Source organism: Lissotriton helveticus, chromosome 9, assembly GCF_964261635.1.
Source record: "Lissotriton helveticus chromosome 9, aLisHel1.1, whole genome shotgun sequence".
Classification (NCBI taxonomy): domain Eukaryota; kingdom Metazoa; phylum Chordata; class Amphibia; order Caudata; family Salamandridae; genus Lissotriton; species Lissotriton helveticus.
In genome coordinates this window covers 273,753,304-274,832,161 of record NC_136070.1, presented here as the reverse complement: position 1 = coordinate 274,832,161, position 1,078,858 = coordinate 273,753,304, and the positions used below count along the sequence as shown (strand labels likewise).

At 46.1% G+C, this 1,078,858-nt stretch overlaps 2 long non-coding RNA genes across 2 annotated transcripts; both read right to left on the bottom strand.

Annotated features, from left to right (window-relative positions):
• Nucleotides 1-129,973: 129,973 nt before the first annotated feature.
• Nucleotides 129,974-827,321, bottom strand: LOC144781241 (uncharacterized). The gene is made up of 4 exons (XR_013600920.1): nt 827,053-827,321; nt 130,737-130,833; nt 130,583-130,642; nt 129,974-130,179 (listed from the first exon to the last, which is right to left on the bottom strand). It is a non-coding gene; the product is annotated as an uncharacterized LOC144781241 (long non-coding RNA).
• On the bottom strand, nt 493,382-657,332 carry LOC144781240 (uncharacterized). Its single transcript, XR_013600919.1, has 2 exons — nt 657,209-657,332; nt 493,382-494,358 (listed from the first exon to the last, which is right to left on the bottom strand). It is a non-coding gene; the product is annotated as an uncharacterized LOC144781240 (long non-coding RNA).
• Nucleotides 827,322-1,078,858: the final 251,537 nt, after the last annotated feature.

Genomic DNA, 1,078,858 nt, shown 5'->3' with positions numbered 1-1,078,858 from the left:
CCCCGCCCCCGCCCACCCCATGTACATTGCGTACCACCATTTGTCTGAGCCTCGGCATCAGACTTCAAAGACTGCCGCCCCCCCGCCCGACACTGCAATGCAGAGAGCTTGTTTCACCCGCCCCGACTCGCCTGCCCTCCTCATCATCTATCACTTGCGCTGTGTTGTTATATATGATGTATGCCATGTTTTCTCTCTCTCTGTTGTTACATGTAACTCCTGCTGTGTTTGCATATATAATGCTTGCTCACGCTCTATCATATGTAATTTTTGCGCATGCTCTGTCTTCCTATGTTTGCTCAATGCTCTGTTGTCATGTTTGCTTACAGTGTTGTCGATATATGCTCGCACAGTTTCGTCATGTAATAAATGCTTACGGTCTGTCGTCATTTGTAATGTTATCTCGTGTTTTGTTTTCATATAGAAAGTTTGCTGGCGCTCTCTCGTCATATGTAATTTTTTGTCCTGCTCTGTCGTCATAAGTAATGTTTGCTTGCGCTCTGTCATATGTTTGCCATACATATACTGTTTATTTTTTTGCTAGTTTTTTTGGCACTTACGCGTTGTCATGTTTTTTCTCTCTATTGTCACAGGTAATGTTTACTCGTGCTGTGTTTTCATCTATAATCTTTGCTCGCGCTGTATCGCATGTTATTTTTGCGCATGCGCTGTCATTTTCAGCTTACATTGTTGATGATGTATGCTCCCACAGTGTGGTCATATGTGATAATTGCTTACGGCCTCTCTCATTTGGAATGTTAACTCGTGTTGTGCTATCTCCCTCCTTCTCGTTTGGTTTCTCTCTCTAAGTCTCTGCTCTGTTCTCTCTCTCATCTACTTCTGCCCTGTTCACCTCTCTCCTTGCTGTTTCCTTTGTCTCACACTATAATATCCTTCACGATAAAGTCTCCTATGCCAGACGCACTTCCCTTTCTCCTTCACACTGCAAGGGCTCTTTCCCAACACCCCACCCCCACACCTTTACCCCCCACCCTCACCTGACTTTACTCACTCCCTATTTGATCTTCTTCCTCATACTCATACACTCGCATTCAGGAGTCTCACCTTCTCTACCTTCTATGCCTCGCACTGCTGCACGCCTCGCACTGCTGCACACCTCGCACTGCTGCATGCCTCACACTGCTGCATGCTGCACACTGCTGCACGCCACACACTGCTGCACGCCTCACACTGCTGCACGCCACACACTGCTGCACGCCACACACTGCTGCACGCCTCACACTGCTGCATTACTCATACTGCTGCCTGCTGCACACTGCCGCATGCCTCACACTGCCGCATGCCTCACACTGCCGCACGCCTCACACTGCTCGCATGCCTCACACTGCCGCACGCCTCACACTGCTGCACGCCTCACAGTGCTGCATGCCTCACACTGCTCCACGCCTCACACTGCTGCATGCCGCACACTGCGGCACGCCGCACACTGCTGCACGCCTCCCGCTGCTGCACGCCTCCAACTGCTGCATGCCTCCCACTGCTGCACGCCTCACACTGCTGCACGCCTCACACTGCTGCATGCCTCACATTGCTGCACGCTGCACACTGTTACATTACTCACACTGCTGCATGACACACTGCTGCACACCACACACTGCTGCATGCCATACACTGCTGCATGTCTCACACTGCTGCATGTCTCACACTGCTGCACGCCTCACTGCTGCACGCCACACACTGCTGCACACCACACACTGCTGTATGCCTCACACTGCTGCATTACTCACACTGCTGCACGCTGCACACTGCTGCATTACTCACACTGCTGCACACTGCTGCACGCCTCACACTGCTGCACGCCTCACACTGCTGCATTATTCACACTGCTGTATTCTGCACACTGCTGCATGCTGCACACTGCTGCACGACACACTGCTGCACGCCTCACACTGCTGCACGCCTCACACTGCTGAACTCTGCACACTGCTGCATTACTCACACTGCTGCATGACACACTGCTGCACGCCACACACTGCTGCACACCACACACTGCTGCATGCCACACACTCCTGCACGCCACACACTGCTAAACGCCTCACACTGCTGCACGTCTCACACTGCTGCAGGCCTCACACTGCTGCACGCCACACACTGCTGCACACCACACACTGCTGCACGCCTCACACTGCTGCATTCTTCACACTGCTGCACGCTTCACACTGCTGCACGCTTCACACTGCTGCACGCTTCACACTGCTGCACGCTTCACACTGCTGCACGCTGCACACTGCTGCACGCCGCACACTGCTGCACGCCGCACACTGCTACATTGCTCACACTGCTGTATTACTCACTGCTGCATGCTGCACACTGCAGCACGTCTCACACTGCAGCACGCCTCACACTGCTGCATTACTCACACTGCTGCATTCTGCACACTGCTGCATGCTACACACTGCTGCACGCCACACACTGCTGCACGCCACACACTGCTGCACGCCACACACTGCTGCACGCTGCACACTGCTGCATGCTGCACACTGCTGCATTACTCACACTGCTGCATGCTGCACACTGCTGCACGACTCACACTGTTGCACGCCTCACGCTGCTGCACGCCTCACACTGCTGCATTACTCACACTGCTGCATTCTGCTCACTGCTGCATTCTGCACACTGCTGCATGCCACACTCTGCTGCACGCCTCACACTGATGCACGCCTCACACTGCTGCACGCCTCACACTGCTGCATGCTGCACACTGCCGCATGACTCACACTGCTGCACGCCTCACACTGCTGCACGCCTCACACTGCTGCACACCTCACACTGCTGCATTCCTCACACTAATGCACGCCTCACACTGCTGCACACTGCTGCTTTACTCACACTGCTGAACGCCACACATTGCTGCACACCACACACTGCTGCACGCCACACACTGCTGCACACCTCACACTGCTGCACCCCTCACACTGCTGCACGCCTCACACTGCTGCACGCCTCACACTGCTGAACGCCACACAACACCGCCACATCACTCAGGGACACCACCATATCACTCCAGGACACCCCCACATCACTCTAGGACACCACCACATCACTCAGGGACACCACCACATCACTCAGGGACACCATCACATCACTCAAGGGCACCACCACATCACTCAGGGGCACCACCACATCACTCAGGCACACCACCACATCACTCACAAACACCACCACATCACTCAGGGACACCACCACATCACTCACAAACACCACCACATCACTCACAGACACCACCACATCACTCACAGACACCACCACATCACTCAGGAACACCGTCACATCACTCAGGAACACCACCACATCACTCTGGGACACCACCACATCACTCTGGGACACCACCACATCCCTCTAATACACCACCACATCACTCAGCCCAACCACATTATCACTCAGCACCACAACAGCATCACTCAGCTCCACAACAGCACTGTCCTTGCTTGCAAGCAACAAGCATTTCCATAGCCAATAGGACTTGCATTAGGAAAGTGTAAGCTATTGGCTTTGTGAATAACAATGCTATTAATTTATATATTTTCAAAGCCAACACATATTTAAAAAAAATGGCAATTTACAATACCAATAGCTCACACTTTCCTAATGCGAGACCTATTGCATTGCAAATGCTTGTTAAATAAAGCAAATGGGATCCTTTTAAAAGAAAGGGCAGGCAGTGGTAAGTGGGCCTTCACTTAAAAAAATATTTTCACTTACATTCACAAAGGGGAAGGGGTCTCTTGGGGATCCCTTCCCATTTGCGAATGGGTTACCACCTACTCGAAGTAGGTGTGAAACTCCAATTGTTTTGCGTCTGCATTTGCGGTCGCAAAAATTTAGTACTTCCCCCTGCTACTCGCTATTATGAAGGTTCACCCTTGGCATGCCTCTTCCTAATAGTGATTCACAAACCCTATTTTACGAGTCGGTAATTGGTTACTGACTCACAAAATAGGGGTTGTACATGCTACAACCCTTTATAGCCTGATTTTCCGTTTTCAACCGCTAAAAACAGTCGTACATCTGGCCCCGAATGCTTAATATTATTCACCAAAAAGTATAGAAGATGGACGATGTTCAACCTCTGTGTACTGTATGAAGGTATCAGTCCAGATTCTCACTCTTCATATCCGAACAGAGTACTCCGTGCTAAGCCCAGAACTCCACAGATGAAAACAATCTAATGTTTGTAAAAAACTCTGAAATTGACCTAATCCAACAAATTTCCTTGGAGTGTTGATTAACAGTTTCAAGATCTGTTTCGTGTTTTGTAATCTGAGGGTCTCGTTGAAAAAGGAATGGTACTTACGTGCAATTTTGTCCATCAGAAAATATTATCGTTTTAATTCTCACTCCTGATGCAAACTATAGATTTTACGTGCAGTATTTGCTGTCTAATACAACTTGTATATCTCAAATACAAAGTCATTTCACATCTTTTCTTTGAATAAGGTGGTGTCAAAGGGCGTAATATAAGGGTATTTGAAGGTGGAAAGTACAAACGCATTATAGTCCCTGTTTTTGTAAGCCCTTTACATCAATTTAGAGCACTAGACAATTCCTTTAAATCAATGACCATGTGTGCTTAGCCTCCTTTGATGGTCACCATGTTTCTCCGCTTACCATGGGTCACTGGCGTTCCAATGAATTCTTCAGGCCCAGCACATTTAATTTAGTGCATAGTCACAAAATTGTTGAGTGTTGGTGATCTGACCACAAATGGCATGGTAGTATGAAACAGGGTCCTTTGGAAAGATGCTTAGTTCCAAGAGGCACTAAAAAATGACAACACAGGCATTGTTGGTTGCAGGAGGAACATCACTTCCTGCTCTGACTGAGTTATAATTTTAATGCACCCTGTTGCTGTAGGGAAAGTCTTACCCATGACATCATAAATGTCAATCTCTCTGCTCCATCTAGCTTAGAGGGTAAACAACGTTTACTACAAAACTTTTTCCCCGCAGGGAATTATAACGCGGTTGTTACAACGACCGCATTATAATTCCGCATTCCATTACTCCGCAAGTTGGAACAACGACTTGCGGAGGGGGGAGAAGGTGTATGGATTTAAAATCCAACACCTTCCCTAATGTCCGCACAGACTGGAGTTGGAATAGTAAATTAGATTATTCCAACATCTAGTGCCCCCCTCATCAAGTCGTTGTTACGACTTGCGGGGTAATGGTATGCGTAATTACAACGCGGTCGTTGTAACAACCGAGTTGTAATTCCCTGCGGGGAAAAAGACTGCAGGATTACGAGGCATATTCAGCTTAGAGATATGTTAGCGTTGTGTTTTTCACCCAGATTTCTGTGAGCTCCATTGTTTTGAGAAATCAAAAGTGAGCTCTTTTCAGAAGACCCTTGATTGCACCTGAATACACCAGCACTTTTCCAGCCCCACAGGGCCAGTAGTTTGGGCCCTACAGGTCCACGGAGATAGCGTACCATAAAAACACAGTCTTTTTTAAGTCTATAGTAACCCATTAAGGTACTAGTACAACATTCCCCAATTGTTTCTTTCCCAAAAAAAACCAAAAAAACTCCTCCAACTATCCACATTGTACCCCAGTCAGACATTATACATATGTCTACACACTCATACACATTGAATGCCAAACCTATAATGAACAATATAGTATTTTACCCCCTCAAATTGGAAGATATTAGTCTGTAAAGTAATCCCTGAAAATCACTGGCAAATGCACTTTCCGTGTCAAGCTCATGTCAAACTTTCCTCTACCCCTTCCAGGCTCCATGGTTACCATGGTAATGGTGTGAGTTAAGTGTTGAATAATTCCGTGGCCATTTATATCCCCAACCTAAAAGCCCTGAACTCTGCCCAGGGTTTTGACTTTTGCACATTGTTTTCTGTTGTGTCTTGTTATTTGGCTTCCCTAATGGTCTTTGATGTGCAACTGGCATGTGGCTCCCAAGCCTCACACAGTAGTGATTGTGACATCAATGACCACTAGGTCAGATTGTTTAACTGTTATACACCCAAAATCCTGCCTGCTAAGTGGTGCTAGGCATTTCCCTGGCTTCAGTGAATTGGAATGCCCTGCCAGCATGTGTCCACTTAGCAGGATCTTAACAGGAGTGTGATGTGTCTGGATGGCCACTTCTGTGTCTGCCGTCTTTGGCCAGTGCCTGTGTTAGAACAGGGATGGAACTGGCTAGGATCCGATTGTTGCAGCTATTCTTGGATCAGATCCGGGTTCCAGGACTACTTCAGCAAACATGCTCCATATGTCGCAGTGCCATGTGCAGATGTCGGGATACACAAGCGGTGCCTGATAGCATTCGGTGTGGTGTGTGGTGGGGAGCTGCAGAGGGCTCTTATTTTCCTTTAGAACATGACTAGATGCATGGTGTCTCACTTCATGGGCAGTGTAATTCTTTTTCTGTTCAGTGGTGTCCTTGTTGCAAGAAGTTTTACAGAGACAAAGGAGCACAGATGCAACCTCACAACTAACTACCACACCCTGCAATCCATCAGATGGACGAAATATAAATGTTCTGGTGTATTACTTCATATGTTGTTAAAGAGACAAAGATTTGAAAGTGTTTTTTTACTTTCTCTCTCGATGTAAGATATCAGTCTATTTATTGTCTGTAAAAATGCTAGCTATGTCTACACCATGCTACAATCTTTTATATAGCACATAATCCAAAATAAATGTGTCTGCACTTATTAGGTTTTAATCTTACTCAATAGAAGCAACACTGAACGCGGTTAAGAAACGCATACTGGAACATCAAAGGGCCATCGCGACCAAAGATGATAACTATCCGGTGGCCCGACATTTTGCCATTCATCACAACAGCGACAGAAATCTTCTAACTTTCTTTTGTCTAGACTGTATCCCATTTGACATCAGGGGAGGTGACAAGGAGAAAAGATTACGACGTCTGGAGCCCAGATATATTATCGAACTACAGACAAAGTCACCAAAGGGTCTTAATGCAGGGGAAGAGCTCATAACCCACTTATAGTCCAAATATGAATTGTTAGGGACAGCACACGTGTCAGGGGAGAAATGATGATTAACAAAATAATAACCCATCTTAACTGTAAAACATAGCAAGAGACCATTGATTCATGAACATATGAAGACAAATAGGTAGATAGGGAGGCCTCAATTGGACACAGGAAGTATTGACTATGAACAGGTTTCTCACTGTGAAATCCAATGCCAGCCCATCCATGGCTTGATGAACTAACCTATGTAAATATGTATATATTAAATCAGTGTCAAAATTGAAACAGTATCATTGTGGCAATTGGCTATCTATTTAGACTTCCACATGTTTGATTTGGCGACAGCAATGTATATATAATGAAACACATATGATCTTAAACGGAAAATTATATAACTTTGACTCTACCCATACAGGGTTTTATAGTATGGAACATCAAATGAATGAATTGCTAAATGTTGCCTGTGATTTCACTATCTGGTAAAATCGTGTACATATTGAATCATGTCAACTGCATGTAAAAATAAGCCGAATGCACTTTAACTTTATGATTGAGCCACTCTAAGATGGCGACTAAAACTGAATTACAAGTCCTTTGTTTATTTTTGTAAATAGTTTGCCAATATCAACTTCCGCCTCGGAGACGCAAAGCTGACACTGCCGAAAGCGAAAGCTGAAACGCGTCTGTTGCTATTTTTTTTATATATATATATATATATATATATATATATATATATATATATATATATATATACCGTAATTGTCTTCGGAGAAATCATGTATTTTGCTAGATATGGGTACTATACGGTAATTTTGGACTTTGCATAACTTCACTGCTGAACGGAGTTTCTCCTCTAAAAAAGAGCTGATTGTGTTATTTTGTATCTTTTTCTGAAAAGGGCTTTTTTCTCTTTTTTTCACTTTATTCACATTTATAAAATTTGTATAAATTTCTGTTAGTGACTTTAACTGATACAGAAGCTAAGACGTTGTTCTGAGCGTTAAGGAGAAATGTCTTCTATGTTTATGATTTATTGTGTGATTACACATTTAAATAGTGGGTTGAGAAGAACGCAGGTCATGTGTCCAAGAACAACTTGTTGTTCGAAACGCGTTATCCCTTGACTTTTGTGCCAGCCGAATAAAGAACTTTCGGATGAACTACGGGCTTGTCTGGATTCTTCACTTGGATTCTGTCTTTGTATATATATATATACACAAAGACAGAATCCAAGTCTATATATTACCTACTGGCGGTCGCCAGTAGGTATATATAGTTAGGATTCTTTCTCTATGGGATTTTTGAAAATTCTATGTCTAATAACTTTGGCGTTTGTGGACGGAATTGGCTGAAATTTTCAGGAAAATGGCACATTTTGTTTCTGAGCAGCCCCTGAAAATTTTGGGGGGGTTCGTCAAGGGGGGGCCGAGAAAAAAGGGGGGTCCCAAAACGCGTTTTTCCCATGTTAATTTCCATAGGGCGGTTGGCCTCACTTTTAGCCCGAACGGCTGAATGGATTTGCACGAAACTTGGCAAAATTGTAGGGACTGGCAGCCCGATGTGCCTTTTGTAGGTCTCAATATATGTGCTCCAGTGGATTTTGAGAAATTAACGTTTAAAAAAAGATATATATCTGTAACAGCGGACCGGGCAGCGTCCTAGGACGCGTACTTTTCGCGCAACGGAGCTTTGTGAAGCGAAGCTGATTGGTTCTCCGGCGTCTGTCAACATTCCAAACAGTCCGTAGCGGCCGCCATCTTGTCTCTCGGTAGGATCGAGAGACAAGAGGAGGCCAAAGCGAAGGGGCAAATGACCATAAGGGGGAATAGTAGATCCTCGCTGACCCCCTACATTTGATGTGGAGGTTTTAAAAGGGCCCCGCGGGGCAAAAAAAAATAAAATAATAATAATCGAACGGCTGAATGGATTTGCACGAAACTTGGCAAAATTGTAGGGACTGGTAGCCCGATGTGCCTTTGCTAGGTCTCAATATATGTGCTCCAGTGGATTTTGAGAAATTAACGTTCAAAAAAAGATATATATCTGTAACAGCGCTCCGCTTCGCGTACTTTTCGCGTTACGGAGGTTTGCGAAGCTGATTGGTTTTTCGGCGTCTGTAAACATTCCAAACAGTCCGTAGCGGCCGCCATCTTGTCTCTCGGTAGGATCGAGAGACAAGAGGAGGCCAAAGCGAAGGGGCAAATGACCATAAGGGGGCATAGTAGATCGTCCCTGACCCCCTAGGTTTGATGTGGAGGCTTTGAAAGGGTCTCGCAGGGCAAAAAAAAAATATACCGTTTTTTTAGTTTTTTTGCGTGGAGTGCGCTTGGTTCGCGAACCGGGAAGCGTTCTGGGGAGCGTACTTTCTTGAAAATTAGTGAAAAAAGTTAGAGTAAAATAATAATTGTGAGTGATCAGATGTAGGGTAGCTCTGAGAAGAGCTTTTGGGTTTATGGTACATTTAGGTACTTATAAGTAAATAAGTAGGTACCAATGCACAGTCTTAAATTCAGAGTGAAAACTCTGTTGCCCTCATCTGAGAAGTGAACTCCATCTCCTCTGTAGATATCTTGCATGTAGTAACGCAAGTTATTGTTGTACAGGGAGCCCATTCCATGGTCTCTCATGTAAGCTGAAACAGATTTGTTTACATGCTTCCTCGATTTCTCAATTTGTGGACAAAATTGGTTCGACCACCTCCATTTCTGTCTTTGGCATATATTTGAATATACCAAGGCAGTCTGAGGAAAAAGTGCCATCAATTGCTCAAAGGTGTCCTTTAAAAGCATTTCCAGACCTACCCCAGTCAAAGTGCCCAAATCATTACCTCCACAGTGCACAATTAACAGGTCAGGTTTTGGCAAATGCATAAAGGTTTTCACCAATGGTATCAATTGGTGACATTTTAATCCTCTGTGGCCAAACCACTTAATTTCCACATCTTGTAAATTGAGGTTAGGTAAATTCCTGTTTTCAGCGTACCTTTGAGCCCAATAGATGTAACTATGTCCAACAATCCAGACAGAAAACATGGTGAGAGAAGGTTCTGCTGCAGTCAGATGAAGTGTGGCAATGAAATGGCAGTTGAAAAAATGAGAGTGTAAAATGAAAAAAACTGAGGAGTTTCTGTGTTAATGAAGCAGTAAGAGTGATTGGTGGATTTTGATTGCTGAAAACAGAAAGTTAGTGTGCATGGATGAGTTCGTTGAAAGATGTATTTTGAGTGGCGAAGAAAAAATCATTAAATGAAAGAATGCTCTGGATATGCAGGTGCACTGAGAGTTCAGAGTTCAATTGCAACATTGTTGTGTGAGAGGTCTTGCCAGTCAGTCAGTCATAAGCTTTTATTCGATACACAGAGATATCTTATAAGCACATACATAATACAATCAATACAGTATACAAAAAAGTTTATGCCATAAGAAGTCAGTAAGAAGTATTAGAATGTTTAAGAGTGATAAAAGGATATAAAGTCCGTTAATAAATTAGCTAAAACAAGAATTAAACAGCTACTGACAATCTCTTACATCGAATATGCCAAAACTGCTTTAAAAATTTAGCTATTCCACAGACTATTGGGGGGGAAGTGTCCGTGCTTAGGATACGCAAGGCTACTACATGACTGCGTGTGCCCAAGTTACGGCAGAGTGGTTTCAGCCAAGAGCTCCTAGGCCTTGCATAATCCGGGCATTCAAATAAAACGTGCACAATAGACTCAATCTTAGTCGGGCAACATGCACAGTTGGGAGAAGTGCGATCCGCTGTTGACCATTTCGATACCAGGGCACCTAACGGGAGGGAACCAACTCTAAATTTAAAGTAAAGAGCACGGTCAAAGGGGAGAGTAATCAAGTCCAAATAAGGTTCGAAGGCCACAGTGTCTTTAATTTGTAAAAAGGTGGCAGTGGACCTGCAGTGATTTGGGCTAGAGATTAGACGCTCAGCAGTCCATTTCCAAAAAAGCGCCTTGACAACTTCTTTTGGAGGGGCTGAGCGGGATGACCAACAATCCCCTAGTCCTATATTCTCCAACAGCTTTTTGGTGTCCTTTAACCATTTTATCTTGGCCCAACCCCCCTGGCTCATTATGTCTCTCAGTGCATCAGCATAGGATTTTAATTCTTCGCACCTCCAAATCCGTGTCCACAACAGGAGCGGGCGAAGCTGGGCCTGATCTTTAATGTTTTTACATCCCGTGTCCATCCTCACAGGTACTGACGGTGTGCTCAGAGGGAGAGCGATGAAGGATTTTAATAGCTTGCTCTCAGCAGTAACTAGGGCATCCAGACGGCAGTGACCCCACAGTTCTGCCCCATACAAGGCTGATGTCGCTACTTTGGCCTTGTAGATGTCAAGTACTGGGGTAAGTGATCTCCTAGTTGAGGCCCTGTATTCCCTCATGAGAGCTCCTCCTACTCTCCTGTGGTTATGGACCATTTTTTCAATGTGGTTTGCCCAAGTCATCCTATCCGTAATCCGAATGCCAAGGTAGTCGAATTCGGCTACTTTCTCCAGGGGAATAGAGTTGAGTGTAGGTGGGCGGCCCAATTTTTTAGGTGGGTTAACAACTAGGTATTTGGTTTTGTCCACATTTATTGTTAGCCCTTTTGCAACACAGAACTCCTGGAATCGTGTTAGAAGTTTCTGTAGTCCTTGTGGGGTCTTCGAAATCAGGAGCGTGTCGTCCGCAAAAAGCAGGGTTGGGATGCGGACACCTCCAAGACAGAGGTCTTGCAAGAGGTGGTTGCTATGCAGAAAAAGCAGAGAGGGGGCAGAGGGGGGAAGGGTTTTGCTTTGAAAAAAAGTGAGGGAAGAGTTTTGATTGGGTGACATGAGAGATATGTGTGAGGAATTACAGCATTTCTGTGCTTTTGATAGCTGCAGACTCTGGAGTGCATACCTTTTGCTCTGCTGAAGACAAATTGGTGTGTTTCTGAGACTGTTTTGAAACTCAAAGTATTTGCTAAGGTGAGAAAAGATTTCTTTAATTTAGATAGAAAATAGTGTGCTTTAAGGAGAAAATTATGAAGAAAGTTGTGTTTTTCAAATGTTGCTTTGTCTCAAGTGTTTCACAAATAGATTTTGTTTCTTTGAGAAATTGTAATTGGAGAAAATGTGAAGTATTAGTACTGACAGGGCTTTTATGTGCATAGGAGCTGTGGAGTGTTTTCAAATTATGACTTGTAAATCGTTTTTGAGAAAAAGCAATGGTTTTAATATTGATGAGAAGGACATAATGGTGTCTGCTTCTTTATAAGGTAATTGAGAGTCTCTGATGTTATTTTTCCCATTTCAATGTAAGAAGTTTGTCTGTGGAGCAAATTGCTTGTAAATATGCTCCCACCTGTGCATGGCAAATTTAGATTTTGAATGTTTCCGTTACATAGGCATGTTAAAGGTGACTGAAACATGCTGCAAAGGCAATCAAAAAATGCTTTTATGTGTCTTAAGGACATTTTAAGTCATTTCCCCATGTGCAGTGTTTTCAAATTATGAGTTGAAAATCGTTTTTGAGGTAAAGGAATGTTTTCAAAATTTATGTGCGCCATATGACCCCAAATTTCTTTTTCAGGGGTGCAGCAGGGTGTTCTTGAGACACCCCTGCACCGTCGGAAAAATTCGTAATTTGCGATGAGGTAATTGCTAATCGCAAATTGCACCTTCATTCCTATGGGCCTCCTGCTGCATGGAAATGAATGGGTAATTTGTAATTAGCAAATAGGTCATCGCAAACTAGGAATGGTAAAGAATCGCTATTTATTCCTTAAAGTTCGCTATTTAGGAAATGCAAAAAACTTTGATGATACATATGGCGGTTCATCTCTAACAAGATAAGAAGCATAGGGATAGATTTATGATGACTGGCGCATCACCAGGGATGTGTTAGTCATTCTGTGCCGCTGTTCCGTCACCTATGGTGTGCTGCATTTACAATGCGGCGCATCATGGGGCAAAAACAGCACAGATGCGTGACGTATTTGTGCCGTAAAGTTGGCGCATTGCTGGAGTTGTATCGCAAGTGTGATGAATCTCCAGCAAGGCTCAGGGGTGCCCCTGTCGCAGGGTTTCTGTTCTCACACAGAACTGTGCACAGAGGATTGGAACCTCGGCGAATTAGGGTGTCCCAAAACTCACCTTAGTAATCAAAACCCCTTAGCAAGCTAGGTACAGTGTCACATTGGATATAACAAACTCTCAATGTTTAGACAATCCAGAATATGAACTTATAGTACCTCAGGATACGTGGAACTCATGAACAGTCGGTCGTTATATATTTCTTAGAAACGAGAACATGGAGTTAAGAAGAACACATGTGTATTTGAAATGTTTATTTACTAATGCCGTCTTCTCAGGCGTAGTATCTTAGATTATACAAGTACACATATTATCAGTAGCAAAATTACCAGCATAGTCAATAGTACATAAAAAGCGAATGGTGACAGTATGTTAACATGCTGTAAATGAATAAGAGTTAGCAACACTTATAAGCAGCCGCGGGCCGTGGAGGGAGTTACGGTGGGGCAGGGAGGCGGGGAGGGGGAGGGGCAGGGTGGAGAGGGCTCCACCCTGCCCCTCCCCCTCCCCGCATCCCTGCCCCACCGTAACTCCCTCCACGGCCCGCGGCTGCTTATATCTCACCCTCCCTAATACACATAATATATTATTTGCTAAGAAGGTCTCTTTGTGTTGGTTTAGGGCGTGCCGATACTTTAGTGTCTTAGATTTGAAGGAATCACATCAGCATAGAAAAGATAATCCATATGCCGTGCTTAATATCGCCAACGGCATTGTGCCATAATATTCTAGCATGCGATTGCGGAACAGTGTCAGCAGCTGCAGGGCGGGAGCTTACACAGGAGGGACATCCATATTTAAAAATGTAAAAAAGCACAAGAGCGTCCGCTGGTAATGCAAGTAAAAATGGGAATCCACGAAGCAGAGTGGAAAAAATAGAATGTAAGAAAGCAGGGATGACTCCAAAGATTTTCTCAAATGAAGTCACGAGACCACTGGTAACAACTTTAAAAAAGTGCGCCAGGCCCTTTGTGGAGGACGCGTTAGAGATAGTCCGAACCATCTTGCTGAAATGGAAAGGCGAATCTGTATTTAAAAGGGTCTGCACCTCTGTACGGGTGTTCGCTGTGTGAAGCACGAAAGTTTCACGGGCCGAACTCAAGGCCACCTCTCTCTGAGACAAAATAGCTCTTATTCTTGCCATGCCGTTGAAATGTGCTCCCAAGGTTGGTATTTGTGGCCAGATTGAAAACTCCCTATGTTCATGTGTGGGAGGAAATAGAACATTTCTGCAGCAAATAACCCGTTCATTTACTGTTACGATAAAATGAATACTTTTAATTAACCCAGAACAATCTTCATTATTGAGCATCAAATAACTACCATTTTCCAAGAACTTGAACGTGGGGATGATAGCAGGAACTGGTGTGCCTTGCAACACGCAAGCCATATTTGGTCGGTGTTTGTTGCATGAACCGTGTAACTGTATGTGCCTACACATTAGTGAATGATCTGGCGTCTCAGTGCATTCCTCTCCATTCAGATAAAGTTCTTGATCATCTTTGAAAATCTGTATGTGTATGGAAGCGACCAGACTTCATGAAGAAAACCACTACCTAAAGGTTAATAACGACCTATTGGTATATATTTCATACAATTTGAAAACTTATATAAAGCAAAAGGCAGCGTTATTAAACCGTGGATAAGGCACGTTGCCAAAGCAGTCAACCTTTTGGATTTATACTGGAAATGTTAAAGGAAGAATTACGGAGTAGGGCCTGTAAATCTTTAATGGACAACGAGTAAAATTACTCCAACCATCATATTCCTCTAACTCCGGGATAGTAGGGGTGTTTAATTTTTTAGAAGTAGCCAATCCAAAGCATTTGGTCTGGGAAATTGTTTCATTCACAAACAACATATGATTTGGGATGAGACATGCACGGTGGAAAGCCTCAGTGCCTTGTACCTGCCAGGTTCGTGAACCCCAAACTGATGTAGATCCTGGATATTTTTACTCTGTGTTACGTTAGCATGGTCTCATTACTGGTTTAAACGCCATTTTTCCTTTTTTGTAACTTCTGCACACGACACTTAGTTGTTGCTTTAGCTTTCAGCCTACCTGCGTCAAGATCTATGCCTGCTTCAAGCAGGCGCAGGGTTTTGATGTAGCTTTGTCCTATCTGATTGTAAATGCGGCACACCGTGGGTGGCAGAGCAGCGGTGCACGTTAACTGGTGCATCCCTGGGGATGTGCTAGTTAATATAAATCTGCCCCTTTACATTTAATTATGTGCAGGGGACACAGAGTAGGTGAGGTTTATCCAAGGTTAAGAAGAGATGAGTCCTGTTCAGTGAAAAATTGGAGATAGGCTTCAGTATATTATATACTTAAGTAGTGTGTTAAGTTTTTGATGACTGTTATTAATTTACTGTTGGGTAATAGTGGTTAATAACATTTTTTATTATATTTTACCACAGATTCAACTGCAGATTATTTCAAGATTTTAGGATGCCTAGCAAAGAAAGAGTAAGAAAGGCTGCAAAACGTCAAAGACAGCAGGACCATGGAATAATGCAGCAGTCCTCTAACAAAAAGATTTGTCAAGTCACCAAGAAAGCACCGGGTAAGAGTCGAAAAACAGTCATAAGAAATATGTGTAGTAAAAAAAATATTACTACAGAAAATGTTTCAGTCCAGAAAAGGAGAAAGAATTCAAATGGTAAGGAAAGGCCAATGAGAAATGTTACTGCTAGAGTAAGAGATAACTCTATGCATGAAAGTAGAAGGAAACAACAGTTTAGGGATATTCGTAAACGAATGTTCCGCAACAGGATAATTGGGAATTTGTTAAAAAATATTAAGAAAGGTCAGCAGAAAGTGGTTTTTTATAAGAGAAAAAAAATAGTTGAGAAAGTTATTGATCAGGCATTTGAAATTAAACGTAAGTTATTTATTTTGACAATCAATAGAATTAGGAAGCTAAACAAGGTAATTTATGATTTCAAAAGAAATAGTAGATGGAAGAGAATAGTTAATCGTAGTAATTTTTGTGAAGTTTTTTCTGGAGAATGGATGCATAGTTCAAGCTCTGAGGCATTTTTTAATGAGGAGAGTTATTTCCAGGATAATGATTTGGTGCATGCAGTTGACACCAGTGGTCGAGCTTATGAAGTGAAAGATGGTTGTCCAGTTGAAAAAGAAAAACTTGTGAGAACAGAGATAGAAGAGGTGTTAGGTAATGAGGTTTTAGGGAGACGTCCTAAGGGTCCTGTGTACACCTGGAAGTGTAGTAGTATTTGCAGTGTACGACAGGATTCCATCAATTTGCTTTGTGATTTTATACGGTCATTTAGTAAGAAAAGTTTGAAGCAGAAAATGAAGTTGTTGCAAGAATTAGATCCTTGCAGAGTGAGAGAAGTGATAGGTTTGCATGGTCATTCACTGGCTTGTCTTTCCAGGAGAGTATGCCAGAGTGTTTTTCATCATTTCAGGATGCTAGCAGTGCATCATAATAAAGTGAGGAAATTAGTTAGAATGTTGTATTATGCTAAGAGTCCAGCAATTATGCTTAAACAATTATGCGCTGCTCTTTTGCATGGTTCTGAAATAGATGTGAAGAATATATGTGAAGAAATTGAGTTTTGTTACTTTGGAAGTAAAGAGGAGAATGTTGAAATTGACCAAGAAGAAGAGAGTAATGTGGAAGATAGTGTACAGGTTTCCAGTACAGATAATTTCCAGAGGGAAATTGCGACGTTTGAGGTGAAATCAAGTGAGAGGCCAAATTTCACTTGTGTGTGTTGTCGACGCACTTATTATAAGAATCAGACTAAGTTAGTGGATTTATATGGAAAAAGTGAAAGGGAAAATAATAGTGAATGGAAGGATTTTACAACATACTTGATGGTAGAAAATTGTTTTGATTTGGGATTGGATCAACGTGTGTGTACTTATTGTTGTAACAAATTAAATCAAAACCAGATGCCTGCTAGAGCAGTTCATAATAATCTGGAATTGGTTGAGATTCCTTCTGAATTGAAGGATTTAAATACTTATGAATCTATTTTGATTCAAAGTATCCATCCCTTTCAGGCTATTGTAAGAATGGAGCCAAAGACAGGGAAATTGCCTCCATCAGATTTACAGAGAGGATTAAAGGGAAGAGTTGTTTATTTGCCTCTAGATTTGAAGAAAAACATTAACACAATTGGAGTAGAAAAAGTGGAAGAGGAACCTCTTGTTATCTTAGTTAATGGGGTTCCGACAAAGAATAAGAAAATATGGCAAGATTTAGTAGATGTTAGGAAAGTCAAAAGGGCAACATTGTATTTGAAAAAATATAATAAATACTATAAAAATGTATATGTTGCAGAAGAGGAAGTAAGTGAGGAAGAGGATAGCGATTTGTGTGCTGGTCAAATTGAGAAAGTAGAACCCTGTACTAGTGAAGAAATATATGAACATTATAGTGTTCATCCTTTGCATTCCAAGGAAGTCATGGGGAATGCTATTGAGTTGTTTCAAATGAAACAAGCGAAAGGGAGTCCCATTAGTGTTTGGGAGGAAAGTTTGGAAGCTCGGTGTTTCCCACAGCTTTTTCCAACAGGTCAGGGAGGAAGATATGATGAGCGACCTCATCAAATTCCTGCTTCTGAATACCGGACTTTGCGATTGTATGCAGGAGATCCTAGGTTTCGACAATGCATTCCTTATTTGTTTCATCTCCTGTTTGAAAGCGATCTGTCTGGACTGTCATATGCAGTGAACCACATCTTGAAAAGTGGTATACACATGCAAAACATCTCGGCAAGTGACTTTATGGATAAAGTCAATGTCCAAGACAGTATTTTGGATTCTCACCTGATTAATCTCATGGCGTGTCAGCGTGGTACTAATGAGTACTGGTACCGTCGTCATGGTGATTTAAAATGTATGCTGAGGAACTTAGGAACTCCCACATGGTTCCTCACTTTGAGCTGTGCTGAGTATGGCTGGGAAGACTTACTTGAATTTCTACGAGAGGCAAATGCTAACGTAGAAAACATCGAATTCAAGACACCCGGAGAACTGTGCTCTTTGGATCCAGTCAATGTATGTAGGTACTTCAATCATAGATTTGAAGGTATGATGTCTTTCATCATGAATAAGAAGAATCCACCTCTTGGAGAGGTGTTGGATTTCTTCTGGAGGAAGGAGTACCAAGCAAGAGGTGCTCCTCATATACATATGTTGCTGTGGATCAAGGATGCACCTACATTTGGAACGGATGCAGAAGACTCAGTGATGAGTTTCATAGAACAGTATTCTACGTGTGCTGTTCCAAACGCAAAGGAGAAAAAAAGCCTAAGAGAAAAAGTTCTACGTTTCCAAAGCCATCGATGTGGAAAGTACTGTTGTCGTAAATTCCGGAACAAAGACAAGTTCTACACCAAATGTCGTTTCGGCTTTCCACGACTGGTGATTTCTAAAGGAAGAGTGAACAGTTTGATGTCTTCGCTGCGACATAATGTGATGAAGAAATCACCTAAAAACACATACAATTTGAAGAGGAACGAAGAGTCTAAGTACATCAACGACTACAACCCGGTGATTTTGTCAATGTGGAATGCTAACATGGATATACAGTTTGTGGCTGATAACTGTATGGCTGTGGCTCGGTATGTGACATCTTACATCACCAAAAAAGAGAAGACAGAATTGAAGGATATGTGGGAGGACATTTCCCATGAAAAGAGCCTCAGCAAGAAGTTGTATAGTTTCAGTCTGAAGATGTTGTCACATCGAGAAATCGGAGCTTACGAATGTTCTGACCGGTTGTCTTCAGCAAGTCTCTATGCGAAGTCCAGGAGTATCGTTTGGGCGAGTGTTGGTCTTGCTGCAACGCGTAATCGAGTTCTCAAACCTGTGCGGGAAATTGAGTATTTGGCGGAAAAGGAGCCAAACAGTACCGACATTTTGAAGAGCAACATGTTGGATACATATTATCCAAATCGAAGCAGTCATCTCGAGAATGTTTGTCTGTATGAGGTTCTGCAAAATTACATATTCAAGAGGAACATCAAAGAAGATACTGAGAAAGGAGTGTATGCTGTAATAGGAAGTGAGGGATGTCTGGTCAAGCAAAGAAAATGCCACTTGATAAACCATCGAAAATTGAGTGGCGAATCTCCTGAAAAAAAGGAGTTTTTCTATTTAGCACTTTTGCAACTTTTTAAGCCTTGGCGTGCAGAAGAGGAACTGCTTGGAGATTTCCTTTGTTATGAAGACTCATTCAATGCTGCCAAGGAGACCATAGAATGTCCTGCTTTTCCTAAATATGTAGAAATGTTGAATGTGGAAATTGAGCAGGAAGCAACGATTGCAGCCGAGATTGCCAGAGACAGTTCTCAGGACAGTCAGAGTTCTGCTTCATTGAGTCAGGATCCACTAGGAGGACCTCTTATCGAAAATGAAGCTGCCACTGCTATGAATGAAGTGGAAAGAGCCATGGCACATGCTCAGGAGGATGCGGTTAACTTAGAAGAGTTGAAAAGACAACTCAACGTTGAGCAGAGGAAAATATATGACGAACTTACCATGCAAATTGATCATGGATTACGTCATGACAAGAAAGAGTGCTCATGTACGTCGTTGAAGCCTGTCCGACTGTACGTGAGTGGAGAAGCGGGAACTGGAAAAAGTTTCCTTATTAAAGCAATTTCGTGTTATTTGCAGGAAAGGACAGAGTCATCGCTGTCTTGTGTTGTCACCGCTCCAACTGGACTGGCAGCACATAACATTAAAGGGATTACTTTACATCGTTTACTGATGCTGCCAGTGGAGCATGACAACAAATTAGAATATCACAAGCTATCTGGAGATGCTTGTTTTGAAGTTTCAAGAGTCTTGAGGAAAATGAAACTTCTTATCATTGATGAAGTAAGCATGGTTTCCAATGTCATGCTTGCCTTTGTGCATTTGAGAATGCAAGAAGTTCTCAAAACAGAGTATGATGTGTTATTTGGTGGCAAACACATCATTGTTTTCGGAGATCTTCTGCAGCTGACACCAGTGAAAGGGCAACCTGTGTTCAAAATGCTCACGCATGAAGATACCAGGAAGTGCTTAGGGAGCATTGGCAACGTCAATATATGGTTAAACTTCAATTATGCTGAACTGCATGAAAATATGCGTCAGGCAAAGGATGAAGTTTACAAGACTATTCTACAAGATGTTAGAATTGGAAAAGTGACCGAGCATGGGAAAGAAGCTTTACATGCACGATTACTGACAAATTTATATCCAGACGAAGATGTTGTGCCTGAGAATATTTTTCAGAAACTTACTGAGAAAAAATCTGGAATATGTTTGATGCCAACTCTTGCAGAATGTGCCAAATTCAACAACAAAATGTTGCATTTAGAAAAGCAAGAGATTGTGAAACTGGAAGCTATTGACAGAGTAGAGCATATGGGATCAACAATTATTTTGTCTGAGAATCTGAAAACAAAATTGGATTCATTAGAGAAGAGTATATCTAAAACTGCGGGTTTTGAAAAGACTCTGAATGTGTGCTTGAACTGCCGTATAATTTTAAGAAGGAATTTACATGTTGAAAGAGGTCTGGTAAATGGATCAATGGGTAATGTTGTTGATTTTGTGAAATACAGAAATAGAGATGGAATTGAATTTTTAAAAATTAAATTTGATGGCATTGAGGAAGTACAGCTAATTGCTCGTTGTTCTGCTAGATTTTTGCTTGTAAAAGACTTATATGTTCGTCGTAAGCAGTTTCCTGTTTGCTTGGCATATGCGGTGACAATCCATAAATCGCAAGGTTTAAGTGTAGACTGTGCATTGGTGAATATTGGCAGTTCTGTGTTCAAGGAGGGTATGGCATATGTGGCATTGTCACGAGTTAGGACTTTATCGGGATTGTACTTGATTGAGTGTGATGTCACAAACATTTGTGCGGATCTAGATTGTGTTAAGGAATACAATAGGTTGAGAAGAGAGTATGCGCCACATTTGCCTCAGTATCCTTTGTTTGAGAAACGTGTGGTAGGCCGGAAACGAAGAAATGTGACCAATACTGGGGAGGTTGTAGCAAAAAGACGAAAAGTCGATGAACCTGAAATTATAAGCAGAAACAAAAAGGATTCTGTTGAAGATGTTGTTGGTTTTCAATTTGAAAACAGTTCTGGTGTCAACTGCTATGCTAATGTAGTGGTTAATGTTTTGTTTTCTCTAGAAAATGTAAAAGAAGAGATTGTGGTCAATTCTGATCAAAGATTTTGCAGTTTGTTAAATTCTGTGTTAGAGAAATGTAGCACTGATAGAACAAACATAGAAAGTGTGTCTGAAATTCGAAATCTGTTAGACAGATGTTCAGGCCAAACACAATTCTCTCAAAATAGTCAGCAAGATTGTCAGGAGTTTTTAATGTATATGCTTGATGTATTGCATGATGAAGGTGTAGATGTAGATCACCTGTTTGGGCTTTCTTATCAATGGCAGCATGACTGCGAGAACTGTAGGGTATCAAGTACTACTAGTGTAGACTCAGAAAGATTTATATATTTAACTTTGCCAGACAGTAAATCAGTCTCTTTTAATAAGCTAGTAAAAGCAGCTGATCACAACATGGAGTGTAGCCAATGTAAATCTGAAATGATGTCCACATTATTTATACGAACATATGGCCAGTATGTCATTTTAATGTTCCAACGATGTAGGCCTGATGGAACAAAATTGACAACTTTAATTAAAAATTTTGTGGCTTCACAGTTGTCAATATCAGGAAGGACTTTTGTAACTGTAGCAATTATATATCATGATGGTCCTTCAATAACATCAGGACATTATACAGCTTATTTAAAGTGTAGAAATGGCTGGTCATTCTGCAATGATTCTGTTTTAATTTTCAAAAAAAAATTGCTGTATGACCTTAAAAACTCTTACCTGGTGTTTTTAAAACCAAAATTTTAGGGAAAGAATCTCGGGATGTGCTCTGAGGAATTTCAAGAAGTTCTCATGGCTCCTACACTATTTGGCCTTGAGGATAAGTGTAGTACAGAGACATAACTTTTTACCATAACACTGGACGTCATTGAGAAATACGTGCACTTTGAATGAGTTCAGAAAAACTATTTCTTTTTATAAGCTAATTGAAGCAGCCAATCAAAACATGGAGTAGAGGGAATGTAAGTCTGCAATGCTGTCTACTGTTTTACATTGCTTTGTGATTAAAAGTGATGTAGAGAATTAAATAATTGTACTAGTCATAAAGGTAGTGTAAGTCTGCTTCATAGTAAGCAGTATCAGTGTGATAGGAAATGTAGAACATGATTGAGCAAGAAGGGGAAGATATTACTAGTCCAGGATTGTGTAAATGATCTTCAACATTTTAATTCTGAAAGTTGCGGAAATGCGAAAAGACGGGATTGGCTAACAAGAAATCCAAGAGTTATACATGGCTCTGACAAGATTTGGCCTTGTGGAAACTTGTGGTAGAGAGCAAGAAGTCATTTATTGTATGTAACATGTTTTTGAAAACGATGGAGGTTTTCTTTCAGAAAGTGGCGGGTTGAAAGTAATAACAGCACAACAGAGTGTAAGCTGTTCATAGGACATCCTTGGCCGTCATGGAAAGTAAGTTAACTTTAAGGAGTTCTGAATTCTGATTTGTAATGTTGTATGGGTTTTTTAAATACAATCATTTTGATTGTGTTTTTTTTCCCCCGCTGTTATATGATGAATACCTTCAAGTCACTGTTTTAGTGAAATTTGATACATTCTGAGAACAGCAAAAATAAACCATTTAACATGTATAATTAATTCTGTTCTGTTTGCATTTATGATGTACATGTAGAACTGTGTAGGAGGCATGGAGAAGGTGAGGCTTCTGTAAGTGTCAAAGTTGTTGCATACAGTGCTCATATTCTACGTAGTCTTTTATATTTCATTACTTTCACTGTTTCTGACTGATCTAAAAAATTTTTTTTAAAAAGAACAGTAAGTATAAGGGAAGGAAACAGACAGTTATGTTAAAAGAAACACAGCTATAGGGAATAAACTAGGGATACTGTTACCCGCAATCCTCTGCTGATTATGTCACTGAGCATGTCATGAATGATGTAATATGTGACATCATCAGCAGTGGATTACGGGTAATAGTATCTCTAGTTTACTCCCCTATAGCTGTCTTTCTTTTAACATAACTGTCTGTTTCCTTCCCTTATACTTACTGTTCTTTTTAAAAAAAAAAAATTTTTGGTTCGCTTCCGGTTCGCGTACCGGGGAGCGAACTGGGAAGCGAACTAAGAGAAATAGAGGTTGGCACAGTTGCAAATATTGTACCAATTTTTTAATAACGGGGAGGTAGTTCTGAAAAGAACTTTTTTTAAATTGTTTTTGTTGTTTTATATTTTTTTATTATTTTTCTGAACATTTTTTTACTTTTTTTGAATTTTTCTGAACAGTTTTATATTTTTTTTGTTTTTTTTTCGGAGGGGGCAACGAAAACGATTCATTGTAAAGGGCTCAACAGGAGCAAGAAAACAAAAAAAAGAATTTATTGTTTGGGGAGTTTCGGACAAAAATGAGCATGATTGTCAATAGCTCTGTTGATCAGAGTGATGCTACTTTCTCCGTAGCAAATGAATCCACTGCAATGTACGCAGACTTGTTTTACTTCACGAAATCTCGTTTGTATATTTGGCACCATCTCCCTGCCCTCTGGTCCCGTTACTTCCGGTACAACAGATCTTCTGGCCATAATAGGGAGATTATCTAGGTCGTCCTGTTCCTCTTCTTCCTCTTCTTGCTGAATTATAACTTTAGCAGGTGGTCCACTCTTCCTTGGATGTGGTGGAGGTGGTGGGGAAGCACCAGCTGAAGCTAGTAAAGAAGCCATTGCTCACTGGTAACAAAGGGTCTTTCTCTCACAATGATGAAAGTCAGAGTGAGGAAAGAAGGAGGGATTTTCACCATTTGGGAAAAAAAATAGTTCTCAACCAATGAAAAGTGTTCATTTTAGATCATATGACCTAGTCTTACATCATTAGGAAACCGAAAGTGAAATGAACCAATGAAAAGTGTTATTACCAAGTCACATGACCTGCTGTGTTTACGTTACGCGCTTTGCAGGGCCTCCCGGTTTGCTTCCAGAAACCTGTGCTTTGCGACTCGGTAAGCGTACGAGTTCGCTAACGTAGCACGTCATATGACGTATCACGCGACAACGCGAAACGTCATGCGGACGGGAGGCGTCACGATGTTGTTTTCTAACGCGGCAGTTGCGGTAAAGAAACGTTTACCGGCTCGCGGTCTATTTCGCGGCATCAAGGTCAGCTAACGGGAAGCTTCCCGATTCGCGAAGCGGGAACGAAGAAAAAAAAATATTTAAAAAAAAAGTTATTAATAAACATATAAAATATATTTTTGGATTTAAAGAAGAATACATTTTACAGCTACAGATATTAGCTGTTAAAAAACCAATGAAATTCACTGAAAAAACCATAGGTTATAGACCATATATAGTTAGGAATTAGCATTTACAAAACCTTGAAAATTCACTGAAAAAACCATAGGTTATAGACCATATATAGTTAGGAATTAGCATTTACAAAACCTTATTTTACTCACACAAAACCATTGAAATTCCATATATAGTTAGTTGCACTAACTATATATCGCGCACCCGCAATCCACTGCTGATGATGTCACATATTACATCATTCATGACATGGTCAGTGACATCACTGATGACATCACTGATGACATCTCAAATGACATCACTGATGACATCACTGATGACAACATCCAGTGACTGTATGTTTCTGTAAAGTTAAAATATGTCTTACATATTGAAGAATGAGTGGATGTATAAGTGTCTGGATGAAGGATTTAGTAGGTGCGTGACTGACTGTATGAGTGAGTGATTAAATGTGTCTCACTGAATGCATGGGTTAGTGACTAAACTGTCTTAATTTGTGCATCATTATGTCTGTTGTTCTGTAAACTGCTGCATGTGTTGATCATTAGCTATACGAGAGGCTATATGTGTTATTAATTGGTTGCCCAAGTATTTCTATGGGAGATTGAGTTTGTGTGGGGGTGGCTGGAAGGTGTGTGACTCTATGCATAGATGTGTGAGCAGTTTATTCACTAGGTGTATGAGTTCAAGAGTGCATGTGGAAACAGCTACATGGGCAGTTGACTGTGTGCATGAGTGTATTGATGAGTGAATGGATATCTCAATGCTACATGTCATAGTAAGTACATATGTAAAACACAGTACATGTGAGAGTTGGCATATATAAATAACTGTGCATGAGAGCCACTGAATGAGTGAGTGGTTGTATCGATCATTGTGAACTTGTATCAGGGATTGTATAAGAGAGTAAATATGTGTTAGTATATGTTTCAATAAGTAAGGTGTGTTTAACTGTATAGTTGAAGAAATGGAGGTGAGATTGTTTCTTTGCATGACTGACTGGGTGTGTGAGTAACTCCATGGATGAGTGGCAGTGTGTGAGTGTCTGTATACACTGAGTGTATCTAAGGTTATATTAGAGTCTGAAGAGGTTTATCGTATTAGCACAAGAATGATGTCAAATGAGATGTCATCAGTGATGTCATCAGTGATGTCATTTGAGATGTCATCAGTGATGTCATCAGTGATGTCACTGACCATGTCATGAATGATGTAATATGTGACATCATCAGCAGTGGATTGCGGGTGCGCGATATATAGTTAGTGCAACTAACTATATATGGAATTTCAATGGTTTTGTGTGAGTAAAATAAGGTTTTGTAAATGCTAATTCCTAACTATATATGGTCTATAACCTATGGTTTTTTCAGTGAATATATATATATATACAAAGACAGAATCCAAGTGAAGAATCCAGACAAGCCCGTAGTTCATCCGAAAGTTCTTTATTCGGCTGGCACAAAAGTCAAGGGATAACGCGTTTCGAACAACAAGTTGTTCTTGGACACATGACCTGCGTTCTTCTCAACCCACTATTTAAATGTGTAATCACACAATAAATCATAAACATAGAAGACATTTCTCCTTAACGCTCAGAACAACGTCTTAGCTTCTGTATCAGTTAAAGTCACTAACAGAAATTTATACAAATTTTATAAATGTGAATAAAGTGAAAAAAAGAGAAAAAAGCCCTTTTCAGAAAAAGATACAAAATAACACAATCAGCTCTTTTTTAGAGGAGAAACTCCGTTCAGCAGTGAAGTTATGCAAAGTCCAAAATTACCGTATAGTACCCATATCTAGCAAAATACATGATTTCTCCGAAGACAATTACGGTATAGTACCTTATGCCTATTCAATGCAACTAACTATACATAATCATGTACATTTCATTGATAATAATATACATTTTAGATAGGAAGAACGTAAATTTCCCATGTGTGGACGTCACTCAAAAATGGTGTCCTCTTCTTATCAACCTAAAGGAAGAAAAGGAAAGAGTTCATGGATTTATCAAGTGCAAGAAAAGGTAGTCTAAAGAGTTCAAAAATGATACTCAAAGGGCCTACTTAATATTATACTATGCAAACTTCATCATTGCTAATAATTATAGAGACTGGTTTCAAGTTTAAAAGAAAAGGGTTTGGGGGTGAGAATGTGCAGGAAGGGTAAATAAAACTAAAAGTATATTGTTTCGGGTGAGAATTCAGCTGTCCTACTCTTCAATCGGGTAAATCATTCTTTCAAAGATGGGAATGTAACTCCTCGTCCACATTCAAACCGTCAGGGAAACGGGTGCCTGCCAAAAGAATCAATCTTGATTCTAATTTGCGTAATGCTCCCAATCTGTCTCCACCTCTGATGCTACTTTTGATAGTGGCAATGCCTATGTAGCTTGCTTTAGAAGCATCACTTTGGTGGAATCGGCTGAAATGTCTCCCTGTGCTGTAAGAGAAGTCCTGATTAGTGATTGCTCCCAAATGCTCAAGAATACGTTTCTTAACAGGTGCTGTAGTTGACCCAATATACCATAAGTTGCATGGGCAACGAATCAGGTATACAACGTATTCCGTAGTACATGTAATCAAGGTGTTAATCTTCCATTTCATTTTTGTTTTAGGTAGGAGGATCTCATTACAGTTTTGACTATACTTGCACGCCTTGCAATTTCCACATTTCCTGAAACCCTTGGTCGTTTTCAACCAGTCAGTCTCTTTTGGAGCTAGGTGGCTTTGTACTAGGCAATCCTTAAGGGATTGGCCACGCTGATATGAAATACCAGGAGAACTGTCCACGGCGTTTCTCAATATGGGATCTTGTCTTAGTATATCCCACCTATTTTTCAATATTCGTCTTATTTGATTTGACTGGCTGCAGTATTTAGTGATGAATCTCACTTTTGGGGTTTCGGGATTAGTAGTCAAAAGAGTAGTAGTTTTAGGTGTTAAAGCTTTCTCTCTTGTTATCTTATCAATCCTAGATTCAGCTTCCCTGAGTGATTTGGTGGAATACCCCCTGGCTTTGAATCTTTCTTTCATCTCCTCCTTAGTGTTTTGGAAGTGTAATTCAGTTGAGCAATTACGTTTAGCTCTCAGGAGTTCACTAAAAGGGATTCCCCACCGAAAGCTGGGGGGGGGGGGGGGTGAGCGCTGGAGGAATGGAGTAGAGAGTTCCCTGCTGTCTCTTTGCGAAAAAGTGAGGTGGCTAATTGGTTGTTGGTATTCGTAACTTTGACGTCTAGCAAATCTACGGAGTGTTTACTGTAATGCCTTGTAAATTTTAAATTTACCTGGTTATCATTAAGACAATCAATGAAACAGTTCAAATCATTTTCAGTGCCCCGCCACACAAAAAAGACGTCGTCTATATATCTTAGCCATCGTACCACATTCAATGCCCATCTTTCCGTGCGGTCATTCCAGAGCACCTGCTTCTCCCACCAGCCCACCATGAGGTTGGCATAACTGGGGCGAAGCAGGTGCCCATGGAAGTCCCTTGTTGTTGTCTGTAATGTACTTTGTTAAACAAGAAGACATTTTCGTTCAGACACAGCCTAATCATTTCTAAGACCATACAAGTATGTTCAAGGTATTCCAATTTTCGTTGTTTCAAAAAGAATTGACATGCTTTAATGCCATCCTTGTGTCTTATACTTGTATATGGGGACTCAACATCCAAACATACCAGCCAACATTGTTCGTCCAATTTGATACTTGAAATTTTGTGGATAAAATCGGTGGTATCTCTCACATAGGAAGATAATTCCTTAACGAATGGGAAAAGAAAATGATCTATATAGATGCTGGTGTGCTCAAAGAGGCTATCGATGGATGCAACTATGGGTCTCCCTGGTGGTTTGGATATACTTTTGTGCACTTTAGGTAATAGATAAAAGGTCGGGGTTTTCGGATTTTCCTTGTGGAGATACCTTTCTTCATCCCAAGTTAGTAAACCTTTATCTCGCCAGTGCCCCGATTGTTTATAGTATTCCTCCCGTAGATTCACTATGTATCGTTTATCTACTTTGCAGTAACATCTTTCGTCCGATAGTTGTCTCATAGCCTCCTCCGTGTACATATTTCTGGGCATCAACACAATGTTCCCACCCTTATCTGAGGGTTTGATTATTATATCAGTATTTAACTGTAAGTCCTTAATGGCAATCTTCTGTTCCTTACTGATATTTCTGCAAATTCTTCGATTTTCTAGTAATTTATCAAAATCCCCTTTCACTAAATCACTAAAGACATCAATATTGTCTCTTGGTGTGATAGGCACAAATTTGGATTTTCTCCTGAAATGGGTCCCAGCCGGGGCCCCTGTGTCTGTGTCTGTCAGATGTGCAACTAGTGTCCCTTGCGCACTATCAAAGATGTCCAACGAACTGGGACTATCCTCTTGGGTCTGTCCTGTTTCTAGTGATGCTAGATTCTTGAGAGTGGGAATGTCTCCTATAATCAATTCTTCCATATTCGGCTCCATTCCCTCCCTAGTATGTCTTATCGTGTCCTTACCAGCATGTATTTTACAGAGTTTTAATTTTCTCTCAAATTTGTATAAGTCCGCTCTTAGGTCAGCGTAATCAAAGTTAGACTCTGGACAGAATGACAGTCCTAGTTGCAAAACATTTATCTCATTCTCAGTTAAAGTTTTGTTAGTGAGATTAATTACCGTTAACTTTGAGTTGTTGTCCATCATAGTTGTTTCTTGTTGAGCTGGCCCCTTGTTCCCATGCCGGGCTTTTCTGTTGGTTTTTCTCCTGCTGTTCCTTTTGCGGTTTAGTCTTCGTTTCCTTGAGTTTTCGTTTTTGGACGTCCTCTGTTTGGATGCTCCCTCGTTTTCTATATATATATATATACACACGCTCCAAGAAGAAAAGAAAACCAGCACTCCCGGGGGGGGTAAATCCTCCTTTGGATTTATTTGGCACAAAATAAATGAACACAAACGCGTTTCAGCAGTACGCCTTCATCAGTGTGAAGCGGCCTCCATAACCAACCTCATTTAAATAAACAAACAATCATCATCAGGTCACATGGGTGGTGTCTCGGCAGGGCGCCATCTTAGTGTCAGGCATAGTGTTGTTCTTTGCCAAGAGTCAATAAATCATTATTTACATAGCTAAATCAACACGAAATCGATTCTCCACAGTAAAATGAAATACAGATGTAAACTGTACGAACTGTTTATGCACCAATAGATGATTAGACAGTTAAGTTCATCACTGCCTAGGTTCTTGTCAAATCAGTCTTAAATAATGCTAATACATAGGTTAAACAGATCGTCATAATACATGATAAAGTCCACTGGGCCAAAGCGTTATGCATAACAATTGAAAAGGAAGTAAATATTATCCCAACCTTAGTATTGCAAAAACTCATATGTGGTTACGTGTCTCTAGAAACATAAAGACCAACAATGCAAAAATATAGCCCTGAATGGGCATGAGTTCATTGCACAAAAAAGTAAATACAGACAAGTCCACGTGTCAGAACCTACCAAACGTTGACTTGAAAGTAGTGTGGAGAGAAACAGAGTTGGCTCGCCCATGGTCCTCCGCTCCAAACCTTAAAATGACGCTATATACATATTTACAAGTGTACCCTAAGTTCTTGCCCCATATTCAGTCCCGAAGGGGCTTTGGTGGCTAGATCTACAATGTAACGAGACTCTATTCTCCTGAGACGTCTATCCCTGTCACCGCCTCATGAGTCTAGAGCCACATGGTCTAAGCAAAAATACCTTAACAGTTTTCGGTTACTATTGTGGTGCAACTGGAAGTGTCGTGCTACTGGGTAATTACTGTCATTGTTCTGGATGGCCCTCTGATGTGCTAATATTCGTATTTTGGCACCATGTATCGTGCTGCCCACGTACCTAAGGCCACAAGGGCAGTTCAGGCAGTAGACTACAAAGGGTGTATTGCAATTCATGAATTTCGAGATTTTCACAGGATCTTTACGTCCAGGGATGAAGTATGATGTAATTTTCTTAATATCGGCACACGCCTTGCATTTACTGCACGGGTAAAAGCCCGATAGTCCCTGTATACCTTTATGTATCATTGGCAGATGACTTTTGACCAGATGATCCTTAAGGGATCTGGTCTTGCGGAAAGTCAGGGAGGGGTGAGGCGGAATGTCTCTGCCAATAACTGCATCTGATTTCAAGATGCTCCAATTAGACTGAATTATTTTCTTCAGACTCTTTGCTGCATTAGACTAGTTAGTGATTAGTCTAAAGTTATTGGCATTGGTGGATCTTTGTTTAGGGGCGTCTGTAAGCAGTTCTGTTCTATTCTTGGATTCTGTCTTCTTCCACGCCTCCCTCAATACCTTTTCTTGGTAGCCTCGCTCATGAAACCTGGTTATACTTTCCGCAGCTGCCTGCTGGAAGTCCTCTGGTCTAGTACTATTGCGTTTTATACGCAAAAGTTCCCCGTACGGGATGCTATTCTTCAGATTAACGGGGTGACTACTCCGTGCATGAAGCACTGAGTTGCCCGCCGTGGTTTCCTAAATAGTGCTGTTTGTGTCTTGTCATCTGCCACAAAGACCTTCACGTCTAAATAGGTGACCTCGGTTGCGCTTATATTGCTGGTAAACCTTAAATTCAGATTGTTGCTGTTCAAGTGCTCTATATATTCCATGGCTGACTCTTTGCTGCCTCGCCAGACAAGAAAGAGATCGACTATGTACCGTCTCCAAATAATGGTTTTATCAACCCAATGATCACATGAGTCCGCCCATGCTGCCTGCTTCTCCCACCGGCCAACGAAAAGATTCGCGTAGCTGGGGGCAAAGCAGGCTCCCAAGGCCGTCCCCCGTTTCTGTCTGTAGATCTGGTCCTAAAAAATAAAGATGTTATTAAACAGGCAAAACTGCAAGAATTCAATAAGCATTTCGCTGTGTTCAGCAAATCTCAATGGACGTTGTTTTAGAAACTGTTGAATAGCATCAATCCCTTCCTCATGGGCGATGCTAGTGTATAGACTAGCTATATCTAGTGCTAGTATATAGACTAGCTATATCTAGCGTGATCATCAGGAAGTCTGATTCCCTTGGGCTTCCTTCTATATACCTAAGGAAGTCCTTTGTGTCTCGCGTATAGGAGGGTAACTTTAGTACAAAAGGCAATATGTAGAAGTCAATGAATCTGGACATATTTTCCAGGAGGCCACCAATAGAAGAAATGATAGGTCGCCCGGGCGGTTTATTCGCATCCTTATGCACCTTAGGCAGGTGATAAAAGGTGGGTAGTCTTGGGTGGGATACCTGTAGGAATCTGTACTATTCAATAGAAAGCATTCCTTTTGTATACCATTTCAGAATCAATGTCTCATATTGTCTGATGCTCTCTATATATACCCCCATAGTTATCGGTGAATAATTGTCACGATTGCTTAAGTTGAAGAAGAGCCTCCTTACAATAGTTAGTGCGTGTCTGCAGCACTACATTCCCACCCTTATCTGAGGGTTTAATTACTATGTTCTCATCAGATTCGAGATATCTCACGGCTTTCCTTTGTGCATATGTGAGGTTCCACATCGATTTGTTGTTATTCCTGCCATTCTCTCTAAATTCACGAAGGTCCAGCATTACTTTCTCATGGGAGACGTCGATCGTGTCAATAGGTGTCTGAGGTAAAAATTTGGACAATGGTCTAAAAGAGCTAGCCTTTCTAACTTGATGGATAGCAGAGCTGGTCACAGTATCTGCAGCCCCTGAGTGGCTAGTACTCATGATGGCTCCGTCCATATTCAGATCCTCTAGTGTCGCAAGTAGCTCCAATTCTTGATCATTCATTAGGCCTGTTGTGAGCGACTGTGGTGGGTGAACCGTAGCAGTTCCTGATTCCATCCCCTTCATTTTGAAGTACTTAAAACGTTTGATTTTCCTCACAAGTTTGAAAACGTCTATTCGAGTCTGGACAAATTCAAAGTTACTCGTGGGACAGAAGGTCAATCCCAGTTGTAAAACGGATTTTTCAGCTTGAGTCAGCGTTTTGGATGTCAAATTGATGATTGTCAAATTCTCAGTATTTGTGTCCATTCGGGTGGGCATTATTTGTACTTCGGGGTTCTCTTTGGTCGATTGTAGGCACCTGCTCCTCTTTTTGGGCGGGTGCCCCCCACTTCTCCTGGTGCCTCGGTGGCTGATGGATCTGGGTGTCTCCCTTTGCCCCCCGTAGCCACATCTGTTGAATGAGGTCGAATTCCTCTTGAAAATGGGGAGGCGCTGGCCCGCTTGCCCTTGCTCCCCCAGCTTCCTCCTCTGATTGCTCCGCTGCTGAGACCTCAGATTCAGAGGTGTCTCTCGATGCCACTGGTAATTGTGATCTATTTTTTCTCAGATTCCTCCTAGGAGCATCATGCTTGCGAGCAAAAGTTAGAATTCGACCTTGTTCATAATCCCTGGTGTCCCTTTCGAAATTCTGTTGTTTACGCTGTCTGATCTTATTTTCATATCCTTCCAGTCTTTTCTTCATTTGTGCACGTAATTCATCGTGTGTTGATTTGTCCCCTTCTTCACTGAGTTTCTTTTCAAGTTCACTAATGTATATAAATAAAAATGCCTTGAACTCTGCACTTCCGTCCATCCGGCGAACAGAGACACGGACCCAATGATGTGAGGCAAGATGTTAATTTATGAAAGACCTCGAAACTGGCGCATTTCGGGCACCTTGTGCCCTTGCTCACAAGCCAAACAAGAAACGCCGTTCGCCATATTTAAATACATTGCTGTGTTTTAGCAATAACACCACGTGATGAACAACATAGGAAACATACTGGCACCATTATGTGTCTGCACAAACGAGCCTGTTTTCTAAACATTTCGAGTCAGATCCCACTCCGGTTCCTCATTCAAGGCACAATTTTTCATATTATAGCATAAATGCATACAAAAAAAATAGCAAAATTGCACTGCAATTTAAAAGGTCATATATTATCATTATAATTAAATAATTGGACTTCATAAAAACCTAAGCCTAGGAACAAATCCAAATTAATATCATTATACCCACAAATACTCTTATATATGTACATGTTGGTAATGCATGATAGACTATCAATTGATTCATGTTGCATATATAAATATATGAATACAAACATGAAACTGTTGTAATTATAAAACCATTAACTGTGCAAAATTCGCAAACTTTTTTGTGTAAACCACTAATTGTGCCTAATCATACCTATATATTTTGGAATTCGATTTTAATATAAAACTTCCTGCATAAATGCTAGGCAAAATCCATATGACTCTGAATTTTAAATGTGCAAAATTGCAAACAAAAGTGCCTACATTTTCAATAAAGTGCTATAAGATCCAAATAGACCCTTATAAAGTGCTGGTGCTAATGAAAAATAATATCTCATTGAGAATACCTCAAACTAAAACGACTGGGTAACATGGTTATAACCCTGCTAGCAAAGCTAATAGAAAAAGGGTTAAAAAACCATAAAAACCTGGGGCATAAAAATCAATCACAGTTCAAAAAAATCATATACAACAGTACTAATTCTTAAATAGGTCCCAAACTAAATATGAAACTTCTACAGACAGTGGTACAGGTCCTCCGTATTGGCCATTGGGTATTTTACTGTACACCTCAAAATCATTTTGGATTCTAATTTTCTCAATATCTTTTCCCTGTCACCTCCTCTACGGGGTTTGGGAATAGCTGCCACGACAAAATATTGCAAACAACTGAGATCATTGTTGTGCACCTGTTTAAAATGCCGGGCCACCGGGTATATTGAATCATTGTTAACGATGGCCTGTAAGTGTTGCAGTATTCTGACGTGCACCTGTAGCTTGGTGCTCCCCACATATTTAAGGCCACAGGTGCACATCAGAACATAAACTGCAAACTACGTTTTGCAATTAAAACTACCTCTAACCACAACTAGATTTGGACTAAAAGGAGTCGAGTAGGAGGTAGTGTTTACCCCGAACCTACATGCTCTGCAAGAAGAGCACTTAGTGAACCCTTGCTTTGGCTGTAACCACTTTTTGGCTGTTGTTAGTCCGGGATAGGTCTTCACAATTTGAGTTGTCATGGAAGGGCCCTTCCTATATGTGATCGTGGGTTGAGAAGGAAGAATGGGAGCCAAAACTCTATCAGTCATAACGATGGGAAAATTGCGCCTAATAATGGACCTGATTTTCCTCTCCTGTTTATTAAAGGCAGTTATTAATCTTGGCCCACTTATAGTGGTTGCAGGGTTTTCAGTGTTATTTATTTTGGACAAAAGTGCATCTCTGAATTTCATACTAATTTTATTCACTGCCTCAGTTAGAATGGACACACTATATCCCCTTGCTCTAAATCTCTCTAGGGCCTCATGCTTACATATAGTGAAATCCTCATCTGTACTGCATATCTGCTTTAGGTGTATTAGCTCCCCAAACGGAATGCTTTTTATAGTGTGTTTGGGGTCCGGACTGCTGGCGTGGAGTGTTGTATTGCCAGCTGTGTCCTTCCTATGGAGAGTTGTTGCTATATTTCCATTGTTGATGTATATTTTAACATCTAAAAATTCTACCTGTTGCTTCCTAATCTGCGAAGTAAATCTCAAATTGAAAGTGTTGTTGTTAATTCTGTCGATTAAATCAGTGGCACTCTTTTCATCACCCCTCCATATAATAAAAACGTCATCAATGTAATACAACCATTGTTGTACTTGGTTGCTGTAATCAGAGTGGAATGTGCGCCTCAGAACCTGCTCTTCCCACCAGCCAACATGCGAGCACGTGTAGCTGGGGGAGAAACATGCCCCCATCGCCACACCCCTCTTTTACAAATACACATCATTACCAAACGTAAAGTAGTTGTTAAAAAGACATCATGATGTTAAACCTAAAAGCATCTTGTTATGGATATATTTCAATCTGGAGGTCTGGTATCCAGAAAATGTTTTAAGGCATTAAGCCCCATTTCATGATCTATTCTAGTGTACAGGGATTCGATGTCTAAAGTAATAAACAACAAATAATCTGCCCACTGTATATTAGTCAATTTATCCAACAGATCGCCTGTATCCTTAAAAAATGTAGGTAGTTGTTTTACCAAGTCCTGAAAAAAGTAGTCCACATACTGTGTTACATGTTCCCCTACACTTCCAATGGCTGCGATGATCGGTCTGCCAGGGGTAGGGGTAGTTTTTTTGTGGACTTTCGGAATTAGATAAAGCCTCGGCAATGTTGGATGTTCTACATGTAGGAAATTCTATTCCTCTGAAGATATGCCTTCATCTCTCTTCCATTGTAACAACTTTGCTTTTAAGTTGTTTTTGGCTGTGTTACATTTTTTCATATCTGATCCTTCATAGCAGGACTGATCATCAAGATGCCTTTGTGCTTCTGCTTTATATTCTTTTTGAGGCCAGATGACAATGTTTCCTCCTTTGTCCGAATTGGTAATAACTATTTCATTATCGCTTAGTTTTTTCATAAGCTTAGAATACTGCAATTCCTGATTGCCTTTTTGACTTCTTCTATGTTTGAATTGGTGGTGCAGTTTTTTGATTTCATCAGTGACAACCTCATGAAAAATATCGATGGCATCCTTTGGCATCATCGGAATAAGATGTGACTTAGGCTTAAAAAGACTCATACCAGCTCCACGTTGTTTGATTTGAGCCATGGACAGTCTTTCCTGAGTGGGCAACACTTGTGTGATTGGAGTCATGATTGGAAGCCTCTTCACTCAGCTTGTGTAAAGTCAATAGAGCAGAAACATCTGTAGCCTGAAGTTCTGCGCTGACATTGCTGATATTGTCCTTGTCGACTTGTGGCCCTTACAACCCTTACTTGTTGGAAAAAAATCTGTTTCAATTTTAACTTGCGGATAAAGCAAAAATTATCAACTCTGGTACGAGTGTAGTTAAAATCACTAATGGGGCAGAACGATAACCCTAGAGCTAATAGCTGCTTTTCCGCCTCCATGAGAGTGGTTGTAGACAGATTAACAATGGTATTTTCATCCACAGTCATTTTCTGCGCCAGTACATTTTTTTCGGTGCTTTCGCGTTTCCGCCTTTCCCTTCTTCTTACATTTTTTCTGCTTCTTCTTTTTTTTTCGGTTGTCTTGGTCTTAGTGTCTGGTGTCGGTCTGAAGCTAAAAAATCTACCCCCTCTCCCAAGTCTAACACTCCACTGTAGAACCGGCTTTTTGGAGACCCCTCCCCACTAGGAGAGTCAAAGCCAGCGGTGCAGGGGACACCTAGAATCTACTGGTTCTTCTTGCTTGAATCATACATTACCAAAGAGACCAGGACAACCAGCCGTGGAGGGAGGACAAGTTATTTATTAGCTCGAGCTAAGGACAGGGTCCCAGAATGGTACAAAGACAATTCTACGGAGAATGCTGCTTTACTCCGCAGCCTACACATATTTATAGTGCTAGCCATGCCCATTTACACAGTACAAGTTCCTTATTCAGATAAGTTCCTCATCTGACAAGTTCTTCGTCAGTCTTGTGTGATGCAATCGTGGCCAGGGGACATCTGTCTCTGATTGCACAATGTACGCAGTCCCGTGCTTACTTGCCTAACTGGTGTGGTCATGGGGCACAGCCTCGTGCTTCCTCTATCAGTTGGTGTGGTCGCAGTGCACAGCCTCGTGCTTCCTCTATCAGTTGGTGTGGTCACAGGGCAGTTGGTCGTGACAGGCTGAGTTGCCAACAATGTACAGGATGTGGCTGAGTCTCCGGCACAACTGGGGGGGTGAGGCACACAGGCAGCTTCTTGGAATCGGCTCGACCACAAGGAGTGGGGAGGGTTGTGCAAGTTTCAACAGGGACGTGGAAATCAATTCTTCACCAGGTTGCCGAGAGCATGGCAACACAAAATGGAGTCACGTGGGTCATTTTAAAATACAGTTCAACAGTCCCTCCTTCTGCCATGCAGAGACAACAATCAATTGTCGTCTAGGTCACTATCCATCATTTCCTGGACCTCTCTCTCGATCATCATAATGGCATTGTGATGGTGTAATTTCATTTGTTTGGGTGTCAAAGAGGTGGCACAGAGCCCACATAGCGCTGGCATGCATTGAACACAGAGGCAGCAAGGGAACAATGCGGCTGCAATGATGGCAATGAAAATCATTATCTTACATCCCCACTGAGATACCATGCTCCAAAACCAGCCAGTTAGGGACCATGAACCCTCATCCTGATGGATGTCGGAAGCAATTTTATGCAGTCTCTGTATTGCTTGATAGACTGTTAGCGCATTGTCAGGTATGTAGATGCAGCAGCTTGTCCTGATCAATGTGCAGACTCCCCCACTGTCTGCCAGTATGATGTCAAGCGCCATTCTGTTCTGTAAAGTCATGAGGCGGTCTGCTTGAAGTTCCGCATTGATATTACTGAGGGCACCGGCAGTTGCGTTGATGGTGGCCTCTACCACCCTTGTGAGATGTCACAGACTGCGACTGTTGACCATAGGGCCCCCAAGGGGAGGAACCCTTTAGCAAAGTCTCCAAACTCTTGGCCAGCTGTGTCTTCAGCGTCAATCACACCTCTCTTCTGGATGTGGTGTGTTGCATCGGCTGTGTAGGTGGGGGGAAGTAACCACGCAATGTAACAGGTGCCGGCCCAAGACTTGAGCAGCCAGGTGTAGGCCTTGTTCCCACACACAAAGTACGTATTCAGTGAGGACACCAGAGCTGGGAGAGTTGAACCATTGAGCTGGAGCGTGTAGGCGCAGTCACTTTGCCCCACCCATACCGTTCCATTGCTTTTCATGCTCAATGTCTCAAGGCAGTGCACCAATGTCTCTCCTCTGCAGCAGGCACTACAGATACCATGCTCTTCGGTGGTCATGGGCGCAGATCATATCGTGCAGACCCAAGTACTGTTAATCAGGAAAGAGCAACAGACTTTCACGTCCAGCAACACTCTCAGGCTCCAACACTTGTTATTCAGTGTCAGAGGACGCTCGGGCTGCTCTTTCATTCTAATTTTCCTTTCAACATAGGTATCACGAATGTAGTGCCTTTTGCCAATCTTGGATCCTCCGGTGCACTGCCCTTCTGTTGAGGCAAAGGAAAGGAGGGGGTGTGGCCAAAACTTAGGCCAAGGGGCTCAAAGAACCGCGCGCTGTCAGAGGTTACCAGCACATGACAGGTATAAACTGAAGCGTCAAACCAGACCTGCCGTCAACAACAGGGATCCTTCTTTTTCGCTCCTTTGCACTAAAATTCTTGTTCTTGGCAAACAGGGAACCAGCTCCTCCTTTTTCTCTGATGTCCAACGCCGTCTGATGGAGCAAACACAATGCTTTGGAAATGCCATTGATGACGTGCTGGCGATCGCTGTCCAGGCTTGCTATTTTCTGGGTGCTGGGACTGTCGGTCCAAGACGGACGTCCGCCCCTCATCTGTAGCTGTCACTGATGGGAATTAGGACTCATCTGTATCACCGTTCTGCAGGTTATTATGACTCTTCCTTTTACTCTGGAAGATCCCGCAGAACCTAGTGATGTAGGAAATGTGACACAGTTGTTAGTTTCCTTCAAATTAGCGCAAAAACAATTTATTGTATTTAACAATGGGACTGCAAGCAGGTGGCCTGCAATCTTCATGGGAGTGGCCAGGCGCCATATGACTACTCTGGTCTAGAATGCACTGTCACTCTCAAAGGATACAAAGGCAAAGGCAGCACTTCTAGTCTCTTCAATTGGGTACTCTTCATTATCCTCACTAACTTCAATGTGAGAGCATATCCTCTGCCTTCTAAGGGTAGATAGCTACATGGGAATTCTATCTGAATGTAGGTCCTCACACATAGTGGCATTGTCTAATGGGGTCAACATCTTTTGAATTACTACATCTGTGTGTCCCTACATTCCTCGTCTAGAACATCTCAAAAGGAAAAACGCATGATACAGATTATCAGGGACATGTAGATACCTTCCTTTAATAATTGTGCATCAGGTGCACTATACAATACACAGGCTAATGATCAAAATGTGGAAACAAAAGACAAGGACTAGAGAGTCCTGGTATTTCCATAATTAGAAAACATCTGATCCCACGGAAACTCAAAACAGCAGGGACAAAAGGGTAAAACAAACTAAAATAGGCATTAAAATAGGTCATGTTAAAAAAAATAAACGTAAGGTATCCCCTATTGAGGTGGAAAACTTGTCTACTATAGCAAAAAGATCTTATTGAGTCAGTCCATCGCTACCCTGATAGTCAGACTGGAAAACAACAAAGTGGGCATGGAGAAAATTCTCGAAAGCCAACCTGATCATACAAAAATGGAATTATACATAATATGGGGGTCCCTAGTACATCACTGCAGTCTGGGAGTGTGAACTTGAACAATACACCAACAATAATAAAAGGGCTGACAGGTGAAAGGAATACGGGAAAAGGAAATGGGACTAGGACACAGCTAAAATACCCAATAACTAGGCAAAATGTAACATCGATCGGGGGGGCGGCAAAAGAAAAATCTATAGGAAGAACAAGAAATTACTTGGGTGATAGTCAGGCATGGGACACAACACCAGGAGTACGAGCAATACACAAAAGCCAAAGTAGTACACAGATTTTAACTCTACCACCGGCTGCTACACCATATACTGTAATCTCAGCTAATGTTCCAGTTCCTTCCCCTGGGAAAATTAAACTTAGTTGCCTTTAAGGAACAAAGCCATACACTGCTCAGGAAGCAGAACAGGATTAACTAGTGTAATATCATGAGAAAAATTAGGTCACTTTTAGCAAGAGCCACAGATTTATAGTTCATCCTTAGGGTCCAATCAAGGAAAATCAATCTAGACTGCTTATTCCTTAAAGGAAGGGGCAGTAATGTGACTAACTGCAGGTGACACGCATTTAATCCTGTATAACTCTTTTATTTTTTTTTCAATACCATTATAGCCAAATAGACATGCACTGGTGAAGTGTTGTCTCTCATGTTCACAGCATGAAATATCATATCTGTGGAATTTAGTAACCAGAACAAGTCCAACCAACTGTTGCGTAGCGATGGGCATCGTCATGACCATCCCCTCACAACACAGGGGAGCTTGTAATAGTATCAAAAGTAGAATTGTCAAAACAAATGCAAAAACAAAAACACACATAAGATAAAAACACACATGCCAAGCCATCAGGTATACTTGCTGTATACCAAGCACAGAAAGCATAAACAAATTACAGTAGCACATGCAAATGAGCGGTGACACACAATACTATGTCATGCACTTTATGCACAGTGAACCTGCAGCCCAAAACCCAATATTCTGGCCTGCTTAATTTGTCAGGTTTAAAATCAATATTCAATTTCCTCACCTTCCTCATCCCCCTTTTTGACAGCAAGTCACCTTAGTGGTGATCGGCAGTCAATACAACTTACTGTGTCGCTGCTGACACGCAAAAATCCATGAATGATCTGTGAGCAGAAACAAAAATACACAACACAAAAGAGAGACACTTCACATAACACATAAATATATTAACTGTAACTTTTAATCCGGAGACAAAACATAATACACAATAACAAAACACAAAATAGTAAATAGGGGGGCGTGGTCAGGCGCCGATGAAGATGGCCGCCTAGGACGCGAGCTCGGCCGGGACTGACACTGTCCCCATAAATATCCGTTCATCATCCGCTCCAGGGCGCCTCTACACCAGCGCCCTGGATCCCTGAAGTGGAGCGCTTTCGGTGTATGCAATTCTCGGGCCTGACTCCACCTGGAGCCTGAATCGCGGCCCTCCGAACTTCTGCGGCCGTGAGGGGAGAATCGCCTGGAGCCCTGTGGCCGGGCGTGTACAGACCTGAAGCCCCGGCTCGGGCCTAGTCCATCTCGAGGGCGATCACTGAGGCCTGCCATCCCGGTACTGCTTGTAGTGTGGCCCAGAGAGTGATTCAGCAAGCCCTGGTGTCCCGACCGGGTGAGGAGGCCGACCTGTTCCCCCGGAGGCGTCGGACGCCCGGGGAGATGAGGAGCACGGCGGCCAGGGTGCCATTTTACAGCCGTTCACGAGAGGCTGGCGCGCAAGGTGCGGAGCCGGGCCGGGTGGCCAGAGGTGCCCTGTGTATCTGGTATACGCCCCGGGGGCCTGCACAGTGCCTGTCGCCTGGGGGGAGAGACTTTTGTGATCCCCGTAACAGCAGCGCGGACTGGATGAGCGCTTGAGGTCGGAGCGGGAGGAATCTGCAGCGGTGCCCCGGGGGGGCCTTGCTCCTGCCTCTTCGGACCCCGGGAGAAGAGGCCCCGAGCCTGACAGACAGCAATGGCGGTGCGGTGCTGAGGCCCAGGCGCGGTGCTGGAGCGTGTTAGGGCAGGAATCCGGACCCAGGGAGGAGTAGGAGTCCCATAGGGGAGCGCTGTGAGTAAACCTGCGCCGGCAGAGTGGATACAGGCCCACAGCGAGTGTCTTACACGCCCCCCAGGAGCAGGGGCGAACAAAGCGTATGCGCAGCCACCTTGGAATCCACGTGTGGTGGGCCCGGCGGGGCTCTATGGAACTGTGGCAGTGACGATTTGGACCGTGGGGCCTGACGGTGGTGGTTTAGTCTCCACAGAAAGCGAGGGAGCGCGGTGCGTGGCGGGCCTTCCTGTTGGCGGGGGGGCCTACCTCTGTGGAACCGTCGGCGCCCCTCAAGGTGACGACCTGCCCATCCGGGGGGCAATGGTGCCCGAGTGTCACGAGTAAGAAGTCGGACACGTGGGGGGGGTCTACTCACAGCGTTTAATCGGCCAAAAGATCCAAGCAAGTCGGGTGGTTTGCCACGGGGGTGGTGACCCTATCACCATGAGGCCTAAAGGGGGTGCCAACACCCAGACCAACAAGTTGGACAAGTACGCGGTTCCAATGGGACAGGGACAGGCAGGAGGCGCAGCTGACGACCAGGCGGGCCAGAAGGAGCCATCCCTGACTTCCATAATGGCTGCGATCCAGGCGCTGGGCACCAACCTGGAAACATAAATGAACAAGATCTCCATTGAAGTGAACCTTCTCCGAATGGACCTGGGCAAGACAATTGAGAGATCAAAAGCCAAGGAATCAGAAATTACAGCGTTGCACGCCTCCTCGAAAAAGTTGGAAAGCCGGATCAACGATCTGGTGCACCAAAACCGCCAGATGGCCCTCAGGCTCGAGGATCAGGGAGGGAGGGCCCGGAGAAGTAACATTCGAGTAGTGGGAGTGCCAGAGGGAACGGAGGGGCCCAGCGTGGAACTGTTCCTCGAGGACCTTATCCTCGCCCACCTTAAGCCAAAGCGTCTGTCTAACATGTTCATGGTTGAGCGTGCTCACCGCGAGCCGGTCCCTAAACCTAAGCCGGGGGCGCCGCCCAGGACCATCATCGCTAAAATCCTGAACTATAGGAACCGTGACGTCATCCTCCAAGCGGCAAGGCAGAAGGGTGTATTACAACATGAAGGGGCCGAAATCCGTTTTTTTCCCGACTTCACACTGCAAGTCCAGTAGGAACGGCGATCATTCGTGGGCGTGAAGGCGGCGCTCCGAGAACGAGGCATCAAGTACATGATATTCTTTCCAGCCAAACTGAAGGTCATCGCGGGAGGCAAATCCCTGTTCTTCACCACGCCAGCGGAGGTCCAGAACTGGTTCGACAGAGCAGCTCCAGCCGAGCAATCACAGCAAGAACGTGGCTCGTGGAGAGAGAATCGGGTCACCTCACCTGGGTCCGCAGCGGACGGATCGGAAGTGGATGTACAGAGCCAGGGTTCGTGGCGCTCTAGATCGGTCAGTCCCAGGTGGGGGTCTCTCCGGGACAATGCAGCAGGTTGACGACGATGACCAAAAGACTCGATCCTGCTGAACTGTAATGTATAATGTACTATTGGGGACTGCAAACTTGTGACTGTTTGTTAGCAGAGCTTATCTCTGCCTAGTAACTCCTTTACTGTTTGAATATGCCCCAAGTACTCCACAACTGAGGGAACCATGGTTGCGAGGGGGCAGGGCCAGCGCGGCAGCTGGAGTTGGAGCCGACGCACGTTTCCCCATCAGGAGTTCTTTGCGGGAGGGGGCTGTTTTCCTCACTCCCGGGTTGGGGTTGGGCGAAAGGCGCTCTGCTAATTGGGGTAGTGGGTAGTGTGACACCTACGGAGCAGGGAGCAGGGTGGGGGGAGGATTGTTCAGGGGGTGGTGAGTCCCATTGGACTACGAAGGAACATTGGGGTCCAGTTGATTGGGGTACAGGGGAGGTGGGGGGTGGGATCTTGGGGGGGAGGGCAACAGGGGGATAGGGGGGAAGTTTGGACTGGTTACACCTGAAATGTATGACTACTCATTTGCACACTGTTGTGGTGAAGGGGGGTTGGGGGAGGGGTGGGGTTGGGGGGGATAGGTTGTTTTTGTCGCACACCCGGAGGGTTCCTGCAGGGTCGTGGGGCGCACCAGAGTTCACAGGGCCGTTTCCTCAGTGAGACGTGGATATGGCTAAGAGATGGGATAAGAGCCTCAAGATACTGAGCTGGAACGTTAATGGGCTGGGGGACAAGCTTAAACGGACCATTGTATTGCAGTTTGTCAAGCGTCACCTCCCTGACGCCGTGCTGTTGCAGGAAACTCACTTGCTGGGTAACACTTGCCACACCCTAAATAGATGGGGTTACTCTTTGGCGGTCCACTCTGGTTTCACCTCGGGGTCCCGGGGAGTGGGAATCCTTCTCTGACGTACCTTCCCCTTCCTCCTCGACCATACTGAAGCAGATCCGCAGGGTCGCTTTGCGGCGGTTTCAGGGAAGTGGGAGGGACGCAGGCTAACTCTGGTGTCTGCCTATATCCCGCCAGGTCTCCAAACCCAGTCCTACACGGACCTGGGCAAACTTCTCCTTTCCCTCCCAGATGGTCAGCTGATGGTGGCGGGTGATTTCAAGGCGGTAGTGTCCGGGACCATGGACAGGCACCCACCCAGAGATATACCACAAGGGCGTAAATGGCTGGGGGACTTACTTGAGACATTTGTTCTGACTGATATCTGGTGTCTTCCACAACCGACGGACAAACAATACACCTTCTTTTCGGGCCCACATCGCTCCTTTTCCAGATTAGATTACATTCTTACTCCCCTACATTGTGACACTGAAATTCAGGGCGTCACACACTTGGCGAGGGGCATTTCGGATCACTCACCGGTCTTAGCCCACCTCACCAGCAGGAACAGGCGGGAAGGGTGTATTGCGCCTCTCAATGCCTGGTATCTTCGTAACGAAGACCTCCGAAAGGCGCTCACTCTCTCGATGGATCGCTATTTCGAGAGTAACGACGGATCGGTTGACTATTCTGTGGTACTTTGGGAAGCCTTTAAGACCGTCCTCAGAGGGGAGGCCCTCTCGGCGATTGCCGGCCGGCGTAAGGAAAGAGAGGCGCAGATGGCAACTATTGAGGCTGACCTTAGGGCGCTAGAAAAGGCGGCGCATACTGATGGAGTACTCGGGACACATCATCGGCTGCTCCTTGAGACCGCATAATACAAGGCCCTGGCTACAGAGGCGGCTAAAGCTGTAGCCAGGAACAGGGAGGGCAGGATTTACGACCAGGGAGATAAAGCAGGTAAACTCCTTGCTTGGCTCGACAAAAAACAACAAGCAAACAAAGTGGTGGTTGAGCTTCAGACTGCATCGGGTACCACGGTCACTGAATCCCGTGAGATTGCCACTGAATTTGCTCGGCATTTCCAGAAAGTGTATAGCAGGGGATCTGACCGCCCGGAGGAAGACTCAGTGGTCTTACTTGCTGACATTTGTATGCCGGCTCTCTCCGCGGTCGAGCGAGAAACCCTGGAGGCGCCGCTCACCACGGCAGAGCTGGAGCGGGCTATTAGGGATCTCCACCCCGGTAAAGCTCTTGGGCCCAATGGCCTCCCGATCGAGCTTCACAAGCTTAAACCCGATGGCCTCAGTCCCTACCTCAAGCGAATGTTTGACGAAAGCAAGTCTAAGGGGGTACTACCGCGTGATCCACGCTTGGCCACTATTGTGGCCATCCCGAAAGAAGGGAAAGCAAGAGAGTCCTGTGCCTCATACAGGCCCATTTCCTTGCTAAATGCAGAGCCCAAAATATTGCCCAAAGTCCTGGCTAATAGGCTCCAGCCGGTTCTCTCCACACTGGTCCATCCGGACCAAGCGGGCTTCATGCCCCACCGGAATACAGCACTCAACCTCCGTCGACTGAATGGAGTGATGGGGAGATGCCACATGATCTGTGAAGACGCTGTAGTGGTGTCACTTGATGCCACTATGGCTTTCGACACGCTGGAATGGCCATATATGATAGAGGTGCTTCGCAAACTGGGCTTTGGCCCAAGTTTCATCTCATGGGTGCGTCTCCTTTATTCGGAGCCCTTAGCCCAGGGGGTCGTCAACAATAAAATCTCGGAGGCCTTCATCCTTGAGAGGGGAACTCGACAGGGATGCCCGCTCTCACCTCTTCTGTTTGCCCTGTCCCTGGAGCCACTTGCCACCTGGATCAGACAGGACGTGTCCCTGAAAGGGCTTCGGTGGGCGGACTGCTGGGAGGACAGGATCTCGCTGTACGCGGATGACATCCTCCTTTACCTCTCACGCCCCGGAGGTCCCTCATTGCAGCACTCGACATCTTCACCAACTTCGGGAGGAACTCCAGACACAGCATCAACTGGAGTAAATCGCTCCTATATGTCCTCCACGGTAGCCCCCCGGTGCTTCCTAGAGATTTCCCAATTACGGTAGTCACAGAAGGTTTTAAATACTTGGGCATCTTTATTTCCAAAGACAAGAACGCCATGTACGAGAGGAACCTTCTCCCGCCCCTTCGGCGGCTTAAACGTGACTCCGCTACTTGGCAAAAACTCCCAGTATATGATGGCGTTGCCGAGATTCCTCTATGCCCTACAGAACTATCCTGACCTGGTACCGCAGTCGTACTCTGCAGCCGTGGAGGCTGCACAGAGAGATCTCCTATGGTCCGGCACGCCCAGGAAAGCCTTGCAAAATGCACTATGCACTATGGTGGTTCAACAGGGGGATAGCACTCCCCGACATTCGGAAGTATTATTGGGCTGCACACCTCTCGGCCATTAATCAGGGCACGTACTGTGACGGCAATGACAGGTGGCTGCTCCCCGGTGGAAATTTTGAAGCGTCACTTTACTCGAAGCCCGACAGGTACAAACTCACTGGGCCGACTCGGCACTCAGTACAACTATGGCATATTGTCCAGCGAAAAATTGGCTGGCTCAATACCCTCACAATGGCCACTCCACTCTGGGTCTCCGAGCAGTTGGGCAACCTGGGTCGCACCAAAGGGTTCCGAAACTGGGACCTTATCGGTATTTCCTAAGTTAAAGCTCTCTGGGGCTCCGACCGGGTCAAATCCTTCGCCTCATTACAAGACACCTATGAACTCGCACAAACGGAGTATTTCCGATACCTACAGGTCAGGCACTCCCTCCAGAAGACCATGCCGCATGGTACCACACCCCCACAAGCCTCTCCCTGGAGGATAAGCTGCTAGATGGCCATATGCAGGAACACGCAATCTCCCTCACATATAGATGGGTAGAAGCAAGGAGGATCTTTGTAGGAGGGGATGCGGAATAGTTGGTTCCTTTTTTCACATGGTGTGGGAATGCCCAGTGTTGCAGGATTAATGGAGAAGAGTGATACGCTGCATGCAGGAAGTGTGGGGGGTAGAGTTGCGTCCTGAGGCGAAAATAAGCCTATTGAACATTTGGGAGCCAACAGACCTACCAACGAAGGGGAGGCTATGGGTTACGCTTGGACAGATGAGGTTACGTAGTTTTCGGCTCTGCTTCGTATCTAGCCGCCATTTTGTGTCTAACCGCCATTTTGTGTTGCCTTACTCAGGCAGCACAGCGGACACGGTGTTTTTGCCTTTTCAGCTGCTACGTGTCTTGTCTGTTAAAGAGTAAACCCCCTGCCCTTGTTTACGAAACTGATGTCAGGGTCTGGCCGACCAGACCTAGGCTGATTGATCCCTGTCTCGACTGACTATTTGGCTCTCACTATTCTTCCTGACTTTATCTTATTTGACTGGCCTTCGCTATTCTCTTCGTGTATTCTCTTGTTACATAAACTATCCTTTGAAGCATTCAAACATGTTCTACCACCTGCAAATTGAATTACGGGCACTAGTGTTGATTAACTTGAGGGGAGGAGAGCACACGGGGTCTGAAGAATGGGTTTGTTTTGGACATTCGATAACTTGTTTTCGAACTATTCCTATTCGTCAGTTTTGCATGTTTGGGAGTGGGCATTGTAAATCTGTACACTATAATAGATTATGCGCCATGGAATTAAGTGGCAGTCTCCTGAGAATTTATCACTGGTGTACTTCTAGGACCACTGTGCTTAGCTGCAGCTAATAAACCTGATTTTCTACGCCTAACAGAGTGTCCCGTGTCTCTGTCTGACAAGGCATGTGAACCCGGAGATATTATGCGTGCCCTGCGCCGCTGGACCCATAAGGCCCGGTTCTCCAATTGGCACCCAACGTGTGGGCGACTTCAGTGGTAGTGGTTCAGCCCGAAGATCGTGAGGAGCTTCGCAAGAAAATTCTGGAGGATTTGCGAACCACGTGAGCGACCCCTGTATGTCGAAGTGGACCGAAAGTCTTTTGAAGTGTGGCTACTCCTTTCCGACGGCTGCTGACGACTGCTGCCCTGACTGTCGCCCTGCCTTGGCCCTCTGGTGATGATTGATATCGCAAGACGTAAGACGGACATCTGTTGGCAATAAGAAAATATTTAGTTAAGTATTCGTGGGTAGCGCCCACTCTTTGTTTTGTTTTTGTTATTCGATCTGTGCACTAATCAAAGCCAAGGGGTAAGTACGCTTGTGCTGTGACTATATTGTCTTCAAACCTCTTGACGTTTGGAATAAATCCAGTTAGTTACGAAATGCCTGGATTTAGTAAGTTTAGGAAATGTTGTTGTTTTGGTTGTCTTAGGGATTCCCGGCTAGAGGATTCTTGTCCGATTCTTGTCCGATTCCTCCGGTTGGAACTCCCACTTATGAGCTCTATTCGAAGTATGGTCTTGGTCCTATTATTTTTAATGAAACATGGATCCGGTACACAAAGAAAGATGGTGTTTTACAGTGGCCACAAAATGGTAGCTTTGAGCCTGACATATTAAATAATTTGGAAGCGATTTTGTTTTAAAGAAAAGCCCGCCTGCAATGTTTGACTCTTTCCGCCTCTGGCGTAAGGAAGCCAAGCAGAAAGAAATTAAACAAGCAAAAAAAGATTAAAAAACGCAAGACATGATGATATTACAGGCTGCCCAACAGTTTAAAAATGATGAGACTGATCAGCTGATTGAAGTTTCAGAACGACAGCATCGTATGGCAACAGATAGGTGTTATCCTGTGTTGCCTACTACCTCAAAGAGTAAAGGTCCTGATGAGGATCCTTTCATGTCCCATCTATTGACATTACCTCCACCTTATGCATCTCCATTACAACCTGCTGCTAATCCAGTTCTTCCGGTTCCTGCACATTTGCCTCTTCCAGTGATTCCACCTCCGCCTCCTTTGCCACCAGCTTTTGTTCCTCAGTTTTCTATGCCTCAGTCTTCCTTGCCGTCAGTTTATCTTGTTACTAGTTCTTCTCCTGCCGTACAGAATACATTGTGTCCTGTTGTAGTGTCGGATTCCCCTACAGCTCGACAACGATTAGTTAATACTGTCTCTGGTCTCTTGTCACCTTTTCTTGGGCCTCTTTCTTTTTCTCCTGCTTCATCTCGCAGGCAATCTCGTAGTCAGATTCCAGATCTAGAAGAACAGACTAAATTAGATTCTCTCGCTCGTAATTGGATCATGAGTAGTCTACAGTATAGTGTGCGTGATATCTTTGACACCTTTCTTCAATGGAATGCGCCTACGCAGAGATATGTCTTTAATGTTATGTGTAATACTCTTATCAAAGCATGGGGAGATATGGATTTGGATTTACCTCCACAGGGTTTGTTTGAGATACAGGATAAATTTGATAAGGGACTTATTGTGGGTCCTGATGTAGAGCATGCTGTTCATAAGCTTGTTGCTTTCAAGTCTTCCTTTTTCTCTCAAGCTCCTCTTGAACCTGATCCTGCGGTTCACCGTAGAATAAAACAATATCCTATGCGAGAAGTTCCTCCAATATGGAGAGGTGAAGTTCCTCAAGCAGGTGCTAATCCAGCTATTCCAGCTCATTTTCAGCGTATGTGGGTACATGATCCTTGGAAAAGATCGGAAGTGTTGGCACTTAAACAGTCCTTACCGGACCCTCGTAAGAATCCTGCTAGGTATTGTAAAGAGTTGTCTCAAACTGTTGATGCATGTATCGTGAATTTGGCAGATATTGATTTACTGATGGGCAATGTAGTCCCACAGGCTTTATGGGCTAAAATTCGTAGAGAAAATCATGATCAAGCTTTAGGTGGTGCTTGGGCTGCTATAGTAGCCGCAGATGCAGGACAAATAGGTGGTGCCAAACCCGATGATTTGATCACGGAATTACCCGGTAGAATAATAGCTCTTATGAAAACAATGATGCCTGCTGTACGCGTTAACTGGGATAAGTTAGCGGCATGGAAGCAAAAGACAGATGAAAGTGTCTCCGATTTCTTTACTCGTTTCGAAGAAACTTTCATCGACCATAGTGGTCAAGATTTGAGTACTGAAGGTGGACAGCGATTATTTGTAGATAAATTTGTCTTTAATTTGCTTCCAGAACTATCACATAAATTGAAACAATCAGAGATTTCATGGGCTGTTTCGTCGACTGCCCAAATATTAGCTACTGCTCAGTATTATGAGAATAGGGATAAGGAAGAAAAAAAAAAAGCAGAGAAAAAGACTAAAGAATTGAAAACGAAGATTCTTTTGCAACAGGCTTATCCCCCTCGTTCTGATCAGCCCCAGTCGCAACAGCCTCCACAGATTCAAAGGTTATTGCAGAAACCTACACCTTTCGTTCCGCGATCTCAGTTGGGTCCTAATCAATGCGCCTATTGTAAAGAGGAAGGTCATTTTAAGATTAATTGTCCGGTTTTACTACAACGTACTGGTGGACAATCTGTGCCACAAGGTCGTGGTGGTTTTCAGCAAGCACCTAGAGGTAGAGGGCGAGGTGCCGTGTCTCAAGAACAACGTTCCTTACCTTCGCAGAATACTATGAATTATTTTGATCAGCAGAAATCTCAGTCTGCGCAATATTATAATGACGATTATTATGTGGAGAGTGAAAGTCCTGATTTTCACACTAGCTAGGACAGCCATAGACAAAGTAAGGGAGTCGTATCAGTTCCAGTGGATCAGAATGGACCTTATGTTGATGTTGTAGCATTGGGTGTTACAGAACCATTTATTTTGGATACTGGTGCAATGAGAAGTTCTATTATACATTCCAAACTCCCTGAGGCACCTTTGTCTGGCTTAACGAAGGTTTCTGTAGGATTTTCTGGCGCCCCTCGTGTCCTTTGCCCATTTCTATTGGTCCGTATGATTTAGAAGCTCCACTTCTTTTGACGACGGGTTGCGGAGAAAAATTATTGGGTTTGGATTTGTTAAAACGTTTGCATGCTACATTGTATTGTTCCCCCTCTGGTGTACATCTTACTTTGGGTGACAAATTGACTTCTCCGATGTACGTATCTAAAGACCAACTGCCACTCGAATTGCGTTCACTTCCTGCTACGCTTTGGGCTACGGGTCCAAATGATGTTGGTTTGCTTCAAATTCCACCTTATGTGATTACTGTTAAGCCTGATGTTAAGTTGCCACGCATTCCTCAATATAAGATCTCTAATGATGGTGAGAGAGCTTTGTTGGCTATTGTTTATGACTTGGTTCAGAAGGGCGTGGTTGAAGAGACCAGAGAAAATGTTTGCAATAGTCCTGTTTTGCCTGTTCTTAAACGTACTGATCCTTCTCAGCCACCTGTGTATCGTTTTGTAATTGATCTCCGAGAGGTCAACAAAATGGTTGTCCCTCAGGTTCCTGTTGTCCCGGATATTACTGCTTTGCTCACTATGATTCCTGCTTTGGCAGCTTGGTTTTCGGTTATTGATCTAAAAAATGCTTTCTTTAGCATTCCTATTGCTGAGGAGAGTAGGGATCTCTTTGGTTTCTCCCTCGGAGGCCGAAGCTTCAGATTTAAGCGTGCACCTCAAGGCTATTGTGAGAGTCCCTCCATCTATAGTCAGGCTTTGAAATCTCAGCTTGACACTTTTTCTTTGCCTCCAGGTGCCACTCTTATACAATTTGTGGATGATTTGTTAGTGGCTGCCGATTCGGAAGATGTTTGTAAAAACGTGACTGTGTTACTTCTGCAACATTTGTCTCACTTACATCATAAGGTGTCACCTTCTAAGTTACAATATTGTTGCCAAGAGGTTACCTATTTAGGTCATCTCTTGTCAAAGGAGGGAAGGCGATTGACCCCAGAACGTATCCATGCAATTGCACGAAATGTCTGTGCCATCCACACAAAGAGAGGTACGTGCTTTCTTAGGCATTACCTCTTATATTGTAGACAATGGATCCCGAATTTTTCCTTATTGGCCAAATCTTTGTTGGCACTTACCTTGAAAGACACACCCCAACCTCTTCCTTGGACTGATGAATGTCAGAAGAGTTTTTCTGATTTACGTATTGCTTTGTGTTCTGCTCCGGTGTTGGGTACTCCAGACTATAGTAAGCCTTTCACACTCTATGTTCATGAGAGAGAAGGTTGCGCGTTGTCAGTCTTGACACAACAATTTGGAGACAAACAAAGGCCATGTGCCTATTTTTTGGCTACTTTGGATCCAGTAGCCAAGGCATTGCCTGGTTGTCTCAGAGCAACAGCAGCAGCGGCGATTTCCATTCGTCAATCTGCTGGATTAGTGTTAGATCATACTCTTAATGTTATGGTGCCACATGCAGTAGATACCCTTTTGAATAGAACAAAGACACAGCATTTAACGAGTGCTCGTTTGTCTCGATATGAGTTGACGCTTTTAGCTAGTCACATACATATTAGGAGATGTAATGTTTTGAACCCAGCAACATTGTTACCTGTTTTAGATGAGAAAAATGTACAAGACCAGCATGATTGTTTCCTTCGTACAGAAGAAGAAACTAAAGGTCGAGTTGATTTAAAAGATACACCACTTGCGGATCTGGATGAAATTTTGCGGGTAGATGGATCTTGTTTTAAGCTTCCTAATGGCGAGACGACAGCAGCCTATGCTGTTACGACTTTGCATACAGTAGTAGAAACTGCACGCATTACACAGAATTCAGCGAAGCTGCAGAGTTAATTGCAGTAACAAGAGCATGTGTGTTGGCAAAGGGCAAGAGAGTGACCATTTATACAGACAGCCAATATGCTTTTGGCGTTGCTCACAGTTTTGGCCGTTTGTGGAGGGAAAGAGGATTCTTTACCTCCCACGGCACTAAAATTCAGCATGGTCAGTTGGTAACTGACCTTCTTGAATCACTTGTTTTACCGGCTCAAGTAGCGATTGTGAAGTGCAGTGCACATAAGAGGATTACTGATGATGTGGGTCAAGGGAATGCATTTGCGGATGAAGTAGCGAGGGAAACAGCAAAAGATGTTGAAAGTCACATGTATATTGCGGGCCCCGCAAGATGGGTCGCAGAAGGAGGTATGTGTGAAGACACAGTAGAAAGCTTGAAAATGATTCAGAAGGAAGCGACTGAGAAAGAATTGAGTAAGTGGAGAGAGAGTACGGGAATGTTGGACACGATGGAATGTTGGACGGAATTATCAGAGCATCAGCGATGGTTGTTACCAGATGCGTATGTACTACCTGTAGCTACTATGGCACATGGACCAGCCCATATTAATGCAAGGGGTATATGTAAACGTCTGGCTCCAGTATGGTAGAATGAAGGTATTCCCAAATGTGCAGAAAATGTGGTGAAGCATTGTATTGTCTGTTTGATGCACAATCCAGGAAAGGGAACACCAACTCCGGCAGGTCATTTTGCTCCCCCTACGTATCCTTTTGAGGTATTACAGATAGACTATATTCACATGGAACGTTTTAACAACCTCAAGTATGTTTTGGTGGTGGTTTGTGCCTTTTCCAGATGGATAGAGGCCGACCCCCTAAAAGACAATACTGCTTTGTCCACTGCCATAGTTCTTTTGAAGGAATTTTTCCCGAGGTGTGGAAAAGTAAATTTTGTCATGTTCTGTGTCCCTACGTGTCATCCATCATATGTTATGTGTGCATGACCAATATGCATATGTTATTCCCCATGTCCGATTAATGACGCAATTATAGTTGTGTCCTCCTCTAGTATGCCAGTTTCCAGTCCTCGTGAATACTACGAATACCAGGCCTATGTAAAGCTACGTTGCCACGTTTCTCAGTGTGCACGTTATTTCATTATAAAGTCTCCGTTTCCAGGCCTCAACAGGGCCCGGACATCAGATTCAGCTCCTGTCTCCTGAAGCCTCGCTAAGGAGCGATACAGCCCCCACCTGTATCCTCGACCTTTCACTTACTTCCTGCCTCGCAGTGCCCGGTGCAGCTTGGCTCTGCCTCTGAGTCTGCCAAGACTATGTTATGATTCCAGCTATCAGTTTAATCCTCCTTCTCTGCATTCCTAAGCTACTGAACTACATCAATAGTTTCCGTCATTGTCTAGCCTTCACGTCTCCACGTTAGAGAAATACTGCATTTACTGGTCATTTAATATTCTTCATCACGCACTACATGTAGAATAATGCATGGTCCAGTCTTAGAATCAAGTTAGCCTTTCCTCTCCTGATTTCTAGTTTATATCAACATGTTCCCTAAACATCAGATACTAGATAGGGTTTAGGTACATGTCGCTCCGACCCTCCAGACTTTAGTCTCTGCTCCTAGCACAGAGTTCATAGCCCCCAGCTTCTCCTCGTAACACGTCATTGCCAGTTTGCGCGCACCATCAGGTTAGAGGTCCCGGCTCCTTAGGTAGCCCCCTCCATGGTTTCCGCCCCATTCATGACATATTCTGTTACGTTCGCATCACATGTCTGAGTTACGCCTTCTTTATCCCTTATCTTTCGCGACTGCTACGCGTCACGCCTTCTGCTCCACCCACTGCTACGCCTACTGCAATGTAATGCTATGTGTTTGCGTTATGTATATATGCTCATGTAATGTTATTAAAGGTCAGCGCGCTCATCCCAGACCCAGCCCCAGCAGCTGCTGGGCCCTGTCATCATCCTATTCCTATGCAGGGTGTCCTGTTCCTGTCCTCATGCTGTATTAAACCTGCAAAACTCCTACTACCTCGAATCTTGACTCTTATTTATTGAGCTATCTGTTATGATATATGTCTAGTCAAAAATAGGGTATTATTTATTTATTTACCACATAATGGCGCCCGAATAGGGACTTGCCCTTTCCCCACGCGTCGGTGAAGCCACGCCGACCCCTGACCCTCTGCAGTCGTGACGGAACTCTTCTGCGCAGTGGCAGATATTTCTGCTCAAGTATCCCTCAGGCCCACGGAGGAGACGGAGGAGGCGGTCCAGCATCCAGACGAGACGGTGGAGGAACGCGGCGAGTCCCGACCAGAGCCCAAGCCAAGAGTCCAAGGTCCGAGGTATCCGGAGGTCCACCCGTAACTGAAGTCCGAAGTCCGAAGTTCGTCGTCGTAGCAGTCCAGTCTAGTCCGAGGCTTTCCGTTCTTGCTGCCCGGTGAGTACCGTTACTGGGGTGGTATCTAGACAGGGTCAATTTAATTGACTCTGGTCTGTGGGTTGGTGGTACACAGTCCCACAAACGAAGTGTCCACTTCGGTGGATGCGGGTCCTGACGTGTCTCTTTAAGAGACCGGTAAGTTTCGTACTGTTTCAGCAGTGCATCTAGTTTCTGTTCTAGTCAGTTCTGTTCTCGAGAAATTTCAAGTATTTTCAGGTGGTATTCTGTTCGAACTGTTATTCATAATGTTCTTCATGTATTCTAATGTTGTGGTATGAGTGCGACGTGATTTCGTGTTTTCATTGTGTATTGTATTATGTCCAGATTATAGTCCAGTCATGCCGCTCTTTTCAAAATTACGTCAGTTAAAAACTAGAAAGGGTCTGCTGGAAGCAGCAGTTCCCGTCCCGCCCAGGGACAGTCCAGGTCACTTTATGTATCAGAAGCATGGCATAAGCGCCATATTGTATCTAGATTTATGGGTAGAGTATACCAAACAGTTAGAAGAAAAGTATAGATGGCCCGTATCGGGTACATGGGATGCCGAATGCATCATGCGAGTAGAAGAGGCATTATGGAAAAAGAAAGCCAGACAATCACAGAAAGATGCCATCGAGTTATGGCGCAAAGAAGCTCATAAAAGAACCGAAAAAGAAATCAGAAAATCGGAATTAAGTAGAGAATCCCAAGAACGAGCCCAAGAAAGAGAATTAATCGAGATAGGTGAACGAGTTAGAACTGAGCAATTAGACAGACAGAGGAATGCCCTCATTAAGGGTATGTATCCTCTTCTTGCTGAGGGCTTGCCAAAAGCGACCCCGGAGGCATCCAGTAATTTCCCGCCACCGTTAGTTCCGACCAAGCTACGTCACAAACCGACCGCAGCTGATATTTTTATTTCGTCCTATTTGGACGACACAGTTCCCGAATATGCAAATCCTGTTCGCGCTCCGCCCGTCCCTGTAAATCAGGTAATTCCTGCTCCTCCAGACACCGGGGTGCCCTTAACAGCTCCCCCGGGTCAGCCCGCCATACAAGTCCAGCCCACGTTACAATTACCGACCCTGCCAGGACGGAAAGCATCAGTTGATGATTCTAGTTTAGGGGCCGCAGGAGGAGGTCTTCCTCAAACTCCGCCGCCATACAAACGCTTATCAGCACTCGAATTACATGCTCAAGCATCACAGCGTACTCCTAAGAGTAATAAGTCTGTTGCAGAAATCAGGCAAACCCTTGGCGAATGTGTCTATGACCCAGTTCCAGGCGAGTTTAATATGGTTTTATATTCCGTACGCGTAAGGAGAGTGACCGAGTATCTAGTCACCCTGCCGAATATGAAAGAAGATCTAGACAGGATATATCGTTTCATCCGTACAGGGGATGACCCACAAAGTATTAGTGATGCCATGTCTCAAAGGAAAGCCGAGATTCAGCGCATGATATTAAAGTTCTTAATTAACTGTCTAATAAGAGAACAAGATTATCCGTCTAAAGACCCGGAAGAAATGAAAACTCTAACAAAGTGGAGTGATAATATAGCCGAAGGAAAGCACAATACTATTGGTGCCATGGAAAGTATGTACAAGAAAATCCGTAGAGAGATAATAAAGATACACGAACAGCGTAAAGCAGCACAAGTAAGCGAGAAAGAAAGTACCTCTGATCCTGAAGAGGAAGATGAGGAGAATACCGCCAGAATAGCGTATGTAGGAAAACCTAGATTTCCAGATCACCATTTACGTCTAGAACACAAGCCAACTTTCCATCATTCAGCACCAGAACAAGGTTCCCTAGAACAAGTATTTCAAGCTACCGATCACATTCTGAAATCACGAATCGGTTACAGTGAGTTAAGTACTATGCATGAACAGGAACTAGTCCGATCAGCAGTCAGATGGATTACTGATTCTACCACTTTTCCAGACGAAATAGTGGCACAAATGTTTCTGAAAATGCCCCCAGCCGAGCAGCGACTGGTGGGTATGTATATGATTCAGCACCTCATTACTCTGTATGAGGGTCAACATTCTGATCCAGGCCCGTTACATGATATCCTGAACGAGTTACTCCAGTATAGATGGAGAGGTCTAGGTACCGATTTAATTAGTGTCATTCTAGAACAGCGTCACAAATATAGAACATTCTTGAACCCGCATTTTGTCCATGTCTCACCCCCAGAAAGTAAATCATTCTACATAGACAGACAGAACCCGTTACGAGAAGTCCACCCAGTCAGAGGGACGGGTGGCGAAATGCAACGAGTGTTTGTATACACTCCGATCACAAAGATGGAACTCCTCGAAATGAAGAAATTAATTCCCTGTCATGATAAAGATCCAGCAGGGTTCCATAGAGAATTAAAAGACATGCTCCGTATGGGAGAATACACATACCCGGATATAATTAAAATGTTAAAGGTTCTGTTGCCCGCAGGGGTATATGAAAAGCTTAAAGAAAAAGAATGGGAGGTGGGAGAGAAAAAGATAGATTGGGCAGTCCTAGAAGCTGAAGATAAGATACGAGTACCAGGTACTGGTCTTGGAGAGAAATGTAAAGAATTACCAGAATTATTAATTCAAGTTTTACCCAGATTATTAACAACGAGAAAAGAAGACTGGGATGCAATCTCAGCCTGTAAACAGAAACAAGATGAAGATATTAGTGATTTTTATTCTAGGTTTGAAAAATGTTTTAGTATCAACAGTGGCCTCAAGACAAGTAGTGAGTCATACCCTCACCTTTTCGTTACCAAATTAGTCGAGAATTCAAGTCCACAAGTTAAAAACCGAGTTTTGAAAGTCGAAAGCACCTGGCAAGCAAATACTCCGTCCCAGATGCTCCAGATGCTCCAGTATCACCAGAATAGAATCAGGGAAGAGCAAGAACACGAGAGAAAACGTATGAAAGACACGAAAATGAAAGTACTAGTTGCACAATCTGTTCCTCAAGACAGTCAGAAGAGGGGTCCGAATCAAGCCAGTCATCCTGCAGCACCCGTTAAAGGGAACTGCAATTATTGTAAACAACCAGGTCATTTCATAAATGAGTGTGCAGTTCTGAAACACAACATAGCTACTGGTAAGACTAAAGAAAGACCACGTCCGCCTAGACAGGAACAAGTTTCACAGACTCCTCAGTCACAGAATGCACCACAGACAGTTACAGCACCGCAGCCTATTGCTGCAACACAGCATGTTACATCGCAGATGTACCAGTATGCACAGTCTGAGTATCCAGAGTACCAGCCATATTCATGAAACAGCCTAGAGAGGGAGGTAGGCTTGCCTCTCATCGAGATACCTGTAGATCAAGAAGGTCCCTATGTTCACAGTCAAGTATTAGGGAAAGACAGAAAGTTTTTGATTGATACAGGGGCAAGTAGGACCACAATTAGTCATGCCGAAGTTCCAGGGGCTCCGCTCTCAGGCTCAAGAAATGTTTCCCTTGGATTTTCAGGAAAGCCTATCGTTAATGAGATTTCAAAGCCAGTCACTCTAGAAGTAGGTCCATTGTCCCGCACTACTGATCTGTTACTTACTAAGTCATGTCCAGAAAATCTATTAGGCATTAAAACACTGAAAGAGTTAGGTGCAGTTATATGTTGTTCCCCGGAGGGAATACGTCTGTTCCTACGTGACTTTAAGGGTCACTATGTATTACGAGATTTTGATTCCAGACTGTCTAAAGTTCCGCAGCATTTATGGGCGCAAGGTCCAACTGATGTAGGTTACATGCAAATCACACCCCATCGTGTGACCCTGAAACCAGGTGTAGTGTTACCACGAATCAGACAGTATAGATTGCCACCTGAGGCTGTAGCAGCCTTATCCAAAATTATAGACGAGCTCATGGCTCAAGGAGTAGTTGTAGAAACTGACTCCAACGTATGTAACTCTCCGATCATTCCAGTCATGAAACGTACTGATCCAAATGCACCCCCAGTATATCGATTAGTGATTGATTTACGGGAACTTAACAAATGTATTATCCCTCAGTACCCAGTTGTCCCAGATATCTCTTCCCTATTGACAGCCATTGATTCCGAAGCCACGTTCTTCACTGTCATAGACCTCAAGAACGCATTTTTTAGTGTTCCCATCCATCCAGACAGCCAGTTTCTTTTCGGATTTTGTTTAAATGGAAGGAGCTATATGTTTACACGCGCTCCTCAAGGTTTCACAGAAAGTCCTAGTATTTACAGTCAAGCACTTAAGAGACAACTAGATAATATTCACATGCCAACTGACACTGCGCTGCTCCAGTATGTCGATGATCTACTGATCACAGCCCGTTCTGAACGTGCTTGCGAGCGAGCGTCACTGACGGTTCTGTATTTCCTAGCCGAGATGGGGCACAAGGTGTCCCCTTCGAAGCTTCAATTCTGTGTCCAGCAAGTGGTCTACTTAGGACACTTACTGTCCAAGAGGGGTAGGCAGTTGACACCAGACCGTATCCAGTTGATAGCGAGTCTTCCTCAGCCCAGAACCCAGAAGGAGGTACGTGCCTTTATCGGCCTTACTTCTTATTGCCGACAATGGATTCCTCAGTATGCATTTCTAGCCAAGCCACTGATACAGTTAACGACACAGGAGGCAGCCGTCTCGACTGTCCTCCCTTGGACATCTGAACATACACTTAGTTTCAACGAGTTAAAGAAAGCTTTATGCCAAGCTCCAGTTCTAGCTACACCGAACTACAGTAAGCCTTTTACACTTTTCGTTACTGAACGTGAAGGTACAGCATTATCTGTTCTTACACAAGATCAAGCAGGACAATACAAGCCCTGTGCTTATTTTTCTAGCACACTAGATCCTGTAGCCCAGGCTCTGCCTGTGTGCCTCAAGTCAGTTGCAGCCACAGCACTAGCTATCAGACAAAGTGATTCCATAGTTTTAGGACACTCCTTGACAGTACAAGTCCCACACTCCGTGGAAGTTCTTTTAAACCGAACACAAACACAGCACTTGACAATTGCACGTTTAACAGGTTATGAATTGACACTGTTCCAACCACACATAGATATTAGACGCTGCAACATCCTGAATCCTGCTACACTGTTACCATCAGTTAGTTCAAATCCTGCCGCACACGACTGTGTGGAAGTAGTCAACATTACGACAAAGCCAAGACAAGACCTGACAGACATTCCGTTACCAGATCCTGACCTGACACTTTATGTGGATGGTTCATGTATGAGAACTAGTACAGGAGAACTAGTCGCCGCGTATGCAGTGACTACTGATACTGAAGTTATTAAGACACACCGCATTGATACCCTGTCCGCTCAAGCAGCAGAGCTAGTTGCTCTGACACAAGCCTGTATACACGCCAAGAACCTGAAAGTTAATGTTTACACAGATTCACGTTACGCATTTGGAGTTGTACACGACTTTGGAGTGCTCTGGCAGAAGAGAGGTTTCATGACCTCTCATGGAACCAAGATTCAGCATGGTTTCCTTATTCAAGCTCTGTTAGATGCCATACATTTACCGTCATCCATTGCTATCATGAAATGCAAAGCACATACGAAAATTACTGACATTATTTCTCAAGGTAATGATCTAGCAGATCGCACAGCCAAGCTTACAGCACAGACTCCAGACATTCCAGTTAACATGACACACACTCCAGATCCGACTACATGTATGACCGTTAAGGACCCTACACAAGATGTCATAGATATCCAGTTACATGCTACTCCCGATGAAATGAAGAAATGGTCCGAACAAGGAGGGGTCCAGACAGATCAAGGATGGGTGACGAAGGGAAGAACCACATGGTTTCTCCCCGACTCTATGGTTCAAGTCATTATTAATACCGCACATAGTCCAGCACACTTAGGAGAAAAAGCAATGTTAGACAGTATCCAGAACATTTGGTTCAACAAGCATTTACGAGCTGCAGCCAAGCAGAAAGTCCGTACCTGTATGATATGTTGTCAGTTTAATCCAGGTAAAAGTGTCCCGGTGGAACAAGGTGGATTCCAGCCCCCTGACCACCCTTTTGAAGTCCTCCAGATGGATTATATTCAGATGGAGCGATGCCGAGGTTTCAAGTATGTCCTTGTAGTTGTATGCGCTTTGTCCAGGTGGACAGAAGCATATCCAGTCCCAGATTACACAGCCGCGACCACTGCCAAGCAGTTGGTTCGTGAGTTTTTCCCTCGATATGGACTCCCTAGAGTCGTATATTCTGATAACGGTCAGCCATTCTCATCTGAGTTGATGAAGCACGTTTCCCTGTTGTTGGGGTACCAGTGGAAGTTTCATTGTGTACGCCATCCTGAAGCAGCCGGTCTAGTCGAGAGACATAATCAGACTCTGAAAATCCGAATTGCTAAAATATGTAAAGACAAGGGTGTGGACTGGCTAGTAGCTCTGCCAGTTGCTTTGTTTTATATGCGCATGGTCGCACATTCCAGATCAGGTCTGTCCCCGTATGAGGTCGTTTTCGGCCGCCCCCCTAATATGTGGGGTACTCCTAGACCCCGAAGTATTACTGATGTTTCATGTAATATGCTGACAGATTACCTAGCTTCCTTGATGTCTGCCCTCAACTCATGTCGTTCACAGGTTGCCGCCGCATTTCCAGACAATACCGAGGTGGCACCGCATGAAATCGTTCCAGGTTCGATGGTACTCGTCCGGAACTTTGACAGATCAAGTCCGCTGGAGCCACGTTGGAAGGAGCCCCGTCAGGTCCTCCTCACCACCCGTACAGCCGTGAAGTTGGAAGGACGCCGCGGCTGGGTGCACCTTTCGCACGTCAAGAAATTCTACGGATTAAAACCAGTCTCTAAGAACATTTCCCAGGATATCAAGACTTGTCAAAACATTGTTCCTAAGGACTGTCCCGCAAATGACATTGATACAACCCCTCCCTTGGTAGAGAAAACTCCGCAGCAGGAGTATAAGCAAAAACTCCGGTCTAGTAAAATAAGTCAGTCAGTTTGATTGTCTAAGTCCTCCCCTAGGTGAAACGGTTAGACTGTTTCTGACATGTATAAAATAGACCCCCATAGTGAGAGAGTTAGTCAAAACTCAAACCGATGTATCGTTTTTCTAAGTTTCATATTATTCATCAGCATAATGATTTCCAGCACTAGTTACGCATTTTTCCTGTGTTTTCCAGTTCCTCATGTAAATAAGCCTTCTAATGTTACAGTAGAGCACACGTTTAGTGATCTGCCCCCTCATGAACTGTCCTACCGCCTCGCTATGCGAAATAACTCATTTATCCGCATGTTACATTATTCACACCAGACCAGCAATGCCACTAATTGTTGGGTGTGTGGTCGACTCCCCCCTTTCCAGACACCGAAGGGAGTTCTGCCACTCTTTCCTTATCCTTTTTCACATAATGGTTCGTGTGGAGCATGGTCCACGTTAACGTCATCCTTAACAGACATGTCTTTTCTTAACAGTACATGTTTCCCAGACAAGCAAGGTTTCCCCCACCGAACAGGTTTAGATCTAGAAAATGAAGTGTATAATTTAGGTAACTATTCTTCGAATTTCATGGTCCTGAATGTTCAGTCTGATACTACTCCAGACTCACCTGCTATTTCAGTACTACCAGTCAAAGGCGAATTATGTGTTCGTAATTATGGTTCTGTACACGTAGGACATAGTGATTGTACTACTATTATCCAGTATAGTGACAGTGGGAAATCTATTTTTAAAGCTTCACGTCATTCTTATTTTGTTTGTGGTCAAACTGCATATGTTCGTCTGCCCCTCGATTGGGAGGGAACCTGTTACATTGCCTTCCTACTGCCACCTGTTTTCCTAGCCCCACCTGACTACCATAGGAATTCCTTCCTAGTACATACTAGACACAAGAGAAACCTCCCGATTGTCGATTATACTGAAACTGCTGCAGAGCAATTCATTGATATTGATAAAGGTGTTTTCCCTTATTTAGGCACAGTTGTAAACAGTAAGCTAATTCGTAGGTTAACAAGAACCCTTGAAGCTGTAGTAGATGAGACTGCCTCCGCTCTAGGTAACTTAACCGAAGAGCAATCCTTTATGAGAATTGTTGTGCTCCAGAATCGTCTCGTCCTTGACGTCATACTGGCCGATAGGGGCGGGGCCTGTAGAGTCATCGGATCCAGTTGTTGCATTTTCATTCCAAATAACGCGCCGTCTGTTTATTCAGCTATAACCAGACTTCATAAAATTGCCCATCTGTTACACCAAGATCCAGGCACCTGGACATGGTCCGGTTGGTTCTGGAATATAATTTCTGCATGGGGATGGAAAGTCCTGTCTTTTCTAGGTATTGCAGTAGCGATCATATTCAGCTGCTGCCTCTGTATACAATGTGGCCCTGCGATTTGCGGCATTTGTGCTACCTCTTGTATTCCTAGTCCCAAGCCCCGTTCTAAATCCCGTTCCAAGACAATTCGAGACGAACAAATGGTACTGTATGAAATGATAGATGGTATCATGAATATTGATGTTTCCTGATGGAAACGTAGTGACAAGGAGGGAATGTGGAAAAGTAAATTTTGTCATGTTCTGTGTCCCTACGTGTCATCCATCATATGTTATGTGTGCATGACCAATATGCATATGTTATTCCCCATGTCCGATTAATGACGCAATTATAGTTGTGTCCTCCTCTAGTATGCCAGTTTCCAGTCCTCGTGAATACTACGAATACCAGGCCTATGTAAAGCTACGTTGCCACGTTTCTCAGTGTGCACGTTATTTCATTATAAAGTCTCCGTTTCCAGGCCTCAACAGGGCCCGGACATCAGATTCAGCTCCTGTCTCCTGAAGCCTCGCTAAGGAGCGATACAGCCCCCACCTGTATCCTCGACCTTTCACTTACTTCCTGCCTCGCAGTGCCCGGTGCAGCTTGGCTCTGCCTCTGAGTCTGCCAAGACTATGTTATGATTCCAGCTATCAGTTTAATCCTCCTTCTCTGCATTCCTAAGCTACTGAACTACATCAATAGTTTCCGTCATTGTCTAGCCTTCACGTCTCCACGTTAGAGAAATACTGCATTTACTGGTCATTTAATATTCTTCATCACGCACTACATGTAGAATAACGCATGGTCCAGTCTTAGAATCAAGTTAGCCTTTCCTCTCCTGATTTCTAGTTTATATCAACATGTTCCCTAAACATCAGATACTAGATAGGGTTTAGGTACATGTCGCTCCGACCCTCCAGACTTTAGTCTCTGCTCCTAGCACAGAGTTCATAGCCCCCAGCTTCTCCTCGTAACACGTCATTGCCAGTTTGCGCGCACCATCAGGTTAGAGGTCCCGGCTCCTTAGGTAGCCCCCTCCATGGTTTCCGCCCCATTCATGACATATTCTGTTACGTTCGCATCACATGTCTGAGTTACGCCTTCTTTATCCCTTATCTTTCGCGACTGCTACGCGTCACGCCTTCTGCTCCACCCACTGCTACGCCTACTGCAATGTAATGCTATGTGTTTGCGTTATGTATATATGCTCATGTAATGTTATTAAAGGTCAGCGCGCTCATCCCAGACCCAGCCCCAGCAGCTGCTGGGCCCTGTCATCATCCTATTCCTATGCAGGGTGTCCTGTTCCTGTCCTCATGCTGTATTAAACCTGCAAAACTCCTACTACCTCGAATCTTGACTCTTATTTATTGAGCTATCTGTTATGATATATGTCTAGTCAAAAATAGGGTATTATTTATTTATTTACCACAGAGGTTTGGTTTGCCGCGCATTGTCTGGGGTGACAATGGGAGTGAATTTGTAGGCCAAATTATGCAGAAGGTGTGTGTAGGTCTTGGTATTAGACAGAAATTCCATGCGGCAAACCACCCTCAGTCAGCGGGTTTGGTAGAGTGTTATAATGGCACTCTCAAACTTAAATTGGCAAAGATACAGGCCAGCACAGGCCTCTCCTGGCCTGATGCCTTGCCTTTGGCACTCCTTTCAACAAGAACGACAGTTCATTCTCGTTTGGGGCTTAGCCCATACGAAATAGTTTTTGGACGCCCAGCCAATGTTTGGGGAGTCCCTCGACCCAAGAAATACTCGGACTTTCCATACCCATTGTTGGTTGACTATCTGCATGACCTTACCACTAAATTATGTGTTATTCGTCAACAGGTCCAAAACGCTTTGCCGGAGGCCTCCTCAGATCCAGGACACTCCATCCAACCTGGGGACTGGGTTTGCTTGAAAAACTTCCAGAGGAAAAAAGAACCTGGAACCTCGTTGGGGGCTGCCGAGACAAGTCTTGCTAACTACTCGTACAGCAGTGAAGGTCGTGGGGAAGAAGAACTGGATCCACGGCGTGCACTGCAAAAGGGTACCATTGCCGTTACCTTATGACCAGTGGGTCCGAGAAGGTGTTGGTGACAGCGAATGTGAAAAAGTACCCAGATTTGTACCATTCAGTAGTGCACGCCTGGACTGGACAAGTTCTGAAAAAGAAGACGACGACGTTTTGCAGGAAGCTGTACCATCGCACTTGCGTCTGAACACGTCAGATCCAAAAACTTTGTTTAAAGACCAAACGATACCTGGCAAGACGCGGTACAACCTATGACAAAGATTGACCAAGAACAATTGAACTTTATTTTTTATAATTTTGTTTTTATTAAAAAACATTCCTTTTCCATGTATCCATCAAGTTGCAGGGTCACGGTAGGAGTCTTAGGCTGTGACCTGAATAGTGACTAGGTCAACAGGACTTGCAGTGTCATAGGATGGCTAACAATCACAGCCAAGTGATTAAGGAAGATTATCGTGAGCAAGGCTTTTAGAGTAATGGATAACGAAATGGGAGGGGGCGATATTAAAATGATGAAAAGAAACCATTATAGGAAATTATTGTTTAGTCTTTGTGGCGTAGCATTATGCATTTTAGTATGTTTATGCAGTTTATTAGCATGTGTAGGATGGATTGTACACATTATGCAGCCAGCACCTGCTCCTACTTCTGTCTCTTTGATTTCTTCTACCACTATTTCTCCGCACAAATTTTATGCACTCCCAGACCATGAGCAGATGAGGAGAACGGAATATCTCAACAATTCATTTATCCAATTGTTACATCAGCATCAACTGGTAGTAAATACAACTGACTGTTGGGTCTGTGGGCTCATGCCCCACAATACAGAGAGAGGGTGTCATATAGTTACTGCTTATCGATATATTGTGTTAAGTTAGCGTGGGCTTATTAAATGTTTAAACACCATTTTTCCTTTTGCTGCTTCTGCACACGACACTTAATTGTTGATTTAGCTTTCAACCTACAAGAGCGTTGTGATTTACATGAGAATAATATGTTATTGCTCTGATATCAGCTTTGCTTAGTAAACTATGTCTGTACAGAGAGTGCTGAAGCTTCAAGGATAACTCGACACAGAATTGTTGTGAAGTCTGATCTCCGCACCTTCATAGACATAACATAAGTGCAGCTCCTGCCAAATTCAGGCTTTAGGCGCGTTTTATATTGCTTTGCTTGGAGCACATACACACACTTGATGCGAATCGCATGCAGAGAGAGCTGGTGGATGCTGATGTGATCTCTTCCTTCTATGATCTTGAGGTATGGGCCCGCCCTGCTAAAACCCAAAGAGACCTTCTTAGATATTAATATAATATGCTAGTTAGGGAGGGTGAGAAATAGGTGGTGTTAACCCTTATTCATTACAGCATCTTATTATGCTGTCCCCTTTTGCTTTCTATGGACTAGTAACTATGCTGATAACTTTGCTTCTGATAATATGTATCCTTGTATTATCTAAGATACTGCGTTTGAGAAAACGGCATTAGTAAATAAATATTTCAAATGTGTACGTGTCCTCATTTACTCCACGTTCTGGTTTGAAATGATTGTATAACGAAAGAGTGTTCATGTGTGCCACGTAACCTGAGGTATCGTAAGTTCATGTTCTGGTTTGTCTAAACATTGGGAGTTTGTTATGACCAATGAGACACTGTAGCTAGCCTGGTAAGGGGCTTTGGGTACTGAGGTGAGTTTTGTGTCACCCTAATTCACCGAGGTTCTAAATCTCTATGCACAGTTCTGTGGGAGAAGGGAAACCCTGCTACATGGCGCCCAACCGTTGGTGGTCTTATATCATGACACTCGAGTAGTATATCATTCAAACCTTAACCCCTTCACTGTCGTTTCCGGAAAACGGTGGTGTTGGAAAAACCTACCTATTTTTGAAATAGGTCTTTTCAAGCTTGAATCTTTCTAAAACGGTTTCCTTGAATTACTACCCAGTTGTGCTACAAAGTTTCCTTTGTTTTTCTAACTTCCTGTACAGTCATGGCCCAGCCTGTGGACATTCCGCAGCATAGTCGCATTGCGGTGCGCAATCATCTGCAGACTTTCCAGGTCCCATTAGAAGGCTTGGCTGTGATTTTAGTGGTGAGTGCGGATGCAGCTTACCCTTACGAACTCTTTTATTCGTGGGTGACGTTTCCGGCTGTGGACGCAAACTCTAGTGTGTTCCACACTTACACTCCCTCACCTGTGCCGAATGAATATACTCCGTACAGGGCACTGGAAGTACCTATTGATCATTGGCAGCATCGCGTTTGGTTTGGTGGCGCCCTACCCCATTAGCTGACAACAAGGGGTGGTGAGGGACAGAGTCTCTGAATTAAGCAGAATACTCTCACCCAGTCAAAAAATCAGGGCTAGATCCAACACCGTTTTTTAGCTCATTGCACCATCCCAGTTTCAGAACCTGGCTGTATGCAAATTAGTCTGTTCCTGTCCCAGTCTGGTCTGCCCTGTTCCCATGATGCACTGGGCCAGGGACAGACTAATTTGCATACAGCCAGGTTCTGAAACTGGGATGGTGCAATGAGCTAAAAAACGGTGTTGGATCTAGCCCTGATCTCTTGACTGGGTGAGAGTACTCTGCTTAATTCAGAGACTCTGTCCATCACCACCCCTTGTTGTAAATAATTGTGTCCACCCTAAGCGTGGAAGGGTACACTCAGATGTGAGTCCCTTGCTCATTGCACCATCAGGATTCAAGCAAGCCGGGCCGAAGACGGCTGAAATGCCAGAAACCGGTCCCCGGAAGCTTGTTTCCTTCCCAGTGTAAGAATTGGCTTTTGTAGTCTGGTCTGCCCTGTTCCCATGATGCACTGGGCCAGGGACAGACTAATTTGCATACAGCCAGGTTCTGAAACTGGGATGGTGCAATGAGCTAAAAAACGGTGTTGGATCTAGCCCTGATCTCTTGACTGGGTGAGAGTACTCTGCTTAATTCAGAGACTCTGTCCATCACCACCCCTTGTTGTAAATAATTTTGTCCACCCTAAGCGTGGAAGGGTATACTCAGATGTGAGTCCCTTGCTCATTGCACCATCAGGATTCAAGCAAGCCGGGCCGAAGACGGCTGAAATGCCAGAAACCGGTCCCCGGAAGCTTGTTTCCTTCCCAGTGTAAGAATTGGCTTTTGTAGTCTGGTCTGCCCTGTTCCCATGATGCACTGGGCCAGGGACAAACTAATTTGCATACAGCCAGGTTCTGAAACTGGGATGGTGCAATGAGCTAAAAAACGGTGTTGGATCTAGCCCTGATCTCTTGACTGGGTGAGAGTACTCTGCTTAATTCAGAGACTCTGTCCATCACCACCCATTGTTGTAAATAATTTTGTCCACCCTAAGCGTGGAAGGGTATACTCAGATGTGAGTCCCTTGCTCATTGCACCATCAGGATTCAAGCAAGCCGGGCCGAAGACGGCTGAAATGCCAGAAACCGGTCCCCGGAAGCTTGTTTCCTTCCCAGTGTAAGAATTGGCTTTTGTAGTCTGGTCTGCCCTGTTCCCATGATGCACTGGGCCAGGGACAGACTAATTTGCATACAGCCAGGTTCTGAAACTGGGATGGTGCAATGAGCTAAAAAACGGTGTTGGATCTAGCCCTGATCTCTTGACTGGGTGAGAGTACTCTGCTTAATTCAGAGACTCTGTCCATCACCACCCCTTGTTGTAAATAATTCTACCCCATTAGCTGACAGCTCCGAGGTTGGGTCCTTTGTCCATTCCAGGCGCTAATTGGCCTGTTTTGGCTGGATTTACCCCTCATCCTCAACACGGCAATTGTACCCTAGCGGAGGTGCGTAGGCTACATGTTGTATCCATTGCCGTGATTCGTGCATTAGTGCAATACATAGGTTGTCATCTCCCGGGTGGACCCCAGAGGGGTCCGGCTCTTCCAGCGGAACATGGCGGATTGAAGCTCAATCCGGTTATGGTCAATGCAGTATTTGGTAAGCGACCAGACGATAAGGATGACTTTCCTTTTTGGCTTGCCGAGAAATTTGACCAACTGGAAGCAGTATTTCCTAACAGGACTCCTGGTGAAAAACATAGAATCTTGACTATTAGTTTACCTAAAGATTTAGCTCCCGAACTCGTTGACTGTGAGAGCTGGGGGAGAACTTTTGCGGCTGTTTATGCGAGGTGTTTCGGCACCCCATCTATGGCTGTACTGCCTACGATCATTAAACGTGTTCAAGGCGATCACGGACCGGAAGCAGCGGTTGCATTGGGTATGCGCCTGTGTGGCTCATTTAGAATAGTTTGCGATCTCGTGCTTGCTAATGTCAAGGGAGACGCTGTGAACTTTCAGGTGTTTAACGCATTGGCAGCTATTCCCGATGCCGAGAAACCCCGCCAGTTAGCGAAGATTGTAGTGGCTGCTTAAAAAACAGTAGGTCGCACAAGTAAGGGTCTAAAGTATTTTTCTGACAAAGAGAAAAAACAACAGCAGGGGCAGTCTGCTGAGGCGGTTGTCCAGTCCAAGTCCAAAAAACAAAATTGGCCTAAGAAACAGAATCAGGGGAAGCAGAAACAGCAGACTCAAGAATCTTATCCTGCGGCTCAGGTGCCTGCGCCGACAGAGCGTGTTTATGACTTGCGCGATCGCGCGACGATTAAATCACCTGATCGATTTCAGGTTTCTGATCAACACTCTCCTCGTTCCTTTCAGGACTCATCGGCTCCGAAGACCGGTGGTGGAGGAGGCGGAAGGGGACGGGGTGGTCAGCAAGCACGTGACCAGCCCCGCAAGACAGAAGGCACGGGTCAGCAGGACGGCTCAACGCCGAAGAGACCGCAGTTTGCCAAAAAGAAAGTCGCAGCTTTAACAGCGCATCGATATGCCAGAGATAGTGAGAACGCAACTTCGGAATCTGACGTGGGCTCTGACCTTGCTGGACAGCGCGGCGGAGATTACCATTGTGAGAGAGGCCCTGCGTCCACTACTGAAGGTGACAGCGACTGATATTTACGTTGTAATAGAAACAGCCGATACAAGAGTTGCTCCCCCTGATAGACTTTATGAAATTGTCCTGTTAATAGAAGGTGACATACAACGTACCATCAAAGGGGTGTTTTGGGAAAATCTTTCATCTACGTATGACATTTTGCTTTCGGAGGCTGACTGGCCCCCACCTTTTGTGCTCGCGGCGCCGCGAGGGGAGGAGGTAATCCTCCCAAGTTTCGCGAACACTGTCTCGAAAGAGCATGCGCAGCATTTTGCAGAAGAGTGGGCTAGGGCTCTAGCGCCGGCTCTGTACCGCAACCAATGTGGTTGGGATAAATTGTCCCCATGCCAGGAGATTCCTTTACGGTCTCAGCCTCAACCTCAATATCCCATTCGGCGTGAAGCAAAGGCTTCCGTCGCGGCAATCCTTGAGCAATTGGGATATCAGGGAGTTATTGAAACATGTGTGTCACTGATGAATAACCCACTTTTTACTGTGACCAAGCCTGACGGATCGTATTGTTTGGTATTGGATTACCGGTATTTAAACTCGCCTTGCCGTAACTGTGCAGTACAGAATACTCACGGCTCTGCCCTAGTGGATAGTCTAGTGCGTAAGCGTTTTAAAACAACGCTTGACATTTCCAACGGTTTCTATGCCCACAGATTGGATAGCTTTAGCTCCCAATGGACCAGTTTTACAAGCGCTGGAGTCCAAAAACAATTTCAGCGTCTCCCACTGGGCTATAAGAATAGTCATGGTATTTTTACCGCCCGCATAGTCTCTCTTTTAGAGAGGCTCGGCCCTGATGCTTGCTCGTATGTGGATGACATTTATCTCACAGACGACGATATTTGGGAGCATCTGTGTCTAGTGAATTTGATAATTTGTGCCTTTGCAGACATGGGTTACAAATTCAACTTAGCAAAATCGCACATTGCAGAGCACAGTGTTGTTCCTGGGCTATGAGCTCAACAATGAAGGTAGGGGTTTGGCTCCTCACTTCTTGGAGAAATGCGCACAGTTGCGCACTCCTACAACACTAAAAAAATTACAGTCTTTACTTGGCTTTTTAAATTTCGGGAGGACATACATTCCGGAATATGCCCAGCGTATCAAGCCTTTGTATGCTTTGATACAACCAACTTTTTCCAAATCATGCTGGCTGCCTGAACACTCAGCCGTCTTGCAATCCTTGCAGGTTGATCTGCTCGCTTCAAAATTTTTACTGACTCGTGATAACCACACCAACCTGGTGATAAGAATTATTCCTGGGACAGTGGGTTTCACGTACCTCACTTTTAATGAAGGAGACACAGTACCTATTGCTTACAAGTCACACTTGTACACTTCGGCTGAAATGCGGTTTTCCACTGTGGAGAAAGTTTTAACGGCTGTGCAGATGGCGATCCTTAAGGAACGTGCTCTGTCACAGGGAAAACGCATGTTGGTGGTTACACCCTGTCTTCATTTGGAGGCAGTTACAAAAGCCAGTGTACCGAATTCTAAAGCTTTGCACCCTCGGTGGATTCAATGGGCTGCTTCCTTGACGTCCACGGATGTCACGTTTATTTTTGACGCCTCATTACGGTCGCAAGAGTACTTGCAGTATGAGTTCGTTCATCCTGCTCCTCTAGCTATGCGACCTTTGGAGGACTTTCATTGCATCATTTACACTGATGGTTCGGCGCAGGTTGCGCATGGCTCTAAACACGCCTACGTTTCCGCATGCGCCATTGTGGTCGGTGCCATGGTGAACGATGAGTTCAAGTCCAGGGTGGTACATACGCAGACTCTAGGGGACTGCACCGCACAATTAGCAGAGCTTCGTGCTCTCTTACTAGCGTTGGAGTACGCTGATCCTAGTGTGACTACTCTTATTGTATGTGATTCTTACTACTGTGTCCAGTCTTACAATGAAAATGTGTTCTTTTGGATTCAGAATGATTTTCGTGATTCCAAGGGTAGCACAATAAAACACAAGATGATCTGGGTTCGAGTGGCTGAGCTTAAGGCTGCGTTGCCACTCGTTTTTGTGATTCATACTCTCGGCCATCAGCGTGTGGGAGTTCACGCTGTCGGTAACTCGCTTGCTGATGAAGCAGCGAAATCAGCAGTGTCTACATACTTAGTTGCAGCAGTTACACGGTCCAAAAGTAAGATTGATGATGACATCTTGGCGGCTGTTGCTGCCACTGAGAAGGGAGGTAAACATCCTATGGGGTTCCCTTCGAAGTACACATACCACTTAAGTCCCGAAAAGGTTCCTTTTGTGAAACTTCCTGAAGTTGGAGAGCGTTTAATTCCCAACTCGGATCGCAGAGCTAGCTTGATTACAGCGGCGCATGAAGGTGTGGCGTCTGCGCATGCGGGCGTCTCGGCCACTGTAACTCAATTACAACAGCGATTCTGGTGGCGGGAACTGTACAAACAGGCGCGAGATTATGTCCTTCAATGTGACATTTGTCAGCAGATTAAACCTTCGACTGCTGCGCATCCGCCACAGACACAGTTGTACATTTCTAATAAACCACTGGGTTGTGTTTATTTAGATCACTGCGGTCCTTTTTCCTCTGATACTGCGTATAAGTACATCTTAGTAGCAGTTGATTCATGCACACGCTTTGTGTGGGTTTGGCCCCATCGCAGCGCTGATTCGCGGACTGTCATAAGAGATTTGCGTATCTTTGTAGGGATTTTTGCCTGTGGTACCTTCCATTCGGATCAGGGTCCGGCTTTCGCCTCTAAGGCGTATAATGATGCCATGACTTCGATGGGGGTCCAAGTCCAGTTTTCGTCTCCCTACAGACCTGAGGGTAACAGTGTAGTGGAGCGAATGAACCGTGATTTAAAGCAATCTTTGACAGCTCGTGTTATAGGCACTGGCAGAAACTGGCTGGCCCACCTCTATGGCGTGCAGCGTGCTCTAAATATTCTCCCTAGAAGGTCTCTGGGTGGGCGGACCCCATACGAAATGCTCTTTGGCATCAAGATGTACGTCCCTGACCTTGACGGTCTAGACTGCGTGGCTCGCGCCACAACCTTTGACGTAGATGAACATTGCAATGTTTTACAGGATCTACAAAAGACCAGAGACAGTCTTGCAGAGGAACATTTGCCCTCCACATCGGATGTTGCGTTGCAGATCCCGGTAGTCGGCTGGCTACCGCAAGTTGGAGAACTGGTTCGAGAGAAGATCGATAACAAGAAAGAATTTGGTCCTTCCTATCGAGCTCCGGTTCCAGTCCTTGGAGTGAAGGGCACAAGAACAGTCATTTTACCACCACTTCCTGGTCGTAAGGAAAACAGGTTTATCTCAATTGACAATGTCAAGATACACAGAGTGGCCAATTCTTCTTAGCATGACACCGGCAGTCTCCTGTCCTTCCATTGTGAGAAATTCTGTTTTGGCCACTGCTTCTAATACTGAACCCGAAGTGGCCATCGAATTGCCTGCAATTTCCAGTCCTCTATTAAGTACTTTGCCTGGTACAGACCATGATGAAATAGACTACACTTACCCCACTGACTTGTCCATGCCTGACCTGCAAGCACGTTTGGCCACAGAATCCAGATTTTCATTTGACACTGTTTCCAATGCCTCGAAGAAACCCTCACATTTTGCAGTTTATGCCAGCTTATTTAAAAAATATTTTTTGATTCCCTCTTGGACATATATTTGGCTGGTGCTTTTTTCAATTTACCTTTTTATGTCAATTGGTTTTGTGTTTTATTTTTTTCAATTGTCAATGAACATTATGTCGAGGAGAGAACATGCATTCGTCATCTCAATGGAACTTTGGCACCCCTTTCCTCGTCGCATTCTGCACACAGATTGAAAAGAGACCTGACATTTGTTAACATCACTGCTTGGCCTGTCCTTGATGGAATTGTGTGGGATGCCGTTAGATTTCAAATTCATGGCCCTACAGAGGTTGTTAATGTCCCTAATGTGCTTAGAGTGAACATGGGGGATGTAGTGAAACAAAACATACGTTCTGATTATTGGGATGTTCAGGCCGTAGAAGCTTTGTTTTCTGATTTAAAATACTATGCTGCCTTTGATGCTGAAGATTTGTACTTAGAATCTGCTAATTATGGTGACTTGTTTTGCTTTCAACATTTTGGCAATCACTTCTTACATAAAACGACTTCCAGGAGGAGTACTGTAAATTATACACAATGGGAGCATTGCCCAGCTCCTAAACAAGGCAGTTCGAGTACTTTTTTGAAAAAGTACACATATTTTACTTACTTCAATCAGTCCAATCCAGAGTCCTTTTATTTTAAAATGACACAGAAGCCTATGTCCAAGGTTAGACTTACTGATACCAAATTATTGTACTCGAAGTCCTTTCTTGATCAGCTGGCTGTTGGCGGCTATGAATTATGGAAGGAAATAGTAGACCTTAAATCTGTTTGGGGTTCTAAAAGCTGGCAAGTACAAGGCACGGAGGATTTGCACTGAGCATGCCTCATCCCAAACCAGCTGTTGTTTTTGAATTCCTCTATTTCGCAGACAACATGCTTTGGATTGGCTACTTCTAAAAAATTAAATGCTCCTACTATCCCTGAGTTAGAAGAAAATTCTGGCTGGAGTAATTACACTCAGTTTTCAATAAGGGACTTGCAGACCCTTTTGCTTAATTCATCCTTTAACATATCCAGTTTGGATTAAAAAAGTTGGCTGGTGTGGCACAGAAGTGCTGATTCATGCCAGCGCCGTTTTCTGGGTTTATCTGATGGCTTTAAGCAGGTCAGACCTGATCCACGTTTTGACGCTGAACATTCTGTCACGACTTACTCTGTGGGCAAATTATGTCAAAATTGGCTGAAACATTCTACATTGGCTGCTGTTAAATTACATCTTGCGAAGCTAAATGAAGATGTAGATGTGAATGATTTCATAAAAGGCCCGGCTAGTGGTAGATCAAAAAGATGGATATATGCTATTTACAATGAAATCTGGAAGACATCACAGATTGAGGCGGCAACACGCCTTAGAGCTATTGATCAAGCAAATCTGGAAAAAGTGCTTGCTGTAGTCGATAATAGTATTAACATGCTTTTTTCCCGCATTTACACGTTAGATAATATTGTGTCCTCTATAGTGGATATTGTGCAGGATGAAGTATCTGTGTTGTACCATGGTCAAAATCAATTGCGTTCTATCATGCAATTTATATGGACCCTGCAGACGTTGAAATCTGGCAAGGTGCCATGGCCCTACATGAATGTCTCCTCTCTCTTTGCCCCCTTTAATTTAACTGACAAGCAGCGCTTGCTTTCCATGCGAGATGCATCCTTTTCAATGTTACATATTGAGAGGTTAGAGTCCTTGCCTTTTTCCGTGGCAGAGGCCGCCGCTGCAACGTGGCTTATCCACGGTTTGATAACATTACCTTTTGCTTTGTATACATTTACAAATTGTATGCGATATGTTGCCATTGGTCGATATGAACCTTTAGGTAGTGCGTTTCTCCATGAAGTTTGGTCCCTTCCTTTTACTTACAGATGTTTGAAAGACGGACAAGAGGTTTATCTGAATGGGGAGGAGTGTACAGAAACACCAGATCACTCATTGATGTGTAGACACATACAATTGCACGGTTCTTGTAACCAGGTCCGGCCAAATTTAGCCTGTGTTTTGAAGGGAACGCCAGTTCCAGCTATCGTCCCCACTTTTACCTTACTGGCGAAGGTAGTTATTTACTTTTGAATAATGAGGATTGTTGCGGGTTAATTAAAGGTGTAGGTTATGTGGTGACTGTATCTGAACGTGTAGTTTGCTGCAAAAATGTACTGTACCCACCCACGCATGGGAACGGGGATGTTTCCATCTGGCCGCGCATCCCAACCTTGAAAGTGGAGTTCAATGGCATGAGCAGAATAAGAGCTCTTTTGTCCCAAAAAGAAGTGGCCTTGAGTTCGGCTCGAGAAACATTCGTGCTTCACATAGCTAACACCCGTACAGAGGTTCAGGCCCTTTTAAATACTGATTTACCGTTGCATTTCAGCAAACTTGTTCATTCAATCTTTATCGCGTACTCGACGACGGGGCTGGCGCACTTTTTAAAAATAGTTATCAGTGGCCTCGTGACTTCATTTGAGAAAATATTTGGAGTCATTCCTGCTTTCTTCCATTCTATTTTTTCAAGTCTATTTGATGGATTCCCGGTTTTACTGGCACTAGCGGCAGGCGTTCTGGTGGTTTTTTGTTTCTTTAAATATGGATGCCCTTCCTGTTCAAGGAGCCGCGCAACCCCTCCTCGCACTGTTTCGCAACAGGATGCTTGAATATTATGGCACACTGCCGCTTGCGACTTTAAGCACGGCGTTTGGATTATCGTTTCGATTTTCCTATTTCACCTGTGTCCAGCCTGTATTTCATTGCCTGAGCTGTGATTTTGACTGGGCCATTGATTTGTGACGGTTTCTCCTGACGTCGATTTTAATCAGCTGATGTGTCCCGTCATGGCTCACAAGTTGGTTTGTTCTGGTGATAGGATTATGGCCTTGGCATTGATGCATGGACTAATGGGTCCTTGGAACATACTCGCAGCAGCGCAAGATTTCTTGGCACAGAGCTTTCTTGAAAACCCACCGAGTTGTCCTCTGATGGTGATAGAGGCTCCGGTACTAGAAGAGCACGTATGTTCTTTCCCACTTTTGAATTGGATGGCTGAACTGTTTTCGGATGAAGACGGTGATTTCATGTTGGAGGCTGTTGCTGCATATTTTGCATATTCGGTCTTGCCCTAAAAACTTTCTTGGTTTCTGATCATGACACCTTTTTCTTTGCATTTTTTCAACTCCCAGACCTATTGACTTGAGTACAGGAGAACACGTAATTGACATTTTGAATTTTTTGAATTGGGTCATGGAATTTTTTACATTGATTTTTAAATTATACCATTGCTCATCGTTCTTGAACTCTGTTTTCATGAAGAGGCCCTTATCTTATCTTATCTTATCCGTGCTCAGGTCATGGGGGGGTGTCATATAGTTACTGCTTATCGATATATTGTGTTAAGTTAGCGTGGGCTTATTAAATGTTTAAACACCATTTTTCCTTTTGCTGCTTCTGCACACGACACTTAATTGTTGATTTAGCTTTCAACCTACAAGAGCGTTGTGATTTACATGAGAATAATATGTTATTGCTCTGATATCAGCTTTGCTTAGTAAACTATGTCTGTACAGAGAGTGCTGAAGCTTCAAGGATAACTCGACACAGAATTGTTGTGAAGTCTGATCTCCGCACCTTCATAGACATAACATAAGTGCAGCTCCTGCCAAATTCAGGCTTTAGGCGCGTTTTATATTGCTTTGCTTGGAGCACATACACACACTTGATGCGAATCGCATGCAGAGAGAGCTGGTGGATGCTGATGTGATCTCTTCATTCTAGGATCTTGAGGTATGGGGCCCGCCCTGCTAAAACCCAAAGAGACCTTCTTAGATATTAATATAATATGCTAGTTAGGGAGGGTGAGAAATAGGTGGTGTTAACCCTTATTCATTACAGCATCTTATTATGCTGTCACCTTTTGCTTTCTATGGACTAGTAACTATGCTGATAACTTTGCTTCTGATAATATGTATCCTTGTATTATCTAAGATACTACGTTTGAGAAAACGGCATTAGTAAATAAATATTTCAAATGTGCACGTGTCCTCATTTACTCCACGTTTTGGTTTGAAATGATTGTATAACGAAAGAGTGTTCATGTGTTCCACGTAACCTAAGGTATCGTAAGTTCATGTTCTGGTTTGTCTAAACATTGGGAGTTTGTTATGACCAATGAGACACTGCAGCTAGCCTGGTAAGGGGTTTTGGGTACTGAGGTGAGTTTTGGGTCACCCTAATTCACCGAGGTTCCAAATCTCTATGCACAGTTCTGTGGGAGAACGGAAACCCTGCTACAAGGGATGCCATATCTAGTTCTCCCATTTTCATATGAAGGTTCTGCTTGGGCTTATATGGCTATGTTTTCTAATGCATACCAGAATCAACTTCGATATCCTCCTGGTGGGTCCTATAATGGTGGAGTGGATTTTAGCCACAGTTCTTTGATAAAGGGAATAGTAACAATGGCAAAAATAACTGACATTAGTAAAATTCCCAAGGATGAGAAGCAAGCATACGATGGGTGGAATGTGACTCGCTATATCACTAGCCTCACTGACAAGATTAAACAGAAAAGATCTTCACCGATTTGGACTATACCTCCTAAAGGTAATTTGTGTTTGCAAATAAATGGCCAGAACACTAAAATGAGGCAGGAAAAGAGTAATTGCTCCCATACATATGTTTACACACCCTCGGTTTCTTCACCGTTAGTACCATCTCAAGGTACATATTTTATCTGCTATGACAAAGCCTATACATGGCTTCCTACATATTTCTCGGGAACATGTTATATAGCTTACCTTCTTCCTCCGACATATACTGCTCCTGCAGATCACTACAGAAAGAGATATAGTAGAGGGGTTATCGATGCTGAAGACACAGCTGGACAAGAGGGAGGAGATTTTCTGAAAGGGTTTCTTCCCTTTTGGGGTCCAATAGTAAATAGCAGAAACATCAGACGTCTAGTCCGTGTGGTTGATGCTACCATAAACGTAACGTCTGGAGCATTGAATAATCTGACAGTGGAACTTCAGGCGGATCGTCTTATGATTTTACAAAACAGGATGGTTTTAGATATCGTCCTTGCAGATAGAGGAGGAGTCTGTAAATTAATTGGGTCTAGGTGCTGCGTTTACGTTCCTGATAATGCCCCTACAGTATACCAAGCCATTTCTAAACTACATGTCATCTCCGAGTCCATTCCTCAGGATACTGGAGATTGGTCTTAGATGGGATGGTTTTGGGGACTACTGCCCACATGAGGATGGAAAGTATTAACTTTCCTTGGAGCGATTCTAGCGATCTCTTTCTTGTTGCCTCTGTTTACAGTGTGGCCCAGCCATCTGTGGACTTTGTGCCACTGTATGCGTTCCAAAACCAGTGTCACAGAAAACAGAGAATATTAGAATGATGTTACAGCAACAACTCAATGACCTCATGACCATTGACTCAAACTAGCATGAGTCTTTTGTGCTTTGCCTGAGTATGGCAAAAGGAGGGTCTGAGGTTACCTAGTTTTCGCCTCCGCTTCGTATCTAGCCGCCATTTTGTGTCTAGCCGCCATTTTGTGTTGCCTTACTCAGGCAGCACGGCGGACACAGTGTTTTTGCCTTTTCAGCTGCTACGTGTCTGGTCTGTTAAAGAGTAAACCCCCTGCCCTTGTTTACGAAACTGATGTCAGGGTCTGGCCGAGTCCACTAATCCATGTCTAGGCTGATTGATCCCTGTCTCGACTGACTATTTGGCTCTCACTATTCTTCCTGACTTTATCTTATTTGACTGGCCTTCGCTATTCTCTTCGTGTATTCTCTTGTTACATAAACTATCCTTTGAAGCATTCAAACATGTTCTACCACCTGCAAATTGAATTACGGGCACTAGTGTTGATTAACTTGAGGGGAGGAAAGCGCACGGGGTCTGAAGAATGGGTGTGTTTTGGACATTCGATAACTTGTTTTCAAACTATTCCTATTCGTCAGTTTTGTATGTTTGGGAGTGGGCATTGTAAATCTGTACACTATAATAGATTGTGCGCCACGGAATTAAGTGGCAGTCTCCTGAGAATTTACCACTGGTGTACTTCTAGGACCACTGTGCTTAGCTGCAGCTAATAAACCTGATTTTCTACGCCTAACAGAGTGTCTCGTGTCTCTGTCTGACAAGGCAGGTGAACCCGGAGATATTAGGCGTGCCCTGCGCCGCTGGACCCATAAGGCCCGGTTCTCCAATGACAGTAGCAAAGCGCAACATTGCAAGACTTTGGGGGGCAGTCTCGCCTCCAAAAATCACCGTGTGGAAAAAGGACATGGATTGGTGCATGCTCCAAGAAAAAACTGTGTACAAGGCACGGGGGTGCCCTCAAAAATGGGGAGCGGTGTGGTCTAATTGGAATGAATACAGAGGCAACATCTGTGAGCCCCCTCAGCCCAGACATACAGTAATTGAGGTAGAAGTGTAAGTTGTTAACTGCTGTACTGATTTATTAGCTCTGACAATGATGGCAGGCTGTGAACTATGTGTTGTTTCTGGTGCGTCTAAGCGACTCTCATGTGTGACTGTGTTGACCGTTAATGGTCTGTAAGCCTTTAATAAAAAGAATTTACACAATAGTAAATATATATACCTAACTGTAACCATCTTGTCAACTTTGCAATGACTAAAACATGTAATCATGTTAAGCCACCTTAATTTTGACTGTCTAAAATGAAAAGTCAATTGTGCGGGATCAAGGGCCAGATACATGGCGGGGGTATAGGGTGGAGGGGTGTTCAACATGGAGGACATGAGAGGGTCCTCCTCTTTGTCCCGGACCTTTTCGGGAACCTTCTTTGTAATGTAACATCCATCTTCCTGCATTCGATGTAATCTATCATGTATCATTATACCTTCTTCTATTCTCTGATTATCATGATTCTGGGCCTTCTGAATCACACTCATGCACATTACTTTAGCTTCACTTGTTTTGAGTTTAATTTCTTTCTGTTTGGACTCCTTGCGCCAAACCCGAAAGGAATCAAACATCGCAGGTCTAGCTTTTCTTTGAAACAACTTCTCCTCCAAATTATCTAACACAGGAGGTTCAAAACTACCGTACATTGGCAATTGTAACTCAGCATTACCCTTTGTATACTTATGCCAAAGTGAGCAAAACATAATTGGGCCAACACCATGTTTAGAATAAACTTCATGATTAGGGGTCCCCAAAGGAGGAATCGGACAAGATTCCTCCAACGCGGAGTACTGTGTACAATAACAACAACACCATTTCCGAAACTTAGTAAATCCAGGCATCTCTAGACGTGTATCCTGGTTCCAAACATCAAAGGGTGAAATCTAACGTTTACAGCATATAACTGTACTTACCCTTTGGTTTTCGGCTTTTGCAAAAGTCGAACAATACCCAAAACCAAAATACAATTCACCAAAGAAGTGGGCCACTCCCACTCTTACCTGACGTTAATCTTCCATCACACGGCAGGTGTCACAAAGGTCCCGATCTCCCAAAACTAGGAACCAGAACTGGGGCGTCAGTCAGGGCCGCAGTTGGGTAGCCCACTGGAGGGAGGAATCACGCAATTAGAGTCCTTGGGCCCACACAGACAATTTTCAGCCAATGTAGTGGTGCGCCTCCCTTAGAGTTCGATCACGGACTCCTCATGACCACCTGGCTCAATGACAGCCACCGAAGACGCCCCACGTTGGGTGCCAAACTGTAGAACCAGCTTTTTGGAGACCCCTCTCCACTAGGAGAGTCAAAGTCAGCGGTGCAGGGGACACCTAGAATCTACGGGTTCTTCTTGCTTGAACCATACATTACCAATGAGACCAGGACAACCAGCCGTGGAGGGAGGACAAGTTATTTATTAGCTCGAGCTAAGGACAGGGTCCCAGAATGGTACAAAGACAATTCTACGGAGACTGTTGCTTTACTCTGTAGCCTACACATATTTATAGCGCTAGCCACGCCCATTTGCACAGTACAAGTTCCTTATTCAGATATGTTCCTCATCTGACAAGTTCTTTGTCAGTCTTGTGTGGTGCAATCGTGGCCAGGGTACATCTGTCTCTGATTGCACAATGTACGCAGCCCCGTGCTTCCTTGTCCAACTGGTGTGGTCATGGGGCACAGCCTTGTGCTGCCTCTATCAGTTGGTGTGGTCACAGTGCACAGCCTCGTGCTTCCTCTATCAGTTGGTGTGGTCACAGGGCACAGCCTCTTGCTTCCTCTATCAGTTGGTGTGGTCACAGGGCAGTTGGTCGTGACAGGCTGAGTTGCCAACAATGGACATGATGTGGCTGAGTCTCTGGCACAACTGGGGGGGTGAAGCACACAGGCAGCTTCTTGGAATCGGCTCGACCACAAGGAGTGGGGAGGGTTGTGCAAGTTTCAACAGGGACGTCGAAAGCAATTCTTCACCAGGTTGCCGAGAGCATGGCAACACAAAATGGAGTCATGTGGGTCATTTTAAAATACAGTTCAACACTACCATGTGCCTGATCTCCTAGGCTGTTGACACTTCCTCCGTCTGATGAGACCTCACTAGCCAGTGAGTCCACTTCTGATGTACTTGGCAGTTCGCTCCTTTCTGTGTTGGAATTGTATCTTGCACTTTGTTTTTGTACTTTGTTGCCTTTGCTGTTAAATGTGACTTTTTTTGCTGTTTCATTTTTACGGGCAAACGTAAAAATACGCCCTTGCTCATAATTAGCTTTGTCTCTTCTATATTTATATGCTTTGCGCACCTTGATCTAATCTTCCTGTTTGCGCAAACAATCTTTTATTTCTGCTCTTGTTTTGGAAATAAAGTCATCAGGTTCCAGCTTACTTAGGCTTTCATTGATTTGCTCAGTTTCCAATATCAATGCTTCCCGATCAATTTCTGAGTACTTATATATATATTATATAATATATATATATATATATATATATATATATATGTATATATATATATATGCACCAAACCTCCTTCCACGAAAAGAGACAGCGACCCAGGGGAAACGGTAGGCAACACCTTTATTTAGCACAATTGCCAATGCATTTCGGCAGCCTTCTGCCTTCTTCAGCACCCAAAACGATCCGTGAGCAATGTCTCATGCTGGAAATCAGTCCCTCATTTGAATGCTTGCTGCTGCAAGCCAGCTCCACCCCCAGTAGTTGACTCCACGCACCTGTGAGCAGTCCCGAGTGTAGTTCAAAACTGCAAGCCCCAGAATGCAACAGTGTGAAATCTGGGACCAGCGGTGCAGGAGTAAGTCACCAATTAGTGAAATGTCATTCCGGGGGGGCAGGGAACAGCGTGAGCCCCATGGAAACAAGTGTGACAGTCCCGCTTTGGTGTGCCAGTTGTCCAGTGTCACCTCCGGTCCCCCAATACCACCGCAGCCATCACATCCAGAGAGTCAGTTAAACAGGGGATGAGCCACAGTGTGCTCTACCCAGCATGGGATTAATAATCCCAAGACTGCTTTCTTTTCTCCCCGGTTACAATGGCGGGATACCAGCCCTTCCAGCCAACGCTGGTGAAAAAAAACGAACTGCAGGAGTCCAGGTCCCAGTGAGGCTGGTTACCCAAGGCGCAGCGGGGGTCTCTGTAAAGCGCCGCTGGGTGACGCTGTAATAGATGCACCAAACCTCCTTCCACGAAAAGAGACAGCGACCCAGGGGAAACGGTAGGCAACACCTTTATTTAGCACAATTGCGAATGCATTTCGGCAGCCTTCTGCCTTCTTCAGCGCCCAAAACGATCCGTGAGCAATGTCTCATGCTGGAAATCAGTCCCTCATTTGAATGCTTGCTGCTGCAAGCCAGCTCCACCCCCAGTAATTGACTCCACGCACCTGTGAGCAGTCCCGAGAGTAGTTCAAAACTGCAAGCCCCAGAATGCAACAGTGTGAAACTGGGACCAGCGGTGCAGGAGTAAGTCACCAATTAGTGAAATGTCATTCCGGGGGGGCAGGGAACAGCGTGAGCCCCATGGAAACAAGTGTGACAGTCCCGCTTTGGTGTGCCAGTTGTCCAGTGTCACCTCCGGTCCCCCAATACCACCGCCGCCACCACATCCAGAGAGTCAGTTAAACAGGGGATGAGCCACAGTGTGCTCTACCCAGCATGGGATTAATAATCCCAAGACTGCTTTCGTTTCTCCCCGGTTACAATGGCGGGATACCAGCCCTTCCAGCCAACGCTGGTGAAAACAAACGAACTGCAGCAGTCCAGGTCCCAGTGAGGCTGGTTACCCAAGGCGCGGCGGGGGTCTCTGTGAAGCGCCGCTGGGTGACGCTGTAATAGATGCACCAAACCTCCTTCCACGAAAAGAGACAGCGACCCAGGGGAAACGGTAGGCAACACCTTTATTTAGCACAATTGCGAATGCATTTCGGCAGCCTTCTGCCTTCTTCAGCGCCCAAAACGATCCGTGAGCAATGTCTCATGCTGGAAATCAGTCCCTCATTTGAATGCTTGCTGCTGCAAGCCAGCTCCACCCCCAGTAATTGACTCCACGCACCTGTGAGCAGTCCCGAGTGTAGTTCAAAACTGCAAGCCCCAGAATGCAACAGTGTGAAATCTGGGACCAGCGGTGAAGGAGTAAGTCACCAATTAGTGAAATGTCATTCCGGGGGGGCAGGGACAGCGTGAGCCCCATGGAAACAAGTGTGACAGTCCCGCTTTGGTGTGCCAGTTGTCCAGTGTCACCTCCGGTCCCCCAATACCACCGCAGCCATCACATCCAGAGAGTCAGTTAAACAGGGGATGAGCCACAGTGTGCTCTACCCAGCATGGGATTAATAATCCCAAGACTGCTTTCTTTTCTCCCCGGTTACAATGGCGGGATACCAGCCCTTCCAGCCAACACTGGTGAAAACAAACGAACTGCAGGAGTCCAGGTCCCAGTGAGGCTGGTTACCCAAGGCACGGCGGGGGTCTCTGTGAAGCGCCGCTGGGTGACGCTGTAATAGATGCACCAAACCTCCTTCCACGAAAAGAGACAGCGACCCAGGGGAAACGGTAGGCAACACCTTTATTTAGCACAATTGCGAATGCATTTCGGCAGCCTTCTGCCTTCTTCAGCGCCCAAAACGATCCGTGAGCAATGTCTCATGCTGGAAATCAGTCCCTCATTTGAATGCTTGCTGCTGCAAGCCAGCTCCACCCTCAGTAATTGACTCCACGCACCTGTGAGCAGTCCCGAGTGTAGTTCAAAACTGCAAGCCCCAGAATGCAACAGTGTGAAATCTGGGACCAGCGGTGCAGGAGTAAGTCACCAATTAGTGAAATGTCATTCCGGGGGGGCAGGGAACAGCGTGAGCCCCATGGAAACAAGTGTGACAGTCCCGCTTTGGTGTGCCAGTTGTCCAGTGTCACCTCCGGTCCCCCAATACCACCGCAGCCATCACATCCAGAGAGTCAGTTAAACAGGGGATGAGCCACAGTGTGCTCTACCCAGCATGGGATTAATAATCCCAAGACTGCTTTCTTTTCTCCCCGGTTACAATGGCGGGATACCAGCCCTTCCAGCCAACGCTGGTGAAAACAAACGAACTGCAGGAGTCCAGGTCCCAGTGAGGCTGGTTACCCAAGGCGCGGCGGGGGTCTCTGTGAAGCGCCGCTGGGTGACGCTGTAATAGTTGCACCAAACCTCCTTCCACGAAAAGAGACTGCGACCCAGGGGAAACGGTAGGCAACACCTTTATTTAGCACAATTGCAAATGCATTTCGGCAGCCTTCTGCCTTCTTCAGCGCCCAAAACGATCCGTGAGCAATGTCTCATGCTGGAAATCAGTCCCTCATTTGAATGCTTGCTGCTGCAAGCCAGCTCCACCCCCAGTAATTGACTCCACGCACCTGTGAGCAGTCCCGAGTGTAGTTCAAAACTGCAAGCCCCAGAATGCAACAGTGTGAAATCTGGGACCAGCGGTGCAGGAGTAAGTCACCAATTAGTGAAATGTCATTCCGGGGGGGCAGGGAACAGCGTGAGCCCCATGGAAACAAGTGTGACAGTCCCGCTTTGGTGTGCCATATATATATAAAGTCCAATCCCCCTTTCCTTTCAAAGAGGCACACCGGCTCTGGCTGGGTTGCAATTACTCATTTATTTAGTGAAACAACACGAAGGCAAGAGGCTTCCTTATCCCAACGTTTCTGCTTGTGAAAGCCTTGGTCACGGGAGGCAGTCTCTGTATTTTGAATTCCACCCACGTGGTCTGCTTTTAAACAGGGTGGGCCGTATTCTCTTTCAGAGTGCGCAAAGGAAAACTTGAAGGCTTTGAATGAAAAAGAGCATTCTGTGCTCCGACTTCCTTGTATTAATGCCCTTTCCAATGCGCAAAAATAATGTCAGCTTCATTGCACAGTTCGAAATGTTAGTAATTCACTCACTTGATTAAAAGCAGCCCCAGCCTGCATTTTAGGATATGCATCCTTCTGCTCCCAAACTCGCCAGCACCGAAAACAGGGGGCAAGCAGGTCAGGTTCAAACAGTAAATCAATCCACATTTGCCACGCAAATAGACCTGTACCTTTGCAGGGTGGCCAGTGATACTGGTGCGAGGCTTCCAGGAAAACATAAAGTCCAATCCCCCTTTCCTTTCAAAGAGGCACACCGGCTCTGGCTGGGTTGCAATTACTCATTTATTTAGTGAAACAACACGAAGGCAAGAGGCTTCCTTATCCCAACGTTTCTGCTTGTGAAAGCCTTGGTCACGGGAGGCAGTCTCTGTATTTTGAATTCCACCCACGTGGTCTGCTTTTAAACAGGGTGGGCCGTATTCTCTTTCAGAGTGCGCAAAGGAAAACTTGAAGGCTTTGAATGAAAAAGAGCATTCTGTGCTCCGACTTCCTTGTATTAATGCCCTTTCCAATGCGCAAAAATAATGTCAGCGGGGAGGAGCCTAGCTCGCGGCCGTGATGGTCGCCTTTTAGCTCGGCTCCCGCAGCCCTCCATCCTGACTGCCTATCCTGTCTTTTATCCTGTCCCGGGACGGCACACTTTTGGGGAATTGGAAACATTACGGCTTGTTTGTACTTACCATCTGACCCCGGGGTCTTGACGTGCAGTGGCTCCGGAGTTCCGGCCTCCGAGAGATCGGGGCCTCTGCGAGACTTGGACCGGGACCTGGCCGGTGGGATCCGACGGCTCTCGGCCCCGGCCGAGAGCGAGAACCAGTGTTGGGAGCCGATGTGCGAAGATCCCGGCGATCCTGACCCGGACCTGTCCTGCTGGTCGCGTGGCAGACGTGGGTGAGAAGCCCCGGGACCTGATTCTGAGAGGGGGGTCTCCCCCCGCCGCTGCTTTGTCCGGCGGCCCTGGTCCTCGAGGCCCGGACTCCGCTTGTTTGGGGCACCGGTGCTGGTGCGGGCGGAGACCCGTTTTGGGCGGACATCCTTTTGGCATCGAGGCCGCCCTTGCTGGGACCCCCGGCGCTTGTAAAGTCCTACATTTAAGAACTGTTATTTCCGGGGGTCCTCGTGGGCGGCGATTGGGCTGATTCACGAAATGGCGGCCGGCCCTCTGGATCGAGAGTCACCTTGTGGCGGCGGGCCCGAGTTGCCTGATTGTGTGGGGATCGGATCTGGTGGGCGTGAGCCGACAGTCAGAGATATCCTGGAAGCCCTCAGATCCCTGTACGCTTCCCTGGCCCTGGGCGTCTCGGTGGGTCCGCCACGATCCGCCGCCATTTTGGGCGGCCGTTTCTTCTTGTCGCCCTCTTGTTTCGATGCCTCCATTGCCTCACCCCCCTCGATTGACCTGAGTGTCTCCACCGCTGATCGAAGATCGTGTAATGTGCTGGTGACTTTGGGGCGCCCTGCTTTTCAAGGTTCGGACCCCGGCGACTCGGATGCTGTACTGCGACCCTGTTCGACATTGTTGCCTGGAATTATGGGTGGACTTCCTCCTGTGCCTGCTTCGATGACTTTGCCTGTGTTTAAAAATGGGACCACCTCGCCCGCTCCAGTGGCGCAACTGAACTCCTGTTTCTCATGGCTCGTGCTTCGATTGTTGATGCATCGATACTCTCAGTTTGAACTATTGCTCACTTGTCGATCTATCTACTCCCCACGTAGCTATGCTAGTCTCCATTCCACTCGATTATATGCTGATTTCGTATTTAGTATGTGGTTGTACATTGCCATGTGGTGGGTGGGGTTTGTCGCTCGGAAGGGTTGGGGGTGAAATGTACGACTTCTGCTTGATTCCCGGTATGCGATTTCGTTGCACACTTGTCTCTGATTGTAGAGGGGTGGGAGGTCCCCTTCTCCTAATATTTGGTGGCGCGTGATGGGGTGACATCCTGGTCTGTTTTTTTTTTTTGATTGTACTTGTCCGGTTGGGCGGAGGGCTGTGGCCTATCGTTTGTATTATAGCTCTTCTGCTCCTCCCTCCTGTTTTCTTTCTCCGCTTTTGTGGTCTTTTTGTCTCGTTTTTCATTCTTTCTTCTTGCTATATTTCGGGTTCTGGTTTAGGGCGACAGGCACGCTGTTTGAAGGGTAGGCCGTAGCCTTCTACAGGGGTGCAGGGTGGGTTGGGTTCTATTTTTTGTTTGTCTTCTGGTTCTATGGCCCTTTTGTATATCTTTTTCGTGAGGCCGCGTCTGTCCCGACCTCCTATGGTGTGTTTCGGGTGGGGGTATGGCGTCGTTACTCCTCCTGCTACATTTTGGCTGTCTTTTCATCCGATTGCCATGCCCCACTTGGGCCGTTAATCCTTTTGTCTCCTGTCCTCTCACCATGGGGTGCCGTGTCGGCGTGTCTTTTACCTTTCTTTTTTCATATTTCCCTATTCCCTTTTATTGTTTGGTTTTTCTTCCCTCCATTTTCCTTTCCCTTCCTCTTCCCCCCCCCCCTACCTAGTCCCCCTTCCCTTTTTCCCTTCCTGCGTCCCAGAGGGTACTGTGACGGGCGGGTTTTCATGCATTGTCTTCCGATCCCACTGTTCTAGCTTGGTAGTGTCCCGGGTGGCGGGCGTGTTACGAGGATAACGCTCAGGGGTTGACTGTATCTCACATATCCTGATTTCTTGAATGCATTGTGTTGTCCCCCTGATATTTTGCCCCACGCCCCCTTCTTAATGTTGAGGTTGATTACGGGATATCGGATGCCTCCGTATTGCAATTGTGCCTGTCATATGTCCTCTCCCCTTATTGTAAAATTAAGCCTTCTTTACTCCTGTGTTTTAGCCCTTTAGTTTCTGTATTTCTTTTTCCCTATTGCGATTATACGGCCTCTGCTTTGTGTTGATTGATTATGTACTATTTGCCTGATGACTCCTGACTGTTTTGTACACTGCGGCCGGCCGGCTTGGTTGTGGGCCTCTATTTGTCTTCTTTTGATATCAATAAAGGTTTTAAAAAAAAATAAAAATAAAAATAATGTCAGCTTCATTGCACAGTTCGAAATGTTAGTAATTCACTCACTTGATTAAAAGCAGCCCCAGCCTGCATTTTAGGATATGCATCCTTCTGCTCCCAAACTCGCCAGCACCGAAAACAGGGGGCAAGCAGGTCAGGTTCAAACAGTAAATCAATCCACATTTGCCACGCGTGGCAAATGTGGATTGATATATATATATATATTATTCACCAATTTACCCTTCAGCATTTCGGGAAGTCACACTCTTCGAAGTCGACCATCCGGTCTTCACGTTCATCTCTCCGCATTGGCCCGCAGTTAGTTATCGTGCCTGACGCGTTTCGATGCAATGTAGCGTCTCATCAGAGGCTTGCTCGTACTAGTGCAGTGGGATCAGCCCTCCTTTATTTCTTTTATTTGCACGCCTGTATAGAATTATTGCCCTAAGTGGGTGTGCGCTTTATGAAGCAATTTGTAGTGCATGCTGGGAGCCCGAGTCCTAAGTTTGGAGATCAGGATTCCCCAGGAGAGCCATTACGTATTCCCTCAGTGGGTTCCTGCTGTAAGTACCATTGAGAGCAATTGTAATGTCCTTAGTAGGATTTGGGATGCTGTGGAGAGTTATTTTTCAACTGGACTTCGAAGCGCTGAATCGCCACAGAGTAGTTCGATGGCACAGCTTCTCCATAGTTGAAGAGACGGTGCTCCTCCCACGACGAGGCCGCCGCTAACATAGTATTCACCAATTTGCCCTTCAGCATTTCGGGAAGTCACACTCTTCGAAGTCGACCATCCGGTCTTCACGTTCATCTCTCCGCATTGACCCGCAGTTAGTTATCATGCCTGACGCGTTTCGATGCCATGTAGCATCTCATCAGAGGCTTGCTCGTACTAGTGCAGTGGGATCAGCCCTACTTTATTTCTTTTATTTGCACGCCTGTATAGAATTATTGGCCTAGTTGGGTGTGCGCTTTATGAAGCAATTTGTAGTGCATGCTGGGAGCCTGAGTCCTAAGTTTGGAATTCAGGATTCCCCAGGAGAGCCATTACATATTCTCTCAGTGGGTTCCCACTGTAAGTACCATTGAGAGCAATTGTAATGTCCTTAGTAGGATTCGGGACGCTGTGGAGAGTTATTTTTCAACTGGACTTCGAAGCGCTGAATCGCCACAGAGTAGTTCGATGGCACAGCTTCTCCATAGTTGAAGAGACGGTGCTCCTCCCACGACGAGGCCGCCGCTAACATAGTATTCACCAATTTGCCCTTCAGCATTTCGGGAAGTCACACTCTTTGAAGTCGACCATCCGGTCTTCACGTTCATCTCTCCACATTGACCCGCAGTTAGTTATCGTGCCTGGCGCGTTTCGATGCCATGTAGCATCTCATCAGAGGCTTGCTCGTACTAGTGCAGTGGGATCAGCCCTCCTTTATTTCTTTTATTTGCACGCCTGTATAGAATTATTGCCCTAAGTGGGTGTGCGCTTTATGAAGCAATTTGCAGTGCATGCTGGGAGCCCGAGTCCTAGGTTTGGAGATCAGGATTCCCCAGGAGGGCCATTACGTATTCCCTCAGTGGGTTCCCGCTGTAAGTACCATTGAGAGCAATTGTAATGTCCTTAGTAGGATTCGGGACGCTGTGGAGAGTTATTTTTCAACTGGAATCGCCACAGAGTAGTTCGATGGCACAGCTTCTCCATAGTTGAAGAGACGGTGCTCCTCCCACGACGAGGCCGCCGCTAACATAGTATTCACCAATTTGCCCTTCGGCATTTCGGGAAGTCACACTCTTCGAAGTCGACCATTCGGTCTTCACGTTCATCTCTCCGCATTGACCCGCAGTTAGTTATCGTGCCTGACGCGTTTCGATGCCATGTAGCATCTCATCAGAGGCTTGCTCGTACTAGTGCAGTGGGATCAGCCCTCCTTTATTTCTTTTATTTGCACGCCTGTATGGAATTATTGCCCTAAGTGGGTGTGCGCTTTATGAAGCAATTTGTAGTGCATGCTGGGAGCCCGAGTCCTAAGTTTGGAGATCAGGATTCCCCAGGAGAGCCATTACGTATTCCCTCAGTGGGTTCCCGCTGTAAGTACCATTGAGAGCAATTGTAATGTCCTTAGTAGGATTCGGGACGCTGTGGAGAGTTATTTTTCAACTGGAATCGCCACAGAGTAGTTCGATGGCACAGCTTCTCCATAGTTGAAGAGACGGTGCTCCTCCCACGACGAGGCCGCCGCTAACATAGTATTCACCAATTTGCCCTTCGGCATTTCGGGAAGTCACACTCTTCGAAGTCGACCATTCGGTCTTCACGTTCATCTCTCCGCATTGACCCGCAGTTAGTTATCGTGCCTGGCGCGTTTCGATGCCATGTAGCATCTCATCAGAGGCTTGCTCGTACTAGTAATGTGGGACCAGCCCTCCTTTATTTTTTTTATTTGCACGCCTGTATAGAATTATTGCCCTAAGTGGGTGTGCGCTTTATGAAGCAATATGTAGTGCATGCTGGGAGCCCGAGTCCTAAGTTTGGAGATCAGGAATTCCCAGAAGAGCCATTACGTATTCCCTCAGTGGGTTCCCGCTGTAAGTACCATTGAGAGCAATTGTAATGTCCTTAGTAGGATTCGGGACGCTGTGAAGAGTTATTTTTCAACTGGACTTCGAAGCGCTGAGTTGCCAACAATGGACAGGATGCAGCTGAGTCTCTGGCACAACTGGGGGGGGGGGGGGGGGGTGAGGCACACAGGCAGCTTCTTGGAATCGGCTCGACCACAAGGAGTGGGGAGGGTTGTGCAAGTTTCAACAGGGACGTGGAAAGCAATTCTTCACCAGGTTGCCGAGAGCATGGCAACACAAAATGGAGTCATGTGGGTCATTTTAAAATAAAGTTCAACACTACCATGTGCCTGATCTCCTAGGCTGTTGACACTTCCTCTGTCTGATGAGACCTCACTAGCCAGTGAGTCCACTTCTGATGTACTTGGCAGTTCGCTCCTTTCTGTGTTGGAATTGTATCATGCACTTTGTTTTTGTACTTTGTTGCCTTTGCTGTTAAATGTGACTTTTTTTGCTGTTTCATTTTTACGGGCAAACGTAAAAATACGCCCTTGCTCATAATCAGCTTTGTCTCTTCCATATTTATATGCTTTGCGCACCTTGATCTTATCTTCCTGTTTGCCCAAACAATCTTTTATTTCTGCTCTTGTTTTGGAAATAAAGTCATCAGGTTCCAGCTTACTTAGGCTTTCATTGATTTGCTCAGTTTCCAATATTAATGCTTCCCGATCGATTTCTGAGTACTTATATATATATTATATAGGCCGATTTTATGTTCAGAGACGCTGTCACTGTACCTGCGCCTCTAAGATCACCCATGGAGGCTGGTGGCTGAAAGTTAGGGACATCAAGTTGCAAAATGTTAATTATTGTGTGCTTTCCCACCACACTGCACGAAAGTACCAGCTTGCGGCATTCTGGGACTGGTAGTTCCGTTCACTCATGCAAGCAGAGGTAACTAGGTGCAGGTGAGCCAACCACCACTGGGGAAGGAGGAGCCTGCTTAAAAGATCGACAAGTGGGTGAGACACAGTTTGGGACTGCAGCATTTGAGAAAGGCAGGTGTGCCGAAACCGGTCATGCAAAACTTCCCAATAAAAACAACTTATGAAGCCCTATTCGTGTCCTGTGATTCGAATCCGGAATGGAGGAGATGTTTGGTGCATATATATATATATATATATATATATATATATATATATATATATATATATATATATATATATTACCTACTGGCAGTCGCCAGTAGGTATATATAGTTAGGACCTAGTTACCATAGGAAATTCCGTACATTCTATTGGGAATAACTTTGGCGCCGATTGAGGGATCTGCCTGTAATTTTCCTTAAAGTTGCTCCAACGGCTGAACGGAATTACACCAGATTTGGCAAAATGGTAGGGACTGGTATGCAGCAGTGCCTATTGTATGTTTGGTGTAAATCCCTCCAGTAGTTTTTGAGAAAATTGAATGTGAAATGTAGCCCAATGCAATTTTCCATAGGACCTTTAGACACGGCTACAACCCGAACGGCTGAATGGAATTACACCAAACTTGGCAAAATGGTAGGGACTGGTATGCAGTAGTGCCTTTTTCATATTTGGTGAAAATTGCTCCAGTAGTTGTTGAGAAAATTGAATGTTCCCAAATTATATATCTATGGGTGGCACACCGTGAGTGCGCTGTAAGCTTACTGTACTCTGTACCTTCCTGAGTATGAGCTGCATGCTGATTGGCTGCCACTGTCTGTCAACACTCCAAAACAGAAATTGTTGGCAGCCATCTTGTGCCTTGGTAGACTGAGGCACAGGAAAGCAGAAAAACAAACGCGTAGAACTCAAAAAGGGGACAGGGTAGAAGCACCTTGACCCCCTAGGCTGCTCAGGGGGTCCCACAAGGCCCGCCCAGGCCCCCCCCAAATTTTTTTTCCCCGGAAAATCGCGGGGGTACACAAAGTACAGGAAGCTTACTGTAAGCTTACTGTACTCTGTACGGTGCGCGTACCCCTGCGATTTTCCGGAAAAAAAAATATTTTTTGTGGGGGCTTGTGGGACCCCCTGAGCAGGCCTAGGGGGTCAGGGTGCTTCTACCCTGACCCCTTTGTGTGTTTTGCACCTTTGTTTCACTGCTTTCTTGTGCCTTGGTTCTACAGAGGCACAAGATGGCTGCCAACACTTCCTGGTTTGGAGTGTTGACAGACAGTGGCAGCCAATCAGCATGCCTTTCACAGGATAGCAGCCTGCTCATTGGCTGTCAACACTTATAACCAGGAAGTGTTGGCATTCATCTTGTGCTAGGTAGACCGAGGCACAAAAGAAGCAGAAAAGCAAACATGTAGAATGCAAAAAGGGGGCAGGGTAGAAACACCCTGACCCCCTAGGGCTGCTCAGGTGGTCCCACAAGGATATTAACATATTTAAACGTTATCCGCTAATAGAATTAGCATTTAAAACACCTTGCAAATTCACTGAAAAAACCATAGGATTCACGCCTTAAATAGTTAGGAATTAGCATTTAAAAAACCTTGCAAATTCACTGAAAAATCCATAGGTTTCAGGCCTTATATAGTTAGGAATTAGCATATAAAAAACCTTTGCAATTCACTGAAAAAACCATAGGTTTCAGGCTTTATATAGTTAGGAATTAGCATTTAAAAAACCATTGAAATTGCTCATATAGCTATATGAGTGGCTATATGGGTTATTGATTGGTTGTCCAAGTATTTGTATGGGAGACTGAGTGTGTGTCTGGGTGGCTGCGAGGTGTGTGACTCTGTGCATAGATGTGTGAGCAGTTGATTCACTAGGTGTATGAGTTCAAAAGTGCATGTGGAAACAGCTGTATGGGCTGTTGACTGTGTGCATGGGTGTATTGGTGAGTGAATGGATATCTCAGTGCTACTTGTCCAAGTAAGTACATATGTAAAACACAGTGCATGTGAGAGTTGGCATATGTAAATGACTATACATCAGTATAGTATACTAGGAATCAGAGAGTGCGTATGTAGTAACTGGTATTGGTGTGTCAATGGTTTCAAGAATGGTAGTCTGTATTTAACACTGGGTGTATCAAAGGTTATATTAGAATGTGAGGAGGTGCATCGTATTATCACATGAATGATGTCATCAGTGATGTGTTCAGTGATGTCAAATGAGATGTCATCAGTGATGTCACTGACCATGTCATGAATGATGTAATATGTGACATCATCAGCAGTGGATTGCGGGAGCGCGAAATATAGTTAGTACAACTAACTATATAGGAGCAATTTCAATGGTTTTTTAAATGCTAATTCCTAACTATATAAGGCCTGAAACCTATGGTTTTTTCAGTGAATATATATATGTATATTACCGACTGGCAGTCGCCAGTAGGTAGTAATAGTTAGAAACTTGTTTCTATTCAAAAGGCGATTTTTCTTTTGCCAATAACTTTAGCACCGTTTGACAAATCTTCACAAAATTTTCAAAACTAATGGCCCACTCACCTCAGTTGTTGTGTTGAAAGGTCTTGGTTGATTCGTGAAGCGAGGGCCGAGAAAAAAGGGGGTTTCAAAAAGCTTTTTCTCCATTTTAATTTCAATAGGAAACGTTAGACACTGCTACAGCCCGAACTGCTGAACGGAATGGCACCAAATTTTGCAAAAAGGTAGCTCTGGGTTCAGAAAGCACTCTTTTTGGTAATTGGTGTAAATCCGTTCAGTAGCTCTTGAGAAATGTAAACGTTTCTCAGATATACAAATATGGCCCCGGAGGATCCGTCAAACCCTCCCGATCTCAAGCCTGCAATCTGATTGGCTGCCAACAGTTCCAACCAGGAAGTGTTGGCAGCCATCTTGTGGCTCGGTTGAACCGAGTCACAAGAAAAAGATTTAAACATTTTAAAAAATTAAGAAAAGTGGGCAGGGTAGAAACACCCAGACCCCCTAGGCCTGCTCGAGGGTCTCACAGGGAGCCCGAAGGCCAAAAAAAAACATAATTTGTTTTGGTGGGATTCGCGCTGCGAATCTCGCTCAAAAACGTTTTAAAAACGAAGCGCTGACTCCTGCGCTTTGTTTTCTTTAAGCCCCGAGGTTGACCAGGTCCCGGGGGCAATGACAAATGAGATGACAAATGAAACAGCGGCCCTCATCCTCCTAGACCTCTCCGCGGCATTCGACACGGTCTGCCACCGCACCCTAGTACGGCGCCTCAGCAACATCGGCATCCAGGACAAGGCGCTGGAATGGATCATCTCCTTCCTCGACGGAAGAACACAGAGAGTCCGCCTACCACCGTACAAGTCAGAGGCCTCCGAAGTCATCTGCGGCGTCCCCCAAGGATCATCCCTGAGCCCCACCCTCTTCAACGTCTACATGAGCCCCCTCGCGGCCATCGTACGCAAACACAACCTCAGCATAATCTCCTACGCCGACGACACCCAGCTGATCCTCTCCCTGACCAACGACCCCGCCGCCGCCAGAGCCAACCTGCACGAAGGGATGAAAGAGGTAGCCGAGTGGATGACGACCAGCCGCCTGAAACTGAACTCGGACAAGACGGAGGTCCTCATCCTGGGCTCCTCACCCTCCGCCTGGGACGACTCCTGGTGGCCCCCCGCCCTGGGCACCGCACCCAAACCGACTGACCATGCACGAAACCTGGGCGTCATCCTGGACTCCTCCCTCTCCATGACCAGGCAAGTCAACAACGTCTCCTCGGCGTGCTTCAACATCCTACGCATGCTACGGAAGATCTTCTGGTGGATCCCCACCGAGACCAGGAAGACCGTCACCCAGGCCCTCGTCACCAGCCGACTGGACTACGGCAACGCCCTCTACGCCGGTACCACCGCCAAGCTCCAGAAGAGACTCCAGCGGATCCAGAACGCCTCAGCCAGACTCATCCTCGACATCCCACGAACCAGTCACATCTCCGGACATCTGAAAGACCTTCACTGGCTCCCCGTCAACAAAAGAATCACCTTCCGCCTCCTCACCCACGCACACAAAGCCCTACACGACCAAGGCCCGAGCTACCTCAACAGCCGAGTCAACTTCTACGCTCCCAAACGCCACCTCCGATCAGCCAACCACGCCCTCGCCGCCGTCCCCCGCATCCGAAGAGCGACTACAGGAGGAAGGTCCTTCTCCTACCTGGCCGCCAAGACCTGGAACTCCCTCCCGACCGACCTGCGCCTGACCCAAGACCACCTCTCCTTCAGGAAGAAGCTGAAGACCTGGCTGTTCGAGCAGTAGCGGCACCGCCCCCCCCCCCCCAGCGCCTTGAGACCCTACGGGTATGTAGCGCGCTTTATAAGTGTCAATGATTGATTGATTGATTGCGTGGGACCGCCACCTACCTGGAGCATATAGATTGTATGTGGGGGGCTCCACAGACCCCCCACAGCCCTGGGGACTGGCACCTCCCCGGGGCTTAATTTAGAATGAGAGTGCGTGGGGGGGTCCTGTCCCCGCCCTCCTCCCGCAGCCCCGGGGACCACCACCTTCCCGGGGCATTTTTTTCAATGAATGCATGGGGACCCTTGCTACAGAGAAGGTGGGAAGGGGCCGCACGGCCACCCTCCAGGAGCCCTCCATGGCCCTTTGGACCACCGCCCACCAGGGCCAGCTCCAGCAATGTCCCGGGGTGCCCACCCCTGGAAATTGCAGTTTGCTATAGCTTGGCGGGAGCACTCAGTGGCAATCCTAAGAGAGTGCGGGCAGCTGCATTCTGGACCACCTGTAGTTTGTTGATGAGATCGTCCTGAAGGCCTAGATACAAGGGATTACCATAATCATGCCTAGATGATATGAGAGCTTGTACCACCTGTTTCCTGGTAATTAATAGGTAGTACAAAAAAGTTCTTAGTACTTGAGAGAGTCCAAGACAAGTGCCTACAACACCATTGATCTGAGGTATAAAGGAGAGATGGTCATCAAATTTGATGCCTAAATTCTTCACTGACTTTGCATGGCGCTCTGGGGGAGGAGCATCTAATTGGCCAAAAAGACTGAAAAAGTTTCTGGGATCTTCACTTCGAAAAACAGAAGCTCAGTTTTTCCTGCATTGCATTTAAGCTGATAGTACAAGAGTCACTTGGAACACCACTGTCAGGCAGGTTCTATTTTTTTTGCCAGGGAAATCTTCCTCCCGCTTCCTCCCAGGAAAACAAAAGCTGGGTGTCATCAGCATAAGATATTATTTTTGCTCCTAGGGCCTCAGTGAGTAGGGCAAAAGGGGTGAGGTAGATATTAAATAAAGTGGAGCCCTGAGAAACTCCCACTAACAGTTTGCGTGACCCAGATGAAAAAGGAGGGATCCAGATCTCTTGTCCATGATCCTACAAAAATGAGGCGAGCCAATCATAAGCTTTGCTGCCAATTCCAATAGCTTGCAGATGAGCCAGGAGAGTGGCATGGGGTACTGTATCGAAGGCAGCCGAAAGCTATAACATTTTCAGCAGTGCCTCTCCCCCGGCATCTAGTGTTGTTAAGATCGTAATAATGATGCATCATAGGAGTTTGAAAAGATGCAAAAGATCTATATATATATATATATATATATATATATATATATATATATATATATATATATACATACAAGTAAGTGACAGTATGACAATTGTGAATCTAACAAATACTCGTCTAAGTCCTAAAGAACAGCAACTGTTATCACTAGGGTTAACATTTTGCCCACCATGTATGTTTGATTACGCCAGAACCCGAATGGATTTCTTTAAGTTTGTGAGAAAGTTGAAACTTAGAAAACTATTTTTGGTTAACAAACAAAAGGCGCGCAAACCTCAAGAGATAGACATGGGGAAGGAAAATATGTTATCGGTGAGGGAATATGAGCTACAATGCGACCTGCAAGATCTCCTAAATGAGGGAAACCTAGAAAACATTCAGGAGGTAACAGATACAGCAGTAACCAATATTCCTGGGAATACAACATTTAAACCGAAGTCAACATATAACCCAGTGATGGCACATGATAATATCGACGTGTTCAGTGAAATGGTAACATCAGAGTTAAAGAAATTAAACAAAAAAACTCTGTTGAGAGACAAAGACATGACAAGGCAAAATAATTCTTTTGGTAGCCTGATGAAAAAACTGCAGGAAGATGATAAAACTGTGATCAGGCAATCGGACAAGGGGGGCAATATTGTCCTGTGGCCCTTGTCCTCGTATCTGGAGGAGGCTCTAAAACAATTGGGTGACAGACTATGCTATGGCAGGTGTGATCGGTCAGTATTCAAACAGGCATGGGAGAGGTTGAACTCAAAATTATACACGTGGAGAGGACAAGGTCTTCTAAGTGGGGATGAGCTTAAATTTTTGAAAACTAACCATCCGATAACTCCAGTGTTTTATCTGATCCCCAAGATCCATAAGGACAGTGCTAAGCCACCTGGGAGGCCCATAATCTCAGCATGTGGGGGGACATTTGAAAAAGTGTCGAGGTATATTGACCATTTCCTCCAAGACTTTGTGAAATCCCTACAATCATATATCAGAGACACCATGGATTTTTTACAAAAGATTAAATCTGTGAAGTGGACTACAGAATACTTATTGGTGACATTGGATGTCACTGCCCTCTACACAAGTATCAACCATGTAGACGGAGTGAGGGCAGTGAAACATTTTTTGAGTAAAAGACCAATGTGTATGCTTGAACATAATAATATGTTGGTGGAGATGTTGGAAATGTGTCTTAATAACAACTACTTTTTATTCCAAAACCAAATGTTCCAGCAATTGCGAGGAGTGGCAATGGGGGCCTGCTTCTCTCCCAGTTACTCATGTCTGCACATGGGGCTGTGGGAGGAGCAGGTCCTAGGCAATGCATTTAGTGAAATCATGTCCAGTAAGATAATATCTTGGTACAGATTTATAGACGATTTGTTTATAATCTGGAAGGGGACAGTAAGTGAGGTGGAACAATTCATCAGCAATATCAATCAAAATGAATTGAATTTACACTTCACAGGTACCATCAGTGAAAGTAAAGTAAATTTTCTTGATGTAGAGGTCTATGTAGAGGAAGGCGAACTGCAGACTAAATTACATCGCAAAAAAACTGCAGGGAATACAATCCTCCATGCCTCGAGTCAACACCCCAACCATCTAATCCGCAGTATCCCCTACGGGGAGATGCTGAGGATTAGACGTATTTGCAGTACAGATGTAGCCTGCCATGAAGCACAGAAAGAAAGCAAGGAAAGGTTCCTACAGAGGGGCTACACAACTAGTGTGGTGTCTAGAGCAATTGAAAGGGCTAATGCGGCCACAATATCCCAGATAACATCAATGGGGGTAGAATCTATAGTGTCAAGAAAAGCAGAGGGACAACCAAGACTAATTCTGGGCTTTAGTAGCCAGCATAGACTGATAAAGAACATTGTTAAAAAGAACTGGCATATAGTCACAGGGGACCCTGTGATTGGTAGAACAATAGCAGCCTTTCCGGCTATTACGTATAGCCGTGCAAGGTCTATGAACGACATGTTAGTCAGCAGTAGCCCGGAAATACCAACTAAAAGCAACTGGTTGGGTAAAAGTAGGGGGTTCCTCAAATGTGCCGTATGTAAGGCGTGCACCATAGGAAAGAACAAAACATCATACAGTTCTCCGTTCAGTGAAACGGAAATTCCTATTTCTAAGAAGATAACCTGCAAGTCAGATTATGTCATCTATGTCTTAGAATGCATTTGTGGACTTTGCTACGTTGGTAGCACGAAATTACAAGTCCACAGGCGCATATTGCAGCATATGAGGGCAGTCACTAACAAGGACGAAGCTTATCCTGTGGCTAGGCATGTTAATTTATGCCACAAGGGAGATATGAACTGCCTGAGATATTATGCAATAGATATGGTGCTGCCAGCACGCCGGGGTGGAAACAGAGAGGCAAAATTGAGAGTTCTGGAAACCCGGTATATTCTTGAACTTGACACTAAGACACCGTCGGGTCTCAACGCGACTGAAGATTTGTATACTTGCTTACATTTGGAATAACAACAGGAGCGAGTATGGTAAATCAGTTGGTAATAATGCACAAATACATCAAGATATGGGGAAAATCGTAACAAGCTGTAATATCAAGTCTGCCAGATTTTAAAATAACAATAGTAAGGACACTTAACTAGGTAACAATCACATTATTTTTTTCTTCTAGTGGTGCTTGGATAGAACGAGATATAATTGCAGGCAATGTAGTAGCAGTGGTCCGGAATTTCATTGACAATGCCCACTTGGGCGGAATTATTTTTAAACCTCATAAAAACAATAGACTTCCCCTTTGGAAATTTGCACAATGCACTTTATTGTCTTGCTATTTTGCACAGAGAGTATTTTTGTACAGTGATTATTTATGATCTCTTGTATATAGGTGTATTGCAATTTTGCACATGTATGAATATTTATTTTAAATATTTATTGTATTTATTGCGGAATTTTGCACAAATCCAAGGGTTGTACTATCATAATGTTGAAACGAGGTTTGAAAATAACATGTAAACAATGTAAATATTGGTTTGTCACAAAAATCCGGTCTAGGCTGAAGTATTTTTTTCATTTCTATAGGCTTGGAATCATGTGACCGATCCAGCACTACAAATCACTGGGTGTGTTTTGACCATGTCATGTGATCAAGGGCTTCAGGGCCCGAAACGCGTCATGGCGACCAAGAGGGTGCACAGAAAATAAAGCGTTAAAATCATTCGAATGGGTCCGTTCCGTTATTTGGCATGCATGCTGTGTTAGCTGAATTTTCGGAGTTCCTGACATATATATATATATATATATATATATATATATATATATATATATATATATGTCATCCAAACCTTCGTTTCACAAATTCAAAAAAAGGCGCTGACTCCGTGGGATTTACATCAGAGAGGAGTTTTTATTCACCCAACGATGATGGCTTTACGCGTTTCGGCGGGACAACCGCCTTGCTCACAACATATATACATATATACATATACATATATATATTAGCAGCCCATCCCGACGTTGTCCGGGTATGAATTGCTGCCGGCCAATAGTATATTGTTTCGTAGGATTTCGTTTTGATAGCATTTCTTATCTGTGACAGGCCTGTGAAACGCTCCGATTCACAGTGCACTGCTGATGCACTTAAGAGTGAGCGTTCAGTAGTGTGTGTACTCGAGTTTCCCTACTTTATTTTTCCTTGCAATATTATATAGCGTGAACCCGACAACATGGCATGAGCAAAATTTACATTACAGAAGAACACATTCATTTGTGGTAGGCACGGGGAGACAAAGCGATTTACCTGGAATCACAGGATGTTGAGCTGATGCCGAGATTCCAACGTACCTCCCCAGCTCTGAAGTTCGCAATTCTACAACTTGTGGTGGGAGGTGTGTCTAAAAGTGTATTTCGGTGCTGGCCATTAATGAGAGAGAACTGTGCATTTTTCAAATCGGTGGTGAAAAAATGAGTATGTTGCTGGAGATGTGGGCCGCTGTGCTGCCAATGTACTTACCGGGGGAGGGTAAACACCCATTATTCCGCAACTTTCTTTCCGCATACCATCACTCCGCCTACTTTCATTACGAAAGTACCATGACTCCGCAATGCCATTATAACGCATGGCATTACATTTTATATGCTTTTACCACGCATACATTTACAACGAAATTCGTTTTAAATGCATGAATGGTAAAAGCATGTTTTTTTTAAATGTTTGGATAAGGTAAGTATGGGTATAGGGGTATATGTTTTGGGGTACTGAGGTATATGTTTTGGGATATTTGGGTATTTTAAGGGTTCAGATATAGTTTGGGTTATGGGGTACAGGGGTAGTTTTAGGGTTTATGGATAGGTATGGTTTTTGAGGTACAGGGGTATTTTTAGGGTTCAGGGCTAGGTTTGGGTTTTGGGGTATAGGGGTATTTTTAGGGTTCAGGGCTAGGTTTGGGTTTAGGGATACAGGGGTATTTTAGGGGTTCAGGGCTGGTTTTGGGGTACAGGGGTATTTTTAGGGTTCAGGGCTAGGTTTGGGTTTTGGGGTACAGGGGTATTTTAGGGTTCAGGGGTAGGTTTGGGTTTTGGGGTACAGGGTTATTTTTATGGTTCAGGGCGAGGTTTTTGTTTTGGGGTACAGGGGTATTTTTAGGGTTCAAGGGTAGGTTTGGGTTTTGGGGTACAGGGTTTAAGGGTTCAGGGCTAGGTTTGGGTTTTGGGGTACAGGGGTATTTTAGGGTTCAGGGGTAGGTTTGGGGTTTGGAGTACAGGGGTATTTTTAGGGTTCAGGGCTAGGTTTGTGTTTTGGGGTACAGGTGTATTTTTAGGGTTATGGGGTAGGTTTGGGTTTTGAGGTACACGGGTATTTATAGGGTTCGGGGCTAGGTTTGGGTTTTGGGGTACAGGGGTATTTTTAGGGTTTAGGGATAGGTTTGGGTTTTGGGGAACAGGGTATATTTATAGGGTTAAGATGGGTTAGTGTTTAAGGGTGTTGGGGTATTTTAAGGAGTAAGGGTGGGTTATGATTATGGGGTGCAGGGGTATTTAAAGGGAGCAGGGTGGACACTCGGAGCTGGAATGTACAGAACCTGGGAAGAAAAAACAATGAAATATGTAATCCCGCGCCCCGCACACGCCCACGCCCACAGCACACGATATGAGACATGGCATGAAGGGCGGAACGTACCACATGCCCCCAGCGTTTGTCACGCCCCCAGCACACGCCCACAGCACAACGCAGACACGCCCACAAGGGACTACTTTGCTGGCACGGTTCTTTTACCTTTTAAATGTATATGGTGGGCGTCTGCATAGCCTATGTCCTTCTGCTGCAACTGCCCTTTCCAACGCTGTATTGAGTGTTGTGATTGGTGCTGTGGTTCCTGAGATTACCCGCCTCAAAGGTTTGGGCTTTCTCTTTATTATATTAGTAAAGATATCCACAGGATCGGTTTCTCTGTCACATGAACAAAACCAATGTCCAGGCCACTTAATTCCATCAAGCGTGTTTATTCAATGACGCTTCAACTCGACGCGTTTCGAAGGACTTGCCTTCTTGTTCACGAGTGCGAGTTTGAATGTTTAGAACATTTAAATAAGCATCACATGGTTTCACCTTACGTGTAGACATAGTGAACAGACTTTAAGGTATCTTAAAACATGCCGGAGCTAGAAGACAGATACACTTCGTCATTGAGTAAAGGATATGAAAAAACTTTCTACAATTAATGCATATAGAAAGGGCACTCTTCTAAATTTCAGAGCGCCTTGTCATAATTCATCTTAGACAATTTAAACAGCGTGATGTGCTTATAAAGTAGCATATGTGAGGGCAACACATGAAAACAATTTCTCATACTTAAATAAATGCATGTATTGGAATCATGATTGATATCATTTAACTTACTAGATGTTTGTAATTCATAACTGCTTTTGAGTAAAGCCCCAGTGGGCACACAATATATCTAGCCAGCTAATACGGAACGTCCATAATTACTGGTCCCTATTCTTGTGGTATACCATCATTTTAGCGACCAATTATTCTTGCCATCAGAAATTCATTGGTACATTCGCCCCCGTATATATATATATAAATATATATAGTACAATACTTTCCTGTTTACTAACTGCATTGATATAGGACTAATCCCTGGAATACCTACCAAAGGATATCATGCGTCCCACCTCACAGGGTATGAACCAATTATTCAGGACTCATGATCCCTGTTAGAAAACATGATTACACATGATGAATATGCAAGTCGAATAGTTTGTTTTTGCTATGAAAAAAAGAAAGACCTTCCCCCGTCTAATTCAAGGTTAATAGTCACTGAAAGGCTTTTGAATCATAGACCTCCTTAATCTTCATTAAATTATATAAGTTCCACTGTGGCTTAGTAAATGTGCCACAAATTCAACGGATGATCCCAAATTAATTGGCAGCTTTCAAAATGTCTCGTAAGTGCTGAATGTTTTTCCAACTTGACAAATCCTGTGATAATCAACTTTGATCAGCTAACGTACATTGGGAGATCCCGAGCACAACCAGGCTAGAATTTGTATCCCAATAGAACCAAGTACTTCAAACCGCTCATTCCTCAGCAATGGCCGTGCGGGGGGCCCTGGGCCCTCATTGCTCACTGAATACAGCAAGAAACAAGGCAGTAACTCCAAACAACCCCTTTGCACGAGAACCCAAATAGACATACAGGGCTGACGATCAGTGTGTCTGCACCCTTACCGAACTACCGGCTCCGGCTTCCTCCGACGTGCCAAACGACAGCTTCAAGCAGGATGAATAATAAACCCCGCATTCAACACTACTGATAGTTTTGATCCTTTCCGCTTCCTCCGATGCACGTAACGTCTATATGCAAAAGACTCATGGGAATATTTGTTCTCTGTCTTTTGCTAATTCCACCAACAACGTAAGGCTTGGAACAGCGCCACCAACGCGTTCTGGTTACCCTTAGGTAACGCGCCGGTTACCCGTGGGGTCTTCTGGATGTTGTTTGAGAGTATGTGTGTAACAAGTGTACTCCTGATGTAGTCAGCCACTTCCTCCAGGGCCGTCTCTGTGCTGAAACAGGGGCGGAAACCTGATTGGCTCGGATGAATGAGATTATTGCTTTCCAGGTACAGAGAGAGTTGCAAGTTGACATGTTTCTCCAGTACTTTGGAAAAGGCTGGAAGCAAAGAAATAGGTTTGTAGTTTGCAGGTTCTCCAGGGTCCGCCAGGGTTTTTTTCCCTACTAAAGTACATGTGCTCTCTGTTTGGAATATGGTTGCCTTATACCCAATTGACGTATTTGATTTACTTATAAGTCCAAGGTAAAGTGGTACTACATGCACCCAGGGCCTGTAAATTAAATGCTACTAGTGGGCCACTGTTCCTATGGGGAGCAGGGTGAAGACTGATTTGCATTTGACTGGGTCAAAACTGAGGTGGCTTGGTGAGTAAAAAAACGATGGATTTAACACAGATCTGTGACTGGGGTGAATGTTTTGATTTGTTCAGCATTCCGTCCATCATTTGTTCTTTTTGTTTTTGTCACCCTAAGTGGGAAGGGTATGCCCAGATGTGGGTCCCGTGCTCACTGTGCAACTGGTTTCAAGCTAGCCTGGCTGATGAGGAGTGATACCCCAAAACCAGTGCCAGGATGCCTGTTTCTGGTCCAGGGAGGGCCTGGCCTGGCAGTTCGGGCTGGACTGTTCCCATGGGGAGCAGAGGCAAGACTGATTTGCATGTGGCTGAGCCCAAACTGGTGTGGCGACCAAAAGAATGGTGGATTTAAACAAGATCTGTTACTGGGGGTGAATGTTTTTCTTTGTTCAGCATTCCGTCCATCATTTGTTCTTTTTGCTTTTATCGCCCAAAGTGGGAAGGGTATGCTCAGATGTGAGTCCTGTGCTCACTATGCCACTGGATTCAAGCTAGGCTGGCTGATGAGGGGTGTTTTTAGGTCTCGGGACCTATAAGCTGCGAAGCAGCTTCCGGTCCGGAGATTTAATGTTTGTTAGTAGGGCAGTTTAGACCCGCCTCTCAGCTCCGTTTGCTTCCATTGGCTGGCTTCCTAAACAGAGGCCAGCCATTGGAAGAGAAGTGAGTCACTCCAAACAAGCCCCGTCTTTTTCGGATTTGGGGGCGTAAGTTTTGCTCTTCTTTAGCTCGTCGTCGTCCGTCACTCAGGACAGCAAAACACGCCCCCAAATCCGAAAAATTTCTGAAGCTTTGAGGCAGCCATTGTTGCCCAGCCGGCGCCGAGTAAGGTGATGCTGCCGCTTTCCACCCACACTAGAGCCGCTTCCTCTGCTCTGACGCGGACACGGGCAGTCAGGTAAGTTTTCTTTTTTTTAAAATGTATTTTTTAACCCCCCGTGCCAGTCCCGTCCCCCCGCGTGTCCCGCCCCCCTGCGCGAGTCTTGTTTAAATACTTTTTTAAAATATGTTGTATCATATCCTATAAGTCCTTCCTTGTTTGAGGCTAGGCCGGGAGTGAAACAGAAAATCGTACTCGTTTTGATGAAGGAGGAAGCCGTTACTCTCAAGCGGACAGACGCCAGATGTAATTATTCTGAAACTGAGTTCGCTGCTGCCTGTTTTCTTTTTCGTCACCCGAAGCCCCTCTGAATATAAGGGGGGCGGGGGCCCTGGGGTAGTTGGGGCGGGAGGGCCGGCGTTGATGGCTAATGCAGAGCAGTGAAGGTTGCTTTCCGCTCTTTGTGTGGGGAACTGAGTTCGCAGCTGCCTGTTTTCTTTTTCGCCAATCGAAGCCCCTCTGAATATAAGGGGGTGAGGGCCGTGGGGTAGTTGGGGTGGGAGGGCCGGCGTTGACGGCTAATGCAGAGCAGTGAAGGTTGCTTTCTGCTCTCGGTGTGGAGGCACTGGACTAGCGCCAACACACACGCATTCATCAGCGGCTGGGTGTGATTTAAAAAAAATAATAATTATCCCTTATTTTCTGTACAGTGTTTTCATACATGCAATTGAGAGCAGAGGTGAGGGCGCAGGCTTAATTTAGGTCCATAAAATAACGGGGTGGGGAAACAAAATGTTCCTTTCATGACCTTTTGAGTCAATATGGCAAGTTTATGAAAGACGTCGGAGAATTCAGCGGAACCCGAGTCAGGCGCATGAATGTCTGAGGGTGAGAGACGTGAAGAGAGTTTATATCTGGGAATCCGGGAGCGAGACACGCCGTCAGAATCACTTTTCGCCCTGGATGTGGTGCTTTTTAGCCCCCTTGGGGATTCTGTAAAAGAAAACTGAGCGTTTTACTTCTCTGGTGAATGAATCAGAAGCTGTGTGCTCCTGCCACTTAATGAAGGTTTACATCTGAATCTGCAGATGCGTACCAGACAAGCGGACAACTGGTAAGACATCTCCGGGGTGTCTGTGGGACCCTGAGCGGATCTGTCTCCTCTGGCACCTCTAGCGCTATATGAGGCGAGGCGGCACCCAGCTTTCGCTAATACTGCTCTCTTCTCTGCCCAGCAGTCCTTCTATCTGCCCCTACTTCTCGTTTTCCTCATTCTCTCCTTAGCTACCTCTTTTCTTCATTCCCCCATGTTTCATCTTCTGCCCGCTTCTTGCATTTCCTCACTCTATCTCTTTTCGTTCCGTTCCTACTTGTTCCCCTCTTCCTTCCCTCTCCCCTTCTTTCTCTCCCTTCCTTCTACTTTACTGTATTTCTCTTCCTTCCCCTCTCTCTCTGAATACTCCTGTTCTTTGTTATCTTCACCAGACACAGCTGAGACACAAGCGGTCCTGTGTCTTGCTGGATTCAGCCATTCATCCTTCTGAGGCCAATAGAATCAGCATACTGGGCTGGCTGATAGAGTGGCACATTGCCAGCCCATCCACCATTCCTTGTTACGTAATTATTTTGTAGACTACTTTCTTGAATCGTAATCTACTTGTATCGGGGATGGAGTTACCATTCCGTTTGTTAGCCCCGGTGTGGATTAGGACCAATGAAATTTTTCTGATGCCACAGCACGTGGTACGCCTTGTTTAAGTAGTAATTGGTGGATTAAAAAAAATGTTTTATCCATGAATTTGACTCCCCTTTTTGTCAGACTCGTTTACTGGAACATTCTAGACCGCTAACTGATAAACTTTGAGCTCCGTGACAGATTGGAGTCTCGGAAGTGAGGGAGACGGGCATGTCCTCTCAGTTGTGGTCCCTCCCTCGCTAGGTCCTCTCCACGCCTCTAGTCCTTACACCCGGTCTACGTCACTTCCGACGTAAACAGACTTGGCTCTGCATGGAACAAGGAAGATAAAGAAGGTTGTTGTACAACAGTCTGGCTGTGTAACGGTGGCTTACCTGAGTAGCAGGTACTGTGCGAATGTGAGCGATGCGCCTAGTCTATGACCCCGCTTGGTGTGATTTTTTATTTCTCTCCAAATTCAAGATCATTGGGCATGTCTGAGACGGGAGTATAATGCCCCTCTGGGCTAGCGGGGGAATACTGCTTTGCCTTTTCAAAAGGACGGATCACGGGTTGCCCCTTATGCTTGCCTTTGCTACTCTTCAGGACATGCTACTGTTAAGAGAATATATCACTAAGCTTGGTGCAATGGAGGGAGGCAGGCTTCCAGCAGCTAGAACCCAGACGTGATAAGCTCCGATGGAATTTCAAAGGAGAATGTGAACGGAGAAAACCTTGCAGCATGATTTAATGTGATTATGAGTTGGAGTAAAACAGTATTTTTCTGAAGGAGCTGATTAGTACAACGTATTTAATGCTCCTCAGCCCTGTCAACCTCTGCCTAAAATGAACTTCTTGGCGGTCACGCTAAGCCAACGCCGGCGACTCCGCAACCAAAGTAAATATTCATATGATAACGGAAAATATGGCACTAATCAGGTACCCCTAGCGATATTCTATTTGTGCTCGCTGGACTTCTTCCAGGAGTCGCAGCCCTCTCTTGTCAGTTGTCGCTCCGTTGAGAACTTAATTTTTATCACTTGCGTGCCTTTAGCAAACCGTTTTATTTTTTGCACATTCCTTATTATATCATATCGTACTCTCTTTCTTTTCGAGGGGTACCTTCTGAGAAAACACCTCTGGTTTTCTAGGGATTTCCTAGCTGTGTGGGCTGTGAGAGCTGTGTGGGCTGTGAGAGCTGTGTGGGCTGTGAGAGCTGTGTGGGCTGTTGGCTGTGAGAGCTGTGGGCTGTGAGAGCTGTGTGGGCTGTGTGTGTGTGTAGTCTGTGTGTGTGTGTGTAGTCTGTGTGTGTGTGTTGTGTGTGTGTGTGTGTAGTCTCTGTGTGTGTAGTCTGTGTGGGTGTAGTCTGTGTGTGTGTGTGTAGTCTGTGTGGGTGTAGTCTGTGTGCGTGTAGTCTGTGTGTGCGTGTAGTCTGTGTGTGTGTGTAGTCTGTGTGTGTGTGTAGTCTGTGTGTGGGTGTGTGGTTGGCTTTGTGTGTGTGGCTCTGTGTGGGCGTAAATGCAATAGGTCATGCATTTGCGAGCTATTAAGCTATTGGCATTGTAAATGAAAATGCCATTTATTTAACGATTAAACTATTGGCAATGTAAATGACAATGCCATTTATTTATGATTAAAAGAAAAGTCATGGGCAATGCCAATAGCTCTACATTTAATAATGCTGAGACCATTGCATTGTAAATGCTTGTTTCTTTTTTCTAGTGGCCCTGCAACACTGATTGTGCCACCCACTTTAGCAGCCCTTTAAACATGCCTCAGGTCTGCTATTGTTGCCTGTGTGTGCCGTTTTTAAACTGCCTTCTAAACCCGTCAAAATAAACCCATACCTTCCTTTTTTATACCTAAGAGTCACTCCTATGGTAGCCCTGCACAGCCCAGAGAGCAGGGTGCAATATGTTTAAAATGTAGGACTTGTACTTCTAAGTTTTATATGCCCGGGTATTTTAAACTCTTAAATTTGTTTTTTTACTACTCCAAGGCCTGTCTCTTGTCTAGGATAACTTTGAAGTTGCCTTATTACATTTTAAAAGTGTAATTTCCAAATGGGAATAGATAACTAGTTCATGTTTGTTGTCTCTGGAATTGGAATTTAAAATACTAACTTATGGGGAAGTCGGATTTTAAATTTCAATTCAGAAAATGGCACTCTTAGAAAGTGACATTTTATTGCATTAGCCATTTGGTGCATGCAGCCTGTCTCTGTGTCACATGACTGGGTGTGGGTGACCGTTGGGCTTTGTGTATTCCTCTTATACAGCCACACACAATTAGAGCTTAGGTGTGACTGGATGAGTCATCACTGGCAATATGGGAAGGAGGAGCTGGGTATAGCCTCACTTAAACTTGAATAGGCTGTGTCCTACCTCCACACAAAGGGTTGCATACTCCCTGTAGTTAGTCTGAGGGCATGGAAGGCAGGATTCTAGAAGCTTCTCCCCACTTAAAAGGCACAGCTGTGTAGAAATAATCGAGCTTAGACACCACCACTTCACTACACTTTTGGACCTGTGGATACTCTGCCAAGAAGAAGGACTGCTGTGCCGCTCTGTTGGACTGCTGCTTTAAAGGAACTGCTGCCCTGCTGCCTTCAGCCTTCTTGGCTGGGGAAGAATAATTGGACCTGCAACTTCATCTTGAACCCAGGGCCCCAGAGTGACTCAAAGGGCTAGTCTGCTGCCCTCCTAATTTGAGCCTCAGGGACATAAAAGGCTCCACAACCAGCTACTACACCCAGCTGCAGCGAGTTCCTGACACCCAAGTGGTACCTCTCAGTTCTACGAACCTTGGTGTTGCTCACAGGCTCTTGAGAGCAAGCTTGTGGGCTCTTCACAAACTGGCCCGTTCGCACTGGAACTGCGCTGCTCACACCGAAATTCAGTGTATACCGCTGCCAGTCTGTCTCTTCACTTATCAAGCATTGCTCACCCGTTGAGGACCATCACCACTCTGCAGCCACAGGAATGCAGCCAAATCGTTTCCACTGTATGGAGAAGCTGTTCTCATCCTCCATGTTGTGCCACTATAAAATTAGGGGGGTACAAAAGGGGGTGGTGATGGACGGAGCATCCGAACCAATCAAACACTCACACCCAGTCAAACGATCTGGGTTTGATCCATCACCGTTCTTTAGCCCACTCTGCCACCCCAGTTCAGACATGGGTATATGCAAATCAGTCTGACCCTGTGCCTCATGGGAACAGTCCACCCCGAGCTGCCAAGCCATGCCTTCCCTGGACCGGAAACAAGCTTCCGAGGACCGGTTTCTGGCATTCCAGCTGTCTACAGCCCGGCTTGCTTGAATCCAGTGGCAAAGTGAAAAAGGGACTCACGTCTGAGCATACCCTGCCACACTTATGGCGGCTAAAAGCGGTACAAAAGGGGGTGGTGATGGACAGAGCATCTGAACCAATCAAACACTCACACCCAGTCAAAAGATCTGGGTTTGATCCATCACCGTTCTTTAGCCCACTCTGACACCCCAGTTCAGACATGGCTATATGCAAATCAGTCTGACCCTGTGCCTCTTGGGAACAGTCCAGCCCAAACTGCCAAACCATGGCTTCCCTGGACCAGAAACAAGCTTCCGAGGACCGGTTTCTGGCATTCCAGCCGTCTTCTGCCCGGATTGCTTGAATCCAGTGGCAAAGTGAGCAAGGGACTCACGTCTGAGCATACCCTGCCACACTTATGGCGGCTAAAAGCGGTACAAAAGGGGGTGGTGATGGACGGAGCATCCGAACCAATCAGTGGGCTAAAGAACGGTGATGGATTAAACCCAGATCTTTTGACTGGGTGTGAGTGTTTGATTGGTTCAGATGCTCCGTCCATCACCACCCCCTTTTGTACCACTATAAAATTAGGAGCATCCAAAATACAGCCCACTGGTTTTAGTACTCACACAAACCCACACAGTCTTACCACTTCACAAGTATCACAGGCTCACTGTACATGCATATGCACCGGACATTCACACATATTGTCAGTACAAAGTTCTGGAATACACAGATCAGTGAGCCTTCCTAGCACAGATAAAAAAGATATGGTCTCACTATAAAATCAGAAAACATGGTATACTGCCATCGCCACTTTGTTTGCTACACACATGCTAGGTTACAAGAAAGGAATTGAACTTCACATTGTCAGGGACAGGCCCTATGCCTCTGTGCACACAATAGATTCATGAGAAGCTGGGCCAAAATAAAAGCAGGAATATCAGATTCACATGCAGTCTGCATTTAGTGAAGGGGTCCCTCCCTCCCCAACAGTGCCACAGAAAATAACTTTGTGAAAGATGCTAGACAAGGAGCGGTAGAAGTGGGCGGGAACGGAAGGGCACGGCGTGCCCCTACTTCTAAACATTATTTCAATCCGTTCCCCTACTCCTTACTTTCAAAAAAGCATCCTGGGACGGCAAGAATAGTCCTACTTAAAAAGGTTAACTTTTTTCATTCAGCTTCCTGGGGTGGCTCGCACTTCTCTTGAACTCCAGAGACTGCAGCAGCCCATCCCCGAGCTCGCACAGACCGAGGGCAGGCCCATTGTCATTCCGATTGAGGCTGATTATCCCCTTTGGAATGACAATACGCTGCCACCTGCCTTTAGCATATCATGTGCCAGTGAGATCTAAGTTGGTGATTACAGAGGAGCTTTCCCCAGACAGAATACTGTGGGGAACGTGCCCCCATGTCTAATTTGTCAATGTTATACACAGAGTGAACTGGGCAGGATCAGTGACCTGACAGAAGAGGCAACAGGAAAGGAGAGAAACTAGGGCAGGAGAGGTGACCGGGCAGGAGAAGTAACGGGCAGGAGAAGTGACAGGGCAGGAGAAGTGACAGGCAGGAGAAGTGATGGGCAGGAGAAGTAACGGACAGTAGAAGTGACGGGGCAGGAGAGTTGACGTGTCAGGAGCAGTGACGGGACAGGAGAGGTGACAGGAAAGGAGAGGTGAAGGGGCAGGAGAAGTGATGGGGCAGGAGAAGTGAAGGGGCAGGAGAGGTGATTAGGCATGGGCAGGAGCAGTAACCGGCAGGAGCAGTGAACGGATAGGGGCAGTGAACGGATAAGAGCAGTGAACGGGGCAGGAGAAGTGATGGGGCTGGAGAGGTGACGGGGCAGGAGAAGTGACGAAATAGGAGAAGTAATGCGGCAGGAGCGGTGATTAGGCATGAGCAGGAGTGGTAACAGGGCAGGAGCAGTGAACGGGGCAGGCGCAGTGAACGGGACAGGAGCAGTGAATGGGGCAGGAGTAGTGAATAGGGCAGGAGCAGTGAATGGGGCAGAAGTGATGTTGCAGGAAAAGTGACAAGACAGGAGAAGTGACTGGGAAGGAGAAGTGACGGGGAAGGAGAAGTGACGGGGAAGGAGAGGTGACCGGTCAGGAGAAGTGACCGGGCAGGAGAAGTGACTGGGCAGGAGAAGTGACCGGGCAGGAGAAGTGACCGGGCAGGAGAAGTGACGGGCAGGTGACATGACGGGCAGGTGATGTGACAGGGCAGGAGAGGAGAGGTGACCGGGCAGGAGAAGTGACCGGGCAGGAGAAGTGACTGGCAGGTGACGTGATGGGGCAGGAGAGGTGACGGGGCAGGAGAGGTGACGGGGCAGAAGAAATGACGAAGCAGGAGAAGTGATGGGGCAGGAGCGGTGATTAGGCATGAGCAAGAGCGGTAACCGGGCAGGAGCAGTCAATTGGGTAGGAGAAGTGAACGGGGCAGGAGCAGTGAACGAGGCAGGAGTAGTGAACGGGGCAGGAGTAGTGAACGGGGCAGAAGCAGTGAGCGGGGCAGAAGTGGCAGGGCAGGAGCAGTGAACGGGGCAGAAGTGACGGGGCAGGAGAAGTGACAGGACATGGGAAGTGACGAGACAGGAAAAGGAACAGGGCAGGAGAGGCACCAGGGAAGGAGAGGCGACAGGGAAGGAGAGGTGACCGGGCAGCAGAAGTGATGGGCAGGAGAAGTGACGGGCAGGAGTGGTGATGGGGCAGGAGTGGTGATGGGGCAGGAGAGGTGATGGGGCAGGAGAGGTGACGGGGCATTAGAGGTGACGGGGCAGTAGCAGTGATTAGGCATGAGCAGGAGCAGTGACCGGGCAGGAGCGGGGTACGGACAGGAGCGGTGAACAGACAATAGCGGTGAACAGGGCAGGAGCAGTGAACAGGGCACGAGCAGTGAACAGGGCAGGAGCAGTGAACGGGCCAGAAGAAATGACGGGCCAGGATAAGTGGCGGGCCAGGAGAAGTGACGGGCCAGGAGAAGGGAGGGAGCAGGGGAATTGACGAAGCAGGAGTGTTGATCGAGCATGAGCAGGAGTACTGACTGGACTGGACAGGTGCTGTGAAAGGGCAGGAGCAGGCATTTCCCAGGCCGACTGGAAGGGTAGGGGGCCAGTTTAGTTTGGGGGGACCGGTTTTGTACAAGTGCAGGAGTTTTAAAAACACTGCAAAGATCTTTGTATATTCAGCAGGTTTCGGTCAACAATACAAGTGCCAAGATAACTTTGGTGATCAATGTACCTGCTGGAGAGAGATGGGAGCATGTTTGTCTAGTGGCTGTTTTACTCATCTAAGGTAGTGCAGAGGGGTAATATTCCTGCTGCAAAGAACATCTACCATGCATATCAAAGAGCAATATGTTATGTGCATAGTTCAGTGGGTACTGCTTTGTGTTCACTTCCTGAATGAAAGGACATTTGAATACATATGGCCTTGCAGTTCGGGACTGTTCACATTGGGCACAGGATCAAGACTGATTTGCATATAGCTGGGTCCAAACTGGAATGGCATGGTGAGCAGAAAAATGATGGATTTAGGCCCAGATCTCTGTACTGGGGTGAATGTATGACATTGTTCTGCATTCTGTCCATCAACTGTTGTTTTTAGGTCTCGCCTGTCAATGCGCATGCGCATTGAGCAGAGCGAGACTATAGGGCTTTAAACAAAGTTTACCTAACTGCGGCGATTTGGTGCTGTGCCCGTGGCTTTTAGGTCAATGCGCTTGCGCATTGACCTAAAATGCGCATGCACATCACCAAATCGCCGTCTGTTCCCTCAGCCGCATTCCTCCGACACCTTTTGAAGTGAAGCTTAGCTTCACTTCAAAGGCCCCGGCTTCTTCACACCCACATGCCGCTCTCCCCGCTCCGCCCCCTCCCCTGCCCGCCGTGTGCATTTCTCCTCCACCCCCTCCCCACAGCAATGCCCTCCGTCTTGTTTCCTTTCATTTCCAGTCTAGTTGGTCCCGGTCTCTTGCCTGACCTGCAGTCGCCGTCCCTTGGCTGTGCTTCATTGCTGAATCTGGGATCCTGATTGAGTGTGCTGGATAATTGGTTGGACTGCCCTGTGTCTGGTTGGTCCCGATCTCTTGCCTGCCCTGGTGACAGAAAGTTCCTTATTGCTGAGTGCCACTGCGTCTCTTGTTTACAGAGCTTTGCTCTCCTACTATCACTGTCCTCTGTGTTTTGCGGATCGGTGACACACTCTGTCTTCCTTTTCCAGAGCTATACGCTCCTACCTATCATTATTCTCAGCATGTTATGGATCGGTGACACGCACACGTCTGTTTTAATTTTTCCATACGGCAGTATTAACTACAAAAACCTTCATTGCTGCAGGCTCACAGTGCTTTGTGTCTTTACTTATCGGTGACACACACACCATTTCCTGCATTTTTTTCCCTTAATTTTGTAAAGTGACACTCACACGGGCAAGCACTCTGTGTGATACTCGCTCGTGACACACACACCAGAATATATTATTATTATGCAGCAAGGTTAACAACTGTTGTATAAGGTACTCTGTGTTTTGCGGATCGGTGACACACTCTGTCTTCCTTTTCCAGAGCTATACGCTCCTACCTATCATTATTCTCAGCATGTTATGGATCGGTGACACGCACACGTCTGTTTTAATTTTTCCATACGGCAGTATTAACTACAAAAACCTTCATTGCTGCAGGCTCACAGTGCTTTGTGTCTTTACTTATCGGTGACACACACACCATTTCCTGCATTTTTTTCCCTTAATTTTGTAAAGTGACACTCACACGGGCAAGCACTCTGTGTGATACTCGCTCGTGACACACACACCAGAATATATTATTATTATGCAGCAAGGTTAACAACTGTTGTATAAGGTACTCTGTGTTTTGCGGATCGGTGACACACTCTGTCTTCCTTTTCCAGAGCTATACGCTCCTACCTATCATTATTCTCAGCATGTTATGGATCGGTGACGCGCACACGTCTGTTTTAATTTTTCCATACGGCAGTATTAACTACAAAAACCTTCATTGCTGCAGGCTCACAGTGCTTTGTGTCTTTACTTATCGGTGACACACACACCATTTCCTGCATTTTTTTCCCTTAATTTTGTAAAGTGACACTCACACGGGCAAGCACTCTGTGTGATACTCGCTCGTGACACACACACCAGAATATATTATTATTATGCAGCAAGGTTAACAACTGTTGTATAAGGTATATTAATTCCATGCCACGTTAAAAAAAAAATCTTTAGTATTAGTGTTTTTGGAATAAACTCTTTATTTTTGTGCTCTTCAGCAATAAAAAAAAAAAATCTACACAATGCCCACCACAGGCTGCGTCCAGTCGCAGAGGTCGTTACCAGTTAGCAAAGGACTTCCTGATCAGTGATTGTCAGCAAAGCCCAAAGCTATAATGCAGGGCCCTGGATGCTTTTTGAAATGGGATTTCTCCGTCGTCAAGATGCGCATTGTCTGCTTCAGCCACCTTACACCTGCTGCCAGGGTGGTGTACTGGAGCTCGAAGCCATCTCCTCTGCGTTCGGCCCCGTTCTGATTACCTCTGAGTCCTCCACATCACCTGTTCTTTCACTTTCGCTTTCTCGTTATATGCCCATATACATCTCCCATCACACTCACCCTCACTCACCCTCACCCTCACTCACCCTCACTCACCCTCACCCTCGCTCACCCTCACCCTCGCTCACCCTCACCCTCACTCACCCTCACCCTCACTCACCCTCACCCACCCTCACTCACCCTCAACCCCTCACCCTCACTCACCCTCACTCACCCTCACCCTCACTCACCCTCACCCTCACTCACTCTCAACCCCTCACCCTCACTCACCCTCATTCACCCTCACCCTCACTCACCCTCACCCTCACTCACCCTCATTCACCCTCACCCTCACCCTCACTCACCCTCACCCTCACTCACCCTCACTCACCCTCAACCCCTCACACTCACTCACCCTCAACCCCTCACTCACCCTCACTCTCACTCACCCTCACTCACCCTCAACCCCTCACCCTCACTCACCCTCAACCCCTCACCCTGACCCTCACTCACCCTCAACCCCTCACCCTCACTCACCCTCACCCTCACCCTCCCTCAACCCCTCAGCCTCACTCACCCTCAACCCCTCACCCTCACTCACCCTCACTCACCCTCACTCACCCTCAACCCCTCACCCTCAACCCCTCACCCTCAACCCCTCACCCTCAACCCCTCACCCTCAACCCCTCACCCTCACTCACCCTCACCCTCACTCACCCTCACTCACCCTCACCCTCACTCACCCTCAACCCCTCACCCTCACTCACCCTCACCCTCACTCACCCTCAACCCCTCACCCTCACTCACCCTCACCCTCACTCACCCTCACCCTCACTCACCCTCACCCTCACTCACCCTCAACCCCTCACCCTCACTCACCCTCACTCACCCTCACTCACCCTCAACCCCTCACCCTCAACCCCTCACCATCACCCTCACTCACCCTCACCCTCACTCACCCTCAACCCCTCACCCTCAACCCCTCACCCTCACTCACCCTCACCCTCACTCACCCTCAACCCCTCACCCTCACTCACCCTCACTCACCCACCCTCACTCACCCTCACTCACCCTCACCCTCACTCACCCTCACTCACACTCACCCTCACTCACCCTCACTCACCCTCACTCGCCCTCACTCACCCTTACCCACCCTCACCCACCCTCACTCACCCTCACCCTCACTCACCCTCAACCCCTCACCCTCACTCACCCTCAACCCCTCACCCTCACTCACCCTCACTCACCCTCACTCACCCTCACCCTCACTCACCCTCACTCACCCTCACCCTCACTCACCCTCACCCACCCTCACCCACCCTCACTCACCCTCACCCTCACCCTCACTCACCCTCACCCTCACTCACCCTCACCCTCACTCACCCTCACCCTCACTCACCCTCACTCACCCTCACCCTCACTCACCCTCACTCACCCTCACCCACCCTCACTCACCCTCACCCACCCTCACTCACCCTCACCCTCACTCACCCTCACCCTCACTCACCCTCACTCACCCTCACCCTCACTCACCCTCACCCTCACTCACCCTCACCCTCACTCACCCTCACCCTCACTCACCCTCACTCACCCTCACCCACCCTCACTCACCCTCACCCTCACTCACCCTCACCCTCACTCACCCTCACCCTCACTCACCCTCAACCCCTCACCCTCACCCTCACTCACCCTCACTCACCCTCAACCCCTCACCCTCACCCTCACTCACCCTCAACCCCTCACCCTCACTCACCCTCAACCCCCACTCACCCTCAACCCCTCACTCACCCTCAACCCCTCACTCACCCTCACTCTCACTCACCCTCAACCCCTCACCCTCACTCACCCTCACCCTCACTCACCCTCAACCCCTCACCCTCACTCACCCTCAACCCCTCACCCTCACTCACCCTCACCCTCAACCCCTCACCCTCACTCACCCTCAACCCCTCACCCTCACCCTCACTCACCCCCTCACCCTCAACCCCTCACCCTCACCCTCACTCACCCTCAACCCCTCACCCTCACCCTCACTCACCCTCAACCCTCACCCTCACTCACCCTCACAACACATATTGTGTTACAATAGGTGTCACATTTGCGAAAGATAAAACTATTGCCATTGTAAATAACAAAGCTATTAATTTCGCTATTTTCAAAACAAGCACATAAATAAAAAATGTGTCCTTTACAATACCAATAGCTCAAACTTTCCTAATGCGAGACCTATTGCATTGCTGTGCTTCTCTCCCCTGCTGCACTCTCCTGCTCTCTAGAGATGTGGCCTAACGACCAGAGCTGCCATCTAAGTGACGTAAATACAAAACATGTTGCATTCCAAATGCTATAGGTGTCACATTCGCGAAAGTTATAACTATTGGCATTGAAAATGACAAAGCCATCAATTTAGCAATTTTAAAAACCAACAAATAAATAAAATATGTCATTTACAAGACCAATAACTACAACTTTTCTAATGCGAGACCTATTGCATTTCCAATGCTTGTTGCATTTGTCACCCTGAGTGGGACGGGTATGCTCAGACGTGGGTCCCGTGCTCTCCATGCCACTGGAATCAAGCTATCCTGGCTGATGAGGCCTGAAAGCCAGAAACTGGTCCTAGGATGCTTGTTTCCAGTCCAGGGAGGACCTGGCCTGACAGTTCGGGCTGGACTGTTCTCATTGGGTGCAGGATCAAGACTGATTTGCATATGGCTGGGACCAAACTGGAATGGCATGGTGAGCAAAGAAACAATGGATTTAGGCCCAGATCTCTGTACTGGGTTGAATGTATGATATTGTTCTGCATGCTGTCCACCTATTGTTCTTTTTGCTATATTATGATTGAGCAGCTAGCTGGCTGACATGAATATGAATACGCCTTTGTGGGTTTCCGTGAGTCTAGATTCTCCTGAAGAGTCCCTTTCTCTTCTGAGCCCTGCTTAACACATGTGTACATGAGGAGCCCTGTATTCATGACCTCAATGTTTGAGATAAAAAATAATCATGGATTTCCGAACAATGAGAGTAAAAGCATTAGGTAACATGTTGTTCCTGCTTATATTTCACACGCTTTACATAAACCTGTATTCCCTATGAGTGTTTGCTTTTTCCTGAATTAAACCTCAACTAAACATGTTTATCCATTGTTTTAGTTAAATAACGTTATAAGCTATAACTGGTCAGTGAAATGCTAAACGTACAAAAAATTGGTATGCTTTGCTATTTCTAGCTACACCCCTGACTCCGCCCACTTATTCAATCTTCGGTTATTCCCACCCCTGATTCTCCACCCACAGATCCCCTACTTTTTTTTCCCCACTTCGATCACTGTAGACAAGTACATCCTATGAAAACAAATAGGGTGAGCTATGTCAAGACAAAAGAGGTGACATTGTCACATTGTTCGATGTAATGTAGGGATCAGAGGTTGTCTAATGACCCATCCCAGAAATGATGACAGATGAGCTGTTGTTCTTGAATACATCGGGATCCTTGCTGGAATGTGAAAACAGCTGCCCAAACAAACAATCATGATGTCTATAGAAAACACCAAGAATACAGATTATTTAGCAATTTGGTTTGTCCCACACAGGGCTTCTCGTTCTCGACAATGGGACTACATGTAACTTCATGTGTGCGTCTGAATACTTCATGAAGAAAATAAAACTATGGGTCTCACCATCACCATTGATGTATTTCAGTTGGGTGCCAAATCCAATGTGACCACCGTGGTAAAATCTAATGACACAATTAGATATGAGTCTGCATCTCTAAAAGTGAAGAACATACGACTTGTCCCCTCGACAATGCCACTGCTCAAATCATGGGGCTGATTGGGATGACTTTTAAATGGGTCTTCAATGACCTCATCCTTCAAAGGGCTAGGCAAGCTGAAGAGGCTGATAGGGCTCATCTGACCAGGCCAATAAGATGCCTTAGGGAATGCAGAATACACATGATGGTTTGAGTAATGTTATCAAGTAAGAAGAGTTTATTTTCTATTTGACTAATTTTATAATATAAACTCAAGTCCCGAATATTAATATAAGAGTTTAATAACTATTAATTTATACACAATCCTACTGCTCACAGTCAAAAAATGTCAGCATTTCTGTGCTACGAGCATGTCCTGGTAACTCCTGGTGGAGTCCAGAGTCTTTGTTGCTAATGTGACCAACATTATCAGGTCTACCAATTGCGATCAAAAGATACGTGTCCTATGCGAACTGTTGTACTGGATAGCCTCCCATTATAGATAGGTGGCCATTAATGTTGATTGGCCAAAATGCAAAGGATTGTAAAATAATTTAATTAACAGTTGAGATGCACTCCTAGTTTTCTCATTACATCCAATTTATCCAAAATTATCACGAATGCGTGCAGACTAAGCAGGTGCCCTGCTCAAACGGCACCTATGTAATAACAAGTTCAAAGAGAGGCGATTTTGTACGAACCCCCATGTGTTTACTGCATTATGGGATATGCAGTTTTTGGTTGAAGCACAGTATTAGCAGTACTGATAGCGGGAGTAGACAAAGTAGAGGGCCAATCAGGGAGGTGCGGGGCGGTAACACACCAGTGAAATAGGAGAGGGCTAAGGTAGTGAATAATCACTTAGTGAAAGGCAGCGGAGACCTGACGTTTTTTAAACGTGCACGGCAGGTATGTTAACTTGGTCGAGGGGTAACAGCGGAGTTAATATAGCAGTTAGTGGAGAGTGAGAGTTAGGTAGGTGTTGATTGATGGTAAACCGGGGTTAGAGATAGAGGGATGGTATATGTTTGAGTGAAGGAGCGCGGGATAAACCAAGCAGCGTAGGGAGCGGTTTGAACACAGGTGTGCAAAGCGAAGGGATTGACATTGAAGCAAAAGGTTATCAGTTTGAAATGAGGGGCACAATGGGTTTGAACAGTGGCATGAATAGTTGAATGAAGGTGGGAATATACAGTAGGAGTTGGATTAGATTTAGAGGTAAGGGTTCTTTACGTTTATTGATGCAGCGTTTGGGCCGTAGGTTGTGAGTAGGAAGGGAAAGAGCTTGCTTAGTAACACAAGAGTGATTAAGGGAGAGTAGTTTATAGATAGATTGGTTCGTTTTGGTTACTGGCTATGAAGGGACTGATTGTGGGGGGATAAGAGAGGGTTGTATAGCATTATGGCGTTTAAAATAATGTAATAATGTAAAATGAAATAATGAATACTTATTTTGAAATGTAAATCTGTATAATTTGATGTTGATCATGCCGCAAATGCTTATTGTTTTGTATTGTTGTTTTTTATAGTGACCCCTGATGAAGGGCGTTTTACGCCCGAAATGCATTGGGCTTTTTTAATAAATACACTGCCTTGGACGAATTCGGCATTTGTCATGTTCTTGCAAGAGGTCTGGAGGGGCACAGCGCGAACATAAAAAACTTGAAAAAGGCTTATTATTCGGAATGTGGATCCAGATATAAAGCATGGATTAAATTAAAGGCGCAAAAATATGGAGTAAATGTGATAAAAAATAATGAATTTATGGTTTACATAAGAGTAATACATGGCCGCCTAGATGGCCCCTATCAGCAGTGCGACTATTTGGGGCTCAAGGATTGTAAAATAGACATCCCGTACCCACCCCATTACTCCTTAAACTAGCCTTTAATCCAAAAACAACTATGTGTTTGTTTATATATTCTGACATTAGGGATAAGAGGGAAACATCCTTTACAATGCAACCATTACATGGCACTACACTTACAAAGCAGGCATTACATTGCAACATCCTTTACAACGCATGTCACTACAACGCAGGCATTACAAAGCACAACACTACATCGCATGACACTACATTGCATGTCACTACAACGCAGGCATTACAACGCATACCATTACAATGCATACCATTACAACGCATAGTACCCCTACACTATCCAAAACCTACCCTACTGTTGCACCCCCTGGAGTTAGAATAGTAAATTTTACCCCTACACTATCCAACACTTACCCTACTGTTGCACCCCCTGGAGTTAGAATAGTAATTTTTACCCCTACACTGTCCAACACTTACCCTACTGTTGCACCCCCTGGAGTTAGAATAGTAATGTTTACCCCTATACTATCCAATACTTACCAGAAATGCAATTTAATGGTATGCGTTGTAATGGTATGCGTTGTAAAGGTATAATGCAATGTAATAGAATGCGTTGTAAAGGTAGTTTCTAAAAATGCGATGTAGTGTCATGCGATGTAATGGAGTGCATTGCAAAGGATGTTACAATGTAAAAAACGCGTTGTAAAGGCATGCATTGTAAATGTATGCGTTGTAACGCCATACATTCGGGACAAGGAGTGAAAATGGCAGAATGTTAACAAACTGTAATACCCTGCTGTGGCCTTCATAACCTGAGACCAAGGGTAGCAAACACACCTACTTGGGTACCAAAAGGCAAGTCAGCGGTATCAGCTACTGCCTTGGATTAGCCCAAATTGCAGCCCATGTAGGTGACCTCTAATCTAAAGATGGCTAAATCCTATGAAGCACTTCTCGGATTTGAACATTGCCACAGTACTGGGTTGCTGGCTGATCCTTTGTTTTGTGGCTTGGAGAGTGGCACTCTTCTTAAATAAAGCACCTGGATAAAGATGGCAAAGAATATGCTGTTCCCCCCTTTGAGAAAGCTCGTGTTGGCGCAAGGTGCCTGTGCTCATCAGGTACCATCATACTTGTGGCTTAGCTACCTGATCGTCTTCTTCATCACAGGACAGCAATCTCCCTGATTTGTGAGACGCTCACTGGGAGGCTGTAGGTGGGTCTGTGTGACTTCCATGTGGCCTCCTCTCATTGAATGGGGACTTCTAGAAGACAGTCCTTCCGACAGACAAGCAGAGCAGCTGGATGTTCATTAAGCACAGCTGTTCTGGTCTGTGTGGGTCTTTTTGGCAGTGCCCAAAAGGGGCCAATGTAAGTTTAGTTTTCAGGTGTGGTACTCAAGGGTTCGACCCCAGTCGTGTTTGGAGGTATGTTTGCGAGCTTTCTCAGCAGGCCGAGTTTGGGCACTGATTTGGAAAGTGTTTGGGTGGGTGAGATTCATAGCACTCAAGTTAAACAGGCCTGGGTGATTGAACATGTTTTTGGATACCCAAAGACAGCAGAGAATGAAAGTGACGACGTCAGTACATGGAAGGCCCTTATCCACCGTTATCACCTTTTTGAACATACAGACCCATTTCAAATTGAATATTCACACAATTCACAGGTTGGTCCATGCACTCAGAGCATGGGAGGTCCACTTTATTAAGGCTATCTGGATTTTTAGCGGGTGTTGGTAAATCACAATGTTGGGGCATCACAATATTGTTTTATAGAAAAATTAAGCCATCACGGCCAACAACCAGTAGCTGTTTCATAAAGGTGTAGATGTAGAAAGTGACATCCATCTCCAGGACCATCAACGGAGATGCTTTTTGTTTATGATATGTTTATTGTTTTGTACTGTGTGCACTGCAAAATGTATTTGCTACTAGCTGCAGAAGCGCAGAAACCAGCATAATTGGTGGATTGGTCTGACAGTGGGGTTTGTCCTAGTACTGCCAAGACTGGCCAATTCGTGTTTACATTGACCATGTCCAGCTGGTGTTGGCGGGGCCTTGATACAGGCATACAAAGCATACCTGATTCCTGTTCGATTGGTGAAATAACTGGCTGAAAATCGACCACTTTGTTTTATGATGGTCTCTCACAGATCGAATTCTTCCAGACAGGGTGGTGCTGAAGGGGCGTAGCATGAGAGCAACGGGTCTCAGTGCAAGCAAGGAAATTGGGCCAATCCCATGATTTGGTAGCAAACAATAGCCATTAATCGGGGTGAAGTATTCCCTCACAGCCCTGGTTCCGCTGCACCTTCTTCACTATTGAATCACAGGTTTTTGAGCCGCCGCCAGACTCTGGTTCCCGTGCTACAAAGTCGGCAGATCTGCCGGTAACGACATAACGTCTATGCGATTAACTTTGTTGTGCCTTCCAAGGGTCGACCCAAAATGTTTTCCTTAAAACGTGAGCATTACTATTAACGTACAATAGTCAACAAAATACAAATATTTTTATATAAAAAAAATGTTGTCTCCCGGAGTACATTCACTTGCTATATATAACAGTGCATGTTGGGGAAGGTCGCGGGTCCCGAGCCCATGATGTTCTGCTAAAGTTTAATGTATGTTTTTGTTTCAGAGAGCATTTAGCTATGGCCTGAAAGCACGAACGTCCTCTGGCTACCAGCTCGCCCCCTCCCCCTCCCACTTACACACTGACACGCGCACGCACGCCCCATCCGTCCCCCCATGATCAAAGCCCGGGATTTATGACCCAGTACCATCCCTTTTCCCTCCGGGATGGGTCTTAATAGCTCTGGGAACGACCGCGCCGCAACCCTTCCCCTCCGGGGCATTCTGTTGCTTTATAGCTCTCCGCCCGAAAGTGATTCCTTATGGCCCCGCAGCCTGGCCTCTTCCCTTGAACTTAAATTGATGTCTCCGTTGAGATTCATTCCTACACCCCTCGACCCCCGCCCGCGTCCTCCAAATCTTCCGTACGGCCAGGCCATCTCTTCCCTATCCTGCCACCCTTTGAGCTACTTTGCTTTTCAACAATTTTTCTTGAAACTTTCTCCAGCATCCCTTAAAACCCATTGCCTCCAAAAGTCAATTTCTTTACAAGTTGCTCACACGTTTTGTTTTAATTCCTCGTTTTCGTTTCTATCCTTTCTTTCTCCATCTCTCCTGCACACAGCCTCCCTTTTGCTTCTTTCTGCCTTCCTTTTCCTCCCTCATTGAACGCCTCCCCCTCTTTTCCTTTATCCCTCTTTCCCTCTGCTTGCTTTCTTCCTTTTCTGCCCCACTCTCCCGTCCTAGCTTCTTTCTTTCTTTCCTTCCTTCTTCCTCTTTGCTAGTTTTCTATCTATCCCCTTCATAATAATTTCCTTTTTATTAGGTCTCGACTATTCTATCCCGCAGGGATAGATAGGCAAGAATTATAGTAAGCACTTCAAAAATTTCTACCAAACTTGCGGATCACACACAGTTCCTGTGAGCTATGCGCGTGCACAAACCAGCCACATCACACCACCATTTGTCTATGCCTCGCATCAGACTTCAAAGGATCCGCTCCCCCTGCCCCCCCATCATACTACAAAGGAATGCGCTCCGCTCCGCTCCCCCGCCCCCCCCCCCGCCACAACAATGCCAAGAGCTTGTTGTTGTTTGTTAACCCCATGGATCACCATGATTACTTGTGGCATACAAACTTCTACCATTATAAGCTCTGCATGCAAGTGTTCCTGTTTCCTTTCCCTTAATCAGCGCAGCGCCTCTTCACAGCCGTCCGCTTCATCTTTCACATCAGACCACTTACATTTTTTATCGTATTTCCTGATTAGTACCCACATAGGTACATGCGACAATGCGCTAGTCCTTCCATCTTAAACTTGGTTTTCCATGTATTACAACCAAAATAAACACAGAGACAACAGAGGAATTTCTATTTGCGAGAGCTGACTCTGCTTTGATGCTCCACAACGTGCTGCCACTCTGCACCACACATTAACTGTGGCCGCTGCACGGTGTCGGCAACAAGAAGGCAGAACCACTCCTCCTATAAACGTAGCACGTCTGTGCTGCTTCTTCAACCATGGCCTGGGCTTTAATCAACATGCAAGCATACCCATAATGTACAAAGTCACCTTTATTTAGTTTCAGCTACAGCCTCATCCCCCCACGCCCCAGTAACAGATTTGCTTTTGGCGTGAGGCGATGTTTTGGGTTTAGTTTTAGTCTAGCTTACCCGCATTTGTTAGCCTGCATTATTCTTCACGCCACACACTGCTGCACGCCTCAAACTGCTGCACGCCACACACTGTTGCACGCCACACACTGCTGCACGCCACACACTGCTGCACGCCACACACTGCTGCACGCCACACACTGCTGCACGCCACACACTGCTGCACGCCAAACACTGCTGCACGACTCACAAAGCTGCACACCTCACACTGCTGCACGCCTCACACTGCTGCACGCCACACACTGCTGCACGCCAAACACTGCTGCACGCCAAACACTGTTGCACGCCAAACACTGCTGTACACCTCACACTGCTGCACACCTCACGCTGCTGCACGCCTCACGCTGCTGCACGCCTCACACTGCTGCACACCACACACTGCTGCACGCCACACACTGCTGCATGCCTCACACTGCTGCATGCCTCACACTGCTGCACACCACACACTGCTGCACGCCTCACACTGATGCACGCTGCACGCCACACACTGCTGCACACCTCACACTGCTGCACACCTCACACTGCTGCACACCTCACACTGCTGCAAGCCACACACTGCTGCACGCCACACACTGCTGCACGCCACACACTGCTGCACGCCTCACACTGCTGCATGCCTCACACTGCTGCATGCCTCACACTGCTGCATGCCTCACACTGCTGCCCGCCTCACACTGCTGCCCACCTCACACTGCTGCCCACCATACACTGCTGCCCACCATACACTGCTGCCCACCTCACACTTCTGCACGCCACACACTTCTGCACGCCACACACTTCTGCACGCCTCACCCTGCTGCATGCCTCACAATGCTGCACGCCACACACTGCTGCACGCCACACACTGCTGCACGCCACACACTGCTGCACGCCTCACACTGATGCACGCTGCACGCCTCACACTGCTCCACGCCACACACTGTTGCACGCCTCACACTGCTGCCTGCCACACACTGCTGCCCACCATACACTGCTGCACGCCTCACACTGCTGCACGCCTCACCCTGCTGCACGCCTCACCCTGCTGCACGCCTCACCCTGCTGCACGCCTCACCCTGCTGCACGCCTCACCCTGCTGCACGCCACACACTGCTGCACGCCACACACTGCTGCACGCCTCACACTGATGCACGCTGCACACCTCACACTGCTGCCTGCCACACACTGCTGCCTGCCACACACTGCTGCCCACCATACACTGCTGCACGCCTCACCCTGCTGCACGCCTCACCCTGCTGCACGCCTCACCCTGCTGCACGCCTCACCCTGCTGCACGCCTCACCCTGCTGCACGCCACACACTGCTGCACGCCACACACTGCTGCACGCCTCACACTGATGCACGCTGCACACCTCACACTGCTCCACGCCACACACTGCTGCACGCCTCACACTGCAGCACGCCTCACACTGCAGCACGCCTCACACTGTAGCACGCCTCACACTGCTGCACGCCACACAGAGCTGCATGCCTCACACTGCTGCACACCACACACTGCTGCACATCACACACTGCTGCACGCCACACACTGCTGCACGCTGCATGCCACACACTGCTGCACGCCTCAAACTGCTGCACGCCACACACTGCTGCACACCTCACACTGCTGCACCCCTCACACTGTTGCACTCCTCACACTGCTGCACGCCACACACTGCTGCACGCCACACACTGCTGCACGCCACACACTGCTACACCCCACACACTGCTGCACCCCACACACTGCTGCACGCCTCACACTGCTGCACGCCTCACACTGCTGCACGCCACACATGCTGCACGCCACAAACTACTGCACGCCTCACACTGCTGCACGCCACACACTGCTGCACGCCACACACTGCTGCACGCTGCACGCCTCACACTGCTGCATGCCTCACACTGCTGCACGCCACACACTGCTGCACGCCTCACGCCTCACACTGCTGCACGCCTCACACTGCTGCACCCCTCACACTGCTGCATGCCACACACTGCTGCACGCCCCACACTGCTGCACGCCCCACACTGCTGCACGCCCCACACTGCTGCACGCCCCACACTGCTGCACGCCCCACACTGCTGCACGCCCCACACTGCTGCACGCCCCACACTGCTGCACGCCCCACACTGCTGCATGCCTCACACTGCTGCATGACACACACTGCTGCACGCTGCACGCTACACACTGCTGCACGCTGCACACTGCTGCACCCCTCACACTGCTGCACGCCTCGCACTGCTGCACGCCTCGCACTGCTGCACGCCTCGCACTGCTGCACGCCTCGCACTGCTGCACGCCTCACACTGCTGCACGCCTCGCACTGCTGCACGCCTCACACTGCTGCATGCCACACACTGCTGCATGCCTCACACTGCTGCACGCTGCACGCCACACACTGCTGCACGCCACACACTGCTGCATGCCACACACTGCTGCACACTGCACGCCTCACACTGCTACACTCCTCACACTGCTACACTCCTCACACTGCTGCACACCTCACACTGCTGCAGTACTCATACTGCTGCATGCTGCACACTGCCGCCCGCCTCACACTGCCGCCCGCCTCACACTGCCGCCCGCCTCACACTGCCGCCCGCCTCACACTGCTGCCCGCCTCACACTGCTGCCCGCCTCACACTGCTGCCCGCCGTACACTGCTGCACGCCGTACACTGCTGCACGCAGCACACTGCTGCACGCAGCACACTGCTGCACGCCTCACACTGCTGCACGCCTCACACTGCTGCTCGCATCACACTGCTGCATACTGCTGCATTACTCACACTGCTGCACACCTCACACTGCTGACCGCCACCCACTTCTGCAAGCCTCACCCTTCTGCATGCCTCACACTGCTGCACTATAAACTAGTGACAGTCGTCATTAGACCCTTCTTGCACTACCAGTGGCAGAACTCCATCTGCTTTTGTAGACCACAAATTTACTGATACTTAGTTCCATTTGCAAAGTTCTTTTAATTTGAAATAAATCATTTCATTTTCTCATGATTATCTGAACATCCGTTGTGTACATTTTCTGCAAGCAATAAATCTTGCTTGGTGTTTTTTAGAAAGCCAATACAAATGCTTGTGACACAAAATGAATGAATTAAGATAAATGCAAAATCAAATCCCAATGCATTTCGGGAGTATTTCCCTTCGTCAGGGGAGCTGAAAAACATAAAGCAATAATGACCTTGTTTAAGAAAGACCGTCATTCAGCCCTTATAATTTACATTGCAATTTCCTTAACACTTTTTAGAGCATTTCTCAATTTGAGAACTGTGAATGTTTTTGAGTCAGAAAACATAACCAAGAGAGATGCAGGACATACATACGTTTAGAACATGGTAAGGTAAACACTTGAAATGCGAGAAAACAGTGCTCATCATGATAATACGCTATTTAAGACCACTAGAGAAAAACAGTGTACCAGGTCCGGAAGGTATGTTAAATGTATGCAAACTGTAATTGAACCAGATAAAAGGATGTTTTATAACATAAAAAACATTCATTAAACTTTGGACAAATGCTGACCGTAGTAGAAAAGACAAAGAACTACGGAGATCCTTACCGAGAGTGTACTGTAGATATTTCGATGTAAAGTATTACCAATGCGAGCGATGCACGATTTCTAAGAATGAAAAATATTAAAGATGCTGTGTAAAAAAAGATAATTAGACATAACCCCCTACGGGTACCAAAACACTGCATACTGAAAACCATACCTGTGTTTCAAAATGTATGTGGAGTTGGGGAAATGACCAAACGGCGCTGGTGGCGGTCGACCTGTTTCACCACTGTGATATTCTTAATTGGTGCGATCTGTCCAAATGATAAAAAAATAAATCCAAATAACATAACGTGTAATGAACAAGACCATCAGAACACAGAAGAACAAAGAATTATCTGACCTACCCTAAATCTAATCCGTGGGCACACAGGTATAAGTAAAAGTCTTGCCGGGAGTTCGATTCCGGAAACCGTGCATTACTCACACTGCTGAATGCTGCACACTGCTGCACGCCACACACTGCTGCATGCCTCACACTGCTGCACACCTCACACTGATGCACGCCTCACACTGATGCACGCCTCACACTGCTGCACGCCTCACACTGCTGCATGCCACACACTGCTGCATGCCACACACTGCTGCACGCCTCACACTGCTGCACGCCTCACACTGCTGCACGCCTCACACTGCTGCACGCCTCACACTGCTGCACGCCTCACACTGCTGCACGCCTCACACTGCTGCACGCCTCACACTGCTGCACGCCTCACAGTGCTGCACGCCACACACTGCTGCACGCCTCACACTGCTGAATGCTGTAAGCCACACACTGCTGCACGCCTCACACTGCTGCACGCCTCACACTGCTGCACGCCTCACACTGCTGCACGCCTCACACTGCTGCATGCCACACACTGCTGCATGCCACACACTGCTGCACGCCACACACTGCTGCACGCCACACACTGCTGCACGCCTCACACTGCTGCACGCCTCACACTGCTGCACGCCACACACCACACACTGCTGCACACTGCACGCCACACACTGCTGTATGCCTCACACTGCTGCATGCCACACACTGCTGCACGCCTCACACTGCTGCACGTCACACACTGCTGCACGCCACACACTGCTGCATGCCACGCACACCTCACACTGCTGCATGCCTCACACTGCTGCACGCCTCACACTGAAGCACGCCTCACACTGTAGCACGCCTCACACTGCTGCACGCCACATACTGCTGCACGCCACATACTGCTGCACGCCTCACACTGCTGCACGCCTCACACTGCTGCACGCCTCACACTGCTGCACCCCACACACTGCTGCACGCCTCACACTGCTGCACGCCACACACTGCTGCACGCCACACACTGCTGCACGCTGCATGCCACATACTGCTGCATGCCACACACTGCTGCACACCTCACACGGCTGCACGCCACACACGGCTGCACGCCACACACGGCTGCACGCCACACACTGCTACATGCCACACACTGCTGCATGCCACACACTGCTGCACGCCTCACACTGCTGCACGCCTCACACTGCTGCACACCTCACACTGCTGCACGCCTCACGCCACACACTGCTGCACACCACACACTGCTGCATGCTGCACGCTACATACTGCTGCACGCTGCACACTGCTGCACCCCTCACACTGCTGCACGCCACACGCTGCTGCACGCCTTGCACTGCTGCACACCTCACACTGCTGCACGCCACACACTGCTGCACGCCTCACACTGCTGCACGCCTCACACTGCTGCATGCCTCACACTACTGCACGCCACACACTGCTGCACGCCTAACACTGCTGCACACCACACACTGCTGCACGCCACACGCTGCTGCACGCCACACACTGCTGCACGCCACACACTGCTGCACGCCTCACACTGCTGCACGCCTCACACTGCTGCATGCCTCACACTGCTGCATGCCTCACACTGCTGCAGTACTCATGCTGCTGCATGCTGCACACTGCCGCCCGCCTCACACTGCTGCCCGCCTCACACTGCTGTCTGCCTCACATTGCTGCACGCCTCACACTACTGCACACTGCTGCATTACTCTCACTGCTGCATGCTGCACGCCTCACACTGCTGCACGCCTCACACTGCTGCACGCCTCACACTGCTGCACGCCTCACACTGCTGCACGCCTCACACTGCTGCACGCCTCACACTGCTGCACGCCTCACACTGCTGCACGCCTCACACTGCTGCACGCTGCACACTGCTGCATGCCTCACACTGCTGCACGCCTCACACTGCTGCACGCCTCACACTGCTTATGCTGCACACTGCTGCACTGCTGCACGGCACACTGCTGCACGCCATACACTGCTGCAAGCCGCACACTGCTGCATTACTCACACTGCTGCATTACTCACACTGCTGCATTACTCACACTGCTGCACGCCTCACACTGCTGCACGCCTCACACTGCTGCTCGCATCACACTGCTGCTCGCATCACACTGCTGCAGGCCCTGCTGCATTACTCACACTGCTGCACACCTCACACTGCTGCCCGCCTCACACTGCTGCCCGCCTCACACTGCTGCCCGCCTCACACTGCTGCCCGCCTCACACTGCTGCACGCCTCACACTGCTGCACGCCTCACACTGCTGCACGCCTCACACTGCTGCACGCCTCACACTGCTGCATGCTGCACACTGCTGCACTACTCACACTGCTCCATGCTGCCCACTACCACACGACTCACACTGCTGCAGGCCTCACCTGCTGCACGCCTCACCTGCTGCACGATGCACACTGCTGCATTACTCACACTGCTGCATTACTCACCCTGCTGCATTACTCACACTGCTGCATGCCTCACACTGCTGCATGCCTCACACTGCTGCACACCGCAGCACGCCACACACTACTGCACGCCACACACTACTGCACGCCACACACTGCTGCACGCCACACACTGCTGCACGCCACACACTGCTGCACGCCACACACTGCTGCACGCCTCACACTGTTGCATGCCTCACACCACCACCACATCACTTAGGGACACCACCATATCACTCTAGGACACCACCATATCACTCTAGGACACCACCATATCACTCTAGGACACCACCATATCACTCTAGGACACCACCATATCACTCTAGGACACCACCATATCACTCTAGGACACCACCACATCACTCTGGGACACCACCACATCACTCTGGGACACCACCACATCCCTCTGGGACACCACCACATCACTCTGGGACACCACCACATCACTCTGGGACACCACCACATCACCCTGGGACACCACCACATCACCCTGGGACACCACCACATCACCCTGGGACACCACCACATCACCCTGGGACACCACCACATCACCCTGGGACACCACCACATCACCCTGGGACACCACCACATCACCCTGGGACACCACCACATCACTCAGGGACACCACCACATCACTCAGGGACACCACCACATCACTCAGGGACACCACCACATCACTCAGGGACACCACCACATCACTCAGGGACACCACCACATCACTCAGGGACACCACCACATCACTCAGGGACACCACCACATCACTCAGAGGCACCACCACATCACTCAGGGACACCACCACATCACTCAGAGGCACCACCACATCACTCAGGGGCACCACCACATCACTCAGGGGCACCACCACATCACTCAGGGGCATCACTCAGGGGCACCACCACATCACTCAGGGGCACCACTACATTACTCAGCGACACCACCACATCACTCACAGACACCACCACATCACTCACAGACACCACCACATCACTCGCAGACACCACCACATCACTCGCAGACACCACCACATCACCCTGGGACACCACCACATCACTCAGGGACACCACCACATCACTCAGGGACACCACCACATCACTCAGGGACACCACCACATCACTCAGGGACACCACCACATCACTCAGGGACACCACCACATCACTCAGGGACACCACCACATCACTCAGGGACACCACCACATCACTCAGGGACACCACCACACCACTCAGAGGCACCACCACATCACTCAGGGACACCACCACATCACTCAGAGGCACCACCACATCACTCAGGGGCACCACCACATCACTCAGGGGCATCAGTCAGGGGCACCACCACATCACTCAGGGGCACCACTACATTACTCAGGGACACCACCACATCACTCGCAGACTCCACCACATCACTCGCAGACTCCACCGCATCACTCGCAGACTCCACCGCATCACTCGCAGACTCCACCGCATCACTCGCAGACTCCACCGCATCACTCGCAGACTCCACCGCATCACTCGCAGACTCCACCGCATCACTCGCAGACTCCACCACATCACTCGCAGACTCCACCACATCACTCGCAGACTCCACCACATCACTCGCAGACTCCACCACATCACTCGCAGACTCCACCACATCACTCGCAGACTCCACCACATCACTCGCAGACTCCACCACATCACTCGCAGACTCCACCACATCACTCGCAGACTCCACCACATCACTCGCAGACTCCACCACATCACTCGCAGACTCCCCCACATCACTCGCAGACTCCCCCACATCACTCGCAGACACCACCACATCACTCACAGACACCACCACATCACTCGCAGACTCCACCACATCACTCGCAGACTCCACCACATCACTCGCAGACTCCACCACATCACTCGCAGACTCCACCACATCACTCGCAGACTCCACCACTTCACTCGCAGACACCACCACTTCACTCTGGGACACCACCACTTCACTCTGGGACACGACCACATCACTCTGGGACACGACCACATCACTCTGGGACACGACCACATCACTCTGGGACACGACCACATCACTCTGGGACACGACCACATCACTCTGGGACACGACCACATCACTCTGGGACACACCACATCACTCTGGGACACACCACATCACTCTGGGACACCACCACATCACTCTGGGACACCACCACATCACTCTGGGACACCACCACATCACTCTGGGACACCACCACATCACTCTGGGACACCACCACATCACTCTAATACACCACCACACCACTCAGCCCAACCACAACAGCATCACTCAGCACCACAACAGCACTGTCCTTGCATGCTACCAACAAGCATTGCCGTAGCCAATAGGACTTGCATTAGGAAAGTGTAAGCTATTGGCTTTGTGAATAACAATGCTATTAATGTATATATTTTCAAAGCCAACACATATTAAAAATATTGTCATTTACAATACCAATAGCTCACACTTTCCTAATGCGAGACCTATTGCATTGCAAATGCTTGTTACTCTTGTGTCACCTTTCCATTCTTTTTTTGCCCACCTGTCAATTTCGCCACTCATTTCCTCTTTCTTTCTTCTTGTCCACATCAACAGTCAGTTCAAAACTGTCTGTAGGCGAGACCTAAACAGACTGTTGTCACAGGTCTATACTGGTCAAGGGGGCGTGGCTTAACGTAAATGGAGTAGGTAGCACTAACCTGTGCTTCTGTCGGTGAAGCCCTATCCAGTGCTACCCTGATGACATGCAACTCGGGGGCCCTGACATAGCCCTAAGGGACCCCCAGCTCCCAGGGATGCAACTGATAGGCATCCAGATGAAAGATCAGAGTGGTGAGGCAGCAGAGACAAAATGGTGGCCACAACTCCCTGCTAGTCCGCAGACCCCATCACCCTTGAGGGACCCTGCTGTTGCAACCAAGGGGCAGCAGAAGAGTGATCTGAGGCAGAGCCATGTGGACTCCAAAACGGTGGTGAGCAGTCGAAGAGCATGGTTGCCCAGGGGACATCAGCAAGGTGGCTCATAGAACCGGCAGAGATGTGAGTGCCCGAGTGGTGGGGCAGCCGGCCACTGGGAGTACTTGCGGGTAAGTGTCAGCCCACAGCGAGACATGACACTGGAGAGGCCGTGCAGAGAGCGCCTCGGGCTGCGATTGGTAGTATGGCGCCGGCGGCTACATGAGGTTCCCCTTCCTCACCCCAAGATACTAGATTATGTGACCTCAACTAGGCAGTGGCGGCTGGTATTTAATGGCAGTGGGGGGACGGGGTATATGGGGTGGAGGAGGAGGGAATCACTTTTTTTTTAAAGATTTACCTGTGTACTGCCACCGCTGCCTCTCAGTCCTCTGCGCCCGCTTCCAGGACTCCAGGGCAGGAAGCTTGAAGCACCTAACTCCCAGCCTCAAAATAGCGAATCACAACGCTGCAATGCAGCATTGTGATTGGTCTGAGCGCGGTGGTTCGGCGCTCAACCAGGGAATGGGGGCCTGGGTATGTTCTCCACCCAGCCTGTAATGCAGCCTGGGTGGAGTACATGCAAAGTGCGCATGACATTTTGGCTGGCCTGAGAGGGCCGGCCAAAGCATCATGCTCACTTGGAGTGGGCAAACCATTCCTCCCTTGCCCTGCTCTATGAGCAGAGCAGCCACGCTCGCCTACCCCTACCCAGCTGAGCAAGGACAGAAAAATCAAATTATAATAACAGTGAGTTATTATCATTTTATTTTTTCCTTTTTGACCTGCTCAGTGGGGCTACACTCCTCTGCCTTAGTGGAGGACCCGCCCGTGCAACTGAGTAGCCTGAGAGTTGGAGTATGAGGGTTGCCTCCGGCAGCAGTCGGTGGAGTGGGGGCCCCCGCCCCTTTTCCGGACTGTGGGGATGCTCAATGCGACCTGCCTCCTAGAGGAGAGAGCCCTTTCACCACCATGAGAGGCACCTGAAATAGTCCTTCACTGAGACTGGGAGAGTGGGCAATGCAGCGTAGGGCCTCAACTGACGTGGGCATGGGTCTGGTGCGACCTCGCAACAGTCTGGTGAGCGTCGCTGCTGAGTTGGTCAAGGGTGGAGGTCAGCTGGGCCAACTGGGGAAAGTGCGATAAGCGAGGGAATAGTACAGCCCTGAATGGTGTGAAGCCCGATACTCCGGACCAATGAACTGTGCTTTTAGGAGTTCCCGTCACATACAGCTAGGAAGTGCGACCCTGCCCACACTAAGAGTGCTGACCTCTGCACCCTGCTGTAACAGGGTGCTGACCAGGATAAGATTCTGCCCTAGCCCTGGGGTAGGGAAGAGTAATCTCCTCCATGCCACACCCATGACTCCTAGTGTCTCCCATCTCTGGTGACAGTCACAGGGGAATTGCTGTAGTGGGCCTACAGCGAGAGGAGTCAAGTGGAGTAGATAGCTCGGAGGTACACTGGATGACTATTCCTGAGGGGCTGCCGGCCTTAGGGGGCTACACAAGCCTACTCTACTGCAGAAGAGAGGGGGCTTCACTACATTGTTCTCCGCTGCTGACAGTGGTTTCACGTTGTCTTCATCACCATGGGTAAAACAACTTTCAGGAAAATTCAGGACATTACTGAGCCACTCCAGGAAGAAGCAGGAGAGAACATGCAGAGGGAGGGTAGTCAAACTCCACTGACTGGATTCCCTAGAGGGCCTACTCTCCAAGACATCTTGCAGGCCATCACAACATCTTGAGCAGCAGTGGAGACTAAAATAGATACCTTGAGAGAGGACCTGGGTCTTCTGAGAGACATTCATCGCCACATGGCTGAACACGTCTCCTCGGCGGATAAAGAACTAGCGGAAATACTTCTGGCCTTGATATCAGCAAACAACAGATTTACCATCAAAGAAGCGAAGGTCCGTACACTTGAACTGAGAGCATAAGACACAGAGAACAGGTCGCACCGCAATAATATATGGATGGTCAAACTACCCGAAAAAATCGAAGGCAACAACATGCTGACTTATCTGGAGAGATAGATATAGGAGGAGGTGGCAGAAGAGGACCTCTCCTCCTTTTACACCCTTAAACTCGCCCATAGAGTTCCCGCAAAGCCTCCACTCATGGGGGCGCCACCGCACTCTCTGGTGGCAAGACTTCTGTTCTGCAAGGACCTTGAGCATATCCTCAGTCTGGCTCGGCAGAAGGGATTGATCTCTGTGGAGAACAGCACCACCAGAATTTTTTCAGACTTCTCCAGAGAGGTCCAGTGGCAGCGCTCCACTTACCTGGAGACAAAGAAGAAACTCGAACAGATGGAGATCCCGTATGCCATGATCTCAGAGTCGTGACCCCGACTGGCATGCACTTTTTTAAAGCCCTACAAGAGGTCTGGGAATGGATCGACAAACAGACTCAGCTGGGGCCTAATCAAGTCCCATGCACTCAACAGGCAAGCAGAGCCAATTCACACCGTAGGCATGGATTTCTCAGTTCTGTGGCCCTATCCAGGGCTGAGACCCAGCAAGAGAGAAGGAAAGTGGTGGCTGCAGTTTCATTGCTAAGTACTAATGGAGCAGTTAGGGACTCGCCAACGACCGAGGACGACACACAAGACTCAGACTCTGATCATAGTTATAGAATATTAGGGGATTCCATTCTAGAACTTCCCAGAATAACTCCAGGGACATCAGATGAACTTATTTAACCCAAGAGAACGTAAGAGGCTTCCGTGGTGCGAGAAAACCTAATTGCCTGGCCTGGGGGCGTTGGGAGGGGGGAGTCTTCACTTAATTTCCATGAGTCTGTGGTAGGCCGTAGGTGCTCCTACGTGCAATTGTATGTTGAGAGTTTGGATGGGGGTAATCACCCACTCATCCTGGGATATGGGAGTTGGGGGTATTAACTATATTTTAGTTGAGGATGACATTATGAATCGCATTCAGGGAACCAATATGTTCAGGGCCTGCGAAGGACCATCTTCCCGCAGGGTGGAGAATACCATACAGCAGGATAGATACTGGATCATACATGTAGTAAACCAATGGCTACTCCCATGACTTACATAGTCCTCTGCTGAAATCTCAGGGGGATGCACTCTATGTCCAAGTGTTATCAAATATTCTCTTACTTGAACAGGCAGGGTAGCCATATTGCTATCTTACAAGAGGCTCACCTACTGGCCAAGGAAGGGGCAGTACTACAACGTTGATGGAAAGTACAGGCTTATTACACCACCAACTCAGCATATGCCAGAGAAGCACTGGTTTGGAGTAGAGCGGGTGTCTCCTTCCGGCACACGGGGGGCTTGATAGACCCATAGGAAGGTACGTGGTGGTAACGGGCAGGCTGGATGGTCTAGAAGTGGCTATAATTAATGTATATGGTCCCAATGTAGAGCAGGGTGCTTTCCTGACAGGACTGTCACTACCCCTGGCTCCATACGTGATCCACTCAACGATTAGTGGAGAAGCGTGGCTCAGTGGTTAGAGGCGGCAGACCCGGAAGCTGAGATCAGCTGTGGACCAGGGTTCGATTCCCCGCCTCGGCGGGTCTCGGGCTCAAAATTCCACGGACTCAACAATTCTCGCTCCGGTGCCTACTCGACTCACGGGGTCACACTCTGCGACTCTGGGCAATAGCTTGCTTAATCTCCACTACGGCCCCTCGCGGCGGGATGCCTGGCTTTCACCTTGTGGATACCCTGCCGGGGTATCACACAGGGGAATACCAGGACGGGTTCCCTAAGCAAGCGCCTTGATACCTTCGGGTGATACGTGCGCTATATAAGTCGCAATACATTTACATTTACATTATGTGGGGAGATTTAAATTGGGTGGCAGACCCGCAGATGGACCGTTCACACCCCCTCTGAGAAAATCACCAGTACACCGCACGGCATATGCCTTTGCGGATTGGCAGAAGAGATGGGGGTCAATAGATGCATGGAGGCAAACACATCTGCAGGTCCATATTTGCTCCTTCTCAATACTAAACGATCTGCACATTTGGCTAGACAGATTCTTATGCACTCCAGACATCCACAGCCTAGTCTACAATGTAGAATATTTGACCACTACGCTGTTGGACCACAACCCGGTCCTTTTGCAGCTGAGGTGGGAAACACCCCACCCACGCATACCTACCTGGCGGCTCAAGCCGGAATCCCTAGAAAATCAGGGGTAATTAGAAGCCATTTTGCAGACTAGACTGCCATAGCATATTCCCCGCAACTGGAGTGGAATTCGTTCAAGGCCGTGATTAGGGGCCAGTGCATAGCGGCATCAATGGGGGTCAGACACATCCTGTTAACAGAGGTAGAGGGGGCAAAACTGGAATTGAGGGATATTGAACAACACAAACCGGGGGAACCCGGAAATGCAGCATCCCTTACTAGAGGCTAAAGAGAAGGTGGCGGTCCAGGTTGAAAGGATACGATGTATTGATTATAAGCAATACATGGAGCAAGCCCATGCAGAGGGAGATTGCACTTGATCCTTATTAGCGTGGATAGCAAATCCCTCGAGGAGATGCTCAGCCACAGATGAAATTGAAGGTGGGGAAGGACTATGGAAGTATAGACAGGAAGAGATCAATCAGCATTTCTTTAGTTATTATGCCAAACTATTTAAGAGTACAGCAGGGCACAATGAGGGAGTGATTCAGGACTTCCTTACGCCACTACCCCTCCCATAACTCACAGCTGAAGAGTCAGAGGCGCTAGGTGAGGTGGTCACCATGCAGGAAGTAAGGGCAGCAATTAAGGGTCTAGCAATGGGTAAAACCATGTGCACAGATGGGCTTTTGGTGGTGTTCTGCACCGCATACATAGAGGAGCTGGCCCCTAAACTAGTGGAGCTGTATGAGGTGGCTAGAACAGCAGCTCATTGGCTGTTGTCGATGTTCAACCTAGATTTCAAAATACTGAGAAGAATATTGGCCACAAGACTCTTCCCGTACATGACTAAACTGATACATCCTGACTAAGCAGGATTTATCCTGGGACGCAACAAAGCGCTCAATCTATGGAGTCTGTTATCGATATTGGAAGCTCATGACTATGGCGGAGGGGACTCAACTGTGTTCACAATAGAAAAGGCTTTTGACACCCTAGAATGGAGCTTCTTATATGAGCTGATGGAATGAATGGAATTGTGGGGAGGCTTTCTGTCATGGGTTAGATTGCTATGCGCAGCCTCTCTGGTTTGAGCCCGGACAGGCCATACAATGTTGGAATGTTACAATGTGGAGAGAGGGACAAGACAGGGATGCCCCTGTCCCCATTGCTTTTCGCGTTAGCTATGGAGCCCCTGGCCAGCTTGGCCCAAACCAGGAGTCAATATCGGGTATACGGATAGAAGCGCATCACCATCATACATCTATATATGCGGATGACCTGTTGCTCTTCCTTCAAGATGTGGGAGGCGATTTGGAGGGAGCTCAGAGACTGATAGAGTAGTTTGAACCCTCTCGGGACTAAAAGTAAATTTGTAGAAATCTAAATTGTTCCCAAAAGAGGGGGGACATGACCCACCGGAGGGCCTGGGAGGACCTGCAGTGAGAGCCCAGCTGCTTATCGTACGGGGGGGGGGGGGGGGTTAAGAGTTTCCATCAACCGACGAACTTGCTTGAAGGGAATATAGGGCAGGCCATAAGGTAATTATGCTCCAATATAGATTTCCGGAAGAAGCTGCCCCTGTTGGTAGCGGACAGAGTAGCGCTTCTGAAAATGATGGCCCTCCCTAGGTTGTTTGTGACACTCTGCATATAGCTTCAGAGAGTGGGCTTTGCTGTGCTGGATTCCCTGATCACAGCAGTTATCTGGGGTTTGGGCCAAAAGGGAGTGGCCTTATCCACGTTAAAAGTAAATGGAATGTGTTCCAGGAAGGAAAAGTATTTTGTCGAAATAAATTACCTGCACAGCTATTGATAATAGAAAGGAATGAAAAAAATTGGGAGGCGGTCACAGGAGCTCCCGTCATGCTCTGCGACTGAAGGCGAGGAAGGCTTGGCGGCTGGTGGCGGTGTTCGTGCTCAGCTAACGATGTGACAGGTGTGTGGTTTGCACGTGGTTGTTTCTGCTGGGGAAGATGGTAGCAGAGCTCACACTGCTCTAAGGGGGCCTTTGGCTGGGCCGGTGCGGCCACGACAGGAGCAGCGGTGGTGGATGATGATGCTGTACAGAAGGGGAAGCAGCGGTGTAGCTCATTTCATCTCAGCAGACACGGACAGGTCTGCTGCAGCGGTGTCTGCCAGTCCTTTTTTTGATTTCATGGTTTGCAAGGTGCTTTCTTGGAGCTGGGGTCGACACAGCGTTGCCGTGCAACAGATACAAGCTCTCAAGGCTCTGAGACCTGGCAAACTTAAAAGCAGTCAAATCTTCAGGTCAGAGTTATCCTGTTCTTTTTTTGAGTATCTTACTAAACAATCTTACTATAACGTTAGCTACTTCAATCCTTTACCATCTGTGCTACTACCTCTTCTGGTCTGTCATCTGTGATCAAGGGTGGGCATTGGGCCAGACATTGGCACAGAAGAGGCCTAGCTAGGTTAGGTGCGGCTTGCGTCCCCTCTTCTAGGTCACCCCCGCATATTGAGGGGAAATTATGATTTTTTATTTTTAACAATACTAAGAATCGTTGTCGAAATCCTTCCAAAAAAGAAATGGAATTCAGGTTGTTTCGCGGTGAGCCAAGGAACGACGCCCTATGACAATTGGACCTTAAAAAGTTGGGTGGGCAAAAGGGTGCTCAAGAGGCAGCCACTGCTTGGGGCCCAGCGCTAGTCAAGGGCGCATGCAATACCACGGAGTCTCCCCTGCATGCAGGAAACCCGCCAGTACCAAACAAAGTACCAACAACACAGTTGCTCTCAGACAGCATGCATCAGGTCACCTACCCACTATTTTCAGGTTTCAATCCAAGAATCCACCATAAAGCAACCAGCCAGAATTCATCTAAGTCAAATTTAAGCCTAGACAACCATGATGAGTGCTCTCCGGGAGAGACCCAGCAAGCTTGACTATTGATACTTCCCTATTTACCACCGCCATAGAAGCTGCCCCCGTTTCAAGCAAACCTGCTTTACAAACTGCCCCTACGCTTGGAATTTCAAAAAGTATGGCTGGGCCAGAGGACACCTCACACATCCTTCTACAGCAAATACTGGGAGAGCTTAAAAACATGAAACTGTCGCAGGAAGAAGCTCAAAAGAAAATGGAATCTCAGCTGGGCTCAATTCAATCCTATATCCAGCAACTCTCATCATGCATTACTGATGCATAACAGCGCATTTCAGACCTTGAAGATAAGGTACCTCGGCAAATTGATCAAGTCACCAAACTACAATCCGATCTTATTAATTTGCAAATCAAGGTGTATTGATGCAGAAAATCAGTCACGAAGATCCAATCTTTGCATAACCGGGGTTCCTGAGGGCAGTGAAAATGGCCAATCAGTGATAGAACTCATCTCAGACCTTATTTCAAAACACGTATGTCCCAAAGTCGTAGCACAGAAGACAGACCTTACTATCACACGGGCCCATCATGTACCTGATGTCCAGTATTAAATATCCAAGAACTATTATTGCAAATTTCGGTGACTTTAGAATCAAGGAAATTATTTTGCCATGTGCCATTCAGTAAACGTGACGCATTAGGGTTTTCAATATTGTTCTATTCCCTTATCTATATAAATTCAACTATTCATATAGGTCACAGCGTCAGGTTTAAAAAGAGTAGAAACAGCATGTCCACTACCATCTATAATCCCCACCTTTCATACACTAAAAAATGTGAGGGAAGAGAGAGAGTACCTCTTGGTAGAACCGCCAACGGGGTTACTGGCTAACAATTACCAGTGTACCCACTTATCATCATTGGTAACTCTCTCTCAATAGTGAAAAGGAGAAAAAGGAGAAAGGAAAAAGAGAAGGTGAAACCAATACTTGTTCCCCTTCTAAAGAGATACCAGTAGTAATGCTCACTCGTGCACAAGTCAACCAAAACCCCCCTAGTGAGAAATAATAAGTGTAATTCTCACCATTTAAAATTGAAAAACTTGCTGGCCACTCCAGTTTTATTCTGGGCTGCAAGCCTTCCAAACTAAAATTGGTTCCTGTTATACCAAACCAACTATGAATAGTTGAATGTATATAGATAAGGGAATAGAATTATATTGAAAACCCTAATGCGTCACGTCTAATGGAAATTAGTGTCTATAAGGTTGGGCCCTGTGTTGTTTATAATGGTTTATAATGGTTTCTTCCCTCTTGGCTCCTAGTAGATTGAGATGTGCCATTCAGGACAAAGTATATCAAACTCCCGATATTTTTCAATGTAAAGTATTTTTGGACATGTCTGCTTTGTCTGCACGGCGTAGAAAAGAGTTAGAGGCATGATAAACTCCTTCATCAGCTCGGGGCCCAATCGGGCATTATTCAGCAATCCAAACTCAAAGTTCTGCACAAGGGGAGGACTCATATTTTCCTATCTGTTGAAAAGGCTCAAGAGTTCCTTCAGTCCCAAAAGCACTCTCGGGGCGAAAAAAAGGGATAGCTCTGTCCTGAAGCCCCTAGGCAGGACGATGAGGGTTATATGTGTCTGTAGTGATCTTTTGTTTTTTTGTCTTGTTTGTTTGTTTGTTTGTTTTTGCTTGCCACCAGCTGCCCACCCACCATCTTGGGTGCCATGTCACAGCACCCCTTTCTAGGGAAGGGGGGAGGGCAGGGGGTAAGCGCTGGGGGAAGGATGGCACTTTAAGGGTAGAGGAGGGCCACCCAGGGAACCCCAGACCGGGGGTGGGTTTCTGGAGCTAAGCGGACCCATGGGATGGGGGTGATGAGGGGTCACAGGAGGGAGGGGATATAAGGGGGAGATGGATCACTGGGGGGGTGAGTAAAATGTCGCAAATGAATGGAAGTTCTAGGGTTAAAATAACAATGTTTTCATGCAGCATTTATTTTTTATTGTTTTTTTTGTTGTTATTGAAATATGTTTTCTAGGATATTAAAGGTAGTATTGTACAATGTAAATGATTTTAACAACAGAGTGAAGCAACAATCTATGTTGGCTTGGTTTAAATCTCTACAAGCTAACATCATTTTCCTTCAAGAGATACACTATAAAGAAGGTTCCCCTATGGATAAAGCTCCAGGCTTCATTCAACACAAGTTTTATACCTCCTCGAATGCAGCAGTTAAGGGGGTGGCCATATTAGTAGCAAAAAACCTTCCATGCAAAATCATAATGGTGCATAGAGATCATAGTGCCAGGTGGCTATGGGTACAGATGAGGATCTCAAATCAACTTTTCAATTTTATGAGTTCTTATGGTCCTATTGAAGAATCCCCTGGGTCGTTGCAGTCCTTGTATGATTTTGCGACAGCTCAGTCTGGGTTTTATGTGATAGGTGGTGATTTCAATCTACTAATCGATCCAACTATTGACTCTTCACGGGCTCACAAAACTCAGACTAAACCCAAGTCGCGTAAACTATGCCAGGACATAATATGAGATTTTGCTTTGGTTGACTGCTGGAGAGATGAATTTCCCAGGACGAGACAGTTTACATGCCATTCAGGAAGATTTCATTCTTCATCGCGGATTGACTTCTTTCTAAGTTCCCATGCTCTCTTGAAAACTCAGTCTGAGGTACATAAAAATCCCTTTTCAGATCACGCATTCATCTCAGTTAAGTTTAAAATTAAAACTCAAGCCAAGACTGGGTTTGGATGGGTATTTGACAAATATCTGTTAGTTGATGAACAGTGGGTTTCACACATGCGCCTGGCATTGGAGGAGTTTCTAAAGCTGAATATTAATACAGCCTCAAGTTTTTTGGTATGGAATGCTCTAAAGGCTTTTTTTTAGAGGGGAAGTAATTGCCTACGTGGCCTTCAGGAGGAAGAAACAGAATGATGAAGAATTACAGCTAGAGAAATAACTGTGCCAGGCAAGGGCTAGTTACCTGGCCTTACCAAATCAAGAAGGCAAAGTTAAACTTTCCAGAGCCAAGCTTAATTTACAAGATTTTATGGGGTGAGACAATGCTCAGAGAAGAGGCAACCCGCTTAGAGAAGCTCATAATACGGACCTACAAATGAATCTTTCAACTGCCGAGGTGTGCCTCACCATCACAAGTTAGACTTGAATTCTCTCTTGTAAAGCAATCTTTAGCCAGACAAGGGGCCTAAAATGAGGAATGCTCCTAATGACTCAATGGCATACTATGTCAGGACCAAAAAACCTACAAAGGGGGAAAGGATTTTTTAACAAGTATTTGCAGGACAGCAGCGAGAACCTTAGCCTTAGTTATCTATGGCAACTGAATACAAGTGAGCAAGTTTTCAAGAAAACCATGAAGAAATGTATCCGGCTGAAAAGTCGATTTAAGTATAAAATGACACTAACCAAGTGAGCACTCGAGTGGCTCGTGTAAAACTCCTACGATGCCCAGCATTAACACCCCATTTCGAAGCAGCATATTCAGTGACCATCAAGAGGAAATTCAAGGCAATGAGATTTGGACTCATCCCTTTCCCTGGACTTTATTCCTAAGTGGCAGGAGGAGAGTCCCACGGAGGACAAGGGGTGTTGTTTATGTCACCTGAGAAAGAAGACCTTGCATATCCTCCTCTTCTGCCCTAGCTTACTGGGGCATCGGAGGGCCCTGCTACGTAAATAATCTTTAGCCCTAGCAATAACAACCTGCAAGTCAGCGGCTAGGGAGTGCCCAAACCCTCAAAATCTCAAGTTGAACATTCGCCTTGTGCAGTTTCTTGTAATTTTTAATGACCTGACCAGGGCAAAGGTTCCCTCCAAACAAATCCCCCCCTATGTCTTAATTCAGAAAGGGCATTAACAACCTGGCGTAGCTGGCATAGCGAGCTCCCGATCGATGGACTGGTAGGGGGCATGCAAGGCTGGCGAGCGTGAGGAACACTGCCTTCTATCCCCATCTGTGGGGTCCCCAAGATCTACAGGGGTGCCCTAATGCCCTTTATGATGGACTTCACCTGTCACTTTGAGGAAAAGTGTTCTTCTGATCGGCATCATTTGTACAGAGACTTCATTGCTTTTTCATTGCCATCTCGTGTCAACCACTTCCACACGACCCACCTGGTCGTTTATGCTGACGCCTGAGGAAAATCTAACTAACACGACAACAGCCATCTTGCAGCCTGCATTTCTGCCCAGGAACTGTTGCACACCCAACCCCCCCTGTTCTTGCAGTTCAACAGAAAGCCATGAGACGCTCACACCCTGTGTAAATGATTTGTTTGCCATCTCCTGCTCCCAGCTGGTAAATATCCTTGACACCGTGATCAAGTTATCTGGACAATGGTCTGACTGCTGGGCCTTGATCAGGGTGATTAAACAATGACCTGAAAGACCGGGCTTTGATTAACGTGATTAAACAATGACCTGAAAGACTTAGCCTTGATCAAGCCGAGTGAACAATGATTTGTGTACCAAGCCTTGACCAGGTCATCTACAAACGTCGTCTGGATCTGGTTATCAACTGCAAACACTGCCCTGATTGAACAATGAACTAGCAGCCAAAAGACTGAGATGAAAAAGTATAAAAGGCTTGTAAGCTGCGGAGTAAAGCAGCAGCCTCCTCTGTCTTGTTTCAGACGAGCTTGGGACTCTGTTCCATAGCCCGGGGTATTTGAATAAATCTGGGTTCCTTGTGCAAATGAAGGCTCCTGTGTCTCCTTTCACTACGTATGAAGGGTATGGAAGGCTTGGGCGGTTCCCCCACCGCCGAGATCCAGTAAGTGGGTTAATCCGGTTCTTCAACTTTATAGCTTAGTTATCATGTGGCCAGGTCATGAGGGGGAATGGGATCCTTCTGATGTTTTAACATGACAAGGCTTAAGCCCTTTGTACATCAACTGCTGCTATGATTGGCCGGGCGTGCCCAGCCCATGGCCCTGTATCATATTTTTGCCTTGGTTGCACTTAGCACTTTGCCGTTCACCACGCACTTTATAGTATATCTATTTGACTTTGTTCCAGGTTTTTAAAGCTGCTGCTATTCTGGAGGGCATCTGTCCATATGAGATTTGTTAAATCCTAAGCAGCAGATTTACAAGCCCCTTCCGCCGCCATTGCGTCACTTTTGTGACGCAGCGGCGGCTCAAAGCCATTGCTATGCTGCAGGATATTTACACCATGACGCATCTGGAAGATGCGTCACGTTGTAAAGCTCTGCGCCACATGTGGGCGTTCGGGTGCAGTGGGGGAGGGGGCGTTCCGGCGTAGGAACACCTCCTAAAGTGGCTGAGTGAAATCTACAAAATTTCACTCAGTCACTTTTAAGGCCATGCTGCGTCAAAACCCTGCACCTGATTGAAGCAGGCTTAAGGATTGACGCAGCATGTTAGGGATAGGGCACCCCCGAACCTTGCTGGAGCTGCGTCGCGCTTGCGACGCAACTCCAGCAATGCACCACCTTTAGACGGGGGATGCGACACGCATCTGCCTATCCGTGCGCCACGGTGCGCCGCATTGTAAATGTTACAAAAGGTGGCGCATCAGTGGTGACGCACGGGTGGGCAGATGCATCGCAACTGTTCTGGCGCATCCCTGTTGATTAGGAGAGATGCGCCAGAAGTAGTAAATCTGCCCCTAAGTGCTGTGTTCATGCCACCACAGGAAGCCCTGGACCTGCTGAGGCTAGAGCGCGGTGTTTCCCATTTGCTGACTCTATATCCGTTTATGGCTGCACTTGTATTATGATTTCTTATTTCTTTGCACTATGCACACTTTATAGTGCGATATCTATGTTATATAAACCCAATTGGCACACACTAATCAGTATATATGCGTAACTTTGCAGTCACAATATTCAACTCTTCATTGGCTGTGTTCCTTCTGAATTTGGACTCCACACATCAGTATAGTATTCCTAGTCTTGGTCTCCACAAGCCATTTTTTTCCTTGTTCACAGTTCTATACAGTAGCCAACATGTCTTTCGTCGAGGATTTTGACTATGTCAGGGCTTATATTTTGAGTGGATTCACATTAGAATCATAGTCCTGCTATTGTTGGAAGCCACTGGTTCACCCTATCTAGTTCAAAGAGACACTGAGTTGAACCACGGAGTCATCCAGTGTGTCCACAATCCAGTGTTAAAATCAGTGAATTTTCAATACCGGTGTTCGCTGAGAGTGCTCAGCGCGAAAGCCACTTTGCGCAGAGCACTCTCAGTGCACACCGGTATTGAAAAATTAGGGCCTACCTGATTTAACTAATTACTGTCACATAACTGCAACGGGATAGCAGTTGGATTCCCTCCAGCTACTCCAGTCTACCCAAACTACCCACTCTGTTCTACCCCACTCTACCTCATCCACTCATCTCCAACCTACCCCACTCCAATCTACCCCATCCAATATACCCCACCCAGTGTAACCCACACCAGTCTACCCCATTTACCCCATTCCAATCTACCCCACTCTAATTTACCCCACTCTAGTCTATCCCACTCAAATCTACCCAACCCAAGTCTACCCCACACCAATGTACCTCATCCACTCATCTCCAACTTACCCCACTTCAATCTACCCCATCCAATATACCCCACCCAGTGTAACCCACACCAGTCTACCCCACGTACCCCATTCCAATCTACCCCAATCTAATTTACCCCACTCTAGTCTACCCCACTCAAATCTACCCCACCCAAGTCTACCCCACTCCAATCTACCCCAATCAGTCCCGCTCCAATCTATCTCAACCCACTCTATACCTCAATCTACCCCGACTCCAAGCTACCGCACCCTACCTGACTCCAATCTACCCCAATCTGTCCCACACCAATCTATCCAAATCAATCTACCTCAATCTACCCTACCCATCCTACCCCAATGTACCCAACCCCAATTTACCCCACCCAATCTTCCCCACCCCGTCTAACAAAATCTGCCCCAATTTTATCTACATAACCCAATCTACCCCACCCCAATCTACCTCACTTTGCTTATCCAAATCTACCCCAACCCAACTGCCCACACCAACCTACCCCACTCCAATCTACCCCATCCCAATCTAATCTTATCTTCCTCACCCCAATCTATCCTGCCCAACCTACCTCAATCTACTCCACTCCAATCTTTCCCGTCTATCCCACTTCAATGTACCCCACTCCAATTTACTCCAAACAACCACACTTCAGTCTACCCCACTCCAAACTACCCAAATGTTCCCCACCCCAATCGACCCCACCCATTCTACCCCAATCTACCCACCACCAATCTTCCTGACACCAACCTACCAAAATAAAATAAAATCTGTCCCAATTTGCCCCAATCTATCCCACCCCAATGCACCTCACTCCAATCTGCCTCAATTGACCCCACTCCAATCTGCCCCACCTTCATCTACCTCACCCCAATCCACCCCACCCAACCTACCTCAATCTACCCCACTCCAGTCTAACCCATCCACCACACTCCAATGTACCCCACTCCAATTTACCCCAAACTACCCCATTCCAATTTACCCAAACGACCCCACTTCAATCGACACAACTACAGTCTACCCCAAAAGACCTCACTCCACCCTACTCCAATCTATCCCAATACAACCTACACCAATCTACTCCTCTTCAAGCTACCCCACTACAATTTACCCCAATCTACCTCTACAATCTTCCCTAGTCTACCCCACTTCAATCCATTCCAACCTAACACACTCAAACTACTTCAGTCTACCCTATCTACTCCACTACAATCTACACCACACCAATCTACCTCAACCTACCCCATTCCAATCTGTCCCATTCTACCCTAGAGTACCCCACTCCAATGTACCCCATTCTAATCTACCACACCCCGATCTACCCCAGTCTACCCCACTTCAATCTACCTCATCCAACCTACTCCACTCTAAACTAACCCACTACAATTTAAACCAACCTACCCCGCTTCAATCTTCACCACTCCAATTCAAAACAATCTACTCCACTCCAATTTGCCCCACTGCAATCTAAAACAATCTGCTCCAATCAAATGTGCCCCACTCCAAAACAATATGTTCCACTCGATTCCGCCCTATCCCAATATGTATTGTATTGTATTGTATCAAGCACTTATATAGCGCAAAACTGTCACCCTACGGGTATCCTGGTGCTTAGAACTTCAGAAGGTATTACCGTGAAACTGACCCGTCATTACAGTGGGGGAGCTAGAGATCACCCCTCGGGAATAGCCAGGTTTTCACCAGCTTTCTAAAGCCGATTAGCGTGTGGGACTGTCTGATGGACTGGGGAAGATCATTCCAGAGTTGAGCCGCCACCACGCCAAAGGCTCTACCGCCCATCCTGGCTCTCTTAAAGCTGATGGTCTTTACCAAGTTTACATTGGAGGAGCGGAGCTGTCTTTCTGGGTTATATCAAGAAAATCATTCCCGTAAAGGAATAGGGCCCATGCCGTGTACCGCTTTGTACATGATACATAGGGACTTGAAACGAATCCTCTCTTTGACAGGCAACCAATGTACATCTCTCAAAGCAGCTGGCGTAGAGGTCCTCCGCTGCCTACTCAAAGCCATAGACTGGACTCTCTGTAATCTCTGCATGATGTATAGTGGCGCTCCCAAATACAGAGCATTATAGTAGTCCAGTCTACTAAGAATTACGCTTTGTACCACAAGGGAGCGCATATCATTGGGCAGGAGCGGGAGGATCTGTCGTAACATTCGTAACAACGCGAAGCAAACGTTAATCGTTTTGTTAACCTGTGATTCCATCTGGAGATTACCCTCCAATTGTATTCTCAAGTTGCGCACAGTTTTGGCCGGAGTCAGGGGGTCATCCTCTGGCGTGAGCTTAAAGTCTGGCATTAATGATTGGTGCACCTTAGAGGAAGGACAGAACAGCACCTCTGTTTTCCCTCCATTAAATTGTAGAGAGTTCTGCCTGAGCCAGCCTGCTGTCTGGTGCATGCACTCTTGAAACTTGTCCATCGATACCGCCCCTTTCCCTTTCAGGGAAAACACCAATTGGGTGTCGTCCGCGTAATTGACTAGGTCGATATCAAAGGACTTAATCAAAGAGAGCAGGGGACGCAGATAGATATTAAAGAGGATAAGGCTAATCGCTGATCCCTGCGGAACATCGTGCGCAACTTAAGATTGGCTCGCCTCATAGGGAGGCAGTGATACTATCTGTTACCTTCCAGTTAGGTAGGAGCGTAGCCACTGCAAAGCACAACCTTTTACCCCCGTCGTTTGTAATCTCTCCAACAGTACTGTATGGTTCACCGTGTCGAATGCGGCCGACATATCAAGTAATACTAAGACGGAAGATTCTCCCTTGTCTGTTCGCATCCGAAGGTTGTCCATAATGGTGACCAAGGCAGTCTCCGTACTGTGGGCTGGGCGAAAGCCGATTTGATCCTTGTCTAGTAGGAGGTTGTCCTCCAAATATCCAGACAAGGTTTTGCTGATGATTTTCTTCAGGATTTTAATCGGGTATGGTAGGAGAGATATTGCTCTAAAATTAGCTGGGACCAGGGGATCAAGGGAGGGTTTTTTGAGCAGTGGAGTAATTATCGCCCTCTTCCAAGTTTCCGGGACCAATCCCTCTTCTAGAGATTGAATGCAAATTTGGCGCAACCAAGGGAGGGTCTCCTTGCCAGATGTTTTCCAAATTCTAGGGGGCAAGGGGTCCCGGGGAGAGCCAGATGTAATGCTCAAGGCCAGCTCAATAAACTGGTCCTCCGATGGAACCTGGAAGTTTTCCAAGCAGGAGACTGCTATAGATTCTTCTCCTGGTCTTCTAATCCGGTCGTCCCCATTGTTATTATTGATGGGGCCAAATTCCCCCACAATCTTATTGACTTTTTCCTCAAAGTGTATCGCGATCGAGTCACAGAGTTTCTGTGAGGCGACCACCTTGTTGCTTGTGCAAGTTGGATATGAGAGATTCTGCACGATGCCAAACAGTGCTTTAGTACGATTTGGAGCCTGCAGAATGGAGTCGGCGAAGAACTCTGCTTTGGCCTTCGCAATGCCTTCCTTGTAACAGGCTTGAGCTACTTTTAGTTCCTTCCTGTCTACATCCCCATAGTTTCTCCTCCATTTTCTCTCCGCCCTCTTACAGCTAAAGCGTAAAGCTTTCAATTCCACACTAAACCAAGGGGCAGAGACTTTCTTCCTATTTTTTATTCTCTTAATGGGTATTAACTTATCCAGGGATCTGTCAATAAAGTTGCAGTATTCCTGATAGTTTTCCTCAATGGAGCTAGATGAAGCAAACAAATTTTGGTTAGGAGGTGTCAAGTAAAGCTTGTTATTGATTAGTTTGGCCCATTCTCTTCCCTGTCGGAAAGTAGTCTGGCAACTATTGCTTGTCTCTGATTGGGGAATTAAGATGTGAAAATGAACTAAAAAGTGATCCGACCAGCTTTGCGGCAATATGTTGATTATCTTGGTGTCCGTCTGATTAGCAAATACCAAATCCAGCAAGTGCCCTCCCTGATGTGTCGGCTCTTGAACAAGCTGGCCGAGATTACAGTTCTCGCATATGTGGCTCAACTCTCTCAGGTGAGTACCTAGAGTCCCGTTATCCCACAAATGAAAATCCCCTAATATAATCATTCTAGAATGTGCTAGGGAAAGGTCGGTGATAGTGTCGAACAATACTTGATACTGAGTATCTGATCCTGGCAGTCTGTAACATACCATACCCGTGACTAGCCTCCCCTTTGTTTCCTGCAAAGAGAAGCCAAATATTTCTATCCCTGTCACCGCCTCTATCTCCAAGGGTGAAAAGTCCAATTTTTTCCTTGAAGATCACCCCAACTCCTCCCCCTCTCCCCACTGTTCTGGGTTTGTGAAAGATTTTAAAGCCTTCCGGACAAGCAAAGCCCAATTCTGCCAGCGAGTCAGTGCGAGTCCATGTCTCTGTCAGAAACAGGGCATCTAAATCCAGGTCCTCCACCATGCTGGACCTCTCTGTGTGGTGTTTTACCAGGGATCTGCAGTTCAGTAACCCGCAGTTTGAGGTATTCTGGTTGTCCCTAGTAATTATAGGAGCTTTAGGCTCCCCGCCTCCCTCCCTCTTACCAATATTAAGCAGGCACTCCCTAGAGTAGACTATCCTACCTTGAGCTGGACCGGGACGGGCAGCATAACTAGCATTTAGCACGGCCGTAGCGCGGACGGGCGCGGACGGGCTTGATCGGCGCGCCCGCTGCGTGCGCTGCGTGCGCTGCGTGCTTGCATTAGGCCATTTAAATAGGCCTACGCGCGCCAAAACCTGGCACTGCACTAGTGAGCCACCCCAAACAGCACCACTGAGCGACCTCCTCACTCAAGATGGCTGGCGGGAAGAGAACAACAACCCAGGCTTCTCGCTAAAGCAGCGAGTGAGTATTATCAATTTAAAATGCAAGTGTGTGGACCAGTATCATTAAAAAGTAAGAAAAAAGCACTAAAGTTAAAAAAAGACGAGATTTATTTTTCGAAAATTTTCTTTAGGCTAAAAGGAGCCTCGATGTAGCCAGACCCTCGTAATGCTTGATGGGATCCAATTCCGGTCCTACAGTCTTCAGTTCCGTTTTTTTACAGGCTGCGTGCTTGCATTAGGCCGATTAAATAGGCCTACGCGTGCCAAAACCTGGCTCTGCACTAGTGCGCTACCCTAAACGGCACCACTGAGCGACCTCCTCACTCAAGATGGCGGCTGGGAAGAGAACAACTACCCAGGCTTCTCGCTAAAGCAGCGAGTGAGTATTATCAATTTAAAATGCAAGTGTGTGGACCAGTATCATTAAAAAGTAAGAAAAAAGCTAATTTATTTTTTGAAAATTGTCTTTAGGATAATAGGAGCCTCGATTTATCCAGACCCTCGTAATGCTTGATGGGATCAAATTACCGTCCTACAGTCTTCAGTTCCATTGCTCTACTCCAATCCAAAACAATCTGTGTCACTCCAATCTGCCCTACTTCAGTTTGCCCCACCCCAATCCAATTCACCTCACTCCATCCCAAATCACCCAATCAAATCCACCCAACACCAATCCAATCCAGCCCAATCCAATCTACCCCACTCCGATCGAATCCACCCTATCCCACCCCAATCTGCCTCACTCAAAACCAAAGCAATCTGCCCCATTCCAATCTGCCCCATTCCAATCCAAAACAGTCTGTCCCACTCCAATTCAAAACAATCTGCCCTATTCAAATCCAGCAACCAAAACATTCTGCCTCACTCCAGTCCAAAACAATCTGCCCACTCCAAAACAATCTGCCCCACTCCAATCCAAAATAATGTGCATCACTCAAATCCAAAACAATCTGCCCACTCCAAAATAATCCATCCCACTCCAATCTACCCCACACCAATCCAAAACAACCTGCCGACTCCAATCTTCCCCACTCTAATCCAAAACAATCTGCTCACTCCAATCTGCCCCACTCCAATCCAAAATAATGTGCATCACTCAAATCCAAAACAATCTGCCCACTCCAAAATAATCCATCCCACTCCAATCTACCCCACACCAATCCAAAACAACCTGCCGACTCCAATCTTCCCCACTCCAATCCAAAACAATCTGCCCCACTCCAATTTGCCCTACATCAATCTACCCCATACCAATCCCATCCACCTCACTCCAAACCAATCCACTTTACTCAATCCCAATTCACCCCTCAATCCAATCCACCCGACACCAATTTAATTCAGCCCAGCCCAATCTACCCCACTCTAATCCAATCCATCTCACCCAATCCAATCCACCCCACGGCATCCCAAACCACCCCACTCCATTCCAATTACCCCAACTCAAATCCGTCCCATGCCAATCCACCCCACACCAATCAAATCCACCTCAAACCAGCCCAATCCAATGTACCCCACTACAATCCACCTCACCCAAATCCAATCCATGCCACGCCACCCCAATCAACTCCACTCCAATCCACAACAAACCACCCCACTCCAATCCAGTCCACACCTCTCCAGTCCAATCCACCCCACTCTAGTCCAACCTAACGTACTCCATTTAAACCCACCCAACTCCAATCCACCCCACTTCAATCTAGCCCATTCCAATCCAACCCACCCCACGCCAATGCAATCCATTACACCCCACTCAAATCCAACCCACTGCAGTCCAACCCGACACACCCCAGTGCAATCCAACCCATTCCTATCCAATCCACTTTATTCCAGACGAGTCCACTCAATTCCAGTCCCCTCCACTCTACCCCATTCCAATCCACCCCTCTCCAATCAACCCCACCTCAATCCAATCCACCATACCTCAATCAAATCCACCCCAAACCAATCCACCCCAATCCAATCCAACCCAAAACAATCCACCCATATCCAAATCACCCCACTCAGTTCAATCTATCCCACGCAATCCAATCTACTCCACTCAATCCAATCCACCTCACTGTAATCCAATATACCTCACCCCAGTCCACCCCACTCCAATCCACTCCATCTAATCTACCCTACTGCAATCTAATCCACCCCACCTCAATGCAAAATGCAATCCACCCCACCTCAATTCAATCCACCCCACTCCAATCCAAAACAAACTGCTCCACTCCAATCCAAAACAATCTGCCCCACTCCAATTTGCCCTACATCAATCTACCCCACACCAATCCCATCCACCTCACTCCAAACCAATCCACTTTACTCAATCCCAATTCACCCCTCAATCCAATCCACCGCACACCAATTTAATTCAGCCCAGCCCAATCTACCCCACTCTAATCCAATCCACCTCATTCCACTCCAATCTGCCCCACTCCAATCCAACCCAATGCACTCTGCCCCACTCAAATCCAAAACAATCTGCCCCATTCCAATCCAAAACAATCTGTCCACTCCAATCTGCCCCACTCCAATCCAAAACAATCGGCCCTACTTTAATCCAGCAATCCAAAACAATCTGCCCACTCCAAAACAATCTGCTCCACTCCAATCCAAACAATCGGCCGCATTCCAATTCAAAACAATCTGCTCCAAAACACCTCACCCAATCCACTCCATCTCACCCAATCCAATCCACCCCACTGCATCCCAAACCACCCCACTCCATTCCAATTACCCCAACTCAAATCCATCCCATGCCAATCCACCCCACACCAATCAAATCCACCTCAAACCAGCCCAATCCAATGTACCCCACTACAATCCACCTCACCCAAATCCAATCCACGCCACGCCACCCCAATCAACTCTACTCCAATACACAACAAACCACCCCACTCCAATCCAGTCCACACCGCTCCAGTCCAATCCACCCCACCCCAGTTCAACCCACCCAACTCCAATCCACCCCACTTCAATCTAGCCCATTCCAATCCAACCCACCCCACGCCAATGCAATCCACTACACCCCACTCAAATCCAACCCACTGCAATCCAACCCGACACACCCCAGTGCAATCCAACCCATTCCCATCCAATCCACTTTATTCCAGACCAGTCCACTCAATTCCAGTCCCCTCCACTCTACCCCATTCCAATCCACCCTTCTCCAATCAACCCCACCTCAATCCAATCCACCATACCTCAATCAAATCCACCCCAAACCAATCCACCCCAATCCAATCCAACCCAAAACAATCCACCCATATCCAAATCACCCCACTCAGTTCAATCTATCCCACTCAATCCAATCTACCCCATTCAATCCAATCCACCTCACTGTAATCCAATATACCTCACTCCAGTCCACCCCACTCCAATCCACTCCATCTAATCTACCCTACTGCAATCTAATCCACCCCACCTCAATGCAAAATGCAATCCACCCCACTCTAATCCACCCCACCCCACTCCAATCCACATCAATCCAAACCACCCCACCCTAATTCAATCCAGCCCAGTCCATTTCAATCCAGACCACCTCACCCCACTCTAACCCAATCCACCCCACTCCAGTCCATCCGACCCCACTCCAATCCAAACCACCCCACTCATGTCCACCACACCCCACCCTAGTTCAATCCACCCCACTCAAATCCAGCCCATTCCATCCACCCCACCCCACTCCAACCTGACCCACCCCACTGTAATCCAATCCACCCAACTCTACTCCAACCCAAACCACTATTCCAATCCACCCACCTCACTCTATTCAATTCATCCCACTCTACTCAAATCCACTTTACTCCAATTCAGTCCACCACCTCAGTTCAGTCAACCCCACTTCACCCAATTCAATCCATCCAGCCCACTACAAATCACCAAATCCACCACACTCCAAACCACCTTAATCCACTCCGCCCCACTCCAATCAAATCCACCCCACTCCACATCAATCCAATTTACCCCTTCCAAACACCCCACTGCAATCAATCCACCCTACTCAAGTCCACCACACCCTGCCCTATTTCAATCCATCCCATCCCATCCACCCCACTACAAGCCAACCAACTCCACCCCACTGTACTCCAATCCACCTCACCCTACTCCAATCTGTCACACTCTATTCCAATCCACCCCACTCTATTCCAATCCACCCCACTCCACTCAACCCCACTCCACTCTACTCCAATCCACTCCAATCTACCCCATTCCAATCCACCCGGCCTTCAGTCCACCCCACTCTACCTCAATACAATCCATCTAGCCCACTCCAAACCTCCTTTACCCACCACACCACAAACAACCTTAATCCACCCCATCCCACTCCAATCAAATCAACACCAACCCAATTCATCACACTCCAATCCTCCCCACTCCACTCAAATCGAATCCAACCCAACCCACTCCAGTCCAATCCACCCCACTCAAATCCAATCCAATCCAATCCACCTCAAGCCAACCCACTCCAGTCCACTCAAATCCAGTCCAGGCCACTCCAATCTAATCCACCCCACTGCAACCCTCTCTAAAAAATCCACCCCACCCTACTCCAATCCTCCTCAATCAAATCCACCCTACCCCAATTCACCCTACCCCAATCCTATCCACCCCATACCACTTCATTCCACCCCACTCCAAAACATTCCCACTCCAGTCCAATCCACCCCACCTAAACTACTTCGCTCGGTCAAATTCATCACACTCCAGTCCACCCCACTCCAATGCAATCCACCCCACCCCACATCACTCCAATCCAACCCAACCCACCCAATTCAACCTACCAGACACCACCTCACTCCAGTCCATATCTCCGCACTCCAATCCACCCCATTCCAGTCCACCTCACTCCAATTCAATCAAGTCAAACGCACTCAAATCCACCTGACTCCACCGCACCCCAGCCAAATCCACCCAACACTGATCAAATCCACCTCACTCAACCCACACCAATCCATCCCACTCCAACCCACCCTACCCCATTCCAATCTACCCACTCTACTCCAATCCAATCCACCCCACCTCAGTTCAGCCCACCACACTCCAATCTATCCACCCCACTCTAATCCACAGCACTCCAATCCACCCTCACTGCAGTCCAATCCACCCCATTCCACTCCACCTCACTCCAATTCACCCTCCAAACCACTCCACCCCATTTGAATCCAATCCACCCCTTCATAGTTGTATCACTTCAATCCACCTTAATCCAATCCACCCACCCACTCCAATCCACCACACTCTACTCAAGCCACCCCTCCACCATAATCCAATCCATCCCACTCCACCCCACTCCAATCCAATCTAATCCATCTCACTAACTCAATCCACTCCAACTCATTCCACCCCACTCTATGCCACTACACTCTGTGCCACTGCACTCTACGACACTCTCACTGTCACTGAACCATTGAACTCTATTCTCCTCTACTCAACTCTATGAACACTCTACTCCCCCATCCCCACTCTGCAACACTGTACGCCAACAAATCCACTCTATGGCACTCTACACCCCCACTCTCTTCTATGCCACTCTACGCCACTAACATTTAGCCATGTAGAACAGAAGGCACAATGGTGTATATCACAAAAACATTGCCAAAGCCAATAGCTCTTGTATAGGCGAGACCTATTGACTTTGCCAATACTTGTTACACTTGTTAACACTGCTTGGACATTGTTTCACCGTATTAGCTTATCAAATCTGCAAATATTCTCTTTGGCTTTCGGCCTTTTCACAACCACATAGACTCGTATATCACAACTGCCCCAAACTTCACAAATCAATGCCTACTCACATTTCTATACATATGGACCCATCAGCAGGAATACGTAGTGCCGCAGGATCATAAATCTTATTTAAAATATATACTTAATCGAAACAGGTGTTCTTTTTTACACAGTTCCAATATCAATCTCTAAAAATACAGTAAGACACTAAACAAAGGTTAATATAAAAATTGATACGTCATGATTAAAAATCCACACCATAAAAAAGAGGGAGAGAGAAAACACATAAAAGACAGTGTATTATGTCATAAAATCATCATCTAATTTGTACAAACAATCAATTCAGCCATATGATTGGTATCTTTTATCTACTGTGGTGGTACGTTCTTCAAATTTAGCTTTATGTGAGCGGCAACGCATTTCAACGATATTAAATCAATTCCAAACTCCTTCAAAACAATAATTTGTACTCTCTTTACTCATTATAAATTAATCATTGGAACCACAAGAGTGTCCGTCCGCAGCTTATCATTGCTGCGATTTAATTTCCTATAAACTTCTCCTGCCAATGCCCGCTCTCGCACATCCCCAGGCAACAATGCTCTGCTGGTTGATATTATGTGGAACCTGGTAATAGGAGGTCCTGCATTTGTTCTCTTACAATCTTTTTTTTTTTTTTTTTTAGCTTTTTACTAACTTTACTCAAGGTCTCCTACAATACACAGCAGTGGTCAAGAGACATGCAGAAAAGCAACATTACATTGTTCTTCTGAGGACAAGCTGATAGTGGAATGGGCTAATCACAACAATCCCACCTATCCCACCCCGCCCCACCCAGCCCGGTACCTGCGCCAGGGGCCCCACACCTTCCACCATTTCTTCACACATTCTCTCGACTTATAAATCGTTTCCTCCGCCCTCTGGCACCAGTCCAGGTCCCGTATCCATTGGTCCCACTGAGGGGGCGCCTGCGCGCCCCAGTTACTGGCTATATTTCTTTCCGCCACCCCTGCAGCGAACCAAATCTCGTTGTATCTGGACCAGTCCGTGGCTCCTTTGATCATTAGTAGTAGACACCTCGGATTCCACTGGGACCGGGGACCCCACTACTGTCGCCATCGTTTGTGCTACCCTGGTCCAGAAGGGCACTATGTACGGGCAATCCCACAGTATGTGGAAAAAGGTACCCTCCCCTTGACATCCCCTCACACACAAAGGAGAAAGGCTCCTCCCCCAAGAGAACAAGTGGGTGCGAGGGTAGTAAACCCGATGCAAGATTTTTAGTTGCACGAGGCAGAACCTAATCCGAATCGCAATTTCGCAGGGGCTCTGCAGGGCATCTTGCCAATCTTCATCCTCCAGCCTTCCAATGTCACTCTCCCATCTTTCACACAGGGTCACCAGGGGGTCAGGCATGTTGTTTATGAGCTTGCCATAGATGGTAGATGTAGGTTTCTCTGGGATTGGGTCAAGGAGCCTGTCCTCTAAGGGAGAGTATTCTGGGAGCGAGGAGTCCGTGCGCTTGTGTGATCGCAGGGCATGTGCAAGGCGCAGGTAGTGATAGTGTTGGGAGTCGTGCAGTTGGTATTCTTTTTTAAGGTAGTCAAAGGATCTGGGAGCGCTCCCCTTCCACACATCGCCCAGGTAATCAATCCCGATTAGCCTCCAACCCTTAAAGCCTGTTAATCTTGACACGTCGGCTAGATGGTCACCAAACCAGAGCGGCGTCCTGCCCGTCACGGGGCCTGCCCATCCCACGAATTTATTAGCCTCCCTCCAGCACTGCAGCACCACTCCCGTATGCGAAGGGAGATCTCTGCGTTGCTTCTGCAAGTACAAGAGAGGCTCACAGTCGTGTAAACCCAGCCATTAACCACCTGCAATTGTGAGGCCCAATAATACAATAGGACGTCCGGGAGGGCCAGCCCCCCCATCGTACACCCCCCTTTGTGAGCTTTCGTCTGCAGCGATAGTGATATGCGTTTAAAAATCCCTCTGGAGATCGGATAAGGTGAAGTTTGCAGGATATATAGGAGGCGTGGTAGAGCCAGCATCTTAAAGAGCGCGGCACGCCCAATCAGGGATAGAGGCAAGGATCTCCAATGGGTAACATCCGATGCTAATCGCGCCAGGTGGGGCTCAAGATTTCTATTGAAGAACTCCGCTCTGTCCCTGGTGACATACACCCCCAGGTATTTAAACCCCTTGTGACTATTGATGCCGGGCACCGCAACAGTATCCGCGGGAGGGGGCCGGAGAGGGGGTAAATCAAAGATTTGGCCCAGTTAATCGTGTAACCGGAGTAGCTGCCAAACAATACGAAGAGATGGAGTGCCTGTGCCATCAAGTGGTATGGTCTTGCCATGTAGAGGACAATATCATCTGCGTACAGTGATATACGTTCCTCCCACTCATCGATGTGGTTTGTTTGGCTCTGGGTTTGCGGTCTATTGCGGCCCATGATCTTGAGGTCCGCCTCGACACTCGCCGCTGTCTGCTGGGCCCCACTCCCCGGCCCGTCCGAGGCCCCCGCTTCAAGGCCTCTTGTAACTTGCTCCACAACGATGGCAGGCATCGCTCCCTAGGGCCACACTATTTGTGGGAGCTCTCCAGCTGTCTGGAGCTGGCTGTACCCCGGGGGGACTCCAACTGTTCTGTGCAAGGGCCTCCGTGGAACCCGGGGTTCAGCTCACTGTTTCACTCCGGTCACCGAGCCACAATTCACGGCTCTGGGTCCCAGCGCTCTAAAGCACCCCAGCAGGCCCCTCCCAGCACCGCTCCTGTGCTCCCCGCCGCGGTGGGCCCTCTAGAGTAATTAAACCACGATGCATGGTTGTGCCTCGTGTCCGCTGCTGTCAAGATTGCCCAGTACAGCCTGTCCTCTGCATGCTCAATACAACTTGCCGCTCAGGGCCGCCATCTTGCCCGCTGCCGGCTCTGTGAGCACTCTCTCCCTCTGTATGCCTCCGTTGTGTGGGCCCCGTGCCCATTTTGAGCTCTCACCTGGCTACAACCAACACTGCCTGGCCAGTACCTCAGCGCTTCAGGCCCCGTCTGGCTCTGTCTGCCCGTCTGGGGCTCACAGGATGCCTCCAGCGTTGTGACGCGCTGTTTCGCCGTATTCTTTTCTGCGGCCCTCTCCTGTGCCGCCTACTCAAAGTATCCACATTGACTCGCGGTACCAGCCGCGGCGCACCTATCCTCGGCGCGTCCAGAACTCTGCAGGCCCGCGTCGTCACCAGCCAGGAGGGTCTGTTCCGGCCGAGGAGCAGCTGCAGAGCACAACGCGACCGCCGCCTCCGAGCCCGGAAACTGTTGCTGACTGAGCCGCGGCCCGCTCTGCGCTGGCACTTCTGGGCCGATGTAGCCCGGCACCCCTCCTGCCCGACGGCTGCCTTCTGGAGCCCCCCTTGCAGCACGAGTCTTCAGGACCGGAGCTCAGCTGCGGCGGGTGCCATTTTGTCACTGCTGGACTCACAGGCCGCGCTCCTGCTTGGTGTCCAAAGGAAGCTAGTAACGGATCGGTACAGGGGTCGGAGGCTGTCCGCCGCTTCCCTCCAGCTACGCAAGGTGGTAGTTGCCGCTAATTCTCCTGGATTTTGACGGATTTTGGGTGTTATATCAGGAAATCTTTTCTCACAAATAGGGAGCAAATACTGGCAGAGGGAGAGTATACTTCAAAACCCTGCCCTCTGCCATGTGGAGTCTCACAAGGCTCATTATTGAGCCCCACGATGTTCAATCTGTATGTTTCCCCACTGGCCAGGCTCATAAAATCCTTCACTTTATCCCTGGCATCCTACGCAAATTGTTGTGTCACTATCTAAAGATGAGGCCAACTCTGGTGACACTTTTAGAAAGTGTATGAGTGAGGTGAGCAAATGGATGGATGGCAACTGTCTGAAATTAAATTAATCCAAGACGGATGTCCTATTATTTGGAAACAGCTCATCTTTTTGGACACCGACTTGGTGGCCACCTGATTTAGGCTCACTTCCTACCCCAATGCCAAAAGTTAAAAACCTGGGAATAATGCTACACTACGAGCTGAAGCTGAAGGAACAAGTCAATAAGGTAACATCCACATCCTTTTTAGGTCTCGCCTGAGCCAGCGCATGCGCTACTCCGAGAGACATTTTGTAAGTGGGTTTTCACAGTGCTACCACAGGGTTTTGGTGGCCTCAAGCTTGCGTAAAGAAATAGAAAAAAACATCTATTTCTTTACTTTTGCTATTATCGCGGTACCCACGCTTCACGTTTAATGTTAAAAGTAAAGCGCTGGTGCCGCGATTATAGCAAAAGTAAACAAATAGATGTTTTTTTCTATTTCTTTACTTTTGCTATAATCGTGGCACTCACGCTTTACTTTTAACATTGAAAGTAAAGCGCGGGTGCCGCGATTATGAGGGGTAACGGGGCATGTTTCCTTTCACATGCTCTGCCCTAGTCACCAACCTTTTCTCCTCCTATCTCTTCCCCTCTCCAGTGTGCAGGACCAGGCTTTCCTTCATGCAAACAAACATAAAGCACTGTTGGGGTTGTTCAACGAATTATATATTGACAGGAGTCATTCCCCACTGCTATTTAGACTCCATGAAGAAACACCACCATTACAATGATGGAACCAGTGAGTAGTATATGCGAAGATGAATCTGGAAAAAGCCTCTCTAGATATCTGCGAGTGCTGTTTGAAAGTACAGCACTTTCAGGCAGTGCACACTTTTGGTCCAAAAGATATGTTCATAAATTTATATTATAATTCAAGTTTAAGGAACCTATATTCTGTGTAAGCTGACAGAGGGCCTTTTCAACCAGACCCCGGCGCAGCCTGGCAGTCTCAACCCAAAAAGGGAGTGTGAAGATAATCCTGATGTAGCTGGGATAGGTAGCCTACCGTAACTAGTGTTTCGGGTGGGATTCAAGTGAAAAGTAGTTTTTTAACCTTGAGTAAGGTTAATATTTCCATTTTTCAATTTGGGTAAAGGAACCTTTAAACTCTTCCGGAGCACTAAACATATTTGGTTTCTTTAAACATTTAAAAACATTTGAGAACGTCATGCGTTATTTAGTCCATCGGTTTAGACTGTTTTGGTTTGGGTTCGGACAATGTCTGAACAGCAGATGGAGGTTTTCAAATCCCCCACCAGACAAAACTGAAGCAACCTGCTCATAGTGCCAAATCAGACGACAGCCAGAATAATAATGGGGATGACTCATGCCTGGCTGTCCAGCAGTTGTCAGATTAGTGTTTGTCTTTTCTTCTGAAAGATTGAGATATCTTTCTGTGCAGCAATGATCTCACCATCTGCCAATTATATCTGTGGTCTCCTCATTATCCTTTCCTTGTGTCGCTAGGGACTGTTCGGTCTGTTGTGGAGGAGCTATGGTCAGCTATTGCTTTGGTCTCTTGTTGAAGATCCTGTGTGACATGCGGGCATCCAGTGCCAACCAAAGCTTTCTATGTTCCCTATCCCCCAATTTAGGAGAAGAAAGGGAGATTCCATTGACCGGGTTTTCAGGTTCTAATTGATAAATGAAACGCATGCTTTTGTGATACTAGGTACCATCCAAGCCGGCTATACAAGGAATCCGTGGTGGTTAAATGCACCATAGCCGGAGCACCCATTACTCTTCACTTTTCCGTAATGAAATGTTCCTGTAATTAAGATGGCTCCTTGATGGAGTGACTGGTTTTCACTACTCTACACTGCTGGTAAATAGCGGAGAAAGTTAATGGGTGTGATTGTCTTTGATAAGATTGCAGCAGTGCCAGTTGGTAAGCTTATGATCGTGCACTATGATCCATAAAATTCTCTCTGCTGCACATAGAACATTATAGTTAACACCTATGTCTACTCCCCATAATCTAGTCCTGCAATGTAGGTTACATTTGAATTAAATTAAAGTTCCACGGGACCAGTAATAACACGTCACTGTTAGGGGGGATGTATGTTTTCTCCTGCAACCCTGGATGAGGTTAATCCATTTAGTGATTCCATGTACATGTGTGGCAGCTATCTGTGTGAAAGATGAAGAGCCCGAATTTAAAAATCCTGATGATTTTCCTCTCTCTCTTCCATAGTTGTTGAAATGAGTACCACTGAATTGCTTGATAGTAAGTGATTTATTCATATAATGTTTGTGTTTTGTATAGGACCTACAGCGTTTACATCTGTGGTAATGGGTAATTGTTTAAGAATGCTGGCCTAAATATTTTGCGTGTACCTAATTTCCCTGTTAGGTTAGCTGACGCAAACTTATCTATAACAAACAACATTTTTTAGGTTGGTTATATTTTCTACACTGCTCTTTCTTTACCTCGTTTTTGTGTGGAGTGTCCCAGGTCCGTAGTATCTGGGGCTATAATTTACTGAAGTTGTTTACTTTCCACGTATGCAGCTGCCTTCGTCAAACTGAAGTCACATTTAGCTGTTTACTTTGGAAGATACGGAGCCGCCTCACCGGGTAGTAATTTCCTTAACCCTTGTGTTGAGTCAGTGTATTTAACGTGACAATCAAAAAAGGTGACGAATGGAATGCTGAAATTAATGTCAGTCACTGATAACTCGGGAACACATTCCAGTACATAACGTTTTTGCCTGCTGTTCCACTCTAGAAATTAGATTAGCCATATGAAAATCAGACATGTTGCAGTACGAACACACTGCAACACAAGCAACTCCAGACTGGTTTTAACCTATTTTGGCCTGATCAGTGAGGTGCAGCTTCAGTCCAATGGTATAGTGAGCATGAGATAATGTTTAGGCATACCTGTCCCACTATGGGTGTCACATCTAAAAACAAGCATTGGCATAGCCAATAGGTTTCGCCTTTGGGACCTTATAAGTGTTTAGCTATGCAACAGTTGATGTTGTTGCACCAAGGATATTGTGCTGCATAACTAAATACTTATAAGGTCCCAAAAGCGAGACCTATTGGCTATGCCAATGCTTGATTTCCTTGAGACTGGTCAAGAAAATTAAGAAATACTCACCATTTGAAATCTTGAAGACAGTGGTCATCCCTCCTGTAATAACAAGACTTGACTACTGAAAAAGTCTCTATCATAATCTCCTGATAGGATATTGAAGAAGCGTCAGACTCTGCCAAACTCAGCGGCACATTTTCTCTTAAAAATTCCCAAACTACAATGGCTGCCGGTTAGGCAGTGCATTGTCTTTAAGGCCCTATGCGTGGCCTACAAAACCCTTCATGGGCATGGTGCCCAAGATCACACAATTTGAGCAGGGATGTTGCGATATCATCCAGGAAATGGGTATCTATTTGTTTTTCCTTATGTTAAGGCTTCATTTTCAGCTCTTTGTGCATTTTTCAATTGTTTTTATATAACAGAACCTCAACTTTAAGGAACTGGAGTGCTTTACATGAGCGTTAGTTACATTACACAAGATCACATTCATTGTTTATAGGCAGGGGGAGATTAAGTGATTTGCCAGGAACACAGGATGTTGAGACGATGCCTAGACACAACCAAGGTTGGTGGCTCTGGCCATAACACACATCCTCAGTAGAGGGAGGCAGGCAGGCAGAAGCCACATAAAACTTTGGCTTGTTATGGCTCGAGGTTCCCTTCCAACAGGACCTTGAGCTGAGCCAGAGCAAGCCTTCAGACTTGAGCATGGTTTGAGCTTTCAGTGGCTCTCCCACCTCTAATCCTCACCAAATATTTGGGCAGAAATCATGGAAATGTCAGAGAGCAACATTATTATCACAATACTAATAATAACAATAATTATGATATTGATAATACTAAAGTACAACTCAAATGACATTGTTATAAACACTACCAGAGCTTGATTTCTGAGCTTAGTGGCAGTGGTTTGACTGGTGCCCCCACCTAGCAAGGCCAGACTGGTCCTACCAGGCATCAGGCATTTCCCCGGGAAGCTGGAAGGGTGGGATCCACTTTTGTTACCAGCAGGGTTGGATTGGGATTCAAAATCGACCTGGGCATGCTAAAAAAAAGTTTCCCACATTTGTATATTGCAAAACACAGCTTCTGCAAAGTTGTATAAAAAGAAGGGGGAGTGGGAGTCTCTGACAAAGGCATGTTTTCTTAACTTTACTTAGATTTTAAAAAATGCACTGATTAGTTCACACTGGTGAAACACACCTGAAAACAAGTGAGGCCACTTCTGTCCAGTCCCCCTGCCCCCTTCTCAATTTGCATACATTAATGGGCCGGCCGAGCGAGAGAAAAGGAGTGACACCTCTGCCCGTTGATAAAAGGGAGGTAGTGGACGCCCATCTGCCTCCAGAAAGGTCACTCAGGCACCCACTGGGCCGATGGCGGCATCCCAACAACACAGACACCACCCAAATCAGCCCCAGGCTGCCCAAAAAAGCAGCCCACAGCAGGAACTTGGATAGCGGTGCATCCATTTTTTAAAGCACGGTAGATTTCCTCAAAAACGGTCCACCAAAAGATTGCCTCAGGCAGTTGACAAAATTTCACCTCAGACTGTTTCTTTATCGTCGACGACGCCATCTTCTGTCTCATCGTCGACGAAGTCCTCCGTCGACTCTACATCTACGTCGACGGTGACATTCTCATCTCCCAAGCCCCAGATGATAATGTCGATGGCAGCTTCTTCACCAACTATGGTCTATGTATCTGTTAGACCTCATCGTCGATGCCTCGTCGTCGACTCCTCTGAAAGCTCTACCGTCGACGAAGAAGATACCGTCGACGGGCTCGTCGGTGAGCTCCGCACCGTCAACGAAGTTGCCACCGTCGACGAAGGTGATACCGTCGACGACGATTCTACCGTCGACGAAGCCCAATCCGTCGACGACTGCCATACCGTCGACGAAGCCTGTCCCGTCGACGAAGCCTGTCCCGTCGACGAAGCCTGTACCGTCGACGAAGTCTGTACCGTCGACGAAGCTCGTTCCGTCGACGAAGTCCTTTTCGTTGACGAAGTCCATACCGTCGACGAAGGCTGTGCCGTCGACGAAGCCTGTGCCGTCGACGAAGCCTGTTTCGTTGACGAAAGTTCATAAGTTACAAACGTAATCTAGGTTAGAAAGTTATGTTGTTTTTCCAGTCTTTCATTATTTTAATTTTGCTAAAAGGGTTTGTTTGGGTAGAAATAAATTTGTATTAGTAGAGTCAACCCTAACTACTGTGTTACGTTCTGAATCCTGAGTTTGTGCTTCCCCAAACCAAGGACTCTTAAAAATGCCTACCAGTTTTGATGACATGAATACTACACTTTGTAGTCCCCTTCGTCTTTTGTAACATTTTCTATACACTGATTTACACATGTATGATTTATTATGTATGTGTGTGTCTTGTAAAGTACTCCGACACCCTACACTTGTATGAGAGATGCTATAAAACAAATCAAATGTATGTAAGAGAGGGGTTATGAATATATATATATATCTATACTAATATAATAAAGAGAGAACCCAAACCTTTGAGGCGGATAATCTCAGGAACCACAGCACCAATCACAACACCCAATACAGCGTTGGAAAGGGCAGTTGCAGCAGAAGGACATAGACTATGCAGACGCCCACCATATACATTTAGAAGGTAAAAGAACCGTGCCAGCAAAGTAGTCCCTTGTGGGCGTGTGCTGGGGGCGTGACAAACGCTGGGGGCGTGTGGTACGTTCCGCCCTTCATGCCATGTCTCATATCGTGTGCTAATCCCACCCTCCTTCCTTTAAATACCCCTGAACCCCATAATCATAACCCACCCTTACTCCTTAAAATACCCCAACACCCTTAAACACTAACCCATCAAATATACCCTGTACCACAAAACCCAAACCTATCTCTAAACCCTAAAAATACCCCTGTACCCCAAAACCCAAACCTAGCCCTGAACCCTATAAATACCCTTGTACCTCAAAACCCAAACCTACCCCTGAACCCTAAAAATACCCCTGTACCCCACAACCCAAACCTAGCCCTGAACCCTAAAAATACCACTGTACCCCAAAACCACCCCTGAACCCTAAAATACCCCTGTACCCCAAAACCCAAACCTAGCCCTGAACCCTTAAAATACCCCTGTCCCTCAAAACTCAAACCTACTCCTGAACCCTAAAAATACCCCTGTACCCCAAAACCCAAACCTAGCCCTGAACCCTAAAAATACCCCTTTACCCCAAAACCCATACCTATCCCTAAACCCTAAAACTACCCCTGTACCCCATAACACAAAACAATATCTGAACCCTTAAAATACCCAAACACCCCAAAACATATAACCCTGTACCCCAAAACATATACCCCTATACCCATACTTAACTTATCCAAACATTAAAAAAAACATGCTTTTACCATTCATGCATTTACAACGAATTTCGTTGTAAATGTATGCGTAGTAAAAGCATATAAAATGTAATGCCATGCGTTATAATGGCATTGCGGAGTCATGGTACTTTTGTAATGAAAGTATGCGGAGTGATGGTATGTGGAAAGAAAGTTGCGGAATAATGGGTGTTTACCCTCCCCCGGTAAGTACATTGGTGAGACGGCGGCCCACATCTCCAGCAACATACTCATATTTTTTCACCACCCATTTGAAAAATGCCCAGGTCTCTCTCATTGATGGCCAGCACCGACATACACTTTTAGACACACCTCCCGCCACAAGTTCTAGAATTGCGAACTTTAGAGCTGGGGAGCTACGTTCGAATCTCGGCATCAGCTCAACATCCTGTGATTCCAGGCAAATCGCTTTGTCTCCCCGTGCCTACCACAAATGAATGTGTTCTTCTGTAATGTAAATTGTGCTCATGCCATGTTGTCGAGTTCGCGCTATATAATATTGCAAGGAAAAATAAAGTAGGGAACCTCGAGTTCACACACTACTGAACGCGTACTCTTAAGTGCATCAGCAGTGCACTGTGAATCGGAGCGTTTCACAGGCCTGTCACAGATAAGAAATGCTATCAAAACGAAATCCTACAAAACAATATACTACTGGCCGGCAGCAATTCATACCCGGACAACGTCGGGACGGGCTGCTAGTATATATATATATATATATATATATATATATATATATATATATATATATATCACCATCCACCCTCCAAACTTGTGAAAGGAAGGAGCCATACGCAGGGATTTAGCAGGTGAGGTTCTTTTTAATGGAAACTGAGGCAGCTGGGCATTATGCATTTCGGTAGTAAAACCTTCTTCAGACACCCTTCACTGCCGCTCCTCATGTCCGTAGTGCCCTGTTGCAATGTTTGTGGCTTGAAATATATATATATATACACACACACACACACACACACATATATATTTATATAAAGTGTTGCACATGTCACTAATTTTTTCCCCAATTTTTCCTATGGAGAGATCCCTCCAATCTCTCTTGCAGTGGTCAGGCTCCCTCGCTCTGCACCATATGGGGGCTGGTGAGACATTTGCCATGGCTGCTTTGGGCTCCCAGTCCGGCCCTGCCTCCTAGGAATGTCCCCTCCTCTCCATCACGCCACTGACTCCTCAGATCCTCAGCGCTGTCCGCCGGCTCCTCAGATCGGAACCGGTCCTTGGACGGGATTGTGCCCGCGCCTTTGAAGTGGCGGGTCATTCCGGGAGGAAGGACCCGTCCTCGGGCTCCCGGGTAATTTGTTAATGATCGTCTCATCGGAACTCATTAACCCCTCCACCCCGCGGCCGAGAGGGCCTTTGAAATGTGGAGCCAGGGGACCCGGGCGGGAAGATGAAGAAAGACAAACAATAACACGGCCGGATGCCGGGGAATGTCCTGGGAATGAGGCGGCCTTCCCAGGCCGCAGGGCCCCGCCTGCGCCCGTCCGCGCGGGGCCCTCCCAAGCCGGCGGCCAATCTGAGAGGCCGGAGACAAAGATTAGTAATTAACTGACCCACTTGCAGAATGTTCTCTTCTGCAGCAACTAGAGATGCTTGGCATTCTTCTGAGTACAGAGGAGTTCAACATTGGCACTGTGTGGAACATTTACACAGCTTTCGGTTTTGCACAGGCCAGGTTTACTAGGGCTTTGGACAGCGCTAGCGCAACGGAGATTATCGCATGCTTTTTACTATCCAGTGCAAAAGGTGCTCAAAGATGAACTTTTACAACATGGAAACCACTTTGCACCACTTTTGTCGCTTAAATTCCAAAGAGAGTTATTGGGGTAAATCTATGCAAATTGATGCAAATGTTTTGAGGCAAAGCCTAGTAGTCTGTTAAATACAGACGGACCTTTGCGTTAAAACCCACTGCGTACATGAAGCAAGCGCAAACAAAGGGAAATGTGTTCATTTAAAAAAAAAAAAAAAAAAAAAAAAACGATGCATTGTATGTGTGCGGCACTGCATAGCACACATCCAATGCAAGGAACCCTTCTGAACTTACCTATGCATAGAAGTTTGTTCTGGAAGGTATGCCACTAGAACGAATACGATGCTGGACAGCGCACACTCACCTCTGCATCATGGTGCAAAGAATGCATTGCACAAAAGGGTCTGTTTGTGCACCAGTGCAGGGGATAACACCAACAGCAGGCCAATCTTTGTAGATAGGGGCTCTCCCATGTTTTTTCTCACTTGAGCAAGACAGCACAGCAAATTTGAATGCTGAATTGCATGAAAAATTAGTAAACGTTGATCTCTGCTTATACGTTATTCATACAATGCTTTCAAGTAAACGATCTAGTTAACTCAGATATATATGCTAATGGTGCACTAGAGTTAATGTTTAATTGTACTTTCAACAGAAACGTCCAATTTTTTTGTGCTTTTGTAACTTTTGAGAATGTAGCCTCCTGTTGCCCACAAAATCCTAAATAGATCTATTAGCTCACCTCTTCTAAACAGTATCGACTTATGCTAGCCATACCTGAATAAATCCATCAAACTGAAATGCTACAGTTACTAGGATGACAAGCAAATCCTCCTATAAATAGAGAATCCAGATCTCCACAAGGGACTTAAGGAGTGTCTCTGCACCACAGATACATGGGTGATGTACAACTAGGGTCGGCCTTTCAGCATGTGCGAGCTGATCCCACACACAGGGCACAGACCTTTAGAGGGGAACAAAAGATGCCTGCCACAGTCTTCTTCTGACATGGCTCTAAAGAAACAAAACATGCATTTAACTACTTTTGCTGGAGGCTGCTGGTGGCCGATTCTACATTATTTCTGCTTTTCTTCTCATGGCCTCTCCTTTCCCTTACCCTCTTCGCTTCCCACCCCCCATTTATTTCACCCCACATTTACAGTGCACAAATAGGAGGGGTGACTAATTTGGTTTTGCCCAGGGCGCTATTTGTAAACAACCACCACAAAATCTGTGAAAAAACTGAGATCTCGACCTGAAAGCAGTGGAACAAGCACCAATCATGACGCCCAAAGAGCTTGATGGCCTTACAGACACGTCAAGATAAGTGAGGAGCCTGAGAATAACCACGGGCCTAGACCGGTCCCTGTCCCCACATGTCAACAGACTCATTAACAATGCCCTTTGGAGGAGGAGGAGCTTCGCGCGCAACCGAGATGGTCGCGTGAGCACAGGGCTCCCGGACCTTCGCCACCTCCGGCATTTATCCTGACTATAATCCTGGTTATGACTACGGACCATCCAAGATGAAACCCAGCTGATATGATAGTTGCTTTCAAAATTTGATTTGGTCCGAGAGAACCGATTTTACGGTGATCTGAACTTTCCTGGCCTGCTCCACGGATCTGCCCCGGGCTCGAGTTGATGAACTGCCTGGACGGTAATTGAACATCAGCGGCTTCCCTGATCCTACCTTTGACCCTGGACTTGGCTTTCAGTTTCGCTTTTGGCCCGGACCCTTCTACGCAGCGGTTTTGGCCCCGACGCCCACGGACTGCTTCGCTTCGCGGTCCCACTTTAGGGCCGGGACTTATATATCACCGCTCGGTGTGTGACGTGGAACACGCTGTCCTTTGGTTGAGCATCTGTGGGTGATTTTGACGTAGCCGTTTTCACCAGATCTCGGGGTCCCCTCGGGGGCGCAGCTTCCAAAATGGCCGGCAAGCCCGAGGTTGAAAAGCGGAAGACCAAGGCTGTTCACCATGGGGGCTCCATACAATCTAATGTCATGGACCGATACACTCATCCCAGGGGATCCCCCGGTGGAACGGGCAAGCCCCCGGCGGACAAGGGAGATGTCTCTACGGCGGACGAAGACCCGACTCTGCACGATATCATGGGCGCCATTGCGAGTATGCAGGCCTCAATCGGTGTACAGTATGAAACCCTGGCGCAAAAACTGGATACAGTGGCGATCGATGTCACCCTGATCAGGGCGGATTTGGCTAAAACGAACGAAAAGGTTAAATCCCTGGACTTGAAGACTTCTAGCCTCACCACGGATGTTTCCGATCTACAAACAGAGGTCCGCGATCTACTGTCCTCTATTGACTTCTTCTCCCGTCGTTTGGAAGATTTTGAAAGTCGTTCTAGGCGGAACAACGTCCGTATTGTGGGTGTCCCTGAGAATTCAGACAACTTAAATGTCGACCTCATCGCGGAGGACCTCATCGTCAATCATCTTGCACCCAAAGGCCTAAGTAAATTCTTCGCAGTGGAGCGGGCTCACAGAGTGCCGGGTGGTAAACCTAAGCAGGGTGCTACCCCGCGGCCCATAATCGCCAGGATATTTCATTTCCGTGATCGAGACGCTATCCTGCAGGCATCGCGTTTGGGTGGCCCCACGAAATTTGAGAATACGACGGTGAGTTTCTATCCCGACTTCACTCAGTTGGTGCAGAAGCAAAGAATGGGGTTTCAGGGAGTGAAGAGACGATTGAGAGACAGGGACATGAAATACGCAATGCTATTTCCAGCCCGACTAAGTGTGGAACATGGTGATAGGATGTTCTTCTTCGATCGCCCTGAGGCTGCAAGTGACTGGCTCGACACACTGCCCAGGCAGCGGGAACACTCTGAACATTCTGGTGGAGCTGAGGGTGGACTGATGGACCAGGAATTGTAATGTGACTTGGTTCGCTGGACTGCACATAGACTTTTCGGCATGGTTTGCGGATCCTTTAACTTGCTTTAATTGAGGTGGTCCTCCAGGGGTGGCGGGGGAGTGAGTCTCTTCCTCCTCTGGGGTTTCTTTTCGTAGATTAGTTATTTGCTAGGGCGACAGGCACACTGCAAGTTGGGGGGGCCTTTGAGTCTAAGGCAGGGGTGCAGGGTGGGGGGTTTTGTTTCATGGGTAGGTTTGGGGGAGGGGGAAGTTGTTATTGTTTGGTTCCCTTCAAGGCACTATATTGATGGACATTTGGACTTGGCTGTTGTGACTAATGTGGGGTGGATGCTGCGACTATGTTTGGTATGGGGGTAGGGGGCTGAAATTGCTGTGTTGGAATGTTAACGGGTTGGGGGACAGGATAAAATGTAGGGTGGTGTTACAACTCTTGAGACGTCTTTCCCCTGATGTTGTGCTGTTGCAAGAAACACATCTGATGGGCAACACATGCCAGGCTATGAATCGCAGGGGCTACCGTCTCCTCGCACACTCCGGCTTCACCACTGGCTCTAGGGGGGTGGGTATTTTGGTCGGAGTTTACCTTTCCCTTGAGATCGATGCTGTCATCCTTGACGACAGGGGGCGCTATGCCGCCATTACTGGACGGTGGGAGGGGAAGGTCGTCACTTTGCGCTCCGTTTATGTCCCGCCTGGCCTTCAGACTACGACCTTTGCTGACCTGGGGAGGGTGATACTGGGGCTCCCGGAGGGCATCCTTGTGGTGGGTGGCGATTTTAACTCTGTGGTCTCCGGCCATGACGATCTCTACCCACCCAGGGATCTTGGAAGGTCCCAGTCCTGGCTGGGTGGCTTCCTTGACACTCTGGGACTAATAGATTGCTGGAGGCTGCTCCACCCTGGACAATTACAATACACCTTCCGCTCTGGTGCACACGGTAGTCTTTCGAGACTTGACTATATCCTGATGCCCGCAACACAGTCCACACTTGTTAAGGAGATCAGACATTTGGCTAGGGGTATTTCAGATCACTCCCCTTTATGGCTCGTCATGGAAACAGGACCGGGAACTGAGGGCCGGGTAGCCCCGATCAACCCTTGGTATCTCCGTGACCCTAAGATCCGTACGGAACTGATCAAATCACTCGACCATTATTTTGTAGAGAATGTGGGGTCTGTGTCATCGTCTGTCTCGCTATGGGAAGCTTATAAGGCGGTCATCCGCGGCCACGCCTTATCGTTAATTAATAACGCTAAGAAACGTAAGTGCGAGGCAGTGGTCCGACTTGAAACTGAGATATCAGACATTGAAAGAGAGCTGGAATCTGATGTTACCCAGGACAGGTTGCACCTTCTCAGCCTCAAACAAACCGACTATAGAGCGTTGGTCACTGATGCTGCCAAGGTGACCAAGCAGCAGGGCCGTTTGTATGATGTGGGTGATAAGGCTGGAAAGTTGATAGCTTGGTTGGACAAGAAGGAGAGGGCTAGTCGTGTGGTTCCTTTGATTGAGAGGGCGGATGGAGTGAGAGTGACTGACCCGGTCGAAATTGTGGAGTGTTTTTCTGAGTATTTTCAAACCGTATACTCCCCAGTATCGGACAGACCGGAAAAGGACTCGCATCCGCTTCTTAGAGACATTGCTTTGCCCTGCTTGTCAGAACTGGATAGGGACCTGATGGACGCGACACTCTCGGTTGAGGAGGTCGCGACCGCAATTCGCTCTGTGAGATCGGGAAAGGCCACGGGTCCGAATGGACTTCCCATCGAACTCTATAAGCTGCGCCCAGACAAAATAGCACCACATCTTCGCTCGATGTTTTTAGAATCTCTAGACCCGGGTACCCTTCCGTCCGATCAAGTGCTTGCGTCTATCGTCGTGATTCACAAGGAAGGGAAACCGCGGGATTGCTGCGCGTCTTATAGGCCCATCTCGCTCTTAAACGCTGAGCCTAAGATCCTCGCAAAAGTGCTTGCGAACCGTTTAATCTCTGTTGTCTGCGACCTGATCCATCCGGATCAGTCCGGCTTTATTCCGCACCGGAACACGGCGCTGAACCTCCGGCGTCTACATGGCGCCCTTGCGAGAGCGTCCTCGCTGAGTGAATCGGCCATTTTGGCTTCTTTGGACGCCACAATGGCGTTTGATACGCTGGAATGGCCATATCTCTGGGCCGTCCTCGCCAAGTTTGGTTTTGGCCCTGTTTTCATCAGTTGGGTGAAACTACTATATCAGGACCCCTTGGCCCAGGTGGTTGTAAATGGTCGTGTTTCTGGCACATTTTCTCTCGGAAGGGGTACTCGCCAGGGGTGCCCGTTGTCTCTGCTCCTTTTTGCTCTTGCTTTGGAACCTTTGGCGGCTTGGCTGCACTGGGAGCCGTCAATGAAGGGTATACGCTGGACCCCTGATTTCGAGGACCGGATATCGCTTTACGCTGACGATATCCTGTTATACCTCACGTCGCCTCGGAAGTCGCTAGTGGTAATGTTCGATGTCTTGACTTCCTTCGGTAAAAATTCTGGCCTCGTGATCAATTGGTCCAAGTCCTGCGTGTACGTTCTCTCGGGAGACTCTCCTCTCTTGCCGCGCGGGTGCCCAATACAGGTGGTACATGCAGGTTTCAAATACTTGGGGGTGTTTATCACCATAGATCCTTTGGTTCGCTATGAACGTAACCTGCTGCCCCCGCTCCAGCGCTTACGATCCGATGTTGTGGCATGGCGTAGACTTCCGTTGTCCCCGCTCGGACGCGCAGCTCTATTTAAGATGATGTCACTGCCCCGTTTTTTATATGCTCTACAGAATACTTGCGACACCATCCCGGCCAGCTATTTTCGGGAGATTGAAAGCTTGCAGCGCCAACTGATATGGGGTGGACGGTCCCGCATAGCCCTTGCCAAGTTAACACTTCCTTGGTATGACGGTGGAATTGCTCTCCCTGATATTAAGCGCTACTATTGGGCCTCCCAACTGGGGGCGATCAATCACGGCACGTATGATCCCGCGTCGAACCCCGCGTTCGAAATGGATAGATGGTTGCTGCCTGGTGGTGACTACAACAGGGCGCTTTATACGAAATCCGCAGGGAGGCTGCTCACGGGCCCCACCAAGATAGCGGTGCAAGTATGGTATCGTGCGAATGATGCCATGGGATGGAAGAATAGACTTACACGCGCTACTCCGCTTTATGCTTCCGAGAGGCTGGGCTCCCTATGGAAGACGAAAGGCTTTGATAGATGGGACGTGATTGGTATATGTAGGGTGAATGATGTGTGGACTAAGGGTAGAGTTAAAACCTTCGACAAGTTGAGATTGGAGTATGACCTGAGTGACAGGGAGTTTTTTAGATATGCTCAGATCCGACACGCGCTGATGGCGGTTTTCCCTCCGGGTACTGTGGTTCCGGAGGCGTCACCGCTTGAAGATCGGGTGCTTGATGGGCACGTTCCCGACAGTACGATTTCGCTTATCTATAAAAAGTTGATAAACGATAGGACCGACCTTTTGCAGCGACTCAGGGAAGCTTGGACTGGCGATGGTTTGGAATTAGATGACGAAGATTGGCAGCTGGCCATATCCTCGCCGAAAGAGGTTGCAATTCCGGCCTGCCTTAGATTTGTGCACCTTAAGATACTCCACAGGATCTATGTTACCGGTCCGCGCTTGGTCAGTATGGGTTATGCCTCGGATGGTTTGCGCAGGCGTGGTTGTGGCCTTCCGGGCACCTTTCCTCACATACTCTGGGAGTGCCCGGTGGTTGTTCGTTTCTGGAATCGAGTGCATGCGGTAATGGAGGAGGTCACGGGTGTTGCGTTGTTGCCTGAAGCCAGACGATGCTTGTTGAATGTTTGGGAACCGAATGACTATGATTTGTCACAGACTCAGTGGGTGACCCGTGGCAATATGATCGCTAAGAGGGATATCGCCCAGTTGTGGGGCTCCCAGAGACCACCCACAGTTCTGACATGGAAGGAGAATATGGACTGGTGTATGTTCAGGGAGAAGACGGTGTATGTGGCCCGTGGCAGGCCCGCAAGTGGGGTAAGATTTGGGGTCAGTGGAACTCCTACCGGGGAGATATATGTACACCTCCCTTCACACCATTGGGGGGCGGATCCTCCCTTCCCTTGACCCGACATTCCTGCTATCATGTTGCTCTGATTGTCTTCGAACTCGCTGTATCCCTCAATCCTCCCATCCTGCAATGTCAATGATTGTATTATGATCTTATGCTTTCCTCCCCGCAGGCCGCTTTGCCATTCGATTGATTGCACTGCCTTGATTATTTTATGTTGTTTATGTTGTTAAAAGTTTCAATAAAAAGAAATACAAAAAAAACAACAATGCCCTTTAGAGCATGAAAACTCTAAGATGCAGCGTCCTTCACTTTGGGTACCAACAAAAGCATCAAGCTATCTTCACTCTTGTCATCTCTAAGGTTAACAATGCCAGCAGCCTATATTGAGGGGCCCCTTGCTTCCGGAGACACAAACTACAATGAATTCAGAATCTAGTAGCAAGACTTCTCCTTTGCATATACCCTAGAGAACACAATGCCATTCTTACAGTCCCTTCATTGGCTACCTAGATTAAGGTGATCAATGTCCAACAGTCTCACATGGCAAAGAGCCAAAAGACCTACAGTGATATTGAAACAATACTCACAAAACAGGTCACACATAAGACACAGCGGGGCAGATTTACAAGCCCCTTGCACCACTTTTGCATCACTTTTTCAATGTCAAATGTGACGCAAAAGTGGGGCAAGGGGCTTGTAAATCTACCCCAGCATTTTTAGTCCGAGCACCAAATCACTGGAAGCCCAAGGGACATCTTCCTACATAAAAACAATCATCGGTGGCTTTTTCCTCTTTATATGTGTGCTACAAAATGCTGTATAAGTTGAACGAGGAAAAAACTAGAAGAAATAGAGATATTTCTCCTTGTTACTCCTCCCCTGGGTTCCATTTTGGTGCATTCCCAGATCTACCACTAATGGTAAATCTGGGAATGGGCCAAATCCAAGCTCCACCCATGGAACACCTCCCTGGGGCAGATTACACAAGGCAGTGACTTGCGCTGCCTCGTGCTACTCCAGATCTACCAAGTAATGCAGGGCCATGCAAGGTGGGTTTGCGTTACTTGGTAAATAGGACTTAGGGAGTGAGTTGCCCTTGCGACATCCTGCGTCATGTAAGGGCAATGCAATCCCTTGATACAACTTGCCTATAATATCTAAAGAGATCTGCTACACACTCCTGTGCAGAGGAGGACTCTAACATAGTTCACACCTTTCTACCTATGCTGACGATTAGGTATTATCATAGAGCTGAGAACCTACATAACAACCATACCAAGGACATGGGAGGCCTTTTGCCACAGTCAGCATACAAATTTGGACTAGGAACGAAAACTAATCCTAAACGTAACAATGAGATATGAAGAGCCAATCTGCATGCCAGCACACTGCAAACAGTAAACTGCGATTTCACTCTCGTGTCCCTCGTCTATCACACCTATGATTACACCTTGTGCAGTCTGATGAACACTGATACAGAATTTGAGTTTAATTTTTTTTTTAATGCAGGTACCACTTTTACATAGCAAACTTATCAATAATGATCAAACACCTCTTTACTGAGTTTTACGTACATACACCCCTTACATTACAAAAAGGTGACTTATAGATAACCTTGTGTAGGAAGTTTGCACTGATTGATCCCTAGTTGAGAATACTTGTGTTAATGTATTTCCTGCATTCTGATGGTATTATGGGGATGTGGGGGAGTGGGCGTAGCGGGCCGGAAAATCAGGCGAGGAGGCCGTAGGTAGTGGGCAATACTGGAAGTTTTATTATCGTGAAACAACAGGGAATGTCACAAGCGAGAGGAAGGGAGGCTCCAGGCGATGTATTCTGATCCGGCTCTTCTCTTCAGCTCGAGGTCTTTAGGCTCTCCTGGGATGGCTCCGATGACGGGGAGGATCCACGGAGGGCAGTAAGAGAGGAAACAAAATTACAAGGGACCGTTAGTCCTATCCGGAACTCTACGCAGTGGATACCGCTCACCGTCACCCGGATAGTGCGAGGGGGGGGGCGGAAACAGGCTGTGAGGAAAGGAGGGTACCGGGAAAGGGAATACAGGGTAGGAAATAGAGAGGGTGCCAAGGGGGGACGTGAGAGGGACGGGGGGCTGCTGTGAGGTGCTATACAGTTCTTTATACAGTGCAGGGAAGGTGAGACTATGGAAAGGGGGTATTTACAGGGACAACACAGGGACTCCTAATGAGTAGGGAATAAGAAGGTAAAAGGCACTCACGCGGTCCGCCGTGACTCTCCGGTGAGTTACGGCCGCTCTCCAGCCACCTCCGTTGGATTCCACCACTCCTCAGTCCACACGTCTTCTTCGCACGTCTGCTCTCCTTCTCCGTCTCCAGCCAGAGGGTCCTGCCACGAAACTCCGACGATGGGTTCTCTTTGATCCTCGTTTTTATCCTGTGCTGGCGCTGCCTCGGGGGCGGGACTTCCGGGGTCAGCGCGATATGGTTCCTCCGGACCTGATGCTCTGGTTGGTCCCTGCGGGAGAGAGAAGGGCGGGGTTTCGTTGGTCAGGGCTGGTGTTCCGAGTCCGGTCTCGGCTATGGCGTTCTGGCTCTGGAGTCGCAGTCCCGGAGGTAAGGGACGAGGTATGTGCGGGGGAGGGTGGCCCCCGACGTGGGCTCTTCGTGACGCCGTCTCACATCCCCTTCCCCTAGCTGTCCTTCCTGTACCGGGTGGAGACAGGGGGTACAGCGAAAGGAAATCAGCATTACCCTGATCTGAGCCTTTCCGGTGTCTTGTTTGAAAGTGAAAGGGCTGTAGGGACAAAAACCAGCGTAGGACCCTGTCGTTCTGTCCTTTGTTTTGGGCCATCCACTCCAGGGGGGCGTGGTCTGTGTAGAGGACGAAGTCTCTGCCCTCTAGGTAGTACCTCAGATTGTCCATGGCCCACTTAATGGCTAAGGCCTCCTTCTCAACTACAGCGTATTGTTTTTCTCTAGGAAACAGTTTGCGGCTCACGTAGAGTATGGGTCGTTCGTTGCCGAGGGTGTCTTTCTGAGATAGCACGGCCCCCAACCCATGATCGGAAGCATCTGTTTGCAGGATAAAAGAGAGGGAATAGTCAGGGGGTACCAAGACAGGACTGGAAGTCAAGGCGTCTTTCAAGTCCGTGAAGGCATGCCATGCTTCGGGAGAGGGATTTCGTAGCTTCTCGTCTGAGCGGTTCGTTTTCTTCAGGAGGTCCGTAAGGGCTGCAGCTCTCTGGGAGAAATTGGGCACAAACCGCCGGTAATACCCGAGAAGCCCCAAAAAGGCTCGAAGGTCTTTTTTTGTTTGGGGAAAGGGAAGGGACCGGATGGCCACGGTTTTGCTTTCTTGGGGTCTTATCAGGCCATCACCCAGAAGGTACCCCAGGTATTTGACTGTTTTCGCCGCTAAGGTGGTTTTGGCTGGATTGATGGCAAATCCAAAAGAGCCCAAGGAGGAGACGATGCTGAACAGATGCCTCAAGTGTTGGTGCCAGCTGTCGCTGAAGATAATGATGTCGTCTAAATAGGCGCCTGCGTAGTGGGAATGAGGTCGCAGGACCTGGTTCATGGCGCGTTGAAAGGTGGCTGGGGCACCATGAAGACCAAAGGGCATGACTACGAACTGGTATAAGCCCTCAGGGGTGGAAAAGGCAGTCTTCTTCTTGTCTTTTTCCCTTAGGGGTATCTGCCAGTACCCTTTGCAGAGGTCAAGGGTAGAAATAAACTTCGCCTTACCTATCCGCTCAATCATTTCGTCCACCCGGGGCAAGGGATAGGTGTCGAAGCTGGACACCTTGTTGACCTCCCGGAAATCTATGCAAAAACGGACCGACCCGTCAGGTTTTGGCACCAGAACGATGGGGGAGTTCCATTCGCTAACTGAGGGCTCTATGATCCCCATCTTTTGCATAGCTTCTACCTCCTGACGGATAACCGTCCGGCGGGCCTCTGGTACTCGGTAGGGTCTCAGTCGGACAACTTTCCCTGGTTCTGTTTCTATCGTATGCTCAGTAACCTTGGTTCGACCCGGGGAAGAGGAGAAGACATCTTTCAGGGACACTAGGGTTTGTTGCAGTTCTTGGATTTGCACAGGGTTTAGATCAGGGTCAAGACAGGGGTCGAAAGAGAAGGGGGGCCTTTTACTGGTTCCGGACAGCACTGGTCGGGGACCTTCCCATTTTTTCAATAAGTTTACGTGGAAAATCTGGGAAGTGCCTCGTGTGGGGTCTAATTCCACCTCGTAGGTGACTGGGGTCACTTGTCGGAGGATGGTGTAGGGACCTTGCCACTATCCCAGAAGTTTCTGGTCGGACGAGGGCATCATGAGGAGGACTAAGTCCTGAACAGCAAAGACGCGGCTGCGGGTGCCCTTGTCGTATTGCCTCTTTTGATTGTCCTGGGCGTTCCCTAGGTTTTGTCGGACAATGTCCCGGATCATGGACAGGTGAGTTTTCAGATTCTCCAGATATTCGGGAAGCGGACGAGTGCGGTCTGGTTTGTCTTCCCAGGCCTCCCGTGCCATGTCTAACAGGGTACGAGGGGGACGCCCATACAGCAATTCGTAAGGGGAGTATCCGGTGCTACTCTGCGTTTTACAGCGGATAGCGAATAAGGCCAAAGGAAGCATGTCTTCCCATTTTTTTGCTTCTAGGCCCAGAAGTTTCTTCAGCGTCTGCTTCAAAGTGGCGTTATAACGCTCCACCAACCCGTCCGTTTGCGGATGATAAGCAGACGTTCTAATCTGTTTAATCCCAAGCTCCGAACAGACACGTTTCATGAGAGCCGAAACAAAAGGAGTACCCTGGTCGGTCAGGATTTCCCGGGGAAACCCTACCCGAGAAAACAAGGAGATCAGGGCCTTTGCTATAGTCTGGGTAGTGGGCTGGCGTAGGGGAATGGCCTCCGGAAAGCGGGTGGCATAGTCCACTATGACCAACGCATAGCGACATCCGCTACGGGAGGGCAGGAGGGGCCCGATAATGTCCATCCCTATACGGCTAAAGGGGACGTCTATGAGAGGGAGGGGTTGTAAGGGTACACGGGGAGGTCTATGACGGCTGTTTTTTTGGCATACTACACATTCACGGCAGTAGGTTTTGACTCTTTGATACACCCCTGGCCAATAGAATTTCTCCAAGACTGCTTGGCTGGTCTTCTCGTCCCCGATGTGTCCCCCTAGAAGATGACTGTGTGCCAGGAAGAGGACTTTATCTTGAAAGGGACCAGGGATAAGTAGATGGGCGTTTTGTTGGACACCCCCTTTTCTGTACAGGAGCCCGTTTTTCTTATAGAAGTAAGGACCTACTTGCAAGGGGTCCTCGTGATCAAGGGCTCTTCCCCAGGCTTCCTGTAGGAGTGGGTCTTCCTGCTGGGCCACCCTGAACTCCCGGTCGGTCTGCCAAGGGTGTTCATCCACAATAGCGGGATAAGCGCCTTCTTCTCTCTTCTTTTCTGGCTTTTGGGTTTGTGGGGTTTGGATGTCGTCGCCAGAGTGGGTTGTCCCGGATACGGTGCCTCTTTCCACCACTGGGCCAGGGAATCGGAGGTGTCTTGCAGGAGCGTAGGCAGTCCCGGATAATCACTCCCTAGAATGGCCTGTTCTGGAAGGGCGGGTACGAGTCCAACAGTGAGACAGGAACCGGGGTCTTTGGAATGTCGTACTCGCACCTGAGTCGTGGGGTACTGTTTGGTGTCGCCATGGACACATTGAATGGCTATGAGACCAGTCGGACTACTGACCGGGTGTGCAAGGTCTTGTGGTCTAACAACGCTCTGACGGCAACCGGAGTCGGCAAGGGCCATGAGGTTTTGACCGTCAATTGACACAGGACAGTGGAACGGTGGGGGAGAACACCCAGGAGGGGTGCAGAGATAGTACCTCACAAAGCCGACCTCCATCGGCTCCTCCTTCTGCGGGCACATTCGGGCAATGTGTCCGAACCCTCCACACGAATAACACTGGGGTCCAGGAGTAGGGGCTCGAAACACAACCGGGGGAGGAAAAAGGGGGGTTGGTTCAGGCCGTCGGGCAGGTGGTGGCCGGTTAGGGCGAGTGGTCAGAGCAGACGAGGGCCTGTGTGGGTGTTCCTCCTTCCCCCGTTGGAGCTCCTGAGCACGGCTATAGGCTGAAGCGATCTCTATGGCCGTCTCCAGGGTGAGTCGGGAGTGCTGTCTCACCCAGCGTTGTGTGGCCGGGTGTAAGGAGGTAAGGAATTGCTCCAGGTATATTTTCTCCATGATGTTTTCTTTGGTGGACGTCTCAGGCCGAAGCCACCGGTTCGCGAGGTCCCGAATCCGAAACGAGAGGGCCCTCGGGTTCTCTTGAGGTTTCTCCCGGGCTTGGCGTAGTTTCACCCTGTAGGTGTCATCGTCGATGCCAAGGCGTTCTAATATACACCGCTTAATGTCAGTATATGGGGTGTTGCCCTGTATGTTGGCCTGTTGGTAGGCGGCTTGTAGATCGCCTGTGAGGAGCGGCCCCAGATACTGGCCCCAGCGGTCCACCGGCCAGTTGGCGGCTTGGGCTATTCTCTCGAAATTGGTGAAAAAGTAGTCCGGATCCTCCCCTGGGACGTACTTTTGAAGGAACACAGAGGGGAGAGAGGTCACCGGCCGTTGCTGCCCCAGGGCATCCGTTAGCTTTCCCATGGTTTGCTCGTGGGCCACCCCCTGGCCCTTCAGGACGTCATGTAGCTGTCCTCTATCGTCTTCTGCGGTTTTGAGGAAATGTTCCATCAATTTACTGAACTGTTCCTGGGATTCCGCCATCTTCTTAACCACGGCCTCCATGCTTCCAGCGGATCCCACTTCTGACACCAGATGTGGGGGAGTGGGCGTAGCGGGCCGGAAAATCAGGCGAGGAGGCCGTAGGTAGTGGGCAATACTGGAAGTTTTATTATCGTGAAACAACAGGGAATGTCACAAGCGAGAGGAAGGGAGGCTCCAGGCGATGTATTCTGATCCGGCTCTTCTCTTCAGCTCGAGGTCTTTAGGCTCTCCTGGGATGGCTCCGATGACGGGGAGGATCCACGGAGGGCAGTAAGAGAGGAAACAAAATTACAAGGGACCGTTAGTCCTATCCGGAACTCTACGCAGTGGATACCGCTCACCATCACCCGGATAGTGCGAGGGGGGGGGCGGAAACTGGCTGTGAGGAAAGGAGGGTACCGGGAAAGGGAATACAGGGTAGGAAATAGAGAGGGTGCCAAGGGGGGACGTGAGAGGGACGGGGGGCTGCTGTGAGGTGCTATACAGTTCTTTATACAGTGCAGGGAAGGTGAGACTATGGAGAAGGGGGTATTTACAGGGACAACACAGGGACTCCTAATGAGTAGGGAATAAGAAGGTAAAAGGCACTCACGCGGTCCGCCGTAACTCTCCGGTGAGTTACGGCCGCTCTCCAGCCACCTCCGTTGGATTCCACCACTCCTCAGTCCACACGTCTTCTTCGCACGTCTGCTCTCCTTCTCCGTCTCCAGCCAGAGGGTCCTGCCACGAAACTCCGACGATCGGTTCTCTTTGATCCTCGTTTTTATCCTGTGCTGGCGCTGCCTCGGGGGCGGGACTTCCGGGGTCAGCGCGATATGGTTCCTCCGGACCTGATGCTCTGGTTGGTCCCTGCGGGAGAGAGAAGGGCGGGATTTCATTGGTCAGGGCTGGTGTTCCGAGTCCGGTCTCGGCTATGGCGTTCTGGCTCTGGAGTCGCAGTCCCGGAGGTAAGGGACGAGGTATGTGCGGGGGAGGGTGGCCCCCGACGTGGGCTGTTCGTGACGCCGTCTCACAGGGGACCACCCTTCTAACAAGCATTTGCAATGCAATAGGTCTCGCATTTGCAAGAGTTTAAGTTATTGGCATTGTAAATGACAATCCCTTTTATTTATCTGTTTTGATCATTAAAACATACATAAAAGGCATTGCCATTTACAATGCCAATAGCTCAAACTCTTGTAAATGCGAGACCTCGGCCGCCATTGTCCCGGGATGCTTGGAAAGTAAAAGATGACGTGCTGAAAGTTGCAGGAAAGTATGTCATGCCTGCAGTATGAGAAACGCATTAAAGAAAATAGTGCTTACAGACTAAATAAGACATACCAATTAACAACTGGAGTAAAAGCGCCTGTCCTCATGGGAGGTTACAAATGAAGACAAGGCGGTACTAAGGAGGGACTAACAAGCCTATTAACGAATCAGAAGCCAGCATTTACAAGGGACAGTGACTCAAGTCAATGAAAAATATGAGTAGAGAGTGGGCAGAGCTTCAAGTCCATACTCCACTACAGCATGCCTCTCGGAGCAGCACATGTGCTGCGTAGGCTTGACCTAAAAACAAAGAAATAGTGTTGAACATTGGATCAGCCACGGAAGAAAAAAGGCTTTACATTTGAGACACATTTATGTATAAGTTTAGCCTGGGTATTAGGAGAATAGCCTATTCATCTAGTGTGACATGCAGAATTCTCCCTTAACACATTATTGTGATTATTTGTCAAAGAAGACATTCCCAACACAAAAGAATAGAAACAAGGCCATGTTTGTCCATTGCCTCAAAGGAACCTATTCTGTACGTATGACTCCTACAGGAATGGACAGGAGAGAGTAAAATGAATATAACATATACCAGTAGGAATAGAACATGAATGTAAACAACTATGAAGCACATAAGAATGAATATAATATACATTCAATAACGTGAGCAACACATACACTCACTCAATTAAAGTAGGCAAACACTGAAATGAAAATCAACTATGGCAAAATGAATGTAGCCATCATTGAAAAGAAAATAACTCCCGTTGAAATAAACAGGCTCTGATCATTATTAGATCCTCCCTGATATGAATGACCCACGTTGAAATTCATATGAATAGGTTGTGTATTAAAAATATTACTATAAGCGAAAATGGTGTTCCATTGAGTGAAAAAGCAATTTTCATCCCTCAGTGGATACCTTTCTTCTGACTGTGACACCACATCAACAGCTTCGCGGCCCAATCACCCTTCTTAAAATCATCCCACAACTAATATTTATGTTTCCATAGTAATAAACTATCGCCACACTTCCAGTAGTGTATCATTGATGTATACTTTGCATTAGAAATGTGTCAGGAAAAATACCATTCTCTTGATTATTGATAAGATTAAATGTAGGATTTACTGTTTATCTAACTTAACATATTTCTTCATAAATACATTTGTTATGTTGTCATTGATTCCCAGAACAATAGGAATAACGTGGACACAATTATGTTAGCCTAATTGTGGTAAACTTCTCAACATTTTTAGAAAACAATTTACAGGTGAGAGAAAGGGCTTGACCTTCAGACATGCCCAGTAAACTCTAATTTGAGGGTCGTTAGATACATTTACGGATGATTTCATGCATGAAGTTATCAGCAACACATTTAAAGTCTGTTATGGTTTTGGAATAAACCACAGCGACCCCAAAACGGAAATATTTTCAGTGGATTTAAAACTAAATTGTGATGTTGATTCGAAAACTTGGTTTGCACTTCATAGTACGATGATTGCGTCAATTGACTACACCCAGTGCCCATATCCGCAGTACCTGCAAGGAGTGACTTCTGGTCCTGACCTGTTTTTAGACCTGTCATCCTTAGGGTAATCTTCTGCCAACATATTGCCTTTTGCATCCCACTTTTTGCTGTATCTTTTTGTTGGCTTTAGGACTTTGAGCAGTTTACCACTTCTAACCAGTGCTAAAGTGTATGCGCTTCTCCCCTAAACATGTGGACATTGGCGAATGCCTGATTAGCATATTTAGTTTACTTATAAGTCCTTTGTAAAGTGGGTTAAGATATACCCAGGAACTGTAATCTGAATGCAACTAGTGGGCCTGAAGCACTGATTGTGCAACTCCCACAAGTAGGCTTTAAAAACGATCTCAGGCTTGCCATTGCAGGGCCTGTGTGTACAGTTTATTGCCACTTCAACTTGGCATTTAAAACCTCTCCACAAGCCTTAAACTATCCTTTTAATTACACATAACTCACACCTAAGGTAGGCCCTAAGTAACCCTAAGGGCAGGGTGCTGTGTAACTAAAAGGAAGGACATGCAATGTAATGTTTTACATGTCATGGCAGTGACAAATAGCTAACTTTGTTTTTGATTGCTGTGAGGCCTACTCCTTCCATAGGCCTGCATTGGGAATTCATTAAAACACCCTTTAAACTGTAATTCCTGATTGGAAAGGAGTAGCTACTACATGTTTAATATATTTGGAATGGTAGTGATAAATCCTCTTTAATGGTAAAGTTGGATCTCACTCTACCATTTTTAGAAATGTCACTTATAAAAAGTGGACATTTATCTGCTCTTAACTTTTGCTCTGTGTGTCTTACAGTTTGTCTCCAATACACATCTGTGCATACTCAAGACAGCCACAACACAGGAAGGGCTGGGTGTGACAGGTGATACATCTGCATGAATCTGCATACTGATAGTCTTCCTGGGCAGGGAGAGGTGGTTCACACTTACATCTGAATAGGTTGTGTCTTACCCTCACACAAAGGGCTGATTTACCCCAACTAGTAGTCAGGAGCCAGGGCTGGGCTGAAAGGGATCCTTGTGCATTCCAGAAAAAATCCTTTGAAATATCCCCCTCCATTAAAGGCACTTTTGAGTAGAAGTACTAGGGCTCTGACCCTCTCAAATAGGTACTCAACTGGGCCTGGAAGGAACTCTACTGGAGTAAATACTGTTGTGCTGAAGGATTACCACTTTTTCTGTAACTGACTGTTCCAAGGAACTGCTTCCCTGCTTTGATGAGCTGCCCTACTGCCTGCTTGTCTCTGATCTGCTAAGGACCAAAACCTAAACTCAAAGTGACTCCGAGGGCTTGTTGGGTTGTCCCTTGTTCTGTGGGGAAATCTCAGGTGTGTGCCCCAATCCTACCTCAGACGTTGGAGCACCCCGGGCCGACGCTCCCTCTTGGTTCATTGCCCCTCCTTATTGTGGTGGCAACATAGATGCGCTGAACGTGCCACTCTTCTGCAGCAGGGCTTGCCGGATGACCATGTGCCTTGCCTCCGTACACGAGAGGAGCGGGAGAGCGGCTCGCCAAACTGCAGCTTATGTTCATCAACAGAGGTACCATGAACAAAGAGGCAGTGATGTCTCTACCGCTGATTTACGCAACATTGCAGACAGCTGAGGAGGATTAATTAGCTACATCCCGGTCACTTCGAGACCTCGTAAAGACGATCTGAGTCCCGACACTGGCACAGCTAATGTGCCGTTCTTGCGAAGGAAATTACTGTAAAGTCTCTAAAAAGCGCAGAGGTAATTATAGCACTGCTTTTGCAATTATTTCATAGAAATTGGTACCTCATGGACTACTTATTGTATTTTTGTCTTATTTTATTCAATTTAATATTTCCTATTTTTCTAAACCTGTGTTGAGTGTTTTTGTGGTGTTCTCATTGTATTGCTGTGTGTGTATGTATGTTGCACAAATACTTTACACATTGGTTTTCTTGATAAGCCTGCCTGCTCTAAGCTACCAGAGGGTGAGCACATGTTAGCTTTGTTGTGTATTTGACTCACCCTGACTAGAGTGATGGGTTCTGCCAGGCTTGAGTGCATACCTCAGTTAACCAGAAACCCCCTTTCTTACACCTGTGTATACTGCTCACAACAAATAGACTTCTATCTTTTATTTGCCTAAGGCAAGCCCGTCTGCGCCCATGCACCTCCGACCGTGGCCAGGGGCCAGGACCCCTGGCCGCATAGCACGCTACTCCAAGGAAGACCTGGTCAACCTGAAACATCGGTCCCTTGGAACTGACCTTCCGGTTTCAGTTGGTAAGGTGTTGCTCGCTGAGAATCTCCTCCTGGCAGATCCTCCTCAGGCGTGCTTAGAGAGGTGCCTAGCGACCCCTTTGGCCCTGAAGGTTGCTTTACTAAATACCAGGTCTCTTACCAAACACTACCTTGACATTTTCACTCTTTTACAGGAGATATAGCTGGACATTCTAGCTCTGTCAGAGACCTGGCTCGACGAGGTATCTGGGCCTGACTTAGTGGCCGCTCTCCCTCCTGAATTCCCCGCCTGGATTTACAATCGCCAAGGCAACAAAAGAGGGAGAGTGGTCGCGCTCTTTAGCCGTAGGACTCTGGCTTCAGATAGAATAGTGGAGGAAAGCTTAGATGGGGCAGAAGTCCTGGGGATTAAAGTCGGGATTAGTGCCTCATGTTTGATAGTAGTAGTGGTGTACCGTCCCCCCCGACCCTCCCCCTCCCTCTCCTTGGTGACTTCAATTACCATTGGGAGCTGACCCCGGGAGATGGCGCGGCCTGCAAGTTTGACAATGCTATGACCACGTTAGGGCTACGCCAAATTGTGGATTCCCCACCCATGAGAAGGGTCACACCTTGGACCTCATCTGGACCACGCCCACTGTTAATCTCCAGGCCGACTGTATGCCTTGCAGCTGGTCTGACCACTCATTGATCAGCCTCTCCCTTCCGATTGACAGTCGTCTTAAGCAGGTGGCCGCGAAGTGGAAGGTTCTACGGAACTGGCGTAAATTAGAGGCTACTAATTTGTGGGATGCTCTGAGTAGGTCATCTGTACCTAGATCGGCGTCCATGGACCCAGATTTAGAACTTGAAGCACTCTCATGTCGATTAAGGTTAGCCATTGACGAAGTCACCCCCGTGCAGAGGGTGAGGCTCCCTCGAGACCACAAGGACGCGTTTTTCGATACGGGACGTACACGAAGACGATAGAAACCTATATCGAAGGAGATCGTGTATGCCCGTAATGTGGCTTTATTTATGAACCTCTTCATCAAGTTTACAGACTTCGTGACCTATATTGTCCACTACTTTCCATGTCTATCAGACATTGAATACTATTTTTTAAAGTGGCCACGTCCATGTACCGCCATATTCGGAAGCCTGACTTTGTGCCATCTATCATTTTCATTCTTTCCTGCCTTTAACCACATATACTGATCTTCGATGGTGGCACTTATGGACTATCCTCAGATGATCATGGACATCAATTTTTGAACATATCGTTGCTCCTATAGTCCATCTATACATGGAGGTTTATTCCATCCTGCGCTGTTAATATCAACTACGCTTTCCTTTAAGAATCCCGTTCAAATACCAAATTCTAGTGCAATAGACGGTCACCTTATGAAGGCAGCAATGCCGAAACACGTGTAGTCCACATCTACCTCATTGCCTCCATCAACTTCACGTCTATCGTATTCATCTATGAAATCAATTTATTTGTGTGATTTTTGTTACATGTATTATGTGAGATGAACAAACTCTTTTTTTTTTTTTTTTTAAACAATGAAGATATGAGAATTCAAAACAACAATAAGTTGCATTGAATAATAAAATGAAATATATTTTTCAGATCGATTAGTGTAATAATATATTTTTTGTATTAGTGGTTACTTTCTACAGAGAGACTTAGAATAGGTTTTGTCAATTGCTTGATTTAAACTAGCTAAAGACCTTTATTTAATGCTCATGCATGGCGCTACAGGGGTCCCGTGGAATACGCATGAGCTGAGAGAGGAAAAGCAAGCCCTGCGTCAAGCCGAGCGTGCATGGCGGAATTCTCTTGACCCAGAGGCCAAGGATAGTTTTAAAGCTAAATTGGCCCATTATAAGGCCTCCCTTATTAGAACCAAATCTGCCCACTATGAAGCCAGGATTAGTGAGGCAAGTGATATGCAGAAAGAGACATTTACTGTAATCAGAGAGTTGAGTCGGCCGATGGAGCAAAAACCAGCCACCAACCAAGCTTACTGTGATAACATACAGAGTTCCTTTCTAACCAAAGTGAAAGACATCGTTACAGCCATTAAAAATATGCATATCACTCCCTGCCGATCCTTGGCGGAGGAGGACCCCTCTAATTCTTTGGACTTCTCTTTGTCTCAGTTTCCTGTGATCGAACCAGACGATCTAGCCCGTTTATTGGCCAAAGTGAAAACGGGATCACCTGAGGACCTGTGCCCTCCAAAGCTGTTCAAAACAATCTTTCCGTTTGTTGAGGCTGAGGTGCTGTCTGTCCTGAACCTATCTCTGACTTCAGGAACAGTGCAGCAGAAATTCAAGGAAGCTATAGTACTTCCTCTACTGAAGACAGCTGGGGCAAACATTAGGAATTTGAAAAACTATCGCCCCATCTCCCAACTTCCATTTCTGGCCAAGATACTCGAACAGCCTGTTCTGAGAGCCCTCGCGTCCTACACGGAACAACATCACCTGCTGCATCATCGGCAAGCTGGGTTCCAGGCGCATCATAGCACAGAGTTGTCCATGCTTTCAGTATTGGACAATCTACGACTAGCAGCAGACAAGAAGATCCATTCGGCCTTAATCCTACTTGATCTCTCAGCCGCCTTTGATACGGTGAATCATGGGCAGCTATTAGCACGTTTGCTGCGGATGGGAGTCAGGGGGACGGCCCTTCAGTGGTTCACCTCATTCTTGGTGGATCGCCGGCAGAAGGCCCAATTAGGAGACCTCACGTCTAAGCAGGGCAACCTTTGCTGGGGGGTTCCGCAGGGCTCGGTATTGTCGCCCCTGCTTTTTAACATCTCTCTCCAACCTCTGAGAGAGGCTCTGGCAAAGGCAGACTGCCAGGTGTTTAACTATGCGGATGATACCCAGCTAATAGTCCTCGTCGAAAACTCCTGTGACGCACAGCAGAATGTCCAGAACATTCTTCGGTTTACCATGAACTGAATGACCTTAAATTCATTAAAGGTGAACCCTGATAAGACTGAGGTTTTGGTACTCTCCCCAGTCTCTTCCCCATTGTCCAGCCTTTTTTGGCCCAAAGAGCTTGTTACAACTCCAATGCCAGTAGCAACAGTAAAAAGCTTGGGTATCAGACTGGACACCGGATCTATTAGTGTATATATATCTTTTTTTGTATTAGTGGTTACTTTCTACAGAGAGACTTAGAATAGGTTTTGTCAATTGCTTGATTTAAACTAGTTAAAGACCTTTATTTAATGCTCATGCATGGCGCTACAGGGGTCCCGTGGTATACGCATGAGCTGAGAGAGGAAAAGCAAGCCCTGCGTCAAGCCGAGCGTGCATGGCGGAATTCTCTTGACCCAGAGGCCAAGGATAGTTTTAAAGCTAAATTGGCCCATTATAAGACCTCCCTTATTAGAACCAAATCTGCCCACTATGAAGCCAGAATTAGTGAGGCAAGTGATATGCAGAAAGAGACATTTACCGTAATCAGAGAGTTGAGTCGGCTGATGGAGCAAAAACCAGCCACCAACCAAGCTGACTGTGATACTATACAGAGTTCCTTTCTAACCAAAGTGGAAGACATCGTTACAGCCATTAAAAATATGCATATCACTCCCTACCGATCCTTGGCGGAGGTGGACCCCTCTAATTCTTTGGACTTCTCTTTGTCTCAGTTTCCTGTGCTCGAACCAGACGATCTAGCCCGTTTATTGGCCAAAGTGAAATCGGGATCACCGGAGGACCTGTGCCCTCCAAAGGTGTTCAAAACAATCTTTCCCTTGGTTGAGGCTGAGGTGCTGTCTGTCCTGAACCTATCTCTGACTTCAGGAACAGTGCCGCAGAAATTCAAGGAAGCTATAGTACTTCCTCTACTGAAGACAGCTGGGGCAAACATTAGGAATTTGAAAAACTATCGCCCCATCTCCCAACTTCCATTTTTGGCCAAGATACTCGAACAGCATGTTCTGAGAGCCCTCGCGTCCTACAGGGAACAACATCACCTGCTGCATCATCGGCAAGCTGGGTTCCGCGCGCATAATAGCACAGTGTTGTTCACGCTTTCAGTCTTGGACAGTCTACGACTAGCAGCAGACACGAAGATCCATTCGGCCTTAATCCTACTTGAGCTCTCAGCCGCCTTTAAAACGGTGAATCATGGGCAGCTATTAGCACGTTTGCTGCGGCTGGGAGTCAGGGGGACGGCCCTTCAGTGGTTCACCTCATTCTTGGTGGATCGCCAGCAGAAGGCCCAATTAGGAGACCTCACGTCTAAGCAGGGCAACCTTTGCTGGGGGTTCCGCAGGGCTTGGTATTGTCGCCCCTGCTTTTTAACATCTATCTCCAACCTCTGATAGAGGCTCTGGCAAAGGCAGACTGCCAGGTGTTTAACTATGCGGATGATACCCAGCTAATAGTCCGCGTCGACAATTCCTGTGACGCACAGCAGAATGTCCAGAACATTCTTCGGTTTACCATGAACTGGATGACCTTAAATTCATTAAAGGTGAACCCTGATAAGACTGAGGTTTTGGTACTCTCCCCAGTCTCTTCCCCATTGTCCAGCCTTTTTTGGCCCAAAGAGCTTGTCACAACTCCAATGCCAGTACCAACAGTAAAAAGCTTGGGTATCAGACTGGACACCGGACAGACCATGATGACCCAGGTATCTGCTGTCGTGGGGATCTGTATTGGGCTGCTACGCCAACTCCGGAAACTTTCAACCCTGCTGTCCTCAACCACTATGCAGGCGGTAGTGACTGCTTTGATACTATCCTGCCTAGACTACGGCAATGCAGTATACATCGGCCTTCCTGGTATCCTTCTGAGGAAACTACAGGTGGTCATGAATGACGCAGCTAGGCTAATATTTAAACTGCCTCGTAGAACACATGCTACCCCCCTGCTGCGGCAAATGCACTGGTTGCCTATCAAGCAAAGGGTATGCTTCAAGGGCTTGTGCATTGCACATAAATCCTTGTTTGGTGAAGCCCCCATATATATCATGGACCGTTTGAAGCCATATGCACCGGCCCGCCAGCTTAGTTCCTCCTAGGCCAGTCTCCTTGCTTGCCCTCGCGTCAGCTTGGCGACATTTGGAGGCAAAGCCTTTTCAGTCTGTGTCCCCCGGATGTGGAATAAGCTACCAGACGACATGCGCAAGGAAGAGAGACTGCTCCCATTTCGAAAAAGGCTTAAGACACTATTGTTCATGGAGGCGTTCGATCAGGTTTACTAGGATTGATGTCAGGCTTAGTGACACAACTGAATTTGGAGTGTCGTTCTATGATGCAGCGCTTCGAGACCTTTGGTGATTAGCGCTTTATAAATGCAATAAAAATACAAAATATATAAACTAATTTAGCAGCATATTGCAATAGGTACTGCTAGGTGTTTATTTAAACAGTTTTCAGTAGTGTAAAAATGGTCTACGGGCACCTGGAGCTCTTTAGGAAATACACCTTGTATGCACAGTCAGCCTGTATTTTTCACCTTTTTCTGGACCCCACTTTGTTGCTGGCTTTAGAACTCTGTGCACTTTACTCCTACTAAGCAGTATTAACGTATCTATGCTCCCCCTTTAACCATGGTTAAATAGGCTTATTCCCCAATGGCACATTTAACTTGAATGTAAGTTCCTAGTATGTGGCATGATAAAGTGCATCAATGAGTGAGAAGGTAAATGCAACTTTTGGAATGCAGTATGCAACAAAAGTATACAAAAAAGTGATGGATGATATTCTTGAATTAATTTCAGCCATTGGTAGTCGCTCGGGCCGCATCCTAGTCTATTATTATTCTGCACACCATGCCACCTCACTTAGAAACCAGCCATATGTAAATCAGTCGTGACACTGCTCTAACAGGAACAGTCCAGCCCGACCACCAGGTTCTACCTGCACCAGCAAACAAGAAACCCCAAGACCGGTTTCACCCTTATTAAGGCTCATCATTCCTTTCTTTCTTGGTTCCACTAGAACAGTGTGCTCAAGACCCAGGTCTGGGCATACCAGTCCCTCTTCGGGTATCAAACTGAAGTATACAAAACAAGCATTTACAATGCAATAGGTTTCGCATTAGGAAAGTTTGAGCTATTGGTATTGTAAATGACACATTTTTTATTTATGTGTTGGTTTTGAAAATAGCGAAATTAATAGCTTTGTCATTTACAATGCCAATAGTTTTAACTTTAGCAAAGGTGACACCTATAGCATTTGTAATGCAATATGTGTTGTATTTACGTGACTTACATGTGTTAATAGTACAAATAACAATGGCTTTACATTTTTTTAAATAATTAATATTTCAATAAAAGATATTGTAAATTATAATGGCAAAAGTTTAAACTTTTGTAAATAACTTTTGTGAAGATTATGTTCAGTGTATTTTATTGCGACGAAAATCCAAGAACAGAAGTGAAATATTAACATATTTTTGTGACATTTGTAATAAAGCTTGAAACATTGATGCTGTGGTGGTGCTGAGTGATGCTGTGGCATTCAGTAATGCTGTGGTAGCGCATAGTGATGTTGTGGTGCCCCTGAGTGATGCTGTGGTGGTGCTGAGTGATGCTGAGTGATGCTGTGGTGATGCGATAGAGTAAGTGCGATAGATAGAGTTAGTGCGATTAGATAGAGTGAGTGCGATAGATAGAGTGAGGGCGATAGAGAGAGGGAAGGAGGGCGATAGATATAGGGAGGGCGATAGATAGATGGAAGGAGGGCGATAGATAGATGGAAGGAGGGCGATAGATAGATAGAGGGAGGGCGATAGATAGATAGAGGAAGGGCGATAGATAAATACAGATAGATAGAGGGAGGGCGATAGATAGATACAGATAGATAGAGGGAGGGGGATAGTTAGATACAGATAGATAGAGTGAGGGCGCTAGATAGAGTAAGGGCGATAGATAGATGGAGTGAGGGCGACAGATAGAGTGAGGGCGACAGATAGATAGACTGAGGGCGATAGATAGATAGAGTGAGGTGGCCTCGTGGTGGTGGCCGTGGTGGTGGTCATGGTGGTGGACATGGTGGTGGACATGGTGGTATCAGCATTTGATACATTTTTCCAGCCCTGAAATTTCTACAAAAACTTGTAAAGGAAACAAATCCAATTGGCCCAGAGTGGATTCATTGTATAAAGTAATGATCTGTTTTCATTTGGCACTAGGTTCACCACCTTTCGGAGGGGGCGTTTACACAGTTACCAGAGGTGTACTTTACTTTGTGCTTCTTTGTTGCGTGTTTAAAACGTTAGGGGTTGAGAATGCTTTCCACTGGTGTGACTAAAATTCTTCATTGGCAGGTTAAATTAGGACTTGGCTGGTAAAGCCTGGTGTGCTGTATAGACCTAGGGGAAACTAGGCCTGCAGGGTGCTCCACCAATGTCCCTAAGGCTTCACATATATAATCAATTGTTATTGGTTCAGTAAAAAACTTCAAACATATTGTAATCAAAAATCAATGCAAGAAAGTTTCTGTTTTTCACATATTTTTCTATTTCATTAAGTCAGTGATTTTCAAACATTTTTTGAAAGAATAATATCCTGATCATACATTTCCAAAATACTTTTGTTCCATAAGCAGAAATTAAATCTATATACAAATTGTGATTCCTAATACGCTCAATGCATTTCGGGTTGCGTCAAACCCTTCTTCAGGGGTTACAAATTATGCAAATTATTCTCTTGTGCTTCTTCTTTGATTCTCTTTCATTCCAAGGGTGGGCACTACAACATAAATGATCCACATTTCAAATGCATGTTTGGTTATGTTCTTCATAATTCCAATGGGATAGCACTTAAAATAAAATAAAGGGTGCATGGTGTTGGTAAAATGAGCCAAAAACGAGCAGACGATGAAACGAAACGAAAAAGGTGATGCAAAAGTGTAAGAGCTTGTAATCCACAGGAGTAGTTTCCCGTGTTTTCTATGTTTATTATATGAGATTGTTAGTGTTCTCCTACAAGTGCTACCAGTGTCCTAATCCCTATCAGGTGTCACACTCCACCTTATTAATTCAGGCATTTCTACTCACGTTTAACCCTAGCGTTCGTTGGTCAAAGTTTCGATTTCTCCATACTCAGTGCTGACTTAAATTTATCGAGTGGCCAATTCTAACTGAAAGAGTAAGATACCCCTTATTTTTTAAAATTGGATTGGTTCTCGCTTTGTTTACTATATTATTTACAGTCCGCATCTTTGATCAGCGCTTACCCCTATGTCTGCTCCGTTATTCTCTTCCATCTCGACCGTTCCGTCAGTGACCTCGACCTGAATGCTTGTTTTTCACTCCGCACTGCCACTTTCCTGGTCGTAAACAAAAATCCCGCCCTTAATCGAAAACTCCTCGCTCCGAGTGAGGTTCTAGTTATGTAAAGTCACTGAGTTTCCATACCTTCGAACGCTCGATAATAGTACCGCCTCCCGTTCCTGCCGAATCTCCTTCCGGTTCTATCACGTGATAGTCGCACCTCCGTCCTCTTAAAGCGAAAACTGTTACTCGGTAACTTTATTGGGATTGTCCCGTGTACCCGCGAACAATCCTGCCCTATACCTTCTGCTCTCCACCTTCATTTGTTATTATATCGTATTCTCTTTTCAGGCTTTGTAAATTCGGGAATTCTGGACTTAGTGCTAACTGTGGGTTCATACTCATTGTTAGTCCCTGAATACTGGGAGAGACTCCTAGTATGAGCTTCCTGTTAAGTGTAGGCATGGGCGGATTTTGCGGATTCGCAATCCGCGAATTTGCGGATTTGCGAATTTGCGGATTGCGAAAATCCGCAAAATCCGCGAATTCTCGCGGATTTTGCGGATTCTTTTTTTTTTGTGTTCGCACGGGTTTCTGCAAGTTCGCGAGGGTTTCGTACAATTTCGTAAATTGCGAACTTACTTGTCGGGTCGCCAGTTTTGCGAACTTGTTGTTTCTACGTGCCCAGCCTGTTTGCAAGCCTTTCTTCATCACTGCCACCCTCTGTCACCACTGGCACTCTCTTTGTTCACCCATGCCACCCTCTGGCTCACCCATGTCACCCTCTGTGTCATCACAGCACCCTCTGGTTCACCAGGGTACATTATTGGGGTAAAGCAAAGCACTGCCTTCCTCTGTCAACACTGGCACTCTTGTTTTTTTTTTTTTTTTTTGTTTGTTTTTTTTTTTTTTTTCACCCATGCCACCCTCTGGCTGGCACACCCATGCCACCCTCGGTGTCATCACAGCACCCTCTGGTTGACCAGTCAGTGTACATTATTGTGGCAAAGCAAAGCACACCTGCTAAGTGCTTTAAGTTTTGCAAAAATAAATTACAACAACACCTGCCCTGCCCCAACTGACATTAATGAAGGCTGGCACCTGCTTGTCTGCTCCCTTTACTTTGTGTTGCAATGTAAAAATTTTTAACAGGATCTTTGTTGGCGATGGCATACTTGTAACTATTCTGTGACTGTCAGAGCAGGGTCACACAATAGTTGCAAGTAGGCAACCGAATTCTGGAGGGCCCCTTCAGGAAGCACTACAGGGAATGGTTACAAATGATGAGCTTGAACTTTTGCACCTGCTCATTGGTTTTGCTTTTGCAAAAATCGTTTTTCGGTAATTTCGTGCTATTCGCGAGGTGCGTCGTCGTGCGAAATCGACCGTGGAAGCCGCGAACTCGTGCGAATTACCCCAAGGTCGAGTATGGGCGCCGCCATTTTGTTTGCGTGACGTATTTCCGTTTCCGGCCGCTATGTGTAATCTCGCGGAATGAGCGCCTTGCGAATACAAGTTCGCACGAGTTCGCGAGAGAAATCGCGTGCGAACTTACTTACGCGCACGTGATCGGGCCGTCATCTTGTTTTTCATTCATTCCTATGTGTCTGGGCATGGTGTTTCTATCCTCTCTATATCTCTGCCATCCTTTGCTTGTTTTAATATTTTTTTGATCTATTTAACTTATTATCTATCCCTCTAGTTTTCTAGCTCTATGTTTTTGTGTTTTAGGCTACTTTTGTTTACTTTTCAACTACTTTTTTAAACTTTTATTTTCTTCTTCCCTAGTCTTCTTCTTTTTCATTTTTTCTCCTTGTTGCTACCACCTGCCCAGACCATGGTGAAGCCATCAGTCAAGCTGCCCAAGACGGGCCCCGCAGCCCGTGCCCGGCTCCCGTGTGGCCGTTTGAGGGTGGAAATGGTGGTGCCCAGGGACATCTTCAGCCCTGAGGAGGTGGGCGCACTGGTTTACTTTGTACAGCGCCGCCTCCCCAGGACCATCGCGGCAGGCGGCAGGATCGCTGGTGGCTACAACCTCCAGGAGCGTCGGAAGCGGTGGGAGGAGGTGTGCCGGGCCCTGTTTGACATCTCGGGGGTCCAGCGCACCTACAACCAGGTGACCCACCGCTGGACGGATCTCCTGGACCGGGAGCGCGACCTGCTCGACCTGCTGGGAGTGGAGGTCCCCGGGCTTGGTGAGTAGTAGTAGCAATTTTTTCATCACTCACTACTCTGTTTTTTCTCCTGCTCTGTGTGTTATATTGCAAATGTTTGTTTTAACTTTTTTACAAAGAGCAATAATGCTGCCGATTACATTGATAGTAGAGGTAAATTCATATTTCAAAATCTTCTGTGCATTTCAGGTGCACTGCTCTCCTTCTCTGTGGCGGTGCCACTGCTTATTTGTTTTCTATTTTGTGTTCATTTAATTGTGCTGAGTAATGTATGAGTGTACTTTACAGAACTGCGTAATGCTAGACCCAAAGGGGCAGATTTACAAGCCCCTTGCGCCACGTTTACGCTGCCTTACCTGACGCAACAGCGACGTAAACGTGGCGCATCCCTGCGAGTCATGTACAACGTGATGCATCTAGGGAGATGCGCCACGTTAAGGCCTGGGCCTGCGCCACAATGGGTGCATTCCCACGCAGGGGGGGGGGCGGTCAGGCAGCTGTGCGCCTCGCAAAAGTGTCTGCGTGAAATCTACAAGATATAACGCAGGCACATCCGCGACGCTGCTACGTCAATTCTTTATGCCTGCTTGCTTGAAGCAGGCGTAAGGACTGATGCGGTATGTTGAGTATTGGGCAGCCCTGAGCATTGCTAGAGTTGCATTGCGCCTGCGACGCGACTCTAGAGATGAGCCCCTCTTTCGTCACGAGATGCGTCACGCATCTGCCTACTCATGCGCCAGGGTGTGCCGCATTGTAATTGCGGCGCATCTACCATGACGCAAGGTTAGTTTTGCGTTACGCATTTGTTCTGGCGCACCTCTGGAGGTGTGCAGCCCAGAACTCGTAAGTATGCCCCTAAGTGTCAGATTTGCAATTACCTGCGCATCCCTGCAAAGTGTGCGGCACGCCAGCACCACCCATGGTGCGCCGTATTTACAATGCGGCACACCATGGTCCCAAAACGTCACCGAAGCGTTACGCATCGGTGCCGTAAGGCGGCACATTGATGGAGTTGCGTTCTTGTTCTTTCTAAATGTTTGATTTGGTTGACAAGGACATCGACAAGTAGCAATCATCAATGTTTTCTGTTCTTTCTTTCATGTTGTACGTCAGGTCCCCCCAGGGGCAAGCGGACGGAACAGGAGGATGCTGTGGCTCCAGAGGAGGAGGAGGATGCAGGCCAGGGCGGCGAGTGCTCCTTTGCTGGCCCCAGTAAGTTTTCATTTAAATATAGAGGACCTATTGTTGTCCAAGCGTTCCTAATTTAATTTTTTCGAAATAGTGTTTAGATAGGAGCACAATCCATAATACTACTGTTGCATGGACAATTCTCCACAAACCGAACTATGGACACTAAACACCAGAGTAATAATATTTCAGAGTGGCGTGTTTGGCGCACTGTATAAACCTGGTAGTGTCAGAGGCACGGACTCCTCCTTGCAAAAATTGCAAAACCTCTCGCTCAGTCACTCTAGTCTGGAGGACCAAAAACCACAGAGTCTATTCAAGTTTAAAAGCTTTATTAAAAGTAAACACATATATTAAAATTAAGTTAGCTGGAAATGGAAAAGTGCTTGGTGCTGAGTTGATGAGTAATGGAACACATTTCGTGTGGTCGAGCCGAGCTTTCACCAGGTTTGAAGTTGATTTTTCTCTTGTCCTTAGAAGTCCAGCTTCTGTCTGTTCAGAGAAAAATGGTGTGTGTTAAAATTAAGCAAGCATTCATCAATTGTGACAAAAAAGTGCAGCAAGACAACAGCCTTTCCGTGGAAGGAGGGACATTTTTACTTTAGATTAGACAGTCAATTACTTTTTCTGTTGTTTTCACATTTCTTCATTCCTAGACCAAATACTAGTGAGTGGTGTAATCTAACATTCTTAAATCTACTTTGTAGGTGGAACATCTGGTGGCGGGGCCAGCTCGGATGTGGTGGTGGTGGTCGACTCCGAGGACAACTCTGGGGAGGAGGCGGCGGAAGTGGCCCAAGAAGATACTGTAAGGAAGCAGACAGTGGCGGTGGCGGGTAGAGGTAAGCTGGATCATGGTACTATCTGACTCTTAGATAGCATATGATGTGTATCTACAGAGAGTAGACGGTCACTGGATGAACTACGTGTTACTTTGAAGAGCATGTAACACCGCACCCGCACGTCCGTTCCAGTGTAGGAAAGGCAAGAAAAAGAAGTTGTAATTTTGTCAAAAAACTACCATGAATAGTAGCAGTAGTTTTTATTGCAAGCACATCATATATCCGGTTAATAGTACGGTGGCCACTCCCCACCTCTTAATAATTTTAGTAGTAGTACGTCATTCATGTGTGGATGTATCACTGGTCACTCAATAAAAAGCAAAGCACCTGAAGTCATCCCATATGTAAGCAAATACATCCCATGTGAAGTGATAGATAATCCCATTATTTATCTCCTTGATTTTCCTTTCCTAGTACTCATTTGCACTGTAGGGTGAAAGTTAAATTAATTAAGCAGTAGCCCTTGTAACAGAGTATTCTCAGTGCCACCCGTAATAGAAAAGTAAGAGCTTCACCACCTGCATGTACTGGACCGGTACAGTAACACAAGTGTATGTCACTCATCATGGCGTGCGTCTGTTATTTTTCTCGGGTGCAAGTTCACTGCGCTGGCATTATGCCGGCTTGCAGATAACGTACCAAACAATTTTGCCCCCTTGCCCCTCAATGCGGACGCCCATGATACTGGCCTCAATAGTTTTGTACTGCGCTGGCTAGTTGCTAGTTGTACTGTGACACAACTTTCTGCTGAATCATTTTGTGTTAATCATATTCTTAAAGAGCATTGGTTACAGATTATGTCTTTCTTTTTTCATATAGTTGGTTGTACTAAAACATACAAACCATCCAGGAGTATGCAGGCTCAACTGGCCCGGCAACGGAGGCTGGATGCCACTGTTGCAGAATATCGGCGGCTGGTGGAACTGGAGGGGGAGGACACGCAGTCCAGTACATCTAATGGGACACCTGCATCCTCCTCCGCGCCCCCACGTTCTGCCGGTCAGCGCAGTGCTCCGGCGGTACGGAGCCGGGCTGGCAGACGCCACCGCCGAGCAGCAAAGGCTGCCCCTCACAGTACTCTCAAGGCTCGCTTGCGCCGTGCAACCCACAGAGTGTCCGACCTGGAGGCGGAGGTCCGCAAGTTGAAGGAACATCAAAATTTGTTGGAGGGCCTCCGCTTAGACCACGCCATCCTCCGGGAGCAGTACGATGCCCTGGCCCTAAGGCATGATGCCCTGGAGGCCAAAGTCCACAGCATGCATCCCTAGAGTGTCCCTTGCCCCTTTTTTAGAGACTTTTGGGGGGTGGGAATTGGGAGTTGGGGTTTTTGGGGACTTTTGAAGGACTATTTATTTGTTGGGGTTAGGGAGGGTCTTGCGGGAGAATATTTTGTTAGGGATATAAAAATATACTTTTTCAAACTTTATCTGAGCATACCTGTTTTTTACTACTTTTGAGCCTGGTGGGTGGTGGTTTTGCAGTAAGTTCGTTTTACTGAACACTGTCATCGTGTTGGTTCACGTGTAATTGGCCAAATGAGGAATGCTGCGGCATCAAAATCAAGACAGTTCTGCTGATGGGCTTGTTGTTGTGATGGGGTGATTACAGTTTTGTTGTGAATGTGATCAAGCACTTGCTAAACAAAGAAAGACAGACACACAGGAATAAAAGTGAATAAGGACGAAAAATAAAGTTAATGAATCATTGACTCATTTTCAGAACTCGCTGTCAGGGAAGCAGAGCTCGTCCTCAAACTCTTCAAATTGAGTCGGTAGTACTTCTGGTAACTGAGGAAAACTTCCCTCAGGTAGGTCGGTGTCCTCTTCTTCCTGCGTGCATTCTCGTACTTTGTAATCTGGTGGTATGAAGTGCTGGTTCATCTTTATCATGGTGAGCCGCTCCACATTTGCGGGCAAGAGGCAGGACCTTTTTGAAGTCACAATGCCACCAGCAGAACTAAAAACACGTTCTGAAGACACGCTTGCGAGTGGGCAAGACAAGTAATTGATAGCCAGGTTGGTGAGCTCTCGCCATATGTTTCTTTTCCCATGCCAATACGCCAATGGGTCCTCAGTAATATTGACCGCTGTTGAGTCATCCAGATAGGCCTGCAACATTGAAACAATGTTCTCCCGGATTCCTGTACTTTGCACTTCTGTGTCCTTTCTGGGACAAGGAAACCCTAGCTGACTTAGCCAATCCTCTTCAGACATATCGCCTGGGCCTGGTGCAGATGATACGGTTGCTGGTGTGGTTAACGGCTCAGAGGAAAAGACACTCACTTCTGCCACAGGCACAGATGCAGAAGTGCTTTTTTGGGACGCCTGATGGCCTGCTGATTCACTAGTAGTACTGTCTTCTCCTACAGTTTCCTTCCGCTCTCTTTCAAAACGAATGGCTGACTGAGCTAGCCAACCTTTGTACTCTGTAACATCTGATGTTTCAAAAGGAATTAATACTTTGCCAAACAATGGCTTTTTGTAACGTGGATCCAGAATAGTAGCACAAATGTAGTGCTGTTGTTTCTTGATATTTACAAGCCGTTCATTGCTAACTAGGTGTTGTAATAATCTCTGCGCCAACTCATATGCTTCATTCTTTCCAGCATCCTTTAATTTTGAAGACACCACCTTGACTTGGTGCTCGAGCTTCAGCAACAATGGGATAGCTTTGCTCAAAGAACAGTCCTCCCTGCTGACTTCACGCGTGAAGACCTCAAAAGGACGAAGCATGTCTGTCAGGCTTTTAACCAGCTGCCATTGCTCCACCGCTAGCATCATTTCTGTCGTACCACCACCCAGGTTGTAGACATACACATTGACTACTGGAAACAGCTCATGCAGACGCTCAAGCATGTAGAAGGTTGAGTTCCAACGTGTTGCCACCTCCTGGATAAGTGCTTTCACTGGCATACTACGTTCATTTTGCTTGCGCCTCAACTCCTTCCGGGCCTTAAAAGAATGGTTGAAATGTGTGCATATTCTTCTGCAGATGGTCAGTATTTTGTCGACTGCAATTTCTTTTTTCAAGAACTTTTGCACGACCAGGTTTATACAGTGCGCCAAACACGCCACTCTGAAATAGTCACCGTCCTCCATGGCCTTAACTACATTGCTGCCATTATCAGTAGAAACATAACCAACCTTGCATTTTCTTGGGGGCAGCCATTGCGAGACCTTTTGTTAAAGTCATCCAAAATGGTGTCTGCAGTATGAGTTTTCTCCATGCCAAACATGGCTAATGTTGCATGTTTACGAGCACCCTTAAAAATCTCGACCAAGTCACCACCTGCATTTATCTGTTTTGCAACCCCTGAAAAAGAGACCCAGTGTGCAGTGATGCACATGTAATCAAGGGCTTGGCAACTGGTCCACATGTCTGTTGTCAGGTGTATAGTGTGAACAGCACTCTTCTGCAAAGCTGCCCCAATCAACTCAAGCACCTCTTTATGTAGTGCTGGAACAGCAACCCTGGCAAAATAGAACCGGCTAGGAACCTTCCATTTAGGGGCCAGTGTTGCCACGAGTTCAAGGAAACCCACACCTTCGACAAACGAAAAAGGGAGAAGGTCCACCGCTAGCATTTTAGCCAGCTTAGTGTTATACAGGCGCACAATTGGGTGGTTGCGTTGAAATGGCGCATCTGAGGAGAACATGGCTGTAATGGTGCGCTGGACAAATTTACTGGATGATGCTGATGCCTTCTTCGACCCAGTTCTGCTCAGTGTTGACATTTTCCGCATTGGTGTGTCTCCCAGACTCTCAGTGTGCCTCCTATGTGTTGCGGAGGGTGTGGTGCTGCCAGGGGTACTGGGTGCAACCGGACAAATGTCTGACGCTTCTTCTACCTCCCCGTCATCTTCAGATGAAACATCTAGTACGGGTATATTTTGGCCACTTGCCCTTTGGGATTGCTTTCCCTCGATGTTTGCTAGGTGCGCAAACCATTCCATACTGTGCCTTCTTTGAAGATGACCTATCTGGCCTCCGGTACCATAGTTGGTACCAGGCTTACCACGGCTAAGTCTAGTCTTACAAATGGAACAAATGGCTATGTTATCATACTTTGCATGGACACTAAAAAAGTTCCAAACTGGGGACTGGAAACTTCTGGTTTTGCCGCACGAGGTGATACTGCCAATGCCAGATGAAGCAGTGGTGGATGAGCCTTGCAGACATCTACTGGGTTGTGCAATTATTGCAGCAACCCTACTTGAGGGAGTCGAGCTGGATGGAGTTTCCCTCTGGGGAGAAAATATGGGAGCTGTAGGTTTTGTTGAACTTGTTGTACTACTTGACTGCGTTGGTGGTGCTACCAGTGCCACGTCGCCAGGGTCACGCTCAGCATGACGTCGGGATAGGGTATAAATGTCTGTCTGCTGCATGGCCGGTGTGGCTGGAATGACGTGTGTGATGACTAGGTCATTGCTGTCATCCTGTTCAACAACATCAGAATGCACCACTTCATCAAGTCCGACGTTCGGATCCATAAGTATGAGCTTTCCGGGGCCCTTCCTTTTAACATTTGATACCTTTCTCAGCTCATGATGTGCCTCCCTCTCAGACGTCGGAGATGGTTGCCAATCTAGATCCAGATCATCTGATGGAGCGGGGCTTGAAGAGGAACTTCTACACACCCTCCTTGATATTTTCCTTGCTGGGGAGCTGGGAGAAAATGAATCATCAGGAGGAGTGGCTTCGTCTTCCTGACATGATACCCCGGCTCCAAAGTCAATTTCCTCCTGTGCCCCTACTTCTGGAAGAACAACCATTGTGGGCACTTGCACCGCTCCATGCGCCGCTACATGGGCCTCTTCACTGACCTCTACTTGCAACTCTCCATGGACCTCTCCTTCTCGGCCTTCTCCTTCTCGACCTTCTCTTTCTCGGCCTTCTCCTTCTCGGCCTTCTCCTTCTCGGCCTTCTCCTTCTCGGCCTTCTCCTTCTCGGCCAGCTCCTTCTCGGCCTTCTCCTTCTCGGCCAGCTCCTTCTCGGCCAGCTCCTTCTCGGCCAGCTCCTTCTCGGCCAGCTCCTTCTCGGACAGCTCCTTCTCGGACAGCTCCTTCTCGGACAGCTCCTTCTCGGACAGCTCCTTGCGCATGTACTTGTGCTTGTACTAGTAGCCCATGCAGTTGTTGTTGCGGCTTTGGTTGTTGAATAGTACTTGTGAGATGAGTTCCAACCTGTGTTGATTGTGTGCTGCTACTTTCTTGCGATGAGCCAACATCACTGGTCGTTGGTGATTGAACCAGTAAACAGGCTACCTGTGCAGCACTCATGGTGGACTTTTGTTTTTTCCACAAAAATTTAGTGGTCGAGCCACCAGTCTCCTTGGTAAGTGGTGCCACTTGCTTCTTCTTCTCCTTAGTAGAGACATCTTTCTTGCAAGAGGAGCTACGGGCACCTCTTTTTGGAGCCATCTTCTTCAGATGTCGGAACAGCAGGCCGCAGCAGGACTTCTTCCTGGCACTGATGCTCAACGATGATGCGGAGTTATTGACTTTGTGCACCTAAAAGCAAACGAAGACAGAAGAACATCAGTTAAATATATGTTGCATATGTAGCGCTTCAATTAATAGTTTGCAAGTAGGCATTTATGAATACACACGTGCACACCACAATATGGAAATATCAAAAATAAGAATTGCAAAATTTTTGGGAAACAGGAATTTAACATTGATCCAAGAGAGCACACAGAGAGGGTTGTAGTTTCATGTACCACTGACTCCCCCTGGGCACAATGGGTGAAAGCAAGGCAAAATGGGTGCAGGCCTATGGCACAAAGCTCACTGCCTGCCTTCAAAATGGCCGCTTGACCCCCATCCACATGGCCACGACCATGCCTCAAAATGGCCCCCACCAACATAGCCAGCCCCCAACCCCTACTCCAAAAAGTCAAAAAACACAACACAAATCACCACAATCCAATGCCATCCATCAAGTTTCAGAAGGTTTATGCTGCCTGCTGGTGGTTTTCTGGTGCAGAATTGCAATTTTTGCAATTTCGCGAGTGCGAGATTGTTGCTTCACGACGCGAACGTGGCGAAAAACCAGCAAAATCCGCGAACAGACGGATTCTGGGCCCCCTGGGCATAATGGATGAAATCAGAGCACACTGGGTGCAGGCCTATGGCACAAAGCACACAAACTGGCTTAAAAATGGCCCCTAGACCCCCACCCACACGGGACCAGGCAATAAAATGGCCCCCACCCACATAGCAAGCCCCCAACACCACCCCAAAAAGTCGTAAAACACACAAAAATCACCACAATCCAATGCCATCCATGCCCTGGCCAGAATCATGTTAAAATTCAACAAAACAGTTGTATCATGCATGCACCCATAACTAAGCCTGTTGGTTTTCAATTCATGTGCAGAATTGTAATTTTTACAATTTCGCGAGTGCGAGATTGTTGCTGCGCGGGACTGGAGCAGTGCGAACACAAGCAAAAAAAATCCGATTTTCGGTAAATCCGCGGGAGTTCTAGGCCCCCTGGGCATAATGAAAGAAATCAGAGCAGACTGGGTGGGCCTAGGGCACAAAGCACACTGCCTGACTTCAAAATGGCCGCTTGACCCCATCCACATGGCCAGGACCTGCAGGACCATGCCTCAAAATGGCCCCCCACCAACATAGCCAGCCCCCAACCCCACCCCAAAAAGTCGAAAAACACACACAAAAATCACCACAAACAAACAACATCAACTTATCAACTTACTTGTGAAATCAAATTTCGAATCCAAAAGTAATCCAAAAGGCCTCAAATCCAAATATCCAGCAGCATCCACAAAAAGTAATCCTTCCCAGTCAAGATCGAATTCAAAGTGGCCAGGAAATGGACTAAGCAATGGGAGGAGCTTGCTGGACAGGAACAGGAAGTTGGAGACTGGGGCACTTCCTTCACCCCACCCCAATGGGAGGAGCTTGCTGGACAGGAACAGGAAGTTGGAGACTGGGCCACTTCCTTCACCCCTCCCCAATTGTAATTTTTGTAATTTCGCGAGTGCGAGATTGTTGCTGCCCGCGCCGCGGACCGCGAGCAGTGCGAACACAAGCAAAAAATCCGCAGCGCGCGGATTTGCGGATTTACCGAAAATCCGCAAAATCCGCGAGCGGAACGGATTTTACGCCCACCCCTAGTTAAGTGTGAACTGTAATTATGCTTTACACTCTCCCGATGTATGTCCTCAGGACAATAGAAAAAGAAAAGACGAAAGGAAAAACGAAAAGTTGAGAAGGGTCAATAGATTGAATGCAGATGATAAATTCAAAAAGTAAATTACAGAGTGTGTGTGTAGATCCCTTGTGATCACAGTTGTTCAATATCTGACATGACTTTTGTAACAATCTTTATACATTTACAGGTAGCATAGTAATTCATATTGATCATTAAGACCCCCAGGGTACATTGTATCCATGTATTTAATCCAAAATGTTTCCCTTCGTGATAAAAATGTGTGATGGTCTCTCCCTGTATGGCTCTCTACTACTTCCAACACTGCATATCTGAGTTGAGGAATGGTGTGTGCTTCCTTTACCCAATGTGCTGCCAGATTGGATGACAGTTGTTTGTTCCGTATTGTGCTTTTGTGTTCTATGATTCTGGTTTTTACTTTTCTTGCTGTCCTCCCTACATATACCAAGCCGCAGGGGCAACGTATTGCGTAAATGACTCCTGTTGTGTTGCAGTCAGCGTTGTGTTTAAATTTAATGCTCTGACCCGTTTTAGGGTGTCCGAATTTGTCCCCCACTATGACGTTACCACATTGTCCACAGTTCATGCATCTTCTCACACCTTTGAAATTCTGCGCTTTAACTCTTTCCTTCTTCTTTAGAATTTCCCTGAGATTCTTAGCTCGTGTGTGTACAAAGATAGGGGTGTGTTTAAATAAGTTCACAAAGTCTGGTTCATTTGCAATGATTTCCCATCGTTGACGTATTATTTTCTTAATGGTTGCTGCCTGTGTTGAATACTTCATGATGAATACTATGCGTTAATTTGTGGATTTCTCAGATTTTTTCAGTAGACTGTTTCTGTTCATTTTTGCCACCTTTTTTTTGGATTCCTCAAGTACCTTCTCTGGGTAACCCCGTTCCTTGTAACGGTCCACCTGTGCTTTGATCAATGTTTCACATTGATTTGATTCTGATGAGATCATTTTGATCCTGATCAATTGTGAAGTGGGCAGATGATCCTTCAGAGTTTTTGGGTGAGCGCTTTCATAGTGTTAAGCGTTATTAACATCCGTTGGCTTCCTGAACACTGTTGTTGATATTCCTTCCAAAGTTTTGTGAAGTTCAATGTCCAAGAATTGAATTAGCTCTTTTTGAATATTGTATGTGAATTTAATACGTGGATGTTTTGTATTCATTTCACTGATCCGCTCTTCCAATTCCACTGTATCCCCCTTCCATATAACAAGAATGTCATCAATATACAGTGCGGTATTGACAGACGGGTTGTGGGCACGACCCATAGCAGGGCTTCACCCTAACACACAAAAAAAATGGGTTAACATTTTTTGGAGATTACACATAGACATACAACAGGAGTGCAGGTCTTCTAGATACAGAGCTGACAAAGCCAGGTGTGCCCCATAAACCCAGAGGCGGAAGCCTCCAGCCCCCCAGTAATCAATAAACGCTGAAAGAGTGTGTACTTTAATGAGGCTGATGAGAGCTAACCTTACAATCCATGCATTCCGCTCAGGTGGGGGTGCGTGAGCTGAGACTGCACCTGTGCAGCGTGCAGCCCCCGAAGCGGGGGCACGTGACACTAACAGCACCGGCTGCCAGGGAGGGGGAGGGAAGACCACCCCGGGTCTGCAGGCAGCAGCTCGTGCCATTGCCCTGAGCCTGGCGCGCGCCCCTCAGCCTCTGCCCAGCACCGCCGCCTCCCAGGCTGCCAGTCTCGTCAGGGGCCGCACGTCGGGGACCTCCCCGCGCGCGCTAGTTAAAAAGAAGAAGCAAAAAAGAAGGACTGAAAGAACACGAGAGAGGAGGAGGTAGACCTGCGGAGAGGAGCAGTGGCACCAGCAGCGCACACACCTCCCTCTGCTAACAGTGGCACAATCCAAGACCAGCCTTCTGCCAAGCAGCATCACACAGACCTGCCATCTGGTACTAGCATCACCCAGATCACCAGCATCACCCTAGACGTTGTGTCTGCCAGCAGCATCCGCGTAGATCTGCCCTGTGCTGGCAGACTCGGCCTCAAATATCCCATTGGCACTAGCACAAGACCTGGTATCTACCTAGGCACCGGCACTGTTCCTGTACCTGCCCTGTGCCAGCAGCATCTTCACAAACAGACTTACCCTCTTTCAGCAGGCACACTTCACACCGGACCTACCCTGTTGCAGACAAACCACCCCGAGCAGCACCCACACCTGCCTTCTGCTGGCAGCACCAGGAGAGCGACCCGTTGCACTTCTGAGATCTGCCCCGGCCAGCACCCTGTGCCTGCATCAGTACCCGGACCTGCCTAGTGCCCTCCACAGCCTTCCATTCTGCCCTCCCCCGTGCCCTGCGTCCTGGGAGCTGCGTGACTGCAGAGCCAGGACCTGCCGGTGGCACCGCTGACCTCGTGCTACTCCTCGGAGTCCCCGCAAAGCTCAGCCCGGGATGCGGCCCCACCAGTCGGGACCGCTGCTGCTGGCAGCGATGTTCCTGCAGTGCCAGGCCAATTTCTGAGAGAGGAGCAAGTCCCGAGGGAGGAGACGGTGTCTGAACGGACGACCGCCCCGGAGGAGCCGGCGCAGGGAGCATGCGGGCACAGAGGGCTGCCGCTGGCTCTACCCCCGGCTCTCCTGCTGCTACCGCACCGACAGCCGCCAGGGGCTCCTGCTGCACGGGGAGCCCAAGGTAGGCCCCGCCATGGGGGGGACAGGGCACAGTGCCACCTGTGCCAGAGGAACCATGAGGGGGCCAGTGCGTACTGCATGCCAGGGAGGGTGCATGGGAGAGTGGGTGACCTGTAGAGGCTTATTAAATGTCTGCGAAGGTGTTCTACAGACTAGTTTGATGGTGATTGTAAAGAACCAGAAAGAACCATTATTTAACTATGAATAAATATAAATAAAGGAATATAATTGTGTATAGAACTGCACAGGAGTGCGGACAGGGGACACACGTAAATCAAGGGATAGTGGAAAGGAAACAACTACATCAAGCAATAGTGACTATGGAGAAACTGTGATGACAGATCACGTGGGATACTGACAACGAAGAAAGAATAGACAGGACACGAAGAAATAATGTTGAAGTATAATGACTAATGTAAGAAGGGATGGGTACCATGGAGGAGGAATGGCCATGATATGAAGGAATGGCGAACACAAGTACAGGATACCCACTGAATGAAGGGGCGGTGAAAATGAAGAACTAGTGACTGCAACATAAAGGAATTGGTTAAACGAAGAAGGGATGCTCACAGAATAAGCAGATGGTGAACATGAAGAAATAGTGGACACCTGATGAATACAAATGTGCAATTACTACAGGAAAATAACTAAATAAATAACAAAAAAAGAGACAGCAGCCACCGCAGCGAACACGGAAGACAGCGAAGCAGAAAGCAGCTCAGTAACCGGGCTGTGACTGAGAGGGTGGGGGCTGCCCGCGCATGCGCGCTATTTGTTATGGAGAGGGAGCCCGGCGCCAGAGCGAAGTGCGGCAGCTGAAGTCCCGGGTCCCAGGAGGGGGCCCGGGTGAAGCCCAGCACATAGCACTTCGGGGCTCCCATGCCAAGACTGACCCGCTGGCTGCCGAGGGAGAGAGGGACACGCGGAAAGAGCCTGGTGAGTGGTGGGGGGGAATGTGTGCGCATATGTTTGCACGCGTGTGTCTGTGTGTGTGCGAGTGTGTCTGTGTGTGTCTGTCTGTGTGTGTGTCGCTGTGCGCGTGTGTCTGTTTGTGTGTGTGTGTCTGTTTGTGTGTGTCTGTGTGTATGTGTTATCCACTTCCTGGCAATGTAGGACAGGAGATGTGCACGGCGTGTGGGTGAACGTGCTCGCTCACATGGGAGAATCGCCTGCGCGTGCCCATCCCCTGTCTCACATTCCCAGGAAGTGGATGACAAAAGATGCTTCGCTGGACAGCAGCTCGACCTAAAAAGTGATGGATGGAATGCTTGACTTAACCTCAGCCACTGGTAATCACTCAGGCTTCATCCCAGTCCATTATCGTTTTGCACACAATCCCAGCTCAGTTGGAACCCAGCCATATGCAAATCAATTTTGACCCTGCTCCACTACGAACAGTCCAGCCAGAACTGCCGGTTTCACCCTTATTAGAAATCAACAGTCAGGTATAGCTTGGTTCAAATGCCACAGTGTGCACAGGTCTCATGTCTGGGAATACCCTTCCTACCTGGGCCATTACATTGAAGTGTATATATACAAAAAAGTAATGGATTAAATGCTTGATTTAATCTCAACTAGTGGTAATCACTTGGGGCCGTATCCTAGTCAATTGTTATTTTGCTTACCATGCCAGCTCTGTTGGGACCCAGCTGATTCAAATCAGTCTTTACGCTGATCCAATAGGAACAGTCCAGCCTGAACTTCCAGGCCAGACCCTGCTGAATGGGAACACAACCCAAGACTTTGTTCTCTCTTATTAGGGCTCACCAGTCAGTTATAGTTTGTTCCAGTGGCACAGTATCTTTTTTTTATTTTATACCCTTGGACTACAGCACCTATTGTGGCAGTGCAAATATGGATTTAGGACTAGTCTGTGTAGCCTGACTGTTTTGTTGTATATATGCTGTGCAACCTGTTAAAACACCCCCTTTTTGGCAGGTACTTCCTTTTAAATATTGGTAAGTCACCCCTATTAGGCCTTGTACCACACATGGTATTTAAAAGTGGGACATGTAGAAAAGTTAAGTTTACTATGCCCTACAATAACAAGACCGCAAACAAATTCTCGCTGTGGCAGACCTTGCTGTTTTATGTAGAAAACCAAAGTACATATTAAAATCCTAATGTTGTAACTTGGGGATGGAACAGCTTAAAATTATGGAAAACACTATTTTTAAAAGTTAATAAAAATCAAATTCAATGGTGAAGTCAGATTCTAATAAATATCAAGAAAAGTAACTTTGGGAAACTTATCCTTTTCCTGCATGAACTGTCTGAAAGCTAAACAGCATAATTATCTGCCTGCCCCCACCCTGTGCTAAGCCTTGATTAGGTATGAATAATGTGTAAAATGCCTCCCAGGAGGAAACAATAGGCTGACCTGAATGGACAGAGATGATGACTCCTGAACTCAACACAACATGCAGGGGTGTGTCTGTGGGCATTCTTTTTGACACTACAGTGTCAAATCCTGCTTAATAGGTCTGATGTGCCACATGTAACATATGGGCCACACTTGAAATGGAAAGAACATGATGTCAAGACGATTCTTGTGTATCAACTGTCTGGTTGTTTGAATAATCTGCTTTTGTCGTACCAGATGTCTGGCTTTGGGTTTTTCGTTTGTACAGTGCCTGTCTCAAACTAGGGTTTAGTATGAAATGTGTGAGGATACTACTGTTACAATAGTGTATTCTCCACACACACCCCTAGGCCTAGGAGCCCAAGTTGAATATGACTTTAGCCATCTTGAAATTGTCCTAAACACACTGTATTTTGGGCATGTTTGCAGTAAGGCAAAAAGAACTACTGCAGAAGTTGGGTATGTCAAGGCCTGTAAACATTTACCGAGTTGGTTACGGAGGAGCCAGAAGTCAACCCCATCCACTCGCTTGTGTCAGGCAAAACTGTTGCATCACCAGGTACCCCCTTCAGAACACTTTCTGGACCTGCAGAAGATCAGAAGAGGACTGGACCTGCTGTCTGTGATGTGAGAGGAGCCCTGAAGGACTAGACCAGCTCCCTCTTGTACACAGGAAAAAGAAATGGACCCTAAGGGTCAGTTGGCTGACCTCCTGTGTGGCTATATGGAGACCACAAGTGGCAGGGAACCTTTTCGAGGAAGTACCCAGCTGACCAGCGGGAGCTGGACCTGGACTGGACCCTACTGTTGGCCTCTGCCTGACATCATGTGTGTCTCTAAGTGCCTCGCAAACACAAGGAGATGATGGACGGAGCACTGAAACTTTTCAGACACTCACCCCCAGTTATTATATTTGGGTTGAATCCTTCATTGTTCTTTAGCTCAGTTTGCCACCCCAGTTCAGACTGAGCCATATGCAAACCAGTCTTGACCCTGTTCCCTATGGGAACAGTCCAGCCGAACTGCCAAGCCAGGTCTTTCCTGGACTGGAAACAAGCATCCTGGGACTTATTTCAGGGTAACATCCCATATCAGCCAGGCTAGCTTGAATCCAGTGGCAAAGTGAGGAAGGGACCCTACGTCTGGGCATACCCTGCCAACTTAGGATGAACAAAGCAAACACAAGAAGATGATGGATGGAGACAATCAACCCAGATCTAATAGAGACTCGGGTGAGTGTCTGAAAAGTTTCAGGAAAATGCAATTCCACACCAAATGGTTATTATACAGGATCCCAGCCTTCCCGCATAGCATTTGCTCCCAGATACAAGATAGATTTTTTATGTGCAAAGGTGGGTGGTGGATCTGGTCTCATAATGTGAGGAATTGCCCAAAGATTAAAACATTCTGGGCCAAAATCGAGAAATACTGCAAGTATAATTTAGGGATGGGAGTAGCTATAGACATGCATATTACAATTTTAGGATTCTCCCCACATATTTTACATAGCTCTTTAAAGGAGGAGTGCTTATTCATTGTTGCCTTAGTAGCCAGATCACTAATGCTTCAGAATTGGCAAAGCGAAAATATCCCTACATTCCAGAAATGGAACTCACTGCAAGAACTCCCACACTCTCAAACACAGATGAAACCACAGCCTTGATGGCATCTACTCACTCAGGGGCCCCATTGATCCATACCCCCTCTGCCTCTTCAACCTCGGAGGACCCAAGATATGCACGGCACTCAAAACAATCTTTAATACTTCCACAGCCACCTTCCCTGACCACATAAAGCACTCAGAAGTCGCCCAGCTCCTCTAGAAACCATCCACTGACCTGGAAATCCTCAGCAACTACTATTCAATCTCTCTGCTGCCTTTCCCCATGAAAATCATGGAGAAGCAATCAACAGCCAGCTCTTCCAATACATCTAACACAACATCCTGGACCATGCACAGGCTTCTGCAGCAACCACAGCACTGAAACGGCACTCATTGCGGCAAAAGATAACATCCGCCTTATCATGGACCGAGGCCACACCGCAGCCCTGATCCTCCTCGACCTCTTCACTGCTTTGGATACAGTCTCCCACCACACCCTCATCAACAGGCTGCACTACACAGGAATCCAGGACCAAGTCCTCAAATGGCTGTGCTTCTTTCTGACTGGAAGAACGCAACAGATCCAAATGGCCCGCCCCCTTCACCTCCAACTCCAAAGATGTCAATTGCTGAGTCCCTCGGGAATCATTACTCAACCTCCACCCTCTTCAATGTGTACATGGCACCACTAGCAGAGATCACTCGATCCCACCACGTCAGCATCATCTCGTACACTGATGATATGCAACTTTTCCTCTCCCTCTCCCTCTCCAACAACCCCACCAGCACCAAAAACAACCTCAAACATTGCATTACAGAAGTGGCCCATTGGATTTGGATCAACTGCATGAGACTCAATGCAGATAAAACAGAAGTATTGATCTTTGGACCCACTGAATCACCCTGGGATGCCACTTGGTGACCTGCAGAGCTGGAGCCCACCCCTATCGATTGAGTTAGGAGCCTTGGTATAATCATCAACACCAACCTCTCCATGAGACTTCAAATATTCGCTGTCTCTTCCACCTGCTTCTACATCCACCACATGCTCTGAAAGATCTTTAAATGGCTTCCACTAGACAACCAGAAGACCATCACCCAGGCCCTCATCACGAGTAGACTAGATTACACCAACGCACTCTACATCGTCATCCCCATCCACCTCACCCACAGGCTCCAAACCATCCTAGATCCCATAGCTCAACTTATCCTGGAACTTCCTAGCTGCAACCACATCACTCCACACCTTCAAAAGCTCCACTGGCTCCCTATCCTGAAACATTGCTAATTCAAGATCCTCACCCACACCTACAAAGCACTGCACCAGATGGGCCCGCCTACCTCAACCTCCATTTGAACTTTAACCAACCAGCCCGAAAACTCAGCTCTACCTCCCTCACTCTCGCCCAGAACTCAGGGATCCATAGGAGTAGATCTGGAGGACACCTCTTTCTCCTACCTCGCAGCAAAGACTTGGCACACCATCCAGTTGGCCATCAGAACAGCCTGATTGCTCACTATCTTCTGCAAGAAACTAGGGAAACCTGGCTATTCAAATGATTTCCAGGATTGCCAGTCCTACTCAGTGCCTGAATTCCCTCATGGGTGAGAGGTTCGCACTCTATAAATCTGCTTACATTACATTACAAGCAGGAGGACTCTCTACCATGTGAATGGAATCATTTACTCGGTCCCCATGGCGAAACTCATGCCGTCCGCCCAAACTTAAATTGGGCCCTGAGTCAGAAGGTAAAATCTTTGACCAGGACAAACCTGGTTGGTATATCCGACCCTCGCTCAATTGCTATCAGTCTCACATTATACATAGGATGTTGTCTACCACGACCGTCGACTAACATTGACGCTTTGTGCTTTGTGGTTGTGGTGCTCTTTCTACTTAAAAATGTTTTCATTCCTATCTCTAGTAGCCATTGCTGGATTTCTGTCATTTTGGTGTCATTTTATTTATTACATTTACTCAACTTTTCTAATTTTGGTAAGGATTTTTATTGTTTTGTATTTTGACTTAATGGCTATTTTGGTACTGCATAGATCATTTAAACATTGTTTATAGTTAAGCCTGTCTGCTCTGTGCGATGGCTACAGGGGGTTGACCTCAAAGTTAATTTACTGACATTGAGGGTTCACCCTGACAAGGTTTGTCATTATTCCTTGAGGTGGTTAGTCACCCTTCCCAAATAATAATCCGATTTCTTACAGTCATGATAAGTAACAAATGCTACTAAACAAAAACAAGTAGCATGTCAAACAGTCAGGGACACTCACAGATTATTGCCAGCAAGGAGGGGAGAGGCAGTCCTCCCCGGCGTCACAAGTTTTGGGGGTGGCGGCCTCTCCCGCTCTTACCTGCTGTCTCAGGTGGCAATCGACAGATCTCCCCCAGCTCTTCTGTGCGGCAATCGTGGGCGGCAATTGGAGGAATCGCCGGCACCCCTCCATGCTCTTCCATGCAGCCGCCGTGGGGTGGCCTTTGCAGGGATCGCCACCAGCAGCCTTAAGTCTAGCTATGCCACTGATTATTGCTAGTATTTTATGAGAGTCCTGGGTTTCAATCAAAGCAGCAGATTCAACATCTTTTAGCACCAGTCACAGCGACAAAAAGTGGTGCAAACCAGTGTAAAGTGTTATAAACTATTTAGTTTTCAGCTCAAAAAGCTAATTGTGCTGGACAGTAACCTGTAAAGTAACAAAACTATTGCTTTGCACACTACTGACCCCGCTAAAATAAAAACGCTAGGAATAGCCCTTCACAAGAAACATGGAATTACCATTTATTGATTGATTGGTAGTTTTTGAATAATGGTTACTATTTGCAAATATTAAAGGACAGGTAATGCAGACTCCTTGTCTGAATTTGGGATTAATTGAGAGATTCTTTTGACCGATATCCATCATGCATGTCTTTTCTGGAGTTATTGGAAAATGGTTGTTTTAGCTTGAATTGTTTGTCGAATAAAAAGTATGGTATTTGTCCCATAATGTATGTCTCATTGAGGAACAAATACGCAAAGAAGGAACTCGAATTTAAATGGCCAGTAAAATGAAGTAACTCGATTATAAAAAGTTAAAAAGACACAGTACGCAGAAACATTGTCAAAAGAATAGTCAAGATCTGTTGTATTTTACACTCCTACAACGTAAGCAATCGGTAAAGATCCTGATATTTAGATATATCAATGACGAGGACAGTAGATCGAACCTCATTTTCTTAGCAGCTCCCTCGGAGGAGCAAAAGCACGCCTTTTTCAAATTAGGAATTTTTGTTGTAAGGTTCCCAAAGAAGTACATTAGCCCGAAATGTGTTAGCTATGAACCCCAAGTGCATTCTGGTCCTTGGAGTCCTAAACATCGTAATCTTTGTTTTACACACCACGTGTTTCGGAGGAGTTTTCCAAATGCTCCTAAGCCTCACCAAAGGAATGCCATCCAGTCTAACATTAGGCAGGAGTAAGTTATAAACGTATTAAGTAAAAAGGAAAGAAAAATCTTCTCTAAAAACATATTTGCCTGCATGGCCAAAGCCAGGGCTCGAAAAACATCGCAAGACAGCTTGTTTTAAATGTTAGCGTTGGATGTCCTTGCACAAGTCATATGATTAGAATGAACACTTTTAGGAAAGTCCTGCTCTGTTTTAACCTCTCGTAACCTCCTAACGCAGCGATCATCTATTTAGATTATATATGAAAGACATTTCTGGGCACTGTATTTTAGCAGTCGGGCACAAATGCATATTATCAGTTTTTAGAAAGGCACAGTTTCTTTTGTGTGTTATAGATTGGTATGCCTTGCACAAACATTTCAGGCATGGCCTTTTGGACCCCATGAATAGGTCTGCCAGCCTTGGCAAATACGAATCTGTGATTTTCTGGCACAACTGTGCTCCCGCGCTATCAAACTAGAACTGCGCCGTGTCCTCCACCCGCCCGCAAAACTGATCTCCATGCAGACATTAGACAAGTCTGTTAGTGGTCTTACCGTGTAGCAAAAATGCATACCATTGAAAGCACGAATGCACCCAGCAAAACTCGCTACCTCCTATAGTTTCCATGCTCCACGAATAGGAACGGCCCCAGGCCACTGTAGATCGTTTTCTTCAATGAGAGCATTGATCCATCACGCTCCCCTCACCTTATACTGAGTACCTCTGGCCTCTGACCCTTTCCTACACGCGGTCTGTAATACCGCACTCAAACGATCTATGCAGTGAGCATCCTATCATTGGTTATCTTTGCCGCCCTAACAGTTCTTCTGGGCTTTAATGTCGAGATGTCAAGGACTGCATCCCAAGAGATAACTCAGGTACATGGTAAGTAAAAATATTTTCGTTATAACGCGCGCTGATGTGCTTTGAATGTTGCCCCCCTCTTTTCTTTCTGTAGGTTACATCGGAGTTTCAGCTGAAGAATGGAGAAGGCCTAAACGCACCGTGTTCCACGCGAAAAATAGGCTAGTACTGTGAGATGGTACGTTGTATGCAGAGGCTATCTCTGAGAGCGTGAAAAGTTGTATTGTATGTATGCATGTGTGTCCTGATTTGTATGGTATGAATGCGTATGTGTTGTGTACCCCTGGGTCGATAAGAGAATGCTTTTTGTATGACTGAAGTGTTGATCGAACGTTTAGTGTGATGAGAAAAATAGGCCTGAGCATGGTACCTACATGCGAAAGACGATTAGCGTTTTTGAAATATAGCACCTTCCTTACGTAGAAACGAGTCTCTCTTTAAAGCTAGCGAATGGGAGGGTAACCTACATCAGGAGCTTGAAGGATTATCGCAGTACATCGAGCCCGACTCCAACTGATATCCCAAGTGCGCGACCAAAGTAATGCGCACTTGTGAGTTGACCAAATAGAGAAATGAAGAGTCCCCCGGGTTGGGGCTCATCAAAATCCTCCTCCACCCAGAAGTTAGAGATATGGTCATGTTTTAGATTTACCCCTTCTTCTTCCATCCACATAGAAAAATAAGAATTGTACCATCACACGTCGACTGACATCCCTCCTTTACCTCAGCTTGGACCATCGTTGCTAAATGTTGGGGGACCCCACCATGAGTATAAGTACGACTTGGCTAGTTTCCGACCAATTAAAAAGGCAGTAAGTATTTTCAAAAATAGGCCACCAGCAAAAGTTGTTGACTATTAGGAAAGAAGGACAGAAGGAGCCTGACCGCCGAATATATTAAGTAGAGTACTGAGAATATGCAACATGCATGAAAAAGTCCTCTTTGTCCAAAATAACTCTGTTTTTGTCTTTGATTTTTTTGTACTTGATGCATGTACTGTCGCGCCCTATTCGATATTTGTGTGTACGTAAACTATGCATTTATGTTTTCCCTCGGCTTGTGTGTTTTATATGAAAACCGACCTGTACTGTTCTATGTTGTATATGTACTGACTAGCCTATTATTGTACATGCTCTCTCTCTCTCTCTCTCTCTCTCTATGTTGTGCGTGTACTGAATAGCCTATTGTTGTGCACGACGCTCTCTCTCTCTGAGAGCTCACTTTTAAAAAAAAGAAAACACTGTACCTCACTGGTACACGCCCAATTAGCTTTAAACACGACAGTGTTTGAATAACTTGACAGAAACAAAATATCATATTTTGCGATATTACTACCTCTCCTTTCTGTAAATTGATGGAACTTAATTGGCTGAGAAAGAAAGGACAGGTGAGATGACTGATGTCCCCTAATCTGGCCCTTAAAAGGGAACTATATGTCAGTGGCTTTTGTTTTAGTGCCTTAGTGACACAACCTTCATCGTTCATATTATCCCGCCTATTGCACATAAGTAGAGTGACCAAAATGTCCCCGTTTTTCCAGAATGGTCCCAGTTTTGTACCAGCTGTCCCAGAAAATTTTAAGAACTGTAGCTCATGTCCCGGTTTTGAAAGATAAATCGTCTAAAATTGTTAGAAGTTAGCCGTTGTTTCCAGAAAAGATTTAATTGACAAACAAGCCCCCAGGTTTAAAATTCGCAATTTATATAGGTTCTTACTGACCGTACTGTGGCTCTCTGCTAATGAACGCACTCGTAGCTTGAAGTAAGATCGTAGTCCTTCTCCCAATTTTGTGAAATGTCCCTAGTTGTTTTTACTTTAAGATTCCGGTCACCCTAGATATTAGTTGTATGGACATCGCAAGTCCCTCATTGACTAATGAAGTAGCTAGGTTGTAAAGGATGATGCAGAAATTAGAATAATGTTTATAAAAAATGACTTGAACCAAAGTGAAAGGAATGTTGTAGTAAGCCCTGCTGAATGAGTACTGAAACCAAAATGTTTAGCTGAAAGTAAGGAACATTGACAGGATGGAACAATGCTTAGCCTGTGTACTTTATGGTAAACAATAGCTAGGAAGGGTACCTGTATGCCCATGATAATAGCACATCACACTTTTCGTAATTTGCAGACCTTGAAGAAAAATATAGCTCAACAGGATTTAGTTTATAACGACAAGTCTCTGCCGGAGGAGCCGGTTTGAATTTGACAGACCATGTAACTGATAGATATTAGATTTCTTGCCACAATCGTGAATGAAAAAGGAATGAACACCAAGGAAAAAAATATGGTGGAAATTCGTAAGAAATGCTTGCAGACCTGCACCACAGTAATGATTTATGAGCTAAAAATAGGCACCGATGTAAGGATTAAAAAGTATCCACCCTATCGTCATTTTGAGTAACCGATAAACGTTTCCCCAGCTACTTGGGGATGGGAGAGAAATTGAATTGTGTAAACGTCTTCCCCTGCCAGTTCTCTAAAAATTGTTTTGTACTTATTTAAAGATATCATGCAGTCGTCGGAGAGGGGCCGGACGTGACGCACAGCCTGGCTGCAGATCTTGGAACACCTATGACCTCGACCAAGGTGGAGCCGCAGAGCAAAGAGATACTGGACGAGGCACCATTCCCAACATGGAAAATGAAAGAAAGAAGGGCTGTCCAGAAGCCCTCAGCTTGTTGGTCCGCCGTGCCGAAAAGTCCCAACCCATTGAGCCTAATTGATGGGCCCACTTGCGTAAAATTTCTGCCTCGCTTGGTCAATTTCAGATCTGACCCCACTCCGCCCTCTCTTCCCTCGACCTTCCAAAACACGCCCCCCTTTTTTTTTCATATGGAGTTTTGAAATTGACTTGATGAAGAAACACAGCACACAGATAGAATAGGGTAGCAGGGATGGACTGCACGGATAAAGGATAAGAGTGCGGGTACCCTGTCTAAGGTACCTATGATAGATTAGTTAGGGAACAGGGCAAAAAGGACTGTGGTCCGAGAGCAAAGAATGGCCACGCCCTGCAACGTGGAATCTGGATCAGAGCTGGACGCATTGCTCCACCGCCGGTGCTCAACAGCGCAAACGAAAGAAGATGAACAATGAGAGCCTACCAGTGATGGCTCGCTGTAATAAGACACTGGAAATAAGAGCCTTTTTTTAACATTATCACTCCCAGACAATCACTTGTATTAAGTTGAATTTCTCTCCCAATCACTTTGTATTGAGTATGCCCCAATTGGACAAGAAAAAGATTTTCCTTTGAAACCTAAAATCGGTCACTTTTACTGTATATGAATAACCAAGAAAGCGTTTACAATGTATAATGATAATTGTAGAACACCAGTTGTCCGCATGAATATGCTCTCTAGTTTGGACCCCCATGGAGTATAGGCGTCAAATAATGCACTTAATGTTCCTTATCCTAACAGAACAATTTGTATGGTAACATGTTTGTATTTGAATGAACGTTCTGCTTAGTCTAAGAAATATGCCCATCTCCAGGTCTAAACGTATGATACGACAAATGTCATTTTGTATGCACTGCCTCCTCTTATCGCTTTGACTACATATGGTTATTTTACGAATCTGTCAGCATTTGTAGCAGGATTGTTTTCATCTGCCCGTAATACAAATAGGCCACCAAAGACCGCAATAGACAGCCCAATTGCACACCGCCTCTGTGTTCCCTATGTCTAAACCCTTTGTGCACCTAAGACTATTGGCACTGACCAAAATAGACTAGCAAGATGTCTTGGGAATGTTCAAAGGGGCGACTGTTAAAAAGTAATCGACAAGCATGAACATCACCGGCGCCATCTTGCCTAACAAGAAGCCACTGTCTGCACGTAAACGGCATCCATTTTAGGTGCCGCGGCCATCTCGCGCTTTGCAAGTCACCTATGATTCACCCTGACCCTGCAACCATCCCCGGTGCCCTGATTCAGCACGACCAAATGCACTAAGGTCATAAAACCTTGTCAGCCTGCAAAGCCCCGGAGCCACTTCCCACCCTAAAATATGTTTGTCCTTCCATCCTCCCCGCTCGAGCAGGCCCTTCTGATAACCCCCAACTGCACCTGGTCACTTGATCCGGTCCCAGGCTGCAAACCAAGCCTTGCGGACGTACTTTATTGCCCCCACACAGCAAGATATTGTTGCACAAACAGAAATGCTTGATATCACTTGCACAACCTTTAGATCTGACCGATCCCACGCACTTTTATGTCCTGTTGGAATGTCCAGCTGCAAGATGGCAATCATCTGTTAGATTTGGGACGGGGAACGACAGCTGGTGGGTCTGTGTGGGAACTGGCTGGAGGCAGGAATTCCTAGGATCTTTGACCACCAGTAAAGTCACTGTAACCTGTATAAAAGGGAGGGCAGCAGAGAAATTGTTAGAGCATCTCCCAAAGACATTCTGCGTGTCTGCATCGACATGTTCTCCTCCAGAGAAATAAACTTGTTCTTGCTTTCCAGTTTCCAGCGCCTGTCTCTTTATTTTGGTAACTATCGATATTGGGAATTAGAGGCGTCTTGCGCCGAGCAGCTTTGTTATTCGTTAAAGATTGGCTGTTTTTCCACACTATCACCTCAGTTATCAGGATCTGTTTTCCTGTGGACTGAACCGCGTCTTCCTCTTCTTCTTGTCCTTGCCCTTCCTTGACCCCAAGGTTCCAGCCTTGGCCTCCGGGGGCTTGTGGGGTTCTGATTGTCCTCTGTACTTGCTCCAGCTACCTCCATTGTGCTTTGCAGTTGTTTTGCTTTTGTTTGTATTTTTTTTCTACTTTTATAGTGATTTCTCCTGCCTGACGTGTGTGAATTGCAGGCCTGGCGCAGCTTATCGCTGATTTTTTTTATCGCAGTTGGGCCCATCGCAACTTTTTTCATGTTGGGGTTTAGATTTTTATCGCCGTCCCGGTGACTTTATCGCAGACATTTGACGCGTTATCGGGAGACTATCGCATGTTACCGCCGTGTTGTGAATAGGACGATAACACAGAGTTATTTTCCCGCGATAGACGGTGATATGAAACATTGCATTAACCGATTTTGGTGATGATTATCGCACGTTCTTGAGACTATTCCCCAGAATGTAGTATAGAGAATGAGTGGCCTCAATTGCATTCAGAGAAGCCCCGACCTTCCCATTAAAATAACATTTTCATTAAAAAAAAGTGAATTAAATAAAATATTACATTATTTGTATATTGTGTTTTTCATGAATCCTTGCTTCTATATTATTGAGGTTCAAATCATCCAAATTGCTTAAGCTGGGGTCCCCGGTTTCCAGAATGACTCAGGAGGTCCACAGAATCCAATAATAATTCAGTGAGGGTCCACGGATTTCAGCAATGGTTAAGTGGGAGCTCACAGAAGTAAAAAACTTAAGAACAACTGATCTATGTTGTCTGAGGTTGTAAAAGAAGGCCCTGGGGCCTTGAGCTGACATTATATTCAGCAGTGGCAAACTAACATGGTAAGAAAAAAATGCTGGCACAGTACTCTTCCGGTAAATGAACTGCTTTTCCGCAGGCAGCTCCTTGCTCTGAGGAGGGGAGCTATTGCGATGAGAGAAAGGAGCCACCACAGGGACCAAATGTAGATTATCATGTTGAGTAAATTGTGGAGCTTAATTTGGTGGTAACCCTGGCTATCTGATTGACAGGCTCAGTCATCGAGGTCAGTCCTGTTAAAGTTCCTTCAAAGTGAGCGACCCTAGAATTTGACGGTTTCGTGAATCTCCACAGTGTGAGCATGATGGCCATGGTCAAACGTGGTTCTCTGAAAATTAAGCGCTGACATTTAACTGAGGCACATTCTTAAATTACTTGTGCCATGATCTCCTCTATCTCATCGTCTAGTGTGCTGGCCAGTTTATTTAGGTGATAATAGAATTTTTCCAAGTAGTCATCTGAATCATGTTTGGCTTGGTGAATGAGAGGATGTGAGGTAACGGCCAGAGCTGCCGACTTTGGAATTGGGGAAACAGGTTTGAGTCTTGGCATAGGCTCGACAGCCTTTGATTCTGGCAAATCACTTAGGGGCATATTAATGAAGCAGTTGTGCCGCATGTGCACCACGCAATGGGACACAAGGGGGACAACACTACTAAGTAAGATTTATCAAGCTATGCAAGGCCACCCTGTGTGGTTTGATAAATCTAGAGTAACGCAACGCAAATCACTGCAGTGTGTTACATTTTCCCCATTGGGAGGCATTCCATGCAAGGAGTATGGTTGTTCTCATGCATCCACCAAGGATTTTGGGGCATTTGTTGGTAAATCTGGGAAGATGTCAAAATGCTACGCCTCAACAGGTGAGGCGTAACAAGGAGAAATATCTTTGTTTCTCCTTGTTTTTCCTCCTTCTATGTGTGCTGCATTGTGCAGCATACATTGATAGACTAAAATGCCTCAGAGGATTGTTTTCTGACAGGAAGTTGTCCCTTCTTGCATGAAATAATCCTGCTTACAATGCAGCCACCTTTGCACCATGGTGGAAAGGTGCCTGTGTTGGCGCTAGGGAGCAAGTTGTGTGCCAGCTCAGGGAAAATACAGGAATGTGCCGTAAAATGTTAAATGCGGAACTTTACCTATCATGCGTGCAGCAAGGTGGCTTGCAGCGCTGCATGATTTTTTGATAAATGTGTCTCTTAATCTACACGTGCTTTTAAAAAAAAAATGTGTCCTTGTGTAATGTAACTGGTGCTCCAATATCTTTGGGTATAGTTGCCTCTTAGGGGCTGATTATGATATCGGTTTTCCCGCATACTCCGGGCCGGCGGAAGCCACCTCCGGCCCGGAGGATGCGGAAAACCGCTGCGGACTGAAAAAAGACCCCCCGCCAGATTAGGATGGCTGGGGGATCATTTTTCCGTCCGCAGCTTTTCCACCGCGGTCGCCTCCCATCCGCGGCGTAAAAGCACTAACATGGCTGGGGGTGTCTATCAGACACCGCCAGCCCTATAAGGATGTCTGGAGTACTATGCCTCTACACTGCGGCATTTCCGTCGTGCAAAGGCATAAGGATTCTTGTTTGGGGGCCCGTTGCGGGCCCCCAGGGGTGAAGGGGGGTGGGGGGTGCATATGGGGGGTACCTATGGTACCCTACTGCATTTGCGTGCACAAATCGGCAGGCAGCGCGTGGTGCCTGCCGCTTTGTGCATGCAAATGCACAGCTTACATTTTTAACATTGCGGCGGGTGCTGCTTCAAGCAGCACCCGCCGCAATGTTAAAAATACAGGATGTGACCGCCAGGGTGGCGGTCACATCCTAATTTGCACGGAGGGACCGCCGCTGCCCCTGCGGACGGTCCCTCCTACTCCGGGGTGGCGGACGGACTCAGGTCCGTCCGCCATTTTAATCAGCCCCTTAGTACGGGTTCTGTTTCAGGACTCGGTTTCAAAGCACAAAATCACGTAGGGCATCAAGAAAGCAAGATAGAATATGGAACGAAAGCAGGCAAAATAGTTCAACAATGGAAACTTTGTGAAATTTGGCTTAGAAAGTAAGAAAGAAGAAAAGACAGCAGGCATTAGTTGAAACTCAAGTGCACTGGCTCTGTAGTGCACACAGGCCTTGGATCAATTATGTGCATCGGAACATTGGAAGACCCGCAGCACTGCGTGAAGAAGTGTCATTTCAGCTTTTTTCCATGGAGGTAGGAATGCACAAAAATCACAGAATGTTTCAGGGGAAATTAGATGATGAGACAGACGTCTGTAGTGGTTTCTGAGGCCCTCCTGCAAAGAAAACGTTGTCCTTTCATCCCTAGGTCATGTGCATCCCAGATGTGCTGTGGAAATCAGAAGTATATTAGGAAAGTAGCCGAAAAATCTGGAGCTCTTGGCGGGTCCGGAAATACAAGTCTGGGTTGCTGTGCATTACAGGCCATCAAAGCAGAAAAGAGAGAGGTTCACCTGGCATACTGGAAAAGATGTTTGTGTCCAAAAGTGTCAAGAATCCAGAAGTAGTGGAAAAATAAAACATATCTTAAGGGATATACCCAGAGGTACCAATTTGCAATGGTTATTTAAGCCCCCCAAAAAAGGCGTTTCAATTAAAGATTCCCTAGTAGGTCTTTTAACCAATGGGAAGTTGACAGAGGAGTGTAGGAGAATGTTTAGGAACAGCTAGGATGTATGCAATCAATATAATCAGGGGGCTTGGCTTGAGAGAAAAGACAAGAAGACCACGACAGACAGACAAATACACTCAGACCACACCCCACATCAAATACAACCCAGAGACGAGTAGCTCTCACATCGATCAAGCAGTTGCAGAACCAATCCGAGAGATTTCATCATTTAGCACTCAGAGACATTGTTGTACTGACTTAGGCTCACTACACAGCTGGTTTCCAAGACTGAATTATTGAGAGGACCGTTATTTTGTAGATACACTTTATGTATGTACCTAAATCATTCTACAACACTTTACCCAACAACTCTTTCAGAAGACAGGATACTTAGGGTCTGAGATAGAAAGCCTTTTGCTGGTCGCAAACCTGTGATTCGCTAAATCAGAAGGTTTGTGACCAGTAAAACGCCTTTTCTAATATACCAAACCCATTTAGCGATTCTGGAAGGGAGGGGACACTCCTGACCCACGGGTCCTCTCACTGTGGATGGTATCCACTTCCTACCCCTAACTCTTCATCTGGGTTACTCTATCCTCCGTTTATGGACTGTACCCCTTGAAATTTGCATTTTTGGGGCACCCTGGGTGACTGTCCCTCATGACTCTTTTCCAGTCAGTGGGAGCTCATGGCCAAGGATGCAGTCAATGGGCATCTGGGGACTGACGATGCCCCTCCTCTTGGCAAGTACCCCTCCCATTGCAAGGATACCATGGCCATAAGGTGTAAAACATCCTGCCCAGGGGCATGGGTCACTCTACAGACAATTCATGTCAGATATTGTTCTGGAGAATCGAACTTGGCTGCCACCATGGTCTGGCTGGCAAATGAATGCAGCAGAACAGTGACAGGGACTCCATTTATGGCAATATCCTGGATGTGACGGCCACCACCCTCCCGGATCACCAGCTTACCTTCTGGGTCCACTTTCCAACTAAGCTATACTAGGGCATGCTCTGCCCTCTCCTTGGGATAACCTTCCCCTAGTACTAGAGCAGCCACCTCTTTGGTGGTCCCGCCTGAGGGTGGCTTCTTGGGCATACAGAGTCTCCCTTTATATGCTATGACTACAGACAGTCATAACACTGGAACGGGTGAAAGGACGACCTGGGCTTCTGTCCATCAAAACCTTCCCCTTGAACTCTGAACAAGAATCATAATCCTTTCTATCCAAACTCTTTTGGGGCCCTTTGGGGAACGTTTCTGCTTTGTCCTGGCCTCCCCCTTCCCTCTGCTGAGAGGCACCTGATTTACCCTTCCTGTGATCACTCCTGAGTACCTTCATGGACATTCTTGTGCTGAACCAGAGGTCAACTTCTTTCTGAAGTTCTCTGGGCACATTGAGCGTAGTATTTATCAGGTCCTGGCGCAACCCAGTGAACAATTGCTTAAAATGCGCTCTTTCATGATCAAATTGTACAGCCCATCATAATCATTTATTTTGCTGCCCTTCACCCTACCACCCAGTGGTTTGCTAGAAGAAATCACATATTCACCCATGACTGGTATGACTGCTTCTGGCTATCCATACACTTAGTGATAAGGGCGTCCTTTATGGGGGCATACTTCACCTCGCCAGCTATTTCAAGGGCCAATAAGGTATCCCTCTCCGTAAGGGGGATGAGATTCCAGAGACTGAACAACCGGTCCCCTTCTGCATACATAGGGCCATCTCATATGCTGTAAACCACATATCTATGCCATTCCCCACCCCATAGCTAGGCAGCAGGTCTTTGGGGATGTGACGTTTTTAACCCCTCCTAGGCACTTCACTGTCACTGCCACCATCTTCAGTGGACTTAGATGCACTTTGGGTCCTCAACTCCATCTTGTGCTGGCTCCTCTTGCAGACTAGAAGATCCCCCTTCTCCTCCAAGGCCAGTGTTACATATTTTCCTCCAGTGCCAAAGTTGCTGGTGCTGCTATTTATTTCTCTTCAGTAACCGAGGTTACCTTCTTCTCTTCAGCAGCCAGTGCTAACGTTTTCTCCTCAATAGCAAGGGTAGCCAGCTGCAATTTCAAGCCCCTCTCTGCCCACCTGTCCTTCAGATCTGATTGGACCAAGCTGTGAGAAGACACACTGCTCCCTGCTCTGGACACTGCAGATTGTCTAGCCCCTGTGGCCCCATTCTCATCTGGAGCCTCTTCAGCATGAGTATTGTTTCCTTCCTTCACCTCCTCCTTTTCTTCCTCACCCACTTGCTCCTGTGGGGTGTACTGCCACGTGTGGACTTCCTCTGAGGCACTGAGGAAAATCTGGTAATTCTTCTTCTTTGATGCCTTCACCATCTATAGGCCCCATTCTTAGCACATGCTCTTCAGATCTGCCATGCTGAGGTTGTCTATGCATCTCAGAACCACTTCCACCCGTTCAACATTCATAGGTGCATACATTTGTGGGAAGGAGTGAATTTAGGGAAAATTGAAAATGACCAATTAAAAACAAAAATGAGAAATTAAAAATCACAAAGTCGATTTAAATTTAAAGAGGGATTTTGATTTTAACTTACATCACTGAGTGGTACTACAAAACACAAGTCCTGGATACCACCGCGGAACACCAGTACATGATATTGGGTTATTATTTGGGTAGGTTGACTACCCATTTCAAGGAATAATCACAATCCTTGCCAGAGTGGTCCTTCAAAGTCACTAAAATAATCAGAGTTCAACCCCCTGGTAGCTAATGCACAGAGCAGACAGGTTTAACTTAGGGCAATGTGTAAAGTATCTATGCAATACTTAAACAGTAATAAATTCAAAATGCAAAATAATAAAAATCTCAAACTGAATTAGAACAATAATTTAAAATTTAACAAATAACACCAAAATGACACAATCCAAAAAGGGTTAACCAGAGATATGATTTTAAAAAAGTTGTAAATTAGAATAGGGCCAAGAAGCACAAAGTGCCAATGATAGTATAATAATTAGAATAATAATTAATTATAATAATAATCATTAATAATGATCATGATAGTATAATAATAATTATAATAATAATGAATGTGAATGATAATGATAGTCGCAGCTGACTAGGACCTAGGCACAATTTGACGCTGACCACGATGGAGAGTGGTTTGGATATATCAACCAGGTTTGTCCTGGTCAAAGATTTTACCATCTGACGTAGTCCCCTAACTCCCAATTTACCACATGAGCACACTTCTAAGGCCCCGGTGACTTCAGGGGAGGTACTTAGAGACTCATTGAGTGTAAGGCAGAGGCCAACTGCAGTATCTAGTCCAGGTCCAGTTGCCAATGATCAGCTGGGCAGTTGCAGGAAAGGCATTATGTAGTTTTTGTTACCCTATAGCTTGAACTGGGGCCTTGTTAACACTTATATACAAATTCAGAACTAAACAAAAAACAACATAAAGGACATACTTATATGTGCTCATATAATTTAAAAAACAGGTATCTATGGTTTATTATTCAATTGATTTGCCGTGGGCTATTCAAAGTCAGAGGGACTCACACTAGGTAGGGAGCTTTGTGATTCAGGTTTCCCCAGTGTAATGTAAAGAAATGTACAAACAAAATCATAGGACCCGATAAACAAAACATGAAAATCTATAGATGCCCTTTCTGGGGTTTAACGCCCTTTAACTTTTTTGGTATTCAAAAGGAATTCCAAGGGTACTTACAGAGGGTTAAAACTTCATTCTCCATTAAGTTCGATTACATTTATTCAAATCACTCATTTCAGAACAGTTAAGGTGCTTATGCATGTATTTCCCTTACCTTCATTTTGACTTGTTTGTTATTTTCTTATTCTTTTCCTGTTTGTTATTATTTAGTATTAAATATAATTATTTTTTGAGCAAATAACCCTACACCTCCTTTCTACATTTTACAGTTTTCTTTTTTCTTTGTGTTTCACACATACATACACACACGCGCATGTATAAACACATATATATAAATCTATCTATCTATCTATCTATCTATCTATCTATCTATCTATCTGTCTGTCTGTCTGTCTGTCTGTCTGTCTGTCTGTCTATCTATCTATCTATCTATCTATCTATCTATCTATCTATCTATCTATCTATCTATCTATCTATCTATCTATCTATCTATCTATCTATCTATCTATCTATCTATCTACTATCTATCTATCTATCTATTAACTACTGGCGGTCGCCAGTATGTAGTTATAGTTAGGACCTAGTTTCCATAGGAAAACCTTTTTAGATTTGCCAATAACTTTGGCGCTGTTTGATGATGCGTCGCAAAAGTTTCAGCACTAATGGGGAAGTCATGTCAGCTTCTGTCCTGAAAATTTCAGAGGGATCCGTCAAGAGGGGACAGAGAAAAAGGTGGGGGTCCGAAAGCACCTTTTCTCCATGTTAATTTCCACAGGAAACTGGTGAAGCAGCTATAGCCCAAACTGCTGAACGAAATTGCACTATTCTTGGCAGAAAGGTAGCTCGTGGTCTAGAGTGCACTCTTGTTGTTAAATGGTGTAAATCCGTTCAGTAGTTCCTGAGATGAGAAATTTGAAGATTTCTCAGACATACAACTGTGGCCGCAGTGGATCCGTGAACCCTCCCAATCTTGTGCCTGAGATCTGATTTTCCCAGAGTTTTATATAGCGTGAACTTGACTCGAAGGTGTCGGGTATCAGAGCGCTTTACATGAACACCAGTTACGTTACACAAGGACACATTCATTTTTGTAAGGTACTGGGAGATTAAGTGATTTGCCCATATTCACAGGATGTTGAGCGTCATTGCCGAGACTCAAACCCAATTCCCCAGATCTGAGTTCGACCACCCTCGAACGTTCGGCCACATCGTCTCCCCATCTTCCCACCAGGAAGCGTATGAAGCCATCTTGTGACTCGGTTGAACCGAGTCACATGAAAGAAAATGAAAAAACAATAAAAGGGGGGCAGGGCAGAAAAACCCTGACCCCTGGGCCTCTTGAGGGGGTTCCACAGGGACCCCCCAGCGCCCCCCCAAACATTTTTCCTGAAGTTTTCAGGGGTCACCTTGTATCCACGAATCCTGCTGAAAAAAACCTGAACGAAGCATGGGCTCCTGCTCTTTGTTTAATTAGGCACCCGGGTAGGACAGATCCTAGGGGCAATGTGAACTAATATTGTGGGGCCCCCGCAACCCCAGTACCGCCACCTCCTCAGGACTAATTGCAAAATAAATTTGTGGCGTGGCTCCAGTCCCCCCACGCAGCCCGGGGACCACCACTTCCCCGGGGTTAATGCATTGAAATGCAGGGGGGGCATGCTGACCCCCTGCATCCCCGGGGTCTGCCACCTCCCTCAGGCACAAATTAAGTAAAGACGGGGGTCCGTTGCGGACCCCTATCCACGGGATTATTTACAACAAGGGGTGGTGATGGACAGAGTCTCTGAATTAAGCAGAATACTCTCACCCAGTCAAGAGATCAGGGCTAGATCCAACACCGTTTTTTAGCTCATTGCACCATCCCAGTTTCAGAACCTGGCTGTATGCAAATTAGTCTGTCCCTGGCCCAGTGCATCATGGGAACAGGGCAGACCAGACTACAAAAGCCAATTCTTACACTGGGAAGGAAACAAGCTTCCGGGGACCGGTTTCTGGCATTTCAGCCGTCTTCGGCCCGGCTTGCTTGAATCCTGATGGTGCAATGAGCAAGGGACTCACATCTGAGTATACCCTTCCACGCTTAGGGTGGACAAAATTATTTACAACAAGGGGTGGTGATGGACAGAGTCTCTGAATTAAGCAGAATACTCTCACCCAGTCAAGAGATCAGGGCTAGATCCAACACCGTTTTTTAGCTCATTGCACCATCCCAGTTTCAGAACCTGGCTGTATGCAAATTAGTCTGTCCCTGGCCCAGTGCATCATGGGAACAGGGCAGACCAGACTACAAAAGCCAATTCTTACACTGGGAAGGAAACAAGCTTCCGGGGACCGGTTTCTGGCATTTCAGCCGTCTTCGGCCCGGCTTGCTTGAATCCTGATGGTGCAATGAGCAAGGGACTCACATCTGAGTATACCCTTCCACGCTTAGGGTGGACAAAATTATTTACAACAAGGGGTGGTGATGGACAGAGTCTCTGAATTAAGCAGAATACTCTCACCCAGTCAAGAGATCAGGGCTAGATCCAACACCGTTTTTTAGCTCATTGCACCATCCCAGTTTCAGAACCTGGCTGTATGCAAATTAGTCTGTCCCTGGCCCAGTGCATCATGGGAACAGGGCAGACCAGACTACAAAAGCCAATTCTTACACTGGGAAGGAAACAAGCTTCCGGGGACCGGTTTCTGGCATTTCAGCCGTCTTCGGCCCGGCTTGCTTGAATCCTGATGGTGCAATGAGCAAGGGACTCACATCTGAGTATACCCTTCCACGCTTAGGGTGGACAAAATTATTTACAACAAGGGGTGGTGATGGACAGAGTCTCTGAATTAAGCAGAATACTCTCACCCAGTCAAGAGATCAGGGCTAGATCCAACACCGTTTTTTAGCTCATTGCACCATCCCAGTTTCAGAACCTGGCTGTATGCAAATTAGTCTGTCCCTGGCCCAGTGCATCATGGGAACAGGGCAGACCAGACTACAAAAGCCAATTCTTACACTGGGAAGGAAACAAGCTTCCGGGGACCGGTTTCTGGCATTTCAGCCGTCTTCGGCCCGGCTTGCTTGAATCCTGATGGTGCAATGAGCAAGGGACTCACATCTGAGTATACCCTTCCACGCTTAGGGTGGACAAAATTATTTACAACAAGGGGTGGTGATGGACAGAGTCTCTGAATTAAGCAGAATACTCTCACCCAGTCAAGAGATCAGGGCTAGATCCAACACCGTTTTTTAGCTCATTGCACCATCCCAGTTTCAGAACCTGGCTGTATGCAAATTAGTCTGTCCCTGGCCCAGTGCATCATGGGAACAGGGCAGACCAGACTACAAAAGCCAATTCTTACACTGGGAAGGAAACAAGCTTCCGGGGACCGGTTTCTGGCATTTCAGCCGTCTTCGGCCCGGCTTGCTTGAATCCTGATGGTGCAATGAGCAAGGGACTCACATCTGAGTATACCCTTCCACGCTTAGGGTGGACAAAATTATTTACAACAAGGGGTGGTGATGGACAGAGTCTCTGAATTAAGCAGAATACTCTCACCCAGTCAAGAGATCAGGGCTAGATCCAACACCGTTTTTTAGCTCATTGCACCATCCCAGTTTCAGAACCTGGCTGTATGCAAATTAGTCTGTCCCTGGCCCAGTGCATCATGGGAACAGGGCAGACCAGACTACAAAAGCCAATTCTTACACTGGGAAGGAAACAAGCTTCCGGGGACCGGTTTCTGGCATTTCAGCCGTCTTCGGCCCGGCTTGCTTGAATCCTGATGGTGCAATGAGCAAGGGACTCACATCTGAGTATACCCTTCCACGCTTAGGGTGGACAAAATTATTTACAACAAGGGGTGGTGATGGACAGAGTCTCTGAATTAAGCAGAATACTCTCACCCAGTCAAGAGATCAGGGCTAGATCCAACACCGTTTTTTAGCTCATTGCACCATCCCAGTTTCAGAACCTGGCTGTATGCAAATTAGTCTGTCCCTGGCCCAGTGCATCATGGGAACAGGGCAGACCAGACTACAAAAGCCAATTCTTACACTGGGAAGGAAACAAGCTTCCGGGGACCGGTTTCTGGTATTTCAGCCGTCTTCGGCCCGGCTTGCTTGAATCCTGATGGTGCAATGAGCAAGGGACTCACATCTGAGTATACCCTTCCACGCTTAGGGTGGACAAAATTATTTACAACAAGGGGTGGTGATGGACAGAGTCTCTGAATTAAGCAAAATACTCTCACCCAGTCAAGAGATCAGGGCTAGATCCAACACCGTTTTTTCACCACCCCCTTTTCTGTATCGTTTTTGGCCACTATAGGTGTGGCAGGGTATACTCAGACATGAGTCCCTTTCTCACTGCTCCATCAGGATTCAAGCAAGCCGGGCCGAAGAGGCTGAAATGCCAGAAACCGGTCCCCGGTAGCTTGTCTCCTTTCTGGTGAAGAATTGGCTTTGTAGTTTGGTCTGCCCTGTTCCCATGATGCACTGGGCCGGGGACAGACTAATTTGCATATAGCCAGGTTCTGAGCTGGGATGGGGCAGTGAGATAAATAACGGTGATGGATCAAGCCCTGATCTTTGGACTGGGTAAGAGTGGTCTGCTTAATTCAGACACTCTGTTCATCACCACCCCCTTTTCTGTATCGTTTTTGGCCACTATAGGTGTGGCAGGGTATACTCAGACATGAGTCCCTTTCTCACTGCTCCATCAGGATTCAAGCAAGCCGGGCCGAAGAGGCTGAAATGCCAGAAACCGGTCCCCGGTAGCTTGTCTCCTTTCTGGTGAAGAATTGGCTTTGTAGTTTGGTCTGCCCTGTTCCCATGATGCACTGGGCCGGGGACAGACTAATTTGCATATAGCCAGGTTCTGAGCTGGGATGGGGCAGTGAGATAAATAACGGTGATGGATCAAGCCCTGATCTTTGGACTGGGTAAGAGTGGTCTGCTTAATTCAGACACTCTGTTCATCACCACCCCCTTTTCTGTATCGTTTTTGGCCACTATAGGTGTGGCAGGGTATACTCAGACATGAGTCCCTTTCTCACTGCTCCATCTGGATTCAAGTAAGCCGGGCCGAAGAGACTGAAATGCCAGAAACCGGTCCCCGGTAGCTTGTCTCCTTTCTGGTGAAGAATTGGCTTTGTAGTTTGGTCTGCCCTGTTCCCATGATGCACTGGGCCGGGGACAGACTAATTTGCATATAGCCAGGTTCTGAGCTGGGATGGGGCAGTGAGATAAATAACGGTGATGGATCAAGCCCTGATCTTTGGACTGGGTAAGAGTGGTCTGCTTAATTCAGACACTCTGTTCATCACCACCCCCTTTTCTGTATCGTTTTTGGCCACTATAGGTGTGGCAGGGTATACTCAGACATGAGTCCCTTTCTCACTGCTTCATCAGGATTCAAGCAAGCCGGGCCGAAGAGGCTGAAATGCCAGAAACCGGTCCCCGGTAGCTTGTCTCCTTTCTGGTGAAGAATTGGCTTTGTAGTTTGGTCTGCCCTGTTCCCATGATGCACTGGGCCGGGGACAGACTAATTTGCATATAGCCAGGTTCTGAGCTGGGATGGGGCAGTGAGATAAATAACGGTGATGGATCAAGCCCTGATCTTTGGACTGGATAAGAGTGGTCTGCTTAATTCAGACACTCTGTTCATCACCACCCCCTTTTCTGTATCGTTTTTGGCCACTATAGGTGTGGCAGGGTATACTCAGACATGAGTCCCTTTCTCACTGCTCCATCAGGATTCAAGCAAGCCGGGCCGAAGAGGCTGAAATGCCAGAAACCGGTCCCCGGTAGCTTGTCTCCTTTCTGGTGAAGAATTGGCTTTGTAGTTTGGTCTGCCCTGTTCCCATGATGCACTGGGCCGGGGACAGACTAATTTGCATATAGCCAGGTTCTGAGCTGGGATGGGGCAGTGAGATAAATAACGGTGATGGATCAAGCCCTGATCTTTGGACTGGGTAAGAGTGGTCTGCTTAATTCAGACACTCTGTTCATCACCACCCCCTTTTCTGTATCGTTTTTGGCCACTATAGGTGTGGCAGGGTATACTCAGACATGAGTCCCTTTCTCACTGCTCCATCAGGATTCAAGCAAGCCGGGCCGAAGAGGCTGAAATGCCAGAAACCGGTCCCCGGTAGCTTGTCTCCTTTCTGGTGAAGAATTGGCTTTGTAGTTTGGTCTGCCCTGTTCCCATGATGCACTGGGTCGGGACAGACTAATTTGCATATAGCCAGGTTCTGAGCTGGGATGGGGCAGTGAGATAAATAACGGTGATGGATCAAGCCCTGATCTTTGGACTGGGTAAGAGTGGTCTGCTTAATTCAGACACTCTGTTCATCACCACCCCCTTTTCTGTATCGTTTTTGGCCACTATAGGTGTGGCAGGGTATACTCAGACATGAGTCCCTTTCTCACTGCTCCATCAGGATTCAAGCAAGCCGGGCCGAAGAGGCTGAAATGCCAGAAACCGGTCCCCGGTAGCTTGTCTCCTTTCTGGTGAAGAATTGGCTTTGTAGTTTGGTCTGCCCTGTTCCCAAAATGCACTGGGCCGGGGACAGACTAATTTGCATATAGCCAGGTTCTGAGCTGGGATGGGGCAGTGAGATAAATAACGGTGATGGATCAAGCCCTGATCTTTGGACTGGGTAAGAGTGGTCTGCTTAATTCAGACACTCTGTTCATCACCACCCCCTTTTCTGTATCGTTTTTGGCCACTATAGGTGTGGCAGGGTATACTCAGACATGAGTCCCTTTCTCACTGCTCCATCAGGATTCAAGCAAGCCGGGCCGAAGAGGCTGAAATGCCAGAAACCGGTCCCCGGTAGCTTGTCTCCTTTCTGGTGAAGAATTGGCTTTGTAGTTTGGTCTGCCCTGTTCCCATGATGCACTGGGCCGGGGACAGACTAATTTGCATATAGCCAGGTTCTGAGCTGGGATGGGGCAGTGAGATAAATAACGGTGATGGATCAAGCCCTGATCTTTGGACTGGGTAAGAGTGGTCTGCTTAATTCAGACACTCTGTTCATCACCACCCCCTTTTCTGTATCGTTTTTGGCCACTATAGGTGTGGCAGGGTATACTCAGACATGAGTCCCTTTCTCACTGCTCCATCAGGATTCAAGCAAGCCGGGCCGAAGAGGCTGAAATGCCAGAAACCGGTCCCCGGTAGCTTGTCTCCTTTCTGGTGAAGAATTGGCTTTGTAGTTTGGTCTGCCCTGTTCCCATGATGCACTGGGCCGGGGACAGACTAATTTGCATATAGCCAGGTTCTGAGCTGGGATGGGGCAGTGAGATAAATAACGGTGATGGATCAAGCCCTGATCTTTGGACTGGGTAAGAGTGGTCTGCTTAATTCAGACACTCTGTTCATCACCACCCCCTTTTCTGTATCGTTTTTGGCCACTATAGGTGTGGCAGGGTATACTCAGACATGAGTCCCTTTCTCACTGCTCCATCAGGATTCAAGCAAGCCGGGCCGAAGAGGCTGAAATGCCAGAAACCGGTCCCCGGTAGCTTGTCTCCTTTCTGGTGAAGAATTGGCTTTGTAGTTTAGTCTGCCCTGTTCCCATGATGCACTGGGCCGGGGACAGACTAATTTGCATATAGCCAGGTTCTGAGCTGGGATGGGGCAGTGAGATAAATAACGGTGATGGATCAAGCCCTGATCTTTGGACTGGGTAAGAGTGGTCTGCTTAATTCAGACACTCTGTTCATCACCACCCCCTTTTCTGTATCGTTTTTGGCCACTATAGGTGTGGCAGGGTATACTCAGACATGAGTCCCTTTCTCACTGCTCCATCAGGATTCAAGCAAGCCGGGCCGAAGAGGCTGAAATGCCAGAAACCGGTCCCCGGTAGCTTGTCTCCTTTCTGGTGAAGAATTGGCTTTGTAGTTTGGTCTGCCCTGTTCCCATGATGCACTGGGCCGGGGACAGACTAATTTGCATATAGCCAGGTTCTGAGCTGGGATGGGGCAGTGAGATAAATAACGGTGATGGATCAAGCCCTGATCTTTGGACTGGGTAAGAGTGGTCTGCTTAATTCAGACACTCTGTTCATCACCACCCCCTTTTCTGTATCGTTTTTGGCCACTATAGGTGTGGCAGGGTATACTCAGACATGAGTCCCTTTCTCACTGCTCCATCAGGATTCAAGCAAGCCGGGCCGAAGAGGCTGAAATGCCAGAAACCGGTCCCCGGTAGCTTGTCTCCTTTCTGGTGAAGAATTGGCTTTGTAGTTTGGTCTGCCCTGTTCCCATGATGCACTGGGCCGGGGACAGACTAATTTGCATATAGCCAGGTTCTGAGCTGGGATGGGGCAGTGAGATAAATAACGGTGATGGATCAAGCCCTGATCTTTGGACTGGGTAAGAGTGGTCTGCTTAATTCAGACACTCTGTTCATCACCACCCCCTTTTCTGTATCGTTTTTGGCCACTATAGGTGTGGCAGGGTATACTCAGACATGAGTCCCTTTCTCACTGCTCCATCAGGATTCAAGCAAGCCGGGCCGAAGAGGCTGAAATGCCAGAAACCGGTCCCCGGTAGCTTGTCTCCTTTCTGGTGAAGAATTGGCTTTGTAGTTTGGTCTGCCCTGTTCCCATGATGCACTGGGCCGGGGACAGACTAATTTGCATATAGCCAGGTTCTGAGCTGGGATGGGGCAGTGAGATAAATAACGGTGATGGATCAAGCCCTGATCTTTGGACTGGGTAAGAGTGGTCTGCTTAATTCAGACACTCTGTTCATCACCACCCCATTTTCTGTATCCCTATCCACGGGGGCCACCACTTCCCCTGGGCTACAGAATAGATGCGAGGGGGGCAGCGCGGCCCTCCTCCAGGAGCCATCCATGGCCCTGGGGACCGCCAGCCCCCATGGCTGGCTCCAGCAATGTCCTGGGGTGCCCACCTCCAGGATATTTGCAGTTTGCTATGTCTTGGCCGGAGCACTGCTCCCGCCAAGCCATAGCCAACACTGCTTCGCTTCATGGGAGCGAGAGCATTGAAAAATGCTCTAGCTTCCATGAAGCAGAGCAGAATTGCTTTTGGGCAGAGGGAGCTGCATATTAGCAGCTTTCTCTGCCCAAAAGCAATGGTGGCTCCCACAGAAGGCGGTGAGCAATCAGGGGGCGCAGGGGTCTTGAGGTCCCCCCGGGGTCCCCAATGACCTGGCCATGCCCCAGGGGGTGGGGTCCCAGGGGCAATATCACAGCGCAGGCCCCCTACCCATTTTTTTTAAAGGAAAAGGTTAATGCATGGCCCTGGGGATGAGATCCCTTGGCCCAAAATTGCCATCAAGATGCCCCATCCTTTAATAGAAAAAAAAAGAAATGGCTGGGCCTTGGGGAATGGGGTCCTCCGGGCCAAAATCACCCTTGGGAGGCTGGTTGTGCAATCCCCCCTCCATTATAAGAATAAAAAAAAGAGAAATAGCCAGGGTCCCTGGGGCTGAAAAAGGCACAGGAAGGGGGCTGCGTGGCACCCCACCTGTTTTAAAATAAAAATATTAAAAAAGACCCAGCCCTGGGGGATGGGGTCCCGGGGCAGAAATCAGCCTCGGGGGGGGGCGCCACCCCCCCTCCCATTTTAATGTAGTAACAAAATAAAAAATTGGTCAGGCCCCAGGGATGGGGACCCCGGGGCCCAAAATGGTCAAAGGAAGGGGGGCACACAGCTCCCCTTCCTAAAATAAAAAATAAAAACAAAGCTGGCAAAATGGCAGAGGCCCCGCCCTATTTCTCCACTACTCTGCAAATCAAATGCGCCTCCTAGTGCGCTCTGGTTTGGAGGATGAAGTCCCCTTCGCTCCTGAGGTTCCTTAGAGGGCCAACTAGCCCGCCGGAAACCTCCAGTAAGCCCCACACAGTGGAATTGCTGACAGGCGTCGGAGGCAATGTCCCTTTTTACACCACTCTGCAAACTCGTCTCTCGGCGCACTACTTATGGGGTGATGAGATTCCCTTGTGTCCTGAGGGCCTCAGGACTAAAGTGGGCTTCATCCCCCAAGCAGCAGTGCCCCAGGAGTTGCATTTGCAGAGTGGTGGAGAAAGGGGCGTGGCCTCTGACCACCTCTCAGCAATACAGCTGTGTAGGGCTTACTGGAGGTTACAGGAGGGCTAGTTTGCCCCCAGGGACCTCAAGAGGCAAGGGGACTTCATCCCCCAACCAGTAGTGCGCCAGGACGCACGTTTGCAAAGTGATGGCGAAAGGGGCATGGCCTGCAACCACCTCTCAGCAATCTCTCTGTGTGGGGCTTACTAGAGGTAACAGGTGGGCTAGTTGGCCCCTAAGGACCTGCACCAGCGAAGGGGACTTCATTCCCCAACCAAGAGCTCGCCAGGAGGCACGTTTGGAGTGTGGAGGTGAAAGTGGGTGTAGCCTGCTATTAGAACTCAGTAATGCTGCTGTACGGGACTAACTGGCGGTAATAGGTGGGGTAGTTGGCCCCCAAGGATGTCCTTGGGGGCCAATTACCCATCCTGTTACCTCCAGTAGGACCCATACAGCAGAATTGCTGAGAAATTGCAGAGGCCACGCCCCCTTTCTCCACCACTCTGCAAATGTGCATCTCGGCACACTACCTGTTGGGGGATAAAGTCCCCTTGTCTTCCGAGCGACCTTGGTGGCCAAAGGGCCCTCTTGGTTCCTCCTGTAAATTCTATGCAGTTTAATTTCTGAAAGCTGGTCAGAGGCCCAGCCCCCTTTCCCCACCACACTGCAAACTTCACTGCTAATTAAAAACGCTTAAAAATTCACTAAAAGAACCATAGGTAACAGGGAGGTTATAGATAGCAAAAAAAACGTAGAAATTCCCTAAAAAAACAAAGGTTACAGGGACGTTATAGTTAGCAAATAGAATGTACAAAACGTTAGAAATTCACTAAAAAGAACAAAGGTAACAGAGAGGTTATAGTTAGAAATAGAATTTAAAAAACCTTAGAAATTATCTAAAAAAAAAAGACTATAGGGACGATGTAGTTAGCAAATAGAATTTAAAACAACGTAGAAATTCACTAAAAAAACAAAGGTTACATGGATGTTATAGTTAGGCTGACATTTCACTCGTACAAAACGAGAGAAATACAGCCGTTATAGTTACCTGAGTTAACTATAACCTGTGCCCCTGCAATGCACCTCTTATGACCTCACATATTACTCCACTCATGACATGGTCAGTGACATCACTGATGACATCACTGATGACATCTCAAATGACATCACTGTTGATATCACTGAAGACATCATATAGTGACTGTGAGTTAAAAAAAGTGTATGTGTTAAATATATTTACCAAGGTGTATTGGTGAATCAGTGGATGTATGAATGACTGTTTGAATGACTTGGTGGGTGCTTGACTGACTGTATAAGTGAGTGATAATGCGTCACAGTGAATGTATGAATAAGTGTCTGGTTGTCTGAATGTATGTCTATCAATTGATGCTAAGTGGGTGTATGAGTGTGTTAGTGGGTACGGGAATGGCTCTAAGGGTGATTGATTGACTCTCTCTATGGTTGTCTGTGTGTGGGTGATGAGGTGGGTGACTGCATGTATTGATAAGTGAGTGGGCGAGTCAGTGCCTGTGTGGGGTAGTGAGTGCATGTGTTAGAAGCTGTATGGGTGAGGTAGTGTCTGTATGGCTTTGTCGGTGATTGCGTTCTTGTGTCGGTATGGGCGAGTAACTGGTTATGTGAAAGACAGTATGGGTGAGTGACTGGGTATATGATTGACTGTATGCCTGATTGAATGAGTGAATGTGAGATTGGCTATATGGATGAATACATGCTTCTGTCAGTGACTGTATAGGTGAATGAGTATGTATTACTATTTGTATGAGCAAGTAAGTGGATGTGTATATAACTGTTTGGGTTAATTCATACCTGTGTGATTGACTGTATGGGTGAATGTATAGGTGTATGAGTAGTTGTATGGGTGATTCACTCAGTGTGTGAGTGCCTCTATGGGTATATGAGTGGATATGTTAATGTCTGTATTGGTGACTGAGTGGGTGTATGAGTGGCAGTTTGGGCGAGCAAATGGATCTGTGTGTAGGTCTATGAATTAGTGAGTGGCTATGGAAGTACTGGTATGGCTCTGTCCATGGGTTTGTGAATGGTTGTGTGGGAGTGGCAGAGGGTGTATAAAAGATTCTATAGGGGTGTGAGTGGGTGCATCAGAGATGATGTGGATGATGTCATCACTGATGTCATTTGGGATGTCATCAGTGATGTCACTGACCATGTCATGAGGGATGTAATATGTGAGGTCATAAGCAATGCATTGCGAGGGTGCAAGGTATAGTTACCTCAGGTAACTATAATATATTTCTCTGATTTTGTATGAGTGAAATATCAGCCTAACTATAACGTCCCTGTAACATTTGTTTTTTTGTGTATATTATACATATTATATATAGTGATGTAATATGTGCAGTTCCGTATAGTTGGTAAATTTCTGTATTTTTATTATTAGAACACCTACGCATAACTCAGCTTTAACCTTTGTTTTTTTCGTGAATGTCTATTTTTTTAACTGGAAGTAATATCTTAATACAATATATCCACAGCATGGCATTGCTAGGACCAGTGGGCACAAATGGATTGTGGAGTCCAGTTCTCCAGATAGTGGAAGTGTTTTGCCCCCATTCTTGAGTTGAAAGGAGGAGATCCAGACACTGAAGTGTGGAATAATGCATACAGGCCTACCATTAGAAATTCTATTAGGCCCATTAACTAGGGGAATGCTGTTTTGTCATTACTAAGAGCTGTCATTAGGTGGATGGTAAGGGGAAAGGAGTGGGTCAGCAGCTTTTGTTGTTAAGGGTGAGGAAACGTCTATGAATGGACTGTCCATTTGACTTTCCCTGATTGCTACTTCAGGAAGACTGTGCAGTCTTCATTGTGCCCATGTTTTGAGATACTCCTGCCTTGGGCCAGCAACATCACTACCTCCTCTGAGTGCCATCACCCTTTACAAAGGCTGTGCTTGCACTGACTGCAGCCGGAAAACTATATTTGAAAGGAAACCACCCCACACTGGTTCGAGGACTTTAGAGAGTGGATAAACATCCCATCTGGAAAAATTTGTATAAAGGGGGCACCCAACCAATGTCACATTGTTCCAGTGCACAGTTCTTCTAGAGCAAGGAAGGGAGTGCTCCAGAGAGTACTCAAAATCTGCTGTGATCTAGGGCTGGTGTATACATGAACGCCAGTCTCCCTAAGGGAAGAGGATATCACTTGAAGTCCGCACAATGTGTTGCAGAAGCTGTAGGTCTGACTTGCGCCTACCTGTTCAACAAGACAAGCTAAAGCGCCTGGCCCTACTGGTGGAGAAACTGTCCAGGAGGAGAAGCCCAGCCATGTTCCAGGTTTGTGGAGCCCACAGAAGACGGCAACTTGTGTTTTAGAACGTGGATGCCGACACAAGTTGAGTTAAGTTATCCAGCCTCCCTGCTTGTCTCAAGTGGCAAGGTGTGTAAAGTGACAAGAAACTCCTAAGTACTGTGTGCCATTAAGTGTCTCCCCTTTAAATGAAAATGTAGAAGTGTAGGTACTCACTCTTTACAGTATCTGTTTGCTCCTGAGAAGTACCAGTACTCTCTCATTAAATGTACTGTAGCTTGCAGTAGCAGTCCTTTCAAGTTAAATAAGTGCAGGTACTGAGTAGTAGACAGTACCTGTCCATATAAATCCACAACCCGAGGGACCTGTTTTGATGCTGTATGACAAGCAGTGGATGCTGATATCATTACATTACCTCCATGAGGCCGTATCTGCAGACGGCCACTGAGAAAGGCTTGGTATAATGTTGGCTTCAGCATCGAGAGCTGTGAAAACATTATCTTCCTATTTTATCATTTAAAAAATATTAATATTAAAGGGATACCAAAAGCTACAAAAAAACACAAAGATGTGTTAATAAAGAAAGGTATTTACTCGAGCCTATTAAAATATTGTTCCCCAGCTAATAATTCTCCTTCTATATAGCATATTATTGTATGTGACTTCAAATAAAACTATGACCAAAGAACGTTCGAATCATTTAACACCTTAACCGCAGGTGTTATTTCGCCGCAGAGCCGCGGTTCCGCGGAGTTGGTGGGGCCGCGTCTGCCGATGGCCGTTCGCAGCACCAGCGAGTTAGTGTTCGCGACGGCCAACGGCCGACGGGAGCACGGAAGGCGTTAATGAAGTAGAGATGATTTGGGGGGAATGCACCCTGGCACACATAATAGGCAGATTTCGCAGTACTAAGAAAGGAGGGGAGAGTGGCGGTACTGGAAATTATACAGGGCACTAGAAAACCAAGGAAGAAGGAGGTGCCATAGTTTAGGATGATGAGGCTTTAGGATTTGGCAATGAGAGTTAATGTTACTGATGTTAATGTTACTGAAACTTGTAAAGCGCTCTGTTACCCTGAGATGTCCTGGCGCTGTGCACTACCAACCTAGAGAGAAACTGTAATGGTTAAATAAGATGACCAGTTAAATAAATAGCCAAGTTTTTAATTCTTTCCTGAAGGGGAGTAGCTCAGTTAGATTTTTGAGATGGAATGGCAGGCCATTCCAAGCCTTAGTAGCACAGTGACGAAAGCTCCTACCATCCCAACTAGTTTTGTTATAGCGGGTTAGGATCACTTGCTTGGCTTGCGAAGATCGCAAAGCTTTTCCTGGAACGTACCACTGTATCGAATGTCTCAAGTAGTCAGGAACAATGCCATTAAGGGCCTTACAGACTATACACAGGGCCTTAAACTGTACCCGTTGTTCAACGGGGAGCCAATGGAGAGTTCTGAGTCCCAACCTCACCGAGACAAACCTGGGTATACCTGTAAGCAGCCAGGCTGCCACATTCTGCATGATCTGGAGTCTGGCCAAGTGTTCCTTCTGGATGTTTATATAGAGACTATTGCAGTAATCCAGCCGTGACAGAATGAGCGCTGTGACTGCTATCTTCAGGCTGTCCTCCGGGAGGAGGAATTTGATTTTCCTCAGAGTTCTTAGAATGAAGAAACAGGATGAAATGACCTTACTCCGGGGCATATTAGCAAGAACCTTGTTAAAATTATCGCCGTTTTAGCGGCAGGAAACTGCCACTAAAACGGCGATAATGGGCTTGCAAATATGCGTTATACAATTCCAATAGAAGCCCAGGTTAGATGTCCTGCACATCTAACCTGGGCTTCTATAGGAATTCTATAACACATATTAGCAAGCCCATTATCGCCGTTTTAGCGACAGTTTCCTGCTGCTAAAACGGCGATAATTTTAACAAGGCTCTTACTACTATGCCCCTAATTTGGTTACCGAAGGAAAGTTTCGAATCGAGGATCACTTCCAGATTTTTCGCCCTGTCCACAGGGACTGGAGGCGTGCCCATTTCATTTGGCCCCCAGTCAGGTGTCCAAAGGTTAGAGATGTTCCCAAATACTATGACCTCGGTTTTCCCTGCATTAAGTTTAAGGCAGTTTGATGCCATCCAGGCTGCAATCGCCTGCATACAGTCATGGCATTTAGAGCCAGTCTCAGCCTCTGACCCTTTCTGAATGGACAACACAATTTGCGTGTCGTCCGCATAAGATGTTAACTGGAACCCGAAGGATCTGATCAAATCTGCCAGTGGTGCGACATATACATTAAATAATGTAGGACTAAGCGAGGACCCTTGCGGCACTTCACAGGGGAGAGAGAAGGGCTTGGATCTATCTCTGCCAAGGTCCACAGTTTGTAATCTACTGGTCAGGAAAGATTTCAGAAGATCCCAGGCCTTGCCTTGGACCCCAACCGCAGATAAACGGTCCATCAAAACTGGACCGTATCAAATGCGGCCAAAAGGTCCAGCATGATGAGTACGATTTGTGTTGCATGCACTGCATCGCATTTGGGGATGCAGTGCACGCAACGAAATTCGTTTTATTTATTTATATGTTTACTTACCTGTAAACCTCCGCAATCCATAGTTTACTACCTCCCACCCTGCTCCTTTCCCTCCCCCTCCCCACGTCACCACCTGGCAGGTACTCCCACTACTGACCGTGGCTGCCTACACTATCACCACTCACGCTACATTCACAATATTTACTATGACCTGGCACTTATATGAGCACACCTGTTACTCTGCATACATAAAAATTGCACAACTATTGTGAATATACACATATTTCTACAAAAGTACCCACAGAATACCTGCTCTTTCTATAGTACTACATGCCTAGTTAATTCCATCTGCAACAATGGGGCTGGTTGAGGAGGGGAGAGTGAACTGAGAATGTGGGATACAGTAAAGGGGTGGTGATGGACAGAGTATTCCGAATTAATGCAGAACACTCCTACCCAGTCAAGAGATCAGGGCTTGATCCATCACCGTTTTTTAGCTCACTGCACCATCCCAGTTCAGAACCTGGCTATATGCAAATTAGTCTGTCCCTGGCCCAGTGCATCATGGGAACAGGGCAGACCAAACTACCAAGCCAATTCTTTCACTGGAAAGGAAACAAGCTTCCGGGGACCGGTTTCTGGCATTACAGCCGTCTTCGGCCCGGCTTGCTTGAATCCTGATGGTGCAGTGAGCAAGGGACTCGCATCCGAGTATACCCTTCCACGCTTATGGTGGCCAAAACGATACAGTAAAGGGGTGGTGATGGACAGAGTATTCCGAATTAATGCAGAACACTCCTACCCAGACATGAGTCCCTTGCTCATTGCACCATCAGGATTCAAGCAAGCCGGGCCGAAGACGGCTGTAATGCCAGAAACCGGTCCCCGGAAGCTTGTTTCCTTCCCAGTGTAAGAATTGGCTTTTGTAGTTTGGTTTGCCCTGTTCCCATCACGCACTGGGACAGGAACAGACTAATTTGCATACAGCCAGGTTCTGAAACTGGGATGGTGCAGTGAGCTAAAAAATGGTGTTGGATCTAGCCCAGATCTCTTGACTGGGTGAGAGTATTCTGCTTAATTCAGAGACTCTGTCCCTCACCACCCCTTGTTGTAAATATTTTTGTCCACCCTAAGCGTGGAAGGGTATACTCAGACATGAGTCCCTTGCTCATTGCACCATCAGGATTCAAGCAAGCCGGGCCGAAGACGGCTGTAATGCCAGAAACCGGTCCCCGGAAGCTTGTTTCCTTCCCAGTGTAAGAATTGGCTTTTGTAGTTTGGTTTGCCCTGTTCCCATCACGCACTGGGACAGGAACAGACTAATTTGCATACAGCCAGGTTCTGAAACTGGGATGGTGCAGTGAGCTAAAAAATGGTGTTGGATCTAGCCCAGATCTCTTGACTGGGTGAGAGTATTCTGCTTAATTCAGAGACTCTGTCCCTCACCACCCCTTGTTGTAAATATTTTTGTCCACCCTAAGCGTGGAAGGGTATACTCAGACATGAGTCCCTTGCTCATTGCACCATCAGGATTCAAGCAAGCCGGGCCGAAGACGGCTGTAATGCCAGAAACCGGTCCCCGGAAGCTTGTTTCCTTCCCAGTGTAAGAATTGGCTTTTGTAGTTTGGTTTGCCCTGTTCCCATCACGCACTGGGACAGGAACAGACTAATTTGCATACAGCCAGGTTCTGAAACTGGGATGGTGCAGTGAGCTAAAAAATGGTGTTGGATCTAGCCCAGATCTCTTGACTGAGTGAGAGTATTCTGCTTAATTCAGAGACTCTGTCCCTCACCACCCCTTGTTGTAAATATTTTTGTCCACCCTAAGCGTGGAAGGGTATACTCAGACATGAGTCCCTTGCTCATTGCACCATCAGGATTCAAGCAAGCCGGGCCGAAGACGGCTGTAATGCCAGAAACCGGTCCCCGGAAGCTTGTTTCCTTCCCAGTGTAAGAATTGGCTTTTGTAGTTTGGTTTGCCCTGTTCCCATCACACACTGGGACAGGAACAGACTAATTTGCATACAGCCAGGTTCTGAAACTGGGATGGTGCAGTGAGCTAAAAAATGGTGTTGGATCTAGCCCAGATCTCTTGACTGGGTGAGAGTATTCTGCTTAATTCAGAGACTCTGTCCCTCACCACCCCTTGTTGTAAATATTTTTGTCCACCCTAAGCGTGGAAGGGTATACTCAGACATGAGTCCCTTGCTCATTGCACCATCAGGATTCAAGCAAGCCGGGCCGAAGACGGCTGTAATGCCAGAAACCGGTCCCCGGAAGCTTGTTTCCTTCCCAGTGTAAGAATTGGCTTTTGTAGTTTGGTTTGCCCTGTTCCCATCACGCACTGGGACAGGAACAGACTAATTTGCATACAGCCAGGTTCTGAAACTGGGATGGTGCAGTGAGCTAAAAAATGGTGTTGGATCTAGCCCAGATCTCTTGACTGGGTGAGAGTATTCTGCTTAATTCAGAGACTCTGTCCCTCACCACCCCTTGTTGTAAATATTTTTGTCCACCCTAAGCGTGGAAGGGTATACTCAGACATGAGTCCCTTGCTCATTGCACCATCAGGATTCAAGCAAGCCGGGCCGAAGACGGCTGTAATGCCAGAAACCGGTCCCCGGAAGCTTGTTTCCTTCCCAGTGTAAGAATTGGCTTTTGTAGTTTGGTTTGCCCTGTTCCCATCACGCACTGGGACAGGAACAGACTAATTTGCATACAGCCAGGTTCTGAAACTGGGATGGTGCAGTGAGCTAAAAAATGGTGTTGGATCTAGCCCAGATCTCTTGACTGGGTGAGAGTATTCTGCTTAATTCAGAGACTCTGTCCCTCACCACCCCTTGTTGTAAATATTTTTGTCCACCCTAAGCGTGGAAGGGTATACTCAGACATGAGTCCCTTGCTCATTGCACCATCAGGATTCAAGCAAGCCGGGCCGAAGACGGCTGTAATGCCAGAAACCGGTCCCCGGAAGCTTGTTTCCTTCCCAGTGTAAGAATTGGCTTTTGTAATTTGGTTTGCCCTGTTCCCATCACGCACTGGGACAGGAACAGACTAATTTCCATACAGCCAGGTTCTGAAACTGGGATGGTGCAGTGAGCTAAAAAATGGTGTTGGATCTAGCCCAGATCTCTTGACTGGGTGAGAGTATTCTGCTTAATTCAGAGACTCTGTCCCTCACCACCCCTTGTTGTAAATATTTTTGTCCACCCTAAGCGTGGAAGGGTATACTCAGACATGAGTCCCTTGCTCATTGCACCATCAGGATTCAAGCAAGCCGTGCCGAAGACGGCTGTAATGCCAGAAACCGGTCCCCGGAAGCTTGTTTCCTTCCCAGTGTAAGAATTGGCTTTTGTAGTTTGGTTTGCCCTGTTCCCATCACGCACTGGGACAGGAACAGACTAATTTGCATACAGCCAGGTTCTGAAACTGGGATGGTGCAGTGAGCTAAAAAATGGTGTTGGATCTAGCCCAGATCTCTTGACTGGGTGAGAGTATTCTGCTTAATTCAGAGACTCTGTCCCTCACCACCCCTTGTTGTAAATATTTGTGTCCACCCTAAGCGTGGAAGGGTATACTCAGACATGAGTCCCTTGCTCATTGCACCATCAGGATTCAAGCAAGCCGGGCCGAAGACGGCTGTAATGCCAGAAACCGGTCCCCGGAAGCTTGTTTCCTTCCCAGTGTAAGAATTGGCTTTTGTAGTTTGGTTTGCCCTGTTCCCATCACGCACTGGGACAGGAACAGACTAATTTGCATACAGCCAGGTTCTGAAACTGGGATGGTGCAGTGAGCTAAAAAATGGTGTTGGATCTAGCCCAGATCTCTTGACTGGGTGAGAGTATTCTGCTTAATTCAGAGACTCTGTCCCTCACCACCCCTTGTTGTAAATATGAGAATGTGGGATGGCACAAGGAGAGAGAATAGGGCTTTGGGGTATGGTGCTGGATTGAGGATTGTGTGACACCTTCAGTCAGTCCTGGCTTTCCATTCACCGCAATACTTCATTCCGGGACATGACTGTAAGTTGGGTCTGGAAAGCCTAAAATGCAAAGTGTTACTGGATAAAATCCATGGTTACCGAAGAAGTCAAACATTTCATAAAATCAGTTAGATGCTGTGATATTACATGTTAGAAAGTGCATTCATTCATTTCCAATACTGTTAACTGCTTGATCCACATGACAAACCAAATATATGCCCTTTACTCCTATTTTAAGGAAGTTCACTTTTCAGTCAGATCATACTTGTAACAAACATTGACAAGGCAATATATTCTTATTTTTTAACAGTATATAGAGAACGTGTTTTTATTAAGCTTCACTAAAAGGCAAGACTGGTATGGCAGAAGCATTATAGCAAGTTTCTAACACAATAAAAGCAGATTGACTAATGGAAGTGTGAGTGGCAGTGGGTTTGTGTGTGAGTGTGACAGTACAAAAGAGCGCAAGAGATATAGGGCCAGATGTAGGTAATTCCCATTTACCGATTCATAAATACCGTATTTTACTGATTCGGTATTTAAGAATCGGTAAATGGGATGTAGCTAATTATTCGGCAAATTTTACCGAATCTGTAGGATTCGGTAATTAAGAATCGGTATTTACCGATTCGGTAATTCCCATTCATTCTGGACGCCCATAGGAATGAATGGGAATTACCGAATTGGTAAATACCGATTCGGTAAAATGGGGAACAGATTCAAGGGTGGCAGGGTGTCACATTGACACCCTGTTGCACCCCTGAATAGTGCATGGGTGCACATGTGGCACACATACATGCCCTAAGGGCATGTATGTCTGCCACATCGCACTGTTGGAAAAGCAAAAAATTGCTTTTTCAAAGGTTTTCGTTATTTACCACCAACTTGTAGTTGGTGGTAAATAACGAATCCTTAACTGAGGAATGCACTCACTTGAGTGCTCTCTACATTACGGATTCGGTAATTTACCGAATCGGTATGTTAAGAATTCGGTAATTTACCGATTCCTTAAGTTACAGATTTGGTAAAATACCGAATCCTACAATCATGCCACCTACAGTCCAAATGCCAAATACTGGTCGGCAACGGCCTAAATTCGGTAATTTCGGCCGTTATCGACCGGTATTGGGCGACCTACATCTGGCCCATAGTGAGAATGAGTTTGTGAGAGAATGTGTGTATGTGTTTATGTGTGAGTGTATGTGTGTGCTGCTGGTCTGACAGACTGGAGGTTATTTTCGCCTTATGGACAAGGACACTAATAGCATATGGGTGGGAGGTGTTACCTATGGCAAACAGCAAGCCCTGACATGCTCCTATTAAGAGATCATCATTGGCTGTGGGGACTCGAACTGTCTAACTGAGAAAGCAGCTAGCCCCTTCATACCCACAAGCATGGGCACAGAGCATGCACCACCAGACTTGGCGGAAGACCATGACATGATGGGCATAATTCTTAGCATATGGGTTGCTTCGGGAGCAAAATATTGGAACTGATATTTGAGGTAATTCCTGCTATAAGAAATCCTGTACTCATTTTATAGGGGTGTCAATGGCAAAATGGTGACCCTTGTCTACCGGAGGGAATATTTACAGGTACCCATGCCTATGGCAGAAGTATCCATGGTAACGTTAATGGCACTGTCATATTGTATGCACTCATAGACATGAGGGACTCACCCATGAAAAAATGCTGACCTTGGTATAGTGAAAGTAATTTCTGACTTATGAGATTTGAAAAAAACTGGATCTACATGAATGCCCTATAAGGGTCTGAGGAATAAGTTAAGAACAATTCTCAGGGGAGAAGCCCACTCTCCCTTAAACCACCTACAAGTAATCTGTTAACCTGTTTGTTTGCTGGACAATGTGCTCAAGGTAACCAACATGTGGACGGAGACAAAGCCCCTCTCTCAAGTGTGCTTCTTAAAGCTCCTTTTCTGTGGATCACATATGGTCAGGTGACTACTGCGATGTGCATCCAGATCTAAAATATTTTACAACACCTCATTGGGTAAACTAAAACTGTACCTCCAGCCAACAATGTGTGAGGAACATTTTTTTGCACTTGCAATGAGTTGAAGCCTAGAAACAGTGTCACATCTACAAAAAATATGAATGTTATACCATCAGATTTGTCCAAAATGTTTAAGCTGCAAAATTAGTCACTTCTTTTTCCTCATATAAGGACTAGGAGGTTAGCTCCGACCCCATTTCTGGAAATGCTTGTCTTGCCCCACTGATGGGAGCAGCTCTGGCAGTAGGGCAGGTGCGACCTGTGTAGCGTCACCTGCTGCTGACTTTGGTGTGGGGCTCAGTGTTTAAAAAAACTCTTGGTTTAAAAACACATACACTTCCTTGTGCATCCAGAGGTTTTCAGGCAACAATAAAAATGTCACAAAAACGCTGGTGATTGAGGTAGTACAGAGGGTTAATGTGCTTGCTGCAAAGAATGTGTAACATGCAGATTACAGAACTGAGTTTGAGTGAACTAGGAGTAGCACTATAAAAAATTATCCCTTATGATTATGGGGTTGTTTCATGGTTATTTACCTGAGTGGGAGATTTGACTGTATGAATGTTGGATTTTATCATGCAAAATAATTCTTGCAGTCACTGATATTGTTACGTGACGTGCATGAACACTGAGTCTCACCTGACGATTACAAGTGGACTACATTGTAGCAGTCAGGTAGACATCTTAGCTTTCATACACAATGCTGTGTCTGTGATGGCTAAGGTTACATGCAACTTTTAAACTCTGCACGACTGCATGGTCGCAATTAAGACCCCTATCCAGTGGCATGCGGTTGTTGGTGCACTACAATATGCTCGCTGCACCATACTCTGCATCTACCTAAAATGATTGATTGTTTCCATTTCTCTTACTTATTTATCATTTCAGGTGCAAATTGTAAGATACGAATTCACCCTAACTCATGCACACCTTATGGCGTTTGCGTACACTACACCTGCTTAGGGTCGCTTTTGGCCCTAGCAGCACTGGTCCTGAAGAAAGCCTCCATACACAGAATTGATTGGCTGAAATGTATAGACCACTTTTTACCTCCTTTAGATGTGTGAGATAATTGTTTCTCTTTTGAGTCCACCCGTGCTTTAAATCCTACCCAGGAACTCTTTATTAAAATTATCCTTACGTGACAGAGTATCCTGGAGGTAGTTTTAAGGTTCACACTAACTAAATGTACCTATTCACCTACGAATTCCGACTCCGCTGTAATCAGGCATCGCAGCACACCTAGGAGGCATTTGCCCCCCTAGGTGGGAACCCATTGATGAAGCCTGCCCCCAATTAAGTTGCTGGGTGAGGGTTCTTTAAAAAACCTAATGAGTTTTCCTTCCGGGAGATTACTCAATGCTAACAGGATGCTAGTCGACTGATATTTTATTCAGTTCGTTCTTTTTGTTTGTTATAAGTATTCAAGGGAGAAGGACGAGCGTTGGTGTTCCTTACTCTCTCTTCTTTGTTTTAAACACTCTCTGAATTGTGCATGATGATTTGTCCGGCTATCTTGGGCTGGCCAAACAGTCATGCGCACTTAGCATGTTCTCCACCTGGCTGTATTGCACAGCCTTGGTGGAGAACATGCACAGGCTCCCAGTCCCTGTCTGAGCGCCGAACCACGGAGCTCGATCCAATCACAACACTGCTCTCGCAGCGTCATGATTGGCTAGAGGAGTCTCGGAACCTGTGTGCTTCCTGCTTCCTGGAGTTGACCGAAGAGCCAAAGAGGACCGAGAGGCAGCGGGAGGTCTGCCCAGGCCCCCTCCCCCCCGCAGCCGCCACTGATGTTTACCAATAGAGGCTCTTGTTGTTGTTCTGTTTTTAATATCATGAAGGTTAGGTCGTTTTCTTGTTTTTCTTCCTTTCTACCAACTTTAGTGACATGTGCATGTTTTTGCTGTTGTGAGTGGCATATATTAGAACAGTCATTGCTCGTGCATTATTATCACCACGTTCCAAATGCACAGAGCATGACAAGCCATCACGAGCACAAATGCTCTGCAAACAAAACAATATGTTAAGAATAAAATAAGGCATCCAGGAGCCCCAGGCTGTTACATGCATTCGGGCGCAGCCATGAGCCTGGATTACGGAGCTCTTGTTTGCTTACCGGATCCAGTTTCCAATAACGAGTCTATCTTATACTCCACTTTTGCACAATGTCTCTCTTGGTGAGGAGTAAACTCCGGGTTATAAATGCTGTGCAGTGGCGACTACTACCCTAAATATTTGCTTGCCTTCCAAATATTTAGGGTACCAGCCACTACTTTTTATGTCTCCTGTTACATAAAACCCAAACGTACTGAAGCTCCTGATGGGCAAAAGGCAGTCACTAGGGAATACTACTGGCCAGCTTCAGGAACTGAATGTTAACACAATCTTAACGTCTGTAGCTCAGCTGTAATCTAAGCAATGTGCACAGCTCACCAAGTGAGCCACAAACTTGACCACTCTTACCTCATCAAATCCTCCATGTCTACCATCAGGCGCACCGGCTGCACTCTTGACTTGGCCCATTATTGACAGCACCTACATTCAAAAGTAATGAACTTGTGCTACTCCTTCTCGGTCTAGTCAGCTAAACAATGGCACTCAGGGGCATATTTGCAAGAGAATGGAGGAGCGTGGCATTAAGAATAAAATACTAATGCCATGCTACGCCATTCTGAAAATGCAGAGGATGAGCCTTATTTACAAAGATACGACACATCCCTGCGTTTTCCCTAGCGCTGGTGCTCAATAAAGCTGCCTAGCGCCAACGCAGGCACCTGCATTGAGGGAATGATTGTTTATGTGCAGATAGGTGTCCCTTCCAGCTCATAAACAATCACAAATGGTGATTTGAAACTTCTGTGCGTGTAGCATTGTGCAGCACACATAATAGTTGCAAATCGTTATTTTTTAAATGATTCTTTATTTGCAGGAAGGGACAACTTCCTGCACATAAACAATCATTCACGGTGATTTGCTGTATCTACATGTGTGCCACAATGCAGCACACATAGAAACAGCAAACAAGCATTTGCAATGCAATAGGTCTCGCATTAGGAAAGTTTGAGCTATTGGTATTGTAAATTAATTTTTTTTTATTTATGTGTTGGTTTTGAAAATTAGCTAAATTAATAGCTTTGTCATTTACAATGCCAATAGTTATAACTTTTGCAAATGTGACACCTATAGCATTTGTAATGCAGTATGTGTTGTATTTACGTGGCTTTGATGTATTGATATTACAAATAACAATGGCTTTTAATTTTTTTAAATAATTAATACTTATATCAAAGTTATTGTAATTTATAATGGCAATGGCTTAAACTTTTGTATATAATTTTTGTGAAGATTATGTTCAGTGTATTTTATTGTGACGAAAATCCAAGAACAGAAGTGAAATATTAACATATTTTTGTGACTTTTGTAATAAAGCTTTAAACATTGATAGAACATATTTGAACCAGTTGTTTTTGAATGGTTGCACAGATTGATGCTGTGGTGGCGCTGAGTGATGTTGTGGTGGCGACGAGTGATGCTGTGGCGTACAATGATGCTGTGGTAGCGCATAGTGATGTTGTGGTGCCCCTGAGTTCTGCTGTGGTGGTGCTGAGTGATGCTGTGGTGATGCGATAGATAGAGTGAGTGCGATAGATAGATAGAGTGAGGGCGATATGCAGATAGAGTGAGGGCGATGATAGATAGAGTGAGGGCGATCGATAGATAGATAGAGTGAGGGCGATAGACAGATAGAGTGAGGGCGATAAATAGATAGAGTGATGGCGATAGATAGATAGAGTGAGGGCGATAGACAGATAGAGTGAGGGCAACCGATAGATAGAGTGAGGGCGATCGATAGATAGATAGAGTGATGGGGATAGATAGATAGATAGAGTGAGGGCGATAGATAGATAGAGTGAGGGCGATAGATAGACAGATAGAGTGAGGGCGATAGATAGATAGAGTGAGGGCAATAGATAGAGTGAGGGTGATAGAGTGAGGTCGAAAAAAGGAAATAAAGTAGATAGAGGCTATGCCTACAGAGTACCCACAATAATAGGTCATTGGATGTTTGCTTCGATAATTTGCACCCACATTTATTAGCAAAGATCCTGAAAACAATTTGCTCTTCTAAAATAAACAGACAAAGTTAGGCATGGTAAGGTGTGATTTGGAAGTTTGGTCTGGCTGTAGTATATATAGACTAAGGCAAGGGTGGGAGTAGACAGGATTTGCAATGCAATAGGTCTCACATTTGGGACATTTTTAGCTATTGGTATTGTAAATGGCAATGCCTTTTATTTATGTGTTTTGAAAACCTGCAAGGAATGACTATGAGTACAAAGTGCACATAAATAAAAAGTATTGTGTTTTACAATGCCAATAGGATGTTTCTAAAATGCAAGACCTTTTGCATTGCAAATGCTTGTTTGGTTAGGCTATAACTTAAAATAAACAAGTATAAACAAGAACTAGTGACAACTTAAGCTGTGTAATTAAATTTCCCACAATATAATGCAGCAAGTGACAAGTGTAAATTATGAATAGGCTCGGATGAGTTTGCCTGTAGAGCGTTTGCATATATTTGCTTATGTGTATGGCAATATTTCAGTTTTGTTCAGAGACTGGATCAGACTTTGGTGCCAAGGGGAAGGGGACAGAGGCTGAAACGTGTGCAGCAGACTTCGGGGAGCTGTGGACAGAAGTAGGAGTGAAGAGCTGGAGTAGCTGAAGCTAGCAGGGACAGGGCAGGAGGTTCGAATGAGACCCCCAGGGGTGATACACCTCACCTTTTATAAATTCTGAAAGTCTGATTAGCTGAATACATTTTGCCCTGCAGCTGGAGGAGCATTCCCTATCATCACTGGGGCAGCGCCTAGAAGTCAGGCCAAGCACTGAGCCCCGCAGTTGGCCTGCCCACTAGGGGCAGTAGAGGCTAACATGGATTTTATATCCCACCCAAAGATCCTTTCCTGCTGTTTCTAATACAGCTTGGACCCAAAATCTATAGCGCCTGTGACTTTGACAAGCAGACTCCAGGTGTTAACATTCGCACTTTAGGAGCATTTTCTATATAAAAGAATCAGCACACGAACAAACCCCTAGAGGGTGTGTTAAAGGAAAGTGTGTAGCACCGACTCTGAACAACCTAATTCGACCCCAATGTACCTATTAAAAAATCTTTTAACAAGCACCGCCAGTGGGCGTCGGGGCGCCGCAAAAATCACATGAAACATGCTGACGAGTAAGATATACTAAACGCGGGTATCCTTTAAATCCAAAGTGGTCAAATGAGGGACCATAGACCTTTCATTCGATGGGTTGCTACTACACTAGAAGCCGGAAAGGTGCGCGGGGTTGTAGTGCCATTCTTTTAGGCGCAATTTACAGTCCCGATCTGCCAAATTTAGGGCGGTCTGTAAAGTGTCAAAACCCGTTCAACAGCTGTCCAAAGTCCCACTCAAAGGGAAGCCTGGCTAACAAAATACGTGACACTGCCTGGTGTTCACTGCTGGCACAAAAGTCCTCCTCCCAGCCCACATGTTCCGGCCCCACTACTGGACTCTCCCAGCCTGGTGCTTTGCCTCTGTGGAATTCTTTTGTGGGGGGGGAGGGCTATGAATTAAGAACGCTCAGCTTGTTGGGTTTAATGGCCCTGGGCAAGGGGGGATGGGCATGCAGCCTTCAAATAACAAGCAGTGGGGAGGGAAGAGGCAGCTGAGAAAATGAGCAAATGGCAGCTGAGCGTGAGTGCGGCTCGAGTGTTAAAAGGTGTGTTCCTCACGAGTACCTTGGTGCACTTACTACTCACCCTAAAGACATGCACCCAGGCAGACTTCAGCACTACGGTGGATCGCACGCATACATATGTGTGCATTTGTAGTGGATTCATTAAATAACAGAACGAAAGTGAAGCACCTGAACTGTAAGCAGGAATAACATAGTTACTTTAATGAACTCCAACCGGGCGAGCAGAGCAAGAATAAGACACTGATATATGTAAAGACAAAACGCGGCATGCCCCGTTAATATGCACAACCAAACGAAAGTTGGCAGCCACCATATTCTTGCAAGGACGTGGTGGAGGTGGGGCAATAATAAGGACAACATTGTAGTGAGTCCAGAGCCCTCAGGGGCCGCATGGACTGCTTAAGTAAAGCGTGTGAAATGTAAGCAGGAACAACATGGTTACTTTAATACTCTCCGACCGGTACAGCAGAGCAAGAATCCGATGCTGATATATGTAAACATAAAATATGGCATGCCGCTTTAATATGCCGAACCAAACAAAAGTGGGCAGCTGCCATATTCAAGCAAGGACCGGGTCGGGGGTTGGGCGATAATGAGCTAAGAATTGTGTTAAAAAGATTGAGTAAAACATGTGAAATGTAAGCAGGAACAACATGGTTACCTTAACGTACTCAAGCCTGGCCATTTCGCAATAAATGATGACATGCAACGGACTGGTGGTAAAGGGAGGGCACCACACGGGTAGATATGGCATTCCCTGTTTTTTAAAAAAAAATAAGCTGTGGACTGCCTGTTGTTAAAATGCGTGCAGGCTCCAAATAACAAGAAGTGGGGAAGGAAGTGGCAGCCGAGAAAAGGAGCAAATGGCAGCTGAGCGCGAGTGCTGCTCGAGTGTTGTTAAAAGGTGCGTTCCTCACCGAGTGCCTTGGTGCACTTACTCCTCACCCTAAAGACATGCACCCAGGTACACTTCGGCACTACAGTGGGTCGCACTCATACATATGTGTGCATTTGTAGTTGATTAAATAACAGAACGAAAGTAAAGCACCCGAAAAGTAAGCATCAATAACATGGTTGAAAGTAAAAGTACGGCCGGACGCCGCCCGTGGGAGGAGAAATGCCTGAGGCCGCGTGCACGATGTGGTCGGAGCCTTTGAAGTGAAGCCCTTTGAAGTGAAGCTCTCGGAGGCAGGCGGCTCGGGGAGAAGCGCGTTCACACATGCACCCAGGTACACTTCGGCACTACAGTGGGTCGCACGCATACATATGTGTGCATTTGTAGTAGATTAAATAACAGAACGAAAGTAAAGCACCCGAAAAGTAAGCATCAATAACATGGCTGAAAGTGAAAGTACGGCCGGACGCCGCCCGTGGGAGGAGAAATGCCTGAGGCCGCCTGCACGATGTGGGCGGAGCCTTTGAAGTGAAGCCCTTTGAAGTGAAGCTCTCGGAGGCAGGCGGCTCGGGGAGAAGCGCGTTCACGAGCACATGCACTGTTTGAAATCCGCCGTTGGTTTGAGGACGATTTTGCCCACTAAAATTCTCCCCTATCCATTCCTTGCAGAATGGGATAGGCGAGACCTAAAAAGGAGAGAAATACAGCATTTCTCCTTGTTTAGCCATGTTAAGACCAGGTTTTCCCTGGTCTTAATTTTGGCAATGCCTTCTATTTATGCCATCCATGTAAAGAAGGGGTAGCTTCAAAATCAATGGGTGTTGTGGCGGAATGCCCAACACAAGAACCATTGGCCACCCCATTCACGCTATTTGCAAGGTCTTTAAGCCATGTTAAGTGGCTTACCACTGCCTTGTAAATAAGGTGAAGCACCTATTGCCACAGGAACATAATTTTTAACGAAGGGCTTGTAAATATGCCTTTCAATGTCTGAGTGGATGAGGAGAATTGACACCCAGATCCCACACCAATGTGCTTTAAAAGCATGGTTCTTTCCAACTTCATAATGAAATGATCCAGCAATGGCCTACTCAAATAAAATTGGAAAGTATGGACCAATATGGCTATGACTTTCTTCACATTCTCTGCAACATTACATGCTTAGGCACTGCGATGCATGTCTCTGTAACGCATGCATCCCAACCAACATTTCCCACACAGAAAATACTAGATCCAAAACCTCTACAAACAAACCCTCTTTAAGGGCGCTCAGATAGAGATTCAAATTTGGATGCTTTGCATCAGCGTCAAGGGTATGAAGTGCTATAGTAATGTGACAATACAATGCAATACAATGTATGCTTTCCGTTTAAGAGAGTTGAGAACAGATGTAGCCTCAGTCGGAGCAGGAAGCCGGCCCCAGCATTGTTGGCCAGCTTCTAACACTGCCTAGTAAGAAATTGTGAACATCTGTAGCACAGATGTGTATTTAGTGGCGCACAATATGTACTTTTTCCATAACCATCACACCTCTCATACCCTTCAATTAAGATGCCAATTTTCAAACCTGATCTGAAAGTTTGATGTCAGAGGTCTACAATGCCAGATCAGTTCTCCCACTGACTTCAATCCCAGATTTACCTCTAACTATGTCTGCCGCGCTAAGCTAGTTATATAATTGGTGTTACAGGTTAATGGAGCATCAAGTAGAGAGGACCACTCAGTCGTGAACCCATCCCTCAAATGGACAATAGTATACCATAGTTACTTGTTATTGGTTATAAGGTCATGTCACAGATGGGCAGTAGTTTGTAAACTGCACACTTAAGGATGATGACCAGCAACTTTATCCACACTATGGGTTACTTCGCCTTCTGTGACACATTAGATAAAGTGTTCAGAGAGATAAAAAACAGAACAAGGGAGTAATCCTGGGCGTAGTTCGCGTAGTAGCGCTACGAGTAGCTACGCAAAGTGCACTTTGCACCATGCGAGCTACACGTAGCACTACAAAAACTTCGTAGTCCGTTAGGGAAATGCTGTTCGCAATGATTGCACAGTGCCGGATGCTTGGCCGCACTGTGCAATCATTGCAAACGGCATCTTGCACAGTGCAAGTGGTCGTTTTCTGCCGCTCGAGTAGATTTGTACTCGAACGGCATTTTTCTCAACGCGGACTGGTAGTTTCTCATCGCAAGCGGTCGCGAGCATACACTACTACTCGCAATGAGAAACCTTACCTCCCTGCGTTGAGAATCTTGCCCGGAGGTTTATTTTCCACGATCGCGATCGGCAACTTGATGTTGCTGATCATGAACGAGGAAAGAGTGTCACCGGGATGTCATTTTGTTTGCTTGCGGTCGCCAACTTGACGTTGAGAACCTTGAGCAAACAAAAAATGCCCGCTACACTACGCTAAGCGTTTTTGCACTGTGCTACGTGCAATTTGCGTAGCCGGCAGTTGTGCAAACTACATAAGTGTAGCGTAGTTTTCCGCCCAGGCCTACAAGGGAGACATACACCGTAGCTGGGACATTACCATGGACAGCAGGAGCGAGACATGGACAGTACAACCGTGAGATATTGACACAAGCCTATGACACTGGTAGCCACAGTGACTTTAGCTGGGAGGTTAGGCAAATTTCAGGACCTGTACAATGGGCACAGAAAATATGAATATGGCATTGGAACAAGTGGAAAAACACTGATACTGGAACTCTGGGATGTGGACCCTGGTGTGGAGAGACTCTGACATTGAGGTAGGCAAGGAAGCAGGGACTCCAAAGCAGAGACACAGACAATGGGACTGGAAGAGATGGAAACAAGTAGGTCAACACAAATTGCATTTTGGAGCAGGGATACATGGACACTGGAGCAGGAAAAAATGGACTCTGGAAGAGTGAGACATGACCAATGGATGAATGAGACACAAGCATGTGTGATGAGACAGGTAGACGTGTCACAGGGCAAGGAGACAGGGACTCGTACACTGAAACAGGAACACATGGGAAATAGTCGTAGGAGATACGGACAGTAGAATTGGGACACAAAGACACAGATACTGGGACAGGATGACATGGACATTGGGGCACGGTGGATCACTGAAATAATATCGACTACCAAAATATCGACTACCCAAAATATCGAGGAAAAAATATCTACAACCAAAATATCGAGTTTGTATGTACAAACAGGTAAGTACAAAAATATCGAGTACAAAATATCGTTTACAAAAATATCGTTGTAAAAAATATCGACTTTACTAAAAACAATGTTTAATTACATTAATATAAAAAATTAATTACTAAAATATAATTAACAATACTTAAAATAACTTTTAATAATTAAATAATTAATGAAAGTAAAAAAATAATATTTTTTTAATCATATTTCTTAAAATATATATATATATAGTAACAAAATTTAATTAAACAATAGGCAATATTGTATATGTACCCCAAAAACCCAAAAATGACCCTGAACCCTAAAAATACCCCTTTACCCAAAAACTAAAAACTGACCCTGAACCCTAAAAATACCCCTTTACCCAAAAACTAAAAACTGACCCTGAACCCTAAAAATACCCCTTTACCCAAAAACTAAAAACTGGCCCTGAACCCAAAAATACCCCTTTACCCAAAAACTAAAAACTGACCCTGAACCCTAAAAATACCCCTTTACCCAAAAACTAAAAACTGACCCTGAACCCTAAAAATACCCCTTTACCCAAAAACCCAAAACTGACACTGAACCCTAAAAATACCCCTTTACCCAAAAACTAAAAACTGACCCTGAACCCTAAAAATACCCCTTTACCCAAAAACTAAAAACTGACCCTGAACCCTAAAAATACCCCTTTACCCAAAAACTAAAAACTGACCCTGAACCCTAAAAATACCCCTTTAATTTAACATAATTAGCAATTAATCAATTAAATTAAATTAATTACCAATTACATTTTAATTAATTAACAAATATTTTTTAATTAACAATTAATTAAATATTACTACCAATTATTAAATTTACATATTTAATTGATTATAATTAAATTACTTCCCACCCTATTCCCCTATAAACCCACAACCCGCTACAGAAAATACATTATTTTAATTTACATAATTAGCAATTAATCAATTAAATTAAATTAATTACCAATTAAATTTTAAATAATTAACACATATTATTTAATTACCAATTAATTAATTATTACTACCAATTAATAAATTTACATATTTAATTAATTATAATTAAATTACTTCCCACCCTATTCCCCTATAAACCCACAACCTGCTACAGAATAAAATTACACAATAATTAAAAAAATCATGAATTAAAAATAATTATAAAATAAAATGACACTTTTCACACATATTATAACATAAAAACACTATAAATAATTAAATATTATTTAAAAAACTATATTTTTTACTATCTAGATTATATACTTGGATATTTTCACTGTCTATATTATTTACAGTCGATATTACTTCACTTACCTTAAAAACGATATTTTGGCTGTCGATATTCTGTCTAGTCGATATTTTCTCCAAACGATATTTAAAACTCGATATTCTGTCCAAACGATATTTTGGAGTCGATATTATGTCTGTGCACCGGGCACGGTGATATGAGAACTGGAGCATGGACACAGGCACCAGGCCCTGGGAATGCAAACAAGAGTGCAGAGAGATACAGGCAAGATCAAGGACATGCACACTAGGGAAAGAGGACGGACATTGGGGGCAGATAAACTAAGTCACTGTGGCTGGGCGACAAGGGCACTGGGACAATGAGACAGGAAGACTCATGAGGTGGAGACCTGGACACTAAGGCCGGTAGACTAATAGATGTGGTCATCAGAACAGGTAAAGCAGACACTGGAACAAGGGGACATGGATGATGGGCCATGGAGATATGGACATTAGGTCAGAGTGACCAGAAATTGGAACAGGGGGATACACACAACTTGCCAAGAAGACACTGACACAGCAGGACAGGGAGACATTTGCTTCAGGCAAGGGAGACAGACACTGGGGCAAAGAGGCTGAGTTGCTTGGATAGAGAGACACACACTCTCTTACAGGAGACAGCATGGGCAAAAAGATTCATATTGGGGCAGAGACAAAAAAGGCAGGGGCATGAATATAGAGCAAGAGAGACAGGGACATTGGAGGAGTAAGACATGATCAAGAGGGTCAGGAGATAAAAAAACGTTGACAAGGGTACACGGAATTAAGGATGGACTTGGACAGTAGGAAAGGGGCTCACACACATACCCGCAGTTAGACAGGCATACATGACGGAATGTGGGACGGTGAGAGAGACAAGGAAATAGGCACCCTGGCAGTACGAGATGATAATAGTGGGAGGAGATATATACTCTGGGATGGGGAAGAGACACTGTCCCAGGAGCAGGGAGGCCGAAATGCTAGGGCAAGGAGACTCCGATACTGGAGGAAGGGGATGGTGAAACTGGGGCAGAGGTCACTGAGACATGGACACCAGGTATAAAGAGAAAATGAGGATGGGAAACACAAACAAACTGATGCTGATCCTTGCGGCATTCTTGGTGTGCGAGGCACACAACTCACTGACTATGGGGCGAGTGTATGGAGCGCCGGCTGGCCACCGCACTCCACGCATACACTTACCTTATGACAGTCGGCCAGCCCGTATGGTCTCCTGCGCCTCTTCTTGGTGAATAACCATCAGGAGGCACCACCAGTATTTATTTATTTCAATGTATATAGCGCGTTATCACCCAGGGGTCTCTAAGCGCTTGTTCAGGGTAAACACCGGACATTACAGGACAGGCAGCCAACTTACATCACGCCCCATGCTTCTTGAAAGAGCACCATTTTTAGCATCCGACGAAACGGCAATAGATTAGACTCCTTGCGGAGGTGAAATGGCAATTTATTCCATGCTGCATTAAGCATGGTCGAAAAAGCCTGCCCGCCCGCCCAGTATCTCAATTTTCTAAAACTTCTTTCTTCCCAGAATCCTCTAGTGAGGATTCTTGGGATTTAATTAGTTCCAATCGTAGATGGCAGCCTTTCCATCGAATATCATCAGGCCTTCCCAAACCATCTTTGCAGAAACTTTATTCCTGATGTAATTTCCTGGTTTTTGGGCATAGCAGGGATATAATTCAACTTCCTTTGCGTCGCAACGCATTATCATCTCTGTTGACAGTTTCTTCTCTCCTGACCTGGTTCCAGTTTGGCAGTTATTCTCTCTTTAGTTGCTCCCTCGATTTTCCTGCATTTCAGCCTCCTCGGCTTTCTTCCTACTACTTGGTTCCCATTTTCTCTCCTGCAATTCTGCTGCCATCCTGGAGAGTTGTTCCTCCACCTGGGGCTTCTTTTGGAAGGCACTATCTGCTTAGGTGCTACCATGTAATGGCAGCATCGTGGCTAGTGGAAGGGGTTTCTCTTACTTCTGGCAGACTAAGACTGTTAAAATGTGGGCCTCTCGGTCAACCAAGGGTCCTTAACTAGCCATCAGTCCCCAGACACAGGGACATTGGGGCTGGAAATATGCTCACTGGCTCTGTGGTAGACGGACACTGACACTAGTGCATAATAAAAGGGACAAGGGCACTAGAACAGTGATACATAGACACTGGGAAATAGAGTTATGGGCTCTGTGGCAATGCTACACAGACACCTACCCTGGGGCAATGATACTCCCCACTGTACATTCATTCACACTGCCAGCAGATGCCAGGTAGGTTTTTTATTCTTAAGAGCCAATTGATAAATGCAATCAAGGGTGTGTAGAAAGATCACATCACCTGACATTCTACCAAGGTTTATGACACTTGAACCCGCACAAGCATCTTTAGTATATAAACCTCCTAACTCACCTTGCACTAGATGCGAGTGATGACTTTCAGCTATGTCCACATGCGGTAGCGGTGGAAGGTTATATGAGAGGGGGTGTACCTCAGTCATAGAAGTCAGGGTAAAGGGTCTCAGTTCTTGTGGCACAGTGTACCTGATCACCTAAAGAATAACCCTCAACACTAGCCTCTAGTTGTATTTGATTGTATTGTGGTATTTGTATAGCACTTACTCCTTTTATGGCGCATGCTAAAGCATGTAACATCCTACACTTCATGGCTGTATTGTTAGAAGAGTATTGCCTTCGCTTTGGGATTAAATGTGACATGTTTCCATGTGGTGTTTGAAAACCAATGTGATCATGTTATGGGACGCAGTACTTTGCGGTGTGATGGATGAGGAAGTGAGTGATAGCATACATGTTAATAATATGTGTTATGTAAATGTAAATGTATTTGAGCTTGTAAAGCGCACTGCTACCCGTCCATAGGTTTCCTGGCGCTGTATAACTCTGGGGAACCCGTCCTGGCTTTCCCTGTGGGATGGTCCCTGCTGGGAGTCCCCAAGGTGGAGCCAGGCATCCCTGGAATTGATGGGGCCGTTGTGGAGATTAGGCAAGCTAATGCCCAGAGTTGCCGAGTGGAATCCCTGATTAGAGTAAGCACCGAAGCGAGAATTATCGAGTCCGCTGACCCAAGTCCACGACCCTGCCGCGTCGGGAATTGAACCCTGGTCCCGGGCTGACTTCTGCTCCTGGGTCTGCCGCCTCTAACCAGTGAGCCACACTACTCCACTCCATGCTAGCAGGTCTGGTTAGTTACAGATCCTTTTATGGTGTATATATATTTTTTTTTTTGCAGAGTTTTATATAGCGCGAACTAGACCCGAACCGAATCAGGTATCAGAGCGCTTTACCTTCTCATAGCACCAGTTACGTTACATGAGGACGGACACACATTCATTTTAGGCACGGGGAGATTAAGTGATTTGCCCAGAATCACAGGAGGTTTTGGCGTCGTTACCGAGACTCGAACCCAGATCCCCAGGTCCGAGGTCGAGCGCCCTAGCCATTAGGCCAACTCCTCTCCCCTCCTGTTGGCAGTTTGTCTTCTCTGTGTGATATAACGTTGTCCACTCTGTGTTTGTATAAATCCTGATAATGGTAATAGGTGTTGATAAATATTTTTGGGGGGCCCAGATAGATTGTCTTACAGTCCTTTTTTAGGTTTCGACCTGGCGAGAGCACGCAGTGCTCCGCCCAGGGCGAAATCTTTTGAGTTACAGTATGGATGTTCGTCCCGCCTCTGTTTCCCATTGGCTAGCTCCATAAATGGACGCTAGCCATTGGCAAACAGAGGCGTCCGTCATCCTGCGAGGCGACTCGTGGGCGTTCCTGGGATGTTTTTCTCATCCTGCCCCTTCTGACAACGTCATACGGCTGTGGGCGTGTGTTTTTGTTTTTTTTGGCCGCCTTTCATTTTGTCATTTGCCCCGACCTCTGGTGAGTGCTTGCTGCTGTCCTGCCTTCCTCCGTGTCCCCCCTCCCGCCGTCCCCCCTCCCACTCTCCGTGTGCCCGTCCCCCCTCCCGCTCTCCGTGTGCCCGTCCCCCCTCCCGCTCTCCGTGTGCCCGTCCCCCCTCCCGCTGTCCGTGTGCCGTCCCTTTGCAAGGCTGTTTCTTCATAGCCTATTTGGAGGAGGGTACTACATACACATGTAGGTATAGATAGTTAATAGGGGTCTGAGTAGGAAGGATGCGACCAAGCGTTTTCAAATCGGTATTATAACATACGCACATCATATTTTATTAACGCTGGTTAAGGAGCTGGCCCTCCGAACTCCGCAACCTGTTTAGCTGCGTTTGACCTGGCATCAGCTACACTCGACTCAGCACACAGACTTACTAGCCCCTCTTTCACCCAAACCTTCGAAGTTTGAAGCCAAATTCCCCAAATAACCTGATTTTAAGCCTTGAGCAATTCGTTTAGTTCACTAATCACTGTACAGCACCTCAAGTTCGAGGTGCTTAAGCGGCTTACATTTCACACTGTCAAAGAAGCAAACTTACAGTAAAAGTAACCGTGACGTTTCGCGCAAATAAACGTTTGTGCAAAAGGCGCATGAACCGAAGTACACGTCCACATTAGTGGAGAACGAACATTAACCTACCAGTCTCTCTCTTACTGACAACGAATCGGTGTGTGAGCTTGTTGGATGCTATAAATATGATCTGGGATTCCATACAGTCACTGGTTCTAAATTCAAAACCAGCTACAAGCATGAAGATTACGTCAAACGTACATTACTTATGTATGGGTTGTCAGCGTAATTGAGTTTCGTACATGGCCATCAGTTAAATTTACACACTCCGCATTCACATTGTAGATTGCCGTTTACATTTAGCAAATTCTCGGAGCTAGAGCCTCTCACAAGCTATCCAAAAGAAGGCACGTATATACAGAGTTAAACGATCTTCGGTTTACATTCAATCAAGGTGAACCGGGACTACATAAGTGAGTGCATTGTTGTTTTAAGTGAAAACTGCCAGTCGAACAGTCCGGTTTAAGGTCCCCTGCTTTTTGTAGTAAATTCACAGAAACAGTCTGAACAGTCATTAAAAAAACTCCCTTCACGGGGTGTGGCACTATGAAATGCCCCTTTGCCCTTTCGTCTCCTGGGAAGTTATTACCTCACGTTGCTACCTAGAAACATTCGAAAGCTCTAATTTTCAAATCTGTTTTCTAAACTGTGCTTTTCTAAAGCTCCTTTTGTCTAGTGTTGTTTCCCCTTCCTAAAAATTCTTGCAGTCATATGTTTCAAGCATCGTCATGCCCTCATTATAAACCCCTATTATACGTTCAAGAGCACACCAAGGAGAAAGCAGTGTTGTATTGGATCGATAAGAAGCCGGATACACTTCAATAAGTATAATTCCTTTTAAGGTTGTAGTGGCTTTCAGGATGTGCACCCACCAAGCAAGGAGTAGTCCAGGGAGTAGGAAGCTCGGGCAACCAAGACTGATTACTGAAGCATCTTCAGTCATCGCGCATCTGAAAAGGACTGCTTAACAACATTTCATTGTGGGAACTCTTAAGCATACTTGAGTGATAAAATAAAATGGAACAATAACCATATTTTCAACGTGCTATTTTACATTTTTGTTAAAGCAGTTCCTGTGACTGCATGCATTCCTCTGCTTTGCATTTCCCTGGACTAGTACTGTAGTGTAGCCTTGGAAAGCAGTTCGTTCATGCTAGGGAATGTTTTTGTGTGCTGTGCCTCTTCTCTGTGCGAACACTGTAGCCATGAACTTATTTAATATTTGAAGGTATTGCTTTTTTTTTTCAATGTGCAAATACACTTTGTTCAGTATACAAATGCAATCTTTACTAAACATTGCTCATCCTTCAGGATGACACATTAGCCAAGGACTGCATCTGTTCTCACGTTGGTTTCTGCCCTTTACCAGCAAGCTGCTGTCTGAAGACATTATGTGGTTATCCCCGGGGCCACTGTGATGCTTGACTGCGACCTGGACGTTTTCTCATCAGTGCCGGGTAGAATGTTAGCCCCCCCCCCCCGCTTCCCCCTCTTACATTATCCTAATGTTGATTAAAATGGTTAGTTTTGGTTATAATGTATTCTCATTAGCCAACCACTGTGGTACGTCTTAAATCCTGAAATATACTGCCAATAAGCATGAATGACGTGATTACTACACCTTATAATCCCCATTGTGTTATGTAGCATTTTCTATAGACTGATTTACACACTTTTGGTTCATTGTCTGTATAACATCTGATGTAAAGTGCTCCGACTCCCTGCACTGGTATGACTAGCGCTATAAAAAAATATATATATATAAGTATATGCTACTTACTCTTAGGCCAGGAGTTGGTAACTGCACTGTTGTCCTAGGTGTGCATAGCTTCACATTTTTCTCTGTCCCTGCTCAGTGTGCAGTGTGGCGCCAGGGGCGATTAGCTCACCTTCCACACCCTGCAGTGTTCCCCTTGGGCTGTGTATACGTATTTTGCTGTTTAGTGCATGTGTTGGGTGGTTGCACAATAGTGTAGAGATTAAATTATTGGCATTGTAAATGACAATGCCATTTATTTATCTGTTTTCAAAACCAATACACATTTTGTCATTTACAATGCCAATAGCTCAAACTTTTCAAAAGGCGAAACCATTGCATTGTAAATGCTTGTTGTATGATTGCCATCATGATGTGTCAATTGAAGAGATTTGCCAAGACTGACTGTGTCATCATCATTTTGCCACTTTAGGATGTCAGTTCTTAAAGTATTTGACTTTATTGGACCTTCAGGGGCGACCATGTTAAAGTCCAGTAGTGACCAGCAATTTGTGGCAGAACTCTTGGTCTTAGCAGGCCTGACTGTTTACAATTGAGTGGGTATTTAATGGGATTTTATAGCCTGTGTTTGTGCATTGCAGTTGCCAGCAATTTTCCACGTCTTTTCATACGTCATATGACATAGGACTACAAGTAAAATCCCAAGGAAAAGTACTCAAGTGATATCCATCCTTTGATGTTGGTCAATGAATTCAAATGTCAATCATACATTTTTTGGTGGTCCCACGAGATCTCTAAAATAGTATTACACTAGAGGTCATTTTAGTACATGCCCCCCTGTACAAATTGAGTGCATATCTGGCATATCTAGTCCAGGAACTGCACAGCACCAACAGGGACAATCCTAAACACCTGCTGCATGTAGTCTATAATGAAACATGGTGTTGAGAATGAACCCACATTATACTGAGGGGAGTATGTGTGCTGTCTGAAATCAGGACCGGTAAACAAACTACTTTCAATAACAGTTACATTTATTGGCTGTACATTCCTTGTTATAATAGATGACAGTGGGACTAAAAATGCAAGGAATTATCACACATTATCAACAGGTCTTTCTGGAAAACATAACGCATTCTGAATAACCTTAAACATGCCTGGTTAATTTTTTTAAAGTAATTAGTCGTTCTTTTACGGAGCAGCAAGAGGACTTTGGATGGGCCAGGGGTGACTTTTTACCATTTCTTCAGTTGCAAGACTTTCTTTTTAAAAACATAAAGGATGCAAAGGCAGTGGTAAGGATACTCTTAGTTGAGGCAAAGAGGCGAAAGGATAGAATTAGCTCAATTTACGATTTATTGATACAAAGCTTACCAGATGATGTAGAGCTCAGGGGCGGCTCCTCCAAGTGGGCGGAGGAGCGTCGCCGCAGTGCTTTCTCGCATTCCGCGAAGCAGAAACATAAAATGGTATTATAAATACAATTTTATCTATCTGTTTCTCGCAGTGTGAGAAAGCAGATGGGTTTGGTTGGGGGCAGGCCTGGTCTAGGGTAGGGGAGGAGTGGCTTGCCGACTGCTGAGGGCGCTGACTGTTTGGTCAGCACTCTGGGGCCTACCAAACCAGTCATGCGCACTCTGCCTTTTCTCCATGTAGGCTGCATGCAGCCTACATGGAGAAAATGGCCTCCACATAGAAGCCTGGCTGGTCGGCGTCCTAACCAATCACAACACTGCCATTGCAGCGTTGTGATTGGCTTAGTGGAGGGGAGGGAGGCTGCCTGCTTCCTGTTCAGGAGAGGAGCAGAGAAGCAGAGATTACGCTCGACGGGACCGGCGAAGGTAAGTTAACTTATTTTTTTTTTAATTAAACCTCCCCTCGCGACCCCCCGCCCTCAACCCGCGAGTCATGCCAGTGCAACTGGTAGAACTACAACATTTGGAGTGGGAGGCTAGGTTTGGTGTGGAGGGGCTTTATATCCAGGCTTCATTAGATCTAGGCAGTAGAGTGCTGTTAACAACCAGTTTGAAAAGTCAGCTCTTTAACATGATTTTAAATTTATATCACACCCTAGCAAGGTGAGGTGGTAGGTTTGGTGGCAAATGTGATATGTGTGGCTCTGAACAAGCTGAAATTATTTGTATGGTTTTTTTATGCCCCAAACTAGATTTATTTTTTCAGGAGACTAGGAGTTTTATGGGGCTAATCATTGGTGGGTAGTTTTGAAACACAAAAGGATCCCGCACTCCATGGTAATCTGAAGGTTGAGGAACACTTTGTGTAAAAAGCCTATGAGCGTGCAGTGAGGTGTCGCCCTCTGAACCTGGACGTGAAAATATAACACACACTGTTGCACTTCCCCGCTGGGAAATGTCCCTCAAATGCACTGCCAGTGTCCAATTGGAAAATGTTTAATCAAATTAAATCAAAGTTCAAGTGTAGATGTTTCAATGAACATTTATTATTTTGGTTCAATGTGGTTTCCTTAATTTCATGAATTAATCATATCATTCATGCAAAGACGCTAAATCATTAATTGATGAAGCATCTATACTAATAATATAATAAAGAGAGATCCCAAACCTTTGAGGCGGGTAATCTCAGGAACCACAGCACCAATCTCAACACCCAATACAGCGGTGGAAAGGGCAGTTGCAGCAGAAGGACATAGGCTATGCAGACGCCCACCATATACATTTAAAAGGTAAAAGAACCGTGCCAGCAAAGTAGTCCCTTGTGGGCGTGTCTGCGTTGTGCTGTGGGCGTGTGCTGGGGGCGTGACAAACACTGGGGGCGTGTGGTACATTCCGCCCTTCATGCCATGTCTCATATCGTGTGCTAATCCCACCCTGCTCCCTTTAAATACCCCTGCACCCCATAATCATAACCCACCTTTACTCCTTAAAATACCCCAAACCTACCCCTGAACCCTAAAAATACCCCTGTACCCCAAAACGCAAACCTAGCCCTGAACCCTAAAAATACCACTGTATTCACGGTTCTGGGGTAGGTTTGGGTTTTGGGGTACAGGGGTATTTTGAGGATTCAGGGCTAGATTTGGGTTTTGGGGTACAGGGGTATTTTTTGGGTTCAGGGCTAGGTTTGGGTTTTGGGGTACAGGGTTATTTTAGGGTTCAGGGGGTAGTTTTTGGTTTTGAGGTACAGGGTTATTTTTAAGGTTCAGGGCTAAGTTTGGGTTTTGGGGTACAGGGGTATTTTTAGGGTTCAGGGGTAGGTTTGGGTTTTGGGTACATGGGTATTTTAAGGGTTCAGTGCTAGGTTTGGGTTTTGGGGTACAGGGGTATTTAAGGGTCAGGGGTAGGTTTGGGGTACAGTGGTATTTTTAGGGTTCAGGGCTAGGTTTGGGTTTTGGGGTACAAGGGTATTTTTAGGGTTCATGGGTCAGTTTGGGTTTTGAGGTACAGGGGTATTTATAGGGTTCAGGGCTAGGTTTGGGTTTTGGGGTACAGGGGTATTTTTAGGGTTTAGGGATAGGTTTGGGTTTTGGGGTACAGAGTATATGTATAGGGTTAAGATGGGTTAGTGTTTAAGGGTGTTGGGGTATATTAAGGAGTAAGGGTGGGTTATGATTATGGGGTGCAGGGGTATTTAAAGGGAGCAGGGTGGGATTAGCACACAATATGAAACATGGCATGAAGGGCGGAACGTACCACACGCCCCCAGCGTTTGTCACGCCCCCCAGCACAAGCCCACAGCACAACGCAGACACGCCCACAAGGGACTACTTTGCTGGCACGGTTCTTTTACCTTTTAAATGTATATGGTGGGAGTCTGCATAGCCTATGTCCTTCTGCTGCAACTGCCCTTTCCAACGCTGTATTGGGTGTTGTGATTGGTGCTGTGGTTCCTGAGATTACCCGCCTCAAAGGTTTGGGCTCTCTCTTTATTATATTAGTATAGATTGGTATTCATGGGGTAATGGGAATACTGCGTTTATGTTGCTATGACCCTGCACTTTATGTTTTCGAACAATCACATGCATGTTTAGAGCTAGATTAAGAACCTGCTTATTAACACCTGGGCCACTATAATTATCAATCTTAACTATTTGTTGGAGCTATTCTTGATGATTATGATGGTGGGGAAGGTCCCTGTTTTTGCTGCTGCTTATGAATTATGTGCTGAGATTATGGACTGGTAGTTTATACTAATGTTTTTATGTCTGCTGCTATAACTTTGTCAGACTGATCATGTATTTGCATTTTATGTACTTATTGGTAGCGATGATGTAGTTGTTTTGCTATTAATAAAGTCAGGATCCCTCTGCAGCATAAGTTCTAGGGCCTCTTGATCATGAACCTCCTTTGGTTTCAGAATAATCAAATGCACTTTAGATTTAGAATGAGAACTTTTGTTTGGCACTGGGGGCAGTAAGCTTCTCCAATGACTAATTATAAGTCTGAGCTGGATCGGGGTGGCCAAGGTTAGAGGGGTTTACTTAAGTACTGTCTGTTTTGATAATGTAGTTGATTTACTTTGTATTATCTATTGAAATGTCTGCTGTGTATAATGATTAAATATTTGGGTAAAATTAATACAAAAATATATCTTTTTAAAATACCTAGCTGATATCCCAGTTGAAGAAGCCATTGTTAGATCCTTCAAACCCAGCCAAGTATCATCTGATAGTGGGAAACCCTTTTATAAACACATTTTGGAGAAAGTTGTAACACCTCAGCTTTCATCCCATCTTGAATTCCATTACACACTGGAAGAATGTCAGTCTGGTTCTAAACTGGGATGAGGGATGGAGTTAAGCCTTGTACAATGTCAGAGAAAAGGTGCCCTCCACATAGGTTCAGCAGCCCCAATGCTACTGGTGGACCTGCTGGCTGTCTTCGATACCATAGATCATGGAATCTAGGTGGAATGTTTTCCCACCGTGGCCAGTGTGCCAGATCTGTCACCTGATTTGGAGACTTTCTCAACTACTGAGCCAGTAGGTTTAGATGTCAGGACTCCTTAGTACCCTGAAGTACAACCACATATGCCACACGTCAAGCCTTCCACTTTTCCCCAATATTGTTTACTGTCCCACATGCAGCCACACAGCCCCATACACCAGCTGCTGAAGAATATCGCGAAAGTGGGGTGAGGGGCTGCCACTTTTATGCTGATAATACACAACTGTACTTCCTTTTTACAGGTGCTTATGATCTGAAAAATGTGGCGTGATAAATAAATGGTCTGTAATTCCACTTTGGATTAGCACCAACTGGCTAGGCCTGTATTGCAGGAAACTTATGCGGAGCTTATTGTGGTAATTGCTGTAAATAGTTGGATGCAAATTATAATTCATTTAATATTTAGACTCTTAAGATAGAAACAGAAAAAGTGAAAATGCTAGAGTTCACTTTTAATCCAAAGGACTCCCTAAATAAATCTCAGCAAGGGCTGCAATACATGTATATGGGTTTTGAGTAAAATGAAGCCATTTTGGGGTGACCAGGCAAGAGCAATAGTCAGTCGGGCAACGATCAGAAAACAAACAGAGTATGCTGGAACACTGTTTCTGGGTGCAACAGACAAATTAATAAAACAATTGCAGAAGATACAAATATATGTTGTCAGGACAATTTATGGAGCTCTTAAATTTGCTAATGTGTCCTGCTATGAACAGAAACGTGTAATTGCTTGCCATGACATCTGTAATAAAAGTTCATGTTCTGCTGCTTGTAAATAAATTCCTCCATTGAAGTGGTCCAGCTCACTGGCTAAGCATAGTTCTCGAATTCATTCCTACTGTGTGTGTGCTGATAGAAGGGATCTAACTTCCTTCTCATAAGTGAATGTGCATTCTCCAAAGTTTTGTTAACAGACAGACATGCCTAACTCTTTGAGCCATGCTCATATGGAAAAATACAGAAATTAATCAACCCGCTCTTTATTGATGCACCAATACTCCATTGTTTTATTAGTACATATAGAAAAGCTAACCTTTACAGTTCATCGTCTGTTTTGAATACATATGAAGAATTGTGTTAACTATTGGCTGAAATGTCACCAAAGAGGACACTATCCCATAGCAATCCAATAATCCGTTTGGCTTCTACGAAACAAACAATAAAATCTGTCAGCAAGCTAGTTTAGCTTTCAAGCAAAGAAGATAGTTAAATTACATTTCTGCCTCAGTGAACATAACCAAGCTACGCCCTCTAGACTCATGATGTTGCAATTCAGTATGCTGAGTCAGACTTAAATGACAATGTGGTGAAGCACAATATCCTACTATATTATTTTCTATGAATGTTTATGCTCAGGACACTATGTACTCTTTGTATATTTAAGCATTCCGAGAATTGACCAAAGCCCTTAAGTGTGGTGTATTGTTGCCAGAATTTTTTATGACACAAATGTTATATCTTAAACATCGTCTAAAAAGTTCCATTACAATAAAAAATGGAAAATCTTCCTCCAGTCGGACAATGCCTTTTTTACGCTATATGTAAAAAACAATATTTGTCAGACTAATGTTTCTGTCTATGCCAGGCAGTGAAAATGAATGTGGCTCAATAAAACATGTTATTTAAATCAACTGTACTCGTAAACACACGTTCCCACATTTGCCACTACAGTGCAAAGGTGACATTCGAGTTTATTACTACAGTAGAGCAAAATTAACATGAGAAAAACATTAGTTATTGCCTCATAGATTGCATGCTAAAATTTCTTTACACAACTAAACTTTCCTAATAGTCAGGAGGCCTCTTCAATGTGATTTTACCTTACTGCACACTTCACTCTATGCATCCTGATTTTGGTTAAATATATTTTGTTAAATCAAATGCACACGAACAATGCCACGGCATAAATCATATATGCAAATACACAGTGTATAATATGTTATTCATTACTATCGTTGAGGAAGGGGAATCATGGCTCACTTTAGACTTTACCTTTTGTGAGTCATGGCCCCTCCTCAGGGTCAGACTGGCCAGAAAATAGGCCTGGGCACCGAAATAAAAGTGTCCCCATTATCAATTACAATAGCTAAAAATTGGCCCACATTTGCAAATAGGGGCAGCTGTAACCCTGTAAAGACGTGCTGTGTAGGTATTTCACGAGTGCATGGATTTGAGCTTGCTCCAGGCAATGCTTTTGATAATATCATGGAAATGAACTGTAAAAACCATAAAACAGGCTCACAAACAGCCAAAACAAGCATTTGCAATGCAACAGGTCTCGCATTTACATGAGTTTCAGCTATTGACATTGTAAATGACAATGCCTTTTATTTATGTTTTGGTTTTTTAAACATAAATAAAGTGCATTGTCATTTACAATGCCAATAGCTCCAACCCGGAAAAATGAGAGACCTATTGCATTGCAAATGCTTGTTTTTTTTGTTTCAAAGTAATGTTTATTTAGACCATTGGTCCTTACACATAACAATAATGGAACATTTCCTTCTTTCCATAATACAATATAATAATCATATGTACACGGTAAAAAATGCAATACCCAAAATCTTTTTTAGCCTCAAACATGAATCTACCCCGTGCACATGCAATGTTCAAATAGATCATTTCCGTTAGCAATTCTGCTGCCTGTGCGAGATTTATACCATATTTTATAAATGCTGGTCGTAAAAACTATTTCTGTGTATGAAGGACCTTAAGACAATCTAACAATATGTGCAAAATATCGCATTTCTTACCTAAACTACAGGTGCAATTTCCTTCAGGATCAATCATAAACTCTTTTATCCCGTTATTCATATAAGCAGGCTTAATTCCTACTGTTCTGGTATCACTAATGAAAAGTAAGCGCACCAATCTATTTTTTCTTAATCCGTTCACTTTTTCGGGTTTAACATTCTAGACACATAGTTGTGGCTTGTGATGTTGGGCAATATTTTAGTCTAGTTCATACTAGCTTAATCCAGGATATTTAGCCCTGCCGTTTGTCAAATATGCACCCTAGCATTGCAATAAAAGTTTTACTTTTAGGTTTGCTAGCACCATTCAACAGTTGCATTACCACTTACACGGTTCAAGTTTGATTGTGTGAGCTTCTGGAAAAGTATATTCGCGGAAAGACATCATCACAGCCACCTGGATACTGATGTCAGGCTCCTCCTCTATCTCTTCGGAACTGTGCTGAAAGACCCAAGCCTTCCCCTGCAGAACCACCCTAATGGCTGCGTTAAAATACAGACCATCAAGACAATTCCACCGGGGAGGGAAAGGAAGGGGAACAGCGGGGAGGGAGATCTGGAATGACAAAGGAACAGGCTGTTAGAATAAGTCCCCCCCGTACCCGCTGCTTAACACTCCTTCATACGTATATGTAATACAAATGCAAAAACCCTTCCTTCGTACCTGTGGAAGAAAATAATAGGGACTAAATGCGAGGAGAGGAGACTCGAGGTGATACCAGGGATTCTGTTTCACTGTATAAGAAACAGAAGAAATATGCATAAAACTCTGAGGTTGTTAAAGACCAAATTACTCATTCATACAGGTCCAAGCAAACCATTACCGTACAGCTCACCTAACGGCACAGGATCCCTTACTTTAGAGACCCCTCTCTCGGTTCTCCTGCATATGTAAACAAAAGCAAAACAAAGTTGTGGAAAGAAACAAAAGACAGCAAACAAGGTTAATTCCTTCTTAACGTTGATTGCCAGTATGAAATGTTAATGTCCCTTTATACACGTGTTGCTCCTCCGGACCTTCACAATACCACGGAAAGCATAAATATAACGTGCAACACAGTTCCTGCAATTCCGGCACGGTAAATGTCAAATACACCCTCTCAGCCGAGAGAGAAACGGGAACGCTGTGACACACGCAACAAGCGTGTTCACAACTGAGGTTCTTAGTAATCCACCAGAGGTCCTTAAACACACGCGACTTGCGTGTTATCTGAACAGAAGTCTCAATAGGCACAACACAATTCGTGGAACACCAGACAAGCTTACCGCACCATCTCCTCCGGGCAAGGCTGAATTATCGGCGCCGCCGCTGATGCCGGAAGCTTCTTTATTTCCGGGTGCGCGCCTGGTCAGCATCATCCGTGCGCCGCGATTCCTGGCATGCCGGGAATTGTAGTCCCGTCTCCGGCCGCCTCGAGTCATCATAATGATCGGTGCCACTCCACATACGAGCGGAGCGGGGGGGGGAACGGGGGGGTTTTCGAGCTCTGACAGTACATCCCCCCTCACAAGGTCCCCCAACCTACAAGGGCTTGTCCGGACAGGCTGCGTGGAACCTGGCCTCCAGCCGGGGGGCATGCACAGCCCCAGCAGGCTCCCACGAGTTCTCCTCCGGACCATATCCCTTCCAGGAAATCAAATAGTGCAAACGCCCCCTCACCCTCTTGGAGTCCAGCACCCTCTGTACCTCATACTCCCGGTCATGCTGCACCCAAAGGGGTATGGGCAACCGGCGACGCGGACAATGAGACGGCTTCAAAAGGGAGACGTGAAACACCGGATGGATCCGGAAATGAGCAGGCAGGCGCAATCGCACCGCCACCGGATTGACGTGTTTCACAACCCTGTAGGGGCCTATGAACCTCGGATTGAATACGCTGTCCCTTTTGAACCTGATGTGCTTCATGGACAACCATACCAAATCACCACACTTATACACAGGGCTCGGCCTACGATGTTTATCTGCCTGTGTCTTGTACCTAGCTTTGGCCTGAACCAAGTTACTGCGAGCGGCAAGGAGTATCTTGCGTAAGTGCAACAACCTCTCCTTGATGTCCGGAAGTTTATTGCACGTACTAGGCAGCAACAGGGGTGTGATTCTGGGATGGTGCCCATAGGTGCAAAAGAAAGGAGTATGCTGTGTGGAAGAATGTGGGGTGTTGTTATAGGCGATCTCTGCCACCCACAACCAATCCACTCAAGCATCCGAGTTTTCCTGTACGTAACAACGCAAATATTGTTTGAGAGTCTGGTTTAGCCTCTCGGTCTGCCCATCAGTTTGTGGATGGAAACTGGTGGACAAAGAGGACGCTATTTGAAATTCCGCACACCAGGTTTTCCAGAAACGGGCCGTAAACTGCGCCCCCCTGTCGGACACTATATCTTGAGGGAGACCGTGGAGCCTTACAACGTGAACCAAAAGAAGGTGAGCCAACTGACCAGCTGTAGGGACCTGCTTACACGCCACGAAGTGACCCATCTTGGTGAGGAAATCCACAACAACAATGATGGCGGTGTTCCCCTGATCCTTAGGGAGGCCGACTATGAAGTCCACCGAAAACCTCTCCCAAGGCTGTTCTGGAGTGGGCAGAGGCTGGAGTAATCCCTGAGGTTGTTGTCGGTTGGATTTCATCTGGGCGCAAGTCGTACACTCCCTCACCCATCTCTGTACATCAAGCCGCACAGAAGGCCACCAAAACTGTCTCATCACTTTCTCCAACATCTTCATGTATCCCATGTGTCCCGCACAAGGGGTGTCATGGCACCAGGAGTACACAAGTTTTCTCAACAAGATTGATGGTACAAGTACTTGATTGCCTCTCATTGGTACCCCGTGTTTTATCCTCCATTCAGGGTGATGCCGAATCCATGTCCTCCACACACACGTCTGTACACCGTTTCTCACTCCCGTGAGGAAGTCTCGGGTCTGAGTGGCACCAACCACTCGAGAAGGATCGATGATCGCTCGATCAGGGGTCAAGGAATGCATAGTCGGATGTTCCTGGCGGGTCAGTGCGTCCGCTTTCTTGTTGCTTGAGCCTGGTCTGAAGGTGACAATAAACCTAAATTCCTCAAAAAACAACATCCAACGCAATTGACATGGTGTAAGATGTCTCGCGTCCCGCATGAACTGTAAATTCCGAGGATCGGTATACACAGTGACCATTTGTTTTGCACCCAACAACCAATGTCTCCATTCCAGGAAGGCCTCCTTAATGGCCAACAATTCTTTCTCGGCGATTGTATAATTACATTCGGCCACACTCAGTTTCCGGGACCTGAAAGCAATAGGATGCAACACCCCGGTGGTCTCTTTCCTTTGAGACAATACCGCTCCAATCGCGACTTCCGAGGCATCCGCCTCTACCACAAACGGTAAGTCAGGGTTGGCATGGATCAATATCGGTGCCGTGGAGAAGGAGTTCTTTAACTGTTCGAACGACCGTTGTGCCTCTTGGTCCCAAACAAAGGGGACGTTCTTCCTTGTAAGGCGAGTCAACGGGGTCACCAGTCCAGAAAAATCACGAATAAATCTCCTATAGAAGTTAGCAAACCCCAATAGGCATTGTATGTCCTTGATGTTGCATGGTCGTGGCCAGTCTGTAATAGCCTTGACCTTACGTTCAGCCATCACCTGTCCCGAAGGGTTTAGCATCACTCCTAGGAATTCCACGGTGGTAACGTGGAACTCACATTTAGTGATTTTACAGTATAGATGGTGCGACAACAGAGCTGCTAACACCTGCTTTACATGTTTTTTGTGGTCTTCCATGGAATCCGAGTAAATCAGGATGTCATCAATGTATACGACAACATGATGGTCCAAGTATTCGCGCAACACCTCGTTTATGAAATATTGGAACGCGGCCGGGGCGTTACATAAACCGAAGGGCATTACGAGATACTCATAAAGCCCATACCGCGTCTTGAATGCTGTCTTCCACTCGTCGCCGTGCCGTATTCGGACAAGGTGGTATGCTCCTCTAAGATCCAGCTTGGTGTACACGGTGGCCGATCGCACTTGTTCCAACAGAACCGGTATCAAAGGCAACGGGTATTGATTTTTTACCGTGATGGTATTCAAGGCTCTATAGTCGATACAGCATCTTTTCTCGCCATTGGCTTTCGGAACAAAAAACAGCGGCGAAGCCGCTGGGGACCTAGAAGGCCGGATATATCCAAGGGCCAAGTATTTATCTAGATAGGCCCGTAAGATCTAATTTTCAGGCAGAGTGAGTGCATATATCCTGCCATTGGGCACCGCAGATCCTGGAATTAAGTCAATCCGACAGTCAAATGAGCGATGAGGAGGGAGTGCTTCGCCCTTCACATCGCTGAACACCTCTTCATATGCTTTATAACAGGGCAGAAGAGAGACCTCTTTTTCTGCGGCAGTGGCCACCTGTAGTACCGAAGCCAAAGCCCTTGAAGGATTCATCCTTTCTTGACTGCATTGTTCTGCACAAAATACAGATCGAAAAAGCACTTCACCGGAGGACCAATGGATTTGGGGTTCATGTTTCTTCAACCACGGAAGTCCCAATATGACCCCATATTGAGGCGCCTCTATGATGTTGAAGGAGATTTCCTCATGGTTTATGCCTTTGTAGGACAAAACATATGCCGGAGTATGATACAGGATGGGTCCCGCATTCAGTTCTTTACCATCCACTGCATAAACTGTTTCCGGATGTTCTTTAGTGATTAACAGCGCCCCTAGGCGCTCGGCTTCTGAAAAATCCATGAAACACCCGGTAGCACCCGAGTCGATCACAGCTCTGATGTTTCTTTATTTTGATGCTATTACTATAGACATATGTAAAAACAGGTGTGTCTTCTCGGAGTCTTTGTCTGGGGTAATGGAAGGGATGGTTATTCTGCTTGATGGGTCCCCTCCGCTCACCTTCAAGCATTGTAGTTTTCCTGCTCCGTTGCAGTAGCACCTGCTGCTACAGGTCCGCCTCTGCTCTTGCCTGGCTTGGGTTTCACTGGACATTCCCTCAGGAAATGTCCTTTTTTCCCACAATATAAGCAAAGACCCTGCTTCAGACGATAGTACTTCTCGCTCAGCGTCAGAGAGGCACGAACAGCTCCGATATCCATCGCCTCTGGCGCTGAGGCAGGCTTCTCCCCGTGACCTGAGTGTTCATACGGTAAAACCGGCTTTTCTTTTGTCCTATGATCCCCTTTTTGTTCTTTCATCCGGTGATCCAGGCGTAACGCAAGATCGATGAGTGCAGAGCAGGTACGAGGCTGTGGATCGATTTGAGCCAACACATCTTTAAGGTCGTCGTTCAGGCCTTGATAGAAAAGGGCGGATTGTTTCTCTTCAGCCACCGTTTCTGCCACCAAACGGCGGAAGTTATTCAGATATGTCACCAAATCTGAACCGCCCTGTCTTAACTTAAGCAGGTCCTTATCAGCCGAAAAAGTCTCAGCTCTCCTATCAAAGGTTTTCTCAAAAGCAGCACGAAAGTCATCCCATGCATATAGTAATGGGTCATCTCTTTGGACAACCGGAACCGCCCATTGGGCAGCCTCACCCCCTAAATGGGAAATCAGAAACGCTACCCTCGCTTGATTCGTGGCAAACATCTCAGGTTTGCACATGAAGTGCAACAATACTTGTGTTAAAAACACCTGTACTTTACTGTTCTCACCGTAAAACCTTTCTGGTGGGGCTAAAGGTATCTGAGCGGGCATCTCCACGGTTACTGTGGTAGAAGGAGCAGGGTTCCCCCCTCCCGTAGCCTGAGGTGATAGGGTTCTGTCATTCTGGCTTTCAATTGGGCGTTCTCCGCTCTAGCAGCCGCCACCTCTCTATCGGAGGCCGCAAGTTCAGCTTGAACCTGCACCAGGGCAGCCATCACATCGTCTAGCGTGGTCATAACGTCTTCCAGCACAGTTGAGAAGAGAGATTTTGCGTGGGCCGATAATTCTTTCAGGCTCCTCCTCTATCTCTTCGGAACTGTGCTGAAAGACCCAAGCCTTCCCCTGCAGAACCACCCCAATGGCTGCGTTAAAATACAGACCATCAATACAATTCCACTGGGGAGGGAAAGGAAGGGGAACAGCGGGGAGGGAGATCTGGAATGACAAAGGAACAGGCTGTTAGAATAAGTCCCCCCCGTACCCGCTGCTTAACACTCCTTCATACGCATATGTAATACAAATGCAAAAACCCTTCCTTCGTACCTGTGGAAGAAAATAATAGGGACTAAATGCGAGGAGAGGAGACTCGAGGTGATACCAGGGATTCTGTTTCACTGTATAAGAAACAGAAGAAATATGCATAAAACTCTGAGGTTGTTAAAGACCAAATTACTCATTCATACAGGTCCAAGCAAACCATTACCGTACAGCTCACCTAACGGCACAGGATCCCTTACTTTAGATACCCCTCTCTCGGTTCTCCTGCATATGTAAACAAAAGCAAAACAAAGTTGTGGAAAGAAACAAAAGACAGCAAACAAGGTTAATTCCTTCTTAACGTTGATTGCCAGTATGAAATGTTAATGTCCCTTTATACACGTGTTGCTCCTCTGGACCTTCACAATACCACGGAAAGCATAAATATAACGTGCAACACAGTTCCTGCAATTCCGGCACGGTAAATGTCAAATACACCCTCTCAGCCGAGAGAGAAATGGGAACGCTGTGACACACGCAACAAGCGTGTTCACAACTGAGGTTCTTAGTAATCCACCAGAGGTCCTTAAACACACGCGACTTGCGTGTTATCTGAACAGAAGTCTCAATAGGCACAACACAATTCGTGGAACACCAGACAAGCTTACCGCACCATCTCCTCCGGGCAAGGCTGAATTATCGGCGCCGCCGCTGATGCCGGAAGCTTCTTTATTTCCGGGTGCGCGCCTGGTCAGCATCATCCGTGCGCCGCGATTCCTGGCATGCCGGGAATTGTAGTCCCGTCTCCGGCGCCTCGAGTCTTCATAATGATCGGCGCCACTCCACAAACAAGCGGAGCGGGGGGGGGGGAACAGGGGGTTTTTGAGCTCTGACAACTGAAGAGACAATGTTTTAACTTTGTGTAAACCTAAAATCCATGGTTCAACCAGTACTAATTTAATGCTATCCTCTGTAACAACACGAGCAAACAATGCTACTTTTCCTTTCTTATTCACGGGAATGCCGAGCGGAATTTATTTATTTTGAGTTTTATATAGCGCTGGCTAGACCTGCAGGTATCAGAGCGCTTTACATAAGGAAACAGTGTGTTACAAATTACAGAGATTTCACATTAGTAACAGAATGAATACATATTCAATACAGGAGTTATTCGCGAAAACGAGAGTCATGATCCAAACAGATCAGGGAGAGTTGGGAGTCCATGTACAGGTGGGGGTCGAGCACACATGAAAGCAACACTTTTACTAATGCCAAGTAGTAACATTTCTTTCGTCCATTTTTTAAATGCTAGTTCTGTAGTGTAGTTCCTATATTCCCAATAGGCTCTGCGCATTGGAATAATATATCCTATAGATGTGACATAGGACTTAGGTCGACTAGGTCTCTATCGAACATATTACACTTAATTGTGAGTGCCAGCTAGCTCAGAGGTCACTAGAAACTTTCTCAAATTCACAAGAAGGGATTAGTTTCTGACAAACGCAAAAACATGACAACTTTGTAAGTCGAGACCATTCCATAGCAGAATATACAAACTGTTATTATTTTGGAGGACAAGGCCAAATATTTTCTCTAGGAAGCGTTTAAAAGGAATTTCTCGTTCTCTAAGAATAGTTCTACTTTAAGCAGATTACTAAGTGCCCCAAAAAAAAAGTTCAATTTGGGAAAAAGTCAAATCAAAATAGTAGAAAAATAGAGTTCCAAAGTTAGAAGTTTTGTTTCGAAAAGCGAAGGACGAATTCAGAGTTCATGGAACGCTGTGTGCTAATATTCAAAAGTTATTCCTGGTGTCATGAGAAAACATCAAATTGTCTAAGCTGGCAAAGAAATTGTCTACCACAGTAGGTGGCTGTGCTGATGGAAGTGTCAAACAAACATCTAACATGTATTCTTCTCCACAAAGTAGGCATCGTAGAACAGGTAAGATGCAATCTTGCCAGATTGGTCTGAACGAAAGGAACCATGTAGTATTCAGATTTCTTAAACGAGCCAAGCCAAGAATCTGTGTTATTGGGTCACGATACTGCATCGCCAGAAGAGCACTTTTTGGGTATCGCTGGTGATTGGACTTGCCATATCAGAGCAGAAGAAATAAAAAATACTATCCCTGCTCCGAGTCCCAAAATGAGAGGCAACCGCCGAACACAGAGTGCACGAAATTTGGAAAAATGCCTAGGACTGCTTCAAAGGGTGTTAATAGTCCAGAAAAAATTGTCTTAAATACATGTGCCATACCACTGGTATCAGACATGTTTAAGATACGACCTAAAATTTCTGCGAAATTTATTGGGCAGTTTGTTGATAATAGGGCATGTATCTCCGCAGAGGACCTTGCAACTTGCAGGTCATACGTCTCTTTGGACGAGGTCAGTTGCACAGTTTTTTGTAAAAGAATGGCTTTCATTCTGCTTAAAGTATCAATTCGATTAGAAGAGATGTTCAGTGAAGGCCAGAGCGGCGACTCCCCGTCTGTCTTCGTTTTAGGAAACAATACTTGCATACAACAAGTGACCCTGGCTGACACACTAACGAGATAGGTTATACCTGGCATCATTCCACAACAGCTGTGATTATTCAACATTATGTAGCTACCATTGGATAGCTGCCTAAAAACTGGATTTAACACTGCTGCCGGGGAACCGTGCATGTGGCAAGAAAGGTTGTTTGAAGAACCCTCACAGGCTCCATGTGAATAATACCTTGACACAAAAGTGTACCGCTTAGTGAATGTTTGCAATTGTTCGCACTAAGAAAAATTTCCTTTCCCCCACTCCAACATGTGTGAGTGTATGGTAAATCCCAGGTCGACTTAATGTATTCTTTAAACAACCTTTCATACAGGCCTGCTGGTATGTGTTTCAAGCAATATTGAAACTGGAAAATCGTCACTGGTATCATGATGGTGCCATGTATTATCCATTCTATGGCTGGTTTCTCAGAAACTGTTAATGCTAATCTTTCCAGTTTTTCAATGCTCAGCACCGTATAGTCTGCTCCCCTCTGTGCCAAAGAGATTTGTTTATCTGGAAGGTTAAATGCAGAAAACAATAACGTGGTGTTGATTAGACGCCATGGCACGCACCCTGAACGGAGATTTTGTAACGTCCAGCCTAGCAGCATTATAGAACGTATTTGGGACTGACCATTTTGTAACATTAGCAAGTCTTCTTCCATGATGTCTATGGCAGAGGATACTATGCTGTCCAAAGAATAAATTCTGGAGGACAGAGTCGTTAACCCATTGTCAACTACAGAGAGAGCTTTCTCCAAATTAATACGATCAAGTTCTCATATTCTTTCTGCAGTTTCTATTTGCGAGATTTTCCAAGCTTCATTATGAGCAGCGTATATACCGGCGTATATGAAACGTTTATGACGTGGTTTACGAGGTCCCAATAGGAATTCTCTTAAATCACAAGATTTGTGACGTTGAAGCCTAAAAAGTATGGACATTTTGCATAAAAATTTTTTGAACTGCCTTTTGGAGGCGTTGGACAATGTTCCCATTGATCATAGGTAAAAACATTTCTAGGATTTGCAGATCTATGCAATAATGATGACCATAATGATTAAAACAATACATTTGCTCATAATTTGATGAGACTTCTAAGTATTCATGGTTTGTGAATTTTGCTGACATTTCTAAGTCTGCCATCATGTTATTAACAGTCTCAAAGTCCCAATCATCAGAAAAAGTGCTGGGTGAAACAAAGTCACTTAAAGAAACCTTAAATTGATGTGGAATCTTCAACAGTTCTATAGGGCCAAAGATGTCATAATCAGTTCTGCCCCATGCTATACCGCCTGGTATAGGAACAGCTGTGATGTTCACCGATGACAAGTCTCTTTTTTCACGATGAGATGATTTGTGAGGCTTCAGGAGCAAGTTGATATTCTTACTTGCTGTGTCCATTGTACTGCATTTTCCATCAATCAACTGTCCCAAACTTAAAACGAGAATGAGCAACAGTATGAGAAACAGTACACCTAACTCACTCCAAAATTCAACCCATGGTGAAACCAGGTATGTTTTGTCAAGTTGAAGAAAGAGTTCTGTTATTTTTTTCTTTGTAAGTATTACTTGCTGGAGTTGTTTCTGATTCACTGGGATCCTCAGAAAATGTATCAAAGTTGATGAAATAGCCAGAGGCAGTTCTGTCAATTGTTGGGATTGCATCCGGATTATTTGAAATCGCTGGGGCTGCTTCATTCCTTGTCATATTTGTATAGTCAGAGGCTATATCATTGTAGACAGGTGTTTCTTGACGAACTGATATTTGGGTATCAAGAGGCACAAGTTCCATGGCTTTGTTGCATAGTCCTTCGTTTCTCACTGCAGGTTTATCAAAGGTGATAAATCTTTCAGTTTGAACCTCTTGGATTGTAGCAAGATTTGGTCGTCTGCTACATCTTGGGAGTCCACTCGGCCTACTACTTATTGTCGGCCACATGATGTGGGTTGACCAGGTCGATGGATACGACTCTGTTCTCCTTTCTTCCAGCAAGGGGCGGCAGTAACACTGATCTTGTTCCTTGGATTGCTAAGACAGGTACTGGCTTTCTGTAAGAAGGCCCAAATTCCTTCTTCACCGCAATCTTTTCTCTGACCAGAGCCCCAATCTTTGGAATCCAGACAGGTCTTGCTGGGACAGGTGGTTTTTCTTCAGTGGTCGTTGGCTGTTTGTTGGTGTTGCTTAGACTTCTTCTTGTTTCATTTAAGTCCTGTAAAACAGCCAAACGGTCTTTGATATCAAAGGGTTTTGGTTCCACCACTGAAGTAAGACGATCAAGATCCTGGATGAGCATTCTAGTACCAAACAGTAGTTCATATGGAGTAATTCCACCCAGAGAATTTCTTGGCAGATTATTAAGACTATGTTGGACACTTATTAGATGTTTGACCCACCCGTCACCTGAGCCTAATACCCTAGCTGTTATACATTGCTTTATTTCATGTTTTTTTCTTTCCACTACAGCATTTCCCTCAAGATGGAATGGACTTGAGTACTGCAATGCAACGCCCAAACTAGCCATGGCCTCCTTGTAAGCTCGAGAGCTAAACGCAGGACCCTGGTCAGAATGTAGCGTGCTAATTGCGTATGTGCCGATAAAGACTCGCAAATCTTTTTTAACAGTTCGGGTGTCAGCCGAACGCTGAGGCCACATCCAAATGAATCTTGAGCATGAATCCACTGTGACCATGATATATTTATAGCTGCCATCCCTCTGTAAGGGACCACAGTGGTCCAGGTAGACGCACGCTAGTGGTTTATCTGATATTAGAAGGGGCGTCTGTGCAGGACGTTTTACTGTAGAGACTTTCATCTTCTGGCAGATTTCACATTCCAAAACATAGTTTCGGGTCTGTTTCCTCATGCGTGGCCACCAGTATCTTTGCTTTAACAATGACACTGTGGCGGAAACACCTGCATGTGCAGATGCAAGCCCTTCATGTGCTGCTAAAATTAGTCCTAATCTGTGTTCCATGTTTGGAATTGCTCTATCCCCCACTCCAGGGATTCGTGCAAAAGGAACATTATTTACATCAGTTATATATGAGTACTTGAGTGGAAAGCCTTTTGGAAGTGTTTTACCACAATATTTCATTGAGGCAGTGACAGCTTGCATTATTTCGCTGTCTATTTTTGTTTTCGAACGAGTGATTGCAGCTATGGGAGCCGTTTGCGCAGCTGCCTTCGCGGCCTCATCAGCCAAGTAATTCCCATCAACATGAACGCCATCACGCTGATGACTCAGTGTATGTATCACGTGAGTCTTTTGTAGTTCTTTCTGTAATAGAACTACTTGTTCCCAAAGCATTTTATGCTTGATTGTGCCACCTTTTGTGTTTTTGAAACCGTTTTGAACCCAGCTCTGCAAGTGTTCGTTGTAAGATTGAATGCAGAAATACGAATCGCACACTATGAGTGTGGGGAATTCGCGATCGGCATTTTCAAGCGCCATATTGAAAGCCTGTAGTTCAGCTCGCTGAGCTGTACAGTCTCCTAGTGATTGAGTTTTTGTAACCATTGGTCGGAATTTACCATCGTGCCAGCGACCTTTAACAATCGCGCACGCAGCACTATAAGCTTGCTTACCCCCAATAGCGGGTTGTGCTGATCCGTCTGTATAAATGATACAACTGTAATGTTCTAGAGGCAAACTTTCAGCGGGCAGAGGACATTCTTGTTTGTATTGGAGAAAATCTTGTGTCTTCAAGTAGGGATCAAAAACGTATTCAACGTCTGTTGCGGAAAGAGAATTAACCCATTGTATCCATCTCGGATCTAAAGCTTTAGCATTTGGATGTTCGCTTTTGTCACTGCCTCCAAGGCAGGTACAGGTGTAACAACCATTATACGTTTTCCCTGTGCGAGGGCTCTCTCTTTTGCTACTGCAGTTTGAACCGCTGTCAGAATTTTTTCTGTCGAAGTGAATTTCATTTCAGCTTGTGTGTACAAGTGTGATTTGTAAGCTATTGGTACCTTTTCACCTATGTTAAAGGTTAGGTATGTGAATCTGCATCTCCCTGGGAGGATTCGGATTACAAAGATTGCTTATGTTGTCGCGTGTTTGTACTGTGTTTTTGCTAACATGTCTGTTTGCACTGAACGCAACATGTCTGTGTGATTTTGAGTCTAATCAGTTTGCTTGAAATCAGGTTTGATTAATTCGTAGAGAGCTTTAACCCTTTCTGCGTAATTTAGAATGTAAGTTCTTCCAAAATTCAGGAAACCTAGAATTGACTGTAAGTTTTTCAGTGTTTTTGGAGGTTGGAGCAGCGCACACTTTTCTAAAAAGTTTGCTGCCAGGCTTTTGCCTTCACTTGAAAGTTCGTATCCCAAGAATAGGATGTTGAGGTGGGCAATTTGTGATTTCTTAAAATTGAATTTGTACCCTTCAGAAGCAAACCCAAGTATTATGGTGTTCACTCTTTTCAAGTGTACGTCCAAATTATCGTCTGTAAGATAGATGTCATCGACATAAGATAATGCCTTATCATCATACGTTTGTAGTAACTCTGTTACCCTGGCTTAAAATAACCCTGGAGTATTCTTGAATCCCTGGGGGGGACGGCAAAATTGTCGCTGTGTCCCCATTATTGAGAAAGCGGTCAAGTACCTGCTTTCTGGTGCAATATTTTGACAGAAGTAACCGTTTGAAATGTCTAATGTCGTTTTGTATTTTTTGCGGACAATGTTATTCATCTGCGCTGCACTGTGTGCATTTTGTACTGCAAACGTTTTGCAACAAGAGTTTAGATGTCTGTAGTCCAAAACTAGACGATATGTATTGTCTGGTTTGGAGACAGGAAACAAAGGATTATTCATTGACGAGGTGCATGTTTCAATCACCCCTTGGTATTCAAGTTGATCTAAGATCTCCTTGACCTGCTTTTTAGCTTCTTACTTTACTGGATACTGCCTCTGAGCAGTAGGTTGATTTTTTAACTGGATTTTGTGGTGAGGAGAATCCTCATCCCATCCCATATGATTGTTATATAATGCTAGAGCCTGGGCTACAGCCCATTTTCTGGTATAGGTGTATTTTTTATGAATAGGAATATGATTAGAGAAGGCTGGCATAATGATCTCTTCGCCATGTGGGCACTTCCTGACAAATTCAGGTGGCCAGTCTTTTTCAGCTAGAAGAATATCATAACCCTTAGATAGCTTCTCCCAAAAGAGTGCTTTTATTTTCCTGGGTATATCCCCCTCCATCCGGAGTGTTACTTCATATAACTTATGCAGGACACTAACCCTGGTGTTGGCCGTTTCAACTTGAATACATTCATTCAAGTCCACGGTCTCCAGAAGATCCTTCAGGATCTTGCGAGCTATGGTAACTTCTGCTGCGCTGTCCAGCATTGTCTGGGCCCACTCCCCGTTCTTGAGTTGTGTCCTCAACATCCTTGGCATGTCTGATTTTTAGACTTGCTACCTTCTTCTTGGTGAATTGTGTCTTCTTATGTTTTGGAATGTGCTGATCTTCTTTGGACTTCACGCGTTCTTCCTTTTGTTCTGACCGTCCTCTTCTTTCTGATTTCTGCGAGGAAGTCTGAAAGGTACGAGAGGAACGTGTATCAGTATCTTGATATTTATCAGGTTTTTTCAAATTATCCCTATTTTTGAGGTTATACCTCTTTTCAGAGGGCTCCTGTGGAGGAGACCTTCCTCTGGACTGAGAAGGCTTCTCTTTAGGAAGTGTCTGTTTAGTGTTCTCCCACTTCTTTTTAGGAGTGGTGAGATTATTTTTAATAAAAACTTTTTCAGGATTTTCAGTTAGTTGGGGCTTTACTGGGTTCCCACCCAAACTATCTCTACCTAGTTCTTCATATGATTTTCCAATAATTCTGGCAAGCTCATATGGTTGCTCAGTTGCATCTATTTATTTTAGTTTTTGGCGGATCGCCACAGATGCTGCTTCTCCTTAAATGTTAGCTAACAAGATAGCTGAGACCTGTTTGAAATCTTTCAGTAATTTCATACCCAGATTCAAGGCCGGTTCTGGACCGTATTCATTTTGAATCTGTCTCAGAACGTTTGGTATTACCGCCATAGACGGCACACCATGTGTTTTTGTGTAGATTGAAGCAAAGACTGTACCTCAAGTGTCACAGTCCTCAATGTGTGGTGCAATCCCCATTGGTAAACAGATTGTTAGAATCCTGTGTTTTTCATGAGGTGTACTATCGGGAAATACTGCCTCTATTTGAGTAATTTTTTGAGCTAACCAGACCCGAATTTGTTCCCGTTTTACGGGCAATTTACCAATGAATGACTGTATAGTCTGTGGTGTAATTTTGTTTGAGTTTCCCTGGTGAGGGATGTGCTGCGGAATTCTTACAGAAGGTTGGACTGTTAAAATCCGCATGACATATTGAACCAACTGTCTATGTATTTTAATTAACTGTTTCAGTTGGGCTAATAGTTCTGGACCTGTCATTTTTTCAATAACAGGATGTCGTGTATAGCTGGCTAGTACCGGCCATGTTGCTCCTGGTCTACCTAGTGGACCGAGCCTGGTAATGTGATTTTGATGTTGTAGGGCGCCTTTAAACCAGAGCTGATGCTCTTGGTATGTTATTGGCATTTCAATATCCTCGAAAGGAATGTATTCTGCTGGAGGTTCCTCTATTTTATAGTAGTGGAACTCATGTGTTACTGGATTTGCTGTAGGAAACAGAATCCATGAATAGAATACCTCTGTCTGCCGATATTCATGTGCCTCTATAACAAAGATTACTTTACCACCTCTCGATGATACTCTATTATTTATAAGTTATAATTTTTCTTACATTTGCCGGGATATGTATAGCACCCGGGTCATTGTCATTAAAACCTGTAGTGTCTAGGTTTTCTTCAATTGCTGCTGCTGCAGCAGCTCATTCTTTGTCACTATCCATCATTTTTATGAAGGTCTGCAGAGCAAGTTTCAAGGAAACAAAAGATAAGGCGCACAATGTTTTGGAACACTGTATCCTTCAACGTTGAATAAATCAAGAACTAATACACAGGATTTTCTTCCTGCTCAGTTTATTGGCAGATTTATATCCTTTTACCCACTCCAGATGTCTATTGGAGTTTTTACGGGAAAAGGGGTCTGTGTGAAAAGGACGACTGAGTTACTCTAGTATCTAGCGTTAAATTAGTGCCTTACCAAACGTTGGGCGCCATGTAGTGTAATTCCTATATTCCCATTAGGCTCTGCGCATTGGACTAATAAATACTTTAGATGTGACGTAGGACTTAAGTCGACTAGTTCTCTATCGAACATATTAGACTTAATTGTGAGTGCCAGCCAGCACAGAGGTCACTAGAAACTTTCTCGAATTTCTGTCAACCGCAAAAACATGACAACTTTGTTTCCCAAGAATAAGAAATATATCTCTAGAGTCGCGGAAACAATAGATAGATATTTCACTCAGTCACTCGTGCATGCTTCGTTTCACCAGAGGTTGTAGAGAAATAGAAAGACAGGCGTTTTCAATAAAAGGTATTTATTGAACAGTCTTCTTTCTCATACAGAAGAAATGAACTGCTACAATTGTAATACTAGTTGCAAAGTACAATGCGTACAGTATGAAGAGTATTATAAAATAATACTGTAAAAGCATGATATGGGTTCTAAGCCATAAAATACATAGAATACGTACATTAATAAATAAAGACTAAAAGTACTCAACTGGTGCTTCTAAAATACACCTACCCCGATGTACCTAACCTAAGTTTAGTACGAGGGAAGAATTAAGTGAGATGTAGCTTAAGTTTAGTATTCTTTGCTAATAATCTATCCAAGGCCTAATCAGCTCCGTACCTTAGTTTAGAATGAAGGAGGTCTGGTATCTCTCTGCAAGGGTAGCTTGGAAACACTGTAGCTGGATTTCTCAGCAGGAGAAAAGACAGCGTCTCTCTCAGTGCGTCTGTTGGAGGGTTGGCTTCCTTCGGGACTTGCTGCAGTGAGTAGCGTCGGGCAAGTAGATAGTCGAACTGCTCCAAACCACCGTGTGTTCGCTTTGGCAAGTGTAGGCATATTTTGAAGGTGCCGAGTTTGACGTAAGGTTGGACATAAGAACATCATCAAAGGGTCTCAGTTCTTTGAAAACTCCATGAGTTCCTGGATAAATCAATATTCAAGCAGGGGGAAGTCCCTGACTGCTGAAGGTGGGTTTTCCCAAGAAATCGTTGTAGATTTTCAGAACTAGTGGAAGTAGCCATGCCGTATTAGGACTGCATGAGCTATGTCTTAATATGGTTATGATGAATCTATGACAAAATATCGACCACAAAAATATCTACCTACAAAAATATCGCAACAAAAATATCGAGGACAATAATATCGAGATCCTATCTCTAACAAGGTAAGTACAAAAATATCGAAAAAAATATATTGATGTCAAAAATATCGTTTTTTAGAAAATATCGTTTTATTTTAATAAAAAAACAATGTAATATAAACAAAATAATACTTGTAAATGTAATAAACATAGTAAAAAATATATTATAATATTTAAAATTAATAAATAATGTAATAAAAACTAATAATTATAAAGATATAATACATAGTATATACTTCATTAATACTAACTCTAAAATAATTATTTTAATAACTTATAAATAGATGAACATTTAATAAATTACAAATAAATGTATATACATAAAATAATAATATAAATAACAATTAATAACAATGTAAAACTAATTTAAAAAAAATACATTTAAGGGGGCGTGGCCAGCAGCCAACGATGGCGGCAGCTTAGAAGGCAAGCTCCGTGGTTGAAGCGGCCTCCTTGAAAATCCGACTATCTATCCGTCACACAACCAACACCTGCGGAAAGGTACTGAAGCCCAGGACCGGGCGGCACAAACGGAGACCGGCGGATTGTGAATCTGACAGCGAGAAGTGACATTCGGAGCGCAGCCCGCTCAGGCCACTAATACAGACTGGAGCCGGGGCGTTACTTAGAGCGGTGAGCGGACAGGAAGTGCGACGAGCAGGGAGAGACACCACCGGAAGCGCCCGCTCGGGGACGAGACTCGGACGACAGAAGAGCCAGCAAGGCGGATCCACCACCGGACTAGAGGTACCCAGGTGCAGAGGACCGGGGATCACAGGCAAAGACTCGGCACGATTCCGGGACTCGCCCGACCAGGAAACGGAGGCAGATAACCCGGCGGACTCCAGGGCCGGGGCCGCCATCTTGAGCGCCGGGCACGGTGAGACCCGGGGACCTAGAAAGAATAGTGGCCGTGCAAGCCTCTGCGAGACTCAGCCGCCGACCGAGACCAAGGGGAGTCGACCCGAAGACCGCGAACTCCCCGGTGGGGAAAGGTGCTGACAAAAGAACGCCTATCGGACGGCGGTGGCGCGAATACAGGCAGTGACGCGCCGGCGCCTGGCCCAATCCAGTCGCTAAACTGAACGCACCATCTCCCAGACACGGACCCGACATCCCGGAGCCCCACGTTCCATCGGGTGCAGGGGTTTACAACTGTACCACGGACTCCGGCACCGGGGTAAGAGTGTACGTACCAATACGCTCCGGCTCCTCATAAAGCAAGGTGTTTTATCGAGGTGCAGCGCACGACTTTACGCAGATGGACTCGTGGTTGCCTCACTGCTGTGACTGAGGTGGCACCAGCATTAAAACGGATCGTACCACAAGCAGCACCCGCCGTTGGGAGTCAGGAGGGGAAGCACCGTCTCGGACTGCGCGCACCGGGGGACCGTGATTGGAGGGACACAGCAGACCACTAAGCGACGCAACTTCGCATTACAAACCATAAATGCTATATTAACTGAATGCGACGAGAAGCGAGGGTCGCGTCCACCACTGGCTCAACGGAGTGACAATTATAAAAGGTTGGCCCACACAACTCCGAAGGGGTCTGCACAAGGATGGCTTCCCATTAGCCTCCACACCATTAGAGACTCTGCGCAGAACGGACATACCCCTGACGACCACGACGGGGGTGACCACCGGGATGGCCGGTAAAGGGACAAAAGGCGGAGCCACACAAGCCCGGCTTGAAAAATATGCCTTTGACAAAGCTCCCTCCTCTTCACCAGACGCGAAAACACTACCGGGCAAAACAGTGGAGGCGACGGGAGGCAAGAAAGCGACCTTAGATGATGTTATGAGGGCCCTCGCTCAGGTACAGGCGACGGTGGGCTCGATCTAGACCGAGATCACTCTCATACGAGCGGACTTCCATAAAATGTCAGAGAAAGTGAACTCAATGGAAGTAGTAACCAAATCCTTGGTGGAGGATGTCTCAGATCTACAGATAAGCATGGAGCGGATCTCGAGGGAGAATAAGAACCTACGTGACAAGCTGGATGATCAGGAGGGGCGCTCCAGACGCAACAACATCCGCATAATAGGGGTTCCGGAATCGGAGGGCACAAGAGCTACAGACCTCTATGTAGAGGAGCTGATCAAACAACACCTGCGACCAAAGGGTCTCTCCGACTTTTTCACAGTAGAAAGGGCGCACCGGGTTCCCGGAGGTCGCCCCAAACAGGGCGCTAACCCAAGGCCGATCATCGCTCGCCTCTTCAATTTTAGAGACAGGGATGCGATCCTACAAGCTGCAAGGAACTCTCCCCCCGTTAGAATCCAAAACTCCACGCTGGCATTCTTTCCGGATTACACGGCGGAAGTCGCACGGAGGAGGAGAACCTTTTTCGAAGTGAAGAAAGAACTTAGGGCCAGAGAAATTCCTTATTCAATGCTCTTTCCAGCCAAGCTCAGGATAGTGGCGGATAATAAAACGTGGTTTTTTGACACTCCGGAGGCAGCACAGGATTGGCTGGAGGGTTGGAGATCGGCGGCCCGACCGCGCCGTTCTAACAGGCCGACCATGCACCGCGGTGGCGACTCCCGTCCGAGCTCCCAAGCATCCGGAGGGGAAGCAGACCAGCGCTCGCCTCTGAACGACATTCCAGAAACGGAAGATACTGAAGAACAATGACTTCTCGCGGCTGCCGTTCTAGACCGACTGCAGCGCCGACCGGGCGTGCCGTCATGGACACTGGGCGGAGGACCTCCGTGACTAAGGAGGGGGGCCGCCGACTCCGGAGAGTCCTTCACCCCAGCGTGCAAGTACTATGTTTTGGGATGGGATCAGGCACTCTGCTGAGTTGGGGGGGCGGGCAGTTCTAAGTCCGTTTAGCAGGGGGGCAGGGTGGGGGGGAGTTGGGGGTTGGGAGGTTTTGCATTTCATGGACTGTTACACTGGTCGAGATTGGAACTATATGGCATACACGCATCACATAGCAAGAATCTGGCACAACAGTCGAACTCAGTCGGGGCGACACACTGATACATTCCCACACAGAACCTATGGCACACACAACGCAAGTTGAGGCAGGGAGGGGGGACTCAGGGCTGAGGCAAGTGTCACCGTTGTGCCTTATGTCATGGAACGTACGGGGATTGGGGGACAAGGTCAAACGGGGATTGGTACTGCAAAGTGTACGACGATTTAGTCCAGCCTTGGTCCTATTGCAAGAAACACACTTAACGGGCACAGCTACACGAGCCCTAGACAGGAAAGGATACCGTATGATCGTCCACTCAGAATTCACTAAGGGGTCCCGTGGTACAGGAATCCTAATGCACCATTCATCGAGGTTCATCGTCCAATCCGCGAAAATAGACACACAGGGTTGTTTTGCAGCCACACATGGTCAGTGGGAAGGGAGGCCGCTGAATGTAGTCTCGGTCTATATTCCGCCGGCACTGCATTCAGTCGCTCTCCCAGAATTGGGGAAGTTTCTGTTGGAACTACCGGAGGGAGATCTTGTCTTGGGTGGGGACTTTAATGCAGTGGCACACAACACACATGATAGATTCCCGGTGCGAACTCAATCCCCCGGGTCCTCCCGACTGCATGACTTCCTGGAGGCACAGGGCTTGGCGGACCTTTGGAGGCAACTCCATCCAGATGTTCAGCAATATACATATCACTCAGCGGTCCATGACAGCCTGTCACGGATTGACTATTTCCTAACACTAGGGCACGGCCTCCTCACTATCAATGACGTACAAATTGGGCCAAGGGGTGTTTCGGACCACTCCCCGTTGACACTGACTCTCTCTAACCCTGAGCTGACCAGAAAACGCATCTTCCCGATTTACCCAGGGTACCTTAAAGTGCCACTGGTAACCAAAACACTGAAAGAGGGAACGAGGTCGTACTTTGCCGAAAACGAGGGGACGGTAGAGTCTCCCACTACCTTATGGGAGGCCTACAAAATGGTGCTTCGGGGGCAGGCCATCTCCGCGATCGCGAGACATAAGCATACACAAAAACAAGAACTTTTAGACCTAGAAAACAAATTGACCAAGGCCAATAGAGACCATGAGGTTGACCCGACGACGGACACGTGGCACGCACTCCAGTTGTGCCAGCAGCGTCACACCGACCATATACGCAACAGGGTGGTAGACAGTATAGCGACCGCAACACACAGGATATACGATGTGGGCGACAAGGCTGGCAGACTCCTTGCCTGGTTAGACAGGAGAAGGGGTGGACAAAGGGCCATATTACATCTGAGAGATCGTGCGGGTGTGTTGCAGACCCACCCATCACTGATAGTCGAACTCCTGGCGGACCATTTTCAGGCAGTATACACCCCTGAAACCGATGTTACTCGGGAGATGGCGGAAGCGTCTCTCGTGGGAGTACCCACTCGCACCTTGTCGCAGGCCAATATAGACGACCTAGAAGTGGACTTGACCGCTGAAGAGATTCAGATAGCTATAGCAGCACTACACTCAGGGAAAGCATTAGGTCCCAATGGGATACCGACGGAGTGGTACAAAATAATGTCGGAAAAGCTCTCCACACCCCTACTTAACATGTTTACGGACAGTCTAGAACGGGGACAATTACCGCCCGACCAACGAGCGGCGATTATAGTAACGATACCGAAAGCCGGCAAACCACCTGAGGATTGCGGCTCATACCGCCCAATATCCCTCCTCAACGCCGAGAACAAAATCTTGGCAAAATTATTGGCCAATAGACTGCTGCCACATCTGGCGCACCTGATACATCCTGACCAGTCAGGATTTATGCCGCACAGAAGCACGGCGATGAATCTCAGAAGGTTGCATGGGGTGATGGCACGGGCTCCGCTGCTGACGGAGCCGGCGGCAATCCTCTCGCTGGACGCCAAAATGGCGTTTGATCTGGTAGAATGGCGCTATCTTTTCGCGGTTTTAGAACATATGGGTTTCGGCCCGAAATTCATAGCGTGGATTAAACTATTATACCAAAACCCGGTGGCGCGAGTGACGGCAAATGGCCATATCTCGAGAGAAATATCGTTGACGAGGGGTACGAGACAGGGATGCCCACTCTCACCGCTACTATTCGCCCTGGTCCTGGAACCTTTAGCTACTATCATTAGGACTACCCGGTTGCTACGGGGCGTGCAATGGGGAGACGAATGGGAAGACAGGGTGTCATTATATGCCGATGACATGTTAATCTACTTGACGGATTTACCGGTGGGTATACCGGCACTGCTGGTATTATGTGAGAGGCATGGGTTGGCCTTGGGTTATAAAATCAACTGGACGAAATCGGTGCTCTACATGTTATACGGCACGCCACCGGCTCTGACCGCAGACTGTCCATTAATGGTGGAAGACGTCTCCTTCAGGTATTTAGGGATCCATATTACGCGAGATCATGCTACCTTTCAGGACCTGAATCTACGGCCACTGCTCGAGAGACTGAAGTCAGACGTGCGACACTGGAAAACCCTCCCATTAACTTTATTAGGCAGGGCAGCACTTTTCAAGATGATGGCACTACCCCGTTTCCTCTATGTCTTGGAAAATACACCAGCGACGGTCCCATCATCGTTCTTCAGACAGGTATCGACTCAACTGTCGGGCCTGTTATGGGGAAACAAACCAGCAAGAGTAGCACATTTGAAGCTGATCAGGGACTGGTATAGTGGAGGGATAGCCCTCCCAAACCTGGAACTGTACTATTGGGCAGTTCACCTTAAGGTGATCAACCAGTGGTTACATGGATCGCATGATGATCCGGCGTTCCTGGCGGATAGACAGCAACTAGGCACCGCCACCCTTTTGGCCCCGCTCTACAACAGAGGAATGATTAGAAAACTGAGAGGCCCCACTAGACACACCGTGACACTATGGCATAAGGCCCAGACGCAACTGAAATGGGAGGGTGTGATTACACGCCTGACACCTTTATGGGATTCCAAGGTCCTGGGTAATCTTAGACACAGCAAGGGCTTTGACCAATGGGACACCATTGGGATCTCCACGGTGGGGGATATGTGGACAAGGGACGGAGTGGTGTCATTTGAGACCCTCAGGGAACAATACGAGTTGGGTGTGACTGAAACATACCGATACATACAGATCCGGCACGCGTTAATGACGGCAATAGAGCCTGGTGCTACGGTCCCGGAGTCAGCTCCTCTGGAGGACCGACTGCTGACAGACTGCATGGAGGCCAAGGCTACTTCTCTCACTTACCGTAAATTGATAAATAACCTGCCCGACCCGTTGCAAAAATTAAAAGAAGCCTGGGAGGAGGAGATAGGGGAATTAGATGAGACGAGTTGGAATGCTGCACTAGCGTCTCCCAGGGAAGCCGGTATATCGGCGAGATTCAGACTGGTGCAATTTAAAATATTGCACAGAGTCTACTATACACGTACTATGCTGCACAAAATCCATAGGGCTGATCACCCGCACTGCCTGAGACAATGCGGAGCACAGGGTACACTGTTCCATACTCTTTGGTCTTGCCCTGACATCATGGATTACTGGCGTAGAATAACACGCACTGTAGCCCAAACTTTACAAATCCCCATCACACCTGACCCCAGGATTTGTCTACTAAATGTGTGGGGTCCGAACAACTTGACGACATGTGGGAGGCAATGGGTGGTCATCGGCATGATGTTGGCGAAGCGCGACATATTGCAAAAATGGGGTGCATCAGAAACACCTACCTTGGCTCAATGGTGTAGGAACATGGACATGCTGATGGTGACGGAGAGGGCGGTATATCAACAAAGATCTAACCCACGTAAATGGAACAAAATATGGCTACCGTGGAACACATATAGAGGGGATCTGTGCGAGCCACTGCCAGAGGAGGAAGACATAGATAGCTCAGGGGAAGAAGGAGACGAGGAGTAGGGGTTGGATGGGAGGAGGGAAGGTGTACGGAGAGGGAAGGCCCCATGATTATACATTGCCTCCTTGCGGAGATACAGAGCACACAGGCCACAGACTCTAAAGCCTATATTAATATATTGCTTCTAAATAATATGATAATGATTGAAATGATCAATGCCAAGTATCCAATCAGGGACCTTTTAAGTTACTAGTTATGACAATGAAAATAAAAGTTGCAATGTCGGTTGGTTGTGGCTGAATGTTGAAGCTACACTGACGAATATATATATATGCAAATGTGATTGTAAACATGCAACAATAAAAAAAAAAAAAAAAATACATTTAGGATAGCATACGGGTAAAAATTACTATTCCCACTCCAGAGAGTGCAACAGTAGGAAAAGTGTTGGATAGCGTAGGGGTAAAAATTACTATTCCCACTCCAGAGAGTGCAACAGTAGGGAAAGTGTTGGATAGTGTAGGGATAAAAATTACTATTCCCACTCCAGAGAGTGCAACAGTAGGGAAAGTGTTGGATAGCGTAGGGGTAAAAATTACTATTCCCACTCCAGAGAGTGCAACAGTAGGGAAAGTGTTGGATAGCGTAGGGGTAAAAATTACTATTCCCACTCCAGAGAGTGGAACAGTAGGAAAAGTGTTGGATAGCGTAGGGGTAAAAATTACTATTCCAACTCCAAAGAGTGCAACAATAGGGAAAGTGTTGGATAGCGTAGGGGTAACAATTACTATTCCAACTCCAGAAAGTGCAACAGTAGGGAAAGTGTTGGATAGCGTAGGGGTAAAAATTACAATTCCCACTCCAGAGAGTGCAACAGTAGGGAAAGTGTTGGATAGCGTAGGGGTAAAAATTGCTATTCCCACTCCAGAGAGTGCAACAGTAGGGAAAGTGTTGGATAGCGTGGGGTAAAAATTACTATTCCCACTCCAGAGAGTGCAACAGTAGGGAAAGTGTTGGATAGCGTAGAGGTAAACATTACTATTCCCACTCCGGAGAGTGCAACAGTAGGGAAAGTGTTGGATAGCGTAGCGGTAACAATTACTATTCCCACTCCAGAGAGTGCAACAGTAGGGAAAGTGTTGGATAGTGTAGGGGTAAAAATTACTATTCCCACTCCAGAGAGTGCAACAGTAGGGAAAGTGTTGGATAGCGTAGAGGTAAAAATTACTATTCCCACTCTGGAGAGTGCAACAGTAGGGAAAGTGTTGGATAACATAGGGGTAAAAATTACTATCCCCACTCCAGAGAGTGCAACATTAGGGAAAGTGTTGGATAGCGTAGGGGTAAAAATTACTATTCCCACTCCAGACAGTGCAACAGTAGGGAAAGTGTTGGATAGCGTAGGGGTAACAATTACTATTCCAACTCCAGAGAGTGCAACAGTAGGGAAAGTGTTGGATAGCGTAGGGGTAAAAATAACAAACTTATGAATAAATGTTTTTTTTTTTAAATAATAAAAATATGAACTATTAAATAAATATAAACCATTTACAAATACCAATACATCATTATTAAAAACATGATTAGCAAAATATTTTTAACCACAATAATTATTAAAAAATACCATATAATAATATTTAATTACCAATTAATAATTAATTAACAATTATATAATTAACAAAACAATTAATTAAAGAACATTATTACTTAATTACATTTAAAGTACTTCCCACCCTATTCCCCTATAAACCCACAACCCACTACAGAACATCATTATCAATTAATCAATTAATTAAAATTAATTACCAATTAATTTAAAATAATTTCCAAATAATTAAAATTAATTGATAATTCCTACTAATTAAGAATTAATTTACCATAATTAAATTACTTCCCACCCTGTTCCCCTATACACCCCCAACCCGCTACAGAACATATTTATCAATTAATCAACTAATTAAAATGAATGACCAATTAATTAAAATGAATTACCAATTAATTAAAATTAATTTATAAATCCTACTAATTAATAATTAATTTAACATATTAAATTACTTCCCACCCTATTCCCCTATAAACCCACAACCCGCTACAGAACAGATTTATCAATTAATCAATTAATTAAAATGAATTACCAATTAATTAAAATTAATTACCAATTAATTAAAATTAATTTATAATTCCTACTAATTAATAATTAATTTAACATAATTAAATTACTTCCCACCCTATTCCCCTATAAACCCACAATCCGCTACAGTACTAAAATACAAAATTTTATTAAATTACATAAAAATAAATAAATAACATAATAAATACATAATATTATACACAAAAATAATTTAAAATTTGATATTAGTAACATCGAAATTATTAACATCGATATTACTGACATCGATATTTCAAACTTCGATATTACTAATATCGATATTAAATCTATCGATATTACTTACCTTCTATATTATTCCCCTTCGATATTTAAACTTTGATATAATTGTATATCGATATTTAAATATCGATATTTTGTCTGCATACCGGTTATGATTTCTATGCCTATATAAGGATCTGGTACTTTATACCTGTTGGACTTGGCCTTTTCCCCCCAAAATTTTTCGCTTTTGACCCCCTAACTTGAATGTCTCCCCCATGGGATTAAACCTGTATAGGCCATGAGTGGTGTGAGACACCTTGTGAAAATGTAATTACCTGACATAATGTGAGCACTTGTAAAATCCCCCATTTTAAAACTGCACTCCCATTTTGGAAATGTACCTGACTGAAATGTATTGTTTTTAAAATGGATGCCATGGCCATGGGTTTTGCCACTGGACTGACATAGGTCAGCAGTCTAGATAATATTACCCAGCTACCCCTAGTTTTGGAGGGAAAGCCTGGCACCCAGGGTGCTCACCCCCTCCCCTAGAACCAGTTTAGGCTAGATGTGCCAACATTCTAGAAGGTCCTGGCACTGCCTGGGAGGAGGGTATAAATAGGGTGAAGTGTCACCAGAGAGTCAGTCAGCGCTGGGACAAGGAAGAGAGGGGACCTGCTGTGAGGTGCTACCGCCACATGGGCCTGTGAGCTGGGCCCTGCACCCCTATGACCCCCTTCTGCTGTCCCCATGGGCCCCTGACAAGGGAGGGCCCCTACCCAGGTCCCTGACACTGTGGGAACCGGGAGTTACGCCAGCGCTACCATGAAGAAGCGCCCAGGAGGTGAGAAATAGGATTGTCCACTCCCCCTGCTGAAGCTGTGACCCTGTGGGAGTACTGGGTCGTGAGGAGCTGCCTGAAGGAACTGTTGCCCTTGTGAGGTACTGCCCGTCAAGCGCTATTCTGAGTAACTGTGTCTATTAGACTGCCTCTGGACTGCCTATCAAGCGCCATCTGGGGAAGAGTAGGCTCCTAGGAACTGTCACCCCCTTGTAGGCACTGCCTGTCAAGCGCTATAATTGAGAAGCGCTAGGTACTCGAACTGTGCCCTGCATAGCACTGTGTGGTGAAGCGCTGAAGAGCAGTGCGCTGTAAATAGCGCCATCTTCTGAGGAGAATCGCGCTGTGGGGGCTGAGGAAACTGTGAGGAGGCGCGCTTCTGTCGCTATATAAATAATTAATTAGAAGGGAGCCTACCCCTTATTGCCACCGGAAATCACCGCCGCGGCCCGGCGCCATCGTGGGGACCCCCCTACCGCTGTGGAAATCGTTGCGGCGGCCCCCGGTACCAGGAGAGGGCCGCCGAAGTGCAGGAAGGGCCGCGCTAGGCCCTGAGGCCGTCAGGTTCTCCCGTCACATGACGGGGGCCCGGCCGCGTCATCGGCCCGCCCCCGTCGCGCACTGATTGGCCTGCGCGGCCGTGACCCTTGAAGGCCGCGCAGGGATTGGTTATCGGCCGGGAAGGCCGGGAGAAGGGAAATCGAAGCCCCGGGTCCCCGTGAGGTAGGAGGGGGACCCGGGTGAAGCTCCGTTGCGGGGCCCCCGTGATGAGGAGGGAGCCCCGAGAGAAGCGACCGTCGCGGGAGGCCACCCCGCCGGTCTGTGCCCCACGCGAGGGGCCGGTGGAGAAGGCGGGGCCGGGGCACGCTGTCGGTGCCGGCCCGCCGGAGCAAGGAGAGCGTCGCCGAGCCCTAGGTCCCCGTGAGGGAAGGAGACCCAGGTGAAGTGTTGGTGCGGGGCCCCCGTGCCAAGGAGGGAGCCCCGAGTTGGAGCGACCGGAGCGGGAGGCCACCCCGCCGGTCTGTGCCCCAAAGAGAGCCTGCCCGGACCTAAGGCAGCCCCGGGTCCCCATGAGGAAGGAGGGGCCCGGGTGAAGCTTCGTGACAGGGCCCCCGTGATCAGGAGGGAGCCCTGAGAAGAGCGACCGGAACAGGAGGCCACCCCGCCGGTCTGTGCCCCACGCGAGGGGCCGGTAATGGTAGAGGAGGGGCCGGGGTGCATTGCCGGTACCAGCCCCGCCTCCCGACCTGTGGGAGCCAGTGAAGAGAACCCCACACAGGGAAATCCCGGGTCCCCGAGCTGTGGAGGATTCCGGGGGAAAGCAGGGAGAGGGCCCAGACGGAGCCTGCAAGCCCTGAGTGCTGCCGTGAGTCCTGCGACTGGTGGCAAGGTCCCAGAGGGGGGGCCTCGAGGCACATTGTCGGTGCTTGCCCCCCCCTTATCTCAGAAGTCCCGGGAGAAGGCCGCGTGGAGCCTCCTGCTCGCCCCCCCCTTGACAAAAGGGGCCAGCAGTGTGGATGGAGCCCGGATCTAGAACCCAGGAGTAGCTGGTGAGTGGGGCTTGGATTAAACTGTGTGGAGGTCGGGGCACAGGGTCGGTGCTCGCCCCAGGACTTGTGCTAGCCCCTGGAAACTGTACTGATCTTCATTGGCCCTATTGATCTCCTTTTTAAGCCTCTAGACTGGGCTGGGACATTACTGAAACCTCCCCGGGATTGGTAGAGGGACAAGTTAACCCCTAGCTAGGTGTCAGGCCCTGCAGAGTGAAGGGCTGGGTAACTCAGCCTGGTTGTTAATGGCTTGTTGACCCCTGTGCCCTGCAATGGTTATTTGCCATGTTCATTTCTGATCAGGATGCTGGTTGCCTAGGGTAACGCAGCGTTTCATGTTACCTGTCCAGGTGTGATGCGCCACTGCGCCTAGTGTAATGGTCTGCTGATTACCCTGCTAATGTGGTTATGCAAACGTTATGCCTACACTAAGGTTATTGAGGCCTAGGTATACTGTGGTTTTACACCTGATGGGTGATCGTATGCTTTTGCGCCCTGTTAGTGCCGTGGTGCCCCTATGCTGGCCTGAAGAGTTATTCCAGGCCCCTGTTATGCCCCTGATTAATGAGCCTGCCGTACTGATTTCTTACAGGTGCTCCTGACTAGTATGTGCTGTAATGCTCTGTTGTTGTTTTTCCCTAACAGGGGCGGGTTGGTGCTAATGTGCATGATGTATTTCTATGCTAACGTAGAATTTTGCAATTACAACCCCCTAAGGATGAGAGCCTGAGTTGGCCCCGCCAGATTGGCCCCAGGACTACTGTTATTTAATCACAATTGTTCTTTATTTCAGCATGGACTACTTCCTATGTAAATAATTCCCCCCTTTATTCACTTGGCTCTGGCGCCATTTGGCGCCCTGTGTGACACTACTGTTTTGCATTCTTTTGCCTTGCAGGTTGGAAACCCTACTAAATGACGTATCTTTTTCCAACTCAAATTGGTGTCCTGCCTCTTTTGTAGTGTGCCTGGTGTGTTGACTGAGGGTACTGCGTGAGTGCTTCACATGTCCTCCAAGTTTGGCCTGCCCGCTTGATGCCATGCTACCCCCTTTGAGACTTGGGTAACCCCCATTTCCAACATTTGGTGGCAGAGCGGTGGGATAGGACTTGTGTTTGCGCAGTACCACAGCGGCCACGGGTTACACCACAAGTAGAGCCTTGTGGTGGGGATTATTGTTTGAATATTGTTTTTGATTGCTTCCTCCTGAAGAGTGTTTTGAATTGTCCCCTTGTTCCACTGGGAGGGTGTGTCCCGGGTGTACCTCGCCACGATGGGGTTGATTTACCAGGAAGTGGAACTGATGGAGTACACCGAACAGGAGGTGATAGACTTCCTCCTGGAGAGAGGGATACCCCCAGTAGGGAATATTAGGAGAAATTTGTTTCTCTATGAGGCCCTCAAGAGGGGAGAGCCCTTAGAGATTGGTGGGGATTTGTCTGACTACCCCCCCGAAGTTTTGAAGGGTCAGTGGGTTAGAGACCAGAGAGAGGGCTCCCCATCCAGAACCCTGGGAGGTAGTTGCTCCGATGAGGGGGAGGAAGAGTCTAGCAGGGCAGAGACGCCAGTAGCTGTGGAGGACACCGAAGATAGGGAGTCTCGCACTGGGTCCAGTCCCGGGGGCACTGCCCCATCCCTTTCCCTGTCCCCAGAAGAGTGGGTAGATAGGAGAGAAGAGAGGGAGTATCAGCTGGCGCTGGCAAAGCTCAGGCATGCCGAGGGCTTAGCGCAGCTGAGGGTAGAAGAGCAGCGACTAGAGACTGAAAAAGTCCTAGCGCTGGAGAGGATGGCGGAGGCGGAGAGGGCCTTCGCCAGGGAGAGATCAGCTCAGGTGGGTAGGTTGTCCCCTGAGAGTGGTTTTAGGAGTCTGGATTCACCGAAGAGGGTGGGATCCAGTGGTGGCAGCGAGTGTAGGTCCAGTGCAAGGAGTCCCACTCCCGAAGCCCAAGAGACTGTGCCTGATTCCCCGGAAGAGGAGGACGGGTTAGTGTTTAGGGGCAGGGGAAAGCTGTTCCATCAGTCCTGGGGAGAGTTCGAGGAGGAGTGTTGGACTGTACTGGAGGATTGGGTGGTGAGGAGAGCAGTGGAGGATTGGGAAGGGCTGTGCCATGCCGTTATCCGGGAGCACATGCTAAGGAGTTGTGTCCCAAGACTGCGTCACCATCTGTTGCAGTGCGGGTTCTCAGACCCCAGGGAACTTGCACGGGAGGCAGACCTCTGGGTAAGTGCCAGAGCGTCTGGGAAGGCTGAGGGAAGTGATCCTGAAGGGAGCGAGACGGGGAGGTGTCCCGAGATGCCCCAGCTGTGGTCACCGGGCCTGGAGTGTTCTTTAAGAGAACCTCCGGTTGGGAGACTAGGCTGTCCCGATGCGTCATCCAGAGGAAAGGATCCCCTCATGTCAGGAGGACCCGGAGCATCATTAATTGGAGCTCCAGTGGTTCGGGGGTCTGACCAGTCACAGGGTTTAGATCCTGGACTGGGGTTCCAGGTTAAGGGGTTGCCTGACCTGGAGGGTGGGGTACCTGTAATTCAGGTCCCTACCAATTTGACTCCTAGGGGTACTACTCCCAGTGGGAGGGTGCGGAACTCTGGGAGGGGGTGCAGAGGGAGGAAGGTCTCTTCTCTGTCACCAGCTCAGCCACAGGGCGCAGATCCTGGGTTGGGTGGCCAGGGACAGGGTTTGCCTGCCCTGGTGGGAGGGACCTCTGTAACCAGAGTCCCCCCGGAAGTGACTCCCAGGGGTACTTCTCCAGTTAGGAGGGTGCGGAACTCTGGGAGGGGGTGCAGGGAGAGGGAGGACTCGCCCCTGTCACCGGTTCAGCCTGTGGGTTTCGGCTCCAGGTTGGGGAGAGAGTTGTGTGAGGGTGTCCCCCAGCGTAGGAGATGGAGGAACCCTAGGAGGAGAAGTAGGGGGAGGAGAGCCTCGTCCCCAAGGGCTGGTCAGTCTGAGGGTGTAGACCCCAGATGGGTGGACCAGTGGCAATTTGGAGAGAGAAGAGTGGTCCAAGGGAATTACAAGCCTGAGGCTAGTGCCTCCCACTCTAGGAAGGAGAAACATCCCACTAGGGAACACCAGTGGGGTGGTTTTGTTGGTGAAAGGAGGGATGCGAAAAAGAACCATTGGGTTCCAGAGTGGAGGAGAGACTGCAGGTGCTCCTGTAGTTGCAGGCCTGCGTCCACCTTTTTCCGCCCCAAGCAGGGAAGCCCATCAAGGCATTGATATGTCTACCCTGGCTTTTGGCTGGGGGGGAGTCGTGTTGGACTTGGCCTTTTCCCCCCAAATTTTTTCGCTTTTGACCCCCTAACTTGAATGTCTCCCCCATGGGATTAAACCTGTATAGGCCATGAGTGGTGTGAGACACCTTGTGAAAATGTAATTACCTGACATAATGTGAGCACTTGTAAAATCCCCCATTTTAAAACTGCACTCCCATTTTGGAAATGTACCTGACTGAAATGTATTGTTTTTAAAATGGATGCCATGGCCATGGGTTTTGCCACTGGACTGACATAGGTCAGCAGTCTAGATAATATTACCCAGCTACCCCTAGTTTTGGAGGGAAAGCCTGGCACCCAGGGTGCTCACCCCCTCCCCTAGAACCAGTTTAGGCTAGATGTGCCAACATTCTAGAAGGTCCTGGCACTGCCTGGGAGGAGGGTATAAATAGGGTGAAGTGTCACCAGAGAGTCAGTCAGCGCTGGGACAAGGAAGAGAGGGGACCTGCTGTGAGGTGCTACCGCCACATGGGCCTGTGAGCTGGGCCCTGCACCCCTATGACCCCCCCTCTGCTGTCCCCATGGGCCCCTGACAAGGGAGGGCCCCTACCCAGGTCCCTGACACTGTGGGAACCGGGAGTTACGCCAGCGCTACCATGAAGAAGCGCCCAGGAGGTGAGAAATAGGATTGTCCACTCCCCCTGCTGAAGCTGTGACCCTGTGGGAGTACTGGGTCGTGAGGAGCTGCCTGAAGGAACTGTTGCCCTTGTGAGGTACTGCCCGTCAAGCGCTATTCTGAGGAACTGTGTCTATTAGACTGCCTCTGGACTGCCTATCAAGCGCCATCTGGGGAAGAGTAGGCTCCTAGGAACTGTCACCCCCTTGTAGGCACTGCCTGTCAAGAGCTATAATTGAGAAGCGCTAGGTACTCGAACTGTGCCCTGCATAGCACTGTGTGGTGAAGCGCTGAAGAGCAGTGCGCTGTAAATAGCGCCATCTTCTGAGGAGAATCGCGCTGTGGGGGCTGAGGAAACTGTGAGGAGGCGCGCTTCTGTCACTATATAAATAATTAATTAGAAGGGAGCCTACCCCTTATTGCCACCGGAAATCACCGCCGCGGCCCGGCGCCATCGTGGGGACCCCCCTACCGCTGTGGAAATCGTTGCGGCGGCCCCCGGTACCAGGAGAGGGCGCCGAAGTGCAGGAAGGGCCGCGCTAGGCCCTGAGGCCGTCAGGTTCTCCCGTCACATGACGGGGGCCCGGCCGCGTCATCGGCCCGCCCCCGTCGCGCACTGATTGGCCTGCGCGGCCGTGACCCTTGAAGGCCGCGCAGGGATTGGTTATCGGCCGGGAAGGCCGGGAGAAGGGAAATCGAAGCCCCGGGTCCCCGTGAGGTAGGAGGGGGACCCGGGTGAAGCTCCGTTGCGGGGCCCCCGTGATGAGGAGGGAGCCCCGAGAGAAGCGACCGTCGCGGGAGGCCACCCCGCCGGTCTGTGCCCCACGCGAGGGGCCGGTGGAGAAGGCGGGGCCGGGGCACGCTGTCGGTGCCGGCCCGCCGGAGCAAGGAGAGCGTCGCCGAGCCCTAGGTCCCCGTGAGGGAAGGAGACCCAGGTGAAGTGTTGGTGCGGGGCCCCCGTGCCAAGGAGGGAGCCCCGAGTTGGAGCGACCGGAGCGGGAGGCCACCCCGCCGGTCTGTGCCCCAAAGAGAGCCTGCCCGGACCTAAGGCAGCCCCGGGTCCCCATGAGGAAGGAGGGGCCCGGGTGAAGCTTCGTGACAGGGCCCCCGTGATCAGGAGGGAGCCCTGAGAAGAGCGACCGGAACAGGAGGCCACCCCGCCGGTCTGTGCCCCACGCGAGGGGCCGGTAATGGTAGAGGAGGGGCCGGGGTGCATTGCCGGTACCAGCCCCGCCTCCCGACCTGTGGGAGCCAGTGAAGAGAACCCCACACAGGGAAATCCCGGGTCCCCGAGCTGTGGAGGATTCCGGGGGAAAGCAGGGAGAGGGCCCAGACGGAGCCTGCAAGCCCTGAGTGCTGCCGTGAGTCCTGCGACTGGTGGCAAGGTCCCAGAGGGGGGGCCTCGAGGCACATTGTCGGTGCTTGCCCCCCCCTTATCTCAGAAGTCCCGGGAGAAGGCCGCGTGGAGCCTCCTGCTCGCCCCCCCCTTGACAAAAGGGGCCAGCAGTGTGGATGGAGCCCGGATCTAGAACCCAGGAGTAGCTGGTGAGTGGGGCTTGGATTAAACTGTGTGGAGGTCGGGGCACAGGGTCGGTGCTCGCCCCAGGACTTGTGCTAGCCCCTGGAAACTGTACTGATCTTCATTGGCCCTATTGATCTCCTTTTTAAGCCTCTAGACTGGGCTGGGACATTACTGAAACCTCCCCGGGATTGGTAGAGGGACAAGTTAACCCCTAGCTAGGTGTCAGGCCCTGCAGAGTGAAGGGCTGGGTAACTCAGCCTGGTTGTTAATGGCTTGTTGACCCCTGTGCCCTGCAATGGTTATTTGCCATGTTCATTTCTGATCAGGATGCTGGTTGCCTAGGGTAACGCAGCGTTTCATGTTACCTGTCCAGGTGTGATGCGCCACTGCGCCTAGTGTAATGGTCTGCTGATTACCCTGCTAATGTGGTTATGCAAACGTTATGCCTACACTAAGGTTATTGAGGCCTAGGTATACTGTGGTTTTACACCTGATGGGTGATCGTATGCTTTTGCGCCCTGTTAGTGCCGTGGTGCCCCTATGCTGGCCTGAAGAGTTATTCCAGGCCCCTGTTATGCCCCTGATTAATGAGCCTGCCGTACTGATTTCTTACAGGTGCTCCTGACTAGTATGTGCTGTAATGCTCTGTTGTTGTTTTTCCCTAACAGGGGCGGGTTGGTGCTAATGTGCATGATGTATTTCTATGCTAACGTAGAATTTTGCAATTACAACCCCCTAAGGATGAGAGCCTGAGTTGGCCCCGCCAGATTGGCCCCAGGACTACTGTTATTTAATCACAATTGTTCTTTATTTCAGCATGGACTACTTCCTATGTAAATAATTCCCCCCTTTATTCACTTGGCTCTGGCGCCATTTGGCGCCCTGTGTGACACTACTGTTTTGCATTCTTTTGCCTTGCAGGTTGGAAACCCTACTAAATTACGTATCTTTTTCCAACTCAAATTGGTGTCCTGCCTCTTTTGTAGTGTGCCTGGTGTGTTGACTGAGGGTACTGCGTGAGTGCTTCACATGTCCTCCAAGTTTGGCCTGCCCGCTTGATGCCATGCTACCCCCTTTGAGACTTGGGTAACCCCCATTTCCAACAATACCTATATAAGGGCATGAATCGGGAAAATTACACTATGGTCCTAAAATGCATTACAACAGTTCTTGAGGGTCCTGTACAGTTCAGGCTTCATTGTCGCCATTTTTGCGAAGGTGGCAAACTGCATGAGCACTACAACGCAGACCAACACACTGCCGTTTATCGATCATTGGGAAGGTAGCAGACAATTGAAAGTGGTCAGACAGACCACAAAAAGGGGCGGATGTTATCAATGACACTGGCATAACGAAAACTGAGGGGTCCTCCCTGCACGGTACGTAGAGGGGCCCCCTCCAGGCTCAATCAGGAGCTCTCTGGTCAGAGTGCAGTGCCGAGGGGGCCCCCTGGAGCGTGGGCCCCCCCCCGCACCGCGGGGGCTGTGGGGCCTGTGTTACGCCCCTGATCAATGATTCAACCTAGGTATAAATGATCACCCAACCCAACCTAGAGTTCCATGAATCAATAGATGGCCTTGGAGGCAGGGTACCACACAAGTCCATCCTCCTCACGGGTGCGATGTGGCTCATCTGTGTGCCATTGGGTTTGGTAATTGGTTGAAACAAGTTTCTTGCATGACCAAATCTCACTACAGAATACCAGCACTTGCCATGTACATTAACATCTGTGTGCTTTCCGCCAACCAAGTAGTGCACAGGCAACTAACCACGCCCTCATCACTTGTTAGATAAGTGTCTCTCAAATCTGCATCTGAATTCACTATCAGGTAAGGGTTTCAGATTCTCTGCACCCCTCAGAGCTGCCCATTTATCAACATCGAGCGTCCAAAATATGTGCAACAACTCAACACAGATGTCACTTTGACCCTAGTGACGCTACCTTCGTGAATGTTTTAGACCGTTTGAATGCGAGATCTCTGTAGAGGCGTTCAAACTGGACAACACTTGTGACAACGCGCAAACAGAGCCCGAGTTTTTTGCCTTTTTTGACGACATAAATCTTTTTCTTCAAAAGCCCCTTGCGATTTACTGACTGCCAATCTCAGTACAGTGCAACATTTCCAAACCCCTTTGTAGCGAATGCAACTGTCACCCCCTACTGACAATAGCGACATCTAGTCCAGAGAACTTTTCCTTAAGTCAGTCCACTGAGGCACTCAGCCATCAGCATATCCGTGCCAGCCAAGGCCCTCCATCTCCGCTAAATCTCAAATACTGAGTACCCTTATCAGGCTCCCTTTCTCCATCAACATCCCGCTGCTTTACGAATTATCTTCTGCGTGTCTACTATAACTGAGTCCAAACAATATTCCACAAGAAGTCACGACCTCCTTCCTTAGTGCCGTACCCACTTTTTAAAACTGTGCCCTCACTAGGCCCACCTCCAAGTGGTCCCAGTGCCCAGCGCCAACAGTTGTCCTCAGGTGCCCTCCCTCCGCTCACTCTTCCAGTTTATTTGCTACACCGCTTACCTTGTTGGAGTCTAGGTCGGGGTCGGCCTGGCAGGCGGTACCGGAAGGACTTGGGATCCCTGCACAGTGTCTGTTGGGTGGTGAGGATGAAGGTGCCGCCAACGTTGAGGTGCACCCACTTGGAGACGCTGCCGGGGAGCAGCCTCCTGTCCCCCGGTGGAGGCCCAGCGCAGTGCCGGCACACTGACGCCACCGGCCAGTTCATCTTGCAGCTCTTCCCCGCCATTGCCCTGGCCACCCCGGTCACCCTCCTTCTCCAGCCTGCCTGGGCTCAGAACGCACAGGAAGCTCTCGCGCTTTAATAACCTCCCACCCAGCAGGGGCTCCACAAGGTGCTTCCACTTCCGCCCACCGACTGTGACCAGCAATGTTAGGAGTCTGAGCGTCTTAGCCATACAATTTCAACATGCAAGATAGATGGAAATAAAAAAGAACACAAACTGCTGCTCCCAATAGAAACAGAACAAGCCTTGATCTCTTGTCTTTATATGGAGCCATGTGTTTCAAATTAGAAACACATGGCGTCATAAAGATAAGAAAGTGCTTTGCGACAGATGCAAAGCAGGCCACTGAGTCCGGCTCGGAGGCAAAAGGGCGTATACAGAAAACCCTCATTTCCAACGGCAGGCTACTGTTTAGCATAAACGGTGACGCCAGCCAATGGAAATAAGGGGCGGGGCTTAAAGCCCTCTTCTGAAAGCCCTTATCAACAATAAATCTCGCGAGGCGAGCAGAGCATGCACTGCCACGCCACGCGAGACCTAAAAACAGCCCATGCAATTACTTGACAGACCAGCCCTTTAGGCAGTGTCAGATTTTCCTATAGGCTAGTTCGCCCATGCCCCTCCCCACACCCAAGAATGGTTATAATAAATAGCATTTTACACTTTGTGTATCAGCATATATCCTATAAATGATATTCTGACAAACAACTAAACCTTAACCACCCAAAGTCCTCATGTATACTCGCATTTATTCTGTGCTTTTCTACCGTCATACGGTCTGCCAGAACAACAACCTCACTCCTTCTGAGACTGGGCTACATCTCTGTGATGCTACCCTGAAATGTTCTCAAGGTCTCTGATCTCTGAGGATGTCTGACAGTGCTGCGAAGCCCAGCAGCAGCTACAGACTTAATATTCACTTTTCACCTGTGACTCTTAGGTTCAACAGCCAGCCTGCACTATTGATTCCTCAGTAACATAAAAGGTGCCTCATGCCTGTGGGCTCCTGTAAGATGATCTGTGCTATAAATGGACAGGTACTCTCAGGTACTGATTGCCTGCACTTCTCTAATTGGAAAGGGAGAGTACTTTTACTTGTCAGCAGGGGTGCTATAAATAATGATAGATTACTAACTCACCTCTGCAGCAAACAGGTACATAATGATAGTGAGTACCTGCTCTTTTACATTCTGTTTCAAGCACTGCACATGATGAGAGCAGATTTATACATGCACATGACACAAGTACACTTGCTCAAACCCCAAAACAGCCGGAATAAATTCTGTGTCCTGAAAGATTCAGCAGTAAAACTGCATAAGAGTCTCATTCCAGAACATGCACATTGAAGACTTCTACCTGCACGGAGTCGTACCCTACACCTCTGACTATGCCTTCACATTCACATCATTGTATGACAATAGTCATGGTGCTTCGTTCTCTGGGTGTTTGAGTGTTTTTTTGTTGTTAAAAAAATTGTATTTTCAAAATCATTTTTCAGATTTACATATTTTTATACAGTCCCATATTATATACCTCAATTTTTGCAATGACCATTATGTGAAAATGTGTTTCATATCCTCACATAGTCACGCAAAATTCAATAATTCTTGGATAATCCGAAATATATGTCTGAGTAGGTTTAAAAATGTGAAAGAATGTTCACAATCTTTTCAATTCTCAAACCTCCAGCCTGCGAGACTGTTCATAAAAGACATACAAACTTACACATAAAAGTAATTTGTTTAAATAATCTTACATCAAGTACCATATAAAACATATGCCTACAGGACTAGTCTAAATCACACCATAAACGCATACAGTTATTCATTACACCAATAGCTTAAACCACTTATAACACCACCTTGTACATACCAGTTCATTATTGTGACTATAAACATCATTAAATGCTGTACAGAGATGGAGATAACAAATGAACAGTAGATTTTGGCTACGGAAGGTAGGTACAGTGGAAGGTTAAGTCCTGCCACATTATCCCATTGCAAACAAGCATTTGCAATGCAATAGGTCTCGTATTTGTGAGAGTTTAAGTTATTGGCATTGTAAATGACAATGCCTTTTATTTATCTGTTTTGATAATTAACACATAAATAAAAGGCATTGTCATTTACAATGCCAATAACTCAAAATCCTTATAAATGCGAGACCTATTTCACTTCAAAGAAGCAAGCGCCATTGTTCCGAGCTGATTGGAAAGTGAAAGCGAGCATGGCGCGCTGCATGTTGCAGGAAAGCATGTCGTGCCCGCTGTAGGGGAAACACATTAAAGAAAATAGTGCTGACAGAATAAATAAGACATACAGTGTAACAACAGAAGTAAAAGGACCAGCCCTTATGGGAGGTTACAAATGAAGACAAGGCAGTACTAAGGAAGGACGAACAAGCCTATTAACAAATCAGAAGCCAGCATTTACAAGGGACAATGACGCACGCCAATGAAAAATATGGGCAGAGAGTGGGTGGAGCTTCAAATCCATATTTGAATACAGCATGCCTCGCAGAGCAGTGCATGCGCTGCCCAGGCTCGACCTAAAAATAGGCATTGTGCAGCTGGTTCTGTGGAAATGGAGGCTGGACACTATTTCCAGAGCACTGGCACAAGATTGGAGGCGCAGAAGAAGAGGATCTGTGCATGACATGCCTAAAAGCCCTTGTCCTGCTCCCCAGAGCCCACTGCGCATGTCTGAAGGCCTTGTAGAGTGGATTATGTTGGGCTGGGTGCATTGCAGCGCTGGCATGATGAGGAGCAAAAGCCCTATGATGAAGCATGAGACTCTTTTGAGTGTGTGAGAGCACCTAGTCCAAAAAGGGAATCACCCCTTTGTTCCACTTTTACTGATCTACTAGAACTCCGAGCACCTCCTACTGCCTTCCCCTATAGGAACTGCATACCCACCCATATTTCAGGACTGCTTGGAGCACCTATGCTGGACCTTTATGCACCCTTGGTCCCCCTTTTGTTGTGGTAGGTTCTCTTCAGTACACTCAGGGTCTGCAGCAGAAACTGTAGAATGTATTTCCATGTCAGGTGAATCTCAAGAGTACTCATACTTCTCAAGCGATGTACAGCGCTATAACTACGATGGTGAACATACTTCTTAGTTCCTGACATATCGGCGATCATCAATGGAAGTAACGCGGCATGCACAGTAAGTGGGGAGCCAACAGGGTCCAATTTGCTCACAGTGCGTACATACAGGAACTCACCGGGCTTTATTGTTGTTGACATCCTATCGTACACTTCTGAGTATTGGGTGGTTTGATGGTTCAAACGGTATACAGCCTTCACAACAAAACTTTTACAACGAACTACCATTACAACGCAACTTTTACAACGCAAACTATTACAACGCATAGCGCTTGGGGCGCTCTAGGATAGGGAATAGGTTAATTTACTACCCAATAACCTTCCCTACTATCCACGGGGACTGGAGTTGGAATAGTAAATTAAACTATTCACTATCCAGCGCCCAAAAGCATTATGCGTTGTAATGGTATGCGTTGTAAAAACTGCGATGTAAAGGTAGGCGTTGTAAAAGTATGCGTTGTAACGTCATACATTCGGTTCAAACCAGGTGATGTTCCAGCAAATCTGAGATCTCGCCTCACTCCCTCCACATTCGCATGGGACATTCTAAATACTTTTTCCCAGGGAACATGCAGATACAAAGCAATAAGTATAAATGTGAAACCTGGTTTAATATTACCAAAAGTCATACTAAAGGGACATCTCTAAACTACAAATGAATCTATGAGTCTATTCTATCAATCACAGGGGCGTAGCTTGGTCAGTAACGGGGCAAGGGTACGCTGGCATATATTGTTAACATGCATAATATGACAAGCAGGGCTTATGAGGGGGGCTCAAGAGTCAGTGGAAAGGGAGGGGAATGAGGATTGGTAGAAGTACTAAGGGAGAGAAACAATACTTTGTGTGAATTAACCAAGATTTGACAGCTTTCAAAACAGATGAGAGAAAGAGTGTGGGTGTGTTTCTGTCAGTGTGAGCTTGCAAAAATTCCAGGTGAAATCAGACAGCCACCTCACCCTATCCAACTGAAAGCACCTGTACCCAACTATTCATCAGAAAATACAATTATTCAGGCAGTGTAACACCCTGACCCCCCAACCCCCCAAACGAAACTACGCCCCTGATCAGTCAAACGTATAAGCCAATGCTTTCCGGTGCGAACTCTGAACGGCACCTTGCCTCAAAAATTACTTTTCAGCACCTCTGTTCTGAAAGTTATATTACAGTCAAAAAGAAGAAGGGGCAGATTATTTATTAGGCTGCGAGCACATTTTAGACCTAGAAGGAATTAATCATTTTGTTCTAGTGAGTAAGCTACCGCAATGAGATAGTGAGTAAAAAGTTATATTGCTTTATAATTGTGATAATACTAAAACTGTACATTTTTATAGTACAACTTATATTTATATGTGGTGAGTGTGCTTCCCCTCATAAAGGTATGTTCGGCCAGGGGCCATTGTATAACATTTTACGATTTGAGACCTAAAAAGTTAAATAATACAATCACATGGTGGAATGTTTGGAAATGTACTCTGACATGTGTGCCAAGTTTATTGGAGAGGAATGCTATGGTAGGAGGGAAGGCAGCAGTGCTGTGATTGAGATGGCGCTCTAGGGGTGCTGTGGTGAAAGGAAGGCGTGTCAGTGTTGAGAAGGATTGGCTGTAAGGTCTTGCTAGGGGAAGGTTGTGTCTTAATTATGGGGGCCATAGAAAGGGCTTGGTCTTAGGAGGTGGACATTTTGGGATTGACAGAGGGCTATAGGAGTGGTGGGGTGGAAGGGAGAGGACTGCAGAAGAGAGGGGCTGTAGGAGTGCTGTGGCAGGAGGGGTGTGTAGCAATAATCATACAGATCTGAGTCACGTCAATGGTGGGGAGGGTTGGCGCTATGGGAGTGATCTAGCAGATGGAAGGCAGTGTCATTGTTGGGTATGGCGCTGATTGTGGGAGTGCTGCAGTGGGATGCAGGCTTGAATTACAGGGTGTTGCATGAGTGTTTTGGACCGGGGTAGTTATGAGTGCTGAAGATGCTTAGGTTATTCTTTGCTCAGGAGTGAGTGCCCTGAGGTCAGAAATGCCTCTCTTGCCTCTGCGATTATCCTTTAGGACTGCTGTTATGCAGAACCCAACCCTGATGCCTCCTCTGGCGGAGCAGGAGGCCGGCACCGGCGCCGGCACTGCTGGCCAGCGCCAGTCACTGAATATTAACAAACTCTTAACATCTGCAGCACAGCTGTACATTCAAGGGCCCACAGCTCATGAAATGTGGCCCTGTCGCCCCCACCTCCAGCACAAACACGCCTCCACAGATTACTGCTGCAACAGGACACACTGCACAGCGGGGAATGTCTCCAAAAGAGAAGGCAAGCTGAGAACCTGGGCACGGGGTTTGATGTCAGAGGTACACAATGTCTAATTCATGGCTCTCCCCCTGACTTGAATCCTAGCTCGAGCCCTCACTCCCTGAGTGATTAATGCAAGGACCTTTCTTCCCAGTTTATTCATTTAATTTTGAATTAGACCTAATATATATGTTTAATAAATAATAGGCGATATGGATGAATGCAGTCTCAATAAGACAGCGGTCTCATTGTATGTTTATAATGTAGATGGACAATGCTATATAATAGTTACTTGTCATTAGATATACATCCCAGACCCTCCCTCCCACGGTATGTTCTGCCTCGTGACATATTTCGACTCCACACTGCAAGAGCTACCTTGTTCCTTTGTCACTTCCCACCCATTGTGAAGGTGGGTGATGCACCCGTTTCCGCTACTCACTGGTTAAAAGCTTTCCTTGGCTTACCTTTTTTTTTTTATTTCAGTAGAATTTTATTGAAAATTATATTTACATGGTACAGAGGATATACAGGATATACATGGGAGATAACTGAGACAAGGGAGAGGGGGCCCCCGGGGCGGGGGGGCTGTTAGGTAGTGATTTGCCGCCGTTTGTCCACTTTATTCTCACTTCTTCTTCAGTTCCTCTTGGCATACCCCCTTCCTCCTTGCTGAATTGTCCAATTGTCTTCCGTTCCCCCGGTGGCGTAGAGAGAGAGGTATAGAGAAAGAGAGTAGTGAGAGTAGAGAGTAGAGAGTAGAGAGGCCCGGCTAGTTAGCAGAGTAGGCGATCATAGTAGTCTATTCAGTGGTGTCTCATCTTGCTTGGGGCTTGTTTCCCTGTTGTCTGTCTGGCGTTCAGGGTGGCTTGTGTGAGGACAGGTAGTTGTCCAGCGAGAGCCACATTTCACTTTTCTTCCCTGTGCTTGGTAGATTGTTGGATGTCATGTTGTCAGCCCCCCGCAGGAAGATGACCCAGTTAAACCAGGCTTTGAAGGTGGTTTTCGCTGTGTCTTTCCAGTTTGTTAAAACCGTCTTGACCGCGGCTGTGAGCAGGAGGTCAATCAGGTCTCTGTCCGTTTCGGATCTTATGGAAGGGTCGGTGTATCCCAGTGCTAGATGGTGGAAGTCAAGTGCTAGGGTGGCCCCTGTGACATCGTTTACCAGTGTGTTAACCGAGTCTCAAAATTTCCTGACCTTGATGCAGTGGAAAAGGAGGTGTGCCAGGTCCCCTTTCTGATTGTTGCAGTTCCAGCAGGAGTCGTTTTCTCTAATACCCATGGTCACTAGTCTGGCTGGGGTCCAGTAGGCCTTGTGTAACAGCCAGAATTTTGTCTGATCTAGTGTTGTTGTCACCTTCCTTCTTGATGTGGATGACCAGAGGTCGGCGTTCTCCTTGTCAGTTAGTTCCCTTCCTGCCACTGTTCCCCAATGGGCTGTGATTCTGTTGTTAAGTTTAGAGGTAGTGGGGCACAGGGCTTTGTACATGTGTGCTACTTGGTGTCCTGTAATGTTTAGGCTCGTGGCATATTGCAGTATTGAGGGTGTGTGATCAGTTATGTTTGCTTTGGTGATTGCTACTCTTATCTTTAGGAAGTTATACAGCTCTGCGCTTTCAAGCTTGTGTTGTTCCTTGAGTGTGTCGAAGGTGGCTTGGGTTCCCTTATGCTGTAGCTGGCTTACCGTGGTTATGCCATGTCTGTACCAAGTGGGCATGTCTAGTGTGTTGTTCCTGTATTTTATTTTAGGGTTGTGCCAGAGGGATTCTAGTTGCGTCTGCCTGATGCTGGTGTCTAGTAGTTTATCTATTCTTAGTAGGGCTCGCTTTGTGTTCCTTAGTATTGCGTTTTGTTCTATTGCGGGGTGTTTCGTTGCTGTGAGTAAGGCCACGGGTTCCATCCCTCCTAGAATTCTCTTTTCCAGAGAGAGCCAGGCAGGGGTGTAGTCCTTCTTTGGCGTTATCCAGTCCAGGCCCTGTTTTGCTATGCATGCTGTTTGGAAAAGCTGAAAATTTGTCAGGTTGAGGCCTCCTAGTGTCTTGGGCAGTCTGAGCTTTTGAAGGCTGATTCTGGGCTTCTTCCCTCTCCAGAGGAATGTGTTGATCAGCTTGTCTAGTTTTTTGAGGAAGTCTGTTGTACTGGTCAGTGGTAGCATGCTGAGCAAGTAGTTGACCATTGGGGTTACCATCAGTTTGATGGTTTCTATCCTCCCCCACCATGTAGTAAATTTTGGAGACCACCCCTCTAGTTTCTCCTTGATTTTGTTTAGGATGGCTTGTTCGTTCTCGTTTAATGTGGTGTGCAGGTCTCTCTCGAAGAGCAGGCCCAGGTATTTGATGGCTTTCCGTTGCCAGGTCAGTCCAGAGGACCCCAGCATCGTCTTGTTGGTGTGGATATTTAGTGGTTTGCACTCCGATTTTTCCCTGTTCAATTTATATCCTGATACCTGGGCGTATTGATCTATAGTGTCCATTAGGGCCGCGATGGATCTTTCTGGGTCCTCTGTTACAATGAGGACGTCGTCAGCATATGCTGCTAATTTGAAGGACTCTCCTTCTATGGGTATCCCTTTTATGTCTGGGTTAGCTCGTATCATGCTCAGAAGGGGCTCTATGGCCAGTAGGAAGAGGGCTGGTGAGAGCGGGCATCCCTGCCTCGTTCCTCGTTCAAGATTTAAGAGTTCTGACGTGCCTCCGTTCACTACTACGCGCGCTTTGGGTTTGTTATATAGGGCCATTACCATCCTCCTAAAGTTGTGGCCTAAGCCGAATTTTTTCATGCATTCGTCTAGGTACAGCCATGATACCCTGTCGAAAGCCTTTTCAGCGTCCAGGGCGATCATGACCGCCGCGTTGTTGCTTTTTGCTGCGTGGTTGATTATGTGGCAGAGTAGTCTTGTGTTATCGTGTGACATCCTATTCTTCAGATACCCCACTTGAGCGCAATGTATGAGGGATGGTAGGTATGAGTTGAGTCTGGTTGCTAGTATCTTGGCGTCTATCTTACAATCCACATTTATGAGTGAGATTGGCCTGTAATTTTTGGGGTGTTGTGTGTCCTTGCCTTCTTTAGGGATTACAATGATGTTGGCCTCTGCCATCGACTGAGTCATCCTCCCCTTGAGTACGCAGCTTGTGAATACCGAAGTCATTGTTGGCCTGAGTGTGGCGATAAAGTGTTTGTAGAACTTGGCTGTGAAGCCGTCAGGGCCTGGGGCCTTGTTATCCTTTAAGCTTTTGGCTGCTTTTTCTATCTCCTCGCTTGTTATTTCAGTGTCTAGCCTCTCTCTTTGCGTTTCCGTCAGCTCTGGTGTCGTGATGCGATCTAGCAGGTCCTTGCCCCCATCTGCACTTAGTGTTTCGTCCTCCCTGTATAGCTGCGCATAGAAGTCTTTGAAAGTGTCAAGTATCCCTTTATTCGTCGTATGTGATTTGTTTGCCCTGTCTCTGACCGCTGCTATAGTGTGTTGTCTTTGCTTACCTTTGAGGTATGACGCTAGAGCCTTCCCTGCCCTATTGGCTGAGCATAGGTTTATTGCTTTGTATTTGTTGACCCAAGTCCCTGCCCTCTCACTCAGGATCTTGTTCAGTTCGTATTTTTTCTTTGTTAGGGTCGTGAGGGTGTTCCTGTCCTCTAGGTTAGCTATGTGTCCTGATTCTAGTGTCTTGATTTCTCTCTCCAGGTCTGTTATCTTCCTGCCTCTTTCCCTGTTCTGTCTACCTTTGATGCTCATTATCGTGCCTCGCACCGTGGCTTTTAGCGCGTCCCATAGGGTCTCCCTATCTATGTCTGGCTTGTCATTGTTTGAGAGGTATTCCTTTATGGCTAGTTCTATTTCAGTGCTGCTGTTTGTGTTTTTCAGTAGGCCATCATCAAATCTCCATCTCCTCGTTGGCCGTTCGTTGTGTTTGCCTGTCAGTGTTAGGCAGATGTGTGAATGATCTGAGATGGCCCTTGGGCCTATCTCCGTATGGTCTATGAGGTGCGTATGCGTGTCTGATATGAGGATGTAGTCAATTCTACTGTAGGAGTTGTGTGGGGTTGAGTAGAAGGTGTATTCTCTCTGGTCTGGGTTTTGCAGTCTCCATGGGTCCCCGAGCCTTAGTTTTGTGCATAGGTTCCGCAGTGTGTAGCCCTTCTGTGCGCCCTGGCTGTGTCTCTGTGGGTGTCTGTCTATGGCTGGGTCTAGGACCTGGTTCATGTCCCCGGCTACTATTAGCAGCTCTCCTAGTGGCAGTGTCTCCAGTTCCTTGCTCGTCCGTTCCCAGAATGCCTTATCCTCCGTGTTGGGGCCATAGATGTTTGCCACATGTATGGGTTCCTCTCCTCTGAGCAGGCTGGTGACTAGTAGTCTCCCTTCTGTGTCCCCTTTTGACTTAGCTAGTGTGAGTTTCGATTTTTTGCTTAGTATTGTTATCACCCCGTTTTTCTTGTTCTTTGCAGGTGACCCTATTACCTGACCTATCCAGCTGGCCTTCAGGCGGTCTATGTCTCCCTCCTCTAGTCTTGTCTCCTGCAGGACATAGATGTCGCTCTTGAGCTTGGCCAGGTGGTCTAGGACCTTCCTTCTCTTTACTGGGTGGTTAAGCCCCTTCACGTTCATCGACACTATCTTGATGTCGGTCGTGAGGTTATGGTCTGAGTTGTGTGTCATCTTTCGTTTTGCCTGGGTTGGCTGTTAGTCTGGTTAGCTTCTGATCGTGTGCCTACCATGGTTCCGTGTCTAGTCTTCCGTTGTGCGCTCTCTAGGGATAGGTGATAGATGTGATAAGATAGAAAAAGAGAAAAGAGTAGTATCAGCCCATGTGTGCTCTCCTCGCACCCCCCTGCCCCCTCCATGCCCTCCTCCCTGCCCTCCCCCACCCCCCCTTACTTGCATAGTGGGTGTGCGACAACAAAGTTCCTTTGCTCCGCATCTTCCCTGAGGTAGATTGCTGGTTTCTTATTCCTTCCGTGCTCCTTGATCAGCGTTCGTCTGCTCGACTGTTCTTTAGTCTTTAGCCTTTGGTCTTTAAGTCTCTTTGTCTCTTAAAGTCTGTGTAAGTTCTTGAGGTAAGCATTGGTTGTTAGGGTGTGACCCGGTGTTTTTGAGGTAGTTGGTGATGTGTTTCTTCATTGGCCAAGGATGGTTAAAACCACGTTCTTTAGTTGTGTGCCTCTCTTCGGGCTTGCCTCTCTTCGGGCTTGCTCTGCAGGAGCTGTGAGGTTTCCTCAGTCTGTTTTACCCTCATTGCTTGGTGAGGCACTTCTTTTTGGGGCGCTCTGGCCCTGGCCTTGGTCTCTCGCCTCCATCTCCTCGGTCGGCGGTCCTCTTATGTATCGTCTCAGTTCCTCTGGGTCCTCGAACACAATTGATCTAAAATTGTCCGTGACTTTAAAGCGAGTCGGACCAGTGAAAGAGTAGTTTAGGTTCCTTTTTCGCAGAGCGTCTCTCATGGCTAGGAAGTCTTTCCTTGCCTCTACTGTAGTTTTCGAGTAGTCCTGTGTGAGTACAATCTTGCTACTTGCCCATGTGAGGTTCTGATTTTTCCTGGCGAAGGCGAAGATCGCGTCGGTGTGGTCCGCTCTTAGTGGGGTGCAGATTATCGCTCTTGGAGGTTTCCCCGTGGCTGGTTTCCCTGCCGGCACTCTGTATGCCTTGTTGACTTCAAACTGCCTCTCAAAGTTTAGGCTCGTGAGTTTGGGGATCATGTCTTCTAGCATTGCTGCGCAGGACTTGTCTTTGTCCTCCAGACCTTCTGGTACTCCCAGAATTCTGATGTTACCTCTTCTGGCTCTGTCGTCTTGCTCTGCTAGCTGCTTTTGTAGTGTTTTGGTTATCTTTGTGTGCTCCTCAGTGATCTTGATGTTTTTGCTCGTTGCCTCTTCTTTTTTTCAGTTTAAGAATTTTTTATTTTGTTTAAAGAAAATGCAATACAAAGGTAATACAATAGTACATTAGAACCATAATACATAAATGAGGCAAAGGAAAAACGATAAAATAAACGGTTCATTGGGGGATAGTAAATGAGAAAGAAAAGTAAAGCAATGAGAGAGAAGGAAGAAGGGAAAAAAGAGGAGAGATACAAAAGAAAAAAGAAGAAAGAAGAAGAAAGGAGAAGAGAAGGTAAATACAATACGGAGATATAGGCTCAGCTATCAAGGAGAGGGGGATGATGAAAGATAAGTGGAGAAGGGGAGCCAAAGGAGATCGGATTTAACTTTAGAGGAGACAGAAGAGGAGGAAGCGATAGCAATCCTGTGTTCATCACATATGAAGTTCCACCATGTAAGAACAGAGATTTTAGAATTATCCTTCCAACAAGAGAGAATTACTTTAAATGCAACCGCAATAAAAAGATCCAGTAATCTAACACTAGAAGGATCAATATCAATGTCAACAGAAACAGAACCTAAAAACACGGTCAAGAATGATAAAGGAACAGAGCATTGAAAGATACGCATGCAAGTATCCCAAACTGAGTTCCAAAAAGCTAAAACAGGGGGACAATCATAAAGTTGATGTTTGAGGGTACCAGGGAGTGAAGAACATGACTAGCATAGAGTAGAGGAAGAATGTGAGAACTTGGCAATACTGAGAGGAGTGAGAATGGATCTATGATAAATGAAATATAATGATTGGGTAATACGAGCTGCAACAGAGGTCTTAAACAACTTACTCCAAATATCATCCCAGTCATCAACAGATAAAGAGACAGACAAATCAGATTCCCAAGCGAGCTCAGCAGCAGATTTAGGCCGCACAACAACATTTGAAGACAATATTCTATAAACAAGGGCAGCCTTGGGTTGCTGAAGGGAAAATATAGGATAAAGAGGGGAAGAAGGAGAGAAGGAAGGGAGAGTGATAAAGGAAGGAAATGTTGATAAGTAAGAAGAGATAGCAGTAGTAATAATCAAATATTCCTTAAGAAAAGACAGTGGTAAGTCATATAGAACTTGCAACTCAGGAAAAGAAATAATGGCATTATTGGCAAAGAACTGATGCACAAAAACAATATCCTTTTCTTTCCAGTATTTGTAATAGAAAGACCTGCCCTTATATTTGAGAAATTTGTTGTACCAGACACAAGAGGACAAAAAACATTGGATTGGAGATAAATCCTTAGCAAATATATCATGCAATAACGTTTGTGAATATTTTAACACTGTGTGCTTTGATAAAAACGAACAGTTAGACATAAAGACAGTATGTTGAAATGAAAAACCTTGTAACAATGATCGTTCAAAGGTAACCCATTTAGGAATCGGGGTATCATGAAAATCAAAAGCTAAAGAAAAGGATTGCTTAATGAGGAAGGCTGAGTGGTAGACTTTAAAATTAGGGAAGCGAACCCCACCTTCCGATTTAGGGCGTATAAGCTTACGTAAGGCAATGCGGGGATGCTTGTTGTTCCATAAAAATTTGGAACAAAAGGAATTTAAGCGAGTAAAATAAAAGTTTGGAATTTTCATGGGAAGCATTGATACAGTATATAATATATGGGGCGTAATCATCATTTTGATGGTATCGAGTCTACCCCACCACGATAAGAATAAAGGGGACCAACTTTGAAGAAGAGATTGGACTTTCTGAGTAAGGGACATGAATGTGGCTTTAAGAGTCTCAGTAAGGGAAGGGGAGAACCAAATGCCCAGGTATTTAATTTTGGAGGGACACCACGTAAAGTCAGTAGAGGTAAACATGTATTGGTAACAGATAGGGTTTAATGGTAGAACTTCAGTTTTAGATAAATTGAGTTTATACCCAGAGATTGAGGAGTAAAGGAGGACTTCATCAAGAAAAGGAGGAAGGGACGTGACAGGGTTAGACATGTACACTAAAATATCATCAGCATAGGCAGATAATTTAGTTTCAACAGAGGAAATTTTAAAACCAGTGATCTGGGGATTAGGACGAATTCGCTCGAGAAAGGGTTCAAGGCAGAGTATGAAAAGTAACGGGGATAAGGGACAGCCTTGTCTCGTTCCTCTGCCCAATGGAAAGAATCTAGAGAATTGGTTATTGACAAAAATGCTGGCACGGGGAGCAGAATAGAGGAGTTTGACCAAGGAAATAAAAGAGGGACCAAAACCAAACCAATGCAAGGTACGAAACATAAATTGCCAGTTAATGCGATCGAAAGCCTTTTCCGCATCTAGGGATCAGGCAGCTAGAGGGGCTTTAAAGTGTTTACTATGGGAAATGACATTAGCAAACATACGAGCATTATCCGCTGCAAGTCGGCCTTTAACAAAACCAACTTGATCCGTTTTAACTAAAAGGGGGATGACAGAATCAAGGCGGGATGCGAGGATTTTGGCGAAAATCTTACAATCATAGTTAATCAAGGAAATAGGGCGATAATTTTTACATTGGGAATGATCCTTATCTGGTTTAGGAATTATGACAATGAGGGCATCTAAGAAAGAGCCAGAGGCCTTAGCATCAGCAATAAAAGAGTTAAACAATTGTAACAATTTAGGCACAAAAATAGTATGGAGGGCAGAATAAAATTCAATTGGCAAACCATCAGGGCCTGGGGCCTTTGATTTTTTAAGGGAGTTAATGGCCAGGAGAATTTCTTGGGATGTAATATCCTTTTCCAATAGTGCAAATTCATCAGGGAGCGCAGGGGGTGGAGGGAGACTGTCAAAAAAAGAGGATAAATTCTGATCAGTAGGGTGAGTATCGTCAGTATAGCGATTATGATAATAGGTATGAAAGACCTCTGCAATATCTTCGTCAGAGGTAACCAATGAGTTTGTAGAATCATTCAGGATAGGGCCTACAGCTTTACGCTCAGATTTAATTTTTAGGTAGTTTGCCAACATTTTGCCAGCCTTATTCTGACCTCCATGAAACTTAGACTTAATCTTCAATAAAGTATTACATGCTTCAGTCGTGGCTATTTTATTCAGTTCAGATTTCGCTTTGATAAGGTTATGAAGGGAGTCAGAGTCTTTAGTTGAGAAATACAAATGCTCCAGCTGCTTAATGGAGGTAAGTTGTTCCAAGTATTTAGGTGTATTAAGTTTTTTCTTTTTGGAAACATAAGAGATTGTAAAAGCTCTCAAAGCCGCCTTGAAGGCATCCCAATTGTTAGGAACTGATGTGTCCGAAGGAACATTAAAAGTAAAAAATTCAGCTATAATTTTTGAACTTCCTGTATAAAGACAGCATCTGACAAAAGAAAGTTGTTGAATTTCCAACGGCTAAATTTGGAAGAGGTGAGAGTAAGATCAAGGGTTGCAAAAACGGGGCCATGGTCAGAGATAAAAATAGAACCAATTTCAGATTTATGCAATGTGGGGAGGAGGGATTTGCTTACCAAAATATAATCAATCCTAGATCTAGTGTGATGCACATTGGAGTAAAACGTGTATTCCAGAGTATCAGGATTACAAGTTTTCCACACATCATATAAGGGACGTGAGGCTATGGCAGATTGGAAAGATTTATGGGTTTTGTCAGGACGAAATTTAGTAGAGGAGAGTCTGTCAGAGAAGGGGTCCAACCATTGGGTAAAATCACCAGAAATAATAATATTGGGACAGTCAATAGAGGAAATGAGAACTTTGACTTTGTTCCAAAATTCAGGAGAGGGGCGAGTAGGGCCATAGATGTTAAGTAAAACCAGTGTTTTGTTTTGGACAACAACCTTAGCCATAACCCAGCGACCTTCAGTATCTGCTTTGGATGATAGAATTTGGGCACATAAACTTTTGTGAAATAAAATTGCAACACCTCCCTTATTGTTCACAGCCGGAGAATATACTACTTGGCCCACCCATTGTCTCTTGAGTTTGGAGGATTCAGAATCCGTACAATGGGTCTCTTGAAGGAAGGCAACCTGTGAATGAAGCTTAGATAAATGAGACAATACCTTTTGACGCTTGACAGGGTGACCCAGACCACGAACGTTCCATGAAACAAAATTACACATGGAGGGAGGTGAGGAGGGGGGTAAACATCCGGGGCGAACACACTGCAGGAGGCTGACTAAAATAAAAGAAATAAGAAATACAAATATTAGAGAGAACAACAACATTCAAGAAAAGTACATTAGGTCGAAAAAACATGCCAAAGAATGCCAAAAACGAACTAGCAAGGAACAAAAAGCAAAAGTCAAGAAATGGAACGAGCAAGAAAGAAAGGGAAGACAGAAAGATTACGAACAAAAATACATACTGGTAGAACAAAAAAAGAGAGACTGGAAAGAGGAGAGAAAAGAGAGAGAAGAAAGATAAGGAAAAAGAAGACAGATCAAGGCAAGAATACCAGATCTGAGAAGTATGCAAACACCAATACATCAGGAGCAAGGAGACGCCGAAGGAGAGGCGAAATCCCAAGAGCGTCAAGAGAGAAAGAAAGAAAATCTAGGGACAGCTCAACAAAGTAAGAGAAACCACGTTAAGGCTAGAAACAGTACAACATTACAACCAAGAGATGCCAGCAAAGGTGAAAAACAAAAGATGCCTATAGGGGCATCAGGTGGTAACATCCATTGTGGGAGTAGACGCAAATTGCAGATATTCGTGCAGCTTCTGAGGATCATCAAAGGTACGAGTACGACCATTATGAGTTATTTTACATAAGCACGGGTGTAGGATTCCATATTGAATGTTTAACTGTCTCATCTGAGGGCGGAGGTTCAAGAATTCTTTTCGACGAGCATTGGTGGCATTTGACAGGTCTTGAGAAATATAGATGTTGTGGCCCGACCACACAAGGCGACGTTTAAGCCTGGCGGCTTTTAGTACAGTCATTAATTCAGTGAACTCGAGGAAAAGAAGGATGATACCCCGAGGCTTCGAGGAATTAGATGTAGGACGACCAAGACGATGAGCACGCTGGATGTTTAGTGGATGAGCATTAGGTTGAAGGTCCAGCAGGTCATGCAGGAGTCGACGAATGAAGGACACCATGTCTGCCCCCTCAAGATTCTCCGGAACTCCGTAAATACGTAGGTTGTTTCTACGATTACGATTTTCAAGGTCCTCTGTGTGGAGTTTGAGCTGCTGTATTTCCTTTTCTAGAAGGGGTATCTTATTAGAGACATCCTGAATATCGCTAACACGCTGCTCCAGATTCAAGACCTTGCCTTCCATAACGACCCACCTCTCTTCAATCTGCTTGAGTGTCTCATTGGTAGCAGACATAAAGGGTTGTAGCCCCCGAACTTCCTCTAAGATGGAGTCCAGAATAGGATTCGGAGAGGTGTGAATCGGAGAAGGGGGATCATTCTTGAGGCGCTTGGGTGTGGTGCCTGTGTTTGACGACTTCAAGTTGGCCAGGGCGTGCGTCATTTTGTCAAGATAGGGGCACACCAATACCACAGAAGAAATTGAAGAAAACAGGAGAGTAATATCAAAGAGGTATTCCAAAAAAGCCACCAAGCGAGAAGAAAAACTGTAGAAATGAAGGGTAAACTCAGATACCCTACTTCAGAACCTCCGGGTAAAACCTCATATGAAGCATAAATGTAAAAGTTAAGGCAGTCAGACTCCACAAAATGATAAGATGAAGGAATCCACTAGAAAAGGAGAGAGCATAATGACCGCAATGCGTTCATGAAAAAACTGTGAGGCAGGAATGAACATTGAGGAGCCCCATTGCGGCGGTGAAAAAAGTACGTATTCAAAATGCCTTCACAACACAATGCAGGAAATGGCGGCCGTTACTCAAGCAGGTGAGAAGCCACATGTAGGAAGAAAAAAGAAGACTGTCAGCGAAGGAGAAGCCAGTAGCTGAAAAACGCCATACCTTGTGATTAATAACCAATAATGTGAGGCATAAAGCAGGACCAGTGCTGGGCGCAGCCTGAGGAAACGGTAGTTAGCTGAGGAGAGACGCGTTCGCGGCAGCTCAAAATGGCGGCCGCCCGCGTCCCGACCCCGGCACAGGAGACAGGGTTCACAGGGCTGCAGAAACACCGTGTAGAGCCTCCACCTCAAAAGGAAACGTCGCCGTGAAGGTTCCGCCGCATCAGCAGGCAAAATTCCAGCCTCTTACATGCCGAAAGCCGTCCAGAATCCCCTCGGGAATTAGCAGCTCTCCGGAGCTCACGGGAAAGCCGCCATGTCGCTTTGGCGCGTAAGCCACGCCCCGCTCGTTGCCTCTTCAACTTCACTTATTCTGCTCTCTGCCGTTTCTAGTCTGGTGTTTGTGTTGTGCTGGTCGGCACGGATTGCTGTCAGTTCCAGTTGCATGTTATCTATTGTCTTTTTAGTCTCTCTTGCAACATCCTTGACTTCATTGATTCTTTTCAGCACAATTTCTAGTGTTGCTGTCTCTGTCTTTAGCTTAGCCGGGGACTCCAGATTGTCTTTTCTTAGTTTCTTCAGGTTGTTTGCATTTTTCATGTCGGCCATCTTCTGCGCCTGTGATTTTCTCGGGCTGCGCGATTCGCCTGCCTTCCTGGTAGTAGCTAGCAGCCTGGCTTGTGCACTTGTGGCTTGCACCACACAATTGTAGCGGAAGCGACTTGGTACTTTGATACACCGGGTCTTTGTTTTTGCCCTAGCTCCCTCCAGCGTTTGCTTTGTCTCGTTCGCCTGGTGTGCCGGGTTAGTTGCCAAATAGCCTACCCTCTCCTCTTTGGCGCGTTGTTGTGGATTGTTGCGCTGCACCCGATGCACACGATGCCTTTACTTTGTGTGCAGGTTTGGTTCTTTTGATGAGCCTGGTCTTGTTTTTGTGCTTTCCCCCTCCAGCTCTTGCCTTGCCTTGTGTCTTGCCCTCTATTGGAGGTGGTTTTAGGCTGTTGCCTTTGTTCTGACTCTTTACTGGCTCTTGCTGTTCTTGATTGGGGCTTTTTAGCGTTGCTACCCGTCACCCTGGGTGCTGTCTGGGGGTGTCTGACCGTGCTGACTTATGTAGGCCTTACCGACTATTTGCCTGCTTGCCAAGTTGCCCTTTCAGCCCCTTGTTGCGTAGTCTGTTGATGTGAGCAGCAGCATTGGGGGCATTGGGAGAGCCTCCTCGGGTTTGTCGGCGTTGCCTCGTGTGTTTATGCCTTTCCCTAGGGCTTCGGCGCTGTTCCGTGTGGGCTCCGGCTGCGGCGCTGGCTGCGGGGGAGGGTTGCGTGGTCTCCTTTGTCCACTTCGTGAGATCGGGCTATAACCTCCCCCAGCTTGGTGCTCCTCGCTAGAGCGTGTGGGGGGGCTGCTTCCGCTTCGTGCCTACCTCCGGGGGCGGGCGGGGCTCTCTCGTCTACTTCTAAGCCTCTCACTCGCTCGCTCGCTAGCGTGGCCCAGGCAACTGCTCTGGTCGCATGTGCCGAGTGTCCCGGCAGGGGAGCAGACCGACCTGGCTGATCGTGTCTCGTCTGCTGCGTTTCCTTCCTCTTCGCGCCTGACTTTGCTCCTACGCTTTGCTTCCTGGTCACCGGGTCGCGCAGGTCCTTTCCGCTTCCTCTCTCCTTGGCTTCCGGTTCAGCTTGCTCCTTCTTCTTCCGCCTCCTCCCTTCCAATGATGGCCGCCTAGTCCGGTACTTCCGTTTCGGATCTGATCGAGTCTCACTGTTCTTGATTGGTGGCGTATTCCTCCGGTAGGTAGTTGCGGTGTGTTGTTTAAAATTGTTCCCCCCGCTCCAGCTCCCGACTTTCAGTTTCTTTTTTCCGCTGTTTTCCGCCGTCTTCTCCTTTTCTTCGTTCCTGCCCTCCGACTGAGCCCCGGTTTCCTAGTCTGCCAAGAGTGCTCGCTGTGCCTCCCGCTCGGTTGGTGTTTTGCCTGAGCTTCGTTGGGCGCTTGACTCCAGGCTTAGCTTGACCTCGGCTCGGCTTCTTCTTTCTGTCAGCGTTGCCCTTCCGCCATCTTGCTTCTCAACTCTCCGAAAGTTCGTTTTGGCTATTTGGGCTTCTGGGCTTGCTCCGGGGCTGTTTTGCTCTTATTTCCTTGCAGTCCTGCTATTCATGCTTCACTGGCTCCTTTTTACAAGGCAAAACCTTGTGTTTGGCTTTCTGTAGTCGCTTTTGTTTCCTCAGGGGTCGCGGAGCTTCGGACCTAGACGACCATCTTCTTTGTCGTCCAAGCCACGCCCCCTTCCTTGGCTTACCTTTTACTGTGAATTTAGTCCTTGCTTTCTTGTTTTTGCTGTTGGCCCTGTGGTTCCAAAAAGATCTTTCGGATGTCCTCTTTCCCCTTCCCTACTTATGCTTTTCGCCTTGCGTGTGTTCCGTTTCCATTCTGCCTCCTTACTGTCTGGGTCCATCCTAAAGGCAAATATCTATGTTCTGTGTATGTCACAAAGGGTTGTAACTTTATTCAGTAAGGAAGTATTATTGTACTTTCCTCTTAAACTACATCTGGTTTTACTTCTCAAGAAAGTTCTATCTCTCTACTACCCGCTGATTGTAGAGCATACACTGACCTATATGTAACTTCACAGATACATTTCGCTAGGCTTCACAAAATGAGTCGTTCTAGTCAGCGACTTCAATTCCAAGCTATAATTTCAGGAGGATCAGTCACACAAGAGATATTCTTTCCACCATATTCTAATCAATCATACAAATATTGACATATTCAACATCAGGTTGTTAAAAAATGCATTTCTTCATGCAGGGCAGCTCTGAGAGCACCACAGCTCAGTGAATATCCCAACATTAATTCCACACAGAGGGTGGTCTTACTGTGGTCCAAATAGAATCAGAAATGTTTAACTAGGTATTAGAGATGCCGAGCCTGAGCCTGCCTTGAAGGTCTAGTCTAACCTCTTCCTATACCTCAATAATGTGTATGTGTAAGTGTCCTCAAGGCCAACATGGCCATGATTGACCACTCATTTGCAGACTTCAAGACATTAACAAAAGGGTCCATAGACCTGTAAAACCAGCAGTGGGGCCAGCCTCCCAACACCCGCTTGCAGTTACAATTGCAGATTTGGGATTTGGTGGAGATCACAGTGAGAGCTAGAACAAACCTCAACATAGAATGCCTGGTGGAGGTTGATTTCATTACACGTTAATGGCGAGTACAGTTCTGCCTCATTTTCAGAGCACACATTTAGAAAGGGCTCAGGAGGAGTAATCCTCTGAGTCAGAATTCATGGCAAGTGGTAACAAGAACTCAGTCCGAAGAGGAAGCAGCTGATAAACTGGTATAGAGTCCAGAGCTGCCTGTTCCTACAAGAGAGATGTATATATATGTATTTACAAGGTGAACCTAGCCAAAAGGCAGCAGGGAGTTGTACAGGCTCAAAGAAAAGCACAAAGTCAATGAGTGCCAAGATAGGTAGCTGATTTGTGGACAACTAATGCATTGTGATGTCTGAGCATTCTGAACGCAAGTAGGCACTCAACGCTGGAAGCCTTCCAGAGATGCAGAAGTGTTAGTTCCGTTGAGATCCTGAGAGGAATGAACTCTATCTGTCCTAAGCAGAATGTTCTACTCTGGAGGGGCTGCATCGAATGGCTCAATCCAAATCCTCTTCCCTCCCCTCTGGTGCTTCAGGGGAAAATGAAGTGCTTTAGAGTGATACTGAATCTGGTGCTAGCTGGGGCCCGGCTGTCTCCAAGGTGCACAGGACCTTCCTGTGGAAGTTGGATCGCGAGATACCCTTGTCAAGGCATATTGGGTGAAGAAGGTAATCAAAGCCAGTATTATCAGTTCTACTAGTCAAACAAGGGACAGAATTACCAACTAACACAGTGTCACTATGTATCACTTAATATCGATTCTCTTCACATGGTCTCCCAGTGAAGAGCCAATATCACACGCTGGAACACAAAGTGAGTTGGAAACCACTGCTCACTGTTGGTTTCCTGCCTCTGTGAGGAGGATCTGGTCAGCTGATGTTCATTACGTGTTTTGAAACCTTCCCTAGATAAAGGCAGCAGAATCAGAAGCTTTTGTGTTTTATGTGGGGGAGCTAGAAAGACCTCAGACTGTGCTTGGCACAAATCTCTACTTTTTAGTTCGAGCCTGGGCAGCGCATGCACTGCTCTGCGAGCCATGCTGTGTTGGAGTATGTACCTGAAGCCCCACCAACTCTCCGCCCATATTTGTCATTTGCTTGTGTCATTGTCCTCCGTAAATGCTGGATTCTGCTTTGTTATTAGGCTTGCTAGTCCCTCCTTAGTACCGCCTTGTCTTCATTTGTAACCTTCCATGAGGACTGGCCCTTTTACTTTGGTTGTTACACGGTCCGTCTTCTTTAGTCTGTAAGCACTATTTTCTTGAATGAGTTTCTCTTACTGCAGCGGGTCAAGAGGGTCTAAAAAAACGTCAGTGGTGACCACCGGCTTGTTTAACTTATGGCAAACAGGGAGTTCTTCAGGGGCCATGGGAGACAGAAGGGGGCAACTCAGCGATGTGTGATGCAAATTCTGCTAGATCTGGTGTGTTTATTTTCTGAACTAACATCTATGTTAAACAGGAATGTGCTTTAGGTTTGCTCTTCCACACTCTTAGTAAAGACCATGACTTCAACAAAGGGCTCTAACCCTCTTTTCTCGATTTGTTCCTCTGTGAAATGGATCCAAAAAATAAAGAAACTCTTTGGCTGCAAGTGTCTCTTTGGACACATTCTTCAACAAGTGCGAACCTGACCGGATGGTATTGGAGAACTTTACTGAGCAGTTCTCCAGTTCCAAAGTGGCAGCTCACTGCGCTTTGCTCCTCAGCTCAGATTACCCGTAAAGGGTGTCCTTTCATCCGCAGTTTAACGGTGCTCTCGCTCATTTGCTTTTCTCCCTCTGCCCACCACATTACTCTGTTAATCGTTTGCTTCCCTATGTCCTCCATGCCCCTTCCCCCACCGCACGAAATTTTTTGCTTCCCCACACGCGCACCCTGAGTTTTGTCCCCCGTCTGTGTTCCTTCTGCTACCTTCTGTTTGCAATGCCCAACCCCACACACTTTTAAACACCCATTTGGAATGCAATAGACCTGGAACGAGCTCCCGATCGACACCAGACACGACCCCACCCTGCACATCTTCAGGAAGATACTCAAGACCTGGCTCTTCGACTGATCGGAGCCCCCCCAACACCCCCCCTTTCCCCTGGCACTTTAGACCCTCATGGGTGAGCAGCATGCTTATAAGAATCCCTGATTGATTGATTGACCACGGCCCTGGTCTCACTGACATGCTATACAATCATCACCAAACCGCTGTCTGCATCGCTACCTGAGGGCACCGCATGTCGCACCGCATGTCGCACCGCTCCGCTTCACACTGCAGCCCCCTTGCCTGCCGACACTGGTGCTCCTGACTTCAAACTCAAGGAGTTCAACCTGCAACACATGTTACTTCAAGAGCCCGACGACTCCTGCATCGACTTCTGGTACCGACGCCTGCCAACGCCGCTGCACCAGAGCTCACTGCAAGGTCAGTTGCCCTGCATCTCCAAAAGTACTGTTTTACAGGTCTACCCGACACCTTAGCTGGCCCGCGACACCACAACCACCAAAACTGTTGGACTTGTTTGTTCACGACACTGTGATAGACCCGGATGGAGCTATCGACTTCAAGGCACTGTATATAAAGTCTGTTTTTGCTTTAGTGGTATTGTGGATTACTGTATGTTGGAGTTTTATCACTTTGGTCTTTATTTACTCAGAAAAATATTGCATATTTTTCTAAAACTGGTGTGGTGTCCTTTTGCAGTGTTTTCACTGTATTACTGTTTGTTATATGCAAATGCTTTACATACTGGCTCTGAGATAAGCCTGACTGCTCGTGCCAAGCTAACAAGGGGGTGATCAGGGGTTATTTTAGAGGTGTAATCCCCTTATCCTGACTAGAGTGGTGGATTCTGCCTGGTTTAGGTGCATACCCTAGCCAACTAGAAAGCCCATTTCTAACACTTTAAGTCCACATGGATTTAAGGTATGTTATGTTATGGTACAAGCACATGTAAAGCGGAATTCTACAGTTTTAATGATTTCCATAGTAATTTCAGATTTTGGGAACCCTTTATGGATACTATATTCTTATTGCCTGGAGTGAAAGTGGTTTGTGGACATTGCAATTGATTCTTTTTTGTACTGTATTGTATAATCAGTGGTAAATCATAGTGTGTGTGATGACTGGCAATGGCACAGTAAATCAATTAATTGATTGACCTCCTAGAATGGGCCAATTCATGATACCCTCCTAGAAGCACTCCTTTATTGTAGGGGCCTTCAACTTATGGGATGAAGACCCTGAACATCCTTGTACAAGAAAGGGATGATTGGGCAATATGGAAAACGGAGCTATGCCCAGCTAATCAATTTGCCAACTTATGAAGCTGGCTACAGCCTGAGCCTCCTTTTCCCTAATCTGGTCATCACTATCTGCCAACCAGTTTCCTGGTCAGATCGTTTTTCTCCTCCACTTTTCTGTGCAAGACACATTCTTCTCTAAATGGGCAGAGAAAGTCCCTTCTTCCTACTCACCCTGAACTAGAGAACTAAAAAATGAGCAAACCAAGGAATTTGACCATTCTTTTACAGTGGAGGATTTCTTCCCTTAATGTTATCTGGCTGACATCCTTAACTACCTCCTCAACAACACCACTGCTGGACTTGAGATCACCACTAACGCTGGAAAGAGAACCCTCGGCAACAGAGCCTACCTGTATTTTCCTCTGGCCATGTTATGTTAGTAAAATTTTTAAAGCGCTCTGCTACCCAGAGGTGTCATGGCACCATGAATGACTGTCAGTAGGAACAATCAGTCTTGGGGAAAGGCAGCATGCCAGACATTTTTGCGGGGGCTGGGGCAGCAAGCTAACATCATCTGGTGCCCTCTACTGGTATTAGCCATCTTAGATGCCTCGTCATTAATAGATGCAGCATAATTGTTTTAAAATCTTTAAGTAAATGGTGTGGTACGACGGTGAGAAAACGTGGGTCCTGCAGATTAATGACACCGCCCCATCGCCCCTTCTGACGCCCATGATATATGCAAACTTTACAATACAGTGGGGGTTTGAGCACCACACCTGAGTATCTCCTCGGATCCAGATTACACTGAGTTCATGAGACAACCTAACTCCAGGGTGTAGTGATACACTTTTGTACTGGAAAAATTCTGTTGGGTAACGGTCTGTGGAGCATTTCTGGCAGGCCTTTGTCACTGAGCATTAGAAACTTAGGCGTCCGCAGGGGGGGGCAAGGAGGGGCGCTTGCCCCCCCCTGGAGCGACCCTCCTTGCCCCCCCCTGCGGACGCCCATGAAAACAGTGACTTCAAGACGGGGTTCTCACTCTCTTTCCTCTCCTTTCTTTTTTTTGCTTTCCTGTGAAATGGATCCAAAAAAGAAAGACACTTTTGCTGGAAATGTCATATTTTTCTGACAGTTACAAAGTGCAGCATTGGGAATAAAAGGTTAAAAATATGAAAAATAGATTAATAACTAAATAAAGTAAGACAGAGTGGTAGCAAACTGGCCAAACTGATTTTAACCACACTGAAACACATTAGCGCCACTTTTACAGAGTTTGCCAGTGAAGCGCTATTTTTGTTTTCTTGTCTTTGTTTTCCCTGGACTTGGAACTAGTGCACCAATCCCGGAGGTACTGCAATGTGTGGGTTGGAAAACAAAATGTGTGCTGCGGCTTTGCGTCCAGGGAGGTGGTCTTTTTACCCTACTGCTTACGTTTTGTAAGGATAAAAGCAATGGCCATTGAAATGGGTCCATTCAGGGCCCTGTAGTCGTGTCCTTAACTTTTCAGGCAAAAGCACTCACTGATTTCTGAATAGTGAGTGCAAAAGCATTAAGGTAACCGTGCTGTTCCTGCTTACATTTCCCATGGTTTGCTAAATTTTGCATTCCCTATAAGTGTTTGCTTTTTCCAGGATGTTGTTACTTTTTTTTATTGTAGGCCGCATATTGCTCGTCTTGTGCGTAATTTAAATTGAGCCGCATCCAGGTGTTTATAGCGGGCAACAATTGGGTTGTAGTTGAAGACAGTGGGAGTTTTTCTCAGTGGGGCAGTACGGTGTTCAGTGGGGGAGAGGATGTGGCACTATGGTCAGAGCTGCTGAATTTGGAACTGGGAACCAGGTTCAGCCTTAATAACCAGTCCACCAGACCACTCTCCTGCGAGAGCACAATCACATGCGAGACCTTAGAAGGCTTCGCAACACCTTAGAAGTCCTGGTATCTTCGCACCAGCAGGTGGACCCTAGCATGACAAGTGTAGGTTAACCTTCAAGTCTTGTCCACCACTATCTATACTGAAGTTCACCTCCAGTCTTGCGTGCAGGCCTATGAAGCAGCACACACTAGAACAACAGTCAATGAGGTCACAGGACCCTTGAGAAGGGCTAGCTCTAGGGCAGTGCAACCAGTGTGACCGCACTGGGTGCTGACTTTAGGTGGAGGGGTCATGTTTGCAAGTATATTATGGTTTTAAAAACGCTTGCTGCCTCCTTCCTGGCCTCCAGCAATTTTCAGCAAAAATAAAAATGTCATGATGACTCTGGTGATTAATGTTCTTCCTAGACAGAGATCAGAATTTTGTCTAGTGACGTTTTAACTCATGGAAAGGTAGCTCAGAGAGTTAATGTACCGGCTGCAAAGAACATGTGCCATGCAGATCACAAAGTGCACATAATGTAAATAGGTCAGTGGGCTACTGCTTTTGTCAGAGAGATCCTTTTGTTACTTGCAGTTTATAAGTTAAAATCCTAACTTAGAACAGTGAGCTATTAACTGTCATCTAAGAGCTGCATACAAACTGCAAGGTATAAATTAGAGCGTTATGTCCCCTCCCCCCCCCCCCCCAGTCTTTGATTATCCTAATGTCCCAAAAAGTGTTCTTTTGGACAGAAATCAATTCTGATTATTAAGGAGAACCCCCAACCTTGGTATTACGTTTTAAATTCCGGGTATTGTGTTTCTCCAGACCAATCACTATAAAACTATACGGTTTACTAGTATGGTTGTCATGTGACTCCTACACCTTGTAGTCCTTAGTCTTGTGTAACATTTTCTATACAGTGATTTACATACATATTGATTGTCTCTGTGTAATGTGTGTGATGTAAAGTGCTCTGACAATGGTATGAGTGGCGCTGTAAATCAAATTAAATGCATCTGAGAGAGAGTGGGTATGGAAACTTGGGGGGCACAGTTAAAGGGTGGTAGTGAGGGAATCCATGGCAGAGGTGGTCATTGGGGGGCACTAACAAACATTAATGCACAGGACACCACCAGTGCTATGGCTGGCCCTGCCCTTGAGGCCAGTCTGCCTCACTTATAGGTACCTCCATTGGCCTTGTTTCAGCAGTAATAGCTGCAACTCACCAGGGATTGGGAATGCAGGATTTGCACGCACACCAAACTAAGTTCGCAAACTTACAGTCACCGGGCTTTATTCACAAGAACTTTTAACATGTGCTGCCTGCTGTAGATATATTAACCCCTGACGAAGGACCGAATGGAGGGTCCGAAATGCATTGGGTAAACCAAAGTTATGCTTAAGGATTTACGATCACCTTCGGGGTGCAGGATGAAGTTTGGATAAACACTTCTGTATCGTTTAGAATATGGTGAAAACGTAAAAAGTCTTTCCTGTGACTTGCGCAAAAGGAATGAAACTATGTTACAAGTTGGATGGCAAATGATGAAAAACTGAAATAATGGACAAGAAATAAAAAATTGGAAGAAAAATAAATAATGGTGTTGGCATTTGTGGAATGCTATGGACATAGTTGTGCACCCGGTGCGGGGCGGAATGTCGCTCTGATCCAGTTTAACATTGATTAACTGCGTGGTTTTGGGCCGTCCACGCTTTTCCGGGGAGCACGCAATCAATAAAAAATGTGAAAAATGATATGCATAAAGAAAAGTTTGAAAAAAGGTGTGCACCGTGCCACTCCCACAGTACAGTTTACTTTTACGGCCTACCGGTCACGGAGCACCCACTAGAGGAGATCAAATAACATGAGAGAAAAACTCAAAAATGGCATAAGAGTCAATCCGTCACAGGACAGACTTCACCAAACAACAACTGAGCATAATATTTCATCACGAATACCGAACATTGGAGATGACGAACTTTTTAAACGAGTGTTGAATTGCGCATAAGTTAATAGAGCAGATACATCTAGTATGTTTTTTTTAAATCGATAAATAGAACAATCCACGTCGGGTTTGACATCAAAGGGTGGGCGGGGCAATAATACATATGGAAAACTGGAATCCCTGAACTGAATAAAGAGTTTTAGTGCATTGTGGGTCTGTAAGGTAATTGAAGAGTCTAGGAGCATGATGTATGGGGGAGGGGTAGAAGGAACACAGGTGGGAAAGAGGGGAGGAGATAGTTTTTTGAATTAGAAAGAGGAGGTCAGAAGGCAGGGCTGAGTAACCGGAAGCTGTTGTCAATCTCCGTGTGAGATGATGGGATCGAGGCAAGCATGAGCGAGTCTAGAGGTATGGAGTCGAAAGTTTGGGTTAGGATACTTAGAAAGGGTTCATGGGGGAGAGGAAATATGTCATGGAGGAGGGTAACGCAGAAGAATATCTATGAAAGCACTAAAAGACAAAGAGTGGGGTAAAAATGCATGTTTTTATTTCGGGAAGACGTTGATTGTGATATTTGGCATAAGGGCGAGGGTGCGCTTTTAAACTGAAAGAGGGGGATTGAAAAAGAGTCTGAACCATGTTTTTGTATATTGTAGATATATTAACCCCTGACGAAGGACCGAATGGAGGGTCCGAAATGCATTGGGTAACCAAAGTTATGCTTAAGGATTTACGATCACCTTCGGGGTGCAGGATGAAGTTTGGATAAACACTTCTGTATCGTTTAGAATATGGTGAAAACGTAAAAAGTCTTTCCTGTGACTTGCGCAAAAGGAATGAAACTATGTTACAAGTTGGATGGCAAATGATGAAAAACTGAAATAATGGACAAGAAATAAAAAATTGGAAGAAAAATAAATAATGGTGTTGGCATTTGTGGAATGCTATGGACATAGTTGTGCACCCGGTGCGGGGCGGAATGTCGCTCCGATCCAGTTTAACACTGCCTGCTGTGGGGCCACTGGAATTAATCATGCAGCAAAGGATGACAACATTATGCCTTAGTGTTGACTAAATTATGCATAAAAAAAAAGGCTGCAGCGTAATGCAGTATATTTTCAGATATTTTATTATTTTGACGTGTGTACAGATGCTAACAGTCTCTGGAAAGATTTTGCCTTATTAGTACCAGTGTAACATACAAACTCAGCAGTGAGAAAGGTGACCAGTCAACCTTTACAATAGGCCATCCACTCCGCATCAACACAAGTCACATTTTATATTAACTTTTGATATGTTTTGAGCTACAAACAATGTATTAGTTTAAATGATCAGATCATGCAGAAGATCTTGCATTATGAGGCAAATATGGCAGAGCCATAATTTTAGAGAAAACATTTGCAAACTAGGATATTTTGCCATTCATGTTTGAACTGCTGTTGTGAAAAAAGGGAGTAGTGCTGATGACAGAAACTCCATGGCTCGGAGATAAATGGCTTGTGTTTCCACATTTTATCGTATTTGGTACATTCTGTGATTATAAGCAGATCCCACTTTGTGAATATATTTTAATGTCAACTCATTATAACCTTAAATAATCATGTGTATCCATTGGTTGATTAAACTGGGCAGTGAAATGCCAAACAAATACTAAAAATGGGGATGTCTGCACATTCTGGCCACACCTCTGGCTCCACCCACAGATCCAATCCTTGGGTTATTCCCGCCCTTTGATTCTCCGCCCACTGTTCCCCTTTTTTTCCCCCACTTCGACCACTGTGTAAGACTCAGCATCCCTGGACATGTGATGTGCCGCCGCTGCGGGCGCCACATGTGCCACACATTTACGGTGCCGGGCTTCCGCATAAGGGAGCTGGCCATTATTGTATCCCTAAACGTGGGCACGTTGTCAGTTTGACATTGACTACACGTAGAGGGACTCTAAGTATCTTCTCAAAAATATAGCTAACATTTGGACCTATACATTTTATTTTGTATAAATTAATTGATTATGTGTAAAATTTAGCACTGCCCGGGGAATTCTAGTAAAGGGAGCACCCATTGGCGAATAACTAGCGTGTGTGATTGCTGAATTATTTATTACTAACTTTGACGTTGTGCTTTAAGTTTGGATAAAAGTTATCATGAATTCTAGCACCAAGAAGCCAATATTGGTAAATATGTGTGCTACAAATAATCCCTAACATACACTGTGCATACAGTATATTTATTCTGGTGCTTTAATCATAGGCTGTTTTAAAGTATTCTGATGAAAATCGAATCGTGCTGAAGACAGCCTTGATTGGTGTTGGATCGAGGACCCGGAAGTCTGCACACCTAGCAGACAGAGATAAAGCACCTTCTCAGAAAGTTTAGCATTTTCCCTACAGGCGGTGTTTGTTGGCCTGTGGCAGGGTCAGTCACATGTCCTGGATTCCTGTCATTTAATTGAGTCTATCCCAGTTCTGCGCCCCAGTGTTTCTTGTGCCCCACCTGGCACACATCATGTCGGAGGATGGTGATGACGTTAAAATTTTGCCCCCCCCTGGAAAAATTTCTGCGGACGCCCATGATTAGAAATGTTGTTCTTGGGGGCAGTAAAACCAGGGAAGACAGGATGCCTGGTCTGACGGCGTTATTGTGCAGGCCAGGTGCAGCACTTTGTTCAGCCACTCATTGGTATTAACATTGGCGAGGTGAAAGTGGACATTTGCAAATTAGCCGAGAGGGGTTTCTGTGACCTCAAAGAGAATTGTTTTCACTTTATAGCCAAAGCCCATGTTTTTTAGTGTAGTTTAGTTAAAGTAAAACAACCTGCGCTACTTTTAACAAGTAAATTATTGTCAATTGTTGAGTCTTATCTACAACAGGCCATTTAGTTCACTTTTAACAGCCACGTGAAGAGGTAATCAAACAGTTTATTAACACAAAACGGTTTACTGTTTTTTTGATTTCTGATATATACATATATATATATATATGTTACCAAGGGTTTGCTCAGAAATTGAGGGCGCACACCTTTCACAGGTAGGTAAACAGCCTTTCTTTAATGATGAAAGAGGCATTTCATGCTGGTGTTTTCAGTCCCCCGCCTAACATGTTTCGAAACTTCTCTTGCTTCTTCTTCAGAGGCTGGCACGAGCAGACAGGAAGTTGCTTGTTTAAACACAGTCTCTTGCGTGTTCACTTATTTTATAGCACGCCAGTGTGCCTTCCTCGGTGGATTCCATTCAAGTGCACGCTGGTATATGTTGTTTAAACAATATATGCAGATTTTTTTACCTCCGGTGGTTCTGCCTGCATATATTGTTTAAACAACATATACCATAGTTGGCCTAACGGCTAGGGTGCTCGACCTCGGACCAGGGGACCTGGGTTTGAGTCTCGGTAACGACGCCAACACCTCCTGTGATTCTGGGCAAATCACTTAATCTCCCCGTGCCTAAAATGAATGTGTGTCCGTCCTCATGCAACGTAACTGGTGCTATGCAAGGCGCTCTGATACCTGATTCGGTTCGGGTCTAGTTCGCGCTATATAAAACTCTGCAAAAAAAAAAAAAAAAGAGAGTGCAACAGTAGGGAAAGCGTTGGCTAGCGTAGGGGTAAAAATTACTATTCAACTCCAGTGAGTGCAACAGTAGGGAAAGCGCTGGATAGCGTAGGGGTTAAAATTACTATTCCCACTCCAGTTAGTGCAACAGAAGGGAAGACGGTGGATAGTGTAGGGGTAAAAATCACTATTCCAACTCCAGTGAGTGCAACAGTAAGGAAAGTGTTGGATAGCGTAGGTGTTAAATTTACTATTTCCACTCCAGTGAGTGCAACAGTAGGGAAAGTGTAGGATAGCGTAGGTGTAAAAATTACTATTCCCACTCCAGTGAGTGCAACAGTAGGGAAAGTGTTGGATAGCAGAGGGGTTAAAATTAATATTCCCACTCCAGTGAGTGCAACAGTAGAGAAAGCGTTGGGTAGCGGAGGGGTAAAAATGACTATTCCCTCTCCAGTGAGTGCAATAGTAGGGAAAGTGTTGGATTGTGTAGGAGTTAAATTAACATACTTATCAATTAGATATTTTTTATAAAATAAATAACATATTAATCATTATTTAACAAAAAAGGTATTAATAAATACCTATTAAATTAATATTTACTTAAATAACATTAAATTACTTCCCACTCTATTCCCCTATAAACACACAACGTGCTACACATAAAAAATAACACAATTGTTTTAATTGTCAATTAATCAATTAATAAAAATAATTACCAATTAATAATTATGTAACAATAGTTTAATTAACAATAACAAAAAATAATAAGTAATTATGAATCAATTATAATTAATATAATTGAAAATTAACAACTAATGAAAAGTAATTACCAAGTAATAATATTACAAATGTTTTATTGCGATATAAATAGCATGGGCATTACTTAGCATTATGTGGTGCTAATTTATTATTTATGGCACCTTCCTGCACATTTCTGCGTTTTATATGTATATAATGTGTTCGCCTCTTCCTGTTTCTTTCTTAAGCCGTCCCTTGGCTTTGTGGTTTTTCAAAACATTCATTAAAATTACTATATATATGACCCTATTCTAGGCTGCTATAAAAATTATTTTGTCCTCCACACACCCAGTGTGCCACCCAGGCACTCTTGGGTGGATACAGGATTAAAATAAATCGGCTTTTGGACCCAACCTGCAGCTGTATTGATATAATTGTTTTGTACCTCCCAACCGTCTTTGTTTGTAACATGTGATTGATCATGTTATTGTAAAAGTACATTTGGGCATTCAAGATATTTTCTTGTGTAGTTTGTTTGTATGCTGTGGGCAAAATTAAAAGCTAAAGTTTTCATCATGAACTGTTTGCCTCTTTGTAATTTTACAGGAATGGTGAGATGTGCTGAAACTTGTGTGTTGAGGTTTGTCTGGGGGAAGGTTTGCCTCCTGGCCTTTGCCTCTAGGGTGTGCCACCAGTTACTCACTGGTCGAGCTTTGGTTGGAAACCCAGCATTGACTGGTTTGGATCTGGGATGCTCACACTGTGTGTTTATGTTTGGACCCCTATATTGTTTATGGCAATTACTGTTAATTATCATGGAACAAATGTCCCAGGAAAATCACTACATTTATTAATACTTTGTTACATTTTATCAATTCTTGGCATTTTTTAAATTTATTTTAAAAATAAATGCTGCTTTGCCCTTTACACCCACCCTTTGTGCCATCCATGAGTCACTATGACCTAAAACCGCAAATACTGTTGTCGAAAGACGTATTGTGTACAATACCAATACTTAGAGTGAATTTTGAGTCAGCTCAGGGCTTATCAATGGTTGTCTTTCGAATCAATCTTATTTACTTATATTTTCCTTGTTGGCTTTCCTTCCTCTTCTTGCGTTTCTACCTCTCCTGGAGACTAACTTTTTCATCATGCTTTTGATTGGATGACTTGAATCCTTCAATGGCTAACATCAGCAATTTATGTTTAGGTCGAGCATGGGCAGCGCATGTGATCCATGCTGTATTCAGGTAGGGACTTCAAGCCCCACCCACTCTCCACCCATATTTTCCGTTGACTTGTGTAATTTTCCACTGTAAACTGTGGCTGTTCATTCGTCAATATGCTTACTAGTCCCTGCTTAGTACCGCCTTATCTAATTTTGTAACCTCCCATGGCGACACCCCTTGTTACATGTGTTATTACTCGGTAGGCTTTAATTACAACCTCTGAGCACTATTTTCTCAAATAGCTTTGCTCTCCTAACACTGTTTTTAAAAATTTTATAGCACGGGCGCCAAACGCATTTGCAATGTAATAGGTCTCACATTTGCGAAAGTTTAAGCCATTGGCATTGTAAATGACAATGTCTTTTATTTGTCAGTTTTAAGAACAACACATAGGCTCAAGCCTCAAGCGTCAATTGCAGTATTGACGCTTGAGGCTTGAGCCGAGCGGTCACTCGTTTAATTTCTTTTAGCTGTTTTTAAAAATAACTTTGTATACACTTGCCTTTGTGTCCTATCCCCCCCTGCACCAGCGCGCGGAATTAGCGCGACGCTTGCTTGTCTCCACCGATTTGAGGGTGAAGGCATCCTTCTCAGTCCCTAATTTTGAATCACATTATTTTGCACTTACTAAATTTAGTGTTGCCTTCCCACAGAGAATTCGGTCGATTTTAGGGCCGGTCTAGCTGGGGCTCGGGCTGAGGCGCTGCGGCGGCCATTTTGGGTAGGGCTTCCCTCACATTGGGGCGAGAGTCGCCACTATAAAAGCAGTAAAGCGCCCGTACTCGCGAGAATACTGCAATTGACGCTTGAGGCTTGAGCCGAGCGGTCACTCGTTTAATTTCTTTTAGCTGTTTTTAAAAATAACTTTGTATACACTTGCCTTTGTGTCCTATCCCCCCCTGCACCAGCGCGCGGAATTAGCGCGACGCTTGCTTGTCTCCACCGATTTGAGGGTGAAGGCATCCTTCTCAGTCCCTAATTTTAAATCACATTATTTTGCACTTACTAAATTTAGTGTTGCCTTCCCACAGAGAGTTCGGTCGATTTTAGGGCCGGTCTAGCTGGGGCTCGGGCTGAGGCGCTGCGGCGGGCATTTTGGGTAGGGCTTCCCTCACATTGGGGCGAGAGTCGCCACTATAAAAGCAGTAAAGCGCCCGTACTCGCGAGAATACTGCAATTGACGCTTGAGGCTTGAGCCGAGCGGTCACTCGTTTAATTTCTTTTAGCTGTTTTTAAAAATAACTTTGTATACACTTGCCTTTGTGTCCTATCCCCCCCTGCACCAGCGCGCGGAATTAGCGCGACGCTTGCTTGTCTCCACCGATTTGAGGGTGAAGGCATCCTTCTCAGTCCCTAATTTTAAATCACATTATTTTGCACTTACTAAATTTAGTGTTGCCTTCCCACAGAGAGTTCGGTCGATTTTAGGGCCGGTCTAGCTGGGGCTCGGGCTGAGGCGCTGCGGCGGCCATTTTGGGTAGGGCTTCCCTCACATTGGGGCGAGAGTCGCCACTATAAAAACAGACGGTTATGGCTCCGCGCAGCGGACGCGTTCAGTGGGCACGCCGCATTCGCGCCGGAGTCAAGCCAGAGTCCAGCCCGTCTGCGCCCGTCCGCGACAGACCGGGCGCGGGGCTGGCCCCCCTTGTCCTTCTACGCCAGTTGTCATGCCTGGACCGGACAGGTATCATCCACTATACAGTAAAAAAGAGTTACTATCTCTACGCCCTAGTGTGATAAACAGCTGCCACCACTCATTTCATGCTGACTTATTACCCCCGTCATGCGGTATCTGTGATCAGATCTTTCAACTCCCTAAGAGGATTATGCATAAAACATCTAAATCTAACTTGTTATTACTAAATTGTAGGTCATTGAAAAAACATAAGCTGGAAATATATGATTTATTAACTACAAACTGTCCCGACGTACTTTTTCTTACCGAGACATGGATGGACGAAGATTCGACCCCCGAAGCCCTCGAGGCCATCCCTCCCAGCTACTGTCTACTTCACTTAGATAGACATAAACAAAGAGGGGGGGGGCTAGCCCTCATTCATAAGTCTGAGCTAGAAGGCTCCTTAGTGAAAGCCACGATTCCTAATAGTGAAAGTGGCTTATTCACTATTAAAATGGGACCAAGAAATATTATTAATGGTCTGCTGGTGTACCGCCCGCCTGGTAGTGCAGGACAGTTTGGTAACCAGCTTTTAGATTGCATTACTCAGCCTGCTCTCCGTTACAAAAAATTCATTATTTTAGGCGATTTAAATCTCCTTTTTGATGATAGTTAATGTAAGGAAGCCCAGGATGTGGCCCCAACGCTTACATCTTTAGGGCTTAATTTACAATCCATCGCCCCCTCGCACCAACTTGGTCACCTCCTGGACCCCATTTTTGCTAACTGGGAGGGCATTAAAGTCTTCTCCCCAGTCAGAATAATCTGGTCAGATCACTATATCATCCCGTTTTCTATTGATATAACATCTTCAGATAATAGAGTTACCAACCCCCTCCCTGTGAAGCGGAGAAAATGGAAAAATGTTAATCAAGAAGCATTTCAACGAGCCCTACTTGAAAACCCTCCTCCTCAAATTAGCTCTCTTCAGGAGGCTTGGAATAGCTACGAAAAATGGGTGACTACTGCTCTGGATGTGATAGCTCCCTGGACATCCAAACCCCCTGCTAGGCAATCTAAAACCGCCATAGAAAATCAACAAGACAAGGTCCAAGGGCGTCAATATGAGTCAGTAGAGGAGAAGAACAGTCATAAAGTACTGATAACCACTCCAGCATCACACAATTAGTGTGGAAATGCTATAACTGCTATGCGCCAGAATGCAATAAAAGACCACTTTTCCTTGACAGACCAACAACGAACACCCAGTCGTGTGACCCTACTAGGTCTAACACACACCTCCACCTTCAAAGTATGGAGTCACATTCTCCTCAAGAAAAAATGTGTGAAGGCCAAGTGACACCTCACGGAAACACCACCAATGGGGTAACTGGTATGAAATTTCCAGACAAGCCCCTGTCTCATCATCGGTCGTCACTTGGTCCTCAAAGAAAAAGAGGGAAAGAGTGTCCAAACACAAACAACACAAATATGTGAAAAATTGTGAGAAGCAGAGACAGTCTGCTAGTGACAAACATATAACGTAAAAAAGTGCATAAAACACACAGCAACCAATTCCCTTAATCAACTTTATTCATAGGGACGGTTTTTAGGTGCTGTGTCAGTAAAAAGGCTGGTAGCTAATCATGCACACCATTACCTAGCGCCAGTGCCGCCATGTTTCACTGCCTTATTCTGTTGGGCAGTTTCATCAGGGCTGCACACTATGCTGCCACTTAGCTTTGGACACTTGCTCTTTGTTTGCTGTCAAGGGAAAACAAGGTCGAGGGAATGATTAAAATCATGTAAACCCATGGAACGAAAATAGAAGTACTGTCCTTCATAGGTGTGTAAACATATTTACCCTCAGACCACCTAGTTAGCCATACCGGTAGCCTAAGGGATGGATAAGATGCGTGGAACTCCGGACGTGAGATCCTACAATCACTCCAGCCTGTAGCTGTATGCTGGGGCAAACAAAAACAACATGAGATGAGCTCAAGATCATGCATGCAGCTATACTGATGACAGGTATCAAATAGCCAGACCCGGTCTGCACCGCACCGCGTGTCAGACCATGCGAGTGCATTGACTCTAGTTGTAATAGGCGACACCAATTCATGCACCCATCCGAGCCACAAACCACTCTGCAGCGACCTGCACGGTGCAGGATATCATTCTGCAGAGTCGATACCACCAGAGCCATCACGGAGTGCTAGTATGTGCGCATATTTCTAGACATCCGGACAACTCATACCGCCAATCTAGCGCATAGCGTAACAGGCAATCAATCCGTCCTGTGTGGGGAGCGGGACTGCACTCAAACTACCCGTGCCCAGATACTCCTCACCGTGAACGCTCAGACGGAGCGTATTATCTCATCCATGCCGTCTCGAGTTCCCAGCTCGATAGATAAACACCGGCAGTATGACCCGCCCCAGTGCTGCAAGTCACATGACTTACTCGGCATTCCGGGATGGCCATCTTAGAGTGTTAAATTGTTGAAAAAATCAAAGTGTAAGTTATGGGAACTCCACCTCAGGGATGTATCTGTCAATATCAGACACAGAATTTCCGATTTAAGTCAGAAACCCAACAACAGAGATCCGCTCTTCGAGACCAGACCAATGATAATGAATTAGTCTGCAGGCTGGAGTGATTGTAGGATCTCACGTCCGGAGTTCCACGCATCTTATCCATCCCTTAGGCTACCGGTATGGCTAACTAGGTGGTCTGAGGGTAAATATGTTTACACACCTATGAAGGACAGTACTTCTATTTGGGTTTACATGATTTTAATCATTCCCTCGACCTTGTTTTTCCTTGACAGCAAACAAAGAGCAAGTGTCCAAAGCTAAGTGGCAGCATAGTGTGCAGCCCTGATGAAACTGCCCAACAGAATAAGGCAGTGAAACATGGCGGCACTGGCACTAGGTAATGGTGTGCATGATTAGCTACCAGCCTTTTTACTGACACAGCACCTAAAAACCGTCCCTATGAATAAAGTTGATTAAGGGAATTGGTTGCTGTGTGTTTTATGCACTTTTTTACGTTATATGTTTGTCACTAGCAGACTGTCTCTGCTTCTCACAATTTTTCACATATTTGTGTTGTTTGTGTTTGGACACTCTTTCCCTCTTTTTCTTTGAGGACCAAGTGACGACCGATGATGAGACAGGGGCTTGTCTGGAAATTTCATACCAGTTACCCCGTTGGTGGTGTTTCCGTGAGGTGTCACTTGGCCTTCACACATTTTTTCTTGAGGAGAATGTGACTCCATACTTTGAAGGTGGAGGTGTGTGTTAGACCTAGTAGGGTCACACGACTGGGTGTTCGTTGTTGGTCTGTCAAGGAAAAGTGGTCTTTTATTGCATTCTGGCGCATAGCAGTTATAGCATTTCCACACTAATTGTGTGATGCTGGAGTGGTTATCAGTACTTTATGACTGTTCTTCTCCTCTACTGACTCATATTGACGCCCTTGGACAGGGTCTTGTTGATTTTTCTATGACTTTTGAGTGGAGGGCGACCCTGCCTATTTTCCCTCTGGGCTCCATTTGTGATTTATAATCTAAAACCGCCCCCTGGTTTTCGGAAAAACTGAAACTTGCTAAAGCCAGCTGCAAAAAATTGGAACGAAGCTGGAGGAAAAACTATAACCCGGAGGATAAATTACATTATAAAAGGGAATTGATTAAATACCAATAATTAGTGAGATCTGAAAAAAGCTGCCACCTTAAGAGCAGAATTAATCAAGCGGATAACCCCACCAGAGAACTCTTCACCATCTATAGAGAACTTACGGTTCCGAATAGACTTGATGCCCAAGACACACACTCCAAAGAACTGTGTGACTCTATTGCCGACTTTTTTGTTGGCAAGATCGATAAAATCCATTCTACATTCACAAAGGACGAGAACCTCTAGAGCATACCCACAGAAACTGAAAACACCCACACGGGGAATTCTCGTCTCACATGCTTTATTACGCCTGAGAGACAAGAATTATTAAGCATCGTTAATAGCATCCAATCTGGATCACCTTGCGATGTCTGCCCCCTGACTCGCTATAAGGGGGTTATGGAGAAAATGATAATTGATCAGATCAGTCTCATTGTATCCCTTTCCTTCCAACAATGTCTAGTATTGGATGTTTGGAAAACGGCCCAGGTCATTCCCCTCAAAAAGAAATCCAACATCCACATTTCCCAATTCCAAAATCTTCGCCCCATTTCCCTCCTTCCCTTCTGTGCTAAGATTGTGGAAAAGGTGGCGAATAGACAGCTCATGAGATATCTGGAGGAACATTCTCTCCTGCACCCTACTCAATCAGGCTTCAGAGCTGGCTACTCCACGGAGTCAGCCTTACTCTTTTCCACTGAGTGCCTCAGGCAAATAGCGGATGTAGGAGAGACAGCAGCATTGGTTCTATTAGATCTTAGTGCAGCCTTCGACACCGTGCTGCACTCAACGCTGCTGTCTCGGCTGTCCGATATGGGTGTGGAGGGACAGGCATTAGCCTGGATTAAGTCCTTCCTGGCTGACAGGAGCTTCCAGTTGCATTGCCCCCTTTCAAATCCTCTCTTAGGAAAGCAAGCCATGGGGTTCCACAGGGCTCGAGTTTGAGCCCTACTTGATTTAATATCTATATGGAACCCCTGGCTCGCACAGTGGAAGCATTTGGGGTGGGCATTGTCAGCTACGCTGATGACACCCAACTGACGTTCAAGCTCACGCCTGACCACAGAGAAGATGCCACCAACTTCTCCAACTGTCTATCATCTGTGTCAGCATGGATGAACAGCAATTGCCTGTGCCTTAATGGCGACAAAACCGAATTGCTGGTGGTAGGGAAATCTGCCTCAGCATGGTCACATTTATGGTGGCCTGCGGAACTAGGTATCCCACCTCGTCCTGTGCACTCAGTACGCAATCTTGGCATCACACTCGACTCAAATCTCTCCTATAAGTCTCAGGTCAGCAAAGTGACAACCAGGTGCTTTAGCACACTGAAAGTTCTCCGTAAGGTCCTAGACATCCTCCCCATTGAATCAAGAAAGACCATAGTCCACGCCTTGGTGACCCCCCACCTTGATTATGGGAATGCTCTGCTTTTGGGATTGAGCAAAAAAGGCCTTCACCAACTTCAGTGTGCTCAAAATGCCGCCGCTCGCCTTGTGCTCAAACTCCCTCGCAGAGCATCTGGGAAAACCGCTTTGGCTAAACTCCACTGGCTCCCTATTAAGGAGCGAATTAAATTCAAGTCCCTGTGCTTTGTGCATCGCATTGCCCATGATAAAGGTCCAAACTACCTGAAAAATCTTTTTGCCATACATCGCCCCACCAGGAACCTGAGATCATCTGGAACGATGATGTTCAACCTCCCCAAAGTCACCAGAGCCAGGATGGGTGGGTGTTCGTTCAGATACCTGGCCTCCAAATGTTGGAACGAGCTCCCGCTCGATCTTAGGATGGAACTCTCGGAAACTAGGTTCCGGGGAAAACTCAAAACTTTCCTTTCCCCCCCCCCCGGTATAATTCCTTAGTCATCCCTCTGCACTTTTTTGGCCCTCTCTCGTTCGCTCCTCTGGCAATTTAGCAGTATTCAGCGCGGGGACACACTGTTTTGTGTAGCCAGGCGCTTTAAAAATGGTTTTATTATTATTATTATTAAAAGGCATTGTCATTTACAATGCCAATAGCTCAAACTCTCGTAAAAGCGAGACCTATTGCATCGCAAATGCTTGTTTTCATTTTCTTTTAGTGCTCCATGCGAGATGCTGCATAGTTAGAGCTGTGTCAGTTAAAGGGGTACAGCATTTTTGACTGCATTGCTGGGGTGAGATCTACTGATCCGTTGCGTAAATTCCATGTAGTTTCACATAACAAAATTGTTTCCTTAACCCTTGAGTATGTACTATGAATGCAATAATGAATGCCTCACATTCCTGTTTGAGGGATTCCTGAGTATTACATTGTTATTCCCCACTAGAGTGCCAACCCTGTGTATTTAAGGATCCCTCTTGCACTTGGACAGCTGCTAACATCCTGTGTAAACATATTTGTTCTAAAAATGTCTATCCTGGGTCTGGAACACAATCTTGACATCTATAGCATCAAGGCAGGTAAGGTTACAGACTCCAAACACTAATTCAACAATGACCTGGGGTGGAATCGATTTCTACTGATAAAGCATGTACGTAGCAGCACACACTTTTATTCAGGTCATTATACACCACAGGTGTATAATGACCTACATAGTGAGGCCCCTTGTCATTGGGGCAATTCAACATTAGGTTTAATATTGAGCTGCCCCAATGACAAAAGCAGCGGTTGCAGGGGTAAGAGTAAGGCATAACCCTATTTTTCTATCAATAACAATAAATAAAAACGTTTTATTGATTGATTATATTTAAATTACTTCCCACCCTATTCCCCTATACGCCCACAATCCGCTACATATTAAAAAAAATATATAATTAATGTAATTATCAATTAATCAATTAATACAAAATAATTACCAATTAATTAATTCACAACATATTAATTAACAATAACAATAACTAAAACCTAATATACATTCATTATAATTGACATAATTATAAATTAACCAATTAATAAAAACTAATTACCAATTAATAATTAATTAACAATACATTAGCAATCAATAACAATTAATATAAACACATTAATTAATTAATTCATTAATTAATTATGATTAAATGACGTCCTACCCTATTGCCCTATAAACCCCCAACCTGCTCTAATACTAAAATGCAAAAAATAATGTTTAAAAAAATTACTATTTTCTAAACATTTACTACATATATTTAAAAATAATGAAAAAACATGAAAAAATGTTAAACATACATATAAAATACATACTAAATACATGACACTAAAAAAAATTGATAATATTTACAACAATATTGTTGCTAACGATATTATTTACTTCGATAATAAATAAATTGATATTACTTATCTTGCAGTCGATATTCTGGTCAACGATATTCTTGACTTTGATATTCTGTCCCTACGATATTAAAAACTCGATATTAGTGTAGGTCGATATTAAAGTTTCGATATTTTGATTGCTCACCGTATAAGATACGTTCTGGCAGGGAGAGCATTGAGAAGAACGAGGGACAAGGATTGGATGCAGCAGTGGCTCCTCTGCACTGCAGAAGGAGCATCACGCCACAGGCTCAGAGCCACCCTCACCACCCCTTGTTGTAATTATTTTTGTCCACCCTAAGCGTGGAAGGGTATACTCAGACATGAGTCCCTTGCTCATTGCACCATCAGGATTCAAGCAAGCCGGGCCGAAGACGGCTGTAATGCCAGAAACCGGTCCCCGGAAGCTTGTTTCCTTCCCAGTGTAAGAATTGGCTTTTGTAGTTTGGTTTGCCCTGTTCCCATCATGTACTGGGACAGGAACAGACTAATTTGCATACAGCCAGGTTCTGAAACTGGGATGGTGCAGTGAGCTAAAAAACGGTGTTGGATCTAGCCCTGATCTCTTGACTGGGTGAGAGTATTCTGCTTAATTCAGAGACTCTGTCCCTCACCACCCCTTGTTGTAATTACAGGCTCAGAGCCAGCAGCTGAAAAATAAAACATTAATTTATTATTGTTTTATTTTTCAGGTGCTGGCTGAGCCAGCGTGTGCAGGGAGGAACGGGGCTGGGCCATGGGAGGGGAAAGAGGAGTGGTAGATGCACTTTTTAAAATGTGCATGTTAGTTTGGCTGTCAGTCTTAGGCAGTGTAAGCCAGCACAAATCAGAGGTAGGAGTGTGGGGGCAGGGGCAGAAGGGGGGAGGATGCGAGGAAAGCGGGTATTCTAAAATAAAATAAAAAACGTACCTTCTCACTGCTTCCTTGCCGTGTCTCTCCTCCGTAGTCCTCCCTCGATGGCCTGAACAGGAAGCACACACAGGCTCCCAGTCAGCCAAACACAATGCTGCCTTAGCAGCTTTGTGTTTGGTCTGAGCACCGTATTTTGGCACTCCGATGCTGACTGGCAGCCTGGGCATGTTCTCTACACAGGCTGTATGTAATACAGTCGGCATGGAGAACATGCAAAGTGTGCAAGACTGTTTGGCCGGTCCGAAATGGCTGGCCAAGCAGTCATTGCGCACTTATGAGGGTGGTACCACTCCTCCCCTGCTCCTGCTCCCGCCCCCTCATGCAAAGCAGCAAAACAAGGAGAAAATCAAATGATAATAACACATTTATTATAATTTAATTTTGCTGTTATTTCACTGCTAAAAAGCAGTGGGGCAATGCTCCTTAGCGGAGGAACCGCTGCTGGTATTAGGCTGGCCAAACTAACATGAGCACTTAGGTTTCTCCAACCAAGCTGTATTGCACAACCTTGTTGTTGAAACAGCACAGACTCCCTGTGCCTGAGTGAGGGTTAATTCAGCCTGCTCAGGCCAATTTCCGCTTCTCTCATGCTTGACAGCAGCGCGGGGATTGGAAGGGGAATCCTATATGCTTTCCCAGGGACTGCTGGGAGCAGGAACTGCAAGCAGAGGAGCGCCGTCAGCCAGCAGCATCAGGTGAGTCTTCCATTTTTTTTTTGTAAACCCCCGCCGCATGCTCCCCCAGCGTGCTCCACCTACCACCTCCTGCACTGCCTCCACATGCCCCACTACTCTTTATCTTTGTCGGCCGCCACTGCTTGGATGCTGTTTTAGCCAAAGCCTCATGTGATTTCACTGGCCAGAATTAACAGGCAGTAAGTTTTGGTCTGGTGTTCCTGCGCCCTTTAATACCAGATGCAGTAACAGCAGGACAGTTGTGATCAAGCAGAGCAGCTCCCACCCTTGATGCTTGTCTGCCAGACCTGAATCTGGCCCTTTCTGTTCAAGATGTGATGCTGAATTGAGAACTCTGGCTTCCTGCGGAATCCTTAGCACAGAACATTTCAGCTTGGAGTCAGATCTCCACACAAGGCGAGGCAGGCTGAAACCAAAGCAACAATACTAGGGATCTTGCCTTGCCGCAGACAAGGAGCCAATAGTGACCACATCAAAGTGACATCACTGCATCTCTCACGTCCAAGCCGCTTGTTGCTATGAGCCACAGAGCTTTTCAGTTCCAGATGTGGCACAGATGTGCTGTCCTGCACTTTACACATCGCCCACGGTGTTGCTGTTCCAAGACTCCACATGCAGTTGGCCTTGCCTTTGCCATTCAGCGACAATATGAATGAATGTTGTTTTGTAACATACAGTGTGAACTGAGCTCCCTCGAGATACTCCCAAAAACTTTACTAGATACAAGGAATAGGGAGATAAACTGGATTGCTTAGGGCCAACCAATTTGGTCAAGCTGGGAAGGCAGAATTCAAACTCAAATCAGGAAGTGAGCTTAAAGTGATTATCTCCCAAATGTCCCATTTTAAAGCTTAGCCTTCAGGAACGTTGATTACTTGCCTGAATGGTTAGCTCCTTTGAATAGTCAGTAGGCAGGCAATTCTTTTTGTAAGTAAAAATACTGGGCTGGACATGTCTTATTAAGAGTTATTGTTTTGAATTCTGGGTCTCTAATGACACACCACCTCCCTGAGTAGGCCTTGGACTGCTTGTCGTGCTACCCTGAGACTCAAGTGCTAAAGCGGTATAGTTGTTTGTCAGCTATCAGTGGCCATAGAAAGTCAAGCCCCAGGACTGGAAAGTGGAGACAAGTGGTGAGACTCCACTGTTCACAAATAACAATAGGTCCAGCATCTTCATACCACTACCTGCACAAACTGATGGTGGACACAAGGTGTAACAAATAAATCTGAGACAACCTATTTTTAGATCATTTAAGGGAGCTGTGTTGGCATAAGTGGTGGGGGCTCCTAGATACAAAGTTAGGCATGTCTTTTTCAATAAAGAGCCAATAACGGACACTAGGACATGGAAAGAAGGCTGTGGTAGACTACGGAAAGGTACCCTGGAAGTGACCCAGGTAGAGAGTGCTGTGGTTTCAAGCTCTCTTACCACATTGTACAGAGTTTCCTTTAGGCACAGCCCTAGTACATCCCTTAGGCTGCTTCCCAGATTGTCTCTGAGGCAATATTCTCTCAATCTAGAGGATACTCTTGTCACCAGTACCAGTGAATGCCCCTTTAGGAGGGTTGAGTCTAGCTGAGACTCTGACTCCACTGTTGGCCCTTCTGAAAGGTAAGAGAAGGCCAGCGAGTTTGAAAGGATGAATTAGGGACTAGCTCTCCAGGATCAGGAGGAGTGGTGAATTTAGAAACAGGAGGTGTAGGTTGAAGAAGGGATACAAAAGGGAAAGGGAAGTGGGGAAGAGGGAAAGGAAAGACAAGATAAATACAAAGCAATATATGGAGATAGCAATGAAAAACTACAGGGCAGCAGGTGAAGAAGTGGTATGACCAGAAAGAGACACTGGCACTAACTGGGTACCAATAGGGTGAGAAGGCACCGGTGGTGAAGTCCCTTTACCTTGAGCTCTGGATGACAACAGGTGTGGGCCATACAGGGTAGTCCAGGAAATCTCTGATGTTAATTACTTAGCCAACAGAGATGCCACATGTGAACCCAGGAGGCTGTTCCATGTGAACAGGCTGATAGTTGCAGGAAAGACTAGATAGTGAACATCTTGGAAAAGACAGAGGAGTTTGAGGAGGAAAGTGAGCCACTTCCTTACCTATTGCACAGTGATGAGAAAGGTGGCTGTCAGGACTACGTAAAACTTTCCCATGACTGGACTTCTAGACAGCGAGAAGAGTGTATTGAGGCACTGTGATGATGTGCCCACAGCTTCTCTCTATTTCCGGGGTTGGCCACGACATAGACTTGGGGGATTGCTTGCCATTGTAGAGCGAGACCTTTAGGATGTCCGACCAGGTTCAGAAAAGTATCAAGACAGATGGTTTTAATATGTTGCACCTGAGATTGATTGAGTGATCCTGTAGTTCATGGGACAGCAGGTGGTGTTCTTCCCAAAGCAAGTGTTCATTGACCTATGCTTTTGAATGGATTATCAGGGTCCCACTGTGCCATTGTGGTGACCAAGACTGATGCATCACTGCTCCCCTGAGCTGAGGAGCTGTTGTCTACTGGCGACTAGTGCCGACAAGAAGACTCCATAACAGTAGGCCTATATATTTGAGATGAAGAAGACTCCCACCAATTATCAGTGTCTCGCCAACTTTTGTCAGGGCTGGAAGAGTTCTGCATGGTCTATCCTGACAACATTGCTTTATGTAATTCATGGACACTTGACCTGCCTGGAGGACTTGTTAGTGATTATGGAGGGGGTTAAATTGGCCATGAAAGCTACCAAGTGGCGATTTGGCCAGTTCTCTATAGTCTACCACAGCTATCAGTTTACCATTGGAAAATGTTGCCCCTGAAAGGCAAGCTTCAAGCAGTGTTGGATTAGTGAGTTACCCACAGTACACACCCATGTGCAAACTGTACTCGGTCTCACCTGGTACAACAGGAACTTTGTCACCAACTTTGGGACAGTTGTTATAACACTGACAGCCCTTACTTTTAAGAAATAGACCAGCAGAGTGATTTATTCTGCGGAATGCCAGAAGGATACTGAGGACCTGAAACCAGCACTATGTCATGCCCCAATTCTGAAGGGACCTCAGAAGGGTCATCCCTTGATAGTGTAGGCTGATGCTTCTGGTAAAAGACGTGGGGCATATTCTCAAGAATGTATCGGCAAGTTATCGGCACTTTCTCGCAGCCAAAGTGGTGATAAATTTATCACCCCATTCACAAGCTGGTGCTAACAGCCGATATCACCAGTTTACCTGCGAAAGCAGCCACAAAAAACATCACCACAGATGACACCGGCAACTATCGCTAATGAGATGCAGAGTAGGCATTCCTGTGCCAAAAGCCGCGATAACACCACTCCGCAACATTCACAACGACCAGCCAGATCGGCGATAAGAACCCAAAACAGGCGATAAGGCGCGTTAGAAGCAGGAAATTAACACCTGCTCTGACCTGCTGCAAAGTCGGATGACAACCTGTATCAGAAAAGGGAGCCACACCTGAAGATCAACAGATGCCATGGAGCCACAGATCATGCAGCTCGGAGCCCCAACAGGGCCGCAACATCCACCTCCACCACCCCCAGGTCTGCGAAACCCCCCCCGGACCACCACAGAGGCAGCACAGACAAAGACAGCAGACCTTCAGAAAATGCACCAACATCAGAGAATGTCATTGCCCACAACAGGCTCAAAAGGTCAACCATCCGTCGCATCCTGACTATCATTGCCCACAGGCTAACGGTGCCAACACAGCGGACAACCAACAACCCACCACAGACAAAGCTGCTGGAGGTGCTGCAACCTGTTGGCCTGTGGTACCTTCAAACCAACAACCGCCAGAGTCGGAGGAGTCACACAGCTAGCCCTATCAAAGTACATCACAACTGTCTTGGATGCCATCATCAGCTTGGTACCCCAGTACCTATACTTCCCCCACACTGTGCAGGAACAACTGGAGACCAAGCAAGGCGTCTATGCCATAGCTGGCATCCCGCACGTGTTAGGGGGCAATTGACTGCACACATGTCCTACTTGTGCCCCCTGACGTCACTGCACACAATTATCGCAACAGAAAGTACACGCATTCCATCAATGTGCAGACAATAGTGGACCATGGGGGGAACCTCCCCCAATGTCGTCGCCAACTACCCAGGCAGTGTGCATGATTCCTACATCTACTGACAGTCCATCATCAACCAGCGCTACCAGGATGGCACCCATGGAAATGTACTGCTCGTTGGCTTTTCACATCATGCCAGCACCTCTTGGCCTCCTCCATTGACCTCCTTGACACTCCGACTGCAATCACGTTTGTCAATTTGAAGTTCAGTTGATGGTAGTGTTCTGTCACCTTTGTGATGCTGATCTGGTTTTCCTGCGGACTGCACCCCGTCTTCCTCTTCCTCTTCTCCTTGGCCTTCCCCGACCCGGTGGTTCCTTGCTGGTGGTCTGTGGGGATTGTGAGGTTCGCGTTGGCCTCTGCACTCGGTCCAGGTGCATCCATGGTGCTACACAGTTTATTTTTGTTGCCCTTTGTTTTTGTTCTGCTTTCATGATTTTTTTAATCGCGATGGGCCTCATCGCAGCTTTTTGGGCGTTGTTATTTGGCATTTTTGCAGCATTGCGTTGACTTTATCTCGGACATTTGACGTGTTATCGTGAGCCTATCGCATGGTACCGCCGTGTCGAGAATATGACGTTAATACAGCGTTATTTTCCTGCAATAGACTGCAATGTGAAGAGTTGCGTTAAGCTAATTTTGCGGTAATTATCACACGTTTGTGAGAATATCCCCCTTGGAATGTTCTCACTCAACTCAATGTCAAGGGAATGTGTGGCTTTTCACATCATGCCAGCACCTCTTGGCCTCCTCCATTGACCTCCTCGACACTCCGACTGCAATCACGTTTGTCAATTTGAAGTTCAGTTGATGGTAGTATTCTGTCACCTTTGTGATGCTGATCTGGTTTTCCTGCGGACTGCACCCCGTCTTCCTCTTCCTCTTCTCCTTGGCCTTCCCCGACCCGGTGGTTCCTTGCTGGTGGTCTGTGGGGGGTGAGGTTTGTGTTGGCCTCTGCACTCGGTCCAGGTGCATCCATGGTGCTACATAGTTTATTTTTGTTGCCCTTTGCTTTTGTTCTGCTTTCATGATTTTTGTAATAGCGATTGGCCTCATGGCAACTTATTTGGCGTTTTTGTTTGGCATTTTTTCAGCGTCGCGTTGACTTTATCACGGACATTTGATGTGTTATCGTGAGCCTATCTCATGGTACCGCCGTGTTGAGAATATGACGTTAATACAGCATTATTTTCCCGTAATAGACTGCAATGTGAAGAGTTGCGTTATGCTAATTTTGCGGTAATTATCACACGTTTGTGAGAATATCCCGCTTGGAATGTTCTCACTCAAATCAATGGCAAGGGAAGGGAGCATCCAGTTGCATTCATCAGGCACAGACTGCTGCCTAAGGAACACAACTTGGCAGCAATTGGAAGGAGCGCTCTGTGACAGTCTGGACCCTTAAACGTCTGGAAAACTATTTTAAGAATAAATCTAAATATTCATTTTTTTAAAGTGCTATGACGCAGCCAGTGTTGGCTGTGTCACAGTGCCATGTCATTGTGCCTTTTTTTGTTTCAGCCATGCTTTACACCTGCCATGCTACACAGCAGCCATCCAACATCATGCCTAAAAATATATTTATGAATCCAATAGATCTTGCATAGGTGAGACCTACTGACTTTGCCAATGCTTGTGCTTACTTACAAGAGACTTAGAGCCCACCTATTGCTTACTATTGGATGTCGTCATCATCCGTCTAATTTCCTTGCTTGTCTTTGGTCACCTTGGCTGCTGTGCAGCACGGCTGAAAGTTTTTAAAAAATAGCACCACGACTTGGCCAGAGCTGTCTGTCATAGTACTATATTAAAAATTGCTGGTGAGAGAGTGCACGAGGTGGCCTTTCAGAAGGAGTAAGGCCATGCAGCTTGGAGGGTGCCCAACAAGAAGAGTCCACTAGCAAGCAGGCAAGCTATGCCATACACTCAATACACAAATACACAAAATAAACAAATTAGGAAATTAGGGTACAGCTATGTTATGGTTAAGGGGATTTGTTTAGTAGTTGTCATATTATAAAGCTCACCATGCCATAACAGCGAACCACGAGGAGTTGGAAAATCATGGTTAACAGTTTCCATTACAAAAGCAGATAAAATACGTTTGCAAACACGCCAGCCTTGTGGTCTTGAGAAGATCAGATCTTACATTCCAGGCTTTGAAGTGAAGGAAACTATTAGGGGGAGGATGGATAACCCTGCACTGTCTGCAAGCCCTGATCCCAGACTGGGAAAGGATTCAGACAAAGCATCAATCGGCTCAAAAGTATGTGATCTGCTAAGTACTGTAATGTTCTCTCAGATGCTTTTGGGTTTTCGACCATGTGTTGAACCTAATCAGCATCAAATGCTGCCATTTTCGTTACTATTTACAATCACATTTTGCGGGCCTGTATCGATGCTATAGAAATATAAAATAATGCGGAGCGAGTGGGTCCACAGAAGCACATAGGGGCATATTTACAAGGGTCATATCTCTGCTTTTTTGGCTTTTTAAGCCAAAAAAGCGGAGATAAAAATATTGACCTATTTACAAGAGGGTGCTAACGTGCATTAGCGAATGTTAGCACCCTTTTTTCCGACGCCTCCCTTTGCATCTCTAATGAGATGCAAAGTGGGCGTCACTGGGCAGTACAACCTTGTAAATATCGCTGATGTGCACATCGCGATATTTACAAGGTGGCCCATGCATTTTAGCAGACGTTAGTTTTAGGCGAAAACCGCTGTTTTCGCCAATAACTAACGTCTGCTAAAATCATGACTAACCCATACCTAACATGGGGGGTGGATTCCTATGTTACGACCACATGGTCGTATAAACAAGCATATTGCAGTTTTGCAGGGAACATCGCTGGAAAACCAGCGATGTTCTATGCAAAACAGCGAATACCCCACTTTCGCTAGAATTTATATCGCCATTGCGCTATGCTTGTAAATACAGCGCAAGCATGGTGATAAATTCCAGCGATAGATGGCGATAAATATTAAAGCGCGAAGCGCGCTTTGCGATATTTATCGCCATCTGTTGTTAATATGCCCATGCTTGAGAGCAACATAGCGCATTTAGGTGAGCCAAGTGGGGGGTGTGGTGTGGTGGTGGGGTAGCAAGTGTTAGGGAAGCATACAAGAGAGACGTCTGGAAAATGCATGCACTCTCATGGAGTGCTTCACGAAAAAACACAAGGAGTTTCCTGAAGAGCCAACACTCATGGAAGAATAGAAGAAGCCAGTCAGAGAGGTGGTAAACAGGCCATGGACAAAGACCTACTGGACGCTCAAAAACAAATATAGCCAGCGAATAGAAAGCAAGCAAATGTGAGTGATAAAGCCCAAAGCCAATGGTAGGCAGAATGCATTGCTAGGCAAGCTTTCAACATGTCCCCAATACCTCTTTGCAACCAGACAGCACTGTCTGGTAGGCTTTGACCTAAAAAGGACAGAATGAGGGGGAGGAAGGGGGAGGAAGTCAGAGCCTTTCCTAAATAAAGATATGGAGTAGTTGTGGTCCGTATGCTAGGAACACAGCCAATATAGTGGGGTACAAGAGAGTCCCATGGGAGAAACAGAGGATTAAAATAGTGCTTCAGATCTGCAGAGGTAATACCTTTCCTAAAATAAACTCTCAGCTGACTCTTCATTTCCCTCTGATGACTGTTCAGTATTTCAGCTTGCTCTCATTTCTAAACTATGGGAAAGTCTTGGTTTTAACCACCTTACTCTTTATATCATCTCTAATACCCTACTCACTCCCCTTTCATTTGGCGTCCACACACCACTCTGCTGAGACCTCTATACTGAGACAGCACACATTTTTTCCTACTTCATCACAGCAGCACATCACAACCATTTATCAATGTAACAGATGATCACCTCCCCTTACTTTCCTCCCTCAAAGTCCTAAGCACTGCTGGCTTTGCATCAACTAGCTCTCCTTCTACTCCATTATCTGGGTCTCCAAGTCTTTGTTTGCATCCTCTCTACACATCAGGGTCCCTTAAGACTAAGGGGCCTATTTATGAGCTGGTTTGCGTCACTCTTGCACCATACACCGTTGTGCAAGAATGACACAAACCTTATATGTGATTTATGAAGCCACGCAAGGCCATTTTACGTGGCCCTGAGTGGTTCCCTAAATCTGAAGTTAGGCAACACAAGACAAATCACCTCTCAGGATTGTGTTTGTGCGTTAAGGTGTTCCTTCCTGCACAAAAACAATCCTGCATGCAACGCAGGCACCCATGCACCAGTGCAAAGGAGCCTGCATTGGTGCTAGGCTGCCAAAAGGGCACCAGTGCAGGGGAAAAGGCATGAATGCACCATATTGTCTTAGATACGGCACATTCCTGCCCTTTCCCTATCATGCAGTGCAGCTCAGCAAGGTGATACTATGCTGCACTGCGTGACATTCTCGAAACTAGGCCCCTAAGTTCTGGGTCTGCTCTTTTTTCTTCACACCATTCCCCTTGGTGACTTCAGCTCCTTCTTTCATTTTTCTTACCACGTGTACACTAAAGACGCCCAACTATTTCTTCGGTTCCTTACCTTCTCACCCGTCCTCCAGTTATGAATTTCGAGTCGTTCTGCAGATATTCATCTCTAGATAATACTACACTTGCTGAATTCAGACAAAGATCTTACATGTTTCTTCATCTACTGCACCTGTTTCTACCGGATGTATGTCAGTACAACGCGATCTAAAAGATCGCGGTACTTGACAACACAGGCATTACAACGCAAGTCGTTACACCGACTTGCGTTGGAGGGCGCGGATTTTGGAATATTATAATTTTATATTCCAACACCAGTCCACGTAACAGTAGGGAAGGTGTTGGAATATAAAATTACAATATTCCTTGCCCAACAGCACCATCCAGCGCAAGTCGTAGTAACGACTTGCGTTGTAATGGCATCGTTGTAAAGGCACTGCGGTGTAAACACCGCGTTGTAAACGATGTTTACCGTTTCTACCATTACCCACCATCTTCCTTCCTGACAGTCGCCGCCACTGTGAGAAACGTTGGTGTTCTCTTCAATCCTGATGCGATGTGAATTGAATTCATCATTATGGGAAACAGCCTTCATAGCATGGTCTGAGCCACGCATGCAATTTACCCTCAAGCGAAACCACACTTGCATTAACCACCATATGCCTTAACTACGCATATGTGTGTTTAAGGCAGTGCGCGGTCTAGATGCGCGGATGGGCGGGCGCAGGAAGAGGAAGGATCAGGAGAGGAAGCTCCAGGACGTGGTCTGGTAAGTGGGGCTGAGGCTGGGTTTGGGGGGTAGTTTTTAATGGCTCAGGGGAGTCGGGTTGTTTTCAGGACTCAGGGTGGGGTTGTTTTTTTAGAGCTTGGGGAGGGTCGGGTTGTTTATAGGGCTTGGGGTTAGGTTGTTTTTAGGGCTCAGGACAAGGGTTGGGGTGTTTTTAGGGCTCGGGGGCGTCAGTTGTTTTTAGGGCTCAGGGCAGGGAGACTCGTATGTGATCTTAACCACACAAACCCCCCTTTAACAGTCATGCCTTTACCATGAAACTGCGTGGTAAAGGCATTTGTTGTTAAGATGCATTCAATGTTCAGGCAGTGTTGGAGAGGCACGCGTGGTTTAGTCATGCGTTCCTCTGTCATACAACCTATTATAACTACCACTGCTGCCACTCTGTACCAATTTGAGAAAAATTAAATTCTGATGCTGTATCCCTTTCCATGCAGCCAAAGCTCAGATTCTCTACTCCCCAGAAACTGTGGGCCATATTATCAAGAAAGGGCGATACATTATCGCTGCTTTTATCGGCAGGAAACCGCCGCTAAAGCGGCGATAATGGGCTTGATAATATGCCCTTGTGAATTCCCATAGCAGCCCAGGTTAACACCAGAACCTGGGCTGCTATGGGAATTCACAAGGACATATTATCAAGCCCATTAGCGCCGCTTTAGCGGCAGTTTCCTGCAGATAAAAGCGGCGATAATGTATCACCCTTTCTTGATAATATGGCTATGTATTTTTGTAAAAATACCTTACCTTGCTGGTTACTCCTTTGCCCCACATTAGGGACACTTCTCCTCTTCATACTGACACACATTTAATGGCTTTCTCTCTGCTAAAATAGTGGCTTTTGCAAGTAATTAATACTGGTGTTTAATGCTATTCATGACTTAACACCTACCTTTCAAGCACCTTTATCTGCTGCCCACAACTTAAGAACTACTTACCCGACTCTTCTGGTATCACCCAAATAAATCAATAATTGAATAAAGTGATTAACAGAATCACAAGCAGCAGAGAAATTGAGAAGACGAAATCTCAGTAAATTACTGAAATGCTTTGCTGGTAGGATCAAGGAGAACATGGGGCGGGGAAACCCCTGCAAGGCCTCTAAAATGTTTTGCTAAAAGGATTTAGAAGGATCTGGATAGATAAAATCCCAAATAGGATTCTGCAATGCTTTGGTGATAAGATAAAGAAGGATATGGAGCAGGAACATTCCAATGAGCTCCCAAAATGCTTTGCAGCAGGGTAGCCTGGACCAGGATTTATGAGGATTCAAACTATGCAAGGCTTCTGCTCTATCAAAGCTAATACACTAATAGCTCTTCTAAAAATGTAAAACACATTGATGAAAGAGTGCAGATTACGTGCATAAGTATGCAAGGAAGGGTCATTAGCACAGTTTATAAACTATCCACATTTTGCAAAAACATTAAGTCAAAAAAGCAGTTACAAAGCCATTAGTCCCTGCCTTTAAAAGGGCGAGCATGAAAGCGCGTGTCAAAATGCCCAGGCATTCATGTCCTGCAATGATAGAATGGGTTTTCAACTAAAGGAAACCTATTCCAAAATGGTCACCAACATTCATGTGTGCATGCTCCTGTATTTTGTGTGTATGTTGTGTCGTGAGGTATATACCTCTTGATACACTGAGGACTTTCTAATTTACCATTCTAACATGACAGACGAACATGTTAAAATGGTAAATTATAATGTTAAAATAAAATAAGGAAAAATTAATTGACATGAAGCATGAAAAAGTTGTCAGACCTCAAAAAATAAAATACAAAATGAAAAAAATATATAACAGAGGGAGTGGGGTGAGGAGCACCAGTGAAGGGATGGAAGAGGAAGCCAATGGTGGACTGGTGGAAAAGAAGTGCATGTAAACATGAAACAGGAGTGGAAGGGAGAGCGAAAAGAGACTGCATGAGGGAGTGGTGTCAAAGTAGAGCAAGGAAATATGTGCAGTCCAATGAAGTGCTCTTTAACACAGAAATAAATCTCCCCTACAAGTATGTCTTGGAAGGATTCATCTCATCCAGTCAGAACACTGTGACACCGGAATTCTCCTGGTCGGGACAAACACAGGAACAGGGAGGAAAACATTTGAATAAGGAGCAGGTAACTTAAATAGACAACAAAGGCATTTAATTATATAGAGGAGGCTGACTCAAAGCCCGCTCTAAGTATATGTTACTATTTGCAAGCCATGAGCCCGCCTACGAATTTACGCTCTAAATTGTTCTTTGAAGGAAATTTTAATCAGAGTTTAGTTTCTTGCGCCATAGACTGGCCTCTGAGGAGGAAACGGCCACCATGCCACACTAATATGTTTCCATCATCTTCTGGTTCACAGGTTTCGGTTGATTCCCAAAAGGATTCATTGTGTCTTTGATTACTGTTACTCTTCAAGAGCTTGGTCTTTAAAGCACTTAAGAGACGTCTTAAGTTGCAAAAGGATGAGCAGTGCAAGTGCTGCAGGGCATCTGGCCAGGAATTAAGTTCACAGGCCTGGGAGTGTAAAAACTGGACTGAATAACAAAATGACAGTACAAGGTTGTGATTACTGTTCTTGTGTGAGCACAGAGTCATTTTGGAGCTCGCAAGGTAGCCTGACTCACACAAACATAAACCCTGCGCTTGAAGTGTGGCACCGAGGGTCCAGGATCTGGAAAGACAAATTAGGTCAGCCTTGGCCGTACTACATCTGTGTGTCGCGGCGCTGGCGCCCATCGCAAGGATACACCGACACGGATATACAGATTACACGTCTTGCTTTATTCCCTGCCAGCCTCACACTGGTTTACAGACTAAGCGTTTCCTGTGTCCTCACTTCCTCTTCCTGCTCGCCTGTCCTGTCCCAGACAGGAAGTCAGGCGGGACGATGCTACATCTCCCCTGTTTTGCAAAGTCTCACTTCCTCTACATCTCTTCGACCAGACGTCGAGGTTTTCTTATCTGACGTGGTGGCCGGTCTCTGTGTCTGAGCACTGGACTGTGGTGACTTGTGATATCCACCATTCGCGTGGGGCTATGGTGGCTTGGGTCACTGTTGTCACTCTGATTGGAAGAGTCACTTGAGGGTAAGTTTGACACGGTCTCGTGGCAGCTGCGCTGGTTGCATTTTCTAAAGTGTGAGATGTTTCTTGTTATTTGTTTGTGGTCAGCTTTGGCTGTGACCATGGTTCCTTTCCTCTTGGTGACTTGCATGGGAATGTCGAGGTACCGACTGTCTGCTTTGGATCGCCGATCACTTCGCACTATCACCCAGTCTCCTTCGTGTATGTTGGAGTCTTTGGCATGTCTGCGTTGATCAGCATATGTCTTCATTCTATGCTTTTTAGTGTGATCGATTTCCACGAGGGTGTTGTGATCAACCGTGACTTTCCGTTGTTGGGGATTTTCATTTAGCATGGGCAGTCTTGTCCTGGGTGTCCTTCCAAGCATTACAGTTGCTGGGCACTGATCGGTGGTGTTGTGCGGCGTATTCCGATACGCCCTGAGTACTTCATTCATTGTCTGCTGGACATCTCGGTGAGTCAGTTCAGCTTGCTGGATTGCCCTCTTTAGTGTCCCCATAAATCGCTCTACCATGCCATTTGCCTGTGGCCACAGCGGAGTAATTTTCTGGTGTTTGAAGTTTAGATGGGTTGCAAAGTTTGTGAACTCATGACCGTTGAAGGGGGGTCCATTGTCTGTCTTTACTCGCAGCGGGATGCCCCAGGCTGCAAATATCTCATCAAGCACTGGGATCACGGTCGTTGCTCGAGTCGATGATATCAATTGTGCGAATGGAAAGCGGGAGTATTCGTCCATAGCAACAATGATATACTGTCCTGATTGTAGTGGGCCGAAGAAGTCGACCGCAATCTGTTGCCATACTCCGTCCGGCAGTTCTGACATTTGTAACGGTGCTGGTGGTTCTTCCCGGCTGACTACTTGGCATGTGATGCAGTCTTTCAGAGTTGTCTCGACCATATAGTCAAGGGTGGGGAACCAGACTCGTTCTCTCAGGGCTTTCTTGGTTGCATTGATGCCTCTGTGACCCTCATGTGCCAGGTTGATGACCCCTTGACGTAGTTTGAGAGGAATCACAATTCTTCCCCCTCTTAAAAGGAGACCATTGTCACTGATGGAAAGTTCTTCACGCACTCGTTGGAATGCGGCTAGGTCTTGTCGAAGTTGAGCTGACTCGGAGGAGGACTGCTTCACATCCCTCCAGGAGTTGGAGCGAATGCGGGTCATCACTGCTTGGACGAGGGGGTCAAGTGCGGACGCCTCCTGGATGGCCTCGACAGGAACAGTGGGAGGACACGCAGCGTCGACAACGAAGTGGAGATATTCGTCAACCACAGACAGCGCAGAACGGGCACCTGCCAGCGGATGTCGTGACATGAAATCAGCTGGGTTTTCAGCTTTCCCAGGTTTGTGGATGATGGAGAAGACGTAGTCTTGGAGGCGCAAACCCCACCGCTCAATGCGTGGTGGCATTTTCGCATTGGGGTTACCAAAAATTGTGATGAGCGCCTGATGATCTGTAATGATCGTAAAATGTTTGCCATATACAAAAAGGTGAAAATGTTCGCACGCCCATACCACAGCTAGGCTTTCCTTCTCCGGCTGGGAGTATGCTTTTTCTGTATCCGTCAGACTGCGGCTTGCGTAAGCAATGATGTGTCGCTGGTCTGAGTCTTCGCGGTATTGGGCCAGAATGGCACCCAGGCCCACTGGACTGGCATCCACTGTGATTTCAGTTTTCTTCTTCGTGTCGAAGTACGCCAAATTGATAGCTGACCCCACGGCATGTTTGATGACGGAGAACTCATGTTGGCACGCTTCCGTCCATTCGAATGGCTGACCTTGGCGAGTAAGTTCCCGCAGTGGGTTGCTGATTGTGGCATAGTCGCGGATGTACCTCGCGCAATAGCTTGCCATGCCAAGGAAGGAACGTAGGTCAGTGACATCTCGGGGTTTCTGAGTGTCGGCCAGGGCTGCTACCTTCTCAGGGTCCGGTCTCATGCCCTCCTTCGAGAAGATGTGTCCATAAAATTTTAAGGTGTCTTTGTGGAATTCACACTTGCTGGCATTAAGTGTTAGGTTTGCCGTCATCAGTGCATGACAGACCCTGTCCAGGGCTGTGTCGTGTTCTGTTCGGTCCTTCCCAAATACCAGCAGATCGTCACTATAATTGAAGGCATTTGGGATGCCTTGGATGACTCGCCTGATGGCCTCCTGGAAGATCTCGGCAGCCGAGGATATGCCAAAGTTCAGGCTTTGTAGCGGAATAGGCCTTGGTGCGTGGTAAAAGTCGTGATGTATCTCGATTTGTCGTGGAGCTCCAGTTGGTGGTAACCTTTGTTAAGGTCAAGCTTGGAGAATACTGTGGCACCATTTAGTTTGGTAATCATGTCACTGATATGCGGCCCAGGATGGCGTTCCCGCTCGATGGCGGTGTTGGGCGCGCGCATGTCAACACATAGCCTGACCTTGTTGTCCTCCCCTCTTTTCGGAACTACCACGACTGGAGATACCCATGGGGTGGGACCCGTCGTGCGTTCTATGATGTCTGTCCGAAGGAGATCTTGGAGCTCATCATCAACGGCTTTTTGTAGATGGAATGGCACCTTCCTGTGATGTTGGGCAACTGGTGTCACATTTTCATTGATATGAAGTTTCACTTTGAAGTGGTTGAGCTTCCCGAGTCCTTTGAATAAGTTGGGAAATTTCGCAACAATGTCAGGAGTGTCCTCCGTCATGTAGAGGAGTTCTACGAGTTTGAGTCTTTCTGCTGTGGGGAGACTAAGGAGACAGTCTGCCAGATCTGGTCCCTCCACTACATGAATGTAGGCATCAATTGTCCGGTCCTTGAACGTGAGAGTGGTGCGGAAGCGGCCTAAACAAGGCAGTGGCTTGCGTGACATCCACGTGAACACACGGACAGCAGCTGGTTCCAGTTTGGGCCTGTGTTTCATGTTTTGATGTTCTAGAGCACAGATATAGTTCAAGGAAGCTCCAGAGTCCAGAACAAATTTAGCTGGGTGGTCGCCTATCAGGATGTCGAGTTTTGGATATCGCTTCAGTCGATCCGGGTCAGCAACCATGCATATGTACTCATCACGATCCGGGGTTGTTACCATGCATATGTATTCATCACTGTCTTGTGATGTGGGGGTGCGCGATGGTGACTCACTGGATGTGTCTCTACGTGACCGATAGGAGTCCGTCACATGATGCCTTGAGCGATGGCCACTTCCGGAGCGACCTCTTGACTGATGCGAGTAGGCTGACTGAACGCTGGAGTTGGACGAGCTGGAGGACCTGCTTCCCTTGTCTTTTATGGCTCGGGCGTGGTGGCGTGACTCATGCCCTTTGGTCGATGATCTGTGACTTGGTTGCTTGGCTTGGCATGCAATCTCAAAGTGATTGTCTCTTCCACAGCGGTGGCATCGTTGCCCGATGGCTGGGCACTGTCCTGAGTGTGGGTAGTCCTGCCCGCATCTGTAACAGGTGGGCGTGGCTTTTGCGGACCTCGTGTGTCGCGAGCTTCGACTTGATGGTTGAGACCTGTGGGATTTGGAGGTGGATTTGGTAGTCTTGGAGGACCTGTGTGCCTGAATGCGCAAAGCATGGTCTTTGTGATCCGATGATTTCTGTGTCCCCATCCGCTTCGCGTAGTCCTCCGCCTGGTCATTAATTCTTGTCAGTTCCTCAATTTCGTCTAGTGTGTATGGTTTATTTAGAAGTCTCCGGCGCAAGGTTTCCGATGAGCAGCCGTCGATGATGCGGAGTCTCAGGGCGTCTTCCGTTTTGAAGTTGTCGAAGTCGCAGTATCGTGCGAGTCTACGTATGCGCATGATGAAGTCACTCATACATTCATCTTTCTCCTGCGTGGCAAGGTTGAACGTATGGCGCTCATAATCCACGTTGCGTTTGTGGAGAAAGCGTCTGTCAAGTGCAGTCTTGGTTTCATCATAGGTGGCTGTTGCAGCGTTAGGTAGTTCTTTGATGATTTGTGCAATGTCTGGACCAATCAGATTTCTCAAAGCCACAAGTTTTTGCTTGTTATCTTGTACTAGGGATCCGACCATGTAGTCCTCGAAATCTTCACTCCATGTTTTCCACGATGGGCCCATGCTGTTGCCCGGCGTCAGTGGTAAAGGCTGAGGTTGGCGCATGAACGAGGCTCCAACTGGGTTGTTTGCCATTGCAGGTACGGTGGCTGGAGGAGCAGGGTCTCTTGTGCTGGGAGCTGGGCTTCCTGTACTAGGAGCTGGGCTTCCTGACCTCGCTGTGCTTGATGTACTTGACGCTGTGGTGGCAGTGCCTGAGGAGCTATCAGGGCCCGGATTGGACATCTGCACTTAGCTGGCTCTGAAAAGCTGTGTAGAGCGTTATCTAGTGCTTATGTGCGTATTATTTGCAGCATACAATGTTCATTTGTCACCATTCAGCTCCTTGAGCCTTCATGTGTCTTGGTTGACTTTTTTATATTGGCAAAGTCCTTATTTAACGAGTGGCGCCTGACTTTAAGATGGCCGCCATGGAGAGAGTGCAGGTTTGTTTGAGGGCGGGCGCCTGACTTCAAAATGGCCGCCGCGCGGGACAGTATGCCTCGTGTCTCTGTCTCTGGGACCAGTTAGACAGCACGCGTGAGGGAAGCAGCAGGGTTTGGACTCACCCTCGCTCCTCGCGCTGTATTATGCTCTGGCACTTCTCTCCTTGCTCGCGCCTGGGGTCGGGTGCTGGTTCCGGCGCTGCACACTCGGCTGCTTCTTCTGGACACGTGGGGGCCGCGCTTCTGGCATATGCGCCTACCTCCCGGTGCAGCAGTCGGGTGCTTGGGGTGTCGTTCGCGCACCCGCGCTCTGGCTCTTTCGCGCCTCTCTTCCCCGGGCAGTAGCGCCTCTCGCCGGCAGCAGTCAGGTGTTCTTGGATTCGGCGGTTTTCTCCGCGGCAGGGTTCGGTGGTCGGCCACGTTGGGTGGCTGGGCAATGCTGCTTGTGGGTTTTACAAACATCCCACCCTCGTCGCCATTGTCGCGGCGCTGGCGCCCATCGCAAGGATACACCGACACGGATATACAGATTACACGTCTTGCTTTATTCCCTGCCAGCCTCACACTGGCTTACAGACTAAGCGTTTCCTGTGTCCTCACTTCCTCTTCCTGCTCGCCTGTCCTGTCCCAGACAGGAAGTCAGGCGGGACGATGCTACACTGTGGTTGCTGCTTTTCGAAGAGAACAAAGGGCCCGATTCACAAAGTAATCTGAGACAAAATCCTAACTTTACGACTTTCGGTATTCACAAAAGGCATTTAGGAGTAGTAAAGTTAGGATTCCTAACTTTACTACTCCTAAATGTCTTTTGTAAATACCGAAAGTCGTAAGTTAGGATTTTGTCTCAGTTTAGGAGTAGTAAAGTTAGGAATCCTAACTTTACTACTCCTAAATGCCTTTTGTGAATACCAAAAGTCGTAAAGTTAGGATTTTGTCTCAGTTTAGGAGTAGTAAAGTTAGTAATCCTAACTTTACTACTCCTAAATGCCTTTTGTGAATACCGAAAGTCGTAAAGTTAGGATTTTGTCTCAGTTTAGGAGTAGTAAAGTTAGTAATCCTAACTTTACTACTCCTAAATGCCTTTTGTAAATACCGAAAGTCGTAAAGTTAGGATTTTGTCTCAGTTTAGAAGTAGTAACGTTAGGAATCCTAACTTTACTACTCCTAAATGCCTTTTGTGAATACTGAAAGTCGTAAAGTTAGGAATTTGTCTCCGATTACTTTTGGTAATCGGGCAAAAAACGCCTGGATTCATTAAGGCTTTGCTCCAGCGCCAGCACACCGGTGCCATAGTATTGCAAAGCGGTTCATGCTGTCTACCGTCCCGCTCAAATTGTGTTTTGGACTGTACAGGTGAGCTTTTCACAGCACAAGAACAGCTTTGTGCTACTTTGTGTCATTTTGTGTCAAGGGGGAATTACTGGGTGGATCAATGCAAACATTGATCGGTTTTGATGCAGAGCCCAATCTACTAAAAGAACATTGGAATATTGAGTGCTCCATTATAGACAATGGAGTGCTCTGGGCTTCTAATGCCTGGCAGAAGCCCAGAGCATCAACATTCCAATGTTTCTTCACAGCTGTTGCTGTGAACAGAGGCCTCAAGGAGCCCAAGGGGATTTCAAACTTTTCCGGTTCCGTGAGGCCTTTGTTTTAAAAATTAGAACACTCAGCCCTCTAGGGGCAGTATGTTCTAATAACCTTAGAGCCCTCCGTAGCGGGCTCTACCGGCCATTAACCCCTTCGCTGCGGCCGCGATTCCCCCCGTGTGCTGTAAACAAAGGAACAGGGCGGGGCCGTGACGAACCCCAGCCGTCATCAGCACGCGCCCACCGCGGGGCGAGACGGCTTGGGTTCGTCACCAGCATGGGAGGGGTTAAAGGCCCGCTCCCTTGTTAAAGGCACTCGCCTTCGACTCTGACCTTTAACTCTGGAGCAGTCCTTTAATGGGCGGTAAAGCCCACTATGGCGGACTCTAAGGCTATATTATATCAAAACAGTGCTTTAAAAAAAAAAGTAATACCTACCAATGTGTGCAAAACTTCTAAGTTTGTCTTCGCATAGGAATTTGTACTGGAAGGGTATGCTTTCAGTATAAATACTATGTGAGGCGGTGCATATTGTATTGTATTGTATTGTAATTGCATTTATATAGCGCTTACTACCCCTGACGAGGCGTCGAAGCGCTTTTTCGGCGAGTAGCACGCTACTCCGGGACCCATAGAGGACTAGTGTTGAATTAGTACAGTGAAGCATGCAAGTACAATTTAAGTGCTGGATAGGTTTATTTATTTATTTATAAAGTTTAGTCAGTTATTTGGATTTGGAATGATAGCAGAAGGATAGAGGAGGACAAAGGTTTGTATTTATAAAGCGCTTGTTGACGCACGCTATTCAGAAAGCCTAAAAAGGATTAGTGGTGAATTAATATGGTGAAATATGAAGTAATTTCAGTGTTGGGTATTTGTCAGTTACTTGGAGTGAGAAGGATAGCGGAGGGATAAAAGGGGAAGAAATATTTGCATTCATATAGCGCTTGTTACCCCTGATGGGTATTGAATCGCTTTTCTGGCGAGTAGCACGCCGCTCTGGAACCCATAACGGATTACTGTTGAAAATTAGTATAGTAAAAAAATATGAAGTAATTTGAGTAGTGGATATGTTATGCAGTAATTTGGGTAGTATATTAGTATAGTTTAATATGGAATTTGAGAAGGGAACATGTTAGTTTCACTGGTTTCACTGGCTTGTGAACACAAAATGGTGGCTGGATGGAGAAATCATGGGCAGGGAAAACCACACATTTAAAACACAACACAGGTGATAAAATATACAATTACAGGCAGGCTAAAACTACAATTTTTAACTGTAACAACCACAGGCATAGACAGTAAACACAGAAAGTGAAAATCGTTTTTTAAACAACTTTTTGTCTTGGGAAGAGACTGCACTAGTCAGTCTCCTTACCACTTCCTGGACTCTGCTCACTGCAATCTGGGGCACAGGTAGGCTGCAACTCACAAGATGGATCGGAGTGTGAGACTGTACATAGTGCAAGGCATCCTGCTTTGTGCGAGCACCAGTGGTGACACAAGCAGCAGAACAATCTTTGTAGATATAGGGCTGCACTGAGCTTTCTTCTTTGTGCAGTGCAGCACATCACTTTTGGATGCTGTGGTGTGTTGTGTGAAAAATTAGCAGAGCTGGGCCCAAATGTTTTTCACAAGTGGAAAGCCAGATTGAATTGCTGATGGGCAGGAGACAATACATATAATATTGATTATTTGTTATATATAGTGCTTCATAAGCCACATTCAGTTTCTAAGCGCTGTAAAAGACAGATTATGCTATTAGCCGATTTTTGGTACTCAAGTCATTAGACTTGGAAGGATGGAAGGGTGCCGTAATAGGATTCGACCTCGTGACTTGCAGACTGGTACTGTCATTGGAGACAGGGTTATCACAATGTTTACAGTGAGCTCTTCCCAATTCTTAGTCCTAAGCCATTCAATCGACTGAACTGCTGACACTCACAAAGGGTATGTAAAATGTAAAACATTACGTGACCTAAAACTTTGTTGGGGTTGTAAAAAATGAGAAAAATCATGGCTGTGAAATTGCAGGGGATGTTTTCCTGTTCATAATACATTACTATATATGGGTTCGGAAATCCATTAGCATGAATAACTGGATCAAACTCCTGTTATTTACTGCTGTGATATAAGAAGAGTGAGAAACTAATTGTTTCCCGCTGTTGTTACGTGTAATATTAATTTTCTATGTATTCCCTGGGCTCAACCTGGTGTGTGGAGAACAGATCAAGGTGACAGAACGACGGCGGGTGGAATCCGAGGAGGTAGTATAATGGTGGTTGGCGGTCTCAGCTGCCGCTTTCTGCCTCTTGTGAGTCTCCACCGGCCTGAGGGAGGCAGGAGAACATGGGCAGCACTGCGCCTCCAGCAATCGCCACATTTCCCCATTACCAGTACTCAATGTAGACCCAGGCTTACAGGAGAATTGTAGCCGGCTGCCCAGCAGCTCCCACATAGCTGGGGTCATCATGGCAGTGGATCTTCTCTAGCAATTAGAGAGCAGAGAGTGCGCCCTTAGATAGGGATGAGGATGAAAGGTCACAAAAAGTGGTGAGGGTCATGGCAAGTGGATAGGTATATTTTTAGGTCTCGCGACCTATCGATGCGCGCATGCGCATCGAGCGGAGCGAGAATTCAAGCGGCGAAAACATCATGAAACCACCAGCTTTTTGCTGGCGTTTTCATGGCGTTTTCCTGCAGTTCATGTGAACCACGTGTTCAAACATGAACGCGCATCAGCCTCCCTCCATTTGCCGCAGAGCACATCAAAGGGCTTCGCCCAGCGTGTGCTCTGCGGCTTCTCGGCTTCTCCTCCCCTAATTACGCCGCACACAGCCTTCCTTGCATTTCTCCTCCCCCTCCCCAGCCAGCTTCCCCCAGGCCGTGTTCCCTCATCCCTCGCACCCCCTCGGCTCCCTTTCTCCGATTCCTCTCCATTTGTTCTTCCTTCCTCTACCTTTTCACATCCTCTCTCTTTGCCTGTCCTACTTCCTCTTCATACCGCTACACCTAAATCCTTTTTTTTCTAAAGTTCATTCATCTTATATCTCTCACGTGCACAGAACAACTTCTCTCACAAACACGCTAACTTTTCCTTTATCTCGCACATATACACATGTGCACTTCATTAGTTAATTCCCGTCCCATAACCTATGTACTCTCTCGGAGGCAAGCTCGCCCACCCCCTCATGAAAACCCACTCACTCTCGTGCACACATGCACACTGATTTGTCGTGCCATGATGTTTGTACGAATCCACTCACTGCCTCTCTCGCTCCCACGTCTCCGACACACTCTCCCTCCCGGCATTGATGACCCTGACATTCCAATTAGCAGACTGTGAAATGCAGGGTTTCCTAATTAACACAGCCCTCCAACTACGCACTAGTCATTAATAAAGGGCCATTAACAAGCTCGGATTCTGGCCGTCCTGGAACTACACTCGGGCTCCTGGTTTTAAATACTACCTGCCCGCAGTGGAGCTTGTTTGTTGAAGATGCATGCTGCTGTAACCGCCATCTGCACTGGCGCGCGACGCAGATCGATGCAATAGGCTCATCCCAGGGACCAGAGGCGCGAGCTCCCCTCGCACTCAATGGCGGGACAGAACAGCAGCAAGAGAGAGTAAGCACCGGTGGGAAGCAGAACTGGAAACTACCCACACACACCGAGCAGGGGCTCTCACGGGGGCAGCAATGAACCACCACACACAAAGGATAGGGAGGGACATGTTGGGCGCCAGCAGGGAAAACGCGCCTCACACAAACAGGGAAAGAGGAGTCGGCAGCAGTGAAAACATACTTCACACAAACACGAATAAGGAAAGAAGAGTTAGCCACAGAGAAAACACCCCTCACACAAACAAGAACGGGATAGGAAGAGTTAGCATCTCTGAAAACGCCCCTAACTCAAACAGAATAGAGAAAGAAGAGTTACAAGCAGCGAAAAACCTCCTTACACAAACAGAATAGGGAAGGAAGAGTTAGAAGCAGTGAAAACGCCTTCACACAAAGGGAATATCGAAGGAAGAGTTAACAGCAGTGAAAAACGCCCCTCACACAAACACGAACAGGGAAGGAAATATGTTGGCAGCAATGAAAACACCCCTTACACAAACAATAAGGAAAGAAGAGATAGCAACAGTAAGTATTTAGTTTTGCAGCACAATATCCGATTATGCAACAAGGATATTGTGCTGCAAAACTAAATACTTATAAGGTCCCCAAGCGAGACCTATTGGCAATGCCAATGCTTGTTTTAATTTGGCATGTGGGTAAATGTGGAAGGTTCTGGGGGTAGGTGGAGGGAGGCCAAGTGTTTTTGTTCTGTTTAGGACAGGGGGAGGGCTAATGTAGAGTCCAGGGGGGTATGTGGCAGGATGCCCGGTGTTTTACAAAAAATAATTTTGGCAGAAGGGTAGCTATAGAATTTAGTGGGGTGGGTGGTCAGAGGCCATGTATATTTCTAATCTTTGGGTGGCCAGGGAGGACCATGTTACCAACCTCTTCTCCATTGCTCCTCTCACCGCAAGTAGATGGTGAAAGGAAGGGCAAACTATTTGGTGCCCCTACTTAACATAACATTAGAGATGTGCTTAAAACGCACATAATGGGATATTTTTCACTCGTCATTCTGAGTGACACCATAGTTAGTTCAAGCTTCTCTCGTTGTCTATTTGATGTCAGTCACACTCCTGCAGTGAAAAATATCCCCGTGATTTGGTGTCACCTATCTATAATTCTATATCTATTTAATCTGAAACATCGCAAACGCAGATGTAAAAAGCTTCAGAAATACATATCTTCCAAGATATATTATCCAACAAAGATGTTCAGTGGTACTTGCTATTTTCTCATCTTAAGTGTGAAAGTCCAGAGCTGTTTGTTGCAGCTGCAGCACATTACTACTTTTGTAATGTCCCCTTAAATGCACACACCCCTCCAAGTAATGGTGGAAATGATGGTGGACGGTCTTGGCAACTGTGTGCTGGTTTTAGCCCTGGCCTTTCACAGCACCTCTGGGTTTGTTTGGTGGATGGGGACAGGTACTTGGAGGGCCTTGTGCCCTCCACACTGGGTGGCACTCTTTGGCGGATCAGGATTATATCAGTCTTTTGGATCAGACCTGCAGCTGTTCTGTCCAGCCGTTTCTTTTTTTGAAACATGTGATGGACCAAATTATTGTAAAAGTACATTTGGGAATTAAAACTATTTTCTTGTGTGGTTTGTTTGTGTGCTGTGGGCAAAATTAAAGGCTAAAGCTTTCATCATGAACTGTTTGCCTTTTCGTAATTTTACTGGAACTGTGAGAATTGCTGAAACTGGTGAGTTGAGGTCGGTCATGGGGAAGGTTGGCCTTCTGGCCTTTGTCTCTAGGGTCTGCTACCAGTTGCTCACTGTTCGAGCTTTGGTTGGAAACCTGTCATTGATTGGTTTGGATCTGGGATGCTCACACAGTGTGTTTATGTTTGGACCACTATATTTTGTATGGCAATTACTATTAATTATCATTGAATGAATGTCCCAAGAGAATTACTATATTTATTAATACTTTGTAACATTTTATAAATTCTTGGCATCTGTTGTTTTTTAAATAAATGCTGCCTTGACCTTTACATCCACCCTTTATTTCCTCTATGAGTCACTATACCCCAACTAGCCCCATCCTTCTTGTTTTCAAGTCTCACAGAGTCTGTTGTCGAAAGACCTATTGCGTACAATACCAATACTTAGAGTGGACTTTGAGTCAGCCCAGTGCTTATCAATGGTTGTCTTTCATATCTATCTCATTTACATGCTTTTTAATAGTTGGCTTTCCTTCCTCTTTTTGTGTTTCTACCTCTCCTGGAGACTGACTTCTTCATCATCCTTTTGATTGGATGATTTGCATCCTTCCATGGCTAACATCAGCTAGCCATGTTTTTCATTTTCTTTCAGTACGCCATGGGAGCACCTGTGTTTTTTTGCTCTCTCGCTGTGGTCTGCTTCCTCCCTCAAATAACCCTTCTGCCCATCCTCTGATGCTGCATAGTTAGTAGAACTTTATCATTCAAAGGGAAACAGCATTTTTTTCCTGCATTTCTGGAGTGAGATCAACTGACCTTTTGCATAAAATCAATGTTTCCCATAATAAAATAGTTCCCTTAACCCTCGAGTATGTGCTATGAATGCAATAATGAATGGCTCACATCCCTTTTTGAGGGATTACTGAGTATTACATTGTGATTCCCACTAGAGGGTCAAGCCTGCGGAGACCTCTTGCAAATGGACCACTGCAAACATCCTCTGTGACCGTATTTGTTCTCAAAATGTCTAGCCGAGGGCTGGAACAGATATCTTGACATCTATATCATCAAGGCGGGTAGGGTTACAGACTCCAAACACTAATTCAACAATAACCTAGGGTGGAATCAATTTCTACAGCTAAAGCGCTGATGGAGCGAGATAGAAAACAAAATTTTGTTTAAACTCGCAAAGTCACATTTCCATAACATGAATAAAATTATTAATGATTTGTGATATGTCGTGCTAATACAACCTAGATTAAACTTTACACGTGGGGGGACTAACATGTGTGCTCATAAACGTGCATAAATGTTGCATCTTTTTGTTCGTGCTAAATAATAAAATAATTTATTGTTTTCGTTTTTGTCATTACTAACTGCTGCATATTTAAAATAAGCATGTGCTTGTTTTGCTTTTTCTTGTCTGTGTGATGTCATTTCTACTATTCTAGGTGCATATGGGTCTCATAGAAAAACGGAGACTGGTAAATATAAACGCTGCTTTATTTGTTTGCAATGGCTAGGTAACATTTTCATTAATCGGGTGGGTTAATTATTTAGTAAACCATGGGGTGGATACAGAATATACTTTATTTCTTACATTAATACTTTTTCTTGTGTTTGTTTTATACTAGAAATCATAAGTTGCCTGCTTTTGAGGCCTAGCTATTTGAGCCGCAAAATAAAAGCTGATCTGTAATTCTGCAGAAAGTCACGAGACGCCCATTCTGAATTAAAACGTTTATTGAAGCTGCATTCACAAAGCGAAAACTGATGAGCTGACATCATTCTGTCGGACATGGCCAAGGTCGAAAGTGAACTTTTTGTCAGTCCTTAACTTGGCATCCGCGGAAGTTGCACTGTAAGACTATGGAAGCTGCGAGGATGACTTAAAACAAAGTTGCAATCGCAGGAAGCCTCTGGCTTCACGTGGAAGAGACAATGGTCTTTGTAAGACATGATTTTGTGGAACTTTTTAAGAATCGGGTGACATGTCACTTGTCACTCTCAGCCAATGGGACGTCGAGTATTTCTGAAAATTTTCCTTTGCTAGTTTAGTTAGCGTAGAAAGGTATAAAAAGTCATGCCCTTAGGGTTGGGCTGGCTGCTGCTTTCTGACTTTCCGATGAGGGTGATGTGCTGCTGGACTTTGCGTGGAGCACGTAAGAATCCTCAAAGATCTTTACTTTAATTTCTGTCTATTTAGCTCAGTTAGGGAAATAGGTTTTAGAAATGCTAAACTTTATATAATTTCCTTAAAATTGATTCCATTGCTTAAATTGTATTTTTCTCATATTTCTTACCATCATGCTTGCTTTATTGCTAATAAAATTCATTTATAAAACTTACAACTTATATACCATAATTTAGAAAATAAATTCTTACTTTTGACAAACAAGCTGGTCTTGGTTATTTAGAAGTATAGGTTACCATTAGCTAGATCACGTCGCCTATAGTGGTCAATTAAATGGTTGGGTTTTATTCTAATGACAATATTCTTTCTGCAAATGTATAAATATGTTTATAGTTTGTAAATAATGTGGATATAGATTTATTTGACCACCTGATTCAGTAGGCCCAAAAATATATCAGGTTCATAAATGGGTCCATGTATAGTTTAGAATTCTGTTTATAGGTTATGAAATTGGGTAGCGTAGTTTATGATATATTTTCTATAGCCCGCTGGATCAATTATCTGGTAGCAGAAATTGATGGTTGCTAAGCGGTAACCAAGGTAACATGTTGGTTGCTATGGATTGCGTCATGGTATGAAAATAGGATCAATGTTTTAACACTCGTTAAGTTCGTTTTTCGTGCCTATCTGTAAGCTATACCGGTATAGATTGTGTGGCGAGAAATTAGTCACGCAAGCCATCTGTTCGTTTGTAGTGATATCGCCGAGTATCACAAGAGGTATCGCCGTGTACCATAGTGTTGTCGCCGAGCAGCACAGTTTTAGGGCTAGGTCTGAATCTTGTATAGTGAGGATTTTCTAAGAAATCAAAGCAGCATGAGAATAGGGACAAAGTGCCTTCCATAAAACTCACTGTGATGAGAGTATTAGTTATATCCGAGCTTGAATGAAGGGTAAAATTTAACGTCGGTGCATGATTATCTATAAACAGGTTAGAGTCCTGTACGGGTACATGTTTCATATCTATAAACAGGTGAGAGCCCTGTACGGATAACGTCGTTATTTTGCTAACGGTGCATGATTTCTATAAACAGGTGAGAGTCCTGTACGGATTTCGTGTGTGTTTGAATTTAGGGAATTTTCCGTGTAAAAGTGCGAGTTTGAATTGTATTTTATGTTCAAGTGGAACTCTTAGAACTTTCACTTCGCGGTGGGTTCAGAGCAAAGCGAGTTCATAATTATACTTGCTTGAAGGGTGGGGTAAGGTTACTCTACTGACAATTGAATATTATCCTTAGTGTGAATAGCGCCGTCTATTCCGAAGTGTGGATACTTGAATGTATGTAAACTATCCTAATTAGTGAAACGAACAGATGTTGTCTTTATAAGTCATTGTTAAGAATTAATTTACACTGAAAAGTGTTCTTAAAATGGCGCTGTGAAAAGATTTTGTGAAGGAGGGGTAAGCGCCAGGAGTGAGAAGCGAGAAACCGCAGCTGCTGTGTACGTCACAGAGCCGCGCTGGGATTGGGTGACCTACGTCACAAGCTGTATTCTGATTGGCTCCTGAGTCTCTGACGGCCTGTGAGCTGATTGGTCCTTAGGAAAATCTCCAAAATTATTGGTTGAGCAGGAAACTGACGTAGCTCAACTGCCATTGGCTTGTTGGTGTGTTTCGCGCACGGATTGGTTGTTTTGCGGAACATCCCGGAAATATTTTACGAACGATTTTGTGAATTAAATTTTACCTTTGAAAATGAGTTATCATTTTAAACATGTTGAGAAAAAGACAACATTATTTCAGAAATTTAAGAATTTATTTTCACCTGACAAGAAAATCGAAACGCGAGGTGGTAAACTACTTCATAAGTATAAAACACCTGCAGCGTACATGGAAGGTGAATACGGATATCATACTGTCTTATGGTTCGACAGTTGGAAACGTTATACTAAAAACGATGGTGTTTTGGCTTGGCCTGATGATGGTTCATTTAATGTAAGAGTTTTAAGAAATTTACGAGAGAAAATGAATGCTCTTGTTCCAAAACCGAGACCAACTCAATTTGAAGCTTTAGTTGAGTGGGAAGACGAGATGTATCAGTTACAAAGAGAAGCTAGTGGAATTAAAAGACCTTCTAAAAATCCATCATGGAAAAGAGAAACTCATGAAGATAGATTACGAATGTGGAGACAGGGAAACATGAGTGAAGGATTGTATTTAATTCATGAAATGGTAATGGGTTCTCCTACAGGAAAATCTATGGAAAGTGAATCTGAAGATGCAATTATGGAAGAAATATATACAACTGCTAAAAATAAACAGCCTAATCAGCCTTTGAGACCTCCTAGATCATGGTCTACTCCGGTGGTTTCTACTGAAACTTCACCGAGTGCACCTCCAATTAATGAAGCTCCTAAACTTTATCCAAATAATTGTGAAATCACTGAAACTCCTAGAAGATCAGAATTTGAGAATGCTCGAAATGAGGGTAGACATTTTTCAATGACTCCAAGAGCAAGGGAACCTCCAAAAGATTATACAAGAGAGACAAGAAATGTTGAGGATGATGATTATAATGAATACTTAAGGTCTAAAGAAGAATTAATTAAAAGAATGACAAAAGGCATGGAAGCTGTCACAGTTCCAGTAACAATAGGTCCTGTTCAGCCTGTATTTGATCAAAGAAACACAAACAAAACTGGATTAACTATTCCTTTAAATACAGAAATTCAAAAGCCTGCTGAAAAATTTTATTCAGACTTGACTGAATTAAACACTTCTAGATCGAGAATGCCTGATTTAACCTTTAATGAGGATTTATCTCCAAAAACACCAATGGGTGCTATGTCAGATGTAGGAAGTCCTGAAGTTAGAGTAACCACACCAAAGCTTGATGTGGCCAAATTAAAAGCAAATATTGAAGAATTAATAATTGGAACAATTGGCCCAGATAGTTTAAATTACTATCGAGATGATGAACTATTATTCATTTGCAAAAGTATTCAATGGAAAACGAAAAATAAATATGATCAATTAGAGGATCTAGCTGCAGAACTTGAAATCGATGTGAGTAAACAAAAGAATTTTGCAAAACATTATAGATTAGATTTCTCAGAAAGCGACATTGAGAGTTTGAACTCAATGGGAAGAATAGTTCACATTAAAGATTTAATAGTCTATATCAAAAAGCTAGGAGAATTGAACAAATGGAGAGTGAAATGGACTAAAAGGAAGGAAGATGAAAGATTAGAAAGAATGTCAAAACAATTTCCAATGAGAGAAGTTGCAGGTGGAGGATATGTTCATGTTCCATGGTCGAGACAGGACATTCTATTATTCACAAATGACTTTCCAAAATTAAGAGAGAAACCTGTTGAGTGGTACAGGCAAGTCGATAGATTCATCAAAGTGTCAAAAGTTCTGTGGATTGATTTGGATGGATTTTTTGACATTGTTGTTCCATCTGATCTTTGGACAGAATGTAAAATTTCTATTAGTTGGCCAAAAACAGAACCTGAGCGAATCAAAGAAACAGGTGCCCCAAATCCACTCGTAATGGATTTTTACGAGAAAGTAATTGTTTGGATGAAAAACAAAATTCCACCCAAAGAAGTTGATTGGGTTAAAATAGAAAGAACAGAGCAGGAAACAAAAGAATCAGTTCATTCTTTTTATGAAAGACTACTGTTAATCTTTAAACAATACAGTGGTTATGAAAAATTAGATGAGAAAGACATGAGTCATTTTATCTATAGATTTGTTTATGGACTAAAACCTGAAATTGGAGAAATGATCAGAACTAGTATTGTCGGATGGCAAGCACTATCTATTGATGATATTCTGAGAAAGGCAAAATATTGTAGCGATGAATTAGAAGTAAAACAGAAGAAGCTGAAGGAGAAAGCCATGTGGGCACAGGTAAAGGTAGCTGAGCAACAGATTGCCAGCATGGGAAATAAGAACACTAATTTTGTTCAAACTGGAAATACGAACCAGATACAAGGAAAGTTTAAAGGTAATAATTTCCAAAAGAAATTTAGCCCAAAGATAGAAGAGCTGAAACAAAGATTACCTTGTTTTAATTGTGGCGAAATTGGACATTGGAGGGACGAGTGTCCTCATCCTCCTAGAAACTTAAAGAATCCCTTATTGAATCCACAGATGCAGAATGGTGTTAACGTGCAGCAACAGCTACAGATGCAACAGGGGTTAAATGAATTTAATATTCAGCGACAATTACAACAACAGCAACAACAACAGGTGAATAATCGTCAGGACCAGTTGCCACAACCACCTTTTCCGAATTGTGGGGGAGTTCAAAAATATAATCCAAACGTGGGATTTCAGGGATGTGAACAGGTAATAAAACCACAAAAACAGCAAAAGCAGCAAAGGGTTCAAATGCAAAATGCTTCACAACAGTTTTTATTGACAGAAAGCCAAGACAGTGATTCTGATGATTATTGCTGACGGTGCCCGAGAGAGGAGGAAAAGTGTGTTGTTGGAGCCACTCTTGAGGTTGACCAGTCTGGTCCTTATGTAAACGGGAAAGTTAATGATGTAGACATCACTTTTCTAGTGGACACTGGTGCTACCCGTTCTACTGTTAGATCAGTGGAAATTAAAAACCTACCTCTCTCTGGGGATACCATCCAAGTTGTCGGAGTAAGTAATCAGCAAATTAAAACAGATTTAACTGATCCAGTACCAGTTGAAATTGGAAATTACAGAGACAAACACAGATTTGTGGTTTGTAATAGTAGTCCAGTAAATCTATTAGGTAGAGACATCCTATGTAAAATGAATTGCAGAATATATTGTTCTCCTGAAGGAGTTGAATTACAAACAATGGAGGAAGATGGTTTGTACAGAATGACAATGATGATGATGGAAGCAGAAGAAACAAAATTGTTTCCTGCATTTGAAGAAAAAGATTTACCTGAAGAGCTAAAAGAAACAGTGAAATCTGAGATATGGGATTTTACTGGGAATGAGATGGGTCTGATGAAAAACGTAGATCCTGTTAAAATTGCATTGAAACAGGGAATAGAATTTCCAAACACTCCACAGTATAAAATGAAAACAGAGACAATTGAAGGTATTACACCTGTAATTAAAAAATTAATCAAGCAAGGTGTATTGGAAGAAATGAAGAGTAGCTCTTGTAATTCACCAATTATGGGAGTTAAAAAGGCTAACGGAACATTTAGGATCGTACAAGATCTGAGAAAGGTTAATCAAATTGTTATTCCATGTTGTCCTGTGGTTCCAAATCCAGCAGTAATTCTATTTCAGATTCCATATGATGCTGAATGGTACACAGTCATTGACCTTTGCAATGCATTCTTTACTGTTCCTCTACACCCAGACAGTTATGAAATCTTTGCTTTCAGATTCCAAGGTAAGACCCTTGGATGGACAAGAATCCCTCAGGGCTATACAGAAAGTCCTTCAATCTTTAACGAACTGTTAAAAAGATCATTAGAAGATTTAGACTTACCAGGTAGGTCTACGTTGGTGCAGTATATTGATGATTTGTTAATAGCTGCAAAGACAAGAGAAAATTGTGTAACAGACACAATAATTCTGTTAAATCGCCTTGCAGAAGAAGGACATAAAGTGTCCCCAGCAAAACTACAGTTTTGCAAACAAGAAGTAAAATATCTTGGTCACAGAATTGCAAAGGGAAAAAGACAAGTAACAATAGAGAGAATAAAAATGATTCAAGCAATGTTACCGCCAAGAACACAAAGACAGGTCAGAATGTTCCTGGGAATGGTAGGTTACTGTCGACAATGGATAAGTGGATTTTCAGTAATTGCGAAACCACTACAAAGACTGACCAAATCAGATGTAAAAGATCCAATTATTCTCAATGATGTTGAGATGGAATCTTTTGAGAACTTGAAAAAGAGCTTATGCCAAGCTCCTGCTTTGGGTATGCCAAATTATGAGAAAGATTTTGAACTGTATTGCAGTGAGAGAGAAGGATGTGCATTATCTGTGTTAATTCAGAGACATGGAAACCTAAAGAAACCTATTGCATATTTCTCTGCAGTTCTTGATCCAATTGCAAAAGCATTACCAGGTTGTTTGAAAGCAGTTGCAGCTACAAGTATCAGTCTTGAACAAAGTGAAGGAATCATTATGGGATTTCCTGTGAAAGTTTTTGTGCCTCATTCAGTTGAAATATTACTGACAAGAGGTAAGACTCAACATTTAACAAGTAGCAGATTGACAAAGTATGAGAAAATCATACTGGGAGCAGATAATGTTTCGATTTCAAGATGTTTGAATCTGAATCCTTCTACATTACTGCCTGATTCAGAAATCGTTAATGACATTGAAACAGAACATGAATGTTTAGATGTCATGGAATTCTGCACAAAACCAAGAAAAGACATCAAAGACAGACCTTTGCCTGAATCGGATTTTGTCTACTTTGTAGATGGCTCATGCTTAAGATCCGAAGGTGGTGTCTTGAAAGCTTCATACTCAGTTTGTACAGTCGAAAACATTAAAGAAGCATCATGTCTTGAAGGAGTTCGTTCAGCACAAGTGGCTGAATTGATTGCTTTAATTCGTGCCTGTGAAGTATCAAAAGATATAAGAGTTACCATCATTACTGATAGTCAGTATGGGTATGGAGTTGTGCATGATTATGGACAACTCTGGTCACAGAGAGGATACATGACATCAACAGGATCACCAATTAAAAATGCAGTTTTCATTAGAAGATTAATTGAAGCAATACAATTGCCAAAAGAAATTGCCATAGTCAAGTGTGCAGCACACACTAGAGGAACTGATTATATTTCCAAAGGAAATGCCTTCGCAGATGAAATAGCAAAGTACTGCGCAAGGAAAAATTATTCTTACAATCGGAATAGAAGTACAGAAACTGATTCAAATTCATTAATGCTAACAACTATTGTAGAAACATGGAATGAGATTAGAGATTTACAAAACGAAGCAGATGATGAAGAAAAAGACCAGTGGTTAAGATCAGATTGTAGACAACGTGATGAAGATGGAGTGTGGGTTTACAAAGATGGCAGAGTAGTTTTACCAAATTGCATGATTTCTGACATGGCCAGATTATATCATGGTCCTGCACATTTAGGAAGAGATTCTATGGTCAGACTGTTTAAAGAAACATGGTTCAATACCAAATTTAGAACCATTGCAGAATCTTTTTGTCAAAGGTGTTTGTCATGCCAACAAATGAATCCAAATAGAAAATCAGTGGTGGGGACAGGAATAATTGGTCGAGAGGGTGGTCCCTTCACCAGGTTACAAATAGATTTCATTGAAATGCCCTTACACAACTGTTTGAAATATGTACTTGTAATTGTATGCTTGTTCTCAAGGTGGGTAGAGGCTTTTCCTACACGACATTGTGATTCAATTACAGTAGCAAAACTAATGCTCAGAGAAATCATCCCAAGGTACGGTTTTCCAGTCACTATTGAGAGTGATGGAGGAAGTCATTTTGATAACAAACTGTTGAAATTAATTTGCGAAGCTATGAGTATTGAGCAGAAAATACACTGTGCATACAGACCAGAGGCATCAGGTGTAGTTGAACAAATAAATGGAACTATCAAAAACAGAATTGGGAAAATGTGTCTAGAGACAGGAGTGAAGTGGACTGATGCTCTTCCACTTGTTTTAATGTCAATAAGAAGTACACCAGATAAAAAGACAGGTTTGAGTCCTCATGAAATTTTGATGGGAAGAGTTATGAGGCAAGCTTTTGTACCTGTAGGTAAACTGTTGAGCATAAATGACAGTGCAATTTTGGATTACTGTAAAAGGTTATCTGATATGGTAACTTCTGTGTCTAATCAGGTGGGAACTGAAGCTCAATCAAATGACAAAGTTTTGACACATGATCTGAGACCTGGAGACTGGGTCAGAACGAAAGTACATCGGAGGAGGAATTGTCTATCTCCTAGATGGCAGAAACCTAGGCAGGTAATCTTGATCACTACTAATGCTGTAAAGTGCAGAGGATTGAAGCGTTGGATTCATCCAAGTCATACTATTCCAATACCAACTCCTGAGAATTCTGATGTTGAAAGTGATACCACAGATGACTCTGATTCTGAAGCAGAAGACAGAACAGAAGGTGAAGTAATTCCAGATTCTGAAGATCGACAAGAAAGTCGACATCTGGAAACTGTGCCAGTGAATGGAAATCTGACAAGAAAAGACTTAGAAATAATTGAAATAGATTCTGAAGGTGAAGAGAATCTGCTAAAAGGAAAGATAACTGAGGATTCGGTTGTCTATGTTGAAGACAGAGAAGCTGAACCAAAAGAAGTTTCAGACCAGGAGAGTATCGAAAGGCAGAGAACAAGCTCTGAAGTAAGGAACAAAAATCCGAAATCTGGGAAGCTAGAGGTAATTGAGGAAGAGGAAGAGAACGAATTACCGAGTACCAGTGATGGAAGACAAAGTGAAGTTCCTGAAGGAGTGAAATTGCCGAATAGAGAAGTTCCTGAGTCAATTGAAATTTCAGACTACGAAACTGAGGAAAGTGACGTGGAAGGTGGAAGTGAAAGCAGAAAGAAAAGGACTTGGAAATCAGAATCGAATAATTCTGAACCAAAGAAGAAGTACGTGAGAAAAGCAGACTACTGGCCTGGTGGAAGATTGAGAGTCAGATTGATTAAAAAGCCAATAGAACAAGTTGAAGAAATAAGTAGTCAAAAGAGTCCTGGAAAAGAGGTTGGAGTTGGAAGGAAAATAGAAGTGATATCGAGAAAAGGGAAGAGAATAATTAGACCAAACCAGAAATACAAGTCTCCTGAGTGGACTTACTTAGTAATTCCACCTGTTATAGACATATATGATAGTAGTGAAGAAGAAAACGAAATCCAAGAAATTAGTGACAATGATTGAAGTACAAATTTATTGAATTGGCATAAGGCTGAAGAAATCCTGTTAGTTGACACAAGGTCGAAGAAAAACTGTCTAGTAGAAGAAAAACTTATGTATGACATAAGGTCGAAGAAATCTTGTTTAGGGTTATAAAAGAAAAATATATTTTAAAAGGGGGGTGTATATAAATTTTAAAATTTATTTTTATTTTTTATTTTATTTTTGAGGCTAAAACTAACCTAAAAATGCCTTACATTAAGGAGAGCACTTCAAAATGCTCTGTTTTTAAAAGATGCTGTAAGATGACTCTGGTGTGTCTGCTTATTTTAGTTCTGCTCTGGTTGGTACTAGCTGTGATTATACCTTTAGAAATGAATAGAGAATTACACAAAGTTAATTTAACAAGCAAAGCTCTGGTTAGCCAAACTAAACATAGTGCATCTGCAAAAGTAATTGATCATCAGCCTAACATTCATCAAGATAAATCAATAGGTGATTTTTCAAGCAATACATTCACAAAGCTTTTGAGTGAATATGTAAAGGTAATGGATGCAAAGGATTGTTATGTATGCGTTAAGTTGCCCGCTTCTGTTTCCGAGGGAGTAACATATAATATGCTTCCTCTCACTTATGCTGTTACATGTAGTGTATTAACTAGTTTATTTTATCAAACTGGTCGTTTAGAATATTACTATTCAAATTATGATGAGATTTTTGCTAATGTCAAGATTGATAATGCTTTAAATAAGCATAAGAAAGCTAAACAAATGAGAGAATATTTCCTTGTTACTAACGAACTCACTTATGAGTATGCTTATAAGAATAATCTAACATGTAAATTAAGTGCTGAAGGGAAGAAATTTCTGAATATGGTTGAGGAGAGAAGAGCAATTTATAAGAGAAATGAATTATGTCAAGCAGACTAAGTCATCATTCTGGCAAAAAGAGGATGAGAAACTAAATGGCAAAATGCTTGAAAATATTGCAATTCACGTAGACAAACCTGTTAGTGGAAAGCTTTGCATTAGAAGAGATAACACACTTTTTGGTAATTATTTTGTAGGTGCAAGCAACTGTGAAGATACTTATCAGATTATGGGAGGTTGGGGATTTAAAGGTGGAAAAGATCCTATCTTTCCTGGAATTTATTTTGTCTGTGGTGATAAAGCCTACTACAACCTTCCAGACCATTGGTATGGAACTTGTTATGTGGGAATTGTTTTTCCTAAAGTGTTTCATGTTGACAGAGATTCAGAAGGATTATTTAAAATCCATAATTATGTAAATAGAGCTAAAAGAGAAACTTTTACTGAAGTTCTGGGAGATATTTTCCAAGCTGTAATACCTTTTGTTGGTATAACCCTAAATGCAGGGAGAATCAGAAAATTGTCCACTATAGTTGATAGATTATCAACTGACACTGCTGATGGATTTCAATTAGTGAATGTTGAAGTTATTGCAATTAGATCCATGGTAATTCAAGACCGTCTTGCTTTAGACATACTCCTAGCAAAAGAGGGAGGAGTCTGTGGCATTTTGCATGTCCAACATTGCTGTACATATATACCGGATGAAAGTAAAAATATTGAAATGTATATTAAGAATATTACACAAATGCATTCTGAAATAATTCCTTTAGAAGAAGAAGATTTTACTGGGAAACTTTCAAATAGGTTTCAAGCAATTAAAAACTGGTTTCATAATATCGGAAGTTCAATTCTTGGCAAGATTCTGGCACCTTTGATTATAATTATATTCATTTTTATTTTGACTAAAGTAGGTTGTCTGTTGCATAAAAGAAAGAAGCATTTAAGAGAAAAGAAGAGAATTTATAAACTCAGAAAAGAAGAGGAAAGGGAGATTGAGTTGCAGGAGTTACATAGAGAGCGTCATGTTAATTGCAAGGATTATGCTGAAACAGACTTTTAGGTTTACTAATACAATGAATTTGAATCGATTTCTTATAAATTAAATTTTCCAAAATTTTGAGTGCTGGTGTGGTGATTTGTTAATCACCAGATGAGGGAGTTGATGGAGCGAGATAGAAAACAAAATTTTGTTTAAACTCGCAAAGTCACATTTCCATAACATGAATAAAATTATTAATGATTTGTGATATGTCGTGCTAATACAACCTAGATTAAACTTTACACGTGGGGGGACTAACATGTGTGCTCATAAACGTGCATAAATGTTGCATCTTTTTGTTCGTGCTAAATAATAAAATAATTTATTGTTTTCGTTTTTGTCATTACTAACTGCTGCATATTTAAAATAAGCATGTGCTTGTTTTGCTTTTTCTTGTCTGTGTGATGTCATTTCTACTATTCTAGGTGCATATGGGTCTCATAGAAAAACGGAGACTGGTAAATATAAACGCTGCTTTATTTGTTTGCAATGGCTAGGTAACATTTTCATTAATCGGGTGGGTTAATTATTTAGTAAACCATGGGGTGGATACAGAATATACTTTATTTCTTACATTAATACTTTTTCTTGTGTTTGTTTTATACTAGAAATCATAAGTTGCCTGCTTTTGAGGCCTAGCTATTTGAGCCGCAAAATAAAAGCTGATCTGTAATTCTGCAGAAAGTCACGAGACGCCCATTCTGAATTAAAACGTTTATTGAAGCTGCATTCACAAAGCGAAAACTGATGAGCTGACATCATTCTGTCGGACATGGCCAAGGTCGAAAGTGAACTTTTTGTCAGTCCTTAACTTGGCATCCGCGGAAGTTGCACTGTAAGACTATGGAAGCTGCGAGGATGACTTAAAACAAAGTTGCAATCGCAGGAAGCCTCTGGCTTCACGTGGAAGAGACAATGGTCTTTGTAAGACATGATTTTGTGGAACTTTTTAAGAATCGGGTGACATGTCACTTGTCACTCTCAGCCAATGGGACGTCGAGTATTTCTGAAAATTTTCCTTTGCTAGTTTAGTTAGCGTAGAAAGGTATAAAAAGTCATGCCCTTAGGGTTGGGCTGGCTGCTGCTTTCTGACTTTCCGATGAGGGTGATGTGCTGCTGGACTTTGCGTGGAGCACGTAAGAATCCTCAAAGATCTTTACTTTAATTTCTGTCTATTTAGCTCAGTTAGGGAAATAGGTTTTAGAAATGCTAAACTTTATATAATTTCCTTAAAATTGATTCCATTGCTTAAATTGTATTTTTCTCATATTTCTTACCATCATGCTTGCTTTATTGCTAATAAAATTCATTTATAAAACTTACAACTTATATACCATAATTTAGAAAATAAATTCTTACTTTTGACAAACAAGCTGGTCTTGGTTATTTAGAAGTATAGGTTACCATTAGCTAGATCACGTCGCCTATAGTGGTCAATTAAATGGTTGGGTTTTATTCTAATGACAATATTCTTTCTGCAAATGTATAAATATGTTTATAGTTTGTAAATAATGTGGATATAGATTTATTTGACCACCTGATTCAGTAGGCCCAAAAATATATCAGGTTCATAAATGGGTCCATGTATAGTTTAGAATTCTGTTTATAGGTTATGAAATTGGGTAGCGTAGTTTATGATATATTTTCTATAGCCCGCTGGATCAGCGCACAGCTTTATTCAGGTTACACACCACAGGTTGAAAACCACACAGTTAGACCCCTTGTCATTGGGTCAATTCAACGTTAAGCTTACTATTGAGCTGCCCCCATGACAAAAGCAGCAGCTGCAGGAGTAAGCACAAGGGATAGCCCCTCCGCCACCCCCATAAACGGTGTAAAGGAAGACAAAAATAGGAAAACTCTGACAACGTGAGAAAGCAAGGATGAAAAAGAACATGCAAGCGTGAAATAAAGAGGAAGAGAAGGGTGGCGGAAGAAAGAGGCAAGAGGTGAGGTCAGGACTGTAGCCATAGTATTGGACAGCACTGGCATTTGGCAGCACCAATGGAGAGACTACTAACAAACTAAAAACACAATTTGGGTCCACGTAACTATGTATTTATTCAAATATATTATGTATACATTTATTTAAAAAAATAAGCACTATTTTAACTGTTCCAGTTGTAAAGCGCATTCGTGTCAACATAATGAGGTTCCTGCTACAGAAAACCTCAAACCATTAAATAAATATACAACATGCCTATTATTTAAGGGGGTCTTCTTTTGAACGGTGTCACAGTAGGTCTATAGAACCAGCCAACAGGAAAAAGAAAGGGCTATTATGGAGTCCTTATTGTTGGTGTCTCAGGACCAAGTAAAGAGTCTGCCTTTCTTCTCTACCCTAGACAGCACAAAGGGACTATCCAGTTAATTGTGTGCGTCCTGTATGAATGATCAGTGTTATAACAATAGATTTAATCGGGTCACTGAGAGCCGGCGGTGCCTCGTAATTAGATTTGTGTCTCCTGAGAGGTTTGCTTCCACAGGCCATCGGATACCCTCTCAGACCTCTGGGCCTCTCTCCGCGACCCCACACACATACAGTCCAACCGCCTCCCCAGGATGCAGCGCGTGGCGCACTTGGATGACTCGCCATCCACAGAGTTATGAATAGGAGCTCGCGGGTGGGAGCTGACCTCAGGCCTTGTCGCAGCTTCCGGCCTCTTGTCTAGCACAGGAAGGGGCGGAGCTGGGGCAGAGAGAGCGTGACCCCTACAGGTGCCATGCGGCGCTAGGCTGTCTGTCCGCGCTTCTGTAGCAGAAAAGGGGAAGCAAGGTGTTCCCAGTATTTCTAAAGCGCTTGCGCTGCTCTCTGCCTGCTTACTAGGCGCCTCGTCGCACTCGACCGACTTTTTATCCTGAGCACATCTGGTGAGCAGGACTCGCCTTTGTGTTCGAGGGCCGAAGTGTGGGTTATTTACATTTCTATTCATAGTGTGCCTGCCAGGCCCGTGTGCTTGCTTCAACATGTTGCATTGTAATTGCACTTATCTAGCACTTACGAGGCGATTAAATTAATTTATGGCGAATAGCATCATATTTCTTTTTATTTCAGTAATTTTTATTGAGAATAAAGAGCATATTTACATGGTACAGGGTGAATCACATGGGGGAAAGGAAATGAAAAAGATAGGGAAACAAGACAGAGCGCCCCGGGGGGTGGGGGTGGGGGGAGGGGCAAGCATTTTCTCGATTGGCATATATTAGTTTGGCTCTTGACAGTCCATTCCCCAGTTTGCTACATCTTCTTCTCGTCCGGCTTGCACGTTTACAGTTTCCCCCCGTGCCCCCTTACAGCCTGTCTGGTTATCTTTTCGCACCCCTGGTGGTGTGAGTAGAGAGAGAAGTAAAAGAATAGAGGTGTAGGGGTGTAGATAGGCGAGAGAGAGAGATAGGCGCATTGTGTAGTAGAGTAGGATGCGTGTGTAGTTTATGTAGCATTGTCTGTTCTGGGCGTTTTAGGGTGGCTTATGAGAGGACAGGTAATTGTCTAGTGACCGCCATATCTCGCTCTTTTTCTCTGAGTTCGTTTGGCTGTTGGTTGTTATGGTATCGGCTCCTCTTAGGAAGATGACCCAGTTGAACCAAGCTTTAAAGGTGGCTTTGGCTGTGTCCTTCCAGTTGTTCAGCACCGTTTGACCGCCGCTGTGAGCAGGAGGTCAATCAGGTCTCTGTCATTTTCGGATGTTATGGATGGGTCGGTGTATCCCAGAATTAGGTGGTGGAACTCCATTGGTAGTGTGGCTCCTGTTACGTCATTGATTAGAGTGGTTATGGAGTTCCAGAAAAGCATCATATTTCTGATACCCAATGTTAGTAGGTAATTACTGCATTGGAATCAGGCCTTAGCTGTAAGTTAAGAGAAGGATCTACCCCTGTCTGATTTGGAGGGGACAAATAGAGTGACTAAAGAGGATTTTAGAATGCCAACAGACTCATAGCAGCGAAAAGGTGTCTGAAGAAGGAACGTGTCTGTCTGATGAAGAGATTTGTGAAAATAGTTATTTTCAAATAAAATTAATTTTGTAGGAGTCAGTTGAGCTGGGCAGTGCTTTAAATGGAAGCATATTTATTTATTTTATTTAATTATAAAGTTTTATATAGAGCAAACTTGATCCCGAAGGATATCAGAGCGTTTTACAATTTGAGGCAAAGGTAACAAATCAGAACATTAGTCTAACATTGGGAATCTAATGGGCAATGAATCAACTAGAGCAAACATAACAGTTCGATATAACCTGAGTGCAAATCAGCTCAAAACACACAATGCATCACATACACCCAAACCACACCACAGAAAAGTGAAGTTGAGACTCTTATGCTCAAACTTACTTTCATACAAATTTAGAAGTCTAAAAAAATGCCCTATTTCTTGTAGTCCTGGCACTCCCTCTCCACAGCACCTGTTTGACCCTGAGAAGCGCTAGTACTCTACCGATAACTGCACTGCAGCAGTGCTAAAAAGTGCAGGCATTCTCCAGAGGCATTTTAAGGCATAGGCAAAGTGGGCTCTGGCCCAGGGCCCCAGTATTTCAAGGGCCCCCTGATAAACCCAGCTCTGTTCTGCAGAGGCTTGCCCTGATGACCTTGAATAATTCTTAAACAGGTTGTTTCAAATATGTTTAACTTTAATTTATTTTTTAACAGGATGAGATGTGAGAGTCTATTACAAACATTTTGCAGAGAAATGTTGTGTTTATGTTTAAAGCAAAACCTAAGGGGATGATTGACGGAGTGTTGAACATTGCAAGCATGTGATAAACAAAGGGAGAGTGAGGGTTTTTAGGAGTTCAACTCCTTAGTCCCCTGAAATCAATTCAACAACAACAAATGGAAGGAGTGTCCCCAGGACCCAGGGTCCTAGCACGGAGAACGAGGATTGTTAAAAGAAAAGATTCTTTCTTTTTTGTAAACCCCTCACTCACCGACCTGGTCGGTGACATGCTTCATCATCGGGGACCACCCGAGTGACCGAGTGCCAGCAATCAGTCTGACCTTGTGCCTCATGGGAACAGTCCAGCCCGAACTGCCAAGCCATGTCTTCCCTGGACCAGAAACAAGCATCCTGGGACCGGTTTCTGGCTAATCAGCCATCATCAGCCAGGCTAGCTTGAATCCAGTTGGAAAGTGAGCAAGAGACCCACGTGTGGTCTGGGCATACCCTGCGGCAAACAAAGCAAAACCAAAGGGGATGATAGACGGAGTGTTGAACATTGCAAGCAATCACCCCATGTCAACTGATCTGGGTTTAATCCATCATCATTTTTTAGCTCACTCCGCCACCCCAGTTCAGACATGGCCATATGCAAATCAGTCTGATCCTGTGCCTCATGGGAACAGTCCAGCCCAAACTGCCAAGCCATGTCTTCCTTGGACTGGAAACAAGCATCCTGGGACCGGTTTCTAGCTAATAAGCCGTCATCAGCCAGGCTAGCTTAAATCCAGTGGCAAAGTGAGCAAGGGACCCACGTCTGGGAGGACCTGGCTTGGCAGTTCAGTCTGGACTGTTCCCAAGAGGCACAGGGTCAAGACTGGTTTGCATATGGCTGGGTCTAAACTGGGGTGGCATAGTGAGCAAAAGAACAATGGATTTAACCCAGATCTCTTGACTGGGGGTGAATGTATGATTCATTCAGTATTCCGTCCATCATTTGTTTGCGTAGCACTTTCTGCCCTATGTGGGATGGGTATGCCCAGACGTGGGTCCCATGCTCACTGTCCCACTGGATTCAAGCTAGCCTGGCTGAAGAAGGGTTACATACCCTGAAACCGGTCCCAGGGTGCTTGTTTCCGGTCCAGGGAGGACCTGGCTTGGCAGTTCGGTCTGGACTGTTCCCATGAGGCACAGGGTCAAGACTGATTTGCATATGGCTGGGTCTAAACTGGGGTGACATGGTGAGCAAAAGAACAATGGATTTAACCCAGATCTCTTGACTGGTGGTGAATGTATGATACATTCAGCATTCCGTCCATCATTTGTTTGCATAGTGTTTATGTTTAAAGCAACATCCATCAAAATAGGACCTCACATATGAGAAATGGGATGGTGTCAGAAATGATTTGCAGTAATGTTAGTGAGGTGCTGCTGTTGCATTATTGAAAACGCACATCACGATTTCTGAATATTAGATGAAAACACATTTACTATTTGGACGAGCGTGTCTGTGCACTGTCAGTGACCTGGCCAAAGAGTGAATGAAAGAACTGAAATTAGATCATATATACAAAGCTGGTGTGAACAAGGGCCACCAAAATACGTTTAGCCCCTGGCCCCCAAAATCCTTAAGATGTCATTGGCATTCTCCCTTTCAAATGAAAGAAGTCCAGGCACTCAGTAGTGGGCAGTACCTGCCTATTTAGAGCACTGAGCTGGGGTCAAGTAGCCCGCCATAGTGTTCGAAGACAACGTTTTGGTGCAGAGGCAGCTTCTAGAGCACGGGTACTCAAAGTACGGCCCGCCGAGCTTGAGACATCGCATCTGTGTACTTTTTTTAAACTTCAGCAAACACCTCTCGTAGCAGCAGTGCAGAATCAGAGAGAATGCTCTGAGGGGGCCGGGCGATTACAGCCACAGTCAAGACTGGAGCTGCAGGGGCGCTAAGAGGTGAACAAAGCCTCATTAACAATCAAATGGTCTTTTAAAGACCTGTGAAGTACTGGGGTGCCCAGGAGGCTGTGTCAGCCAGGCTGACACACAGGGGAGCGTGGGGGGGGGGGAGAGGACAGCAAGAACTGAGAGCCGGGTGAGGTGGGAGGGCAGAGCAGGGAGTGAGAGCCCGGGTGAGGGAGGTGGGAGGGCAGAGCAGGGAGTGAGAGCCCTGTGAGGTGGGAGGGCAGAGCAGGGAGTGAGAGCCCTGTGAGGTGGGAGGGCAGAGCAGGGAGTGAGAGCAGGTGAGGTGGGAGGGCAGAGCAGGGTCCGAGGGCAGAGCAGGGAGTGAGAGCCCGGGTGAGGGAGGTGGGAGGGCAGAGCATGGAGTGAGACCCCGGGTGAGGGAGGTGGGAGGGCAAAGCAGGGAGTGAGAGCCCGGGTGAGGGAGGTGGGAGGGCAGAGCATGGAGTGAGACCCCGGGTGAGGGAGGTGGGAGGGCAAAGCAGGGAGTGAGAGCCCGGGTGAGGGAGGTGGGAAGGCAGAGCATGGAGTGAGAGCCCGGGTGTGGGAGGTGCGAGGGCAGCAGTGAGTGAGAGCTCGGTGAGGTGGGAGGGCAGCAGTGAGTGAGAGCTGGGTGAGGTGACGGAGGGCAGCAGTGAGTGAGAGCCCGGTGAGGTGGGAGGGCAGCAGGGAGTGAGAGCTCGGTGAGGTGGGAGGGCAGCAGTGAGTGAGAGCTGGGTGAGGTGACGGAGGGCAACAGGGAGTGAGAGCCGGGTGAGGTGACAGAGCGCAGCAGGGAGTGAGAGCCGGGTGAGGTGACAGAGGGCAGCAGGGAGTGAGAGCCGGGTGAGGTGGAAGGTTAGCAGGGAGTGAGAGCCGGGTGAGGTGACAGAGGGCAGCAGGGAGTGAGAGCCGGGTGAGGTGGAAGGTTAGCAGGGAGTGAGAGCCGGGTGAGGTGACAGAGGGCAGCAGGGAGTGAGAGCCGGGTGAGGTGAGACAGATAGAGATAGAGATAGATAAAGACATATAGAGACATAGACAGATAGAGGCAGAGACAGATAGAGACAGCGGCAGACGGAGCTAGATAGGGTCAGAGACAGGGACAGACAGAGACAGATAGAGGCAGAGACAGATAGAGGTAGAGATAGACAGCGATAGAGACAGACAGCGATGGAGACAGACAGCGAGAGAGACAGCCAGAGAGAGAGACAGACAGAGAGAGAGACAGACACAGAGAGAGAGACCGAGAGAGAGAGACAGACAGAGAGACAGAGAGAGAGAGACAGAGGGAGAGAGGGAGACAGACAGAGGGAGGGATGGAGACAGACAGAGGGAGACTGACAGAGGGAGAGAGGGAGACAGACAGAGGGAGACAGGGAGAGAGGGAGACAGACAGAGGGAGGTGGACAAAGGGAGGGAGACAGACAGAGGGAGAGAGGGAGACAGACAGATGGAGGGAGACAGACAGACAGAGCGAGGAGGACAGACAGAGGGAGATAGACAGAGGGAGGGAGACAGACAGAGGGAGGGAGGGAGACAGGCAGAGGGAAAGAGGGAGACAGAGGGAGAGAGGGAGACAGACAAAGGGAGGGAGACAGACAGAGACAGACAGAGGGAAGGAGACAGAAAGACAGAGGGAGACAGATAGGCAGAGGGACGGAGGGAGACAGACAGAGGTACGGAGGGAGACAGACAGAGGGAGGGAGGGAGGAAGAGGGAGGGAGGGAGACAGAGGGAGGGAGACAGAGGGAGGGAGGGAGACAGAGGGAGGGATGGAGACAGACAGAGGGAGGGAGGGAGACAGACAGAGGGCAAATGGAGGGAGGGAGACAGAGGGAGATGGACAGTGGGACACAGATAGAGGGAGACAGATGGAGGGAGACGGAGAGAGGGAACGAAAGAGAGGGAGGGAGACAGAGAGAGAAAGAGAGGTGAGACAGAGAGAGGCAGAGGGAGAGAGACAGAGGGAGATCTAGAGAGAGGGAAAGAGGGAGCGAGAGAGAGAGATAGAAGGAGGGAGACAGAGAGAGGGAGGTAGAGATAGGGAGAGAGAGAGAGAAAGAGAGATGTGTGTGTATGCTGGTCTGTTGGCTCAGTGGATGAACGCGTCCGACACAGGGGCCTGTGTTCAACTTCATGGTCACAGTTTTTTTCTTTCTAGCCCCTTCCCCCTCCCCCACTGACCCCGCCTCCACCGGTGCGGCCCTCGGCCACAAACCACACTGTAAATTCTTCCCCCGAAAGAAAGTTTGTGAGTACCCATGTTCTAGAGTAAGTATGTAGAAAGGCCCAAGTAGGTGACATCCCCAGAAGGGAGCCGGGCAGCGACAGCTTCACTGTACAAAAGGGCAGAAGAGGAAGATTTTGTGAATAAATCCTAAAGCTAAGAAGGAGTTACTTTTGCAAACTGATGTTTGTCGGAGAGGGGTGGATTAAAGATAGCCCCACATTTCTACCTTTAGAACCCATTTTTTTTTTTTTAATATGTTTATTGCAGTTTGTCATTGTACAACATTACACATATGTAAACAGAGATGATAAATTATGCTGTAGTGCAGAATATTTGCCACAGGTCGTTGCAGTCAGTCATACACACGAGAGGGCATGGTGGCAAGGATCAAGAGAAAAGTAACATAATTAAACAGCATGACAGATTCGTATAATACAGACATATGTGTGAAAGAATAATGATCAATGGTGGCAGTGCTCAACCACGGAGAAAGCAAAATCTGTTTCGTGACCGCGTATCATAGACTTGTTCAATTCGGAGCACAGGCTATGCCATGGCAGCAGAACGAAAGGAATTGATCACATTGACAGTGTAACACATATCCAAAGCTTCATTTTAAATCAATCAAATGTAGAGAACAATCTAAAAGATACAAGGAACAAAAGATTGGGTGGTGACTAACAACAATTGTGTGTGTATGTGTGATGTCCTCGAGGTGGGCGGGGAGTAGGTTCACAGTGTCTCACGTCAGTGGGAAGGATCGAGTTGCAGGCTCCATCTCGTGTGTGGAAAAGTGTGAGAGGGGCTCCTTGAGAGGGGGGAGAGAGGAAGAGGGGTGGAGAATTTTATTTGCAGCGTTGATGGAAAGAGAGGTATAAATGTTCTTACAATGCCATTCTGCAGACACACCCGGTGATAAGTCACCAAGGTACTATCCCAGTCCAGCGCTATGGGTTACACACGGAGCCCCGCCGTCTCTTTTCTATGCAGCGCCACACTCTCCGCTCTCGCCCAATTGTCCAATGAGTTACGCCACTGTATCACTTGGGGAGGTATACTATGCTTCCAGCGCCTAGTAATGAGGCGCTTCGCTGTTATCAGCCCCAGATCCCAGAATCTCGCTTGGACTTTCGTCTGCTTTGTCCTTTTAAACAAGCCCAATAGGCAAGCTTCCCAGGTATTTGATAAGGTGCCCCCTGTCGCTTTTGCCAAGACATCTGTTACTACAGTCCAGTAGGTCCGCAGTGAAGGGCACGTCCAGAGGACATGTAGGAACTGTGCATCCACAAGCCCGCATCTGGGACACGCTGATGTAGTAAGCCCAAAGTATCGGTTAATTTTGTCTGGAGACAGATACGCTCGGTGCACAATATAATACTGTATGATCTTGAAGCGTGCATTGCGCGGTATATGCAATGCCCCAGCTAGTATCTGTGCCCATTCTCTGTCAGTCCAGTCCCGGCCCTTGTCAGCTATCCATTTGTCTCGCAGGTGCGGAGGGGAGAACTGTGTTTGCGTGTGCAGTGCCTGAGCAAGCCAGTGTATTATGTGGGAGCCATTTCCCATCACATGCAGGTATTGAATGAGCAGGTGTGTTGACGGTTCCTCTGCTAGCGGTCCCCAGGCCCGCGTCAGTGTATGCAGAAGCTTCGCATGAGTCAGGAATTGTCCGGCCGGTAGTCCCGTATTGTCCGCCAGTGTCGCAAAGGGGAGCAATGCGCCCTCTACAAACAAGTCGCCCAGACTTTCCAAATCGGCTGCCCCCCAGCTGTCTAGTACAGGTGTCGTGAGCACTCCAGCGCCCCAAGGCGTACCCAGCAGTGGCAGATTGGGCGCATACGGTTTAGTCGCTGCAGTAAGTTTCAAGCTCCTCATGTAGCACTTTCGCGCTACCGCAAGGTGTAGCTGGCCCGGAGGGTGGGTCTTAGTCAAGGGATGAAACAGTGCATGTATCTGTGGGACCGTCATGATTGTCTCAGCCGAGGCCGTATCCCCCAAATTTCTCCCACTCAACCAGTAAGTAACCCATTGCAACTGCGCAGCCAGGTAATAAAGCTCGTGGTTAGGGGCCGACAGCCCCCACTCTCTGTCGCAGCATAAAGGGTTTTCAACGCCACTCTGGGATGTCCCTTGTTCCAGATCAATCGTCTGGTTAGGGCAGTGTTCTTCAATCTGTGGGGCGCGCCCCCCTGGGGGGGCGCAACACCTTCCCAGGGGGGGCGCGCACTCCACTTCAATCCGACCTTTGTTCCCTGTGCCCTGCGTCCGTCCCTCCGTGCAAGTCTTCTTGTATGTGGAAAGGGGAGGGAGGGGAGATCGATGGGGCAGGAGGTGCTGTTCTTTTGTCCTATTAACGCTCCCAGGAGGGGGTTAATTCGCAGAGCTGACAGCTTCAGCTGCATTGAGAGGCAAGGAGTCTCCTCTGCTAAAACCAAAAGCAAACAAACAGACACACTTTTTTTAGCAGAGGAGACCCCTGCCTCCCACTGCACCTGAAGGAAGAGGTGTGGCGCCGCGGCCAGGGCGACTGACTCCGGAATCTGGGGATCACGGTTCGATCCCCGGCACCGGCGGCAGATTAGCCCAGCACCATGTGACTCTGGGCAATAGCTTGCTTAATCTTCCCGACGGCCCCCAGCGCCTAGAGACCCTAACGGGTGAATGTGCGCTTTACAAAATGTGGATATCATTATATTATATTATAAGCTCTTAGCTCTGTGAATTAACCCCCTCCTGGGAGAATTAGCTCCCGATCATCTCGAGTTTCGTCATTAATTATCCCAGGACCACAGAAACTGAAGACGAAGCAATGCAATGAAACTGACCTGGCAGTATTTTCGGTTTCCTCCTCTGATTGTTTCTGTAAAATGAAAAGAGGCCAATCCGTGTATCCAGAGGAAGAAGAGGGAAGACACGATTGCGTTTGGGCTCCTTTCATTTTACAGAACAATAAGAGCAGGAAACCAAAAATACAGCCAGGTTAGGTACGGACCCCGATCCAGCCCTACTGGCTGTGTTGATACATACTGAGACCCGCAAAGGTAGAACTCGCCTGAAGCACAGGGTAGGTCTGCTGTTAACACTCCTCTTTTAACTGGTGGGTATCGAGTGTCATAAGCAGGAGGGGAATCGAAGCTGAGAGTTAGCTATTAGGCCCCAGGCCTCGAGTCAAGGGTAGACGCGGTAACCGACAGCTGTCTGCACAGTTTAATTCTATAGACAAGCATCCCCATGCACACTCTGCAGCCCTTTGCAAACATTTAGCACTATTAATATTACGTTTCTGACTGCTGCCATGTGATGTTGGTGCCCTAAACGGATGTCTCATTGGTATCTGTATCTTAAGTTTCCATTTCAGGGATCTAGAGCAGTTCGAAGATGTTTTAGTGCTTTTATTTTGCTCACAAGAAAGAGTCACTCATAGTCGTTGAATGTCACTCATAATTACACTGAAATTATGAAAATATCACACATAGCAATCAAAAACCTTGGCAGCTATGGCTCTTCCCAGAACGGAGACAAAGTTTCCAGGGAAGTTTAAGGCACGGGCAAAGTGGGCTCTGGCACAGGGACCCAGCCTTTCAAAGGGGGTGGGAGTTGGGGGTGGGGGGAGGGGACTTTGAAAGAGCCAGCTCTATTCTACAGTCTTGCCCTCATGACCTTGAATGATTTTAAAACACAATGTTGTAAATAGCGTTTTTCAATCATTCATTTTTAATGTGTAAACGTCTATTGCAGACATTTTGCAGACAAAATGTGTTCATGCGTCAAGTGACATCCATATAAAAAGTTTATTTTAGATCAATACAGGACCTCACATATGAGAAATGGAGGGTGTGACAGATTATTTGCAGTAATATTAGTGAACTGCTATTGTGTTACATACTGAAAACACACATTTCTATCCCTGAATATCCGATGTACACACATTTAGTATTTGACCAAAGAAGGCATGAAAGAGCTGAGACTAGATCATGAAATCAAAGCTGGTCCGAACTGGGGCCCCAAAAATACATTTGGCCCACAGGACCCAAAATCCTTAAAACGTCCCTGAAAGTTTCTTTTAAAATTACACAGGCAGGCTAGCAAAATGCCAACCAGGCATGTGTTGTTTAAACAGCTTGCAAGTTGCTAAATATGGTTATAAATAAGAAGTATGTATTCATTTGTAATGTTAACGAGCTCTCGTTCCCCCCTTCTTTTTGTTGATTCATTTGTAATGTGACTTTTCTATCTTTGTTCCCTTTTATTTTCAGTCATGGATCATTCATGAAGCTCTAGAAAACAATTAAAAGCTCTTTCTATTTATATTTGCTGTTCAAAGTATGCACAGACAAGTGCTGAAAATACAGCTTTAGGCAACTGCTTATTTTTATACCATCTTTGACATCAAAATAATGAGCTGGCAACCGTAATCATAAGACTGGAAGTTTGTTGAGGGATCAGCACATTATTTATTTCCTCCACCCTGTTCCTGGTTACGGCCATAATATAAATAGTTTAACACATTTGAAACCCTACGCTGCCGTCAATAATATGCTGAGTTACTTCAAGTATCTGGGAATGCACCCTGCATTCAGACCACTCACTCTGCATTCTCGCCCTTCACTTTCACACTCACCCAGCACTCACACTGACCCCGATGCACTCACACCATTCACCCACTTACCCTCCATTCACAGCGATCACCCTGCACTCACACTGATCACCATGTTCTCACACCATTCACTCACTCACCCTGCACTCACAGTGATCACTCTGCACTCACAATGCACTTGCGCTTTTCACCCTGTACCTCACCCTGCAGTCAAATGAGCACGCTACTCACCCTGCACTCGTGACACTTCACTCACCTGTCCCCCTCACTGTTCAATCTGCAATCACACTCCAATAAGCCCACCACTATTGGGTTCTCAGCACATACGGTATTAAAGACGAAGTACCGTTCAAGACTGGATGTGGAGCACAACCTGAGGATGGCAGTAGCAAAAATCCATCCACAGATTGACCGTCTCTGAAAAACAGGCACACCTCTCACGTTTATGTTGGTGGTGTTATTATCAATCCATGTCATATGTAAAACAAAGCATCCTAGTAAAAACAATTTGCCCATATTTTATCTTGGAAAGTGGTGTTTTGAGCTGTGTATTAAGCCTCTGTCATTTCACCACACCCACCCACTCACAAACCTACAGTTTACTAAACATTCTTATTGTATTGAATGTTATTCGCTGAATATGCCCGGAATGTGCGCGTGGCGGTCGAGTCCAGAAATTTCTGTCAGGTTGGGGGGGGGGACCCAAAATCAAAAAAAATCAGCTGGGGGGGGCTCAACCTACAAAAGTTTGAAGACCTCTGGGTTAGGGTTTCCAGTTCGCGAAAGATGTGGGTCGGGACATATACCGGCAGGTTCGCATAGTAATACAGCAACCTGGGCAGAGCAATCGCCTTTGCCAGCGCGATGCGGCTGGGTACATTCAGCGGAAGAGTATTCCAAAAGGATACTTGAGCCGTAAGTGACGATATTGCTCTCGTGAGATTGCCTTCCAGCAGGTCGGCGGGGTCACGGTAAATTTGGATTCCCAGGTAACGAAAAACCGTTGGATACCAAAGGAGCCGTTCGTCCATCACCGTAATCTCGCACTCTGGGGTATTCGCAGCGAAGGAGTATACACCTGATTTCGCCCAGTTAACACGCAGCCCCGACACTTCACCAAAGGTGCTGAATATGTCCGTGAGGGCGTGCGGAAAGCAGGTTATGTCTTTAATATAGATCAAGAGATCATCAGCATACAGTGATACCGAGTGTATCCCGTCAATCAATGGAATTCCCCAATCCTCGCCAGAAGCACGTAGCTGTGGCGCCAGTGGCTCCATTATGAGTGCAAAAATTAAGGGGGAGAGGGGACACCCTTGTCTAGTACCCCTGCGAACACAGATCGGGTCCAAGGAAAGCCTGCTCGTTCGCACACGCACCACGGGAACAGAGTAAAGGAGTTCCACCATACGAAGGTAGGCTGCACCCAGACCAAACTTTTCCAACACTAGCGCTAGGTAGGGCCATTCCACCGAGTCAAACGCTTTCTCGAGATCGAGAACTACACACCCCGAACGGGGCCATTGGGACACAGCCAAACTCTGCACCCGAAACAGCCGCCTGATATTATAAGACGTGCTGCGGGTGGGGACAAATCCGTTTTGGTCTGCGTGTACTAGTGTAGGGACCAGAGGCGCCAATCTCTGGGCCAGTGCGGATGCTAGAATTTTATAGTCTGTATTGAGAAGGGCAAGAGGCCTATAGGACCCCATGTTTAGTGCGTCCTTGCCTGGCTTCAAGAGTGATATCACATTTGCCTCATTCAGGGACAGAGGGAGGGCAGCATCTTGTATTGCTGCCGCATACACCCGTAAAAGTTCAGGAATGAGGATGGTAGAGTATGCCTTATAAAACTCCGCCGGCAGTCCGTCTGGGCCTGGGGTTTTACCGTTTGAGAGAGAGAATATAACAGCACAGAGTTCTTCCGCCGTGAATGGTGCGCCCAGTTCCTCGCACTGTGCGTTGGTGATCATCGGTAACGGTAGGTCTAATAAGTACTCAGAGATTTCAACTCCAGTGGCCCTTAAACGGGAACAGTACAGGTTCTCATAATGACCCGTAAATGCCTCATGTATAGCCCTCTGCGTGTAGACCACAGTACACTGCGAGGTGCGGATCGACAACACCGGTAGTGTTTGGGTGTCCTTCCTTATCAGCCAAGTCAACAGTCTGCCAGGTTTATCCCCAGCGTGATGTGTGCGCGCCGAGTGTGCTGCGTAATTTAAGTTCTTTAATCTATCAAGAAGTTGTGTATGTTTCCCGCGGGCATCCAGTAACCTCGTATCATCTCCCTCCACTGCTTTGCGCTCGTCTGCCAGTAGCTCTGACTCTACCCGTGTCAATTCCCTGTCCACCTGGCGCCTTAGTCCCGCCTGCGTTCCCAGACAATGACCTCTCATGACCACTTTAAAGGCATCCCACTCAACTTGTGGGGTGGATGCAGTATCAGTGTTATCCTCAAAATATATTAAAATATGAGCCGAAAGCAATTCCCGGAATGGGGCATCTAATAAAACATCCGGCTGAAGGTGCCACGTGGGGATCGGTGGGTGTGGGCGTTCCCATGCAAAATCAAGTGTGTGTGGGTTGTGATCTGAGTGGGTGCGACCCAAATAGCAGGAGTCAGTGACTAAGGGTAGTAGGTCACTAGTTAACATGAATCTGTCAAGTCTGTCATGTAATGCATGAGCGCCCGAGTAGTATGAATAAGTCCTCGTGTTGGGATTGCGGCTGCGCCAGGCGTCAAAGAGATCCCATTGCGTCACCCAGTCAGCAAATGCTCTCGATGTACCATGCATTGTCGCATTTGCCAGAGGGGGGAAGGACCTGTCCAGTGTGACATCAAGGACACAATTATAGTCGCCCCCAAGCAAAAGTGGCACGCCCGGCCACGACGCTATCGCTGTTGACAATTGTGTAAGGAAACGCCCTTGGTCAATGTTGGGAGCATAAGTAGAGGCTATGACTATGTGTTGTCCATCTAGTCTGCCCTGAAGTAGCACATATCTGCCTTCTTCGTCAATGTTGCTGTGTGTGAGAGCAAAGGGGACCCCCGGACGAATCCATATCAGAGCCCGCGCGCGTATGCCGAGAAGCCTGTGGCATATAATTGCCCCCTCCACCGGCGGCACAGAGTATGCACCTCTATGTCTGTCAGGTGTGTCTCTTGTAACAGCGCTATTTGTACCTGGTGACGCTTGAGATATGAGTATACCTGATAACAACGTGAGGGGGTGTGCATACCACGCACGTTCCAGGTGCAAAATTTAATCGCAGACATTTCGACATCGCTTCCCCACCTCCCGGGCCCACCGCCCGCCCACAGCACCACGATCAGTAACCTAACAGATCAAATAGTTACAAAATGCACAGCGTTTGGACCACATAATCACACCACCTCGCCAGCACACGTCAGAGGGAAGGGAAATATGCACCAGACCCATAACTATGTAATACAGAACTACAATGCCAAAAGGTCGACTGCGAAACATGCCCTCGTCCAAACGCTCTAATGAGCACTAACTGTTCGTAAGTTCAAGGGGGGAGGGGGGGGGTCACTGAGCTTTTGTATTAAATGTACAAACGGTTCATGCAGGTATGGCGAGGGTGTACTCCCCCCACCACAGGCATCCATTGTCGTATTGCCCATCATCAGCAAGAGTTCCCGGCATAAGGTGCAGATTGAGAGGCAGGTGACCGGCAACCACATCGGACGGGTCGCGGGCAAGCACTTACCGCTGGGGGATGGCACATCTGCGCCCTCCGCAGAAACTTAGGGCTCACCAGTAACAGGACCGTCCACAGCAGGGCACCAACGTCAGACTCAGTGCCCAGAGCCATAGCTCTCGAGTCCAGACCTCGCTACGGTACCTGCAAAGCACCATCAGCAGCTCCTTCATCCATCAGTAGCGCAGGTGCACAGAGGTCCCAGGCGGGTAGTTTGCGTTTCTCATTGTTGGCCAGTAAATCTGTAGCAAAATCAGTGAAGCAAATCAGCCGTCTGCGGTGTAACATCTGGGAGATCGGCTGACAGTTGGGAATCCGGCAATCCATATATGTACTCATTGTCACTCACTAGATCTTCAGGGCTGGCTCCCGGGGCTGGGATTTCCGTCAGCGAGCCGCTGATCTCTGCCACTCTGCGGATAGCCTCCTGTTGCTCTTCATGTCGGTGTTCAGGGGTAGGGCCCACATTCACTTCTGGGTGCACTGAACTCGCCGCCGAGTGTCTCCTGCGTCGGCGCCGTCGAGCCCCTCCGCCGCGGCGCGTCCTCGGGGGCATTCCGCCAGGCTCCGTATCAACGCCTGAGTCAAGCCGGAGTATTAAAGAAGTGCGTTTTGTCCTGGGCCACAACTCGTAGACCAGCAGGGAACAGTAATGAGTATTTGAGAGCTAGGCGGCGGAGTCGCTGCTTGACTCCCAAAAAGGAGTGTCGTTGACGCTGCACCTGTATTGTGTAGTCTGGGACGAACATGATTGTTGCATTGTCAATCCTGACTTCTGACAGCTTTCTGACCTCACGCAGAATAGTGTCTCGATCGCGATAGTTCAGTACGCGGATGAGCCTAGGCCTAGGGTTGGAGCCTTCGGGAGGAGGTTTGGTTGGAACGCGATGGGCGCGCTCCATAACAAAGTGCTGCGAGAGGGTACCTTCCGGGAGGATATCCCTGAGCCACCGCTCCATATGTTCCGCTGCTTCTCTGGGTTCCCATCGTTCCGGCAGGCCCACGATGCGAATGTTGTTCCATCTCGCCCGCCCTTCCGCATCCTCTGCACGATCTTCCAGGAACTCCACCCTGTTAAGGAGGTCTTGTACGTGTTTATCCATCTGGGTGATTTTGGGAGACAGCTCCGTTACTGCGGTCTCCAGAGTCGTCGTCCTCTCAGAGAGTTTTTTATGGTCAGCTCGGAGGTGCGTCATATCTATGGCCAAGCTATCAATTTTAGCCTCTAAGGAGGCGCGGGTCAGCTGCATTGATTCCTCCAGTCTATCCATAGCTGCCAACATCGTGTCTAGCTTGGAGGCGGTTTGGTGCATTTCAGCCTGCTTCGCCATTTTCCCCTTCACCTGCGTGTTGCTTGTTACAGCTCTCGTTTTGGGTCCCACCGACATGGGAGACGGTGTGGTGATCAGTCAGAGGTGTGTTCCAAAGGATCTCGCTATGCCACCTTCAAAGGGAGGCTCACTGGCGGGATAGGGCAGAGCAACTCCAAGGAAATCAGACAGACTATCTCGCAGATCCCTGTGTTCCTCTCCCACGTTGAGGGATATTCGTCGGCCTCCTCAGGCGGCTCACAGTCACGCCCGTGTGCAGGTGCCCCAACATTAGTACCGCAGAGGAGGTCCCGGCGTGGATGAGCAAGTGATCTCTTTGAGTCGAGGTAGCCTCAAGGGCCGTCGCTGTTGCCACAAGGTGGTATGGGGCGGAAGAAATGCATAGATCACAGGGCGGGTCTGTAGTAGTTGTCCGGGCTCAGGGCGGAGGTTCGTGCACAGGAGTGCCCCAACAGCAGGTTGTAGGGCAAGCCGGCGACTGGGCCCCAGCGTCGGCCCTCTAATGATGGTGCCCACCACAGCGCCAGCACACGCAGGGATCTGCCTCTGTGCCCCGTCTCCGGGTAATCAGTGGGGGGGGGGGGGATTTTCCAGGCGCAGCTCACTTTTCGCCTCGCCGCCTCCAGTCCAGACCCCGGATGATTTTGGGGCGCTGCTGCCACGCGGAAGTCAGCGACTCTCCATCGCCGAGTGTGGCACCAGATAGGGTCTCAGGCAGGGCGTCGCAGCTGTCGGCAATTTTCAGCGCTCCGCGCCACTGCAGGGCCAAGTAAGTAGGCCGCGTCCCCGGCCTCGAGTGATCTCGAGCGTCAGCCGGAAGGGGTCCTAGGCAGGGGCGCTGCAGTCGGGGCCCAGGGGTGCAGAGTAAGGCACGCAGCGAGGTTCGGCCCCTGGACAAGGAGGGCACACCACAAGGCACCCCGGGGTAGTCCTCAGGTCAATTACGGTAGTTCCAGCGTCGGGGATGCACGCCGGTAGCGGTCTGCACCTTCAAGCCCCTCCGCTCAGCAGTCAGGTGGGGGCCGGTCGCACCTCATCTCCTTAGGCCCCTTGCTAGTCCTCATGAGTGAGCTCCGGTGGCGATCAGGAGTCGCCGGAAGGTTCGGGGTGGTGATCTGCGACACAAGGCCCAGTCGGTCGGTTGGATCCCCGACCTCAAGTGATTCTCCACGCCGGACCGAGATGGTCGGAGGCCGGGCAGACAGCGTTCTTCTCCGTCCGGGCGGTTCGGAAGGAGCTGGCAACCCCAAACTTCGGCAGACGAGAGAAGGGTGCTCTATGCTCACTCGCTGGCGAACACAGGAGAAAACGGGCAAAAGTGACGGATAAATGGCCTGTGGTAGGGGAGCCTCTCACGGAGCTCTACCCAGGCACGTCCGCCACCATTGCGTGCTCCTTTCTACCTTTAGAAACCATGCACCTTTGTACCTTTAGAACCCATGCACTTTTGTATTTAACTGCATCTCAGTATCCATTTTCAGCTCTGTATCTTTATATCTATGTTTTCAGATGTTTTTAAAGCACTTCACGGAAGATACGTCTCCAAGCACGAATATCTTCAACGCATTGTCTGTCTATGCATATGTGATTGTTCAAAGAGGAACAATCGGAGCTAGACTTTCCACGCACAATACTGCTTCTCTGGCAGCCCATGGGCCTGTAAAATGTCTCTCGCAAATAATGTACTACTGGCACTTTATAACATGCATTTTAAATTTGTAAATTGAAAGATTAGTTTTATGGCACCACCTAGTGGTTTTCTGAGAAACCTGCTAGAAGACCGTAAAGGTGGTCACTGTGTGGGTGAACCACTCTGATAAAAAAAAGCGACGGAAGGATTCATGAAACCAACGTTCCTTCCTACGGTTACTATAAGTTGTAATTTACCCACCTAAAATAAAAAGAAGGAAAAAAGTGTCTATAAATGCTTCTGAAATAAATGGGGATCTCTCAACGCAAAAATATTTTCATCAAAACTATCGTGTCCTTACATATTATGTAACCACACAGACTACAAGGGCTCTAACCTGCTCGACTAATGCACCTCAGTCCCGACATGTGATTCTTGCATCTGCAGTACTTGGGCCCACACACAACTGTGCCAATGAATCTCAATCCTGGCTTTTGACCTTCGCCCTTTCTCCTCTTCCCCCATCTCCTCTCCCAATGTTCAGGCCAATTGTGTCTGTTTCCTCCTGCCCTCCCTGATGGGGGCCAGAAGATGTTTATTATGGTGGGGACCGTGGCGTGTAATGCACCGCCCTAATTGTGCCATGCGAGAGTGTGAAGCCAGCTAGCCTGACTTCCAGCAGCGGGGGTTTAAAGAGACCGATCACCCCCCAAAAAATGCTTCGAAGACATAGGGACACATTGCGGTTTTTTTCACTGGGTCAGGCGCAGGACAGTGCTGTTGCAGCGATCTTACAGTTTCACAAAGCAGACTTGTGCTTTCATTTACACCAGTTGTACAGACACCAGCCTGCAGGCAGCAATAGTAATATTGTCATAAATGCTATATCAACACAGGTGATGCCTCCTCATTAGGAATGAAATAACAATTAAAGCATAACGGCAGTAGAGGCCCCAACTCAGCAGTGCTTAGCATTCAGATATCAGCTTTAAATATATTATGGGAGCACAAAATGCCTGTCTTCGGACATCCAATTAATATTTTCTGAAGAAAAAAACACACACTGTGCTCCATAGAACCAACTTTTTGTTTCCTCAATTCTCCCATTAAAGGTTGTTTTAGTTTATAAAGCAAACTCTTTTATTTATCTCCCACATACCACAATTTTATTAGGAGTAAATACATACATTTGACCCATAAACATCAGATGGTCATTTTCATGAAGTGCTCCCATGTATTACTGATTATTATGGAAATAATCTGATTTGCCTAACCATGTATCAGAAATGTGAGAAAAGTAAACTAGACCTTGTGGTGCCTCGATACCAATGATTCCCTGCACATGCATATCTCAACATGTACTGATATTTGGCATATCTGAATTTGAATGTCGTTTTCCTGTTAATCTGAAGTGGTTGGTAGCATTAACGTGCACGCTAAGTTTCATGATTTTCTCAGGGTAAGAGGTCATTTTATTTGAGGAAATACATTTGCAAATTTTCTGCATCTCGCTGTGAAGCGCTGGCTCGATTTCAATGTTGGTAATTAGAAGCATGATTTTCATAAATTAGTGAGTTCAGCAGTATGTTTATATATGTGTCTTAAGGACTTCTCACATTCCCTCTGTAAAAGAAGAACATGCTCCTTTCTCATTCTATAGTTTTGTTGAAGTAACAGTTTCTTCCTCATATTCATGTTCCATAGACTTGTATTGAGAGAAAAAACTATAAGACCACTCCGATTATGCATTCATTTTTATCAAATTTCAAATTAAAAAAAAAGTTTCTTTCGGTTGGATATAACCATAAAAGCACATACATGTTAAAAAAAATACAGATATTCCTCCGTCATTTTTAAAATTGCATTTGATCACGGTCCAATTAATTTAAAATACGTCAACGCAGCAAAATATCACAATGGGAAGGCACAGTTTAAAATTTGTAACATTTTAAATTAAGTCTAGATATTATTAAAAGAAGGATAAAATTACATGTGTGCACAAATTCATTCCCGAGATCTACATCATTTAATTAGTACAGAAGCATTACAGGGTTTAACTGATTAATTTCCTACGTATCTGCCACATTGAGAGTAGGAACTTTGCTACTGCAGCAACTATCACAGGACTAGTATCAGTTCTCAAAATCCTATAAAAGACGAGATAGTTCCTGATGCCCAGGTTTTTACATAACTGGATGACCCACTTCTTGCGAATTACAGCGTATATAGGACAGAAAAGTATAACATGAAGAGGGGATTCCTCCTCCTTCCTACATCCTGGGCATGGGCGGGGTGGGCCTCCCGTCCACCTATCAGTAAGTGCATGTAGGGGCAGAGTTCCATATCTAAATTGTAAAAATAGCTTCTTTGCTAAAGTAGGTTGTATAGCATCTAATTCAGTCTCAAAGCCATAATGTGTCTTGAAGTCAAGAAACTCGTAGGTTAGGCTTGGAGATTTGGCGGCGCCAAGTACTTTCGTTAGGGTATGATCTTTGATTGTTAGGGCAAGTGTTTTCTTAGAAATAGCTGAGCTAGAATCCTCGGGATTAGTCCAGAGGTTCTCTAGCCCGATCGAAATAAAAGACTGCCTAACAAATGAGAGCCAGGGAATCTTATCGGCACCTAAAGAACCCCAAACCACTTTTAGTTCTTCCTTATAGCTCGCCAGCTCCGGAGTGCTCCATAGCCTCCTCCAATACAGCAAAGGCCGCAAAGCTATAATGTCGGTAATCTGACGAATATTAAAATCAAGCCTTAGCGGCACAAGCGGCGTATTTTTTGGCAGGGACACAATCTGCCTAATAAAATAGTTTTCTGTACTAATTAGTTCATTTGATGGTGTGTGACCCCAAAGTTCCGCCCGTAGAGGGACGAGGACCTTGCCTGAACGCTAAAGATTTCAAGGGGGGCACTTATTGTTTTTACAACACATTTTTTTAGTACTTTTAAAATGCCCCCGACAGCCTACGTTAGTTTTAAATTCGCCTGGACTCTTTGGGGGATCCACCCCATTTTGTCATTCAGCGTTAGACCCAGATACTCAAAAATATGGACCCTATCCAAAGGCATACCCTCCATAATGGGGTGAGGACAGTTGGTAGTGTTGGCGTTAAAAGCCATATACTTAGTTTTATCAATATTGACCACCAGGTTCCTTTTTTTGCAGAAAATAGTAAACTGATTTAACACCCGCTGCATGCCCATTGGCGATTCAGAAAGCAGCAGGGTGTCGTCTGCAAACAAAAGAGCAGGAAATCTTTGAGAGGCCAGTTTGGGGGAGTCAATATCTTTAGTGGCCAGAAGTTCATCTATGAGCCCATTAAGAAAAAGGGAAAAAAGGGTGGGGGCGAGAACGCAGCCCTGTCGAACACCCTTTTCAACCGGAAACGGGCCCCTTAGTTGTCCGTTCTTACCATGTCGAACTCTGGCATATGTCCCTTCGTGAAGGAGTTTAAATTGGTAGCATAGGTATGGTGGAGCCCCCATTGTTAGCAGTATGTTCCAGAGCTGATTACGGTCCACCATATCAAATGCGGACTTCAAGTCCACAAAGGTCAGATAGAGGCTACCCACATCCAATACAACGTGTTTCCAATGCAGGACCTGGAGCCTGAAGAGTTGATCAACAGTTGAAATGTTAGCCCTGAAGCCCGCTTGAAGCGGGGTCAGGATACTGTATTCATCAATCCAGTCCTGCAAACGCTGTAAGAGGAGCCGAGCAAAGATTTTCTTACTCACGTCAATAAGGCTGATGGGCCTATAATTGGACGGTTCGAGCGGGGAACCCTTTTTGTATATGGGAATTATCTCTGCGCCCGTCCAAGTGGATGGTAACGATAAACCCTGGAGGATAGCGTTAAACAGTAATGACAGGTAAGGTGCCTATACTATCTGTTCGTCTCTAAAAAGATCGCCTGGGATCCGGTCTAACCCTGGCGCTTTATTCTGTTGGAGGCTTTTTAGAGCGGTTTGAACCTCCACAAGCGTACAGGGTGGCGTACCCCACGTCGGGTCAATGGCCAATAGGCTAGACGGGGGTTCACTATTCTTATTCACGGTAGTGGAATAGAGCCCCTTAAAATAAAGAGCCCATGATTCTTCGGGAATGTTAGGGTCGATCGAGGATTTACCCTCCGGTTTCCCGATGTGAACGAGATTCCAGAAGGTCCTCGAATCTTTTATGATGAGCGCAGCCCTAATGGCTTGCCATCGTTCTGTTTCCCATTCAGATTTTGCGTTGAGGATAATTTTCTTATATGCCTGCCTAGCTTCTGTGACACATGCCTTGTTGCCTTGCTTAAGGGCTTTAAGAAATGCACTCTTGGCATCCCTGCAGCCCCTAGTAAACCAGGGGTTTGTATACATCTGCTTTTTAAGCTTGGTTGGCGCTGCTTTGTAAAAGGAGTCCGCTTAGGTTTCAACTAATTCCTTGTGGATTCCACCTATATCACCTGCCATGCCATTAGGTGTGGAATGACCAATTATGAGGTTTACCCTTTCAAGTTGGGGAAGTATACTCTGATACAGAGAGGCCATATTTTCTTCTGACTGCTTGATTGTTGCCCAGCGGACTCGCCTCCCACCTTGCACCACTCTTAGATCACCATTTCTGTGTGTAGCATCATCGTGGTCCTCATTCACCAACTGGAAATCCGGATCGATCGTCAGGGGATCATGATCGCTCTCCGTGTGCCTAGTTATGTGCAGGGCCGGACTGGCTACCGGGCAGTTGTGTGTGCTGCCGAGCAGGGGGATGCTTTCGTTGATGGGGACCTGTGTGTGCAAAACGAAATTCGTTCTGCTTTTTTTTTTCAAAGCGCACGCAGGTCCCCATCAACGAAATACGTCCATACCACGGAGAAATCATCCCCCTTCCGGCAGCACACACAACTGCCCGGTAGCCAGTCCGGCCCTGGTTATGTGGAAGTCTAGAATCTTGTGCCAAAGTTCCAGACTAGCCAAAAAGTAGTCAATCACGGAGGCATGACCCATTCCCCTGTAAGTCGGTTGCCCGGGGGAATCCCCACGAAATCGCCCATTGCAAGCTCTTAAAGAGAATGAGTAGGTGAGGGAGGTGAGCTGAAGAACCAGGGGGGTCCAGCCTTTGGCACAATACATACTCGGTGGTGGAATTGACCAAATTTCATCTTCCTCTGATGAAATAGGAGGGACGCCACTATTGGGTTCGAAGTGGCAATTAAAGTCACCTCCAATCAACAGAGTGGTATCGCCCGGGAGAAATTTCAATAGAGTGATTAGGGACTCTAAGGTCTGAGAGATTCCGCCGTGCCGTACAGGCCGCGAATAGATGTTAATTAGTGCGAATTTGGGTTGTTTCTTGTGGGTCATAAGAATACACGTAAGGTCTGGGCTGTTTGTATTAATTCTTTTTGCCGTGAATCCAAGGTGTAAACCCACCCAAATGCACAACCCACCTGATGGTCTCCCTTTCAAGCCCTTAATGGCTTGTTCTGCATAGGTAATATATCCCATTCTATGAAGGGGGGTTAAAGCCCATGTTTCCTGGAATAGGCAGATCCCATGAAGGTCTACAAATGCACACCAATCAGGATTGTCTATGTTGGTTGCTAAGCCCGCAATATTCCAGGAAACAATTTTCAAGAATTTTTCCAGAGTCATCAGCATATTACCCAAATTTACCTGCGGCTTTAGATACTCATGATCACCCCTATTATTAGAAAGGGTAAGATGTGGGGGTTCAGCGCACACTGTTTGGCCACCAACGGAGGGAATGGTTAATTGGCTCGTAGGTACTACATGGTGAATTGACCCAGCCACATACTCGCTCGAAATTCGGGGCGAATTCTCCCCGTGGTTCGTAGCTTCCAAGGTTATAGATGGGAGGTCTAATGTCCCTACGGACCACCCGAGACTTTTGGGCCACTGCTGAACTGTAGTGGGCTGTAGGCAACACATAGTGGGCACCCTTAGTCAGTCAACCTGGTCTAGGGGGCTAAACCTATTGGTTACTGGGAAACCTATAATTTCATTACTGCCACTCCACCCCCACAAGCCCTCCTCATTATACCTAGTATCCAGTTGTGGCTGCCGTTGAGCAGGGAACCTAGTGTGGTGGGGGAAAGAGGTTTTTGGTGGGGGATAAAAATAGCTTAGCTTCATAGTTTTAATTTTGGAAGCTACACAGTTAGAATTGCTCCTAAAGACATAGTCCACCACCATAGAGTTTTGAAAATTAATAACAACACAGTCCCCATCCACATCTTTAGTTTTAGGGCCCACCCAACCAACCCTTCTGGCAAACAAGATTTGTGATCGCACATTCCTTGGCAATGGTCTGCAGGTGTTCAACCAATACATCGCTTTATTTTTAAGTTCCGTGTATGATTCCGTTTGGTCGATTGCCAACTTAGGGACCCCAGTTAGGACTACCACATAAGGAGCGCTTTCCGGGGGAAGATCAATACAAGGTGGTTCCAAGAGAGAGGAGTCCTTCTTTGGTCGTTCCAAAAACGTGTAATATGCCAATGGAAGAGGTTGTGAAATTTCTGCTACTTTAGGTAAGGATTGACTTTGCCTTACACTAAGCAATTGGTCACAGGTTTCCAATTGTGGAATTGGTGGAATAAGGGGTAAAGGCTGGAAAGTAGTTCGCGGAGGCCCGACTGGATTAGCCTGTGCTCGACCATGGGCTACGGTGGCTATTATTTCCTTGGTGAGATCGGTGTTTTTAACAGTTAGATCCTCCAGTTTTGCCAGCCTGTTTTCAATTGAGATAAGCCTTTGCTCCAACGGCTGTATTATTCGAGACAAAGTCAAGGATAGTTTATCAAGCAGCAGATCTACATTTAAAGGGTTTGGAGACATACCTTGATGGGGTTGATCATAATTGTTGATCACAGGCGCCGCAAGATCTACTAGCTCGCCTGACTCCACAATAGATACTTCAGTGTGGCTGCATATTTTCTGCTGCTTGGGTTTTCTACCCCGAAGTGTAGCGCCCGCTCGTTTCCTTTTGGCGATGGCGCCTTCATTGCATGCAGGAGAATCAGAAGAGGTAGTAATATCTATAGTGCTCTCAGCCCCTATAGTGTCCAGATCAGCCGTTCCAATAGGTGGATCTATCGTATTAGTTGCTGGGTGATGTTGCCCTATAGCCGGTCCTGCCACAACGGGATCTAGGTGGGAGTGGGCCGGTGAGCGAGCTTGTGCTATCTGGCCCAGTGTGGATCTTCTTAGAAATGCCGGGTCCTGGGACAGACTCCGTTCTGAAACAGCTATCTCTCGTTCTAAAATCGATGATGCCCTCACAATGAATTGATCCGGAGTCCCAATAACATGCCCTGTAGTAGTGGTAGGTTTCATGCCTCGGTGGGCCGCCATGGGCCACGATTATGGACAACGAAAGGGCTAGTAGTACTCACGATTTTAGGTGGGCGAAAGGGAGTGGGCCCGGTCCGGTCTCTTCTGGTCTGTAACGAGCTAGAACGCCCGCGCGCGTCCCGCGGTACGAGTATGCAAAGCTCGTTATGTAGGCCTGCCAATCAAGCAGATTCAGGTGTGGCGAAAGATGCAGGCCCCCTGGGACACGTAGTTCTTGCTTCCACCCCTGGCCAAAACAATGAAGCGGCTCCCGCGACAGCGGGAGCGGCGAGGCGCTAAGACTGCGCCAGTCAAGCAAGTTCAGGTGCGGCGAAATATGCAGGCCCACTGGGACACGTAGTTCTTGCTTCCACCACTGGCCAAAACAACGAAGCGGCTCCCGCGATAGCGGGAGCGGCGAGGCGCTAAGACTGCCCCGATCAAGCAGGTTCAGGTGCGGCGAAAGATACAGGCCCCCTGTGACACTTAGTTCTTGCTTCCACCACTGGCCAAAACAACGAAGCGGCTCGGCGCTAAGACTGCGCTGGTCAAGCAGGTTCAGGTGCGGCGAAAGATGCAGGCCCCCTGGGACACGAAGTTCTTGCTTCCACCACTGGCCAAAACAACAAAGCGGCTCCCGCGACAGCGGGAGCGGCGAGTAGCTAAGACTGCGCCGGTCAAGCAGGTTCAGGTGCGGCGAAAGATGCAGGCCCCCTGGGACACGTAGTTCTTGCTTCCACCACTGGCCAAAACAACGAAGCGGCTCCCGCGACAGCGGGAGCGGCGAGGCGCTAAGACTGCCCCGATCAAACAGGTTCAGGTGCGGCAAAAGATGCAGGCCCCCTGGGACACGTAGTTCTTGCTTCCACCACTGGCCAAAACAACGAAGCGGCTCGGCGCTAAGACTGCGCTGGTCAAGCAGGTTTAGGTGCGGCGAAAGATGCAGGCCCCCTGGGACATGTAGTTCTTGCTTCCACCACTGGCCAAAACAACAAAGCGGCTCCCGCGACAGCGGGAGCGGCGAGTAGCTAAGACTGCGCCGGTCAAGCAGGTTCAGGTGCGGCGAAACATGCAGGCCCCCTGGGACACGTAGTTCTTGCTTCCACCACTGGCCAAAACAACAAAGCGGCTCCCGTGACAGCGGGAGCGGCAAGGCGCTAAAACTGCGCCGGTCAAGCAGGTTCAGGTGCGGCGAAAGATGCAGGCCCCCTGGGACACGTAGTTCTTGCTTCCACCACTGGCCAAAACAACGAAACGGCTCCCGCGACAGCGGGAGCGGTGAGGCGCTAAGACTGCACTAGTCAAGCAGGTTCAGGTGCAGCGAAAGATGCAGGCCCCCTGGGACACGTAGTTCTTGCTTCCACCACTGGCCAAAACAACGAAGCGGCTCCCGTGACAGCGGGAGCGGCTCCCGTGACAGCGGGAGCGGCAAGGCGCTAAAACTGTGCTGGTCAAGCAGGTTCAGGTGCGGCGAAAGATGCAGGCCCCCTGGGACACGTAGTTCTTGCTTCCACCACTGGCCAAAACAACGCAGCGGCTCCCATTCATTTTATCATTACATGTCCCAACTGGCTTTTTTGGAAAACCTCTGGTCAGTGCAAATGACACTTGTCACTTGCTATTTTCCAATACCATTTGCTATTTTTGCATTAAAAGCATGTTAGACTTTTAGGCCTCCCAATGTGCTGTGTTTTATTTTAACAGGTGCCCCTCAGAATCCCTGGACTGCTGGCACATGCCTGGGTCACTTGTGTGCCCCACAATGCCACCACTATGACAGGGATGGCTGTAATGATGCAAACGATGTCCATAATATGACTTGCATGCCTACAATTTCTGAGGACACCCATAAAGCAGAGAACGGGCACCATGATGCAAAAGATGTTCACAATATGCCAAGGCTTCTTGCCATCATACCAGGCTTTAATTATGCAAAGGATGGCCACTGTTGGGTCAGTGATCATCACCATCAGTGTTCCTGGCATGACCACCATTTTGCCATGGATGGTACCAGGAAATCAAATGATTTGCATAATATGAAAAGGATAGCACCTTATGGCAGGGCCACCATTACACCAAGGATTGCAACCAACCAAAATGGTAAAGTTACCCACAATATGCCAAGGATGGCTACCCTTTTCCAGAGAGAACATAAAGCAAACACTTGCTTAATTGCATAATTATGCCTGGGCTGGCTACCACTATACCATAGTTACTCAATAATGCTGGGATGCTAAAAATGAAACAATAATGTTACACCTCCCACAATTTGCCAAGCTTGACCACCCCATTACAGGATCAGAGTGATGTCCATCATAGAGTCAGTGGCCATTGCCATGTCTGCTGCAGCTACCATTATGCCAGCCTATGGCCCAGTAACACCACGAATAAACACTGCTTACAAGGCTTACTAGGTAGCGTTTGGCATTGGATGGCCACTGCTATGTCACCATTAAGTTAGGCTGTCCCCCAGATTCATAGGATGACTTCACTCTGTCTCCCTTCACAATCCCAATCATCCTCAGACAAACAAACACATCCCCCGCCCCCCCCACACACATAGACAATCACATTTAGTCATAAATGGGTAGACAGTCATGCAAACTCACACACATTCGCGGACACACACTCAGTTGAAGGTGCTCCCCATTCGTATGCACAGTGTGCATATTGCTCTGCTGTACTAATAGTGTCGGACTGAACCAGTGAAATCTCTCACTCATGGCGCTCCCTTAATGGAAGGACAACCTAGAAGCACACTGGCTGCCCTCAGTAGAAACAGCCACCCACCTGGTATATGATCTTCTGGTCAAACACTCCCTGAGGGAGCCACAGATGTGCAATGTGGATGGCTGATCCTTTTGTTTGAAAACACACCCTGGGCCTGGACTGGACATAGCCTCTACGAGAGGTACTCCTCAGATTCCTTGCTACTGCTACCATGGTGTGGCAGCAAGACAAAGACATTCCATGACCTTGGGTGGATTGAGGGAGATGTGAGTAAGGCTGTTTTAGGGAATTGCCTGCCTTTTCTTGCATCATGTTACTGAGGTTCAGCAATTAGGATATCACCCTGAAACCTGGCATCCCAAAGAATCAGATAAATCAGTCAGAGATGCACACTTGATCGGCCCGTGCTCTTCTGGTTCCGATGCAAAATAGTACCATCAGTGGCAGCTCCTCGCAATGGCGGAGGAGCATTGCCCCACTGGCTCACAGCGAGCAGCTAAAAAATAAAATATTTTATTAATGTTTTATTTTTCAGCTGCTGGCTGACCCAAGTGTGTGCAGGGAGGGTGAGGCTGGGCCAAGGGAGAAGGGAGGAGTGGAGTGCACTTATAAGTGCGCATGACACTTTGGCCGGCGGTCTTAGCCCAGCCAAATAGTCATGCTCAGTTAGGTTTCTCCTACCCAGCCGTATTCCACAGCCGGGTGAAAGAAACGGTACAGACTTCCTGTGCCTGAGTGAATGTTAAACCAGCCTGCTCAGGCCAATCCCTGCTCTGCGCTCATGCAGCATGAGAGCAGCGCAGGGATAGGATGGGGGAGTCTCTTATGGTTTTCTAGGGACTGCTGGGAGCAGGAGGCAAAGGATTACCGAGGCTCGAGGCGGCCGGCAGCATCAGGTACGCTGCTGCCATCCACCGCCACCTTTTATTGCCAGCAGCCATGACTGAGTACCATCCTCCTCCATCCATCCTTCATCATTCAGGGTGGGCTCTTGGGTGGAGTAGGAGTCATCCAATATATGAGGCCCATGGCTGTAAGGTGTTTCTGTGCCTCCTTAGTTCCAAGTTAACAGGGTAGCATTGTAGATTGAGAGAGAAACATTTAGCTAGATCCTGGATTGTCCCCATCCCATATCAAACTATGGGCCTGATTACAAGTTGCGCAGTGTAGGGGTTCTAAAATGACAGGGTCAAGAATAACTGATTCCAGCTAGTTACGGAATGCCTGCACCATGCAATTACGTCAGTTTGTCCCTGGAACTGGGAATAACCAGGTGGAGCCAACATTAATGGTTCCTTTTCTGCATGTTAACCCCCATTCTAAAGACAATTTCTCTCCAACTGTGCACTTCTGAGAATGTGGCAAATCAGAGTTGGGGACATTGTGGGTGGCAGAATGGCCCGTGGAGGGAAGATGTCAGGACGTATGTGGAGGGGCATTCCATGCTCACCCATGCCATAGAAAGGGGTCTGCTAGAGTCCAGGCTGCGTTGTGTCTGCAGCTAGTGGCCAATTCCCACTCTATTCTACCAGCTTACTTGTAAGGCAAGTAAAAATTAGGCCAGGTGTTTCTGCATCTGGTAAATCAGGGTGAAGGAACACTGGGGCACTCGTAATTAGACTGAGAGGTATCTTCCACAGAAATACCATTCTGCTTGCCTCAGAATTAGGTTTCCTGGTTTTATGATATTTATTTCTGCGTCCTTTTCTTCTGTATTTATCCTTATTTATATTTTGGTCTTTTTAGCTGTATCTATCCATATTTATTTCTTGCTGAGTGTAAAAAATAAAGCACCAATGGCTATATTTCCACATTTATTTAACCAACAAATGTTTATCAACATTTGACTGTCCAATGTAGACATTTACAGTACAATGCAGTCATCTGAAATCACTTACATTGTAGAACAGTTTAAACAGCTGTACTGCCGAGGTTAGCTTAATTGAGAATTTTTTTCTTTCTGTTTTTTAAATTCCCTGCCTGTCAGTCTGCACATCTGTTGACCTAGCACGCATGATTGACAGTAGTGAGAATCGTCACAAAGAAAATCTATTTTCTGTTCTTTTCGATATTTAAAATGAAATACAAACAGGAAAATAGATTGTTTTCTGGCTGTATTTGCTTGTAAAAATCTGAAAAAATGGAAAATTGGGAGCCTTCCTCATAATCAGGTCCTTTGTGATGAGTATGTGGTAAGACAGAGTTCTCAAATGCTCTGATGAGATACTCATTGAACATGCCATATCCCTCTCCTCAGGGATTGGCTGGGCAGGTTTTGTCACAAACCATAGGATGGGACATAAGGAACCTGAGAGAGGTTTCGTAACCACTATTATATGATCGAAAAGGAGAGTAGGAGTTGCTAGCAAGTGCTCCTTCAAGTACATCTGGAAGCCTTAGCCTGTGACTGCTGAATGTTGGCTGCTTCAGAAGGCCAACCTATCTCTGTCAGAAGTTTGGCTGCGTTCCCTTCATGTAAAGCCAATTAAAGACAGCCATGATGCGAATATGATCTTAGGGCTCACGATGCTGCTCATTATTCGGCTGCTCCACTACGAAGTTCACTCTACAACATACACATCTTTGCTTTCAGCTTGCAATTAGCAGTGCACTGGAACAACACTATTTTTATGTGCGTTTATATAAGGCCATGGGAGGGATAGGATAGTGCTCTGAGGTTGGATCGCAGGCAGAGGGGAAAATCCACCTGCTCTTTGGTGGAATAGGGAGATTGTTAGGTGTTGTTATCTTGTTTTTTTGTGTACCACTTTTTGCAACAGTAAGACCATTTCTAAGGGTGGAGAAGGTGGGTGCAGAGGACAGGACATATAAAACAAGCATTTACAATGCAACGGTTTCGCCTTTGCAAAAGTTAGAGCTATTGGCATTGTAAATGACAACATTTTTATTTATGTGTTGGTTTTAAAAACAGATAAATAAATGGCATTGTCATTTACAATGCCAATAGCTTAATCTCTCGCAAATGCCACACACACACACCCACAGAGAGCCCCCCACACAGAGCCCTCCCCACACAGAGCTCCTATAAATATATTTAAAAAAAAGGGTCCCATATCTCTCCTTAGTCCCTCTCACATACAGTTTGTTTTAAAGGGCTGGTAAAGGCAGGCTTTACTAAGCCACTCTGCTATCCACATAAAATATACAGATCTGTTCTTTGCAGCAGGCATATTAACCCTCTGATCTGCTTCATGACAAGTCAAAACTGCCACTAGACAAACCGCATCTCACTCTCTAGCAGTAACAATCACAACAGTTATCTTGACATCTTTATTACTGCCTGAAAGCTGGAGGCACAAGGAACTCTGCAGCAGTTGCTTTTCAAATTGTAAGTTATTGCTAAACACAGCGCCCCAACACCGGTCGTACCACCCTAAAGCCAGCCCTGGTGTCATGTATGAGGAAAAAAACGGCCGAATCGTGTTTCAGTTGCTGCTGAATTAATTTAGAATCCCAGAGGAAGTTAAAAATGCGGTTTGCTGCTTGTTTTCCACTATAATCTCACCGTAAAAGCGCAAACACACGAAATGCAATCCCCACATGCCTGAAATCCACAAATAATCTCCCGCACCACCCCCGGTTTTGCAGAGCGCGAACTATTTCCCCTCATGTCTGCTATTCGCTTCTGTTGGTACCGCAGAGTCTGACGTCATCTCGCGTTGTGAAACCCAGCATAGTTTAATCAGACATGATGTTGCAATCCATAACATCACTTCCCATGTCTGCTGATCTATCAAAGTCTTTAGACATAGGATATGATATCTAAAGGGACACAGTCTTTTGCCAATTCAGCAGCAAAGTCTTAAAGCGTAGGATTAGCACAGTGCTATCCATGCCAAGCTGTAAGAATAGCCCAAGCCTTTTACCCCTCCCGGTACAACATTACAGCTTTGTTTTTGTTTTTTTTTTGCTACCCAAGGGAGCACCCAGTTTAACTCTAAACAAAACCCGTACAGAAATAAAGTGCTGCTTAAATAATGCAATAAAGAAGCAGAGAACTCTGGGAAGTTCTCAAGTTTAGGTGGAGAGCAACTACACGTATAGATCACATTCAACATCAGTGGCACACTAGATTTGCTCTCCTCGTTAACGCCCTTGGAGATATATAACTCTGTCCCTAACCGAGGGAGCACCCTGCTTAAGTCTAAACAAAAACCTGTCCAGAAATAAAGTGCTGCATAAATTATGCAATAAAGAAGTAGAGAAATCTGGGTAGTTCTCACGTTTTAGGAACGAGCAAGGAATTGTGGGTTCAGCTATCATCCGTGATCACAAGAGCACCTGTCGCCCAGCCGAATGCAGTTGTTGTGCCCTTCGTTGTTGGACCTGCATTCTAGTGGTCCTCTCACTTCCACACCTTGCTTTTTCTCTCCCAATCAAAGGTTTATTTTGGCTATTGGGTAGAGTGCAGTCCTAGCTGCCAGGGGTGACAGCACTTTACAGAGGACATTTGAATTACAATGGGAGCATAGCAGACTGCAGCACACTCACTCGAATATTGTGTGCCTCGAAATTGCAAAACAAGGATGGGAGGGACAGGGGCATTCAACCGGGTAAAGCATGTTAGATCCAACAGTACAGTACATGGCGGCCCCTACAGTTAGGCCCACCCATCGCCCCTGCTAGTGCTGGGAGTGGCAGTGCTAACACATCCACTACTCATTGCACTCGTGCTTAACTATTCCCAGCTCCCCAGAAACGCCCAGGGTGGTGTGTGTGTTTCAATCTATATTGAATCAATTAACAGCTGTTGTTCCGCGTGTCGCTAAATTAGACAAACATTGCCACCACTGGCAGCCTGGTGTTTGATAATTAAGTGTTGGTGCTGAGCACTGATGCCCCTGGCTCACATGTAGCATGATTCCTTTTAGGCAGTTTTTCACAAACTATGAAATATCCTTAATCGTTACAGAAATTTGCAATTTGATGCACAGAGATAAACGATTCGCCCGGACTCACATGCGCTCCCGTAAGTGTGGAGCAAGGAGTTACAAGCCAAGTCTAAGTTGAAACCATCAGTTTAGCTGCTGCGTCTGCCCCCCCCCCCCGTACTGGGAGGAGACGAACTACTTGACCTGATCTGAATTCCAATTGGCAATTGACTAGCCAAACATTGAATAAACTATTAGCCACACAGGATTATTACAACCATTACATTAAGGCGGATTAATTTTCCACTAAAATACACTATCCTATTATGTTTTCCAGCAAGCAGGGTCAGTTCGGTCCCTTCTCGCACTCTGCGAGGAAGCAACCTTTAGTAATGTCTCCCGCACCAGAGGGGAAAGACATGGAAGCGTCCCACCCGGGGAAAGGGGGTGGGCAACCAGCTATGTACACCAAAGCAATGGCGCAGGTGAAAGGTAGTAGTTCTGCCCCAAAGAGATTATGCGCTGTCCTCGAACGCGCACTCATTACGGCTCCAACAAAATGAAGACTCATGCATCCTCTTTGATTTTTTTATTGACGGTAATTGGAACGGCCACCCCGCATCTCTTCCGCGCTCCCCCGCCACCTGCTTAAACTCCGCAGGACGCGTCAGTAGCCCATTACCACTAGGGGAGCGCGCGCACGCGAGGGGTGAAAGAATAGAAAAACTTTGACATCACCAGGGAGCCGTCGACTGGACGCGCCATTAACTATCTGTTCCACGCGCAGTGACAAACATGCCCGTGTTGGGATCAAAATAAATGCAGCTCCACACTGGCCCTGTGCAGTTCAAACCATTCTGTGAGTTCACTTTAATAGCGTGACCGAGGTCGCCCGCTACCTCCCGCATGACTACCGACACTGTAATTCTTTACAGCAGCTGTGACGACACAAATTCCACTATCACTCTGCCGGGAGATATTTATTGTTGTTTAGGCCATACGTAATGGTTGATTTAACGCTACAGTCAATGTAATAACGCTGCCGAAAACCGGGATCGAACCCGGGACCTTTCCATCTACCGACTAACGCTCTCCCATCTAAGCTATTTCGGCAGCCTCCTGCCATGCAGAGCCATGCTCACACTGCGACAATCCCCGTTCAATAGTGACACCAAGGGCACCCCAACACTCACCCTTCGGTACAGAGCGTGGCGCTCATCCTGCGAACACAAAAATGCCCCAATTCCGACGATGGCCGAAACTCCGATGGGCAAGCCTGGAAACCTCGGCAAACCACCTTTAGTTCAAATCTCTCAGGGCGCGCCAGGAACTCCTCGCCCGACCTCTTCCGTCCGCCGGACCCCAAGATAGCAGTGCCAAAATTGCCCTGCAGAGGAGAGAAAATAAGAGTCTTCCCCCCACAGGGACTTTTCGTCGTACTGCTCCCGCAGAAGCGTCTACCCCACCGTGCTCCGACAGCTGCTTTTGCCTCCTGTACGCCCGATCCTTCCACTCCGCTTCTACCGAGTCTCCATCGCAACGATGCTGTTAACCTGGAAGGAAATAAAAGAGGCAAAATGAAACAAGTCAAGTCCCGGCCGCGCTGTGATTGGCTGACGTCACGGGGGTGTCCCGGCCGGCAGCCAATCACAGCGCGGCCCGGGAATGACGTCACGGGGGTGTCCCGGGCCGGCAGCCAATGGCAGCGCGGCCCGGAACAAAGGGGCGGGGCTTAAAAAAAGCCCGAGAAACGCCCCCGAATCGCGTTTTCGAGAGAAAACGCGATTGACAGCCTCTGCCTCCCAATGGCTAGCCTCCATTTATGGAGCTAGCCAATGATAGGCAGAGGCGGGTCATCACCCCAGATAGGAATCAAGAGGTTTTGCTAGCGCATGCGTACTTCGTACGCATGGCTAAGGCAAAACCTAAAAATATATATATTTTTTCTCATGCAAAAGTGGAATCCGTAAGTATGGAGTATGGTTTCAAGACCTACATCTTAAAACTCTTATGAATTTGTGAAAATCGTAAATCTGTACCAATGCAGGGACATTTATCTGTGGGTGCACTTTTATGACATTCTTTAAGAATCGGCCCATGAATATTTACAGTGTGTCGCAAATATTAGTATTTTTTTCAATAATGGCATGCATCAATCACGTTTTATTAAATGATACCTCAAGGAAATGGTATTTGAAGGTGCACAAAAGTTTAGTCAAATGTTTTTTGCAATTTTTAGGTCTCGCCTGAGCCAGCTCATGCGCTACTCTGGCGAGACTTTTAGTAAGGGGGCTTTAAAAAGCTCACCACACGCTTTTGCTTGTGGTCTAAAGCTTGCGGTTACGCACACAGTTACGCACACAGCCGCCATCTGGCTTTCCTCTCTCGTCATGGCTTATTAAGCACATCGCTCGCGGGCACCCTTACAGTGTGCACACATCGCACACCACTCGCCAGATGTTTTTTTGCTTCTTTCTGATTGTCCGCCTGTCTGTCCTCTTCTATCACCTAGACCTACCACCTCTATTCCCTGCCTCTCCTTTATCCTCCTTCCTCTCATAGTGTCTCTTTCTCTCACAGTGTCTCTCTCTCCGCCTGTGTTTCTTTCTTCAGTCTCTCTGCCCCTCTAGCGCCGACACCCCTTTCTTTCTCCCGGTCAGCCTCCGCCCCCCTACCCCATCTTTATCTCTCCCGTCTCTCTGTTCTCATTCCTCCAAACTTGTGCCCCTGTCTCCCACACTCTTTCACTCTACTCCATTTTTCTGCCTCTCCTGTTCTTTCCCACATTCTCTTTCCCTCTCGCCCTCCTGCCTGTTTTCCCTCTCAACCTTCCTCTTACCGACTCTCTCACCCTTTTGGTGAGCTTCCTCCCTTTCTCTGTCTTTTCTGTTTTTTCCTCACTCGCTCACCCTCCTTCCAAGTCCATGCACCTCTCTGTCCTTCCTCCCTTTCTCCTGCTTCTCCCACCCCATCGTTTCTACGTCCCCCCCTCCTCCCCGGGCTTCTATTTATTCGCTGGCTCGTCTTTACAAGGTGCCCTTCAGTTCATTCTCTTATAATGCTCCTCCCTTTCTCTTATCAATTTTAATCTCTATTCAGCTGATTCAATAGCACTTTACTTTAGCAGTGTGACAAGTTAAACGCCCTTTTCTGAGGCAAATGCATACGTTACACCAACGACACCCCTTACAATAGTTGAACCATTTTACAACTCTTTGACATGTTGCCTGGATGAGGCGGCGGCAGCATGTTTACACAACCTGTCTGTTTTTCCCTTTAATGTGTTTCATTCGTTTTTATTTTCATGTTTACATTCCAGATTTAGTCATTACAAAACACGCCATATTGTATATGAAGTTGTGGGTGTTATTGTGTCATCTGCTTCAACAAGTTCAGCAAAGCCGTTAGGTTTCTCGTTTTGTTAAGGGAAATGTTTGATCATACTTTGGAGAGGTTGTGTGTCTTGCCTAAGCTGTCATACCACAGGCGCTAGAAGTATGGATGGAGGATGGGGTGCTGCAATAACTAGAGTTCAGAAGGTGACTGAGCAATAAATATGCCTTTAATTAGTATTTTTATTTTGTCACATTTATTGTGTGTGCCAAACCAGAGGTCAAATGTCAGGCTATGTCTTCTGATAAGTTATTGCTTATTTTATGATTTGATAACGCGGCGACCAAGGCTGCGGCGGCGTGTTACTGTGGACTGATTTTTTAAATATACTATTGCTGATTTATTAGCACGTTGTGAAGCATTTTAATCGTATTTTCCTGCTGACTAATAGCACGCTCAGAAGCACTTTTAAACTGTATTTTGCGGCTGATTCTATAGCACGCTTGAAGCTTTTTAAAAATTGTATTTTGCACATATCTGCACTCACCTGCATTTCCCGCCCTCGTGACCCCGTTCCGCCGCGGCTCTGTGCCGTTTGTGCGGAGGGTCTGTTCGAGGAGCGGCTCTTCCTGCCTCGTGGCACCACTTCCGCCTCCACGAAACCTTCGCAGGTTAGCGCTCTAGTGCTGCCGAGCCTGCAAGCCATATAGACCTCCCTTTCTGCTCCCAGCCTCATTGATAACGCGGCGACCAAGGCTGCGGCGGCGTGTTACTGTGGACTGATTTTTTAAATATACTATTGCTGATTTATTAGCACGTTGTGAAGCATTTTAATCGTATTTTCCTGCTGACTAATAGCACGCTCAGAAGCACTTTTAAACTGTATTTTGCGGCTGATTCTATAGCACGCTTGAAGCTTTTTAAAAATTGTATTTTGCACATATCTGCACTCACCTGCATTTCCCGCCCTCGTGACCCCGTTCCGCCGCGGCTCTGTGCCGTTTGTGCGGAGGGTCTGTTCGAGGAGCGGCTCTTCCTGCCTCGTGGCACCACTTCCGCCTCCACGAAACCTTCGCAGGTTAGCGCTCTAGTGTTCCCTCACCTCTAATATTTAATGGCAGTATGGCGGAAGCGCAGCGGACGAGCGCAGCGGGAGCGCCGACTTCGCGCCGAAGTCGTGCAAAAGTCAAGCCCGTCTGCGCCCGTCCGCGGCCGACCTGGCCCTGGGCCCTGTCGTAATGCCCAATTTTACTCTTACACCTCCGCTGATCTCCTGAGCCTTAATTTACCAGGACCTATATCCGCTCGCGCCGTAATAGCGGCCCAAACATGTGGCATCTTCGTTCCATCCGACTTCCCGCCACTGGCTCCTCTCCATGACCCGTCCCCCCCGGCTTCACAATTCTCCACCTCCTTATTGATTTATTATCTTAATACCCGTTCCCTTATTCGTCATCAGCTCGAGGTATTCCAATTACTTAACCAGAGCTCCATCGATATTCTTTTACTAGCAGAAACCTGGATCACTGAAGATTCAGCTCCTGATATTCTCGCCGCTATCCCTTCGGGATACTACATTATGCACTCCAACCGGCCTGCTGGGAAGGCTGGTGGCGGGGTGGCGGCCATCATCCGCTCTGAACATACCTTTTCTGAGATCACGGCAATTCCTATCCCTAAAACTGAATACCTGGCACTAAAATTTACCTCCCCTAAATCATCTTTTGCTTGTGTTCTTGTATACAGACCCCCTGATTCTATGCCTCTCTTTCCTCAACTCTTTAGTGATGTAATCGCTCAGCTGGTAATCAATTACGCCAATATCGTGGTAATTGGTGATTTTAATTATTGGCCATTTGATGTCCACGAAAGTCAATCGTCGGTTGAATTCACGGACCTTTTAAAAGGTTTGAACCTATCACAACACATTCACACCCCTACCCATCTAAAAGGCCATATTCTCGACCAAGTCTGGACATCTAACCTCGATATTTCATCTCCCTTAGTTTTCCCTTGCTCCTGGTCTGACCATCATTTCATCTCCTTCCACCTACATCTGCACACCTCGTGTCCTCCCCCCCGTACCTCAAACATCATGGCGCGCAACTGGAAAAGGGCCAACTTGCCTGAGTTTTATATCTCTCTGACCTCCACTGCGCCCTCGCCGTCGACCTTATTAGAGCATCAGGCTGATAATCTGGATGAATGGCTACGTCAGGCCAGTGACAAAGCTGCCCCTCTCAAAAAAATCAAAACCAAGCGCCCTCATGACGCACAACGTTGGTTTACGGACCAACTAAAAGCGGATAAACTGGCACCGCGGCAAGCTGAACGCCGCTGGCGTCGCCATTATGATCCTCAGCTTAAATTCGCTTACACCGAGACCCTGAAATCGTATAAACGGTCAATCCTGGCAGCCAAGACGGCATATTTCTCACAAAAAATTATGAACTCTACCAACAAAACTAAAGATATTTTTTCTATTGTGAATGAGCTCTCCCTACCAGATAGAGTCACCCCTCAACCCCAGCCGACCCAAATCCTTTGTGACTCGCTCAACTCCTACTTCAAAGAAAAAATAACTACTATAAAAAACAATATTCCGACTCCGGTATCTCCTAGTTCTCCTCCTCTACCCCCAACAAATACTAGCATCTTGACAGAGTTCCCACCTATATCCTCAGAAGAGTTCATCTCTCTCCTTCATAAAGTCAGCTCGGGATCCCCCAATGACTGCTGTCCCCCGCATGTTCTGAAAGAAGCCTTTCTTGCTTGCCCAGGCCCCCCTTTAGCACTACTTAATAACTCTCTTGCTACTGGGGTGGTCCAGGCTTCCTTCAAGCAAGCTGCAGTTTTACCGATATTAAAAAAAAACAACGCTGACCTCACTATACTCAGCAATTATAGACCCATTTCCCTTCTACCCTACCTAGGAAAGATCCTGGAGACCTACGCTACCCGCTGTTTGAGCTCTTTCATAGAGAAATCATCCTTTTTAGACCCTCAACAAGCGGGATTCAGACCCCTCCACTCCACCGAGGCGGTCATAGTAGCTGTCATGGACACCCTTAGGAAAGGTGCGGACAAAAACATTTCTCAAGCCCTTGTCCTATTAGATCTCTCGGCAGCATTCGACACGGTCGATCATAACATCCTGATCGACCGTGTCCATAACGCCGGCATTCAAGGAGTGGCCCTTGACTGGCTCAGATCTTTCCTTCATCAACGGTCACAGTCCGTTCACCTTTCCACTTTCTCCGCACCTTACACTTCCCTTCCCTGTGGTGTCCCCCAGGGCTCAGCACTATCTCCTCTTCTTTTTAATCTGTATCTCCAACCTTTATTAGCTTCCCTCCGCAATTCCCCGGTCACAATTTTTAACTATGCGGACGACCTTCAGTTAATTTTTCCCATAGACCCCCTCCCCTCCTCCCGTACCAATTTCCAGACCACCATGCTGACCATTGCAGAGTGGATGCATCACAGCCACTTAAAGCTGAATCCTACCAAGACTGAGCTCGTCTTGGTAGGGGGCCCCAACCACCCTTGGAATTCTACTTTCTGGCCAACTTCCTTAGGGCCAGCACCCTCCCCTGTGAGCTCAGTCAAAAGCCTGGGGGTGATTATTTCGGAAGATCTTTCAATGAGACCTCACATCAACGCGGTTACTTCTGCCTGTTTCTTCCACCTCAGGCGGATCCGTAAGATCAGTAGGTTTCTCAGCAAAGAGGCCCTGATCCAAGTTGTCATTGCGTTCATCACCTCCAGGCTCGATTATGCCAACATCCTTTATGTAGGAATTCCGGCATGCCACCTCCAACGACTGCAGCTGGTGCAGAACCAGGCCGCCCGCCTGATTTTCCACCAGCCCAAACACCAGCACGTCACGCCTCTCCTCCGTAGTCTACACTGGCTTCCTGTTTCGAAACGCTGCACTTTTAAAATGGCATGCACTACCTTTAAGGCCCTCTCGGATGCAGCCCCCGCTTTCATCACATCGGCCTTGTCCCGTCATGTCCCTACTAGAGCTCTTCGCTCAGCTTCATTAACCCCTTCAGCGCTAATGACAAGGGTAACTCGTCATGGACTTTCCATTGATTTCAATGGAAAGTCAATGGAAGCTCATCAGGTGCCTTAGCAGCCAAGTGGTTAAACTTCCTTGAGGTTCCCAGATTTAAAAGGAAAAAGCACGGTGGCCTGAGCTTCTCCGTCCTGGCCCCCTCCACTTGGAATTCCCTTCCACCTTCTCTCCGTCTCTGTCCAAAGTATGATTGCTTCCGCAGACTTTTAAAAACTCTGCTCTTCCAAGCCGCATATGACTAAACCTCCCGCCTCTGGCCCACGCTACTTGTCAATGAGCGCCAAGAAACCAATGGTAATAGAGCGCGTTACAAATAATTTTTAATAATAATAATAATAATAATTTTATGACATGTAGATTGGTGCTTACTTTTTTTAAGTCGAGCCTGGGCCAGCGCGCATGCGTTGCTACTGCATGATGTAGTAATTGTTTAGATTTTCAATCCTTGGCGGCACAGCACCCAGTATAGAGTGCTGTATGGCTAAACACTTATAAGGTCCCAAAGGCGAGACCTTTTGGCTATGCCAATGCTTGTTTTGTGTTGAAATCAAACATTCACCAATCTTGCTTTCATGCTTATGCGTATATTTACTTATTTACTCATAAGCAGTGAGTATTCTGGGAGCATTATAAATAGCATTTGTCAGCAATGCTAGCTAACTTCAGATTTCATTGCATTTCGTTAGAGCACTCACCCTAATAGTAAATGCTTTGCATTATTGAGTCCTATAAAAGTTTGAACAATGTCTACATAAGGATACAAACCATTTTTTGTATTTTTAATTTTTAAATTTTCACAGTTTCCAAACAAGACATTATGGGCCATATGTAGGTGGCCGAATACCGGTCGGTAACACCGAAAAAGGCCAGTTTTCGTTGTTACCGACCGGTAATTAGCCATGTGAGATGTACGTAATACCGAATTGAATCGTTAATAACGAATCGGTAATAAATTACCGATTCGTTATTTTCCGATTAAAAATTACCGAAACAAATATTACCTAATCGGAAATAACGAATCGGAACAATCCCCAAAAATGCTATGTAGCAAACCTCGGTATTACCGAAATTGACCGGATTCGGTAATAACGATTCGGTATTTACCACTTTTCAGGAGCATGTGGTAATCAGGTGGAGTGCATAAAAACAGGCCCAAAATGCATCAGTGGGAACACAATGGCGGGACTCTACCTCATTGCAAGGCGGCTACGCTTGAGAGCAGCAGGACTAAGGATCTGGAGACGGGAGGAGCAGGTGTACAGATTGGGCATCACATTGTTCCAATTGACAGAAGCAGAAATTCATGAAAGATACAGACTGCACCCTGATACCATCCTGGAGCTAATACGGGACCTAAAACCCTATCTGGAGCATCAGACACCAAGGGCCCACGCTGTCCCCACCCATGTCCAGGTACTCTGCTGCTTGCACCTCCTTGCATCAGGAAGTTTCTAGGGTGTGATAGCTGCAGTGGGTGGAGTGTCACAGAGCTGTCTGTCCCGTTTTTTCAACACTTTCCTAGATGCCATGATGGACAGAATGGAACACTACATTTCCTTCCCCAGTACACAGGCGGAGCTGCAGAGGACCAAGCTGGAGTTCTACCAAATGGCACACTTTCCACACGTCATCGGCTGCATAGATGGGACCCATATACCCATCTGCCCACCTGCAGCTAGTGAATACATTTACAGGAACCGCAAATCCACCCACTCCATCAATGTACAGGTGATATGTGATGCCAAGTTCGTAATTACTGACATCGTGGCCAAATTCCCCGGGAGTAGCCACGACGCGTACATCTTCCGGAACAGTGGCATCCATACCCGTCTGCTTGCAGGTGAATTTGGAGACGGATACATACTAGGTAAGTAAATGTGACACACTCTGATGTACACCCTGGCTAAAGATATTGATCACACAACATAACGCCACTTACATCTGTACATAGGTGACAGCGCATATGCCCTCCGGCCGTATCTACTCACACCATATCTCAACCCAACCACCCGAGGGAGAGGAGATACAATGTGGCACATAGGAGCACACGCAACGTGGTGGAGCGCACGTTTGGATTGCTCAAAAGCAGATTCCGTTGCCTCCACAAAACTGGAGGTGCACGTCTCTACAGCCCCATCAAATGTTGCAAGATTATTGCTACATGTGCAATGCTACACAATCTGGCCATCAAAAAAGGAACAGCAGTGGAACTGACTGACTCAGATGACGAGGACAACCCTCAGCCAGAGCCCAGCGCTGCAGGTGTTGCTATTGAACATGATGGGAGACAGAGACGGGCAGAGATAACAGCAAACTACTTCTGAGTGAGTAACGACACAGAGCCAGTTCCTGTTACATTTCAAGGTGTTTATTAGGCACACCCCCAGTAATGTGAGCAATGTCCAATTGGACATGGGTTACATCACCCAACTCATGCTTGGCAACAGCCATAGGTCCTTACTTCTTGCGGCCACGTGCTGCCCGTGACTGTTCCCTATCAACACTGTCCGGTGTGTCGGACTGTTCATGTGAAGGCAAGTTACGTTCACTACGCCTTCTGAAGTCGGTGGGTGAGGGCGTGATGCTACCACGACTGGTGGCCTCCTCACTGTCCCCCCCCCCTTCCATTGTGGCGGCCTTAGCATTCTGCATTTGCTCTAGCACTGAGGTCAAGGACACCATCCCCCTGGCAACATCCTTGCTGCAATGCGCCATCTCCTCCTGCATGGCGATGGACCTGCGACACATCAGTGATGTTGAAGTGGCGAGCCGGTTCACCGACTTGGTATAGGCCTGGAGCCTCTGTCTCTCCCTGCGCCTGGCTAGACGGTCCTGCTCAAGCTGGCTGCAGAGGTTGTCCACCGAAGTAGCCACTCTTTCCATTCCTGCACTCATGTTCTCCCCCATAGCACTGATGCCCTTCTCCATCCTGTGCATATGCTTGTTCATGTGTGCCACCTCCCTGTGCATTGACTTCAGTTCTTTCCATTGCAGGCGCTGGACTTTCAGCATGTTGCCTTCCAGTCCAGCGAACACACTGTCACCCAGCTCGGCTGCCTCTGGACTGTCCGGCCTTGCCCTGCGGCGTCTGGATGAGATGTGGGCACCCTCGGATGCAGACCTACACCTCTCCCTGTTGGATCTTTCCCCTATGGGACTTTGTTTGCCCCCTCTGCCCTCCTCATCTGACTCCTCCATCTGCTGGAGGGTGGCCACGGCATGCCTCCTGCCTGACTGTGGGGGTGGGGGTGTTGGTGATCTTCGCAGTGGGGACTGTGTGAGAGGGGATTGTGGACTTTCCTGGCGCTGTGGTGATGGCTGTGGTGGTGGAATAGATGGCCGTGATGACGCAGAGCTCGTGGTCCCTGCAGGCCTGCTGGCGTCTTCATTTTGCCTCCCCTCCGGCCTGGCTGACTTATCTCGGCTGCTCTCTGCTGCACTGCGAGATGACTCGCCTGTAATGACACAAATGTACATATACTCACTGCTCTGTCTGCCATGTGATTTCATTAAACAACATGCCTACAGAGCACAGTGGTTGTCCTGACATTGCCTATTACTTTACCATGCTATTGTGTTTGCTAGCCTGACTGTCCTATTCATGTGTTACCTCTGACTACATCACCCATAATGCATTGCAGGTATCCAGTAAGACATGGGGTGGAGTGGGAGCCCCTTTGCCACTATGGGGATTGGGGTTGGGGAGGGGGTAGCACAGCATGCTGAGCATGCTTCTTACCTTGTTTTCTAGCTGCTCTGGCGGAGCTGTCGGCGTCTCCCACGCCAATTACACTCTCCTGCTGGATGGTGGATTCAACCATCTGTTCAAGTGGTGTTGGTACTGGGGCTCTGTTCTTCCCTCCTCCTGTTTTTCCAGCCTGCCTCAGTGTCTCTGCCATCCTCAGTTTGGCTGTCTTCCTGAGGTCGTACCACCTCTTCCTGATGTCCTCTATGGTGCGCTGGGTCACACCTATGGCATTGATCTTGTCCCTGATGCCACTCCAGATTTGCCTCTTCTGTGACTCTGGCACTTGGTGGGACTGGGCTCCAAAGAGCTTGTGGTGCTCTTGACTGACATCCTGGATCAGGACCTCCAGCTCCTTGTCACTAAACTTGAGTTTTCTCTTTCTGTCACCTCCCTCCTTCTCCCTGTCCTGGCTTGCCATTTCAATGCTTGTTGTTGTTTTGCAGTCCTGCTTGTGGCTGTGTGTCTGTGTTGCTGCTGGATCCTCAGCTCACCAGGCTGTCTGCCTGCCTGCCTGCCTGCCTGCCTGCCTCACTGTGAGCTCCAGGTCCTGTGCACCTGGCTGGGTGTGACCACTTCCTGTTTGGGAGGTAATTGGGTGAATCAGGATTGGCTGATTCAACAAATTACGATTTTTTGAATTACCGATTCGGTATTTCCGAATCGGTAATGGATTCTTTAAAACCGAATCGGTATTTCATTCTTATTTTTTACCGATTTGTCCGAAATCGGTATTTAATACCGATTCATAACGAATCGGTAAACTTTAACGAAATTTTATCTACATCGCGAATACCGAAACCTTAATACCGATTCGGTAAAATTCGGTATTAAGGATTCGGTATTCTCAATTTACCTACATATGGCCCTATATTAATTAATTTCAAAAGAAGAAAGTTCTTCAGTATTATACATACCATCACGATAACAAACTCAAAAATCAAAACATTTGATTTGGGAAATCGTAAATGAGTACAAAATCACAATTGAGGATAAAGAGCATCACATAGTTCTATTTAAAGTGCAGAAAGAGTGCAGCTATCAATAATCCCTTTTAGAACAATTGCAAAACACCCTAACAAGGTACATTTGAAACAGTTAATACACTGGAACTTTAAGTCTGCTAATTTATTTGGCTTAAGGGCGCTCAGTAAAGCGCATGAATCATTTCCAGACCATAAAAAACGTTTTTCCCCCTCCTACACTTTTAGCCTATAAGTAATCATTATTATAAACTGCAGGTGACTTTTTGAGCCACAATTGAAAACCAGGTATCTCTCTTGATTTCCAATAATTAGTTATTAGCGAGCGAGCAATAAAAAGTGCTATATACCACCAGCCTCTCAGATTTTTAGACTTGAGGCCCAGATGTCTGAGGCTGCCAAAAGTGTCGACTTAGGGTCCGGCAAAACAGGGATTCCTAGGACCTCCCATATACACATTGTTAGAGGTGGCATCCTTGGCGTGGTTCCCCCTAACTTTTTGCCTTCACTGTTCCTGTTTGCTGACTTCGTTTTTGCTGGCTTTAGGACTGTGCACACTGTACCACTGCTAACCAGTGCTAAAGTACTTGTGCACTCTCCTTAAATCATTCTTGAATTGGCTTCTACTTAATTGACATGAATAAGTCCCTTGTTAAGTGCCATTACCTGGCTTAGTTCATGTAAATTAAATGCTAACAGTGGGCCTGCAGCATTGATTGTGCAACCCACTAAGGTAGCGCTTTAAACATGTCTCAGGCCTGTCATTGCAGCCTGTGTGTACAGTTTTTAACCCGTTTGCCGCGGCCGCGATTTCGCTGCAGTGCGGCACTTCCGCAAAACGGGCGGGGCTGCATCAGCCGTTGGACGTGCGCAGCACTAGGAAGGTAGTGCTTGCGATGTCCAACGGCCGACGGCAGCACTTAAGGGGTTAAACTGCCATATCGACTGGCAAAATAAACATTTTACCAGGCCCAAATCTTCATTTTTTACACATATAAGTCACTGCCAGAGGAGGTCATAGACAACCTACAGGGCAGGATGTAATGTATCTAAAAAGTAGGACATGTACTCGTATGTCTTACATGTTCTTGCAGTGAAAAACTCTTAAATACGTTTTTCAGAACTGCAAAGTCTACCTCTCCCATAGGACGACATTGGAGTTACCATATTACATTTACTAAGCTATAATTTTCAAATGAGAGCATGTAGCAAGATTATGTTTGGAGTCTTTGGAATTGTAATGAAAAATTCTAACTTATGGTGAAGTTGGATTTTTAATTACGATTTTGAAAACGCCACTTTTAGAAAGTTTGCATTTTCCTGCCTTAGTCATTTAATGCCAGCAGCCTTTCTATGGGTCACATGGCTGGGTGTAGTTTGCAGTTGGGCTTTGTGTATTCCTTCTAGACAGCCACACACAATACAGAGTTTAGGTGTGTCTGGACTAGCCATCACTGGAAGGATGGGAGGAAGGAGCTGGGCACAGCCCTACTTACACTTGAGAAGGCTGTGTCCTGCCTCCAAACAAAGGGCGTCATACCCCCTGCAGTTAGTCTGGAGCCAGGACAGGGAAGACAGGATGCCTGGGGACTTCAAAGGAAAACCTCTAAAAGCTTCTCACTTCAAAGGCACAACAGTGTTTAAATATTGGACCCCAGACACTAACTCTTCAGTATATGTATGAACCTGTGAATCCTCTGCCATGAAGAAGGACTACTGTGCTGCTGATAAGACTGACGTTCTATTATACTGCTGCTCAGACTACTGCACTGCTTTGCGGATGTGCTGCCCGCTGCCATCTTGCCTGGGTGAGAAGGACTGGACCTGCATTTGTTGAACCCAGGATCCCAGAGTGACTCCAAGGGCTAGTTGGCTGGCCTCCTGACTTGAGCCTCAGGAACAGAAGGCTCCTACAAACTTGAACCCAGCAACTGGCCTCTCCCATCTGTGAGCCTACCTTGCTAAGTGTGTCACCCCAGGCCTGGACACTTGGAAGTGGGTGTAAGGTGTTCAGCCAGCCTCTGTTTATCTAGTGGAACCAATGCATCTTCTCTGCTGCACAGCACAACCCAGAGGTGAATCAACACAGCATCACCCATGCGTGGATCTTCGCCATTGCAAAGACCCGCAGCACATCCCACTGCGCAATCAATCCTCGGTGCATGCCCTCGCATCCCTTGTCGACGGCAGCCTCGACAACGATGCCAGACTCTGCATCTCAGTCTCACAGCCTCACAGCTCCACAGAACTGCCGCATCACCCTGATTGCGTGACACGTCCTCAAAGCTGGACTTTGCATTGCAAGCCCTCGTCAAGGGGTCCTCGAAGAAGCAGGACCTCACATTGCAGCCTTGCCTTATCTGGGAACTGATGCATAGCTTCAGCTATGCAACGCATCTTCGACGCGGATCCTCGCAACGCTCCGCAAACCACGAATTAAGGTACTTTGTTCAGCGGGCCCAAGTGGGTCCTTGTAGGTGGCCTGCACTTTATTGCAGTCAGCCTGAACTTATGGCTTTGTCCCAGTCTGGCATGACCAGATATTGACAGTTGGCGCTGTGTGCTTTATGGCGCTATTCTCATGGAAATCTTTAAACTTGAATATCTCCTGTTCTACTAAATGTTTTTTGTGATTTTGGTCTTGTTTTATTTATTAAAAATAACTCTATTGTTCTAACCTGGTGTTGGGATTACAGCATGGGTGGTAGACATTAGCAAGGCAATGCAAGATATTCTTTCTGCTTTGCAGCCCTTCAGGGTGGAGAAATTAGGACCTCCGTGCTCTATGGATCTGTGGGATATTGCTGGGATTCGTGCATGCACTGGTTCCAATGAACGTTTTAAACCTTAGGTGATCTTTTACCTTAGATAAAATGAAACTCCAGTTGGTCTGACAGTGTCTCTCTTGAATTTCTATTCTCATTAGCAGCACTAGAAACAGTAGCACGTCCATCTAAATGTTTGAAGTGTGGCGGCCACACTCGAAAAAAAACACACACTGACACACACTCACGTACACACAAACACACATACACACCCCGAATAGGGGAAAACAAATAAAACAATGAATGCATATTAGCATCTGCTAGCCCTATTGTCCAAACATGAAATTCGTGACTGCCTGCTCCTCCTGTTGGGCCTATTTCACAGAAAATTTGTATATTTCACTGAGGCTTATAGCCTCACATGAATGTAGATTTATTTATTTTCAAAATTCACAAATGTTTTTCAGGTTACACCTGGAAACATGCCTCAGTCACAGGTTTCCAGGTGTACTCCTGGAAAACATTGATACATTCTATTTTTGCACATGCAAGTATATGTGCTTATGATTTCACTTGCAAACAAATCAGAGGAAGGGCAGCTACACTGAATACCGTGGCCCCCTGCTCCCCACCCCCCACCTTTCCTCTTCGAAGAAAACACTTTCCTTAAATCTCCACCAGATATGGGGGTGTTCCCTTATCCATTTTATCCAGGAAAGGGATATACTCTTGCTATTGACTGGAGTAAATCGCCATTCTTTTTCACGTTGTAAAGAGTGTTGGAGAGTAGTTTGAGAACACAGACAAACATGCAAGTTTGTGGGAGTTTACTAACCCACACAGCATTTGTGCCCTGTACCACCCATTCCCCCCAACAAACCTGGTCATAACTTTCCTGTTGTGAAAATCGTTTTCTACGTATAAGCCTATACATGTGCAACAGTGAGTGCTCTGGATTTTTTTTTAAAGTTGATTTTCAGTCATAAATAGGGCTATTGCAGTATGTAATGAAACTAAGGTGCATTCTGTTTTTGTAAATATGCTTTCAACCAGGCCACATATACCTTTAAACCACACCGTGTGTACTCTATACAGTTGCATGAATGGCACCTTATGTAGGTGATGCTTCTGATTGTGTACACACGCAATCTGAAGATGAACATGAGCTTTCATGTAGATGCCCTGCTGTAAACCTGCCACCACTTCATCATTCACTTGCCATGGCTATTAGAGGTAAATGCCCTCGGTTATAGAGGCAAGTAGTATATGTTGGGATTACAGCATGGGTGGTAGACATCAGCAAGGCAGTGTAAGATGTTCTTTCTTCTTCCCAGCCCTACAGGGTGGAATAAGTAGGATCTCTGTGCTCTATGGGCCCGTGGGATATTGCTGGGATTCGTCCATGCACTAGTTCCAAGGAACGTTTATAATCCTTAGGATTACCCTCTGTGGGCTATGCAAGCTTCCACCTTAGATAAAATGAAACTCCAGTGGTCTGGATTGGTTTGCTAATACTGTGCATGCCTACTGTACCAACAAGAGAATCCCAGGATTCTGCTTTTGTCAGGGGGTTCATGCAAAACCCAGTGAAGGTAATCCCAAGGAGTCCCATGATGCCTTGGGTTGCTGGAGTGGCACTAGCCATTTTCCCTGCGGCTCAGAGAATTAATAGAGATTTCTTCAGGCGCATTAGCAATGCGCATGAGCCTTAGGGAATTCTGGTGAATTCCTTGAATCTATGTGAGGGATACATTGGGAACTACCACCAACTCTGAGGTCCTGATCCCAGCACCCCATTCCTGTCAGTCCATATACAAATTGTGTGGGGAACGCCACCACCCAATACCACCACCGAGTGTTACTTATTGGGGGATTTGTGATCAGATTGCAGGAGCAGTAGTGGAGGTAAGGGTGCCACTGTCTAATTGATCCCATCCTCCCCTCTGCTTTGTAATTGGTGGGGAGTTAGCCTGTGTTTAGACCACATACAGGTACCAAAATTCTCATGTAGATTGAAAGACCGCAAGACTGATGTTTACTCTTCAAAATATCCAGGGCCGGACTGGGAACGAAAACCGGTCCTGGCAAAGTGCTCGGCCGGCCGCCCCCACTCCCCCCTCCTTCCCCCTCTGGGTGCAGCCCAGCTCTTTGCCGGGGCCGGTTTTCGGCCTATTTTGTGACAGGGCCGATTCTGCAAACACCGCCCTGTGACAAAAACGGCCCCCAGGCGCCCAAAACCGGCCCCCAACCTTGCGGTGCACCAGGGGACTTCCCGGTGCCCGCAACGGCAAGTCCGGCCCTGAAAATATCCCTCCGCATCCTCAAATCTCTCCAACTTTCTACCGTCCCAGCTTCATTAGTATCCAATCTCCTCCTCACTGCATCATCTGTTATGGACTCAGGTTTACTAAACTTTATGCAGCCCAACTTTCAGGTGAAATCTGCAGCACCACATTGTGTAAACAAAAAAAATTTGCGCAGAGCCATATTTACCTAGAGCCATCAGTAGTGCTAAAACATATTTTGCACAAAGCTAAGCATTGAGCTTTGGCACAAAGTAGAGCCATCGTTTTTGCATGAAAGTTGAACTTGAGGTATACCTTCCAGTACAAATTCCGCGCGATGGCAACCGTTCAAAATAAGTTGCGCAAGCCGTGTCATTTTCAAACAAGCATTTGCAATGCAATAGGTCTCGCATTACTAAAGGTTGAGCTATTGACATTGCAAATAATACTAAAAATGAAACGTGTTAGGGCTAGGAATATAATGTGATTTTCTGCTTGCTTTATGTTTGTGCCTGGTTTCATTTGGCACGAGGACTCCATGCAAAGTCATATAATACCACTTTAGTCAATCTGGAATTGTATAAAACGGTATGAGTGTGCTATGCGTTTCCAGTGTGCCCCATTGGCATCGATAACAGGAGGACTGAAACTCCATGCTGAAAAGTCATTTCGCGTTGTGCTTATGCCAAGTTGTGAGTGAAAAATATAGGGCCTCATTTACAATATTTTGCCGCACGGCAGCGCAGCAAGCCTTCCTGCTGCACTGTTGTGCGTCAAAATGACAGGACAGGAATGTGCATATCTATAGGATATGGCACATTCCGTTCCTTCTCCCTGCGCTCAGGGGATGATTGTTTTTGTGCAGGAAAAAGCCATCATTAAACTCATTTACCTCTTTTTATCCATGGTGCAGAATTCAGCACGCATGGAAAGAGGAAATAAAAAGAAGAAATACAAGTATTTCTCCTCATTGCGAGTCGTAGGATTCTGATGCATCGTAAGTTTAGAAAATGTTGTAAATCTGGGAGTGCATCAAGTTCCATAGATGTTGCATGGAAACACCCACAGCAACACCCACAGAACGTTCCATTTATGCAGAGTTATTCGTGAAAGGGAAACATATTTACAAAGCCATGAAAAGTCACGCAGGGTGACTTTACATGGCCTTGTAAATAGGAGGAAGCCCATTGCGCTGCGTCAATAAAAGTGACGCATCGGCGGCGCAGTGGGCTTGTAAATAAGCCCCATAGTTTGATCAATGGTGTTGTTAGTATTGCGGCATGCTGTTTAGTGTTGTGCTCAATATTAGTAAACCAGGGCCTTACTTTGGTACAACAAGGTGACTGTTTGGAAATTTTATACTCACAGCCTCCAATTTCACTGACCATGCTATGACCCTGAAAGCATAAGTTAAAGCCAATACGCATATAATGGTTGATTGTCAATACACTGTTAAAGTGTGTAAGTAATGGTTTTGGTATTTGATATCCCTGTAAAAAAAGCTTTTGGGTAGAAGATTTGCACTTTAAGAATCCTTATTATGCTGTTTTAGGAAGGGTTGTATATATTTTGCCAACTGTAATTGTGTACATATTTGTAATTTTATGGCCGCTGCATTGTGTGAAAGCTTATGCGGAATACAGTGGGGCTGAGATGGTAATGGTAACAACCCTAGGAAAAAGGCTAGAAGCCTGATTGGTTCGCTGGAACAGGTTATGTTAGAGGCCATCAGCCTAATCTTTTTATTTTGAACATTTACAACAAACGCTGTAGGCCTGACTTATTAATTGTGAAAGCCATGTGTTAAGCTAATTGAGCTTTAAGACATATGGTAAAGCTAATTGGGCCTTAACATTGGTTTGTGTTAGACTTTGATAACTCCTGTAGACAGGTTTTTTCAAAAGCTCAGATAACACACTTGTCTGATCTACACCCTCAAGTACAGCTCCTCGGTTCATGCTCATGTTTCACTTTTGCAGCACCCTAAAGCAGATGATGTATTTTCCCTAGGAATAATATGTTTTTGTTGAAAAACGTCTCATGTCTAAGAGTGTCCTTCACTAACTTTGACGGACAAACCTCCAATAAAAGTACTGACTGCTGTGTGGTGGGGTTGGTGATGGGATCAGGGGAGTGGTGGTTAGTGTGTGCGCTTGAGAGGTGCACCAGACCCTAGGACAATGGTGGTAATTCCTAGCGTATTGTAGAAAGCTATGCTAGCCATTGCAAAATTGAGGTACTTTTTGGCATACGTGTGGGCATCCATTGTACCACTCAATAGCCAAAGGAGCAATGAGGGTTTCAGTCCAAGCCATGAACCAAAATAGAGATTGATAACATATGAAGTATGCAAAGGGGCAAATACCAACTGAAGCAAACCATGAGTTGCCACTTGCTGTTGTCTAGGAACTTCGGGGATGAGGGCATCCCACTTACGAAGAACTAAAACCTAATTTACCAACTTGTAAGAAAAACAGCAAGGAGGATCCATACCCTCCTACAGCTCTAAAGGGAAGGAGTTTCTCTTTGCTGTGCAGTACCTAAGAACTATAGGAGCAGCCTTGGATTTGCCAGAAGCTGTGATCCAGTGAAAGCAGGATTTAGTCCCTGCATTAAACAAGCATTTGCAATGCAATAGGTCTCGCATTAGGAAAGTGGAGCTATTGGTATTGTAAATGACAAATTTTGTATTTATGTGTTGGTTTTGAAAATAGCTAAATAGCTTTGTCATATACAATTCCAATAGTTTTAACTTTCGCAAATGTGACACCTATAGCATTTGTAATGCAATATGTGTTGTATTATGTCACTTAGATGTATTGATATTACAAATAACAATGGCTTTACATTATTTTAAATAATTAATACTTAAATAAAAGTTATTGTAATTTATAATGGCAATAGCTTAAACTTTTGTAAATAACTTTTGTGAAGATTATGTGTAGTGTATTTTATTGTGATGAAAATCCAAGAACAGAAGTGAAATATTAACATCTTTTTGTGACATTTGTAATAAAGCTTGAAACATTGAGAGAACATATTTGAACCAGTTGTTTTTGAATGGTTGCACAGATTGATGCTGTGGTGGCGCTGAGTGATGTTGTGGTGGCGACGAGTGATGCTGTGGTGTTCAGTGATGCTGTGGTAGCGCATAGTGATGTTGTTGTGCCCCTGAGTAATGCTGTGGTGATGCTGAGTGATGCTGTGTTGATGCGATAGATAGAGTGAGTGCGATAGATAGATAGAGGGAGGGAGATAGATAGATAGAGGGAGGGTGATAGATAGATAGAGGGAAGGCGATAGAGGGAGGGAGATAGATAGAGGGAGGAAGGGAGGGCGATAGAGTGAGGGAGGGCGATAGATAGAGTGAGGGAGGGCGATAGAGTGAGGGTGATAGATAGATAGAGGGAGGGCGATAGAAAGAGGGAGGGTGATAGAGGGAGGGCGATAGATAGAGTGAGGGAGGGCGATAGATAGATAGATAGATAGATAGATAGATAGATAGATAGATAGATAGATAGATAGATAGATAGATAGATAGATAGAGTGAGGGAGGGCGATAGATAGATCGATAGATAGATAGATAGATAGATAGATAGATAGATAGATAGATAGATAGATAGAGTGAGGGCGATAGATAGAGTGAGGGAGATAGAGTGATTGAGGGCGATAGAGTGAGTGAGGGCAGTAGAATGAGGCAGTAGAGTGAGGGTGGTAGGCTGAGGGCGGTAGAGTGAGTGCGGTAGAGTGGTAGAGTGATGACGGTAGAGTGAGGGTGGTAGAGTGAGGGCGGTAGAGTGGTAGAGTGAGTGTGGTAGAGTGTTAGAGTGAGGGCGGTAGAGTGATAGAGTGGTAGAGTGAGGGCGGTAGAGTGGTAGAGTGAGGGTGGTAGAGTGAGGGCGTGAGGGCGATAGAGTGAGGGCATGAGGGCGGTAGAGTGGTAGAGTGAGGGCGATAGAGCGGTAGAGTGAGGGCGGTGGAGTGGTAGAGTGAGGGCTGTAGAGTGAGGGCGGTAGAGTGGTAGAGTGAGGGCGGTAGAGTGGTAGAGTAAGTGCGGTAGAGTGAGGGCATGAAGGCGGTAGAGTGGTAGAGTGAGGGCGGTAGAGTGAGGGCATGAGGGTGGTAGAGTGGTAGAGTGAGGGCGGTAGAGTGAGGGCATGAGGGCGGTAGAGTGGTAGAGTGAGGGCAGTAGAGTGAGGGCGTGAGGGCAGTAGAGTGGTAGAGTGAGGGCGGTAGAGTGGTAGAGTGAGGGCAGTAGAGTGGTAGAGTGAGGGCGGTAGAGTGAGGGCGGTAGAGTGGTAGAGTGAGGGCGGTAGAGTGGTAGAGTGAGGACGGTAGAGTGCGTGGCTGAAGGTGGCACGCAGCTCTCTGCTGCTGGCACATTCTCCTACTGAACTATCATTCAAGTTTGGGAGTATTAGCATTTTTAATGCAGTTCTAAGCCATGCATGAGTCCCCTGTTGCGAGGTTTGGTCTACCCAGGCCATATGCTGTAGAAATATGGAGACGAATATACAGTGTTTAGTTTCCAAATGTATCGCCTTGTCAGGGAGGTGGTAGGTGCTATATAAATAAAAAAGAAAAAATGAAAGACTCTGGGACGGACCGGCTGGCCGGTTACAGGTTATACTTAGTGAAAAGTTCATGTTTACTCTAGCCATCAAGTAATAAGCATGTAGCTTCAGGAGGAGGATTAAAGAGAAGCTATTTACAATCAATTAATCAAGACTTGCATAGCGGCTAATCACCCAGTAGGGTATCCAGGCACTGAAGATGTGTCTAGAATTAAAGGAGTACACTCTTTAATTCAGGAACATGTTTGGCCCGCTGATAGCAGAAAAGTTGTATATGGCACTTTCAGTCTGACCTTTCAATATTTTAGCAAACTGGTTATTTTAAAAGTAAAACTACAAGTCATAGACCTCAACTTACTGCTGGCTAAAAGCCAGGCTGACGTTGTCACGCATTATTAGTCAAGCATATAGTGGAATTCTGCGATTGTAGATGTGAGGTGTTCCAATTCTGGCTTTCCAGCTACAAACTGGTTATTGTGGATTTGCTTTTTAATAATACAATTATATATCTATATATATATATATATATATATATATATATATATATATATATATATATATATATATATATATATATATATATTGCTGCTTTATGTAGCGCCAACTTCCTTCAAGGGCATTAGAGCGCTTTACAAGAGAACCACACTATGTTCACACACTCTCACGGGCAGGGAGGCTACGTTTTAGTAACAGGTAGGGCAGGAAGCGAACATAAAAACGGAAAGGTTGAACATAATAAAAATGTGACCCCTGCCACATCTAGTTGGCCTGTGCAGTAGTTCCTAGCTTCGTGCGCTAAAGCTTTGTGCCTATATGGGGCCTTGATGTCCAATTGGACCGGAAATGGGCAGGCTGCATGTGCTTATCTGCCATTAAATCCTCGTTTCTGTAAATCCCCTTCAAAGGCACGCAGATACTATTGCCCAGTAAGTGCCCCGCTATCAGGATAAGTGGCTGCCCCCTGGGGAAGGGTGGAGGGCCCTTCCAGCTCCTTTTGTCACAGCACAGCTAGAGAGTGCACTGTGAAGAGCTGATAATGGTGCATTGCTGTGCTTTATTGCAGCCATAAAATGTCTTTCTCTTTAGGCTGCTTTGTTTCACAGTCTTGTGCAATGGACTTGAGACATTCTCAAATGTTGCATTGCTTATTTTTTATTCATATGACATTTTTTTAAACACAGACAGTTTTCTTATTCCTTTCTGAATGAATGGTGGGAAAGAGTCCTTTCTCATACATCTGTAAACAGTTGCAAACTCAATAAGCTATGTGACAACTAACCTGTGAGGATGCAAGAACATTCATTTATCATGACGTATGTGGGAAAATATGTTGGAGTAACAATTTTTATCTGGACAGATGGAATAAACAATCAAATGACAATCAGACCAATGTGGACCCACCATTAATGTAATTGATGCCGAAATCAGACTATTTAACCACAATATAAAGAAGGAGTGCTCATCATTTCAGAGGTCTCCCTTTTTAACCATTTCTATTATGCCGCTTTGCTAATTGCACTTGCTGATGAACTAGCTTACTGGATGATTTGGATCTGTTTGGTGAGATAACAGACTTGAACTTTCCTGATTTATGCTCCATTCCTTTGCTTTATCCGTGGACTTTGCCCCTAGTGGACTTTAACCTGATCCGCTTTATCTATGCTTAGAGAATATTCAAGAACCAACTTCTTACTTTGTTGAATGGTAGAGATCATATTGTATGATTGTATGGAAACCATCCTCTTATGGATTCTGTCATTTAGGGTTAGATTACCTTTAATAAATGTGTGACTTTTTATTTCAAATTGTTAGCTATATGACCGAGCTTCTTAAAATGTTACTTTTATGCATTGATTTTGGATCTTTAATACAATAACCAAATATTCTAAAGTTGTGTGAGTCTTGCTCTTGTTCTGTGTAGCCACAGCAGAGCTCATAATCTGATCTGTATGATTCTTGTTAGACAAAACGTTTTAAGGAGGTTCGGTCTATTAATTGCTACACTTTATTTTTATAGCATAGCTTTGAGAGTGATTTTTCTGAACCTGATTACCAACTTGTGAGTTGGCTACCAATTAGTGCCCCTCATTGGGTAGCTGACAGTTGGACATCTGACTCCTCACCCCTCACTACGAAAGAGAAAGGTCCACTGGAGGACCATCGCCTCTGAGGTGAGATACTGAGTCTGAGAAAATATTCCTACTCCATGGGCCAAGTAGGATAGTTCAGGTTAAAACAAATTCTGTGTCCACACACATGAGGGTACCAAGGCTGCTCTGCCCACAGTTTCAGATACATCTGGTTGGGGGCTCTCCACTGTGGCCATGCTCTCCTGCATATACCCAGCAACAGTATCCAGAAGCATGATATAATAATCTGGCCCATGAAATGATCATGGTGCTCAACAATCTTCTTGGCCAATCCCTCCAGCTGTGTCTTAGAGAAATTGCATTTTCTGGCCTAATGCGATCCATGGTGACGCTTTCTGGCTCCCTTCAATGACAACATGGTGGATGATAATAGAGAATGGAGATGGATCCTGCTTACAGTATTGTTAGTTGGATCCTTTGTACAAATGACAGCCTCCTTGCTGTTTTCAGAACTGGTGCTGGAGGGCAGCAGCCGGGTCACCCTGATTAATCTGGAGGTCCATGCACCTAAAATGTGATACAGAGCCAGCTACTAAACTCATGCTTTTCAAATAGAAGCTCACACTATTGACAACAGTTAATATATCATAGGGTGACCAGTCCTTTTCACGATCAGAACTACCACAGATTTGAAGTTGTCAGAAGCCATATATTGCTGAAACTTCATGGCATGGCTGTTTTATCAGCTTAGTAAAAGCTGGTTGTGCAACAGAAACAGGAGCAACAACAACAACTAAACTCAAACGACACAAAGAGAGAACATGCTGGCAATCCGTTCCCTGAAAAGGGAATGTGGTTTTTCCTCTTATCAGGAGAGTAGCTTAGAAAAAAAGGGGGTGCAGTAGCTTAGCGACATTGGAGCACTCTTTTGTGCCCCTTTCCTATTGTTCCACAGTTTCATCATATAAGTTCATTCCATGCTCTCGAGAATGGAAACATATAAAATGGGTAGACTGTAGTAACACGGTGCAGTGCCTGTTCCACCCTTCTGTCTTAGATACCTCAGCTTTTGGCGTCAGGCAGGACATTGGCAGCACATGTTGTCAGTGCTTACCCAGGAGGGCCGCCAGTGTCATAGAATTGTGGAAACCATCTTTTATTAGTGATAGCAAATACTTAAGGCTTCAGGCCCTGTTAAGTTGACATAAGAATCATTATATAGATGCTTGCTATTTTCTATGACTTACAAGTAAAGCTGCTTTTGTAACGCAAGGCTTGCCCAAGAAAGATAGGAGAACAGAGCAGGATGTGAGCTTAGTCGCAGGTATTTCAGCATATCACATTTAGAAATATTTCTGGTACATGCTACGATATTGCAATTAATACATAGAAAAGTACCAATGCTAATATATTGCATTACAGTGGAAAGTCCCAAGACTGCCACATCCTCAAGGCACGTGGTCAGCAACAGTATAGTTGGGACCATAAATGGTATAACACAGCCTAGGCCTCTCCTGATTGGACAAATATTCAATGCTTAATTTTGTGTTACGTGCATTATGATTAAGGCTCCCTGTTTTCCGTTTTTACAGATTTTTCCAGATATGTACAGACAGAAAACAATGTGTTTTCTGTCTGCATTTATTTAGTGGATAAAAACAAAAAATTGGGCTTCTTTTAAGTAACTCTAGGTACTGTTTTTGCATGAATTATAGGCCAGTAGCTGAGCAGTTGGACAGCATGGGAAGTAAAAAACAGGATGAAATGTCTTTAAATAACCGCATATGTCAACATACATTTATGGTAAGCTAGTATTTACCAGTGGATGTATTGTTATGTAATATTTGGCAGCTTAAATAGCTAAAACACTACAGACTTCAAAGTATGAGTGCGCGTCTATTAGTTAAATAGATATGGAAATATACAGTTTTGCAACTTCATTTATATGCAAAAGATAGAATAGATATGGATAAATACAGATACATTGGCCAAAAAATAAATATGGATAAATACAGACGAAAATGGCCCAAAAATATATATTATTCAACCGAGAGCCCTAATTATGATTAAGGCTCCCTGCTTTCCGTTTTTACTGATTTTTACAGATAAATACAGACAGAAAACATTTATGTTCTTGTCTGTATTTAGTTTTAAATGTGTATAAAAACGGAATGTGAGTTGCTTTTTGAGTAATTCTAAATACTGTCTGCCATGACTGTCAGGACTATGGCTGAGTGGATTGATAGGTTAGGGGGCTTAAAAAGAAAGGAATTTTAGTAAAGTGGCTGTAGCAGAAGTAGATATGCACAAGGTTGAATCTGAAATTTGCATATTTCCTTTTAAATGCATTGATTTATCTTTTGCAGGTATTTACAGCATTGAAACATGGTAGGCATTCAAGTATGAGTGAATATTTACTGGTTAAATAAATGTGGAAATATACTAATTTTAGCTTCATTTTTCCACAAAACCATAAATAAATATGGATAAATACAGACAGGCAAAAAAAAAAAATACCATAATATCAGGAGATCTAATTATGATGCTGCTTCCTTTGTGGTTTGTGTCAATAAAAGCTGTCAGAAACGTCGCATCTTTGGACACTCATTGGCTATGCTGACTGTCTCCGTGCTGCACGTATTGGAATTATCTTGTTGGTTTCCAATAAATACTGTTCATCTTATGTGCTGACAGAGAGTTGGAATTGTGGTATTATTTCTAAATTCTTTATTTCAGCTTCCACATTTGGTGTGAGAATGCGCCCCCTGGATCATTGACTTCTACCGCCATTGGTCAGCTGAACTTCAGCTTCGTTCGGAGTTTGGAGGCCTGAGTTTTGATGACTTTTTATCTCTCTCTCTCTCTCTCTCTCTCTACCTCCGCTCCGTGGCTGAGGAACTCTGTCTGCTGTGAGTTGGTTTTCGTCATATCTCTCGCTCCTGCTTTTCTCCCTCTCAGCACATTTGCATGAACATTTTCTGGTGCGCTTTAGGAAAGTGGGGGCCGCTCGGCCCCCACGCACACATGGCTGTGCCCGGCCCCTCCCCTTGGCCAGTCTTGATTGGGTGCACGTCCCGCCTTGCCCCGGAAGCAGTTTTGCGCTTCCGGGGCAAGGGGGCGGGACCACGGCAGCTCTGGGGTTCAAGAGCCTGGGGAGCGCGGGAAGCGGTCTCTTTGTGCCCGCGCTCCCCAGGCTCGCTCCTTGCCCCGCGGAGGGCACGCTAATTTTCTCTTTTGTATATTTCAGGTTGCTGTTTGGATTCAGCCGTCGGCGGCTTTTGTGAGCAGGGACGCCAGGTCTCCGGCTGGTCTCTCGTCGGGAGGAGGCGGGACATCGTGCAGCGTTCGGGGCAGGCGGTCGAGGGGTGTGCAGGGATACATTGGAGCGAGGTATTTTGCGGGCGTGAGGCAGCGGGACGGAGAGTGGAGCGCCTCGAACATCTAAGAGGCTTAAACACGGTCCCGAGCTAAAGTGGTGCGAAGCAGGGACTGGTAGGGTAGCGGTTGGATGGGAGACAAAAAGGGGTTTTGAATAATGGATCGCTCATTTCAATCACTGTAAGGTAGGGGAGGGCCCAAAGTTGTTGTGCATTGGGGGTTTATATATATTATATATATATATTTGCTTAAATACCTGTGAGGCAAGTCGGGATTACTGCATTTAATTGTTTCAATCCTGTGATATTGGCATTATCCCAGCACAGGGCGCATCCTTTTCCAAGGTTCGAATAAGTGGCTCTTGGGGTTGTTTACATAGAGCCGTGAAATTCATTACACAGTGGGGCAAAGCCTTTGTGCAACTTCATAGCTTACCGCATTAAGCGCTGGTTGGGTTACTGTGTGTAAGAAGGGCAGAACGGGTGGTACAGGGGCAGTTCACAAAGTGTATGAGTACATTTTGACAAGGATTCAAACCCCAGCTGGGGAAAATCGTTTTTTGCAAGTACCAGACATTCTTGGGTGAGCAATCACCCCCTACCCACCCCCTCTTTCAGTTTCTACATCTGGAATTTGGTTCTTACATTTTTCTCATCGTAGGTTACGGGCAAAGGCCGGCGCGGACCAGATACCCGAGGAGCTCACGGTGGACGCCGGAATTTAAAGACCGTTGTGGACCAGTGTAGCCGAGGAGCTCGCGGTGGTCGGTGGACTACGAGGACGCGGGCAGGCCTGCATTTCACTGCTTCTGGCGGGCCGCTGGGCTAGAGTTCGCTCGCCTGAAAAACACTCCAGGCTAGCTGGGGTGTGCGGTCACAGTTGCGTGGTGCCTACGGCCAGCTCGTGAGCCTCCAACTTGGTCAGGTACGGAGCACGGCGTGCTCATAAGTAACCTATTGTGTAGTGTAGGGGCAGGGCAACATGTCGGTTAGACGGGGTGCAGGGAACAAGAGTGTTGAATTAATGTTTCAAACAATGATGCGCATGATGTCAGCAATGGACAAACGATTGGGGAAGGTGGACAAGTTGGGTGAGACCGTGGCAGAATTGGGAGCGAGGGTGGATGCCCAGGCAGGCCCATCGGGAAGGCCTAAGCGGACCAAAGTGCCCCCCAAACTAAGGGGGGAATTTGAGACACCGCCCAAACGTGCCAGAACTAAGAAAGTAGGTGGTGCCCCCCCCAGGTCCGGGGAGGGTGGAAGGTCCCCGAGCCCAAACCCTAATATACTGCCTGGGGGTCCTGTTCCGCCCCCTGCTCCGCAAGCACCACCAGTGAGTGTGCCAGTGCGCCTGGCGTGCCACCGACTGTCCCAGCCCCCTTGGTTACTCCTGCACCAGTCGCACCAGCGACCATCCCTGTCCCGTCACCTGTCCCACCGGTCACTCCAGTTCAGGGACCAGTGCCGCCCGAACTGGCAGCACAGATAGCGGCGGTACTTCCTTGGTTGGGAATTGGGGGAATGTTACCTGCTGCAGCAGATCCCTCGGCAGAGGCCCAGAAAATGGTTGCTCAAATATTGCTGGCTAGGGGCGGGAATGGCACCCCGAGTGCACCAATTTCTCCCCAAACAGGTCCAGCGAACGATGGTGAGGCGGTCAAGTCAGTGGACGCTAAACAGCCCAACGAAAGTGGTAAGGAGGTAGCACTGCCGGTGCTGGGCGAGGGCGCAATTCCCTCCAGGGGGGAGAGTTTAGCGCAGCACGATCTCAAAGTGTGAAGGAGTTAATCTGGGCAGACAAATATGTTAATATTTTTTCGCTATTGATCGACAACAGGGAATGGGAATATGCAAAATCTCAGAAGGAGATGATGTTGCCTAGTGAGTGGCGCTCACAACTGTACAAATTTAGGGTGGAAGAGACACTTGCCAATTGGATCAGGGCCTTTTCAGTGTATAGTGCAGTGATTGGGGAACGCTTCTCAGGTTTGCAAACTGTGATGGCCTGCTATCAGAGCAGGATTACAATGTACCATGAGAATCATGGGGGGGATACATGGAAGGAGTACGACATAGCCTTCAGGAAATCAAGGGAGTTCAACAAGTCATTAGCTTGGGACACAGTCGATTCCATTTCCTGGCATTCCCAGTTTGAGAAGGGTCAGGCCGCAAGCACTAGCACCTCCGGTAACAGGGGGTATTCCCCCAGACCCCAGCAGCCCTTTCAGCAGCCCTTTCGACCGGCGCAAGGGGGGGAGTCGGCCAACAAGTCCAGAGGTAGTACAGGCGGGAAGGGAGTGTGCTGGGATTTCAAGAGGCGGACGTGCAACAGGGCTCCGGGCACCTGCAAATTCAGGCACGCGTGTAACTTATGCGGCCATCCGTCCCACCCAGAGACCACATGCAGGTCAAAGGGCAATGGGGCTGGGAACAGAGGGAGGAGAAAACCAGAATAGCAGAATTCAGCCCCCGGCGACGCATTCCCCTATTTTGGTGACGGCTATGATTCCCTGGCTCAACAGATACCCTAATCACAATTCCGCTAGGATGTTACAGGAGGGTTTCACGCTTGGTTTCCGGATTCCGGCTGGGGGGTACACCGGGGCACCACAGTGTAAGAATCAGTTGTCAGTACAGATGAACCCCAAGGTGGTAGCAGACAAAATTGAAAAGGAACTGCGCCTAGGTAGGGTAGCGGGACCTTTTTCTGACATCCCTGTGCATAATTTTGTGTGCTCACCTTTAGGAGTGATACCTAAGAAGGAAAAGGGCGAGTTTAGGCTAATACACAATTTGTCAGCACCTAAGGGCATATCTTTGAATGATGCCATAGATGAGTCAATTAGTAGTGTAAAATATGCATCCTTTGATCAGGCGGTGGAAATGTTGAGGACTTTGGGCCCTGGGGCACTGATGGCCAAATCGGACATTGAGTCAGCCTTTAGGCTTCTCCCAGTGCACCCGGCGGATCAGCGCCTGTTAGGTTTCACCTTTGATGGTAAATACTACATGGATATGTGCATGCCCATGGGCTGCTCTATTTCTTGTGCATACTTTGAGCAATTCAGCTCTTTCCTCGAATGGGTCTTAAGACAGTCTACAGGTCACCAGTTGGTCATGCATTACCTAGACGATTTTCTTTTCCTGGGCCCTGCAGGCTCTCGGGAGTGCGCGTGGGCATTGCAGGAGTTTTGCGTGCTCATGCGTACTTTTGGGGTGCCGCTAGCGCAGGGGAAAACGGTTGGGCCAGTAACGTGCCTAGAATTTCTGGGAATTGAGCTGGATTCTATGGAAGGATGTTTCAGGTTACCCAAAGAAAAGATCCAAAAATTCAGGGCAACACTGGAATTATGTTTGCAGACTAAGAAAGTCACTCTACAACTGTTGCAGCAGACAGTGGGTCAGCTAAACTTTGCATTGAGAGTGATTCCCATGGCACGCCTGTTCTCCCGTTCAATTGCACAAGCCATGAAGGGTCTGCGGGAAAAGCATCATCGAACACGGCTCTCCGTTGAGGTTCGCCAGGACATGTGTATATGAATGGCATTCCTGGAGTATTTTAATGGAAAGATTCTGTGGGGCGCCCCCGCGCTGTCCTCAGCTGAGTTAGGTTTATGGACTGACGCTGCAGGCAGTGTGGGGTTTGGCGCGATTCTTGGCAAGAAATGGGTGGCACAGAAATGGCCAGGATGGTGGGAGGAGAGCGGGCTGACTGCAAACATTGGGTTCCTTGAGCTCTTTCCAATCTGGGTGGCATTGAAAGTGTGGCCGGAGGAATTGGCCAATAACTCTGTAATTTTCTGGCCGGATAACATGGAATGCATCAATCAGCAGGCTGCGAGATGTTGCTTCATACTGCGCCTGTTGAAAGAGATTGTGCTGTGCTGCATGAAACTGAACATACATTTCAGGGCCAAACATGTCCCAGGGGTCTTAAATAATGCAGCTGATGCCCTTTCTCGCTTTAAGATGCAGGTATTCAGGGAACACTTACCGGCTGCAGAGGCCTCCTCAACTCACTTCCCAGCGACTCTCTGGCAGATTGGTGCCCCCAACTACACGACCTCGTGGCAGCCAGCCTAGCGCCAAAGACAAGGACAGCTTATGAAGGGGCGTTCAGGTCTTATTGTAATTTTCTGGGGCATGATTGGGAGAGCAAGTGGGATCGGGAGGCTAGCTTCAATGGGTACTTGACCACCTTACACAGTGAGGGGCGCACAGCGGCGACAGCTAGCAGACACAAAGCAGCAGTATCCTTTTTCGCACATGCCAGGGGTGTTAGGGATCCAACAAACAGTTTCCTAGTCCAGAAAGCGCTGAGAGGATGGCGGCGCTTGCAACCACCCACCGCTGATGTCAGGAAGCCAATAGGCTTTGAACGCTTGTCAGCCTTGCTCCTCGCCCTGCAGGACACATGCAGTTCTACGGCCGAGGTGGGGTTGTTTAGGGCTGCTTTCACTCTGGCATTCTACGGGGCTTTCAGGGTAGGCGAACTGGTGGCAGCCAACAAGCTAGACAGGGAGGGTGGTCTTCAGTTGCGTGACATCAGCATAAAGGATAACACAATGCAGGTTACCATTCGGAAATCCAAGACTGATCAGGAGTCCAGGGGTCAGATTCTGGTCTTACACCGGGCACCGAGTAATCCATGCTGCCCGGTGTTGCATGTGGAAGCATTAATTAGGCAGCGCGGAGCGGGACTTAGTGGAGCATTGCTCACGCATTCGGACGGTACCCCTTTGACCAGGTTTCAGTTCCAGAGAGTATTGGACATGAGTATCTCCAAAACAGGTGGCGATCACAAGGAATTTGGGACGCACTCCTTCAGGATAGGGGCAGCCACAGAGGCCACTGCAAGGGGGCTGAATGTCAGTAGTGTGAAGAGGATTGGGAGATGGTCTTCCAATGCCTATAGGCGGTATGTGCGGTTGCACATGTTGTAAGGCTTTGTCGCCACCCCGCTGACGCCTGTTTTTTGTCTTGTTTAAATTCTAGTTTCTCTGGCCTGTGACGCAGGACAGAAACTAATGATGGACCACCAAGCTCGACCGTCAACATCCAGGCAACGGCAGGAAGACACACGGAGGACGAACGTAGTATGGGTAGTCGGTCATTCGTATGTGAAACGTGCTAAACCAATTTTCCTTGCAGGGGGGGTAGACGGAGGGCGGAGTACGTGGGTTTCGATATCTCCTTCCATGGCAGAGGGGGGCTTCGCCTCAGTCAGCTTAAGGGGTTCATGTCAGAGCTACTAGAAAGATACACCTCACCACCTTCAGTGATTATCTTGCACCTGGGCGGGAATGATCTGGTAGATTTGGGCAGAAGGGTACTGTTGGAGGAAATCATCTCAGTGGCAGGATGGCTGGCAAAACAGTTACCGCACTGCACCATAGTGTGGTCACAATTGATACCAAGACTGCAGTGGAGGTAGGGTGAATCAGTCAGGGCGTTGAACAACTCGGTAAAGAGGGTCAACAACAAAATAGACAAGCTATTTCGAACTCCTTACTTACAGAGCATACCTCATGGCTGCATTTGGGGGGAACAGTTCTATCTACGGGATGGGGTCCATTTGACTGAGTCGGGGAATGCCCTTTTCATAAGGAACATCGTTGCATGGGTAGAAGGTTTTGCCAGAAGGATATGACCTTTCAGTGTAGGTTTTTGGGCGGGGCCAGATAGTCGGTCAACTATGCTGGCCTGTGGCGGTAAGGTCATAATCGGTGAGCAGCAATTTAAGGTCCTTAGGTGGGGGCGGCCCCATTCACGAAAGGGGTCGCCCAGGGGGAGGGGCCATTGGTCTCTCCCAGAACTTCAGGGGCAGGATATCCGCTTGCTTGGGAGGGGAGTCAACGCTTTCCTCAGGCTGGTAGCCACCCCACACATACACTATGCACTATGACGCTAAGGGCGCGAGTGTAAGGGCCCTCCTGTTATGGTTAAATGGAGTTTACCGAGCGCACGAGGGTAAACGGGTCCTTGTCGTGCATGCGGGTCCTTGTCGTGCATGCGCATCTCGGACGTCAGAGCGTAGCTGGGTAAAAGGATCTGACACCGGTTAGCGACCTTGCCGTAGGACAGAAAATTATTAGTAAATGCAAATTTAATATCAAGATGTTAGATTCGGTTAGGAACACGCTGTATTAGAGATTTGTTAAGGTTAGCCCATTATACCTGTCAAAATGGATGTAAATCTAATGTTCTGAAGTTTGCATTTTAATAATTATGTAAATGTTAATTTTATCAATTTTTAATTTTGTTTCATATTTTAATAAATACGGCCAGGGGGTCTCGGGCTCGAGACTCCCCGCCTTCCAAAGAAAATTCTGTGTTGGATGTTTGAATATGTTACGGTGTTCTGCATGTTATGGCGGGGGGTAGCCGGCAGTTACAGACCATGTTATCGCTGCCCTCTTCTTTACTTCTGTGCCGGTAACGCCGGTATGCCTATGTCCCAGCAGCATATTTCTCTCTTGCCATCTAATTAACCACATGGCTCTCCTCGCAGCCATTCTGATTACTTTCTTCTGCCTTCTCTTTGTGGCTTTAATAATCTATGCCTCAGTCTGCCATTACTCAGCTGAAGACTGTGCCACTGTTTGCAACGGCCTAATTCCCTTTGCTTGTTGCCACAATATACAGAGTTTGGTGCCCAGTTCTGCTCATCCCTGATGTGCATTTTTTGCTCTACATTATAGTTTCTGCGCAGCAATTCCACACAGCCAGGCCAGCGTCGGCGTCTGTCCCCACTTTCCCTGCACGTAGTGACTCCCTGGTGCTAAGCAGCAGTTGACTGACGGTGTACCAAGGAGGGCAAACTTCTGCAGTACCCTGTCTTGCCTGCGGAGAGTCCACAGCCAATGGGGGTGGAGGACATTTACGGCTACTTCCCATTGACTGCAGCAGAGGTCGGTAGGCATTGCCAGAATCAACATCCATTGGTGAGGTTGGGTTGCAGCAGTTAGCCCCTCATTGTAGAGTAGCAGCGTTTTTTGCTCCCCATGAACAGGCGGTAGCATTATAGGCTCCCCTGACTTTGCACATAGTTGGTGTGCAGGGACGAAATTGTTGGAGTGGTAGCCACGTGCGCTCCTCCTTTTAGTTGAAACAGGTTTTCAGGGCTCCGATTAACAAGTTTCCATGAACTCAGGTTTGAGTGCAGCTAACTCACCTCAGCGCCGCAGGCCACCGGTACCCTGCTGGACGCTAGAGGTGGTCTCTAGCTGTGCCTAGGGGTCCACCTAGGCACAACGGGAAGGGAGTATCAGTTGTTTTGTTCTCTATCATTTTGGGTTTCATTGCATTTATTTGTTGTGTTTCTGTTATGTGCCTCTCATATATTGTGGTCAAATACTGTTAGGGTTGCCCCTACCGTTCCTATTGTTGCAGGGTGTTTTCAGTAATTGTCAGGATATCATTTTACTTGGGTATTGTAGACGCTACGTAAATGACATTAATATGCTGCTACATCTCTGACAACAAACTGAACACCCCTCTAATAATTATTGGCGCCCTAATAAAATGCCACTTAATATTCCCCCCCACTTACAATGGGCTGGATGGCAGACCTATTAATATTTGCCCTATACTGTACGTTACATCCCATTTGCATGTTACTTCTTATATCCTTTGAAGTATAAATAATACTGTTCCTATTTCCCCTGTTATTTTTCTGGGATTAGCATAGTCACACCGCACCAATTCACAGCACATCCCATAGTAAAGTTCTGCAGTGCAGGTCTACCAAATGCTGCTTCTATGTTTTATGTGTGTGTCTCAACTGTATGAGGAGTTCACCACTTCTGCCATGTCTATTTGAATGCCTGGACCCTCACAGCATAGTCCACAGGGTCTTCAATGCCCTCTAGCCATCCCTCCTGCCCTTTTGGGAATACCAGGAGAACACAAGGAGGCAGAAATACTATTCTTTCTTCCTACTTTCCTGTCACCTTCTTTTCTATCCAAGGGAACGGTTATCGCCATGTCACTAACTCCCAGGATTTTTTCTCTTTCCATTCCAACTTGTGAATGCTTTGGTGAACTAGTACCGATTGAACTGTCTTATGACTGACGAACGGCTTCCGCTGCTGCTGCAAATGCTGGAGGCTGGCTAAAAGCATATGATAACGTTTGTTCACCAACTGTGTTGTCTGTCTGCTTTATAGCGTGACCCGCACCCCCAACCCCTTCCTCCCTTTGTCTGGTATATCTGAATCGTTGTTGCAGAGCAACAAGGCATGCAGCTAGATTCATGAAAGGAAAATCGGCTCGCAAAGGGCCAGATTCTCAGAATCTGGCCCTTTGCGAGCGCAATTTTTGCATTTGGGATTCATCATCCCAAATGCAAAAATCGCTATTACAGAATTCGCATTTTAGCGAGGAATTGCATTTAAGGAATCTCTATTTGAGATTCCTTAAATGCAATTCATTAACCAATTTTAAATTGCGAATTCGCAATATTTGGCCGCTATTTACCACGAAGTCAGACTTCCTGGTAAATAGCGAAAAAAATAGAAAAAAGCACTTTAGTGCATTATTCTCTGTTGCATGTTACACACACACATGTCCTTTGGACATGTGTGTTCGCAACACCTGTGTAATGTTGCATTTCAGGGGTGTTACAGGGTGTCCTTTGGACACCCCTGGCACCCTTGAAATCGCATCCTTATTTGCGATTAGCAAATTGCTAATCGCAAATAAGGAATAACTCCCCATTCATTCCTATGGGCCTGTAGGCCATAGGAATGCATGGGGAGTTATTCCTTATTTGCGATTAGCAATTTGCTAATCGCAAATAAGGAACATGTAGGAATCGCAATATTTGTTACAATTCCTACATGAATCCCGTTTTGCAAGTCCTTAATAGCGATTCCTTATGTATCGCTATTAAAGACTCGCAAAACGGGTCTTTGATGAATCTACCAGTTAGTGCTTGCATACCAAAGCAGTACCGCATCATTTCCAGCATTGGCAACCCTCTGAGTAAAAATAATTTAAATAGCAGCAAGCCAGCTCCACCAAAAGACTCCCCAGCATACCACGTGGCCCTCCGCCAAGGACTCGGTTCCATACCCTTTATACATAAATGGCATGACCTAACAGCAGAGAGATCCGACTTGCAATTCCCGTATAACGAAACGTACGACTTGAATACATTGTCATATTTGAGACAAATGTTAAAAATGAAAGGAAGGAAGATAAGGCCCACAGAGTGGGAGTCGTTTTATGAGTGGGGTTTGGTTCTGCGTGAAATGCGTGCATCCAGTAATGTCAAAAGTAAGGTGCATAAGGAATTGTTAGAAGTTCAGAACTATATGTTAAATGCGATGGCAAAGAAAAAGATCAGTCAGAATTGGAGAAACCCACAACTAGATGTTGTAGGAATGTTTGCATGCATTCCAGTTGACACTGAAAAAGTAAACCAAAAGGAGAGGGAGGGAGTAGGGGATACAGTCCTTGAAGACCTATTAATGGGGAGGATGACGGAAACAAGACAGCCTCCCATTCCAACAAATGACTATACCGTCTTGCAGTGGCAGGCCAGATCACACAACACTTTTGCACAGATCTTCATAATATTTGCTAGTGAACATGGCAATGAACTGGCAAGAGGCCTCTCAGTGCCATTAAATACACAGTGGAGTGACATGAATGTTCAATAAAGCGTCCTGATTTGTAAAAGGGGCAGAATTCAAAAATAGTGGACAAATGCTATCTGTTTGGTAAACCATTAACAGACAATAATTATTAGCCACAATTTACTGACAGTCTGTGTAATGAAAGAACAGGTGGTCACAGTGCTTAATTTGAGCTGGTGGTTGCTGGTAGAGACCACCAGCACTTAGTTTTTGGGGATTGGCACTTATTTTTCTGCATTAGCTATTTACTGGGCTCAAGAAAAGGACAAACACACAGGGGCATATTTATCAAGGTTTTACATTGTTTTTGCGCTGCAGAAGCTGCAGAAAAAATTGTGGATGGGCATTTCTTCAGTTTTTAGGTCTCGCCTGTCGATGCGCATGCGCATCGAGCTTGCGAGCCTATTGCGGCTTAAACAACCTTTAACTAGCAAGCAAGGAATCGTGGCGATTCCTTGCAGTGCCCGTGACTTTTAAGCTCAATGCGCATGTGCATTGAGCTTAAAAGCGCGTGCACATCAGTTCCCTCAGCCGCAATCGCCGTCTGTTCCCTCAGCCGCATTCCTCCGACACCTTTTGAAGTGAAGCTTAGCTTCACTTCAAAGGCCCCGGCTTCTTCACACCCACATGCCGCTCTCCCCGCTCCGCCCCCTTCCCTGCCCGCCGTGTCGCACTTCTCCTCCCCCCTCCCCTTATCTGCCTTTCCCTCCGTCTTGTTTTTTTTTTTACCCGCTCCACCCCCTCCCCTGCCCGCCGTGTCGCATTTCTTTTCTCCTCTTTGCTCCTCCAGCAGTTCTCTGTCACCTTTCCTTCTCTCCTCCCTTGTTCTATTTAATGATTTCCTCTTTCCTGCTCAAGGTGAAAGTCTGATGACAAAAGGGCTGCTGGCTAAAAATGAGTGGTACTGGCGGTCAATGCTTGTTATTTTTCTCATCTTGCTTGTGTTCTGTTAAACAAGAAAGTTTTGTGACCCTTAATTGCGGGCAGCTTCACAGCAGGTTGTGGGGAGCCTGGCTTGCAACAGTGTCCGAAGTGTCTCCATCTGCTGCTGGCCTGCGTGCTTCCCACAGGGGGCCGGGCTAATTTTTCAGTCAATTAGCAGAAGGTCTGCCTTTGTTCTGCAAGTGCATCCCTTTCGCTCCCTCCCCCAGGGCTCTTCTTACACCGCGGACACTGCATTCAGATGTTGTGCTTTCTTGAAAAAAGCATATCATATTTTATTTCTCGGCTGACCTCTGTGACATTGTTGGGCAAACGCTGTCTCAGGCAATCACGGAAACCTGCATTGAAAGTGCTCGGAGCGGATTTTGATTCCTTTGTGATGAGCAATAAAAACAACTTGGCTTGACGAGTGTGTTCGCCTGTTTGCCAGCTCGTTATCGTTTCTTTTTTTTTCTAAATTTGGAAAGCAATAAAGCAAGATCGGCAAAAAGAAAATTATTTTGTTAATACCAGACACATTAATAAGGTCGGATGAGTACAAGAGCGACAACGAGGCAGCCATAAAACATTCTCGGGAACAAGTCATCTTTATATTGCTTTGAAATGAAGTGTGCAGGCTCATGAGTGAGGCGCTTTTGCAGCTTAATTCTTATTAGCAGAGCATGGCACCGGCCGTTGGTAAGCTTTAACAGTGCACGCCATTCAGAATGTATTCCAATCTTCTATTCAAACACAAGCTCAGGGATTCAGATGTTGTGCTTTCGCATCACACCCTCCCTCACTCACCCTTGCCCTCACTCACCCTCACTCACCCTCACCCTCACTCACCCTCACCCTCACTCACCCTCAATCACCCTCACCCTCACTCACCCTCAACCCCTCACCCTCACTCACCCTCACTCACCCTCACCCTCACTCACCCTCACCCACCCTCACCCTCACTCACCCTCAATCACCCTCACCCTCACTCACCCTCACTCACCCTCACTCACCCTCACCCTCACTCACCCTCACTCACCCTCACTCACCCTCACTCACCCTCACCATCACTCACCCTCAACCCCTCACCCTCACTCAGCCTCAACCCCTCACCCTCACTCACCCTCAACCCCTCAACCACCCTCAACACCTCACCCTCACTCACCCTCACTCACACTCACTCACCCTCACTCACCCCCACCCTCACTCACACTCACCCTCACTCACCCTCAGTCACCCTCACTCACCCTCAACCCCTCACCCTCACCCTCACTCGCCCTCACCCACACTCACCCTCACCCTCACTCACCCTCAACACCTCACCCTCACTCACCCTCAACCCCTCACCCTCACCCTCACCCTCACTCAGCCTCAACCCCTTACCCTCAATCACCCTCACCCTCACTCAGCCTCAACCCCTCACCCTCACTCACCCTCAACCCCTCATCCTCACTCACCCTCAACCCCTCACCCTCACTCACCCTCAACCCCTCACCCTCACTCACCCTCACTCAGCCTCACCCTCACTCACCCTCACTCACCCTCACCCTCACTCACCCTCACCCACACTCACCCTCACTCACCCTCAACGCCTCACCCTCACTCACTCTCAACCCCTCACCCTCACTCACCCTCAACACCTCACCCTCACCCTCACTCACCCTCAACCGTTCACCCTCAACCCCTCACTCACCCTCACTCACCCTCAACACCTCACCCTCACCCTCACTCACCCTCAACCGTTCACCCTCAACCTCTCACTCACCCTCACTCTCACTCACCCTCACTTACCCTCAACCCCTCAGCCTCACCCTCACTCACCCTCACTTACCCTCAACCCCTCAGCCTCACCCTCACTCACCCTCACCCTCACTCACCCTCAACCCCTCACCCTCACTCATCCTCACCCTCACTCACCCTCAACCCCTCACACTCACTCACCCTCACCCTCACTCACCCTCAACTCCTCACCCTCACTCACCCTCAACACCTCAGCCTCACCCTCACTCACCCTCAACGCCTCACCCTCAACACCTCACCCTCACTCACCCTCACCCTCACTCACCCTCAACCCCTCACCCTCAACACCTCACCCTCAACCCCTCACCCTCACTCACCCTCACAACACATATTGTGTTACAATAGGTGTCACATTTGCGGAAGATAAAACTATCTAGAGATGTAGCATAACGACCAGAGCTGCCATATAAGTCACGTAAATACTAAACATGTTGCATTCCAAATGCTATAGGTGTCACATTTGCAAACGTTATAACTATTGGCATTGTAAATGACAAAGGCATCAATATAGCAATTTTAACATCGCAAAAATAAATAAATTATGTCATTTACAAGACCAATAACTACAACTTTTCTAATGCGATACTTATTGCATTCCAACCCCACTCATCCATGCAACGCCACTCACACACGCAACGCCACTCACACACGCAACGCCACTCACACATGCAACGCCACTCACACACGCAACGCCACTCACACACGCTACGCCACTCACATACCCTCACTCACCCCCACCCTCACTCACACTCACTCACCCTCACTCACCCTCAGTCACCCTCACTCACCCTCAACCCCTCACCCTCACCCTCACTCGCCCTCACCCACACTCACCCTCACCCTCACTCACCCTCAACACCTCACCCTCACTCACCCTCAACCCCTCACCCTCACCCTCAACCTCACTCAGCCTCAACCCCTTACCCTCAATCACCCTCACCCTCACTCAGCCTCAACCCCTCACCCTCACTCACCCTCAACCCCTCATCCTCACTCACCCTCAACCCCTCACCCTCACTCACCCTCAACCCCTCACCCTCACTCACCCTCACTCAGCCTCACCCTCACTCACCCTCACTCACCCTCACCCTCACTCACCCTCACTCACCCTCACTCACCCTCACCCACACTCACCCTCACTCACCCTCAACGCCTCACCCTCACTCACTCTCAACCCCTCACCCTCACTTACCCTCAACACCTCACCCTCACGCACGCAACGCCACTCACACACGCAACGCCACTCACACACGCTACGCCACTCACATACGCAACGCCACTCACACACGCAACGCCACTCACACACACAACGCCACTCACACACGCCACTCATCCACGCAACGCCACTCATCCACGCAACGCCACTCATCCACGCAACGCCACTCTTCCATTTGCAAAAAGAAAAATGTCTAACTATTCTATTGCGAGACCTATTGCATTTCCAATGCTTGTTAAAGTTTGAAATATGTTGCCTTTGTGTGAACTTAGAAAACATTGAATAACAGTGGAATAAACATGGATTATGAGAAAAACAAGGAGTGCATCTATCACTTAGTTTTGATATTTTAAAACCAACTGACACAAGATTAGTGTACATGTGGCATTTCCAATATAAATGTTGACATTTTGCTCATCCAAACAATGGATGGGTAAACTCATTCAACCAGGGGATGGTTAAGTTCAGTGCCCAGTATTGAAACACCCTCACCTAATGCTTCATGCCACCCTCCTCCAACAGTCTAGTTGCTTTTAATATAAATTACTGAGTGGTGGAATATGTGATCCTCTCCCCAAATGACCATCACCTTTAAAACATGTTTTCATTTCCGTCTTTGGTATGACCTCCTTCGAAAAACAATCAAGTTAAGTCTGCTTCTAGAGCCGAGCCAATAGAGGATGTCGTGCACCATAGTGGTATGTATTATGTGTCTGTAGGTTTTCCTACCCAGTGTTGGAATGGCTAAAGAACACTTGACCACCCATATGCCTCATTCAGGTGAAGAGGACGGTACACAGCAGTGTGCGCACCACTAGTAGTGCCTGACCGGGCTTCGTGGCCCGATCTTTCCTCGTTCATATCCCCGTATTCTGGGTCATACTGTTACTCATCATATCAAGTCCAGTAGTGCTAACCTGAACCACCAGGAAAGGTGCTGCCTATGATACATACGGCCAGTGAATATTTTGCAAGCTTATTTCCCAAGACTCTTTGAAGCACACTTCGCAATTCAGCACATTTGGTTGTGTACCTACAGTGACTTTCCTGGTTTCCCCACGATGTGAACTCCTCATTTTGAGCCAAAGTGACCATATTCTGTTCTTTGTCCTCTGTGTTCTTTGCTTCCTTCTCAAGTTTACTAGGCTGTCTCCTTGTGCTTCCCTGTATCAGTTTTTTAATCTCCATATCAGTACTGTGGAGAAGTGTGGCTCAGGGGTTAGAGGCAGCAGAACCGGAAGCTGAGATCGGTCCTGGACCAGGGTTCAATTCCCCGCCTCGGCGGGGTCTTGGGCTAAAAATTCCACGGACTCAATAATTCTCGCCCCAGTGCCTCGGGGACTCTGGGCAATAGCTTGCTTAATCTCCACAACGGCCCCTCGCGGCGGGATGCCTGACTTTCACCTTGTGGATACCCTGCTATCTCACAGGGGAATACCAGGAAGGGTTCCCTAAGCAAGCGCCGGGAAACCCACTGCGGGTAGCTGTGCGCTATATAAGCTCAACTACATTTACATTTACTCTATTTGCCCCCTCTCTTCTAAACTATCATCTCTCATTCTGCTTCCTTTACTTATTCTCTTCCCCCTTCCCCCTGCTATTGTTGCCTAAACAAAGACTTTGGCATACTTCTACAAGGTTTGCATTCCTATCCACGGGTAACACAGATGAACTTGGTTTAATGCACCGGCGCTGAATGTGAAAGAAAGGGTATTGTAGCCCCATAGAACCCCGCCCAGCACATAGTTAAAGTAGAGTCATTGCTTTTGGGTTACTAACAATTTCTGCAATGGGACCCGGGCCACTGTGGTGATGGAAACACACCTATTTCATTATCCACAATATCACATACACATTGCACTAAGAAGAATGGACACTTTTAACTAAAAGCATTATTACAACAGCGCAAACCTGTTTCTCAGCACATCTAAAATAACTACACAGGATATCATAAAAATAGCAAGAAGGCATGTTGTAAGCAACAAGAATAAAATGAACATTTCAAACATGATAAAAATGTAAAAATGGCATCTGGAAATTAACATCCTAAATACCTACTTCTAAGTGCTAGACTAAGAGAGCATGAAAAGTTGAGCAACTTGCAGTCTAAAGTTCCTTATGGAGGAGAGATGCACTGCATACCTTACTGACAGCAAGAGCTGCCGTTATTAGCAGAGGGCTGAAGGCAGTGTTCCCTGCGAAGGGCAAACGTGCTGCAGTAGTGGCCTTCCTCTCAGATGTGGCTTTTGAAGTGCATTGCCAGTAGGTGAGACAGTCTCTGGCAGAATCTCGTGTGATAATCTGTGTGAAGGACCTTTCCTGACTAGTGGTCCAGTGGCAGCCCTTGTATACTAAATCTTATCAGCGACTGGAATTTCTGTCATAAGTTTAGGAATGTCTGACATAGATTATGTGTGTCAAGGTGTAATTTCCAGACATTTCCATCTAAGCATATATGGTAAAAGGATGTAAATTCATACTACACTATTTCGGCTTGTCTATATTTGTTTTTATTTGACCTTGATCTGGTGATAATCAGATACTTGTCCAAGACCGATGTCACTTCAGGTATTATATCTATGTCATTAGCCGAATCACTTAACACTTTTATGTTTCCTAGAAAGATAAGGCCAGACAACATCTGTGTCACTGGCAGAGATTGCAGGCAAGGCAATGATTCTGCAAAAATCTGGAAACAATAGCATCTTACAATACCTAAGATGGAGTTGGAGCCTACTTAAAAGTGGAGTCGGACCATAGGACTTTACATCACTATGGTTATCTCATTTGCTCTGTCCCTTCTTCCTCGTTCTCACCACTAATTTTTACTTTTCTAAATACATTTAGCTTTCCCATCCTCTTTCCACAGCGGTCTTCAGTTTACTCTTTTATCGCTATCTTTCTCACCTTGTCTCATCTTCCCCGTTCTCTCTGCTTTCCCCTCAACATCTTTCACCATTTCAACACTGTACTGCTGTTTCCCAATTTTCCTCAGGCTCCCGATTCTATATTTCCACCACTACTTGTCTCATTTGTCCCTCAAATCACCAATGTTTTTAATGCATACATTCTTATCTACTAGTCGTTCCTGACTCCATACCTTCTGTTATCTCCAGTTCTGCCTCCACTCTCCAAATTCACTTTCCTTCTGAACTCTTCCATTCTCATCACTGTGCTTTCTCTTCTTTCCATATTGCTCTTCTTTACCCATATTCTCCTCTCATTTACACCTATCTCTTCAATCTCACCCCACTGTTGTCTCTCACATCAATTTTCACCTATCTCTCCCTCAAAAGGTCTTTATCTCTTTTACTATGTATTCCTCTTCATTACTTCAATCTTTTCCATCAGTTCTCTCCTGACTCCGTTGTCTATCATCCTCCATTGTTTTATCTTCTGTCTCCATTCTGTGTTCTCTCTCTCTCTCCTCGTTCCTTTCCCTCCTCTTCTACCTCCCATCTTTCAGCTCCCTTCCTCTTCTCTCTTCCAGTGTGCGATCTCTTCTTATTTTATATTTCCCCTTACTCTTCTTTTATTGAGTCTGCCTCTGTTTTCTCGCCTTCCATCCTCTTTCTCTCTACTATTCTCTCTTTCCCCTCAACAGAGGCCCTTCAATGCCTCTGTTGATTTTCTTTTTCAGAAGGTTCAGATGTTATTCTGATTTGTTTCAGCATATGAAAAGCCTTTGCTCTGTTTGAATTGTCCTACACTGGTCCACTTAAACAACGTGATTTGCTGCACTCGCCGTTAGTGCTTCATCATGAAAGATGTTGCTGTTGTAAATCAGACTTGGAACCCTCCTGAGCAGTTTTGTGTTAATCATATTAGCATTGCAAAAGCACGTGACAGCTTGTATGTCACTGGATCAAAGATTGCAATTGCAACGAACGCTAATAATGCATCCCCTAAATTGACCAAACTACTTCAATTGCAGAGTATATATGTACTTACAGTTCTGTCCTCCCCAATCGATACCTGTACTTACCTGCAATGTGGCGAGTAGGTCTATGTAGTGAAAGCAATATTATTATGCGATGTAACCCTTGCGACTTGGGGGCCCACCCTTATGTCTTCCAACCCGTATTAAACTCTCATTCACCCATTCACACAACCATACAAAACTCCAAAAGCATTGTAGATGGCTTCGCCAATGCTTGTTTCAAGTCGTTGTTTGTGTCTGACTAACTTTACGCTATTTGTATATTTGTGAAAGTCTTCGTCTGCTTAAGTGATTCTGTCTTAAGTAGGTGATGTGCGCCCTCTACTGTCCGCTGATAGTAAAAGTCTTGCATTTGTTTTGTTCTCATGACCTGATTTCTTTTTCTCGTTACAGTACTTGCTTAGGAGGTCCAATGAGTCCGTCAGATCTTTATTTGAAGTCGAACTGTTTTCCATCATTCTGTTTTCCTTCATTCTCACCGTCCCTTAATTGGCCCATCCAATTTCAGGAAGATACATCTCTTCCAAACCAAAAAATGTCTTTTAGTCTTTGGGAAGTTTTTCCCTGGGATGAATTAGGAAGCACTTGGGGGAAGGTGGGGTAAAGACAGTGATTTAAGAGGCCTGATTCACAAAAGTAAACTTAGAGCAAAAGTCGAAGGGCCCGATTCACAGAATAAATTTAAGACTAAATCCTAAACGTACTACTATTTGGTAGTCACAGAATGCACTTACTACTTTCGGGATCTTTGCTACGTATCAATACAACTGATAAAACTCACGTTTGTTTAACCATTCACTCTTCCCCAAAACGAAGGACCAGGATTGGTCCGAAATGCGTTGGAGAATGAGGAAATGACGAGCTGAACATAGTTATAAGGAAAACTGTTTGGAAATGAACAAAAAACATATGCATTATACAAAAATAAATTCACTTTTAGAAATCAAACAATAGTTGGAATAACTCATTGTACAGCTGTGTCTATGCAAACAATTGATGAACAATGGCACCGTAAGTGAAAACGTTTAAAGAATTAATAATACATTTGGATGATGAGGTCCAGAGTACAGTATAAATAAGAAAAGGTGAAAACGTTCCCACCACTGAGGGCCATATTAATGCCCTGGTTTGCGTAGCTCATGCACCAGGCAACGTTGTGCAAGAGCGACGCAAACCTTAGGTCAGAATTTTTAAGCCATGCAAAGCCATTTTGCGTGGCTCCAAAATCTGGAGTAACGTAACGTTGCGTTATTCTGCCCTGGATAGGCGTTCCATGGGCAGTGTGTGGGTAATCCCACGCAACTCCCATGGTTTTTGATGCATTCCTAGATTTACAAGACCTTGTAAACCTGGGAATGAGCCAAGAAGATACTCCTCACCAGGATAGGCAAAACAAGGAGAAATATCTTTATTTCTCTTCATTACGGCCTCTTACTATGTCTGCAGCAGACATAGAAAGAGGAAAAACAAGCCTCTCAGGATTGTTACTGTGTAGGAAGGTGTCCCTTCCTGCACAAAAACAATCCTGCCTACAACACAGGCACCCTTGCACCATGGTGCAAGATGGTGCAAGGGTGCCTTCGTTGGTGCTAGGCTGCCAAAATGGAAAAGGGAAAAGGACAGGAATGCGCCATATTGAATAAGGACGGAGCATTCCTGCCCTTTCCTTGTGATGCAGGGCAGCACAGCAAGGTGACTTGCTGCACTGCCTGCTCCACAAGGGTCATACATCTAGCCCTAACTGTGTATCAGAGGACTGTCTTCAGTACTGAAGAGAGCAGATTTTAGAGGGACACTACCCTGCTGGCTCTGTACACATTGCGAACTTAAGAGTGTCTAAAAACTGATTTCCACACATACTATATTTTGTTAAGACTGGACACAATGGTGTTACGCATCCTACGCATCCAGTCACCCAAAATACGGCTCTTGATTTGAACCCAGTGCCGCTAGCATCACGTGTAATCCTACCTGTGATTACATGGAATAAAGCACCAGCTGACAGCTATATATTTTAGGTCAATAGCATATTAACTGGCATTCCACTGGGAATAGATGCTTGATAAGGCATTAACACCAGTACCCAAAAAAATGACCAGATGCTTGAGTAATCCCGTTTACACTTAGGTTTCTATTCCCTGTACCAAACCCCAAGAGGGAAATATTCTGGTGAAAAAAATAAAAAGAACTGGTACCAGCACAAGATGAGAACAAATCAACCGTCCAGCAGAGGCTCACATAAACCAACTTAGGGGGAAGAACACCCATCCACAAACAAGAGCAAGAAGCATTCTCAACCTTGTTTGCAACTTCTCATCATCTCAAATAATTTGAAACCTCAAAGGAAAAGAAGGGAATGTCTACTAAAGGCCCAGGCCAAATTTTACCAGAAGCAAAAAACACCCATGGAGAAGGTGTGTCACCAGCCAAAGACCAACAGATTTTTGTGCCTTGCCTTGTTATTTGGCACCACCTAGTGGTGCCTCCTTATAGTTGTTGCACTGGACGCAAATCAGGAGTAGATAACAATTTTGAGAAGGGATGGACTCCGCCGCCTATGCTCGAAACTAAGTCTGGGCAGTGAACTCTGCTCCATTTTTAGAGTTTGCAGAGTTTTCCACATTACACGGAGCTCGCTGAGTTCCGAAAAACAGAGTTTTTCTCCGTGTTTGGGTTCGGCAATTTCAAGTTGGCTAGCGCGAGCAAGCAAAATCCGCCTCCCGGTGAGATTTTTTCTCATTTGCAATCATCAACGTCAAGTTGGCGAGCGCGCACATAGAAAAATCAACCTCCGGGTGAGATTTCACAACACGGGCGGACGGATTTCTCATTGCGGGTGGTAGTGTATGCTTGCGACTGGTGACTGCTCATATTGGGAAACCGTCCGTTTGAGAACGCTGTTGCTCGCGTAAAAAATCTACTCGAGTGGCAGAAAGGAAGCAGCGCCCGCTTGCGTTTTGCATGGTGCTGTTCGCGATGATTACACAGTGCTGACAAACACCTGGCACCGAAAATCAACGCAAACTGCATTTATCTAGGGCACTCTGCCACCAAGGTTTGAGACTGTCAGAGGCTAAGAGGTGTTTGTGGTTCCATATTGTGCCAAACCAATGTGTCTGCCTTCATTTTCGAACATTGGATGGCATCACATCTCTTATAATGTGGGCAGTGTGTTTTCACTCCTCCATACCACTGGTAAAGTCTTCTGTGAGAATGAGGGAGTTAATTTTGACTCTCTTAGCAGCTCACAGTTAAAGTTTGATTGCCAAGTTTCACACATCTCACATTGTCACTTTCAACCATTTCTAAGCTCCTGTGTGTAGGAGAGTAGGGTCTGCTATCCTATGGTCACCCCAAATTTTTGCTTTTTGCTTCACTGGTTTATGACTTAATGTGGCTGTGGGCCTGCTAATCAGACCCACAGCCTGCTGTTCTCTTTCTAAATTAATGCCAATGCACTCTAGGTGCATTACGAATTGGAACTGGTTCACCTTATAGGCCCCTGTAACAGTGTACCCAGGGTACCCAGGGCATAGGTGTTTCCAAGGCCTACCAGGGACTTCAGCACGTATTGTGCCACCCCTGGCCTGGCCTCCATATTTGACACAACTGGCTGATCACTCAGCTGAGGTAAGTCGGTGTAATCACCCCTTACTTAGGTGTAGTATGTCTATATCTAACCCAAAATGGACACATATGTTCCTATCAGCCACTCCTATGGAAGGCCTCATCAATCCTGGAGGCAGAGTGCTTGGAAATATGTGAGATGGTGCTCTGGCATGAGCTGAGCCTGTCTGCAGCTTTCGGAACCAATTCCTTTAGCTGTTCCATGATACTGCCATACCATATACTCTTAAGTGCATTATGAACCTCGCGGTTAAATGCTATCTTTGGTTTGGCTTTATCAAAACATGTCGAGTAAGGTGTCATACGAATTGGAATACTACCCCCTCGCCAGTTCTGGTGACGGGGGTAGCATTCCACCCTTCTAGAGGGACACGACATGTACATAACCTGAAACCCGGGTAAAGTTAAACATGAGCCTCAGCATCACAAAATGGATGCTGCCACCACAGACACAAGTCTGACCTCCTGCTGCTGGGAGTCCTTCCAGCGAGGGCGGCTTGGCCAAAGGGTTTCCTGCCTTGGGAGGTGCTAGCACCACCCCAGACAGGGTTTTGTGTATTGGGTAGGACAGGGCTGAATAGAATCAGACATGCCTGGGGCACACAAGGTGTCCCTGTGCATATGCCAGTTCAAACTGGTGCTGGGGCTCTCCAGCCCCAGTCTTGGTGCGAAGCTGGACAAAGGAAAGGGGGTGTAACCACCCCCCTTCCTGGTCCCACCCAGAGGAGGGACCTAGCAGGTAATCCGGCCCCTAGATTTGGAATAAGAGTAGGAGCTGTGTCCCAAGACTTCAGATCATCCTGAACTCGACTTGAAACTAAGAAGAAGACTGGACTTTGACATTCTGCTGCACAGAAGACTGAAGAGAATCTCCCTTGTGGCCAAGGAGTGACCACCCTGTGAATACAGGCACCAACCAGCAACTCGACATCTGCTTTGCTGCCGCCTCCTGCCGGAGCCCGAGCCCAGAGCCCAACGAGACCCAGACTCCCAGACATCTCAGAGCCGATCCACAGTCCCTGCAAAGAAGGGACCCGTGGAGGCACCGAGAGACGTGGGACCGGACATCTCAGAAGACCCTCAAAAATCTGACTGCGCAGCACCTGAGGCACCCTCGACGCTGTGCTTTGGGGTTTGAGACGCCCCAACCCCGAGCAGCATTTGCACTGAAGATCATCCCCCAGCACCTCCACGATCTGCGTGGGGCCCTTTTGCACTTTGCCACTTGATGCGCCATCCAGGTCACTTGCCACGCGGCTAGTGGCCATCTTGGCAACAAAAACTACAACTTGCACCACTGGTCTGGTTGCTCTAGACTGGCCCTTGCTCCCCTGAAAAGGAGCACCCGCTCTGACCTTGCTGGTCCGAGTGTTAAGCTTTTTCCACTTCCTGCGTGGCTTGCATTAGCCAAGGCCTGTTTGCTCCAATCAAGTTGCCGACACCGCCATCAGCTAGAGCCTTCGTGGGACAGCTCGTGATCGACTCCCGGACTTCCTTGACCTCTTCGTGTCCACGGGGCTGTGGAGACAAGCTGCACCTCTTCACCTGTTTGCACCCGACATTGCCTGGTTCCATCCTGGTTCCACGGTAGTCACTGGCTAGTGACTTTGAACATTGTCCCCTCTGCTTCCAGGTCTTCACCTCTTCAGATCCACCCTTGGATCCACCGGAACTCTCCTCGACGACCCGCCTGCAGCATCTTCAGCTCCAAGCACCATCGACCTGCGTGACGAAACCCAACCCTACTTCGCACCTGTGCACCCGCTTCCTGTGGGTGAGGTAACTCAGCAACGCCGGTGTTCCCACACTGGTATACACTTCTAGTGCCTGTGTCTAAAGTTTTATCCTTGTAGGTCCATAGGAAGGTTCCTAAAACACTAACTTTATAACTTTTACGCACCATTGACTTAACATTGGTGCATGCGTGCACTTTGAGCACTGCACCCGAGTCCCGTGGGCCTTTCCCGACTTCATCACTGTTAGTCCCGAACAGCTCCAGCGATTCCCCAGGCCCTAGGCCTCTTTCCTTTCCCCATAGTGGTTCTTATACCACTATTTTAGTATATGGTTTAGGTGGCCCCTAGGGCTCATCCATATTGTGTAACTTTTGTATATTTAAACTGTGTTTTGTTTTAACGCATTTGCTTCTGTGCTCATAAAGAGTATAGGGGATATTTGTAGAAATAAATCTATATATATTTTCAATATATATCTTTGTGGTGTCCTTTCATTTGGTATTCAAGGGGATTGTGTATGGTAAAACAGCTTGCTTCACATGCCTTTACAGAGTTTAGCCTAAGACTGCTTTGTCCACGCTACTAGGATAGCTGGTCTATTAAGGTTCACTTACAACCAATCATCATAAGGGTTGCTTGGCATGGTACAAGGTGATCACTAGAACTAGTGAGCATCATATACCAGGCCAACTTCTCACACTGTACACATTCTTGTATGAAAGCTATACCAAATGCTATTTGAGCATCTATATGTGACAAAATTAATTTGTTGCTATTGCAAGGCATTAACACAATAGGAGCTACAGAGGGAGGAAAGGGACAGGCCGCCCCCCACTCAACGCACTATAAATCACAACAAGGCCTGACCCAACAGGACCACACACAAATCTGTACTTCCAACACTGGAGGGGTCTCATAAACTTTTATAACTCCCTCTCAAACATTTTAGTCCAAGTGTTGTGGTGTGTCTTAATTAGAATAACCTACCATCATAGACCCACCCATAAACTGAAAAAAAGTGTGGAAAAGAGAGAAAGCACCTCACTGTCGTAACACCAAGGGGGCCGCTGGCCGGTACTCACCAGCAAGCCCGCTTATCATCATTGGTTACTTTCTCTCCAAAGAAAACAAATGTGTGTGCTGTCATAAAGAAATATCAAGCCCATGAAATCAAGGAAAAAGAGATAGAGAAACCTAAATGTGAATGTACTATCTGTGCATGCTATTATAGTATATGCCCCTTGGACCCCCGTGAGAATATAAACAAATAATTCTCAGCGTTAAAAATTGGTAAAGCTTACTGGCTCAAAGTAACTTTATTAAGTGCTGTAAGCTATCCCAAATGAAAAATGGTTCCAATAAAACCATAGTCAATCTTCGTAAGTCAACATGTATTGTTGCCAAAAACAATTTGAGCAACTTCTTCAGGGCTAGTGGGGATCCAAATTAAACTTCATGGGAGGTTCCACATCAAACCAGTTGTTTGCGTCCACACTGCATACCTGCAACCATCTCTAAAAAGAAACATGCGTCAGCTGGAATATTTCCAGACACCGGAGGGACTCGGTAGCGGTGACAGGACTTTTGAGCGGTCACTGAGTGGGCACGAAATCAGCTGACGCGTGTTTCTTTTTAGAGAACGGCCATCGTTTTTGACACATTCTTAGATTTACAACATAGCATAAATCTGGGAATGAGTCAAAACCCTGTGGTGTAATGTTGATTTTGTGAAGGACGGTGTCCCTTCCTGCACAAAAACAACCTGATTTCAACCCATTCACCCTTGCGCCATGGTGCAAGGGTGCCTGCATTAGCGCTAGGCAGCCATTTGTGCACCAGCACAGTGTAAGAGGACAGGAATGTGCCATATCTCATAGATATGGTGCATTCCTGCCCTTTTCTTTTGACACAGGGCAGTGCAGCAAAGTGGCGTGCAGCACTGCCCTGCGTCAAATTGTTGATAATGAGACGCCCAATTTTTAATGTTTAAATATGGCAATTTGAAGTACGTGTATGCTTGGTTTAGATATGAACACATAGGTCATACTCATATATTTACATTGTTGGTTGCATCTTAACCATAGAAAATAGCCTATTTCCTTTAACATAAGTAATGTTATAGGGTTGTGATGTAACAACATGTAATATCACTGTGTGGGATGCCCTTGCAGATGCTAATTGGTGATCCCATGATTTTTTTTAGAACATGTGGCCTGCACCTTCCTTACCCCGCCTTATGCGAGCACAGGTCATGATTCTCGTCCATATGTGTACTACATTGGTCCATGTGCATGCCAATATTATGCAACAGTTTCTACACCTCCTGAGTGCTAGCCCTGGTAAGACAAATCCAAGAAACCTGACTGTCCTCCAAAGAACAGGATGTAAGGGATGTGTCCACTGCTTTATAAGTCTAGGAAAGTTACAGGTATAAAGGGTGGAAGCAATGGTTAATTCGAGCCAGTAGTTGCAGGTGGGGTCTGCCTACATTAATGTTTGGAGGGAGACCAGGACAATCATCACACTTTAACCCTGAGCAGGAGTGAGAAAGGCAGCAAAGGGGGAAAGAAGAAGGAAGAGAAATACAGAAGGCAGCAAAGGGAGATTAAGAACCTGCAAAAGTGAAATAAGGGCATTACTTCATTTGTAAATAATATATGTGCCAGGGCCCAAGATATTCAACTGCAGCCGGCACCACCCACAGTTGCTGCATTACCTATTAACCATCACACTTAAGTGTAACATTTTGGACTATTGGAGGTCACACCAAGCCACAGGGATGGCCTGGAAGTGTATGTTGTATTGGTTGTTAATACATTGAGGTGCTAAACACCTGTGCTGAGCTCAAAACACAGGCCACAATGTGGTGTACTCATGTGCCGGTGTTTGAAAATAAGTGCTGGTGCAAAACACCAGCACACATTAAACAGTGGATAAGATGCAGGGAAAGTATGGTGGTGGATGAAAGAGGCAGGAGGTGAAATCAAAACTGGACAGCCATGGTATTCGACAACCTCGACATTCGACAGCATCAACAGCTAGTCTCTGAAACAGAGTGGCACCAGCATTTCTTCTTTTAACAAATTAAGCACTGTGATGGAATCCATCGGAAAGGGCAAGCTTCTAGTTCTGATGTAACCTTATGGGTAAATACTTAAGGGCATATTTGGTGAACAACCTTTACAACACAACTTTTACAATGCACTACCATTACAACGAAACTTTTACAACTCAACATCCATTACAATGCATGCCATTACAACGCAACCATTACAACGCATGACACTACAACGCATACCACTACAACGCATACCACTACAACGCATGTCATTACATTGCAGTCATCACAACGCATACCATTACAACGCATACCATCACAACGCATAGTACCCTTACACTATCCAACACTTACCCTACTGTTGCACCCCCTGGAGTTAGAATAGTAATTTTTACCCCTACACTATCCAACACTTACCCTACTGTTGCACCCCTGGAGTTAGAATAGTAATTTTTACCCCTACACTATCCAACACTTACCCTACTGTTGCAACCCCTGGAGTTAGAATAGTTATTTTTACCCATACACTATCCAATACTTACCATACATGCAATGTAATGGTATGCGTTGTAATGGTATGCGTTGTAATGGAATGCGTTGTAATGGTTGTTGCGCTGTAAAAATGCGTTGTAAAGGTATGCGTTGTAATGTCATACATTCGCATATTTACAAGCCCCTATCGCCAACACAACAACACTTTCCACGATGCTTTGGTGGCGATAGGGGCTTCGCCTTATTTACATGGCAGTGTTAAGCCACTTAACGTGGCTTAACGCTGCCTTGTAAATGAGTCACCCTTTCACGCTATACTTAACATGAAAGGTCAATGGGTGTTTTGCCGTGGGTGTTCCACCGCAGCACCCATTGATGGTGACGCTCCCCCATAGTTACAAGGATGGTGTAAATATGGGGCAGCACCAAAATTAAGACTAGGGAAAACCTGGTCTTACCCTGGCACAAAGAGGAGACATTTTTAATTTCGCCTTGTTTTTGCTGTTTCCACGTGTGCCTCGTTGTGCAGTACACATGGAAAGAGCAAAATGCCAATGATTGTTTGTGGACAGGAAGGTGACCCTTCCTCCACATAAACAGTCATTATTTAAAACAATGACGTTTCACAACTCTATGTGTGCTGCGTTAAGCAGCGCACATAAAAGTTACAAAACACCATTTAAAGATTATTTATCACATAAAGAATCACTCCCCTCAATGCAGGCACTATGGTGCAAGGGTTTCTGTGTTGACGCTGGGCAGCTAAATTTAGCTCCAGCTCAGGGGGAAATGCAAGGTTGCACCATATTCTTGTAAAGATGGTGCAGCCCTGCATTTCTAAAGTGACGGAGCGTGTCATTAGCCTTCTAGGCTTAAAGCCAAGCTTCTCCACTTTCCTTGTAAATATGCCCCTTAGAGCGAAATGAGAGGGTAATGTAATACTAATCATTTGAGGTATCCCAACCTGTGGAATGAAAGTTCAGCACTAAACTCTTGTGGCATCAATTGCTCAGGCGCGGATAAGAAAGCAATTCCTTTTTGTTAAGTAACCCTCACACACTCTAGTAGTGTCATGCTTCATCATCGGGTTTACCCTGACTCCTAAAGGTCAGTGTGGGCTCAGCCGTATTTCGGGGAGCACTTAAGAGAGATAGGCCAGGGGGTCTAAAGATAAAATTCCTCTTCCGTCTGTGGGTATCTCTTTATTAGTGGAGACGTAGGGGATATTAAAAGGTTATATAAAAGGGGTCATCAGGAGTTGATGGTCCTATGACCCTAGTGTCATGCCAACATGTTTCAGCCCTATTAAATGGCCACTTGTGTCCTGGGCTTTTTTTCTGGGCGAAAAGGGTTCCCTCCCTGGGTATTGAAAGAGGATATTTCCCTAACTTTTAAAGCAAGGGTGCAGAAAGCTGACCTCCCATGAAAACATGGAAGCTATACTTATCTCCCATCCAGTTCCGTAATGTATTGTATCTGCCCTATCAAGGAGGATTTCATGTGTCTCAAGGGATGCGGTAGTAGGGGTAGCCTTGTAGTCAAACTTTTATCAAAGGTCCTGCCCCTCTGTTCCATCTACTTAGGTCGCGCGTCTCCCAGGATTAATGCACCATAGTGCAAGGGTACATGCGTTGTAGGGAAAGATTATTTATGTGCAGGAAGGTGTGCCTTCCTGCATATAAACATTCTTAAATTGCACTTTGAAACTTCAATATGTGCTGCTTGGTGCATTACATATAGAAGTTGCAAAACTTAATTTTTTTAAAATGATTGTTTATTTTTAAATTGATTGTTTTTGTGCACGAAGGGTCACCTTCCTGCACATAAACAATCAATGGCCTTTTGTTGTTTCTATGTGTGCTGCACAAAGTGAAGGAGCCACCCCTGTCATCCAGTAATGTGTACAGATTGACCTTTACAGTCTGGTAAACAACGTTGTTCCCGCTTGGCGTTCTGTGCAGTGTACCATCTTATTGTCCTTGTGCAAGCGCAGTAAATAACCAATTCGAACTGCAATTCTGCTCTGATTCAGCATGTGGTTTTGGTGGAAGCATTCATGGTTTTCTGGACCTCGATAGAGACCCTTGTTGGCGTCTTGAGGAAAGAGGTCAGCTGGTCAGGGCTTTCCACGCCGGAGAATCTTTTGTTACCTAAGGCAGTGGTTCCCAATCTGTGTTCGTGGCACCTTGTGTGCCATCAAAATTAGCCAGGGGCGCCGTGAACACACTTTGGGAACCACTATCAAGGCCTTTGACCTCTTCTTCAGAACTGCACAGCTCTGCTACCAAAGCTGCGAGAGATATTTACTTCAAGAGAAACAACAGAAGCACCCAATAAATACATTTTCAATGTACTGCCAAAACGCACACCACGGGCTGCAAAGCGTTATTGCTACAAGGTGAAAACAATCAAAGCTGCGCACACAACAGCAGATAATGAATCCTAACCACTGTTCCCTCTAGGATGCGCGCACCTCCCCTGATGTCAGCGCGCACCACCTCGCGTGGAGCGCGCCCACAGGACGCCGCTAGAGAGAGTCGCGCCGCCGGCCGCATTAAAGAGGCGAGCGGCGCGAACATGAGGCACTTTTCGTTGTGGTGGCGGCGGAGCGGGCGTGAGGAGTGCAGGTAAGGAGGCGGGGGGGCTGGTGGGGCTTGTGGCGCTTGCAGCGCTTGGGCTATGTGGGAGCGCGAGGCAGGGCTTTTGTTATTAAAGCGTGGGGCAGACTGTGGCCTTTTGTTTAATTATTGCTGTTAATCCGAGCCCCTTCACGGGCTCCGATTAACAGCAATACTTAAACAAAAGGCCACAGTCTGCCCCGCGCGTTAATAACAAAAGCGTAGAGACAGTTTCTAAACACAGTGTGTACTGTCTCTACGCTTTTGTTAGTAAAGCGCGGGGCGTACTGTGGCCTTTTGTTTAAGTTATGATGTTAATCGGAGCCCGTGAAGGGGCTCTGATTAACAGCAATACTTAAACAAAAGGCCACAGCAGCTGGGGAAACGAGCGGAACCAAATGCAAAAGGGGCACAAAAACAAGGAAGAAAATGAGTGGCACAGAGGGCAGAAAGGCACAAAAAACGAGTGGCACAGAGGGCAGAAAGGCACAAAAAATGAGTAGGACAGAGGGCAGAAAGGCACAAAAAACTAGTAGGACAGAGGGTAAAAAGGCACAAACAACGAGTGGGACAGAGGGCAGAAAGGCACAAAAAATGAGTAGGACAGAGGGCAGAATGGCACAAAAAATGAGGGAAAAACGAGTGGAACAGAGGGCAGAAAGGCACAAAAAACGAGTGGGACAGAGGGCAGAAAGGCACAAAAAGCAAGTAGGACAGAGGGCAGAAAGGCACAAAAAACGAGTAGGACAGAGGGCAGAATGGCACAAAAAACGAGTGAAAAACGAATGGGACAGAGGGCAGAAAGGCACAAAAAACGAGGGGAAAACGAAGTGGAACAAAGGGCAGAAAGGCACAAAAAACAAGTGGGACCGAGGGCAGAAAGGCACAAAAAACGAGTAGGACAGAGGGCAGAATGGCACAAAAAACGAGGGAAAAACGAGTGGGACAGAAGGCACCAAGGCACAAAAAACGAGTGGCACAGAGGGCAGAAAGGCACAAAAAACGATCGGAACAGAGGGAAGAAAGGCACAAAAAACGAGGGGAAAACAAAGTGGAACAGAGGGCAGAAAGGCACAAAAAACGAGTGGTACAGAGGGCAGAAAGGCACAAAAAACGAGTGGGACAGAGGGCAGAAAGGCAAAAAAAACGAGTAGGACAGAGGGCAGAATGGCACAAAAATGAGTGGGACAGAGGCAAAATACAGAATACAGAAATATAGGGGCAGAATGGGTTCCTGCACAACTTGATTTGACACGTTATTCGTGTATTTATTTAATGTACAGTACTGATGTAGCCCACCAAATAGTTAAATATAAAGCATACTCTTTGATGTAACACAGACTGCCAGCTTCCCCAGTTGACCAAACTGTGTGATCTTAGGCAGTTATTTTATTTCAGTGTGCTTCCCTTTTCCTTCATTTGATAGCAGCTTTGAATCCACAATTTCCGTATGTGTACAGAACAAAAGCATTTCACTCCTTAGGGTATCCATTTTTGGAATTGTGAGTCTGCCATTTTTTTACATGACGTTTGTTGCATGAATAACATGCCAATATCATGCGCCTCAGGCTGGACCAAGGTTTCAGATTGCTTATGTGACATTTTCATAATGTCAATGTACTTGTGATTAGCATTCGATGGCTAAGGGTGACATTTTCTTGTGAACAAAATCAAAGCAATGAAGATGTGGGGAATATGTAAACATCTCTGCAAGTAAAACACGATTGAAGGTTATTCCTCTTGATGCAGGTTTTTTAAATTTAAGGCTCCGTTTTAAAAAATGTTTTATTTACTGTTCAAAAACACCCATAAGTTATTACAATCAAAAGCTGTTACTCTTCTGCTTGGGTGGTCTGTCGCAGGTTTTCTGCCATTGCAATGAATTGAAATGCAGCTGTTTGGTAGTTAATAGATTACTGTTCTATATTAGGATTTAAAGTTATAAACTGCAAGTAACAAAATGAGCTTTCTGACAGAAGCAGTAATGCACTGACGTAGTTACATTGCATGTGATTTTTGATCTGCATGGTTCACCAGCTTTTCATCAGGCATTTTAACCTCCTTGTCTACTTAATGAGTCAACTTCCAGTAGGCAAAACTTAGATCTCCCTGCAGCAGGTCCATCATTCTTCAGTTATCTTGACATATTTATGGTTGTCTGAAAATTGCTTGAACGTAGTTATCATATTTTTTGCGCGCCACTGCAGCATCTTCAGGTGGGATCTTTTGATGGATTGTGTGCTTCTCAGCCAGCCTGTGGGTTACCTTGTTCACCCACCTCAACCATTTGCACAGTTTGCATTTTGTGTTACGCCTTCTGTGATGCTGCTTTCCCCTGGGATTCAGATTTATAGACCAGTTTAAGGTAATGGATGCTAATAATGGAACACATGGGCACACCCCTGTTTGTCCTAGGCTGGAATCCCAGGTAATTATTTGGTAATTTTTCCTATTGGGCCTCTAGACCGGTCCCATGCATAGTTTGTAATTCTTCTGGCGTTTTTTGAAAAGTATAAAAATGTCTTGGCCCTGGGTGATTGTGAAATACCAGAAGATGTTGTTCGACAGTACAGAAACTATAAATATGTGGTGGCAGAACATGTAAAGGGTGGGTTATTTACCACCTTTCAAGACATGGTGAATTTCACTGTACGCAATGCTGCTCAGTATAGTGTGGTGTCTCAGCTTTTTGATGTCTGCGCAACATTTCAAGCATCTAGTGCAGACTGTGAATGAGGATTCAGCCTCATGAATACTATTAAGAGTAAATTAAGGAATAGACTAGAGCAGAAGCATTTAGATATGCTGATGAGGACAAAGGCCTACCTCCTGAATGGGAAAGTTGACGTAGATGGAGTTTATCAGCACTGGAAAAATGCAAGGATCGTAGTGAGAAGCAACCCTGTCACCCATCTAGTGACGCCACTTGACGTGTCTGAACAGCCCTCTCCCTTCTTGTGTATATGTGATATTGTATAGGATTGCAACATTTCCCCACCCAATGAACTGTGCTCCAGTTAAGAATATTTATTAAAATCTTATGATGGTACCATCATTGAAGTCTTGTGCTTTTCTAAACTTGAAGTGTACTTGCCAGTGTAACCAATTCATGTAATGGCGTGATTATCCAACTTGCAAACTGCCCTTAAGACCCTTATTGTGGACCTGTATGTGTGAAAATGCACCATCTTTTCACTTTTTAAAGTAAACATTTTGAGTGCCATTTGGCGCCGCAGACACACGCAGTTTGGTTCCTGGCGCACATAGCCATGGTTGCAGCGCACAGAGACCCTCCACTGCCACACACATAGAAAAAAATTAGAGGGAACATTGATCCTAACACTGACACCTTCACCCCAGCTTCAGAACTTAGCAGGCAGGAACATTTGGAAACCCTCTTTCATCTTTCTGTATTCTTTTTCTCACTCCATGAATAGGTGGGGCTGCCTGAGTCGTGCATCTTGCAGCAAAATAAGTGTTACGATGCAGACAGAATTCTTGGCTGCAACAATTGTTTTGAACCAATATTTGCACAATCTCATCCCAAAAGGTACGTTGTTTTTCCCCTCTCAGTACAGGCCTGTCAAAACAAGTTTTTTTTAAACACAATATCAATTTGTAGATATGTGTTTGGCAGCGCCCTCACTTTTTGTCACAACCCTGAAGACCAGTTATATCAAGTTGCTGCAGCAGCCAAGTAATTTAGGGCTAGATGTAGGTGGCTAAATACCGAAATTCGTTACATTTCTGTGTTACCGACTGGTATTTAGCCATGTGCGATGTAGGTAACACCGAACGCCATTGCAAATAAAGAATCGGTAAAAATAAGGGAAACCAGTTACCGATTCCTTATTTAGCGATTACAGACACCAAAACCCCTAAATACCGAATCAGTAAATAAGAAATCCTTAAATAATCACAAATGCGATGTACCAAAACTCAGTAATACCGTATATTCGAATTTTCGGTATTTAAGAGTTGCTAATTACCACTGACTCCAAGCAGGTGGAAATCAGGTGCACTGCATATAAACAGCCCCAAAATGCAACAGTGTGAACACAATGGTGGCCCTCTACGTAATAGCAAGGCGGCTACGTTTGCGAGCAACAGAACTGAGGATCTGGAGTGTACAGACTGCGTGTTACGCTGTTCCAAATGACTGAGGCTGAAATACATGAGAGGTACAGGCTACACCCCCAAACCATCCTAGACCTGATACGGGACCTGCACCCACTTCTGGAGCATCAGACGCCAAGGGCGCACGCCATACCAACACATGTTCAGGTGCTCTGTAGCCTTCGCCTACTTGCATCAGGAAGCTACCAGTGGGTGATAGCTGTGGCAGGTGGTGTGTCACAGAGTTGACTGTCCCATTTCTTCAACTCCTTCTTGGATGCCATGATGCAGAGAATGCATCACTACATACGCTTCCCCAGCACACAGGCGGAACTGCAGAAGACAAAGCTGGATTTCTACCAAAAGGTACAGTTCTCACATGTAAAAGGGTGCATTGATGGGACCCACATATCAATCCAACCACATGCAGCTACAGAATACATATACCGGAACCGCAAATCTATGCATTCCATCAACGTGCAGGTTATATATGATGTGGACAACATCATCATTGACATTGTGGCCAAATTTCCAGGGAGTACCCATGACTCCTACATAATCAGGAACAGTAGGATCTACACACGTCTGGCTGGGGGTGAATTTGGAGAAGGATACCTGCTAGGTAAATCAATGTGACACACCCTGATGTATACCTTGGATGAATGTGTTGGTGACTCCTATTATTGGCACTTCCTTTGCCATTTAGGTGACAGCGCATATGCCGTGCGGGCATTTATCCTAACTCCAAACCTCAACCCTTCCACACCAAGTGAGAGAAGATACAATGTGGCACATAAAAGCACGCGCAACTTTGTGGAGCGCACCTTTGGACTTCTAAAGAGCAGGTTCCAAAAGTGGAGGTGCACGTCAGTACCGCCCCATCATCTGCTGCAAAATAATAGCAACATGTGCCATGCTGCATAACCTTGCCACAAAGAAAGCAGTGGAACTAACTGACTCTGAGGACGAGGGTGAGGACTGTCCACAGCCAGAGCACAGAGCAGCAGGTGTGACAGCAGCACCAGATGGGAGACACAGACGGGCTGAGATAACACGCAACTATTTCTGAGTAAGTAAGGAGACACAGCCAGTTACTGTAAGTGAGTGATGTTGTTTAATTAGTATAGCACACCACCACAACATGAAGGGCGTCACATGCTAGGCCTAATTTAAATGCAGTTTCCAAAACCAAAACGGGTTACACCACCCATTTCGGTAAACCATGTGATGGCTGGCATTACTTCCTGCGCACACACGCTGCACTGCTGCATTCCTTGGGCACACTGTCATAACTGCCAGTCTGTCCTGTGGCAGCGCTGAGCCGTTCGCTGCGCCCCCTGGACTCTGTGATAGGTGGCGTGATGCTACTGCGGCTAGTAGCCTCTTCACTATCCCCCCCTTGCCACATCATGGCTGCAGTGGGCCATCTCCTACTGCATGGCCACCAAGCTCCTGCAGAGCAGAGAGGTGGCAGTGGAGAGGCGGTTCACCGTCTTGGTGTAGTTGTCAAGTTTCTGCCTCTCCCTACAACTTGCCCTCAGCCACAGTATTGTTCATGGAACAGATGCCCTTCTCTATTCGCAGCATGTGCCCATTCATCTGTACCATCGGCCGCTGGACTGATCTTATGGCTTTGCCTTGCACGCGCTGCACCTTGAGCATGTTCCCCTCAAGACCGGCGAGCACACTCTCATCCTCGCTCTGTGGAGCTGGACTGGCTGCTCGTGCCCTGCGGCGTCTGGCACATGTGTGGGTGAGCTCTGTGGAGGACTGTGAGCCTGCACCGTTGGCACCCTCAGCCACCGTGGACTGTTGTCGTCCTATGCTGTCCTCCTTGGACTCCTCAATCTGCTGGAGGCTGGCCACTGCATGCGTCCTGGCTCTCGGTGCTGGTGGCATTGATGGTGGTGGTGGTGATGGTGATGGTGGTGGTGGTGATGGTGGTGGTGATGGTGGTGGTGATGGTGGCGGGGTGGTGTGCTCTGCAGGCGACAGGACCTCCTCCTCTTATGTCCTCTCTATCCTGGGTGCTTTTCTTTTGCTTCCCTCTGCAGCCCTGCACGATGGCTCACCTGTCAAGACAGAATGTACATTTGCTAACTTATCTGGCAACATTTGCATAATAATAAATGCAATGCCTGCCAGTCAAACTGACTGTACTCTGCTTGCTAATTGCTGATGTGTGGCACGTGGGGGATACTTCTCTGCACAGTTTTCATCAGTTAGTTAACCTGTCCCATTCCAAAATGGTGCAGCGAGAAGCTTTCCATGGCACCTTCTGATTCCTGGAGGATTTTGGGCAAGCCCTGTATTTTCAGTTAAAATTCTGAGCATGTTTGAACATAGCTCTTAAACACAGAATTAATGGTCACTCTGAACAGGAGGTCTGCATTTTTACAACATAAAAAGATGACAGAAATCTGTGGTGATTGATGTGGGCAATCTGAGCTGATTAGTATAAAAAACCTCAAGGCTCAAATATTGAACATATTCCTATAGTAAGAGCATGCAAGAGATAACTGCTTGTTTTTCCTTCTCTGGAGCAATGTCAGGAAAAGATCAACTACATTTGTGCTGAATGTAAAATATCCCACTCTTAACAGAAATCTGTAGGACATTTTTATTTGAACAAAAAAAACAGTTTATTCCCAAAATTAAATATTTCCAGTAAACCAATTAAAAATGGGGGAGGGGGGGTCCAACTGTTCCTAGTGGTGGAAAATTAAATCTAAGAGTTGCAAGTATGGTCCAGAAGTAGTGTGGAAGATTTTCTGATCTTTTTCTCTCTTTTACCCTCAATGTTTTGGCATTTTTGAGGAATGGTATGTATAGCGGATAATGTAGTCTTTGACACTAGAATGCAGTACAATTTTAAGAGGTCACTGACATGACTTTCCTCAACATCTTTTGAATTTAGGTATCCTCAGTCTTGAACTTTACCAGTTAAATATAAATATTTAATATGATTAAATAAAGAGTTCAGGTTAATTGCTTACTGCCCATGAACAGTCACGGTGGTACACTGTCTATTAATGCCTGCCCTGGCATGTAAGGTTAACTTTGTTTTGAATGTACTGTGGCTAAACCAATAAAAGTGTTTTATTAAACGACTGCTATATATCTATTTATTTGCATCTATGATTATAATACATTCATGAGCTTCATGGCAATTATTTTCAGGGAGAAAAATGGAAGTTCTCCCGAGGCAGGGCTTACATCCCCTCACCCACTAAAAAAAGTAACATAATGAGGAGCCGCGGCTTACGGCCAATAGGCCAAGGGAGCCGAGGGTCAAAAAAGTTTGGGAACCACTGACCTAAGTTATTAAGGATTTTTTTTTAAACTGGGCACAGACTAAAGGGTGGTCTACGGCTGAGAGAGGGTGAGTGTTCTGGTGAAGATTGCAAAAAACACAGTTGATGGACAGATTGTAGAACAATGTCATACATTCACCCCAGTACAAGGATCTGGGCCTAAATCCATCGTTTTTTTGCACTCCACACCACCCTGGGTTAGACACTGGCTATATGCAAATCAGCTCTGACCCTGTGCCTCATGGGAACAGTCCAGTCCGAACTACCAAGCCATGTCTTTCCCAGACCGGAATCAAGCATCCAAGGACCGGTTTCTGGCTATCAGCCTTCATCAGCCTGGATAGCTTGACTCCAGTGGTGTGGAGAGCCTGGGACTCACGTCTGAGCATCCCCAGCCCACTCGGGGTGAGTGTTCTGGTAGAAGAACAAGGCAGTAACAATTCAGGGTGTGTTACAACTACAGAAGCAGTTTGTAATGTTGTGTTACCAAAAATGTACGGAAATAAACAGTGACCTTTTCAGGGAAAAGGAGAAGTGGCAGTCCCCTTGCTGAAGTATACTCGAATAGATAAAAATGTCAGGGGTCAGACAAACCTATCAGAGGTCTCTCATCAGTGATTTTGCGAGGTCCTGCATGAATCCTAAAGTTACTGCCCACACAAATACAAGTGTTTTACAGCAAACATTTATTATAATATCTTCTTTTCTAATCATGTTCTAACTAAAATATAATTTGTCAACAATTCAGCCAACAGTTATTAGATTGCATGTGAGATATTTTCTAATCATAGTTTATCCATACACAATTAGTCAAAATCCCACCTAAATTAATGCTGGTTGCAGCTATTGCTTTTCAGAGTTATATGCCAAGTCATGGACAGCCCCCATATATCTCATGCTATTAGGCCTGAAGTAAGAGAACGACTTGTCAGCGCCCCTCTAACAAATGGTTCTTCTGCATTGGCCCGCCCATAACCCTGGCCACTTTGATTCTTTTTTAGGTTTTACCTGCACAGTGCTTATGCTGAGCTTGTGAAGTCTTTTGTAAGTAAAAACATTTCTTCAAAGGGACTTACAGGCTGTCTCAAACTTTCCATTTGTTTTCCTGCTTGCCACTCGGTTGATCTTGTTTTTAGGTCGAGCATTCGAGACCTCTTGTATATACTTTAGTATATACTTATATGTATATGTACTTTGTGGGCTCTGGAGATCAGCCCTAGGACTTGTTTGTTTCACTTAGGGACTTTTTTGTTCCACTGCCTCTATTTAACTGTCTTGATATAAAACGACCTCTAGAGGTCAGGTGAACAACCTTTACAACGAAACTATTACAACGCACTACCATTACAACGCGGTCATTACAACGCAAACCATTACAACGCATTGCGCTGGGGGGCGCTCTAGGATAGGGAATAAGTTTAATTTTCTATCCAACACCTTCCCTAGTGTCCACGGGGACTGGAGTTGGAATAGAAAATTATACTTACCACTATCCAGCACCTCTGAGCGCTATGCGTTGTAAAGGTTTGCGATGTAAAAACCGCGTTGTAAAGGCAGGCGTTGTAATAGCCTGCGTTGTAACGTCATAAATCCCAGTAAAATACCAGAATTGCTTTCTGCTGAGGGACTTTCTTTTTTTTATTTTTCTGGCAACTTCCTCTTTTTAACTTTTTGATAGAAAATGACCTGCACAGGTGAGTAAAACACCAGAATCACTTTAGCATTTCCTAGATTCCAGTCCATAGAAATTGTTTTCGCCGAGCACCAGTAGACAACAATATTTGTTTTCAAATCTTGTATTTTCAGTGATATGATCACCCAAGGCGCTGATTTTATATTAAAAACAGAGCTTGAGACCATAGCTAGTAATCGAGCTTGTTCCTCCACTACATATAATTTGTTTGTGCAATTGTTTTTTTTTTTTTGCAAGACATCTCTTCTGTAACATTGCATATGGACTTCCATAATTTTTCAGAATACATTTTGAATGCAGACACATTATTTGTTTGTTTGATGCGCTTGTTCGTCCACTGAGAACTGTGTATATTGAGCATCCTGCATGCAGCCTACATAGAGAAAAGGGAGAGTGTGCAGGACTGCTTTGGTCGGCCCCAGGCAGACCAAAGCAGTCAGGGCCCACAACAGTGGGCAAGCCACTCCCCCCTGCCCTCGAACAGGATCGTCAACCAGCCCACCCACAACCAGTTACTTCTGCTTTCTCGCAGTGCGAGAAGCAGAAACATAAAATGGTGGTTTTACCATTTTATATTCCTGCTTCTGGCACTCCGAGAAAGCAGTGGGGCAAAGCCCCTATGGAGGAGCCGCCACTGGTCTTCACTTCAAAGCATCATGACATTCCTCTAATCAAGGTTGCTTTAAAAATAACCACTTTCTTATGATTGCCATGGAACATGTTAACCTTGCTCTGGTAAAATGCTGCTGTTTGAAAACCCGCTGTGAAAATGCAATTACTAGATTTTTTTTTACAGCAAGCTTGTCTCTACATACTGGTAAATATAAAATGGCATGATTGCTGTGAACTGAGCACTTTCCCCTAAGGAGGTCTCCCCCAGCATGGTGGCGTGCCCTGGTCTTTCTAACACCAACCAGGAACATCATGGTGATTAGCTTTTGATTTGTACAGAAATTAGACTCTGAGGGCTCCCGGGGGTGGGATCTTGCTAACGCTTAACATTTTCATTGATTACAGTGACACTGGAATGCATTCGAGTCTAGAAAGATAGTTATGGCAAATCACAGCGCCCTCACTATAGTATTAGGAATGTGAGCACTGACAAAGCCAATAGTTCTTACTTTAGTATGCTTGTATTGTGAGGGGCTAGCATGCCACCATTTTAGAAAGGAAACACATGCTGTCTCGGATAACTCATGCACTACTGCAAGAAAACAACAAAATTTTGCTTTCTGCTCAGGTTGAAAAAAGCTGGACACTGACCAAAATGGAGTTATAAGAATATTAGCAGTGGTTTAATTAATTTTCGTGATGCATTGCATTTATATGCAAGTGTCTGGAGATTTAATTATGCTCATACGTGTTTATCCTTATTTAAAGATCTCCAAATAACTAGTTGTTTCTGTTAACCTGCCCTGCAACATTCCAGCCCCATTATGAGTAAAGGCAGCAATGTAACAATTGCCTTTTGTACTGTCTGACATTTTTACGACACACAATATGGCCTTAAGAACTTACCTAAAACTTATTGATGCCACTAGCACATTATGTTGTGAACACCGTCTTTAAAAGTATTGCCACTTTTATTACATTTTTTCCTGGTAGGCATAAGCGCTGTAGCACATTAATTCATTCATAATAACCGAGGGAAACTGATAATGCGGGTTAGATTTCTTTTAGTGGTTTATATCAGAGAAGCATTCACATTTGATCTTTAAGGATTCCTGGCTGCAGGCTGGTAATCTTAAACTGAAAGCCCTCTTCCCGTTCCCACTCAGTACTCGCATCCAGCACCCAGAACAGCTGGGGTGCAGAAGGCGCTGCTCTGGTCAGTACAATAGAATAGCACTGATACGAGAGAATGCTTTTTATTGTCTCGTACTGTGTCTTACAATGACAAACAAGCACTGGCAAAGCCCATAGGTCTTGCCTTTGGGACCATATAAGTGTTTAGCCATGCAACAGTTGATGTTGTTGCACCAAGGATATTGTGCTGGATACCTAACACTTATAAGGTCCTAAAGGTGAGACCTATTGACAAAAGGCATAGGAGCACTGTACAGGGTCAAAGACAAGCATAAAGTAAACAAGTGATAGGAGAGGTAGCTGCCAATTGTATTTCTGCCATGTTTGGACTTTCATTAGTTCAAGCAAGGAGTGCCTTGTGCCACTAAAAAAAATGTTAGGGTGGAAGCACTAAAGGACCTAATAAACTGAAACTAGTTGCTTAACCCCTTGTGTGCTCATAACGAGACCAGACCGTCATGAGTCACAGTTGAGTTGTGCTCATGACGGCCTCGTCTTGTCATAACGCCGCTGCTCCGCCCACGGGCGGTTAATTTCCCGCCTGTGCGGAAGTATTAATGAGTGGGCGGGTTGCGACGAGACCAGGCCGTCATGAGCACAGCTCCACCGTGACTCATGATGGCCTGGTCTCGTCACGAGCACCGCAGCGTCGCGCTCACCCCGCTCCCCCGCACTGTCAAGGAATTAGCGGGTTTAAAGGAGAGGGATTTTCTAAGTGTCCAACATAGAAGTAAAAATAATCCCAGTAATGTCTGATCTTGTGAGTGAACAATTGCTTCGATACTTGGTCCTCATGTTAACATATCTTAGGCTTTAACACCCTGCTAAGGTATTTACACTTCTATTTCAAGAACAGAAGAGGGCTGACTCTAATTGTCAAAGAGGGTCATAGCTGCACATTGTTTAAGCTGGATCCAGCAATGAATTTCAAATGCTGATGAATATGATGCTCCTGGGAATTTGGGACCTCCTTGGTGCTTGGACTTGATATGGGTTTGATTATTTTCCCTGGCCTGGAATCACTGTAATTGAAGCACCGTCCAATATCCGGTTAATACTTCTTTCACATCACCCAATCTGAGGGTCCTAATCATCCAATGTACAGGGAGAGCTTGATCAAATGGAAATGAAATCTGACGGCTTAAAATGTGGGGGAACTGGAGGTGGGGTCTTATGGATTTGGCAGTATCAACTAAGTTGAAGTTGGGAATGTTTAACATGAATTTTGAGTATGCATTTTCTTTGATAGTCCCATTCACAAAAGTGATTGGAGCCTCATTTAAAAGTCAGCATTTTTCGCCATTATAAAAGAATATCAAACATTTTAATCAATCTGAGATAAATAGACATATGCAAAGAATGCATGCTTAGAGGAACAATACAAAATCAGAATATGATTAAAAATGCAAAACAAGGTCATTTTAACAAATGTAATAATCCAAGAGGAAGTAGGTCATAATAGCTTTTCCGCCTGTTTAGAAAGCTGATCCATAAAGCATGCCACTGTGGCCCTGTCCATGGATCTGGCAGTGTAGCTAGCAAGATCAAAAGAGTTTCAGTGGTTCCAGACCAAAATATCAGACCTTTACACAGAGGGAGAGAATCAGGCTACAGAGTGGTTGACTAAAGAAAGTAACTGAGCTCAGTGCGTGACCTATAGTCCTCATCACTTTGACAACACTTATGTCTCAGGTGGGATCTGTAAGTTGTTGGCTTATGTATGTGAGTTTCAGACCGGTCACATTTCTTCTTTAGAAGCTGACTCTTTCAGTTACATTCTGATCAGTTATTAACTAGTTACAAGTTCTGTCGCCGGGAACTCACTAGTGCAGTGTATGACATAGAATGCGGGGATCCCAGGGACCCTGAGTGTTCACGGCCTGATATTCTACTCGTCAGCCCGCACAGGCCCCTGGAATACGATGTGACTAATAAAATAAGAGCCGAAGTCAAGGAGGGTATGTGCTGTGACAGAGAGTATGCGGAGGCAGCACAGGAGAGAGGGGAATGGATTCTGAGTGCAGAAGACAGAGAAGAGCAATCCCCAGAAGCGGAGGACAGAGTTGGGAAACAGAACCTTGCTGAAGGACAGGGCGTTCAGAAGTATGACAGCATGATCTGCCTGCCGGAGGAGGAACCTTAGATACTGTCCGGAGGAGAGACTAGCACGCAGCACACTCTGGGGAAAGGCGGAATGGACGAGGTCCCTGCGGATCTATTCCAGAGTTGCAGTCACAGGCAAGTGACGGGTAGAGGGGCTCGTAACATTGTGTTGTAGACTGTGGCATGGGGATATCTGGTAGGGTTGTAATGAAGACTTGTGGGGAGCACCAGGGAACTTCCCATCTGTCAAAGATAGCTTTATTTGATGCCATTAAAAGGATCATATAAGCACAGCATAAAAAACATACAAATTTAAAATTCAAATACAGATCAATACGAAATGGTTACATTTATGAGAAAAATACTTCCCATCTATAACGCATGGATTTGGCACAGAGCGCGGGGGAGCTGAGATATTCTGATCGGTAAGAGAGTAGAAGGCACGATTATCTCTGTTGGGTGTGTAAAGCAGCGGTTAGCATACCAACAACAGGGGAGGGGATTTTTCAGTCTGAGAATTCTGACAACAATTGATGTCACACGCAAGCAGCATCACGATCTGCGGTCTTCACTTTTGAAGCATTGCACTCATGCTTGTGGCAGCATCCACATTACGGGAGCGAGCAGCGGCCATATGTTTGTAATTAACGTGGCCGCGGCGCTGCTCGCTCCCGCAAGGTGGATGCCGCCACAAGCACGAGTGCAGTGCTTCAAAAGTGAAGACCGGTGCCTAAAGGCTATCCTAGATCAGCGCATGCGTGCTGCCTAGGCGAGACCTAAAAAGGGAAAATTCATGTGCCCCCACTCAGTGTGATTTTTACCTCGTTTTTAAATTTTGGGTTGAATCCAGCTTCTGGGTAAATACATTGTGTTTATAACTACTACACAAAGCAGTATGGCATAAACCACCTACACCGATTTATGACTCTCGGATGCCCTGTGCCTACTCTTGATCACTGCAGGAGAGTGAGATAATTTATTGTTTGGTGACCTCAACTCCACAGATATTCTTGACTACCCACATGAACACAATTGTGTGCTATTTTACAGAGTTTTAAAAAAAAACTTGCTTTTATAGCATGAACACGATCGAAACATTTTGGAGCGCGTTACATGAGCGCCACTTATATTTCACATGGACACATTCATTTTTTATAGACACGGAGATTCAATGATTTGCCCAGAATCACAGGGTGTTGAGGCAACGCTGTGTCTCGGACCCGGTTCCACAGTTCCAAAGCTGGCCGCTCTGGCCCTTATGCCACATCCTCTTCCCCGGGTTTCAGCTGAGATTGCAAAATAACATGTGCAACAAACGATATGCTAATTTTAAGCCCCGGCTTGATGTCTTTAACTAGCTGTTTGCTTTTATTTTGCACTGCTTGTTTAGTAGTAAAATATAGCAACTATCGGTGTTCAGTATGTTTCCTAGACCTTTCGGCTCCTGTGCCACTGCACCTGCTGCAACAGTCAAATCATGACCCTGGTGCCTGAAAGGACAAACTAGGAAATTGTTTATATCCAGTAATGTATGGGTTTCAAAAAAGGGCACAGTTGCAGATGGAATATATAATTATTGTGTATCTAAACATAAACACTAACGTTTTCATCAAAAGGCATTCATCATTATAATTAACTGTTACAAATTAAAATAATGCAGTTAGATAGCAGCACAGACTGCAATAAAAAAATAATATAAAAGAACAACAAAGCAAAGAGAAGTTATATAGCGAAACCTATTGTCTCTGCCAATGCTTGTTCATATATAGTAGTCGATACAGAGAGGAGTTGCTTTCTCTACTCGCTGCTATGATTGTTGCACAGAAATTTTAAACAAAAGCTCCATTCTAATTTCAGGAAGCAAACAAAAGCCACTTCTTGCAGTGGTCTTTTGTTCCATATCTGAGGAACTGCACAAGGTTACTCTAAAGTGCATCTCTAGCTACCACCTAATGCTGAATGACTCAGAGAGTGAAACAAACTCTTCTGTAACCTGTAACAACAGAAAACTACGGGTAAATTGAGGACATTTTATTTTGTAAGCCTGCATTGTAACAAGCTCAAGTTAGTGTAGACATCAAAAGGCAGGCCACTTCAAGTACAAAATAAAAGATTATGTTGACATAGTGCACATGCAACATCACCAAAACATATAAGAGCGTGCCATGCGTGTCAGTAACGCTCTCTATTCCCAGTCACCACCTGCATGGTCCATGCTCTACAGGGGTAGCTGCCCAACCAGCCTGTGTATCTGCTCCCAGTGTCACTCAGCTTTGTAGCCCATCACATGAGAGTCCTGCATGGTAGCAGCCATGTTCTTCTGTTTCTCTGTGGAGTTCTACCTCAGTTATTACAAATACTACTCATGGAGCAAGTGTGTGGAATCCGAGACAGGTATCCTGCCTGAATCGATCTGTGCCCAAGCGCGGCTGAAATATACAGTGCAACCAGGGATCAAGCCCTAAACAACAACAAGTGGGGGGACTTACAAAGTTAGGCACAAAGGGTATGATATCATCATGCGTGACAAAGTACACTATGTAACATGCAGGTAACTGATTTTTATTTTATGTAAATTGGCAATTGGCTACTGCTTTTACAACAAAGATCCTTTTGTTTTTTGCAGTTCATAAATTGTAATCCTTCTAATATAACTCAGTGAGGTATGAAGGACATGTGGCTCCTACACCTTGTAACCCTCACTGTCTTATGTACATTGGCTTTCTGGCCTCTGCCTAAACATGCAGCCAACATATGGGACCTGCTGTCCACCACTAACCCCCATATAGGGTTCCAAACTGAAACTTGGATAAAACCACATTCCAACCGAGACATAGCAGTAGCACTCCCTGACGGCTACCACATACAAAAACTAGATAGACCACACAGGGCTGGTGGAGGAATAGCCATAATCTACAAAAAACCTTCACTTTTTCCATTTTAGATCAAGTAAGCAATGACCGGCTGGAAATACTGGTTTTCAGTATGAACTTACATCACAATCATAGCTGGAAAGGAGCTGTAGTATATCGCCCACCAGGACCACTAACCAACACCACCACACAGCTCATGGAACTCATTGCTCCACATGTTATATCTTCCAGGAATTTTCTACTTCTTGGAGATTTTAATATACATAGTGAAATCCAAGAGAACCCAGAGGCTTTATTTCTTTTGACTGCACTCAATCTTACCATAATAAATCAAGCCCCAATACACCAAGCTGGACATACTTTGGATATTATATTAACTAACGCTCCCAATATATCCTAAGTAGCTACATTTCCCCTGACATGGTTGGACCATTCTATGGTCGAGTTCTGCATTAACAGCCCCAATGCACAGCCTGCTCCCAAATGCTATCAAAACAAAAGCTACAGACACTAGCATACAATCACACCAGCACACTTTGAAGTCGCATTTTGCCCATCTCAACCCTTGGAATCGGAAAACGTTGAAGAACGCCTAGCCTCCTTTAATGCCAGCCTACTAGCAACCCTAGACCGCTTAGCTACTCTGAAACAATGCCCTACGAATACAAAACAACCCCATGCACGATGGTAGTCGGCCTCCTTGCCGCTAGAAAAAGGTTCATGCAAAAAACTCGAACGCCTATGGCGAAGCTCACATGACCTAACAGATAAAGAAAAATGTAAGAAGGCTCTAACTCACTACCACCACAATTAAAAACACACAAGGAAAACTCACATGACAACCACTCTCGAACAAGCAGGGAGCTCTCAGAAAAGCCCCTATCAAATCCTAAAAACATTCACAAATCCTAAAGCCTGCGACACAGCATTAGCCCCATCCCAAACATTGTGCGACGACATTGCTAGCCATCTTACTCAGAAAATTGATACGATCTATAATAAAATCCCAGCCACAATAAATCCTCAAACTAATCTTGAATTTGAACTTCTGCCCATCTCACCTATATCTCGTTCGCTAGAGAACTTCCCATTACTCACAACAGAAGGTACAGAAGCTCTTTTACAGTGCGCAGAATCAGGTTCCCCACTTGACCTCATACCTCGAAAATAGCCGCCACCCTGTCCAAACAACTAGCCAACCCCATTTGCGCTATTCGAAATATCTCCCTGAGGGAAGGAGCCCTCCCTCTAGATTGGAAAGCCGCGCAGATACTTCAGATTAGAAAGAATCCCAACATTTTGACGGTAGACGTAACCAATTATCGACCCATCTATCTCCTTCCCCTCCACACTAAAATCTTAGAAAAACACATCAATATACACCTTTCCAACTTTATTGAATCCACTAACTGCCTAGACTCCTCACAATCCAGGTTCCGTCGCAGATACAGCACAGAATCCACTCTAGTAGCAGTCATGGACATCATTAGGATGCTGTTGGGTATAGGTCAAGCCGTGCTTCTGGTGCTGCTTGACCTTTCCGCAGCATTCAACACCATCTCCCACCACATTCTATTCAGAAGATTGGGTGACATAGGCATCACAGGAAATGCACTGAAATGGATGTCCAACTTTTTGTCCGACAGAACACAGACCATGAACCTAGTTCCATATCATTCTAAGACCACCAGGGGTCATGCCTGAGCCCAACCCTGTTCAACATTTACGTCACTCCCCTGGCTTCCATAGCCTCAGCATGCTCAGAAGAGTCTTCCCTTTCCTGCCAATATCTTCCACGAAAACCTTGACACTAATATTAAATTGCTTGGATTACTGTAATGTGCTGTTGATTTCAGCCAATGAAAGTGCCATAAACGTATTCCAGGTTGTCCAGAACATTGCGGCCCGACGTAACCAACGCCCCCCCCCAAGAACTGCCTCCCTCCCTTTGCTTCATAAGTTACATTGGCTACCCCATAAGAAAAAGGATTCCTTTTAAAATATGCTGTATGGCACATAAAGCCTTAAACAGATCTTGCCCCAGCTACCTAAACGATACATTTAATAACTATGTGCCCTCCAGACCCCTCTGCTCCGGAGCGTAAGCCGTTACTAGTCCCGCACTTTACAAAACCCCGCCAAGGTGGTAAGGCTTTCTACCATCTTGCCCCACTCTACTGAAACGAACTCCCCTTACACCTGCATCAATGCACGGATTACCTGGTTGTCAGGAAAATGCTGAAAACATCGCTGTTCTAATCATTTCTCCTCAGCACTCCTAGGCGGTCTTGGCGCTGAGATACCCTGATGGCAGGGGTCCTCAAACTGTAGGGCGCGACCCCCAGGGGGAATGTGGAGTGTTACAAAGGGATCGCGCATTCCCAGTTAAACTTCTGCCTCGTTGCGCCTTGCTACGCCACCTCTAGTGTGGCGTAGCCTTCACACGTGTCTCCAGATTTACGATTTCTCGTAAATATGGAGATGTGTCTTGTTCAATGGGTGTTGCGTGGGAACACCCACAGCAACACCCATGGAACTCCCCTTCCACGCACAGTGCTGCATGTGAAGGGGCAATATTTACATGGAGAGGAAAAGGCTCGCAGGGTGGCTTTTCATCTCCTTGTAAATATGGAGGGGCCCCCTGCACCACCAATACGTCACAAAAAGTGACATAGTGGTGGCACAGGGGGCTTGTAAATCTGCCCCTGAGTATGTAGGCTTAGGAAACCGTTTGTTAACCTGCGGCACTGGCAGAGACATGAATCCAGGCTTTTTGCCCGGTCCTGCTCTGGGACCAAAACTTGTTGTGCTGCCTGGACCAGAGCTGGAGTTTGATGCATGTGCAGATTCTGCCTACAGGTTTGGAAATTTTTGTCATGAGGGGGTCCTTACACCTGAAAATGTCGACAGAGTGGTCTCGGCATCCAAACGTTTGAAGACCTCTGCCTTATGGGGTGATTCACGCGCTCTATAAGTACATAAACATAAACATACTGTATATTGATGTACACACCTGTGATTAATTGTCAATGTATGATCTGTACGTGTGATGTAAAGTGCTCTGACACCCTGCATTGGGAATAGTAGTGCTAAAGCACAATAAAATAAATAAAATAAATAGTGGTATTAACAATTTTATTTATGTAAATACTGGGGCGATCAGCACATCTGACATTCCTACAGTGTATGCATATCTCCTATATTGAGGGACTGAACAAAGTCAAAAGCATTTCTCTCTTAAGTACCTGTGAAGTAATAAGATGTGAGCCTTTGTTTCCCCTCCATTGCATCTAGGTGTGAGGCTCCTGAAATCTCCCGGCCAGGATACTGCAACAAAAAGAGACCTATTGGCCCCTTAACTCTGGCTTTTGTTATGAAAGAATCTGGAATCTGATATTTCTCTTCTCCGCCTGCAGATTGCTGCTTGGAACAAAACCAGACAATGTGCAGGCCCTGCTGAAAGTGTCCTGGTGTCTGAAAATCACATCTGGACAAGTTCAGCATATTTCTATGAATTCCATGAGAATTAGGAAAGGAACATGGCAGTCCGCTGAAAGTGGCCAGCTTTGTAGTAGGGTAGATAATAATCCACATTTGTATAGCGCACAATCACCCGTTAGGGTCTCTAGGCGCTGGGGGCCGTTGGGAAGATTAAGCAAGCTATTGCCCAGAGTCGCATGGTTCTGGGCTAACCTGCCGCCAGAGCCGGGGATCGAACCCTGATCCCCAGATTCCAGCGTCAGTCGCCCTGGCCGCGGCGCCACACCTCTCCCAATGGCATCTAACCTCGGGAAATAGTGGGTAGATGGCTTCTTCCCCCGGTTCTAATCCTGAGTGAAACTCTGAGTATTGGGTCTAAGGTAGCTCTAGAATCAGTGCACACAGCATGGAGTGCTGTCATCTGGGGGGCTACTTGGTACCTCCTGGACCCTTGGAAGTGGGCCTAAGGTGTTCTACTAGCCTCTATGGATCCAACAGAACTGATCTATCTCCTCTACTTTGCGGTACAACCCCAAGAAGCACTGCCTCATCACCGCCGCATCACGATGCATCCTGTGTGCAGGCCGTCCCAGCCCTCAACATCAGCTTTGACAACGATGCCGTACTGCGCATCACAGCCTTGCACTTGCTTGAAACCAATGCATGGCCTTGACTTTGCACTGCATCTGCGACGTCGAACTTCACACTGCAAGCCCTCGATAGGATCCTTGATGTTGATGCAAGGCCTCTCATCACAGCCTCACTGCATCTCATAACTGACGCATCTCTTTGGCTGTTTAATGCATCTTCAACGTGAACCCTTGCAACGTTCCGCAAACCAGGATTTAAGGTACTTCGTACAGCAGGCCTAAGCTGGTCCCTTTAGTCGGCATGCACTCCACCGCAGTTGGCCTGAACTTGTGATTTTGTCTCGGTCTGGTGCAATCAGATATCTGCAATTGGAACTTTGAGCTTTTTGGCACTATTTTCACTGCAATCTTTAAAAGTGCATATCTTTGGTTCTAGTAATTGGATATTAGTCGTTTTGGTCATGATTTATTTATTTAAATTATCACTCTGTTTTCCTGGCTTCGTGTGGGTTCCATTTTGTGTGGTGTTTTTCACTCAATTACTGCTTGATGTGTTGCACAAATACTTTACACATTGTCTCGGAATTAAGCCGGACTGCTCTGTGTTAAGCTACCAGGGGAATGAGCACAGGTCAATATAGGGTTGGCTTACACCTCATCCTGACAATAATTTTAGTTGCTGATTCACCAGGGCTGACAAACCAGTCAAACAACAACCCAATTTCTTAAACTATATTTTCTAAATTTCTCTATATTCACAGAGTTCGGTTTTTTAGACCCATGGTACTAAGCACTCACTCAATGAGTCAACCTGAGACAGAAAACCAGTTGGACTACAACCACCCCACAGCACACTGAGCAAAATTTGAAGGAGATGTTGCTCAGATAACAATCAGCTCCAGGAGACACTGAAGAGACAGTTAGGTGAACCCCAAACCATCTTTTATTAAGTAACTAGCTTACCAGTCGCGCGTTGCTGCGATCTCCGAAGAAAGGAAATTCAAGGAAACTCGTTATGATAACATTCAATTTACATTTTGTCATTTTTATTAAAACTTATTCATTTTAATATGGAAAACATTTCAAAGTGTCGTTTTAATTTTATTTAATTATTTGAGTGCTTGTGGATACACAATTTATTTCTTTCCCGTCTGGTGCATACATCAGTATTCGAAGGATTATGAGGGCCCTGGGGGGCTGATATTTAAAAATGTTTTATGCCAGAAACCTTCGCAGGAGTGTACTCAACAACTTCTCAAAGTTTCCTGGCGATCGGATGAATGCTGTTTTAATTCTATTTATTTATTTGAGTGCTTGTGGATACATAATTTGTTGTTTTTCCGTCTGGTGCGTACAATTCAAAAGATTATGAGGGCCCTGGGGGGCCGATATTTAAATAAAAATGTATGTCAGAAACCTTCGCGGGAGTGTACTCAACAACTTCCCAAAGTTTCATGGCGATCGGATGAATGGTGTTTTAATTCTATTTATTTATTCGAGTGCTTGTGGATACACGATATGTTGTTTTTCCGTCTTGTGCATACATCAGTATTCTAAAGATTATGAGGGCCCTGGGGGCCGATATTTAAAAACAAATTATGCCAGAACCCTTCGCGGGAGTGTACTCAACAACTTCCCAAAGTTTCATGGCGATCGGATGAATGGTGTTTTTAATTTGATTTATTTATTCGAGTGCTTGTGGATACACGATTTGTTGTTTTTCCGCCTGGTGCGTACAATTCGAAAGATTATGAGGGCCCTGGGAGGCTGATATTTAAAACATTTTTATGCCAGAAACCTTTGCGGGAGTGTACTCAACAACTTCCCAAAGTTTCATGGCATCGGATGAATGGTGTAGTAATGCATAAAGGACAAACAGACAGACAGACAGACAGACAGACATACATTCGTTTTTATATATATAGATAATACACTCAAGAATTCTAGAGAATAAGTAATACATTTTAAAGATTTACTTTAAAATCAAAACTATATTCTACGGCACACAACATGAATTGTAACCACAATAAAGACAAATAAAATGGCAGCAAAATGTTTACCAAAAGTGTGCATAAAAGGAAACACTCCAATATGATTGTGGTTATACAGTCAGTCAGTCAGTCATTTTACTTTATTTAGCCAGTAGAACAATGGCATAAAAAGTATACAATATAAAAACGTGCTAAAAATTCCATTCATAAAATTACAAACACAATATGCGTTTTAAGAAAAGAGGTTAAAAAATACTAAAAGCTATTATCATATTTCCCCACATCACGGATTTTACGTTCTCTTTTTTAAAGCATACGGAAAGAATGACGCCACACAGGAACAAGTAAAAAGATCAGGTAATGACTTTAGAAAGTAAAAGGCTGGGCAACATTGACTAAATGTTAGTCTGCGCATAAACGGGACAATATAAGTCCTCCTTTCCTCACTATAACGTCTACAGAAAAACAAGAGGTGGAGTTCTGTTTGGGGAAAGCAAGAGTCACATGAGCAAGTCGAAGGGCATCCAAAGAGTATGTTTTAGATGGATAACCCAACATAAGGGGGATATAATTCAGCCACAACCTTGCTAGTAGAAATCTATGCTTAGGATGAGTTACAAAAGTTAGATATGATAAAACATTTGATTCGATTCTAGGTGTTGACAAATATATTTTAACAATAATCTTGCTATACATAGACTCCCAGCGCTCACTCCTTAATTTTTCTAATAATAGACCATTTAGGTGCAACCTTGTAATGTTATTGCATGAGTTTGGATCATCGAAGGGGCGTGGCTAGCGCCCGAGGAAGATGGCAGCACTCCCGTGACTCTCCTGACATGACGGGGTTGTTCGAGGGATTCTTCGGCACAACTCGAGTCCTGACGGCCGGCAAATTATTCAAATGAAGGTCGGAATGTGAGCACCTTCAAACGGATGTCCTTCCGTCTCTTCTACGATAAGCCTTTGTAGTGTTGGGGCCCTAGGCCCACATGGTGAGTAAAGGATGACACGGGACACCAGTTAGGGGATAGTAGATCTGGCCACGAGCATGTGCGCTCTGGCTCTTTTATTGGCAGCGTCACCTGACCCAGTGACGTCTGTGATGGGTGGGTGTACAGTGTATGGTTACACTGCAAACAACTAGACTGTGTCCTAGCAGGACACTACATTCCTCCCTAACTTTAATGAAAGGAAAAGCGAATGTCCAACCTGCAAGAAAACAGAACAATAACATTTGATAGCCCCAACAGATCTTCTTCAGGCGATCAGCTGGGAAAATGTTGAAAGTTCCAGGACTACAAAGTCAGTCAGATGAGCTTCACCTCGGCGGTGTACTTCAGATCATCCTTGTCTTGCTGTGTTGACGCTTATATACAGTGTTCATCACTTGGAGCATTGGGAACAGAATGGGTGTGACCCTTGAGGGGTCTCGCAGGTGTTCCTAGTCCAGTGGATGACAACGCTTGTTGGTTGTAGGAGACGACTATGGCACGAGAGGTCTTTCTTTGGATTTGCTGATCTTGATGCCTTCACATCTCCGTCCGGCCAAGTAACTTCCGACTTGCCTTTCTTGCCAGACTCCTCTCTCACTGGGGCCTCGAAGACTGGCCTCTCCTGCTTGGACTCTTCTCTCACTAGAGACGCTGGGAGGACCCTCTTGCCGGACACGATGGGACCGGGTGGGCCGTGCGGGCTTCGCATGAGCCGCGCAAAGGCGTCGCTGCCGAACTGCCAACGGACTCACCGCCAAGTCTCTCATGATGTCCTCGGGGGTGTTGATGTCATCCGCCAGGATGGTCTTGCCGTTAGGACATGGGTTCAGTGTCTTCAACAGACCGTTTCTCGGTGCCAGGTGTTTACCTGGGGCCTTCATGCTTCCTGTTGCCTGTCGTGGAGCTGCCGCTGCTGCACCTCTCCCATCCGGATTCCTCTCTCACAGGACATGCGGCCGAGGCCCTTGTCCCCTGGACTGCCACCTGATCGCGTGGGCTGTGCGGGTCGCTGCGGAACTTCGGACATGGCCACAGTCGAGTCTTGTGTAGTCCACAAGGGTGGATTGTCTAGTGCTCGGGTATGCTCTGCTTCGGCAAGCTTCAGGTTCACGGGGCACCCATGCAGTTCTTCAGTGGTTGGTCTCCTCGAATGCAGGTTGTAGGGATTACTGGGATCCACACGGATGTTGCGATGTTCCTTGGCCAGCACCGATGTTCCCATGTGCTGACTGTTGCGATGCTCCTTGGACAGCACCGATGTTTCTGTGTGCTGTGGTTCTCTCTCCTCCTCTGCGGAGTGATGTTGTGTTACTCCATTCTTCCTCTTCGTTCTCTTCCTAGACGCGGTCAAGTCTTCTTTCTTGTTTGCTCGTGCTAACCAGGCTTTTCCATGTAGCGGGCCCTCTACATGTCGTCCTCTTGGTCTTGTCCATGTGGTAGGACACTGTCTTCACTTGGCTTGGTGACTAGACCTGTCGTCGTATCTTCCTGTCCCTTCTTCCTTTTCTTTATGGCGTTTTGGCGTTGGCACGCTTTGTCTGCGCGGAGGAGGGTTGCGTCACCGCTCCTGGTGCAACTCTGGTGCATGCTGCCATGCCGTGCTGACGATGGCGCTCCGGTTGCTGCGAGACATCGCTGTCTCTGTTGGGGACCTTTGCGTGCTGTCCCGTGGCGTTGGCGTGTCGCTGTGCAGCGTCACTCTGGCGCTCCTGATTCCTGGCACGTTCCGGCGCAGTGCTGCGCGGTCCTGGCGTGCGGGTGTGGAGTTCTTGGACGCCTGTTGCGAGTCGTTGGGTACTTGCTGCTTTGGCTGTTGTCAGGGACTTGCTGCTTTGGACCGTTGGCGGGAGTAGTTGAGGCTGCGGTGAGTGCCTGTGGCCACAAGGCGTCGCTGCTCTCTCCGTCGTCTGATCTCGGCAGTCGTTTCCCTGGACGTTCTCCCAGTGCTTGGCAGTCGTTTCCTCCAGACGTTCTGTCAGTGCTTGGATGCTTAGTGAGGCGTTTGTGCCTCTTTCCCACGTCGCGCTGGAAGTGGCATCTGCAGACTCCTTGCTGGTGTGTGGGTGTCTACTGCGTGGTTGCGCACTTACTTGCTGCCTGAGATTATATGCTTTTCTTGGGGCGTTACTCAGTCTGTTGCCCCTTGCTGCTGTTCACCCATCGTGGGTTTGTGCAATGCTTGTTTTCTTCCTTTATTGAATGGCAGGTGCAATTTTCCCCTCCGGCCACTAGATGGCGGTAGATTGCAATTTAGCAGCAGCTTGCCTTGTGGCTCTTGTCTTGCCTGTGTTGTGCACTCTACTGTTTGTCCCTCACTCTCAGTGCACAGGGAGCTGGAGCTGCTGCTGTGAACCGGCCCCAGGGACTGGACGCCAGGGGCTGGAGCTGCTGCTGGTCACCTGGCCTCACGCTGCCTACCTGGTGAGTCCCTTCCCTATTTTTGTGTACTTTTGGGGGCGGGAGGGAACAGGCATGATGGCGAGGCAGTTCTGTGGGTAAGTAATGTGCAGGGGGTAAAAAGTCTTTGTAGTCTTGATTGGCACAGCTTATCTTTGGCGGCGCTTGCCGCTTACAGGCACTTTATTCCTCACATGGAGCCCACGAGGTGGATGCACATTAGCTCTCGGCGGCGCTGACCGCATGCAGGCGCTTCATTCTCTTCTGCTTTCCCCTCCCGGCCTGCGGCAGCCACGGCAGTCCTCGCAGGGGGGGGGGGAAGGTTCGGAGATCTCCTCCGGCGGGGGAGCGCGTCGCTCCCGTCACTCCTCCCTGGGCGGGGGCGCTCGAGGCAGGCCGCGGGTGGGCTCCGCCGGCTCTGTTGATTTACCCGCTGCTCCTTCCTCGGCACGGGAGGCTCCACTCTTCCCGGTCTCCCGCCGCAGCAGCTTCACCTTGCTCACGCTGCGCGGTGGAGACCTACCGTGCATGTCGCAGGCCGCGGGTGGGCTCCGCTGGCTCTGCTCAGTCGTTCTTCCGCTGGGGGCCGTCGGCAGGCCGCGGGTGGGCTCCGCAGGCGCTGCTGAGTCTTCCTTTGGGGGGGGCGCTACCGGCGGGCCGCGGGTGGGCTCCGCTGGCCCGGATCACGTTGCGAGGGGGGTCGGGAGGCGGTTAGCTACTCCGCTCCCTCCCCCTCGTTGGTAATGTTATTCGCGGGTCCGGCCGCACTTTCCCCCACGCCGTCGCTCGTCTCTGGGCCCCACCGCTTCCAGTCACACACGCGGCGGGGGCAGGGGACGACTCAGGCAGGCCGCGGGTGGGCTCCGCTGGTCCTGCTTATAAATGGGCATAGTTCATGAGTCACTTCGCCCCTGGGGCTCACCTTCGGCCGGCGGGCCTGATGCTCTGTCGCGGTCGTGGTGGGTGGGCTCCGTCCGGCCGGTGCACCTCTCCGGTGGGGGTCTCTGCTTCGCGGCCGTCTCAGGTGGGCACTGGGCGGTCCGCTCTTTCCTGGTGGCGCTGGATGGTGGCGGCCGACGCGGGTGGGCTCCGGTCGGCTCGTCCTTCAAGGCTGGTGCGGTGGGCCTCACGGTCGCTGCAGGCCGTGGGGCTCCGACGTGCCTACCGGCTTCTCGGCGCGCTGCGCCCTGCTACAGGGGGTGCCCTGCAGGCGGGCAGCTCTCTCCCCCTTTTTCCGGGATGTTTTGGCAGTGGCACGCGGGGGCTTCACTACCGACCTCGTCGCCAATGTAGTGTTGGGGCCCTAGGCCCACATGGTGAGTAAAGGATGACACGGGACACCAGTTAGGGGATAGTAGATGTGGCCACGAGCACGTGCGCTCTGGCTCTTTTATTGGCAGCGTCACCTGACCCAGTGACGTCTGTGGTGGGTGGGTGTACAGTGTATGGTTACACTGCAAACAACTAGACTGTGTCCTAGCAGGACGCTACATTCTTGACCGTTTACAAGCATTTTGCTCACGGCTGAAGAACTGGTAACAGCTGCTTCATTGTTGTGCGCTGGCTGAGGGAGCCGTTTTTATCGCGTGTGGCATTCTTACTGGCAGCACAAATTTATGGTTGAAAGCGCAATACACCAGCGAGAAATGGAATTTAATAGATAAGTCGTGCTATGTTTTCTCGCCTTATTTTGACACGCATTTCCCTCTCTCTGACCCCTATCAAGCCCTGACTAAACAAACCAGAAATTGTTATTTCATGGCTGCCTGCACACTGAAGAGATCATTTTACATTGCGTGCTGAGTCTCTTCAAGGGAGGCAATAATTCACTTGCTGAATATTGATGTTTGACACTAAAAGCTGTACAGAGCAGTGAAATTAGGCCTTTTTTTAAACACCCTTGTCATCTGTATTATTGTGCTTTAAATAGGCGTTTCAGCAAACTCATTTTTTTATTTTCAGTCGGTGTATGTGAAACCATATGCATTTTTCAGTTGCCTGCAATGTTATATAAATGTGCCACACAGTTATATATTTAACATGGCTTTCCTGGCTGAGGCATTAAGTTTAGCATGTAGTCTTGCTTGATCTGTTCAGGTCACATTTTTGTGAAGAATTGAGGTGATTTACATTTCACACACACACTTTCTTCTCATTAAGCATACAATTAACACTTTTTGCTTATTGGTTAATGTAAGCTATGATAACATGTCACGTGCCTAACGCTCACAATTTTCATTACAGTACATTTGCTCTATTATTAGTAGATGGAATTGCACACTTAAGCTTTGTCTTGCAGTTTTACACAACCTCTTCTGTATAGGTTTTAATTCTTCTCATTGTACGGGTAGGTTAAAAAAAATCTTCATTGCAAATATCCTCACAGCACAGATTCATTATTCGTCCAAAGACACGTGCAAACTGTATTCAAATGGAAGACTCCCAAGTACAACGCCCAAAACTGCTGTTTCTTCAGCTATCGCTAATGGTTCCTCTTCCCTTAGTAGAGTAACAACTAAGCGCCTTAAAAGGATCTACCTTCTCCACCGAAACAATCTTCGTCTGTCTCCATGGATCTTCTTTTGGAGGAAATTCAGGCTTTGCAACCACTTGTTGAAGAAACAAACTCTAAAAACTCTAAAATACAAATTCTAACTGATGGTTGGGAAAAACTGGAAGAAAGAATCACCAAGGTTGAACACACTTCTACCTAAATAGACATTCTTCATTCTTCATTCCCAAATTTCATCCTTGCACAAACAGGTTGAAAACCTTGAAAACGGGAACAGACGTAATTACCTCCGCATTTATGGATTATCGGAAGGCGTGGGGTGGTCAGATATTTACCTTCAATACTAAATCTACCGGAGGACATTACTCTCAACATACAACGTGCTCCTAGACTGGGCCCATTACATTTGTCATCCTCTAGTACGAAGAAGCCAAGAGGAGTCATATGGTATTTTCTTGAGTATACGGATCTCCTCAAAGTATTATCAGCAGCCAGACTCTTGAAGCGTATTTTATTTTCAGGGCACCAACTGTTCTTTTCACAGGACTATGCCAAATCCACAGCGGACAGACGTAAAGAATTTCTTGCTAAACGTCTAGCGTTACTTTCAATTGGAGCACGATTCGGATTATCTCATCCCTGCTTGTTTAAAGTCATTTTTAACAATAACACCGTGACCTACGAGGATCCAACAAAACTGAAAAGTTTCCTTAATACACAATGCCCAGAAAAAGATGGACATTTCCAGTACTCGTTTTAAATAACACTTCTTCTGTTATACACCTGTATAGGGTTTTAGATTTTCAGAATGTTGTTTTACTTACAAAAATTAGAATAGATCCTACCATGATGTAGTGGTTTGTTTGTTCTCATAATTTTTTTCTTTTCCATTTTAGGTTATGTCCTATAATGTCTAATATTACAATATGTCATGTCATATTCCATCCTGTTCATGTTAACCATTTTAGTTCTTTGCCTCCTTTGTCCCCTTTCACTCAGGTCCTAACCTCATGTGCCTGACCTACTAGTTTTGCATATTGTTTACATCCTGAAGTCTTCCCTGCCTTACCTCATGGAGTCCGGCTGCGTCATCGTTCCATGTATTCTATCCTTTCTTTTTTCTTCAACTGGTTTTCACATTCTTAACATTCGTACTTAATATAAACTTTCTTCCAATGCTCTATTTTCTTATTGCTGCTGAATTTATTGGAACAAATATTGTTCACAATGTACAAAGTTTTTTTGGTTCACCTATGTCCCTATTAATCCTAATTCACACATGTTCTTAAAAATTATCTCATGGAATGTCAGAGGCTTGATTTCCCTCATTAAAAGACGGAGGGTATTATCCCACGTATCAAAGTTAGATGCTAATATTGTATTAAAACAAGAAACTCATCTCACTGACAGCGAATCACTAATACTCAAAAGAAATTGGGTCAGTGAAGTTTTCTTCTCGCCAGGAGACGGTAGAAGGAATGGGGTTGCAACTCTCTACCACAAAGCACTGAAAGCTCAGCTGGTGTCTCAAGACTCTGACATGGAGGGTAGATGGGTCTTCACAAATCTCATGTTAGGCCAGACCTCATTATCCTTGCTCAACATTTATGCCCCTATCAATGGCGACGTTAGCTTCTGGTCACACATCTCCCAATTGTTACTCAAATATCCATCAGATAACTTCATCCTTGCAGGTGATTGCAATCAAGTGATGGATCCATTCATCGACAGGAACTCTAACTCCCATTTTACCTCAAATGCAGTGCAAACAACTTTAATATAAACCATTAAACAAATACATTTATCAGACTCATGGCGCCTTTGTAACCCATCCACAAGAGAATACTCGTTTTTCTCCCATCCACACCAAACAAAATCCCGAATTGACCAAATTTTTATTTCACTGAACGTTACCCAATCCCTACGCTCGGCCGATATAGGCCCTATACTTATTTCAGATCATGCTCCTGTTTTGATGCAATTGGACCTTCTGGGCCACTCCACATTACCGAAAAAATGGCGTTTCAATAACTCTTTACTTCTCGACCCTAAATTTAACTCGTCTTTTGTCTCCTTTTCTCAAGAGTTTTTCTCTATTAACCTAACAAAAGATATATCCTTTCACACAGTATGGGATGCCTTCAAAGCTACCATTAGAGACTTTATTATTAGATTTGTATCTAACAAACATAATGCTTTCCGCATAACCCACAGCACACTTCTTGATAAGATTAAAAGCTTGAACACTCTTTTCATACCTGTAAATCAAAGGAATCTCTCAAAGATCTCATTGATGCAAAGCTCGCCTTTAATGAATCAACTACTAAACAGCCCTCCTTATATTTACTTAAATCTTCAGCAAAGTACTGTGCGGGCCAAAATAAATCAGGCAAACTTCTGGCTAATTATTTGAAAATTAAACAACAAAGACTTCACATTGATTCCATTATAGTTGACAATCAAATACCAAAACTTAAAGACCCTAAAATTCTCTTAGAATTTGTACACTTTTTTACACACCAGAAAGCACACCTTCAGATACAGACCTTTGCCATTACTTTTCCACAATTCAAAAACACATCAATCCCCAGACGGATTTAACAATTCTGGAATCTGATCTTTCACAAACAGAACTCTTCAATGCTTTAAAAATTCTTAAAAAAGACAAAGCCCCGGCCCTGATGGCTTTACAGTGGAATTTTACCTACACTTTGCTCATTTATTACTCCCACACTTACATACTCTTATTTCTTCCTTTATCTCTTTGCGTAAATCCATTGGCTCTTTTTCTGAGGCTTTGATCTGTCTAATACCAAAAGCTGATAAGGACTTACGCTTTCGCAAAAATTATAGACCCATCTTTTTAGTAAATGTGGATTATAAAATCTTTTCCAAAGCTTTAGCTCTAAGACTAGAACCGCATCTTCCACTGTTACTTGGTAAGGAACAATCAGGTTTTGTCAAAGGTCGCAATATCACAGACAACACACGTCTATTTTTTGACATTATATCCAAATCATCACACTATTCGGATTTTCTGGCAGAAATTGCGCTAGAAGCAGAAAAAGTCTTTGAACAGACTTATTGGCCATTTATCTTTCACGCTCTCAAATGGTTCGGTTTTGGACCAAAAATCACATCCTTAATTGCCCTACTTTACTCAGATCCCAAAGCTGCAATATCAACTAATGGTCTTATCTCTCCTTACTTCAGTCTTAAACATGGTGTTCGTCAGGGTTGCCCCTTATCACCTTTTCTTTTTTAATTTAGCTTTAGAACCCTTCCTGTCAAAAATTCACCAAAATCATTTGATCACAGGCTTTGTCTCGGGCCCTCAACAAATTACATTAGCAGCATACGCAGACGATATTCTAGTTTTTCTCTCCCAACCACAATCCTCCCTCACAACCTTTCTAGGAGAAGTGGAAGATTGTGTGTCAGGATATAAATTAAACAAAAGGAAATGTGAGATTTTACCCTTATTTATTTTATCTATTTTTTTATTTGAAAAGTTTTATAGAGCGCAAACAAGACCCAAATGGGTATCAGAGTGCTGTACAGAGTAGTCTTCAGCCATTATACAAAACATAAAGGAGGTAATTGAGAGTACAAACTGTGGGAAAACATTCAAGAGTAACGAGTAGGGCGTATCAGAGGTGCCATGTATCGCTCAGAGTAAAACATCATACAATAGAAGGAACCAAGATGTGCGATGAGCATCAAAGAATATTAACAAAAGGGAATCAAGCAAAAATCAACAAATGATGCAGTTAAAGGAGCTATCGAGGACTGGGACAAAACAAATGAAAAAGAAGGTAAAAACATATAGAACATCAGTGAGAATACCTCAAGAATTTGGTTATTAACAAAACACCCAAATATGATCAGTGCGATTAAAGTTCGTTCATTAGTAGTCTTTTGACCAGTTTTTTAAAGGAAATAGTAGAAGGATTTGATCTGATCTCGGTTAGTAAGGAGTTCCAGATTCTAGGAGCAAGACGGTGAATGCACGGTTGTACGATCTTTTCTCTTTGTATTTTGGTGGCTTCAAGAGAAGGGTGGACTTACTTCTGAAGGTCCTCCTAGAGCCCCATAGCTCAAGTTTATTTGCTAGGTAGTATGGGGTATTGTGGTGTATGGCTTTATGAGTTAGACAAGCAATCTTGAGTCGTATTCTAGCTTCAATAGATAACCAGTTTAGCTGCAACAGTACAGGTGAAATGTGATCAAATTTCCTAAATCACATTAAAAGCCTGGCTGAAGCATTCAAGGTAGCTCTGAGTGGGGCTAAGCTGGCTTTGGGAAGTCCTGCTGGGGTCACCAATCCATATTCCTAGCCAGGGATAAACAAGGTTTGAACTGCCGGCCTGAGGTCTTTGGGGGGGAGGAATGGTTTGATTTTCTTCAGTGTGTGGAGTTGGAAATTGGCTACCCTCGTAGTAGCGCTTATATGTGCTTGCATATTTAGATGTTTATCCAAGGTGACACCTAAAGATTTGGCAGAGTCTACAACATGAGGTGTGCAGTTCAGAGCAGTTAATTGTTTAATCCAGTCACGGGTAGAAGTGATTAGGTGGGGTGATCAAAAGAAATTCCGTTTTGAGAGTATAGTTTTGGGCTAGCCATTGTTAAGTTTGTGCAAGTGCAGCATTTAAAGTTTTTATGTCCTCCTGTGATGAGATCTTCAGGTATAATTGCGTGTCATCTGCATACATGTGGTATTGAATGTGGGCTCTGTTCAGAATGACTGCAAGAGGCTCCATAAAGAGATTGAAGAGAGAAGGCGAGAGCGTCGAGCCTTGGGGGACTCCAATTAGGACCAGAATACACCTTCAAAGAGGATTTAAAACTTTCTAATATCACCTGGAATTCTAAACATATAAAATATCTTGGCATCTGGTTTTCTTCCTCTATTAAAACATCCATTTCTCTAAACATTGATAAATGAACTGCCAAACTTAAATCACTAACTGCAAGATGGCATCCCCTCCATTTATCTTGGTGGGGTCGCTTGGACACTATTAAAATGATGCTGATACCTATAGTCCTGTACATCCTTTCCAACATACCAACATCCATTCCATCTAACTCCTTTAAAATTTTTTATTCCATTCTAATTTCCTTTTCATGGAATGCTAAAAAATCATGAATGGCGCTACAGAAATTAACTAGACCAAAATCCGAAGGAGGGGTTAACTTTCCCCATTTCTCTAATTACCTAAAGCCTTCCAACTAAGACAACTATCAAATTGGATCATTACTCAATTTGAAACTAGGCCCCTTTGGGTGGAACTGGAACTCTCTTTTTTTAACCCCTTTCTCATTCCAGGAATACCTTTCCTTTACCCGGAAGCAACACAAGCTCTCTACTCAAGCAACAAAAGCTCTCTACTCCCATGGGGGGGCGTGGCTGAGCATGCAATGGTGGCAGACGTGCCTGGGTAGAGCTCCGTGAGAAGCTCCCCTACCACAGGCCATTTCTCCGCCGAAATCATCCGATTTTGCCTGAAACCATCAGCGAGGGGGCCCGGAGCACCCTTCCCTCGGCTGGTGAAGTTTGGGGCTGAATGCTTGTACTGGGCTGCCCTAACGGAGAAGAAGTCTGGACGCCCCGCCTGCAGGCACTTCCGGCTGGCACCAGCAACCACCCGAGGTCTGGGATGTGCCTTGCCCACTAGGCCCTGCGGCGGCGGACTGCGGCGGGAAGCTCTCGGCGCTTCAACACTATCGACGGAGCCCCACCACCTGCTGTGCTCATACCAGAGAAGACATTTAATCCCCTGCTGCAGCTGAGCTGAGGCGAGACCTGCAGACTGCGCCGGGGGAGACGACGCTGGGCACATGTTGTGACTGGCCCCCCTCCAGCTGCCGTGTGAGCGGGTTTGCGGTCGGAGCTCCCCTACCACAGGCCATTTCTTCCTTGAAATTACCCGATTTTGCCTGAAAGCATCGACGAGGGGGCCCGAAGCACTCCTCCCTCGCCCGGTGTGGTTTGGAGCCGGCCACTTGCTCCGGGCTGCCCCGCCGGGGAAAAAGACTGGACACCCCGCCTGCAGGCACTTCCGGCCGGCACCAGCAACCACCTGAGGTCCGGGACGTGCCTTGCCCACTAGGCCCTGCGGCAGCGGATTGCGGCGGGAAGCTCTTGGTGCTTCAACGCTATTGGCAGAGCCCCACCACCTGCTGTGCTCAAAACGGAGCAGATATTGACTCCCCTGCTGTGGCTGAGCTGAGGCGAGACCTGCGGACTATACCGAGGGAGATGACGCTGGGCGCATGTTGTACCTGGCCCCCCTCCGACTGCTGTGTGAACGGATTTGCGGCTGGGGCTCGAATCGCACTGGTGACACTGACGGCGGAACACCCGCGAAGGTGAACCTAGGGCTCTTCCCACCTCGCCCTGTCTCTAACCCCTTTCTGGCACTGGCATACTTTTGGGGCGCACTACTATACAAAGCCCAACTTGTTCCTAAGTGAATGCTGGCGACCTACTCCACCTGGGGCGCGTGGACACACTCTCTACGCCGCCTCCACTAATATATGGTCCTGCAGCTGCAGATACAGAGCCTGGTGGCGTTGTAGGCCTTCTGAGGGGTACCGCTAACGGCGCCCTCCCTTGAAAGCCACCGTCCTCCACACAGACACGGGGTTCTCCGGAGTGCAAACGGAGCGGCTGGACCTCCATCGCTCGCTCACGGCAGTTACAGTAAAGACTGCGATTGAGTGCTGACCACTGCTGGAACGTCCTTAATCTCCCACGAGACTACTGCTTGGAGCCGACGCTGGTTGAACTGGGCGGGAGTGTGTTTGGCCCTGATCATCACACCGGATTACGAAGCACAGGTACCCGAGTGCTGAAGGGTCTACTATCTCCTCGAGGGCCGTGGAGCGGGGGAGTGCGATGTGAAAGCCGCCACCTGTTCTAACTTGTGTGTTGAAGGAACTGGCTACGACCACGTATACGCGTGCAGCTGACGGAGAGGGCCACTGCTCTTGGACTTAACCCCCCCGGGTTGGATCACTACACCAGAAATCCGCCTGCCAACCAGATGCACTGTTAGCCGCTAATTGCGACTAGGAAAAAACGCGATCTGCTCAGACCCGGTGCCCCTCCCAGCCGAGACCGGTCTTCCTGGGAGGGTACCTACTGTGTGCCCGGAGGGAGTGGACGACCTACGATCCTTCACAGTTGGGCTGCGTCGCCCTTGGGGCAAGCCATTCTTTGCCAGTCACCTAGGGAGACTCTTCAGGCCATACTATTGCCTGGACGCTACAGTGCCTCCCATGTCTGGGGGTCCCAAGACAAGAACTGGAGCCGGCGGCGCACAGGTGAAGGGGAAAATGGCGAAGCAGACAGAACTGGACCACACCGCCTCCAAGCTGGACACGATGCTGGCAGCAATGGAAAGGCTGGAGGAGTCGATGCAACTGACCCGCACTTCTTTAGAGACTAAAATTTACAGTGTGGCTATAGATCTGACGCACCTTCGAGCTGACCACAAAAAACTCTCTGAACGGACAACCACCCTAGAAACCACAATGACAGATTTGACACCCAAGATCACTCAGATGGACAAGCATGTTCAAGATTTCTTAATAGAGTGGAATTCCTGGAAGTTCGCGCAGAGGATGCGGAAGGGCGGGCGAGAAGAAACAACATCCGCATAGTGGGTCTGCCGGAGAGATGGGAAGCCAGAGAAGCAACAGAGCATGTAGAACGTTGGCTCATGGATCTACTGTCGGAGGGTACCCTCTCACAGCACTTTGTAGTGGAACGAGCCCACCGCGTGCCGACCCGACCTCCCCCTGCAGGCTCAAACCCGAAACCCATACTCATTCGCGTCTTGAACTACCGAGATCGTGATGCCATACAACGCGAGGCTAGGAAGCTGTCCGACATCAAAGTTGAGAATGCAAAAATCATGTTCTTCCCGGACTACACTGTGCAAGTACAACGACAGCGCCACTCTTTTCTAGCGGTGAAACAACGACTCCGCCGCCAGGCTCTCAAATACTCCTTTCTATTTCCGGCCCGCCTGCGGGTGGTGGCTCAGGATAAGACACACTTTTTCAATACCCCTGAGGTGGTCGAGACCTGGCTCGACTCGGGCATTGATAAGGAGCCTAGTGAGATGCCACCGAAGATGCGCCATGACCGGGGAGCTCGACGGCGCCGCCGCAGGAGACCCTCGCCGACGAATTCGACGCACGCGGAGACAGAAGTGGGTCCCACGCCTGAACGTATGCAAAGCGAGCAACAGGAGGTCCTCCGCATGGTGGCGGAGATCAGCGGCTCGCTGGCAGCGGACCCTGCCCCGGGGGCTAGCCCTGAAGTCCTTGAGAGTGATGATGAGTACCTTTACGGATTGCCGGACTCCCAAGTTTCAGTGGATCTCCCGGATGTTACACCACAGACTGCTGATACGGTCCAGTGAACACGTCTCAGAGCAATCGACCTGCCATTTGGACGCTAAGGGTATCTGCAGCTGACGAACTGCTGGTTCCATGAGACGCTGAAGTGTAGCTGGTAGTACCGCTCTAGCCCTGGGGCGGCATTCGGCCCTGATTGCTGTGGGTGTGTGGACCGAACCCAGCATTTGTGACATGTCATGGGCGTGCCCACTATTGGTGAGTTGCGGGGCTGCATCAGAGGGGTGGACGTACCCCCCAGAGGTGAGTGGCTGGCTGCGCCCCGCCCAGTGCTGCTGCCGAACAATTGGTCCCTGAACTGGATGGAATAGATGCACAATGCACCGAGAACTCTTACTGACAATGGGCTGAATAACAATAGCTGCCTGTGGTGGGGGGACAGCACCCTCGCCCTGATTGCATGAAACCTCTGTAAGGCTAGAGCTAAGGACTCAGTGACCCCCCCCTTGAACTTACGGATTATTAGTGCTCACTAGAGCGTTTGGACGACAGCATGTTCCGCTGTCGACCTTTTGGTGTTGTGGTTATGTTTCCCATGTTTATAAGACTGGTGTTTTTTTCCTTTTCCCCTGATGTGTGTTTACGGGGCAGCAGACGAGTGCGAACGATTTGCAGTGATTTCAGTGGGTGTCTGATCTGTTGTGCTGCCGGGCTGTGTGCTGGGGGTGGGTGGTTGGGAGGGGACACAGGGGAGTGGAGGTGCAACGGCTACGATTAAATTCTGTACCTGGAACGTGAGTGGTATGCATACACCTTCACGCCGTTACCAGGTTTATTCATATCTTAGGCGATACTAGGTACAAGTAGCGTTGTTGCAAGAGACCTACTTGACTGACCCAGAGGTACTCACGCTGCGTAGCAGGTGGAGAGGGCAGCTGTATGCCACAGGCTTCTCAGCTTTTGCGCGTGGAACTTTAGTTTGGATACGCCCCGGGGTCCCCTTTGCACTCGCTCACAGTAGAATAGACGCTGAGGGCAGATATGTGATTCTTCAGGGTAGGCTAGACGGACAGCAGGTAGTTATAGCTTCTGTCTATGCTCCTAACACTGACCAGGGGAGATTCCTTTCACGATTGTCGTCGGTGATAGCACTGGAGGCAACTGTGTACTGGATGTTACGCTAGATCGATCGCTCCCCCCCCCTTGGCCAATGCGCCGGTGAGTGGAGCATCGAAGGCGTTCATGGACTGGGCGACACAGTGGGACCTTCATGATGTTTGGCGCAATCGCAACCCCAACATGAGAGTCTATTCATTCTATTCGGGTGCCCACGCGCTGCATGTCAGACTAGACAGATTTATGTTGTCAAGTGATTTACTATCCCATGTCACAGACACCGGCTATCTGGGTCACACTCACTCAGACCATAACCCTCACACCCTTGACTTTGCCTGGGAGCCCCCACACCCGCCGATTCCCACGTGGCGACTCCAACTGGATGTCTTATTGGATGCCCGATATAGAGAGGCGCTCTCGATCCGCATTTTGCAGTATTTTGAGGACAATAACAACACTGCATCCACCCCACAGGTTGAGTGGGACGCGTTTAAGGTGGTCACACAAGGTCACTGCCTGGGCATGCAGGCGGGAATGCGACGCCAGGTGGAAAGTGACTTGACAAGAGTAGAATCCACCTTACTGACTGGCGAACAAGAGTCAGCTGGGGGAGACGATACGAGGTTGGTGACGGCTCGAGAACAGCACACTCAAATTCTAGATAGGTTGAAGAACTTAAATTACGCTGCACACTCGGCGTGCACACACCACATTGGAGACAAGCCAGGTAAGCTGTTATCTTGGCTGATACGGCGAGACACCCAAACGGCGCCGGAGCTGTCTGTCCGTACCACTCAGGGCACCGCTGTCTACACACAGAGGGCTATACACGAGGCCTTCACGAACCACTACGAGAGCCTATATCGCTCCCGTTTGCGAGTCACTGAGGATGACATCTCAGAGTATCTATCGGCGTTACCCCTGCCAGCGGTTACCAATGCGCAGCGGGAAGGTTTGGGCGCACCACTAGCGGCGGAAGAGATTCGAACGGTTATATTTTCCCTCTCCAATGGTAAAACCCCAGGTCCAGATGGATTACCTGCGGAGTTCTATAAGGCCTACTCTACCATCCTCATACCCCAACTATTAGGGATGTATGGGGCAGCAATTGAGGATGCTGTTCTCCCGCCAACCCCGAATGAGGCGACTGTGATATCTCTTTTGAAGCCGGGCAGGGATGTGCTCAATATGGGATCATACAGGCCGCTTGCTCTCCTTAATACGGATTATAAGATCCTGGCATCTGCACTAGCCCAGAGATTGGCGCCTCTGGTTCCTGCACTGGTACATGCTGACCAGAACGGTTTTGTGCCAACCCGCAGTACGTCTTATAACATCAGACGCCTATTTCGAGTGCAAAACCTGGCCACGTCCCGATGGCCTCACTCGGGGTGCGTGGTTCTCGATCTTGAGAAAGCGTTCGATTCTGTGGAGTGTCCCTACCTGGTGCAGGTGCTGGAGAAGTTTGGCTTGGGTGACGCCTACCTTCAGATGGTGGAACTTCTATACCAAGATCCCATGGTGCGTGTACGCAAGGGCAGGCTTCTCTCAGACTCGGTCCGTGTTCGCAGAGGCACTAGACAAGGGTGCCCCCTCTCTCCCTTAATCTTTGCTCTCATGATGGAACCCTTGGCGACCCAACTCTGTGCTTCCAGCTCAGATTGGGGTATCCCTTTGGCTGACAGAATACACTCAGTGTCACTGTATGTGGATGATTTACTGATCTACATCAGAGACCTGACTTGCTTCCCATGTGCACTGACTGCCATATTTAGCAGCTTCGGTGACGTGTCGGGACTCCGCGTTAATTGGGCGAAGTCAGGTGTATATTCTTTCGCTGCAGACACGCCGGAGTGCAATATTGTAGTAATGGGCGAGCGACTCCTCTGGTATCCGACCGTTTTTCGCTATTTGGGGATCCATATTTATTGCGAGTCCGCTGACCTGCTGGAGGGTAACCTCACGAGAGCAATTTCGTCACTTACGGCTCAGGTGTCCTTTTGGAACTCCCTTCGGTTGAATGTCCCAAGTCGTATTACGCTTACAAAAATGGTCGCACTGCCTAAATTGCTGTACCTTTATGCAAATCTTCTGGTGTATGTCCCGGCCCGAATTATCCGGGAGCTGGAAACTCTGACCAGACGTTTGATCTGGAATGCGGGGCGGCCCAGAGTCGCGTTGAAGACGCTATATGCTGCAACGGAAAATGGGGGGCTTTCTGTTCCTAATCAGGAGCTCTGCTACCTGGCTGCGCAGTTGCAGTGGGTTACTTACTGGTTGAGTGGGAAGAACTTGGGCGATACTGCCTCGGACGACACAGTCATGACGGTCACGCAGATACACGCGCTGTTTCACCCTTTAGCTAAGGTCTGCTGCCCTGATCAATTGCACCTTGCGGTGGCAAGGAAGTGCTATGTGAGAAGCCTAAAGCTTACAAACTCTACCAAACCATATGCCCCCAATCTGCCGCTGTTGGGGACGCCCTGGGAGGGAGGCGCACTTACGGAGACTGCACTAGGCAGTTGGACGGCCGTTGATTTAGACAGCCTGGGTGACCTGTTTGCAGAGGGAACTCTACTTTCTTTTGCGACCCTGGCGGCCAACACAGGACTGCCTGCTGGGCAATTCCTGACACACGCGACGCTCCTCCGTGCACTGACACGAGCCTGGGGTATTCTAACAGAGGAGCTACCAACACACCTGCTGATTCAGTACCTGCACGTGCTTGGAAACGGCTCCCATATAGTACACTGGCTCGCCCAGGCATTACACTTGCACACGCAACTTTCATCACAGCGACTGCGAGACAAATGGACAGTAGATAGAGGCCAGGACTGGACTGATAGAGAATGGGCGCAGGTGCTAGCTGGGGCGAAGAATGTTCCGCTCAATTCTCGTTTTAAGATCATACAGTATTATATTGTGCACCGTGCGTATTTATCTCCAGATAAACTCAACCGCTACTTTGGTCTTGACTCATCGGCGTGCCCCAGATGCGGACTTATAGACGCACAACTCCTGCACGTACTCTGGACATGCCCTTCTCTACATAATTACTGGACCACAGTGTCAGCCACTTTGGCAGCAGCGACAGGAGGCAGCTTGCCACACACATGGGAAGTTTGCCTATTGGGCTTATTTAAGCAGACGAAACAGACGAAGGTCCAGGCGAGGTTTTGGGACCTGGGGCTGATAACTGCGAAACGCCTCATCACCAAGTGCTGGCAGAATAGTGCATCCCCGCAGGCGATACACTGGCGTAACTCGTTTGACAATCGGGCAAGGGCGGAAAGTGTAGCATTACACGGAGAGGAGACGGCGGGACTCCGCATGTATCCCATAGCGCAGGACTGGGATAATGCCTTGGCTGCTTACCACCAGGTGTGCCTGAAGAGGGGCATTATTTAGACCCTCATTACATATTGAGCATTGTACCGGCCGGTTTCTCCCCCCCCTCGCCCCCTCCCCTCTCCCGTTGCATATATTGCTAGTCACGCTGAGCGTCCCCCACTATTGACACAGTACCACGCATGCCTTCCCCCTACCTGCCCCGTGGGCAACACATGTACACACACATTCATCGTCTGACACCACCCAGTCTCTCGTTCCTGCACTCTCAGGTTGTTATTCACAGTTTCTCGTTTCGAATAAAAGATCTGAATATATATTGCATTGCTGACGCGCTTGATTTGCCTTGATCTGTTGACATAGCATAGCACGTGCCCCAAACTGAACAACTCACTGGTGTGATATGAGGAAACAGTTGATTTATTCTGTGAACTGCCACTGTTGCTCTATATTCTCTTACTAGCATAAATGTAGCCAATGATTCTGTCATGCTGTTCTAAATACTTTGCTTTTATTTTCGCTCCTCTCAGTCATGTTCATTCATGTATATGTACAACTGATGCGACATGTAACGAATATCCTGTACTACGGCTTGGTTATTTATCCTTATGTGTAATGATGCTAAACAACTACAAATGCAATAAAAATATTCAAACAAAAAAAAAGCTCTCTACTCCCATAATAAAGCAATCATGTAAACTATTATCTACGGCACCTCACTTAGTTACACACAATTCAGAAACTTTTCTCAATTCCACAATTTGGCACAACAAATTGATCCTTTTTAAAGAGAAACCTACATATTGGAAGGTATGGAGGAATAAAGGTCTACTTTGGGTTCACCAATTTTTTGACCAAGGCTCACCCATTCAATTTACACAAATACAAACTCTCTATCATTTACCTCTTTCCTTTAAACCTAAATATATGACTTTTCAGAACGTAATAATTGATGCATATGTGAAACTCACCACTCCACACCCCTCACAATTCCTTCCCATATTCCTATGGCACAATTTCTTGCTCATAAACCCCAAGGCCTCCAATATTTATTTGCGTCTAATGGCACCTCCTGGGAACAGACACAAAACCAAAGTAGAACTCTCATGGGAATCTGATCTGGAAATGAATTGGCCCATCACTCTATGGAATAGAATCTGGATGAAACACAGGAAATCCTCTAGAGCGGCCAGCACAACCCTAACACTCTTCTTTATTTACAATTGGTTGTTTTTCACCACAGTTTACCTAAACAAGATACACAACACAATTCCCAACACATGTTGGACATGCTCCCAAGGGGACGCTGACTTCAAACACATGATATTTACATGCACATATGTTTTTAAAGATTTGAGAACAAGTTTGGCACCAAATCAACATTATTTTTCATACCACAACACCCCTTTCCCTTAACAACATCTTCAGAGGTAGTTTGGCACAGGAATGGGGGGAATATCAGCCCAAACTAAGACTCATTGACCTGCTACTGGCTGTAGCGTTTCAACATTTAAAAAAAAAATGGAAAGACTCTTCTACATTGTCCTATTTAGCATGGTGGTATGCTGTATGCCATAATCATCATTTAGATACAGCCCTTGTACACCCTATCTCTTTAGCTATGAAAAGAAAAGACTACACCTCTGTTCTCCTCTTACACACTTTCTAAATACAGCAAAGAACACTTCTTCCCCAGCTCCTTCGATGCAAGAAGTTACCAAGCCTCCCTGACTTCCTACTTTTTGTTTCTACATAATTATGTTCAATTTGTCACTCCCTATTATACCCTATCAATTGTATATATATTTTTTTGTTGATAGGTACTACTATTTGCAATATTTATGAACCTTTGAATGTATTCATATAATGTCCTAAGTTATAATATTATTACCTTGAAGATTTGTTTTTGTATATCAATAGTACCCTTAAGTATCCTTTTCTGTTTACTATGCATCGGTATATGATTGTCTGTACGAAGTTTTGTTGTTTGTAACCACTTTAATTTTTTTATTAAACCTTTACTCGAACTTAAAAAAGGTTGGATCATCAAATAGTTTTTCCTGACCAATGCTATAAAAGCTCTTCCTAACAAATTGGATCCACTTTACTTTTGCGAGCCTATCAAGTTTAAAAAAATCATGGAAGAGTTCTTGTGTGAGCTTTGACTGCTCCCTTCTCCATACAGAGTGCCCTTATAGAGGAGGGGCATATCAAATAAGATCCTATATGAACGGAACCTCAAGTTCAAGAGGACAATTAAAGAAAGAACAGGTCTTTGGAGCACCTATCAGACGCTTCCAAAAGCAGTCCTCTACTTGTTGTAGATTAGTTATACTAGCTGTTCCCCACACAGCAGACCCATATGTGGCAACGGACATCGATTTTGCTTCGTAGATCTTTTTGATTACTTCAATAGGTTTAGACCCAAGTTTTTTCCAAATTTAAAACGTGCACTATGCTTCTTTCCCTTGTTGTCCCTCTATTGGCCACCATATTTTTCCATGTATTTTTTAAGTCAACTAATACCCCTACATAGCAGAAGGTATTTGCCACTTCCATCTTTCTTCCTTCAATGTTACAGTTAGGGGCTATTTTTTATCGCTCTCCCGCCACGAGTAGAAGAGATTTTGTTTTGTTAACTCTTAGTTCAAGACTTTTCATAAATATAGTATACCTTGTGATCAAAATCTGAAGTGCATTGCCAGTCCAGGCCAATAGCACAGCATCATCTGCATTAAGAAGCAAGGGTACTGGGATGGCATTTATGATAGGAACATCTGAAGTGGACCCAACCAGGGCTTCTTTCACACCATTACAATAGAGAAAGAGCAAAACAGTAGTGAGTATGCATCCTTGTTTTACACCACCTGTGATATCAAAGAGTCTAGTACTTTCACCCCTCTCTCCCATATCAAACACAGGCAGTAGCCCCAGAATACATTTCACGGATAAAGTTAATGATAGTTTTCTCGATGTGATACCTTCCATTATGGTCCATAGTTTTCTATGTGCCATGCAGTCAAAGGTGGCTGTTAGGTCCGTAAAGGCCATGTAGAGATGACCTTACCTTTACCACAGTATATTTAGAGATGATCAAATACAGGGTAAGGCATTGATTGATTGTCCCTTTACCCTTGCACTGTGCATGTGATAAAATGTTCCTCTATTGTACCCAGGCCTCTAATCTGTTCATCAGTAATCAGCCCATTAACTTTGCTGTGCTATCAAGTAGCGATATGGGTCGATAATGTTTGGTAAGGTATACTCCCCCTTTTTAAAAATCGGGATAATAACAGACTTTTTCCAGGACAGGGGAACGCCCACTTGGGCAATAGCATTAAAAACATTAGTAAGAAAAGGGGCCCATAACTCTTGATTAATTTAGAAATAAGCTTATAGGTGCCCCATCAGGGCCAGGTGCTTTTCCGGTTATACATTTATAGCAATTCTACAATCATTCTGCTACTTTTAAGAACCAAGCTAATTCTAGAACAACAGAAAATAAATAAGTATTTCGACTTTCATAAATGGCTTACACCTGCATACCTCTTTGAAAAATAGGGCTTATGTACAATATAATAGCAAGGCCTGCTATTCGTGTTGTGCAAGGTCAGCTGCCCTGACACGTTCTTCCAGGTAGCCTTCAGTTTAGATACAGTGATATGATTCTGCTTGACCTGTCTTATTGTAGATTCTTTTCTAAGACCTCACTCTTTGGGGCTCATTAGGATGGCGGGCAGATCGGTAGCCACCCCCGGCCTGGTGGGGGCGATCCGCCTACCATCCTTGCTCTGAATCCCCCCCCTGCCATATTAGGATGGCGGGGGGGACCGCGGCGGATGGTAAGACCGTCCGACGCTTTTCCACCCCGGTCGCAAGGCGACCGGGGCGGAAAAGGTATAATATGGTGGCGGTGTCTATGAGACACCGCCAGCCATATTATGATGGGCCAATGTGAATGCCTTTCCTTGGCGGCAATGCCGCCACGGAAAGGCCTGCGGAGAATCCCTGCGCAGGGACTCCGGGGGGTGGGGGGTGCACATGGCATTTCAAAGTGCAACATGGCAGGCACCGTGAGGTGCCTGTCATGTTGTGCTTTGAAATGCACGATGTGCATTTTTACCATTGCGGCGCTTTCAGCACCGCCCGTCGCAATGGTAAAAATACAGGATGCGCCCGCCAATGTAGCGGGCGCATCCTAATGCCACCATCGGGACCCCCGCCCATATGGCGGGCGGTCCCTTTTTCCGATGGGATGGCGGGCGGACAAAGTCCGCCCTTCATCCTAATGAGGGCCTTTGTGTTCACTTTTTATCACATTCATTCATTGCTGGTGTAATTGTCAGAATAAACAATTAGCAGAGAATGGCTTCATGGGCTTTCACTTTTTTCATTCTGCAAGACTGCAATAACAATAAAAGAGAAATGTAGTTATCAAACGTTAAGAAACTCTTAAAAAATCAATAACAAATAATGTAAAAAGAGAAGTCAGCATTTAGATCAAATACTGTAAATATATTCAAGCAAATTTGATTATCATTTTGCAGAACCAAATGACATAAACCAAATGGGCATTCTAGTATGGAATATTGAAGAAGATTGTTTAAAATCAGTTCATGCACCAAGAGGCAGGTCTCCCGCAAGAGACTGCTGCTTGCAAAAGGTAAAAGTCATTTTGGATATATCATGTTCAACAATTATTCTCTGGGGTAGAATGCTATATTCTCTGGGCATTGGTCCTCTGTTGGAAAGATGTAATTTTCAAGCATGTTGGAATTCATGCTGACTTTATTTCTTTACTAACAGATAAATATAAAATTGAATAAATATCAATAGCATAGTTGACAATCCACCAAACAAATTTTAAAATAGTTAACTAAATAATAAAAGAATTATTCCAAAAAATAACTTTAAACCCAGTCAATAAGCCAGATCCAATGTTTTTGAAAACTTGAGTTATATCCGTTGTGTTTGGTGAGAAGAAGATGGTGTGCAACAAGTGAGCAAAATGGATTTGAAACTGCATCTGCATGAGAGCCTGAATTTTTTATACAGAACGGGCTGTATGCAAAGCAAAGGTTTCTGCCTCAGATGTTTAAGACATCTCTTTCTACGCTTTGCTGTGGTCGCTTTGCTGAGGTCGCTGGACTGTGAGGCTCCTGTGAATTTACTTCTACTTCTCGCGGAACCCGCTGCGCGGGTCCCGCTTCGCTGGGCTGTTAACTCACCTCCCTGGACCCTTGCTTGTTGCTCCTGGGGTCTGCTGAGGGTCAAGCAGGGCTGCGAGCAGAGTGCTAGCGCCGGCCAGGGACTACGTTTCCCAGAAGCGCCGCCGGCCGGATCATCTGCACCTGGGCTACTCTCCCCGCCTGCCCCTCCCCATCTGTTTTAAGCCGGAGCACCTAATTAAACCTCGGGACGCTTTGCTGTGGTCGCTTTGCTGAGGTCGCTGGACTGTGAGGCTCCTGTGAATTTACTTCTACTTCTCGCGGAACCCGCTGCGCGGGTCCCGCTTCGCTGGGCTGTTAACTCACCTCCCTGGACCCTTGCTTGTTGCTCCTGGGGTCTGCTGAGGGTCAAGCAGGGCTGCGAGCAGAGTGCTAGCGCCGGCCAGGGACTACGTTTCCCAGAAGCGCCGCCGGCCGGATCATCTGCACCTGGGCTGCTCTCCCCGCCTGCCCCTCCCCATCTGTTTTAAGCCGGAGCGCCTAATTAAACCTCGGGACGTTTTGCTGTGGTCGCTTTGCTGAGGTCGCTGGACTGTGAGGCTCCTGTGAATTTACTTCTACTTCTCGCGGAACCCGCTGCGCGGGTCCCGCTTCGCTGGGCTGTTAACTCACCTCCCTGGACCCTTGCTTGTTGCTCCTGGGGTCTGCTGAGGGTCAAGCAGGGCTGCGAGCAGAGTGCTAGCGCCGGCCAGGGACTACGTTTCCCAGAAGCGCCGCCGGCCGGATCATCTGCACCTGGGCTGCTCTCCCCGCCTGCCCCTCCCCATCTGTTTTAAGCCGGAGCGCCTAATTAAACCTCGGGACGCTTTGCTGTGGTCGCTTTGCTGAGGTCGCTGGACTGTGAGTCTCCTGTGAATTTACTTCTACTTCTCACGGAACCCGCTGCGCGGGTCCCGCTTCGCTGGGCTGTTAACTCACCTCCCTGGACCCTTGCTTGTTGCTCCTGGGGTCTGCTGAGGGTCAAGCAGGGCTGTGAGCAGAGTGCTAGCGCCGGCCAGGGACTACGTTTCCCAGAAGCGCCGCCGGCCGGATCATCTGCACCTGGGCTGCTCTCCCCGCCTGCCCCTCCCCATCTGTTTTAAGCCGGAGCGCCTAATTAAACCTCGGGACGCTTTGCTGTGGTCGCTTTGCTGAGGTCGCTGGACTGTGAGGCTCCTGTGAATTTACTTCTACTTCTCGCGGAACCCGCTGCGCGGGTCCCGCTTCGCCGGGCTGTTAACTCACCTCCCTGGACCCTTGCTTGTTGCTCCTGGGGTCTGCTGAGGGTCAAGCAGGGCTGCGAGCAGAGTGCTAGCGCCGGCCAGGGACTACGTTTCCCAAAAGCGCCGCCGGCCGGATCATCTGCACCTGGGCTGCTCTCCCCGCCTGCCCCTCCCCATCTGTTTTAAGCCGGAGCGCCTAATTAAACCTCGGGACGCTTTGCTGTGGTCGCTTTGCTGAAGTCGCTGGACTGTGAGGCTCCTGTGAATTTACTTCTACTTCTCGCGGAACCCGCTGCGCGGGTCCCGCTTCGCTGGGCTGTTAACTCACCTCCCTGGACCCTTGCTTGTTGCTCCTGGGGTCTGCTGAGGGTCAAGCAGGGCTGCGAGCAGAGTGCTAGCGCCGGCCAGAGACTACGTTTCCCAGAAGCGCCGCCGGCCGGATCATCTGCACCTGGGCTGCTCTCCCCGCCTGCCCCTCCCCTTTTACCCATAGATCTATAAATTGCTCTGAGTAGTCCCGCTGCGCGGGAGAAGGCCGGGACAAGGGCAGGACAGTCTAAGACAGTCCAAGACTGGCCACGACTGGACTGGACCAGAACCCCTGGCAAAATTTGCACCTCAAGTAATACGGTTATCAACTCCATACAATTTGGTTGTCCCGGGTAAGGTGTATCAGTATCATTATATAGATATTCTGTTGTCTTCAGCTATATATATGTCTAAACATAAAAACCCCATTGCCCCTGCAAACACTATGGATAACTATTTAGTGCAGGTGGTGGCAAAAATAAATAACGAACGAGGTCCTCATTGGGACTCAGTACTTCTTCAACATCTTCCCAAAGGGAGAACTTAGCCACTAATATGATGGATTCTGATGTAATATGTGAAACCGAATCATCCTCACAGCAAAATATTGTTAACCTGATGCAAAATGACTCTATTGTTCAAAATCTAGACATCATTGTTGATACAATACCTGGTGATGATATAGAGGTTTTTCAAAATGACCTGGAGTTAATAGAGGATTGTTTATCTCCACCGGCTCCTGTACCTGCCCCAAGGGTGGCAAGAGGGGCCGTTAAAATTCCTCCTAAATGAGAAGGGCTACGGTCCAATAGAAAAAGACCGGCAACACCCCCTCCTAAGAGTGTTAAAGCAGGTAAAGGCGGAGAAGAAAATGATAGTATAGGATGGGATGAGGCAATCATAAAAAAGCTTATGGGTATGCTGGATACTAAATTAAATCGGATAATTAAACCACTGTTGTCTAAAATCGACCATCTCACTGACAAAGTTGGTAAACTAGAATCCCTCCTAAAAATTACAAACGAGAATGTGGGGGAATTACCGAGTCTGGTATCAGAGAAAATTGAAGAAAAACAACTCATGGTAAATGCCCCAGGAGGAATAGTAGATAGACCAGCCCCGATACAATCATCCAGATTAAATCTTGGCATACAACCAGATACCCCAGCAGGAGTTGGCTCCCCAGTTGATACAGGGAGCTCCACTGATCAAGAATACAATAAAGAAATGGGTCATGTGGAATCAATCGTCGAAGCTTCACCCCTGATCCTACTCCTGGCCAATGTCCCACCTCTGAAGTTAGGCGAGATTGAGTTACCAGCTTCCTTGTTAAATAAAGCACTACAATGGTTGGGTAATAATATGCATATTTCCCCATGGGGCAAACAAAAATTGGCAGAGGTCCTGGTATCAGCAAGACGAGAAAAGTGGATAGGGAATAAACCCAAGAAATTTGCAGGGGATTGTGTGGTATTGAACCTCAAGGAGCCAGGAGTGTTACCTGAGATTTTGTCTAATTTATTCCCCCCCCAAAGGAGATCAGCAGAACTAATACCTCTTACGCTGGACTACTTCTATAGTAGAAGAGGACTAGTGGCAAAGCCAAGTGTACTAAGGACCAAGTGGTCAGTTGCGGGTGGTAGAAGGGCAGGGGTTGTTCAAAAGTGTGATTGGGGGTTGAATTTGGAAAACAGATTTTCTGCCCTTTTTAATTTAAATGAATGTGATTGACTCACAGAGCATAAACACCCGCTACCTAACCTACAGACGCTTCAAATTAATGGAAGGTCAGATAACCTAGAATGTGTAAAAACTAACACTCGGGCTATAGGAAATAGGGAATTCCATGTAGTACCTTCTGGAGAGGAAAATAAAGACCTTTATGGAAACAATATGGAAATGATAGAGAATGAAGAAGTAGGGGATGGCGCAGAAATAATAAATGCAGACCTAGTTAAAAAGGATGAGGAAAAGGGCAACTTAGGGCTACACTCAGGAGAGCCCCCGTTGACCCTTATCTCATGGAATATAGCAGGCATAGCGAATAAGATAGAGACAATAGAATGGGTTGACTTTATTGACGAATATGATATAATTATGCTGCAAGAAACTTGGTCGATAAACCCAGTTTTTCGCCAGGGATATTTAAATTTTTCCATGCCAGCAAATAGAAATCGCCTAGGACGCCCCTCTGGTGGTTTAATAATTTGGTTCCGCCAGTCGTTGAACTGCTCTATAACCCAAAGATCTTTACCATCAAATGATATCTTGGCACTTAATATTAGATGGGATAGCTGCCAAGACCTCGTTTTGTACAACGTTTATGCTAGGGGGGTTGCCGCTGGCAAATTGTCAGAAGTAGTATCACTCTTAGAACAGGACATCCAGCTATTATCTCCACAAAAACACATTATTGTGGGTGGGGATTTCAATTGTACCTTCGAACCCTTGGGTGAAGAGGACAGGATTCTGTCAGAGGAGGAGGATATGAAGTGGGGAATACCCCAGTTGGAGGTCCCCACTATCAAAAGATGGAGTGCCGTGGCAATCCAGCTAAAGAGTCTCTGCCTAGCAAGTGGCCTGAGAGCAGCAAACGGGCGCACGCCCTCCGACTTAAACGGTAACTACCCATTTGACAATGGCCGAGCATCTAGCAGAATTGATTATTTTTTAGTAGATGTAAGGGCCTGGAGCAAAGTGGTAGATATGGTTGTAAAAGTAAGATTGGAAAGCGACCATAACCCCCTGTGTATGACCTTTTACTCTTACATTAAGTCAGTCGAACATCTTAATAAAAATGAGTGGGTGACGCTGGATGTTGTGTGCTCAAATAATCAGCGCAGCTTGAAATGGAAAACGCTGATAAAAGATGAAGCGATAATTGAGGACCTTAAAATAGTTGTCAAAGAGGAAATAAATAATATTAAGCGCCACTGTGGGAGTCCAAATTTTCAGAACCACATGATGGAGGCGCATAAAAACCTCTTTTGTAAACTTCAAACCTTCTTTATTAAAACCGTTGTTGTAAACAGAGTGAAAAAAGAACAGTCAAGACAGGGATGGTATGACAAAAGTTGTAGACAGGCACGTCACAAGTTAAGTATTGAACTAAAAACAGGGAATGCCGTAGCTGTTAGGAAGGCGAGGGACAGCTATAGATTGACCCAAAAACAGGCGAGGAAACGATGGGATGAGAACTGTTGGCAAGAGCTCAAGCAGGCCTGTGCAGCCAAAGATTCCAGGTTATTTTGGGCCACAGTAAAATGGGATAGGGGGGAATAGCCGCTCAACCACAAAACCATGTTGCAAAAAATTCATGGATTGAGTTTTTTCAACCACAGTATGCCCGTAACCCGTTACATAGCCTTGATCCCCCCCTCTAATTGCCTTTTTTAACCACCAAATATTTAAGGAAAAAGATGTCAGCATGGCTCTAGATTGCATAGCAGGGGGAAAAGCTCCGGGGATGGATGGAATTCCGGCAGATGTGTTTTTATCTGACCGGAAGTCTTGGTGTACCTATTTTACGTGGCTGGCCAACGCAGTGGCTATGGGAGGGGATGTGCCCGCTTCATGGAAGGGAGCGGAAATTATCCCTATATTTAAAAAAGGTGACAAAACCCAGGCAAAAAACTACAGACCTATTAGTCTGATTGACACGGCACAGAAACTTATGGGACGCTTAGTCCAGAATAAACTGCAACGATGGATTGACGAAAAAAACATTCTATCTCCATATCAAGCAGGGTTTCGCCCCCTGACAAGTAGTGTTGACCAGGTTTTTTACTTTTTAGCCATCTATTGGAGAAATGTCACATTAAAAAAAGGCACATTGTATGCGGTTTTTGTGGATTTAAAAGCTGCGTTTGATCTGGTCCCAAGAGAAAAACTGTGGCAGACTATGGCTGACCTAGGCCTAAGTCAAGAACTCCTCACTCTCGTTGTGCGTCTCCATGAAAATTATTTTGCAAAAATTAGATGGGGCAAACAGGGAGAAGTGACTGAGTCCTTTCCGGTGGAGCGAGGGGTGAGGCAAGGGTGCGTTCTGGCGCCAACTTTATTCTCAATCTATATAAATGGCATAGTTAATCATTTGAATAAATTTACAAGTGATGCCCCAACCATAGCAGGCTCACGTGTCCCCGTCCTAATGTTTGCGGACGACACCCTTCTACTTTCACGTACACCGAGCGGATTACAAAAAGTGGTTGATGCCTTTGGTGAATTTTGTGATAGTCGGGGTCTTGAATTAAACACCACCAAGACCAAATTCATGTTCCTCAACCACCGGTCCACGTTTAAAGGTACAATAATGTATAAGGGTACTGCACTTGAGAAAGTTGATGCCTTTTCCTACCTAGGAATTATCATGCAGGGTGACATGAAATGGAAATCGCATATCAACACGGCAATATTAAAGTTTAGTCAGCTTGCAGGCGTACTCGCCCTCAAACATAGAACCTCGCTGACAAAAGCTATAAACTGTGCCCTTGAAATCTATAAAATGAAAGTATTGAGTGCCTGTTTATATGGTTCTGAACTTTGGGGTTTTTCAAATTTGGGAGATTTGGGACGGGCGAAAAATAAATTTTTACGAGGACTTGTAATGGCCCCACAAAGCACACCCATAATTCCACAAAAATTAGACCTTGGTAGGAATAACATCGAGGACATAGCTCGGCTACGACCACCGCTGTATTGGAGGCGCCTGATGGTGACCCCAGAGCTAAGTCACTATGTTAATGCTTTGTCAGACGTTGTTGAGAGTGATCGCTTTCATTGTATTGGTTGGTTAAAAGAACTGCGGGGCCTTCTTGCAAAATTAAAACTGGACCATCTATGGGGTAACACAGATGCATCTTGTTTCCCTTCAAAAACAAAACTGAAAGAATTATATTGGGAGATGGTCTATTCATCAATGTATTGTAAAAGCTCTGCATCGAATTTGTCATCTCGTTTTTTGAATATGAAAATGCTCCCATTGTGTGAACTTTATTGGGATATAATTGAACGCCCTTATGACCGGAAACTATACTTTCAATTCCGTGTGGGCACACTGCCTGTAAATGCCTTCAAGAAACACTGGTCCCCGACATGGGATGAACATTGCTATCATTGCAAAGATCAAATAGAGCACATTTCCCATTTACTATTTTGTTGCCCCTTATATGCAAGGCCAAGGCGTAAATGGTTAAAACCAGTTTGTTTAAATATTGGAACCCGCAGTCAACTGACAGCATTGAGAATATTAGAATCTGATTGTTCCCCAAAATTTGTGATTGCTGTGGCAAAATTTCTTGCGTGGGCCTGGTTAATTCGTACTCGTGCCTTATTGGTTTTTTTTTTTTTTTTAAAAACCTTTATTGCGCAACATCATGAAACAAATACGGGCCTACAACCATCCGGCCGGCCTCAACAACGTTTTGGAGCACATCAACAAACAATACGGCATCGCAGTAGTACTTCAAACAAAATACAGTCGATTCGAGTTACACTGGAAAAATACGTACTACTGGGGAGCAGGAGAAGGGAAGGTTCATTGCTAAAGGTTTTCTTTTTTAATGTTGTAAATGAAGAATATTAAGCTGGAAAAGACTAGAAAGGATCAAAGACCGAACATACCAAACAAAATTGAAGTGGGCAACGCACAGCAAGAAATCCAGCAAGCATGGAGACATCATCAAAATGGCGGCACTGAAACAGCACATAAGGATAGACAATCGCAGAACACGTTGTGTGCCAGGTGCTACCCACCCACTGACAACTAACACCAGTGACCCAAGAAAAAGGGGAGAGAAAAAGGAATATAAAATAAAGAGAAATAAAGGCCCATAGAAACCAAAAAGGACAAAATAACATCCCCCCACCCTACACGCATGCAGAGGCTACGGCCTACCCCCCCCTCGCAGTGTGTCTGTCGCCCCAAAAGAGTACCCGAAATGAAGAAGAAAGAAAAGAGAAGAAAGAAAAAGGAAACATGTATTACCGGAGGAGGGCCATCCACGTGCACCCAGAACAGCCAGCAGGAATACTATCGGCCACCCCACCCCCGACCCCTAATCAAAACATAGCCAACGTCCAGCTCCCCTGTCTATCCATCATCGGTAAGTAAGAAGGGGAAAAACAGAGTCAACCTTGTCCCTTGCGATCCAGTGTGCCAATGAAGTACAGTAGCGAAGTAGCCCCACGGAACAGGGGAGGCAGCCAGAATGACCACAGCAAGACAAGGCACCATCCACCTATATCCATCCGACTCAGGGCAATGCGATCCATAAAGGCACAGCACGGGCCAGCACACAGCAGCAGTCCACCAAAGCGAGTCAACCCAGGCGCAGGCAACATGTCCAAAATAAGAGTGTCAGTCTCGCCAATAGATCTCGACGGAGGTATCAGACATGGCTTCCAAAGGCGATCCCCCAGCATCTGTAAAAGCGCGGGGCGCAAACCATCCACCATTGCTGTGACCGGCAGAGTCGCGATGTTGTTTGGCTCCCTCAACCTCAGCATCTCCACGCATCTCTGAAGAGGCGGCTCGCAACAGTCGAGCCCAGGATGTGGCAAAACGCTTCGCACGCGAGCGCCAGCTCGGTCAGGCGAGGAGAGCGGGGGCAAAATGTCACACAATCGGCCCTCCAGATCACGGGCGTTATAACACAGGGCATCGCGCAAGTCGGCCAGAGCACTCAAAACATCGCCGATATTCAAGGGCGCCTCGAAAAAGGATGATACTGGTGCCCCCTGTACATGGGGCTCACAGACGTGTGGCAACCCCCGGTCTCGATCGCCGGCGCAACTTCCCAGCAGTCGGTCATCAATTTGGCTCCCCGACAAGCACAGCTAGGGCGTGGGGACCAGGGCAGCACCTTCCATTTCAGCGCCGCGTATGATGGCAACACAATGTCAGTTGTAGCAGGCATCCACGGGAAAGACCAGTTCGGCAATGCCGGCGCTAATCACTCCGCCCAAAATGGCCCCCACCACTCCGTTCAAAAACAAGAAGATTCACGGAATCATCAGGGGAGAGGGATACAAGTGTTGCAGTGCCAGCGATGGAGCCTTTAAAGCGTGGAAACCAAAGGGAATATTGTTGCGCCGCAGCGGAAGACCCAGAACCGCCGCCGCGTCTCGCCAGCCGATGCCGCCCTGCCTTCAATGGCCGATGTTGTTATCGTCCGGCCGGGCGCAGCCGAGAACAAAGGACCGGTCCCCTTCTTCGAATACCAGCAGGATAGCAGGGCGTCCTGTCACTTCCATCGCAGGGAAGCCAACGGGGAGCACTTCGTTGGAAACAGCGTCGCTTCCCGAACCCGAAACCGCACCACAGTAACAAAATAGCACGCAGGAGAAGAAGCGGTACGGGAGGGAAGCGGAAGGGTCGGCGGAGCCGAGGGCTCAGGCGGCCATCACGGTTGCTGGCTAGGCTCCTCCTCGCTCGTGCCTTATTGTTAAACGCTATATAATGTAGTTGATTGATAGGTTTTATATGCTTCCCTATTTTGAATTTTTTAATGGAAACATACCTATTATGAATTTTATTGGCTTGAAATATTCGACTGTCATTTGTTTAATATGTATTTTAAAAGTCATTTTTTTAGCTTTAGTATTTATTGTATAGGGTTAGGATGGATGCTTTTATGACAAATGTCGAATAAAGCTTTAAATTGAAATTGAAATATCCCAACATGCTTATTTAGGTTGTCAAAGTTCCTTTGTTTCATGTCTATTTTTGGCCATGAAATGCTTTCAAACACTTATCTTGAAAGAGGATGCAATGTAACATACTGCCAAGAAGGCATACTTCTGGGCAATATGTGTCTGATAACTGTTTGTCAGAAGTGAAATTGGGGCTACTGCTGGTCCTTGCCTTAATTATACTTTAATGCTGCATATCCATTTCAGATCAGAAGGCTGAATTGTAGGTTCTGCTGTTTATATTTGGACTGGTGTCTGTCTGAGTGAATGCTGTGTGTGCTTTCATTCAAGAAACATTCTTCAGTCAGCTGATGCTGCAGTCTGCTAGTGGAGAAGTGTGGCTCAATGGTTAGAGCAGCAGACCCTGATGCAGAGGTCTAGCCCGGGACCAGGGTTCAATTCCCCGCCTCGGTGGGTTTAGGGCTCAAAATTTCACGGACCTGATAATTCTCGTCTCGGTGCCTATTCCAATCATGGAGTCCCACTCTGCAACTCTGGGCAATAGCTTGCTTAATCTCCACAACGGCCCTCACAACGCTAAGGATGCCTGGCCTCCACCTTGGGGGTGCCCAGGAGTGGACACCTCACAGGGAAAGCCAGGATAGGTCCCACAGTGGTATTTGTACTAGCGCCTTGAGACCCTTGTGGGTGAGTAGTGCGCTATACAAGTATCAATTTACAGTCATGATATCAACACGGAATTTTGGGACAGGGCTGACTGAAATATGTGTGTGAGACAATAGAGAGTGAGAATGGCATTGCTCTGAAGTCTGGAGAGCTCTTTTCACATGTCTCCTGAACAGCCGTCACAGGAAGTGGCTTCAGAGTAAAGTTTATTTGTTTAAAAAAGAAAAACTATCTTGGGCCTCTCTCATGCTTAAGAGAGAGGTCACATGTTTCAGATTGTTTAACAACATTTGGTTGAACCTGGCCATCACAGGATTATATGGACACCTACAAGATTTACCCTATGCAGTTAAAGGCAGAAGGTAGGAAGTAATGAATGAGAAGTAGGCGTAGGGGTGACTGTATGTTCCTATTGAATGCAACTCACACTTATTGCCACAGTGAAGGGATAGGGTACACCTTGACTTTTGTGGCAGCTTAATAAAACCCAAAGTTATCAGAGGAACTTTGTATAAGGAAGTACATACATGGTGTGGTTTTACAAGTTATGTGGTTTTATATGTAATGTTCTTTACTATCACCCGGGATGATATCATGGTGCTGAAGGAACAGTATTTGTGAAAAGGAATGACAGCACGATTGTAGCATTGAATGTTATTACTAAAATTGAGCGACCTGTAGTCCTGAGTATTGGAGGGTTATCCCTTTATGAAGTGATATCCCAGTTTTTTCGGTAGACTTTCCTAAACAATGACAAAGCCAGTTTGGGGTTTAATGACATAACTTTGCAAAAGATTGCATTGCAATGTTGATTCAATTTTGAGTTAAAGTGAATAGTATTGGAGTCTATGTAAGACACATTTTGTAAGTGGGAGATATGTGGTTTTGGGCGACATGAAACATGCACTATTTGTTTACAACTATAAATGTAGCACAGGTAACTATTGCAGTGGGAATAGAGAGATGTCATGTTCAAAGAGCATCCATGTATCTCTAAAAACCGATTCTCACAGTGTTGAGTTGTAGAGATCCGATTTAAAAAAATGCCATCAGTCGATGTTTATATACAACAGATATGTCTGTGCTTAAGATAGTCAGCTATGAGGTTTCAGTGATGTAAATATGTCACTACCCTGGTACATTCAAGCAAAGGATATCGAGGCTAATCCCTCCTCCTCCCCAGTTGGTCCCCTCACCTCTTGTACTAGACTTCAGGATGATGAAGGAAACCCGTGTGGAAGGAGAAAAGCAGAAAGAAACTCCTTCCAGCGGGTAGTTGATTAGAAGACTCGAGATGGAATAAAAGGACCAATGATGGTGGCAAAGCATATTGAGCAATAGTTAAGAAAGGTAAGGATGACAGTAAGCAGTAAAAGTACAGTAAACGTGCACTCTGGATCTACCAAAGGAATTTAGTATTTGACTTAGCCTGTGCGCAGTGCAGGTGAAATGTACTACATCCCAGGCATTCCAGGAATTCCGCCCAAGAACTAAATTTAAATAAGAGTATACTACAGCACCAGTATGGGGAAGCCTATAAAAAGGGAAACAAAGCCACAGCAGCACAAAATTTATCAAACGCCAAGAGAGTTAGGGATCACAGGAACAATGGAGTGCGACACAAGTTTGGGTGTGAACAGAAGCATAAGCGTAGGAATCATAACTGCAGCCGTTGCCACATGCCTGCTCATGCATGTGGTTGGGCTTTAGACAACTCTACCGGTATTGACTTTGAAGAGTCACTCAGTCTAGCGAGCCCTAGAGACACTGACATAGCACAACTAATCTGTTGTGTCCTGGAATAATTTGCTCGGCACTTTTGGCATCTCCACTGCCCTGTTCTCCATTTTCTCCAGGTGATGTTGTTGGTGACTTTTCTGGGCTATTGAATCAGGAGACCTGAGAAAAGCTATTCAAGTCAATCTCACTTCAAAAACCAGTTTACTTATATACTGTATTGTTGCTTAAAAAGTAGAATTCTTTACACCCATACATATTCCTTGTGGAAAAAATGAATGCACGATTAAGCTGGGCAATTAATAGTGACAATCTGTCCAGTGTAAATATGATAGCTGCCCACTATAATCTGTAGCATTCACAACTAAAATTCTTGGGGTAAGAGGCACCCCAAAGTAATTATTCAAATGCAGGTTCTTTGAATAACAAATCTCAATTATTAATATATATATACTAGCTTACCCGTCGCGTGTTGCTGCCATCTCAGAAGAAAGGACATTTAAGGAAACTTGTTATGATAATATTCAATTTACATTGTGTCATTTTTTTAAAAACTTATTAATTTTAATATGGAAATCATTTTAAAGTGTTGTTTAAATTCTGTTTATTTATTCGAGTGCTTGTGGATACACAGTATTTTTTGTTTTTCCGTCTGGTGCGTACACAAATAAATTAGAAGGTTTTCCGTCGCGTGAGCTGGCCACATACAGTTGTCCATGTGAGAAGCACGGATTCTCCAAATCTAGTCCACACACTTGCAGCGATTGTCCTTGTGCTTTGTTGATGGTCATTGCAAAAGCGAGTCGCACCGGAAACTGTAAACGTTGCGTACAACAATAAATCAGAAGTTTTTCCGACACGTGAGCTGGCCACATACAGTTGTCCATGTGAGAAGCACGGATTCTCCAAATCTAGTCCACACACTTGCAGCGATTGTCCTTGTGCTTTGTTGATGGTCATTGCAAAAGCGAGTCGCACCGTAAACTGTAAGCGTTCAGTATTGGAAAGATTATGAGGGCCCTGGGTGGCCGGGGGGGGGGGGGCGATATTTACCAAATTATTATTATTTTTTGCCAGAAACCTTGGCGGGAGTGTACTCAACAACTTCCCAAAGTTTCATGCCGATCGGATGAATGGTGTAGTAATGCATAAAGGACAAACGGACATACTTTGGTTTTTATATATATAGATTTAAATAATCTGGATAATATATGTCCATCATCGACATATAGACTGTACAGGAAAAGTATGAAGTTAGTTTTCACTATTATGGATAGGATGCATAATCAATTTATTGAGAGAGTATACAGAATTGTAGTAGCTAGGTGAGCAAATCTTTACATTGAGTAACATAAGAAGTATGAATCTGAATGTGCTTATTTATCTATTTTATATTTCTATATGGAGGAGCAACAATCAAACTGTTTATAGGGTGTAGATTGTACTGGAAATGTATGTATTACATTTTCACTAGTATATATTCAATGTATTTCTTTGTGACGTGTACTTATGATTTGGGGAATACATGTGTTGAACTTAGTTATGTTTCGCCTACATTGGATTGTAGTTTCTTCACCTGGTTACCTAGTTTATGATGGCTATCATATGACTCAAACTGAATAATTTCATGTCACCTCAAAATTCATCCTGCTCATAAAAGCTTTTTTTATTTTTTTTTATTTCAGCCCTGATGAAACAATAGAACTCCTGCCGTTTTTCCTTATTTCTGTTTTATACCTGTGGCAACTCAACAGTTTGAAGTCTCTACCAGAGGTTATTTTTACCTGTGAAGTGTACCTAACGAGTAACCAGTTGTTGGCATTTATATATGTTGATGGACTAATTCTGATGCAATTCTTATCTATAAGTGATGCCTGTGTATTGGATTAAGCTGTGAATTAATTATGTCCTGAATGTAGCCGAGATTAGCCACTTACTTTACTTTGGGGTCCCTCCTCCCTCCTCCACGAAGAAATGTTTGTTATTGGTTGTGGAATGGGATTCCTCGTGATGGTTACAAATGATATTATAAAAAGGTAATGTGATTTCTCTGTACATCCAAGCACCACAGTAAGAGTATTTACTTAGAAGGGGCAGCACTGTGTGCTGGACTAAAGTGATTTTCGTAGAGGTAACAGTTCACCATGTGTTTTGTGACCACAGTAGCACATTTGGGATAGTTGTGCTAAAAAGTCAGGTTGGTTTAGCCTTAAGAAACTAGGGGCCATATGTATCAAGCCTTTGCGAATTGCAAACGGCCTTTTTGCATGTTTTGGTATGTATTAAATATGTACGCAAAATAAGGAATAGCAAAGATTTGCATTTCCTTATTTTGCCATAGCATTTAAGGAATCGCAATTTTGCGATTCCTTAAATGCTATGTATGTAGCATTTTTGGGTTGCGAATTATGGTTAAGAATTCGCAAATTACCACCAACTTGTAGTTGATGGTAACTTGCGAATTCTTCAAAAAATGCACAATTTGGCATTTTTGAAGGTGGCATGTGATGCACACACATGCCCATAGGGCATGTATGTGTGCCATATGCACACACATGTACATTTCAGGGGTGCAGCAGGGTGTCTTTGAGACACCCCTGCACCCTTGAAATAATTCTCAAATTGTGATTAGCAAATTGCGAATTCGCAATTTGAGAATTATTTCGCAATCATTCCTATGGGCCTAGGAATGCATTGGAAATTATTCCTTAATTACGAATTCGCAAATAAGGAAGATTAAGGAATCTCTAAAAAATAGCGATTTTTTTCATACATACCATTTTGCAATTCCTAAATAGCGATTCCTTAAAAATTGCTATTTAGGAATCGCAAAAGAGTTTGTTGATACATATGGCCCTTTGTTCTGTGTTGCCACGGTAGCCGGGAAAGTTCAAGACGTATTGTATAGCGCCGTTTTAATTTGGATAAAACATCATTTCCAGTGAAGATTCAAAGGCAGCATATGTGGAGCAGTGCAACCATTTAGAATCTTGTTCGGCGGCATAACCTTCAAGGGCAGACTCTACAAAGCTGCGTTTTAATTAAAAGGGAGAAACAGAGGGAATGTCTGTCGTCTAGATTAGTGATGGACTGAACAACTGACGGAGCTCACGTTATTTCGAGTTGGATGGAAAGTGAAAGAAGCAGGAGTGCTGACACACTTGCTTATAAGAAAGAAGGGCCATATGTAGGTAAAATGTGTTTTGCAATTCTCAAATTGCGATTTTTAGGGAATCGCAATTAGAGAATCGCAAAACGAAATGTAGGTAGGATTAGCAAAATATTTTGCGAATCCCACCTATTCCTTATTTGCGAATCGCAAATTGAGATTCGCAAATAAGGAATACCTTCCCATTCTTTCCTATGGGCTAGAAGGGCCATAGGAATGAATGGGAAGACATTCTCAATTTGCGATTCTCAATTAGAGAATCGCAAATTGAAAATGCAATTTCAAGGTTGCAAGGGTGTCAATAGGACACCCTTTTGCACCCCTGAAATAAACATGTGTGCCCATGTGGCACACATACATGCGCTAAGGGCATGTCTGTCGTCTAGATTAGTGATGGACTGAACAACTGACGGAGCTCACGTTATTTCGAGTTGGATGGAAAGTGAAAGAAGCAGGAGTGCTGACACACTTGCTTATAAGAAAGAAGGGCCATATGCAAAAAAGTGCATTTTGTCAAAGAAATCGCAAATTACCACCAACCTGAAGTTGGTGATAATTTGCGATTCCTTAAGCCAAAATCGCACAACTTGGGTGCTTCCTACATTGCATTTAAGGAATCGCAATTTGGGATTCCTTAAATGCATTTGCAAATTAAGGAATCACAAATTTTGCAATTCCTTATATTGTGTGTGGGTTTTTGTGTGCTACATAGCACACTGCCCAAATTGCGATTGCAAACACAGAAATTCTGCGAATTTCTGCATATGTGATCGCAATTGGGCTACCTACATATGGCCCGAAGTTCCATAAAAGTGGATGAACACAGTTGTCAGGGTTCCTGCCACTGTACACCTCCCTTGACTATCACAATATACCGGCATTACTCATTTTTTTTGTTTGAACATTTTTATTGTATTTTTATCATATCACAGTGGTACACAAATGAATAATAAATGATTAATTATGCCTCAGTACAAAAGACAGGTCAGTAGCTACTTCAGACATTCATTTACATTAAGGAGTATGATCATAAGGACCAATATAAAAGCAATTGAGTCGAAGTAGCATGTCAACATCATCAGTAACTGGCATACTAACAGAAGGTAGTGATCTATATGGGTGGTGGTAAAGCAAGTGTCACTTTCCAGCATCACCTCAGATATTTGTTCAGGTCGGAGCATAGGTTATGCCTTGATAGTAGTCCAAATTAGGTTGGGCACATCAACAATACAATATACATTCAGTTTATTACTAAACAACCAAATAGAAAGAACAATCTGGAAGGTGCGGAAACTAGAGACTGGGTGGTGTGTAGCAGCGAGTGCGTGTGTTTGCGTGATACTCACGGGCCAGGCGGGCAGAGACAGGTATGTACCCTGTAATATCAGCAGTGAGGATCGAAATATAAGATCTGTCAAGTGCACAGCGGGGGGGGGGGGGAAACAGGGAAGATAGGGGGGAGGGGGAGCGGGGCCCGACAGGAAGGGGGAGGGGGATAAAATCCCAATCGGAGTTACACAAGGGGAGGCAGCAGCGCTTAATCAATGCCACTTTGCAGGCACACTTGATGGAAGATCGTCAAGGTGCTATCCCAGTCTAGAGCTATGGGATACTTGCGGAGCCCCGCTGTTTCTTCGCTATGTAGCGCTGCACTTTCCGCTCTTTCCCAGTTGTCAAAAGATGTATGCCAGTGTAGTGCCTGGGGGGGAGTATTATTTTTCCAGCGCTTGGTAATGAGGCGTTTCGCTGTTATCAGCGCCAGGTCCCAGAACCTCTCCCGGACTTTTGCCTGTTTCGTCCTTCTGAACAGACCCAGCAAACATGCTTCCCATGTATGTGGCAAGCTGCCTCCCGTCGCTTTTGTCAAGGTGTCTGTCACCGCCCGCCAGTAGGTGTGCAGGGAGGGGCATGTCCAGAGTCCATGTAGGAGTGGTGCATCTACAAGTCCGCATCTGGGGCAAGCTGACGTAGTTAGTCCAAAGTATCTATTAATCTTGTCAGGTGACAGATAGGCGTGATGCACAATATAATATTGTATAATCTTAAAACGGGCATTGCGTGATATATGTAGTGTCCCGGACAGTATCTGCGTCCATTCCCTGTCAGTCCAGTCCCGGCCCCTATCAGCTGTCCACCTGTCTCGCAGCCGCTGTGACAAGAACTGTGTGTGGGTGTGCAGCGCCTGGGCGAGCCAATGTATCACGTGAGAGCCGTTCCCCATCACATGTAGATACTGAATCAACAGGAGCATGGGGGGCTCCTCTGCCCGCGTTCCCCAGGCTCGTGTCAATACATGCAGGAGGGTCGCGTGTGTCAAGAATTGTCCAGCCGGTAGGCCCGTGCCGTCCGCCAAAGTGGCAAAAGGAAGCAAGGCCCCATCTTCAAACAAGTCGCCCAGGCTCTCCAAATCAACTGCCGTCCAGCTGCTCAACGCAGGCCCCATGAGTGCCCTTCCTTCCCAAGGTGTACCCAGTAGTGGTAGGTTGGGTGCGTATGGCTTGGTAGCGCTCGTGAGTTTCAGAGCCCTCACATAGCATTTTCTCGCCACCGCGAGGTGCAGTTGGTCAGGGCAGCGGGACTTAGATAAGGGGTGAAATAATGCGTGTATTTGCGGGGCCGTCATGACCTCATCAGCTGAGGCAGTATCCCCCAAATTCTTCCCACTCAGCCAATATGTGACCCATTGCAACTGCGCTGCTAGGTAATAAAGCTCGTGATTAGGGACCGACAACCCTCCGCTCTCCGTCGCAGCATACAGGGTTTTCAATGCAACTCTGGGGCGCCCTTTGTTCCAGATCAGGCGTCTGACTAGAACTTCCAGTTCTCGGAAAATACGAGTAGGGACATACACAGGTAGGTTTGCATAAAAGTACAGCAACCGAGGTAGGGCAACCATCTTTGCCAGTGTAATGCGACTGGGGACGTTCAACGGGAGAGAGGTCCAAAAGGACACTTGGGCTGTAAGTGATGAAATTGTTCTGGTGATATTACCATCTAACAGATCAGCGGGATCGCGATAAACTTGAATTCCCAGGTATCTAAACATGGTCGGATACCAAAGAAGTCGCTCCCCTATCACCGTAATGTCGCACTCCGGGGTATCCGCGGCGAAAGAGTACACCCCTTATTTCGCCCAATTGACATGAAGTCCCGACACATCTCCAAAGGTGTTAAATATGGCAGTGAGCGCGCACGGAAAATGGGTCAGGTCTCTGACATAGCTCAGTAGATCGTCAGGGTACAGTGACACCAAGTGCACCCCGTCAGCCAGGGGGATACACCATTCCGCGCCAGAAGCACGTAACTGCGTAGCCAAGGGTTCCAGCATTAGCGCAAAAATCAGAGGGGAGAGGGGGCATCCTTGTCTGGTGCCTCTTCGCACTCGGACCGGATCAGAGAAGAGTCTGCCTGTGCGCACCCGCGCCACTGGGTAAGAATAAAGGAGTTCTACCATACGGATGTAGTCAGCACCCAGTTCAAATTTCTCCAGGACCTGCATGAGGTAGGGCCATTCCACTGAATCGAACGCCTTCTCAAGATCCAGTATAACACATCCCGATCGCGGCCATCGGGACACAGCCAGGCTCTGTATACGAAATAGCCGCCTGATGTTATAAGATGTGTTACGGGTGGGTACAAATCCGTTCTGGTCCGCGTGTACCAGTGTGGGGACCAGAGGCGCCAGTCTTTGAGCCAGTGCAGATGCCAGGATCTTATAATCCGTGTTAAGGAGGGCCAGTGGCCTATAAGATCCCATATTGAGCCCATCTCTACCAGGCTTCAGAAGCGAGATCACGTTTGCCTCGTTAAGAGTTGGTGGGAGCGTGGCATCGGCTATCGCCGCCGTATACATTCGCAGAAGCTCGGGGATGAGGATCGTCGAAAAGGCCTTGTAAAACTCCGCAGGCAAGCCGTCAGGGCCTGGGGTCTTACCGTTAGAGAGGGAGAATATAACGGTCCGAAGTTCCTCCGTCGTGAGCGGCGCGCCCAGTTTGTCGCGTTGTGCATTAGTGGCCGTCAGCAGTGGCAGGTCCGACAAGTACCCGGAGATATCATCCCCAGTGGCTCGCAATCGGGAGCAGTACAGATCTATGTAGTGACTTGTAAAAGCCTCATGTATGGCCCTCTGTGTGTACACCACGGTACCCTGTGCAGTACGGATTGACATAACTGGCAACGTTTGAGTGTCACGTCTAATCAGCCAAGTCAAGAGCTTGCCTGGCTTGTCTCCAGCATGATGCGTGCGTGCCGAGTGTGCGGCATAATTCAGGTTCTTCAACCTTTCTAGAAGTTGCGCATGTTGCCCGCGAGCGACTATGAGACTCGTGTCGTCGCCCTGCGTTGCCTCCTGCTCGCCATCCAACAGGGTAGACTCCACCCTCGTCAGATCCCTATCCACCTGACGCCTCAGTCCCGCCTGTGTGCCCAGACAGCAACCACGTGTGACTACTTTAAACGCGTCCCACTCAACCTGTGGGGTGGACGCAGTATCAGTATTGTCCTCGAAATATTGGAGAATGTGAGACGATATACCGGCATTACTCATATCATTCCTTCCAACATTTATGAATGAACAACCGTCTTGTACCCTGACTTTTTATCATATTACATGTTGTTGGTAATAGCTAGTTGCAGCTGTGTTCCCCGGTTTGATTGAAAAGACTTATTGGGCCAAAGGTGGGCAGAGCACAGACCACAAAACGCTCTATATGTGTGAAAAAGGCTGCTTTATTGAAGACAGGTGCACTCCACAAACATGTTCCTTGGCCTTTGCCGCACAAAACTAAACCTCGCTATACATTTGTTCAGCTACCTTGCCTCCTGCCCCCACCCCTAAGGTTTCCCATTTTCCCTTTCCTTGCAACTATTTATAAACCCCCACTCAGTCCTTAACTGTTGAACTTTAACCCTATGACCTCTTACCTACCTCCCAAAACATCTACCTAACTAAGCATTTCCTATGCTAACTTCCCCTTATTGCCTGCTCCCGGAGTAACTTGTTCCCAACCACAAAAATGTAATCTGTCAACTTAGATGCCAGAGGTTCGACCACAAGGGCAAATAATAAAGGGGATAACGGGCATCCTTGCCGGGTACCTCTAGAAATAGGGAAATGTGATGAAAAATGACTGTTTATCAGCACCTTGGCTATGGGACTTTGATACAGCAATCGTAACCAGGATATAAAGAGTGGGGGAAAACCCATGCGTTGTAGAACGCTGAAGAGGTAATCCCACTCCATAGAATCAAATGCCTTGGTGGCATCTAAGAACACCACAGCTTGTGGCAAATCAGGGGCTACACTCTTTAGAATGGAGAATAGGGTGCGGAGATTATGAGTGGTGGTACGACCTGGAACAAAACCCCGCCTGGTCAGTGAGAACGAGTTTGTCCATTAGGATGGCCAGGCGGTTAGCAATGACTTTAGCCAAAATTTTAGTGTCACAATTTATAAGCGATAGTAGCCTATAGGGATCACATGAGTCAGCTGCCTTGCCAGGCTTCAAAAGGGAAGTAATAAACACCTCCCTCATAGACAAGGGGAGCATGCCTACTTCTAAAGATTCTTCATAGAGCTCCTTCAAAATAGGGGCCATTACGTCTATATAGGTCTTATAAAACTCGACAGGGAGGCCATCCAACCCTGGCGCTCTGCCAGATTTCAGCTGCATTATTGCCACAGGGGTCTCGTCGATCTCGAAAGGGGCACTTAAGAACTCCCGCTGTGAGTCACCCAGCCACCCAAGTGCTACATCTCCCAGGAAACTTTTGAGCTCAAAGTCGTCTCTCCGTTGTGAGGTGCATAACCTGGAATAATGTGTGGTGAAAGCCGCCAGTATGTCAGCAGTTTCTCAGTACTTTACCTCCCCCGGTCCTTCAATCTTCAGTATGTAGGTAGAGAATCTCGGCTGCCTTATCACCTCAGCCAGTGCCTTGCCAGGGCGTTCTCCTTCTCCATACCTGGGGGCCACCCAGTACTTGCACCTAAATTTAGTTTCACGCTCCGCAGTATCTGTATATTCTAATAGCTACTCTCGGAAGTCATGTTGTGACTGTTCTTCCCTCCCTGCAGCAAATCGGGTCTCCAAGAGTCTGAGCCTTTTCTAGCTTGTGCAATGTGTTCTGTATATCTTGGAGTACCCCAAAGCTTTTGGAAATGCAAAACCCTCTAATCGTTTCCTTGAAGGCCTCCTATATAGTCTCCACACAGTCTACGGATCCCCTTTTTCTCTGAAAAAAAGTCTTTGACTTCCTCCCCAATCTCGCTATGAAAGGCAGTATATAATAATGCAGTAGGTTGCAGCCTCCAGACGGATCTGGGCATTCCATAGCACGGCGGTATGAGCACGAGTTGCACAGGTGAGTGGTCAGAGAAGGTCCTTGCGAGATGTGAGACATTCTGTATAGACCGAACAAGACCCCGAGATAGTAGACAATAGTCTATCTGAGCCCATGTAGCAGCCTGTGTGGTAAAATGTGTAACTTCCCTTGAATTAGGATGAAGATGGCTCCAGGCACCTATTAAACTTTCCTCTCGCAGTATCCCCTGTAGGACTGTCTGGGATCTACTGTAGTGATAGGTCACTGTGTTGGATCTATCTACGGCCGGATTAAGGGCCACATTAAAGTCTCCCCCCCAAATGATGTGGGTAGACCCTATTCCCACAATCTTTCCCCATAGATTAGTGAAAAAATCAGGGGTATCAACGTTAAGGCCGTAGCAACTGACTACAGTGACAGACTCTCTCCCTGGTCTTCCCCATGCAATTGTGTACCTCCCGTCGGGGTCCACGATCGTGCCCAAGTATGTGAAAGTTGTCAGGTTTTTGATGATAATTGCAGTGCCTCTCTCATAAGAGGAGTATGATGAGAAGAGTCTAAAGTCTGCCCATTTGCTAGCGAAATTGGTAGAGTATTGTGGATTAATGTGAGTTTCCTGGAGCATAGCAATATTTATCTGGTGACGATCTAAGTATGCTAGTAGCTGCCGGCATTTTCGGGGATCACCTAGTCCTCGCACATTCCAAGATAGCAGTCGTAGCTGTCGGATAATTAGTGAATCAGCCGTACTACCCATTGGAGGACAAGAGATGATAACTTTGCATATCGACGCATATTGCAGTGAGAACTCGTAAATCAGCTGTGGTGTATGCGCAGTGAAAATCCTGTGAACCACCCACCCCCTCCCACTGAAGCATCCCAATCATGCCATTACTATCCCACCCTCCCCCCACCCTATTCCCAACAAACCACATGTCTAACATCAGACAATGCAATAGTATTCGAATTGCTTAAACTGGCAGAAAGAAAAAGGGGGGTCTCTCATAGAGGGGAACTCCTGGGTGACACACGAAAACCTCTCTCCCTCCAGGGTCGTCGCGATAGATCCACAATACCCCGTTGGGCATGAGGGTGCCTGCTGACAGAGATTTCACATAACCCAATATGTGACACAACTAGCCGCAATATATCAATATCCCACATCGAGGGGAGCATATGACATTAGCGACCGGTGTCGCATAGCACTTGAGTGTCACCAACATGTATCTATAAGTGAATGGCTGCTTCTAATTTAAGTGGTCACTCCGTCTTCGGTGTGGACGATCTTGGCGATGAAGTCGGGGTGTCCTTAGCAGTGCTCTAGCATTTGAGTTTTTTCAAAAATTCTTCAACTTTTGTACAATATTTGCTTCCCTTGATGGGTGACTCGAAGCTTAGCGGGGTACAGTAAGGCATAGTCTATTTGGGCTTGTCTGAGTTTCTGCTTCACTGGGAGAAATTTGCTCCTCTCCTCCTGCACGGTTGCCGTGATGTCAGGGTACATGGTGAATGGTACTCCCTCAAAGTGCAGCTGCTTTTTTTCCCTTGCCATCCTGAGGGCAACATCGGGATCCCTGTAATTCAGGAGGCGGGCGATGATAGGCCGAGGGTGGGGAGGTCTTATAACCTTGATCCTTACAGAGGACTGGAGTTGCCAAAGTTTAGAGATGAAAGATTTGCTGAGAGCAGAAGCCTTGAACTTTTCCATTTGAAATCTTTAGCTAAAGCTATTACCCATTTAGCACTAAGATACACACGTTTTTAGGTAATTTTAATCTGAACTTGGGCAAATTAACCGATATCAAGGCTATTGAGTTAAAAGAATTGATGGATTTCCTTGGCCTAATTCAATTTGTAGTGAAGCCAACTGTAGTATCTTACCTGTAGGTGAATGCTTCTCTGGCATTCTTCATCAGAGTACTATGTTGCCTGGTGATGACTTCTCTGTGTGTTGTACTCTTAGAATGTTTAGGGTTGAAATGTTAAATACAGTTGGAGATGCTTGGAACTGGTGGAGCCTCTGCTTCATGCTCCACAACCGTGTACCAACCAATAAACTTCACGAATTACCTTGGTTCCAGCATCGTTACTACAAAAATGTTGGTGACGATCTGGCTACACAGAAGAACCATCTGCATGCTGCGATTTCTTCTACTGGAATTTCACCTTGGTGGAAAATTATTGACAAAATACTGCAGATTGTTACAAATGATGTTCCATTGTTTATAAGGAATTGTGGATTTTTGAAAACACATTTTTAGGAACAATATTTGAAATACAACTGTATCATTGTTCTTTTGTACATTCAAATCATTTGTGATTTATGGATGAATATGGGTCATGAGTGGTATGACTGAGAGTATGGCACAGTTTTAAAGTTCTGCTTATTTGTATGTATATAACTATTTTTGTATTGTGGACAAGATTAAAAATATATTTTGTTATTTTCCCATAATTCGGTAGGTCTGGAAATCTGTGTCTTTTGTATTATCATGATTGTATGGTATAAAATATAGTTGCCTGAGGATTTACAATATTATTCATCCTTCAGGTTGTGCCAAAGTCTCAGGAAAATTTGCTAAAATAAGATGAATAGCAGGTGTACAAGTACAAGTCCTTGTTTTTGGTAAGTCTCAATTCTAATTTTACTAGCCACGTGCCCTTTAGTTTCCAGCTGAAATATTGCCCATGTATCGAATTGCAGTCTTCATAGTAAAAAAAGAACAAATAAGGGGAAAAGCCAAGCCCAGGGAGGTTCACTAAGTAGGCAAATAAATTGGAATCCAACTCAAACACCCACACCCAATACCATAGGGAATAGATTGGATGAATCCACACAAAAATCTCACCTATTACATGAGGATCAGGTTATGCTCTGCTTCTTTCTCCTCCTAACATTGACTTTCAATGTCAAACCAAATATTCTTTATTCTTGCTTTTACTGACATGCATTGCTGAAATTGATTGACTCTTACAATGAACATTTTCCCCCAAATAATCTTATAAATGATCTTCCTTTTGCAGCCCCTGTAAGCTTCTACTTTGCCCACTGTACCTTCCAGTGACCCACTAATTCCCCATCACATCTAATTGCAATTTTCCATGCACTGACTCATTAGCAACATCCTACAACATTTCAGAGGTGTCTTCTTTCGCAAAGAGGATCAAAGAAACAACCTGGAATTTATCACTTTCGTTCCAGGTTAATGCCCTAAAAGAAAAACCCAATTGAAATGCCTCAAAATCAAAACCGATATATTGAACCGGGATACTATTGACATCTAGTATCATTGTACATCCTACCATTATAAGTAAGTTGGTGTTGTGGTGACCGTATTCTATGATGTTCTTCATTTTGAGTAGCATGACTAATCATGGTTTGATGCCCATTCTTAAGGGTTTACATTTGTCATTTATGAGATCTGGTGGCTGTGGTTTATGCAGGCTTGGAAGGTGAGAACAATTGTCTTCTTAATGTTCTTTGGAGGTGACCGATGAAACCTCTTTATGAAAGGTCAGGAGTTCTGGATCAATTATCTAATCCATCCCTGAGGAAATACTGGAAACAGTAGAGAATGCTGCATAAGAAACCTCAGGTTACATACGGGTTAGACACAGCATCTTACAATTAAGAAAGCCATATCAAAGTGAACCTTATACCTGCAGTGTGAGTAGTAAAGAAGAGATGTCTAATATGAAAATTCACGTTTGACTCCCCAGGCCAATACCATATTGTGATATAGGCACTCTAAGTCGATGGCCCTTTGGCTGGTAAACTGCTTGTTTTTCCACACTTTTAACACAATAAACTTACCCAGTTTAGATGCAATATTCAGCTGTTATTTTGTTGAGTTGTTATGGTACGTGTTGTGTTGGATTTGTCAAAAGCCTGAACGGCATGGACATTCTACCCCAGGGGATTTTATTTGCAGAAACTTGTTTCTCAACTTGTTATAGATCAGTTCACGTTACTCGCATCTCAGTTGGCATTCTGCTACTATTGAGCACATTATTTTGCCATGGTAACCCATTTATGTTGGGGTATTATATGAGCTGTAAATTGTATGGAAAATGCTGATTATCCAGCTGCGTTTCTGCACCCTGCAGCTGGACCAGCATGTACCAAGGCTTTACTAACAAACTGTACTGAACTGGCCCTTCTGTATAACAGCAGGAGATGACCCGCGTGATTACAGGAAATTGGGTAGCACGAGAAGTTATTAACACGGCATTATGTGTCACTCCTGTACCCTTAACAGGTCCCACTCGGACTTCTCTCATTGTAAATGTAATGCATTTACAAGAGCAGATTGCTGAAAGGTACAAGAGATGGTGCTGTGATTTCTATAGTTATTATATTTACTGTTATCATTGTGTTGATGAATAGTTGAAAATCAATTATACAGTAACAACAATAACTATCCTTAATAAATAACAGTAATAATACAAAAGTCTACAAATACTTTTTGAGTTAGCAAAGTGAAGTTTGCTATTGTTTTTAAAAAGACGATTGGAAAAGACACACATTTTTTACTTTGGTTAGAATCTGTGCCTCATCCACGTGGTCATCAACAGTGGACTTGACCAGTGTGAATGGTTTAAAAAAAAGTTCCTACACAATGTGAATTTTGATAGTTTGCTCGCAAAACAAACTCACTATTTGTCATGCAAGTAATCTAAGTAACTTGAGTTTTTGAGATAAGAACGTGTGTGTGGTTGTTTTTGTGTGTGTATGTGTGTAACACAATTCGTATACACAAAGCAATACACTAAAATATAAAGTGGCTTCTAATTTGGTTCACAGTTGTACAGAAAAGACCTAACTCGGCACACATATTATCTACTTAAATTAAAATACTGAGGTATACACCACATTTACTTTAATTCCATTTTCACTTCTAAACTAATAAATTATGTGGAAGTTGCTTTCCTAAGACCTCACCCTAGTCTCCTATCCCTTCTCTCTGCCTGGTTTAATCTATTGGACCAGTGGTCGAAGTGGGGAAAAAAAAGTAGGGGAACTGTGGGTGGAGAATCAGGGGCCGGGAATAACCGAAGATTGGAACAGTGGGCGGAGTCAGGGGTGTGGCTAGAAATAGCAAAACATACCAATTTTTAGTACTTTTAGCATTTCACTGACCAGTTACAGCTTATAGGTTATTTAATTCAAACAATGAATAAACATGTTTATTTGAGGTTTTATTAAGGAAAAAGCAAACACTCATAGGGAATACAGGTTTATGTAAAGCGTGCGAAATATAAGCCGGAACAATATGTTACCTTAATTGTTTCACTTTCATAGTTCAGAAATCCATGAATATTTTTTTGTCTCAAACATTAAGGACATGAATACAGGGCTCTTCCTGTACACATGTGTTAAGCAGGGCTCAGAAGAGAAAGGGACCCTTAAGGAGAATCTAGACTCACGGAAATCCACAAAGGCTCCTTCATATTCATGTCACCCAGCTAGCTGCTCAATCATAATATAGCAAAAAGAATAACTGGTGGAAAGAATGCAGAACAATGTCATACATTCACCCCAGTACAGAGATCTGGGCCTAAATCCACAGTTTTTTTGCTCATCATGTCATTCCAGTTTGGACCCAGCCATATGCAAATCAGTCTTGATCCTGCGCCCAATGGGAACAGTCCAGCCCAAACTGCTAGGCCAGGTCCTCCCTGGACTGGAAACAAGCATCCTAGGACCGGTTTCAGGCTTTCAGCCCTCATCCGCCTGGATAGCTTGATTCCAGCGGCATGGAGAGCACGGTATGCCCCGTTCACTGCTCCTGCCCTGTCATTTCTGCCCCGTTCATTGCTTCTGCCCCGTTCACTGCTTCTGCCCCGTTCACTGTTTCTGCCCTGTTCACTGCTCCTGCCCCATTCACTGCTCCTGCCCCATTCACTGCTCCTACCCAGTTACCGCTTCTGCTCATGCCTAATCACCGCTGCTGCCCCATCACTACTCCTTCCCCGTCACTTCTCCTGTCCCGTCACTTCTCCTGTCCCGTCACTCCTCCTGCCCCGTCACTTCTCCTGTCCCGTCACTTCTCCTGTCCTGACACTTCTCCTGCCCTGTCACTTCTCATGTCCAGTCACTTCTCCTGTCCCGTCACTTCTCCTGTTCCGTCACTTCTCCTGCCCCGTCACTTCTCCTGTCCCGTCACTTTTCTTGCCCCGTCACTTCTCCTGTCCCGTCACTTCTCTTATCCCATCACTTCTCCTGGCCTGTCACTTCTCCTGCCCCGTCACTTCTGCCCCGTTCACTGCTCCTGCCCCGTTCACTGCTCCTGCTCATGCCTAATCACCGCTCCTGCCCCATCACTTCATCTGCTTTGTCACTTCTCCTGCCCCGTCACCTCTCCTGCCTCGTCACCTTTCCTGCCCATTACTTCTCCTGCCCGGTCACCTCTCCTGCTCCATTACCACTCCTTTCCTGTCCCCTCTTCTGTCCCGTCACCTCTCCTCACCGTCGCCTCTCCTGTCCCGTCACTGCTCCTGACCTGTCACCTCTCCTGACCTTTCACCGCTCCTGCCCTGTCACTTCTCCTGCCCCGTCACTTCTCCTGCCCCGTCACTTCTCCTGCCCCATCACTTCTCCTGCCCCGTAACTTCTCCTGCCAATTACTTCTTCTGCCCGGTCACCTCTCCTGCCCCACTACCTCTCCTTACCTGTCGCCTCCTCTGTCCCGTCACTGCTCCTGACCCGTCACCTCTCCTGACCCGTCGCCTCTCCTGTCCTGTCTTTTCTCCTGCCCCATCACCTCTCCTGCCCCGTCACTTCTCCTGCCCCGTCACTTCTCTTGCCCCGTCACATCTCCTACCCCGTCACTTCTCTTGCCCATTACTTCTCCTGCCCGGTCACCACTCCTGCCCCATCACCTCTCCTTTCCCGTCGCCTCTTCTGTCTTGTCACTTCTCTTGCCTGTTACTTCTCTTGCCCGGTCACCTCTCCTGCCCCGTCACCTCTCCTTTCCTGTCGCCTCTTCTATCCCGTTACTTCTCCTGCCCGGTCATCTCTCCTTCCCAACTACCTCTCCTTTCCTGTCACCTCTCCTGTCCCGTCTCTTCTCCTGCCCCATCACCTCTCCTGCCCCGTCACTTCTCCTGCCTGGTCACCACTCCTGCCCCTTCACCTCTCCTTTCCCGTCGCCTCTTCTGTCCTGTCACTGCTCCTGCCCTGTCACTTCTCCTGCCCTGTCACCTCTCCTGTCCCGTCAACTCTCCTGCCCCGTCACCTCTCCTTTCCTGTCGCCTCTCCTTTCCCATCACCTCTTCTGCCCTGTCACTGCTCCTGCCCAGTTCACTCTGTGTACAACATTGACAAATTACACAAAGGGGTAGGTTCCCCACAGTACTCTGGGGAAGCTCCTCTGTAATCAGTAACTGATCTCACTGGCACATGATATGCTAAAGGCAGGGGGGTTGGCGCATTGTCATTTGAAAGGGGATAATCGGCCTCAATCGGAATGACAATGGGCCTGTCCCCAGTCTGTGCGAGGTCAGGAAGGGGCTGCTGCAGCCTCTGGAGTGCAACAGAGAAGTGCGAGCCGCCCCTCAACCACACAAGCTGAAGGAAAATGTTATCCTTTTTAAGTAGGACAATTCTTGTCGTCCCGGGATGCTTTTATGAAAGAAAGAAGTAGGGGAACGGACTGAAATAATTTTTAAAAGTAGGGGCACGCCGTTCCCTTCCGATCCCGCCCACTTCTACCACTGTATTGGACACTCACCTACCCCTTACGGAAATCCCCTATTGATAAAGGTGGATTATTTTAATATATGTTCTTCTTGGTGTGAAACGTCTAATATTTTTATTAAATTTGAACAAAGCATCTGTCAAGACGCCCCGGAATAGCGGAGTCTGCACCTATGGTGTGACGCTGCAGCCACCAGACAATATTGGTAGTGGTGATTGGTCCTAAAGTGCGCGGTGACCAGAAAGCAGTTTTAAATGCTTCCGGGTTGCCTCCGATCCAGTCTGCGCCGGGCTCTCCCATAAAAGGGGCTGCGGAGCGGTGAGGAGCTCTCTTTTCGCTCACCGCTCCTGCAAATGAGATGGGTACCAGAACACCATTTCTTTTTGTTGTGTGTCTTGTGTGTTTGCTTTTTAGGTCTCGCCTAGACGAAAGCAAAAGCGAAAGCTTTTGCTGTCTAGGGAGACAACTTATGTTGCCGCTTTCTTGGGAATGAAGGGGAATGTGGACAGCAGACTGTTTCGATTTTCTTCTGGTGGAGATTAGACCTCGTGAGCGCGCCTTGACTGTATCTAATGCGTGTGTTTTTTTTTGTTTTTTTTTTAAAGTGTGCCGGGCGCTTGCTTCAGTCAGTTTCACTTTGAAGTGCAGCAGTGCCTTTTGACCTCGTGAGCGCGCTTTCACTGCATCTAATGTGTGTGTTTTTTTTAACGTGGTCCGGGGGTTGTTCAGTAACTTTCTTTTTTTTTCGCTTTAAGGGGCTGGCGTCAATGCGTCTGAGATTTGGGGATTGATGTACGGTGTGAAGTGGCGGGCGCGCAAACAAGGCATCCACACACTGCATATACACACACGCACCCCCCCTTAAACATACACACGCGCACACAGACAGACGCACGCAGAAACACACTCAAACAGACACACACACACGCGTACACCCCACCCCCACTCACCCCTCCTCTCACTCAACTTACCTGTTCTGGCGGTGCACGGCGGCGGCTCCTTCTCCCGGGTGGCGGTAGCGCTTTGCGGGGCTCTCTCACCACATGAGAGCCCCGCCTTCCCCATGCGCCCGGCCGCTCTTCACCCGGTCCCCCATCTCGGGACCGGGACTCAATGCGGAGCCTTCGTGGCTCCTCGGGCAGCTCTCTCCGTCTCTCGGCGCGATGGGGCGGGACTTCCGGTTGGGGCCGCGCTGGCATTGGCCGGCTTCCCAACCGCATCCGGCACAGCCATGATTCGTATTGTTTTTTTTTTTTTCTTCCCATTTGTGGCTCGTTGTACATCCGAAGACTCCGTATTCCTGCACTTATAATGGCAAAGCGAAAGCGCAAGTACTACAATGCAAACTTTGCTACTTGGACTGGCGAAGGTACTCGTAGCATACAGGTCGCAATTTGAGAGCGGTGGATGGACCCATGTGTTGCAGAAGAGAGCCCCAGGTCTGATTGACGCTTTGGGAATATGACTGACGAGGGTGAGAGGTTGACAGGTCAGACGAACTCTACTTGGCAGCAGTGATTACGTTTCAGCGGTGAGGTCTGACTTTACAAGTGTGATGCCATGCAACCTTCTTTTAGTATTGGCTGCTGTTCATTGCTTTTTACGGCACTCCAGACCACTCATTTTAATGATTGGAACAACAATTTTAGTCGAGTGATTTTCTTCAGCTATTCTCGTGAGAAATGCACTCTTGCTTTGCTTTTCAATAAATGATCTGCCGAGAAGGCATGAGAAAACAATTTGAACATAGCAGATAATATCTGTAAGGTAGAAATGCACGTTGCTTAATCAGTAAAAGGTTCGCCTGGGTCCAGATTTAAAAGCACCGATTGCAATCGTGTAAACATGTATATTTTCCACATTGCTATGTTTGAACTATTGCCTTAAATGTTCCCCTAATTCCAAAGCACTCAGTGGCGGAGAACAAAAGATGTTGTTTAAAAGGGCATTTGTTGCCGAAATATGGAAACGTCGTAGGACAGTTATTTAAACATTGCTAGTGCACAACTGCTGGGTCATTCGCAGCACTTGAATGTTAACAAGAAATCACTTGCTTCCGGCGACAAAAGGGAATAGCTGTAGGCACGACTGCTTGAATTACCTACAGATGATGGCATTAGTTTGAGTCCTACTCCTCACTTTTATTCATTACGCATGGCGCTCCTTGCCTCATCAGACCACTCACATGCCAATACTGTAAACATTTCCCTCCCACCTCCACACCAGCAAGCTCTCACTCATCCTATATGTCAGTTGTACATACTGGGAGAGCGGAGACAGTCACTGTCCTCTCTCTACATCCCTTTCTCTGTACACCTCTCTTCTAACCCCTCTCTCTCTACACCCCTCTCCCTCTCTACACCCCTCTCTCTCTCTACACCCCCTCTCTCTCTACACCCTCCCTCTCCACCCCTCTCTCTACACCCCTCTCTCTACACCCCTCTCTAAACCCCTCTCTCTCTACACCCCTCTCTCTCTACACCCCTCTCTCTCTACACCCCTCACTCTCTACACCTCTCTACACCCCTCTACATCCCTCTCTCTACACCCCCCTCTTTCTCTACACCCCTCTCTCTCTCTCTCTCTCTCTCTACACCCCTCTCTACACCCCTCTCCCTACACCCCTCTCCCTACACCCCTCTCCCTACACCCCTCTCTCTCTACACCCCTCTCTCTCTATACCCCTTTCTCTCTACACCCCTTTCTCTCTACACCCCTCTCTCTCTACACCCCTCTCTCTCTACACCCCTTCTCTCTCGCTCTCTCTCTCTACACAACCCTATCTCTCTACACCCCTCTCTCTCTCTCTACACCCCTCTCTCTCTCTACACACCCCTATCTCTCTACACCCCTCTCTCTACACCCCTCTCTCTACACCCCTCTCTAAACCCCTCTCTCTCTACACCCCTCTCTCTCTACACCCCTCTCTCTCTACACCCCTCTCTCTCTACACCCCTCTCTCTCTACACCCCTCTCTCTCTACACCTCTCTACACCCCTCTACATCCCTCTCTCTACACCCCCCTCTTTCTCTACACCCCTCTCTCTCTCTCTCTCTCTCTACACCCCTCTCTACACCCCTCTCCCTACACCCCTCTCCCTACACCCCTCTCCCTACACCCCTCTCTCTCTACACCCCTCTCTCTCTATACCCCTTTCTCTCTACACCCCTTTCTCTCTACACCCCTCTCTCTCTACACCCCTCTCTCTCTACACCCCTTCTCTCTCGCTCTCTCTCTCTACACAACCCTATCTCTCTACACCCCTCTCTCTCTCTCTACACCCCTCTCTCTCTCTCTCTACACACCCCTATCTCTCTACACCCCTCTCTCTACACCCCTCTCTCTACACCCCTCTCTAAACCCCTCTCTCTCTACACCCCTCTCTCTCTACACCCCTCTCTCTCTACACCCCTCTCTCTCTACACCCTCCCTCTCCACCCCTCTCTCTCTACACCCCTCTCTCTCTACACCCCTCTCTCTCTACACCTCTCTCTTCACCCCTCTACATCCCTCTCTCTACACCCCCCTCTTTCTCTACACCCCTCTCTCTCTCTCTCTCTCTCTACACCCCTCTCTACACCCCTCTCTACACCCCTCTCCCTACACCCCTCTCCCTACACCCCTCTCCCTACACCCCTATCTCTCTACACCCCTCTCTCTCTACACCCCTCTCTCTACACCCCTCTCTCTACACCCCTCTCTCTCTCTACACCCCTCTCTCTCCACACCTCTCTCTACACCTCTCTCTCTCTCTACACCCCTCTCTCTCTCTACATCCCTCTCTCTCAGCACCCCTCTCTCTCTCTACACCCCTCCCTCTACACCCCTCTCTCTACAACCCTCTCTCTACACCGCTCTCTCTACACCGCTCTCTCTACACCCCTCTCTCTACACCCTCTCTCTACACCCTCTCTCTACACCCTCTCTCTACACCCTCTCTCTACACCTCTCTCTACACCCCCCTCTCTCTCTACACCCTCTCTCTACAACCCCTCTCTACACCCACTCTCTACACCCCCTCTCTACACCCCTCTCTCTCTCTACACCCCTCTCTCTCTCTACACCCCTCTCTCTCTCTACACCCCTCTCTCTCTCTACACCCCTCTCTCTCTCTACACCACTCTCTCTACACCACTCTCTATCGCCCTCACTCTATCTATCCATCGCCCTCACTCTATCTATTATTTTCACTCTATCTATCTATCATTCTCACTCTATCTATCGCCCTCACTCTATCGCCCTCCCTCTATCTATCTATCTTCGGCCTCCCTCTATCTATCTATCGCCCTCCCTCTATCTATCTATCTATCTATCTATCTATCTATCTATCTATCTATCTATCTATCTATCTATCTATCTATCTATCTATCTATCTATCTATCTATCTATCTATCTATCTATCTATCTATCTATCTATCTATCTCCCTCACTCTATCTATCGCCCTCACTCTATCTATCGCCCTCACTCTATCTATCGCCCTCACTCTATCTATCGCCCTCACTCTTATCTAATCGCCCTCACTCTATCGCCCTCACTCTATCACCCTCACTCTATCTATTCATCTAACTATCGCCCTCACTCTGTCTATCTACCTATCGCCCTCACTCTATCTATCTGTCTATCTCTCTATCGCCCTCACTCTATCCATCGCCTTCACTCTATCCATCACCCTCTATCTATCTATCGCCCTCCCTCTATCTATCGCATCACCACAGCATCACTCAGCACCACCACAACATCATTATGCGCTACCACAGCATCACTGAACGCCACAGAGTCACTCGTCGCCACCACAACATCACTCAGCACCACCACAGCATCAATCTGTGCAACCATTCAACAACAACTGGTTCAAATATGTTCTCTCAATGTTTTAAGCTTCATTACAAATGTCACAAAAAGATGTTAATATTTCACTTCTTTTCTTGGATTTTCGTCACAATAAAATACAGTGAACATAATCTTCACAAAAGTTTAAGCTATTGCCATTATAACTTACAATAACTTTTATTTAAGTATTAATTATTAAAGAAAAATAAAAGCCATTGTTATTTGTAATATCAATACATCTAAGTCACGTAAATACAACACATATTGCATTACAAATGCTATAGGTGTCACATTTGAGAAAGTTAAAACTATTGGCATTGTAAATGACAAAGCGATTCATTTAGCTATTTTCAAAACCAACACATAAATACAAAATTTGTCATTTACAATACCAATAGCTCAAACTTTCCTAATGCGAGACCTATTGCATTGCAAATGCTTGTTGTCTACTTGCAGACACTCAGTGTTGCCACGCCTGCTGCGCACTACATCTCAGCATCAGATCAGCTAAACTGTTTTCAGGCCATTACTGTTTGAAGCCGCACTGGCTTGAGTTGTTACTGGCCTGACTCGTGGTACATTTTATGTGGTGGCGGCTCTGGCACATGCACAGTGCTGTTTGTTTGTTCACACAGTGGTTTTTGCAGAGTTTATTCACAGTGAGTCCTTTTCTGTTTTAGCTCTGTGTGTTTTTAGGCATGTGTGCTTCGGCATTGTTTTAAAGTGGCATTGTTTTAAAGTTGGTCTCTTTCTGTTCTGGGGTCAGGGTTTGTTCTGCACATCCTAGCAAGTAGCTGGGTGGCGGGCATCGTGTGGTGTTCTTCCAGTTTCATACAGGGCATTAGGTGTGTGCAGGGATACCAGGTAGGGCACAGAAGGGTGCGAAGCGCACGTGCATGGAGGAGCTTTTAGAAGCTATGATGCACAGAGGGATGTCATTGTTCAGTCCCTGACTGAGTTGAAGGACCGCTCTCCTGCAATGATAGGGTGCACCAAATTTGACATTGGAATGGTCCAGGCGGGTGGGAGTGGGCCCTAAGGCAGCATTATCCCATACTCTGAAGAGAGCTAGGGGGCAGTTCTGCAGGAATGGGGGAAAGATGCCCCGAGACATGGCCTGGGGAGGAGGTAGTAGGTCCTGTTAGATTTGAAATTCCCCTCCCCGCAATGCACTTGTTTTGAGCTATATTAAGTTAGCAATATGTGGCTAAATAGATGCCATTTGTATTCACGTTATGCAACCCGCGGAGTTATCCCTGCAGCATGTAAGCTATCGTTAGCCAGTGTGACTCCATTTTGTATTTCGTCACCCTTATTAGACTGCTTGGGCTGTGCTCGTACCAGGCTTCATTATTCAGTATTGCTTGCCTCAGCAGAACACTGTAGTTCGTTATTATTTTCTCTTCTGTCCAAGGCTGCAGCCGGACCTACTAATGAATAGGTTATTTTGCCCTTGCATACCAATATCAGTGTATCATTCTGCTCCCATGTTAGGAGACGCTGATACTCGGCACTGTGGCCTTGAGCTATAGATAAGTACGTACCCATCTGGCAGGTTGTAGCTCATCTTTCTGTGCCTCCTTTGTTCATGTCCGGCCCAAACAGGTAACTTTCCATAGGGGGCTTGGTTGAAGGCTCCCGGGAAGGTTTATTATGTGTTACCAAAAGCTGGAGGGTCCGGCCCTCGGCAAACATCTTAGGGTGCAGGTCTGATTGGACTCCTCTACAGAGTATAACTAATAAAAGTATGTTTGCATTCTCTACTGTCTGACCGACTCTTCATTCTTGGGAAGGCATAGGAGGTGGTTGTAAGTAACCCACGTGGCCATAGGGGGCCCCATCCTAGAGTTGGTGCCCAAACAGGGACCCCGCAAGGTGATCCTCTCACCCGTAATCGGGTTGCAGGGTGTCCGGTCGTTCAGGCGGATCGGGGATCCCCACAAAAGACGAGCTTGGTTCTCGCAGCTGACCCGCCCTTCTGATCGGACGGCTCCTCAGCTAGTGGTCACCGGCTGGGGTCCTGAGACGGCAAAACCTTGGAGTTGACCGTTTGGTCCGAAGAGTCGCAGTGGAGAATAATTTGACTTGACCTGTGTGCACCAGGTGAGGGATTTGGTTCTTGGGAAAATGGCTCCATTCTTGGACGGCACAAGCTTATGGGCTGTGTCTTGATTAAGTCTCTGGACTGTCTTGTCTGCAGTTTTCGAACTGCCTTGGTTGAACGACACAAGTCGACGGGCTATGTCTTGGTACGGTCTCCGAACTGTCTTGTCTTGAACTTGGTGGGTCTGCGGACCCTTGAGAGACACAGAGTGTTTGTGTTTGTGAGCAGTCTACCCGACCAACTGGCAATTTGGCCCGCGCTTGAAAAGGTCTGGGACTGTTCGCGAGGCCAACTGGTAATTGGTGTACACTTGAAAAGGTATGGGGCTAGAGCCTGTCTTCTAGAACTTGGTAAGTCTCTGGACTGTCTTCTTGCAATTGATGCAGTCTCCGGGCTAACTTGTGGCTTGATTGTTGTGTTTGGGTGCTATGAGGTCTCTGGACCAACGCCGATGGTGGTGCTGGGGAAATGTTTGTTTAAGTGAGTAGCGATTGTGCTGTTTGGACCGTGTGGTTTTGATTTTTGAATAATCTTTGTTATCTTACCTTTTATTTGTTTGTTAGGGACAGTGCATGTTTTATATTATTGTAACAAGATTCCTTCTTTAAGTAAGTTAGGATGTTTTGGATGTCGATGTTGTTCTACAGATGCTCAATTGGAAGAGAGCCAGCCTGCACCTCTGGAGGGTACCCCAAATTTTGATGTATACGTCAAGTATGGTATTGGCCCTATTATGTTTAGCACATTGTGGGATAACTATATGATTGACAATTTCTCGTTCGACGAACAGAAATTGAATTTCCTGCAGGACAAATTGTTATCTAAAAGGTGCAGGCAGTCCATGTTTGATTCTTTGAGTGTGGCAATCAATCAATCAATCAATACATTTGTAAAGCGCACTACATACCCGTGAGGGTCTCAAGGCACTGGGGGGGCACTGCTACTAATTGAAGAACCAGGTCTTGAGGAGTCTTCTGAAGGCCAGTAGGTCTTGGGTCTGGTGTAGGTTGGTGGGGAGGGTGTTCCAGGTCTTGGCGGCGAGGTGGGAGAAAGATCTGCCAACGGCGGTCGTTCTTCGGATGCGGGGGACTGTGGCGAGGGCGAGGCTGGTAGAGCGGAGCTGGTGGGTGGGGGTGTAGAAGCGGAGTAGTCCGTTGAAGAATGCTGGCCCGGTGTTGTGGAGAGCTTTGTGTGCGTGGATGAGGAGCTTGAAGGTTATCCTCTTGTTGATGGGGAGCCAGTGCAGGCCTTTCAGGTGGGGTGAGATGTGGCTGAGGCGGGGGATGTCGAGGATCCGGCATGCCGAGGTGTTCTGGATGCGTTGATGTCATCTCAGGAGCTTGGTCGGCGTTCCTGTGTAGAGGGCGTTTCCGTAGTCCAGCCTGCTGGTAACAAGGGCCTGGGCGAATGTTCTTCTTGTTTCGGTGGGGATCCACTTGAAGATCCTGCGGAGCATTCGAAGGGTGTTGAAGCAGGATGAGGAGACGGCATTGACCTGCTTAGTCATGGAGAGGGTGGAGTCGAGGATGATCCCTAGGTTGCATGCGTGGTCGGTGGGTGTCGGGGCTGTTCCTAGTGTTGTCTGCCTCCATCTTGTCCGAGTTCAGCTTTAGTCGGCTGCTCCTCATCCATTCAGCGACAGCCTTCATTCCTTCTTGGAGGTTGGCCTTGGCGGTGTGAGGGTCTTTGGTGAGGGAGTGGATCAGCTGGGTGTCGCCGGTGTAGGAGATGATGTTGAGGTCGTGCTGTCGGGTGACGCGGGCGAGGGTGCCATGTAGATATTGAACAACGTCGGGCTGAGGCAGGAGCCCTGGGGTACGCCGCAGATGATTTCGGTGGCATTGGATCGGAAGGGAGGGTGGCGGATGCTCTGAGTTCTACCAGAGAGGAAGGATGTGGTCCAGTCCAGGGCCTTCTCTTTGATCCCGGCGTCGTGTAGGTGTGTTTGTAGTGTGCGGTGGCAGAAAGTTTTGAAGGCGTCTGACAGGTCCAGGAGGATGAGGGCCGCTGTTTCTTCCTTGTCAATCATGGTTCTGATGTCATCAGTGGCGGAAATTAGGGCGGTTTCGGTGCTGTGGTTGCTGCGGAACCCGGTGTGGGACGGGTCAAGGATGCTGTTTTCCTCGAGGTAGCAGGTCAGTTGTTTGTTGACGATTTTCTCGGTGACCTTCGCCAGGAACGGTAGCAGAGAGATGGGTTGGAAGTTCTTGAGGTCCGCCTTGGGTTTCTTGAGTAAGGCGTTGATCTCGGCATGCTTCCAGCTCTCCTGGAAGGTTACTGTCTCGAAGGAGATGTTGATTACTTTCCAGAGATGGGGTGCGATGGCAGTGTAGGCTTTGTTGAAGATGTGATGAGGGCATGGGTCTAATGGAGATCCGGAGTGGATGGTGTTCATGATCTCGCTGGTGTCCTCGTCATTGATGCTGGTCCAGGAGAGCAGGTGGTTGATGCAGGTGGTGGTCGTGGGGGGTGGTTGTCATGGCGGTCGGGGCACTGAAGCTGTCGGCCATCTTGCAGTGGAAGAAGGTGGCCAGCGAGTCGCACAGATCTTGCGAGGGGGGCATGTCGTTGGTGTTAGAGCTGGGGTTGGAGAGTTCCTTCACGATGTTGAAGAGCTCTTTGCTGTTGTGTGCATTGTTATCTAGGCTGTCTTTGAATGAGGCCCTCTTGGTGGCTCTGACGAGTTTATGGTGTCTGCGGGCGGGGTTCTTGTGGGCTGTGTAGCTGCCCGGTGTTCGTTCGCGGAGCCAGTTCTTCTCCAGTTTTCGGCACGTTCGTTTGGAGGCCTGTAGGTCTTCGTGAACTAGGTAGCTTTCTTGCTGGTGTGGCTGTTGGAGGGTGTATTGAGTGGGGCGAGGGTGTTGGCGCAGTTGTCGATCCATTGTCTGAAGTTGTGGGCGGCGGTGTCGTGGTCGGTGGAGTTGGCGGGTGGGCTCTGGGCGAAGGTGGTGGTTAGCTCTCTTCGGTGATTTTGCTCCAGCATCTTTGAGGCATCTGTTCGTGCGGTGGTGCGCGGTGGGCTTCCTGAAGGTGGAGTGGATGCAGTGGTGGTTGATCCAGTGGGGTATGGTGGTTTGGTTGAAGGAGACGTGGAGGCTTGCGGTGAAGATGGGGTCGAGCGTGTGGCCGGCGGGGTGGGTGTTGTCAAGAGCTGTCTGAGTCCGAGGTTGTCGAGGTTGTCGATCAGGGTGGAGGAGTTGGTGTCGTTGTTGTTCTCGAGGTGGAAGTTCAGGTCCCCGAGGAGGATGTAGTCCGTGGAGGCGAGGGCGTGTGTGCCGATGAAGTCAGCAATGGAGTCGCTGAACTGTGGTCGAGGTCCGGGGGGGCTGTAGATGAGGGTTCCTCTGAGGGTGGTGTTGGGATCGGTGTGGATCTGGAGGTGCATGTGTTTGGCGGTGCTGAGGGGGTTCGTCGTGACTCTGAGGGTGTTCCTGTGCACGATGGCGATTCCTCCTCCTACGCCATTGGTACGGTCCCTGCGGGTGATCTTGTAGCCTTCCGGGATGGCTATGGCGATGTCGGGAGCTGAGGTGGGGTTCAGCCAGGTCTCCGTCAGGGGAGGTAAAGTCGAGAAGGTCCCAGAGTTCGATGGTGTGTTTGCGGGCGGAGTGGGTGTTGAGGAGGATGCATCTGAGGTAGATGGGTTCTTTGGTTGGTGGTTTTGTGGGCTGGGTGCTGGTGAAGCTGCAGTTCCAGCAGGTGAAAGGTCCTTGGCTGCGCTTCGGGGTGGACCAGTAGCAGGTGTGTTCTCGTCCGGGTTGAGTGCGTGGAGGGTGCTGGCATCGTAGCGGAGTCCGGCGTTATGCTGTTCACGGGGGCCAGGGGTTCTGGCACTGGGCGCGGTCTAGGCACGGACGGGCGCAGACGGGCTTGCCTTAGGCACACCTTCGGCGCGGGAGCGGCGAGCCCGCTGCGCGTGTCCGCTGCATGGCCGCCACAAGAAGGGGAGGGAGGGAACAACGAATGGGCGAGCAGGGGGCGGGGCCACAGGGGACAGAGCGACGGGAAAGCGGGAGGAAGGGATGGCGAAGGGGAGAGAAGGCAAAAGGGCAGTAAGTAAGAGGAAGGAGGAAGGAGGCAAGCTACAATGCAATAAAGCAGTCACAAAGCGGAGAGAGGGCAAAAAGGCAGTAAGTAACAGGAAGGGGGAAAGAGGCAAGATACAATGCAATAAAGTGGTCACAGAGGCAAATACAATACAATAGAAACGGTCCCATAAGCAAATACAGTACAGTAAAAACGGTCACAGAGCACAATACAAAATACCACAAAGCAAACCTACGGCCTACCACTGGCCACCAGGGAAGAGGAGCAGGTGGTAGCCTGCGGCTGGAGGTGGGCCTTGAACTCCCTCAGCAGCAGCGCCCTAGACATGGGCACAGTCAGGTGGAGCTGCGCGGCGTGGGGAGCGACCTGCCTGCAGACAGGGTCAAGGGTGGCAGGAGCAAGCAAAACAGCGGTGAATGAGAGCAGAGAAAGAGGCTTGAAAGAGACAGACGCAAACTATTAAGTGGAAAGCAGTAGCCTATGAAAGAGAAAATATAGAGAAAGGCATAGAGTGCGCAGATACAAAGTTTTGACTACAGACTGACAAATGTTATGTTGCTAGAGAAGAGGCTGATGAGCTTGTTGAAGAGCTATTGGATTCTCGCCCCCCACCACCCTATGCCCCTAAACGAATATACCCTACGGTCCCGACATCCCAGTCTTTGACCTCTGATACCATTCTCTCTGGAGTTGCCGTTTCTAGTCCTATTGCCTCAGCCCGGCCCCACTTGCTTCGTCTCTACTCCCGCCATTCACAGGGGCGGTTGCTGTTGCCTCTCCTGCCCTGTCTCTTGGCTCTATCTTGACCACTACACCCCCTTTCACCCATACACCTCTGTCCCCTACATGATGATACCTGTTTCTGCATCTGCTCTTTCCCCTGTGAGTGTGACACCCCAAACACTGTTGAATGCCAAAACGCCTGCACATAGGATACATGGAGCTAACTGGGCAGCTGCACTAGATCGCATGGAGAAAGTATTAGTGCGCTCTGCTCTGGGTGATGAGGAGAAACAAATCATGGCGAATCAGTGGGCCTGGAACCAAATCTATAATGTGGAAGTTTATGACCCCTTTATACAGCAGCATGCCCTTAAGTACATGTCGGCCACGCTGATAGGGTTGTGGGAGCTGTGTTTTCTGGGTGTTGCACCAGATTATCTATGACATACGGGACAGAGTATATGTTACAGATATGGCTCAGAATGAGGTTTTCAGCAATGTAACCACATTGGTGGTTTACCGAGGCAGTTAACTGCATAAGGTTCTGACAATAGGGGCACAGCATCCCATGAGGGAAGCCCATCCCCTTTACCACCCTGAAATACCAGAATTGTGCAACTCCACAGATACTGTAATCCTCCCACGAATTGATGCTTGGTTTTAAGAACAGTGGATCTACACTCCTTGGAAAAGGAGGGAGGTACTCTTCCTAAAGAGCCAGTTGCCGGACCCCTGAAAAAACCCTACTGCATATTATAAGGAATTGACGGAGATGGCCTCCTCCACAGTGATGACGTTCGCTGATATAGCGTTATTGTTCGGCTTGCTGGTGCCGGTAGATATATGAAGACAGGCCCATACGCAGGAAATGGGTGACATCAGAGCATAGGATAAGGAGCGCAAGACTGGCGAGAAGCCGAAGGCAGAACTACCGGATTTGCCGGGGCCTATTATTGGTTAAATGCACTTCCATATCCCACCGAAGCGAGTGGACTGGGGAAAGCTGACAGCGTGTCGTCAGAAGAAGGATGGGAGTGTGTCAGATTTCTTTACCAGATTTGAGGGTGGGTTTTTAGATTTCAATGGTCAAGATCTGTCGCAGGAGGGTGGTGTTAATTTGTTTGTTAACATATTTGTTACTAAAAAGCAAAGGATTTGAAGACAAGGGTATTAATGCAGCAAGTTGCGAGGGGAGGTGGAAGAGGAAGAGATTCCGGTTGGGCCCCACTACCATCTCGGTCTAACAGGAGTGGTGCTTCAAGTGCGCCTCTTGGGCTCAATCAATGTGCATACTGTAAGCAGGAGGGACATTGGCTGAATGAGTGCTCTGAGTTGTTGCAGAAAGGTGAGGCCCGAGGGGACGTGGGTTTCGAGGACTTGGACGGGGAGTGTGGATGCAGTCAGAGTATGCGTCACACAATACTCAGAGCGGGAACTATTTTGATGACCCCCGCGGCCAGCAGTACTACTATGATGACTATGCTATGGATGAGGTGACAGGGTTGTCTCACAGCTAGGACAGCCAAGGTCAGGAAAAGGGACCAGTTCTGGTGCCTGTAAATCAACATGGAGCCTATTTTACTGTGGATATACAAGGTACGACCGAGAAATGTTTAGTTGACAGAGGGCCTGTTCACTGGTCCCGGGGCAGCTCTGTGTGGCCAAAACAATGTTTCAGTGGGGTTCTCAGGCGTACCGGTTGTAGCTCCATTTCCAAGCCTTTTGCTTTCACAATTGGTCCCTTTACGGTTAACTCGCCATTTTTACATACGTCACATAGTGGGGAGAATTTGCTAGGACTGGATTTATTAAAAAGGTTGCATGCAACAATTTTTTGTTCTCCAAGCGGTGTTTACATGACTGTTGGTCCACAAGTGGCCCATGCCAAACAATGCTTCACAAAGGATGCCCTCCTTCCAGCTGAGTTCAACGATGTGCCTCGCACATTATGGGCTACAGGAGACATGGATGTGGGGTTACTCCAGATCCCACCAGTCTGCATACAGATCAAAGACAATGCTAAATTGCCACATATTCCCCAGTACAAGATATCCCAGGCAGGAGAATAGGCCTTATTGCAAATAATACAGGATTTGATTAAGTCTGGTGTGGTTGAAGAGACAGTAGCGAAAGTGTGTAATAGCTCTATTCTTCCTGTTCTTAAAAAGACACCCTTGGATTCTTCTGACGCCTATCCTGATGTTTATCGTTTTGTCATTGACCTTAGAGAGGTCAATAAAATTGTGGTTCCCCAGTATCCTCAGGTCCCAGACGTTACCATGATCTTGACAATGATTCCCCCGTCAGCCGAATTCTTTTCGGTGATAGATTTGAAAAATGCATTCTTTAGCATTCCGATCCTTCCAGATAGCAGATACCTGTTTGGATTTGCAATAGCCGGTAGGAGCTTTAGATTCTGTCATGCTCCACAAGGCTATACAGAAAGTCCCAGTATTTATAGCCAAGCTTTGAAAACACAATTGGATTCATTGTAGCTTTCTCTCGGTAATGTGTTGCTGCAGCACGTTGATGACCTCCTTGTGGCTTCGGACATTGAAAAAGGTAGTAAAGAAGCCATTGTTAAACTACTGTGGCATTTGGCTCACCATGGACACAAGGTGTCACTCTTGAAATTTCAATATTGTCGACAGGAGGTCACCTACTTAGGACACCTACTGTCGAAGGAGGGTCGCAGATTAACACCTGAACGCATAGCTGCTATTACTAATATGCCTGTTCCTAAGACCCAATGCAAGGTGCGCTCATTTATTGGGATAACTTCGTATTGTCGGCACTGGACTCCCAACTACTCCTTACTAACAAAACCGCTTCTTTATCCGACCACCAGGATGTGCATGAACCTTTGCCTTGGACACCCGCATGACAGCAACCTTTTGAGCAATTAAAGGTGCGCTTTGCTCTGCTCCTGTGCTTGGTACTCCTGAGTGATTACCAGAAGCCTTTTGTGCTCTATGTACATGATGTGGACGGTTGCGCGCTCTCTGTTTAGCACAGGGTTTCAATGGTAAGCAGAGACCCTGCGCTTACTTCTCCGCTATTCTCATCAATGTCGCCAGAGTGCTCCCGAAGGGAAACAACCTTTACAACGCAACTTTTACAATGCACTACCATTACAACAAAACTTTTACAACGCAACATCCATTACAACGCATGCATTTACAACGCAACCATTACAACGCATGACACTACAACGCACACCACTACAACGCATGTCATTACAACTCAGTCATTACAATGCATACCATTACAACGCATAACATTACCATCCAACACTTACCCTACTGTTGCACCCCCTGGAGTTAGAATTGTAATTTTTACCCCTACACTATGCAACACCTACCCTACTGTTGCACCCCATGGAGTTAGAATAGTACTTTTTACCCCTACACTATCCAATACTTACCCTACTGTTGCACCCCCTGGAGTTAGAATAGTAATTTTTACCCCTACACTATCCAATACTTACCAAACATACAATGTAATGTTATGTGTTGTAATGGTATGCGTTGTAAAGGTAGTATGCGTTGTAATGGAATGCGTTGTAAATGTAGTTTTTAAAATTTCGTTGTAATGGCATGCGTTGTAATGGAATGCGTTGTAATGGATGTTGCGTTGTAAAAAATGCGTTGTAAAGGTATGCGTTGTAAAAGTGTGCGTTGTAACGTCATACATCCGCTCCCGAACTGCCTGAGAGCTGCCGCAGAGGCGGCAGTTTCTATCAGACAATTGGCAGGGCTCTTCCTTGATACTGATCTCACAGTGATGATACCCCATGCTGTGGACACGCTTTGAACAAGACAAAGACGCAGCACCTTACTAGTGCACGTCTCACTGGATATGAGTTGACATTATTTGCTCCGTACATTACCATCAAAAGATGCACTACTTTGAATCCAGCCACATTACTACCCCTCCCTTCGGAAGAAAAGAACATGATTGTTTATTTCGGACTGAAAAAGAAACGAAGGGACGGGAAGACGTGATTGATGTTCCCTTATCTGATCCCCAAGGGCAACTATATGTTGATGGCTCTTGTTTCAAACTACCTGATGGCCCTACTACTGCAGCCTATGCAATCATAACGTTACATATGGTAGTTGAGACATCTCGTATTCCACACCAAGCGGCCCAAGCTGCAGAGTTGGTTGCCCTCCTTAGTGCCTGTGAGGTGAGTGAAGGACTGTCTGTTAATGTCTACACTGACAGCCAGTATGCTTTTGGGATGGCCCACAATCTTGGGCGCCTCTGGGCGGAGAGAGGGTTCTTGAACTCGCATGGGCAAAGAATACAGCATGGTCCATTAATACGTGGATTGTTATCAGCATTAACACTTCCTGATGCGTTGGCAATAATAAAGTGCAGCGCCCACAAAGCTATCGTGGATGATGTTGGGAGAGGCAATGAGTTTGCCGATCAGACAGCCAAGGAGACAGCTAGATCAAAGATGAACAAGATGATTGTGGCATGTCCTGCTAGATGGGTTCCAGACAATGGAATGTTCAAGGACACATTGGAAAATGTCAGGGAAATACAGAGAGAGGCGACCGTAGATGAACTGGCAATATGGTAAGAGAGGACAGGCCGTCTGGACGAGGGTGGGTGTTGGACTGACTTGTCGGGAAAACAGAGATGGTTATTGCCCAAAGCCTATGTTCTCCGCATTGTTACTATGGCCCTCGGCCCAGCACACATTTGTGCCAAAGTAATATGTAAGCTACTGGACCCAGTATGACAGAATGATAATATCTCTAAGGTAGCTACCCACTTGGTAAAGCGCTGTATTATCTGTCTGAAACACAATCCTGGGAAGGGCACCTCTACACCTGCAGGTAACTTCGCACCACCTTCCTTCCCTTTTGAGGTTCTCCAGATGGATTTCATCAAAATGGAATGAGTAAACAACCTGAAGTATGTGCAAGTGGTAGTTTGTGCATTCAGTAAATGGATTGAGGCTTACCCCACTAAAGAGAATATGGCCATGGCAACGGCGAAGGTGCTCTTAAAATAGTTCTTCCAGCTTTATGGATTGACAAGTGTGATTTGGAGTGACAACAGAAGTCTCTTCAACTCAAAAGTCATTGATTTGGTATGCAAGGGATTGCAAATTAAGCAGAAGATTCATGCAGGGAACCACCCCCATTCAGCAGGTCAGGTTGAGAAGTACAATGGTACTCTCAAACTGAAGCTAGTGAAAATTCAAGAAAATACAGGGTTGGCATGGCCAGATGCGTTACCCTTGGCTTTACTGTCTACTAGAGCGACAGTGCATTCTAGAACAGGATTATGCCCCTACGAGGTGATCTTTGGGTACCCTGTCAATGTCTGGGGCGTACCAAGACCTAAGCGCTTTTCCGAAAAAAAGTACCCCAGTTAATAGACTATTTGTATGAGTTGTCCTAGGATCTCCATTCTGTTCACCAACAGATTCAAGTCAACCAGTACCAGAAGGGCCCGGGCACCAGCTGCAGCCCGGACATTGGGTGATGGTGAGAAACTTTCAACGGAAGAACTGTCTGGAGCTGAGGTGGAAGGGACCTGCCCTTGTGCTGCTTGCTACACTTACCGCCGTCAAGATAGAAGCCCGAAAGAACTGTGTGCATTCCTTACATGTGAAAAAAGTCCCTCTGCCGCTTCTGTATGATCAGTGGGTTTTCGAAGACATCGCTGAAAAGGAAGGGGAGCGAGTGCCCTACTTCATTCCTTTCTCTGATGCCCGGTTGAGGTGGTCACAAACGGACGAGGAAAGAGACTCAGCCCTACTTGAGGCGGTCCCCCCAGAGATAATTGCCACCCCGGAAGCTCCCACTTCTGGCATACAGACACCTGAGTCTTAACGCCCAACTGGACCTGAATTCTTGACCCTTTTTGTTGATGAAGAAGTACCTGGGGTTGCTAGGTAAATCTGCCCCGACGGAGGGACAGTGCGCCAGTAGGGCAGTCCAGGAGTTAGGGAAGGACTTGAGTTTAGGGCATTGGTGCTATTTCTCAGGTGCCTGCCTAAATTAGAGTGAACTGCACGGGTGCACTGTCCTGGACACTGGACAGGATCATTGGGGGTATTTGCCCAGGAGAGAGGGTGCCCTATCCTGAAAGAAGAGGATTTGTTTTTTAGCAAGTCCTGCAACTGTTTTGTCAGCAAGGGCTGTGATCGCGCAGCTCCTCCGTGGGAGTGGGCCATAGCACCGTCGTTGAACAATAGGAGTTTACCAGCGATGCTCTAAACGGATGCTGGTTGATTTATACCCCTCTGGTCGGTTGTATTTTATGGCTCCAATTCTTAAAGTACTTTCTACGTATCCATTTGGCTGTGCAATCATGAGGGAGGAGCAGTCCCTAGTGGCCCCTCCACTACCGCAGAATGGTCCTGGGTGGTCTAGTTGGTCCACTGGGAGTAGGTTGGTGGTGGTAGTGTTCCTTCTCCTGGTGACGATAACACTATTTGGGGTCGTTTTGTACTTAAAGGAACAACATCCCGTGCACACCTTGATAGGGACTACTCCGGCTCATTTGTTTGGTACACTGCCCCCACATAAAGAGAGACACAGGCAGACTTATGCCCAAAATACATTCATCCAAATGCTTTATCAGGTACACACTACTACTAATGCCATGAATTGCTGGGTGTGTGGGCTACTTTCCTCAGTCATGCACAAAAATGACTTGTTAGTGTCGTTGACTTTGTCATATTTGGGTAGCTTTGAAGCCTGGTTTCAATTGCTCTCTATGGTATACATGCACTACTATGCTGATGCGATAAAGATGGTACAGGCTGACTATGAGGCGGTGTTAGATTATATAGTGATACATCAAGGATATACACCTGGGGCAGATCGAAAGGAAGGTACCCTGCACCCTGATGCTTGTATGAACATTTTTACAGCAAATGAAAATGTCACTTGGTTATGAAATGAAGTGTTAGACTTCCAAGGATTCAATGTCACTGAGTATTTTAAATGTTTCCAGGAGCGCAATATCACTGAAGATATAACTATGCCTGTTCCTGTGATAAACACAACCACAACCACTAGTTTCTGTGTTGAAGGGTCAGGGAATATTTTGGTAGGGCAGAGTCATTGTAACTACACATATCACCTGAACACTACTAGTAGTCCAGCATTACTCACACCTCTGATTGTACATTTCATATGTGAGGAACAAGCTTATACATGGCTTCCCAGAGGGTGGTCTGGCCGGTGTTATGTTTCTTTCCTCCTGCCTCCCGTTTACATCGCACCGTCCAATTACCACAAAGACCATAAGTTACAGCGTAGGGATCTTCGTGTGCACCGAGTTAAGATGGTTGTCAACCCAGACGACATTGATCAAACAGATACCTCCCTACAGCAATTTTCTGATATAATGAAGGGTGTCCTACCGTTCTGGGGTCCCATGTTCAATAGTCACATTCTAGAAACAACAGAGGTCCCCAAGAGTATATGAATTCACAAAAGATAAACAATAGTCCACAATGGAAACTATGTTGGCCACTGTCCAGCCGGACAGGGTATTTTATTTTCCAATAACACAATTACTGGGGTGTGGAGAGGCACAATCCTGTACCAGTTCATTTGAAAACGAAGACCTGATACGAACGGATGCTTTTGCTGCAGCAGGGGATACGATTATACCATTTTTTAAGAAACTACCCCAACGCTCACAAAAGTAAAGGCAGCTCACCGCGCCTTTATTATTCCTTCGACTGCGAGATCTCTTTTTGATCATTATAGAGAGACTCGTTTTGGTCATTGAAGCCAACCGCCATTGATCTTGATATTCATCCCCGCTACAAGTTAAGAACAACTAAAGAGTAGTGACATAGAAGTGTCTGAAGATTTACAGATTTTAAAAAAAATTTCTAATCCTTATTGGATAGGAGAATCATCAGTAACCTCCAGGACAACCATAAGGATCCAGTAACACGACAGACAACAAACCAATAGTCTTGATAAAGGTGGCACATAATAATACGCAAACCACCGAAACGCGTCGACGCAATTTTCTGTACAATTCATCTTTTTTCCCCCCCGGTGTATATAAGATTGTAAGGTTATAAAACCAGGGGTTGTTGAAATTTTAATTGTGAATGTACGCTTTGTAATCTCTAATTTGTATGTTTTACAATTGAGTTCTGTCTGTCCTTCATTTTTGTGCTGGTCACAAAAGTATTTAGGGCCAGATGTAGGTAATTTTTATTTACCGACCTCTTAAATACCGAGTCACACCGACTCGGTATTTAAGAGGTCGGAAAATAAAAATACCGAGATGTAGGTAATTGCAGATGTGCAATTACCGAATCGGAAACAGTCGGTAATTTCCGATGTGGTAAATACCGACCAGTTAATGCCCATGCATTCCTATGGGCTTTGAAGCCCATAGGATTGATTGGGCATATACCGGTCGGTATTTACCACATCGGAAAATACCGACTGTCACAAGGGTGCAGGGGGTGTCACTTTGACACCCTCTGGCACCCCCAAAAGAGGCTCGGGTGCCATGTGGCAGGCATACCTGCCCTAAGGGCAGGTCTGCCTGTCATATGGCATAGGTGTGCATGCACACATGTGCATGCACACCAGAAACGGTATTTTACCATCAAGTAGTATTTGATGGTAAAATACCGATGTGGTACTGCTTGTGGGACTCAGAAGAGTCCCACCTACATACCAATTGTCCGGAATCAGTAATGATACCGACTCGGTATTTTACATACTCGGTAAATTTACCTACCGGTAAATTTACCGAGTCTGTAAATTACAGGGACCTACATGTCAAATTGCTTTTACCGGGTGGTAACGGCCGAATTCGGCCGTTACCACCCGGTAAAAGCCTACCTACATCTGGCCCATAGTATTTTAATTGTTTCAATTGTTTTTTAACATTTTTTCCAGTGTAATTATAAATTGTCTTTTTATTGTCTCAATAAATTGTTATGTAACTTCATTTTTGATCAATTTCTTTAGTCAATGTGTTTATATTTGATTGTGGTTATAGCTAATTCCAAGCTTCTTCTGTACACGACCCAAGGGAATTATTTTGTTTGATTCCAGTTCTAAGAACAAACTTATAGAATTTCTAGGCAAGAAGGAGCATGATTGGCCACTTGTGATTCAGTAGACATACGAAGTTGTGCCAATTTAAAGTGCTAGACACAGCAAGAATTTAACACAATGGTCTGGCTGTGAAAACACTTAAAACAAGTCAACTTCGTATGTCTACTGAATCACAAGTGGCCAATCATGCTCCTTCTTGCCTAGAAATTCTATAAGTTTGTTCTTAGAACTGGTACAGGATTGTGCCTCTCCACACCCCAGTAATTGTGTTATTGGAAAATAAAATACCCTGTCCGGCTGGACAGTGGCCAACATAGTTTCCATTGTGGACTATTGTTTATCTTTTGTGAATTCATATACTCTTGGGGACCTCTGTTGTTTCTAGAATATAGCTACCCACGGTCCCCGGATAACCGATTGGGTTCCCTTGTTGTAGTTTACAGACATGTTCAATAGTCACAACATTTGTTGCCTTGCCAGAGTAGTTGAGGGAGTTATTAATACTACTGCTGTTATACTGACTAATATTACAGTCGGGCTTCAAGCTACGGGACTCGTTTCTCTCCAAAATTGGACGGTCCTAGACGTCAATCGAGCTGATAGGGGTGGAGCTTGCTGCATCATCTGTAGCAGTTGCTGTGTATATATACCAGATAGTGCCCCTACAGTATATTCGGCAATACAGAAATTACATAGATTTGCTTCAGCTATACATCAGGAGAATGGTTCATAGTCCCTCACAGGGTGACTCTGGGGTATGTTGGCATCATGGGGTTGGAAGATATTCCTTGTCCTAATAGCCATTGCAGGAGTCATTTTTACATGTTGTTTATGCATTAATTGCCTCCGAGCCTGTTGCACCTATTGTGTGAGTAAACTCACTCCTAACACTACATTGCCCAAACAAGATAATAAGATCCCTACTATGATGATGCAAGAAATTCAGAACATTATGCTCATCGATGACGACATCTTTGAGTATTAGATGATTTTTGTTGCTCATATATTGCTTTATTCTCCTTTGAAATGTGAGTGACTACGCGATTTCGCTTTTCCCACTTAGAGTTGTAAATACCTTACCTGATAGCAATGAAGCTTTTAGCCACATATGCTAAAAGGAGGGTCTGTTAGGTTTGAAATGCCCCTCCCCGCAATGCACTTGTTTTATGCTATATTATGTTAGCAATATGTGGCTAAATAGATGCCATTTGTATTCACGTTATGCAACCCACTGAGTTATCCCTGCAACATGTAAGCTTCCGTTAGCCAGTGTGACTCCATTTTGTATTTCGTAACCCTTATTAGACTGCTTGGGCTGTGCTCGTACTAGGCCTCATTATTCAGTATTGCTTGCCTCAGCAGAACACTATACTTAGTTACTCTTCTGTCCAAGGCTGCAACCCGACTTACTAATGCATAGATTATTTTGCCCTTGCATACCAACGTCAGTGTATCATTCTACTCCCACGTTAGGAGACACTGAGACTCGACACTGTGGCCTTGAGCTATAGATAAGTACCCTTGAGCTATAGATAAGTACGTACTCATCTGGCAGGTGGTAGCTCATCCCTCTGTGTCTCCTTTGTTCATATCCGGCTCAAGCCCGTAATTTTCCCCAGGGGGCGTGTTTGAAGGCTCCCAGGAAGGTTTATCATGTATTACCAAGTGTTGGGGGGATCAGTCCCTTGGCAAACATCTTAGGGTGCAGTTCTAATTTGACTCTTCTGCAGAGTATAGCTCATTAAAGTAAGTTTGTATTCTCTACTGTCTGACCGACTCTTCATTCTTGGGATGGCATAGAAGGAGGTTGAAAGTAACCTGCATGGCCCTATGGAGCCCCGTCCTTCAGTCCCTCTTGGCGGAGTGGAGGGATCCTGGAGGAGGGGTCCTCGGGGAGTGTGCCCTTAGGACCGGGGGCCCGGGCTCAGTCTTGACGCAGGGTAGTGTGTCAGCTGTGATGGGGTTAGTGGCTTGGGGGATTGTGCAGAATGGCAATGGCTGTTTGGGAGTGGGATGACTCCGGCTGGTGCCTCCTAACGAGCTGGACCTAGTGTCCAATATGGCCAGTGTCCTGCAGGGGCTTTCAAACTTCAGAATTTTATCCGCCCCTGGTTGGGGTGGGCCTATGGCCACAGAGGGTGATGATTTGGAGGGGGCCAAGAAACTGGTTGCACACCTTGAGGTGCCAGGCCGCATAGGTCCAAACACGGTCTGCTTCTCTGGCAGGAGTACCAGATGCCGTGCCAGGGTTCTTCGTGGGGAACCAGGACACATGGGTTACTCAGGTGGTGCACAAGGTGTCATCAGTGGTGAGAAAGACCCTTCTTGAAGGAGAGCAAGGCAGTGCAGCAGCAGGGGGATCCAAAAGCACAGGATTCCTCGAATACAGGTACGACAACTCTGTTGCCGAGTCTAGGTTTGGGGAGGTATGGTTAGGGCGTGATCAATTGAGCAGGCATGTTACAACTGAGGTGAAAGAAAAGATTTGGAAGTGGAAGTATGTTGATATTTTTGATTTACTCCTGGAAAACCTTATAGGGAAGAAGCAAAACAGTGCAAAGAATGTACGCAATCCAGGGACTGTGGCCACTGGCCATATAAGGAGAGGGGGAAGGACATTTTAGTCAATTGGAATAAAGGGTTTTCTATTTCAGGCACTCCTGGCTGAGCATTTTTAGTGGTCTGGGTGCCCAGGTATCATGTTACCAGGACAGGATTGAATGCGCGCACAATGACACAATGAGCATGGTGATGTGGGATGGAAGGTGTACAACAGGAAATTCAGGGGAGTTAAGGCAACTAGTCTCACTTTGGAGTTTGATCAGATTAACATTGTTTCATGGTTGTGCCATATGAAGCACCAGCTCCCGGATGCTGCCCCAGTCAGCCCTTTTGCTCAGGTCCCTCCAGCGGCCTGGGGGCAGGGAAAGGACATACTGGGATTTCAATACGCTTACTTGTTCTAGGCCTATTAGGACATGCAAATTCAAGCGTGGCTGCTCATTCTGGGGCCTGTCTGCCATCCTGAATCAAAGTGTTTTAGGAAGTCTAAAAATAGAGGGGGCAAGAGGCAGGATTATTGACCCGCTCTTAGTCAAGGCTCCCTCCCCTGAGAATGGGATGGTGATGATCCCATGGCTTAACATGTATGAAAGCCCGGTGGCAGCCCAGGCTCTGTTAAAAGGTTATAGGGAGGGTTTCAGGATACCAGCCCTGGGATATGTGGGTGTTCTCTATTGCAAGAACCAGCAGCCCGTGAGGTACAACTAGCAGGTGAATGCAGCAAAGATTATCAAGGAAGTGGGTCTAAGGAGAGTAACTGACCCGTTTCAGTCAGTACCCCAAGAAGGTTTTGTCTGCTCTCCTTTAGGGGAGGTGCCCAATAATTTCTGGGGATGTTCAGGTTAATACATGACCTCTCTGCTCCTAGGGGGTCAGCTTGTAAATGAAGCGATTGATGGGACCCTATGCTCGGTCAAACATGCTTCCTTGGACCAGGCAATTGTGATGCTCTAGGAGTTGGGGCCGGGCACCCTCCTTGAAAAGTCAAACATAGAATCATCAGCCTTCTGACTGCTCCCTTTGCACTCACAGGTTTTGAGGGGACATATTATTTTCATAAATCCATGCCTATAGGCTGCTCAGTCTTCTGCTCCTACTTCAAGAAGTTCAGTTCTTTCCTTGAGTGGGTGTTTACAGGCAGAAAACGAGCCATTGTGCATTATCTGGATTATTTTCTCTTCCTGGGTTCGCCCGGTGTGCCAGAATGCAGCAAAGCTTTGCAGTCTTTATGCACATTGATGAGGGAGTTTGGCTATCCCCTGGCACGAGGCAAGATTATGGAGCCATCAATGGTCATTGAGTTTCTGGGGATTGAATTGGATTCTGCGAATGGTGTGTCACAGCTTCCGAAGGGAAAGGTTTCTGCTTTTTCCCAGGCATTACAGGATTGTTTGGGTGCAAAGAAGGTCAGGATGCATACGTTGTAGAAAGTGGTTGGGCAGCTCAATTTGGCTTCAAGGATCATTCCCATGGGCTGCCTATTCTCAAGGTCCATTGCACAGGCGATGTCGGGCCTGAGGGAGAAGCACCTTCACACTAGGTTGTCAAGTGAGGTGCAGCAGGACATGCATATTTGGCTACTATAAAGAACAAAGGTCCTAGTAGTAAGGAAGAAAAATCGTGTCCAATAGATTTATAGACCAGAGTCAGCACTATAAACTCAATTCACTCTGTGTACCCAGCCGGGCCACAGGTGTTTATTTTGCAAAAGATGAGATAACAACAATTGACATACAAACAGGTGATAGGGCACAATCCTGTACCTATCATTCAAAGCAACAAAGAATAAAGTAAAGGAAAGAAATAACAGGCAAAAAGAAGTGGAGCCAATTTTGTGACTTCTAAACCGTTACTTAACATCGCAAGCTCACAATTACAGTTACTACATGCATTTTAACACAATGGTCATATATGTAGTACTGTATTTAAAAAGGTCGACGTTTCGATCCCCTGGCTCCTAATAAACCGGGATCATCATCAGGACTATTGTGATTAGTTGCCTGGTATGGTTCCAACCTGTTAATAAAGGGGGAGAAAAGGAAGTGCAAGGCAAAGGTCAGGAAAGTATCCTTTGAACAGAAAATTAAGATTAAAAATAAAGTTGGGCTGCATGTCATTACAACTCGTACACATAACTTAAGGTGCATATATAACTGTGTCAACCATAAGTCAATTAAAACCTCTTTGGAGGAGCGTGTACAAACTGACTCATGCAAAATTGAAGGTGAGCAGAATTTTTTAAGGTTGCGGCGCAGTGCGAAATTAAAAAACGAAATTTAAACAACGGCGTGGTGACAGATAGAGCCAGTTAGGGGCTCGGCGTCGGATTTATGACACACGATAGCAAACAATGATCTCTATTGTGCATAACAATGTTCATGAGAGGGATGTGCATAATAGCGGCGTGTGTGGTTTAAAAGTGGCTGAGCCGGCTAGCAGTGCAGGGAAACATGCGTCGTCATACTTGAATCTACTAACCAAGTCCGATTTCAATGCGACTGCTGGTATGGGGAGCCACAGGGCTTGGTGGGGGTTCAGGGTATTTAGGACGGTTGCAAGGTGCAGGAGTATCCTATTGAAAGGAGTTATACAATGGAATTAGTACGGTGAATGATAGTCGGTCGGGTGACTGGTTCAATCAGAGTAAGGCATACCTGATTGATAAATGATACAAGTACAGCCGTACTTGTTCATAACGGACTCCGTGAGGGCTCAATGAGGTTGGGGAGCCGCGGTCCATTTCGTGATTGATGTGGAGCCGCGGGGCAGGTGCCGGGTTGCGTGCTCTTGTGATGGTGGGCGTCCCACGGTGAGGAATAGGCCCTGTGGGAGAGGGGGAATCGGGTGAGAAAATTTAACCCAAGACGACATCAAAGATCGGGCTGGGAACCGTAATCACTTCCAAATATGGCATACCTTCGAGGATTAGCAAGGTGATGGCTCGATGGTCTCACCTTTTGGCAGCAGTGCTGGATGCCGACTAAGTGGCCTGACATGCAGGCTAGTGATAACCCAAACTGGATATAGAGGATGGACTTCACAAGCTCGTGAAGAGTGGCGGCCATTTTGGACCATAGGGGCAAGGTTGCGCCATCTTGAAGTGGTGTCTGAAGTGCAGTGAATCCATGCTAGTTAACGCCGTGGGGGTGCACATAAGGTGGCATGCAATGGAGTACTAGGTGACAGAATAGCAAATACATTTCTGCAATTGTGGTTACTTCATTACTGTTACCATATTTGGATTTTCATTGGCATTATGTTCCATGTATACATTCAGCAATCCATTTACAGGGGTAATTGTTGTACATGGGACTGTATTTGGACTTACGACATACTTAAGCAGAAAAAGTGAGGGAATGTCTTGTAGCAGATTTGGAGCAATCAGAGCAAGTTGGTCCAATCTACAGCCCTGTTCAGACCATTGTGCATTGAGTCAAACAGAATAATACTTTTAAGTTCCTCCTTGTTCAGCAAGCTAGCCATATTGCCACCTCTTGGTGGTAGAGTCAGTACTTTTAAAACTGTCCATCTGATGTCGTCCTCATTGTGGTTTGCATTGGTGAAGTGGTCCACCAGAGGGGCATTGGGTGTCCTGCATCTGATTCGACTTCTGTGTTGACTGATGCGTGTTTTGATTTTCTGCGTTGTTTGGCCGATGTAGACTTTATTACAGGGGCAATGAATTAGATAAATGACATTACATGTATTGCATGTATTGCAATTGGAGAAACAGTTACACTTAGATGTGATATTATTGAATGTCACAGATTTGCCCTCAATTGTGAAATCACATACAATGCAGCCACCACATTTAAAATGCCCAATAACAGGAGGAAGTCCCCATGCAGATTCAAGAGTAACAGATTGTTTTGTGGTAGGCAAGGCTGCTCTCACTAGGTGGTCTTTAAAATTTTTTACTTTTCTTGAAGGCAAACAAGGGTTTGTCTATGCATAACACCCCAGCATTGATGACAGGCCAATGGTGCAATATCATTTTTCGCAATTTTTTGGACAGGGGAGAGAATGTGGTAACACATGGTATCCTTTCAAGTTCCTTCTTCTCTTTGGGGACTAGAAGTGTATCCCTTGGACAGCACCAAGCCCTTTTTAATTCATTCTTCACGATTCTGCAAGGGTAACCACGGTCTTTTAGTTTGGAAGATAAAATAGCTCCTTCCCTGAAATAATCATTCTTACAGGAACAGTTCCTCCTAATTCGAAGGAATTGGGAGTATGGAAGGGAGTCACGAAGGGCCCTGGGATGGTTGCTAGAGTATGCCAGGAGAGTGTTTCTCTCGGTAGGTTTCCGAAATAGACGTGTGAGCAACTCCCCATCCTGATGGAATATCGTCAGGTCCAAGAAGTCAATGGAGGCTTTGTCAAAAGTAATTGTGAAGCTCAAGCCCGAACAATTGATATTTAACCAGTGGAGAAATTGGCGCAGTACATTGACATCAAGTCTCCAAATGATGAAGACGTCATCCATGTATCTGCGCCAAAAACCTATCCCCTGGAAGAATGGATTGGAGGCTGTGAGAATCACCCCCATCTCGATCTCATCCATGAAGAGTATAGCCAGGTTTGGGGCAAAAATAGCGCCCATGGACGTACCCTTTATTTGTTTATAAAAGATGTTATTGAAAAGAAAGAAGTTTCTGGTCAAACAGATCTCTAGCAGCTGTAAAATAAAGGTGCTAGGTATGGCATGTGGACGTGGTCGGGTGTTGAGGCCTTTTTTTATCACGATTAGTGCAGCTGTCTGGGGAATGTTTGTGTATAAGGACTCCACGTCCAATGTACATAGACTGTCACTGGCAGGGTAAAAAACTTCGGCTCACCTTCAATTTTGCATGAGTCCGTTTGTACACGCTCCTCCAAAGCGGTTTTAATTGACTTATGGTTGACACGGTTATATATGCACCTTAAGTTATGTGTACGAGTTGTAATGCCATGTCGACCTTTTTAAATACAGTACTACATATATGACCATTGTGTTAAAATGCGTGTAGTAACTGTAATTGTGAGCTTGCGATGTTAAGTAACGGTTTACCAGTCACTAAATTGGCTCCACTTCTTTTTGCCTGTTATTTCTTTCCTTTACTTTATTCTTTGTTGCTTTGAATGATAGGTACAGGATAGTGCCCTATCACCTGTTTGTATGTCAATTGTTATTATCTCATCTTTTGCAAAATAAACACCTGTGGCCCGGCTGGGTACACAGAGTGAATTGAGTTTATAGTGCTGACTCTGGTCTATAAATCTATTGGACACGATTTTTCTTCCTTACTACTAGGACCTTTGTTCTTTATAGTAGTTGATTACCCATGGTCCTAGTTTATCCATTGGGTTCCCTTGTGTTTCATAAAAATGCATATTTGGCTGGCATTCCTGCAAGACTTCAAAGGCACGATGGTGTGGCTGTGAGGTCCAGTGTGGAGCTAGGCCTTCTCACAGACCCTGCAGGCAGCGAAGGTTTAGGTTTCATCTTGGGCTGAGCTTGGTATTCGCCACACTGGCCCGCTGGGTGGAGTCTGGGCTGGTTACCAACATTGGTTTCCTTGAGGTCTTTCCCATCCTGGTGGCGTTGTCCATTTCACCTGACCAGTTCTGCAACCAGTCGGTCATATTTTGGATATACAATATGATGGTGGTAGAGTGCATTAATTTACCAGTGCCAAATGTAAGATGATACTCAGGTTATTGAAAGAGATCATGCTGCAATGCTTGAAACTTAATTAATTGTGAAGTGCCAAGCATTTTCTAGGGGTGTTAAATAATGGTGCTGAAGCTCTATAATTTCAAGATGCAGGTTTTCCAGTCCTACCACCAAGAACCAGCAGAAGCCCTGATACCTATCTGTGGTGCCATGGTGCCAGTTTAGCACCCAGAAAAAGGCTGGTCTATGAGGGGGCATTCAGCGCGTACAGCAGTTTCTTGGGAACTGGGGGCGAGAAGGCGTGGTCTGGATCTTCCTCTGTCCTGTCCTTCTTGGGAGCCTTAAGGGATCGTGACACTCTGCAGATTGCACACAATGCCACGTGGCAGCAATTTCCTTTTTCTCTAAGATGTTTGACCATCTAAATGTAACCAGATAATTCATAGTGCGGACAGCCTTGTGGGGATGGCAGCGTTTCCAGGGGACCAATCCAGATGCCAGACGCTCCATTGGTATCGGCAAGAGGACGGCAGTCGTGAGTGTCCTGGGTAACTTCTGTAGGTTTCCATAGAGGAGGCCGGATTTTCAGGGCAGCATTTAAACCGACCTTCTATTGGGACTTCAGGGTTTGGGAATTGGTGGCCAAGGACAAGAAAGAATTGCAAGGAATGCTGCAGCTGGCCCATGTGCAAATTTTGGAGGGTTCTTTGATTATAAAGCTGCCGCGCTCCAAGACAGACCAGGGTGGCACGGGAGACCACATAATCTTGCACAATGCACCGGGCTGTTCCTACGGTCTCATGGGCAACCTCAAATTATGTTTGGCTCATAAACCAAGCGGGCCTTTTGGTGCATACTGATGGGTCCCCTATTATGAGTTTTCAGTTCTTCAAGGTGGTTGATTTGGCGCTCAGGGCTGTAGAATTTGACTCCATGGATTTCAGTTCTCATTCTTTCAGGATTGAGCAGCCACTCAGGCGATAGCAATGAGGGTTGCAGTTGGTGCTCTGAGGGTTATAAGCGCTATGTTAGGTTGCACATGCTGTAGGATTGCTGTTAACCATTGTGCTTCTTTCCCTTCTCTCCCAGTTTTACTGTCCTGTGATGCAGAGGGGAAGTCTAAAGCACCAAGTCAATTACCGGATTCTTGTGTAAACCTGATGCATGCCAAGGTCACAGAGTTGACGGAAGTGGGGTTAAAAGGCCATTTTTAGGTCGAGCTGGCGTTGGAGCGCGAAGCGCTCCCGCCAGCGATACTATAGTCACCTTCCTCCCTGTCAAGGGAGTAACAGCTGTGAACGAGCCCGATACAGACCTGGGCACGAGCCGACCCAGGTCTGTGACCGCGCTTCAAGGTTGAGCAGCTTGTGCACGTTTGTTGGACGTCAGGCGCCGCAAGCGCTGCCAGACCAATTATCCCAGCATGAAACTCTACTTCCTGAGCCACAAGACCAATTATCCCAGCAGGAGTCTCCACTTCCTCAGGCGCTGCAACAATTATCACAGCATGAGACCCACTTATCACAGCATGTCAACAGGCGCCCCAGGCTGCTGGAGCACTCAACTATAATTAATGTGCAGTTGAGTGCTCCAGCAGCGTGGGGCGGCTCTCTGCATGCTGTGATAATTATATCTTTGGGGCCTCATGCTGTGATAATTAGGGCGGCATGCTCTATTTGCAGCACTGAACATTTTCAAAGAAGGCATTGGAGACACTCACCCTCACTAACCCTCACGCCCTCACCCCCTCACTCGCCCTCACACCCCCTGACCCCTCACACACCTCCTCACCCTCACACCCCCTCACCCTCACACACCCTCACATACCCTCACACACCCTCACTCACCCTCACACACCCTCACACACCCTCTCACCCTCACACCCCCTCACACCCTCACACCCCCTCACCTTCACACCCCCTCACCCTCACTCACCCCCTCACCCTCACACCCCCTCACCCTCACACTGCCTCACACCCCCTCACACCCCTCACCCTCACACCCCTCACCCTCACACCCCCTCACCCTCACACCCCCTCACCCTCACACACTCTCACCCTCACACACTCACCCTCACACACTCTCACCCTCACACCCCTCACATACCCTCACACACCCTCACACACCCTCACTCACCCTCACTCACCCTCACTCACCCTCACTCACCCTCACACACCCTCACTCACCCTCACACCCTCACCATCAGACCCCCTCACCCTCACACCCCCTCACCCTCACACCCCCTCACCCTCACACCCCCTCACCCTCACACCCCCTCACCCTCACACCCCCTCACCCTCTCACCCTCACACCCCCTCACCCTCACACCCCCTCACCCTCACACCCCCTCACCCTCACACCCCCTCACCCTCACACACCCTCACCCTCACATACCCTCACCCTCACCCCCCTCACTCACCCTCACACACACACCCTCACATACCCTTACCAGCATAGCATAACATAGCATAGCATAACGAAACACAGCATAGCATAGCATAACAAACAAAAGCATAGGATAGCAAAAGCACAGCATAACAAAACAAAGCATAGGATAGCAAAACACAACAAAACATAGCATAGCAAAACACAACAAAGCATAGCATAACAAAACACAACAAAACACCATAGCATAGCAAAACAAAGCATATCATAGTAAAACAACAAAACATAGCATAACACAACAAAACATAGCATAACAAAACATAGCATAACAAATCATAGCATAACAAAACATAGCATAACAAAACATAGCATAACAAAACATAGCATAACACAGCAAAACATAGAATAGCATAACAAAACAAACCATAGCATAACATAACAAAGAATAGCAAAACAAAACATAGCATAGTAAAACAAAACAAACCATAGCATAACATAACAAAGAATAGCAAAACAAAACATAGCATAGTGAAACAAAACAAAACATAGCATAGCATAACATAACACAACAAAACAGCAGAACATAACAAAACATAGCAAAACAAAGCATAGGATAGCAAAACAAAACATAGCATAGAAAAACATAGCATATCATAGTAAAACAACAAAACATAGCATAACACAACAAAACATAGCAGAACAAAACATAGCAGAACAAAACATAGCAGAACAAAACATAGCATAACAAAACATAGCATAACAAAACATAGCATAACAAAACATAGCATAACAAAACATAGCATAACAAAACCTAGCATAACAAAACCTAGCATAACAAAACATAACATAGCATAACAAAACATAGCATAACAAATCATAGCATAACAAAACATAGCATAACAAAACAGCAGAACATAACAAAACATAGCATAACACAGCAAAACATAGAATAGCATAACAAAACAAACCATAGCATAACATAGAATAGCAAAACAAAACATAACAAAGAATAGCAAAACAAAACATAGCATAGTAAAACAAAACAAACCATAGCATAACATAACACAACAAAACAGCAGAACAAAACAGCAGAACATAACAAAACATAGCAAAACAAAGCATAGGATAGCATAGCAAAACATAGCATAACATAACTTAAAACAAAACATAGCATAGCAAAACATAGAATAGCATAGCATAGCAAAACATAGAATAGCATAACATAACACAACAAAACAGCAGAACAAAACAGCAGAACATAACAAAACATAGCAAAACAAAGCATAGGATAGCAAAACAAAACATAGCATAGCAAAACATAGCATAACAAAACACAGCAAAGCATAACACAGCAAAGCATAGGATAGCAAAACACATCAAAGCATAGGATAGCAAAACACAGCAAAGCATAGGATAGCAAAACACAGCAAAGCATAGGATAGCAAAACACAACAAAGCATAGGATAGCAAAACACAGCAAAGCATAGGATAGCAAAACACAGCAAAGCATAGGATAGCAAAACACAGCAAAGCGTAGGATAGCAAAACACAGCAAAGCGTAGGATAGCAAAACACAGCAAAGCATAGCGCAACATAGCGCATAACATAGCGCATAACATAGCGCATAACATAGCGCATAACATAGCGCATAACATAGCGCAACACATAGCGCAACACATAGCGCATAACATAGCGCATAACATAGCGCATAGCGCATAACATAGTGCATAACATAGCGCATAACATAGCGCATATCGCATAACATAGCACATAACATAGCACATATCGCATAGCATAGCGCATAACATAGCGCATAACATAGCGCATAACATAGCGCATAACATAGCGCATAGCATAGCGCATAACATAGCGCATAACATAGCGCATAGCGCATAACATAGCGCATAGCACAAAGCATAGCGCATAGCACATAGCATAGCGCATAACATAGCGCATAGCACAAAGCATAGCGCATAGCACATAGCATAGCGCATAACATAGCGCATAGCGCATAACATAGCGCATAGCACAGCGCATAACATAGCGCATAGCATAGCGCATAGCGCATAGCATAGCGCAACACATAGCGCATAGCGCATAACATAGCGCATAGCGCATAACATAGCGCATAACATAGCGCATAGCACAAAGCATAGCGCATAGCACATAGCATAGCGCATAACATAGCGCATAGCACAAAGCATAGCGCATAGCACATAGCATAGCGCATAACATAGCGCATAGCGCATAGCATAGCGCATAGCACATAGCATAGCGCATAGCATAGCGCATAGCACAAAGCATAGCGCATAGCACATAGCATAGCGCATAACATAGCGCATAGCGCATAGCATAGCGCATAACATAGCGCATATCGCATAACATAGCGTATAGCGCATAACATAGCGCATAGCGCATAGCATAGCGCATAACATAGCGCATAGCATAGCGCATAGCATAGCGCATAGCATAGCGCATAACTTAGCGCATAACATAGCACATAGCGCATAACATAGCGCATAGCATAGCGCATAACATAGCGCATAACATAGCGCATAACATAGCGCATAGCGCATAACATAGCGCATAGCATAGCGCATATCATAGCGCATAGCATAGCGCATAACATAGCGCATAACATAGCGCATATCGCATAACATAGCATATAGCGCATAACATAGCGCATATCACATAGCGCATAGCATAGCGCATAACTTAGCGCATAGCATAGCGCATAACATAGCGCATAGCGCATAACATAGCGCATAGCGCATAACATAGCGCATAGCATAGCGCATAACATAGCGCATAACATAGCGCATAGCATAGCGCAACATAGCGCATAGCATAGCGCATAACATAGCGCATAACATAGCGTATAGCGCATAACATAGCGCATAACATAGCGCATAACATAGCGCATAGCGCATAACATAGCGCAAAGCACATAACATAGCGCATAGCATAGCGCATAACATAGCGCATAGCGCATAACATAGCGCATGACATAGTGCATAGAGCATAGCGCATAACATAGCGCATAACATAACGCATAACATAACGCAAAGCGCATAACATAGCGCATAACATAACGCATAGCGCATAACATAGCGCATAGCATAGCGCATAACATAGCGCATAACATAGCGCATAGCGCATAACATAGCGCATAACATAGCGCATAGCGCATAACATAGCGCATAGCGCATAACATAGCGCATAGCATAGCGCATAACATAGCGCATAACATAGCGCAACATAGCGCATAGCGCATGACATAGCGCATAACATAGCGCAACATAGCGCATAACATAGCGCATAACATAGCACATAACATAGCGCATAACATAGCGCATAACATAGCGCATAACATAGCGCATAGCGCATAACATAGCGCATAACCTAACCTAACCAAGCATAGCGCACAACTTAACCAAACCAAGCATAGCGCACAACCTAACCTAACCAAGCATAGTGCACAACCTAACCTAACCAAGCATAGCGCACAACCTAACCTAACCAAGCATAGCGCATAACCTAACCTAACCAAGCATAGCGCATAACCTAACCTAACCAAGCATAGCGCATAACCTAACCTAACCAAGCATAGAGCATAACCTAACCAAGCATAGAGCATAGCCTAACCAAGCATAGAGCATAGCCTAACCAAGCATAGAGCATAGCCTAACCAAGCATAGAGCATAGCCTAACCAAGCATAGAGCATAGCCTAACCAAGCATAGAGCATAGCCTAACCAAGCATAGAGCATAGCCTAACCAAGCATAGCATAGCCTAACCAAGCATAGCATAGCCTAACCAAGCATAGCATAGCCTAACCAAGCATAGCATAGCTTAACAAAACACAACAAAACATAGCATAACAAAACAAAACATAGCAAAACAAAACATATCATAGCCTAGCAAAACATAGCATAGCATACCAAACACAACAAAACATAGCATAGCATAACAAAACATAGCAAAACAAAGCATAACACACACCACACACACACAACCATGCACACACAACCACACCTAACTATCTATCTATCTATCGCCCTCACTCTATCTATCGGCCTCACTTTATCTATCTAATCGCCTTCACTCTATCTATCGCCTTCACTCTATCTATCGCCCTCACTCTATCTATCGCCCTCACTCTATCTATCGCCCTCACTCTATCTATCGCCCTCACTCTATCTATCGCCCTCACTCTATCTATCGCCCTCACTCTATCTATCGCCCTCACTCTATCTATCGCCCTCACTCTATCTATCGCCCTCACTCTATCTATCGCCCTCACTCTATCTATCGCCCTCACTCTATCTATCTATCGCCCTCACTCTATCTATCTATCGCCCTCACTCGATCTATCTATCGCCCTAACTCTATCTATCTATCGCCCTCACTCTATCTATCTATCGCCCTCACTCTATCTATCGGCCTCACTCTATCTATCGGCCTCACTCTATCTATCGGCCTCACTCTATCTATCGCCCTCACTCTATCTATCTATCGCCCTCACTCTATCTATCGGCCTCACTCTATCTATCGGCCTCACTCGATCTATCTATCGCCCTCACTCGATCTATCTATCGCCCTAACTCTATCTATCTATCGCCCTAACTCTATCTATCTATCGCCCTAACTCTATCTATCTATCGCCCTAACTCTATCTATCGCCCTAACTCTATCTATCTATCGCCCTAACTCTATCTATCTATCGCCCTAACTCTATCTATCTATCGCCCTAACTCTATCTATCTATCGCCCTAACTCTATCTATCTATCGCCCTAACTCTATCTATCTATCGCCCTAACTCTATCTATCTATCGCCCTAACTCTATCTATTTATCGCCCTAACTCTATCTATCTATCGCCCTAACTCTATCTATCTATCGCCCTAACTCTATCTATCTATCGCCCTAACTCTATCTATCTATCGCCCTAACTCTATCTATCTATCGCCCTAACTCTATCTATCTATCGCCCTAACTCTATCTATCTATCGCCCTAACTCTATCTATCTATCGCCCTCACTCTATCTATCTATCGCCCTCACTCTATCTTTCTATCGGCCTCACTCTATCTATCGGCCTCACTCTATCTATCGGCCTCACTCTATCTATCGGCCTCACTCTATCTATCGCCCTCTATCTATCGATCTATCTATCGCCCTCACTCTATCTATCTATCGCCCTCACTCTATCTATCTATCGCCCTAACTCTATCTATCTATCGCCCTCACTCTATCTATCTATCGCCCTCACTCTATCTATCTATCGCCCTCACTCTATCTATCTATCGGCCTCACTCTATCTATCGGCCTCACTCTATCTATCGGCCTCACTCTATCTATCGCCCTCACTCTATCTATCGCCCTCTATCTATCTATCGATCTATCTAACACCCTCACTCTATCTATCGCCCTCACTCTATCTATCTATCGCCCTCACTCTATCTACCTATCGCCCTCACTCTATCTACCTATCTATCGCCCTCATTCTATCTACCTATCTATCGCCCTCATTCTATCTATTTATTTAGATACTGATCGCCATCACTCTATCTATCTGTCTAGCTATCTATCGCCCTCACTCCTATCTATCGCCCTCCCTCTATCTATCTATCGCCCTCACTCTATCTATCTCCCTCAATCTATCTATCTATCCCACTCACTCTATCTATCGCATCACCACAGCATCACTCAGCACCACCACAGCATCACTAAGGGGCACAACAACATCACTATGCGCTACCACAGGATCATTGAATGCCACAGCATCACTAGTCGCCACCACAACATCACTCAGCGCCACTACAGCATCAATCTGTGCAACCATTCAACAACAACTGGGTCAAATATGATCTCTCAATGTTTCAAGCTTTATTACAAATGTCACAAAAAGAGGTTAGTATTTCACTTCTGTTCTTGAATTTTCGTCACAATAAAATACACTGAACATATTCTTCACAAAAGTTATTTACAAAAGTTTAAGCTATTGCCATTATAAATTACAATAACTTTTATTTAAGTATTAATTATTAAAAAAATTCAAAGCTATTGTTATTTGTAATATCAATACATCTAAGTCACGTGAATACAACACATATTGCATTACAAATGCTATAGGTGTCACAAGTTATAACTATTGGCATTGTAAATGACAAAGCTATTATTTTTGCTATTTTCAAAACCAACACATATATAAAAAATGTGTCATTTACAATACCAATAGCTCAAACTTTCCTAATGCGAGACCTTATGCATTGCAAATGCTTGTTCTATGAAGTGAGTTAATAGTCTGCAGGCAGTTTTAAGAACCGGGACTGCAAGAAGGGCTACCATGTGTCTTTCCACATCAAGGAGGACTTTGTTTGGTTCATTTGAGAAATACCCTTGAATCATGGCTAGCTACCCAAGGTGTGTACGCCCCCTGGGATCATGGTGTTGCATCTTGGTGGCAATGATTTGGTGCACATGGGCAGGAGAGTTTTTTTTGAAGTGTTGATTACAGCGATTGGATGGCTGGTAAAGAAATTTCCAGAGTCAGTCATCGCGTGGCCCCATATCCTCCCAAGGTTACAATGGCGAGGGAGTGAGTCGGTCAGGGCCCTTAATCACTCTGTCAAGTGGATTAATAAGACAAGCTGTTTAGATCACTCAAGTTGCAGACTATCCCATATGGGTGCATCCAAGGGTATACATTTTTGGTCCAGGATGGGGTTCACCTCTCTAAGCTGGGTAATAAGATTTTTCTTGAGAACATCCTAGCCTGGTTGGTACATCGACCACTTTCACATGACCTTCTTTAGGGAGGCCAGATAGTAGGTGAACTATGCTGGCCTGTGGCAGGTGAGGTCATGATTGGTGGGGCACTTCGGGTCCATAGAAGGCCTCCTTTTACTTTGGATCGGTGGGACAGCGGTCTCAAAGGGCACTCCAAGAGGTGCTTTCAGCAAGTCAACCAGAGGGTGCGGGGTGTGGGAGTGGGAAACATCCTTTACAACGCAACTTTTACCACGCAGTGCTTTTACATCGCAACTTTTACAACGCACACCATTACAACGCATTGCACTGGGGGGCGCTCTAGGATAGGGAATAGATTTAATTTACTATCCAACACCTTCCCTACTATCCACGGGGACTGGAGTTGGAATAGTAAATTAAACTATTCACTATCCAGCACCCCAAAGCGTTATGCGTTGTAATGGCATGCGTTGTAAAAACTGCGTTGTAAAGGCATGCGTGGTAAAAGCATGCGTTGTAATGTCATACATCCGTGGAAGTGCATGCTACCAACAGGCCCATATGGCCAACCCCGCAAGGCTCTTTGATCCCCGCAAGGGCGTGTGGGCACCTAGCTAGCATAGGTCCTTGGAGGTATATTGAGGGTGTAGGTGTAGGGTGTGCTTGAAGTAGGTAACCCAGTGGGCAGATGGGCCCCTGCGCAAACATACTTCGGAGTGGGATGCAAGGGGGTGGGTCCCTCTCCTTAGGAAGAGGCCCTCAAAGGTTGACCAGACATGATCTCACTTGTAGGCTCAGCGATGAATACGTAGGGACAAGGTTAGGTATGGTAAGGAATGGTTATGTATTTCAGTCTATGTTACGTTTAGCCATCCATCATCATAAATAGTGTCTGGGATTCATGGGGTGTTGGCGTATTAATTTTGTAAACATGATATTGAGTGCAAAAGTTTAATGTTTGATGTTTTGTTATTGTTAGAACTGGCGTCTCTAGTTGGCAGAGGTAAGTACCACTGTCCAAATAGGGACCCTTGCTTCTAGTCAGGGTAAGGAGAATACACTTTTTAAATAACCCCTGCTCACCCCCTTGGTAGCTTGGCACAAGCAGTCAAGGCTTATCAAAGGCAATGTGTAAAGTATTTGTACCAACACTTACAGTAACACAGTGAAGACACCACAAACTGACTCCACAACAGTTTAGAAAAATAAAGGTATTTAATCTAAACTACACAAGACTAAAACGACAAAAATCCAACATACACAGTTCAAGGTTATGGTTGCAAAAGAGTTCTTAAAAATGAAATAGAATAATCCACAGTTGCGTGAAAAGTTCACAGTTGCATCAAGGTTAGCCAACAGTACCTTTAAATGCGACAAAGTTCCAAAACAGAAACTGGTGCGGTGGAAAACAAGCGATGCGTCACACCTGGGACCTTGGGGAGGCGATGCGACAGCCCCACTTGATGTAGCGGGTGTGATGCGGTGACTCCGGTCTGAATGGGGAAGGATGCGATACCTTGTATGGATTCCGGTGCAGAGGTTCCATAATGAAGAAGCTTGCAAAGGCACGATGCGATGATCTTTGGAGTTGCAACGATCTCCGGGGCGACGATGCGCGGACCAGCGGTGATCTTCCTCTTGCAGCTCCTCGATGCGATGGCTTCTGCGACGACATTCGCAGCGACGTGATGCGGTCCGCAAGCAAGTGGTGCGACGATCTCACCCAGCAACGACTATACTCCCAGCGATGGTAATCTTCCCGCATCGGACTGGTGCATCCCGCAAACGAAGAATGCGACGACTCTGGCAGCGGCAACAGGCACTGCGACGATCTCGGCCTTTGTAGAGGCAGGAATTTCCTCGCACTGACGAGGATTCGCTCCGCAAGCGAGCGATGCAACAAAACTTGCAGAAAGTCTTTGAAAGCTTGCTTTCCAGCTTCCCAACACAGGTACAACTTCCAGAGGCACCACAACTGGCCCAAGCACTCTAGGAAGGACGGAACTCTCTCAGCAAGGTTCAGGGAAGCTGGGGGTGAAGGCCTTTTGTTCCTGGGACTTCTTAACAGGGAGCCAGCTCTTCTCAGGCCCTTGGAGATTCCTTCAAGCAAGGGGATACAGCACAAAGCAAAGTCCTTGCCTCTCCTTGGCAGCAAAGCAACAGCAGGTCAGTCCGGCAGAGCAACAGTAGGACAGTCTTCCTTCTTCAGTTTCAGCTTTCTCCTTGGCAGGGGTTCCTTCTTGATTCCAGGATGATCTAATTTTCTGTAGTCAGGGGTCCTGTACTTATACCCCTAAAAGTCTTTGATCCCTTTGTGCAGGAGGGCTCTGAGCCCGGCCTGCTCCAGTTCTGGGTGTTCCTTGAGCACTTTGTTTTCCTGGCCTCTCCTTTCCTTTCAGAGAGAGGGGCAGGGTCGTCAGCTGCCCAGCAGGAGATGGAGCCAGCATTGTGGAAGGCAGGCACAGCCCTATTCAGGCCCAGGTGCTACCCCCTCCCACCACTCTAGATGCAGATGGAGCTATTCAGCCCAGGGATGGCCCACTCAGACTCTGGGAGCCACCCAGCACCTGTCACTCACAAACCAGACAGTCAATTCACAAACAGGCCAAGGCACACAGAAAGGTCAGACAAGAGAACAGCAACTTTCTAAAAGTGCTGTTCTCAAACACAGGATTTAAAAACAACCTTTCCTAAAAGATGTGTTATTACATTCTGAGTTCAGGGATACCAGACATGTATGTCCCATCTTACTCCTATGGGAAGATATGCTGGTAGCCACTGTAGCCAGCATTCCCATGATAGCTTATGGGGCAAGATAGCCTTACAATAGTGAAAAACGAAAATGGCTGTAATTCACTACCAGAGCAGGTCACCTGCACAAGTACATGCCCTACCTTTCACATACACTGCACCCTGCCCAAGGGGGTACCTTGGGCCTTCCATAGGGGTGACCAATGTGTACAGAAAGGGAGGGGTTAAGCCTGGCCAGTGGGGACACTGACCAGGAGGACATGGCAGTTCACAGACTGCACACAGGAACTGCGGTGGCAGGCCTGAGACACCATTTTAGGGTTACTCATGTGGGTGGCACAATCAGTGCTGCAGGCCCTCTAGTAGCATTTGTTATCACCAGCACTGGCACACTCAGTGCCCTTTACTAGGGACTTCTTGGTGACACAAATATGCCAATCATGGATAACCAATCATAATAACAATTTACACAGGGAGCACTTGCACTTTGACACTGAACAGCAGTGGCAAAGTGCCCAAAGCATCTAAACCAGAAAAAACGAAATCCAGCACAACATCAAAAATACAGGAGGTAGAGGCAAAAAGATAGTGGGAAACCACGCCAAAGATGCTAGGTCTAACAGTTATCATAAAAAATATGGGCGGAAGTTTGCGACGCTAATCCAAAAAGTTTTACAAAAATAAAAAGGTTGTAGTGTGCTGTCTTTTGCGATGGGGAATGACGGGGCACAGGGAGGAGGACTCAGGGTTATTTAATGGAAGGGGCGGGGTCTCAGTGATTCCGGACCATATGCCAAGGTGTCGCTGAATAGAGGGAGCCGTGCCAATGACAAGACGACCCTGATGCGCTGTGGGCGGCAACGTGTTATGCCGCAGCCACCAGCCAATATTGGTAGCAGTGATTGACACTTGGGCGTAGGGTGACCAGGAAGCAGTTTTAAATTCTTCCAGGTCACCTCCGATCCAGTCTGCACTGGGCCCCATCCATAAAAGGGACAGCGGAGCAGTTAGGCGTTCTCTTTGCGCTCACCGCTCCTGCCGAAGAGATGTTGCTGGTCCCTTCCGTCCGGGGTACCAGAACAACATTTCTTTTTGTCTCATCCCCCATCCTAATAGACAGAGGCTATTTATGTATTTTATGTTGTCTCCTGTGTCAGGTTGCATCATTTTTGTCTTTCAGTCACTGTGATTTAAGGGGCATTTTTGTTGGTTATTTATGCTTTTTTGTGTTAACCTCTTTTTCTCTTACAGTGGTGTCGGCGTTTTGTCGTGGTTATGTTTTCTGTTCTAGGTCTGCGGGTATGGTCATGATTAGTGGGGTGCTTCGGGTCCATAGAAGGAATCCTTTTACTTTGGAAAAGTGGGACAGCGGTCTCACAGGGCCTCTCACGAGGTGCTTTAAGCAAGTCGGCTAGAGGGTGCGGGGTGAGTGTGCATGCTGCCAACAGTCCCATGCAGCAATACCTGGACGGGTGCATGGGTGCCAATCTAGCTCAGGCCCTTGTGGGGAATATGAGGATGGACGGGATGCCCGAGGTAGGTAACCTGGCGGGCAGATGGTCCTCCTGTGCTAGGTTACTCAGGGGTGGGATGCAAGGGAGTGGGCTCCTTCCCATAGAGAGGGGCCCTCACAGGTTGACCAGTCATGATCCCACTCATAGGCTCAATGCTGGATACAAAGGGGCAAGGCTAGATATGGTTAGGAAAGACTATGTATTAGAGTCTATGTTAAGGTTAGCCATCCATCAAAATAGTATGGGGTTTTATGGGGTTTTCTGCGTATTCATTTGCAAAGTGATATTGAGTGCAAAATGTTAATGTTTGATGTTTTGTTATCATAATAAATAAATCCGGGCGTTTATGGCCCCTACTGCAAAAAGTTTTACAAAAAGACAAAGGTTGTCTTGTGCTGTCTTTTGCCATGGGGGTTGATGGGGGCTCAGGGAGGAGGACCCGGTGTAATTTCATGGAAGGGGCGGGGTCTCGGCGATACCTGGCCATATTTGTTCATAGTAAACATTGCACAAAAGAGGTGGAAATAAAAATCTTCCAAGTCCCTTTTAACATTAAAGGTTAACTATAGATGTGTTTATTCTGATAGTATTTCGAATCCATATTTGATGTATCAAGAGGAAATTCTCTTTGATTACAGATCAAAAACATTATCTTTAAGTTTTCACATATCAAACTACTAGTTTCAGTACATATAGCTGGAACAAAATCTGCATTTCATGTAATAACCGATTATCAAGCTTTTTCTGTCCAAGTCCTACTTGATGACCCTAGCATTCGCTGTGGTTGGAACAAAGGCGACAGCATAAAATAAAAGAAACCAATTGTCAGGTGCCTCATCCAGTCTACTATCAGAACCAACATAGCCACAGCGCTGAATTAATTGCTCTGGCTCCCTCCAGGTCCAATCTGGCACCGCCCCCATACCATTCATGACGTTTAACTTTATGGTGCTCCCTTCCAGGTGACGCAGCACTTGGCTCAGTAGGGGATAAAGAGGATTACCCCCAGGTCCCTTATGTCCTCGTCCCATTCATTAACTAATTGGAGATAACCGTCTCCCGACAGAAAAAAAGACCAGAGGCATGCTGGGACCCTATTACTGCTCCTCCCACCGGGAGTACATAAGCAGTACTTACCCAGCATCCCGTCTGTTCTTTTTTCTGTCTGTCGACAGATTTGATTGTAGATGCTGGTGCTGCTCCTGCTGGGCTTGAGTTGCTTCTGTTCCTGGTCTGCCCCATCCGGCTGCCAGACTGTGTGGGCGGGGTAGCTGGTTCCTTGCCTCCCGGTTTGCTGGGCTTACTGGGAGGCTTGGTTTATCGGCCGGCTCTTTGCTTCCTGTGTGTGGAGTTTTCTGACGGGCCTGTGCAGCTGGTTAGCCGTCCTTCCGGGTTGATGTTGGCTCGTCTTCCTGGAGCTTGGCCGGGTGGAGGATGTGCCGATTTCCTGGTTCTCCTGCCTCCGTGCCCTGCCTTTGCTGCTTACTGGAGTCCGGGGGGGGGGGGGGGGGGGCTTGTTGCTGTTTGCACCCCCCCCCTCCAGGGTGAGTCCCGCATAGCGGTGTGAACATTTTCTCCCTTTTGCATTTTCTTGTTTTTATACGCTTGCTTTCCGTGGTGCTCGCGCTGTGTGGTCTCTGGGTCAGCACGAGGCACTTGTGGGCTTTCCGCGTGGCAGTTCTTCCACGATACGGGGGCTACGGGCGGGGTTCCGTTGTTTGTCTGCAGCGGGGGCCCGCCCGGCAGAGGGGACGACGGTGTGCATGTGTGGCAGGGGCTGGCTTAGCGGCGGTGGTCCGGCAGCCTGACCCTGGCCTCGGGGCTCTTCTTGCTTCCCGCTGGCCTCTCTGGCTCTCTGCGGTGTTCAGAGGGCAGAAATGGCTCCCTTGGGAGAGCGCTGGAAATGCAGACTTCTTAGCACCTTAGGCAGCGCAAGTCAGTCTCACGCTCCCAGCATCAGGATCATTTTACTTCGGACCCATGGGCAGAGCTGTGGCTAATGACTGCGTGCCTGATTGTTATAAAACATGCACCATGGCTCCTAGGGGCCCCACAACACGCTTTGATGGAGGAGTGACGCTTGTGGGGCTACAGGCTGCCGCTGTTGGTGCTTGGGGGCTGGGTTTGTGCCGGTGGTTCCTATGCCTCCTGGGGGGCCGTTCTTCGGACAGGTCTCCTGGTGTCCTGGACGTGGGGGGGGGGGGGTTGTTTCTGGAGTTCGCCCCCCTCCTTTGTGTGTGTTCCACTTGCCTATCCATGGGGGCCTGCACTGCGTGTATTTGTGTTGTGCGCTCTTCTGCGGGTCAGTGTGCTCCTGGACTTGGTAGTCTGCGGCTGTGTTTGCGCGTGCTGCGTGTACTGCTGTGCGTGGTGCGGGCAGGTGAGTCGGTCCTGTGCACGCCCTGAGCCGTCTGGTTGACCCAGTGGTCTGCGGCGCCTTCCTCAGGAGTGCTTGCTCTTCAGTTTGGCTGAGCCTTCTGGTCTCCTCATTTTGGCTCTGTTATGGCGCGTTGGTTTCTTCCTCATAGGGGATAGCTGTGTGGCTCTCTTTCTCCTGCCCCTCCCCGCATGCCTGGTCTTGGCGGTGTGTTGGCTGGGCCTTCTGGGTTTGCCGTGCTTTGTTGCGGTGGCTCCTGGTGCTGCCTGGGGTTTGCTCCCATGGCCTCATTCTTGCATGGCTTTCGCTCTGCCTCTCTTCCTTCCTCCTGCCTTTTGCCCTGGCTGGTGGGCGGGTTGCTGTTGCTCTCCGTGCTGTGGTGGTGCCCTGTTGCCTGGGGGATGGTCTTCCTCACTGCGTGCTTGTTCCGTGTGGTGCTCCTGGCTGGTGGCCTGCTGCGCCTGTGGGTCCTCCTGGTCTCCTTCCCGGCTGTGCTTCTTGCTTCTGGCTTCTGTGGCTCTGGTTCACCTTGGTTTGGGGTACTGTGTTTCCTCTGGGTGTTACTGTCCAGGCTGCTTTTCTCCTCCTCTGGGTTGCCCTGCTGTGTCGCACTCCCGGGGATGGGGTGAGTTGGTTGTTGTGCCTGCTGCTGTGTGCCTTGGGGGTGCCTGGTTCTGCTCTCTGAGTTCTTCGGGGCTCTTTTTCTCCCAGTTCCTGTGTCTTTGGGGCTACTGGTTGTTGGTGGCACTGTGTCGGGCGGCTTGCGTGGGTGTTTTTTTCCCGCCGCTGCCTCTTCCCTGGCTCCTCTTTTCTGTGAGTTGGGGGCTGGGGGGGGTGAGTTTTGCTCTGCTGCTGCCCGCCCCTGCTCCTTACTTCACGCTGCTGGCTTCTGGTTCGGGGTGCTGGCCTGTTTTCGGGTTCAGTGCTCTTTTGCCTGCGCTGCCCCTCTGTTGCCTTTTGGTTTGGGTGCTGGCTTCCTTCACCTGGGTTTGGTTCCCTTCTGGGGTGCCTCCCTTGTGTGTTCCTCGCCGTTGGTCTGCGTGGTGGGGGTTTTTGCTGCCGTGCTTCTCCCCTTGGTTCGCTGCCTTCTGGTGGTGACCCTGCTCCTGGCTGCCCGTGCTCTGTGTTTTGCTTGCTCCTGGGGTTCCCTGTGTTGTGGGGTTTCTCCTGCCTGCTTCCTTTCGCCTTGCCCTCTGCTCTTGGGTCGGGCTCGCCTTTCGCTTCCTCAGCGGCAGTCTGTTGGGGTTTAGCTTCTGTTTCCCCCTTCTTCGGGTTCCTCTGCGGCTCCCTTCCCCCTGTTGGTGGTGGATTGGTGTTCCGGTTCCTTGGGGGGGGCTGCATGGGGGTGCTTCCTGTTGGCTCTCCTGGGTTCCAGTCTGCAATTTCTTTCCCTCTGCATGCCTCCTTCTTAGGGGTCGCGGGTGTGGGTGTCTTGGCCTGGCCCTCTTGTTTTTGGGTGGCCTTGCCTCCGCTTCGGGCCGGCTGTTAGGTTCTGCCCGTGCTCTCTTGCTTGCTAGTCTGGCGCCTCCGCTTCCTGGCTTTGGCGTGGTTGGTCGGGGTGCGGGGCGCCCTGGTTTTCTTTTTACAAGTCCCTTGGGGGGTGCCTGGCTTTCCTGGTGCTCTCTGGGGCGCTCTGTCTGCGCCTCAGTGGTTCATGCTGACTTGGCTGTGGCTGTTCTGTTCTCCTTTGCTCCGGCCTGGGGCTTCGGGTGTTGTCCCGGGGCCTTCTTTGTGCTTGGTTGCTTCTGTGGTCTGGCTGCTTCTGTTCTTCTTTGCCGGCCCTGGCTGTCCCTGTGCTTGCCTTTGGCTTGCTTCGGGTGTTTCCTGCTTGCCCCTCCTGGTGCTGCCTGTGTTCCTGCCCGGTTTTGTTCCTGGTTAGGGTCTCCTGTGGGTGTCGGATGTGGCTTCTCTGGCTGCGGTTGTTGTCCGCCTGTTCTTCTTCTTTGTGGTGCTTCCCCCCCCCCCCCCGGTTTTGTTTCCGGTGGTGGTTCGCGTTTTGGGCCCTGGGGTTCGTGCTGCTGCTGGTTTGGCCTGGCTGTCTTTGATGCTGCCTTGTCCTTGGCGGGTCGCCTGTTTTTCCCCTCTTCTGGTCTGCAGTTCTCCAGGTTGGTGGCCTGTGGCCGTGCTCTGATTCTGCTCTGACTTGGTGTCCGCTGGGGCTTTCTGCTCCTGCTTGTTGGGGCTCTGTGTCCTTGCCTGGGCTCCCTTTTGTGTCCTGGCGGGGCACTCTGCTGGTGTGGCCGCTTCCTGTTGGTCCTTCGGGCTTTTTTTCTGGCGGTGGTTCTCTTCCCGGTCTTGTTTCGCCTGGGTTGGGACCTTTGTGGGGTCCTGTGGCTCCAGTGGTCTGCCGGCTTCTGGCTGGTTCTGGTTGTCCTCGGCCCGTGCCTCCTGGGCTCCCTGGCTGTTTTGCCTGCTCGGTGGGGTGTTTTCATGGGTGTTTCCTGGTTTTGGTGTCCTGGTTCGCTCTGCATACCTTGTGTCTCCGGGCTTGGTTCCTGGGGTGGGTCTGTTTGGGTGCCCCCTCCCTCTCTCAGGTTGAGGTGCGGTTCCGAGGTGCTTTGCCTCGGTGGAGTCCTCCCTCCTGGCAGCGGGTTGTCTGGTGTCTCCTGCTGCCTGGCCCTCTCCTTCTCTCCTTCCTCCGACTTCCGCTTTGGCGGTTTTCTCTGTTTCGTTCCGGTTCTCTGTGTGGTCCAGCGGTGGTGTGCTGGGGGTTCCCTGTTCCTCCATGCCCCTTTGCTGTGGCCTGTCCGTGCGTGGGCTCCCTCCGGGGTTTTGTTGAGCTTGCATGGTTCGGTTGCTCGGATGTGGTCCTGGCTTCCTGGTTCCTTTGGCTCTGTTTCTGGGCTCCAATCCAGCTTTGCTGGTGTCGGGCCTTGTGGGCTTTTGGTCTGGGTGCTGTGCGTCTTGTGGCTGTTTGTTTTTCGGCTGCTCCTGTCCTTGCTGCTTGCTTGGCCTGGGTGTGGGGTGCCTGTGCGGTTCTCTGCCATGGTCACTCCTGTTTTTTTCTGCCCTCTGAGCCTGTGGTCTTTGGGTTGGCCTTCCCTTCCACTGCTGTTCCGGGTACGGTGGCCATCCTGGTTTGTTTGGGGGCCTCCTGCCCTTTTGGTTTTTTGCCCTTCGGGGTTCTTCGGGTGTTTTCTCCTTCCCTGTCTTTTCTGTTTGGTTGGGGTTTCGCTCCTGCTCGGCTCTTGTTCTGACCTTCTGGGTGGCATGTCCTGTGGGTCTTACCATTGGTTCGGGGCTGGGCGGCCTTGTCTGGTGGGTTGCTTGGCCGTGTCTTTTGGGTTTTGGGTCCGGTTGCGCTGTCTCCGGGTTTCTCTGGTTGGCGGCCTCCTTGTTGGGGGTCCTGGCCTTCTGTTTTTGGGTTGTCTCCGGTCCTTGTTTTGCTCCTGCTGTCCTGTTCTGAGGTGCGGACCGGTTGTTTTCTGCGGTTTCCGTCGTCCTCCTTCTCAGTGCTCCCTTGGGTTGCTGCTTTTTGTTGTGGTTTCCTAGGTGTGCTTGTGGGGGCGGAAGGCCGGGTTTCTGCTTTGGTATTCTCCAATTAGTTAATGAATGGGACGAGGACATAAGGGACCTGGGGGTAATGTTCAATTACTTACCGGTAATCTTCATTACCCCAGGTCCCGTTGTCCTCGTCCCATTCATGCACCCCTCCCTCCCCCCCGGGCGGCCGGCCTTCCTGTCTGGGCTTGGTTGTACAGACGGGATGCTGGGTAAGTACTGCTTATGTACTCCCGGTGGGAGGGGCAGTATTAGAGTCCCAGCATGCCTCTGCTCTTTTTTTCTGTCGGGAGATGGTTATCTCCAATTAGTTAATGAATGGGACGAGGACAACGGGACCTGGGGTAATGAAGATTACCGGTAAGTAATTGAACATTAGGATTCAATTCATTTTAAGCCGTTCATAATGTATGGAGCATACAAAAGTCAGGAGGACCGGGTGAATCAAACCGCATGATGTCTCAACTCACAGCCTTATTCTGTCCTAACTCCATGGAACACTGCCAAGAAATGGAGTTGACTAGGGCTCTGATTACAAGTAGCCACTTAAATTGCAATCAAACAAAAATGACTATTTGTGCAGGTATCGCAATTACAAATGGTGTGATGTTTATTGCACCCAAGATTCCCTGGTAGGGCTGCATTCTTTCCAGAATGTCAGTCGGAATTTACCAAGGCGAAAAGAGCCATTAGCGAAATGAGCATTAGTTCTCATAATAGACGAATAGTACATGTTCTTACCTACATCATTCTACCACTTTTACCCCATAGTTCTACCACAACCGCCAGCATGTGATATTTTTTTTTCTTGATAACATTTACTGATGCAGGAAAATGTATTTCTTGATGTCCGGTGACAGTCATCGGTAGGTCTCAGGGCTCAAGTACAATGATTTTTAGGTCTCGACTGGCGTACATTGCGCAGCTGTGTCGCGAAGCTCGAGAAATTTAGTTTTACAGTTACTGGGTTTGAACCCGCCTCTCTCTTCCATTGGCTAGCTCCAAAAATGGAGGCTAGCCATTGGAAGAGAATAATGTCAATCATTCTCGGAGCAGATTTGTGGGCGTTTCTGTGGTTGTTTTAAGCCCCGCCCCCTTTGTTTCGTCATGCAGAGGTGGGCCATAGTGGGTGTTTCCTTTTTTTTTTTTTCAGGATGTTTGCGGCCGCCATTTTTGATGTGAAAGCAGAGCGTTCGGGTCCGTCAGAGCGGCTTGAGTGCACACACAACACGGTTTATAGCTTGTTTTCTGTTGCTGTGACTTTCTGGATCGGCGCTAGGTAAGGGGAGTTGATTGCACAGTAGCGCGGGAATTGAGCAGGACCCTACTATGGGAGGAGGCGCTGGTGTTTGAGGCCTTTGTTCGCCAGGATGTCGGACCTGATCCTCGTGATCTGTGGGTGAAACGTTCATGGATTGGGTCGGTGTCAGCAATAACCTGGAATGAGGCGACCACCCTGTTTTCAAAGGAGCACACGGAGAGGGGCTCTGACGTGTCCTGGGTCAGTCGTTCAAACTGAGGCCTTACCCAGGGGCTGCGCACGCCTCGGTGCAACTCTGGCCTCGGTGCGCTCCTCGCTGCAGCTTCGAAATGGTGATTAATGACGGGAGCAGGGTCATCCGAGCTGGGGAATTCACGGCTCCGCTGAGCGCGCTCTTCTGCCAGGCAGTGGACCGGGGACCGGGGCGGTGGGAAGAAGCGACCCGGAATGGCGGAGGGTCCAAGAATAGATTCATCCCTGCTGCGGTCCACGGCGTGGCCAACTCAGCCATTCATTCTAGGAGGAATGATCGAATGAGCATCATTTTGTTGGTCACAAACCTTGTGCAACAAATGCTCGAGTGGTTCAGTTTCCGTGACTCTGTGTAAGCCGCCCTTTTTGGTGCTATTAAATGGGTCTTGAGTGCACTTTTTTCCAGCGCCTCCCCCCTCCCTTTATTACTGCTGCCATTTTGCTGTTTGTTTTTACGCTGCGGTTGTTGAGTGTTTGTGACAGAAGTGGAGGCCAAGTCAGAAGGCCTACCACTGGCAGTGCACTTTTAATCCTACCCCTAAAGGTGGGAAAAGAAAATCCAGAGTGGTTCGAAGCGGCCCTGCAAACCCCCGCCCCCGGCTGTTTAAATGGGTTTTGGGCTATTGTCCCGCTTCTTCTGAAGACCCTGTAAATGGGTTACTATTGATGACTTAGTTACCTGAGAATAAACAGCTGTATAGGGAGTCCTGTTTGTGACGTGCCAAGGTTAAAGGCCCAACCCTCCAAAGCCCACCGTTTGCTTAATGCTCTTAACGTGCAGGGCCTTGCTTGCCCCGAGACTTGCCCTGATGCGGAGCACTCAGCGGGGAAGGTGGGGGGGGGGGGGTGATCTCTATATAGGTTTGCTGTTCTCACCAGTTACCCCTCCTTCCGTCATGTCTCTCACCCTCTGGCTTGTTGGTAAACTTGTTAATAGTGTGAACTCTTTATATGCAAACATCACACATGGCTGCCCTGTCCCTTTAGAGACCAGGCCTCCTGTGGTCCGTGCTTGACCCTCCCCGGATCTGGGGAAATCCTCTGAAGCAGGCTGGGAAACTGATTCCCTCTTCTGCTTGTTCACACGGCTGTGTTCCCCGCAGGTCTCCTCGATACCTGTATCCATGTATCTGTTATTCGGTTTGGGTAACATGTCCTTGGCCAAGAAGACCGACCTTTTGACTTTGCCAATGCTTGTAGTATACGAACCACAAACCTGGTCGCTGTTGTACCATGGGAAATTGTGCACTCGAGGGGGTGATTTTATTAGCAGAGTGTGTGTTGCTGGTATTTGCGTTCACGGGGACAGCCGTTGCGAGGCAGTTCTGTGCCAATTCTAGGGCTCTGGGGCTGCCCTGGGCACAGGTGTGATGGTGGGTTTTGTCTAAAGTATAGTGTCTTGAGTAGGACTCCGTGGCGATAGTGCAAGGATTCACAGTTATTTATGGCAGACAAAACCTCAAACCTGTGGTGTGTGTGTGTGTGCGTGTGTGTGTGTGCGTGTGCGTGTGCGTGTGCGTGTGCGTGTGCATGTGTGTGTGCGTGTGTGTGTGCGTGTGTGGTTGTGTGTGTGTGGCTGTGTGTGTGTGTGGCTGTTTGTGTGTGTGTGTGTGGCTGTGTGTGTGTGTGGCTCTGTGTGTGTGTGTGTGTGCAAATGCAATAGGTCTCGCATTTGCGAGAGATTAAGCTATTGGCATTGTAAATGACAATGCCATTTATTTATCTGTTTTCAAAACCAACACATAAATAACAAAATTGTCAATTACAATGCCAATAGCTCCATCTTTTGCAAAGGCGAGACCGTTGCATTGTAAATGCTTGTTAAATATGTAATTGCTTTAAGTCCAGTGTGGGTTGGAAGTGAGCATTTTCAGGGGTTGTAAGAGGGAGGTTCTGTTAAACCTAAACATCTGCACCTCAGAAGAACAGAAGCAATACTAATAATAATCCAATTAATAATAATAATAACAACAACAAAACAAAAAATAATAATAATGATAACAATTATTAAACGGATAAAGTACCTCCTGCCGTGCTTTATAACGATATTGTAAATCACCGAGGAGTTCCATAGAAATATTGAGGGTCAAGTCCCTTTATACCATTATGAAACTCTGAGGTGACTTTCAATATCCTTACCATGTATGCCAGGGAGACTTTATCCCGTGCACATGGCCACACCATCACCACTCCCATAAACCACTTACAACCTTGTGTGTAGCTCCTTCATATGAAAGGCCGAGCATGTTTGCAAACATCAAGAATAAAAACAAGCATTAAAAATGCGTTAGGTCTCGCCTTTTATTGAGTTAAAGCTATTTGCTTTCCTATACAATACCATTAGCAAAGCAAATGGCTTTAACTGAATCAAAGGCAAGACATATTGCATTTTCAATGCTTGTTTAAAAATGCACTCAGCAAAAAGATATTCATAAATTATTTTTGTAATAGAATTGCTCCTGTATCACTTCTGACACTTGTAATCAGGATCTGGGTATGTGGAAAATGACTAAAATTAGGTATACATAAGCGGCGTTCATTTATGTTCACCACAGCCACTGTTGAAAGTAAAGTGAAAATCGCGAAACAGTGGCCACGCCATCTTGTCCCTTTTAGGCCCCATCACGAACGTAGGTGGCAGCCATTTTGTGTGTCATGACCTCTCTGCCCACTGCCAATAGCCTGCGCGTCTCTCCCCCTCACTCCCCAGCCTCGCAAGCATTCCCCCACGCCCCGACAGCCCCCGGTCTCCCCTGCTTGGGCCATAAACGCACCTCTAACGCGACCCTGTCTCCGAGCCACATCCCGTGCTGAACCCCCTCGCTCTTTCATCCCATTCATGGAACAGGCCCTTTTGATAACCTCTTCCTCCCTGCCCGATTGTCCGGCCTGATCCCAGGCCATCACCTAGCCCGACAGATGCAGTTTATTGCCCCCTACTGTAGGACCTCGCCTCACATCAAAGGAGCGGTGGTTAATCAATACCCTCACACCTCCAGATCCGACCGATCGCCCACTCTCCCGTTCCCAGCGGAATGTCCAGCTGCGCGATAACCACCACATGCTGAGATTGGGGTGGGAACTCTACTGTAGATGTGTGTGGGAACGGGCCTGGACCGGGGATTCCGAGGATGTCTTTTCTGGCCTTCAAAGAAAACATTACGGATGCAATGTATGTAATAAAACCATAAACCTGTGTATAAGAGGCCAGGCCTCAGAGATGCGGTTAGAGCACCTCGAGAAGATACCCTGTTGTCTGATTTGACGTGTTCTGCTCCGTCGGAATAAACTCCTGTTTCCTGCCTTCCTGTCTCCAGCGCCTGCCTCTTTGTTTGGTAATATTGAATGGTATGAGAGGCGGCTAACGCCGGGCAAACACTGAAGGTTCTTGGTCGACATCGGCCCTACCTTTCCACAATTGGCGCCCAACATAGGGCCCATCAGTGACACGTGGATCCAGTGGGAGAGGTCCCAACGACAGAGTGAACGACTGCAACGATCGGGAAGTGCACCTGCCCGATAGACCCTCGTCTGGCAGCCGATCATCCGAACTTCACTGGTTCTGAGCAGACCTCTCTCGAGTGATCTACGGTCCTGACTGGGAACCATCAGGAGTGCCACAGCAATTACGGAGAATAGAGGACGATCAGGCGCTGGAAGCGGAAGACGAGAAACTGTCCATGCGGTCCGGGTAAGGTCGTGTAACACGACGAATTGCGAATTGATTGTTTGATTGTTTGAAAATACTAGTATTACTCAGTTGATTGTTTCTTTGTTTGTGAGAGATTCTCTGTCTGCAAACAGGGAAGAATAGGAGTATTCTCTCTTTGCAGATAGTGAAGGGTAGGTAACGCAGGCCTTTGCCCCCGTTGTAAGCCGTCGTGCCTGCTTCCCTCTCCATTTGATTGATTGTTATCCAAGCATTTATTGTTTTGGAATTGGTTCTCTTTGGATCATTCTCTATTTGCAAACAAGCACAGAGTCGCAATACTCTGTTTAGTCTTTGCAGATAGTGAAGGATAGGTAACGCAGGCTTTTGCCCCCGTTGTAATCCGTCGTGCCTATTTTTATCCCTCATTTGATTGATTGTTTGACCGAACATTGATCGTTCGGAATTGGTTCTCTTTGGGTTATTCTCTATTCACAAATAAGCATAGAGTCACAATACTCTGTTTAGTCTTTGCGGATAGTGAAGGATAGGTAGTGCAGACTTTTGTCCCCTTTGTAACCCGTCATGCCTATCTTCGCCCCGTTTGTTGGTAGTTGGGTCAGCCCGGACCGTTTATTAGAGGTAGATCATCCGGCTCCACCGGAGGGCAACCCTAATAAAAAGGACATGTATATAAAATGCGGATTAGCCGCTGTATCGTTGCAACGAACTATGACATAAAAATCGCTAGGAAAAACAAAAAGAATCGAGCAAAATCAGTAGGCCACTGATGGGATCTTTTTGACATCGCTAAAATAGAAACATTAAGAACAACCCCTCATGAGAAATATGAAACTAGTGAGAGGAACCGAGCTCGACGCCATGATGGCTGCAAGACAGCTCGGCTCCGCCGCCCACCCCGCCCAAATGACAACAAACCCTATACAAATACTATAAATATATACGACACTCCAGCAAAGTAATATGTTAAAACGTTTTATTATACAAATATTTACATGGCAGCCGGCTGCAACATCAATCCCAATGCATTCGCCGTCTGCTTGACGCTGTTCCTGTCCCCCCTTTCCTTAAAAGTAGCAATGTTGGGCTACTTTGGGCTACTTTGGGCTACTTTTTAGTAGGCTTTGGGCTATAGAAAGTCTACAAAAGCCATCAGCCGGCGAGGTAGCATCGGTGGCGGCCTGGGGTGGAGGACCGTTGTGCGAATAGCCCGGAGGCAACACCGCGCGCCGAGGCCTGTCCCCAGAACGTCCAGAGGTGGTGCCCAACAAGTTGTGTGCGGGGGATGCCTTGCTGATGGCTCTCCTCACCCCCCGCACCCTCTTCTGTTGCCTGGCCCGGCTAGCGCAATCGATCGAGCATGAGACTCTTAAACTCAGGGTCGTGGGTCCGGCCATTTTGTATGCCCTCGCCAGGAGATGGCGTGGGGCGCCCGCGGAGAGGTGGCGCAGACGGCCCCTTCCCCCTCCAGGTGGAGGTTCCTCTCCTGCACCAAGATTGCCATTAGCGTTCCACTCAACGGGCCCCCGCGGTTGACTGGCCGGGGGACCCGCTCCGGTGGCCGCGGTGAAGGGCGGCTGCTGCGGGACTCACAAGATGGCGGCCGGCTCATTGGCCCTCGACTCCCGCGGGCTTCCGGAGGGGGCAACCGCCACTGTTGCTCGACTACCCCCCCCATGGATATGCCGCTGCACCGGGTGACCGCCGCCTTGTCCACATCTGGTGCCGTGGGAGAGGCTGATTCGGCGCATCGGTGGAGGGACACGCCTGCTGTCCCGCTCCCTGGAGTGGCCACAACGTTGCCACAAGATGGTGGTGCTCTCATGCTGACGCCAGCTTTTGTCCGAATTACTAAGAGACACTGTAGACTGCCAACTCGATCAGCTCCGGTGGAACCTCAGCGTGACCCGGTAGGGAAGATTTTGCCTTCCTCGCTTTTAAGTCGCGGTTCATGCCGCCTGTCCTTTCTGCTGGCATTAACGGAATTTTTGAACTGCCGAAAGGGATTCTGGTCCGGCCGCTAGTTATTGGAGGCATTTGAACTATACTCTGGACCCGCCTGGCCTCGACCAAAATGGCGCCAGTATGGGCGGGACTTGTAACTCCTTATGACGTTCTAGTTGCTTAAGCCTTGATGTTATGGGATATGTATGCGGTCTTTTTGTGCACACGGCGGGCGGGGAAGGGTACTGACTGAGCATGCGGACAACCCTATTGATGTGTTTCTTTGTCATTTTTGATTATTGTGTTATTATAGCTTCGAAGTAATGTTACTCATGATACTCGCCCATGGTGTGCGTATGGACGATTTTATTGTAACTGATCCTGTTATACTTTCAATTATAAAATCAACCTTCACTGATCCTGCAACCGTTTGTCACGTTTAGTTTTTTAATTAAATGGCTTGCTTGTTACGTACTCCTATACTACAGTGTAATCTCTCCTTACCTCATGTGTTTCCCTTCTGCCCCGTGGCCGGCCTGTATGGTTGAAGACCCGTATTTGAACGCTGACATTTTGACAATCAAGGTTTTAAAGGAAAAATATGTGGAACTAGCCTCATAACAGTCACTTAGATTGGTAGGTTCTCGAATAAAGGCTACTATTCTCAAAATAAATAAAGGGCAAGTAAAATGAAGCAATTTTGGTTATGAAAAATTAGAAAGACATGGTACACAGAAATAATGCGAAAAGAATAGTCAGGATCTGTCGTATTTTACATTTCTGCAGCATAAGCAATAGGTAAAGATCCTGATATTTAGATATATCTATGAATAGGACAGTAGACCAGTTCCTCTGGGCTTCAATGCCGAGATGCAAGGTACTGCATCCCAAAGAAGATAAGTTAGGTACGTGGTAGGTAAAAACATTTTCGTGTTTATGCGCGCTGATGTGCTTTGAACGCTGTCACCCCCCCCCCTCTTTTTTTCTGCAGGTTACATCGGAATTTCAGCTGAAGTATGGAGAAGACCTAAAACCGCACCGTGTTCCGCGCAAGGAAAATAGACTAGCTCTGTAAGACGGTACATTATATGTAGGAGCTATCTCTGGGAGCATGAAAAATTGTATGGTATGAATGTGCGCATGGGCCCTGATTTGTACGGTATGAATGTGTATGTGTGGCGCACGTCTGGGTCAATAAAAGAATGCTTTTTGTATGATTGAGGCGTTGATCGAACGGTGAATGGGATAGGAAAATTAAGCCCGAACATGGTACCTGCATGTGAAAGACGAATAAAAATATAGCACTTTCCTTACTTAGGAACGATTCTCTCTGGAGCTAGCGAATGGGAGAGTGGCCTACGCCAGAAACTTGAAGGCTTATTTCAGTACGACGAACCCAACCCCAAAAGTTATCCCAAATGTACACCCAAAATGACGCGCACCAGTGAGTCAACTTATGTGCTGACTAGATAAGAAAAGTTAAGAGTACCCCGGGTTGGGGTTCATCCAAAATCCCCCTCAGCCCAGCTATTAGGGATATTGTTCTTTTTTTAGATTTACCCCTTCTTCTTCCACCCTCATAGAAAAGTCAGAATTGTACCATCGCACATCCGACTGACACCCCTCCTTTACCTCAGCTTGGATCATCATTTGCTAGATGTTGGAAGACCCCACCGTGAGTATAAGCGCGACTGGACTAGTGTCCGACCAATTAAAAAAAGGAGTAAGCATTTTTGAAGCGAGGTTACCAACAAAAATTGTCTACTATTAGGAAGGAAGGAGAACAAAGAGCTCGACCCCCAAAATGAATTAAAGGGAATACTGAGAATACGCAACATGCATGGCAAAGTCCTTTGCCCAAAATAGCTCTGTGTTCTGTCTTAGGTTTCCGTACTTGATGTATGTACTGTCGCACCCTATCTGGTATTTGTGTTTACGTAAACTATGAATTTATGTTTTCCCTCAGCTTGTGTTTTATACGTGAAACCGACCCGTACTGTTCTATATGTGTGTGCACTGAATAGTCTATTATTATACACATTTGTCTCTCTCTCTCTCTCTCTTTTTATGTTGTACGTGTACTAATAGCCTATTTGGTGCGCACGGCGCTCTCTCCCTCTGAGGGCTCCCTTGCTCCCTTTTGAATGAATGACGACACTGTACCTCGCCGGCACAGGTATAGTTGGCTTTAGACACGACAGTGTTTGAACAAATTGACAGAAACAAAACGATCGTATTTTGCCATATTACGACCTCTCCTTTCTGTAAAATGATGGAACTTAATTGGCTGAGAAAGAAAGGACAGGTAAGACGACTGATGTCCCCTAATCTGACCCTTAAAAGGGAACTATATGTCAGTGGCTTTTGTTTTAAGTGCTTTAGTAACACCACCCTCATCATTCGGATTACCACCGCCCATTGCACAAAAATAGAATGTCCGAAACGTCCCCGTTTTTCCAGAATGGTCCCAGTTCTGTACCAGCTGTCCCAGAAAATCTTAAAGACTGTAGCTGTAAGCCCATGATAATAGTAATTCACTCTTTTTATAAATTAGCAGACCTTGAAGAAAAATATAGCTCAGCAGGATTTGTTTTAGAAAAACACGAGTCTCTACTGGAGGAGCCGGTTTGAATTCGATAAACCATGTAATTTTTTAGATATCAGACTTCTTGCCACGTTCGCAAATATAACAGGACTAAAACACCAGACAGACATGATGTTTGAAAATAGAAAATACTTGCCAACCTGAACCACAGCAATGATGCATGAGTTAACAGCATACACCGATGTAAGGATTACTAAGCATCCACCCTATCGTGACCAATAAACGTTTCCCCAACTACTTGGGGTTGGGAGAGAAATTAAAGTGTCTAAACGTCTTCCCCTGCCAGTTCTCTAAGACTTGTTTTTGTACTCATTTAAGGATAACGTGCAGTCGTCGGAGGAGAGGGGCCGGACGTGACGCACAGCCTGGCTGCAGATCGGGGAATATCTATGACCTCGACTAAGGTGGAGCCACAGAGCAAAGAGTTGCGGGACGAGGCACCATTCTCAACGTGGAAAGTGAAGGAAAGAAGGGCTGTCCAGAAGCCCCTGCATGTTGATGAGCTCGTGCCGAAAGTCCCAGCCCATTGTGCCCGATTGATGGGCCCACTTGCTTGAAATTTCTGCCGTCCTTGGTCCGTCTCAGATCTGATCCCACTCCACCCTCTCTTCCCTCGGCCTCCCAAAGCACGCCCCCATCACCCCCCTTTTTTCCATATGGAGTTTTTGTACTTGACTTAAAGAAGAAACACAGCACAAAAGATAGAATAGGGTTTATCCCGAAAGAAGAACGGAATACGGGTACCCCGACTAAAGTACCTATGGTAGAATAATTAGGTAACAGGACAAACAGGACTGTGGTCCGAGAACAAAGAGTGACCACACCCTGCAACGCGAAATCTGAATCCGAGCTGGACGCATAGCTCCACCCCCGGTGCTCAACAGTGCCAACGAAAGAAGAAGAACAATGAGAGCCTACCAGTGATGGCTCGCTGTAATAAGACACTGGAAAGACGAACCCTTTTTTTTAACATTTCCACCCCTTGACTGTCCCTTGTATTAAGTTGGATTCCTCTCCCAACCACTTTGTATTGATTATCACCCAATTGAGCTTTCGTAACCTTACATCGGTCACTTTTCAACTGTACATGGATAACTAAGAAGGCGTTAACTCTGTACCTTGATGATTGTAGAACACCAGTTATGCACATGAACATGCTGTCTAGTTTTTGACCCCCATGGAGTCCAGACCTCAAGTGATAATAGCCCTTATTCTGCTAGAACATTTTTTTGTATGACATCATGTTTGTATTCGAACGAATCTCCTACATCGTCTAAAGTAATGTCCCCGCCTCCAAGGTCTAACGTATGACGCAGCTAATGTAATTTTGTATGCACTGTCTCCCCGCCCATCACATTGACTACATATGATTACGTACGATTCTGTCTACATTGATAGCAGAATTATTTCCATCTGCCTGTAATACATATGGGCTACCAAAGCAAATTGTATAACTAATGTCAGCTCGTACATCCTCACCTATGACATGAACAGGAATGAACTAACTTATGATAAAAACTGGGGACTGTGGAAAATGACTAAAATTAGGTATACATAAGCGGCGTTCATTTATGTTCACCACAGCCACTGTTGAAAGTAAAGTGAAAATCGCGAAACAGTGGCCACGCCATCTTGTCCCTTGTAGGCCCCATCACGAACGTAGGTGGCAGCCATTTTGTGTGTCATGACCTCTCTGTCCACTGCCAATAGCCTGCGCGTCTCTCCCTCTCACTCCCCAGCCTCGCAAGCATTCCCCCGCGCCCCGACAGCCCCCGGTCTCCCCTGCTTGGGCCATAAACGCACCTCTAACGCGACCCCCTCGCTCTTTCATCCCATTCATGGAACAGGCCCTTTTGATAACCTCTTCCTCCCTGCCCGATTGTCCGGCCTGATCCCAGGCCATCACCTAGCCCGACAGATGCAGTTTATTGCCCCCTACAGTAGGACCTCGCCTCACATCAAAGGAGCGGTGGTTAATCAATACCCTCACACCTCCAGATCCGACTGATCGCCCACTCTCCCGTTCCCAGCGGAATGTCCAGCTGCGCGATAACCACCACATGCTGAGATTGGGGTGGGAACTCTACTGTAGATGTGTGTGGGAACGGGCCTGGACCGGGGATTCCGAGGATGTCTTTTCTGGCCTTCAAAGGAAACATTACGGATGCAATGTATTTAATAAAACCATAAACCTGTGTATAAGAGGCCAGGCCTCAGAGATGCGGTTAGAGCACCTCGAGAAGATACCCTGTTGTCTGATTTGACGTGTTCTGCTCCGTCGGAATAAACTCCTGTTTCCTGCCTTCCTGTCTCCAGCGCCTGCCTCTTTGTTTGGTAATATTGAATGGTATGAGAGGCGGCTAACGCCGGGCAAACACTGAAGGTTCTTGGTCGACATCGGCCCTACCTTTCCACAGGTATGTGGTATTCAACGAGCCCTTAGTATTAAAAGTCACTTCACTGATTAGCCTAAGAATAAACCTCTGTGTTCGTTGTATAGGCGTGCCATGTCATACAGAAGTAATGCTCCCACATTTGATCATTCGACAGCATTGGAAGACAGTTCAGGGGGAGCCATTACTGTCAATCTACTGCTGAGTGTATGTGTGTGGGTACTGCACTCTGCTTTACTGTATTTAGGGGCGTTTAATCAAAAACGTGTGCTACCTTCGATTGGTGCCTGCTACACCATATAAATCAATGTATTAAGCCTGACACCTAACTGGCTGCCAGGACTCTAGGGTGCACAACATAAAAATTAGCGAACTCTTAATCCATATAAACTTTTCGTTTGTATTTAAACCATCATTTTTTGTATATATACAATATACATCTCATAAAACATGTCCATCATCATCAAACATAATTTACAGTGTACAAATCAATGTGATTTATAATGTGCATAACAAAAAAGAATCATTTCAAAATATAAACCCAATGCATTTCGGGACCTTTCGTGGCCCCTTCGTCGGGGGTCTGTCAAGAAAAGGAACATAAATTAGTGAAAAGGAAACTAACTTCTTTCGATGTTCACGAGTTTCTCAGTTACTTTAGATACAAATAAATTTGTTCTATGATTGTAAGTTTCATAGCGTCTCATTACCTGAGATCCTAACTTTTTTAATTTTAGGAATTACATTACTTATTTAATTGCGCTAGTTTGAAATACCTTTTTAAACTGAAACAACCATTTGCTACACGCTAAAAGGGCTATTTACATTAGCAATTTGGGTCATAGGCTTCTTGCTGAGCCTACCTACCGTTTATGGCAAGTTGCTTGAAGTAATGAACGATACTTCTATAGAAAAGGATGAGATTGAGCACGAAGCTCTTTAGTATACTGTAGTTTAATACATATTGTCTATACACATTGTCCCTTTACTTTTAAAAAAAGAGATGCAATCATTACCTGCGAGCCTGTGCGTAACGCGTTGGTCTCGCTTCTGTGGCCAAGTAAAATAAATTTATACTGAAAATAAAGGGGAAAAGAATATTTTAGTCTAATTACATTGGACAACCGTGAGGGTGATCCATTTTGCGTATTTGACGCCATACCAGTTTTTTACCTGTTCAAGAAAGCGTTTCTAGGTCTTCCTTATTCTTTCGGCGAACTGTTGGTACCAACCTGTTGAAAGGTTGAGAATATTGCTTAAATATGCTAACGTTTTTCTTGTTACCATGCTCTATTGCAAAAAATGTCTTTAAATTACCTGCGGTCCTATGCTGTAAAGCTTCGGTCCCGCAACGCTTGTACCTCTGCTGATTTGACTGTGGAAAAAACCACATTTTAAAGATATGATGTTTAGATTTTCAAATGCCGGTTATTACACCATTTTAAAAGCCGAATGCGCAGCTTACCTAGAAACTTAAGTTTGATCTCCGTGTATTTGGAATCCACGTTAAGGCGTTTGCTGCCGCCATTCAGGTATTAGTCCTTTATTCAGTTCTAGTGGTTTAGACCACTGACATAAAGAATGGACTTAAGCGTTTCTAGTTAGTTCCGAAGGACTGGGAGCGGCCATTTTAGAATGGTTATATTAAAACGGTCTTATCTATGTTAATATCTTGTGCTTCCACATTATTAGGTGCGTTTTTGGGCTTATTCCATTTATATCAACTCGCATGCAGGAAAATTATTTTGGGCCAATTAACAGGTCAAACAAAAATATTTCGAACGTCAACGTATATACAAAACGATAACAGCTCTTCAGAACAATATGGTCAAGCAATTGAGTATTTACAGTATCTGTGCATTCTACTACCTGCCTATTTACAATCTTGTATTATATGCTTTATATATTAATGTGCAAAATATGAATTGCATATGTTACTGATATACTGATAATGTGTGTCTCTAAGAATTTATTATGAACTGTCTACTAAATCACGTGTCTGAATTCGCGGGGTGTCAGAACTGGCCATGCATATTGACTGTTTAAAGAAAACAGACCATCTCCATTTTATCATTGAGCCCGAATGGGACCAAAGTCTGTAATTTACGCATCCAGAATGCTTCTCTCTGGAGAAGGATCTTTGCATTATCGAATCCCAATCTCTGCGGCACCTGCTCGACTATTTGAAATCTCAACTGCGCTATGGTGTGCCTTGCTTCTATCCAATGCTGTGCCAGAGGTGAAGTCGTGTTCTTCAAACGTATCCGACTTTTGTGCTCCGTTAACCTCACTTTTAATTTTCTATCAGTTTTTCCTACATAGAGGAGCCCACACGGGCACTTGATAGCATATATTACATGTTCCGAATTGCATGTTGTATTGTGTTTCAATTGAATTTTTTCGCCAGTTCTTGGGTGCAAAATTACATTTCCCGGGATGATATTGTTGCAATTTTTACAATTGTGACATTTCATTGTTCCTTTGAATGTTGTGAGCTCTTCCATAGTGCTTCCAGATTTACTGGGTTTGCTAAGCATTTCTTTAAGGTTTTGTGCCCTTTTATAGGCAAACAGAGGTTGTTCAAGAAACAAAGATCCAAAGTCTTTTTCTATTTGCAAAATCTCCCATCTTTTTTTGATTATTTTCTTTATCTCCCAAGACGATGTGGAGTATTTTGACACAAATACCATCCTTTTGTTTGTTTTTTTCAACTTTTTCACAAGTAATTCACTTCTCGGAATAGTTTTGATTTTTTCTACATGTGCCTCAAGGAGTTTTTTTGGGTAACCTCTATCCAAATATTTGTGCTTTTGTTCCTCTATGGTTTCATCACAGACCTCTGGGTCTGATGTGATTCTCTTGATTCGCATGAATTGCGACACAGGCAAGTTGTTGATCAAGCTCGCTGGATGAAAACTTCCAAATAATAGGGCATTGTTTTTGTCTGTTGGTTTTTTATATACACTTGTGTGTATGGTGTTTTCTTTGATTTCCACTAAGACATCTAGGAAAGGCAGTGCTTCTGTACTTATACTGTGAGTAAACTGAATCCGAGGGTCAATGGTGTTAAGATTTTGAATGTTCTCTAGTAATTTCATTTGTGAGTCTTTCCAAAGGATAAAAATGTCCTCTATATATCTTTTGTAATAGACCAATCCATCTTGCCACTCTGAATGCTTCAAAATGTGATCATCTTCAAATTTGGCCATGAAGATATTGGCGTAGATACAAGCTCCGGGAAAACCCATTGCTGTGCCGTTTAGTTGTAAGTAAAAGTTATTTTGCCATGTAAAATAACTATTTTCTAAACAAAATTCTAGTAACTTGATAGTCATACATTTAACTCCTTCAGGTTTTTCGCTCCTTAGGAGCGCCCATTCCATGGCTTCCAAGCCCTGTTTGTGTGGTATTGATGTATACAAAGATGTAACATCTATTGTGCAAATGATCCACTCAGCTGCTCCTTGTGTATCAATGGTTTTTAGATTCCTAAGGAAATCCGAAGTATCCTCCAGATATGTTGACCAATTTTGTATGAACGACTGCATGTGAGTATCAATGAATATTCCCAAATTCTCAAAAATGGAAGAACACCCAGACACAATCGGTCTGAATGGTGGATTTTGCAGACTTTTGTGAACCTTTGGTAAAAAATATATCCGCGGTCTTCTCGGATACATTTGTCTTAGATAGCGTTTCGTTGTTGAATTGATCCAACCCAACTCTTCAGCTTTGTTTAGTATTTCGTCCAAAGCATTTACTATTTCCATGGTGGGATCGTTGTCAAGTTTTGCATATGTCGTGGCGTCGTCAACATGTTCTGTGCCTTTTTGCAAATAAAACGCCCCTAAATACAGTAAAGCAGAGTGCAGTACCCACACACATACACTTTTATACTTCTTCTGCAAACGGTGGGCACTAGCACCAAGGAAAATGTCTTTTGAATCGATATCCGGTATCACGGAAAATAGAGCAAATATAAAAATCTATACAACTGATGATGCTGATCAAATTTATCAACTGATCAAGGAAACCAAAACTTTTGATGCGAAAAGTGGATCAGTTACGCAACAGCTGAAGCAATTGGAATATCTAACAAAACGTGAATTAAATCAACGTTTACACGCTTCAACACTAATCCAATATCATCGCGTAAGACGAATTCCAAGAGGCCTCAGGCTCGCCATCAGACCAATGTTATATAGACTGAACAACAATCCTCAATTCATGGAAAAGTGGTACTGTATCCTAAATAAATGTTCGCTTGATTTGATTTTGCTACTAGTTGAAGAGCTTTCGAGAATCATCAAAGAGCTAGAGGAAGAGATTTTCAATGTTAAAAAGGATTTGTCTTCTAGAATGGAGTTAGAACCCTGGAATAAATTTCTGGCTGATTTGGATATAAAATTAGACAAGTATGGCAAAGAAATACAGGAAACAAAGTTGCGGAAATTCAAACGAGATACAATTGATTATAAGCTCAATGAAGCTTATACTTGGGCTGAAGTCTACGCTAAAAGGAGATACTCAAACAAAAAACAACAACCTACAACATCAGACGAGAGTGGAGTATCTGATAGTGACACCAATGCATCAAGGCAACCCTTAAGGAAACAACAAGCAACTCCTTCAACCTCAGCAGAAGGTGCTAGCAACACCGACCCAACTTCGGATTCTTTTTTAGAAGTGGGCCAACTGCCCAGCAAACCACCAGACCAAACAACTACGTCGCAGGTGGACAAAAAAAGAGAAGAGGAAAAGGAAAAGGAAAGGGAAAGGAAAGCAAGCCTCAGGAGTCAAGCCAAAACCTCGTGATTAATATATCGCATTATCCCCTAACGCAATTTGAAACAGATTTACTCAACAAAGGAACAACTTTCGTGAGGACATACCAAACTAATGAGTTCGAAACTGAGATAGTGTTTTTCAAGTTTATGCGCCTATTAAGGCTCAAGCATTTCTTCACGATAGTAAATCCAGTTCAAACTGATGAAAATGACGACATCAAGTTTAAACCCAAGAGTACTTTCCTAGCCCCAATATCGCATAAGACATTAGATACTTTCGAGATATTAGTCAAGGCTGATTTAAGCAAAATTCATTTCAAGAGGAAACTAAATAATTTGACAAAAGCTGAATACAGTGCACTCCAAACACTAGCGAAGAATCCAGCAATCGAAATCCAGAAGGCGGACAAAGGAGGGGGTCTAGTCATTATGGACTCCACGTTTTATTTGCAAAAAGGCACAGAACATGTTGACGACGCCACGACATATGCAAAACTTGACAACGATCCCACCATGGAAATAGTAAATGCTTTGGACGAAATACTAAACAAAGCTGAAGAGTTGGGTTGGATCAATTCAACAACGAAACGCTATCTAAGACAAATGTATCCGAGAAGACCGCGGATATATTTTTTACCAAAGGTTCACAAAAGTCTGCAAAATCCACCATTCAGACCGATTGTGTCTGGGTGTTCTTCCATTTTTGAGAATTTGGGAATATTCATTGATACTCACATGCAGTCGTTCATACAAAATTGGTCAACATATCTGGAGGATACTTCGGATTTCCTTAGGAATCTAAAAACCATTGATACACAAGGAGCAGCTGAGTGGATCATTTGCACAATAGATGTTACATCTTTGTATACATCAATACCACACAAACAGGGCTTGGAAGCCATGGAATGGGCGCTCCTAAGGAGCGAAAAACCTGAAGGAGTTAAATGTATGACTATCAAGTTACTAGAATTTTGTTTAGAAAATAGTTATTTTACATGGCAAAATAACTTTTACTTACAACTAAACGGCACAGCAATGGGTTTTCCCGGAGCTTGTATCTACGCCAATATCTTCATGGCCAAATTTGAAGATGATCACATTTTGAAGCATTCAGAGTGGCAAGATGGATTGGTCTATTACAAAAGATATATAGATGACATTTTTATCCTTTGGAAAGACTCACAAATGAAATTACTAGAGAACATTCAAAATCTTAACACCATTGACCCTCGGATTCAGTTTACTCACAGTATAAGTACAGAAGCACTGCCTTTCCTAGATGTCTTAGTGGAAATCAAAGAAAACACCATACACACAAGTGTATATAAAAAACCAACAGACAAAAACAATGCCCTATTATTTGGAAGTTTTCATCCAGCGAGCTTGATCAACAACTTGCCTGTGTCGCAATTCATGCGAATCAAGAGAATCACATTAGACCCAGAGGTCTGTGATAAAACCATAGAGGAACAAAAGCACAAATATTTGGATAGAGGTTACCCAAAAAAACTCCTTGAGGCACATGTAGAAAAAATCAAAACTATTCCGAGAAGTGAATTACTTGTGAAAAAGTTGAAAAAAACAAACAAAAGGATGGTATTTGTGTCAAAATACTCCACATCGTCTTGGGAGATAAAGAAAATAATCAAAAAAAGATGGGAGATTTTGCAAATAGAAAAAGACTTTGGATCTTTGTTTCTTGAACAACCTCTGTTTGCCTATAAAAGGGCACAAAACCTTAAAGAAATGCTTAGCAAACCCAGTAAATCTGGAAGCACTATGGAAGAGCTCACAACATTCAAAGGAACAATGAAATGTCACAATTGTAAAAATTGCAACAATATCATCCCGGGAAATGTAATTTTGCACCCAAGAACTGGCGAAAAAATTCAATTGAAACACAATACAACATGCAATTCGGAACATGTAATATATGCTATCAAGTGCCCGTGTGGGCTCCTCTATGTAGGAAAAACTGATAGAAAATTAAAAGTGAGGTTAACGGAGCACAAAAGTCGGATACGTTTGAAGAACACGACTTCACCTCTGGCACAGCATTGGATAGAAGCAAGGCACACCATAGCGCAGTTGAGATTTCAAATAGTCGAGCAGGTGCCGCAGAGATTGGGATTCGATAATGCAAAGATCCTTCTCCAGAGAGAAGCATTCTGGATGCGTAAATTACAGACTTTGGTCCCATTCGGGCTCAATGATAAAATGGAGATGGTCTGTTTTCTTTAAACAGTCAATATGCATGGCCAGTTCTGACACCCCGTGAATTCAGACACGTGATTTAGTAGACAGTTCATAATAAATTCTTAGAGACACACATTATCAGTATATCAGTAACATATGCAATTCATATTTTGCACATTAATATATAAAGCATATAATACAAGATTGTAAATAGGCAGGTAGTAGAATGCACAGATACTGTAAATACTCAATTGCCTGACCATATTGTTCTGAAGAGCTGTTATCGTTTTGTATATACGTTGACGTTCGAAATATTTTTGTTTGACCTGTTAATTGGCCCAAAATAATTTTCCTGCATGCGAGTTGATATAAATGGAATAAGCCCAAAAACGCACCTAATAATGTGGAAGCACAAGATATTAACATAGATAAGACCGTTTTAATATAACCATTCTAAAATGGCCGCTCCCAGTCCTTCGGAACTAACTAGAAACGCTTAAGTCCATTCTTTATGTCAGTGGTCTAAACCACTAGAACTGAATAAAGAACTAATACCTGAATGGCGGCAGCAAACGCCTTAACGTGGATTCCAAATACACGGAGATCAAACTTAAGTTTCTAGGTAAGCTGCGCATTCGGCTTTTAAAAGGGTGTAATAACCGGCATTTGAAAATCTAAACATCATATCTTTAAAATGTGGTTTTTTCCACAGTCAAATCAGCAGAGGTACAAGCGTTGCGGGACCGAAGCTTTACAGCATAGGACCGCAGGTAATTTAAAGACATTTTTTGCAATAGAGCATGGTAACAAGAAAAACGTTAGCATATTTAAGCAATATTCTCAACCTTTCAACAGGTTGGTACCAACAGTTCGCCGAAAGAATAAGGAAGACCTAGAAACGCTTTCTTGAACAGGTAAAAAACTGGTATGGCGTCAAATACGCAAAATGGATCACCCTCACGGTTGTCCAATGTAATTAGACTAAAATATTCTTTTCCCCTTTATTTTCAGTATAAATTTATTTTACTTGGCCACAGAAGCGAGACCAACGCGTTACGCACAGGCTCGCAGGTAATGATTGCATCTCTTTTTTTAAAAGTAAAGGGACAATGTGTATAGACAATATGTATTAAACTACAGTATACTAAAGAGCTTCGTGCTCAATCTCATCCTTTTCTATAGAAGTATCTTTCATTACTTCAAGCAACTTGCCATAAACGGTAGGTAGGCTCAGCAAGAAGCCTATGACCCAAATTGCTAATGTAAATAGCCCTTTTAGCGTGTAGCAAATGGTTGTTTCAGTTTAAAAAGGTATTTCAAACTAGCGCAATTAAATAAGTAATGTAATTCCTAAAATTAAAAAAGTTAGGATCTCAGGTAATGAGACGCTATGAAACTTACAATCATAGAACAAATTTATTTGTATCTAAAGTAACTGAGAAACTCGTGAACATCGAAAGAAGTTAGTTTCCTTTTCACTAATTTATGTTCCTTTTCTTGACAGACCCCCGACGAAGGGGCCACGAAAGGTCCCGAAATGCATTGGGTTTATATTTTGAAATGATTCTTTTTTGTTATGCACATTATAAATCACATTGATTTGTACACTGTAAATTATGTTTGATGATGATGGACATGTTTTATGAGATGTATATTGTATATATACAAAAAATGATGGTTTAAATACAAACGAAAAGTTTATATGGATTAAGAGTTCGCTCATTTTTATGTTGTGCACCCTAGAGTCCTGGCAGCCAGTTAGGTGTCAGGCTTAATACATTAATCTACTGCTGAGAACATCTTTACAAGGAAAAGGCCAGTGCCGAGGACGGAGCTCACACTGATAGATCACAGTTAAAGGGGAATGCACATTGTTAGTGCACTCCTTAAAAGGAGCAGAGAAAGAGCAGGTGTGGTACCGCCCGCTGGCAGGGCCATGCTAGCAGAAAAATCAGACATTAAGTATCAGTGGGGTCGAACTGTACAGGCACTCTTGAGATAAAGTACACACACTCTGCGCACTGCTAAGCTGCGTGGCGTTGCTGGGACGCAGAACACACTGACAGAATTCTTCTGGGAAGAGGCAAACAATGGCAAAGCCGTGCCAGGAGGGAGCACACAATGGCAGCATTACCCAGCGTTCATTGACAGCCCTTCAAGGTGGAAACTTATACTGACAGGACAAAGCTGAAAGTTAGCTGAAAATTACAGGGTCCTGATTGACAAGGGCACGAACTCACCTGGAATTCTGGGACAAGATTTAGGTACTGGCTAGGCCAGACATTCTTTTGTGGCCCTCTTTTTGTGAATTTCAATACAATTCATATAATCCAAGACTACAACTCCCAGAATGCATTAGCTCATTCAATGAAACAGGAGCACTGTGTGCCCAATGACAACACGGGTCATCAATCTACCCTTTAGTTAATCAGTGCAAATCTTTGAAACTAAACGTTCAGTTTCTCCATAAATAAGCAATGCAGTACACGTGATTGTCTGCCACGCTGTATATGCATCCACTGATACTAAATTGTATTTTCTTTTGACCTGACCATTGGTCTCCTGCCACCTCTGTGTCAACAATACTTTATGTTTTCTCCTTTCCCAATCTTCCACCTCACCCCCAGTCATACATCTCGGACTGTCTCAATTCTACCCGACCCTCATTCATGTTGACTTCTCCTCAAATCGAGGCCCTATACTTTCCATATTTATTACTATTCACTTTTTGTACAACCCAGGCTTAACTCTACCTTATCGTACCACCACCAGGCCGTCCAAGAATAGGACCATATACATACCACTGATAACAATACACACATCAATAAAAAGGGCCCATAACTACCTCTATTGCAATTTATCGCTATATACCATCTTCACCAAGCATAGTCTTCCAGTTACATAGAAGCCTCCTTTTGCTGACTTCCAAATTACCTTCTTTTTCACCGATGCACTAAAACGGCCACTATCGGACATCTCCACAACACCCTCCCTACAGTGTTCACAATATCATTTAAAAGAAGATCTATTGAAACGTGAAAAACAAGAGAGCACCCTTGTGTACTGTACATGTATAGTTTAATGACTGGTTATTCTCTATACATGGAAGACCGAATGAAATTGTTATAAGCTTTTAATTTTTAAGCAGCTTAATGTGACATGTAAAGCGTTCGAATACCAACTGATTAAGTGGCGCTCTAGCAAAACAATGTAAATAAATCTATACTGTGTACACAAGTCTGTCTTCACCAAGGATATTATTACAAATGGTGCGAGTATCCCATATGTTTATAGATATGTCACAAAACTATGCTAACCACCACAATCACTGATATGTGAAGCGTTTCTGCTTGAAATACGACTACATTACATACATAAATACATCATACAAGTGATTTTAGAGAAGATAAAAAACGCAGAAAGTAACCGGAGGGGGTGTAGAGGAAGACGACCGCTGACATTTCACTTTGGTGCAAGAGTCCCTGGGCTGCGGGAAGGCAGGGAAGAAGCTGTGGCGTGATTTTTTCCCCCCAGTTACGTGGAGAGAGGAAACTGACAACATTACTTCATCCCCGAAGAGATATTATCACTGTATTTGTAAAACGCTTACAACGAATCCAATGGGCCGCTTAGCACTTTGGGAACGGTGGCGAATGAATGAATGAATTAATGTAGTCTCGTAAAGCGCAGACTTAGCCCAAGGGCATCAACGTGCGTTTAGGGATGTGGGCTATTTGTAGACTGGAGACAATCGGTCTGTTGACATCAAACATAATTGTGTTTCGTATAATTTTGAGATGAGTCACAGTTCCATATGTCACGAGGCAGAGATTGCATAATCCCTGATGACTTGTTGGCGTGAAAGTATTGATTCCTACTGGAGTAAGAAAATGTCGAAGTCCACTCCGGTAAATAAGCTAATTTATTCAGCCACGGGGGGAGGGGAGGCAGTGATGGAGAATCCATGGTCTTTCAACAGAGCGGAGGGGTCAGGAGACATCTAAATATTGTATAGAGGAAGATCGTACTAACCCCCAAACATCATAATAACCAGTGATCGAAGTGTGAAAAAAAAGTAGGGGAACTGTGGGTGGAGAATCAGGGGGCGGAGTCGGGGGTGTGGCTAGAAATAGCAAAATATACCAATTTTTAGTACGTTTAGCATTTCACTGACCAGTTACAGCTTATAACGTTATTTTAATTCAAACACTGGATAAACATGTTTATTTGAGGTTTAATTCAGGAAAAAGCAAACACTCATAGGGAATACAGGTTTATGTAAAGTGTGTGAAATATAAGCAGGAACAACATGTTACCTTAATGCTTTTACTCTCATTGTTCAGAAATCAATGATTATTTTTTGTCTCAAACATTGAGGTCATGAATACAGGGCTCCTCCTGTACACATGTGTTAAGCAGGGCTCAGAAGAGAAAGGGACTCTCCAGGAGAATTTAGACTCACGGAAACCCACAAAGGCTCCTTCATATTCATGTCAGCCAGCTAGCTGCTCAATCATAATATAGCAAAAAGAACAACTGGTGGACAGAATGCAGAACAATATCATACATTCACCCCAGTACAGAGATCTGGGCCTAAATCCATTGTTTCTTTGCTCACCATTCCATTCCAGTTTGGACCCAGCCATATGCAAATCAGTCTTGACCCTGCACCCAATGGGAACAGTCCAGCCCGAACTGCCAGGCCAGGTCCTCCCTGGACTGGAAACAAGCATCCTAGGACCGGTTCCGGGCTTTCAGCCCTCATCAGCCAGGATAGCTTGATTCCAGTGGCATGGAGAGCTCGGGACTCATTTCTGAGCATACCTGTCCCACTCGAGGTGACAAATAGAAAAAGAACAATTGATGGACAGAATGCAGAACAATGTCATACATTCACCCCAGTTCAGAGATCTGGGCTTAAATCCATAGTTTTTTGCTCACCACCTCTCCTGCCCCGTCACCTCTCCTGCCCTGTCACCTCTCCTGCCCCGTCACCTCTCCTGCCCCGTCACCTCTCCTGCTCTGTCACGTCACCTGCCCGTCACTTCTCCTGCCCGGTCACCTCTCCTCTCCTGCCCTGTGACGTCACCTACCCGTCATGTCACCTGCCTGTCACGTCACCTGCCCGGTCACTTCTCCTAGCCCGGTCACTTCTCCTGCACGGTCACTTCTCCTGCCCTGTTGCCTCTCCTTCCCTATATCAAATAACAAGAGAGTGTTAAAACGAGTAACAGACACAGTAGGTAAGCAAATTTCTATTCAGGACGCTACTAAACCTCAGAAAAAGCAGTTGTTTGCAGTAGGAAAAATAGAGTGCACGTGCTCAAAGATCTAGCTAAAAGAACCCTCAGGCTCCAATGGAACATTGGTAGCCAGTTGTCTTCATTGGGTCCTCTTTAATAGCTAGAGAGATGAAAGTGAGTTAAAAAGAGTGTGGACCACTTCTCAAAATTACTTTAATAAGAGGGTGGCTCTAACTCTCTTAAAAACAGTGATTGAAAAACGTTATTATTTTTCTGGACTATAAGAAGGTTTATTCAGTGAACCATTTAGTCCAATACAACAAGTGAAGGAGAAGAATTAGTAAAAACTAAAAAATACGGTCAACATGTTTCTGCTATAGGAGCGATAGTTAAGCTCAGCATTCTTCAGGACCAAAAAATACAATACTCTACCACTCAATTGTCAGAGCACGCTAAAGCGCTCAGACCTGAGCAGTGAACATAGGGAACCATACGACCTGCAGTTGTCGAAGCTCCTTTTAGGAAAGTCTTCCTCAAAATCATTAACCTCCTTATTGTAGGGGAAACGATCAGAATAATGTTTTACGAAGTGGTGTGCCCCATGGGCATAGCGGCAGAAGGAAATCTTCACGTTTGGTCTTTGTCTCCAAACGGCTCCCCGCTGGAACACCTACAAGCGACCACATCCGCCGCCTCTCCTTCCCTGTCACTTCTCCTTCCCCATCACTTCTCCTTCCCCGTCACTACTCCTTCCCTGTCACTTCTCCTGTCCCGTCACCTCTCCTGTCCTGTCACTTCTCCTGTCCCGTCAGTTCTCCTGTCCCATCACTTCTCCTGTCCTGTCACTTTTCCTGCACCGTCACTTCTGCCCCGTTTATTGCTCATGCCCCATTCACTACTCCTGCCCCATTCACTGCTCCTGCCCTGCTCACTGCTCCTGCACGGTTCACTGCTCCTGCCCAGTTACCACTCCTGCTCATGCCTAATCACCGCTCCTGCCCCATTACTTCTACTGCTTTGTCACTTCTGCCCCGTCACCTCTCCTGCCCCGTCACTTCTCCTGCCCATCACCTCTCCTGCCCATCACATCACCTGCCTGTCATGTCACCTGCCCGTCACTTCTTGTGCCCGGTCACCTCTCCTGCCCTGTTGCCTCTCCGTCCACGTCATCTCTCCTGCCCTGTAGCTTCACCTGCCCTTGCACTGCTCCTGCCCCGGCACTGCTCCTGCCCCGTTCACTGCTCCTGCCCCGTTCACTGCTCCTGCCCCGTTCATTGCTCCTACCCTGTTCACTGCTCCTGCCCTGTTCACTGCTCCTGTCCTGTTCACTGCTCCTGTCCTGTTTACTGCTCCTGCCCCCTTCACCACTCCTGTCCTTTCACCGCTCCCGCCCGGTTACCGCTCTAGCTCATGCCCCGTCACCTCTCCTGCCCTGTCACCTCTCCTGCCCGTCACCTCCCCTGCCCCGTCATCTCTCCTGCCCCGTCACCTCTCCTGCCCTGTCACTTCTCCTGCCCCGTCACTTCTCCTGCCCGTCACTTCTCCTGCACGGTCACCTCTCCTGCCCAGTTTCCTCTCCTGTCCAGTCACCTCTCCTTTCCTGTTGCCTCTCCTGCCCCGTCACTGCTCCTGGCCCGTCACTTTTCCTGCCTCGTCACATTTCCTACCCCGTCACTTTTCCTGCCCCATCACCACTCCTGCCCGTTCATTGCTCCTGCCCGTTCACTGCTCCTGTCCGGTCAGCACTCCTGCCCGATCACCGCTCCAGCCCTATCACTTCTCCTATCCCATCACTTCTCCTGCCCGTTCACTGCTCTTATCCGTTCACTGCAACTATCGGTACACTGCTCCTGCCGGTTACCGCTCCTGCCCATGCCTAATCACCGCTCCTGCCCCTTCACTTCTCCTGCCCCATCACTACTCATGCCCCGTCAACTCTCCTGCCCCGTCACATCTCCTATCCGTTACTTCTCCTGCCCGTCACTTCTCCTGACCGTCACTTCTCCTGCCCTGTCACTTCTCCTGCCCATTACTTCTCCTGCCTGGTCACCTATCCTGCCCTAGTACCTCTCCTGCCCATCACCTCTCCTGCCCATCACATCACCTGGCTGTCATGTCACCTGCTCGTCACTTCTTGTGCCCGGTCACTTCTCCTGCCCTGTTGCCTCTCCTTCCACGTCACCTCTCCTGCCCTGTAGCTTCACCTGCCCCGCCACTGCTCCTGCCCGTCACTGCTCCTGCCCCGTTCACTGCTCCTGCCCCGTTCACTGCTCCTGCCCCGTTCACTGCTCCTGCCCCGTTCACTGCTCCTGCCCCGTTCACTGCTCCTATCCTGTTCACTGCTCTTGCCCTGTTCACTGCTCCTGTCCTGTTCACTGCTCCTGTCCTGTTTACCGCTCCTGTCCTTTCACCGCTCCCGTCCGGTTACCGCTCTAGCTCATGCCACGTCAACTCTCACTGCCCTGTCACCTCTCCTGCCCATCACCTCCCCTGCCCTATCACCTCTCCTGCCCATCATCTCTCCTGCCCCGTCACTTCTCCTGCCCGTCACTTCTCCTGCCCGGTCACCTCTCCTGCCCAGTTACCTCTCCTGCCCTGTCACCTCTCCTGCCCCGTCACTTCTCCTGCCCCGTCACTTCTCCTGCCCGGTCACCTCTACTGCCCAGTTACCTCTCCTGCCCAGTCACCTCTCCTTTCCTGTTGTCTCTCCTGCCCCGTCACTGCTCCTGGCCCGTCACTTTTCCTGCCTCATCACATTTCCTACCCCGTCACTTTTCCTGCCCCGTCACCACTCCTGCCCGTTCACTGCTCCTGCCCGTTCACTGCTCCTGTCCGGTCAGCACTCCTGCCCGATCACCGCACCAGCCCCATCACCTCTCCTGTCCCATCACTTCTCCTGTCACATCACTTCTCCTGCCCGTTCACTGCTCTTATCCGTTCACTGCAACTATCCGTACACTGCTCCTGCCGGTTACCGCTCCTGCCCATGCCTAATCACCGCTCCTGCCCCTTCACTTCTCCTGCCCCATCACTTCTCCTGCCTCGTCAACTCTCCTTTCCTGTCACCTCTCCTGTACCGTCACTGCTCCTGACACGTCAACTCTCCTGCCCTGTCGCTTCTCCTGTCCGTTACTTCTCCTGCCGGTCACTTCTCCTGCCTGTCACTTCTCCTGCCCTGTCACTTCTCCTGCCCGTTACTTCTCCTGCCAGGTCACCTCTCCTGCCCTAGTACCTCTCCTTTCCTGTCGCCTCTTCTGTCCGCTCACTGCTCCTGCCCAGTTCCCTCTGTGTACAACATTGACAAATTACACAAGGTGTCAAGTTACCCACAGTACTCTGTCTGGGGAAAGCATCTCTGTAATCACCAACTCCGATCTCACTGGCGCTTGATATGCTAAAGGCAGAGGGCGGGCGCATTGTCATTCGAAAGGGGATAATCTGCCTCAAGCGGAATGACAATGGGCCTGCCCTCAGTCTGTGCGAGCTCAGGGGGGGAGGGGCTGCTGCAGCCTCTGGAGTTCAACAGAGAAGTGCGAGCAGCCCCTGGAATCTGAATGAAAAAAGTTATTGTTTTTAAGTAGGACTATTCTTGCCGTCCCGGGATTCTTTTTTTAAAGTAAGAAGTAGGGGAACGGACAGAATTTTTTTTTTTTAGAAGTAGGGGCACACCGTGCCCTTCCGTTCCCGCCCACTTCTACCACGGATAATAACATTTGGACTACAGAGTGTACCTCTTATGCCGCTGTAGGAAACATAAATGACACTTAGATTCTGGGGGTGGGTTAGTACGCCCTTCAACGTCACTTTTTGCAGACAGTAGAGAACCGCAGCCATCATTTTCTGCGACAGGAGATAGATAGTCTGACAATGTTCCTGGGAGAGATCGCGAGTAAGCACCTTCCATTAATGTTAGGAGAAATCTCACACCAAAAACCTCTTTCTGGACTGCACCCCAGAGAGGGAAACATCCTTTACAACCACGCAGTGCCTTTACGACGCAACTTTTACAACGCAAACCATTACAACGCATTGCGCTGGGGGCGCTCTAGGATAGGGAATACGTTTAATTTACTGTCTAACACCTTCCCTAGTGTTCACGGGGACTGGAGTTGGAATAGTAAATTAAACTATTCACTATCCAGCGCCCCAAAGCACTATGCGTTGTAATGGTATTCGTTGTAAATACCGCGTTGTAAAAGTATGCGAAGTAAAAGTATGCATTGTAACGTCATACATCCCCCCAGAGATGACCTCACTTTGTATGCCCTGTCAGTTGAAGGGAGCCATCACGGTGTTTTCAGAGGAGGGGCAATTAATCAATGTATCATTAATGAGCAAGAGACTCATTACCTCGGCTGGTAAAAAGGTAATACCTCAACCTCTCTTCCTGTATGGCAAGAAAGAGAGCTCACTTCCAAGGGGAAACGGATTCGCTGTGTCTTTTTCTAAAGGGATGTGCCCTAATAAATATACCACACCCTCCTCCACCACCCAGGGCAGATGCTGGCAGTGCTCGCTGGCTCGATCTCCCGGCTGCGGCGAGCAGCTTAGGGCTGATCTCCACGCGTGCCCCCCACTCCCAGCCCCTCTTGCTTCCTCCCCCAGTGCCTGCACTCACCATGGTACAGAGGGAGGCCAGCTTACGGACTGTCATCAGTGTTTCCATCGCTCCCCCGCCACAAAATGGAAGCGTCTGGAGCTTCGTATGTCCCGTAGCGAAGCGAAAAAGAAACCTGGCCAGTAACATCGGAGCGCACCAATAGCCGCCGGACAAGAAAAAGTCAGCGAAAGCGTGCCGTGGTGACAGGGAGCCCAGCGCAACAAGGAAAGTATTGGAGCAGCCGCAGGAACGTGTTAATTGTCGCAACCTTCAGGCAGCGGCCCACATGGAGTAATGAGTGCGTGACACGCACGAGATGCTCTTTGCAGGCGCTTATGGTCATATGCAGTATATGACCATAAGCGCCTGCAAAGAGCATCTGAACAGACAGCAGAAGTTAAGGGAATAACGGCAGGCACAATAGTGAAGGCATGATTCCGGCCCCGACCGAACTACAGTAAAAGCTCCCCAGCGCGGTACAGGCATAAAGGCGGCCTTACTTGCCATGACGCCATGACGTACACTTCTCTATTTCTGCCGTCCCACTTGGACGGCCTGCCTTTCTTCTGGCATAAAAGGTTTACTATTATCTTTATGGGGCCATGTGTTTAGCCCCATAAGGATAACAAACCTTTTACGCCAAGAGGAAGTCAGGGCAGTCCGTCCAAGTGGGACGGCCAAAAAAGAGAAAAGTGTACATCATGAACACCTCTTTCCCAATGGCTGGCCACCGTTTAGCCTAAACGGTGACGCCAGCCAATGGGAAAGAGGGGCGGGCTTAAAGCCCGCTAGTGAAAGCTCCTCAAGATCATAAGATCTCGCCAGCGAAACTGCGCATGCCCAGCCTAAGCAGGCGAAACCTAATAAGGCCTCAAGTGCCAAATGAACACATCAAAAACTTGGTAGATATTTGTTGCAAACAGATATTAGAAACAGTTCAATACAATTCAGCTAAAAAAAGCTACAGTAGCTTGGACCCTGTAGCAACATGCAGAAAGATTCCAGCTTCTCTCTATCTAAAGAGTGCAAAAATAAACATATTCTCTCTGCCATTGTAAGCTATTACAACTATTTAAGTAGAAGAAAGAAAAGTAAGTTCTGTTTTAGTTGCTTTAAGAAGCTGCTTAAATGATGCTGCGTGACCTTTCACCTTGGCTGCTAGCTCTGGCAGCAGGCATTGTGACTTGGCTGCAATAACCTTCTAATAGTCTAGTTCTGAGAATCATCCACTAAGTGCGCACAAGTCGCTGGCTACCAAGGAATAAATGACTGCTATTTATACAGGGATTGTAGAGTTCCATGTATTATAATAGCTATAATAACAAAAATATTGTCCCTACTCAAACTTTTTCTCAGTAAATGTTTGCTTCTGACTGTGATGCGATCAGATAGGAAATGCGCTTTCCGTGAGTGGAGAGCGCCCACCAAGAACCTATCCTCCAGATAACATCCCTTATAAAATACCCAACCCTTCTCACTAATGACACGTGTCCTTTCTATGAGAGTTCTGAAGAGTCAGCTCTCTTCACTATAATGATGGTGCCTTGGTTCTTTACTTGCTCCTCTGAAGTGGGTTCAGCACAGCAGCAGGAGGAAAAGTACATTTCTATATAATTTGGAGCTCGAGATGACATCAACAAACAGCACTTTCACTGTAAAATAACACATTACCCTGGAAAAACCATCAGCGACAGTTCATATCAACAATGTTTGTATTGTATCACCCCTGGTCAGTAGACGTAAAAACTCACTATTGTAATATACTGTTTTTGATAACGACATGTGTATTGCTTTACAGCTGCCGGAAGGACCCTCTGATCTACCTTCAATGTGCGCATAGAAACCTATTGGGCACCCTTAGAGAGGTAGGCTGGAATATTTTGTAGCATGGGGATCAGAGAATGTTGACCCACCTGCTGTAAACGATTCCTTTTAGATGTTTGGCATTGACACTTTTGCCAGACAGAGCTGGGAGAGATATTAACTGCTTGATTTACCAATATTCGAATAGGAAACAAGAGCGCCACAACCTGAAAATTAGGAACTTGGAGCAATGGGTCACCGAAGGCTCGTTTAAAATCAGTTTTTCAGTTCTCAGCAATTCAATTGCTGGATGCAACTTACGTGATACCTACAAGTCGAGACTGACCTGTGTAACAAAGAAGTATTTCATTGTTCGAAAGAATTATGCACAGTGACCATGAAACGGCAAAAAGACAGAAATGCTCAATTCCCACTGATCACACAATTGAAAAACAGAAATAAACTCTGAATACACAAGTGTATTTACAAAATACATACGACTTGAATCAGAATAATGAAGCTGGGTAGAAGTTTCTTTTTTTAAATATCTGTCCTACTCTGTTTCTTGTGATGTTGATGACGTTTTGATCTCACATACCACTTTCAAGCCATCATCACGAAAGAAGACAGTAAATGGCATGGTTTTGTGGCAGAAAAGGGTGGAGGTACTCAAACTTGTGAAGCACAACACTTGCCTGTAAATTATTTTTAGGGAAATCCAGAAATTGGCTATCAAGTTTAAGCAGACCTACAGCTCCTCGTTGAGTTAGTCACGGTATGAAAGTCTGAAAATTGGCAACTATTTCATGGGGCACACATGGTCGACTAAGGAGAACGCTGTGGGGTAGGACATTTGTGCCCGCACTGTGATTCCACACAAAAATAATTGGAAAATATGTTTTTTTCATCTAAATTTGAGGTTTGCATGGAGTTCTGGGTAGGAAAACGTTGGGTGATCCACGCAAGCCACACCTCATCGGACTCCCCTGGGTGTCTACTTTTCAGAAATGTTTGGGTTTGGTACTTCCCTAAGATGGCCGCTGAGTGCCGGGGCCAAACCGCAGGTGCCCCTCCCCAAAATCAGGTAGTTTTGTTATAGGTAATTTTGAAGTCTCCACAGTACGATTTGGGCCATTTCCTGTTGCAGCCACTATGCCTACAATTACAAGTGAGGTACCATTTTTATTTGGGGAATGCTGGGTGGGAGGACATTTGTGGATCCACGCAGGGACCAGAACTTTCCCACACAGAAACTTGAGAAAAAGTGATTTTTTCTGCGAAATTTCAGGATTGCAGGGGATTCTGGGTAGGAGAATGTTGGGGGACCCACGCAAGCCATACCTCGCTGGACTCCCCGGGTGATTAGTTTCCCAAAATGTGTGGGATTGATAGGTTTCCGTAGATGGCCGCCGAGCCCGGGGCCAAAAACTCCTGGGACACCCCTTGCGAAACCAGGTTGGTTTATGATAGGTCATTTTGATATCGCCTCAATAGGTTTTGGGCCCTTGCCTGTCATGAGTACTTGACCCACCCACGCAAGTGAGTTATAATTTTTATCGGGAGACCTGGGGGAATGCTAGTTCAAGGGCCCATCACTTTCATATGCCCACATGACTGACACAGAACTTACACCAGCTGGTGGTTGACAGTGTCCGCTGTGGCGTTTGATTAGCAGAGTATGTAATGACCAGCAGCAAGTCACTACTCACACACTGCCAGTCAAATACCAGCCCACACACACCACCAGCCAAGCACCAGTCCACGCATACTGCCAGCCAAACACCAGCCCACGCATACCTCCAGCCAAGCACCAGCCCACGCATACCGCCAGCCAAGCACCAGCCCACGCATACCGCCAGCCAAGCACCAGCCCACGCACACCGCCAGCCAAGCGCCAGTCCAGGCACACAGTCAGCCAATCACCAGTCCACGCAATTGCAACTAGATTGAAAACTTTAACTACAAAAACAACAGCAGTAACTAAAGACATTCTAATTCCAACAGTTAAACTGAACAACAACTATATAAAACCATACAGAGACCTGGGGGAACGCTGGTTCAAGGGCCCATCACTTTCATATGCCCACATGACTGACACAGCACTTACACCAGCTGGTGTTTGACAGTGTCCGCAGTGGCGTTTGACTAGCAGAGTGTGTAATGACCAGCAGCAAGTCACTACTCACACACTGCCAGTCAAATACCAGCCCACGCATACCGCCAGCCAAGCACCAGCCCACGTACACTGCCAGCCAAACACCAGTCCAAGCACACCACCAGCCAAGCACCAGTCCACACACACCACAAGCCAAGCGCCAGTCCACGCACACCTCCAGTCAAGTGCCAGCCCACGCCCTCCGCCAGCCAAGTGCCACTCCAAGTACACCGCCAGCCAAGCGCCAGTCCATGAACACTGCCAGCCAAGCACCAGCCCACACACACTGCCAGCCAAGCACCAGTCCACGCACACCGCCGGCCAAGCACCAGCCCACGCACACCGCCAGCCAAGCACCAGTCCACGCACACAGTCAGCCAAGCACCAGTCCACACACACCGTCATCAATTTTTTTTAACAAGAATAAAAACACAAACAAATTGCAACTAGAGAGAAAACTATAACTACAAACACAACAGCAGTAACTAAAGACATCATTCTAATTCCAACAGTGAAACTGAACAACAGCTATATAAAACCATACAGACCAGGCAGTACACTGTTAGACTCACGATTGCTCCCAAAAACTCTTTAGAGTGTGATACCATCTGAAAATGTGGGCACACACAGCCCAGGATTAGAAGGACAATCGGCACAGTGCATACGACTCTCCTTCCGCATACGTCTTATCAAACAGACTCTACGGAGCATATTATCAAGAAACGGCATTAAAATTATCACCGCTTTAGCAGCAGGAAACTGCCACTAAAGCAGCGATAATGAGCTTGATAATATGCCCTTGTGAATTCCCATAGAAGCCCATGTTCTGGTATGTACATGGGCTTCTATTAGAATTCTCAAGGGCATATTATCAAGCCCATTATCGCCACCTTAGTGGCAGTTTCCTGCCGCTAAATCAGCGATCATTTTAACGCCATTCTTGATAATATGCCCCTACATCTCTTACAGGGATTGTTTTTTTGGGGCGTGGGAGCAATTAAATTAGTCAAGTGGTGCTCGTTCAATCTAGCCACATCCTCGACCACTCCAGCTCTAGGAACACTTGCCTGTTCCACAACAACAAGGCTGCCTATCACAGACTCCTGAAACTGAACAAAAGTCATCTTTGACGCAGGAGAATACTCCTTGAACACAAAAAAATCGTTAAAAGTTGTTAAATTGAAGAGATGGATGGCAAACTTCTTATACCAAATGTAAGCCTTACAAACAGCAGTGTAAGGTTCCAACCTCTGATCTACTCTATCGACACCACCCATGTGCTTATTATAGTTTACAATGCAGACAGGTTTGCGCACTTCAGCAACCTGACCCCAAACAGTCACAGGTGAAGTACTCTCATTATGGATGGTAGTCAGCATGTACACATCCCTCCTGCCACAAATTTCACAGCTAGCAGCCCCTCACTACGCAAGGCACTGCACTGTCCCCTCTGAAGCTTTTTGCAAACAAGCTCTTTTGGGTAACCTTTACGGTTAGAGCGGATTGTGCCACAAGCAAAAGTATCCACTTTGAACAATTCCTTAAATATTTGCACAGCAGTGTAGAAGTTATCAAGGTACAAATGGTGACCTCTGTTAAACAGTCCTCTAGCAAGATCCCACACAATTTTCTCTGAAACTCCTAAAGTGGACGGACAACCCGGGGGGGTCAATAATGGAAATCCTTACCAGTGTACAACAGGAAATAATAGACATATCCTGTCCTACTCTCAGACAACATATACATCTTAATTCCATAACGTGCCCTCTTGCTAGGAATGTACTGCCTAAAAAACCAAAGTGATCAAGAACAGGCCAAATCTTAAAAAGATGGTCACAGTCAGGGTGATCTCTTGGCAATGCCAAAGCATTATCAGCAAAATGCAGCATCCAAAGTAAAAGTAAATACCGATCACGACTCATAACTGCAGGAAATATGACAGTTGCCATCAAGGAACTGGTAGACCAATATGAAGCCAGAGACGGCTTCCTTATCGAGCCCATCAAAAAAGTCAAACCTAAAAACTTCTTCATCTCATCCAAGTTTGTCATCCATAAACAACTGAAAAAACTGTATAGGCAAAAAAAAAATATCACAATTCACTCTACACCCTGCATCACCACTAAAGGCAGGTAACACCGGCTGCACCATGTTTGAATCAACCCAGAGTCCAGCACTACAGTGGGAAGCCTTACAGCACCAGGCTGCAACCCAAATGCCTCTTGCACCATCGGCACAACAGTGCCCTCCTCTAAAACAGGCACTTCATCTGCACTGAGAGTAGATTCATCCGCACTGAGAGTAGCCTTATCATCCGATGATTCCATGTGGAGAGAAAACTCACTGCCTGAATCTTCCTCTCCCTCCTCTCCCTCAGACTCACTGTCAGTCTCATAATTATGGTCAGAGGAAGATTAAAAAAACATACCAACCACCTGCTGAGCAGCAATTCTCCAGCTAGCCATAATCCTTACTAATAAAGGTAACTTGTCAAACAAGTCAACAACAACAAACACTTTGTAAAATAAGTAATAAACAAAATGCGTCTTTATCACAAAGACCTATATACTCCAAAACTATACCACTCACTTGCCAGAAGCAGCTAGACTCACCACCACATACTATGCACAGACACAGTAAGGATCAACAATATCCCACTACAAAAGAAACAGAAAAGAAAATTACACATAAGACAATGCAAAACACATCGCAAAGAATTTCATGCTCAAAACACTAACTAAGTATGCTGCTATATGACACCACTTACAAAAAAATTAATTCATGCATGACAATAATACTCAAATGGAGTAAACACAACAAAAATGTTTTTCTTACCAAATAAATGCAACTATGCAAAAATGCAGAACAACCACTGCCAATACAGCAAACAAGAATCAAAAACTTGACACTAGAATAAAAAGGAGAAAAAAAAATATGATCACATATGCAAATAATGCACCAGTTCCACAGACAATCCACCAGCCATGCTAAGGGGTAGGTGGGCCTAAGAGTATAAATAAAATATTCACCCCCATAAAAGAGGAGCAACCCTTTCCCAAGAGGCTGCTCCCCAACACCAAAATTGAAAAAACCCTGGTGTCTCTAGGGGCTTCTGCCACCTTGGGAGCAGATGGGCCTAAAGACATGCTGCTGGTCTGCCCCCCAAAGAGGGCAGAAATGGCTACAATCATCCTCCCATAAAGGGGAGTTACCCTTGCCCAAGGGGCCACTCCCCACAAATTAATCCCTGGTGATCTAGTGGGGGCCACAAACAAAATATCAAGATCTGCCCCCCTAGGGGGTGCAGACAACAAAAACATATTGCCCCCAAAGGGGAGCGACCCATGCCCAAGGGGCCACTCCCCAAAAGTTAACCCTTCGCTGCGGGGGTTAATTCCCCCGCTGTGCTGGGGGGGAGGGGGGCACGCACAGCGCCTGCATGCTCATGACGAGGTCAGCTCGTCATGAGGCACGGCGCTCCTGTGCTCATGACGAGCTGAGCTTGTCAAAGGTGCACCGGTTACCATGGAACGCTCAGCACAGCAGGGGAATTATCCTGAGGTTCTTTAATTTTGACTCAATCTTACATTTGTCGTCATTTTGTGTTGCCTTTACACAGGCTGCTCTATTCATAAAGTGTCTCTGCCCTTTGGACTGCAACGTGTTGAAAACCCCCTCTGTCCTTGTTTTGAAAACCAATCTTAGACACCAGCTGGCCTAACTGCATATAGACATGTCCTGCCATTACTGATTGACCTATAGGTGCTGTAATTGATTGACTTATGGGTTGGGCAGAAACACACTTAAGGGGAACGTTCTGGTTACACGATGCCTTGTTTTGAATGTTTTCCTATTGGCTAATATTTTGCAGATCTTGTATGTCCATATTAGGTATTTTGCATGCTTGCAAAAGCTAGGACTGCCCCTTACTTTTGTGCTAAGTTTGTAACCCTAAGCATATAAAGGCCTCTGTGTTCTGTACTCTTTAGACTGCCTCATTCAGTTGCTAAGGCTCCTGTGTGACGTAGTCTCACTTAATTAAGTTTAATAAAGAGGTCTTTTCATATTTCAGCTTCTGTGCTAACTTCTTTATTATCAAGTACCCCTGAGAATGAAGATTTTAAGTTCTTCAAATGGCTCCCATCACATCAGAGAAGTGACTTTCTGAAGGAGTGATCTTGTCAGGAGACTGAAATCTACTGAGGAGGACAGGACAGGACTCTTCTAAGGAAAGTACTCTGTGCACAGGGTTTCTGGGGATTCTCTGTCTCTGCAGCTCAGTATATTTCTGATCTTCCTGATTTTGATCCTCCACATGATGTCACTCCTGACTGAGAACCTTTTGGCGTGAGTATTCTAAAAAAAGACCGTTAGGTTATTCAGAACTTGGCAGTTAGAAATTGGACAATCTTTTGATTGGTAAAAGTAAGGTAGTTTAGTAACCCTTATTGTAGCTTTGGAATTTTGGAATTTGTGTTGGCCAACTTTGGATATGGATTTGATATGCAAATTGCAATTTGTGTAGACAGGTAATGAGGAGATTTTTCTCTATCTGGTTTTGTTGAACAGTGCACGTACGAAAAGTACTTTAAGCACTACTTTGATTATAATACTTGTATATTCTGCAGTATTTTTGGCATGCCTGTTTTCAAAGCTCACATCAAAGAATGTGTTGCTTTTTCTTGGCGGTACCATAGTGTGATGTGAAATTAATTAGCCGGCTCTCCTAGAAGGAATACCTAAATAGGTTTATGTATACAAACATATTTCTTCCTTGGTGATTCTGTATCCCCAGGGAAATAAAATATGGACATAATACATACAAGGATCCTTTGTTTTGTGCAATTTTATGAATGAAGATATGCAGAGCGATTTTTGGTGTTCTGCTAGCCAAAGGTAGTGAATTGAGTGTATTTTCACTTCTTGGACATACATCAGTCTGTTGGGCTGTTTTTGCAGTCTTTTGGAACACAATTGAGACGCGCTTCTTGTAAATATGACTTACAACTAGTATTTACAAATGGTTTGGTTTAAGTACAGTCTGTGGGCTGTCCTTTGTTTCTGTCCTGAGTATTGATATGTGGGTTAAATATGTGTTTAAATGTCTATGTGGTTTTCCCATTAGTACAATTTCTGTAAGTGAATAGCGATGGCGCTATTCACGAAATAAATGGCTAAAGTGCGCCGTATTGTGTATCCTGAGTGTTTGACCCCTTTCTGTTTATGTCTGAAATGAGCTCAATGTCTGTTTGTGGTTTTTCTTGATGTTTTCAGTCTATTAAGCAAAATGTCTAAATGCTAAAAACTAAAATTTAACACAGAACAGAAAAAGAATGAAGTCAGACTCGAGGAATTACAGAACCTCAATATGTGGAATTATCAAAAATGATTGGGTTTATTAAAAATAATTATTAATTATGCAAATAATTATTAAAAATAAGTGCTTCAAAATTCGTTTTTCATTATTCATGAAGCTTAATACTTATACTGTGACCTCCTAGCATTATAATTTAATTTAAGTTATGTTATACTGCATAATGAGGACATTAGCATATAGAATTTCACTTGGCAAAAGCGTGAAAAACTCATTTTTCTAAGCAATTACATGAGATATGTCTAATGTTCAATCTCTGCAATCTGTAAAGTACATTCTGAGGATGATTAATATGTATCACAATTATAGGATATTTATTTTTAAGTGCCCCAGAGATCAAAGTCGAAATTGAGTTAAGTAGACTTTTAAACAGCATTTTTGCCATTTACAATAGCTTTAAAGTGTCTCAAGCTTCAGTAAATGTATACATTTATGTATAATACAAACTTGCAGGTTGTTACCAGTTGAGGTTGCTTTTCATAGCTCAGTGAGCCAATGTGCCCGGTGCAGAGGTTTGTGTTTAATATCAGGGTTGAAGGTTCTGAGTTGACTATAGCTGGACCTACTGAAACGTTCATTGATTTAAGGTTGATGAAATGAGTACCATTGCATAGGGTGGTAGCAAACATTTGTTCTAAAGCTGGTATGTTATGTTACTATGTTCTGCGAATTCTTCACAGTAAATGTTTTAATAATCTAAGAATAAATACATTTTAGGCCCTAAAAGAAGTCATTTATATAACATGTGTTTTTAAATAGGGTTGATTATTGTAGGTTAGAGAGAGTTAGGAAGGCTTTTTGTCTTTGTCAGCGTCGGAGTGAGAGAAAAGAGAAGGGGGCTGAGAAGCGCGGAGCGCACGAGGCAGATTTTGACCTTAAGGTCAGTGAGGTGGGGGTTTAGAAGTAAGTGAAAACAGATGGAGAAATCACTGCTTGGAAAAGCTTCTCTGACAAAAAGAAATTAAAGCTTGCACATTGCAAGGCTTTCACGTCGACATCTGCAGCCTATTACATTAGGGCTTTTGTCTCTGAGAAGTGCATTCCTGACCAGCCTTGAAAAAAATAGCAGGGTCTTAAAGGGGGTTGGCGCACGGGACACGCAGAGTGTCTGTGAAAGAGTTCTATTTTTGGACAGTCAAAATTAAGGTGGTTTAGCATGTTTACAAAAGATGGTTGGTTACAGTTGATATTTTGTGTGTTATGTGCAGTGTCAGCAGTATGTTGAAAAAAAGATGTGTTTTTTATTATGACTTCTTTGAAAAGAAATGTTCGTGCATTTTTTTCATGATTTTCCATTTTATCGTTTTATGAATTGTTCCTGCTGGTCCTGTGTGTCAGAAGCGACACAGTAAGTTGTATTTGACAGCTGATCTCCACTGACTGGTGATCTGCTGTCAAAAGTGAGGAAAGTAAAAGAAAGTAATTTTGGTGTAATTTCGATTTTAAGCCTGACAAATTAAGCAGGCCGAATATTGGGTTTTGGGCTGCAGGTTCACAGTGCATAAAGTGCATGCAATGGTGTTGTGTGTCACCGCTTATTTACATATGCTATTGTACTTTGTCTATGCTTTTTGTGCTTGATATATAGCGCGTATATCTGATGGCTTGGCATGTGTGTGGTTTTTTTTTATGCATGTTTAGGTCTCGTGACCTACAATGCGCGCAAGCGCATTGAGGGATCGAGAATTCAAGTGCTCGAAATCCTCATGAAACCACTAGCTTTTTGCTGCGGTTTTCATGAAGTTCACGTGGCCACAGGCACGCGTTTTTGGGCCATAAACTTGCATTTCTCCTCCCCCTCCCCAGCCAGCTTCCCCCAGGCTGTAGCAGCACTCCTCCCACACCAGCACCTCCCCTCTCTCTCCCCGCAAACACAGCCTTTACTTTCATTTCTCCTCCCCCTCCCCAGCCAGCTTCCCCCAGGCCGTAGCAGCACTCCTCCCACACCAGCACCTCCCCTCTCTCTCCCCGCAAACACAGCCTTTACTTCTCCTCCCCTAACTTTGCCGTCAGAACTTAGTTTCTTGTTAATTTATGTTTTCGTTGCAGTGACTTTTTAATGTAGATTTTCCTAGTTATTATGACGGAAAGTCTTAATTTTATTAAAGACACGGAGGCGAGTATTATGCTTTCTTATCTTGCATTTAATACAATAGCAGCCAAGATAAGTGCAAGAACTACAGTTCCCAGAGGGCCAGGCAACAACTGGGCCATGGGAATGAGAAAAAACAAGAGTACAGTAACCAATCAGCAGTCACGACATAGATAAGAGAACACACTGACTGCGCAGCTTCCTCTTTTCGCTGAGAGCTAGTCAGATAACAATTGAAAATAAAGGGAAAATAGCCATAACCAGAAAGAACGCCAAAGTCCAGGAGCAGAAATCCTTAATCACTGGAAACCAGAGCCAAAGTCCAACGAAAGTATCCGTAGAAGGAGCTGGAGGGACCGGAGGGGGGATCCAAGCAGGAGATGAACGGAGCCGCTGGAGAGAAGATCTTCTATGATGAGGCAGGCGGTAAGGCCGGATTCGCTGTTGGGAGGGAGAACACATGTTAATAGTGTAGCGGTGGGATAATACTCGCCTCCGTGTCTTTAATAAAATTAAGACTTTCCGTCATAATAACTAGGAAAATCTACATTTTATGGCAAGACCGGAGGCTCCTATTATGCTTGTTTAAAGCAAATCAATAACATCAGAAGCAACAGAATGAACAGGCTTACAGTAAAACATGCGGAAAATACTGTCATTGGACCAATCTGCTGATCTCAGTATGTCCTCTAAACGGGAGCCAGACCAAAAGGCCTTAGAAGCCATGGCTCCTCTTGCCGAATGTGCTCCGAAAACAGAGACATCAATACCGGCAAGGGACATAACCCAGCGAACCCACCTGGCGAGGGTAGGGGAGGAAACAGGAAGGTGGGGTTTGCGAAAGGAAATGAGGAGTTGAGAACAAGAGGGCGTTCTGAGATCAGCGGTCCTTTGTTCATACATTTTCAAACATTGACCCACACAAAGTTGGGGTTGATCAGGAAAATAGGGATAAAAAACAGAGTCTAAATTAGTCTTCGTGCGTCTGTGAATCTGGAACAACACACCTGTAGGGGAAAATTGGCGAGAAGAAACATCCAAAGCTCTAACATCAGAAACCCTTTTGATAGAAACTAAACAAAGTAACATGGTAAGCTTGGCCGATAACATTTTGAGAGACAAAGCAGAATTAGAGGGCCAATCCAAAAACAGTTTAAGAACAACAGAAACATCCCACAAAGAGGTATACTTAGCCAACGGTGGTTTAGAGCATTTGAGGAGGCGACAAATCAGAGGATGAGCGCCTACAGGTTTTCCGTCAATTTGGTCGTGGTTGAGGGAAATGGCAGAGCGGTAGAGGTTGACAGTGCGATAGGCCTTCCCAGCGCTGGCCTGATAAGCTAGGAAATTGATAACCAAACTTAGAGGGGCTGAAAAGGGATCGAGAGACCTTTCCAGACACCAGCTTGCCCAAAGAGACCAGGCGGATTTGTAAGCTTTGGAAGTGCCTGGAGCCCAGGCCTGGTTGATAAAGTGAGCAGCCTCTTGTGAAATGAGGATGTTAGAAGGGGAAGGCCGGAAACTTTCCAAGCCGACAGAGTGAGGGAGGAGTCCAAGATCAGACTGTGACGCTCGCCTCGAGGGTTGAGCAGAAGATCGTCGAAGGACGGCAGAAGTACAGGAAACCAGATTTGAGCTTGCCAGAAGGGTACTATCAGAACTAGAGAAGTTTCCTGACGGCGGACTTGCGCCAGCACACGGTTGATCATAATGAAAGGAGGAAAGGCATAATTGAGTTGACGAGACCAATCCTGGAGGAAGGCATCCGTGGCCAGAGCTAGGGGGTCTGGACGCCAGCTGAAAAACTGGGGCAAATGGGAATTGAGGCGAGAAGCAAAGAGATCGATGGAAAAGGGACCCCACAAAAGAGAAAGAGAATGGAAGACGGAGGGACAAAGCCTCCAGTCGCTGGAGTCGCGCAGGAACCTTGAGTGCCAATCCGCCACAGATTTGAGGTTGCCTGGAAGGTATTCCGCTGTCAAGGAGAGATGATGGGCTAGACAGTATTCCCATAGACTTTTCGCTAAATCTGCTAGAGGCTTGGACTTGGTGCCGCCGAGATAATTTATGTAGCGAACCGCAGAAACATTGTCCATGCGTAGGAGTATGGAACAACGGATCCTGTCTTTGGAAAGACTTTTGATCGCAAAGGAACCAGCAAGCATCTCTAAACAATTTATGTGCAGTCTGGACTCCTCTCTGGACCATACTCCTCCAGTCGAGATTGGACCACAGCGGGCGCCCCAACCCGAGAGACTGGCGTCGGATTCTAAAACAAGATCTGGGGATGTGGCGAAGATAGTGCGCCCGTTCCACGCATCTAAATGGTCTATCCACCATTGTAGTTCTGTGCGGGACTCTTGGTCTAGAGCGAGGACGTTGAATAAGCTAAACCTTGATGAAGGTGCTTGATCTTTAGGCGCTGGAGGGCCCGATAGTGCAGGGGGCCCGGAAAAATCGCTTGGATAGAAGAGGAAAGAAGACCGACAATCCTGGCCAGAGATCTGAGGGAGATGACAGAAAGATGGAGCACAGAGGCAATCTCCGCCTTGATTTTGGAAATTTTGGAAAGGGGGAGGCGTAAAGACGCCGCCACCGAGTCCACAAGGAAGCCCAGAAATTCCATGTTCTGAGAGGGGAGTAACAAAGACTTTTCGAGATTTATAAGGAAACCCAAGTCCAGAAGAAGAGATTGAGTGGTCTGGAGATCTGTAAGGAGACCCTGTTTGTCCAAATTCAGGATAAGAATATCGTCTAAGTATATTATGAGTCTGATCCCAAGAGAGCGCAGAAAAGCGACCACCGGCTTCAGAAGTTTTGTGAAGCACCATGGTGCAGAAGAGAGACCAAAGGGAAGAGAGGTGAAACAGTAGGTCACTCCTGACCACTGGAACTGAAGGAACTTCCAGTGAGACTGGTGGATAGGAACTGTAAGATAGGCATCCTGGAGGTCCAAGCGAACCATCCAATCGTTTGGCCGAAGGGTATCCCTCAGATGAAGGATCGTCTCCATTTTGAAATGACGATACACCACAAAGTGGTTGAACCATTTCAGGTTTATAACAGTGCGTAATTTCTTGTTTTTCTTTTGGACTAGAAAAATGGAGCTTAAAAAACTTGTAGAGTCGTAGTGAGAAATTTTGATGGCATTTTTCTGTAACAAGGACTTTATCTCGGTGGAGATGAGGTTTGCCATGTGTGAAGAGAACACTAGAGGAGGAGGGAAAGAGGTCTGGACAGGAGGAGAGTAAAATTCTATAAGATAGCCTTGAATTGTGTTGAGGACCCACGGGTCTACACTTATGGAATGCCATTTTGGAAGAAACAGTTTTAAACGACCCCCTACAGGAGGGAAAGAAGAAAGGCTTACCTTGTTGATTGGAGTTGGTGTTGCGATAACCTTTGTGTCCTCTGCCGCGGAAACCACGTCCACATTGTGGATACAACTGCGGCTTGTATTCTTTGGAGGTGTCGTAGGAACCTCTGGAGCCTTGATTGTAGGGACGGCCAGAAGAGCGACCCCTGCCTCGTCCGGCCCGTCCAAAAACCCGAGGGGCGAAAGTCTTTTTTATGGATTGCTGGGCCTTGTCAAGAGAGGCAAAGGTAGAGACAACGCGGCTGATGTCGCGAACCAAATTCTCCCCAAAGAGGAGGCCATTTGCCTTAGAGCCGTGGTCCATAGGAGCAAGGTTAGCCAGCTTGGGATCCAACTTGATCAAAAGACCTTTACGTCTTTCATGGGTAATCGCTGCGTTAGCATTGCCCAAAAGGCAGAAGGCACGCTGAACCCACATGGAGATGTCATCGGCTGAAAGATCAGCACCCTCAAGACGGGCAGACTCTGCCATGTCGAAGATACGGGCCAAGGGACCAACAATGTCCAGCAGTTTGTCCTGGCATGTGGACCATGCCTTGTCAACCCCGCGTCGAGGGTCTTTACCAAATTTAGAAAAGAAGGTAAGGAGAGGTTGGTCGATGGAAGGGACAAGGGTGATTTTATTAGGGAGGGCAGGTTTGGGACATTCAGATTTTAACCTGGAACGCACAGCTGCCTCTAGAGGGAGATGAAGGCGGGCAGAAATGTATTCACCAACGTGATGAGAGGGAAACCACTCAGTTGAGTTGGGATGACGGATGGAGGACGGGTCAAACATGGGGAGACCCTCCGAGTCATACACTGGATCAAAGTTAAAGGAATCGCTTTTGGGTATTTTGGGGGGAGGGGGGTCTGTGACGTCAAAGATATCGCACAAGTCGTCAGCATCAGGCATATCGTCATCCGTGTCCAAAATGGTGGAAATTACTAATTTCTTAGTAGGAGACTCTGTGTGCTTGGATTTTTGCTTTCTCTTGCCCTCTGAACCGACAAACCCCTCCTTAGCAGGAGGCCTGGGAGGCACATCGGCCTCGTCCATAGGCGAGTAAGACTCGCTAACCAAAGCTGACGCCTTTTTAGGCTTTTGCACAGAAGCAGAGTGTTCCACCTTACGCTTTCTGCTATCCCCCGCAGATTGGGCCAAAACCTTGGACAACATGCTGACCATAGAATTTTCCATGTTTTTAGACATTCTTTTCATGGAGACTTCAACTGCCTGTTCAAAAGAATGATTAATAAATCTATGAAGGTCCTTTTTGAGAGACCCATTGTCCATGTGAGAGGAATTTTCCTCAGAAGAACTGTCATTTTCCATTATGAAGAAATGTGGTAGGAAAGGGTTAACTCTGAAGTGAGAGAGGGAGGCGTGTAAGGGGCGTGCACCAGGGCGGGTCGACCTCAGGACTCGGAGCGAGGAGACCGGGAGAATGGCAGCAGAAGAGAAGAGCTCCGGCGTGCACAAAGCGACCACTTTGGAAAGCGGTGGGCGGAGGCGGCAGAAAGAAGCAGCAGCGAGAAGCTCCAGAAGCAGTAAGAGCCTGCGCAAGGTGCGCGAGGACCGCGGAGCAGGAAGAAACCAACGGAAAGGGCGGGAGGGGTGGGGGAAGAGGAGCCGGTAAACAGAAACCGGACGGCAAAAAGAACACGCGAGTAGCGTGAACCCAGAGGCGCAAGAGCACGAAAAGAGGCAGCAGAATAGAGAAACAACTATAATAAGCAATAAAATTAACAACAGTAGCCAAATATTAACAATAAAAGTGCGAGCATAGATAAGGGAACACTTATCTGACTGCGAGCAGCAAGAAAAGAGGGAGCTGCGCAGTCAGTGTGTTCTCTTATCTATGTCGTGACTGCTGATTGGTTACTGTACTCTCGTTTTTTCTCATTCCCATGGCCCAGTTGTTGCCTGGCCCTCTGGGAACTGTAGTTCTTGCACTTATCTTGGCTGCTATTGTATTAAATGCAAGATAAGAAAGCATAATAGGAGCCTCCGGTCTTGCCATAAAATGTATGTTTTCATTGCAGTGACTTTTACTTGCTCATGGAATGACACCCACGCTCCTCCCATTGCTGTTTCGGTGCACATTTCATTGCCGCTTTTCTGTGCCTCGTATTTCTGTTCCCGAGCTCCGCCAGCAGCTCTTCCCGCTCCGCCCTCTGCTCTCCGCCCCCTGCCTCCCCAGCCGCCAGCACCTCCCCTCTCTTCAAATCTCGGCAGCTTCTCCTCCCCTTTCACTGCCCAGCCAGGCAGCCCCCCACCTCTCTGCCTCTAGCTGAATCGAAAATTAAGAGCGGTGAACTTTTTGGATGTAAATCAGTTTACCTTCTACATTTTTCACTTGTTTCCATGTAGCAGCATCTGTTCCCCAGCCTGCCAAGAGCAGCTCTTCCCGCTCCGCTCCGCCCCCTGCATTCTTCCAGTCCTCTCACCTACTCGCATTTCTCCTCCCCCTCCCCAGCCGCCAGCACCTCCCCTCTCTCTCCCCGCACACAGCCTTACTCGGCAGCTTCTCCTCCCTCCTTCCTTTTCACTGGCCAGTCCTCTAGCTGAATCGAAAATGAAGAGCAGTGAACTTTTTGGATGTAAATCAGTTTACCTTCTACATTTCTCACTTGTTTCCATGTTTTCATGAAATGCGACACATTTCGTTTCTGCCCGTGTTCAACTAGATATGTAAATTCAATTGTTTACTTATTTGCAAATTATATCTTTCATTTCAGACTTTTATATAGCGCCGTGTGTACCCTTCGGCTGCTTCAGAGAGCCACTATTAAGCTTATACAGCGCCTACAAATGTCGAAGCGATTCCCATTTGGTTGTAAAAATGCTTCACCGTTCATTTAATTCCATACTTATGTCAGGGTTTGAAAAGCAGGAGTCAGTTCAAGAGGGCACTCCAAATTAGGACGAATCTAAAAGACTTCTTCTTATTTTAAGGACTGACGCTTTGAATCATAAAATGCCTTCGGAGACGAATATATAATGCACAATTCTTTAATGGACGCCAGCTTTGCGATGCGGAAGTCGAGGCATGTATGCGCATGCGTGCTGGTGACTAAGAATTGAATTTACATGTCTAATTGAACACTGGCAGAAACGAGATGTGTCGCATTTCATGAAAACATGGAAACAAGTGAGAAATGTAGAAGGGAAACTAATTTACATCCAAAAAGTTCACCGCTCTTAATTTTCGATTCAGCTAGAGGCTTCCTAGAGAAACCGTGTGTGCCCTCTTATTTATTTATTTGAGAGTATTATTTAGCGCTACTTAGCCACACCTGAGCGCAACCCACACTGTGTGCATGACGTGGCGCGGACAGAGAGCTAGCGATTCTAAGGTCAATCGTGCAAGCCCTCAGGGCACGTGCAGCTGTCCAACTAGAGGAAATATTGTGAAAACATCTCTATTTTAGTTTATGGAAGTAGAAAAGGATAACCAGTCAGGAAGTGGCAGAGGAGGACAGGCCGGCTGCTGCATCAAAGGAATGCAAGCCTTTGATGCATCTCCGTGTCTCTTTTACTTTTTTTTTATTACACTTGTTTTACGCCCCCCCCCCCCGTGGCCCCTCTCTGACCCAGCCTGTGTTGTTTGCTCTGCTCCTCCTCCGCCTCTCGCACACCTCTCAGCCATGCCCTCTCCTACTCTGCTTCCCTCGCAATTCACGAGCTGCAGCCGATGAAAGCTGCTTCCACTTCAGTGCATCAATTTAGATTTAAAAAGTGATGGTTCTGCCTGACAAGTGTCCTGATTTCGAGTTCTGTGGTAGCCCTGCTTTATTTTATTCTCCTCGAAGGCTTCAGGGCTGAGTTGGAAATGAACACTTTGATAAATACTTTTTGTCATTTATCTGCCGTGCATTACTGGAATATTTGCCGAGATGTGTATCTGTGCTTTACTCCTGTTTGAGTACCTGGCAGGTTGCGAGCACCCTCCCACAAGCTTCTCAGCGTGCGCTCTGCATTCAGTACCGCAGCTTTCCTTTCATTTCCCTTGTCTTCTTGTCTCCCCTCTCACCACTCTCCTCTCACCACTATCCCCTCTCACCACTCTCCAATCCCTCACTCTCCTCTCTCCTCACTCTCCTCTCTCCTCACTCTCCTCTCTCCTCACTCTCCACTCTCCTCTCTCTCCTCACTCTCCTCTCTCCTCACTCTCCTCTCTCCTCTCTCTCCTCTCTCTCCTCACTCTCCTCTCTCCTCACTCTCCTCTCTCTCCTCACTCTCCTCTCTCCTCACTCTCCTCTCTCTCTCCTCACTCTCCTCTCTCCTCACTCTCCTCTCTCCTCACTCTCCTCTCTCCTCACTCTCCTCTCTCTCCTCACTCTCCTCTCTCCTCACTCTCCTCTCTCCTCACTCTCCTCTCTCCTCACTCTCCTCTCTCCTCACTCTCCTCTCTCCTCACTCTCCTCTCTCCTCACTCTCCTCACTCTCCTCACTCTCCTCTCTCTCCTCACTCTCCTCTCTCCTCACTCTCCTCTCTCTCCTCACTCTCCTCTCTCCTCACTCTCCTCTCTCACTCTCCTCTCTCTCCTCACTCTCCTCTCTCCTCACTCTCCTCTCTCCTCACTCTCCTCTCTCCTCACTCTCCTCTCTCCTCACTCTCCTCTCTCCCCTCTCCCCACTCTCCCCTCTCCTCACTCTCCCCTCTCCTCACTCTCCCCTCTCCTCACTCTCCCCTCTCCTCACTCTCCCCTCTCCTCACTCTCCCCTCTCCTCACTCTCCCCTCTCCTCACTCAACCCTCTCCTCATTCTCCCCTCTCCTCACTCAACCCTCTCCTCACTCAACCCTCTCCTCACTCAACCCTCTCCTCACTCAACCCTCTCCTCACTCAACCCTCTCCTCACTCAACCCTCTCCTCAGTAACACACCAGCATCAGTCTACAACACCACAGCATCACTCAACACAACAATACCACCAATAAGCACAAGAACAGCATCAATTTACTCAAACACAGCATCAATCATCACCACCACAGCACCAATCAGCACCACCACAGCAACTCTCAGCACCACCACATCAGCACTCAGCACCACCACAGCACCACATCATCACTCAACATCACCCCAGCATCACTCTGCACCACCACAGAACCACTCAGCTACACCACAGCATCACTCAACAACACCACAGCATCACTCAGCACCACCACAACACCACATCAAAACTCACCATCACACCAGCATCACTCGGTGTAACACCAACATCACACAGCAACACTCATCATCAACACATCATCACTCAGCGCTACCCCGGCATCACTCAGCAACACCACATTATCAATCAGCGCCACCCCAGCATCACTCAGCACCAACACAGCATCACTCAGCACCACCACACCATCAATCAACACAACAACACCATCACTCAACGCAACAACAACAACACTCAGCGCAACAACAACATCACTCACCAACACCACAACATCACTCAGCCCAACCACTGCATCAATCTGTCAAACAATTCAACAACAAATAGTTCAAATATTATCTAGCAAAAATTAAAAATTTAATACAAATTGAAGAATCAAATTTAAATACATTTCAGTTGTGTTATTGGTAAAACTTTGTGATTTCTCAGAACAATAGTTTTAAAACAGGGAAATAAACAAAACATGTACCTTTAATAATGCTACACATGTTACATTACATATTTACTAAAATAATCACAAATCTAAATACACGATTAATACTTTTATTTAGAAGGGAAAAAAATGTAACAAAAAAAATTCCACACCAAAAACTCAAAACTTTCCTATTGCGAGACCTATTGCATTTCCAATGCTTGTTTTGTTTTATGTTGCTGCTTTAGATACTATTACAAGTTCACCTGTGTTGTGAAGGGTTCTACATGACGAAGTATATCGCTGCACAACAGTTGGGTGGATTTGCGCTGATACTAAATTTCACAGATATGATTTTTCATCCTGTGAGCAAGACAGACAACACTTCACCAGTGCATGTCTATTTTGGCTATAATGGTATTGAAGAAAAACAACAGAGATATACAGGATCAAAGTGTGTCACCTGCAGTTTGTCATGATACTGCCCCCTTCCGTTAAGGAACAGGCAGCCCTAGATTTATGTTTCCTTGATTGAACCTAAGGATAAATTATAAATCTGTGACTCTTGTGCATGGTGACCTAATTTCTATATTACATTAGTCAGTTTTGTTCTGCTTCCTATAATAGTGTATGGCTTTGTTCCTTAAAAGGAAACAAGCTTCATTTTTTTTTCACTGAAAAAGGAACTGGAACATTAGCTGAGATTACCATATATGGTGTAGCGGCCAGCGGTAGAGCTAACATTTGTGAACTATTTTGATTTTTTGTGTATCACCCGTACTCTTAGTATTATGTCACAAACTTGACTATTACTCGAGTAATTTTTTTGTTCTTCCTATAGATTTTTCTTTTGCCGCTTCTCCCCTGACTGATGTTGCATTGTGCCTAGTTATTGGGGATTTTAGCTGTGTCCTACTCACATTCTCCTTTTCCATATTCTTTTCACCAGTTAGCCCTTTTATTATTTTTGTATTTTTTAGGTTCACACTTCCAGATTTCAGTAATGTACCAGAGACACCCATATTATGTATAATTCCCTTTTGTATGACCAGATTGGTTTTTAAGAATTTTCTTTAGGCCTACTTCGATGTTTTCCAGTCTGACTGTCAGGGTAGTGATAGACTGGTTAACTGACTCAATACTATAGTAAGACAAGTTTTCCACCTCAATAGGAGATACCTTACATTTATTTTTTTGAACATGACAAATTTTCAATGACTGTTTTATTTTGGATTTTTACACTTTTTTTGTTCCTGCTTCTTTAATTTTTGGTGGGATCAGATATGTTCTAAATCATGGAAATTCTAGGACTCTAGTTCTTGTTTTTTGTTTCCACATTTTGATCATTAGCTTTTGTATTGTATAGTCCACCTGATGCACAATTATTAAAGGGAGGTATCTACATGTCCCTGATAATTTGTATTATGTGATTTCTCTTTTGAGGTGTTCGAGATAAGGAATTTAGGAACACCTATATGTAATCATTTAGAGAAAAAATGTGTTTACCCCATTAGATGATGCCACTATGTGTGAGGACATCTATTCAGATAGAATTCCCATGTAGCTATCTACCCTTAGATGGTAGAGAATATGCTCTCATATGGAAACCCAATTGAAGAGGCTAGAGACACTGTTTTGCCTACTGCCTTTGTATTTGTATTCTATGAGAATGACAGTGTATTTTAGATCACAATAGTCCCATGGCGTACGGCCATTCCTTTGAAGATTGCAGGCCACTTGCTTGCAATCCCCTTGTTAAAACACTGAACTGTTTCTGTATTGAATTGAAGGAAACTAACAACTGTGTTACATTTCCTACGTCACTAGGTTCTGCGGGATCGAGTCATGACCTGCAGAACGCTGAGTAGCCTAATTCCCATCAGTGACAGCTACAGATGAATCAAGACTGGACAGCGATCGCCAGCGTGCCATCAGTGGTATCTCCAAAGTATTGTGCTTGCTTCATCAGAAGGCGTTGAACATCAGAAAAGAAGGAGGAGCTGGTTTTGCCACAGAACTAGTTTCAGTGCAAAAGAGCAAAAGAGAAGGATCCCTGTTGTTTTGAGGCTTCAGTTTTCCACCTGTCATGTGCTGGTAACCTCTGACAGTGTGCAGTCCCTTGAGCCCCTTGGCCTGAGTTTTGGCCACACACCCCCTTTTCTTTGCTCCAAAGGAAAGGCAGTGCACCGGAGGATCCAGGATTGGCAAAAGGCACTACATTGTGGTACCTATGATTAAATGAAAGAGCAGCCCGAGCATCCTCTGACACTGAAATGAGAGTGTTGGAGCCTGAAAGGGTTGCTGAGTGTGACAGTCTGTTGCTCTTTCCCGATTAATAGTACTTGGGTCTGCATGAGATGATCTGTGCCCATGACTAACAAAGAGCACAATATCTGTAGTGCCTGCAGCACAGGAAATATATTGGTGCACTGCATTGAGACATTGAGACTTTCAAATGAGCTGTGAGTGTTTGCCAGGAGGGCACTACAACGGATACTGAGAAGCACCATTTTCATGAAAGGCCTGAATGAAGAGGCCCATGCGGAAGAAAACAACAGAAGCAGATTTGATGGACAATAGAAGCCTGCCAGAGAGGCTTGGACGGACTCTGGGTATTTCCCGTGCGATTGCATAGAATGGGTGTTTGGAGACTGATTCTTATTGTTTTACTGGCATTGTCAATAGTCGCTGAAATAACTAGGAGCCCTGAAAAAGTTTGCTAAATAATTTTAGGATTTGCTTTTGCCTAGGGTTGTGAAAAAAATGATAATCCTGTTTGTAATAGTGGTCATTACTTTCTTCTGTTATCTAAATGTTAAATGCTTTGTTCTCTTTGTATTCCTGCTGATAGCTTACATATTCCTGTTTTTATAAAATGAGTAGAATGCTCACCTAGCAATGAATTAGGATTTGCCTGTGTAATGGCAAAAGGAGGGTCTGAGGTTCTTTAATTTTGACTCAATCTTACATTTGTCGTCATTTTGTGTTGCCTTTACACAGGCTGCTCTATTCATAAAGTGTCTCTGCCCTTTGGACTGCAACGTTTTGAAAACCCCCTCTGTCCTTGTTTTGAAAACCAATCTTAGACACCAGCTGGCCTAACTGCATACAGACATGTCCTGCCATTACTGATTGACCTATAGGTGCTGTAATTGATTGACTTATGGGTTGGGCAGAAACACACTTAAGGGGGGCGTTCTGGTTACATGATGCCTTTTTTTGAATGTTTTCCTATTGGCTAATATTTTGCAGATCTTGTATGTCCATATTAGGTATTTTGCATGCTTGCAAAAGCTAGGATTGCCCCTTACTTTTGTGCTGAGTTTGTTACCCTAAGCATATAAAGGCCTCTGTGTTCTGTACTCTTTAGACTGCCTCATTCAGTTGCTAAGGCTCCTGTGTGACGTAGTCTCACTTAATTAAGTTTAATAAAGATGTCTTTTCATATTTCAGCTTCTGTGCTAACTTCTTTATTATCAAGTACCCCTGAGAATGAAGATTTTAAGTTCTTCAATCCCCGCATGCAAGCGTTCCACGGCTTATGACGAGTTGAGCTCATCATGAGCACCGGAGCACCATGCCTCATGACGAGCTCAGCTTGTCATGACCATGCAAAGTGTTAATCCCTGGTGGTCTAGTGGGGGCCACTAAAAAAATGGCGAGGTCTTCCCCCTAGGGGGCGCAGACAGCCAAAACATATTCTCCAAAAGGGGAGCGACCCTTGCCCAAGGGGCCACTCCCCACAAATTAATCCCTGGTGGTCTAGTGTGGCCACTAAAATCGGATAAGTGAGATCTGCCCCCCAGGGGGGCGCAGACAGCCAAAACATATTGCCCCCAAAGGGTAGTCACGCCCCACAAATAAATCCCTGGGGGTCTAGTGGGCAAGATCTGCCCCACCAGTGGGCCGATTTTTAAAAAACATGGCAACAAACATTGCCCCCAAAGGGAAGTGATCCTTGCCCAAGTGGTCACTCCCCATAAATAAATCCTTGGTGGTCTAGTGTGTGCCTATTTAAAAAAAGATATGGTGAGATCTGCCCCCCCAGGGGGACAGACAGCCAAATATATTGCCCCCAAAGGGCAGCGACAATTGTCCAAGGGGCCACTCCCCGTAATTACATATGTGGCAGTTTTTTTTTTTTTAAAAGGCGCGATCTGACTCCCATAGGGGTAGTCCGCCCAAAAAACATTGTCCCCAAACGAGGAGCAACCCTTGCCTAAGGCGCCGCTCCCCTGCACACATTTCATCAATTACATTACAAAAAAAATCCCTGGCGTCTAGTGGGCATTCCTGCTGCACGATCGCACGATCTTGCAGCAGTATTGCTCAAAAGGGGCAGCGGGGGAAAGGAAAGCCCGTTCCTTTCCCCGATGTCTCTTTTGTTTAAATCCCCCCTCCCAGAGGCAAAACTCACCTCTTTAGTCCCTGACGCGCTGAAAGCAAATGGCTACCAGCGCGTCTGGAAATTAAGGGTAAACTCCAATGACGAGCTGACGTCATTGATGATGTGGAAGGGGGGATGGGGGGAGGCAGGGGAAGGGCTTCCCCTGCCTTTCCCGGTGGGGGCACGTAGGAGGGCGGACCATGGGGGGAGCGCCTCGCTTCTCCCGTGGGTGGGCGCTAGGAGGGCTGGGAGCCGTCCGACGCACACTGCCACCGTGACGTAGGGTCTCTCCCAGCCGTCCGACGCACGAAAGGGGTTAACACTAGTAGGTGATTATGCAAAATTAGCACTGACCAAATCTACATTTAGGGAGACAGAGCAACACACAAATGAGACAGTGCAGGTGGTTTAGCTGACATTTGCTTGTATTCTGAAAGCCTCAGCTACGAATTCCAGTGGGCCCATTCGACTTTCACAGTGGACTGCTGTTCTGCAAATCATTGATCTTACTAGTTTTTGGCCAATGTTACATGCATTGCCATATTGGGACCAAGTTTAAATCATTCATATCTTGAGGCTCTTGAGGAAACAGCAGTTAGGTGTTTATCAGCCCATCAATTTCTATCCACTACTCACAGGCCTTATGCTGGAGCATCCTGGGCCTTGAAGCATAATTTTTTAGTCAAGTTGTTGAAATTTATTTACCATTGGTCAAATGAGTCTTTTATAGTTGATATGAAGCACTGAAATGGTGAAAATATCAACAATGTAATTTAACTTGTGAAGCTCATGTCAATCAATCAATCAGGCAAATTTATAAAGCGCGCTACTCAACCGCTAGGGTCTCAAGGCGCTGGGAGGGGAGGGGTCCGCTACTGCTCGAAAAGCCAGGTCTTGAGTTGTTTCCTGAAGGAGAGATGGTCCTGGGTCAGCCGTAGGTGGATGGGGAGGGAGTTCCATGTCTTGGCCTCCAGGTAGGTGAAGGATCTTCCTCCGGCGGTGGCTCTGCAAATGCGTGGGACGGTGGCAAGGGCGAGGCTGGTCGAGCGGAGCTGGCGGGTAGGCGTGTAGAATGTGAGGCGGTTGTTGAGGTACCTGGGGCCCAAGTCGTGGAGAGCCTTGTGTGCGTGGGTGAGAAGTCTGAAAGTGATCCTCTTGCTGACGGGGAGCCAGTGCAGGTCTCTCAGGTGGGCAGAGACGTAGTTGTGGCGGGGAATGTCCAGAATGAGTCATGCAGAGCTGTTCTGTATGCGCTGGAGTCTTTTCTGTAGTTTGGCTGTGGTGCCAGCGTAGAGGGTGTTCCCGTAGTCCAGTCGGCTGGTGACGAGGGCCTGGGTGACCGTCTTCCTGGTTTCGGTTTTGATCCACCAGAAGATCATTCGGAACATGCGCAGGGTGTTGAAACAGGATGACGAGACGGTGTTGACTTGTTTGGTCATCGTGAGGGAGGAGTCCAGGATGAAGCCAAGGTTGCGTGCGTGGCCCGTTGGCTTGGGGGCGGTGCCCAGGGCAAGGGGCCACCAGGAGTCGTCCCAGGCGGAGGGGGATGATCCCAGGATGAGGACTTCCATCTTGTCTGAGTTCAGTTTCAGGCGGCTGGTCTTCATCCACTCTGCGACGTCTTTCATTCCTTCCAGGTGGCTGGCTCTGGCGGTAGCGGGGTCGTTGGTGAGGGAGAGGATCAGCTGGGTGTCGTCGGCGTAGGAAATGATGTTAAGGTTGTGTTGGCATGCGATGGCTGCGAGGGGGCTCATGAAGACGTTGAAGAGGGTGGGGCGGAGCGAGGATCCTTGCGGGACGCCGCAAATGACTTTGGTGGCCGTGGAGCGGAACGGTGGGATGCGGACTCTCTGGGTTCTTCCGGCGAGGAACGAGATGATCCACTTCAGTGGCTTCCCTTGGATTCCGGTGTTGCTGAGGCGCTGTATTAGTGTGCGGTGGCATACTGTGTCGAATGCTGCTGAGAGGTCCAGGAGGATGAGGGCAGCTTTTTCCCCGTTGTCAAGCCGGGATCTGATGTCGTCGGTAGCTGCGATGAGGGCGGTCTCGGTGCTGTCGTTTGCTCGGAAACCGGACTGTGAGGGGTCAAGGGATCCGTTTGTCTCGGGGAAGGCGGCGAGTTGTTTGTTGACGGTCTTCTCGATGACCATGGTAGGAAAAGGGAGGAGCGAGATGGGGCAGAAGTTCTTGAGGTCCCTGGGGTCCACGGTGGGTTTCTTCAGGAGGGCGCTGAGTTCGGCATGTTTCCAGCTCTCCGGGAAGGTGGCGGATGTGAAGGAGCTGTTAATGATGTTCCGGAGATGGGGTGCGATGTCGGAGTCGGCCTTGTTGAAGACGTCGTGAGGGCAGGGGTCCGTTGGGGAGCCGGAGTGGATGGTGTTCATCGTGCGGGTGGTGTCTTCGGTGCTGACCGGTGTCCCAGGTGCAGAGGGAGGTGGTGGGGGTGCTGGTTTGGTGGTTGGGATCGTGGTCTGTGCGCCGAAGCTGTTGTGAATGTCGGCGATCTTGCGGTGGAAGAACGAGGCGAGTGAGTCGCAGAGGTCTTGCGATGGTGTGATGTCGTTGTTGCAGGCGCTGGGGTTGGAGAGCTCTTTGACGATGCTGAAGAGTTCCTTGCTGTTGTGGGTGTTGTTGTCCAGTCGTTCTTTGAATGTTGTCCTTTTGGTAGTGCGGATCAGCTGGTGGTGTGTGCGGGTGGCAATCTTGAGGGCTGTCATGTTTTCTGTCGTCTGGTCGTGGCACCAGGCTTTCTCGAGGGTGCGGCAGTTTTCTTGGAGGTTTTGAGTTCGTTGGTGAGCCACGAGGCTTTTTTGCTGCAGGGACTGTTGGGAGGGTTCTTCAGTGGTGCGAGGTCATCGGCGTAGTTGGTGAGCCACTGTGTGAAGTTTCGGGCTGCTTCGTTGGGGTCCGTTGTGTTGGCGGGAGGGTTTTGGCTGAGGGAGGTGGTGAGCTGGTCGGTGGTGATCTTGCTCCAGCCTCTGCGGGGAACCTGTTGTGGTGGTGGTGGGTCGTGGTTCTCCTGAAGTTGAAGTGGACGCAGCTGTGATCAGTCCAGTGTAGTCCGGTGGAGTGGCTGAAGGCGATGTGCTTGCTGGAGGAGAAGACGGGGTCGAGCGTGTGGCCGGCGTGGTGGGTGGGGGTGTTCACAAGTTGCTTGAGTCCGAGGTTGGCGAGGTTGTCCAGCAGGGCGGCGGTGTTGCTATTGTTGTTGTTCTCCAGGTGGAAGTTGAGGTCCCCTAGGAGGATGTAGTCTGAGGAGGTGAGGGCGTGCGGGCTGATGAAGTCTGCGATGGCTTCGCTGAATTGTGTGCGTGGTCCCGGAGGTCTGTAGATGAGGGTGCTTCTGAGGGTGGTCTTGGGGTCGGTGTGTATCTGGAAGTGAAGGTGCTTGGGGGCGGTGAGGGTGTCATCAGAGTTGGTTGTGATGCGGATGGTGTTTCTGTGGACGATGGCAATGCCTCCTCCTGTTTGGTTGTTGCGGTCCCTCCGGGCGATCTTGTAGCCTTCCGGGATGGCTATGGCGATGTCGGGGGCTGAGGAGGCGTTCATCCATGTTTCTGTGAGGAAGCCGACGTCTGGTGATGTTGTGTCGAGGAGGTTCCAGAGTTCGACGGCGTGTCTGTGGACGGAGCAGGTGTTGAGTAGGATGCACTTGAGGTGATTGTTGCTGGTGTCTGGTCTTGCAGGAGCGGTGCAGGTCCGGAGGCAGGTGAACTTGCAGGCTTGGCAGGAGAAGGGTCCGTGGGTGCACTTCAGGGTGGCTCGGTAGCAGGCGGGGTTCCGGCCGGCGTTGAGTGCGTGGAGGGTGGCGGCATCGTAGGTCAGTCGTGTGGGTTGGGGACCAGGGGTTCTGGCGCTGGGCGCAGTCCAGGCACGGACAGGCGCAGACGGGCTTGCCTTTGGCGCGCCCGCTGCTCGTGCTCGCTGCGGGTACACGTGGACTCCGCCATAAATGGCGAAGTGGGAGGGAGGAGCAGCTGGGAGGCGGGAGCGGGGCGGCGAATGGGAAGGGGGCAGAAGATAAAGGGGTGGGCCACAGGGGAGCAGCGGCGGGGAGCGGCGGGAGAAAGAGCGGGAACGGATACGAAGGGGCAAAACAATACAACAGTCAAAACAACAGTGCAAACGGGAAAACAGTCAAGGGCAGCAAAAGCAGGCCCCAAAATACAAAAAACAAGCCCAGAGTCCTCAGCTGCAGGAGGAGCGGCGATTCACGGGCAGAACAGACTACCAGTCCCAGAATCCTCCTCGGGGCAGCGGCGAGCTCGTGGCAGTACCGGGGGAACTCGGGCACACTTACGGGGAGCCGCGCAGTGTGTGGAGCGACCGGCCCAGGAGCGGGGTCAAGGGTCACGTGACTCCACAGTGAGGAATAGGACTAACTTAATATGATTAAAGGGCTCTATTTGCATTATCTCACATTCCAGTAAATAGGAAACCCATATGCAAATTCAGTAAGTGCATTAGTATAGTAGGCAAAGTAAAACATCTCAGTTGGTCGAGATGTTTGCATTTGAATGTATTTGTTATTGTACTTTTATGGTCTATTTATTTAGATTCAATAAAGTTGATTCTGATCTGACCTGATCTGTTATACAGGACTGTGACAGCCACAATTATACAACAGCAAACCAAAGACAGCAGGTGTCCCATAAAGAAACTTCTCATCTCTATTCTAATATGGCTCAAATATATGATCCTCTATCGATGGTCTCAAATTTGAGAGCATAGAAGCAGGTGTTAGTATGATCAGACTGCAGTAGAAATCCAACGAAAAAGAAAATAAGTATTTCACAAAATCTCATGCTCACAAGAATAAGGCAAGCAGAGAGGTCTAGAGGGAATGTCTCCCAACTCAAACCATGGGAACTCCAATATAAAAGTAACAGAAGATTCAAAAACCTCTTATATCCCTTCACACCACCAGGAACCATTCAGAAGACTACTCAAGTGAATCTGCAACATAGCTCTGAATTCCCAATGCATTGACCTAAGTCTGACGTTCTCAAGCTTGAACATCTTGCCATCCTGGTACATGATGAACCTGAAGCATCTTTAGATAATTGTTTCTTCACGCTCACTGCCAAATCTATCTCAGGCTTCTCTATCAGTCGTCTAATACAGACAATGAGCCTTTCCGCAGCTAATGAAATAATAAACCTACAAGAAAGGACAAAGCAGGCTAGCTAGCAAAAAACATTTCAACTGAGACCCATAGTCAGGCTAACTTAAATGACCATTTAATGTGCACTTCGATTACATGGTAATACATGCATATGTATAACGTTTCAAAGAACTGCAAAACATGAGCAAAAGAATCCACCTTTATATATGCAACTATAACTTGAAGATTGATTGTAAAACGTGAATAAAGAATACATGATTCATGTTTAAATATAACATTAGTGCACACACATATAAATCTCTAAGGTCTACAGTGGACACTTTTCAGTAAATCGTTTATATGTTTAACACATGTTAATATAATTAACACACACAGTGAGTATAATGTCAGGTGCAAGTATATCATTTCACTTATGTGACATTTAAGGGTGGAGCCTAAATTACACTGCACCAGACCCCCCTACCAATGGCGGTGTTAGCCATCACCATCAACATATGAATCCTATCAGATGGCCAATTAAAACCTTGAGGTTTTCATAATTTTTCAGCCAGTATCTTCCATTTCATGTCATCATAGGGGTCGATTCCGATCCGGTAAAAAGCGCTCCGAATTGCGGTTCGGAGCGTTTTTCCCCGTACGAGTCGTACCCGTAGGCGTCCCCGTACGAATCAGCAAGTACGATCACAATCTAAAGCGTCACTCCGTACGGCTAGTAAAAAACGGCGTACGAATCGAAAGTCCATACGAATTGCAGTCGGCTGACGCTCGACGCAACGTCCGAACGTAAAAAGAGCGCGTCTCCCGAACCAGGAAGTACGACCTGTGTAGAACACACTCCGTACGGCTCTTTTTCTACGAGAGCTCAAATCTACCGTAAAACCACACTCCGGCACGAACCGCCGCCCGGTACGTGACAAGCAGGACATGAACGCCATCGTCCGTCTCATCCCTATCCTGTACGGCCACCACCTCGTACTTAGAAACCGACGACGGCGCAGAAGGTGAGTACAACGAAGTCCAACATACCTGTACGTGTTGCCACACGCGCACATCTCCATTGCACGACTGTAATGTCTGGGTACGTTGGTCTACACACTCCCGCATTTCACCAGTGCAATACGGAGACGTGCCGCACCTACGTCATCGAAGTACGTCACCGCACTTCACCAGTGTAATACGTGCAGCATGTACGCCATCCAGCTGGGGTACGGTACGTCAACGACCTCGGGGTACGGTACGTCACCGCACAACACCAGTGCAATACGGAGACGTGCCACACCTACGTCATCGAAGTACGTCACCGCACTTCACCAGTGTAATACGTGCAGCATGTACGCCATCCAGCTAGGGTACGGTACGTCAACGACCTCGGGGTACGGTACGTCACCGCACAACACCAGTGCAATACGGAGACGTGCCGCACCTACGTCATCGAAGTACGTCACCGCACTTCACCAGTGTAATACGTGCAGCATGTACGTCATCCAGCTGGGGTACGGTACGTCAACGACCTCGGGGTACGGTACGTCACCGCACAACACCAGTGCAATATGGAGACGTGCCGCACCTACATCATCGAAGTACGTCACTGCACTTCACCAGTGTAATATGTGCAGCATGTACGCCATCCAGTTGGGGTACGGTACGTCAACGACCTCGGGGTACGGTACGTCACCGCACAACACCAGTGCAATACGGAGACGTGCCGCACCTACGTCATCGAAGTGCGTCACCGCACTTCACCAGTGTAATACGTGCAGCATGTATGCCAACCAGCTGGGGTACGGTACGTCAACGACCTCGGGGTACGGTACGTCATCGCACAACACCAGTGCAATACGGAGACGTGCCGCACCTACGTCATCGAAATACGTCACCACACTTCACCAGTGTAATACGTGCAGCATGTACGCCATCCAGCTGGGGTACGGTGCGTCAACGACCTCGGGGTATGGTACAGCACCGCACAACACCAGTGCAATAGACGTGTGGGACATACGTCTGCTATGTCATTGTAAGTGTAAGTATCAGAGTGTGTGTGTGGCTGAGACCCCCACCACTGCCCACCAGTGCCCACCAGTGCCCAGCATCAGAGTGTGTGTGTGGACAACACCCCCACCAGTGCTCACCACTGCCCACCAGTGCCCAGAATCAGAGTGTGTGTGTGGACAACACCCCCACCAGTGCCCACCACTGCCCAGCATCAGAGTGTGTGTGTGGACAACACCCCCACCAGTGCCCACCAGTGCCCACCAGTGCCCAGCATCAGAGTGTGTGAGTGGCTGAGACCCCCACCACTGCCCACCAGTGCCCACCAGTACCCAGCATCAGAGTGTGTGTGTGGACAACACCCCCACCAGTGCCCACCAGTGCCCAGCATCAGAGTGTGTGTGTGGCTGAGACCCCCACCACTGCCCACCAGTGCCCACCAGTGCCCAGCATCAGAGTGTGTGTGTGGACAACACCCCCACCAGTGCCCACCACTGCCCACCAGTGCCCAGCATCAGAGTGTGTGTGTGGACAACACCCTCACCACTGCCCACCAGTGCCCAGCATCAGAGTGTGTGTGTGGACAACACCCCCACCAGTGCCCACCAGTGCCCAGCATCAGAGTGTGTGTGTGGCTGAGACCCCCACCACTGCCCACCAGTGCCCAGCATCAGAGTGTGTGTGTGGACAACACCCCCACCAGTGCCCACCACTGCCCACCAGTGCCCAGCATCAGAGTGTGTGTGTGGACAACACCCCCACCAGTGCCCACCAGTGCCCAGCATCAGATTTTGTGTGTGGCTGAGACCCCCACCACTGCCCACCAGTGCCCACCAGTGCCCAGCATCAGAGTGTGTGTGTGAACAATACCCCCACCAGTGCCCACCACTGACCACCAGTGCCCAGCATCAGAGTGTGTGTGTGGCTGAGACCCCCACCACTGCCCACCACTGCCCACCAGTGCCCAGCATCAGAGTGTGTGTGTGTATAACACCCCCCCACTGCCCACCAGTGCCCAGCATCAGAGTGTGTGTGTATAACCCCCCCCACTGCCCAACAGTGGCCAGCCTTTACAACAAAAACCTACCATTCTTAACCACATTACCACCAGGAGATTGACACATGTCAACATACCTATATTTTAACATCACACCACCTCCCAGGCACACAGCAGTCACAGACATTTTCACACAAACTAAAGTTCAGAAAAGGAAAATAATAGCTTTATTCAGCTGGTTCAAAATAGAAAAGCAAATAAGAGTCCTCGCTCATGAAAGGCCAATGGCCAGTCCAAAGATGTCTCTGCAACAGTCTGTGCCTCCATGGGTGTGCTCACACCCAAACTTGCCTGCACATGGCGTTTAATCCACTGTGGAAACTACGGGGGCACCATCTGTGGAATCCTCCGGCACCGCATGGACAGGAGAGGGAAGGACAGGTGGAGTGGGTGCAGGTGTAGTGGATTCATCCACACTGGTTGGGGCATCGCCAAAAGTTGCTTCAAAAACCTGGCTGCACACCTCAGCCAGTGCCGAAAAACTACCACCTGAACCCGGGGACACATTGGGGGTGGAGGTACAGGGCTGTGAGTCAGTTCTACTGGGTGTGTGGATGCGTGTGTGAGGTGTCTCCCCTCTCCCTGTGGGTGTGCCTACTTCCCCTTGAGAATGGGTGCATGGAGCTTTGAGCTTCTTATGCTGTGTGTGTGCGCTGGGTGTGTCTGACCTGTGGCGTGTGCGTGTATGCTGTGTAGGTATGTGAGAGGCAGAGGTGGATGGGTCTGAAGGATGGGGGGGGGCAGATGCTGCTGGGTGTACAGAGCTGCCGTCAGTGTTGACTCCATGGCAGTCACACTCCGACGTAGATCAGACATGGCCGATGACATGCCCTCCATGAACGACACCACCTGTGTAAGCAGTTGTGTATGTCCATGGAGGACAGTCAGCATGGATGTCTGACCTACTGCAATCTGCCGGAGTAGGTCCACAGTCTCAGCACTGAGGGCAGCAGGGGACACAGGGGCAGGAGCTGCGGTGCCGGGAACAAAGGAGACACGGGGTCTAGCACGGACCCTAGGGACACTAACGACTGGGAGGGTGGAGATGATACTGGAGGAGGGGAGGGCAGCCAAAGAAGAAGATGTGACCATTGCTGCATATTCCCCCTCCTCCTGAGAGTCTGACTCAGAGTTGTCGGCATGGTAAGATGTGTCAGTCACATGTTGTCCGGCCTGCAGACTCTCCTCACCCTCCGTGCCACTGCATCCCTCTGACTCCTCATAGCAGGTGGCACTGTCGCTGGGTCCCTCTGCCTGGTCCGCGCCTGTGTCTCCTCCAGATTCAGATGATGATGCTGTGGGCAAGGAGAACAACAAAAACATATCAGTCACCTGTACACATCAGACATATAAGCTACAATACATTTTGCCTCATTTCTAAACATGGCATGCATCATGAGTCACATGACACAGAACTCTGCACAATGCAAAGTCCAGTTGTGGCCAATTGTGAGAGACACAACGCTCAATGTATAGTAGGATACAAGCAACAGGCAAGGAAAAAACTAGTATGAGAGACACAATGATGATCCACTGCCTGACAACAGGATAGCTGATTATGCATCCCAGCTCATTTTCCCACCCTGCCACCCAAACCCAGACCTGGACATGTTTGAATTGCTTACACCTTGTGCCACATGGGAAAAGTCCTGCCTGAACTGAAATGTGATGCCATCCTGGGACATGAATCAAGTGTAACATCACCTCACACTGGCATCACAGCTGTTGACACCCAAAGCCTCATTGTGTGGCTGACCATCATTATTAGTTAGAAACAACATTCTACTTATTTGGCGAATATGCACACACGCACTGGCCATTGTGAGTATGCATAAGCCCAAAATATTGCACATGTACATTGTGCACCTGTATCCAACACATGACAATTCGAAAGAGTACCATGGACCAAGGCCACTGAGGCAGACTCGTGCAGAAAACATATGTTGAGACTCAAGATCAGTGCCAAAATATGAAGAATGGCAGACACAGTGAACATGTGGTGCTACATGTAATGTACCAACAGGTGTCACAGACCCACCTCCAACATGATGATGTGCAAAGGAAGATGCATACTGAGACATTGCACCATAGGAGTACATGTGAAAAACAAACATCAGCCAAAGCGCAGGGCAAATGTGGAGTACGGCAACAAATGTAAAGAAGCAGCTGCAGAAACTGGGACATTCTAATGCCAATGCATGGAGTGCCTGTCTGACCACACCACTCAAACTATGGGAGTGTTACCATGCCTTGGAGCACTGCAGGGAGCATGTGACACACATGACAACAAACAGACATGTACCTACCCCCTACTTGCTGCTGTCCCTCCTGCAACTGCCTATGGAGGCCTGGGAACACCACTTCCAGGACCCGGAGCATGTGGGGGGTGAGGTGGCGGGTGCCGCCATGCCGGCGTGGAGCTTCCAGATGCAGCTGGACTCTGGCGATGCGGCGGGTCCAGCACCGGATGTCCTGCCACCTCTTCTTGATGTTTCTGAGCCTCCTGCGAGGCCCCCCCTCACTCCTGACAGCCCTGGAGATGTCCGGCCAGATTTCACCAATCTCATAGGCAGATACCTGTCACAAATGTAAAGTAAAAGAGCATCAGTACACCTGGTCCATGTTCAAAAGACACACATATGTGCACAAAATACTTGATGACAACAGGGCATCGTAGGCTCCACACATTTGCATCATTGTCCAGGAGTATGTGGCCTGTGAGCAAACACTGCTGCAGTACATGCCATTGAAAGGCTACATATGACATGACGTGCGCTAAACACTCTTAGAGCATGGCACTCACAGAGCAATGTATGCTACATCTGGGTGCACTGCAGCCCGTGACACGCTGTCACACACCCCACTACAAGAAATAACCCTCTTTACACAACACTGTACACCCTGGCATTCACTCCCAACAACATTGCATCTATACACCATACATACACAGTGGCCATTATGTCACACACACAACAGGTGCACACTCCAAGGTATTGCACACATCACTCACCTGAACCCCTGGTCTCCCATACAGCTTGCTGTAGTTTGGCAGGAGGGCATCCAGCAGGGCCTTGTTCTCAGAATCAGTGAATGCAGGTGCCCTCTCCATGCTCAGCAAATCAGGGTCCAGAGGATTCAGAGACAGCAGCTGCGGTTACCACACCAATGTTGTGCAGGCAAGTGCCCTCCCACAGCCACATGCTGCCTTATATCTGTGCTGCAGAGGGTATGTGAGTCCAAGGAGTAGTGTGTGATAGGCCACCATAGTTAGCATCCTATGTTCCATCCAATCACATCACACATAAGGCCATGACACACATATGCATGGTTTGAAAACTGAGCCTGAGCTGAACAACATCATTTGCAACATTGTATACTTTTGCCCAACTGAATTTCCTAGAACACCTGTAGGAGGCTCAAAAAACTCTGTATCCATGACAACCTGGTTGCATTTTGATCAGTACACTGTTCCCCTAGATGTTGGCTATGTATTTACTTAAATACCCACACAAGTACGATGACATTGCCGTTGCGTATGCAACCCATCCAATGGTGTTACGAGGCGTACACACGCACGTACCATTGGGGTACGCTTGGCTCGCGTTTGGCTGAAATGCAATCGGGAAACGAGGCGTACATACGCACGTACCATTGGGGTACGCTTGGCTCGCGTATGGCTGAAATGCAATAGGGAAACGAGGCCTACACACGCACGTACCATTGGGGTACGCTTGGCTCGCGTACGGCTGAAATGCAATAGGGAAACGAGGCCTACACACGCACGTACCATTGGGGTACGCTTGGCTCGCGTATTGCTGAAATGCAATAGGGAAACGAGGCCTACACACGCACGTACCATTGGGGTACGCTTGGCTCGCGTATGGCTGAAATGCAATAGGGAAACGAGGCGTACACACGCACATACCATTGGGGTACGCTTGGCTCGCGTATGGCTGAAATGCAATAGGGAAACGAGGCCTACACATGCACGTACCATTGGGGTACGCTTGGCTCGCGTATGGCTGAAATGCAATAGGGAAACGAGGCGTACACATGCATGTACCATTGGGGTACGCTTGGCTCGCGTATGGCTGAAATGCAATAGGGAAACGAGGAGTACACACGCACGTACCATTGGGGTACGCTTGGCTCGCGTATGGCTGAAATGCAATAGGGAAACGAGGCGTACACACGCACGTACCATTGGGGTACGCTTGGCTCGCGTATGGCTGAAATGCAATAGGGAAACGAGGCGTACACACGCACGTACCATTGGGGTACGCTTGGCTCGCGTATGGCTGAAATGCAATAGGGAAACGAGGCGTACACACGCACGTACCATTGGGGTACGCTTCGCTCGCGTATGGCTGAAATGCAATAGGGAAAGGAGGCGTACACACGCACATACCATTGGGGTACAGTGCGTCAGACATGCTCAAGTGTAAGATTGTGTAGGCTGCGTCCCTCTCCTACCCCATGTCACCATTGGGAGAGTGACTCCAGGAAATCACATATCAGGGATGTAGTCTACACTCATGTCTAGGATGTTGATGCATACATCAGCATGGCATCATACATCAGCATGCCCAAGGTGTGGCAGACATAGAAGAAGCACAGGGACTGTGACCTTGTGACTCAGTTGATGTGTGAAGAGCTGGCGAGACATGTCATCAACCATATTTCACATGTGCATCACATGCATTCAACACTTCACACCGGAGTAAAGTCTGCAACATATTGTGATGCACATCAACACTGGAATGCCACACCATTCAGTACAGGGAACTGCCACATGATGACAGCAACATGCCCACTGTCACAGAGGTGTAATAGCCGCACAGCATGACCCTGTGTGACCACGTCATGTGTGTGCCATGTGCGACATTGTGCATGATGTTAGCATATGAAATTTACAGCTCAGTATCATATTACTCACCTTTGAATATCCCCAAGTGTCATCCTGGATATGGCAATTACCGCTCATCACTACACTTGTGTGTCGGTAGGCATGGCCTGCGGCTCAGCATGTGTTGTTGGCATTGTGTGTGCCGTGATGACGTTGTCTGAGTACTCAGACGTCACCTCTGCGTGCACACGTCAGGAACTTTTTTTCACAACACAAGCGCTGGTCCCGTATGAGTGTAAGCTTAGTAATTTTCCCACCAAAATCATAGTACGTTCACTTCTGACCATTTCACTTGGATTGTCTGACTCCGGACGGTGCCAATATGGATGTCCGTTTCAAAGCCTGTTAGGAATGCCAACGACTCATGTTGGTGACTGACCCTCACCGTTGGTGTCTCCACTGTTTTCACGTCAAGCACAACAACAAGAGCTGCTCCGACTGCCGGGAACACACCTATGAATCCAGGTGTGATTGGACCCACAAGCCGCTCAGACTCCAGCAGTTGGCCCTGCACCACTATAGCTCATGGTCTGGACGTAGGACGAGTGCCTGGGCGTGGGTGTTGAGACATCAGAGCCCCTGAATTACACATCAGTCCTCCAGGGCTGAGTCGTCAGGTATCCCAAATAAGTCAAAGATATGTCATCGCATTTCCAAATCCCCACAATGCACGTGCAATGCTGCATGTGATCCGGGTGACACCGGCCATGCGGCTCTGTCAGATTAGCCGCCGTCGTAGCCTGCACCACGACCTCCGGGCCCTGCCCTGCATGTGAAGCAGGAGGAGTCAGTTCACTTCCTCATGTCCATGATGTCCCTCACCCCAACAACGGCCTACGCATCGGCTCCTGGCCCAGCGGACCCGTCTGGGGGCACGAGCGCGTCTGGTGAATTGCCCCTGATGCCATCACTCGCTTTGTCCCTGACGCAGGCGGCGCATACGTCCCGGAACCGCTGGGACAGACAGGATGTGAATGGTCATCCTGGTCCTCGCTGGTTCACCTCACAACCTCACTGGCAACAGTCCCCCAGGTGTCAGCCTTGGTGCCGTTCTTGGGTGGTGCTGTCCCCAATACCACACACTGTACGGCTCCAGCGTGGAGACTGTGCGGCTGAACACCGCTATTAATGCTGCATGGGGAGTATAACTTCAATGAGCCTGCCACAGCTCATTACAATGGGTGTTAATGGGTATTGGTAGGGTCATGAAGACCCAGTGGCACGTGAGTGTCAGTCCCAAGACGACAGGACAGGTGGACTGGGGGATGCGAGTGGTCTGGACACCCAGCCTGACACTGGTGATGTCTCTACTCCAAACGTGTTTTTGGATGAGCGGCCAACGTACAGTGTAGTGTTTACGTGGGTGGCCGGAGCCTTGCCCCTTCATCTCCCCGTTGCCGCCGTGAGGACCAACCTCCTCACTGAGGTCCTTCAACTCCACTCACGCTCCGCTGTGCCTCTGCAGGCCTATCTTCAGGAATGTACTGTGTCTATATTGGCCAGCATGTACAGGCACGCTGCATGTTTGGCTGTAGATAGGCACGTTGTCAGACGCCCACACCCCTCCCCGGACTGACCATGTTCCCTGTCCTCCCACCCCACCCCAGAGAGCATGGGCATCCAGACCCCCAAATCACAGACCACATTCCCGTCAGCTCCGCTGTAGAGGATATCCAAGAGGTATGAGCACTACGGAAACATGTCATCATACTCCCTGAGTCTGGAAGTGGGCTCTTCCTACATCACATGCCTCTTTGTCTGCTACCCACACTCTCTGTGGGACATGGTTGTGTAACTGCTGGCAGAGTGTGCGTTGTAGGTACGGGCAATACTTGGCCACGCCCTTGTAGGATGCCAATCACCCACACTGTCTTATTTCGGGTGTGGCCTGGATCGCCCGACTCACTGGGCAGATCGATGGCATCCAGGGAGGCAAATTTGTCAAAAGCTTGTCATGTATTCAAAGTCGGGATTATGCGACTAACTACTGTTCCTTACTGATATCTTGTTACAAAACGTAAGTAACTAGTCCATACAGTTCAGTACATGTGCGGTAGGAGCATCTATGTTGTGTCCTTGGCGTGATTACCTGGTTTCTAATGTACACACACCATGGCCCGTGTGTTAATTACCCACTCATATGTGTGATGGCAGCACAGACCATTTGTCACAAATCTAAGATTTATGATGTATGATGATGGTCATGTAATAGTTAGGGAAAGTAAACACCGCAACATGACTAAGGCAGAACTGTGCAAATGATGGCACATGTGGTGTGTGTGTGTGTGTTGCTGTCAGCTGTCTGGATGTGTAGACAAGCTCCTACTGACATTCACATGACGTGTGTCACTGACATGATACACTGTCAATGCTCACTAAGAACTTTCCATCAGATCATTTGTATGCATGTCATATCCATTCCACACACCAAAGGTCTTTTACTTTTCACGGAGGAGTGGCTGGGAGCTGGCACATGTTACATCAGTGTGTATCCCACGCCACACTCAAAATTGTCAAGATAATTTGAAGCAGTGTTGCTTGTGCCATGTACATTGTTATTGTCATAGTCAGACAGTTGAAGACTGTTGGACAGGCCTCGTAGCCGGGCCGTCCCCCCCCTACGCACAACAGGGCCCGGACCCCGGCTCTCCCTGAATCCCCAGCAAGAGCCACCCCGGCAACCCCCGAGGTAATCCACAACCCGTCCACACCGGGACTCCAGCTCCTGAACCCTCCCGTACAGGCTGGCCGGGTCCCCGTCAGCACCATGGCCCCGGCCCGGCAGCCATCTTTGGACCCTACAAACACGAGGCCACGTGGCCTCGACTCGACCCCAACCCTGGGCCTGGCCCGGCCCCGACATCGTGGCACCAACCTCCACACCGGGGGTAAAGAGACCACTTGGCAGGTCGATGGAAGAAGAAGGCGTCAACGGCTCCCCTCCGCCGGGTGTCGATCACCCCCGGCCTCCCTGGGCGCTGGCTCCAACCCCCTGCTGGGTGTCGGGACTCCCTCATTCCGGACCTCCCGACCTCAAGGCGCGAGGGTCCGGACATCAAAGGGAACCAGACCTATAACTGGGGCAGCCCCAGACCAGGAAAGTAGTTGTATCCTGGAGTCGAGAGACACCGAGAAGAACTCATCCTTGGCGGACTGCTGGCGCTGCCGCAGCCCTGCTCTGTGAACCCTTCGTCTTGGCCTGCTGGCGCTGCCGCGGCTCTCTGCAACGTGAACCATCATCTTGGCCTGCTGGCGCTGCCGCGGCCCTCTGCAACGTGAACCATCATCTTGGCCTGCTGGCGCTGCCGCGGCCCCCTGTTACGTGAACCATCATCTTGGCCTGCTGGCGCTGCCACGGCCCTCTGCAACTTGAACCATCATCTTGGCCTGCTGGCGCTGCCGCGGCCCTCCGCCATTTGACCCATCGCCTCGGCCTGCGGGCGCTGCCGCGGCCCGACCTTGCAGACTCTTAAGCTCGAGGATTGTGAGCTTCCCTCCTGCCACCTCCCGTACCGATCCGGTACCAAGACTGTCCCGCTACCTCCTTTCCCTACAGAGACTAGAATTGAGAGGACCCTCGAGTCCGGAATCTCCTGTACCGCTGATAACCTTGCCGCAAGAACCCTATATAAAGAGTGTTGATCTCATCCTTGTGTGGTGTCTATCTGTGGGGAGGGAAGTGACTTGTCTGTACGATCGCCGGAGACGGCCCTCATCGGAGGCCTCTCCCCCAGTATTCGGCTGACCCTCTGGGTCCACGTCTAACATTGGTGGCCAGCGGCGCGATCCGAACCTACGCATAATCGTACAGAGGGTCACTCGCCCCACGACACACAACCACCATGACAACAAAAGAGAGCGGAGCAACGGAAAAATTCCAGATGGAAAGGCTGGAAGAATACAACCACAGAGAACTGAAACAATTTTGCATAGAATTAGGCATTTCAACCACAGGACTGAGCACGAAAGAGGACTTCAAACGAGCCCTGGAATCTTGGGCGGAGACGGGTACGACCGTACCCCAAACACGAAGCCACGAGACACCCGAAACAAGCCCCACGCCGACGGAAGAAAGAAGATCGGGTCTCTCCCGAGAAGAGGTCCGGGAACGGGAAAAAAGCAGGCTCCATGAATTAGAACTGGCACGACTTCGCTTAGATGGAGAGCTCAAATTGGCGGAACAAAAAATAACGTTGGAACACTTACGGCTCCGAGAGGAGCGAGAAGAGAAACAAAGGCAGAGAGAGCTAGAAGAGAAGAAGCTAACCTACGAACATGAGCGCAACCTCAAAGAGCTAGAGATTCGGAAGCAGAACAAGGAACTCGGGGTCCCCGAGCGCACGAACACTCCTGCCCCTACAGACCCCAAGGTCCACATACCCAAAGATGTCGTCAGAGAGTACTACAAGAACGATGATATCCAGCAATGGTTCAAAGCGTACGAGGTAGCCATGACCTCCCACCGGATTCCCCGGAGCGACTGGGGAGCCGGGTTATGGGGGAGGTTTGTCAACGAAGGGCGAGACGCCCTGCTGCAACTCCCGGACCATCTGATGACATCCTACGACCACATGAAAGCCGCCCTCCTCACTCGATACGGACTCACACCCGAGATGTACCGCCAGCGGTTCCGCGACTGCAAACGGATCCCGGGTACAACTTGGGTGGAGTACGTGAACTTCTTTAGCCGGGCCTTCGAGGGGTGGATCAAGGGCAGCAACGTGACCACCTACGAGCAGCTCTTTGACCTTGTTGTGTGGGAGCACCTTTCTAACAACTGCTTCATCGAACTCAGGCAGCACCTCCTGGACAGTAAACTAACGGAACCTCGGCAACTCGCCGCCGAAGCTGACCGATGGGAAAGCACCCGAGTTGGCCGAAACGGACCCAGCGAAGCGCACAGAACTGCCCAAGGGCCCCATCGCCCCCGTGGAGGAGGAGGCCAGGGTCGGGGTAGGGACACCGGCCCGGTGACTCCCGCCAGCAACCCCCCACCCCCGGCCGGCAGGGGAAACCCCCCGATGCGACCCGGCCACTACGCAAATGATCCCAATTGCCCAAAGAACCCGAACCCTTTACCCCGCCAGGTCGCTGCTGCAGCCCTGGGGGAAGAGCAAACCCCAGAAGACCAAGAAGAGTACGAAACCGACCAGCCTGAGTGGGAACCGGCCGCCATGTCCCTGGTTTGCTTAGGGGAACGAGACCTGATCCCTCGGGCCCCCCTTCCCGCCAACACGCAGAAGTACAGCCAGTGGGTCAACATTAATGGCCGCCGGGCTGAAGCCCTCCGCGACACCGGGGCCAGTGTGACCGCGGTCCGCTGTCATCTGGTGGCCCCGGACCAGATCTTGCCGAACATTCTTTGCCCTGTCCGGTCGGCCGACAACTCAGAAAGTCTATGTCAAATGGCCTACGTCCCCTTCGAATTGGGAGGAGTATCAGGGATGCTGAAAGTGACTGTCCGCGATGATGCCCCCGTGGATTGCCTCCTGGGGAACGATCTCGAAAGTTCTCCCTGGGCAGCAGTCGAACGGAGAGAGCATCTGGGGATGCTGGGCCTCCCCGAATGGGTCTGTGCCACGACCCGGTCCATGTCCGCCCGGGCCGTCCCCAGTCCAGAGGAACCCGAGTGGCCGGAGCCTCCTCCCGCGATTGTCCCAGAGGAGGCCACCCCAGAAGCAAGTCCCCCGGCCCAAACCGAAGAAGGACCCGGTCGGCTCCCGGACCTCCCCGACCTGGCCCAGTGGCGTCAAGAGGGGGGTTCCACCCCGGAACAATTCCAACAAGAACAAAGAACCTGTCCCTCCCTTGAGGGACTCCGGCAGCAAGCCCTTGCCCAGAGCGCAGGGGACACCTCGGGGGCCCACTGGATCTACTGGGACAATGACCTGCTCTACAGTGAGCAAAGGATTGCAGAACTGGGGGCCAGTCGGGTGCTGGTGGTGCCCCTCCACTTCAGGGATTTCCTCTTGAACTTAGCCCACGATATACCCCTTGCCGGACACCTGGGACAGGACAAAACGTACGACTGTCTGGTGACCCACTTTTACTGGCCCCGAATGCGAAAAGATGTCACCAACCACTGCAAGGCCTGCCCCACCTGCCAGGCCAGCGGAAAAAGTGGCCGAAAAACCAAAGCACCCTTGCAGCCTTTTCCCGTCGTCACCACCCCATTCGAACGGGTGGGAATAGACATTGTGGGGCCCCTGGACCCCCGAACCGCCCAAGGACACCGGTTCATCCTGGTCCTGGTGGACCACGCCACCCGCTATCCCGAGGCTATCCCTCTTCGAACCGTGACGGCGCCTGTGGTAGGCCGAGCCCTGATGGGGATCTTCTCCCGGGTGGGCTTTCCCCGGGAGGTCGTCAGCGACAGGGGCACGAACTTCATCTCGAAATACATGAAGTCTCTCTGGCAACAGTGCGGGGTCACCTACAAATTCACGACCTCCTATCACCCACAAGGAAATGGATTGGTCGAGCGGTTTAACCGCACTCTCAAAGGAATGATCATGGGCCTAGAAGAGCCCCTCCGTCGCCAGTGGGACGTGCTACTCCCGTGCCTCCTGTTCGCCTACCGAGAGGTCCCTCAAAAATCCCTAGGCTTCAGCCCATTTGAACTCCTGTACGGGCACCCCGTCCGGGGTCCCCTCAGCCTAGTCAAAGAAGGTTGGGAGAGGCCCCCCCAGGAAACTCCCCCGGATGTATACAAATACCTCTTGGCCCTTCGCAACCAGACCCGGCGATTCAGGGAGATCGCCAAAGTCAACCTTGAAGCCAGTCAGGAAGACATGAAGAAATGGTATGATCAGCACGCCTCCTCCCTCGAGTTCGAGCCGGGACAGCAGGTCTGGGTGATGTCCCCGGTTGAACCCTGTGCCCTACAGGACAAATGGTCCGGACCCTTCAAGGTGATCGAGCGCAAGGGGCCCGTCACCTACTTAATCGACATGGAAACTTCCCGGAACCCCCTACGGGTCCTCCACGCCAACAGACTCAAGCCCCATTTTGTACGCTCAGAACTCAGTCTCCTGATGGCTACCGATAATGGGGCGGAAGAAGACTCTGAGCCCCTTCCGGACCTGCTGAGGACCCTCGAGCAGGATGGCTCCGCGGAAGGGGTCAGACTCTCCGAGGCCTTGTCCCCGGAGCAACGCCAAGACTGTCAAGCTCTCCTGACACGATTTGCATCCTTGTTCTCCCTCACCCCTGGGGTCACCCCCTGGTGCCTTCACGATGTGGACACCGGGGACAGCCCCCCTATTCGCCACAGGGCGTACCGCGTACCAGATCGGGTGCGCGCCTGCATCCAGACCGAGGTGTCCAAGATGCTGACCCTGGGCGTGATCGAACCCTCGGACAGCCCCTGGGCCAGCCCCGTCGTCCTGGTCCCCAAGGCCGCCGCCCCGGGCGTTGCCCTTGAGCTCCGGTTCTGTGTGGACTACCGGGGACTGAATGCCATTACCAGGACCGACGCTCACCCTATCCCCCGGGCAGATGAGCTAATTGACCGTATGGGGGCCGCCCGCTACCTGAGCATCTTCGATTTAACAGCGGGCTACTGGCAAATCGGCCTCACCCCCAGGGCCCAAGAACGATCCGCCTTCTCTACCCCGGACGGTCACTACCACTTCAGGGTGATGCCATTCGGCATGAAAAACGCTCCGGCAACATTTCAACGACTCGTGAACCAGGTACTGGCGGGCCTCGAGGGATTCAGCGCCGCCTACCTGGACGACATCGCTGTGTACAGTCACCACTGGACCGACCACCTCCGCCACCTGCGGGAAGTCCTACACGCCCTCCAGCAGGCCGGGCTCACCCTCAAGGCCAGCAAATGTCAGGTGGGCCAAGGGTCCGTGACCTACCTAGGACACCAAGTGGGAAGCGGTCTGGTGGCCCCCCTCCAGCTCAAGATCGCTGCCATCCAGGCCTGGCAACCCCCTACGACCCAAACCGAGGTCCGGGCCTTCCTGGGGCTCACCGGGTACTACCGGCGGTTTGTGAAGGACTATGGCAGCATCGTGGGGCCCCTCACGGAGCTCACATCCAAGAAGAACCCCAAAACAGTCAACTGGACTCCGGACTGCCAATCGGCCTTCGAGAAGCTGAAGGCCGCCATGTGCACTGCCCCCGTGCTCCAGGCTCCCGACTACGGCCGGGAATTCATCGTACAGACGGACGCCTCCGATCATGGCGTGGGGGCCGTCCTCTCCCAACTCAACACCGAGGGAGTCGATCAGCCAGTGGCATTCATCAGCCGACGCCTGCTGGCCCGGGAACAGCGCTGGAGCACCATCGAGAGGGAGGCCTTCGCCGTAGTATGGGCCCTCAAGAAGCTCCGGCCCTACCTCTTCGGCACCCCCTTTCGGGTGCAGACAGACCACCGACCCCTGCAGTGGCTGATGCAGATGCGGGGGGAGAACCCGAAACTGTTGCGCTGGTCCATCTCCTTACAGGGGATGGACTTCACTGTGGAGCATCGTCCAGGCCAGGACCACGCCAACGCAGACGGCCTGTCACGCTTTTTCCGCCTCGGAGAGGAGAGTCCCCAAGAGGATGGCTGACTCTCCCTGCCTTCAGCTGGGGGGGACGCATGTTGGACAGGCCTCGTAGCCGGCCCCCCCCCCCCCTACGCACAACAGGGCCCGGACCCCGGCTCTCCCTGAATCCCCAGCAAGAGCCACCCCGGCAACCCCCCGAGGTAATCCACAACCCGTCCACACCGGGACTCCAGCTCCTGAACCCTCCCGTACCGGCTGGCCGGGTCCCCGTCAGCACCATGGCCCCGGCCCGGCAGCCATCTTTGGACCCTACAAACACGAGGCCACGTGGCCTCGACTCGACCCCAACCCTGGGCCTGGCCCGGCCCCGACATCGTGGCACCAACCTCCACACCGGGGGTAAAGAGACCACTTGGCAGGTCGATGGAAGAAGAAGGCGTCAACGGCTCTCCTCCGCCGGGTGTCGATTACCCCCGGCCTCCCTGGGCGCTGGCTCCAACCCCCTGCTGGGTGTCGGGACTCCCTCATTCCGGACCTCCCGACCTCAAGGCGCGAGGGTCCGGACATCAAAGGGAACCAGACCTATAACTGGGGCAGCCCCAGACCAGGAAAGTAGTTGTATCCTGGAGTCGAGAGACACCGAGAAGAACTCATCCTTGGCGGACTGCTGGCGCTGCCGCAGCCCTGCTCTGTTAACCCTTCGTCTTGGCCTGCTGGCGCTGCCGCGGCTCTCTGCAACGTGAACCATCATCTTGGCCTGCTGGCGCTGCCGCGGCCCTCTGCAACGTGAACCATCATCTTGGCCTGCTGGTGCTGCCGCGGCCCCCTGTTACGTGAACCATCATCTTGGCCTGCTGGCGCTGCCGCGGCCCTCTGCAACTTGAACCATCATCTTGGCCTGCTAGCGCTGCCGCGGCCCTCCGCCATTTGACCCATCGCCTCGGCCTGCGGGCGCTGCCGCGGCCCGACCTTGCAGACTCTTAAGCTCGAGGATTGTGAGCTTCCCTCCTGCCACCTCCCGTACCGATCCGGTACCAAGACTGTCCCGCTACCTCCTTTCCCTACAGAGACTAGAATTGAGAGGACCCTCGAGTCCGGAATCTCCTGTACCGCTGATAACCTTGCCGCAAGAACCCTATATAAAGAGTGTTGATCTCATCCTTGTGTGGTGTCTATCTGTGGGGAGGGAAGTGACTTGTCTGTACGATCGCCGGAGACGGCCCTCATCGGAGGCCTCTCCCCCAGTATTCGGCCGACCCTCTGGGTCCCCGTCTAACAAAGACATATTTGATAAATTGTGTATTGCAGGGCACCCCCTCTGGAAAGCCCGTTGCCTGACTTGGAAGCCATGAGGGAGCGGAATTGCATCCGTCGATATCGATTCAACAGACAGATGATCAAGGACCTGATGGACAGGCTGGAGGCTCACCTACAACCACGCCACAGGTATCCAACTGCGCTGACACCCAAGGTAAAGGTGATGTCAGCCCTCCATTTCTTTGCCACAGGTACCTTCCAATTCAACATAGCTGATGTGGGAGGGATGTCTCAGACAATGTTTAGCCGGGTATTGGGTGATGTATTGGCAGCTATGTTGCTGCACCTGGATGAATTCATTACATTCCCTACTCCAGAAGAGTTGACAGATGTCAAGGGGGAATTCTATGCCCTGGGCCGCATGCCACATGTAATTGGTGCAATTGATGGTACACATGTTACTCTGGTGCCACCACAGGCTCAGGAGCAAGCGTATCGCAACAGGAAACACTACCACTCGATAAATGCCCTGGTGGTGTGTCTTGCCAACATGATTATCTCACATGTTTGTGCACGTTTTCCAGGATCGTACCACGATGCTTTCATCATGAGGCGTAGCAGGTTACCACAGATGATGCTGCAGCTGCACAACCACCGGGCATGTCTTGTTGGTGAGTATACCCTGTCAGCTATGTATGTCAGTATGTCACAACTTCATGATCTGCATCATATTACACACTCATTTCCATGATGTCAATTTGCAGGAGACGCTGGATATCCAAACATGCCGTGGTTAATGACTCCACTACGCAACCCCAGGACAGCTGCAGACCAGCGGTACAACAATGCTCATGGGAAGACCAGGCGGGTGATCAAGCGAACTTTTGGACTCCTGAAGAGCCGGTTCAGGTGCCTGGACAAGACAGGCGGAGCCCTCCAATACAGCCCACGCAAGGTTAATGTTAATGTTAGGCACACTTTTAGAGCGCACGGCTACCCCAAAGGGTGTCCCGGCGCTTTAGCAAAGATGCCCCTAAAAACAGAAAAACCAAAAAGTAAACAGACTGCAGAAACGCGGGTTACTCGGTGAAGAACAGAGTCTTCAGCTCCTTCCTGAAGGCCAAGAGATTATTTGCTTTCCGGAGGGAAAGAGGGAGTGCATTCCACAGGCAAGGTGTGTGACATATTCACCGTGTGCTGAATGCTACACAACATGGCAGTTGAGAAGGCCGTGCCACTCTACCTTGATCCTGATGAGCTGGAACATCCGCCCGTTGAGGATGAAGGCCTTGCCCAGGAAGCCAGCGACGAGGAGGGTGAAGATGATATCCAGAGTCGCCTCATCCGCAACTTCTTTTCATGATGGTGAGTCATATCAGCTGTAATCTGAAACATCTACTATAGAGTTGCATGGGTAGCATGCTGTGTATGCAACAGACTGTATGCAAGCTCACTTGGATGTTTGTTGTGCAGTGTCACACAGGTGCAGATGTAATACAACACACATACATGCTATGTGTGCATTTTGAATGTACAGGTGTACTACAACATCTGGATAATAAACAGGACATTGTCAAAATGACATGAAACAGAACTTGACCCATTGTGTGCCACTCTCATCCACAGCTCGCCCTGCCTGTTGTCCGTTGGGGTCATCGCGGTCATCCTGCTATTGCTCATCATGATTGCAACGTCAGCCAAATCAACGGAGCATGCATGGACATGTGGAGAAGTCAATTTGGGTAAGGAGCTGTTTAGCGTTGGTATGTTTTGAAACGTGTGGTACATGTTCATGTGCATGTAGTGAGACCATGCATACATGCAACTACAAAATGTTACTTATTACATGTATGCCCACTCCCATGACAGGATAGTCACCCCATCTGACTGTCATCTGTTGTAATTAGAGACTCTGTTGAATGCATCTATGTGTGTAGACATTGACACTGCAACATTGCATATACCATGGCTTTACATTGTGTCAGAGGTCACAACCACGGACTCTGTGGGGGATTGCAGCCTCACTGTGTGCATTAGAATGTGACTGGATCCTCTCCTCCAGCTTTTGGGCCAGTTCCGTTTGATTACCATCAAACCATGTGGTGTAGGTGTGGCACAGTCTATGTTCCACATTATGAGCTAACTGTCCTGTCATTCTGTTTACATGGATGCATTGCCCCTTGTTGCAGTATATCATGTCACTGTCATGTCGTTACCGCAGTGCAGCTCGAAAATACAGCTACACCAGCCTTCACAGTGAGTAGCAGTTCTGTTTTGATTCACATGATGCTATGAATGTTTAGCATGGGAAATGACAATGTTTGGGTGATGCATATGTGATTTATTGTGTAGCACCAGTGGAGTGCGGTCATTCCCATGAATCTCTAGTCCCGTGCAGCATTACTGGGCAATGCTAGGGTCTCATTATGTGGCTTGGATCAACATCACTTGCACTTTATATCTTTTAAACCTGCATATCATGTTTAGCATAGTAATGCAAACTTGACAGATCAAAAGACTGGCTACTGAGTGCCTTCATTGCATGTAGATCATTAGCTTCGTCATCATATGTGATACTTACAGCTGTTGTGGGTCAAGTCAAGTTGGGGTACATGGCCCTTATGGGTACTCATATTCACATGCAGACATTACAGTTAGCGTAAGTAGCATTGCCATATGTTTCCATTTGTTTGTAAGGTCAACCTCATCTGAGCCAGTGAATGATTTGTAACAACATGGATCTCATTGCATGGTAGCTCACTTGAGAGCGTTACACATGACTCGAATGGATGACAGACTGTCCTAGGTTTTATGTGTCTGTGTCATAGCATCAGATCTCATGTGATACCATGATTACTCATCTAAAATTGTATACACTCAGTAAACTTCACAGGTGTGACTGGTACAGTGTAGCTAATGATGTTTTTGAAGTGTCAGTGACATGAGAATGTACTCCTAATGGTTATTTACCTCTGTTTCAGGTCTCCCTCCCAGCAGTTCCCATCCTCTCCTTCCCTTGCCTGATCACCCTTTTGTGTCTGTTGTTTGTACTCAGACCAAGGGGCTATTTGGAGGTGGAACCCTTTGAGCATCACACCACTCTGATGAAGAAAGGTACGGCCAGTCCTTGACAGGCTTGTAGCCATTAGTACTGCTGCATTACAGGTGGCATCATTAATAGTGTTATTTGGAGTTCTTGCCAATGCTCATGTATGTTTGATAATGCTCTATGGGCTCACAATGTAAATAATCATGTTGTGCATGACGTCTGACTTCTACAGATTATTGTGCCGCCTTGATGTCAACGCACATGTCCTTCTAATGTGCATGTATACTATTTAGCATGAAGTTAGCTTATGCTTGTTATGTGTTTACCTGTAAAGTGACCACACGCATGGTGTGGGGGAGGCTAGAATACTATGTTGTGTGTGAGATAGATGGCTTTGTAGTTGCTGTTTGGCTTTGAACACACTAGCTGTAGTCTACAGCTGCTGACGCTGTGTGTCTTGTGCCCCACTTGTCCGTAAGGGCCCTGATCCAGTGGCTGTGATCTTTGGTGATTACTGTGCCATTTTATTTGCAGTGACCCTGAGTGAGGCAGACACTCCTGCCTTCACATACACATGTCACTTTGTGGCTTGCAAATGCCCTTGTGGTATGTGCTTGTTTTGCAAGTTGTCTCACCCCTCCTGCCAGCATGTCTTCACTCATTGCTGCTGCTGCATATACAGCCACCATGCAGCGCACATTATCCAGGGACACAGAGACCTACAGGATGACCCTCCTTCCATCCATTTATAGACCATGCTCCTGCCACCCTACACACAGACAACCCCAGACATTCACCCTCCTGCTATCACAATGCTTCTAACTCAGCCATTGCAGCTGCTATGCCTGTGTGTGCAACACATACTGGCACGACTATGGCAGATTCACATGACATTGGGTCTATGTACCACCAGGTCATGTGCCGTGTACAGCACACACACACCTTCCATAGGCACAATATTGTACAGTGTTACCTTGTCAACGCCACAGCAGAAAAAACATAGCTGTCACTGTCAGTCAAGTAGCCACAGGGGACACAAACCATGACCACGTCTCTTGGGTGTGGTGTGATTTCCCCGTTCTGGTGTAGGTGTTTGTCAGATGTGGGTAGTTGTTCTGTATGCGTTGCTCCCATTACAGTAGTATAGTACTTGTAGCTACATAGGGGTAGGTCACCTATTCAGGTGTGCTTGTGTAGAGTGCTACAGCCCATTACCCACAGTCTGTCCTGCCACCCTTGTCCTGTGCGCCATTCATCACATCCACAGTACTGCATCATGCAGAAGATAGTTCACATACCTGAGGACACAGTTGTAGGTACTCCCTACGTGGACAACTACTTTTGTCACACTGATCTGTACACCTCAAAGTGACTCTCCTGGGCCTGCCTGTGATAGCAGTTTTGGGCTCCAAACCCCTCTCCAGCATTTACTATCCCACACAGGTGTATCTTTCCATCCATGTATCTAGTTTTTAGGTTTTTTGGCCCAATGTGTGTCCACACTCAGATTCTGATCCAAGTGTGTGGTTGGCTGCTGTTTGTTGGATACCCTTGCATTTCATACATTTGCACACACATATCAATTTATGCTGTGGTTCAAAGATAGTTTAAAAGAAAAGTGGTTCTGTTGGGTCGGACTAATTGCTTTTGGAAACATTCATTAAATGAAAAATAAAAAGACTCTCTGATACAAGTCCAACAATTTGAGAAATGAATACTCAAAAACTTGAAGTCATGTGATCAATCAATTGTATTAAAACATTTTCCAAAACATTTGGTATCTGAATTGCAATCATTCCTAGATAACATTCAATGTTTATGGTGACTGTCAAGTGCAAGGTGACTTTCAGTGAAGAGTGCTCCGTGAATGGCAAAATATACAATGCAATTTATGTACAAGTATATACAGATGTCTTCATTGGCCAGACAATGTTTTTAAACCAAGGAATCCTAGAGATCCATTCTGGATCCTGGTCTTTCTGGGCCTATGGAGTTCGTCGATGTTTCGACCCTAGTGCGCCCCGATTGGTGGTCACGGCGGGTCTTTATCAAGATGGGAGGGGGACAGTTTGGTGGCCTGGCCGGGCAACTACAGCCTGAAACCGATGTGGCAGTAATGCCAATTCACTCTTGTAGAGAATTTTTCAGGGCAAACGGAGGTGCTTCGTTCCTCTCGTGTTTGGCGCTGAGTCTTCAAAGATAACTCACCACATGCGTATGAGGATTAGTATATTTATTGGGAGATCTTGTGCAGGAAACGTGAATAGGTGCTGTACAGAAAGGGGTGGAATCCAAAGTTCACTGCCGGAGATGAGATGCCTTACAGTTTCAGTCAACAGAGTCCAGGCCACAGTGCTTGGCATCATTGGGCAGACTGTGACTAGCATGTCCATGTGGGAGAGTCTCATAGGGGATGCTGTTGCACCCAGGGGCAATATGCCAGGTCCAGTGTCCTGGGAGATGTGCATGGCCCAGTGCCCCTCAACGTCGTAGCCGTGGACGACCCACCTTCCTTGGGGAACCCCCAGGTGCAGGCCTGGACGATGCATGGGATGCTACATCAGAGAGTTCCTCCTCCTCCTCCTCCCTCCCTGTGGCTGGTGTCACACTTTGCCGTGGTGTTGCTGGCCTTGTGACACAGGGAGGGTGCTGCATGTTGGCAGCTATCTGACGTAGCGATTGGCTCATTTCCCGATGCACCGTCAAGAGCTGAGCCAGACTTGCCTCCACCCGTCCATAATGTAGGTCTTGCCTGGCTATTTGCTCTGCCTGCTGTTCTTTCACCTGGTTGAGGGCCTCCGCAAGCTGGCCTATCTCCCTGGTGTCCCGCCGGTATGCCTCCAGGATGTTAGCAGTTCAGGCATACCGGGTGCTGCAGCTGACTGGCCAGAATCTCGCCTCCGCCTTCCGCCACTCCCACCACCCTGACCCACACGAACACGGCCTGCGCTTGTGGGCACATCCAATCGACGGGCCCCCCGAGTGCTGCCAGGGTGGAGGTCGTCAGCAACCTCAGGGGTGCCCGACAAAGGATGTCCCTCATTTTCAGACTGGCTCTCTTGTGGTTCATGGGCAGGGCTGTGACCTGTCTGCTGGGATGTGGTGGGAATGGGTCCGGTGGTTGGCTGAGATGTAGCTGGTACAGTTGCTGCAGGCGTTTGGGATCCAAAGGAGCCAGGTTGGTTGGGGTCATCCACAGTGCGTTGAGTGGCATCGCTGTCGGTGGGGTCTGGGTCCTGCTGAGCCTGGGACTGGGATCCTTCTCCCCCCTGGTTGGGGGGGGGGCACACGTTCCCCTGTGTGTGGGAGAGACAGACACTGTTAAGGCACTATCAAGTGACATCTTGTTTAGTTATCCATTATGAGCATCACAGTTCCACAAGCTTTACATTGTTGACATTGTTCTGTTGTGTATGTAGTGGTAGTAAATTGACATGTACTCTGGGGTATTTTCATTCTTCCATTCTCTTGACAATGACTTATTGGCGGTCCAACACATGTAAAGTATTGGTCATGTTCACGCAACATCCAGTATACGGTGTAAATCCTTATGTCTGCGTCAAGCATGCACAGAGTTTAGATACAACATGTTGATGTAAGAGACAGAGCATCATTAATTTGCATGACATCTACTACTTTGGATGTCTTTTGCTGTACCGTGATGGCCAAGCAATGCCAACACCCCTAGACCTGTACACACACTTATAGATCATGGCTTTTGAACTTGGCACTTCTGTAAGACGCATTACCTTGTCAATACCCATGTCCATGTTGGTACTTCAGTGCATCCACAACGTTCATGAGATGGGGCACGTGCATTGTTTGAGCGGCACAATGGACTTGAGCATCTGCTATGTGCATGTATGAGTAGTATGAGTTTTCATATGAGTGAGTGTTTTGTTATGGTACATGACAATTGGGACAGTGTTGCACTCCAAAGCCTGTCCCCAGGGGATGAGTTTCTGTAAGGCGGGTGTAGGATAGGCCATGGTAGTAGTTTGTGTGTGATTTGCAAGTGTCCATCGTTCATGATTTGGCTGCCCCCTGATGTAGCATGCTGGCATAATTGTGGTTTTGTGTTCATGCACAGGGTGTGTGACCTTGTCCTGGTGTTAGTGTTTGCAGTGATCACAGGAGGGACTTGTGCTGCCTACACCTGTGGCCATTGTGTACTACAGAGGTTTCCAATATGTGTGTCCTGACACAGTACAGTGTTGGCTGGAAATGGTGTGTGTGTTGCAGGCACTTAGTGGATGACTGCTGGTAATTAGGAGACATCCCTAAACATTCTGCTCTATGGTGTTTGTAAGGCCTGTGCAGTGCTTGGGTGCAACTGTGTGTGTGCCCAGGAAGATGCAGTGAGGTGACAGTGGGAGGGAGGGCGACAGAGGGAGGGAGGGCAACAGAGGGAGAGGGTGACAGAGGGAGAGGGTGACAGTGGGAGAGGGTGACAGAGGGAGAGGGCGACAGAGGGAGAGGGTGACAGTGGGAGGGGGAGACAGAGGGAGGGAGGGCGACAGAGGGAGGGAGGGCGACAGAGGGAGAGTGCAACAGTGGGAGAGGGTGACAGTGGGAGAGGGTGACAGAGGGAGGGAGGGCGACAATGGGAGAGGGTGACAGTGGGAGAGGGTGACAGTGGGAGAGGGCAACAGTGGGAGAGGGCAACAGTGGGAGAGGGCGACAGTGGGAGAGGGCGACAGAGGGAGGGAGGGTGACAGAGGGAGAGGGTGACAGGGGGAGGGAGGGCGACAGAGGGAGGGAGGGCGACAGAGGGAGAGGGCAAAAGTGGGAGAGGGTGACAGAGGGAGAGGGTGACAGTGGGAGAGGGTGACAGAGGGAGAGGGTGACAGAGGGAGGGAGGGCGACAGAGGGAGGGAGGGCGACAGAGGGAGAGGGTGACAGGGGGAGGGAGGGCGACAGAGGGAGGGAGGGTGACAGAGGGAGAGGGCAACAGTGGGAGAGGGTGACAGAGGGAGAGGGTAACAGTGGGAGAGGGCAACAGTGGGAGAGGGCGACAGTGGGAGAGGGTGACAGTGGGAGAGGGTGACAGAGGGAGGGAGGGCGACAAAGGGTGAGGGTGACAGTGGGAGAGGGTGACAGTGGGAGAGGGCAACAGTGGGAGAGGGCGACAGTGGGAGAGGGTGACAGTGGGAGAGGGTGACAGTGGGAGAGGGCGACAGTGGGAGAGGGCGACAGTGGGAGGGGGAGACAGGGTTGGAGGCAGGTTGTTTGTGCTTGCTCACTTGCTACACTGCCTTACTGTGTCACAAAATATTGTATCTCTGGAAGGTGTGTCCACAACATGATATTGTTTACGAGCTGTGGTCTACTTTCTTGTGTGATATTTCCCTATCCCTGTACATTGGGCATGGTGCCTGGGTGAGGCCCTGGGGCATATGGGATGAGAGCAGCCTCCTACCCTCCACCTTCCACCCTTTGTGGGTCCCACTTGCAACAAACCACTTTTAGTTGTATCGTGCTAGGACTCATGGCCACCCACCCCATGCTGCTGGGCACTGTTGTAAGTCCACCCATGTAACATGTATTTTTTGGACACTCACCAGACTCAACGGCTCCTTCTATTCCATGTACTCCCACCGGTGGCAGCAGGGCCATGACTTTCTCCTCCCAGGGCTGGTATACAGGAGGTCTGCGGGGACCACCACCTCCAGTGTGGTGTGCAGAGGCGTAGTCCTGGTCCATTTTCTTCTTGACCATCCTCCGCAGATCATACCACCTGGCCTGGCATTCCCCCTTGGTGCGCCGGATGGGTGCAACAGCATTGACCCGGTCTACGATCCTCTCCCACAGGCGTGTTTTTCTGCCATGCTGGTCTGTCTGACCAATGCGCCAAACAGCTGTGGCTCGACTCTGATGACTTCATCTGTAAGTATCTCCATCTCCGGGTTAGTGAACTTTGGATTCTTGGGTGTGGTCATAGTGTGGGGTGTATGTGATTGAGGGGGTGATGGTGTGTATGGATGAGGGTGTGTGGTTGTGATTGTGAAGGGGTGGTGTGGGTGTAGATGTGATAGGGTGTATGTGTGAAGGTATGTGGCTGCAATAGTTGGTGTGCTCTCTGTTTCTTTGCAAGAATGGGTATGTTGCAAAGGATGATGGGTTGTATGTGTGGACCCTTTTATTGGTCAAATAGTGGGTGTGGCTTAGTTTGAATTGGTTATGTGTGTGTTATATGGGGTGGGTGTTAGTGTTGACCTCTGTTTGGCTGTGACCAGGACATTGATTCTGTATGGTGTGTACACAGGAGACATGTTCAGTGTTGTTGTGCCACTTGTTTGCAAAGTCCTTGTGCTGGTTTGGGTGTTGGCGTTATGTGTGCGTGTCATACTTGGGCGTGCGATTGACTGGTACGGGCCGTTGGCGGGTTGGGGTGTTCGCGTAGGCTTGTTTGGGGAGTGTGCGTGTCGTACTTGTGCATGCGATTGACTGGTACGGGCCGTTGGCGGGTGGGGGTGTTCGCGTAGGGGGGTGTGCGTGTCGTACTTGTGCGTGCGATTGACTGGTACGGGCTGTTGGCGGGTGGGGGTGTTCACGTAGGGGGGTGTGCGTGTCATACTTGTGCGTGCGAATGACTGGTATGGGCCATTGGCGGGTGGGGGTGTTCGCGTAGGCTTGTTGGGGGGGTGCGTGTCGTACTTGTGCGTGCGATTGACTGATACGGGCCGTTGGCGGGTGGGGGTGTTCGCGTAGGATTGTTGGGGTGGTGTGCGTGTCGTACTTGTGCGTCCGATTGACTGGTACGGGCCATTGGCGGGTGGGGGTGTTCGCGTAGGCTTGTTGGGGGGTGTGCGTGTCGTACTTGTGCGTGCGATTGACTGGTACGGGCCGTTGGCGGGTGGGGGTGTTCGTGTAGGGGTGTGTGCGTGTCGTACTTGTGCGTGCGATTGACTTGTACTGGCCCTTGGCGGGTGGGGGTGTTCGCGTAGGGGGGTGTGCGTGTCATACTTGTGCGTGCGATTGACTGGTACGGGCCGTTGGCGGGTGGGGGTGTTCGCGTAGGGGGGTGTGCGTGTCGTACTTGTGCGTGCAAATGACTGGTACGGGCCGTTGGCGGGTGGGGGTGTTCGCGTAGGCTTGTTGGGGGGGTGCGTGTCGTACTTGTGCGTGCGATTGACTGGTACGGGCCGTTGGCGGGTGGGGGTGTTCGCGTAGGCTTGTTGGGGGGTGTGCATGTCGTACTTGTGCGTGCGATTGACTTGTACGGGCCGTTGGCGGGTGGGGGTGTTCGCATAGGCTTGTTGGGGGTGTGCGTGTCGTACTTGTGCGTGCGAATTACTGGTACGGGCCGTTGGCGGGTGGGGGTGTTCGCGTAGGCTTGTTGGGGGGGTGTGCGTGTCGTACTTGTGCGTGCGATTGACTGGTACGGGCCGTTGACGGGTGGGGGTGTTCGCGTAGGGGGGTGTGCGTGTCGTACTTGTGCGTGCGATTGACTGGTACGGGCCGTTGGCGGGTGGGGGTGTTCGCGTAGGAGGGTGTGCGTGTCGTACTTGTGCGTGCGATTGACTGGTACGGGCCGTTGGCGGGTGGGGGTGTTCGCGTAGGGGGTGTGCGTGTCGTACTTGTGCGTGCGAATGACTGGTACGGGCCGTTGGCGGGTGGGGGTGTTCGCGTAGGCTTGTTGGGGGGGTGTGCGTGTCATACTTGTGCGTGCAATTGACTGGTACGGGCCGTTGGCGGGTGGGGGTGTTCGCGTAGGCTTGTTGGGGGGGTGTGCGTGTCGTACTTGTGCGTGAGCGAGGGGTACGCGTGTGGTATGTGTTGACGCTGCTAGATGCGAGCCGCATATTGCCGTACGAATCATTATTCAAGTGCGATAACTTTGTTCCGTACGATTCGCTGTCAGGCTTCTTGTACAGGATCGTACTTGTGTGTTTGTACGGGCTGGTTACGAATCGTACGGTAGGATTCCCGATGCATGTTCGTACGGATCATCGACTGTGATTCGGACGGTTCGGTGATATTCGTACGGAAATCGACGGGAACGGATCGGAATTCGCAGTTCGGACGTAAAGTTCCCATTCGTATGGATTCGGATACGGATGCGAGTCGTACGGCGGAATATTTTACCGGATCGGAATCGAGGCCATGGTATCTACACTGGATTTCCTCTAATTCCTAATTATTTCTCTTTCTCCTAACTCCCCTCTTCTCATGCTGTGGTAAATAGTCAAAATATCGAGTAAAAAATATAGAATGAACATAATATTAACTAGACATAATATAGACTACAAAAATATCGACTGGAAAAATGTAATATTGAATAGAATAGCAATAATATCGAATCAAAAATATGGACTGGACATAATATCGACTCAACAGAATATAGACAACAAAAATATCGAATTTAAGGTAAGTTAATATTAATGTTTAATTTTTGTGTAATATAATTCTGTTACGGGTTGTGGGTTTATAGGGGAATAGGGTGGGAAGTGATTTAATTATAATTAATTAAATAAGTTATTTTATGTATTGGTATTTATTTATAATTAATTGTTAAATAATTAATAATTGGTAATTAATTAAAATATAATTGTAATTAATTTTAATTGAATTATTGATCAATATTTTATTTTTAGTAATTTATTTTCTGTAGCGGGTTGTGGGCTTATAGGGGAATAGGGTGGGAAGTAATTTAATAATAATTAATTAAATATGTTATTTTATTTATTGGTATTTATTTATAATTAATTGTTAAATAATTATTAATTGGTAATTAATAAAAATATAATTGGTAATTAATTTTAATTGCATTATTGATAAATATTTTATTTTTAGTAATTTATTTTCTGTAGCGGGTTGTGGGTTTATAGGGGAATAGGGTGGGAAGTAATTTAATTATAATTAGTTAAATATGTTATATTTATTGGTATTTATTTAGAAATAATTGTTAATTAAATATTAATTTGTAATTAATTAACATATAATTGGTAATTATTTTTAATTGATTAACTGATAAATATGTTAATTTTATTAATTTATTTTCTGTAGAGGGTTGTGGGTTTATAGGGGAATAGGGTGGGAAGTAATTTAATTATAATTAATTAAATATGTTATTTAATTTTTTGGTATTTATTTAGAATTAATTGTTAATTAAATATTAATTGGTAATTAAATAAAATATAACTGATAATTATTTTTAATTGATTAACTGATAAATATGTTAATTTAAATAATTTATTTTCTGTAGCGGGTTGTGGGTTTATAGGGGAATAGGGTGGGAAGTAATTTTATAATATTTAACTAAATATGTTATTTAATTTATTGGTATTTATTTAGAATTAATTGTTAATTAATTATTAATTGGTAATTAATTAAAATATAATAGGAAATAACTTTAATTGATTAATTGATGAATATGTTAATTTTAGTAATTAATTTTCTTTAGCGGGTTGTGTGTTTATAGGGGAATAGCTTGGGAAGTAATATAATTGTAAGTAACTTCATTTTTGCAAAAAATGTATTGAGTTTATTTTTTTAAATATTTTTAAATTGTAAATTAATGTATTGTTAATAGGTAAATAGTTAGTATTAGTAGGTAATTTTTATTATTAAATAATTTTTATTTGTATTTTTTATTGATTTCTTAATATATTTTATACCATTGTAAAATATTTTAATTATTTTGTAATTAGTATTACTATTTATGTTATTTACATTTATATATGAAGTATTTATTTCCCTACTATTGCACTCACTGTAGTTGGAATAGTAATTTTTACCCCTACGCTATCCTACGTTTTCCCTATTGTTGCACTCTCTGGAGTTGGAATAGTAATTTTTACCCCTACGCTATCCAACGTTCCCCTACTGTTGCACTCTCTGGAGTGGGAATAGTATTTTTCACCCCTACGCTATCCAACGCTTTCTCTACTGTTGCACTCTTTGGAGTAGGAATATTTTTTTTACCCCTACGCTATCCAACGCTTTCCCTACTGTTGCACTCACTGGAGTGGAAATAGTAATTTTTACCCCTACGCTATCCAACGCTTTCCCTACTGTTGCACTCTGTGGAGTGGGAATAGTAATTTGTACCCCTACGCTATCCAACGCTTTCCCTACTGTTGCACTCTCTGGAGTGGGAATAGTAATTTTTACCCCTACGCTATCCAATGCTTTCCCTACTGTTGCACTCTCTGGAGTGGGAATAGTAATTTTTACCCCTACGCTATCCAGCGCTTTCCCTACTATTGCACTCGCTGGAGTGGGAATAGTAATTTTTATCCCTACGCTATCCAACGCTTTCCCTACTGTTGCACTCTCTGGAGTGGGAATAGTAATTTTTACCTCTACGCTATCCAACGCTTTCCCTACTGTTGCACTCTCTGGAGTTGGAATAGTAATTTTTATCCCTATGCTATCCAACTATTTTCCTACTGTTGCACACTCTGGAGTTGGAATAGTAATTTTAACCCCTACGCTATCCAACGCTTTTCCTACTGTTGCACTCACTGGAGTGGGAATAGTAATTTTTATCCCTACACTATCCAATGCTTTCTCTACTGTTGCACTCTCAGGAGTAGGAATAGTAATTTTTACTCATACGCTATCCAACGCTTTGCCTACTGTTGCACTCTCTGTAGTGGGAATAGTAATTTTTAACCCTACTCTATCCAACGCTTTCCCTACTGTTGCACTCTCTGGAGTGGGAATAGTAATTTTTACCCCTACTCTATCCAACGCTTTCTCTACTGTTGCACTCCCTGGAGTGGGAATAGTCATTTTTACCCTTATGCTATCCAACACTTTCCCTACTGTTGCACTCGCTGGAGTGGGAATAGTAATTTTTACCCCTACGCTATCCAACGCTTTCCCTACTGTTGCACTCTCTGGAGTAGTAATAGTAATTTTTACCTCTACGCTATCCAACGCTTTCCCTACTGTTCCACTCTCTGGAGTTGGAATAGTAATTTTTACCCCTACGCTATCCAACGCTTTCCCTACTGTTGCACTCTCTGGAGTTGGAATAGTAATTTTTACCCCTACGCTATCCAACACTTTTCCTACTGTTGCACACTCTGGAGTTGGAATAGTAATTTTAACCCCTACGCTATCCAACGCTTTCCCTGCTGTTGCACTCACTGGAGTGGGAATTGTAATTTTTATCCCTACGCTATCCAACGCTTTCTCTACTGTTGCACTCTCTGGAGTAGGAATAGTAATTTTTACCCCTACGCTATCCAACGCTTTCCCCACTGTTGCACTCTCTGGAGTGGGAATAGTAATTTTTACCCCTACGCTATCCAATGTTTTACCTACTGTTGCGCTCTCTGGAGTTAGAATAGTAATTTTTACCTCTACTCTATCCAATGCTTTCCCTACTGTTGCACTCACTGGAGTCGTTACAGTAAATTTAAACCTCTCGCTATCCTGCGGTAAAAATATTGTATATGTTTTGTTAATAATATGTATATATATATATATATATGCATTAAAAATATATATTTTTTAAAGTTACATTATTTCTTAATTTTACGTTTATGTAAGTATTTTAAATAAGTAAAAAATAATTTTATTTATTATTATATTACTTTTAAATTACTTTTAAGACATTTAAAAAATTCGATATTTTGACAGTCTATATTTTTTACACCTGATATTTTGGAGTCGATATTTTTGTACTTACCTGTTTGAAGATAGGAAGTCGATATTCTTGCAGTCTATATTTTTACCTCGATATTTTGTCATCTCGATATTTTGACTGTCGATATTTTGTCAGTGATCCTCATGCTGTACCTCTATTTTTGCTTTCATGTACTTGTACCGCTTACAGATTACAAACAGAAATATTGAACTAAGAGCAATTATCACAAAGGTACTAAAAATTTAATCTGACCACTGAAGTGGCCAGTGGTATTGGGGAACGAGAACACTGTAAAAAGAATCTACGATCTGTATGTAGACCTTTTGTCCCCTTTTGATAATGTCCCAGTCCACGAAATCCCTATTACACGGATCCATGAAAAAATGAGTCTGGGACTGGGAGCAATACTAACTAAGGCCACCAAGCCAATGAAAACAGGCCAGCGAAATTTAGCCAAAGGGGAGGTTTGGTACGATAAGGCCTGCCGCCATGCCAAAAAGGAAATAATTGCGGCTACAAAATGTAATGACATGCCAATGCTCAGGTAGAAAAGAAAATCTTATAAGGGGATACTTGCAAAGGCAAAAAAAAGTTGGGACGGAAAAATCTGGTCAGATCTGCTTGAAGCATGCAAAGCAAACGACCAGGTATCCTTCTGGGGCATGATAGCCAGGGGTACCAGAGCTGGAACCCCCGCTAGGGACACGTTTCTTGAAGCCAAAGTCTGGACTTCACACTTTACAACATTATACCTTCCGATTGGAAACGAGCCCACAATGGACAATTATAAAATAGGGTTAGTCCCAAGTGAGATACCCCTGACCTTTAGTATGGCTGAAACTATTGCAGCCATAAAGGCAACTAAATCCGGGAAAGTACCTGGGCCAGATAGGATACCGGGGGACCTGTGGAAACACGAAAATATGCTAAGGGCTCCATATATAAATTGCGTTTGTAATAATATTGCAAGGGGCGCGCCAATTCCAGAGACATGGCGAGAAGCCGAAATAGTAACTATTTTTAAAAAGGGAGACAGAATGAATCCGGCCCATTATAGACCTATTAGCCTGCTCGACGTCCTTCAGAAGGTATTTGCACGGCAAGTATTAAATAAGCTAAGTGCTTGGATGGAGGAAATTAGTACTCTAACCAAGTACCAGGCGGGTTTTAGAGGGAAAATCAGCACAGTTGACCAAGTGTTCAGATTTTTATGCATCATCTATAAGTACATCAATATAAAGAGGGCACACTTGTATGTGGCCTTTGACGACCTAAGGGCGGCTTTTGACCTTGTGCCCAGAGGCTCACTGTGGTCGAGATTGAGAGATCAAGGGGTCCCTGGGAATATTCTGAGCCAGATTATTAATCTCCACAAGGCTAATTATGCCAGGGTGAGATGGGGACCAAATGGAGTATTGACCGAGCGGGATCACTGACATAATATCGAATTCACAAATATAGAATTACTAAAATATAGAAGAAAAAATATAGAATGCAAAAATATCGAATTCCTATCTACAAACAGGTAAGTACAAAAATATTGAATCCAAAATATAGTTTAAAAAAATATAGTTATTCAAAATTTCGAATTTTTTTAAATGTCTTAAAAGTAATTTAAAATTAATGAAATAATAAATATAACATTTACTATTACCACTCCAGTGAGTGCAAAAGTAGGGAAAGCGTTGGATAGCGTAGGGGTAAAAATGACTATTCCCACTCCAGAGAGTGCAACAGTAGAGAAAGCGTTGGATAGCATAGGGGTAAAAATTACTATTCCCACTCCAGGGAGTGCAACAGTAGGGAAAGCGTTGGATAGCGTAGGGGTAAAAATTACTATTCCCACTCCAGAGAATGCAACAGTAGGGAATGCGTTGGATAGCGTAGGGGTAAAAATTACTATTCGATATTAAATTACTTACCTTCAATTCGATATTTTTCACCACTATATTCTGTCCATTCGATATTTTGTCCATTCTATATTTTGACTTCGATATTTTGGTAATTCTATATTTTGAATTCGATATTTTGTCTTGTTACCCTTTTGTACACCAGGTGAACAGTGTGCAACACATTCAAGCGCCTATGCTTGTACTTTCATTCATTTACATAGCAAGGATTGACAAACCTTGCGTGTTGCAGCACCCCATGTAATATTCATTGGTATAACCAGAGCATTAGGAGTGCACCCCCAACCCCTTACATTTACTCATCTAAATACTTGGTCAAACCCAGGAGGTAGCACACACCTTTAAAAATGTATTTTGATTCTATCACCAGTCTTACGGACAACAGAGCAAACACCATGGTTTACACAAGCGAACAAGCCAGTGATATATATGCATTGATTCAGGAAGTAAGAACTATGGATGCCCACGGTGGCTCGATCTCACAGCAATTAAAACAACTAGAATATTTAACCAGACGTCAGTTAAACAGAAACTACATGCCTCCACTCTCGCCCAATTTCACAGAGCAAAGCGGATACCGAGAGGACTACGTTTATCTATTAAGCCAATGCTGTTTCGCTTCCATCAAAACCCAGCGTTCATGGACAAGTGGTATTCCATTTTAAATAAATGCTCCTTGGATCTCATCCTATTAATCATCGAGGAACCAGCAAAAACAATACGGGATCTAGACAAAGAGATTGCAGTACTTAAAGGAGAACTTGAACTGAGAATGGAACACAACACTTGGCAAATTAATCTTGAAGGTTTAAATCAAACGTTGGAGAAATATAGTAAGGAACTTCAGGAATGGAAGCTGAGAAAATTTAAATGGGACACTAGAGATTACAAATTAAACGAGGTCTACACCTGGGCGGAAATTTACGCCCGCAGAAAGTTTGATCAACGTAAAACAACTACTCATTCTTCAGAAGAAAGTTTGGTCATAGACAAGGACACATCCACCAATAGAGTTCCAGTAGCATCAGGAAGCTCTAGCACTAATATGACAAGACCCACAAAAGTATCCATTGAGCAAGTACAAACACCCAGTACAGTAGCTTTTTTGTCACAGGTCCCAGACCAAGGATAACCACCGGCAACACAGAAGGGGGCAGTAAGAGGCCCCGCCCGACCAGGAGAGGAAAAGACAGGAAAATCACTACGGAGCGGGAAGAACGTAGCTTGATATTCAATATCTCATCGAAACAACTAACAATTCAGGAAACTAGAGTACTAAGCAAGGGTTTAAGTTTCGTTCCTACCAATACTACCAACCAGATGGAACTGGATGCTTCAGTGTATCGGTTCATGAAAACCTTGCGATTACGACACTTTTTCAGCAATGTTGTAACTCTGGAGCAAAAAGACAAGACTACAGAGCAACAGAAATTTAAACCTAAAAGTTCTTTTCAACCACCTATGTCACACAAAATGTTAGATACCTTTGAAGTGATGATCAAAAAGGACATCGAAGCATTAAACCTCAAAAAAGTCAAGAGATATAATCTCAGCAAACAAGATAGGGTGACTATAGTATAGCATTTTGACTGTGAACAGGGCGACGAGGGGGGGGTTAGCTGTCATCTTTAAGTCTAGGTTTCCTTGCTCTTTGGTCAGAGAGCCCGTAACGGGGTGTGAATGCGCTCGTTTTGTTTTTTCCCCTACCGCGCATTTCTCCCTCACTGGTCTCCTAGTGTATCGCCCTCTGGGTCCTGCCGCAGAATTTAAGTCTGCCATTATCGAGGCTGTAAGCTCTTTAGCCTTGATTTCGGCTAATTTCATTCTCCTCGGAAATCTCAATTTACACTTTGATCTCCCTGCAGACCCTGAAATTGGCAGCTTACTGTTGGATTCCGCCCAGCCCGAGCACTGCAGGAACGTACCATGCACCAGTCCCCTTCCCCTGCCCACTGGCCACTCACAAGATGAAACTATGAGTGCTCCAATGAACCTGAAAAGAGGGTGGTATGTTGAAAAGACACCAAGTCTTCCACCCTATAGAACGATAGGACACAGCTCCCTCCTTCACGCTTCTGCACCTATGGTAAACGGGAAAAAGACATACCCTTCATATGTATATGCTCCTCTCTGCTGTATCCCTACTCCAGTGACCATGTCCCACCTCAACATGCACAACCCCTCTTACCCATGGTCAGCGCAGGCTCTGCTTCGTGAAGGCACTGGGCAATCCAAGATAAAAAGGCTCTTGTATCGGATGGCCAATCAGGAGTACTTATTGACAGTGTCCTTCGTTTTTTGTTTCCATGTGCACCACGAGGGGAAAAAAGGTCTTATAACAAGGTATAGCCTATGCCAGAAAAAAAACCCTTCGTGTTAGAAATAAAGGGCAAGAAAAAGGGGACTGGTATGAGACACTCGGGAACACCGAGATTCCCAGCGTTTGTTTACTCGGCCCTTCGCGGAATGACCCGAAACGTCACTTCCGCCTCACAACGATGCAAAGAGGCGTCTAAGAAAGACGCACTGAAACGAGGCTAAACGCCTCGTTTACTCGTTGCGTTTTCTCGGGATACCTTCAAACAAGGGCACAACAGAAAAAACGATCACAGCGAACGGGAGCCCCCGCACACTTACTAACAAATACAAACGCTGGGACAAATAACGATGAAGGGGGGAGGGAATAGCAAACCCCGGGACAAGGAACTGACTAACTACGGAGAGGGAAACCCAGCCAAAACAGGGGACATAAATGTCTCTCACGAGCCCGTGAGAGAAAAGGAAAAAAGAACCCAAGACAACAGGAATCTTCAGCAACAGCAATCAGCAACCAGGAGAGCAGGATACCAGAATCCACACAATGGCAATATCAAGCAATGAGACAAAGGTAGGACCAACATTTATCGGGGTTTCAAGGGATGTTGTCTATGAAACATTCGAACCAATCGAGGTGCATGCACCCCCCAGCTGGCTCCCAAGTCCTGTCCTCCTGTTTGTATCCCTTCCAGTCCACCAGATAGAAAAGACGACCCCTGACCCGTTTGGAATTTAGGATAGCCTGCACCTCGAATTCCTCCAGGCCATCTATCACCACCGGCGGAGGAGGGGGCAGCACCTGAACCGAGGGTATATAGGGTTTCAGTAATGATGTATGAAACACGGGATGCACCCCATAGTCTTGTGGTAACCTAAACTTCATAGCTACCGGATTAATAACCTGAGTTACTGGAAAAGGACCCACAAACCGGGGCTGCAATTTGCGTGATCCCTGCAATCTCAGATTATGAGACGCCAGCCACACTAGATCGCCCACCTTATATGAGGGAGCCGGGGCCCGATGTTTGTCCGCCTGTGCCTTCATAGCAGCCTTGGCATCAACTAAGCTTTCCCTAGCCAAACCCCAAATGTCTCTCAATCGCCCACACACATCATCAATGGCTGGCACGCGTCCCGTAGGTTGAATAGCTACAGCTCTAGGATGGTATCCAAGGGAACAATAGAAGGGGGTCATACCCAGAGCGGAATGCAGACTGTTATTATAGGCAAACTCCGCTATGGGTAGAGCAGTCACCCAATCGCATGACAACGACGAAACCAGACATCTCAAATATTGCTCCATCGTCTGATTGGTTCGCTCAGTCTGACCATCAGACTGAGGATGGTATGCCGAAGACAAACGTATCTCCGTCTTAAGTACCAAACAGAGTTCAGTCCAGAAATGAGACACAAACTGTGCTCCCCGGTCAGATATGATCACCGTCGGCAACCCATGTAATCGTACGACTGAGGACATAAAAACCACAGCCATCTCTTTTGCCGTAGGGATTTTGGAAAGCGGAATAAAATGCGCCATTTTGGTGAATAAATCCACCACCACCATTATGGCGGTATAACCAGAGACAGAAGGTAAGTCGGTCACAAAATCCATGCTTATGGTGTGCCAAGGGGCAGGAGGTACCTCCAAGGGGTGCAGGAGCCCCGAGGGCTTACAGTGTGAAGGCTTGCTGATGGCACATATAGGACAGGCACGTACATATCCCTGAATGTCACTAGTCATGGAGTCCCACCAAAACCACCTCATACACAAGTCCTTCGTTTTTCTTATCCCCGGATGCCCCACCAAGGCGGAGGAATGACACCACTCCAAAACCACATTCCTCAACACAGGGGGAATAAACAGTTTGCTCTCATGATATAACAACCCTTCTTTTACTGTAACCTGGGGCAACAATAGCCAAGGAGCCAGATCCAACTGGTTCAGTCGCTCTTTCACTAATGCAGGGAAGTCATCCATAACCATGGCCCCTACAATCCTTTCTCCTTCAATCATAGCCCTATCTTCACTCAAGGAGCCTTCTTCCTTGGGTTCTCCGTGGATCCGAGAAAGCGCATCCGATTTGATCTGTTGAGCCGCAGGTCTATAGGTAATGATGAAGTCATATTCATTAAAAAATAAAACCCATCGCATCTGTCGAGGTGTTAACGCCCTAGCAGAACGAAAAAAACTCTAGATTTTTGTGGTCAGTATAGATGGTAATAACATGCCTAGCGCCCCATAAATAGTGGCGCCACTCCTCAAAAGCCAATTTTACAGCCAACAATTCCTGTTCAGCCACAGTATAGTTACGTTCCGCCGGCAACAATGTCTTAGAGAAAAAGGCAATGGGATGCATATGACCAGTAGCTTCGTCACGTTGGGATAACACCCCACCCACGACACACATAGAAGCGTCAGTTTCTACGAAAAACGGCAGGGCAGGATCAGGATGCACCAACACAGGTGCCGAGGTAAACTGCTCCAGCAATAATCGGAAAGCCTCCTGAGTCTCACTAGTCCAATCAAAGGGAATACCCTTCCTCAAGAGGCGAGTCATGGGCGCCACTATGTCGGAGAAATGTGAGATGAACCGCCGATAAAAATTGGCGAAGCCTAGGAGCACCTGGATCTGTTTCACTGAGGTCGGCGCAGGCCAGGCCACAATGGCCTGTATTTTCTTTGGGTCCATCCGGATCCCTTCCGCCGAAATGATGAATCCTAAGAACTCCACCTCAGGGGTACTAAACTGACACTTCTCCAACTTGGCGTACAGTTGATGTTCCTGTAATGTCTGTAACACTTGCAATGCGTGTTCCGTATGCTCTGCCCTGATTTCAGAGAAAACAAGGATATCGTCCAAATAGACGATAACTGTTCGATCTAGGTATTTGCTGAGGACCTCGTTGATAAAAAACTGAAATGCCGCTGGCGCATTACATAAGCCAAACGGCATAACAGTGTACTCAAATAGGCCATACTTGGTTTTAAATGCCGTCTTCCACCTAATGTATTCCCATCCTCATCCATACTCGTTCGGGCAGTGCTAATTTACGTGGGCTTGATATTCTGTTGGATTCCGCCCAGCCCGAGCACTGCAGGAACGTACCATGCACCAGTCCCCTTCCCCTGCCCACTGGCCACTCACAAGATGAAACTATGAGTGCTCCAATGAACCTGAAAAGAGGGTGGTATGTTGAAAAGACACCAAATCTTCCACCCTATAGAATGATAGGACACAGCTCCCTCCTTCACGCTTCTGCACCTATGGTAAACGGGAAAAAGACATAGCCTTCATATGTATATGCTCCACACTGCTGTATCCCTACTCCAGTGGCCATGTCCCACCTCAACATGCACAACCCCTCTTACCCGTGGTCAGCGCAGGCTCTGCTTCGTGAAGGCACTGGGCAATCCAAGATAAAAAGGCTCTTGTATCGGATGGCCAATCAGGAGTACTTATTGACAGTGTCCTTCGTTTTTTGTTACCATGTGCACCACAAGGGGAAAAAAGGTCTTATAACAAGGTATAGCCTATGCCAGAAAAAAACCCCTTCGTGTTAGAAATAAAGGGCAAGAAAAAGGGGACTGGTATGAGACACTCGGGAACACCGAGATTCCCAGCGTTTGTTTACTCGGCCCTTCGCGGAATGACCCGAAACGTCACTTCCGCCTCACAACGATGCAAAGAGGCGTCTAAGAAAGACGCACTGAAACGAGGCTAAACGCCTCGTTTACTCGTTGCGTTTTCTCGGGATACCTTCAAACAAGGGCACAACAGAAAAAACGATCACAGCGAACGGGAGCCCCCGCACACTTACTAACAAATACAAACGCTGGGACAAATAACGATGAAGGGGGGAGGGAATAGCAAACCCCGGGACAAGGAACTGACTAACTACGGAGAGGGAAAGACAGCCAAAACAGGGGACATAAATGTCTCTCACGAGCCCGTGAGAGAAAAGGAAAAAAGAACCCAGGACAACAGGAATCTTCAGCAACAGCAATCAGCAACCAGGAGAGCAGGATACCAGAATCCACACAATGGCAATATCAAGCAATGAGACAAAGGTAGGACCAACATTTATCCCACTGCCCCAGGTCATGTGATGTCAGTACAACATGGTCACTGAGAGAGGACTAGCCCCAGACCCTAACACTTACTTGCGGACTTCGATGCCTGCCAGCTAAGACAATTGGTGGTGGGGGCGACCCACACAGCCGGTCACCTGCTGGATCCGGTCTTTTCTAACATCTCAGGGCTTACAGCTAAGACACCTAGATTAGTGTGTTGGTCAGATCACTGTTTAGTGTCCCTATCTCTTCTGCTCCCTTCTCCACTTCCTAGAGTTAATTTTAAATCCACGCTTAGATGTTGCTGGCTTAAGCTTAGATTGGAGGAGCTTCTCGCCCTAGAGGCCTGCCCTCCAACACTAAGCATGGATCCTGAACAGGCCTATAAAACATTCTGTGAATGGCTCACATGTGCTTTAGACTCCCTCATCCCGGTGAAGCTGTCTGTTGGTCGCTGTACTAGATCTAATCCCTGGTATAATGATTCGAAGCTTAGAGCCTGTAAAAAACTTGAGCGGGTCTGGAGAAAGAACTATGACACAGACGCAAAAAAAAGGTACCAGGACGGGATTAAAGCCTACCACAAATCGATAAATTTGGCACGGTCTGCTTACCTTACGGACGAAATTAAGGCTAGTAAAAACTGTATTAAATGCATTTTTAAAATTTTGAGTGATTTTAAAAATAGGAACCCCCCCCCCCCCTCCCTATACATTCACATCTGGTGAGCAGTGTAAAGCGCTGGCCAAATTCTTTGTCCTGAAAGTGGATACCATTTACAGATCTTTCCCCAGCTGCCCTATAGATCAGGTTGCCACCCCAGTTCCTCTGCCTATTAACACGGCTATTCCCACCATCACTGAGGAGGAGCTTCTTGCTCTAAGTAGTAGGGTCAAATCAGGATCTCCTTTAGACCTTATGCGGCCGGATCTTGTCAGGGATTGTCTTCCAGTCCTTCTCGATCCTTTATGCCAAGTGATTAACTCCTCTTTTACCTCGGCGGTGGTACCACAAGTTTGGAAATTAGCCAGGGTGGTCCCCCTGCTGAAAAAATCCTCTCTTGACCCCACTAAACCCGAAAATTTTAGGCCGATATCTCTCCTGCCCTGGGCCGCCAAAGTGGCGGAGGCCCACGCCAACAACATCTTCTCGAGCTTTCTGAATAGCAATAGTATTCTGGATCCCTCTCAGACGGGTTTCCGTCCCGGACATAGTACCGAGACCGCACTCCTGGCGGTATGCGAACATCTGCGATCTATCTTGGATGAGGGTCAAACTGCGGCGCTGATCTTGCTTGATCTCAGTGCCGCGTTTGATACCATTTCCCATCAGATCCTTCTGCGCTGCCTGGAGGAGGCTGGGGTAGCGGGCCTGGCCTTGGACTGGTTTCGTTCCTTTCTTGCAGACAGGGCGTTTCAGGTCACAGCTCCCCCTTTTCTTTCCCATGTCCATCTTAGCAAGCAGGGAATTCCTCAAGGCTCAGCCTTGAGCCCCTGCTTGTTTAACCTCTATGTCCAGCCTTTGGCGAGAGTAGCGCGTGAAGTTGGCTTGACCTTGGTGTCATACGCCGACGACACTCAACTGGTGGTAGCCCTCTCAGATGGCGGTGTCCATGGCCTAGCGCAGTTTCGGACTGGGCTTGAGGTGATTGCTGAGTGGATGACCACTAACTGTTTACAACTTAATGCTAGTAAATCTGAGGTGCTGTTGGTGGGTAGAAACAAGGACCTTTGGAGCACTCAGTGGTGGCCGACATCTATGGGTAATGCTCCTACCCCGAAGCCAGTGGTAAAACATCTGGGGATCTGGCTGAATTCCACTCTTGGGTTCCAGGAACACACAAAAAAGGTGGCTGGTACCTGTTTTGGTCTCTTACGAGGCCTTAGGCCCATCCTTGGATTTTTTGATCCGGCTACACGCCAGCTGATAGTTCAGGCTACTATCCTCTCGCGCATAGACTATGCCAATTCCCTTCTGTTAGGGGCTAATATGGTGGATGTGCACCGCTTGCAGAGAGTTCAAAACGCTGCTGCACGGGTCCTGCTTGGGCTCCCTAGGTTTTTTGTTCTACGTCGGGCGCCATCAGGCAACTCCATTGGCTGCCCGTGCAAAAAAGGATTGAATTTAAAGCACTTTGCCTAGCGTTTAAAATCTTCAAATTTTCTTCCCCAGAAATCTAAACTGCTGACTCCATACGTTCCCAACCGCCAATTACGTTCAGTGGAGCAGCTGTTGGCTGCGGTCCACCGGGTCAAACGTGCTAGAGCCGGGGGGAGGTCTTTCTGTCATTTGGCCGCAAGGTTGTGGAACTCCCTTCCTGTTCAGATCCGCCACCTGGATGGTTTGCTCCCCTTCCGTAAGGCCATTAAAACTTTTCTGTTCCACTGTCAATAACTAAGCTACCTCTGCTTTTTGCCTCTAGCGCCGGGACGCCCCTTTGCTGGGGCAGCTGTACGCTCTATAAAATTACCTAATAATAATGATAATAATAACTATACAAGCCATAGTCAATAACACTGACTTGACAATTCAGCCGGCTGACAAGGGGGGAGCGGTTGTCCTCATGGACACTGCTTTCTACCATCAAAAAGTAAACTCACATGTCATTGACTCTAATACATATCTACGAATGGAAACATTCTACTCTGGAATTAACAGGAATTCTAGGCAGATTGCTACAAGATGCAGTTGATAACGGCTGGATTGATGACCCTACGAGATTATATTTAATGACACCCAATCCTAGACGCCCAAGGTTGTACATGATACCAAAGATACACAAGAACCCTTTGGATCCTCCTTTTAGACCGATCGTTTCAGGCTGTGGGTCGACCTTTGACCCATTGGGAAGATACCTAGATCATTTTCTGCAGTAGTTCGTCCAGAATTGGAGATCTTATATAAAGGATACTACGGACTTTCTATGTAAATTGGAAAATACACAAAAAGACATGCAGGAACCCTGGTTACTCTGCACCATAGATGTGGTGGTTTTGTACACCTCGATACCATACGCTGCAGCAATGGAGGACGTGGTATGGGCCTTGTTACAAATGGAAGACCTAAATACCAATAAAGTGCTATTGCTCCAACTATTACATTTTTGTCTACAGAACAGGTATTTCAATTGGAATGCAAAGTACTACGCACAGCTCACCATAACCTCTATGGGTTTTTCAGGTGCGCCGGCGTATGCTAATACCTTCGTGGACTCGTTTGAACATCACAACCTAATGAGTAACAATGATTGGTGGTCGAAGATCAAACTTTATTGCAGGTTCGTCAACGACATTTTTCACATTTGGATGGATACACGAGAACGACTTGAAAGCATGATTCAACAACTTAACGTATTTGACCCCAGAATCCAATTCACCCACAAAATTGACTACAGGAGAATTGAATATTTGGATATGACATTAACAAAGACACAAGATGGTACAAATCTACACAATCAAATTTCTACTAAACCCACAGACCGCAACAATGCTTTAGAATTCACAAGTTTTCACCCGAGAAGTCTGTTACGAAATTTACCTTTTTCACAATTCATACACATAAGGAGAATATGTTCTGATCCAACTATTAGCTCAGTAAAAAATGGAGGAGTATCAGCATAGATACAAACAAAGAGGGTATCCAGAAAAAATTCTGAAGGAATACATTACAAGAGCAGAGAGTATCGACCGGTTGGCACTGCTTACCCCCAAAACAATAAACAAACCTACGGCACCAATAATGTTTGTCACTAAATTTTCCACAATATCACCAGCACTTTGCTGGAAAATGTTATATATTGCATTAAATGCCCTTGCGGGAAGTTATATGTGGGGAAAACAGAACACAAAGTACGAATAAGGATAACAGAGCACAAAAGTCGGATGCGCACAAAGAATGCCAATTCAAGTTTGGCGGTACATTGGACTGAGGCTAACCACTTGATTTCACAATTACGCTTTCAGATTATTTAACAGGTACAAATGAGAGAAGGTGTCAACAACTCTAAGAGACTGCTCCAATGGGAGGTACATTGGATCAAAACATTGAATTCCATGATCCCAACAGGTCTTAATGACAGACTAGACATGTCCTGTTTTTTCTTAGATTAAACTTGAATCCACCTAAATACATTCTGTGGAAGTAGTGTCAAGCAGCTGTATATCAACCTTAATACTTGTTCTGCAGAGGCAATTGAAACAATAGTGACACCTATTTGAATATTGATTACCAGACGAGGACCCAGTAACCATCATCTAATAGCCTAGCACTTAACGCACACTATGTAGTACATTTCCATTTTAGAACATGGTATATGCATACAGATCCCACTGGCAGGGTGATTACTGGTACGATTAGACACTATAAATGAAATGCTTTCATCACACCACACTGTAACACCGTACATATCTTGCTCTGGTTTTAAATCAAAATTGGTTACAACTTAGGGCACTGAGAATAGACCGTATCCGGGCGACATGAGGTGAATCAGTACACACGTGTTTCATTGTGTCTAATTTGACAGAATATTGTAAGAACCTCATTTAAATGTTTCTGAAATACAGAACTGCCACCAGTGCGAAGTTATTTGCAATATTACCAAGTGTACATATTGCATGATCGGGTATTTTCATTTATATGCTATGCAATCCGTACGTTTCTATCATGGCGCCCATAGTCAAATCTTGCAACACGTACCATGACAGTCTGTTGTTTGTGTTTACTACCGCCCACTCCAGACCAGACGTAGTGTGGCTGACTTTATTCTCCACGGAAGAATGACAAATAGAGCATGGGCGCATTAAGGTTTCCACAACGGGATTATCAGGTCAGTTTCTTGAGAGCGATGGGATTAGCGGGACTCATTGTCCGAGGTAGACATGGTACAGAGGAACTTATCGGCATTCTGTTTTCATTACAGAATACATGGATGTGAAGTTCAAGATTGAGGTAAGCCATTGCGGCTAGGGCATATAACTGAGGACAATTTGATGTTTGTGGCGACTCTATAAGTTAATTTAAGTTTCGGCATTATCTTTTCAGATTTCACAGTAATTTTATGGTTTTGGAAGGTAAGGGAAACTGTTTTTTGCCTTTTCGTCATTAGGCATCAGCCCACAAACAATTGACTACTGGATTGTAATATAGGTTGTTTTGGTTGTTTCTAGCCGATGGTCTTGGTGCACTACAGGTTTTTTGGACTATTGACTTTCGTGGCAGGTATGCACACATACAATTACACACTACATACATATATGGACATTAGGTAATTTTGATAACAAAAACATGAAATATGGCTTGGTTAGATTGAAATACAAATTGTGAGTATATGAACCACTGATGGAATTCTGCTACATTTTCATGCATATTTAAGCATATATCATATGTTTCATTCACAGATTATCCCCTGATGAAGGAACTGCTTCAAGTTTCGAAATGCATTGGGCATCGGCAAAGGAATATTGAATAATTTATGTGATTATAACCAGTTTTGTATATTGTTCATAAGATGCTACATATGTAAAAATTCATTGTGATGCAACAATGTATAAACTTGTCATTTTGGTACAATGATTTAGTACATTTAAAGCAACAAGCAGATTGTAAAATGAAATAAATATCAGAAAACACTGACTGAAATTAAGGTACATAGAGTGGTACTTTTGTACACCAGGTGAACAGTGCGCAGCATATTCAAGCGCCTATGCTTGTACTTTCATTCATTTACCTAGCAAGGATTGACAAACCTTGCGTGTTGCAGCACCCCATATAATATTCATTGGTATAACCAGAGCATTAGGAGTGCACCCCCAACCCCTTTACATTTACTCATCAGAGGTAAACTGTGGGCCATTATCACTGGCTATAGTTTTGGGGGAGTCCCTCCTGCGTGAAAACCTTATCAAGAAATTTCATCACATTGACTGAATCGGGTTGTGTCACAAACTTTACCTCGGGCCATTTGGAGAAGTGATCGATTAGGACAACCATATACACTTGTTCTCCATTGTCCATTACAGGTCCCATGATGTCGACCCCTACTCACACACCTAAACTGTATGATTAATTTAGGCACCCCAATTTAATTTAGTGCTTGGGGCGTTACGCTGCTTATTTCATACGTATTGAACAGCTGACTGTATGGAATGGGGTTTTCTAGTGCCTCGCATATTCCTTGGTACCCCAGGTAGGAGTTCAGGGGCCCTTGCTAGAGGTCTGTTGCAATCTATTCAGATTTGATGTGTGACCCTCTTGCAATATTCCTCTTTCGTTACGTACCTGGCTCTCAGCTGAAATACGTTTTGAGCACTTTTATTTTCACGAGTCTCCTGACAGGCAGGTGGCTCCGTCCTTGTCATTAACCTTTTGATTAGAACGATAGCATTTTGTGGTGAGCTTAGCTCCGGCCAGAGGTCCAGTTTTACTCTGGTTGTTGGCCCAAAGTTAAACGGTTAGCACTATAAACCAGGCCGTTGCCTTCTTTTCCCTCCTTTATGCAGATCTACAGTGGAAATCTAAACAGTAGTATCTTTTAAATTGAAGAAGTGCCTCTGCAACAGAGTGCAAATATGAGTATATTAAAATGCATTTACTTGCTATTTTTTGATTAGATGACAGCTATTGTATGTTTTTACGCAGTTGTTCATTCAGTAGCTTTTCTTGTGCTTGGGCTCAGTGTCCCTTGTAAATTTAATGGCCTACCTATCTCTAACTTTGGTGTGTAAAACTGAGAAAGGGGGGTGTTCTTGGGGATTGGTATTAGTGTTTAGCACGCAGTGACAACTTTTCTTATATTTATTAAAGTTCAGACCACCAGAAATACACCTTATGAGACAGCAGCTGAGAGTATATTAAGTAATTAAAGCAAATTACAGCTTCAGTGAGCTACTCGGTCACGCTGTCGGCACTTGTTAACCATGTGTTCATTTATTGTAGAAGCGGTAGGTGTGCATGTATGTATCTGTCATAATGGCACGGCCTCTTCTGAGTGCTGATTTTGAGATCACTATAACAGATCTTGAGGACCATTACTTGATGAAATGGCGCTTCTGGTAGGTTTTGACAGCTCAGTAACTGTTCTTCAGGTCTGTGTGCTGTACTTTCCGCTTTCATTGATGTAGTTTGTAAGTGGTCTGTTTTCTATTTTGGGATTTTTAAGCTTACTCCGTTTATTGGTTGTGCATGTGCTAATTACAGGAGCTTGTGCCTCGATGCATCAAACGGAATTGCATTCGCAAACGGTGCGAATCGCTTTTTTCGGCCGTTTGCGAATGCAATTGACTAATTTGGAATGCATCATGCATTTCGCAATTTTAGGAATCGCAACCATGTTGCGATTTCTAAAATTGCGATTGCATTTAAGAAATCGCAATTAGAGATTTCTTAAATGCAATGCATGATTATTTTTAAATTGCGAATTCGCAGTTTGGAAGGGGTAAAATAGCATGAAATTGAACTTCATGCTAATTTACCTAAAACTATCAAATATGCACAAATTGCATTTTTGGAAGTTTAAATTTACACACACACATGCCCTTGGGGCATGTGTGTGTGTAAATTGGATTTAAAGTTACATTTCAGGGGTGCAGGGAGGGGTTCTTTGGACCCCCCCGCACCCTTGAAATTGCATTCACATTTTGCGAATCGCAATTTGAAATTCGCAAAAAGTGATTGCCTTCCCATTCATTCCTATGGGCCTTTTGGCCCATAGGAATCAATGGGAAGGGTTTTCCTTAATTGCGATTCGCAAATTGAGAATCGCAATTAAGGAAAAATACCGATTCGCAAAAATAATTGCGAATTGTTCATGCATTGCCGTTTGCGATTTCTAAATTGCGATTCCTTAATTTTCGCAATTTAGGAATCGCAAAAGGCAACAATGATGCATCTACCCATTGGTCCCTCCGTTTATGCTCTCGTTCAGCACTAGAAGTGTTTATTTAATATTATTGAAAGGGAGTTGTGCAAACAACATTTCAACTTTTGTGTTACCTTAAATAACAGATCTATAACAGATGTATTACATGAAAAACACCACCTGAGGTTGTAGCACGCGGCACATGCCACGTCATATGAACAATCACCCTATCACATTCTCTTTCTTAGTGTGCACGGCTGCAAGAAGGGGCCACCCTCTGTTCCTCTACCACGCATTCTTTGTATTTTTCTGTAGCATGATCTGGGCGGTGTGAGCGGACAGGATCGTGTTGGTGGCTGGTTTTTCATTAGCAATGGAAAACATTGTAATTATGGTTCAGCAGTGGTAAGTCATTAGAGCGGTTATTAGTTCATTTCGTTGATGGCTTTGTTTCAATATTGTGACTGCGCTGGCTTTTAGGTGTACTTTTTTAAAGACGGGGCAATGTTTTCAATTAGGTAAGGTGCTATAAGGTGCCATATGTTCACTAATCCTTTATGGGTTCTGGAGGGTGTGCTACTCGCCCGAAAATCGCTTTAACACCCATCAGGGGTAACAAGTGCTATATGAATACAAACCTTTCTTCCCCTTCTATCCCTCCACTATCCTTCTCACTCCAAATAACTGACTAATATCCACCACTGAAATTACTTCATATTTCACCATATTAATTCACCACTAATCCTTTATGGGCTTCCTGAATAGTGTGCGTCAACACCCCATCAGGGGTAACAAGCGCTATATTAATACAAACATTTTCCCTCCTCTATCCTTCTGCTATCATTCCAAATCCAAATAACTGACTAATCTATGCACCACTTAAAATGTACTTGCATGTTTCACTATACTAATTCAACACTAATCCTCTATGGGTCCCGAGTAGCATGCTACTCGCCGAAAAAGCGCTTCGACGCCTCATCAGGATTAGTAAGCGCTATATAAATACAATTACAATACAATACAATACAATACAATAACTGTGGATACTCTATCTATTTGCAGTAGGGTGTAGTGTTTGATGGGAATGAGGGGTGAATACAGCACCAGAACATGCAAAGGGACGCCAAACTGGACAGTACCCACATTATACATTTCACCGTATGTATCTCTAGGGAGGGTCTACGTAGATGAGATTAGGGGACTTCATGTATCAGAAGTGGATGCCTTTCTCGATAACAAAATGTGACGCAAGCCTGCTGTTGTGGAGCCATTCTAATTTCATCATGAGTGTATTTAGTTGTGCAAAGAACGCGGCGGACATTCCGTTGCGGTGTGGAAAAAGTGACGCGTGTGCAGTTTGGACGGCCGTCATCCGCACACGCCCACCATGACTTCGGACGGCCGGTTGTGGAAAATTAGTGCGTTTTGGTGAACATTATCTGCGCCATCTTGCCTCTTCCCTGATGCCACACTTTTGTCGTGCGCGCCCGCCATTTTAAGATGCCCCGATCAGAACAAACCCTTTTGCATGCCGCTGGCCCCTGACATAGCCCTTTGCCTTCGCTAAGCCCGCACGCTGACCACCCCCTGCTTGCACCTGCCTTGAGTCATAAACCCCTCTCCGGCGCTGCTCTGCCCCAGGCCCTCATCCTGTTCCCAGCGCGACGCCTCCCTGCTTTCCTTTCATGATCTCCGGCCCTTAGATGCAAACCCCTTTTTCCCCGTGTGCCCGTTTTGTCCTCCCCGTTCCCAAGCCGACACCCAGCTCTGCCGATACCATCCTTGCCCCTCCCCGTACAATAGAAAGCTTCCCCCATCAAAGAATCCCCGGGTTGATCAAAGCCCCCACCCCATGAGATCCGATCAAACTCCCCACATTCCGTGAATCGGCGGATTATCCAGCTGCGCGATGCTCATCACCTGTTGTGACTAGGGTGGGGACTTCAACTGTAAATGTGTGTGGGAACGGGCCCAAAGGGGAGTTCCGAGAATGTCTTTTCCATACATCAAAGCTTTAAACATGTATGTGTAATCTGCAATAAAGTCATAAATGTGGGTATAAGAGGCCAGGCCTCAGAAATACAGTTAGAGCACCTCAGAACGATACCTTCTGTCCGTTTCGTTGTGTTCTCCTCCGGAGAGAATAAAAAACCTTGTTTCCTGCTTTCCAGTCTCCAGCGCCTGCCTCTTCATTGATTTAAATAACTAGAGGGTCACAGAGGCAATACCGCCGGGCAAATATCGATTGTCCCCGACCCGATTGAACTTTTTACAATTGGCGTCCCAAGCGTGGGGCCCATCAGCGACTCGTGGATCCAGTGGGAGAGGTCCCGACGACAGAGTGAACGACTGCAACGATCGGGAGAGCTCTTGCCCAATAGACCCTCGTCTGGCAGCCGATCATCCGAACTTCACTAGTTCCGAACAGACCTCTCTCGAGTGATCTACGGTCCTGACTGGGAACCATCAGGAGTGCCGTGAGAAATAAGAGAAAAAGAGGACGATCGGGCGCTGGATTCGGAAGACAGGAAACTGTCCACATGGTCCGGGTAAGGTCGTGTTGCCACGACAAGTTGCGAAAAAAATTTGTTTTGATTGCTTGATTGTTCAAAATACTAGTATTGCTCTGATTATTTTTATTTGGAGATTCACTGTCTGCAAACGGAGAAACAACAGGCTCTCTCTCCCTTTGCAAGCAGTGGAGGATAGGTAGGGTAGCAGCCGTGCTTGTTCTTTTTCTCCCCCACTCAATAATTGCTTGAAACTGAACTGTTGTTCACAAAACTATTGTTTCCTGGAGATTCCCTGTCTGCAAGCAGGGAAGAGACCACCCTTTTTGCAGATAGTGAAAAGGGTAGGTAACGCAGATCTTTGCGGACCTACTCATTCTCCCCATTGTTATTTATTGGTCGTTTGGTTTTATATATTTTTTTTTGATCCATGAGGTATTCACTACCTGCAAACAACGTAGAATAGAAATATTCTGTCTAGTCTTTGCACCTAGTGATAAGATAGGCAGTGCTGACTTTTTAGTCCCTCGTTACGAGCCGTCATGTCTGTCTTCTCCCCACTGATAAATAGCCTGTTTAGCCCGGACCGGGTGTTAGAGGTGGACCATATAGCTCCACTAGAAGGCACCCCTAATAAGGACATGTTCATAAACTATGGGTTAGTCACCATAGCTTATAATAAATTATGGCACAGGTATACCGAAGATAGCCAAGACAAACAGTGGCCACTGGCAGGATCCTTTGACCTTGATAAAATAGAAACGTTAGAAATAGCCCTTCGAAATAATAAGACGACGCCAATTATGCTCGACAGTCTCGGTATGTGGCGCAGAGAGGCTACGAAACGACAGAGAAAAGACGAGGATAAACCAAGTAGGGAAATATACCGACAGGACAACCCCAGGACACCGCTACCCACAACTTATCCCCCGACACTATGCAAAGGACGACCAGACTTAGGGTCAGACCAATGCGCTTTTTGTAGGTATGTCGGACACTGGAAAGCCCAATGCCCGACTCTACTGAGCGTGAGTAAAGGCAAAGGGCCGACAAGAACGACAGACCGACAGTACGAGAAAAGGCGCGAGACAGAGAAGAACCCGACTTACATAGACAGACCAGACAGAACCACCACGTTTGATTATGCCCGATGGCACAGATTTCGCCAGGAAAATCTCAGCGGCATGATCAAGTTCTCCTAGGTCGGGCAATGTCAAGACGGGAACCCAGCCTCGTTTAAAATTCACAGACGGAAAGAGATAATTATGACCAATAACTGTTTTTATATTTGTCTTGGGTCTTTGTATGTCGTACTTGTACTGTCCCCCGTCTGAGTTTGTGTGTATGTAATGTACAAATCTGCGTCATCCCTCTACACGTGTTTCCGTGTTACTCGACCTCTGTTAGCAGAAACCTAGCATCAAAGCAACCTGGAAAGAAAGAAATGGTAAAACAAAATCCGTAGACCATTAATAAACTTGAACTTTTAATTTAACACAACAAACAAGGAATAATAACGATAAACTGTAGAAAATGAAAGTCAAACAGAACATTCGCCCCCCCCCCCCATTCTGGAACCTTCCAAAGTAGGGCAGGGTTACGGCTACGCCCAACCAACGGCAACCCATATAAGGCGAGCCCCGCCGCCAACTCTTGGTCAGGAAATCTTAACGTATGGGGGAGCCGGAGGAGAGGCAGGAGCCCGCAGCCTGGGCATTTGCAGGTAGTCCCGCCACATGTCTCCTTGGCCGGCCGCAACGGGCCTGGAAAGACTAAGGTAGTCCCGCCACATGTAGCGTGAATTCTAGAACTGCCGAAAAGGACTCTGGTCCAAACTGCCAGTAATGGAAACATTTCCCCCTGATGCTGCTTCCGGACTGTGCCGGCCCCGCCCAAAATGGCGCTGGTATCAATCGGAACTTACGAACACCTCGTGGTGTTCCTTCGCACTAATATAAACTTGATGTTCTGAGATTTTATATGATCCTTTGTACACTTGGCTAGAAAAGACGAAGAGAACTCACTCGACGAATAGTGTGAAAAGATCCCCGTTACAAATGTTGATTACGAATGTACAATGTATTATATTTTTACAACTGATGTAAACCTCATTTACGACGCACACGTACGGTATGCATATAGGAAATCTGATTACAACTGTTATGATTATGCTTCTAAATTATGAAAATATATGCCCCCGAACCCCCAGCCAATTAATAGACGTTTTAGTCTCTTACAAATGAATGAGTAAAACTTTCCGATGTTTTTATTGTTGCAAACGACACCCCCCACTGTACGCACTTTAGCCATTGCCACGACCGACCAAATACGACCACACCCTCCTAATCCATATGCTGAAATGAATTTGCAAAATAAAGTCTTTGAAACTATGGACGGGTATTGCATGCTTTATTTTAAAACAATATGGGATGGGTAGGAAAGTTCTTTTTCTGTGCACCCTACTCTGCTCTCTCTTTAAGGTTAAAGGAAGATGGTTGCCCAGCCCTGGAGAACGGATCGGATCGACAACACGACACTCCGCCTTAAAAGTACGCGACTGACTCATGAACTCTCGCGTAGAGGAAGACCGTGACTTCCAAGGATGGGTAAAACGAATGGTGTAAATGAGGGAATGTAAAAGGAGGGCGAAATGAAATATTGTAAATATTGTAAAGTACAACGTTCCAAAGTAGCAGGGACCCAAGAACCGAAGAACTTTAGAACGCCACGGCGTTGAAAGAGGTTTAAGGATCCCGATAGTGAGATATATCCTTTGACTAGATACCTCGCACTAGGCACCTCTGGTTTCCTTTTTATGTTTCCCCGCACACGCCCTACATGAACACACTACCCCCCCCTCGACTCCGAAAACCATATCCCCGGGGACCCTGCCCCAAGGAGGAAAGACGAGTAAGAGGTAAGTAAAGGACTTATGAATCCATGTATTTGAATACGCGCGAATGCTGTCTCCCCCACCCCCCCCCCCTTTTTTTCCTCCCTCTGCAGGTTACATCGGAGATTACAGCCAAGGTGTGGCGAAGATCTGAGACCTTGCCATGTCTAAATACACGAAACGGACTAGCGCCGCAGGGTGGTGTCTAAGCACGCCTGCAAACTACTCACGTATCGAACAAACCCGAAAAATTAGCACAACCTGATAAAAAGTGATCACCCTTAAACCAGACCGGACGAATGAACCCATGTCACGTATGATGCGAAACTGTGAGGGAATGTGTGTGTGTGTGACTGAGGCGTTGACCCAACTGGTCAAAGGACCGAGAATGCGAGAAAGTGCGACAAAATGGTACCTCCTTTTTTCTTCTTTCCTTTTCTCAAAGCACGTCCCCTCTACCCTGTCTAATGCTCAAACTGCATGATTACAAGATTCTAACGCGGACTCGTGAATACCCTTTACTGTGTAATGCACTAAATAGCCTTTCTTGAATGCACTGCCGCCCTCTCTGTTGCACGTGTACTATTTAGCCTGCCGTTGCACTCTCTCTCTCTCTCTCTCTCTCTCTCTCTCTCTCTCTCTCCCTCTCTCTCTCTCTCTCTCTCTCTCTCTCTCTCTCTCACTCTCTCTCTCTCTCTCTCTCTATTTTTGCACTACCACTCTTCCGAGTGGTTAGCCCCGAAATTGGCAGATTGCCACCCCTAGCACACCACCTAATTGGCTTCAAATACCGTCAGTATTTGCACAAACGCTTGTCTTTAATACAATCGCCCTGAGGCCGCGTCATTACCTCTCCTTTTCCGCTAGAAGTCAATGAACCCAGGTTGGGCCGTAAGGGAAAGGACAGGTAAGACGACAGAGGTTCCCTAATCTGGCCCGAAATAAGGGAACTACATGTCAACGGCTCCTATAGTATAAAACAAGGACCTCAGAATACGCGACCCTCCCCTCCCCGAATCGTCGCAATACCCAAACCAGAAAAACGATCACCCCCGTTACCTCCCCTGTCTATGTCCCTGGTTGTTTCCCATAAAACCCCTGTCCTTCCTAGAAGTAACCAGGCTGTAAAAGGTTACGTAGGACCCAGAATGATGTTTTACAAGGTTAACAGACTAGACCAAGGTAAAGAAATCATCAAAATGAACCCCGCAGTAGTTGAAAAACAGGATGCACCGATAGAAAGGAAATGTTTAGCCATGTTCGTCTCTCAGCAAAATACCTGTGTAGTACCATGTTGACGACTCACTGTACCCTTTTGTAAATGTGAAACTCTAGAGAACGGCATATCTTTGCCAGATTTGTCTCCCGAAGGTGGGTTACCATCAGATGAACTGTCATGCCTGTAATAAATGATTATGAAGGAAAGTCATAGTAAATCCAACAGGTCCGCCACCGGTCATTCATATGCCAGTTGTGAACATTAAATATAACGGACATTTTCATTCTTTGCCTGGAGCTGGGAGAGAAATAGACCTTTTTGATTATCTTCATCTGCAAATTTTCTAAAGACTGTCTTTTCAAACTTGTTTAAGGGTACTGCTGTTGGAGGAGAGAAGGACCGGATGTGGGAGCACGAGGCCCGACTGCAGACTAAGGGACACCTGCGACATTAGCCAAGGCGAGACCACGACTGAAAGGAGCTGCAGGACGAGGCACTGTTTTCGACAGCATGAAAAGAAAGGGTCGACCTGATGCCCCTGCTCGACGTCCAGTGCCTTTCGACAAGTCCCCGCTCTCTGAATTCCGTCGCACGCCCGCCCATTTGAAGTCTCTCGTTCCCCTAGTTTGTTCCCAATTTGGCCTTGCTCCATCCCCCTTTTTCCTCTGACCTACCCTATGGACTGTTTTGAACGCTCTTCTTCCATCGGAACTTTCTGACAATCACCTCAAAGGACACAGGGCGAAAAGGACCTTTCCGACCAGAAACGCGAGGAAAGGGTCGTGCCCTGCAACGCAGAACTTAGAACAGAGCTGGACTTGTAGCTCCACCGCCGGTGCTCAACAGCGCCAACGAAAGACCACAAAGAACAATGAGAACTCATAAAACTTCGAACATTCGACATCCTCAACCACCGTTTTGCTACGCCTCATTTCTCTCCCAGCCGCCATTGTATTGATCCTGCTCCAATCCGAATCTGAAACATGTATTAACCTGCCAGTTCACGTTATGATATGTACTTGCTGCTCGCCGTTTTTGTATTTCATTCCTATGACTTTCCTGCTTTATCAAATAGGTGCACCTCCTAAAAAAAAAAAACTAGAAACCTCAAAATGTATTGTTTACAACTCTTTTCCATCTAGGGTTCCTACCGTTTTCTTTCTCATGCTCACCACAGTAGAACCGAATAGAAAATGAACCAGCAAGATGTCTTGAATATGTTAAAGGGAGGACTGTGGAAAATTAGTGCGTTTTGGTGAACATTATCTGCGCCATCTTGCCTCTTCCCTGATGCCACACTTTTGTCGTGCGCGCCCGCCATTTTAAGATGCCCCGATCAGAACAAACCCTTTTGCATGCCGCTGGCCCCTGACATAGCCCTTTGCCTTCGCTAAGCCCGCACGCTGACCACCCCCTGCTTGCACCTGCCTTGAGTCATAAACCCCTCTCCGGCGCTGCTCTGCCCCAGGCCCTCATCCTGTTCCCAGCGCGACGCCTCCCTGCTTTCCTTTCATGATCTCCGGCCCTTAGATGCAAACCCCTTTTTCCCCGTGTGCCCGTTTTGTCCTCCCCGTTCCCAAGCCGACACCCAGCTCTGCCGATACCATCCTTGCCCCTCCCCGTACAATAGAAAGCTTCCCCCATCAAAGAATCCCCGGGTTGATCAAAGCCCCCACCCCATGAGATCCGATCAAACTCCCCACATTCCGTGAATCGGCGGATTATCCAGCTGCGCGATGCTCATCACCTGTTGTGACTAGGGTGGGGACTTCAACTGTAAATGTGTGTGGGAACGGGCCCAAAGGGGAGTTCCGAGAATGTCTTTTCCATACATCAAAGCTTTAAACATGTATGTGTAATCTGCAATAAAGTCATAAATGTGGGTATAAGAGGCCAGGCCTCAGAAATACAGTTAGAGCACCTCAGAACGATACCTTCTGTCCGTTTCGTTGTGTTCTCCTCCGGAGAGAATAAAAAACCTTGTTTCCTGCTTTCCAGTCTCCAGCGCCTGCCTCTTCATTGATTTAAATAACTAGAGGGTCACAGAGGCAATACCGCCGGGCAAATATCGATTGTCCCCGACCCGATTGAACTTTTTACACGGTGGCCGTCCAACACATGGAAAAGGCTGTGATGGGGAGGCTTTGAAACATATAGAGAAGTTTCAGCCACACCACCTTCTTCACCAGCGCTATTTGGCCGTCTAATTATAGCAGGAATTTAATCCATATATCTTCCCATGTGGTAAGGCTTACCATATATTTCCCGTAGTTTTCTAGTAGAATTGTTGGAACATCTGTGTGGTAGCGTATTCCCAGGTAACGAACAGGTTCTGTCTGCCATTACAATGGATAGTCAGTAAGGGCCATGTAGCAGTAGTGAGTGCATCATAGTGGATGTAAACTTGTACAACTTTAACTATTAACATGCCCTATAGAAAGTCTTCTCAATTGAAGCTAACAGTAAAGAAACAGTTTGCTTTTTTGTTGTTGTAACCTCTACATACATTATTTCCAGGGATTGTCTTCCAGTCCTTCTCGATCCTTTATGCCAAGTGATTAACTCCTCTTTTACCTCGGCGGTGGTACCACAAGTTTGGAAATTAGCCAGGGTGGTCCCCCTGCTGAAAAAATCCTCTCTTGACCCCACTAAACCCGAAAATTTTAGGCCGATATCTCTCCTGCCCTGGGCCGCCAAAGTGGCGGAGGCCCACGCCAACAACATCTTCTCGAGCTTTCTGAATAGCAATAGTATTCTGGATCCCTCTCAGACGGGTTTCCGTCCCGGACATAGTACCGAGACCGCACTCCTGGCGGTATGCGAACATCTGCGATCTATCTTGGATGAGGGTCAAACTGCGGCGCTGATCTTGCTTGATCTCAGTGCCGCGTTTGATACCATCTCCCATCAGATCCTTCTGCGCTGCCTGGAGGAGGCTGGGGTAGCGGGCCTGGCCTTGGACTGGTTTCGTTCCTTTCTTGCAGACAGGGCGTTTCAGGTCACAGCTCCCCCTTTTCTTTCCCATGTCCATCTTAGCAAGCAGGGAGTTCCTCAAGGCTCAGCCTTGAGCCCCTGCTTGTTTAACCTCTATGTCCAGCCTTTGGCGAGAGTAGCGCGTGAAGTTGGCTTGACCTTGGTGTCATACGCCGACGACACTCAACTGGTGGTAGCCCTCTCAGATGGCGGTGTCCATGGCCTAGCGCAGTTTCGGACTGGGCTTGAGGTGATTGCTGAGTGGATGACCACTAACTGTTTACAACTTAATGCTAGTAAATCTGAGGTGCTGTTGGTGGGTAGAAACAAGGACCTTTGGAGCACTCAGTGGTGGCCGACATCTATGGGTAATGCTCCTACCCCGAAGCCAGTGGTAAAACATCTGGGGATCTGGCTGAATTCCACTCTTGGGTTCCAGGAACACACAAAAAAGGTGGCTGGTACCTGTTTTGGTCTCTTACGAGGCCTTAGGCCCATCCTTGGATTTTTTGATCCGGCTACACGCCAGCTGATAGTTCAGGCTACTATCCTCTCGCGCATAGACTATGCCAATTCCCTTCTGTTAGGGGCTAATATGGTGGATGTGCACCGCTTGCAGAGAGTTCAAAACGCTGCTGCACGGGTCCTGCTTGGGCTCCCTAGGTTTTTTGTTCTACGTCGGGCGCCATCAGGCAACTCCATTGGCTGCCCGTGCAAAAAAGGATTGAATTTAAAGCACTTTGCCTAGCGTTTAAAATCTTCAAATTTTCTTCCCCAGAAATCTAAACTGCTGACTCCATACGTTCCCAACCGCCAATTACGTTCAGTGGAGCAGCTGTTGGCTGCGGTCCACCGGGTCAAACGTGCTAGAGCCGGGGGGAGGTCTTTCTGTCATTTGGCCGCAAGGTTGTGGAACTCCCTTCCTGTTCAGATCCGCCACCTGGATGGTTTGCTCCCCTTCCGTAAGGCCATTAAAACTTTTCTGTTCCACTGTCAATAACTAAGCTACCTCTGCTTTTTGCCTCTAGCGCCGGGACGCCCCTTTGCTGGGGCAGCTGTACGCTCTATAAAATTACCTAATAATAATGATAATAATAACTATACAAGCCATAGTCAATAACACTGACTTGACAATTCAGCCGGCTGACAAGGGGGGAGCGGTTGTCCTCATGGACACTGCTTTCTACCATCAAAAAGTAAACTCACATGTCATTGACTCTAATACATATCTACGAATGGAAACATTCTACTCTGGAATTAACAGGAATTCTAGGCAGATTGCTACAAGATGCAGTTGATAACGGCTGGATTGATGACCCTACGAGATTATATTTAATGACACCCAATCCTAGACGCCCAAGGTTGTACATGATACCAAAGATACACAAGAACCCTTTGGATCCTCCTTTTAGACCGATCGTTTCAGGCTGTGGGTCGACCTTTGACCCATTGGGAAGATACCTAGATCATTTTCTGCAGTAGTTCGTCCAGAATTGGAGATCTTATATAAAGGATACTACGGACTTTCTATGTAAATTGGAAAATACACAAAAAGACATGCAGGAACCCTGGTTACTCTGCACCATAGATGTGGTGGTTTTGTACACCTCGATACCATACGCTGCAGCAATGGAGGACGTGGTATGGGCCTTGTTACAAATGGAAGACCTAAATACCAATAAAGTGCTATTGCTCCAACTATTACATTTTTGTCTACAGAACAGGTATTTCAATTGGAATGCAAAGTACTACGCACAGCTTACCATAACCTCTATGGGTTTTTCAGGTGCGCCGGCGTATGCTAATACCTTCGTGGACTCGTTTGAACATCACAACCTAATGAGTAACAATGATTGGTGGTCGAAGATCAAACTTTATTGCAGGTTCGTCAACGACATTTTTCACATTTGGATGGATACACGAGAACGACTTGAAAGCATGATTCAACAACTTAACGTATTTGACCCCAGAATCCAATTCACCCACAAAATTGACTACAGGAGCATTGAATATTTGGATATGACATTAACAAAGACACAAGATGGTACAAATCTACACAATCAAATTTCTACTAAACCCACAGACCGCAACAATGCTTTAGAATTCACAAGTTTTCACCCGAGAAGTCTGTTACGAAATTTACCTTTTTCACAATTCATACACATAAGGAGAATATGTTCTGATCCAACTATTAGCTCAGTAAAAAATGGAGGAGTATCAGCATAGATACAAACAAAGAGGGTATCCAGAAAAAATTCTGAAGGAATACATTACAAGAGCAGAGAGTATCGACCGGTTGGCACTGCTTACCCCCAAAACAATAAACAAACCTACGGCACCAATAATGTTTGTCACTAAATTTTCCACAATATCACCAGCACTTTGCTGGAAAATGTTATATATTGCATTAAATGCCCTTGCGGGAAGTTATATGTGGGGAAAACAGAACACAAAGTACGAATAAGGATGACAGAGCACAAAAGTCGGATGCGCACAAAGAATGCCAATTCAAGTTTGGCGGTACATTGGACTGAGGCTAACCACTTGATTTCACAATTACGCTTTCAGATTATTTAACAGGTACAAATGAGAGAAGGTGTCAACAACTCTAAGAGACTGCTCCAATGGGAGGTACATTGGATCAAAACATTGAATTCCATGATCCCAACAGGTCTTAATGACAGACTAGACATGTCCTGTTTTTTCTTAGATTAAACTTGAATCCACCTAAATACATTCTGTGGAAGTAGTGTCAAGCAGCTGTATATCAACCTTAATACTTGTTCTGCAGAGGCAATTGAAACACTAGTGACACCTATTTGAATATTGATTACCAGACGAGGACCCAGTAACCATCATCTAATAGCCTAGCACTTAACGCACACTATGTAGTACATTTCCATTTTAGAACATGGTATATGCATACAGATCCCACTGGCAGGGTGATTACTGGTACGATTAGACACTATAAATGAAATGCTTTCATCACACCACACTGTAACACCGTACATATCTTGCTCTGGTTTTAAATCAAAATTGGTTACAACTTAGGGCACTGAGAATAGACCGTATCCGGGCGATATGAGGTGAATCAGTACACACGTGTTTCATTGTGTCTAATTTGACAGAATATTGTAAGAACCTCATTTAAATGTTTCTGAAATACAGAACTGCCACCAGTGCGAAGTTATTTGCAATATTACCAAGTGTACATATTGCATGATCGGGTATTTTCATTTATATGCTATGCAATCCGTACGTTTCTATCATGGCGCCCATAGTCAAATCTTGCAACACGTACCATGACAGTCTGTTGTTTGTGTTTACTACCGCCCACTCCAGACCAGACGTAGTGTGGCTGACTTTATTCTCCACGGAAGAATGACAAATAGAGCATGGGCGCATTAAGGTTTCCACAACGGGATTATCAGGTCAGTTTCTTGAGAGCGATGGGATTAGCGGGACTCATTGTCCGAGGTAGACATGGTACAGAGGAACTTATCGGCATTCTGTTTTCATTACAGAATACATGGATGTGAAGTTCAAGATTGAGGTAAGCCATTGCGGCTAGGGCATATAACTGAGGACAATTTGATGTTTGTGGCGACTCTATAAGTTAATTTAAGTTTCGGCATTATCTTTTCAGATTTCACAGTAATTTTATGGTTTTGGAAGGTAAGGGAAACTGTTTATTGCCTTTTCGTCATTAGGCATCAGCCCACAAACAATTGACTACTGGATTGTAATATAGGTTGTTTTGGTTGTTTCTAGCCGATGGTCTTGGTGCACTACAGGTTTTTTGGACTATTGACTTTCGTGGCAGGTATGCACACATACAATTACACACTACATACATATATGGACATTAGGTAATTTTGATAACAAAAACATGAAATATGGCTTGGTTAGATTTAAATACAAATTGTGAGTATATGAACCACTGATGGAATTCTGCTACATTTTCATGCATATTTAAGCATATATCATATGTTTCATTCACAGATTATCCCCTGATGAAGGAACTGCTTCAAGTTTCGAAATGCATTGGGCATCGGCAAAGGAATATTGAATAATTTATGTGATTATAACCAGTTTTGTATATTGTTCATAAGATGCTACATATGTAAAAATTCATTGTGATGCAACAATGTATAAACTTGTCATTTTGGTACAATGATTTAGTACATTTAAAGCAACAAGCAGATTGTAAAATGAAATAAATATCAGAAAACACTGACTGAAATTAAGGTACATAGAGTGGTACTTTTGTACACCAGGTGAACAGTGCGCAGCATATTCAAGCGCCTATGCTTGTACTTTCATTCATTTACCTAGCAAGGATTGACAAACCTTGCGTGTTGCAGCACCCCATATAATATTCATTGGTATAACCAGAGCATTAGGAGTGCACCCCCAACCCCTTTACATTTACTCATCAGAGGTAAACTGTGGGCCATTATCACTGGCTATAGTTTTGGGGGAGTCCCTCCTGCGTGAAAACCTTATCAAGAAATTTCATCACATTGACTGAATCGGGTTGTGTCACAAACTTTACCTCGGGCCATTTGGAGAAGTGATCGATTAGGACAACCATATACACTTGTTCTCCATTGTCCATTACAGGTCCCATGATGTCTACCCCTACTCACACACCTAAACTGTATGATTAATTTAGGCACCCCAATTTAATTTAGTGCTTGGGGCGTTACGCTGCTTATTTCATACGTATTGAACAGCTGACTGTATGGAATGGGGTTTTCTAGTGCCTCGCATATTCCTTGGTACCCCAGGTAGGAGTTCAGGGGCCCTTGCTAGAGGTCTGTTGCAATCTATTCAGATTTGATGTGTGACCCTCTTGCAATATTCCTCTTTCGTTACGTACCTGGCTCTCAGCTGAAATACGTTTTGAGCACTTTTATTTTCACGAGTCTCCTGACAGGCAGGTGGCTCCGTCCTTGTCATTAACCTTTTGATTAGAACGATAGCATTTTGTGGTGAGCTTAGCTCCGGCCAGAGGTCCAGTTTTACTCTGGTTGTTGGCCCAAAGTTAAACGGTTAGCACTATAAACCAGGCCGTTGCCTTCTTTTCCCTCCTTTATGCAGATCTACAGTGGAAATCTAAACAGTAGTATCTTTTAAATTGAAGAAGTGCCTCTGCAACAGAGTGCAAATATGAGTATATTAAAATGCATTTACTTGCTATTTTTTGATTAGATGACAGCTATTGTATGTTTTTACGCAGTTGTTCATTCAGTAGCTTTTCTTGTGCTTGGGCTCAGTGTCCCTTGTAAATTTAATGGCCTACCTATCTCTAACTTTGGTGTGTAAAACTGAGAAAGGGGGGTGTTCTTGGGGATTGGTGTTAGTGTTTAGCACGCAGTGACAACTTTTCTTATATTTATTAAAGTTCAGACCACCAGAAATACACCTTATGAGACAGCAGCTGAGAGTATATTAAGTAATTAAAGCAAATTACAGCTTCAGTGAGCCACTCGGTCACGCTGTCGGCACTTGTTAACCATGTGTTCATTTATTGTAGAAGCGGTAGGTGTGCATGTATGTATCTGTCATAATGGCACGGCCTCTTCTGAGTGCTGATTTTGAGATCACTATAACAGATCTTGAGGACCATTACTTGATGAAATGGCGCTTCTGGTAGGTTTTGACAGCTCAGTAACTGTTCTTCAGGTCTGTGTGCTGTACTTTCCGCTTTCATTGATGTAGTTTGGAAGTGGTCTGTTTTCTATTTTGGGATTTTTAAGCTTACTCCGTTTATTGGTTGTGCATGTGCTAATTCCAGGAGCTTGTGCCTCGATGCATCAAACGGAATTGCATTCGCAAACGGTGCGAATCGCTTTTTTCGGCCGTTTGCGAATGCAATTGACTAATTTGGAATGCATCATGCATTTCGCAATTTTAGGAATCGCAACCATGTTGCGATTTCTAAAATTGCGATTGCATTTAAGAAATCGCAATTAGAGATTTCTTAAATGCAATGCATGGTTATTTTTAAATTGCGAATTCGCAGTTTGGAAGGGGTAAAATAGCATGAAATTGAACTTCATGCTAATTTGCCTAAAACTATCAAATATGCACAAATTGCATTTTTGGAAGTTTAAATTTACACACACACATGCCCTTGGGGCATGTGTGTGTGTAAATTGGATTTAAAGTTACATTTCAGGGGTGCAGGGAGGGGTTCTTTGGACCCCCGCACCCTTGAAATTGCATTCACATTTTGCGAATCGCAATTTGAAATTCGCAAAAAGTGATTGCCTTCCCATTCATTCCTATGGGCCTTTTGGCCCATAGGAATCAATGGGAAGGGTTTTCCTTAATTGCGATTCGCAAATTGAGAATCGCAATTAAGGAAAAATACCGATTCGCAAAAATAATTGCGAATTGTTCATGCATTGCCGTTTGCGATTTCTAAATTGCGATTCCTTAATTTTCGCAATTTAGGAATCGCAAAAGGCAACAATGATGCATCTACCCATTGGTCCCTCCGTTTATGCTCTCGTTCAGCACTAGAAGTGTTTATTTAATATTATTGAAAGGGAGTTGTGCAAACAACATTTCAACTTTTGTGTTACCTTAAATAACAGATCTATAACAGATGTATTACATGAAAAACACCACCTGAGGTTGTAGCACGCGGCACATGCCACGTCATATGAACAATCACCCTATCACATTCTCTTTCTTAGTGTGCACGGCTGCAAGAAGGGGCCACCCTCTGTTCCTCTACCACGCATTCTTTGTATTTTTCTGTAGCATGATCTGGGCGGTGTGAGCGGACAGGATTGTGTTGGTGGCTGGTTTTTCATTAGCAATGGAAAACATTGTAATTATGGTTCAGCAGTGGTAAGTCATTAGAGCGGTTATTAGTTCATTTCGTTGATGGCTTTGTTTCAATATTGTGACTGCGCTGGCTTTTAGGTGTACTTTTTTAAAGACGGGGCAATGTTTTCAATTAGGTAAGGTGCTATAAGGTGCCATATGTTCACTAATCCTTTATGGGTTCTGGAGGGTGTGCTACTCGCCCGAAAATCGCTTTAACACCCATCAGGGGTAACAAGTGCTATATGAATACAAACCTTTCTTCCCCTTCTATCCCTCCACTATCCTTCTCACTCCAAATAACTGACTAATATCCACCACTGAAATTACTTCATATTTCACCATATTAATTCACCACTAATCCTTTATGGGCTTCCTGAATAGCGTGCGTCAACACCCCATCAGGGGTAACAAGCGCTATATGAATACAAACATTTTCCCTCCTCTATCCTTCTGCTATCATTCCAAATCCAAATAACTGACTAATCTATGCACCACTTAAAATGTACTTGCATGTTTCACTATACTAATTCAACACTAATCCTCTATGGGTCCCGAGTAGCATGCTACTCGCCGAAAAAGCGCTTCGACGCCTCATCAGGATTAGTAAGCGCTATATAAATACAATTACAATACAATACAATACAATACAATAACTGTGGATACTCTATCTATTTGCAGTAGGGTGTAGTGTTTGATGGGAATGAGGGGTGAATACAGCACCAGAACATGCAAAGGGACGCCAAACTGGACAGTACCCACATTATACATTTCACCGTATGTATCTCTAGGGAGGGTCTACGTAGATGAGATTAGGGGACTTCATGTATCAGAAGTGGATGCCTTTCTCGATAACAAAATGTGACGCAAGCCTGCTGTTGTGGAGCCATTCTAATTTCATCATGAGTGTATTTAGTTGTGCAAAGAACGCGGCGGACATTCCGTTGCGGTGTGGAAAAAGTGACGCGTGTGCAGTTTGGACGGCCGTCATCCGCACACGCCCACCATGACTTCGGACGGCCGGTGGCCGTCCAACACATGGAAAAGGCTGTGATGGGGAGGCTTTGAAACATATAGAGAAGTTTCAGCCACACCACCTTCTTCACCAGCGCTATTTGGCCGTCTAATTATAGCAGGAATTTAATCCATATATCTTCCCATGTGGTAAGGCTTACCATATATTTCCCGTAGTTTTCTAGTAGAATTGTTGGAACATCTGTGTGGTAGCGTATTCCCAGGTAACGAACAGGTTCTGTCTGCCATTACAATGGATAGTCAGTAAGGGCCATGTAGCAGTAGTGAGTGCATCATAGTGGATGTAAACTTGTGCAACTTTAACTATTAACATGCCCTATAGAAAGTCTTCTCAATTGAAGCTAACAGTAAAGAAACAGTTTGCTTTTTTGTTGTTGTAACCTCTACATACATTATTTCCACTCACTTTAAAAAATGATATAGCCTACCTTGACAATGAAATACGTTTCTGCTTGGGCTGAGAAAGAACATCCACAGGTCCCACAAAGTCAACCTCTACTCTCTTTCTGGACCCATGTGGTAATCAAACCAGGAGGCTGGCACAGTTCTTTAATGTTTTATGTTCTTCCTAGTAGCAAACTACAAGCTCAACAAATCATAGACAGCCCTAGATGACTGTCCTTCACCAAAATCATTGAACTCATGTTCAGACCTGCAGGTGGGGCAGAGTTATCATCCCTAAATATAACTCCAACTCTACTGGCAACTCCTCGTGTGACATTTTTAAAATTCTGTACAACACACTTTTCACAGGTCATATACTTCTATGCATGTTTTTAGAATGTGCAAGGCACAAACCAAACTGAAAGATATCGGGGTCACTGTATATAGTTTGAAAGCAGCGATACAATCAGAGCGTGGTTCTCTCTAATGGAAAGGGCGGGGGGATTCTGTTTTCTTGCAGGGAGTGGACTATTTACTTCTTCACAATGTAGTGTTCTTTGAAGAGTTGTGTATTTACTTTGTTCCTACGTTGATGTTGGGAAGCAGTGGTCACAATGGATATGGGGGCGCTGTTCCAGATCATATGTTTCTAGACTTAGAGGGACTGTTCCCTAGTTTTTTAGGTCACACCTACAGACAGCTATAACTGGTTTCAAGACCCCTTACCCCTTGTGAACAATGCAATACATAGAGTGGGCTTTGGGTCAGGCAATGGCTCATCACTGAATAGTGTCTTGTCTATCTCCGTACCTTGTTCATTTAGATGGCTTCCCGCCATAGTCTTGTTTCCTTTTATCGTTTTTTTAGAGTATAGCTTCACTCTCTGTTTGACTGGATGAGTTATATACCTCCACTGCAGGCATGATAGAACTTTTTTCATTTTTAGGTCGAGCCTATAGCCGCAGCATGCATTCGCTGCTCGATTTGCGCGGCATGCAGTATTCAGTATGGAGTGGAAGCTCTGTGGAAGCTCATCCCACTCTCCGCCCATCTTTTTCATTGGCTTGTGTCTTAAATGCTGCCTTCCGATTGGTTTTAGGCTTGTTAGTCCCTCCTGATGACGACCATGTCATCATTTGTGTCCTTCCATGGCTACATGCCAAATTACTTCGAGTGTTGCACAGCACTACTCCCACAGTCAGTGGCTTCTTGCCGGCCCCCGTTGTTTGTGCCTTGTCGCCCGCCCACACTCCCGTTTGCAATGCAAGAGGTCTCGCGTAAATGCGAGTCCTATTGCATTGCAAATGCTTGTTTTTGTTGGGCAGCAAAAGCCTGCCTTTTGCCTTTTGTTCGTCTCGCGAGGGGAGGGCAGGATGGAACTTTACAAAGATTTGCTTTGTGAAACTTGTACATGCACATTTGAGGCCTGATCCTACCTGTGCAGTTGTTAGAAAAAACTTAGAAAAATAGCAAACGAATGGGAGAATGTGTGAATTAATTAATCAATTAATCAGGCGCATTAAATTAATCTTAATTTATTCCAGTTTTTTCTCCTGTGGTGTAATTTCTATAATCGCATCCTGGTCAAATGCCCCATGGCAGCAATTGATGTGATTTAATCAGAGTCAGAGGTAGCACAGTCTCACTTCCTATGCTGTCATTGGTGCTGTGGCATTTGAGGGTGTATTATATTCTTTACCCACCCTTGGAATTTTAGGAAATATACTGTCATGCACTGTGGTGGGAATAGTTGCAGTTAGAGCAACTGATGGCAATAAGTGCAGGCCCCAATCCTACTTCCTTCAACCCAGCAGCTGTATGCCCAAAGTGGCACCCGCAGGTTGCTACCACATTTTAATGGGTTGCCTTCAATAAATTACTACTTCAAAAAGCATTTGTAAAGCTCCTATTGTGTGCATATGTGGCAACACTTCACCCATGAGGTATGTGGCATGCGCTCGCTGACACCATGGTCGCTTTGCGTCTTTCAATATATTTATTACGAAGTGCAGGACCTTGCCAAGGGATTTTGCACACCACATACATTCACTTCAAAAATAAAAAGTATGGGGGGGCGTGGCTAGCAACCGAATGTAATGGCTGCCTAGTTGAGGAGCTCCGGTGAAATCCTGTGCACATATCTGGCATTATTGCAGCCTCCAGGGGCTGGGACTGAGGTCCGACACCAGGCGGCAACAGTTGGTCTGAAATCCGGTGCTGATCGGCGGCAGAACGGAGGAGATCCGATCACGTATGCAGAAGCGGCTTGTGCAAGTGACGGAGGCCGGGGACTAAAGTAGTGCAGTAGAGCCGGCATTGGATCCGAGGCAGGAGGAACACGGAGCGGCAAGGTGCCGGTAAGGAGTGCCGCCTGCAGCGGAACCAACAGCGGACTTTGGCGAGTGCCCAGCAGAGACACTAGAGGTCGGGGGCCCCACTCATACCCACGGCGTTGAGGGATAAGTGGCTCAAATAGAGCGGAAAGCAAGTCAGAATGCAATACGGCGGCCGGACCGGCGCGATTCGCAAGATGGCGGCGGGCGGCTGCTGACGATATCGGCAGCTCTAAAGACTGAGGGCGGCGTGGATTTGTTCCCAGCACACAGACGGACGATCTCGGAGCCCCGCAGAAGATAAAACGGGCCCCTGAAATAACAGCAAGCGGACACAGTGACGTTTGAGAGCCCCGACATTAGTGTATACGGTGGGGGTAGGGCTGGCGTGGACACGACTGCGCCCCCCCCCCCCTGATGCCTGGCCCGTTGCTGCCCTCTCAAGCGCACAGACACCACAACAGCGGCAAGTGGGGGCCATTTGAAAGCGTGGCATACTGATAGCATCTGAGTCATGTCAAAGGTGGGATCCAGACAGTAATCAGCCCAGCTATACCCCACGGGCTCAGCGCGCAGGCATCGCTATAACCCGGAGGATCAGAATATAACTGCTGGCTTCCATGGATACGGCGGCGATCTGCCTGACAGTTCGCCCCGTGGAATCACGCGACACGACTCCGCGCCACAGTGGGGAGCGGTGGAACGGTAGCAGCAGCGCAACACCAGAGACGAAGATCCGGGGAAATTCGTGGCAGGGACTGGTCGCGCTCACACCCACCGAAGACGAAGAGAGCAAGTGGGACGACATACCCTTGATAACTACAAGCGAGAGGCGGAGTGGCAGGACCCACAGCGACCACCCATCGGAACGGCACAAGGTGGGGAATACCCGACCGCTCGCTGAGGGAAACATGGCAGGGAGAGGCCCCAAAGCTAATCCCACTCAGGCAAAACTGGACAAATATGCGTTCGACAAGAACTCGACAGCGCACTCAGAAGGGGGCACACCCGCAGGGAAAAGCTCGGAGGGGGATGGAGCAGGGGAAAAAAAATTACGCTGGAAGACGTCATGAAGGCACTGGCCGGAGTGCAAACCATGGTGGGCTCAATCTCAACCGAAGTCTCTCTGCTCCGAGCTGACTTACACAAAATATCAGACAGGGTGAAAGAAGTTGAAATTGCTGGTAACAGACACATCTGAGCTGCAATCCGCTGTCTCCCTCCTCCAAAAAGAAAATAATTTATTAGCGGAAAAACTTGATGATCAGGAAGGAAGGGCTCGACGACCAACGTCCGTATCGTGGGCATTCCAGAGACAGAAGGTAAACAAGCGATGGACCTCTATGTGGAGGAGCTGGTGAAAACCAGGCTACAACCCAAGGGACTCTCAAGCTTCTTCTCCGTCGAATGAGCACACCGAGTGCCAGGCGGTAGGCTGAAACCTCGGGCCCCCCCGAGGCCAGTACTTGCAAAGCTGTTCAATTTTAGAGACAGAGACGCCATTCTTCAGGCGGCGCGAGTCGCACCGCCCATATGTGTGCATAACTCTACAATAACCTTTTTCCCGGATTACACTGCAGCAGTATCTAGACGTAGAAGGAGCTTCCGGGAGGTGAAACGACTACTGAGAGCCCGAGAGCTGCCGTACTCTATGATCTTCCCGGCGAAGCATCGAGTGGCTGCAGATGGACGGACGTGGTTCTTCGACACACCGGAGTCGGCCCAGGACTGGATTGAAGTATGGCAAACGGTGGGGGACCAGAATTGAGGGAACAGACAGCGGCGACATCGAGAGGGAGAGGAGGACGACCAGGAACCACACGAAACATGACACCCAGGCTGGGCCAAGAGAAAGGATAAGTGGAAGGCCATGGCGATTGCCACTGGATGCTCTGCTGGTGAACTGATCAGCAGAGACAAGTAACCTGTGTCACATCCGAGGCTGGACCGGCCAAGATGGCGGGCCGAGGTGGGCCCCAGAGGCTCTGGAGGGCTGAGGCCTCCACTGGACCTCTTACCCCGGACACTCAAGTACTATGTTGTTGGGAGGGAAAAAGCACTCTGCTGAGTTGGGGTGGTGGGTAGTTACAAGTCCGCCGAACAGGGAGGAAGGGAGGGCGGGGAAGGGATGGGGGGGGGAACAGTTGTTAGTTTTTGTTATTGGTTAGGAATGTTTAGTGGCAATGAACACATGGCAGCGCAGCAATCACAAGACAGGCTTCTGGCACAGGCAATTGACACTTGGTTTGCAGGGATTAGTGGCGGGGATCAGGGGGGAACACGGTGCTTAACAGGTAGGCCCCTAGCCCAGGAGTCACGACACACACCAAAGATTTTGCGCTATCGCGCATGCGAAGAGCGTAGGTTCAATGCACTGGCTGACGCCAACCCCACCTGCTCGGTGGTATGTCAGTCGGCACCACGGGAAATGGGACACCCGTTACAGTTAAATGTCTTTGATGTTGTCGACCACATTCCCTAGTGACCCGGGGGACACGACACAGTGTACAACGATACCCCACCTAAAACTTTTAACGTGGAACGTAAGGGGACTGGGTGACAAAATAAAGAGGGGATTGATATTACACGCACTGAAGCGTCATAGCCCGACACTAGCGCTCTTCCAAGAAACGCATCTCACCAGAACAGCTTGTAAGGCATTAGACAGGTGGGGATACCAAATGATCGCACACTCCGAATTTTCCTCGGGGCCAAAGGTATCCGGTATTCTGATTAGGAAGAAGTCGCCGTTTATGGTCCTACAGACTAAGGTGGACGACCAGGGGCGATTCGCTGCAGTACAAGGCCAGTGGGAGGGCAAACTCCTAAATATAGTGTCGGTATACATACCGCCAGCGCTCCATTCGGTGGCCCTACCAGCACTTGGCGACTTCCTGCTCGCGCTCCCTGAGGGAGACCTAATCATCGGGGGGGATTTCAACACGACAATCGATGCTGAGCTAGATAGATACCCCGCACGACGGCAACAGCCTGGGCCCACGCGCTTCCAGGGATTCATAGAAGCAATGGGACTCATAGATATATGACGCCACACCCATCCTAATACTTGTCAATATACTTATCACTCCGCGGTGCATATTAGTCTCTCCCGGATAGATTATTTTTTAACATTGGGCACCAGCCCCCAGACTGTCGAGGAAGTGGACATAAAACCGAGAGGCATTTCGGATCACTCCCCGATAGTGCTGACGCTCACGTGTTCACAAAAGGTAAGACGGCGGCTCTACCCCATCTATCCCGGTTATCTTAAGGTCCCTGCCATTAAGAAAGAACTCCGTGCAGCAACAAAAGACTATTTTGCAGAGAACTCGGATTCAGTAGATTCTGCAGTAATATTATGGGAAGCGTACAAAACGGTGTTTAGGGGACAAGCCATTGCGTCCATCACTGGACATAAGAGGCTGAGTCAGGGGAGCTGACGGACCTAGAACTAGCCCTTACGGAGGCGGATTCAGCCTACACACGCCACCCAACTCATGACACAGCGCATACCTTGCAACTCTGCCAACGACAACACAAAGATTATCTCGAAAAACAGACCATGACCAGCATTACACTGACCAAACATAAAATTTATGATGTGGGGGACAAGGCTGGTAAAATGCTGGCGTGGCTGGATAAGAAGGGGGAAGGCACGAAGGGCATACGTCAATTGAGATCACAGGAGGGGTCTATGCATACACACCCGGAAGAAATAGTGCAATTATTGGTTGAACACTTCAGAGAGGTCTACACTCCAACTACAATATTGACAGAGGAAGAGATACAGGACTCCCTAGAACAGATTGGGATGCCGACTCTGACACCGGAAACGGCTTTGGAGCTGGAAGGGAAGCTGACTCTTGAGGAGTTGCAAACGGCGATTACTGCAGTAAAGTCAGGGAAGGCGTTGGGACCCAATGGGTTACCTATAGAATGGTTTCAGCAAATGTCAGACACACTAGGCCCACCCCTATTGGCGATGTACAAAGAAAGTTTAGAAGCAGCCGAACTCCCACTAGACCAACGTATCGCAACAATAGTGGCGATCCCGAAACCTGGGAAACCACTGGCGGAGTGTGCGTCATACCGCCCGATATCTCTGTTGAACGCTGAGGCGAAGATATTGGCAAAGTTATTGGCGAACAGGTTAATGGTCCATTTATCACACTTAATCCACCCAGATCAGTCCGGTTTCATGCCTCACAGGAATACAGCGCTCAATCTGAGGCGAGTGCAGGGGGCACTGGCAAGGGCCCCCTTACTGACAGGCCTGACAGCAATACTATCATTGGATGCGAGAATGGCATTCGATATGGTTGAATGGAAATATTTATTCGGAGTACTGAAACGGGTGGGTTTTGGCCCCAAATTCTGTGCATGGATACGGCTCCTGTATACAGCACCCTTGACCCGAGTAACTGCTAATGGCCACTTATCAGAAGAAATACCGCTGGCACGGGGCACGCGACAGGGATGCCCCTTGTCCCCGCTACTCTTTGCATTGGTGCTGGAACCTCTGGCAACAATGATCAGAACGACCATGTTCCTTAAGGCCATTGACTGGAAAGAGGGATGGGAGGACCAACTGTCGCTCTACGCCGATGACATGTTGGTGTATCTCAAAGAGCCGGAGAGCGCAATACCGGAACTTCTTAATCTTTGTAATTCCCATGGGAGACTCTCAGGATACACGATTAATTGGACTAAATCAGTCATTTTCATCCTACAGGGGCCACCCCCAGCGCTCCCGGTGGACTGCACTTTACTGATAGTGGAAGACTCCTTTAAATATCTAGGAATCCACATCACCAGAACTTCAGCCGAATTTTTTGTTAAAAACCTGGCACCACCATTAGAAAGGCTGAAACGAGACATGACACACTGGGCATCACTACCCCTTACACTGCTCGGGAGAGCTGCATTATATAAAATGAAGGCACTCCCTAGATTCCTCTACATCCTAGAAAACACGCCGGACGCAGTCCCGCCCCGTTATTTTCAACAGGTTGGCGCACAGGTGACACTCCTTCTATGGGGTGCGAGGCCAGCCCGTATTGCTCAAGTGAAACTCTATAAAAGCTGGTACGATGGGGGAATCGCACTTCCCGACCTCCGATTGTACTATTGGGCGGCACAACTTAAAATAATAAATCACTGGCTCCACATACCCCAAACCAACCCAGCGTATAGGGCAGATAGGGAACAACTGGGAACAGATAATATGCTGGCAGTACTGTATAACAGAGGTTTGATTTCACAGTTGACTGGCCCCACTAAACACACGGCCCAGACCTGGTACACCGCGCAAGCTAAATTGGGCTGGAGAGGGGTGGTAACCAAAATGACCCCACTTTGGGACACCAAAAGATTAGGGCAATTACGACGTAGTAAAGGTTTCACGCATTGGGATAATATAGGAATATCCACAGTGGGGGATTTGTGGGATACGGGAATGGTGATGCCCTTTGAGCAACTACAACAACAATACCAGCTAGGCACGAATGAGAAATGTAGGTACATGCAAATACGTCACGCCCTACTAAAAGCGATACCGGCAGAGACAGAGGTGCCGGAGGCCTCCCCGATGGTAGACCAGCTACCTACAGAGTTCATGGAGGAAAGGGCCACCTCATTCACATATCGGAAATTACTGAATAACTTGCCGGACCCCACTGCTACACTTAGAACCAAATGGGCGACAGACGTGGGTGAATTTGATGATCAGGAATGGCAGGAAGCGCTAGCGTCGCCTAAGGAGGTGGGAATCTCTAGTAGACTCCGGCTAGTGCAACTTAAAGTGCTTCACCGCATATACTACACGAGGACCACTTTACACAAAATGCAGAGAGCAACACACCCATTCTGTCTCAGGGGCTGTGGGGAGGAGGGAACCTTTTTACACGCTGTCTGGGATTGTCCGGTTCTGACAGGCTATTGGCGACAAGTTCTGCGCACCATATCTCAAACAACAAAAGTGTCACTCTTACCAGACCCGAGGAGGTGTTTACTAAATGTGTGGGAACCCAACAACCTTTCTCACCACCTGCAGATTTGGGCCACATTGGGATTCATGATTGCTAAGCGGGATGTTGCACAGAAGTGGGGGGCAGCGGAGGCCCCAACACTGGCCTCATGGTGCAGAAACATGGACTTGACGATGCTCACTGAACGAACAATATATGCTAACTGGGGCAGCCCACGGAAGTGGTATAAAATTTGGACAATGTGGAACACTTACCGGGGAGAAATTTGCGACCCACTGCCAGAGGATGAAGGTGAAAGTTCAGACGAGGGGGAGGAGGAAGGGTAAAGGCCTAGTGCAAGATTACAGAGAGGGCGTGCGAGAGGGACGATACGATATGCACACAGTTACCATAGACGGATGTAAATGTGTTAAATGATTTCATTGTGCTGGGAACATGCATGAGCGATGCCATGATATGTAATGCCACTTGCTTATTGTTTCAATAAAAACAGTTTAAAAAAAAAAAAAAAAAAAAAAAAAGTATTGGTAAAAAACATTCAGCCTGATTCATGAAGCGAAATAGCGCCCGCAATCGCTGCGAAAATGCAATTGCGGGTGCAAAATACGGAATTGGCATTCAAGAACAAAATAGCGAATTTGCAAACACAGAATAGCGATTATAATAGCGATTACGCTATAATAGTCGCAGATTCCCGGTAGTCGAGCATTAGCGATACGGAAATAGCGACCAACCACGGAATCTGCGAAAAGAATAGCGAAACGCAATATATTCTCTATCGGCATTCATGAAAAATATACAATAGCGAAAAACCCCAAAATCGCACTTTTGCGCGGCGCAAATTAAGGACAACTCAAAGCAGGTGGTAACCATAAAAGCCATGATTAAGTAAAATTTGAAAAACAGTTGGCCAATCACCAACAGGTCCAGGCCTGACCAATCACACATAAGGACATTCAGCAGCAGCATTAGGCGTTCCACAATGCCAGGAATGTACATGGTGGTGAGGCGGCGAAGGCTACAGCGAGCAGCACGGAGGAGACGCATGAGGCAGGAAAGGATTTACCGGCAGCGGGTCACCTTGCTGGGCCAAACCAGAGAACAGATATATGCAAAATACAGGCTGAATGGGGAAATGATCATCTGGCTGATACATGAACTTGACCCCCTCATGCAGCACCCAACAAGGCGAAACAATTCGGTGCCTACACATGTGCAGGTATTGTGCAGCCTGCACCTCCTGGCCTCCGGCAGTTTCCAGGGCATAGTAGCGGCTGCTGGGGGGATATCCCAGCCCACCATGTCACGCTGCCTCCACACTTTCGTTGACGCCATGCTCACCCAGCTCCACCGCCACATCACATTTCCCACGAGCCAACAGGAATTGGACCTGACAAAACTACAATTTTACAATGTAGCCCATTTTCCCCATGTCCTCGGCTGCATAGACTGTACCCACGTCGCCATCTGCCCACCAGCTGCCACGGAGTATATGTACCGCAACAGGAAGTCCTACCACTCCCTCAACATACAGATGGTCTGCAATGCCAAGACCATCATCACTGACATTGTCGCCCAGTACCCAGGGAGTACCCATGACTCCTTTATCTTCAGGCACAGCGGACTCCACACACGACTGCTCAGGGGAGAGTTTGGGGAAGGACACCTACTTGGTAAGTACACTTTGTCGACAATGTCACATTGCAATGAAGTCACTGCGCTGCACAGGCAATCAACATCTGCTCCTCTCATTCAGGTGACAGTGGCTACGCCCTACGGGAATACCTCCTGACCCCTTACCTCAGCCCTGCCACACCTCAGCAACGGCGCTACAATGTTGCGCACATCCGGACAAGGAACTGTATAGAAAGGACATTTGGGCTGCTCAAGAGCAGGTTCCGTATACTGCACAAGACAGGTGGGGCCATGTATTACAGTCCTGCTGCGTGCTGCCGCATTGTGGCTGTCTGTGCAATGCTTCATAACATTGCAACCAAGCGCCGGATACCTGTTGAGATCTCAGGCAGTGAATCAGAAGGGGACGACCGGCCACCAGCACATGCGCACCATGCACGCGGGGAGAACCCAGCTGAAGGCCACAGACGTCGCAACCACATCACAGAGAACAATTTCTAGCCCACCCTCTTCCCCCACCCCACATATCACAATTGCATGCAAAATGTAATGATTACACAAGGCTAATGTGTGCTGCAAAATAAATATATTTGTTTCATTCACAAAAAAAAGGTAATCAGTACAACTATTTACAACTAACAGTATTCCTTCATACTGCAGTGTGAAAGTACATGGCAGGCTTATAGTCAGCCTGTGCCAGTGTTTTTCTGACAGAGTCAATTGCGCCTCCTGCGCGTTATGCCCAAGCGCCTCTGAGGCTCATCCTCTTCCGGGGCACCTGTACCTGGCGTTGCCCTGGTGCTGCGCCTAAGTGGCGGGACTAGTGTGGCAGATTGGCTGCTGAAGCTGGAAGCCCCCTCACTGCCATCGTCACCCCCTACAGTGGCAGGTAGAGCAGGAGGGTGTAGTGCCGTTACCGCCGTGGTTAGGTGCTCCAGGACCCTGGTGATGTCCTCACAGCACTGTACTAGTTGGTGCTGCTGTGTGAGTGACCGCCGCGACAACTGTGAGGTGGCATTTGCAGCCACATAATTAGACCTGCTGTAGGAGGCCAGCCGGCTCATGAGCTGGTGGTGGCGCCGGCTTGCTGCACTGCGCTGCTTGATCATCGCAGCAGTGTTTGCCTCCATGGCTGCAGTCATGCGGCCCATGGCCGCCGTCATGCGGTCCATGCGGTCTCCCACTCTGGCCACATTGCGCCAAATTTTGTGCAGCTGGAGCTGAATGGCACCTTGCTGCTGTGACTGGCGCTGATGGATCCTCAGCATGCGTCTTTCTACGCTCAAACAGGCATGGCGCTGTCCATTGCCCCTCCTGCTGATTGGAGCTGTGGTGTGATGGCGAGAACTCCCACGCCTGCTCTGCTGGCCTGTCACAGTGGCTGGCCGCTGTGTTGGCGCTGTCGCAGGCCCAGATGTCGTAGCACCAGCTGCAGGTGGTGTCACAGCAGGCGTTGCTGGTGCGGCAGGGACTGGAGGCACATTAGTGGGGTGCCTGGCTCTGGCTGCGGGTGGAACGGCAGATGCAGAGGCCACAACGGTGGGGGGCCTGGCTTTGGCTGCGGGTGGGACGGCAGATGCAGAGGCCACAACGGTGGGGGGCCTGGCTTTGGCTGCGGGTGGGACGGCAGATGCAGAGGCCACAACGGTGGGGGGCCTGGCTGCTGGTGTTGTTGCAGCGGCAGGGGCTGGTGCCTGGGTTTCCGGTTGAGAATCCTCCTCCTGGGCCTCCTCATCTATCTGCAGCCTCTCACTGTCACTGCTTTCTGCGCCACCTGTGAGGGTAAGTGGATACTCATTAATTGCATGTGACTGTCAGAAGTGCTGATGTTACATGCATGCTGGTTGACATTCCCTGGATGGCTGTGGATTTGCGTACTTTGGAACCTGTCTGGCTGCATTGTGGTACTACTACATTGTGGACATACTACATCTCCCACAATGCTTCAGGGCATTTCCTGATGCGCAACAAAGGCATGACTAAGGGCCATTATGTGAGCCTATTTGGTCAGGGACGGTCATAGGGGACAGGGTCGCAGTCGCATGCCACTTACCTTGGGTGTCTTGGCTGGGGCGGGAGGAGTCCAGAAGTGTGACGCCAACGCACGCCTCCCTCTCAAGGGTGTTCTCCACCTGGTCCTCCAAGGGTGTGTTGGGAGGGACTGTAGGTCCGCCACCTCCAGTGCCCGATGCCTCTCCAAGGCGCTCCGCCACCCTCTCCTTGGCACGACCTCGGAGGTCATACCATCGCTTCTTGAGCTCCTCCAATGACCTATCGGCCACACCCACGGAGTTCACACTGGAGGCTATTCCCAGCCAGATGCTCCTTTTGTCTTGCTCTGGGACCTTCCTGGAGTTGATCCCGAAGAGTCTGTCGTGGTTGGCCACCACCCCTTCTATCAGGTTCTCGAGCTCCTGCTCTGAGAACTTCAGCTTTCTCTTACGCCCTGCGCTGTTGCTGGGGCCAGGAACAGGTTCCTCAGACATGGCAGCAGTTTGGTAGTAATTTCGCTATCACAAGATTAGCTGCTGCTTTCCGACTTGCTCCCTCGAGGTTTGCCTCACTGTGGTGTTTGGGGGTGGGAACTGCCTGCTTCCTGGTTGTGATGTCATCACTGTGCTCGAAAAGCGACTTCCCGTTTTCCCGATCGCACGAGATTGCGACTCGCATTCCCGATCGCACGAGATTGTGACTCGCATTCCCGATCGCACGAGATTGCGACTCGCATTCCCGACGCAGGTAGCCGGAAATAGCGATTATTCTGCGATTATAGTTAGTCGCTAACGGATTTAGCGCCCGCGTGCGAGTCGCTTTTTTTTCCCCGTAATGTACATGAATTCTGATTTGCGAGTTCTCAATAGCGATTCGCATTTTATCGCTATTTGAGACTCGCAAATGCCGTTTTTCATGAATCAGGCTGATTGTCACTTACAACGGCAATAGCTCTAACTCACAAATGTGAGACCTATTTTCAATGCAAATGTTTGTTTCATATAACACTCCTAGGAACCCATGGCTTTCCTCCCCATCGACTCGCCACCACGCTCTGCAATTTACTCATCCATTGCACCCTCTCCTTGCTGGCCCACTTCATTGCTTTATTTCTTTTTATTTGTTTGTTAATTGATTGTTCGAAGGTCTGGCTGCTGCACACTGTTACTGAGCCGCCCGTTTCCCTAATCGTTCAATACTGCCTCCCCCTCCACTTTCTACCTCTGCGTTATTATTATTATTTTTTAATTAACATTGGGCCATATTATCAAGGAAGCTGCGGTAGTTTATCGCCGCTTTACCGGCAGGAAACTGCTGATAGAGCGGCGATAATGTCCTTGATAATATGCGATCCGAATTTCAATCGAAGCCCAGGTTAGATGTTCACACATCTAACCTGGGCATCAATTGAAATTATTGCCCATTATTTTTGTGAGTTCCTTACAGGTGCATACTGGTACCGGTCTTCTCGCTTATTTTGTTTTGCGTGACACAACCTTTTTTTAATTTACCATTCTAAAATGGCAACATATTTTTATAAAGAGTGCTGGTTTCATATGCGGTTCCAAGATTTTCCATTTGCATTAGACTTATATGTCGCACTGTATTTCAATGTTTAACATTACACTTTGTATGACCGAAGGGGAGTACACATAGCATGCTGGTTAGTTGATCTTATTTCGATGCAGCTGGTGGGATAGACCCCTACATGTAAGGTACCTTTACCTGCACCTCTCCGCTTTAAGATGTGCAGCAAGGGTTTGCACTCAGCAAACAGCATTAATTTACTCCAAAATATTAAGTTTCTCATATCCTCACACTTGCTCGTTTTCTTTTCCTTTCAAAAATAATTCCATTTACTTTCTTCCAGGTGTCCTTAAAGCTGTAGAGACAAAGGCCACTGCCTTCTTTTGTTCTCTTTTTCTGCAGAGATATCACTATTTCTAAACCTTAGAAACAGCTTTTATTGGCAAAGGCAATTTAATTGGAGACAGCGTAGTGAAAAAAATGCAATTATCATTCTCCTCCTTGTACAGTATTTGTCAGTTCTCCCATCCAATTTACACTCAAATCCATTCGTGAAAGCTTTCTTAAAAATACTTTTGTGGAAATCCTTTTAAGGAAGGCTTGTACCTGTAGCAGAATTGATCATGTTATAAGAAATGTGAACGCTGGCTACAAATAGAAAACGTTTGAAGGCTGGAGCCTTCGGAGTCATTATGAGGACATTCTTAATGAGGAATTAGACCAAAACATAAAATGAAGGACTGCTGCTGGCGAAGAAGTATTTCTGGATTATTCCATCGTAATGGGATCATTCACTTCAATTCCATGATATTTATTTTGTGCCCCTATTCCTAATAAGCTCTTCAGATCTTATGTCAGACGAAGCTGCCCCATCTTTACAATGAACAGAATCTTCCAAATAATGGCATGGTAGTGATGGTGCAAGGACTTGTTTATGTGAGACTTGCTTGTACCCAATTCACTCGTTTAACTTATTAACGTATTGATATGAAAATATTAATTTTGGCTCGTGATTAATCCTTGTACAAATACACCACATGGATAAGACAGTGAAGCTTGCATATGTGTTTACTAACCATTAACACGTATAGCGGCATCAAAAAGCGGCTTTAACGGGGGAAACTTTACTGCGCATGCGTCAATTGCATCTATGCAATGTGACATCAAACCGCTTTGGAGAGAACTTCTCGCGCATGAGCACGAAGCATTAACATGGCATCTTCAAGACCCACATGCTTTACACCTGCTATGCTATTTAGAAAACACTTTATTTACTAAGAGCTAATGCAGGGAATTAATAATAAAGGGGAATAGAGTGTATGTAGGTGGTATACTGTGAAATCATTTATTTCTTGAATTAATATTTTCTCTTTTGACCTTTTCATTAGTACGTATTTGGGCCTCCTTGCCATCACCCGGGTCGTTGAGTGAAACCCATCTGCGCATGAGTGATCTTTACTTCCCCCGACAACATAATCCCATGGTTCGACCACATCCAAGGCATCATCCGCTAAACCCTGGGAAACAAGGATGTCAAAAGTGCAGAAGCTGAAGACATATGAGCCTTATTGTTAAAAATGTGTCAATGTGAATAAACTCGGGTGGGAAATAAAATAAGATGAATATTAATAAGGGGATGGGTTTGGGAACAAAGAGAAGTGCTATGCCATCATGGTGTGATGACCATACGCCCCTTGCCTGTCCAATCAGAAATCCGTATTCTTGCAATATTGCAACTTTGAAGGTGGTACCGGAATCCCAAAAGGTATAACCAAGGTAGTTTAGTTAGATTGGTGTGTGTGATGCTGTGAGAGGAAATGCTGTCGGAGTGAGATGCTGAAGAAGAATCGAATAGAAAATTACTTATCTTGAGCAATTGATTAGAAAGATGATCGCAGATGAATCACTAGGAGGAAGAGAGTGTCAGAGAGGGGTGCGGCGAGTCGTCGGTTCTATAGAGGTCCACTGTCCTGTCTTATTTCCTGTCCTGAAGCCTTTGTCGCCTGATCTTTCCCAGGGGACCCTTACCAGCCCTTTGGCCAGGGGGTTGGTCTTCACACCATCTGTGGTAACTATAAAATTAATATATTTCTTGATGTACTGCTGTCTCGATCCTTGCCTTTCTAGGCAATGTCAATCTATTGAAGTTGTGAATGTATTTGAATTTGATTGAATCTTTCTCCCTTATGATTGAAGGTGGCCGTGGTGTGTTTTGAATGGTCCACTCACATTTAACCTGAGATAATGGTTTTGAAAACTTCCTGAGTCTGTGTTTATTATTATAGATACATTTTGCGTTTAGAAGTTATGTACATCGTCACCATCAACTAGTTCCAACTAATTTGGTCCATCAACCAAATGTAAAGAACTTATTGATCAGTGATAAGAATCTGGAAGGAAATACATATTGATCAATAAGGTAAACAAACTCCCCCCACCTAGCGGGTAAACCAGATGAATGGGGTGATAAGGTATGTTGTGTTTTGAAGGGCCCATATGAATATATGGTATTGGAGTATCTGTTGTTGGTGCGTCGCTGGATCAGTTTTCTGGTAGCGCAGTTATGGTTATTATTGATTAGTTTGGTGATGAGTATTGATTATTGATTCATGTTTTAACAAATCCATTTTATGCCGCGTTTTATGCTATGCTATGCTATATGGACTTATAACGCGCACGGCGGCCCCAGCCAAGGGGCGTCCCGGCGCTAGCTGCATGAAGTGAGCGGACAAGAGGTGTTTGGGCTGTCATGGGAAGATAATGCACACTAACAGAAGAGGTGAGTTTTTATAGCTTTCCTGAAGGGTAAAAGATCTTCTATTCCTCGGATTTGAATTGGAAGTTCATTCCAGAGTTTTGCAGCAAGATATCTGAATGAACAACCACCCATCCTGGCTACTTTGATACGGGGCACTACAGCCAAATTCTGTCCCTCTGAGCGCAACGTTCCTCGGGGAACGTAGGATGAAAGAAGTGGACAGAGCATGGGGGGGGAGGCCATTTTGAGGATTTTAAATGCAAGGCATAGGGTCTTATAATGGATCCTTTTTTCCACGGGAAGCCAGTGAAGTTTCGTGAGGACATAGGACACCGACTTATGACGCGGGAGGCCGGTCAGAGCTCTGGCGGCGGCGTTCTGGACTCGCTGGAGTCTAGATTTCTCTGCTACGTTTGCCCCTAACAAGAGGGAGCTAGCGTAGTCCAGCCTTGACAAGATTGCTGACTGCACCACTAGTTGGCGGGTTTGGTGGTCACATTTTTTTAGAATCGGTCTGAGATTGCGTAGAATGCCGAAACAGGTGGCCGCCACTTTCTTGGTATGGTGGGTGAAGTTCAGGGCGGCGTCTACCCAGACTCCCAGGTTTTTTACATGGTTTTTATATTTGGGTGGCTGGCCGAGGATCTCTGGCCACCAGCTGGTCCCCCAGGCAGTTGTTTCCTTGCCCACTAGTAAAACCTCCGTTTTGCCGGCGTTTAGTTGGAGGTAATTCGCCGTCATCCAGTTGGTGATGTCAATGAGCGTCTGTTTGAACTTCTGTGCACTAGGACCGCTTTCGTTATCCAGTGCCACCACCAGCTGGGTGTCGTCGGCGTAGGTCACAAGTGAGAGTCCATGACTCCTGGCTACTTCTGCCAGGGGTTGGACGTAGACATTAAACAGGGTAGGGCTCAAAGCTGACCCCTGGGGCCCTGCTCAATGAGGTACTCTTTGGAAAGAAAAGGAGGTGCGGAGACTCTAAAAGATCTACCGGATAGGAAAGCTGTAAACCAATTGAGGGCCTGCCCTGTGATCCCTATCTCCTCCAGCCTCGACAGCAAAATCTCGTGTGACACCGTAGCGAAGGCAGCACTGAGATCTAAAAGGATCAGTGCTGCCGTCCCGCCAGAATCTAATATGGTACGGAATTGTTCTGTCACGCTTAAAAGAGCTGTCTCAGTGCTGGGACCAGCGCGGAAGCCATGTTGGGACCTGTCCAGAATGGAATTGGATGTCAAATGGTGGGTCAGGATGGAATTAACATGGGCTTCCGCTACTTTTGCTGGCCAGGGGAGGAGTGATATAGGTCTGAAGCTTTCGGGTAGGGTAGGGTCTAGCGTGGGCTTTTTTATGATGGGAGTCACCCAGGCTTGCTTCCATCTTGTGGGTATAATGGCCGTGGAAAAGGACAGATTTACCATGTCTCTAAGGAGGCCAAGAACAGTCCAGTCTAACTCTCTAAATAGTTCAGGTTCCAGGGGGTCTGCAGGTGAACCTGACTTGATTTGAGTTTGAGGAACTCTTCCTGGCTGAGTGCTGAGATATTGGAAAGGTTGGGCCTGTTCGGGTCGACTATAGAACTAAGGTGGGGAGTCGCTGGAAAGGTACAATAGATTTTCTTAATTTTTTCGATGAAAAAAGACGCCATGTTATTACAGAATGTGGAAGACGTATTGGAGTTGTCTATCGATCTCTTGGCACTAAGCTCTTTTAGTATTTTAAAAATGGTTTTGGAGGCATTATCACTATTCTTAATTTCCGTGGTGTAATATGCCGCTCGAGTCCTGCAAATATTGCGGTGGTAAGTTTTTTGTAGTTGGACATAGAGGGCCTTAAGTGTCGGATCATAGTCTCTCCTCCATCTTCGTTCGGCTTTTTTACATTCTTTTTTTTGCAAGGAGAGCACTTCGTTGAACCAAGGGCTGGATTCGTGGGAGCGCGCCCTGATCCATTTGGCTGGTATCAGGGTGTCCAAAGCATTACTAATCCACTCGCAAAACTGATCATAGTCTCGGTCAGGGTCCTCACTCGGTTGAGGGGGGTTATTTGTGAGGAGTGCGTGGAAGTCTTCGAGACAAAGCTTCCTCCATGGTCTTTTCAGGACCTGCTGGGCAGATTTTACGTTGGAGTCGGTACTGAGAGGTATAGTCATAACCACCAGACAGTGGTCAGTCCAGACCATAGGGATAGGAGATTCAACACTCACGTTGCTCAGATTGGAAAAGATGGGGTCTAAGAGGTGCCCACCGCTGTGTGTAGGACCATTGACAAGCTGGCAGAGCTGAAGCGCAGCAAGATCGGCCAGCAAGGTATTGATCCTAGTGTCGGTGGTGAGATCAAAGTGAATGTTCAGGTCTTCTATGATGGTGAAATTCGCAGTTTTGGCGATCAGAGAGCATATATGCTCCAGGAGCGAGGTTGTAAAATTCATGCTTGCTCCCGGGGGCCTGTAGATCAACAGACCCACGAGGCTAAGTTGAGAATTAATCTTAATATTGAAGCGTGCACATTCGCTTTCATTGATTTCTAATCTCAATAGATGGCAAGTAAAATAGGATTTAACCATTATTGCTATCCCCCCTCCCCTAGAATGCCTATTCAGCGTATAGGCGGTATACCCCGTAGGGGTGGCGAGGTTGATGACTGAATTCATATCATCTTGAAGCCAGGTCTCTGTCAGAAATAAAATATCTAGGGAGTAGTTGGAAAGTAACTCATGAATTTCCGAGTAGTGTTTCTGCACAGATCTGACATTCAGCTGGCCCACTCTAATTTGTTGGGGTTTGACTTGATTAAGGGACGGTTGTAGGGAGGGAGTCGGCAAGGCGAAGCCACAAGGGCAGATGAAACGACTTCTACTGCGTGTGAAATTATGTTTGACACATTCGCTATGTAAACCATTTATAGATAGTATCTCTTGCCTAGAGTAGGATATCATATCCGCCCTTGTGTCGCCCTGATTCTTGGCGAAGGGCGACGTGCTGGCGCGGATGGGCGCAGACGGGCAGGACTCTGGCACGACTCCGGCGCAGGTCCGGCGCGTCCGCTGCTCGCGTCCGCTGTGCGGAGGCATGCCCTTCCCCTTATATGCGCGACTAGAGCGCGTCAGAGCACTGAAGCACACCCAATATGTCTGCCGTAGTTTAGTGGCCGGGACCGACTCGACAGCGTCAATGCTTGGCTGCGAGTGGCCCAGGCAGCAGGGAGGTGAGGGAAGGTAGAAGAAGCTTATTAAGTCTAGCCCTTACAATTATGTATCTAAAATTCAATAAAATCACGATTATGGCAGGGACAAACACGACCTCCCGGCTTCCACCTCAAGAGGTCTACAAACAAACAGCTAATCATGGAACCGGGCTCAGAGAAGCCCCTTATATGCGCGACTAGAGCGCGTCAGAGCACTGAAGCACACCCAATATGTCTGCAGTAGTTTAGTGGCCGGGACCGACTCAACAGCGTCAAAGCTCGGCTGCGAGTGGCCCAGGCAGCAGGGAGGTGAGGGAAGGTAGAAGAAGCTTATTAAGTCAAGCCCTTACAATTATGTATCTAAAATTCAATAAAATCACGATTATGGCAGGGACAAACGCGACCTCCCGGCTTCCGCCTCGAGAGGGATACAAACAAACAGCTAATCAGGCACCGGGCTCAGAGACGCCCCTTATATGCGCGACTAGAGCGCGTCAGAGCACTGAAGCACACCCAATATGTCTGCCGTAGTTTAGTGGCCGGGACCGACTCGACAGCGTCAATGCTTGGCTGCGAGTGGCCCAGGCAGCAGGGAGGTGAGGGAAGGTAGAAGAAGCTTATTAAGTCAAGCCCTTACAATTATGTATCAAAAATTCAATAAAATCACGATTATGGCAGGGACAAACATGACCTCCCAGCTTCCGCCTCAAGAGGGATACAAACAAACAGCTTATGTTGTCTGGAACACAGGTGTTAGGAGAAGGGCCAACTTCCACAGGAGCGAAGAAGAATCCCTCCACCTCCAGGACACAGCAGCAGGAATGCGATAACAGATTATTTGACACTCCTGTCTACTGTCTCCTAAAAGTATGAGGAATTTACCCAAGGAGTGTCCACCACTCTCCTCATACGAGGGGTAACAAATAACAGAAGGCGTCTCAGGGGATGGTCCAGGCTAGGAAACAAAAGCACGTTATGAACAGTCACACTCTCTACGGTTACTCTGTTTAAACATAGCGAAACATTGACATGTGTGATTATTTATGGATCTTACCCCAACTGTAGGTCGGGCGAGCTTCATGGATGAGTCCAGGCAAAGGGGAGGGGGCCAAAAGGACTCACGAAGGACTCAACACACCTCAGACGCAAACCAAAGTTTAAAGGAAGGTGAGGTGAACCGACCGGCTGTCTGAAGGGGGCCAGTGCAGCGGAGCAGTACAACCATACACCAAACACAAGCAAACAAACTCAAAAAGGAGTGAGGGGCACCGACCGGCTGCACAGGGGGCAAGTACAGCGGAGCAGTACCCACTCAGGAGGTGAGACACCCGGCCCCTATTAAGTCAGGGCGGAGCGCTCACACTCGATAGGAAGTCCCAAAAGAAAGGTATCAGCAAAGGAGGTAGTGCAGCCACCAAGAAACGAAGAGACTGAATGAAGTGAACGGACAACGCCCGCAAAATGCGTGAGATACAGGGCGTCGCGTTCACCGGTATTAGAAGCGGCGAAGAAATACCGCGTACCGGTCAGGCAAACACACACACTCAAGGAGCAGGAAGTCGAAGGGCCAAAGGGCAGCAACCAAGAAGAGCAGCGTCTAATCTCAAGAACCCCAGCAGAGAGTCCTCGGACGCCAGCACAACACACGAGCAGGAACCAGGAAGTGGAGGGGGGGCGTGGTCACGTAAGAGTAAGCCAAGCAACGACGGGAGTGCGCTGCTCCTCCTTATTCCCCTTAGGGAATGTCAATAAAGTACATGCTCTGACAATAAGGGGCCACAAAAGTGTCAGAACCGCATTAAGCACACAAGTCAAGGCTGATTCCTAACAGTACCCCTCCTTAAAGACCTATTCACTGGACCTGGTTTCAAGGGATGCAATCTGTGAAACTGTCGGATCAAACGCACTGCATGTATATTTTCCGCAGGTTCCCAGGATCTTTCTTCAGGGGGATATCCTACCCAATCAATGAAGTACTGAAGTTTACCTCGGATTCGTCTGGAGTCCAAGATTTTGCTTACTTCATATTCTGTTTCTCCGTCTATCTGCACTGGAGGGGGAGGGATTTCAGGGACAAGGGAAGGTATGTGTTTCTTGATCAAGGAACTGTGGAACACAGGATGGATTTTCATGCATGGGGGTAGCTGGAGTTTCAGGGTGACAGGGGTGAGTATTTTCTCTATTGGGAAGGGCCCTATGAATCTCGGTTGGAATTTTTTCGACCCCTCCATTCTGAGGTTTTTTGTGGACAGCCACACTTTCTCTCCTATCGTGTATACAGGCTCTGTTCTACGATGCTTATCGGCTTGTCTCTTCATTGCTTCTTTAGCCTTTTCTAGCTCTGTCTTTGCTGCTTCCCATGTGCTCTGGATGCGGGCATGATGTTCTTCTAAAGCGGGTACTGTAATGTCATCGGGGGGTAATACAATGGGGAGCATTCTAGGGTGTTGGGCGTGTACAAAGAAGAAGGGAGAAACCTTGGTGGCTGCATGGCTGGAATTGTTATAAGCAAATTCAGCTAAAGGGAGTGCTTGAACCCATGTAGATGGAATAGTTGTTAACAAACACCGCAGGAATTGCTCTAACGTTTGGTTAGTTCTTTCGGTTTGCCCATCTGTTTGGGGGTGATATGCGGTAGAAAGCCTGTGATCAATTCCCAACACCTCACACATTCCTCTCCAGAACCTAGAGACAAACTGGGGACCTCGGTCTGAGATGATAACTGTGGGTAACCCATGTAATTTCACCACTGTGTCCAAAAAGACAGCCACTAGTTCTTTAGAGGAAGGTATTTTCTTTAGAGGAATGAAATGACTCATCTTGGACAGCAGATCTACCACTACATAGATAGTAGTATAGCCTTGACATGGTGGTAGATCCGTCATGAAGTCCATACTAATAGTATGCCATGGTGCAGGGGGTATGGCTATATGCTTTAGAAGCCCTGTGGGTGCACAATGAGAAGCCTTTTGGCGAGCACATATCGCGCAAGAGTGTACATATTCCAAAACGTCTTGAGACAAAGAGTCCCACCAAAACCATCTGCGGCATAGTTCAATAGTCTTACGCCCACCTGTATGTCCTGCCAAAGGGCTACTATGACACCATACAATGATCTTTTGTCTTAAGGGAGAGGCAGGCACAAACATCTTATTGTCATGATAATATATCCCTTCTTTGATGGTGTGGAGAGGGTTTTGTAACCACTCATCAGATGGGATAGCTACGAGTAGGCCCTTGAGGTCCTCAAGAAGCGTGTGGTCCTTTTCCCCCCTCCCCAAGGATCTTGTTTTCAGGGATGATTGGAAGTGGTTGTTCTCGATTGGGGCGTTCATCCAGTCCTAGACGGGACAATGCATCTGCTTTTCCCTGTTGTGTGCCGGGCCTGTAAGTGATCACAAAATCATATTCACTGAAGAACAACAACCACCTCATCTGTCTTGGCATGAGTGCTCTGGCAGATTTAAAGAATTGAAGGTTTTTATGGTCAGAATAAAAGGTGACCACATGGGGAGACCCTAATAAGTGATGTCTCCATTCCTGAAAGGACAATTTGATGGCCAACAGTTCTCGCTCCCCTATGGTGTAGTTTCTTTCCGCAGGTAGTAAGGTTTTGGAGAAGTAAGCTATGGGATGCATTTGACCGGTATCAGTGTCTCGTTGGGAAAGAATACCCCCTACTGCATATTGCGAAGCATCAGCCTCCACATAAAAGGGTTGAGTATTGTCCGCGTGTCGGAGAATAGGAGCTGAAGTGAACTTATCTTTTAAGACACAAAATGCTTGTTCTGCCTCAAGTGTCCAAACAAAAGGCACCCCTTTTCTCAAAAGTTTTGTGATGGGGGAAACTGTGTCAGAAAACCGATCAATGAATCGCCGATAGAAATTGGCGAATCCTAGAAAGGATTGTATTTCTCTGACCGAAGTGGGACTTTTCCATTGCACCAAAGCCTCTACTTTCTTGGGGTCCATTTGCAGGCCACCAGGTTTAATGGTAAAACCCAAGAAGTCAACTTCTGTGGTGTGAAATGTGCTTTTATCCAATTTGGCGTATAATTGATTCTCCTGTAACTTGCGTAGTATTCTTTGGACATGCTCAACATGATCAGTTTCATTTTGAGAGAATATAAGAATATCATCGATATAGACTATTACAAAAATATCGATGTACTCTCTCAGAATGTCATTAATGAAGTATTGGAATGCCGCCGGGGCATTGCATAACCCGAACGGCATTACACAATACTCATAGAGTCCGAATTTGGTACGAAAGGCAGTTTTCCATTCGTCTCCCTGTTTTATTCTAATCAAATGGTAAGCACCCCTGAGGTCGATTTTTGTGAATATTTTTGCTCCTTTAATCTGGTCTAGAAGGACAGGAATCAGAGGAAGAGGGTATTTATTTTTTATGGTTATTTTGTTCAAGGCTCTATAGTCCAAGCAAGCCCTGAGCCCTCCTTCTTTTTTATCGATAAAAAACAAAGGGGAAGAAACAGGTGACGTGGAAGGTCTGATGAATCCTTTGGCAAGCATTTCATCCAGATAGTTTTTTAGGTAGTCGTTTTCTGAGGGAGTCAAGGCATAAATGCGACTACAGGGTAAGTCAGCACTGGGTATCAGGTCAATCCTGCAATCATAGCTCCTGTGTGGAGGCAATTTGGTAGCCTCTTGCTCACTAAATACGTTGGAAAACTCTGCATATTGGTCAGGCAAACACGAGTCCACCCCTGATTGTACTGCACAAAATAACGGCAAGTCCGGTTCTCTGGCTTCCTGGTAACAGTGTTTTCTACAGAAAGGAGAACTCAATGTAACAGTTCTCTTCACCCAATCTATAGCGGGATTGTGTATCTGCAACCATGGGACTCCCAAGATAACACCAAAATTGGGGGCATCAATCAGATCAAAAACAAGGTTCTCTGAGTGACCGTTATTGAACACGATAATCAGTGGTGGAGTTTGATAGCTGATCATTCCGGAAGATAACTCAGATCCATCCACCGCCCAAATGGATTCAGGCTGCGGTTTAGCGACAAAGGTAAGACCCAATTGTTTGGCTAGTTGGATGTCAAGAAAATACCCAGTAGCTCCGGAATCTAAAAGAACGGACATGGTATATTGCCTTTTGTTCAAATACGTGAGAGTAATGGGTACAGTGAAATGTTTAACCACTATTACTTGTTTGGAGGAGATCTGTGGAGGGTTTGAGCTTAAGGAATCGACCTCTATGTTCCTCAAGCTTTCAAGTTTTCCGAACTAGAAAGACTGCTTACTGATTGCTTTGGGGTTTTAGGGCGCAGAGGACATTCTCTAGCGAAATGCCCTCCTTTTCCACAGTAGAGACAAAGATTCAGTTTCCTTCTCTTCTCTTTTTCTTCCGTGGATAGAGGCCCGCGAATTCCCCCTATTTGCATGGGTTCTGGGGCATCTTTCGATATGGGTTTCTCAGTTCTGTGGAAGACCATTTTGGGCACAACAGTACGATTCCTTTCTCCTTTTCTCTCATGCAACCTATGGTCTAATTTCACTACCAGATCAATAAGGAGGCACAGTCCTCTGGGGGATTCACTATCTGAGAGAGTAGGTCCTTTATTTCCTCACATAGCCCCCTGTAAAACAAGGAGGTTCTTTTGTCTTCGGGCCAGTGGGTTTCGGCTACCAAGCGGTTGAAATTGGTTATATAAGAGAGCAGATCCTTGGAACCTTGTTTAAGATTAAGTAGCTCAGTGTCACTAGCTTGCATGTATGAATGCTTAGCTAAAAGACTCCTCATTTTCTCCTTAAACTGATCGAGATCGTACAACAAGGGATCGTTATTCTGTACTAGAGGAACAGCCCATTCTGCTGCGTTCCCGGCTAGATAGATATGATGAAAGCCACCTTGGCCGAATCGTCTGGAAAGGAGGCCGCTTTGCATAGGAACTGGAGTTGGCATTGATTCATAAAGACTTCGAATTTAGTGCTATCTCCTGAGAATCTCTCGGGCATTGCTAAGGGCACAGGGTTAGGGGTGTGCACCGTGACTTGAACAGGGGAAGCAGTGGGATCAGCGCTAGCTCTCGGGTCTTGTTCTGTTGGGGAAAGTGTGAATTTGGCAGGCTGAATATAGCTTTTGCGAGCTTTAGAAATGGTGCCTGTTCTCAACTGATGGACTTCTGCAACTAATCTCTGATTTTCTGTTCCTAATCTGCCTACTTCTGTCTGCAGGGCCACAAAAGCAGCCATTAAATCCTCCATAGTAAGGGTCTGGGGTGCAGGGCCCGAAGCCTCCATAGAGGGGTCAGGATTCATCCTCGCTCAGGGGAAGGATAATTCGTGGGCTTGGCTTTCTGTTAGGAGAAGGGCCAACTTCCACAGGAGCGAAGAAGAATCCCTCCACCTCCAGGACACAGCAGCAGGAATGCGATATCAGATTATACGACACTCCTGTCTACTGTCTCCTAAAAGTATGAGGGAATTTACCCAAGGAGTGTCCACCACTCTCCTCATACGAGGGGTAACAAATAACAGAAGGCGTCTCAGGGGATGGTCCAGGCTAGGAAACAAAAGCACGTTATGAACAGTCACACTCTCTACGGTTACTCTGTTTAAACATAGCGAAACATTGACATGTGTGATTAATTATGGATCTTACCCCAACTGTAGGTCGGGCGAGCTTCATGGATGAGTCCAGGCAAAGGGGAGGGGGCCAAAAGGACTCACGAAGGACTCAACACACCTCAGACGCAAACCAAAGTTTAAAGGAAGGTGAGGTGAACCGACCGGCTGTCTGAAGGGGGCCAGTGCAGCGGAGCAGTACAACCATACACCAAACACAAGCAAACAAACTCAAAAAGGAGTGAGGGGCACCGACCGGCTGCACAGGGGGCAAGTACAGCGGAGCAGTACCCACTCAGGAGGTGAGACACCCGGCCCCTATTAAGTCAGGGCGGAGCGCTCACACTCGATAGGAAGTCCCAAAAGAAAGGTATCAGCAAAGGAGGTAGTGCAGCCACCAAGAAACGAAGAGACTGAATGAAGTGAACGGACGACGCCCGCAAAATGCGTGAGATATAGCAGGGCGTCGCGTTCACCGGTATTAGAAGCGGCGAAGAAATACCGCGTACCGGTCAGGCAAACACACACACTCAAGGAGCAGGAAGTCGAAGGGCCAAAGGGCAGCAACCAAGAAGAGCAGCGTCTAATCTCAAGAACCCCAGCAGAGAGTCCTCGGACACCAGCACAACACACGAGCAGGAACCAGGAAGTGGAGGGGGGGGCGTGGTCACGTAAGAGTAAGCCAAGCAACAACGGGAGTGCGCTGCTCCTCCTTATTCCCCTTAGGGAATGTCAATAAAGTACATGCTCTGACAATAAGGGGCCACAAAAGTGTCAGAACCGCATTAAGCACACAAGTCAAGGCTGATTCCTAACAACAGGTATGGTGATACCTGGAACTCCCGGGAAGGAATAGCGGGTGGTGGAAGTAGCCACACTGCTCCGAGGTTACTCGTCTGTTAGAATAGCACTGAGAAGCTATGCAGGGCTGGCAGTGTTAAATTAGGGACTATTTCATATAAAAGTGAGAGTGATTGAAGGCAAAGAGTTCACTGGTGAAACTTTAGTCGTTATATCACCTAGAAAGGGTAACGCTGAAGGAGTAGCAGATTCTTCCTAGCTAGAGTGACAGCAAAAGAGTTCCCTGGTGAAACTTTGGTCTTACATAACCTAGAAAGGGTAACACCAAAGGAGTAGCAGGTTCTTCCGAGCTTGAGTGAAGGGTAAGCGGAAGGGATTTACTCTCAGTGTATGAAGAGTAAACGGAAGTTCTTACTTTCTGAAGAGTAAGCGGAATGTGTTACTCGCAGAGAAAATAGATCGATCCTTTGTTTAGTGGAACAGGCAGAGTAGCGAATGTTTTTTGTTGTTGTTAATAACGAAGAAGTTAATGAAAGTAGTGAGAAAAGTTTACGCATTACCTTGCGAAGGGAGGGTCAGTCGCAGGAGATAGACTCACGTCACAGTGTGCCACGCTGGGATTGGTAGAAACTGCGGGTGTGTGTGACAAACGCATATTGTAAAGGAGGGGTCAGTAGTGAGGAGTGATACTGACGTAACAAAAGGCCGCGCTGTCATAGGTCAAACCACGAGCGTGAGCTTAAGTCTGATTGGATTCGGAAAATAGAGGCTGCATTAGGATTGGATGCGAGATTGGGAAAAGGCTATTACAGGGAATCACCCGGATAGAAGATCTTTAGGATTTGCAGTATACAATTTTATTCATTGATACTTACCCAAAATGTATAGAGAAGAGAGAAACATTTCATTAATAAAAAGAATTAGGAATTTCTTCAAGAAAGACAAGCCCGTGATGACTAGAGAAGGGATTCTTATCCCTCCACCAAAAACACCTGCTTCTTTCATGATGATGGAGAGAGGTTACCATACCTGTGTATGGTTGGACAATTGGGTACATTACACCAAAGGTGATGGAGACTTAGCTTTCCCAGAATATGGTACATTTAATCTGCGAGTTCTTCAGAATTTGAGAATGAGGATGAACGATTTAGAGCCAAGACTTAGACTAACTCAGTATGAAGCTTTAGAAGAATGGGAGACTGAGTCCTATGAAAGAGAGAAGAGCGGAAAGGGAAGAATGAAGGGATTTGTTTCCGAGATATATGAATGGATCTCGGGAAGATCAGATGAAACAATGGAAAAGAGCTATGGTATCAGAAGAGTTATATCCAGAGTTAACGGATGAAGAACAAACAGGAAGCAAGTGTAGAGAGAAAACGAAGCATATGAATGTGACCGGGTATGTGATCAGAAGATTAATTTTTAGAAGATATTTTAACGAAAAATCCTCCCCATGTCAGGAAGGACTCCATAAAGTAGTCATCCCAAGTGCCCCAGTATTAGGAACTCCTTTAGTTCCGCAAATTTTACATGATAATTCAATGAATAGAGTACTCCAAGGAAAAGAAATTGAGACGTTGAACAAAAATAGAGACACATTGATGCAGAAAATAAATCAATTGAATTCGCCTGCAGATGCCCTGTTAGTACCTGTAACCATAGGTCGTGTTATACCATTATTTGGAAATAAAGTGAATGTACAAAATGCTCAAACTGTACATGCCCCAGTAAGCAACCCCAGAACAGAATTAATAATAACAGAAGATCAAGCCAGTGAGTGCAGTTCAGTCATTTTGTTAATGGATCTCCCTATAGGAGAGTCAGTGATTGGAACTCCCAAAAGAAGTTTACCTGATCATGGAAGGGAAAGAGGGACAGTAGCCCCTCCAATCACTAAAAGAGCAACAACAGTTACTCCTGAAGATTTGGAAAGGTGGTCACAGGGAATAGAAAGGCGTAGTTCAGTCCCAAAGATTTTAGACACTTATAAATTGAAAGTGGAGGTAGAAGAAATGATTGCTGGAAATGTGGGATTAGGAAGATTGAATGATTACAATGAAGAAGAATTGTTGTTTGTATGTAGTAGTATTACGCAAAATGCAAAAGTGTATCATGAAAAACTGATGGAATTGACTGCAGAGATTGGAATAGACATAGGGAAATCTAAGTCATTTTAAAAGCCCTATCGAGTGGAATTTACAGACAAAGATTTGGAAAACATGAATGTGTCTGGTAGAAAATACAGGTAAAAGAACTAATGAACATTTTGCAGAAGTGGGGGGATATGGACAAGTGGAAAACTAGGTGGACAAAATAGAAAGAGGAATCAAAGGCTAGGGAAGCATCAACATCTGCTTTCTTAATGAAAAACACAGAAAAGGTAGCGAGGTTGTGTCCCATGAGAGAAGTACCTGGTGGTAGATATGTTCATGTCCCATGGAGCAGACAGGATATTTTGTTGTTTACAAATGATTTCCCGAAATTGAGAGAAAAACCAGCGGAGTGGTACAAGCATGTTGAGAGGTTTGTGAAGGTGTCGAAAGTGTTGTTGAAAGACCTGGATTGTTTGTTTGACATTGTGGTACCTGCAGATTTGTGGACAGAGTGTAAACTTCCAATCGTTTGGCCAAGTGAAGAGTACCCAAGGGATGCTAAAACAGGAACACACTCAGATGATGTGATGAAAAAGTATCACCAAGTGATTACTTTCTTAAAAGGGAAAATTCCCCCAAAAGAGACAGATTGGGTGAAGATAGACCAAACAACTCAAGAGTCAAATGAGTCTGTACATGCTAAATTGAAAGGCTATTACAGGTTTTCAAGCAGTACAGTGGTTTTGAGAACATTGGCAATAAGGATATGGGACATTTTGTGTATCTTTTTGTATATGGCTTGAAACCAGAGATTAGTCAGATGATTCAGCAGCATATGCTTTGCTGGCAGAGCAAAAGCATTGATGATATTTTAAAGTACGTCAAATATTGTGGTGACGATATTGAAGCCAGATTTAAAAAGGTAAAAGAGAAAATGATGTGGGCACAAGTGAAATTGGCAGAAGAGCAGGAGTTGTAATTAAAAGCAGAGACTGACAAAGGGTTGAATCAGAGTGATCAGGGAATGAATGGTGGTATATTGAGAGGACAAATGAATAGAGGGGATGCGAAAAAGAAGTTTCCATGTCACAGATGCAGAAAGATTGGGCATTCGGGAAATGAATGTCCGAATATTCAGAATAATAATGGGCCAAATCAAAATTTAAACCCACAGACGCAGACTGAAGGGGTTGTGAATCAGCCACCGCAGGTAGTTAATCCACAGTATCAGGTGCCTCCAGCTCATATGCCAAACTTTGTGAACCCTCCAAAACGCAGCACGGACGCCGGTTTTCCAGGAGGAAGTGGTAAGAAAAGTTCTGTGACTTCACAATTTCTTTTGAAAAGTGCTGATAGTTACTCAGATGGTTGACGGTGCCTGAGAGGGAAGGAAGAGGAGTGCGTACTTGGCGCATCCTTGCCAGTAGATCAGTCAGGTCCATTTATTGATGGCAGACATCCCAAACCTACCCCCCTGGGGAAAAAGCATCCAAGTCATTGATGTTTCAAACCAACAAAGTAAAACCCCACTCACAAGGCCAATGGAAGTGCATATTGGTAACTTCAAAGATATGCATCGCTTTTTCATTTGCGACTCTAGTCCTGTAAATTTATTAGGTAGAGACCTTCTGTGCAAGATGAACTGCACAATCTATTGCCCACCAAATGGTGTTGCTTTCAAAACCCCTGATGAAGATATTGATTATAAGATAATGTTAGCAAAGCAAGGAACTGAAGTGAATATAATGTTTTCTCCAATGACTTCAAATGAATTGCCAGAAGAATTAAAAAGTACAGTGAACCCAGAAGTGCGGGATTTTACAGGAAAAGAAATTAGATTGATGGCAAATGTAGATCCCGTAAAAGTAATAGTGAAAGAAGGTGCAATCTATCCAAACACCCGACAATACAAGATGGGTCCAGAAGTGAAAGCAGGAGTTGCTTTAGAAATAGAGAGATTGATTGAACAAGGCATTTTAAAAGAAATATTGAGCAGCCCTTGTAATTCGCCCATAATAGGAATTAAAAAGCCTAATGTGAAGTACAGAGTAGTGCAGGATTTAAGGAAAATCAATAAAATTGTAGTTACTTGTTGTCCAGTAGTTCCAAATCCTGCAGTGATTTTATATCAGATACCCTGGAATGCAGGCTGGTTTACAGTAATTGATTTATGTCATGCCTTTTTCTCTATTCCTTTGCACCCAGATAGTCAGTATATTTTTGCCTTTAAGTTTGATGACCGTTTCTTGGCATGGTGCCGAGTTCCTCAAGGGTACACTGAGAGTCCCTCAATCTTTAACCAGATCTTAAAAAAGTGTTTGGAAACATTAATCATGCCCCGAAATTCAGTCCTGGTGCAATATATTGATGACCTACTGGTCGCAGCAAGGACTCGTTAAGACTGAGTCACTGATTCAATTGCATTATTAAATCATTTGGCAGAAGGAGGACACAAAGTATCTCCTGAAAAATTGCAATTCTGTAAACGAGGAGTAAAATAATTAGGCCACACCTTAGAAAGAGGTGTCAGAAAAGTAACTATAGAAAGAATACCAATAATAAAACAGGTGTCCTTACCTCACACTCAGGGACAAATGAGAATGTTTCTGGGAGCAGTTGGATATTGTAGGCAATGGAAATATGGGATTATACTTGTTAGCAAAATCATTAATCCAGATGTCTCGAAAATGTACAAGTGACCCAATTGTTTGGACTGATGTATTTGTTGAAGCTTTTATGAGATTGCTGCTTTAGGTATGCCTGACTACACAAAAAAATTGGCATTGTTCTGTTGTGAAAGAGAAAATTGTGCACTTTCAGTTTTTACCCAAAGACATGGATTGAGCACACGTCCAGTAGCCTATTTTTCTGCTACTTTAGATCCTGTAGCTTCCGATCTACATGGCTGCTTAAAAGCAGTTGCTGCTACCTGTGTGAGCTTAGAACAAAGTGAACCTATTGTGATGGGACATACAGTTAAGGTTTTCGTTCCACATTCAGGTGAGATTATTTTAACCAGAATTCAAACTCAGCACCTTACTCCCAGTTGGATGATTAAGTACGAAAGAGTGATTTTGGGAGCAGAAAACGTGACAGTAGTGAGATGTACGGTATTAACTCATCCCACGTTTCGGTTTCCTAGTCACTTTGGAATCAGATAGAGGACCTCATTTAACAATGAGGTAATCCGATTAATCTGTGAAGTATTTAAAATTGATCAGAAACTGCACTGTGCATGAACAAATGAATGGCACAATCAAATCGAGACTGGCTAAAGTGTGTGCATCCACATCATTGTCATGGCCAGATGCATTGCCTCTTGTGTTGATGGGACTCCGAAGTATTCCTGACAGGAAAACTGGACTAAGTTACAATGAAATCATCATGGGAAGGACAATGAGACAAGCATGTATTCCTGGAAATAAATCAATGAGTATAAATGATGATTTGGTATTGGACTATTGCAAAGGATTGGCTGACCTAGTGCGTTTTGTCTCCCATCAGGATGATTTGAATCCTGGAGACTGGGTGGTAGTCAAGAAACACGCCAGGAAAACATGCCTAGCACCGAGGTGGGATGATCCCCGTCAAGTCATACTGGTTACTACCACTGCAGTTAAAGGTGCAGGATTACCCAATTGGATTCATGCTAATCATACCAAAAGGGTACCAGCTCCTCCTGAGACTGTACATCATACCGAAGGGGTACCAGCCCCTCCTGAGATTGAACAACTGACTGAGACAGTAGAAGTAGCTGAAGGTTGTAAAGTCAAAGAATCGAGAGAATTGTACTCCTAAATAGGAGACTTGGAACAACCGAGCACAAGTCAGAGGGATGGATACCAGAATTTGATATACCTGAAGTAATTGTCCAAATAAGAAGCAGAACAAGATTAGACAGACAGGATGATAGTGAGGACCAGATAGGTGTAGAAGAACACGCTCAGGAAGAAAAAAAAAACAAATCCAGAATCTGAGCAGGAACAGATAGGTAAAGAAGAACATACTCAGGTAGATGAAAAATGAAACTGTTTTCAATCCTTAGGAGGGACATATTGGAGAAGAAGAAAATGTTTGGGCAGCACAAAAACAAATTGCAATAAAACCTGATCAGTACCAGTTAGGAACAGAAGAACATGTTTGGGAAAAAGAAGAGCAAACTATACATAGTCCCAAACAGGACCAGTTAGAGGAAGAACACGTTCAGGCGGATTAGAAAATAAACAAAAGACCTGAACAGGAACAGATAGAGAGTGAAAAAAAAATGAAAAAAAATGGGTTAAACCTTGATATCCCATGGGAGCAAGCACTCATTTAATTTCCTGCCCAACAGACTTGCTTGCACATATTATGTACTTTTACAATATAGCAGTCACAACCAATAGTGACAACTGCACTGATCTAGAATGATCCTTTATGTATTACATTTGGATCATCATTCATTGTTTTTCCACTTGGTTAGGAATTTTTTTGATTCGCATTTCATGTGATGCTCTGAATTTATACTGTTACATTTTTATTCCAACTTGGCTATCTACTCATAATGTAAAATAATCTACATATTGTATATCTAAACTACTGAAACGAATACTAAATCCGTACTAGCTGATGTTCGCAGACTAAATTTGGGTGTGATATGACCATGTCAATGCGTTGTTTGTCGATTATAATTGGGTGTGATATGACCCTATAATTTTCAAACTTCACATCATTATAATTTTGCTTCCCTTTCCAAAAATAATTTCTCAAGTGCGTATATCTATTTGGTATTGACTAGAAGTAATATATTCAGTTAAACAACATAAAAATTGCTGTTTGTAATATCCTCTTTAAAGAATAAATATCTTCCGTAAACAGTCCTCTTTTCATGACTACGGTTGTCATGGAGCCGTAGAACTAGGTCATGACACGTCATGAGCCATGCGCCCATGTTTTTCTTTTCGTATTTTCACACCGGGTTCTAATAAGTGCATAATCTCGGGGATATATATAGAGCCGGCCGCCTGAGCATTTTCCTTTCGCTCCTCGAGTACGTATGGCGGCAGACCGATAACAGAACCCCGGCTCCTTGATAGTATGAGTATCTCTCCTCGGTAAGTGGCTGCGTAATATACCGGCAGTATATCGTAATTGCTATCTAGTTTGAATCCTGACTTTTTTTCATACCGTTTTAACTATTTAACATAGATCCAGTATTCCACACGATGGCAACTACATATCATTGCGTTCCTTGAATATCCTCCTCGTTTTGTGTAACCAGTGGAAAGACAAGGTTTTTTTATAATACAAGGTATTCATGCTTGTTTATATTATTTGGACTTTTTGGATGTAAACAGTAACCATATTCCTAATAGTCTTATGTTTGTTTACAAACTTTTTCAGCCACATTCGTGCAAGGCTGCAGAATATTATCGCCATACATATCAGTCACTTCAATACGCCAGTTCCTATCAATTTTTAGGTACCTAAACCATTCCCTTGTTTTTGCCATTCTTTTTAGGCTGGTCTTTTAATTAAAACCTCCCATAAAAACATTCGCGTTATTGACAATGTTTTATCTGTGTCCGTGCAGGTCATCTACCTTTGCCTAGAAATTCATCACTTAAGGAAAAGGGAACTCACCATACAACGTAGCCCCATTAAGAAGTGGAACGGCTCTTACGTTGGAGCGATATATATCGGTATAATTCTTTCAACATAATTTATAGTCCTGTTCCATAATTTATATAATGGAATAATCTATAATTAGACCTTAATCTACTTTTCAGATGTAAAATAGAGGTGAAATAAAATGCCCTAGAAGTAGAAACTTCATTTCATCAAAACCGAATATTTGGATATAATCTGTACACCGCTGTGAGTGATATTGAAGTAAGTGCAATTCATAATCCTGATATCCATTCCAACTCAAACGCAACTATAGTAATATGCACAAATTTAAATTAGGAATTTAGCAAACTGTCTACACTTTTTTCTTTTTGTAAATACTTCCATTCCTATATCTTCTTTATATATCTTTTTCTTGGTTGAGTTCACATGTCTAGCCCAAAAGGGAAAAAAAATATACTAACAAGGTTGATGTCAAAGAAACTAAAGCAAATCAAATATCTGTGATGTAGGACTTTACAATTCAATTAACGGTTGATAATGTTTATTAAATAAATTTTGCGAGGTCTGAATGAAATCAATAAAATTCTTCCTAACATATATCCATATATTCAGAACTTCGTAATACGTCTAGTGTGTTTATATTGGTTCTTTGTTAAGCAGCTACTCAATTGAATAATTGCACTTGTTGCTCTTCTGATGTACTTATAAAAAAAATATGACCATGTATACAGGTGCCCTCTGTAGCGATATAATGTATATAAACATTGTACATAACTGGAATTTTGACATATGTTTTTTATATATATTATTTTAGTGATTCTTCCTTCGTTCTTTGTTCTGATGCAAATGACGGTCTCCTGATGAAGGCAGTGGCCGAAACGCGCGTAGTTTACAACCCACCGCATTGCCATCTTCAATAGTCCTAATACCAACCAGTCATTTGAAACTTTTTATGTTTGTCTTTTCTTATGTTTACTTATCTAATTATTGTATTGTGTCAATAATAATGATCTATAAATGCTATCAAATATACTTAAAATTGAAAAAAACTAAATAAACAAAGTCTATTTTTGTAACAACTAGTCAGTAACTAGTTTTTTATATGTTGGTTTGTGTCAAAAACTGCTACAGATGGTCATCTTTATGGCATTGATATAATTATTTGTTTGGCTACTGTTCTCCTTTTCACAATTGACAGATAGAGAGTGAGCCAACTGAAAAAGAACAAGTTATGCCAAACCTCTGTAATAATGTAAGAACACTGAATAAAGACCAAGAGGGTGAAAGTGCAGTGCAAATAAAAAGAGCCAGAAAAGGTGATATCTGGCCAGGAGGAGCGAAAAGACTGAGATATGTTCTGAAAAGAATAATTATAAAACCAGTACAAGTGAATGAGATCTCAAGTCAAACCCGCACAAGACAAAAGAAAGAGAAAAACTTAAGAAGAATTCCAAGATTTAAAACTCTGAATAATAAGTATCAAGGCCCTGAATGGACCTATATTTTACTTGAAGAGTTTGAAAACCTGGACATAAGAGAGGAATCTGAAAATCAGAATCCTACACCATCAAAAAAAGAGTGAGATTCATTTAAGTTAAATTCTGAAAATGTTGGGTGATGAAGTAAGAGGAGAAATTATCCTCTCTGAAACGAAAGGGCAAGAAACCGAGTCACTGAGCAACCAAAACGAAATTGTGTACAAAGATGTTGTAAAGCATTCATATGTAGTATTGTAATAGTGAGATTAACATGGTTATTTTTAACAGTAGCAGTTTCGTTACTTATGACACACAACACGAAAAATGATACAGGTACTAATGAGAATACAGCTACATATAAAGGAGATAGGGGAGAATTACAAACAGCAGATGAGGCAGATTTCCATCACACAGTGACAGATAATGATACATCATTAAATGTTTTCACAAAGTTATTAATAGAATATGTTGACACAACGGAAGTTAGTGATTGTTATGTTTGTATGAAATTACCAGCGTCAGTGTCAGAGGGGGTTACCTACCATCACATTCCGTTGACATATGGTACATCATGTAGTGTATAAGTTAGTCTGTTATATGCAACTGGGAAATCACAGTATTATTATTCAAATGTAGATGTAGTATTTTCAGAACTTCCTATTCAAAGAAATATGAATCCAGTATTTAGTGCTCAGAGTGCACAGTTCATGGGTGAGTTCTTCCTGACAGTGAAGTCTGTAGATTTAGTTAAAGCACACAAAGACAACTTAACATGTACATTACGTGACGAAGAAAAAGTATTTAGGAATTTAGTTGAAGAAAGAAGGCAGGACTTCCAAAAGAAAGCTGTTGAACAGAAATCTCATGTTCCAACATGGGCTGAAAGGGAGAGAATTTATACTGCTGGCAAGGCTCATGCAGCGATGTCCCTGGATTTTGTAAAGAAAGGTAAGATCTGCGTTCATAGTTTAAAGAGAGATTGCAATAACAAATGTATTGGTTCCAGTGAATGTGAACATAACTTCCTAATCTTGGGAGGTTGGGGACTAAAAGGGGGAACTGATTCTGTATTTCCTGGGATATATTATGTGTGTGGTAATAATGCTTACTTTAAGCTACCTGCACAATGGTATTGAAGCTGCAACCTGGGGATTGTATTTCTGAAAATCTACCATATAAAAAGAATCACTGGAAGCAGTGAAAACTCTAATGTACTAACACGAACAAAGAGAGCTCGTTTTTCAGAAATTGTAGGTGATATATTTAGTGCCATAATACCTTCAGTGGGAGTCATACTAAATTCACGTCAAATTTTTCAGTTGTCAACAGTAGTTGATCATCTATCGACTGATACTGCTGGAGGTTTTTGATGATCAATGCAGAAATGGTTGCGATCAGATCAATGGTTTTACAAAATCCTTTTTGCACTTGATATTCTATTGGTAAAAGAGGGTGGAGTCTGTGGAATGTTGAAAGTTCAACATTGTTGCACTTAAGTTCCTGACAAAAGTAAAGAAATTAAAGGGTACATAAAGAATATTACGAAATGTCATGACATTTTGAAACCAATGGATGTTGACAGCATGTGGGAAAGTCTAACCAAAGGGATAACTTCAATAGGGACTTGGTTTACTAATATAGGGAAAGGTCTTTTAGGTCAAATAATTTTGCCCCTAGTAGGTGTGACAATAATAGTATTATCAGTCATGATCTGGTGCAAGTGTTGTAGAAGAAGAAGAAAATATGTAGTAAATGGAAAGGGAAGGAAAAGAAAGAGCGAAAATGAATAGAAATGGAAGAAATGAAAGGCAAGCTTTATAAAGACATGAAGTATTTTGAGAATAATGAGAAAGCAGGGAAAGTGGAAACATAGGGGCCTATTAGGATGGCGGACTGACGCAGGTGGAGGGACCGTCCGCAGGGGCAGCGGCGGTCCCTCCGGTGCAATTAGGATGTGACCGCCACCCTGTATCTTTAACCTTGCGGCGGGTGCTGCTTGAAGCAGCACCTGCCGCAAGGTTAAAAACTTATGTTTTACATTTACATGCACAAAGCGGCAGGCACCGCGCGGTGCCTGCCGCTTTGTGCATGTAAATGCTGGGGGGGTACCATAGGTACCCCCCATGTGCACCCCCCACTCCCCAAACACCATAGACCATATGCTTTGCCATGGCAGAAAAGCATATTACGCCACACATCCTAATTTGGCTGACGGTGTCTTGCAGACACCGTCACCAAATAGCCCTACACACCGGTGGATCAGCGGCGGACGGACCTGCCGTCCGCCGATGGTCCCACCGCAATCCCACCGCCATCCTAATCTGGCGGTGGGTGTTTTCTGTGGCCGCGGCGGTGAATCCGCATCCTCCAGGCCGGCGATGGCTTCCGCCGGCCCGGAGGATGCAGTTTCACCACCATCCTAATCAGCCCCTGAAATAGAGCTTAAAGAATACTGAAAGTTGGTATCTGTTTTAGGGTGGGTAGTTTATGATGGTATAAGATGCCATCAGAGAGGGGATTGATGGAACAAGGACTCGTTTATGTGAGACTTGCTTTTACGCAATTCACTTGTTTAACTTAATAACGTATCAACATGAAAATATTATTTTTGGTTCGTGATTAATCCTTGCAGGAATACACCACATGGATAAGACTGTGAAGCTTGCACATGTGTTTACTAACCATTAACACGGATAGCAGGCTAAAAACGCTGCTCTAACAGGGAAAACATTACTGTGCATGCGTCAATTGAATCTGCGCAATGTGACGTCTAACCGCTTTGGAGGGAACTTTTCGCTCATGAGCAGTAAGCACTAACATTGCGTCTTCAAGACCCACATGCTTTGCACCTGCTTTGCTATTTAGAAAACGCTTTATTTACTAAGAACTAATGCAGGGAAGTAATAATAAAATAAAGGGGAATAGAGTAGATGTAGGTGGTATACAGTGAAATCATTTAATTCTTGAATAAATATTTTCTCTTTTGACCTTTTCATTAGTTCGTATTTGGGCCTCTTTGCCATCACCGAGTCGTTGAGTGAAACCCATCTGTGCATGAGGGACCTGTACTTCCCCGGAAAAGATGATCCCATGGTTGGACCACATCCAAGGCCATCATCCGCTGAACCCTGGTAAAAAAAGATCTCAGAGGGGGCGTGGCTTAGCGGGTGACGATGGCGGTTGCAGCTTGCTAGAGCTCCCGCCGGCCCGACACATATCCGGCTGATTATCCTGGCCCCTGGACCCGAATCGCGGACCACTTGTGGGACAGGTGTAGCGGAAGGGGCAGAGAGTTCTCCGACATTGAAAACGGCGCATCTCGGCCGTTTGGCACAGCGGAACCGCCGGTAGTGCTCTACTGCCTGGTCCTGACCAGCGAAGCCGGGACCTCGATTTTGGCGCCTCCGGCCGGAGAGCTTGTGAGTGGGCCGGCCCTGGCCCCATACTACAGACCGCTGGTGAGACAAGTGTAGCGGAAGGTGCTGGGAGCTGTCCGGTACCGTAAGCGGCGCTCCTGGGCCGTTTGATGCGGCTGACCAGCCGGCGGCGATTTGAGGCCTAGTCCCGCACAGCGAGGCCGGGACCTGGATTTTGGCGTCCCCTGACCGGGAGGGCTTGTGAGTGGGCTGATCGCGCTGAACATTGGTTTGGGCCCGGAGCCTCTTGGAGGTGGTGGAGCAGCGGACTGGCCCCCAGTTGTCTCGCCGGTGGCTGCGGTGGAGATTGGAGCACGGAAGACGCCCGAGGAGAGCAGTGGCCTACGTCGCCTCGGCGCAGCCGGGGCCTTGAGTTTTGGTGGAGGCGCCTGTGGCCGGCCTTGGCCCTGAACTGCAGACCGCTGGTGGGACAAGGGCAGCGGACGGGGCTGGGAGCTGTCCGGTACCATAAGCGACGCTCCTGGGCCACTTGATGCGGATACCTGGACGGTGGTGATTTGAGGCCTTTCCTAACCAGAGAGGCCGGGACCTTGATTTTGGTGCCTCCTGGCCGGAGGGCTCGTGAGTGGGCCGGGGACCCTGGGACCCCTGGTGTGTGACTTGCTCCGGTGAACTGGGTGGAGCGCTGCTACATTTCCCCTCACAGATTGTGCGCAGCCTGGTGGTGGATTATACACAGTGAGTGACTCTTCTGGGGCCCAAATATCAGCATTTAAGGCAGCAAGGCATGGGAGGACAACTACTGGGGAGTGTGGGGTCGCTGTGCCCGACGGCCTAGGGCAGAGGCCCGAAAGCAAGTTGACCACGAGACTGCGGAGAACTGAGGCCGCCGCGAGGTGGGTGCTGACCGGGGACCTGATTGTGACTGGCCGGTGGTGCGAGCGCTGGTCCTGACCGACCCGGTCAACAGTGATAGTGGTGTGAGGGTCGTCCACGCCCGAGGGCAGAAGAGCTGCATTGGATTGAAGGTGTGAGGTATCCGTGCTAGTGCTTGCGCTCATAACATAGCGGCCCCAAGGTTGACTGCAATTATGACCAGGGGTGGCGGCGGTCCATCCAAGCAGGGGCCCATTGATAAATTCACGGGACCCAGTGGGGGGCCAGGGCCATCTGGGGAGGGCATGGAGCAGGACCGGACAATGCGGCGCTTATGGCAGCGATCACCCAGTCACGGGATATGTTAGATGCCAAAATTGGGGCAGTGGGTGCGGATGTGACCCTGCTGCGTCAGGACCTGCGGAATGCTGTGGCCCGAATCACAGAGACGGAATCCAGGATTTCGGTGGTGGAAGACGATGTCGGGACCCTGAAGCAGAAAATGGCGGCGATGGAAAACATTCAACGGGGCCTTGCGCTCCGTGTGGAGGATGCCGAAGGGCGTGCGCGCAGGAACAACCTTCGCTTTGTTGGTTTTCCGGAGAGGTGTGAGAAAGGGAATATGGAGCGGTTTCTGTCCCAGTGGCTGGAGTGCTGGCTGCCCCCGGGGGTTCTATCCAACTGCTTTGTAATAGAACGAGCTCATCGGGCCCTAACACAAAGGCCACCGGAGGGTGAGCAGCCCAGACCAGTGATAGCTAGACTTTTGAATTATCATGATAGAGACGCTATCCTACGGGAGGCAAGGACCAGGGACTCCATTTCCTTTGAAAATCAGAAGATAATGATATTTCCGGATTATACCAGGCTAGTGCAGCAGCAACGACATTCCTTTATTGCCGCCAAGGCGAAATTGCGCGGTCTGAAAATCCAGTATTCCCTGCTGTATCCGGCCCGCCTGCGGGTGGTCTTCCAGTCGCGGACACACTTCTTTGATACCCCAGAGGATGTCTTTAAGTGGACGGATGAGGCGGTGCGGATCAGGCCGCATGCCCAACCGGGACTGAACCCAGGCCATTCGAGAGAGTCGTCGCGGGAACGGGGAGACCGACCTGTCCAGAGCGGAAGGAACCGGAGGTCCAGATCGCGGAAGCGATCCAAATCCGTCAGTGGGACGCAAGATAGTGGGACTGTGGACTCCGATCAATCCGGACAAGATCACTGAGGCCTGGGGAGAACAGTGTTTGTCTGTTGATGCCACGGGCTCCGGCTGAGTAGAGTCGAATGGCCGAGTCCTATAGCTTGGAGGTGCGAACACTGTCTGTATTGCTGATTCTAAAGAATGTCTTAAGCATGTGTGGGATTGCGGAAAGGGTTCGGGTGGCTACTCTATAGGGGCTACCAGCCTTCTTCTAGGGTGGGAGTTGACTGGGGGGGGGGGTTTCTACTGTTCTCAGGGGTGTTGGGATCCATTGGTATGGTTGGCCTTGGATCCTCTGTTGTGGGTCCGAGGTTGCCCATGCCGCGACAGGTACTTCAGAATTCTATGAGGTATAGGGGTGGGGGGCTTGGGGGACAGGGGGGGGGGACGGAGGGGTGGAGTGGGGGTTGACTTGGGTTGAGGGGGGCGGGGGGGCAGTTGTTGTTGTAGGGGGGACCAGGGATGGGTGGGGGGGGTTGCACGTGAGTATTTCTGATTTCCTGATGTTGGTGCTGAGTGCGTGGGTGTGGCGCAGAGGGCCTGCTTGGATAGTTCTCCTCGATGCTGGCTGATGTACCTCCAGGTCTCCCCGGTGAGTCCATGCGTGTGGTAACCTGGAATGTAAGGGGGATGCTCGACAAGATCAAACGGGGGGCAATTCTGCGGTGGGGGAAGAGGGAGGCTGCAGACGTGCTATTGCTACAAGAAACGCACATGATGGGTACGAAGGTGCTTAGCCTGCAGAGGTTTGGCTATCAACAGGTGTTTCATGCTGGGTTCTCTAGGGGGTCCAGAGGAGTTGCTATCTTGGTGCATCGCAGATTGGCTTACATCCACGAGAGACAGTGGGTAGATCCACAGGGTCGCTACATTTTTATTAAAGGGATGGTGGGCACTGAGCCAGTGGTGTTTGGGAGTGTTTATGCCCCTCCTCCTTTGCAGTGGTCTTTATCTGAGAGGCTGTTTGCGGTATGGGAAGACATCCCAGAGTCCTTGGCTGTGGTGGGGGGTGACTGGAATGAGGTGATGGATGCCTGTATGGACCGCCAGAGATTACGGGGGATGTTGACAGCTGCCCCTCCTTCCAGATTGAGTGCGCTGGTGGAGGGAATGGGCTGGGTGGATGTGTGGCGCCATATGCATCCCAAGGTCCGCGAGTACACGTATGTATCTGCGGTGCATGGCTCCTTCTCGCGACTGGATCATGTGTTTGTGCCCAGTGTGTATCTGGACAGAGTGCGGGAGGCAGGGATATTGCCGAGAGGGCTGTCTGACCACTCCCCTGTGGCGGTCAGGGTTGAACTGTCTAAGAAACGACAGCCGTTCCGGTGGAGGATGTCCTCGTGGCACCTGCAGCAGCCTGATTATATCCAACATTTACGGAGTGCGATTGCCCATTACTGGCAGGAAAACCTAGTGGGTGACATAGACGCAGTTGTAGCCTGGGAGGCCATGAAGCCCACCATACGGGAAGTGGACATTGCGTGGTGCGCGGCGGCCCGTCGACGACGCAGTGAGGCGGTTACTGAAGCAGCCACGCTGGTGGAAACCCTAGAACTGCGATGCCGGGGAGGGGGAGATGAGATCGGGGTGCGGTTGCTCCTGCAGGCACAACAGTCTTATGCGTCTGTGTTACTGGATGGGGCTAAGCAAGCGTGGCTGGCTACGCGGAGCAGAGTCTATCAGTGGGGGGATAAGTCCTGCACAATGCTCCACAGGCTATGTCAACGTACGTTCCAAACGATCACTTTGCCGGGCCTCACAGCTGAGGACGGAGTGGCGATTACTGACCCGACGGAACTGGCGATGAGTTTTGCTAGCTACTTCACGGCGCAATATGCTCCGCGGGATTGTCTATCGGCAGATGAGGTCGCTAAATTTATTGATGACTTACCTCCGAGGGCGGTCTCGGATGAGACCAGGATGTTATTAGACCTTCCCCTCATGGCGGAAGAATTAGGAGACGCATTGGGACAGCTCAACACGGGTAAGGCGCCAGGGCCGAGTGGTTTTCCGAGTGAATTCTATAGGAAATTTCAGCTCCAATTGGGTGCCCATTACCGCAGTGCACTAGAGGTGGCAAGAACACAGGGCAGACTACCATCTGACTGGCGCCATGCCGAGGTTGTGGTATTTCAGAAGCCAGGCAGACCCCCTGACAGACATGACTCCTAGCGCCCAATCTCCCTGCTCAACATCGAAGCTAAAATACTGGCGAAGGCGTTGGCGAACCGCCTGCTCCCGTATGTGACGGACCTGGTCCATTCGGACCAGGCAGGATTCATGCCGCGCAGGGCGACGCGGCACAACATTCGACGGGCACAGGCAGCAGTTGCTGCCATGGGGGCCAAGGGGGAGCGTGAGGCTCTGCTATTGGCGGATATTGATAGAGCTTTTGACTCGGTTAGTTGGGCGTACCTATTTGCACTCCTGCCTCGTCTCAATTTGGGCCCGGTGTTTCTTTCCTACGTTAAGTTACTCTATACCGATATCTCTGCGTCGGTGCGTGTCTCAGGGGCGGTCTCGGGAAGGTTTCCGATTGGTAGGGGGACCCGACAGGGGTGTCCCCTCTCCCCGTACCTATTTGCCCTGGCTATGGAGCCTCTGGCCGCTTGGGTGCGCATAGACGTGCAGATGCGGGGCTTTGAGTGGAGTGAGGGCCCCACAGATAGAATTGCATTATATGCAGACGACGTTCTCTTCTTTCTTACCGATCTCCGCAGGTCAGGGCCCCGAGTTTTGGAAATTATGCGCATTTTCGGGGAGGTATCGGGCCTATGTTTGAACCCGCGTAAGTCCACTTTGTGGGTGCTGGGTGGCGGGATGGTGGCGGACCCCTGGGCATCAGCGCTGCAGGTGGCGACTGGGGGTTTGAAATACCTAGGAGTGTTTCTCTCAGAATCCGTGGATATTGCCTGGGAGCGCAACATAGTGCCTGTGTGGGAGAGGGTCCAGGCGGATGTGAAAACATGGTCCCGGATGCCCCTGAATATTTTCGGGAGGTCAGCGATTTTTAAAATGGTAGCACTCCCGCGCCTGTTGTATCAGTTGCAGAGTTACCCGCACCTAATTGCCCCCCAGTGGTTTCGGCAGGTCAACTCCGTTTTGGGTCACTTCCTGTGGGCCGGGGGTGCCGCCAGAGTGGCGCTGCGGACATGCTTCCTGTCCACGTACTGTGGTGGTCTGGCCACGTCGGACCTGTTATCCTATTATCAGGCCTCCCAGCTATTGGTACTTAATGAATGGTGGTATGGTGACAGGGGAGACCCGGCATATGCTCTGGAGCGCTCACTGATGGGCGACAACACTCTCCACATGATCCTGTACTCGGCTAGGCTGCGACGGACATTGCCATGTGTCACGCGCGTTGTGTTTGTTGTATGGCGACAGGCGCTGCGCCGAATGGGCTGGTGGGGTAGACTGACGGCGGAGACTCCATTGTGGAGGAATGGGCGGCTTCCCGCACTGGCCACGCTGGAGGGGTTTGACGGCTGGGACGCCATTGGGATCTCGTCCTTGGGACAGGTGCTGACTGGGGTCACCCTCAAATCATTCCAGGAACTCAGCACGGAATTCCACATGCCCAAGACCCAGTTCTTTCGGTACCTACAGTTCCGCCATGCACTAGCCCCCAGCATCGCAGGCATGGAGGGACTCCCCGAATTTAGCCTAATTGAAGCGAAAGTCTTCATGGGAGACCTTGGAGATAAGAAGGTGTCCCGAATCTATCAAACACTGGTCACACACTGCTCCGCCACTCTGCTTCCCCTCAAGACAGCCTGGGAAAAGGATGTGGGTCCCCTGGATGAGGATGATTGGAGGGAGGCCCTGGAGTCCCCACGAGGGGCTGCCATTGCAATACGACTTAGACTGATCCAATTTAAGTACTTACACAGGGCCTATTACACCAGGGAGCGGTTATGGAAGGCGGGACTGATTGGGTCTCCGGAGTGTCTGCGCTGTGGGGCTGCAACGGGTACGCTGCTGCATACGGTGTGGTCGTGTACTGGGCTGGTCAGATTCTGGAGGGGCGTGTGGAGTTGTTTATCTGAAGTATTGGGATGGGATCTACCCCGTACCCCTCGATTAGGCTTGCTCCATGTTTTGGAGGGTATAGGTGGCAACATTTACAAACGTCACTTGTTGTTGCTGGGGCTTGTTGTTGCCAAGAGGGACCTGGCCCGCGCATGGAAGGGAGAGCGAGACCCCCCCCTGTGTGCATGGAAGGCTGGGCTGGACTACTGCATGGGACTGGAGCGACCTGTATTTGAGGCCAGAGGTTGCCCCCGTAAACATTTTAAGATATGGAAGCGATGGGCGGAGTATAGAGGGTTGATATTGGACCCCCCCGCTGAACTAGAGGAGGAACTACGGGTAGAGGACGCTTAATGGGCCTAAGAAGTGTGTCATACCTAGCACACTACGATCAAGCACTGACTGTTTTCTATACTCACGTGCATGGGGTTAGGGAGGGATAAGGGGTGGGTAGAAGGGCGGTTGGGAGGCTGGGGTTGGTGGGTGGAGGAGGGAAGGAGGGGGGGTTTTCAGGTGTTCCTCTGCTTTATCGATTTGACTTTGTACTCGTGGTAAAATGTGACATGATGCTTGGTGGTGATCTCCTGACTGTGGAGAGCCATGTCTTTACTATTGCTGTACCTCTCAATAAAACTTGTTGTGAAAAAAAAAAAAGATCTCAGAGGTGCAGAAGATGAAGACATATGAGCCTTATCATTAAACATGTATCAATGTGAATAAACTCGGGTGGGAAATAAAACAAGATGAATATTAATAAGTGGATGGGTTTGGGAACAAAGAGACGTGCTATGCCATCATGGTGTGATGACCAAGCGACCCTTGCCTGTCCAATCAGAAATCTGTATTCTTGCAATATTGCAAACTTAGGGGGTGGTAACAGAATCCCAAAAGGTATAACTAGGGTAGTTTAGTTAGATTGGTGTGTCTGATCCTGAGAGAATGCTGAGTGGGGAGATTCTGTCAGAGAGAGATGCTGAAGAAGAATCAAATAGAAAATTACTTACCTTAAGCAATTGCGTAGAAAGAACATCATGGAAGAATCTCGAGGAGGAAGAGTGTGAGAGAGGGGTGCAGCAAGTCGTCGGCGAGTCGTCGGTTCTAGAGAGGTCCTCTGTCCTGTCTTATTTCCTGTCCTGAAGCCTTCATCACCTCGTCTTTCCCAGGGGACCCTTACCAGCCCTTTGGCCAGGGGGTTGGTCTTTACACCATATGTGGTAACTCTAAAATTTGTATATTTCTTGATGCACTGGTGTCTCTATATTCTACTTTACAGGCAACGTCAATCTATTGAAGTTGTGAATGTATTTGATTGAATCTTTCTCCCTTTTGATTGAAGGTGGCCGTGGTGTTTTGAATGGTTCACTCACATTTAAACTGAGATAAAGGTTTTGAAAACTTCCTAAGTCTGTGTTTATTATTATAGAAGACTTTTTGCATTTAGAAGTTATGTACATCGTCACCATCAAATAGTTCCAACTAATTTGGTCCATCGAATATTGATCCATAAGGTAAACAAACTCCCCTCCAGCCCCCCAGCGGTTAAACCAGGTGAATGGAGTGATAAGGTGTGCTGTGTTTTGATGGGCTCAGCTGATTATATGGTTTTGGAGTATCTGTTGTTGCTGCACTGCTGGATCAGTAGGAGCTGCCACCCTCAAAATTTTAGTTGATGCCACACCAGGTGAGAAAATGCTTACTGCCAAACACTTGGAGTTACAACCATTAATGCTACATCTGAGTCTTATGTTCTTTTCAGAGTGGGTTCTGAGTGTCATACCGATCCCCAAACTCAAAAGACTGTTCTAGTGGTCTTCCCATGCAGAGGTCCGCCTAAGATTACAGCAAACCACAGACAACATGTGCAACACTGAAATCTGCATGCTGATATCACACAAAACATGGTGGTGCAAGGACGGGAAGGCCCACACATTATGGATAATTGCTCAGGAACTAATGAACTCTCGCTGTGGTTAATTGTTTATGGTTTATGTCTTACTGTTTTTATGACTTGCTTACCTCTACACAATGATGTAACTCACGCAAAGGCCATATATATTGTTCATACAGCCCATAACTGACTGTTGTGATGTAAAACCATGATTATTTTTATTTGTGATATGCAGCACTAGAGTTATACGTCAGGAGGTCCACAGAAGATCACTGGTTCATTACAAAAAGCTATCAATAAAAACATTTGAAAAAAAAAGAAATCTTCATGCTGATGCCATAATATTGCAATGGGCAACTGAGTGGCTAGCGGAGGAGACGGCCTTTAAACCACACGTTCCTCCTTCCGACACCACAGACCCACACTGTACCCTTTTCCAAGGGTGACAGTTTAAGGAGATGGGAAGAATTGGCGCACCAAGGTTTCTCCGCCCTACTGTACAACAAGGACTTCTGAGAAACTGACTTGTAATCAAGCTAATTACCAACTGCATGCAACACCTTTGTGGTAAGAAGGATGGGACCATTTGCAATGTTTACCTAATTAATTTCAATACTTTTTTCAAGGGTAGATGGCGCAATTGCTGCTCTAGATTTAAAGACTAAAAGGTTTAACAAGCAGCAACATTTTTAACCCAACAATTCTAATCAGCACGACACAGAGTGTAAGTGTTCCCCACCTTAGGAAGAATGACCGTGGAACTATCTCTAGCAAGTTAGTTTTGAAACCTTGGTTCTCATTTTTGGGAGTTCCACTCTGGGCCCCATCCTAGTTCAATGGTTCATCATGCAACAGTTCAATGCCTCCTCTGTAGCATTTGAACCGTTGTTGCCCCATCTTCAGCAGATTTTCTTGTACATTTCGGGCTTCTGCTGCTTCTGAAGGTGCTTGAACCTGGGATGAATGTGTGTGATGTTGGCAATGCCCTACCCACAGCTTTTCAGCGCAGCTTTGATGATGCGGATATTCTGTAAATGGTCCGAAGCTACTCATTCTCTTTAACAAGGATACCCTGTAATGTACCCACCTTGTTCAGCAGATATTATTTGATGATCTCCACCGAATATTAAGAGTTCTTATTCTTTGCATCCACTACCACTCATTGCCATATGCCCATAAGACTCATCTTCGATTCCAAGATTCTGAACCCTATTCTGTTTCTCCTCCATACCAGTTTTTGAATTAGATGACACTGTTTTTGTCCCCATTCCTTCTGCCCATTACACTCACTCTCAGTACACAAGTAAAAACAAGACATCACTTCCCTCACCGGCTACCCTTCCGGAGTTCAGCCCACTGGAAGCCCAGGGATTAGGGTCTAGTTTTATTCCTAGATCACGTTGATGAGGCTAACTTAGAATAGATACCCCTTTGGTAGCGACATAAACTTTAGCTCTGGTGTCCCTATTTTTAAAAGATATTTTTGCCCAGAAGAATCCTTCCAGAGCAACCTTTTGTCCGGTGTACCCACCAGGATATATATCCGGGCTCAATAATTCTCTTTGACACCACAATTGTTCAAAGATGTTCTTGCCAATAATGGTGTACCATGCACATGAATCAACAAAGATTTCAACAGGTTTGTCATCCATTAAAATTGTACAAGAAGGACATTTCTTTTGGGCACACTCATCTACAGAAAGTATACAATTCAAGCTGTTTAGAACCTCCTCTTCTTCAGGTGAAATATAATTAATTTTCTGCCCTGACTTGCAAACATTACCAAAGTGCCCTTTTCTTTTGCATTTTACACAAATTCTGTCCCAAGCAGGGCAACCTCTGTAATTGCCTACGTGGTTAGGGCTTCCGCATCTGTAACAAAGTATTGTACCTCTTTTTACAAAACCCCTGTTTTCATTAGTATTCCTTACATATTCTTTCTTGTAAATAGTTTTACCACCAGAAACACTTGAGGTGGGTTGACTTTTAACAATAGCTACTTCAGTATCAGGTACATGTGTTTTCTGATTCTTTCCTCTGATTTCAGACACGAATAACTCAGAATGTTCAATACCCTTTGCTATATTTACGACTGCAGCTAAAGTAGTTTCTGTGCCTAACGAGTCTTTCCTGGATTTTTTTACTCTTGGTCTTCATCATTATTTGATCCCTAAGGACTTGTTCGTAAGATATAGTCTCAAAAGAACAAGAACACGCAAGAGTACGTAATGCTGCAACATAATCTTCAACCGTTTCGTCAGTCTTCTGTTCACGAGAATAAAATTTGAATCGTTCCATCACTGTATTTATTCTTCTACCAAAACGAATTTTCATTTGTTTTGCGGCTTTGTCAAACACATTTAAATCACCAGCTTCCTCTAAAGGTGGTAAATTGTCAAATTCTTTGATTCCAGCACCCCCTAGACAGTGTCTCAAAAGAGCTAGTTTCCTTTTGGCAGAACAATCATCTTTTTCTAAAACATCTACATATGCAATGAACATGGGATACAAAAGATCCCATTCTATATTAGGTTCACCGGCAACTTGAAGGAAATGTGGAGGTGCTGCTATATTTGACATTTTATAATAAATTTGAAAGAAGAGAAATAAATTAAAAGTAACAATACTTCGGAAAAAAAAAGGAAATTTAAAAGAGAAACAAAACAGTATTGGTGTGCAAATCACCGTAGATATTGACTTGCCAACGTGAGATTTCTCCCTCAAAAGGTCTTGAATGAGGTGTTGAAACTGACTTGCTGGGGAATAAATCAAAAGAATGTTAGCGACGAATGTATAGTAAAGGTATCTGTTCCTTCGTTAGGTTTGCTTGAAGTAATGTGAAGATTCCCCGGATCACGTTCGAAATGCTTCAAGTTTGACCAAGATGGCCGCTGTAGACATGCGTGATGACGTCAAGTTTCCCAGCATGCACCTCGGGAAACACAGAGCTCGAAGAGACAAGAAGATTCTGAACATGGAGCGTGCGAGCTCGAGGTAATCTTCAACTTTAAATATAAACCGTTCCTCTTGAACGTATGGATTATTCCATTAGATTCGCTTACTTAAGGCAAATAATCCCCAATTTTGTCTAGTTCGGCAGAAATATGTCAAACACCGCTCGATACATGCGGTCGAAGCAATCGTGAAGTTATTTCAGCGTTAACCCAAAGAAAGGAAAAGTCTCTAACTCACGTTTCTGGAGTAGCGGAGTTGCGGATTCTTGAAGGCTTTACCGCTAGTAGACTTTCCTGTGAATCCTCATGAATAGCAGACTGAAAATGCGATCAGTGAATAGTACGAGGGTTGTAGGTTTTTCCTTGTATAAAGACGTGTGAGCGCTCTCTTCCTGAATCTTGATACTCCCAATCGTCGCCAGTATTTATGTAGTAATAACAAACTACATAGGAGTTAGGTTCAGGATAGATTTATTCCAGATAGAAGGCAGCTTAACAACCACAGGTGGAAGGGGATGTTACTCTCAGTAGATCTTACCCACAACTGAATACCGAGATCAAACATAAACATTCCATGTGACATCAAATCATTCTAAATGACTACAAAGCATGGAATACCACAATGGGGAACCTGGGCAAAGGAGGGGTGTCCCGCACTTAACGCTCCCTCGTCAATAATGGCCCTGCGTCCTTAGATACGCTGCACGCTCGGTGGGAACGCTGGGTGGGCCCCCTAGAGGAGGCAGACTGGAGGGTTGCCCTTATGGCTCCCAGAACCCTGACTACATCATCCAGGCTCTGCCTGGTGCAGATATACTATTTACACGCGATCTACCTCACCCCGAGCAACTCTACCGTGCCCGCTTGCGGCCCTCCCCTGACTGCCCGAAATGTGGTTCATCCCCCGCTGATTTTTCCCACATGGTATGGCTATGTCCAGTGCTGTGGGGGTTCTGGAGGGGGGTGGAGCGGGAGCTCACACGGGCCCTGGGGTGGGAGGTACCTCATGACCCGCTGCGGCTGCTGTTGGGGATCTTTGATGGTCTGGACGGTTCCAGAATGGACAAGCGCCTCTTGGGCACGGCGGTGGCTGTGGCTAAAAGAGACATAGCGGTATATAGGTCACGGGCCGCGGCACCTACTGTGAAGAGGTGGAGAAGGGGGGTGGATTGGTGTGGCACCCAAGAGGAGGCCCTGTTCGAATCCCAAAGTGCTCCAGAATTGTTCCACAAAATATGGGGGAAATGGTTCAACATGGTCCCGCCGTACGTCTGGTTGACCTGCATGTCTTAAGATCTGCCATTACTGTGCTTACAGATGAAATGTTGGACTGGAATGGACTGACCCTGCCTACTTCTCTTACTGATTCAAATTCGCTGCATGTGTTGATTTGTGAGCTGCAACCAATGAATTTCCTGAAACTGTTTTATATACCTAATAAAGTTGATAACAAAAAAAAAACAAGACATCAGCACAAGTGAATACTTTTTTCTCCCAAACAGATAAACAGATAAATATATTTGTAGCAGCACTCAAACATAATTCCCCAACCAACCATCATCGTCTTTACTAGAAACTCCCTTTCCCAAGGGCTTTGCTAACATTGCAGGCCTGCTGATCTGATAGCTGCCTATGGTTTTGTTTTACTGCTTTAAGTGTCTGTATGACACTGTGTCCAGAGAATTCCAAATATGCCAGACCTAAGTTAGGGGCTCATTAGGATGGCGGACGGACTTGCGTCCGTCCGCCACCCTAGAGTAGGAGGGACCGTCCGCATGGGCTGCGGCGGTCCCTCCGTGCAAATTAGGATGTGACCGCCACCCTGGCGGTCACATCCTGGATATTTAACATTGCGGAGGGTGCAGCTTCAAGCTGCACCCGCCGCAATGTTAAAAAAGCATACATTGCATATGTATGCAGCAAGCAGCAGGCACCGTGCGGTGCCTGCCGCTTGCTGCATACATATGCAGGGGGGTACCATAGGTACCCCCCATGTGCACCCCCCACCTCCCCTTCACCCAAGGGGCCCGCAACGGGCCCCCGCAGTGAAGCTCCGTATGCTTTTACACGGCGGAATATCCGCCGTGTAAAAGCATTTCTTTCTGTGCATCCTAATATGGTGGACGGTGTCTGAGAGACACCGTCACCATATTACAGCTTTTCCGCCGCGGTTGTAAGCCAACCGCGGCGGAAAAGCAGCGGACGGAAACCAGGACCCACCAGCCATCCTAATGTGGCGGTGGGTCTTTGGTGGGTCCGCTGCGGTTTTTCCGCATCCTCCGGGCCGGCGGTGGATTCCTCCGGCCCAGAGGATGCGGAAAAAACGCCATCCTAATGAGCCCCTTAGTGTGGTCTTTCTACCAGACTTTTTGTCTTCTCTCAGGTTTTTGCTAAACCAGTTGTTGTTGGCATTAAGAGTCTGTGCACTTTCCTCTTGCGCTCTCTCCTTTAAGCATCGTAAAATTGGCACACAGCCAACTGGTTCAGATGCTCCGTCCATCAGCACCCCCTTTTGTACCGCTTTGTTTACCATAAGTTGGCAGGGTATGCTCAGACGTAAGTCCCTTGCTTGCTTTGCCACTGGATTCAAGCAAGCCTGGCTGAAGACGGCTGTAATGCCAGAAGCCGGTCCTAGGAAGCTTGAATCCGGTCCAGGGAAGTGTGGAAAATTGAATTTTGCCTTGTTATATGTGCCTACGTGTTCCCCATCCTATGTTATATGTGCATGATCGATATGCATATATCCCCCTATGATCGATTAAAGACGCAATTATAGTTGTGTCCAACTCTAGTATGCCAGTCTCCAGTTCTCGTGAAAAACAACGAGTATTAGGCCCATGTTGCCAACGTTTTATATTATGCCCGTTATTCCATTGAATTGTCCCCGTTTCTAGGCCTCAAAAGGGCCCGGACACCAGATTCAAGTTCCAGTCTCCTGAACCCACTTCGAGGAGCGAAGCAGCCCCCACCTGCATCCCTGACCCTTCACTTACTTCCTGCCAAGCAGCGCGGTGCCCGGCCTGGCTCTGCCTGCCTGTCTGCCAAGAATATGTTATGCCTCAAGTTATCAGTCCAGCTCTCCTTCTTCGCATTCCTAAGCTACTGAACTGCATAAACAGTTTCAGCTATAGTCTAGTCTTTCTGTCTCCATGTTAGAGAGTTACCGTATTAGTATTCATAGAAGATTCATAGCACACGCAATACATGTAGAAATTATGCATGCACCAGCCTTAGTGTCAAGTAGCCTTTGCCCTGATAACTTTTAGATTCTATCAACATGTACTCCAAACACCAGATACCAGATATGCTATAGGTACATGTCGTCCTGACACCGCAGACTTTAGTCTCCTCTTCTAGTGCAGAAGTCATAGCCCCCAGTTCTCCCCGGTAACACGTCATAGCCCGTTTGCGCGCACCACTAGGTTAAAGGTCCCAGCTGCTCAGGTAGCCCCCTCCATGTTTCCGCCCATTCATGACACTTCTGTGACGTTCTCATCACATGTCTACGTGCACGCCCTGTGCACGCCTTCTTTTCACGCCCATGTCTCCTTATCTTACGCTTGTCATTAGTTACGCCTACTGTATGTAATGTAATTGAAATGTCTTACTATATATATGTTGAATTGTGATGAAAGCGCTGCAGCTGCCTTCCTTCCTTCCTATTTTATTTCAGGCTGTCCCGATCCAGTCCCTTCCTTTTTGCCTGAATAAAGCCTGTTCAACTCGGATACATCGGATCCTGCCTCTTATTTATTGAGCTATCTGTTATTATTAATGTATTCAAAAATAGTACCGGTAATTAATTATTTATTTACCACATAATGGCGCCCGAATAGGTACGAGCCCCTTCCTCACGCGCTGGCGATGCAACGCTGGTCCCCTGACCCTCTGCAGCCGTGACGGAACAATACCGTGCACGTGCAGATATTTCTGCTTCAAGTCTCCCTCAGGCCCACGGAGGAGACGGAGACTGCGGTCCGACATCCAGACGAAGCGGTGTGGAATGCGGTTCGTCCCGACCAGAGCCCAAGCCGAGAGAGCAAGGTCCGAAGTATCCGGAGGCCCACCTGTTTCTGAAATCCAAAGTTCGTAGTTCGACGTCGTAGCAGTCCAGTCCAGTCCGAGGCCTTCCAGTTTCTGCTTCCCGGTGAGTACCGTCGCGGGGGAAGTATCTAGACAGGATCATTAGTTTGTTCCTGGTCCGTTGGGTTTGGGTACGCAGATCCATTACGAAGTATTCACCTAGGTGGATACGGGTCCGACGTGTCTCTTTATGGGACCGGTATGTTCTGTACTGTTTTAGCAGTGCATCCAGTAATTCTAGTAAGTTTCGTTCTCGAGAAATTCATGTGTTCTGTTTTCAGTGTATCAGGTAGTATTCTGTTCGAACTGTTTATTTATGTATTTTTATGTCGTGGTATGAGTGTTTTGTTCGCTATTTTATTACTGTGATTATTGTGTATTGTGTTGCAAGTATATAACCGAAATGCCTCTGTTCTCGAAATTACGTCAGTTAAAGACCAGAAAAGGGTTACTCGAAGAAGCAGTTCCTGTCCCTCCTAGGGACAGTCCAGGACATTTTATGTATCACAAGCATGGCTTAGATGCCATAATATATCTAGACTTATGGGTGGATTATACTAAGGAACTAGCAGAGAAATATAGATGGCCCGTATCAGGTACATGGGATGCCGAGTGCATCATGCGAGTAGAAGAAGCATTATGGAAAAAGAAAGCCAGACAGTCCCAGAAAGATGCCATCGAGTTATGGCGCAAAGAATCTCATAAAAGAACCGAAAAAGAATTCAGAAAAACAGAATTAAGTAGGGAATCCTCAGAAAAAGCCCAAGAAAGGGAATTAATAGAAGAAGGTGAACGAGTTAGAGCAGAACAGTCAGACAGACAGAGAAATGCCCTTATTAAAGGTATGTATCCTCTTCTTGCCGAGGGCTTGCCAAAAGCAACCCCGGAAGCACCCTGTAATTTACCGCCGCCAATGGTCCCGACAAAGCTACGTCATAAACCGACCGCAGCTGATATTTTTCTTTCGTCCTATTTGGACGACACAGTACCAGCCTATGCAAATCCTGTTCCGCCTGCTCCCGTTAATAATGTAATTCCTGTTCCTCCAGCCGCTGGTCCCGTGGGTCCAGTTAATATTACAGTACCTGTTACAGCACCCCCGGCCCAGCCCACAGTACATGCACCCGTTTTGCCAGTCACTCTACCAGCCCGTACAGTATTCACCGACGACTCTAGTTTAGGAGCCGCGGGGGGAGGTTCTCCTCGCACCCCGCCTCAACCGAAACGTCTGACGCTACATGAGCTAGCGTTACAACTTACGCCAAAAGTGACTACATACACAGATCTCAAGCGACTTCTTACTGATTGTATATATGATCCAGTTCCAGGCGAAGATCACATGATCTTATATTCAGTACGTTTAAGACGGGTGGCCAGCTTTTTGATCACCCTGCCCGATATGAAGGAACATCTAGACAGAATATATCGTTTTATCCGTACAGGAGTGAATCCAGGAAGTATTCACGAAGCCATGGTTCAAAGAAAAGTCGAGACTCAGCTCATGATTTTAAAGTTCCTGATTAACTGTTTAATAAGAGAGCAAGATTGTCCAGAAAAAGATCAAGAAGAACTGAAAGTCCTGACTAGGTGGAGTGACAATATAGCTGATGGAAAACACAAGACACAAGGTTGTATAGAGAGTATGTACAAGAAAATTCGTAAAGAAATAATACGTATACACCAGAAAGAGGAAGAAAAACGAGCAACCGAGAAAGAGAATGACTCTTCTAGTGAAGAGGTAGACAGCGAGAATCCCTCCAGAATAGCGTATGTAGGTAGAACTAGACTTTCCGACCGACATTCACGCCCAGATTACAAGAAAGTTTTTCCTCCTCCAGTACCAGAACAGTGTTCTCTTGAGCAAGTATTCCAAGCTACCGATCACATTCTGAAATCACGAATAGGTTATAGTGAGCTTAGTACAATGCATGAACAAGAACTAGCCCGATCAGCAGTCCGATGGACTACTGATTCTACCACGTTTCCAGATGAAATAGTGGCTCAAACTTTTCTGAAACTGCCCCCAGCCGAACAACGTCTGGTGGGCACATATATGATTCAGCACCTCATTACGCTGTATGAGGAACAACATTCTGATCCAGGTCCGCTACATGATGTATTAAACGAGTTACTCCAGTACAGATGGAAAGGTCTGGGTACCGATTTAATTAGTGTCATTCTAGAACAGCGCCACAAATACAGAACGTTCCTGAATCTGCATTTTGTTCCTGTCCCACCTCCAGTAAGAAAATCATTCTACATAGACAGACAGAATCCGTTACGAGAAGTACATCCAGTTAAGGGAGAAGGGGGTGATCTAGAACGAGTGTTTGTCTACACCCCTATCACGAAAATAGAACTCCTGGAAATGAAAAAGTTAATTCCCTGTCACGATAAAGATCCAGCAGGGTTCCACCGTGAATTAAAGGACATGCTCCGTATGGGAGAATACACGTATCCTGATATCATTAAAATGCTAAAGGTCTTGTTGCCTGCGGGCATATATGAAAAACTTAAAGAAAAAGAATGGGAGGTGGGAGAGAAAAAGATAGATTGGACAGCATTAGAAACTGAAGATAATACACGAGTACCAGGTACCGGTCTTGGGGATAAAGCTAAAGAATTGCCCGAGTTGTTAATACAAGTTTTGCCAAGATTACTAGCCACGAAAAAGGAAGATTGGGATGCCATCTCAGCCTGTAAACAGAAACAAGACGAAGATACTAGTGATTTTTATTCTAGATTTGAGAAATGTTTCATTATTAATAGTGGTCTGAAAACAAGTAGTGAATCGTACCCTCATCTTTTTGTTACTAAACTAGTCGAGAATTCAAGTCCACAAGTTAAAAATCGAGTACTGAAAGTCGAGAGTACCTGGCAAGCTAATACCCCATCACAGATGCTCCAGATGCTACAGTATCACCAGAACAGAATCAGGGAAGAGCAGGAACATGAAAGGAGACGCATGAAAGACACAAAAATGAAAGTACTAGTTGCACAGTCTGTTCCGCAAGACAGTCAGAAGAGGAGTCCGAATCAAGCCAGTCATCCTGCATCTCCCGTTAAAGGGACATGCAATTACTGTAAACAGCCAGGTCATTTTATAAACGAATGTGCAGTTCTGAAACACAACATAGCTACTGGTAAAACTAAAGAAAGACCACGTCCGCCTAGACAAGAACAAGTTTCACAGACTTCCCAGCCACCGCAGAATGCACAACAGACAGTTACAGTACCGCAGCCTATAGCTGCAACACAACACGTTACACAGCAGTTGTACCAGTATGCACAGTCAGAGTATCCAGATTATCAGCCGTATTCATGAAACAGCCTAGAGAGGGAGGTTGGCTTGCCTCTCATCGAGATACCTGTAGATCAAGAGGGTCCCTATGTACACAGTCAAGTATTAGGGAAAGACAGAAAGTTTCTGATTGATACAGGGGCAAGTAGGACTACCATCAGTCATGACGAGGTTCCAGGGGCTCCGCTCTCAGGCTCTAGAAATGTTTCCCTTGGATTTTCAGGAAAGCCTATTGTTAATGAAATATCGAAACCAGTTACTCTAGAAGTTGGTCCATTGTCCCGAACTACAGACTTGTTACTAACGAAATCCTGTCCAGAGAACTTACTTGGTATAAAGACTCTGAAAGAATTAGGGGCAGTCATATGCTGCTCCCCTGAAGGGGTCCGTTTGTTTCTCCGTGATTTTAAAGGTCATTATGTATTACGTGATTTTGATCCAAGATTATTGAATGTACCGCAGCATTTATGGGCGCAAGGCCCAACTGATGTAGGTTGTATGCATATCACACCCCATCGTGTCACTCTGAAGAAAGGTGTTGTATTACCACAAATCCGACAGTACAGATTGCCACCTGAGGCTGTAGCAGCCTTATCCAAAATTATTGACGAACTTATTGTTCAAGGAGTGGTTGTAGAAACTGACTCTAATGTATGTAATTCTCCTATCATTCCAGTCCTGAAACGTACTGATCCAAATGCACCTCCAGTTTATCGATTAGTGATTGACCTTCGAGAACTTAATAAATGTATTATACCACAGTACCCAGTGGTCCCAGATATTTCTTCCCTATTGACAGCCATTGATTCTGAAGCCACATTCTTTACAGTTATCGATCTCAAGAACGCATTTTTTAGTGTCCCCATTCATCCAGACAGCCAGTTCCTTTTCGGTTTCTGTTTAAATGGAAGAAGCTATAAATTCACACGAGCTCCTCAAGGTTTCACAGAAAGTCCTAGCATTTACAGTCAAGCACTGAAAAGACAACTAGACAATATTCACATGCCAACTGACACTGCCCTGCTCCAGTATGTCGATGATCTATTGATCACAGCCCGTTCTGAACGTGACTGCGAGCGTGCGTCACTTACAGTCCTGTATTTTCTGGCCGAGATGGGGCACAAGGTGTCCCCTTCCAAATTGCAATTCTGTGTCCAGCAAGTGGTCTACTTAGGACACTTACTGTCCAAGAGGGGTAGGCAGTTGACACCTGACCGTATCCAGTTAATAGCACGTCTTCCACAGCCCAAGACACAGAAGGAGGTACGAGCTTTTATCGGCCTCACTTCTTACTGCAGACAATGGATTCCTCAGTATGCATTTCTAGCCAAGCCACTGATACAGTTAACGACACAGGAGGCAGCCATATCGACTGTCCTCCCTTGGACCCAGGAACATACACTTGTTTTTAATGAGTTAAAGAAAGGTTTATGTAATGCACCTGTTCTAGCAACACCGAACTACAGTAAGCCTTTTACACTTTTCGTTACAGAACGTGATGGTACTGCATTATCTGTTCTCACACAAGATCAAGCAGGACAATACAAGCCCTGTGCTTATTTTTCTAGCACACTAGATCCAGTGGCCCAGGCTCTGCCTGCGTGCCTCAAGTCAGTTGCAGCCACAGCTCTAGCTATCAGACAAAGTGATTCCATAGTGTTAGGACACTCCCTGACAGTACAAGTCCCACACTCCGTGGAAGTTCTTTTAAACCGAACACAGACTCAGCACTTGACAATTGCACGTTTAACAGGTTATGAACTGACACTGTTTCAGCCACACATAGAAATCAGACGCTGCAACATTTTAAATCCAGCTACACTGTTACCGTCAGTTACTTCAAATCCTGCCACACATGACTGTGTGGAAGTTGTTAGCACCATGACAAAGCCAAGACAAGACTTGACAGACATTGCATTACCTGATCCCGACCTGACACTTTATGTGGATGGTTCATGTATGAGAACAAGTACAGGAGAACTAGTAGCCGCGTATGCAGTGACTACTGAAACCGAAGTTATAGAAACACATCGTATTGACACCCTGTCTGCCCAAGCAGCAGAGCTTGTCGCTCTGACCCAAGCCTGCATACGTGCCAAGAACCTGAAAGTTAACATATACACAGATTCACGTTATGCGTTCGGAGTCGTACACAACTTTGGAGTGCTCTGGCAAGAAAGAGGTTTTATGACTTCTCATGGAACCCAGATTCAGCATGGCCCCCTCATTCAAGCTCTGTTAGATGCAATACATTTACCGACAGCTATCGCAATCATGAAGTGCAAAGCACATACGAAAGTCACTGACATCATTTCCCAGGGTAACGATCTAGCAGATCGAACAGCCAAGCTCACAGCTCAGACTCCAGACATTCCAGTTAACACGACACAGACACACATTCCAGATCAGACTACTTGTATGACAGTTAAGGACCCAACACAAGACGTAATAGATATACAGTTACATGCTACTTCCGATGAAATAAAGAAATGGTCCGAACAAGGAGGGGTCCAGACAGATCAAGGATGGTTAACGAAGGGAAAAGCCACATGGTTTCTCCCCGACTCTATGGTTCAAGTCATTATTAACACCGCACATAGTCCAGTACACTTAGGAGAAAAAGCCATGTTAGACAGCATCCAGAACCTCTGGTTTAACAAGCATTTACGAGCAGCAGCCAAACAGAAAGTGCGTACCTGCATGATCTGTTGTCAGTTCAATCCAGGTAAAGGTGTTCCGGTGGAACAAGGTGGATTCCATCCTCCTGACCACCCTTTTGAAGTCCTCCAGATGGATTATATTCAGATGGAGCGATGTCGAGGTTTCAAGTATGTACTTGTAGTTGTATGCGCTTTGTCCAGGTGGACAGAAGCATATCCAGTCCCAGATTACACCGCCGCGACCACTGCCAGGCAGTTGGTTTGTGAGTATTTTCCCCGCTATGGATTACCTAGGGTCGTGTATTCAGATAACGGCCAGCCATTCTCATCCGAGCTTATGAAACAAGTATCCCTTCTGTTAGGGTACCAGTGGAAGTTCCACTGTGTACGACATCCTGAAGCAGCCGGTCTCGTAGAGAGACATAACCAGACTCTGAAAATCCGAATCGCCAAAGTATGCGCAGAGAAAGGCGTAGATTGGATAGTAGCACTGCCAGTCGCCCTTTTTTATATGAGAATGGTCGCTCATTCCCGTTCAGGTCTGTCCCCGTATGAGATAGTGTTCGGTCGTCCCCCCAATATGTGGGGTACACCTAGACCCCGTACCATTACCGATGTTGACAGTAATATGCTGACAGATTACCTTGCCTCGTTGATGTCTGCACTACAATCTTGTCGTTCACAGGTTGCCGCTGCATTTCCAGACAACACCGAAGTGAAACCGCATGAAGTCATTCCGGGGGATTTCGTGTTGGTTCGCAATTTTGATCGTTCAAGTCCGCTGGAGCCCCGCTGGAAGGAGCCCCGCCTTGTTCTTCTCACCACCAGGACAGCAGTGAAAGTGGAAAACCGAAAAGGCTGGCTACACTCCAGCCATGTCAAGAAGTTTCATGGACTCAAACCAAAGACTCTTCTTAAAGACTGCCCCGTTCTCAAGGACTGCCCAGACACTGAATCCAAACTTCCCTTGTTAGAGAAAACTCCGCAGCAGGAGTATAAACAGAAATTAAGGTCTAGTAAGTCAGCCAGTTTAATTGTCTAAGTCCCTCTCGGGTGAAACGGTTAGACAGGTTCCTGACATGTATGAGATAGACCCACACAGTGAGAGAGTTAGTCAAAACTCTAAGACATGTATCATTACTCTGTTCTTTCTATTATTCCTGAGTCTTATGGTTACATGCATAAGTTATGCCTTACATTTATGTTTTCCTATTTCACATGTACATATGTTTTCTAATGTTACAGTAGAGCACACTTTTAGTGACCTGCCTCCTCACGAGTTATCCTATCGTCTTGCCATGCGCAATAATACATTTATCCGTATGTTACATTATTCACACCAGACCAGTAATGCCACTAATTGTTGGGTGTGTGGTCGACTCCCCCCTTTCCAGACACCGAAGGGAGTTCTGCCACTCTTTCCTTATCCGTTTTCACATAATGGTTCGTGTGGAGCATGGTCCATGTTAACGTCATCCTCAAATGATATGTCCCTTCTGAATAGAACATGTTTCCCAGACAAGGAAGGACTTTCCCATAGAACTGGGTTAGATCTAGAAAATGAAGTATATGATCTAGGTAATTATTCCTCGAATTTCATGGTCTTGAATGTTCAGTCCGAAACTACTCCAGATTTGCCTGCTATTTCAGTACTACCAGTTAAAGGCGAATTATGTGTCAGAAAGAATGGTTCCACACATGTAGGTCATAGTGATTGTACTACTGTGGTCGAGTATAGTGACAGTGGGAAATCTATTTTCAAAGCCTCACGCCATTCTTATTTTGTTTGTGGTCAGACCGCATATGTTCGTCTGCCCCTCGATTGGGATGGAACATGTTATATTGCCTTCCTACTGCCACCAGTTTTCCTAGCCCCATCCGATTATCACAGAAACACACATCTAGTACACGTTAGACATAGAAGGGAGACTGAGTCCCCAATTGTCGATCAAACTGAAACTGCCCTAGAACAGTACACAGATTTCAATAAAGGTTTCTTTTTCTTTATAGGACCTGTCCAGAATAGTAAGTTAATACGTAGGCTAACCAGAACCCTTGAAGCAGTAGTGAATGAGACTACTTCCGCTCTAGGTAACTTAACCGAAGAGCAATCTGCTATGAGATTTGTCGTGCTCCAAAATCGTCTCGTTCTTGACGTCATACTGGCCGATAGAGGAGGAGCTTGTAGAGTCATCGGATCTAGTTGCTGCATTTTCATTCCTAATAACACGCCGTCTGTTTATTCAGCTATAACCAGACTTCATAAAATTGCCCATCAGTTACACCAGAATCCAGGCACCTGGACATGGTCCGGTTGGCTCTGGAGTATAATATCTGCCTGGGGATGGAAAGTATTGTCATTCCTGGGTATAGCAGTAATGATTATATTCAGTTGCTGCCTCTGTCTACAATGTGGCCCTGCGATTTGCGGCTTGTGTGCTACCTCTTGTATTCCTAGTCCTAGTCCTAAGTCCCGTTCCAAGACAATTCGAGACGAGCAAATGATGCTATATGAAATGATAGATGGTATCATGAATATTGATGTTTCCTGATGGAAACGTAGGGCACAAGGAGGGAATGTGGAAAATTGAATTTTGCCTTGTTATATGTGCCTACGTGTTCCCCATCCTATGTTATATGTGCATGATCGATATGCATATATCCCCCTATGATCGATTAAAGACGCAATTATAGTTGTGTCCAACTCTAGTATGCCAGTCTCCAGTTCTCGTGAAAAACAACGAGTATTAGGCCTATGTTGCCAACGTTTTATATTATGCCCGTTATTCCATTGAATTGTCCCCGTTTCTAGGCCTCAAAAGGGCCCGGACACCAGATTCAAGTTCCAGTCTCCTGAACCCACTTCGAGGAGCGAAGCAGCCCCCACCTGCATCCCTGACCCTTCACTTACTTCCTGCCAAGCAGCGCGGTGCCCGGCCTGGCTCTGCCTGCCTGTCTGCCAAGAATATGTTATGCCTCAAGTTATCAGTCCAGCTCTCCTTCTTCGCATTCCTAAGCTACTGAACTGCATAAACAGTTTCAGCTATAGTCTAGTCTTTCTGTCTCCATGTAAGAGAGTTACCGTATTAGTATTCATAGAAGATTCATAGCACACGCAATACATGTAGAAATTATGCATGCACCAGCCTTAGTGTCAAGTAGCCTTTGCCCTGATAACTTTTAGATTCTATCAACATGTACTCCAAACACCAGATACCAGATATGCTATAGGTACATGTCGTCCTGACACCGCAGACTTTAGTCTCCTCTTCTAGTGTTATGTTATGTTATGTTATGTTATGTTATGTTACGTTGTTTTTGTATAGCGTACGGCTACTCGGACTGGAGTGTCCCGACGCTTTTTTTCCGCCAACGGCTGATAAAAGGTAACACAACACAGTAAAAACAGAAACCACAGAAAAATAAAAGAACCATTTAATAAAGAAACAGACTAAGAGTTAAAAAGCCACGTCTTCAGGCTCCTCCTGAACTGAAGCAGATTGGGAACGCTACGTAAGGAAAGCGGAAGCGAATTCCACACCTGGGGAGCTCAACAGCTAAAGGATCTACCTCCAGCACGAGCCTTCCTTACCCGTGGCACCACAGCTTTAAAAAGGGATTCCGAGCGGAGAGAACGAACTGGATGATAAAAGTTCAACCTCCGCTGCAGGTATCCCGCCCCTGATCCATGCAGAGCTTTATGCATCAGGGTCAGGGACTTAAACAGAATCCGCTTCCTAATAGGGAGCCAATGAAGCGTCTGAAGCAACCCCGAGGCACGGGCCCGCCTACCAAGACCGAAGATAGCCCGGGCAGCAGAGTTCTGCACCACCTGGAGCCGCTGGACCAGGTAATCGGGGAGGCCAAGAAAGAGAGCGTTGACATAGTCCAGCCTCGAACCGATAAGAGCCTGAACGGTAATCCTCCTGTGCTCCTCCGATAGTAGAGGCAAAAATTTGCGGAGCATCTTCAGGATTCCGTAACAGGTACCGGCCAGGCCAATAATATGGGTTCGCAATGCCAACTGGTTGTCTAACTTGACGCCCAAATTTTTAGCAACCTGGGAGGACTGAGCGGGAGGATTCATGTCGGACGGCCACCAAAGCTGCCAATCCGGCTCGACGACGCAACCAAAAAATAAAATCTCAGACTTGCCCGAGTTGGCCCTCAAACTGTTCCGTTGGAACCAGTCGAAGACCAGCGCCAGGCAGTCCCGGATTCTCTCTCCATCAAACTCATGATCTTTTCTGCAGGTGAAGAGGAGTTGCGTATCGTCGGCATAGGAAACGATCTGGGCCCCATGCGCCTCCACCAAGTCCGCCAAAGGGGACATAAAGATGTTGAATAGCGTGGGGCTCAACACAGAGCCCTGTGGAACCCCAACTCCCAATGGCGGCATCTCGGCGGAGCTCTGAGAAACCCAGACCGTCTGGCGGCGGTCTTCAAGGAAGGAAGTAAACCACCTGAGCACCGTCCCCCTGAGGCCGATGTCATAAAGCCTCGCTAGAAGCGCCTTATGGGGGACGGTGTCGAAAGCCGCCGACAGATCCAGCATGACCAGCATGGCCCTTCCGCCGACATCCAAAGTCTCCCTAATAATCTCAGTTACCTCCAACAGGGCTGTTTCCGTGCTAAAGTTGGGACGGAAGCCCGATTGCGATGAATGGAGCAGATTGTTAGCTTCCAAAAAGCTCGACAGGACACCGTGGGCATGTTTTTCCGTGATCTTCGCCAGTGCAGGTAAAAGCGAGATGGGCCTGTAGTTCGCCAAAACCTCGGTGTCAAGACCCGGTTTTTTTAGGAGGGGGATCACCATCGCTCTTTTCCAGGAGCTGGGGACCCTTCCCTCCCTCAAGGAGGTATTCAGGACAGAGTTGACCAGGGGATTCACCACCGCCGCCATCCCAGCCAAAAATTTGGCAGGGCATGGGTCAAGTGGCGAGCCAGATTTAAGATTGGCCAATAACATCTGAGAGACATCACAGGCAATAGTAGGGAAGTCGGACAGCGTCCCCGCAGACATCTGCGGAGGACTACAGTCCACCCTCTCACCAATGCCTGCCTCCGGTCCCTCCCCGAAGGTGGCCTGAATGGCCTTGATCTTACTTGTGAAGAAGCCAGCAAGATCGCGCGCCCAAACATCCGCTGAAGCTGGCAGGGGCGGATGGGAGCTGGGGGTGGTAAACTCCTTCACAATTTTAAAGATCTCCTTACAGGAGTTCTCCGCTGCCTCAATCCTCCTTGCCAGATAGTCCCTCTTGGCACCAAGGATGTCCCGATGGTAGGCCTTCACAGCCGCCTTATAGGCAAGCTTTGCCTCCCCATCGTACATGCGGCGCCACGCCCTCTCAGCCATCTTGCACTGACTTCGGGCCACACGGAGCGCCTCCGTAAACCACGGGGCCGATTGCCGAGCCACCGTGGACCGGGGGGCAGCCTTAGGAGCTAAATCATCCAGCCTGTCGATAAGCCAGCACTGCAGAGACTCCACATCGCTGTCTAAATCACCCGAAAGATGGCAAGGGTGATCCAGCAGCGCCTGCTCGAGTACATCAGGTGTCACTCTATACAATGCACGCGAAGCTGGTCTGAGCAACGTGGGCGCTCTATACTCCAGGCGCGCCAATTCCATCACTGCAAAGCTAATCAACCGATGGTCAGTCCAGAGCATTTCCCGCGTAGCAACCTCTATGGGTGGGACAGATGAAAACACTTGATCCAGGGTATGCCCCTTCTCATGTGTAGGCCCCGACACGCAAGGCACAAGACCCAGCGGAGATGTAACATCCAACAGTTTGGCCGCATCCGAGTCATCTATCACATCCAGATGAAAATTAAAATCACCGGCCACAATGCAGTGCTGTGTGGTCAGTGCCAGCTCAGAAGCGGCCGTCTGCAGATCCTCAAAGAAGGTGCCCACCGGGCCTGGTGGCCTATATACCAACAAGCCCTTCAAGGCCTGACCCGGTGAGAGCCTGATCGTAAAGGCCAGCGACTCGGCATTCCCAATGGAATTCAAAGGAAGTACTGAGCATGGAACACTCTTTTTCACTACCACAGCTACTCCCCCTCCCCTGCCCCTCGCTCTGTCCATCCGGAAGATGTTATACAACGGAGGAATGGCAGCGAAGACGTCCGGATTGGACGCCTCTCCCAACCACGTTTCCGTTAACAGCAGACACAGGGGATTTTCTGCGACCAACAGGTCGTGGATATGCTGGGCATGGCGGCCAACCGACCTCGCGTTCAACAGCAGGCAAAGATGTTTCGCACCGACGATGGCCGGGCGAGGTGCCGCAGTGCACGACCAAGCCGGCGTCCAACCACAGGCCGGGCAGCGACATTTGCCCCTAAACCGACCCGGGAACACCGAGCGGCATGAGCAAGAAGTGGCCTGCAGATCCCGCAGTGACGCAGAGGAGTAGCAAATCATTGCAGCCCGTGTAAAGCCAGAGTCTCCCGCCGCCCCGACGCCTCCTGGCGCGGACGGGCGCAGACGGGCAGGACTCTGGCACGACTCAGGCGCAGTGAAGGCGCGCCCGCTGCGCGTCACCGCTGCGCGCTGAAGGGGAGCGTTAAGTGGGGCGGGCGGAGGAGGCCCCGAGAGCTAGAGCGCTCGGTCCGGCACCCACACCCAAGATGGCGGCGCAAATGCAGCAACAGGCTGAGAGCCCCCAGATCCCGGACCCGCTAAGCAGCGGTGAAACAACTATTATTGTGCAAGGTAGGGGCCAGTGCCCTGTTAAAACAGGGATGCGCTAAAATAAAATGCCCCCTAAATGCTGAAGCGAGCGTTTCCTCGAAAAGCGCAGCGCGCTACCAAATTACACCAAAATAAAGATAAAACAAACTTTTCCTTAAAAAGCGCTATGCGCTGTCAGGCAGAGCAGCGAGCAGCGTGCAGGTCGCCAGCCAGGTGGAATGCGAATGGTGAATCAGGCTGACCCGCTCAAGGCCAGCCTTAAGTGGGGCGGGCGGAGGAGGCCCCGAGAGCTAGAGCGCTCGGTCCGGCACCCACACCCAAGATGGCAGCGCAAATGCAGCAACAGGCTGAGAGCCCCCAGATCCCGGACCCGCTAAGCAGCGGTGAAACAACTATTATTGTGCAAGGTAGGGGCCAGTGCCCTGTTAAAACAGGGATGCGCTAAAATAAAATGCCCCCTAAATGCTGAAGCGAGCGTTTCCTCGAAAAGCGCAGCGCGCTACCAAATTACACCAAAATAAAGATAAAACAAACTTTTCCTTAAAAAGCGCTATGCGCTGTCAGGCAGAGCAGCGAGCAGCGTGCAGGTCGCCAGCCAGGTGGAATGCGAATGGTGAATCAGGCTGACCCGCTCAAGGCCAGCCTTAAGTGGGGCGGGCGGAGGAGGCCCCGAGAGCTAGAGCGCTCGGTCCGGCACCCACACCCAAGATGGCGGCGCAAATGCAGCAACAGGCTGAGAGCCCCCAGATCCCGGGCCCGCTAAGCAGCGGTGAAACAACTATTATTGTGAAAGGTAGGGGCCAGTGCCCTGTTAAAACAGGGATGCGCTAAAATAAAATGCCCCCTAAATGCTGAAGCGAGCGAGTGCAGAAGTCATAGCCCCCAGTTCTCCCCGGTAACACGTCATAGCCCGTTTGCGCGCACCACTAGGTTAAAGGTCCCAGCTGCTCAGGTAGCCCCCTCCATGTTTCCGCCCATTCATGACACTTCTGTGACGTTCTCATCACATGTCTACGTGCACGCCCTGTGCACGCCTTCTTTTCACGCCCATGTCTCCTTATCTTACGCTTGTCATTAGTTACGCCTACTGTATGTAATGTAATTGAAATGTCTTACTATATATATGTTGAATTGTGATGAAAGCGCTGCAGCTGCCTTCCTTCCTTCCTATTTTATTTCAGGCTGTCCCGATCCAGTCCCTTCCTTTTTGCCTGAATAAAACCTGTTCAACTCGGATACATCGGATCCTGCCTCTTATTTATTGAGCTATCTGTTATTATTAATGTATTCAAAAATAGTACCGGTAATTAATTATTTATTTACCACAGAAGGCATAGCTTGGCAGTTCGGGCTGGACTGTTCCCATGAGGCACAGGGTCAGACTGATTTGCATATGGCCATGTCGGAACTGGGGTGGCAGAGTGGGCTAAAGAACGGTGATGGAATAAACCCAAATCTGTTGACTGGGTGTGAGTGTTTGATTGGTTCAGATGCTCCGTCCATCACCACCCCCTTTTGTACCGCTTTGTTCGCCATAAGTTGGCAAGGTATGCTCAGACGTGAGTCCCTTGCTCGCTTTGCCACTGGATTCAAGCAAGCCTAGCTGAAGACGGCTGTAATGCCAGAAACCGGTCCTAGGAAGCTTGAATCCGGTCCAGGGAAGGCATGGCTTGGCAGTTCGGGCTGGACTATTCCCATGAGGCACAGGGTCAGACTGATTTGGGGAACATACTTTACAACGCAACTTTTACCACGCAGTGCCTTTACGACGCAACTATTACAACGCATGTCATTACAACGCATTGTCCTGGGGGGCGCTCCAGGATAGGGAATAGATTTGATTTCCTATCCAACACCTTCCCTACTATCCATGGGGACTGGAGTTGGAATAGTAAATTAAACTATTCACTATCCAGCACCCCTTAGCGCTATGCGTTGTAACAGCATGCGCTGTAAAAACTGCGATGTAAAGGTAGGCGTTGTAAAAGTATGCGTTGTAACGTCATACATCCAACTGATTTGCATATGGCCATGTCTGAACTGGGTGGCAGAGTGGGCTAAAGAGCGGTGATGGATTAAACCCAGATCTGTTGACTGGGTGTGAGTGTTTGATTGGTTCAGATGCTCCGTCCATCACCACCCCCTTTTGGGCAGCCCGGGGACGCTACAGTACAGGTCAGTCTGTTTTTTTTTCTTTTTATATTTGTTTGAACATACTTTCTTTAGTGGGGGTGGAGGCGGGGGCTGGCCAACTCTGCTCTGCTGCTGTGTAGGAGTTTTGCCCTAGACTCCGCGTTATCCGCGGAATGCGTACTAGGCAAATCTTCGCACACTACGCAGGCGGAGAGGAATTCTCGGCCGGTCCTTACTCTCATCTGGCATCGTAGATGTAGACTCATATGTTTGACTTGTGTATTCAGTTGGACTTTTCTCACTCCTAAGGTCTGGAGCCGACAAACATCAAGGCAGATGCTTGAAATGTGATGAGTCTCTTGTAATGAACTTTCCAGGATGTTGAGAATATTCTGCCTGCGTCAGTAGCAGCAATGATTTGCTCAATAGATAGAGTTGCTAGGGTGCTAGACTTTACAATGAAATTTATGCTTCTGATACTTTAGACATTGCACTGTGATGCTGTAGGGGCACTCATGAGAAGTAATCTGGAGGATTTTGATCCTTCCCCGGCTTATGCACAATAGTGTAATCGCACACTTGCAATCTCATCCCCCACCTCTCGATGCGAGGTGGCATATTGGCATTTGGATTTTCCGAAATTGGTGAGCATCGCCTGGTGGTCAGTGAGAAGGATTAAATGCTTTTCGTACAGAAGTACATGAAAGTTTTCACAAGCCCACACTACAGTCAGGCTCTCTTTTTCTGTCTGAGAATAGGTACGTTCAGTCTGAAATAAACGTCTGCTACCATATGCCACAATGTGTCTCTGAGCATTTGAATGTCCGTTATGTTGAGCAAGGATCGCACCCAACCCCACCAGGTTTTCTTCTACTAGACATCAAAATGTAAAAATGTAACTTTGTATCAAAATAGGCCATTTCAGCTACATTTTCAATTGCATGTCACATTCAGAGGACCACTGGAATGGAATATTCTTTTTTGTCTATGCTGTTAATGGGGTGCACACGGTTGCAAATGTCATGAATGTATTTGGAGTAGAAGCTGGCCATGTCTAAGAAGGATGGCAGCACGGTTGCATCTCGTGGGGAACAAGTCGATGACAATGCTTGTACTTTTTCGGGGTCAGGAGTCATTCCCCTTTAGCATAAAGTATGCCCAAAGAATTTGAGTTTGGTTTTGCGACACTCACATTTGTCTGCATTTAAAATGAGACCTACATCAGCAAGCAGACAGCATACTTGTGAATGAGCTTTGTCATGCTCATTTTGTGTGGCCCCAAACATTGGTATATCATCACTGTAGTTAAAAAAATGTGTGAAAGATTGATATTAGCCAGCGAATGACATCCTGAAATATTTCTGCAGCCGACAACACACCAAACAGTGGCAGCTCCTCAGTTTGAGCTGAGGAGCGTCACGCTAATGGTTAAAATTACCCTCCATGCCCCAGAATTGGAAAATAAAATGTAAATAAAGTTGGTTTATTACCATTTTAGCTTTCAATATAACTCTGTCCTGACTCTCACGTCAGGATGGGGCAGATCGCTGCTGAGTGACAGCCGCAGGATAGAGGGTAGGCTGCCTCAGCACTTTTCAAAGTGTGCATGTCTTTTTGATCAGCCGTCTTGCTACGGACAGCCAAACATGCACACTTTGGAACCTCTAAGCCAGTTGTCCTAAGTAGCTGGGTTAGAGTAAGTGCATGCTCCAATGTCCTTGGGAATGGCGAGTGAGGCCACTCCCTCCAATCAGGGTGCTGCTCTCACAGCATGAGAGCAGCGCCAGGATTGGTTAGGGCACTTCTCTAGGGCTCGCGCTGCAGGAGGAAAATGTGCAGCGAGTAAGGGGTTGGAGTCGGACATGTCGCAGGTAAGCGTTTTACATTTTTACCCACAACCCATTTGCCTGCCTCACCACTCCCCATAAATGCCAGCTGCCACTGACACCAAAACTGAGGGGCATATTATCAAGACAGGCGATAGAATTATCGCCGTTTTAGCGGCAGAAAACTACCACTAAAACGGCGATAATGGGCTTGATATTATGCTCTATCGAATTCCAATTGAAGCCCATGTTAGATGTCCTTCACGTTTAACATGGGCTTCAAATGGAATTCCATAGAGTATATTATCAAGCCCATTATCGCAGTTTTAGCAGCAGTTCTCTGCCGCTAAAACAGCGATAATTTTATCGCCTGTCTTGATAATATGCCCCCAAGTCTTTTGTATCTAAACAAACCAACATGAGTTGAAAAAGTAGTACAGTACCTACAGTTCTCTTCCATCTTGAGTCGATAGTATCCTTTGTTCAAATCAAGACCGGAGAAGAATTTGGCACCATTCACTTATGTAATCATGTCCACTATGTGTGGACCTGGATGTCTTTCTCTCTCAATTGCTTTCTCGAAGCCCATGGCGTCAGACCAGTAGTGTGCTTAAAAATATCATGCTTTAACAAGTTCTCTAGTTGTTTTTCAATGGCCTCCCGTAAATGAAAAGCAATACGAGGGTGTTGCTGAGCAACAGGATGGATGTCCTCATTAATGTGAAGTTGCACTTTCATTGTCTTGCTTCCATAGTTTATGAAACAACAACGGAAATCGACTATTTCAGAATGTGCATTCAGGTTGTAAATGATTAATATCAGTCCCATGTCAGTAATAGTGCTGAAACTGAGAAAACTTGTGCTTGATGAAGGACATGAATTGGTGCTTGTATTGTCATTTTTGAATGCCTCATTGCCGTTACAAATGATCCTTGATTTTGCAATGGCATCGAAGCAGTTCAGATGTACACCTTTGTTTTCAGTTGTGTTGGACGTGGTACCCAGAGACAGTTTGTTATATTTTTCTGCAGGCATGATATTAATTGATGCACCACTGTCTATAATAAGGTTTGTAGCGCAGCCATTTACCTTCCGCGTTATCTTGGGACAGTTTCCAAATGGATTTGGTTTCTTCAGATGGTCATCTCTCTTTGACTTGTGTTCTTCTTTGCAAGCAGCCAGTCCTATAAGTGCACGTTATTCTGCAGTCAACATCACCATTGACATCCATTTTCTTCTCTGTCACTCGATGATGTTGAAGAGAATTTGGAAGAATACATTTATGATGATTGACTTCATTCAGTCTCTACTTGCTTCAATTGATGTTGCCGTTTGGCCTTGTGAGCATGGCTAGACTGCTCCTGGAACTTTCAGGTGGCCATTTTCTCTTTTCATTATGACTCGTTTGTTTTCTCCTTTGCTTTGCAGACCATTATGAAGTGGTTTCATTCCCACAGCCTTTGCATATCTTTCCAATGGTGGGACATTTGCCTTCATGTGGAAAGGAGAATCCACAACGAGAACAACAGAAACACAATCTTTTTTTCTTTAGAGACATCATTTTATGGAGCTTCACTTTGTGTTTCTGCTTACTTGTCATAGTCATGACTGATTCATTCTGGACTGTTCCAGCTTCCATATTAGCAGCTTGTTGATCTGTATGTTCCTCAGCTCTTGCAGCCAAAAGTACCTTTTCTAGACTGTGTCTCTCCTCATGCGTAATCTGAGCAAATTGAAGAGGCACCCTTCGATGACCCTGAGACGCATGGCTTATTCGTCATTGTATGCACAGACTTTGCAGTGCTTGATAAGGGCATCAAGTCTTTCAACAACTCATCCATCATTTCACCAACTTGCTTGTCTTGCCTAATTGAAAATGTTCGTTTTTATAGTTGATATTCAGCATTGGATTGAACGTGGCTTCCAACTTTTATTTGATTTGATGGTACGATATTTTATCAGCTTTGGATATTTTCTTTATCACTCCCTTCACTCCATCACCTGCAAGGTTCAAGTATTTGATGATCTTTTTGTCATCTACTTCTAGAGCATCTATGAAGTCTTCGAATGTTTCGATCCATGCAGTCAATCTAGTGCCAATATTTTGCTTCTTGGTGGTGGCGAATGGGGGTGGCGGTTTCAAAAACACAGCAGCATCATAACTTGTGTTGGGACTCACTGGTGTTGGGAGTATATGCTGTCCCGACAATGGTTGCTGCTCACTTGGACCTGCACCTTCTGTAAGCGTCAGCTGTGTGCTTACATCTGAGTCATCGCACCCAGGCTGATGTCGTACGGCTCCATCTTCCTTCTTGACGGTGAGTAACAGGTTTGTTGCTTGCACATGTTCATCACTGCTCTCAACTTTATGCATTTTACCTGGTTTTCGCTGCCTTTAGTATTTCTGCTTTGTATGGACGATGGCTCTGTGTTATGCTGTGGTGCAGTATCACTTTTTTCGGCCTTACCAATAGGCTTCTGGTGGGATCTTTGCCTGTTCTCGTCTGTAGGACCTTAACCCTCTTAGAGGGCCTTGCAGGAGCTAGAGAGGCTCTTTCACTCCACATACTCCAAACGTAGACTGCTTCTTGGGGCACCTGTGGCACATACAAGGAGTACTCTAAGGGAGAACAATTTTGTTTCGTAGGGGCACATATCCCCTACTGGTCATCAGTTGTTGGGCCTAGCCCCAGCTCTGGAGTACACCAATGATCACAACACACACAGAGTTCTGTAACACATGTATTTATTATTCAGCATGCAACCATTAACTGAATACAACATGTCATAGACTTTATTGACCACAGCCAGTCACACCCAAATACCCTTTGATTGCATAACTTTGTAAGGAGTCCATCAAGGACCAAAAGAGTCACATGATCATGCAACACTACACCATCCACTATATGAGCACTGTAAAACATGTCTCTGGCCTACCACCTCAAACTGTAGAGTAGTTATAAACTGCCTTTTCGACCTGCCAAAGTCTATTGGATTGTTTTTAATACTTCTAAGTCACCCCCAAAGTAGACACTGAAGCCTAGTAGGGCAGAGTGCATAGTAGGCCATGTGTACTTATGTTTTACATGTCCTGGCAGTGAAACACTTCTGAAGCTGTTTTCACTTTTGAAAGGCTATCCCTCTCATAGACTAAGACTAGATTACCTTATTACACTTAATAAGTGATCATTTAAAATCCTCTTTGGTGGTTCAGTTAGATTTGAAGTTATTATTCTAAAAATGTGACTTTTTAAAGATGCCATTTTTCTGCCCAGTACAACTATGTCTTTCTGCCAGTGCCCTTGGTCACATGACTGTGATTGAGCCCCTGTTGAGGGTTGTGTATTTTTTCCAGACACGAGGACAAAAGATCCCTGGAAAGTTCTTTACTCCTTAGTGTCCCTGTTGTCAATGCCCCTATTACAGTGTTCCATTGTCACTGCTCTGGCACAAATATGTGTGCTCCTTTGCCACTGTACCTGTGCATTGTCCCTATGTCAAATCCAGGGCCCGTGTTCCAATGTGCCTGTCCCTGAAGCAGTCATTGTCCCAGTTACCCCATATGACAAGTAACATTCCTGTATCCATGCAGGCATCTATTGGCTGGTGGTATTTTGTTAATACCACATCCAATGTCATTGTTACTGTATCAATTTTACAGATTTGGTGTCTTCTCCCTATGTTGTCAAATTGTTTCCATATGTAGCCCCTGCCTGAAAGTGCTCTGGTGGAAAAGAAACAGAAGTAGGGATTATGGGCAGGTTGGTAGGAACCCTGACTTACAAAGGTTCCAAGAAAAGATATTTGGAATGACTGAAAAAGTGGATCATGGTTGGGTAAAAATCTGTTCGTAAGAATAAACTGAAAAGTTGCTAAATCCCATTTTTGTGTAAAGAATAATAGCACTCGGGGGCGCTAGCGAGCCAGAAGCAAGATGGCCGCACATTAGTGCAGCTCTTCTGGTCTGAGCTATTATCCTGCATCTATCCTGTTGCTACCATGGCATCCACAGCTACTAGTGCAAGTGCTGGAATCAGGAGATCCTGGGCGTCGGACTGATATGCTTCTGTCCTCCTGAAGAGACTGTTGCACGGGTTGAAGGGGTAAGGAGGTCACAATCCCTTACTGGCCAATTCAATGAGCTTCCGATCTTTCTGTACTTCTGCCCTCAGCAGGGGGACACCCCTGACCCCCTTGTTCGAGTAGAAGATAGCTGGGTTGTGCCAGGGCATGAAGATAAATAAATGTTGCTTCTTTGGAGAAAAGTCCTATAATTCACATCGGTTATGTTAGAAGTATTTATTTGCACTTCTGGAAATCATGGATGGTGCAACAAGTGAACAGCCAACACTTGTTTCACCCCTACATGGCCATCTGGATTGGGGCTTCTTCAGGGCAGTAATATGTTGTAAAATAGTTGCGGCTGTCAGCGTCCTGTGAATTTCGAATTCGATCTTTGAATCGCAGCGTAATGCCTGGTCTGTATCTATCAGGTCCTCGATCGCGAGGATTATTGGACTTTTCTCCAAAGAAGCAACATTTATTTATCTTCATGCACTGGCACAACCCAGCTACCTCCTGAAGAGACTGTCTGGGCGTGAAATGGCTCTTGGGCGGCTGAGGCCTGTGCATGCCAATGTCGGAGACCAGCGGGCTGTGAGAGGTGCGCGGTTGGAGCCTGGGCTGGGACTCGCTGCTGCTGTGTGCGGCGCTGTTGCCGGTGGAGAGCCGAGGCTGAGGGGCGGCTTAAAGAGGTAGCGGCTGGCGGTGAACGTAGCAGCTGCGGTGGTCGGCGGCTGTTGCAGAGGAGGGGACGGTGCAGCGCTGACACTGATCACTCGAGCACCGGTGTGGAGGTAGGCCGCGGAGCGTACAGTGGAGCGGCTGCGGCAGTCGTTGCATCTTTGAGCGACTAAGTGTGTGCAATGCGGCGGGTAATGAGGTAGCAGCGGTTGAAAGTGTATACCGTGAGTCTTTGAGGCGACCCGCCTGGGGCCAGATTCTGTGTGCTGTGTGGCGCGGGGACCCTCTCTGCCGGTCCCCTGCAACTTGATCCGCCGCCATTTTGTAGTTGCAACTGCTGGGGCCTATCTGCCGCGATCCCCTTGATGCGGGCAGACTGACGAGACCCTGTGAAACTGCTGCCGCCTCGGGCTTGCTCATAAATGACACTGCAGGGCTGCTCCCTGAGGACTGCTGAGAATGAGTAAGGCCAGATATTTGCGCCTTTAGAGCCGAGTTTGCGACGAGCCATGTGGTGGTGAAGGGGCTTCTGAAGCACCTGGTACCCTGTTAGGGTAATTTTGCTGAGGCCTACACTGAAGGCTTTGTTTGGACTGTGAAGGCGGTTTGCTCCGGCCTATAGTAAGTGGACGCTAGGCAGTTGCGCAATTTGGTCCAGAGCGTTGTGTTTGTGTGCTTTGGGGCAGGCAAGTGGTATTGGTGAACAGCTGCAATGGGTAAGCCGGACCGGCCACTGCAATCCAAGTTGTTCTTTGAATCCAAGCGACAGAAAAAGTCCACCACCCCTGCGGTGTCTGATACCGAGCAGGAAATGGAGGCGGGCAGCTGTCGCAAACTGGAGAGCATGATGTTGGCAATGCAGCAGAGTATGCATACCAAAGATGGCAAAATAGACAATCTGAATCTACGCATGGACGCTATGGCCTCAAAATTGGATAAGCATGGTGCTCGCTTAACAGAAGCAAAACAACATATATCCACTGTGGAGGATAGGGCAGAGGCGGTCATTACTTCATGCGCACAAATGGACAAGTTGCTGGAGATAATACAGTCAAAGAACAAAGATTTGGAGGCCAGATCGTGCCGGAATAAGTTGCGCATCACGGTGTGGCAGAGTCAACCAATGTGGGGAAAATGGAGCTGTATGTGGAGGAAATGCTCAAGTCAATGCTTGGAGTAGAGCATTTTTCCTCGCTAATGGTGGTAGAGAGGGCGCATCAATCTCTGGCGCCGCGTCCTGTCCCAGGAGCCTCTCCCTGGCCAACCATCGCCTGACTCCTTAATTATCGTGACAGGGACACAGCTCTTCGGTTTGCACGGGAAATGGGCACAACTACATATTGAGGGATGGAGATTGCTCTATATCCGGATTTTACCAGCAGGCCAGGAGGGAATTTCAACCGGTTAAAAAGAGATTGCAAGCACTACAAATTCAATATGCAATGCTTTATCTGGCGAAACTACGGATCCATCATGGTAGCAAGCCAAAGATCTTCAACATGCCCAAGGATTCTTTACAGTTTGTCAAGCAGCTGGAATGAAAGGAGAAGTCTAAAGATGCGGGGGACGAAGGGGATGATGAAGACTGAAGTGCTTGCAGGATGAACTGATACATACCTGTGGTTTTGATATATTTTCATTCTGAGACTGGTATAACATGTGTGTTAACATTTTTCTTTCCCTCTAGTAAGGCACTTGCGCTATGCATAATAGGTTTGCATGCTTAGTACAACAGAGTAAGTTGGACACTTCTCAGGAAGCACTGCGGGCTATGTTACTGCCTCAGTTATTGACTGTTACCTAGAAGACTTTGATTGTTAGAAATATTGGGGTGGTGGTGTTGGTCTGCTTGAGTGGTCATGTGTAGTATGTGATGGGTACGACTAGACAAGTCTTTAGAGGGGTGGCGCTGCCCTGGTTGTTGCATGTTGTACCAAACATGTTCTGGGTGGGTGGCCTTTTCATAATTGTTCGTACTGGGCACATGTATAACTAGGATATTGGATGGGCGTGGGCATGCCACTGAAGAGCAGCCCGAGCTCCCCTCTTTTTTATGAGGTGATCAATAGGCTGCTGGTGTCCCTCATGAGGGTGCACCCCAAGATGTTCTGTGTTGGGGAGGGTTCGGTGAGTGCACAGGCGACTCACAGTGGGTTGGATTGTTTTGGGTTACTGGTTCCTTGAAGCCTATTTTGGGTTGCCTTAGAGTGATTGGGAGGGTGGGGGGTGGGGGGATATGGGGATGCGGCGATGTCCTTGGCATGGTTGAGGTGCTGGGGTGGGTGGGGAGTGATTGTTGTAGGGGTGTTAATGTGTGCAGCTGTGCAAATTGTGTTGCCAATCTACTGTATCATACTCTGGTAATGCAAAATTTGATCCTTTGTACTGGGTGTTGTCTCAGCAATGCGGATAATGGAGGGGACAGGGAAACTCACTTGGATTACTTGGAATATCAGGGGGTTAATTAATCAGAAAAAAACTAGCCAAGTACTGATGTATTTGGACCGTCATAATGTTCAAGTCGCGCTCCTACTGGAACTCATCTTAGTAAGCATACTACCTCAGCTGTGGCAAAAAAGTGGGCTGGTGCATGTTTCACCTCTTCATACTCATCGTATGCGTGGGGGTGATGGTGTTAGTTAAAAAAAGTATTCCCTTTGTAAGTAGTTATGAAGAGATTGACGATAATGGCCGATACATCATAGTGCAGAGGAGGTTATGTGGTACTTTGATTACGATGGTGAATGTCTATGGCCCCAAAAATTGATGACTCTGAATTTTTTAAAATGCTGTGGAACAAAGTTTATAAGCTGCCGTCATCTGCCATCATTTGTGGGGAGGATTTTAATGTGGTGCTGAATCAAGAGATGGATCGCCATTCGAGAATAAACGCTACTGTTAAAAAGGCTGCGCAGGCTGTTCATGATGGTATGTGTGACTTGGGCCTTACCGATGGTTGGAGGCTGGGACATCCTGGGTTACGGGAGGGAACATGCTACTCAAATACACATAACACATGGTCCCGTTTAGATTATTGGCTCGCGACGCACAATGTCAATGCTTGGGAGTCCCGGGTGTCGCATTTACCAAGAACATTGTCAGACCCTGTACTGCTTGTCATGCAAATACCCACTTACGCTCCGGCCCCATTCCAATGGAATCTACAGCCCTCGGCTCTACTAGATCCAGTTTTTAAGGAAGGCTTACGGGTAGCTATCGAAAATTATTTAAATGACAATCTTGGGTCGATGCAAAGTATGGGCACTACATGGGAAGCATTTAAAGTGACTATCCGGGGGGCTTGTATAGGCCTGCAGGCAGGTGTGCTCAAATCTCTGAGTGAATCCATGAAAAAGATAGAGCAAGACCTGGTGAGACTGGAGCGGCAGTATGAGGAGGCGGCCCGACAATGCGACCTTGGCTGCTATACGCTCGCAGGTGACTGAGTACAATGAGCTGGCAGATCAGACGCTTCAATTTATCTGATTGAAGCGCGTTCTTGAAAACTAAGGTAGGGGGCTCATAGCACTCGTGATGGGTGTGTTTCAATGTTACCATTGAAAAACTGAATACGTTTTTGATTGTAAGGGAATGTTTTGTTTCCTCTTTCAGATTTCCTTTGTGGTCCTGATGAGAATCGGACAAATGGTCCGGTTTGAAAAGCGTCGACCTTTTTGTTGTGGTATCCTATGTCAAAATGAACATGTATTACTAATGGTTTGAACAAAAGTGTACCTTTAGCATTGGGAATGCGGGATAACATTGTAAATCAGATTCACTCCTGCACAATTTCTGTTACTCATAATTGAAACTATCCCAATCCTTTGACTTAGGTTCCAATTGTTTTTTGTTTCATGTTTAGTTCTTCGGGAGTTTGAAGGCGTGAATGTCAATGTGAGTGTGAGCTGAGTCAGGTTACGTCTCAGATGTCGAGTATAAAAGAGGTTGTTTGAATTTTGAATTTTGTGTATTTCATGGCAACTTTTGTGTACGTCTGTCTTTCTAAGGATTTTAGGAGTCACACATATTTATTGAAACAATTTGTATTTTGTGTTCTCTGACAGTTTGAAAATAAATAAATCTTGATGGATTAAATCCAATTTTTGACTAAGAATTCATTGGTTTTTAGTCTTTTGCAATAGGTCTTTGTTATAGTAGGACTCAGTATTGGCTCTCTGTTTTGGTTTTTCAAGTATATAGACTCTGCCTTACAGAGGTGAGTCAAGGCCCTTGTTTGTTTTTCGAGCATTGAAGCGGATACTATATTCGCGAGGCTTCACTATTGAAAACAATAGTGTTTTGTTTGACTTTGTGGTGGACAGGTGGTTTGCCTAAAAAATAATTGTTTTTTCACTTCATGTATGTGTGTTATTCGTTTTGTGTTTCAATCACTAACACGACGTTTTGTGTAACAACAGTAGGACTATGACTGAAAGTGACACGTTCGCTTACAGCGAAGACCATATCCAAAGACTTATCAACGCCCCAACCGCGTTTGCTTCAGCTATCTTGAGTGTTTCAGCGAAGACTCAAAATGAGTCTGATAAACTGATAAGACTAAAGAAAAAACAGATTAGGACCGATTTACACGGGCATTTTTTGATCCAACATCTGAGGGCAGGAACAATCCCTGGGGGACTCCAGATCCGGAACATCCCTATGGTATTTATCGAGGACCCGGAGTATGAAAAAGGTTTCAGCTGCATTGAAACTAAATGCAGTTGTGATCTCATGGTGCTAACCGTGGAGACAGCTCTACGTCTATCTAAGAAACAATTAGATGAAATAGAAACTTTGGAGCCAGAAATAAAAAATAATCAGTTGATCACTGATGCCAAAACATTGCTAAAAAAGGTTGATAAAGAAATCGTTGACTTTAAGGACTACACAGTAGCACAAAAAACAAATAAATTTGAAACGGATAAAAATAATTTCTCTCTAGAAAACACCTACCCTTATCTCCATAAAGATTTTTATACCCGGACAGACTCTAGGAGATATCTGCAGAACTCTCAGGGGAGATCAAGAAACAAATTTCTGACGTTTTCAGATACCTCATCTTCATCAGGTTCGAAAACGGGAACAAATGAGCTAGACACTAGTGGCGCTAACAGAAGAGGTGGCCAATTTAATCAACAACCACAAAGGAACAATCCGCAGCCTTTTTTAGGCAGAGGCCAACGGAGAGCCAGAGGCAGACCCCGATACAACTCCCAACCATGGGAAATGACAACGAGGCGCCAATTTTACAAGAACTAAAAATATCCTCATTGTTCAACCTATCGGAGCGAGTTCTGACAGACACAGAGAAACTGGTGCTAGAAAAGGGACTTTCCTTTGTTCCATCAAGGAAGACGGATTTTGTTAAAATGAAACTGGAAGTCCTGGAATTCTGTCGCAAAATTAGGCTTAAAACTTTTTTTAAAGATCAGGAAATGGAAATGAATGGAGAAGTAACAGGCCTAAGGAAAACATCTAACTTTTGCCTCCCGGGGAACAAAATTCCCAAAGAAGTTATAACTTTTGAAAAAATGCTGTTATCAGCAATTGCCCAGATGGAATCGAAAAAACAATACATCAAGTTTAACTTGCCTAAGGATCAAAAAGATGCCATTTTCTCCCTAAAAAACGACGCATCTATAGTAATCAAACAGGCGGATAAGGGAGGTGCAGTAGTACTTTGGCAGACAGACAAGTACCAAACTGAAGTTATGAGACAATTAGGAGACACGGACTGTTATAGAAAGATCATAAAGGACCCTACAGTGGAACTCCAAGGACAACTGTCCAACTTGATACAAAGGGGGCTTGAGGAAGGCTTCTTGGGACCCAAAGAGTCATTATTTCTTCAAAATAAGAAACCTCGAATTCCATTATTCTACGTTCTCCCCAAAGTCCACAAAAGTGAAACAAACCCCCCCCCCCGGGAGACCCATCATCTCGGGGTGTGATTCCTTGCTGGAACCAGTGTCAAAATATATTGACTTTTTCTTAAAGCCACTCATTTAATTAATTCCAGCACATTTGCAGGACACGACTGCCTTTATTAACAGATTGGCACACATAGAGTATGATCCATCGAGGCAACTACTGGTTACAATGGACGTGGTTGCCCTGTATACCCAGATCCCACAGGAAGAAGCCCTTGAGACTCTACCCTATTTTCTAGATACCAGAGAATAACCGGTCAGGGTACCAATGGATTTCATCATTGCTCTTGCCAAACTTGCGCTACAAAAAAACTATTTCTTGTTCGGGACTGATTTCTTCTATCAAATCAAAGGGGTAGCCATAGGCTGCCCCTTCGCACCAGAACTAGCCGTCCTGTTCATGGGACTATTTGAGGACACATTTATCCTCAATAATAACCCATTTATGGAATGTATCACACACTATATGCGGTACATTGATGACGCATTTTTTATCTGGAGCAGTTCCGAGGAACAACTAAAGGACTTTTTGAACTGGCTTAATAGACGGACAAAAGACATCCAATTTACAATAAATTTTGCAACACATCAAATTAATCTCTTGGACGTCAAAGTTTATGCATCAGAAGGGTCACTGGCAACCACACTCTTCAGAAAAGACACGGACCGCAATAAAGCATTGCACTATACAAGCAATCACCCTCGAAACCTCCGTCAAAACCTACCTTTTGGTCAATTCTTAAGGATTAGGCGAAATTGTACATTTAAAGATGAATACTTTGAACATGCACAAAATCTATTTGAACGCCTGAAGGACCGAGGGTATCCAAGGAAATTGCTGAAGCATGCATTACGTCGAGCCTGGTGGACACCTCGAGAAGCCCTTCTGGAAAGGAGATGTAATCCACCGTTACAGAGAATTGTTTGCGTAACGACTTTTGGCCCTAATGCCAATCAACTCAAAAAAATCATTAACCAAAATTGGCATTTGGTCAAGAATCTTGATGTCAGTCTACAACAACCACCCCTCTTCGCTTTTAAAAAAGAAAAAAGCATTGCCAATTTTGTGGTGCGGGCAGCATTACCCAAAAAAGAAACATCCACACTACGGAGTATGCTGTGTTTACAGCCCATCCAGGGTCACCATAAATGCGGCACTTGTGCGTGCTGTGACAAAACAATGGAAGGAGACGTCTTTTCATATAATGGCATCTTTTGGAAGCACTAAGCTTTTTCAAATTGTAAAACGAAGAATGTCATTTACGGTATTCTATGTCCCTGCCCCAAACTATACGTAGGCAAAACTTCACAGGAAATCCGACAGCGGATTACTCAACATAAATCTAGAGTTCGGAGTCTAGTGGCCAATGCACCATTGGTCAGCCATTGGCAGTCTGAAGGACAGACAGAGAATGACATAAGATGGACTGTCCTCTCCAAATTGGAAAGTGACATCAGAGGTGGCGACATGGAAGCCAGACTAAGCCAACGTGAAGTGCAACTCATTATGAGATTTAACACGGTCACAAACGGGCTTAATGAATTCTCTGAGATCCCGCGGGTATTTTAGGTTGTTCAGCCGTGCCTCTTGTGATTTTCGGTACAAAAGGGGGTGGTGATGGACGGAGCATCTGAATCAATCAAACACTCACACCCAGTCAAAAGATCTGGGTTTAATCCATTACCGTTCTTTAGCCCACTCTGCCACCCCAGTTCAGACATGACTATATGCAAATCAGTCTGACCCTGTGCCTCATGGGAACAGTCCAGCCCGAACTGCCAAGCCATGTCTTCCCTGGACCGGAAACAAGCTTCCGAGGACCGGTTTCTGGCATTCCAGCCGTCTTCAGCCCGGCTTGCTTGAATCCAGTGGCAAAGTGAGCAAGGGACTCATGTCTGAGCATACCCTGCCACACTTATGGCGGCCAAAAGCGGTACAAAAGGGGGTGGTGATGGACGGAGCATCTGAATCAATCAAACACTCACACCCAGTCAAAAGATCTGGGTTTAATCCATCACCGTTCTTTAGCCCACTCTGCCACCCCAGTTCAGACACGGCTATATGCAAATCAGTCTGACCCTGTGCCTCATGGGAACAGTCCAGCCCGAACTGCCAAGCCATGTCTTCCCTGGACCGGAAACAAGCTTCCGAGGACCGGTTTCTGGCATTCCAGCCGTCTTCAGCCCAGCTTGCTTGAATCCAGTGGCAAAGTGAGCAAGGGACTCATGCCTGAGCATACCCTGCCACACTTATGTCGGCCAAAAGCGGTACAAAAGGGGGTGGTGATGGACGGAGCATCTAAATCAATCAAACACTCACACCCAGTCAAAAGATCTGGGTTTAATCCATCACCGTTCTTTAGCCCACTCTGCCACCCCAGTTCAGACATGGCTATATGCAAATCAGTCTGACCCTGTGCCTCATGGGAACAGTCCAGCCCGAACTGCCAAGCCATGTCTTCCCTGGACCGGAAACAAGCTTCCGAGGACCGGTTTCTGGCATTCCAGCCGTCTTCAGCCCGGCTTGCTTGAATCCAGTGGCAAAGTGAGCAAGGGACTCACGCCTGAGCATACCCTGCCACACTTATGTCGGCCAAAAGCGGTACAAAAGGGGGTGGTGATGGACGGAGCATCTAAATCAATCAAACACTCACACCCAGTCAAAAGATCTGGGTTTAATCCATCACCGTTCTTTAGCCCACTCTGCCACCCCAGTTCAGACATAGCTATATGCAAATCAGTCTGACCCTGTGCCTCATGGGAACAGTCCAGCCCAAACTGCCAAGCCATGTCTTCCCTGGACCGGAAACAAGCTTCCGAGGACCGGTTTCTGGCATTCCAGCCGTCGTCAGCCCGGCTTGCTTGAATCCAGTGGCAAAGTGAGCAAGGGACTCACGTCTGAGCATACCCTGCCACACTTATGGCGGCCAAAAGCGGTACAAAAGGGGGTGGTGATGGACAGAGCATCTGAATCAATCAAACACTCACACCCAGTCAAAAGATCTGGGTTTAATCCATCACCGTTCTTTAGCCCACTCTGCCACCCCAGTTCAGACATGGCTATATGCAAATCAGTCTGACCCTGTGCCTCATGGGAACAGTCCAGCCCGAACTGCCAAGCCATGTCTTCCCTGGACCGGAAACAAGCTTCCGAGGACCGGTTTCTGGCATTCCAGCCGTCTTCAGCCCGGCTTGCTTGAATCCAGTGGCAAAGTGAGCAAGGGACTCACGTCTGAGCACAGCATTGTGATTTTCAACAAATTGGCTGCACCTCCGATTGAAGGAACACAAGTAGACCCCCGCCTTCTGGCCCAGATGGTCAACATAAAGGGTCTAGGAACACGACACTATCAATATTTTCCAATACAATTCTGAACTACAACTTCCAGGTATCCTTCGCGGCCATGTGACCCATCGACCTGTTTTGCTCAATTTCAACTTCCACGCTAGGAGCAGGCACACGAGCACTTCTGGGTGATGCGTTCCGCACCGCTAGACTTTGCCGCGGTACGAGCCACATGAGATCGAATCTCTGTTTTCAGGTATGTTGCTGCTCCGCAAATATATCGATCTTCTTGCATCAACATTCCTGCTTAAATAACCAGGAATACGTATTCATTGTTCTTCACCTGTCTCTTCCAGGACAGCTAAAAACATTTATTGCTATACCGTCCTTGTTGGAAATGAGACGCCACCAGCGCCTTTCCTCTTGATGCGTAAACAAAATCTCAGCTCAGCGGCCGTCATTTAAGGTAACTTTATGGCACCCCCACGCTAAAATTGTGTATTCATACAAGCTGAGACGCCTGTACGCTGAACCTAGCATTCTGCATTACTGTGTCCTGCAGCTGCATAAAAAACTACAAAGTTTATACACCCGACGTTGTGACCCGCCCTTCATCTCACAGCCTAGTGCTACGATCATTAAAGTGTTTTTTCGTCAGCTACGACCCACTGCTCTGCAGGTAAAACCAACTTCCGTGACAATGACAAGCCTGACAGCAGGTACTAACAAGCACAAACTAATCTGTCACTGATAGTATGATGTTTCTGTTCCACAGACCCAGACGCTTCCATTTATCTGATTGAAGCGCGTTCTTGAAAACTAAGGTAGGGGGCTCATAGCGCTCGTGATGGGTGTGTTTCAATGTTACCATTGAAAAACTGAATACGTTTTTGATTGTAGGGGAATGTTTTGTTTCCTCTTTCAGATTTCCTTTGTGGTCCTGATGAGAATCGGACAAATGGTCCGGTTAGAAACGCGTCAACCTTTTTGTTGTGGTATCCTATGTCAAAATTAACATGTATTACTAATGGTTTGAACAAAAGTGTACCTTTAGCATTGGGAATGCGGGATAACATTGTAAATCAGATTCACTCCTGCACAATTTCTGTTACTCATAATTGAAACTATCCCAATCCTTTGACATAGGTTCCAATTGTTTTTTGTTTCATGTTTGGTTCTTCGGGAGTTTGAAGGCGTGAATGTCAATGTGAGTGTGAGCTGAGTCAGGTTACGTCTCAGATGTCGAGTATGAAAGAGGTTGTTTGAATTTTGAATTTTGTGTATTTCATGGCAACTTTTGTGTACGTCTGTCTTTCTAAGGATTTTAGGTGTCACACATATTTATTGAAACAATTTGTATTTTGTGTTCTCTGACAGTTTGAAAATAAATAAATCTTGATGGATTAAATCCAATTTTTGACTAAAAATTCATTGGTTTTTAGTCTTTTGCAATAGGTCTTTGTTATAGTAGGACTCGGTATTGGCTCTCTGTTTTGGTTTTTCAAAGATCAGGAAGTGAAGCATCTGTCGTGGCAATGCAAAGCTTGATATTATGGCGAGGGTGGGAGACCGGGGCGTGCTTTATCAACAAGACCATTAATGTACAGGCAAAAAAGGGTAGGAGCCAGAACACAACCCTGGTGCACCCCTTGGCTCACCGGGAAGCGGCCTGACAAGTCCCCCTGTTTCCCACATCTTACCCGGGCATAATTGTCCGAGTGCAGTCTCATCAAGACATCGAGTAAGTACTGGGGTAGGCCCAGATCCTGTAGTACATTCCACAGTTTACTTCTAGGTACTAGGTCAAATGCCGACCGCAGGTCAACAAAGATCATGTAGAGGCTGCCACCATCTACAGTCACAGTTTTCCAATAAATGACCTGCAGTCTAAACAACTGATCCACCGTTGATGTGCCCTGCCTAAAACCCGCTTGGAAGGGGGACAGGATCTCGTTTTCTTCCATCCAGGTCTGTATTCTTCCTAGAATTATTCGACCCATCAGTTTCTGCGTCACGTCTATAAGGCTTATTGGCCTATAGTTTGACGGCTTGAGGGGGCAACCTTTCTTAAGAATGGGAACTATTTCAGCACCCCGCCAAGTATCCGGAGGGTCCATACCTTCAAGTACGCTATTAAAAAGAACACCTAAGTACGGAACCCATACTTTCGGCTCTGAACAATATAGATCTCCCGGTATCTTATCTAAACCAGGGGCCTTATTAGGGGCACGTTTCAAAATCGCTTGCTCTACCTCCTTGGATGTGATCTCCCAGGCCCCCTCCACTCGATACTCGTGGGGGAGGCTTGGGGGAGAAATCTCTGGGCAGACTCCGGTCTGAGAGGAGTACAAAGCCCCAAAGTATGCTTCCCAGGCTGAGGCAGCTATATTTGGTTCATTGGCCACAGCACTGTCCCTGCTTCCACAGCTGACAATTGCCCAGAAGGTTTTAAAATCTTTGGAATTGAGTGCAGTTCTAAGATCTTCCCAGTTTTCTGCCTCCCAATCTTTTCTCGCCCTCTGAATAGCCTGCTTGTAGGTGCTCCGACAGAGCTTTATCCTAGATTTATCCTTAGACTTGACCGCAAGGAGCAAGTCTTTCTTGGCTTCCCTGCAATATGCATTATACCAGGGATTCGGTAAGTCTAAGTTGGTCCTCGGTTTACCCGCCGTACTGAAGACATCAGAGAGGATCTTGGTGAGGCCTTGATGGATTATCCGAGCCTCATTCCCCCTCCCTGGGCTGTTATCGCTGTCTGGGACCTCACCCATATCACTTAGACTAGGTAAATTCATTCAATAGACCTCTGCAAGTTTGCCTGGGGAATCTATTATCTTTGGCCACTTAACTCTTCGCCTATTATTCGCTAAAAGAAGCGGGGGACCAACAGGATTCTAAGAAGGGGCTGGTTTTGGAGTACCCATACTTTCTGATTTTAACGTCATAACCAGAGGGTTATGGTCACTGTCTTTTCTTTCATCTATCTTAAAGTCCAGGACCATACCCCATATTCTGTGTTCGACTAGTATGTAGTTCAAAATAGAATTACGACCTTCTCAATTGAATGTCATATGCCCTGGTCTATCGGATTTCGTCCTCCCATTACAAGCCCTAAGAGAAGCCAAAAGTGTAAATGAGTTGATTTGCAATACTAGAGGGGACCAAGCTCTAAATACCTGAATCTGTGGTGCCGGTATATGACAGATTCGGTCTTCATCCTCTATATCAACTTGACTTGTGAGGGGCTCAAACTGACAATTAAAGTCACCACCCACAATTTGGATGATAGCCGAGTCTAGAGTTGAAGAAAACTGCTGGATCTGATCTATATTGGCAGACTCCTTCCCACTCACGGTTGGACGGGAATATACATTTATCAAGGCGATTTGTCTGTTTTCTGGAAAGGTAAGCAAAACACACTGGACATCTAGAGACCCTGTGGGGATGTCAATAGCCTGTGCCCCTAAGTGAGTGCACAACCAAATGCTATGCCCCCCCCGAGGGTCTCCCCATTCCCTTCTTAGTTGCTGGTATGCTAAAGGTGGAATACCCCCGCCTTAATGTCTCACCCAATGCCCAGGTTTCCTGGAAGAGGCAAATATCGCTACCTTCCACAAAATCTCCCCACTGTGGGCATAGCAATTTATTTTTAATTCCCGCCACATTCCATGACAACATTTTCACTGTTTCTTTTAGCTCGCCCTCCCTGGATTCTGTTGTCAGTGGCTCTGGATCTAATCCTGAGATAAGCGTGGCATCCATACTGTTTGCTATGCAGTTTAGGCTGGTCCCACCACCCTCCGACACAGCTGCCCTTTCCACTACCACCTGTGGCACTGTGCCTCTAGGGCCCACTTGGCTCCCCATACCGGAAATGCTAATCTCTACACAAGCCCCCTCATTACAGTTCATAGTTCCCTTAGCAGCACACTCTGGGTCCCTCCCCACAAGTCCACCCTCATCTGGACTAGATGCTTCACTAGGGCACCCTGAAAAGTCAAGGCGGCTGTAGCCCGTAGTCCATACACAGGGCATCCTTGTTCCCCCTAGGGCACTGGGGTGGAATACGCCGTCAATCTATCTGGTCTAGGACACTGAATCTGTTGCTCAGTGCCAGCATATCCCAGCTGGGAGTATTGTTGTTATTACCCAGCGAGGGGGCCTAACCACCCTGGGTTCTAGATCCAAAGGTGACATAGTCCTCCCATTGTTGCTGCCCTCTTTCCCCAGTGGGAGTTGGATAGAAATAGGTCAGGGGTAATGATTGAATTTGCGTTCCCAGGTCACTAGGACCCCAATTAGAAATATAGTCCACCACCTTCCTATCTCTAAAATTGACCACAACACAATCACCCCTGATATTTTTCACCCTTGGCCCCACCTATTCAACACGACGGGCAAAGAGAATTTCACTTGATACATGGGGAGGTAATGGCCTATTATGGTTAAGCCAATGCGTGCATTTATTTTTAAGGTCCCTATACTCCTCCCTTTTCCCCCGATCCAACACTGGAACTCCTGTCAGAACAATGACATACGGGGCAGACTCAGGGTGGAGATCCAAACATTTCAGTGTGGTGCTAGAATGGACAGGGCCTTCACCTCCCATGTTTGGGACTTGTCGATTAGCAGCCCCTCCACCCCTCCTGCACATAGAAGTTGTACCCCCCTCACATCATTCCCGCTGTTCTCCCTCTGCTGCATCAGCTGTACCGATGCAACAGTACCTTCTGTGCTCTGAACATCTAAATTGTTTGGCACTAGAACAGGGGGGTTACAGGTGGCATTGGCATTAGCACTACTTACACCACCAGTGTCCATCTGTACAGTATGAACAATAACATCCAAACTTGAGCCTGCCCCACGCCCCCCTCCGGTTACTGGTTGGGTACATTCTAGACATGACAACCTGTTCTCAATATCATTGAGTCTTTCATATAGGGGGCGACAAGTCTCTACGAAGATGGTTTCCATTTTTACCCAGAGTTCCTCTCCATACTCGTTTGTTGAAGTTGGATTTGTGGTTGGCGATGTCATAGGTATTAGTCCCAAGCGATGGTTGGTGTCTCTATCGATAACTGAGCCCTCTATGGTAGTAGACGCTTGTCCCTCAACAGTGGTGTTACATTTCTGAATTTTGGCTTTCCTCTTATTTGGCGGAACGTCCCCTCATTTTCTTTTAGCCACTGCCACCGGTGGCTTTAGATCCCTCATGGAGCTGGTAGCAGATTGCGTTTTTAATTTGCCCACCGGAGATCCAGGAGGGTCAGGAGAGCCAACCCTATCTGCCAACCCCAGATCAGGTGTAGCTAGCAAGGAATCCAGTGGGGCTGGAGATTGTACGACGACCGGCCCTACTATGGTATTGGTGGGTCTAAATTCCACTTGCATCTGGTGAAGTCCCTCGCTGTTAGCCCCCCCTGCTGGTGATCTAATCAAAACTGAGTGGTTAGGGGATGGTGCCTGCGCCAAGTGGCCCAAGGAAGACCTTTTGTCCCAATTAGGGTCAAGTGATAGCCTTTTCTCCACAATATCAATTTGGTGGGTCAGCATTGATGAGGCCCTGATCAAAAATTGGTCCAGAGTCCCTATAAATGAGCCACCAGGGATTGACTTTCTCCCCTTTCCTACATGTACTGTTGCCATTGGTTAGACGGTGCAGTAGTTGGTACACTTATTCTCCAGAAAAACCAATGAAATGTGAGCTTAAGAATATTTTTCACTGACCTTAATGGAGCTGTAGAGTGAAGGCGAAAGAGGGAGGCCCCGTCCCATCCTTGTACGGCCTTGAACGGCCTCAAACGGTCCCGCCCTTGTCCTGGGCTTCTCCCGGGACGCTCCTGCACAGCAGAAGAGGAAGTTGTTTAAGTAGTGGTAGTGCAATGGGCGTTCCTCTAGCTCAGGTACAGGTGTGGGCGGTCAAAGGCGGTCAAAGGCTCCTGGGACTTCGAGTCCTTTGGCTGTTCCGTCCGCAAACTTGGCAGACTCCCCCAGTGTCCTCCGCATATAATCCTGCCCTCAGTAAGCTGCACAAATCCCTGGAAACGCTGCGGCACCCGCGAAGCGGGTGCGGCGAGGTTTTGTATCTGCGGGCGTGCAATGGGCGTTCCTCTAGCTCAGGTACAGGTGTGGGCGGTCAAAGGCGGTCAAAGGCTCCTGGGACTTCAAGTCCTTTAGGCTGTTCCGTCCGCAAACTTGGCAGACTCCCCCAGTGTCCTCCGCATATACTCCTGCCCTCATTAAGCTGCACAGATCCCTTGAAACGCTGCACAACCACAGAGGTTAGTCCTTTTCGCCTTTTGAAAGGTAGGGATCCTGCTTCAAAAATTTGTCCTTGGTGGCTTAAAGAAAAGTGTAACAGTAATATTAAGACTGATTAAGACTGATTATAATAAAAATTATACCACATTAAGAATAAAGGAAAAACAGAAGAAGTACAAAGAATGGTTTGATAAGAAGTGGAACACTAAACAACATGATTTTAAAGTTGGGGAATGGGTGAGAGTAAAAAAAACAGGTATACAAAGTAAATGTTTTAGCAGGGTTTATAGACCTATCAAAATCACCAAAGTTTTCAGGAATTCAATTATAATTCAAGACGGCAAGTTGTGGAATATCAGACGAGTTTCTAAGTGCCCTGAAAAGTATAGTACCAGCTTTACATCACATAATGTTTGTTATGATGACTTTGGGGTTGATGGGTACTTGCCGGGTACTTCTCATAATGTTCAAACAAGTAATTTGGATACCACAGGTGTACGTTATGATTCTATTGCGAATAGAGTCAAGGACTCTACACGTTTGAGATCTGTTCCTACAAAATTTCTAGATTATATTAGTTAGTGTGTTTGCATTCACTGATTATTATATACTGTTAGCTTTTCTTTATATAAGGGAGATATGTTACATTCACAGTATAAACCTTGCTGCCATGTGGTTGTATTTACATGTCATACTAATTCTATTAGAACCTTGTCTGAGAATGCAACCTCTCAGGGATTCAGTTGCACTGTTGCTCTGGAGGTCTGAGGTCTGTATTGCTGTGCTGCGACCTTCATATTAAAATGTATTTTAATATAATTTATTCTACTGGAATCTTTTACAGACTTTACCTCCCAGCAGGGCTCCTTGTCTCCGGGCTGCCTCTTCTATTTAAAGTGCGCCGGACCGAGTGCCTGGGATGACAGAGACGGCTCCGTGGACTGACTGAGCATTCAATGTTCAATGCGAATGGCAAAGGGAACCAGGCTTCGCGCACGCGCTCCTCTCCTGCCTTTGCCTACTGTGTCTGACATGCGCAGACCGTCCTGCTTTTTAGCATAATAAAATTAATTCACGAGCGCTTTTATTGAACGCTGTGGGCGAGATGCAAATAAAACCACACCACGGAAAATAGGGTGTAATTGGTACACGTCACTAGAGCCATACTGTATTTTATGTAATTACACAATTATGATTTACGACGTACATGCAGATTAGAATACTAGTGCACTAATCTGCCTGCAGCATTCATTGTCGCTCAACACACCAACACATGGCAGGCGACACAGTACAGTGTTGCGACACATAGTTTGAAAAGCTCTGCCTCAGGGCATGTATGTGCGCCATATGCGCACACATGTGAATTTCAGGGGTGCATCAGGGTATCCTTATGACACCCTTGCACCCTTGAAATTATTCTCAATTTGCGATTTTCAAATTGCAAATCGCAAATTGATAATAACTTCCCATTCATTACTATGGGCCTCCTGGCCCATAGAAATGAATGGGAAATGATTCCTTAATTGCGATTCGCAATTTGCTAATCTCAATTAAGGAATTTTAGGATATCGCAAAAAAAAATGCGATTTTCTACATACATCCCTATTTGCAAATCTCAAATAGCGATTTCTAAAAAATCACTATTTTAGATTCGCAAAACAGGATGTTGATACATCTGCCCCCTAGTCATGTTATTACTGTGTGTCACTTTCTCTATTATGGTCCAACGTATCTCCCTGTCCTTATATTCTTTTTTTTAAAGTATTGTGCTGTCAGTCTAATTGATGTCTTTTTACACCATATAGTGCTTGGTGTTCCCTGATTCTACTCTTAATTTTTTCTTGTAGTCATTCCCACGTACAATCAATTCAAGGGCAGTCAATCAGATAGACAACAATTTCCATGGTACATTTATGGGTAATCAGTCGCTTTGATGTCAAAATCATACATGTGGCTTTTCCCAATCTGAGTTAGTTAGGTACTGTAGTTCCCTAGGTCTTAAGTTCAGTAGAGTCATAGCAGGACCGGGTATTATGGAATATTCCAACACCCCCTCACATTGGCTTAGGATCTCCTTCAAAAGATCTTCACTGAAGGGCCGGACCACCCTACATGCAAATTGTCTCCTTCTTGTTCACATCCTCTCCAACACAATCCTGTTGTATGTGCATACATATGTTTCAGTTTCATTGGTGTAATGTTATATTGTACCATATGTGTATGCTTTGGCATTTTTGCACAAGGAAGATATGCCTAGGGTATCTGCCAATGTTAGATTGCTATATTAGTGATTAAAATACTTTGCCACCTTAACATATCCAATCATTGAATATTCGCCATGCATGCATCAGTATCGAGTAGATACTCAGTTGTATACAAATGGACAATGCCTTTGCTGACTGAGTGAGGGTCCTAGTCCAGGGTCAAAGTTCCTCAGAATCAGAGTTCCTCAAACAGATATATACAAGTTTATAAGGCTTCGTCATGGTGCCCACCATCAGCTGCCATCCCTCCAGAGCACCACAGCAGGCCGATGACCCAGCTTGGGCTGCCCAGCTACTTTAGTTCAGCCCCACTTTCAAATTAGCACACATTAGGCAGGCTGCAAGATGGCCTTTGACCCTCCCTACTGCCCCTCAAGCAGCCTGCTCTCCTCTGATCTGCCAATCCACTGCTTAAACGGGACCCACCCTACGCCTGCTGCTAAGCGCTGTTACTTCTAATAATCTGTGCGCGGCTGTGACCATGAAAAAGGGAGGCTCATCCGCAAGACCCCACATTTGTCCACCTGCACGCTGACACGAGATGCTGAAGTCCCGGCCCACAGACACTCCAGCACACAGTGGTCTGACATCCCTCACGGTGTGTCCAACACGACACCAAGACGGGGGCTGGCTTTTTCCAAGAGGGATTCTTAGCTATATACCTACATACATGCTAGGTACACTTAGGTACATCTAGTTGGGGTTTGCATCTTAGGAGTACTCATGATTACCGTCATGTATCCATATGCCTGCATATAATAATTGTTTTAGCACCATGGTAGAATGCTACCTTTTATTTACTCTGTCGGTGCTTATAACCATATACATCTGTTTCTTTCTAATGGTTGTTGCAGCACATGTATTTTATACTAGAATGCAGCTGGCTCAATAAATGCTTATTGAGAATGTCCCCACCGTTTATTCTGTATATCACTCTGAGACCGAGTGAGCACGAGTGACTGAGCGAAAAAAGCACTGTACTGTTTCCATGATCCCTGAGGGGTCAGGGTTGTCATGTTTGGTAGTTGCTAGAAACTACACGCTCATTGGTAAGGTTGAGGGGCTAATAGTGGCATTGTGAGCTAGCTGGTCTACAGACTAACATATGCATTGGGGGTGTTAGAATCAGTCTGGACACCAATCCCTTAGTTTATGTTGTCTAATCGCACTGATCCTATATAGATTTGTAGGAACTACACAACATGGCACACAACATCGGTGTGGTTCTGTAGTGAAGACGGGGCTCTGCTTGCACACATTGCTATGTTAGCGTAGGCGTATTAGAAGTTAAACACCATTTTGCCACTTTGCCGCCTTTGCACTCAACACTACATGTATCTGTTGTTGTAAGTTAAATTGCTTGATTTTCTTCACATGAGAACGGTCTGTTTTTCACATCCCTTGACTTACACCGTGACCTCAGTCGGTACACTCTGTGCAGAAGTCTTCAAGGTCAAAAAAACAATGGGGTCAATTCCGATTCGGGAAAAACCGCTCCGAATAGCCATTCGTATGACCCTTTTTTTACGGGAGCTGAAAACAGCCGTAAAAGCAGAGTTTGCGCTGAAACAGGTACGGAACGCCCCCCCCCGGTTACAGTGCGTACACCCCATGATCGCAGGGGTACGCACTGTACCCCATGTACGCTGGGGGTACGGGGCGTACCCTTGTGATCATGTGGGGTACGCACCGTACCCCATGTACGCTGGGTGTACGAGGCGTACCCCTGCGATCATGGGGGGTACGCACCGTACGGTGTGTATGTGATTGTGCGCTTCTCCATACGAATCGCCCTTACCTGACGTGGACCGTACGGATCGCGTCCTGATGCCCCAGTCCGGATCGTACTCGTCAGGTCGTACGGCGTGTGTACGAGTCGTACGGAGAGGGCTCCGGATACGATTCGTACGGACGTTTTTTTTACCGGATCGGAATCGACCCCTCTGTATGCTATTGATTCAGGTTGATCGACCCACGCTATAGACACAACACACACACAGCTGCAATGTCTGAAACTCGAGTGCCTTTAATATTGACACATGTCGGGAGACAGGCGACAGAGACGGGAGATGATTACCCTAGAGGTTTCCCTTCTAAATACTCATCATTTAAGTCCTGATAAAGTTCCCTATGTGAGAATTAACAACCTTGGTCACAGGTTGATTCCCAACGCAGACTGCAGGGTTTCCTTGATAACAGCCACTCACAAGGGCATGACCTCAGCTCATGCAGGCGTCTCAGCGACTGTCACCATCTTACAGCAATGTTAATGGTGGCGCAGGTTGTACAAACAGACTTGTGATATGTCCTTACTTGTGACGTTTGCCAGCAGATTAAACCTTCGACTGCTGTGCGTTCACCACATACACAGCTGTATATATCTAATAAACCATTTGGGTGTATTTATTTAGATCACTGCGGTCCTTTCTCCTCTGATACTGCGTATAAGTTCATCTTAGTTGCAGTGGATTTGTGCGTATGTTTGCTATGGGTTTGACCACAAAGGAGTGCTGATGCTCGAACTGTAATCAGGGATTTGCGTGTCTTTGTGGGAATTTTTGCATGTGGCACATTCCATTCTGACCAAGGTCCAACGTTCGCCTCTAAGGCGTACAAGGAAGCTATGGGTTTTTTTGGGATGCGGGTAAAATTTTCATCTCCATACCGGCCTGAGGTCAATTCTGTTGTGGAGCGAAGGAACCATGACTTAAAGCAATCCTTGACAGTTAGGGTTTTAGGTACTGGCAGGAACTGGTTGACGCATTTGTATAGCATACAACGTGCACTTAATAGTCTCCCTAGAAGGTCTCTGGTGGGCGGACCACATACAAAATGCTCTTTGGAATAAAACATTTTGTCCCGGACCTTGATGACCTAGATATGGCGCAGACAGCCATACCATTTGACGTAGATAATCATTCTGCTGTGTTACAGAACCTACAAAAGACTTGAGATAGTCTTGCAAAGGAACACTTGCCCTCCACATCTGGAGCTGAAGCTCCTCTACAGATTCCGGAAGTTGGCTGGCTACCCCGAGTCGGTGACCTGGTCCGTGAGAAGGTGAAGAACAAGGAGTTCGGCCCCTCTTATCATGCACCAGTTCTAGTGCTTGGCATGCAGGGGACAAGAACGGTAATTTTACCTCCACTTCCTGGTCGCAAGGCTAACATGTACATCTCCATTAACAATGTCAAACTACAACGAGTGTCCAATTCCTCTAAGTATGACTCCAGCGGTCTCTTGTCCAACAATGCTGAGAAATTCTCTTTGGGCCTCTGAAATACGAACAGGCCTGACATTGCCATTGTGATGCATTCAGTTACTAATCCATTGTTGAATCCACCAGCTGGTGATCTCCATGAAGATACTGAGAACACCTACCCCACAGATGTGTCGTTGCCTGGTGTGCAGACCAGTGCAGTTGACCAGTCACATTTTTCATTTGACATTAGCTCTACAACATCAAGAGCCCCTTCGAAAATTTCTATTTTTGCTGATTGTTTTAAACTAATTTTTTGATCCACCCTTGGACTTACATCTGGTTGGTGCTCATCTCTATTTTTTTGTTCATGTCGCTTGGATTTGTGGTTGTCTTTTTTCGTCTAGTTAATGGACATTACCTTACCAAGAGATCTACAATTATGTTAATTGATGCAACTTTGGCGCCCCACTAGTCATCACACATCATGAAGAGGGACCAGACTTTTGTTAATATCACTGCCTGGCCTGTGTTAGATGAGATTCAGGGCCGGTCCTAGGCATGGGCGGTATGGGCAGCTGCCCAGGGTCTCACGCTCAGGCGGCCCCGCCGCCACCCCCGCAAAGTGAGTAGACCGCAGAGCAGGGGGCCCGGCCCGACATGAAATGCAAATGCGGGAAAAGAGATGCGCGCACTCGCGCTCGCGCAGGCAGTAAGGCAGTTGAGTTAGTGAAACTAGTGCACCATCAACGTGCACGCACGCACCCCACCACCTAGCTTAGTGGTGGTGGTGCCTTAGTGGTGGTGGTGCCGTGCGCAGTGCGCAGTGCGCGGGCGGCAGCAGGCGTTTAATGATGTTTGTGGGTCCCAGGGCCGTCAATCTGGTAGCGCGCGAAAGCGCTACCAATGACGGCCCTGGATAACATTTTTTGGCCTGCCCCCGCTCTGCAGTGATGCAGCACGCACGCCGCATGCGCTCCCTGGCCTACAGTCTCTACTCTCTTCAGCCAGGAGCAGGGTGGATTCGGGAGTCGGTTTGGGCCACGTGGGTCGGTTCGGGCCCGGCCGCATTGGCGTAACGTCTTAGAAGGTAAGATCAAGTCAGTTTACTATCCGGAAGTAAGTTGGAACTGTCACTGAACTACTTGAAAGTGCCAAGGAAGGCTTACTGTTAGATCATCATTGACAAAGCAGATGTGAGTGGGACTGGGGAGCGAGCCTCTCACTCGGAGTCGGCCTGGCACCTGCCTGAGTGCCCGTGATACGATACCAGTGTTAAGAATTTACTTATGAATGGGAACTCGTCTGCCAGCTTGAACACTGTTGCATACCCTAGTCAACCCCAAGCCTGCCCACTTCACTAAGCTTTACACGTTATGCACATCTACATTAACAGTGCCAGTTTGTTGAGCAACTTACATGAAGGTGTTCATCTTCTCTTTAATATTCCTTCTCGTGATTCTTCCCTTTTAATCAATTCAGAAGCTCATGCTTCCTTTCATGAAATATCTATTATAAAAAGAGAGGCAGGTATGTCTTCCAACAGGCAAGCATGACAATAAGTAATGCAGGCTACAGAGCGGCGGCCTCATGGAGATCAGATTTTTGCATAACAAAGAGCAAAATGCAGGCTTAGCAAGTAAACATACTTATAAATGTACTTTGGAAAAACCACTAGTTCTCTCCCTTTGGCTGCCTATGCAGATCTATTTGTTTGCCAGTGCTCTTGGTCAATTCTGTTCTGCGTCAGCAAAAACAGAAAAAATGCAGTGTGATGATACTTACATCAAAGCTTGTCTTGTGACCTGTGTTTGCATTCCTCATGACATGGCTGCTATTGGTGTTTTTTGTTATACTTTACTGTCTCACAATAGGGGACACCAATCTTGATCAGTCAATTCAATTCAAAATTTCTTTATTCGACTGACAGAGGAGCAGTCATAAAAGCACATAATACAGTAATATACAGTAATGATCAGTCAAGAAAGCAAGTTTCAAGTAGTGTGAAAACCAGGACTGAGTGGGGCAGAATTTTAGTAAAGGTGTGAACTCTGACTAGTTGTTGATGATCATTTTGTCATCGTCTGAACTTTCGATTGTTCAGTTGTATTATTTCTTCTTCATAATTATCGATCACTTTGTTCAGAATCTCGTAATTATTCTTTGTGTTTTGACCGCAGTTAGACTCTTCAATTTTGGATATTTGCTCACCTGTTTTCCATTCCCTCTACTTTTTGTCCATGTTACTGATATCCACATTAGTTTGCTTCAGTGATGCCAAATAACTAAGATCAAAAGTCCTGCGAAGTCACTTTCTGTGATGTCACTTCTTGCGACGCAATATGCAATTAGAGGGGCCTCACATCTTCCCTTTCGCCCGGGGCCTCAGAAGGCCTAGGACCGGCTCTGATGAGATTGTATGGGATCCTGAAAATGTTCAAATTCATGGCCCGACAGAGATGATAAATATCCCCAATATACTTTGTGTTTCTATGGGGGACGTTGTAAAACGGAACATACACTCTGACGATTGGGATGTCCAGGCCATTGAAGCTCTCTTTTCGGATTTGAAATATTATACTGCATTTGATGCTGAAGATTTGTACTTAGACTCCGTAAATTATGCAGAGTTACTTTGTTATCAGCACTATGGCAATCATTTCCAGCATGAATCAAATACATTTAGAAATATGGTTAATTATACGCAGTGGGAACATTGCCCAGCTCCCATTGAAGGCAGTTCAAAAACTTTGTTGAAAAAATGTACTTATTTCACTGATTTTACTCGATCCAATCCTAAAGCATTTTATTTCAAAGTGCCTACTAAGGCCACTTCCAAAGTTAGACTCACACACACCAAATTACTGTATTCGAAGTCCTTTTTGGATCAATTAGCTATCGGGGGCTATGAGCTGCGGAAGGATACAATTGATCTTAAATCTGTTAGGGGTTCTAAAAACTGGTGGGTGCAAGACACAGAAGCTTTACATCGCGCTTGCCTCATGCCGAACCACATGTTTTTTTTATTCTACTATTTTTAAAACTACTTGCTTTGGATTGGCGACTTCTAAAAAAATGAATGCCCCTGCCATTCCTGATCTGGGTGCTTATCCTACATGGGACAAATATACAGATGTGTCCATTGATGAATTGCAATCCCTAATTACTAATATCTCCTTCAATATTTTCAGCTTGGATCCCCAAGGTTGGTTATTATGGTAGAAAAATTCAGATTCATGCCAACTTTGTTTTCTGGGTCTGGCCCCGGGTTACACGTAGGTTAGGTAGGACCCCCGTTTTGAAAACACCCATTTTGTTACTATCTATTCAGTAGCAAAATTGTGTCAAAATTGGCTTAAACATTCCATCTTAGCGTCAGTTAAACATCATTTATCACAATTGACTGGCGATGTTTATTTGAATGACTTTGTTAAAGGCCCTGTAGGAGGCAGGTCCAAAAGATGGGTGTAAGGTATTTACAACGAAGTTCGGAAATTGTCTCAAATAGAAGCTGCTTCTAATTGAGGGCTATTGATCAAGCTAATTTAGAAAAAGTGCTTGCTGTCGTTGATGATAGCATTAAAACACTTTCTTCCAGAATTTACAACTTAGATAATATTGTTTCATCTGTTGTGGATATTGTACAGGATGAAGTGTCTGTTTTGTACCATGATCAAAATCAATTGCGTTCTATAAGGCAGTTTGCTTGGACTTTGCAAACCTTAAAGTCTTAGAAAGATCCTTGGGACTGCATGAATATGTCATCTTTGTTTTACCGTTTAATTTGACTGAAAAACAACAATTCATGTCCATGAAGGATGCCACATATTCACTATTGCATATAGAAAAATTCCAACCCTTACCATTCTCTGTCGCTGAATCTAATTCTGCTGTTTGGCTCATCCATGGGTTAATAACACTGCCTTTCCCCTTGTTTAAATTCAGTTTGTGTATGAAACACTATGCACTAGGCAGATATGAACCGTTAGGCTGCGCCTATCTGCATGAAGTTTGGTCTCTGCCATTCACATACAGGTGCTTGAGAGATGGTAAGCAAGTTTATTTAAAAGGCGTGGAGTGCACTTCTACGCTTGATCGCTCACTTGTGTGCAAGAATATACAATTGCACGGAGCATGTAACACTTAAGCTCTGAATTTAGCTTGCACTTTGAAGAGAATTCTTTGCTGATGATAACAATGACTTCCTTTTGGAGGCTGTTGCAACCTACTGTGCTTACACGCAGAGGGCCCGATTCACAGAACTAACTTAAGACAAAATCCTAAACTTACTAATTTTGGTATTCACAGAAGTTAGGATTTTGTCTTAAGTTTGTCTTAAAACAAACTTAAGACAGACTTAAGACAGACTTAACACAGACTTAAGTTAGGATTTTGTCTTCAGTCTGTCTTAAGTCTGTCTTAAGTCAAACTTAAGACAAAATCCTAACTTCTGTGAATGCCAAAAGTAGTACGTTTAGGATTTTGTCTTAAGTTAGTTCTGTGAATCGGCCCCTAATAGATTAAATCGGCAGTTATCCATCTTGACATTTACTATATTTTGTATTTCCCCAGGGTGGGCAGTATACTATCCCTTCTTGGTTTTTCATTTTTTACCTCGCAACTTCGAACTTATCAGTTCCAATTATCTGGTGTGGCAAAATATGAACTTGGTTCTGTCTCACTCGAACTTGAACTCTGCATTCCTTGTTTACTTCCCTTTTGTTCGTGGTCCGATCAGGGGAGGGTTTAGTGAAGTCCCGGCTCTGCTTGCACACATTGCTATGTTAGCATAGGCATATTAGAAGTAAAACGCCATTTTGTCACTTTGCCGCCTTTGCACACGACACTACATGTATCTGTTGTTGTAAGTTATACTGCTTGATTTTCTTCACATGAGAACGGTCTGTTTTTCACATCCCTGGACTTACACCGCGACCTCAGTCTGTACACTCTGTGCAGAAGTCTTCAAGATTAAATAACAATGTATGCTGTTGATTCAGGTTGATCGGCCCACGCTCTAGACACAACACGCACACAGCTGCAAATATCTGAAACTTGAGTGCCTTTAATATTGCATTGCATGCATGTTTTCAGTCACTTGGAGAAAACCTTTCCATCTACAGAGAACGTTGCTGATCCTGTGATGTGATTCACCTCAGCTGATCTTGGAGGTATGGGGTTCCCCATTTAAACCTCGAGACCTTCTATTATTATAAAACTAGCTCCTAGCCAGGGGAGGGTGGTACACAAGGCGCTAGAAGACCTGTTGCCACTATCATTATAACATGATTTATCCCTTTGTGTTTTATGGAATTGTAACAATGCTGATTGTTTAATTTCTAATCATATGCCTGCTACTGTTAGCCAAAATACTGCACCTTAGAGCACGTAGTTAAAATAAACATTTTAAACTTTTCCATGTCTCTGATTACTGAAGTTGTAGACTTGTATGAGAATAAAAACGAAAGAGTGTTCTTGATTTCCACTATTCTTGAGAGTATCCTAAGTTGCTTGTTCTGGGTTGTCTAATCATTGGTAGCTTGGCTGTAGTACGGAGAAAGAATGAGACACTGATGCTAGTCGGATAGGGTTTCTGGGTACTGAAGTGAGTTTTCTGGTACACCACAATTTACTTAGGTCCTGGTTTCCTTTGCATAGTTCTGTGCATGAGCAGAATCCCCGCAACAGTTCTTATTTAACAGTCTAATCTAAGTAGTTCAGTTGTGCTTTCTCAGAGACCCCTACTCACATATACCCAGAGACGTTTGGAGTGGGAAGGGAAAATCTGCTGCAGCTGAGTAGGTATACCCTATGTATTGACTGTGGGCTTATTCAAGCTTGAAGGATTGTAGATTCCGACATTGTGCATAAAGTTTATCTCAATTTCCTTTGAACTCCTTTAACAATGTCTATTCAAGATGACCCTGCAGCTGCATTAAATGCAACCACAGCAGAGGAAGGAGAGCAGGAAGGTGCTATTAAAATATCAGAAAATTGCAGAAATGCACTTACATTAAAATTATCAGATTTTGGAGTTCCGAAATTAGGTGGGACTGTTACCTTTGTGATTGAGGCACACAAGGCATGTATAACAGAGGTGATTTATTTCTGGTTCAAATTCCCACCTGCAGATGCAGGAACAGATACATTTCATTCTTACACTTTGGGTGAAATACTAGATGAATACTCTCCATATGAGACATAGAAATCCCGCTCACTTACCAAGAGCATATAAACTGGTTTAAAGGCACCCTCCCCATACCACAGATAAAGTGAGACTCAGTCTACTCAGCAGAGATGGGGTGACTTGCCCGGTTCTAGCTGCTTACACACCACATTCAGAGATAAATACATTAGCAGCAGCAGACTTACGTCCATTTCACAAAGATGTAATAAAGCTAAACGGAAATCGTACACAGTTCGTTATTTTGTCTGATGCCCGAGGGAGCTACCTGGTTTAGCTATAGTGGAGAAAGGTCGAGGATTTCCTCCTTGGACGTCACCTACCGAGTCGGTCTTTAGCCAGACTTCCTTTAATCTCTCCTGTCGTCTCTTCACGCATCCTCCCTCCAGTTATGTCTCTCCTTCTCTCCTCTCTCAATGTTTTGAGACTGAACTATTTTGTCTGATGCCCGATGGAGCTACCTGGTTTAGCTATAGGGGAGATGGGCCATGGACTCCCTCCTTGGTCGTCACCTACCCAGTCGGCCTTTAGACAAACTTCTTTTCGTCTCTCCCTCTATTTATGTCTCTCCTCTCTCAATGTTTTGAGACTGAACTATTTTGTCTGATGCCCGATGGAGCTTCCTAGTTTACCTATAGGGGAGATGGGCCATGGACTCCCTCCTTGGTCGTCACCTACCCAGTCGGCCTTTAGACAGAGTTCTTTCCGTCTCTCCCTCTATTTATGTCTCTCCTTCTCTCCTCTCTCAATGTTTTGAGACTGAACTATTTTGTCTGATGCCCGATGGAGCTACCTAGTTTAGCTATAGGGGAGATGGGCTTTGGACTCCCTCCTTGGTCGTCACCTACCCAGTCGGCCTTTAGACAGAGTTCTTGTCGTCTCTCCTTGTTGTCTCTTCCACTTTCCTCCCTTTCTCACCCTCCCCTCTACGCTCCATTATTCTGCCCTCCATGTTCTTTAAATGTTTCCCATTGAGACCTAGCTTTTTGGCAAAAGCCCGGGGGAGCTACCGATAGCTATAGAGGAGATAGGTTTTGGGACTTCCCCCTCGACCGTCATCTACCCAGCCGGACTTTGGGCAGACCTTCCTTCGTCTTTCTGCTTTTTCTCCCTCTCTCCCCTTTACCCTTACCCCCTTCCCCTCTACACCCCACTTATCTCGTTCTCTATGCTCCTGTAATTGTTTGTCTAGCAACTGTTGTAAATTGAAACTAATGTAATTGTGTACATTTTGTGAAACCTCATGTAAAGTGCTCTGATACCTCCGGGTCTAGCCAGCGCTATATAAAACTCTTTAAATAAATTAAATAAATAAATAAATAAATAAGAACACTCACACTTCAACCTACAAGGGTCACTCCAGGAGGTCAACTACAAGGGACTGCAACTAAAATCACCCCACAAATGCTTAACGTACTTATGGGAAAAATGCCCACTAAACATGAACAAATGACATTCTGGATAGCCCAGAAAACGGCACAGCTTGAGGCAGTGTTTCCACACACAAGCCCGCAAGAAAAACACAGAATACTGACTATCTGCTTGCCAATGGGGACTGCTCTCCCGATAAAGGATTGTACTGCTTGGGGTACAGTCTTCGCTTTTGTCTATACCAGGACTCATGGTACCTCAATACTAGTCCTAACAGAGGTATTAAAACAAATACAGAATGAGTACTGGGCAGAACATGCCTTGGACTTTGGGATGAAATTAATAGGCAATTTTTCCCAGGTATCTACAATTATGTTAGCAAACATAAAATGGGAGATAGCCCTGGTGGCTATACACCAACGCCTGAGGGAATGCACTCCGGCACAACAGTAGCAGGAGTTACTTAAAATTATCAAAGAGACATATGCTTCACTGGGAAGAGATAATTTGGGAGCTAGACCTGTGAAAACACAATTAATGGGTAATAATGAAAAGGATAATTCCAAGCAAGCACTCAATTTTTCGAAAAAGAAATGGGATAATAAGCAATCAAAAAACAAGAAGAATACATCACAGTGTGGGTCTCCTCAACAGGAGCTCTCTGACAAGAAATATAACCTGTGAAATCGTTATAATATTAAAAATCTAACAAGTATCATGATACTAATACACGCTCCTTTCGTTCCTTTCAGGATTCATAAAAAAATTCAGAGAGGGAAAAACGGTCAGAGTGCAGTTCAGAAGAGCCAGCAAAGCTAAGAGACACATATTGCACTTCAGACTATATTATTAAAAAAGAAGATAAACCCAAAAGTAAGCCTCAGTTTAAAAAGAAGAACGCAGCTGGCCTTAAAATAAGAAATGCCTAAGCTACTGAGGACTCAACTTCTGAACTGGGAATGGGCTCTAACAATGCTAGATAGTACCGCAGAAGTAACAATAGCTTGCCAGAAACTGATGGAATTTCTGATGCCAGCAGCATTGAATTAACATATCACGGTGGAAACACCTGATACTAGGGTAAGTGTCCCACATCAGTTATACGAAATAGCACTCCAAATGGAGGAGGACATCTCAAGGAAAGTGAAAAGTATCTTTTGGGAGAACCTAACATATGGGTACAATATCCTTTTGGCTGAAAGAGATTGGCCACCTGAATTTGTTATGGACTGCCCAAAAGGAGAAGCAGTAATATTACCATCCTTCTTCGACCTCTTTCCAGAATCACTTAAATATTCATATAAAGGTATGATTGAGAATTGCACCTCTTCCATGAATAATCTTTTGATTCCTGTAATGAAACTCGACAATTCATACTGTCTAATTTTAGACAGTATGGCCATTTAACACCTGCGCAAAAACATTTGCATTAGAAACAACCCTAGCTCACGCATTATTCCGCAATCATGTAGGTTTAGATGCTGAGTAACCGCACCAGAAATATCATTATGAATACATAATTTACATTGACGGATCTGCGCAGCCTGCCGTAGGAAGTAGACAGCAATATAGCACCACATGTGCAATTGTAAAAGGATGTATGTTGGACGGCAAGTTCTGTCCTAGCAACACGCAGATTGTTCGGCACAGCTGGCAGCACTAAAAACCCTGATACTGGCACTATAAAATACAGATCGAGAATCCCCATACTGATTGTGTGCGATTTATTTTACTGTGTCCAGTCTTACACAGAATATCTTCACTATTGGGGCCAGAATGGCTTCAGAGATTCCAAGGTTGCACAACAAAGCACAAGTTGCTTTGATAACAAGCGGCAGAGCTGGAAAAAGGTTTTCCACGGGCTCATGTGATTCATACACTGAGTCATCAACATGTTGCCATGCACGTTGAAGGGATTTGATTGGGTTATGAAGCTGCCAAGGCGACAGTGAGAACTGCTGCTGTTGCGGCAATGACTTGTTCTAGCTCAAGATTAGATAGGCAGATAATGGTAGCTGTCGTCGCTACTCGTAATAATAGCTCAGCATTACCAAAAGGTTTTCCACTCAAGTACTCCTACAAGATGGATGCACAAAATATTCTGTATGCTCAAATTCCAAGAGTGGGGGATAGAGTAATACCAAGCATGGATTGTAGATTAGGTTTAATTCTAGCTGCACATGAGAGTATGGGTTCAGCACATGCGGGTATTACTGCACTGGTTTCACTAATGAAACAAGGTTATTGGTGGCCAGGTCTTACTAAACAGACCAAGGGCTTCGTCCTTAAGTGCGACATCTGCCAGCAGATGAAGGGTTCCACGGTAGCACGCCCACCGCAGACACCACTACTGGTATCATACAGACCACTCGCATGTGTCTATTTGGACCAATGCGGCCCCTTACAATCTGACAGGACTTTCATGTATATCTTGGTGGCAGTGGATTCCTGCTCTAGATTCCTGTGGGTTGGGCCTCAGCACTCAGCTGATGCTGGAACTGGTATAAAGGATTTGAGAGTCTTCATAGGGATATACGCAATTGGCACATTACATTCTGACCATGGCCCAGCATTTAGCTCTCTGGCTTACAAAGAAGGTATAGTGAGTTTGGGTGTGGTATTGCAGTACTCCTCTCCATATCATCCAGAGGGAAATTCGATTGTGGAGAGAAAAAACTGAGACTCCAAGCAATCCTTGACAGTAAGGGTATTAGGTTCGGTGGCAGTTGGTTCAATCACCTATATGGGGCCCAGAGGGTACTTAATAACATGCCAAGAAGTTCCCGGGGAGGCCGTACTCCATATGAGGCCTTGTTTAGGACTAGAATGTGGGTACCCAGGCTCGATTGTGGCAGCACAGTTGCGGATGAAAAAGCATTTGGCATCAATGATTGTTTGGCTGTTTTACAGGAACTCGATGAATTTCGGGCATTACAAAGCAACGTCCAAGTAAAACGCACCACCACTGGGGAAGTGAAAGCTGTTCTGGCAAGACATGCCTGGATCCCAAAGATCTGGGACCTAGTATGAGGAAAGATTGTGGACAAAAAGTGTTTGGGCCATCTTACAGAGCACTTGTACCTGTTATGGCTTTCAAAGGAATACCAATAGTAGTTCTTCAGCCTCTTGTCGGCAAGAAAGAAAAGAGATTTGTCTCCATTGATCTGATCGAACCACACTATGTGGCCAATACTTAATAGCAGGCCACGTGGGCTGCTGGGTAGCCTTCAATCTCCTCTTACTACAATACAGGACGTTCAGACAGAAAGACTGATAATGTTTGAAGAGTCTATTATAAATAGTAATGGAGTTACCAGCAATGGAATGGAACTCGTGACTATTGAAGTTGAACAGCAACAAAATACAAATGAGTCACAGATCTCAATTCAGCCTAATAGCTATATCTATGTGAATATGTCTCAAAACTAGTGATCTTCGAGTTCTACACACCCTGCTGAGCTACCAAAGATTGATCGAACAGCGTCGGGTTACTTCATCGATTTTGATACCTTTTCTCTGGATCCAATAGAACCTGAGTCACCACCAGCTTCTGTTTCCCACAAAAAAATATACATGATCTCTACCTTTGGCGGACAAAGACTTACTTTGTTTCTTCCTGGCTACAGTTCTGGATTGCACTTGGTCTACTTTTCCTAGTCCTTTGGATTGGTGTAGTGACTGTCTTTTTCCTGCTCCTGAATGGACACCATCTCACAGAACGCTCCGCAGTACCACATGTGAACTTGGTCCTGAAACCACATACAATATCTCATCGTGAACAAAGAGACCTGTTCTTTGTGAACAATACAGCAGTTCCCATTCCTGAAGGAATAGTTTGGGATAGAGTTTCAAATGATGTATTTGGTCCCAATGAACTTTTGAAAATACCACATTTGTTTAAAATTTCTTTGAATGATATCATCACCTACAGTACTTTTGCTGATGATTGGGACTTTGAAATAGTAAATTTCTATGCTGTCTGATTTAGAACAATGTGCTGCATTTTCTGGAAACAAATAATATGATGTCACATCTGATTATGACACCATATATTGTTATTAACCCCATGGTCACCATTTCTTGCACAAAGCAAGTATCCCATGTAATGTTTTCACTTACTTTCAATGGAAGCATTGCCCATTACCACCAAAAGGTAGTTCACAAACGTTTGCACAGAAGTTTGATTTTTTGGGGGGTTTAACACTTCAGACCAGACATCTAATTATTAGAAGGTTGCACCTACAGCTGCAAAGAAAAATATGCTCACAAACACGAAAAATATATTCTGCTTCCTTTTTTACCCAGCAGTCTTTACAGGGTTTCAACCTTTGGAAGGACATCATACACACAAAATCGGTCTGGAAGGCTTAAGATTGGCAAGTTCAGGGAACTGAGGCCCAGCATTTAGCTCTCTAGCTTACAAAGAAGGTATAGTGAGTTTGGGTGAGGTATTGCAGTACTCCTCTCCATATCATACAGAGGGAAATTCGATTGTGGAGAGAAAAAACTGAGACTCCAAGCAATCCTTGAAAGTAAGGGTATTAGGTTCGGTGGCAGTTGGTTCAATCACCTATATGGGGCCCAGAGGGTACTTAATAACATGCCAAGAAGTTCCCTGGGAGGCCGTACTCCATATGAGGCCTTGTTTAGGACTAGAATGTGGGTACCCAGCCTCGATTGTGGCAGCACAGTGGCGGATGAAAAAGCATTTGGCATCAATGATTGTTTGGCTGTTTTACAGGAACTCAATGAATTTCGGGCATTACAAAGCAACGTCCAAGTAAAACGCACCACCACTGGGGAAGTGAAAGCTGTTCTGGCAAGACATGCCTGGATCCCAAAGATCTAGGACCTAGTATGAGGAAAGATTGTGGACAAAAAGTGTTTGGGCCATCTTACAGAGCACTTGTACCTGTTATGGCTTTCAAAGGAATAACAATAGTAGTTCTTCAGCCTCTTGCCGGCAAGAATGAAAAGAGATTTGTCTCCATTGATCTGATCAAACCACACTATGTGGCCAATACTTAATAGCAGGCCACGTGGGCTGCTGGGTAGCCTTCAATCTCCTCTTACTACAATACAGGAAGTTCAGACAGAAAGACTGATAATGTTTGAAGAGTCTATTATAAATAGTAATGGAGTTACCAGCAATGGAATGGAACTCGTGACTATTGAAGTTGAACAGCAACAAAATACAAATGAGTCACAGATCTCAATTCAGCCTAATAGCTATATCTATGTGAATATGTCTCAAAACTAGTGATCTTCGAGTTCTACACACCCTGCTGAGCTACCAAAGATTGATCGAACAGCGTCGGGTTACTTCATCGATTTTGATACCTTTTCTCTGGATCCAATAGAACCTGAGTCACCACCAGCTTCTGTTTCCCACAAAAAAATATACATGATCTCTACCTTTGGCGGACAAAGACTTACTTTGTTTCTTCCTGGCTACAGTTCTGGATTGCACTTGGTCTACTTTTCCTAGTCCTTTGGATTGGTGTAGTGACTGTCTTTTTCCTGCTCCTGAATGGACACCATCTCACAGAACGCTCCGCAGTACCACATGTGAACTTGGTCCTGAAACCACATACAATATCTCATCGTGAACAAAGAGACCTGTTCTTTGTGAACAATACAGCAGTTCCCATTCCTGAAGGAATAGTTTGGGATAGAGTTTCAAATGATGTATTTGGTCCCAATGAACTTTTGAAAATACCACATTTGTTTAAAATTTCTTTGAATGATATCATCACCTACAGTACTTTTGCTGATGATTGGGACTTTGAAATAGTAAATTTCTATGCTGTCTGATTTAGAACAATGTGCTGCATTTTCTGGAAACAAATAATATGATGTCACATCTGATTATGACACCATATATTGTTATTAACCCCATGGTCACCATTTCTTGCACAAAGCAAGTATCCCATGTAATGTTTTCACTTACTTTCAATGGAAGCATTGCCCATTACCACCAAAAGGTAGTTCACAAACGTTTGCACAGAAGTTTGATTTTTTGGGGGGTTTAACACTTCAGACCAGACATCTAATTATTAGAAGGTTGCACCTACAGCTGCAAAGAAAAATATGCTCACAAACACGAAAAATATATTCTGCTTCCTTTTTTACCCAGCAGTCTTTACAGGGTTTCAACCTTTGGAAGGACATCATACACACAAAATCGGTCTGGAAGGCTTAAGATTGGCAAGTTCAGGGAACTGAGGCCCAGCATTTAGCTCTCTAGCTTACAAAGAAGGTATAGTGAGTTTGGGTGAGGTATTGCAGTACTCCTCTCCATATCATACAGAGGGAAATTCGATTGTGGAGAGAAAAAACTGAGACTCCAAGCAATCCTTGAAAGTAAGGGTATTAGGTTCGGTGGCAGTTGGTTCAATCACCTATATGGGGCCCAGAGGGTACTTAATAACATGCCAAGAAGTTCCCTGGGAGGCCGTACTCCATATGAGGCCTTGTTTAGGACTAGAATGTGGGTACCCAGCCTCGATTGTGGCAGCACAGTGGCGGATGAAAAAGCATTTGGCATCAATGATTGTTTGGCTGTTTTACAGGAACTCAATGAATTTCGGGCATTACAAAGCAACGTCCAAGTAAAACGCACCACCACTGGGGAAGTGAAAGCTGTTCTGGCAAGACATGCCTGGATCCCAAAGATCTAGGACCTAGTATGAGGAAAGATTGTGGACAAAAAGTGTTTGGGCCATCTTACAGAGCACTTGTACCTGTTATGGCTTTCAAAGGAATAACAATAGTAGTTCTTCAGCCTCTTGCCGGCAAGAATGAAAAGAGATTTGTCTCCATTGATCTGATCAAACCACACTATGTGGCCAATACTTAATAGCAGGCCACGTGGGCTGCTGGGTAGCCTTCAATCTCCTCTTACTACAATACAGGAAGTTCAGACAGAAAGACTGATAATGTTTGAAGAGTCTATTATAAATAGTAATGGAGTTACCAGCAATGGAATGGAACTCGTGACTATTGAAGTTGAACAGCAACAAAATACAAATGAGTCACAGATCTCAATTCAGCCTAATAGCTATATCTATGTGAATATGTCTCAAAACTAGTGATCTTCGAGTTCTACACACCCTGCTGAGCTACCAAAGATTGATCGAACAGCGTCGGGTTACTTCATCGATTTTGATACCTTTTCTCTGGATCCAATAGAACCTGAGTCACCACCAGCTTCTGTTTCCCACAAAAAAATATACATGATCTCTACCTTTGGCGGACAAAGACTTACTTTGTTTCTTCCTGGCTACAGTTCTGGATTGCACTTGGTCTACTTTTCCTAGTCCTTTGGATTGGTGTAGTGACTGTCTTTTTCCTGCTCCTGAATGGACACCATCTCACAGAACGCTCCGCAGTACCACATGTGAACTTGGTCCTGAAACCACATACAATATCTCATCGTGAACAAAGAGACCTGTTCTTTGTGAACAATACAGCAGTTCCCATTCCTGAAGGAATAGTTTGGGATAGAGTTTCAAATGATGTATTTGGTCCCAATGAACTTTTGAAAATACCACATTTGTTTAAAATTTCTTTGAATGATATCATCACCTACAGTACTTTTGCTGATGATTGGGACTTTGAAATAGTACATTTCTATGCTGTCTGATTTAGAACAATGTGCTGCATTTTCTGGAAACAAATAATATGATGTCACATCTGATTATGACACCATATATTGTTATTAACCCCATGGTCACCATTTCTTGCACAAAGCAAGTATCCCATGTAATGTTTTCACTTACTTTCAATGGAAGCATTGCCCATTACCACCAAAAGGTAGTTCACAAACGTTTGCACAGAAGTTTGATTTTTTGGGGGGTTTAACACTTCAGACCAGACATCTAATTATTAGAAGGTTGCACCTACAGCTGCAAAGAAAAATATGCTCACAAACACGAAAAATATATTCTGCTTCCTTTTTTACCCAGCAGTCTTTACAGGGTTTCAACCTTTGGAAGGACATCATACACACAAAATCGGTCTGGAAGGCTTAAGATTGGCAAGTTCAGGGAACTGAGGCCCAGCATTTAGCTCTCTAGCTTACAAAGAAGGTATAGTGAGTTTGGGTGAGGTATTGCAGTACTCCTCTCCATATCATACAGAGGGAAATTCGATTGTGGAGAGAAAAAACTGAGACTCCAAGCAATCCTTGAAAGTAAGGGTATTAGGTTCGGTGGCAGTTGGTTCAATCACCTATATGGGGCCCAGAGGGTACTTAATAACATGCCAAGAAGTTCCCTGGGAGGCCGTACTCCATATGAGGCCTTGTTTAGGACTAGAATGTGGGTACCCAGCCTCGATTGTGGCAGCACAGTGGCGGATGAAAAAGCATTTGGCATCAATGATTGTTTGGCTGTTTTACAGGAACTCAATGAATTTCGGGCATTACAAAGCAACGTCCAAGTAAAACGCACCACCACTGGGGAAGTGAAAGCTGTTCTGGCAAGACATGCCTGGATCCCAAAGATCTAGGACCTAGTATGAGGAAAGATTGTGGACAAAAAGTGTTTGGGCCATCTTACAGAGCACTTGTACCTGTTATGGCTTTCAAAGGAATAACAATAGTAGTTCTTCAGCCTCTTGCCGGCAAGAATGAAAAGAGATTTGTCTCCATTGATCTGATCAAACCACACTATGTGGCCAATACTTAATAGCAGGCCACGTGGGCTGCTGGGTAGCCTTCAATCTCCTCTTACTACTATGCAGGAAGTTCAGACAGAAAGACTGATAATGTTTGAAGAGTCTATTATACATAGTAATGGAGTTACCAGCAATGGAATGGAACTCGTGCCTATTGAAGTTGAACAGCAACAAAATACAAATGAGTCACAGATCTCAATTCAGCCTGATAACTATATCTATGTGAATATGTCTCAAAACTAGTGATCTGCAAGTTTTACACACCCTGCTGAGCTACCAAAGATTGATCGAACAGCGTCGGGTTACTTCATCGATTTTGATACCTTTTCTCTGGATCCAATAGAACCTGAGTCACCACCAGCTTCTGTTTCCCACCCAAAAATATACATGATCTCTACCTTGGCGGAAAAAGACTTAGTTTGTTTCTTCCTGGCTACAGTTCTGGATTGCACTTGGTCTACTTTTCCTAGTCCTTTGGATTGGTGTAGTGACTGTCTTTTTCCTGCTCCTGAATGGACACCATCTCACAGAACGCTCCGCAGTACCACATGTGAACTTGGTCCTGAAACCACATACTATATCTCATCGTGAACAAAGAGACCTGACCTTTGTGAACAATACAGCAGTTCCCATTCCTGAACGAATAGTTTGGGATAGAGTTTCAAATGATGTATTTGGTCCCAATGAACTTTTGAAAATACCACATTTGTTTAAAATTCTTTGAATGATATCATCACCTCCAGTACTGTTGCTGATGATTGGGATTTTGAAACTGTAAATTTCTATGCTGTCTGATTTAGAACAATGTTTTGCAATTTCCGGAAACAAATAGTATGATGTCACATCTGATTATGACACCGTATACTGTTATTAACCCTATGGTCACAATTTCTTGCACAAAGCAAGTATCCCATGTAATGTTTTCACTTACTTTCAATGGAAGCATTGCCCATCACCACGAAAGGTAGTTCACAAACGTTTGCACAGAGTTTGATTTTTTGGGGGGTTTAGCACTTCAGACCAGACATCTAACTATTAGAAGGTTGCACCTACAGCTGCAAAGAAAAATATGCTCACAAACACGAAACAAATATATTCGGCTTCCTTTTTTTCCCAGCAGTCTTTACAGGGTTTTGACCTTTGGAAAGACATCACACACAGAAAATCGGTCTGGAAGGCTTAAGATTGGCAAGTTCAGGGAACTGAGGCATTATATAAAGCATGAACTCATACCACGACAGATTATTTTCCTGTATGAAACAGACTGTCTTGGACTAGCCAAGATTAAGGACATAAACATACCTCGGATTCCCTCACTCGCAAACTTTGAGGGGTGGCGTAACTATACACAACAGATCAGCGTTACATACAATGAGAACACGTGGGTGGTGACATCATACAGTGTTAGGAAGATATGCCTAGAGTAGCTTTAAACCTCCACACTGTCCCAAGTAAAGCTACACTTGTCCTTACTATCAGATGACATGGATCTTAGGGATTTTTTAATAGGTTCCCAGACACCACGCCAGAAACACTTCTTATATGCTGTTTATAGTGAAGTTTGGAAAATCTCACAAAAGGAGGCTGCTGAGAGATTGCGTGAGATTGACAGGATTAATCTTGAAAAGGCTTTGGCAGTGGTTGAAAATGGTATAACCATACTAACATCCTGTATTTATAAACCCTGGGCGTAGTTTGCGTAGTAGAACTACATGTAGCTGCACGTAGTATACTTTGAACTACACGTAGTACACGTAGTACTGCATAGCGTAGCTGATGGCACTGTGTACTTGCCTGCACTGTGAAATAATTGCAAATGGCATCTTGCACAGTGCCAGTTATTATACAATAAGTATATCTATCTTTATATGCTAAAAAGCATATAGTACTTTCACAAAAGTGAAACTGAAAACTTATCAAGCAGTGAGAAAGTTAATGATTTTGGGATCCTCCCTAACCTGGGGAGAGAACCAAGCAGATGCCTTGAAAACAAAAATCACATCTTCTTGAACGATTCGGTGATGGTCCCATCCTCTTAGGACCACCCCAAGGACAGTTATTGGCAAAAAACAATCCCAACCAAAGGCCCTGCAAAGCATTATGGGATGAGAGTAGCAGTGGGCAGTGAATATTATAGTATCCAATATCAAAATAATTCTACTAAGAGATACAGTTCAACTAGTCGTTACTAGATGTCCCTCACAAGTCAAATGCAAATGCCTGATGAATGGGGTTCAATGCTTTTGTATTTGACACGTGAGGGACATCTAGTAACGAGTCTTTGAACTGCAGCTCTTTGTAGAATTATTTTGGTATTGGATACTATAATATTCACTGCCCACTGCTAATCTCGTCCCATAATGCTTTGCAGGGCCTTTGGTTGGGATAGTTTTTTGCCAATAACTGTGCTTGGGTTTGTCCTAAGAGGATGCGACCACCACCGAAGTTCAACAAGATGTGCTTTTTGTTTATGCTCTTTGTGTTCAAGGCATCTGCTTGGTCCTCCCCCTAGGTTAGGGGGTACCACAAAATCATCATCTCTCTCATTGCCTAATGTTTTCATTGAAAAAGTTCACTTTTGTAAATTGGTTATATGCTCTTTAGCATGTAAAACTGCTTTATCAAAGCATCTGCAGATGGTGTTGATTTAGCTGCTATGCTACTTGATTAAGCACAGTTTTTGTACTGTGCTACGTGCAATTTGCGGAATGCGAATTAGTACAAACTACGTATGCTCCGCAGTACTCTGCCCAGGATTAGTTTTTATTCACTGGGCAGCATTGTGTCTTCTGCAATAGATATAATAGAACAGGATTTAACCATTCTTCAGCATTGTGATTGCGGTCCATTATATTATTGAGCTGTAAGCTACACTCATTGCGCTCTGGTCATGTGCCATGTCCGTATATCAACAGTATGTTCATGTTTTCTGCATATAATCTAACAGAAATACGGACAACAATGGCATGAAGGGATGCAAAATATACAATACTACACATTGAAAATTTGGACCAATTACCTTTCACCATGACTGAGTCACCCTCCACAGAATGGTTAATCCATTCTGTAGAACATTCTGATTTTAGTATTGTCTACAGTTTCACCAGGTCGGCACGTATGAGGCAATGGGTAAGGAAAACATACATGAATCTTGGGATTAACCGTACCGATTTAGATGCAGGAATGGGGAAACTGAAGTCTTTCTCAGAGATTTCGACTGTGATCATTTGTTAAGTGGGTCTCTAATTTGTCAGGATATTATGCTTTACGGAGCTTGTAATGCTTCAGTTGCAAACCTATCATGTCACTTGAAAGGATCCCCAGCTACTGTGATTCATCTTGTGTTCAAACTACTCTCAAATGGGAGTTATTTGGTGTTAAATGATCACGGTTGTTGTGGGATGCTGCCAGGCATCACATATCTTGTCACAATAAGTTCCAGGGTTACTTGTTGTATGCAAGTTTTGTTTCCGCCAACCCACACAGTCAGCGAGGCACCTCTTTGGCCTTCATTGAATGTTTTCCTTATACGGTTTGATTCTCTGAGCAGACTAAAAGCCATACTAAACACAAAAGAATGTGGTCTTAACCTTTGCCCGAGAGACTTTTCATCTCCAGGTTGCAAGGTCTTCGACTGAGATACAGGCATTAGTCTGAGTAACTTCCCGCTCCATTTAGGAAAAATTATACATTGTATCTTTAACATGTCTGGTATGAGTGGGATAGTACACCTATTTAAAAGAATAGGTTCTGGACTATTCCGCACCTTTTAGATGATCTTTGGAGTTATTCATTAATTTTATACTCCGTATTGGGAAGCATTTTTGGAGGGCTTGCGCTGGTCCTACTACTAGTATTGGATATCCTGGTTTTAATTTTCCTGCTATGCAATGGACGTCCCAGTGTTAAAAGAGATGGAAAAAGCACTCCTTGTGCGACGTTGCCATGTACACATGGTACTCCATCTGGGTGCACCTCAGCTGCGGGAGCTAAGTGGGCATTGGTTCCTATCGTTCAGATCAGCCTGGGATGTCTGCATCTTGCCTGTGCTCCACTGCCTATTCTGCAGATACGAATGTGTGTTGGATATATGTCTCACACTTCCATTGGTTGCACCTCCGGACGTGAACGTACTGCTGGACCCATTAAAGGCCCTCCTAGTGCAGTGTCCGTAGCGTATTCCACTGTTGATGTCGGCATTCTTAGTGCCATCACAGGATACTTCAGTTTCTGTCAGAATGGACACCGCCTCTACCTTAGGCTCACTGTCTTCGAGTACTTCCTCAGTAATGGCTGTAGGAACTAGAGAAGATCACCTTTGCTCTATTGACCTGGCCCAAGAGGTGTTACAGGGAATGTCGTCAGTGAAAACAAGCAGCAGTGATGTTGTGTATATTACATAGGACACATAAACATTTGGCTCTCCGTGTGATGGGAACAATTCAGCCTTTCTTTCTCAAAAACAACCCAAATTGGAATTCAACAACATCATTATTGTTTTATTTTTCTCTCCTGCTCTCACTGAGCACTATGGCTTTCGGCGTGCTCAGTTGGTCTAACAGTATTTTGACTATATAGAGGACAGATAGAGCTTTTTTAACTTTTATATTGTTTAACACATACCATGTTTTTAGATGTTTTTATACTCATATTTTAGCAAAGTCTTTTATGATCTTAAACAGGCATATTTTAGTATTTGTTAATTTTTGTCATCCAGTCAGATAAGGAGTGGGTGTAATGAGTCCCAATCTACCTCAATATAGGCCTAGGTAGTAGCACAACCTTTTACCTACATTTGTCCTACTTTGCTCAACATAACGGTTATGGTGCTGACCTTTTGCCTAGTTCGGTGCAGAATAAATGTGATGTGGTTGTCTTAAAAACTAGCCTCTTTCATTATGCATGAGGATTCTTAGTATCACAGCAGAATTACCATCTTCTGCATAACAACTGTGCACAAAAATCACCACTATCGTCATCCTTGGCTGACAGGCTCACAGTACCATGACATATCTAGGTAGAACCCCTGAGGGTACCTTTCAGGTATATAAGTTCTTAGACCTGGCACCTTGGCGTGAGTCTCCCTTCCACTTTTTGCTGCTGTGCCTCATATGTTTTGCTGGTGTTAGCTGCTCAGAGCAGTGTGCCACTGCCAATCAGTGCCACAGTGCAAGTGCTCCCTGTACAAAGGGGCCCATTATGATGTCGGGCGGATTGCCCCCGCCAGCCTCAAATCCACACTCGTTTTTCCCCCCGCCATATTAGAATGGCGGAGGGACCTCGGCGGACTGAAAGACCGTCCACCGCTTTTCCGCCCCGGTCACCTTGCGGCCGGGGCGGAAAAGGAATAATATGGTGGCGGTGTCTATCAGACACCACCAGCCATATTACGAGGGTTGTATTTAGGTGCCTTTCAGCGGCGGCAATGCCGCCAAGGAAAGGCATGTGGTCTTCACTCTGGGGGCCCCCTGAGGGCCCCCAGAGTGAAGCATAGGTGGGGGGTGCACACGGGGGCTACCTGTGGTACCCCCCTTCATTTGCATTAACAAAGCGGCAGGCACCGCGCGGTGCCTGCCGCTTTGTTAATGCAAATGCTGAAATGCATTTTTAGCATTGTGGCAGGCGGTGCAGAGAACACCGCCCGCCACAATGCTAAAAATGCAAGATGTGCCCACCACTGTGGTGGGCACATCCTAATACCCCCCACCGGACCCCCGCCCTTATGGCAGGCGGTCCCAAATTCCGACATGATGGCGGGCAGACAAAGTCCGCCCGTCATCCTAATGACCCCCAAAGAGTATATGTGATTGGTTTCCATGATTGGCTTATTTGGTTTACTGCCAGACTCCAGTAAAGTGCACCAGGTGTGCCAGGGCTTGTAAATCCAAATGCTGCTAGTGGGCCTGCAGCACTGGTTGTGCCACCCACAGAAGCAGCCTTGTAAAAAGTGTCTACGGTCTGCCATTGCAGACCCTGCATGCAGTCTGGTACTGTCATGCTGGCTGGGCAAGTGCACACACTTGCCAGCCCCTAAACCTTCCCTTTACTTCATGTGAGTCACCCCTATGGTAGGCCCACGGGCAGGGTGCATTGTAAGCATAAGGTAGGACAAATCCTGATGTGTGTGGCATGTCCTAATAGTGAATTACAGCCATTTTCGTTTTTCACTATTGTAAGGCTACCTGTTCTCATAGGCCAGAATGAGCTGCTGGAATTATTACACTCTATAATCCTAGCAGGCTCAGGGAACATGGTAGAAATTCGAGTTTGGTATGCCTGAACTCAGAATAATAAAATACATCTTTTAGCAAAGTTTATTTTAATGTTCTGTGTTTGCAAATACCACTTTTAGAGAGTTGGTATTTGCTTGCCTAACCATTTCAGCCCGCCTCTGCTCTGATGTGTATCTGCTGTCTGGTTTGTGTGAGTGACAGGGCTGGGGAATTCCAGGAGACAGTCTGGGCTGCAAGGAGGTGAATAGAAAGATTACACCAGGATGGGTGGGAGGAGTGCCCCTTGACTCTGAATAGGGCTGTGCTCTGCCACCGCAATTCTGGCTCCACCTCCTGTGGAGCGTCTGATGTCTCTGCCCTGCACACTGAAAAGACAAGCCAGAGTCACCCCAACAAAGTGCTCAGGAACTGGACTGAACAAGGCAAAGGCCCCCTGGCCTCAAAGAACAAAAGAAATGCAGTATAAATATAGGAGCCCTGCTCCTAAGAAATCAGATCCTGCTTGAACCAAGAAGAAACCTCTGCCTGAGGAGATGGAACCGGGAAAGCTGAAGGAGGAGTACTGTCCCTGTCCTGGGGATTGGCCTGCAGTGGTTGCCTTGCTGCTAAAGGAGAGGAAGAACCTACAAAGACTGTTACTTTCAAGACTTGTGTTTCAAAGATCTCCAAGGGCTTGTGAGTGAGCTTGCCCCCTGAGCGGAGTCCCAGGACCATTGGACTCCACCCTGCCTTCACAGAAAGCTGTTGGAATTGCCCGTTTTCTGGTGCCGCTGAAGCCATGAGCAGAGTGCGCCTCATTGAGCCCTGTCTGCTTGAAGCCTGTGCCGTGCCGCCCTGCACCGTGCGTCTCCGCTCTCCTACGAGCTGTAGCACGCCCCGTACCTTAACCGGGCCGCACCGCACCTCGCTTCACCCTCCCCCCTTGGGCCGCACTGCTTGCCGCCTCCTGCCGCTCCAGATAGAATCACACTGTAAAGTGGAGTACGGCCCGTACGCCGCCGCATACCGGCCACCCTGCACCGCCCTGTACGAACCGGCATCCCCGCTTGCAAAGGTACAGCTCGAACACCGCCGCGTACTGTGAAAGTACGCCTTGAACGCCGCATCATCCTGTGAAGGGACGCCACGAACAAACCCCTCGCACCGCGAACGCCTGAAGACCCGGATTGTCCGCATCGCTCCCCGAAGTCCCGCTACTACGTCTCGTACCCGGGCGCCTACTACGAGCCAGACTCCCATTAGAAAGCCACCGACAAACATCCCTGGTTCGCCTTTGCCTGCACCCGCATCAGTTCGTGTCGAGCTCTACGATCCTAAGGTACTGTTTACGAATCACACCACAAGGTGTACGCCTCGGACCGGAGCGTCCGCTTCGATTGTTAGACTCTTTTTGTTCCTTTTTCATTGCCTAGAGTCGCCCCGAGGGGTGTGAATCGCACAGAACGCAAGATTAAGCATTTTCACAAGAACTCTTAATTCCTACAAAGTATTGTGGCCTGATTTGAAACGTTATATGGGTCTTGTATTAAGTCTGTCTGATATATATAAAGAATACCTATTTTTTTTATAAAACTAGACTGGTGTCCGTTTGTGGTGGATCATTAAATTACTGTATGTTGTCATAAATGCTTAACCCATAACGCTCTGAGTTTAGCCTTGTCTGCTCGTGCCACACTGCCTAGAGGGTGAGCAGGGGTTATTTTCAAGAGTAAGTCCCTTGCCCTGACAAGAGGAGAGGGTCCCTGCTTGTCACAAGTACTCAACTGTGCCAACCAGAGACCCCCAATTCTAACATAAGTACCTCATCTTTGCTGGGAAAACCAGAGGAGAATCTTCCATGCTGGCACAAGACGCTGAAGTCCCTGCCCTCAGACACTCCAGCAGACAGTGGTCTGACATCCCTCGAGGGGTGTCCAACTCGAAACCAAGATGGGGTCCTTCATTCTCTCCCATCAGGTAATGGTGTTGGCTCTTTACTAATGGGGATTCTTGGCTATACACCAACGTACATGCAAGGTACATTTAGGAACATTTAGTGAGGGTTAGCATCTTCATTTTTTAGCACCATGGTAGAAATCTGTTGGTGCTTTTAACCGTATACATCTGTTTCTGTCTAATGGTTGTTGCTGCACATGTATTTTATACTAGAATGACAGTGGTTCAATAAATGCTTATTGAAAACGTCCCCACCATTTATTCTGTATATCTCTTTGAGACCGAGTGAGCACGAGTGACTGAGAGAAAAGCAGTGTACCATTTCTACGATCCCTGAGGGGTCATGGTTGGTATGTTCTATAGTTGCCAGAAAATATTTACTCCTTGGCAAGGTTGTGGGGCTTATTGTGGCACTGTGAGCTAGCTAATCTACAGACTAACATATCCTTTGGGGATGTCTGGTATCATTCTGGACACCAACCCCTTAGTTTATGTTGTCTAAACTTGCAGATCCTATATTGATTTTTAGGAACTACACAACAACAACTTATGGTTTTAAGATTCTATGCTGAAAGACAGCCAAGCAGTCATGGATTCCAACATCTTATACAACATCTTGTAGCAAGAATACTGTCTCTTGCTTCGGATTGAAATCACTCAAGACCATCTTAAGTTTTCAGTAGTCAAGGGTGTAGGGACTGAGCCCCTTGATGGAATACTATGTTATGATACTTGCTACTCTTCCACCTGCCATTCCAAATAACGTTTTAGCCTCCTGGATACGCGTCCATTACCCTCTTCTCTCTTTCTTTTCTTTCAAGTGCTTGTCATTACTGACATGTTTTCCACTGGAGGTGATTAAAAAGCATACTTATCAAGTACCTTTCACATGTGATGCATACAACATCGTCCTGAGATAAATTGCTGCACACCCTTTTCTACTTAAGCACATCCATGCTCTAATATCCATGTGTTGCACATGACACAAGCTAATCTGGAGAGATTAGTAGATCTAAAAATAGTCTTCTTCAGGTCTTGCAATATGCAATCATAATAAACAATTAGTCCAGTTATTCCTAATGCCAAAGTGATGCCCAGCAGTTTATCACCTGAATTTATGCATTGAGGATCTGCATGAAGTGGAACCTCCGGCCAATGTTTGTGTCTGCATGTAGAAAGTAACAATGGTTCATGGTTAGGTAGCAATGTTTTTTTTAATGTAAGATTGCAAGTTTCTGCTGTGTATATGTCGCACTGTACTTCCGTTTCGTTAGAAATTGCTTTCAACTGATTACTAAAAATTGGAAAACATGCTACAGACGTTTCTTTTGAAGCATGGTGGTACAGGGTATGTTGTAATCATAGACTTTGATAAAGCTTTTGCATAGCCAACTTCACTTGTTATCAAACGAGAATTGTCGTGGTACCCAGCGACAGCATATTTTAGTAATAGTTCAAGAAATTCTAATTCTCAATATTTTGAATTAGAGGAAGTACTCAAGCTGCCTTGATTTCTTGAAGTTTAAACTTGCATAATACTGTTTCAGGTGCAGTAGAGATGCTTTTTTTTCTACGCAATGTTAAATAATGGGAAATTATGAATGTATGCTGTTTTTTAATCCTGATATTAAATTGTTGATTGATATAATTCAGATAAAATACACTTCAGCATTTCATCCATAAAAAAATGCTTAATTTTTCTTTTTCATTTATCTTTCCCGTATAATTTTCTCCTTTCTCTATTCCTTTACTCCTTTTTTGTTTCTGGATGCATATACAAATACATTAATTTGTCTTCTTTTGCAGATAGAGAATTACTGTGCAAGAGTAAACAGTAATATGCTACCTTCCTATTTTAGATTAATTCAATATGGTAACCGCTCTTTCGGGATCTCTGTACGTTACTGTCTATTATTAAATATAATAGTTTAATTCTTAGAAAGTATAATAAACATTGGGATGAAAAATACTTAAGGAGACGGAGGGGAAGATGGCATCATATTATACCGTTTAAGTGCTGAGCTGGGAGGGCAGAATATTTCAATGTGGTTTCTATTCAATAGGAGATGTGAAGTATGCACGTGGCCATTAGCACGACTTTTGAAAGGCTAAAGAGTGCCCTCCATCTGAGGGGCACACTTCCTTTGTCCTTATTAAACATATAGTGCAGAGGTAGAATTCTGTACAAACAACGCAATATAGTATTTTTTTTTTAAATAAATGAAGAGCATCAAGTGCTCCTCTTGTCAGGGAAGATTGACGACAGTGTTAAGAGGATGCCATTATAAAGGCCCATTTATATAGAGACAACGTCTAGTGTGGGGGTCAGCAGCTGGACTAGATCATAATCAAGGTTCCTTGGGTTAGTTTAATGAGCCAATTAGAAAGCTGTGGGCAAGGGTAAGTGGATTTCTGTGCTCTGCGGATTTTTTTAAATGCACTTTCTAGCAGAATGGTCTACGCAGAAACACTGTAGCATGGGAATTGTTGGTTCTGTCAAAAAAGACACCAAATAATTAAGAGATGTTTTGTGAGTTACCCGTTGCTGTTCTATAACTTTAAGCCTAACCAATTCACCCTTAGTTTTCCCAGTGTAAGCATAATGCATCCCAATGTAGAGACACAAGCGCATGCCATATTGTTTGTGCTTTACACAGAATTTGATTGGGTGGCAAGCAGTTATCCTTGGCAAAGCCTTCATCAGTCAGTAGAGTTTTTGAGGAGTAGCAGAGCAGTTATATATTTAAAACATTGTGGGTAAACCATGGGATGAAAGAGCGGATAAGCAGAGTATACCTTTGGAGGAAAAGTCAGATACCTGAAAATTTGAGGGCTTGACAAGCCCGGTGATACACAAGACCAGCTACGCTCTTGAGTTTGGGGATTAACTAATCAAGAGTCCTGGCTTTGGAGGAATACAGGTGAAAGTGTGATGAGGTAAAGAAGTGACAGTGAGCTTCTTAGAGGGAATGGTGTAGTTAGTAGTGATTTTGGATGAGAACTAGGAGACAAAGTTGCAGGTTGAAAGGGACGGACAAGTACTGGTGGTAGAAAGGAAGGAGAGTGGACAGTAATTGGAGGTGGGAGCACTGGGAAGTGAAACTGTTTCAAAAGTATGCTACTTAGACATTATCAAACGCAGTGGTAAGTGCACTGAGGGTTCGTTTACAGCCATCAAAGTGCTTTGAGGACCTTTTCTGTCCCCGGAGCACATTTACGTCTTTAGGATGCAAATACCATGGTTTATTCTACATTGGACTCACGGAAATCTTGCAGTGTATCGCAAGCTATTGTATAAGAACACCAGTGGAGTAACAAACTCTTAGGGGGCTCCCCTGCAATGTACTGCAAGGGGCCCCCCTTAATCGATCACTCTACCACCCATTGGTTTAAAGCACCTGACCCTCATAACCTACCTCAAAGCTAGCAGCAGGGTTTTCACTGATACAAATGGTGTCAAGGAAATTAAACATGTTCTGCAGTCAGGGAGACATTTGGGTATATAAAAACTGTTTTTTGGTGTTATTGATTTACGAAATGGACCTATAGGGGAAAAAGGGCAGATGCTCGGTGACACGGAGGAATGCCAGGGCACAGTCATAGGACTACCAGCATTTCAAAGTTAGTAGTGAGCAAAAGTGGTCCCTTTGTGCTACTGAAAATTCCATTTGCAATGCACCAATGGACCATGTTACTGGTCATTTTAATCTCTCACATTTCTCGAACAATCTTTTCCAGTCAGCCTCTCATCTTTAGCCCTCATTCTTTCATCACCTTTTCTGCTTTGAACAGTTCAGCTGATCTCGTATTCTTCCAGCACTGCTACCCTTTTCCAGCATATTTAGGCCTCCCTCCCACTAGTCCTGATGTAATTTACCTTTGTCATTCTTATTTCTATCATTCCCAGTTTCCCTGCTCCTCCTTCCTGTTTTCTTCTCTCTCCCAGTTCGCTTAATTCCACTCGTGTCCTCCGGTTTTATCCTTTTTTTTTAGTTTCCTCTTCAAACACAATATTTTGTCCCTCATTCTCATGCTGCTGTAATGATCGCTCACACTTCCCCTACTGGTTCTGACAATTTCTCCCTCTGCTCTATTTCTCCTGGGTTTCTTTGCATTTCAGTCTCTCATTAGTTCACTCTATCTCTTCCAATTTGGTGCTTACCTTCAACTTTGATTTTCTCATTCTCTAAACTATACCTCTAACATTTCTCACTCACCTCTATCTCTCCCAGTTTTACTGCCACCCTCCGCTCATTCTCCTCTCCCTCCTCGTATTGACCTTCAGCTCTCACATTTAATGTTACCTTTGACCACTAAATATCTCTCTTCAGTTCATCTCTTACTTTCCACTTTATTATTCTCATTCTCTCACTATCACCTCTCAATGCTACTCTCAGCACTGTCTCTAATCTTCTTGCTTCTGCATCCCCAGTTTCCAAACTATCTTCATCTTTGCCACACCTGTTTCCTTCAGATACCTCCTTCATTCTCATGCACCTCCTTACTTATGTTTCTGTCTTACTTTTATTACTCCGATGTTTTCTTGCAGCTCTTTCAACTTCCGCTCCCCTTACTCCTTACCCTTTTTATTTCCATATTTTACACTTGTGTCATCTCTCCTTTGCATTCCATAACTTCACACATCCTGTAACATCCATGCATATCCAGTCTAAGCTGCTTACCACTTTGCAATGCATATCTCTCCCCCTTTCATGTTTACCACCCACTCTTGCAAATCTTTCCCTCATGGGCACAGGCTCCTGCTCATGCTCTTTGCCATTGTTCATCCTTTGGTCTTACTTGTTCTATTTTTTCTGCTCCTTACTTTCTTTTTTTTTACTCCATTTTTATTTTCCAGTCAGTTCCTTTCTTTATGTGAATTTTTGCTCCCTTCATTTTTCTTTCCGTTTTCTTACTCATCTTGTATTTCTTAGTTCTACCCCCTTTCTTATATCTATTTTACTTTTCCTTTATCACATGCTTTCTTTCTCATGTGTTATCCCCATTCCTTTCATTCTCTTCCATGAAGGTGTTTTTCATTCTGTTTCTTTTTTCTACCCATCATGATTAATTTCCCCGTTCGTTGTCTCTCCCTTTGCCTCTACTTCATTGTTTCTTTTCCTTCACTATTCATTTTCTTCTCTCTTCCTTCTTTCAACTCCTATTTTCGTAGCCTTTCTATGTCATCAAGTTTGAGTCCTAACTCCTACACCCTAAATGTTGTCACATACTTCTCCACTCTGGGTTATTTATGACCCTCAGCCTAAGTGTATAGATTGCAAAAGCCTGAGCTGCAATAGAGCAAAATTCTTACTCAACCAACAGGTACAGCATCAATAGGAGCATTTCATGTTTCTCACATTCACAAGGAGCAGTTCATATGTAGGAGCGGTGCAACCTTCATTCACACACCCACAACAGGTACTATGCAGGTAGCAGCCTTGAAAATGAAGAAAATGTCCTCATGCATGCTACGCACAAGCATCACCGGTGTAAGTTTTCTTCACACAAAAGAGGAATAGCACAGCAATGTACTGCAAGCTTTCCTGATGCAAAATAGGCATAGCAGAGGCAACTTCTGTACAAGCTTCCTTCACACAGAGAACAGGCACACCACAAGCAACAGCACTGCAAACTTTCCTCACACAGAAAGGGTACAGCATGGACATCAGCATTCAAATCGCTATCTCATCAGTGCGTTACTGTGAGCATCAGTGCAAGCTCCTCTTGCAAAATAGGTCCAGCATGGGCAGCAGATATGAAAGCTTCTCTCGCACTAAACATGAAAAATACGACCAGCAGTTGTAGAGGTCCCCCTCAAGAAAGATCCAGCCCAGGAAACATGAGTACTGTAAATATCCCTCACAAGAGTCATACACCATGGGAAACTCGAAGCAATGAAAGTCACCTTCATTAGAGAGGTACTATAGTGGCAGCAGCTGTGCAACGATCTCTCACTCAAACAGGTAGAACACCACAGTAGCAGAGCAAGCATATGTGACAAAACATATGATGAAGTATGAAGGGATATGTGTGCACAGGTGTCAACATGTAACATGTGACACTGTCAGTAATTCCTGGCGTTTTATCCAAAAGCACGATGAAAACAAGGATTTCTGATTCCATATTTAAAAGCTAAACACAAAACTACAAGTCCAAAATGCACAGTGATCTTGGATAAAAAGCTAGAACCAGCGAAGGTTTCTCATATGATGGCAGGAAAGTGTCAGTGTAAGTGAAAACGTACACACCACTATGTCAAATTTGCAGGGCACAAATCATAAAATGTGATGAAATATCCAACTTCAGTGTGCTATCAGGTGCATTTGGGTTATGCATTTAAGAAGTATTTTTTTAATCTTGTAGCTTTCAAAGGTATAATATATAGGTTTTAGAAATACCTGCAGGATCAAATATGATTTTTTTCTTCTCAAACTTGTTTTTATTGAGTTTACACAACAAGTATCATAGCATATGGCAATGCACACAATCGTTCCACCCGTATACAGCTGTCTTAGTGCTAATTTCTTGAACAGAGTATTGCGGTTGCTACGAGTCATAGTGCCTCAGGGAGTCATATACAGATTACCAAAGCATTACATTCATCAGCTTCTTCTTAAGATAATAAAATGTAACAACAAAAAGAAAATAGATAAAAAGTCCAACAAGCTGAGTGCGTCAAACCCTTTCTATTTGTGACCCTGGGTGACTAGGTAACGCGGAACGAAGTATGTGATGTGCTCTGGTGTGAAACGTTATGCTGTTTAGAATCGGAATAATGCTCTAACCCTCGGGGAGCAGGTAGTCAACGGAAGGCCAGTTGACAAGATAATAACCAAGGGACCCCAAGCAAATTTGAAATTTATAAAGGTATCCCTATAAATATCATTCATGTCTTCCATGGTTAGTGCCATTCATAAGCATGCCTGCCATTGCATCACGGATGGAGCATCCTTCTTCTTCCAGGGTGCGGCCACAGTCGTTTTGGCTGCACCTTGACATAGCCACACGATGGCCTGAACCGACGTGGTCTGATATTTCAGACTCGGGTCTCGAAGCCCCAGAAGCGCAAATTCAGGAGAATCCTGGATGGAATACCCTAGTAAGTCTTTGATATGAGCGAGAATTTCGGTCCAAAAAGGGCGAATAACCGGACAGTCCAACCATATGTGACGAAAATCGCCGAGGAGGCCGCAACTCCTCCAGCATAAGTCTGTTGTGTTGGGGAGTATCTTCTTGAGTTTAGTGGGGTATAGGTACCAGTCATAGAGTACCTTGTAGTGGGCCTCCCGCTGCACCAGTGAGTGGTTTTGGCATGGTATGTCCCTCCATAAAGCTTTCCATTGCGCGTCCGTGATGACCTGCCCAAGTGTTTGTTCCCAAAAGTCAAGGGAGCGAGGACAGGGGATGGTAAAGTGTGTAGAAGTAGTGTGTAGAGGAAGGAGATAGCCCCTTTCATTGTGCCCGCCCCCGTTAGGTAGCAATCTAATGGTGTGGGTTCCCTCGTCACCCCTTCCCTGATCTTGGGTTGCAAGGCTCAGTGGCCAAATTGGAGATAATGAAAGTGTTCTGACTTGGGCAAATCAAATTCTCGCTGACAGTTTTCAAATGTGAGGATATCCCAGTTATGGAAAAGATGTCTAAGAGCGAGGCATCCCCCCTCCCTTCAAGCATCAAAAGGGCCTGGTTGTAGTTGCGGTGGGGGGAGACTCCAGGTTGTAGTGTAGCGTGAATGGGGATGGAGCGTGATCCAGTCCGTCTGTTGCAATACGTCGTCCCAGATGTCAAGGGTCGTTTTGGTAGGGGTGCTGATATAAGCATTTGCTGGGCGGTCTGTTTTCGGCTTCCAGAGGAGATCCCAGAACACCCAACCAGCTATTGCCCGGTCCATATGTGACCAGTGTTTGTCCGACACGCTTTGGGACCATCCGACTATGACACGTAGTTGTGCTGCTTTATAATAGAGTGTCTGGTCAGGCATCGCTAGTCCTCCTTCATCTTTGGGTTTTCGTAAGAGATGAAATGGCAGTCTCGGCCTCTTATTTTGCCACACACATTTTTTAAGCAATATATGCGCTCTGTGCAGGGAGTGTTTCTCCATGCTGATTGGGAGACTCTGAAATAAGTGTAAACATTTTGGCAGGATCACTATCTTAATGGCATGAATCCTGCCAAGACAGATAAAGGGGTGACCAGCTCTTAAGGTCCACTTGTAGCTGGGTAAGAAGCGGGGGATAATTAGCAGCAAACAAGTCTGATATTTTAGGGGTTAGTTCAATCCCTAAATAATTCAATTCCTTCTTGGCCATTGGAATGGTGTAGATGCCATCAGTGTACTAATTTCAGCCTCCAACATTGTTATGTTAAGAATGAAAGATTTTGGGAGATTAATTTTGAGACCTGCAACCTGCTCGAAATGGGTCAACTCTCCTTGTAGTGAGGTCTGAGATCGCAGGGGATCCAACAGTGTCAGCAAGACATTGTCGGTGAACAGAGATATCTTATGGTTGTCCCTCTAATCTCAGGTGACTCTATAATAGTTGCCGCTAGGGGTTTAATGCTAAGGGCAAAGAGTTGCGGGGACAGCTGCCAGCCTCTCTCGTACCCCTCCCAAGAAAGAAAGGGTCCGATGCCACCCCTTTACCATGATTCTGTCCCTTGGGGCTGCAAAATTAGCACGTATCATGTCGATGAAGGCGTAGCAGAATCCAAATCTGCGGAGGACTTGAAAGAGAAAGGACCAGTCCACCCGGTCAAACACCTTCTCGGCAGCCAGACCCAGGAGTGCTGCGGGGATCTGTTTTTTGGAAGTTTTTTCAATTAAGTGGATCACCCTCCTTACATTATCGTGTGTTTGTCTGACCCTAATAAAACTGGATTGGTCCGGGTGTATGAGGTCTGGCATCAAATTATCTAGCCGAGAGGCCAGTATTTTGGAATACAATTGGGCGTCCAGATTAAGAAGCGCTATAGGGCAGTAGGAGCCACAGAGCTGAGGGTCTTTCCCTGCCTCAGGGATCACAGTGATTAATGCTTCGCTCATGGTGCCATCACCCGTGACGAGGACTCAATGTGATTAAAAAGGGTAGTTAGTTGAGGAACGAGTTCCGAGCTGAAGGTTTTGTAGAACTGCGCTGTCAGGCCATCCGGTCCCGGGGCCTTATGCAGCTTAAGACTCTTGGGGGCCATCTGGACCTCCTCCTCCGATATGGGCCCTCCAAGTTCAACGTTTTGGGTAGGCGTAACCTGAGGGAGCGTCACTGTGGTAAGGTAATTCGCTTCTGCATGGGGGTTGGGTTGGTCGAGTGTGTATAATGTATCATAAAAATCTCTAAAGATAAGCGCCATCCCAGATTTCTCCCCAGTCTTGGCACCCGTGGGATCTTTTATGCTTGAAATATACTCCCTTTCCCTCTTTACTTGCAATTGGCTTGCCAAGTGCACCCCAACTTTATTACCCTGAGCATATGATGTCTGTTGAAGGCAAAGTAAAGTCAGTTCTGCTCTGTTTGAATATATTGCCTGCAGTTTGCCTTTCAGGACTGTGACCTTTCTCTGGAGTGTGAGTGTGGGATTGGCCTTATGCTCGCGTTCTGCAGTTTTCAACTCCCCCTATAACAGTAATCTCTGCCGGTAGGCAGACAAAATATCGATTTTTAAATATTGACATACAATAATGTCGATGTTTAAATATCGAAGGGACAGAATATAGAAGGTAAGTAATATCGATATTTTTAATATCGATGAGACAGAATTTCGAAGGTAAGTAATATCGATTTTGTTAATATCGATGTTACACATATTGATGTTAGTAATATCGATGTTACTAATTTCGATTTTTATATGATTTTTACGTATAATATTATGTATTTAATATGTATTATTTTTTTTTAATGTAATTTATTTAAATTTTGTATTTTAGTACCGTAGTGGGTTGTGGGTTTATAGGGGAATAGGGTGGGAAGTAATTTAAATATACTAATTTAATTATACATTTTTAGGAATGATAATTTAATTTTAATTAATTGCTAATTAATTTTTATTAAATGGTAATTAATTTAAATTAATTGATTACTTGGTAATTATGTTCTGTAGCGGGTTGCGGGTTTATAGGGGAATAGGGTGGGAAGTAATTTAATTATACTAAATTAATTATTAATTTTTATGAATTATAAATTAATTTTAATTAATTGGTAATTTATTTTTGTTAATTGGTAATTATTTAAATTAATTGATTAATTGATAATTATGTTCTGTAGCGGGTTATGGGATTATAGGGGAATAGGGTGGTAAGTAATGTAAATGTAATTAAGTAATCATTTATTTTAATTAATAGTTTTTGTTAATTATATAATTGTTACTTAATTATTAAATGGTAATTAATTTTTATTAATTGATTCATTGATAATTATGTTCTGTAGCGGGTTATGAGTTTATAGAGGAGTAGGGTGGGAAGTAATTTAAATGTAATTAAGTAATATTTTATTTTAACTAATTGTTTTTGTTAATTATAATATTGGTGATTAATTAATGATTAGTAATTAATTATTATTAATTGGTATTTATTATTAATGAATTTTTACTTGATTATTCATTGGTAATTATGTTTTTAATAATTATGTATTGGTATTTGTAAATATTTTAGATTTATTTAATAATTTATTTATTTTATATTTTAAAATATAAATTTATTTATAAGTATGGTATTTTAACTTTTTATGTTATGTTATGTTAATAGTTTTATAGAGGGCACAGCTGGCCCAGCGAAGGGGCGTCCCGGCGCTGGCCAAGAAGAGGGCACAGACAACATATACCATACTGAAAATAATGAGAAAAGAAAACCTACAACCGACTTTACTGGAGGGAAGAGAAAGGTCTTAATAGCTTTCCTAAAAGCAAGTAGTCAGTCAATGGCACGAACATGTGAGGGCAGGGAGTTCCAAAGCTTGGGCGCGAGATGGCTGAAAGAACGTCCACCCGCCCGGGCAAGTCTGACTCTAGGCACAATCGCCAGATGTTGCTCGGCAGAGCGGAGTGGACGAGAAGGAACGTAGGGGGTAAGCATATTCCCCAAGAGAGCGGGGCTCGAGGATTTCAAGATCTTAAAAGAGAGACACAGTGTCTTAAAGTGGATACGCTTTTCAGAGGGAAGCCAGTGCAGCCTCCGAATTGTGCTAGTGGCAGAGCAAAAGCGCGGGAGCCCCACCAGAGCTCTGGCAGCCGCATTTTGGACACGCTGTATTCTGAGTATTTCCGCCTTATTTGCTCCCAAAAGAAGGGAGCTCGCATAGTCCAGGCGAGATAAAATGGTAGCCTGAACAATCAGTTGCCGTATTGGTGGATCAAAATACTTCAAAATGGGTCTCAGGCCGCGTAAGATACCAAAGCACGTGGCGGTGACTTGCTTAGTATGAGCTTGAAAAGTGAGAGATGAGTCCATCAAGACTCCAAGATTTTTTACCACTCTCTTGGGCGTTGATATTGCCCCCTGGGCAGTAGGCCACCACTGCTCGTTCCACAGTTTGGCGTCTTTTCCCACCAACAGAATCTCCGTTTTTCCAGCATTTAATTGCAGACAGTTGGCCACCATCCATTCTGCTACCGCTGTCATACCCTCTTTAAATCTAGAGACAGAAGGGGAAGAACCTTCAGCCAAGGTGATAACTAGCTGCGTGTCGTCAGCATAGGAGACCATAGTAAGGTCCCATTGCTTGGCGACCGCAGCTAGAGGCTGGACATAGAGATTGAAAAGCGATGGGCTGAAGGCCGAACCCTGGGGAACCCCCTGATCAATAGAGTGTATCTGAGAGGAAAAAGGGGGAACAGAAACTCGAAAAGATCTATTGGCCAAGAAGGAGCGTAGCCATTCCAGGGCCAGGCCCCCTATCCCTGCCTCCTCCAGCCTCTGAAGGAGTATACCATGGGACACCATGTCAAAGGCGGTGCTGAGATCTAACAGAAACAGCGCCGCACTTTGACCAGTATCCATGATAGCCCGCAGGTGCTCAGTTGTGGCCAGAAGGGCAGTTTCCGTGCTATGGCCCAAACGGAACCCATTCTGAGACTGATCCAGAATGTTATTGGAATTCACAAACTGAGTTAGTGCATTGTTATCATGCGCCTCTGAGATTTTGGCTACCCAAGGAAGGAGGGATATAGGTCTGAAATTCTCAGGTTTGGTAGGATCCAATGCCGTTTTTTTTAAGATAGGGGAAACCCATGCTTGTTTCCAGAGGGCCGGAACAGTCCCAGTAGCGAAAGAAGAGTTGATTATTTTGCACAACGGATCCATAAATATGGAAAGGGACTCCAAAAATTGTGATGGCTGCAAAGGGTCCAACGGGGAGCCGGTTTTAATTTTACTGCTCAGCCGAATAAATTCCTCCTCAGAGAGGTAAGGAATTGTAGCCAGGGAGGCATTGGACACCCCGCTAGGCTTCACAGGGATGGGGAAGGTAGAGGGATTGGGAAAGGATTGATAAATGGTGCGAAATTTTTCAACAAAGAAGGACGCAAGTTCATCGCAAAGATGCATAGATGATATAATGGGTGTGTCCGCTTTCCTAGTTCTAAAATCTTTAATGATTCAAAAAATGCATTTAGCTGGATTAGAGCTGGATCTGATCTCATTTGCATAGTAGGCCGCACGAACTTTGCAGATCGATCTGTGATAGTGTTTAGTTTTCACCAGATAGCACAGCTTTTTCTCAGGCTCATAATCTTTCCTCCAGTCTCGTTCTGCCTGTTTGCATGCTTTCCTTAACACCTTGGCTGCTAAGGCAATTCCCGCTGGGTGCTGAGCATCCTGAATCCCCATTGTTCATGACAAGGTCAGCTCGTCATAAGCACAGCTCCAGTGTACTGCATGACGAGCTGGCCTTGTCATGAGCATCCAAAAGGTTAAAGCAGTTAGGCAATCATTATACCAGGGGCTAGTAGTAGAAGTACGCCCCTTGACCCATTTAGCGGGAACTAACGTATCGAGACATTTCATGATCCAGTCACAGAACAAACCCTAATCTAGGTTGTTGTCTAGTGGGTTGGTATTGAGGAAGTTATGAAAATCTTCCAGCTTCAATTTATGCCAGGGACGCTTAAAAACCGACTTAGAGGTTCCTGAGTTAGGAAGCTCTAAGAGCGGGACAGACCATTTAACCAAAGAGTGGTCGGTCCAGCCCATGGGCATAGGCAGCTCCATTTGTAGGGATTGAAGGTTGGAGAATAGGGGGGTCTAGCAGGTGCCCCGCGAGATGAGTGGGTCCTGAAACTAGTTGATCTAGCTGTAATGCTGCCAAATCTGCGAGAAAGCTACAAATGGCACTATCCTGAGTTAAATCCAGGTGGAGGTTTAGGTCTCCACAAATGCTAAAATTAGCAGAGCCCGCAACAAGCATGCTGAATACGTCTAAGAGTGCCTCTTTGAACCTAGTGGCAGGACCTGGAGGGCGGTATATCAGGAGGCCAGACAGAGTAAGCTGAGGGCTCACCGAAATCCTGAAGCGAGCAGCTTCACATCCTACAATAGTTTCTTTATTAAGTAAGCATGAGTATTGGGATTTAAAAACAACAGCAAGGCCGCATCCCCTGCAGTCCCTATTAAGCGTACAGATGGAGTACCCCAAGGGAAGAACTAAGTTCGGTTCCGCTACCATCTCGTCTTTTAACCACGGTTCGCACATAAAGAATATATCGGGGCATTCCTCTGTGATTAGATCAAATATTTCAGCCTGATGCTCGACCAATGATCTAACATTAAGTTGGAGTATTTTCAGCAGAGCCTGGGGTTTAGTCAGCTGAACACCTGCTGGGAGGGCAGGGGCCGGGACCAGAAAGTTGGTACAAACAGGACATTCCCATTGACCACCTCCAAGGTTGGATGGAAAAGCCTTACAGGTAACAGACCCAGAGTTGAGTGCCAGGAGTTCTTCCCTACCATAGTGGACACAATTGCACAGGATTCAGCCAGAAGTCCAGGCGAGAGGCGACGTGCAGGCACAGATGGGCTTGCCTTAGGCGCGCCCGCTGCGCGCATCCACTGCGCGTCGCCCAGCACATCGGATATGAAGGGTGAACGCGGTAGAACGACTAGACCGCGCACCCTTCCGCCGGAAGCAGATAATAGCCAGAGCAAGGGACAGGAAGAATCTCCCTCTACAACAATGAGCTAAGCTCGGGGTGGAACGGGGAGAGTGAGGCAATTGCACAGCAAATTAAACACAGTAAGTTCTTAAGATTAAAAACACACGCAGCGCAGGCACCCGATTCGTACCCCCTGTGAGTGCAGTTCAGGCGTTAAAAATCTGAGGCATATCAGTACAGGCACATAAGTTGTACCCCCTGTAGTTGGACCGCTGCTCGTTGCTTAGCACCTGCGTTATGAAGGGTGAAAGCGGTAGAACGACTAGACCGCTCACCCTTCCGACGGAAGTGGATAATAGCCAGAGCAAGGGACAGGAAGAATCTCCCTCCACAACAACGAGCTAAGCTCGGGGTGGAACGGGGAGAGTGAGGCAATTGCACAGCAAATTAAACACAGTAAGTTCTTAAGATTAAAAACACACACAGCGCAGGCACCCGATTCGTACCCACTGTGAGTGCAGTTCAGGCGTTAAAAATCTGAGGCATGTCAGTACAGGCACATAAGTCATACCCCCTGTAGTTGGACCGCTGCTCGTGCTCAGCACCTGCGTTATGAACAGGGCCGGACTGGGAACCAAGGCCGGCCCCCCACCCCCCAGGGGGGTTGGGGGTGCGACCGAGCTCTTTGCCAGGGCCAGTTTTCGGCCGATTTTGTTACAGGGCCGTTTTTGCAGCAATGCTGCAAAAACGGCCCTGTAACAAAAAAACGGCCCCCAGGGGCCCAAAACCGGCCCCCACCCTTGCGGCGCACCGGGGGATTGCCCGGTGCCCGCAACGGCCAGTCCGGGCCTGGTTATGAAGGGTGAAAGCGGTAGAACGACTAGACCAAGCACCCTTCCGCCGGAAATGGATAATAGCCAGAGCAAGGGACAGGAAGAATCTCCCTCCACAACAACGAGCTAAGCTCAGGGTGGAACGGGGAGAGTGAGGCAATTGCACAGCAAATTAAACACAGTAAGTTCTTAAGATTAAAAACACATGCTATCCAACACTTTCCCTACTGTTGCACTCTCTGGAGTGGGAATAGTAATTTTTACCCCTACGCTATCCAACACTTTCCTTACTGTTGCACTCTCTGGAGTGGGAATAGTAATTTTTACCCCTACGCTATCCTTCATTTTCCCTACTGTTGCACTCTCTGGAGTGGGAATAGTAATTTTTACCCCTACGCTATCCAACACTTTCCCTACTGTTGCACTCTCTGAAGTGGGGATAGTAATTTTTACACCTACGCTATCCATTACGCTCCCTACTGTTGCACTCTCTGGAGTTGGAATAGTAATTTTTACCCCTACGCTATCCAACACTTTCCCTACTGTTACACTCTTTGGAGTGGGAATAGTAATTTTTACCTCTACGCTATCCAACATTTTACTTACTGTTTTTTTTGGGAGTTATAATATTATTTTATTCCCTCTGTTATTTAATATATTTGGTATAGTTTTAGCTAATGTAGTATATAATTAATTAAAAAAATATTTAAAGTAAATTAATGTTTTTTTAATTTCTTTTGTATAATTATTTAATTTTTATTTATGCTAATATTTTATGTGTATAGATGAATTTGTAAGTTATAGTATTTTTTATTATGTATAATTTATTAAAATAATTATTAAAAATGATTATTAAGTATATATATTATATAATATATGTATATGATTAATTATTTTTTTAATTAAATATGTATATTACTTATTAATTTTAAATATTATAAAATGTTTGTAACTATGTTTATTATATTTTTAAGTATTATTTAATTTATTTTACATATTTTTTTTAATTAAAAAACGATATTTTTTTAAAACAATATTTTTGACATTGATATTGTTTTCCGATATTTTTGTACTTACCTTGTTGTAGATAGGATGTCGATGCTCCGTGGCAAGGGCTGTACTTTCACAGACTTTTAGATTTATTGCTTCCTTATTTGACTTGTTGCCCGTGTCTGACACGGGCAACCAGGGAGACCGGGCAGGTGGAGCGTTTCGTTCTCTGTGAGAGACGCTGCTTATCCCTCAAATAATAAAGAGGCAGGATCGCTGTGCGAACCCATGAGGAACAAAGGAATCCGATTGGCCAAGTCAAATAAGGAAGCAATAAATCTAAAAGTCTGTGAAAGTACAGCCCTTGCCACGGAGCGTGGTGTTCCTACGATAAGTACAAATCGTCTGATGATATAACAGAGTGGAAGCGGAGGTTCAACACTCATTATAACCCCCGGAATAAATCTGGTACCGCAAAGTAAAATTGTTACGAACAAAGAAGATGTTTTTAAAATTGTCCTGAGGAAGGTGTTATAAAAAACGAAGCACCGAAACGCGTCGACACACGGATTTTTTAATTGTGTTTATTGAATGTCTTTTATTATGTACTAAGAAGTTTGTATTGGGATATGGTAAATATGTGTAAAATGTTGTTTTGAAAAAAACTACATGATTTTGTTTTTATTAAATTGTTTACACTGAGTATATGAATAATTTTTTTTTAAAATAAAAACTATATAGTTACATATAATCTTATGTTTTGATTTTAAGTCAATGTATGGGGAATCTGTGGATGAAATTGGTCAAGATAAATGTTGTTGTTTATGAAATAGACTAGTGCCTAATTGATACACACAGAAAGGAATTCTTTTTTGGTTGTGATATTTCCAAATCTTATGCCACTTAGAGGGACCATTCAAACCTCATATGTTCCAAGACAGTGTGGTGATCAAAATATTGGAGGTGGCGGCTGAGTGAGCCTCTTGCGGTCAAATCATAACCCGTATCCCGCCGCACACCCTCCCCCTCCCAACCTCCTTCCGCCTCCACACCCTTCAGATCGTCGAGCTATGTTTCTCTTGGACCTATCCCTCCTCTCAGAGCCCGCCGTGTCGTACCCATCACCCAGAGTCAGAAAGAAAAAAAACAATAAAGAAAGAAAAGAAACTTGAACCATGTTAACTCTGGTAGTGTACGTCCCCAGTCCAATGTTCCTCCATGGTGTCGGCCCGACACTGAGGCGATTAGGACCAAAGTCTGCTGCCAAGAGTTCTGAGCTGCAGCTAAATGCAGAGAAAAGCACCATTCTCCATTAACCCAGCTAGGACGTCCATGTCATCGGAGCATTTTCAGGAGAAAGGGTTAAATGACGCAGATGTCGAAAGTGTCTGGTTCCGAAACTGAGAAGAAAGCACAAGGAGACTTAGCCATTTCTTTGCCATTGCTTGACTGTTTCCTTGTGTTACTGAGCCCCCGCGCCCTCAAACCCTTGCTGCTCCAAATTTGAGAGTTGGTAAAATGATTCACTTGTCTGGCTCACTCTATGGAGTCCGTCAGTTTATTTACAGAGGTTCTTGCATCCTCATCATTCTGGGGAGCCGGCGCGTGCACCAGGAATTTGTCTCATCCTCCGCTGTCGTCTCCTTGCCTTGAAACGTAGAGGTACTCACCCCGGGTCGTTTGCTGGCAGTGGGATTCAAAGGATATGGCATGCCTCTTGAACTTCAGTGACATGATGTGCCTTGTTTTTGTATTCAAAGCTGAGACCGAAGGGATCGGTCCATAGATATCGGATAGAGTCTTGCTGTAGTTTGTCAGTGACCGGTCTAAATTGCTGGTGTCATGCCAGGGTCGCTGGGGCGATGTCTTGGAACAGCTCACATGAGTATCCTTGAAACTTCACTATGTCCACTTTCCTGGCGGCTTGAAGTATAGGTTCTTTGGTTTTGAAAGAATTGAGTTTTCTTGGGGTATCCCTTGGTCAAGGCTTCTCGCCATGCAGAAGCATCCATATTCTATGGACTCACTCTAGCTTCACATTGAATGGTTCTGCTCCCAATAGCTCAAAGAACAGACCCGTGATAAAGGCCTCGAGATCAGGGCCTTCCGCCTCTTCCTCCAGGTTGCGGATTCTTACGTTACCCTGTAAGGAGTGGTTCTCCAAGTCCTCCTGTTTGAGTTGTGTTGCTGTGAGCTGAGTCTGAAGTTCCCTCGCTATCACTGAGATCTGTTCCATTCTTCGGTCGAAGTCCACGGTTTTAGCCTCCGTGTCCATCCCCCTCGTTCCCACCGAATCAATGTCCTGCTGAAGTGAGGTGAGTCTGCCACTGAGATCTGCCTCAGTGCGTCCAGGGATTGGATCATGTCCACCTTCAGTTTGTCCCGCAATTCCTGTTTAAATGCTCTCAAGGAGGCAAGCTGATCCTCCTTAGACAGCGCCATTCGGCCTCCTCGCTTATGCCCTGATGTGAGTCTGTAGTGGTAGCGGAGGTGAAGTAGGTAAACACCCTGTTGCTCTGAGGTTGTTTCTTGCATAGGGGGGTAGTCTGGATCACCTCAGGGAGGTGTTTGGAGTTCAGGTCTGCCAAGTTGCGATGTCCGAAATGTCCGTGGCCCCCTCGCCCGCGCTGTGATAGTCTGCAAGTGACCCGGGCACAGAAGGCCCTCAAGCCCCAAGAGCTGCCTGGGACCGGATCTCAGATCTCCTCAGTGTGGTTGCATCAGCTCGCCTCCAGCTCTACCCACGATGGGTTGCTCCGCGTTCACCGCCCTTCTGCTACCGCGGTCATTACAGCAAAAGGGGGTCTCCACTCTCCTCCAGTATGCACTTGAGGCCTATTGCCGGTGTGGGAGTCAATAGAAATGGATGCATGTATAGCCTGTAACTAGTTAGAGCTTTGGACTGCGGAGAGCTCCAAAGGTTCGCCCACCAAGGAAAATAGATGAGTTCTTCTGCTAGTGTAGAATGGCTGCCTGTAGAAAAGGCCTAAAGTCACCAGGAGGCCTAACGTCCTCTACAGGCGCTATTTTGCTGTCAGGCACAGCCGATTCCCAATTTGTGTCAGGGTCTAGTGTTGGAGTGTAAAAACAGTTCTCTGGCAGGTATCACTTGTTGCTGCAAGTAGCGCTGCCTTTAGTCAGGTTTTTCCTCGGAGATCATCGCTTATCACCATGCTGGGCTGCGCCGAAGGGAAATCGCGGCCGTCGCATCTCCAGTTTCACACTGTTTGCACTCACTGGGCTGCTGGACACCACTTGCTTCTCAGGGAGCCCCGGGAGAGGGCTGCTCTGAGTAAGATGCACCCCTGGCTGGCCCTGGTAAGCCTGCTCTCCGCCTCCTGTACTCCTTCGCTATCGTCCGCGGGCTGGAGTCCGGCCGAGTTGGTTGCCTCCCGGTCTCCCTTCAATCACTCACCATCTTCAGGTCTCCGTGCAGCTCTGAGCGTCTTGAGGTAGTCTGGAGTCGATACTGCGCTACACCAGGTACTTTACCATACTTTGAGTGACCACAGCACGGTGTTGTCTTTGATTAGTATATAGTCGGCAGTGGAACTGTCGTGGATCACGTCCACAAAGCCATTTTCGTTCTCAAATATGCTTTTTAAAGATCATTTCTTTTCATTTTACCAATGGTTCCAATGGTTCCAATTCCCCTTTGGGGCGTACCTGGGGTTCCATTTTACTATGTGTTTTTTTGTATCTGTATATTATTTTCCTCCTTTCCGGCCATTTTAATGAACATGAAAAAACATAGGGGCCTATTAGGATTGCGGACGGACCTGCGTCCGTCCGCCACCCCAGAGGAGGAGGGACCGTCCGCAGGGGCAGCGGCGGTCCCTCCGTGCCAATTAGGATGTGGCCGCCACCCTGGCGGTCACATCCTGTGTTCTTAACATGGCGGCAGGTGCTGCTTGAAGCAGCACATGCCGCCATGTTAAGAAAATGCATGTTTACCTTTGCATGCACGAAGCTGCAGGCACCATAGGCACCCCCCATGTGCACCCCCCACCCGCCCTTCACCCCTGGGGGCCTGCAACGGGCCCCCGAAGACAACACCGTATGCCTTTCGGAAATGCCGCCGTGGAAAGGCATATGACCGCAGCTATCCTAATATGGCCGGCGGTGTCTGATAGACACCGCCAGCCATGTTAGTGCTTTTCCGCCGCTGTCGGAAGGCGACCGCGGCGGAAAAGCGGCAGACGAAAAATAGATCCCCCAGCCATCCTAATCCGGCGGGGTCTTTTTCCAGTCCGCCGTGGATAATATGCATCCACCGGGCCGGCGGTGGCCCCTTAGTTTGTAGATTTCATAATGATCTAAGTAAACAGGTAAGCCAGGGGACTCTGCACCATGGAAAATGAAATGTGGATGGATGATTGGCACTGTCTCACTTTCAGAATCTAGGGCCGATCACACAAACTCCCAGGGCTGGGTTTCACATTACATGTGCCCAGTAAGGCAATTTTTTTTGCAACTCTGCCCCACTGCCCATGATCTCCTTCTACATGGATTCCCTCACTACCTCCATCCATCAGTGCACCTCATCTCTCTATAACCCCAATGTATTGTGTCAGAGCACGCTTTGTCACATACACATAGTACACAGAGACAATAAATCACACAAATGTATAAACCAATGTTAGGAAATATTACATAAGACAACGTGAGCTGCAAGGTGTAGGAATCAGGTCATCCATACTGATAGAGTACTGCCTGCTCTTAAATTTTTTTAAAGAAAACTTTCACATTTTCTTTTTTTAAACACAACCCGTTTTCCTTTACGGAAAACAGGCTGCAATCAACAAAAATGATTGCTTTATTTAAAAACAATCACAGACATGGTTGTCTGCTTTCCCTAGCAGGCCACCATCCCTGTGATTTTTGAGATTCCTAATGGGTCGCACATTGCGACTTGCCTCATTCATATTAATGAGGTAGGTCGATTTGCGACCCTTTAGGAAAAGCATACATTCAAATAACGATTGCCTAATTGTGATTTGCAGAGAAACGCAATTAGGCAATCGCTGTTTGAAATTATGGAAAATGTGGCCCTATATGTTAAGAGTGAGTTCTCTGGAGAAATACAAACTCAGTATTTAAAATGTAACTGTGGTTGAGGTTGTATATATCAATGAGAAGTTTTTTTACTACTGAAAGGAACCGTTTTTAGCAACCTTACAATAACAAAAGTTTGCGAAATAAATAAGGTTCTAATCTTATGCTTTGCAGTTTGTATGCAGCTCTTTGAGAATGGTACATAGCTCACTGTGCTATATTATCAGGATTGTAGCTTACGATCTGCAAGAACAAACCATTCTCCCTGAGAAAAACAGTAGCCTACTGAGTTATCACCACAAAATGCAAATCTGATATCTGCTTGTTACACATTTGCAGGAGGCTCATTAGCTCTCTGTACTACTTTATAAGTCAAACCCATGACTAGACAAAAAACATCTCTATCCAGCAAGTACATTTTTCACCCGAGTTTTTGTGCCTTGAAAAATTTGGGGCACACAAAGATCTCCACAGGCTGCTTTTGTCTCCCCTGTCATCCGACCTGTCTTAAAAACGCACTGCACTGCTTTCCAGTTTCCTCTCCAGTGCTGATCTCTGAGGCCCTGCAAGTGCAAATTTTTTTTTAACCCTCTAAGACCCCATCTCTGTGCCAACTTATTTGAAGAGTAGACGACTGAAATATTCCATACATTTAACAAAAGTTTCACAGTATGGTGTATATTTTAGCTCCCTCAAAGAAGAAACAAGTTAGTTCTGCTCTAAATTCTTCAAAGGTGCTTTTTAAAAATATTTGGAACAACTAAGCTTGCAACATTGGAATGGGCCAGATCTTGCAGACTTTTTGCAAAGTAGGAGACTTTTTCCATAAAAAAAAAGTAGACATAGGAGGAAAATTTAAAGTGAGATATTTGAGTGAATTGTCAGCCTTATATAAAAGAGCATAAATACATTATTTAATGAGCCTGGGCAGTACACTCCGTTTCAGTTTTTTTCCGCACTGGCACTACCCAACGTCGAGTTGGCAAGCTTGAGCAAGGAAAATCATCCTCTAGGTGAGATTGTTCCCCACTCACGCTCCCCAATGTCAGGATGGCAAGCGCGAGAGAGATGAATTCACCTCCCGGCGACATTTCTCAATGCAGGAAGTTGGGTTTCTCAACACGTGCGGTCACGGGTGGTCACAACTGCCTGCATTGAGAAACCTTACGTTCACGTTCAGAAAATTGTTGTTCTAATAGAAAATCTACTCAAGCGGCAGAAAAGAACCAGCACCCTCTTGCGCAGCACATGGTGCCATTCGTGTTGATTTTCCAGTGCAGGATAACCACCCAATGCTGAAAATTAACGCAAGCAGGCGTAACCAAGTGCACTCTGCTGCTTGCGGAACTTGGCTTGTTATTTAAATGATGAACCTTTCATAAACAGTAGGAGCCTACTGGTTTTTGGGTAAGTGGAAGTGTGACAAGAGGAGGTAGGTCTTCAGAAGAACCTTTGTGGCTCCGCAGCTTATTTGCCCACTCTATGTCAAACAACCATCCCAGTTCAATATACTTGCATCACATCGGGTAACCATACTACCTCGCTAGCAAACTCACCACTTTGATCCAGATGACCCATCAGACCTGAAAGTTGCAATCGCCTGACTGTCTCTAAACTGGACCTACTTCAACCTACCTGTACCAGGTGGTATTGATTCAGAGCTTCAGCGAGCAGTCAACGAGTGAAGAAGTTGGTTTTACTGGTGATGACAAAAAGCTTGTGCCCATGGTATGCTTATGTCATTTGAGGATCACTGTCCAAGAGTCACTGCCTCGCCCTAAAAAAGGCCTTAAGGAAACAAATTTATTTTGAAACAAATATTAATGAGACTGGAAATGATGGCTGAAAACCAGGGGAGTGATTGTCAACTTTTCTAGAAGTCAGGACGATGGGGTTGATGGCAAAGGTCACATGCAAATTAATGGTCCTGCAGATTGTGCTATCACATCTCAGGATGCCCCGTTAGTTACTGTGAAATAGCACTAGTACATTCCACAAAGAAGAAGGTACTGTGAGGCAGAGAATGCTGGCCTTTCTTTTGTTTAAAGTGACTATTTCTGTTCCACCGATAGCACATTGAATTGTTGTTGCACATGAAGCATGAGTGCCATTATTATCTAAATAGGGGTATCCATCAATCAATCAATCAATCAATCAATAAATCTTTATTCGGCTGCAAATCAACCATATAAGATTACATAATAAAAACATTTCATACAATTAAAACACTCAAATTTGTGTTAAAATACTGTTTTAAGCAATATAAAATAATTTACCCACCATGTTCCGAAGCCGCATCGAGGTGCAAATGTATTTATAAATCAATAGGCAAATAAATTCATCTTTCAAAATGAGCAAATATTGTAATGCAGCCCTGCACTTTCTTATATTTAAAAATCTTAAAAGCGGTTTCAAAAAAGCACGTCTAGGAATAGTATAGAGTCCACAGAAAAACATAAAATGTAAAGTGCTCTGTGCTGATTCTGAGTCATAAGGACACAAATCCAATTTTGCGTCACAATGTGCATCACGCAGATCGAAAACCAATAAGTGGGCAATACCCATCCTGAATCTTATAAGATAAAACATCTTAGGGTGACTAAAAAAAAAAGAGAGATAGGGTTCACAACCTAAAGAACAACCAGCAATTAGTGTTCGACAACTCTTTTCTTGCTATATTCTACACGATCTCTGAGTTCATATCTATATGTCATAAACATTCCTTTCAATTTGACTCTTGGAATTTTGGCTATATTACCAGGAGTGTCAATACAGTCTGGTAGCCCCAACTTCCCTAGTAGCCCGTGTATATACATAATCCAGGGAATTTTATTGACACAGTGCAGTTTCAAACAATCAGTGATTATAGCACGATTTAGGACAATCTCTTCTTTCACCCAAATACTATGCCATATCAGAAGTGGTGATAACTGGAGACGAAAAGATAGTGGGGTTACACCTAATTCATTATGACAAATAATAACGGCAGTACTTTTAGGCCCTATTAACAACTGTTTCAAAAACATATTTTCAACTCTCTGTAGACCAGCCGTGTTACAAAACCCCCAGACACCAGCGCCATACATAGTGATGGCGCACGTGCGAGCCTTATATATGTCTGTAATTACTTTTATAGGCCGGGAGCCTAGTTTTTTTGTGAACCTAAACATAGCCTCAACGTTACAATTAAAATGTCCAATTCTTGCCTCCACTAAGTGGGACCATGTATTTTTTTGATTAAAAAGATTTCCCAAGTAGGAAAAGGTGGGTACACAAATTAATTTTCCATTATTAATAAAACATGTTTTGAGTTCATGGGAGGTTTGCCCACCACCATAACATGGGATTTAGCAACATTTGTTTTCAGTCCAAGATCACTCATAAAACTATTAAAACTAGTTAAAAGTCTCTGCAGCCCCACCCCTGTTCTGGACATTAAAACACAATTATCAGCATATACAAGTGCTGGAAGGGGTCTACAGCCTATCTGAGGTACATCCATATTCCCATTGAGCAAATTACTCTCCAGGTCGTTGATGTAGAGGCAGAATAAAAAAGGGGCGAGGCGCAACCTTGACGGACCCCGCGATCCATCTTTATTGGGGCGGTGAGCTTGCCGTTGACACCATACCACACTCTACCCGTTACACCCTGGTGCATTGCTGCCAAGAAGTGGACAATCGATGGTTCTATACCCATAGAGAGCATCTTCTACCAAAGTCTCCCCCTCTGCACCCAGTCAAAGGCAGATGTCAGGTCCATGAACCCCAAATAAAGGGTTCCTGGCCTGGAATAAGGTGTACTTGGCGGTGACCAGGTGCAGGTTCAGACACTTTTCAACAGTGCCAAGGTCTCTCCTGAACCCATATTGAACATCTGAGAATTTCCCTGTCTCATCTGCCCAAGTCTCTAGCCTCTCTAATATTACCCGTCCTAGGATTTTACATGTGCAATCAATCAGTGATATGGGGCGGTAACATTTGGGGTCCGATCTATTACCCTTTTTTAAGATAGGGACTATTATCACTGTTCTCAAGGATTCTGGGAGCCCATGGGCCGCATAACATCTCAGTATATTGGTCAGGAGAGGCAGCCAAAGGGGAATATTGGCTAAAAACAGATCTGCTGGCATGCCATCAGGCCCAGAGACTTTATTCTTAACTGTCTGGGATAAGGCTTTTCCACCTCTTCCAATGACGGTGGTGCCAGAGAAATACCCCCAGATTGATAAGTAAGCCTCACATCAGAATTATTACAACTCGGGTACAGGGAGGAAAAATGGTCTACCCAATTCTCAGGCCTAATTGTTACGTCGATATTATCATTGGTGGAACCATTAAAATAATCTTGATTTACGGTACGCCAAAAAAGTCTGGAATCTCTATTTTGACATGCCACGTGAAGCTTACCCCAAGCTTCTTGCCTAAGTTCGGTCTTGCATTTCTCCAAAGCATTTTTGTATTTATGGCGTATGTTTTTTATCTTGACAGTATCTCGGGGGTTTTCTTTTAAGGCTTTAATTAATTTACTGTGATGAAAGGTGCAATTACTGTTGAACCACCGTTTATTATTCTGTGGTCTTGCACCTTGCTTCCTAGTTAATATAACATTCGTGGTCTCAGTTATTGCCATAAATGATGTTGTAATGGACTCAAAGTATATACTCAGCTAGACAGTCTAACATGTCTCTTAAATTGACTTCTATGATCTACTTAAGGATGTGGTCAGGATTTATAGCTGACCATTTTATAAGTAACCCTTTATTTCTAACAAGATTCAAAGGGGGAATTCTAACAGGATCATAGTTATCATCAATTATGTTTAACAAATCTAGTGAAAGGGGATAATGATCACTTAGTCCATTTTTGTGTATATTAAAGATAACAGAATGCAAGCTAAAATAATCAGATAAGACAATAAAATCAATCAGAGTGCCCTGGCCTCTTCCTACATATGTTGCCAAGTCAGGGCCCACATCTTCTAGGAGATCAATGGTCATATAGAGAGAATATTTTAACAAAAGGGAGTTAAATATATTCCCACACGGGTTATGATCAAAATGGTGACCACCATCACTGTCCCCATTAAAGAAATGGTATACAGAGCATTTAGAAAAGGGGCACATCTTACAGGTGAAGTCACCTCCCCAAAGTAAAACAAAATCCATAGTTATCTCCTCAATATGCTTAGATAATGTGGATTCCGATTCATGGGCAATACAGGTTTCTAGCATATTCAAATTATTATGGTAAAAATGTACAACAACCAGAGTCATATTTTGTATGTTTGATAAAAAATATTAATGATTTGAAAGTGCGGGGATTTCAGGCAAATGTTTCCCAGTGACTATTTAAGGTGGTTGAGACCAGGGTTAGAAGCCATCCTTTATTGTGTCCTCCTAGGGATACCCTTGCTGGTGTATAGATAGAGTAAAACCAATTTAAATGTGTAATGTCATGCATCCAAGTCTCCTGAAAACAAATAATGTTATATTTTTCAATAAAGATAACCCATTCCTCTGTCTTTAATTTGTTCCGCAGCCCCGCAATGTTCCAAAAGAGGCTTCTGTGAATTATTAAAGTGTTCTGCGTGATTTGCACTCTCGTAACGCCACTTGGAGCTGACACTGTACACTCCCGTAGCACCTGATCAGTCGGTGCTTGTGCATGCACCTCAACAGAGGCAAATGCGTCTGAGTTTCTGGACACACCCGGAGACTGTGAGGCCATGTCACGCTGTGTGTCACTGGATGCACCCAGAGACTGTAAGGCCTGGATTTTAGAACACAATCCAGCGGTATTCCATGAGGTAATCCTCCAGAGGTGATCTGCGGGGGTGGGCATGGAACTAAATGGCTGCACAACTAGGGGGGAAGGACAATCTGTACAACATGGGGCCTGGGGGCTAGAACAGCGTTCACGTTGGTCTGAGCTATGGGTCATGGACAGGGTAACACCATCTTTCTCTATTATGCCCTTTATTTTCCACGAGGCAGGTGATCTTTTCACTATTTTAGTACAATCGGGTCTACTAGCCTGCTCTAAAATACACCCCTCACAGCCCACAGCCAGCCATCCACCAAATCTAGATGCTGGGTGGGGAGGGGGATCAGTCAGTCAATATCTTCCAGATTGTTAAGGGCTTCAAAATAGTTGTTGACTGGAACAGCATAACTGTGCTGAGCTAGCCCCGAACCGAAATCCTCCTCCAAGAAGCGCTGAGAAGGTCTGGGGAGTTGATAGAAGAACCCTAAGGGGATAACACTTATCCCCCTACTTCTGACTGGCCAATTGCCCACCCTATGTAAGATAGTTTGGACCAAGGCTGGGGATCTGAAGGACAGCACTACACAGTCACCAGGCAAGGCTTTATTAGAATTTCCAACCCACCCTATTTGCTGTGCCATCCTAAATTCGATGAAAAGATTGGAAGTTATTCATGATTTCCCACCTAAGAAATAGAGGGCTTTATTTCGCAAAGTCGACCAATGCTCAGCTTCTCCATGTTTTACAAAAGGGGGTGGTGATGGACGGAGCATCTGAACCAATCAAACACTCACACCCAGTCAACAGATCTGAGTTTAATCCATCACCGTTCTTTAGCCCACTCTGCCACCCCAGTCCAGACATGGCCATATGCAAATCAGTCTGACCCTGTGCCTCATGGGAACAGTCCAGCCCGCACTGCCAAGCCATGCCTTCCCTGGACCGGAAACAATCTTCCTAGGACCTGTTTCTGGCATTGCAGCCATTTTCAGCCAGGCTTGCTTGAATCCAGTGGCAAAGTGAGTAAGGGACTCACGTCTGAGCATACCCTGCCAACTTATGGCGAACAAAGCGGTACAAAAGGGGTATCTGAACCAATCAAACACTCACACCCAGTCAACATATCTGGGTTTAATCCATCACCGTTCTTTAGCCCACTCTGCCACCCCAGTTCAGACATGGCCATATGCAAATCCGTCTGACCCTGTGCCTCAAGGGAACAGTCCAGCCGGAACTGCCAAGCCATGCCATCCCTGGACCGGAAACAAGCTTCCTAGGACCGGTTTCTGGCATTACAGCCGTCTTCAGCCAGGCTTGCTTGAATCCAGTGGCAAAGTGAGCAAGGGACTCACGTCTGAGCATAACCTTGCCAACTTATGGCGAACATAGCGGTACAAAAGGGGATGGTGATGGATGGAGCATCTGAACCAATCAAACACTCACACCCAGTTAAGATATCTGGGTTTAATCCATCACCGTTCTTTATCCCACTCTGCCACCCCAGTTCAGACATGGCCATATGCAAACCAGTCTGACCCTGTGCCTCATGGGAACAGTCTAGCCCGAACTGCAAAGCCATGCCTTCCCTGGACTGGAAACAAGCTTCCTAGGACCGGTTTCTGACATTACAGCCGTCTTCAGCCAGGCTTGCTTGAAACCAGTGGCAAAGTGAGCAAGCGACTCACGTCTGAGCATACCCTGGCAACTTATGGTGAACAAAGCGGTACAAAAGGGGGTGGTGATGGACCGTGGAATCAAACACTCACACCCAGTCAACAGATCTGGGTTAAATCCATCACCGTTCTTTAGCCCACTCTGCCACCCCAGTTCAGACATGGCCATATGCAAATCAGTCTGACCCTGTGCCTCATGGGAACAGTCCAGCCCGAACTGCCAAGCCATGCCTTCCCTTGACCGGAAACAAGCTTCCTAGGACCGGTTTCTGGCATTACAGCCGTCTTCAGCCAGGCTTGCTTGAATCCAGTCGCAAAGTGAGCAAGGGACTCACGTATGAGCATACCCTGCCAACTTATGAATGAATGTATGTGCATTTATAAAGCGCGTGGCTACCCGGAGGCCTCCCAGCACTAAGCAGGCTACTCAGTAAGTGATCAGAGCAGGAGAGGAGCAGTTTAGGGGAAAAGGAGAGTGTTGGACCTGGGGTCACCAGACCACATAGGGTAGCCTGACACAGAGGGGGAAGGTCTAACCCAAAGGCAAAAGTGTTAAGCTTGTGTCACACTCTCACAGGAGCCCAGCATCCATCCACTCAAAGACGACACTACACCAGTTTTTCTAGAAAAGTAGAAAAGTTTATCTTTTCTTCTTAAGGATTGCTTTCAATTGCGTTTATCTTAATAGCTCATTATTCCACATTTAATACTCTGTGGTTAAAACTCAGCAACAAATCATGGGATGCTAAGAATTATTACTTAATCATATCATTAAACAATAGTTTAGATACAGAACAGACTACATTTCAAGTCTTGACTTTATTTTGATTACATGTAATTGACTAAAGATACGTCTTGTGATCATCCATACCAAATTACTGTAGTGTAGTTCCTATTTTCCCAATAGGCTCTGCGCATTGGAATAATATCTTCAATAGTATAGACGTAGGACTGCGGTTAACTAGGTCTTCTACTGACGATATTAGACTTAAAGTTATGTGTGCCAGCTAGCTCAGAGTTCACTAGAAACTTTCTCGAATAGTCAAGGAGGTGTTTAACCTCCCTGGATAGACAAGAAGGGATTTCGTTTCTGACAACCATAGAACATGACAACTTTGCTCTCCCCTAATCAAGAGTATATCTCTAGAGTCGTGTGAAAACAAAAGACAACTTATTTTACTCAGTCAGTACGTGCATTCTTAGTTTCACCAGTTTGTAGAGAAATAAGAGATGGGCGTGGTTAAAAAAAAGATGTTATTTATTGATCAGTCTCTTTTCTCATACAAGAGAAATGAATCGCTATTATTGCAATACTTATAGTTAAGTAAAGTGCATACAGTAAAAACAGAATTATAAAATAATACTGTAAAAGCATTTATATGGTTTCTTAGCCATATGATACTTAAAATGGATAAAAGATATCAATACATATATACATTGACTAATCGTTCTCAACTGGTGCTTCCAACTACGCCTACCCCGGTGTACCTGACCTAAGCCTGATACGTGGGCGGGAGTAAATAAGTAGCAGTTTAAGTTAAGTTTGTTTTGCCAAGGATCTGACTCAAGAATTTTCTGTAAGGGGTTAGTCAGTTCAGTACCTGGGATTTAGAAGGCTGGAGGGTTGGTATCTCTGTCTCAGGACTCGATATCCCAGTTACCGCGAGGGCGGCTGGAAACGCCGGAGGCTGGATTTCTTGGCAGGAGAAAAGGCAGCGTCTCTCTCAGCGCGTCAAAAGGGAGGGACAGCGTCCGTGGGCTTTTCTGCATCAGCTGGGCTCTCCGGCAAGTAGCGCTGCTCCAAGCTCGTCACCACCGTGTCTTAGCTTAGGGCAGCGTCGGCATATTTATACCTGAAAGGTGCCGTGTTTGACGTAAGGATGGACATAAGACGTCAGCAAGAATGTCATAAGGACTGGTCGTTCTCACATTCTTTTCAGGAGTTCTCGAGCGAAATCAAAACAATAGCTGCGGGGGATTTCCCAGGTCTGCTGGAGGTTTGATTTGTTTTGAGAACTCGGTGTGCTTTCTAGGGGGCTGGAGGGATAGTGCTTGCTTAATGTGACAGCATGCGCTATGACCTAATCTGAAAACGGGTTTCTGTGCCGGTGTATGGACATTAGTGAATTAATAACCGGACAAGGGTCAGAAATAGGAGTATCAATATAGGTACCTAGATAAACACACTACACCCACTCCACGATTTTATGTACATATTTACTAAACTAAGCAATATTAAACATAACTAACAGTGCATGTGTATACCGAACCACCCCAAAAATAACTTTGTTTGTTTTGAAAAATGGCGTATGCAAAATGCACGAAATGAGTATAGGTACTGTATGCATTCAAGCAGTATAATCATTCAAAAGGGAGATGCATATTATATATCTGCATGAACGATTTGCGAAATTACACATGAAATGGCTCTTGATACAGAAAAAAAATTACGAGACCATCTCATCACATATAAACACAATTAATGCATATAAACTAGAGGTTGAGGTAATGTAATGTCTCTAGAATTCCTAAGAATAGAATCTCTGTTCTCTAAGAATAGTTTTACTTTAAGCAGAAGATAAGTGCCAAAAAGGTAAATATTTTGGAATTGGGAAAAAAGTTTTCGCTTTTCAAGGGAGAAGAGAAAAAATAGTTCGCAGTCACTTTGTTTTTAAAAGACTGAAGGCCAAATTCAGAGTTCGGGGAACGCCGTGTGCAAGTTTGTTTAAAGTCATTCTCTCTGTTCCGGTGAAAACATCATTTCAGACAGACTCTCGAAAAAACAGTCTACAGCTTCTGGTGAAAGTTCGACTAGGTTGGAAAATGTCGCTACCATGCAGTCATGCGCATGATTGCTTTCAATGATGGTTCGATCAGAACTGCTTACAGAAGGTCGTACCTGGTCGATGCTGCTTTCATCTTGTACTTCACTACCCTTCAATCGTAGTGGTGAAGTCTCCACGAATGCCGTCATCAGGATAGGTAGCCGCTGGGGACAGCACAATGCATGAGCCTTTACTGGACCCAACAAAGTATCTGCATCCAATGGTACTTCTGATTGTAGTGTAAGACAGGTGTCCAACACGCATTCTTCGCCGCATAGCATGCACCTTAATACAGGCATAACACAATTCTGCCAGATGGGTCTGAATGAAAGAAACCAGGTCATATTTAGATCTCGTAGCCGGGCTAAGCCAAGGACTTTAGTTATGCGGTCCCGGTAGCGGATAGCTAGGATCGTTTCTTCCATTGTTGCTGGAGTCTTGTCTGTGACATGGCTTGCCATAACGAAGCAATAGTAGCAAGAATAAAACGCCTGCTACGAGTCCCAACAGGAGTGGAAGTCCGCCAAAGATGGAATGGACGAAATTTGGAAAAATACCCAGGATCGCTTTGAATGGTGTTAAAGCTCCTGAAAAAACTGTCTTAAATACACTTGCGATACCACTTGTATCAGAAATATTTAAGATTTCGTTCAGCATTTCTGCGAAGTGTAGGGGGCAATTTGTTGATAACATTGAATGAATCTCTGCCGTTGTCCTTGCAACTTGGAGATCATATGTTTCTTTTGATGACGTCAACTGGGTTGGCGTCTGTAGGAGCACAGTCTTCATTCTGCTTAAAGTATCAATTCGAATAGAAGAGATTTTTAAACTGGGCCATAACCTTCCCTCCCTGTCTGGAGCATCATTTGGGAACAATACTCTTTCACAGCACATGACCCTGGAAGTCACGCTTACAAGATAAGGTTTTCCTGGCAGCAAGCCACAACATCTGTGATCTACAATTAGAATGTAACTTCCATTCGAAAGTCTTCTAAAGAATGGTTCTATTTGTGTTGCAGGTGTGCCTAACTGGTGACATGAAAGGTTATTTGAAGTCCCTTCACAGGCCCCATGCAAACTAATACCCTGACACAGAAGTATGCCACTTAGTGATTTTTCACAATTATTACCACTAAGAAATACACTCTGTCCGTTATTACTGACATGTGTGTGTATAGGGCAAGTTCCATGTTGACTTAATGTATCCTTTACCCAACCTTTCATACTGGCCTGCCTGTATATATTTTTGGCAGTATTGAAACTGGAAAGTTGTTATCGGAATATTTATCATCCCATGTATTATCCATTCAATGACAGGTCGTTCTGACATTGTCAATGGTAATCTCTCAAGTTTTTCAATGCTCAGAATTGTATAGTCAGCACCCTTTTGTGCCAAACTGATTTGTTTATCAGTAAGGTTAAAGATATTAAATAGTGACGTTGTGTTGATTAAACGCCAAGGCACGTAGCCCGAACGCAGATTTTGTAACGTCCAGCCAAGCTGTACAATAGAACGTAATTGAGACTGACCGTGTTGCAACATCAGTAAGTCTTGTTCTATTATATCGATTGCAGAAGATACAATACTGTCCAGTGAATATATTCTGGAAGACAGAGTCATTAACCCATTGTCCACAACAGAAAGTGATTTTTCCAAATTAACACGGTCAATTTCCCGTATTTTTTCTGCTGTCTCAATTTGAGTTACTTTCCAAGCTTCGTTGTAAGCTGCATATATAGAGGCCGCTATGAAACGTTTTTGACGCTGTTTGCGTGGTCCCATGATGAAATCACGCAAGTCAGCACCTTCTTTAAGTAAAGTTCAGTGTTGCTTAATTTCTGACAGTGTGGATGTATGTAGCCATTGAAGGCAGAGTTTCCCCACACTGTAAGTGGTTACAATCCCTGGATGTTGTCTCTGGGAGTATCTTGGGTCTGGCCTGGTCAATGTGAACCCCTGTATTTTATTCAGGAATCTGTCTTGACAGTTATTTGTGTCTGTGGGCCAGATCAACCATTGTTTCCAGTCAGCATGTGTTCTGTTTTGGTTTAAAATATGGGATACGTCTATCTCAACCTCTGTAGTGCTATTACTGTTAGGTGTTGGTTTTGGAATAGACGGTTTATTTAAGTCTTTAATTTTGGCTAGGCCAACACAGGATGTCTGTTGAATTGTATTATTCAAAAATATAATTTGTTCTGGGATCATGCAGGCTCTAAATAATGATTCTATACCTTGTACTTGCCAATCTTTTGTGCCCCAGATCGTTTTCGTTTCAATGTTATTGTTCCAGAAATCAAAACCGAATGTATTCATTTTTTCAAAAAATGAGTCTGAATATATCAATTTTGTGTTTGTAAGCATGGTTTTCACTCCTGTCTTATTTAACAATTTGAAATAAAATGATTCTGCATTACTTGTGTTGAACCCTGAAAAGTATGAATATTTATCAAAAAATGTCTTTGAACTGCCTTTTGGTGGAGTTGCACAATGTTCCCATTGGTTAAAATTTAAAACATTTCTAGGTTGAGTAGATTTATGCAGATAATGGTTACCATAATGGTTGTAACAAAACATTTGATCGTAATTAGATGAACCTTGTAAATAATCATGTTCTGTAAATTTAGCTGACATCACTAGATCAGACATCATATCATTAATACTTTCAAAGTCCCAATCATCAGCAAATGTGCTTGGTTTTACAAAGTCACTTAATGAAATCTTGAATTGATGAGGATACTTCAGGAGCTCAACCGGACCATAGATTTCGCAATCAGTTTTGTCCCATGCTACCCCACCGGGTATAGGATTGGCTGTGAAGTTTACTGAAGAAAGTTCTCTTTTCTCGATGTGTGAAGACTTGTGTGGTTTCAGGACCAAGTTGATGTTCTGACTTGCTGTGTCCATTGTAGCATATTTTCCCTCAATGAAATGTCCCAAGCATAGTGCCATGATGAGCCAAAGTATGAGGATGAATACTCCTAGTGCCACCCAAAGTTCAATCCATGGAGAAATCAGATAGGTTTCTTTTAGTTGATGAAAGAGTTCCTTTGCTTTGTCTTTAAAAGTTTTTGTTGTCGGCTTCTCCTCAGGTTCACTCAGATCCTCAGAAAAATCATCGAAGTTGATGAAGTAGCCTGATGCTGTGCTGTCAATTGTTTCAATTGCTTCTGGATTCCTTTTTGCTTTAGGTATTTGCTTTGTTTCATTAGTATAGTCTGTGGTTACATCATTGTATAATGGAGTTTCTTGATGTAAAATTTTGATTTGGGTTTCAAGAGGTTTCAGTTCCATTGCTTTGTTGCATAGTCCTTGTTGAATCACTGTAGGTTTATCAGGTGTGATTAGTCTTTCAGTTTGAACCTCTGTGTTTGTAGCAAACTTTGGTGTTCTACTACTTCTTGGGAGTCCACTTGGCCTACTACTTGTTATCGGCCACATGATTGTGGTTTAACCAGGTCGATGGATACAACTCGGTTCTCCTTTTTACCAGCAAGGGGCGGTAGTACTACTGATCTTGTCCCGTTGACACACAAGACAGGAACTGCTTTTCTGTAAGAAGGCCCAAATTCCTTCTTCACCGCAATCTTCTCTCTGACCAGATCCCCGATTTTTGGAATCCAGACAGGCCTTGCTGGGACAGGTGGTTTCTCTTCAGTGGTAATTGGCTGCTGTTTCAACTTTATGTTGCTCAGGTCTTTTCTTGTTTCATTTAAGTCCTGTAAAATAGCCAAACGATCTTTGATATCAAAGCATTTTTCTTTAACCACTGAAGTTTGACTATCAAGGTCCTGGATTAACATTCTAGTCCCAAACAATAGTTCATACGGACTGAGACCTCTCAGAGAATTTCTTGGACACTTATTAAATGTTTGACCCACCCAGCTCCTGAACCTAATACCTTTGCTGTTATAGATTGCTCTGTGCCTTGGTTTTTTCTTTACACCATCCCGTTTCCCTCAGGAAGGAAGTGATGAGAGTCCCACAATGTAATGCCCAAGCTGGCCATACACCCCCCATAAGCTCGAGAGCTAAAAGCAGTGCAATGGTCAGAATGTAGCATGCCCCATGCGTATATGCCATTATAGACTCGCAAATCTTTTATAACAGTTCTGGCGTCAGCCGAGAGCTGTGGTCTACATTATAAGTGAAAATAGTCTCTACATGTTAATATGACGCATTATTCATACTGGGTATTTTATGTCGATAGCATAATCCTTATTGGCTGAAACGCCATGGCAGTACACCGTCTCGGTCACCACTGCGATCTCTGTTGCAGTTTGGACAGTTTTTTGCAAATATGTGATGTTGCAGGCTCATTCCTGGCCACCAGTATGTTGATTGTAATTCTTCTAGAGAATCCTTAAGTTTAAGGTGTCTAAGACCCTCACCCATATGTGCGTCTGCTATTAACAAGCCTCTCCTGTTCATGTTTGGAATCACTCTATCCCCCACTCCAGGGATTCGAGCAAAAGGAACGGAGTTTGCATCGATTATGTATGTATAATTGAGTGGATACATGATGGGTAGCGCTGAGCAGTCGCCTTTTGATGACGTTTTTACCGCCAGCATTGTTTCCCCGTCAATGTATTTTACTGAATGCTTTTTTGTAGCTACGGAAGCCGATTTAGTTGTTTCCGCTGTGGCTGTCTCAGCCAATGAATTCCCTGCAACGTGAATGCCATCACGCTGATGACTCAGTGAGTGCATCACGTGAGTCTTTGGTAGTTCTTTCTTTAAAAGAACTATTTGTTCCCAAAGCGATTTTTGCTTTATTGTTGCACCTGTGTCATCTTTGTAACCGTTTTGAATCCATTTCTGTAAATCGTTATTGTATGATTTGACGCAGTAATACGAATCGCACACTATTAGTGTCGGGAATTCGCGATCGGCATTATCTAGTGCCATTTTTAACGCTATTATTTCAGTTTGTTGTTCTGAATTATTTTCCACTGAGTGTGTTTTTGAAAACAGAGGTTTTAATTTACCTCCACGCCACACGTCTTTTGTAATCTCGCATGTGGCGTTATAAGCTTGCTCTCCCCAAACTGAGGGCTGAGCATGTCCGTCTGTATGTATTACACAGGCATACTGTTGTATGGGCAGAATGTCGCCAGGCAGAGGATATTCTCTTTCATATTCTAGATTTTTTAATTTTGTCATTTCTGGATCAAAATAGTATTTCACTCTGTCTGTAGCAAGAGAACCTTCCCATTGTATCCATTTTGGATTTAGTGCCATTGTAGGTAAATTACATGGGCTTGTTAATGCCTCAAAGGCTGATTCTGATGTTCTGACTGTAATCTGGTTGCTGTCAGCTTGGTTTCTTTCTCTTGCTACAGCTGTTTGAACCGCGTGAACAATGTTTTCCTTAATGCTGAATGTTTTTTCAGCTTCTGTGTACAAGTGTGATTTGTATGCTATTGGTACCGTTTCTCCCTCATTAGAGGTCAGGTATGTGAATCCGCATCTTCCTGGGATGACTCGAATCACAAGGTTAGGTTGCGTGTGTTATCGCGTGTTTGCAGTTTTGTTTTAACTAACATGTCTGTTTGTAAAGATCTCAAAATTTCTGTGTGTTTTTGAGTCCAATTGATTCTTTTAAAATCTGGTTTTATTAGATCATAGAGAGGTTTAACCCTCTCTGCATAATTTATAATGTAAGTTCTTCAGAAATTCAGGAAACCTAGAATTGATTGCAAGTTTTTCAGTGTTCTAGGTGCTTGGATTACAGCACATTTCTCTAGAAAATTGTCAGCCAGGCTTTTGCCTTCACTTGATAATTCATATCCTAAAAATAGGACAGTCAGATGGGCAATTCTTGACTTTTTGAAGTTGAATTTGTAACCCTCTGCTGCGAACCCCAGTATTATGGTGTTCACTCTTTTCAAGTGAGTATCCAAGTCATCATCTGTTAGATAGATGTCGTCGATATAAGATAATGCCTCATCATCGTATATTTGTAGTAACTCTGTTACTCTCGCTGAGAATAATCCTGGGCTGTTCTTGAACCCTTGGGGCAAACGACAGAAATTTCTGCGAGCCATTTATTGAGAAAGCGGTCAAATATCTGCTTTCTGGTGCTATATTTTGACAAAAGAATCCATTAGAGATGTCTAATGTTGTTTTGTATTTTTTGCGCACTATGCTATTCATTAGTGCTGCACTGTGTGAGTTTTGTACTGCAAACGTTTTGCAGCATGAGTTAAGGTGTCTGTAGTCCAAAACTAGACAATATGAATCATCTGGTTTGGAGACAGGAAACAAAGGATTGTTCATTTGTGAGGTGCATGTTTCAATCACCCCCTGGTATTCAAGTTGATCTAAGATCTCCCTGACCTGTTTTTTAGCTTCTTGCTTAATTGGGTACTGCCTCTGTGCAGTCGGTTGAGATTTTAACTGGATTTTGTGAGTCCTCATCCCATCCCACATGATTTTTATATAGTGCAGGAGCCTGGGCTACTGCCCACTTTCTTGCAAGTGTATATTTTTTATGAATTGGAATATGATTTGAGAAGGCAGGCATAATCATTTCTTCGCCATGAGGGCACTCCCTGCCAAATTCTGGTGGACAGTCTCTTTCAGCTAGAAGGATGTCATAGCCCTTGGAGAGATTATCCCAAAATAGACCCCTTATTTTCCTAGTCTTATCTCCCTCTATACGTAAGGTTATTTCATATATTTTATGAGGTTTGCAAACTCTGGTATCTGCAGTTTCCACCTGAATGTACTCATTCGTGTCCACTGTCTCCAGATCATTCATCAGGATCTTGCGAGCTATGCTCACTTCTGCTGCGCTGTCTAGCATTGTCTGAGCCCACTCTCCGTTTTTCAGTTGAGTCCTCAGGATTCTCGGCATGTTTGATTATTTTAATGCTGGCTACCTTCTTCTTTGGAAATTGTAACTTTTTACTTTGATGAGCAGGTTCTTTGTCTTTGGACTTGACGAGCTCTTCCCTGTGTTCTGACCGTCCTCTTCTTTCCGATTTCTGCGAGGAAGTCTGAAAAGATCGAGAGGGACGTGTATCAATATCTTGATATCTATCAGGTTTCTTCAAATTATCCCTATTTCTAAGGTTGTATTTTTTCTCAGAGGGCTCCCTCTGGGGAGACTTGTGTCCTTGGTCCGGAGATCTTTCTCTCCGCCGAGGAGACCTTCCTCTGGACTGGAATCTTTTTTCTTTGGGAGTGGATTGTTTATTCCCATCCCAGCTCTTTTTTTAAGTGTTTAGATTATTTTTAATAAATACCTTTTCAGGATTTTCAATTAGTTGGGGTTTCACTGGTTTCCCACCCAAACTATCTCTTCCTAGTTCTTCATAGGATTTTTCTATGATTCTGGCAAGTTCAGATGGTTGGTCTGCTATATCTGTTTCCTTCAATCTTTGGCGGATCGCCACATTTGCTGCTTCCCCTTTTATGTTTGCTAGTAATATTGCCGAGACCTGCTTGAAGTCTTTCAGTAATTTCATACCCAGAGTTAAAGCAGGTTCTGGACCATATTAATTTTGAATCTGTTTTAGCACCTCTGGTATTACCGCCATGGACGGAACACCATGTGTTTTTGTGTAAATGGAAGCAAAGACTGTACCCCAAGTGTCACAGTCCTCCACATGTGGTGCGATCCCCATTGGGAGACAGATAGTCAGAATTCTGTGTTTCTCAACAGGGGTGGTATCTGGAAATACCGCCTCTATTTGAGTTATTTTCTGTGCTAACCAGAATGGAATTTGTTCCCTTTTAATGGGTACTTTACCTAGACAGGACTGTATGTTCTGTGGTGTGATTTTATTTGTGTTCCCCTGATGAGGGGTCAGCTGTGGAATTTTAACGGCTGGTTGGACCGTTGAAGTCCGCATTACATATTGGACTAATTGTGTATTTTAATCAGTTGTTTTAACTGTGCTAAAAGTTCTGGTTTCGACATTTTTTCAATGTCTGGATGAGGTGTGTAGCTGGCTAGAACCGGCCACGTTGCTCCTGGTCTACCTAGTGGACCGAGCCTGGTGATGTGATCATTATGTTTTAGGGCGCCTTTAAACCAGAGCAGGTGCTCTTGGTATTTGAGTGGTATTTCCACCTCCTCGAACGGGGTGTACTCATCCGGAGGTTCCTCTATCTTGTAATAATGGAACTCCTTTGTTACAGCGTTTGCTGCTGGAAAATTTATCCATGAATAGAATACCTCTGTCTGCCGATATTCGTGTGCCTCAATTACGAATATGACTGTACCACCTCTTGGTGTTAGTCCATGTTCTATAAGTTTAAGTGTTATAGTTTTTCTTATGCTGGGATGAGTATTGCATCCGGGTCCTGCTCTAGGAGACTTCTGTCATCCGCTAGGAGTTGAGCTGCTATTCTAGCTGTCTCTCTTTCTTCTTCAGTTTCTGACATTTTACTGTCAAGAAGGGTTTTTGTTGCAGATCAGGTTTCCACGGAAACAAAGATTAGATGCACAATATTTTGGAACACTGTATCCTTCAACGTTGAATAAACCAAAAACCATACATAGGAGTCTCCTCCTACTAAGTTTGGCGGATTTAACCTTTCACCCACTCCAGACGTCTTTGGAGTTTTATGGAAAAAAGGGTCTGTGTGAAAAAGCACGACTGAGTTACTCTAATGTCTTGCGTTAGATTTATCGCCTATCCAAACCGTTGGGCGCCATGTAGTGTAGTTCCTATTTTCCCAATAGGCTCTGCGCATTGGAATAATATCTTCAATAGTATAGACGTAGGACTGCGGTTAACTAGGTCTTCTATTGACGATATTAGACTTAAAGTTATGTGTGCCAGCTAGCTCAGAGTTCACTAGAAACTTTCTCGAATAGGCAAGGAGGAGTTTAACCTCCCTGGATAGACAAGAAGGGATTTAGTTTCTGACAACCATAGAACATGACAACTTTGCTCTCCCCTAATCAAGAGTATATCTCTAGAGTCGTGTGAAAACAAAAGACAACGTATTTTACTCAGTCACTACGTGCATTCTTAGTTTCACCAGTTTGTAGAGAAATAAGAGATGAGCGTGGTTCAATAAAAAGATGTTATTTATTGATCAGTCTCTTTTCTCATACAAGAGAAATGAATCGCTATTATTGCAATACTTATAGTTAAGTAAAGTGCATACAGTAAAAACAGAATTATAAAATAATACTGTAAAAGCATTTATATGGTTTCTTAGCCATATGATACTTAAAATGGATAAAAGATATACATACATATATACAGTGACTAATCGTTCTTAACTGGTGCTTCTAACTATGCCTACCCCTGTGTACCTGACCTAAGCCTGATACGTGGGCGGGAGTAAATAAGTAGCAGTTTAAGTTAAGTTTGTTTTGCCAAGGATCTGACTCAAGAATTCTCTGTAAGGGGTTAGTCAGTTCAGTACCTGGGATTTAGAAGGCTGGAGGGTTGGTATCTCTGTCTCAGGACTCGATATCCCAGTTACCTGCGAGGGCGGCTGGAAACGCCGGAGGCTGGATTTCTCGGCAGGAGAAAAGGCAGCGTCTCTCTCAGCGCGTCAAAAGGGAGAGGCAGCGTCCGTGGGCTTTTCTGCATCAGCTGGGCTCTCCGGCAAGTAGCGCTGCTCCAAGCTCGTCACCACCGTGTCTTAGCTTAGGGCAGCGTCGGTATATTTATACCTGAAAGGTGCCGTGTTTGACGTAAGGATGGATATAAGACGTCAGCAAGAATGTCATAAGGACTGGTCGTTCTTACATTCTTTTCAGGAGTTCTCGAGCGAAATCAAAACAATAGCTGCGGGGGATTTCCCAGGTCTGCTGGAGGTTTGATTTGTTTTGAGAACTCGGTGTGCTTTCTAGGGGGCTGGAGGGATAGTGCTTGCTTAATGTGACAGCATGCGCTATGACCTAATCTGAAAACGGGTTTCTGTGCCGGTGTATGGACATTACTGAATTAATAACCGGACAAGGGTCAGAAATAGGAGTATCAATATAGGTACCTAGATAAACACACTACATTAGCAATAATTAAGCAGTGCATAAACCAACAATTAGCTGATGTCAAAGTTGAAATTAGAAGCTAATTATCTTTAAAGCATATCACTCTTATTTTCAGTTGTAATTTGATTCCATTTCATGTAGCTTAACATTTATCAAATAAAAGATGGGTCTTAGTACATGCATTTTAAACAGATGAGGTACATTACTACCCTCGTGAATGAACTGTCTTAAATTGGTTAGGTATGGATAGTACAAAAGCTGACCCTTAGTTCACTGAACTCTCCTAAAAGAAAAGGAGAAATCTCTTCTGACAGTTCTGTCAATTATAGCCTCTCCGCCCAGCCAAACTGTCTTCTATCAAGGGCAGAGAGCCCCGAGATTTGCCAGGCCCGGCAGAGGGATTTGTGAGCCCAATTTCCTCCCCCAGCCCCCTCAGCCGAAATCCCAGCTTACTCTAATCCTGGGCGCTGCTTTGTCCAACCCAGCCGATGTCGGTCGACTGAGAAGCCAAGGATTTCTACTCGGGGATCTCAGCTGAGGTACGATGGCTGCAGGCCTATGGAGGCGGGACCCGTCCTTCACCGGGGCAAGTTGCTCTCTTATGACAGTTTCCTACACAGCCTCTGCGTTCCTCCCCTCACTCTGCTGGAAGAGCGGACTCCTCCCTCAGCCAACTCCAATCAATCAATCAATCAATCAATGACATTTATAAAGCGCGCTACATACCCGTAGGGTCTCAAGGCGCTGGGGGGGGGGGGGAAGGGGAAGCCGCTACTGCTCGAACAGCCAGGTCTTCAGCTTCTTCCTGAAGGAGAGGTGGTCTTGGGTCAGGCGCAGGTCGGTCGGGAGGGAGTTCCAGGTCTTGGCGGCCAGGTAGGAGAAGGACCTTCCTCCTGTGGTCGCTCTTCGGATGCGGGGGACGGCGGCGAGGGCGTGGTTGGCTGATCGGAGGTGGCGTTTGGGAGCGTAGAAGTTGACTCGGCTGTTGAGGTAGCTCGGGCCTTGGTCGTGTAGGGCTTTGTGTGCGTGGGTGAGGAGGCGGAAGGTGATTCTTTTGTTGACGGGGAGCCAGTGAAGGTCCCTCAGATGTCCGGAGATGTGGCTGGTTCGTGGGATGTCGAGGATGAGTCTGGCTGAGGCGTTCTGGATCCGCTGGAGTCTCTTCTGGAGCTTGGCGGTGGTGCCGGCGTAGAGGGCGTTGCCGTAGTCCAGTCGGCTGGTGACGAGGGCCTGGGTGACGGTCTTCCTGGTCTCGGTGGGGATCCACCAGAAGATCTTCCGTAGCATGCGTAGGATGTTGAAGCATGCCGAGGAGACGTTGTTGACTTGCCTGGTCATGGAGAGGGAGGAGCCCAGGGTGAAGCCCAGGTTGCGTGCATGGTCTGTCGGTTTGGGTGCGGTGCCCAGGGCGGGAGGCCACCAGGAGTCGTCCCAGGCGGAAGGAGAGGAGCCCAGGATGAGGACTTCCGTCTTGTCCGAGTTCAGTTTCAGGCGGCTGGTCGTCATCCACTCGGCAACCTCTTTCATCCCTTCGTGCAGGTTGGCTCTGGCGGCGGCGGGGTCGTTGGTCAAGGAGAGGATCAGCTGGGTGTCGTCGGCGTAGGAGATTATGTTGAGGTTGTGTTTGCGTACGATGGCCGCGAGGGGGCTCATGTAGACGTTGAAGAGGGTGGGGCTCAGAGATGATCCTTGGGGGACGCCGCAGATGACTTCGGAGGCCTCTGACTTGTACGGTGGTAGGCGGACTCTCTGTGTTCTCCCGTCGAGGAAGGAGATGATCCATTCCAGCGCCTTGTCCTGGATTCCGACGTAGCTGAGGCGCCGTACTAGGGTGCGGTGGCAGACCGTGTCGAAAGCCGCGGAGAGGTCCAGGAGGATGAGGGCCGCTGTTTCTCCGTTGTCCATCAGGGCTCGGATGTCATCGGTGGCGGCGATGAGGGCGGTCTCGGTGCTGTGGTTGGCTCTGAAGCCGGACTGTGAGGGGTCGAGGGATCCGTTCGTCTCGAGGAAGGCGGCCATCTGCTTGTTGACGGTCTTCTCGATGACTTTGGCTGGAAACGGGAGGAGCGAGATGGGGCGGTAATTCTTGAGGTCGGTGGGGTCCGCTGTTGGTTTCTTGAGCAGAGCGCTGAGTTCGGCGTGTTTCCAGCTTTCGGGGAAGATGGTGGTGTCGAAGGATGTGTTGATGATGTCTCGCAGGTGGGGTGCGATGACGGCGTCGGCCTTGTTGAAGACGTGGTGAGGGCAGGGGTCGGTCGGTGATCCGGAGTGGATGGAGTTCATCGTGCGGATGGTGTCTTCGGTGCTGATCGGGGTCCAGGCGTGGAGGGTGGTGGTGGGGGGAGGTTGTTCGGTCGTGGTGTGCGTAGGTTGGTTGTTGAAGCTGTTGTGTATATCCGCGATCTTGTTGTGGAAGTATGAAGCCAGGGAGTTGCAGAGGTCTTGTGATGGGGTGATGTCGTTGTTTCCTGCGCTGGGGTTGGAGAGCTCTTTGACGATGTTGAAGAGTTCCTTGCAGTTGTGTGCGTTGTTGTCCAACCGGTCCTTGAATGCTGTTTTCTTGGCGGCGCGGATCAGCTGGTGGTGTTTCCGGGTGGCAAGTTTGTAGGAGGTCCTGTTGTCCGGTGTCGGTTCCCTTTTCCAGACTTTCTCGAGGGCTCGGCAGTTCTTCTTGGAGCTCTTGAGTTCGTCGGTGAACCATGGGGCTTTCTTGCTGCCGGGTCTGCTGGGCGGGGTCCTCAGTGGGGCGAGTTCGTCCGCGCAGTTGCTGATCCACTTCGTGAGGTTGTCGGCGGCCTGGCTGGGGTTCGCTGAGCTGGCAGGAGGGTGCTGGCTCAGGGAGGTGGCGAGCTGGTCTGCTGTGATCTTGTTCCAGCTTCTGCGGGCGGCCTGTTGGTGGTGGTGGAGGGTCGTTGTTTTCTTGAAGGTGAAGTGGACGCAGCTGTGGTCCGTCCATTGAAGCTCTGTGGCGTGGCTGAAGTCGATGTCCTTGCTGGATGAGAAGACAGCGTCGAGTGTGTGTCCGGCGAGGTGGGTGGGGGTGGACACCAGTTGCTTGAGTCCCAGGTTGGCGAGGTTGTCGAGCAGGGTGCTGGTGTTGCGGTCGTTGTTGTTCTCCAGATGGAAGTTGAGGTCTCCCAGGAGGATGTAGTCAGCGGAGGGGAGGGCATGCGGGCTGACGAAGTCGGCGATGTCCTCGCTGAATTGTGTGCGTGGGCCAGGGGGTCGGTAGATCAGAGTGCCTCTGAGGGTGGTGTTCGGGTTGGTGTGGATCTGGAAATGCAGGTGTTCGGCGCTGGTCAGGGAGTTGTCGGTGCTGGTCGTGAGACGGATGGTGTTCCTGTGGATGATGGCGATGCCTCCTCCCATCTGGTTGGCGTTTCGGTCCCTCCGGACGATCTTGTAGCCTTCTGGGATGGCGATGGCGATGTCGGGAGCTGAAGAGGCGTTCATCCAGGTCTCCGTGAGGAAGGCAACGTCTGGAGCTGTGGTGTCGAGTCCAGTCGAGTCCAGTCACGCCTCCCTTCATCCCGGGCGCTCCTCTAGTCAGCGCCGGGGCGGGGCTTTTCCTAGGCTTCCTCCGCTTCACAAACGATTTACTGAAGTGGAGCACCCCCCTCCAGGCGATGCTACCTTCCCCACAGGTTCTCCCACTAGGTACCGGCCCTCGAGCGGGCCCGACACCCACTCCCGCTTCCTGAACAAGCAATTGGAGGCTTGACAGGCGGCCGCGGCTGGCTCCGATCCACGAGCTCCGTGCCTCCGCCGGCCACAGGAGCTCCCACAGACCAGACCAGAGCAGGGAGCCCAGGGAGATCCGGGGTCTACAGTCGGGACGCTGGTAAGTTCCTAATTGCAGTGGACTAACCCAGGCAGAATATCTCGAGAATTAGCTTGCGCCAGGGAAAAGGAAGGACAGCAAGGCAAGGGCACTCTGCAAGAGTCTTGGCCACAGACAGGAGGCAGTCTCGGACGCCCTCACCTCGTTTTCCACAGTCCTTGTCCTGTCTGCTCCACCTAAATCAGTCTCACTCTGCTTCTTCGTTAAGAGTATTAATTATAATTGTTCTTGCTAGGCCAGGTCAATGGGAGAGGGACAGCATCAGGAGTGGGGACAGCAGCCCCCAGAGGCAATCAGATCCCCGCTCAGCGCGCTAACCCCCTCGTTCCACAGCCTCCACTCCAACTAAGTCACTCTCCTCCACACGACACAAAATGGCTGCCCAACATTCCACCTTATATATGCTGTCCCTAGAGTGTCCAGAGAGGTCCAGAAGTTTCTGGAAGCCCTCATAGTGTCCTATGGCCCTAGATCCTGAGGTAACCATGCAGGTGGCAGTTGTAAGCCACCATTTTGTGGGTGCTGTGGATTCAGTCAGTAAGGCACCTAGGCCTCAGAAAAATAATCCAGTGGACATAAAAAAAAAAAGGTTAGGAGGCAGAAAGGGAACAAAAATAAATAAATAATAGGAGGGACCACCCAAAGGGCTGACAGGTCTAACAGAGAGTTTTCAGCTGTTTCCTGAAGATGCCATGGCTGGGTTGGTTTAGAAGATGTATGGGGAGAGCGTTCCATAGTCTACCTACGTTTAGGGAAAACAATCTTCCACCACTCCTAGCTCGTTTAATTCTTAGAATGGCGAGGAAGTGAAGATCACTTGAACGCAATTGCCTCCTGGCTTTATAGGGATGGAGGATGGCTGAAAGCAAGGGGGGGCCTTTGCCCTGGATGGATTTATGGACAAGGCAAAGTGCCTTAAAGTTAATTCTCTCTTTCACGGGCAGCCAGTGAAGGAGGTGCAGGGCGGGTTTGGCTGAGGAAAGTTTGGGGGTTCCGGTGGGTAACCTGGCTGCATAGTTCTGGAGGACCTGTAGGCGGTTGATGACCGAAGCGGGGGCACCCAGGTAGAGTGCATTACCATAGTCCAGTCTAGAAAGAATGATAGACTGGACCATGGTTTTCATGGGTTGGGGGAGAAGCAAGGGGAGAACCTTCCTAGCTGTTCTGAGGAGACCAAAGCAAGTTGCCACCGTTTTGGAAGCTTGCGTTTGAAAGGTCAGTTTCTTATCCAGCCAGATACCTAGACTTTTTTTTTCAGGCTTAGGGACAGGGACAGGGCCCATACAGGCTGGCCAGATGGTTCTGAATGCAGAGTTATCAAAATTGCCGAGGGTCATGACCTCCGCCTTTCCACCATTTAATTTCAGGTGGGAGGATCCCATCCAGGTGACCACTGCAGATAGGCAGGATTTTAGGGAGGTAGAGTACGGGGTGGATTGATTTAGGGCCACTACAAGTTGGGTATCGTCGGCGTATGTAACGATCTGGATCCCAAACGGGGCTACGATGGATGCTAGCGGGACCATGTAGCAGTTGTAAAGAGTCGGGCTAAGTGACGAGCCCTGTGGGACACCGCAACGAAGGGGGTGGGGAGTGGAGGTTGCACCATCCTCGAACACCTGAAACGTGCGACCTTCCTGAAATGAGCGCAGCCAGTTAAGAGCGGTGCCGACAATACCCAGCTCACTCAACCGGTGGATCAGGACTTGGTGATTCACCGTGTCGAAGACTGGGCTTAAGTCTAGAAGGATGATGGCAACAGCTTCTCCTGCATCTAGCAGTCTCCTGGTTTCCTCCACCACCGTCAGCAGCGCAGTCTCGCGCTCTGACCGGGGAGGAAGCCTGTTTGGGAGGGGTGTAGCAATTTAGCGGTTTTCAGGAAATCGGAGAGGATGTGGTTAACATATTTCTCTGCGAGTTTTGAGATTCCCGGAAGGAGGGAGATTGGCAGGGAATTGCTCAGGTCAGAGGGATCAAGGTGAGGTTTCTTGAGAAGGGTCCTAACCAGTGCTCTCTTCCAGTCGGGGGGACTACACCCGAATGGAGGGAGGCATTGATAGTATCCGTGATTATGGGACTGACAGCAGCCCCAACTTTGGCTAGGATATACATGGGCACCGGGTCTCTAGGTGACCCGCTCTTTACAGAAGGTAAGCTTGATAGTAGCACCTCCGAAGATAGAGGGGGAAGTGATCAAGAAAGTGGGGGGTTGAGGGGAGGGGGACTGTGGACGGAGACACCGGGAGGTCAATAGGGGGGATGGTTTCGAGGATGTTCAGAATTTTATTATCAAAAAACTCGGCCTGATTATCACAGCGGGTTCCAAAAGGGTCCGCCGGGATAGGGACGATGGGGCGTTTGAGGAGACTGTTTATAATGGCAAAAGTCTCTTTAGGGGAGTTGGAGGCCTGTTGGATTTTATCCTCATAATAGCACGCCTGGGCTTTCCTCATTTCCTCCTTATATTTACGTATGGCTTCCCTATAGGTGATCTTTCTTTCAGGGATGAAATCTCTCCTCCATCTCCTTTCTAGGATTTTGCAATTTTGTTTCAGAGTATGTAGCTCCGATGTGTACCAAGGCGATCTGGTGGCGGCAGCCTTTTTTGAGATCCCTGCTTCAGGAAGGACAGTGTTAAGTGAGTCCTCTAGCCAATTACAGAGGTTACGGTGCAAGGTCATCGGGCAGTGGTTTGGCTGAGGGGGGTGTTTTTCCAGTTCGTGGATCCAATTCTCTTGATGGAGTTTGGACCAGGGACATGTGAGGGACCGAGGGGGAAGCGGGTCTAAGACGGGGAGAAACTGTGGGTGCCAGGAGAGGGGAACCAAGTAGTGATCAGACCAGGGGATGGGGATTGGATCGTTGCTTTTTAATGTCTCTAGGTTTGAAAATACAGGGTTGAGGCAGTTTCCCAACAAGTAAGTCTGGAGGGAAACTTTTTGTTTCAACTAGAGGGCTGCGAGGTCCTTGGTTAGATCAGCCACGGTTGTTGACCCTGCATCGTTAAAGTGCAAGTTCAGATCACTGAGCAAGGTGAAATTAGGGGATGAACTGGCTAGGTCAATGGAGGTTTCTATCAGTGACTTACAGAAAGCGCCTAGTGCACCGGGTGGGCGATAGACCAATATGCCTGTGAGTGAGAGAAGAGGGGAGAATTGGACCATAAAAAGGACATTTTCACAATCCTGTAAGGGGCTGTTGAGCAGGCGGCATATGAGATTGTCCTTAAACACGATCGCGATACCCCCTCCTTTCCCCGATGATCTGTCTATTCTCTGAATCCCATAACCCTGGGGTAGGGCTTGAACCAGGTCTGGGTCCGAACTGGCATTGAGCCAGGTTTCTGTTAGGAAAAGGATCTCGAGGGAATAATGTTGTAAAAGAAGCGAGATTTCCGTTGAGAGCCTGGGGAGGGATCTGCAGTTCAGCAAAAAAGAAGTTGAGCGTAGGGCAGAGTGGGGGAGATGGTGGGATCTGCGGAAGACATGAGAAAGGGCAGTGAAGACATTTTCTCTTATAATTGTTTGCTGATATGGAATGGAGGCAGTTGGCCCTAGGTGGTCTATTAAGCTGCCTGAGTTGTGAGCTGGAGTATCTGAGATGCCTTGGGAGGGGGGAACCAGGGGGTATGGCACCGGGTCTCGGTCGGGCGCGGACGGATGCAGACGGGCTTGCCTTAAGCATGCCTTCGGTGCACCATCGGCACGCCCGCTGCGCGGTCTCGGCATGGACTTGATTTATGCGTCTCTTCCGACGCCGGGTGCAGCAACTAGACTGCTGCCCCGAGTGTCTGAAGTGCCCACCGGAAGTGGTGCACGTGACCTTCCTACCCGCCGAGCATTGAACACAGCTCGTGCCGGGAGGTGGTTTCAACGTGCCGCTACCAGCGGTGAGTGCAGGGTAAGTGAAGATTCTTGCCTTTGTGCAAAATTACAGACTTTGTGCAAAATAAGCAATGTTTTAAAAACCACACAAAAAGTATTTTTAAAAGCCACAAACTTCGCTGTTTCCAAACAAATATAGTACTGTGCGTATTTAGAAGCGATTCACGATCGTACCCTTGCTCTGACACAGCCGGAGTAGCCAACCTTTAGTCGTCGCGCCAGGGGAAGTATTTATGCGCCTCTTCCTTCGCCGGGTTCAGCAACTAGACCGCTGCCCCGAGCGTCTGAAGCGCCCGCCGGAAGTGGTGCCAGCGACCTTCCTACCCGCCGAGCATTGAACACAGCTCGTGCCGGGAGGTGGTTTCAACGTGCCGCTACCAGGAGTGAGTGCAGGGTAAGAGAAGATTCTTGCCTTTGTGCAAAATTACAGATTTTGTGCAAAATGAGCAAAATAAGCAATGTTTTAAAAACCACACAACAAGTATTTTTAAAAGCCACATATTTCGCCATTTCCAAACAAATATAGTACTGTGCGTATTTAGAAGCGATTCACGATCGTACCCTTGCTCTGACACAGCCGGAGTAGCCAGCCTTTGGTCGTCACGCCAGGGGCAGTATTTATGCGCCTCTTCTGACGCCGGGTGCAGCAACTAGACCGCTGCCCCGAGCGTCTGAAGCGCCCGCCGGAAGTGGTGCACACGACCTTCCTACCCGCCGAGCATTGAACACAGCTCGTGCCGGAAAGGTGGTTTCAACGTGCCGCTACCAGCGGTGAGTGCAGGGTAAGTGAAGATTCTTGCCTTAGTGCACAATTACAGATTTTGAGCAAAATGAGCAAAATAAGCAATGTTTTAAAAACCACACAAGTATTTTTAAAAGCCACAAATTTCGCAGTTTCCAAACAAATATAGTACCGTGCGCATTTAGAAGCGATTCACGATCGTACCCTTGCTCTGACACAGCCGGAGTAGCCAGCCTTTGGTCGTCGCACCAGGGGCAGTATTTATGCGCCTCTTCCGACGCCGGGTGCAGCAACTAGACCGCGTCCCCGAGCATCTGAAGCACCCGCCGGAAGTGGTGTACGCGACCTTCCTACCCGCCGAGCACTGAGCACAGCTCGTGCCGGGAGGTGGTTTCAACGTGCCGCTACCAGCGGTGAGTGCAGGGTAAGTGAAGATTCTTACCTTTGTGCAAAATTACAGATTTTGTGCAAAATGAGCAAAATAAGCAATGTTTTAAAAACCACACAACAAGTATTTTTAAAAGCCACAAATTTCGCCGTTTCCAAACAAATATAGTACTGTGCGCATTTAGAAGCGATTCACGATCGTACCTTTGCTCTGACACAGCCGGAGTTGCCAGCCAACTTATGGCGAACAAAGCGGTACAAAAGGGGGTGGTAATGGACGGAGCATCTGAACCAATCAAACACTGACACCCAGCTTCTCCATGTGTCAGTGGGGGCACATTCGCCAACACTACAGTGTATGGTGTTGCTTCTGATGGAAGGTGTAGTTCTTTCGGACCCTGTAAACTGCCCCAAGTGCCACTTTGGGTACAAGAACTAATTTGATTGTGGCCCACCTGGCCCAAAATATGACCCGGAGGCGCGGTCTCGGCATGGATGTGATTTATGCGCCTCTTCCGAGGCCGGTTGCAGCAACTAGACCGCTGCCCGAGCGTCTGAAGCGCCCGCCGGAAGTGGTGCACGTGCCCTTCCTACCCACCGAGCATTGAACACAGCTCGTGCCGGGCGGTGGTTTCAACGTGCCGCTACCATCGGTGAGTGCAGGGTAAGTGAAGATTCTTGCCTTTGTGCAAAATTACAGATTTTGTGCAAAATGAGCAAAATAAGCAATGTTTTGAAAACCACACAACAAGTATTTTTAAAAGCCACAAATTTCGCTGTTTCCAAACAAATATAGTACTGTGTGCATTTAGAAGCAATTCACGATCGTACCCTTGCTCTGACACAGCCGGAGTAGCCAGCCTTTGGTCGTCGCGCCAGGGGCAGTATTTATGCGCCTCTTTCGACGCCGGGTGCAGTAACTAGACCACTGCCCCGAGCGTCTGAAGCGCCCGCCGGAAGTGGTGCACGCGACCTTCCTACCCGCCGAGCATTGAACACAGCTCGTGCCGGGAGGTGGTTTTAACGTGCCGCTACCAGCGGTGAGTGCAGGGTAAGTGAAGATTCTTGCCTTTGTGCAAAATTACAGATTTTGTGCAAAATGAGCAAAATAAGCAATGTTTTAAAAATCACACAAGTATTTTTAAAAGCCACACATTTCGCCATTTCCAAACAAATATAGTACTGTGCGCATTTAGAAGCGATTCACGATCGTACCCTTGCTCTGACACAGCCGGAGTAGCCGGCCTTTTGTCGTCCCGCCAGAGGCAGTATTTATGCCCCTCTTCCGACGCCGGGTGCAGCAACTAGACCGCTGCCCCGAGCGCCTGAAGCGCCCGCCGGAAGTGGTGCACGCGACCTTCCTACCCGCCGAGCATTAAACACTGCTCGTGCCGGGAGGTGGATTCAACGTGCCGCAACCAGCGGTGAGTGCAGGGTGGGTGAAGATTCTTGCCTTTGTGCAAAATTACAGATTTTGTGCAAAATGAGCAAAATAAGCAATGTTTTAAAAACCACACAAGTATTTTTAAAAGCCACAAATTTCGCCATTTCCAAACAAATATAGTACTGTACGCATTTAGAAGCGATTCACGATCGTACCCTTGCTCTGACACAGCCGGAGTAGCCAGCCTTTGGTCGTCGCGCCAGAGGCAGTATTTATGCCCCTCTTCCGACGCCGGGTGCAGCAACTAGACCGCTGCCCCGAGCGTCTGAAGCGCCCGCCGGAAGTGGTGCACACGACCTTCCTACCCGCCGAGCATTGAACACAGTTCGTGCCGGGAGGTGGTTTCAACGTGCCGCTACCAGCGGTGAGTGCAGGGTAAGTGAAGATTCTTGCCTTTGTGCAAAATTACAGATTTTGTGCAAAATGAGCAAAATAAGCAATGTTTTAAAAAACACACAACAAGTATTTTTAAAAGCCACGAATTTCACCATTTCCAAACAAATATAGTACTGTGTGCATTTAGAAGCGATTCACAATCGCACCCTTGCTCTGACACAGCCGGAGTTGCCAGCCAACTTATGGCGAACAAAGCGGTACAAAAGGGGGTGGCAATGGAGGGAGCATCTGAACCAATCAAACACTCACACCCAGCTTCTCCATGTGGCAGTGGGGGCACATTTGCCAACACTGCAGTGTATGGTGTTGCTCCTGATGGAAGGTGTAGTTCTTTCGGACCCTGTAAACTGCCCCAAGTGCCCCTTTGGGTACCAGAACTAATTTGATTGTGGCCCACCTGGCCCAAAATATGACCCTCTCTCCCTAATATGGCGTCATTAGGGACAGGTCTTATGATGTCTTTCCCCAGAGAACTACCCTGTGTGTAATAAGGGGCCTCTTTCTGTTTTATCATCAGGGGTGCAGCTCCTACATCCTATGGGGCAGGTCTTACTGAGTTGCTAGATGATGTTAGGGGGTTTACTTTATGTTGTTGAGAAAGAACATTACACATAGCAGTACCCCGAGGTTTATTTGGCCCCCATTTCCCATATCAGTGGCGGGTGGGTCTTTAGAGCAACTAGGACGACTCTCTGTCAGTACTACAGGGGAGGAGTTAATATGTCTTTCCAAATTAGCTAACCTCCCATCCATACAAGTTAACATTGCCGATAGTGGCCTTAAAAGGACTGACAGTGTTTCCTCCATTTTTTTCCAGAACTCCCCTTGTTCCAAAGAGGTCAAACCGCCAGACTCTACAATAATATTAGGGAAGGTGGTGTGGACCTGATTTAAATCAATGACCCCGAGTGCAGGTGCGGGTTCACAACCGTGTGTTTTTTGTCAAATGTTAGATTGCCTGTTAGCCCCCTGCCCCTTTTTTAGGTTTCGCCTGGCGTTTACTGCGCAAGCAGTATCGCGCAGGCGAAAACTTTTGTAAACAAGTATGGGGCTTCGTTCCGCCTCTCTGTCCCATTGGCTAGCTCCATAAATGGAGGCTAGCCATTGGAACAGAGATGCATCACTCATTCCCCGAGCAGATTCGTGGGCGTTCCCACGAATTTTACTCATCCCGCCCATTTCCGTGCGTCAGTGCGGCGGTGGCCGGGGTTTATTTTTTTTGCTCGTCGAGGTTTCATTTGGTCATTCCCCGGCCGACCGCCGACGGAGGAAGTCCAGATGAGTGCCTTTCTTGCCGTTCCCTCCCCCCTCCCGCTGTCCGTTCCTTTCCCACCCCCCCTCCCGCCCCCCCATCCCGCTGTCCGTTCCTTTCCCGCCCCCCTCCCGCTGTCCGTTCCTTTCCCGCCCCCTCCCGCTGTCCGTGATGCTGTCAAAGATGTATGCCCACCCCTGAAGATGGATGGAATCCCGCTCTCTGAGCTCTTGCTGCCCTTGAGGCCAAACTCTGGCACTTGATCCAGCCAAATCATCTTACATCCGTTTCCGCTCTTCCTTCCAACCTCAAGCATGTCAGCAACCCCGGCACTTTGTCTAGGCTCACTGCCGGTGAATTCCGAATCTTATGTTTCTTCAGTGATCTTTGCCATTTGAAATATCAGATCGTCCCTTCACTACCCCTCTTGTTGTCCTATTTCCAGGCACTACATTCTGCTGAGCTTAATTGTTTTGTCATTAGTTGCCTATGAAGCATGTTGCACTTCACTTTAACAACCCATACTGTCGTCCTGCTTCGCTTGAGGCAATATCTGGAGCCTGCCTGTAATGTTTCAAAATTGCTGGTATTTTATACCTGCTTAAGAAACGATACCCTGTTGCGTTGTTTTTGTTCAAATAGTATTGCGTATCTGAACCCCTTTTTCTACAGAATCATGAGGCAACCTCTGTTTAATAACTTAACGGGCTATGTGTATGCCTTTAAACAGATCAACCCAGTGCTATTTGGCTTTTGTCAACTCAGCTTTTTAGAAATGCTCCCTCACGCCTGCCCAGTTTTCTCATCTGTGACTCCCACACGCTCTCCTTCTTTTCTATTCTCATCTTTCTAACTTTTCTATTCTCATCTTTCTAAGTTTCCTTCAGTGTTGGATAGTCAATCATAAAGCCATGTTTGCACACTTACTTCCTTAGGCATCGATTGCATAACTCTGAAGTGATATGTATCTCATCTCTCATAGCACTCCTTCTGTTTCTTGTTACCCAACAGACTATATCCACATGTCTCCCTACCATATGAAATTATCAGGAGTTCAAGTCTGAGTCGTATTAGCTAAGGACCATGGTGTATAGTTTAGTACCAGCATATGATTAGAGTCTTAAATCTTCTCAGCCTTACAGAAGTTCCAGGTTCCTGCTTCAAATTAGGAACATTAGACCGTTCCACTATTGCCCACAATGAAAATCTGTGCTGGAAGGGGGCCCTTCGACTTATCGGATGAACCCACATGGATGACTCCGCTGTGGTTGGGTAGATAACCCCCCCTTCTGGTTGGTTTACAAGGATTTGGGAGGCGGAACAGAATTAGTATCACTCACTTGGGGGATGCCTGGCGAGGCGAAGCCTCCATGTCCTTCCAACCCATGCCATGATGCAGTGCCTGCCCCTCTCTCCATCCTCCCCCGTCCCGCCAGATCTACCCCCTCCTCTCGCCGGGCAGCTTTGCTTATACTTGCAGACACTCCTTCTCTTCTCCATTCTAAATAGGAGGGAACGGAGGCTGCAATGTCTTCTAGCTACTTAGCCAGCTCTGCAAGTTTGCACTCCTGCTGAGGAGATCTGTATACAGTTGAATTAACTTTGATTCCCCACTCTCTGACATGCTGTTATTTAACCAACACATCGGAGTCGTGAAACAATTTGCAGCATCGCCCCTCCAGTCTCCAGCCCGCCCCCTCCCAGCACAAACACACACAACGTTTTTAGTGCTGTCACTGGTGATTGTTATCCGAGCGGCGCCGGCACGGAGCTCTGTTCTCTGTGACAAATTACAGGCTGCTGTGATAATATCAGGGCGCTCGTGTGTGAGGGGTTGTGGCGTTGCCCCTCCCTGCGGCAGGAGACCGGTACACTGCAGGGGGGTCGGGGGGTAGGGTTGGCAGGCTTGCAGACTCACTGTGGCTCATTCGAAAGGGGGATGAGGGAGGGGGGTTTCATCATTAGAGGGAGGCGGGCCCAGTCTGAAGAGATGGCAGAGAGGGGCTGTTTATGTAACACTGAGACATCCCTGACACCAATCACAGTATCTGCTTAGCTGGCTGGTGAGGCTGTTGAAGATCCACTCCTATGTCAGGAAGGCCTGACATGCAACTACGTCCTCTGCACACGCCAACGTTAGAGCCAGCTACCTGTCAAGCATTATCTCCGTTTCTCCACAGGCAGTCCATTTCTAGTCTCACCCTCTTATTTGTTTCGGACATCATTCGGACGTGGCTGAGCATGCCTCCCAATGTGGTGCTAATGGTAACCGAGCAAAATCCTTTGGGAAATGGAAAAGGTGTCATGCGTCATACGGAATGGAAGTTTGTGTGAGAGCACGCTGTGTCCCATTGATTCTTCCATTGCTTGCCTGTCCGTGTCAGGTGTGCCTGCTGCATTGTTAGTGACTGCAGAGGCTATTGGCAATGTAAATGACAATGCCATTTATTTATCTGTTTTCAAAACCAACACATAAATACAAATTTTGTCATTTACAATGCCAATAGCTCTAACTTTTCCAAAGGCCAAACCATTGCATTGCAAATGCTTGTCTTCTTTGCCGGAGGGGGAGGCACTTTGCATGACTTTTTTTTCCTTTTTGACCCCTGGTGATTACATTAGGGCTATTGGGTCCATGCAGTGGCTCCTGGGACTTGGGTAAATTGGTATTTATAGTATTTATACTATCAATAACGGGGTAGTGTGACAGAGAGGATACAACAAGATTAGGTGCTGGGGTAATGTTAGCATCCTGTACAATCAATGATTGCGATAGTCTGCGTTAAAGCAATTTCATGCATTAACGCAGACTCGGCCATTACCAAAAAAGCATCCAGCGTGCCAACTACCCCTTGCCCTGTTAGAGACTTGCGCTTACTCATTGTAACAGCCACAGGATATCAGAAGGTGATTTACAGTTCAGTATCTTATAACACATTAGTAACAATTATAGTACACAAACTAGGATACCAAGATTTACATAAGACCTCACAGGAACATAAAGTGCGGCGTACAACGATGTAAAATGGAGACAACAAGGTTTGGACTTAAAAAGTCCTCAGTAGCAGCATGTACGGTGTCTACCCACACAGTTAAAGTGCAACGTGCAGCGATAAAAATTATTGACAACAAAAATTAGGGTTTATTAACCCAGAAGAAGAAATGCAGCTCCAAGCCGCCATAAGTGTGGCAGGGTATGCTCAGACGTGAGTCCCTGGCTCACTTTGCCACTGGATTCAAGCAAGCCGGGCTGAAGACGGCTGGAATGCCAGAAACCGGTCCTTGGAAGCTTGTTTCCGGTCCAGGGAAGACATGGCTTGGCAGTTCGGGCTGGACTGTTCCCATGAGGCACAGGGTCAGACTGATTTGCATATAGCCATGTCTGAACTGGGGTGGCAGAGTGGGCTAAAGAACGGTGATGGATTCAACCCAGATCTTTTGACTGGGTGTGAGTGTTTGATTGATTCAGATGCTCCGTCCATCACCACCCCCTTTTGTACCAAGCCGTAGTTAGGCACTGGCTGGAAAAGATAGGCCAAGTTCACCGCGTGATGTAACAGCCTCCACTCACCGGCCCCTCTTTCCCCAGGGCGTTTGTAGTGCACTGGCACCAGCACCGGCAATCAGCAGGTCCCAGATCCCAGGTCCCGGGCCTCTACCCGCGTTGCCAACTGAAAATGAAGCAACACCTTAAATTGGTGCAACGAAGTTCCAGTCCTCAGATTTCCCCCACATGTCCCTCTTCTGGGTCCTAGATCCTTACAGCAACAGGAGGCTTAAGGAGACCTCTTGAGTTCTTACAGCATCAATGCCGGGCTGCATGAGGGAAGAGGCAGCGTGGAGAAGTGCTGGGGGGTGCCGCCAAGATCGCAGGTCACAAGTCCACAGCACCTCAATCTCTCTCAGTTTCTCCTGCTCATGCTCACGTTCCTGACTCCTTTTTTCGCTCCCTCCTTTCACTCTGTGGCTGTGGGTGAATTAGCTATGATGCCACTTGTCCACCACTCTCGCCTCACTCCAACCCCTCCGTAAATAGTGGTATTTATATATATATATACAGACCCATAGCGTTCTGGCGGCGCCTGTGGACTACGCCAGAACTCTCACTTTATGCGAAAGCGTGTCTGGAAGTTAAGGATCTTCAGGGCTCTCCTAAGATAGGCTGGTTGAGAGACCTAAGTATTGCCCTGCATGATATGGGGCTGGGGGACTTGTGGTCTAACCCAGACAAAGCTACTTTTCCCACAACAAAAGTGTTGAGAGGCATATATTGGGAGAGGGTTGTTTGTAATAGACATTCCATAATGATAGATGGATCACTCACGGCGTCCTTTGTGGTAGTGAAGGACGTCAGTCAGTTGGAAAACTATTGGGATATCATTACTAAACCTATGGACCGCAAGTTATTCCATCAATTTAGAGTAGGGGACTTCCGCTTAGGGGCCTAACCAGGTCCTGGGGCCACGAGGGGTCTGGTCATTGCCCACTATGTCTAGAGCTGGGTGAAACAGTGGAGCACTTTCTTTTTGTCTGCCCTTTGCACCACACACCGAGACATAAGTGGTTACGCCCAGTATGTAAAATACTGGGCACACGCTCAGCTAAGACAGGCAGTAGAATTTTATAAACAGATACATCGTCACTGGTTGTAATTGGGGTTGCAAAATACTTGGGCTGGGCATAGATCCTACGGGCAAGGTTAACTAAATCTCTTTTGACTGCTGTGTAAATTGCTAGCTGGAATTCTAGTTTGTTGTGCCAATGAATGAAATAGTCTTTTTATTGGATTGGTTTTATAACTGTCTTTTTTTTTATTGTCTAATGAAGTCTTGATGTTTGTGATTTAATACTATTCTTAGCTTGTTCTTAACTGTATATTAACTTATTGTCTTAACATATTGCTCACAACTTTTTACTTGATTCCTTTTATCTGTAATTGTGATACATTATTGGTCGTGTACGCTGTGTAGCATGTCTTTTATGATGAAATATCGAATAAAGACTTCTTTGAACTGAACTGAACTGAACTGAAATAGTGGTATTTATGTTATCACTCTAAAAGCATGAAATAATGAGCGGACCTGCTGGGATGCACAATTGTAACCTGTAGGGGATAAACAGATCTCTTCAGTAGTCACTCAACCCACTGAGAGATTTTATCGGCTTAAATTTTCAGCTTTTCATTCTATCCGCTAAGTGAAATTTACACACCCATCACAAGAGAGGGGTTTGGAAGGAGAGGCCAGTCTCCCCTCCTTAATACACATACCTATCATCTGAGAGAGGGATCTGAAAGGAGAGTTCAGTCTCTCCTCACAGCCTGTTATGACGAGGTCCATTAGCCAAGATGTAGTTTAAGATGAACTTATTAGGTGTTAGATACAGGTTGGAAAGTTTATGTAGAGCGGCCCCACCAGGAGCAGCCTGCCTGCCTGCTGCCCAGCCCATACTTCAACTGTCACACCTCACCTCACAGGCACCCAAAAATTCCATTCAGCATCACAACTCCAACATTCCATGCAGCACATTCACACTGACTGAGCAGCTAGGGAGAAAGCTACTGGATGAATACATATACAGAATACTACATATCCTCTCCCTTTATATAACTCAAAAATGAAACTGCAAAACAGAATAAAGCATTGACAAGAAGAACCATAAAAAGAGAAATTATGCTAAAGTACACAAATGAAAGGAGGAATAAAGCATTAACCTGAAAAACCATAACAAAACATTGCGGAAAATAAGGAACATAGAAAGATAAATATACAATGAAGAACTACAATATAGCATTGAGAAAATGAAGAAGATGCAAAGATAAATATCCAGGAGAAAATGAAAAAGGTGCATTGATAGAAATACAAGATATCACATATCTGCCCCCTTTATAAAATTCCTATAATGTAACAGAAGAAAAAGCATTTTCTTTAATACCCTCGTTGCCTGGCAGCAGACAGCAAAAGAACCATAACAGTTGTATGTCACCATAAAGAATAACAACAAAATCAAACTTAGGGGTCCATTAGGATGTCGGGCGGTGGCACCACCGTGGTGCTGGCGGTGCGGAAAAATGCATTTTTCGCCCGCGAGCAGCTGTACTCACATCCGCTATATTAGTATGGCCAAACATAGACCATTGCCTGTCCACAGCGGTGCAACGCGCACCGCCATTAAAGTGCACCCGCCGCCACCGCGGTGGGAGCCAATGGAGACTCACCGCTGTGCGGAATGACGTCCGCCCCGCTCCACAAATTAGGATGCCCCAAACAAGCAGACGCTCCACAGTGGAGACACCACACAATCAGAGACGGCGGAAGCTCGACAGCGGAGTGTGAAACCAGAGTCCGGGTCCACACCACCCGGTCACTACTGCCATGGACCCAGCTCTACACGTTTTTCCGGTGCTGTACCTGCTACATCACCGGGAACTCATGGACTGCCACGGACACCACCGCAGGTTAGGTACGCAACTACACAAACCCAACACACAACACATGGGCTGACACAGGGTCCAACTGTACATCAGACACCCTGCTGGGGACAGGAACACATCCACAAGGGCACCCACACATGACCCACCTGCCACCAAGTCAACCCTTCACATCCAGGATGAACACAAGGGAATACATGTGCACAATGCAGAAAGCAGGGCCAGCCACAGGCATGGGCAAGGCACAAATACCACAGGGCCACACCTCCTCCCACCACACATTAGCACACCCCATGAAGGCACATGCCATGTGCCCATCCTGTGCACCGCCATGCACAACAACAAGCCAGGTCAAACCACACCCTGCACCACACAACAAACAACCAGGGAGACAGCCACTGCAAGAGTGGCTGCACAGGAACACACAACACACCACACAGTAGCACAGGGCCAGGGAAACACACACCCCACCACACTCAGGGAAACAAAAATGAGTACAAGTACCAAATGAACACATACAAGGAACAAACATACAAATGGACACACAGCCTGCATAGTCACACATACATACCACAGACTGACACACAGACACATACACCCCCCCAAATGCCAACAGCAATGGAGCACAACAAATAGGAAAGCCAAAGTGGGATGCACACATATGGAAGCCCATGGAGACATACAACAAGCATGTGCACATCGCATGTAAGACAAGGAACACAGAATACCCCCATCAGACCATCAAACCATACATGGCTGGTACAGTCAGTATAGTCAAACCACAGACACCACAGTGTAACAACACAGGGAGACAGCAAGGCAAACCATGTATAGGCACAATGATTAAAGGAAGGCCCTGAATTCAAACTGTGAACAGCCACACATGCATAGAACCACTTCACAGGAGTACACCAGCAGCACAACACACAGGGCCCATTGACAAACACAATGACTGCCAAACACCAGGAGGAATGTACACACATACCCCCCTCACATTAGCAGCACACAACACCAGTGCCAAACCCACTGAAGGCTGGCAATACTTGCCAGTCTGTACACACACAAACAAACACACACCCTGGGTGTAGCCACAAACATCACACACACACAGGGATGCCAGAACAAATGTCTGCATAAAAACAATAGACAAACACATAACCCAACAGAAACTGACACAGAACCACAACAAAAACAGACATGCCCTGTGCTGCCAAACTGTGGAAAGGCAATGGGAGCACAGACACAACAGAAGTGCACAACCTAATCACTCAGGAACCATGCACAGACAACATACCAAAACACACACAAGAAGTGCACTATCACAGAACAACACAGCCACATCAAACAAACAACAGATGCACATGCCAAAAAATCAGAGCAAACACTGCAGGATATCAGGGGATGCACCCCAGGCAATGACAAGGCAACATACACACAGCACAGCATGCACAACAAGCAGTGTGTGTACACCAAGCATACCAGTCACACACAGACATGAGTGGCAGAACATCAACCCACACAACACAAATCAGCACAGCACAAAGACAACAGCACACCCAGGAAGTGAAGCAATACCCCAGCCAACACACATACATCCAACACAACAACAACAGATGCACAAATCTGGGATACAAAGGTGGAATCAACTTGACCAGAGGACTGGGCAGTACACACAGCTGAACAGCAGATGAGCAACCATGACTGACAAACAACACAAGAACATCACACATAAACAATTGGGGAAATATACTGAGTAGCACATTGCTCCTGGACAAAGAACTGCATCACAAAGCACAGTGACACAAATGAAGTGATGAGGAGGCACACACACATAGAAACCAAGGGGACAGCTGACATCTAAGTGAAGTGTACTGCACGTCAGTAGTGGACATGGCAGGAGTGCACCATACACAAACAGAGGGAGTTCAGACCCACAATGGGTAGGCATCTGAAGCACAGATACATGCCATACTGGATGCAAAAAGGTACCATGTGACAGCAATGCATGAGAAAACAAAACCACAATGGCAGTGTGGAGCAGCAGGTCTGCACAGTCTACACAAACAGAATCAAGACACATGGATGATCAGCAAAGCACAACACTGACATGCCAGTCACACACTCTGCATACTCACAAGTGACAAAAACAACAAGTAGGAGTCAGACAGAATTGCATGGACACACCAACACATTGCGCAGTGCACAGCATACTCACACATGTGCCTACAACCACATCCACAGGGCTGAGCAATCCAAACAACAGGCACCCAACTCCTGGGTGACAAGTGTGTAGTTGACAATTCAGGGGCACACACATCAACACTCCCTACAAAGTCATACCCTTCACACTGCACACTTCTTGACTACTCCAGAGCACTCATCTAAGGTAGGCCATGGGACCAGGATGATTGGCCATCACAAGATGACCACACACATACACTGCTGTGCACACATAAAGGAATAACACACATACATGATGACACTGGCCAGCCAGCCTGCAAACCTGTGGACAGAATCACACTCTGTGCTGACAGTGCCCCCCCAACCTGACTCGTGAAGAATCTAGCCAACATTTACAAACCATGAAAATGACAATTGCATTACATGTAAAATTGACATCATAGACACCACAAGTATCAGTGTCATGAAGAACTGAAGTTCCTGTCACACCTGTAAAAAAAAGAGTAGGTGAGCAAAGACATTGGCAATGCTGAAGTAGCACACAGAGCATGGGGCACTGTCAACCATATACACATACTAAAATAACTTTATTCAGTAAGGACACTGACAAAATAGACAACGGGAGTAACTGTCTTTATTCACATATTGCACAAATAGGCACCAATAGTAGAGAAGAGCAAGGCACACAATGCAGAGCATGTCCATGAGAAGCTGCAAAGGCAAGGGTAAAAAAAAAAGGCCAGTCGCCAGGACAAAGTGCATAGTGAGTACCTGAGAGTCTGCACAGGCAAGGGCAAAACATTAAGGCCAGTGTCCAGGGCAAAGTGAAGAGCGAGAACAGGAGAGGCTGCACAGGGAATAGTCCAACACAGCAAAAGGCAACAAGGCCAGTGTCCAGGGCAAAGTGCAGAGTGAGTACATGAGGGGCTGCACAGGCAAGGGCAAAATAGCAAGGCCAGTGGCCAGTCTAGGGTGCAGAGTGAGTACATGAGAATCTGCAAAGACAAGGGCAAAACAGCTAGGCCAGTGTCCAGGGTAAAGTGCAGAGCGAGTACATGAGAGGCTGCACAGGGAATAGTCCACCACAGCAAAAAACAACAACGCCAGTGTCCAGGGCAAAGTGCAGAGTGAGTACATGAGGGGCTGAACAGGCAAGGACAAAACAGCAAGGCCAGTGGCCAGTTGAGGGTGCAGATTGAGTACATGAGAACCTGCACAGGCAAGGGCAACACAGCAAGGCCAGTGGCCAGTCCAGGGTGCAGGGTGAGTACATGAGAATCTGCACAGGCAAGGGCAAAACAGCAAGGCCAGCGTCCAGGGCAAAGTGCAGAGCGAGTACATGAGAGGCTGCACAGGGAATAGTCCAACACAGCAAAGAGCAACAAGGCCTGTGTCCAGGGCAAATTTCAGAGTGAGTACATGAGGGGCTGCACAGGCAAGGGCAAAACAGTAAGGCCAGTGGCCAGTCCAGGGTGCAGAGTGAGTACATGAGAATCTGCACAGGCAAGGGCAGAACAGCAAGGCCAGTGGCCAGTCCAGGGTGCAGAGTGAGTACATGAGAATCTGCACAGGCAAGGGCAAAACAGCAAGGCCAGTGTCCAGGGCAAAGTGCAGAGCGAGTACATGAGAGGCTGCACAGGGAATAGTCCACCACAGCAAAGAGCAACAAGGCCAGTGTCCAGGGCAAATTGCAGAGTGAGTACATGAGGTGCTACACAGGCAAGGGCAATACAGCAAGGCCAGTGGCCAGCCCAGGGTGCAGAGTGAGTACATGAGAATCTACACAGGCAAGGGCAAAACAGCAAGGCCAGTGGCCAGGGCGAAGTGCAGAGCGAGTACATGAGAAGCTGCACAGGGAATGTGTGCAACTGTACTCTTACATGATCAGCAACACAGTCAGGGGGTAACAATGTGCAGTACAGGCCCACCTGTGTGAGAGACAGGTATGTGAGGGGGACTACCACTCAGACTTGGCTGTCAGGCAGACTGGGAGCAGGCTGTATGTCGGGGACAGTAGGAGCACTTGATGGGGGAGAGAGCGACCCAGCTGAGGTAGAGCTATCAGATAATGGCTAAGGAAGCAGCAAAAAAAGGGAAAACCCTACCTAGCTGGGGAAAAATTATGGAGAACCCTGACCTTGATAGATGGACCAAGGAGAGTAAACCAACTCTCTCAGGGAACACCACGATAGACTATCAGAGGTTTGAGAGATGGATGACAGAGATTGGGAATAAGATCAGAAATCCAGAAAGAATTGGAGGCTTCATAGGAAAAAGGAGACTATACGCTCCCTGGTTCTCTGACAAACTTAAAGAACAATTAGTGGAAGTCAGACTTTTGGAGCGTAAATGGCGACGGAGCTATGGGAATGAAGCAAAGGAGATATATAAGAGTGCTAGGAGACTATATCATGCCTCCATTAAAACAGCAAAAATCAAGTATTTTACGTCTCGCATCGAAGCATCCAACAATAAACAAAAAGAAATCTTTAAGATCGTTAACAGTTTCACTAAGCCCAAAGTTCTAACCCAAGAGATTCCACCTTCCCAGACTCTGTGCAATGACATAGCCAACTATTTCACCCAAAAAATAGACTATTTCACCCAAAAAATAGACTCTCTCACAAAAGACTTTCCCCAATTTAGGACAGAAGAGCCTGGGAATGAAACGGATATGAACCTTCATCAACCCAGATGGGAAAGCTTCAGCCACATTAGTCTAGAAGACTCCCTTCGGGGATTATCTGCCCTAAAATCAGGATCCCCTTTTGACCCATGCCCCCCTAGGTTGCTTAAATCCATAATACATGAAGTCAATCCATGTATCAACTCCATCATCAACTCATCCCTCCAATCAGGGGAGATCCCCCACAATGGAAGGTGGCGGCAGTGAGACCACTGCAGAAAAAGGCTCTACAGGACCCCACAACTTTGTCTAACTTACGCCCCATCTCCCTCCTTCCTGCTATTTGCAAAATTACAGAATCTTATGTTAATAAACAATTGATGACATTCCTGGAAGGAAATGACATCCTGCATCCCTGTCAAGCAGGTTTCAGGACTCACCACTCCACCGAATCTGCACTCTTGTCATCTACCGAAACCATTCGTGCTGCATTGGATCAGGGAAAGTTGGCTGTCCTGATCCTATTAGACCTCTCTGCAGCATTCGACACGGTGTCCCATGCTATCCTTTTACATCGCCTTGCCAATGCAGGCATAGCAGGAACCGTGCTCAAATGGTTTAAAAACTATCTGGCGCACAGGCGTCAGATCGTTATGTTGGGCGATTTCTGCTCTGAAGAAAAAATTATGACAACAGGGGTTCCACAGGGTTCTAGTTTAAGCCCTACCTTGTTTAATCTATACATGGTCCCCTACTAAAATTAATTTCTTCCTTCAACATTAGTACAATTGCCTACGCCGATGACACCTTGTTGGTCCTGACTCTTGATAAGAATCAATGTAATGCAGAACTGACATTGAAAGAATGCCTGGCAGCAACTTTCGGGTGGATGACACACAACCACTTAAAATGTAATTCGGCTAAAACAGAGATTGTGCCCTTCGGTCCTAACAACTGTTTCTCTCCTCAAGACTGGTGGCCCGATAAGGTAGAAGCTCCCCCTAAGACTATTAATGCAGCACGTAACCTGGGCATTAAATTTGACAATACCTTGTCATTTAACCAACAAGCCAAAGAAGTAGCAGGGGTATGCTTCAGTATTATCAGGGGTCTCAGAAAATTCTTTGACCTTCTCCCTCTGAGTGCCAGACGAACGGTGGCTGTAGCACTCATAACATCCAGGCTGGACTATTGCAACAGTCTGTATGCAGGGCTAAATAAATCAGCCCTGCACAGACTTCAAATGGTCCAGCACGCAGCCGCTAGGTTGGTCCTCAGATTGCCTAGAAAGTCCTCGGCCTCTGCTGCTTTGAATGCCTTACCTTGGCTCCCAGTACATAAGCGTATCCTATTCAAGGTTCTCACCATCACATACAGAGCCTTCCACCATCAAGGCCCACTGTATTTGCGCAAGTACTTTAGACAATACCACCCATCACGGGCACTCAGGTCCTCCACAGCAAATTTGCTCCATGTTCCCAGGTTTAGGATGACGACTAGAGGAGGATAACCCATAGCAGTGATTGACGCTAAGGCATGGAATAAACTACCTCCATCCCTGCGCCAATCTGCAACAGAGCAAAAATTCAGGAAACTACTAAAAACATGGATTTATTCTCTGTCAGACTCTGGATGCATAACGCTTTTCTGATCCCCCCCGCAGACAGGTAGCTTTTACCACTGACATTCTGCTGTTAACTGACATCTTGGAGTCGAAGCACCAAGATACTCCTTGGAGTGGTAGTGCGCCATATAAGTGCCTTTTCACATCACATTTCACATCACATCAGTGGCTTGACGAGCAGGAGGGCTGCTTGCACCAGGTGGTGTATTGGCACGTGGAGGTGGAGTCATGCTGACGTGAGACACAGTGTGGCTGGGAGATTGTGGAGGGTGCCTTTCCATTTCTTTGGAATTCTAAATGGCTCCCCTGTCTTGGGATTAATGGAAAGTGGTGTGGACACAACAGGCATCTTTACAAACAAAGCTGCATCAGGTGCAGACACTGGCACTCCCTCTGGGGACTTGCTGGATCCAGCGAAATGCCTGGCTTCGCCTTTGACCCTCCATCCCCTGTTTGCCAGGTGTAACCCCTAAAGTACCCTCCTTCCCCTGCTTCACTGGGCTTGGAATGGGAGTCGAAGTGGTGGGTGAATCTGCCTTGGAGCCCTTCTTAAGTGTCCCCTTTCCATGCACCACCTCCTCAGTGGGCACAGAGACTGCATGCCTCTGTTTGCGAGATGCTTTAGGGACAGGAGGGTCCATAGCTGGGAATGTCTCTGAGGCATGTGAGCCTTAGGTCTGCTTCTTTGCTTTTTGGGCCTTGCTGTTGCCTGACAGGCTTTTGTCTTTGCACTCTGGGGTGGCCTTGCTCTTCTGTGGGGATGGTGTCTGGGGCGGGACCGCTTGGGTTGTTGCTGCTGTGTGCTGTGTGTGCTGTATCAGGACTTTGACGTATGTGGACCGTGGTCACTCTCGTCAGATGTGGCCACAACCTGGGGGGTGGACAAAGGCCCCGGAGCTGGACTGGGAGTATGTGCCTGTTGAAAGGCACATGTCACTGTGGAGGACAAAGCCTGAACAGTATGGTGCAGCTCACCCACATCCGAATATATGCCCTCCATGAAAGCAACCACCTGGGCCAGTTTTCTGTTATGGTCAATGAAGGCATCGAGGAGAGCTGTCTGGCCTACACACAGCTGGCGCAAAAGTTCCACAGACTCAGCACTGAAGGCAGCAGGTGGGAACGGGGCAGCGATGCCAGGTGTGAAGGAAACTCGATCCCTCTTATTGACCCGGACAAGGGCAGCACCAGAGGAAGTGGCTGGGAGGGTGGGCACTGGCCGCTGTGTGGGCGAAGATGATGCAGAGTCCCTATTCCCTGTGCCTGCCAACACGGATGCATCCCCGCTGGCATCAGATGATGTGGTACTTTGTGTTTCAGGCTGGGATTCCTCTTGCAGACTCCGGTCCCCCTCTGAGGCACTGGTGACATTTGTGTCACTGGGCTCCTGTGCAGCTGTTGTGCTAGTTTCACCCTCACTGGTGTCCATCTCCTGACCCTCCATGATCACAGGAGATTCTGCACGAGAGAGAGATGTAGGGTTAGGTCAGTGGCGGCAACAGAACTAACCTATGCAAGCAATGCATTACAAAAGCTGACCAAATCTACATGTTGTACACCACTATCTGCAATCACATTGCACCAACTCACTATATAGACTCAAACAGTGCATGGAACCCAGATTTTCAGTCATGATTGAGCCACGTGATGGCCACACAGCACAACACCCTGCTTGTGGCTACGAGACACACAACTAGCTCTGCGCACACCTAGGGGCAGGATGGGGCACACCACTTGTTACCACTGACAGATCTGGTTGGAACAACACAGACACAGACTACAACATGACAGTCCACAATGGCGATAAGCCCATGCCACCCACCATGTTTTACTTTGGGGCCCAACGACTGGTGCACATCGTTGTCAGATGTCTAGGCCTCCACAATCTGAGTGCATGCAATGGATGGATTGATGAAGTCACACTCAGATTGTGAACACTGCCATTCCCTCCCAATGTGATTCCCCAGACGACCCCAATGCAAAAGAAACCTAAAGAGCACAACTCAGACTGCAATGGAAATGCCCAGCATGGAAAATTACCTTTGTAGGTACAGGTAGGGCAAATGCATGACACTGGCACCCAGTCCAGCGACTACTTACACGTCACTGCATTTATGAGGGGGAATACAGGCCCTGCACATCTCACACACATGCAGGATGCCAGCACTGAAAGCCCTATGTGGCCTGCTCACATCTCGAGTTCATTGTTGGGTTGAGCAACACATACATCACATATTAACCTGTGTCTGGGTGTGGACTCACTGTGTCCAAGACTGCGCAGCACTCAATGTCCCTGCCCTGTGAATTAATAACTGTGTTATGGGTGTCGCATTGAGGGACATGGACTCACAAACAGAAATTCTTCAACACGGTCTTGTGCAATCTACAGGGCTGAGATGGCGCATAGCTGGAGTGCAATGATAAAATACTTAGGAAATACACTGTAAGTGAAGTGATGTGTCCTTGTCTTTGTGGGTGGGCATTGTGCTGGCCATCTGGGCTCACACTGAGATGGACAACAGGGGCACACACAGCCATTCAGCCAAGCAATCACTGTCCTGACTCCTGCATGAACTACCTACAGCGTCACTGTATGGCTAACAACACAACACAGTTCACTCATACCTACAACTGCAGGCAGGGAAACCTGTAACATTGGGACACACACATCCACCCTGGAGACAGCATGCTTCGCAGTGCATGACACAACCCCACACCCTCAGGCACATACTGCATCAGTCCAACTACATGTGTGCCCCCCTGCCCCTCACCTCCACTTTTGAGGACTTACCATGACATTTGGGACACCTTACAGCCTTGGGTACTGTGTGAGGACTTTATCCACCAGGACCTCCAGCTCCTCGCTTGTGAATGGACTGGCATGGATCTTCTCTTTCCTTGCCATCACTGTGGACATGGAACAACTGCGTTGGAATTGGGTGGTGAGTGATCTCTGGCAGCAGTCCCTGGAGGCAGCAGCAGATGGGGGGTCTCAGGCAGCAGTCCCTGGAGGCAGCAGCAGATGAGGTATCTCAGGCAGCAGTCCCTGGAGGCAGCAGCAGATGAGGTGTCTCAGACAGCAATCCCTGGAGGCAACAGCAGATGAGGGGTCTCAGGCAGCAGTCCCTGGAGGCAGTAGCAGCAGGTAAAGGGTCTCTGGTAGCAGGCTCTGGGAGCAGTGGAAATGTGAGGCTCCCTCCCTCAGATATATAGCCCCCTGGGGTTGTTACAAAGTTGCCAAGCTGCAGCAATTGGTGGTCCAGGTCAGCATCTTTCAAATGCATCCAATGACCGCCTCCGCGATGGCGGAGTACGCCAACCGCGATTTTCAAAATGTCATCATGCCACTGCAATCATCGTTCCCATTGGCTCTAGGGCATGCTCCATGACGGTGATACACCGCAGGGGCCAGGCGGTAGCTACCGCGATGGTGCATCTTTCAAAACCATCCAATGACCGCCTCCGCAGTGGCGGAGCACGCCTACTGCGATTTTCAAAATTGCATCATGCCACCGCAATCATCGTTCCCATTAGGTCTAGGGTATGCTCCATGGCAGTGATACACCCCTGGGGCCAGGTGGTAGCTACCGCGATTTGGGTGCCATACAATCACATGAGGCACCGCGATTTGGGTGGCAGAGCATGTCAACCGCCATCTGGGCATGCCTCCATGCCAATGACTACCACACCTGTGTGAATGGGGGGTGCTGGTGACACACTGTTGGGGCCAGGCGGTAGCTACCGCGATTTGGGTGCCATACAATCACATGAGGCACCGCGATTTGGGAAGTGGAGCTTGTCAACTGCCATTTGAGCATGTCTCCATGCCAATGACTACCGCACCTGTGTGAATGGAGGTTGCTGGTGACACACCAGTGGGGCCAGGTGATAGCTACCGCGATTTGGGGGCCATCTGGCACACATCAATAGTGCACCCTGGCCACACGGTCAATGGCACATCATTGTGCACAGGATGCCAATGTTCCATTGACTCCACTGGTGACTACACATGCCATGTTTGTGTATGTGTGTCGTAGATTGGCCTGTACTCCCTCACATGTCACTTATGAATTTGATGGTCAATGAGGCAGGACAGTGTTATAGTGGACTCCACAATGTGTACACATGTCAGTGTGTTGAGGTGCAGTGATGTTCACAGCAAGGCTCGTCTCACTGCATGATGTAGTTTCTTGCATGGCCTCTTATGTCTGTCATTTTTGTGCCAACTGTGGTCATTGTCTTGTGGATGTGTGCCAGGTTGAAATGATGCATTAAGGTGTGACAGGTCCAGCAGCTAAGTATGAGACAGTGGTGTTGATTTGTTACACATTTGCTGGATGACAAGCTCACAGGCGTGCACATGTGAAATGTGGCCATATCACTATGTGCAATCACATTGACCTATGTGGTGTCTGAGGTTCTTGTGTATTGTAATTTGAGAGTTGAGAGGTGTGTCCTTTGTGTAGCTTAACGCGTCCCTACATGTAAGCTGGTGTTTCCCTCAATTATTGAGTCAGTCATTGTTGTCGCTGTGTCATCCAGAACGTGATATGCTGTGCCCATCTCATGATGGATTGCACTGATATGTGTCAACTTCCATCTCAACTAGGAGGAGGCCAAATCTACTTTGCCACTTGACAGTGCTGGAGGACATGGAGGATGTGGCAATCATTCGGAAATACCGTCTGGATAGAGCCACTCTAAAAACCCTTTGTGATATGTTAGAGCCCCACCTGCAGCCTCGCAGACATATCCATCAGCTTTCTCCCCAATTTATAAGGTGATGGCAGCCATGCTTTTTTTTGCCACTGGATCATTCCAGGAGACAGTGGCCAGCACTGGTGGGATGTCACAACCAATGTTCAGCATGGTGCTGCGTGATGTTCTGTCCGCCATGAAGATCTACAAGGACAGATATATCAATTTCCCCAGGGTTGCTGAATTGCCAGCTGTGAAGGGAGACTTCTATCCCCTTGGGTACATTCCCCATGTTGTTGTGCCATTGATTGCACACATGTCGGTCTTGTGCCACCACAGGCAAGTGAGCACATTTTCAAGAATCGCAAACATTACCACTCAATAAATGTGCAAGTGGTGTACCTGGCAGATATGATCATTTCCCACATGTGGGCCAGATTCCCAGGCTCAGCCCATGACTCTTACATCATGCGGAACAGCATTGTGCCCCAGCTGATAGCTAATCTGCTTCCTGAGCTTGCATGGATTGTGGGTGAGTATGCCTAGTCGTATGGTGTGCTAGGGGTGTGAGCTGCTGGCCTCTGCCTCTGCAACATTGCAATGTTGATTTGTCATTCCTAGGTGACTCTGAATATCCCAACCGTCCCTGGTTGCTGAGCCCACTGCAGAATCCCAGGAACCCAGCTGAACTCTGCTACAATGAGGCCCATGAATGGAGGACACGTTGTGTGGTGGAGCGTACTTTTGGTCTGCTCAAGTCACATTTCCGCTGCCTGGACAAGACCAGAGATGCACTGGCATACTCGCCCAGGAAGGTGTGTCAGATCGTTGTGGCATGCTGCATGCTCCACAACCTAGCCATTCGCAAGGAGATTCCCCTGCTCCTGGATGATGATGAGAACTCAAGGCCCCCGCCTGCACACCAACCTGAGTCCAGTGATGAGGACAGTGAAGAGGAGGAAGGTGGTGACATGCGTCAACAGCTCATCACCCGCTACTTCACTTGAAGATGGGTGACAATGTACAACATACCCATTGTCTGATGATATTGCTATTGTCGTGAAGGGGTATGTGAGGATTGTAACTTAACAGTGTAAAAAACATGCCATAATATTGACAAATTACTTGGGAGAAAATGCACTAAGGAACCACAGAAACCAAATAATTATAAAAAACTATATTTCATTTAATAGGTATACAAATCTTCATATTAAAAGCAATTGGTAAAAAACATAAATTCAAACGAATTATATGGAAAACAAATATACAATTATCATACAATACATAAAAACATATAAAAGTTTTATAACAGTGGCAATCAATATTGTTCGACGCGCGTTTCGGCGTTATGGGAAATGCCTTCCTCAGGAGCCACAAATAAAATCTGAAAAACATAGTTAATATACAATTAATCAAAACACATATATGATCATTTTATTCAAAAGTAGCATTCCAATATACAACATATTTGAAAACAGGAAAATAACCACAAAAAAAGGTACCTTAATACCATTTACTCCCTACTTGTAAAGCCAATTGAATACAGCTAAACAAGGTACAAACTAACAATCCTATATTTGAGCAGTTGTAATTGTAAGAATGGGTAAATCCTATAGTGCAAGGAATTGATAAGGGCTATAGGATTACTCACTTCTTTCTGAGAAAACATGATGAAAGACTTATCACGATGGATAGACAATTGCTGTCATGGTTGGTGTCTCAATCTCAGAGTGTATCTTTTGTATCAGTTTCTACCCAAAATTTAGAGATTTCGCATAGTCTACTTGGATAGGTGGATATCTATGCATGGAGTAACAAGTAGCAAGCCTGTTGTGCTGGCAACTGTTATCTAACTAATTTCTTCTATTATCTACTGCTAAGACTAATATATTTTCAGATATACCTCCATGTATTAGATAATAATTATTGTTAACCCACAAAAACTGATTTTTTTTAGAAATCTAAGCCTGAACAGTGGTATGACTTGAACTCTATTCACTAGGCATCACTTACCTAATTACAGATGATTAGGACGGTGTTTTAAAGATAGTGCTTTCATTCTCTTTTTATATTTATGTCCTGTAGTTTAAGTCTGGAATAGAGTATAGCAATAAGGAAAAAGAGAAGAAACTGTCAGTAAAAATTACCGTAATACATGGAAAGTTTCTTTTAAAACACTAACCTCGGATGAATTGCGTTATTAATGGTGGGGTATGACTTAAATTTGTTCTAAATTTGTCAGGCACACTTATTATACTATGTGGTCCGGTACCTGCAAATAGTTGCTATTCAGGCACACTTATTGTACTATACGGCCCGGTATCTGCAAATGGTTGTTATTCAAGGTAAGGATTCCATGGTTCTATCACCAAGTTGTTACTCATCTGTAGGAAAGTCCCTAGTTAGGGACGGCTACTCATTACAATAGGAAACGGTTAATTGGTATTCTGTGGGGGATTCTTGAAGGGAAACATATGTTCGTTACAATATAAAACGTTATATCGACTAGTACTTACTATAGCACAATATCGCTATTTGCTCACGATGGGATAACTCATCACAATAAAAAACGTTTTATAGCTGTTCTGTGTGAGGTTCTTGAATGGGGGGGAGCATATGTTCATTGAAATATACAACGTCTAATTGACTAGTGCTTACCGTGGCACAATATCGCTAGTTGCTCACAACGGGGTAACACTACTTAGATAGATCGTAACTGTCTCTTTAGTCCATATAAAAGGCCTTCATATGGATTGTCAACAGAACTCAGATCTAGATCTAGACATGAAAGGCAAGGTATAGCCATGTTTTAGAAAGAGGAAGGATGGAAGAAGAAAACATTCTAAATACTGTGCCTAAATTCTATTACTTTTATTCAGTGGACTCGGTGATTTATCATATAAATAGGTACCTTAGTCGATAGGACAACAAAGTGTTTGGTTACTTCTCTAGAGAAACTATATCTCTTTTACAAGATCAATTTAGGGGTACCTTACGATAATTCAAATACTTGGTGTATTCCTTTTATCGCGGAGCGCCCACACTTGTTGACGTCCTGGACCCGCGATTGTTTACGTATCCCTTAAAACGGGAATTTTAATTTTGCGAAGGAAAGCTGGATATTAAAAAAACTAAAAAAATAAACAAAACGTGTAGAAGTCAATGCCATGGACTCCCGAAAGGTTATTCAATTCGTCATAAACTTATTAATTCCACATCAGCCGCATCACCTTACCAAAGGGAGAGGTTGTTTGTTGTTAACTATTTCGATTCTGTCAAAGCCACGCAGCTGATACCTGCCGACGTGTTCGTAGCCGTGGGAGAGTATATCGCCACGCCAAGTTAACAATTCTAATCAGGGGGTAGATAAAAATAATAAACCCGTCTTTAGTGATAAACCCATATTAATTCTAGATAACTTATGGTTATCGAATACTTTAAAGAATAAAGAAGGTGGCCTAGTGGAAGACAACGATCTTACCGAAAAAGGGAATTCCGTCCTGCATGTATCAACCCACGGGAGCCGCCAAAAGATGGCTGCTGGCGTCCCGCAGCCGTTGGAAAGATATATAACCTAGCGTGCGCGAAATCGTCTCCTTATATATGAACCATACGGTTCGCCTTAGAAATGACGTGTATTTCCTATAGTCCCGCCTATTGTTAAAGGGGAATGGTACTCACTAAATTCAAATGGATCGTATAGGAAGGATATTTACGTATACCGGTATATGGTGTTAAGGATGTCAACTATAAAATTACCGCGGGCAATCTTTATTATTGGCGAAATAACCAAAGGGAAAATATTTGAGGACTACTACGGATATAGTCGTTTATATAATTGAGGAAGGAGATTGTTCTCTTATTTAAGGTCATTTATTAACATTAATCGCGATGACTATCACAACGGTAGTCAAAATTTAATCTCGCGATGCGTATCTATTATTCTCAATTATCATCAATGTTGTTGATAGATGATCAATTTAATGTAAAAATAAAAAAGGCGACTTACCAATGGGATGTATAAACAGCCAGAAGTAAGTCAATGATAATTATCGTATGGTAGCCACATTCACCATTGAAATCAGTGATACGACTTGGTAACTATTTTTAGGTATTCTTTGTGAATCTAACTAACTAATCTTGTTCTAAATATGAAACCACTGTGTGGTTTAAGGATAATTAAGAACAAAAAACTAGTCCCTATAAGTCTCTGTGAATCTAGCTAATAAATCCTATCTTGAGCAAGGACCAGATAAATAGAGAAAAACTAGGAGTAGCTAATGTATAGCATTCTCCCAGGGAATTTCGCTGTTAAGTCCCCTTTTAAATGTGTCCAAGACAAAAATCCAGTATACCTCTCTTTTTTTCCTAATGGCGCATACACCTTTGTTGTCTGCTGTCTTTATTTTCTCTAGGATGCGCCATTGAAATTCATTTAATTTGTGGTTTTTATCGAGAAAGTGTTTTACTAAGGGAGCAGTTAGTTTCTTCGTCTTTATCGCTGATCTGTGTTCAGTAAGGCGTGTTTGAATGGATCTGCAAGTTTCCCCAACATAGCCTAAGCCACATGGGCAGCTAATAAAATACACCACATTTGTGGTTTTGCAGTTCCATAATTCTTTTGCTTTAACCGCAAAGCCGTTGTGATTGAATTCTTCACCACTTAAGATATTTTTACATGATTTACAAGAGGAACAAGGAACTGTTCCTCGTACAGGGAGGTTGGTACCTAGGGATCGTTGCATCTTGTTGGCATTCGGATATTTAGCATTGAATCTAGAGTGGACAATCTTGTCTTTTAGATTTCTGTTCCTCCTATGGGCAAAAAGAGGTTTAGGTAATACCGAATTAGAGGTGGGATTGCAGTTCAGGATGTGCCAGTTAGCATTGATAATCTGTTTTATGCGTTCGTTCATTGTAGAGTGGGTAGTCACACACACAAGTTGGTCTTTCACTGGTTGTTTCTTAGGTGCTAATAGGGTATCACGATAAAAAAATCGTGCTCGTTTATAAGAGTTTCTATTACGAATCAGATGGAGGGTTTTATTGCTATACAAATTCAAGACCTCCACGACGCTCTTTTTTATCCAACAGGGGGCCTCGACGAGGTCGCCCCAGAGTGAGATTTCAGAGCCAGGGACAGACCAGAGGGAACTTCCAAATGAATCAACATCTACATCAAGCCCAACACCAACAACATCAGCAACAACAACATCAACAACAGGAACCCCAATTTATAAGGGAGACCCGAAACAGACAGTATGGGGGCAAGGAATGTAATTCCTATCTTCAACCTGTCTTCGGTAGAACTTGATAAACGTAGTGAAGCCCTATCATCTAAAGGTCTTTCTTTCGTACCTCATACACAAGTCAACACCTTCGAACTTTATAAGGACGTAGTAGCATTTTTTAGAAAAATCAGACTCAGAAAGTTTTTCCAAGATAAAGAGGATACTGTGTATGATTTGACGAAACAGAGTCAGAATGAAATATCACTACCCTCCTCCTTCACCCCTGGTTTAGACCAATTAGGTCCAGAAGTAGCAGCCTTCGAGCTAGTAGTCATTAAGAAATTAAAAAGGACTTTAAAATTTATCCCAAAATCAGTGTATAATTTGAACAAAAGTGAATCATTAGCTTTAAAAGAGCTATCTGAAAATAAAAAATTGATTGTTAAGGGAGCTGACAAGGGCGGAGGCATTGTAATTCCTAATTCCACCGATTATGAACATAATATGATCACGATGCTAAATGACAGCTCCACCTATATGAAAATTAATTCCAACCCTGTTAATAACATCACCAAAAAGATCAGTACCCTCACTAATGAAGCCCTATTGAATGGCAATATTGACATAAAAGATTATGATTTTTTTAATTAATAATAAAAGTAAGACTGCTTGTATTTATGGTCTCCCCAAAATACATAAAAATTTAGAAAATCCACCATACAGACCCATTGTGTCTACCATTGGCACTCCCACAGAACCTTTATCGAAATTTGTAGACCACTTTCTAAGACCTTATATACCAATGATCAAATCGTATGTGAAAGATACTTGCCATATGATTAATATAGTGGAGAACCTTGAATTTATACCTGATAGAGATATATTAGTCACCATGGACATTGAATCCCTTTATAGCAACATCCCTTTGGATGAAGCCATTAGGGCTACTGATTGGTTTATAGATAAATACAAAATAGTGTGCCCCAAGAAATTTCTCATTGATTGTTTATTCATTGTTTTAACCGAAAACGTCTTTGAATTTGGAGAGGACCTATACCGTCAACTCAGGGGAGTTAGTATGGGGGCATCGGTTGCCCCGTCGGTAGCCAATATCTATATGTCCCTTTTTGAGGAGAAATTCATAGATAATGAATTGGCACCCTTTTTCGAATCAATTTCCCATTGGTCCAGATATATAGACGACATCTTTTTTATCTGGACCAATGGGAAAGACTCCCTTTTGGAGTTCCTTGAATGGATTAACTTGACTGACGATAATCTCAAATTCACAGCACAATATAGCGAGAACCAAGTAGAGTTTCTAGATTTACTAATTCGAGTAAACAACAATAAATTAGAGGTGGATTTATTTGTTAAATCAACAGCACGCAACACACTATTACATTTCAGCAGTTTCCACCCTAAATGCCAACGTGAGAGTATCCCCTTCTCCCAATTTTTAAGAGTCCGCAGGAATTGTACCAATTTATCGGACTATGATAAACAAGCAGCAATTATGCGTAAAAAATTCCTGGATCGAGGGTACCCACATAGACTCATAAGAAACTCTTATAAACGAGCACGATTTTTTGATCGTGATGCCCTATTACCACCTAAGAAACAACCAGTGAAAGACCAACTTGTGTGTGTGACTACCCACTCTACAATGAACGAACGCATAAAACAGATTATCAATGCTAACTGGCACATCCTGAACTGCAATCCCACCTCTAATTCTGTATTACCTAAACCTCTTTTTGCCCATAGGAGGAACAGAAATCTAAAAGACAAGATTGTCCACTCTAGATTCAATGCTAAATATCCGAATGCCAACCAGATGCAACGATCCCTAGTTACCAACCTCCCTGTACGAGGAACAGTTCCTTGTTCCTCTTGTAAATCATGTAAAAATATCTTAAGTGGTGAAGAATTCAATCACAACAGCTTTGCGGTTAAAGCAAAAGAATTATGGAACTGCAAAACCACAAATGTGGTTTATTTTATTAGCTGCCCATGTGGCTTAGGCTATGTGGGGGAAACTTGCAGATCCATTCAAACACACCTTACTGAACACAGATCAGCGATAAAGACGAAGAAACTAACTGCTCCCTTAGTAAAACACTTTCTCGATAAAAACCACAAATTAGATGAATTTCAATGGCGCATCCTAGAGAAAATAAAGACAGCAGACAACAAAGGTGGATGCGCCATTAGGAAAAAAAGAGAGGTATACTGGATTTTTGTCTTGGATACATTTAAAAGGGGACTTAACAGCGAAATTCCCTGGGAGAATGCTATACATTAGCTACTCCTAGCTTTTCTCTATTTATCTGGTCCTTGCTCAAGATAGGATTTATTAGCTAGATTCACAGAGACTTATAGGGCCTAGTTTTTTGTTCTTAATTATCCTTAAACCACACAGTGGTTTCATATTTAGAACAAGATTAGTTAGTTAGATTCACAAAGAATACCTAAAAATAGTTACCACGTCGTATCACTGATTTCAATGGTGAATGTGGTTACCATACGATAATTATCATTGACGTACTTCTGGCTGTTTATACATCCCATTGGTAAGTCGCCTTTTTATTTTTACATTAAATTGATCATCTATCAACATCATTGATGATAATTGAGAATAATAGATACGCATCGCGAGATTAAATTTTGACTACCGTTGTGATAGTCATCGCGATTAATGTTAATAAATGACCTTAAATAAGAGAACAATCTCCTTCCTCAATTATATAAACGACTATATCCGTAGTAGTCCTCAAATATTTTCCCTTTGGTTATTTCGCCAATAATAAAGATTGCCCACAGTAATTTTATAGTTGACATCCTTAACACCATATACCGGTATACGTAAATATCCTTCCTATACGATCCATTTGAATTTAGTGAGTACCATTCCCCTTTAACAATAGGCGGGACTATAGGAAATACACGTCATTTCTAAGGCGAACCGTATGGTTCATATATAAGGAGACGATTTCGCGCACGCTAGGTTATATATCTTTCCAACGGCTGCGGGACGCCAGCAGCCATCTTTTGCGACTCCCGCGGGTTGATACATGCAGGACGGAATTCCCTTTTTCGGTAAGATCGTTGTCTTCCACTAGGCCACCCTCTTTATTCTTTAAAGTATTCGATAACCATAAGTTATCTAGAATTAATATGGGTTTATCACTAAAGACGGGTTTATTATTTTTATCTACCCCCTGATTAGAATTGTTAACTTGGCGTGGCGATATACTCTCCCACGGCTACGAACACGTCGGCAGGTATCAGCTGCGTGGCTTTGACAGAATCAAAATAGTTAACAACAAACAACCTCTCCCTTTGGTAAGGTGATGCGGCTGATGTGGAATTAATAAGTTTATGACAAATTGAATAACCTTTCGGGAGTCCATGGCATTGACTTCTACACGTTTTGTTTATTTTTTTAGATTTTTTTTATATCCAGCTTTCCTTCGCAAAATTAAAATTCCCGTTTTAAGGGATACGTAAACAATCGCGGGTCCAGGACGTCAACAAGTGTGGGCGCTCCGCGATAAAAGGAATACACCAAGTATTTGAATTATCGGTAAGGTACCCCTAAATTGATCTTGTAAAAGAGATATAGTTTCTCTAGAGAAGCAACCAAACACTTTGTTGTCCTATCGACTAAGGTACCTATTTATATGATAAATCACCGAGTCCACTGAATAAAAGTAATAGAATTTAGGCACAGTATTTAGAATGTTTTCTTCTTCCATCCTTCCTCTTTCTAAAACATGGCTATTCCTTGCCTTTCATATCTAGATCTAGATCTGAGTTCTGTTGACAATCCATATGAAGGCCGTTTATATGGACTAAAGAGACAGTTACGATCTATCTAAGTGGTTTTACCCCGTTGTGAGCAACTAGCGATATTGTGCCAAGGTAAGCACTAGTCAATTAGACGTTGTATATTGCAATGAACATATGCTCCCCCCCATTCAAGAACCTCACACAGAACAGCTATAAAACGTTTTTTATTGTGATGAGTTATCCCATCGTGAGCAAATAGCGATATTGTGCTATAGTAAGTACTAGTCAATATAACGTTTTATATTGTAACGAACATATGTTTCCCTTCAAGAATCCCCCACAGAATACCAATTAACCGTTTCCTATTGTAATGAGTAGCCGTCCCTAACTAAGGACTTTCCTACAGATGAGTAACAACTTGGTGATAGAACCATGGAATCCTTACCTTGAATAACAACTATTTGCAGGTACCGGACCACATAGTATAATAAGTGTGCCTGACAAATTTAGAAAAAATTTAAGTCATACCCCACCATTAATAACGCAATTCATCCGAGGTTAGTGTTTTAAAAGAAACTTTCCATGTATTACGGTAATTTTTACTGACAGTTTCTTCTCTTTTTCCTTATTGCTATACTCTATTCCAGACTTAAACTACAGGACATAAATATAAAAAGAGAATGAAAGCACTATCTTTGAAACACCGTCCTAATGATCTGTAATTAGGTAAGTGATGCCTAGTGAATAGAGTTCAGGTCATACCACTGTTCAGGCCTAGATTTCTAAAAAAAAATCTGTTTTTGTGGGTTAACAATAATTATTATCTAATACATGGAGGTATATCTGAAAATATATTAGTCTTAGCAGTAGATAATAGAAGAAATGAGTTAGATAACAGTTGCCAGCACGACAGGCTTGCTACTTGTTACAACAAAAACACTACGGTGGGGGGGGACCTAGGGGAAGTTTACAGACCACGCTCTGGATACAATCCCCAGGAAAGCCTATAAACAACAAAAGGTACCAGAGGGTCTCAGAAGGTGTGCCCACAAGGAATAGAGAGCCAACCAATCCCTGCAAGTCAAAGTGATGCGTCACAGAAAATTCTCAACAAGATGAGGAAAATACCCATCAGTCACCATACGGATCCGCCCTTCATCATGTGGGATTTTATCCGTACCACCCGTCTGAGAAGCTCGGTGCCACACTTAGAGGTCAACCCGGTGGTAAGGGGGTTCCTCACAAGGTAAAGGCAGTGACAGTGTGGTATACCACTCGATGTTTATGAGTGGCCCCAAATATGGGACTGGGGTGTGCAGTGCTAGAAAGAGTGAAGGAGTGAAAGAAACCAAAAAAGAGTGTATTTAAAATTGGTTTGGAAAAGGCACTTGATAACAAGTTTATTCGGTGTGTGCCTAACATACCAAAGTTTAAAATCAATACAACCTAAGGCTGTCTCATAATGTAGACTGCTTGAGGTAGGGAAAGGTCAACTAGTTTCTGCAATACTGGGACTATTGTTCCCTTGCATTCGTCAGGACCATTACACAATTACAACTACTGCACCAAGTGAAATAAAGTGAAGGGTGACACCAGGATAACGAAAACAAGTGCATAAAGTCACCTGAATGCTCCAGATGCCCTTACAGTCTGTGTTGATCACTCGATCTGTAAGGTGGACTGACCTCACCCCACCTGGCAGCAGCTCAGGGGAAAATGAAGCACCGCTCTCTCCGTCGGTACTCCGGGCCGGCGTCCTGGCTACTTGTTACTCCATGCATAGATATCCACCTATCCAAGTAGACTATGCGAAATCTCTAAATTTTGAGTAGACACTGATACAAAAGATACACTCTGAGATTGAGACACCAACCATGACAGCAATTGTCTATCCATCGTGATAAGTCTTTCATCATGTTTTCTCAGAAAGAAGTGAGTAATCCTATAGCCCTTATCAATTCCTTGCACTATAGGATTTACCCATTCTTACAATTACAACTGCTCAAATATAGGATTGTTAGTTTGTACCTTGTTTAGCTGTATTCAATTGGCTTTACAAGTAGGGAGTAAATGGTATTAAGGTACCTTTTTTTGTGGTTATTTTCCTGTTTTCAAATATGTTGTATATTGGAATGCTACATTGGAATAAAATGATCATATATGTGTTTTTATTAATTGTATATTAACTATGTTTTTCAGATTTTATTTGTGGCTCCTGAGGAAGGCGTTTCCCATAACGCCGAAACGCGCGTCGAACAATATTGATTGCCACTGTTATAAAACTTTTTTTGTATATGTTTTTATGTATTGTATGATAATTGTATATTTGTTTTCCATATAATTCGTTTGAATTTATGTTTTTTACCAATTGCTTTTAATATGAAGATTTGTATACCTATTAAATGAAATATAGTTTTTTATAATTATTTGGTTTCTGTGGTTCGTTAGTGCATTTTCTCCCAAGTAATTTGTCAATATTATGCCATGTTTTTTACACTGTCTATTTCCCTGTATTTAGAATTAATATTCCAAACAGGGGGTCCTTGTTATTTACACTGTTAATCCCACAGCTTGCCTGTGCAGGGCCACGTCTCTTACCATTGTGTAACCTGTTGATTGTCAAATATTTGAGCAGTTAGTACTTAGTTGCTTTATTATCTTTCTTAACCCCTTGGACGCTCATGACGAGCTCAGCTCGTCATGGAGTTTCCATTGATTTCAATGGAAATTCAATGAAGAATCTGAAAGTGCCTTAGCATCCAAGTGGTTAAACCCCTTCAGTCATGGCCAACATGAAAACGTTTGGGTTTACTGACGAAGAGTTTGCCACCCTAGTTGGCGCGACAGCCCCGGTTAGTAATACCAGCTTGAATGTAAGAGGCAATGATGAAGGTAAGAAATTATTAGAATTAAAAAAGAAACTCATCCGCATGGAAGCCCATGGTGAGTTCATGTTATCTTACCTCAAAACAGGCATCATTCCCAATGGGCTACGAGTACGTAATGTACCGGGCCTCCTTGTACATCATAGACCATTCTTAGAAAGATGGAGCTTCATAGCGAATAGGTGTTCTCGCGATCTTATGATACTTATCGTTGAAACATCAAAAGAACTAGCCTTAGATATCAAGAAAGAAATAGATGAACTAGAGGAAAAATTTAAACAACTGACTGGAGTAGATGAAGCGATAAAAAAGATAGAAGAATATAATAGAGAATTAGAATCTTTTAGCAACTACTTGAATAAACGGAAAACTGACAAACTCAACAAAGACAAAAGATTTTACACAGAGGAAGTAGCTTATCCCTACCTAAATAAAGACTTTTACCAACATAACCAATACACAGACGAATCCAGAAATGTACCACAGAGAGTTAATAACTTTACTGACTCGTCAGATTCAGAAGGGGAAGGCTCCAATGGTACCTATTACGAATCAGATGGAGGGTTTAATTCCTATACAAATTCAAGACCTCCACGATGCTCTTTTTTATCCAACAGGGGGCCTCGACGAGGTCGCCCCAGAGTGAGATTTCAGAGCCAGGGACAGACCAGAGGGAACTTCCAAATGAATCAACATCTACATCAAGCCCAACACCAACAACATCAGCAACAACAACATCAACAACAGGAACCCCAATTTATAAGGGAGACCCGAAACAGACAGTATGGGGGCAAGGAATGTAATTCCTATCTTCAACCTGTCTTCGGTAGAACTTGATAAACATAGTGAAGCCCTATTATCTAAAGGCCTTTCTTTCGTACCTCATACACAAGTCAACACCTTCGAACTTTATGAGGACGTGGTAGCATTTTTTAGAAAAATCAGACTCAGAAAGTTTTTCCAAGATAAAGAGGATACTGTGTATGATTTGACGAAACAGAGTCAGAATGAAATATCACTACCCTCCTCCTTCACCCCTGGTTTAGACCAATTAGGTCCAGAAGTAGCAGCCTTCGAGCTAGTAGTCATTAAGAAATTAGAAAGGACTTTAAAATGTATCCCAAAACCAGTGTATAATTTGAACAAAAGTGAATCATTAGCTTTAAAAGAGCTATCTGAAAATAAAAAATTGATTGTTAAGGGAGCTGACAAGGGCGGAGGCATTGTAATTCTTAATTCCACCGATTATGAACATAATATGATCACGATGCTAAATGACAGCTCCACCTATTTGAAAATTAATTCCAACCCTGTTAACAACATCACCAAAAAGATCAGTACCCTCACTAATGAAGCCCTATTGAATGGCAATATTGACATAAAAGATTATGATTTTTTTAATAATAATAAAAGTAAGACTGCTTGTATTTATGGTCTCCCCAAAATACATAAAAATTTAGAAAATCCACCATACAGACCCATTGTGTCTACCATTGGCACTCCCACAGAACCTTTATCGAAATTTGTAGACCACTTTCTAAGACCTTATATACCAATGATCAAATCGTATGTGAAAGATACTTGCCATATGATTAATATAGTGGAGAACCTTGAATTTATACCTGATAGAGATATATTAGTCACCATGGACATTGAATCCCTTTATAGCAACATCCCCTTGGATGAAGCCATTAGGGCTACTGATTGGTTTATAGATAAATACAAAATAGTGTGCCCCAAGAAATTTCTCATTGATTGTTTATTCATTGTTTTAACCGAGAACGTCTTTGAATTTGGAGAGGACCTATACCGTCAACTCAGGGGAGTTAGTATGGGGGCATCGGTTGCCCCGTCGGTAGCCAATATCTATATGTCCCTTTTTGAGGAGAAATTCATAGATAATGAAGTGGCACCCTTTTTCGAATCAATTTCCCATTGGTCCAGATATATAGACGACATCTTTTTTATCTGGACCAATGGGAAAGACTCCCTTTTGGAGTTCCTTGAATGGATTAACTTGACTGACGATAATCTCAAATTCACAGCACAATATAGCGAGAACCAAGTAGAGTTTCTAGATTTACTAATTCGAGTAAACAACAATAAATTAGAGGTGGATTTATTTGTTAAATCAACAGCACGCAACACACTATTACATTTCAGCAGTTTCCACCCTAAATGCCAACGTGAGAGTATCCCCTTCTCCCAATTTTTAAGAGTCCGCAGGAATTGTACCAATTTATCGGACTATGATAAACAAGCAGCAATTATGCGTAAAAAATTCCTGGATCGAGGGTACCCACATAGACTCATAAGAAACTCTTATAAACGAGCACGATTTTTTGATCGTGATGCCCTATTAGCACCTAAGAAACAACCAGTGAAAGACCAACTTGTGTGTGTGACTACCCACTCTACAATGAACGAACGCATAAGACAGATTATCAATGCTAACTGGCACATCCTGAACTGCAATCCCACCTCTAATTCTGTATTACCTAAACCTCTTTTTGCCCATAGGAGGAACAGAAATCTAAAAGACAAGATTGTCCACTCTAGATTCAGTGCTAAATATCCGAATGCCAACCAGATGCAACGATCCCTAGTTACCAACCTCCCTGTACGAGGAACAGTTCCTTGTTCCTCTTGTAAATCATGTAAAAATATCTTAAGTGGTGAAGAATTCAATCACAACGGCTTTGCGGTTAAAGCAAAAGAATTATGGAACTGCAAAACCACAAATGTGGTTTATTTTATTAGCTGCCCATGTGGCTTAGGCTATGTTGGGGAAACTTGCAGATCCATTCAAACACGCCTTACTGAACACAGATCAGCGATAAAGACGAAGAAACTAACTGCTCCCTTAGTAAAACACTTTCTCGATAAAAACCACAAATTAGATGAATTTCAATGGCGCATCCTAGAGAAAATAAAGACAGCAGACAACAAAGGTGGATGCGCCATTAGGAAAAAAAGAGAGGTATACTGGATTTTTGTCTTGGACACATTTAAAAGGGGACTTAACAGCAAAATTCCCTGGGAGAATGCTATACATTAGCTACTCCTAGTTTTTCTCTATTTATCTGGTCCTTGCTCAAGATAGGATTTATTAGCTAGATTCACAGAGACTTATAGGGACTAGTTTTTTGTTCTTAATTATCCTTAAACCACACAGTGGTTTCATATTTAGAACAAGATTAGTTAGTTAGATTCACAAAGAATACCTAAAAATAGTTACCACGTCGTATCACTGATTTCAATGGTGAATGTGGTTACCATACGATAATTATCATTGACTTACTTCTGGCTGTTTATACATCCCATTGGTAAGTCGCCTTTTTTATTTTTACATTAAATTGATCATCTATCAACAACCTTGATGATAATTGAGAATAATAGATACGCATCGCGAGATTAAATTTTGTCTACCGTTGTGATAGTCATCGCGATTAATGTTAATAAATTACCTTAAATAAGAGAACAATCTCCTTCCTCAATTATATAAACGACTATATCCGTAGTAGTCCTCAAATATTTTCCCTTTGGTTATTTCGCCAATAATAAAGATTGCCCGAGGTAATTTTATAGTTGACATCCTTAACACCATATACCGGTATACGTAAATATCCTTCCTATACGATCCATTTGAATTTAGTGAGTACCATTCCCCTTTAACAATAGGCGGGACTATAGGAAATACACGTCATTTCTAAGGCGAACCGTATGGTTCATATATAAGGAGACGATTTCGCGCACGCTAGGTTATATATCTTTCCAACGGCTGCGGGACGCCAGCAGCCATCTTTTGCGGCTCCCGCGGGTTGATACATGCAGGACGGAATTCCCTTTTTCGGTAAGATCGTTGTCTTCCACTAGGCCACCCTCTTTATTCTTTAAAGTATTCGATAACCATAAGTTATCTAGAATTAATATGGGTTTATCACTAAAGACGGGTTTATTATTTTTATCTAACCCCTGATTAGAATTGTTAACTTGGCGTGGCGATATACTCTCCCACGGCTACAAACACGTCGGCAGGTATCAGCTGCGTGGCTTTGACAGAATCGAAATAGTTAACAACAAACAACCTCTCCCTTTGGTAAGGTGATGCGGCTGATGTGGAATTAATAAGTTTATGACGAATTGAATAACCTTTCGGGAGTCCATGGCATTGACTTCTACACGTTTTGTTTATTTTTTTTAGATTTTTTTATATCCAGCTTTCCTTTGCAAAATTAAAATTCCCGTTTTAAGGGATACGTAAACAATCGCGGGTCCAGGACGTCAACAAGTGTGGGCGCTCCGCGATAAAAGGAATACATCAAGTATTTGAATTATCGGTAAGGTACCCCTAAATTGATCTTGTAAAAGAGATATAGTTTCTCTAGAGAAGCAACCAAACACTTTGTTGTCCTATCGACTAAGGTACCTATTTATATGATAAATCACTGAGTCCACTGAATAAAAGTAATAGAATTTAGGCACAGTATTTAGAATGTTTTCTTCTTCCATCCATCCTCCTTCTAAAACATGGCTATACCTTGCCTTTCATATCTAGATCTAGATCTGAGTTCTGTTGACAATCCATATGAAGGCCGTTTATATGGACTAAAGAGACAGTTACGATCTATCTAAGTGGTGTTACCCCGTTGTGAGCAACTAGCGATATTGTGCCACGGTAAGCACTAGTCAATTAGACGTTGTATATTGCAATGAACATATGCTCCCCCCATTCAAGAACCTCACACAGAACAGCTATAAAACGTTTTTTATTGTGATGAGTTATCCTATCGTGAGCAAATAGCGATATTGTGCTATAGTAAGTACTAGTCGATATAATGTTTTATATTGTAACGAACATATGTTTCCCTTCAAGAATCCCCCACAGAATAGCAATTAACCATTTCCTATTGTAATGAGTAGCCGTCCCTAACTAGGGACTTTCCTACAGATGAGTAACAACTTGGTGATAGAACCATGGAATCCTTACCTTGAATAACAACCATTTGCAGGTACCGGGCCGTATAGTACAATAAGTGTGCCTGAATAGCAACTATTTGCAGGTACCGGACCACATAGTATAATAAGTGTGCCTGACAAATTTAGAACAAATTTAAGTCATACCCCACCATTAATAATGCAATTCATCCGAGGTTAGTGTTTTAAAAGAAACTTTCCATGTATTACGGTAATTTTTACTGACAGTTTCTTCTCTTTTTCCTTATTGCTATACTCTATTCCAGACTTAAACTACAGGACATAAATATAAAAAGAGAATGAAAGCACTATCTTTGAAACACCGTCCTAATGATCTGTAATTAGGTAAGTGATGCCTAGTGAATAGAGTTCAGGTCATACCACTGTTCAGGCCTAGATTTCTAAAAAAAAACCGGTTTTGTGGGTTAACAATAATTATTATCTAATACATGGAGGTATATCTGAAAATATATTAGTCTTAGCAGTAGATAATAGAAGAAATGAGTTAGATAACAGTTGCCAGCACGACAGGCTTGCTACTTGTTACTCCATGCATAGATATCCACCTATCCAAGTAGACTATGCGAAATCTCTAAATTTTGGGTAGAAACTGATACAAAAGATACACTCTGAGATTGAGACACCAACCATGACAGCAATTGTCTATCCATCGTGATAAGTCTTTCATCATGTTTTCTCAGAAAGAAGTGAGTAATCCTATAGCCCTTATCAATTCCTTGCACTATAGGATTTACCCATTCTTACAATTACAACTGCTCAAATATAGGATTGTTAGTTTGTACCTTGTTTAGCTGTATTCAATTGGCTTTACAAGTAGGGAGTAAATGGTATTAAGGTACCTTTTTTTGTGGTTATTTTCCTGTTTTCAAATATGTTGTATATTGGAATGCTACATTGGAATAAATGATCATATATGTGTTTTGATTAATTGTATATTAACTATGTTTTTCAGATTTTATTTGTGGCTCCTGAGGAAGGCGTTTCCCATAACGCCGAAACGCGCGTCGAACAATATTGATTGCCACTGTTATAAAACTTTTTTTATATGTTTTTATGTTTTGTATGATAATTGTATATTTGTTTTCCATATAATTCGTTTGAATTTATGTTTTTTACCAATTGCTTTTAATATGAAGATTTGTATACCTATTAAATGAAATATAGTTTTTTATAATTATTTGGTTTCTGTGGTTCCTTAGTGCATTTTCTCCCAAGTAATTTGTCAATATTATGCCATGTTTTTTACACTGTCTATTTCCCTGTATTTAGAATTAATATTCCAAACAGGGGGTCCTTGTTATTTACACCGAGGATTGTAACTTAAGCCAGTTGTAGACTCAGCAGTGGGTGGCAATGTTTCTGGGACATGTCATTTTGGAATGTATACGGGACGTGTATGTTGACACTTGTTGCCTGTTAGGGTTTGTGCACACCAAAGAGCATGTCCCCTCTCATTGCACTAGTGGTTCTGTAATAGCTCTCTTTAAACATACTATTGAAAGCCTTTCTTGTTATCGCAGCCCCTCCTTAAGACTTCTGTGTATGTTGCTCAATGTATTCACAAGTTTGGACATTGCTGTATTGTTTGCACATTGGACCTTGCTTTTACCAAGGCTTATTTAGAACACTCCTCCCATGGCCATGTGCTACTTAAACTCATTAGCATAATAACTGAAGCTCTGCACACCTGCTTGTGAGAACCACACGCAGTTCTTTGAACCACACCCAGCTCTTCGAACCACACCCAGCCCTGTCTAAAAAAGGCAGCCCCTGAGCCTCATCCAGTGCTTGTGCTCGTCTACCTCCCACTTACCTGAGAACAGATCCTTCGGCGCTGGCACTCCTGCTCTCTCCAGACCTTCATTGGCTTTAACAGGCGCGGCTGCTGGCTCTTCCTTCTTCCGGTTTCCGGCTCCTTCTTGCCTCAGCCCCTCTTCTGTCCACTGCAATCGACCTGCAAAGAGAAAGAGGACAAGGTTAGACTGATCAGTATCCCTTTTCAGCAACAAGTAAGTGCAGAACTTGTTATTACCTGAAAGAACTTTGTCGGCGATTTCTGGATTCATGTAAAGACAATTTGGAACAAGATATCTCCCACGAACTTTGTTGTTCAAACCCCTTTGTTACAAGACTACTTTGTGGAACTTTGTGAAATAAACATTGTTTTACATGGAACTTTTTTAAGAATCGGACAGAAGAAACCATTGACAGCAAGGCAAACAGCAAATCAAAGACTTGCACAAATTACCCGCTGTATTTTGATGTAAAAGTACAGTATTTGTTTTTATAAGAAGTCTGGAAATGTGTGAAAAGTGAGTTTGCTATTAAGAATTTAGGCTTTAGTTATATTAAGGTGAATGTTAGATGTTGGTAATTCTGATAATGATATTCGTTTGATTTTACAGAAGTTTTACAGTAATAGAAAGCACATCCCAGAACAGTAACATATTCCAAACCTGGAAGCTAAAGACCAGGATCCAAGAGGTACTTTTAGAAGATAATTTCTAAATAGATTAAGGGTTAGTCAGGAACTCTTTTAGGGATAGGTTGCACTTATCTGTTCTTTGTTTATGTTTCATTAGGCACCAGTTTCTACAAGAAGTCAGAGAGGGCCGCAGATTTTAGCAGCACTTCTACAGTGGAAACGCAAGAACGGTGTTGTCTCTCTTTTTTTATTTTATCCACTTCCCCCCTTCCCTTGAGCTTCTGGTTCTTAGTGCACTGTTTAAAACTAGTGTGCTGGAACAAGCAGTTTCAGGGTGGGGTCGGACTGTCTTCAACCTCCATCAGAACTGAACAGAAACTCAGGTGAGGTGGGCTTTGAAGTTGCCCATTGTGACGTCAGCATGTTGGCTTATGTAGATGGTAGGTGTTGTGTGATGTCTGTGATGCCACTCCCACACCAGTGAGTGTTGTTCTGTTGTGTTTCCCTAGGTGCCTTAAACTCATACTTGCCTACATACAGTACATACTCCTGATACCTTATGGACATGTTGAAGACTGTACATCCTGCAATAAAGACGGAGCTGACCCTACAACATGTGTGTGAGGTTTTGGGGGGTGTACATTTCCATTGAGCTGGTAGTGGAGCAGTGAGTTGAAAGTCATGCTAAATGAGATAATGGAGTAGTTACCACATTGATGTGGTCACCCAGTACAACAGACAGATGCTATTCACAAGGCAGTGTGGGAAAGGACTATCCAAATGGTCAATGCATTAGTGAAGAGGGTTGCCATCAGGGCTGGCTCAGTGACTGGCATTTTGCAGGTGCTTTGCCCCGAGATACTCCCAGGCTCTTCTTAGGACAGACCCTTGGTCGCTTGGCAGGGGGGGCCCTGCTGCCTGGCCAGTGGTGTCTGAGGACTCCCCCCTCTCTATGACCGCAGGGGAGGATGGTGCACTGTCATCCTGCGGCCCACCAGAGGGAGGTGGGGGTGTTAGTTATGGTGTAGGCCTGTCCCTCAGTAACGTCACTTGCTGGCCCATGAGGTCCACCATTTGTCCAATGCGGTTGTCGATGGACCTCGTCAGCTAGATGAGCTCGCGTAACAGGTCGTCAAACTGGCCACTTTGTCCCTGGGCCTGTTCATATGCGCCAAGGACTCTGGTGATGTGTTCCAGGGATTGGGCCCCAGCCTTCTGGTGTTTGTGGGTGACGCTGGCCCTCTCACCAACCCTACTACCACAGACCTGTTGCCTTACCACTGTGGACACCCGCATCCTCTCCCTGCCGTCGTCAGTCGGTGGTGTGGGGTGGTCATCCTCTCGGACAGGGAGGGTGTTGCAAGCAGCACTGGTGGTGGTGGTAGCGGTGGTGGTGGTGGACACACATGCCGTAACAGCAGGGGTCGTTAGCAACAACAAGGGACCCCAAATCAGTCAGCAGGGACCTCGGGGAACGTACTTTGTATATGCAACAATGGTCCCATGCATTCCAAAAATACAAACAAAGAATGAATATAGACAGAGTCAATCTATATTGTGAGTGACATGTCCAGCCGGACAGCGGTCTTCCAAGTTTACTCAATAGACACTTAGTTAAAACACAAGAAATACCTTCCACAATTCAACCAGTGTGGTACACAAGCCTGTGCCCAGCACTAACAGATCGGGTACAGAAGGTAGATATGGAAAGCGAAGAAGGGCTTTTTAAGGCAAAAGACGTTTTCTGTTTTTCATTTCAATTGTACAGAATTTGTAAAAGAAGCACCATTACATTACATAGTAATCACGTTTTGTATTAATTGCTAGTTAGGTCGATGGCGTTTCGGACCCCCTATTAAATCACGGGGACCATCATCAGGACATTTCAATGAAAGCCTTAACAGTAATAAGCCTCTAGTTGCCTAAAGAAAGGAAGAGGAAGGGAAAATATATACATTTAAATATATACATTGCAAAAATATACACAGGTGACTGGTAGTGACAAGTGGTGCACTCAACTCCAAGGCAAGTGGAATTAAGAGGATGTGCATTTCCGTGGCGGCGCGAGCGGTCATGTTGAGTTATACTAATCCGGAGTGAAAGTTTACATGGTTGCATGCACAATCAGTCATGCTGAAGTATACTAAACGGAGTTGGAAAGTGCAGGTATACATGCTCAAAAAGTCAGCTATGAAGGTTTCGATAACCGTGATCAGAACATGCCGGCACTATGTAAAGAGCATAAACAGGTAATGGTCATAACACGCGCCCGGACGAGGGCTGCGGAATTGCCAGTGATTGGTGAACGGGCGGTTGAACAGGTTTCCAGTATACGTAACTCAGAGGACGTGGTCTGTGTGGCTTAAAGTGACTAGCATGGGTGCCTCCAACCTAATTACTAGCATAGCGACTGGCGTGGGCGGAATTAAGCGGGCTTACCAATAATTCCAACGGAGAGTGGCCGATGGAAGGTAGAAAGTGAACGCTCTGGAAGAGGGAAAGGCGTAATTAGCGTGTGCGTACGGCGGGGGGGGGTTGGGTTTTTAAAAAAACAAAATAATGAGCAAAAGGCTCAAGTTCTTACCAGAGTCAAGCAATTCAGTCCGCGGTACAGGGTAATGTCCGTCGGAGCCTAGGGAAACCTAAAGGTAAACCGAGGCGTTAGGGAATTAAAGGAGTACGCGTGTGGGAGGCCACGAATTATATACATAAAGGGGGTTTCTTACCGGGTTAGTCGGCATGAAGATGTGCTACCTGGCGTGCTCGTGTGCGAAAGTGAAGACTGGTTATATCGAGGTGGGAGTTGATTGGTCGAGGAACAAGTGATGTTCCTGGGCATAAAAATAAACGAGGGACAAGGACAGGGCGGCCATCTTGGGAGAGTCGGTAGAGCCCAACAACTGGGGGAAATGCCGAGGTGAAGTGCAAGTGACAGTTAAAGTGAGCCACATAAATTACATTTAGGTAAATCAACAGGTTACAGTGAACAACAAGGCTGACTCAGGGCCAGAACTAAATTAAAGCAGTCCATTCCTCCTGCAGGTTCAATCCTGAAATCAGACTGTCAGTCTTTAAAATCCATTTGAGCTCCTCTCTGTTCAATAGGCGAGTTAGGTCACCACCCCTGGGTGGAATGATAACCTGAGTGATCCCAGTCCAGCGAATGTCATTTTCCGTATGCCCCTTGTCCACAAAATGTTCAACCAACGGGGCATTGGGTGTTTTACAGCGGATCCGACTCCGATGTTGGGATATCCTCAGCTTGATTTTCTGCTTCGTTTGGCCAACATATATCAGGTCGCATGGGCAAAAAATGGCATAAATGATGTTACAACTATTACAGTTGGTGAATGTTCTTAATACATTTCTCACATCTTTGTAAACAAACTCTCTACCATCTACTGAATAGTCGCATACAACACAGGTACCACATTTGGAGTGGCCACGAAGGGGTGGTAGTTGCCAGTGATCATGGAGTGTGGTGTTCTTTGTTGCTGGCAGTGCTGCCCTTACTAGCTGATCTTTAAGATTTTTATTCTTCTTAAATGCAAAGAGTGGAGTATCCCAGTTAAGTGGACCTGAATTCAGTATGTGCCAGTTCTTTTTTATGCTCTGTTTAACACGGTTAGAGATATGTGAGAAGGTGGTCACACATACCAATTTGCCAGAGGGTTGTTTTGGTTTTGGCTCAAGGAGTGTTTCACGTGGGCAGTACCAGGCTTTTTTCATGGAGTTTTTGATTAGACGCCTGGGGTAGCCTCTTGTTCTGAGTTTCTCAAAAAGGGTATTAGCCTCACAGAAGTAGTCCTCTTTTTTGAAACAATTTCTCCTCAGTCTGAGAAATTGTGAATATGGCAAGCTGTCCCTCAGGGCCCTGGGGTGACAGCTGTCATAGCTCAGTAAGGTATTTCTTTCCGTGGGTTTACGGAATAGGGAGGTATACAAAGTGCCATCTTGATGCTGGATATTTAAGTCTAGAAAAGCAATCTTCTGCTTATTGTGGGATAGGGTGAAAGTCAGGCCATTACAGTTATTGTTAAGCCAATGCAAAAGTCCATGGCGGTCATCCATCGAGCCACCCCAGATAAGAAAAATATCGTCTATGTAGCGCTTCCAGGTATGCAACCCTTGATGGAATGGGTTGCTGGTGGACAGGATGGTATTAGTCTCCAGCCAGTCCATATAAAGGATCACCAAGGTTGGGGCAAAAATAGCGCCCATAGACGTGCCCCGCACCTGCTGGTAATATTGTGAGTCATACATGAAAAAATTCTGGGTGAGGCAGATCTCTAAAAGTTGTACAATAAATAGAGTGGGGACCCTATGGGGGCTGGGCCGGGTGTTTAGTATGTTTTCCATAACAAACAAAGAGTCTCTCTGATGTATGTTTGTATAGAGAGACTCCACGTCAAGTGTACATAGAGTCTCCTTTTCGGGATTATAGGGATGATCTTCGATGAGATTGATCATATGCATGCTGTCTCTAATGTAACATTGGGTTACTGGCACAAAGTCTTTCAGGAAAAAATTGACATAGTGGCCCAGTGGTTCTAGTACTGACCCACATCCAGACACTATAGGTCTACCGGGGGGGTTTTCCAGCCTTTTGTGGATTTTGGGCAAAGTATAGATGACCGGTACTCTGGGGTTGTTGATATTCAGGAAGTTGTACTCATGTTTACTTATAATGCCATTGGCCAAGGCTTCTGTAGTGAGGAGTTTAATAAGGGTTTGTATTTCTTTGGTGGGGTTACACGGAAGTTTACAATAATGGTCCGTGTTAGAGACTTGACGTTGCAACTCTTCTTTGTAATTACAGACGTCCTGTAATACAATGCCACCGCCCTTATCCGCTGGCTTGATAATCAGCTGACTTTTTGAGCATGTATACCTGCACTTTCCAACTCCGTTTAGTATACTTCAGCATGACTGATTGTGCATGCAACCATGTAAACTTTCACTCCGGATTAGTATAACTCAACATGACCGCTCGCGCCGCCACGGAAATGCACATCCTCTTAATTCCACTTGCCTTGGAGTTGAGTGCACCACTTGTCACTAAAAGTCACCTGTGTATATTTTTGCAATGTATATATTTAAATGTATATATTTTCCCTTCTTCTTCCTTTCTTTAGGCAACTAGAGGCTTATTACTGTTAAGGCTTTCATTGAAATGTCCTGATGATGGTCCCCGTGATTTAATAGGGGGGTCCGAAACGCCGTCGACCTAACTAGCACTTAATACAAAACGTGATTACTATGTAATGTAATGGTGCTTCTTTTACAAATTCTGTACAATTGAAATGAAAAACAGAAAACGTCTTTTGCCTTAAAAAGCCCTTCTTCGCTTTCCATATCTACCTTCTGTACCCGATCTGTTAGTGCTGGGCACGGGCTTGTGTACCACACTGGTTGAATTGTGGAAGGTATTTCTTGTGTTTTAACTAAGTGTCTATTGAGTAAACTTGGAAGACCGCTGTCCGGCTGGACATGTCACTCACAATATAGATTGACTCTGTCTATATTCATTCTTTGTTTGTATTTTTGGAATGCATGGGACCATTGTTGCATATACAAAGTAACAGCAGGGGTCTGCAGTAAAGTTGTTGTTGCCGCAGACATGGTGGGGAGAGGATGGGGTCCTGGGACCTGTAACTCCCTGGCACACCAGATGGGCCGGCATCAAGCTCATCGTCCAGAGAATCCTGGGAGTCAGCACCTAAGAGTCCATGTACCGGGGGGAGACTGGCTCTGCAGGTTGCTGGTGTTGTCCTCGGCAGTGAGTTCTTGGTCACCTGTGGATTAGATGAGAAATGGTCATTGTAGTGCACCCCGCAAGCTTTTTGTTAGCTATGTGTCATCCACTGTTTGTACACTACACATTTGACTGGTCACCACATTGTTTGCTATGTGCACTACTGTGCCTCCTGACATGATGCAGTGGTACATGCATTACTTGTCCACGGTGTGAGGAGTCAATGCATACCATGCAACCCATGCATAATTTATGATTGTAGGGACCTGTTGCCATCTAGGGTCTGGCACAACATGTTTTTCGTTGAGGACTGTTTGTAGATTTTTCTGACCTGACAGACTTTACATCTGGCCATGGACTGGCCGTTGTCATCTCCAGCATACACTTGTCCTATCATGTGCATATCTTGATTCATAACACCACACATGCTTTCTTAAATTTGGAATGGTCCTTGTTGCTCTTGCCCCATGGTGATGCACATGTCAATCACTGCTGTGCATGATTGTGCCCAGACTTTCTTCTACATGTGCATTGGTGTGTCACACTTTAGTAGCTACAACAGTTTACTTAGCTTACCTGTGTGCACACTGTGCGTGGCAATGGGGTCGGTGTGCATATTAGGGCAATGAGAGGGCTTGTGTTGTCATATGGCACCATATTGGTTGTGACAAATGTGTGGGTGCACGTACTGGATACTTACCTGTTATGTGCTAACATTTGGCTTTGTATTGTGACACATCTGTGTGTGCGTGGTGTAGGCTTACATCCTGCTTAGAGGTGTAATGCGACAGAAAGTTATGTCTACCTACCGGTTAGTTTATTTGGTGTCTTGCAATGGCTTCCAACAATTACTGGGTGGGGTGGGGGAGGGCTCCATCTTGATGATGCTGTGGTGCATGGGGCATGGTGGGAGTTGTAGTGCAGGCCTCACACATACACACACACTCCCATGGAAGATAGCTACCTAGGTGAAGGTGAACAATGCAATGGCTTCCAGGTGCTTTTGGGTGGGGGAGTGCTCCATCCTGCTGGGGTGTGGGACAGGGAGCATGGTGGGAGTAGTGGTACAGGCCTCCCACCTCCAAACAGCCCTCCCATGGAAGATGGCTACCTACCTGTTAGGTGAAGGTGAACAATGCAATGGCAACCAAGTGCTTGTGGGTAGGGGGAGGGCTCCATCCTGCTGGGGAGTTGAACAGGGACCATGGTGGGAGTAGTGGTACAGGCCTCCCATGGAAGATGGCTACCTACCTGTTAGGTGAAGGTTAACAATGCAATGGCTTCCAAGTGTTTCTGGGTGGGGGAGTGCTCCATCCTGCTGGGTTACGGTACCAGGGGCATGGTGGTAGTAGTAGTGCAGGCCTCCCACCCCCAAACAGCCCTCCCATGGAAGATGGCTACCTAACTGTTAGATGAAGGTTAACAATGCAATGGCTTCCAAGTGCTTATGGGTGGGGGGAGTGCTACATCCTGCTGGGCTGTGGGACCGGGGTCATGGTGGGAGTAGTAGTGCAGGCATCCCATCCCCAAACAGCCCTTCCATGGAAGATGGCTACCTACCTGTTAGGTGAAGGTCAACAATGCAATGGCTTTCAAGTGCTTCTGGGTGGGGAAGTGGTCCATCCTGCTGGGATGTGGGACTGGGGGCATAGTGGGAGTATTAGTGCAGGCCTCTCACCCCAAACTGCCCTCCAATTGAAGATAGCTACCTACCTGTTAGGTGAAGGTGAAGAATGCAATGGCTTCCAAGTGCTTCTGTGTGGGGAGAATGCTCCAGACTGCTGGGGTGTGGGACAGGGGGCATGGTGGGAGTAGTGATACATGCCTAATAATAGGCCGTAGCTTTATGGGTAATCACAAAACCAAAAGAACAAACATCCAATAATTAGAACTTAAGATATGAATTTTTAAAGAATATGCTGCAATATAGTGCTTAGAAGCATAAAGCGCTAACCAGGGATATCTGGTTGCGCTGGACCAGGTCAAAACTGAAAGTCAGGCTGACTGCGATGGCATGCGGGTCAGATACAGGAGTCACGCAGGGCCCGCTACAAATGGTACCTTGACTGAGGAAGCGTCGACATCGAGGAGCAAGATGCAGGGAGCTGTTGGAGACGAAGCGTCTATCTCTAGGATTGCAGGCGATGCATCGGTTCCGAGTCGCACCACTGGGAGATGCGTCATTGTCAAACCTCTGACGATGAAGGGAATGCCTCTTAGTTGGCGGCATAGAGTTTATCAATAAGTGAGAACCACATATATGATATACAATAAATGCACTTTTTTTTGCAAAAATTGACTTCGATCAATTGTGGACCCTTCTCCTGAGGAAGGCACTGGTCTGTGCCGAAATGCTTGTCCAACAAAACAGTTTATTTAACATGTGCCACATTGTTTTTTCTCAATTATCAGATACCGATTGACACTATTGTCATTGTAAAGAATAAAACAAATTGTGATTTCTATACTAGGCTGATGTTGTATTAATGAAGATGAATGAATGAGTATAAATGGGGTGTAATTTTTAGTGTGAAGTAAAAATCTTTTTTGATATTCAATTGATCATTAATAATCTTTTGTAAAGTGAAACAGACATTGTTGGTTCTCCTTTGCTTTTTCATGTAGATTGTTTAATTATGGTTTGTTGATATTATAGTTGCCTTAAGTCTATACACTAGATGCCTCTTAGTTGATCCATGCTGTTGGCACTGAGATGTCATTGAAGTGGCGATGCGTTGGCGTTGAAGGGAATGCGTGGGTTCCAACTGGCGCAAAGTCAACGATGTGTGGATTTTGGAAGAAAACAACCAGGAATCCCACTTCCAAGGGCCCAGGACTGGATTGGCATCACTTGGCTGGGCTCACTCACAGATGGAAGGGTCCAGAGGCTGCAGCAGGGTTGTTACAAGTCTTTGATGTCCCTGCAACTTCAGAACAGGAGGCAAGCCCTTGGAGGCACTTAAGTTCTTGAGGTATAGAGATGTAGGTTGAGTTCATCTCACTCCCAGGAAAGAGGTCAGCAGGCAGAAGGCCAGCACAGCAAAGCAGTTCAGCAAAGTGGCAGTTCCTCCTGGCATCACATCCATCCTTCCTTGGCAGAGTATCTCCTTTGGTCCTGAAGTGTGCTGAGTTGGCGGAGGCAGGGGTACAGTACTTATACACAGTTGTGCCTTTGAAGCAAGGGAGACTTCAAAGAGAGGCATTTGAAGTGCACACGGTCCGTGCCCTGCTTCCAGACTTGCTGCAGGAGGGTATGCATCTCTTTGTGTGGGGACAGAAACAACCCTATTCCGGTGCAAGTGTCGGCTCCTCCGTCCAATCCAGCCCATGATGGCCCGTTCAGCCTTGTGATGGCTAATCAGGATGCGAATGGCCCATCAAGCACACCTAAGTCCCTTTTGTGTGTGGCTGTCAAGAGGGAATGCACAACGCCCAGCTGTCACCCACCCGAGATGTGTACTCAGAAACAGACAGAGGCACAGCTTGTCTACATTAAGAAAATGACAATTTTCTAAAAGTAGAAAGAACAGATGGATTAAACCCAAATCTGTGTTTGGGGTGGATGTTTTGATTTGTTCAGCATTCCGTCCATCATTTGTTTTGTTTTTTGCTTTTGTTCCCCTTAATGGGAGGGGTAGGCTCAGATGTGGGCACCATGCTCACTCTGCCGCTGGATTCAAGCTAGTTTGCTGATAAGGGGCCTGTCCCAGGAGGCTTGTTTCCAGTCTATGTAGGACCTGGAAGTTCAGCTAGGACTGTCCCCATGATATGCAGGGCCAAGACTGATTTGCATATGGCTGGGTCCAAACTGAGGTGGTGTGGTGAGCAAAAAAATGATAAACTTGGCTCTCCCAGGCCCCACCGCTATGACTCTACGATGCTCAATGCACTCAATCCCGGAAGACACACTGACTGCGTAAGATCCTTGCCGAACACTAACCATGGAAAGTTTTCATGCAGAGTCTGCCGCAGATCCTTCACCATCGACAATACCCCCACTACCGCCGAAGGCCCACCTGACGCACGCACCACCAACACCCTGACATGCATTATCCTCAACGTGCACTCCCTGCACCGACACGCCATAGAGATCTTGGACCTGATCGACACACTCTCGCCCTACGTCGCCTTCTTCACGGAAACCCGGACCAAAGCCACCTCCGGCCCGACATCGCCAACGTCATCCCCTATGGCTACAAGATCCAGAGAAAGGAACGCCCCCACCACCCAGGAGGAGGACTCGCAATCGCACACAAGACCCCCACAGCCTCTCCACATCCAGCAAGAGTGACCCCCTACTCCAACACAGAACACCTCAACTTCCAGATCCAGACCAGCCCCAGGACCACACTACGCAGCACCCTCATCTACAGACCGCCGGGGCCTTGCACCCAAGTGGCAACCACTATTGCTGAGCTCACTGCACCCCAAGCAATCACCCCCATGGACTACATTCTACTCGGGAACCTGAACTTCCACCTCTACAACCGAAATGACTCCGACTCCATCACTTTTCTCGACAACCTCGGACAGAAACAGCTGGTCATCATGCCCACACACAGAGATGGATACACCCTTGACCCTATCTTCGCCAAAGGAACAAACATCCATTTCAGCCACACCACCCAGCCTCCCCAGACGGACCACCACTGCGTCCATTTCACCTTCAAAATTACCACAGCACCCAAGCCCGCCCCACGACTGCCACAAAGAAACTGAACCAAGGTCACAGAGGAACTTCTCATCACCACCCTCCACCAAGACCCTCCAGTGCCACGATCAACACCAACTCCGTAGCCACAGAACTTCAACGCTGGATCTCCCACTGCACCGACAAACTCGCACCCCTCCGACACCCCACCAAACAACATCCTCTGAAGGCCGTCTGGTTCACCACAGAACTACAGGAAGGCAGACGCTCTTGCATATGCCTAGAGGAAACCTGGCAAAACCAGAAAACCACGGAAGCACGGAACAATCACAGGAGCGCCCTGAAGGAATACCAGCAGCGCATAAGGGACACCAAACGGACATTCATAAGAGACAAAGTCCAGATCAATGCGACCACCGCCAAGGAACTGTTCAACATCATTCAACAGCTCACAAAACCCCCAGCGTAGCCAGGGATGTCACACCTTCCCAGCAACTCTGTGACAAGTTCAGCTCATACTTCCATCTGAAGATCAAGGCCCTTTACGACAATTTCAGCGAACCGATGGAGGACATCACCCCCCCCCCCCCACAACGCTGCCAATAAACCAACCATCATGACCTGGAATCCTGCTACCGTGGAACACATCACTGCTACCGTGCAGAAAACCCACTCAGGAGCCCCAACGGACCCCTGCCCACTGCACATATTCAATAGGGCTGCCGCCGCCATTGCACCCAAACTGGGACTGACCATCAACGCCTCCTTCATGTTCGGCATCTTCCCAGACGACTGGAAGCGGGCGGAGGGAAAACCCCTCCTCAAGAAAACCACAGCCGACCCAACGGACCTGAAAAACTACCAGCCCATCTCTCTCCTCCCTTTTGCGACCAAAGGCACAGAGCGACTTGTGAACGCCCAGCTGACCATCTTCATCGAAGAGAACTCCATCTTAGACGCCTCCCTGTCTGGATTCCTCAGCAACCACAGCACCGAGACCGCTCTCCTCGCCGCCACTGATGACATCCGCATGCTACTCGACCAGGGACACACCGCGGCCCTCATCCTTCTAGACCTCTTCGCAGCCTTCGACACCATATCTCATCGCACGCTTGCAGCCAGACTTCACGACGCAAAGATACAAGGAGCCGCCCTTCACTGGATCCAATCCTTTCTACCCGGCAGAACGCAGACAATGAGAGTTCCCCCCTCTCCAAACCCACCGATATCAACTGCGGTGTACCCCAAGCCTCATCGCTCAGCGCCATGCTCTTCAACATCTACATGGACCTCCTTGACGCCATCGTCAAACAGCATAGGCTCAGCATTGTACACTACACCGACGACCCCCCGCTCAGCCTCTCACTCACAAAAAATCCCGAAGACACCAGACACTGCTTCCAGGAAGGAATGAAGAATGTGGCAGCCTGGATGAAAGACAGCTGTTTGAAGCTCGAATCACAGAAGACCGAGGTCCTCATCCTCGGACCCTGCAACTCCACCTGGGACAACACCTGGTGGCACTCCGCCCTTAGGAACCCCCCCACTCCTACTGACCACACATGAAACCTCTGCATCATCCTCAACTCCTCCCTCTTCATGAACCGCCAGGTCAACGCCGTCGCCTCCACCAGCTTCAACTGCCTGCGCATTCCTCTGCAAGACCTTCCAATGGATCCCCCCCGACTGCAGAAATACCGTCACCCACGTGCTCATACCAGCAGACTGGACTATGGCAACACCCTATACGCTGGAATCAACAGAGCTCTACTACACAGACTCAAGACCATCCAGAACGCCACTGCCAGACTCGTGCTCGGGACTCCACATCACAAACACATGACCCAACGCCTACGAGACCTTCTCTGGCTCCCCGTCGAGAAGAGGGTCACTTTCAAACTCCTCACTCACGCCTACAAATCCCTCAACAACATCAGACCCAAATACCTTAACGAGAGAGTATCCTTTCACATACCCAAGAGGAACCTCCGCTTTACCAACCTCGCCCTGGCAGAGGTCCCCCGCATCCGCAGAAACAGAACAGGCAGAAGAGCCTTCTCCTACATCACGGCCAAGACCTGGAATGAACTCCCCGTGAACATCAGACGCTCCCCAACCCTGCACACTTTCAGGAAGGACCTCAAGGCCTGTATCATCGACTGATGCGGAGCGCAATTTGCGAGTACCAATAGGTCCTCCCAAATTGCGCATGCAATTTCAGTGTGCAAGGGTGTCAAAAGGACACCCTGTTGCACCCCTTAAATTGATCTATGCATATATGTGGCGCACACACACACCCTAAGGGCATGTGTGTGCGCAACATGAAACTTTGAAAAATGCACAAAAGTGCATTTTTCAAAGTTTTTGCAAATTACCATGAAGTTCAACTTCATGGTAATTTACTACCCCTAGTAGTGGAGAAGTGTGGCTCACCGGTTAGAGGAGGCAGACCCTGATGCAGAGGTCAGACCCGGGACCAGGGTTCAATTGCCGACGCGGCAGGGTCTTGAGCTCATAATGTCCACGAACTCGATAATTCTCGCCTCAGTGCCTACTCGAATCGTGGGTTCACACTCTGCAACTCTGGGCAATAGCTTGCTTAATCTCCACTACGGCCCCACCACGATGGGATGCCTGGTCTTCACCTTGGGGATGCCCAGTAGGGGTAATCTCGCAGGGAAAGGCCAGGACGGGTTCCCAAAGCAAGCGCCTTGAGACCTTACGGTGATAAGGTGCTATATAAGAGCGTATGATTTACGATTATAGCGAAATCGCATTTTTTTTACTTTAATGCACTGCATTTATGGAACCTCAATTTGCGATTCCTTAAATGCAATTGCAATTTAAGTAATTGCAATTTAGAGATTACTTAAATTGCGATTTTTGCATTTTGGATGATGCATCCCAAATGCAAAAATACCGGTCGCAAAGGGTCAGATTCTGAGAATCTGCCCGTTTGCGACCGGTTTTTCTTTTGATGCACATGCCTGTAAATATGCTAATTGTGGCTAAGTACTCTAAACCATGTTTAGAGTAGATAGCATGTGCATGTAAGCACTGGTTAGCAGTGGTAAAGTGCCTGGTATTCTAAAATCAGCAAAAACAAAGTCAGCAAAGCAGGAGGTCAAAAGGCAAAAAGTTCAGGACAAACAACGCCAAGGATGCAGGGTCTAAGAACACTCATCTGTTTTTTTTCCTTTAGGAATAATTCATCTAAGGTTGAGACATCTTATACAACCTGTATTTATGCTGTTTTTGAGTGGATGCACAAAAGTCTGTAAAAGTGTAACTCGGATATGACTGAAATTCTTTTATTTGGGTCTCAGCCAACAATTTAATAGGAGTTGGGTTGGCCTGCCTCTTTATCACCTCCCCCGCCTCCCGCCTCAGTTGCTAAAATTTTGGAGTTAAGTTTGGCAACCTACATTACTTCCATCTTCAGGTGTCTGCTATGGTAACTTTTTAAAGTTTTTCTAAGCCCTTAAGAAGTGTATTTATCTTCTTTCACTGCATTCTTGGAAGGCAGTGGTGCATTCACTGATAAGCTTTAGGTTGGACCACGCCAATGCGCTCTATCTGAGGCTCCAGGAAGGCTTGATCAACTGGCTGCAAGTCATCCAGAATGCCACAGCTCACCTATATTGAAACTTTATTGGCATACCTCGGTCTCTGGTCATCTTAGATCTCTCCACTGGCTCCCAATTAAGAAGAGGATTCTTGTAAAGTCTTTTAGTGCTGGTTCATCGGGCACTCTTTTCTTGTGGCCCACTCCATCTCTCTGCAAGATTTCAGTTTTATCACCCTATCAGAAGACTCTGGTCTGCTCCTTACATTTTTTGGTGGCCACAGCTTGGAATAAGCTACCTCTGCAACTTCGGTTCCTTGGATTCAAACTATTGTTCTAAAAGGAGCTCAAGACATGTCTCTTCTCGCTGTACTAAATTTGTGGCCAAGTTTTGTTTGAAAATCAGATCTCTTGAGCACCGTGACACTCTTCAGATTAGCTGTGCGCTTTACAAAACTCCTTCATTCATTCATTACTACCCCAAATTGACTACTGTAACACACTCTATCTGGGAGCAAAAAGAGTATGATATGTAAGCTGCAGACTTTACTGAACGCTGCTGCCCGTCTACTACTTTAAAGATGTCAAAATTCAGCCCTGTAAGCCAAGCATTCAGGATCTGCACTGGCTACCTGTCCAGGCAAGGATCCAATTCAAATCTATGGGGCTCATTAGGATGACAGGCGGACTTTGTCCGCCCGCCATCCTGTCATGGGAAGGGGCCGCCCGCCATAAGGGCAGGGGTCCCGTGCCTGGAATTAGCATGCACCCGCCACAGTGGTTGGTGCATCCTGCATTGCAGCACCGCCCGCCGCAATGCTAAAAATGCTTGTTGTGCGTTTCAAAGCACAACATGACAGGCACCGCGCGGTGCCAGCCATGTTGTACTTTGAAACGCAGGGCCGGTACCATAGGTACCCCCCATGTGCACCCCCCCCTTCACCCTGGGGGCCCGCAACGGGCCCCCAAAGAAAAGACGGTATGCCTTTCCACGGCAGCAATGCCGCCGTGGAAAGGCATAGGACCGCAGGCATTGTAATATGGTTGGCGGTGTCTCACAGACACCGCCACCATATGTACGCACTTTTTCCGCCGGTCGCAAAGGCGGCGGACGGTCTTCCTGTCTGCCACGGACCCCCCCAGCCATCCTAATGTGGTGGGGTGTCATTTCAGTGAGGATGGGGGGCGGATTGCCCCCGCCGGGCTGGCGGTGGCAATCCGCCCGCCATCCTAATGGGGCCCTTTGTGTCTTGTGCATAAGACTTTGTACGGGGCTGGGCCTGCCTACCTCAGTCGACATATCATGCGCCATACTCCACAGCAAAACCTCAGATCGTCATCGGCTTCCCTACTTGTAGTTCCTAGGGTAAAGACATTTCTCCATCTGGCCCCTAAATTATGGAAAACGTTGCCCATCAGTCTCAGAAACCAAACCAATTTACTGTTGTTCAGAAAAGCATTGAAAACATGGCTATTCATCCCTAAACCATAGCCGTTCCTACCTCCCGTTGCATAAATCAATGACAGCTAGTGCTAAGATGCCACAGCAAACACGCGCTTTACAAAACCCTCATTTCATTAATTTCAATAATGGGATATTCGATGTTATGCATCCATGTTTTTATATTGATTCTTTCATATTAATCCAAATCCCCAAAAATAGATCCTGGTCCTAAGCATGTGCATAACGTCAATCAGTTCTTGCTGTTGTGAGAGCCTTTTTTTGAGAAATTTTGCCCAGATTTAAACAGTATTGCCTGTAATAGGAACGCTGGTGGTTTGCTGAGGGGCGATGAGAACTCTATATATTGTGAATATTTTGCTGCCTTGGAAGAATACAAGGCCAAAATTATACAGGCTAAAGCTGCCTATTATACTACCAAAATCCAAGAAGCCACTAACTCTTCTGAAGAACTATTTCAAACTGTCTCTGTCTTGTTCAAATGCCCGCGGGATATAACGTTTACACCTGATAAAAAATGTGTAGACAAATATGCGGTTTTTTTCCAAAGCAAGGTGTAATATGTATATGACGGCTTGGAAAATACAGCAAATAATACAGGAGAAGATGCCTTAGCTCAATCTGAATATAGGGTGGGCATGAAGGCCTGCTGTCTTTCCCACTAATTACAGAAGAGAAAGTAGCGGAACTGGTGTTAAATATCTAATCTGGCTCCCCCCTGGACCCCTGTTCACCGTACATACTTCATCTGGCCCCAGAGGAGATCAGTATGTCATTATCTCCGGTAATAAATAGAATTCTGTCTGTAGGAGTTTTTCCCAAGGCATGGAAAAAAGCTTGTATTCGTCCCCTTTTTTTTTAAAAAAACAAGTTGGATCCACTTGACAAAAAGAACTATCGTCCTATCTCCTGTTTACCGTTTGCTGCCAAAGTCCTGGAGAAAGCAATAAATCTAGAACTAACATCATATCTTGAGACCAATAACATATTGGATAACTCGCAACACGGTTTCTGTTCAAAACATTCTACGGAGACAGCCTTGATCATGGCAGCAGAGGAGATCCGCAAGGTGATGGATGAAGGAGGAAGGGCGATACTGGACCTGCTCGATTTAACAGCAGCCTTTGATACTGTAAGCCATGCGGTATTAAATCAAAGGCTGCAGGATGCAGGTATCAGCGGTACAGCTTTTGCTCTCTTATCCTCCTTTTTAGCATCTGGAAAACAAATGATCCTTTGGGATGGATACCGATCGGAGGAATTCACACTTCTGGGTGGAGTCCCGCAAAGCTCAGCCTTATCACCAACACTTTTCAATATTTTCGTAGCCCCTCTGGCCAGATTGGTAAAGAGTTATGGCTTCATATTGGTGTTTCCGTTGATGATACTCAGCTTATAGTTTCTGTAACTGAGTCTGCAGATGCTATGGCAGCTGATTTCTGTAAATGTACCTCAGCTTTGATGACCTGGATGAGCTCAAATTTTTTGAAGCTGAACGCTGAGAAAACAGAAGTCTTGGAGTTTGGTTCGAAAGACTCAATCTGGAATCAGCTGTGGTGGCCTATTACAGCCGGCACTTGTCCCGTGCCGGTTATAAAGGCCAGGAATCTCGGAGTTATGTTTGATAAAAACCTCACCTGGGCGTCGCAGATTAATCAGGTCTCGTCTGCATGCTTTTTTATGCTAAGGGGCTTGAGAAAGATTCTACCTTTCATTCCCTACTCTCTGAGGAAAACGGTGGTAGTGGCCACCATTTTATCTAGAATTGATTATTGCAACGCCCTTTATTTGGGAGCAGGTGCTGCCCAACTGGCTAAACTTCAGTCTATTCAGAATCCGGCAGCCAGAGTTCTGCTTGGGTTGCCTAAACGTCAGCCGACATCGAAAGCGATAAAGAAACTTCACTGGCTTCCAGTACGACGCGTATTGATTTTAAGTCACTCTGCCTAGTGCACAAAGCTTTGTTTGGAGATGGGGCCGAGGATGTGCAAGCTCTGTTTTCACATTCTCTTCCTCTGCGGCCTTTAAGATCATCCACCCTTGGCCTTGTACAACTTCCTAAGATAAAAAGAGCACGCTGCGGAGGAAAACGGTTTTCCTTTCTAGCATCCAAACTCTGGAATACACTACCAGTACATCTGAGAAGATTACCTAACAGATTGGCTTTCAGGAAAAAAATTAAGACATGGCTCTTTACCCAACTCTAATGTATGTGTGGTTATGTCTCAGCTTATTTTACCCCAGCACCAAGACGGCTCGGCAGTAGTGCGCTTTACAAATACAGTCAGTCAGTCAGTCATATATATATATACCACATTTCTAAGAACCCTGATCAATTTAAAAATGAATGCCTGTGAGCCTGCAACTGATTCTTTGAGCCGGAAGAGAAAGCATTGAAACTAATAACATTGAAAATCTTTGATTGTTAGCATGATTGATTTTACCTTCCGTGTGAGCAGTCGCAGACCAAAGAAACATAGTAACATGTCAAAGCGCTCCTTAAAGGTCACGGATCACTGACAGAATATCGAGTACAAAAATATTGTGTTACCAAATATCAGGACATAAATATCAATGTCAAAAATATTTACCTCCTATCTACATAATGGTAAGTACTAAAATAGAGAGAGAAAAAAATGTGTTAAACATATCATACAAAATATAGCTTTTTTATAAGTATAAAAAATAATGTAAAATAATACATCTAAGAAAGTAGATATTAAGAATTATTTGTAAATGTAAACAATTTTATGTAATACATTTAACCCCTTGCATGCTGATGACGGCCCACCAGCCGTCATGCACTACGGCGCTCGTGTGCTGATGACGACTGGGGGCCGTCATAAACCCGCCCACTTGCGATTTTGCAGCACAGGCGCAGAATCGCGGCCGCATGCAAGGGGTTAATGTAAAAATAAATTAAACATACATGTATAAAATATATATATATATATATATATATATATATATATATATATATATATATATACTTAATAATTAATACATCATTATTTTAATTAATTATAAAATGCTAGAAATATATTCAAAATTATAAATATATATATATATATACATACACCGGTAACATTAAAATTAGAAAAAATTATGTTATAAATTAAAATATTAAAATATTTACTCTTTTTTAAAAGTACATTTTACACTACATTGAGTGCAACAGTAAGGAAATTGTTGGATAGCGTAGGGGAAATAATTACTATTCCCAATCCAGTGAGTGCAACAGTATGGAAAGTGTTGGATAGCGGAGGGCAATAGTTTACTATTCCCACTCCAATGAGAGCAACAGTAGGGAGAGTGTTGGATAGTGGAGGGGAATAATTTACTATTCCCACTCCAATGAGTGCAGCAGTAGAGAAAGTGTAGGATAGCGTAGAGGTGAAAATTACTATTCCCACTCCAGCAAGTGCAACAGCGGGGAAAGTGTTGGATAGCGTAGGGGTAAACATACCTATTCCCACTCCAGCGGGTGCAACAGTAGGGTATGTGTTGGATAGCGGAGGGATAATATTTACTATTCCCACTCCAGCGAGTGCAACAGTAGGGAAAGTGTTGGATAACGGAGAGGAATACATTTACTATTCCCACTCCAATTAATGCAACAGTAGGGAAACTGTTGGATAGAGGAGGGGAATAACTTACTATTCCCACCCCAATTAATGAAACAGTAGGGAAAATGTTGGTTAGCAATAGAAAATAATTTACTATTCCCACTCCAGCAAGTGCAACAGTAGGGAAAGTGTTGAATAGCGGACGGGTAAAAATACGTATTCCCACTCCAGCGAGTGCAACAGTAGGGAAAGTATTGGATAGTGGAGGGGTAAAACTGACTATTCCCACTCCAGCGAGTGCAACAGTAGGGAAACTGGTGGACAGCGGAGGGGTAAAAATTACTATTCCCCAAAAAATTAATCAAATTTAAAAGCAAACAAAATATCTACTACAATACAAAATTAAATAAAACAGCCCAAAAACAAAACATATATAAAAATATCAAAATTTACAAAACATAGAAACATAATATAAAGGTAGCAAAATTTTTGAATTCACATAAAAATATTACTTTTTTTATTAAAAAAGATACAAACAAATAACTATCTTGCAATAAAAATTAATGTTGTTCAAAAAAATTATATATTACATAAAAGTAATATTTTTCCCATACCCTATAACACCACACAACTTACGACACACATCTACATTTAAAAAAAAGTGTACCGCCATAATTAAAACAATCAATTAACAACGAGACACATATTAATCATTAAAAAATACATTAAAAAAGGTAAAAATAATGTACGAACAAAACATTACAGCTATAGAACAGAAATACCCAAACAAAATAAAAACGAAACTATTAACAAAAATATTGATCAATTAATAAATGAATATTAATGATCAAGTAATGATTAATTATTTTCAACTAAATTACTTTTCACCCCATACCTCAATAAACACCAAAACACACACCTAAAAATATTTACACAAATTACATACCTAATTTTACATTAATATCAATTAACAAATCATGAATTCTTTTAAACAACATTGACTTCCCACCATTTACCACTATAAACCCCACAATTCACACATCACAATTATTACACAATTGACAAAATAAAAATGTAATTAATTAATTAGCATCAATTACCTAAGAATTTATTAATTAAAAATAATTTACCTCCCACCATATTCCCCTATAAATGCCACCACCAATTTCGTAAAAAATTACACAATTAACATAATTCATTACCAATTAATTAATTAATAACAATTAAAAATATAAATATTTAATAATAAATAATTTCACAAATTAACATTATAAAATATTAACTAATAAATATGATATACAAAATATTATTACATTTATTAAGATTAAGGTGTTTATTATAATGTCGGGCGGATCGCCACTGCCCGCATGGTGGTGACGATCCACCTGACATTATCTCCCGCACGCCTCGCATTTCCCCCCGCTACATTGTGATGGCGGGGGTACAGCGGCAGATGGGAAGAACGTTCGCCGCTTTTGCGTCTGCCAGCGTGGCGGACACATCCTAATTGTGTATGCGGGACCGCCGCACACATAGCGTGCGGTCCCATTTCACGATGGGTTGGCGGGCATCGTACTAGACCCCAAAGTTACTTCCCACCCTACTCCCCTATCAACCCAGAACACACTCCTAAAACAATAACACAATTAACATAATAACAAATTAATAAATGATTAATAATACATTATTTCCCACAATTAACAATATGAATTATTAAATACATAAATATTTATTATGAACAAATATTAATAATTTATTTATAATTAAATTACTTTGCATTGTATTCCCCTATAAACCGTCAACCAGCCCCTAAAAAAATGACACAATTAACATATTTACCAATTAATTAATCAATGAAAAATAACAGCCAATTAATAATTAATTAATAATAAATTAATTACCATAATCAACACGATAAAATCAAAATGTAATAAATACTTATAAATAAAAATTAATATTCAATTTATTATAATTAAATTACTTCCCACCCTATTCTCCTACAAACCCACAACCTGCTTTGGAACAAAATGAATATTCAATTCATGATAATTAAATTACCTCCCACCCTATTCCCCTATAAACCACAACCCGCTACGGAACTAAAATGCAAAATTTAATAAAAATAAAATTAATAACCTCTAAAAATGTAACACATACATTTAGGGAAAAGGCAATACATAGACAAAAAATATAGCACATTCATTTAAAATACACACTAAAATGCATAACACTAACTAAAACAACGATATTTTTAACAACGATATTTTTGTAAACTATATTAATGACTTCGATATTTTTTAAAACAATATTTCCTACGTTAAACTCGATATTCTTGACCACAATATTCTGGCAGTCGATATTTCTGTATCACGATAATTTCCTACTCAATATTCTGACTGTTTACCAAGGTCAGAGAAGACAAAAGTCTTCGTCAACTTTGCCAAAATTTTCATATTGTTTGAAAAGGGGCTGGCACTTACAGCCCATACACTACCTGGCAGCAATATCCAAAATTCTCTGTATTTTAGCCATCTCTTTATACAGTCCTGAACTCAAGCTTTACCCACTTCTTGTTCACTACTTTTCTTGTTATGTGAGTCTGCTAAAACCAAGGCCTTTCTTTTATTCTGTTAAAGTCATTTACCATTTACCACCATTGCTTACTAGCATAACCCCATCGACCTTTCCTTAGCAGAATTTATATTTAAATTCTGAAATTTTTCCATGAAATAGCCTTTACTGCCTTACATGCATTTTAGTTGGTTCATCTATTTGGGCTTAGGATTTTTTCAATCTGTACTGTTCAGGTGTATTTGCATCACTAAGCAATAAATATGTTGGGATTGTAGAAGTTTCTGCTCAATACTGCAGAGAAACATATTTCTCTCTTTTTAGGTCTTGCCTATAAGCAGGTATTAGCTGTCTGTTTGAAAATTACCTCTTTTGGGCCATATCAAAAATAAAGGGGGTCATTAGGATGGCGGATGGACTGTCTGCCATGCATGCAGCGGTCCGGCACACCCGATCTGGATGCGTCCACCACCATGGCGGTCAGATCTTGTTTTTTAACTTTGACCGCAGCACAGCCACGATGTTAAAATGCCATGTTGTGCATTTCACTGCACTATGTGGCAGGCATCACATTGTGCCTGCCATGTAGTGCTGTGAAATGTAGGGAGGTACCATGGGTACCCCCCAGTGCACCCTCACCTCCCCTAACACAAGGGGGCCCGCAAAAGGCCCCTGTAACAAATCCCCACCAGCCTGTCCATGGCGGCATCGCCGCCATGGAAAGGCCAGTTGCAGCCAGCATTCTAATTTGGTGGACGGTGCCTGCTAGGCACCGCCACCATTTTAGGCTATCTGACCGTCCGCCAGGCAATCTGTAATATTGCTTTTGGCGGTCCCATGGCATACGGTCTTTGCGTCCGCCACGGACCGAGCACGATTCCCTCCGCCATCTTAATGTGGCGGGGGAATCTCGCGGTCCAATTGCGGAGGGACCTCTACCGCATGGGTGGCGGTGACGGGCCTTCTGCAATTGTAATCAGTCCCCTTAGAATGGACATAGAACCCTCTCATTGCATGCAAGTGGTAGGCTTTATTGTCACTGTCATTTGCTTACTTCTTAATCAATGGCTTGCCTTCCTCTTCTTGTGTTTGTCCCTCCAGTAGAGCATAGCATGTTTACAATTGTTTTGATTGGCTGACTTCTATCATTCCACTGCCAGCATTAAAGGAACTTTTTTCTTTCTAATTAAGCAATTGCTGGACTTTGCCCTTTCTGCAGGGACATCCTCACACTTTTTGACATCGCCCTCCTGTTTTCTGAAGCTGTTGTTCGATTTTAGGACTCTGCGCCTTTACCACTGCTAACCAGTGCTAACATGCATGTGCTCCCCTTTAAACATGGTAAAATAGGCTTACGCCCAATTGGCCTATTTAATTTACTGGTAAGTCCTTAGTACAGTGGTACTACATATACCCAGGGCCTGTTAATTAAATACTACTAGCAGCCTTGCACCACTCATTGTGCCACCCACTTAAGAAGCCCTTTAAAACCTATCTCAGGCCTGCCTTTACAGCCTGTGTGTGCAGTTACAAACTGCCATTTCGACCTGTCAAAAATAACCTTTTTCCAGGCCCAAACCTTCCCATTTAATACATATAAGTTACCCACAGGGTAGGCCCTGAACACCCCCACAGGGCAGGGTGCACTGTATTTAGAAAGTTGGACATGTACTTTGAAGTTTCCTGGTAGTCAAAAACTCATTGGGTTTCCTTATAAACTTAAATAAGTGATAACTTTCAATTGGGAGCAGAAAATGTCTGGTTTGATGTCTATGCAATTGTAATTAAAAATCCCCTTCAATGGTTCATCAGATTTTTAATAAAAATTAATCTTTAGAACGTTGCCACTGTCCTAATCATTTGGTACCTGTGGCCTGATCATGGGTCACATGACTATGTGTTGCTGGCAGTTGGTCTGTGTGCATGTGTCGCAGACAGTGAGACAAAGGGAAGCTAGATGTTGGCATGATGGACCACTCTGAGTTGATGAGGGGGAGGAGCTGTCACCTACCACACCTGGCAAACACAATAATAATAACAATATGATGGACGGAGTGCTGAAACTTTTCAGACACTCACCCCCGGTCACTGATCTGGGTTTAATCCATCATCGTTCTTCTGCTCACAAAGCCACCCCAGTTTGGACCAAGCCATATGAATATCAGTTTCGACCCTGTTTCTCATGGGAACAGTCTAGCCCGTACTGCCAGGTCAGGTCCTTCCTGGACCATAAACAAGCATCCTGGGACCGATTTGGGGGTTTCAGTCCTAGTCAGCCAGGCTAGCTTGAACCCAATGACAAAGTGAGCAAGGGACCCACTTCTGCGCATACCCTGGCCACTTAGGGTGAACATAGCTCCTACACTTGCACATTGCAAAGACTCTGCCTGAGCACTCTCACAAAGTCTTTGACAATGTTCTTTTGTGGTGCCAGTCAAGCTGGCGCCAGGACAAGGAGGAAGGGCTTGCCTTGCACCTTTGGGGGGTGGAAACCTCTAGAAGCTTCTTCAATTTCAAAGTGGGCACGAGGTATGAAAATTGGACCTCAGAACCCAACTCTTCAGTACACTTCTGGACCTGTGAACTCTGCCAGTAAGAAGGACTGCTGCACTGCTGAAAGGACGGTCACTCTGCTGGGCTGCTTCCCGAAGGATTACTGTCTGACTGTGATGACCTACTGCCCTGCTCTTGCCTGGGTGGGAAGGACTGGACCTGTATTTCAAAACCCAGGACCACAGAGTGACTCCAAGGGCTAGTTTGCCGACCTACTGACCAGGAGCCTCAGGGGCAAAACAGGCTTCAGACAACCTTGCACCCAGCACCTGGACTCTGCCATCTGTAAATCCAGCCCTCCCAAGTGGTGCCATTGCAGTCCTGGACCCTTGGATGTGAGCCTGAACGTGAATTGTCAGCCCATCTGTGGATTCAGCAGGAACAAAGCATCTCCTCCGTGGTGCGGCGCATCTCCCGCAGAACCGGCTCATCGTTTTCGCTGTTTGACATGTTTGACATATCGTCCTCAGAACCAACACATCAGCTCTGCTGTGTGAACTATCCTGATGCAAGGACTTCACATGACCCATCGCAGCCCATCGTAATCATCACTGTGGTATGCATTGCTTACAAGGACATCACCTTGTCCAACATAGCCCATCGGAACCGCCGATGTGCGATGCATTTCCACACATGGACTTCACATCACACTTTGCAGCTCCCCAGAACTGTTGTTGCACAATGCAGCTCCTCACTTGGACCTCACATCTGCTGCAAGACACATTCTGAACGTGGGGTTCTACATCTTTTTGCATCAGGATTAAGGTAATGTGTGCAGCCTGAACTTGTTATTTTGTCCCTGTCCGACGCAACTAAATAACCACAGCACTTTTTACTTTTAGGTGCTATCTTCACTGAAATCTCTAAACCTGCATATCTCCAATTGTACTGATTTGATTTTTGTTGTTTTGGTCTGGATTTCTTAAATAAACCTTACTATATTTTTCTAAATTGGTGTGGGATTTTTGTGGTGTTGTGTTTGCACTTTATGAATGTTTGAAGTGGTGCAGAAATACTTCACACACTGCCTTTATGTTAAGCCTGACTGCTCTGTGCAAAGCTACCAGAGGGTTGAGCACGGACTATTTTGGGGCTTTTTGTGACTTCACTCTGACAAAGATTGGGGTTGCTGCTTGAGTAGGAATTCACCCCCTCAACCAGTGACCTAATTTTTCAAAGCAGGTGTTTTAGTGCTCTCGCTCTGTTCTGCTTCCCCCCTCAGATTCCCAGCCCCCCGTTGGTACACCTTAGTATCCTTGAAATAAATGCTTTAATTTTACTTTTTTATTTAGTACCCGGTAGCTGCCAATTGCTGCTGTGCGGCTCTGCATTTCAAAATTCCACTGGTAAATATGGTGGAGCTTAGGGCTCTTTGCTCAGCACCTCATTATTCAATATTTACATACCTCCTCTTTCTGTGCTAATTGGATCTTTTGGATTAGAGATCATGTCCAACACAGATGATACCCAAATTATGGTATCGATTTCCATCAATGTGCCTAACAACAAAGGACGTTTTAGTACTGGCTAACAGCAGCTATCTCAAACTTCACCCGGACAAGACAGAAGTTCTACTGTTTGGCTGTCAATCGTCTATCTACGCTCCATCCTAATGATCTAGGACCTTTCCCAATCCCAACCACATTTACAAAAAGAATCTAGGGGCTTATATACAAGCCTCTTGAGCAGCCAGTAGATCACTTTTTCCCATATTAAAAGTGACGCACTGACGGCGCTAGGGACTTGTAGTTTTTTACTTTGATTCCCAGTTTCGTTTGGCTCCCAGGTTAAATTTGTTACAGCTTCATACTTTTTGATTCTCATTAATGGTAAGGAAAATCCTTTCTCTCCTCCCAATCGCTTCTTGAAAAATATTTACACTAGTTTTTAATACCTTAAGACTTGACTAACGGAACTTGCTTTATTACCGGAATACTTCACTTACCACTTGCAAGTGGTTCAAAATTTGCCCGGTTGAGTCTGAAGCGGGCACCATGACAGGCAGTGTCCAGCTTCTTGAAAGGGTGACATTTGCTTCTTATTTGTAAACATTCCATCTTTAAGGCACTCTGCCTAGTACACAGAGCCTAATACTGAAATAGGTCCCTCTATCTTATGCCCAGACTTCTGCCTTAGCACTAGTTCCAGACTATTCAATCGCCGAATGCCTACCTTCTGCACATTCCTCGTATCACAAGGAGTCTGCTAGGTGGCAATTCTTTTTCCTATGTATCAGCCAAATCATGGCACTCCCTCCCACACTCCATCTGAGTCATTCCTTGCTTGACTCATTTTACAAAAGAGCTCAGAGGTAGTCATTCTTGCAAAGATAGCGAGTTCCTTCAGCTTTTTCATTTGGTCTAGCCTGGGCAGCGCATGCGCTGCTCTAGGAGGCATGCTATATTGAGGAATGCATTAAAAGCTCCACCCATTTTATCAATTGGCTCCTGTGACAGTCCTTTCAAAATCGTTGCTTTTCATTCGTGAATCGGCTCACTAGTCTGCATTTGTAACCTTCCATAACGACTGGACTTTTACTAGTAGTCATACACGGTCTGCTTTATCCAGTTGGTGAGCACTATTTTCTTTAATGGTTTTCCCCTATTTAACCCACGACGTTGCCGCTGCTTTTACATGGTTATTATTCATGTTTTTGTTTTTTAATTTGCAGCGCGGTCTGCCTTCACTTTAGCGGCAGCATTTCTTTATTAGTTTAATTTGCAGTTCGGTCCGCTTTCACTTTAGCGAACGAGCCTCTTCATTTAATTAATTTGCAGTGCGGTCCACTTTCACTTCAGTAGCCAGGCTGCTTTATTTAATTCATTTTCAGCGCAGTCCACATTCACTTTAGCAGCAGCACTACAGAAACTTTCTTTCTTCCTTTTATTTTTGAAAGTGCCCAATACCACGCTTCCACTTTAATGTTGGCTGCACCCCTTTCTTTAGACTATGCTCACTGTGACCTGAATACGGAAGCAGCATCTAAAGAAAGGGGCACGCCCCCCATTAAAGTGGTCTCGCATGTGCGAGTGTGTTATATCCTGATCATCTCCTTCCCTGCTGCTCAGCCTGTGTGAGTATGATGTCATTGGAATGTTACTGTGTGCATGATTTGAATGTGTGGTCAGTTTGATTGAGTGGGCTGAGCAGCTGGATGCTGCTCCCGGTGGGGCCTGATTCATTACTCCTTATTACCTTACTTTTACCTAATTTTAACTAATAAATACCAACTTAAGAATACCAACGTCTACTGGATCTTCTTACCTTACAAAATACATTTACTACATTGCAACAATGGCGACGAGGGAGAAAGAACTACGTGTGCAGGAACTAAATTTACAATATGGAACTACAAGATATGAAGAAAAGTTTTTAAATGAAGACAAGCAACGCTTTTTGATGCCCCACCGGTGTCATGTCACATCTGACAGCCTACAGGAAACATCTACAAAGGTATATTTCAAGCGTTGTACTTTGTGGAGCTCATTGAATTTTAAATTGGCAGATTTATTAATAAGAGCGTCAAAATTTCAAGTTATGACTTATGTCAGAGTCAAACAGTGGAAAACTTAAATATATTTCGTGCTACGATGTTCAGAACCAAATTTAAATGACTATTTATATTATTAACGGCAAAAATGTGAACCTTTCAACAATTTTATCTTAGACGGCTGTTTCATTTATAAACATTTGAAGATGGTTGAGACCAATAACTGCAATATTTCAAAATGGATTTTGCTGTGAAACAAATGAGCAGTTGTAAAAGCTGTCTGCAAGCATTAATACACGCTGCGACTTTTTTCCACTCTGAGGCTTCCGTTTTTCATTACAATTATTTAAGCAGTGTTCAGGAAGTAATTGACTGCCACCGTGATCAACTTAGCAGGTGCCAGCGCGCTCAACTAAGCGGAGCTGCAACATTCATTAAACTTACTTAATCTTTCATGTTAATTCCTGACACTCACCGTCCAGTTTGAGGAAGACGGTTGAACTGTCAGTTGGTCTGCAGCGATCCTTTCCCTTCCACTGCTTCAAGCTGTGTGATGACGTCTTCAGAAGGTTCCGAGGAGTTGGCGAAGGGGAGTTCTCCTCGTGTTCCATTTCCGTGATGTCAGCCTATGACTCACCGCCTTTGTTTAAACACATCGTCTCAGCCTATGAGTCATCGCCTTTGATCAAGTACATTTTCACAGTGAGCCATCGGGCGAAGACGTAACTGACAGCGTGATGTTTGCTGCGTGCTGTCGTCATTCATCAAGCATTTCTGACATAAAGCCTTTCCTTTCTAATGTCTGTCATCGTTTTCATCACCGTGTCACAGCGACTGGCACGCTATGTTATTTTGAAACCCTGCAAGTCTCCTGGATGTATTCGTTTATTTTCAAAGAGACAAGGTACTGTTTAATTTTCTCAGGTCTCGCAATTCACAACGTCTAACTTGACAACGGTGACTACTTTTATTATTTTAATTTCTTATGTTCTATCAGTCACTACATAATATTTGTTTTGATGTACATGTTATGTTCTGAATGATTTATGGAACTATTATTTTCTGAAATTGATCGATTAATTTATTTGTGTTCTGAGTGATGTTCTTATTTACTGTTACTGCAGGAACTGTTATATCCTAAAAAATGATGAATTAATTTATGTACACTTTACTTTAAAGGTCGATTTTAATGGTCAAGTTTTAAAATGCGGAGTTATGGCAATGTTTGAATTTATTTATGGAAATGAACCACAATTGTGCTCAATTAATTTGAGGAGTTCATTTAGTTGTTGATATTCATATATACTGATTTTGATGAACCACTTATTTAATAGTGCTCTAATTTTAATGCTCAATTAATTTGAGGAGTTCATTTAGTTGTTGATATTCATATATACTGTTTTAGATGAACCACTTATTTAATAGTGCTCTATTTTAAATAGAGGAGTTCACACTTTACTGCGATTAGTTGTACAGAGTCTACATTTATTGCTGAACTTTGAGGAGTTCAATGTTGGTGTGTATTTTCTTGAACTTTGAGGAGTTCAATGCTAGTGTGCATTTTGATGAACTTTGAGGAGTTCAATGTTGGTGTATATTTTCTTGAATTTTGAGGAGTTCAATGCTAGTGTGTATTTTGATGTACTTTGAGGAGTTCAATGCTAGTGTGTATTTTAAATTTGTTGCGGAGCCACATAAGTGCTCATTGTTTGAGGCGCTCCTGTATTTTCTGAAGTTTAGTTCTCCAGTTTGGAATTTTATTATGCATATGTTGCGGAGCCACATACGTGCTCATGGTTTGAGGTGCTCCATTTCTTTGTGATCAAATTATATGAAGCTGCAGAGTCCTCAGTTAAGTTTATTCACGTTTTATTTTGCTGAACCACGCAAGTGCTCTTTTCAATAAGAGGTGTTCAGTTACAGAGAGTCGTTAGGTAGCCATGTACCCATACATTAGGTGTTATGCGCTTTGTTCTTTTTACTTTATTTAAGTGTGTTTCGAATAGCGTGGTAACTCCTACATCCTAAATTGGTTATTCTATTGGGACGCCATTTTGTTTAGTTTATTTCCCTTTTATTACTTTTAGTAACAGTCTGGCCAACTGCCATGATTGGTGATATTTTGGGTTTGTCTTTGAGATGGGGGATGGTTCTATGTAATTACTCTCTGATTTTGTGCGAGAAGATATTATCTCTGATTTTGTGCGAGAAGATATTATTTCTGATTTTGTGCGAGAAGATATTATTCCTGATTTTGTGCGAGAAGATATTATTCCTATTTTCATCTTTCATGATGATATATTACCATTTAATAATATTACTTACAGTTATTCATTTTCTATGTTAACTGCTCATTTCATGATACAGTTACTCATTTTCTATGTTGACTGCTCATTTCATGATATTATTTACAGTTAATCATTTTCTAAGTACTACTTATTCGTAATCCTGAAATTGTCACCATCAAGACATACTATATTTAGTTTCACTTTCTCTCTTTTATTTTCATTGTTTTAAAAGAGGGAGATATGTTATATCCTGATCATCTCCTTCCCTGCTGCTCAGCCTGTGTGAGTATGATGTCATTGGAATGTTACTGTGTGCATGATTTGAATGTGTGGTCAGTTTGATTGAGTGGGCTGAGCAGCTGGATGCTGCTCCCGGTGGGGCCTGATTCATTACTCCTTATTACCTTACTTTTACCTAATTTTAACTAATAAATACCAACTTAAGAATACCAACGTCTACTGGATCTTCTTACCTTACAAAATACATTTACTACATTGCAACAGAGTGTTTGAGCTATCGGCATCAGAAATGACAATGCCTTTTATATATGAATTGCTTTTGAAAACACACAAAAAATGCATTGTCATTTACAATGGCAATAGACTAAACTCCCGCAAATGTGAGACCTATTGCATTGAAAATGCTTGTTTTACTTCAGTTCTAGGACCCCCTTTTGGGTAGTAGCATACTTTACAAATGTTATTAATTCAATTATACAAAAAGCACTTTCCCGCTCCTCCGTTGCTCCTTTTCCTCTTCCACTTTGTTTTTCTGAATATCACCCCTGCCCCTCACCCACTCATCTGTGCTCCCCACCCCTCACGGCAATTTAAAGAATACCTTTTTTATTTTACATTTGTTTGAAGGCCTGAAAGTTGTCATTCGCTTCTGGGTCACTCCACTACTCAACAGTAGGCCTGGCGTAGTACTACGCTGCGCTCGCGAAGCGTGCGTAGTTTGCGCTACTCTGCACTACGCGAATCGCAAGTAGCACAATGCAATGTCAAGTTGGCGACCGCGAGCGAGCAATATCAACATCCCAGCGAGACTTTTTCGTCTTTCGCAATCGGCAACATCAAGTTACCCATCGCGAGCGTGGAAAATAAACCTCCTGGCGAGATTCTCAACGCAAGGAGGTCCGGTTTCTCATTGCGAGTGGTCGCGTATGCTCACGACCGCTCACAATGAGAAACTATCAGTCCGTGTTGAGAAAGCAGCAGTTCGAGTACAAATCTACTCTAGCGGCAGAAAACGACCGCTTGCACTGTACAAGATGTTGTTTGCAATGATTACACAGTGCAGACAAGCATCCGGCACTGTGCAATCATTGCGAACAGCATTTCCCTACTGCACTACGCAGTTCGCGTAGCATGCGTAGTGCAAAGTGCACTTTGCGTAGTGTAGACTAGCGCCACTACGCAAACTACGCCCAGGGTTACTCAACAGGTGCTTGCCTGAAAATAAAGTTTCATCTTTTTTTATTTACCGTTCTAAGCGGCGTCCTGAATCAGTAAATAAAAAAAGAAGAACATTATGTCGGCTAATTTCATAGGCACTTGTCCTACAAGATTCCATAGCTGCCAGAAGTGGCCACTTGATTCTTCCTTTTACCTTTGTTAATGCTTGTTTATCATAGGTTATTAAGGTAGGTAACTATTTAAAAAATTCTGATATTCATCCGGTTTATCACATAGTAATTTATTGCTCAGAAAAACTAACATTCAAACAGTACATGGCTGTGTGTAAATCTGTGTGAAAGGAGAACAGTGTGATGTACAATATTTATAGAGTTGCATGCAGATGCTGGCATTGGCGCCATCATGATAACTATGCACTAAGGTGCCTTGTGTAAAATTAGTGTCCTAGAAGTTTATCCACCAGTACAAATCTCAATACAAAGACCGCAACCCAATGGTAATCCACGTAAAATGTGGATTACGAGGAAGAGAATGATGAAATGCGTGTTTTATTCTGCCATGGTTTTTGCAAATCTTTATTCTGGGGGACGATGTGAGGCCCTCATCAGTCTAAACAAAAACATTGGCTAAAGGGAAATATGTTTCTGTGGTCTCAAAGAAGCTCACATTATCTAAGTGGTCCTTGGTACTGAAGGGAAAGACTTTGGGGTCTATTAGTAAGGCGGGCGGTGGTACCACCGCGGTGCTGGCAGTGGCGGAAAATGCCACTTTCCGCACGCCAGCAGACGTCCTCACGCCCGCCATATTTGTATGGTCAAACATAGCCCATTTCCCGTCCGCCGCGGTGCGACTCGAACCGCCATCAAAAAGCACCCGCCACTGCGGCGGTGTGAGCCGAAGGAGAGTCACCGCCGTGCGGAATGACGTCCCGTCCGCTGTACAAATCAGGATGCCCCAAACAGCCAGCTGCACCGCAGCGGAGAAACCACCCAACCAGAGACGGCGAAAACACCACAGCGAAGTGAGCGCAACCAGATTCCCGGTCCCTTCCACCCGGTCCCGACTGCAATGGATTCAGCTCTACACGTCTTCCCGGTGCTGTACCTGATACATTACCAGCAAGTCATGGACCGTCGCGGACGCCGCCGCAGTTACGCAAACACACAATCCCGCACACAACCACAACACACAACTCATGGGCTGATATAGGGTTCCTGTGCAAACCAGACACCCTGGTGGGGACAAGAACACTTCCTCAAGTGTACCCACACATGTCCCACCTGTCACCAAACCACCCATCCGCATCCAGGTCACCCATCTACCGCGATCATGAAGTAACGTCCCGGTCACGCCACCGCAGCAGTGAAGACGCAGAAAAACATGCACACAATGCAGAAGGCAGGGCCTGCACCAGGCATGGGCAATGCTCAAAGACCACAGGGCCATGCCTTCACACACTAGCCCCCCCCCCCAACATGAAGGTACATGCCATGTGCCCCTCCTGTGCTCCCCCATGCACAATAACCAGGCAAGTGAACCCACACCCTGCACCACAAACAAAACAACAAGGGAGACAGCCACAGCAGGTGTGGCTGCAGAGGAACGCACAGCACAGAAGCAAAGGGCCAGGGCAACCCACACACCACAACACCACAACACTCATGGCAAGAAAACCGAGTCCAAGCACAAAATGAACACATGCACACAGTGGCGGCTCCTCCATAGGGGTGTTTGGGCACCGCCCCGCTGCTTTCTCGCAGTGCGAGAAGGCAGAAACATAAATAGTAAAACTACCATTTGTTTCTGCCTTCTCGCACTGCGAGAAAGCAGAACTTCCTGGTTGGGGGTGGGCGGTGTTTCTCAAGGGCAGGGGGGAGTGGCTTGCCCACTATTGTTAATACTGACTGTTTGGACAGCCTAACAACAGTGGGCAAACCACTCCACCGTGCCCTCGAACAACACAGCCCACTCTCCCTGTTCTCTCTGCATGCTGCAGCATACAGAGAGAAAATGACACAGGTGGGGCAGCAGCCGGACCAATCACAGCGCTGCGCTGTGGTGGAGGGGAGGGAGGCTGCCTGCCGCCTTCCTGATGACGAGCGCACTGTCTGAAGGAATTCAAAATGTAGGACGTGTGAGTCGGGAGTCTCGGGACTTTACCGAAAGCGGGACGGTAAGTTTTACAATTATTTTTATTTTTTTATTTTTTTTCCCTCTTAAACCCCTCCCGCCTCCCCCCCCTCCCCCCCATCCCCTCAGCGGCGTGACAACCCCATTCCCCCCCACCCGTCCGTAATGCCGGCCGCAACTGCCCCTATGAATAATCTCATTAACAAACATAAGATACATTGTTTGCTGCAGGATCTTGTAGCGGTACCTGCAAACACAACAATGATGGATAGAATGTGGATCAATGTCACACATTCACCCCAGTCCAAAGATCTGGGCCCAAATCCATCGTTTTTCAACTCCACACCACCCTGGGTTAGACAATGGCGATATGCAAATCAGCGCTGACCCTGTGCCCCATGGGAACAGTCCAGTCCGAACTACAAAAGCCATGTCCTTCCCAGAACGGAAACAAGCATCCGAGGACCGGCCCGGTTTCGAGGTAACACCTCTCATCAGCCCGGCTAGCTTGATTCCAGTGGTGTGGAGTGCCTGGGACTCACGTCTGAGCATCCCCAGTACACTTAGAGCGGTACCTGCAAACACAACAATGATGGACAGAATGTGGATCAATGTCACACATTCACCCTAGTCCAAAGATCTGGGCCCAAATCCATAGTTTTTCCACTCCACACCACCCTGGGTTAGACAATGGCGATATGCAAATCAGCGCTGACCCTGTGCCCCATGGGAACAGTCCAGTCCGAACTACAAAAGCCATGTCCTTCCCAGAACGGAAACAAGCATCCGAGGACCGGCCCGGTTTCGAGGTAACACCTCTCATCAGCCCGGCTAGCTTGATTCCAGTGGTGTGGAGTGCCTGGGACTCACGTCTGAGCATCCCCAGTACACTTAGAGCGGTACCTGCAAACACAACAATGATGGACAGAATGTGGATCAATGTCACACACAGGATCTTGTAGGCCAATTAATATTTAATAGCTTGTTTCATTAGTATAAGTGTTTACTCATCATCAATATGAAAATCAATCTGAATGTGTTGTTTCCTATGATTATGCCTTGCGCAGCATTTTAAGGCTTGTTAGTAATATGCGATGATTACTGTGAATGTAAAAAAAAAACGAAGACAAACTACAATTTATTGTGTAGGCAGGCAATCTCCCTGGAGGCAGTGGGAGACAGTTCTGGCGACAGGGAAAGGTTTTTTTTTTCTTTAACTCTTAATCAAAGGTTGTCCGTGGCAAGCGCTGCCCCACACCTTCTTTGAAAATGGAAATAAATTAAATTGTGACGCCGTGCCTTCGGAGTGTTACATTTCTGTAAAATCTTGCCAGGCAGGCAGCTGTAATTTATTGGACGTGGCTTTTGAAATAGTGACTATGCCAGTGAGAGATTGGCACGAGCGAAATGGAGACAGCTAATCCTCAGGAGGCCTCCTCTGGCACTGGTCCGGTGCTGCCCGGGCTCATGACTGCACGGGAGTCACTGTTAAAGTGAGCAACCTCCCCTGTTCCAGGGTTCGAGTTTGCTATGTAGGATCGACAAACAAAAGAAAAAACGTCATCACAAAGCCAACAGCTGGGTTGTTAGTTTGTGGATCTTCTATGGAAGGCTGAGTGGGTTAGTATGAAAATAAGTCGATGATCACGTGAAAGGATGGACGAGGGACTTTGTGAATTCAGGAGTGAGTGTTTACATAAAATGATGGAACCGTGACAATATGTGGATAGAAGAATCGAAGAAGAATCGAAGAAAGGGAGAACGTGGATAAATGGTTGAATACACTAAGACAGGACATATACTACAGGAGCACACGAGTGCAAACGTCTCCTGCTTACAGAACAGGCAGAGCAGGGGGCCTCAGCACTGTGACCTTCCAGCCCTCACACAATGATTTTTATTACGGGGACGGGAGAAAGAGCAGTGTCAGGCACACGGGCAACGCAGCACAGGACACAAGGGGGCGCAGCAGCACACACAGAAGTGCACAGTGCAGGGTCAAAAGAGAAGGGGAGCAGAGCTTTCTCCATGGATAGGTGGGGACTCTCGAGCACAAGTTTGGGGCTCAGCTTAGGTTTCCTGCGGTGCGCAGTCCAGGGTTTAAGATGGCAGAGGTTGTTCAGGATCCAAGACAGTGACACATGAGCAACTTTACCAGCGCAGCTGCGTATGTGAACCGGATATGAGCACTGACAAATTGTTAATCAAGTATCTTCATACACAGGGCCGGTCCTAGGATTTGCGAGGCCCTGGGCTAAAAGGGAACGTGCGAGGCCCCCTCTAATTTAGATAAGTGGCCCCTTACAAGGAGACCATTCAGAGACACTCTGGGGGGCCCATTGTCCAGCATTTTTGCGCCCCCACAGTTTTAACTTTTTAATCCACAAGCATTTCTCACACCTTCAGTCCGATAGGTGTGAGAATTGCCGGGTGCCGCTCGAAGCAGCGTGAAGGACTCTTGCTGGGAGGACTTTGTTGTTCTGTGCCTGGTGTTGCTGGGACCCCTATTGACTGGACTGGACGGTGTGGGAGAGCGGGACTGCGAGTCCCAGGAAGCCTGCGGCTCGGTCATCGGCCGCACCTGCGTGACTCTTCCCCCTGACCCCGCCTCCTCCTCCCAGGAGTACAAATCCACTCCTCGCGGCCCCCGCTTCGCGGGTGGCGCTCGAAGCAGCGTGAAGGACTCTTGCTGGGAGGACTTTGTTGTTCTGTGCCTGGTGTTGCTGGGACCTCTATTGACTGGACTGGACGGCGTGGGAGAGCGGGACTGCGAGTCCCAGGAAGCCTGCGGCTCAGTCATCGGCCGCACCTGCGTGACTCTTCCCCCTGACCCCGCCTCCTCCTCCCAGGAGTACAAATCCACTCCTCGGGGGGCCCCGCTTCGCGGTAGCCGCTCGAAGCAGCGTGAAGGACTCTTGCTGGGAGGACTTTGTTGTTCTGTGCCTGGTGTTGCTGGGACCCCTATTGACTGGACTGGACGGCGTGGCAGAGCGGGACTGCGAGTCCCAGGAAGCCTGCGGCTCGGTCATCGCCCGCACCTGCGTGACTCTTCCCCCTGACCCCGCCTCCTCCTCCCAGGGTACCATCTGATTTACTGGGAATAAATACACGGAAGGCAACGCGCCACGCGGGACACGCGCGGGTGGGCGCCGGGCTAAGCCCGGGCAAAGGGCGGGCCGTTTTAGGCCGTTAGAGGCCGGAAGAGACCGGACCGGGCTACCCCCCTAAGACTGGTTCTCCGGGAGCCTATCGTTGACCTGCAGATTTGCCTACTGCTCTAACATCTGTAAGCTATACTATGGCCAGTAGGGAAACGAGGAGTAAATCCGCGAACGCGGCCTCAGGTACTATGGACAAATTCCTTTTTAAAATTATTACCACTGCAAGTAATGGCCCCTTGTCACCTGTAACATTAATTGAGGAAGGGCTAGAAAGTAATGATTTGTGTTCCATGTCTAGTGTAACCGCTAATACTAGTACTCCTATAATGCTTGATGCTACCCACATGTCTCTGCTGGACAGTATCGACCAAACGATAGAGTCTGTACTGCAACAGATCAGGACACCATCTTCCACGCAGAGGGATAGGGATACACCACGGGTTTTCAACGACGTGGAGCTCTCACCTGTGGTGGAGTCAGCACAGTCCGGGGCTCAGGGTAGGGATACCAACTCAATAGAGCAGGCGGGGTGTAGATTGGATCCGGTACCTGAATTAAATAGGAAAAGAACAAGAAAACCCAAAATTGCTAAGAGGGCCAAAATCGACCGTACTTTGCATGTGAGGGAAGACAGTTTAAGTTCCTCTGTGCTGCCAACTTCTGGTATTGCTGACCTGGAGGGGCTGGTAACTCCTCCCATTCCCCCTGTACCTGCGGCCCCTGAGCCATTTGTTTTCGGGGGGGTCTCTAATAATAACATGGCACTTCTAATTACCACATTTACTGATATCCTCAACAGTTTTTTAAAACCCCTAGCACTCAAATTAGACTCAATAGAATCGAGACTAATAGCCCTGGAAAAATCGAGTGGGAGTACTGAGGTCCAGGTGGGGTTGGGAGAAAGTACACGGGGAACACAGGGGCATATTGCTGGAGCATCTTCTTTGTCCACCTCTACTCCGGCTGTGGTTGCAACAACCTTGACAGTCCCATCAGGGGAACTTACCAACAACTGCGCTATACCGGAGTGTCAATTCGCTCCTGTACCACCTCCTAGGTTAGTTCCACCGCTTCCCGCTTCCAAGTTAGTGCCACCGCTACCAGCTCCCAGGAGATCAAAGCAATTAGCTTCAACCGTTCTACCCACACAGGAGAGATCCTCAAATGGGATGGAAAACGGTTTGAAAAGGCAGGTTGGCCCCAAATCTGGGCACAAGGCAGTGCACCTACCTCCTGAGGCGATGGGTTACACCGTTATATTGATGGGTGTACCCGAGCTTGCAAGTGGTGTAATGGAATCATATGAATCCTTGCATAACAAGGTAATTAGCTGGCTAAACATTAATAGACCCCTACCACCGCACTTAAACCCTTGGACGCTCATGACGAGCTCAGCTCATCATGGAGTTTCCATTGATTTCAATGGAAATTCAATGAAGAATCTGAAAGTGCCTTAGCATCCAAGTGGTTAAAGGGTGACGTTCTTATGGCCAGAAGGGTCCCATGGGTTGGGTACACTACCAAAAAAAGAGCGGGGATTGCATTATTGTCAGTTTTAGGAAACCTCATGTAGTCACATATGTCAGTAATTGGCTTGGCAATGCGGGTAACACTACTATCAAGTTGGTTTCCCATACTATTATCCCAATGTTCCCACACACGGGTGGGCTTTGCCGTAGATGGGACAAGATATAGGCCTAGGCAGAATTTTTTTCCGGCCCGAGTCAATTACGCACAGCCCAACAGATACACCTGCCTCGACGAAGTGGATTGACTCTGTAGGGGTGACCCCTTGAATTCTCACAGAACCACTGAGAGTGGATCCCTGAGACAGGGGGAGTTAACTGTTGTGTTGGAGACTCTTAATAACAGGGACCGGGAGCTATCTCAAGGGAGTATATCGAAGCCCCCCATTTTTCCCGATAGGGTAATAGGCATTTCACCACAAAACGATTCCGACTGCACTCTAATACGGCCGGATGTCTCTGAGACCACCTCCACCCTGCAGCCCATTTCGGAATTTCCAGTATGTCGCCATACACTTCGATCAGCGGGCGATGTATCGGAGGCTCCATCAGGATTATCTGGAGGGCAGGCACCAAAAACCTCTATTGAGGTTTTGAAGTTCCTGTCCTGGAATATGGCGGGCATTGTAAATAAAATCCATACAGAGAATTGGGACCTCCTAGTGGAAGGGAGTGATATTTGTCTCTTCCAGGAGACTTGGGCAAGGGATCCCCTGAGTAGAACGGGATATGCAGTTTTTGAAATCCCGGCTAGTTGGAATGGCAGGGGGAGGCCCTCGGGGGGTTTGGCGGTTTGGGTGGCTTCTCACGTTGGGTGTTCCGCCGAGAACTTTCCCACGTTCTCCGGGGACATCCAGTGTGTGCTCCGCAGATGGCCAAACGCTGCATCTAGCTATTGTTAATGTATACTCCCGCCCTGTTAGTGTGACTTCGGAATCACCTACCCTAGAGGACCTTTCCTCCCTTCTGGGCCAACTTCCTAGTGACTGTAAAATAGTGATGGGTGGTGACTTTAATTGTCACTTTGAACATTTGAAAGGTCGTCTAAAGGAGGGTGCTAGTACCACTGAAGATGACTATTGGGGTGTTCCACCTTGTCAATCCCCTCACCCAAAAATCTGGTCCCCTCTGGCAGTCCAAATCATGTCCCTTACCTTGAACTACGCGCTGAGGGCTTGTAACGGACGGACTCCGTCCGACAGCCCCTCTGTGTGCACCTTCAATAGGAGGGATCATGAATCGAGATTGGACTATATTTTCGTTGATATTTCTTTATGGTCCAAGGTCAAGGATTTCAGGATATTGTCTAGAACAGATAGCGATCACAATGCACTGTTACTAGAAATGAAACATCCCGCACCTGTTGGCACGGTGCCACCTTCCAGCCCGTGTGATGACCCTGGGACTTTGGTTCTTACCTCCAATAGACGCAGGGTCAAATGGGGGAAAATAATCAGTGCAGAAGACAATATAAGGAGGATTTATGAAGTAGCACTCCCTAAATTCGAAGAATTGGAGGATCTAGTAAATCTCCCATGGCAACCCGATTTTAATGAGCAGCTAGGACACATTCATGAAAACCTGGTGGGTGCTCTAGGTGAGGTTTTCTACCCTGTGGTACCCCCACGGCGTAATAAGACCAGAACCTCATCTTGGTACAACTCCTCTTGCAAAAAGGCAAAAATAGAACTCATTGCCGCAATTAAAGAAGGTAAAGATAGGGGTAGGGTTGCTGAATTGAGGAGGGAGTATAAGGCGGCCCTGGTACTGGCAAAGTCCGAGTGGGACTGGAACCACTGGCAGTAGCTTTCCCTTGCACTTGAATCCAGGGATCTCAAGAAATTTTGGTCCCTGGTAAATTTTGGCACAGGTGAACCCAAAGCTGCAGTAGAGCCAAACATTGCATCTTCTGCGTGGGAAGAGCATTTGGTAAACTATATCAAGAGATCGAACAGCTGACAGATGTGGATATCGCCTTCGATGATTTACCCACCTCTGCAGCTGGTATGGAATTTACCCTTGAGGAGGTAGTGGGCGCGATGGAGAAGTTATCAAGGGCGAAGACCCCGGGACTGGATAGACTGCCCGGTGATCTTTTCAGACACCATCCCGAGATCTGGGGCCCATATTTTCTAATTCTCTTCAATGCCATCTTGGGAGGCATGGGGGTCCCTGGTACTTGGCTGGGGGCAGAGATAGTGCCCATTTTTAAAAAGGGCTCTCCTCTGCTCCCAGCTAACTACAGGCCGATCAGCCTCATAGATGTCCCCCAAAAACTCTTTTCCCACCTTATCCTGGACCATCTTATGGACTGGATGGAGGCCAATGAAATCTTGAGCCCTCTAAAGGCTGGCTTCAGGAAAAACACGTCCACCATGGATCAGATCTTCTGCCTCGTCCTCCTGTATTGGAAAACGGTGAGGATAGAGGGGGGGAGACTGTACATGGTGTTCGTGGACCTGAGGTCAGCCTTTGACATGGTCCCACGAAAGAAGCTCTGGGAGGTTTTGAAAAAGCTAGGTGTTCCCATATAATTACTGCATGCCATAATTAGGCTCCATGACAATAACTACGCACAGGTTAGGTGTGGGAGGGACGGTGCGTTGTCGTCACGTTTTCCTGTTCGCAGAGGGGTGAGGCAGGGTTGCTTCTTGGCGCCAACCCTGTTTTGCCTCTTTGTCAACAATGTTATATCTCACATGGACAACGTTGACCACAACGACGCCCCCCTCTTGGCAGGCAGGAGGGTGCCAGCTATTATGTTTGCTGACGACACCCTCCTGCTTTCCAAATCCCCGATGGGGATACAAAGGATCCTAGATGGATTTGGTCTCTTCTGTTCACAACATGGTCTTGAGATCAATACCGAGAAGACCAAATTCATGATCTTTAACCCATCCACAAAGACAAGACCAAACCCCATCCTGGGCGAAGCTAGTCTGGAAAGGGTCACAACTTTTCAATACCTGGGGGTAACATTGCATGAGAATCTTTCCTGGGAACCCCAAATAACAAAATCCCGATTGAAGTTGTGTCAACTCTCAGGTGCAATACTTAAGGCCGTGAACACTTCCACCTTTAAACCTATAAGCCCGGCTTTAGAGCTGTATAAAACTCAAGCCAAGGCAGCTGCATCTTATGGCAGCGAGCTTTGGGGGTATAGAGCGGGGCGTGAATTGGCTAATGTGGAAAATAACTTTCTAAGACGCCTTTTGGTACTCCCTCGCAGTACACCTTTGCTCCCTCTAAGATTAGATGTGGGACTACCTTCCATTGCCATAGAATTGGAGTCTAAGCCACTAAGATTCTGGCACAGGCTATGGACCACCAGCGAACTTGCTCATTACAGGCATGATCTCACCCATGTGATGAGTCTGAATAAACGCGATAGAATCCCATGGCTGGCCTTTGTCAAAAAGGAATTGTATAGGTTGAAACTGCAGGAGTTATGGGAGGACCCGGAGCATGGATGTCGAACCATTTCTCGTAAAAATCTGGTGCAAATCCACAAGGAATCTAGTTTAGCTCTTCTCACGTCCGCCACCACCATTGGCACCCTGACTGATCGTTTTTTGGAATTTAAGAATTCCTATGAATTTGAAGATTTTATGGACATTATATACCCCATCCTAGCGAGGAAACTCTTCATACAGTGGAGGTTAGGCACTTTGCCTCTAAAAACCTTCACCTGTAATTGGCTTAAGGGGGGGGATAGAGTTTGTCCTGGATGTAATATGCATGATGAGGAGGAAATTCATCTTTTTTTCTTCTGCCCAGCCTACATTAAACCCAGGAAATACTGGCTGGTGCCTATATGTAGGAACCTGGGATCCAGGTCCTATTTGTCTGTGTATAGAATTCTAAAAACAAGCACTTTGCCTCATATTGTATTTGCAGTGGCCAAATTTATTATGGTTGCGTGGCAGTTAAGGAAAAAACTATCTTCCGCTTAATTGATGAATTTGTGAATGTTTTTCTCCCATCAGAAACATCCCTTTTTTAACTTTATAATCTTTCTTATAGGGCATTTAACCGGTTTTCCAATTCATTTTTTACTCCTGGTACATAACTGAAGTCTATTACCATTGTATTTTAAAAAATGTAATGCACCTTTTAAATGGTGTTGCTAAAATGCACTTATTATCATTGTATTTTAAAAATGTAATGCAATTTTAAATGATGTTGTTAATTTGTTATTTTTGCAATTGCTTGCATGAATCTTTTATGGTCTAAATGACCGAAATAAAGAAACTTTGGAATTGGATTGTGGTCTAAAAGTTAAAACTGTGGGGGCGCCAAAATGCTGGACAATGGGCCCCCCACAGTGTCTGTGAATGGTCTCCTTGCAATTGAGGGAGTGTCTCCCTCCCCTCTGCCTCCAGACAGACACCATCCCTGAGAGGCCCGGGGAGGGGGCCCCCTCCAATGGAACTTAATTGCAAGGCGACACCTTTTTTTTAAAATAGATGGCCAGGGAAACAACAGGACACATCACCAGTGCGTGGCCCCATGCTGGTGGGCTGAGTGCGAGGCCCTGTGCAGACGCCCACGCTGCCCATGCCTAGCAGCGGCCCTGTTCATACATATATGTTGCCAGGAAAGTAACTACTAGACACCTGTACTAACACTGTTATCTAAGGAGTTTCTTTTTACTTAATTATTTTATCTGCGCATATTGTTGATTGATTTACAGCTGCTTATATTTTCTGTGGAACACTCACCCCAACTTTTACGCCGCACTACTTTCAATAGTCACCAGCCGCCACTGCATGCACAGATAATGAACAATCACTCTACTGGACACACAGCCTGACAAGTCACACAGACATACCCCACACTGACAGACAGCCACTTACACAGACCACATGCCAGCAGCAATGGAGTACAACATATAGGAAAGCTCAAGTGAGGTGCACACAAATGGAAGGCCAAGGAGCTAACGACCAAACATGTGTACATCACATGCAAGAGAAGGAACATATAACAACACCCTCAGCCTATCAAATCACACATGGCTGGCACAGTGAGTGAAGTCAAACCACAGTCACCTCAGTGCAACAACTCAGGGAGACAGCAAGGCAACCTATGTTTAGGCACAGGGATGAAAGGAAGGGTATGAAGTCGAACAGTGAACAGCCACACATCTGTATCCAACTACTTGACAGGAGTATGTCAGCAGCACAACACACAGGGCACATTGCAACACTCCATGACTGTCAAACACAAGTAGGACTCTTCACACATACTCTCCCCCATCACACCCGCAGCACACAACACCAGTGTCAAACACACAGAAGGGTGCCTATAATGTCCAGTCAATACACTGACAAACAATCACACTCCCTGCGGGTATCCACAAACATCACACACACACACACAGGGATGCCTGAAGCAATGATTGCACAAAAACAACAGCCAAACACATAACTCGACAAAAACACACACATAACCACAACAAGACCAGACATGACCTGTGCAGCAAAACTGTGGAAAGGCAATGGGAGCACAAACAGTACAAGAGTGCACAACCTCATCAGTCAGGAACAAGGCACAGACAACATACCACAACACAGACAAGAAGTGCACCATCACAAAACAATCATGGATACAAACTGGGAGAAATGGGCCTACAATGACACACAGACAGATATACCACACCACCCATCAAGTCAACATGGTGTCAGTGTACCACATGCTTGCACATGCACAAGAATAACAAGAGACAGCTCAAATATGAGAGGAGAAAACGCCAAGGACATACCTAACACAAGCACAGGAACTAGAATAGACCTAAGTTCATGTGACAGACCCACAGGTAAGGCACACCAAACTGGGAACACACATCTGAATGAAACACACCACACCAACAAAACACACACATTGACATGCAAATAGAACATCACATACAGAGCATCTGTCAGCTGCAAGAGATAACACAGCCCAAACACTGCACACAGCCACATCAAACACACAACAGATGCACATGCCAATGCATCACATTGCAAACATAGCAGGCCATCAGGGGATGCACACCAGGCACCACCCACCTCGCCGGACACACACTCGACGCCGTCTTCTCATCCAGCACAGACATCAACTTCAGCCACGCCACAGAGCTTCAATGGACGGACCACAGCTGCGTCCACTTCACCTTCAAGAGAACAACGACCCACCAACACCAGCAACACACCGCCCGCAGAAGCTGGAACAAGATCACAGCAGACCAGCTCGCCACCTCCCTGAGCCAACACCCTCCTGCCAGCTCAGCGAACCCCAGCCAGGCCGCCGACAACCTCACGAAGTGGATCACCATCTGCGCGGACGAGCTCGCCCCGCTGAGGACCCCGCCCAGCAGACCCGCCAGCAAGAAGGCCCCATGGTTCACCGACGAACTCAAGAGCTCCAAGAAGAACTGCCGAGCCCTCGAGAAAGTCTGGAAAAGGGACCCGACACCGGACAACAGGACCTCCTACAAACTGGCCACCCGGAAACACCACCAGCTGATCCGCGCCGCCAAGAGAACAGCATTCAAGGACCGGTTGGACAACAACGCACACAACAGCAAGGAACTCTTCAACATCGTGAAAGAGCTTTCCAACCCCAGCGCAGGAAACAACGACATCACCCCATCACAAGACCTCTGCAACTCCCTCGCCTCATACTTCCACAACAAGATCACGGACATACACAGCAGTTTCAACAACCAACCAACGCACACCACGACCGACCTGCCACCCCCCCCCACCACCACCCTCCACGCCTGGACCCCGATCAGCACAGAAGACACCATCCGCACGATGAACTCCATCCACTCCGGATCACCAACCGACCCCTGCCCTCACCACGTCTTCAACAAGGCCGACGCTGTCATCGCACCCCACCTGCGAGACATCATCAACACATCCTTCGACACCGCCATCTTCCCCGAAAGCTGGAAACACGCCGAACTCAGCGCTCTACTCAAAAAACCAACAGCGGACCCCACCGACCTCAAGAATTACCGCCCCATCTCGCTTCTACCGTTTCCAGCCAAAGTCATCGAGAAGACCGTCAACAAGCAGATGGCCGCCTTCCTCGAGACGAACGGATCCCTCGACCCCTCACAGTCCGGCTTCCGAGCCAAACACAGCACCGAGACCGCCCTCATCGCCGCCACCGATGACATCCGAGCCCTGATGGACAAGGGAGAAACAGCGGCCCTCATCCTCCTAGACCTCTCCGCGGCATTCGACACGGTCTGCCACCGCACCCTAACACGGCGCCTCAGCAACATCGGTATCCAGGACAAGGCGCTGGAATGGATCATCTCCTTCCTCGACGGAAGAACACAGCGAGTCCGCCTACCACCGTACAAGTCAGAGGCCTCCGAAGTCATCTGCGGCGTCCCCCAAGGATCATCACTGAGCCCCACCCTCTTCAACGTCTACATGAGCCCCCTCGCGGCCATCGTACGCAAACACCACCTCAGCATCATCTCCTACGCCGACGACACCCAGCTGATCCTCTCCCTGACCAACAACCCCGCCGCCGCCAGAGCCAACCTGCACGAAGGGATGAAAGAGGTAGCCGAGTGGATGACGACCAGCCGCCTGAAACTGAACTCGGACAAGACGGAGGTCCTCATCCTGGGCTCTTCACCCTCCGCCTGGGACGACTCCTGGTGGCCTCCCGCCCTGGGCACCGCACCCAAACCGACAGACCATGCACGAAACCTGGGCTTCATCCTGGACTCCTCCCTCTCCATGACCAGGCAAGTCAACAGCGTCTCCTCGGCGTGCTTCAACATCCTACGCATGCTACGAAAGATCTTTTGGTGGATCCCCTCAGAGACCAGGAAGACCGTCACCCAGGCCCTCGTCACAAGCCGACTGGACTACGGCAACGCCCTCTACGCCGGGACCACCGCCAAGCTCCAGAAGAGACTCCAGCGGATCCAAAACGCCTCAGCCAGACTCATCCTCGACATCCCACGATCCAGCCACATCTCCGGTCATCTGAGAGACCTTCACTGGCTCCCCATCAACAAGAGAATCACCTTCCGCCTCCTCACCCACGCACACAAAGCCCTACACGACCAAGGCCCGAGCTACCTCAACAGCCGAGTCAACTTCTACGCTCCCAAACGCCACCTCCGATCAGCCAACCACGCCCTCGCCGCCGTCCCCCGCATCCGAAGAGCGACTACAGGAGGAAGGTCCTTCTCCTACCTGGCCGCCAAGACCTGGAACTCCCTCCCGTCCGACCTGCGCCTGACCCAAGACCACCTCTCCTTCAGGAAGAAGCTGAAGACCTGGCTGTTCGAGCAGTAGCGGCACCCCCCCCTCCCCAGCGCCTTGAGACCCTACGGGTATGTAGCGCGCTTTATAAGTGTCACTGATTGATTGATTGATAGGCAAGGACATGGCAACATACACACACAGCAGTGTGTGCACACCATACCAGTTCCACACAGCTATGAGTGACACACCATGAAGACCCATTACAACAATCAAAACAGCACAGACACCATCACACTCGGGAAGTGAAGCAGTACCTCAGCAAACACATATACAGCTAACCCAGCATCCACAGATGCACAAGTCTGGGACCCCAAAGTGGACACAACATGACCAGAGGACTGTGCAGCACAAACAGTTGAACTGCATATGAGCAACCATGACTGCTAAACAGTACAAGACACAACACTGACTTGCCAGTCACGCACTCTGCGTAATCACAATATTAAAAAACAACAAGTAGGAGTCAGCCAGAACTGCAAGGACACACCAACACACTGCACAGTGCACAACATACAACACACACATGTGCACACAATCACAATCACAGGGCTGAACAATCACACAAACAGGCCCTCTACTCCTGGGTGACACGTGTGTAGTTGACATTGCAGGGGCACATACACATCAACACTCCTGACAAAGTCACCCCTTCACACTGCACACTTCTTGACCACCCAAGTGCACACATTGAAATCCACCCATGTGGCTAGGATGACTGCCCATCACAAGATGAGCATACACCTAATCTGCTGGGCAGACATACAGTAAGATCACACATACATGATTTTCCTGCCCAGCCTGCCTGCAATCCTGTGGATAGAATCCCACTCTGTGCTGGCAGTGCCTCCAAACCTGACATGTGTACAATATAGCTAACATGAACAAAGAATGATAATGATAACGGTATTTCATCGAAAACCACCATCATTGCACCCACAAACATCAGAGTCAGTTGGAACTGAAGTCCCTGTCACCCCTGTAAAAACTAGAAAAATTGAGACAAAGCCATTGGCAATGTTGAAGTAGCATACAGAGCATGGGTCACATTAAAACATACCCACACAGAAAACACTTTAATCAGTAAGGACACTGTCAAACAAAACAACAGGAGCAACTGTCTTTATTCACATATTGCACAGATAGGCACCAATATCAGACAAGAGCAAGGCCAGTGGCCAGCACAAAGTGCAGAGTAGTTACATGAGAAGCTACATAGGCAAGTGGCAATCAGCAGTAAACTGGCCAGCACAAAGTGCGTAGTAGTTACATGAGAAGCTGCACAGGCAAGTGGCAAACAGCAGTGAACAACAAGGCCAGTGGCCAGTCCAATGTGCAGGGTAGTTACATGAGAAGCTGCACAGGCATGGGGCAAACAGCAGTGAACAACAAGGCCAGTGGCCATTCCAATGTGCAGAGTATGTCCATGAGAAGCTTCACAGGCAAGGGGCAAACAGCAGTGAACAACAAGGCTAGTGGCCAGTCCACTGTGCAGAGTAAGTCCATGAGAAGCTGCACGGGGAATGTGTGCAACTGTACCCTGCCATGGTCAGCAACACAGTCAGGGGGGGAAACAATGGGCAGTACAGGCACCGCTATGGGCGAGACAGGTGTGTGAGGGTGACTAACACTCAGACTTAGCTGTCAGTCAGACTGGTAGCTGGCTGTGTGTCGGGGTGGGGACAGTTGAAGGACTGGACCGGGGAGAGAGAGGTCCAGCTGAGGTATAGGCATCATTTGTTTGTGAAGCTGGAGTGCTGCTTAGACCAGGTGGTGTAGTGGCACGCGGAGATGGAGTCATGCTGCCGTGAGACACAGTGTTGAAGGGAGATTGTGGAGGGGTCCCTTTCACCTTTTTGGGGATTTGAAATGGCTTCCCTGTCTTGGGATGAATGGCAAGTGGTGTTGACACAAGAGGCACACTCACCACCAAAGCTGCATCCGGTGCAGACGGTGGCCCTCCTTCTGGGGAAATACTGGATCCAGCTGTTCGCTTGCCCTGGCCTTGTCTTGCCTTTGCCACTCCATCCCCTGTTTACCAGGTTTTCCCCCTGGTAAATGGTCTAAATATCGATTCCAAAATATCAAGTCACCTAAATATGGAGTCCAAAATATAGAATGGACAAAATATTGACTGGACAGAATATCGTTTTGAAGGTAAGTACTTTAATATCGAATTAAAAAATATAGACAGTCAAAATATCGAAGTACATAATATAGTTGATTAAAAATATCGACTTTTTAATAATATCTAATTTTTTAAAGTGTTTTATATGTTAGTTTCTGTGTGAAAAGTGTATATTTAATTGTAATTTATTGTAAGTAATTAATTTTATGTTATTTAATTTTTGCATAATTTAATTCTGTAGCGGGTTGTGGGTTTATAGGGGAATAGGGTGGGAAGTAATTTAATTATAATTAATTAAATATGTTAATTAATTAATTGGTATTTATTTTCAATTCATTGTTAATTAATTTGTAATTGATAATTATTTAATTGTTAGTTGATAATTTTTATTAATTGTTTAATTGACAATTATGTGAATAATATTATTTTATTTTCTGTAGCGGGTTTATAGGGGAATAGGGTGGGAAGTAATTTAATTATAATTAATTAAATATGTTAATTAATTTATTGGCATTTATCTTGAATATATTGTCAAATAATTTTTAATTGGTAATTAATTAATGGTTAATTGTTAATAATTTTTTATTATATTATTGATAATTATGTAAATAATATCATTTTATTTTTAGTAGCGGGTTGTGGGTTTGTAGGGGAATAGGGTGGGAAGTAATTTAATTATAATTAATTAAACATGTTACTTAATTGGTATTTATTTTCAATAAATTGTCAATTAATTTTTAATTGGTAATTAATTAATTGTTAATTGATAATTAATTTTATTAATTGATTAATTTATAATTATGTGATTTATATTTATTTTCACTAGAGTGGGAATATTAAAATTTACCCCTATGCTATCCAACGCTTTTCCTACTGTTGCACTCACTGGAGTGGGAATAGTAATTTTTACCCTTACGCTATCCAACGTTTTCCCTACTGTTGCACTCACTTGAGTGGGAATAGTAATTTTTACCCCTACGCTATCCAACGCTTTCCCTACTGTTGCACTCTCTGGAGTGGGAATAGTAATTTTTACCCCTACGCTATCCAACGCTTTCCCACTGTTGCACTCTCTGGAGTGGGAATAGTAATTTTTACCCCTACGCTATCCAATGCTTTCCCTATGGTGCACTGAAATGAAGAAAGTTCTTAATAAAGCGCACTGCGACCAAGCGGCTTCCTGGCGCTGAGAATAGAGAACTGAGGAGGATGGAATTTGCCGAAGGAAATCAGCCAGAGTACACTATGGAAAACAGGTGGGTCTTGAGGGCTTTGCGGAATTGGGAATAAACTGGGATAGACCTAATCAACAGAGGAAGACTGTTCCAGAAGCGAGGAGCTAACACAGAGAATCTGGTGCCTCCAGTTTTAGATCTACAAAACCGCGGAACATTGAGGAGGGATTGATTGGAGGAGCGAAGGGCACGGTTGGGGGTGTAGGGGATGATGAGAAAATTGATAAAAGCCGGGGCAGTGCGGGTACGAGCCATGAAGGCCAGGCAACCCATCTTAAAGAGAGATCTCTGGCAGATGGGAAGCCAGTGAAGGGATTTCAAAACGGGCGTGATGTGAGAGGACTTGGGCAGGTGATGAATGAGACGAGCGGCCTGATTCTGAATAGCCTGCAATTGGTGAAGTTCGTAGGCCGGAATGCCCACGTACAGGCTGTTCCCGTAATCAAGACGGGAAAGAATCATTGCCAAAATAACAAGTTTAAGGGCATCGGAAGAAAAAAAACGGGACACTTTCCGGATAATCCGGAGGGAGAGAAAACAGGAAGAAACAACTGAGCTAATCTGGGCATGCATGGAGAGGTCCTGACTGACTTTAATACCCAAGGTCTTTGCGGAGGAAGCCGGTACGGGCGGGGGGCCGAAGACGGGAGGCCAGAAGGCGGCCGACCAAGGGGAGATGGTGAGGCCAGTCAGGACCAGCTCCGTCTTGTCCAGATTAAGCTTAAGTTGATTAGAATTCATCCACTCCGAGATGAAAACTAGTGTGGAGTGGAATTTAGGTAGGGAGTGCAGAGGAGAAGAGAGATCGAAAACTAACTGGAGGTCATTCGCATAGTTATATACGGAGTGGGAATAGTAATTTTTACCCTACGCTATTTTTACCCCTACGGTATCCAATGCTTTCCCTACTGTTCCACTCTCTGGAGTGGGAATAGTAATTTTTACCCCTACGCTATCCAACGCTTTCCCTACTGTTGCACTCACTGGAGTTGGAATAGTAATTTTTACCCCTACGCTATCCAACGCTTTCCCTACTGTTGCACTCGCTGGAGTGGGAATAGTAATTTTTATCCCTACGCTATCCAACGCTTTCCCTACTGTTGCACTCGCTGGAGTGGGAGTAGTAATTTTCACTCCTACGCTATCCAACGCTTTCCCTATTGTTGCACTCACTGGAGTTGGAATAGTAATTTTTACCCCTACGCTATCCAACGCTTTCCCTACTGTTGCACTCTCTGGAGTGGGAATAGTAATTTTTACCCCTATGCTATCCAACGCCTTCCCTACTGTTGCACTCGCTGGAGTGGGAATAGTAATGTTTACCCCTTCGCTATCCAACGCTTTCCCTACTGTTGCACTCTCTGGAGTGGGAATAGTAATTTTTACCCCTACGCTATCCAACGCTTTCCCTACTGTTGCACTCTCTGGAGTGGGAATAGTAATTGTTACCCCTACGCTATCCAACGCCTTCCCTACTGTTGCACTCTTTGGAGTGGGAATAGTCATTTTTACCCCTACGCTATCCAACGTTTTCCCTACTGTTGCGCTCACTGGAGTGGGAATAGTAATTTTTACCCCTACGCTATCCAACGCTTTCCCTACTGTTGCACTCTCCGGAGTTGGAATAGTAATTTTTGCCCCTACGCTATCCAACGCTTTCCCTACTGTTGCACTTCCAGGAGTGGGAATAGTAATTTTTACCCCTACGCTATCCTACGGTAATAATATTGTGTATTTTTATTAATATTATGTGTGTATATATATATATGTTTTAACAGATATGATTGTATTCTTTTTTTTATAAGTTAAATTAATTATTTAATAATTTTAAGGTAATTTAAGTATTTTTAAGTATATTTTAGCTATTTATTTTTAATAATTTTTTTATTTAACATTATTTTTTACAAATTCGATATTTTTAAAATGTATATATATATATATAAACGATATTTTGGACTCGATATTTTATTACTTACCTGTTTGTAGATAGGAATTCGATATTTTGTCCGTCGATATTTTGGCGTCGATATTTTGGGTAGTCTATATTGTGTCCGTCGATATTTAGTCAGTGATCCTTTCCCCCTACAGTGCCCTCCTTTCCCTGCTTCACAGGGCTTTGGATGGGAGTTGAGGTTGTGGGTGAATCTGCCTTGGAGCTCTTCTTATGTGTACTCTTAGCAGCACCACCTTCTCAGCAGGCACCAAAACTGTCTGCTTGTCTTTGCGAGATGCTTTAGGGACAGAAGAGTCCTTGGCCGGGGATGCCTCTGAGGCATATGACCCTGACGTCTGCTTCTTGGCTTTGTGGCCCTCGGTGTCGCCTGACAGGCTTTTGTCTTGGCGCTCTGGGGTGGCTTTCGTTTTCTGTGGGGATGGTGTCTGCGCCCTGGACTGCTTGGGCTGCTGCTGCTGTGTGCTGCGTGTGCTGTATATTGCCCTTGATGTCTGTGGTGCATGGTCACTATCATCAAATTTGGCCACTGGCAAGGGGGTGGACAAAGGGACTGGAGCTGGACTCCGAGATTGTGCCAGTTGAAGGGCTGCCATCACTGCGGAGGACAAAGACTGGACAGTCCGGTGTAGCCCACCCACGTCTGAATGTATGCCCTCCATGAAAGCAACCACCTGTGCCAACGTTTTGTCATGGTCTAGAAAGGCATAGAGGAGAGCTGTCTGGCCCACACACAACTGGTGCAAAAGGTCCACAGACTCCGCACTAAGGGCAGCAGGGGGGAAAGGGGCAGGGGTAGCGGTGCCTGGGGTGAAGGACACTCTTCCCTTCTTACTGTTGTGAACACGGGCAGCACTAGTGGAAGTAGCTGGGAGGGTGGGCACTGAACAATGTGTGGTGGAAGAGGAGGCAAAGTCCCTGTTCCCTAGGTTCGCCAACATGGATGCGTCATCGCTGGTATCAGATGACGTTGAAGTTTGCATCTCTGGATGTGATTCCTCCAGCAGACTCCTGTCCCCCTCCGAGGTGCTGATCACATCTGGGTCACTGTTCTCATGTGCAGCTGTTGTGCTTGATGCCTCACCACGGATGTATGACGTTATAACGCATACTTTTACTCCGCAGACCATTACAACGCGACTTTTACTCCGCATACCGTTACAACGCATAGCGCCTTGGGGCGCTGGATAGTGGTAAGTATAATTTACTATTCTAACTCCAGTCCCCGTGGACCCTAGGGAAGGTGTTGGATAGTAAATTATACTTATCCCCTATCCTAGAGCGCCCCCCAGCGCAATGCGTTGTAATGGTATGCGGAGTAATGGTCGCGTTGTAATGGGTCTGCGGAGTAAAAGATCCGTTGTAACGGGTGTATACCCCTCACCACTGGTGTCCATCCCCTGTCCTTCCGTGCACACGGGAGATGCTGCATGAGAGAGAGAGATGTAGGGTCAGTTCATTGGCATCAACATAACAAACATATGCAAGCAAAGCATCACTGAAGATGATGAAATCTACATGTTGCACACCACCCTGTCAATAACATTGTGCAACCTCAATTTTTACTCGAACAATTGTATTGTATTGTATTAATTCTTATAAAGCGCGATTGCTGCCCAATGGGCGTCCAAGCGCTGAATGCGTGTCAACAAGCAAACCAGGCATAAGTGAGCCATCTGTTGACCACACAGCACAATATCCTGCCAGTGGCTCCATTCAACCAGACACACAAATAGCTCTGAGCACACCTAGGGCCCTGATGGGGGCAAGGATGAACCCCACAACATGTTGCCACTGTCATATCTGGTTGGAGCAGAAGGGGACAACACAGATACAGACTCCAACATAACAGTCCACAATGGACATGAGCTCATGCCATCCATCATGTTGTACTTTGGGGCTCAACTACTTCTGCACAGCGGCGTCAGATGTCTAAGCCTTACAAATCTGAGGTCAGGCAATACACGCATTGATAAAAGCACACTCAGATTAGGCACACTGCTGGCGCGATGCTGGAGAATATAAGAGCGTCTGACCTAACTGATGCATCATTAATACCAACGGTATCAGAGGTCTTCGTATCACAAGAAGCAATAGAGAATTTGTACTCTTTGTCTGACCCCTCATCAGATGAGACTATGAACCATAGTAAAGACTGGGCAGAGTATAGCGAAGAAAGTAGTTCTGTCGAATTAGAATCTGAGGGATCAAGACCTAATGTAACATCGCCTCAATCGAATGTTTCTACTGTTAGAAGGCGAAGAAAAAGGGGGTCGCAACGCACAACTGGCAGGGTCAGTGAAGATTGCGCTGAAACATGTCAAGGACCTGAAGTAACGACTTTTGTATCATCGGAGGTAGCGGATCAAGTAGGATTAAAGATTGGAGAAGAGCTAGGAAAAGAGATTACTCCAATGAATACTAAAGAGATAACTTTAACTACCATCTACCAAACCATGATGAGTCATCGCGCTGAGAGTAAATGAGAAAATTAGCGTACACAGGCAACCTGCTCTAAAGTAAAAAGCGCTGTGCGACGAGCCATTAAACTTTGTACTGAAATGGCCAGTAGAGTATCGGAGGCTGAGGCAAGAATTTCGGCACTTGAGGAAGAGATTATGGCACAAAAGCACGAACTAGAGACTGTTAAAACGCATAAAGAGGATATTTCATATAAACTGTCTGGGCTGGAAAACCAGGCGCGTAGGAACAATTTGCGCTTTCTCGGAATACCAGAGAAAAAGGAAGGGACGGATGTAAGAAGATTCATCATCGAACTATTGACCGAAGAATTTCCTGATCTTACATCCTGGGACTGGTCAAAAGAAGTGCAAAGAGCACATAGATTCCCGTTTAATGTAAGAAAGCCTAGGCAGGGCGAGGAAGAATACCCTAGGGCTATACTAGTCTGCTTCAACAATTTTCTCGCCATGGAAGCAATTTATAGTCTACCTCGTCCTGATAAAAAAGCTGAGGCCAAGAATTGCACTTTTTTCATACGACCTGATTTTTGCCATGCCACAGTTTCCCAGCGTTGGCATTTAAGGCAATTAATACCCGATTTCCAACAGAAGGGGGCCACTGTATTTTTGCAGAACCCAGCCAAATTAAAAATAGCTGTCAAAGGGCAGATTAGATTTTTTTATTCTGAAATCAAAGCAAAGGAATATTTAGACTCTCTTTGAGGAGTAGAGAAAAAAGAAATAAGATCAATCAATGAAGAAGCTTAGTTAGACGTTTAGCTATTAAAATCTAGTTTTAATAATGTTCTGATTTAGTTATGCAAATATTGGTTGAGCTGATTTATTTTATGCTGATCCATGTTATGTGTATTCATAAGGTATTTATTATGCTGCTCTTTGATTGCAATTGGGCTTATCTTTTTCTTTTTGTCGTTCTTTTCTTCCTGGGGTGCTTGTGGTTGGGGGGGTACGGCATCCATACCTAACAGGAACTGACTGTTCCTGAGCCTCATATGTTGGGGAGTGGGGAGGGGGGTTGCTTGCGGGGTGGGGGAAGTGGAGGGCACAGGGGGTGGTGGGGGTGTAAGGAAGTGGTGGTTGTTTAAAGAAGCTAAGAAAATTGATGTAACTGTTACAAATTCTTGTAGAGGAAGACCAATGATGTTAAGTTTGTTAATAATTTTGTTTTATAATGGATAAAAAGATTAAAATTTGCACGTTAAATATAAACGGCCTTAATGACCCTAAAAAGATAGGGATCCTGTCTGAATTATTTCAGCTGTCACAAATTGATATCCTGTGTTTACAGGAGACGCACATCTCCTGGGACAAAAGAAACATATTGAACAGTCTGGGTCTTGACCTCTTAGTTTGTTCTAAGCAGACTGGTATTAAAAGAGGGGTTGCGATCTTCATGAGAAAAGGGGTCGGGAAATGTGTTAGAACATTAGCCGATAAGTGGGAGAGATGGGTGCTCTTGGAGATGATTGTAGAAGGAAATAAATTTACAATGTGCTGTCTATATGGCCCGAACCTGGACTACAGCGAGGTATTTGATACTATTAATCTAGAACTTGCAACTTGGAGTCAACCGTTAATTCTTTGTGGTGATCTGAATATAAATATTGAGTCTGGCTGTAACATCCGTATCCAAGAGAGGTATACTGGTCGGAAGATCAGGACTTATAGAGCTCTAAGAGCTTTAGTGGTAGGTAATGGGCTATTTGATGTAGGGAATAAACTTTTCCCTATTGACCCTGGATACACTTTTTTCATCACCACATCGAAAATTTGTCCGGTTAGACTATTTATTTACCTCTTTTTTTTTTTTTTAGAAAGGGCTAATATTGATATTATGCCTCAATCAGTTTCAGATCATAATCCCCTCATACTTGAATTGCTCTTACCCACCCAGAGTTTTAACCCAAACCGTCAATGGTGGTTTAATGATCAATATCTATCACATATGGCTAAAATTATTCAGGATTTTTTTCTATGTAATAGTGGGACGGCCTCAACCCAGATTGTATGGGACACATTTAAATCTGTTGTCAGAGGGGAAACCATTAATTTTTCTAATTTTCATCGGAAAAATGCAGAAAGAATTCAAGAAGAAAGGGTCAGGGGTGCAGAGCTGAAATTAGCCATTTCTATTAGTAGGGGTCATGGAGTGGAGGAAGCACAGCGCCTCTTAACCATTGAACGAGCTGCTTTATATGCTTATCTAGCAGATCAGGTTGCCATCAAGTATAAACAATATAAAGCTGAATGCTATGAATTAAATGATCAGACAGGCAAAATTGTAGCCCAAAGGTTAAGACAAAAAGTAGTCATGAAAGACATAATAAAAATTGTTGATTCAGTTGGTGTAACCCAAGAAAATCAAACAGGGATATTAAAGGCTTTCAGTGACTTTTATAAATCATTATATAACAGAATGGCTGAGGGTGATATCCAAGACAGGGCCCCATCGGATTACTTGAGGAATATTGATAATCTTTCTATTACTGAGGCTGATATAACATCTTTAAGTACTCCGATTTCCTGGGACGAAATTGAAACTGCTATTCTGGGCTTAGCTCCTGGCAAAGCTATGGGGCCAGATATGATTCCTCTAGAATTTTACCGGGTTTTTCGAAACATGCTTTAATCTCACTTACTCGAGGTCTTTCATCAAGCCTTTCAAGGACATCCACCTATTTCTTGGTCGTTGGCTACTATACTGATATTTTTTTTAAAAAGGGGAAGGATAGTAAGGAAATGGGATCCTATAGGCCGATTTCTTTAATCACATCAGACAGTAAAAAAAATTCTAAAATACTAGCAAATAGACTGAACGATATAATGCCAACAATAGTATCCAAGATCCAGCATGGCTTTATAAAAAAAGAGGGATACTACTGACCATGTCAGACGTATTATCACCCTATTGGATTGGGCTCAGGCCACAGGATCCCCAGTCGGCGTTGTATTATTAGACGCTGAAAAAGCTTTTGACAGGGTCGACTGGGGATTTCTATGGTCTGTCTTAGTATGGAAAGGGTTTCCTAAAGAGTATATCTAAGCAGTTCAGGCGTTATATAATAAGCCAAAAGCTGTAATACGTATCGCTACTGAAACATCTGATCCTTTTCCGGTCACAAGGGGGACAAGGCAGGGGTGTCTCTGTTCCCCCTTGTTGTTCGCGCTCTATATTGAGCCGTATCTAACTAGGTTAATAAAAGAAATTGGGATCACCCCGGTTATGCTACATCACGTTGCCCATAAATTCCTCGCATACGCCGATGACGTGGCGATCGTCACGACAGATGTAGCATCAGCTTTACCTAAAATCATAGAACTTGCCCAAGAATATGGGGAATTTTCTGGATACAAATTAAATATTACGAAGACCTAGCTTATACATTCGGCTGCAGGCAGGCCGGATGACATAGTATTTGCCTCCACAGCTACATATCTTGGTGTGACAATTTCAGCTAAAGTTGAAGACATTGTTGGACTGAATACAGATCCTGTACTATCCTCTGTTAATAGGACTCTTGAGAGGCTGAATAATTTGCATTTATCACTACATGGCCACACAAACGCACTAAAAATGATTATATTCCCCAAATTTTTGTATTTGTTTCGCACCATATCACTTTTGTTTTCCTGTGCCTTTTTCAATAAATTAGATAGAACTACTTCTAGGTTCATATGGGGCTATCGGAGAGTTAGAAGATCTCTGAAATGGTGCATCTTGCCCAAATTAAGAGGAGGATTGGGGGTCCCGAACTTCCGATTATATTACTGGGCAATCTGTCTAAAAGCTATGGGTACTATGATTTTTCCATATTTCTATCAGGATGAAGCATTGGCGCCCTCTATTTATGAAATGTTGTTAGGAGCAGAACCCCGACAGTGTTTATTTAGGTTGATAGAACCCAGTTATTATAAAAAGACAAAGCTTAAGGTTTTGATTTCATCGTTTCAAATCTGGAAACAATTTAATAAAAGGTTTTGTTTTAACATTAAGCTGAATTACTATACACCATTTCTGAAAAATCTTTCGCTTCCCGACATATTTAGGGATTCCGTGATGCAGAGGTGGAACGATCTTAAGATCAGTTCCTTTGGAGATTTGTTTCAGAATGGGCAAATGGTATCATACTCGCACTTGCAGGACAAATATAGTCTAACAAGGAGAGATTTCTTTAAATACCTCCAAAATCCGAAGTTTTATAGAGTCTAAAAATGTATTAAATATCGGTTCTATGAATAAAATAGATGTGCTGGAAAGTTGTCTTAGGAAAAATAGAATTGGCACGATATACCAGTAGCTGCTAAACAGAATAAAAGATGACCTCGAGATATTCACTGATAAATGGCAAAACAACTTTGGAATAGAAAAGGTCGATATACCCAGATCCTTAGAAATGGCCAGTACAGTGTTGTTCAATGGGTCTTTTAAAAGCCAGCACTTCATGGCCGTTTTTGATTTATACTACACACCGTCGAAACTGGCGCTATGGAAAGCCAAGGGGGGGTATTAATTGTAGCCGCTGTGGGTATTTAGCTGCCAGTGCCGACTCAATTCACATGTTTGCTCAATGCCCAAAATTGAATCAATTTATACTAGAAGTTCAAGGTTTCTTAGATAGAATTTTAGAGACATCACCTGTACTATCACCAGAATTGGTGATATTGGGAATTCAGGCTGACCAATCTGGTATTAGAACAACCGAAGAGGAAAGCTTCTATTTATAGCGATGGCTGTTTACAGATATTGTATTACCTCTCGCTGGCTTGATGTGGATCCCCCGGCCTTCCATCTTTGGCAGTCAAAGCTATTAAAGGTCTACCGGCTTGAAAATGCGGTATATAAATTGAAGGGCCGGCGTAAGAGGATTTTTGGCCAAAAACTATGGTCACCTATCTGTAACTGGATTTGATTGACTGATTTACCCTGACTTTAAAAACAAAATGAACTTGTTTTTCTTTTTTTCTTGTTGTATGAAGCTTCGTTGTGTTCAATGCAATACTCTGTAATGCTCGTAACGCTTTCTTTTTCTTTTTTGTAACAGTGCTCTATTTTCATTATGAATTATTTGTATATGTGCACTTTGCAACTTTCAACTGCCAAATTAAATCAATAATTTTTTATTTTTTTAAAACAGATTAGGCACACTGCCGTTCCCTTCCATCTGATTTCCCAGACTACCCAAATTCAGACGATACCTGAAGCCCACGACTCAGAATGCAATGTCAATGCCCAGTACTCAAATTACATTAGGAAGTACAGGTAGGGCAAATGCAAGACAGCAGCACCCAGCACAGAGGCCACTTACAAGCCATTGCATCACACTACCAACATCACATGGCCCAGCGCTGGTCCAGGCTGTGTACACATGCAGCCACTCGCAGCCAAAGTCAACCTTCCCAGAATACTCACCCCTAGCTTGTTGCTGATGCTCCTTCAAATGTGCATCCAGCTCAGGCTATGTCACGGCCAAGATGTGGTCAATTAGTGGTGTCATGCTGCGCCGCACCATCCTGACAGTCCAAGGGAGCAACCCCAGCATCATCTCTGCCACGTTCTTGCTCAGCCGGCAGATGTCATAACATCTCTTGTGACAGTGGGTGTGCTGTCGGTTTGAGACACCCAGAGCCCGCACCTTGCATGCAATGCCCCTCCACACAGCCTTATGCTGGTGTACTTTGAGCTGCAGGCATGGGAGACGAGAGGGGGAAAACATCAGTGACACAGTGTTATGTACCAATATCACATAGTACAGTAGCATGATACTGACTCATTTCAAATCCACAGATATGTCTAACAGAGACAAGAATACATCTCACATTGAACATCATCATGGGAGAACCACACATAAATGCATGCAGGTGTGAGGGTGGGCACAGTACCTGCCCATCTCATGCACATGCAGGATGCCAGCACATAAAGCCATGTGTAGTCTGCCCACATCTACCGTCCATTTTTAGGTAGAGCAAGACATACACTACATATCAATATATGTTTGGGGGTTGACTTACTCTGTACAACACTGCGCAACCCTCAATGTCCTTGCCCTGTGAATGGCTCACTGTGTAATGGATGTCACATTGAGGGATATGATCTCACAAACATACACCCTTCTCACAAGGCCTGTCATGTGCAATCTACAGGGCTGAGATGGCTCATTGATGGAGAGTAAGGAAACAAAGACACATGTTATGTAACACTCAGTACATTCAGTGATGTGTCCTTGTCAGATTGGGCAGTGACTGTGCAGGCCAGGTGGGCTCACACCGAGAAGGACAACATGGAGCCACACAGCCATTCACACAATAAATCACTGTCCTGACTCCTGCATTACCAACTTGCTGCGTCACTGTATGGCTGACAAGACAATCATGCACTGTTCCCAATAGACTCAAAATGTATGGCAACCAGGCCAGAGGTCAGGCGCACAGCAATGGTAAGGAAATATATCAAAAAGATTCGTGTATAAAGCGAACTCCAAAGGAGAAAGGGATGGGTTACCATGCAGTCCCCAAGAATATTCCTGAGTTATACAAATTGAAGAAGATATCTCCCTGAGCTCCGCAATTGAAAGTAACACAGCATTATTTTGCCAAAAAAGTATAAGGAACAGTTCAACTCAAGTGCAGGAGTAATGTCTCTCTTGTAACAGGACAAATCTGTAATAGGAAACAATTCACAGTTCCACTTTATAAGGTATCCCAAAGTCTTTAATGGTATTTTCTTCAAGCAAATCCTTTAGTTGCCATCTGCCACAGCCAACACGTGTTTCGTCTGACACTAATCTTTGCATCAATTGACTTCATCAGGGCTGCAACCCGAAATAAGAATATTATATACATCCAACAGTCTACACACTGGTAACTAAATTACCCTTCACCGAATTCACCGAGAGGGTATGTGGTATAACGTAAGATCAAGTAGAGAGGCTACAGAAAAACCAGTATAAATGAAAGATTCGCCCAAGTGGAAATTAAATTTAAAAGAAATAAATTGTCCCAAACGTACCCATGTAAAGCAACTCAGTATAAGAAAAAGTAGTATTACCTTAATCATTATCTAAACAACAGGTCTTTGTATTCCAATTCTGAGACAAGTAAGAAGTTACCTAGAATAGAAGTATACTATCCTGATCAGTCTAGTGAGTAATAAAGAATGTAGTACAATTTAGCCATGGCGTAGTCAAAAAATCACTAATTCTAGTCCAAACTGCCATGTACACATATATAATTATTTGTTATAGTGTACACATATATAATTATTTGTTAGAGGACCATTTGGAAACTTCAACAATCCTATTATACCTTCCATCAAATATATCTCGAATCTGCAATGTCCTCAGTTTACCAAAGACACGTATACTTCCTCACCTCACTTCTTGCCCATTACGTCTTCTCTATGTATAACGTCTGAAGCATCCACCGCGTTGATATTAAATCCCACAGATAGGATACACGAGTACGTGTACCTGTGAAATTAATGAAAGTACGAATCAGTCACGGTTTTACCAAATAGACCGTCCCTCTCCCCACAATCACGGCGCTCACCTGTCTTCTCGACACCGCGCTCCCGCGTATACAAGAAGTGAGGTGAGGAAGTATACGTGTCTTTGGTAAACAGAGGACATTGCAGATTCGAGATATATTTGATGGAAGGTATAATAGAATTGTTGAAGTTTCCAAATGGTCCTCTAACAAATAATTATATATGTGTACACTATAACAAATAATTATATATGTGTACATGGCAGTTTGGACTAGAATTAGTGATTTTTTGACTACGCCATGGCTAAATTGTACTACATTCTTTATTACTCACTAGACTGATCAGGATAGTATACTTCTATTCTAGGTAACTTCTTACTTGTCTCAGAATTGGAATACAAAGACCTGTTGTTTAGATAATGATTAAGGTAATACTACTTTTTCTTATACTGAGTTGCTTTACATGGGTACGTTTGGGACAATTTATTTCTTTTAAATTTAATTTCCACTTGGGCGAATCTTTCATTTATACTGGTTTTTCTGTAGCCTCTCTACTTGATCTTACGTTATACCACATACCCTCTCGGTGAATTTGGTGAAGGGTAATTTAGTTACCAGTGTGTAGACTGGTGGATGTATATAATATTCTTATTTTGGGTTGCAGCCCTGATGAAGTCCATTGATACAAAGATTAGCGTCAGACGAAACACGTGTTGGCTGTGGCAGATGGCAACTAAAGGATTTGCTTGAAGAAAATACCATTAAAGACTGTTCCCAATAACGTGCGCTCATTGCCCGTGCACCTCTGTTAAATGTACCGCGCAGTGCTGTTTGGAGCACGCACACCTAGCACATCAAAAAAGAACTACTTTTAAAAGCAAGCGGCGCGAAAAATGGGTGTTTCTCTCATGTAGACCCCGGCTGAGGTGCATACTGTGTGCTTTTGTTTAAGTATTCATGTTAATTGCAGCGCTGTAACGAGCTGCAATTAACATGAATACTTTAAACAAAAGCACACAGTCTGCGCTTTATTAAGAAAAGAAATTCCGCAAGTCTACAAACAGGGCGTGAAAAGCACTCGTCGTGTTTGTATACTTGCTGAATTTCTCTCCTTAACAGAGCTGGGCTGCAGGGTGATCGTGTGACTTTGTTAAAGTTTTCAGTTTAATGCAGCTCCATATGGGCGCTGTCATTAACCTGAAATCTTTAACAAAGGCCCACAATCCCCCCGTAGCCCAGAGCTCTATTAAGAAAAGAAGTTCAGCAAGTCTAAAAACAGGGCGTGAAAAGCACACGTTATGTTTGTAGACTTGTTGAATTTCTCTTCTTAACAGAGCTGGGTTGCGGGGTGATCGTGTGACTTTGTTAAAGTTTTCAGGTTAATTTCAGCTCCAGACGGGCGCTTCCATTAACCTGAAATCTTTAACAAAGGCCCCCAATCACCCCATAACCCAGAGCTCTATTAAGAAAAGAAATTCAGCAAGTCTACAAACAGGAAGTGAAAAGCACGTCATGTTTGTAGACTTGCTGTATTTCTCTTCTTAACAGAGCTGGGCTGCGGGGTGACTGTGTGACTTCGTTCAAGTTTTCAGGTTAATTGCAGCTCCAGAGGGGTGCTGCGATTAACCTGAAATCTTTAACAAATGCCCACAATCACCCCGTAGCCCAGAGCTCTATTGAGAAAAGAAATGCAGCAACTCTACAAACACGGCGTGAAAAGCACAGGTCATGTTTGTAGACTTGCTGAATTTCTCTTCTTAATAGAGCGCAGCTATGGTGTGATTTACACTTTTCTCTACATGGCATAGTGTGCCACCCTACTTGTATTTTCCTGTTTCTGTCATTGTATCCCGATATATGATACAACAAGTAACAAAATACCCAGGGCTTTAAGCGGGATGAAAAAACCAGGGGCATGGCCGGTGTAATTAGGGGCGTGGCTTAAGACACATAAGCAAAAAATCTGTACATAGAATAGTGTACCACCCGACATGTATTGTGCTGTTTCTGTCATTGCATACAGATATATGATACAACAAGTAACATCATACCTACAAGTCAGGACTATTGGCTTTGTCAATGGTTGTTAGTTGCATAAGATAAATAAGCAGCATCAATGGCTTCTATGTAATATTCAAAACGCTTCAACCTTAAGCCCTGGTGACACCACCACAATCCACGACAATGTTGCTTCTCCTGAGTTTCGAGAGAAGGGAAATCCAGAGAGAAAACGACTCTATTTAAAGGATTTCCCATCCCCTACAAGTAGGGTGACCAGATCGTGCGACCCAAAAACAGGTACATTTCGCAAAAATAGAGGAAGGACTACAAATTTACATCAATAAAGTGGCAAATAATTACTGTCCTAATCCTCATAGAAACACAGAACAGGCACTAAGAAAATAAATACCATTTAATTTTTAAAACCAGCCTCATGCCTGTTAATTAAACTGCTTACATATAACAGCTGCTTACTAGTCCTGCTTTGGAACACCTAAAAAATGCCTCTCACTGTTTTTAGTTCACCCCCTCAAGAAGCCGGGACATGAGCCACCTTTACCGAAATCTGCCGGTACAACTGTTGAAAAACCGGTCCAGACAAATACGTGAATCCTGGTCACCCTACCTACAAGGCTCACCTGGCCTGACGTCATGCCCTAACTTCTCTACTAGTGAGAAGTGAGCAGTGTGAGCACACGCACATCGATGTGCCTAGTGTCATTGCAGTCAGGAAAAAAATGGACTGCCTGTGCCAGAGCACAAAACAGAGCCCTGCAGAGACCCTTTTTGAGGCCCCCTTTAAAAAATTGACGGTGCCGGTGCTCAGCACCGGTGAGACCCGCCACACTTAAAGCCCTGATCATACCTGCAAGTCGGACTATTGACTTTGTAAGTGGTTGCTAGTTGCATAAAATAAATACGCAGCAACAATGGCTTGTATAAATTTAATCCATATGAATTTGAAAACAGTGAAACAGTAACCCTCAAGTGTCCATAACCCCTCTCTCTTTCATATTTATTTTGTTTAATAGTGCCACTCATACCAGTGTAAGGTGTTAAGCACTGTACATCGCATACACATTACACAGAGACACTGAATCATAGTGTGTAAATCAATGTATAGGAAATGTTACATCAGACAGAGGAATAAAATGTCTCTTCTTAACAGAGCTGGGCTGCTAGGGTTTTAAGCAAACGTTTGGAGTGATATTTGGCGCTGCACACACGCGCAGTGTGGTTCCTGGAGCACATAGCAAAGGCTGCTGTGCACAGAGACCATACACACAGAGGAAAAAAATTAGAGGGAACATTGAATAAATACCCCTCAAATCTTAATGTGCAGGCAGGGAAAACGTGTGAAATAGGATACACACCCCTTGCCCCTGGAGGAAGCATGATGCTCGTCAGTTCATGACAAAACCCCACACTCTCAGGCACATACTGCAGCAGCTCAACTTCATGTGTGCCCCCCTGCACTCTCACTCACACTGTTGAAGACTTACCACGACATTTGGGGCACCATGTAGCCGTGGATACTCTGTGAGCACCTCGTCCACCAGGGCATCCAGTTCCTCGCTGGTGAAGGGACTGGCCCGGATCTTCTCAGTCCTCATCATCACTGTGGCCAGGTGACAGCAGCAGTTGGTGTTGAGGGGTGACAGGTAGCAGTCCCTGGAGACAGCAGCAGCAGCAGTTGGTGTAGAGGGCTGGCAAGCAGCTGTCCCTGGAGACAGCAGCAGTTGGTGTTGAGGGGTGGCAGGCAGCAGGCCCTGTGATCTGTGGAAATGTGAGGCTCTTCCACACACATATATATCCCCCTGGGCTAGTTTCAGTGGTTCTATGCTGCTGCAATTGGTGTTCCAGGTCAGCCTTTTTCAAATTCATCCAATGACCGGCTCCGCGGTGGCGGAGCACGCCTACCGCGATTTTCAAAATTGCATTGGGCTACCACTATTGCGTTTCCTATTGGCTGTAGGGCATGGTCCATGGCGGTGACACTGCGCAGGGGCCAGGTGGGCGCTACGGCGGTGGTGCATCTTTCAATTGCATCCAATGACTGGCCGGCGGTGACGGAGCACGCCTCCCTCAAATTTCAAAATTGCATTAGGCTACCGAGATTGCGGTTCCCATTGGCTGTAAGGGCATGGTCCATGGCGGTGACACACCGCTGGTGCAAGGCAGTAGCTACCGCGATTTGGGTGCCATACAATGATATGAGTGACAGTGATTTGGGTGGCGGAGCATGCCAACCGCCATTTGAGCTTGTGTAAATGTCTATCACTACCGCAATTGCATTTTGGGCAATGCTGGTGACACACCGCTGGTGCCAGGCGGTAGCTACCGTGATTTGGGTGCCATACATTAATGTCAGTGACTGTGATTTGGGTGGCGGGGCACTTTGACAGCACCTATGGACACATCATGCTGTGTGAATGGCCAATGGGCAGTTATCAACAGTGCACAGTGGACACATTATTAATAGCACATCATTGTGCACACAATGCCAATGTAACATTTACCCCACTGCTGACTACACATGCCATGTTTGTGTATGTGATTTTGTACATTGGCATGTAATCCCTCACATGTCACTTGTGATATTGATGGGCATGAACACAGAACAGTGTTGTGTACACATGTCAATGTGTGAAAGTGCAGAGAAAATCACAGTGATGTATGTCTTAATAAACAATGTGCAGATTTGACTGTGTACTTTTCTTGGCTCATGCACACACTTGTTTACGCACAACCTGTGGTCATTGTGTTGTTGATGAGTGCCATGTTAAACTTACGCCTGAAGGTGTGGCGGGTACAGCAGCTAGGTATGAGACAGTAGTGTTGCAGTTTCACACACATGCTGTATGAAATACTCTCAGACCTGCTCATGCTAGATGTGGCCATATCCCCTTGTGTGAGTAGATCCACGTTGTACTAGAGGCGTGGATCTACTCATGGATGGTGTGAGGTTTTGGATTAGTCTGGCGGCACAGGGGACCGACGTATCAAGGTCTGGCTGCCCTCCTCATTCTATATTTTCTTCGCTCTACTGCCTAAGTGACATTGTTCCTATCTATTATGTGGAACACTACATTTTTTAGTTGGGGCCACAATTGGTGTGGATGTTCGCCTTACAATAATCAGGAATCTTTTTATTTTAACATGTGTTGGAAATAGTGGTGGACTCGCCAATTATTCCAAGAGCCTTTTTGATAATTTTTGCTCTTTTTACTTGGACACCACCTACAAGAAGGACTCGTTGAGACGTGAAACCCCCACTCGGCTGTCTAGTTTTCCTTGAAAAAGTCTGAACACTGACATGTACAGATGAAACATGTGTTGCTTCAATAACTGCTGGGAAATTGTCGTACACAAATAAAGGAGATCTTTTTCATTTGTTTTGTGGAAAGTCCTTGAAAAACTTTGAGTGATATGGACACAATATATTTGTCTTTGGACTCTAAGACTTGGATACATATCGTCTTGACATATTCTTACATGAAATATATGTTTGAATGGAATTCATTGAGACTAATTAGGGGTGTACTATAACTGTATTTTTGCAATTATTTATGTGCATGTTCTTATAACTTGCCAACAGCACCATGTGGTAGTTGGTGCTCCTGGTTATTCTAGCACCTCAATTTTCTTACATTGTTTTACAAATATTCACGCTTATATAAATCAACAATCATACTGTTGCTTATTCTTCTTGAGGTGCGGTTTATCTCTTTTGGGATTGCTACTACTAACTATACAAATTTTCAGAAAGTTATGCATAGTCAAATAGCGTGCTGTGTGTGTGACATGCTGTCCTCTGCCACAGTAACATTACAAGGTTTCTCTGTGTTTCTCACACCTAGGTGACTCTGCATATCCCAACCATCCTTGGTTACTTAGCCCACTGCGGAATCCCAGGACATCAGCTGATGTCCGCTACAATGATGCCTATGGGAGGACACGTCGTGTGGTGAAGCGTACTTTTGGTCTCCTGAAGACTTCATTTCACTGCCTGGACAAGCCCGGAGGTGCACTAATGTCCTCGCCCAGGAAGGTGTGTCAGATTGTAGTGGCATGCTGCATGCTCCACAACCTGGCCATTCACAAGGAGATCCCTCTGATCCTGAATGATGATGAGCAGCTAAGGCCCCCACCTTCAAACCAACCCATGTCCAGTGACGAGGACTGTGGAGAGGAGGAAGGTGTCGACCTGCATCAACATCTTATCAACCGCTACTTCACTTGAAGTTGAGTGACAATGTACAATGGACCCATTGTCTGATGATGTTGCTGTTGTTCTGAAGGTGTATGTGAGCTTAGTGACTGCAGCCGGTTGTTGACACAGTGGTGGCTGACAATCTTTCTGGGACAGGGTAGTTTGGCACATCTACAGGATGTGTTTGTTGGCACTGTTGCTCATTGTGATGTGTGCATGATGGATTTTCTTGATGGTAAGTGTTGTGTGATGTCTGTGATGCCACACCCAGACTAGTGAATCTTGTTCTTTTGTGTTTTCCTAGGTCCCTTCAGCCTCTCCTTGCCCACATACATTCCATACTCCTGGTACATTGTGATCATAGTGAAGACTGAACATCTTGGATTAAACATGGAGCAGAAACAACAACATGTGTGTAAGGTGTATTTATTAACAATGGTAACATGTAAGGGGTGAACATTTACATTGAGGTGATTGGTGACGCAGTGAGTTGACAGTTATGGTAAATGAGAGAATGGAGTAGTCACCACATTGATGTGGTGACCCAATCCAACAGATAGACGCCATTCACAAGACAGTGTGGGGAAGGATAGTCCAAAAAGGCAATGCAGTAGTGAAGTGGGTTGCCATCATGGCTGGCTCCGTGACTGGTGTTTGGCAGGTGCTTTGCCACGGGATACTCCCAGGGATTTCTTGGGATGGCCCCTTCGTCGGTTGGCAAGGGGGGCCTCTGCTGTAGGGCCAGTGGGGTCTGAGGACTCACCCCTCTCTGTGGCCGCAGGGGAGGATGATGAACTGTCATCCTGCTGCCCACCAGGGGGAGGTGGAAGTGTTGTTTGTGGTGCAGGCCTGTCCCTCACTACCGCCATTAGCTGGCCAAGAGGTCCACAATTTGGACCATGCGGGTATTAATGGACCACATCAGCAGGAGGAGCTCGCTGGAATCTTCTTCTGACCGGCCTGTTCGTCCCTGAGCTCTGTTCATAGGCCCCAAGGACTCTGTTCCTGTTGTCCAGTGCTTTGGTCCCAGGCTCTGGTTGTGAGACTGACCCTGCCCCTCCCACCTGCCCTGCTGCCACAGACCTCTTGCCTTACCACAGTGGGCCCCTGCATCCACTCCCTGTCCTCCTCAGTTGGTGGTGTGGGGTTGTCATCCTCTGGGACAGGGAGAGTGTTGCAGGCAGCACTGGTGGTGGTGGTGATGGACGCATGGGCTGTAACAGCAGGGGACTGCAGAGATGGTGGTGGTGCTGCAGATGTGGTGGGGGACAATGTGTTTCGGGGACCTGTTGCGCCCTGGCGCACCAGATGGGCCGGCTCCGAGCTCCTGGTCCTCTGAATCCTGGGAGTCAACATCTGAAAGTCCATGTTCTGGGGGCGTGGGGGGGAAGACTGGCTCTGCAGGTTGCTGGTGTTGTCCTCTGCAGTCAGTCAGTTCTTGGTCACCTGTGAGTCAGATGGTAAATGGTCATTGTAGTGCACCCAGCAAGCTTTGTGTTAGCTGTGTATTATTCACTGTTTGTACACCACACAGTTGACTACTCATCACATTGTTTGTATGCGCACTACTGTGCCTCCTGAGATGATGTTGAGGTACATGCATTACTTGTCCTTGGTGTGAGATGTCAAAACATACCAAGCAAAAGAACAGTTGATGTACAGAATACAGAACAATGTCATACATTCAACCCAGTACAGAGATCTGGGCCGAAATCCATCGTTTTTTTGCACTCCACACCACCCCAGTTCAGACATGGCCATATGCAAATCAGCCTTGACCTTGTGTATTTTGCTGTTCACCCTATGTGGGAAGGGTATGCCCAGACGTGGGTCCCGTGCTCACTAAGCCACTGGAGTCAAGCTATCCTGGTTGAAGACGGCTGATAGCCAGAAACCGGTCCTAGGATGCTTGATTCCAGTCCAGGGAAGACATGGTTTGGCAGTTCGGGCTGGACTGTTCGCATGAGGCACAAGGTCAAGACTGATTTGGATATGGCCATGTCTGAACTGGGGTGGCTTGGTGAGCAAAATAACGATGGATTAAACCCAGATCTGTGACTGGGGTGAATGTTTGCCATTGTGCAACATTCCGTCCATCATCTTGTGTGTTTTACAAAACATACCAAGCGCCACATGCATATTTTGTGATTACAGGGACATGTTGCCATCTAGGGACTAGCGCAACAAAGATTTTCTGTGAAGCCTCTTTGTTGATTGCAGACGTTACATCTGAGCATGTACTGGCCATTGTCATCTCATGCATACCTTTGTCATGTGATGTGCATATATGAATTTGTACCACCAACCATGCTTTCTTTGTTTTCATATGGTCCTTGCTGCTTTGGCCCCATGGCCCTTACACATGGCATTCAGTGCTGTGCATGATTGTGCACAGACTTTCTTCTACATGTGAAATGGTGTTACACACTTTGGTTGCTGTGACTGTTTCATTTGCGTAGCTGTCAGCACACTGTGAGTGGCAATAGGATAGGTGTGTATATTTGTGCAATGAGAGGGTTGGTGTTGTCATATGGCACCATGCTTTTTGAGAAGAATGATGGGCGCATGTACTGGCTACTTACCTGTTATGTTTTCAAATTTGGCTTGGATTTGTGACACATCTGTGTGTATATGTGGTGGAGGCTTCCATATTGCTCAGGGGTGGGACAAGAAAGCATGATATGTCTACCTACCTGTTAGTTTGAAGTGGACAGTGCAATGACTGACGCATGCAACTGGGTGGGAGGGATTTCTCCATCTTGATGAGCTGGGGAAGAAGGGGGCATGGTGGGAGTAGTACTGCAGTCTTCCCACCACCCGGTGAAGATGGCTCCCTACTTATAAGCTTGTTTGTAGTGATACAATGGCTTCCAACTGCTTCTGGGAGGAGGAGTGTTCCATCCTGCTCAGGTGTGGGACAGGGGGCCTGGTGGGTGTTGAAGTGCAGTATTCCTACCCCCAAACACCCCAACCTGTGAAGATAGCTAGCTACCTTTAATTTTTGTAGTGTTACAATGGCTTCCAAATGCTTCTGGGTAGGGGAGTGCTCCATACTAGTCAGGTGTGGGACAGGAGGCCTGGTAGGAGTTGTAGTGCAGTCTTCCCACCCCCAAACACCCCACCCTGTGAAGATGGCTACCTATCTGTTATTTGTAAGCGTACAATGCAATGGCTGAGACATGCATCTGGGTGGGAGGGCCTGCTCCATCTTGATGAGCTGGGGAACAAGGGGTCATAGTGGGAGTTGTTGTACAGGACTTCCACACACAGACAGAACAACCTTGGTAAATGGCTATCTACCTGCTAGTTTGTTTGTAGTGATCTAATGGCTGCCACATGCTTCTGTGTGGGAGGGATTGCTCCATCCTGCTCAGGGGTGGGCCAGGGGGCTGGTGTAAGTTGTTGTGCTGGCCTCCCACCCCCAAACAGCCCTCCCTGGGAAGATGGCTACCTACCAGTGAGTTTGGTTGATGAGATACAATGGCTGCCACATGCTTCTGTGTGGGGGGCGCTCCATCCTGCTCAGAGGTGGGACAGGGGGACATGGTGGGAGTTGTATTGCAGACCTCCCATCCCCAAACAGCCCTCCCTGGGAAGATGGCTACCTACCTGTGAGTTGGGTTGATGAGATACATTGGCTGCCATGTGCTTCTGTGTAGGGGAGTGCTCTATCCTGCTCAGGCATGGGACAGGGGTACATGGTTGGAGTTGTATTGCATGCCTCCCACCAACAGACAGCCCTCCCTGTGAAGATGGCTACCTACCTGTTAGTTTGTTTGTAGTGATCTAATGGCTGCCACATGTTTCTGGGTGAGAGGGTGTGCTCCATCCTGTTCAGGGTGGGACAGGGGTGCCTGGTGGGAGTTGTGGTGCAGTCCTCCCACCCCAAACAGCCCTCCATGGGAAGATGACTATCTACCTGTAAGTTTGGTTGATGAGATACAGTGGCTGCCACCAGCTTCAGGGTGGGGGGAGTGCTCCATCCTGCTCAGGGGTGGGACAGGGGTGCATGTTGGGAGTTGTGGTGCTAGTTGTCTGTACACATGCCACTCTGTAAATGTTGTGTAGCTTTGGGGTGATTTAGATGGAGTGAATGTTACATCTGTGAGACCTGTGCTGGGTATTGTGGTGCAGATGGATGGCTTTGGGCCTAGGAGGTGTAGCTTTGTAGTTGTGCAAGACAGTACATAGCAATGTGATGGTATACATTTGTTTGTACTTACCAGCCTGCACTTCCCCGGCTATTCCTGTGAGACTCTCTGGATGCAGTATGGAAAGCACCTTTTTCTCCCATGAAGTGAATGTTTTAGTGGAATGGGATGGCCACCACCAGTACTCTGAGCCAGCTCACGGTTCTTACTCCTCTTCTTCTTCACGACATGCCACCACTTCATGATTTCATTTCTGTTGTGCGGGGTGGTCCCTACAGCATTGACCTTGTCAACTATCCTTGCCCACATTTGTGTTCTGGTGGCTAATGGTGTCTGTTGGACCAGGTAACCAAACAATTGTGGTTCAACTATGATTATCTCAACTACCATTACCTTCAACTCACTCTCTGTGAATTTTGACATTTTCTGTGGTGCCATGGTGTGTGATGTGCCAAGGGGTTAGAGGTACAGGTGTGGAAGTCGTGGGTGGTGATGTGTATGGTGTGTGATGTGCTAAGGGGTTAGAGGTGCAGGTGTGGAAGTAGTGGTGGTGATGTGTTTGGTGTGATGATTTGCCTCTCCTTTCAGCTGTGGTGTTTGTCCCTTTACTTATGGAGTGTTGCAAAGTATTCTGGTCAGGGAAGGGGCTGGTTTTATACTCAGCTATGTGGGTGCGTCAAAATGGGATATTGCTGTCAGGTGTGTTGTGTGGGTTGTCCTGGGATTTGTACTTTTTGAATTTGCCATTGGGGTGTGTCTTTGGGATCTTTTAGGGATTTTTGGGGGCAGGACAAGTTTGCTGTGTGCACTTGGTGGCCTTGATGTGTATTTTCATTTTGAGCGCCATTATTTTCATGGAGCGTCCGCAGCAGTGGCTATCCTACAGCCTTTCCGCTGAAAATCCTTGCCAGGATATCCAAAATCCTTGCCAGCATAGTTAGGCTCAGATTTCACACATACAAAACCATTGAAAATTAAGCACTTATAGTTACCCAAGCTAACTATAACTTATGCCCCTGCAATGCACTGCTTATGACCTCACATATTACATCACTCATGACATGGTCAGTGACTTTACTGATAACTAAGCCTGGGCATAACGGAACTCCATGAAGTGACCAAAAAACTCAACTGTGCCACATGGAGTTTCACAAGTGTGCTTGGTGATGCCTGTTTGCATTGATTTTCAGCATCGGACGTTTGTCCTGCACTGGAAAATCAATGCAAATGGCACCATGGCAATGCGCTGCTTCTTTTCTGCTGCTCAAGTAGGTTTTCTACTTGAGCGGCAACTTTCTCAATGCGAACAGAAGGTTTCTCAACATGAGAGTTCATGACCACCTGTGGCCTCCTGCATTGAGAAATCTGACTGCCTGCGTTGAGAAATCGTGCTGGGAGGTGGATTCTTCTCACTCGCACTCACCAACTTGACATTGGGGGGAGTGAGCTAAGAAAAATCTCACAGGGAGGTGGATTTTCCTCGCTTGCACTTGCCAACTTGATGTTGGGGAGCACAAGCGAGGCAAAGAACTCTGCTCCATAACGCGGAGCAGAGTTTTTTGGAACTCCACATGCTCTGAGGAGCGCAGAGTGCAGAAAACTCCGTAAACTGAGTGTAGTTCACCACCCAGGCTTAATGATGACATCAATCATGACATCTCTATGACATCACTCACTCACATCCTCATGTAGCCTCTCATATACCCACTCACACACCCATACAACAACTCACATACCATTCACAGACCCTCAAAACTATTGACACACACTCACTTACTCATACAACCACTTACACGACCGCTCAGCCATGCAGCTACTCACATTCCCATGCAGCTACTCACATTCCCATACAGCTACTCATACAACCACTCACACACCCACTTACGGATCCATATAGCCACTCACACATCCATACAACCACTCACATACCCATTCACATACTCACACTGTCACTCACACAACCACTGACTCGCCCATACAGCCACACACACAGCCACTGACTCAACCATACTGCTACTAACAGAGCTACTTACTTAACTATACAGCCACTCACACATCCATTCACTCATCTACAAAACCACTTACATGCCCATTCACACATCAATACAAACACTCACACGCCCATGCACTCATCTATTCAACGGTAAACAGACATAATATCGACTACAAAATATCGAATGGACATAATATCGAGTCCAAAATATAGGCTGGACAAAATATCGAATGGACAGAATATAGACATCAAAAATATCGTTTTGAAGGTAAGTAATTTAATATCGAATGTTAAAAATATAGAAAGTTAAAATATCGAAGTATATAATATAGGTTATTAAAATTATCGAATTTTTTATAGTGTTTGTTATGTTATTATATGTGTGAAAAGTGTGTATTTATGTTATAATTAATTTTAATTAATGAATTTAGTTTTTTTTTATTTTTGCGTAATTTAATTTTGTAGCGGGTTGTGGGTTTATAGGGGAATAGGGTGGGAAGTAATTTAATTATAATTAATTAAATATGTAAATTTATATATTGGTATTCATTTTTAATTAATTGTTAATTAATTCATAATTGGTAATTAAATAAATTTTAATTGGCAATTAATGTTAATTAAATAATTAATTGCTAATTATGTTAATTTTACTAATTTATTTTCTGTAGCGGGTTGTGGGTTTATAGGGGAATTGGGTGGGAAGTAATTTATTTATAATTAATAAAATATGTAAAAATAATTATTGGTATTTTTTAGAATTAATTGTTAGTTAATTTTTTATGGGTAATTAATTAATTTTTAATTGCCAATTAATTTTATTTAATTGATTAATTGCTAATTATGTTAATTTTAATAATTTATTTTCTGTAGCGGGTTGTGAGTTTATAGGGGAATAGGGTGGGAAGTAATTTATTCATAATTAATTAAATAATTCAAATTGTTTAATTGTATTTAATTTGAATTAATTGTTTATTAATATTTAATTGTTAATTAATTAATTGTTAATTTGTAATTAATTTGAATAGGTAACTAATAGTAACAAATAATTGTAACTTGTAATTTTAATTGATTAATTATTATATTATATTAAATTGGTAATTACTTATAATTAATTTTTGATAGATATTAATTTATATGTTTTTTACATAATATAAGAAGTATTTACTTTCCCTACTGTTGCACTCTCTGGAGTGGGAATAGTAATTTTTACCTCTACGCTATCCAACGCTTTCCCTACTGTTGCACTATTCGGAGTGGGAATAGTCATTTTTACCCCTACGCTATCCAACGCTTTCCCTACTGTTGCACTCATCGGAGTGGGAATAGTAATTTTTACCCCTACGCTATCCAACGCTTTCCCTACTGTTGCACCCACTGGAGTGGGAATAGTAATTGTTACCTCTACGCTATCCAACGCTTTCTCTACTGTTGCACTCACTGGAGTGGGAATATTATTTTTTACCCTTACGCTATCCAACGCTTTCCCTACTGTTGCACCCACTGGAGTGGGAATAGTAATTTTTACCCCTACGCTATCCAACGCTTTCCCTACTGTTGCACTCACTGGAGTGGGAATAGTAATTTTTACCCCTACGCTATCCAATGTTTTCCCTACTGTTGCACTCTTTGGAGTGGGAATAGTAATTTTTACCTCTACTCTATCCAACGCTTTCCCTACTGTTGCACTCACTGGAGTGGGAATAGTAATTTTAACCCCTACGCTATCCAACGCTTTCCCTACTGTTGCACCCACTGGAGTGGGAATAGTAATTTTTACCTCTACGCTATCCAACGCTTTCCCTACTGGAGTGGTGTGGCTCACTGGTTAGAGGTGGCAGACCCGGAAGCAGAGAACGGCCCGGGACCAGGGTTCAATTCCCGACGCGGCAGGGTCGTGGACCAGGGTCAGCGGACTCGATAATTCTTGCCTCGGTGCCTACTCTAACCAAGGATCACACTCGGCAACTCTGGGCCTTAGCTTGCCTCATCTCTACAATGGCCCCCCACATTCGCCAGGGATGCCTGGTTTCATCTTGGAGATGCCCAGTAGGGACCATCTCACAGGGATAGCCAGGACGGGTTCCCCAGCGGTCTACAGCGCCACGACGCCTCAGGGCAGCAGTGCGCTTTACAAGACACATACATTTACATACATTTACTGTTGCACTCTTTGGAGTGGGAATACTAATTTTTACCCCTACGCTATCCAACGCTTTCCCTACTGTTGCACCCACTGGAGTGGGAATAGTAATTTTTACCCCTACGCTATCCAACGCTTTCCCTACTGTTGCACTCACTGGAGTGGGAATATAAATTTGTACCCCTACACTATCCAACGTTTTCCCTAATGTTGCACTCTTTGGAGTGGGAATAGTAATTTTTACCTCTACGCTATCCAACGCTTTCCCTACTGTTGCACTCTTTGGAGTGGGAATAGTAATTTTTACCCCTACGCTATCCAACGCTTTCCCTACTGTTGCACTCTTTGGAGTTGGAATAGTAATTTTACCCCTACGCTATCCAACGCTTTCCCTACTGTTGCAACCACTGGAGTGGGAATAGTAATTTTTACCCCTACTCTATGCAACGCTTTCCCTACTGTTGCACTCTTTGGAGTGGGAATAGTAATTTTTACCCCTACGCTATCCAACGCTTTCCCTACTGTTGCACTCTCTGGAGTGAGAATAGTAATTTTTACACTTCCGCTATCCTACGGTAATAATATTGGATATTATTTAAATATATTACGTTACTATATATATATATATATGTTTTAACAAATATGATTGTAAACATTTTTTTTATAACTTTCATTAATTATTTAATTAATATAAGGCAATTTAAGTATTTTTAAGTATATTTTAGTAATTCATTTTTAATATTAATTTAATTTAACATTGTTTTTAATAAAGTCGATATTTTTATAAACTATATTTTTGTAAACGATATTTTTAACTCGATATTTTAGTACTTACCTGTTTGTAGATACAAAGTCGATATTTTTGATAGTCGATATTATGTCCCTCGATATTATGTCAGTGATCCCTACTCAACCACTCACACAAATACTTACTGTGCAAAACAGCCACTCACACACCCACCCACTCACCCATACACCCAGTCAAACAGCTACTCACTTACCCATACATCCACTTTCACACCCAGTCACTCGGTCACCCATACAGCCACTGGCACACACACTCATTCACCCATAGAGCCACTCACTCAGTCACTCACAATTGCCTATACAGCCACTCACACACACACACTCACCCACCCATAGTCACTCATATAGTTACTCACTCACCCATACTGCTGCTCACACATCCAAGTATTCACCCATACAGCTACTCACACATCCACTCACATACCCAAACAGCCACTCAGACACCCACTCCCACACTGATACAGACAGTCACAGGGTCACTGAAATGACATATGTAAGAAACAGTATCACTCATTAGTAGTACACAAATTATAGTATTTGAACGTATGCAGTACCTTACTATACATCTTTGACTCTCACAAATATTTACGAAACACTGACACCAACTGGATGATATCATCAGTGATGTCATTTGAGGTGTTCAACAATGATGTCATCAGTGATGTCACTGACCATGTCATGAGTGATGTAATATGTGAGGTAATAAGCAGTGCATTCCAGGGGTGTAAGTTATAGTTGACTTAGGTAACTAGAGCAGCTGAATTTCAATAGTTCTGAACAAGTGAAATCTGAGCCTAACTATTACACCCCTGTAAACTTTGGGGTTTTCAGTGAATATGTATGTATATATTCCGCTTCTGTGGAAACATTTTCGTTCCCAGGCTACTGGGATGGTCTGGCCCCACCCATGGATCCGGCAATGAAAACGGCAGCGCTGAGAGCCACTGTGCCCCACGTTGGGTGAGCTGAATTGCCAGTCTTACCCCTGCCTAAGAAACTGCCGGGACTTTGTGGTTTGTGCAGTACGGGGAGCGGAGGAGATGACAGCCACGAACTTCACAGGTGAAAATGGCCCGCTTAATTTCATCCACCCCCATCTGATTGTGAGACCAGCCCACAGCATTCTGGACATTGTAGTATTGACGCACTAAGGCGTCCTACAGGGAGAACTAACCAGCAATTAACAGCACATGCTGCTTGGGGGGCGGAGCTACCTTTTCACCAGTCAGGAGGGGGAGAGGTATTTAAACCGATCAGATTGCCTGCCTCCTGAAAAACCATCTGGCGCTGACGAAGGCAAACCCATGCCGAAATGCATTCGCCCTGATATTTGGTTTTAACTTTGGCATTAAAAGAACTCCCTCCGCAGACTCCCCTGTGTGGTCTCTCCCTTTTTGCTCCAGAAAGGACTTTGTTCACATATTTGGCGCGAGCTCCAGTAACGCGCTTGAGGGACCCCTGCATTACAAGTGGACCGGACCGAGCTGGCTTTCCGCTTCTGTGGAAACATTTTCGTTCCCAGGCTACTGGGATGGTCTGGCCCCACCCATGGATCCGGCAATGAAAACGGCAGTGCTGAGAGCCACTGTGCCCCACGTTGGGTGAGCTGAATTGCCAGTCTTACCCCTGCCTAAGAAACTGCCGGGACTTTGTGGTTTGTGCAGTACGGGGAGCGGAGGAGATGACAGCCACGAACTTCACAGGTGAAAATGGCCCACTTAATTTCATCCACCCCCATCTGATTGTGAGACCAGCCCACAGCATTCTGGACATTGTAGTATTGACGCACTAAGGCGTCCTACAGGGAGAACTAACCAGCAATTAACAGCACATGCTGCTTGGGGGGCGGAGCTACCTTTTCACCAGTCAGGAGGGGGAGAGGTATTTAAACCGATCAGATTGCCTGCCTCCTGAAAAACCATCTGGCGCTGACGAAGGCAAACCCATGCCGAAATGCATTCGCCCTGATATTTGGTTTTAACTTTGGCATTAAAAGAACTCCCTCCGCAGACTCCCCTGTGTGGTCTCTCCCTTTTTGCTCCAGAAAGGACTTTGTTCATATATATTTATATATATATATATATATATATATATATATATATATATATATATATATATATATATATATATATATATATATATATATATGTATATATATATATATATATATATATATATATATATATTTTACAATTCTCCACAAAACCTTTTGTCTACTTTGCGCATTGGAAAGTTTCGGGGGGAGCCGTCAAGCGTGGCCCGAGAAAAATGAGGGTCACTGAAATTCACCAGTTACAGCTATCTCTGGTAACTCTAACTTATGCCCTAAAGTAACTACCACTTCTACCCTCGTCGTCCACTGCTAATTACCCCACATATTACATTACTCATGACATCTTCTATGAAATCATTGATAATGTCACTGCAACATTTACAATAAAATTAATTCTAGGAAAACTGTGCATGGCTGGGGTGCGAGTTATAGTTACCTTAGGTAATGAGTTATAGTAACCACAGCTCAGTATAACTGGTGAATTACAGTGATTTTGTATGTTTAAAACATTACATTGTCACTGAAATTCTCCACTGACTTTAACATTATTTTAACCATAGTTTCTTTTCAGGGAATATAAATAAGGTTTTGGTTTCCTAAAAACTTTGGTCCTGTTTGACAAATCTCTACAAATGTTCCAAAAAAGAGGGTCATCCATCTCAGGTTCCTTCCTGGAAAGTTTTCAGGTGATATATTAAGCTGGAGCCAAGAAAAGGGGATTGTCCCAAAATGTGTTTTCCCCAAGAAATTTCCCAGCCAAATGGGTGAACAGGATTACACCAAATTTGACAGTAAGTAAATCTTTACCCAGAAGGCGTGGTTTTTGTGATTTGGTGTAAACACATTAAGTCGTTTTTGAGAAAACTTGTTAAAAATGTAGAGCCATTTCACACTGCTGTAGTACCACAGGACCAGCAGATCTAAAGATAAGATCTGATTGCATGCTTCACATCAACAAAGACGTTTAGCCACCATTTTAGGACTCAGTGACTCAGGTCCTGTTTCCTGGAAGAAATTACATATGGGGGAGGGCGGGATATCTACTGAAAACCTGCATTTCCTTATGTCGTTATTAATGATCCCTCTCAAGTAGTGAAATGCAAAAGCGTTAAAAAAATGTAATGAAGCTGCAGTTTCTCAACTCGTTATTAGAGATACCTCTCAAGTCAGATGCAAAAGTTTCAAAACTATTTTCTTATGGCGTTAGTAAAGGTCTCTCTCAAATCAAATGCAAAAGCACTGAAATTCTTTTGCGAAGCTGCAGTTTTACAAGTTGTTACTAAAGGTCCCTCTCAAGTCAGATGCAAGTGCTTGAAATCTCATTCACAAACCTGAGGGGATGTGGCTTCAATCTTAAAATGTTCATATACACAGTAGCTACTCTGATGACTTGTGCCCATTTGTTGTAGGATAGATAAGAAATTCTGAAGCTGGTTTATAGTGAGAAGCCAATATTGCAACTTACAATGCATTTCTTGAGTGTTATGGAAATACCTGCTGACACTCTACTATATGTAGGCACTAGGGGCCAGATGTAGGAGCCCTAATACCGGTCAGAAACGTCCGATTTCGGCCGTTTCCGACCAGTATTAGGGTTTTTCAGATGTAGGGGGCTGAAAATTACAGAATCGGTATATTTACCGATTTGGTAAAATTACCGGTTCGGTAAATTACCGAATCGATAAATATACTGATTCTGTAATTCCAAATGTAGGTGGCACAGTTTACAGTGCCACAGGCCCTTAAGAGTCGGTATTTTACCACACAATCCTATTGTGTGGTAAAATACCGAATTCAGGTGTGCATGCACATCTGTGCATGCACACCTGTGCAATGTGACACACAGACAAGCCCTTAGGGCATGTATGTGTGCCACATGTCACACAAGCCTGTTCTTGGGGTGCTAGAGGGTGTCAAAGTGACACCCCCTGCACCCTTGCAGGATTCGGTATTTACCGATTCTGTAAATACAGAATCGGTATTTCCCATTGATTCCTATGGGCTTCAAAGCCCATAGGAATCAATGGGAAATACCGATTCTGTATTTACAGAATCGGTAAATACCGAATGTTACAGATTCAGTAATTCTGAATTTAAAATTACCTACATCTGCCTCCTTCCTATTTACCTACTCTTAAATACCGAATCAGTAAAATTCGGTATTTAAGAGTAGGTAAATCGGAATTACCTACATCTAGCCCTAGGTGATGTAAGAGTGACAAGATGTTTTAAGTGAAGATAATATATACAGTGCTTTACAAAACAGTATATAAAATGTTGAAATCAATGGACAGCCGTCCCTAGACATATAAATCTCCAATAAGCATCCTATGGATTCTGTTATTTGGCGTAGGATGGAGAACAAAGGATATGGATTTTCGAGGTATGTCGACATTTCGACCCAAGAGAGTGCGTGTTTGCGAAAAAGTCTTCTTGAGGACACAAGACGGACAGCCTATGAGGACAAACACAAATTAGCGGAAGCTAAGGTGTGTTTCACATAAGTGAAACGTCGATGTACCCCTACAATCCATATCCAAATGTTACAATATATCTACTTTGATTGACTTCATCCATGTGTGTTCACATTTTATTTTTTATTTCTGCAAAACGTATTGATGACATTGTAAAGAAATGTATTTCACCCAACAGAACCAACTGTAGTATACGTTATTACACTAATAGCACAAACTTCTGAAATCAACATATCAAATAGTACTTCAGATGTGAAAGATGGATACCAATATCAATTTGTACTTAATATCTATCCACCAAATAGAGACAAACCCTCCTTTTGGTCCTTAATAATGACTAATATGAAATCTATACCAGAAGAAGCTCTAATCATTTTTGGAAGAGATTTTAACCTTCCAAAAGATTGCACCCTGGGTAGAAATGTGTTATGGTTGGGCGGCTCATTCTCGGGGCAAGATGACGGACGCAGCAGCGTCCGAGTGAGCAGCAGCCTAGGTGTTCTCGCTATGCTGGTTTCCCATCACGTAGAGAAGCGGCATCAAGAAGCTATGGAGGAAAGTGTACTTGCCTAAAAAGACGGAGTTAACTTTGAGAGGCTTTTTGAGAGCCCTACTTACTTCCTTATTAGGATGCGGCTGGATGTTTGGTGTAGCCTTCGTAGATAGCAGCAGCTGGTGTGGAGGTTCCCGGCTCTTCCATCAACTTGTGCGCGGAGCACAGAGCGAGGCGGGGCGGACTGCTGTGCCGATTTGAAGGTGGGAGAGGCAGTGTTTAGAGGTCGCCGGCTACGCGCTCAATGCTCTCAGGGAAGAAGCTTACGGCCGAAATACCATGGCTCCCAAGAATCCTACTGCCGGCGTGGTAGCTAAAACTGCGAAGCCAAAAACTAGAGCTGTAACAGCGGCAGCAGCAGCTCCGGAGCAGATTGAAGGTACTGTTATTCTCAACTCAGCGGATAACTTGGATTTTCAAGCACTAGCGCATACACAACACCAAACGCCAACCGTAGTGCCGGGTCCTGGGGGCAATTCTGTGACTCTTGAGGCCGATAAATCCGCACCTTTACATTCACAGATGGGGTATTCTTGGACCTGTAGTTCTGGCGCAATACCGAAAATACCGGGAATGTTTAAAAAAAAGAATATTAACTCAGAGAAAGGAGGCCAAACAGCTGAGGGCAAGGCGATTGCTTCTTTTAATTCAAATGTGCCCTCAACACTGGGACTCAATCAGGTTTCTTCAGGGGGACTGACTGTTGGTATTACCGGCAATCCAAAGGCGAGAGTAAATCCGGCTGTGCAGAAAGCCTTATCAGTGCAGGCTCCAGCATTCCCAGCCCTTACATCTCCTCTCCTAGTCATCCAAGAGTCCCCAGGCACATTGCAGGGTGGAATTAATTTTCAGGAGGCACCGACATTGCTGGGAGATACTGAATCCATTGACTCAGCTGGAAACTTTTATTCGATGTCGGATTTGTCCAATGCCCTGGAGTCAGAGAGACTAGAGGGGGAGTGGAGGGATGATGTAAGTGTTAACAGTCGGGTTAGCTCAACGCAGGATCTGCAGAGCTCAGAGGGCGAAGATCAGGGGGATATGGAAGGTCCACTCTCTGGTAGATCTGAATGGGGGGGCAGAGGAAAATACTGTGCCTAAAGCACAAAATGACTTCACTGGTTCTACCCCCCATACCTCGGTCTCCCCGATAGTATCCAGGTCTGCAGAAGTACCGGACGGGTCTCAGACACCTGAGATTACATTGGCAACCTTATATCAGGTCATGATTCAGCATCGGGAGGAGACAAGGGCGGAGAATCTGCACACGCAAGGCGCAGTCCGCAGGCTACAAAACAACTTAAGGCGCGTAGCCAAATCCTGTAATGAGATGACTGCAAGAGTTGTCGAAGCTGAAGAAAGGATCTCGTCGATCGAAGACACCATGACTCAGCATAAATCACAGCTATGCTCTCTGGAAGGCCTCAGGGATGAGATTAACTGGAAGCTGGTTGACCTTGAAAATAGGTCTAGACGTAACAATCTACGCATCCTGTGCATTCTGGAGGGGAGCGAGGGAGGTGATGTCAGGAAATTTGTTAGTGAACTTTTTCAGAGGCCTTTCCGGAACTCACTCATTGGAAATGGGATGTGGAACTTTAAAGGGCTCACAGATTTCCCTTTCAAAGAAATATTCGAACCCACGCCAATTCTAAACCAAGAGCTATATTGATTTGTTTAAACAACTTTTTGGCTAGAGAGGCTCTCTATGATTTGGCCAGACCTGATAGGAAACGAAGGGGGAAGGATCTGGAGTTTTTTGTTCGCCCTGACTACTGCCATGCCACTGTCCAACAGCGCTGGCAATTCCGCCAATTAATTCCACTCTTTCAGGCTAAGGGCGCCCAGGCCTTTCTCCTTAACCCCTCAAAATTGAAAGTAATATACAAAGAGCGATCATACTTCCTAGCATCGGAGGGGGCTGCCAAAGAATTATTAGCTTCATTTTGATTCATATTTGTTCTATTCGTGATGCACATGGTGCTTGAGGCTTTTGTGTTTTTTTCTTTGTATTTCAGGGTTTTTTCTTTCCCCTTCTCTCTCTTTTTGATTGTGCTGGAAATGTATCATTACAGTTTGTTCTCCTACTTTAGTTATGTATCTGGTTGATACGGAAATGATTGCACTGTAATGTGATGGGAATCGAATCGCGAGACACAAGTTGCTTCTCACGACATCAATGTCAGGGACTATTCAGTCCCTTTTGCCCTTTTTGGGTTGGGTCTCAGTGGGGGGGAACGGGGGAGTGGGGGTGGTTGGGGAGGTACGAGGGGGGCAAGCATGGTCAGGATCGTTGGAACCAAGAGCAATGTTGGGTGTAATGGGATAGATAATTTGAATGTGATTATGAGCACTTTTTTGACTGGTTTGTTACAGTTTTCAATAGATATATCTGGGGGATCAATTCTGTGGTGGAAAAAGATATTATTAAGATGGGAAACCTGAGGATCTGTTCTTGGAACATTTGTCGTCTCAAAGACAGAAAAAAAAGGGGGTCTGTGCTCAAATTATACAGACCATGAGGATAGACTTATTATGTCTTCAGGAAACGCACCTTACTTGGAACAATAGGCATTTATTTAATGAATTGGGTCTGTATTTATTGGGATGCACCCGTCAAGGTACCACTACAAAGGGGGTGGCGATGCTCATGAGAAGAGGATTAGGCTTTCTTAAACGCTCTAAGGCTGATCAAAATGGGCGATGGATGATTCTTGAGATCAGTATAGACAGCAAAGATTGGACAATATGCTCAATTTACGCCCCAAATTTGGATGACCCCGATATTCTGAACTTCTTAAGCTTAGAACTAGCTGACTGGCCTTATCCTCTAGTAATTTGTGGGGATTTGAATATTCATTGGGAGCTGGCTTGGATATACGGGGTGAGTCAATATATATCCTGGTCTAAAAAAAAAGTCATATAATGCATTGAGAGGGTTGGTACTGGATTTTGGTTTGTCTGATGTGGGCTATGTAAAACAGCCATTATCGCCAGGTTATACATTTTTCTCAGCTCCGCACCAGAGGTTGGTCCGTTTGGACTATTTTTTTATTGATACTGGGCTTATTAATCGTACTTTGTTTGAGTTATTCCCTAGAATAATCTCAGACCACATTCCGGTGCTGATAGAGATTAAAACAGAGGTAGGATTCAAAACAGAAGTAAGACCGTGGTTGTTCGACCGGAAACTGTTGGCAGACCCACTATATATCGACTCTATGGGTACCTGGATTAGGGAATTTTTTGAGTATAACAGAGAAATTGCTTCTGTCCAAAATGTGTGGGACGCTTTTAAAGCCGGGGTCCGCGGGCAGACACTAGCATACTCGATTAAGAAACAAAGAGATATTCGGAATAAACTGGACGGATACTACAAGGCGGTACAGGAAAGGGAGGAGAAGTTAGTGACAGCTATTGGGCTATCCCAAGATGCAGAACATATTCAAAATACTTTAGCTATACATAAAGCAAGGCTATATGAAGTATTCGCGACAAAACTGGCGGAGCAGATAGCAATCTTCAGATCACAGGTTTACAAACTAGGGGAAAATTCTGGTAGGATTTTGGATAAGAAAATAAGGCAAAAGGAGGCATTCAACTCTATTAATGCAATACAGGATGAGGCAGGCCAGATTCATAATAAGCCAGAAGCAATCCTTGAGGTTTTTAGGCAGTTTTACTCCAAGTTGTATGAACAGGATTTTATAGAGTATAATAGTGACTCAATTGTGACTTTTATCACTGCAGATAACATCTCGAAATTAATCACCGCTCAGGCACAAATTCTGGACTCAGATATTACTTGGGAGGAAATCGAGTTGGCCCTGATGTCTCTTCCGGCTGGAAAAGCCATAGGACCTGACGGTATTCCTCTCGAATTTTTTAGATTATTTAGAATACTATTGAAACAGTCTCTTGGAGACAATCTACAATCATGGCGTTTCTTAAAAAAGATAAATCTCCCCTCAATCCGGCCTCTTATAGGCCGATTTTGTTAATAAATGCCGACAGAAAAATCTTCTAAAAAATCCTAGCCTCTCGAATTGCAGGGATAATATCTTGCATAGTCTCACGATGGCAACACTGGTTTATTCCCAAGCGGGATACCACTGATCACGTTCGGAGGGTCATTGCTTTGATGGACTGGGCACAGGGCACTAATACAGCTATAGGGGTCACCCTGTTGGATGCCGAGAAGGCATTCGACAGGGTGGCCTGGCCCTATCTCTGGGATCTTTTAGCCTTGAAAGGGTTTGGCCCACGTATGATTATGGCCTTGAAAGCTCTGTACGAATCACCATGCTCTAGCATCAAACTTGGATCAAATAAATCTGATCTGTTTCCTATCTTTCGTGATACAAGGCAAGGCTGTCCCTCCTCTCCGCTTATTTTCGCTATTTACATTGATCTTTATCTGAATGAACTGAATCAGGCGGCGGATATAACCCCAGTAGAAGTAGCGGGTACCAGTTACAGAGCATTAGCCTACGTGGACGATCGGGTGGTGGTCACCACAGATATTGTAAAGGCTTTGCCAAAGATTGAGGCGCTTGCTTCTCAGTTTGGTGCCTTTTCAGGTTATAAACTGAACATGTCCAAGACTCAAACATTATATGTTGGACAGAATCCCCCTGCACATCTTAACATAGTACCAGCTGCAACCTACTTGGGAATCAAGATTACAACTCCCATGTCAGCAATCCCAGAATTAAACTTTGGTCCGGTTGTCAAGAAGGCTAATTCCACATTGGAGCGTATCGACCACATACATTTGTCTTTATATGTGAGGAATAATGTCTTAAAGATGTTAACACTCCCGAAACTGTTATATTTATTTAGAACTGTGCCTCTTGAATTTCCTCTTAGCTTTTTTAAAAATTAGAGAGGATGGCTGGGAGATTCTTATGGGCTATAAACGTCACCGCAGAGCTTATAAAAAAATGATTCTTCCGAAGGCAAAGGGGGTGGGGTATTCCACATTTCATTTTTTATTATTTTACGTCGGTATTACAATTTATTACTCCCTTAATAATAGGTGCTAAAGCTCCAATTTTAGAATCTCATTCTCCATCTATATTTGAGTTTGCTCTAGGGGTTGAGGCCCGAGGCTGCTTGTTAAAAAATGTAGAACCTAGTTACTACAAAAAAACAAAATTTAAGATTCTGCAAGCAGCATACTGGGCTTGGACTTTAATTCGGCGTCATGTAGGGATACCAAGAATCTTGACATATACTCCTTTGACCTCCCAACATATTCTTCCCCCATCTTTAGTGATTACACAATGACTAGATGGCGTAATGCTGGAATTAGCTCTCTTGGTGATTTATGGCAGAACAATTGTATGATATCCTTTACAGATCTTTGCCTCAAGTTTAGTCTCACAAACATTGATTATTTTAAATATCTTCAGTTACATAGCTTTTTTAATACCTTAACACCTTTGGAACGCTCGGGACTCTATAAGATCCCCTTGATTGATAGCTTTTATAATAAAAAAAGGATTGTTTTTTTCTACAATTTTTTAATTTCTTTGTACCCAGATGACTTATTGAATATTCAAGAGAGGTGGGCTGAGAAGTTGGATTCTGATAATGTTATGGTTGAGGAGTCTATTTCATTGGCTAACTCCATCTTGCTGTCAGTTAGAACTCACACACAGCATTACATGGTTCTTTGTGACCTCTACTATTCCCCTGCAAACATTTCTAAGTGGGGTACTACAGCTGGTACGCTATGTAGCAGATGTGGGCTACCTGCAGCTGATGCAGTTCACATGTTCTTCTCTTGTTCTAAATTAATCCCAGTATTGTCGGCAATTCAATCCTTTTTATCTATACTGTTTGGATCTCCAGTAGAATTAACAGCAGAGCTAGTATTGATAGGGGTAGCTGCAGATACAGTGGCGGATGAGAAGAGAAACTTGCTGTATATATCAATGGCGATTTTCCGGGGCTGCGTTACTCAGGAATGGATTAGCCCAGAACCACCATCTTTCTCCACATGGAGGGCTCGTCTCCTAGCTATGTTTAACCTAGAACATGCTATATATAAAACAAAGGGGCTGAAAAAAGAGCTTTAGGAGAGAAAATTTGGGTGCCGGTTCAGCGGTGGATCCTGGGGGAATTGGGATAGTTGTTCTCTTTTGATCTTTTATTACTTATGTCTGTTAATTGATGTAAACTGGAAGCCAATGTAGAAATATGTTTTTTTGGTCTCTTGATAGCTTCAGCTCTACTTTTTTTGCTCTATCTTTTCCAGTTTGTATTCTTGTTTTTTGCTCTTGGCTGTCTTTATATACAAAGTGAGATGTATGTAGTTTTATATTATTTGTGAATATATTGAAATATGTTTATACCCTGACCTGCTTGCAATAAAAGAAATAAAAAAAATAAAAAATGTGTTATGGTTTGGGTTTTCATTAGTTACTGGTCAGCTTTGTGACTGGCCACTGTAGACATCAGGGGCCCGATGTAGGTAGCCAAATACCGGTCGGTAACGGCCGAAATTCGGTAATTTCGGCCTTTACCCACCGGTATAAGTGCACCGAGATGTATGTGACCAAAAACGTACCGAATCGGTAAATACCAGTCGGTAAAACACCGAATCGGTATAACACGAATCGGAATTTACCGAATTCATATTTACCGAATCGGAAATTAAGAAATGGTAATTGTCCGAATCGGAAAAAAACGAATTCATATTTACCGAATCGGTCAAAAAAGAAATGGTAAAAATGGCCTGTTGAGATGTAGCAAATCCAAAAAATACAGAATTTCATGAAATTCTGTATTTAAGAGTCGGTATTTACCATGGATTGGAAGCAGGTGGAAACCAGGAACAGGATATATAAGAAGGCCCCAAAATGCAACAGTGCAACCACAATGGCGGCTTTCTACGTTATTGCAAGGCGGCTACGGATACAGGCAGCAGGAGAGAGGGTCTGGCTAAGGGAGGAGCAGGTGTATAGGCAGAGGATCACCCTCTTCCAACTGACTGAAGCTGAGATCCTGCAAAGGTACCGACTCCACCCCAGAACCATCCAGGACTTGATCAGGGACCTCCACCCATATCTGGAACACCCAACCCCAAGAGCACACGCCATCCCACCCCATGTGCAGGTGCTGTGCTGCCTACACCTTCTTGCCTCTGGGAGCTACCATCACGTGATAGCCACAGTAGGTGGGGTGTCCCAGAGCTGCCTGTCACGGTTGGTCAGAAAATTTCTTGACGCCATGATGCAGAGGATGGAACACTACATTGAGTTCCCTGACACACCTGCAGAACTAGCAAGGACGAAAACCGATTTCTATCAACTTGCACAGTTCCCGCACATCATAGGCTGTATTGATGGGACACACAGCCCACTATGCCCACCTGCAGCAACTGAACACATATACAGAAACCGGAAGTCCACACATTCTATCAATGTGCAGGTGATCTGCAACGCTGGCAACATAATTACGGACATTGTAGCCAAATATCCAGGGAGTACCCACGACTCCTACATATTCCAGAACAGTGGGATATACAGACGCCTTGTGGCTGGTGATTTTGGTGATGGATACCTGCTAGGTGAGTATGTGTGAGACACCCTGATAGTCCATGCAGAAAGAGCAATCATGAGTATGTGACTAATCAAAATTTCATTTTCCACCCAGGTGACAGTGCATATGCCCTGCGGTCATTTGTGCACACCCCCTACCTGAACCCATCCACCAGGAGCGAAAGGCGTTATAACGTGGCACACAGAACAACACGTTGCGTGGTGGAATGCACTTTTGGACTGCTGAAAAGTAGATTTAGGTGCCTCCATAAGAGTGGAGGTGCACGGCAATACACGCCAATTATCTGTTGCAAGATTATTGCGACCTGCGCCATGCTGCACAATCTTGCCTCCAAGGAGGGCACAGAGATTGAACTAACATATCATGAGGACATAGATGATGGGACAGTACAAGCCGATCACAATGCAGCAGGAGCAGCACCAGCAACAGATGGTAGACTGCGACGCGCAGAAATCACCAACAGATACTTTTAATAGAGTGATGACACACAGGCATGTTCATGTCTTGAAACACTCACTTTAATATGCACTACTGCACTATTCAGGACCACATAAATCAAATTAAATGCACTTTGCACACTGGGTGGCCAAAGTTCACTTCACTGTGACCTGTCCTGTGTTCATTATGATTTCTCAATGTTTGCGCTTACGCATGATGTTGTGGGAGCCACGGGGCTGGGGGTCAACCTGCGCAGTGGTGCCGGTGTCATCTGCATGGAGTCTGCTGCTCCGACGAATGTCCTGTACAGGCGTGCTGGATCCACTCCTGCTTGTGGACTCCTCTGTGTCCCCAACACACGTGTTGCCAGCAGTGGCTGTCTGCTGTGTCAGCAGTTCTTAGAAATCTTACCTGTACACCGGGTTATGTATATATTTTCTAAATATCATCACACATTGTTAATAATTAGATTGACTAGCACCATGATATATAAACTTTTAAAACTTTTTTTTAATTGTCTTTTTTTCCATAAATATTGTATAGTTATTTTCTTTTTGTACAGTTTATATACTTTTTTTAACAATAATTCTTAAAATTCTACTTTTTATTATAACAATAATTCATAGAATTCTGCACATATATATGCAACCAATCACGGTAACTTCTGATGTATATTCCAGTACATGTATCAACAATTGACTTTCATCGCCAAATACAAAACCGAACCCCCAACGCGTTTCGGCGAGTTGCCTTCATCAGGAGTTCTGTATTTTCAATTGAGGATTAATGACTCAAATGTATTCAAAATAATGTTGCGCCGTATCTAATGGTTGGCAGAAGATAAGTCCTGAATCAGGTTAAAATCTATAGTCTGTAGCTGGTTATGATCAAACATTGATTATGTCACTGAAGTTCGCGTCTCAATTGGTCTGATAAGATACTGAGTGCTAAACTTGACACTGGGATCTGTCTTGTGGTTTTGGATATTAATCGTCCTGTTTGCGTCTACGAGGGCTAAGAGGGACAGCTTATTTAGGAATCAGAAGCCCACGAGGAAATGCTGAAAAACGATATGAAGCCCATGATAATCCCTTCTTAAAAACTTGAGGGAGATTTATAATGTTCCTTGCTGGCCTGCCATCAGACGATCGTGGTGATGAAATCTTGCTCAGATGAGAGAAACTGCGTGGTCCCGTCTTGCCCGTGCTGTGTCAGCAGTACCTCCATAGCAGAGGTCCCCCTCCCCATCCCCCTGGACAAGTCACTGCAGTAGTGTACAATGTCAGTCTGCATGTTCACAGACCGGTGGCATAGCAGTGTGGTTGAAGTTGCCAGACGGTTAATTGACTGATTCAGCTGCTTGACCTCGCGCCTATACCTGCGCCTTTCTTGGTGCTCACTCTTCAGCCTGTCACAGAGGGAACCCATGCGCACACCCATGTCCCTCACCCCCTCTGCCATGGACTCCATTCCTTTGCCCATGGACTCCATTTCTTTGCCCATGGACTCCATTCCCTTTGCCATGGCACATATCCCCCGATCTATGTCTGACATCCTGCTGTTCAGGATGCGCACCTGTCTGTGCACTGCCATGATCCCTTTGGCCTGCATGCGCTGGACCTTAACCATAGTGACTTCCAGACCAGCAAAGACCCCTGCACATTCTGCCCCTCGTCCTGCTCACGTGCCCTACGGCCACGGTCACTTGCACGGCCAGATTCCATTGACCCCTGTTGCCCTGCGTCGCCAGCCAGTGGTGGTGTGCTAGGTCTGGGAGCCTCCACCACTTCCTCACCAGAGCTTTCCAGGATCCTTAATGGTGGTACGTCCTGCCTCCTTGGCCTCACATGCACAGGGGACCCTGAGCTTGGTGTTCTGGCATCTGCAGGTGCTGCCGGAGTCTGTGTCTCGAACAGCAGGGGCGACAGTGGCTGTGCAGTGGTGTCTTGTTCCATTGCTGTGGGTGCGTGCGTTGTCGTTGTGTCCTCAGGGACAGTGCTAGGTCCGGCTGTGTCTGTGGGCTTCTCCCTCGCAGCCGTTGTTGGTGCACTTGACTCCCCTTCCTGCGCTGCTCTGCGCAATGACTCTCCTGTGGGCAGACATGGACAATGATCAGCTGTGTGTTTTCATCACACAAATTCCTAACACACATTTTCATATGCCTCAACTGGTTGTGTATGGGGAGTGTGGCATGCAGTGTTCGGTGTTGGCTGCTTTGATGTATGTACCTACGACTACCATGAGGCTATGCTGGTGACTACTGTCATGTGTGCTGGATTGTGAGTGAGTCACCCACATTGGGGAAGGGGCCAGGAAATGGGTGGGGTACATGTCCCTGCATCTTACCTTTCTTTCTTGCAGCTCTGGCTGAGCTGTCAGCATCCCCAATCCCGTGTATGCTCTCAGGCTCCATGGTGGATTCCACAAGCTGCTCCAGTTCAGTGAGGCTTGGAGCACGGCTCTTCCCCCCACCTGTGGCTGCTGATTCCTTCCTCTGGGTGGCAAGCTTCTTTTTGGTGGTGATCCTCAGATCATACCACCTTTTCTTCATGTCATCTATTTCGCGATGTGTCACTCCTAGGGCATTGACTTTGCTCTGGATTGCCAGGCAGGTGTTCCTCTTTACAGACTCTGCTACTTGCAGAGACTGTCTCCCAAAAAGCTGACTGTAATGCTGTACAACCTCCTTCACCAGCACCTGGAACTCAGTTGTGCTGAATTTCACCTTCCTTTTTCTGTCACCTCCATCCTTTTGTGCCTCCTGGGACTCCATGGGGTTGCTATGCTGGGCTCAGTGCAGCCTGTTCCTCTGTCTCCCCTCCAGCTCTCTCTACAGTTCTGTTGCTCTGCACCTGCATGGGTGTGGCCACCTCCAGGTACTGGGGTGTGGTACTTGCATCTGATTGGTTGATTTCTCAGATGCTTAGTTGTGGGGTGTGGTGGTTGTCCCTGATTGGTTCACTGGCTCACATGTCATGTATTCGAATTTTCGAGATCGAATTTTACCGATTCGGTAAATACCGATTCGGTAAATACAGATTCGGTAATCTCCGAGTCGGTGTCTCCCATTCATTCCTATGGGACTGGAGGCCCATAGGGTTGACTGGGTGTTACCGAATCGGAGATTACCGATTCGGTGATTACCGAATCGGTATTTACCGAGTGTGGATACCGAATGTTTCCGATTCGGTATTTTTTACCGATTATTTTCCTACATCAGGGTTTCCGGTTCATAAATACCGATTCGGTATGATTCGGTATTTACGAACCGGTAAAAAATATTTACCTACATCGGGCCCCAGGTGTGGAATCTGGCATAAAGTTAGACTGCAGTTGATGTTTGGAAGATATTTGTGTGGTCCCTTTGTTTCTGTCTACTTGAATAAATCTTCAACCTACTAGAGTGGACTGTGTACTTATTTCACACGTACACCACAAAAATCTCTCTTATAATTACAGGCCACATAAATCTCCTAAAACATTATTAAACCTTTCCTCGAAATTTTACTTAAAAGACACCTGGAGGATTCAACATACTGACACAAGAGACTACAAATTTGTTTTAGCTCCACACAAAATACTCTAGATTCAATTACATTTTGAGCTCTCTGAATTTTGTTCAGATATTAACGAAACATCAATCAAACCTAGATCGATTTCTGATCACTCATGCACTTCATAATCATTAACAGGTATTATCGACAAACCAATAAATAAATGTTGGAGGCTAAATGATGAATTCCTCTCCACCACAGACAACATCCATACAATTAACACAGCTATTGAGAACTATCTTTAAGATAGCCCAAAGTTTCTCCCTTCCTCAAATGAGAAGCACTCAAACCCAGTGAAGTGCAGCGTTGTGATTGGCCATTGGGAGGCTGGGTGCATCCTGCTTCCTGCCCTGGAAGTGGTAAAGAGGACCAGGGGGAGGCGACGGTGGATAGCAACAGCAGACAGGTAAGTGTGATTTTTATTTCAAAATAATTCCCCTCCCCCGACCTGCCACTGTCCCCCACCACCTTCAAATACCAGCCACCACTGCTCAAATCTACAATCAGAAGTATTCGATAAGTATAAGTGCCAAAATTAATATCAATTCTAACATCATCTTACACAACCTAAATGAAAAATCAAAGATCTAGAACAGTGATATTCAAAGTACGTCCTGGGGCGCTTGCAGTTCTCTTGACCTTCAAATGCGGACCCCCTGGTGAACGCACAAGCTGCTGTTTACCAGCACTAATATTCAGAAAAATGCTAAATAAATTGGCAAGCAGTTAAACAAAGTAACTGCTGTGGTGTCCTGCATCACTTAACCTGCAAATAAACGCTTGCCCATTTCAAATGTTGTCAGACCTCCTTACACAATCCCTGACCCATCCAGGACTCCCTGCCCCCACAGTGCGGCCTTCGGTCAAACCCCCGACCATACTTTGTGGCCCCTGGGCAATGTTTACAAATACCAATGATCTATAAACACATGGACGTCATTTTCGCCAGGGGTCACATTTGTGACCCCCTTGCAGGCCTCTTGCAACCCCTGTCCTTGGAGATCGCTACAATTGTGTCAGGAAAGCTAAACGGGGCTTTTTCTGAATTTTTTTCTTTGAACTCGCAGCCAACATTAACATGTTACCTGCCATTAGAAACATTCAGCATTGGATTTCCAGGGAGAACCCAGCACAGTAGTAAAGTGAAAATAACAAAACTTTGCAACATTATTTATTGTTGCTGATTGAGAAGGCTCAGCAAAAGGCACTACCATGTCTCTTGCTGTCTCTGGGCATGTCAGGGCAGAGAGGAAACACAGCACAGAGTATAGACAAAAGGAGTGTTAAGAGAGGAAAAAGGGAGCAGCAAAGGGACCAGAAGAGAGGAAGAAGACAAAACAGATAGGTGAGATACAGAGGCAAATGCGTGTGTGTGAGAGAAAGGGGAGAAATCAATCAAGCGGGAGTAAATTGATTTAATTGTATAAAAGTGGTTTTCCACTTCTTACACCCTGCTTTCTCCTCAAGTTGAACTTGACAATTCTCTAACGTTACATCCCATAGATTCACAACGCAGTAGTTTTCACCGCATTCCTTGCAACGCAAGTCGTTACAACGACTTGAGCTAGAGGCGCTGGACTTAGAATAGTATGATTTACTATTACAACTTCAGTGTGTGGAACATTAAGGAAGGTGTTGGAATAGTAAATGACTATTCCTTAATGTAGAGTGCCATCCAGAGCAAGTCCTTGTATGACTTGCATTGTAATGAAGGTGTTGTAAAGCTATCGAGGTGTAACGACCGAGTTGTAAAGGTCGTTCTTCATTCTCCTATGTGGACTCCTGGCAACACTTTACTGTTTAATTACGTATGTCTCTCAGGAAATGGCAGTTCTAGCAATCCCTTTTTCCTTCTCACTGCACTAGAGGTAAGGGATACAGGTTTCTGCCTTTTCTGTCTCAAGCAAACCCTCCATTCTCTTTTCATTATAATGCCCAAATTCACACATAATAATGTGAATGTGCCCAGAATTGAACATAACTATGCCGCCGTGACAGCATGACTCTGAGTGACAGGCTGATGAACAACACTCTCATCAGCACCTCTCTCCACTCCCTCCCCTGTAGCCCAGCGCTCCTCCCTTACTCCTGCCCAGGTCTTGCCACTCCCGACTCTCCTACACTATCCGCCATCTTGTCCCTCTGCTTTGCACTGGGCTTGGACAGATGGACTGCGAGGAGGAGCAGTAGCTACTGGTCACACCTCGGGCTGAGCTAGTGGCCCAGACATAAACTTGGCCTTGGGGCAGCCATGTTCCTGGAATGGCTAGACCAGCACCAGTAGCGGGCACGACTGGTATTGAGGCGGTGGTCTATGGGGGATGGGGCAGTGTCAGTGGGGGTAACGAGGGATCTCCTTCAGGTCTAGGTTAGTGAGGATGAGTGGCGGGCATTGCCCCTGGAAGGTAAGAGGAACCTGTTCTTTACTCTTTGTAACAATGCAGAAATTTAAAGTAACTTTGTATTTCTAATCTTTTGTTGCTGCCTGTGATCTTCTGCTTGCTCTCTCTTGGAGGAGGTTTTGAAATCCATTTCTAACAGCGGTTCTAGGACAGACAAGAGCTCCGCGGAATTCCACTGAGTGTTTATGCAACTCCACAGATATCCGTGAATTGCAACTCCACAAGATCTGCCCACCCTTCCTCTACACCATTCCTACCCTTCTACGTCTTGTCTATTTTGAAGTGCCCGACAGCTGCAATTTGCTGTCAGGCTAGACCTGTCTAGAAGAAATGCGCTTTGCTGCACTTTTAATGTCTTTATGACATTTGCTGTCTTGAATCAGTAAATAAAATAAAAACACAAAATGGCTGCTGCAGCGTGACAGACACACCAGCATGCTAGCTGACGTTCGGCGGCCGTAGCATCATAAGCCATCAATACACATGGCTGATGACACATTCAGCATATATTCATCATCACACTTTTGGCTGAACCTGTTCAACATCAGCAATAATCATTTTTTGCTGATGCTGAATAGCATTGGCAAAAAGTCATTGGCAAAGCCAAAAGATGAGACCTGATGATTTTGTCAATGCTTCTTTTAGTATGTTGCCTACTTATTCTGGACTTTTTTGCTACGACTCAGGCTTTTTTTCTACTTCTTTTGATAGAGAGATGCATTTGTTTTGGGCTTCTTTTAGTAATACATGGGGTTTGTGTTCCTGGAGGAGAGAGGTTGCTCTTATTTCGAGCTTCTTTCAGCACTGCTTAAATTTGTTTTGAACTTTTTTCTAGCAAGGATTGGGCGTGCTGTTCATTTTGCACTTAACTGTGACTTTGCGGGTTTTGCACCTGAAAATGTTTCAACACTCCTGCTGATTTCGCACTAAGGGTGATTTTGTACCTAAATGTCATGTTGGACATACACATGCTAAGTTTGATGTCCTTTGTTCAGAACTCAATTGTAAAGTGCCACCAAACACCTTTATGCTGGATGCATCGGAATACCACAAGCACAGTGCTGCCCAGGTGGGTTTGGCAGCAACAACGCTTAACACTCACAGAGTGTGGCATCTAGCACAAGGAGTGTTCTGTCTTCTACTGAGCATGTGCCATCTCTGGTATGTTCTCGACACAGATGTAAGCCATGGTGTTATTGAACAGCACAATACTACTGAGCACTACCAAGTATGAATGTGCACCCACTGGCAGGTTGAACACATCCTAGAGAGAAGTTCCAGCACTGGAGCTGAGCATCTCCAGGAAAATTGGTATAGTATCCTAGAACTCTTAGTAATACCCTGTTATAACTCAGCAATATGCTGGCACTGAGCAGTCCTTGAAGTTACTGTGTGAGGGGCAGTGACTTCCACCTCTGATATCATTGAGCAATGCACTTTATCAGATACGCATCACAGGCATGATTAATCATAGCAACACCAAATTAGCAGCTCTTTATTATACATGAGCAGCTGGCTGACTTTAGCATTGGTGTAGGAAACTGGGTTTTTGGTGCAGTAGTTACCCCACTTTTTGCCTGGTATTTGATTCAACTTTGACTGAACTGCACTGGGTTCCTACTAAACAGATCCTCCGTGCAGTGTTCTTTTCCCAAAACAAGACCCTGGTCACTTGATCCCCAAGTGACCAGACCTTTAGCACCTCTGTAAGTCCCTAGTAAGTGGTACCTCTGGTATCTAAGGCACAGGAACTATGGAGGGTCCCTAGGAGTTGCAGCATAGCTTGTCCCACTTCAAGGGACCCAGCACCAAAATCATACAAACTGCCACTGCTGGCTGCATGGCAAGGTGTTCAAAAAAAATAAAACACGACATGACACATTTGTGTACCATGCCCCCTAAAACACTGCATGTATTATTTGTAAGTCACCCCTAGAGTATGCTAGCCCTAAGGCAGGGTGCTTTATATTACAAGTGAGAACATCTCTGCATGAGCAGATATGCCCCTGTGCTGACCGCTTCCATTACTGCCAATAGACGTGAACAGTGAAGCCATCGTAAGGTATGTACTGGGCACTGGTCAACACAGGTTCCCCAGCTACATAATGGCTTTACGGAAACATATGGTGTTTGTTATCCAACACCTGGTATTCATAAACCCACAATGATTCTAGTGATGGATTTATTAATACATGCACCCAAGGGTACATTAGAGGTACCCCCTGAAATCTACCAGCCCTCTAGTGTGCTAGCTGACTGGTCCAGTCTGATGCCACAGACGAGTTTCTGACGCCAAGGGATCATAGCCTTCACTCTCGGGAGGTCAGGAAAAGTGCCTGCTCTGGAGAGAGGTGTTATCCCCTCCTCCTTGACGAAGGCGGATAAAATTTGCATTCCAAAGAAGGGAGTTTCAAAGAGCCGACCCGCCTTTGGTATGCAAATCTGGCTTCCCTCACAGAAGAGGATGCCAACCCCCCTGCCCTGGGCCATCTAACACCAGTCAGGTGGGAAATTTAGCTATGCAAGAGGTGGGTTGCACTGCCAGGCTGGACACACCTTTAGGGTGACTAGCTGGAAGTGAATGCAATTTTAGAGGTTCCACCATCTTGTGTGTGATGGAACTAGGAATTCTGGGACAGGGTGATGTCCACTCCCCAAAGGAAAACGTCATCTAGGGGATCTAGTGGGCCTAGGGGCAAGTAGCCCATCAGCTACTACCCCTCACTCCACTTAATGCCTCTAAATTGAGTATTTAGCTCCCTGTACCAGGGCTATAGATTTCTATGGACCAAAAGAAGAAGTGGACATAGAAGAAGAAAAGAAGAAGACTACTGAACTAAGGAGCACGACTGACTTGGGGCCAACCATGCCAGCCTGCCTGCTGTACCCGACACCATTAAGAAATGGATTTCTCCTGCCACTGAGCTGACCTCATGAAACCTGGAGAGCTGCCAGCGCTTTGCAAACTGCCAAAGGAACTCCCGTGGACGAGAGGAGCTACAGGCACCAAAAAATCAAGACCCGGTGCATTGACCTGTAGCCTACAGGGACTACTGATGCAGCAGCCACCTAAAAATAGGTAGCAGTGTATTGTAATGAAGGATGATGCGTAGTCTGGGTCTTGTAGATACTCAAGTACATTTATTCTTAGTTACAGGAAGATAGTAACAGCCTGATTCATGTACGGGCCGTTTTGCGTGTCCCTAATAGCGAATAATAGCGACTCGCTATTGAGGAAACGCAAAACGGCATTCATGTACTTTTCGGGAAAAAAATAGCGACTCGCACGCGGGCGCTAAAGCCGTTAGCGACCGACAAAAAACGCAGAAAAATCGCTATTTCCGGCTACCTGCGATCGGGATAGCGACTCGCAATCCCGATCGCACGGGATAGCGACTCGCAATCCCGATCGCACGGGATAGCGACTCGCAATCCCGTGCGATCGGGAATGCGAGTCGCAATCTCGCGGGATCTGGAAAACGGGAAGACGCATTACGAGCACCGTGATGACATCACAACCAGGAAGCAGCCAAATCCCACCCCCAAACAACACAGTGACGCTATCAGTCGAGTGTTGAAGACCGAAAGCTGCCGCTAAACCGCCGTTAGCGACTCACAACCCCGCCGAAATAGCGACCGACATGTCGGACGAACCCCAGCCAGGCCCCAGCAACAGCGCTGGCCGCAAGCGCAAACTGAAATTCTCCGAACAGGAGCTGGAGAACCTCATCGAAGGGGTGGTGGCCAACCACGACCAGCTGTTTGGTGCCAACTCCCGGAGGGTCCCAGAGCAGGAGAAGAGGAGGATATGGGTGGGGATTGCCTCCAGTGTGAACTCTGTGGGCGTTGCGGACAGGTCTCTGGAGGAGCTTAAAAAGCGGTGGTACGACCTCCGGGGGCGTGCCAAGGAGAGGGTGGCGGAGCGCCTTGGTGAGGCATCAGGCACCGGAGGTGGTGGACCGACTGTCCCACCCAACACCCCCCTGGAGGACCAGGTAGAGGACACCTTGGAGAGGGAGGCGTGTGTTGGCGTGACCCCTCTGGACTCCTCCCGCCCCACCCAAGACACCCAAGGTAAGTGGCATGCGACTGCGACCCTGTCCCCTATGACCGCCCCTGACCAAATAGGCTCACTCATTGGCCCTTAGTCATGCCTATGTTGTGCATCAGGAAATGCCCTGAAGCATTGTGGGAGACGTAGTATGTCCACAATGTAGTAGTACCACAATGCGCCCAGAAAGGTTCCAAAGTGCGCAAATACACAGCCACCCAGGGAATGACACCCAGCATGCATGTAACATCTGCACGTCTGACAGTCACATGCACCTAATGAGTATCCACTTACCCTCACAGGTGCGGGTGACAGCAGTGACAGTGAGAGGCTGCTGATCGATGAGGAGGCCCAGGAGGAGGAATCCCTACCTGATACACAGCCACCAGCCCCTGCAGCAGCGACAACACCAGCAGCCAGGCCCCCCGCCTCTGCTGCTACAACACCTGCAGGCCCACCGTCTGCCAAGGCCAGGCCCCCCGCCTCTGCGGCTTCAACACCTGCAGGCCCACCGTCTGCCAAGGCCAGGCCCCCCGCCTCTGCTGCTTCAACACCTGCAGGCCCACCGTCTGCCAAGGCCAGGCCCCCCGCCTCTGCTGCTTCAACACCTGCAGGCCCACCGTCTGCCAAGGCCAGGCCCCCCGCCTCTGCTGCTTCAACACCTGCAGGCCCACCGTCTGCCAAGACCAGGCCCCCCGCCTCTGCTGCTTCAACACCTGCAGGCCCACCGTCTGCCAGAGCCAGGCACCCCACCAATGTGCCTCCAGTGGCTGCCGCACCTGCAACACCAGCTGCTACAACACCTGCAGCACGTCCAATAAGATCTGGGCCAGCCACATCCGCTACACAGCGGCCCAACAGCAGGCGGGGCAATGGGCATCTCCATGCCTGCATGAGCGTGGAGCGGCGCATGCTCCGCATACACCAGCGGCAGTCCCAGCAGCAAGGAGCAATCCAGCTCCAGCTTCATAAGATAGGCCGCAATGTGGCTGGAGTCGGGGAGAGGATGGACCGCATGACGGCGGCCATGGACCGCATGACGGCGGCTATGGAAGACAACACTGCAGCGCTGGTGAAGCACCGCAGTGTTGCAAACAGGCGCCACCACCAGTTGCTGAGCCGGCTGTCCACCTATAGCCGCTCCAATTATGTCTCGGCAAATGCCACCACCCTGCTTGCGCGGCGCTCGTTGACCCAGCAGCACCAACTGGTCCAGTGCTGCGAGGATATTACCCGGGTGCTGGAGCATTTGACCACCGCCGTCACCGCACTGCACGCACCTGTGCTACCGGCAATTGTGGGGGGTGATGATGCTAGTGAGGGGGCCTCCAGTGTCAGCAGCCACTCTGCCACGCAGGCCCCCCCACCTAGGCGCAGCACAAGGGCTACGCCTGCTCCAGCTGCCCAGGATGAGGAAGAGCCTCACAGGCGCCTGGGAATTGTGCGCCGGAGGCGCCAATGACATTGTGTCAGGGACACAGGCGCAGGCTGAACTTAAGCCTGCCATGGACCGTCTCATGCAGTATGCATGAATACTGCATTTTGTAAATAGTTGTTACCAAGACCCTTTTTTTTTTGTGATTATAACAAATACATTTATTTTGGTGCACACATACGCCTTGTGTAATCATTACAGTTTGCATGCAATTGTGATATGTGGGGTGGGGGAAGGGGGTGGGCTAGAAATTGTTAGCTGTGATGTGGTTGCGACGTCTGTGGCCTTCAGCTGGGTTCTCCCCGCGTGCATGGTGCGCATGTGCTGGTGGCCGGTCGTCCCCCTCAGATTCACTGCCTGAGATGTCAACTGGTATCCTGCGCTTGGTTGCAATGTTATGAAGCATTGCACAGACAGCCACAATGCGGCAGCACGCTGCAGGACTGTAATACATGGCCCCACCTGTCTTGTGCAGTATACGGAACCTGCTCTTGAGCAGGCCAAATGTCCTTTCAATACAGTTCCTTGTCCGGATGTGCGCAACATTGTAGCGGCGTTGCTGAGGTGTGGCAGGGTTGAGGTAAGGGGTCAGGAGGTATTCCCGTAGGGCGTAGCCACTGTCACCTGAATGAGAGGAGCAGATGTTGATTGCCTGTGCAGCGCAGTTACTTCATAGCAATGTGACATTGTCGACAAAGTGTACTTACCAAGTAGGTGTCCTTCCCCAAACTCTCCCCTGATCAGTCGTGTGTGGAGTCCGCTGTGCCTGAAGATGAAGGAGTCATGGGTACTCCCTGGGTACTGGGCCACAATGTCAGTGATGATGGTCTTGGCATTGCAGACCATCTGTATGTTGAGGGAGTGGTACGACTTCCTGTTGCGGTACATATACTCCGTGCCAGCTGGTGGGCAGATGGCGACGTGGGTACAGTCTATGCAGCCAAGGACATGGGGAAAATGGGCAACATTATAAAATTGTAGTTTTGTGAGGTCCAAATCCTGTTGGCTCGTGGGAAATGTGATGTGCCGGTGGAGCTGGGTGAGCATGGCGTCAACAAAAGTGTGGAGGCAGCGTGACATGGTGGGCTGGGATATCCCCCCAGCAGCGGCTACTATGCCCTGGAAACTGCCGGATGCCAGGAGGTGCAGGCTGCACAATACCTGCACATGTGTGGGCACAGAATTGTTTCGCCTTGTTGGGTGCTGCATGATGGGGTCGAGTTCTTGTATCAGCCAGGTGATCATTTCCCCATTCAGCCTGTATTTAGCATAAATCTGTTCTCTGGTTTGCCCCAGCAAGGTGACCCGCTGCCGGTAAATCCTTGCCTGCCTCATGCGTCTCCTCCGTGCTGCTCGCTGTAGCCTTCGCCGCCTCACCACCATGTACATCCCAGGCATTGTGGAACGCCTATTGCTGCTGCTGAATGTCCTTATGTGTGATTGGTCAGGCCTGGACCTGTTGGTGGTTGGCTAACAGTTTTTCAAATTTTGGTTAATCATGGCTTTTATGGTTACCACCTGCTTTGAGTTGTCCTTAAATTGCGCCGCGCTAATGTGCGATTTAGCGCTTTTTCGCTAATGTATTTCTTTCATGAATGCCGATTGAGACAATATTGCGTTTCGCTATTCAATTCGCAGATTCCGTGGTTGGTCGCTATTTCATTATCGCTAATGCTCGACTTCCCGGAGTCTGCGACTTTTACAGCGTAATCGCTATTCCGCTCGCTATTATTTTTTAGCGATTTCGCTATTTCGTATTTGAATGCCGATTCCGTGTTTTGCACCCGCAATTGCGTTTTCGCAGCCATTGCGGGCGCTATTTCGCTTCATGAATCAGGCTGTAAGTCCTTTAGTTATCTCTTAAGTTGTTATAAATACCTCAGTAATTGCCCCACCAGGAGCAGCCTCCTGGCTGCTCAGCCATCCAGATCCAACTGACATTCCACTCATACAAACCCACTCCAGCATTCTACATGACCTCATCACAAGCTGAGCAGGTAGGCAGAGAACTATTGAAAGGAGAGTGTAGCAGGTAAAAGGAAGACTACAACACATCTCCCCCATTATAATATGAAATAACAAACAGAAAGTGTGAAGCTGTTAGACACACGTTAGAGTTTAGAAGGATGTGTAGTGAAACAACAATTAAGAGTGGAAGAAAAATGCATGAAATAAAACATATCTCTTTCTACCAACGCCATGAAGTAAAACATATTACACATCCTACCCCCTTACTCAATATTGCATAGAGATGGTAAAATACAAAATGGCAGAAAAGAGGATGCACTACAAAACATGCAATACACCCTATTCTCTGATAAAATAGGGAAAACAAGGAAAGCAAGGCAAAAAGATACAACAAAAAAACTACATTCTGCGTTTCCAAAACAACACACCACACGATGTACCTATACGCCACATGACAGAGCCAACACCCATAAAAAAAAACTATGGGTAACAGTAAATCCTAAACTGTTAAACTATGTGTACTTAGAACTCCAGGTAAACATAACATGGGTCACTTTAAGACAAAGCAAACATGCCATGCCAACTGCAAATGCAAAACAACAACCCAAAAGCACATCAAAACATAAACAAGCACACAGCGAGCCACACCAACCCAAAGGCAACCTACTCTTGGCACTCCTTCACCCGAAGGACGCTCCTTCACCCGAAGGCCAACAAAATAAGGGAAAAACAATCCCAAGATAGACAAAAATTTTGGGAATTTCAACACCCAAAGGAAAACAAAAATAATGAAATTCGCTATGCCCATGGCAAACATCTGGTAGGTTTCTTTAGACCTAAAGCAAACCGATTTCGGGAAACTAAATCTAAGGAAATCAAAAATTCCACGCCAAACTAAGTTTAGGAAAACCTTTAAACCTTTGACACACACGTACAACTGTATAAGGGAACACTACACCTGAGTCAAAAGAAACACCACGCACACTCACCAACACCACTCCAGAAAACAAGAGACAAAAACTACAATTGACCAGCAAAATAAGAATGTCTAATGCTCCGGTGAGCTGTCTCAATTAAGGAATGTTGTAAATACGGGAAGATTCGCGACGTCCTCCGCAAAACAACACAATTCCAGCAAAACACAATTCAAGGTTACAAACAAACCAACAACAGTAACATGCTCCCTATACAATGTTGTGAAAATGCAGATGTAAAAACACAAGGTAATCTAACACAACAAACTAAAACAATAAACGTGGTCACCGTAGTCTATGTAGATGAGCGATACCTCACCCGAAAGTCCAGTCCATGTGAAGATGAGCGATACCTCACCCGAAAGTCCAGTCCCTAATCATTCATCCATAGACCAATTGTGTAGGTTAAATCCAGTATATGTAAAGAATAGTGTCACAGGCAGCACCACCAACTCGAATTTACACTATATAAAGTTTTTTTTTTTTTTTTTTTGTAGGGGCTCGCTTTGACCCACAAGGTGGAAACTGTCGAAATCCAGAGTTCTTGCAAGCAGGTAAATCAAATTGCAAAGTGACTATGTTGAATTCGTGAAGCAAAATGAAATATAAGAACATCGCGATCTTTAAACTCCAATGCTAACGTCATGGTTCTCTGTACTACAAAGGGATTCTTCCCAAAGAGCTAAGATGGCCGCCACAGCGTCGTTCAGCGTCTATTTCTAATGGAATTAGGCTACACTACGATGCAGAACATGACGGAGGTAGCCCTACGGAGATTCAACATCACAGGAGACCTTCACCAATACCTCATCGGATATCAAAGACGTCATCAATTCAAGGTACGCAGGCGAACTGGAAGGAGCTCCTGAGACCAACCGTCACTGGTGAGTTAACGAAGAGAAATGACTCGCTGTAGCCAGCAAATGTGCTGAAGTCAGACGGTGAGTTGACAAAGAGAAATGCCCCGCTATTGTCAGTAAAAGCGGAGAGGTCGCTGAAATCTCGCTGTCACCAGTCAGTCAGCAAATGCGGTGAATCTCGCTGTCACCAGTTAGTGCACAGAAGTTACTTAAGTCCCTCAATAGCCAACACACGCTGTAAGCGTTTCTCAAACTTAAAATCTCTGCGCTAGTAAATGAAGATAGCTCATACAGCACGACGTGTTGTACACATGGAATTATTTACTTCTAACGCTGCTTTTAAGTTGCTGTGTGTTATTTCCATTTGCTGCAGTTTAAGTCTTTCTAAAAACGATGTTGTGCTTTACTAGTCAGTTTCTTCACACATTAATTGAACATCAAAGTTTGCAGGTAGTCCGATCACATTAGGGAATATTCACGCCAGACTAGCAGTTTCAATCAGTAAAATCACATATTTGGGAAAAACTCACCCAAAGTCCAACAAGCACTGGCACATCCACGTTGGGGCCGACCGGTCTTTGGTCACTGGTGGGGCATGTGGATAGCCAGTTTGCTTCTCTTATGTGTGCTTCTTCTTTTTCTAATGTTTCTTCAGTTTCAGTTTCTTCTTTGTTTGTGCTTCTTCTTTTTCATATGTACAAGCCCATCGAATGTGTAGGTTCTCCAACTCGTCGCCAGTATTGTAATGAAAGCGATGATGCGTAGTCTGGGTCTTGTAGATACTCAAGTACATTTATTCTTAGTTACAGGAAGATAGTAAGTCCTTTAGTTATCTCTTAAGTTGTTATAAATACCTCAGTAATTGCCCCACCAGGAGCAGCCTCCTGGCTGCTCAGCCATCCAGATCCAACTGACATTCCACTCATACAAACCCACTCCAGCATTCTACATGACCTCATCACAAGCTGAGCAGGTAGGCAGAGAACTATTGAAAGGAGAGTGTAGCAGGTAAAAGGAAGACTACAACACAGTGCTTCTCCAGGTCCTCCCTCCAAGTGGGGAATGCCATGACCGTTCAGAGCCGCACAGTACCGATCTCTGGGGAACTGGACTCCTTGCAGCAGCCAAGGCTTGTTGTGCCCAGACTGGACACCAACGCAGAGTAATATCAATCTGCACATCAAGGGACTTCAGGGACAGTGAGACCCACATCAAGATTGACCCACCTGTCCTGTTTGCAGCAGACACAAAGACTAAGAGTGAGTCTGTGACTGATAGCCACTGTATGCCTTAAAGCACCTATGCACCCACGCTCCAGAGTGCCAGTCCAAGGGTGGTGATGGGGCCAACAGGGTCCACAGAGCTGTAAGAGCTAAACCCATCTTTGGGTTTGCACAGACTGGACTTCCAGTTGCCACTTGCAGCCTCTTTCTGCAGACCACCTACAATCGCGAGAAACTCACCGAATCAGACACCAAAATGACACCACTGCACCTGAGCCCCACAGTCCAAATAAAAGTGGACCAAGGTGTCCCTGTGTTCCTCAGTCTCAGCTTGCAGCCTCTTTGTAACTGGACCATTCTCCCATTTAAGAGAATGGGACACCCAACGCCGTGCCACACCTCTGCACCCAGATGCCCCAGAGTCTCTGAAGGTAACCTGTTTTTGTGGCCTTAGACCATGCCCCATACTCACCTTAGACCATGCCCCATACTCACCTTAAGCCCTAAAGAACAGTCCCGTAAGTTGCTGCTACATTGTCGAATGCATTACATGTATTTCCTCCATAGGATAACATTACCAATCCAGAAATTGTACTGTGTCCATTTTTGAAAACTGTAAAAATTCATAACTCGAAAAGTACTCACCTGATTTCAATGATCATGGTGCCTAAATTGATATTAAAGTATGCGTTTTATGAAATAGGTTTCAGATTTTTTTTATTGAGTAGTGTGTCTCTTTTACTGCCTTTTTGTATGCAATAAATGCTTAGCACTACCCTCTGATATGTCTTACTGCTCAGCTTCCTACAGTTGATAGGGCCCAGTGTGATAGTCTTTGTTATTGCCTCCCCCAGTGACCATCTTCTCCATGGATTTCCTCACTACCACACACACAGCAGTGTCCCTCATCTTTCCACATGTATTTATTTTATTTTACAGTACTTCTCATCTCAGTGTAGACTGTCAAAGTGCTTTACATCACACACGGAAACATTATAAAGAGAGAACGAATCATTCAAGTGTGTAAATCAAAGCATTTCACTCAGGGAGTACCAAGCAAAGAGGCCATTGACCTTGCCAATGCAGCAACCTCTCTAATACTGTGTCTCATACATTAAGTAGTTCAAACACTTTATTTAGACAAGCAAGTCCAGTAAAGTGACAGTAGGATAAAATAATAATGGATCAGAGTAAATACATATAAACATTGTCACCCTGTATATCGCAGTCAGTTCATAAAAAAATAAGATGCCTATGGCACCTAGCATACAATTGTGTGAAAGCATCTGGCAGGTATCAGGAGACCTAGCGATGTATTCGACTGGGGGGAAACAGTGGTTACAATGCTGTTGTTACCACGCAGGTAGGTAACAACAAGGTTGTTACAACGACCAAGTTGTTACCACGCGTGGCTTTACATCGCAAGTCGTTTCTAAGACTTGCGCTAGGTGGCGGTGCAACACCAGGGAATGTGTTGGATTTTAAATCCAACACATTCCCTGCTGTTGTGCTAACTGGAGTAGGAATAGTAAGTTATACTATTCCTAAATCCAGCGCGCCATGTAGCGCAAGTCGTAAAAACAACTTGCGATGTTAAGCAGCGCGTGGTAACAACCCGATCGTTGTAACAACTGCATTGTTACCTACCGCGTTGTAACACCACGAGTTGTATCGTCACATATTCTCGACTGGGCCTCACTAGCTAACTATATGGCAATTTCCAATAACCGTAGCTAGAGGATGAGAAATCAGGAGGTAGTCCAGTCTACTAACAGTGATTGTGGTGAAAATTATTTTTAATTTAAAACACCTAGAGCTAAGCATAAAAACGTTTGCATTATTGTTTATACATTCTAAAAAGCAAAAATGTATGTAGTGCCAAGAATTATGTGAAAGTGTTGAAACATACAGTGCTGTGCCCTACTGTTAAAAGTGCAGCGTTAGCAACCAGCTGTCCTAGACATTTTTCCAACATCATAAACTGTACAATACATTTCTAGGATGGCAGGATAATCAAGGTTTAACAGAGGGTAAACTAAAGATGGTAACAGGCTCATGTACCCATCAATGATTGTGGGGCAAAGGTTATTGATTTAACAATTCTAGAGCTAAACATAGAAACATTTTATTACTGATTGTACAAGAAAATCGTCTAAAGTGCTAAATCGTAAAGTGCCATGCTAAACATTATTGTGACTTTGGGCACAGGCCAGGGATTTGTCCTAGGGGCCCTAAAAGGGATGGGCGTGTGGCTGAATCGCTTAATAATTTGTCCACTCTGTCCAGAAATGTCATCAGGCTGGCTATTACTTGTGGGTAGACTTCGTTCAGGAGGAAGTCGGCTGCAGCCTGTATTGTACGTGTCCCTTGTGTCTCATATATTGTTTAATGTAATGACATACATATTCACAGTGCTTTCTGGTGCAGGCTGGGCCCTCATAGCACTATACGCGTTCCTATTCCGTAGGGCACCAACCAGCCTCATCCTGGTACATACTTAGACAACTGAAATGATTGCATTACCCAACTGAGATTTTCTAGGAGAACATTGCATTTTCCACAGATAAGTTTAATTGTCATTTAATTTTCATTTGAGGTATGTGCAATACATGTTATATTCAGTTGCCTGTGAGTGAAAGGCCAATAAAATAGTTACATAATATTTTGTTTCTTTAGCCCTATCCCCCAGCGACATTCTTATCAGGATACTTTTTTATTTGCTTCAGCCACTGTTCTCTCTAGCATAAAGAACCAATCAGAAAGTACCAACATTAGATGCATTTCCTTATCTGTACACTGTATTCCAGCAAGTCGTCAAGATATGCTGTACAGTTAGAAAGAGACAGGCCCTGTGTCGTTGTGGTCTTCTCACTGCAAATTGAGCAGGGACAGAAAACATAATATCAAAATTGTTCTGAAGTATATACATATGTTTAATATAATTACAAAGATTATCACAATCGTATTAGCATTACTTATGTTTGTGTTAAACATACACATTTGATACAAAGAAAGATTTATCTGTAAAGCTATGAACTCGAGAGAAGAAAACATATTTGGGGTTAATATGATGCTATCAACTCATATGGATCGGTATATAGGAGAAACACATATCTAATAAACAATTATATAAGGGATAAAGTAGCTCCTACTATCTATTATAAGGATATTGCAAGTCATTGAGGAGTTCCAATGGTATGTAGAGAAACGGACGAAGGCTGGGTTCCTTTATAAGGTTATGGAACTCCAAGGTGATTTGCAATATCCTTTTCATGTACAGTAGGGGGTACCTTATCCCATGTAATGCATGGCCACACAACCCCCTGTCCCACAAACTACTTAAAACTTGGTATGTGGCTCATTCATATGAAAGTGCAAGCATGTCTGTAAACATGAAGAATAAAAATTAAATCTCTTGGGCAAAACACATCAAAGACCTGTTAGATATTTGCTGCAAACAGATATTAGAAACAGTTCAATACTGTTAAAACATTAGAAAAAAGCTGCAGTAGCTCAGAATTTGTAGAAATTTGCAGAAATAATATAGCTGTTCTCTATCTAAGAAGTGAAAAAAACGTTCTCTCTTCTTGTCATAGTAAGCTATTAAAAAAGAGCAGAAGAAAAACAAGCATTGGCAGATGCCAATCGGTCTCGCCATTAGGATCTTTTATGTATTTAACTATGCAGCATAGTGACAGGGCTGGATTTAATTCTCACCCACTAATTTTTGTGCTTGAAATGTCCGGCTTAACTTCCATTCCACCATTCTTACCTTGATTGAGCTAAGAATCTGGTGCGCATCTACGAACAGTGCAGCAGGTGCAGTGGCACCGGAGACCAGGAATGTTGGCTATCGACCCCAACTAGGGCTGTGTTACTACAAACTATGCGGAGCGGGTGATTGGAGGGAGTATTTTCACTGTTTGCAGTAGGGCCCATTGACCCTTTGCTATGCCACTGCGGAAAATTCAACATTAGGTTATTACACTGACGTCCACAGTGCTGACATAACATCACACGTAGCTATGTACTGAAGACCATTGAAAGCCTTAAACAAATAAAATGGTGCTATGAAAGAACACAGTCTGTCATCAGTCACATTATGAGACTAAAGCTGTGATTACTTACTACCATATAGCAAACATGTTTGCATTCCTAATTTCAAAGCTGTCCGTTCACAGGTGAGATGTCCCCCCTGCTCATTGAGGGCTCAGAGAGCGAGGAGGAGGGGGAGTGGGGGAACGCAGGGCGGGGGAGAGTGCAGGCGGCGCATGGGGTGCGGGGGGGACAGTGGGGGGGCCTGCTCGTTCGCTGGCATCGGGGGGAGGTGAGGGTGCATACACGCGGGGAGTGGGGCGCGGAGGGGGAGTTTTGGCAGAAGAGGGGCGGGGTTGGACGCGGCTGGGCGGGGTTCGGGGCATGGGTTGGTACACGCTCCGGGGTTCAGGCGTGGGGGGATGGGGGAGTGCTGGGGCAGTCGGGGGCCTGCAGGGGGGATGGAGGGAGCTCGGGGGGGAGGGCCGGGAGTAGGGTGCGGGCCTCTGGAGAGAGGGATGTGTTACTGAATCAGGAGATGGAGGATGTAGTCTGGAGCGAAGGGGATGAAGGGGGCGATTGGGGGTTTGGGGGGCGGGGATGGGGAGAGGGGGGTGAGAATCACGGGTTGTGGCAGGATACCCCGTTGCAGCAGGGGGGGGGGTCATTCGTCGAGGATCCGGAGGGGTATGGGGGGCATGGAGGGCGGCGGGGGGCTTTGGCAGAGGGGTTGGACTTTTTAACCCTGACATGCTGCACTCCACTTCTTTTTCCCGACAAGAACATCTGGTGAGGTGTTTGGGAGAGCAGCATGCAGCTCCACTCCACCGAGGAGATGGGTCGGCTCTGCCTGGTGCGGGCCGTCGTGCTCCCACGAGGGACCAGACGATGGCGTCCTATGGGAGGCGGGGTGGTAGGTCCCCGCCAGCCCCACCCCGAAGGGTCGAAACAGCCGCCGGGGGGACGGGAAGGAGGTCTGTCAGCAGTAAGCGGGACCCCAGAGAGGAGCAGGAGGAGGGGCATCGAGAGAGTGTGGACTTAGGAGAACTGCTGCGTAATTGTAGGTAGAAGGCAGGTCTCAGCAGGCTGGAGCCCGCGGAGGGCAGTCAATGGCGGGACTTGGTAGGGGGGGTGGGGATCTGGAGGATGAGAGGTCCCAGTTTGATTATGAGGATGACAGCGCAGAGGAAGAGAAATTAGGGAGGAGATGGGGCGGTACGGGATGGGGGGGCGAGTCTGTTGTGGCCCCCACTGGTCAACTGGTTAGGCAGCGGGATCCAGTGCGGACGCCGGCCTTGATGTCAGGTAATGAAGGGGGCAGAGCGGGGAGCGGGTCAGGGAGGGCACGGCAGGTCACAGTGCCGGTGGGGACTGATATGGAGAAGGGGGCAGAGGGGGCTCGACGGTGGATGGTGTCTGTGGGGACGGAGCAAAAGGAGGGGCGGAAGGGGTGCGCCTGAATAAAGGGTGGTAAGTGAAGGACACTGGGGTGGGCCCGGACAGGGCAGGCGTCGGCGGGGAGGGGGACGCGAAGACGGCCGAGGGGGGACAAAGGGGGTGCCGGGGGAAGGAGAGTCACGATCACCCAGTGCGCAAACTGCCCTATATGGGCATCACCAAACAGCTGGGGGCGCACCTGTCATTAGCTACCAAGGAGAAGATCTGGAAGGGGGAATTCATGGATATTCTGAAACTCCTCCACCGTGACCTGACGGCGAAGGAGGGGTCAAAGGAAGAGGAACAAGAGTTAGCCAAGCGGCCAAAGGTTCCTCTGACCACAGAGAACTGGTCGGCGGGGTTTTTGATATTCGCCAGCGTCTACTGCGAGAAGTACCCGGAGCGGGCGGTTGCGCTTTTTAAGTATATGGACGAGATCCAGAGGGTGCAGGTCACGTATGGGGGTTACGTGTGGTCACATTATGATGAAGAATTCGGGGCACGCATGGCGGCGGATCAGGATGCGAAGTGGGGGGAGCTTGATTCTTACTTGTATCAGCAGACCATGGGAGGGCGAAGTTTGGTAAGACAATTTACACAGCCAGCAGTCTTCTGCTCGCGCCTTGCACCTTTCCGGCCCACCCCACCCGTGGGGGGGGGGGCAAGGGGAGGGTGTAGCAAATGCAAATGTCGGTGCCTGCTGGGACTACAACAAGGGAGCATGTGGCAGGCAGCACTGTTGTGGAAATATGAAATCTCTGAATACCGCATCCATTTTGTATTTAGCCTCCATTTTTGTATTGCCATCACCCAGGCCTAACTTCTCGAGTCAGCATTCAGCACTCCCTGTCCCCGAAAACACATGCAATGCTTGCTAACAAGTAAACCATTCATTGTTGATTCTGCTTGACAGGAACAATCCTTATACAAAAGGGATTGTGTGAACTCCTGACCTGCATTATGGCCCATGTTTGAGGTAGAGTTTGTTTATCCTTGTGCATTGTGACTCATGTTTGTGGTTAAGCCTGTCTGTCCTTGTGGTGGGTGGTCTAAGTCACTGGACGTGTTCATGATTAACTATGTTGCAAAAGATGCTGCACGAGTGAAGAACTGAAGCACGTGATGATCACGCCGCACTTTGGCAAACAAGGAATTCACTGACTGATTGGTTCAGTTTGTTTAAATATGGGTTGGATATGGGAGTGTCTATTGCTTTAAAAGATTGTACACTGTTGATTCAAGCAGCAGTCTCCCGAGAACTTATTTGTATTTTACTTCTGGGACCACAAATACATGGTCTTCCTCACGAGTAGAGTATTCCGTGTCTTTGTGTACCTGGACAGGTGAACTCGAAGATTTCAGGCGTACCCTGCGCCACTGGGCCATTAAAAGGTCTGGTTCTTCACTGTCGGTTCCGGCATGAGTGCTCCAAGTGCGGGAAACGGCATCGGGTGGTGCAATGCTGGGGGGTCGGGGCGGAAATGCGGGACAGCAGTCCGTGACATCCGGGACGCAGCCTGGTGGACGGGCGGAGAGGGGAGTCGAGGGTTCTGGGAAAAGGCTCATATGCCGGTTAGGCAGGACCAGCTGGGAACCCTCCTGGCGTCTTATCCACGGACTGAGGACACAGGTGTGTTGCGACGGGGGTTTCGGGAGGGTTTCCATTTGGGAACGAGGATCCGAGGATTGCCAGGTGGGTGGAGAACTTGAAATCGGTCAACGCACACAAGGCGGTGGTGCGGGACAAGTTGTTCAAGGAGGTGCGGGAAGGGAGGATGGCAGGCCCCTTTCAAGAGGTGCCGATCCAATATTTGATTATATCTCCTATCAGTGTGGTACCGAAGAAGGAGCCAGGCCAATTTCGCCTGATTCAACACCTGTCGTGGCCAGAGGGTACATCAGTGAATGACTATATTTAGTCGGAGTTGTCCTCGGTGTCGTACTCGTCCGTGGATGTGGCGAGGCGGATGGTGACGACGGTGGGGAAAGGTGCCTTCATGGCAAAGTGCAACATCAAGTCGGCTTTGAGACTGCTTCCGGTACATTGGGAGGATCACCAGCTCTTGGGGATCCAGTTTGACAGGAACATATTTGAGGACAAGGCACTGCCAATGGGGTGTTCAATATTGTGTGCGTTGTTCAAGCGCTTCAGTACCTTCTTGCGGTGGGCTTTTTCCTGGCACACGGGCACGGACACGGTGACGCACTACCTTGATGACTTCTTCTTGGTGGGACTGCCTGGTTCGGCGGACTGCCAGCAGCAGCTGAACGGTTTTACGGAACTCATGGGCTACCTGGGTGTGCCCCTGGTGCCTGAGAAGATGCACGGTCCCAGTACGGTGCTGTCATGTTTGGGGATTGAGCTTGCTTACAAGCAAATGGAATGGGAATTGTCTCTAACAGTAAGGTAACTTCTACAAACAAGAAGGAAACAATATCTTCTCTCTAAGTCTATATTGTATTAATTAAATCATTTTTTCTAACATTTTGATACACCTACACATGTATTCCAGGAGGGAACCCAATCAGGTTTAAGGAACAGAAGGATGAGGGCACAGGAACAGAAGGATGAGGTCTATTCATCAGTTTCACAAGCATAAACACAATGCCCTCTCTCTAAATGTCCTTCATAATGACATACATTAATGTTGAACCGTACTCATCAGGTGCTCATTAACACATACTATAAGAATGACTAAATAAAACATTCAATGAAAAAGGAAGAAAAATATACACAAGAAAAAGAAATCTGGCAGGCTAACATTGGCCATCTTAAAATGTGGCCTGTGTTAACTACAGTCAGTTAAACATGGAAAATACACACAGAATTAATGTGTTTGTTGCAGGTTAATATTGTGTGTCAATCAATCATATCCTTTGTAAAGCGCACTACTCACCCGTGAGGATCTCAAGGCGCTGGGGTGGGGAATGCTGCTACTGCTCGAAAAGTCAGGTCTTGAGGAGTTTTCTGAAGGTCAGCAGGTCTTGGGTCTGCCGTAGGTGGATGGGGAGGGTGTTCCAGGTCTTGGGGGCGAGGTGGGAGAATGATCTGCCGCCGGAGGTTGCTCTTCGGAAGCGGGGGACTGTGGCGAGGGCGAGGTTGGCGGAGCTGAGCTGGCGGGTGGGGGTGTAGAATCTGAGTCGTCTGTTGAGGTAAGTTGGTCCAGTGTTGTGGAGTGCCTTGTGTGCGTGGGTGAGGAGCTTGAAGGTTATCCTCTTGTTGACCGGGAGCCAGTGGAGGTCTCTCAGGTGGGGTGTGATGTGGCTGCGGCGAGGGATGTCAAAGATCAGGCGTGCAGAGGCGTTCTGGATGCGTTGGAGCCGTCTCAGGAGTTTGGCTGAGGTTCCTGCATGGAGTGCATTTCCGTAGTCCAACCTGCTGCTGAGTCCTGTTTAGTCATGGAGAGGGTGGAGTCGAAGATGACCCCTAGGTTGCGTGCATGATCGGTGGGTGTTGGGCAGTTCCCATTGCGGTCGGCCACCAGGAGTCGTTCCAGGCCGAAGGGGTGGATCCGAAGATGAGGACCTCCGTCTTGTCCGAGTTCAGCTTCAGTCGGCTGTTCCTCATCCATTCAGCGACGGCCTTCATTCCTTTGTGAAGGTTAGTTTTGGCGGTGTGGGGGTCCTTGGTGAGGGAGAGGATCAGCTGGGTGTCATCGGCGTAGGAGATGATGTTGAGGTCGTGCCGACGGGTGACGTGGGCGAGCGGTGCTATGTAGATGTTAAACAGAGTTGGGCTGAGGGATGAGCCATGGGGTACACCGCAGAGGATCTCGGTGGCTTCGGAGCGGAAGGGGGGAAGGCGTACGCTCTGCGTTCTGCCAGAGAGGAAGGAGGTGGTCCAGTCCAGGGCCTTCTCTTGGATCCCGGCGTTGTGGAGGCGTGCTCATAGAGTGTAGTGGCAGACCGCATCGAAGGCAGCTGACAGGTCCAGGAGGATGAAGGCCGCCGTTTCTCCGTTGTCCAGCAGGGACTTGATGTCATCGGTGGCGGTGATGAGGGCAGTCTTGGTGCTGTGGTTGCTGCGCAACCCGTACTGGGAAGGGTCCAGGATGTTGTTCTCCCTGAGGTAGTGGGTCAGTTGTTCATTGACGGTCTTCTCGATGACCTTTGCTGGGAACGGGAGCAGGGAGATGGGCTGGAAGTTCTTGAGGTCCTTGGTGTCCGCCTTGGGTTTCTTGAGTAAGGCATTGATCTCGGCGTGCTTCCAGCTCTCCGGGAAGGTTGCTGTCTTGAAGGAGGTGTTGATGACTTTCTGGAGATGGGGTGCGATGGCTGTGCTGGCTTTGTTGAAGATGTTGTGTAGGCATGGGTCTGACAGAGATCCGGAGTGGATGGTGTTCATGATCTTGATGTTGTCGTCGTCGTTGATGTTGGTCCAGGAGAGCAGGCGGTTGGTGCGGATGGTGGTCGTGGGGGCAGAGGTCTCAGTGGTTGTCGGGGCGGTCATGGCGTTGAAGCTGTTGTGGATGTCTGTGATCTTGCGGTGGAAGAAGGTGGCCAGCGGGTCGCACAGGTCTTGCGAGGGTGGGACGTTGTTGGTGTTGTAGCTGGGGTTGGAGATTTCCTTCACGATGTTGAAGAGCTCTTTGCTCTTGTGTGCGTTGTTGTCTAGGCAGTCTTTGAAGGAGGCCCTTTTGGCCGATCTGATGAGATAATGGTGTCTGCGGGTGGCGTTCTTGTGGGCTGCGTGACTGTCCGGTATTCGTTCACGGAGCCAGATCTTCTCCAGCTTTCGGCAGCTTTGCTTGGAGGCCCGGAGGTCTTCAGTGAACCAGCTGGCTTTCTTGTTGGTGTGACTGTTGGAGGGTTTCTTGATCGCAGCGAGGGTGGTGTTTGGGTCGGTGTGGATCTGGAAGTGGAGGTGTTTGGCGATGCTGAGGGTGTTGCTAGTGTTGGTCGAGACTCTGAGAGTGTTCCTGTGGACAATGGCGATTCCTCCTCCTGCTCCGTTGGTGCGGTCCCTGCGGGTGATCTTGTAGCCTTCCGGGACGGCTATGGCTATGACGGGTGCCAAGGCAGGGTTCAGCCAGGTCTCCGCCAGGAAGGCGACGTCTGGGGAGGTTGAGTCGAGTAGGTCCCAGAGTTCAACGGCATGTCTGCGGGTGGAGCCGGTGTTGAGAAGGATGCATCTGAAGTGGTTGGGTTCTTTGCTGGTCGGCAGCATGGTGGGGCGTATGCTTGTGAAGCTGCGCGGTCTCCATATAGGGGGATGTGGGAGGGAGGAGCAGCTGGGAGGCGGGAACGGGCGGCGAATGGGATTGGAGGGGGCGGGGACGCAGGGACGCAGCAGCGGGAAAAACAGGCAGGAAAAACACAGATCTGGGCACAGGAAGGAAAAACAAGTATAGTTAAGAAAACAAGTGCAGGCACAGAGGAATAAAAACAAGTCTGGGCAAGAAAGCAAGTACAGGCACAGAGAAATAAAAATAGGTCTGGACAAGAAAGCATGTACAGGCACAGAGGAACAAAAACAAGTCTGGGCAAGAAAGCAAGTACAGGCACAGAGGAATAAAAAAAAGTCTGGGCAAGAAAGCAAGTTAGGCACAGGGGAAAAATACAAGATTAAGCAAAAACAATGCAGGCAGAGCCGTGCAGCAGCGTGGGGAGCGACCTGCCTGCGAGCAGGGTCAGAGGTCGCGTGTGTAAAACATTTTTGTTTTTAAATCTCTATCACGACCCTGTGGTGAATCTTGCATGACATGCTTCTCCAATGTACCTCTGCGCTGCCTGCTATTCACTGGGGCCCTGTGTTCTCGTCCCTTCCAAGATACATTTTTCTTCTAACATCGCCGCATAGGGGGTGCCGAGGAGTGACGAGAACATAGTGAGGTTTTACTGCCCTGATTAGTAGTGCTGAGGGTCAGCACCTCTCAGCACTAATGTGGGGAGTAGTAACATGCCCTCCCATCCCCCTCAGTATCTGCTGTCTGCCTGGTAGGGCGCTGGGTTCAATGGACAGCTCAGTTGTCTCTACACCAAACCTATTGCCAACTTATACCCAAACCGCTAAGACACTGAGAAAAAAAACACATTCATCACTGGCTTGGCTTTCATTCATTCCATTTAATCCAGCACTAGCTTTCTGTGTTCACTGGATTCGTACTAGAGGTAACAGGCCCTCTCATGCAAACTTTCCTGTTCCCAACATGCTCCCTTACTCGTCCCATGACGAAAACAGTCTGAGTCTTCAACCGGCTACAGGAATTTTGCAAAATTATTTGCATTAGAATGTAAATACTTAGCAACTCACTTTCCTACCGAAGCCTCTCTTGCACTTTCATCTCCCTTTACCTCTTAATCAACAATTTACACATTTTTGTGTTTTTGGTTTCTAGAGCAAGCTTTCTTCAACTAAAGTGTTCTCATCTCCCTTGTACAGCCCTCATGCAGGGCAGGATCATGTTCCTGGCAGCTGGAAGGAGGCGCGTGGTGCATTAGTTGTTTGTTTTAGTGGGACACACCAGGGAGTGCCGTAACACAAGCGTATGGGGCCCGCACAAACCCTATAACTCAGAGATAGGCTCAAGCTTTAGACAGAATGGGAGCCCCTCCCCCCTGGCACCTCTCCCCAAAAGAGGTGGGGCCCCCTACGCCGCAGGGGCTACAGAGGTCTGTGTTATGTCCTTGAGAGACTGTGAACGTCATTGCCACCAAGCTGGCTCGACATGAGCAGAGACTTTCAGTCTGTGTCCGCCTCTTAGTTGTGCTTCGGTGCCAGACGTGACCCAATGATTCATTTCTCATCATGCCAACAGACCCAATTTAGGCGGGGGACGCCAAAAAGCCAAAAATGCCTTAAGTTTAGCGTTCTATCACACAGGGCTTTAAGTGGGATGAAAAAAGTGTGTGTGTGTGTTGGGGGGATGAGGGTATGGGGGGTCCCTGAAAGGAAGGGGGCTATGTAATTAACGGTGTGGCATAACGAGTAACACTATAATTCACGTAGAGTGCCAACCTACCCACACATTTGCATAAATTCACCCTGCAATTGTCAAACGTGGCCAGTGCTCTGTACGCTTTGCAGAGAGGCCATATATTGGCTGACAACGTATTGTCAACACCTTTTAGCCCCTGGAAGTCACTCAGAAAAACCCACACTCACCTGATCCTCAACTCAATTGTGCCCCATTATAAACACCTGGATGCGACTCGATTCATACTATGCACTGGACAAGAGTAGTAGGCTGCCTGAAAACAATGCATCCACTCATCACACGCTTGCTTAGGCATGCTGAAGTAGATGCCTGCTGTGCCCCGGGGGGACCGCAAAGTGCATTCTGATAGAGAAGCACTCTAGGAGATCCCTGCTTGTGCTCCAGGGGCACTGTAAAGTGCTCGCAATGGAAACAAAGATAGACCCCTTTAAGGGGGCTTGTCTTGAAGCGAGGAGAAGTGGCCTAACATATAAAGCTGCCGACATTGAAGCTGAAGAGCAGAGTTCGATCCTTGGTTTGGGCTGTATTTAATTATAAATAATTAAAAGATGTATTCATTATAAATAATTAAAAGAAGGTCCGCGGCGTGGGCTGTATTAATCATAAATAATTAAACAGAGATCTCAGATGAGAGTGGGGAGAGACAAATAAAACAAGCATTGTGGGGAGAGACAAATAAAACAAGCATTGGCAATGCAATAGAATGGGGTGTGAGTAGGCATCGGAAGAAAGTAGTCTGTGAAGTAAAGGGGCCAATAGTCGTGGAAGGACACAAATTAAGACATGTCCATCATAAGGAGGGACTAACAAGCCTACAACCAATCGGAAGGCACCATTTAAGACACCAGCCAATGAAAATGATGGGTGGAGATGGGTGGACAGTGGGCGGAGCTTATATACACTATAGTGTATACTGCATGTCTCAACGAGACAGCGCAAGCGCTGCCTAGGCGAGACCTAAAAAGCAATGTTCCCTTTATGGTTGCTAAAGAGATGCTTCAATCATGCTCTGTGACCTGACCTGCTTGTGACCTTGGCTGCTGGCTCTGGCAACAGACATTGTAACTCAGAACCCCACTGTAATAATAACCTTAAAACAGTGGAGTTCTTGGTGCGTCACAAGTCACCAATTATAAAGAAATTATTAGTGACTGGAGTTTATACATAGATTACAGAACCCCATGTATTATAGCCCTGTATTTCAAATTGGTGCTTGTTGTGTCTTGTTCCTATAATGATGAAGCAATAGTGTGTTTGTGTGTTTATGGGGCTTGTTGTAAGACTGCAGATAGGGCAAATGGTGAGAGGATGAATCCCTGAGAAGACCTACTCAGATGATGTGCCCAAGGGAAAAAGAAGGAACCCTCCTGTCCCTGACTGGCTCCTGGTGTCTCTCTGCAGGAGCCTGGTCAAGACTTAACTCTATCATTGCTTCTGGCCAGGGCCGGATTGGCATTTCCGGGCACCGGGCAATTCTCCATTAGCCTGGATAGGGTGGGGGCCGTTTTTTTCACTGGGGGTCGGTTTTCTCTGACCTCCGCTGTGGAGTCAGACTCAGACAGACTGTCTACTTGCCCATGTCTTGGAGAAAAATAAAAGCACAACTGCAGTGGTGCAAGTGCACACCACCACCCGGACCCGGTGCAGCAGCAGCAAGCCAGGTGAATTTAATACTCAGGACTATGAGTAGGCAGCGCAGCGCGCAGATCACCCTTAGGGTGGGGCTGGTGGGTTCCTGTAGCTTGTAGCTGCGTGCCGCATGCGCATTGGGACTCGCACAGGTGCGCGTGACTGCCTGGCATGAGAGACACAGAGGCTGGAGCCGAGGTACCGATGCAGCCATAATTTATGAATTTCTAGCCCCCTGGCCTGGGCCCTGTCTGCTGCCCGCAGCAGGTGAGTTTGACTGTCCACCCTGTTGGCAATCATCTCATGGGCAGTGGGCACTGGGCACTGGGCGAGCGTCAAGACCGGGCCGTGATTATTAAACAAAGCAAAAGGTATAGGCCGGGCCCGGTTCTAATCTGACTGCGCACTGTGGATTTAATTGTGAGCAGGGCAGAGCGAGGGCAGGTGGCTTGAGTTCAGGCCTGCTTGAGTTGCGCACCGTCGCAGCAATAAATCAAAAAAAAATCTTGTCATGATGACTGTCACTGTCAGGGACCGTGACAATCATTAGGATTAACATTTTTGGTCTGAGCAGCGCAAGTGCGTGGTGCAGGTGGTGGCAATAAAACGAGGGCGCGGCACTGACTGTGGTAAGCCATGTCCAGGCATTTCAATTGAACCTTATTTTATTTATTCAAAACTGAAACACTTTAAAGAAGAGGGTGGCGTTTAATAAGTGCAATGATTGTGAAATTGACGGGTCTCGTGCGTCATGTGAGGTGCGGAGCGGGGGCCTGCTGGTGGTCAACATGAAAATCGAAATCAGGGCTTTTTTGATGCATTTTTATAGCAAGGGCCTCATCTCCACCATCGGCTTTACAGGTAAATTGTGCGCAACCAGTTTCTATAATTGTGCAACGAATGTCGCAGCACGTGTAGCCATGGATTGGCACACATCTAGTTTGACAGTTTCCTCAAGACATTTTCTTGATAAACCACATGAAATCACTAGAATCAAAGCTACACAGTTGCAGTAATGTAAAAAAAAAGGAGACTTACTCATACAATGAGTAACTAAAAAAATCAGGCTTGCACAAAAAGGTGAGTTTTTTGCTTGCTGGGCTGGAGAAAGTCCCCTGCATGGCTCAGGAGAACGCACAACCCTGTCTCGAAGTCCCATAGGAAGCTGTAAGGGTTTTGTCCCTCGCCTCACCACATTCAATGATCATGCATGTGCACTAAGGGCTATCCACGATCTGGAGTGAGAGTAGACCCAGAGCGCGGCTTTGTAGTTAAGAGGGCACACCAAGTGAATCTCACTTTCCTAATAGTGACTACTGGCATCTCCCCGGGCTGTACAGTGTTGGCAGAAAAGTGATTACAGACACGGCCACTGGAATTATGAAATTAACCCTTGATTTCTAGGGTCTCCTTAAAAAGTTCACATAATACTCAAGTAATAAAAATGTAAAAGTGATGGCTGAGCAGCCGGGACGATAGCGATGCTGATAACTTTATACACCGTGTCTGTGCCCCACTTATTCTGCAGCCCAACTATATGTGTTCCTCAGGTCTGCTAAACTGGCCTGGCCTGCGAGCGCCAGGCAGCGTGTCAGCTGCGCACCAAAACAACAGTGTGCCCGGATGAGCCTCCTCAAGTGTCTGCATGCCGTGCTTTCAGAGGTCGTGCAAGATAGCTGGACATCACACACCCAAGTGGTGAATACATGTATATAGGTGTCTGCCAGTTGTGTAGTAAAGCTTTGTGCACTGTATGTGTGTGCATCTCATGTGCGGTTTGTGTATGCATGTTGTGCAATATATGTGTCTGCATGTCCTGCAGTATAGGTGTGTGCATGTTGCGCACTGTAGGTGTGTGCATGTCATGTATGGTAGGTGTGTGCATGTTGTGCACTATAGTAGGGTGACCAGAATTTTAAAGCCAAAAACCGGGACATTTAAAAAAAATAGAAGAAGGACTACAGTTTTACCTCAAGTGAGTGCACAGAATGAAAGCGCTCCTCAGCAGAGAATTACAGAACAGGGAGTAAGAACATACATAAAACGCAATTTTTAAACCCAGAAGCTTGCCTGTTTATTGAATTGCTTTCTTGAAACAACTGCTAACTATCCCTGTTTTGTAAAACATAAAAAAGCACCTGCCACATTTTTCAGTCGACCCTCTCTAAAAACCGGGACAAGAGCTAGATTTCCAGAAATCTGCCGGGACAGCAGGTGAAAAACCGGGACCGTCCGGGCAAATCTGGGATGCCTGGTCACCCGAACTATAGGTGTGTGTATGTCGTGCATTGTAGGTATGTGCATGTTATGTATGGTAGGTGATTGCATGTCATGTATGGTTGGTGTCTGCATGTTGTGCACTATATGAGTGTGCATGTTGTGCTCAATAGGTGCCTGCATGTTGTGCACTGTAGGTATGTGCATGTCATGAACTGTAGGTGTGTTCACACCGTGCACTGTAGATATGTACATTTCGTCCAATATAGGTATGTGCAGCTTGCGCACTATAAGTCTGTATGCGTCATCCTGTAGGTGTGTGCACATTGTGCGGTGGAGTGCAAATCGTGGACTATTGATCTGTGCATGTCATGAACAAGTGGAGTCTGGATGTTGATCTATAGTAAGATTTTTATTGGCAGATATCTGACTAATCAAAATCCCCAATATCTAGAATTGCTATGACACCCGTGGTAACGTGAATTCACACCTGGCTCGTGATGACCATCTGGGGCACGCTTTGGTGAGACCTCAAAGCATGCACATGCTGTTTGCTGTGCTAACGCTTGCTCGAGCCACAGCAGATCGGACCCGCGCAAAGCAGTTTAGGTAGTGCCAATAGAAAGTTTTACACAGTGGCAGCAAATGGGTGGAAATTTGAGCAATATCAAATTTGGGAATCTGAACACGAAAGAAATACAAATACCGTGTGCAGATAGGTCACTGCAAATTCTAATAGTGCAAAAGAATTTGCTCTGAAAACAAGAACACACACTGACAAGCTGTGGAGCAATGGGGTCCGTGCCAGCGGGGCTAGCACTCTTAGTCCCAGTGGAAATAGCTATGCTCAGAAAAGTGTGACAATGAATAGTGATACACTATCCATACACTGACAAAAGTAGTTGCACTCACAGCGCTTTAAAGAATATAGGTAACCTGGTGCTCTTTAAGGTCACCATCTACTATTTACTGTGCTTTGAAAGTTGATACAATGGAATATTTAATGAAAAATGTGCTGTAAAATTCACCATTTTGGTCTGTCTTTTTCAAAACATTTCTTGGGGGGCGAACCCTCCAAACCCCCCTTCTAGTGGTCAGGCTTGCTTGCTTCGCTTGCTCGCTACGCGCTGGATGGGGGCTGGTCTGGGAAAATTTGCCAGGGCTGCTTTCAGTTCCCAGTCCAGCCCTGCTTCTGGTGCAGTATTGAAGACAAAATCTGTGTCCCTCTGGGATGTCCAGGGCAGAAATATTATTCCGCTTTGCATGAAATGCCTCTACCAGCAACACAATTCTCTGATGTGCCTTTAAAGGTTTTTCTGCTGCTGTGGACTAAGGCTCCTTGGTACTTGAAATATTGAATTTTGTTAAGAACCTACTCTCCAGAAAACCAATGACATTTTAGCAAATATACTTGCGCAAATGTTCTGAAACATGCACAGCAAAGCTGCATCTTTAAGAGTTTTCATAGGGTTGTGTAAGGCCACTCCGCAGCCAACCACACATTCAGGTGAATGGGATTGTTTATTCGGTTGTTGCAATATGATGGGTGCAATTGTAAATATTTTCAGGAGTGATATCCCATCAGCATTATGTTTGAGCATTTGCTGTATATTTGTCTGGGTCTAACTGTGGCTGATAGCAGAGCCCTCCCGCAAAAATATGTTATTTCCGCATGACTTAAATGTTAGCATCGAATGTCTTCAAATATATAATTTATTGTTTTATATAAAAGAAAAACGACACGCTGTCTTGCAGTGATTACTATTGTTGACAAGTCAACCCACATCTTGTTGAAAGTTCTTAAGAGGAGATTCAGTTATTGTGTAAATTAAATAGGTAATAGCTCTATAGAAGAAAACACTTCAACTGCCTTTGACAGATGTTAGAAAATCCTTTTACTTCCAGAGCAGCTGACTACCAGAAAGAATGTAAAAAAAGCAATTTAACCCATTGAGAGCAATCTTAAATTACAATCATCAGCGCTTCTTCGTAGGGTTGATGAAAAGATTGCACATGAAGAATTAAGCAACTGGGAACATGATTTCTCATTTACCCTGGGACAAAGTGGAGGAGATGAATGTACCCTCCATTCATGTGCCAAGCAAAAGGGGTTATTTCTTAGTGGGTATAGTTGTGCTCAAAGTGTTTCTCTCAGTGGAATGAATAATCAGATAAACTTTAAAAAATGAAATGTGGTCATAATTTGATTACTGTTGTCTACAATATGGTTTAAGGGAATACGTCCAGCCCCAGTCTTTTACTTATAGAACAGTGCTTCTTAACCTACTGTCCGCGGACCCCTGAGTGGCTGTGGCACTTGCTCAAGGGATCCACGACAGTTTATATAATTAAATAATATTAGCAGCTTTTTAAAGTACATGCTAAATTGAACATTTAGAGCTAGATGTAGGTAAATAGGATTTACTGATTCTAAAATACCGTTTTTTACCGATTCGGTATTTTAGAATCGGTAAATCCTATGTAGCTAATAATTCGGTAAAAATTACCGAATCGTTAAGATTCAGTATTTACCGAATCAATATTTACCGATTAGGTAATTGCCATTCATTCCTATGGGCCTGGAGGTCGATAGGAATGAATGTCAATTACCGAATCGGTAATTACCGATTCTGTAAAATAGGGAAACAGTCAAGGGTGGCAGGGTGGCACTTTGACACCCTGTTGCACCCCTGAATAGTGCTTGTGTGTACATGTGGCACACATACATGCCCTAAGGGCATGTATGTCCGTCACATTGCACAGGTGTAAATGCACAGATTTGAATTTACAGAGGTATTCGTTATTTACCACCAACTAATAGTTGGTGGTAAATAACGAATCCTTAAAGCACAGAAGCACTCTACAAAGTGCTTCCTACATGTCATTTACAGATTCGGTAAATACCGAATCGGTAAATGATGATTCGGTAAATACCGAATCGGTAAATACCGATTCGTTATTTACCGAATAAGAAAAGCCTATTACTGGTCGGTAACGGCCGAAATTCGTTAATTTCGGCCATTAACGACCGGTAATAGCCTTCCTACATCTGGCCCATAAAGCTTTAAAAAGCTTCATAGATTTGAAGGGATATGAAACTCTAGGCTAAGAATTATTAGGCATATTTATTATATTATCATGCAGCACAGCGCAGCAAGTCACCTTGCGTGCGTGTATGATAGGAAAGGGCAGGAATGCGCCATACTTAACATTGTATGGTGCATTTCTGTCAGAGCTGGTGCACAATGTGCTGTCTAGCACCAACTTAGACACCCTTGCACCATGGTGCAAGGGTGCCTGTGTTGTAGACAGGATTGTATTTATGCAGGAGGGGCACCTTCCTGTGCAAAAACACTCCTCAGAGGGATTTCCCTCTTTCTATGTGTGCTGCAGAATGCAGAACCAGGAAACAACGAGGGGAAATAAAGATATTTCTCCTCGTTGCGCCTCTTGTGGGAAGGAGCACAATTCTGACTCATTCCCAGGTCCACCACTCTTCGTAATTCTGGTAATTAATCAGAATACGTTGGATGCACGGGCACACCCACTCTCTAGCCATCGAATGCCCTCCCGGCGCAGTGTAATGCAAGGCAGCAACTTGCGGTACACTAGATTTACCAAGCCATTCAGGGTGGCCTTGCGTGGCTTGATAAATCACATTTTAGGGTTTGAGCCACCCTGCTTTGCTCTGTGTGACGCAAGGCGACGCAAAACCTACGATAAATATACCCTAAGTTGATAAAACTGAGGTGCTCATTGTTGGCAGGCAGAGTCATCTTTGGGGTGATCATTGGTGGCCATCTGAGCTTGGTCCAACCCCTATCCCTGCTACTGAGGTCAAAAATCTAGGGGTCTGGTTGGATTCCAAACTTAGTTTTGTCTCTCACACTAAGAAAACTGCTGCCATGTGCTTCGGGACTCTTCGTAGGTTTAGACCCATCTTTAAATTCTTCGATGCTCCCACCAGACAGCTTATTGTACAAGCTACGATCTTGTCCAGGTTGGACTATGCGAGTTCCCTTCTGTTGGGAGCTAACCAGGCCGAACTTTCCAGATTACAACGCGTTCAAAACGCCGCCGCCAGGGCTCTGGTAGGCTTGCCGAGATTTTGTTCGGCCAAAAAAAACATCTATAAACTTCATTGGCTCCCTGTTGCCCAGAGGATTAAGTTTAAGTGCCTTTGCCTTTCGTTCAAAATTCTGAAGCACTCTTCCCCTCAGATCTTGGAGCATTTTATCTTGCCGTATGTACCTTCACAGTCTCTAAGATCTTCAGGACTCCATCTGGTCACAGTCCCGCGCTTTAAGAGGTCTAGGGCTGGTGGCCGCTCTTTTAGAGTGCTTGCTGCTAGACTTTGGAACTCCCTTCCTGTTCATATCCGCGCTATTGATGAACTTTTAGCCTTTAGGAAGGCCGTAAAAACCTTCCTTTTCCCACAGGATTTTTTAGTGTTGCTATGGTTGTGTCTCTGATTCTGTTTGTGTCCGGTTTTGTCCATTATAGCGCCGGGACGCCCCTTTGCTGGGGCAGCTGTGCGCTCTATAAATCCGGCTAACATAACATAACATATCCTTATCCTAATTAGTGGAAGCAGCTCAGATAGAAAAAATTGCTCCTACTATGGATGATTGGTGATCTCAACGGAAGCAGCATTATATGCACCGGCAAAAAGAGACATGAATTAGGAGTAAAAAAACACAAAGTGATATGTTACTGTCTAGCTGATTGCTTTATCTTTTGGAAATATAACGGCAATCTAAAAAGCTCCATCTTTACTGTTAAAATTACATTTTCATTTTTCACATTTTTTTGTTTGTGGATGAAATAACATATTCTATAATTTGTGTATTTGATGTGCATTTGCTTTAGTTTTTTTTCAAAACATAGAAATAGCTTAGGCGAGGTTCCCTGGCTTCCAACAGTGTTTCAGTGTGGGTCCACAGAAGTCAAAAAGTTAAGACCGACTGTTATAGTGAGATAGTTGTGTTTCTGTGCCGAATAATAAATAACCGCATGTTTTAACAAAAGCAAAGACAAAGTGGCGTAGGTCATGCAGGAAGAAGTGTTTATTAGACTATCTGCCGCACATCTATTTATCTATACACTGCTTGAAAGAAAGTTGTTAAGTGTGATAATATAGCTGTTTTTAATAAATGTTCAATTTATATAATGCAGACAAGTGCGCCTTTACATTGATTGCAAATTGAATTCATCTGTATCCTTAGAAGAATGATAACACTGCTTCGGCCAATAGACATACTTCACAGCATTTTTAGGCAAATGAAAATGTGTTGCTCATTCATTTCCAGGACACACATAGAGACATGCATAAAGAGTGTTATTTTTACCTGGCAACCTTCAACAACAAGTAAAACCTAAACCAGACATCCAGAAAAGAAACTATAAGGCCCAGATTCAGTAACCGCTGGTGCAACGCGAAGCAGAAGCCAGACGTGCTGCATTGTGTTGCACAAGGGTTATAGCACGGCGCTGCTGATCTAACAATACAGCCTTACATAAAGCACAGTCTCGCAGAGGCTGGTGCAAAGACGGGTGTGCACTCTCTAGGACAGAATTTGCCCTGCAAGCATATCTTTTCAGGACACATTCCTATGTCTAGACAAAAACAGGAGGATCCCCAAATTTTGGATGTGTTGTGTACTACAGCACACATGCACTGCCTTGTTGTTTGAGAAAGAACACATTTTACCTTGTTTAAGCCCACTTGAAATAGATGTTCATTTTTTTCACAAAGCCCGATCTGGCTATCTTAATAAAACAGGTTTTGTGCCAAAAACCGTGTGTGTTTGTGCTGATCCGTGCCAGGAACGCCCACTAGACAGAAAGTAACGCAAATAAGTGCAATGTCGATTTGGCACTCAGAAAGGGTCACCTTTTGATGGAAATATTTCTGGCAAAACCTACTTTTTCAGGAGTTTACGGCAAAATTTTAATTAGACCTACATGATGTTTACAGAGGAACATTTTAGCAAATTTACACATCCTTAGTGAGAAAATAGACAGGCAATACCTGTAGGTTGGGCTTAGGGAATAGCTGGAATGCATTTGTGGGTGGTGTGAACTGATACCTCTGGTGAACTGAGAACAGGGAGGAAGAAAAGCTCATTGCTAGGATTTCTTTCCAAAAACTACAGCAGACAGGGATGACTGGATACTACTATTTCTCCACTGTCAGTGTTCTGGATGATATCACCTTTAATGGCTAGCAAAAGGCTACCTTAATTTCCTTGGCTAGGACTTACGATTGGAAGGGGGTTGAGATGTAGATGCATATAGGGCCTGATGCCGAGTTTGGCGGTGTGGCGCCTGGTCTGCCCTGCCAAACCCATGGTTGGGCACACCAACCACATTACACGTTTTTCTCATGTCTGGCAGGCTTTTTTTTACGTTCCCAAGCGGTGCCCTGAAAATAGGCACCGCAATGGGAATGGCAAAAACAGTTCCTGCACGGCATGGCCTAAAAAGTCCATGCTGTGCAGGAACTCAGGTGTATGCACACAAACAAGGGGGCCGTTTGATTCCTCTTCACCACAGTTTTCATGAAGTGGGACCCGCCATGATAACCGTGGCGGAGAGGAAAATTGTAAAGGCTTGGCTGGACCACGGCGGTCCTGCCAAGCATATTGCAGCCTCCATCAGGAACAGCAGTTCCTCAGTGGCTGCAGCGGGGCAATGATGGTCCGACCACCCTAATTGTAACAGGTGTTCGGAAGACCGCCATTGCCGCGTTCTGCTAGTCTGGAGGTCAGTGGACTGCCAGACTACTAATTGAGTCTAATTATGAGTCTAGCGGTCCACGGAACTCCCGACTCGCGGGGGTGCACTGCCGCTCTCTTACAATTAGGGCAGTCAGGCCGCCATTGCCCGCCGCAAGGGAACTGCTGTTACCTGCCAGCATTGCGGCAGTTAGGATGCCGCGATATGCTTGGCCGGACCACCGCAATCACACCATGCATATTACGATGCTCCTCTCCAGAATGGTTTTCATGGTGGTTCCTCCTCCATGATAACTGTGGTGGAGAGGAAGCAGAGGGGTCCCTACAGTGCCCCCTTTTGCCTCTGTGCCAAGGGGTGCATGCAGGAGGGCACAACATTTGCCCCCCCCCTGTGTGCATGCACCCCAGTTCCTGCAGGAAATGTTTTTTTGCATTCCAATTGTGGTGCCCATTTTCAGGGCATTTTCAGGGCACCACTAAGGGAACATAGGAAAAAGCCCGCCAGACACCAGAATCTCTCATAATCTGGCGGGCGGCCCGACCACAGGTTTGGTAGTGCGATGGCAGGGCAGACCCGGCGTTGCACCGCCAAACTCATAATCAGGCCCATAGTGTGTAAGACAAAAGTTATCAGACATCATTAAGAAGAAAATCCATTCCGTTGTAGATCTTTGGGAAAAAAGTATAGGCCACATAGTGGCGCCATCTCCAGATGCATAGTCCTTACATAGACTGAGATATGACCCCAAACTCAACCCAGTGTTATCAATGAGGATATACCAAATATAGGCAGGTCAATGTAATTTCTAACTGCAGGTACTTTGAACAGAGTTGGAGTTAAGGATTACCTCCTTACTTTATGCATATTTGAGATGCGTTGGAGGAACCCTATGTAACTTTTGGTGGCAATTGATTTGGGCACAACAGTATGGTGTACCATAGCTCTTGAAAGCTCAGTGATTTGGGCCCCTGCCACTGGAAATAAGTCGACGTAGAGAGGAGGACTCTGACTTGTTCAAAGGCACGGCAAGCAAATAGATTGTTCAGGGAAGTGAAGAATCCATCTGCTCTCAGTAATGTTTCTGTTTCCATACAGAGGGGCGTGGCCTAGCAGTTTAGGATTCATTTCACTTTTGATGCATGGCACAGTGAGCAAAATGATCGTGGACTAGACCGAAGTACTTACCAGTGTCTGCGAATACATCTAACATTTCAGCCATAATTTTTTAATTTTTCTATACCAAATGCAAGGAATGAGCTCTGCGATGTGCACTGGTCCGTACTGCTAGTGACTAGAATTTTTGCCACAGAAATTGAACTCCTGTGGACCTTCATTGGTGCTGCACTGAACCACAGCCAATTACACCCAGAATCCACCACATAAAACGGGTCCTCTGACCTATTCCTACCAACTAGCACACCTATTGAATGAGGCTACTGTTCTTGCAGTCCATCTTGGATACTTTTCTTAACAACTAACAATGTTGCTTTTTATTTGCTTAAGTAAACATAGTGGGGCTCTACTGCTAGGCCTTTAAGAGGCTCAACTGGGGGGCTTAAACAAGGCAGACAAAAACGGGGTGGGTGGCTATTGACAAGAAAATGTAAGGCAGGGGACACAAGAAGTGAAAGCCAGGCTGAAACTGACTATGCTGAGACATCAAGGTTATCACTCATGCTGGAAAAAAAACAACGTAACCAAACATACTAGGAACACATACACTGGCTCTGGAGATAAACAAACCACTAGGGGTGCAATTCTAGGCTCGAAAAGAGCTTTTATTGCATACAGCAATTGTAAATTACGTGCTGGTGTGTATTCAACTACTACAAGCACGATAG